This window comes from Bufo gargarizans, chromosome 2 (assembly GCF_014858855.1).
Source record: "Bufo gargarizans isolate SCDJY-AF-19 chromosome 2, ASM1485885v1, whole genome shotgun sequence".
Taxonomy (NCBI): domain Eukaryota; kingdom Metazoa; phylum Chordata; class Amphibia; order Anura; family Bufonidae; genus Bufo; species Bufo gargarizans.
This window is the reverse complement of record NC_058081.1, coordinates 541738314-542891746: the sequence shown is the minus strand read 5'-3', so window position 1 is coordinate 542891746 and position 1153433 is coordinate 541738314. Positions and strand designations below refer to the sequence as shown.

Below are 1153433 nucleotides of genomic sequence, written 5' to 3'. Positions count from 1 at the left end.
AAGTCGTCCAGGTAGTGGATGACCGCTGGGGTGCTGCCGTGGTGGAGCAGGATCCAATGTAAGGCCTGCGCCAACTGGTCAAATAACCACGGGCTGCTTTTGGAGCCAAAGGTCAAACGGTTGGCAAAGTAGAACCTGCCCTCCCACTGGATACTATAAAACTGCCATAGGTGTAGGGTGATGGGCAGCAGTTTAAAAGCGTCCGCTATGTCAGCTTTGGACAGCCAGGCGCCTTTCCCAGCTCCGAGGATGAGGGCGATGGCCTCGTCAATGGAGGCATATGACATGGTAAACTCCTCAGAAGGAATCAGCGAGTTGATGCTGGGGATGACAGAACCATGGGGGGCGGAGAGGTCGTAAATTAGACGTTTTTTATTTGAGTCCTTTTTGGACACAATGCCTATGGGGCTGATCCGCCAGTGAGAGAAGGGAACTTGGCTGAAAGGGCCCAGGAGTAGAGTTGAGCGAACACCTGGATGTTCGGGTTCGAGAAGTTCGGCCGAACATCCCGGAAATGTTCGGGTTCGGGATCCGAACCCGATCCGAACTTCGTCCCGAACCCGAACCCCATTGAAGTCAATGGGGACCCGAACTTTTCGGCACTAAAAAGGCTGTAAAACAGCCCAGGAAAGAGCTAGAGGGCTGCAAAAGGCAGCAACATGTAGGTAAATCCCCTGCAAACAAATGTGGATAGGGAAATGAATTAAAATAAAAATTAAATAAATAAAAATTAACCAAAATCAATTGGAGAGAGGTTCCATAGCAGAGAATCTGGCTTCCCGTCACCCACCACTGGAACAGTCCATTCTCAGATATTTAGGCCCCGGCACCCAGGCAGAGGAGAGAGGTCCCGTAACAGAGAATCTGTCTTCATGTCAGCAGAGAATCAGTCTGCATGTCATAGCAGAGAATGAGGCTTCACGTCAGCCACCACTGCAACAGTCCATTGGCATATATTTAGGCCCAGCACCCAGGCAGAGGAGGGAGGTCCCGTAACAGAGAATCTGTCTTCATGTCAGCAGAGAATTAGTCTGCATGTCATAGCAGAGAATGAGGCTTCACGTCAGCCACCACTGCAACAGTCCATTGGCATATATTTAGGCCCAGCACACACACAGGCAGAGGAGAGAGGTCCCGTAACAGAGAATCTGGCTTCATGTCAGCAGAGAATCAGTCTGCATGTCATAGCAGAGAATGATGCTTCACGTCAGCCACCACTGCAACAGTCCATTGGCATATATTTAGGCCCAGCACACACACAGGCAGAGGAGAGAGGTCCCGTAACAGAGAATCTGGCTTCATGTCAGCAGAGAATCAGTCTGCATGTCATAGCAGAGAATGAGGCTTCACGTCAGCCACCACTGCAACAGTCCATTGGCATATATTTAGGCCCAGCACACACACAGGCAGAGGAGAGAGGTCCCGTAACAGAGAATCTGTCTTCATGTCAGCAGAGAATCAGTCTGCATGTCATAGCAGAGAATGAGGCTTCACGTCAGCCACCACTGCAACAGTCCATTGGCATATATTTAGGCCTAGCACACAGGCAGAGGAGAGAGGTCCCGTAACAGACAATCTGGCTTCATGTCAGCAGAGAATCAGTCTGCATGTCATAGCAGAGAATGAGGCTTCACGTCACCCACCACTGCAACAGTCCATTGGCATATATTTAGGCCTAGCACACAGGCAGAGCAGAGAGGTCCCGTAACAGACAATCTGGCTTCATGACAGCAGAGAATCAGTCTGCATGTCATAGCAGAGAATGAGGCTTCACGTCACCCACCACTGCAACAGTCCATTGGCATATATTTAGGCCTAGCACACAGGCAGAGCAGAGAGGTCCCGTAACAGACGATCTGGCTTCATGTCAGCAGAGAATCAGTCTGCATGTCATAGCAGAGAATGAGGCTTCACGTCAGCCACCACTGCAACAGTCCATTGGCATATATTTAGGCCTAGCACACAGGCAGAGGAGAGAGGTCCCGTAACAGACAATCTGGCTTCATGTCAGCAGAGAATCAGTCTGCATGTCATAGCAGAGAATCAGGCTTCATGTCAGCCACCACTGCAACAGTCCATTGGCATATATTTAGGCCTAGCACACAGGCAGAGCAGAGAGGTCCCGTAACAGACGATCTGGCTTCATGTCAGCAGAGAATCAGTCTGCATGTCATAGCAGAGAATGAGGCTTCACGTCAGCCACCACTGCAACAGTCCATTGGCATATATTTAGGCCTAGCACACAGGCAGAGGAGAGAGGTCCCGTAACAGACAATCTGGCTTCATGTCAGCAGAGAATCAGTCTGCATGTCATAGCAGAGAATGAGGCTTCACGTCACCCACCACTGCAACAGTCCATTGGCATATATTTAGGCCTAGCACACAGGCAGAGGAGAGAGGTCCCGTAACAGACAATCTGGCTTCATGTCAGCAGAGAATCAGTCTGCATGTCATAGCAGAGAATCAGGCTTCATGTCAGCCACCACTGCAACAGTCCATTGGCATATATTTAGGCCTAGCACACAGGCAGAGCAGAGAGGTCCCGTAACAGACGATCTGGCTTCATGTCAGCAGAGAATCAGTCTGCATGTCATAGCAGAGAATGAGGCTTCACGTCAGCCACCACTGCAACAGTCCATTGGCATATATTTAGGCCTAGCACACAGGCAGAGGAGAGAGGTCCCGTAACAGACAATCTGGCTTCATGTCAGCAGAGAATCAGTCTGCATGTCATAGCAGAGAATGAGGCTTCACGTCACCCACCACTGCAACAGTCCATTGGCATATATTTAGGCCTAGCACACAGGCAGAGCAGAGAGGTCCCGTAACAGACAATCTGGCTTCATGACAGCAGAGAATCAGTCTGCATGTCATAGCAGAGAATGAGGCTTCACGTCACCCACCACTGCAACAGTCCATTGGCATATATTTAGGCCTAGCACACAGGCAGAGCAGAGAGGTCCCGTAACAGACAATCTGGCTTCATGTCAGCAGAGAATCAGTCTGCATGTCATAGCAGAGAATCAGGCTTCACGTCAGCCACCACTGCAACAGTCCATTGTCATAAATTTAGGCCCAGCACCCAGGCAGAGGAGAGAGGTCCCGTAACAGACAATCTGGCTTCATGTCAGCAGAGAATTAGTCTGCATGTCATAGCAGAGAATCAGGCTTCATGTCAGCCACCACTGCAACAGTCCATTGGCATATATTTAGGCCTAGCACACAGGCAGAGGAGAGGTTCATTCAACTTTGGGTAGCCTCGCAATATAATGGTAAAATGAAAATAAAAATAGGATTGAATGAGGAAGTGCCCTGGAGTCCAATAATATATGGTTATGGGGAGGTAGTTAATGTCTAATCTGGACAAGGGACGGACAGGTCCTGTGGGATCCATGCCTGGTTCATTTTTATGAACGTCAGCTTGTCCACATTGGCTGTAGACAGGCGGCTGCGTTTGTCTGTAATGACGCCCCCTGCCGTGCTGAATACACGTTCAGACAAAACGCTGGCTGCCGGGCAGGCCAGCACCTCCAAGGCATAAAAGGCTAGCTCTGGCCACGTGGACAATTTAGAGACCCAGAAGTTGAATGGGGCCGAACCATCAGTCAGTACGTGGAGGGGTGTGCACACGTACTGTTCCACCATGTTAGTGAAATGTTGCCTCCTGCTAACACGTTGCGTATCAGGTGGTGGTGCAGTTAGCTGTGGCGTGTTGACAAAAGTTTTCCACATCTCTGCCATGCTAACCCTGCCCTCAGAGGAGCTGGCCGTGACACAGCTGCCTTGGCGACCTCTTGCTCCTCCTCTGCCTTGGCCTTGGGCTTCCACTTGTTCCCCTGTGACATTTGGGAATGCTCTCAGTAGCGCGTCTACCAACGTGCGCTTGTACTCGCGCATCTTCCTATCACGCTCCAGTGCAGGAAGTAAGGTGGGCACATTGTCTTTGTAGCGTGGATCCAGCAGGGTGGCAACCCAGTAGTCCGCACAGGTTAAAATGTGGGCAACTCTGCTGTCGTTGCGCAGGCACTGCAGCATGTAGTCGCTCATGTGTGCCAGGCTGCCCAGGGGTAAGGACAAGCTGTCCTCTGTGGGAGGCGTATCGTCATCGTCCTGCCTTTCCCCCCAGCCACGCACCAGTGATGGACCCGAGCTGCGTTGGGTGCCACCCCGCTGTGACCATGCTTCATCCTCATCCTCCTCCACCTCCTCCTCATCCTCGTCCTCCTCGTCCTCCAGTAGTGGGCCCTGGCTGGCCACATTTGTACCTGGCCTCTGCTGTTGCCAAAAACCTCCCTCTGAGTCACTTCGAAGAGACTGGCCTGAAAGTGCTAAAAATGACCCCTCTTCCTCCTCCTCCTCCTCCTCCTGGGCCACCTCCTCTTCCATCATCGCCCTAAGTGTTTTCTCAAGGAGACATAGAAGTGGTATTGTAACGCTGATAACGGTGTCATCGCCACTGGCCATGTTGGTGGAGTACTCGAAACAGCGCAACAGGGCACACAGGTCTCGCATGGAGGCCCAGTCATTGGTGGTGAAGTGGTGCTGTTCTGTAGTGCGACTGACCCGTGCGTGCTGCAGCTGAAACTCCACTATGGCCTGCTGCTGCTCGCACAGTCTGTCCAGCATGTGCAAGGTGGAGTTCCACCTGGTGGGCACGTCGCATATGAGGCGGTGAGCGGGAAGGCCGAAGTTACGCTGTAGCGCAGACAGGCGAGCAGCAGCAGGATGTGAACGCCGGAAGCGCGAACAGACGGCCCGCACTTTATGCAGCAGCTCTGACATGTCGGGGTAGTTGTGAATGAACTTCTGCACCACCAAATTCAGCACATGCGCCAAGCAAGGGATGTGCGTCAAATTGGCTAGTCCCAGAGCTGCAACGAGATTTCGCCCATTATCACACACCACCAGGCCGGGCTTGAGGCTCACCGGCAGCAACCACTCGTCGGTCTGTTGTTCAATACCCCGCCACAACTCCTGTGCGGTGTGGGGCCTGTCCCCCAAACATATGAGTTTCAGAATGGCCTGCTGACGTTTACCCCGGGCTGTGCTGAAGTTGGTGGTGAAGGTGTGTGGCTGACTGGATGAGCAGGTGGAAGAAGAGGAGGAGGAAGCCGAGAAGGAGGAGGTGGCAACAGGAGGCAAAGAATGTTGCCCTGCGATCCTTGGCGGCGGAAGGACGTGCGCCAAACAGCTCTCCGCCTGGGGCCCAGCTGCCACTACATTTACCCAGTGTGCAGTTAGGGAGATATAGCGTCCCTGGCCGTGCTTACTGGTCCACGTATCTGTGGTTAGGTGGACCTTGCCACAGATGGCGTTGCGCAGTGCACACTTGATTTTATCGGATACTTGGTTGTGCAGGGAAGGCACGGCTCTCTTGGAGAAGTAGTGCCGGCTGGGAACAACATACTGTGGGACAGCAAGCGACATGAGCTGTTTGAAGCTGTCTGTGTCCACCAGCCTAAATGACAGCATTTCATAGGCCAGTAGTTTAGAAATGCTGGCATTCAGGGCCAGGGATCGAGGGTGGCTAGGTGGGAATTTACGCTTTCTCTCAAATGTTTGTGAGATGGAGAGCTGAACGCTGGCGTGTGACATGGTTGAGACGCTTGGTGACAGAGGTGGTGGTGGTGGTGTTGGTGGTACATCCCCTGTTTGCTGGGCGGCAGGTGCCAACGTTCCTCCAGAGGCGGAGGAAGAGGCCGAGGCGGCAGCAGCAGAATAGGCCGAGGCGGCAGCAGCAGAAGAGGTAGCAGGGGGAGCCTGAGTGACTTCCTTGGTTTTAAGGTGTTTACTCCACTGCAGTTCATGCTTTGCATGCAGGTGCCTGGTCATGCAGGTTGTGCTCAGGTTCAGAACGTTAATGCCTCGCTTCAGGCTCTGATGGCACAGCGTGCAAACCACTCGGGTCTTGTCGTCAGCACATTGTTTGAAGAAGTGCCATGCCAGGGAACTCCTTGAAGCTGCCTTTGGGGTGCTCGGTCCCAGATGGCGGCGGTCAGTAGCAGGCGGAGTCTCTTGGCGGCGGGTGTTCTGCTTTTGCCCACTGCTCCCTCTTTTGCTACGCTGTTGGCTCGGTCTCACCACTGCCTCTTCCTCCGAACTGTGAAAGTCAGTGGCACGACCTTCATTCCATGTGGGGTCTAGGACCTCATCGTCCCCTGCATCGTCTTCCACCCAGTCTTGATCCCTGACCTCCTGTTCAGTCTGCACACTGCAGAAAGACGCAGCAGTTGGCACCTGTGTTTCGTCATCATCAGAGACATGCTGAGGTGGTATTCCCATGTCCTCATCATCAGGAAACATAAGTGGTTGTGCGTCAGTGCATTCTATGTCTTTCACCGCTGGGGAAGGGCTAGGTGGATGCCCTTGGGAAACCCTGCCAGCGGAGTCTTCAAACAGCATAAGAGACTGCTGCATAACTTGAGGCTGAGACAGTTTCCCTGGTATGCATGGGGGTGATGTGACAGACTGATGGGGTTGGTTTTCAGGCGCCATCTGTGCGCTTTCTGCAGAAGACTGGGTGGGAGATAATGTGAACGTGCTGGATCCACTGTCGGCCACCCAATTGACTAATGCCTGTACCTGCTCAGGCCTTACCATCCTTAGAACGGCATTGGGCCCCACCATATATCGCTGTAAATTCTGGCGGCTACTGGGACCTGAGGTAGTTGGTACACTAGGACGTGTGGATGTGGCAGAACGGCCACGTCCTCTCCCAGCACCAGAGGGTCCACTAACACCACCACGACCATGTCCACGTCCGCGTCCCTTACTAGATGTTTTTCTCATTGTTATGGTTCACCACAACAACAAATATATTATTTGGCCCAATGTATTGTATTCAAATTCAGCGGGATATAAATTTGAGGCCTAGTATTTAGGCGCTGGGTGACCGGTATGGATTTAGTGACAGAATTAGACTTGGAAATGCACAGAAGCGTGTGTGTGTGAAGTTATTCTGAATGACCCAATGTGCACCTTGAATATTATATACCCTTTTAGGGATAGATTTCAAATAGCTCTGATATAGCAGAAACCACTAAATTATGAAATTGCTAAATTGGGAATTGTATTTCAACCCAGAACAAAAAATGTGCTTTGACGGACACTAAATAACTTTCCCAGCCACAACAGGACAGCGTTAACGAGAGATTTAGCAGGATATAAATTTGAGGCCTAGTATTTAGGCGCTGGGTGACCGGTATGGATTTAGTGACAGAATTAGACTTGGAAATGCACAGAAGCGTGTGTGTGTGAAGTTATTCTGAATGACCCAATGTGCACCTTGAATATTATATACCCTTTTAGGGATAGATTTCAAATAGCTCTGATATAGCAGAAACCACTAAATTATGAAATTGCTAAATTGGGAATTGTATTTCAACCCAGAACAAAAAATGTGCTTTGACGGACACTAAATAACTTTCCCAGCCACAACAGGACAGCGTTAACGAGAGATTTAGCAGGATATAAATTTGAGGCCTAGTATTTAGGCGCTGGGTGACAGGTATGGATTTAGTGACAGAATTAGACTTGGAAATGCACAGAAGCGTGTGTGTGTGAAGTTATTCTGAATGACCCAATGTGCACCTTGAATATTATATACCCTTTTAGGGATAGATTTCAAATAGCTCTGATATAGCAGAAACCACTAAATTATGAAATTGCTAAATTGGGAATTGTATTTCAACCCAGAACAAAAAATGTGCTTTGACGGACACTAAATAACTTTCCCAGCCACAACAGGACAGCGTTAACGAGAGATTTAGCAGGATATAAATTTGAGGCCTAGTATTTAGGCGCTGGGTGACAGGTATGGGTTTAGTGACAGAATTAGACTTAGAAATACACAGTAGCGGGTGTGTGTGAAGTTATTCTGAATGACCCAATGCGCACCTTGAATATTATATACCCTTTTAGGGATAGATTTCAAATAGCTCTGATATAGCAGAAACCACTAAATTATGAAATTGCTAAATTGGGAATTGTATTTCAACCCAGAACAAAAAATGTGCTTTGACGGACACTAAATAACTTTCCCAGCCACAACAGGACAGCGTTAACGAGAGATTTAGCAGGATATAAATTTGAGGCCTAGTATTTAGGCGCTGGGTGACAGGTATGGGTTTAGTGACAGAATTAGACTTAGAAATACACAGTAGCGGGTGTGTGTGAAGTTATTCTGAATGACCCAATGTGCACCTTGAATATTATATACCCTTTTAGGGATAGATTTCAAATAGCTCTGATATAGCAGAAACCACTAAATTATGAAATTGCTAAATTGGGAATTGTATTTCAACCCAGAACAAAAAATGTGCTTTGACGGACACTAAATAACTCGCCCAGCTACAGCACTAAGGACAGATTTAGCTGGATATAAATTTGAGGCCTAGTATTTAGGCGCTGGGTGACAGGTATGGGTTTAGTGACAGAATTAGACTTGGAAATGCACAGTAGCGGGTGTGTGAAGTTATTCTGAATGTCCCTATGTGCACCTTCAATATGATCTACCCTTTTAGGGATAGATTTCAAATAGCTCTGATATAGCAGAAACCACTAAATTATGAAATTGCTAAATTGGGAATTGTATTTCAACCCAGAACAAGAAATGTGCTTGAACGGACACTAAATAACTCGCCCAGCTACAGCACTAAGGACAGATTTAGCTGGATATAAATTTGAGGCCTAGTATTTAGGCGCTGGGTGACAGGTATGGGTTTAGTGACAGAATTAGACTTGGAAATACACAGTAGCGGGTGTGTGTGAAGTTATTCTGAATGACCCAATGTGCACCTTGAATATTATATACCCTTTTAGGGATAGATTTCAAATAGCTCTGATATAGCAGAAACCACTAAATTATGAAATTGCTAAATTGGGAATTGTATTTCAACCCAGAACAAGAAATGTGCTTGAACGGACACTAAATAACTCGCCCAGCTACAGCACTAAGGACAGATTTAGCTGGATATAAATTTGAGGCCTAGTATTTAGGCGCTGGGTGACAGGTATGGGTTTAGTGACAGAATTAGACTTGGAAATGCACAGTAGCGGGTGTGTGAAGTTATTCTGAATGTCCCTATGTGCACCTTCAATATGATCTACCCTTTTAGGGATAGATTTCAAATAGCTCTGATATAGCAGAAACCACTAAATTATGAAATTGCTAAATTGGGAATTGTATTTCAACCCAGAACAAGAAATGTGCTTGAACGGACACTAAATAACTCGCCCAGCTACAGCACTAAGGACAGATTTAGCTGGATATAAATTTGAGGCCTAGTATTTAGGCGCTGGGTGACAGGTATGGGTTTAGTGACAGAATTAGACTTGGAAATGCACAGTAGCGGGTGTGTGAAGTTATTCTGAATGTCCCTATGTGCACCTTCAATATGATCTACCCTTTTAGGGATAGATTTCAAATAGCTCTGATATAGCAGAAACCACTAAATTATGAAATTGCTAAATTGGGAATTGTATTTCAACCCAGAACAAGAAATGTGCTTGAACGGACACTAAATAACTCGCCCAGCTACAGCACTAAGGACAGATTTAGCTGGATATAAATTTGAGGCCTAGTATTTAGGCGCTGGGTGACAGGTATGGGTTTAGTGACAGAATTAGACTTGGAAATGCACAGTAGCGGGTGTGTGAAGTTATTCTGAATGACCCTATGTGCACCTTGAATATTATATACCCTTTTAGGGATAGATTTCAAATAGCTCTGATACAGCAGAAACCACTAAATTTTTAAATTGCTAAATTGGGAATTGTATTTCAACCCAGAACAAAAAATGTGCTTTGACGGACACTAAATAACTTTCCCAGCCACAACAGGACAGCGGTAACGAGAGATTTAGCGGGATATAAATTTGAGGCCTAGTATTTAGGCGCTGGGTGACCGGTATGGATTTAGTGACAGAATTAGACTGGGATATGGCCAAAAAATAACCACACTATTGCTGGTTAAATGCACTTGGTGATGGGCGCAGCTTGCCCCTGATGTAGTATATGGCCAAAAAATGAACAGACTATTGCTGGTTAAATGCACTTGGTGTCACAGCTTGACCAACCACACTACTGAGGGTTAAATGCACTTGGTGACGGGCGCAGCTTGCCCCTGATGTAGTATATGGCCAAAAAATGAACAGACTATTGCTGGTTAAATGCACTTGGTGACGGGCGCAGCTTGCCCCTGATTTAGTATATGGCCAAAAAATGAACAGACTATTGCTGGTTAAATGCACTTGGTGTGATAGCTTGACCAACCACACTACTGAGGGTTAAATGCACTTGGTGACGGGCGCAGCTTGCCCCTGATGTAGTATATGGCCAAAAAATAAACAGACTATTGCTGGTTAAATGCACTTGGTGTGACAGCTTCACCCTGATGTAGGCTTTAGCCAAAAAACAAACGCACCATTGAGGGTTAAATGCACTTGGTGACAGGCGCAGCTTGCCCCTGATGTAGTATATGGCCAAAAAATAAACAGACTATTGCTGGTTAAATGCACTTGGTGTGACAGCTTCACCCTGATGTAGGCTTTAGCCAAAAAACAACCACACCATTGAGGGTTAAATGCACTTGGTCGCAGCTTGTGCTGGCGCACCACAAGACACAAAATGGCCGCCGATCACCCCAGAAAAATGTGACTGACAAACGGTCTGGGCAGCCTAAAAACAGTGAGCAATTGAGGATCAGCAGCTCAATGATCCACAGCTGCAGATCGATCAGTTAATCAAGTCCTTTGGAGGAGTTAATCTGCCTAATCTCGCCCTACTGTCGCAGCCGCAACCTCTCCCTACGCTAATCAGAGCAGAGTGACGGGCGGCGCTATGTGACTCCAGCTTAAATAGAGGCTGGGTCACATGGTGCTCTGGCCAATCACAGCCATGCCAATAGTAGGCATGGCTGTGATGGCCTCTTGGGGCAAGTAGTATGACGCTTGTTGATTGGCTGCTTTGCAGCCTTTCAAAAAGCGCCAAGAAAGCGTCACAAAAGCGCGAAGAAAGCGACGAACACCGAACCCGAACCTGGACTTTTGCGAAAATGTCCGGGTTCGGGTCCGTGTCACGGACACCCCAAAATTCGGTACGAACCCGAACTATACAGTTCGAGTTCGCTCATCCCTACCCAGGAGGAACCCCTTCTCTACCTCCGAGTTCAGGAGTTCCTGAACAGCGGCAGGATCTGCTCTGGCCGACTGCAGATTGTCGCACTCCCAGTTGGAATGGGGGAGCGCCACCAACCCTGTGTCGAAGCCAAAGCAGAGGCCCGTGATCAGGAAATCCGCAAAACCCGGCACTGGATGCTCCCATAACAGGAGGGCCAGGAGGTCGATGTTGCAGTCGGCCAGTCATAGGCGCTTGGATGCCTTCTTGGGACATGTGGACCTGGGATGAGCCCTGAAGCAGATGCAGCAGATGTGCAGTGCCCTGCACCCGCTGAACAGACATGACCCGAACTTGAAATTGTTGCACACTTGACTGTTGCCAAGGTACATGATGGGTCTGCCCAGTTTATCGGTGGAGGAGGGGCTGCGGGATACCCCGGAGGGGCCTGGGATGACCCTGTCTGGCTGGGCCGTAGCAGTTTGGGGACACCACTCGGTGGCATGAAATATCGACTGACACGTCGAACATGCGGGGGCCCGGAGACCGGCGAAGTGCCGGCAGAACAATTCCATGTCCAAGGTGGCCCAACTGACAGAAAACTGAAACTGGGTCAGCGCGGCGGCGACCTTGGCTGAAAAGGAGCGATGATAGTCATAAAAAGCCGTGCCGCCGTACTTGTGCCCCAGATCAGTGACCCTGTATAGGTATGTGTCCAGCTCCTCCCGGCGAGCTGGGTAGGCGGAGCAGATCACATCCCTATACAGGCTGAAGGCCAAGACAAACTCAGGCACCGTGAGTTTGCGATTGAGGCGGCCATCTTTGGCCCGAAGGACCACCGAGATCTCCCCGCAGTCAAAGGTCTTGTTATCAGCCGCATCGTGGGACGCGATCAGGATGGACGCGAGATTCACGTCCTTGCCCGCCAAGATGTCCTTCCTGATGTTGTCCGGCACGAAGTGTGCTGGAGCCACCACGGGAGCGGCAGGGGTCGTACCTGGAGCTGGTAGCTGATACAGAGGGGGATCGCTGAGAGGGACCACCGCCTGGAATGGAGCCGGTACCCTGGCCTCCAAGTCCACCACCCTGGACCTGATGTCGGCCACGGACGAGACCAGTGAATCCATTGAGGCCTGCAATTGTACCAAGGACTGCTGGATGGATGGGGTCGGATCTTCTCTCTCAGGAGGACCGGATTCCGTCATCAACAGCCTGTACAGCTCCGCCTTTCTGGCTGAGGCTGGGTGCCTGATGCCCCTTCTGCTCAACTCTGCCACCAGCCTCGGTACGGTCCATCTTCGGAGGGACTCGGGCCCGCCTTGGCCAGAGACCGAAGTACCCGGGAGGGACAACGCGTCGTCCATATCTGAGACCTGAGACATGGTTCCGCCGCTGGTCGAGACTTAAGCGAGACCTGGAATTAGAGACAACAATATGGCAGCTGGAACAGACATGGGGACCGTGTACCGTGGCTGCTGTGGACGTGGGTGAATGTATGGATGACGTACCTGAAAGCTGGGATTCGACACCCTTGCCTTACCGTCTAAGGATCAACGAGAACGACCCGGCTGGCCCTGAAGACTGGAAAAGTTAGGAGCGACGTGAGAAAATAACGGAGTGTACCCGGAAAACAATGCAGATGCGGACGGACCCGCCACTGTGCTAGCTCAAGGATGGACACAGCGGGGTGAGGAAGAACGCTGAAGGAAGAACAGAGGAATATCGGGCGAGCCCGGAGACGGAGTTGAAGACTGCGGAGAGGAGGCGGCCTGAAGGTACCGGGGTGGGTGGCGAGGAGTGACCTGAAGGTTTCAGGATGGGAGCGCCAGCAGGGTTGCCTGGGTGCCACCAGGTACGTGGAACTGGAAGATACCTGACGTGTTGGTTGCGACCGTCACGGGGGTTGTGTGCAGTAGGCAGAAGCAACCAAGACGAGACCCTGATGCTGTTGGCAACGGGGGACGGAGGAGACCCTTGGGCCCCGGGGTACCTGGCCAGAGAAGACCCCTGAATGTTTCAGGGTAGATGGACAGAGAAGACACCTGCACGCTGCAGGAACCTGGACAGAGAAGACACCTGACGTTTCAGGCTGGATGGACAGAGAAGACACCTGAACGCTTCAGGCTACGGTGGACAGAGAAGACACCTGAACGCTTCAGGGTACCTGGACAGAGAAGACGCCTGAACGCCTCAGGCTAATATGGACAGAGAAGGCACCTGACGTTTCAGGCTGGATGGACAAAGAAGACACCTGAACGCTTCAGGCTAAGGAGGACAGAGAAGACACCTGAACGCTTCAGGCTAAGGTGGACAGAGAAGACACCTGAACGTTTCAGGCTAGGGTGGACAGAGAAGACACCTGAACGCTACAGGGTACCTGGACAGAGAGACGCCTGGACGTCTCAGGCTGAGATAGACAGAGAAGGCCCCTGAACGCTTCAGGGTACCTGGACAGGGAGGACACCTGAACGTTCCAGGTTGAGTAGAAGATGCCGAACGGAGGAACTGCCGCATTAACTTACCAGAAAAACCCTTGAACTAACGAAATCCCGCGAGTGGTTGGTAGCAACCTTCTGCAACCTGTGGGAAAGATAAATACCTTTTTTTTTTTTTTTTTTTTTTTTTTGGGTGAGACCGTAATACCCCCGCCCAATACCTAAACCTGATGTCAGATTGCTGCGACAAGACACGGCGGGGACCACGCACGCTACTGGCACCTAAAAAAGAAATAAAGATGTGAGGATGGGGGCGGCGATGACCGGGGGTCCCGTGAGGCCCGGCTGGAAGGACGTGGGATGAAGGGAAGGAGCGAGGCCGGCTGGGGCGTGGAAGGCCTGGGGGGCCATGGCCGGACCCGGGAGGCGTGGCAGTGGGTGTGTGCAGCTGGCCTGGCAGGTGCAGGAGGCACGGATGAGTGGACGGGCGGAGCAGTGGCACGTGGAGAAGTGCCGGCCTGCATCCATCAAGTACCCTTGAGTGTCTGCAATCAGCATTATTGCTGGTTGCAGGCTTGCTGTGAACAGCAGAGGTCCGCTGGCTATGCTGTCCACCGCACGTGCAAGCAAGTGCCATGTTTACAGCGCTGTGCATGTACGGTGCTGGGAGCAAAAGGGTTAAGTATGCTCGGACATGGAGGAACAGAATGGAACACATACAAAATGGCACGTGTGTTTCATGTAGTAAGTCTCAACACACAAATGAGAGAATGTGATGGCAATACACTGTGGTGGCATTCAACTAAGATGTGGAATTAGCCCAAACATCACACAATAACAATGAAATGCAGCATGGAACATTTCTCGCAGTATGCCCTAGTCTGACCTGGTGCAGTTGCCTAACATCCGAAGTGAATGCACATGCACGTGGGGGAGGCGTGGGTGGCTGGCGTGCCGCCCGGCTGTGTGAGGGAGTCAAGGGAGTCATGGCAGCGGTCGGGGCTCCTCCTCCGCTCTCTTCCCCCCCCCCGCTCCACCTCCCAGCAGCCGGCCGCTGCGATCGGGACCCGTCCGCGGCAGGGCCCGACCTCTCGCGAGAGTACGGGCGGACCGGAGCCCGCGAGGATCGGGGCGGTGTGCGAGGCTGTGCGCCGACGAGACCCGAGATGGCGAGCCTGAGGAGGAGGGGGAGCGGGACGACTGGGGACACGCGGTGCGAGGCGGCCGGCGCACTTACCTGACGGCGATACCTACCGGAAGTGACGTGAGTCACAAAACACACGGAGGAGCGAACGCGGCAATGGGGGTTATGAGCAGGGGGTTTAAGAAGGGGACCTGGCCCCTCCCACAATTACAGGCTGCATGCAGCCTTAACTATTAATTATAATAATTATCAGGTATTATAATTATTCTATTTATTTTTTAAAAAAGCAAAGTAATATAATCGCATAGCGAATTAAACTTAGCTGTCTCTATAGTAAACTTTCCTATATGATTGCTAGAATCAGCGAAGTTGATGAATAGGTAGCTAAAATGAAGATAGTAAAACACTCGGTAACACTGACATGGAAAAGGATCTAGGAATTTTAATAAACAGCAAACTAAGCTGCAAAAAACTGTGTCAGGCAGCTGCTGCCAAGGCCAATAAGATTATGGGTTGCATCAGAAGGGGCATAGATGCCCGTGATAAGAACATAGTCCTACCACTTTACAAATCATTAGTCAGACCACACATGGAGTACTGTGTACAGTTCTGGGCTCCTGTAAACAAGGCAGACATAGCAGAGCTGGAGAAGGTCCAGAGGAGGGCAACTAAAGTAATAACTGGAATGGGGCAACTACAGTACCCTGAAAGATTATCAAAATTAGGGCTATTCACTTTAGAAAAAAGACGACTGAGGGGAGATCTAATAAATATGTATAAATATATCAGGGGTCAGTACAGAGATCTATCCCATCATCTATTTATCCCCAGGACTGTGACTGTGACGAGGGGACATCCTCTGCGTCTGGAGGAAAGAAGGTTTGTACACAAACATAGAAAAGGATTCTTTACGGTAAGAGCAGTGAGACTATGGAACTCTCTGCCTGAGGAGGTGGTGATGGTGAGTACAATAAAGGAATTCAAGAGGGGCCTGGATGTATTTCTGGAGCGTAATAATATTACAGGCTATAGCTACTAGAGAGGGGTCGATGATCCAGGGAGTTATTCTGATTGCCATATTGGAGTCGGGAAGGAATTTTTTATTCCTCTAAAGTGGGGAAAATTGGCTTCTACCTCACAGGGTTTTTTCTTTTCTTTTTTTTTCCTTCCTCTGGATCAACTTGCAGGATAACAGGCCGAACTGGATGGACAGATGTCTTTTTTCGGCCTTATGTACTATGTTACTATGTTACTATGTGATTATATTACTTAGCTTTTTTTTAAATAAGTAGAATAATTATAATACCTGATAATTATTATAATTATTCTATTTATAAAAAAAAAAGCAAAGTAATATAATCGCATAGCAAATTAAACTTAGCTGTCTCTATAGTAAACTTTCCTATATGATTGCTAGATGGAGAATACTTCGTTATCTTCGTTTTGTGGAATATAACGAATATATTCGTCATATTTGCTAATTCTACCAAGCCAACCATAGTAAACCAGGTCTAAGTTGAAATCGCAATTCGATTATTATAACTTGAATTAATCGAATTTCGATTTCAGCTTAGCACTGCTATATTCCATATTAGGCTAGAATTAACGAATATGGAAAATAGCAGTGCTAAGTTGAAATTGAAATTCGATTATTATAACTTGAATTAATCGCATTGCTATTTCGATAGGAGTGTAGCCTTTAAGTAAAAATCGCAATACGCGATTATTTAAATCGCATATTAATCGCAATAACTAGAATAATGACAAATATTCGATCTTGACGAATATAAAACGAATATTCTATCGAATATTCGCAAATTTCGTCGAAATCGAATATGGCACCTGCCGCTCATCACTAGTTATTAGCAGGTTTAGCTGTAAACACATATAAGGCTATACTAGCAACCTAGGACAGGTCTTAGCTGGCCGGCTACAGTCACTGTTAAAGGGACGGGCACTGTGGAAGACACTGTTGAATGGGCGGGAACTGTGAAGATCACTGTTAAAGGGGCAGCCACTATGAAGGTCACTGTTGAATGGGCGGGCACTGTCGAGGTCACTGTTAAATGGGCAGGTACTATGAAAGTCACTGTTTAAGGGATGGTCAATGTAAAAAGAGCGTTCACTGTGGAGTTCACTGTTAAATGGGCAGCCAACATGAAAGTCACTGTTAAAGGGATGGTCACTGTAAAAAGAGCGGGCACTGTGGAGCTCACTGTTAAGTGGGAAACTGTTTTCTTTTTACAACAAACAGAAACATAAAATGAAATAGATGAAATATACCCGTGCAAATCCGGGTCCTTCTGCTAGCACATATAAATACTTTGTAAATAAATATATATAAGCAGAAGGACCCGGCTTTGCACTGGTATATTTCATCTATTTAATTTGTTTCCGTGTGTCGTAAAAAGATATCAACAATTTTGCCCATAACAGTGACCTCTACAGTGCCCACCCCTTTAACAATGACGTTTACAGTGCCTGCTCCTTTAACAGTGATCTCCACAGTGCCCGCCCCTTTAACAGTGATCTCCACAATGCCCGCCCCTTTAACAGTGTCCTCCACAGTGCCTTCCCCTTTAACAGTGACCTCAACAGTATCCGCCCCTTTAACATTGACCATCCCTTTAACAGTGACCTTCATATTAGCTACTCCTTTAGCAGTGACCTTCATAGTGGCCGCCCCTTTAACAGTGACCTCCACAGTGCCCGACCCTTTAACAATGACTTAAACAGGGCCCACCCCTTTAACACTGACCTCCACATTGTCCGTCCCTTTAATAGTGACTGCCCCTTTAACAGTGACCTCCACAGTGCTCACCCCTTTAACAGTGACCCCCACAGTACCCACCCCTTTAACATTGACCACCCCTTTACCAGTGACCTTTATACTGGCCGACCCTTTAACCGTGACCTTCACAGTGCCCTCCCTTTTAACAGTGACTTCCACAGGGCCCATCCCTTTAATAGAGACCTCCACAGTGCCCACCCCTTTAACAAGGACCTCCACAGTGCCCCTTCTTTAACATTGACCACCCCTTTATCAGTTACCTTCCTAGTGGCAGCCCCCTTAACAGTGAATTCCACAGTAGCTGCCCATTTAACAGAGACATCCACAGTGCCTGCCCCTTTAACAGTGACTTCCATAGTGCCTGCCCCTTTAACAGTGACCGCACCTTTAACAGTGACCTCCTCAGTGCCTGGGCCTTTAACAATGACCACGCCTTTAACAATGGCCTTCAAAGTGCCCACCCCTTTAACAGAGACCTCAACAGTGCCCGTCCATTTAACAGTGACTTCCACAATGCCTGCCCCTTTAATAATGACCTCCACAGTGTCCACCACAGTGCCTGCCCATTTAAAAGTGACCACAATGCATACCCCTTTACAAGTCCCCACCCCTTTAACAAGGACCTCCACAGTGCCCTCTACTTTAACATTGACCACCCCTTTAACAGTGACCTTCATAGTGGCAGCCCCATTAACAGTGAATTCCACAGTAGCTGCCAATTTAACAGAGACCGCCACAGTGCCTGCCCCTTTAACAGTGACTTACACAGTGCCTGCCCCTTTAACAGTGACTTACATAGTGCCTGCACCTTTAACAATGACCTTCAAAGTGCCCACCGCTTTAACAAAGACCTCTACAGTGACCGCCCCATTAACAGTGACCTCCACAGTGCCCACCCTTTTAACAGTGACCTCCACAGTGCCCGCCCCTTTAATAGTGACCTCCACATTGTCCTCCCCTTTAACAGTGTCCTCCACAGTGCACGCCCCTTTAAAAGTGACCTCCACAATGCATACCCCTTTACAAGTGCCCACCCCTTTAACAGTGATCTCCGCACTGCCTTCCCCTTCAACAGTGACCTCCGCACTGCCTTCCCCTTTAACAGTGACCTCCACAGTGCAAGCCCCTTTAACAGTGACCTCCACAGTGCCCGCCCCTTTAACATTGACCACCCCTTTAACAGTAACCTTCGCAGTGGCAGCCCCCTTAACAGTAAATTCCACAGTAGCACAGTGCCCGCCCTTTCGAAAATGGACATTCACGATGCATCCCCCTTTACAAATGCCCACCCCTTTAACAGTGACCTCCACAGTGCCGGACCCTTTAACATTGACCACCCCTTTAACTGGGACCTTCACAGTTCCCACCCCTTTAGCAGAGACTTCCACAGTGCCCACTCCTTTAACAGTGACCTCCAAAATGCCTGCTCCTTTAACAGTGACCTCCACAGTGCCTGCCCCTTTAACAGTGACCTCCACTGTACCCACCCCTTTAACAGTGACTTCCACAGTGCCCGTCCCTTTCACAATAACCTCCGCAGTGCCTACCTCTTTAACAGAGACCTCCACAGTGACCGCCCCTTTAACAGTGAACTCTACAGCCTACGTCCGTTTAATAGTGGCCCCTGCCCTCATTCATGTAGCAGTGCAGCTGTGCCATCACACGACATATGACAGAATATTTAAGGACCTGCGAACTGCTAAAACCTGTGATCAGTTGTTATGGAACACTGTCACTGAGGCCAACTACCTAAAACATAGCTTTTATTATCAATATAATAAAATCAAGAGGTCCCTCACTTGGGGACTGACGAACATACAGCAAAAACAAACACAAGCAGTAAGAAACCGACAAGGATCAGGTGTGGATGTTACAATACCAGCGGTGGACACAGGGCAAAACCATATGGGTCCCTAGTGTATCCCTAGGATATCCCTGGTCTATTCTCTGCCCAGAGATGCCCCCAGATGGTAGAGGAACTCTGTCCCCGTGCCTAAAGCTACCTGTCCTTGAAGCGCCCTTACAACAAAGATTGGCCCATATGGTTGCCTGGGTCATTCAATGCACTGGATAAAATACTGTTGGTTATTCAATTACAGTCCTGGTCTCGACGCGTTTCCCCTTCAATAGTAGGTTCGTCAGGAGACAAAAGTGGACAATCCAATGGGTCACTATCAATACTTAGTGACCACACACCAACGGTTTAACATAATTAAACCAAATCAAACCAAAATAAATGACTGGAGCACCCCCACGGCAGTATTCAGCTGTCAAGGAGTTCACAACAATAGTGCATAGATATATATTACAACAGGCCCAGAGTAAAAGAGACAAATTGAATTGAATTGATACTCATCTGTTACTGTATACGTCCTGAACAGCAGTCTGCGGCTTGGGGTGCTCCAGGGGGCACTGAAAATACGGCTCCAATTTGTGCACTGATCCCTAGGTTATTTAAACACCCAGGTAGGGCAGTCCCTAGTTACTTGCCACCAATCAGAGTGGTCTGTAGTATGTCATATGACCTAGTCCCCGGCCATCCCCTAAAGGTAGAAAGGGTGTGTGGGCTATATCAGATGTATAGGATGGGTGTGTTTAAAAGGTTAACAGATGATTAACATATCCCTACCCCATTTCCCCCCAGTATAAGGCAAGAGCCAGCGCTTCCCCCTTATCCGCCTGCAGCCTCCGCTCGCACAGATGGAACGCACGCCGAGAGTTACAGATGGCTGTGCGTTCCACCATGAAACGGCCAATCCAGGCCGTCCACGTCATCACAGGGGTGCGGAGACTGGATCGCATGTGTGTTTGCGTTCCAGCGCGGCATCCCGTGGGCGTGGTTATGCGCTCCACTGGTCTATAGCCACAGCTCCGGTCCCCACATCGACGATGACAGATAGAGGGATGAGGTAATACTCAAACCCTGAGACTAAGGTGCCATGGCTATTCCTGGACATATGAGGGATAATGGGGGGGGGGGAATAAAAACCCCCAAATTGTTTTTCTTATATTTTCACAGAACCGATAAGACAAGTGACTCATTCTCCACATACATGATAAGATGGATTGATGAATGGACAAGTCACTTTCTCCGTATATATGTCTTATTAGGTGAACGTGGTCAGCCACCGGTATGGGACTATGCGCTCTGCTTACCCTTCGAATAGGTAGTGGGGGAAAATCTAAATGACAATGCATACAGATAAAGGAATTATGGATAAACGTCAAAATTTTGATTAATGCCCCCCATGAGGCATCTCCTTCACCCGAGGGGTGTCCACTTGGCAACCCATAGGTTAGGACTAGGGAAATTATTGCCCTACAGACTGGGGCTAGGGGTATCAGTAGTACTGTATGTGATAAATATGTGTGATATCAACAAATGACCTTGATCATTGGAAAGGTCCTAACGATGAAGAAAGTGACACTTCGCGTGTCGATACCCAGTTCCGTCATGTGGGAAGGAAGTTTCAAAATGGTTCTAACAGGATTGCCGAGTATTTTACAGAAAACATGAAAAACGTAAGCTGTTCATTTAAACCCCCCGGGGACTGCGAGCGGAATTCCCTGAACGTTTTGCCCACATAGTCCTTTGGACAAGTACACTGGGCCAGGTACACAACCCCCTTGCTACGGCAGTTTATAAAATCGCGTATATCATAAGTTTTGCACGTGACCAAACAAATGTTATATTTGGAATTTTTGATATTTTTACAAGCTAGGCAGGACCCACACCGAGAAGTGCCCACCGGTTTACGGTCGAGCCAAGTTCCTTTCAGGACAGGTCCTGAATAGTGGCTGTGGACTAGTCGGTCACGGAGACATCTCCCCCTTCTAAATGAGATACTCGGACGAGAGGATAGAATATCTGACACGTCCGGGTCCATCAGGAGGATAGGCCAATATTTATTGATAATCTCCCTAACTTCCTGGTTCCTAGTATCAAAAGTCGAGATAATTCTAATTACCTCTTTCTTTTTCCCCCTTGACTCTTGACATTCACAGATGGATGCATTATGGAAGGCCTCCCTGAGGACATGCTGCGGATAGCCCCTCGTTACAAATCTCTTGTAATTTCCTTGATTCATAATGAAAACCTTCTTGATCCGAACAGTTTCTCCTCATACGCAAGTACTGTCCACGGGGTATGCCCTTGTTTAGACTGGTTGGATGGTGGCTATCCCAGCGCAGTAAGTTGTTAGTGGTAGTGGTCTTCCTGAAGGTGGAGATGACAAGACCGCCTCCGGTTTTGGTGACCCTAACATCTAAAAACGTTAATGAATCAGGGTGAAATTCCGAGGTGAAAGAGAGCCCCAGTTCGTTGGTGTTGAGAGCCCCAATGAATAGATCAAACTCCTCAGAACTCCCATTCCAAATGATGAAAACGTCATCTATGTATCGGGTCCAGAAGACGATCTTGTCACCCCACCAGGTATGTACATCAGGAAAGACCACTTTATCCTCCCACCAGCCCAGGAGGAGATTTGCATAAGTCGGAGCACAGGGACTCCCCATTGCAGTCCCCCTGAGCTGGTGAAAGAATTGCCCGTCAAAGAGAAAGAAATTATGGGTAAGTACAAACTCAAGGAGAATCACCACAAAGGTGTTGTGCAGTTTGTGACAAACAGCCCTGGTTTTCAAAAATTCAGATGTTGCCATAAGACCTTTCTGATGAGGGATTGAGCTATAAAGTGCTTCCACATCTATACTTCCAAGGGAACACGACGATTCAATATTTAGAGCTTCAATTTTACATAAGAAATCCATCGTGTCTCTTGTGTGAGACGGCAAAGAGGACACAAAACTCTTGAGTACATTATCAATATAGACCCCGCTATTCTGTATTAATGAACCCACCCCAGATACAATGGGGCGGCCCTTCAGGGGGGATACGCCCTTATGGACCTTAGGTAGCCCGCAAAACATAGCTGTCTGGGGTGTGCTGGGTAGCAAGAATCGGTACTCTGCGTCGCATATGGGCCAATCTTTGTTGTAAGGGCGCTTCAAGGACAGGTAGCTTTAGGCATGGGGACAGAGTGCCTCTACCATCTGGGGGCATCTCTGGGCAGAGAATAGACCAGGGATATCCTAGGGATACACTAGGGACCCATATGGTTTTGCCCTGTGTCCACCGCTGGTATTGTAACATCCACACCTGATCCTTGTCGGTTTCTTACTGCTTGTGTTTGTTTTTGCTGTATGTTCGTCAGTCCCCAAGTGAGGGACCTCTTGATTTTATTATATTGATAATAAAAGCTATGTTTTAGGTAGTTGGCCTCAGTGACAGTGTTTTGAATACAACTACCAATTAAGTATTTTGACGGTCGATATCAGTTGTTATGGAAACCTGGAGCTTCTATTGGCTATTAAGAAGAAGGGACTGTAGTCCTGAAACACGTTTGGTGTAATTCCCCATCAAAGACTAGGAATACTCTTACTACCAAATATTGCTGTTCTATTAATACAGCACAAAGGAATTTTCTGCGATTGAAAGTATCGAGAGCCATCCTTACCTCTTAACTAGAGTTGAGCGGACACCTGGATGTTCGGATCGACGGGTTCGGCCGAACTTCGGAAAAAAGTTCGAGTTCGGGACCCGAACTTGACCCCGAACCTAAACCCTATTGAACACAACCAATTGAAAAAGACACACATGTACAATTATAACACAAATATTTTATGAAATAATAAATATAACAACAGACCATAGACAATGATAAAATAAGTAGCAGCAGTGCAGACAAGCGCTGCGATAAGCAGCTCAGCCACCTGACTCTGGGTAAATGAATCCAAAAAAGGAATAGGGAAACAGTGTATGCTGCACTGAGCAGGCAATATAAACCCTACCCCCAATACATGTACAAGCCTCCAACCCCAACAGATAAACATGCAACAACTGCAAAATAGGAGCCACAAAAAAGGGTGAAATAACAGCACCTATAACTAGCCCATAAGCAGTATGGAGGGACAACAATAGTAGTAATAAACGTTGAATGTGCTGTTCTTTTCAAATTGAATTCCTGCACTGTATTATTATATCTTCTTTCACTTTGTTGTTACCAACGTATTGTTCTCTGCTGCCATCTGCTGGCCGGAATTCGTATGCTGCACGCCTTGTTCCTTGTCTATAAAGTTTTTCTTTCTGGGCGTGGTTTTAGCAGCCTTGGTCCTCGTCACTTCCTGTAGCCATTTTCAGTGCTGCACTCCTTGTGACTGGAGACTCACATCTTGGCTTGTGAAGGCATCAGTTTTTGACCAGCAGTTGCCTCAGCAGTTAGCCTCAGGAAAGACATCCACATGACAGCATCTACACTGCTACTGCATCCCTGTATTGTATAACCGTATGTCGCTGCTCTGGATCAAATAAACCCACGTTTGATTGCATCCTCATGTCTACGTCTGGATCCATCTAATCTGAGCATCTGCCGGTCCGGTCTGCTCCACTGCTTGGATACGAAGGTAGGACAGTCACAAGGTCATTATCAGTTACACCTTCATTCGCCTTCATGTGGGGACAGAACATTGAATATGAAAAAAATATACTATAACATATTACCTAGAGTTGATAGAAGGCCCAGATGGAACAAACCCAGGTCTGGCAGAGAGCGCACCCCGACGCACGTTTCGCTCCTCCGCTTTTTTAGGGGGCGTATACATTAGCACCTGCTACCACCCTACATATAGCCTGAACGATTGATAATCAGGTGTAATGCACCTGACAAATAGCCAATGATACTTCAGCACAGAGAACTGACATGAAACCAGCCAATCATTGCTGACTGCGTCATTTAACAGAGACAGCGCAGTGTCAGCATCACCGGTCACATGACCAGCCATAGTAAGACCAGGAAGTGGAGAAAAATAAAACTTGTACGAATGTTCGAAATTAAGAACAAGCGCATGCGGATGTTACCCAGTCACGCGAGTGGCAATTGTGGATTTTTCTTCTTGGCACCATTACACCTTTTGGTTAGAATGAGGGCAACAGTTCTGCCCCATTCCTTTAAAATCTGTCTTGTTGTTGAGTGTGTTCCTTCTCTGTTGCCTTCGGTGCACTGATATGACATTGTTGCTCGGACATTGTAGCCCGGGCAAGACCGTTTTTAACTGTCATTTTATATTAACATTGTTGTTTCTGTATTTTTAATAGGATTACACATATGGGATTTGGTACCTGCGGATCTTACATGTGCCCTGGATCATCTGGCCATTCTATATCTACAATCTGGATCGGGTTGACAATCATGCGAACACAGAGAAGAGAGTGCCATCTGATATATTTATTTATATTTGACTGATGGTTTTATTCATTTTGGGGGGTAGCCTTTGGATATGTAGTCCGGCGTATGCACTAAAGCTTATATTTTATTGAACTGTTATATGGGTGAAACTTAGGATGTTCTGTATTATCCATCATATAGTCATTTAAGTTAAGAAATTTAAAATCACTGAATGTCCCCTGCATTTTTCACTTGCACTGCACTGCACCATCACAATTTCTTTTTTTTGTGTACTGTTTTTTTTGTTTTTTGTATCACGCAACACTTGTTATTATATGCATTATATAAGTACTTTTATGAATATAGTAAGTACTTTCTTTTACTTGTTCTTTAATGTATGCTCACATGTACTGTGTTTTACTAGAAATACTATGGAGGGCCATGCTTGGTACCCTCTATGGAGGGTGAATGGGTATAGCGCATAATTTTGCGCCTTATTTATATTTATACATCATTTTATACACTTGTTTTATTACTATTATAGAGGATTTGGTCCTGCTATGTATGGTGTGAGCTTGCATAGCACGACTGTAATCAGTACTCATGTCACATTTTATTTTTAATTATTTGTATATATAGTTTGTAGGTATCTATTTAGCACATTTTACATAGATTTTATAGATTATCTTTGCTCTGCAGACATCCTATATTCGCCCTATAGGTATAACTTATTTTGGAGGTGCCGTCTGATAAGTTTTGCATGATGACATTATGTGCAGGAGTCCCTTATTTTATTGGGGTGGTCTGTTGCTGAAATGCCATGTCTGTCTAAACCTGCTCCATGTTTGAAATACTTAGTGCAGCACAGGATTTGATCTGGATAAACAGGCTTTGTGGCCTGGGTGAGCGCAGGCTTACCGGTAACACAGTGAGTAAGATGCGATCATGTGATCGCTATTTACCTAAGTTCCGGTGGCTCTGTTCATGCAGGGTGGTTCTTGCATTTGCATCCAGTTGCCATGGTGCGACAGGAAGTGGTATGCGATCATGTGTTTGCGATAAAATTTAGCTCTCGATGGTTTCGGTCTTGCGCAAGTTTCTCTGCGTCCGACTTGAGGCGGTGACGTGTGGCTGACCTCAGCTGCGGACTTCTCGCGTGACTGGGTAACATCCGCATGCGCTTGTTCTTAATTTCGAACATTCGTACAAGTTTATTTTTTTTGTTTTTGTTTTTCTCCACTTCCTGGTCTTACTATGGTTGGTCATGTGACCGGTGATGCTGACACTGCGCTGTCTCTGTTAGATGACGCAGTCAGCAATGATTGGCTGGTTTCATGTCAGTTCTCTGTGCTGTAGTATCATTGGCTATTTGTCAGGTGCATTACACCTGATTATCAATCGTTCAGGCTATATGTAGGGTGGTAGCAAGTGCTAATGTATACGCCCCCCTGGGAAAGCGGAGGAGCGAAACGTGCGTCGGGGTGCGCTCTCTGCCAGACCTGGGTTTGTTCCATCTGTGCCTCCTATCAACTCTAGGTAATATGTTATAGTATATTTTTTTCTTATTCAACGTTTATTACTACTATTGTTGCCCCTCCATACTGCTTATGGGCTAGCTATAGGTGCTGCTATTTCACCCTTTTTTCTGGCTCCTATTTTGTAGTTGTATGTTTATCTGTGGGGGTTGGAGGCTTGTACATGTATTGGGGGTAGGGTTTATATTGCCTGCTCAGTGCATCATACACTGTTTCCCTATTCCTTTTTTGGATTCATTTACCCAGAGTCAGGCGGCTTAGCTGCTTATCGCAGCGCTTGTCTGCACTGCTGCTACTTATTTTATCATTGTCTATGGTCTGTTGTTATATTTATTATTTAATAAAATATTTGTGTTTATAATTGTACATGTGTGTCTTTTTCAATTGGTTGTGTTATAACTCTTCGGCACACATAATCTCACCCTTTGGATGATTTAATAGGTGGTACGAACCCTATTGAAGTCAATGGGGACCCGAACTTTTGAGCACTAAAATGGCTGTAAAAATGTCATGGAAAGGGCTAGAGGGCTGCACATAGTGTCAAAATGTGGTTAAGAGCATGGCAAGTGGATAGGGAAATGACTTAAAACAACATAAAATACGTAAAAATAAAAAATAATAATCTTGATCTAGGAGGACCAGGTCCATATGGAGAAGGAGGTTGAGGAGGCAGTGGATGTGGTGGTGTAGGTGGAAGTGGTGGTGCTTTTTGGTTTTAAATTTATTTTTATTTTTTTAAATTAGAGTACACCCCAAAACATTGGGAAATATAACCCTCCAGTCGTGCTAAACACACGTTCAGACAATACACTGGCTGCAGGGCAGGACCTCCAAGGCGTAAAGGGCAAGCTCAGGCCATGTGCTCAGATTGGAGACCCAGGAGATGAAGGGGGCAGACCCATCATTCAGTACGTGTAGGCTTGTGCACACATACTGCTCCACCATATTGCACGTCCCCGTGATGTCCACAATCCAATTGGAATATCTTCTCTATCAACTTTCGATGTTCTTTTATGCGCCTACCATGGTGATCACGGGTGGCGGAGAATCAGGGTTCCAGGCCGGAGAGGAAGCCTGAGAAAGGGATATCACATCTTAGGGAAGTCAATGGATGAAATTAAATGTAATCAAGTGGAAATGTTGGACAAAGTATTGAAGCATAAGCTTCCAAGTTAAGGAGGGGGCGCGCGGCAACTACCCACTCCCGACTCGGGGAGGTAGTGACGATAAATAACAATACAGGACTCTTAAGATGCCCTGTTATTGGAATGAATAAAAAAAAAATGATAGGGAATGTCACTGGGGTATTTTGGATTTGGAAACGTTAGCCATGAGAGACCCTGCTGCCGCTTTGTTGACTCTAGATAACTTCTGCCTGATCGCACGTACCTATGACGTCCATGATCCATTTGGATATCTTCTCTATAAACTTTCGATGTTCTTTTCTCAGTCTACCATGTTAATCGCAGTTATCCGTGAATCAGGGTTCCATGCTGGAGAGGGAGCATGAGAAAGGGAGACCTCATCCAAGGGAGGTCAATAGCTGCAATGGGATGAAGCAGAAATGTGGGACAAGTTATTAAAGCAGAAGGATCTAATGAAAGGGCCAATTAAAGATGAATTTTAGAAATTTACTCCCTGTCACCTATGCAGAGCAGGGGTTTTTCATCGCCAGAAATGGGTTAATGTCACCCACCAATGGAACAAATTATTTTAAAAAAATTCGGTCCCTGTCACCTATGCAGAGCAGGGGTTTATTCACTGCAAAAATTGTAAAATGTTAACCCAAGAATGTAACAGAAAAAATTGTGAAATATATTAACCTGTCTACTAGGTATAGCAGTGGTATATCACACCCAAAAATTGGCGAATTTACCCCCAAAAATGTAACAGAAAAATTTGTGAAATTACATGAAATAAAATACGTACAAATAACAAAAAAAAATTGGTCCATATGGAGTAGGAGTTTGAGGAGGCGGTGGACGTATCGGTGTAGTGGAAGCAGCGGTGGAGGAGGATGAGGTAGCAAACACTGGTTTTTGGTTTAAATAACAATTTTTTTTTTATTAGGGTACACTCCAAAAGAGTGTGAAATATCCAAAATACAAGAATGGGCAATTGCGCTGTAGTATAACAATGGCTGGATAAGGCCGGTATACATGTCTATTCTGCACAAGGTACAAACAAGTCCTGTGGGATCCCATGCCTGGTTCATTTTAATGAATGGGAGATTGTCCACATTGGCTGTGGAGAGGCGGCTGCGCTTGGCCTAAACACACATTCAGATAATACACTGGCTGTAGGGCAGGCGAGCACCTCCAAGGCGTAAAGGGCAAGCTCAGGCCATGTGCCCAATTTGGAGACCCAGAAGTTGCAGGGGCAGACCCCTGTCAGTTAGTTTGTGTAGGCGTGTGCATACTTACTGCCCCACCCACCATGTCGCACAATGTTATTGACAATTTTATTTTATTTTTTAACCGTGATACTAGGTATAGCAGTGGTACTATACACTAAAAAATTGGTGAATTTAACCAGAAAATGTTAGTGCCGGTATACATGTCTATTCTGCACAAGGTACGGACAAGTCCTGAGGGATCCATGCATCGTTCATTTTAATGAACGTGAGCTTGTCCACATTGGCTGTGGACAAGCAGCTGCGCTTGTCTGTGATGACGCCCCCAGCTGTGCTAAACACACGTTCAGATAATACACTGGCTGCAGGGCAGGCCAGCGCCTCCAAGGTGTAAAGGGCAAGCTCAGGCCATGTGCCCAATTTGGAGACCCAGAAGTTCAAGTCATTCAGTACGTGTAGCGTGTGCACACATACTGCTCCACCATGTTGGTGAAATGCTGCCTCCTGCCAAGACGTTCCATTTCAGCTGGTGGTGCTGGTTGTTGTGGCGTGCTGACAAAGCTTTTCCACATTTCGGCCATGCTAACCCTGCCTCTTGAGGTGCTGGCGATGCCCAAGCTGCGTTGGCGACCTCTTCATCGTCCTCTGCCTTCGCCTTGTGCTTCCGCTGTGTCCCCGCTGTCAGGTGGGAATGCCACCAGCAGTGCGTCTACCAGCGTGCGCTCGCTCATGTGTTTCAGGCTGCCCAGAGGCAACGAAAAGCTGTCCTCTGTTGGAGGTGTATCGCTTGTGTCCTCTGTATCCACCCAACCACGCACCAGTGATGGCCATGAGCTAGTCTGGGTGTCACCCTGCTGTTAACATGGTTCCTCCTCCTCCATCTCCTCCTCCTCATCCTCCACCTCGTCATCCTCCAGGACTTTGCCCTGGCTGGACAATTGTGTACCTTGGGTTTGTGGGTGCAGGAACCCACCCTCAGAGCCACTTGGGAATGACTGGCCAGAAACCCTACGAAATGATCCCTCTTCCTCAGCCTCCTCCTGTGCCACATCCTCTTCCATCATCGCCAGGATCGTTTTTTCAAGGAGGCATAGAAGTGGAATAGTAACGCTGAGACCGGCATTATCAGCACTGGCCATGTTGGTGGAGTACTCGAAACAGCGCAACAAGGAACACAGGTCTCGCATGGAGTGGTGCTGTTCCGCAGAGCGACTCACCCGTGCCTGTTGCAGCTGAAACTCCACTATCGCCTGCTGCTGCTCGCACAGTCTGGCCAGCCTGTGCAAGGTGGACTTCCACCTTGTGGGCACGTCGCATATAAGGCGGTGAGCTGGAAGGCCGAAGTTACGCTGCAGCGCTGACAGGCAAGCAGCAGCAGGGTGAGAACGCCGAATGCGCGCACTTTATAGCAGCTCTGACATATCAGGGTAATTTTTAAGGAATCTCTGCACCACCAAATTCAGCACATGCGCCAGGCAAGGGATGTGCATCAAACTTTTACTGAAATGTTCGGGTCTGTGGTCCAAAAATCCTAAAGTTCGCTACGAACCCTAACTTTACAGTTCGGGTTAGCTCAACCCTAATCACTAGCAGTCCTATGTAACACCTCAGATAACACAGTGCTAACTCTCTGTGTACAGATAATGTAGTAGATGGGTGTGAGGCCCCAGAATTCAGAACACGCACAGTGTGACCTGAAGTCTGGGGCCAGGATGCGGCAGGGTAGGCCATATTTTCAATCTCCTTCCCCAACCCTACCGTGAAACATATATGTGCATGGACATTATTATTACAGTAGAATACTGCACCATACCTGTTACATCCAGTGACGTCTCCTGTGATGTAGACTTTCCTCAACGTCTACATTCAGAGATAAGACTGCCATGAAACCTTCTTTCAGCCGCCTCTCGTCTCTGCAGAGTTTCACCAAATTTTTTTTAGGTTCCTCACTTTACTATCATGCTCTCCTTCCTGGTGTCTCAACAACTCATCCTGCTTTTACTTTTCCGGCGGTTGCGGGCGGTTGCGGGCGATTGCGGGCGGTTGCGGGCGGTTGCGGGCGGTGGAAGGCAGCGCGATGTCTAAGGAAGGATCTCACAGGCAGGAAGCTGTATGAGTAATACACAGTGTATTACTCATACAGCAAATGCATTCCAATACAGAAGTATTGGAATGCATTGTAAAAGGGATTAGACCCCCAAAAGTTGAAATTCCAAAGTGGGACAAAAAATTCAAGTAAAAAATAAAGCTTCCTCCCCCAAAAATTAAAGGTTTCAAGTAAAAAAAAATTGTAAAAAAGAGGGAAAAAAAAGTATAAACATATTAGGTATTGCCGCGTCCGTATCGACCGGCTCTATAAACCTATCACATGACCTAACCCCTCAGACAAACACCGTAAAAAATAAAAAATTAAAACTGTGCTAAATAAACAATTTTTTTGTCACCTTACATCACAAAAAGTACAACAGCAAGTACAACAGTTAGCCCCCTAAAATAATACCAATATAACCGTCACCTCATCCATGGCATCTAGGATTGCTCCAAACAACATTTCATTGTATTGTACATTGTATTACATTGTATTGTACAGTGACAATAAAGGCATCTTATCTTATCTTATCAAAAATTGAGCCCCTACATGAGACAATCGCCCAAAAAATAAAAAAAACTATGCCTCAGAATATGGAGACACTAAAACATTTATTTTTTTGTTTCAAAAATGATATTATTGTGTACAACTTATATAAATCAAGAAAAAAGTATACATATTAGGTATCGCCGCGTCCGTATCGACCGGCTCAATAAAAATATCACATGACCTAACCCCTTAGATGATCACCGTAAAAAATAAAAAATAAAAACTGTGCTAAATAAACAATTTTTTGTCCCCTTACATCACAAAAAGTGCAATAGCAAGCGATAAAAAAGTCATATGCACCCCAAAATAGTGCCAATAAAACTATCATCTCATCCTGCAAAAATTGTACCCTACCCAAAATAATCGCCCAAAAACTGAAAAAATTATGGCTCTCAGACTATGGAAACACTAAAACATGATTTTTTTTTGCTTCAAAAATGAAATCATTGTGTAAAACTTACATAAATAAAAAAAAAGGTATACATATTAGGTATTGTCGCGTCCGTGACAATCTGGTCTATAAAAATATCACATGATCTAACCTGTCAGATGAACGTTGTAAATAAAAAAATAATAAAACGATGCCAAAACAGCTATTTCTTGTTACCTTGCCTCACAAAAAGTGTAATATAGAGCAACCAAAAATCATACACACCCTAAACTAGTACCAACAAAACTGCCACCCTATCCCATAGTTTATAAAATGGGGTCACTTTTTTGGAGTTTCTACTCTAGGGGTGCATCAGGGGGGGGCTTTAAATGGGACATAGTGTCAAAAAAAACTGTCCAGCAAAATCTGCCTTCCAAAAACCGTATAGCATTACTTTCCTTCTGCGCCCTGCCGCGTGCCCGTACAGCGATTTACAACCACATATGGGGTGTTTCTGCAAACTACAGAATCAGGGCCATAAATAATGAGTTTTGTTTGGCTGTTAACCCTTGCTTTGTTACTTGGAAAAATGGATTTAAATGAAAAATTAGCCAAAAAATTAAAATTCTAAAATTTCCTCTCTGTTTGCCAATAACTCTGAAGGAACACCTAAAGGGTTAACGACGTTTGTAAAATCAGTTTTGAATACCTTGAGGGGTGTAGTTTCTTAGATGGAGTTTCTACTCCACTTTTATGGAGTTTCTACTCTAGGGGTGCATCAGGGGGGCTTCAAATGGGACATGGTGTCAAAAAAAACAGTCCAGCAAAACCTGCCTTCCAAAAACCGTATGGCATTCCTTTCCTTCTGCGCCCTGCCGTGTGCCCGTACATCGGTTTACGACCACATATGGGGTGTTTCTGTAAACTACAGAATCAGGGCCATAAATATTGAGTTTGGTTTGGCTGTTAACCCTTGCTTTGTAACTGGAAAAAAATATTAAAATGGAAAATCTGCCAAAAAAGTTAAATTTTGAAATTGTATCTCTATTTTCCATTAATTCTTGTGGAACACCTAAAGGGTTAATGACGTTTGTAAAAGCAGTTTTGAATACCTTGAGGGGTGTAGTTTCTAGAATTTGGGTGGTTTCTATTATGTAAGCCTCGCAAAGTGACTTTAGACCTGAACTGGTCACAAAAAATTGGATTTTTGAAAATTTAAGAAAAATTTCAAGATTTGCTTCTAAACTTCTAAGCCTTGTAACATCCCCAAAAAATAAAATATCATTCCCAAAACGATCCAATCATGAAGTAGACATATGGGGAATGTAAAGTAATAACTATTTTTGTAGGTATTACTATGTATTATAAAAGTAGAGAAATTGAAACTTTTTTACAAATTTTTTGTAAATTTGGTTTTTTTTTCTAAATAAAAAAGTGTTTACCAGTGTCATGAACTACAATATGTGACGAAAAAACAGTCTTAGAATGGCCTGGATAAGTCAAAGCGTTTTAAAGTTATCAGCACTTAAAGTGACACTGGTCAGATTTGCAAAAAATGGCCAAGTCCTTAAAGAGGACCTTTCACCGATTATGACAATGTGAACTAAGTATACATACATGTAGAGTGGCGCCCGGGGATCTCACTGCACTTACTATTATCCCTGGGCGCCGCTCCGTTCTCCCGCTATGCCCTCCGGTATCTTCGGTCACAAAGTTATGGTAGGCGGAGTCTGCCCTTGTTCTGCTGTAGCGCTGGCCAATCGCAGCGCAGAGCTCACAGCCTGGGAGGTTATTTTCTCCCAGGCTGTGAGCTCTGCAATGCGATTGGCCAGCACTACAGCAGAACAAGTGCAGACTCCGCCTACCATAACTTAGTGACTGAAATCTCTGCCTACTATAACTTAGTGAGCAAAGATACCGGAGGGCATAGCAGGAGAACGTAGCGGCGCCCAGGGATAATAGTAAGTGCAGTGAGATCCCCGGGCGCCGCTCTCCATGTCTGTATACTTAGTTCACATTGTCATAATCGGTGAAAGGTCCTCTTTAAGGTGAAATAGGGCTAAGTCCTTAAGGGGTTAATAACAAAGAGGGGGCCATTATATTAACAGAGAAGGGGCCATTATATTAATAATAAAGAGGGGACCATTATATTAATAATAAAGAGGGGGATATTATATTAATAATAATGTATTGGCCCCTCTTTATTATTAATATAATGTCCTCCTTTTTATTAATATAATGGCCCCCTTTTTATTATAAATATAATGTCCCCCTCTTTGTTATTAATATAATGGCCGCCTCTCCACTCTTATTACTATGCCATTCAGTACTGTCAGTGGTCCTCCTATTTCTGCTCCTCCCCCACCCCCATAGGGCCCCCAGTGCCTCTGCAATTAGGTTAGGGTACATAAAATATAATTTTTTAAAATACTTGCCTGTATCTATCACAGCTTGTGGCGTTCCCGCACAGGCGGTCACGAACGCTTAACTGTGCCTTCCCGCGCCTAGTCATTGCGTCATCTCGCGAGATCCGACGCAGGAGGTCACAGTGAGGTAATCGATTCGTGACCGAGTCCTGCGTCGCTCTACTGCCTTATAGGCTTCAGGCCCTCAATGAAATTTCTGCTGCCTGGCGCCCCCTGCAATTTGGCGCCCGGGGCAACGCACCCCCACGCTACGCCCCTGCCGGCAGGTCCTCACATGGAATGTTTTAGAGGGTCAGCTCACTTGCAGGCCCTCGCATATAATGTTTTAGAGGGTCAGCTCACCTGCAGGTCCTTGCATATAATGTTTTACAGTGTCAACTCACCTACAGGCCCTCACCTACAATCTTTTAAAGTGCCAGCTCACCTGCAGGCCCTTGCATGTAATGTTTTAGAGGGTCAGTTCACCAGCAGGCCCTCACCTACAATCTTTTAGCAGGTCAGCTCACCTGCAGGCCCTTGCATGAAATGTTTTACAGGGTCAGCTCACCTGCAGGTCCTTGCATATAATGTTTTAGAGGGTCCGCTCAACAGCAGGCCCTCACCTACAATCTTTTAGCGGGTCAGCTCACCTGCAGGCTCTCGCATATGTTTTTTAGGGTCAGCTCACCAGAAGCCCCTCAACCATAATGTTTTACAGGGTCATGTAACCAGCTGGCCCTCACCTACAATATTTTAGAGGGTCAATTAAACTATAGGACCTTGCATATAATGTTTTATAAGGTCAGCTAACCAGTAGGTCCTCAACCATAATATTTTACAGGGTCAGCTCTCCAGCAGGCCCTCACCTACAATCTTTTAGAGGGTCTGCTCACCTACAGGCCCTCGCATATAATGTTTTAGAGGGTCAGCTCACCAGCAGACCCTCACCTACAATCTTTTAGAGGGTCAGCTCACCTGCAGGTCCTTGCATATAATGTTTTAGAAGGTCAGCTCACCTGCAGGCCCTCGCATATAACGTTTTTGAGGGTCAGCTCACCAGCAAGCCCTGAACCATAATGTTTTACAGGGTCAGCTTACCAGCAGGCCCTCACCTACAAACTTTTAGAGGGCCAGCTCACCTGCAGGCCCTCACATATAATGTTTAAGAGGGTTAGCTCACCAGCAGGCCCTCTCCTACAATCTTTTAGAGTGCTAGTTCACCTGTAGGCCCTCTAATATAATGTTTTATAGGGTCAGCTAACCAGCAGGCCCTCGCCTACAATTTTTAAGAGGGTCAAATCAACTATAAGACCTCACAAATATAATGTTTTAGAAGGTCAGCTCAACAGCAGGCGCTCAACCATAACGTTTTACAGGGTCAGCTCACTAGCAGGCCCTCACCTACAATGTTTTAGAGGGTCAGCTCACCTGCAGGCCCTTACCTACAATCTTTTAGAGGGTCAGCTCACCAGCAGGCCCTCGCCTATAATTTTTTTCAATGGTTAGCTCACCAGCATGCCCTCGCCTATAATTTTTATAGGGTCAGCTCACCAGCAGGGACTCGTCCATAATTTTTTTTCAATGGTTAGCTCACCAGCAGGCACTCGCCTATAATTTTTTCAATGGTCAGCTCAGCAGCAGGTACTCGCCCCTAATGTTTTAGATGGTCAGCTCTGCAGCAGACCCTCACCCCTAATGTTTTAGATGGTTAGTTCAGCAGCAGGCCCTTGCCCGTAATGTTTTAGATGGTCAGCTCAGCAGCAGGCCCTCGCCCATAATGTTTTTGAGGGTCACCAGCAGGGGTATCAAGTGGATTGACCGCAACCTTTTCAAATAATGAAGCAGAGTGTTTGCCTGTCATGAGGAAGGTAACGGTCATTTATCAGACTCCAGACTCCTTTGCATCAGTTGGAAAGATTCTAAGCTTCTGGTAGCTCCACCATAATCATGGAAAGAAAGGCCATCTGTCAGAATACTCATTTACAGAGGATCTAAACTACAGTAATAACGATAGGTTGAGGGATCAGAGCAAGACCAGGAACAAAACATAAGTACGAACATCACCTTCTCTCAAGTAGGCTAAAGGTAACCTATGCACTTCACCATAAGTAGCCTGCTAATTTGGATTTTGCAGCTTTACCCTTTTGCCATCTGTATGAAAGACAAAGTGATGTTTTCGGAAGCCTTGCTACATCTGACAAGTAAAGTTTCTGCCTGCTTCAATTACTGTCTCTCTCATCATTCCACTTCTCCTCTTCATTGCACCTTTAAACCAATTATCATCAAGGGTCCCTCAACCAATATCTGGCCGGTGTTTCCTGCAACTGAGAGTGCCGCGGAGGATTTTGTGCTGTCTTCTGATCCACTGCACTGCCGGCCCCAAGGGACAACTAAACCATGAGTACTACTATCCTCGGCACCTTATCAGTAGTACCCGCGCATCCTCCATGGTGAGCCCTGGAATGCTGCACAGCGACCTGGGAGTCCAAGATGTATCCAGACATCCTCGCTATGCTGTTCCCGAACCATTTCAGTGGTGTTTCCATCAATTTCTGACATTCTCCTATGAACCAGACACCCTCCCCTCTTCAGAGCATTGACTTCCATTGTGCACGGGGGCTTGGTAGAGCACCCGAGCATCCCGAGGTGTTCGGTCCGAACACTGGAGCACTTTGGTGCTCGATCAACACACTTGACGCAGGGCCGTAGTGCACACCTATAGCCACCGGCTCAAAATAAGTATGTGTGCTACGCCAACATACTCGATTAGCAACACCAATAAACAAGCATAGCACAACTAATAATGAATATACTTTATTTCAACAATAGACTAGATAAAAATACAAATACATACAATTCAGCGGCGGATAAAAAACACACAGGATATGTAGAGAATCACAGTCTGAATAACATGTAACGTGATAGTCAGCAGCCCTGACACTCGTTTCATGTATAGCTTCCTCAAGGGGTGTATTATTATTATGGTTATCATACACCCCTTGAGGAAGCTATACACGAAACGCACGTCAGGGCTGCTGACTATCACTCTGGTATTTATGTAATTATTTATTTATTGCTTTGTCTATTTACACTGCCAATTCTTTGTATTTTGCACGTTGCACTTTATATATTTATATGTACTTGGCACGTGTATTGTTTTATTGGTCTGAGTTCAGGACTTTTTTCACTTTGTACTTGTTTGGGTATTTGTCATCTACATAGATTTTTGTACCTTTTGTGACCCATCCATTTATTACATTTTCTATCATGTTATCCAGACTGTGATTCTCTACATATCCTGTGTGTTTTTTATCCTCTGATGCATTGTATGTATTTGTATTTTTATCTAGTCTATTGTTGAAATAAAGTATATTCAGTATTAGTTGTGCTATGCTTGTTTATTGGTGTTGCAGGACCATAGTGCCAACATTGGCACCCTGGCCACGTTTCACCCTCTGCCCACAGATTCTACATATGGCCATGTTCATCTTCTCCGACAACTTTAAAAAAAACTGCCACACCGCTGAGTAGGTGATTTTACCTCCAACACTATGCAGTGACTGACTGCTATTGCCGTTGCCTCCTTGAGCCCCTGCAATGCTACTTCCAAGGCAGGTAGGCTCCCTCGAAGCGGGTGGTCTATCCCGGGTGTGTGTGGCTACTGACCTCCCACTGCTGCCACCCTGCTAACTGCTGCCGACGCTAATGACTTACTGGCTTACAGGCAAGCTGCCACCATCTTCTCCTGATGATGAAGAAGCCCCTTTGTCATCCAGCTCCCAAGTGCAATCAGCTACATCATCATCGAGATCTGTCTGTACGTAACTTATGTCCTCCTCAACCTTCTCTGACCGCTCATAACACCAGCTCCCACACCACTCTCATCACTACTTGCCCGCCTACCGGAGGAAGCAGCGGATGGCTCCTCCACATCTTGGCTGGGCAGTAGCTGCTGACTGTCCTCTAGTAGCTCTTCCTCGCTGAAAAGTGGAGCCGAGCCTACAGCATATAATACTTCTTGCGGTGAGGGAACAGAAAAGTACAGAGGCAGGTTGAGGACAGGCGAGTGCACAGGGCCTGCTCCCGGGCCATACCAACTAAGGGTTGTGTCTGACAAACCCTCCGACTCTTGGCTGGGGGTGTCTGATGTCACTTGTGAAGATCGAGTCAACAATTCAAGAACCGCTGGGTTGCTGGTCAATACATGACCGCTAGCTGACACTGGAAGCTCAGGCCTCTCGAAGTGACCCCTGCTGCCAAGGCCCCTTACTCTGCTGTGACCTTTTTCTGCGCCAGAAACATTTAGGCCTCTGCCACTCCCCTGTGCAGGGCCTGGCACTTCTCTGTTTGACATACTGTTAGATAAAATAACCAAATGTTAGATCAAAGATTTTTTATTTTGCCACTAATAAACAGCAAACAGGTCTTTAGAATATATCACTGCACCACTAAACGGCAATTAGGCCCTAATATTTTTCTAGTTTTACTCAACACAACAGGCTTTTCAACAGATAAGTGCAATGCTGAACAGCAAATATATTTTTATTTTGCCACTAATAAACAGCAAACAGTGCTGTAGAATATATCACTGCATAGCTGAATGGCAAATAGGCCCTAATTTCTTTTCTACTTTTACACAACACAACAGGCATTTCAACAGATAAGTGCAACGCTGGACGTCGATTATATTTTTATTTTGCCACTAATAAACAGCAAACAGGGCTGTAGAATATATCACTGCACCGCACAAGGGTAATTAGACCCTAATTCTTTTCTATTTATACACAACACAAAAGGCTTTTCAACAGATAAGTGCAACGCTGGACGGCGAACATATTTTTATTTCACCACTAACACAAGGCATACTGGCCTTTAGAGTATATCACTGCACCACACAAGGGCAATTATGCCCTATTTTTTTTCTATTTTTACACAACACAAAAGGCTTTTCAACAGATAAATATATTTTATATTTCTCCACTAATACACGGCAAACAGGGCTTAACATATAACTGCTCCACACAAGGGCAAATAAGACATACTGTAGAAATATTTCCTTGTAATAAACCCTGTTAATGGCTGTATCAAATAACACTTGCACCCCAATAACAAGAACGGTTTGCTGGAATTACAGAGCTGTATAAAGGCAATTTGGATTCCCAGTCAGTACAGCAAGGGGTAACAGGATCGTTCCTATTACCCATTCAGTAACCTCCTCTACTGAACCCTGTTCTACATAAATGCTATGGAATAATTCCTCCCTATCCTTTCCCGGCACTTATAAAAAAAAATGTCACCACAATCAAGTCTTTTCTATCATGGTCCCTAGTGCCTGCAGACGTCTCTCCCTGGACTTGTACATTGGTAAATCGCAGAATCTAAGATGGCTGCCGCTATTTATAGGGCTGTGACATCACAGGGCTGGCTGGCTGCTGATTCGCTGCATGCATGGCATTTTGGGTGATACCGACTTCCCCGAGTTCCTTTCTCCATGTTCTCACACTTGCTTTGGCCATTTTAGGAAAAAATGTGATACGTTACCACGAAGCATGAGGAAATTTGCCTTCGGTGCAAATATAATTTTTCCTGAAATTCGGAACAAATTCCACTTTGTCAGCTTTGATACGCTCATCTCTAGTGGCCATCTTCAAACAGCCTCATATGAGCATATAAGACAACCTAACAAAAGTGAAAGAGACTGAAAACTTCACTATATGCATATGAATACTGGCCACTCGCCTTGAGACAAATAGGATTAAAGATTTATGTTTCATTGCACACCTTAAAAGGGTTTCCTGGTTTGGATCAGCTCAGCGTCCTTTAATATGATAATCTACAATGGCAGCTGTAATTTTGAAATATATTTATTTTGTCTTGTTTGCTCTTATCTTACACTCTTAGCTGTATGTTTCATGCTGCTTTTTCTTATTTCCTGTGATGTTATACCCATGGATGTGCCAAAGCAGCAAGGGGTACTGGAAATGAGGCAGAGAAAGTTGAAGTACATCATGGGTTTGGTTGAATACAGCAACAAGAACTACTATCTACAGGATGTAAACCCGAGTGATTTTGTTGCATGGTCAGGAGAGCCTTAACTGAAAAATAGTATGGGGAAGATGTACATGAGATGAGCAACTGCTTGAGCATATGTTAAAAGCCATAATAATCCTTGAAAATGTATTTAATATTGGTAAACAATAAACACAAATAATTATAGCAACTACATATTAAGTAAATAAGCAGTTGTAGTATTATTACACAATTAGTTTAGTGCCATCACCTTAATAACTTAACCCCTTCCCGACCGCAATCTGTATATATACGTGATAGCTGCACATACCCCGTGCAGCTACCACGTATATAAACGTTCTGGCAGCTCTTTAATCCAAGCGCTGCAAAGCGCTTGGATTAAAGCTTCTGCCCCTGCACTGTATGCTGTCACGGACAGCATACAGTGCAGTAATGCCGGGAAGGGACCAATCAGAGTGGCCCCTTGCCGGCAATCGATCCGATTGGTTAGTCTGTGCAGACTAACCAATTGGATCGCGGCAGTGAAAAAATCAGAGCCTGAAATCACAGTGTCCTCGTGCCCCCCCACGATCCGTGCAGCCCCCCCGATCTGCGAAGGCCCCCCCGATCTGTGCAGCCCCCCATCTGTGCCCCATCTTGCGTCCACAGACAGTGCCCCTCCTTGAGTCCGCCCCCTCCACTCCTCCCTCCCTCCCCCCCTTCCAGCGCTGCCCCCCGCCCGGTCTGCCCCCCTGCTGTGTTTGATGGCGGCGGCTCCATTCCTGAGCCGCCGCCATCATCAGAGTGTCAGCTCTATGCTGACATTCTGCTGTAAGTTCTGTAACCCCATAGATGCCGCGGCAGCGGCATCCATGGGGTTAATAGAGGGAGGGGGCTCCCTCTCTCCACCATCGGGGCTGCTGCGCTGCGATGGCAGCCTGATGGTTGCCATGGCAACCGGGCGCTTTGCAAAAGCGTCCGCTGTTGCCACCTACAGGGCATCTGAATGTATTACACTTTGCAATGCAAGAGCATTGCAAAGTATAGTACAGCCCCACTGGATCTTCAAAATTAAAGTAAAAATAAATAAATAAAAATGTAAAATTAAAAAACAAATTGCCTTTTCCTATAAAAAATTAAAAAACTACACATATTAGGTATCACCGCGTCCGTAACGACCGTCTCTATAAAGATATCACATGATAGACCCCGTCCGATAAACACCATAAAAAATTAAAAATAAAAACTGTGTAAAAAAAAGCAATTTTTGTCACCTTACATCACAAAAAGTGCAACAGCAAGCGATCAAAAAGGCGTATGACCTCCAAAATAGTACCAATCAAACCGTCACCTCGTCCCGGAAAAAAATGATACCCTATTTAAGACAATCGCCCAAAAAATAAAAAAGCTATGGCTCTCAGACTATAGAGACACTAAAACATCATTTTGGTTTCAGAAATGCTATTATTGTGTAAAACTTAAATAAATAAGAAAAAGTATACATATTAGGTATTGCCACGTCCGTAACGATCTTCTATATAAAACTATCACATGACCTAACTCCTCAGATGAACGCTGTAAAAATAAATAAATGAAAACTGTTCCAAAACAGCCAATTTTTGGGTCACCTTGCCCCATAAAGTGTAATAATGAATGATCAAAAAATCCTATGTACCCAAAAATGGTACCAATAAAAACCTCAACAATTTCTGCAAAAAACGAGCCCCTGCACAAGACGATCGGCAGAAAAATAAAAATACATATGGCGTTCAGAAAACCAATCCAGCACAATCTGCCTTCCAAAAACCGTATGGCATTCCTTTCCTTTTGCGCCCTGCCGTGTGCCCGTACAGCAGTTTATGACCACATGTGGGGTTTTTGTAAACAGCGGAATCAGGGTAATAAATATTGAGTTTTGTTTGGCTGTTAACCCTCAATGTGTTAAAGAAATTTTTTTTATAAAATGGAAAATCTGCCAAAAAAGTGAAATTTCGAAATTTCATCTCCATTTTCCTTTAATTCTTGTGGAACGCCTAAAGGGTTAACAAAGTTTGTAAAATCAGTTTTGAGTAACTTGTAGTTACTACAATGGGGTCATTTATGGGGGTTTCCACTATGCAAGCCCCACAAAGTGACTTCAGACCTGAACTGGTCCTTAAAAAGTGGGTTTTGGAAATTTTCTTAAAAATTGAAAGAATTGCTTCTAAACTTCTAAGCCTTCTAACATCCTAAAAAAATAAAATGACATTTCCAAAATGATGCCAACATAAAGTAGACATATGGGATATGTTAAGTAATAAATATTTTATTAGGTATGACTTTCTGTTTTAGAAGCAGAGAAATTGAAATTTGGAAAATTGTGAATTTTTCCAAATGTTTGGTAAAGTTGGGATTTTTTCATAAATAAAGGTGCATGTAGAATTACATCATGTAGCCATTGACTTCAGTTGTGTGAAAAAAAAATCTGTCTAGATCCTGTTTTTAATAGCACAAAAAAGAGCCAGCATCACACTTGTGTCATCTTGCATCCTGTTGTAACTATACATTTAGTTAACAAACAAAAAGCTTTTCAATAGGTTATAAAAACTTGTGTATAGAGTTCTAACACCCTACTAAGATGTAAATCAGGGGTCAACAGCTTCCAGCACTTCAACTGTTGTGAAACTACAATTCCCAGCTTGCACACTTACTCAGTTGTTCTCGAAACTCATATAAGTGAATGTAGCATGCAGAGAGTTGTATTTTAACAACAGCTGGAGTACCGGAGGTTCCTGACCCCAGGACTAGGTGATATCTAGAGATGAGCGAATCAAAGCTGACAGTGAAATTTGATCCGAATTTCAGGAATTATTCGATCTGCACCGAATCCGAATTTCCTCACGCTTCATGGTAACGAATTACATATTTTCCTAAAATGGCTGCTGCACATGTTAGGGCATAGAGCAAGGAACTCTGGGAAAGAGGGATCAACCACAATGCCATGCATGAAGCCAATCAGCAGCCAGCCAGCCCTGTGATGTCACGGCCCTATAAAAAGCCTCAGCCGTCCTGGATTCAGCCATTTTCCAGTGTACTGAGTACAGGGAGAGATGTTATCAGGTGCTAGGGACAGTGTTAGGAAAGACTTGAAAACTTATATTTTGCTGAATAGAAGTTCAGGGAAAGAGCATTAGAAGTGTAGGGAAAGGATAGGGAAGAATTAAGTCCACAGTATTGAAGCAGAACAGGGTTCAATAGGGGTGTTTACAGCCTGGGTAATAGGAGCAATTCTATTACACCTTGCTGTACTGACTGGGGATCCAAATTGCCATTATACAGCTGCTTTCAGGTTTGCAATAGATGATATCTCTATAATTCCAGCAAAACATTCTTGTTATCGGGGTCTTATTAGCCCTTGTGCAGTGCAGTTATATATATGTTCTAAAGCCTTTTTTTTTTTGTCTTGTATTAGTGAGGAAAAAAAGTGCCTTATTGGCCATTGTGTGGTAAAGTGAGAAAATGACAGGTATTAGTGGCAAAAAATTTTTATTTGACGTTCATGGCCACAGTTATATGTCTTATTTGGCGTGTATTAGTTGGGAAAAAGAAAAAGGGCCTATTAGCCGTTATGTGGAGAAGTGAGAAAATTAAAGCCCTTTTTGGCGTGTATAAGTTTGGGGAAAAAGAGGCTTATTAGCTGTTGTGTAGTGAACTAAGAAAATGAAAGTCCTTTTTGGCATGTATTAGTGAGGGGGGAAAAAAAGGGATTATTAGCCGTTGACTGGTGATGTAGAAAAATTATAGCCCTTTTTGGCGTGTATTAGTGGGAAAAAACTAATAATATCATTTGCTGTTCACGGCCGCAGTTATATGTTCTAAAGCCTTTTTGTGGCATGTATTAGTGGGGGAAAATAAAATGGGCTTATTAGCCATTATGTGTGAAGTGAGAAAATTAAAGCCTTTTTTAGCGTGTATTAGTGGCAAAAAAAAACTTTATCCTTTGTGTGGTGAAGTGAGAAAATTACAGCCCTTTTTGGCATGTATTAATGGCAAAAAAAAATATTATTTGCCATTCACGTCCAGTTATATGTTCTAAAGCCTTTTTTGTTGTGTATTAGTGGGGGGAAAAGAAAAAGGGCCTATTAGCCGTTGTGTAGTGAAGTGAGAAAATTAAAGCCCATTTTGGCGTGTATTAATTCCCTTTTTATTTACTTTTTTGATCTAACAGTATGTCAGACAGAGAAGTGCCAGGCCCTGCACAGGGGAGGGGCACAGGCCTAAAAATTTCTGGCGCAGGCACAGGTCACATCAGAGTAAGGGGGCGTGGCAGCAGGGGTCACGTCAAGAGGCCTGAGCTCCCAGTGTCATCTAGCAGTTGTGTCCTGACCAGCAGCCCAGCGGTTCTTGAATAGTTGACTCGATCTGTGACATCGGAAACCTCCAGCCAATAGTCAGCGGGGTTTGTCAGACACAACCCTTAGTTGGCATGGCCCAAGAGCAGGCCCTGTGCCCTCACCTGTCCGCAACCTGCCTCTGTCCTTTTCTGTTCCCTCAGCCAGAGAAGTGCTATATGCTGCGGGCTCAGCTCCAATGAACAGCGAGGACGAGCTACTAGAGGAAAGTCAGTAGCTACTGCCCTGCCAAGATACGGAGGAGACATTCGCTGCTTCCTCCGGTAAGTGGACAAGTCATGATGAGGAGAGTGGCGTGGGAGCTGGTGTTGCAAGCGGTCAGGCTCCTGGCTCAGAGACCGTTGAGGAGGACATCAGTGAAGTGCAGAAAGTACTCGATGATGATGTAGCCGATCGCAATTGGCAGCCGGGTGACAAAGGGGCTTTATCATCAATGGGAGAAGAGGGTGGCAGCATGCACGTTAGGCAGCGGTGGAGCCAGTAAGTCGGTAGCGTGGCCGGGTGTCAGCAGGGTGGCAGCATTGGGAGTTCAGGAGCCAAACGTGCCCAGGGTAGACCACCCGCTTTGGAGGAGCCTACCTGCCCGGAAAGTAGTGGTGCAAGGGGTTTATGGAGGCAGTTGTGGTAGCAGTCAATCAGTGTGGAGTGTTGGGGGTAAAATCACCTACTCGGTGGTATGTCAGTTTTTTGTTAAGACGCCGGTGAACATGGCCTTTTGTCGAATCTGTAGGCAAAAGGTGAAGCGTGGCCAGGGTGCCAATGTTAGCACCACGGCCCTGCGTCAACATATGCAGCATCACCATAAAGTGGCCTGTGAGAACCGTGGTTCCAATGTGGTGATCCAGCCTGCTGCAGCAACTGCTGCATCACCCAGTGGCACGCACCCAATTTCAGGCAGTCAAGCCTCCACCACCTCAGCCAAAGGAAGCTCTCTATCCTTCCCATCATCTGCTGGTCCTGATGCTCCTGCTCCTCCTCCTGCTAGTTCAGTCATTCCGTAAGCAATCGATCACCAAAGTGATTGCCAAGAGACAACAGTATGCGCGCACTCATCCAACGGCGCAGAAGCTGAATGTGCTCCTGGACAAATTGCTGGTACTGCAGTCCTTCCCTTTCCAAGTGGTGGACGCTGCACCTTTCAGAGAACTGATATCTTGTGCCGAGCCAAGGTAGAGAGTCCCAAGTCGTCACTTCTTTGCAAAAAAGGCAGTACCAGTCCTGGACAAATTTGTAGAACATAAGGTGGGCAAGTCCTTGAGACTGTCAATGTCTGCCAAAGTGCACGGCAGCACCGACGTGTGGAGCTATAACTACAGACAAGGACAATATATGTCCTTTATGACCCACTGGGTAAATGTGGTTCCTTACCAGCCAAACCAGCAACTTGGACAGGTGACGCCACTTCCGCCTCCACGTTCTCATGCCGTTGGTCCTGCAACAATGTCCGCCTCTGCCTCCTCATCTTCCACCTTGCCCTCAGCCTCCACTACAGTGACAATTCACAGTGTCCCACCAGCATACCACATGTGCAGGGCACGGCGATGTCATGCTGTTCTGCACCTGGTTTGCCTGGGCGAACTGAGTCACACAGGGGAGCAACTGCTCCGCTTCCTTAATCAAGAAAAATTGAATCCTGGCTTTCTCTGTGACAATTCAAAATCGGAACCATGGTGACCAACAATGGGAAGAACATGGTGTTACCGCTGCGTCAAGGAGGGCTGAGCTATGCGCCCTGCATGGTGCAAGTGTTCAATCTGGTGGTCAAGCGTTTCCTAAAGTCTTCCACCCATCTGCAAGACATCCTAAAAATGGTCAGGAAACTTTTCATGCACTTCAGCCACTCGTACACCACCAAGTACAGCCAAGTACGACATTCCACTGATTTATATCCTGGAAAAGATGCTGGTAAATCTGGCTGGTCAGGGGACTGGAGACGTGGCGCCTACATCTCATGGCCACAGAAGGACATTGGAACACAAGGAATGTGTAGCGAAATGGGTGGTTTTTCTACACAGGTGACAGGAGAGGAGGAGCAGGAGCAGCCGGAGGAGCAAGCAGGAGATGAGGAAGACAAGGCAGATGACCCAGAGACACCGTGGCAGTATGCAGTGGAGATGGAGGCAGGGAGTCCCTCCGAGTCACTTGCGCAAATGGCCCGATGCATGCTCACTTGCTTGCGTAGTGACAGTCGAATTGTCACCATTTGGCAGAGGAATGACTAATGGCTCTCCACCATGTTAGACCCTTGCTACCGGTCCAAAATGGGGGCCTTTTTTTACTCCCGCTGAGAGGAAGGACAAACTAAACTACTATTGAAATATCCTATGTAGTCAGTTGGAAACTGCCTATCTGCGCCATCATCTATCCTTTCGCAGGTCTGACCGAGGGGGCCCCCTGCGCTTACATTCCACTGCCGTAGCTGCTCATGGGGGTGGGGGGGGGGGGTGGCAGGAGCAGTACCAGCTCCATCAGCAGCAGCCCGAGTCTAGAGTCGCTGATGACCAGCTTTCTTCACCCGCATAGTGAAGAAACTACTCATCAACATCTAGATATAGAGCAGAACTTGATCCAGCAGGTGGTGGCATACTTGGAGTGCAACCTGCCAGCCATCTTTGAAGATCCACTGGACTACTGGGCAGCCAAACTGGATTTGTGGCTGCAACTGGCAGAGTTTGCCCTGGAAAAGCTGTCCTGCCCGGCCAATAGTGTGGCATCAGAGCGGATGCTTAGTGCAGTGGGGCCATAGTTACCCCAAGGAGAACTCGCCTGTCCAGCCAAAATGTGGAGAAACTGACCTTTGTCAAGATGTATCAGGCGTATATCAGCCAGGATTTCCACCCACCAATGCCTTATGCTTCAGAATAGATCATCCATGCTGCCTTACCCAAACCTTGACAAAAGAGACCGGTTTCTTCTGGCTAACTGCATCAGCTACTATTCTGATGCTGCCACCTTCCTGATGCTACACATCTTATGCCAAGTGCTCCTTCTTACACCCACCATTGTCTGCATGTATTGTTAGTGCCACCAACCTCCCCACTCTGTCATCTAGTCACTCTGTGGTCTCCTAATGCTGCTGCCACCTCCACAATATGTCAACTTGCCACTCTGTGGTCTCATGATGCTGCTGCTACCTCATACTATGTCACCTTGCCACTGTGTGGTCTCCTGATGCTGCTGCCACCTCCACTCTGTCACCTTGCCACTCTGTGGTCTCCTGGTGCTGCTGCTACCTCAACATTATGTCACCTTGCCACTCTGTGGCTTCCTTATGCTGCCGCTGCCACCTCTACACTCTGTCATTGTGCCACTCTTTGGCCTCCTCATGCTGCTGCTGCTGCCACCTCAACATTATGTCACCTTGCCACTCTGTGGTCTCCTTATGCTACTGCTACCTTAACACTGTCACCTTGCCCCTCTGTGGCCTCCTCATGCTGCTGCTGCCATCTCCACACTCTGTCATTGTGCACTCTGTGGTCTTTTGATGCTGCTGCTACCTCCACACTATGTCACCTTACCACTCTGTGGTCTCCTGATGTTGCTGCCACCTCATCAGTATGTCATTGAGACACTCTGTGGACTTCTCGTGCTGTTCCCACCCTCCCCACTTCATGACTTGCCCACTATTTTCTCTTTTTGGCCTGGTTGACATTATCATTTATTTGACCCCTCTTCTGATCTGTCAGAAGTAAGGAAAAATGAGACACACAATGGATCCTTTCTGTGTAGCAGCTGTAACGCATGTATGGTCCCATCAAAATTGGTTTATGATTTGGTAGTCAAAAGAAGCAGTGGGTACAAAACACAAAAGACATGTAAATACTCTATTACCGTGTCATCTCTGTTTTGGATTCACTCCTGTTTTTTGGGGGGGCATTAGCAATACTGATGGATTACTGACCAAATGCTGACAGAGTGAAGATGAAACAGGCTCAGTTTTTTAGGGGTCATTAGTTCTGACGGATCAGAAGAAGGGCAAAATAATCAGTGACGTCAACACAAACTTACTGCTGACACCTTCTCCACTCTATAAGGGGGGCTCTACTTGTATAAGGGTTTAAAAGAACATGTTCTGTAGACATCTACAGTATGTGAAATCAGCTGACAACAGTGTAAAAGAAGTGCGCTCTTTCACGCTATAGTAGGATCTTCCGCCTCTGGACGGTTCTTTATACCTGACGCTAACATCGTCCTGTAAACCTGAGTTCACACTTAAGTTATTTGGTCAGCTTTGGCCCCTTAACTGCCCAAAGAAGTGAAGTGTTCAGTGATTCTACAAACCGGATTCCCAAAAAGTTGGGACACTAAACAAATTGTGAATAAAAACTGAATGCAATGATGTGGAGATGGCAAATGTCAATATTTTATTTGTAATAGAACGTAGATGACAGATCAAACATTTAATCTGAGTAAATGTATCATTTTAAAGGAAAAATACGTTGATTCAAATTTTCACGGTGTCAACAAATCCCCCAAAAGTTGGGACAAGTAGCAATAAGAGGCTGGAAAAAGTAAATTTGAGCATAACGAAGGGCTGGAAGACCAATTAACACTAATTAGGTCAATTGGCAACATGATTGGGTATAAAAAGAGCTTCTCAGAGTGTCAGTGTCTCTCAGAAGCCAAGATGGGTAGAGGATCACCAATTCCCACAATGTTGCGCAGAAAGATAGTGGAGCAATATCAGAAAGGTGTTACCCAGCGAAAAATTGCAAAGACTTTGCATCTATCATCATCAACTGTGCATAACATCATCCGAAGATTCAGAGAATCTGGAACAATCTCTGTGCATAAGGGTCAAGGCCGTAAAACCATACTGGATGCCTGTGATCTCCGGGCCCTTAAACGACACTGCACCACAAACAGGAATGCTACTGTAAAGAAAATCACAGAATGGGCTCAGGAATACTTCCAGAAACCATTGTCAGTGAACACAATCCACCGTGTCATTCACCGTTGCCAGCTGAAACTCTACAGTGCAAATAAAAAGCCATTTCTAAGCAAGATCCACAAGCTCAGGCGTTTTCACTGGGCCAGGGATCATTTAAAATGGAGTGTGGCAAAATGGAAGACTGTTCTGTGGTCAGACGAGTCACGATTCGAAGTTCATTTTGGAAATCTGGGACGCCATGTCATCCGGACCAAAGAGGACAAGGACAACCCAAGTTGTTAGCAACGCTCAGTTCAGAAGCCTGCATCTCTGATGGTATTGGGTTGCATGAGTGCGTGTGGCATGGGCAGCTTGCATGTCTGGAAAGGCACCATCAATGCAGAAAAATATATTCAGGTTCTAGAACAACATATGCTCCCATCCAGATGTCATCTCTTTCAGGGAAGACCCTGCATTTTTCAACAAGATAATGCCAGACCACATTCTGCATCAATTACAACATCATGGCTGCGTAGGAGAAGGATCCGGGTACTGAAATGGCCAGTCTGCAGTCCAGATCTTTCACCTATAGAGAACATTTGGCGCATCATAAAGAGGAAGGTGCAGCAAAGAAGGCCCAAGACGATTGAACAGTTAGAGGCCTGTATTAGACAAGAATGGGAGAGCATTCCTATTTCTAAACTTGAGAAACTGGTCTCCTCAGTCCCCAGACGTCTGTTGAGTGTTGTAAGAAGAAGGGGAGATGCCACACAGTGGTGAAAATGGCCTTGTCCCAACTTTTTGGGGATTAGTTGACACCATGAAATTCTGATTCAACATATTTTTCCCTTAAAATGGTACATTTTCTCAGTTTAAACTTTTGTTCCGTGATTTATGTTCTATTCTGAATAAAATATTAGAAGTTGGCACCTCCACATCATTGCATTCAGTTTTTATTCACGATTTGTATAGTGTCCCAACTTTTTTGGAATCCGGTTTGTAAAAGCGACACCTGTAATCTGCATGTCATACTGACTCACAGTATTGTTTCAGTGCCACAGCAGATTTACTATGTGTGTTGCTGTAATGAACAATGTTCTACACCACTATACAGGCTCTGTGCAACCAGGAAGTAGCTGTTTGTTAATGCAATTTGCCACAAATTAATTTGAATCAAATCAAATCTTTTTGGAAAATTTGGCACATTTTTTAGAAATTCACTAATTTTTAGTGATATCCTTCCTTATCCTCTCATTGGATCTTGCAGAGTGCTCTTCGGTTTTCTGTCTCTTCCTTCTGGGATTTGCGTGTCCACCTATCCCTTGGTTGATTATGATGGACTTATGTCTTTTTTAAACCGTATCAACTATGTAACCGTATCATTAATTTCTGAGTTGAAATGATAGATAAGCATCTATGAAATCCCTCACAGAATATTTTCATTAACCTGATTTTTGGATAAAGAAATAGCTATATAAATAATTAAGATCTGTAAATTTGAACTCCAATCCAAACTAGTATAACAGTATATAAGAAGATTATCCAGTATCTGTTTTGCACATGAATAAAAGTATAATTAAATTATTTTATCCAGCAGAATAAAAAATGCAGAGCTCGATGTAGAAAAATATCAGAATAAACTTCAGTTCTGGAATTCGGTTAATCTGTAAGAAGATTCCTATGCATGTAAAGGTTTTTAGGCATTGATAAGCACCTGGCTACAAATTAAAAACTAACTGCACTGTGTTTTTAGGCCATAAGCTAGACCTTATAAAATCTGCTGTTAGATAAAAATTATCTAAATGTAATATTTGACTGCAGTATTAAGTTGATTTCCCAACATATACCTTAGATGGATGCTACTACATAGACAGAGTGGCATCCATCACCCATAGTTACCTACGTTAACACATTTTATTTATTAATGTATAGAATACCCCAAAGATTATGCTATTCTATATACAGTAAAACAAAAGGTGTGCTGACATATACCAGCTTGCCAAAGTCCGAAAAACTCTTTTGGCCAACTTCAGGTATACAACAAACAGACAATGCAAATTCAATAGGAAAGCAGCCTTAAAGACACATTAGCTTTATTACAATATTCCCCTAAGCATTGAAGATGCAACACCAAGAAAGACAAGCTGAACTGGTAGAATCAAGTCGCTCATCTCTAATTCACAGAGTACACAGTACTCCTTGTGTGGTCTGACTAGTGATTTGCAAAGTACAACCTATTATCTTATTGGCCTTGGCAGCAGCTGACTGACACAGTTTTTTACAGCTTAGTTTGCTTTTCACTAAAATTCCTAGGTCCTTTTCCATTTCAGTGTTACCCAGTGTTTTACCATTTAGTATGTACTGGTGACTTGCATTATTCCTTCCCATGTGCAAAGCCTTATATTTGGCAGTGTTAAACCTCACCTGCCACTTCTCTGACCAAGCCTACAATCTCTCCAGATCCCTCTGTAGCAGTATACTGTCCTCTTCCGTGTTATTTACTTTACACACAAATATATATATATTTTACTGTGCAAGCTTTCTACAAGATCATTAATAAATATATTGAAGAGAATAGGGCCCAATACTGACCCCACTAGTGACCATGACCCAATATTAGTGTGTAAAATTAATAACCACCCCCTGTTTTTTGTTTTGTTTTTTATCACTGAGCCAGTTACTTACCAACCTACACACATTTTACCCCAGTCCAAGCATTCTCATTTTATATACTAAACTTTTATGTGGTAAAGTATCAAATGCTTTGGAAAAGTCAAGATATACAACATCCATTGATTTGCTGCAGTCAAGTCTAGAACTTTTCATAGAAACAGATTAAATTAGTTTTGCATGACCAATTTCTCATTAAGCAATGCTGATATGGCGTTATTTGCTTATTTTTATTGAGGTACTCCAAGATAGCATCTCTTAGGAAACTTTCAAATAGTTTACCCACAACAGATGTTAAACTTACCGGTCTATAGTTTTGGGCTCTGTTTTTGGACCCTTTGAATATTGTCACCACAGTTGATATGTGCCAATCCTGTAGAACACTCCCTGTCAGTTTAGAGTCTTTAAATATCAGAATTAAGGGTCTGGCTATGACATTACTTAATTCTCTTAGGATAAGGGGGTGTATGCCATCTGGTCCAGGCGATTTGTCTTTTTAAGAGGCCACTGTAATTGATTTCTTAAATTCATACTGTTCTAAATAGCTAATATGAAAAGCTTTAATGTACTTCAGTGTGATACTAAGGCCTTATGCACATGACAGTGAATAATGGCCGTGTGACGGCCGTTTAAGTAACGGCTGTCACAGGGCCATTTTTAGCACCAATGAAAGTCTATGGGGCTATTCACATGGCCGTTCTTTTAATGGGATGTGAATAGCGTCCATCCAAAAATAGAACATGTCCTACACGGCCAGACGGACCGCATTGAAATCAATGGGACTGTTTTTAACGGCTTTTTAGCGGCTGATTGACAGGAGTGCACCCTTCTAATGGCGGTAAAAAATGGGTACACGTTATCTATATGGCCATTTAGAGGTAAAAAAAAACTCACCTCATCCACTTACTCGCTCTGCGGCAGTCTCTTCTCTATTCATTGAGCAGGGCCTGCCAAAGGAACTGCGATATGCGTGGTGACATAACCACGTGGGAGCACTCAGTAACGTCTTCGCACACATCACATGTCCTTCGGCAGGTCCTGTTCAGTGAAGAGAAAAGAAACTTGATAAGGTGATTTTTTTTTGTAAAATCAACAACAACAAAACAGCAGTGTACCATTATGGGGGCATTATTTAAACCATGGGGGAAATTATTTAAAATGGGGCCCTACATTGGGGGCATTATTAAAGCTGGAGACATTAAAAAATAATTCCTACACTATGTGGGACATTATTTAAGATGGGGCCTACATGGGGGACATTATTAAAGCTGGAGACAGTAAAAAAAAAAAACTATACTATGGGGGACATTATTTCAGCTGGGTTTCTACATGGAGACATTATTACCGCTGGGGACGCTATAAAAAAATTATTCACACCGTGGGAGACATTATTTTAGCTGGGCCCAAAATAGGGGGCATTATTAAATCTGGGGGCAGTAAAAAAAAATATTCATACACTATGGGGGAAAATATTGTAGCTGGGGGCCCACATGGGGGCATAGTTAAAGCTGGGGGCAGCAAAAATAAATAAAAATTCCTACACTATGGGGGACATTATTTTTGCTGGGGGCCTAACATCCTGTGGGTGTTCTCAGAAGGGTGGGTCTAGAAATAACTGCCAATCAAAATCATCCATTTTCCATGTCCATTCTTAACGTACATGAAAAACGGATGCAAAATGGACATTAAAAAGGGACACACGGTCATAAAATGGATGCACACTCTGATGCAAAATGGCCATGAAAAGCTGACAGTGTGTCCACTTTTAACAGACGTTTTTTTTTACTGTCGTGTGCATGTAGCCTAAGATTATACCATGTTATAATAGGAATAATGGGTAAAACCTAGCAAATTTTAATTGTAAAAAAGAAAAAAAAATATGGAAACCCTTATCGTAAATAATATATATATATATATATATATATATATGTATATATATATATATACATATATATGTGTCACTGTTAATGTCAAGACAGGACCCTTACCCATAGATTATATGTGGGACCTGCATCTATATACAGAATGTTTATTGAAGGAACCAATAGAGGCTGTGGTGTAATGACTGTAGGTAGGGACAGATGAGGACAGTGAGTCCCTGAACTAGGGCCCAGCCTTCTTTCCCTACCTACTTGCAGTGTAAGCCCACAACTGGATGACAGTCCCTACGCTAGAATAGGTGCAGAACAAACAAGACACACAACACGGACAACACAAAAGCAGAGTAGTATGAAATGGGTCACAACCAGATGGGCTACACTGTACCAAAACTTGAGACAAAGAATGGTCAGAAGACAAGTCAGGGTCAGGAACACTGAGAACAAATATCAATACAGTAACAAGGGAACCTGTTAGAGCCAACAAAGACTATCACTGGCCCTTGTGTATGGCCAGGAAGGGATTTAAATAGAGAGCTGAGTCCCCAGATTAGAACTTGATAGGTCCATTGACTCAGTGCTCCATTAGTCTGAAATACAAGTACACAGTAATAGAGCAGCTTTGCTAATCAGTCCACTGCTAATACTCCCTAGCACTCACCCGCTATGGGGAGGAACAGAGCATTGCATCCAGTTATTAAGGATGCAGTCACATCACCAGGGAGTGTGGCTCAACATTGCTTCTCTCCCAGTTCGGCGCTGGAGCCCGGGCAGGTACGTTTACCACAAGGAGTATGGAGGCAAAATTAGTGATGGCAAATAATAATTCTTTGGAATTTGGGGTGACATATCTTGTTATATCCATGTTAAAATGCAGCCCTGCCATTGAAGATAGTTATTATGGTAAAAATGGCCAATTGAGGCCATTGTTTCAAAATCTCTCTCTGACTTAAAGGGATTTCTGGAAGTAAAATACTGATGGCTTATCCTCTTGATAGGTCATTAATATCATATCTGTGGGTGTCCAACACCTGGCACCCCGGCAAATCAGCTCTATGAAGAGAATGAAGCATTCGTATGAGCTCTGCCTTCTCTTCATTGTTTACCTGCTTGTCGTCAACATCACAGCCATGAGCAGGTGTAATTACAGCTTCTCATTCCAAATTCACTTCAATAGGTACGAGCAGTTCCATCTGTCTGCAACTTTCAATTGAAGAGATTGGGATGTAGAATCTATAATACAGTACACTGCTCACTACTGCAATGTGGGTGGCAAGCAAGTAAACAGTCAAGAGAAAGTAGCACTTAGCAGCACTACTTTCACTTCAAACAGCTGATCAAGGGTGGTGGGGATCTGACCTCTCCTGAGTATAGGTCATCAATATAGGAAATGGGACAGCCCCTTTAACCCCTTATGGACCGGGCTCATTTTCACCTTAAGGACCAGGCCATTTTTTGCAAATCTGACCAGTGTCACTTTATGTGTTAATAACTTTGAAACGCTTTTACTTATCCAGGCCATTCTGAGAATGTTTTTTCATCACATATTGTCCTTCATGACACTGGTCAAATGGAGTAAAAAAAATTAAAAATACCAAATTTACCCTTTTTTTAAAAAAAAATTCCAAATTTCAATTTCTCTACTTTTATAGTAGATAGTAATACCTCCCAAAATAGTTATTATTTTACATTCCCCATATGTCTACTTCATGTTGGGATCATTTTGGGAATGATATTTAATTTTTTGGGGATGTTACAAGGCTTTAAAGTTTAGAAGCAAATCTTGAAATTTTTCAGACATTTTCAAAAACCTACTCTTTAAGGACCAGTTCAGGTCTGAAGTCACTTTGTGAGGCTTACATAATAGAAACCACCCACCAGATTTAACAAACATCGTTAACCCTTTAGGTGTTCCACAGGAGTTAATGGCAAATGGAGATGAATTTTAAGAATTTCGATTTTTGGGCTAATTTTCCATTTTAATCAATTTTTTACAGTAACAAAGCAAGGGTTAACAGCCAAATAAAACTCAATATTTATTGCCCCGGTTCTGTAGTTTGCAGAATCACCCCAAATGTGGCTGTAAACTACTGTACAGGCACACGGTAGGGCGTAGAGGGAAAAGTGCGCCGTGTGGTTTTTGGAAGACAGATTTTGCTGGACTGGTTTATTTACACCATATCCCATTTGAAACCCCCCTGATGCACCCCTAGAGTAGAAAATCCATAAAAGTGACCTCATCTAAGAAACTACACCCCTCAAGGTATTCAAAACTGATTTTACAAACATTGTTAACCCTTTCGATGTTCCACAAGAGTTATTGGCAAATGGAGATGAAATTTAAGAATTTAAATTTTTTGGCAAATTTTCCTTTTTAATCCATTTTTTTCCAGTAACAAAGCAAGGGTTAACAGTCAAACAAAACTACATTTTTATTGCCCCGATTCTGCAGTTTGCAGAAACACCCCATATGTGGCTGTAAACTACTGTACGGGCACACGGTAGGGCGTAGAAGGAAAGGTGCGCCGTGTGGTATTTGGAAGGCAGATTTTGCTGGACTGGTTTATTTACACCATGTCCCATTTGAAGCCCCCCTGATGCACCCCAAGAGTAGAAACTCCATAAAAGTAAACCCATTTTGGAAACTATGGGATAAGGTGGCACTTTTGTTGGGACTATTTTCAGGGTACATATGATTTTTGGTTGCTCTATATTACATTTTTGTGAGGCAAGGTTACCAAAAATAGAAATTCTGAAATGTCATCTCCATTTGCCATAAACTGTTGAGGAACACTTAAAGTGTTAAAAAAGGGGTTCTTCAAATGGGACATGGTGCCCAAAAAAAAGGCCATCAAAATCTGCCTTCCAGAAACCATATGGCTTTCCTTTCTTTCTGCGCCCTGCTGTTTGGTCATACCAAATATGGGGTGTATCTGTAAACTGTAGAATAAGGGTAATAAATATTAAGTTTTGTTTGCCTGTTAACCCTTGCTTTGTTACTGGAAAAAACTGTTTAAAATGGAAAATTTGTCAAAAACTAGCTGTTTTGGCACCGTTTTTATTTTATTTTTTTGACCGTGTTCATCTGAGGGGTTAGGTCATGGAGTATTGCTATAGAGCAGATTCTTACGGACGCGGTGATACCTAATATATCAACTTTTTTAAATTTATTTAGGTTTTACACTATATTATCCCTTTATAAACCCCAAAAAAAAGCATTTTTGTATCTCCATAGTCTGAGTAATTTTTTTATATTTTTTTAGACGATTATCTTAGGTTGGGGCTCATTTTTTGAGGGATGAGTGGACGGTTTTATTGGCACTATTTTTGGGGGCATATGACTTTTTGATCGCTTGCTATTACACTATTTGTGATGTAAGGTGACCAAAAAAAATCTTTTTTTGCACCATTTTTTATTTATTTTTACCATGTTCATCTGAGGGGTTAGGTCATGGGGTATTTTTATAGAGCAGATTCTTATGGATGCGGCGATGCCTAATATGTCAACTTTTTTTTTTTTGTTTTTGTTTTGTTTTAGTGTCTCAAGTCTGAGAACCATAGTTTTTTTTTTTTTCAATTGTCAGTGGCTGAATGGAATTTAAAATTGGGGAAGGGGATTATAAATGTAGTACTCCATGGAATTGTGGTACTCACTGAAGCAACCAATAATGCAGAGGCCTGGATGATCGGGGCATGTGACACACTGAGTGGTGGTGTCCTTCCGTATCCCCCTCCTATGACTCACTGCACCTTTTTTGGGTCCATCCCTTCTATCCAGTATGGGGGACCATAGCTGGAAAATGTTGGCCATGGACGATCCGGGCGCCTCCATTTCCCGAGGCACTCCGGCCTGCTTTTTCCTGGCAAGAAAAGATCAGGGCCTTGAGGACTGTCTCATAGAACTGAAGGAATTTCCCTGTGTTGCTAGTGCTCCTGGACAGCACAAAAGAGTTGTACAAGGCAACCTGTACCAAGTAGACCACAGCTTTTTTGTACCATGCCCAGGTTTTGCGCATGGCATTATATGGCTTGAGGACTTGATCAGAGAGATCAACTCCTCCCATATACCAATTGTAGTCGACGATTTTATCGGGCTTGAGGACTGTTGCCGCGGTACCTCGCACAGAGACAGGGGTGATGCCGTTACCATGAATTGTGGACAGTACAAGAAAATCCCTCTTATATCTGACCAGCAACAGGTTTCCTCTGGTAAGGGCATGGGTCTCACCCCTGGGGATAGGTACCTGGACTGGGGTGGGTAGGGAGGCCGCATTGATTTTTCCTCGCGGTGCCAAGCGGACGTGGATCTGGCGACGAGGGACTGGAGCAAGGGGATACTAGTATAAAAGTTATCCACTTCCAGGTAGTAACCCTTATCTAGCAGTGGGTGCATAAGGTCCCACACAGGTTTCCCGCTAACATTCATAGTGGGGGGACATTCAGGGGGTTCAATACGGGAATCTCGCCCCTTGTACACATGAAACTTGTAAGTGTACCCTGAGGTACTCTGACAAAGTTTGTACAGCTTCACGCCATACCTCGCCCGCTTAGATGGAACATACTGGTGGAAAATGAGTCTCCCCTTGAAAGCAATAAGAGACTTATGAACTGTGACCTCCCTTCCAAGTACATAGGCCTCCAAAAACTTGGCCCCAAAGTAATTCGATGACCAGCCTAATTTTGTACAGGCGGTCATAGGCAGGATCACCTTGGGGGGGGACATGCTGCATTATCTGCATAATGCAGGCATTTCCGGATGGCCTCAAACCGGGAGCGTGTCATGGCCGTACTGTAAAGTGGAGTCTGGCAGAGGACGTTCCCACTCCAGTAATGCCTGACACTGAGTTTTTTGACTAGGTCCATGTGCAGCATGAGGCACCAAAACATCCTCATCTCGGCTGCACTGACCGGAGTCCAGCCACCGGCCCTAGCCAAAAAAGAGCCCGGGTGTTGAGCAATGAACTGTTGGGCATAAAGGTTTGTTTGCTCCACCATCAGATTCACAAAGTGGTCACTGAAAAAAAGACTAAAATAGTCATATTCAATTATGCCCACTGTGCCAACAAAATCAGAAATCGCAGGCTTAAAATGCTCTGGGGTACACCATTCAAGTTCACCGGTAGGGGGCTCCGGTGGACTTAACAGGTGGGTGGGCCGGAAAACTAGTACGAGCCCCAGAGCTGCTCGTACTAGTGTGGGCCACAGGGTCCCTAGCATGGTGGTCCCCTTGCTCCACCTGGCGGCGTCTCCGTTAGGAGCTCATCATCATCGCTAGATGAGGAGGAGGACGCGGATGACAAAAGGAAAGTGGTCATCCTCGTCCTCACTGGGGCTCTCGGAGTCAGAGGCAAGCTGGGCGTATGCCTCCTCGGTCGAGAACATCCGCCGGGCCATGGGAGAGTGTGTGTGTTTGTGCGTGTGTGGAAATCTTTATTTGGTGTGCGTGTGTGTGTGGGGGCATGGGTGTTCGCAGACTTTGCCCTAAAACTAACAGAAATAAATAAATACTAAATTTTAAAAAAGGCCCCAAAATTTCAAACTCTCTGATCAGCCGTCCGAAGCTGATCAGCGGTGGGGTGTGATGCGCTAACAGTGGCCGGACGCTTTGAGTGCTGGCTACAGTCAGCGTACGCATAAAAAAATAAAATAAAATGCTTGCGCCCCCCAAAAATGTGTGGGGGGAGCAGGGGGGCAAGCTGCAGCACCCCTGGGTGGGGTCTAGGGTCACACAGCTGTGCTGTGGACCCCAGACACCCGATTACGGTGATGCAACAAAAAAATTTTTTTATTTTCTTCCACTGAACTTTCCCTGAATATCCCTGCCTAACCTAATCTGTCCCAAACCTTTCCCTAAATACCTTTTAGTGCCAGATGGCACTGTGGAAGGTCAGAAGGGGGGTGCTGGGGGTGCTGGCTCTGGAGATTGATGCAGCGCTCCTCTCTTCTCACTCCCGGACACAGAAAGGAGGAGGCGAGGAGCGCTGCAATCATTTAAACCGCCTGCCCGCCCCTGCAGCCAATCAGAGCCGAATCACCTCTCAGGATCGCAGGATGGTGATTAGTGGTGTATTATCACATCACCGATCACCATCCTGTTCCGGGTTATCGGATTCCCCAGATTGACCTGCGGTTTGCAGCGATCGCCGATTTAAGGGGAGGGTCACAGACGGTGATCGGAACTACACATGACGTACTGGGACATCATGATGTACCGGTAAGTCATGTATCCCCAAGAGGTTAAAGGTGACTAACCTTAATTATTTTGTGACAATGTAATCTGTCATGGGGTGGCATTTATTAGGCAGCAAATGTTCTTGAAGTTGATGTGTTGGAAGGAGGAAAAATGGGTAGTGTTAGGATCTAAGCAACTTTGACAGGAGCCAAATTGTGATAAATAGATGACTATAGTCAAAGCATCTTCAAAACAGCAGGTTTCATGAGATGTTCCCGCTATGCAGTGGTGAGAACTTACCAAATGTGGTCAAAGGATAGCCGGTAAACCAGTGTCAGGAATTAAGACTCCCATAATGTCCTGCTGAGTCTGGGGCCGCCTGAATTGCCTACACCAGGCATGTGAGCATGAGAACTGGACCATTGAGCAACAGAAGAAGGTGTCCTACATTGATCAATTTTTTTTTACCTCATTTTTTATGGCGCGTTCACATTACTTACCTAGGTATAACATGGCATCAGAATAAACTATGGGAAGAAAGATAGCCAGTGGAGGCAGTGTTATGTTCTGAGCATGTTCTGCTGGTAAACTTTGCCATTTATGTGAATGTTACTTTGACACACACCACCTACCTAAACATTGTTGCAGACCAAGTACATTTCTCAATGGCAACAGCCTTCCCTTATGAAAGTGTCTTCTTTCAGCAGAATAATGTGCTCTGACACACTGCAAAAATAGTTCAAGGATGAAACAGATGGCAAGAGAAGAGCTCAAGGTGTTGACTTGACCCCCAAGTTCCTCAAATCTCAATCTATCCAGCATGCATCTGTGGGATATGAAAGCAAGTCTGAAACATGGAGAACACACCTTGCAACATGCAGGACGTGTATCAGATGCTGATGTTTTGGTTTCAGATACACCTTCAAGGGTCTTGTGGAGTTCATGGCTCAATGAGTTTTTTCAATGGGAGCTGTATTGCTGCAGAATAGTGCCTGCATGGAGGATCATGGAGCTGCAGTTACGGTGCTTGGCTGTCAAAAACTGTTGGACACCCACTAAAGAAGGTATGTAAAAAAAAAGTTATTTTTTGTTTCTTTCTATTTTTTTTACTAATTTTGCTACCTCACACTTACTATACACAGTACTCAATGAGTGCTATGCATACAACAGAAACAATACTTGCAACAAAACCTATTTTGGTTCAGGCAATCACATGATCAGTGGACAGAGCACAGTCCTGATTGTGACAACTGTCACATTATGAGGTCTGCTTTCCCTGTAATTTGAGCTACTGTGGCAGCCCCAGTAAATATATATATATATATATATATATATATATATATACACAGTACAGACCAAAGTTTGGACACACCTTCTCATTCAAAGAGTTTTCTTTATTTTCATGACTATGAAAATTGTGGATTCACACTGAAGGCATCAAAACTATGAATTAACACATGTGGAAATATATACTTATCAAAAAAGTATGAAACAACTGAAAATATGTCATATTCTAGGTTCTTCAAAGTAGCCAACTTTTGCTTTGATTACTGCTTTGCATTCGCTTGATGAGCTTCAAGAGGTAGTCACCTGAAATGGTCTTTCAACAGTCTTGAAGGAGTTCCCAGAGATGCTTAGCACTTGTTGGCCCTTTTGCCTTCACTCTGCGGTCCAGCTCACCCCAAAACATCTCGATTGGGTTCAGGTCCGGTGACTGTGGAGGCCAGGTCATCTGGCCCAGCACCCCATCACTCTCCTTCATGGTCAAATAGCCCTTACACAGCCTGGAGGTGTGTTTGGGGTCATTGTCCTGTTAAAAAATAAATGATGGTCCAACTAAACGCAAACCGGATGGAATAGCATGCCGCTGCAAGATGCTGTGGTAGCCATGCTGGTTCAGTATGCCTTAAATTTTGAATAAATCCCCAACAGTGTCACCAGCAAAGCACCCCCACACCATCACACATCCTCTTCCATGCTTCACGGTTGGAACCAGGCATGTAGAGTCCCTTCGTACACCTTTTCTGCGTCGCACAAAGACACAGTGGTTGGAACCAAAGATCTCAAATTTGGACTCATCAGACCAAAGCACAGATTTCCACTGGTCTAATGTCCATTCCTTGTGTTCTTTAGCCCAAACAAGTCTCTTCTGCTTGTTGCCTGTCCTTAGTAGTGGTTTCCTAGCAGATATTCAACCATGAAGGCCTGATTCACACAGTCGCCTCTTAACAGTTGTTCTAGAGATGTGTCTGCTGCTAGAACTCTGTGTGGCATTGACCTGGTCTCTAATCTGAGCTGCTGTTAACCTGCGATTTGTGAGGCTGGGGACTCGGATGAACTTATCCTTCGCAGCAGAGGTGACTCTTGGTCTTCCTTTCCTGGGGCGGTCCGCATGTGAGCCAGTTTCTTTGTAGCACTTGATGGTTTTTGTGACTGCACTTAGGGACAATTTCAAAGTTTTCCCAATTTTTTGGACTGACTGACCTTCATTTCTTAAAGTAATGATGGCCACTCATTTTTCTTTACTTAGCTGCTTTGTTCTTGCCATAATACAAATTCTAACAGTCTATTCAGTAGGACTATCAGCTGTGTATCCACGTGACTTTTCACAACGCAACTGATGGTCCCAACCCCATTTATAAGGCAAGAAATCCCACTTATTAAACCTGACAGGGCACACCTGTGAAGTGAAAACCATTTCAGGTGACTACCTCTTGAAGCTCATCAAGAGAATGCCAAGAGTGTGCAAAGCAGTAATCAAAGCAAAAGGTGGCTACTTTGAAGAACCTAGAATATGACATATTTTGAGTTGTTTCATACTTTTTTGATAAGTATATAATTCCACATGTGTTAATTCATAGTTTTGATGCCTTCAGTGTGAATCTACAATTTTCATAGTCATAAAAATAAAGAAAACTCTTTGAATGAGAGGGTGTGTCCAAACTTTTGGTCTGTACTGTATATGTATATATATGTATATATATATATATATATATATATATATATATATATATATATATAAAACATTGTCAGAATGGGTATTCCCCTCTGAAAAGGTTAAAAAGTACTAAGTTATCTGTACTCAAAATGAGGCAAAAAATACAACTAAAAAGACAAGCCTCTCATACCACTATCTCATAGGAAAAATAAAAAAATGCAGTTGGAATGCTGTTGGAATGTGATAACAAAATAGGGCCCAAACAAGACTGGTTCTTAATGTGTTACAAAAAATATAAAAAATGATTAAAAACCATAAAAAAATCCTAACTACGGTATATACCCCACAATAGTGTATATTCCCACAGCAGTTCCACAAATTTGGATATATATATATATATGAAAATCTAGATGGTGGACACAAATATAAATTCAATAGGTACAAAATTAAGTGTTGAGCAATTGCCACAGATCAGGACACTCTTATATCAGGTTTCATTTCTATTTTTATTTATTATTTTTTATTGTTCTGTGAAATAAGGGAGTCTACAGCCATCATTTTACAGGTTATATGTCTATTTATGATTGCATCATGCAATTTCCTTATAGTACTAGGTAACACTATAATGTTCTTTTTGCCAGTTACTTGCTAATGCCACCTTCCTGTGGCACTAATGTACTGTAGTTAAAGTAATAACAAGGTTTTCACAAAAAGGAAATATATTATGCTATGGTGTCACTAATAAAAATATATGGTATTTTTGCTTTGTACCAATCCCATAATACAGATATGTCCTTCCTTACCTTTCTGCTTTGCTCAACATATGCAGAGATGTGTGGTGTGAGATTACATCTTTTTAACTGATCTGTGACCACCAATACAACTTTTTACGGTGGCCCAGCCTGTGACCCCCTGTGCAGTGGGCAGCAGGAGCTAACTTCTTATATGAAAGTTGGACTCCTGTGCTTCTGCTGATCTGGGCTGTTTAACCCCATAAATGGCATGGTCAATAGAGACCCTGGCATCTAAGTGGGTTAGAGGGAGGGAGCTTCCTCTTTCAGGCATCGCCATCCTACATATAAGATCATGGGGTGCCAATGTCCTAGTATGGCAGCCTAGAGGCGTAGTCTGATAGTGCTTGTCAGTATAGTACTGACAGTATGTAGTACACTTTACTACATAAGTGGTGCATTGTACTATGTGAGCGATCAATGGATCACATGTGAGAGTCCCCTTGTGGGACTAACAAGTGGTAAAATAAGATTTAAATAAAGTTTTACTAAATAAACAATCTCCACATTAGAAAGAAATTTACCTTTTTCCATTAGAAAAGATGTTTTGCAATGGAAATAAATTACAAAAATAATAACCCCTTCACATATTTGGTATAGCCAAATCTGTAATGACCTGCAATATACTGTTATCACATAATTCATCCCACACTTTTTTCACAAAAAAAAAGAGAAAACAATCAAATAGTGATATGATGAAATGATGATACAGTAGGTACCCTAAAATTGTAACAATGAAAACGACAAGTCATCCTGCAAAAATCACGCCCTCGCACAGCTCCATATTAAAAATATTATGGGTCTTGGGATGTGGCAATGCAAAAATAATTTCTCTTTTTTTTTAAAGGATTTTATTGTGCAAAAGTAATAAAATGTACTATATATATATATATATATATGTGTCTCAAAAATCCACGGCACTCCTTAAAAGTGAAAAATGTGCTATTTATTCACACATGTCATACAGCAACGTTTTAGTTCTCTCTCAGAACCTTTTTCAAGCCAAGACTTGGCTTGAAAAAGGTTCTGAAAGAGAACCGAAACGTTGCTGCATGACATCTTGGAATAAATAGCACATTTTTCACTTTTAAGGAGTGCCATGGATTTTTGCGACTTGTCTACAACCCAGAATCGAGGGGTTACCGCTGGCACCCACTTTACAGTTGGCAAAGGAGTGATGCCCTACTTTTGATGTTTGTGTGTGTGTGTATATATATATATATATATATATATATATAGTTGCAAGAAAAAGTATGTGAACCCTTTGGAATGATATGGATTTCTGCACAAATTGGTCATAAAATGTGATCTGATCTTCATCCAAGTCACAACAATAGACACTCACAGTCTGCTTAAACTAATAACACACAAAGATTTAAATGTTGCCATGTTTTTATTGAACACACCATGTAAACATTCACAGTGCAGGTGGAAAAAGTATGTGAACCCCTAGACTAAAGACATCTCCAAGAGGCCTGCCCTATAAAAAACACACATCAGTTCTAGGTTTGCTTTTCACAAGAAGCATTGTATGATATGAATGATGCCTCGCACAAAAGAGCTCTCAGAAGACCTACGATTAAGAATTGTTGACTTGCATAAAGTCGGAAAGGGGTATAAAAGTATCTCCAAAAGCCTTGCTGTTCATCAGTCCATGGTAAGACAAATTGTCTATAAATGGAGAAAGTTCAGCACTGCTGCTACTCTCCCTAGGAGTAGCTGCAGATGACTGCAAGAGCACAGCGCAGACTGCTCAATGAGGTGAAGATGAATCCTAGAGTGTCAGCTAAAGACTTACAAAAGTCTCTGGCATATGCTAACATCCCTGTTAGCGAATCTACGATATGTAAAACACTAAGCAAGAATGGATTTCTTGGGAGGATACCACAGAGGAAGCCATTGCTGCCCAAAAAAAAACCATTGCTGCACAAGAGCACCTGGATGTTCCAAAGCAGTACTGGCAAAATATTCTGTGGACAGATGAAACCAAAGTTGAGTTGTTTTGAAGAAACACACAACACTATGTGTGGAGAAAAAGAGGCACAGCACACCAACATCAAAACCTCATACCAACTTTGAAGTATGGTGGTGGGGGCATCATTGATTGGGTCTTCTTTGTTGCATCAGGGCCTGGACGGATTGCTATCATAGAAGGAAAAATGAATTCTCAAGTTTATCAATACATTTTACAGGAGAACTTAAGGCAATTTGTCCACCAGCTGAAGCTCAACAGAAGATGGGTGTTGCAACAGGAGAACGACCCAAAGCGTAGAACTAAATCAACAACAGAATGGCTTAAACAGAAGAAAATACGCTTTCTGGATTGGCACAGTCAGAGTCCTGACCTCAACCCGATTGAGATGATGTGGCATGACTTCAAGAAAGCGATTCACACCAGACATCCCAAGAATATTGCTGAACTGAAACAGTTCTGTAAAGAGGAATGGTCAAGAATTACTCCTGACCGTTGTGTACGTCTGATCTGCAACTACAGGAAACGTTTGGTTGAAGTTATTGCTGTCAAAGGAGGTTCAACCAGTTATTAAATCCAAGGGTTCACATACTTTTTCCACCTGCACTGTGAATGTTTACATGGTGTGTTCAATAAAAACATGGTAACATTTAATTCTTTGTGTGTTATTAGTTTAAGCAGACTGTGATTGGCTATTGTTGTGACTTAGATGATCAGAAGATCAGGTCCCATTTTATGACCAATTTGTGCAGAAATCCATATCATTCAAAAAGGGTTCACATACTTTTTCTTGCAACTGTATATATATAACACAAGTGGCACTGCGCAGGCTGTATGCCAGGGGCTGCATGCCATCGGCTGTGGCGGTTATCCAGCATTCAAGTAAATAGAAAAGAAAATTCCACAGCTCTCCAAAGGTAGTTCAAAAGTAGTGTTCTTTAATCACCAATGCGACGTTTCAGTACTTTGACTGGGACTTTTGTCAAGCAGTATAAAGTTATGCCATTAAAAACCATAACTTGTCTTGCAAAAATTTTTTTGATGGAATCAACGAAAAAATAAAAAAGTTTCAGCTCTTGGTATGTGATGATAAAAAAAAAAGAAAAAAAAAAAAATGCTTGGACTCTGAGGCCCAAAACAGGTTGTTAACTATGGGCTTAAAAAGAAGATATGGACACTTCAAATTCCTGAACATAAATAAACTTTCTAATTTCCAGGTTAAGCCTTAAGTTTTGCTCCAAAGTGCTTGATAGATCCTACTATGTTGTCTAAGCATTAAAAGGTTTTTGCTCACCTCAAATTCAGAGATTCAGTTATGAAATACTTATTTTCAGCTTTTTTTTCTGGATAAGGGATTCATTATTGCTAAGTCAACACTAGGTGGAGTCATGATCCAACTTGTCCTCTCTATACATACCGAAAATGTCAAGTTCCAGCAAATGGAGTAGGTTAAAAAAAAGTGTGGAATAGGAGATAATGTTTCAGTCTGTCCAAAACTGAATTTCATTGTTTACTTTTTGTTTTTAATAAAAACCCAACCCAGATTAGTATGTATATAATGACCGTGTAGAAGAAAGATACACACAGTGTAATATTTGACATGCTTAGACCTCCTCTCTAATATTTTGTTCATGAAAATTGCTTTAATGTTGACAATTCTGAAAATATTACCATGCATTCAATTGAACAAGGATAATATAAAATATTAGCAGAATGAAATCAACGTTTCAGGGTGGCAACCACCCACATTATGTAAATATTGCATTCCATACAACAGATGTCCTTTCTGCCATTTATAAACTTTTTTTTGTGTCAAATGAATGTAATACTTAAAGGGATTCTCTGAGCATTTGGTCCAATTGGCATTTGGTCTAATTGGGGCATGGTGCTAACCTGTGGAGGGAAGCTTTTTTACATAGTAGTTATCCTCCCCAGATGCACCCCATGGCTCAACCAGATGTGGCCATCCTTTTTTTCCTATTTGACTGTATTGACTATAATGCAACCAAACAAGAAAAGAAACCATGCATCCGGTCAGGACTTAGGTAAAAGAGCTTTTCTCCAAAGGTTAGCACCATGCCCTAATTAGACCAAATGCCCAGAGAACCCCTTTAATAGGAAATGAAAAAAGTTATTGATGCTGTTTTCAAGGTACACAACATTAAAAGTTTTCAGGTTTTATATAAATAAAGATTATCAGTAGTTATTGCAGAAACAAAAAACTTCAACAACTGTCTAATAAACTATGTGTACGGCCACATGGGGCAGTCGTGAGTAATGAAGACTGCACTGTTTAGTCAGTCTGCAAAGTTAAGAGCTGTGTGGTACCTTCAATACCACACAGCTATTAACAATGCATATCAACTAAACAATGCAGTCTTTAAGAGCGAGGTGCAGTTCATACAACTGCACAGTGCTCAACCGAAGCACAGCCACATGACTATGTCATGTGGCCATACCCTAATGGAGGAATTCAAGTCCTTCGCTCCAGAATTCTGCTTTCAAAAAGTTGTTTAATAGGGTAATAAGTAAACCTCCATTTTTGTGTTTCAGTTCTTCACCATTGTAAAGATATGTTTGTTCTAAGTTGGGAACTGGATACAGTTGGAGCCAGTCTAGACAAGGATCTCAGCAGTTGTACAAGTACAGTAGTTTACCACAATGTATCAGTCTGTAGTACAGGATATTTGCTCTCTGAGCACTGTCTAGTAGACCAGCAGTCAACAGCCTCCAGCACTAAAGCTGTTGCGAAACCACAATTCCGGGCATGCACGCTTGATCGGCCCATCTCAAAATTGTCATAGATTTCAATTGAGAATGTTGGGAGTTGTAGCTACACAATAGCTGGAGTGCTGGAGGTTGCTGACCCCAATCCTAGACTAACACAATTTCAATCATTTTAGGAGTTTTGCATCCCCCAAATGTAAACAACAAAGTTCTCATTCACTGAGAGCAAACTGATATTTTGAAAAAGATGAGGAACTGAAATACGATAAGAAAGTTGTAGAATTTTTCAAAATAATTATACATAAAAGTAGAAAAACCCTTAAAATAGTTCAATGGGATTCACGACAAAAAAAAATGCACAACAGGACCTAAAATTTCATAATGGTTTTCTAAGGAACACATCTACCCGATCCTTCCTCATTTACATCTGTCTATAAGATATTGTCATCTATTTCAGTTACAATGATTCCGCCCATAATGTAATCACATACTATACAGAGCAGATGTTCCTTTCACATTTATACCGAGAAGTAAATGAAATCTCTTACAGGTTAGATGATGTGATAGAAACTAGGATAACAACAATGTAGCATAAACATCACATTTTAAAAAGTCCATGGATGTAATGGCTTCCAGGTGTCATTATCTTTATCACGCACAATCAAGACTCTTCTATATTTTCATATTGTAGGATTATGCAAATTGTTACCGAGTTGCCGGTACAGAATGAGGTTTATTTATGATACAAAGCATAATCAGATTCTGTTTCTTGAGAACAGACGCTTTCATATGTACCAGCCATACTAATCCTAAATTTGTCTGAGTAGCCTCAGGATAAGATTAGGGAACCTGATGTATTATCGCCATAATTTCTAATAAGAATAAAAGCGCTATTACAGTGCTGGGCATCATTCACAATATCTTGTCCACAAAATACATATCTCTGTATTCATCATTTGTTAAAAGAGCACATAGCGATGACATTGGAGGGCAGGGGTTCGTTAGTGCCCATTTTGTTCCTTTTTTTTCCAGTTCCCTCTCAAAATTGTCATCTATACCTACAAACAGCACACAGGCATTCGGTGGATCCTATAGGTGAAGCAAATTGACGTCATTCTGTTGTGAGGAACTGTGTTGAAAAATGTCACTGGATACAAAATTGTGAAATAGTTTCAGAACAAGCAATGCAAATTAGGTATGGCAATATCTGCCAAGCGTACCATTAAACTGTACACCTACGTATGAGGGCATGGATTACGTTAGAATCCATCTAGGCTCCTATGGGAATTCCTATTTCATTTCTATCATCCCGTTCTCTGCTACTGACAGAGGAGGGGTATCAACTTCACATGCATGCATAGCAGCTACCACCATTCAAATCCTTCAAAGAACCAAATAGGTTGCTCAGTCTTAAATCCCAGTAACATTTCTACAACTGTTTGAACTGTAGAAGGCGGGATCATAATGCAGTTTGTAAAATGAAAATGAAGCAATCTGTATGGTCAGTTAGAGGTATGCATCATATATTACATATAATCTATCATTTTAGTGGGTATAACTTTTTTCCTCTTTTATTCCCACTCATTCATTTAAGAAATAATAGGTTATGAAAGCTCTGCTGTAACCTAAACTATAGCAAAAATATAATATCCTTAATTAGTAAGGAGAAAATTATCTTATCAATAATGATATGTCCAGAGGTCTTTATGGACCTAATCAAAACGATTGGCAATGGTTGGCATTCAAGTAGCAAATGGAATTGTTCATTAGGACAACAGTTGTCTTAATGGCTTGTTAGACCTGTGGTTGATACACAGGGGAATCTCCAGACTGGGAACCCTTGCATTAGACAGAGGATAGCCACTGCATAGTCTTTAATGGTTAATTATGGAAAGCTACATTTCCAGTGGGATTCACTGGCAGCTTCCAACAGCCAGCCCCCACTGATCAATTCAGTAAAATAAAACTTTGATTTATGTTAAACATACCTCCAGTGATAACTGGATGGGAGGAGATGACCACAGGAAGGAGCAAAGATTGGGTGCAAAAAGAGCAGGGATTACAACCTCATTGCACCACAGGTCTAATTTGCATATTTGCCTCCTAACAGTCACATTAAAATTGGAAAAACCCTGCCAAAATGTCACTTTTTTATTGTAGTTTTTTTAATGTGTGTCTGCAGTAAATCTTGTTGGCACACAACTCGGGGACACAATTGCATTTTAACCCCTTAGTTAATTAATTTTTGCCTTAAGGACCCATAATATTTCCCCCCTTTGTGTTAAAATAACATAATTTTATTATTTATTATTATTAATGCCACATTTCTATTAATATTTTTTTTAATTACTTTTCCTTTCCTCCTGCAGGTTCTCAGCTCTGCAACTCCCCCCACCTCTCGGCCCTCCTCCCCCAGACTGAAAGGGGAGGGGTGACTACTTTAACTGCTCACATCTCTGTTTTGGTACTAGCTAGAGAGCTGGTATTCCAAGCTTTTATACACCAGAATGACAGCAATATCTTCAGTACAGAAATAGGATGCAGTGAATGTAGCTAAAAGTGAAAGCAAATGCAGGTTTTACCTGCAATTATTCCCCATTCGGTTTCTAACAGTGATTTCTCCTGTTTAGCTTGGACTTTAGCATTTGTCATTTTTGTCTTGTAAATGACAAAACCTGGAATGCCAGCTTTCAAACAAGACCAGTTGCATGTTTCTAGCAGCTACCATTCAGAAGATTGCAGCATCTAAAGCAGCCCACCCCCCTCCACTTCTGCCCGAGCCAGTGGCGTACTGCCAATATAGGCAGACCACGCCGTTGCTATGGGGCCCGCGGCACAGGGGGGCCCGGAGCGCATTGAAGGCCCCGCCCCCTAAGTCTCTGCACAGACAGTTTATTCATACAGGCATTGAGGCGGCCTGTGCCCTGCCCACTTGTGTTCTCCCTCGGGGCCCCCCTCCTCCCCCTGCTCCATTTCTAACCTCCATGATCCGGGCTCCCTCCCAGCCAGGCATTGTGTCTGCTTTGAAAGACAGACATGCAATGTGACAATGCACTGCAATATAAAGTACAAAAATTGCATGGAAATAACAAGTGCTACACTATAAGTGCGAGATACTTGGCAAATTATTTTGTACAAAATTATTTGAGCCCGTCTGCCAAGCGTCAAGGCGTTCTCTGTTAGACGGGTTCCTACGCTAAATTCTACCTGTTAGGTGCCATAACGGCTACCGTACACTTCAGGGAGTGTAGGTTCCACGTACCTGCATTGTAACCTACCTTTTGGGTGCCATGACGGCTACCATCCACTTCAGGGAATGCAGGCTACACAGCAGGCCCACTCCACAACACCACCGGCGCCTAAAAGCCACCAAGGACCGCAGTGAGAGTCCTGGTGCTGTGGCTTCAGTGAATGAAGTGGAGCAGGCCTGACTATGCACTGACACTAATTAAAATCAGCCAATGGGGCAGACAGGGTGGTCAGAAATGTGAGACTGAGGAGGCAGCCACGCCTCAATTACAAACTTCAAGGGAAACCAAAAAAGGGGCTCAGTCACATAACAACCGCAGGAGCACATTGCTGGGGCAAGGAAATAACATGAAAGACAGACATGCAATGTGACAATGCACTGCAATATAAAGTACAAAAATTGCATGGAAATAACAAGTGCTACACTATAAGTGCGAGATACTTGGCAAATTATTTTGTACAAAATTATTTGAGCCCGTCTGCCAAGCGTCAAGGCGTTCTCTGTTAGACGGGTTCCTACGCTAAATTCTACCTGTTAGGTGCCATAACGGCTACCGTACACTTCAGGGAGTGTAGGTTCCACGTACCTGCATTGTAACCTACCTGTTGGGTGCCATGACGGCTACCATCCACTTCAGGGAATGCAGGCTACACAGCAGGCCCACTCCACAACACCACCGGCGCCTAAAAGCCACCAAGGACCGCAGTTAGAGTCCTGGTGCTGTGGCTTCAGTGAATGAAGTGGAGCAGGCCTGACTATGCACTGACACTAATTAAAATCAGCCAATGGGGCAGACAGGGTGGTTAGAAATGTGAGACTGAGGAGGCAGCCACACCTCAATTACAAACTACAAGGGAAACCGCCTTGACGCTTGGCAGACGGGCTCAAATAATTTTGTACAAAATAATTTGCCAAGTATCTCGCACTTATAGTGTAGCACTTGTTATTTCCATGCAATTTTTGTACTTTATATTGCAGTGCATTGTCACATTGCATGTCTGTCTTTCATGTTATTTCCTTGCCCCAGCAATGTGCTCCTGCGGTTGTTATGTGACTGAGCCCCTTTTTTTGGTTTCCCTTGTAGTTTGTAATTGAGGTGTGGCTGCCTCCTCAGTCTCACATATCTGACCACCCTGTCTGCCCCATTGGCTGATTTTAATTAGTGTCAGTGCATAGTCAGGCCTGCTCCACTTCATTCACTGAAGCCACAGCACCAGGACTCTCACTGCGGTCCTTGGTGGCTTTTAGGCGCCGGTGGTGTTGTGGAGTGGGCCTGCTGTGTAGCCTGCATTCCCTGAAGTGGATGGTAGCCGTCATGGCACCCAACAGGTAGGTTACAATGCAGGTACGTGGAACCTACACTCCCTGAAGTGTACGGTAGCCGTTATGGCACCTAACAGGTAGAATTTAGCGTAGGAACCCGTCTAACAGAGAACGCCTTGACGCTTGGCAGACGGGCTCAAATAATTTTGTACAAAATAATTTGCCAAGTATCTCGCACTTATAGTGTAGCACTTGTTATTTCCATGCAATTTTTGTACTTTATATTGCAGTGCATTGTCACATTGCATGTCTGTCTTTCATGTTATTTCCTTGCCCCAGCAATGTGCTCCTGCGGTTGTTATGTGACTGAGCCCCTTTTTTGGTTTCCCTTGTAGTTTGTAATTGAGGCGTGGCTGCCTCCTCAGTCTCACATTTCTGACCACCCTGTCTGCCCCATTGGCTGATTTTAATTAGTGTCAGTGCATAGTCAGGCCTGCTCCACTTCATTCACTGAAGCCACAGCACCAGGACTCTCACTGCGGTCCTTGGTGGCTTTTAGGCGCCGGTGGTGTTGTGGAGTGGGCCTGCTGTGTAGCCTGCATTCCCTGAAGTGGATGGTAGCCGTCATGGCACCCAACAGGTAGGTTACAATGCAGGTACGTGGAACCTACACTCCCTGAAGTGTACGGTAGCCGTTATGGCACCTAACAGGTAGAATTTAGCGTAGGAACCCGTCTAACAGAGAACGCCTTGACGCTTGGCAGACGGGCTCAAATAATTTTGTACAAAATAATTTGCCAAGTATCTCGCACTTATAGTGTAGCACTTGTTATTTCCATGCAATTTTTGTACTTTATATTGCAGTGCATTGTCACATTGCATGTCTGTCTTTCATGTTATTTCCTTACCCCAGCAATGTGCTCCTGCGGTTGTTATGTGACTGAGCCCCTTTTTTGGTTTCCCCCATTGTGTCTGCTTTGCTGCATAATTACACACTTGCCAATCAGCATTCAGCAGTGCAAAGAGGCTGCTGCTGATTGGCCAGAGTATCGCTGGAACTGGAAGGCTGCAGGTCGCAGGAGCAGGCACACATACAGAGGTGCGCATCGCTTTAGCGCCCTGTGCACTCACGTGACGTCTGCCCAAGACAAGTTATCAGCCCCCCTCACCCCCCTCCGGCCGCCCAGACTAAAGCACCGCACTGGAGTCCGGACATTGAACACAGACAAAACACACTGTTGTCTGTAGTGTGCCACTGCCACAGTAAGAGGACAGCAGTCAGCAGAAGTCTTGATGGGGGAGGGCAGCAGCAAGCAGTGTTTTTTTGAGGGGGGGCTGTAAGCTTATAAAGGACTCAGGAGGACAGTGTGCTTTCCTGCTACTCCTCACCCCCACCCTGGGCATTTTGGCGGGCATTTTAGGGATTGGATAATTTCTTTAACTCGCTGATGCTGAGTGTGCACATAACCACCAATCATATTTTCCCCCAGCACATAAGTCACCTTTGGTGGGGCGGGGGAATATGATTGGTGGCTATGTGCACACTCAGCATAAGCAGCACAGAGTTAAAGGGGTTATACAATCCCTATAATGCCCCCCTGCCAACCCCTCCCATCACGCAGATTAAAACATTCAGCGACATGGGGTGCAGCCAATAGCAGGCCACGACGGGAACCAGCCTCCCTAGCATTACGGATGATGCTAGAGAGGCTCATTTCTGACGCGGCCTGCTATTGGCTGCACCCCCCCACTGGGCATAAGTATTATCTGTATGTGGTGCCTGGAATTTTGGGGTTAGATAGCCCCTTTACCCTTAGGATACCAGAGTTTTTTTGCATTTTTGCATTTTCTTTTTTCTTCCCTAGTTTCCTTGAGCTTTTTTTTATTTTTCCGTTCACATGGATGTATGAGGGCTTATTTTTTGCGGGAGAAGTCGAACTTTAATAGGGCATACAATGTAGTGGGAAGCGGGCAAAAAAATTCCAAATGGGGTAGAATAAAAAAAAAAAACGCAATTTCTCCACAGTTTTTTACGGGTTTTGTTTTTACGGCATTCCCTGTGCCCTTCATTCTCTGGGTCAGTACGATTACAATGATACCACATATGTATAGGTTTTTTATGTCTAAATAGTGTAAAAATTAATTAAAAAAACTTTTTTACATCACCATATTCTGACCCCCATAACTCTTTTTATAGTTATGATCCCTGCCATGCTACTTCTTTTGACTTGGACTTTTAGATGCAGAACCATGTCACCTTCAAAGTAAGTTAATAATTTTTTTTTTTAGAATATTGTAAATCTAGCTTAGCCTACTTTCACACTAGCGTTTTTGCTGGATCCGGCAGGGTTCAGCAAAAACGCTTCCGTTACTGATAATACAACAATCTGCATCCCTTATGAATGGATCCGGTTGTATTATCTGTAACATAGCCAAGACAGATCCGTCATGAACTCCACTGAAAGTCAATGTTGCGGTTTGCTCTCCGGTATAGGAGCACAACTTAACGGAACGGAATGAATTTGGGAGCGCTCCATTCTGTTCAGTTTTGTCCCCATTGACAATAAATGGGAACAAAACTGAAGCATTTTTTTCCCGGTATTGAGCCTCTATGACGGATCTCAATACCGGAAATCTTTAACGCTACTGTGAAAGTACCCTTATCTATAATATTTGATTTCTGTTTTATTTCACAGAATATTGGAAAATACGTATACATTTTTTTTAAATTACTGCAACAAAGTTGGTTTCAGTAGGTCATGTATACATTTCTTTATTAGCAAATGAAGTTATGGCAGGGAAGGAGCCATGACAAAAGGTGGGATGGGCCAGGGGCGGGTAGTGGGCGGGGTTAGGGGGCCCAATTTAGATTCTTGCTATGGGGCCCAGTGATTTCTATGTACGCCCCTGGCCCGAGCCCAGCTTGGGCAGAACGGTTAAGTGCTTTTCCCACTGCCCGAGCTGAGCCAGGACAGAGCGGTTAGGTGGTTAAGAAAAAACTATCAAAACTCGAGAACAGAGACTCAGATCAACAAAAGAAAAACTGCGTTTTAATCAGGCGAACCACAGTTATGCAAACATTTTGATAGGGTGGTCGATGGTGACAAATTCCCTTTAATCACCGACTAACAGGATGTTGTTAGAAGAATAGAGGAGCTGCAGTACGGTCACAGTCACTATGTTTACGTCTGCCATTCCCCCTCCCATACTCCTACTCCACACTGCAAGTACTAAGGTCGTCATTTATGACCATATATATACAACAATTTTGTGGCATATATCTAGAGCAGATTCTGTTGCATGCCATTTCTTTACCACTCACACCAGGTCTAAAAAAGTGGGTGTGGTGTGGATGGGGAAGCAGGCCTGTCTCATTCATCATTTTCTACGGCTGGTTTTGGCGCAGAAAATAGTCTAAATGTAAGACAACAAGGAAGCTGTCTTACATTTAGAAGCTGGCTGGATGCGCCGAAGTTAGCTATGGGGCTTATTAAGATCAGTGGTTAGATGCCTTTAAGTTCCATTCTCTTCCTTCTCTGCCTTGTTTTGATAGCATTTTTCAAGCTAGATTACACATTTGACTTTACAGACCAAGACTACATTTTCTAAGACGTTGCTATGTTGATCACTAGAGGTACACTTTAATTACTTTATATGTCAAACCTACATGAAGAATTGATTTGTACTTGAATGCCAATATATGTCTTTATATATATATATATATATATATATATATATTCTGTAATGGCTTCCAGACATTGCATTATTTCATCACTATATCTCATGTTATATTTTTTACATTGCATTGATATATATATCAACTATCTATATACATTTCAGTGCTCTTTAGACACCATTATATTCTGCTCACTGCAGAAACAAATGTCTTCCGTGGATGAAAGGATATACAATGGGCAAAATGCAAGCCAGGCCTTTCCAAGTCCCTGTGGAAATCACAGCATTAAAATAATTACATCAGTCTATACATAATGTTTCTGTACATTATACCAACACTTGAGAATGTGTTGTAGGGATAGTGCAACGTGGGAAAATGCCTTTGACGTAGGTTGTCAGCTAACATTCGGTATAGTCTATCTGTTTTGGTTCATTGTGCAAGCAAATTTAAATTAAGACAATATACAGTATATGATTACTCTGATCTCTATGAATGTGGTGAACTGTGGGCTTTGCATTGTTGTCATCATTGGCAATGCAAAGAGCAAGATGTTCCAGACTGTTGATTAAACTACAGACACATGAACTATGCAGCCATGACAGGTCTATCAGATAATCGGACTCCAGACAGTGTCCTTCGTACCTTGTCAAGGGATCTCTACTGGAGTAATGAGATTACATTGCATACTTTGCTTTTGTTTTTTAGTTTGTGTTTTCTAAAAGGTTGAAAGTTAACTGACAAATCTTAAATTAGAAATATATCAATGGAAAGTGACAGATTCAAATGTTGTCCATAATCTACTGTAGCTAGCACAGTGAACATAAAACAGTAGCATATTTAAGACCTTAGATGACAACTTCCAAGATACTGCACCTGAAGAGGATGGGAAAGGTAGTCTATTAGGTCCAGTTTGTGGCCATGAAACTAGATGTTCAATCCATGTGAACACCACAAATCCACGAAATTTAAAATGTTATTTTTTTTTTCCTGAAATTAATTCATTATGTAGCTTTGTTTTGTTTTTTTCTTCAATACTCTTTGTTGCTGGAGAGTTTTCATTTTGAGCACTTTCTTCTTATCAGTCTGCTTCACGCCGCATTACAATAAAATGCTACAGAAAATGTCTTCTGTTTCTATTTTCCTTACATTTGTTCCATGTGAATCATTGAGGAAATTAGAAATATTTTATATAGTCAAAATTTTAGAATTGAATATCAATCTCCTTCAAAGTACTAAGAAATTTACTTTATAGAAAACGGAAGAAAGAAAAATATAATGATAGAGAGAAAATTTCTAAATAAAAGCGAGAACACAAAGTATAAAATAGGAGCATATGATATGGCTACATTATAGATTGATGTTGTGTAGGAAAATAAAATAATCCATGAAATGGTATATGAGCATAAGTTCTGCAAAATGAGAAGTAAAGGCTCACATTTTAAACTTATAATGTCTCTAGTTTAACAGACCATAAAGTTAAACTATGATGTCTGTATGGCAAGTTTTATCACAAAGAGATGTTTAGAACTTCCAAACAGTTTCCCTTTCATGGCGCTTTTAGCAGGGTGACGTTGATATGTGTATGTGGTCTGGGTACTTGATTGCTGGTGGATAGTTCTGAGTCATCTGGATTGACACATCGCTAGAGATTTCTGATGGGCTGCGTCCACGATGCCATACTTCAGGGTGTAGAAACTGACCTGAATAGTCTGAACAGTCGCTGAGACGAGGACGGTAGAAGGCTGGATGGGGGCGATACATCTCCTCTTCTGCATAACGTTTTGTGAATAAGTATACAGACATAACACCAGCACCCTTCAAAAACATAAAATGACAGTAATAGTAAACTTGAAAGCATAATATAAAAAAGTACTAAGTTTAATTAAAAGACTTATTCATTATAAATCACTTTGTATTTGATCTTACTAGGGATAACAGCTCTGTTGTGCTAGATACATTATTAGGCCTAATTCACCCTTCATTGATTTGATCAGTGATTTCCTTCAGTGATTGTGAAGGTACAGTATAACTGGACCTGTTTTGTGTTCTTTACCTGTACCTGGCTCCCAATCACTGATGGAAATCACTGACCAAATCATTGAAGTGTGAACTATACCTTAGTGAATTCGGTTGATGCAGTTCATTTCATATTAGGTCTACCCTGAAAGTAACCTAAAGGAAATGTGTCACTAACAATTTTATCTGCCAGTTAAAACCAGATACACATTTCCTATTTTCAAATCTATTTTCATTTTCTGATTGTACATTTTTTCATTGTATTTCTTGGACATTATTATGGGAGCTGCCATCTTGGCTGAGCATTTAGAAAACATTAAGAAAATGTCTTGGGCCATAGACACAGTGTCAGGAGGGGACCCTATTGACTTCTATCGGAGACTTTTCCAGGCATGATCTGTGACCTGCACCTGTTTTGTGTTCTTTACCTGCTAGAAGAATTCACTTTAGGAGGGAAGAACTCCACATTGTAGTGCTTTAAAGACTGAAGGCATCATGCAATGGAACATGAAGAGTCTGACACTCTTTGGTATGCAGCAATAGAGGCTTTGTGTTCTACCAGACCATCTCCATGTGCACAACTATGTGATGAGCAAACTTTTAGAAAAATCAATTTGGCTTTTAAAATTGGTGTATAACAAATTACTTTTTTTGTAAGTAGTAAGTGAAATGACAGGGAGTCGTGGAATCTGACAACAATATTACTAGTGATGAGCAGCATAGGCAATATTAGAATTTGCGATATTTCGCAAATTGTTGGACAAATATTCGCCAAAGATTAGCAAATTCGAGAATTCGTGATCTCCAGTCATTGTTTACTTGATTGCAAAAAATCGGCAATGTAATAGATTTGCGATAATTCACGATAAATTAGCGATTAGAACATCCAACACTATTTGCGAATATGAATATATAGCACTATTCTAAATATTTGCAAATTCTCAAATTGGCGATATTTGTGATTAAAATTCACCATTCAAATATTTGCGCTTAACACTAAATATTACAGTGCAAAACAAAACATTTTGTAAAATCATACTTACCCTCATACATTTGATTGCGAAAAGCTGGACGCCACCATCCTGCTTGTAGATCCAGCACAAAATCTTGCTCGGCCCGTGATGACATCATCACATCGGCCGGCGTGGTGATATCATACACCGCAATATGTGCATTATATGCAAAGCCTTTTTGTTATATACAGAGCTTTGTTTTATACTTTGCATGTGGATAGCCCTCATAGTCATAAACTATTTAGCACAGTTATCTGTTTCAATACATACAGTATTGTATTGGTTTTAAACATTTATCATTAACAAAATAATAATTACAAACCTCTTTTAGGAGGAACGAGGAAGCTGCGAAAGCAAAAGACCACCCATATCGGTTATGGAAGTACTGTTCAGAGCTACTGGGTCTGTTCATAACTTCATCATTGATACTGGAGATATAAAGCACCAAACCTACCACAAGGGAAAGGCCTGTAAAATAATCACAACACAATTATAAGTAATAGTACAAATTTGCTGATCATCCAATACATAAAGACTTGAGATGAGTGAAGTTTTTAAAAAATTTGATTCAGATGTTTCACCAAATTTTTTCAAGAAATTCACTTCATTCCGAATGAATTTGTCATGAAGCGCATTAAATCAGCTGTATTCCGGCCTGCAGGTAGAGATCACTGTGCATTGTAGCAATATGCATAGCTAGTCCTTTCTGGTAGTAAAATGTGTGTCAGTATGACAGGCAGGTATCATACAGTATATGGACGTACGCATCGTAGTGCAGGCCACCAACAGTCCTAGCTAACCCCTAGCTAAAGTAAAAGAAAAGCATACAGCAGTCTTTATTTAAAAAAAAACAAAAAACACTGATTGCCCCTGCAAAACCTGTGCCAAATGACTGTTTAGTGGAATAAACGAACAACATGGAGGCAGTAGCAAAAAAGTAGTGGAGGGTGAAAAAAGGTTCTTTTAAGCCATGTTGTGGCAGTGCAAAAATATGCTTTTAAATCCTTTCTGCTAACTGTAAAATGAATGTGTGTCAAAATTAGGCTCAGTTCACAACACTTATTTGGTCAGTTGTAGGTCAAAAACAGAATAGGTGCAGATCTTTTCATGATACTTTATCAGTAACTACTGGAATTAACAGTAACTGCTGCAATTAACTGACCAAATAACTAGTGTGAATTCAGCCTTACAGGTCAATGTTAGCGTCAGGTATAATGTACTTAACCGTGCAGTGGCCCAAGATTCTACTATAGAGTGAATGAGCTGTATCATTTTACACATAGATTGCTAGTTAACCTTTTCTGTTAGCCACTGATTCCACTAAAGTGGGAAAGAGCTGTCTCATTTAACACTGTCTGCTGCTTCCACATACATTGATATATCTATTTTGTTAGCCACTGATACAAGTAGTGGACCAGTCAGAGGGTGGGGCGTGTGTCAGCAGTAATTTAGTGCTTACACCACTGTTTACTTTTCCCTTCCTTTGATTCGTCAGAAGAACAGCCCCCCCCCCCATAAAAAACGGATCTTGTCTATTGAGCATCCCCCTTCACATGGTCAGTAATTGATCAGTATTTGTAAGGCAAAAACAGGAATGGGTCTAAAACAGAGATGACATGTGAAGGAAATATTTGCATGTCTTCTGTGTTTTGGACCCACTCCTACTTTTGGCTTCCAAATCAAGATCAAATCCTGATGCAAAATACTGACCATGTGATTGAGGCCTTATGGATGCTCCAAAGACAGGATCCGTTGTGTTTTTCATTTTTCGGGTTCGTCTGACGGATTCAACAAAAGGTAAAATAAACAGTGACTTCAACAAGGCCAAACAGGGACACTAGTGGCCCCAGAACAGACTGGTGAGAATGGCAACAGCATAAGGAGTCAACATAGTTGGCCAGTCACAGAGTGGTGAGCGTGGCAACAGCATGAGGAGTCAACACAGTAGCTCAATGACAGAGTGGTGGGGAACATGGAAATAGCAGGATGAATAAATACAGTGACACAGTCACATAGTGGGGAGGTGAGACAATACTGTCAGTAAAAGCACATGATGGTGGCAGTAGAATAAGATGGCAGCAGAGGCAGCAGGTGTGTGGCATCAGGCAGGTGGCAGCATTAGAATTATGGCTGAAGCACATGGCTAGAAGTAACAGGCCATATTTCACAATGTTGGAGGAGAAATAATGGAATGGCTCACCCCTTATAGCTATGAAATGGGTTCTTAAACCTAAAATTGAATCACCCTATTCAATACGTGCACACTAGATAAAATAAACTTGAAAGGCAAGCACTCAAACTATCATGGAGCAGGCACACTATTTAATACTAATAGTACTGGGTATCACAATAATAACATCACTTAAAATATATAGCATATAACACTAAAACACTAGAATTCAATAAAAATTCAATAAAAAAAATCGTAGAGAGATAAGGTGCAAGATAAGTTCCTGTCGAAATAAATTATATCAGTAGATGTCCTTATTAGTGCATCTGGTATTAGCGCTGGAATACTGACCGCCTGCACGCTTTGATATAGTATTGCATCCAAAATCACAGATAACAGTTTTGATAGCCGCAGTATATTGTACGGATAAATAATTGCTCACCGAGCACTCACCCCACCTGATGGTATGTGATGTTCACACTGACTAGCGTGGATTCCCTTCAAATAGATTTTATAGTGGAAGGTATAGGGTACATTTTAAACCATAATTATTTTTTTCTTTGAGGGGGATTATTTCCTCCAGAAACTGGGTACAACCATGGGGACCAGGTTCGCCCCCAGCTATGCTAACCTGTTCCTGGCTGACTCGGAGCTGGTCAATATAGGACCAAGGCTGGGGGCGGACCTGGCCCTATGGCGGCGTTACATAGATGATGTAATATTCATCTGGAAAGGCACAGAAGATGGAGTTGAGAGTCATTCTACCATTCAATGCACATTACAAGAAAGTCCAGTATATTTTGAAACAACATTGGCATTATATACTGGATGACAAAATAATAGGCCATTTGGTACCAAAGGTCCCCTTAATATCTTTCACGAAAGAGGCTAATTTAGGCCTCAAAATAGCGCCTTCTATTAAACAACAAAAAGGGAAAGAAAGTCTCTATGTTTCAAAATTGTACAAATGGCTTCTTTAGGTGTGGGAGGTGCATTGCTTGTAAGAATACAAGAGAACACTAGAAGTAACATCTACACAAAATTTGTTCTCTTGGAAAATTAGGGATAGTCTATCCTGCAACTCCTCCAGTGTCATCTACATTATCCAGTGCCCATGTCAGAAACAATATATTGGACGAACAAAACGACCAATAAAAATAAGGTTATCTGAACATATGACCAAGATTAAGAATGGGTTCGAGAAACATTCTTTGTCGAGACATTTTAGGGAATTCCACAACAAAGACCCTATTAAACTGACATTTGCGGCACTGGAGAAGGTAGATCCACACTGGAGGGGTGGTGATCATATTCATCGAATGTCTAGGATTAAATCCAGACGAATCTATGAGTTTGGGAGTTTGCTTCTAGCAGGTCTCAATGCTGAGCTAGAGATCTTTGGTTTCCTGTGAGTGGGGGTGGGCGCCTGCTTTTGACGGTAGACCGCAGTGTTGACATTTGGGAGATGCTGCGGTCCCCTCAGAGGCAGGCCTCCATCCCATTATACCTGCAGGATCTCAAGAATCGAAAGTTCATCGATTTTTTTTTATTTTATTATTCAGTTAGCAATTTTTATATATCCCTATATGTATGTCCATTTTAGATATTTGTATGTACTTTGAATATTGGTATAGATATAATTGAAAAATCTGTATGAATACGGTTTATTGCTGATATTTAAAGAATGAAAATTATTTTTTGGGGATATTAGAATGAATTAAAAGTCCAATTCAGCAGTCTAGGAGATAAAAACGCATCTGTCAAAAAAAAACGCATAAAAAAACGCATCCAAAAAACACATCCAAATCGAATATCTGATATATGAGAATAAATCACTATTTCGATTCAGCAGACTTGGTGACAAAAACGCATTTGTTGAAAAAGTCGCAACAAAAATCACATCAGATCGAATTTGTCTTCTTGGAATCCGCTACTCCAGGACTTACCTGTGACCATTCAGCTCACCTTGAGATCCGTTCTCCAGAACTTACTTTTAATTCAGTAGAGTATACATAGTCTGGGCATTTGGAGCATAACCACTGAGGAAGAGGTCAGCAAGACCTCTAAACGCGTCTAGTGCTATATGCCGACACTCTGAAAGATCCCACAACCAATTGAAGCTTGGCCATGCGATTTCAACTCTATAATTTAATCTGGTGAGACGACTCTTCAGTAATTCGGAAAGTGAAGGCAAAAAGCGTTCTGCACCCGTGAATTTAAATTCAAATTCTTGCGAGAACTGTGCACGGAGCGGAATACAGAGACAGTCCAGGCAATTGCAAGAAAATCTTACCGCTACGCAGGTATTGACTTGCCCGGAACACCTACACCTGAGCGCACGCTAGTCAGTGTGAACATCACATACCATCAGGTGGGGTGAATGCTCGGTGAGCAATTATTTATCCGTATTATTTTTATCAAATTTTTATCGAATTCTAGTGTTTTAGTGTTATATGCTATATATTTTAAGTGATGTTATTATTGTGATACCCTGTACTATTAGAGATAAGAAAGACCTTGGGTGTCCCAAGGGGAGGAGAAGGACAGTGCCTACCCAATGTGGCCACAGAGGGCACCCGTAATGGGTAACTCGGTACAAGCCAGGCTGTCCTCTTTTTTTGTGAAAAATTGCATAATCCCCATTTAGTATGTGCTCCATTATTGACAGTGCAGTCTAGTGCAATCTTGTCTAATGTATGCAGTCCGGAAACAACCGTTTGAGGGTGCATATCTTTGTTCAAAATGTGAGCAAATTGCCCGTTTGGAATCTCACATTGTGTATCTAACCGGGTGAATTGTAACACTGAGAAGCGTTGACAATTTGGAACAGAGTTTGTTGCTCACTGAGCAGGCACTCTATGGCAGTGCTTCCCAACCAGTGTGCTGTCCGGGCATGCTGGGAGTTGTAGTTTTGCAACAGCTGGAGGAACACTGGTTGGGAAACACTGCTCTATGGGGCAGATGTGGAGGAGGGTGGTAGCATGGAGACTCAGGAAAGTGAGGTAGCTAGCTGGGTAACAGTTAGAAAGCGGGGTAGAGGGAAGAGTGCCAGGGAGGCTAGCCCTGATCTGACACACCCCAACAGGTTTGGAAGGTTGGTAGATGAGGGGGATGTCAGTTCAGGGAGAACACTGCTGCAGCCAGATACTTTCTCTGCCAGTCAGGGGAATGTCCGCTCCAGTAAGCAGGGGACTAGGGGCGAGGTAATGGGTAGTGATGAGCGGCAGGGGTCATATTCGAATTCGCGATATTTCGCGAATATTTTTAGAATATTCGTCGAATATTCGAAAATTCGAAAATTCGCGATTTTTTTTCTTGAAAAAAATCGGCAAAGTAATGATTGTGTAATATGCGAATTTTCGTAATTTGAATTTTCGGATTCGAATTTTTAATGCGAATTTTTCAACTTACAACTATTAGACAAAGAAGATTATAGCACTATATTAGCTAAATTGCTCTATATTCGATTTTTCGAATATTCGCTATATTGCTATAACTGTTTTTTCGAATATTCGTAATATATAGCAATATAGCGAATATTCGAAAAAAACGAATATAGAGCAATTTAGCTAATATAGTGCTATAATCTTTGTCTAAAAGTTAAAAAATTCGCAATAAAAATTCGAATCCGAAAATTCGAATTCCGAAAATTCGCATATTACACAATCATTACCTTGCCGATTTTTTCAAGAAAAAAAAATCGTGCATTTTCGAATATGACCCCTGCCGCTCATCACTACTCCTAAAGTCAAGTATAGTGCAGCCTTCTTATTGGCCCACAAGCTAGAAGCAGGAAGGGATCATGTGTACTGATTTAAAAAAAAAAAAAAACGGGAAAAAAAAAATCGGAAAAAAAAAATTCGAAAAATCGAATTTTCGAAATTACGAATATATAACTATATTCGAAATATTCGCGAATTTTCGAAGTACCTATATTCGCGAAAAAAATTCGAAATTCGAATATTCGTGATCAACACTAGTAATGGGACTGGGGGACGAATGGAAGGAGAGACTAGAACAGTTCATAAGGAAAGGTGTAGGGTAATAAATATACATGAACCTCTCAATTATATGTATACTAATGCCAGATGCCTGACTAATAAAACTGGTGAACTGAGACATGGCTGGATAATAGCTATGACTAGACGGTTAACAATCGTCAAAACTGGAGAGGGGGAGGGGTTTGCCTTTATGTAAAGTCATGTCTAAAGCCCACACTCTGGAAGGATATAAATGAGGGACTTGAACATATTGAGTCACTTGTGGGTAGAAATTCATGGAGGAAAAAAACAATAATAAAATACTAATGGGAGTTTATTATAAGCCACTAGGGTTGAGCGAACAGTTTACCGAGCTTTAGGATTTTTGGACCCCGGACCCGAACCGAACATTTCAGTAAAAGTTCGGGTTCGGTGTTCGGTGATTTCTTGGCCCTTTTTGAAAGGCTGCAGAGTAGCCAATCAACAAGCGTTTAACTCTGTGCCCTTAGAAGCCATCACAGCCATGCCTACTAATGGCATGTCTTTGATTGGCCAGTGTAGCATGTGACCCAGCCTCTATATAAGCTTGAGTCACGTAGTGCTGCACGTCACTGTACTGTTACTAGTGTAGGGAGATAATGCTGCTGCTATTAGGGAGAGAATAGGAAAGAAACTTTAATCAGAACTGCAATTGAACTCAGCGATCTACATAGATTTAGTTGTGTGTGTGCAGTGCACAATCATTTTACCCTGCCCTGAGCCCAGTGACAGAGAAACATTACTTTTATCCATCTGTTAGTTAGGTGGGCGGTGGCGGCCATTTTATGCAAGCTCAGTGCACCAGCACAGCATATGTGCTTTTTTCACATTGAAATCCAAACTTGAAATACTGCAATAATTATTTGGGTTTAAAAAAAAACACCCATTTTAGGCAATATCCTACTTCTGGTGCCTTTGCAGCATTAGTCAGTGTGCAATTTAAGCTAGAAATACAGCTATAATTTTCTGTTTTTTGAAAACACCTTTTTTGGGCAAAATACTAAATTTTACAGCCCTTGCTGCATCTGTACATGTGAAATTCAAGCGTTATATACTGCTGTCATATTCTGTTAGTAAATAAACACCCATTTTGGGGAAAATATTTAATTTGCGGCCTTGTCTACATCTGTCAGTGTGAAATTCAAGTGGTATATAATGCTGTCATATTCTGGTATAAAAAAAACACCCATTTTGGGCAAAAATCTTAATTTGTGGCCTTATCTGCATCTGTACGTGTGAGATATACCCTTTAGATACTGTTATTCTATTCTGCTATTAAAAAAACACCCATTTAGGGCAAAAAACTTAATTTGTGGCCTTGTCTGCATCTGTACGTGTGAGATACACACTTTAGATACTGCTGTGCTATTCTGGTATTAAAAAAACACCCATTTAGGGCAAAATACTTAATTTGAGGCCTTGTCTGCATCTGTACGTGTGAAATTCAAGCGTTATATACTGCTGTCATATTCTGGTATTAAAAAAAACACACATTTAGGGCAAAAATCGTAATTTTGTGCTGGGACCCACATCCTCTCCTCATGACCATAACTCTCCCAATGTACGAGGTACTGGAGAGAACCGCGGATAATGCGAAAATCCAGAATCCTAGAGACCTGAAATTCAAGATTACCATCAACCACAATCGGAGGAGGAGGCAAAGAGGAAAGTACAGTGGGTTGGACATAAGGTTTTAATAGGGACTTGTGAAAAACATTATGGATCTTCCAAGTCTGAGGAAGATCAAGACGAAAGGCAACGGGATTGATGACGGACAAGATCTTGTAAGGCCTAGTAAACTTAGGACACAACTTCCAGGAGGGAACCTTTAATTTGATATTCTTAGTATACAACCACACCAGATCACCCACATTCAGGTCCAGACCAGACACGCCTCTCCTGGCGGCGGTTTATAATGTCACGAATGTGGGTCCCAACAACTTCCTGGAATGTGCTCACTGCTAGATGCTGCAACTGCTGGTTCCTTAGATAAGTCTTTTCCTTTATTTGTGTTTTTCTGTTGGCTTGATTCTAGGTGAACCTGACTCCCTCCGTATTAAGTGCAGGGAGCCGGTGGTCGTGTCCCCTCACTATTGTAGGCTTTTCAGGTGTCACTCAGTCTAGGTACGAGGGCATGCAATTTTCTATCATTAAGATCTTTGCATGGGCTGAGCAGTCAGGGAGAGCTCTAGGGCTATTATAGGGCTCACCCATATGTTCCTTAGTTTGGGATCAAGTCAGTTGGATCTTTATTTGTGACTTCTAGTTTTCTGCAACACCATCGGTGACATTATAAACCGCGCCAGGAGTCCTCAGATAAGTCACTATTTTTTGGTGCATATGGGTTTCATCCGCAGTTTGGGACATTCTCTGGAGAGAGGTCTTCTGGTTTACCTGATGAGGAGAGATTTTTCTTGTCTTTGTCATTTATTTGGCAGAAGATTCAGGGTAATATGAAGAGGATGAGTGAGAGATATAAGCGTGTGGCGGATAAGAGACGTGTGCCTGGTCCGGACCTGAATGTGGGTGATCTGGTGTGGTTGTCTACTAAGAATATCAAATTCAAGGTTCCCTCCTGGAAGTTGGGTCCTAAGTTTACTGGGCCTTACAAAATCTTGTCCATCATCAATCCCGTTGCCTATCGTCTTGATCTTCCTCAGACTTGGAAGATCCATAATGTTTTTCACAAGTCCCTATTAAAACATTATGTCCAACCTACTGTACCTTCCTCTTTGCCTCCTCCTCCGATTGTGGTTGATGGTAATCTTGAATTTCAGGTCTCTAGGATTGTGGATTCTCACATTATCCACAGTTCTCTCCAGTACCTCGTTCATTGGGAGGGTTATGGTCCTGAGGAGAGAATGTGGGTCCCAGTGGCGGACATTAAGGCCACTCGTCTCATCAGGGCTTTCCATAGGTCCCATTCTGAGAAGGTGGGCTCTGAGTGTCCGGAGTCAACTCGTAGAAGGAGGGGTACTGTCACAGCCAGATCTCTGAGAAGCTCTGACAGACGTTCTTTGGTTACCTCTTGCTTGAGGTTCTTTTGTTTTGGTTTTGTTTTGTCATCTTGTTTCCCTCTCTCAGCTGTCATCTAGTTGCACTGATTGCATCCCTTTATATCCCCTCCCATACTGCATCACTTTGCGGCATATACAACTTCTTGGACTGTGCTCACTGCTAGATGCTTAACCTGCTGGTTCCTCAGATAAGTCTTTTCCTTTATTTGTGTTTTCCTGTTGGCTTGATTCTAGGTGAACCTGACTCCCTCCGTATTAAGTGCAGGGAGCCGGTGGTCGTGTCCGCTCACTACTGTAGGGTTTTCAGGTGTCACTCAGTCTAGGTACGAGGGCATGCAATTTTCTATCATTAAGATCTTTGCATGGGTTGAGAAGTCATGGAGAGCTCTAGGGCTATTATAGTGCTCACCCATATGTTCCTTAGTTTGGGATCAAGTCAGTTGGATCTTTATTTGTGAGTTTTCTGCAACACCATCCATGACAATATGTCATTGTGAGATTCACCCTTTAGATACTGTTGTTCTATTCTGCTGTTAAAAACACCTATTTAGGGCAAAACACTTAATTTTGAAGCCTTTGCTGCATCTGTCATTGTGAGATACACGTGTTAGATACTGTTGTTCTATTCTGTTATTAAAAAACACCTATTTTGGGCAAGATCCTAAATTTAAGAAATATGAGGAGAGCATCAAATAAGGGACGTGGCCCCAGTCATGGTGCTGCTGGTCGAGCTCCTGTTGCAGGGAGAGGATGTGGTCGATCTGTGCCAGCTACATGCACAAGTGAGAAACCTTCCTAATGTGGCTCTACAAATGGTGAGGCCAGAAGAAGTTCAAGTGATAGTAGACTGGGTTGCTGACAGTGCCTCCAGTTCCGTCACATTGTCTCCCACCCAGTTTCCTGCTGAAAGATCAGAGTTGGCACCTGAAGCCGATGTCCATCAATCTTTCACCTCAGCCCCTTGCAAATCAGCCAAGCAGTCTGAGCCCCACATCATGCAGCAGTCTCTTCTGCTTTTTGATGACTCTGTTAGCAGGGTTTCCCAGGGCCTTCCACCTAGCCCTGCCCCAGAAATGGAAGAGATTAAGTGCACCGATGCCCAACCACTTATGTTTCAAGATGAGTACATGGGAGGCCCATCGCAGCATGTCTCAGATGATGACGAAACACAGGTGACAACTGCTGGGGCTTTCGAAAGTGTGCACACCGACAAGGAGGGCAGGGGTGAAGACTGGGTGGAAGATGATGTGGAGGACGATGAAGTCCTCGACCCCCACATGGAATCAAGGTCATGCGAGTGACCTGTGTAGTTCGGAGGAAGAGGCGGTGGTCGCACAGAGCCACCAGCACAGCAGAAGAGGGAGCAGGGTGAAAAAGCGGAGCGGCCATCCCCTATATAGTACGCCTGCTACTGCCCACCGCAGCAAGGGACCAAGCACACCAAAGCCAGCTCCAAGGAGTTCCCTGGTCTGGCAGTTCTTCAGACAATGTGCTGACGACAAGACACAAGTGGTTTGCACGCTGTGCAATCAGAGCCTGAAGCGAGGCATAAATGTTCTCAACCTGAGGACAACCTGCATGGCTCCTCCTGCTTCCTCTTCTGCTGCAGTATCGGCCTCTTTATCCACCACTGGAGTGACAGTGCCACCTGCCACCCTGCAAACAGAGGATCTGCTAGCAACACCAACACCTGGGTCACCAAGCATCTCCACAATGTCCCACGGAAGTTCAGCTCTCCATTTCCCAAACACTGGAGCGAAAGAGGAAGTTCCCCCCTACCCACCCACGATCACTATCCCTGAATGCCAGCATTTCAAAATTACTGGCTTTTAAAATGCTGGCATTCCGTCTGGTGGCTGCCCCACAGTATGTCGTGCCCAGCCGCCACTACTTTTTCAGGCATGTCATCCCTTCCCTGCACAACCAAGTAGGGGACAAAATCAAGTGTGCACTGGGCAACGCCATCTGTGGCAAGGTGCACCTCACTACAGATACGTGGACAAGTAAGCACGGTCAGGGACGTTATATCTTCCTAACAGCACACTGGGTAAATGCAGTGGCGGCTGGGCCTGAGGCGGATAGCAGTTTGGCGCATGTCCTTCCACCACCGAGGATTGCAGGGCGCTTCAGTTTGCCTTCTGTTGCTTCCTCCTCCTACTCCGCTTCCTCACTCTCTACTGGCTCCTCATCCAGTCAGCGTAACACCTTCACCACCAACTTCAGCACAGCCAGGGGTAAACGACAGCGGGCAGTTTTAAAACGTATCTGTTTGGGGCACAAACCCCACACCATGTAGGAGCTGTGGACGGGCCTTGAACAACAGACCAATGAGTGGATGATTGGTTGGTGCCAGTGAGCCTCAAGCCGGGCCTGGTGGTGTGCAATAATGGGGGAAATCTCGTAGCAGCTTTGGGACTAGCCGGTTTGACGCACATCCCTTGCCTGGCGCATGTGCTGAATTTGCTGGTGCAGAGATTCCTTTAAAATGACACCGATATGTCAGAGCTGCTGCATTAAGTGCGGGCCATCTGTGCGCGCTTTCGGCGTTCTCACCCTGCTGCTGCTCACCTGTCAGCGCTGCAGCGTAACTTGGGCCTTCCCGCTCACCCCCTCATATGCGACGTGCCCACAAGGTGGAACTCCACCTTGCACATGCTGGACAGACTGTGCAAGCAGAAGCAGGCGATAGTGGAGTTTCAGCTGCAGCACGCACGGATGAGTGGAACAGCACAACTTCAGCACCAATGACTGGGCCTCCATGCGAGACCTGTGTTCCTTGTTGCACTGTTTTGAGTACTCCACCAACATGGCCAGTGCCGATAACGCTGTTCTCAGTGTTACTATCCCACTTCCATGCCTCCTTGAAAAAACGCTGCTGGCGATGATGGAAGAGGATGTGTCACAGGAGGAGGAAGAGGGATAATTTCATATGGTTTCCGGCCAGTCATTCACAAGTGGCTCCGAGGGTGGGTTCCTGGGTGAGAAGGTGGAGGATGAGGAGGAGTAGATGGAGGAGAAGGAACCATGATCACAGCAGGGTGGCACCCAGACTAGCTCATGGCCATCACTGGTGCGTGGCTGGGGAGATACAAAGGACACAGACGATACACCTCCCACAGAGGACAGCTTTTCGTTGCCTCTGGGCAGCCTGGCACACATGAACGATTACATGCTGCAGTGTCTCCGCAACGACCGCAGAGTTGCACACATTCTATCTGATTACTGGGTGGCCACGCTGCTGTTTCTCCGTTACAAGGACAACGTTCCGCCCTTAATTCCCTCACTGGAGCGTGATCGTAAGATGCGCGAGTACAAGTGCACGCTGGTAGACGCGCTGCTGCTGGCATTCCCACCTGACAGCAGGGGCACTATGGAAGCACAAGGCGAAGGCAGAGGTGGAGGAAGAGGTCGCCAATGCAGCTGGGGCGCCGCCAGAACCTCAGAAGGCAGGGTTAGCATGGCCAAAATGTGGAAAAGCTTTGTCAGCACGCCACAACAACCAGCCCTACCAGCTGATATGGAACATCTTAGCAGGAGGCAGCATTTCAGCAATATGGTGGAGCAGTATGTGTGTACACGCCTACACGTACTGAATGAAGGGTCTGCCCCCTTCAACTTCTGGGTCTCCAAATTGGGCACATGGCCTGAGCTTGCCCTTTACGCCTTGGAGGTGCTGGCCTGCCCTGCAGCCAGTGTATTATCTGAACGTGTGTTTAGCATGGCAGGGGTCGTTATCACAGACAAGCGCAGCTGCCTCTCCACAGCCAATGTGGACAAGCTCCCATTCATTAAAATGAACCAGGCATGGGATCTCACAGGACTTGTTCGTACCTTGTGCAGAATAGACATGTATACCGGCCATAACCAGCCATTGTTATACTACAGCGCAATTGCCCATTTTTGTATTTTGGATATTTCACACTCTTTTGGAGTGTACCCTAATAAAAAAAAATATTATTTAAACCAAAAAAGTGTTTGCTAACTCATCCTCCTCCACCACTGCTTCCACTACACCGATACGTCCACCGCCTCCTCAAACTCCTACTCCATATGGACCAATTTTTTTTTGTTATTTGTACGTATTTTATTTCATGTCATTTCACAAATTTTTCTGTTACATTTTTGGGGGTAAATTCACCAATCTTTGGGTGTGATATACCACTGCTATACCTAGTAGACAGGTAAAAAAAAAATCACTAATTTGTCTGTTACATTTTCGGGCGACATTCAACAATTTTTGGCTGTGATAGACCCCTGCTCTACCTAGTAGACAGGTTAATAAATTTCAAAAAAAATTCTGTTACATTCTTGGGTTAACATTTTACAATTTTTGCAGTGAATAAACCCCTGCTTTGCATAGGTGACAGGGACCGAAATTTTTTAAAATAATTTGTTCCATTGGTGGGTGACATTAACCCATTTCTGGCGATGAAAAACCCCTGCTGTGCATAGGTGACAGGGAGTAAAATTCATCTTTAATTGGCCCTTTCATTCGATCCTTCTGCTTTAATAACTTGTCCCACATTTCCGCTTCATCCCATTGCAGCTATTGACCTCCCTTGGATGAGGTCTCCCTTTCTCATGCTCCCTCTCCAGCATGGAACCCTGATTCACAGATAACTGCGATCAACATGGTAGACTCAGAAAAGAACATCGAAAGTTTATAGAGAAGATATCCAAATGGATCATGGATGTCATAGGTACGTGCGATCAAGCAGAAGTTATCTAGAGTCAACAAAGCGGCAGCAGGGTCTCTCATGGCTAACGTTTCCAAATCCAAAATACCCCAGTGACATTCCCTATAATTTTTTTGATTATTCATTCCAATAACAGGGCATCTTAAGAGTCCTGTATTGTTATTTATCGTCACTACCTCCCCGAGTCGGGAGTGGGTAGTTGCCGCGCTCCCCCTCCTTAACTTGGAAGCTTATGATTAAATACATTTCCGCTTGATTACATTTAATTTCATCCATTGACCTCCCTAAGATGTGATATCCCTTTCTCAGGCTTCCTCTCCGGCCTGGAACCCTGATTCTCCGCCACCCATGATCACCATGGTAGGCGCATAAAAGAACATCGAAAGTTGATAGAGAAGATATCCAATTGGATTGTGGACATCACAGGGACGTGCAACATGGTGGAGCAGTATGTGTGAACATGCCTACACGTACTGAATGATGGGTCTGCCCCCTTTAACTTCTGGTTCTCCAATCTGAGCACATGGCATGAGCTTGCCCTTTACGCCTTGGAGGTCCTGCCCTGCAGCCAGTGTATTGTCTGAACGTGTGTTTAGCACCACTGGAGGGGGTTATCACAGGTTATATTTCCCAATGTTTTGGGGTGTACCCTAATTTAAAAAAATAAAAATTTAGTTAAAAACAAAAAGCAGTGTAGGCTATCTCCTCCTCCACCGCCGCTTCCACCTACACCGCCACATCCACCGCCTCCTCAACCTCCTACTCCATATGGACCTCGTCCTCCTAGATCAAGATTATTGTTTTTTTTATTTTTACGTAATTTGTTATTTCAAGTAATTTCCCTATCTACATTTGTTTGCAGAGTGCTTGCCATGCTCTTCACCACATTTTTATGCCATTTGCAGCCCTCTAGCCCTTTCCATGACATTTTTACTGCCATTTTAGTGCTCAAAAGTTCAGGTCCCCATTGACTTCAATGAAGTTCGGGTTCAGGGTCAAGTTCTGGCCGAACCCGTCGAACCCGAACATCCAGGTGTCCACTCAACTCTATAAGCCACCTAATATAACAGAGTCCACAAAAAATCTACTTCTAAACTAAATAGATGAGGTGGCAAATCATAATGAGGTCGTTATTATGAGAGACTTCAACTACCCAGACAGGGAAACTGAAACCTGTACATCTCATAAAGGAAACAGGTTCTTGGCAATAACCAAAGACAATTACCTTTCCCAACTGGTTCAGGACCCGACTAGAGGGGCAGCCACACTGTCCTTAGTATAAATCAATAGACCTGACAGAACAACAGATGTGCAGGTTGGGGGACACCTGGGAAATAGTGACAATAAAGTAATAACCTTTCAATTTTTATTCAAAAAGAGTGTTTCTTCAGGGAGGAACAAAAATTTTGCCAACTAAGAGAGGCCAGAGTCCTAACTAACTGGGACAAAGTCCTTAAAAATACCGCCACAAAATGGGATATTTTTAAAAGCATCCTAAAATCTAATTGTGAGAGGTACATACCTTATGTGAATAAAAGGTTAAGGAACAAGAAAAAAAACTATGTGGATAAATAGAAATGTAAAAAAAAGCAATAAAGGACAAAAAGAAAGGTTTAAAATCACTAATGCAGGAGGGAAGCGAGGAAGCATTGACAAACTAGAGACCGAGAGAGTAATTGCCAAAGAGAGTAAAACTAACCCAAAAATGTTCTTCAATTATATAAATGTTAAAAAGCATAAATATGAAGCTATCAGCCCTTTCCAGAGTAATGGGGGGGGGGGGGGTTTTAGAGAGTGATGAGGAGAAAGCAAAGCTATTAAATATTTTTTCTACACTGTATTCACTGAAGAAAATAAACTGTCATTTGAAATTAATGTAGAATGTAAAAGTAAATTCCCTATTAAAAGTGTCCTGTCTGACCCAGGAAGAAGTACAGTGGCGTCTTAAAAAAAAAATTTAATTGACAAATCGCTAGGTCATGATGGAATACACCCCCGTATCCTAAGAGAATTAAGTAATTTCATAGCCAGACTCTAAATTCTGATATTTAACAACTCTATACTGACATAGCAAATGTGGTGCCAATATTCAAAATGGGTCTAAAAACAGAGCCCAGAAACTATAGTCCGGAAAGTTTAACATCTGTCATGGGTAAACAGTTTGAAGGTTTTCTAAGGCTACTTTCACACTAGCGTTCGATCGGATCCGTTCTGAACGGATCCGATCATAATAATGCAGACGGAGGCTCCGTTCAGAACGGATCCGTCTGCATTATTTTAGCATATAAAAGCTAAGTGTGAAAATAGCCTAGTACGGATCCGTCCAGACTTTCAATGTAAAGTCAATGGGGGACGGATCCGCCTGAAGATTGAGCCATATTGTGGCATCTTCAAACGGATCCGTCCCCATTGACTTACATTGTAAGTCTGGACGGATCCGCACGGATCCGCACGCCTCCGCACGGCCAGGCGGACACCCGAACGCTGCAAGCAGCGTTCAGCTGTCCGCCTGTCCGTGCGGAGGCGAGCGGAGCGGAGGCTGAACGCCGCCAGACTGATGCAGTCTGAGCGGATCCGCTCCATTCAGACTGCATCAGGGCTGGACGGCTGCGTTCGGGTCCGCTCGTGAGCCCCTTCAAACGGAGCTCACGAGCGGACCGACGAACGCTAGTGTGAAAGTAGCCTAAGAGATGCTATCTTGGAGTACCTCAATGAAAATAAGCAAATTACGCAATATCAGCATATAAGCAGTTTCTATGAGGACCTAAGTTCTTGACTTGACGACGGCGAATCAATGGATGTCATATATCTGGACTTCTCCAAAGCATTTGACACTGCACCACATAAAAGGTTAGTATATAAAAAGAGAATGCTCGGACTGGGAGAAAACGTCTGTAAGTGGGTAAGTAACTGGCTCAGTGATAGAAAACAGAGGGTGGTTATTAATGATACACACTCATATTGGGTCACTGTCACTGGTGGGTTACCACAGGGGTCAGTATTGGGCCCTTTTCTCTTCAATATGTTTATTAATGATCTTGTAGAAGGCTTGCACAGTAAAATATACATTTTTGCAGATGACGCTAAACTGTGCAAAGTAATCAACACGGAAGAGGACAGTATACTGCTACAGAGGAATCTGGATAGATTGGAGGCTTGAGCAGAGAAGTGGCAGATGAGGTTTAACACTGACAAATGTAAGGTTATGCACATGGGAAGGAATAATGCAAGTCACCAATACATACTAAATGGTAAAACACTGGGTAACACTGACATGGAAAAGGACCTAGGAATTTTAATGAACAGCAAACTAAGCTGTAGAAACTAGTGTCAGGCAGCTGCTGCCAAGGCCAACAGGATAATCGGTCTCATCAAAAGGGGCATAGATGCCCGTGATGAGATCATAGTCCTGCCACTTTACAAATCACTTGTCAGACCACACATGGAGTACTGTGTACAGTTCTGGGCTCCTATGAACAAGGCAGACATAGCAGAGCTGGAGAGGGTTCAGAGAAGGGCAACTAAAGTAATAACTAAAATGGGTGGACTACAGTACCCTGAAAGGCTGAACTGGATGTACAAATGTCTTTTTTCAGCCTTATAAACTTACTATGATACTATAAAAGTCCCCCCCCCCATGTTACTCTGTCCACCCATGCTGGCTAAGTGCAGAACAGCATGACACCACCGTGCTCTGCATAGGTGGTATGCTAGAGGACCACTCAGAACTGTGACTACAAGAGGCTGAGGACAAAGTGGAAGATGAGGAGGCAGAGGAGGACATTGGTGTCGCAATCACAGCATGAAAACGCGGATGGCATTGCCATCACCTGGCCTAGTTGCTGGTTTGCCTGGGTGGGAACCACATTTACCCAGTGGGCCATAAAGGATATGCAGTATATTGTCCTTGACCATAGTTACAGCTCCACACGCCATGAACTGTACAGGCACTGACAGGCTCAAGGACTGGCCTACCTTTTGCTGTATATATGCATGCAGCGCTGGTACAGCTTTTTTAGAGAAGTAGTGACTAGGGATGAGCGAACTCGAACTGTATAGTTCGGGTTCGTACCGAATTTTGGGGTGTCCGTGACACGGACCCGAACCCGGACATTTTCGTAAAAGTCCGGGTTCGGTGTTCGTCGCTTTCTTGGCGCTTTTGTGACGCTTTCTTGGCGCTTTTTGAAAGGCTGCAAAGCAGCCAATCAACAAGCGTCATACTACTTGCCCCAAGAGGCCGTCACAGCCATGCCTACTATTGGCATGGCTGTGATTGGCCAGAGCACCATGTGACCCAGCCTCTATTTAAGCTGGAGTCACATAGCGCCGCCCGTCACTCTGCTCTGATTAGCGTAGGGAGAGGTTGCGGATGCGACAGTAGGGCGAGATTAGGCAGATTAACTCCTCCAAAGGACTTCACTTGATTAATCGATCGATCTGCAGCTGTGCATCATTGAGCTGCTGAAATTCAAATGCTCACTCACTGTTTTTAGGCTGCCCAGACCGTTTGTCAGTCACTTTTTTCTGGGGTGATCGGCGGCCATTTTGTGTCTTGTGCGGTGCTGCGACCAAGTGCATCCAAGCTGCGACCAAGTGCATTTAACCCTCAATGGTGTGGTTGTGTTTTGGCTAAAACCTACATCAGGGTGAAGCTGTCACACCAAGTGCATTTAACCAGCAATAGTCTGTTCATTTTTTGGCCATATACTAAATCAGGGGCAAGCTGCGCCTGTCACCAAGTGCATTTAACCCTCAATGGTGTGGTTGTTTTTTGGCTAAAGCCTACATCAGGGTGAAGCTGTCACACCAAGTGCATTTAACCAGCAATAGTCTGTTTATTTTTTGGCCATATACTACATCAGGGGCAAGCTGCGCCCGTCACCAAGTGCATTTAACCCTCAGTAGTGTGGTTCGTCAAGCTGTGACACCAAGTGCATTTAACCAGCAATAGTCTGTTCATTTTTTGGCCATATACTACATCAGGGGCAAGCAGCGCCCGTCACCAAGTGCATTTAACCCTCAGTAGTGTGGTTGGTCAAGCTATCACACCAAGTGCATTTAACCAGCAATAGTCTGTTCATTTTTTGGCCATATACTAAATCAGGGGCAAGCTGCGCCCGTCACCAAGTGCATTTAACCAGCAATAGTCTGTTCATTTTTTGGCCATATACTACATCAGGGGCAAGCTGCGCCCGTCACCAAGTGCATTTAACCCTCAGTAGTGTGGTTGGTCAAGCTATCACACCAAGTGCATTTAACCAGCAATAGTCTGTTCATTTTTTGGCCATATACTAAATCAGGGGCAAGCTGCGCCCGTCACCAAGTGCATTTAACCAGCAATAGTCTGTTCATTTTTTGGCCATATACTACATCAGGGGCAAGCTGCGCCCGTCACCAAGTGCATTTAACCCTCAGTAGTGTGGTTGGTCAAGCTATCACACCAAGTGCATTTAACCAGCAATAGTCTGTTCATTTTTTGGCCATATACTAAATCAGGGGCAAGCTGCACCCGTCACCAAGTGCATTTAACCAGCAATAGTCTGTTCATTTTTTGGCCATATACTACATCAGGGGCAAGCTGCGCCCGTCACCAAGTGCATTTAACCCTCAGTAGTGTGGTTCGCCAAGCTGTGACACCAAGTGCATTTAACCAGCAATAGTCTGTTCATTTTTTGGCCATATACTACATCAGGGGCAAGCTGCGCCCGTCACCAAGTGCCAAGTGCATTTAACCAGCAATAGTGTGGTTATTTTTTGGCCATATCCCAGTCTAATTCTGTCACTAAATCCATACCGGTCACCCAGCGCCTAAATACTAGGCCTCAAATTTATATCCCGCTAAATCTCTCGTTACCGCTGTCCTGTTGTGGCTGGGAAAGTTATTTAGTGTCCGTCAAAGCACATTTTTTGTTCTGGGTTGAAGTACAATTCCCAATTTAGCAATTTCATAATTTAGTGGTTCCTACTATATCAGAGCTATTTGAAATCTATCCCTAAAAGGGTATATAATATTCAAGGTGCACATAGGGTCATTCAGAATAACTTCACACACACGCTACTGTGCATTTCCAAGTCTAATTCTGTCGCTAAATCCATACCGGTCACCCAGCGCCTAAATACTAGGCCTCAAATTTATATCCCGCTGAATTTGAATACAATACATTGGGCCAAATAATATTTTTGTTGTTGTGGTGAACCATAACAATGAGAAAAACATCTAGTAAGGGACGCGGACGTGGACATGGTCGTGGTGGTGTTAGTGGACCCTCTGGTGCTGGGAGAGGACGTGGCCGTTCTGCCACATCCACACGTCCTAGTGTACCAACTACCTCAGGTCCCAGTAGCCGCCAGAATTTAAAGCGATATATGGTGGGGCCCAATGCCGTTCTAAGGATGGTAAGGCCTGAGCAGGTACAGGCATTAGTCAATTGGGTGGCCGACAGTGGATCCAGCACGTTCACATTATCTCCCACCCAGTCTTCTGCAGAAAGCGCACAGATGGCGCCTGAAAACCAACCCCATCAGTCTGTCACATCACCCCCATGCATACCAGGGAAACTGTCTCAGCCTCAAGTTATGCAGCAGTCTCTTATGCTGTTTGAAGACTCTGCTGGCAGGGTTTCCCAAGGGCATCCACCTAGCCCTTCCCCAACGGTGAAAGATATAGAATGCACTGACTCACAACCACTTATGTTTCCTGATGATGAGGACATGGGAATACCACCTCAGCATGACTCTGATGATGACGAAACACAGGTGCCAACTGCTGCGTCTTTCTGCAGTGTGCAGACTGAACAGGAGGTCAGGGATCAAGACTGGGTGGAAGACGATGCAGGGGATGATGAGGTCCTAGACCCCACATGGAATGAAGGTCGTGCCACTGACTTTCACAGTTCGGAGGAAGAGGCAGTGGTGAGACCGAGCCAACAGAGTAGCAAAAGAGGGAGCAGTGGGCAAAAGCAGAACACCCGCCGCCAAGAGACTCCGCCTGCTACTGCCCGCCGCCATCTGGGACCGAGCACCCCAAAGGCAGCTTCAAGGAGTTCCCTGGCATGGCACTTCTTCAAACAATGTGCTGACGACAAGACCCGAGTGGTTTGCACGCTGTGCCATCAGAGCCTTAAGCGAGGCATTAACGTTCTGAACCTGAGCACAACCTGCATGACCAGGCACCTGCAGTGGAGTAAACACCTTAAAACCAAGGAAGTCACTCAGGCTCCCCCTGCTACCTCTTCTGCTGCTGCCGCCTCGGCCTCTTCTGCTGCTGCCGCCTCGGCCTCTTCCTCCGCCTCTGGAGGAACGTTGGCACCTGCCGCCCAGCAAACAGGGGATGTACCACCAACACCACCACCACCACCTCCATCACCAAGCGTCTCAACCATGTCACACGGCAGCGTTCAGCTCTCCATCTCACAAACATTTGAGAGAAAGCGTAAATTCCCACCTAGCCACCCTCGATCCCTGGCCCTGAATGCCAGCATTTCTAAACTACTGGCCTATGAAATGCTGTCATTTAGGCTGGTGGACACAGACAGCTTCAAACAGCTCATGTCGCTTGCTGTCCCACAGTATGTTGTTCCCAGCCGCCACTACTTCTCCAAGAGAGCCGTGCCTTCCCTGCACAACCAAGTATCCGATAAAATCAAGTGTGCACTGCGCAACGCCATCTGTGGCAAGGTCCACCTAACCACAGATACGTGGACCAGTAAGCACGGCCAGGGACGCTATATCTCCCTAACTGCACACTGGGTAAATGTAGTGGCAGCTGGGCCCCAGGCGGAGAGCTGTTTGGCGCACGTCCTTCCGCCGCCAAGGATCGCAGGGCAACATTCTTTGCCTCCTGTTGCCACCTCCTCCTTCTCGGCTTCCTCCTCCTCTTCTTCCACCTGCTCATCCAGTCAGCCACACACCTTCACCACCAACTTCAGCACAGCCCGGGGTAAACGTCAGCAGGCCATTCTGAAACTCATATGTTTGGGGGACAGGCCCCACACCGCACAGGAGTTGTGGCGGGGTATAGAACAACAGACCGACGAGTGGTTGCTGCCGGTGAGCCTCAAGCCCGGCCTGGTGGTGTGCGATAATGGGCGAAATCTCGTTGCAGCTCTGGGACTAGCCAATTTGACGCACATCCCTTGCTTGGCGCCTGTGCTGAATTTGGTGGTGCAGAAGTTCATTCACAACTACCCCGACATGTCAGAGCTGCTGCATAAAGTGCGGGCCGTCTGTCGCGCTTCCGGCGTTCACATCCTGCTCGCCTGTCTGCGCTACAGCGTAACTTCGGCCTTCCCGCTCACCGCCTCATATGCGACGTGCCCACCAGGTGGAACTCCACCTTGCACATGCTGGACAGACTGTGCGAGCAGCAGCAGGCCATAGTGGAGTTTCAGCTGCAGCACGCACGGGTCAGTCGCACTACAGAACAGCACCACTTCACCACCAATGACTGGGCCTCCATGCGAGACCTGTGTGCCCTGTTGCGCTGTTTCGAGTACTCCACCAACATGGCCAGTGGCGATGACGCCGTTATCAGCGTTACAATACCACTTCTATGTCTCCTTGAGAAAACACTTAGGGCGATGATGCAAGAGGAGGTGGCCCAGGAGGAGGAGGAGGAAGAGGGGTCATTTTTAGCACTTTCAGGCCAGTCTCTTCGAAGTGACTCAGAGGGAGGTTTTTGGCAACAGCAGAGGCCAGGTACAAATGTGGCCAGACAGGGCCCACTACTGGAGGACGAGGAGGACGAGGATGAGGAGGAGGTGGAGGAGGATGAGGATGAAGCATGGTCACAGCGGGGTGGCACCCAACGCAGCTCGGGTCCATCACTGGTGCGTGGCTGGGGGGAAAGGCAGGACGATGACGATACGCCTCCCACAGAGGACAGCTTGTCCTTACCCCTGGGCAGCCTGGCACACATGAGCGACTACATGCTGCAGTGCCTGCGCAACGACAGCAGAGTTGCCCACATTTTAACCTGTGCGGACTACTGGGTTGCCACCCTGCTGGATCCACGCTACAAAGACAATGTGCCCACCTTACTTCCTGCACTGGAGCGTGATAGGAAGATGCGCGAGTACAAGCGCACGTTGGTAGACGCGCTACTGAGAGCATTCCCAAATGTCACAGGGGAACAAGTGGAAGCCGAAGGCCAAGGCAGAGGAGGAGCAAGAGGTCGCCAAGGCAGCTGTGTCAATGCCAGCTCCTTTGAGGGCAGGGTTAGCATGGCAGAGATGTGGAAAACTTTTGTCAACACGCCACAGCTAACTGCACCACCACCTGATACGCAACGTGTTAGCAGGAGGCAACATTTCACTAACATGATGGAACAGTACGTGTGCACACCCCTCCACGTACTGACTGATGGTTCGGCCCCATTCAACTTCTGGGTCTCTAAATTGTCCACGTGGCCAGAGCTAGCCTTTTATGCCTTGGAGGTGCTGGCCTGCCCGGCGGCCAGCGTTTTGTCTGAACGTGTATTCAGCACGGCAGGGGGCGTCATTACAGACAAACGCAGCCGCCTGTCTACAGCCAATGTGGACAAGCTGACGTTCATAAAAATGAACCAGGCATGGATCCCACAGGATCTGTCCGTCCCTTGTCCAGATTAGACATTAACTACCTCCCCTTAACCATATATTATTGGACTCCAGGGCACTTCCTCATTCAATCCTATTTTTATTTTCATTTTACCATTATATTGCGAGGCTACCCAAAGTTGAATGAACCTCTCCTGTGTCTGGGTGCCGGGGCCTAAATATATGCCAATGGACTGTTCCAATGTTGGGTGACGTGAAGCCTGATTCTCTGCTATGACATGCAGAATGATTCTCTGCTGACATGAAGACAGATTCTCTGTTACGGGACCTCTCTCCTCTGCCTGTGTGCTGGGCCTAAATATATGCCAATGGACTGTTGCAGTGGTGGCTGACGTGAAGCCTCATTCTCTGCTATGACATGCAGACTAATTCTCTGCTGACATGAAGACAGATTCTCTGTTACGGGACCTCTCTCCTCTGCCTGTGTGCTGGGCCTAAATATATGCCAATGGACTGTTGCAGTGGTGGCTGACGTGAAGCCTCATTCTCTGCTATGACATGCAGACTGATTCTCTGCTGACATGAAGACAGATTCTCTGTTACGGGACCTCCCTCCTCTGCCTGGGTGCTGGGCCTAAATATATGCCAATGGACTGTTGCAGTGGTGGCTGACGTGAAGCCTCATTCTCTGCTATGACATGCAGACTGATTCTCTGCTGACATGAAGACAGATTCTCTGTTACGGGACCTCCCTCCTCTGCCTGGGTGCTGGGCCTAAATATATGCCAATGGACTGTTGCAGTGGTGGCTGACGTGAAGCCTCATTCTCTGCTATGACATGCAGACTAATTCTCTGCTGACATGAAGCCAGATTCTCTGTTACGGGACCTCTCTCCTCTGCCTGGGTGCTGGGCCTAAATTTATGAAAATGGACTCTTACAGTGGTGGGTGACGTGAAGCCAGATTCTCTGCTATGGGACCTCTCTCCAATTGATTTTGGTTAATTTTTATTTATTTAATTTTTATTTTAATTCATTTCCCTATCCACATTTGTTTGCAGGGGATTTACCTACATGTTGCTGCCTTTTGCAGCCCTCTAGCTCTTTCCTGGGCTGTTTTACAGCCTTTTTAGTGCCGAAAAGTTCAGGTCCCCATTGACTTCAATGGGGTTCGGGTTCAGGACGAAGTTCGGATCGGGTTCGGATCCCGAACCCGAACATTTCCGGGATGTTCGGCCGAACTTCTCGAACTCGAACATCCAGGTGTTCGCTCAACTCTAGTAGTGACGGCTTGGGACTTTCCACCTTGGCTCAGAACAAGCCATCAATTCTCTGAAATGTACAGAGTCCACCACATGGAAAGGGAGGGACTTTAGTACCAGCAACTTGGCCAGGAGCACTTTCAGCTTCTGCGCTGTTGGATGTTGTTTTTTTTCCAATTGCTTCGGTGATCGATTGCTGGCTAAAAGCATAACTAGGAGGAGCATCAGGATCAGTAGACGATGGGAAGAAAAGTCCCTTCTGCTGAACTGTTGGAGTCTTGACTGCTGGAGAAAGAAGTTTAGGCTGCTGGGAGATGTGTTAATCTGTATCACTACATCAGCTCCACGGTTTTCTCTGGCCACTTTATGGTGACGCTACATGTGTTGACACAATATTTGCACCCTGGCCGCGCTTCACCTCCTGGCCACAGATCCTACATATGGCCACGCTGATGTTCTCAACTGACTTAATGAAAAATTCACACATCGGCAAGTATGGCATTTCACCCCCACCACTTCATGCAGATATCCTTCCATAGCTGTTATGAAGCCAGGCACCGTTAGTTGTTTCTGGACAGGTAGGCTCCTGAGTAGCAGATGGTCTACCCCAGTCATGTTTGGCTCCAGATCTCACACTGCTGCCACCCTATTAGTTCATGGCCATGCTTGCACCTCACTGGCTCTGCTGCATGCTGCCACCTTGCCCCTGTCTCATGGGCAAGCTTCTACCCTAACCCCCTGATAATGATGATAAAGAGTAAGCCCCCTCTTCCCTGGCTCCTATATGCAGTTGGCTACATCACCATCTACTACTGTCTGCTTGTCACTTATGTGACCCTCACCAGTCTTATGGCTGCATCCCTGACCACTGGCAACACCTGCTCCCACATGACTGTCATCATCACAACATGCATGCCTACAGGAGGGAGCAACAGACCTCTTCTCTAAATCTGGGCTGGCCATTAGCTGTTGACTGTCCTCAATAACATCTTCCTTGCTGAAAAGCAGAGCAGTGCTGGCAGCATACATTTCTTGCCGAGCAAAAGAAGCAGCAAAGGAAGGGGGCTGGTTCAGAACAGGTAAGGGCACAGAGCTTGTTCCTGGACCATGCCAACTAAGGGTGGTGTCAGAAGAAACCATTGAGTCCTGGTTGTGAGTATCTGATGTCAGTTGATATGATGTTGAAGACCAAGTCAACCATTCCAGGACAGCAGGGTTGGCTGTGGAAACATGACCGATGGATGACAGTGGCAGCTCTGGCCTGTTGGTGCACTGCTGCTACCAGTCCCCCCCCCCCCCCCTCCTTCTGCTGGCTCCAGAAACATTTTTGCATTCCTTTGGAGGGCCTTGGCAACTATCTTTTGGACATACTGTACTGTAACACTAACTGTATAGTATATGTAAAATATTTTATTCATTGTCAATATTAACACCCCGCTAATAGTTAAGGTAGACAGGTTATTTACCCGAATTTGAGAATCAAGGTCTAATTGAATTATTTATCTAGTTAACAAGGTGAACACCCCTATAACCATAAAAGTAGACAGGTCATTTACTCCAATTTGAGAATCAAGGTCTAATGGAATTGTTTATCTATTTAACAAGATGGACATCTCAATAACAGTAGAACTAGATAGCTTATTCAAGCCAATTTGAGAATCAATGCATAATATAATAACTTTTCTATTAAACAAGTGGACCCTCCAATAACAGTAGAATTAGACCGCTTATTCTACTGTTATTCTACTGTTATTCAACTATTATTGGAGTAGAATAACAGTAGAATAAGCTGTCTAATTCTACTGTTATTGAAGTAGTGTCAGTATGGGATCTGCGTCTCCACAGCAGGGTGGCAGATCGCTGTCTACACATTGCAGCACTATGGGTCCCAGTACTGGCTTACCTTGTAGGAGACGCAGGTGCCCGCCAGCATACCGCCGCATCCGTCCTCTTTACCAGGTGTCATCTGATGAGCTATAGCACGCGCTCGCGCACCTCTCCCTTTCTTATAGGAGTAGGCAGCTGGTTCCTGATTACCATCCCCACCCGGAGGCGGGACTATTTTGTATTTAAGGCAGCTACACTCATCATTAAGTGCCCAAGCGTGGTTGTTGTACCTCTTGACTCCCGCTGAAGCATTCCACTGTGTCTGTTTATTGGATTTCCTGGATTCTGACCTCCGCTTCATTTGACTTCGCATCTGCCTGCTGTCTGTTTATTGGACCACCAGGATTATAGACCTCTGCACTGCCTAACAACGAGACCGCTTATATCTGCACTGCCTGATTACGCATCTGTCCATCTCCTCCTGTAAGTCTGCCTGGATCCAGACCCTGCGCTGCCTATGAGACTGCTTATATCTGCATGCTACAGCTTTGTGTTGCCTGTATCTGTCAAGTGACTTTTGAATACTGTCTGCCAGTAAAGACCATCTGTTCCTTTATTCTGCCTTTGTTGGACTCTGTTACACTACTGCAGGTAGCTGCATTCAAGGTAACAGGTGCAGACACCAGGGTCCTGTCTCTGAGAGTCAGCAGTCAGCAATATTGGACTAATTCCAGTCCTCTATCAGCTGACACAGAGGATCCACATTTCCTGCGCTGTCCCTGCAGACTCCCTATGTTCTTCCTGCGATCTCGATACACTGTCTCTGCACTGTCCCTATCCAATATTCCCAAATTAAAATCTTTTAGCAATACTGTCCCTAGCGTTTCTCATGTCTCTTCCTATGCTAACCTCAGAGTGAAAAGGCAGAGACCACGTGATATGAGGCTTTTAAAGGCTTGTGACATCACAGGGGCTGGCTACCTGCTCATTGGCTGTCTGCACGGCATTATGAATGATCTCACATTTCTGAGCTTTTTACTTTGACTTTGGAACATGTGTAGCTGCCATGTTAGGGAATAAATATTCCGTTACCACGAAGCATGAGGAAACTCAAATTTGTTGCAAATCAAAACTTTCCTAAACTTCGTATCGAATTACACTTTGGATGCTTCGATTCACTCAAGACTAATAAAGACAGATATAATCTGCATATTTATACACATTGTCCCTGATTTACCAAGCCTTGACTCCAGAATTCTGGCTTTAAAAAGTTGCAACATTATTTGCTTTTGAGACTTTTTTCATTCACTTGCACAAAATGTTTTAAACTTTTTGCATTCCTACACCACTCATTTCAGTTTTGAAATGTAGGTGGATAAGTGGTTGTGTTTAGCTATGTTAATCAGTTTCCCTCCAGATTTATTATTGTCATTGAGACTTTTTTTTTAAAAAAGTCACAAAAAAGTCGTAATCTCACTCCAGTAGGAGGTGGAATAAAAAAAACTAGAGGAGCTTTTCTAGACAAAAGTGTTAGGTTTAAGGATGAGACAGATTTATCAAACAACATACATAAGTACATAAAATGCACCAATGCAAACTCAAGCTTCAGATATTACCCTCATGATAAATGTTCTATTGTCTTATACACCGCTGGGGCTCATTTATTAATACCAGCGTTTTTCACATTGGTATTAAGTTTCTTTCTAAGCTATTTTCCATGCCAAAAACTGGTGTGGAAAATGACGAATAAGACGGGCCTGCTGGCCAACTCACTTTTCCACTCATGCCAAGTCCCCTTTTCTCGACCTGTCAGAAAAGTAGTGTAAGCGGGAAAAAGACACAGATTTTACCGCAAAATGGCAAGTGACAAAATCTATGCCACTTATATCTGGTAATAAATTACCCCCCAATGTATTTTTTTTAGCATTATCACCAATCAGGGTATTTTCATCTTAGATAACTTTTCCATATTCATAGGATATGCCCTTCATTTCTAACATATGCAGGTTCTACCTCTGGCACCTGCTCCTGCTGTATCTCCTAAAAGGAGGGACTGCACCCCTGGTCCCACTTGTTGAGGTAGCCTCTTGCCACTGCATCTTAATACAGACTGACCACCAGAAAGGCACACCGAAAACACGTGTTGGGGTTGGCATCATCCAGGTTTGAGCAGCGCACGATGAATAATAGGTGGTTTATGTTGTTGTTACTCAGCCAACTGGATATTTATATGCACTTGCACTTTATGTTTATGTACGTTTCTTGGTATGATCCTTAAATATATAGTGCCCTGTATGTCTCCTCACCAGTGATGCTGCCATCTTTTTCCTGGATTGTTTTTTTTTATATTTTTATCATGTGATAAAATTACATAAATATTATTATTGTCTGGCTTTTTTTTATAGGTTTTATTAGAGATTGAACAAAGGCTGTGCGTGGGATGCATCTGTGCCACCACCTCTCAGTTCAATCACCACCTGCATGCCCCATCCAGTGCCTGCCTCAAAAGGCAGTACCTGTCTTCTGGAAATAGGTGCTAAATCCCAGAGGTAGGACTAACATCAACCAGACATTTACCCTTTGGATATGCCATAAACAACTAAGATATAAATATCCCTTTAAATGACCCCTGCTCTGTGACATTATTGTGTGCTTTAATCCTCTGTGAAATCGCTGTTTTATGATGCCTGTGCTGTGACTACACTACATGCATTATTACTTAGCTCTGTTATCACTTTGTATTTTTAAACCACACAGATTAATTACCAGTGGTTCGAAATCTGTCACGAGGATCTTATATCCATTAGGACAATCTATGTAGCCTACAGGGAGGAAAATCCTCCCTACTGGGCGAGGAGAAAACTCCTGCCCGCCAGACGAGGAACATCAAAGTTGCTTAGCAATAACAGCTATGCCTATTGTGAAGGTATATTTCACCATGAGTCATATGTACATTTAGTGATTGTGTCTCTGATAATACATTTTCTGTCAGCACAATCAGTGAATATCAAAGTTAAGCATCAGTTTTATCTATTCGTCATTTAAACTAGTCCAATATCCTTATTAGCTATGAGCAAAGTGAGCATCGGATCCTAGTTTAAAACTTCTGATTAATGCTGTACAGAGATCCGTCTCTGTACAGTATTAAAATGTGCGTGGTGACATTATCGCAGGCACTTTGGCAGGTCCTACTGAATGAAGATAGAAGTATCTGTGATGATGTCACCACGCTCACCAAATGGTGAGCACCGTGATCTCATTGCAGGTCCTGCTAGATAGTAGACACTGAGGCGGCGCGATCAAGTGGATGAGGTGAGTAGTTTTTTTTAACCCCTAAATTTCCATATTCTTTTGAATTCTGTCTTAAGAATGCTATTATTTTCTGCTATAGCCATGTTATAATGGAAAATATTAAAGTGAAGTTCAGGTCCCTATTGACTTCAATGGGGTCCAGGTTTCGGGTCAAGTTTGGGTCCCGAACCCGAACTTTGACCTGAAGTTCGGCCGAACCAGCCGAACAGCTACAGGTTTGCTCATCCCTATTCACTAATAATCAGAATTGCTTGGAAACAAATGGATAATAATAATAATTGGACAGTGTTAAAGCCGTTAAAAAAGGGTTTAGTTACATTGCACTATGCGCTATACCCATGTAAATTATTATATTTATTATGCCAGTTCTGTTACATCATTGTGTGAATAAGTCCTGTGCTGCAACACCACTGAGAAGTATGTGAAGAACGGCAAGATGAGATCACAGCACAGGCATAATCCACACATTTGTATCACACCATAGGAATGATGTGCATTGTAAAGTTACAGTACAAAAAAAAAAGACTATGATGATGTCATAGCACTGGAAAAATCAACAGGATAATAAAGTAAGGTGACAATGTACAAAACAATGCCAAGCACAAAAATAATCAGAGTAATGTAACAGAGCCAGCTGCAATACATGATAATGTCACACATAATACAAATAGTGACATCACAAAGCAAAAATAATGTCAACAATTATTTTATATCAGATCATTCGAAGCATAATAGACAACTTGTCAAGATGGAAAGTATTACCTGATATTAGTTTTGGACTGGAAAAAATTAACAAAACTAAAAGTGAAATACACCCCGTCTATGGTTGCATGAAGTGCTACCTAAGTTGAGTATGTTATAGACTTGATGAGAATTCAATCACAGAATCAGAAAAATGAAAATGAAATTTAATCTTGAAATTAATCTTAAAAATCAATTTGTCTCATCTGCGACGGGCTGTCCATGCAGCCGAAAATGCTCCTCCTGCCACTTGACTGACAGGCCCCGACATCTTGGCAGGCCCTTACAATCTCGCGCCTGCACAACTGTTCTGAGTAGTGGCCAAAAGTGCAGAGGCTACCCTAAAATGCGGCTCATATGCAGTTGCAATACATCAAAATAGCTGACCCTATCTGGGTAAAGGTGTACTGACAATAGCCTGATTGGCTCAGAACCTATCTTGACCCAGATATAGTGTCTGATTTAAACATAGCTTTTAATGATTGTATTAAAACTTCTACGTGAGCCAAAACAAAAAGGTTAAAAAAAAAACAGTTCCCTGTTTGTGATGCCGTCTGTCTTTATTATTAATTAGCTTGTCACTGGTTGGGATGTGTACTCTCCCTCCTGTGATCACACACTGAATGAAGACATTTGTTGCAATGGCCAGTTACTTCACTGGCACCTGGTATGACACCAATAATTCAAAGTACTAATGACTAGTGGTAACACTGCTGAAAGTTAGGTATACATACACAGGAACCTAAAACCTAACAACTGCCCCCTGACATGTTTCACCAGCTAAACTGGCTTTATCAGGAATATTGGGCAACATTGACCTCAGACACTATAACTAGTTCAAGATAGGTTATCAGCCAATCAGGCTTCTGTTAGTATTGTTATTCATATGCAGTTGCTGCTCCAGTAATGGAAGGAGAGCCACACAGGTAGAGATGTCCATTTCAGTCAGTCAAGTGGAAGGAGGAGCATTTTCAGCTGTAAGGACAGCCCCTCGCAGGTGTAGAACTTTGGCTGATGAAATGAATGAATTCATGACAATTGATACGCTCATCCATAATGGACACAAACAAAGCTCAAAGGACCTCACTGACTAAAAATGAGGTCAGTTGGGTTCTGTCATGGTATCCTACTTTTTACTGGAAGAAATAGTGCTGCATAGTGCACCATTTTTTATAATTACTATATGGAGTCTCCACCACATCTGTTGTTATGGCATCAAAACAATAAATGGGACTAGCCAGAGTACCTTTCTTTCTCTCTCTGGTGTTTAGCAAATGAGTCCCAATGTACACTAAAGCAGGAGACATACAAGATTATTTTATTTAGATTTATTTATTAAACATGGCAAAAAGCCCATGTTAATAAACTTTGCTTGTCATTGCTGTAGAGATGCTGGAGTCACTTGCTATAAAAGAAAAATGCTAATTTTGGAACTAAATGTAAAAACTGCAAACACATTCAGGGAAAAAATATTCTGCAAGAAATCACACAGCTCTGTGTCATGTTGTATAAAAGGGATTTATTGAAACTCCTGTTCTCTACAGAGATATTCTGTGAATTTTCTGATCTGTAAATTTCTCTTATTTCCCATTACGAAACAGTAGTCATGCCATATATGACAACTGAACCCTAAACAAGGATCAATCTTTAATATAGAGCTTGTCTCATCTCTGACCGTAATATAACATGTACTGTAGCTGCTGCAATTAAACACTGAAGTGGTTAAAACAAATTTAAGTGGGATATGTGAAGACAATCTTGGAAGTAAAAAGAACTTTGGCTCAGTGGTTAGCCCTAGGTTAAAATTTTACCAAAGTCAACATCTGCAGAAAGTTTGTATGTTCTTCCCCTTTTTGTTTGGGTTCCTTTTGGTACTTTCATTTCCTCCCACATAAAAAAAAACACATACTAATAGGTTATTTTGGAATTTAGATTGTGATGAACCCTTGTATGTTGCTGCAGAATATGTTGGCTCTATGAAAAATTTATAGAAAATAAGAACATGAAATTGCAATGTACCTGTGTAGCTTTGCTGTAGCTAATAAAGGGTTGCCTGATTTAGGAAATACAACATATCTGGATATTTTCTACAAAAATTTCATAATTCAACCTGAATTATTCAAAAAGCTTTGATTCTAATGATCCCAGATGTTGAGTAATTTAATTTGTGAGAGAGTGGCAACTTGGGCACTTTCAATTCTGGTCAAATTCATTCGGACTTGAGTTGATTCAGACCCAAATCGTATTTTAAGAAAGCTGTTTATTTCTACTTTCTATCACAAAAGAAGCGGGTTGCATTAGTAGAAAAAAAATATGTCAAAACTTACCGGATAGTATAAAGAAAATGCCAGACACAAAAGCCAGTATTGTCCTCTGAGGTCGGATGTGTCCAATGTTGCTGATGACAAAGGCAGTAAACACAAGAAAAAGGCTGACCATGGGAAATGGTGTAGCACTACGGATGGTCTCTGCACAAAAGATAAGACACAATCTGTAAACAGAGCAATGCTTTTAGGTTTGCTTAACACATTCACTGAGGAACAAATGGTTAAACCTACATTTAAACAAGATTAATTTAATTTAATTTAAGTTACAGATATTCAGAAAAATAATGTATATCATACTTGTGTCAATTTTCTCTTTCGGCCACCAACAATTGTTAGACATAACAACACTGTTCAAGACAGATATAACTTTGTCATAAAGAAATAACCTAGACTTCTATTATTTTATAGTCATCAAAATTTGTTTTACCTGGATCTCACTAGAATACACAGGATTAGATTGCAGTCAGAATTTAATGACTGTGCAACAATACATATCAAATATATAATGCACTGTAATAAAAAGCAATGGTGTACATACCATAAAAGTAGACAATTTAACTGCACCTTTGGAGAAAGGGCCAAAACCTGGTATATCCCTTACCATTTGCTATTGGGTGTCAATAACCTGTAGAGAACCAGCTCTCTCCACAGGAATTATTGTACATGCTTAGCAAGCACAAGGATGGAAATTGGTCAATGGATCATGGAAAGGATGATGTAGTAAACAAAGAGCGGAGTCTTTTGTGCTAGATAGAAACATGTTTCTATGGGGTGCCCTGTTTTCTAAGTGCATCGAATATAATTTGAGATGTCTTATCCCATTCTACCAATAGTGCCAACTATTTTTGAATCTTGATTTATAATACAATTGATATGCAAAAAAACTAATATTTGATCATTACTGTATACTAACTAGTTTAATAACTTGGTTCCCAATTAATGGAATTTTTACAGCGTTTCTTTTGTTTTCATTATTTTGGTTTCAATATTTAGATTTAAAGCTTCTATAACTGAATTTTTAACCTAATTTTTATCAGAAAAATGATAATGCCCAATAACTAAAACAGAATAAAAAAACAGGAGAGGAGATGTATTATTACTGTCAAACTTAGCTTCAATCTAGATCAGGCAGACAGAAGATAAACTAAGATGGACCTTGTTTGACATCTTGGCAGACATGTTAGACTCCTTGGTTGTCCTTTGTTAATTTTGACACAATTTGCTGCTTTTTCTAAGTTGCACTTTTTTCAATGCACTTTTTAAAATTGTCTATTGAGGTGCATAAAGCATGATAATGTGTTGAAACGCATGTAACTAGTTGTTTTACACAATTTGATGCCGAGTTCTAGATATGCTATAAATGTCCAGGTGGGACAACTCTTTTCAGTCACACACATTGTACATAACATTATTTTCCTTACAGGGGATATACCATAATACAGCTTTGACAATTCCTCATAATCTCCACATTACTATTGCTACATCTAACCTCTTTTGCAGAAAAGATGAAAACCAACCTATGTATGTATCTTAATAAATTAGAATATCATCAAAAATTTATTTACTTCAGTAATTCAATAAAAAAAAGTGAAACTCATAAATAGGTTCATTACATACAGGTATGATCTATTTCAAGTGTTTATTTATTTTAAAGTTGATGATTATGGCTGACAGCTAGAGATGAATAAAATTTAAAAATAAGATTCAGCAACTTCGCCAAAGTTAACCAAAAAAATCAAATTGTAGTTGTATACAGTTGCAAGAAAAAGTATGTGAACTCTTTGGAATGATATGGATTTCTGCACAAATTGGTCATAAAATGTGATCTGATCTTCATCTAAGTCACAACAATAGACAATCACAGTCTGCTTATACTAATAACACACAAATAATTAAATGTTACCATGTTTTTATTGAACACACCATGTAAACATTCACAGTGCAGGTGGAAAAAGTATGTAAACCCCTAGACTAATGACATCTCCAAGAGCTAATTGGAGTGAGGTGTCAGCCAACTGGAGTCTAATCAATGAGATGAGATTGGAGGTGTTGGTTACAGCTGCCCTGCCCTATAAAAAACACACACCGGTTCTGGGTTTGCTTTTCACAAGAAACATTGCCTGATGTGAATGATGCCTCGCACAAAAGAGCTCTCAGAAGACCTACAATTAAGAATTGTTGACTTGCATAAAGCTGGAAAGGGTTATAAAAGTATCTCCAAAAACCTTGATATTCATTAGTCCATGGTAAGACAAATTGTCTATAAATGGAGAAAGTTCAGCACTGCTGCTACGCTCCCTAAGAAACACACAACACTATGTGTGGAGAAAAAGAGGCACAGCACACCAACATCAAAACCTCATCCCAACTGTGAAGTATGGTGGTGGGGGCATCATGGTTTGTGGCTGCTTTGCTGCGTCAGGACCTGGACGGATTGCTATCATCGAAGGAAAAATGAATTCACAATTTTATCAAGACATTTTGCAGGAGAACTTAAGACCATCTGTCCACCAGCTGAAGCTCAATAGAAGATGGGTGTTGCAGCAGGGCAACAACCCAAAGCGTAGAAGTAAATCAACAACAGAGTGGCTTAAACAGAAGAAACTACGCCTTCTGGAGAGGCCCAGTCAGAGTCCTGACCTCAACCTGATTGAGATCCTGTGGCATGACCACAAGAAAGCGATTTACACTAGACATCCCAAGAATATTGCTGAACAGAAACAGTTCTGTAAAGAGGAATGGTCAAGAGTTACTCCTGACCATTGTGCACGTCTGATCTGCAACTACAGGAAACATTTGGTTTAAGTTATTGCTGCCCAAGGAGGTTCAAACAGTTATTAAATCCAAGGGTTCACATACTTTTTCCACCAGCACTGTGAATGTTTACATAGTGTGTAGAGATGTCGCGAACATAAAATTTTCCATTTGCGAACGCAAATGTCTACAAATGTTCGAGAACCGCCATTGACTTCTATAGGCAGGCGAATTTTAAAAACACAGGGACTCTTTCTGGCCACAATAGTGAAGGAAAAGTTGTTTCAAGGGGACTAACACCTGGACTGTGGCATGCCGGAGGGGGATCCATGGCAAAACTCCCATGGAAAATTACATAGTTGACGCAGAGTTGGATTTTAATCCATAAAGGGCATAGATCACCTAACAATCCAATTTTTTTTGAACAACGTGGTTTAAACATCCAGTGTGTGTATACGATCAGGTATGATGTTGTATCGATCAGGTAGTGTAGTGGTTATGCCCGCTTCACAGACATTGACAGACCAAACTCCCCTTTTAATGCACCGCAAACAGTCCATTTGCCCAACCGCGAACTTCCCATTTGCACAAGGTTGGATACCAAGCTAGCCATGTCCTGTTGATGTAATTGAAGGTTTCTTCCTCCACCCAGCCACATACAACACCAAGGGTCCCGGAAAGGTGAATTGAATTGATTTTTCGAATGGGGAGATGGTTAAAAAAACACTGGCTCCCTCCTCTTTGTTTGAATCCACGTTCACTGCGTCTGTGCCTAGCAATTCACTGTCCCACCCGATATGAGTGCTATTTTCTATAGTTCTCTCTTCTCATCAGTTTTATCCCTGTTATGTCCCCAATCTGGGGTCCATTTATTAAATGGATTTTTCGAACAGGGAGATGGTTAAAAAAACGCAGGCTCCCTCCCCTTTGTTTGAATCCACGCCACGATCACTGCGTCTGCGCCGTGCAATTTACTGTCCCACCCGATATGAGTGGTATTCCCTGTAGTTCTCTCTTCTCATCAGTTTAATCCCTGTTACGTCCCCAATCTGGGGTCCATTTATTAAATAGATTTTTCAAACGGGGGAATGGTTAAAAAATTGCTGGCTCCCTCCCCTTTGTTTGAATCCACGCCACGGTCACTGCGTCTGCGCCGTGTCATTTTATTGTCACACCCGATATGAGTGGTATTTTCTGTAGTACTATTCTCATCAGTTTAAGACCTGTTACGTGACATCACCAATCTGGGGTCCATTTATTAAATAGATTTTTCGAACGGGGAGATGGTTAAAAAAACGCTCGCTGCCTCCCCTTTGTTTGAATCCACGCCATGGTCACTGCGTCTGCGCCGTGCAATTTACTGTCACACCCAATATTAGTGCTATTTTCTGTAGTACTATTCTCATCAGTTTAATCCCTGTTACGTCCCATATCAGGGTGGGATTGCCTTTTGTGAAAAAAAAATTTAGGCCGGGTACCTTCGACTGCCTTCACAGTGACAGACCAAACTCTGATACACCAAACTGAATTGATTTTAGGAACCGGGAGATGGAAAAAGCAGCTTGGTCGGTCCTGTTACTCCCAAGTTGGGGCACTGCGCGTGCATGGAGCAATGTGCTGTGACACCCTATATGAGTGGTGTCTTAACTAGTACTATTCCTATCAGTTTAATCCCTGTTACGTCCCCTATCTGGGGACGTGTGTCGAATTGATTAACCATTGTCGAATTAACGAACCATAACGACATCCTGGAATAATTTAGTTCTGAGCTTTGTACTTGATTTGTATTGGAATTGATGGGGATTTTTTTAATTGTCTGCATTATTTCTAATAAACTATTAAGAGACTATATTATGATTTTTTTTTATTTTATGTATTAAAAACCCACCCATACAACTTAAAAAAATAAAATACATTTTTTTTTAGTTTTTTCTATGAAAAAACATCCAGCCGTCCCGATCGCTTTTGGTCTGATCATAATGAAGCAACGGCCTTATCATCTGGGGTGTGGCAAAATTGCCAACACACTCATAGAGGTGATGATCGCTTCATTGTGATACGCAAGCCCCTTCACCACAACAAGGTAACGATCACGAAAGGGGAATTGACACTTGTATGTGCCTTTTTTTTTTTTTTTTTTTTTTTGCAGCCATAATGCAGCACCAGAGGCCAGAAAAATTAGGCATGTACACATGCCTGAAAAACAATGTTATTGTTGCAGCCGCTGTTGTAGCAGCGGCCAGAAAAATGTATGTTTTCAAGGCAGAAAGGTGACTAAAACATTGCGGCTTGAACCCTAGTTGGTGGCGGAGAATTCACGAAAGTCATCTGGTATGCAGACATTAAATACAGAAGCGTGGGGACCATTTTGAGGCCACGTATCCCCTACTGTCAGTCCCTTCGGGATCCATGCCTCATTCATCTTAATGAAGGTGAGGTAATCAACACTTTTTTGACCAAGGTGACTTCTTTTGTCAGTGACAATGCCTCCTGCTGCACTGAAGGTCCATTCTGACAGGACACTTGAAGCGGGGCAGGCCAGAAGTTCTATTGCAAACTGGGATAGCTCAGGCCACAGGTCAAGCCTGCACACCCAGTAGTCAACGGGTTCATCGCTCCTCAGAGTGTCGATATCTGCAGTTAAGGCGAGGTAGTCTGCCACCTGTCGGTCGATTTGTTCTCTAAGGCTGGATCCCGAAGGGCTGTGGCGATGTGTAGGACTGAAAAAGCTCACAATGTCCTCCATCAACAACACATCTGTAAAGCGTCTTGTCCTTGCCGCCGTGGTCGTGGTAGGAGGAGGATTACTTTCACCTCTTCCCCAGTTAGATTCCCGTTGTGCTGTGACATCCCCCTTATAAGCTGTGTAAAGCATATTTTTTTGTTTGGTTGTGAACTGCTGCATCCTTTCTGACTTCCGGTAATTTGGTAACATTTCCGCCACTTTCTGCTTATACCGGGGGTCTAGTAGCGTGGCCACCCAGTACAGGTCGTTCTCCTTCATCCTTTTTATACGAGGGTCCCTCAACAGACATGACAGCATGAAAGACCCCATTTGCACAAGGTTGGATGCCGAGCTACTCATTTCCCGTTCCTCCTCCTCACTAATGTCATTGACGGTCTGTTCTTCCCTCCAGCCACGTAAAACACCACGGGTCCCAGAAAGGTGACAACAATGAGCACCCTGGGATGCCTGCTGTGGTTGGTGTTCCTCCTCCTCAAAGCTACATTCCTCCTCTGACTCCTCTTCCTCATACTCCTCTTGCAGCGTTGCCGCAGGTCCGGCAAGCGATGATGACAATGTGGTTTCTGGTGGTGATGGTGACCACAACTCTTCCTCTTCCTCTTCACGCTCATCTACAGCCTGATCCAGCACTCTTCGCAGGGCATGCTCCAGGAAGAAAACAAATGGAAGGAGGTCGCTTTTGGTGCCTTTGGTGCGACTGACTAGGTTTGTCACCTCCTCAAAAGAACGCATGAGCCTACAGGCATTGCGCAGGAGCGTCCAGTAACGTGGCAAAAAAATTCCCAGCTCCGCAGAGGCTGTCCTAGCACCCCGGTCATACAAATACTCGTTGACGGCTGTTTCTTGTTGGAGCAGGCGGTCGAACATTAGGAGTGTTGAATTCCAACGTGTCAGGCTGTCGCAAATGAAGCGCCTCACTGGCATGTTGTTTCGGCGCTGAATGTCTGAAAAGTGCGCCATGGCCGTGTAGGAACGCCTGAAATGGCCACACACCTTCCTGGCCTGCTTGAGGACGTCCTGTAAGCCTGGGTACTTAGACAAAAAGCGTTGTACGATGATATTCAACACATGTGCCATGCACGGCACATGTGACAACTTGCCCAAATTCAATGCCGCCAACAAATTGCTTCCATTGTCACACACCACTTTCCCGATCTCCAGTTGGTGCAGGGTCAGCCACTGATCCACCTGTGCGTTCAGGGCGGACAGGAGTGCTGGTCTGGTGTGGCTCTCTGCTTTCAGGCAAGTCAACCCCAAGACAGCGTGACACTGTTGTATCCGGGATGTGGAATAGCCCCTGGGGAGCTGGGGGGATTCAGTTGATGTGCAGCCAGACGCCGTAACAGAAGAGGACTCAGCCGAGGAGGTTATGGAAGAGGATGGAGTAGGAGGAGTAGAGGAGGTGGCAGTAGGCCTGCCTACAAGTTGTGGTGGTGACACCAACTCCGCTGCAGAGCCACGCATTCCATGCTTGGCAGCCGTCAGCAGGTTGACCCAATGTGCAGTGTAGGTGATATACCTGCCCTGACCGTGCTTTGCAGACCAGGTATCAGTGGTCAGATGGACCCATGCCCAACACTGTATGCCAGAGATGCCATGACTTCCTTTTCAATCACTGAGTAGAGGTTTGGGATTGCCTTATTAGAAAAAAATATTTTGTCCGGGTACCTTCCGCTGTGGTGTCCCAATAGCGACAAATTTTTTGAAGGCCTCAGACTCCACCAGCTGGTATGGTAAAAGCTGGCGGGCTAAGAGTTCCGTCAAGCCAGCTGTCAGACGCCGGGCAAGGTGGTGACTCTGTGACATTGGCTTCTTACGCTCAAACATTTCCTTTACAGACACCTGACTGTGGGCAGATGAGATGGAACTGCTCAAGGTGAGAGGCGGAGTGGCGGGTGGTTGAGAGGGGGCAAGGAGGACAGCAGTGGTTGACGTGGCTGAAGATGCTGGACCAGGAGGAGGATGGTGGCTCTGAGCTTGTGTGCTGCTTCTACTCGTCATCATGTGTTGATCCCATAGGCGTTTGTGATGTGCGATCATGTGCCTTCGCAAAGCAGTTGTACCTAGGTGGGTGTTGGATTTCCCACGACTCAGTTTGTTTTGGCACAGGTTGCAAATGGCATCACTGTTGTCAGAGGCAGACACACAAAAAAAATGCCACACTGCTGAGCTTTGCAATGACGGCATTCTGGTGGTGGCAACAGCATGCGTTGATTGGCGTGCTGTCTGGCTGACCCCGGGTGCCGATACATGCTGTCTGACTGTGCCACTAGCTCCTTGCGACAACCTCCCCCTGCTTTCAACTCGTCTCCTCCTTCTCTCTGTCTCCCCTTCTGAACTTTCCCCCTCTTCTTCTTCTCTTCTTGCAGGCACCCACGTGGCATTCACGGACACATCGTCATCATCAACCACTTCACTTGTATCTGACACCTCAGCAAAGGAAGCAGCAGCGGGTACAACATCATCATCATCATCACACTGTACGTCCATGTGTGTAATGCTGCCTGACTGAGACATATCCCTGTTATCTACATTTCCTGGCAATAATGGTTGCGCATCACAAATTTCATCCAACTGATGTGTTGATCTGAGGGATCAAGTGAAGCGGCTGTGGTGGCTGTGGTGGCTGTGGTGTTAGTGGTGGTGGTGGCGGCGGGGGGGGGGAGAGTGGTAACTTGAGAGCAGGTGACCAAAGCTGAGCTAGAGGAGGATGGTACGTCAAGGTTCTTAGCGGAAGCTGTTGAAGATTGGGTGTCCTGTGTAAGCCAGTCAACTATTTTCTCTGAATTTTTGGGGTTTAGGGTATGTGGCCTCTGAACACTGGGCATTATTCCAGGGCCAGTGGAAATCACAGCACCACAAACACGACGGCCCCTGCGGCGTGGCCTGCCTCTGCGTTTTTTTTTTTTAAGTGTTACTATGCGTGCAAGGTACTGTGCCACCCTATATAAGTGGTGGGCAGTGGGCACAGTACAGTCTGTGTGGGCCTGACACACACGGGCTTGCAAATGTGATTATATCACAGAAAAATTTTCAATAGAACTTTTTTTTATCTGCAAGGTATTTGAGTGAATGACACCCTGTAACGGTATGAGTGCAGGCCTAGCCACTAGCCAGTGGGCACAATACAGTATGTGTGAGCCTTACGCACACGGGCTTGCAAATTTGATTAGATCACAGAAAATTTTAAATATAATTTTTTTTTTCTGCAAGGTATTTGAGTGAATGACACCCTGTAACAATATGAGTGCAGGCCTAGCCCATAGCCAGTGGGCACAATACAGTATGTGTTGGCCTGACACACACGGGCTTGCAAATGTGATTAGATCACAGAAAAATGTTAAATATAATTTTTTTTTCTGCAAGGTATTTGAGTGAATGACACCCTGTAACGGTATGAGTGGAGGCCTAGCCACTAGCCAGTGGGCACAATACAGTGTGTTGGCCTGACGCACACGGGCTTGCAAATGTGATTAGATCACAGAAAATAGTTTTTTTTTTTCTGCAAGGTATTTGAGTGAATAACACCCTAACTGTATGAGTGCAGGACTATCTGCTAGCCAGTGGGCACAATACAATATGTGTGGGCCTGACGCACAGAGGCTTGCATATGTGATTAGATCACAGAAAATTTTTAAATATATATTTTTTTTCTGCAAGGTATTTGAGTGAATGAGATTTATTTTTTATCTGCGAGATATTTTCTGTCACACCCTGTATGAATGGTGTGCACTGTGCACACAGTGCTGTCTATGACTGAGCCTGCAGCCTCTCACACACGGGCAGCCAGGCAACTGCAATATATATAAAAAAAAAAAAAAGCACACTGATGTACCAGCCCTGAAAAGGGCTTTTTGGGGTGCTGTCAGGACGCTGTCCTTACAGCAGATGAGTCTGTGGACACAGAACAATGCCCTAGCTAACGCTTTCCCTATTGAATCAGCAGCAGCTACACTCTCCCTCCTCTCACTGTGAATGCAGTTTCCGAATGAATCTAAAATGGATGCTGTCCAGGAGGTGGGAGGGTCTGGGAGGGAGGGTCTGCTGCTGATTGGCTGGAATGTGTCGGCTGACTGTGAGGTACAGGGTCAAAGTTTACTCAATGATGATGTATAGGGGGCGGACCGAACATCGCATATATTCGCCCGCAGCGGCAAACGCGAACAAGCTATGTTCGCCGGCGAATAGTTCGGGACATCACTAATGGTGTGTTCAATAAAAACATGGTAACATTTAATTCTTTGTGTGTTATTAGTTTAAGCAGACTGTGATTGTCTATTGTTGTGACTTAGATGAAGATCATATCACATTTTTTTACCAATTTGTGCAGAAATCCATATAATTCCAAAGCGTTCACATACTTTTTCTTGCAACTGTATATAACTTAGGTATACCAAGACTTGGCCCCTAAAGTGTTCAGGCTGTATTGTATTGGTTGGCACATTGTCACCGGAATAATAAAGGCTTCCATCTTATTAGTATTGAATTGCATTTACAGCTGATGTAGGAATAAGTAAATGTAGGAATTAATAAATAACTGAAAAACCATAAGTCACCCTGCAGTCTCTCTGCACTCTCCCTGAACTCTCCTTCTCCAATATTCTTCTATTAATCATTTTCAGCAACACTGTCCCTAGTGCATGAGCGCTTGCCACGTCTCGTCCTATGCTCAGCTCACAGGACAATGGCGGAAACCACAAAGGATTATGGTTTTATAGGGCTGTGACATGACAGGGGATGGCTGCCTGTAAATTGGCTGGCTGCATAGCATTAAGGGTGATCTCGCATTCTTTGGCTTCTTACGTTCACTTGGTAACACATGCAGCCGCCATTTTAGGAAAAACTGATTTGTTACCAGGAAGCACAAGGTAATATGGATTTTACACTACTCAACACTACTGACAGCTAATGAAAACTCCAAAGTCACTATCTCAGAAAATAGAAAAAGTTCTATATTGTAGATTCATGGTGTCACACTCTAATCAGCTAATCAACACAGAACACCAGTTGTTCAGCAGACAAGGAAGTTAAAGGGCTTCTGTCACCCCCCAAACAGCAATTTTCAGTATTGGACTTAATATAATTGCTAATGTATGCAGAGTCAATATATACCCCTCTTACCTCTGGCTGTGCTTTAAATTCTTTAAAAATAGTACTTTTGTGATATGCAAATTTCTTCACTACCATCAAGTTGGGCGGTTACTTGCTGGTAGTTGCCGAATCCTCGGTCTAAAAAAACACCCCCTCCTCCACTTGATTGACAGGGCCAGCGAGCGCTCTCCTCCTTCCGCTGGCCCTGTCTGCAGCTGAAATCTCACGCCTGCGCTGTACCAGTCCTCATTCGGCACAGGCGCTCTGAGAGAAGGACGCTCGCTTGGCTGCTCCTTCCTCAGTGCGCCTGCGTCGATGACGTCAGCCCTACACCAGGAAGAGAAGACACCGGCATCACTGGTAAGGAGGCGGAGAGTCCGGTAACGTCGCTGGATGCTTGATTCAGGTAAGTATTTGCATAATAAGCATGCAGCCACTACAACCACCAACGATATGAGGTGCCATAATTTTACAAAAGTATATTTAGACACACTATGCCACTGACGCTTATGAATAATATACCTATAATTAATAAACATACATATATGTTATATATATATATATATATATATATATGTGTATATATATATATATATGTATATATCACACATATATAAATATATGTATATATATATATATATATCACATATATTTATTCATTTTATATATATATATATATATATATATTAATTATGGGTATATTATTAATAAGCGTTGGTGGTATAGTGTGTCTAAATATACTTTTTGTAATATAATGGCACCCCATTTCGTTGGTGGTTGTAGTGGCTGCATGCTTATTAGGCAAATACTTACCTGAATCAAGCATCCAGCAACGTCACCGGACTCTCCGCCTCCTTACCAGCGATGTCGGCGTCTTCTTTTCCGGGTGTAGGGCTGACGTCATCAGCGCAGACGCACTGAGGAAGGAGCAGCCAAGAGAGCGTCTTTCTCTCAGAGCGCCTGCGCTGAATGAGGACCAGTACGGCGCAGGCGCGGGATTTCAGCTGTAGACAGGGCCAGCGGAAGGAGTAGAGCGCTCGCTGGCCCTGTCAATCAAGTGGAGGAGGGGGTGTTTTTTTAGACCGAGGATTCGGCGGCTACCAGCAAGTAACCGCCCAACTTGATGGTAGTGAAGAAATTTGCATATCACGAAAGTACTATTTTTAAAGAATTTAAAGCACAGCCAGATGTAAGAGGGGTATATATGGACTCTGCATACATTAGCAATTATATTAAGTCCAATACTGAAAATTGCTGTTTGGGGGGTGACAGAAGCCCTTTAAGCCACAAAAATTTATGGATAAAAAAAGTTGGCTGTTTACAGAGTGCTATATCCAAGGATATAAATGGAAAGTTGAGTGGAAGGAAAATGTGTGCAAGAAATGCAGTATGGTGCACAATAGTTTTGAGCACAAATATTCTAATAGCAAATTTTTATCGTGAATATCGCCACTTCGAGAATTTGCGAATATTTAGAATATAGTGCTATATATTCGTTATATCGATTAACAATTTTTTTCCATCTGAACACGATTCCTCTCTGCTTCTTGCCAATGAGAAGCAATGTCAAGTTCACAACAATACTTAGTGCACCAAACAATAAATCTGTAGTCAGACCTGCTAAAATGTGAAGTTGCGAAAAAATATTTTAATCACTGCCGATTAGCGCAATTGCAAATATATTGGAGCACTTGACTCTATCTGCATATAAAGCTATTCTAATGTTCTACCGTGCCAACCATTTTCTCCAGACTCAGGAAAATTATACTAGCTTGAAAAATGTAGCCAAAGTGACCCACGCCTTTACTTCGCGTTACAAATTCGCATTACGCAATTTTTTCATTGCTGATTTTTTACATTCAATAAAATCTAGAATTCTCGAAATTCACAAATATATGATAAATATTCTACTAAATATTAGTAAAATATTGAAAATTCGAATATAGCCCCTGCCGCTCATCACTAGTGCATAAGAAGCAGCAATAACCACAGATTTGAAAGGATTGTTAGGAAAGTGCTACTGAAGAGCCTTCACAAGGATTATCTCAAGGGCTGGACTATGGCTGGAGTCAGTGCTTCAATAGCCACCACAAACAAGTCTATCCAGGACATGGGCTACAACTGTCACATTCCTTGTGTTTAGCAACTCATGACCCAATGACAATGACAAATTCCTGTTTTCCGATGAAAGTAAATTTCAAAATCAAGGTCCCAAATTCTGGAGGAAGAGTAGAGAGGCACACAATCAAAGTTGCTTGAGGTCCAGTGTGTAGCTTCCAGTCACTGATGGTCAGTGCAGCTGTCTAGCAGTAAATTTTAGAGAACGTCATGCTTAACTCTACTAGAAAGCTTTATGGAGATTCAAATTTCATTTTCAAGCAGGACTTGGTACTTGCCCACACTGCCAAAAGTAACAATATCTGGTTTAGTTACCACGGTATCACTGTGCTTGATTGACTAGCAAACTCGCCTGACCTAAACCCCATAGAGAATCTATGGGGTATTGTCAACAGGAACATGAGATACACCGGACCCAATAATGCAGAAGAGCTAAAGGCTGCTATCAAAGCAACCTGTGCTTCCATAACACCTCAACAGTGCCACAGGCTTATTACCCCCATGCCATGCCATATTGATGCAGTAATTCATGCAAAAGAAGCCCCAACCATATACTGTACATACCTTTCAGTAGGCAAACTTTTCTGTATTAAACAAACATTTTTTTAATTGGTCTTATATAATACTGTCATTTTCTGAGACTTTTGGGTTTTCATTAACTGTAAGCCATAATCATCAAGATTAAATGAAATAAGCATTTAAAATAGATCTCTCTGTTTATAATGAATCTATAGTGTATATGAGTTTCAGTTTTTGAATTGAATTACTGAAATAAATTAAATTTTCAAAGATATTCTAATTTATTGAGATTCACCTGTGTATAATATATACAGAACAGGCAAATCCAATTATAGGCCTCACGCATGTTAACAAATGTTCTCAGCCAGTGTCATACCCAAAAATAGACTGATCTAAAAGATGCTTTAAAAATGTAATAAAGGACCACCTAGATTTATTGGTTTATAAATGGAATACAATCATTTTTGCTTTGTCTTCCTCCATAGCCACATGTCCTAGTTTTTAAAATATTGTATGAAACAGATCTATTGCCTTTCTGCTTATTCATTTTAGAAGAAATTTAATTGTACGTTACTATAAATTGTAATTTACAGTACTTAAACACATTAATGGTATTATTAGAGGTTAGCTATTTGCTTGTACTGACATGGTGTACACTAGAGAAGAAGACAAGACGTATGATGCTTCTGTAGCGCATGCTCAGTACTTATGTACTATATTAAAAATGCTGATTATAATTTTCAAGCTGAAATCAAGTCTAATTTGGAATTGCAGTTTACTTGACACATGAAATAAAACTATGCTTTCATCAATTCATAATATAAATATGTAACAGCCATATGACCATTTTTCAAGAAGAACTAAGATATCTCTGAAATAATTCATGAATTTTCAATGCAGTATCTTACATCTGAATGAATTTTAACTAAGTGCGCACTCATATTTTATTCTTCCTGAACCAACATGTATATATGATAAATCTAATCCCTAGTAAATAAACCATTTGAATGGGTCAAAACTTTCTAAAACAACCAATCGATTATACCAGTGGCATTTTTTTTAATTTCCTTATACATAACTCCTCCAAGATACTAACCTATCCCTACTTAAAAACACTATACAATCACCTATTTGACACATAAAACTCCATATACTATATGTAATAATATCAAGCCAAGTACAGAAAATTATGCAGATAGGATCTACACCTTTGCTGGACTTTTTTTGCTATATTACATTTTTATGTGTCAAAGATATTAGGTACAAAATGGAAACACCTGTGGTACAATGTCCAAAAAAGTGTGGACCACATACAGTATAACCATGCAGAATAACAACACATATACAGATATACAGCATAATAACCATTATAAGCATATATCAAACACAAACACCACCACTTAGACTTGAAGCTGTCATCTTAAGGCTCTTTGTACCTGACCTTTCCTCAGAGTAGAACTTTGAATTGGGCAGAAGACTAGCATCATACACTACTCTGAAGATCGACTGAGTCTGTGGTGGAAGAAAGAATATATGTCAGATAGCCTCTTGCCTATTTGCATTATTTACATTATTATATCTGTGATATTAAAAATACATATGATCTTCTTTTGTCCTAAAAAATGCCCAGTTCAACCTCAATGTTGAACTTTTCTGAAGTCATTAGGGGGATCTAGACACTGGTACATAGTGTGTTATACACCAATGTTTTTCATTTTGTAGTCTTTTTTTATACACAGTCACTCTCTTCTGAAATTAATAGAACATGTCATAAAAGAAATTATTTTTATTACGTTTCAAACGTAATACAAATTACGTTTTTTAAATTTACAGCCTGAGGTTTTTCAACTTACTGAGTATATTTGCTGTGTTTTCTGTCACTATATCTGTATCTGGTCCATGAAAAAATTCTGAAGCAACACACCGACCCTTTTCTCGACCTGCAATAAATACAGTTAAATAATCATTAGTCACAGAAATCACTAGGAAGAACTAAACCACTTGCCATATAGAACCAATAACTGTCTATCTTTTATTTACCTTGGATTACATGGCATGAGTAGGACAGCATGCAGTGTTATTTAGCCCTTAAAAAAGACAATGTTAGAACCACAGCAGGTTCGCACAGTAAGTCAGTGGGGTTCATTGTCATTGACTATGCATTATAAACATAAACCATATTGCAAATGAGAACAGAAACTAAGAAAGCTAAAGTTTGGTCAGCTCTCCTATCAAACAATTTTGATACATTTCCCCCCATTTAGGAGTGTATTTAGGTGAATGGTATTCTACTTTTGACACATTCTGCATATGAATATTCCTACCTTCAAGGTCTATTTATATTGATAGATAGTCAGGGCTTGGATTAGGGTTGTCTAGGAGGTGACCTGTTTCTTCCCTAGTTTCAAGGCCCAGTTACTGTTCCTCTTCCTCCTGTGTTCAGTGTGGAGTCCCTCCCCCCCCCCCCCACTCTGATCGTGAAATGATCTACCACTATAAAAACCGCCATTTCGTTCAGGTCAGTACAGCTATGGTTCCTATGTCTACACTGGTCGAACAGCTGCAAGGACTGTCATTGGAGGTAGCTGACCTCCGTGCGACAGTTTTACGGAATTAGAGACCAGAGACGGCTGGTTCCGATGGTGGGTACCAGGCCTGCCCTGAACCTAAGGTTGCGCTCCTGGACAGATTTTCTGTGGGTAGTGACAATTTCATTCGGTTCAGGGAATCATGTAAGTTGTACTTTAAGCCATAGAGTCCATACTCTTCTGGAGATGAGTGTCAACATGTAGGTAAGATCATTTCTTTGCTGAAGGATGATGCACAGTCTTGGTCTTTTTCTTGACCGGATCACCATCCCTCTAGTCGGTAGATGCATTTTTTAGAGCCTTGGGTCTTATTTATGATGACCCGGATCGGATTTTTCAGGCTGAGACCAAGTTACGTGGTTTATGGCAGGGAGAGCTCTCAGCAGAAATCTATTACTCTGAACTTAGGAGATGGGCTACGGATACGGAGTGGAATGATCCTGCTCTCCATAGCCAGTTCTGTCAGGGTCTATCTGAGAGGCTGCAGGACGTGTTGGACTTTCATGAAAAAGCTGAGTTATTGGAAGCAGCTATGTCCCTTGCTGTACATCTGGATAGATGCCTGAGGGGAAGGTCTAAGGGTCCTCACCCTCAGGATGCACTGTAAAATAAGGTAGCGGCTTCCTTTGACACTTTTGGTAAAGAGACACCTGTGGTTACGCCTTGTAAGGAGCCTATGCAGTTGGGGGGAGCTACTCCTGGGACTGCTGGTAAGAGCTCTGGTCATATAAAGGGAGTCTGTTTTTGTTGTGGAAAAAGGGGACATTTCGTGAATATTTGTCAGTACATTCAGTGCCAAGGTGCAAACAAAAGAAAAACGTGTAATCCCAAAATTACTATTGGTGGTGTGTGTGTGTGGGGGAAGGGGGGGGGGCTGGAAAATGTACTTTTGTCATTTACTGGTAGTACCCGATTTCTCCTGTATGCCGAGGTGGCTCTGGAGTCCAAAACTGTGGAAATCGAGGTATTTATTGACAGTGGGGCTGGGGTTAACCTGATTGATGGACAGTTTGTTTGTATTCATGGGTTGACTACTATTGCACTAGAGAGAAGCATTTCTGTCTTTGCAATTGATTCTGCACCGTCGCAGGTGGTAAATGACTTCTATTTAAGTGTGGATGATTTCCATCAGGAATCTGTCTCATGTTACGTGTTGAAGAGTCTGCCTGCACCGATGGTTTTGGGTTTGCCATGGTTAAGCAAACATAACCCTATCATCGGCTGGCAAGCGAAACATATTCTCGATTGGAGTGATTTTTGCATGGACAACTGTCTCAATGCATCTTTCTCTGTGGTCACCACTAAAACTGTACCCTCGTTAATTTCCGAATTTTCTGATGTGTTTTCTGAGCGTGGTAACCAGGAGTTACCCCCGCATCGGTAGTATGATTGTCCCATCAATCTTATTCCTGGAGCTAAACTGCCCAAATCTCGGTTGTATAGTCTTTCAGAGCCCGAAAGAAAGGCTATGTGGGAGTAGATCACTGAGAGCTTGGCGAAGGGTCATATCAGACCATCCAAATCCTCAGTGGCGGTACCCTTAGACCATGTCTGGACTTTCGTGAGCTCAACCGTATTTCCTTCCATGATCCGTACCCCCTTTCTTTTGATTTCGGATTTGTTTGATCAAATTGTCGGTGCCAAGGTGTTCTCTAAATTGGATCTGAGAGGGGGACGAATAGAAGATGGCCTTTAATACCCCTGAGGGTAATTTTGAGAATCTGGTCATGCCTTTTGGGTTAACCTATGCTCCAGTGGACTTTCAACACTTTATTAATGATATCATCATCTGGTGGGGAGGTTTGCTGTTGTATATCTGGATGACATACTAATTTATTCTCCAGACATGGAGACTCATCAGGATCATATGAGACAGGTATTACAGATCCTACCATAGATTGTATGCGAAGATGGAAAAAAAGTGTTTTTGCTGTTCAGGAAGTGCAATTCCTGTGTTACCTACTCTCATCCTCAGGTTTTCGTATGGATCCCGAGAAAGTCTGTGCGGTGTTGGACTGGGGTCGAGCCGAAAATCGAAAAGCACTGATGCGTTTTTTGGGATTCACCAACTACTACCGTAAATTATTCTTGAACTATTCAACTGTGGTTAAACCTTTAACAGACATGACTAGGAAGGGGGTAAATTTCTCTGTTTGGTCTGAGGCAGCATTACAAGTCTTTTCTGCTGTAAAGGAATGTTTTGCTTCAGCTCCTATTCTGGTGCAACTGGATGTGTTTCAGCCATTCATTGTAGAGTTTGACGCATCTGAGGTAGGGGTGGGAGCAGTTTTGTCGCAAGGTCCTTCACCTAGTAAATGGCACCCATGTGCTTTTTTCTCTAAAAAACTCTTGAGTGCTGAAATAAATTATAACGTGGGTAATAGGGAATTGCTGGCCATTTAGTTGGCTTTTGAAGAATGGCGCCATTAGTTTGAAGGAGCAATTCATTTTATTACGGTAATTATTGATCACAAAAATCTGGCTTACCTTGAATCGGCTAAACGACTGAATCTAAGGCAGGCCAGATGGTTGCTGTTTTTCACCAAATTTAACTTTATTGTCACCTACCGCCCTGGAGTTAAGAACGTCAAGGCGGATGCTTTATCGCGCAGCTTTCCTGGGGGGTTGATTCTAAAGATCCTAGTCCTATTTTATCTGAAGGGGTAGTCATATTTGCCCTATATCCTGATCTTGAGGCTAAGGTGTCGGAGGCCCAAGAGGATGCACCGGACTCTTGTCCTCCAGGGAAATTGTTTGTTCCTTCAGACTTACGTCACAAGGTATTTGAGGAACATCACTGTACTGTATTGGCTGGACACCCTGGCAGTAGATGCACTGTTGATCTCATCTCGCAAAGATTTTGGTGGCCATGTGTCAGCCTGTTGTACCTGTGCTCATGCTAAGGTGACACATACTTGTCCTTCTGGATCGCTTCTTCCATTACCCATCCCGTCCAGACCTTGGAAGCTTTTGTGCATGGACTTTATCACGGATTTACTGAATTCTTCTGGAAAAACTGTGATCCTGGTGGTAGTTGATTGGTTTAGCAAATTGGCACATTTTATAGCATTGCCTGCTCTACCTTATGCCAAAACTCAATAACATCGTGAAACTACATGGCATTATCTCTGATGTGGTATCTGATTAGGGGACTCAGTTTGTTTCCAGATTCTAGATAGCATTCTGTACTGGACTGGGGGTACAATTGTCCTTTTCTTTGGCTTTTCATGCTCAGTCGTACTGACAGACAGAACACACAAATCAGAATCTGGAGACTTACTTAAGATGTTTTGTTTCGGAGAATCAGGAGGAGTGGTCTTAATTCTTGTCGTTAGCTGAGTTTGTCATTAATAACTGTAGACAGGAGCCGTTTTTTGAGGCATATGGATTCCATCCGCAGTTTGGCACATTTTCTGGTTCTCAAAACTTCCAGTATTCCTGAGGAGGCACTATTTTCCTCTTCTTTGTCTTTGATTTGACAGAAAATTGAGAATAACCTGAAAAAAATGGGCAACAGGTATTAGCGTGTGGCTGACAGGAGACATATGAATGGTCCGGACCTGAGAGTGGGTGATTCTGTGTGACTGTCCACAAGAAACATTAAGCTTAAGGTACCTTCTTGGAAGTTGGGCCCAAGATTTATTGGTTCATATAAGATCACTGCCATTGTTAACCCTGTAGCCTTCTGTCTTGAACTTCCTCAGGCTTTGAAAATTCATAACGTATTTCATAAGTCGTTGTTGAAGAAATGTGTCGAACCTGTTGAGCCGACCTCCTTGCCTCCTGCTTCTGTCATGGTGGATGGTATTTAGAATTTCAAATCCGCAGGATTGTGAACTCTCCGTAGATCCTTCCAGTATCTCGTCCACTGGAAGGGTTACGGATCAGAGGAGAGTATGTGGTTTCCAACGGCCGATGTTAATGCGAATCGTTTGGTGAAGGCCTTTCACAGAGCCCATCCTGACAAGGTCGGTCCTTGGTGCTCGGAAGTCACCAGTAGAAGGGAGGTACTATCACAGTCCCTCAGGTGACTGGTGTCAGGAGACCATAGAGACTGGCTGAGCATGGAGGAATCTAACTACCTCCTTGATTTCTCTTTATTCAGTGTTGATAGGATTAATGACCACTTCCTTTTTCTCAGCTGTTGCTCAGTAGTCATCACTTCAACCCTTTATAGTCTGACCCCTCCCTCCTGACTATGCGGTAGATAGCTTCATTTGGGTCTGGCTGAGCTGGTGTGAGGTCTTCTCTGGTTTTCCTGTTCTTCCATCTCTACAGAAGTTAAGCGTTGCGTTTGTTTGTATTTGTTATATTCCTTGTTATTGTATCTGGGCCTGAGACAGAGACTTCCATTTGTCCATCTGCTGAGGAGGAATAGGTTGTATCTGGTCCTAAACTTATTCCAGGGCCTTTTAGAGAAATCAGGGCCTAGGTATCCTGCATATGAATATTCCTACTTTTAAGGTCTATTCATATTGATAGGTAGTCAGGGCCCGGATTAGGGTTGTATAGGAGGCGACCTGTTTCTTCCCTAGTTTCCAGGCCCTGTTACTGTTCCTTTTCCCTCCTGTGTTCAGTGTGGAGTTTCCCCCCCACACTGATCGTGACAATAGGTTTAAGTGGACAGGGCACATGCAAAGGTTACAACTTACGGGAGGTGCCAAGGGCTGATTACAAAGAAAGACCTCTGAGGGAAAAGGAGCAGTATTTATGAATTGTATTTGAAATGATAAAGGAACAATAAGTTTTTTTAAAACCTTTAAAAGGGACTTGAGGGGAATGTGAGACCCAATTCCATTAGCACCTAGAGAGAATTGTACTTCTGCTTGGTTCATTGATATTACTCCTTTGGATGACGGGTTATTCCAGAAACCACAAGAAATGAAAATGTATAAGTTATAAACACTGAAAAACAAAAACCTACCATCACAGAAAGCAGCCATTTTCATCTATTTATACAGGTATTCTTTGCAAATCACAAAGAGCGTATTCAAACACATTAGAGTAGAACAGTAGCAAATTTTGTTGTATGTGCAAGTTTGTAGCAAAATGTGTGACTTTTTAACTTTTTCCCACACAATTGTCACTTTACCAACATAGGGAGTGGGAAGGAAGAGGTGGGCCCTGGGCAAAACCTCTGCAGTCCAACTCATATAACAACATGTGCCCAGAAAGCTGATACATTACACCAGAAATCTTCTGCTGGTGTAAATTTCTGTTGTGGCACACAAATATGGAACACATTTATTAAGACAGGAAAAACATGGATAGATCCAGCACTCATATAAAAAACGAATTTCTTTAATTACTCAGAACATAGTTGAAAAATATTAAAACCATTGTTGCTTAACCATTTTGGGCATGCATGTAACAATACACTAACACTATGATGCAAGCACATTCAGGTATACACAATGGAACAAATTTACTAATATGATGGCATCTAGACCTCTTCATAAAATATGTTAATATTCAAGAAGTAGAATGCCATAATTTTAGCTTTTTAGAACAGCAAAATACATTGTAATTATTCCAGTAAATAATGGCCCAAAGTCACATGGGTGGATGGCAACATTTTCTGCACTTCTGATGTATAATGTTGCATTAAGTTTTTGAGCTATAAATGCACTGTGCCTTGCTTGCTAGCTTCTGTTGTAAAACTTGAAAAAGGGGGCGGCTTAACAGAAAGGACATGACTTTAGATGCAAAACAAACAAAATTTAGATGCAAACACACATATTAGGTGTATTTCTGGTGCAGATTGTGGCGCAAAGGTTAGTTTCCCCTCAATCTCCAACTTTTCACTGCTCATGCTAGGTCTAAAATAGAAGTTGTAGCGTGGGCAGGGAAGGGGACGGGCCAGCAGGCCCATCTCAGTAACCATTTTCTATGCATGTTTTAGGTGTAGAAAATTTAAGCCAGCAAGAAAGGCTGGTTCCTCTACATAACTTTGGTGGATCCACTGTCCTCTAAAGGGCTTCTTAAGACCGTTGCCTAAAATGTTGGTCTTAATAAATTACCCCCATCGTTTTGGTGCAAAGTAAGCCAACCAATAGTTGGAGTAAAGCCTGACAAATGGGCATATACGTTCACCAAGTTCATCACACAGTGATATATTTGGCACTATAGATTGACGTCCTATACTGTTTACTAGAGATGAGCAAAGTTTTGAAAAAATTTATTTGGCAGCTTTGCAGAATTTTCACAAGAAGTTCCATTTGTAGTAAATTAATTTGTCACAAATTGCTATGTTAAAACCCTATTCAGCCCCTGTTAAAAACAGTAATATGCTAGTACACTATGGCCTTTTAAAAAAAAAAAATCACCTCATCCACTTGCTTGTACCAAGGCACCTCTCTTGAGTGATGATGTCACCACGTGATCACGCTGGGAGCACGCTGTCATCACACTCAGTGTCCTTCGACAGGTCTTTTTCACTCAAGAAAGGAGCAGGCTGCCTCTGTGTGAGTAAGTGGATGAGGTGAGTATTTTTTTTACCTTTCTTTCTAAGACAACTCCAGCTTCCATTTTAGGAAAATTGATTAAAGGGGCTTATTCGGGTTTCGAGCTGAATTCGGACATATTTTCACCCATGCAGCCCCACCAAGATGAGCAGGGCAAAGGCATTTTCAGGAGATCCGACTCTCCTTAGGGCTACCAGGCGGAGGCTTCCGTCCAGCAATGAGCCCAGTGATGTCGCCGACACTGATGGCGCGAGCTTTAGCGGTGATGTCAGAGCCTATGACATCACCTAACACACTGCTGGGCCGAAGCCTCCACCTAGCAGTGTGCCTAGGTAAACAAACAAGCCCGTGCCCTGCGTGATCCATCTCTAAACCCGGACAACCCCTTTAATTACCACGAAGCGTGAGGAAATTTGGCATTGTGCCAAATCTAATTTTTCCTAAATTTGGATTGAATTCTGCTTCAGATTTTTCAACTAGCTCAACACGACTGTCTATATTTTAAACAGGATTAATTAATTTGCCCCAGTATACTGTATCTTTTTACTTAGCATAGACAAATTATAGTACCAATCCAATAAAGTATTATCCAGATGGTGGATTATCATTTTTAATGGGTTACTAAAAATTAATCTTTTGGAAGCATGATCCTCTTGGAAATAGGACATAGGAAAATAAATCTTGATAAAAGATTTTGATATCATACAAAGTGATGGCATAGCACCAGGATATGTCATCATTTAGTGATCAGTGGGGGTCTGACTGATGGAAGCCACACCAATCCTGAGAAGAAAGGGGTACAATGCTGGTTTATAGCCACTCTCCTTGTTAATTTTTTGCTGGGCACACTAACTCACCCTGTCACCTGTTGAATTGGGCTGTAAGTGCCTCAGTGATGAGAAAACTGTGAGGAGCCCTCATTCTGAGGAAATACATAAAAAATATCTATCATGGGACTTTGTATCATTTTCTATTGAAATAATGAAAATGTATTTTACTATACAAAAGAGCTAAAAAAATAGGTGTCCAATTCTTGTTAAGCACTATGTGAACTATTCCTTAAAGGGGGTTACCACACTTATCCGCTGGATATGTCATAAATGTCTGACAGATGTGAACCTTAGATCAGGAACAAGGGCCTCTTGGCCCCATCCTAAAGCTCCTGTGAATGGATAGGTGAACGCACATGTGTGGCCATCTCTATTCAGTTCTATGAGAGTTGCTAAATCAGTCAAGGAGAAGCCTGTATTCAACAATTTGAAATCTATAGTTTGGTACATTTTAATAGCATAGAAATAACCATATAAGCTCAGTATAAATTCCTGCAGATAAATAAGCTTCCTTATCTTATGTCAGATGTCTTTTTTTGATGTGATGGGGATCTTATGACATTGTTACTCACATAGGCCCATGACAATTTCAATAGCTTGCTCGTTGTTAATTTGCCATATGTCCATTTTGCAGCCCCCTCATTATCCTAATTTAACTGTGCGCTATTGTGATGCATTCAGCATCCAGCCCATAAAACCCCTGACATATTAATACGTGATACAGATCTGTCAGAGAGCTACTGCATGGTCGATTGAAGCAAGGAAATAACAGCACGCACTGCACTGCAGCTTTCAATGCTGCAATGCTCACTATTCAGAGGCTGGATGACTTTGATATGTGAGATTAAATAATTACCAGCTCAGCCAGCATTTTTTATCTCTGTCAATTTCTTCACCATTAAAGCTGCTATTGTCAGTGTCCCCCACAAACAGCAAATTACAACTCCAAACAGCATCATACTGCATTATGCACCATCTTAAGGATGGATAAGAAGAGCTTAAAAACCTAGGAAATCAATATTGATGGGTAATTTTGCCTCTAGTTGAATAGACTTTGAATGTTTTTTCAGGGAGTAGAATACTGATTTCCTATTCTTCAGGATAGGTTATCAGTATTTAATCATGGGTGTCCGATTGCTGGCACCCTCATCGACCGGCCATTTCAAGAGGTAGCGGTGCTCCGGCAGGAATGAGATTGAGATTGTGAGATGAGATTGTGCCGTGGCTTCTTCAAACAGTTGGTAATCGGAGTGCCAAGAGTTGGATCCCCACTGATCAGATATTGTTGACCTATCCTACAGAATACTGCAGGTTGACTAACCACCCCGTGTTTAACACTAGGCATAATGGGAAACATTTATCCTCCCCTCTGCACCAGAAAAATGGCACCAAACTGTAGCCATACTGCTGTTGTGCCAAATGTTGTGACTTTGAATGTTATACATACTGCTCGCCACTTTTTAAAAGGGGGAGAGGTAAAGACCATTTTGTAAAACACCAGTCTTGATACATCTTTCCGAATATGTTTGATTTTGTTTAATATAAAAGAATAGATCAGAAGACTGAAAGTTATTACACATTAAGTAAAAGCTATTTTTCTGAAATTCCATCCATGAGTGTCCATAGTAAAAAAAGTTGCATAGTTTGTAATGCTGAAAAAACACATAAGTCCATCCAGTTTAGCCTGTTATCCATCTTGAGATAAATAGAGAACAAGTTTGATTTCCCCAAAATTTAAGCTCTTGAGATCTGTAAATTTGTTGTTTTTCAGGATTTCAATGTATTGATGATGGTCTATTAAATTGATTGTTTTCAGTAAACCAGTATGCATGCTGCTTTGGATATTTAGTTAGCTTTTTCTAATATCCATTGATGCTGGGGTATCATAAGTTATCAGGCATGCAGAACATATTTTGTAGCTTGTTCATGGTGTTTTACCATCTAGTAATAACACTGTATACATTATGTTGTCATGTAACATATCTGCTTTGTTCTTCTTGAAATACTTTTTATTTTTCACCAAACATACCCCTGGTGATTGTAGACAAATAGTTTAATCTTTGTTCCATCAGAACACAGCTCATGATGCCAAAGTATGGTACCTCAACTTTATGTTGTGGAATACTTATGTTGGCATATTTTCTTCTGGTGATGCTTGCAGAAATATTATATTCTTTAAGCAATTTTGCACAGCAGAACAATGGTCCTGGTAAATAAATGTTCCTACAAGTCCTTGGTTGTGGTCCGGTGGTTTGCATACCTGACCTATCTACAAGTAGATTTATCAAAGATGTCCATGTTTTTCCAGATCTTGTCTTGGCTACAAATGTTCCCCTTTAAAGTGTTTTCCGAGAATAAAATATTTTTTGGCTTGTCCTTAGGATATGCCATTAGCATTTTATTTGAAGAAAACCCCTTTAAAGGATTAGAAAAAACATGGCCGCTTTCTTCCAAGAACAGTATTCCAACTTCCAAAGGTTTGTGTGGTTTTTCAGCTCAGCCCCAAGAGCAAAGTTAAGGAAGAACAAACAGAACTAATATTAGTTCTTTGCAGTTTTCACTACCTCTGAAGCCATGCACCCATACTATAGAAACAATAAATTCTACATACAATAGTCAATACATGATACATATCCATTATTCACTTGCAGACCTATATGTGCCTAATCATAGGCTTGGACAAACCATTCACTTAGACTATGCATGGCAAAATAGGCGGAGGAAATGTCCTACATGCACTCTTGGCCTTTTTCTACACCCCCTTAAATACACGTTTACTGAGCAAATACAGTATTTGATCATGCTGCCAAATGTTTTTCTAAATCTACCAAGCCCTTTAAAGGCATCAATGGCTGGTTAATGTGAGTTTAACACCATGAGAAAAATGTATCATAAAACTGAAAATAAAGCTCTCAAAATGAAATCACACAGAAAAAAACTTAATATTTGGCTTGATCAACATATCTCCCATGTAAATGAAGTCTCAGAATGTATTCCTTATGTTATACAGCACTGAACTTACCTTCCAAAACCAGAAGGAGCAATCTATAGCTGGAAGAATATTACATCATTTCAAATCCAATCATATTGCTCACTTATGCCACTGGTTTTCCTCCACACCAAGCAGCATAATCCACTCAAGCTAAAAGGTGTCATAGGAAATTGAAGCATCACTTCAAGTGCAATAAACCTATTTGAAATGTCATAGACAACCTCCCCATGTTATCACATTAAATTGCTTATTACTTGCCAAAGTGTCACTCTGTTTGAGGATCTTTACCCTTCCCCATCATAAGCAAATCACAGATACTTTTACCGCTAGATAGTTCAGGCTGACTGGTGACCTGAAAACATTTTCATTTCTAATGTATTCTACTTTTAGCTGATCTTGTGTCCTACTGTTCCTGTTAACATTTTATATTTCTACCGTCCTGTTCAATCTTTGCTTCTGCATTAAAACTTCTATTATCTGAGTGCCTACAAACCCCCTTTGCATAGTATGTTATGTCGCTAGAGAGGGTGCTGATTTAGTAGTCACACCCATATTGTTGTGCCTGACAGGGTCCAAAGGCCACTCTGCTTCATAAGAACTAGTATAGACACTACTATATTCGAATGATACATAGAAATGTAATTTGTGTGAATATTTATATGGAGTGTAGTCAGCAACCAGAAGAAAGCTTAAAGAGGTTCTCCAGGATTAGGGTATTTTTACCTACCTCCCAGAGTATGTAGTACCTATTGAAAAACTCATACTTACCTGCTCCACACCATTTTATTCTGGCTCTCAGACTCAGTTCTGTGATCTTCCAATCCCAGCTCTGTTTACTTCTATCCAGAGTATGGATGTGGTCAAATGTACTGTTGCAGTCAATTGAGTGAAGTGTCTCTAGGTAGCATATCACTGCTGGGTCACATGCCACTTGGGGATACATCACCGCTGAGGCCAGTCATTGGCTGCAGTGATGCATATGACCCCATCCACACCCTAGCCAGAGGTAAACAGACTGGGGACCAGGAGATCACTGAACTGAGCCAGTGCACCAGAACGGAGCTGCTCAAAACAGTCATAATCTTGAAAAAAAACAACAACTTCAAAACGTTTGACCTGAATTGGACAATCCCTACTTCTAAGACAGTAGGCAGATCACAAAGTGACCCCCCCCTGTGGAACCACTTGCAATGAGCTGTGATCAATGGGGAAATCTGGATTATTACAGGCTTACAGTAAGGAAATACACTATTGCACTATATATATATATATATATATATATATATATATATATACAGTATATACCAGAAACCTGGTATTTACCATTACAAGAATATACAGGTAACCATACTAATAATATATAATTCTTGAAACTATGGAAGGTTGCATATGATCATTTTCAGATTCCAATTTGGCTCATGCTTAATAGTTACATAAATGCATTCTTAACATCTTACCAGCCACAAAACACACTCTCCATAGTCCAGCATGTAATGCCATCTTGACTTCAGTAGTTTGGTTTTGAGGTAGGACAATCCCTTCTTCTATGTAAAGCCAGTAGTCAGTGCTGACAGCTATACCAACCAGAAGGAGACCACACGCTCCAAAGACACTACTGAGTAGGGTCAATGCACGACTGCTGCAGTTACTCATCCTAGGGCCTAGGAGGAATCCAATAACTTTTTTTACAGTTACCTGTAGGGAAAAATAAAACAATGTAAATAGCACTAGTAATGCAACTGGTGGTGAAGTTTAACACTTTAATATTTTACACCTCTGGTTACCAGGACAATTTTCACACGTAGACATTTGCAAATGAAACCTAAATACAAAATATTTTTTTAAAAAAAACATAATAACCCTCCCAGACCCATGCATTTTCTGAAAGTAGACCCCCTAGCATGTCAAATACCCCTCAACACATGTCACGTTTTGGTGTAGGAGGGATACACCACACGAGCATAAGAGGGAGGGGGAAAACAGGGAATCGGGTATGAGAACTAGGGAAAAAATATGGACACCTCCTATTAAAACCCTAGCTAAGATCCTGACTGACTACCAGTATGAACAGACCCCAGAGGTAGGTGTATTCATACACAGGAATACCTAGAGTCCTATCTAGCCCTATAAAACCCTGGTAGTAATGGAAGGGACGAGACTACCTGTTCCTCCAAATGGAAGGACGAACAGGAGTCTCCTTCAGGCCTAATACAAACAATAGGGAAAAGCAACAAACATAACCCAAACAAAACACAAGAAGGGAAAGGAAAGATCTAAAGGGGTTGCTCGGGTTCAAAGATGAAACCGGACATACCCTTATTTTCACCCAGGTAGCCCCCCTGAGCCTAGCATCGGAGCATCTCATGCTCCAATGCGCTCTCTTACCCTGCGCTAGATCGCGCAGGGCAAGGGCTCTTTTGTTTATCATAACACACTGCCGGGCGGAAACTTCCTCAACCAAATTACATTTTTTCCATGAAAAAAACAATACAATACTGTAACAGGCTAGGAGAACTCGTCATAGTCTTCAAGTTACAATAAAACTACTGGGTGGATAGGCACACATAGACACATATACAGTAGCATATACATCTCCTGACAGAGTATTATGACATCATAGTTTAAAAAAAAAAAACTGGTCTTGCCACATGTTGAGCTAAGTGAAAAGATGAGGAAAGAAACATCTGCATGGCAAACATGCATTGCACTCAAACTCAAATCCAAGCAGAGCCACATAAAAACAATGTTAAAAATAATATAGAGGTGAGCAATATATATCATGTATATACATCAAGAAGAGCCTATGCCCTGAAAAACACTGAAATAAAGACCATACAATATTTGGACATCATTCAAAAATGTATAAAAAACATATACTCTGAGAGCAGACAGCATGCCATACTATATACAGTTGAAAGAAAAAGTATGTGAACCCTTTGGAATGATATGGATTTCTGCACAAATTAGTCATACAATGTGATCTGATCTTCATCTAAGTCACAACAATAGACAATCACAGTCTGCTTAAACAAATAACACATAAAGAATTAAATGTTACCAAGTTTTTATTGAACACACCATATAAACATTCACAGTGCAGGTGGAAAAAGTATGTGAACCCCTAGACTAATGACATCTCCAAGAGCTAATTGGAGTGAGCTGTCAACTGGAGTCCAATCAATGAGATGAGATTGGAGTTGTTTGTTACAGCTGCCCTGCCCTATAAAAAACACACACCGGTTCTGGGTTTGCTTTTCACAAGAAGCATTGCCTGATGTGAATGATGCCTTGCACAAAAGAGCTCTCAGAAGACCTACGATTAAGAATTGTTGACTTACATAAAGCTGGAAAGGGTTATAAAAGTATCTCCTAAAGCCTTGTTGTTCATCAGTCCACGGTAAGACAAATTGTCTATAAATGGAGAAAGTTCAGCACTGCTGCTACTCTCCCTAGGAGTGGCTGTCCTGTAAAGATGACTGCAAGAGCACAGCGCAGACTGCTCAATGAGGTGAAGAAGAATCCTAGAGTGTCAGCTAAAGACTTTCAAAAGTCTCTGGCATATGCTAACATCCCTGTTAGCGAATCTATGATACGTAAAACACTAAACAAGAATGGATTTCATGGGAGGATACCACAGAGGGAGCCACTACTGTCCAAAAAAAACCATTGCTGCACGTTTACAGTTTGCACAAGAGCACCTGGATGTTCCACAGCAGTACTGAAAAAATATTCTGGGGACAGATGAAACCAAAGTTGAGTTGTTTGGAAGAAACACACAACATCAAAACCTCACCCCAACTGTGAAGTATGGTGGTGGGGGCATTATGGTTTGGGGCTGCTTTGCTGTGTCAGGGCCTGGACGGATTGCTATCATCGAAGGAAAAATGAATTCCCAAGTTTATCAAGACATTTTGCAGGAGAACTTAAGGCCATCTGTCCACCAGCTGAAGCTCAACAGAAGATGGGTGTTGCAACAGGACAACGACCTAAAGCATAGAAGTAAATCAACATCAGAATGGCTTAAACAGAAGAAAATACGCCTTCTGGAGTGGCCCAGTCAGAGTCCTGACCTCAATCCGACTGAGATGCTGTGGCATGACCTCAAGAAAGCGATTCACACCAGACATCCCATGAATATTGCTGAACTGAAACAGTTCTGTAAAGAGGAATGGTCAAGAATTACTCCTGACCGTTATGCACGTCTGATCTGCAACTACAGGAAACGTTTGGTTGAAGTTACTGCTGCCAAAGGAGGTTCAACTAATTATTAAATCCAAGGGTTCACATACTTTTTCCACCTGCACTGTGAATGTTTACATGGTGTGTTCAATAAAAACATGGTAACATTTAATTCTTTGTGTGTTGTTAGTTTAAGCAGACTGTGATTGTTCATTGTTGTAACTTAAATGAAGATCAGATCACATTTTATGACTAATTTGTGCAGAAATCCATATCATTCCAAAGAGTTCACATACTTTTTCTTGCAACTGTATACTGTACAATACAACTTAATTATTAACCCTTAGAATACTGGAGTTTTTTTTTTTTTTTTTCATTGCTTGTCATCCTGGAGCCATAACTTGTTATTTTTCTAATCACATATCAGTATGAGGGCTTGTTTTTTTGCGAGAATAGCTGTACTTTCTAATGCCACCATTTAATACAGCATACAATCTAGTGGGAAACCCAAATGGGGTGGAATAAAAAACAAATAATAATAATTCCTCCACAGTTTTATGGGTTTTGTCCCTATGGGGATTCTTTTGCAGTAAAAATAACCTGTACCCTTCATTCTCTGGGTCAGTAAGATTGCAAGGAATGTGAGTGATTTCAATTTTTATATATATTATTTTTTATTCTTTTACTTTTTTTTATATGTTTTTGTATCCATTCTAGGATCCACTACTTAGTTTTTTTAATAAATAATTTCTATACTCCCATAGGGTGTATAATATTACATGAATTGCTGATTTTTTATGTTTGCCTGCTGCCTGCTGGCCAACATAGAAATTGCTGCTCTTATACGATGGGTCTCTTCAGAGAGACACAGCCTATTATAATTCATTAACTACTGCCGCACAGTGTTACACACTTGACCCTGGCATCTAAAGGCCTCTCTCTGCTGAAGGGTATTGACTTAAACCTGTTGTATCAAAGGTCATATAGCAGCTAGACATAAGGGAAAGTTGTTTTAAAGCTAAGAATCATGGCTAACAATTACAGTTACAGCTATTATACAACCTGAGATATGGCCTACAGGGTTGTCGGTGAGAGTCCAGTCTAGTTCTAAGAGCCATTTTAGCTGCTGTAAAGCCTGAGATAGAGCTATTAGTAGCTCAGTTCTTCTTTTTCTGTCATATGTAGCATGATCCCTAGTGTTGTAAAATACCAACACATAAAATAGCATGATCAAGAGTGTGTCTAGAGGAGAAGTCCAATCTGTATTGATGGACAATTTAGTTAGGTGTACTCCAAGAGGTTGCTCTACAAATGCATTCTACTGGAAGCTGTGTTCACTCTGCCATCACGATTATGGAGAGTGCCTAAACACCTACTAAGGGAGAGAATTCTTCAAACCCATATCAGAAAGTAATCATATCCCTTAGTCACCTGGCCATTGGGGGTTTGGAAGCTTAGAAACCCTTTCTTTGTTTGTGCTTGAGCACAGACAAATAATCTCATATAATAGTCATATCAAATTCTTTCACCTGAGAAAGATAAATCCTAAGGCAATGTCATACATTTAAGGTTTGAAGATGTATTCCTCTGAAGATAGATTAGTACAGAATACTTGAATGACTATCTTTTGACTGAAACAGTGTTCATGAAGGAAGAATACTTTGGTTTGAAGTTTTAAATGAATAATATTATAATTAAAATAAATCAGTATGACTTTATGTGGAAAGACAGGTATGATTCCTTGGAGGCCAAGTCCTTCAGTTCATTCACCTGCTTTGTTGATGGCCACCAGAAAAAAACACTTTGCCTGATAAATTAACTACATCTTGATCTTCATAGGATTAAATGGCTAGTCACACCATCTTATAAGTATTAGCACATGATCCCAGATAGAAAATGGATTAAGACTCCTAGGTCCAAATCCCCTAACTAGAGGTTCTTTAGCGAAAGCTTACACCAGGAATGCTGATACTGCCAAGACTTGCAACGTGATGGTATTTGAGCTCAGCCCTTTATCAAAATCATCCAGGATTAATTTGGAGGATATCTCAAAGAGAAGCCTTACCTGGTTGCTATCTCCTAGAAAACACAAGCTCTATAAGGTGTTAATGACACAAACACTCTATTGGTTGTTGCTGATCTGAAGAACATCAAGGTGAAAATTACATTATACAGACCCAGAGATCTTAATAAGGGTTTGTCAATCTCTAGCCCATCAGACAGGATACTTTAACATTCTTTGATAGCTGGCCATTCTGGAACACCAAGCCCAGTTTCAGCAAAATCCTCAAATTGGTTCCATGACCCATCTTCAGGAGCAATGAAGAGCATTAGTGATGATCGAGCATGCTCGGCCGAACACTAGTTTGGCTCGAGCATCTCGATGCTTGGCACATGGCGGTATTCGGCCAAATACCGCATGTGCCCGAGCGCAATGCTTGAGTCTCCGCCCCGCACATTTCTTGGTTGCTACTGCTCTCACTGTAATCCCGTAGCTATGTTGGTTGCTGGCATTACAGTGATTGGCTGGCCGAAACGCGTCATTGAATACTATATAGCACCGGATGACGCATGTTCGGCTCAGTCTTAGTCAGAGAGAGCTGTGCTGAGGAACGGACAGACAGTGTAGGGAGTAATATAGGAATATTTTTACCACCAAAACTTTTCAGAGACCCAAAACTCCTTTTAAGGACTATTGTGTGAGGCAGCAGCAATCTATATTTTTATTGCAACCTGCGCTAAATTGCTAAAACTTTACAGACCCAAAAGTCCTTCTAAGGACTATTGTGTGTGGCAGCAATATCTATTTTTAGCGCATCCTGCGCTAAATAGGGTACAATAGTTAGGCCGCTGCAAACAGCGACATTAGCTGCGCCACATCTCCAGTGTGAAGTGTGCGCATCCCCAAAAAAATCTGTGACATCCAGTGTACTTTTTCCGTAGACAGTGTCCGCTGCGGACAGTGACATTAGCTGTGCCACATCTCCTGTGTAAAGTGAGCGCATCCAAAAAAAAATCTGTGACATACAGTGTACTTTTTCTGTAGACGGTGTCCGCTTGTGACAGTGACATTACCAGCGCCACATCTGTATTGTAACATGTGCGCTGGAAAATGTATCTGTGACATACAGTGTACTTTTTCAATAGACTGTGTCTACTTCTGACATTGACATTACCAGCGCCACATCTGTAGTGTAGCGTGTGCTCTGAAAAAATGTATCTGTGACATACAGTGTACTTTTTTCCGTAGACGGTGTCTGCTGGGACAAGTGACATTACCAGCGCCACATCTGTAGTGTAACTTATGCACTTAAAAAATTTATCTGTGACATACAGTGTACTTTTTTCGTAGACGGTGTCTGCTGCGGACAGTGACATTACCAGGGCCACATCTGCAGTGTAACGTGTGCGCTTCAAAAATGTATCTGTGACATACAGTGTACTTTGTCAATAGACGGTGTCCGTTTCTGACAGTGACATTACCAGGGCCACAACTGCAGTGTAACGTGTGAGCTTAAAAAATGTACCTGTCACATACAGTGTACTTTTTTCGTAGACGGTGTCTGCTGCGGACAGTGACATTACCAGGGCCACATCTGCAGTGTAACGTGTGCGCTTCAAAAATCTATCTGTGACATACAGTGTACTTTGTCATTAGACAGTGTCCGCTTCTGACAGTGACATTACATGGGGCACATCTCCAGTGTAACGCGTGCGCTTCAAAAATGTATCTGTGACATACAGTGTACTTTTTCCGTAGACGGTGTCTGCTGCGGACAGTGACATTACCAGGGCCACATCTGCAGTGTAACGTGTGCGCTTCAAAAATGTATCTGTGACATACAGTGTACTTTGTCAATAGACGGTGTCCGTTTCTGACAGTGACATTACCAGGGCCACAACTGCAGTGTAACGTGTGAGCTTAAAAAATGTACCTGTCACATACAGTGTACATTTTTGCATAGACGGTGGTACCTCTCCTGTATAACGTTTCCTCATCCCAAATACCTGTGACATTCCCTGTAATTTTTCATTAGCCGCTGGTGACAGCATTGAAATTATTTGCGTGATATCTCCTGTGTGACGTTTCCACATCCCAAATACCTTTTTAAATGTGTTTGCACATACACTTCCAAATCCTACACTACTGTACGTGTGACAGACTTTCAATCATATATAACATTTAATATGAAGAAGGCGAGCAGTAAGGGACGGGGCAGTGGCCTTGATGCTTATGGTGCACGCAGAGGCCGTAGCCCTGGGCACGGTGAAACTATGTCCGCTGCCAGAGCACAAGAAAAACAATCATCCACTATACCTAGCTTCATGTCTCAGTTTGTAGGGCGGCACAGGACACCACTCTTGAAGTCAGACCAGTGCGACCAGTTGGTCGGTTGGATTGCAGCAGATAATGCTTCCAGTCGGTTAAGCACCACCCTGTCTTCCACCAAGTCTTAGTAGCTAAGAATCTGCTCAACCCAATCCTTGCCCTGATCCACCTTCCTCCCACCATGGAGAGTCTGGACAAACAAGTGATCCTGCCCTGCACATGAACCTTTGCAAGTACCATCAGCGACCACATCCACTTCCGTGTTTCAGTGCAGTGTACAAATGTCCTTACCTCAGGCATTTTAACGCAAGCGCAAATACCCAACCACCCAGCCACCATTATTTTTCAAGGTGTGCAGTGCCCCCTTACACCAACATGCATCCTGTAACATCACACGTGCCCTGAGCAATGCAGTTACTGGAAAGGTCCACTTAACCACAGACACATGGACAAGTGCATTCGGCCAGGGACTCTACATTTTCCTGACGGCACACTGGGTGAATGTTGTGGAGGCGGGAGCGAGTCGTACCCTGGGATGGCACAGGTGCTACCGACACCAAGGATTGCGGGCCCTACGTCGATCAGGGTTTCCGCCAGGACCTACGTTAGTGGCTCCAACCCCCACTTCTCCTCCTCTGCCTCCTCCTCCTCCACTTCCACCTCTAAATTATCCACGTGTAGCACCAGTCAGTCATCAGTCGGTAGCTGGAAGCAGTGTAGCACTGCAGTGGGGAAGCGGCAACAGGCCGTGCTAAAGCTAATATGCTTAGGTGACAAACAGCACACCACCACAGAGCTATGGCAGGGGATAGGAGACCAGACTGAGCGGTGGCTTTTGTCACTCAACCTAGAACCAGGCATGGTTGTGTCTGATAATCTCCATAACTTGGTGGCAGCTTTGGAGCTCGGCAAGCTCAGACACATCCCATGCCTAGCCCACATCTTAAACTTAGTGGCTCAGCGGTTTCTCAAAACCTACCCCAATTTGCCTGACCTACTGGTGTGCACATTTCCGCAAGTCATTGACAGCTTCAGCTGGTCTGTCAATGCTGCAGCAGAGTTTACAATTGCCAGCTGTTGTGCGACGTGAGCACGTGCTGGAACTCCTTGTTCCACTTGTTGGCCAGGCTTTGTGATCAGCAGAGGGCACTAGTGGAATACCAACTGCAACATGGTCATCACGATTCCAGTCAGCTCCCACTATTCACAAGCGAGGAGTGGGCATGGATGTCTGACCTCTGTGAGGTTTTAAGAAACTTTTAGGAATCAACACAGATGGTGAGCGGCGATAACGATATTATCAGCATAACCATCCCACTTTTGTGTCTACTCAAGCGCTCGCTGCTCACAATTAAGGACGACGCTTTGCATGTGGAAGAGATGGAAATGGGGGAAGAAGACAGACCACCCTCCGTCCGTCATCTCAGTGCAAGTTGGACGATGAGGAGGAGGAGGAGCAGAAGACGGTTGCCTCTGCTACAGATGGTAGTACCCATGGAAGTTTAATTCCATCTGTTCAGTGTGGGTGGGCAGAAGAGGAGAAAGATAATGAGGAGATGGACAGTCATCCTCCTGATCATGACAGAGAAGTATTGCCTGTTCGTACTCTGGCACACATGGCTGACTTCATGTTAGGCTGCTTTTCCCGTGACACGCACGTTATACGCATTTTAGACAACTCGGATTACTGGCTGTTCACGCTTCTCAACCCCCCACTACAAAGAGAACTTCTCATTCCTCTAGTGGAGAGGATGAGCAAAACGGTGCAATACCAGAAGATCCTTGTTGAAAAATTACTCCCAAAATTTCCATCTGACAATGCTGGCGGCAGAGCCCGTAGTTCCTTGACCAACCGAGGAGGGGAGACAAGGGGAACGCACAGCAGTTCTAAAAGAGGCAGGGCAACACTCTCCAAAGCCTGGGACAGTTTCATGACACCACGCCAGCACCCTCACCCTGATGCGTGGCCTAGTGTCACAAGGAGGGAAAATTTTGGGAAGATGGTGAGGAAGTACATTGCAGACCTTGTCAGCGTCCTCAATGATTCTCATTGCCTTACAACTACAAATGTGTTGTTTATAATGTACTGAATACACTGTATTCCCATGCATCCCTTCCACCATAAACAAGGGTATATGGATAAATATTCCTTTTCTCATCCTCCTCCTCCTCTTCCATCATATCAACATGCTTATTTGTCACATATAATGCCCTCGCATATATGCCCTTTGCATATAATGTTTTACAGGGTCAGCTCAGCTACAGGCCCTCGCATATAATTTTTTAGAGGGTCAACTCACCAGCAGGCCTTCACCTACAACCTTTTAGAGGGTCAGCTCACCAGCAGGCCTTCGCATATAATTTTTTACAGTTTCAGTTCACCAGCAGGCCCTCACCTACAATCTTTTACAGGGTCAACTCACTAGCAGACCCGCACCTAAAATCTTTTACAGGGTCAGCTCACCAGCAGGCCCCCACCTCAACTCTTTTACAGGGTCAGCTCACCTGAAGGCCCTCACATATAGTGTTTTAGAGGGTCAGCTCACCTGCAAGACCTCACCTACAACCTTTTAGAGGGTCAGATCACCAGCAGGCCCGCACCTAAAAACTTTTACAGGTTCAGCTCAACTGCAGGACCTTGCATATAATGTTTTACAGGGTCAGCTCGCCCGCAGGCCCTCGCATATAATTTTTTACAGGGTCAGTTTACCAGCAGGCCTTCACCTACAATCTTTTACAGGGTCAGCTCACCAGCAGGCCCCCACATATAATGTTTTAGAGGGTCAGCTCACCTGCAGGCCCTTATCTAAAATCTTTTACAGGGTCAGCTCACCTGTAGGCATGTGCATGATGCCCTCCTTTATGTGTAACAAAGGGTGTATTGGAGTGCCGGTTCCTTGTACTTTTTGGCAGCCCTTTCACTTAGCGCATATGCTTTATGAGTGTAGGAGTCCCACTTTATGAACAATTGTACCACAATGTGAATGAGGCACTCCTTTATGGGATATTCAGGTTGCTTCGGAGTGCCTCTTGTTTGTAATTTTTGGAAGAACTTGCACTTTATATACAGCTAAATATACAGGAAAGAATGTTTCCTAAAAATCTTTCCTCTAAAATCGATTTTATCTTTGGTTTTGTGCGTATTATTGTCATTCTGTAAAAGTGGCGTACTACTCGGGCAACATCGTTCCCAGCAGCGACCTTGGAGTCCAAGATGCATTCAGACACTCTCCATTCTGTTCCAGAACCATTTTGGTAGTGTTTCCATAAATTTATGACCTTTTCCTATGCACCAGGCACCCTCCACTCTTCAGAGCAGGGGGTGCCTGGTTTAATGCCCGGGTTCTCGCATTGACTTCCATTATATTCAGGTACTCGGTAGAGCACATGAGCATCCCGATGTGTTCGGACAGAGCACCCAAGCACTTTGGTGCTTGATCAACGCTAAAGAGAATGCTCTTTTTTGGCAAGAATGGGATGACTTCTATCATAGAGAATTGTCTTGCCTGGCCTTTCCCAGGACTCATGAGACCAAAAGCACTGGAGGAAACAAAGAGCAAGTTAAATATTTGATGGGATGGAGAAGGCATAAAAAAAAAATATATTCACCTTGCTCTTGCTGTGGGTTGCCATCAGGTCAATCTTCATCTATCCCCATTGGCCCACCAGTTGAATGCATACAAAACCACATTTACCCATAAATTGCTGAAATGTTGAGTATTCCTCAAATATGAATGACCGAGATTTCTTCTGCCTATGCCACCACCAAGGTGAACACCCTATTAATTTCTATTAGAAGGGCCAATCACCTTGTGGTACTATCTGACAGAAATCTTACTGATCTGGTCAACAGCAACTGATGGAAATGGTGGAGTGTCTTGTATACTGTGATTAGCTTAATAGGATTGGATTATACAACACTCTATGCAGGAGTCCAGTGACCCATTGTTGCCATGCTTTAGATCCATCTACCAATGTATAGATTTCCTAATCCTTTCTAAAGTATACAGAACCGATCCAGTGAATTGTTCTGTCCATTCCATAAACTCCATCTGGTCCAAGGCACCAGTTTTATGACAACAAATCTGAGGCCACATGGCTTGGCCACATGGCTTACCAGTCAAGCTCCAACAGACTACAGACTTAGGGAAGAAAACCTCTCCAGGATCATAAGAAAAAACATCTTCTCTCAATCCAGTAAGAATCCCGTAAACTGCCAACTCCTGGCAGGAGTAAGCCTGTATTTCTTAAAGATTTACACTCAACCATGGGAAGAAAGGGATGAGATGATACATTCTGTGTGTTTCTGTAGCAGAAAGGTGGATACTGCCTTGATCAGCCAATGAAAACCAAAAGAAACATCTATGGAAGGAACCATAACTGCAAGAACAGTAGGACAAAATAAAAACACATTGTTGGGGAGATGCAAGGAGTTCTTTATAGTCAGCGCGGACAAGAATAGGACATGTTATTTATTTATTTTTTTGCAAGGCTGAGGAACGGAGTGCTGTCCGCATCTTTTGCGGCCCCATTAAAGTGAATGGGTCCACATTCCGAGCCGCCAAAACGGTGGCTTGGATACGGACCAAAGAGCGGCCATGTGCATGAGGCCTTAGCTGCAGACATCTAGTCATGCAGAATGCACACAGTGTTAATATTTATGTTTTACATGTATCAGGCCCTTGTTTGTGCAAGATGTTTATGCTGCTTCAAGCTCAGCAGATTGTTTTCTGCATTTTTTTTCTTTAAATCTATATTACATTTTTTCAACCATTACAAAAATTATTCAACAATCAATTTATTCTTACATTGTATATAGTTCCTCAACCCCCCTTCCTTTGCACGCCGCTTGCCCCTTCTCAAAATTAAGAAATGGGAAAAAAAAATATATATATATATATATATTTAACTCTCCTCTTCCCCATCTCGAACTCCCTCCTCATATACCATCTCCCCCACCTCCCATGGACCCAACTCTCTCTCCCCAGGTTTTTATTTAGCCATTTCTGCCATAACCTGGCAAATCTATGTTCTTTCTTGATCCCAACCAAATGAAATTCCTCTCTGGCAAGCGAAACTCTGGTGAGATTCTCCCATTCTTTACCCATCGGAATAGCACCCCCCCCCCCCCCCCCCCCGTGTCCAACAATACACTTCCTGGCCTGAAACAGGAGTTCAGTTGCTATCTCTCTATGTTGGGGGGCATCCGCTCCATCCATCACCCCGAAAATACATTTCTCCAAATGCCTAGGCACTTTAAACCGGTGGTATTACTCTATTTTTACAATAATCTTTACCCAGTACTCTTGTTTACACATGCCCATAATATATGTACAAACCGGATTCCAAAAAAGTTGGGACACTATACAAATCGTGAATTAAAACTGAATGCAATGATGTGGAGGTGCCAACTTCTAATATTTTATTCAGAATAGAACATAAATCACGGAACAAAAGTTTAAACTGAGAAAATGTACCATTTTAAGGGAAAAATATGTTGAATCAGAATTTCATGGTGTCAACAAATCCCCAAAAAGTTGGGACAAGGCCATTTTCACCACTGTGTGGCATCTCCCCTTCTTCTTACAACACTCAACAGACGTCTGGGGACCGAGGAGACCAGTTTCTCAAGTTTAGAAATAGGAATGCTCTCCCATTCTTGTCTAATACAGGCCTCTAACTGTTCAATCGTCTTGGGCCTTCTTTGTTGCACCTTCCTCTTTATGATGCGCCAAATGTTCTCTATAGTTGAAAGATCTGGACTGAAGACTGGCCATTTCAGTACCCGGATCCTTTTCCTACGCAGCCATGATGTTGTGATTGATGCAGAATGTGGTCTGGCATTATCTTGTTGAAAAATGCAGGGTCTTCCCTGAAAGTGATGACGTCTGGATGGGAGCATATGTTGTTCTAGAACCTGAATATATTTTTCTGCATTGATGGTGCCTTTCCAGACATGCAAGCTGCCCATGCCACACGCACTCATGCAACCCCATCCCATCAGAGATGCAGGCTTCTGAACTGAGCGTTGATAACAACTTGGGTTGTCCTTGTCCTCTTTAGTCCGGATGACACGGCGTCCCAGATTTCCAAAAATAACTTTGAATCGTGACTCGTCTGACCACAGAACAGTCTTCCATTTTGCCACACTCCACTTTAAATGATCCCTGGCCCAGTGAAAACGCCTGAGCTTGTGGATCTTACTTAGAAATTGCTTCTTCTTTGCACTGTAGAGTTTCAGCTGGCAACGGCGGATGGCACGGTGGATTGTGTTCACTGACAATGGTTTCTGGAAGTATTCCTGAGCCCATTCTGTGATTTCCTTTACAGTAGCATTCCTGTTTGTGGTGCAGTGTCGTTTAAGGGCCCGGAGATCACGGGCATCCAGTATGGTTTTACGGCCTTGACCCTTACGCACAGAGATTGTTCCAGATTCTCTGAATCTTCGGATGATGTTATGCACAGTTGATGATGATAGATGCAAAGTCTTTGCAATTTTTCGCTGGGTAACACCTTTCTGATATTGCTCCACTATCTTTCTGCGCAACATTGTGGGAATTGGTGATCCTCTACCCATCTTGGCTTCTGAGAGACACTGCCACTCTGAGAAGCTCTTTTTATACCCAATCATGTTGCCAATTGACCTAATTAGTGTTAATTGGTCTTCCAGCTCTTCGTTATGCTCAAATTTACTTTTTACAGCCTCTTATTGCTACTTGTCCCAACTTTTTTGGGATTTGTTGACACCGTGAAAATTTGAATCAACGTATTTTTCCTTTAAAATGATTCATTTACTCGGATTAAACGTTTGATCTGTCATCTACGTTCTATTACAAATAAAATATTGACATTTGCCATCTCCACATCATTGCATTCAGTTTTTATTCACAATTTGTATAGTGTCCCAACTTTTTTGGAATCCGGTTTGTATATCGTCCACTCCTATCTTTCTACATTTTTGACAGGTAAAGACTTTAGATTTAAAGCACTTTATTAACATCTTGTGAGAGTAGTAAAGACGGTACAATATATTAAATTGAGTTATTCTATGGGAAAAGTTCCTTGAGACCCTATTCTTTGCCTGTATAGCCAATTCCCAAAAATCTTCCCGTTGGAGATTCAAGACCCCCTGCCATTTATACATTAGACTGTCAACTGCTCTTCTGTTATTCTTTTGGTATAACAGGCATTGGTATATTCTTGAAACCAGTTTCCTACCTGGTATTAATTTGGTGATATTAGCCAAAGGCTGCGGTAGGACAGTTATTTGTGTGCCTTTCCCTAACATTTTATGCAGTGCTTGTTTGAGTTGTAAGTAGAAAAACCTAAACTCTATATTTTTCAGTTGATATTTTCCTTTGAGCTCTTCATAGGGGATTATATCCCCCTCTTCCCATACCTGGCCTAGTTTATATATTCTATGTTTCCACCAGATTTTCTGTTCAATTAACTTTAATTCTGTGAGATTAATATTATCCCACAGTATGGTATCGGCATGGAAACCAGTCTGGGACCACAGTTCTTTTGCCACCTTCCAACTTTTAACCATCAACACAAATAAAGGTATCTTATTACATCCCTGTTGGACCACAGTGCCCGCTTCCAATATTTGAAAAATATTACATTTTTCCAATCTTTTATTTATTTCTGCTATTATTTTCTTATATCTTTGCTCCATGTTATCATATTTTTTAGAATCCCAGAAATTAAATAAAGTTCCAAATCTGGTACAGCTAGTCCACCCTCCTTCTCATGGATACACAATATCTGTGCCTTTATCCTCGTTTTTTTTCCCTCGCCATATTAAATCCGTTAATAAACTGGCTATTATTTTGAAAAATCTTTTGGGGATTATCACCAAAATATAATTCTAAATATATTCCATAAAATATATCCCACAAAATATAATTCAAGGCGGGTAATAAACACATCTTCACCAAGGAAATACGACCTGCCATCGAAACATACAGTCTTTTCCATACCTCTATTGAAACATTTCAGTGAAGCTAAATTTAGTTACAAATAAATTTGCTTGAGGTCAGCACTTTAAACACAGGTATATTGATATTCATTAGTGTTGATAGCTGGGACAGAGTTTACAACCACTCGATCATTTTTCATGAAAAAGTAGGTGAAATAGCTGTAAACGTAGAAGTGTGTAAAAATCATGCCTGACAAAACTTTTAAATATTGCATGGGTAAAACAAAGGAAGAATAATTTGCATAATACATACTACAGATATAAAATGCTGCAGATATTTGAACAAGTAGAAACGGAAGAAGAAACACATGAATCCATTTAGTACAGAGCAACATTATGGCTTTTAGTAAAAAAAAAAAAAATTGCACAACATATACAGATACATCATACTTCATTTTGTTGTCCATAACCAAAGTACAAAATATGCAGGAGTCAGAAAGTGACATCTGCTGCTGATAATAAGCAGAGGACACCCATTTCACCTGCTAATGATCTGTCTCTCAGCAAGGTGTCATAATGATGACAATCTGCAAGACAAAATAGCAATATCTGTTGCTAAACAGTACATGCCTGAAAATAAATGCATCCGTAATGTATTCATCGCAGCATCAAATTCATATTTATTTCTACAGGATGAATAAGTATACATTTTCTATCACCTAGTCACTGCTCACAGTGAAATTATACCATCCCACCATATGATTCGCAGTGAAATTCATGTAGATGTGTTCTTCCTTACTTTACCTCTTGGCTCAACATATCTGTGATGTGTTTCATGAGATGACCAGCATTTTAAGAAAACTTTTAAGATGTCTATCCTATGTATCTACGTGCAGCCTACTACAAAGCAAAGGATAGAGGCAGCACTCCAAATATCTTGCAGAAAGTGGTTTTCCTTTATGTCAGATGCAACATATTGGCTGTCATAGCCATATAATACTATGAAGGCTGTGATAGCCAAAATGTTGCATCTGGTATAAAGGAGAACCACTCTTTCCAAGATATTTGGAGTGCTGCCTCTATCCTTCACTTTGTTTTGAAAATTCTGATTTTAGGGGTGAGTTGGACCAAACCTCATTACAGGGTGTACCCACACATGTTGGGCACTAGGAATGCTGTTTGCTTTTCAATTTATTGGCAGTGATTTACAGCCTGTCAAGAGTTTTTCTAGCACGTTGTGCTATTGTATTAAATAGATTTCTTCTGGTTTCATATTGATTTTTTTCTAAACACTGCATATTTTTGCCCCATATACTGCTTTTCAAGTCAGCATTTTTCTTTTCCTGTTCTTGGCATCTCTAAATCCTGGCAGGATAATTACATGCAGAAGTTTCTGGTTTCATCAGATTCCTGATGGATTTTCTGACCAAACCAAGCATGCTTTGCTATGCAATGTTTCACAGAGCTTGCCCTGCCTAAACAACATGGAGAGGGGAGATATAGGGCATAACTGCTGCAGATAGAACAGTTTAATAGGTGGAGCAAGCCCTAAGGCTCCATTCAGACGTCCGTACTGCATTGCAGATCCGTAATTTGCGGATCCGCAATGCAGTGCAATGCAATTCCGGATCCGCAATACACCCGGCCGGCACCCCCATAGAACTGCCTATTCTTGTCCGCAATTGTGGACAAGAATAGAACATGTTCTATTTTTTTCCGGAGCCTCGGACCGGAAGATCAGGGGGCACTCCGGAAATGCAGAGGTGGAGAGCACATAGTGTGCTCTCCGCATTCATTCCGTCCCCATAGAGAATTAATGGGTACGCACTCGTTCCGCAATTTGCATAATGGATGCAGACCCATTATACGGATGTGTGAATGTAGCCTAAGAAACATGAAAAGTAAGGATAAAATTAAACATGATCTGTTGTGATCAACCATTATAAGTAGAGATGAGCAAAGCATTCCAAAATTTGATTTGGTCGCTTTGCAGAATTTCTCTAAGAAATTTGCTTTGTTACCAATTAATTTGTCACAAAGTGCGTTAAACTTCAGGGAGAATGTATCTTGTTGTACAGTATATCACTGTGCAGTGCACCAACATGCATAGCTAATCCTTTCTGATAGCGAAAAACATAGGCCCCTTTTACACGGGCGAGATTTCCGCGCGGGTGAAATGTGTGAGGTGAACGCATTGCACCCGCACTGAATCCGGACCCATTCATTTCTATGGGACTGTGCACATGAGCTCCTCTTTGTGCATTTTTCACGTAACGCACGCTCCATAGAAATGAATGGGGTTGCGTGAAAATTGCATGCATCCGTAAGCAAGTGCGGATGCGGTGCGATTTTCACACACGGTTGCTAGGAGACGATCGGGATGGGGACCCGTTCATTATTATTTTAATAATAGCATTCTGAATACAGAATACATAGTACAATAGGGCTGGAGGGGTTAAAAAAAAATTAACAATAATTTAACTCACCTTAATCCACTTGTTCGTGCAGCCGGCATCTCTTCTGTGACCATGTGATGAGCGTAGTGACATAAACAAAGGTCCTTTTCCTCACAGATGAAGACAAAAGGAGATGCCGGCTGCGCAAACAAGTGGATTAAGGTGAGTTAAATTAATTTAAAAAAAAATTCTGAATGCTATTATTTCCCCTTATAACATGGTTATAAGGGGAAATAATACAATCTACACAACCATGAATCCGAACCTGAACTTCTGTGAAAAAGTTCGGGTCTGGGTACCACATTCAGTTTTTTATCACTCGCGTTCAACGCGTGCAAAACACATTGCACCCGTGCGATAAAAACTGAACAAAGGAACGCAATTGCAGTCAAAACTGACTGCAATTGCGTACCTACTCGCGTGGGTTTGCCGCAATGGATCGGGACGCATCCAGACCTAATCAGGACACGCTTGTGTGAAAGAGGCCTTACTGTGTATCAGAATGACAGTCAGGTCACATATATGGATGTACGCATGATTGTGCAGGCCACCAACAGTCCTAGCTAACCCCTAGCTAAACCAAAAGAAAAGCATACAGCAACCTTCAGTAAAGCAAAACATGTAGGTAAATTTGAGTCAAAATATTTAATTTTTATTTATAAAAAAAATAAAATTTACAAAAAAAATTGAAAAATTCACAATTTTCAAAATTTCTATTTCTCTGCTTTTAAAACAGATAGTGATACCTCCTAAAATAGTTATTACTTTATATTTTCCATATATTCTACTTCATGTTTGGATCATTTTGTAAATGACTTTTTCTTAGAAGTTTAGAAGCAATTCTTGAAATTTTTCAGAAAATTTCTAAAACCCACTTTTAAGGACCAGTTCAGGTCTGAAGTCATTTTGTGAGGCAGATATAATAGAAACCACCCATAAATGGTCCCATTTTAGAAACTACACCCCTTAAGGTATTGAAAACTGATTTTACAAACATCATTAATCCTTTAGGTGTTCCACAAGAATGAAAGGAATATGTAGATGAATTTTCAGAACTTCACTTTATGGGCAGATTTTCCATTTTAATCCATTTTTGTTCCTCTAACAAATCAAGGGTTAACAGCCAAACAAAACTCAATATTTATTCCCCTGATTCTAGTTTACAAAAACACCCCATATGTGGTCATAAACTTCTGTACGGGCACACGGCAGGGCGCAGAAGGAACGCCATATGGTTTTTGGAGGGCAGATTTCACTGGGATGATTTTAAGTTGTCACATTTGAAGACCCCCTGATGAAGAAACTCCAAAAAAGTGACCCATTTTGGAAAATACACCCCTCAAGGTATTCAAAACTGATATTACAAACTTTGGTAACCCTTTAGGTGTTCCACAAAAATGTAGGAAATGAAGGAAAATGTAGATGAAATTTCAGAAATGTAATCAATTTTTTCCAGTAACAAAGCAAGGGTTAAGAACCAAACAAAACTCAATATTTATTCCACTGATTCTGTAGTTTACAGAAACACCCCACATGTGGTCATAAACTGCTGTACGGGCACACGGCAGGGTGCAGAAGGAAAGGAACACCATATGGTTTTTGGAGGGCAGATTTCACTGGGATAATTTTAAGTTGCCATGTCACATTTGAAGACCCCCTAATGCACCCCTAGAGTAGAAATTCCCCAAAAATTACCCAATTTTGGAAACTACGGGATAAGGTGGCAGTTTTGTTGGTACTATTTAAGGATACATATGATTTTTGTTTGCTGTATATTACACTTTTTGTGAGGCAAGGTAACAAAAAATAGCTGTTTTGGTACTGTTTTTATTTTTACGTTTCAGCTATGTTTACAATGTTAGATCATGTGGTATTTTTATAGAGGAGGTATAGACATGCCAATACCAAATATGACTGCTTTGTTCTGTTGTTTGTTTCAGTTTTACATAATAAAGCATTTTTGAAAAAAATATTTTTTAGTGTCTCCATATTCTGAAAGTCATAGTTTATATTCATTTTTTGGCAACTGTCTTATGTAGGGGCTCATTCTTTTTGGTATGACATGATGGTTTGATTGGTACTATTTTGAGGTGCATATGACTTTTTGATCGCTTGGTATTACACTTTTTATGATGTAAGGTGACAAAAAATAACTTTTGGGACAAACTTTTTTTTTTACGGTGTTCACCTGAGGGGTTAGGCCATGTGATATTTTTATACAGCAGGTTCTTATGGATGCGGCGATACCTAATATGTTAACTTTTTTATGTATGCAAGTTTTACACAATAACAGCATTTTTAAAACAAAAAAAAAAATCATCTTTTAGTGTCTCTATAGTCTGAGAGCCATAGTTATTTTTTGGGCAATTGTTCTAGGTAGGGTCTAATTTTTGGCGGGATGAAATGATGGTTTGATTGGTATGATTCTGGGGTGCGTATAACTTTTTGATCACTTGGTATTACACTTTTTGTGATGAAGGTGACACAAAAATGGCTTTCTTGACACACTTTTTTTTATTTATTTTTTACGGTCCCACTCTAGGACTTCAAATTTTGGGGGTCTGATCCCCTTTACAATGCATCACAATACTTCTGTATTGTAATGCATTGGCTGTAAGTGTATTACACACTGTAATACACTTCAGCCTGCTTGCCTGGGGCTTGCAGGGGGCTGGATCTCACAGGCTGGCACAGAAGGAAGCCACGATGCCTAAGGAAGGCATCGGGCTGCCTTCTGTGCCATCAGTTCCCTGTCATAGCAGCGCGAGGACCCGATGGCCACCCCACACCCAGCATGATCCCGCACGTGACCGCGGCAGTGCAAGGGTTAATGCACTGGCATCAGCGCATACAGCAGGGGTCCGGCTATCAGTGACTGCTGTACCCCTGCTGCTGATCGGGCGGGCGCAGCTCCTGTACCCACCCGATCAGTCCTCTGTACATGTACGGTGCTGGTCCTTAAGTCACGTCCAACAGTGGAGCACATGTACTGCGTGTGTCCTTAAGGGGTTAATTCATGTTGTGGCAGTGCAAACACATGCTTTTGAATCTCTTCATAGCTGTAGAATGACTGTGTGTCACTATTAGGCTCAGTTCACATAGTTATTTGGTCAGTTATTCTCATCATTTATTGCTGGCCAAAAGCAGGTGCGGGTCAAACCCACAGAACAGGTGTAGATCTGTTCATGATACCTAATCCGATAGTAGGCTTGGATCCTGAATTTGGCTCACAAAGGCCTCATGCACACGAGACCGTTGACTTTCAATGGGTCCGTGGAAAAATCGGAAAATGCACCGTTTTGCAGCCGAGGCCGTGATCTGTGTATCCTGTCCGTTAAAAAAATATGACCTGTCCTATTTTTTGGACGGACAACGGTTCACGGACCCATTCAAGTCAATGGGTCCGTGAAAGAACACGGATGCACACAAGATTGGCATCCGTGTCCGTGAGGGGGGGGATATGATAGTACAATTAATCCCTGATCGGGTGCGGCACCTGAAGGGGTTAATTGTACTATCATATCCCCCTGTAAGAGCTCAGGGCTGCCAGGCAGCAGGGGGCAGACCCCCCCCCTGCCCAGTATATTCTAACACAGAGGCGTTCCCATGGTGATGGGGACGCTTTAGGTTAGAATATACTGAAACTGTGTACATGACTGCCCCCTGCTGCCTGGCAGCACCCGATCTCTTACAGGGGGCCGTGATCAGCACAATTAACTCCTCAGGTGCCGCACCTGAAGGGGTTAATTGTACTATCATATCCCCCTGTAAGAGATCAGGGCTGCCAGGCAGCAGGGGGCAGACCCCCCCCCCCAGTTTGAATATCATTGGTGGCCAGTGCGGCCCCCCCCCTCCCTCTATTGTAATAAATCGTTGGTGGCACAGTGTGCGCCCACCATCGCCCCCCCTCCCTCCCTCTATTGTAATAAATCATTGGTGGCACAGTGTGCGCCCACCATTGCCCCTCCCTCTATTGTAATAACTCGTTGGTGGCACAGTGTGTGCCCACCATCGCCCCCCCTCCCTCCCTCTATTGTAATAAATCGTTGGTGGCACAGTGTGCGCCCCCCATCGGCCCCCCCCTCCCTTTATAGCAGTAACAACATTGGTGGCCAGTGTGCGGCCTCCCATTCCCCCCCCCCCCCGATCATTGGTGGCAGCAGAGTTCCGATCGGAGTCCCAGTTTAATAGCTGGGGCTCCGATCAGTAACCATGGCAACCAGGACGCTACTGCAGCCCTGGTTGCCATGGTTACTTAGCAATAGTACAATAGTAGAAGATTCATAGTTACCTGCTTGCTGCTGCAATGTTCGTGTCCGGCCGGGAGCTCCACCTACTGGTAAGTGACAGGTCTGTGCGGCGCATTGCTAAAGAACTGTCACTTACCAGTAGGAGGAGCTCCCGGCCGGTCACAGACATCGCAGCAGCAAGCAGGTAAGTATGAATCTTCTACTATTGTACTATTGCTAAGTAACCATGGCAACCAGGGCTGCAGTAGCTTCCTGGTAGCCATGGTTACCGATCGGAACCCCAGCGATTAAACTGGGACTCCGATCGGAACTACGCTGCCACCAATGATCGGGGGGGGGGAGATGGGAGGCCGCACACTGCCACCAATGTTGTTACTGCTATAGAGGGAGGCGGGGCCGATGGTGGGTGCACACTGTGCCACCAATGATTTATTACAATAGAGGGAGGGAGGGGGGGCGATGGTGGGCGCACACTGTGCCACCAACGATTTATTACAATAGAGGGAGGGAGGGGGGGCGGCACTGGCCACCTATGATATTCAAACTGTGGGGGGGGTCTGCCCCCTGCTGCCTGGCAGCCCTGATCTCTTACAGGGGATATGATAGTACAATTAACCCCTTCAGGTGCGGCACCTGAGGAGTTAATTGTGCTGATCACGGCCCCCTGTAAGAGATCGGGTGCTGCCAGGCAGCAGGGGGCAGTCATGTACACAGTTTTTCAGTATATTCTAACCTGAAGCATCCCCATCACCATGGGAACGCCTCTGTGTTAGAATATACTGTCGGATCTGAGTTTCACGATGTAGCTCATATCCGACAGTATATTCTAACATAGAGGCGTTCTCATGGTGATGGGGACGCTTCAAGTTATGTTCGAGTGTCCGCCTGGCTGTGCAGAGGCAAGCGGATCCGTCCAGACTTACAATGTAAGTCAATGGGGACGGATCCGTTTGAAGATGACACACTGTGGCTCAATTTTCAAACGGATCCGTCCCCCATTGACTTTCAATGGAAAGTCTGGACGGATCCGTCTGAGGCTACTTTCACACTTAGAAATGTTTTAACAATATAATGCAGACGGATCTGCTCTGAACGGAGCCACCGTCTGCATTATATGAACGCAAGTGTGAAAGTAAAGGGACTCCTGACTTTACATTGAAAGTCAATGGGGACGGATCCGTTTGCAATTGCACCATATTGTGTCAACGTCAAACGGATCCGTCCCCATTGACTTGCATTGTAATTCAGGACGGATCCGTTTGGCTCCGCACGGCCAGGCGGACACCAAAACGACTTTTTTTTCATGTCCGTGGATCCTCCAAAAATCAAGGACGAAAAAACGGACGAAAAAACGGTCACGGATCACGGACCCACGGACCCCGTTTTTGCGGGCCGTGAAAAAAAACTGTTGTGTGCATGAGGCCAAAAACTGATGGAAATAACTGACCAAATAACTGAAGTGTGAACTCTACCTTACAGGTCAATGTTAGCATCAGGTCTAATTTATTACCAGGGACTAAACAGCGCAGTCGCCTAAGATTCAAGTAGTGTCCCCATGATAGTAGTAAAGGTGTCAGCTGTCACTGTTAATTTTTCCGTTCTTATGATCCTTCAGAAGAATAGCCCCAAAAAAGCGGATCCTGGAGTTTGAGCATCCGCCTTCCAACCATCAGTATTTGGTCAGCATTTGATCAGTATTTGTAAGTCCGAAACAGAGATAACATGTAATAGAAATATTTGCATGTCTTCTGTGTTTTGGACCCATTCCTGCTCTTGGCTTCCAAATCATTATCAATCAAAATACTGACCGTGTGATTGAAGTTTCCTGCTCAATTTGCATGAGTTTTGGCCATTTGCCTCTGAATTCAGTTTTATTCATATGGAAAATAAGTCCTGCATGTAGGACTTTAATGGCCTCTATCACACAGTAAGTATTTGGTCAGTTTTTTGCATCAGTATTTGATCAGTATTGGTAAGGCAAAAACAGAAGTGGGTCTAAAATAGAGATAACCTGTGAAGGGAATATTTGCATGTCTGTATTTTGGACCAACTCCTGCTTTTGGTTTCTAAATCATGATCAAATCCTGATGCAAAATACTGACCATGTGATTGAAGTCTCCTGCTCAATTTGCATGAGTTTTGGCCGTTTGCCTCTGAAATCAGTATTATTCATATGGAAAATAAGTCCTGAATATAGGACTTTAATGGCTTCTATCACACAGTAAGTATTTGGTCAGTTTTTTGCATCAGTATTTGATCAATATTGGTAAGGCAAAAACAGAAGTGGGTCTAAAATAGAGATAACATGTAATGGGAATATTTGCATGTCTGTGTTTTGGACCAACTCCTGCTTATGGCTTACAAATCATAATCAAATCCTGATGCAAAATACTGACCGTGTGATAGAGGCCTTACGGACACTCAAACTACAGGACCCATTTTTCTCCATTATTTTTCTATTCTTCTGACAGATCAGAATGGAGAAATAAACTGTAATGTCAACACGGTTAAACAGGAACACTAGTGTCCCAAAAACAGAGTGGTAATGGTGGCAACAGCATGAAGAGTCACAATAGTGGCACCTGAACAGAGTGGTGAGAGTGGCAACAGGATGAAGAGTCACAATAATGGTCCCGTAACAGAGTGGTGAGGGTGGCAACAGCATGAAGTGTCACAATAGTGACCACAGAACAGAGAGAGAAGGTTGGCAGCAGCATGAAGAGTAACAATAGTGGCACTGGAACAGAGTGGGGAGGTGGGGGTAAAAGCAATGGTAGTAACAGGACAAAAAGGTAGCAGATCACAGTAGAAGCAGATGGCAGTAGAGGCGGCAGGCATGTTGCATCAGGTGGTTGGCAGCATCAGATTAGCAGCAGCATGTAGCTAGAACGGGCCATCAGTCAGAATGTTCCACTGTGGCAGCAAACTACAGACAGATCATTACTGCCAGAATGATCTAGGGCTAGGCTTTTGCATCAGGTACCGGTGTCTGAAAATCCTGGTGGATCTAGGGTTGATTCAGTTTTATAAGGTTAGTCTCTAAACATTTTGTGTTGAAAGGCGATCTCTCTTTAAACCCACTAAACACTCGCTCTGATGCCCGGCCACAATTCAAGTTTGGCCGTTAGTAGCCCATGGTATCTTGGATTTGGGGTGACACAGCATAGTCCAAGTATGCCATCACCTACTGGTTCAGGTTCTGTTCCATGTCCTGCTTCTGGGTGGTTTCTTCAGTAGGTGGGTGAAGAAAAGTGATCAGAGACTCAAGACTTAAGTTGCAGCAGTCATGGCAGTGGAGCTTGAGCTCAGACAGTCCCCCTGGTGAGATCTTTGTGAAAATGTCCGATGGCGCAAGTAGGCAGCGACCAACCGACTACAATGGATGTCTCAATAATAGTTGCGTTTTTCATCCCTCTCAGAAGGTGTAAAAAAGGCCCCCGTTTTGAACCGGTAGCCAGGTTCTAACATTGTGGAGAGGCCGTAGTCATCCCTCTGCCGAATGGTGATAATGCAGCTGTCACTACTCAAGCTTCTCAGCATACATCTGGTCATTTGTGCAATTTACTTAGAGGGACTCCTCTCCCTGCCTCCCTCTCCATTAAATACTGCCATGGTCTGTCAGGGTCATCTACTTCATCTTCGTTGTCACCCTCTAGCTCTAGTGATGAGGGAAGTGAGCTTAGTTCAAAACATTGGATTAATGCTGTACGGAGATCCATCTCCGTACATTATTAAAAATGTGTTTTTCCACTATTAAAATCAATAACCAAAGTTCTGCAATGAAGTGTTGTATATTTTAATATTTTAATGCTGTATGGAGATGGATCCCCGTACAGTATTAAACCAAAGTTTTGAACAAAGCAATTTTGGATGCAGCATCTGAAGCTTGCTTCGCTCATCACTATCGAGTAGATAAACCACCTAGTTCTGTGTAGAATGGCTGGGCGTTTATGTCCTCCTCCTTGTCCTCATCATCATTCTGTGCCAATTCAGCCAACACAGGACTCAGGTGGCCATGAGATGTCCTCTCACCACTTAGATTTATCAGCATCCCCTCCATGACGTAAAGGAGTGGAATGACAATCATTGATCCCTTAGCCCCCATGGACTGACAAATAAAGTGGCCTCCTCAAAGGACCTGAGCAAACGGCATGTGTCACATAGTGTTGATCACGAATATTCGAATTGCGAATATAGGCACTTCGAGAATTCGCGAATATTTCGAATATCGCTAAATATATTCGTAATTGCGAATATTCAATTTTTTTGAAAATACCAGTTCATGCGAATTTTCGCAATCAAAATAATGCCTGGAGATTAAGAATTCGCGAATTCGTGAATATATGGTGAACATTTGCCCAAATATTCGCAAAATATAGCAAATTTGAATATTGCACCTGCCGCTCATCACTAGTGTCACACATGAGCTGCCACTGCCTAACATCAAAGTTACACCGGTGAGTAGTTTTGTCCATCTGCATTATCAAGAAATAGCTCCCTGACGCACTGCAGACAGAATGTTTTTCCCGGTATCGGTGACCATAGTTCCTATCTCCAGTTGGTGAGGAGATAACCAGGATTTGATTTCTTGGTTGATGACACAGAGAAGTTCTTCCCCGATGTGACTCCATTCACCCATGTTGACCAAGTGCAGAACCACTTAACAACACTGTGCTTTACATAGGTAATATGCTGGAGGAACACTCTGAACTGTGCATACAGTAAAGGCTCAGGACAAGGTGAAAGATGAGGAGGCAGAGGAGGACATTGACTCAGAAATCCCACAATTACAATGCGGAGGCGGCATTGCTATCACCTGGCCAAGTTGCTGGTTTTCTGGGCTAGAACCACATTTACCAAATGGCCTGTAAAGGACATTCATTTTCCTTGACCATAGTTACAGCTGCACATGACAGTTCTGGCATAAACTGTACCAGACACTGACAGACTCAAGGACTTGCACACCTTTTACTCAATGCCTGGGTCCGCAATCAGTGTCTGCGGTCACACCACTGCCTCCTCTTCCCCTGTGTTACGTGCTGGCTAATCCCCTGTCCAAGACGCAGGCCTGGACCTTTGCAAGCACCATCAACTAGCACATCCACTTCTGTGTCCTAGCACAGCGTACAGATGTTCATACCCCAGTCCTTTAAATGAAAGCGCAAATACCCAGTTACCCACCCACAGGCCATGGCACTAAATGCGCAACTTTCCAAATTGCTGGTCCTGGAAATGTTGCCATTTAGGCTTGTGGACTCTGAGGCTTTCCGCAGCCTGATGGCGGCGGCTGTCCCTTGTTACTCAGTCCCCAGCCACCACTATTTTTCCCCGTTGTGCCATCCCCACCTTCCACCAGTACCTGACCAACGCAGTAATTGGGAAGGTCCACTTAACGACTGACACATGGACAAGTGCTTTTGGCCAGGGACGCTACATTTCCCTGATGGCATGCTGGGTGTATGTTGTGGAGGTCGGGAGCGAGTCGTACCCTGGAATGGCACAGGTGCTACCGACGCCATGGATTGCGGGCCCTACTTCCATCAGGATTTCTGCCACCACCAACATTAATGGCTGCAACCCCCCCCCCTTCTCCTCTTCCACCTCCTCCTCGACTTCTACCTCTGAATTCTCATCTTGCAGCACCAGTCAGCCAGTAGCTGGAAGTCAGTAGCTGGAAGCAGTGTAGCACTGCAGTGGGGAAGTGGCAACAGGCCGTGCTGAAACTAATTTGCTTAGGTGACAAACAGCACACCATCGTAGAGCTGTGGCAGGGAATAAGGGACCAGACTGAGCTGTGGCTCTCGCCGCTCAAACTACAATCAGGCATGGTTCTGTCTGATAATAGCCGTAACTTGGTGGTGGCTTTGGATCTTGGCAAGCTCACACACATACCATGCCTAGCCCATGTGTTCAACTTAGTAGTTTAGCGGTTTCTCAAAACCTACCCAAATTTGCCTCAGCTACTGGTGAAGGTGCGCCGCGTGTATGCCCATTTCTGAAAGTCATCTACAGCTGCTGCTGGCCTGTCAACGATGCAGCAGCGCTTACAATTTCCAGCTCACTGTTGTGCGACGTGAGCATGCGTTGAAACTACATGTTCCACATGTTAGCCAGGATTTGTGAGCAGCAGAGGGCAGTAGTGGAATACCATTCAGCTTCCGCTATTCACAAGCGACGAGTGGACAAGGATGTCTGACCTCTGGGAGGCTTTACGCAACTTTGAGGAATCAACACAGATGGTGAGCGGCGATGCTACTATTATTAACCTAACCATCCTACTTCTGTGTCAACTGAAAGGCTCACTGCTCACAACGAAGCGGACGCTTTGCTTGTGGAAGAGGTGGGAATGGGGGAAGACAGTACACAGGGTGATAGCCAGACCACCCTCTCTTCGTCTTCTCAGGGTGAATTGGAAGATGATGAGGAGGAGGAGGAGGAGGAGGATCAGGAGACAGTTGCCTCTGCTACAGAGGGTAGTACCCTTAGCAGGTTTATTCCATCTGTTCAGTGTGGATGGGCCGAAGAGGATGAGGAGATTGAGAGTCATCCTCCTGATGAGGACAGCAAAGTCTTGTCTGTTGGGACTCTGGCAAACATGGCTGACTTTATGTTATGCTGCCTTTCCTGTGACAATCGCTTTATACGCATTTTGGCCAACACCGATTACTGGTTGTTCACCCTTCCCGACCCCCGCTATAAAGAGAACTCTTATCTCTCATTCTAGTGGTGAAGAGGACTAGCAAAATGGTGTAATACCAGAAGGTCCTTGTGGAAAAATTGCTCCAAAAATTGCCAGCTGACAACACTGGCGGCAGAGTACGTAGTTCATTGTGCAACCGAGGAGGGGAGACGAGGGGAGCACACAACAGTTCCAACAGAGGCAGGGCAACATTCTCCAAGGCCTGGGACAGTTTCATGACACCCCGCCAGCACCCTCACCCTGATACGCAGCCTATTGTCACAAGAAGGGAAAAGTTTTGGAAGATGGTGAAGGAGTACATAGCAGACAGTGTCAACGTCCGCCGTGATCCCTCTGTGCCTTACAACTATTGGGTGTCCAAGCTGAACACGTGGGACGAAGAGGCGTTCTATGCCTCGGAGGTGCTGGCCTGCCCTGCCGACAGCGTTTTGTCAGAGCAGGTATTTACTGCTGCTGTCAGGTTGATGCTTTTAAAAATGAAGAAGGCCTGGATTACCCCTGACTTCTCTACTCCACCAGAGTAAAAGGCACTTTACATGTGGCTTTTATGGTGTATTAAATACATTGTATTCCCATGCACTCCTTCCACAACAAAAAAGGGTATATGGTTCAATCTTCCTTTTCTCATCCTCCTCCTCCATCATATTAACATGCTTATTAGACTGCCCTCGCTCCTAATGTTTTAGAGGGTCAGCTCAGCAGCAGACCCTCACCCTAATGTTTTAGAGCGTCACCAGCAGGCCCTCACCCATAATGTTTTAGATGGTCAGATCAGCAGCAAACCCTCATTTCTAATGTTTTAGATGGTCAGCTCAGCAGCAGACCCTCACTACTAATGTTTTAGAAGGTCAGATCAGCAGCATGCTCTCGCTCCTAATGTTTTAGAGGGTCAGCTCAGCAGCAGACCCTCACCCCTAATGTTTTAGAGGGTCATCAGCAGGACCTTGCCTATAATGTTTTAGATGGTCAGCTCAGCAGCAGACCCTCACCCCTAATGTTTTAGATGGTCAGATTAGCTGCAGGCCCTCACCCATGATGTTTTAGAGGGTCAGCTCAGAAGCAGACCTTCACTCCTGATGTTTTAGATCAGGCATCCTCAAACTGCGGCCCTCCAGCTGTTGTAAAACTACAACTCCCACAATGCCCTTCAGTAGGCTGATACCTGTAGGCTGTTTGGGCAAGCTGGGAGTTGTAGTTTTGCAACAGCTGGAGGGCCGAAGTTTGAGGATGCCTGTTTTAGATGGTCAGATCAGCAGCAGGCCCTCGTCCCTAATGTTTTAGAGGGTCGCCAGCAGGCCCTTGCTCCAAATGATTTTGAGGGTCACCAGCAGGCCATCAATCATAATTTTTCATGGTTGTGTATGATGCACTCCTTTATGTGTAATAAAGGGTGTATTGGAGTGCCGGATCCTTGTAATTTTTGGCAGCCCTTTCACTTAGTGCATAGGCTTTGTAGTTGCCCCACTACCTAAATAATTGTACCACAATGTGAATGATGCCCTCCATTATGTGATATACAGGTTGTAATGGAGTGCCTCTTACTTGTAATTTTTGGCAGCACTTGCACTGTATATACAAGTAAGTATACAGGAAATAATTTTCCTAACAATTTTTCCTCTAAAATCGATTTCATCTTTGGTTATGGTGCATATTATTGTCAGTCTGTAAAAGTGGCATACTACAACATCATTCCCAGCAACGACCTGGGAGTCTAAGATGCATCCAGACATCCCCCACATGCTGTTCCCGAACCATTTCAGTGATGTTTCCATACATTTTTGACCTTTTCCTGTGAACCAAACACCCTCCCCTCTTTATAGCAGGGGGTGCCTGGTTTAATGCTCAGGTTCTCCCATTGACTTCCATTCCATTCCTGAGCATCCCAAAGTATTCTAATCGAACACCTGAGCACCCGAGCACTTTGGTTCTCGATCAACACTAGTGCACCAGGACCTCACTTCATCTTCTAACCACATACTGCGTACCACCATGCTAATGTCTTCCAGAGACTTGATAAAAAAATTCCCACACTCCCAAGTATGGCATTTTCACCCCACCACTCTGTGCTGACAGCCTGTCGCTGCTAGTATGAACCCGTGCACTGCTAGTTGCTTCCTGACAGGTAGGCTCCTGAGTACCCTGGGCACGTTTGGCTCCAAATCTCCCACTGCTTCCACCCTGTAGCTGTCTCAATTGCCTGCTGCCACCCTCAACCCCTGATGATGATGCTCCCTCTTCACCCAGCTCCCACTTTTGATCGGCTACATCATCATCCACTACTGTCTGTTCATCACCTTCACCAGTCTCATGGCCACGTCCCTGACTGTTCGCAACTAGAGATGAGTGAATCGAAGTTGATGAAGTGGAATTCGATCAGAATTTTAGGAAAAATTTTATTTGCACGGAATCTGAATTTCCTCACGCATTGTGGTAACAAATTGCATTTTTTCCTAAAATGGCTGCTGCACGTGTGAGGACATGGAGCAAGGAACTCTGGGAACAAGGGATAACCCCTAATCCCATGCATGTAGCCAATCAGGAGCCAGCCCTGTGATGTCACAGCCCTATAAATAGACTCAGCCATCTTGGATTCTGCCATTTTCCATTGTACTTAGTGCAGGAAGAGACGTCAGCAGGCGCTAGGGACAGTGCTAGAAAAAACTTTATTGTGCTAAGAAACTATTTAAATGTTCAGGGAAAGATTATTCAAGGTGTAGGGAAAGGATAGGGAAGAATCATTCCACAGCATTCATGTGGAACAGGATTAAGTAGGGGAGGTTACAGCCTCGGTAATAGGAACAATCCTATTACACCTTGCTACACTGACTGTGGATCCAAATTGCCATTATACAGCTCTGTAATTCCAGCAAACCGTTCTTCTTATTGGGGTGCAAGTGCTGTTTGATACAGCCATTAATAGGGTTTATTATAAGGACATATTTCTATGTCTTATTTGCCCTTGTACGGTGCAGTTATAAGTAGGGATGAGCGAACTCGAACTGTATAGTTCGGGTTCGTACCGAATTTTGGGGTGTCCGTGACACGGACCCGAACCCGGACATTTTCGTAAAAGTCCGGGTTCGGGTTCGGTGTTCGTCGCTTTCTTGGCGCTTTTGTGACGCTTTCTTGGCGCTTTTTGAAAGGCTGCAAAGCAGCCAATCAACAAGCGTCATACTACTTGCCCCAAGAGGCCATCACAGCCATGCCTACTATTGGCATGGCTGTGATTGGCCAGAGCACCATGTGACCCAGCCTCTATTTAAGCTGGAGTCACATAGCGCCGCCCGTCACTCTGCTCTGATTAGCGTAGGGAGAGGTTGCGGCTGCGACAGTAGGGCGAGATTAGGCAGATTAACTCCTCCAAAGGACTTGATTAACTGATCGATCTGCAGCTGTGGATCATTGAGCTGCTGATCCTCAATTGCTCACTGTTTTTAGGCTGCCCAGACCGTTTGTCAGTCACATTTTTCTGGGGTGATCGGCGGCCATTTTGTGTCTTGTGGTGCGCCAGCACAAGCTGCGACCAAGTGCATTTAACCCTCAATGGTGTGGTTGTTTTTTGGCTAAAGCCTACATCAGGGTGAAGCTGTCACACCAAGTGCATTTAACCAGCAATAGTCTGTTCATTTTTTGGCCATATACAAAATCAGGGGCAAGCTGCGCCTGTCACCAAGTGCATTTAACCCTCAATGGTGTGGTTGTTTTTTGGCTAAAGCCTACATCAGGGTGAAGCTGTCACACCAAGTGCATTTAACCAGCAATAGTCTGTTCATTTTTTGGCCATATACAAAATCAGGGGCAAGCTGCGCCTGTCACCAAGTGCATTTAACCCTCAATGGTGTGGTTGTTTTTTGGCTAAAGCCTACATCAGGGTGAAGCTGTCACACCAAGTGCATTTAACCAGCAATAGTCTGTTCATTTTTTGGCCATATACAAAATCAGGGGCAAGCTGCGCCTGTCACCAAGTGCATTTAACCCTCAATGGTGTGGTTGTTTTTTGGCTAAAGCCTACATCAGGGTGAAGCTGTCACACCAAGTGCATTTAACCAGCAATAGTCTGTTCATTTTTTGGCCATATACAAAATCAGGGGCAAGCTGCGCCTGTCACCAAGTGCATTTAACCCTCAATGGTGTGGTTGTTTTCTGGCTAAAGCCTACATCAGGGTGAAGCTGTCACACCAAGTGCATTTAACCAGCAATAGTCTGTTTATTTTTTGGCCATATTACTACATCAGGGGCAAGCTGCGCCCGTCACCAAGTGCATTTAACCCTCAGTAGTGTGGTTGGTCAAGCTGTGACACCAAGTGCATTTAACCAGCAATAGTCTGTTCATTTTTTGGCCATATACTACATCAGGGGCAAGCTGCGCCCGTCACCAAGTGCATTTAACCAGCAATAGTGTGGTTATTTTTTGGCCATATCCCAGTCTAATTCTGTCACTAAATCCATACCGGTCACCCAGCGCCTAAATACTAGGCCTCAAATTTATATCCCGCTAAATCTCTCGTTACCGCTGTCCTGTTGTAGCTGGGAAAGTTATTTAGTGTCCGTCAAAGCACATTTTTTATTCTGGGTTGAAGTACAATTCCCAATTTAGCAATTTCATAATTTAGTGGTTTCTGCTATATCAGAGCTATTTGAAATCTATCCCTAAAAGGGTATATAATATTCAAGGTGCACATTGGGTCATTCAGAATAACTTCACACACACCCGCTACTGTGTATTTCCAAGTCTAATTCTGTCACTAAACCCATACCTGTCACCCAGCGCCTAAATACTAGGCCTCAAATTTATATCCTGCTAAATCTCTCGTTACCGCTGTACTGTTGTTGCTTGGAAAGATATTTAGTGTCCGTCAAAGCACATTTTTTGTTCTGGGTTGAAGTACAATTCCCAATTTAGCAATTTCATAATTTAGTGGTTTCTGCTATATCAGAGCTATTTGAAATCTATCCCTAAAAGGGTATATAATATTCAAGGTGCACATTGGGTCATTCAGAATAACTTCACACACACCCGCTACTGTGTATTTCCAAGTCTAATTCTGTCACTAAACCCATACCTGTCACCCAGCGCCTAAATACTAGGCCTCAAATTTATATCCTGCTAAATCTCTCGTTACCGCTGTCCTGTTGTAGCTGGGAAAGTTATTTAGTGTCCGTCAAAGCACATTTTTTCTTCTGGGTTGAAATACAATTCCCAATTTAGCAATTTCATAATTTAGTGGTTTCTGCTATATCAGAGCTATTTGAAATCTATCCCTAAAAGGGTAGATCATATTGAAGGTGCACATAGGGTCATTCAGAATAACTTCACACACACCCGCTACTGTGTATTTCCAAGTCTAATTCTGTCACTAAACCCATACCTGTCACCCAGCGCCTAAATACTAGGCCTCAAATTTATATCCCGCTAAATCTCTCGTTACCGCTGTCCTGTTGTAGCTGGGAAAGTTATTTAGTGTCCGTCAAAGCACATTTTTTGTTCTGGGTTGAAGTACAATTCCCAATTTAGCAATTTCATAATTTAGTGGTTTCTGCTATATCAGAGCTATTTGAAATCTATCCCTAAAAGGGTATATAATATTCAAGGTGCACATTGGGTCATTCAGAATAACTTCACACACACCCGCTACTGTGTATTTTCAAGTCTAATTCTGTCACTAAACCCATACCTGTCACCCAGCGCCTAAATACTAGGCCTCAAATTTATATCCTGCTAAATCTCTCGTTACCGCTGTCCTGTTGTAGCTGGGAAAGTTATTTAGTGTCCGTCAAAGCACATTTTTTCTTCTGGGTTGAAATACAATTCCCAATTTAGCAATTTCATAATTTAGTGGTTTCTGCTATATCAGAGCTATTTGAAATCTATCCCTAAAAGGGTAGATCATATTGAAGGTGCACATAGGGTCATTCAGAATAACTTCACACACACCCGCTACTGTGTATTTCCAAGTCTAATTCTGTCACTAAACCCATACCTGTCACCCAGCGCCTAAATACTAGGCCTCAAATTTATATCCCTCTAAATCTCTCGTTACCGCTGTCCTGTTGTAGCTGGGAAAGTTATTTAGTGTCCGTCAAAGCACATTTTTTGTTCTGGGTTGAAGTACAATTCCCAATTTAGCAATTTCATAATTTAGTGGTTTCTGCTATATCAGAGCTATTTGAAATCTATCCCTAAAAGGGTATATAATATTCAAGGTGCACATTGGGTCATTCAGAATAACTTCACACACACCCGCTACTGTGTATTTCCAAGTCTAATTCTGTCACTAAACCCATACCTGTCACCCAGCGCCTAAATACTAGGCCTCAAATTTATATCCTGCTAAATCTCTCGTTACCGCTGTACTGTTGTTGCTTGGAAAGATATTTAGTGTCCGTCAAAGCACATTTTTTGTTCTGGGTTGAAGTACAATTCCCAATTTAGCAATTTCATAATTTAGTGGTTTCTGCTATATCAGAGCTATTTGAAATCTATCCCTAAAAGGGTATATAATATTTAAGGTGCACATTGGGTCATTCAGAATAACTTCACACACACCCGCTACTGTGTATTTTCAAGTCTAATTCTGTCACTAAACCCATACCTGTCACCCAGCGCCTAAATACTAGGCCTCAAATTTATATCCTGCTAAATCTCTCGTTACCGCTGTACTGTTGTTGCTGGGCAAGATATTTAGTGTCCGTCAAAGCACATTTTTTGTTCTGGGTTGAAATACAATTCCCAATTTAGCAATTTCATAATTTAGTGGTTTCTGCTATATCAGAGCTATTTGAAATCTATCCCTAAAAGGGTATATAATATTCAAGGTGCACATTGGGTCATTCAGAATAACTTCACACACACCCGCTACTGTGTATTTTCAAGTCTAATTCTGTCACTAAACCCATACCTGTCACCCAGCGCCTAAATACTAGGCCTCAAATTTATATCCTGCTAAATCTCTCGTTACCGCTGTACTGTTGTTGCTGGGCAAGATATTTAGTGTCCGTCAAAGCACATTTTTTGTTCTGGGTTGAAATACAATTCCCAATTTAGCAATTTCATAATTTAGTGGTTTCTGCTATATCAGAGCTATTTGAAATCTATCCCTAAAAGGGTATATAATATTCAAGGTGCACATTGGGTCATTCAGAATAACTTCACACACACCCGCTACTGTGTATTTCCAAGTCTAATTCTGTCACTAAACCCATACCTGTCACCCAGCGCCTAAATACTAGGCCTCAAATTTATATCCCGCTAAATCTGTCCCTAGTGCTGTAGCTGGGCGAGTTATTTAGTGTCCGTTCAAGCACATTTCTTGTTCTGGGTTGAAATACAATTCCCAATTTAGCAATTTCATAATTTAGTGGTTTCTGCTATATCAGAGCTATTTGAAATCTATCCCTAAAAGGGTATATAATATTCAAGGTGCACATAGGGTCATTCAGAATAACTTCACACACCCGCTACTGTGCATTTCCAAATCTAATTCTGTCACTAAACCCATACCTGTCACCCAGCGCCTAAATACTAGGCCTCAAATTTATATCCCGCTAAATCTCTCGTTACCGCTGTCCTGTTGTGGCTGGGAAAGTTATTTAGTGTCCGTCAAAGCACATTTTTTGTTCTGGGTTGAAATACAATTCCCAATTTAGCAATTTCATAATTTAGTCGTTTCTGCTATATCAGAGCTATTTGAAATCTATCCCTAAAAGGGTAGATCATATTGAAGGTGCACATAGGGTCATTCAGAATAACTTCACACACACGCTTCTGTGCATTTCCAAGTCTAATTCTGTCACTAAATCCATACCGGTCACCCAGCGCCTAAATACTAGGCCTCAAATTTATATCCCGCTGAATTTGAATACAATACATTGGGCCAAATAATATATTTGTTGTTGTGGTGAACCATAACAATGAGAAAAACATCTAGTAAGGGACGCGGACGTGGACATGGTCGTGGTGGTGTTAGTGGACCCTCTGGTGCTGGGAGAGGACGTGGCCGTTCTGCCACATCCACACGTCCTAGTGTACCAACTACCTCAGGTCCCAGTAGCCGCCAGAATTTACAGCGATATATGGTGGGGCCCAATGCCGTTCTAAGGATGGTAAGGCCTGAGCAGGTACAGGCATTAGTCAATTGGGTGGCCGACAGTGGATCCAGCACGTTCACATTATCTCCCACCCAGTCTTCTGCAGAAAGCGCACAGATGGCGCCTGAAAACCAACCCCATCAGTCTGTCACATCACCCCCATGCATACCAGGGAAACTGTCTCAGCCTCAAGTTATGCAGCAGTCTCTTATGCTGTTTGAAGACTCCGCTGGCAGGGTTTCCCAAGGGCATCCACCTAGCCCTTCCCCAGCGGTGAAAGACATAGAATGCACTGACGCACAACCACTTATGTTTCCTGATGATGAGGACATGGGAATACCACCTCAGCATGTCTCTGATGATGACGAAACACAGGTGCCAACTGCTGCGTCTTTCTGCAGTGTGCAGACTGAACAGGAGGTCAGGGATCAAGACTGGGTGGAAGACGATGCAGGGGACGATGAGGTCCTAGACCCCACATGGAATGAAGGTCGTGCCACTGACTTTCACAGTTCGGAGGAAGAGGCAGTGGTGAGACCGAGCCAACAGCGTAGCAAAAGAGGGAGCAGTGGGCAAAAGCAGAACACCCGCCGCCAAGAGACTCCGCCTGCTACTGACCGCCGCCATCTGGGACCGAGCACCCCAAAGGCAGCTTCAAGGAGTTCCCTGGCATGGCACTTCTTCAAACAATGTGCTGACGACAAGACCCGAGTGGTTTGCACGCTGTGCCATCAGAGCCTGAAGCGAGGCATTAACGTTCTGAACCTGAGCACAACCTGCATGACCAGGCACCTGCATGCAAAGCATGAACTGCAGTGGAGTAAACACCTTAAAACCAAGGAAGTCACTCAGGCTCCCCCTGCTACCTCTTCTGCTGCTGCCGCCTCGGCCTATTCTGCTGCTGCCGCCTCGGCCTCTTCCTCCGCCTCTGGAGGAACGTTGGCACCTGCCGCCCAGCAAACAGGGGATGTACCACCAACACCACCACCACCACCTCCGTCACCAAGCGTCTCAACCATGTCACACGCCAGCGTTCAGCTCTCCATCTCACAAACATTTGATAGAAAGCGTAAATTCCCACCTAGCCACCCTCGATCCCTGGCCCTGAATGCCAGCATTTCTAAACTACTGGCCTATGAAATGCTGTCATTTAGGCTGGTGGACACAGACAGCTTCAAACAGCTCATGTCGCTTGCTGTCCCACAGTATGTTGTTCCCAGCCGGCACTACTTCTCCAAGAGAGCCGTGCCTTCCCTGCACAACCAAGTATCCGATAAAATCAAGTGTGCACTGCGCAACGCCATCTGTGGCAAGGTCCACCTAACCACAGATACGTGGACCAGTAAGCACGGCCAGGGACGCTATATCTCCCTAACTGCACACTGGGTAAATGTAGTGGCAGCTGGGCCCCAGGCGGAGAGCTGTTTGGCGCACGTCCTTCCGCCGCCAAGGATCGCAGGGCAACATTCTTTGCCTCCTGTTGCCACCTCCTCCTTCTCGGCTTCCTCCTCCTCTTCTTCCACCTGCTCATCCAGTCAGCCACACACCTTCACCACCAACTTCAGCACAGCCCGGGGTAAACGTCAGCAGGCCATTCTGAAACTCATATGTTTGGGGGACAGGCCCCACACCGCACAGGAGTTGTGGCGGGGTATAGAACAACAGACCGACGAGTGGTTGCTGCCGGTGAGCCTCAAGCCCGGCCTGGTGGTGTGTGATAATGGGCGAAATCTCGTTGCAGCTCTGGGACTAGCCAATTTGACGCACATCCCTTGCTTGGCGCATGTGCTGAATTTGGTGGTGCAGAAGTTCATTCACAACTACCCCGACATGTCAGAGCTGCTGCATAAAGTGCGGGCCGTCTGTTCGCGCTTCCGGCGTTCACATCCTGCTGCTGCTCGCCTGTCTGCGCTACAGCGTAACTTCGGCCTTCCCGCTCACCGCCTCATATGCGACGTGCCCACCAGGTGGAACTCCACCTTGCACATGCTGGACAGACTGTGCGAGCAGCAGCAGGCCATAGTGGAGTTTCAGCTGCAGCACGCACGGGTCAGTCGCACTACAGAACAGCACCACTTCACCACCACTTCACCACCAATGACTGGGCCTCCATGCGAGACCTGTGTGCCCTGTTGCGCTGTTTCGAGTACTCCACCAACATGGCCAGTGGCGATGACACCGTTATCAGCGTTACAATACCACTTCTATGTCTCCTTGAGAAAACACTTAGGGCGATGATGGAAGAGGAGGTGGCCCAGGAGGAGGAGGAGGAGGAGGAGGAAGAGGGGTCATTTTTAGCACTTTCAGGCCAGTCTCTTCGAAGTGACTCAGAGGGAGGTTTTTGGCAACAGCAGAGGCCAGGTACAAATGTGGCCAGCCAGGGCCCACTACTGGAGGACGAGGAGGACGAGGATGAGGAGGAGGTGGAGGAGGATGAGGATGAAGCATGGTCACAGCGGGGTGGCACCCAACGCAGCTCGGGTCCATCACTGGTGCGTGGCTGGGGGGAAAGGCAGGACGATGACGATACGCCTCCCACAGAGGACAGCTTGTCCTTACCCCTGGGCAGCCTGGCACACATGAGCGACTACATGCTGCAGTGCCTGCGCAACGACAGCAGAGTTGCCCACATTTTAACCTGTGCGGACTACTGGGTTGCCACCCTGCTGGATCCACGCTACAAAGACAATGTGCCCACCTTACTTCCTGCACTGGAGCGTGATAGGAAGATGCGCGAGTACAAGCGCACGTTGGTAGACGCGCTACTGAGAGCATTCCCAAATGTCACAGGGGAACAAGTGGAAGCCCAAGGCCAAGGCAGAGGAGGAGCAAGAGGTCGCCAAGGCAGCTGTGTCACGGCCAGCTCCTCTGAGGGCAGGGTTAGCATGGCAGAGATGTGGAAAACTTTTGTCAACACGCCACAGCTAACTGCACCACCACCTGATACGCAACGTGTTAGCAGGAGGCAACATTTCACTAACATGGTGGAACAGTACGTGTGCACACCCCTCCACGTACTGACTGATGGTTCGGCCCCATTCAACTTCTGGGTCTCTAAATTGTCCACGTGGCCAGAGCTAGCCTTTTATGCCTTGGAGGTGCTGGCCTGCCCGGCAGCCAGCGTTTTGTCTGAACGTGTATTCAGCACGGCAGGGGGCGTCATTACAGACAAACGCAGCCGCCTGTCTACAGCCAATGTGGACAAGCTGACGTTCATAAAAATGAACCAGGCATGGATCCCACAGGACCTGTCCGTCCCTTGTCCAGATTAGACATTAACTACCTCCCCATAACCATATATTATTGGACTCCAGGGCACTTCCTCATTCAATCCTATTTTTATTTTCATTTTACCATTATATTGCAAGGCTACCCAAAGTTGAATGAACCTCTCCTCTGCCTGTGTGCTAGGCCTAAATATATGCCAATGGATTGTTGCAGTGGTGGCTGACGTGAAGCCTCATTCTCTGCTATGACATGCAGACTGATTCTCTGGTGACATGAAGCCAGATCCTCTGTTACGGGACCTCTCTCCTCTGCCTGGGTGCTGGGCCTAAATTTATGAAAATGGACTGTTGCAGTGGTGGGTGACGTGAAGCCTGATTCTCTGCTATGACATGCAGACTGATTCTCTGGTGACATGAAGCCAGATCCTCTGTTACGGGACCTCTCTCCTCTGCCTGGGTGCTGGGCCTAAATATCTGACAATGGACTGTTGCATTGGTGGCTGACGTGAAGCCTGATTCTCTGCTATGACATGCAGACTAATTCTCTGCTGACATGAAGCCAGATTGTCTGTTACGGGACCTCTCTCCTCTGCCTGGGTGCTGGGCCTAAATTTATGAAAATGGACTGTTGCAGTGGTGGGTGACGTGAAGCCTGATTCTCTGCTATGACATGAAGACTGATTCTCTCCTGACATGAAGCCAGATTGTCTGTTACGGGACCTCTCTCCTCTGCCTGGGTGCTGGGCCTAAATTTATGAAAATGGACTGTTACAGTGGTGGGTGACGTGAAGCCTGATTCTCTGCTATGATATGAAGACTGATTCTCTGCTGACATGAAGCCAGATTGTCTGTTACGGGACCTCTCTCCTCTGCCTGGGTGCTGGGCCTAAATTTATGAAAATGGACTCTTACAGTGGTGGGTGACGTGAAGCCTGATTCTCTGCTATGACATGAAGACTGATTCTCTGCTGACATGAAGCCAGATCCTCTGTTACGGGACCTCTCTCCTCTGCCTGGGTGCTGGGCCTAAATATCTGACAATGGACTGTTGCATTGGTGGCTGACGTGAAGCCTGATTCTCTGCTATGATATGAAGACTGATTCTCTGCTGACATGAAGCCAGATTGTCTGTTACGGGACCTCTCTCCTCTGCCTGTGTGCTAGGCCTAAATATATGCCAATGGATTGTTGCATTGGTGGCTGACGTGAAGCCTGATTCTCTGCTATGACATGCAGACTGATTCTCTGGTGACATGAAGCCAGATCCTCTGTTACGGGACCTCTCTCCTCTGCCTGGGTGCTGGGCCTAAATTTATGAAAATGGACTGTTGCAGTGGTGGGTGACGTGAAGCCTGATTCTCTGCTATGACATGCAGACTGATTCTCTGGTGACATGAAGCCAGATCCTCTGTTACGGGACCTCTCTCCTCTGCCTGGGTGCTGGGCCTAAATTTATGAAAATGGACTGTTGCAGTGGTGGGTGACGTGAAGCCTCATTCTCTGCTATGACATGCAGACTGATTCTCTGCTGACATGAAGCCAGATTGTCTGTTACGGGACCTCTCTCCTCTGCCTGGGTGCTGGGCCTGAATTTATGACAATGGACTGTTGCAGTGGTGGCTGACGTGAAGCCTGATTCTCTGCTATGATATGAAGACTGATTCTCTGCTGACATGAAGCCAGATTGTCTGTTACGGGACCTCTCTCCTCTGCCTGGGTGCCGGGGCCTAAATATCTGAGAATGGACTGTTCCAGTGGTGGGTAACGGGAAGCCAGATTCTCTGCTATGATATGAAGACTGATTCTCTGCTGACATGAAGCCAGATTGTCTGTTACGGGACCTCTCTCCTCTGCCTGGGTGCTGGGCCTAAATTTATGAAAATGGACTATTACAGTGGTGGGTGACGTGAAGCCTGATTCTCTGCTATGACATGAAGACTGATTCTCTGCTGACATGAAGCCAGATTGTCTGTTACGGGACCTCTCTCCTCTGCCTGGGTGCCGGGGCCTAAATATCTGAGAATGGACTGTTCCAGTGGTGGGTGACGGGAAGCCAGATTCTCTGCTATGGAACCTCTCTCCAATTGATTTTGGTTAATTTTTATTTATTTAATTTTTATTTTAATTAATTTCCCTATCCACATTTGTTTGCAGGGGATTTACCTACATGTTGCTGCCTTTTGCAGCCCTCTAGCCCTTTCCTGGGCTGTTTTACAGCCGTTTTAGTGCCGAAAAGTTCGGGTCCCCATTGACTTCAATGGGGTTCGGGTTCGGGACGAAGTTCGGATCGGGTTCGGATCCCGAACCCGAACATTTCCGGGATGTTCGGCCGAACTTCTCGAACCCGAACATCCAGGTGTTCGCTCAACTCTAGTTATAAGTTCTAAAGCATTTTTTGGCTTGTATTAGTAAAAAAAAAAAAAAGGCTTGTTAGCTGTTGTGGGGTGAAGTGCAAAAAATTACAGCTCTTTTTGGCGTATATTAGTGGCACAAAAAATGTTTTATTTGCTGTTCAGCAGTGCAGTTATATGTTCCAAAGCCCTTTTTGTCGGGTATTAGTGGCAAAAGAAAAATATATTTGCCGTTCAGCAGTGCAGTTATATGTTCTAAAGCCCTTTTTGTTGTGTATTAGTGGCAGGTGGATTTGATTTAAATCAAAATGATTTAAATCACGATTTAAATCATGATTTAAATCACTAGTCAGTAAGGCTTAATTTAAATCATAGTTTTCTACATAAAGACTAATTCTTGCTGGTATAACTTATAGTAGAATGTACTATTAGAAAGTAGATGAAGATTTTTATAATAACTTTTCATATTAGTTTGATTAGGTTGATTCTGCATTCATAGGTTTGTAGAAGTTAGGATTAAGGTATTTTTCTCAACTCTATTCATGTTATAACATTTTTGCTGTAAAGAAGAGGCCTGTGATCTCTGCTGAGTCAAATTCAGTTTTGAGAACTGCAATAGTAAACCAAGCATCTGTGATAATATCTTGTAGGCAGAGAAACTGCCCAATAATCTTACATAAAGCTCTGGAAGAGCGTGAAATTGTGAATGGATTTATGGAATTTATTTACCAAAAAAATTACACATATAGAAACATAGAAACATAGAATGTGTCAGCAGATACAAACCATTTGGCCCATCTAGTCTGCCCAATATACTGAATACTACGAATAGCCCCTGGCCCTATCTTATATGAAGGATGTCCTTATGCCTGTCCCATGCATGCTAAAACTCCTTCACTGTATTTGCAGCTACCACTTCTACAGGAATGCTATTCCATGCATCCACTACTCTCTCAGTAAAGTAATACTTCCTGATATTAATTTTAAACCTTTGCCCCTCTAATTTAAAACTATGTCCTCTTGTAGCAGTTTTTCATCTGATTCCCTTTATGTATTTAAAAGTTTCTACCATATCCACTCTCTCTCGTCTTTCTTCCAAGCTATACATGTTAAGGTCCTTTAATATTTCCTGGTAGGTTTTATTCTGCAATGCATGTACTAGTTTAGTAGCTCTTCTCTGAAACTCTCTCTATGTTTCTATGCTTCTATGTTTCTATGTTTCTATGCTGTAGGCTCAGCTCCACTATACAGCCAAGATGTGGTGGAGACATCCGCCGCTTCCTCCACTAGGTGGGCAAGTAGTGATAAGGAGATTGGCGTGGGAGCTGGTGTTGCGAGCGGTGAGGCTCCGTACCCGCAGGGTTGCAACAGTGGGAGGTCGGTAGCCAAATGTGCCCGGGGTAGACCACCCTCTTTGCTGGAGCCTACCTGCCCTGAAAGTAGTGATGCGTGGGTTCACAGAAGCAGTGGTGGTAGCAGTCAGTCAGTGCACAGTTTTGGGGGTAAAATCACCTCGGCGGTGTGGCAGTTTTTTTTTAGGCCGCCGGAGGAGGTAAACATGGCTATATGTAGAATCTGTGGGCAGAAGGTGAAGCGTGACCAGGGTGCCAATGTTGGCACCACAGACCTGCATCAACATATGCAGCCTCACCATAAAGTGACCTGGGAAAACCGTATCTACGATATGCTGGTCCATCCTTCCACAATAACCGCTGCATTACCCAGTGGCACGCAGCGGTTTCAGGCAGTCAAAGCTCCACCACCTTAGCCGAAGGGAGCTGTCTGTCCTTCCCATCATCTGCTTGTCCTGATGCTCCTGCTCCTCCTCCTCTTACTCCTCGTCAGTCATTCCATCAGCAATAGATCACTGAAGTGATTGCCAAGAGACAACAGTATGCATGCACTCATCCAACTGTGCAGAAGCTGAATGTGCTCCTGTCCAAGTTGCTGGTGCTGCAGTCCCTCCCTTTCCAAGTGGTGGACTCTGCACCTTTCAGAGAACTGATGGCTTGTGCCAAGCCAAGGTGGAGAGTCCCAAGCCGTAAATTCTTTGCCAAAAAGGCAGTTCTAGTCCTGCACACACATGTAGAACAGAAGGTGGGCTAGTCCTTGAGCCTGTCGGTGTCTGCCAAAGTACACGTTGTCACACCGCTGGTCCTGCGACAATGTCCACCTCTGCTTCCTCATCCTTCACCATGTCCTCAGCCTCCACTGCAGGGACAATTCACAGTGCCACTCCAGCATACCACATGTGGAGGATACGGCGGTGTCACGCTGTTCTGCACCTCGTTTGCCTGGGCAAATGGAGTTACACAGGGGAGGAACTTCTCCGTGTCTTTCATCAAGAAATCGAATCCTGGCTTTCTCCACGACAACTCAAAATCAGAACCATGGTGACCGACAACAGGAAGAACATGGTGTCTGCGCTGCGTCAAGGAGGCTGAGCCATGTGCCCTGCATGGCACACGTGTTCAATCTTGTTGTCAAGCGGTTCCTGAAGTCTTCCACCCATCTGCAAGCCATCCTAAAAAACTTGGCATGCACGTTAGCTACTCGTACACCGCAAAGCACACCCTCCTTGAGCTGCAGTGGCAAAACGGCATCCCCCAACATAGGCTGATATGCAACGTTTCTACCCGTTGGAATTCCACACTCCATATGTTGGACGAACTATACGAACAGAGAAAGGCCATAAACTATTTTTTAATGATCCGAGCAGAGAGGGGTACTCCCCTGTGTAACTTCAATGTCAGCCAGTGGCAGATCATGCGTGACACCTGCCGCTTGCTCAGGCCCTTTGAGGAGGCCACGTTATTTGTCAGTCACCAGGACTACGGAATGAACAATATCATTTCACTGCTTCATGCCCTTGAACTGCTGGTAAATCTGGCTGGTCACAGGACTGGTGAACTGGCACCTAGCTCTCACAGCCACATTAGCCCTGTGGGGGCTGAACTGGAGGAGGAAGAGGAGGACATCGGATCAGAAGCAATGTGTAGTGAAATGGGTGGTTTTTAAACAGGTGACAGGAGAGGAGGAGCAGCCAGAGGAGCTGCATGGCAATGAGGAAGAGGAGGCAGATGACCCAGAAACACTGTGGCAGTAAGCAGTGAAGATGGAGGCAGGTAGTCCCTCCGAGTCAGTTGCACAAAAGGCCTGATGCATGCTCACTTGCTTGCGTAGTGACATTCAAATTGTCACCATTCAGAAGAGGGTTGATTTCTGGCTCTCCACCTTGTTGGACCCTCGCTACTGGTCCAAAATGGGGGTCTTTTTTACACCCACTGAGAGGGAGGACAAACTGAACTACTATAGAGACATCTAATGTAATCATTTGGCCGCAGCCTATCTGCAGCATCGTCCATCCTCTCGCAAGTCTGACCAGGGGGACCCTCTGCGCTCACGTTCCTCTACCATAGATGCTATGGAAGGGTGGGGTGATTGGAGCAGTTCCAGCTCCATCAGCAGCAACTTGAGTCTAGAGTTGCTGATTAGCAGCTTTCTTCATCGTCTAGTGAAAAAACTACTCATCAGCAGTAGCAGCTAGACCTGGAGCAGGACTTGAACCAGCAAGAGGTGGCATACTTGGACAGTACCCTGCCACCCCACATTGAAGATCTGCTGGATTACTGGGCAGCCAAACTGGATTTGTTGCCTCAACTAGCAGAGTTTGCCCTGGAAAAGCTGTCCTGCCCGGCCAGTAGTGTGGCATCAGATTGGGAGCTTTGGCCTGCTGCTGCAGCTGCTGCTGTCACCACCCCTTCTTCAACTGCTACTAGTGCCAGCTACAGCAACATTTTTGCCACTGCCCATTCCATTTGAGGGCCCAGGTAACTTTCTGTTGTCCATAGTGTACAGTAACTGAATCAGTAAAAGATTAAGTATGAATGGCACAGAACGTGTAATAGATAGGAACACCTATATATTAGACCACTAGTTAAGACTATGTTTGATGCTTGGTAAGTCTATTTTTAACAGAACAGACTAAGTATGAATGGCACAGTAAGTGTACTAGATAAGCGTGCCTATATATTAGACCGCCTGTTGACAATGAATCTGATGCAAAGTAAGTCTAAGCATAACAGAACAGATTCAGTATGAATGGGGCAGTAAGTGAACTAGATAAACGTGCCTATAATTTAAACTGCCGGTAAAAGGGGTTATCCGAGAGTATAAAATTCCCCCCATATGCCCAGACCACCCACACTGAATATACTTAACCGGCTCCCCGCTCTCTGTGGCGCTCCTGGTCCCCGCACCACCACTGCTGCTTCTCTGGTTTTGGGGAGGAGCAGCCAATGGCAGGCGGGGCCAAGGACAAGCCTCCCTAGCATCGCAGGACCAAGAGAGGCTCCGAGAGCAGGGAGCAGGGTAAGAAAATTCACTGTGAGGGGCCTGGGCATATGGGGGAAATTTTATACTCTCGGATAACCACTTTAAGACTAAGTCTAATACACAGCATGTCTATGTATAACAGAACATATTACGTATTAATGTTTCAGTAAATGTACTCAATCAACACACCTATATATTAGACCACCTGTTGACAATGAATCTGATGCACAGTAAGTCTATTTTTAATAGAACAGATTAAGTATTAATGGCGCAATAAGTAAGCTAGATAAACTTGCCTATATATTAGACCACATGTTGATAATGAGTCTGATGCACAGTAAGTCTATGTATAACAGAACAGATTAAGTATGAAAAAAAACAATTTGTTACCACAAAGCACAAGGAAATTCGGATTTGTGGCGAATCCTGAAATTCGGATCAAAGTCAATTTGTATCACTTTGATTTGCTCAACGCTAATGATAAGGCATCCTTAGGCATTTTCCTACTAAAGTTTAGTGAACTCTTATCTTACCCTTGGAATGATCTCTAAAGGAACAGGTCTTGATCAGCTGAAGCAAAAAATCAGATCAGAATGATCATGTGATTATCCAGGTTGTGTTACACTACAGGAGAAATATTGTAATGTCATAATCTGGTTTGTGGAACACTCAGCCATGAAACTTGCCAGGTCAGATACAAAGTACAAGGGATGAATACAAAGTAGAGCTTGAGCAGATAAGCAAAGCCTTAGAGGTGCAAAAATAATCCTGAGTAGTCCCCTACTGGCCCTTTAAGAACAGTACTTGAATCATGTGTGATACAGGGGCCAGAGATGCCCAACAATTAATGTGGCTTCCCTCCAAAAAAAGATGTGCAATCAATAAAATTTTTCCCTTAATCATTTCTAATCCTATAAAACATTGTCATACTGCAAAAATTGTAAGAAAAAAAACATGGCAACTTTCTCTCTGTAGTGAGTACTGTGCTGTAATGTAGAACTACTAGTAGAACTGCTGCCAAAAGTAAGACAGAGGCTCTGAGGTGACTGCTGGCCATAGATTAACAGTTGTGATGAATTGATAGTAACCTGACTGAAAGCATCTTTAGAGCCCAGGCAAAAGTAATTAAGCAAGATTTAACTTTTTACCCTCATAGTGAGAGGTAGAAGAACATTAAAAATGTGTAAGATACAAATCAGCACTTGTATTTGCATTTTTACACTGTGTTATGTAAATTTTCCACCTAACACTTCTCTGAATTCCCACATTGTGCAACACATACTATAAAATGCAAGAATCTGTGTCAGTGGAAAATAAATAATGGACAGGAGAATATATACACCTTAAATCTTAATTCACCTTATATAATATCATATAAACAAACAATCAGGTTTTGTGCCTCCTTGCTTTTACCCTCAACAGGTACTTGTTTTTATTAAAGGGAATATGTTACCATGATTTTGGTGTATTATCTGCAGTACTTTATCAGTAGTACTGCAGATAAGGAATCCAGATTGTTATTTTTTTTCCCTATGTCCACGTTTCCTAAGTCCACAACTACCAGAACGAGGAAGAAAATCTCACAAAGCAGTCAAAAACACTTGAACGGCTAGGCGACATATTCAGAAAGCTTCTCAGAAAGACCATTAGCTATTATAGCTTGCTGCATTCTCAAAGTGCTGCTTTTATAAGTGCATCTGAGATATTCAGAAGACTAACTTAGACTAACTTAGAGCTTTTCCACTGTAGCAGAACTTCAGCTGTGTTTTTGGTGGATACTCAGACACTGCTTCAAAACAGCAGAACTTCAGCTGTGTTTTTGGTGGATACTCAGACACTGCTTTAAAACAGGTAAGGAATTTGTTAGACAGGTTCTCACTATTATTTGATTGCAAATGAGCATAGGTGATTAAGGTGTTAAATTTGTTGATGGGGGAGGAGCTTTTGTGGGAGTGTGTGTATATATAGACACATAGTATTAGTTGCCTAATTATAGCTTGCTACGTTCTCAAAGTGCTGCTTTTATAAGTGCATCTGAGATATTCAGGAGGTAATCTGGAGGTGGATACAATCTAATAAAAAGTAAGATTTGTTTGTTTAAAATATTCCCCCTCTTTAAAATGGCAGACTTGGTTCTGTGTGAAGTTTTAGGAAAATGGTGTTGTGAGATTTCTCTCTGGTGCTACCACTAGCAAGAATAGACAACATATCCTTAATATTGTTAGGCAAGCAAAGCAAGAAAAAGAGGTAGATGTTATTGTCCATCTTGGGACAAATGATCTGGCTTGCAATGAGGTTTCAAAGGTGAAGGAAGCTTTTCACACACTTAGAAATGATATACGGGAGGTTGCATCAACTGTTTCATTCTCTGCAGTTTTGCCTGTGCATAACCTTAAGCATGACAGAAAGATGTGCATTAAGGAATTCAATGTATGGCTTGGTAAATGGTGTCTGAACTAAGGGTTTGGCTTTGTGTCTCATGTTAACTCTCGTTGGAATGGAAAAGAACTGTACAAGAAAGATGGTTTACATCTTTCTTTCAAGGGAACGAATGTCCTCAGTGAACAGTTCAAAGTATTTGCTAAGGAGCATTTCAACTAGGAAAGGGGGGCAAAAGGGTGATAATCCAACAGTCCGACTGCCCCCCGGAACAATGCCAGCAGCACATAGGTTAAGTAATTAACAAGCTCAGAGTCTTGTATATATAACATGTGGAGGGGCACTGAAATATCAGGGAGCACCAGACAACAGGGAAAGTGTGGAATAAAAATATTAAAAAACCCTGGGTATGGCACATATTACAATAAAACACAATAAACACAAATAGCACTGCACATACAGTACAAATCAGAAGTAGTGGTTACTTGATGCGTGAGTCCCTAAAGATCGGATTGGGTGTCATTCCACCTATAATAGGGACACAATGCGTAGGGATCCCAAACGTGGGTGGATCCAAAGAAGACACTTGAATCCGTGGCACCTGTGATGTGACCTACGGACTAGCTAATGCAGCAGGTAGTCCATGCAATCTTACTAGCACATGGATATGCCCAAATCACTAAATACCGGCCGTCTTGTGGAAAAATGGTATGGTACAAGCGTGATACATAAACATATAGGAGGTGATTCAGGCACAGCAGAGCTGTAAATGAAGTGATTCCAACAAAGTGCTGATATTGGTGAATAATACAGATGTAGCAGAGCTGTAAGAGAAGAGATTCAGGGAAGACAGAGCAGAGCTGTATACGCATATATACAGATAAAAGGTCTAAGGTTTATACATAACTGTACTAGAGCTGTATTGGATAAAAATCTGCGTCAGTGGGGGATTGTCATGTTTTATGGGCGTCAAAAGCACAGATCCTACGGCTACTGACTGACAAGCTTTTGAGCTAATGTATAGTAGTGAATAATTGTTTAGCTGCACAGAATGGGTTTCTAAAAGATAAGACAGGTTCTGTGTGTAAAACTGTATTAGGGTCCATTCACACGTCCATAAGTGTTTTGCGGATCCGCAAAACACAGACACCTGCAATGTGCGATCCGCAGTTTCAGGAGACCGTCTGAACTCCCCCTATTCTTGCTCCCGCCACCGTTCAGGTGGAACCTCACATTAAATTGCCCGATCGGTTTTTGAGTGACCAATGAAGTTTTTTAGCTTTCTAGGAAAGCTGTAAACTTTATTTTCAACTACGACCCCACTCCTCCGGCCCTGACCCACAGAGGGTTGGTATTATCATTTGCTTGCTTCAAGGGGACCCCCAGGAATGGGCCTTTTCTTTACCACCAGATTCCCCTTGTCTTAGCTCTGTGGACCTCTTTTTCCAGGCATTAGGGGTTCTTTATGATGAACCTGACCGAGCCTCTGTGGCAGAATCCAAGGCCCTCACTCAGGGAAATCGTCCCGTAGAAGATTATTGTACGCAGTTTCGCAAGTGGTGCGTTCCTTCGAGCTGAAAAAACGAACCAGCGCTCAAATGTCAATTTAGGGCAGGCTTGACTGAAAAGTTAAAGGATATGTTGGTTTGTTATCTCTGTCCTGACTCTTTAGAGGAGACCATGACGCTAGCCATCAGACTAGATAGACGGATTAGAGAAAGTAGCGGGAGCATTTGTTTTCTTCTCATACCCTTCTTCAAGCTGAGACTCCCCCCCTTGAACCCAGGATGGAAGCCCACTCGGACGAGCCCATGGAACGCGGGATGACGCAAAGAGAACTACGTCGTCATGGCGGCTCTTGTTTTTAATGTGGGGATCCTGAACACTGGATTCGTCAGTGTCCTAAAGCTCCGCCTTCTGGAAAATCATCCAAGTCTGAGGGATTCAAGGACAAGGTACTCCCGGAGGTGGTAAGAAGTAAAATATTGCTGCCGGTTTCTATTGCCTTTGGGGTCTTAAAGGAGTCAGGAAATGCCTTTGTGGATTCAGGATCCGCTTTTAGTTTTATTGATTACAAATTTGTTGATCAGATGGGAATTCCTATACTAGAATCACCCACCCCGATCCAGGTTGTCTCCATCGATTCTACCTCCCTGCTAGGGGGCACAGTAAAACTCTGTACTCCGGAGGTTACCCTATCTGTAGAGATCTGCCACTCTGAGAAATGTTCCTTCTTTGCTTTAAAGAATCTTCCAGTTCAGGTAGTCCTTGGTATGCCCTGGCTTCAGCAACACAATCCGGTCATTAACTGGAGTTCGGGCGAGTTAGAGAGATGGGGGCCTAACTGTAATTCTTGCTTAACCGTAGTTCAAGCTGGGGTCTCATCAGATATTCATAATTTTATTGCTGATTATTCAGATGTTTTTTTCCATCTCTGAGACAGATACTCTCCCTCCCCATAGGTCATATGACTGTGTTATTGACTTGATACCTGGATCCAAATTTCCTAAAAGACGGATTTATATTCTGTCCGGTCCTGAGCGCAAGTCCATGAAAGACTACATCCAGGAGAGTCTCAAGAAAGGACATATTAGGCCCTCCACCTCTCCCCTGGGAGCAGGATTATTTTTGTTAAAAAGAAAGACGGTGGTCTCAGGCCCTGCATTGACAACAGAAATTAGAATAAAATTACTATTAGGAATCAGTATTCCATCTCATTGATTCCTGATTTGTTTAAGCAGATTTTGGGTGCTTCTTGGTTTTCTAAATTTGATTTGAGAGGAGCTTATAATAACCTAGTTCGTATTAAGGAGGGAGATGAGTGGAAAACTGCTTTTAATACTCCAGAGGGACACTTTGAGTATCTGGTTATGCCATTCGATCTTTGCAATGCCCCAGCTGTGTTTCAGAATTTCATGAATGATATTTTTAGAGAACTTATTGGCAAAGTTATGATTGTTTATCTCAATGATATTCTTTCTTTTCACCTGAATGGGATTCTCAGGTGTCTCACATCAGACTGGTTCTTAAAACTTTCTGTGTGAAACTTCTTTCAATCTATTTGAAGAAAACCAAGGAAATGGGTGAGCACTCTACATTTGGTCTTGGTAGTAAAAGGGTTAATCAAACTTCAATTAAAATACTTATATAGCATGAAATTGACACGTGTATAGCATAAATAAAATACAATTCACATAAAATACAATCTACATATATGAACAATAGTAAAATCGCAAGTGGGAATGGTCCCTTATGTCCACAGTAATTCGCTGAAGGATTCTATGGTACTACAGAGTGGTAAAGTGCTCTGTAGTTGTTCAAGCTCGAATATACACTCACCTAAAGAATTATTAGGAACACCTGTTCTATTTCTCATTAATGCAATTATCTAGTCAACCAATCACATGGCAGTTGCTTCAATGCATGTAGGGTTGTGGTCCTGGTCAAGACAATCTCCTGAACTCCAAACTGAATGTCAGAATGGGAAAGAAAGGTGGGCTACAACAGCAGAAGACCCCACCGGGTACCACTCATCCCCACTACACATAGGAAAAAGCGGCTAAAATTTGCACAAGCTCACCAAAATTGGACTGTTGAAGACTGGAAAAATGTTGCCTGGTCTGAAGAGTCTCGATTTCTGTTGAAACATTCAAATGGTAGAGTCTGAATTTGGCGTAAACTAAATTAGAACATGTATCCATCATGCCTTGTTACCACTGTGCAGGCTGGTGGTGGTGGTGTAATGGTGTGGGGGATGTTTTCTGGGCACACTTTAGGCCCCTTAGTGCCAATTGGCCATCGTTTAAATGCCACGGGCTACCTGAGCATTGTTTCTGACCATGTCCATCTCTTCATGACCACCATGTACCCATCCTCTGGTGGCTACTTCCAGCAGGATAATGCACCATGTCACAAAGCTCAGATCATTTCAAATTGGTTTCTTTAACATGACAATGAGTTCACTGTACAAAAATGGCCCCCACAGTCACCAGATCTCAACCCAATAGAGCATCTTTGGGATGTGGTGGAACGGGAGCTTTGTGTCCTGGATGTGCATCCCTCAAATCTCCATCAACTGCAAGATGCTATCCTATCAATATGGCCCAACATTTCTAAAGAATGCTATCAGCAGCTTGTTGAATCAATGCCACGTAGAATTAAGGCAGTTCTGAAGGCAAAAGGGGGTCCAACACAGTATTAGTATGGTGTTCCTAATAATTATTTAGGTGAGTGTATATATAGAAAGAGATGTTCAGTCTGATCTCTGGTTTGCAAGCAACCTTAGATAATAGCCTTACTCCATATGGTGTTGCACATATAAATAAGTTCCTTATGTCTTCGTAAAGAGACTGTTGGTAGGTAATATGATGGATCATATATTGTATTTGTTTAGTCTTGTGCCAGTGATTTACAGGCTTTTATAAGTAAGATCCTTACTATTGTTCGTTTATGTATACTGTATTTTATGTGAATTGTATTTTATTTATGCTATACACGTGTCAGTTTCATGCTATATAAGTATTTTAATGGATGTTTGATTAAACCTTTTACTACCGAGACCAAATGTAGAGTGCTCACCCATTTCCTTGGTTTTCTTCACATATCTATAATTAGAGGGTGGGTGTCCCTCCATTCTGGGTTCTGTAGCACCTAATCCATAATTTAGCTCAGAGTGAGCCACCGTTCTCATAGTTGTTCTTTCAATCTATGTCCAGCACAAGAAGTTCACACAGTTTGAAAAAAATGCACCTTTATCTAGTCTACTACTATAGAATTCAATATTACTTTCTCATTTTGTATCTATGATGCCATTGTGTAGAATGTTTGGTAAGTAAAACAATGAAGTGATCCAGTACACGATGAATGACCTTGTATAGGAAGGGATTTCCTATAATATTCTGCAACCAGTATTACACACCTCAAAATAGCATTTGTAGTTGTGTGTAAGTAAGCTCTCCAAGAGGCCAAAAATCTGCACTGATAGAAAATGGAGTGTTGGTGAAGGGATGTTCTATTATGTTGGGGTGAGTAAGTTGTTTAGGGAGCAATCTATTCACTATATATACAATATATCATGAATGCCTAACAGTTTTAAGAACTCTATGTTGGGCCATCATGCTAATGAGATAATTAAGACACAAAATCCAACAGAGGAGGGTAGTGAGGATTTTTTAGAACAAGGTAAAACCACAGTGAATGATGGGCATTATATAAAGAAACAATTCCATGGCGATAAAATCATGCATTCAAATGCCATTATTTTTCCCATACAGCATTTGTTTCCAATAGTTTGAATTATTTAGACTGGGCAAGCATTGGGGACTTTCAGATGAACACTTTATTTATTCAAATAAACACATGATTTATTTAGTGAACTAACCTATGCAGGTTCTATGGGGAAATTAATAGCAATGCAGTCAGGTGATCATGTTCGAGAAAAATTCATAAACATTTTGGACAAAAAATCTATAAAGATCTATAAAACCTCATATAGCTCAGACCAATGCAAACCGTAAGATGCCCCCTAATATAGACTTTAATATTTCTTTACTTTGCAACTACTGCTTTACAAACTGCATTCTATATAGATTGTCTATGGGCATCTAAGTCTCTGGAACAGTGGGGGAGTGTGATTTTTAATCTCCTTGCTGTTAAGATTGCTTATAGTAGAGCTGGATCTTAATCCGACATTCTCTAATGATTCTCCAAGGCTCACACATGACATGAAAAGTAAACAGCCCACACTAAGAAGCCCATCCACTTTTCAATGCCTAGTAAGGTCAGTAATTTTGTCATTTTTTAAAATTTTTAATTAAAAACATATATTACTAGAGATGAGCACATTTTTCTAAAAATGTGGTTCGATCCGAATTTATTTGCTGTGAATAGCGTTAAAAAACAACTATTTCCTGGTTGCAGAGTGCCTCTATAGTGGTGTAGAACACTGTGCCTTGCAGTAACACGCATAGGGAGTCTGCTGTGGTAGCGAAATAATACTGTGAGTCATTATGACATGTAGATGACAGGTGTCGCTTTCAGAATCACTGCACACTTCACTTATTTGGACAGTCACAAGGCCAAAACTGACCAAATAACTCAAGTATGAACTCAGCCTTACAGGTCGATGTTAGTGTCAAGAAGAAGCGCACTCCTTTTACACAGTCATCAGCTGATTGCACTTAGATGTCTACAGAACCTGTTCTATTAAACGCTTATACAAGTAGAGTCCCCTGACAGAGTGGAGAGGGTGTCAGCATTAAGTTTGTGTTGACTTCACTGATTATTTTGCCCTTCCTCTTATCCATGAAAACAATAACCCCCAAAAAACGGATCCTGTCTGTTGAGTATCCGCCTTCACTCGGTCAGCATTTGGTCAGTAATCCATCAGTATTACTAATGCAAAAAAAAAAAAACAGAATTGGATCCAAAACAGAGATGATTCTGTGTTTTGTACCCACTTCTGATTTTGGGTACCAAATCACAAGCCAATTCTGATAGGACCATACAGGCCTTAAAGATGCTACATAGACATTATTCATTGTGCGTCTAATTTTTCCTTGCTTCTGACAGTTCAGATGAAGGGTAAAATAAATGATTATATCAGCCAGGCCGAAAGTTAAAATAGTGGCCCAGTAATTAAGTGTATATGTCCATACCGTTGTAGTGTGGATGAAGCAGCATGAGGAGACCACAGAGTGGCCCAATGACAGAGTCTGGAGGTGGTGACAGCATCAGGAGGCCACAGAGTGGCAAGGTTACATAGCTTGGAGGTGGAGCAGCATCAGGGGACCACAGAGTGGCAAAATGGTAGAGTGTGGAGGTGGCGGCAGCATCAGAAGGCTACAGAGTGGCAAAGTGACATAGAGTAGAGGTGGTGGCAGCATAAGGAGGAGGCCACAGAGTGCACGATGACAGTGTGGAGGTGGTGGCAGCATCAGGATGTCACAGAGTGTCACAATGACATAGTGTAGAGGTGGCAAGAGCATCAGGAGACCACAGCGTGGCAAGGTGACATAGTGTGGAGGTGACAGCAGAATCAGGAGACCACAGAGTGGCAAAGTGACATAGTGTGGAGGTGAAAGCAGCATTAGGAGACCATAGAGTGGCAAGGTGACATAGCATGGAGGTGGCAGCAGCATCAGGGGACCACCGAGTGACCCGGTGACATAGTGTGGAGGTGTCAGCATCATCAGGAGACCAGAGGGTGACCCGGTGACAGAGTGGGGGGGGGTGGCAACAGCATCAGGAGAACACAAAGTGGCAAGGTGACATAATGTGGAGGTGGCAGCAGCATCAGTATGCCACAGAGTGGCACAATGACAGAGTGTGGAGGTGGCGGCAGCATCTGGAGGCCACTGAGTGGCACTATAACAGTTTGGAGGTGGCAGCATCAGCATCAGAAGACCACAAGTGGCAAGGTGACATAGTATGGAGGTGACAGCAGCATTAGGAGACCATAGAGTGGCAAGGTGACATAGTGTGGAGGGGACAGCAGCATCAGGAGACCACAGAGTGGCAAGGTGACATAGTGTGGAGGTGAAAGCAGCATTAGGAGACCATAGAGTGGCAAGGTGACATAGCATGGAGGTGGCAGCAGCATCAGGGGACCACCGAGTGACCCGGTGACAGAGTGGGGAGGTGACAGCAGCATTAGGAGACTTCAAAGTGGCAAGATGACATAGTGTGGAGGTGTCAGCAGCATCAGGAGACCACAGAGTGGCAAGGTGACATAGTGTGGAGGTGAAAGCAGCATTAGGAGACCATAGAGTGGCAAGGTGACATAGCATGGAGGTGGCAGCAGCATCAGGGGACCACCGAGTGACCCGGTGACAGAGTGGGGTGGTGACAGCAGCATTTGGAGACTACAAAGTGGCAAGGTGACATAGTGTGGAGGTGGCAGCAGCATCAGGAGACCAAAGAGTGGCAAGGTGACATAGTTTGGAGGTGGCAGCAGCATCAGGAGAAAACAGAGTGACCCGGTGACAGAGTAGGGAGGTGGGTGGCAATATGAGTACCAGCTGAAGGTGGTGGTTGAAAGAAAGAGCACTTGGCATGAGATGTGTGGCATCAGGTGGATGGCAGCATCAGAATAGTAGCTGAGGCAGGTAGCCAGAAGAAACCGATCTCTTTTGTCAAAGTGTTGGTGTGGCACCATAGATGTTCTAGTCTGATGCTCTCCACATTTTGGGGGAACAGGCAAGTTCTTCTTGGGTAACTATAGCCCCCGCTGCACTAAACACCTGCTCTGATGCCACACTACTGGCCGGGCAGGACAGCTTTTCCAGGGCAAACTCTGCTAGTTGCAGCCACAAATCCAGTTTGGCTGCCCAGTAGTCCAGCGGATCTTCAATGTGGGCTGGCAGGGTACTGTCCAAGTTCAGGTCCTGCTCCAGGTCTAGCTGCTACTGCTGGTGAGTAGTTTCTTCACTAGGTGGGTGAAGAAAGCTGCTAATCAGCGACTCTAGACTCAATTTGCTGCCGATGGAGCTGGAACTGCTCCAATCCCCCCACTCTGCCACAGCAGCTATGGGAGAGGAACATGAGCGCAGAGGCCTTCCCCAGTCAGACCTGAGAGAGGATGGACAATGCCACAGATAGGCAGAGGCCAACTGATTACATAAGATGTCTCTATAGTAGTTCAGTTTGTCCTCCCTCTCAGCGGGTGTAAAAAAGGCCCCCATTTTGGACCGGAAGCGAGGGTCCAACAAGGTGGAGAGCCAGAAATCATCCCTCTGCCGAATGGTGGCAATTCCACTGTCGCTACACAAGCAAGTAAGCATGCATCGGGCCATTTGTGCAAGTGACTCGGAGGGACTCCCCGCCATTATCTCCACTGCATACTGCCACGATGTGTCTGGGTCCTCTGCCTCATCTTCCTCATCACTATGTAGCTCCTCTGGCTGCTCCTGATACTCCTCTCCTGTCACCTATGTGTAAAAATCACCCATTTTGCTACACATTGCTTGTGCTCCAATGTCCTCCTCCTCTTCCTCTAGTTCAGCCCCCACAGGGCTCATGTGGCCGTGAAATCTAGGTGCCACGTCTTCAGTCCTCTGACCAGCCAGAGTTACCAGCATCTGTTCCAGGGCATGAAGCAGTGGAATTATGTTGTTTATCCCGTAGTCCTGGCGACTGACAAATAACGTGGCCTTCTCAATGGGCCTGAGCAAACGGCAGGTGTCACGCATGAGCTGCCATTGACTGATATCAAAGTTACATAGGGGAGTACTCCTGTCTGCTTGGATCATCAAGAAATCGTTTAAGGCCTTTCTCTGTTCATATAGTCTGTCCAACATATAGAGGGTGGAATTCCATTGGGTGGAAACATCGCATATCAGTCTATGTTGGAGGATGCCATTCTGCCGCAGCAGCTCATGAGGGTGTGCTTTGCGGTGTATGAGTGGTTGAAGTGCATGCCAAGTTTCCTGGCCATTTTAGGATGTCTTGCAGATGGGTGGAATACTTCCAGAACTGCTTGACAACCAGATTAAACACGTGTGCTATGCTGGGCGCATGGCTCAGCCCTCCTTGACGAAGCGCAGACACCATGTTCTTCCCATTGTTATCACTGTGGTTCCGATTTTGGGTTGTCGCGAAGAAAGACAGCATTCGATTTCTTGATGAAGGACACAGAGCAGTTCCTCCCCTGTGTGACTCCTTTTGTGCAGGCAAATGAGGTGCAGAACAGAATTACACCACCGTGCACTGCAAATGTGGTATACTGGAGGGGCACTGTGAATTGTCCCTGCAGTGGAGGCTCAGGACACGGTGGAGGATGAGGAGGCAGAGGCGGACATTGTCGCAGGACCAGCGGCGTGACAACATGGAGGGGGAAGCGGCATCACCTGGCCAAATTGTGGGTATGGCTGTGCAGGCATCATATTCACCCACTGGGCCATAAAGGACATGTATTGTCCCTGACCGTAGTTACAGCTCCACTCGTCAGCACTATCGTGCACTTTGGAAGACACCGACATACTCAAGGACTGGCCTACCTTCTGTTCTACATGTGTGTGCAGGGCTGGTACTGCCTTTTTGGCAAATAAACGACAGCTTGGGACTCTCCACCTCGACTTGGCACAAGCCATCAGTTCTCTGAAAGGTGCAGAGTCCGCCACTTGGAAAGGGACGAGCAACTTGGACAGGAGCACATTCAGCTTCTGCACCGTTGGATGAGTGCATGCATACTGTTGTCTCTTGGCAATTGTTTTGGTGATCAATTGCTGACGGAATGACTGATGAGGAGTAGGAGAAGGAGGAGTAGGAGCATCAGGACCAGCAGATGATGGGAAGGACAAACAGCTCCCTTCGGCTGAGGCGGTGGAGCCTTGACTGCCTGAAACCGAGTGCATGCCACAGGGTGATGCAGCTGTTTCTGCGGCAGGATGGACCACCAGATCAGAGATACGGTTCTCCCAGGCCATGATGATGACACTGCATATGTTGACGCAGAGCCATGGTGTCAACATTGGCACCCTGGCCACGCTTCACCTTCTGCCCACAGATTCTACATATAGCCATGTTCAACTCCTCCAGCAGCTTAACAAAAAACTGCCACACCGCCGAGTAGGTGATTTTACCCCAAGACTACACACTGACTGACTGCTACTGCCGCTGATTCCATAACCTATGCACCACTAATTTCCAGGCAGGTAGTCTCCTGCGAAGCGGGTGGTCTACATTGGGCACGTTTGGCTACTGACCTCCCACTGCTGCCAAATAAATAAATAAAAAAGGAAATTAAAACACCCCAAAAAAGGGCTGTAATTTTCTCACTTCACCACACAACGGCAAATACTTTTTTTGTGCCACTAATACAAGCAAATAAGTGCTTTAGAACATATAACTGCACGGCTGAACAGCAAATATATTTTTCTAATAAATATATTAATAAAGTGGCTTCCCTGTTCACTGGAACAGAGTTAGTGCACTAATCTATATGACCCACCCTGTCACTTAAAGTATAATATAAATACCATGAAAGGTAGGCACTCTTCATCTGGAATCACTTTGAAGCAATAGAAAATGTATTAAAACAAATAAAATAAATAAAATGATACCATACTCATACAATATCCCACCTAAAAAAATTCAATGCATCTATTGTGGCTGAGAGTCTTCAATTTTGGGTCAAATATCGCCTCTAGGGGATAGTTGGCTACAGCAAACTAATACTGTATTGATTGTACTGATATCCCTATTTGAAGATCTCAGCCTCAAACCTCATTCAATAATAGTAAAATCCGCAGGTAGTACAGTTATATGTCACAAAATAACACAAGGATGCTCCACATTTTGAATAAGTGGTGCACATTGAATTGTTACATCTACTACTATTCTAATATATCTAAATGTATTTTGTTTAGGTGACTTGGTACATTTGGTTTGAATTGCCCAATCTCTGATCGTGCTGGGATATTGTATGAATATGGTATCATTTTATTTATTTTATTTGTTTTAATAAATTTTCTATTGCTTCAAAGTGATTCCAGATGAAGAGTGCCAATCTTTCATGGTGTTTAAATATATTTTTATTTTGCCACTAATACATGAAAAATGTAACTGCACCGCTGAATTGCATATAGGCTCTTATTTTTTTTTCCACTTATACACTCCACAAAAGGCTTTAGAACATATAACTGCACTGCTGAATAGGAAATATATTTTTCTTTTTTCCACTTATACACTCCACAAAAGGGCTTTAGAACATATAACTGCACCACTGAACGGCAAATAGGCTCTTATTGTTTTCCACTTATACACAACATAAAAGGCTTTAGAACATATAACTGCACCGCTGAACGGAAAATATATTCTTCTTTTTTTCACTTATGCACTCCAAAAAGGGCTTTAGAACATATAACTGCACTGCTAAACGGCGAATATATTTTTCTTTTGCCACTAAAACACGCCAAAAAGGGTTTTAGAACATATAACTGCACTGCTGAACTGCAAATAACAATTTTTCTGTGCCTCTAATACACGCCAAAAAGGGCTGTAATTTACGCACTTCACTGCATAACGGCTAATAAGCCCTTTTTTCCCACTAATACAAGCCCAAAAATGCTTTAGAACATATAAGTGCACAAGGGCAATTGAGATGTAGAAATATTTCCTTGTAATAAACCCTCTTAATGGCTGTATCAAACAGCACTTGCACCCTAATAGCAATGCACTGGAATTACAGAGCTGTATAATGGCAATTTGGATCACCAGTCAGTGCAGCAAGGTGTAATAGGATTGTTCCTATTACCCAGGCTGTAACCTTCCCTACTGAACCCTTTTCTACATAAATGATGTGAAATGATTCCTCTCTATCCTTTTTCTACACCTTGAATAATCTTTCCCTGAACTTGTAAATCATTTTTTCAGCAGAATGAAGTCTTTCCTAGCACTGTCCCAAGCGCCTGCTCACATCTATCCCTGCACTAAGTACACTGAAAAATGGCAGAATCCAAGATGGCTGAGGCTATTTATAGGGCTGTGACATCACAGGCTGGCTGGCTCCTGATTGGCTGCATGCATGGTATTATGGGTGATCCCGCGTTCCCAGAGTTCCTTGCTCCATGTCCTCACACGTGCAGCATCCATTTTAAGAAAAAATGCAATTTGTTACCACAAAGCCTGAGGATATTCGGATTTGGTGTGAATCGAATTTTTCCTGAAATTCGGATCGAATTCGTCAACTTTTCAGTATTCACTATTCACTCATCTCAATATTTTATCAAACACCATTTCAAATACAGTGTTGTCTCAAGATACAATGACCTCAGCATACAATATTACAAGATACAATTATATTTTCTGGGCCATCAAAACTAGACTGAACATAAAATGCCTCAGACAGACTGAACTAATCAACATACCTGTAAAATGCCTTTATTTGGTGTCTAGTAGCTCCTCTTTATAGTACACTAAAGGACCACATTTCTTCTACAGCCTTGTTTCTGTGCCAGGATGATCTGGCCCTTTGGATGCCAGGTGAGGGAGGCTTCATTAGATTTTTCTGGTACATTGTGTGCTATGCAGGACCCTGAGGAAGCTTGGTCCAGCTTCCAGCATCTATTCTTGACTGTAAGGACTTGCTTTATCTGTCTTTATTTGCTTTATCTGACTATTAATCTTCATTTTCTCTTATCTTGGAATTACATTTTGGGGCTGCAGAACCAATTGCTAGTTTTCCATAGAGTTACGGACTCAAGTTAGAATAGTTTCAGCATACAGTGGTCATGTTGGAACCAATTAATACTGCAACTTGAGGGACTACTCAGTAGATGTACAGTATAAGATAACTTTTTTCCTGAAAAAATGTATTAACCAAAACATAAAAATGCAAAACTAGATTTGGAAATATTTCAAATATCCTCTGCCTATGTTTGAATAAGTTAAAGATATTCCTGAATAACAGCCAGATATAATTTTGCGGGTAAAAAAATAAATCTATCATCTCTTAGTTACCTAACCTGTTCACCTAATTGTCTGGCCTATTTTTATTGTTTTCATTTTCCCTACTCATACATATTTTTTTCACAGGATGTGTTCCCTCTTGTTATACAAGTTCACTGACATATACTGTATGAGTGCCTTAGTTTTGAATATTCTATTAAAGGGAATCTGCCACCACAATCTTGGACTATTATCTAAGGTAATACATTAGTACTGCAGATAAGGAGTTATAACCTCATTTTTTATTTCCCTGCGGTCCCCTGTTCCCCCACTGTTACCACTAAAAGCTGCACTGAAATACAGTCAGTACTGCTGTGCAGTGATAAGATAATGGAGAGGACTCTTATGCGCATGCACAATGTGTTTCAGCGCAGCTTTAAATGCTGACACTGTGATAAATGTTCAGGCTCTTACTAGCATGGAGCAGTAGTTCTGTGCTGCATGCTCTGATTGATCAGCTGCCTCCCCCTTCTTCTCTAACAGCATGTCTCAGACAAAGGTCTCATGCACATGACTGTATCCAGATCCACAAAATGTGCATAACAGCCAAGGGAAGGCCACAGTTTTCTCACTCTCTTCACTAGAACTGCCTATTGTCTGCCAAATGGACGAGATTAGGATATGTTCTACAATTAGTGGAACGGCTACATGGATGACATTTTTTGCAGAGCCATAGAAATGAACTGATCTGCGTATGACGTACAAAAACTACGGTGGTGTGCATGAGGCTATAGGCTGAGAAACTGTAATGATTATCTTCCCTTCCTTTGCTTTGTCTCTCCAATAACTGTTTTACATGTTATTGATCAGTGAGTGTAAACCACTGTGACAAACAACCATTTGGTATAGGGCATTATTCAGATGCTACCCTGGAATTCATCCTTTAACTCCAGTACAGGGATCTGGACTTTGCTGTGAGTAAGCAACCAGACTGCTACCTCCTGCGATTGCCCCAATGTAGTTGGCAGCTGACCCACTGGGGTCAGGGACTCTGGGGCAAGCACCAGGAGCTCAGGGTAACAAAACACACCAAAATGCATTATAGAGTATAGTATGAACAGTAACTTTAGCTTAAAGTAGGCTAGAAACTAGAAAGAACATGATTATTTTTTATAGTGAAAAGAATGTGTGGATGAGGTAATGTTTGCACCAGTACCCTGGTGTCTAAAAGGGCTCAACAGCCCCTCTTTGACTACATAATTGCATAAATAATAACATACTGCACATAGAGAGCATCAGCAGTATTATAAATGGCAAATGGTTTGTACGGGCATATTTTGCAGTGGAGCTTCAAATTATAACTTTGGATCCAATTTAAAGAGACTGAGGCAGATTTCTCAATACTGCCTTAAATTTAAACAGCTTAGATCTAAAACTAGATTAGATGTGCCAAATGCACCACAGTGACTCATACTGTATGATTCTTTTTTCCACATTTTTACATAATATCATTGTCCCTCTTATATGCCACCTATTGGTTGGCTTACTTCAGTCCAAATTTTGCATCACGATTTAGGCACACTGTGCACTTTAAGCCATTCCACCTTTCCTCTTAAATGCACCCTTCTTCTAAACCACACTCCTTGAGTAGCAAGATGGAAAAGGTGTCTAAATAAATGTGGAGGACAGAGTTCTGGTGCATTTTGATTGGCTAATCTGCCTTAATATTGACTATTTTCCAGTTTAAATTTTGGACATATTGGATTTACCACTATAAAATCGAATACTAACAGTATACTATAAACATTGCAATAAAGGAACACTAAAAATAGAAAATGCAAAAAAAATAAAAAATCTCTGCCCTTCCTCTGTTCATCTCTTTTGAAATATATAAAGAAATATTTTCTATGTATCCCAGGAACTCTCTGTGACATCCTTCTTCTCCTTACCGCAATGTGCCTTGCTGTAAGGCAGGGATGTCAAACTCGTGGCCCTCCAGCTGTTGAAAAACTACAACTCCCATCATGCCTGGGCATACTGCAGCTATCAGGGAATGCTGGGAGTTGTAGTTTTGCAACATCTGGAGGGCCATGAGTTTGACATCCATGCTGTAAGGCAACTGGCTAGAGCAGGTCCCTCACTGTTGTGCCCTGTTTGCTTTAAGACACAAACATTATTAAGGGGGTCGTCTCACTTCACCAAAAAGTATTTACTGTGTCATGTAGATAAAGTTAATACAAGGCACTTACTAATATATTGTTATTATCTATATTGCCTCCTCTGCTGGCTTGGCTCATTTTCCCATCACATTATACACTGCTCATACTGTGGGATTACAACCACCCTACAATCCATCAGCAGTGGTGGCTGTGCTTGTACACTATAGGAAAAGACCCAAGCCAGAAAAGGAGACAATATGGAGAGTCACAATAAATTAGTAAGTGCCTTGTATCAACTTGCTGTACATGATAAATGCCATTCGCTGAAGTGAGACCACCCCTTTAAGCCACCATCAGGGTTTACATCCTGCATTGTAAACCACTCCTGCAAATAGAGTTCTCCGAGAAGCTGTATTTATATGCTGGAGGACACATAGCCTAGTATAAGAAATGTATTGTGCAGAAATACATTGGTACTTGACATTACACAATGAGGACTGAACGATTGTATTAGTTCTTCACTGAAGAGCACCTGTAGAACAAGATAACATTTTCTTTGAGAGTATTTGTATTATAATACCTTGAAGTAGAACTATGACAACACTGTCAAATTACAATGCTTCTAAAGTGCCAATGCACTGCCAATTTACAATCCTTAAAGGGGCTATCCAAGTTTGAATAACCCCCTCTTGGATGCCCGGCCCTGCGACCTTGCACATACTTACCTGGTCCCCGACACCAGTTCCATCCAGGATCACTCCACTCCAGTGGCTGCATCTTCCCTGCCAGCAAAAATCAACATCCATGGAAGGGGGATGTGAAGCCAATAACAGGTCACGACGGTGACTAGCCCCTTTACTTCACACATGACTCAAGGAGGCAAGTCACCATTGCGGCTTGCTACTAGCTTCATCCAGCACATACACCCCCACCCCACCCCATCGACGGATGTTGATTTCTGCCAGCAGGGGAGATGCTGATTGGTGTCAGAACTATTTATCATAAAAATAGATGTTCTGGGAAATATTTATGCCTGAATAGAATGTTAAATGAAAAAAATAAATAAATACTTTATTGAGCTCCTAATATGTTAAAACAGGACAGCTGTCCAAAGAATACCGAATCAGGCATATAGGGTAGGTCATATGAACCGCAAACCTGTGGTACAATCGTGGGATAGGGAAATAATATTTCCCTTAGGAATCTTGCACACGACCGTATGTATTTTGCGGTCCGCAAAAAACGTATACGCAAAAAATACGGATGACATCTGTGTGCATTCCGTATTTTGCGGAAAAGAACAGCTGGCCCCAGGTAGAACAGTACTATCCTTGTTCGTAATGCGGACAATAATAGGACATGTTCTATTTTTTGGCGGAGCGGAAATGGAATGCACATGGAGTACCTTCCATTTTTTTGGCGGACCCATTGAAATGAGTGGTGCGGAATATAGTCCACAAAAAAAAAAAAAACGGAACGGACACGGAAAGAAAATAGGTTTGCATGCAAGAGGCCTTATAGTGTAGTGCCACTACCTCCACAAACTGCTTAAAGCACTCAGTCCAGGAGCAGTCAAAACAGCTCGGTCACTCCTGACCACTGTGCCTTTTGGTTCAGGTACACAATGCACCCCTTGCTGCAAAGTGTTAACAGCCCGGATCAGTTGTGTGCCGGACTAGCCTCCAAAAGCATTGCAGTGCTGTCAACCTGGTTCTAAGTTTTAGCAGCAATAATATATAATTGCTCTCATGTAGGAGTATCTCTCTGCATAGAGGGTAAGCGGCTTGCCAGTTAGCTCATATTACACTGCAGGAGCACCCTCTCCGCAGTGCCAAGAGCCATAGTGAAATTAGGAGCTTAGCTACACAATCAGCCCTGCTTGGGTCTGACTGTCTCCCCGCTAGTCATCAGGAGCCTGTACAAGGAGATGGTGGAATAAGGTAAGTTCAGTTTAGTCAAAAATTATTGAAGAAAATCACAGAAATAAGATAATAATGCACTTAGTAAAGTAGATGCAAGCATTATATATGGACAAAGTCCTCACTCTGATATGATAAAATCTAAGACACTTAGCCAATATATTTTGATCAAAACACATCTGACACATAGGTTTAGCGTAGGACCCGCCTGACCTGAGACCACCTTGGCGCTTGGTAGGCGGGCACAGATGTGTTTTGATCTAAATATATTGGCTAAGTGTCTCAGATTTTATCATATCAGAGTGAGGACTTTGTCCATATACAATGCTTGCATCTACTTTACTAAGTGCATATTATCTTATTTCCCTGATTAAGTTCAGTTTAGTGCCGGCCGCAATGGATGGTATGCGGTAGGCTGATAATCGGCACTGTGGCGGCCGTAGTGCTGATTATCAGCCAACCACACACCATCAGTTGCGGCCGACACTGAATCTCCTTGTACGGGCTCCTGATGATGGTCTCTTGGCACTGCAGAGAGGGTGCTCCTGCAGTGTTATATGAGTTTACACTCTATGCAGAGAGACACTACTATATGAGGGCAATCATATATTGTTGCCGGTAAAACTGAGAACCAGGGCGACAGCACTGCAGTGAGGCTGCTCCTGCAATGCTTCTGGTGGCCATTCCTGCACACAACTGATCCGGGATGTTAACACATTGCAGCAAGGGGTCTATTGTGTACCTAAACAGAAAGGCACAGTTGTCAGGAGCAACAGAGCAGTTTTGAACGCTCCTGGACTGGGTGCCTTAAGTAATTTGTGAGTGGAGTGGTACTACAATATAAGGGCTCATGCACAGGACCACACCGTGTTTTGCTGTGCACAAATTGCAGATTCGCAAAACACGGATACCTCTCGTGCATTCCCCAAGTTGCAGAATGGAATTCAACGGGATGCACATAATACAAATGCCTTTTCTTGTCTGCAAAATGGACAAGAATAGCACAGTTCTATCTTTGCTTTTGTGGGGCCACGAAATAAAGCAATGGATGCGGACAGCATCTTTTGTGGCCCTATTAAAGTAAATGGGTCCACATCCGAGACGCAAAAAATGCGGCTAGGATGCGGACCCAAAGAGCGTTCATGTGCATGAGCCCTAATGGAGGGATTCTTTCCCTATCCCGTCCTTCATCTATGGGCAACTAAACCAGTTTTCCTTTGAACCAGTTTCAATAAATCCACCTCATAGTTTTGTTATTTTCTACACTTATATGGGGAAGGCTTTCAATCACATAGTTGGACTGTCCACTGGACTCTTAAGCCCTGACTGAGCAAGAAATTAAATAACTAAAATTGTTAGAAATTATCTTTCTGCAAATTGAGCATGGAAGTGCAGTATAAGCTAAAGTAAATCTAACTACTGAATATTATAGCCTCTTAGAAGGGCTAAAAAAAATATAAAAAAATATATAAAAATTAAAATCCCCACCCCTTAACCTATAAACTATAAAAATAAAAACATCATGGGCATCACCACATGCAAAAATATGCTGGTACTATTAAAATAAAAAAAATATAAAAAATTATCCCATTTGACAAATGGTGTAGTGGAAAAAAAAGATGGGCAATTTGCCATTGTTTTATTGCTTTATTGCCAAAAAATTTAATAAAATGTGATCAAAAAGTCACACACACTGCAAAACTACAGATCATTGTGCAAAAAATGAGTCCCAACACAGCTCAGTAAACATAACTATTTTTAGGGATTAAAAATCGCAGCAGAGAGCGTCACAGCCAGGGAGAAGGTGCATTTTTTTTTTTTCTCCCTGGTTGTGATGCTCTCTGCTGCGATTGGACAGCTCACAGCCAGGGAGAAGGAGACGCCCACGGAGAAAGACTCAGTCTCCTCCTTATTGCCCCAATGCTAAAATGAGCATACCAGGTGGGAGAATACAACGGGGGCCACTGCGGGTGAATGGAGAGGCGCCCAGAAAAAATAGTAAGTGCAGTTGGATCCCTGCACTATGCCCTACGTATCCTGATACTTAGCTTATAATGTTTGGACCCATGAAAGGTCCCATTTAATGTATACATTGATAAAAAAAAAACTTTACTGTACTTTGCTTTTGTAACCTTTTTTTTCCCTCTATATATACGTTAAACGTAGGCTAAAAACATGATGTGAACCCAGCATTACTTGGTTTTCTTGTTCACCTTTTAACATACAATTCTAGTTCTTAAGCCTCATTTTCATTTCATGTGAGCAAACGAAGGGGAAACTGATTGCTACTTGTAATCCTTTATCCCCATCTGCTCCAACACCGTCCGGTGAAGGATATTAATAGACCACTATAGGAGTTTCCAAGTTTATGTAAATAACATTTAATCCCTCTATAACATAGAAACCCACCCAACTTTAAAAAATTTTCGGTGCTTCCTTACCTTTCTTTCTTTTTTTTTTTTTGTTTATTTCTTTTTTTTTTTTTTGTAGGAGAATGGAAACACTTTTGTTTAAATCCAAAAATGGAAACCTAGAAATGCATTTTCACATGTGACCTTTGGTCAAATTTAGCGACATTTGATCATCCTTGCCACTTTCAGAATTGGAGTGAATGAGGATTTTAAATCCGGAAGTTTTTTATGACGTGCATCAGTTTCAAAAGTTGCAAATAAGTTGCATCTCCATGCAAGCCCCTGGTGGACTTTTATAGGCATACAGCACATTGCACTTGTGCAAAATATATTATATATAAATTTGGCATAACAACTCAAAACAGAGACAGACTTAAAATGGACACCAAAACCACCGCAAATGATAAATTCCCGCATAATTCCTCTGATAGCTGATGGTGTAGAACAATTATTCAGCCATCCTCTTTCAGATAAAGCCATCAGCATTACCACAAATCTTTCCCCTTCCCTGCTACAATGTCACAGCATACCAGTATACATACAATCTATCAGCCTGGAGTCCAAGCTGTTTAAATCACAGAACATTGCCTAGAGCAAATACAATTAGGTCAAACTCTCACCTGTTTTCAACCTCAATGTTTTTATCTTTCAAAAAAAAAATCATTAACCTTGCATAATAAAAGAACACAACTTATTTCTGAATGCACTGCATAGGGATCAGTAATCCCTCTCACTGCTTTATCATTTATGTGTCACCTATACTCTTAGAAGAACCAGTGGAGATGTGATGATCAAGCGAATCCTACAAACGGACAATCCAAGGGCACAAAAGATCAGAGAAGCATCTGCTGATCTAGTGGCAGAATTCATCCTTCAGTGGTCTTTTCCACTCCTGGATTGTCTATGTGTTGGATTTGGTTAATCTCTACGTATCCACTAGTGCATCAGCAGCCTTTAGGCTATACCAGCTAACTTTCCAAGGTGATCCTCTTGAGCTACCTCTTTGCACTGAATGTACTTACTGTATGGTGTATCTTGTTCTCTCTCTAACAGCCCAAATCTTGTATAGTTTGACCTATAACATCTGTGCAATAGGTATTGGTGAATCAACCTCATTTGAATGAAGAAACGATAATGTAAATTTATTAAACTAGGTGAAAAGAAAGCTAAAAGTTTTTTTTTACAAATCAATTTATCCCAAATGAGAGAGAGATGTATAGAAATGTAAATGTGTGTGGTATTGTAGTACCAGTGGAAACACTTTGACCGGCCATCCAGCTTGACAAAGGGAACTGAACTGGGCCCAAAACGTTGCTACAAGCAATAAATGTCATGAGATTTTACCACTGGTAAAATAAAGATTGAATACAAAGCTATTTGCTGACTCCAGTGTGCTGTCTCCGAATCACTTATTCAAAGCTACTATTTCACTCCACGGGTGGAAGGAGCCTGTCAGGAGACGTGCACCCACAAAAGGCATTCAATTAAACGTGTGCTGAGGTCTCACAATGGTTAAGTAGTACCGGTGATGCATTTGGTACGCCGAGTACGTGTGCACAGTATTGTAGGCCAGGTGATGCACCTCTGGGTTGCAGGAAATGATATTTAAATTAGCTTTCCTAAACCTATCTGATGCCGGCAGATTTTATGCATGATAATTTGCATACATGTTGCCCAGAAATCCAGAGGACCAATGTCTAGCCTACAGTAGCTGTCACAGCTACAACCAGTTCAGAACAAAAGCTGTTAATAAAAGAAAAGCAGATGCAAACATAATTTCTAGTTGCAAGGCCTTAGGGGGAACCTCTAGGTGGGTACTATTTCTGTTATGGATACCAGTTGATATATGTGACAACTATTGAAGACTAGACAACGCTCCTCTGGATTTCTGAGTAAATTATATGCAAATGATCATGTCTAGCATCTGCCAGCATCATGTTTAGGAAAGCTCTCTCTTTTCGCTAGGATCTATTTCTTTGATCAAAAACATATTAAACTTTAGTGATGATATAGGGGTTTGGCTTTGAGAATAAAGGTGGATTTACATGGCCTGAATATCTGGCATATTTTTTTAGCACAAATATTCCTGCGAACATTTGTTCTCAACAATATGCCCTTATAAATGTGTCATTGATGAAAGAGCAAAACACTCGTTCATCGGGTGATCCTGTTGTCCGTGCAGGCATATTGTCATTTCTGGGTAGCAGATCATGCAGTCTAAACAGTGATCTGAAGCCCAGAAACAATGCAGCTGTATGAGGATGATCAATCACAACAGGGATCCCTTGTCCTCATACTGTGAAGGAGATCTCTGTGTGTGAATGCAGCAGTCTACTTCACTGAACGAGTTTCTAATAATCAGCTGTACATTGTAGCATGTAAACCTGCCTTAACTGTCAGGCAGGCCTCAGTCCAAATGTAACCAGTGCCACTTAATTCTAGAGATCAGCAGGAGTCCCACTAGTCAAACACCCATTAGGCATTGATGCAAAATCCTACTAATATGCCAAGTGAGATGACTCATTTAAGTTGTACATAGACAGACAACAATCTACCACTAAACTGTATTTTTGGCTGATGGTACCACCACATGCATACGTTAAAAGGTTGTCAGCAGAAAGAAAGGGTTACATAAGCTGAACCCACAGCAGTCAACTGCTGGTTATGAGGAGCCAAGCATTTCAGGTGATAGATACAGTACATCTATGGTCAACTATAGCTTATCATAAGATGTAAGTTGTAAAAAGCAAACAAACCTCTTCTACGGGCGCTGGCAAGGATCACATCAACATAGGGTGTATGGTTCCAATAGTTTTATTGTCTACGCGTTTCAGGGGTGAATAACCCCCTTTCTCAGGAATGGGGTTATTCACTCCTGAAACGCACAGACAATAAAGCTATTGGAACCATACACCCTATGTTGATGTGATCCTTGCCAGCGCCCGTAGAAGAGGTTTGTTTGCTTTTTACAACTTACATCTGATTTCAACTCCAGCACCCTCTCTTTGGGCGCAGGCAGGAACCCAGGCTGCAGCCAAGCCCCCAAATTCTGGTTGGGGTATATACCAGCAGGAGCCTGCAAAGATGTTGTGACTTCCTGACAACAGGATCCGGTAAGCGAACTACAAATCTATATACAATATTGTTTCCAGCAACACCACACATGAGGCGCTGTCCTCTCTCTCTTTTTTTTCTCTCTCTTTGCATAGATTATCATAAGCTATAATGGTGGCTGTTCCATAAGATGGATCCGTTTCAGATAATACAGCCGTCTGCATCCGTTCAGAACCAATCCGTTTGTATTATCTTTAACATAGCCATGACAGATCCATCTTGAACACCATTGAAAGTCAATGGAGGACGTATCCGTTTTCTATTGTGCCAGATTGTGTCAAAGAATACTGATCCGTCCCCATTGACTTACATTGTGTGTCAGAACGGATCCGTTTGGCTCAGTTTCGTCAGACGGACACCGTCCGCCTCCAAAGCAGAATGGAGACGGAACGGAGGCAAACTGATGCATTCTGAGCGTATCATTTTCCATTCAGAATGCATTAGGGCAAAACTGATCCGTTTTAGACCTCTTCTGGGCAATGTTGGCCAGTTCGTCGTGTTCGCCCGTAAAGTCCTTACCTGTGCCTGCACTGCGAGGCGGTCTGAAACAAATGCGGTCATCTGGAGCAGGCAGTTCCGAGAACAGCCACCATGGGCCTTCATCGAGCTGTTCTTGGAACTGCCTGCTCCCGATGACCGCATCTGTTTCAGACGGGCTCGCGGCGCAGGCACAGGTAAGGACTTACCTGTGCCTCGCCGGACTTGTGATTTAACATGGCAGCTAGCGTGCGAACACGGCAAACTGGCCATCACTGCTTGTGAGAACCATGAACGGATCTCACAAATGGGAAGCCAAAACGCCAGTGGGAAAGCAGCCTAAGTTGGCAAGTGGCAAACATGAAAGGGTACCAAGCAGCTGAAAGTGTGAATACTGACAAGAACTCAAAGAGATATTTTACATCATATGAAGATATAAATTTGAGTGTCATGTACCATACATCAATTAAATGCAGATTTTTCAACAAAAAGAAATCTAGATTTACAATTAGACATATCATTCCCTTCCTCTCAGGCAGAACATAACGCTGTCTTGCAAGTATGCAGCTTCAGTACGTGTCATTTATTTTTTACAAGCTCTGCACTCCTGCAAATTTCCTGCTAGCTCTGCATTTGTGATGTAATCTGACCACAAAGTATGATGCTCAGCTCCTCAGGCTTTCTTCTTGGATCGCAGTTGTAGAATCTAAGCACAGTTTAAGCTGTGCTACATTTTAATAGTATATGATAACTCATAGCATTGATTGTATATTGAGCTGAATCTATACCAAGGCCCTGCAGTGTTTGGATGAATGCAATAGACTATACAGAATAAAAATGAACGACTTCCTAGGGTTAGCACTGACAGTTCCACTGTTTATTCAGTTGGGCTGAGAGACAGGATGTTTTACATGTTCAATGGACACACTGTTCAGCTATTTGATGATGTGGTTCTTTTATTAGGCAGTATGCTTAGTGCATCCAATTAAAAATACAACCTCATTATTCTTTCATCTTCATTTAACAGAAACAAGTGAGATAGTGTATTTGTGCAATTCACAGCAGGTCACAGTAAAATGTTTTTGGAACGATTATATTTTTTAAATCTGACATATAAACTTAAGCACAGAAACTGATTGCATGCTGGGCAAAAAGCAAATGTAATAAGATACTGAACCCAAGCATAAGCATTAAAAATATGGATGGTCAGCGTAACAATAGGATAGCAAATGTCTAAAGATGATTCTGCTGAATATAAACAGATACCAAGTATTCACCCAATCAATTTTAGAGGAATTGCAGAAGATGCCTGCTTAGCTAATCACTGGCCAGAGCAATGGCCTGCCTCCACCATTGATTTTCTAATAAGGCATCTGCAGATATTTCATGAGTGTCAAGCCACAACCAGGAAGTGGAGATCAGCTATAATCAGGGTCATACTGGCCCAACAGAGAACCAGAGGATCCTCCGGTGGGTCCAGGCTCTAATACCATAGTTGGACCCCAAACATCCAGGACCAAAAAAAAAAAATCTGTTTTGCTGCCTTTGGATTCTCCGGTGGGTCCACTCTGGAGATCAGAGCCTGAAATGAGGCATGGCCTCTGTTGTGCCATGATGCGTCTTGTGCCCCCTGATGTCCCCTGTCCCTCTGATCACCCCTGTTTGTGGTCCTCTCCCACCAGTGTGGCTGTGACAGCTGTAACATACAGCTGACGCTCTGCTACAATGGCTGAGATTGGTGCTGGTACAGATCTCTGCCATTTAACCCCTTGGATGCATGGGTCAGTGGCCGCCCATGGCATCCATGGGGTTAATAGCCAACTGTTTTTAAATTCTATGAAACTTGTTAGCTCAAAACATTCACTTCACCCCTTGATCAATTCATTGAGGGGTGTAGTTCCCAAAATGGGGTCAATTTTAGCAGTTTTCCCTTTAGGGGCATCTCAGAGTTTCTTCAAATGTGACATGGCACCTAAATAACCATTCCAGCAAAATCTGCCCCCCCCCCCCCCACAAAACAATATTGAGCTCCTTCCCTTCTGAGCTCTGCAGTGTGCCCATTAAGAGATTAACAACCACATGTGGGGAGTTTATGTAAACTGCAGAATCAGGGTAATAAATATTGAGGTTTGTTTTGCTGTTAACCCTTGCTGTGTTACAGAACAAATGGATTTAAATGGAAATTTGCGCACAAAAAATGAATTTTTTTAATTTCATCTCCGTATTGCTTTAGTTCCTATGGAACACCTAAAGGGTTAACAAAGTTAGTCAAATCAGTTTTCAATAGTTTGAGGGGTGTAGTTCCTAAAATAGGGTAATTTCTGGGTGGTTTCTATTATGTATGGTCCTTAAAGTCACTTCAGGACTGAGATGTTGCTCTTGAAAATGTCTAAAATTGCTTTCAAAATTCTAAGCTTTCTAAGGGTCCTTTCAGATGTCCGTAGTGCATTGCAGACCGCAATACACCCGGCCGGCACCCTCATAGAACTGCCTATTCTTGTCCACAATTGCGGACAAGAATAGGACTTGTTCTATTTTTTTCCGGAGCAGTAGACCGGAAGATTGGGGGCGCGCTCCGGAAATGTGGATGCGGACAGCACATAGTGTGCTCTCCGCATCCATTCTGTCCCCATAGAGAATAAATGGGTCCGCACCCATTCTGCAATTTGCGTAACGGATGCAGACCCAGTATACGGACGTGTGAATGGAACCTAGCATCCTAAAAAAAAATTAAGAAAATTTACAAAATGGTGCCAACATACTGTAAAGTAGACATATGGAGAATGTTCATTAATAACAATTTTGTGAGTAATCACTATTCATCTTAAAGTCTGAGAAATTCAAAGATAGAAAATTTTGCTAACTTTTCTAAAGATTTTTGATTTTTTTAATTCATACGGGTAAATATATCAACTAAAATTTACCACTAACATGAAGTATGATGTGTCATGAGAAAAAAAAATCTTAGACTCGCTTAAGTCAGTGAAAGTGTTTCAAAGTTATTACCCCATAAAGTGACACGTCAGATTTAAAAAATAGGGCTCTGGCATTTGGTCCAAACTGGCTGTTGCTTGAAGAGGTTAAAGTAGACCTGTCATGTTGAACATGGTGTCTAGGCTGCAAGTAGAATGTTATAGAGCAGGAGGAGCTTAGCATATTGATATATAGTCTTATGGGAAAATATTCAGTATAACTTGTAATTTATACATTTAAACTCCTGCTTATTCTGGGCTTTGAAGTGATGGAGGCGGTCCTTTCAGTGATTGACTTGCTTAGCTCTATGACTGTGTATACAGAGACTTTGCTGTCAATCACTCATAGGACCGCCTCCTTGACTTCAAAGCCCAGAATGAGCAACAATTTTAATGTATACATTACATGTTTTCCTAAATCTTTTCCCATAAAATTATATATGAATCTGTTCAGCTCCTTCTGCTCTATAACATGATACTTTTAGCCTGTGTTCAGCCTTTTCTTATTTTGTGGTCTAAGATCTTTAACATATTTTAGGGTCTATTTGGGTTTATTAACTTTGGGGTATGATAAAGTAGTCATATGCACCACTTGTGCATAATTTAGCAATATTTGGGGGACATGTAGATGGCTGGCATGTGTTAAAAATGTATATGATTCACCTAACACATTCTGATTCACAGTAAATAGTGAAAAGTAATGAATGGTGAAGTTTGTGTGTATATGCTGTATATATGTATATGTTGTATATGTGTGTATACATGCTCTATATGTGCATATATATTATATACTGTACATAGCATAATATTTGTGTTGTATTTATATGTTGTGTATGTGTGTAAGCCTTTCTTTGACTGTCCTTCTCAGTGTTAGTGACGACACTCCTATGGAATGAAATCCACACAGTAGGTCATTTTCTGCATGGACAATTTATGCAGCATGCGGAAGATATTTGTGCAATTTGCAGGTACTCTAATTTGCCCTCGATTTTCCAGTCGCAAATCTGGATGGAAAATCCACAGAAATTCTGTTAATTAGTTCTTAATAGGAATATCCTCCTTAATTTAAATATTACTGTTAGACAAGGCTGACCATTACTCTTTGATTCCTGAATGTTCTTATTTAATCTTAATATCATGTTTGATATTTTGAAGGACATCTGGATAGAACAATCTATAAGGTCACTGGAAATTCCAAAGCAGTGTCTTAAAAGATGGATGGGCAAATCATGTCCAGTCTTGTATGTGAAGATCAAGTGGATGGCAGCCACAATGTCATGATAGGAGTCTAATGGTAGTTACCAGTAATCCTCAGAGAGACAAGGTCCCTCAACATTGCAACTAATGTTTTAACGTCTCCACCTTTCTTGAAAGGTCATTTCTAAACCCTTAGGCCCCTTTCACACGGGCGAGTTTTCCATGCGGGTGCAATGCGTGATGTGCACGCATTGCACCCATACTGAATCCTGACCCATTCATTTCAATGGGGCTGTGCACATGAGCAATGTTTTTCAACTTGTGTGTTGCGTGAAAATCGCAGCATGTTCTATATTCTGGGTTTTTCACGCAACGCAGGCCCCATAGAAGTGAATGGGGCTGCGAGAAAATCGCACTGCAAGCAAGTGCGGATACAATGCGATTTTCACCTTAGGTTACTGTATTATTTTCCATTATAAGTATAGTTTGAGACTGGCACTCCCCCGTATGTAATAAATATCGATAATGGCGGTATTATCTGAGTGGTTCACAATATTTAATATAGCACATAAAATACAATTTGATATTTAATATATCGCATAAAATACAAACATATAGTGAGACTCAATAATAGATCCTTAATAATTGCTGCAGCAACAAAATAGTTAAAATAATAACTAAAAATATCAAAAAAATCGAAAAGTCAAATAAAAAGTCCAAACCAACTTCCAAAAAAAGGGAAGGGAACCATAAATCAATTTGTCCAATCAATATGTATGTCTCCTTTAACCTTATATTGGGCTTAAAATAATGTAGCAAAACAATCGTATGGTAAATCGTTCTCCAATATTCGGAAAAAATTTCATCCCTATTAGACCAAATCCATGCCTTACATAAGCTTTACATAAACAATCCCTAGCTCCAGAGCACTTATCTGACCTCTCAACACTTCCGAGCTAAAAAATCTACTTAACAAAAAAACTGCCAAATACTATCTATCCTCCCAACACAAATTCTATGCCCATGGCAATAAAGCCTCAAAATTTATGATGAACCGCATCAAACGTAAAAAAAACTTCCAGATATGTAACCTCTATTAAATCCCCCCCAAGATCATCAACTTTTTTCTCCTGAGGCCATTGCTGAACAATTTCACCTCTTTTACAAAGACCTTTATAACCTACCCCCTCCCAAGGTCTCACAGCCTAAAATGGACAGAAACTTGCTTACCAAATGCTTTTTAGACACACTAAACCTCCCATCCTTAACTCCCACCCAATGCGAAGATTTGATAAAACCATTCACCATCGCTGAACTCGCTTTAGCCCTTAAAAATTCTCCAAAAGGTAAATGCCCCGGGCCTGGCGGTCTTTCAACTATCTATTACTCCACCTTCCAAACCAAATTACTTCCCCACCTGCTTCGCGTGTGTAGCTTAGCCTTACAAAATTTCCCTCTCTCTACTGACATGACAAATGCAATGATTACTATTATACCCAAAGAAGGCAAAGACCCTACAATATGTGCTAATTACCTCCCTATTTCTCTCCTAAATATTGACCTAAAACTCCTGGCAAAGATGCTTGCAACAAGAATTCATTCCTTTATTCCTAACTTAATTCCCCCCCGATCAGGTGGGTTTTGTAAAAGCACCGGAGGGCAAAGACAATACAAAAAAATTCTAGACGCCCTTTATTACACCACATATAAAAAAAATGCCACTGGTTCTCCTAAGCACCGATGCAGAAAAAGCTTTGTGACCGCATAGACTGGTCTTACATTAAACTCACCCTACACAAATTCAACTTTCCTGCCCTGTATATACATGCTATTTTCGCAATGTACAATAACGCTTCCGCTACAGTCCTAGTAAACAACTTCACCTCTTCCAGTTTCCAGATTAAAAATGGAAGGCACCAGGGTTGCCCTCTCTCCCCTCTCATCTTTGTCCTAGTTATGGAAACCCTCATTCAGGCCCTGAGACAGGAGAGCAACATCCAAGGATTGAAAATTGGGTCCCAAGAATTTTAACTTGCCGCCTTTGCTGATGACCTCCTAATTCTCACCACTAACCCTCTTACATCCATGTCCAAGATACTCTCACTACTTAACAATTTTAGTTCTCTATCCAACTTCAAAATAATCCACAAAAATCACAAATCCTGCATACTGGTATACCCCCCATCTTGCATTAAAGCCCTTCAATTAAACTCTCCATTCAACTGGACTGACCAGCATTTAACATATTTGGGTATCAAAATATACTCTCATCTTCCTGACGTGTTCCACCTGAATTACACCCCCCTTCTGAAATCCATCACTGCTCAATTGGACTCACTGGAAGGACACCATCTTTCTTGGTTCGGCAGAAAAAATATGGTAATGTCTTTAGTCATCCCTAGACTAACTTATCTCCTCCAGGTATTGCCTATTATGATTCCCCGCTCCTTTTTCAGAAAATTAATTAGCCTCATTCGCCGATTCCTGTGGCAAAGAAAGAAGTCCAGAATCTCCCTTTCCACCCTATCCAAACCTAAACATTTGGGAGGTATAGGTTTACCTGAACCTGAGTTATATATTAAATCCATCCACCTTTGTAGAGCAATAGATTGGATTCGTAATCCTTCCCATAAACTTTGGCTCTCAATAGAGAATGCCAACTTTAACTCCTCCCTCAGGTCCCTGTTGCCTAACCCCTTGATACGCTCCACTGTTAAGGTATGGAAATGGTTCTCCTCTAACTATAGTGACTTACTGCCTCTCTCCTCCCTCCTTCAGATTAAAGATCTAATTTCTTTGGTCCCAGTGGAAATTAGAACATCAGCTCCACTAAAGCTCAAGACATCCTCCACCCTTTTAACTGACCTCTTAGACAGAGATGGTTGTGTTTTTTTTCTAAATCGGAGCTCGCAACCTCTCTAAATATCTCATCCTCCAATTTCCTCGCTCTTAAATTCCTCAGAGCTGAGTTAATCCCGTGGGCTATTTCTCCACCCAGCAAGAACTCACCTAGTTGGCTTGAAAACGTGCTAACTAACATTTGTTACCCCCCCCCCCCCAAAATGATCTCCTTTCTCTATAAAAAGCTTAATCTCCCTCCATAAAGGTTAAACTGGCCTTTGTTGGTCTACGGGAAAAAGATTTAGGCAGACAATTTTCTGAAAAAGAGACCAGTATTCTCCTTAACATTCCACATACACTTTCAAGGTACGTCCGGGTGCAGGAGAACGGATATAAAATATTGTCTAGGTGGTATAAAACTCCTGATAAAATAGCTCTCCTGTACCCCGACGTTCCCAATAGGTGCTGGAGATGCGGCTCTGAAAGAGGCACCTTCATGCACATTTGGTAGAATTGCCCTCCAATATCTGCATGGTGGAAACAAATTTTCCAGATGAGCAATGCTATATGCAAATCCAAATCCCCCTGCACCCCGGAAATGGCCCTCTCATCCTTTGGCATAGTAAATGCTGGTAATCAAAAAACTTCCTTGATATCCTACCTGCTCTCAGCAACCCGCCTCCTAATCCCTACAATGTGGCGCTCTGATGAAATCCCATCCATTTAACAAAATGGAAAAACAGAGTAGACCAAATCTATCGTTTAGAAGAACTCTCCAATTGGGAATTGGGGACCAGAAATAAGTTCCTCTCTACATGGGCCGCTTGAAGGAATTACAGAAATTTCTCTTAATTTGTCTGGTCTTCCATGTCTCTCACACCTGTACCTACCTCAACCTGATGGAAATATGTTTCCTTTTGATCTCTACATAACCACATGTATAATGTACTGTCTCACTACTCTCTGTATAACCATATTTTGACTCCTGATTGGGGTTCATTGTTAACCTGTTTTCTCACAGAATATTTGTTACTCAACCTACTGTAACCTCTTGCTCTTGAAAAAGTATTATTGTCTAAAAAAAAAAACGCTTTGCAATTGCACGTAAAAAACTGAACAACGCAACGCTATCACAGACAAAATTGACTGAAATTGCGTCCGCACTCAGCCGCAACTCTTCTGGACAAAATCTGTGACGCCTGTGTGCAAGGGGCCTTAATATTACATTCTCCTGTGATCTGAGAGAAACTACGTCAAACCTAAGTCTTCATGAAAGTTACCAGACAATTTCTATTTAATTCTCATTTGCTTTATCTGTAATTAGACTTTTAACACAATGTGCATTTGTTTGAGTGCTGGTGTGTTTTCCTACATAAATGTAGCAGAAGCGTTTACAAGTATCTGCTAATTATTCACCAGACAGGCCCTACTGGGACCAAACAATAATCTTTAATACTGTAAGTAGAATGCTCTGTTGCAATACATACGGTATATCATGAATACTGCTATTGCCTAATAAGATAAGTAGTTCATGAAGTCTTCTAGGGGAGTAGTCATCCACATGCTGATTACAATTTTTTTTTATGTGCAGCTTTAAAGGAACTAAGGCTACTTTCACACTAGCGTTTTGCTGGATCCGGCAGGGTTCAGCAAAAACGCTTCCGTTACTGATAATACAACCATCTGCATCCGTTATGAACGGATCTGGTTGTATTATCTTTAACATTGCCAAGACGGATCCGTCATTAACTCCATTGAAAGTCAATAGGGGTTGAATCAGTTTTCTATTGTGTCAGATTGTGTCAGAGAAAACGGATCCATCTTGCTCTGCATCCCAGGACGGAAAGCAAACTACAACATGTTGTGGTTTGCTCTCCAGTCTGGGAATGCAACTAAATGGAACAGAATGCATTTTGGAGCATTCCGTTCTATTCAGTTGAGTTTTGTCCCCATTGACAATAAATAGGGACAAAACTGAAGCGTTTTTTTTTTCTGGTATTGAGCCCCTTTTATGAAACTCAATACCGGAAAACTTAAACGCTAGTGTGAAAGCAGCCTAAGGGCAACTTATAACACCTCAGTTTTATTAATTTCCAGATTTTGGACTGCTATACCAATTTATCCTACCTTGCCCAACTGGTTCAGGATCCGACTAGAGGGATGAGAATACTGGATTTAGTATTAACCAATAGACCTGACAGAACAACAGAAGTGCAGGTTAGGGGACACCTGGGAAATAGTGACCAGAAAATAATAACCTTACAATTGTCGTTCAAAAGAGTGTTTCTTCAGGGAGGCAAAAAAGCTAAATTTGACCAGCTGAGAGAGGCCATTAGCCTCACTAACTGGAACAACATCCTCAAAAATGAAAATGCAGCCACAAAAGGGGATATTTTTTAAAGCATCCTAAACTCTACATTACAGGAATAAAAAGGGATAAATAGAAATGTAAAGGAGGAAATGAATGACAAAAAGAAACCATTTAAATCAGTAAAACAGGAAGGTAGTAAGGAAGCACTGAAAAACTATAAGGAAAAAATATAGAATGTGTAAAAGACAAATAAAAGCAGCCAAGCTGCAGACAGAGAGATTAATTGCCAGAGAAAGTAAAACTAACCCTAAAATGTTCTTCAGTTATATGAATGGTAAAAAGTTTAAACTTGAGAGTGTGGGCCTTTCCAGAGTGATGAGGGAGGAGTTGTAGAGAGTGATGAGGAGAAAGGGGGCCTCTTAAATCAATTTTTTTCTCCATAGCATTCACTGAGAAAAATAAACTGTCAGATGAAATAAGAGTGTCAAAGTAAACTCCCAATGAATAGTGGCCTGTCTCACCCAGGAAGAAGTGCAGTGACGTCTTAAAAAGATTGAAATAGACAAATCACCGGAACCTGGTGGTATACACCCCTGCATCCAAAGAGAAGTAATGTTATAGACAGACCCTTATTTATGATATTTAAGTACTCTATATGGACACAGAGCATTCCACAATGTAATCAGTTTCTATGGGGTTGTAAGTTATAGACTTGACCAGCATTTGATACTGTGCCACATAAAAGGTTAGTATATAAAATGAACTTTATATCAAAAAACCACGGCACTCTATAGCTTATTTTAAGTCGCTTGTTTTATTTCTTTATATATCTTTTTTCATTTTTATATCCATCCAAAAAATAAGCCACTGGCCAATGTTTCGGTCTAGTCTTAGACCTTGTTCACGGCCTTAGTCTGCATAGTAAGGGAGACTCCCTTACTATGCAGACTAAGGCTGTGAACAAGGTCTAAGACTAGACCGAAACATTGGCCAGTGGCTTATTTTTTGGATGGATATAAAAATGAAAAAAGATATATAAAGAAATAAAACAAGCGACTTAAAAGCAGCTATAGAGTGCCGTGGTTTTTTGATATAAAGTATATGCACCGTTACCACTGAGCACCGCCAACTATCTAAAGGAGTGCCGCTCAACTACATTTCTTCAGTAAATAAAATGGAAACGGTTGGACTGGAAGAAAATGTGTGTATGTGGGTTAGTAACTGGCTCAGTGATAGAAAACATAGGGTGTTTACTAATACATACTCAGATTAGGTCAGTGTCACCAATGGGGTACCACAGGGGCCAGTATTGAGCCCTGTTCTCTTTAATATTTTTAATAATGATTTTGTAGAAGGCTTGCACAGTAAATTAAACATTTTTTGCAGGTGACTTTAAACTATGGAAAGTAATTAACACAAAAAAGGACAGTATACTGCTACAGAGGGATCTGGATAGATTGGAGACTTGGACAGAGAAGTGGTAGATGAGGTTTAACAATTAGTGATGAGCAGCATAGGCAATATTCGTTTTCACAATATTTATTGAATTGTTTGCATAATATTCACAATAAATTAGCAAATTCTAGAATTCGTAATCTCCAGTCATTATTTTTGCGATTGCGCAAATCAGCACTAATGATGCACATATTTTTAGTGCAATTCATGCAACTTCCCATTTTGTCAGGTCTGAGTAGATATTACTGATTGGTGCACTATGTATTGTTAAAGTAGAAAAATGTATGGCACACCAGAGTCAATTAATGCGTTTTAATTATATATATATATATATATATATATGTATAGTATAAAAGTACATCCGGATTGGAGCATATAATTTAAAGTCGTATGGTTTGTCCCAATGTTTCAGCCATATGATTGGCCTTTTTCAAGGGATCTATAAGAAATTATGCAAGTAAGAATCACTTGTAAATTCATATAATGATTGAATAAAAATGTAAATCATACATAGATAAAAAGATGAGGGTCAGGTATACATGTCAAGAGAAAGAAAAGAAAAGACAATTTCATAAGTACCATCTATGTAGAAAGTCACAGTAAGGTAATCACATGCAGCATACAAAGGGTGGTAGAATCGTCATATATCATCACAATTAACATAAATCAGTAAGAACCATAAAATGCATACATGCATGTAGGTAAATACAACCAAATACCACCTAGTATGCTGTCTAATGTATTAAGAGGCGCCTGATGCGGTAATATATCCTGTTTTATATAAGAATATGTTCAAAATAGGAAGAGAGAGAGAGACCAGCAATTACCTGTAGTTTGTAAACAAAGACCTCTGCCGGATGTGTGCACAGTTCAAGGCGCGCTGTGGTTTATAAAGGAGACTAGAATGTATCCTCTCATGGGTGGCTACGTGCGTCCTCATCACGGGTGGCTACGGCTACTCATCACGGACGCACCTAGCCACCCATGAGAGGATACATTCTAGTCTCCTTTATAAACCACAGCGCGCCTTGAACTGTGCACACATCCGGCAGAGGTCTTTGTTTACAAATTGTCTTTTCTTTTCTTTCTCTTGACATGTATACCTGACACTCATCTTTTTATCTATTTATGATTTGCATTTTTATTCAATCATTATATGAATTTACAAGTGATTCTTACTTGCATAATTTCTTATAGATCCCTTGATTGTTGTGCCACAAATTTTTCTACTTTGACACGAGACGATTCATCGTCCTCTGTGGGCACCCAATACCATATAGGGTGTGCAGATATCATCATCCTCCCACTATGTATTGTTGTGGCATCACAGCACTGTGTTTGTAGCATGTATGTATGGACAGTAGAGAAACAGTAATTCCTATCATACTACCTAACACCCTGCACTACATCACTGCACTACTGCACTATATCACTATCTAACCTACACTGACTATCTCCCACTAACTATCTGCAGTGGCGTCTCTAGCTTTCAAATTTTGTGGGGGCACACTGGGGGCCAGGACAAAAGTGGGGGGGCAGCTATAACAACGATACATTTACACAAGTACGCTTAGAAATGCTGCAATACTTTACCAAATACCTAAAACCGCAACAGGGAAGAAAAGTCCAGCTGTCTGTGGATGACACTTTTATAGAGAGGGGGATCTGTGGATGACACTGCTATGGGGAGGGGGGGGGTCTGTGGATGCCACATACTGTATATAGCATCTTATGCTATATGTGTCATCCACAGATCCACCCCATGACAGTGTCATCCCCATTTTCCCCTCCATAACAGTGTCATCCACAGATCTCCCTCCCTATAACAGTGTCATCCACAGATCTCCCTCCCCGCCTCTCACAGGAGTGTACATATATAACAAACATATTTCACATGAACACTTACAGTTACTTGGCTTGGCCCTTGGGGATCTCGGACACCACTTCAACACTTGGCCGGGGGCTCGGCGAAGCTGATGTTGTGTTTTATCCCAATGAGAAAGATTTCATAATAAGGATTTGGAGAAGGGGCAGAGGGATAGCAGAGCAGAGAGAGGCTGGTGTTGCTACTAGGGGGTCATACCATGGGGGAGTAATAAAACCCACCATAATGCCCCCCAATAGAAAGAATTCTCCTTATAATGTGACAGTGAAAAAAATACCCCCTTATGCCCCCAGTTGAGCTAATGAACCCCATAATGTGCCAGTATAAAATACCCCTATATAGTCCATAGTACTCCTCTCCCCCCTTCCCCATAGTACCCACCATAATGTGTCCCAGTATAAAATGCTACTGTACAGAGCCCCCCATATAAAACACCCCTTCTTTGTGGCCTCAGTAGATGCCCCTATAGTGCCCACCAATAATGTGCCAGTAATAAGTGCCCTCAATAACGTGCCACTGCTAGTAACAAGAGCCCCCCATCATGTGCCAGTAACAAGAGCCCCCCAATGTGCAAGTAATAAGCCCCCATCATGTGCCAGTAATAAGCCCCCCATCACGTACCAGTAATAAGCCCCCCCATTACGTGCCAGTATTAAGCCCCCCCTTCATGTGCCAGTATTAAGCCCCCCCATCATCATGTGCCAGTATTAAGTCCCCCCATCATCATGTGCCAGTATTAAGTCCCCCCATCATCATGTGCCAGTAATAAGTCCCCCCCATCATCATGTGCCAGTATTAAGTCCCCCCATCATCATGTGCCAGTATTAAGTACCCCCATCATCATGTGGCAGTATTAAGTCCCCCCCATCATCATCATGTGCCAGTATTAAGTCCCCCATCATCATCATGTGCCAGTATTAAGTTGTCCCCCCATCATCATCATGTGCCAGTATAAAGTCGTCATCCCCATCATCATCATGTGCCAGTATAAAGTCCCCCCATCATCATCATGTGCCAGTATTAAGTCCCCCCATCATCATCATGTGCCAGTATTGTCCCCCCATCATCATCAAGTGCCAGTATTAAGTCCCCCCCATCATCATCATGTGCCAGTGTTAAGTCCCCCCATCATCATCATGTGCCAGTATTAAGTCCCCCATCATCATCATCATCATGTGCCAGTATTAAGTTGTCCCCCCATCATCATCATGTGCCAGTATAAAGTCGTCGTCCCCATCATCATCATGTGCCAGTATAAAGTCCCCCCATCATCATCATGTGCCAGTATTAAGTCCCCCCATCATCATCATGTGCCAGTATTGTCCCCCCCATCATCATCAAGTGCCAGTATTAAGTCCCCCCCATCATCATCATGTGCCAGTATTAAGTCCCCCCATCATCATCATGTGCCAGTATTAAGTCCCCCCCATCATCATCATGTGCCAGTATTAAGTCGTCCCCCATCATCATCATGTGCCAGTATTAAGTCGTCGTCCCCATCATCATCATGTGCCAGTATTAAATCGTCCCCCAATCATCATCATGTGCCAGTAGTAAGTCGTCCCCACCATCATCATCATGTGCCAGTATTGTAATAAACAAAACAAAACACCTATACTTACCTCAGTGTCAGTGATGCAGGCCTCTTATGGCCTGTGTCCCGCGCTGTAAGGCTCAGGTGACGTGATGACGTCATCGCGCCGCCTGCGCCGGCCTCTGATAGGCTGCAGGCCTAGTGCGCCGGCAGTCTATCAGAGGAAGGGGAAGGGACACATATCTCCCTCCCCTGCACCGCCGCAGCACAGGCAGATTATGGAAGCGCTCATCTCCCTGTGCCCGGCGGCGGCGGCTCACTTGGGGGGGGCAGGGGCATTTTAGTTGGAGGGGCACATGGGGGGGCACAGCATGATGCCCCCCCCCCCCCTGGCGATGCCACTGACTATCTGTATTATATATATGATCTAACAAACTATCTCATGTAATTGGATAAGGAATAAGATCCACATGAAAGCACAGAGCACAGCAATGACACTGCTCTCTCTCTCTCTCTCAGAACTTCAAAAAACAGCTGAAAATGGCTGCTGGGGAGGTTCTTATATAGTAAGGGGGAGGCAACTTTCCTATTGGTTGTAGGGATGTTGCTAAGCTCTGACAAAGACATTGCAGCCTTCTCATTGGTCCAAAAGCAACAAGGGAGGTTACTGATGAAAAAGAAAATCTAAAATATTTGTGATTACAAATATATGGCACTATATTCTACATATTTGCAAATTCTCAAAGTGCCAATATTCCCGATAAAAATTCCCGATTAGAATATTTGCAATCAACACTATTACCAATGACAAATGTAAGATTATGCACATGGGTAGGAAAAATACATGTCACTAGTACATACTAAATGGTAAAACACTGGGTAAAACTTAGAAATTTTAGTGAACAGAAAACTTAACTATAGAAACCAGTGAGAGACAGCTGCTGCCAAGGCCAATAAGATCATGGAGTGCAAAAAAAGGGGCACAGATACACGTGATGATTACATAGTCCTGCCACTTTACAAATCACTAGTCAGACCATATATGGAGTATTGAGTACAGTTCTGGGCTCCCATGAACAAGACAGACGTAGCAGAGCTGCAGAGGGTTCAGAGAAGGGCAACTAAAGTAATAACTGGAAAGGGTGGACTACAGAACATATTGCTGTATTTTTCTCCCTATAAGATGCACTCCCCCCCAAAAAAAAATGTCTGTGTGTCTTATGGGGTGAATACTAATAAGCACTTCCATTATGCAAGCGCTCATTAGTACAGGAGGACTGGGAAGCGGTGAATGCATCGCTCTCCGGGCTCTGTGCTCATCACTTCCTTCTACTTGGCCGCTTGCTGTGCTGTGACTGCGCACAGCGTGAGGACATTGGTGCAATGTGACCTCACACTGTGCGCGTCGGGTCAAAAAGGCTGAACTGGATGGACACATGTCTTTTTTGGGGCTAACAAACTATGATACTACGTATATGAAAAATGAATAATTTTATTTAAAATGTTTTTCAAATAATGTTTGTGTATTCATGCATGCTTCATTCAAGAATTATAGCATTTGGAATTACTAAATCCAAATAATATCAGACAATGTTTTCGTCAAACATGACCTTTGTCAAATTGTAGCAGGTGCAGAGGGGCATGGAGGTGGATCACGATATGAAAGCTACCTCATTTATCAAGCAGTGATCCACCGCCATACTTCTCTGCACATCTGACCAGATACGACTTGACAAAGGTCATGTTTGACCAAAACACAATTCCAAATGCTGTAATTGTGGGATGAGGCTTACACAAATATCCTTTGTTTGACAAATATGTTTAATAACATTTTACACTTTGCATTGAAAACTGCATGTTAATGCCTATTCATAAAATGATGAATTTAAGTTTTCATGTACATAGTGTATTTTTCGCCCCATAAGACACACTTTTTTTACCCCAAAGTGGGGGGGAAATGTCCGTGCGTCTTATGGGGTGAAAACGAATGAGCACTTCCATTATGGAAGCGCTTATTAGTACCGGAGGACCAGGAAGCAGTGAAGACTCTGTACTCACCGCTTCCTGGTCCTCGGCTGTCGGCTGTGCAGTGGCTGCGCACAGCCGAATGAGAAGAAGGATGAAGAGAGTGGGCGGTGTGGAGCGGCGGCGTCTGGAGCAGGAGAGGTAAGTTATTTTTTTATTTTATTTAATCTGAGGCTGGGGGCTGCAGGCTGCACAAATGAAGCTGGGGCTGGGGGCTGCAGGCTGTATAAATGAAGCTGGGGGCTGCAGGCTGCATAAATGAAGCTGGGGGCTGTAGGCTTCATAAATGAAACTGAGGGCTTCAGGCTGCATAAATGAAGCTGGGGCTGGGGGCTGCATAAATGAAGCTGGGGGCTGCAAACATGAGACTGGGGGATGATCTGAGGCATGGAGGTCTGATATGAGGTCTGATTGAGGGTCTTATTGACATTGGGGGTCTGATTAGGGCTGTCAGCTGAGGTCTGGTTAACATTGGGGGTCTGATTGGTGTGATCTGAGGTCTGAAGATTTTTTTAAATTAATGTTCTCATAATAATAACATGAATATACTGTATATATATATATATATATATATATATATATTCAAAAGGACATTCCTGCGTGAGATATTCCCAAAAAAAGCATTAGCCAATAGAAGCCTGGTCACATGACCCTTATCAGCCTCGCCGGCCCTTAGTCTCCACATACACACAGTTTTACAACAGGTTTCAATAACAACCCAGCCATTTTTCTTCACTGCTGTAGGTCAACTTTAAAGAGGCAGGCCGCTGTGGATGACACTGTTAAGTAGGTGGAGTCACAGTTAAGGGGGCAGGTCGGGTGGCCATTCAGGCCACCCTTAAAATACTGATGTAAAAACCCCATCCTCGGTCCCGGTAAACCACACCCTGACCCATTAGACCACGCTCCTTCCCACTCCGCAGCTGAGATGTCCATCCAGGCCCTGCACCAGATGGAGGACAGAAAGTCTGAAAGCCGGACTCTCCGGCCTAAAACCGGACCTCTGGCCACCTCAGGATGGTCCGCTATGGAGGTCAGTGTTAAGAGGCAGATTACTATAGAGGCCACTATTAAGGAGAAGGGGTGTTGTGCAATTTGCGGCCCGCAACACGGCGACAGGGCGCACACGTTCGTGTGCAAGAGGTCTTAACGAGACAGGGTACTGTGGAGGTCACTAATAAAGGAGCAGCCGCTGTGGAGGTCACTGTTAAAGGGGAGGGCGCTGTGGATGTTACTTTTAAGGGAGCAGGCAGTTGTAGAGGTCACTGTAAAAGGGGCAGAGTACTGTAGCTGTCACTGTTAGGCCTCATGCACATGGACGTTTTTTTTTTGCGGTCTGAAAAAACGGTTTCCGTTGTTCCGTGATCCATGTCCGTTTTTTCTTCCGTGGGTCTTCCTTGATTTTTGGAGGATCCACGGACATGAAAAATGAAAAAAAAAATCTAAGTCAAGTTTGCCTTTGAAATGATAGAAAAAAACGGACACGGATCACGGACATGGATCACGGACACGGATGAAAATCCTGTGTGCATCCGTGATTTTTCACAGACCCATTGACTTGAATGGGTCCGTGAACCGTTGGCCGTGAAAAAAATAGGACAGGTCCTATTTTTTTCACGGACTGGAAACACGGATCACGGATGCGGATGCCAAACTGTGCATTTTCCGGAAAACGGAACAACGGCCGCGGAGGCACACAACGGTCGTATGCATAAGGCCTTATAGTGGATTCTGTCGATATCTTTTAACGACACACACAAACATTAAATGAGATAGATGAAAGATACCTGTGTGAAGCCGGGTCCTTCTGCTAATATATATCTATCTATATATATATATATATATATATATATATATATCGAAAAAAGAATGACACCGCAACACATCCGTTTAGTGAAAAAAGTGGGACCCTTTATTCACCTATGCGACGTTTCGGTCCGCTTGCTGGGACCATTATCAAGCAAAGATAATGGTCCCAGCAAGCGGACCGAAACGTCGCATAGGTGAATAAAGGGTCCCACTTTTTTCACTAAACGGATGTGCTGCGGTGTCATTCTTTTTTCTATGATACACCTTGGCAAGGTGACTCCACCGCTGGCACCCACACAATCTACTATAAGGAGTGCTGCCTTGAATTTCCATTTCTATATATATATATATACAGGTCCTTCTAAAAAAATTAGCATATTGTGATAAAGTTCATTATTTTACTGTAATGTACTGATAAACATTAGACTTTCATATATTTTAGATTCATTACACACCAACTGAAGTAGTTCAAGCCTTTTATTGTTTTAATATTGATGATTTTGGCATACAGCTCATGAAAACCCAAAATTCCTATCTCAAAAAATTAGCATATCATGAAAAGGTTCTCTAAACAAGCTATTAACCTAATCATCTGAATCAACTAATTAACTCTAAACACCTGCAAAAGATTCCTGAGGCTTTTAAAAACTCCCAGCCTGGTTCATTACTCAAAACCGCAATCATGGGTAAGACTGCCGACCTGACTGCTGTCCAGAAGGACATCATTGACACCCTCAAGCAAGAGGGTAAGACACAGAAAGAAATTTCTGAACGAATAGGCTGTTCCCAGAGTGCTGTATCAAGGCACCTCAGTGGGAAGTCTGTGGGAAGGAAAAAGTGTGGCAGAAAACGCTGCACAACGAGAAGAGGTGACCGGACCCTGAGGAAGATTGTGGAGAAGGACCGATTCCAGACCTTGGGGGACCTGCGGAAGCAGTGGACTGAGTCTGGAGTAGAAACATCCAGAGCCACCATGTACAGGAAATGGGCTACAGGTGCCGCATTCCCCAGGTCAAGCCACTTTTGAACCAGAAACAGCGGCAGAAGCGCCTGACCTGGGCTACAGAGAAGCAGCACTGGACTGTTGCATGTCATTCGGAAATCAAGGTGCCAGAGTCTGGAGGAAGACTGGGGAGAGGGAAATGCCAAAATGCCTGAAGTCCAGTGTCAAGTACCCACAGTCAGTGATGGTCTAGGGTGCCATGTCAGCTGCTGGTGTTGGTCCACTGTGTTTTATCAAGGGCAGGGTCAATGCAGCTAGCTATCAGGAGATTTTGGAGCACTTCATGCTTCCATCTGCTGAAAAGCTTTATGGAGATGAAGATTTCATTTTTCAGCACGACCTGTCACCTGCTCACAGTGCCAAAACCAGTGGTAAAAGGTTTACTGACCATGGTATTACTGTGCTCAATTGGCCTGCCAACTCTCCTGACCTGAACCCCATAGAGAATCTGTGGGAGATTGGGAAGAGAAAGTTGAGAGACGCAAGACCCAACACTCTGGATGAGCTTAAGGCCGCTATCGAAGCATCCTGGGCCTCCATAACACCTCAGCAGTGCCACAGGCTGATTGCCTCCATGCCATGCTGCATTGAAGCAGTGATTTCTGCAAAAGGATTCCCGACCAAGTATTGAGTGCATAACTGAACATAATTATTTGAAGGTTAACTGTTTTTGTATTAAAAACACTTTTCTTTTATTGGTCGGATGAAATATGCTAATTTTTTGAGATAGGAAATTTGGGTTTTCATGAGCTGTATGCCAAAATCATCAATATTAAAACAATAAAAGACTTGAACTACTTCAGTTGGTGTGTAATGAATCTAAAATATATGAAAGGCTAATGTTTATCAGTACATTACAGAAAATAATGAACTTTATCACAATATGCTAATTTTTTTAGAAGGACCTGTATATATATATATATATTTTTTTTTTTTTTTTTTCAATCATGCAGTTTCTTTATTATTATACTGTGTTAATTGTAAATTACAACATTAGCTCTATTTGGCTATGTTTGGCCACATATGCCAACAATATACATGACAAATGCAGACTGCAATACTATGTCGTGAACCAACATTTTTGGCAATTAATATATAACCAGAAAGTAACAAAGTGACAAATTATGAAACATCTACTTTGAATAAAACAAAAGAAGAGGTGTAAATGGAAAGCAGATGGGTGAAGTGACAGAAGAAGGTACAATGAGCTGATTTTACTTTGATGGACCAGCCATTTGATAGAAAAATGTGGAGATAAACCTAATGAAGAGGCCGCCTATCTAGTATCATTGCCAACATGGAAAACAGTGTCATAAATATTTCATATGCTTCAGTCCCACCTCTGAGACCCTCACCTTTCTCCAGAACAGGGGACTCAGACCCCTGTCCCATCTGGTGAGGAAGCTACCTACGTATACGTGTAGAATGAATGAAGATGTGAATGTCCATGTGCACAGCTCTCTCCCTTTGCTTTTATAGAAGCTAGTATAACATGGCTACTCTACAGTTTCTTCAGCTCCCATAGACATGAAAGGAGAGAGCCACTCGCTAAGAAGAACAGTGATCTAGGGTCCTCTGCCTTGGAGATATGTGCAGTTCCCACTTTTGGTGTAGGTCATGCCCTATGAACATTCTGTAAATTCCTAAGACAAAAAATAACTTTACTGTAAAACTAATAAACTTCTCAATTTTGTGCCTACGGTCTAAAATAAGAGATAGTATAAGGACCCCAGAAAGATTTGTCTTCAGGAGTTAGTCTGGTGGTCTGAACAAAGCTTTCAAGAATATGATTCAGCATGACTGGAAATTTTGAAAAAAGACGTTAAATGCTGTAATGAAGATTCATAAAAGCGGTAGATCATCCTCTAATCAGAGACCTTAGGATAAAAAGGCTTCATGGAGCTAATGCATTGTGGGAAGTTAGCAAGTGACTTCTGGCATCATGTTTCCAAAAATCTGCATAAGTGCGTGAGGTCTAAAAAACAAGAGGTAATATTTCCATGTAGCTGTAGGATGGGTCCCCACTAGTATTGAGAGTGTATATTCGAATTGCCAATATTATTCGCGAATATCACAACTTCTAAAATTTGTGAATATTTAGAAAATAATGCTATATATTCGTTATAGCTAATATTCGTGAAAGCTCAGATCCGATGGTATATTCTAACCGCCATGCGTTCCCATGGTGATGGGGACGCTTGTCGGGGAGAAGTATGCCGAAGTGAAACAACTTTACAGGTAGAAAAAATTGATGAATAATCGAAAAAACGAAAATATAGCATAGTGAATATGACGAATATTCTACAAAAAAATATTGTAAATATACGAATATGGCCCCTGCCGCTCATCACTAGTCACCACAATGAATTTCACTGGTCGGTCATAGCCACCCAGTCCAACACTGGTTAAATGTAAGTAAAGTATACGGCAACACAGGTGTTTTGCATAAATGATTACAACTGTAGAAGAAGAAACAGCACAGCAAAAACTGAGTAAGCACATTTCATCACCCTTCAGTGATCATGAGTAGGGATGAGCGAACCCGAACTGTATAGTTCGGGTTCGTACCGAATTTTGGGGTGTCCGTGACATGGACCCGAACCCGGACATTTTCGTAAAAGTCCGGGTTCGGGTTCGGTGTTCATCGCTTTCTTGGCGCTTTTTGAAAGGCTGCAAAGCAGCCAATCAACAAGCGTCATACTACTTGCCCCAAGAGGCCGTCACAGCCATGCCTACTATTGGCATGGCTGTGATTGGCCAGAGCACCATGTGACCCAGCCTCTATTTAAGCTGGAGTCACATAGCGCTGCCCGTCACTCTGCTCTGATTAGCGTAGGGAGAGGTTGCAGCTGCGACAGTAGGGCGAGATTAGGCTGATAAACTCCTCCATAAGACTCCATCCAGTGATCGATCTGCAGCTGTGGATCATTGAGCTGCTGATACTCAATTGCTCACTGTTTTTAGGCTGCCCAGACCGTTTGTCAGTCACTTTTTTCTGGGGTGATCGGCGGCCATTTTGTGTCTTGTGGTGCGCCAGCACAAGCTGCGACCAAGTGCATTTAACCCTCAATGGTGTGGTTGTTTTTTGGCTAAAGCCTACATCAGGGTGAAGCTGTCACACCAAGTGCATTTAACCAGCAATAGTCTGTTTATTTTTTGGCCATATACTACATCAGGGGCAAGCTGCGCCTGTCACCAAGTGCATTTAACCCTCAATGGTGTGGTTGTGTTTTGGCTAAAGCCTACATCAGGGTGAAGCTGTCACACCAAGTGCATTTAACCAGCTATAGTCTGTTTATTTTTTGGCCATATACTACATCAGGGGCAAGCTGCGCCTGTCACCAAGTGCATTTAACCCTCAGTAGTGTGGTTGGTCAAGCTGTCACACCAAGTGCATTTAACCAGCAATAGTCTGTTTATTTTTTGGCCATATACTACATCAGGGGCAAGCTGCGCCTGTCACCAACTGCATTTAACCCTCAGTAGTGTGGTTGGTCAAGCTTTCACACCAAGTGCATTTAACCAGCAATAGTCTGTTTATTTTTTGGCCATATACTACATCAGGGGAAAGCTGCGCCTGTCACCAAGTGAATTTAACCCTCAGTAGTGTGGTTGGTCAAGCTGTCACACCAAGTGCATTTAACCAGCAATAGTCTGTTTATTTTTTGGCCATATACTACATCAGGGGCAAGCTGCGCCTGTCACCAAGTGCATTTAACCCTCAGTAGTGTGGTTGGTCAAGCTGTCACACCAAGTGCATTTAACCAGCAATAGTCTGTTTATTTTTTGGCCATATACTACATCAGGGGCAAGCTGTGCCCGTCACCAAGTGCATTTAACCCTCAGTAGTGTGGTTGGTCAAGCTGTCACACCAAGTGCATTTAACCATCAATAGTGTGGTTATTTTTTGGCCATATCCCAGTCTAATTCTGTCAGTAAACGTATACCTGTCACCCAGCGCCTAAATACTAGGCCTCAAGTTTATATCCAGCTAAATCTGTCGTTACTGCTGTACTGTTGTGACTGGGCAAGTTATTTAGTGTCCGTCAAAGCACAGTTTTTGTTCTGGGTTGAAATACAATTCCCAATTTAGCAATTTCCTAATTTAGTGGTTTCTGCTGTATCAGGGCTACTTTAAATACATCCCTAAAAGGGTATATCAGAATCAAGGTGCTGATAGGGTCATTCTAAATAACTTCACACACACGCTACTGTGCATTTCCAAGTCTAATTCTGTCAGTAAATCTATACCTGTCACCCAGCGCCTAAATACTAGGCCTCAAATTTATATCCAGCTAAATCTGTCGTTACTGCTGTACTGTTGTGGCTGGTCAAGTTATTTAGTGTCCGTCAAAGCACATTTTTTGTTCTGGGTTAAAATACAATTCCCAATTTAGCAATTTCCTAATTTAGTGGTTCCTGCTGTATCAGAGCTATTTGAAATCTATCCCTAAAAGGGTATATAATATTCAAGGTGCACATAGGGTCATTCAGAATAACTTCACACACACGCTACTGTGCATTTCCAAGTCTAATTCTGTCAGTAAATCTATACCTGTCACCCAGCGCCTAAATACTAGGCCTCAAATTTATATCCAGATAAATCTGTCGTTACTGCTGTACTGTTGTGGCTGGGCAAGTTATTTAGTGTCCGTCAAAGCACATTTTTTGTTCTGGGTTGAAATACAATTCGCAATTTAGCAATTTCCTAATTTAGTGGTTTCTGCTGTATCAGAGCTATTTGAAATCTATCCCTAAAAGGGTATATAATATTCAAGGTGCACATAGGGTCATTCTGAATAACTTCAAACACACGCTACTGTGCATTTCCAAGTCTAATTCTGTCAGTAAACCCATACCTGTCACCCAGCGCCTAAATACTAGGCCTCAAATTTATATTCAGCTGAAATTGAATACAATACATTGGGCCAAATAATATTTTTGTTGTTGTGGTGAACGATAACAATGAGGAAAACATCTAGTAAGGGACACGGACGTGGACATGGTCGTGGTGGTGTTAGTGGACCCTCTGGTGCTGGGAGAGGACGTGGCCGTTCTGCCACATCCACACGTCCTAGTGTACCAACTACCTCAGGTCCCAGTAGCCGCCAGAATTTACAGCGATATATGGTGGGGCCCAATGCCGTTCTAAGGATGGTAAGGCCTGAGCAGGTATAGGCATTAGTCAATTGGGTGGCCGACAGTGGATCCAGCACGTTCACATTATCTCCCACCCAGTCTTCTGCAGAAAGCGCACAGATGGCGCCTGAAAACCAACCCCATCAGTCTGTAACATCACCCCCATGCATACCAGGGAAACTGTCTCAGCCTCAAGTTATGCAGCAGTCTCTTATGCTGTTTGAAGACTCCGCTGGCAGGGTTTCCCAAGGGCATCCACCTAGCCCTTCCCCAGCGGTGAAAGACATAGAATGCACTGACGCACAACCACTTATGTTTCCTGATGATGAGGACATGGGAATACCACCTCAGCATGTCTCTGATGATGACGAAACACAGGTGCCAACTGCTGCGTCTTTCTGCAGTGTGCAGACTGAACAGGAGGTCAGGGATCAAGACTGGGTGGAAGACGATGCAGGGGACGATGAGGTCCTAGACCCCACATGGAATGAAGGTCGTGCCACTGACTTTCACAGTTCGGAGGAAGAGGCAGTGGTGAGACCGAGCCAACAGCGTAGCAAAAGAGGGAGCAGTGGGCAAAAGCAGAACACCTGCCGCCAAGAGACTCCGCCTGCTACTGACCTCCACCATCTTGGACCGAGCACCCCAAAGGCAGCTTCAAAGAGTTCCCTGGCATGGCACTTCTTCAAACAATGTGCTGACGACAAGACCCGAGTGGTTTGCACGCTGTGCCATCAGAGCCTGAAGCGAGGCATTAACGTTCTGAACCTTAGCACAACCTGCATGACCAGGCACCTGCATGCAAAGCATGAACTGCAGTGGAGTAAACACCTTAAAAACAAGGAAGTCGCTCAGGCTCCCCCTGCTACCTCTTCTGCTGCTGCCGCCTCGGCCTCTTCTGCTGCTGCCGCCTCGGCCTCTTCCTCCTCCTCTGGAGGAACGTTGGCACCTGCCGCCCAGCAAACAGGGGATGTACCACCAACACCACCACCACCTCCGTCACCAAGCGTCTCAACCATGTCACACGGCAGCGTTCAGCTCTCCATCTCACAAACATTTGAGAGAAAGCGTAAATTCCCACCTAGCCACCCTCGATCCCTGGCCCTGAATGCCAGCATTTCTAAACTACTGGCCTATGAAATGCTGTCATTTAGGCTGGTGGACACAGACAGCTTCAAACAGCTCATGTCGCTTGCTGTCCCACAGTATGTTGTTCCCAGCCGCCACTACTTCTCCAAGAGAGCCGTGCCTTCCCTGCACAACCAAGTATCCGATAAAATCAAGTGTGCACTGCGCAACGCCATCTGTAGCAAGGTCCACCTAACCACAGATACGTGGACCAGTAAGCACGGCCAGGGACGCTATATCTCCCTAACTGCACACTGGGTAAATGTAGTGGCAGCTGGGCCCCAGGCAGAGAGCTGTTTGGCGCACGTCCTTCCGCCGCCAAGGATCGCAGGGCAACATTCTTTGCCTCCTGTTGCCACCTCCTCCTTCTCGGCTTCCTCCTCCTCTTCTTCCACCTGCTCATCCAGTCAGCCACACACCTTCACCACCAACTTCAGCACAGCCCGGGGTAAACGTCAGCAGGCCATTCTGAAACTCATATGTTTGGGGGACAGGCCCCACACCGCACAGGAGTTGTGGCGGGGTATAGAACAACAGACCGACGAGTGGTTGCTGCCGGTGAGCCTCAAGCCCGGCCTGGTGGTGTGCGATAATAGGCAAAATCTCGTTGCAGCTCTGGGACTAGCCGGTTTGACGCACATCCCTTGCCTGGCACATGTGCTGAATTTGGTGGTGCAGAAGTTCATTCACAACTACCCCGACATGTCAGAGCTGCTGCATAAAGTGCGGGCCGTCTGTTTGCGCTTCCGGCGTTCACATCCTGCCGCTGCTCGCCTGTCTGCGCTACAGCGTAACTTCGGCCTTCCCGCTCACCGCCTCATATGCGACGTGCCCACCAGGTGAAACTCCACCTTGCACATGCTGGACAGACTGTGCGAGCAGCAGCAGGCCATAGTGGAGTTTCAGCTGCAGCACACACGGGTCAGTCGCACTGCGGAACAGCACCACTTCACCACCAATGACTGGGCCTCCATGCGAGACCTGTGTGCCCTGTTGCGCTGTTTCAAGTACTCCACCAACATGGCCAGTGGCGATGACGCCGTTATCAGCGTTACAATACCACTTCTATGTCTCCTTGAGAAAACACTTAGGGCGATGATGGAAGAGGAGGTGGCCCAGGAGGAGGAGGAGGAGGAAGAGGGGTAATTTTTAGCACTTTCAGGCCAGTCTCTACGAAGTGACTCAGAGGGAGGTTTTTTGCAAAAGCAGAGGCCAGGTACAAATGTGGCCAGCCAGGGCCCACTACTGGAGGACGAGGAGGACGAGGATGAGGAGGAGGTGGAGGAGGATGAGGATGAAGCATGGTCACAGCGGGGTGGCACCCAACGCAGCTCGGGCCCATCACTGGTGCGTGGCTGGGGGGGAAAGGCAGGACGATGACGATACGCCTCCCACAGAGGACAGCTTGTCCTTACCCCTGGGCAGCCTGGCACACATGAGCGACTACATGCTGCAGTGCCTGCGCAACGACAGCAGAGTTGCCCACATTTTAACGTGTGCGGACTACTGGGTTGCCACCCTGCTGGATCCACGCTACAAAGACAATGTGCCCACCTTACTTCCTGCACTGGAGCGTGATAGGAAGATGCGCGAGTACAAGCGCACGTTGGTAGACGTGCTACTTAGAGCATTCCCAAATGTCACAGGGGAACAAGTGGAAGCCCAAGGCGAAGGCAGAGGAGGAGCAAGAGGTCGCCAGGGCAGCTGTGTCACGGCCAGCTCCTCTGAGGGCAGGGTTAGCATGGCAGAGATGTGGAAAAGTTTTGTCAACACGCCACAGCTAACTGCACCACCACCTGATACGCAACGTGTTAGCAGGAGGCAACATTTCACTAACATGGTGAACAGTACGTGTGCACACCCCTCCACGTACTGACTGATGGTTCGGCCCCATTCTACTTCTGGGTCTCTAAATTGTCCACGTGGCCAGAGCTAGCCTTTTATGCCTTGGAGGTGCTGGCCTGCCCGGCGGCCAGCGTTTTGTCTGAACGTGTATTCAGCACGGCAGGGGGCGTCATTACAGACAAACGCAGCCGCCTGTCTACAGCCAATGTGGACAAGCTGACGTTCATAAAAATGAACCAGGCATGGATCCCACAGGACCTGTCCGTCCCTTGTCCAGATGAGACATTAACTACCTCCCCTTAACCATATATTATTGTACTCCAGGGCACTTCCTCATTCAATCCTATTTTTATTTTCATTTTACCATTATATTGCGAGGCTACCCAAAGTTGAATGAACCTCTCCTCTGTCTGGGTGCCGGAACCTAAATATATGCCAATGGACTGTTCCAATGTTGGGTGACGTGAAGCCTGATTCTCTGCTATGACATGCAGACTAATTCTCTGCTGACATGAAGTCAGATTCTCTGTTACGGGACCTCTCTCCTCTGCCTGGGTGCTGGGCTTAAATATCTGACAATGGACTGTTGTAGTGGTGGCTGACGTGAAGCCTGATTTTCTGCTATGACATGCAGACTAATTCTCTGCTGACATGAAGCCAGATCCTCTGTTACGGGACCTCTCTCCTCTGCCTGGGTGCTGGGCCTAAATATATGCCAATGGACTGTTGCACTGGTAGCTGACGTGAAGCCTGATTCTCTGCTATGACATGCAGACTAATTCTCTGCTGACATGAAGCCAGATTCTCTGTTACGGGACCTCGTTCCTCTGCCTGGGTGCTGGGCGTAAATATCTGACAATAGACTGTTGCAGTGGTGGCTGACGTGAAGCCTGATTTTCTGCTATGACATGCAGACTAATTCTCTGCTGACATGAAGCCAGATCCTCTGTTACGGGACCTCTCTCCTCTGCCTGGGTGCTGGGCGTAAATATCTGACAATAGACTGTTGCAGTGGTGGCTGACGTGAAGCCTGATTTTCTGCTATGACATGCAGACTAATTCTCTGCTGACATGAAGCCAGATCCTCTGTTACGGGACCTCTCTCCTCTGCCTGGGTGCTGGGCCTAAATATATGCCAATGGACTGTTGCACTGGTAGCTGACGTGAAGCCTGATTCTCTGCTATGACATGCAGACTAATTCTCTGCTGACATGAAGCCAGATTCTCTGTTACGGGAGCTCTTTCCTCTGCCTGGGTGCTGGGCGTAATTATCTGACAATGGACTGTTGCAGTGGTGGGTGACGTGAAGCCTGATTCTCTGCTATGATATGAAGACTGATTCTCTGCTGACATGAAGCCAGATTGTCTGTTACGGGACCTCTCTCCTCTGCCTGGGTGCTGGGCCTAAATTTATGAAAATGGACTGTTGCAGTGGTGTATGACGTGAAGCCTGATTCTCTGCTATGATATGAAGACTGATTCTCTGCTGACATGAAGCCAGATTGTCTGTTACGGGACCTCTCTCCTCTGCCTGGGTGCTGGGCCTAAATTTATGAAAACGGACTGTTGCAGTGGTGGGTGACGTGAAGCCTGATTCTCTGCTATGATATGAAGACTGATTCTCTGCTGACATGAAACCAGATTATCTGTTACGGGACCTCTCTCCTCTGCCTGGGTGCTGGGCCTAAATTTATGAAAATGGACTGTTGCAGTGGTGGGTGACGTGAAGCCTGATTCTCTGCTATGATATGAAGACTGATTCTCTGCTCACATGAAGCCAGATTGTCTGTTACGGGACCTCTCTCCTCTGCCTGGGTGCTGGGCCTAAATATCTGACAATGGACTGTTGCAGTGGTGGCTGACGTGAAGCCTGATTCTCTGCTATGATATGAAGACTGATTCTCTGCTGACATGAAGCCAGATTGTCTGTTACGGGACCTCTCTCCTCTGCCTGGGTGCTGGGCCTAAATATCTGACAATGGACTGTTGCATTGGTGGCTGACGTGAAGCCTGATTCTCTGCTATGATATGAAGACTGATTCTCTGCTGACATGAAGCCAGATTGTCTGTTACGGGACCTCTCTCCTCTGCCTGGGTGCTGGGCTAAAATATCTGACAATGGACTGTTGCAGTGGTGGCTGACGTGAAGCCTGATTCTCTGCTATGATATGAAGACTGATTCTCTGCTGACATGAAGCCAGATTGTCTGTTACGGGACCTCTCTCCTCTGCCTGGGTGCTGGGCCTAAATATCTGACAATGGACTGTTGCATTGGTGGCTGACGTGAAGCCTGATTCTCTGCTATGATATGAAGACTGATTCTCTGCTGACATGAAGCCAGATTGTCTGTTACGGGACCTCTCTCCTCTGCCTGGGTGCTGGGCCTAAATTTATGAAAATGGACTGTTACAGTGGTGGGTGACGTGAAGCCTGATTCTCTGCTATGACATGAAGACTAATTCTCTGCTGACATGAAGCCAGATTGTCTGTTACGGGACCTCTCTCCTCTGCCTGGGTGCTGGGCCTAAATATCTGACAATGGACTGTTGCATTGGTGGCTGACGTGAAGCCTGATTCTCTGCTATGATATGAAGACTGATTCTCTGCTGACATGAAGCCAGATTGTCTGTTACGGGACCTCTCTCCTCTGCCTGGGTGCTGGGCCTAAATTTATGAAAATGGACTGTTACAGTGGTGGGTGACGTGAAGCCTGATTCTCTGCTATGACATGAAGACTGATTCTCTGCTGACATGATGCCAGATTGTCTGTTACGGGACCTCTCTCCTCTGCCTGGATGCTGGGCCTAAATATTTGACAATGGACTGTTGCATTGGTGGCTGACGTGAAGCCTGATTCTCTGCTATGATATGAAGACTGATTCTCTTCTGACATGAAGCCAGATTGTCTGTTACGGGACCTCTCTCCTCTGCCTGGGTGCTGGGCCTAAATTTATGAAAATGGACTGTTGCAGTGGTGGGTGACGTGAAGCCTGATTCTCTGCTATGATATGAAGACTGATTCTCTGCTGACATGAAGACAGATTCTCTGTTACGGGACCTCTCTCCTCTGCTTGGTTGCCGGGGCCTAAATATCTGAGAATGGACTTCCAGTGGTGGGTGACGTGAAGCCAGATTCTCTGCTATGGGACCTCTCTCCAATTGATTTTGGTTAATTTTTATTTATTAAATTTTTATTTTAATTCATTTCCCTATCCACATTTGTTTGCAGGGGATTTACCTACATGTTGCTGCCTTTTGCAGCCCTCTAGCCCTTTCCTGGGCTGTTTTACAGCCTTTTTAGTGCCGAAAAGTTCGGGTCCCCATTGACTTCAATGGGGTTCGGGTTCGGGACGAAGTTCGGATCGTGTTCGGATCCCGAACCCGAGCATTTTCGGGAAGTTCGGCCGAACTTCTCGAACCCGAACATCCAGGTGTCCGCTCAACTCTAATCATGAGCCATATACTGGCATACACAAAAGGCAAGGAAGCATAATACAAGCATATAGTGTGAGTGCAGCTTATTCATCACTTACACTGCAGTAAACCAGAGGTGTGAGACATAACAGGAAACAAATACGTTCATTTTTCTGGCTTATTGAAAAATGAATAAACTCTTGCTAATGCTAAATGTATTATTTTTATATTACTGTCTGTACAGTACAGCACGTTCAAGTTACAGTGTTACAGTGTGCACAGTATAACCATTTCGGGCATGTTCACATCTGCGCTGGACGCTTCATTCAGGTCCTCCATCTTGGAGTCCATAAAATAAAAAAACGGACAAGTCAACTTTTTTTCCAGTAAAAAAAAAAGGATCCCAAACGGAAACTGAATGGACTCCATTTTATTAAATGGGATCTGTTCAGCTCCATTTTTTTTAATTATGTACCGAATCCTGCACTTCATTTATTTTCTTTGTTCTGAAACTACTGTATTATGGAGCAGAACAAAAAAAAAATACTAGTAATGATGTGAACTCAGGCTACTGCCTCATTCACACGTCAGTGCTTTGGTCAGTAATGTCCATCAGTGATTTTGAGCGAAAACTAGGTGCGGCTCTAAACACAGAACAGCTGCATATCTTTTCCTTATACCTCATGTCTGTGGAGGCTCCAATGCTGGTTTCGGCTCTCAATGACTGATGGAAATCACTGACCAAAACACTAACGTGTGAATAAGGCCTTACACTATCTAAAATGAATACACAGTCAGAGACAACCCCTTTCCCTGACCAAACCAGACAGAAATGTAGTCCTAAATAGCCAGGGCCACGGTTACAGAGCAACTCTCTGACATGGCTTAAATAGGGGTTCCTGAGCTGGGGCCATTCCTCTATGACCTATTAGGGCATATGGACAGGGGTTGTCTTCATGAGATAACCACTTTAATGCATGTAAATTAATATACAGTATGCATACTCATGTAAATCTACTATATAACTACATAGTGTTTTTCCACATTAGACATGCATGACATCTAATGGTCATACCATAAACAGGTAATGATAGGTAAGGGCCCTCTCTAGAAGACTGAAGTCCAACAATGGCCCAATCTGCTGAAGTCAATGAGAGTTTTGGTAATAACTGAACAAGGCAGGCTGTCTCCATAATTCATACACATTTAGAGACAAACATACATGCAAGTTTACTTCTCTACTCATTGCCTACATTGCTGCAGCCGCTTACAGATATTTATAGGCAATCCTGTGGATACATCATAAATGTCTAATGTAGTAAAACTCAACTAGAAATGATGTCTGATCTCTTGAGACTTTTAAGAAGACGTGCCGGTCTCCAGACATACATGTTCAATAAATAGTTGTATTCCTATTAATATAATAACTCTGGGACATCTTATCTTTGAACTCCAATTCACACTGTTTTTTTTCCTACAAATGTATGACTAAATTGTTACCAATTGTGGGTGTGTCTAACCATGTCCACAGCTTCAGACTGTATAAGAACATGCTCCCTCGACGAGGAGCATGGTAACAGCCAGCTGTCAATTTAGTAAAGTTATTTTCCATTTCTTAAAGAAAAAAAATCAAAAATGTTATAGACATTGAAATATAGGCCACACCACTAGATGTTAATGACATACTCCAAATACAAGAATACTCAATTTTAGCATAGAACTGGCAGCAAAACACTTTTTCTAAATTTAAAAAACAACTGATTAGTTCAGATTTTATTACCAACAATTAAATAAAAATATAAACCTGTTGGAAAACCAGTTCAGGAACCTTTCTCAAGCAGTTAAAATCTGTCAAAAACAGCTAATTCCTTACAATGTAGGGAGACAACCTAAATAATAAGTGCCAGTGAATAAGAAAATGCAGTGGGTGAGATCTTTGTTCCTAGCCCAGGGTCCCCTTGACCATCTTCCCCTCCTAAATAAACTATGTGGCCAACCTCTGACTTGCCAGCCTTACAGTCCACCAATTGTTACCCATGGTTTAACCCCTTATGAACCGGGCTCATTTTCACCTTAAGAAACAGGCCATTTTTTGAAAAATTGACCAGTGTCACTTTATGTGTGAATAACTTTGAAACACTTTTACTTATCCAGGCCATTCTGAGATTGTTTTTCCATCACATAATGCACTTTATGACACTGGTAAAATGGAGTCAAAATTCAAAAATTAGCTAATTTCCACATTTCAATTTCTCTACTTTTATAATAAATAGTAATACCTCCAAAAATAGTTATTATTTTACATTCCCCATATGTCTACTTCATGTTTGGATAATTTTGTGAATGCCATTTTATTTTTTGGGGACGTAAGAAGGCTTAGAAGTTTAGAAGCAAATCTTGACATTTTTCAGAAAATTTCTAAATCCCACTTTTTCATGACCAGTTAAGGTGTGAAGTCACTTTGTGAGGCTTACATAATAGAAACCACCCAAAAATGACCCAATTTTACAAACTACACCGATCAAGGTATTCAAAACTGATTTTACAAACTTTTTTTTAAACCATTAAGTGTTCCACAAGAATTAATGGAAAATAGAGATAAAATTAAAAAAAATTAACTTTTTGGGCAGATTTTCCATTTGAATAAATTTTTTCCAGTTACAAAGCAAGGGTTAACAGCCAAAAAAAATCAATATTTATGGCCCTGATTTTGTAGTTTACAGAAACACCCCAAATGTGGTTGTGAACTGCTGTATGGGCACATGGCAGGGCACAGAAGAACAGGATTGCCATACGGTTTTTGGAAAGCAGATTTTGGTTGACTGTTTTTTTGACACCATGTCCTATTTGAAGCTCCCCTGATGCACCCCTAGAGTAGAAACTCCAAAAAGTGACCCCATTTTAGAAACTACACTCCTCAAGGTATACAAAACTGATTTTACAAACTTTGTTAACCCTTTAGGTGTTCCACAAGAATTTATGGAAAATATAACTAACATTTCAAAATTTCACTTTTTTGGCAGATTTTCCATTTAACCACTTCAGCCCCGCTAGGTGAAACCCCCTTCATGACCAGAGCACTTTTTACACTTCGGCACTACACTCCTTTCACCGTTTATCGCTCGGTCATGCAACTTACCACCCAAATGAATTTTACCTCCTTTTCTTCTCACTAATGGAGCTTTCATTTGGTGGTATTTTATTGCTGCTGACATTTTTACTTTTTTTGTTATTAATCAAAATGTAACGATTTTTTTGCAAAAAAATGACATTTTTCACTTTCAGCTGTAAAATTTTGCAAAAAAAACGACATCCATATATAAATTTTTCGCCAAATTTATTGTTCTACATGTCTTTGATAAAAAAAAAATGTTTGGGCAAAAAAAAAAATGGTTTGGGTAAAAGTTATAGCATTTACAAACTATGGTACAAAAATGTGAATTTCCGCTTTTTGAAACAGCTCTGACTTTCTGAGCACCTGTCATGATTCCTGAGGTTCTACAATGCCCAAACAGTAGAAAACCCCCACAAATGACCCCATTTCGGAAAGTAGACACCCTAAGGTATTCGCTGATGGGCATAGTGAGTTCATAGAACTTTTTATTTTTTGTCACAAGTTAGCGGAAAATGATGATGATTTTATTTATTTATTTTTTTCTTACAAAGTCTCATATTCCACTAACTTGCGACAAAAAATAAAAAATTCTAGGAACTCGCCATGCCCCTCACGGAATACCTTGGGGTGTCTTCTTTCCAAAATGGGGTCACTTGTGGCGTAGTTATACTGCCCTGGCAATTTAGGGGCCCAAATGTGTGAGAAGTACTTTGCAATCAAAATCTGTAAAAAATGACCGGTGAAATCCGAAAGGTGCACTTTGGAATATGTGCCCCTTTGCCCACCTTGGCATCAAAAAAGTGTCACACATGTGGTATCGCCGTACTCAGGAGAAGTTGGGGAATGTCTTTTGGGGTGTCATTTTACATATACCCATGCTGGGTGAGAGAAATATCTTGGCAAAAGACAACTTTTCCCATTTTTTTATACAAAGTTGGCATTTGACCAAGATATTTTTCTCACCCAGCATGGGTATATGTAAAATGACACCCCAAAACACATTCCCCAACTTCTCCTGAGTACGGCGATACCACATGTGTGACACTTTTTTGATGCCAAGGTGGGCAAAGGGGCACATATTCCAAAGTGCACCTTTCGGATTTCACCGGTCATTTTTTACAGATTTTGATTGCAAAGTACTTCTCACACATTTGGGCCCCTAAATTGCCAGGGCAGTATAACTACGCCACAAGTGACCCCATTTTGGAAAGAAGACACCCCAAGGTATTCCGTGAGGGGCATGGCGAGTTCCTAGAATTTTTTATTTTTTGTCGCAAGTTAGTGGAATATGAGACTTTGTAAGGAAAAAAGAAAAAAAAAGAAAAATCATCATTTTCCGCTAACTTGTGACAAAAAATAAAAAATTCTAGGAACTCGCCGTGCCCCTCACGGAATACCTTGGGGTGTCTTCTTTCCAAAATGGGGTCACTTGTGGCGTAGTTATACTGCCCTGGCAATTTAGGGGCCCAAATGTGTAAGAAGTACCTTGCAATCAAAATGTGTAAAAAATGGCCTGCGAAATCCGAAAGGTGCCCCTTTGCCCACCTTGGCTGCAAAAAAGTGTCACACATGTGGTATCGCCGTACTCAGGAGAAGTTGGGTAATGTGTTTTGGGGGGTCATTTTACATATACCCATGCTGGGTGAGAGAAATATCTTGGCAAAAGACAACTTTTCCCATTTTTTTATACAAAGTTGGCATTTGACCAAGATATTTTTCTCACCCAGCATGGGTATATGTAAAATGACACCCCAAAACACATTCCCCAACTTCTCCTGAGTACGGCGATACCACATGTGTGACACTTTTTTGCAGCCTAGATGCGCAAAGGGGCCCAAATTCCTTTTAGGAGGGCATTTTTAGACATTTGGATCCTAGACTTCTTCTCACACTTTCGGGCCCCTAAAAAGCCAGGGCAGTATAAATACCCCACATGTGACCCCACTTTGGAAAGAAGACACCCCAAGGTATTCAATGAGGGGCATGGCGAGTTCCTAGAATTTTTTTTTTTTTGCATAAGTTAACGGATATTGATTTTTTTTTTGTTTTTTTCTCACAAAGTCTCACTTTCCGCTAACTTAGGACAAAAATTTCAATCTTTCATGGACTCAATATGCCCCTCACGGAATACCTTGGGGTGTCTTCTTTCCGAAATGGGGTCACATGTGGGGTATTTATACTGCCCTGGCTTTTTAGGGGCCCTAAAGCGTGAGAAGAAGTCTGGAATATAAATGTCTAAAAATGTTTACGCATTTGGATTCTGTGAGGGGTATGGTGAGTTCATGTGAGATTTTATTTTTTGACACAAGTTAGTAGAATATGAGACTTAGTAAGAAAAAACAAAAACAAAAACAAACAAAAAATTTCCGCTAACTTGTGCCAAAAAAAATGTCTGAATGGAGCCTTACCAGGGGGGGGGGGGGGGGGTGATCAATGACAGGGGGGTGATCAATGACAGGGGGGTGATCACCCATATAGACTCCCTGATCACCCCCCTGTCATTGATCACCCCCCCTGTAAGGCTCCATTCAGACATCCGCATAATTTTTTACGGATCCATGGATCGGATCCACAGAACGCATGCGGACGTCTGAATGGAGCCTTACAGGGGGGTTATCAATGACAGGGGGTGATCAGGGTAATCAGGGTGATCACCCCCCTGTCACTGATCACCCCCCCTGTAAGGCTCCATTCAGACATCCGCATGATTTTTTACGGATCCATGGATCCATGGATCGGATCCACAGAACGCATGCGGACGTCTGAATGGAGCCTTACAGGGGGGTTATCAATGACAGGGGGTGATCAGGGTAATCAGGGTGATCACCCCCCTGTCACTGATCACCCCCCCTGTAAGGCTCCATTCAGACATCCGCATGATTTTTTACGGATCCATGGATACATGGATCGGATCCACAGAACGCATGCGGACGTCTGAATGGAGCCTTACAGGGGGGTTATCAATGACAGGGGGCGATCAGGGTAATCAGGGTGATCACCCCCCTGTCACTGATCACCCCCCCTGTAAGGCTCCATTCAGACATCCGCATGATTTTTTACGGATCCATGGATACATGGATCGGATCCACAGAACGCATGCGGACGTCTGAATGGAGCCTTACAGGGGGGTTATCAATGACAGGGGGTGATCAGGGTAATCAGGGTGATCTCCCCCCTGTCACTGATCACCCCCCCTGTAAGGCTCCATTCAGACATCCGCATGATTTTTTACGGATCCATGGATACATGGATCGGATCCACAAAACGCATGCGGACGTCTGAATGGAGCCTTACAGGGGGGTTATCAATGACAGGGGGGTGATCAGGGAGTGTATATGGGTGATCACCCGCCTGTCATTGATCACCCCCTGTAAGGCTCCATTCAGACGTCCGCATGTGTTTTGCGGATCCGATCCATGTATCCATGGATCCGTAAAAATCATGCGGACGTCTGAATGGAGCCTTACAGGGGAGTGATCAATGACAGGGGGGTGATCAATGACAGGGGGTGATCAATGACAGGGGGTGATCAGGGAGTGTATATGGGTGATCACCCGCCTGTCATTGATCACACCCCTGTAAGGCTCCATTCAGACGTCCGTATGCTTTTTGCGGATCCGATCCATGTATCCGTGCATCCGTAAAAATCATACGGATGTCTGAACGGAGCCTGACAGGGGGGTGATCAATGACAGGGCGGTGATAAATGACAGGGGGGTGATCAGGGAGTTTATATGGGGTGATCATGGGTGATCAGGGGTTTATAAGGGGTTAATAAGTGACGGGGGGGTGTAGTGTAGTGTGGTGTTTGGTGCTACTGTACTGACCTACCTGAGTCCTCTGGTGGTCGATCCTAACAAAAGGGACCACCAGAGGACCAGGTAGGAGGTATATTAGACGCTGTTATGAAAACAGCGTCTAATATACCTGTTAGGGGTTAAAAAATTCGGATCTCCAGCCTGCCAGCGAGCGATCGCCGCTGGCAGGCTGGAGATCCATTCGCTTACCTTCCGTTCCTGTGATTTTCACAGGAAATCTCGGCTCTCGCGGGAGGACGCGTATATGCGTCCACCCAGAAGAGCAGGGCCGCCGCCAGGACGCGATCCTGTGTACGGCGGTCCTGAGGTAGTTAAATATTTTTTTTCCAGTTACAAAGCAGAGGGTTAACAGCCAAACAAAACTCAATATTTATGGCCCTGATTCTGTAGTTTACAGAAACACCCCATATATGGTTGTAAACTGCTGTACGGGCACACGGCAGGGCGCAGAAGAAAAGGAATGCTATACTGTTTTTGGAAGGCAAATTTTGCTGGACTGGTTTTTTAACACCATGTCCTATTTGAAGCCCCCCTGATGCACCCTGTGGCAAAACTAACCTCGCCACAGTGTTTTGGAGGGGGCTCAATTATCTCCTAGACAGAGGGGAGGAATATGCTGGGTGTGTTTCTATTGTCCCATTGTGCCATTGTCCCATTGTGTGTTTAAATGGTGATTTCTGTCCTGTTGTCTCCACATGTGTATTGGCGATTTCCCTTTGTCCTGAGAGATAATTGGATTGCTCCTCGGGTGTCTCCAGGGCAGAGAGGAGGAAACCATGATGTTGTGGGGATGTGTTGTGTCTGTGTATCCTGAATTGCTACATATCTGTCCTGTGTCGCAGTCTTCCTTCTGGTCCCCTGGGGGCGTGTCCGATTGGTTGCTGTGCTTGCATTGTATGTGTTGTAGTATATTGATTGGTTGTATTTCAAAACCCAGTGGGCAGTACTATGTTTGTGGATTGTGAATAAAAGAGGCTGTACGTGCAAGTACAGTCAGAGGCTGCTTTGATACCTTCATGAAGTTTCAGCTCATGTTTGGGGAATGCGATAACTACACTCTTGGGGATTGCTATATCACAATACTCCCCTGAGTATAAGCTCTTGTAAGAGGTTGTTCATTGTTCCTGGTTCCTGTGGTGGTTTTGGTGTAGAGCGGAGTGCTTGGAGTCCTCGGGAAGCACTAGGAGCATCCATTTGACGGAGGTACCCAGTCGGGGCGCCAGGCGTTCCGTTACACACCCCTAGAGTAGAAACTCCAAAAAAGTGACCCTATTTTAAAAGCTACAGGTTAGGGTGGCAGTTTTGTTGGTACTATTTTAGGGTACATATAATTTTTGGTTGCTCTATATTACACTTTTGTGAGGCAAGGTAACAAGAAATAACAGTTTTGGCACCGTTTTTATATTTTGTTTCTTTACAACATTCATCTGACAGGTTAGATCATGTGGTATTTTTGCAGAGCAGGTTGTCACGGACGCGACAATACCAATACTTTTTTTGGTTGTTTGTTTCAGTTTTACATAACAAAGCATAATTTTTTATTTATTTTATTTATTTTGTGAAAAGGGTTATGTGTCATTAAAATATGTTAGTAGCCAACAAATAAAAAAAATAGGGCCATTAAAACACCATTTAAATGTTGACTTTGTTGCCATTAATTACCAGTTGCAGGATTTTGTTTTGATCCCTTGATGTACAAATATTTCCAACATTATCTTTACTCCATACACCCCATGAAATCACTTTGACACAATTTGTTTTAATATTGTAATGTGCTTTTGTTGTGTAAAGCCAGTCAAGATAACATTGGCTACATCTGTATCTGAGACACTGGTGGTTTTGTTGGTCTCTGGTTTAAGGTGTCTTGGATTTTGATGGTATGGTCAACATTCTGGTGCTAAGACTAACCTATTGACTTACCCCACTGTCTGCCAATACCCCACTGTCTGAAGATACCCTATTCCAAGGAATAGGGTATCTTCAGGTAGAATATCATTCATCTCAAGAGTAAGGTCTGACTGTATCATGTCAAGCCATCCATCACATGAGTCCAGTCTTATTTGAAGGGAGGCTTTTGACAGCACTTTTATGATCTGCTGAAAATGTTCCTTCACTTGTACATTTTACATTGTTTTGATTTGCCAAGCTCTTAGAGCAATTTGTCCTTAGAAGTAATTTCTAAGATGTATGCATGATGAAATACTCTGCTGAGAAGTAAAAATGTAGTTGAATGTGACAGGCGGCTCACTTTCTGTACTAGTCCCATGAATTATGCGCTATATCTTTGATCAAATGTTTAAATGTCATCTTCCCATTCTACATTCCTGCGCAGTTTTTATTACAAGAATTTTTGTCTTCATTGTGCACTTTTCTTTAGAATCCCTTTTTATTATTGTAAAAGCTATGCCTTCATCCTTAAAGTTATAAAAGATATGAATTCAACCTTTATAATGGTTCTTTTACTGAAATGAATGGCGTCCTTATCTGATGTTCACAGCTAATGTGTTACTTCATAGAGTTTAGAAACCTTAGATATCTGAGGGTGCAATCACTTAAATTCACCACACTCCAAGAAAATCTGATACATACAATGAAGTAAAATTCACCTTAGATCAACTATGAGCTCACCAGAAATCTGCTCTCAAATCTCACCTTGTCAAAGTTCAACTGTTTTCAGGTATGTCCACCCTGGAGGAAAATCTGCAGCCTGTTACAGTAACGGCAATCTCATCCACATGCTGCATAACGCTACATGGAATATATGTGCTGCATAGAATTTAAATTTACAGCAAGTCAATTTATGCTGTGGCTTTCCACCACAGATATCATCCTTCTCAATTCACAGCAAAATCTGTATCAACATCCACATGTAGCTCATGCAAATTTTTTCACAGATTGGGAATTTTGCAAAACAAATCATGTCCACTGTTGATGTACCTTTACATTTTTAACAGGCGATTCAGATCATGTGGCATTATTATATTAAAACTTTGTATCAAGATCTATTTAGGGCCAATAACTCTAAAGTACACTGAATTTCAGAAATGTGACACAAAATTGATTATACAGTAGTAATATATGGAAATTAATGTCAACCAACTGAGCATATCTACTAATAATGCTATACTGCCAGGAGGATATTTCAGTACAGCGTGTGCCATGTTTACCAAGACAGCTTATGAGTGCTGAGTAGGGATGAGCGAACTCGAACTGTATAGTTCGGGTTCGTACCGAATTTTGGGGTGTCCGTGACACGGACCCGAACCCGGACATTTTCGTAAAAGTCCGGGTTCGGGTTCGGTGTTCGTCGCTTTCTTCGCGCTTTTGTGACGCTTTCTTGGCGCTTTTTGAAAGGCTGCAAAGCAGCCAATCAACAAGCGTCATACTACTTGCCCCAAGAGGTCATCACAGCCATGCCTACTATTGGCATGGCTGTGATTGGCCAGAGCACCATGTGACCCAGCCTCTATTTAAGCTGGAGTCACATAGCGCCGCCCGTCACTCTGCTCTGATTAGCGTAGGGAGAGGTTGCGGCTGCGACAGTAGGGCGAGATTAGGCAGATTAACTCCTCCAAAGGACTTGATTAACTGATCGATCTGCAGCTGTGGATCATTGAGCTGCTGATCCTCAATTGCTCACTGTTTTTAGGCTGCACAGACCGTTTGTCAGTCACATTTTTCTGGGGTGATCGGCGGCCATTTTGTGTCTTGTGGTGCGCCAGCACAAGCTGCGACCAAGTGCATTTAACCCTCAATGGTGTGGTTGTTTTTTGGCTAAAGCCTACATCAGGGTGAAGCTGTCACACCAAGTGCATTTAACCAGCAATAGTCTGTTTATTTTTTGGCCATATACTACATCAGGGGCAAGCTGCGCCTGTCACCAAGTGCATTTAACCCTCAATGGTGTGGTTGTTTTTTGGCTAAAGCCTACATCAGGGTGAAGCTGTCACACCAAGTGCATTTAACCAGCAATAGTCTGTTCATTTTTTGGCCATATACTAAATCAGGGGCAAGCTGCGCCTGTCACCAAGTGCATTTAACCCTCAATGGTGTGGTTGTTTTTTGGCTAAAGCCTACATCAGGGTGAAGCTGTCACACCAAGTGCATTTAACCAGCAATAGTCTGTTTATTTTTTGGCCATATCCCAGTCTAATTCTGTCACTAAATCCATACCGGTCACCCAGCGCCTAAATACTAGGCCTCAAATTTATATCCAGCTAAATCTGTCCCTAGTGCTGTAGCTGGGCGAGTTATTTAGTGTCCGTTCAAGCACATTTCTTGTTCTGGGTTGAAATACAATTCCCAATTTAGCAATTTCATAATTTAGTGGTTTCTGCTATATCAGAGCTATTTGAAATCTATCCCTAAAAGGGTATATAATATTCAAGGTGCACATTGGGTCATTCAGAATAACTTCACACACACCCGCTACTGTGTATTTCCAAGTCTAATTCTGTCACTAAACCCATACCTGTCACGCAGCGCCTAAATACTAGGCCTCAAATTTATATCCAGCTAAATCTGTCCCTAGTGCTGTAGCTGGGCGAGTTATTTAGTGTCCGTTCAAGCACATTTCTTGTTCTGGGTTGAAATACAATTCCCAATTTAGCAATTTCATAATTTAGTGGTTTCTGCTATATCAGAGCTATTTGAAATCTATCCCTAAAAGGGTATATAATATTCAAGGTGCACATTGGGTCATTCAGAATAACTTCACACACACCCGCTACTGTGTATTTCCAAGTCTAATTCTGGCACTAAACCCATACCTGTCACCCAGCGCCTAAATACTAGGCCTCAAATTTATATCCCGCTAAATCTGTCCTTAGTGCTGTAGCTGGGCGAGTTATTTAGTGTCCGTTCAAGCACATTTCTTGTTCTGGGTTGAAATACAATTCCCAATTTAGCAATTTCATAATTTAGTGGTTTCTGCTATATCAGAGCTATTTGAAATCTATCCCTAAAAGGGTATATAATATTCAAGGTGCACATTGGGTCATTCAGAATAACTTCACACACACCCGCTACTGTGTATTTCCAAGTCTAATTCTGGCACTAAACCCATACCTGTCACCCAGCGCCTAAATACTAGGCCTCAAATTTATATCCCGCTAAATCTGTCCTTAGTGCTGTAGCTGGGCGAGTTATTTAGTGTCCGTTCAAGCACATTTCTTGTTCTGGGTTGAAATACAATTCCCAATTTAGCAATTTCATAATTTAGTGGTTTCTGCTATATCAGAGCTATTTGAAATCTATCCCTAAAAGGGTATATAATATTCAAGGTGCACATTGGGTCATTCAGAATAACTTCACACACACCCGCTACTGTGTATTTCCAAGTCTAATTCTGGCACTAAACCCATACCTGTCACCCAGCGCCTAAATACTAGGCCTCAAATTTATATCCCGCTAAATCTGTCCTTAGTGCTGTAGCTGGGCGAGTTATTTAGTGTCCGTTCAAGCACATTTCTTGTTCTGGGTTGAAATACAATTCCCAATTTAACAATTTCATAATTTAGTGGTTTCTGCTATATCAGAGCTATTTGAAATCTATCCCTAAAAGGGTATATAATATTCAAGGTGCACATTGGGTCATTCAGAATAACTTCACACACACCCGCTACTGTGTATTTCCAAGTCTAATTCTGTCACTAAACCCATACCTGTCACCCAGCGCCTAAATACTAGGCCTCAAATTTATATCCTGCTAAATCTCTCGTTAACGCTGTCCTGTTGTGGCTGGGAAAGTTATTTAGTGTCCGTCAAAGCACATTTTTTGTTCTGGGTTGAAATACAATTCCCAATTTAGCAATTTCATAATTTAGTGGTTTCTGCTATATCAGAGCTATTTGAAATCTATCCCTAAAAGGGTATATAATATTCAAGGTGCACATAGGGTCATTCAGAATAACTTCACACACACGCTTCTGTGCATTTCCAAGTCTAATTCTGTCACTAAATCCATACCGGTCACCCAGCGCCTAAATACTAGGCCTCAAATTTATATCCCGCTGAATTTGAATACAATACATTGGGCCAAATAATATATTTGTTGTTGTGGTGAACCATAACAATGAGAAAAACATCTAGTAAGGGACGCGGACGTGGACATGGTCGTGGTGGTGTTAGTGGACCCTCTGGTGCTGGGAGAGGACGTGGCCGTTCTGCCACATCCACACGTCCTAGTGTACCAACTACCTCAGGTCCCAGTAGCCGCCAGAATTTACAGCGATATATGGTGGGGCCCAATGCCGTTCTAAGGATGGTAAGGCCTGAGCAGGTACAGGCATTAGTCAATTGGGTGGCCGACAGTGGATCCAGCACGTTCACATTATCTCCCACCCAGTCTTCTGCAGAAAGCGCACAGATGGCGCCTGAAAACCAACCCCATCAGTCTGTCACATCACCCCCATGCATACCAGGGAAACTGTCTCAGCCTCAAGTTATGCAGCAGTCTCTTATGCTGTTTGAAGACTCCGCTGGCAGGGTTTCCCAAGGGCATCCACCTAGCCCTTCCCCAGCGGTGAAAGACATAGAATGCACTGACGCACAACCACTTATGTTTCCTGATGATGAGGACATGGGAATACCACCTCAGCATGTCTCTGATGATGACGAAACACAGGTGCCAACTGCTGCGTCTTTCTGCAGTGTGCAGACTGAACAGGAGGTCAGGGATCAAGACTGGGTGGAAGACGATGCAGGGGACGATGAGGTCCTAGACCCCACATGGAATGAAGGTCGTGCCACTGACTTTCACAGTTCGGAGGAAGAGGCAGTGGTGAGACCGAGCCAACAGCGTAGCAAAAGAGGGAGCAGTGGGCAAAAGCAGAACACCCGCCGCCAAGAGACTCCGCCTGCTACTGACCGCCGCCATCTGGGACCGAGCACCCCAAAGGCAGCTTCAAGGAGTTCCCTGGCATGGCACTTCTTCAAACAATGTGCTGACGACAAGACCCGAGTGGTTTGCACGCTGTGCCATCAGAGCCTGAAGCGAGGCATTAACGTTCTGAACCTGAGCACAACCTGCATGACCAGGCACCTGCATGCAAAGCATGAACTGCAATGGAGTAAACACCTTAAACCAAGGAAGTAACTCAGGCTCCCCCTGCTACCTCTTCTGCTGCTGCCGCCTCGGCCTCTTCTGCTGCTGCCGCCTCGGCCTCTTCCTCCGCCTCTGGAGGAACGTTGGCACCTGCCGCCCAGCAAACAGGGGATGTACCACCAACACCACCACCACCACCTCCGTCACCAAGCGTCTCAACCATGTCACACGCCAGCGTTCAGCTCTCCATCTCACAAACATTTGATAGAAAGCGTAAATTCCCACCTAGCCACCCTCGATCCCTGGCCCTGAATGCCAGCATTTCTAAACTACTGGCCTATGAAATGCTGTCATTTAGGCTGGTGGACACAGACAGCTTCAAACAGCTCATGTCGCTTGCTGTCCCACAGTATGTTGTTCCCAGCCGGCACTACTTCTCCAAGAGAGCCGTGCCTTCCCTGCACAACCAAGTATCCGATAAAATCAAGTGTGCACTGCGCAACGCCATCTGTGGCAAGGTCCACCTAACCACAGATACGTGGACCAGTAAGCACGGCCAGGGACGCTATATCTCCCTAACTGCACACTGGGTAAATGTAGTGGCAGCTGGGCCCCAGGCGGAGAGCTGTTTGGCGCACGTCCTTCCGCCGCCAAAGGATCGCAGGGCAACATTCTTTGCCTCCTGTTGCCACCTCCTCCTTCTCGGCTTCCTCCTCCTCTTCTTCCACCTGCTCATCCAGTCAGCCACACACCTTCACCACCAACTTCAGCACAGCCCGGGGTAAACGTCAGCAGGCCATTCTGAAACTCATATGTTTGGGGGACAGGCCCCACACCGCACAGGAGTTGTGGCGGGGTATAGAACAACAGACCGACGAGTGGTTGCTGCCGGTGAGCCTCAAGCCCGGCCTGGTGGTGTGTGATAATGGGCGAAATCTCGTTGCAGCTCTGGGACTAGCCAATTTGACGCACATCCCTTGCTTGGCGCATGTGCTGAATTTGGTGGTGCAGAAGTTCATTCACAACTACCCCGACATGTCAGAGCTGCTGCATAAAGTGCGGGCCGTCTGTTCGCGCTTCCGGCGTTCACATCCTGCTGCTGCTCGCCTGTCTGCGCTACAGCGTAACTTCGGCCTTCCCGCTCACCGCCTCATATGCGACGTGCCCACCAGGTGGAACTCCACCTTGCACATGCTGGACAGACTGTGCGAGCAGCAGCAGGCCATAGTGGAGTTTCAGCTGCAGCACGCACGGGTCAGTCGCACTACAGAACAGCACCACTTCACCACCAATGACTGGGCCTCCATGCGAGACCTGTGTGCCCTGTTGCGCTGTTTCGAGTACTCCACCAACATGGCCAGTGGCGATGACACCGTTATCAGCGTTACAATACCACTTCTATGTCTCCTTGAGAAAACACTTAGGGCGATGATGGAAGAGGAGGTGGCCCAGGAGGAGGAGGAGGAGGAGGAGGAAGAGGGGTCATTTTTAGCACTTTCAGGCCAGTCTCTTCGAAGTGACTCAGAGGGAGGTTTTTGGCAACAGCAGAGGCCAGGTACAAATGTGGCCAGCCAGGGCCCACTACTGGAGGACGAGGAGGACGAGGATGAGGAGGAGGTGGAGGAGGATGAGGATGAAGCATGGTCACAGCGGGGTGGCACCCAACGCAGCTCGGGTCCATCACTGGTGCGTGGCTGGGGGGAAAGGCAGGACGATGACGATACGCCTCCCACAGAGGACAGCTTGTCCTTATCCCTGGGCAGCCTGGCACACATGAGCGACTACATGCTGCAGTGCCTGCGCAACGACAGCAGAGTTGCCCACATTTTAACCTGTGCGGACTACTGGGTTGCCACCCTGCTGGATCCACGCTACAAAGACAATGTGCCCACCTTACTTCCTGCACTGGAGCGTGATAGGAAGATGCGCGAGTACAAGCGCACGTTGGTAGACGCGCTACTGAGAGCATTCCCAAATGTCACAGGGGAACAAGTGGAAGCCCAAGGCCAAGGCAGAGGAGGAGCAAGAGGTCGCCAAGGCAGCTGTGTCACGGCCAGCTCCTCTGAGGGCAGGGTTAGCATGGCAGAGATGTGGAAAACTTTTGTCAACACGCCACAGCTAACTGCACCACCACCTGATACGCAACGTGTTAGCAGGAGGCAACATTTCACTAACATGGTGGAACAGTACGTGTGCACACCCCTCCACGTACTGACTGATGGTTCGGCCCCATTCAACTTCTGGGTCTCTAAATTGTCCACGTGGCCAGAGCTAGCCTTTTATGCCTTGGAGGTGCTGGCCTGCCCGGCAGCCAGCGTTTTGTCTGAACGTGTATTCAGCACGGCAGGGGGCGTCATTACAGACAAACGCAGCCGCCTGTCTACAGCCAATGTGGACAAGCTGACGTTCATAAAAATGAACCAGGCATGGATCCCACAGGACCTGTCCGTCCCTTGTCCAGATTAGACATTAACTACCTCCCCATAACCATATATTATTGGACTCCAGGGCACTTCCTCATTCAATCCTATTTTTATTTTCATTTTACCATTATATTGCGATGCTACCCAAAGTTGAATGAACCTCTCCTCTGCCTGTGTGCTAGGCCTAAATATATGCCAATGGACTGTTGCAGTGGTGGCTGACATGAAGCCTGATTCTCTGCTATGACATGCAGACTAATTCTCTGCTGACATGAAGCCAGATTGTCTGTTACGGGACCTCCCTCCTCTGCCTGGGTGCTGGGCCTAAATTTATGACAATGGACTGTTGCAGTGGTGGCTGACGTGAAGCCTCATTCTCTGCTATGACATGCAGACTGATTCTCTGCTGACATGAAGCCAGATCGTCTGTTACGGGACCTCTCTGCTCTGCCTGTGTGCTAGGCCTAAATATATGCCAATGGACTGTTGCAGTGGTGGGTGACGTGAAGCCTCATTCTCTGCTATGACATGCAGACTGATTCTCTGCTGTCATGAAGCCAGATTGTCTGTTACGGACCTCTCTGCTCTGCCTGTGTGCTAGGCCTAAATATATGCCAATGGACTGTTGCAGTGGTGGGTGACGTGAAGCCTCATTCTCTGCTATGACATGCAGACTAATTCTCTGCTGACATGAAGACAGATTCTCTGTTACGGGACCTCCCTCCTCTGCCTGGGTGCTGGGCCTAAATATATGCCAATGGACTGTTGCAGTGGTGGGTGACGTGAAGCCTCATTCTCTGCTATGACATGCAGACTAATTCTCTGCTGACATGAAGCCAGATTGTCTGTTACGGGACCTCTCTCCTCTGCCTGTGTGTGTGCTGGGCCTAAATATATGCCAATGGACTGTTGCAGTGGTGGCTGACGTGAAGCCTCATTCTCTGCTATGACATGCAGACTAATTCTCTGCTGACATGAAGACAGATTCTCTGTTACGGGACCTCCCTCCTCTGCCTGGGTGCTGGGCCTAAATATATGCCAATGGACTGTTGCAGTGGTGGGTGACGTGAAGCCTGATTCTCTGCTATGACATGCAGACTAATTCTCTGCTGACATGAAGACAGATTCTCTGTTACGGGACCTCTCTCCTCTGCCTGTGTGTGTGCTGGGCCTAAATATATGCCAATGGACTGTTGCAGTGGTGGCTGACGTGAAGCCTCATTCTCTGCTATGACATGCAGACTAATTCTCTGCTGACATGAAGCCAGATTGTCTGTTACGGGACCTCTCTCCTCTGCCTGGGTGCTGGGCCTAAATTTATGACAATGGACTGTTGCAGTGGTGGCTGACGTGAAGCCTGATTCTCTGCTATGACATGCAGACTGATTCTCTGCTGACATGAAGCCAGATCCTCTGTTACGGGACCTCTCTCCTCTGCCTGTGTGTGTGCTGGGCCTAAATATATGCCAATGGACTGTTGCAGTGGTGGCTGACGTGAAGCCTCATTCTCTGCTATGACATGCAGACTGATTCTCTGCTGACATGAAGCCAGATTCTCTGTTACGGGACCTCTCTCCTCTGCCTGTGTGTGTGCTGGGCCTAAATATATGCCAATGGACTGTTGCAGTGGTGGCTGACGTGAAGCCTCATTCTCTGCTATGACATGCAGACTAATTCTCTGCTGACATGAAGACAGATTCTCTGTTACGGGACCTCCCTCCTCTGCCTGGGTGCTGGGCCTAAATATATGCCAATGGACTGTTGCAGTGGTGGCTGACGTGAAGCCTCATTCTCTGCTATGACATGCAGACTAATTCTCTGCTGACATGAAGACAGATTCTCTGTTACGGGACCTCTCTCCTCTGCCTGGGTGCCGGGGCCTAAATATCTGAGAATGGACTGTTCCAGTGGTGGGTGACGGGAAGCCAGATTCTCTGCTATGGAACCTCTCTCCAATTGATTTTGGTTAATTTTTATTTATTTAATTTTTAATTTAATTCATTTCCCTATCCACATTTGTTTGCAGGGGATTTACCTACATGTTGCTGCCTTTTGCAGCCCTCTAGCTCTTTCCTGGGCTGTTTTACAGCCTTTTTAGTGCCGAAAAGTTCGGGTCCCCATTGACTTCAATGGGGTTCGGGTTCGGGACGAAGTTCGGATCGGGTTCGGATCCCGAACCCGAACATTTCCGGGATGTTCGGCCGAACTTCTCGAACCCGAACATCCAGGTGTTCGCTCAACTCTAGTGCTGAGGAATATCATGTAGTTACTAAACTAGTTACTAAACTACCATGGAGGTAACTAAAGGGTATACAGCAGTCATATGCAGAACCTATAGCCTGAGAGGACCCAAAAAGGTCCCATGGGCGAACACCAGTACTGTAAAATGATATATGATAGCTGTGGGGCATTGTTATACTGTCACCTGAAGCTTCAAGATCCTTCTGGTCATTTTACTTCTCTTATTAGAATTATCTCTTTTAAAATATAAGACATTCTGCTAACCTCTCCATCTGACCAAAACCTAATGATTTCACATCTCAGTGTGCCTTAGTGCTAGCTGTGAATTCAAGCAAAATGACAGGACTAGAAGTTAGGTTTAACGAGCCCACCCATGAAAATTCCTGACAGAGCTGTCAGAGATTTGGCTGCTGGTTTACCAGTGAGAAAATTCCCTCAGCAAGGGAGAAATCAACTTTTCCTGGCAGTCTAAATACAGTCAAGGTGATTTCGATTATTAAAAACACCAGGGGTTAGAAGACAGTTCTCATCAGATGCTTAGGCAAAAAGTAGTTTCTTTTTGTTTTATCTTTCAGGATTGATGAGAAGATTGTTGGAGCTTGATAAAAAGTTGATTTTTTTAAATTCAATGTTTCAATTACATAGCCTCACAACTTACATTTATAATTGTATTTGAAAATAAAAATCTTTTTCAAAGGGCCATTTTGTTGCTTAATATTTTATAGCTTGTTTGGACTGATTATTTTTATGTTTTGCTAATAATAATAACCTTGATAACCTATATCTTTTCCATATATTTAGGTTTGACCAGCATGTGAAAATGAATTCTTGGTCTAATAGTGGTCTCACCATAGTAGATAGTAGAGGCAAAGTAAGACACAAAGAAAAATGCTAAAAAAAAAATATAGGAAGCACTGTATCAGTAAGGAATAGTTCTTCAGACGAGTATTAATGACTCTGTGCAGCAACTTTGAGCTGCTTTCAACCATAGTATTTTGCAGCAAGTTTTTTTGCTCTTTTCTTGAAAAATTAGCAATTTTCAAAATTTGATTTCTCTGCTTTTTAAGACAGATAGTAGTACCTTACCTCAATAAATAGGGAATACTTAACATTACACATATATCTACTTTATGTTGACATCATTTTGCAAATGTAATTTTATTTTTTAGGACATTAGATTAAGAAGACTTAGAAGTAAATGATTAACATTTTCTGGAAAATGTTTGCTTTGATCCCACAGGTTTTTTCACAGAATTAAGAAACACTTGGCCATGAAAAAGAAAAAATACATATTTCAAAAGAAAATGTTGCTTTAGGTTTGTTTTTTCATTTTCATAAAAATACCCTGCAATTTGTTGCCCATTTTCCGAATACTGCAACATGCCACATGTGGTAGTAAACTGCTCTTTTGGCATGCGGTAGGGCTTAGGAAGGTAGAGCACCATATGGTTTTTGGAGGGCAGATTTCACTGGAATGATATTCAGGTGTCATGCTGGATTTGTAGAGACTCTTAGGTACCGCTACAGTGGAAACCCACAAAAAGTGAACCTATTTTGCAAACTACACCCCCATGGAATTTTTCAAGGGGTGCAGTGAGCACTTTGGTCCCACAGGCTTGTCATAGAATTTAGTAAAACTTGCCTATGAAAATGAAAAAATTGCATATTTTACAAGAAAATATCAAATCAGGTCAACATTTTTCACAACCCCACAATTTGTTACCCTTTTTCTACTGAGTATGAAAGCACCAAACATGTGCTCATAAACTGCTGTATGGGCACACTGTAGGGCTCGGAAGGGAAGAACCGCCATGTGTAATTGAGGCCTAGTTTGGTGATTTATGCAGCATTGACCAACAACTTCAGAAGCTCTGAGTTTAAACTAAAAATAAATCCCCCAAAAAATTACTATTTTAGAAACTGCACCCCTCATAGAATTTAGCAGTAGGTGTAATGATCATTTTGACCCAACAGGTGTTTTGAAAAATTCATTCACAACAGACGGTGCAAAGTGAAAAATAGAAATTTTTCCACAGATATGCCAATTCAGTGCCTAATATGTTGTGCCCAGTGTAAGCCAGTGTGAAAATCAAGCCTTATTATTATTATGCCATGCTTCTTGGTTCTATAAACACCCTACGTATGACCTTAATATTTTTCCTAGACATACAACAGGGCTCAGGAGTAGATGAGTATCATGCACATTTGATGTCTTGATTTACGCATCTTGTGCTAACAACTGTAGAGGCTAAATAAAAAGAAACCCTGAGAAGTGACCCTATTTTGGAAACTACACCCACAAGGTGTTTATTCAGGGGTGGAGTGAGCATTTTGACCCCATAGGTGTTTTGCAAAAATGAATGAGCAAGGGACTGTGTGAAATGAAAATTGCAAGTGTTCCATAGATATGTCATTTGAGTGCCCATTATGCTGTGCCTATTTTGTGCCATTTGAGACACACCACGCTCTTTAAATTATTAATAGTGTTGAGTGTGAATATTCAAATCGCAAGTTTTAAAAAAATATTATAGCACTATATTAGCTAAATTGCTCTATATTCGTTTTTTTTTATATTCACTATATTGCTATATATTCTTGTTTTAGAATATTAAGAATATTCGAAAAAACAAATATATTCATTTTTTCGAATATTCGTAATATTCTAAAACAAGAATATATAGCAATATAGCGAATATTCGAAAAAAAAAGAATATAGAGCAATTTAGCTAATATAGTGCTATAATCTTCTTTGTCTAATAGTTGTAATTTTTTTTCTCATCTGAAGTTCAGATTGGAAAAAAATAACAACTATAAAAAAAGATTATAGCTCTATATTAGCTAAATTGCTCTACATTAGTTTTTTTGGAATATTGGCTGTATTGCTATATATTCTTGTTTTAGAATATTACGAATATTCGAAAAAACTAATATTTTAGATATAGTGCCCACAAGCAAGAAGCAGGGAGGAATCATGGTTTTGCTCGGCAATTGAAAAAAAATAAATTTGAAATTCGAAAATTTGCATATTACGCGATCATTACCTTGTTGATTTTTCGAGAAAAAAAAAATCGCAGAATATAATGAAAATTCGACTTTGCGAATGTTCGCCAAATATTCGCGAAATATCGTGAATTCGAATATGACTACTGCTGCTCATCACTAGTGAATATTTCCACTTTGAGAAATCGCAAATATTTAGAATATAGTGCTATATATTTGTATTCGCAAATAGTGTTGAATATTCTAATCGCAAATTTATCGTGAATATATTACATTGCCAATTTTCGCAATCAAGTAAAAAATTACTGGAACTCACGAATTCTCAAATTTGCTAATTTATGGCGAATATTTGGCCAAAAATTAGCAAAATATTGTAAATTCGAATATTGCCTATGCAGCTCATCGCTAATTGTTAAGTAGGTTCTACTGGGTACTGAAATAGCCATAAATATGCACATAAACAGCTTTTTTGGTACACTGCAGAGTTCAAAAGGTAAAGGCCACCTTTTGGATCTCGCAGCACAGATTTTGACAGATTGATGGGCTCTATGTTGCTATTGAACAGCCTCTGAGACACCAGTACAACCATTTTCTGACAACCGTATGTTTACTTTTCTCTCCATGGAGCTGTGTAAGGACTTATATTTTTGAGGGATGAGTTATAATCATCATCTATTTTGGGTACATGCACATGTACTTTTTAACCACTTTTTATTTTAAAAAGTGGTTAAAATCAAAGCAGAATAAAGGAATGGCAGCAACTCTTCTATTCAATTTTTTAGGTTTGTTAGTGCAGCGTACACTGTGTGGTAAAAAAAATGACATGTTATCTTTATATAATTTTACACAAAGCATATTTTTTTTATAAAAATCTTGTTTGCGCATCATCATTTTCTGAAAAGCCATATTTTTTTTTTGCTGGCAATAGTCTTGTGTGAGTTTTTTTGTGGGATGAGGTAATATTTTCATTGTTACCATTTTGGAGTATATAAGACTTTTTGATTGCTCGATATTATACCTTTTGTGGATCAGGTGACAAAAAAATAGCTGTTTTGGCACAGTTTTATTTTTTATTTTTTTTACGGCGTTCACCTGATGGGGTAGATCATGTAATATTTTTATATAGCTGGTGGTTATGGACACAACAATACCTAATATGTCATTTTTATTTTTTGTATTGTTTTAAAAAATAAAAGCTATTTTGAAAAGAAAATATGTTTTTGTGTCGCCATTTGTTATTTTTTCTGGTCTTGTGTGGAGACTCACGATTTGCAGGATGTGGTGATTTTTTCATTGGTACCATTTTGGGGTTCATATGATTTTTGATCACTTTGTATTACACTTTTTTATAAGGCAAGGTAACAAAAAAAAATTCTGTTTTGGCACAGTTTTTATTTTTTAAGATGTTCACTAGGCCTAATATGTATATTTTTCTTCTGTTTATAAAAAAAAAAATTCTCCATTATTTACAATTTTAAGTGACTTGATTATGGAAAAGAGTCTTTTTTTTTACTACAATTACTTCAATCCTTTTTTTTATTTTGATCACCTCTGCAATGCATTCACAATACACTGTAATACACTGACAGAGTGCCTAGGAGACCACGCCTGGGGGCTAGGTCTCATAGGTTTCCATAGTTAGCAGGCTCCAATGCCTGTGTAAGGATTCGGCTGCCTTAGCAGTGACCCGTGTCACTGCAGCGTGGTGGGACGATAGGGTCGGAGAGGGAGCCCCCTGCAAATAAAGGGCTAATACACTGGCGTCGGTGTTTTCACCAATGGTGGTGGATCCGGCAGGGGCCCAGCTATTACTGACAGCTAAGCGCCTATTGCAGGCATACTCAAACTGCGGCACTCCAGCTGTTGTAAAACTACAACTCCCACAATGCCCTGCTGTAGGCTGATGCCTGTAGGCTGTTCGGGCCTGCTGGGAGTTGTAGTTTTGCAACAGCTGGAGGGCCACAGTTTGAGGATGCCTGCCCTATTGTATCTGCCAGCTCCTGCGTTCACCTGATTATAGCGCCGTACATGTATGGCTTTCGTCCTTAAGTCACTTCTCGCAACACTATACATGTACGGTGCGGGTCGCCTAGGAGTTAAAATAAACATGCTTAAAAATGTATTAGTTCTTTGTAATACATAAAGATATGTAGAAAACTGCTGTCCATTACAGTTATACTGCTGACAAAATAAGTAGGAAAAAGCTCAGCAATTGCTATTGCACCCATTCGACTCTCCATTAGGGTGACTGTTTAAAATTAAATTAAAGAAGTAGCATATGATTCATATCCCCTAATTCTCTGGCAACACAGTGGCATGAAAGTGACTAAAGATACTGTGCCCTTTAAGCGGGAGCTTTAGGCAGCTGCCACACAGAATCACTGAACTCATCCAAATCAGGCAGGGCACTCCTGCAATGCTTCACCTGATCACAGAGAACAGAGCAGCAGTGCAAGCAGAAAGGTAGAGAGGTTGAGTAATAAATAAACCTCACTGATACAGCCCAGGAGAAGAAAGAAACAATCAACTGTACTGGAATGTTATTCTTTAATACTATGGGCTTAAGGTGCACGTCTTGTTAGGTGGTACAGTTCTTCATTGTTGCACAAAGCTATTGTACTGAGTCTATCCAGTCACAATTCACACGTGGAAATTGTGGCTCTCCTATCCATGCTTAATAATATGCATACTCCCTGATTAAGCATATTCAGGACATGGTTGACATGGTCTTTTTGCAGGCCAGGGCTTTTTCTTAGCCCTGGATCTGTTTTCTTCTGATTGTAGTTCCCAGCAAGTAATTGGTGACAAAGGTTTGCATTGTTCCTCCTCTCTTGGTAGGAGTGCGCTAGACCTGCCATGAGAGGGAGTCCTTGTATGGGCACTGAAAGGAGAGGAAGCAACCTGCAAAGATCCTGTTACTAAATTCTGCAGAGAGAACTACTTTAATTGTCCTCAAGTGAAGCATTGAGATTCTAGACAGCAGCACGAACTGCTACATCAGCACCTACAGTCACTGCTATAAGATGAGGGACTACAGCCAAGCCAACCACCACCAAGCAATCACTAGGCCAGAAATGCAGCCATCCAACCTGCCTCTAGATTCCTTTCTGGTGCCAAAGAAGAACTGCACTAAAAGTCTACTGTTTCTGTGTGCACTTCAAGTTCTATGTTGCACTTAGTAAAAAAATAAATAAATAAAAAATGTTATATTAAACTCTGGCCTCCTTCTTAAGTTCTAAAATTCCTCTGCATCATTCCCCGGGGAGCAACGGCCTGAGGGATTACACTGTGACACAGTTGCGGACACAGACAGCAGAGGGTCCCTGTGCAAGAAATGTACCTGGGCCCCTGCCCCACCACCCAAACCACACATACAGATAGAAACATATACGTGTAAATAAAAACATCTTGTTACTATGGGTCAATATGTTTACAATATGTTTATATTTTTTCATACTAGGTCACATCTCTAACTCCGCCCAAAGCATAAATATACACACCTAGTCCCCTTAATGCCCCAACATAGTAATTATTCCCCCATCTAACTGCACATAGTAGTAATGTCCACACTGTGCTTCACAGTAGCTATGCCCTGATATGTGCCCCCTTCACAGTAGTTATACCAGATATGTGCCACTTCACAGTAGCTATGCCAAGAGATGTACCCCCTTCACAGTAGCTATGCCCAGATATGTGCCCCTTCACAGTAGCTATGCCAAGAGATGAACCCCCTTCACAGTAGCTATGCCCAGATATGTGCCCCTTCACAGTAGCTATGCCAAGAGATGTACCCCCTTCACAGTAGCTATGCCCAGATATGTGCCCCTTCACAGTAGCGATGCCCAGATATGGGCCCCCTTTACAGTAGCTATGCCAGATATGTGACCCCTTCACAGTAGCAATGCCAGATATGTGCCCTCTTCACAGTAGTTATGCCTAGATGAAGATACCCAAACAAATACTAAATAACAGAAGATCATGTGTAGGAACATAACTGAAAACCCATTCAACGACACCACACACATAGTACAAAAAAACATCTTTATTATTTTATCTACAAATAGACATACAAATATCATTATCAATAAATAAATAAAAACAATGCAGGTAGGTGCTGTGAAGGTGATACCCCACACCCAGCTCTGAATACATGTATCCAAACATATTTTAGAATCCTGTACAATTTTAAATAACGTATATAAGCTGAATCCCTGGTTGGTGCCTATATCAAAAATCTCAAAATGGGAGGTGTCTGAGTCTAATCATCCACAAACAGTAATCTAAACAAGGATATCAATATATAGTGGGAAAATAATCAGATCCAGGCATTATCCCCTACAATCCACACAATATAACAGAAGTACCCCCATACCTAATCACAATAGACCATGGTATATAGGGAAAAATACAAAGAAAAGGAACAAAATCAATCAGGTCATACCAATACAGAGCTGGAGGGGGCTGAAAAATTCCCAACGTACGTTTCGCCTCGCTTCTTAACAGTCCCAGTTAAATAACATATTTCCCTCCCACTAAGCAGGGAAGAGGTTTAATAAGGGAGAATCACATCTCACAGAATTTCTCTGGAACTCACATTTATTCGATGGTGTCACAGATCTCTTCTGACTTCTCTTCACTGATGTACTAATCACAAGATGGTGACCTCATCACAGGTCCTTCCACCACTAACACTGTTGAAAAGATCACATGACTATGATGTCATCGCAGGTCCTTCAGCTATGGAGTTTAGGCACAAATGGCAGTAGATTCACAGTAATTCCTAATCAGGGCCCCCCAAATCATCTCTGTCACTGAACCTAATGTTTCTCAAACAGAGCCCAACGATGTATATCAGATCATTGTCTGACCCCATGAGTATAAGGATAAAGTTACACTTCAATTATGACTACATACTTCTGCTTTGTAGTAGAAGACACCTTGTATACCCAACATATTGGTCTTCATACCAATTTTTTTATGTGCATTTTGTGCCAAATTGAAGTTCTCTCGTTACTCACATATAGGATACACTGTAGCCTAGGGCCACTTTTAAAAGGCAGTATTTTGGTCAGCATTTTGCATTTGTCAAAAGTCTAAATTAGTAGTGAGTCCAAATTACAGAAGAATTACAACTCTTTTCATTATAGTTTTTCTCTGTATGCATCAGTCCTGGTTTTGGCTTAAAAACACTGATGGGCAATAATAACCAAAATGCTGCAGTGTGATTACAGACAAGTCTGAATTATTCATGAATATGGTTGAGACTGAGTATTCATGGTTATGGTTAATACAAATTGCAGAAGTATACTGTAATTCACAAACAGATCCAAATATCAGTATACTGGAATTTTTGGTGGTTCATTTGACCTTGATTTATGGTAGTTCTGGTTGTAGATGTTACACAATATTCATGGTGTAAAGTACATTTTCAGTCAATTAAAATGTTCTACTTTACATTGTCAGATTCTCACTTTGTCTGTGACCTATTATAAAATGCAAATCATATGCAAATCATTATAAATCCTAATTTTCTTCTACACAAAAATAATCTATGCTGGTTTTTGCAATACACCATGTGACATGAATATGTCTGCACATCACTTGTTTATGCAGTTCCAAAATGATGAAACAGGAGCAAGATACCCCCTAAGTTGTAAAATAGAACACAATGCAAAGCAAAGTAAGGCAAGTATTCAAAGAATTATATTTAAAAAATTACTTTTACAGAGTTTTCCTGTTATCATGAAAGTGTTCATTTTTTATTTGTTTTATTAATTATTTTGGCATTCATTATGTCATATTACTTACCATTCTGAAAACCTGAAAATTGAGACATTTTCAGTAAATAAATAATGGTTTCAGCCTTTGAAGTATTCCTTGCTTGGTTCTACACACTCCATGATGTTCTGATCCTGGTGTTTATTGATTTCCCAGGTAGACTTACTGTTGCTCGACCGACCTTGCTCTTGTCACTGAACTCTGTTCCAGATGTCTCAAGTTCCAGGTTTTCCTGAGTGCCACTGTCTGGAACTGCCACTCTAGAGTGCCAGCTGCCTCTGTCAGCCATACTTTGCTCTAGCTGTCTCCATAAACCATCTGATATTCCTCAGTAGACCATGACTGCTAATCCAGAGCGTTATCTGCAGCTGCCTGCCACACATACCAAATATGCCAGACTAGCCACCAGCCATTTGGCTCCATATCATGCTATTAAGTCAATGCCTATGTCTATTCCTGTGTAATCTGTATGTACAGGTGAGATTCTCACTATTCTATCATTGTACTCCAGATTGTTTCATTTTGAAATGTACATTGCACATTTGATTCCAGCTATGACTTTTGTTTTTCTTTCTGCTTGATTTTTTCATTAGTCAACATGCAGTAGCAATTTATTGTCTTCGTGTTTGTGGTTATCTATATGTTTAATGTGACTCGCTTATAATTTTACATAAGTGTCTTGACTAATTTGATATGAAAACATAGCTGTTATGGACATGCGTATTGACAATAGTTGTGGAACTACAGTACCAAGTAACCAGTTTAACAGTAGGCCTAGTGCCTCCTCAGTATTCACCCTTTAGCCCCTGTGCGGGGATGTTGACTTAGACGGTTAGAAACCAGACTGCTACCTCCTGGGATTTTCCCGGTGCACTTAGTACCAAATGATGTCAGAGACACTGGTGAAAACACCAGAGACACAAGCATGGTGAAAAACACAGAGCACTGGCAGGTAAACAGATCAGGAACCCATGCATACAGACCCAGGAATCTGTTCACACTTGGTAAGAGCTGCAGAAACCCAATCCCAGTCTGTAAGAGCTGCATACTGGTGAACAGACACCAAATGCACAAGAATCAGACATACAGACTTCGGAAATCTGGACACTTGGACTCCAGGAATGTATTACAGGAAGCTAGACATACACAGAAGATACTGGATGACAGTAGTCAAGACATCTCAGTGGAAAAAAAGCATAAGATGTTCACCCTATCACTACAGAACACAGTACAGACACAGCAGTACAGGAAAACAAACAGAAGCCAGCATGCACAGAGAGATAAACGCCATACCAACTGTAGCAGGGCACATACAATCCATGATATGTCCAAGCAAATAGAGTGCACAGAAAGAAATACATGATTGCACAATCAGGTCATAGTGCTCAAGAGAAATCCACCCAAATGAAACAGAACACAGGACTATATATGATACTAAAATTCATTAGTTGAAGAAATGCACACACACACGCACAAGGGAAGGATAACCCTCACAATACAGAACTACAAATAGAAGAGAGCTAGAGACGCTCATAGGGCAAGTATGTTTGTCATAACTGTCTCCGAGGAGGGGTATATAGTGTGCTTGCCTATTCTATGGTGATTGGTGCAGTGATGTTATAATATTGTTCCTTCAATATGAGATGGTCGATGCTGCCAATGCCGTCCTGATAGAATCTTCCGGACTTCAATCATTTCCATGTGCGCTCCATCATTTTTTAAATAGCACCCCCAGCAGATCATATGGTTTCACATATACTCTCTATGTCCTATCCCACATTTACATCCAGCTAATCACACACTTAGGATACCTCTGCAAAGCCCAGGTTCTCCCCTCCTCCCACCCCCAAATACAAAGGTATGTAAATTAGTTATCTCCCTTGGACAATGTATTGGCATTTTCTGATATCCTTAATATGCTTTAGGACAGGCATGTCCAAACTGCGGCCCTCCAGCTGTTCCAAAACTACAACTCCCAGCATGCCTGGATAGCTTACAGCTATTAGGGCATGCTGGGAGTTGTAGTTTTGGCAGCTGGAGGGCCGCAGTTTGGACATGCCTGCTTTAGGAGCTTGCTACATTTAAGTCGGGCAATACATTTTGTATTTTTTATATTTACGTTCATACTAGTAAAATACTACAATCTTATCCGTGTATACTACAGCACTAGACCATTGTCTCATTTATGTATATTTTCCATACTATTGATATATGCATTAATTTATTCATTTATGCATTTATTTAATGAACACATTCAGTTATTGATGGATGTAGGTGTGTATATATATATCAAATTAAGAAAATACTGTGTTATAAAAGAAAAATGATAGTGCACAGCTAATAAAAATGTAATGGTGGGCAACATAAGGCAAATGATAACCAATCCAAAACTGGAAATAAAAGAAAATAAATGACACTGCAGACAAAAATTTGATGTATGTATTTACAGGGTAAAAAAAAATAACATGAAGACTTGTGCATGAGCGTCAAATCAGGAAAATCCTTCCATTCTTTGGCTCATGAGTGGAGCTATAACAAGCTGTCTTTAGTTTAAGCACACTCAAAGATGATATTACCTCACTCTTGTATGCCTAGTTTGACAATATACCTTCACACACAATTATCCTTTTATGTTAAGTGCAATTAAAAACCAGAAGTCATAATCACTGTAAATGTTAGCAAATGATTGCACTGATTGCAGCAGGACTCCAAAAATCCTTAAGTCCCTGTTTCCAGAACTGTCATCTTTAATAGAGGAAGGTATTAAAAGAATACCAGCACTCAATATGCGATAAAAACATATGCCAAAGTGGCCACTTTCTATGATCCTACCAGGTATTTGTGTCCCAGGCTCAGATGCAACTCTGGAGTACCTACTTGTATTTCTTCGTCTACAAGCCAGACCGCGTTAATCTTATATTGTTTGAATAAAAGTATCTAGCAGTGCAACCTTATGTAATATTAAAGAGGTTGTCCGCCACTCCAGTTCTTACACTTCCCATTCCCCGGTCTTTACTTCCTGTTCCCACTCAACACGCAGGAAATGACTGCTCACTCAATCACTGATTGTATTGGTGACGCATCTTAGCCACTGTTTTACTGGATGTGTATAGAGGGACCAGGAAGTAGAGACCCGTGAGGAATGGGAAATGGACTCAGAACTGGAGCAGCAGGGAATCGATAAGGTGAGTATGACTGATTTTATAAGGGGCCCTTGAAAAAAACTATAACTCTAATCGCCCAGACTTTTTATGACACCAACTAACTTGACTATCTTACATGCACAGCAATGACAAAAACTCTAAGAAAACGTAATTGACTCTTGTTTCCACCTGATCTTTTATTTCATTGTTAGAATTGGGAACATTTCACCATGTTTTAATGAAATTCACCCCAAAAAAACTCTAGAATAGAAAAAAAGGGTAAAAGATAACATATTGCATTTTCAAGGTGTCTCCTCAAGGGAAGGTCTTCTGCTAAGGTGCAGAAGAACAAGCATAGCAGATGAGCTTTACCTTAAACACTGCACTTATTTCTATCAAACCTATTGTATATTGCTTGAATGCCCAATAAAATGTTTACTATTTCTTCTTCCTGTTTCATTCATTAGCTGTGTACTCAAAGCCCTAGCTACATTTCACCATTGTATGGACCCGTATAATGTCAGCTAAATGAAATAACAAAAATACTAATAAAAAAATGACTAGAACTCAAGTAAGAATTTTAGGGCTATAAAAACATTGTAGTTGTATTGGTTTTGTGTTGTTAGCATTATGAGATTAGTATTACAGTGTGGTCATGTGATATTTTGTTACAGTAATTCAGGCTGGTTTTCCACATTCTAATGTTATCACTGTACACCCAATCCAGCAGAAAATGTTCATGAAATCTCATGAAGCGGCTAATGATTTTACCTAATAATTTTACTGACCACCATATTTTCACCTTTTACTGATTAAATAAGGTTTTGTTCACATTTGTGCTATTGTTCTCATCCCACAAAAAAAAAAAATGCTCAGAAAATCTTTCTTTATACTGTATGAAACTAATAGTTTTTTGACAAAATGTTTTAACTGAAGTGTCCCCGTCCTGAGATATTCAACTTACAAACTCTCATTGGCGCCCCCTCCTTTTCCTTCACAAAGGGTCTGTGCATGTCCTTTCAGTGTACTGTAAAACAGACTATGCATTCAAAGCAGACTATGAGTCTTTTCTACTCAGCTTTCCCACTGCTGACAAAATTGGCATAGTACAGTAGCATATTGGCGTGAACCAAGGGGGAAGGAGACTCCATGCAGTGATGAGGCACCTTGGGAAGGGTCCATCGGAAAAACAGGCATATAGTTACTAGTGCTATCAAATGGACCTCCAGGAATCCGTGCACAATATTCACTTGTAAAGGGCGGCCATCTAACGCTATTACATATTTATATACTGCTCACAGTGGGTTCAAAATAAAACAGGTAACCCACCTCACCAGTGACAAAATGTATCTGTATAGCACCACCTGCTGTTTGTTCTTTTTATTATTTCTCTGTCCACCTTACTGAGGTGGTTGCTTGCGCTCAGTATAAATCTTCAATACCCACAGCCTTACCATTTGCTAGAAACTGTGGCTGTAATATGGAAATAGCTACAGCAGAAAGGACAAGCCGCTGAGTTGCAGTAAAAATAGTAATCTCCTGAGATGCCAACCTTAAATCTAGCAGAAAAATTAAAGCAATGAATGGGGAGATCTCTGGATCCATGTGAGGTACAGGGCTGGTTCTAGCTTTGTTAGAAAGAGATTGCAATGCACTATATGATGCATCATTCATGCCATAACCCCTTTAACCCCTTCAGGACCCTCTTATTTTCTGTCTTTGCATTTTCGTTTTTTTTCACTTCTTGCATGCCTGGAGCTATACTTTTATATTTTTCTGTTCACATAGACATATGGGGATTTGTTTTTTGCAAGACAAGTTGTACTTTTTAATGGAACCATTCATTTTTGCATATAATGTAGTGGGAAACCTGAAAAAGTCCAACTGGGATGGAAATGGAAAAAAAAATTGAATTCCGCCACAATTTTATGGATTTTGGTTTTCATGCCATTGTCTATGCAGTGAAACTAAGCAGTTGTCTTGAACAAAAAATAAAAAAAACTTGGGAAAAATCTGTGTTTTTTATTGATAGTATTTTGGAGCATGTATGACTTTTTGATCACATTTTATTCAATTTTGTTGGGGAAGTCAAGTGATGAAAAATGGCAATTCGGCTATTTTAATTTTCTTTTCTGTTATGCTGTTTCCCTTGTGGGATGAATATTTTTCATTTTAATACTACAGGCATTTTCAGACGTATTATTGTTTACTTATTTATTTTTTAATTTAGGAAAAAAGAGGGTGATTTGGATGAATTATTAGATTTACTCTTGTATTCTGTAATGAATATTTATGCATTACAGAATGCAGGATTCAGTGTATACCAGTGCAGTGTTGCTTCCTGCATTGGTATATACGAGTAATCAGCCTGGAAGCCTTTCACAGGCTCTGGCCTATTGCTAGTATGGGTTCCCTTCTCTGGTCCCAGACAGGGAAAGTCGGGCTAGGCCGGGAAGCGCATGTCTCCCTGTTGTAATGCTCCTATTTGACCTTGGCATCTGATGGGTTAACGGGCTGCAACCGTCATTATTGCTGATCGCAGACATTAACCTGAGTTTCTTCTGTGTAAAACAGCAGAAACCAAGCAGTTATGGGGCCCACTAGGCTTGCGGGTGCCATCTTTAAAGACTGGACTTTTGCCATGCATTTACGGCGGAGGTATGGAAAGGGTTAAGGTTTCCGGTATTTTTTATGGCAGAAATTGCACAAGCTGCAGTACTACTGTATATTGCAAAGATATCAGAAACCCTAATAGATACCATTTATAGAACAATGGAGTCTGCCAGGATTTGTGGGCATCTACCGGTATTTGAAAACAGATCCAGCTGTCTTGGCCAACTTAGAAACACGCACCATGCGCTAGTGTGAACAGAACCTTAGCTGGGTGCAGAGTTGTATAACGTATGAAAAGGGTGACTTTTTACATTCTATGGAATTTAAAAGGAATGTGTCACCTATATACAGTATATATATTTTTTTCTGCCACTTAAATCCAAATCCAGAAAAGACACATATATTATTTTCCTAATCTGTTTTTATTTTCCGACTGTAGCTCTTTTGAACATAATTATGGGGGCGGCCATCTTGCTAAAACTGTTCTTAGCATTTAGAGACATGCTGAAATATTAGGCCTAGTGGCCAGTGCAGGAATTTAGGATTTGTTCTAATATAGATATTGACATTGAAAATTCAAAATAACATCACCAAAAGCCCTTTAAAATATCTGTGATATTTTACAGATTGTTTTAATCAATAGGCTATTTTCCAATGACAAAATCCCTTAGAACAGAATATGAGTTTACTAAAACTACAAATAGATCAAGCTGGAGACGACTGATTGGGACTTAACTTTGCATGACTTTTCGCTTCCATTTGTAGCCTTTCACTTAATATATTATTTAAACTTTTTCCTTTTTTCCATAATCTGAAATACGTTTCTACCGTACAGACCCATCCACGTGACTTACCCCCAGATTACAGTGGTTTCCGTACTTGTCCTCAGCTCACCCACCCCCCACCCCCAAATGCATTTTATTGACCTCTTTGGATTAGAATGGGTCTGTCTTTGGTACTGAAAAGAGGACAAGGAAGAACATGTATATCAATGGTTTTGTAAGAATGCTCTATATTGTATATTAAAATATAAACTTTTTTTCATATAACTTTGCAACAAATCATATGGGCCAGGCAAATAACTATAGGCGTATGACTCCATGTGTATAGTTCAGCACTTTACTAAAAATATTCATTATGCCATGAAATACTGGTGTAAGGGAAAACCGCTGGGACGAATATCATGACAACAGGGAGAACAGGTTACAACTTGATGTAAAGATTGGAGGAAAACCTTAATACAATGTTATTAGATCTTTACATACAACCACATGGTCATTAGTTCTCTTATAGGAGAATCACTTGATGCAGATGAAACCCAGGAGGAATTTTCCCCATGAAAGGTGCAGTGATGCTGTCTCGTTTCCTATGCAGTCCTGGGCAGCAGCAGTACCAGGGGAGGAAAACAGAGAGCCCCTTTGTCCTGATTACTACTGAGTTCTTAGCGTACCCTTCATACAGCAAGGACTTCATCATTCCCTCTAATCCTCTGCAGCAAAGCCTCAGCCTCTACCTGCATATCACACATCTCACTAAAACATACCTTTCAGCCCAAAACCTGCTATACAAAGAGGAGTCGAATCAGCTTTTTTTCAGAAGGCTGCTGCAGTCCCTCCCTATTCCACTTTGAAGTGTCGAAAATGATAAAGATGCTCGGGGTAATTCCATAGGTTTTCCCTGCCAAGTCAATCCTTCACCCCTTGCTCCCTAAGTTGGTTACAGTTGGAGGTAAGAGGGGCCACCATATTATTTATCTTCACACAACTGCCTCCACCTTTCCTTACTAACCTGTAAAAAAAGTAATTATGTGTCATTCTATATAACGGCAGGTTCCCACACCGCCTGTTCATCTCCTAAATTGAATCTACTAGCGCCCAGCATATACCATCGCTCATGTGAATTTAAACTATAATGTTCAATGTAATCTTTCTGGGCTTCTTTACTGTATCTAGCTGCAATTATGTTATGTACTACACTGCACTATTTTATTTTAGAAAGATATCCTCAATAGTAACCGGGCAATGTAATGTATGTCTATTAGTGCAGAAAATGCATAGTTATATAGTTAATACGGTTCAAAAAAGACATAAGTCCATCAAGTTCAAATGCAATATTAAATAAAATTTTATATATATATATATATATATATATATATATATATATATTATGGTAGACAATAGGTTAACAGGGTTAGATATTGCAAGTAACCTGATAAATGTACTATGTACTGTACTGCGTGTCATCCGATGATTTACCCATTTAAAAAGTCACAGCAATGGCTTGATGTACAGAATGTATCAAGCTTCATAAATCCTACACAAACAGGATTGTGGCTTTCCTGGACTAATATATGTTGCCTAACAATACTATTAAAAAGCCAAACAACCAATGCAAACATCTCCATGGATAATTACATAGTATACAGGGATATCCATCCCACAGTGAATCTGTTAGTCTAAGCAGCTCTCCATCCCCTGCTCCTCCATACACATCACACGCACACACTGGTACCCAGACATCCCCAGCATCCGAGCATAGAAAAACCCCATATTATGCAGGTGCATACTTGCATGCAGCAGACCCAGCTGACAAATAAGATCACAAGAGAATACAGGTCAAGCAATCAGGGAGATCATTTTAACTCTCAAGGGTCATGATCAAGGTTCTAGCCTGTGCTGAAGGAGTTAACGGTGGTATAAAGGAAAAGATTAAGGATACTGTTATAAACTAGGACATAAACATGATGCTCACCTTATCCACTGGGTTTATGAGCTGCAGTCTTCTCTAAGCCTCTGCATCGTTATTGCTTCGAGAACATGGCAAATCTTGAAATAACATTCCTAGTTGCATGTGAAGAAATGAGGGTTTTCCTCTTTTATGTGAGAATATCTTCAGATGGCTGCTTTCTTTAGGAAAAGTCTCTGGACTGCAGTCAGGTAGAGAACCAAGTATTTTATTTTCTAGATCTGAGTCATCCTCTTGGAAGATAGGTGTAGAGAAGCAGATGCATCTAACTACATGTGTTGGTGTAGGTATGGAGCTGTATCTTGGGTGGTGGGGGAAGGGATGGCAACTGAATCTTGCCAAAGTCTGGGTACTATAAAGTCATATGTAAAAGAATGAAGACTGAAGGGGACCTGTCTGGAGCAAGGGGAGGGAGCTTCTCATTTTGTATGCAATCAAAATACAAAGCTGAGGAGAGTTGATTAAAAGGAAAAACATTCCCGAATCATCTTTATCATCCCTCTCAGGAAGAAGACACCCTGGATCTTGGTCAGCAGCTTCAGTGGAGATAAAGGCTAAGCACGAACTGCAGTGCTGGGAGAAGCATCCATAGCTCTGAAAAGATCAGTTAGGAGCCTTGGTCTATCCTGAGGTTCCCATTGTCTTTCCTCTACATAGCTTTTCAGGAGCACTCTCTCTCCTCTGAGTGGCCAAGAATTCACAATTCCCCTCTCCCCCTCCTTTTTTTCTTCATCAATGTGATGTCAGAGGGAGCTCTCTTAAAGGGACAGCTGACTTTTTCCCCTTCACTACTCTATGCCTCTGCATTGAGGTTTACTGGTCACACCTGCCACCCATGAGGACTGCAGTGGAAAGCTGCACTGACTGGGGACTTCTCAGCTCTGGTGTACTAATGTGCATTTTTTTTTTCTGCTCTACAGCAGAAATTCCAGAATCCCTTGTGCTTGTGGTGAGTAAACAGGAGGCATAATGACCATTAGGAATCACTTGAATCATATTGTCCGTCACACACCTCTACCAACAAAAATGAGTAAAATACGTGCAACCTAGGCACACAACCTAGATACATAATAATAGGCAGTAGTGTCTGTATGGTGGCTACAGACATGCACCACATGCAGGTATACTGTACATCCCATATACATCTTTTGGAGAGTATATGTTCTATACCATAGCTCATTCTACTGTGATTTCTGTATATAACAGCATTGGTCTCTAAATCCGTTACCTATTACCAATTGGTCTGTTGCCTATTACTAACAAATACTAAAAAGGTCACCTTCTTCTGTCCCTTCTGTTCTAGTAATGTGTGATCAGCCGGTGTGCTACCGCTTCTGTAGCTATAAAGTGGATAGTGTCAGATCAGTAGCCAAGAACAGTGCACTGGGCTGACCTGGACAGCATTAGTTATTCCTCCTTGTCACCATGACCTTGGCATAAGCTATCATTTCAGCTCTCGGCAGATCATCTGCCATCTTTTTGAAGGTTATTCCATAAGACTGAACATGTTACTAAAGATTAATTTGTTAATAAACGTTATATGCAAATGTTTTCAGATGAAAAGAAAACTAGCCTAAAAAAAATGCCTAAGTAGTCATCTGGTTTAGTATGCGACTGGGAAAAAATATAATAGTCGTAAAATCAAATTTGTATATGGTATAGCAATAGCAAGGTACTTTTCAATAGTAGGTAGGGGCCGATTACTAGCATATGCCTCTTTGCTCACCCAAAATAATTTTTTATATGCAATCCAGAAATATACATGACATTTCGGTCCTGTAATGGACCTCCGTTAGACAGTTGGCAAAATATAAAGTGTCCATAAACTGCACTGTGTTAAGTGACCTTAGACACATTGGGAAAGGCAACTTTCCCACAACATCCAAAGCATCATGTACATTTGTGGATTACATATAATCAGGGTGTAACTGGCCCGCCAGAGTACCAAAGGATCTTCTGGTGGGTCCAGTCTCTGAAGCCATAATAGGCCCCAAATGTCCAGGGAAAAAATCCCATTTAGAGTTGCCTTTCATGCTAACCACAAGCAAGTAAAATCTTTTTCTTTTAGTTAAAACCTATTAGACTTTATTGATGATATAAAGGACCTCAAGAATTATTTTCTCTGTTGGATACAATAAGCCCTAGTCCAACCCTACATATCAGAGATGAGCAAATCAAAGTTGACGAAGTGAAATTCGATCCAAATTTCACGAAAATTTTGATTTGAACCGAGTCAGAATTTACTCACGCTTTCTGGTAATTAATCACATTTTTACAAAAAATGGCTGCTGCATGTGTGAGGACATGTAGCAAGGAACTCTGGGAGGCGGGATCACCCATAATGCCATGCATGCAGCCAATCGGCAGCCAACCGGCCCTGTGATGTCACAGCCATATAAATAGCCTCAGCCGTCTTGGATTCTGCCATTTTCCAGTGTACTTAGTGCAAGGAGAGACGTCAGCAGGAGCTAGGAACAGTGCTAAAGAATTGTGCTAAAAAAATATTTGCAAGTTCAGGGAAAGATTATTCAAGGTGTAGGGAAAGGATAGGGAGGAAGCATTCCACAGCATTTATGTAGAACAGGCATCAGTAGGGGAGATTACAGAATGGGTAATAGGAACAATCCTGTTACCCCTTGCTGCACTGACTGGGGATCCAAATTCCCATTATACAGCTCTGTAATTCCAGCAAAACGTTCTTGTTATTGGGATGTTACAGCCATTAACAGGGTTTATTACAAGAAAATATTTTTACGTCTTACTTGCCCTTGTGCGGTGCAGCTACAGTGGATATAAAAAGTCTACACACCCTTGTTAAAATGTCTGGTTTTATGTGGTTGCATAAGTGGGCACTTATAACTGGAGATGTAGCTGTGTTCAGAATTAAGCAATCACATTCAAAATCATGGTAAATAGGAGTCAGCATACACCTGCCATCATTTAAAATGCCTCTGATTAACCCCAAATAAAGTTCAGCTGCTCTAGTTGGTCTTTCCTGAAATTTTCTTAGTCGCATCACACAGCAAAAGCTATGGTCCACAGAGAGCTTCTAAAGCATCAGAGAATATCATTGTTAAAAGGTATCAGTCAGGAAAAGGGTACAAAAGAATTTCCAAGGCATTAGATATTCCATGGAACACAGTGAAGACAGTGGAGAAAATATGGCACAACAGTGACATTACCAAGAACTAGACGTCCCTCCAAATGATGAAAAAATGAGAAGAAACTGGTCTGTGAGGCTACCAAGAGGCCTACAGCAACATTAAAGGAGCTCAAGAAATATCTCGCAAGTACTGGCTGTGTGGTACATGTGATAACAATCTCCCATATTCTTCATATATCTGGGCTGTGGGGTAGAGTGGCAAGACAAAAGCCTTTACTTATGAAGAAAAAAATCCAAGCCAGACTACATTTTGCAAAAACACATCTGAATTCTCCCAAAAGCATGTGGGAAAAGGTGTTATGGTCTGATGAAACCAAGGTTTTGGCCATAATTCCAAAAGATATGTTTGGCGCAAAGACAACACTGCACATCACCAAAAGAACACCATACCCACAGTGAAGCATGGTAGTTGCAGCATCATGCTTTGGGGCTGTTTTTCTTCAGCTGGAAGTGGGGCCTTAGTTAAGCTAGAGGGAATTATGAACAGTTCAAAATACCAGTCAATATTGGCACAAAACCTTCAGGCTTCTGCTAGAAAGCTTAACATGAAGAGGAACTTCAACTTTCAGCATGACAACGACCCAAAGAATACATCCAAATCAACAAAGGAATGGCTTCACTATTGAAGAAGATGAAAGTTTTGGAATGACCAGCCAGAGCCCAGACCTGAAAATCTGTGAGGTGATCTGAAAAGGGCTGTGGACAGGAGATGCCCTCGCAATCTGACAGATTTGGAGTGTTTTTGCCAAGAAGAGTGGGCAAATCTTGCCAAGTCAAATTGTGCCATGCTAATAGACTTATACCCCAAAAGACTGAGTACTGTAATAAAATCAAAAGGTGCTTCAACAAAGTATTAGTTTAAGGGTGTGCACACTTATGCAAACCTATTATTTTATTTTTATATGTTTTTTTCCTCCACCTAAAAGATATCAGTTTGTTTTTCAATTGAGTTGTACAGTTTATAGGTCACATAAAATGTGGAAAAAGTTCTGAAATGATTTATCTTTTTCTCATTTTTTTACATCACTGAAACCTGAAATTTTAACAGGGGTGTGTAGACTTTTTATATCCACTGTATATGTTCTAAAGCATTTTTTGGCTTGTATTAGTGGGAAAAAAGGGCTTATTAGCCGTTGTATGGTGAAGTGCTAAAATTACAGCACTTTTTGTCATGTATTAGTGTCAAAAGAAAAATATATTTGCCTTTAAGCTGTGCAGTGATATGTTTTAAAGCCTTTTGTGGCCCTTAAAGCCTTTTGTGGCCCTTTTCGTTGTGTAATAGTAGCAAAATAAAAAAATATTTGCTGTTCAGAGGTGCAGTTATATGTTCTAAAGCCTTTTCTGGCATGTATTAGTGGCAAAAGTAAAATATATTTGCCATTCAGTGGTGCAGTTATATTTTTTAAAGCCTTTTATGGCTTGTATTAGTGGCAAAAGTAAAGTATATGTGCTGTTTAGCGGTGCAGTTATATGTTCTAAAGCCCTTTTTGATATGCAATAGTGGCAAAATAAAAATATATTTGTCGTTCAGCGTTGCAGTTATACATTCTAAAGCCTTTTGTGCCAAGTATTAGTGGCAAAAGAAAAATATATTTGCCATTCAGCGATGCAGTTATATGTTCTAAAGCCTTTTGTGGTGTTTATAAGTGGAAAAAGAAAAATATATTTGCCGTTCAGCGGTGCAGTTATGTGTTTTAAAGCTTTTTGTGGCCTGTATTAGTGGGAAAAAAAGAACTTATTAGCCGTTGTGTGGTGAAGTGAGAAAATTACAGACTTTTTGGGGGTGTTTTAATTTCCTTTTTATTATTTTATATTTGATTTAACAGAATGTAAAACAGAGAAGTGCCAGGCCCTGCACAGGGGAGTGAAAGAGGCAAAAATCTTTCTGGCGCAGGCAGAGGTCGCTGCAGTGCATGGCGCCGTGGCACCAAGGGTCACTTCGAGAGACCTGAGCTCCCAGAGTCAGATAGCGGTTGTGTTGTAACCAGCATCTTGAGTGGTTGACTTGATCTTCGACTTCGTCGCAAGTGACATCAGACACCCCCAGCCATGAGTCAGTGGGTTCGTCAGACACAACCCTTAGTTGAAATGGCCTGGGAGCAGGCCCTGTACCCTCACCTGTCCTTAACCTGCCTCTGTCTTTTTCTGTTCCCAGAGCCAAAGTATTGTATGCTGTGGGCTTCACTATACATTGAGGATGAACTACTAGAAGACAGTCAGCAGCTACTGGCCAGCCAAGGTGTGGAGGAGACATCCGCCGCTTTCTCCACTAGGCAGGCAAGTAGTGGTAAGGAGAGTGGTGTGGGAGCTGGTGTTGCGAGCAGTCAGGTTCCTGACCCAGAGACGGTTGAGGAGGCGTCACGTGCAGACAGTACTCCAGCAACATGGCCAGGTTCTTTTGACCCCATCCCACCATATCATGGGGCTGGCTCCCACAACATGCACTTTTCTGCCTCCTCCACCTCCTCCTCCATGGGCACAGTCCCATCCCCAAGAGCAACAGTGCACAGGGTCGCTTATAGTAGCCCTCCTTCCTATCACATGTGTCAAGTCAAGCTTTGGCACGACATGTTGGAAATCATCAGCCCAGGAGAGAGTAACCACACTGGAGAGCAGTTGCTCAAGTACATCAAGCAGCAAACATCCCGCTGGCAGTCACCTCGCCAACTCTAACTTGGCAAGGTGGTTAGAGACAATGGGCACAACATCCTGGCTGCCCTGAACCTGGGGGAAATTGCTTGTGCAAGGCGCTGACAATGTGCAGGAGACTATTCCTCTTTTTAGCCATTTTCACATGATGAGGAACGCTCTCCTTGACTTACAGCATCAGAATGTTATGCAGCTACACCTCTTAATCTGCAATGTTCCAACTCACTAGACTTCAACATGCTCAAGTGTCTTTCCCTAATCCCTCTCATATGTTTTTTTTAAGAGATGATGGACGAGGAGTAAGCCATCCAATCCACAATCTCATCCAACTGGTGGCCCTGTACGTAGCTTTTAAGGACCCACAATGACCATACTACCATGGTGTCACGCTTCGGTGTTGGAGGGAAACACCACACCGAGATTAGGAGGGAAGGGGGGAGCAAGGAATCAGGCCTGAGAACTAGGGACGGAAAATGGACACCTCCTAGTGAAAACTCCAACCAAAATACTGACTGACTACCAGTATGAACAGACCCCAAATGTAGGTAAGTTCATACGCAGGAATGCCTAAAGTCCTATCTAGCCCTATCGGACCCTGATACTAATTGCAGGGACGAGACTACCTGTTCCTCCAAAAGAAAGGACGAACAGTAGTCTCCTTCCTGCCTAATACAAACAATAGGGAAATGCAACACACAGAACCCAAACAAAATACAAAAGGGAAAGGAAATACTTAACTTCAAAGGAGCAATGGAATCACCAGGAACTCAGCCGAGATCCAATCACAATCTATCCAAAGGTCCAAACAGAAGCTATAAACTGCACAGCATTGTGAAGAAGCAACTATAAATAGAGAAGGTTAAATGACCCTAATAGCCACACCTGGGGAAAGAAGGTGTGGCAAGCACTAGAAACAACACAGACTTCATTTGGTCCAAACGGGGAAACATGTCATATCAAACCACGTGTTGCCAGTCTCACCAATCACCTGCCTCCTGTCGCTGGAACGTCAGTGACACATGGGGGAGGAGGTGCTGCCACTTGAAGAGGAGGAAGAGAAGTAGGATTATGAGTAGAAAGCGGATGAAGATGATGACGTTGATTCCAGCCACGTCACCCAATCCTGTCAGTGGGGGGTGAAGCCAGAAAGAACTGGCTAAACTTGCACACTGATCCAGAGGAAGCCAAACAATCCTTTGAGGTGGTTGTTAATTGCCCCATATAAAGGAGAAAATTCATTCCCCTGTCAAATTATGGAAATCAGAATAAATTCCCATATCAAGGTTTTATTAACTTGTACCATTTCTATTTTTTAAGAAATGCTAAATTGGTAGGGATTATGCATGAAAAAAAAGAGCTTGACTTTTCCTGTAATTCTCATTAAAGTGGTTTTCCAGAGGAAAGGTAATGAGTATCTGATTGTGGGAGTCTAACACCTGTTTGAGAAGGCAAAGACACTACTGTGAGCGTCAGTGTCTTTTGAAACAGATGATTGGCGGGTGTCTTGGGTGTTGGAACTCCACCAATAAGATACTAATGACAAATCCAGGGGATAAATTATTTTATTTGTATTTCAAGTGCTTACAATTTTCTAAATCTGTGCTTCTTGTCAGTGAATAAGAACACAGTGGTCAACATCCACCAGCTGAAAACTTGTCCTGATCATGTGATGCTCTGATTCATTTAAAACACAGAAAGCTTTGTGAGCAAGATTTGAGTAGACCAGCAAACAAAGATTTTAAAAACATTGAAAACATTTTAAAAATCCCAAACTTTTAAAATATTCACCTCATGTCACCGGGTCCCTTTTTTTTTTTCTCTACACCATGCTCTCGCTTTAGTATAGTTGTACACAGTGGAGAATATTGACCCATCATAGGGCTTATTCACTTTAGCGCCATCATAGGAGCAGTAGAATGAAAACGATGAAAGTGCAGGATGATGGACAACAATGGCACATAATGGACCCCTTTCACTATAATAGGTTCCCTCGGGGTTTGTAGCTGTCATTTTACCTGACGAAATAGTGCAGCATGCTGTTTTGTCTCGCATTTTTAGTGTAGCGAAGCCTCCAACGCAGATGTGAGTATACTCAATTTAACTAAAAAATAACATTAAACAAGCCTGGACAACTCAAGGGATGGACCTGTAATAAAGAATAGATTTCCTTGAAGGGTTCTGCTTTCCTTGCTACAGAAATGTTGTCATGTTGACAACACGTGCCTGCTGCAGCCAATCACTGGCCTTAAGTGGTGCTCGGAAGAGACCTGCAGTGGTAATGTCTTGTTAACATGACGTCACTGTTACAGGTGGAAGAACAGAACCCTGAAGTGAGATCTGGAGAGGTGGTGCTGGATGTGACAACTAAGTCATTTCTATATTATAAATAAAGGTAAATCCCCTGAGTTGTCCGGTTTACTTTTGAAACTGGACAACGCCTTAAAGTGTTCCAAGGAGTTCAATGGATTGCCAATGAAGATGAATAAACATTTTTTGGAAACCTTTCTCTATTGAATCTAATGAAGCTTTTATACAGTGATACACTCTCTGTCTTTCACATCTCTGCCCTTGAATTGTCGGTAAGATCCCAGTGAATTAACATCACATTAGGGAAGCATTGAGCAGCTATATATATATATATATATATATATATATATATATATATATAGAAGGATTTATTGATTAAGGAATCTTATATGTCTGAAGCAAGGAAAGCCTTCTTGTTATTTAATCTCTTTCTTTTTTTCCTCCTTTACAAGTCACACAGTGTATTACTACTCCCAGCATCAAATTTAGAACAGCATTCAAGTGAAACCTGCAGCAGATTCCCATGCTTCTTATCTGGTCACTATAGCCAACATTACTATTTTTAGTTTAAAATATGTAAAACTAAATGATGTGTTCTAATTAGCCAACATATTAGCGGTAAAAAGTAATAAACTGAAATATAGGACTAGGGAACTACCTTCATGGACAGCAGGTGTCTGGAAGATTGCTGTGCTTTAATGATGTAAGTCACCATAGGAGGTTGAATGTGCATCAGAAGGCTATGCTTTCCTGTCAACAATTATATAGTTTAAAGAGAATCTGTCATCAGGTGTATGCTGTCCTATGTGAGGACAGTAAAATGTAGTGACAAACACTTCAGTGTGCCATTTACTTTTTATTATCTTACCGCAATTTCCATAAAATCACAGTATATTAGGTATAGCTTTGAGATCTCTAAATGATGTGCCTAGGCTCCTCCATTTTCACGAGCTACTGGCTTTCCCTGCCCACAATCTGTTGACTCACTGATTTTACCAGATACACAGTGTAAGCCTCATGCACACAAACATATTTTTATTTTGTGTCCGTTCAGTTTTTTTTTTTGAGGACCGTATACGGAGCCATTCATTTCAATGGGTCCACAAATAAAAATGGAAGGTACTCTGTGTACATTCCATTTCCGTATGTCCGTATTTCCGTTCCGGCAAAAAATAGAACATGTCCTATTATTGTCCGCATTACGGACAAAGATAGTACTGTTCTATTAGGGGCCAGATGTTCCGTTCCACAAAATATGGAATGCACATGGATGTCATCGTTATTTTTTGCGGACCGCAAAATACATCCGGTCGTGTGCATGAGGCCTAAGAGAAGCAGCAATCAATAAGTAGCATGAGGCAGGCAAGCTCAATGCTCATGAAGTGGAGGAGTCCGTATTCACACAGTGAATCATATCATGCCCGCTACACCAAATGTTACAGTGATTGGTTTTGGTGTGTGTCCCTTGACCCTTTATTACTGATGGTACAGTAATGGAAGTGGAAACAGCATATTTTGAAGAAAGAGAACTTTATTCTGGCTAAGCTCTACTACTAGATCCTGACCAAGGCCTCTTGCTTAGCCAAGCCATTTATCTCTACTCTGCACTGATGAAGGGCAATCACCCCGAAATAGCTGTCTACAGATCCAAGTTATTCTTCAAGGCCTGTTTAATAGGTTTGCAACGCACATCCATGGGATCCCTTAAAGATGATATGTGTTAAAGTTTGTCGTGACTTCAGTTGCATTGCAGCAGCAAGGGCACAGGCACCTCACTCCTAGAAGCGGTAGGCTAGATTGACCTTCACTTACTAAAACTCCTCCGTCTCTAAAGAGACCTAGAATGGAAAGAAGGTTTAATTCCAGGCAAACTAACTCTGCCGTTTATGCCGCCATCTGCTGGTGAACCAGGTAGATTACACAACATAACATTTGCATGGAAATATGAAAGGCACAGTGTCTGAACCTGGAATAAATACACATGGTGACAGTGAACCAACCATAGGAGATAGTGGAGAGGTGTAAAAGTTGGTAGTGCACCTCTGGGGCGTTAAATTCCCCGGCACTTAAGAACCAAGCTGGCCTCGGGTTGTGCTTAGGGTATATATAAGTATGCTCTAAGAGTACCTGGAAAAATACAAAGTGCTACATGGAAAATACACTGAAATACTAACATATAAGATGGCTACCACTAGGTTCCTGCCCGTATGACAGGCATTTACAGTTGCCCTCTCGGTATAACCAGTGAACCAAAAAGATACTGTACTAAGCGCTCAAATACTCCACACAGGACTGGGCCAGAGTCATATATGGAGCATGGGGGTGTCATGTACTGTAATCCCTCCACAATACTATTAGGTGCCCGCAAATAGAAGGGTGGCTTCATCCTGTAATCCCTTTATAGCACCAAGGTCTATAAAAAGCTTTTTGCATGGTCACCTTGATGACTTAAATAGGTAGCTAAACATACATATCCATAAGCCTGGGCACTAAGCCTTAGTACACACTAAATTAGGAGAAGGAGCCGGTTCTCTCTCCACACACATAATAGCAGCAGGTTACCCTTATTGGTGTTAGACCTGCTTGTGACTTTTACCACTTGGTTCTCCCTATGCAGCGATAGGCTATATATATATAAGAACCATTAGTATTTTGCATCCTCAGAGGCAGTCCATAATGAGCAACGGCGGTGTTAGATCTGCTTGTGACGTACGTTAGCGTCCTCAGAGGCAGTCCATAATAAGCTAAGCAATAAAGTGCTGATTATCTGGTTGCCTGCATAATTACACCAAAGTCTATACAAAAGTGCATATAAGTTCACATTGCGGCACCTGCAAGAGAACACACACAATAGGCACTATACTTAAAACGTTTGCTGAAAACTTAAAATGTTAGTGCAAATCACAATAAGGCACATCTTTAATGCAATAAAATACTGCAGTAGAGCAAGAAAATCACATTAGAGTCCTGTCTTTAGTGCTTGTAGTTTTAAGTGCACCGGACTGTAACTTTAAGTGCAACTAAGTCCTTTGTAATCCATGGGAAATAATAAATTGCAATCTAAATGGGGTAATAGTTGTAATCCACATAAGGCACAAAGTCATTTGTAATCAGCATGGGTAATAGAAAAATAGCAGCACAGGTCATGAAAACTGTGGAAAAGATGCTCCCAAATAACCTGAAAAGGGGGAAAAAGGCAATTTTGTGTAGCTAGGCACAACTGGGAGGTACAAAAACAGTAGAGATAGAAGGGGCGGCACTCACCAATAAGATGTAGTAAAATCAATCCTTTATTTCATACAGGATACAATGTACAGGGCTGACAGTGGCGGAATCCACGCTACATACACAAAATAGCGACGACGGACATTTTGCGCAGGCTTGCGCTTCCTCAGGCCACTGACGTAAGCGCGTATCACTGCACTACTTTTTTAACATCCGGAGTGAGGTTCCCATAGAAACCCGCAGCAAGCAACACCCACCTGATATACATAAAAATACCACAACATGGTTCAATTAAAAACATAGCAATGGACACACTTATTCATAAAAAACACACTCAAGTCATTCTTATCTTTAAGCCCTAGTTGTCCAAATGCATCTGTGCGTATAATCCATCTGGCCTCTCTTTGCAAAAGCGAACGATGCTTATCCCCACCAGATGATCGGTTAGGGATCAACTCAATAGCAAAATTTAGAGTACTGTGACTGCCACTATGCACTTTTCTCATTTGCTTGCTAAACCTAGGGCATCCTTTTCCTGGCTGGATAGAGTTAATATGCTCCCGCACTCTTTCAAAAAGGCATCTGATCATCCTGTCTAAGTAGAAATCTCCACAACACATGTGAGTAAATATACTACAAAAGTGCTACGATATGTAATAAAGTCAGTCACCCTGTGGCGTATACCTCCAAAATCCAATGCCTTCCTTTGAGAGTTAAATTTACAAAAGGAGCAATTCCCACAATTGAAATTACCTTTAGGTCTGCTATCACGTAGCCAATTACTCCTAGTCTCCTGTATAAATCGACTCCTAGCCAATCTGTCTCTGATCGTAAGGCTTCTCCTGAAAGTGACTAGCGGTTTACCTACATGTTCCATTAATGTCTTGTCCCTTTTTAGAATAGCCTTTTTTCATGGAATTGTCCAGCATCTTCATGGGATAACCTCTACTCACAATTTAGAGGCTTGTGTCAAAAAACCTTCTTGCATACTGTTAATACGCCTCAATCTAATGAACTGCTTATAAGGGACAGATCTTTTAACATTATCTGGATGAAGAAAGGCTAGTGTATGAAAGTTGTATTTGGTGCTAGTGTCTGTATAGCATTAAACATGACAAAGGAATAAAAGCCACAGCACACTTACTCTCTACTACCTCTACTCTAACTCCCACACAACAGGAATTCTGCCTATCCTTGCTCACTCTAGTGTTACAAGAAAACTACTTCCTCTTTGGGGATCAATATTACGTTCAAAAACGGGGTACCGCAATGGGGGCTAATGTAGCTCCGCCCTATGCAAACGCCTTTATGATCCACTTCGAGGAACAGTTTGTCTACACACATCATCTTTTTCAACAACATGCGGAAATATGGCTCCGATTTATCGATGACATCTTCTGTTTGTGGAAAGGTCCCATATCAAGTGTCTTACACTTTCATCACTATCTTGACAATATTTATCCAGAACTCGGCTTCACTATCATAACCAATACCGAGAGAATTAGTTTTCTAGATACTCTAGTCCTCAAAGATTCATCAGGTCACATTCAATTTGACCTCTACAACAAACCAACTGACAGGAACAGTTTACTACATTATACGAGCAACCATTCTAGAGCCACCAAAACGTCATTGCCAAAATCTCAACTTACAAGGTTAGAAAGAATAGTAACAGATCCATCAACATTACAACAGAGACAATCAGACATGAAATCTAAATTCAGACAAAGAGGCTATCCTGAACAACTGATTACCAACACATCGACAGGATGTAAACAAACTACCTCACAAACTACCGTTTCCCTACCACGGATACCATGCATTCTCACATATCACCCCCTGGCTCCAAAGATTCAACAAACAATTAGAAAACAATGGTCCATACTATCACAAGCATATCCCGAGATTCCAGAATTTCAGTCCCCTCCGATCACTTGTTACAAAAGATCACAAAACATTAGGGACCACCTCATCCGTGCAGACATTGGACCACTAAACAAAACACCAAAGCAACGCTTTTTACAGAATCCGAAATATGGTACCTTTCCGTGCCTACATTGTGCACAATGCTCGAGTGTAATCAAGGGCAACTTTATTACACATCCACACACTGGCAAAAGATTCCCCATCAAAGGATACTATACTTGTGATTCCTCATTTGTCGTTTATCTTATTAAATGCCCATGTGGACTTTGTTACGTGGGTGAAACCACGCAACAAATAAGGAACCGTATTTCCAAACACAAATCCACCATTAGGACTGAACAATTGCTGTTACCAATCCCAGCACACTTTAAGGAACACAACCACCAGATTTCATCCTTACGCTATCAGGTCTTGGAACAAATAAATACTCCACGGAGAGGCGGTAACAGGATCAAAACATTGAAAGGGAGAGAGAGTTTTTGGATACACCGGCTGGACACCTTATCCCCGAGAGGCCTTAATCGGGAATGTGACTTTTATTGTGATCTTTAATCTTCCAACGTTTATTCTTATTTTCGGACACTGTGGACTGATATGATGTTATAATGCCATTTCATTGATATTAATGTGTATATACCTTTCCTTTATTTCAGGCTCCTTAGTCGGATTATATTCATAGTCAATACACAAGTTGGTGAGAAAACAACCCCCCCCCCCCTTCCCTTTTCCCATAATTCCTCCCACCCTTTTTTTCCTCCCTTTCCCCCTTTTTCCCCCCAACCCCCCCCCCCCTTTTCCCTCCCTCCTTCCCACCCCTCCTCTCATCATAGATTAGAACATAGTATAAGATTTCAGTATACATAGATACCTATATGCTTAGATATCCTATAATCTAAGAACTGTATTATGTGATTGTTTTTGCCTTTGCCTTTTTGATCCTTGTCTTTGGTTTTATTTATTTATTTTTTCCCCCTTTTTTGTTCCCTTATTCCTCACATTCCAGTATGACAAACATTGAAGTTATCGTCTCATTATGCTTCCTTTAAAGAATATTTTTCACTTATAGATGTATGTGACCCCTTTTCTACCTATTATAATCTTTTCTACTAATTTTCTCTATTTTTTCTACTTTCTGTAATCTAATAACTTATATAGAACTTTATATACTCTTCATCCTCAACATTCATAATATCTCTCACACAATCCTCCTTTATTCTCCTTATCAACCAGCAGACTTATTCCTAACCCAATATTCCTATTATTCCATTCTTGAGGCTCCATAGGATAGGCATCCTCAACACATAGCCATTCTACGTTCCAATACGTAGTGCGCATGCGCCTACCGTGTCCCGGGGTCACGCGGCTCACGTGACGTCACTGGCGATCATGTGACCGGCTGAACCCGGACCCAGGTCACAGCGCAGACACGACTTCCGGCCCTTCGGCTTAAAAACGCCAACTAGAGCGCACACATACACGGCGCCCGTACTATGCAGTCTATTAACCGGCCTTGGTGAGTCTATAGATTACTACACATTCAGTCTGCTGCCTTATTTATCTACAGATATTTCTCCTTTCTTACAGATACTCTTCCCTATGCTTACCATACTAAACCTAACCTTTCTACTACCTCGATCTCTGACTTTATCTGATACCCTATTGATGAGATATGTTTTACATTATAGCCTTGTCTTGATCATCATACTCTCTATTAGAGACAGTATTTATTTAACCAGTCTCACACCCCTTATATACCCCCTATACTTTACATACTTTATTAACTTTTCATACTCACTACCATTCTTATGATTCTGAGATCTGTACATCTATGTACCCTCTTATTTCTTCTTTTCCTTTTTTTCTATCATGGGTCAACAATATACTATGTTTGCCACATTGAGACACCAATAAAATTCCTATATTTATACTCCTTTACAGATCCCTTGATAAAGGTCTTTGACAGGACCGAAACGTCGGGAATTATCATGGCCCACAAATATATGTGATTTGTTTTTCTTATATTACAATCATGGCGCAACTAGTCATATATTGACGAAACCTGTGAATAATTTTTTGCACCTATAATACATTTTGCAAAACAAAAGAGATTGGTGTGCCGTGGATTATCATTATATATTCTACGACTGACGTCCTCTACGAGCACCCACTACTATATTAAGGTGTGCGGACTCCGCAATTTTTCTCAATTCAAGTGTCTGTATAGCGACGTGTGAAACCAATAATTGATTACCATACATGGTTCATTCAGTTTGGGGACTTTCAACGTAAAAATTGGAACTATGAACTAATCAAGTCCATCCAGCTGCTTCATCACAGTACATAATTTATTCAGCTATCCCAGCTCCTTCGGAGAGGAGTCACAGACTTTTGATTTAAAAAATTTTCTTCACATTTTTATCTGCATCTTATTTTTATCGATAAAGTATATGTGTATCCAGCTGTATTAGCGAGTGCCTGCTACCATTATTTGACTATTTATCTGAGCTTGGGTGTAGCATAGCAAGAGCACCGCTACCACTAAGTCAGATGGTTGAGCCACCTGACTCTAGCCTTTTCTATAACCAATAATATCACCCAAAGAGGTAGTGCACACCTACTGACCGAAATGGACATCTGGAAACACGTAGATGACAAACGTCATAAAGTAGAAACTTTTACTCTGAATACAATAGAGGATACCAATGGTGAAAACCAAGAGGCCAACATGTCCAATCTATTTAGAGAGGCAGAAAATATTCTCATTAGACAGCTTAAACAATGGTGGGAGATCAAAACATTAGAAGAATATATAAAAAAAGGTTCCAAAAGGATTAAAACTGACTAAATCTCCGGCTCTGGATCTGTACAGGATAGAATTTATCCAAGAAAGGGAGTCATTACTCCATGATCAATCCCTTGCCCTTATCCAACTAATAATAAAATGGAGAAAAGCAATTTTAGATCAGGTCACACTCCAAATAGATCAAATTAAAGAAGCTATGAAAACACTACCAAAGAATGAAGAACATAATAATCTCCAACATAAACTTTGTAAATATCTAGACAAAGTGGAACAAGAAATACTAGAGAAAAAATAAAGAAATAAAAAAATAACACTAATAGGAATCAGAGAAGGTAGGAGAATAGCAATAGAAACCAACCCTCTACAATTCAAAATAAAAGAACATCAGAGACGATAAATACACAAAACATCCCAACCATTCCAATTAGCAACAGATTTGAAATATTAGAACAGCATTTTTTAGATGCAACCCCACCGCATCACGAAGCACGAATACGTAAAAGAACACCACAATCACACCACGAAGCACGAATACGCCAACGGACACCACAATCACCAATAAAGATACACAGGTCACAATACAACCGTCCATACAACTTAAGACAAAGACACCAATCACAGGAACAGAATTACAGGGAACAATACACACAGGAGATGCACACATGGAGATCACCACCACATCGGTCGAGGAACAGTTATGCACAAAGGCACCAAACAAAGAAATACAAAACCCCAAAAAACAGATACGAAAGTTGAGGAAGGAAGAAAATATCACAGCAGATAGCACAAGAGAGCACAGAGAGTTCTATAATCAATTTAAGTTCAATTACGCTCACTATAGCACAAATGAATTTATTGAACAAGGGATTGAAATTAAATAAATTTGACACTTATATCGGTAGGAAATTGTGTGTTAAAAAGTACTTTATAAAAAATCCTATAAACACTGTTTTAAAAAAGGACACATATATACATACGAATCTGAAGGAAGCATCTAAAAAATACCACCGTCAGGAGATAAGTCTGGAGATAACGGCTTTTAGAGAATGTGTGGAGACAGATCTGAGAAAATTAAAGGATAGACCAAAGATTAAAAATAATTTCAGCAAAAAAGAGATTGATGCAATTAAAGAACTACAATCTCAAAATGAGATTGTCATACACCCGGCGGCCATTATAATTCAGGACCTTACGAAATATAACAAAGAATGTTATCCGATACCACAACATATAAAAAGCTGACAGGTAACCCCACAATACAGTTCTACCAAGATTTAATGGTGTATTGTGACAAAGGCCTTCAGAAGGGCATATTATCAGACAGTGAATACAAATTTATTCGAAATACAAAGCAGATAATACCTGTCCTGTACTGTCTGCCCAAAATACATAAGGACCAGGAGAATCCCCCAGGCTGCCCCATCATATCGGGAATAGGGTCGTTAACGGCCAATTTGTCACAATACATTGATAGGTTACTGCAACTGGGAGTAAAAACTATCACTTCATACATCAAGGACACTACTCAGATCATTCAAACTATAGAGAATTTTAAATATGACCCAAGTTGGATTATAGGGACTATGGATGTCCAATCCCTATACACATGTATAGATCATAAGCAAGGCATTGAAGCTACAAAATCACAATTAACTCAAGAAGGAAGGCTACAGGCAGAACAGATTGAGTTTATAACAGAGGGGATACAATTTATATTGTACCACAATTATTTCTGTTTTGACTCCCACTATTACCTACACACACGTGGAACGGCCATGGGTACCAGGTTCGCCCCGAGCTACGCAAATCTCTTTATGGCGTATTGGGAGGACAACACCATTGCGCCTAGACTGGGGACGGACCTGGTACTATGGCAACGTTATATTGACGATATTTTTTTTGTATGGAAAAGTGATGAACAAGAGCTCCGGTACTTTTTAGAAGAAATTAACAATAATCCCTATAATCTAAAATTTACCTCAAACATCAGTTCAGGTAGAATAGTTTCAAGATATACAAATCTCCAAGATTAAGGATAAATTAACATGTAATACTTACCAAAAAGCCACAGCCAAAAATGGCTATATATTATTTACAAGCTGCCACCTACCTAGATGGCTTTCAAACATTCCACAGGGCCAATTTTATAGAATAAAGAGAAACTGTACCGACGAAGAGAAATTTGAAGAAGAAGCAGAGAAAATGAAACAATCTTTTGTTAACAAGGAATACCCAATAAAATTATTGGAGCAATCATTAGATAAGGTGAGAACTCTAGATAGAGATACATTTTTTGTAAGTAAACCAGAACAAAATGAAAAAATATTGGAAGAAAATCAAATAAGGATAGTTCTGCTGTATAATATTGAATACAGAAAAATCAAAAAATTATTCAGAATCACTGGCATCATATACAAAAAGACAAAGTAATAGGTCCACTTGTCCCGCTATCACCCAAGATAACATTCTCTAAGGCTCCCAACTGGGGCTAAAGGTGGCACCATCTATCAGAAGGAATGAAAAGATAACCACTAATATACAAGAATGGGTAGACCTAGTAGGTGTTTTTAGATGCGGGAAGTGCTCAAACTGTATGACTACATCATTCCCAAGGAAGACTATCGAAGTAGTATCTACTACAAATTCTATAAAAATTATTTTTGACTTGCAGCACTACCAACGTATTATACGTTTTGGAGTGCCCATGCCAAAAACAGTATGTTGGGGGCGAACAAAAAGAGCACTTAAAACCCGGATCTCAGAACATATCTCTAACATAAGGAAAGGCTACATCAAATATACAGTTTCAAATCATTTTAAGACTACCCACAATCAGGATCCGTCTGGTCTTAGATCTGCAGCAATAGAAAAGATAGAAAATAATTGGAGGGGAGGCAATCATATCTGCAGAATGTCCCATTTTGAGTCACAGAGAATATTTGAATTCAACTCCATAGGGCCTAAACGCCGAATTGGAACTTTTTGGCTTTTTATGCGGAATAGCGAACTGGATGGGCGCCTCTCGTCGATGGGGAAACGTAGAACATTTATTTGCCCGGTTCTCCCTCTGCGGAAGGCCCCCACTCCTAATATCTTCTCATCCTCTCTCACACATTGATATTTCATATTTTGGACATGTTGACCTCATTTTACTATATTGTTATATTTTATTATCCTACAAGAGTTGTAACCAATTTTTATAATTGAATGATATTAGGTGGTATCATCCACATGAACTAATGCATTGATCTAAATAACATTTTTTTATTGTATTTCATCGTTGTACAACATAGTACATTTTATTGTATATTTTATTTTAATACTTGAGATTATATATCTAGTTTAGGAGCAGCCATATAAACATTGCAATGGAAGCTGATTTGTAATTGTTCTATATAACATCTATGCCCACGTAGTCCAGGCTCCGGATTTTAGGTTTAACAGCATGACATCACAATTCCCTATAAAAAGCAGGGATCCGAAGACCCTTACTCACTGATGAAGGGACTTTGTGTCCTGAAACACGTTTGGGAAAAGAAAGGTTCCAGCTCATACCAAAGTGATCACTAAGGATTTAAAGTAAAGGATTCCTACAGCATTTATCACTGTACCGGCGTTCGACCTACGGAGCTTTCAGGTCACAAGACCGGAGCCCTGGGTCACGCGGAGAGGTAAGTCATCACACCCGGAAGTACACACCGCTGGGGACCCCGAGGAACGCTGCGATTACACACAGTGCAGCATCCAGCTTCTGCCACGAAACAGAACATCACCAACTAGAACTAGAGGTAAGATCAGTGCCATAGACAGCGCGGGACGCCGTGTCCAGGCACATCCTCGGAATGATAATACCCCCAGAAACGTGAGTTACCCTATTAGACCAAAAGGTGAAAAACTGTTCTGGTGACAATTGATTGCAGTGTATGAAGGTTGTATTTGGTGCTAGTGTCTGTATAGCGGCGTGTTAAAACAATAATTGATTACCATACATAGTTCATTCAGTATGGGGACTTTCAACGTAACAATGGAACTATGAACTAATATACCTAAAGCCGCTTTGTTTAGCACCTGCAACGTTGGGACTATCTATATACTGTATCAACTAACAAATCTACTAATATACAGTTACAGCTAACAATCAAGTCCATCCAGCTGCTTCATCAAAGTACATAATTTATTCAGCTATCCCAGCTCCTTAGCTGAGGAGTCACAGACCTTTGATTTTTAATTTTTTATTCACATTTTTATCTGCATCTTATTTTTATCAATAAAGTATACGTGTAGCTGTATTAGCGAGTGCCTGCTACCATTATTTGACTAATTATCTGGATGAAAACTGTTGTGGTGTAGCAAGGAGTTGGTTGCCTTGGGCTTACGATACCCACTGGTGACCAACTCATCGCCCACAGCCACGACAGGCTCATCCAGAAAATCAAGGTTACTACCCCCAAATTTGTGAGTAAAACACATACCCAATATTGTTACTCTCATTAAGGAGCCTGACAAATTCGCTACATTGAGCCTCCGTGCCAGACCAGACCATGAAGATGTTGTCCACATAACTCAAGAAGAGTTTGAGAGGGGGGGAGTCCTAACTAACATGGCCATATGGGTGAGGGCTAAAACAGGGGCAACCTGAAAACGTAAAAACAGATAAAATACCAACAGACCCTCACCGTTCAGGTCCATTCGACGAAGTGGCTCCCAAACATCACTGTTCCTTTAATTGGGAATATTTAGACAGAGCAGCTCTTTAGAGGAGGGACCTCAAATCCTCCTTGCTGCTGGAGCTGCTGCTGAACTGGATGAGAGGTCTGTACTGCGTCTAATAGTTCATCCTCACTTCAACAGTTGTGTTTTGGCGACACCTACTGTCACTCCTAGGTAAGGTCCTAGTGGTGGTGCTCCTGATGGCCCCCTGTGGTGATTTGGTGGTACCCAGTGTAGGAATGCCAGAGCGGTGTAAGGGTAGCCTACAATGTCATCCTCTTCATCTGGAGGAAAGAAGGTTTGTACACAAACACAGAAGAGGATTCTTTATGGTAAGAGCAGTGAGATTATGGAACTTTCTGCCTGAGGAGGTGGTGATGGTGAGTTCACTAAAAGAGTTCAAGAGGGGCCTGGATGTATTTCTGGAGTGTAATAATATTACAGGCTATAGCTGCTAGAGATGGGCTGTTGATCCAGGGAGTTATTCTGATTGCTTGATAGTAGTCGGGAAGAAATCCTTAAGTGGGGAAAATTAGCTTCTACCTCACAGTTTTTTTTTTGCCTTCCTTGCAGGATAACAGGTCGAACTGGATAGACAAATGTCTTTTTTCGGCCTTATATATTGTGTTATGTTAATGTCTTTAAATGTGTTGCACTTGTCACGGTGCTCCTACCTGGATACGCTGAAATCCCAGGCGTGGTCATGCAATGCAAATCAAGGGGTAGTTGATGAAAGGGACGGAGAAAGAAATGGAGTCCATACTTTGTATAATGTTGATAACAGCTTTACTTGAATAAACATTCATCAGGGAAACAATGTTCCACCTTTGTCTTGGTTACCAGCAGGTTTTAGCTTAAACTGGCAGGCAATAACAATCGTCTCTTCTACATCTGTTGCTCTTTGGCTCTGCTGTGCTAACAGGATTAAATAAAAATGTTTCCTTTCTGCTGAGCTTAGTAGTCTGACTCTGTCTTTATCTTTATCCAGGGAACCTTTCCTCCTGGTTTGTGAGGCTTGCAGCTTTAGCCTCCATGTCCAGCAGAGCTTAGAGGTTCTCTGCTGGCTTGCACACGGCCTTCCCCTAGCAGGGGGTACTCTAGACAAGACCTCACCCCCTAGAAGGGGTAGGCTAGACTGACCTTCACTAACTAAAACTCCTCCCTCTCTAGAGAGGGCCAGAATGGATAGAGGGTTCCATTCCAGGCAAACTAACTGTCATTTATGCCGCCATCTGCTGGTGAACCAGGTAGTTTACACTTGAACATAAAATTGACATGGAAATATGAAAGGCACAGTGTCTGAACCTGGAATACATACACATGATGACAGTGAACCAACCACAGGAGATAGTGGAGAGGTGAAAAAGGAATTAATGCACCTCTGGGCGTTACAGGTTCAGCAATGACTTTCCCTTTTGGAAGCATTGCCTCTCCTATACTATTCTTCACATCTACTATGTACTCTCTATAAGGATAGCATCTCTCTATCTCTATCTCTCTCTTGTACTAGAGTAGTAAGTAGTAAGTACTTTTATGTATAATACTAATTACTATCTTACACCCTATGGTCTTACACTCTTTTCATGTAGTCCATGATAAACATAGCTGATAATGTATCAGATATCCTTAATTATGTGTTACGAGACTACAGTGTTCTCTCAAGATGCAATGGTCTCAGGATACAATATTTTCAACTTACTATCATTTTTCCTAGGCTAATGTAAATTGACATAAGACTGAACATATAATGCCACAGACTCAAATCCAACCAATCATTTCTCTGGTAAAACATCATTATTGGTTGCCTTGTTGCTATTTTTTTTAAGTACAGTGTGATACTACGTATCCTGTATGGCCCCCTGTCTGTGCCAGGATGAACTACTGTCTTCTACATAGAAAGTAATTCAAAGCTGATGAACTGCTAAATTGTAAAGTAGTATTTCTTTAAAGGGAACCTGTCACTTGTACTATACTTCCCTCACTGAGGACAGCATAATGTAGTGACAGACGTGCTGATTTCAGTGGTCTGTCAGTTCTGGGCTGGCAGTGTGTACTTTTAGAGCACTGACATGCTGAACCCCGCAGTGTGAGCTAGCACTGTGAGACAAATGAGTCTGATGAGACTTACAGTACCCCGGTATAGGAGTATCTGCAAATTGCATTGTAATGTTGAGTAATGTATTGTTTTACTATGTTATGTACGTCCAGAATTGCCTGGTATGGTTCTCTTGTGGGGCAGGAGTGGGCTCGTCCTACTTCCTAACTATAGGGATAGTCTGAACTAGAGTCTGAAGAAGTGGTTGAAGGCAGAGGGAACAAAAACCACATGCTCCTGTCCCAAGCTTCAGAGATACCATGGAGTCAAAAATATATAGAATCTGCATGGCCGAGCAAAGATTTAGTTAGCAAGGTAATTTAGTTAATAATATGTGTTTGTACCGCCTTACAATGCATTGACTCCGCTGAGGCAATTTTCTTATCCCCACCAGTAACTAGAGACTTTTTTTTTTTTTAGTCTTGTTCCTGGCCCGTTACAGTTAGTTTCTATGCATACAGTATATTAGTGCTTCAAATTCCGAATCCAAACTTGGTCTGTGGCTAATCAACAAACTCGAGTTCGTATTCAAATTTTTAAACATTAATGTATGTCCAGAAACTTACTGCAACGGGCGAGCAACAAAATTAAACAAGTTTTGCGTTACTGGTGGCGATAAGAAGATTGCCTCTGCGGAGCCAATATGTTGTAATGCTGTACAGAGTGCATATTATCAACAAAGTTTTGAAGAGAATCAGATTCGGACAGAGCAGTCCGAACCCGTTTTGCTCAATCCTTGTAGGGAACCTGCAGCAATCCAGCTGCTCTGAAACATATCCCAGCATGCCCACTTGCTCTGCTTTTCCTAGAGCTCCCACAGAAATGAATGGAGTCGCCTGGGAATTATACACTGCCCGTCCCAAAAAAAAGTTGCCACCAAAAATATTTCATTGGACCGCCTTTTGATTTGATTACGGCACGCATTCGCTGTGGCATTGTTTCGATAAGCTTCTGCAATGTCACAAGATTTATTTCCATCTAGTGTTGCATTAATTTTTCACCAAGATCTTGCATTGATGATGGTAGAGTCTGACTGCTGCGCAAAGCCTTCTACAGCACATTCTAAAGATTCTCAATGGGGTTAAGGTCTGGACACTGTGGTGGCCAATCCATGTGTTAAAATAATGTCTCATGCTCCCTGAACCACTCTGCAGCGTCCCACTACATGTGTGTGGGCACTGCTTAAAAACACTTTTTACCCTAAAAATCTTGTTATGCTATGTTATGTGACTTTGTACTAACTTATCTGCAAAATCCCTGTTACCAGGCATATTAGGTGTAATTTATACATCCCACCACTAGATGGGGATGACACTTAGGTTCTATATATACCTAGGTCAGGCCTAGTGAGACAGATGAGATCAGATTAGATTAGATGAGACAGATTAGGAGATGAGTGTAGTGAGATGAGAATGCAGAGTGAAGACTTCACACCATAGATTAGTGAGTGGAGCCAACTTCGCTATGTGGTAGTACCAAGGTGTGAGGCGCAGAAGAGCGTTTTCCATCTGTGGCCGGACTATACACTTGCATCCCTGACCAGTAGGAGAGAGTTTGCCTCCCTGGAATAGAAACAAGCATCAGAAAGATTCATCGGTGATAATAGCCATTATTTAGGGCCACAGACACCTTTGCGCATGGTGGAGGACTCATAGCTTCTGGCAGCCACACCATAATTCTGGGAAACAGATTAGCTACCTGTCCCAATATTCAGCTTGGAGGGAAAGGACAAGGTATAGGACTGAGCACATCAACATGAATAAGGTACTCCATAACCACAGCTTGAACCAAGGCCTGAGAAAGCCTAGAAACAGTGGATTTGCAGATTAACTCTAATACCAACAAGAGACTGTATTTTGTACTGCTGCAACCAAAGTCAACACCAGTAAAAGTTGTGAGTTGCACCTTACCACTGTCTACCTCATTATTACCACTATTGGTTGTACCACCATTAACGGTAATGGCGTCACGACAAATACCATCAAGGGATTCAGCCGCATCAAGCACCCTAAGCACCCCTAACATCAAGAGCACCTCAACCACCATCTTGGCTGATGCTTCCCTACCACAGAGCGTGCCCCGGAGGATTTTGTACTGTCCACCTCAACACTGTGCTACCAGCCCAGGGAGGCTTTCTGCTAACCATGAGTAAACTGATGAACTGTGTGTTATTATTTGGCCCCTTGTCGGTCCACCGTGCAGCTCACGTGTTGCCCCTGCACAACTGGCTGGCTGCAACTACTTCACAATTTGAGCCCGATGAATCCTGGCATTGTCATCTTGGAATATGCCCATGCCATCGGGAAGAAAAAATCCATTGATGGTATAACCTGGTCATTCAGTATGTTCAGGTAATCAGCTGACCTCATTCTTGTAGCACATACTGTTGCTGTACCTAGACCTGACCAACTGCAGCAACCCCAGATCATAGCACTACCCCCACAGGCTTGTACAGTAGGCACTAGGCATGATGGGTGCATCACTTCATCTGCCTCTCTTCTTACCCTGATGCGCCCATCACTCTGGAACAGGATAAATCTTGACTCATCAGACCACATGACCTTCTTCCATTGCTCCAGAGTCCAATCTTTATGCTAAGCTAACCTTTTTTTCTGGTTTGCCTCGCTGATTAGTGGTTTTCTTGCAGCTACACAGCTATTCAGTCTTAATCCCTTGAGTTCCCTTCACATTGTGCATGTGGAAATGCTCTTACTTTAACTATTAAACATAGCCCTGAGTTCTACTGTTGTTTTTATTCATTTTGATTTCTCCAAACGTTTAAACGATCGCCGATCAAGATTAATCAGTAATTTTTTCCGGCCACATTTCTTCCTCGAATACGATGGGTCTCCACTATTAGGGATGAGCGAACTCGAACTGTATAGTTCGGGTTCGTACCGAATTTTGGGGTGTCCGTGACACGGACCCGAACCCGGACATTTTCGTAAAAGTCCGGGTTCGGGTTCGGTGTTCGTCGCTTTCTTCGCGCTTTTGTGACGCTTTCTTGGCGCTTTTTGAAAGGCTGCTAAGCAGCCAATCAACAAGCGTCATACTACTTGCCCCAAGAGGCCATCACAGCCATGCCTACTATTGGCATGGCTGTGATTGGCCAGAGCACCATGTGACCCAGCCTCTATTTAAGCTGGAGTCACATAGCGCCGCCCGTCACTCTGCTCTAATTAGCGTAGGGAGAGGTTGCGGCTGCGACAGTAGGGCGAGATTAGGCAGATTAACTCCTCCAAAGGACTTGATTAACTGATCGATCTGCAGCTGTGGATCATTGAGCTGCTGATCCTCAATTGCTCACTGTTTTTAGGCTGCCCAGACCGTTTGTCAGTCACATTTTTCTGGGGTGATCGGCGGCCATTTTGTGTCTTGTGGTGCACCAGCACAAGCTGCGACCAAGTGCATTTAACCCTTAATGGTGTGGTTGTTTTTTGGCTAAAGCCTACATCAGGGTGAAGCTGTCACACCAAGTGCATTTAACCCTCAGTAGTGTGGTTGGTCAAGCTATCACACCAAGTGCATTTAACCAGCAATAGTCTGTTCATTTTTTGGCCATATACTAAATCAGGGGCAAGCTGCGCCCGTCACCAAGTGCATTTAACCCTCAGTAGTGTGGTTGGTCAAGCTGTGACACCAAGTGCATTTAACCAGCAATAGTCTGTTCATTTTTTGGCCATATACTAAATCAGGGGCAAGCTGCGCCCGTCACCAAGTGCATTTAACCCTCAGTAGTGTGGTTGGTCAAGCTGTGACACCAAGTGCATTTAACCAGCAATAGTCTGTTCATTTTTTGGCCATATACTACATCAGGGGCAAGCTGCGCCCATCACCAAGTGCATTTAACCAGCAATAGTGTGGTTATTTTTTGGCCATATCCCAGTCTAATTCTGTCACTAAATCCATACCGGTCACCCAGCGCCTAAATACTAGGCCTCAAATTTATATCCCGCTAAATCTCTCGTTACCGCTGTCCTGTTGTGGCTGGGAAAGTTATTTAGTGTCCGTCAAAGCACATTTTTTGTTCTGGGTTGAAATACAATTCCCAATTTAGCAATTTAAAAATTTAGTGGTTTCTGCTGTATCAGAGCTATTTGAAATCTATCCCTAAAAGGGTATATAATATTCAAGGTGCACATAGGGTCATTCAGAATAACTTCACACACCCGCTACTGTGCATTTCCAAGTCTAATTCTGTCACTAAACCCATACCTGTCACCCAGCGCCTAAATACTAGGCCTCAAATTTATATCCAGCTAAATCTGTCCTTAGTGCTGTAGCTGGGCGAGTTATTTAGTGTCCGTTCAAGCACATTTCTTGTTCTGGGTTGAAATACAATTCCCAATTTAGCAATTTCATAATTTAGTGGTTTCTGCTATATCAGAGCTATTTGAAATCTATCCCTAAAAGGGTAGATCATATTGAAGGTGCACATAGGGACATTCAGAATAACTTCACACACCCGCTACTGTGCATTTCCAAGTCTAATTCTGTCACTAAACCCATACCTGTCACCCAGCGCCTAAATACTAGGCCTCAAATTTATATCCTGCTAAATCTCTCGTTAGTGCTGTAGCTGGGCGAGTTATTTAGTGTCCGTTCAAGCACATTTCTTGTTCTGGGTTGAAATACAATTCCCAATTTAGCAATTTCATAATTTAGTGGTTTCTGCTATATCAGAGCTATTTGAAATCTATCCCTAAAAGGGTATATAATATTCAAGGTGCACATTGGGTCATTCAGAATAACTTCACACACACCCGCTACTGTGTATTTCCAAGTCTAATTCTGTCACTAAACCCATACCTGTCACCCAGCGCCTAAATACTAGGCCTCAAATTTATATCCTGCTAAATCTCTCGTTAGTGCTGTAGCTGGGCGAGTTATTTAGTGTCCGTTCAAGCACATTTCTTGTTCTGGGTTGAAATACAATTCCCAATTTAGCAATTTCATAATTTAGTGGTTTCTGCTATATCAGAGCTATTTGAAATCTATCCCTAAAAGGGTATATAATATTCAAGGTGCACATTGGGTCATTCAGAATAACTTCACACACACCCGCTACTGTGTATTTCCAAGTCTAATTCTGTCACTAAACCCATACCTGTCACCCAGCGCCTAAATACTAGGCCTCAAATTTATATCCTGCTAAATCTCTCGTTAGTGCTGTAGCTGGGCGAGTTATTTAGTGTCCGTTCAAGCACATTTCTTGTTCTGGGTTGAAATACAATTCCCAATTTAGCAATTTCATAATTTAGTGGTTTCTGCTATATCAGAGCTATTTGAAATCTATCCCTAAAAGGGTATATAATATTCAAGGTGCACATTGGGTCATTCAGAATAACTTCACACACACCCGCTACTGTGTATTTCCAAGTCTAATTCTGTCACTAAACCCATACCTGTCACCCAGCGCCTAAATACTAGGCCTCAAATTTATATCCTGCTAAATCTCTCGTTAGTGCTGTAGCTGGGCGAGTTATTTAGTGTCCGTTCAAGCACATTTCTTGTTCTGGGTTGAAATACAATTCCCAATTTAGCAATTTCATAATTTAGTGGTTTCTGCTATATCAGAGCTATTTGAAATCTATCCCTAAAAGGGTATATAATATTCAAGGTGCACATTGGGTCATTCAGAATAACTTCACACACACCCGCTACTGTGTATTTCCAAGTCTAATTCTGTCACTAAACCCATACCTGTCACCCAGCGCCTAAATACTAGGCCTCAAATTTATATCCTGCTAAATCTCTCGTTAGTGCTGTAGCTGGGCGAGTTATTTAGTGTCCGTTCAAGCACATTTCTTGTTCTGGGTTGAAATACAATTCCCAATTTAGCAATTTCATAATTTAGTGGTTTCTGCTATATCAGAGCTATTTGAAATCTATCCCTAAAAGGGTATATAATATTCAAGGTGCACATTGGGTCATTCAGAATAACTTCACACACACCCGCTACTGTGTATTTCCAAGTCTAATTCTGTCACTAAACCCATACCTGTCACCCAGCGCCTAAATACTAGGCCTCAAATTTATATCCTGCTAAATCTCTCGTTAGTGCTGTAGCTGGGCGAGTTATTTAGTGTCCGTTCAAGCACATTTCTTGTTCTGGGTTGAAATACAATTCCCAATTTAGCAATTTCATAATTTAGTGGTTTCTGCTATATCAGAGCTATTTGAAATCTATCCCTAAAAGGGTATATAATATTCAAGGTGCACATTGGGTCATTCAGAATAACTTCACACACACCCGCTACTGTGTATTTCCAAGTCTAATTCTGTCACTAAACCCATACCTGTCACCCAGCGCCTAAATACTAGGCCTCAAATTTATATCCTGCTAAATCTCTCGTTAGTGCTGTAGCTGGGCGAGTTATTTAGTGTCCGTTCAAGCACATTTCTTGTTCTGGGTTGAAATACAATTCCCAATTTAGCAATTTCATAATTTAGTGGTTTCTGCTATATCAGAGCTATTTGAAATCTATCCCTAAAAGGGTATATAATATTCAAGGTGCACATTGGGTCATTCAGAATAACTTCACACACACCCGCTACTGTGTATTTCCAAGTCTAATTCTGTCACTAAACCCATACCTGTCACCCAGCGCCTAAATACTAGGCCTCAAATTTATATCCTGCTAAATCTCTCGTTAGTGCTGTAGCTGGGCGAGTTATTTAGTGTCCGTTCAAGCACATTTCTTGTTCTGGGTTGAAATACAATTCCCAATTTAGCAATTTCATAATTTAATGGTTTCTGCTATATCAGAGCTATTTGAAATCTATCCCTAAAAGGGTATATAATATTCAAGGTGCACATTGGGTCATTCAGAATAACTTCACACACACCCGCTACTGTGTATTTCCAAGTCTAATTCTGTCACTAAACCCATACCTGTCACCCAGCGCCTAAATACTAGGCCTCAAATTTATATCCTGCTAAATCTCTCGTTAGTGCTGTAGCTGGGCGAGTTATTTAGTGTCCGTTCAAGCACATTTCTTGTTCTGGGTTGAAATACAATTCCCAATTTAGCAATTTCATAATTTAGTGGTTTCTGCTATATCAGAGCTATTTGAAATCTATCCCTAAAAGGGTATATAATATTCAAGGTGCACATTGGGTCATTCAGAATAACTTCACACACACACGCTTCTGTGCATTTCCAAGTCTAATTCTGTCACTAAATCCATACCGGTCACCCAGCGCCTAAATACTAGGCCTCAAATTTATATCCCGCTGAATTTGAATACAATACATTGGGCCAAATAATATATTTGTTGTTGTGGTGAACCATAACAATGAGAAAAACATCTAGTAAGGGACGCGGACGTGGACATGGTCGTGGTGGTGTTAGTGGACCCTCTGGTGCTGGGAGAGGACGTGGCCGTTCTGCCACATCCACACGTCCTAGTGTACCAACTACCTCAGGTCCCAGTAGCCGCCAGAATTTACAGCGATATATGGTGGGGCCCAATGCCGTTCTAAGGATGGTAAGGCCTGAGCAGGTACAGGCATTAGTCAATTGGGTGGCCGACAGTGGATCCAGCACGTTCACATTATCTCCCACCCAGTCTTCTGCAGAAAGCGCACAGATGGCGCCTGAAAACCAACCCCATCAGTCTGTCACATCACCCCCATGCATACCAGGGAAACTGTCTCAGCCTCAAGTTATGCAGCAGTCTCTTATGCTGTTTGAAGACTCCGCTGGCAGGGTTTCCCAAGGGCATCCACCTAGCCCTTCCCCAGCGGTGAAAGACATAGAATGCACTGACGCACAACCACTTATGTTTCCTGATGATGAGGACATGGGAATACCACCTCAGCATGTCTCTGATGATGACGAAACACAGGTGCCAACTGCTGCGTCTTTCTGCAGTGTGCAGACTGAACAGGAGGTCAGGGATCAAGACTGGGTGGAAGACGATGCAGGGGACGATGAGGTCCTAGACCCCACATGGAATGAAGGTCGTGCCACTGACTTTCACAGTTCGGAGGAAGAGGCAGTGGTGAGACCGAGCCAACAGCGTAGCAAAAGAGGGAGCAGTGGGCAAAAGCAGAACACCCGCCGCCAAGAGACTCCGCCTGCTACTGACCGCCGCCATCTGGGACCGAGCACCCCAAAGGCAGCTTCAAGGAGTTCCCTGGCATGGCACTTCTTCAAACAATGTGCTGACGACAAGACCCGAGTGGTTTGCATGCTGTGCCATCAGAGCCTGAAGCGAGGCATTAACGTTCTGAACCTGAGCACAACCTGCATGACCAGGCACCTGCATGCAAAGCATGAACTGCAGTGGAGTAAACACCTTAAAACCAAGGAAGTCACTCAGGCTCCCCCTGCTACCTCTTCTGCTGCTGCCGCCTCGGCCTATTCTGCTGCTGCCGCCTCGGCCTCTTCCTCCGCCTCTGGAGGAACGTTGGCACCTGCCGCCCAGCAAACAGGGGATGTACCACCAACACCACCACCACCACCTCCGTCACCAAGCGTCTCAACCATGTCACACGCCAGCGTTCAGCTCTCCATCTCACAAACATTTGATAGAAAGCGTAAATTCCCACCTAGCCACCCTCGATCCCTGGCCCTGAATGCCAGCATTTCTAAACTACTGGCCTATGAAATGCTGTCATTTAGGCTGGTGGACACAGACAGCTTCAAACAGCTCATGTCGCTTGCTGTCCCACAGTATGTTGTTCCCAGCCGGCACTACTTCTCCAAGAGAGCCGTGCCTTCCCTGCACAACCAAGTATCCCATAAAATCAAGTGTGCACTGCACAACGCCATCTGTAGCAAGGTCCACCTAACCACAGATACGTGGACCAGTAAGCACGGCCAGGGACGCTATATCTCCCTAACTGCACACTGGGTAAATGTAGTGGCAGCTGGGCCCCAGGCGGAGAGCTGTTTGGCGCACGTCCTTCCGCCGCCAAGGATCGCAGGGCAACATTCTTTGCCTCCTGTTGCCACCTCCTCCTTCTCGGCTTCCTCCTCCTCTTCTTCCACCTGCTCATCCAGTCAGCCACAGACCTTCACCACCAACTTCAGCACAGCCCGGGGTAAACGTCAGCAGGCCATTCTGAAACTCATATGTTTGGGGGACAGGCCCCACACCGCACAGGAGTTGTGGCGGGGTATTGAACAACAGACCGACGAGTGGTTGCTGCCGGTGAGCCTCAAGCCCGGCCTGGTGGTGTGTGATAATGGGCGAAATCTCGTTGCAGCTCTGGGACTAGCCAATTTGACGCACATCCCTTGCTTGGCGCATGTGCTGAATTTGGTGGTGCAGAAGTTCATTCACAACTACCCCGACATGTCAGAGCTGCTGCATAAAGTGCGGGCCGTCTGTTCGCGCTTCCGGCGTTCACATCCTGCTGCTGCTCGCCTGTCTGCGCTACAGCGTAACTTCGGCCTTCCCGCTCACCGCCTCATATGCGACGTGCCCACCAGGTGGAACTCCACCTTGCACATGCTGGACAGACTGTGCGAGCAGCAGCAGGCCATAGTGGAGTTTCAGCTGCAGCACGCACGGGTCAGTCGCACTACAGAACAGCACCACTTCACCACCAATGACTGGGCCTCCATGCGAGACCTGTGTGCCCTGTTGCGCTGTTTCGAGTACTCCACCAACATGGCCAGTGGCGATGACACCGTTATCAGCGTTACAATACCACTTCTATGTCTCCTTGAGAAAACACTTAGGGCGATGATGGAAGAGGAGGTGGCCCAGGAGGAGGAGGAGGAGGAGGAGGAAGAGGGGTCATTTTTAGCACTTTCAGGCCAGTCTCTTCGAAGTGACTCAGAGGGAGGTTTTTGGCAACAGCAGAGGCCAGGTACAAATGTGGCCAGCCAGGGCCCACTACTGGAGGACGAGGAGGACGAGGATGAGGAGGAGGTGGAGGAGGATGAGGATGAAGCATGGTCACAGCGGGGTGGCACCCAACGCAGCTCGGGTCCATCACTGGTGCGTGGCTGGGGGGAAAGGCAGGACGATGACGATACGCCTCCCACAGAGGACAGCTTGTCCTTACCCCTGGGCAGCCTGGCACACATGAGCGACTACATGCTGCAGTGCCTGCGCAACGACAGCAGAGTTGCCCACATTTTAACCTGTGCGGACTACTGGGTTGCCACCCTGCTGGATCCACGCTACAAAGACAATGTGCCCACCTTACTTCCTGCACTGGAGCGTGATAGGAAGATGCGCGAGTACAAGCGCACGTTGGTAGACGCGCTACTGAGAGCATTCCCAAATGTCACAGGGGAACAAGTGGAAGCCCAAGGCCAAGGCAGAGGAGGAGCAAGAGGTCGCCAAGGCAGCTGTGTCACGGCCAGCTCCTCTGAGGGCAGGGTTAGCATGGCAGAGATGTGGAAAACTTTTGTCAACACGCCACAGCTAACTGCACCACCACCTGATACGCAACGTGTTAGCAGGAGGCAACATTTCACTAACATGGTGGAACAGTACGTGTGCACACCCCTCCACGTACTGACTGATGGTTCGGCCCCATTCAACTTCTGGGTCTCTAAATTGTCCACGTGGCCAGAGCTAGCCTTTTATGCCTTGGAGGTGCTGGCCTGCCCGGCAGCCAGCGTTTTGTCTGAACGTGTATTCAGCACGGCAGGGGGCGTCATTACAGACAAACGCAGCCGCCTGTCTACAGCCAATGTGGACAAGCTGACGTTCATAAAAATGAACCAGGCATGGATCCCACAGGACCTGTCCGTCCCTTGTCCAGATTAGACATTAACTACCTCCCCATAACCATATATTATTGGACTCCAGGGCACTTCCTCATTCAATCCTATTTTTATTTTCATTTTACCATTATATTGCGAGGCTACCCAAAGTTGAATGAACCTCTCCTCTGCCTGTGTGCTAGGCCTAAATACAGACGTGGACAAAATTGTTGGTACCCTTTGGTCAATGAAAGAAAAAGTCACAATGGTCACAGAAATAACTTTAATCTGACAAAAGTAATAATAAATTAAAATTCTATAAATGTTAACCAATGAAAGTCAGACATTGTTTTTCAACCATGCTTCAACAGAATTATGTAAAAAAATAAACTCATGAAACAGGCATGGACAAAAATGATGGTACCCCTAACTTAATATTTTGTTGCGCAACCTTTTGAGGCAATCACTGCAATCAAACGCTTCCTGTAACTGTCAATGAGACATCTGCACCTCTCAGCAGGTATTTTGGCCCACTCCTCATGAGCAAACTGCTCCAGTTGTGTCCGGTTTGAAGGGTGCCTTTTCCAGACTGCATGTTTCAGCTCCTTCCAAAGATGCTCAATAGGATTGAGGTCAGGGCTCATAGAAGGCCACTTTAGAATAGTCCAATTTTTTCCTCTTAGCCATTCTTGGGTGTTTTTAGCGGTGTGTTTTGGGTCATTGTCCTGTTGCAAGACCCATGACCTGCGACTGAGACCAAGCTTTCTGACACTGGCTAGTACATTTCTCTCTAGAATTCCTTGATAGTCTTGAGATTTCATTGTACCCTGCACAGATTCAAGACACCCTGTGCCAGACGCAGCAAAGCAGCCCCAGAACATAACAGAGCCTCCTCCATGTTTCACAGTAGGGACAGTGTTCTTTTCTTGATATGCTTCATTTTTTCGTCTGTGAACATACAGCTGATGTGCCTTGGCAAAAACTTCGATTTTTGTCTCATCTGTCCACAGGACATTCTCCCAGAAGCTTTGTGGCTTGTCAACATGTAGTTTGGCATATTCCAGTCTTGCTTTTTTATGATTCGTTTTCAACAATGGTGTCCTCCTTGGTCGTCTCCCATGTAGTCCACTTTGGCTCAAACAACGACGGATGGTGCGATCTGACACTGATGTTCCTTGAGCATGAAGTTCACCTTGAATCTCTTTAGAAGTCTTTCTAGGCTTTTTTGTTACCATTCGGATTATCCGTCTCTTAGATTTGTCATCAATTTTCCTCCTGCGGCCACGTCCAGGGAGGTTGGCTACAGTCCCATGGATCTTAAACTTATGAATAATATGTGCAACTGTACTCACAGGAACATCTAGTTGCTTGGAGATGGTCTTATAGCCTTTACCTTTAACATGCTTGTCTATAATTTTCTTTCTGATCTCTTGAGACAGCTCTTTCCTTTGCTTCCTCTGGTCCATGTCGAGTGTGGTACACACCATATCACCAAACAACACAGTGATTACCTGGAGCCATATATATAGGCCCAATGGCTGATTACAAGGTTGTAGACACCTGTGATGCTAATTAGTGGACACACCTTGAATTAACATGTCCCTTTGGTCACATTATGTTCTGTGTTTTCTAGGGGTACCATCATTTTTGTCCATGCCTGTTTCATGAGTTTATTTTTTTACATAATTCTGTTGAAGCATGGTTGAAAAACAATGTCTGACTTTCATTGGTTAACATTTATAGAATTTTAATTTATTATTACTTTTGTCAGATTAAAGTTATTTCTGTGACCATTGTGACTTTTTCTTTCATTGACCAAAGGGTACCAACAATTTTGTCCACGTCTGTATATGCCAATGGACTGTTGCAGTGGTGGCTGACATGAAGCCTGATTCTCTGCTATGACATGCAGACTAATTCTCTGCTGACATGAAGCCAGATTGTCTGTTACGGGACCTCTCTCCTCTGCCTGGGTGCTGGGCCTAAATTTATGACAATGGACTGTTGCAGTGGTGGCTGACGTGAAGCCTGATTCTCTGCTATGACATGCAGACTGATTCTCTGCTGTCATGAAGCCAGATTGTCTGTTACGGGACCTCTCTGCTCTGCCTGTGTGCTAGGCCTAAATATATGCCAATGGACTGTTGCAGTGGTGGCTGACGTGAAGCCTCATTCTCTGCTATGACATGCAGACTGATTCTCTGCTGACATGAAGCCAGATTCTCTGTTACGGGACCTCTCTCCTCTGCCTGTGTGTGTGCTGGGCCTAAATATATGCCAATGGACTGTTGCAGTGGTGGCTGACGTGAAGCCTCATTCTCTGCTATGACATGCAGACTGATTCTCTGCTGACATGAAGCCAGATTGTCTGTTACGGGACCTCTCTCCTCTGCCTGTGTGCTAGGCCTAAATATATGCCAATGGACTGTTGCAGTGGTGGCTGACGTGAAGCCTCATTCTCTGCTATGACATGCAGACTGATTCTCTGCTGACATGAAGCCAGATTCTCTGTTACGGGACCTCCCTCCTCTGCCTGGGTGCTGGGCCTAAATATATGCCAATGGACTGTTGCAGTGGTGGCTGACGTGAAGCCTCATTCTCTGCTATGACATGCAGACTAATTCTCTGCTGACATGAAGACAGATTCTCTGTTACGGGACCTCTCTCCTCTGCCTGTGTGTGTGCTGGGCCTAAATATATGCCAATGGACTGTTGCAGTGGTGGCTGACGTGAAGCCTCATTCTCTGCTATGACATGCAGACTAATTCTCTGCTGACATGAAGCCAGATTGTCTGTTACGGGACCTCTCTCCTCTGCCTGGGTGCTGGGCCTAAATTTATGACAATGGACTGTTGCAGTGGTGGCTGACGTGAAGCCTGATTCTCTGCTATGACATGCAGACTGATTCTCTGCTGACATGAAGCCAGATCCTCTGTTACGGGACCTCTCTCCTCTGCCTGTGTGTGTGCTGGGCCTAAATATATGCCAATGGACTGTTGCAGTGGTGGCTGACGTGAAGCCTCATTCTCTGCTATGACATGCAGACTGATTCTCTGCTGACATGAAGCCAGATTCTCTGTTACGGGACCTCTCTCCTCTGCCTGTGTGTGTGCTGGGCCTAAATATATGCCAATGGACTGTTGCTGTGGTGGCTGACGTGAAGCCTCATTCTCTGCTATGACATGCAGACTAATTCTCTGCTGACATGAAGACAGATTCTCTGTTACGGGACCTCCCTCCTCTGCCTGGGTGCTGGGCCTAAATATATGCCAATGGACTGTTGCAGTGGTGGCTGACGTGAAGCCTCATTCTCTGCTATGACATGCAGACTAATTCTCTGCTGACATGAAGACAGATTCTCTGTTACGGGACCTCTCTCCTCTGCCTGGGTGCCGGGGCCTAAATATCTGAGAATGGACTGTTCCAGTGGTGGTTTCAAAGGAAAGGACCGGCACTTCGCTGATGTAGATCACAATGTAGATTTATTCAGTCACATATTCAAAATGGCATAGTGACGCGTTTCAGCACAGATGTGCTTTCATCAGACTGCATAAAACATCTTACACTCCAGCTATTTATACATAAATGAAACACAAAGGAACTGACATCATCAAAGAAGCTCCGCCTCCCTCATTAAATAAAATTCGCATATCAAATAATCGCAATGAAAAATTCGCATTGAAAAATTCGCAATTGAAAATTCGCAACTGAAAATTCGCAATTGAAAATTGAAAATTCGCAATTGAAAATTCGCAACTGAAAATTCGCAACTGAAAATTCGCAATTGAAAATTCGCAAAAAACATATCCACTCTATACTGGCGAAGATTTTCAGTCACATAGTCCATTCTTGCAGTGATTAATCACGCTGAAGAAAAAAAGAAATATATTTATCAGATTGCATAAGGCCGAATGCCTTATAGGAAGCAGGACACATTGTACTCACGATTGAGGCCCCTGGGCTCCATTGTCTGAAGACGATGGATCCAGTAAGCCTCCCTTTTCAATAACAATTTATTTCTGTCACCCCCTCGACAGGGTAATGATACACCTTCAATAATCTGATACCTCAACTGCGAGATGTTGTGTTTTTTATCATAAAAATGAAGGGGTATTGGGAGTAATAAATTCTGTTTACGGATAGTAGATTTGTGTTTACTTAGTCTGTCCTTCATTCTCATTGAGGTTTCCCCCACATATAGTAATCCACATGGACATTTAAGAATGTAAACCACAAATCTACTATCACAAGTGAACGTGCCCCTTATTGGAATATTTTCACCTGAGTGAGGGTGGGAGAAACATGAACCCTTTATAACGCTGGAACAATTGACACAGTTTAAACAAGGAAAAGTGCCCCGTCTAGGTGTAGATAAAGTACTCTGTCCTCTTTCTATTTTATTACTTCCCACATCCGCCCGGACTATTTTATCCCTAATATTTTCTGCCCGTTTATAGCATATCATGGGTGGCCTCTGGAACTCTCCTATCCGTGGATAGGACTTAGATAATATGTGCCAATGTTGATTAACAATAGTCCTAAGGCGCTGGGACCAGGGATGGTATTTAATCACTAAGGGGATCCTTGTTTCTTTCTTAGTTCTATCTGGTGGTGTAATCTCAGCTTTATTACGCTGTATTTTCAATAGATCAGGGGGGTAGCCTCGCTCTCTAAATTTATTGGTCATATTGTCTAATCTTGTTTGACACATATCCCTATCACTAACGATCCGTCTAACCCTCTGGTATTGCCGCCCTGCTTCTTACTAGAATTGTTCCAGTGGTGGGTGACGGGAAGCCAGATTCTCTGCTATGGAACCTCTCTCCAATTGATTTTGGTTAATTTTGATTTATTTAATTTTTATTTTAATTCATTTCCCTATCCACATTTGTTTGCAGGGGATTTACCTACATGTTGCTGCCTTTTGCAGCCCTCTAGCTCTTTCCTGGGCTGTTTTACAGCCTTTTTAGTGCCGAAAAGTTCGGGTCCCCATTGACTTCAATGGGGTTCGGGTTCGGGACGAAGTTCGGATCGGGTTCGGATCCCGAACCCGAACATTTCCGGGATGTTCGGCCGAACTTCTCGAACCCGAACATCCAGGTGTTCGCTCAACTCTATCCACTATCTTTCCAGTTTTTAATAATGCATTGGACAGTTCTTAACCCAATTTTAGCAGTTTCTGCAATCTCCTTAGATGTTTTCTCTGCTTGATTCATGCCAATGATTTGACCCTTCTCAAACAGACTAACATCTTTTTCACGACCACAAGATGTGTCTTTCGACATGGTTGTTTAAGAAATGAGAAGCAACTCATTGCACCAGTTGGGGTTAAATAACTTGTTGCCAGCTGAAATATAATAGCCCATGCAGTAATTATCCAATAGGAGGCTCATAACTATTTGCTTAGTTAAATCCAGGTGGCAAGTTTTTTTGGGGACAGGCAGTGTAGTTTTAGTATAGCTGGAGTGCCGAAGTTTGCTTGCCCCTGTACTATATAATAGATGGAGCTGTGTAGTTATGTAGGCAACTTATTTTGAAACACCAGATTGGCAGGGGTGTCGGGTGTCAGAAATGCCCCTGCGTCTTATGGGGCGAATGCTTCCATTTTACATCGCAGTCTGCGACGCTGCAGCATCGCAGACTGCGATGTATGAGCCAGGAGAGAGGAGGTGCTGAAGTCCGTAACTAGGGGCGGGGCCCGGTGCAGTCACTGTTCTCTTACAGCGGGCCCCGCCGCTCACCGAAGTATTTATAAATATGAATCCTTATCCTGTCATTAAGTTTAACGCTGCGCTCTCCCATGTTCCCCTGTATCCCCACAGCACTTACGAACAAGCTTCAATAGCAGGCAGAGCGGACGGCAGCAGTAACGTCACTCACTGACGTCGAGCGCCTGCTCCGCCCACTTTATGAATGAAGCAGGCGGAGCAGGCGTGCGACATCAGTGAGTGACGTTACTGCTACCGTCCGCTCTGCCTGCTATGGAAGCTTGTTCGTAAGTGCTGTGGGGATAAAGGGGAACATGGGAGAGCGCAGCGTTAGGTAAACTTAATAACAGGATAAGGATTCATGTTTATAAATACTTCAGTGAGCAGAGGGCCGGTGTATTGGGGGACACTGTTATGAGGGGGATCTGTGGATGACATATAGCAGTGTCATCCACAGATCCCCCCCATAACAATGCCATCCACAGATCCCCCACCCCATAACAATGCCATCCACAGATCTCCCACCCCATAGCAGTACCATCCACAGATCCCCATAACAGCGCCATCCACAGATCCCCCATAACAGCGCCATCCACAGATTCCCATAACAGTGCGTCATCCACAGATCCCCCATAACAGTGCGTCATCCACAGATCCCTCATAACAGTGCGTCATCCACAGATCCCCCATAACAGTGCCATCCACAGGTCCCCCATAACAGTGCCATCCACAGATCCCCCACATGACAGTGTGTCATCCACATATCCCCCATAATAGTGTCATGCACAGACCACCATTAATTCAAAACCCACTAAAGGCACGCCTTTTGGTTAAAAATATTTTTTTTCTTATTTTCCTCCTCAAAAACCTAGGTGTGTCTTATAGGGCGAAAAATATGGTACTCAGAATTGGACATCAATAGTATAATTCGGAAATACCTCTTTAATCCCTTCAGGATCAAGACAGTTTTAATTTTTGCCTTGTCTTTTTATCCTTTCTGGTAGCGTTGAGTGAATCAAAGCATCAGAAGTGGAATTTGATCTGAAGTTTAGGAAAAATTTCATTCATCATGAATCCAAATTTCTTCGAGCTTCATGGTAATAATTTTTTTTTCATAAAATGGAGGCTACACGTGTTCCAAAGTGAAAGTAAGAAGCCCAAGATCACCCATAATTCTGTGCAGACAGCCAATCATGAGCTAGCCAGCTCCTGTGATGTCATAGCCCTTTAAAAGCTTCATACGGCGAGGTCACCGCCATTTCAATGTGAGCTGAACATAGGGAGAAATGTGACAAGCGCTAGAGACAGTGTTGCTAAAAGCATTTCATTGTGGAATATTGGATAGGGAATGTGCAGGGTCAGTGTAGGGAGATCATAGGGAGAGTTTTTACACACTGTAGGGAGAGCATGAAGAGAGCATGGGAGACTGCAGAGACATTGCAGAGATTGTAATCTGAAGCTGAAGGGATCCATAGGAGTCAGCACCATTTGCAGCAATCCCTGGGCAGGGCACAGAGCTATTTAATTGAACAGTGTCCTCCTTGTTTAATACATAAGCTATTATTCAAATAAAGGTGAATAAGCTGTATATTGTTACTATTATTTGGGTGTCTACCTTGTTTTATAGATAAGAAATTCCATTAGGCCTTGATTCTAAAATTGGAGTGAATAAGCTGTCTATTTTTCCTGTTATCGGGGTCTCCTCCTTGTTTAATAGATAAGAAATTATATTACACCTTGATTCTCAAATTGGGGTGAATAAGCTGTTTAATTTTACTGTTATTGGGGTGTCCACCTTGCTTAATAGATAAAAAATTCTATTACGCCTGGATTCTCAAAGTGGGGTGAATAACCTGTGTTGTTCTACTGTTAGTGGGGTGATCACATTAAATAAATTATTTTACATTTACAGTTAGTGTTACAGTACAGTATGTCCAACAGACAGTCACCGGGGCTCCATAAGAATGGGCATTGGCAACCAGCTGACATAGCAGCAGAATAAGTGGGGGTGGTAACAGCAGCCGCAGCAACACGCCAGAGCTGCCACGGTCATCCAGCAGTTATTTTTTTATGAACAATCCCTCTGTCCTGGAATGGTTGATTTGGTCTTCAACATCATCTCAAATGACATCAGACACTCACAGCCAGCAGTTGATGTGTTCCTCCGACACCACACTTAGTTGGCATTGCCTAGAAACAAACTCTGTGCCCTCACCTGTTCAGAAACTGCCTCTTTCCTTTGCTGCTCCTTCTGCCAGGAGGGTAATGTAGATTCTGCTCTGCTTTTCAGCAAGGAAGATATTGTTGAGGACAGTCAGCAGCTACTGGCCAGTCAAGATTTGGAGAGATCGGCTGTTTCCTCCTCCAAATCCTGGGAAAACCATGACACTAATGTAGTGGTACAGCCTGATGCATCTCCCAGCAGCCTGCACCCATTCTCCAGCAGTCAAGGCTCCTCTACCTCAGCAGAAGGGAGCTGTGTTTCCTTCCCATCGTCTACTAGTCCTATTGCTCCTCCTCATCATGCATTTCGTCAGAAATTGATCACTGAGATGATTGCAATCGAGCACTCATTTAACGGGGCAGAAGTTAAACATGGTCCTGGCCAAGTTGCTGGTACTACAGTCCCTCCCTTTCCATGTGTTTGAAAATAACTGATGGCTTGTGCCGCGTCAATGCCAGCCGTCACTACTTCTCTAAAAAAAGCCTTACCAGTCCTGCATACATACGTACAGCAGAAGGTGGGCCAGTCTTTGAGCCCATCAGTATCTGGTAGAGTTCATGGCAGTGCCAATGTGTGTAGCTATTACTATGGTCAAGGAAAATATATGTCGTTTATGGCCCACTGGGTGGTTCCTGCCCAGGCACACCAGCAACTTGGCCAGGTGATGGCAATGCCGCCTTCGCATTCTCATGATTCCTACACCAGAGTCCTCCTCTGCCTCCTCATCCTTCACCTTGTCCTCCGCATCCACCGTACGTACAGTTCTGAGTGGTACTCCAGTATACCACCTATGCAGAGCATGGTGGTGTCACACCATTTTGCACCTAGAGTCACAACGGAGAGAAACTGCTCCTTGTCCTTCATCAAGAAATGAAATCCTGGGTGTCTCCTCACCAATTGAAGGTTCTAATCATGGTCAGTGATGACGGAAAAACATTATTTCAGAGCTGTGCCAAGGAGGGCTGACCCATGCACCTTGCATAGCGCACATCTTTAATCTGGTTGTAACCCAGTTCCTGAAGTCTTCCACTCAATTTCAAGACATCTTGGAAATGGCTAGGAATAGAGTTGAGCGGAAACCTGAAGTCAATGAGGACCCAAACTTTTAAGCACGAAAATGGCTGTAAAAATGTCATTGAAAGGGCTAGAGGGCTGCAAATGGCGTCAAAATGTGGTTAAGAGCATGGCAAGTGCTCTGCAAGCAAATGTGGAAAGGGAAATGACTTTAAATAACATAAAATACATAAAAAAAAATAATAATAATCTTGATCTAGGAGGACCAGATCCATATGGAGTAGGAGGTTGAGGAGGCGGTGGATGTGGCGGTGGCGGTGGAAGCGGTGGTGGAGGAGGAGGTAGCCTACACTGGTTTTTGGTTTTAAATTGTATTTTTTAAATTAGGGTACACCCCAAAACATTGGGAAATATAACCTGTGATAACCCCCTCCAGTCATGCTAAACTCACGTTCAGACAATACACTGGCTGCAGAGCAGGCCAGCACCTCCAATGGGAAAAGGGCAAGCTCAGGCCATTTGCCCAATTTGGAGACCCACGGGTGGCGGGGAATCAGGGTTCCAGGCCAGAGAGGGAGCGTTAGAAAGAGAGACCACATCCAAGGGAGCATTCATTTTTTCAAATGTAAAATTTGAGTTGAAATATGGGAGAAATTATTAAAGCATAAAAGTATGACAACTTTTCGAAGTTTAAGCATTGAATGAAAGGATGTGGTGTGCATTAATTACTGAATAATATATAAAAAATGTATACCCTGTCACCTATGCATAGCAGGTGTTTATTCACATCTAAAATTGTATAATGTCAAACCAAGAATGTAACAGAAGAATTATTCAAATTTATTAAGCTGTCAACTAGGTAGAGGAGGGGTATATTACACCCAAAAATTGGTGAATTTCACCAAAAATTTCACAATTTTTATTTTTTTCGGTCTACTAGGTATAGGAGTGTTACATCACACCCAAAGAATTGGTGAATTTCACCAGAATATATAACTGACATTTTTTTTTTTACCTATCTACTAGGTATAGCAGTTGTACTATACACCCAAAACATTTTTTATTTCACCAGAAAATGTAACTATCACGATCGGCGTAACTGTCACATACGTGACACGGAGGGAGGAAAAGAGGGAGGCCCTGCCCTAGTGAGAGGGAAGGTGGTGACCCCTGACTCACCTTGCGTCTGGCACCTGGCTGCCCTGTCGTCCCTAGACGGGTTCCTCACCCGTACGCCGATCACGTGCCTAAAACCCTGGCTTTCCCTAGGATGAGCCCTAGATAGTGAACAGGGCGGTGGGAACACTAGTCCGCACCACTAGCTCTAGAGGAAAACACCAAGGGGAGGACAGACAATACAAACTAAACATATAATCCCAGGTGGGCAACAACAGGAGACAACAAAAGCCCAACAGGGATCCGGAGGGAAGCACTCTGGAACAACAACCAGGATTCACAGCTCCAGTGGGTCAGTATAGATGTACAGGCAGGAAGCTCTATAACTGGCAACAAGAGAAGTGTGAGAGGAGAATATAAGGAGTTTGGGAGTGGCAGACAAGAAACAGCTGAGGAGGAGAAGCTACGGATCCCTGAGTGAGACAAAAAGGATAGCAAGGCAAACACAGAAAACAAACACTAAGAAACACCGTGATCTTTAGACATAGAGCGCGCAGCCACCCGCTGCGACTTCCTGACCCCGGGTATAACGGAGTCAGACGTGGCTCTTGACACCCTCGTGACAGTACCCCCCCTTTCACGAGGGGCCTCCGGACACTCAGGACCAGGTCTCTCCGGATGAGAGACATGGAAAGCCTGAATCAACCTGTTGGCGTTTACCTCTGACGCTGGAACCCACATTCTTTCCTCGGGACCGTAACCCCTCCAATGCACCAGATACTGAAGAGAGCGGCGGACCCGACGAGAATCAACAATTCTGGATATTTGAAACTCCAGATTACCATCCACAACAACAGGAGGAGGTGGCAGCGGTGATGGTTCTAGAGGTGGAACATACTTCTTGAGCAACGACTTATGGAAGACGTTATGGATCTTAAAAGTCTGAGGTAGCTCCAGGCGAAAAGCCACAGGGTTAATGACGGCTACAATTTTATAAGGACCAATGAACCTAGGACCCAGTTTCCAAGAGGGAACCTTCAACTTAATATTCCTAGTAGACAACCACACATAGTCATTCACTCCTAGGTGCGGACCTGGCGACCGTTTCTTATCGGCCATGCATTTGTATTTACCACTCATATTTTTCAAGTTAGCTTGCACCTTCTGCCATACCGATGAAAGAGATGAAGAAAACCGTTCCTCTTCGGGAACCCCAGAAGACCCCCCCTCTTTGAAAGTACAAAATTGGGGATGAAAACCATATGCACCAAGAAATGGTGACTTGCCAGTGGATTCCTGACGGCGATTATTTATGGCAAACTCGGCTAACGGTAAATATGATGACCACACCTCTTGGTTTTCAGACGCAAAACACCTTAAATATGTTTCTAGGTTTTGGTTGGTACGCTCAGTCTGTCCATTCGACTGAGGATGGAAAGCTGAGGAAAAGGATAAGTGTACCCCTAAACGGGTACAAAAAGCTTTCCAAAACTTAGAAATAAACTGGGTTCCCCGATCCGAAACCACATCGGAAGGGACCCCGTGAAGCTTCACGATTTCACTGATAAACACCTGAGCAAGAGTCTTAGCATTAGGAAGTGCGGGTAGCGCAATAAAGTGTACCATTTTGCTAAACCTGTCTACTACTACCAAGATAACTGTTTTACCCGCAGACAAAGGTAAGTCAGTGATGAAATCCATTGATAGATGTGTCCATGGTCTATTGGGGATGAAAAGTGGCAATAAAGACCCTGCTGGACGTGTATGAGAGACTTTCGCGCGTGCACAAGTAGAACAAGTAGACACGAAATCTATTACATCCTGACGCAACCTTGGCCACCAAAAACGACGAGACAATAGCTCCAAGGTTGCTTTACTACCTGGGTGCCCAGCAAGTGCCGAATTATGATGTTCCTTCAATAACTCAAGACGCAGGTTTAACGGTACAAACAATTTCTCTGAGGGGCAAGAGGCCGGGGCGTCCCCCTGGGCCTCTAACACCTTTCCCTCTAGAACAGAGTGTACAGCCGAGACAACCACTCCTCTTTGTAAAATAGGTACCGGATCACTAACATTACCCCCTCCAGGGAAACTACGGGACAATGCGTCTGCCTTGGTATTTTTTGCCCCAGGACGATAGGTGATTACAAAGTTAAATCTGGTAAAGAATAGCGACCACCTAGCTTGTCTAGGGGTGAGACGCTTAGCCGATTCTAGGTACAGAAGGTTTTTGTGATCCGTAATTACCGTGACGGGGTGGATTGCTCCCTCTAAGAAGTGACGCCACTCTTCAAACGCCAGTTTAATCGCCAACAGTTCCCTATTTCCAATATCATAGTTCTTTTCTGCTGCAGATAATTTTTTGGAAAAGAAAGCGCAAGGACGCCAATTGCCAGGAGACGGACCCTGAGACAATACAGCCCCCACTCCCACCTCCGACGCATCAACTTCAACAATAAAAGGCTGGGAGACATCAGGTTGAATTAGGACAGGTGCCGAGGTAAATCTCTCTTTTAGAGAGGAAAATGCAATTTTAGCGGCGTCAGACCATTTAGAAAAATCAGTCCCCTTCCTAGTCATGTCAGTAAGGGGTTTAACGATCACTGAATAATTTTTTATAAACTTTCTGTAGAAATTTGCGAAACCCAAAAACCGTTGTAGAGCTTTAAGGTTCTCAGGAAGATCCCAATCTAAAATTGCCTGGACCTTCCCAGGATCCATACGGAAACCTGAAGCAGATAATAGATATCCCAGGAATTGTATTTCCTGAACGGCAAAGACACATTTTTCAATTTTCGCATATAATTTATTCGTCCGTAGGACCTGCAGTACTTGCCTGACATGTACTTCATGTGTTTTCAGATCAGCCGAATAAATTAAGATATCATCTAGGTATATGACTACAAACCTGCCGATGAGATGACTAAAAATATCATTAACGAAATGTTGGAAGACAGCAGGGGCATTGGTCAGACCGAAAGGCATGACTAAATTTTCGTAATGCCCCTCAGGGGTGTTAAAAGCTGTCTTCCACTCATCCCCTTCCTTGATACGAATCAGATTGTAGGCCCCCCTAAGATCAAGTTTGGAGAACCACCTAGCACCCGCAATCTGATTAAAAAGGTCAGGAATGAGAGGAAGAGGGTATGGGTCTCGGACGGTTATCCGGTTTAGCTCACGGAAATCTAGGCAAGGACGCAGGCCCCCATCTTTCTTTTTAACAAAGAAAAACCCTGCAGCCACGGGTGAAGAAGAGGGTCTGATGTGTCCCTTGGCCAGACTCTCGGAGATATAATCTTTCATGGCTTGTCTCTCGGGACCCGAAAGATTATACAACCTGGACTTGGGTAATTTTGCACCGGGAATCAGGTTAACCGGGCAATCATAAGGACGATGAGGTGGTAGCTTCTGACAACCCTTTTCAGAAAAAACGTCCTCAAAGTCCGAAATAAATGTAGGTAGGGAAGCTATGGAGGCGATTAAGCAATTGTTATTTAAGCAATTCTCTCTGCAATGCTCACTCCACTCCAATATCTCCCTGGCCTGCCAATCCACCACTGGATTGTGCGCTACCAACCAGGGAAGACCCAATACCACAGGAGAGGGAAGGCCCTCCAGAACGTAACATGAAAGACGCTCCTTATGGTGGTCCCCTACCCGAAGATGTAAGTTATGGACAACGTGAGTGAGGTTTCTCTGAGACAGAGGAGCAGAGTCAATAGCGAATATGGGAATGGGTCTCTGCAGCGTACAGAGAGACAAACCCATAGTGCGGGCAAAATGGGCATCTATCAAATTTACCCCTGCACCACTGTCTAGAAAAAAAGAAATAGACTCCGTCTTAACACCAAAAACAATAACCGCTGGCAACACAAATTGAGATGTTCGTATGGAGGAAACGTATACCCCCCGGCTGACATCCTCCGCACAGCCTGGGGTTAGTAGTTTTCCGACGGTCTTTTGTTTTTGGGAAAGGAGGGACAGACATTAATGAAATGACCCATCCCCCCACAGAAAAAACAAGCCCCCCACCTACGGCGAACCTCAGGAGGACGGACCTGACGAGAAGTTCCTCCTAGCTGCATAGGCTCATCCAAGTCCGTACAGACTAACTGCTGCTTGGGAGAGGTTACCGATTGCTCAGGAATTTTCGATCTCTCCCTAAGACGTCTATCTATCCTGATAGAGAGGGACATAACAGCATCAAGGGAAAGGGGGGTCTCATACAGCGCCAGCGCATCCTTAACCCTTTCAGATAACCCAGAGCAGAACTGACTCCTGAGAGCCGGGTCGTTCCACTGAGTATCCGTAGCCCACCTGCGGAACTCTGAGCAATATTCCTCTGCTGGCCGCTCTCCCTGTAGGAGTCTCCGTAACTTCGACTCAGCCAGGGCGACACGGTCAGGGTCATCATATATGAGACCCAAAGCCCCAAAAAATCCCTCCACTGACCGGAGAGCCTGGGAACCAGGGGGTAACGAGAACGCCCAGGATTGCGGGTCCCCCTGAAGCAGGGAAATAACAATCCCCACCCGCTGTTCTTCATTACCTGAGGAGTAAGGGCGCAGCTTAAAATATAATTTGCAGGCCTCACGGAACAACACAAATTTGTCCCTTCCCCCAGAGAATCTGTCAGGAAGAACAACCTTGGGTTCTGTAACAACCTGGTTACCCATAGCAACCGCTGGGCTTACGGTCTGCTGCATTTGCTGCTGCTGTTGGAGGACAGACGCCTTCAATCCTGCCACCTCCAAAGACAGGCCTTGAAGCTGTTTTGCCAAAGCAGCAATAGGATCCATATTGGATTCTAAGTAGAGAAAAAAAAATTAAATATATATATATATATAATTTTTTTTTTTTCTCAAAAAATAAGGGCCAGTTATAATATCACGATCGGCGTAACTGTCACATACGTGACACGGAGGGAGGAAAAGAGGGAGGCCCTGCCCTAGTGAGAGGGAAGGTGGTGACCCCTGACTCACCTTGCGTCTGGCACCTGGCTGCCCTGTCGTCCCTAGACGGGTTCCTCACCCGTACGCCGATCACGTGCCTAAAACCCTGGCTTTCCCTAGGATGAGCCCTAGATAGTGAACAGGGCGGTGGGAACACTAGTCCGCACCACTAGCTCTAGAGGAAAACACCAAGGGGAGGACAGACAATACAAACTAAACATATAATCCCAGGTGGGCAACAACAGGAGACAACAAAAGCCCAACAGGGATCCGGAGGGAAGCACTCTGGAACAACAACCAGGATTCACAGCTCCAGTGGGTCAGTATAGATGTCCAGGCAGGAAGCTCTATAACTGGCAACAAGAGAAGTGTGAGAGGAGAATATAAGGAGTTTGGGAGTGGCAGACAAGAAACAGCTGAGGAGGAGAAGCTACGGATCCCTGAGTGAGACAAAAAGGATAGCAAGGCAAACACAGAAAACAAACACTAAGAAACACCGTGATCTTTAGACATAGAGCGCGCAGCCACCCGCTGCGACTTCCTGACCCCGGGTATAACGGAGTCAGACGTGGCTCTTGACACCCTCGTGACAGTAACTGACAATTTTTTTATTTTTTTTACCGTTCCACTAGGTATAGCAGTGGTACTATACACAACAACATTGGTAAATTTCACCCTAAAATGTAGATTACAATTTATTTATTTTTTAACCGGCCTACTAGGTATAGCAGTGGTACTATAAACCCCAAAATTGGTTAATTTCACCCAAAAAAGTAAATGACAATTATTATTTTTTGTTTAACCTGTCATCTAGGTATAGAAGTAGTACTATACACCCAAAATTTTGTTAATTTCACCATAAAATGTAAATGACAATTTATTTTAATTTTTTACCGGTCTACTAGGTATAGCAGTGGTACTATACACCCAAAAATGTGTTAATTTCACCATAAAATGTAACAGAAATATATCAATTTTTTTTACCGGTCTACTAGGTATAGCAGTCATACTATACACACAAAATTGGTGAATTTCACCCTAAAATGTAAATGACAATTTGTTTTTTTTAATCGGCCTACTAGGTATAGCAGTGGTACTATACACCCAAATATTTATTAATTTCGCCATAAAATGTAACTGACAATTTATTTTTATTATTTTACCGGTCTACTAGGTATAGCAGTGGTACTATACACCCCAAAATTTTTAAATTTCACCATAAAAAGTAACTGACAATTTATTTTTATTTCTTTACCGGTTTACTAGGTATAGCAGTGGTACTATACACTCCAAAATTGGTGAATTTCACCCAAAAATGTAAATGACAAAGTAGTGAAATGATATAAAATAAAACACGTACAAAAAATAAATAAATGGATTAATGAGGTGGTGTTCCATATGGAGTAGGAGTTTGAGGAGGCGGTGGACATAGCGGAGTAGGTGGAAGCGGTGGTGGAGGAGGATGAGATAGCCAACACAGGATTTTGGTTTCAATTTAATTTTGTAAAATTAAGTTGCACTCCAAAAGAGTGTGAAATATCCAAAATACAAACATGAGCAATTGAGCTGCAGTATAACAATAGTTAGTTAGTGCCGGTATACATGTCTATTCTGCACAAGGTACGGACAAGTCCTGAGGGATCCATGCCTGGTTCATTTTAATGAACGTGAGCTTGTCCACATTGGCTGTGGACAGGCGGCTGCGCTTGTCTGTGATGACACCCCCTGCCGTGCTAAACACACGTTCAGATAATACACTGGCTGCAGGGCAGGCCAGCACCTCCAAGGCGTAAAGGGCAAGCTCAGGCCATGTTCCAAATTTGGAGACCCAGAAGTTGAAGGGGGCAGACCCGTCATTCAGTACGTGTAGGTGTGTGCACACATACTGCTCCACCATGTTGGTGAAATGCTGCCTCCTGCTAAGACGTTCCATATCAGCTGGTGGTGCTGGTTGTTGTGGCGTGCTGACAAAGCTTTTCCACATGTCGGCCATGCTCACCCTGCCTTCTGAGGTGCTGGTGGTGCCCCAGCTGCATTGGCGACCTCTTGCTCATCCTCTGCCTTCGCCTTTTGCTTCCACTGTGCCCCCGCTGTCAGGTGGGAATGCCACCAGCAGTGCATCTACCAGCGTGCACTTGTACTCGCGCATCTTACGATCACGCTCCAGTGATGGAATTAAGGACGGTACTTTGTCCTTGTAACGGGGATCCAGCAGCGTGGCCACCCAGTAATCAGCACAAGTTAGAATGTGAGCAACTCGGTGGTCATTGCGGAGACACTGCTGCATGTAATCGCTCATGTGTGCCAGGCTACCCAGAGGCAACGAAAAGCTGTCCTCTGTGGGAGGTGTATGGTCTGTGTCCTCTGTATCCCCCCATCCACACACCAGTGATGGCCATGAGCTATTAGTAGCAGTGGTGGTAACTCTATATGTCAATTGTTAAGGATCTTATAGCTGTAGATACCTGTAAGAATCACTGTATAGATACAGGGCTGTATAAGCCTATACCAATTGTAGTCATAACATCCAGATGGGGGGGATAGAGTAGAAGTTTAACAAAAAAGAAATGTATTGTACATAATGTAAATAGCGGTGTTATGGGGATACCTGGTGCCGCTGCCAGAGAGAAGATGAAGAGAAGATGGTATGTGCTCAGAAGGATAAGCATGCGTCCACACCACGATATATATGAGCCACATGTCAGGAGAGCTGGCATCCCTTTTAACAGTGTGCGCCTTCCCAAAACCTTGGGTATGCATGCACAAATGCATCTCAAGTGTCAAAATGAGATATACGGTGTGGAACACACCATTATTACATATGTAGTGTTGTCAGTTGTGTATGAATGAGAGGAACAGGCATGACATATTATGAGTAATGTGATTAAAGAATAAAAACGGAGAAAGAAGTCAGAAGGGAAAGACGTAAAGGGTAAATAAAAATACATCGGAGCACATATACATCTGTAAGGCCTCTTTCACACTTGCGTTGTCCGGATCCGGCGTGTACTCAACTTGCTGGAATTACACGCCGGATCCGGAAAAACGCAAGTGTACTGAAAGCATTTGAAATGCTTTCAGTGTTACTATGGCAGCCAGAACACTATTAAAGTCCTGGTTGCCATAGTAGGAGCGGGGGAGCGGCATATTTACAGTCCGTGCGGCTCCCGGGGCGCTCCAGAGTGACGTCAGAGCACCCCTTGTGCATGGATGACGTGCAATGCGATCACGTCATCCATGCACCTGGGGCGCCCTGACGTCACTCTGGAGCGCCCCGGGAGCCGCACGGACGGTAAGTATACTGCTCCCCCGCTCCCCACTACACTTTACCATGGCTGCCAGGACTTTAGCGTCCCGGCAGCCATGGTAACCATTCAGAAAAAGCTAAACGTCGGATCCGGCAATGCGCCGAAACGACGTTTAGCTTAAGGCCGGATCCGGATCAATGCCTTTCAATGGGCATTAATTCCGGATCCAGCTTTGCGGCAAGTCTTCAGGATTTTTGGCCGGAGCAAAAAGCGCAGCATGCTGCAGTATTTTCTCCGGCCAAAAAACGTTCCGGTCCGGAACTGAAGACATCCTGATGCATCCTGAACGGATTTCTCTCCATTCAGAATGCATTAGGATAAAACCGATCAGGATTCTTCCGGCATAGAGCCCCGACGACGGAACTCTATGCCGGAAGAAAAGAACAACGCAGGTGTGAAAGAGCCCTAAGGGGATCAAATAAATGCAATCACTAAAAAACAAAAGGAGACAGGACATACAGTATAATATGAATTACAATAGATTGATAAAATCAGTCCAAAATAGTATTATATATAGGGTTGAGCGAACCCGAACTATAAAGTTCGAGTTCGTACCGAACTTTAGGATTTTTAGACCCCGGACACGAACCCAAACTTTTTAGTAAAAGTTTGGGTTCGTGTTCGGTGTTCGGCGATTTAATGGCGCTTTTTGAAAGGCTGCAGGGCAGCCAATCAGCAAGTGTATAACTTGTGTGCCCTTAGAAGCCATCACAGCTATGCCTACTAATGGCATGGCTGTGATTGGCCAGTGCAGCATGTGACCCAGTCTCTATATAAGCTGGAGTCACGTAGCGCTGCTGTTAATAGTGTAGGGAGAGGATGCTGCTGCTGTGAGGGAGAGAATAGGACAGAATCTATCTGATATCAGACCTTGTTGTTAACTCTGCAATCTACAGCGATTTTGTTTTGTTGGTGCAGTGCAACATTTTTGTACCCTGCCCTGAGCCCACTGACAGAGAAAAATAAGATGTATCCGTCTGTAAGTTAGGTGGGCGTCGGCGGCCATTTTGTGCAAGTTCAGTGCACCAACAATGCATATGTGCCAGGGACAATAATTTAAGGCTACTTTCACACTTGTGTTCGGAGCGGATCCGTCTGGTATCTGCACAGATGGATCCGCTCCTATAATGCAAACAATGGTATCCGTTCTGAATGGACCCGTCTGCATTATATTTCAGAAAAAAGTCTAAGTCTAATTGTTAGTCAGACGGATCCGCCCAGACATTACATTAAAAGTCAATGGGGAACTGATCTGTTTGAAATTGCACCATATTGTGTCAACGGCAAACGGATCCGTCCCCATTGACTTACATTGTAAGTCTGGATGGATTAGTTTGCCTCCGCACGGTCAGACGGACACGAAAGCGCTGCAAGCAGCGTTCAGGTGTCCGCCTGCTGAGCGGAACGGAGGCCAAACTGAGCCAGACTGATGCATTCTGAGCGGATCCGCATCCACTCAGAATGCATTGGGGCTGTACGGATCAGTTCGGGGCCGCTTGTGAGAGCCTTTAAATGGAACTCACAAGCGGAACCCTGAACGCAAGTGTGAAAGTAGCCTAACCCTGTTCTTTTAGTTCAGTGGGCAACATATACCCATTTTTTAAGTGCACCTGCACTGCATATGTGCCAGGGGAAGGGAAAATAATATAGGGAATCCGTCTGTTAGTTCAGTGACCCTGGGGGTGACATATTCACATTTTTTTCTGTAAAGTACATTCCAAAAAAAATCCATCACTTAGATTCTGTTAGAACAAATTATAATTTTTTTTGCTAAAAAGTACATTTGCGCCCTGCACTGCATTTGTGATAGAAAATCAGTTAAATCCATCTGTTTAATTGTGGGTGCAGTTATCTTCTGGTTTAAAAAAAAAAAACACCCATTTTGTGCAAGACACTACATTTGGGGCCTTTGCTGCATTTCTGACAGTCCAGTACAAGCTTTAAATACTGTTGTTATATTCTGGTTTTATAAAAACACCCAATTTTGTGCAAGACACTACATTTGGGGCCTTTGCTACATTTGTGACAGTCCAATACAAGCTTTAAGTAGTGCAGTTATTTTCTGGTTTAACCACCTCCCGACCGCCTAACGCACCGATGCGTCCGGGAGGTGGTTGATTTACTCCTCCTGGACGCATCGGCGCGTCATCTCGCGAGACGCGAGATTTCGTCACAGCCGGCCCGCGCATGCGCATCGCGGGCCGGCATTTCATCGAACAGTATTTCGTCAGCAACCTGCCGGCCAATGATCGCGGCTGGCAGGTTGCTGATTTTTAAAAAAAACAATCAGAGTGCCAGATAGCAGATCATATTAGTAAATATGATCTGATATATGGCTGCCTGCTCCTCTGCTGGTTCTTTTCGTCGGTTGGATCCAGCAGAGGAGCAGGCTACACAGTGAGTACACCAAACACCTCATACTAGCCCCAGATCACCCCCCTGAACCCCTATTAACCCTTTGATCACCCCTTTGATCGCCCCTGTCAATCACTAGTGAAAGGAAAAAAGTGATCAGTGCAAACTGTCACTTTTTTTTTTTCACTGGTATTGACCGTTAGGTTTTAGGGATAGTTTAGGCCCCTTGGTTAGGTAGTTTAGGGATCAGTTAGCGCCCAGCCCACCGCACCGCAGTCAGTTATTCGCTGATTAGCGTATCGCTAATCAGCATTTGTACTTTTATAGTATCTGGAAGTGATCAAAACTGATTAAGGTCAGATCTATAATTGTATTAGTGTCACTTTAGTTCTCCCTCCACCCAAAATGCAGTGTTTGCCCGATCAGGCCTGATCGGTCGCCCACACGTGCGTTCGCCCACATCCGCCCCACCGCAGTGACAAAAAAAATATTTTTTTGATCGCTGCACATTCACTTTACACGCACTGCGGCGATAAAAAAATCAGTTTTGATATTTTTTTATCAACCGCAGCGGCCTCCGGTACTTTGCTAGCCTCCCATTTGTAAGACAGGCTTGCTTTTTTTTTCTTGGGTAGTCTCAGGGAATACCCCTAAATATAGTTGCCCACATGTCAAACAGGGGGTATTCTTCTAAAGAGGCCTACAGGCTTCTGACCCAGTCGGATGAGGAATGGGAACCCTCATCTGATGAATCTAGCGGGTCAGAATACAAACCTGTAGAAAGCAGTGGCTCTCTGACCCAAAGTTCGGACGAGGAGGCTGAGGTCCCTGATAGCACCAGGCGTACCCGGCCCCGTGTCGCTAGACCGCAGGTTGCGCAGGATCCGCTTCAAGAGCAGCAGAGTGGGGCTGGTGCTGTCGGATTACATGGTGAGGCATACACCAGCAGCCCAGCCCTTCCTGGACCTAATACCAGCACTGCCGTAGAACATGGTGAAGTAGCGAGCACCAGAAGGGCAGTTGAAGCTGGTACGGTGGCACGTGCAGTAGTGACCCCATCGCAGCCACCACAAAGACGTGCCCGTAGAGCCCCTAAAATCCCTGAGGTGCTGGCAAACCCTGATTGGCAGTCCCCAACTTCAGCCGCACCTGTAGTTCCCCCTTTCACCGCCCAGTCTGGAGTTCGGGTTGAGACAGCTCAGATTGGTTCGGCCCTGGGATTTTTTGAGCTGTTCTTGACTGCGGAGCTCTTAGACTTAGTTGTGGCAGAGACAAACCGGTATGCCACACAATTTATAACCGCTAACCCGGGAAGCTTTTATGCCCAGCCTTTCCGGTGGAAACCAGTCCAAGTTTCCGAAATTAAAACTTTTTTGGGCCTCCTCCTCAACATGGGTCTAACTAAAAAGCATGAATTGCGGTCATATTGGTCCACGAACCCAATTCATCACATGCCCATGTTCTCTGCTGCTATGTCCAGGACACGATTTAAGACCATCCTGCGTTTCCTGCACTTTAGTGATAACAGCACCTCCCGTCCCAGAGGCCACCCTGCTTTTGACCGGCTCCACAAAATTCGGCCCCTCATAGACCATTTCAACCTGAAATTTGCAGATATGTATACCCCAGAGCAAAACATCTGCGTAGACGAGTCCCTTATACATTTTACCGGGCGCCTTGGCTTCAAACAATACATCCCAAGCAAGCGCGCCCGGTATGGGGTCAAATTGTATAAGCTAAAGATCAGAGTTGGCACCTGCAGCCCATGGCCATCAGTACCTGCAACCCATGGCCATCAGTCTTTCACCTCACCCCCTTGCAAATCAGCCAAGCAGTCTGAGCCACAAGTCATGCAGCAGTCTCTTCTGCTTTTTGATGACTCTGCTATCATTGTTTTCCAGGGCCATCCACATAGCCCTGCCCCAGAAGTGGAAGAGATTGAGTACACCGATGCCCAACCACTTATGTTTCAGGATGAGTACATGGGAGGACCACTGCAGCACGTCTCGGATGATGACGAAACACAGGTGCCAACTGCTTTGGCTTTCTGCAGTGTGCAGACCGACAAGGAGGGCAGATGTGAAGACTGGGTGGAAGATGATATGTGGAGGACGATGAGGTCCTCGACCCTACATGGAATGGTTTTATTTCGGAGGAAGAGGCGGTGATCGCACAGAGCCACCAGCACAGCAGAAGAAGGAGCAGGGTGCAAAAGTGGAGCGGCCGTCTCCTACACAGTATGCCGGCTACTGCCCACTGCACCAAGGAACCGAGCACACCAAAGCCAGCTCCAAGGAGTTACCTGGTGTGGCAGTTCTTCAGACAATGTGCTGACGACAAGACACAAGTGGTTTGCAAGCTGTGCAATCAGAGCCTGAGGTGAGGCATAAACATTCTAAACCTGAGCACAACCTGCATGACCAGGCATCTAAGTGCAAAGCACGAGCTGCAGTGGAGTAGACACCTTAAAAAAAAAAGAAAGGTCTCTGGCTCCTCCTGCTTCCTCATCTGCTGAATTCTTGGGCTCTTCATCCCCCTCTGGAGTGACTGTGGCACCTGCCACCCCGCAAACAGAGGATGTGCCAGCATTGCCACCACCTGGGTCACCAAGCATCTCTACAATGTCCCATGGAAGCGTTCAGCTGTCTATCTCCCAAACAATGGAGTGAAAGAGGAAATACCCCCCTACCCACCCTTGATCCCTGGATGTGAATGCCAGCATTTCAAAATTCCTGGCCTTTGAAATACTGTCAATCCGTCTGGTGGAGACAGAGAGTTTTAAAAGCCTTATGGCAGTGGCTGTCCCACAGTGCGTTGTTTTCAGCCACCACTATTTTTCCACCCGAGCCATCCCTTCCCTGCACAACCAAGTAGGGGACAAAATCAGGAGTGCACTACGCAATGCCATCTGTGGCAAGGTCCACCTAACTATAGATACATGGACCAGTAAGCACGATCATGGACGTTATATCTCCCTAACAGCACACTGGGTAAATGCAGTGGTGGCTGGACATGAGGCGGATAGCAGTTTGGCGTATATCCTTCCACCAGCGAGGATTTGCAGGGCGTTTCTCTTTGCCTCCTGTTGCTTCCTCCTCCTACTCCACTTCCTCATCCTCTATCGCCTCCTCATCCGGTCAGCGTAACACCTTCACCACCAACTTCAGCACAGATAGGGGTAAACGACAGCAGGCAGTTTTAAAACGTATCTGTTTGGGGACAAACCTCACACCGAGCAGGAGCTATGAACGGGCATGGTACATGGACAACTCGTAGCAGCTCTGGGCCTAGCCGGTTTTACACACATCCCTTGCCTGGCGCATGTGCTGAATTTGGTGGTGCAGAAATTTCTTAAAAATTACCCCCAATATGTTAGAGTTGCTGCAGAAAGTTCAGGCCATCTGTGCGCGCTTTTGGCGTTCTCACCCTGCTGCTCGCCTGTCAGCGCTACAGCGTAACTTCGGCCTTCCCGCTCACCGCCTCATATGCGATGTGCCCACAAGATGGAACTCCACCTTGCTCATGCTGGCCAGACTCTGCGGAACAGCACCACTTCACCACCAATGACTGGGCCTCCATGCAAGACCTGTGTGCCTTGTTGCGCCGTTTCGAGTACTCCACCAACATGGCCAGTGCCGATGACGCCATTCTCAGCATTACTAGCCGTTACATTGCGGGGTGAAATTCACCAATTTTTTACTGTGATATACCCCTGCTTTACATAGTTGACAGGGAAATTTCACTAATTCGTCTGTTACATTGTTGGGTGACAATACGAATGTTGAGGCCAGAACAAGTACAGACGATAGTAGATTGGGTGGCTGACAGTTCCTCTAGTTCCTTCACATTGTCTCCCACCCAGTCCCCTGCTGAGAGATCAGAGTTGGCACCTACAGCCCATGGCCATCTGTCTTTCAACTCAACCCCTTAAAAATCAGCCAAGCAGTCTGAGACCCAAGTCATGCAGCAGTCTTTTATGTTTTTTGATGACTCTGCTGGCAGAGTTTACATGGGCCATCCACATAGCCCTGCACCAGAAGTTGAAGAGATTGAGTGCACTGATGCCCAACCACTTATGTTTCAGGATGAGGACATGGGAAGACAACCACAGCACGTCTCTGATGATGACGAAACACAGGTGCCAACTGCTGTGGCTTTCTGCAGTCTGCAGACCGACAAGGAGGGTAGGGGTAAAGAGTGGGTGGAAGATGATGTGGAAGATGATGAGGTACTAGACCCCACACGGAATCAATGTCATGTGAGTGACGTGTGCAGTTTGGAGAAAGAGGCGGTGGTCGCACAGAGGCACCAGCACAGCAAAACAGGGAGCAGGGTGCAAAAGCATCTGTTACATTCTTAGGTGACATTTTACAATTTTTGCCGTGAAGAAACCACTGCTCTGCATAGATGACAGGGACCTAAATTAAAAAAAATCGTCTTTTACATTATCAGGTGACATTTTACCATTTTTGCTGTATACAAACCCCTGCTCTGCATAGGTGACAGGGACTTAAATTTCTAAAATTTGTCTTTAATTGACACACGCCCACTCCTTTCATTCAATCCAATTGACCTCCCTTTGATGTGGTATCCCTTTCTCACGCTCCCTCTCCAGCGTGGAACTCTGATTCGCCGATAACCGTGCTCAACATGGTAGGCGCAGAAAAGAACATCAAAAGTTGATAGAGAAGATATCCAATTAGATCGTGGACGTCACAGGGATGTGCAATCAGGCAGAAGTTATCTAGAGTCAACAAAGCGGCAGCAGGGCCTCTCCTGTCTAGCGTTTCTTAATCCAAAATACCGCAGTGACATTCCCTGTAATTTTCAATTAATCATTCCAATAACAGGGCATCTTAATAGCCCTGTATTGTTATTTATCGTCACTACCTCCCCGAGTCGGGAGTGGATAATTGCCGAGCTCCCCCTCCTTTACTTCGATTCTCCCGTTTTAATAACTTGTCCCACATTTCCGCTCGATCACATTTCAGCCATTAAACTCCCTTGGATGTTGTATCCCTTTCTCACACTCCCTCTCCGGCATGGAACCCTGATTCCCCGTTACCCGTGATCACCATGGTAGGTGCATAAAGTCTGAATAGGAGACAGAGGAGGATGGTGGTTGGGATGAGGAGGAGGAGGAGCAAGAAGAGCAGGGATTGAGGGGGACTTTAAACTTTTCAGAGAACCCTGGTGTTATCCATGGCTGGGGGAGCAGACCGAAGAAGACATTCTCCTGAGCAATTAGCTGGAGCCAGGGCGCGCCACCGCTTCCAATTTAGTGCAAATGAAGGCCTTCATGCTCGAGTGTTTAAAGAGGGACACCTGTATAAAAAGCATAAAGGGCAAGGACCAGTTCTCGGTGGCAACGTACTTAGACAAAATGGCGGACATGTTACCAGCATCACAGAGGGCTGTCAGAATGTAGCGTTTCCATGCCTTGCTGCGAGAGATGCTGCATTCTGCTGTTGCTGGCACTGGCAGAGAAATTTCCATCCACAGCTAAACAAGTGCGGATACTAATCCTTCTTCGTCTGCAAGAAGAGGACAGTTTGAAGATGTGTTGGTCACTTCGGATATGAGATAATTCTTGCAGCCAACCCATCGACAGCCACCCTCTGTATCCAGCCTCAGGGAACACTTAGATCGACAGGTGTCCGACTACATCGGGTTAACGGCCAATGTAGACGCTTTGTGAAGGGAGGAACCCCTGGACTACTGAGTATACAGGCTTGACCTGGGGCCAGAGCTGGCACAATTTGCCATGGAACTCTTGGCTTGTTCCTTGTCGAGTGTCCTGTCTGAAAGGACATTCAGTGCAGCAGGGGGGATCGTGTGCACACTCGCCTAGCTCACGAATAGTGTGGACTACCTTACATTTCTAAAAATGAATGAGGCATGGAATTCAACACCTTTGACGACCACGTTTATTTGAATTTCCTCATGCCAGCCCACACATATCCGCCACCACCCAGAACAAAGAATGGTCCTTGTCTTATGTATATACAGTGGCATAAAAGGTCTTTTCTATCAGGTGAATGCCTCATTTTTGGGCCTGTACTCCAGTGGCCTACAGTAAAACTTTTATCCAGTGACCGCCTAATGTACCTCCAGCCACATCATCACAATTTCTTTTCTGTCAGGTGAATGCCTAATTTTTGGGTCCTGTACTCCCATGACCTAAAATAAAATTTCTCTAGGCTCTAGCACGGCACATTTTTGAAAGTTTCCCTTTAAGACTCATAAAAATGACCCCTGATTAAAATACATATTTTTGTGGGAATTTTTGCTAATGATTCCCCTCTGGTATGTCACTGTCCATGTTTTGGCACTTCTAGTAAGTATTTGGTGGCTGCAAATGTTACCTGAAGGTTTTTCAGGTTTGCCTGCCATTACAGGCAATAGGGCCCGCCGCGAAATGTCTCGACCGATGTTCATCCATCACTAGTCAATAGCACAATACCATCTTTGCCGACTTGCTTTCTTCCTATTGTAGCTCTTCTGTAGCATTGGACCAGACAGGTTAACCTGTACTTCTAATGCACAACAGTGAAACCCATCAACTGGTCCATCAATTATTCTTGCTTTGACCACTTCTTTTAGGTACTAACCACTGCATACTAAGAACCTATCAGCCATTTTAGAGATGCTCTAAGCCAATTGTCCAGCCATTACAGTTTGGTCCTTTTCAAAATAACTCAGATTTTTACTCTTTCCTATTTCTCCTTGCCTATTGACTGTTCACTTGCTGCCTAATATATCTCACCCATTGACTAGTGGCATTGTCGTGAGATATTAAATGTTATTCACTTTACTTGGGGTATTAATGTGTTAGCGTCAGAGTATTCAGGACACTGTCCAGGCTTGTAACAGGTAATTACCTGTTTATTCAAGAACAGAATTTCTAAAGTATTTCACAAGTTATACAATTTCAGCATGTTTGCCTTATCCCTGCACACGACCATCTCTTCTTCTGTTCTTCTTGCCTTCTTTGTGAGATAAGATGTGTGTTCTAACACTTACCGTAACTTTATTAATAACATACATGATGTCAGATCATCTACACATTGAAGCAGTAATTGCAATAATCAGAGTATAATAATATTACAGTATTGCTGAATGGCATACATTATATGTGGCATATACAGTTTATGTTAGTGTTGAGCGAGCATGGTCAGCCGAAAAAAGCAGTTTGGCTTGATCATCGCAGTGTTTCGCTGAATACTGTGTATGCTCGAGCACAATGAAAATCAATGGGAGACCCAAGCATTAAACCAGGCACCTTCTGTTCTGAAGAAGAGAGGATGTTGGTTTCACAGAAAAAGATTAGAAATTAATGGAAACAGCACCAAAATGGTTTGGAAACAACATGGGAAGGATGTCTGGATGCATCTTGGACTCCCATCATCTATGACATCCAATAGACAACCACACAAAGGCTATATACCAACAATCTATCCATGAGACAGATACAGTCAGCATGCCTTACAATGACAGCCTTGTGCACTATGAGACATTCAAAACCTGCTCTCATCTGACTGAGAGACAGTAAGCCTCAAAGTTATTTCATAACTGTTGGATGGCTTGGTTGGACCTGCGCACCTAGATCATTATCATTAGGGTGGCAAAAAGTTTTCTGATTGTCCTAACATAATATTCAACTTTTCTATACAGTTTTCTCATGTAAACTCTGTAAAGTCTCCCCGCTTTGGAGACAGACACCAAAACACTGCTTGTAGTGTTTTGATGTCTGTCTGGTGAAACTGAGCCAAATGGGTCCATCCTGGCACATAATGTAAGTCAATGGGGAAGGATCCGTCCATTGACTTTCAATAGTGTACAAGATGGATCCATCTTAGTTATGCTTAAGATAATACAAACTGATCTGTTCTGATGCAGACGGTTGTATTATCTGAAGAGATCCGTCCATGATGGATACGCACAAAACTCGAGTTTGAAAGTAGCCTAAGGTGTGCTGACTGTATCTGTCTCATGGATAGATTGTTGGTTTGCACATATCTGGCTTTTGGCATATAGCCTTTGTGTGGTTGTTTTTTGTATGTAATGCATCCAGATGTCCTCCCCATGCTGTTTTCAAACCATTTTGGTGGTGTTTCCATCAATTTCTAATCTTTTTCTGTAAACCATACACCCTCTCCTCTTCAGAGCAGAGGGTGGCTGGTTTAATGCTCGGGTTAATGCTCGGGTTCTCCCATTGACTTCCATTATACTCGGGTAGAGCACCCTAGCATCCCGATGTGTTCGGCCAGAGCACCCAAGCACTTTGTGCTTGATCAACAGTAGTAGATGTAATACATTTTTACATGTATTTCTAGATACTACCAGATTTCCCTTTTATGTTGTATACCAAAGTGCCTATTTCCTTTACTAACATCTCTGGGGTGCCTATACCGTAATGACTTTTAAAGGCTCAAGTTGTTCTTTTGCATACCTCCCTTTCTCTAAACATGATCTTCATAAGAATCCAGACTTGCTTAAACCATTGACTGCATTTCTGTACATGAAAGATCCCAAGCCTTTTGAGAATGCTTATACTAAGTGGTTGACTGGGCTTCCCAATCGAAAACAAAATAAAGACACATATTCCTCCTCTGTTAGTGGCCAAAATGTTGTAAACTGCGTGTGCTACATACCTGCTCAACTGAAACTTGCTGGGGCTCCTACCTTAGACCTTTGTTTTAGATATTAAGCACTTGGCGCCTTCACGTGTTCTTCATGGTTGGCTCACAAATGAGTCATTTTTGGTAAGAAACCCTACAGTTTTTAACTAATCATTTGGATTTCCCTAGAATCCACTGTTCCCAAACATGGTTACTAGAGATGAGCACCAATCAGACAATGGGGGCATATCCAAGCCATATGCATCCAAATGGCTATGATGGAATAACCCCTTTAATTGACAGAGCCAAGGAATAAAATATTGTACTGATGAGGCTTCATTGCTGCTTGCATGGTAGACCTCAGGCGGCTATCATCACTGAGATCTGCTCAAAACAAGAAAGAAAACCAACCCTACTGCCCCTATAGGTGACTATACAGGAAGTCAATTCTTGACCACCAACTACAGTTTGTATGGTCTGACCTAGAGCTGTAAATGCTAACCTCTAGAAATCCAGCCGTGGTAAAAATACAACTCCCAAAATGGAAACTTGTTTGCTGTTTACAGAACTCCATAGAAATGAATGGAGCATGCGTGTCCCAGAGTTCGACTCTCTCCTGAATTAGCACTGTCATTTGCTCAACAGAGAATGCCATGGCTGCTACCTCTCAAAATGGTTTTCTCTGTATGAAATTGATTTCTCTGTCTAGACATGGAAAGTCTGATAAAGTATAAATTTTTATTTGAGGCTGGGTCACTAAAATTGCGGACATCGATCCACATAAATGTGGATTACATACGGAAATATTTCTGTAGTAATCCGCATTTTTACGGACCCATAGACTTGTATGGGTCCACGGAACGTTTTCTGCGGACAAGTATAGGACAGTAAAGTTTATTTTTGCAGAGCCGCGGTGGGGAATAAATCTTTTGAAGGCCCATAGAAATTAATGGATCCACAGACCTTTCGCAAAAAACGGGTGTGGATCTGTCCATACGGTCATGTAAATGGGCCCTTACAGGTCAATGTTAGTGTAAAGAAGAAGCACACTCTTTTTACACCGTCGTCAGCTGATTCCACATAGATGTCTAGAGAACCTGTTCTATTAAACGCTTATACAAGTAGAGCCCCCCCCCCCCCCCCAACAGAGTGGAGAGGGTCTCAACAGTAAGTTTGTGTTGACATCACTGATTATATTGCCCTTCCTCTGATCTGTCAGAACAATAACCCCCAAAAAACGGATCCCGTGTGGAGCATCCGCCTTCACTCGGTCAGCATTTGCTCAATAATCCATCAGTATTGCTAATGCAGTATGCAACCCTGCATGGTGAGGCGAATGGTGAGGTCACAGGGGTAGTTACTAACTGAGGGTGGTTGTAGTACTCACAATCTTTTATATACCCTGGGCAAACGTACAGCAGTGATGGAGAGGCTGGCACAGGGGACCTCTGAGGCACTCTCTGTGTATAGGGACCAGGCCTGATGGTAGATGAGGTGCCCTGGATGTTGCAGGTGTTTTTAACGTGCCGGTGGCAAGATCCCTTTAAATTCATGACGCCAGTGCCGGTAACGGTGGCACACCTATTTATGATAGGAATAATTGAGGAACACAATGTTGTGCTGAACCAAAACTTCTGTTTACTGGAACAGTTAACAATATACAGTCTTTGGTCAAAGTTCCATAGGTAAGAGGCAGTAACATGCAGACTTTACATTAACTGGCAGGCACAATGTTCTTGCAAGATACTCATTGGGTTAAACACTTACAGATCAGGCTGCACTTTCCTCAGAATCCTGTCTGTCTTTATCCCAAGGCCCGTATTGCTGGCTTTATCCTTGGTTAGGGAAAACTTCCTCAGGCTATGTCTCCTTGCTTTAAATAGATCCTTCTGCCCTTCAGCTCTCTGGTTCGGCTGGAATCACTTTTGCTCTGCACTGTACTCTGTAGGAACTTAGTTTCTCTCAGGAGGTAAACCCTTCTCCTGGTGGCAAGCTAGAAGCCTGGGCTATCTAGCTGCATGTCAGAAGCTCCACTTCAGCTGAGGCCTAGCTAAAGTCCACACTCACTTCTGACTCTGCACAGACTCTTGACTGACCCTCCCTGAGCTGTGCCTGACTATAAATACTAAGGGGTTCCCTAGCTCCCTCTACTGTCTAGGAGCAGGAACTACCCCTAACAGGCCTGATACACAGATAACAGGGAAAATACACATAAAAACATCACATAAAATACAATGACCCTGTCCCGCAGGAGGTGGGAACAACTTGGCCCGATTGACCCTTGTGTAGTGCCCACATTTACCTAGTGGGACACTACACTAAAGCACAATGTATTATTGTAAAATCCGGTGTCTCCCTGATAAATCTGCAGCGTGAGGACCCTGTGTGGCTTCTACACACTTCTGCGGGGCGAGTAGATGACGGATGATCGGGATGCTCCATGACCTTCCAAGAAGCTGCAGTTAGGAGCAGTGGTTCATTTCTGAGACGTCCGTATAGTGCAGAGGAAATCCAAAGATCCTCTCCTTTTCATTACCATGATGACTGGGAACCCGTGATGGGGCATGGTCTTGACTAACTTAGCGACTCTTCCGGGCTTCAAGCTATCTTGAAGCTTTGTATTCTCATTGTCTGTAGCTACTGGAGGCCTGTTCATGCCAGGCAGGTTTCCCCCAGAAGTATTTTGGTCGATGAGCAGCCAATACCGCACTTGCAGCAATCTTTTTTTTTTTTTTTTTTTAATTTAAGTTTTATTGTAAGTTTACAATATAACACGGTAAACAGGGTATCAAGGTATTGGCTCGCAGGCCTCACAAGTAAGCACATATCAAAACATAGTTAGGATCCATATATAGCAAAGTATATCATAGGAAAGCAACGGTCTCTATTGACTTTAATAGAAAATCACAATGCATGTTATGTCCACATAGCCAGGGGGATGGTACCTAGAGAAGGTGACAAGGGCCTACAGGGAACGTTTATGAACCTTTGTCTGAGTTGTAGAGTATTGGGGCAAAGCTTAGGACTCGGACCCAAGTTATGTACATTAATTATCAAGGTAAGGAGTTACCTCCGTTATTTGTAGTTCAGAGGAGGGCAGTCAAACTAGAGGGATCTGTATTTAGCCCACAGCGACCATTTTTTGAGGAAAACCAAATGTGTTCGGGATTCCCATGAGGAAAGTTCCTCAAATCTGTAGATCTGGTCAATTTTTTGCTTCCACTGGTCTAGGGATGGTACAGCGGTCTGGAGCCAGAATTTGGGGATCTGAAGGCGGGCCGCCAAGATCATTTGTGTAAACATAAAAGGTGGTTTATCCTTCCCCTTCACTTGGGGAAATGAGAGGAGGGCGATTTGCGGCAAAGGCTGAAGCTTAGTGCCACAGACATTATTTGCCACTGAGAAGATTTCACCCCACCATTTCTGAATGGGGGGGCAAGACCACCAAACATGGAGAAAAGTCCCTCTCTCCCCAAGGCACCTCCAGCAAATGTCAGAAGCTTGTCCTGCGTATCTTGATGTCTTATCAGGCGTATTATACCACCTTGTAAGAATTTTGTAGCTATTTTCACGGATCCTGACACAGCGAGAGACACCATGGGGGGAGTCAAGGAGTTTAGGCAGGGACTCGAAGGGAAATGTGATACTTAAATCTATTTCCCACTGCTTGATAAAGGAGGGTTTGGCTATCATGGGGGGTAACCGTAGTCTGCTGTATAACCGCGAGGTCAGTTTCCTAGGCAATGGGTGCGAGGTGGCCAGGGCTTCTAGCCAGACTAAGGGACGGAAGAGGTCTCCCACTTTGATGTGTTGTTTTAGGTAGGCCCTGAGATAAGCCACTGAGAGGAAGTCTCGTGGATGGGGGTTGAGGAGGGCGTTAGTGTCGCTAGTGCCCATCCACTCTCCAGTTGGCAAAGCGAGGGAAATTAGAGGAGTTGAAGAGGACAGTAGATTTGTTGAGGTCGCGTCCCTCAATGTTAGGGGAGCCGTATGCAGTACATCTGCTACAGTCAGGGTGGGCGAGGGGAAGGGTATGGAGCAGTGTGTAGAAGATAGCCACCTCCAAGCTTCCAGTGTGGCCCCAATGATTGGGTATGAGGACATGTGAGCAAAGAGGGCTGTCTCTTGTCCCAGGAGGAGCGCCCAGGCTGATCTATTCAATATATCTAATTCAATCTGAGCCACCGGGGAGGACGAAGACAGATTGAGCCAGACCAATGCACGGGAGAGAAGAATAGCTTTCCAGTATAATTCAGGACTCGGTAAGCCTATCCCGCCTGCATGCCTAGGCTTAATAAGGAGGGCAGAGGAGAGTCTCGCCTTCTTCCCGTTCCAGATGAAGGATCTAAATTTTCCCATAATGGAAGTGTAGTAGTGTTTGGGGACGGGAATAGGTAGGGCTTGTTGTAGATATGCGAGTCTGGGAAGTATTAAGGAGGAAAGGAGGTTTTTGCGACCAAACCAGGATAGCGTAGGATTGGTTCTAGCTAAATTGTCAATGGAATCTATAATAGACTTTTTTAGAGGGATATAGTTAAGGGAGAAAAGCTCCGTTATGTCTGGACTGATTTTGACCCCTAAGTACGTGATATTAGGAGAAGACCAATTAAATGGGGAGTCCTTCATAAGGAGGAGTCTGGTTGCTTGGGGGATACCCAAACAAAGCACCAGGGATTTATTGGTGTTAATTTTAAAGTCTGACATCATACTGTATATATTAAGGTGGGATTGGATTCTAGGTAGGGATGATTTTGGATTAATTGTCATAATAAGGACATCATCCGCAAAAGCGGCAACGTTCTGTTCTCTGCCTCCCAAACATAGACCCTTTATCTCCCGATCCAATCTTATAGTCGCTAAAAGGGGCTCCAGGGCCAGAATAAATAAGAGGGGCGATAAGGGGCAGCCCTGGCGGGTCCCGTTCCTAATAGGAAAGGAAGATGAAATGGTGCCATTAACCAGAACCGAAGCTGTAGCTTGTTCGTACATCGAGAAGACAGCATTAATATAGGAGTCAGGTAGGCCAAATCCTGCTAGTGCTTGTTTCAGGTATGCCCAATTGACTCTGTCAAATGCTTTTTCAGCATCAGTGCTGAGTAAAAGCAGGGGAGAGGAGAGCCGCTTGGCATGACAGAGGGTGTTAATAACCCTTGTGGTGTTGTCTTTTCCTTCCCTGTTTCGGACGAAGCCTACCTGATCTCCATGAACAAGGTGGGGGAGAAGGGCAGCTAGTCTGTTGGCTAGCATTTTGGCCAGGAGCTTGAGGTCTATGTTTAGGAGGGAGATGGGTCTGTAGTTAGAGCAGAGTCTTGCGTCTTTCCCTTCCTTGGGGATGAGAGTAATGTGGGCCGCTGTCATATCTCTCGAGAGTGGGATCCCTTTTAGAGTCTGATTGCAAACTTCCAGGAGGTGGGGTAAGAGGACATCCTGAAATGTTTTATAATAGGCCAGTGGCAGACCATCTGGGCCAGGACTCTTCCCTGTCGGCATTTGATTCATTGCCTCTTTTAGTTCATTTAGTGAGAAAGGGGCTATAAGGCCCAACTTTTGATCTGGATTAATTTTAGGGAGGGCAGCCACTTCCAGAAAGGAAGATATATTGGAGGTGCGTGTTTCTATATCCGCATTTGGTGAGAGGTTATAAAGATCATTATAAAATGAGCGGAATTGGGCGGCAATCTGCTTGACTGAGAAGGTAGGGGTCCCGTCCTGTGACAATAGTTGGTGGACAAAATTTGTGGACCTTCTCCCTTTAATTCTATTCATTACAAATTTGGTGGCCTTGTCACCATGGGCGAAAAATTTGTGCTGAAAGCTCATGTGGTATTTAGCTGCTCTATTGGCTAGCAGAGATCTAAATTTGGCCCTGTACTCTGAAAGTTTTGGGAGATGGACATCAGTAGGAGAGGCTTTGTGTTGCGACTCTAAAATTTGGATGTTTTTCAGTGTATCTTCTATTTCTTTTTCCCTCACTTTCTTAAGGTGGGTGCCGAGACTGATAAAATGTCCTCTGACAACGGTCTTGTGTGCGTCCCAGAGGGTATTAACCGTTATGTCAGGGCTTTTGTTGAGGGAAAAATATTCAGAGAGATGTCTGGAGATCCGTCCAACCGAGTCCTGATATCCTAACAAAGTTTTGTTTAAGCGCCAATTAAAACATGACGGTGTTATACTAGGAGCCGAAACTGAGAGATATATTGGGGAATGGTCAGAGACATGTATAGCACCAATAGATGCCTCCCTACACAGGTGAATATGTTCTTTAGAAATAAACAAGTAGTCTATTCTATGATAAGTATTGTGTGCCGGGGAGAAAAATGTATAATCTGAGGTACTCGGATGGAGAGACCGCCAAACATCTATCAAGTGTAGGTCCCAGAGGGTATTCCTAACACTTTTCAGGAAACCTTTTGAATGAGAAGACTTGCGTGAGGAAATATCAAGCTGAGGGTAAAGAGTGACATTCAGGTCCCCTCCCACAATTACTATTCCCTCCTTAAAATCTTCTATAATAGGAAAAACGTCAGAGAACCAACGGGATTGGTTAGTATTGGGTGCATACAGGTTAACCAGGGTATATATTTGTGAGCCTATAGTGCCCTTGAGAAGGATATATCTGCCCTCCGGGTCTAGCCTCTGGCAGGCAATTTTAAAGGGGACCCTCCTCTGAAACCCTATACTGACCCCACAGGAAGCAGATGAACTACTCCCACAGTGGAACCAGTTGGAGAAGTGTGAGAACCTCATATCCGGGTAATTGTTGAAACGGAAATGTGTCTCCTGGAGGAACACCACCCCAGCTCCGGCTTTTCTTAAAATGGCAAAGATTTGGCTCCGTTTAGAGGGGGAGTGAAAGCCTTTGACATTGTAAGAGGCCACTGATATATCAGCCATGATTCAGGGTGTGTGTGAAATTACCTCGGAGCTGTTGTGGTCTCCACCAAGGAGGCACCCCGGTTCTAATGAAGTCATCCGCCTCATGAGTCAATGAGAATGCGCCTTCAACAGGGACGATCCAATAAGAAAGATCCGGCGAGCACCTTGAGATGGGGGAAAACAAAGGGGGTGAAACAGAACATATTAAACAGACAAAGGGGACAAACTGAGACATAACGTGGTATGTCTTAATCGAACGGGGGTTGTTGGTCTGTAGACCGTTTAAGAGATCGCATAACGCCTAGAGAAAGCAGGAACAGGATGGACATGTGGTGTAGGATAGCATGGCAGTACAATAAGCAAGAGAGGAGGACATCATGGTGTATAAACTTAAGCAATACAAAACATCACCTCACTAGCAGGATCGAAGAATTAAGGTAAGGGTATTAGCAAATCAAAGCAAAAGACTTATTCATGGCTACCCTAGTATGCGCGTACGTGTCCCTCTAGTGTTCCTGTGACAAGCTCCTTGGAGTAAAATGGAGGCCCCTCTTCTTGGAGCGGGATGACTTTGGCGTGCGTAGCATTTCAAATGGAGCCACCTTAGGTACCTCAGGTAGGGTGCTGAGGTCCTGAAAAAGTTCCCAATTTTCAATCTGCATAGGCGGCACATTCAGAGTCTCAAATGCGGATGCGAGGTCAGTAAATGACGAGATGTTGACTCTCTTGCCTGCATATGGGAAGGTTAAGCCAAAGGGAAATGACCAGCGGTATAGCACTTTCTTTGAGCGAAGCCAATCCGTCAGTGGTTTAAGGGCTCTACGCTTTTTTAGAGTCGAAGGGGCCAAGTCCTGAAATATTTCAATCTTGGCGTCTTCATACATCAATGCAGGCTGACCACGGGCAGCTTCCAAGACAGACGTTTTCACCTGAAAATTCAGGAACTTGCATATAATGTCCCTAGGTGGTTCGTCTGGTTTGGGCTTGGGTCTCAGGGCCCTGTGTGCCCGCTCTATCGTTATTTCTTGGGGGAATTCGGGACCCAGTAAAGATTTGCAAATTTCAATAATGGAGGCCGAGACCTCTCCTGGGGGAACCGACTCCGGCACTCCCCTGACTCTGAGGTTATTTCGGCGTCCCCTGTTCTCTTGGTCTTCAAGGGAGCGGTGTAGATCGTTTAGATAGAGGGCACAGCGGCGAAACGAATCTGTCGTAGCAGACTGGTGGGCCAAGATTTCTGTTTGGTGCTGCTCAAGGCTCTCCACGCGCTCCTGCAGGCGGCTAGTTCAGCGAGGATCGGCTCCATTATTCTGCTGAGCGCGCGGTCCAGGTATTTCCTTGTGACCGGGAGATCAGAGCTGGCCAGCGCTTCATCTGAATCGCTCTCACCCTCCGACGGAGCAGGGGCGCGCTTCAGCGCTTTGGGTTGCGGTGTCGGCGCCATCTTGGGCTCCCTGGCGGCCACAGTAGCTGCGGCTTTCTTCAAGAATTTCTCCATTTCTCCTCCAGCGATCTGTGGTTTGGAGGGAGCGGGGGTGTCCGCATGCTTGTTATTCCCGATCTTCACCATCTCTGTCCCTGTAGGCTAATGAAAGCTGGCGTTATAGGCGAATCTCTGCACAGAGCACGGAGCTATGCGTCCATCTTCATCCGGCGCAAGCTCCGCCCCCCACTTGCAGCAATCTTGACAGGATTCGTCTCCAGGTGGAGAGGAATTGTTTTCTTGGCATGCTTTCCCCATCGCAACACAACATTGTTAAATACATAGGAGACTGGCTGATTCTCCTCAGTCTTAGGCAACATGTAATTTTTCTTAGTAAATTAATTAAATATAGCAAATAACTCAAGTATAAACTCAGCCTTACAGATCCATGTTAGTGTCAACAAGCGCACTCCTATTACACCCTCGTCAGCTGATTCCATATAGATTTCTAGTGAACCTGTTCTATTAAACGCTTATACAAGTAGAGCCCCCCAACAGAGTGGAGAGGGTGTCAGCAGTAAGTTTGTATTGACGTCACTGATTACTTTGCCAAGTTGCTGTTGTGGCTGTGCAGAAACCACATTCACCCAGTGGGCCGTAAAGGACATGTATTGTCCCTGACTGCAGTTACAGCTCCAGACATTGGCGCTGCCGTGTACTTTGGCAGACACCGACAGACTCAAGGACTGTCCCACCTTCTGTTCTACAGGTGTGTGCAGGACTGGTACTGCCTTTTTCGCAAATAAATAACGGCTTGGGACTCTCCACCTTGGCTCATCACAAGCCATCAGTTCTCTAAAATGGTGCAGAGTCCACCACTTGAAAAGGGAAAGACTGAAGCACCAGCAACTTGGACAGGAGCACGTTCAGCATCTGCGCCGTTGGATGCGTGCACGCATACTGTTGTCTCTTGGCAATCGCTTCAGTGATCGATTGATGACGGAATGACTGGTGAGGAGTAGGAGCAGGAGCATCTGGACCAGCAGAAGATGGGATTGACAGACAGCTCCCTTTGGCTGAGGTGGTGGAGCCTTAACTGTCTGAAACTGGGTGCATGCCACTGGGTGATGTAGCGGTTGCTGCGGCAGGCTGGTCCACCATATCGGAGCCACCGTTCTCCCAGGCTACTGTATGGCGATGCTGCATATATTGATTGAGGGCCGTAGTGGCAACATTTTCACCCTGGCCACGCTTCTACCCACAGATGCTACATATGACCATGTTCACCTCCTCTGGTGCTTTGGAAAAAACAACTGCCACACCGCCAAGTAGGTGATTTTCCCCCCAACAGTCTACACTGACTGATTGCTACCGCCACTGCCTCCGTGAGCCCCTGCACCACTACTTCCTGAGCAGGTAGACTGCTGCAAAGCAAGTGGTCTACCCAGGCACGTTTGGCTCCAGACCTCCCACTGCTACCATCCTGCTGACTCCCAGCCATTTTTTCCAACTTGCTGGCTCCGCTGCTGCCTCACGGGCAAGCTGCCACCCTCTTCTCCTGATGATGATGAAGCCCCTTCTGCACCCTGCTCCATTTTTCTCTTTTTCTCTAGAAATATGATAAGAAACGATTATAGCGCAAATAACACCAAATGTGAACAGCGTGTATTTTTCTCTAGAAGTATGACAAGAAACACTTTCATCGCAAATAACACCAAATGTGAACAGTGTCTATTTTTCTCGTATTGTACTGAACTGACAATAGATGTTTAGAGAAAATAACACCAAATGTGAGCGGCGTGTATTTATCTCCAGAAATATGACAAGAAACGCTTATAGCGCAATTAACACCAAATGTGAACGGCGTCTATTTTTCTCTTTTTCTCTAGAAGAATGACAAGAAACACTTTTAGTGCAAATAACATCAAGTGTGAACAGTGTCTATTTTTTATCGTACTGTACTATAATAGGGCACTAAACGCTTTCACCATATATAGCTGCAGAAGTAAACAGAGTATATATTTCTCTTTTTCCACAGATATAAGACACTAAAGGCTTTTCAACATAACACTTGCATCCCTACAACAAATTGCTGGAATGACAGAACTGTATAATCGCTATTTGGATCCCCAAATAATCTTTCCCTGCAGTTGTAAATCGTATTTTTTTCCTAATGATTTTTTTTTCTGTATGGCCTCTTTCACACGAGCGTGACGGATTAGGTCTGGAAGGATGTGTTCAAGGATGTGTTCAATGAAACTCACACCATTTTGCGAGCAAGTTCAGTCAGTTTTGTCTGCGATTGCGTTCAGTTGTTCAGTTTGTACTGCACGGGTGCAATACAATGCGTTTTGATCTGTTTTTCACGAGCGTGATAAAAAACTAAAAGGTTTACAAACAACATCTCTTAGCAACCATCAGTGAAAAACGCATTGCATCCACACTTGCTTCCGGATGCAATTCATTTTTCACTGAAGCCCCATTCACTTCTATGGGGCCAGGCTGCATGGAAAACACTGAATATAGAACATGCTGCATTTTTCACGCAACACAGAACTGATGCGTGAAAAAAAAAAAAGTTCAGTGCGGTTGCAATACGTTCACGACATGCATTGCACCCGCGCGGAAAACTCGCTCGTGTGAAAGGTGCCTATGACTCTCCCTAGCGCCTGAAACGTCTGTCCCTGCACTAAGATGATGAGAAATGATTCCTCCCTATCCTTATTGTGCACTTATAAAACACTTTTTTTTGCACAATGAGGTTTTCTTTCACTTTCCCTATCACCTGCATAAACGTCTGTCCCTGAACAAAGTACGATGGTAAATGGCAGAATCGGAGATGGCCGCCGTATTTATAGGGCTGTGACATCACCGGGCTGGCTGGCTGCTGATTGGCTGCATGCATGGCATTAAGGGTCATCCCACTCTTACCAGAGTTGCTATTCGTTCCCACGAAGCGAGAGGAAATTTGCATTCGTTCAGAATCAAATTTTTCCTGAAATTCTGAACTAATTCGACTTTGTCAGCTTCGATTCACTCATCTCTAATGGTTACAAAAAAATATTGAAAGTGTTGTTCCAGGTACTAATGACAAACCAGTCATTCTGCCTTACAACACTCGTTAAATAATACGTTTATTACTATTCCAGGGTCTCTGTAACGGGGAGCCGGCGACACACTCTCTCTCTGCAGTGCTGCCGGCATCCCATTTGTGAGGAGGAACCGGGACACAGCCGGTGTCCTCATCTCTATGGTAACAAGGGAGCGGAGAGGACCCGGCCGCACACGCCTCTTAAGTGTGGCCGGCGTCCTTCGTCCTCTAGACAATGAGCAGGGGGGAAACTGAGCGCCGATGTCAATGAGTCGGCGCTCAAGTGTATTGATGTGCTGGACATGGGTCACATGAAACTGGCCTCGACACGTGACCCATCACCTATTTTAACATGAAACCTGCTGGCCACAGGTTGCCTGTGATTGGTCTTGTTACCTCACTAGCGTTCTCTGCATGTGTGACTACTATTGTTTGACCTCGGCTTGTATTTGACTTCGATATTGTGTTACCCCTTGTACTGACACAACCTCTTGGCTCCTGACCTAGGCTTGTATTGACTTCGATCTTGAATTACCCCTTTGTGCCCTTGTTACCTCCTGGGTGTTGACCTGGGCTTCCATTGGTTTCAGTTGTGGTTTTACCCATCCTGGGAAGCTTGTTGCTTCTGTGTTTTCTGTCTTTGTCTTTTGTTTTCTCCCCTTGTTGTTTCCTCCCTTTAGGCCCCTGCACGTACATAAGCTAGGGACTGCCGCCCAGTTGTAACCCATCGGTTAGGACGGACCATGCAAGTAGGTAGGGATAGGGGAGTGGGTGGATTTTAGGGCTACACTTATCCCTACCTTTTCGTGACAATCTCGTATCTAAACAGGTAATGTCAACATAAGTTCCCGGAGACTTGGAAATGGTATCAGTTTATTATCCCTACTCCTACATAAATCATATTTGGTTGGTGGTTGGCCTTTATGAGAGTGGACACATCTTATCATGTACAGTATGTGTTTTTACCTGCTACACAATGAAGTTCAAGGAGGATCTTCCATTTTACGGATAAAAAATAGCACTATTCTGTACATTATGTGCTTCTTGTTTTGGGCAGTATTGGAACTGATTTAGGTTTGTACCAAAAAGTTTTAATAAAAACTTTAAAACAATAAATGTAAGATTTTTTTATTTATTATTACTTATTTAGAGGAAAATAGTTGTTCCAATCTCCAAAAGTATAAGTGATCTTAAATTCAAAAGGAAGCAAACTTTAAAAAAGAGTTTAAAGCTTGCAGGTTCATGCTGTCATATTTTAAGTAATTACTACAAGACTCCAAGTTAGAAGATGCTGATCTACATAATAACTCTAACTTCATTAAGCAGTCAGATTGTATAGCCCAAAGCAAGGGAAGCTGGGCAACAAGCCAGAAGGATACTGGGTCTAAAGCACGATAAATGCAAAAAAAAAAATCCTGCAGGGAGGAAAATTGGATTTTACATTCCCCATTGCTGTAATATAACCAGCAAGATGTTTCAATGACAAACAGCTGAATTACAATTTCGGTAGAAGGCCACAATTGTAATCACATTGCCATAGGATGTATTAATATTTACATTTTTATCTCATTTTACCTTGCCCATTTATTTAACACAATTACAAAAAATGGTTAACGTTTTATCCATAAATTTGACTACTATAACTTTTAAAAGACAATTAGAACAGAGCCATTGATTCCATTCAAAACATTTTAATTCAATCTAGATAGCTCATGTAGAAAATATGAATTGATGTCAGACTAGAACATCCACATTTTTATTTTTTACAATGTATTTCCCATTGCAGTCATTAGTTGAATATCTTTGCTTCATGTGATTATTCTGAATTTTCATTTGATCATGCAGAAACAGCACATCAAAGTTGTCATTTGTTAGTGTCCAAAGACAGCTTGTTGAACCTTGAGTTGTTCATGACTTACCTTTCTATGAAGGAGAGTGATCTGATGTACTGACACTGAAAAAAATGGTGTCTACCATTTTGTTTGTGTTGACAATTAGTGATGAGCGGCAGGTGCCATATTCGATTTTGACGAAATTTGCGAATATTCGTTTTATATTCGTCGAAATCGAATATTCGTCATTATTCTTGTTATCGCGATTAATATGCGATTTAAATAATCGAATTTCGATTTTAACTTAAAGGCTACTCTCCTATTGAAATAGCAATGCGATTAATTCAAGTTATAAAAATCGAATTTCGATTTTAACAGCACTGCTATATTCCATATTCGTTAATTCTAGCCTAATATGGAATATAGCAGTGCTAAGTTAAAATCGAAATTCGATTATTATAACTTGAAAAAAATCGAATTGCGATTTCAACGTAATTCTCAAATCCGACAGTACATTCTAGTATATGGAGTCGTTCCCATGGTGATGGGGAAGCTCCATAAGCATGGAATATGGCTTCAATGGTTTGGTAGAATTAGCGAATTGACGAATATATTCGTTATATTCCACAAAACGAATATAACGAATGTATTCGTCATATTCCACAAAACGAAGATAACGAAGTATTCTGCATCTTCGTTTTAGCTACCTATTCGTCAATTTCGCTAATTCTAGCAATGATATAGGAAAGTTGACTATAGAGACAGCTAAGTTTAATTCGCTATGCGATTATATTACTGCTTTTTTTTAAAATAAATAGAATAATTATAATACCTGATAATTATTATAATTATACTATTTATAAAAAAAAGCAGTCATATAATCGCATAGCGAATTATACTTAGCTGTCTCTATAGTCAACTTTCCTATATCATTGCTAGAATTAGCGAAATTGACGAATAGGTAGCTAAAACGAAGATGCAGAATACTTCGTTATCTTCGTTTTGTGGAATATGACGAATACATTCGTTATATTCGTTTTGTGGAATATAACGAATATATTCGTCAATTCGCTAATTCTACCAAGCCATTGAAGCCATATTCCATGCTTATGGAGCGTCCCCATCACCATGGGAACCACTCCATATACTAGAATGTACTGTCGGATTTGAGAATTACGTTGAAATCGCAATTCGATTATTTCAAGTTATAATAATCGAATTTCGATTTTAACTTAGCACTGCTATATTCCATATTCGTTAATTCTAGCCTAATATGGTCTATAGCAGTGCTAAGTTAAAATCGAAATTCGATTATTATAACTTGAAATAATCGAATTGCGATTTCAACGTAATTCTCAAATCCGACAGTACATTCTAGTATATGGAGATGTTCCCATGGTGATGGGGACGCTCCATGAGCACGCAAGTCGGCAGAAGCGGCAACGGGCACTGACTGGAGCAGCCAGGAAGCCAGGAATCCAAAGGACAGGTAAGAACAACTTTAGGGAAGTGGGAAAGAAAGAAATATAACAATAAAAAAAAAAAAAAAGAATATTCAAAATATCGAATTTATATCACTATATTTGAAATATTCGCGAAGTGCCGATATTCGCGAAAAAAATTCGATATTCGAATATTCGCGCTCAACACTATTGACAATAAGGAGTTGTAGCCTTGCAGAGGTACAAACCATGCACGCGCTAGGATTATAAGCCATACCTCGGTGATCATCTTGAAAAATCTCTTAGAATATCCACCTTATGTTAAAATCTTCCAGCAGGCTTTTCTGGCAGAGGAACAGCCTGCCAGAGTTCATCTTATGTGGTATAGCCAGAAAGGGCTCGGGCACCGACAGGCCACATTGACTCTAATAGGACCTGTGGGGACCTTGCCAGTTTCCTGCATTAGTGCTGGGATTCGGCCGGACAAATAGTGATGTTTTCTGGAAGATTTAACGCTAGTGTTGAAAAACTGGCTAGATAGATAGATAGATAGAGGCCCAGGCTGAACATTTTCTGTGCTGGGCAGATTCATGGTAGGCCACAGTGCCTGATGAAACAGTGGACCACCTGCTTGTAGCGGGCAGCCACTGTTTCAATAACAGTACATTCAGCCAGGTCCCGTCCGCCATGCACAGGATAGAAGCCAAAAGCTCCTCCTCTTTGACGCTAGACTAGGGCCAACATAAGGACATTCTGTGTGACACTCTGAGCTAACATAGCAGTCTCTCATCTATGTGTTTTTTTTTTTATCTCTGCCTCCCATCTTTTGGCCACACTGCCGCTCCATGTTGTGTATGGACAGACATAAAAAAAAGATATAGTCCATGGACATCAGGCTTCTTCTAGCAACTGGCCAGCTCCTGTAGATGGACTATCTGCAAACTGAAGCCTGCTAGTCCAGTCGATATAATATAGTGAGTCTGTTGCTTCCCTGGTAGGGGGCAAAGTGACCCTGGCTGGATGCCCTGGTCTGTGGAAGAAGGATTGAGTGACCATTGTTTGTCCAAAGAGGAAGGAGACCACAGAAACAAGTGTTAGGTGGCACACAGACTGTGAGAGAGTGGCACTGCTGCCGAGAAGCTGCTATACAGTATTTAATGTTAATAAAACATGGGGAGTATATAGTGATATTGAAAATATTATGTGGTGTTCCAAATTTTTTTACCACTTACTCAAGAAACAAAGACCCTTAACAATAAAGTATCAGTTTTAAAGGGTCCTCATTTAATGTTAATAGCAGCAGATAATCCATTAAACTAAGAAGCAGTCACCTGTTATCGACTACAGCAGCTTTTCAGCACTATTTTTCACTCCCATCACATGAAGATATTTAATTAAAAATGAGCAAAAAAATAAATAAAAAAAACATGTTTTGCAGCAAATTTGAGAAAAGCTCAACAAAAGTGGCGTGATTTTGCCACTTTTTCATGACAAATCATACTTAACCTGATGGTAGTGAGGAATATTACTGAGAAGCTGCTGTAGTCCATCACAGGCCCCTGCTTCTTAGCACAGGGCACAGTGTGCTGCTATACACATGTGCAAATACTGTACTGCATGAGAGTTACCAAAGTGTCTTCATCTTGTGTTTCCACTGGTTATCTTCCATTAGACCCTAAACTATGGTTACAGCTCTTTGTATATTACAGTGGTACCAACCTTCTATCAGATTATGTTACTGATTGTTTTCATTTTTTTTATTCACTTCTTTCCAGAGTGGCAGCTAGCCAATTTCAGGGATAGCAGAAGAACACCAAGCTCGGACACTAGGGGCTACTTTTTATACTGCCCGTGTTTCTGGTCTGCGTAGTTGTGTCTAATCTAAACAATTGTATGCAGCCCAAGATGTTATCACTCTTTCATATTCAGTTTTCTCTTTTTTTTTTCTAATTGTAAAATAGTTACTAATAATAGCTGTGGTTTAGGATATGGTTTAGCCTTCCTTGTGATTTATAGTTTGCTAAAAACTATTTAATATGGACAGAGAATCAAAAAAGTTACCGGGGACAAATGTTCCAGCAAACTCATTTCCAACAATTGCCCATGTGACCTAAAATCAACATTGGTCAGAAGAGCAATGGCTTGTGTAAACTGGGATATGGAGCCAACAAGCAATGAATCTGTATAGCGATAAGTGATCGCAGTAACAGAATAATGCACATAGTAACATTCATCCATCCCAATACAGAGGAGATGATCGCTGCATGTAAATGATCAGGAATGAATGACTCATTTCTGATCACTGCCAGAGTATTGGGCTATGTTAGTGGCACAGCATCTTAGAATCGACTAGAAGTATCTGAGAGTCTAATATAGCTGAGCACCGCAAAAAAAGAAAGAAAAAAAAAAAATGCTTTAGAGAGTTTTGGTAATAATATGCTATATTTTTGTATAGCAAAGGGAAGAACCCAATGTGTCCCTGTTTGATTCTGAACAGCATGTATGAACATGTAATAGGTCGGTATGCTTTAAAATGTCAGTGCTGATTTCAAATCCATGTCCTGCCCAAGATAGAAAGATATCTAGATAGATAGATATATATAGATGTCACAGCAGCACTCCATGCCCCCTGCTGTCCCACAATCCGGAGCGAGCAAGAGCACCGCATCAGTTGCCCAGTTGTTGATGATGTGGTGTACAGAACACATAACTGCTGCAGCCAATCACTTACCTAATCACGTGACATACTTTCAGTGGTGATGCTAGTAAGTATGGCAAGTGGTCTCTGAGACTAGTTCATGGCCTTCATTCACTCACGATTGATAGTGGATTTACAGTAAGTGGTACTATATGTTATTTATTGTATTACATCTGCTGCTTCATATTTTTTATTCAACTCTCGGACAACCACCTTCAAGTTTTATAGACCCATAATAAAGTCAACAACAGGCTTTTATGAGGTCCTAATCTACAGATGTGTCCACACTTAACAGATCACTAATCTCCACATGTCCTGAGATGTGTGTCACAAAATTACGTTATATCTAAATTGGATAAATTGCAATACAATGTTGAGACAGCAGGTGGCGCATTGTGTTACTAGCTAAATACCTAAACTTAAGGTAAAGACCTGGTAATGGAATTACAATTGTGAAATTTGGTCGGTTTCACTTCAGGTCTTTGTCTTATCTTTAACATATATGAAAAATGGATGGTCTTATTTTATGGTTATTTTTCAATTTTGTTCAAAGGGAAAATAATAGCATTCTTAATACAGAATGCTGACTAAAATGTGGCTTGATGGGTTAAAAAAAATAAAATAAAATTTACTCACCTCATTCGCTTGTTCGCGCAGTTGGCATTGTCGTCTTTGTTCTTCTTTCAGGACCTGCAAAAGGATGACATAATCGCGCTTTCCATATGGCGTTTCGGACCTTCACCCAGTGGCAGACCCAGGTATTTGGACCTTTAGAAAAATTGCTTGAGTACTCCTGATTGAGGGTTTAATTTTAATAAACTTTAATTATGGGTTTAATGCAGAATAACAATTGCACCATTTTCATTTACAACATTTCCCAATCCCAATGAATTACAACCGTGCAGCTGTAGTCCAGGACTACATCATGGATCTACAGTAGGTCTGCCCTTTACTCTTCCATGGCTAACATGAAAAGCTTTAGTAATACAGAATGTTACATGCCAGTGGCACGGCCTTTCTTTTCTATCATTGATGGAAGGATTTTATACAGATGATCAATGTAATTGTTGCATTGTTGTACAGTTAGGACATCATCTCAGAACTTAAGTATCCCATCAATCAACTCCTGCTTAGTCCTTGGCTTTATTTCAGACCTTAGAAATCTCCTGAAATTCCATACAGGTTTAGTACACCGGCACAGCCAACGCAGGTCCTACACAGGACCTACCCATAAATGACATCCTTGTCTTCTCTGGGAGAGCTGTACCTGACATTCCTCTGTCTGTCATCACCCAAGAACTGGCCGAAATATTGTGTGCCACAAGTCACGGACAGCTGCATTGTTTTGCACAAGCAATCTTCTAAGAGCATGTGACCCATGTGATGTACCTGACCTGGGTCAAGACTGTGAACGTTGATGGCAGTCAGGCAAAGAGAGCTCTGCCCAGAAACTTGAAGGAGGATATTTTATCCAAATGCCGGAATAGGTTGAGTCTGGGACTAACAGAGGTTGGCATTATCCGTGACACCTTGAATGCCTTGTTACGGATGCCCAGAGTGCAGCCATGGAAGAGCCTTAAAGAACTACCAGCATCCCAGCAGCCATTGGGACGTCTTATTCCCTGTATTTCACTTTATGCATTTGACAGTCTGAGAAAGCTGCAAGTTATTAGATTCTGTAAATTAACCGTTTTATTGCGTGAGAAGACATTACACAAGAATTGTTTGAAGCAAGTTTTTTTTTTAAACAAACAGCATTTCTGCCATGTTACATAAGCACATGCCCATTGCAAATATAATGTATATTGTGTGGTCATACAGAATGTACTTAGATTTGTGTGATTGTTTTTGCTGGTGTTATTGTAAGTAAAATATTTTTTTCAACAAAATAACCACATGCATCTGTTGGGTTTTATATTTTAATTGTAAAGTAAAAATATATGACTGTAGGCACAATGAACACAGGACGGTACATAAAATAATATAGCAAAAGGTATAAAAAAATTACTTTACAGTCAGAAGTGTAAAATACAACTTTGGGACTGTGAGCGATTTAACCCTTTACCAACCTATTCTATATGGGGAGGAGCTATGGCATTAGTGTTTGTTCCCCCCAATAGTATGAAGGAGATCGCTACATGTAATAGCAGCGGTCTCCTTTAATAACGAGCAACACAATGATCCCCAAGTAATAAATATCACCATAGTGCCTCAGTATTTATAATGCCGCCCCTGCAGGTTCCCCATGTAGTTCTAATGCCCTCTGCAGTTATAACTCCCCTGTGCTGTGTCCTGTATCATAATGCCACCTGAAGTGTCTGTATGTATATATAAATATATATATATATTTAATGGCTCCAGTGTTTAATGCTCCTCCGTTTCCACCAGTAGTGTCAGTATATAATCCTCTTTTGACCTCCCTCCTCATATTGTGTGCTTTGCCAATAAATATATATTGACCATCCTGCATTGCCAATGGAGAATTCCCCCTGCAAAACATACAAGAATAGGGCAGGTCCTCAAAAAATGTGGATCAGATTAAAACCAAAAATATGGTCATGTGAATGCACTAAGGCTGAATACACAAAGTTTTTTGGATGAGGATTTGAAGCAGACCTGTCTGCAGAAATGGATTGGAAAGGAATTAGAAGTATACAGTAAAGGAAGGATTTCTACTCCTGGCTGTGTTTAGCCCTGGTATGTCAGCATTTAGCATTATAGCTTCTCACAAGTTTCCCATCATCTAAGTGTCCAGGCCTCATATCTACTGCCTATGTCCAGGTTCCAGTCTCCAGGCCCTGTCTCTTTATTAGCTGTTTGTTTGCTCTGACTATTCACCATTGTATCCAGCGGTTCTGTGATTAGTCCCTGATTAAGTTACATGCAGCCCCTCCGCTATTGATCACACCTAGAAGTGTTCACAGCTCAGCAGACAGTATCACATAGAATAAGATAAAATACACAACACAGAAGCTGTTATCACAGATGATAGGTTTAGATACACAGCTTAGCAGACAGTATCACAGATTTTAGGATTAGATACGCAGCTTAGCAGACAGTATCACACAGGATAGGATTAGATATGCAGCTCAGCAGACAGTATCACACAGGATAGGATTAGATACATAGCTCAGCAGACAGTATCACACAGGATATGATTAGTGTGGGGATCCGCTCTGGTAGGCAGTGGTAGCGAGTGCAGTATAGAGGCAACACAGACCGGTCTTGGTGTAAAACACGATGCTTTGTTTATTCACACGGTGCATACAAGTGAAAGACGGTGCAGTTCATAGGGAGGGTGGTCACACACAACAGCAAAATAATAGTTCAAACACAGCAAGTCCCTGCTGCAGGCTACTTGAGGCCTGTTTCAGTCACATAAAGCAAAGTCTATTTAAAGCCAGGAGTAATGTCACCTTTTTCGTGAAGTAAGTCCATGGGTCCTGCTTCTAGCCACAGGACACGGATCCCTCCTGGTTTCAGCTGCAGGATCCTGCACAGTCCTCCACAGGCCTCAGCACACAGCCCAGCTCACCTCCACTTCTCACTCTCACAGCCAGAGAACACAGAAGCTCCACATTGCACACCACACCCTTGTTGCTGGTCAGGTTTTTAACCCTTCCCTGCAAAACCTGGCCTGGACCGTGGGGAGACAGGCACCCGCCCGCATATCTGCCTGCTCCCAATAAGAGCCGGCCCGGATCCGCTGTGTTAACAGCATAACCGCTGCAATATGCACTTTTCTGGCTCTTACTCCACCGGTGCCAGGACCCCCGGTGGCATGTACCTGCCGTCTATTACCACCCCAGGTACTCTCCTACATTAGATACACAGCTCAGCAGACAGTATCACACAGGATAGGATTAGATACGCAGCTCAGCAGACAGTATCACACAGGATAGGATTAGATACACAGCTCAGCAGACAGTATCACACAGGATAGGATTAGATACGCAGCTCAGCAGACAGTATCACACAGGATAGGATTAGATACACAGCTCAGCAGACAGTATCACACATGATAGGATTAGATACACGGCTCGGCTCAGCAGACAGTATTACACGTGATAGGTTTAGATACACAGCTCAGCAGAAAGTATCACATATGATAGGATTAGATACACCGCTCAGCAGGCAGTATCACACATGATATGATTAGATACACAACTCAGCAGGCAGTATCACACACAATAGGCTTAGATACTCGACTCTGCAGGCAGTATCACACAGAATAGGATCAGATACACAGCTTAGCAGACAGTATCACACATTATGAGATAATATACACAGCTCAGTAGGCAGTATCACACATTATAAGATACACAGCTCAGTAGGCAGTATCACACATAATAGGATTAGATACACAGCTTTTCAGACAGTATCACACATGTTAGGATTAGATAGACAGATCATCAGAAAGTATCACACATGATAGGTTTAGATACACAGCTCAGCAGAAAGTTTCACACATGATAGGCTTAGATACACAACTCTTCAGACAGTATAACACATGCTAGGATTAGATACACAGCAGAGCAGACAGTATCACACATGATATGATTATATACACAGCTAAGAAGACAGTATCACACATGATATTTGGATTCTGGATTTAGTATTCCTTTATTCTCATGTGTTTGAGTTTCGCACATTTAATATTCTCAATAGATGTCACCAAATCTAGCTAGTTCTGCCGCTAAATATCTCAAATTTGAGGCTAGCTTCTCTGCAGCATAAGCAATAAGCTAAATGTTGAGCACTCACCACCCAGTGGTTGTGATGTGTATTGCAGCTTTTTAGAGTTTAGTTACAATCTCACGATATGATGTTGTTTTGCTCTCAGGACAAAATTGACACCACTTCCAGTTTGGAGATCAGGTAAGAGAGGATATATCTGTATGCCACCAATTTAATACTAAAAGGGTTGCATTCCGTTGATGGCTGTACTAATTTAGCCGAAAATGGTGGTGTGCCATGATATTGTCTTCTGTAAATGGCTCTGTTATTTGCATGAGATGTAACAGGTCCCTTATTTCAAATTGTGGCTGAAGTCTAGCTTATCATTCCTGACACTTCTCTATGAGAAGCTCGGACAATATGGGGAATATGTGCCAATCAGTTCTTTCATGATTTCCCATCTTATGTAATATTTCAAGTATATGTCTTGCAAAATGACTAGACAGAAAAGTGTGTACTATAAATCAGATAGGAATGTATTACTGTAGGTGTAGTTAAAGAGATGCTGCAATCTCTCCTGACGAGTCTGTATTAGTAACTACTTGCATTCTCCATGTAATAACAATTCTTCCTTTGCAACGTGGCAGTCCGCAGGGGTAGAACACGTGAGGTTCACGGTGGGCCGTAGTGTACAAAACAGTTCATCGGTTACTCACGGTTTAGCAGACTCCTCCCTGGGCCAGCAGTGCAGGGGAGAACAGCACTGGATTCTCCGGGGCACACTCTATCACAGGGGACACCGGCCAGGTGGTGATTGAGGTGCCGTTGATGGTAATTGGGTTTCTGAGTGCTTGTGTGGCTGGGCCCCTGACTTAGGTAATGTCGTGACACCAGCACCTTGATGGTGCAAAATGTTGAGAGTGGCAGTAGTATGAAGTTAGAAGAATGAGGCAGGGTTTTAATCCAACTAAGAACTTTACTATAACCAGGTTCTTTATAACAGTTTACATCCAGTAATAAAGCAGTCTCTGAAACACATGCAAGTTGGATGTAAAGAATCCCAGTTACAGGCTGTACTTGTAGTTATGTCTCAGGCTAGAGCAGTTTATTATGTACTCACTGATATTCAGCTCTTTGCCTTGCTTCAGTCTCAGTTGAGACAGTTCAAGTCTTAGTCTTCTACACACAAGTGATGCAACAGAAATCTTATCTGTCCTTAGAATAACGGTGAGGCTGCCAGAAGCTAATAGATCCTTCACCTAGGTACAGAGGTGCCTAGAGCCCAGAATAATGGTTTCGTCCTTCCTTTATCTTTATCCACTATAAACTTGACAAAATTCACTTGCTACTTCGGAAGAGTGAATGGTAGAATACGGACTCCAACTCTGCCTATCTTCCTGGCTTGATACTGAGATACACAGTTGGTTCCTCTGGGCTGTGAAGCCCGAGAGAGAGCTGAGAGGAGAGGGGACCTCTCCTTCCCCCTTGCTCCTCACTCCATATCCTACTTCTTTACACTCTGAACTCAACTCCCTAACTAGGCCTGAACTGTGCTATATATACTGTGGTGCTATCCCCATCTAGTGGTGGAATGTATATAGTGCACCTGGCAGCCTGGTAACAGATTTCACATAAGGATGAAATATAGCATGATATAACATGTGACACAATAAGCTTTTGTAGTGCCCACGTACACTAGTGGGACGCTGCACTTTAATATTCCTTGCGAGAAAACGAACATAGATGTCCCTATTGCCAAAACTTAGTGTATCAATAAATATTGTGGCTAATAAAAGGGGCCAACTAATCAGATAACCCTGTACAAGCTCCCAAATATACAAGACAACTAAAACAAAAAATGGAGCTCACATAGTACCCATATAAAATATTGTATTTTATTAAGTCGTAATATATAACAAAATATACCATCCTGACAATACACACATCACAAAATCTGTGTCATAAATGGATAAAAGTCAATATTCCATATGTATAAATGGATATTAGAAACAGTATATTAGTAACAATAGACATTTTTCCTTTCCATTCCATTTTTTAGGATGCTGTTTATTGACAGGGCAAGTTTTGAGCCAACCCACCTCCATTTTATTTGTTTCCTCCTCTAATCTGGTGCTCTTTTGGATGCAACTTACCTTGGATGCTTTTCCATTTGTGTACAATTTTTTGCATTGATCACATGTTTTGTTTTTTAGGCAGCAAGATTATCAATACGTACATGTAGTTTTTTTGCATACAGCACTTTATGCTCCCAACCTCACTCACTCCCTTCCCCTTTGTCCATTAAGTGTTTCTGCTGCACTTTTTTTCTGCACATTTAAATATCTGATGCTACAGTGATGGTGTTACCCCTGGACGAAGGCACGCCGAAACGCGCATCGGGGTAGCGCCATCCTGGTATACACACACTGCTTGTGGGTGACTCGTGTTTATGCTATTGTTCTTTTTCAGTTTTTGGCTTAGATTTTCCAGGACCGGTCCACATTTATACATTAAGCTTGCCAATATCTTCATTCTATGTATTGTTTATGACTTTTGTCATCATTGACTCACCCTAATGTCTATTGTACTCCCCTTTTTTAAATGGTATATTTTGTTATATATTATGACTTAATAAAATACAATGTTTTATATGGGTACTATGTGAGCTCCATTTTTTGTTTTAGTTGTCTTTAATATTCCTTCTAAAAGTTATGAAGTGATTGCTAGCAGTTAGTAATGAAAGTCCAGATGGGTATTACCTGTTGGGAAGGGGGTGTCCCAGCACAGTCTGACATTGGCAGCTCTGATCGCATAATGGCAGACTGTGCAAGGACTAGAAATAGCATTGCTCTTCACCTGGCGGTCATTTTGCGGCGAACCTTGCGAACATATGGCGATGTCTGCCGGTGCCATATTCTTTTGCATTGCGCCGAACTTTAACCCATGACACATCCATCAGGTGGGACAGGGCAGCCAATTTAGATGTTTCAGCACATGGAGACACCTCCACCCTATACAAGAACCTGATCTGGCAGCCAGTAGGGAGAGGTTGCTTTGTGGAGCAGGGACAGGCTTTTGGGGACACCAAACACTAGCTAGTAGAGCCACAAAAGTCTTTTTAAGGACTGGTATAGGTGTGCTATCAATAGTTGTGATATACTGAGGGGTGTGATATACTTATAATATACTTTCTAACATAGAAAGTATTTTATAGTGCATTTGTATTGTGCAGCAGTTGTGTGCGGTTCTGCTGTGATACCGCAGCAATATAGAGGGACAAACGCTATTGGAACAACTAATTGAAACGGGTGTGATATACCTGTTGCATCAAAAAAACTGATTGAGGGGTGTGATATACCTTCTTCCACAAAATACTGATTGAGGGCTGGAGTGGATATACCTGTTGCCACAAAAAAACAGGGGTGTGTGATATAACTGCTGTGACAAAAAAATCATTGAGGGGTGTGATATACCTGATTCCATAAAATATTGATTAAGGGGTTCAATATACCTGTTTCCACCAAATATTGATTGAGGGCTGCGATATACCTGCTTCCACAAAATACTGATTAAGGGGCTAGATATACCTACTTGCAGAAAATACTAATTGAGGGCTGCGATATACCTGCTTCCACAAAATACTGCTTAAGGGGTTTGATATACCTGCTTCCCAAAAATATTGATTGAGGCCTGCGATATACCTGCTTCCACAAAATACAGATTAAGGGGTGCGATATACCTTTTTCTACCAAATATTGATTGAGGCCTGCGATTTACCTGCTTCCACAAAATACTGATTAAGGGGGTTGATATACCTGCTTCCACAAAATACTGATTAAAGGGTTTGATATACCTGTTTCTACCAAATATTAATTAAGGCCTGCAATATGCCTGCTTCTACAAAGTACTGATTGAGGGGGGTTCGATATACCCGTTTCTACCAAATATTGATTGAGGCCTGCTATATACCTGCTTCCACAAAATACCGATTAAGGAGTTCTATATACCTGTTTTCACCAAATATTGATCGAGGAATGCGATATACCTGCTTCCACAAAATACTGATTAAGGGGTTTGATATACCTGCTTCTACAAAATACTGATTAAGGGGTTTTATATACCTGCTTCCCAAAATACTGATTGAGGGGTGCGATATAGTGATGAGCGGAGGTGCCATATTCGATTTCGGTGAAATTCGTGAATATTCGCTTGAATATTCGTCTCATATTTGTCTAAATCGAATATTCGGCATTACTCTAGTTATCGCGATTAATATGCGATTTAAATAATCGCGTATTGCGATTTTAACTTAAGGCAACTTTCCAATTGGTTTGATATCTAGAATTAGCGTAGATAACGAATATAACGAATGTATTCGTCATATTCCTCAAAACGAAGATAACAAAGTATTCTCCATCTTCGTTTAGCTCCATATTCGTCAACTTTGCTAATTCTAACAATCAAATTGGAAAGTTGACTATAGAGACAGCTGTGTTTAATTCGCTATGCAATTATATTACTTTGCATTTTTTTTAAATAAATAGAATAATTATAATAGTTATCAAGTAATATAATTATTTGATTTATTTTAAAAAAGCAAAGTAATATTATCGCATAGCGAATTAAAAACTATGCTGTCTCTAGTCAACTTTCCTATTTGATTGCTAGAATTAGCGAAGTTGACGAATATGAAGCTAAAACGAAGATGGAGAATACTTTATCTTCGTTTTGAGGAATATGACGAATACATTCGTCATATTCGTCAAGCGTCATCTTCGCTAATTCTACCAAGCCAACAATAGGAAACCAGCTCTAAGTTGAATTTGCAATTCAATTAATATAACTTGAATTAATCGAATTGCGATTTCAACATAGAGCTGTGTTTCTAATGGGTCTGCTTGCTAGAATTAACGAAGTTAACGAATATGGAATATAGCAGTGCTAAGTTGAAATCGAAATTCGATTAATTCAAGTTATATTAATCGAATTGCGATTTCAACTTAATTCTCACATCCGACAGTACATTCTAGTATGGAGGCGTTCCCATGGTGATGGGGACACTCCATGAGCATGGAAGTCGGCAGAAGCGGCAACGGGCCCTGACTGGAGCCTGACTGGAGCGGCCAGGAAGCCAGGAATCTTCAGGACAGGTAAGAACTACTTTTGAGAAGTGGGAAAGAAAAAAAATATAACAATAAAAAAAATATATATATTCGAAATAGCAAATTTATATATGCTATATGAATTCGCGAAGTGCCGATATTCGATTAAAAAATTTGCTATTCGAATATTCGTGCTCAACACTGGTGCGATAATAAAATACTGATTAAGGGGTTTGATATTCCTGTTTCCACCAAATATTGATTGAGGGGAGCAATATACCTGCCTCCACAAATTTCTGATTAAGGGTAGAGTTGAGCGGACACCTGGATGTTCAGGTTCAACGGGTTCGGCCAAACTTCACAAAAAAGTTCGAGTTTGGGAACTGAACTTGACCCGAACTTGACCTCGAACCCGAATTCCATTGAAGTCAATGGGGACCCAAACTTTTGAGCACTAAAATGGCTGTAAAAAAGTAATGGAAAGGGGTAGAGGGCTGCAAATGGCAGCAAAGTGTGGTAAAGAGCATGGCAAGTGCTCTAGAAACAAATGTAGATAGGGAAATGACTTCAAATAACATAAAATACGTAAAAATAAAAAATAATAATATTGATTTTGGAGGACGAGGTCCATATGGAGTAGAAGGTTGAGGAGGCGGAGGATGTGGCGGTGTACGTGGAAGCGGCGGTAAAGGATAAGGAGGTAGCCTACACTGCTTTTTGGTTTTATTTTTTTATATTTTTTGATTAAATTAGGGTACACCCCAAAACATTGGAAAATACAGTCAGGTCCATAAATATTGTGACATGGACACAATTCTAACATTTTGGGCTCTATTCACCACCACAATGGATTTGAAATGAAACAAACAAGATGTGCTTTAACTGCAGACTGTCAGATTTAATTTGAGGGTATTTACATCCAAATCAGGTGAACTGTGCAGGAATTGCAACAGTTTCAAGATGTGCCTCTCACTTGTTAAGGGAGCAAAAGTAATGGGACAGAATAATAATCATAAATCAAACTTTAACTTTTTAATATTTGGTTGCAAATCCTTTACAGTCAATTACAGCCTGAAGTCTGGAACGCATAGACATCACCAGACGCTGGGTTTCATCCCTGGTAATGCTCTGCCAGGCCTCTACTGCAACTTTCTATAGTTTCTGCTTGTTCTTGGGGCATTTCCCTTTAGTTTTGACTTCAGCAAGTGAAATGTATGCTTAATCGGATTCAGGTCAGGTGATTTACTTGGCCATTGCAGAACATTCCACTTCTGCAGTATGCTTCATTGTCCATCTGCACTGTGAAGGGCCATCCAATGAGTTCTGAAGCATTTGGCTGAATGTGAGCATATAATATTGCCTGCAACACTTCAGAATTCATCCTGCTGCTTTTGTCAGCAGTCACATCATCAATAAATACAAGAGAACCAGTTCCATTGGCAGCCATACATGCCCACGCCATGACACTACCACCACCATGCTTCACTGATGAGGTGGTATGCTTAGGATCATGAGCAGTTCCTTTCCTTCTCCATACTCTTCTTTTCCCATCACTCTGGTACAAGTTGATCTTGGTCTCATCTGTCCAACGGGTGTTGTTCCAGAACTGTGAAGGCTTTTTAGATGTTGTTTGGCAAACTCTAATCTGGCCTTCCTTTTTTTGAGGCTCACCAATGGTTTACATCTTGTGGTGAACCCTCTGTATTCACTCTGGTGAAGTCTTCTCTTGATTGTTGACTTTGACACACATACACCTACCTCCTGGAGAGTGTTCTTGATCTGGCCAACTGTTGTGAAGGGTGTTTTCTTCACCAGGGAAAGAATTCTTTGGTCATCCACCACAGTTGTTTTCCGTGGTCTTCCGGGTCTTTTTGTGTTGCTTAGCTCACCGGTGCATTCCTTATTTTTAAGAATGTTCCAAACAGTTGTTTCGGCCAGGCCTAATGTTTTTGCTATCTCTCTGATGGGTTTGTTTTGTTTTTTCAGCCTAATGGTGGCTTGCTTCAGTGATAGTGACAGCTCTTTGGATCTCATCTTGAGAGTTGACAGCAACAGATTCCAAATGCAAATAGCAGACTTGAAATTAACTCTGGACCTTTTATCTGCTCATTGTAATTGGGATAATGAGGGAATAACACACACCTAGCCATGGAACAGCTGAGAAGCCAATTGTCCCATTACTTTTGGTCCTGTAACAAGTGGGAGGCATATATGCAAACTGTTGTAATTCCTTCACCGTTCACCTGATTTGGATGTAAATACCCTCAAATGAAAGCTGACCATCTGCAGTTAAAGCACATATTGTTAGTTTAATTTCAAATCCATTGTGGTGGTGTATAGAGCCCAAACTGTTAGAATTGTGTTGTTGTCCCAATATTTATGGACCTGACTATATAACATGTTATAACCCTCTCCAGCCGTGCTAAACAAATGTTCAGACAATACACTGGCTGCAGGGCAGGCCAGCACCTCCAAGGCGAAAAAGGGCAAGCTTAGGCCATATGCCCAATTTGGAGACCCAGAAGTTGAAGGGGGCAGACCCATCAGTAAGTTCATGTAGGCATGTGCACACATACTGCTCCACCATGTTGCACATCCCCGTGATGTCCACGATCCAATTGGATATCTGCTCTATCAACTTTCGATATTCTTTTCTGCGCCTACCATATTGATCATGGTTAGCAGTGAATCAGGGTTCCACGCCGGAGAGGGAGCGTGAGAAAGGGAGACCACATCCAAGGGAGGTCAATGGCTGCAATGTGATCGAGTGGAAATGTGGGACAAGTTATTAAAGCAGAAGGATCGAAAGAAAGGGCCAATTAAAGATGAATTTTAGTAAATTAAAGTCCCTGTCAGCTATGCAGAGCAGAGGTTTATTCAAGGCAAAAATTGTAAAATGTCACCCAAGAATGTAACATAAAAATTAGTGAAATTTATTAACCTGTCTACTAGGTAGAGCAGGGGTATATCACAGCCAAAGATTGGTGAATGTCACCCGACAATGTAACATAAAATTTCGTGAAATGTATTAACCTGTCTACTAGGTAGAGCAGGGGTATATCACAGCCAAAAATTTGTGAATGTCACCCAACTATGTAACAAAAATTGTGAAATGTATTAACCTGTCAACTAGGTAGAGCAGGGGTATATCACAGACACAAATTTGTGAATGTCACCTGACAATGTAACAGAAAAATTTGTGAAATTTATTAACCTGTCTACTAGCTACAGCAGGGGTATATCACAGCCAAAACTTGGTAAATGTCACCCAACTATGTAACAGAAAAATTTGTGAAATTTATTAACCTGTCTACTAGGTAGAGCAGGGGTATATCACAGACAAAAATTAGTGAATGTAACCCGACAATGTGACAGAAAAATTTGTGAAATTTATAACCCTGTCTACTAGGTAGAGCTGGGGTATATCACAGCCAAAAGTTGGTAAATGTCACCCGAAAATATAACATAAAATTAGTGAAATGTATTAACCTGTCTACTAGGTACAGCAGGGGTATATCACAGCTAAATATGTGTGAATTTCAACCAAAAATGTAGCGACATATTAGTAACATTTGTTTACCGGTCTACTAGGTAGAGCAAGAATATATCACAGCCAAAAACTGGTGAATGTCACCCGAAAATGTAACAAACAAGTTAGTGAAATTTGTTTACCTGTCTACTAGGTAGTGCAGGGGTATATCAAAGCCAAAAAATTGTGAATTTTACCCAAAATCGTAACAGACAAATTAGTGAAATGACATTAAATAAAATCCATACATACAAATAATCTTGATGTATGAGGTGGAGGTCCATATGGAGTAGAAGGTTGAGGAGGTGGTGGACTTAGCAGTGTAGGTGGAAGCGGTGGTGGAGGATGATGAGGTAGCCAACACTGGTTTTTGTTTTAAATATTTTTTTGTAAATTAGGGTACACCCCAAAAGAGCGTGAAATATAAAAAATACAACAATAAGCAATTGCGCTGTAGTATAACAATGGCTGGGTAAGGTCGGTATACATGTCTATTCTGCACAAGGTACGGACAAGTCCTGTGGGATCCATGCCTGATTCATTTTAATGAACATGAGCTTGTCTACATTGGCTGTGGACAGGCAGCTGCGCTTGTCTGTAATAACGCCCCCTGCTGTGCTAAACACACATTCAGATAATACACTGGCTGCAGGCCAGCACCTCCAAGGTGTAAAGGGCAAGCTCAGGCCATGTGCCCAATTTGAAGACCCAGAAGTTGAAGAGGGCAGACCCGTCATTGAGTACGTGTAGGCGTGTGCACACATACTGCTCCACCATATTGCTGAAATGCTGCCTCCTGCTAAGACATTCCATATCTGCCTCCTGCTAAGACATTCCATATCAGCAGTGCCCCAGCTGCGTTGGCAACCTCTTCCTCCTCATCTGCCTTCGCCTCGTGCTTCAACCGTGCCCCCGCTGTCAGGTGGGAATGCCACCAGCAACGCGTCTACCAGTGTGCGCTTGTACTCGCACTTCTTTTGATCACGCTCCAGTGACGGAATTAAGGACGGTACATTGTCCTTGTAACGGGGATCCAGCAGCGTGGCCACTCAGTAATCAGCACAAGTTATAATTTGGGCAACTCAGTGGTCGTTGCAGAGACACTGCAGCATGTAATCGCTCATGTGTGCCAGAGGCATCGACAAGCTGTCCTCCTGCGCGGTGTGGGGTTTGTCCCCCAAACAGATACGTTTTAAGACTACCTGCTGTTGTTTACCCCTGGCTGTGCTGAAGTTGGTGGTGAAGGTGTTACGCTGACTGGATGAGGAGTCGGTAGAGGATCGGTGCACTCACCTCTTCCACTTCTGGGGCAGTGCTATGTGGATGGCCCTCGGAAACCCTGCTAGCAGGGTCATAAAAAGCAGAAGAGACTGCTGCATGACTTGGGGATTATACTGCTTGGCTGATTTTCAAGGGGGTGAGGTGAAAGACTGATGGACATAGGTTGCAAGTGCCAACTCTGATCTTTCAGCAGGAGACTGGGAGGGAGACAATGTGAAGGAACTGAAGGCACTGTCAGCAACCCAATTTACTATCGCCTGTACTTGATCTGGCCTCACCATTCGTAGAGCCGCATTAGGCCCGACCAATTAATACCGCTGCAGGTTCTGTTGCCTACTTGCACTTGAGGAAGGGGTTTCACTTGTGCGTGTAGCTGGCACAGAATGACCATGTCCTCTCCCTGCAACAGAAGCTCCACCAGCAGCACCACAACCTGGTCCACGTCCCTTATTTGACGCTCTCCTCATATTTATCAAATTTAGGATCTTGCCTTTAATGGGTGTTTTATTAATAGCAGAATAGAACTACAGTATGTAAAGTGTGTATCTCACACGTACAGATCCAGACTAGGTCAAAATAAAAAAATTGGTGTTTTGCTAATAGCAGAATAGAACCACAATATCTAAAGGGTGTATCTCACAATGACATATGCAGCAAAGGCTGCAAAATTATCACTTTTGCCCAAAATGGGTGTTTTATTAATAGCAGAATAAAACCACAGTATCTAAAGTGTGTATCTCACATGTACAGATGCAGACTAGGCCGCAATTAAGGATTTTTGCCAAAAATGGGTGTTTTATTATTGCAGAATATAACCACAGTATGTAAAGTGTGTATCTCACACATACAGATCCAGACTAGTCCGAAATTAAAGATTTTTGCCCAAAATGGGTGTTTTGCTAATAGAAGAATAGAACCACAGTATCTAAATTGTGTATCTCACACAAACAGATTTAGACTAGGCCGCAATTAAAAAATGTTGCCCAAAATTGGTGTTTTTCTAATAGCAGAATAGAACTACAGTATGTAAAGGGTGTATCTCACATGTACGGATCCAGACTAGGTCGAAATTAATGATTTTTACCCAAAATGGGTGTTTTTCTAATAGCAGAATAGAACCACAGTATCTAAAGGGTGTATCAATTAAGTTTTTTGCCAAAAATGGGGGCTTTATTAATAGCAGAATAGAACCACAGTATATAACGCTTGATTTTCACACGTGCAGATGCAGCAAGGGCTGTAAAATTGTGTATTTTGCCCAGAAAATTATAGCTGTATTTCTAGCTTTAATTGCACACTGACTATTGCGGCAAATGCCCAAGATGAAGGTTATTTCCAAAAATGGGTGTTTTTTCAAAGCCAGAAAAGTATTTCAAACTTGTTTTTAACAATAACAGATGCAGCAAAGGGCTGCAATATTAAGTTTTTTGCCCAAAAAGGATGTTTTTTGACTAACCGAATATGACAGCTGTATATAACGCTTGAATTTCACAAGTGCAGATGCAGCAAGGACTGTAAAATTGTGCATTTTGCCCAAAAAGGGTGTTTTTTAAAACCCAGAAGGTTATAGCTGTATTTCTAGCTTAAATTGCACACTAACTAATGCTACAAAGGAACCAGATGTAGGATATTGCCAAAAAAGGGTGTTTTTTAAAACCAGATTATTATTGCAGTATTTCAAGCTTGGATTTGAATGTCACAAAAGCACAGATGCAGTGCTAGTGCACTGAGCTTGCATAAAATGGCCGCCGCCGCCCACCTATCTGACAGATGGATAAAAGTTATTTTTCTCTGGCACTGGGCATAGGGCAGGGTAAAAAGATTGTGCACTGCACCCACACAGCTAAATCTATGTAGCTCGCTGGGTTTAATAGTAGTTCTGATTAAAGATTCTGTCCTATTCTTTTCCTCACAGCAGGAGCATCCTCTCCCTACACTAGTTACAGCAGAGTGACGTGCAGCGTTACGCGACTCCAGCTTATATAGAGGCTGGGTCACATGCTGCACTGGCCAATCACAGACATGCCATTAGTAGGCACGGCTGTGATGGCTTCTAAGGTCACACAGTTAAATGCTTGTTGATTGGCTGCTCTGCAGCCTTTCAAAAAGCGCCAAGAAATCGCTGAACAATGAACCCGAACTTTTACTGAAATGTTCGGGTTCGGGGTCCAAAAAACCTAAAGTTCGGTACGAACCCGAACTTTACAGTTCAGGTTTGCTTAACCCTAGCCAAATGCACCTATAGCCACAAAATCACAAGATCTTTTCTATTGGGTGAATGCCTAATTTTTGGAGCCTGTACTCCAGTGGTCTACAGTAAAAATTTTATCCAGTGACTGCCTAATGTACCTCCAGCCATACATCATCACAAGTTATTTTCTGTCAGGTGAATGCCAAATTTTTGGGGCCTGTACTACAGTAGCCTACAGTAACATTTTTATTCTGTACCCGACAAATATCCATCCATCCACATAATTACAAGTTCTTTTCTATCAGGTAAATGACTAATTTTTGGGGCCTGATTCCAGTGGTCTACAGTAAGATTTGTATCCAGTGACCGCCTAATGAACCTCCAGCCACATAATAACAAGTTATTTTCAGTCAGGTGAATGCCTAATTTTTGGAGCCTGTACTACAGTAGCCTACATTAATATTTTAATCCAGTGACCGCCTAATGTACCTCCAGTCACATCATCACAAGTTCTTTTCTGTCAGGTGAATGCCAAATTTTTGGGGCATATACTGGCATACAGTAACATTTTTAGCCAGTGATGACCTAATGTGCCTCTAAAGGAAAGGAGAGAAAAAGAGACAGGAGGCCGCGCCTCGTGTGTGTGGCTGTATTTACGGTCTTAGTTCACTGTATACAAGAAGCGCTTACCGTATGTTGTTGTGTATAGCCACAACAACTGTAGAAGGCTTGTGCTGGTATTCTCCCATCCAGCATGCGGGGTCCTGTGCTGCTGCCAAGGGTTCCTTATTCTCTGCACCAGGGGTGGCAGAAGGGATAAGTAAGAGGATAAAAGGTAGTCGTATTGAACCCTTTTTTTGCAGCGCTGGAAACAGGAGGCGGATTTTCATAAAATACTTTTTTAGAGAATGAAAGTAAAATAGCTTTTTTTTTTTTTTTTGTCAACGCGTTTCAAGGGCATCCAGCCCTCTTCGTCAGGACAATAAAAGCATACTTATGCTTTTATTGTCCTGACGAAGAGGACTGGATGCCCTTGAAATGCGTTGACAAAAAATAAACAAGCTATTTTACTTTCATTCTCTAAAAAAATATTTTATGAAAATCCACCTCCTGTTTCCAGCGCCGCAAAAAAAGGGTTCAATACGACTACCTTTTATCCTAATGTGCCTCTAGCCACATAATCACAAGTTATTTTTGGGGCATATACTGGCATACAGTAACATTTTTAGCCAGTGACGACCTAATGTGCCTCTAGCCACATAATCACAAGTTATTTTCGGATGAATACTTTATTTTTAGGGCCTGTAATGGTCTATAGTAAAATTTGTAGTGACCGTATAATGTACCTCCACCCACATTATCACAATTTTTTAATGTCAAATGAATACCTAATTTTTGGGGCCTCTACTGGCCTATACTAAAATTTGTATCCAGTGACCGCCTAATGTATCTCCATCCACATCATCAAAAGTTCTTTTCTGTTAGGTTAATGCCTAATTTTTGGGGCAAATACTGGCATACAGTAACATTTTTAGCCAGTGACCACCTAATGTACCTCTAGCCACATTATCACAAGTTCCTTTCTGTCGGGTGAATGCCTTATTTTTGGGGCCTGTAATAGTCTATAGTAAAATTTGTATCCAGTGACCGTCTAATGTACCTCCAGCCACATAATCCCAAGTTCTTTTCTGTCAGGTGAATGCCTAATTGTTGGGGACTGTACTGGCCTACAGAATTTTTTTTATCCAGTGACCACCTAATGTACCTCAAGCCACATCATCACAATTTTTTTTCTGTCAGGTGAAAGCCTAATGTTTGAGGCTTCTACTCCAGTCGCCTACAGTAAAATTTGTATCTAGTGACCCCCTAATGTACCTCCATCCACATCATCACAAGTCCTTTTCTGTCAGGATAATGCCTAATCTTTGGGGCCTGTACAAGCATACAGTAAAAATCTTATCCAGTGACCACCTAATGTACCTCCAGCCGCATAATCACAAGTTCTTTTCTGTCAGATGAATGCCTAATTTTTGGGGCCTGTGCTCCAGTAGCCTACAGTAAAATTTTATTCAGTAACCGTCAAATGTACCTCCAGCCACACAATCACAATGCCTAATGTTTGGGGAATATACTGGCATGCAGTAAAATTTTTAGCCAGTGACCACATAATGTACCTCCAGCCACATAATCACAAGTTCTTTTCTGTCAGGTGAATGCCTACATTTTTTGGGCCTGTACCGGTGTACAGTAATATTTTTATCCACTAACCACCTAATGTACCTCAAGCCACATTATCACAAGTACTTCCCTGTCAGGTGAATGCTTATTTTTTGGGGCCTCTACTCCAATCACCTACAGTAAAATTTTATATACACTGACCGCCTAATGTACCTCCATCCAAATCATCACAAGTTCTTTTCTGTCAGGTTAATGCCTAATTTTTGGGGACATTACTGGCCTACAGTAAAAATTGTATCCAGTGACCACCTAATGTACCTCAAGCCACAGCATCACAATGTTTTTTTCTGTAAGGTGAAAGCCTAATGTTTGAGGCTTCTACTCCAGTCGCCTACAGTAAAATTTTTATCCAGTGACCGCCTAATGTACCTCCATCCACATCATCACAAGTTCTTTTCTGTCAGGTTAATGCCTAATTTTTGGGGCCTGTACTAGCGTACAGTAAAATTTTTATACAGTAACCGCCTAAGGTACCTCCATCCACATCATCATAAGTTCTTTTCTGTCAGATGAATGCCTAATTTTTGGGGCCTGTACTCCAGTAGCCTACAGTAACATTTTTATCCAGTGACCGCCTAATGTACCCCAGCCACATAATCACAAGTTCTTTTCTGTCAGGAGAATGCCAAATTTTTGGGGCCTTTAGTCAATTGACCTACAGTAAAATTTGTATCCAATAACCATGTAATGTACCTCCAGCCACATTATCAAAAGTTCTTTTTTGTCAAGTGAATACCTAATTTTGGGGGCCTGTACTGGAATATAGTAAAATTTGGATCCAGTGAACATCTAACTTACCTCCAGCCACATTATCATAAGTTATTTTCTGTCAGGTTAATGCCTAATTTTTGGGGTCTTGTACTCCAGTGGCCTACAGCAAAAATTTTATCAATTGACTGCCTAATGTACTTTCAGCCACATAATCACAAATTCTTTTCTGCCAGGTGAATGCCTAATTTTTGGGGCCTGTACTGACCTACAGTAAAAAATGTATCCAGTAACCGCCAAATGTACTTCCAGCCACATAATCACAAGTTCTTTTCTGTCAGGTGAATGCCTAATTTTTGAGGCCTTTAGTCCATTGGCCTACAGTAAAATTTGTATCCAGTGACAACCTAATGCACCTCCAGCCACATAATTGCAAGTTCTTTTCTGTCAGGTGAATGCCAAATTTTTGGGGCCTGTACTGGTCTACAGTAATATTTTTATCCAGTAACCACCTAATGTACCTCAAGCCACATCATCACAAGTTCTTCTCTGTCAGGTGAAAGCCAATTTTTTTTGGGCCTCTACTCCAGTCGCCTACAGTAACATTTTTATACAGTAACCGCCTAATGTACCTCCATCCAAATCGTCACAAGTTCTTTTCTGTCAGGTGAATGCCTAATTTTTGGGGCCTGTACTCCAGTGGTCTACTGTAAACATTTTATCCAGTGACCGCCTAATGTACCTCCAGGCACATAATCACAATTTCTTTTCTGTCAGGTGAATGCCTAATCTTTGGGTCTGTACTGGCCTACATTACAAAAATTTTCAGTAACCGCCAAATGTACCTACAGCCACATATGCACACGTTCTTTTCTTTCAGGTTAATGCCTAATTTTTGGGGCATATACTGGCATACAGTAAAAATTTTATCCAGTGACCACCTAATGTACCTCTAGCCACATAATCACAAGTTATTTTCTGTCATGTGAATGCCTAATTTGGGGGGCCTTTAGTCCATTGGCCTACAGTAAAAAATTTATCCAGTGACCACCTAATGTACCTAAAGCCACATAATTACAAGTTCTTTTCTGTCAGATGAATGCCTAATTTTTGGGGCCTGTACTGGTTTACAGTAATATTTTTCCACTAACCACCTAATGTACCTCAAGCCACATCATCACAAGTTCTTCCCTGTCAGGTGAATGCCTATTTTTGGGGGCCTCTACTCCAGTTGCCTACAGTAAAATTTGTATACAGGGACCGCCTAATGCACCTCCAGCCAAATAATCACAAGTTCTCTTCTGTCAGTTGAATGCCAAATTTTTTGGGCCTGTACTGGCCTACAGTAAAAATGCTATCCAGTGACCACCTAATGTACAGTACCTCAAGGCACATCATCACAAGTTCTTTTCTGTTAGGTGAATCCCAAATTTTTAGGGCCTCTATTCCAGTCGCCTACAGTAAAATTTTTAAACAGTGACCGCCTAATGTACTTCCATCCAAATCATCACAAGTTCTTTTCTGTCAGATGAATGCCAAATTTTTGGGGCCTGTACTAGCGTACAGTAAACATTTTTTTCCAGTGACCACGTAATGTACCTCCAGCCACATAATCACAAGTTTTTTTCTGTCAGTTGAATGCTTAATTTTTTGGGCCTGTACTGGCCTACAGTAAACTTTTTATCCAGTTAACGCCTAATGTACCTCCATCCAAATCGTCACAAGCTCTTTTCTGTCAGTTGAATGCCAAATTTTTTGGGCCTGTACTGGCCTACAGTAAAAATGTTATCCAGTGACCACCTAATGTACAGTACCTCAAGCCACATCATCACAAGTTCTTTTCTGTCAGGTGAATCCCAAATTTTTAGGGCCTCTACTCCAGTCACCTACAGTAAAATTTTTATACAGTGACTGCCTAATGTACCTCCATCCAAATCGTCACAAGTTCTTTTCTGTCAGATGAATGCCAAATTTTTGGGGCCTGTACTGGCGTACAGTAAACACTTTTTATCCAGTGACCACCTAATGTACCTCAAGCCAAATCATCACAAGTTCTTTTCTGTCAGGTGAATGCCTAATTTTTGGGGTATGTACTCCAGTGGCCTACAGTAAAAATTGTATCCAGTGACCGCCTAATGTACCTCCAGCCACATCATCAAAAATAAAATTCTGTCAGGTGAATGCCAAATTTTTGGGGCCTGTACTCCAGTGGCCTACAGTAAAAATTGTATCCAGTGACCGCCTAATGTACCTCCAGCCACATCATCACAATTTATTTTCTATCAGGTGAATGCCTTATTTTTGGGGCCTGTACTGGTCTATAGTAAAATTTGCATCCAGGTACCGTCTAATGTACCTCCAGCCACATTATCACAAGTTCTTTTCTGTCAAGTGAATGCCTAATTTTTGGGTCCTGTACAGGATTATAGTAAAATTTGTATCCAGTGAATGCCTAATTTAACTCCAGCCACATTATCATAAGTTATTTTCTGTCAGGTTGATGCCTAATTTTTGGGGTCTTGTATTTCAGTGGCCTACAGTACATTTTTATCAAGTGACCGCCTAATGTACCTCGAGCCACATTTTACAAGTTCTTTTCTGTCAGGTGAATGCCTTATTTTCGGGCCTGTACTGGCCTACATTACAACATTTTTCCAATAACCGCCAAATGTACCTACAGCCACATATGCATAATTTCTTTTTTGTCAGGTTAATGCCTAATTTTTGGGGCCTGTACTCCAGTGACCTACAGTAAAATTTGTATCCAGTGACTGCCTAATGTACCTCCAGCCACATAATCACAAGTTCTTTTCTTTCAAGTTAATACCTAATTTTTGGGGCATATACTGGCATACAGTAAAATTTTTAGCCAGTGACCACCTAATGTACCTCTAGCCTCATAATCACAAGTTCTTTTCTGTCAGATGAATGCCTAATTTTTGGGGCCTGTACTGGTCCATAGTAAAATTTGTATCCAGTGACCGTCTAATGTACCTCAAGCCACATTATCACAAGTTCTTTTTTGTCAGATGAATACCTAATTTTTGGGTCCTGTACTGGACTATAGTAAAATTTGTATCCAGTGAACTCTTAATTTACCTCCAGCCACATTATCATAAGTGATTTTCTGTCAGCTTAATGCCTAATTTTTGGGGTCTTGTACTCCAGTGGCCTACAGTAAAAAAAAAATTCAATTAACTGCCTATTGCACCTCCAGCCACATTATCACAGGTTTTTTTTCTGCCAGGTGAATGCCTAATTTTTGGGCCTGTACTGGCCTACAGTAAAATCTTTATTAAGTAACCGCCAAATGTACCTCCAGTTACATAATCACAAGTTCTTTTCTGTCAGATGAATGCCTAATTTTTGGGGCATTCAGTCCATTGGCCTACAGTAAAATTTTTATCTAGTGACTGCCTAATGTACCTCCAGCCACATAATTACAAGTTATTTTCTGTCAGGTTAATGCCTAATTTTTGGGGCATATACTGGCATACAGTAAAATTTTTAGCCAGTGACCACCTAATGTACCTCCAGCCACATCATCACAAGTTCTTTTCTGTCAGCTGAATGCATAATTTTTGTCCCTGTACTGACCTACATTAATTTTCTTTTCCAGTAACCGCCAAATGTACCTCCAGCCACATATGCACAATTTCTTTTCTGTCAGGTGAATGCCTAATTTTGGCGGCCTGTACTCAAGTGGCCTACAGTAAAATTTGTATCCAGGGATCGCCTAATGTACCTCCTGCCACATAATCACAAGTTCTTTTTAGTTAGGTGAATGCCTAATTTTTAGAGCCTGTACTCCAGTGGCCTACAGTAAAATTTTTATCCACTGATCGCCTAATGTACCTCCAGCCAAATCAACACAATTTCTTTTCTGTCAGGTGAATGCTTAATTTTTGGGACCTGTACTGGCCTACAGTAACATTTGTATTCAGTGACCGCCTAATGTACCTCCAGCCACATAATCACAAGTTCTTTTCTGTCAGGTGAATGCCTAATTTTTGGGACCTTTAGTCAATTGGCCTACAGTAAAAATTTTATCCAGTGACCACCTATTGTACCTCCAGCCACATAATTACAAGTTCTCTTCTGTCAGTTGAATGCCTAATTTTTTGGGCCTGTACTGGCCTACAGTAAAAATTGTATCCAGTGACCACCTAATGTACAGTACCTCAAGCCATATCATCACAAGTTCTTTTCTGTCAGGTGAATGCTTAATTTATGGGGCCTGTACTGGCGTACAGTATTTTTTTTTTCCAGTGACCATGTAATGTACCTCCAGCCACATAATCACAAGTTATTTTCTGTCAGTTGAATGCTTAATTTTTTGGGCCTGTACTGGCCTACATTAACTTGTTATCCGGTGACCACCTAATGTACCTCAAGCCAAATAATCACAAGTTCTTTTCTGTCAGGAGAATGCCTAATTTTTGGGGCCTGTACTCCAGTGGCCTACAGTAAAAATGATATCCAGTGACCGCCTAATGTACCTCCAGCCACATCATCACAATTTTCTGTCAGGTCAATGCCTTATTTTTGGGACCTGTACTGGTCTATAGTAAAATTTGTATCCAGTGACCGTCTAATGTACCTCCAGCCACATTATCACAAGTTCTTTTCTGTCAAGTGAATGCCTCATTTTTGGGTCCTGTACAAGACTATAGTATAATTTGTATCCAGTGAACGCCTAATTTTACTCCAGCCAAGTTATTTTCTGTCAGGTTAATGCCTAATTATTGGGGCCTGTACTGGCCTACAGTAGAATTTCTATTCAGTAACCTCCAAATGTACCTCCAGCCACATTATCACAAGTTCTTTTCTGTCAGGTGAATGCCTAATTATTGGGGCCTGTACTGGCCTACAGTAAAATTTCTATTCAGTAACCGCCAAATGTACCTCCAGCCACATAATCAAAAGTTCTTTTCTGTCAGGTTAATGCCTAATTTTTGGGGCATATACTGGCATACAATAAAAATTTTATCCAGTGACCACCTAATGTACCTCCAGCCACATAATTACAAGTTCTTTTCTGTCAGGTGAATGCCTAATCTTTGGGGCCTGTACTTGCCTACAGTAAAAAATGTTATCTAGTGACTGCCTAATGTACCTCAATCCACATCATCACAATATTTTTGCTGTCAGGTGAAAGCCTAATGTTTGAGGCTTCTACTCCAGTCGCCTAAAGTTAAAAAAAGATTTCCAGTAACCACCTAATGTACCTCTAGCTACATAATCACTAGTTATTTTCTGTCAGACGAATGCCTAATTTTTAGGGCCTGTACTGGCCTGCATTAAAAAAATTTATCCAGTGGCCGCCTAATGTACCTTCAGGCACATAATCATAAGTTCTTTTTTGTCAGGTGAATGCCTAATTTTTGGGGCCTCTACTCTAATCGCCTACAGTAAAAATTTTATCCAGTGACCGCCTAAAGTACCTCCAGCCACATCATCACAAGTCCTTTTCTGTCAGGTGAATGCCTCATTTTTGGGGCCTGTACTGGCCTACAGTAAAATGTACCTCCAGCCACATACCCGTATTTTTTGCATTATAAGACGCACCGGCCCATATGACGCACCTAGGTTTTTGAGGAGGAAAATAAGAAAAAAAATATTTTTAACCAAAAGGTGTGCTTTTGGTGGGTTTTGAACTAATGGTGGTCTGTGCATGACACTATTATGGGGGATCTGTGGATGATGCACTGTTATGGAGGGGATCTGTGGATGGCACTGTTATGGGGGGATCTGTAGATGGCGCTGTTATGGGGGGAACTGTGGATGGCACTGTTATGGGGGGTGATCTGTGGATGGCACTGTTCTGGGGGGGGATCTGTGGATGGCACTGTTATGAGGGGTGGATCTGTGGATGGCACTGCTATATTTGTTTCCTCCACAGATCCCCACCCCATAACAGTGCCATCCACATATCCCCCACCCCATAATAGTGGCATCCACAGATGCCCTAATATACCATAGCTAAACCTGTGGGAGGGGCCAGTGTCATGCAAATGCAGTGGGGCCAGTGCGGTCACTGTACTCCGGCCCCACCGCTCACTCACTTCCTTAATGCCTAAACATTTTATAATAATAGCTTTAATTGACGTTCCGATCCCCAGCTCCATCTGTACTACTGTACTTACTAAATATCCTGTAGCAGGCAGAGCAGGGCTAGCGGCCGGCCGTAACTCACTGACGTCACGTGCCTGTGCTGCCTACTTCATTCATAATGTGAGATCAGTGACATCAGTGAGTTCCGGCCGCCCGCCCTGCTCTGCCTGCTACCGGATGGGGCTGGAGATCGGAACATCAATTAAAGCTATTATTATAAAATGTTTAAGCAATAAAGCAGTGAGTGAGCGGCGGGGCCGGAGTACAGTGACCGTGCCGCCCCGCCGCATTTGCATGACACCGGCCCCTCCTCCCTCCCCCCTCTAGCTGATACATCGCAGACTGCAATGTAAAATGTCAGCATTCGCCCCATAAGACGCAGTGGCATTTCCCCCCCACTTTTTTGGGGGGAAAGTTTGTCTTATGGGGCAAAAAATACGGTAATCACAAGTTCTTTTCTGTCAGGTGAATGCCTCGTTTTTAGGGCCTGTACTCCAGCGGCTTACAGTTAAATTTGTATCCAGTGACCGCCTAATGTACCTCCAGCCACATCATCACAAGTTCTTTTTTGTCAGGTGAATGCCTAATTTTTGGGGCATGTACTGACCTGCAGTAAAATTTGTATCCAGTGACCTCCTAATGATCCTCCAGCCACATTATCACAAGTTCTTTTCTGTCAAGTAAATGCCTAATTTTTGGGGCCTGTACTGGCCTACAGTAAAATTTTTATTCAGTGACCGCCAAATGTACCTCCAGCCACATCATCACAAGTTATTTTCAGTCAGTTGAATGCCTATTTTTTGGGGCCTGTACTAGAATTCCGCAAAATTTTTATCCAGTGATCGCCTAATGTACCCCCAGCCACATCGTCATAAGTTCTTTTCTGTCAGATGAATGCCTAATTTTTGGGCCCTTTACTCCCTTGGCCTAAAACAAAAAAATTCTAGGCTCCAGCAGGGAGCATTTTAAAGAGTTTCCCTTTAAGACGCATAAAAATGTCTCCTGATTAAGGGCTCATTTAGACGGCCGTATGCTGTCCGCAAAAGTGCGGATCCATATTTTTGCGGATTAGATGCTGTCCCATTCTCTTTTATGGGGCCCTTTTCTTCCATTGCACGGCTAAGCAAAAAAATTAACCGTCCTATTAGTGAAAATCAGGGCATGGCACTATCGACATGGAATTCTATGGATCAGCCAAAAAACTGAATGCAATAATTTTTTTTGCGGACATGCTGAACTGTCCGCAAAAACACGGATCCACATTTTTGCGGACAGCATACAGCCCTAACATACATATTTTTTGTGGGGATTTTTGCCAATGATCCCTCTCTGGTATGTCACTGTCTATGTTGTGGGACTATTTGTGCACTTCTAGTAAGTATTTGGTGGCTGCAAATATGACTTGAAGGTTTTTCAGGTTCGCTTCCCATTCAAAGCAATGGGGGATTGCACCTGCGAGGAAATCTCGCCCGTGTGAAAGAGGCCTTAATAATTCATTTATAACTTCTAGAAGGAATAATGAAGGAACAGCACAACACAGAGTGATAAGAACAGATTTTTTCAGAATTATTATTACATGGGGAATGTAATTAGTTCTTAAAAGAGACATGTCAGAAGAGGTGACAGGTTGTTTTTAAGTAGTAAATGAAAAAAAAAAATACATCTGAATTTGCAGCTCGTTAAAATTCATTCACAGCCTGTGAAGCACTGTATAGAAAGCTCAGGGTATTTCACACTAGCATTAGTGTGATCCGGCAGGCAGTTCCGTCGTCGGAGCTGCCTGCCGGATCCGCCGATCAGTGTGACAACCGACAGCATTTGTAGCATTTGATCCGGCTGCGGATCCGTTTACAAATACATTGCAAGAATGGATCCGTCTCTCCGCTTGTCATGCGGATGGACAGATCCGTCTTGCAGTCTTTTTCACAGTTTTCCATCCTTCAGTTGTTTTGCAATGACTAATGCAAGTAAATCGGAATTAATTCCAGCGACTGATCAGGCATTTTGGACGGACATAATACCGCCATATGCTGCGGTATTATGTCCAGCAAAAAAACGCCTGACAGTGACTGAACGGAAGGCATACTGACACAAACTGAATGGATTTCTATCCATTCAGAATGCATTGGGATATTCCTGATCAGTTCTTTTCCGGCATAGAGCCCTTTTGATGGAACTCTATGCCGGAAAAGAATAACGCTAGTGTGAAAGTACCCTTAGGCCCCTTTCACACAGGCAAGTTTTTTGCACGGTCGCAATGCGTGAGGTGAACGCATTGCACCCGCACTGAATCCGGACCCATTCATTTCTATGGGGCTGTGCACATGAGCGGTGATTTTCACGCATCAGTTGTGCTTTGCGTGAAAATCAAGGTAATGGACCATGTGATGAGTTCAGTGATGTCACCACAGGTCCTTTGACAGGTCCTGAAGAATGAACAAGAGACCGGCAGCTACGCAATCAATTGGAGGAGGTGAGTTAATTTTATTTTTTAACCCTCAATTGACCTTCTACTAAGCATTCTGTATTAAAGAATGCTTTTATTTTCTCTTATATCTATGTTATAAGGGAAAATATAAAAATTTACAGAATACTGAACCCAAACCCGAACTTCTGTGAAGAAGTTCGGGTCCGGGTACCAAACATGCCAATTTTTCTCATGCGCATGCAAAACGCATTAAAACGCTTTGCACTCGCGGGGAAAAATTGTGTATGTTTCCGCAACGCACCCGCATCTTTTCCCGCAACGCCCATGTGAACCCAGCCTTAGAGGTACTATGCAATGACTGGAACCTATTATGTAAATGATTTAATTTACAATTGATTAACATATACTAAAACAATATACCTAATGGCTTAAATTTTCACTTGATGAGATTACTTTCAGTGATGAGTGTGAGAAATGATAAGCTTTCCAATTCCTGTTAAAGGGTGTATAGTATAGCAGAATAATATACCAGTAAATGGATACATATAATAATAACTAAACAGAATTACAATTTTATTTCCAAATTATATTTTTGGGGAAGCACAATAGTTGTAGACATAGAAATTGTCTAGATATTATTTATCACTATATATATATATATATATATATATATATATATATATATATATATATATATCATAATAGTATTTAGAGGATCTAATCAGCATGTAAAATAAAAGAATAAGAAGCATCTATGGCAGCTAAAAGAATGTGTTACCATAGGAGTCCCACTTGATTTCTGTTAACACAGCTGATCAATAAATGATTCTATTTTGGAATGGAAAAAAATACTGTAAGTGGGGAAATTTGAGAGGTCTGTTCAGAACAGAAATACTCTACAAGCCAGCTCTGCAAAAGAAACTTGACATGGAGAACCAGTGAAGGTCACTGCTTAGAGAAGGAGACTACTGTATGATCAACTACTATTTGTGAAATATCTATAACACTATTGTATGCTATTATATTTACTGAATGGGTACTTAAATAGAATGCTAGAAGAGGCAATTTTCTAAAATTAAAAATAGAAACACATAATCATTTTTAGTGGTATATAATACAGTCTATTGATTTTTGACCAGACACAATGGGAATGCCAATGTAAGTTTAAAAGCTCACCAGTGAAATCCAGAGAACTGACCAATAAATTGCACTAAAATTACTTTTAGTGAAATCTATAGGACGTCATAGTAAAAAAAAAAAATCAGCACCCTTTTTCAGAGTGTCTAGCATATGTCACCTGATGGGCTCAGTCCATCTTATCCACACCGCTACTATAGAGATTTTCAGAGAAGGTTGATAACAGCACACAGAGGTGAGCTTGGATTTGTAGAAACTTCATTTTAATCCATAAGATATGATTTTTCAAGCATGTCTGCTTTGAACATTGCAATGGATTAAAGGGGATTTTTCTACATATCTTAGGTGGCTTCTATGTATGTTTCATACTTTGGTCACTGATGGTTTTAGTCAAGAGTTGGGTTGAATCTCATATTCCATTTGTTGAGTAGTGTTGAGCGCGAAATATTTGATTCGTGAATATTGCCACTTCGAGAATTTGTGAATATTTAGAATATAGTGCTATATATTCGTATTTGCAAATAGTGTACAATATTCTAATCACAAATTTATTGTGAATATATTACATTGCCGATTTTCGCAATCAAGTAAACAATGACTGGCGATCACAAATTCTCGAATTTGCAAACTTATGGCGAATATTCGGCCAAAAATTTGCAAAATATCGCAAATTTGAATATTGCCTATGCCGTTCATCACTATTGTTGAGTTTTGTGGACCATGGACCTGAATTTTACCTGATATTTTTGGCATGAGCATTAACTTGGACAATTCCCTTCTCAGGGGCATATTTTTAGTTTTTTTATTGCATACATTTTTAGTTTTTTTATTGCATACATTACATACATCTAGAATACTGTATGTTCTATAATTTGGGTTCATGCAATGCCTTCTCAATTATTTTTTCAGGACTGTTATATATATGTGCTTGGTTCTAGCTTTGGTGAATAGAAAAGGTATTCTGTCATTGAGAGACAGGAATATGTCATCTCTCATTTTATTTTGGGATTGTACTTACAACAGCTACCCCAGCATAGGCGTGCGCACGGGGTGTGCCGGGTGTGCCTGGGCACACTCTAATAGGTTCGTCACCTCCATGCGCACTGCCCCCCAGCCTATTTCCCTGTCTGTTTTGCTGGCTGCCGCCGCCCGCCGCGCTGTCAATTCATTTACAATATCTGGCTGTGGGCTGCCGGCGGGCGGTGGCTAGTATTCAAATAGGGGGCGGAGTCCCGGACCCGGCAGAGGCAGAGAGGGAGTGCGTGCTGTGCGGCGCAGGCTGAGTTGACGTTGACGTCAAGTCACGCTGCATCTGAATAGTAGTACCCTGCCTGCGTGCCTGGCCGTCTGCTAGCTGGTGAGGTGAGGGCTGGGCATATAAAAAAAAGTAGTATGTACCCCCCCGTCCCACAGTGCTACGCATCCTCTGTTGTCGCCTGTATTATCCTGATACCCCTCAGTTATATAATATATCTGAGGGGTATCAGGGTAAATCATACAGGGGATAATATAACTAGGGGTATCAGGGTACATGAGGGGAAATATAACCGAGGAGGGCTAGGCTACTATCAGACATTATACAGGGGTAATATAACTTATCTTACCCCTCACCCCTGTATTATGTCCCTGATAGCCCTCCTCACTTGTATTACCCCTGTATAATGTACCCTGATAGATACCCCTTAGTTATATTACCCCCTGTATAATGTACCCTGATACCCCTCAGTTATATAATATAACTGAGGGGTATCAGGTTAAATTATACAGGGCGGGGTAATATAACTAAGGGGTATCAGTGTACATTATTATACAGGGGGTAATATAACTAAGGGGTATCAGGGGACATTATTATACAGGGGTAATATAACTTAGGAGGGCTATCAGGGGACATTATACAGAGGAAATATAACTTATATTACCCCTGTATAATGTCCTTGATAGCCCTCCTCAGTTATATTACCCCTGTATAGTGTACCCTGATACCCCTTAGTTATATTACCCCCTGTATAATTTACCCTGATACCCCTCAGTTATATTACCCCTGTATAAAGTCCCCTGATAGCCCTCCTCAGTCATATGTCATCCACAGATCCCCCATAACAGTGTGTCATCCACAGGTCCCCCATAACAGTGTGTCATCTACAGGTCCCCCATAACAGTGTGTCATCCACAGGTCCCCCATAACAGTGTGTCATCCACAGGTCCCCCATAACAGTGTGTCATCCACAGGTCCCCCATAACAGTGTGTCATCCATAGGTCCCCCATAACAGTGTGTCATTCACAGATCCCCCATAAAAATGTGTCATTCACAGATCTCCCATAAAAATGTGTCATTCACAGATCCCCCATAAGTGTCATCCACAGATCCCCCAAAACAATGTGTCATCCACAGATCCCCCATAAGTGTGTCATACACAGATCCCCCATAACACTGTGTCATCCACATATCCCCCATAACAGGGCACCTGCGCACTATGGAGAGACTGAAAGGAGGGGAAGATCCGCGGAAGCAAGCAGAGGACGGCATAGCAGACGACTGAATGGCTTCTTTTGTAAGTAAATTATTTTATTATAGCGCTGAAACTGCTTTAAACTCTAAAGAAAAGTTTTGGAGAGTGTTTCTCTCTTTCTCAGGTATGAAGCAATACCGAGGAAGAAAGGAAAACTCTTGAAAGCTTGTCTTTTAAGTATTAGGATAGTACAATAAAAAAGGTACCCCTGCATACCGCAATACTCTCCTATTTTGTAATCTTATTTATATATACTTATTTAGTTTTTTTCAGTAGTATGATTATATGGTGGAAATTATTAGTGCCCCCCGCCCCCATTTTTGACTGTGGTATATTATGTGCCCCCCCCCCCCTATATATTGTTCCTAGGTGCAGAGGCGGAGTCACGGCAATGCTAGGGTGAGGCCCAGCCTGTGTGTATATGTGTGTGTGTATATAATTATATATATATACAGTGTGTGTGTATATATATATATATATATATACACACACACACATATATATACATACATACATAAATACACAAATACACACGTGCGCGGGGCGTGTGTTTTTGTGCTTTAGGGTGCACACCCTAATACAATAGGCTGCGCACGCCTATGTACCCCAGTAAGTAAAGTAAAGAAGATAAAAATGATGGTACTGATTTATCAAGAGAGGCATCTGCTACACCGTTCTTAATAGGGCTAGTGTAGATCACAAATATTCTAATTGCTAATTTTTATCGTGAATATCGGCACTTCGAGAATTCGCGAAGATCTTGAATATAGTGCTATATCTTCATATTCTAGAATATTCTTTCATCAGTAACCTCACTGCTTCTTGCTTATGGGCTAATAAGAAGGCTGCAATGTCTTTGTCTGAGCTTAGAAACATCCCTAACAACCAATAGGAAAGTTGCCTACCCCTTACCTATATAGGAACCTCCCCAGCAGCTATTTTCTTCTGTTTCTTTCAGTTCTGAGAGAGAGAGAGCAGTATCATTGCTGTGCTCTGTGCTTTGTTGAGTCATCTGGATCCTTATTCAATTACATTAGATAGTTAGTTAGCTCATATATATAAAACAGATAGTTAGTGGGAGATAGTCAGTGTAGGTAAATAGGCATCATTAACGTCGATTTGTGCAATTGCGAATATATTGGAGCACTATCTGCATATAAAGCTATTGCTCTGCCATGCATGCTAAATATAATCAAAAACAGTGCTGTAATGTAAAATTACTTACAGTGATCAGGAGTAGGGATGAGCGAACTCGAACTGTATAGTTCGGGTTCGTACCGAATTTTGGGGTGTCCGTGACACGGACCCGAACCCGGACATTTTCGTAAAAGTCCGGGTTCGGGTTCGGTGTTCGTCGCTTTCTTGGCGCTTTTGTGACGCTTTCTTGGCGCTTTTTGAAAGGCTGCAAAGCAGCCAATCAACAAGCGTCATACTACTTGCCCCAAGAGGCCATCACAGCCATGCCTACTATTGGCATGGCTGTGATTGGCCAGAGCACCATGTGACCCAGCCTCTATTTAAGCTGGAGTCACATAGCGCCGCCCGTCACTCTGCTCTGATTAGCGTAGGGAGAGGTTGCGGCTGCGACAGTAGGGCGAGATTAGGCAGATTAACTCCTCCAAAGGACTTGATTATTGATCGATCTGCAGCTGTGGGTCATTGAGCTGCTGATACCCAATTGCTCACTATTTTTAGGCTGCCCAGACCGTTTGTCAGTCACATTTTTCTGGGGTGATCGGCGGCCATTTTGTGTCTTGTGGTGCACCAGCACAAGCTGCGACCAAGTGCATTTAACCCTCAATGGTGTGGTTGTTTTTTGGCTAAAGCCTACATCAGAATGAAGCTGTCACACCAAGTGCATTTAACCAGCAATAGTCTGTTTATTTTTTGGCCATATACTACATCAGGGGCAAGCTGCGCCTGTCACCAAGTGCATTTAACCCTCAATGGTGTGGTTGTTTTTTGGCTAAAGCCTACATCAGGGTGAAGCTGTCACACCAAGTGCATTTAACCAGCAATAGTCTGTTTATTTTTTGGCCATATACTACATCAGGGGCAAGCTGCGCCTGTCACCGGGTGCATTTAACTCTCAATGGTGTGGTTGTTTTTTGGCTAAAGCCTACATCAGGGTGAAGCTGTCACACCAAGTGCATTTAACCAGCAATAGTCTGTTTATTTTTTGGCCATATACTACATCAGGGGCAAGCTGCGCTCGTCACCAAGTGCATTTAACCCTCAGTAGTGAGGTTGGTCAAGCTATCACACCAAGTGCATTTAACCAGCAATAGTCTGTTCATTTTTTGGCCATATACTAAATCAGGGGCAAGCTGCGCCCGTCACCAAGTGCATTTAACCAGCAATAGTCTGTTCATTTTTTGGCCATATACTACATCAGGGGCAAGCTGCGCCCGTCACCAAGTGCATTTAACCCTCAGTAGTGTGGTTGGTCAAGCTGTCACACCAAGTGCATTTAACCAGCAATAGTCTGTTCATTTTTTGGCCATATAATACATCAGGGGCAAGCTGCGCCCGTCACCAAGTGCATTTAACCCTCAGTAGTGTGGTTGGTCAAGCTATCACACCAAGTGCATTTAACCAGCAATAGTCTGTTCATTTTTTGGCCATATACTAAATCAGGGGCAAGCTGCGCCCGTGACCAAGTGCATTTAACCAGCAATAGTCTGTTCATTTTTTGGCCATATACTACATCAGGGGCAAGCTGCGCCCATCACCAAGTGCATTTAACCCTCAGTAGTGTGGTTGGTCAAGCTGTGACACCAAGTGCATTTAACCAGCAATAGTCTGTTCATTTTTTGGCCATATACTACATCAGGGGCAAGCTGCGCCCGTCACCAAGTGCATTTAACCAGCAATAGTGTGGTTATTTTTTGGCCATATCCCAGTCTAATTCTGTCACTAAATCCATACCGGTCACCCAGCGCCTAAATACTAGGCCTCAAATTTATATCCCGCTAAATCTGTCGTTACCGCTGTACTGTTGTGGCTGGGCAAGTTATTTAGTGTCCGTCAAAGCACATTTTTTGTTCAGGGTTGAAATACAATTCCCAATTTCGCAATTTCATAATTTAGTGGTTTCTGCTATATCAGAGCTATTTGAAATCTATCCCTAAAAGGGTATATAATATTCAAGGTGCACATAGGGTCATTCAGAATAACTTCACACACACCCGCTACTGTGTATTTCCAAGTCTAATTCTGTCACTAAACCCATACCTGTCACCCAGCGCCTAAATACTAGGCCTCAAATTTATATCCCGCTAAATCTCTCGTTACCGCTGTACTGTTGTGGCTGGGAAAGTTATTTAGTGTCCGTCAAAGCACATTTTTTGTTCTGGGTTGAAATACAATTCCCAATTTAGCAATTTCATAATTTAGTGGTTTCTGCTGTATCAGAGCTATTTGAAATCTATCCCTAAAAGGGTATATAATATTCAAGGTGCACATAGGGTCATTCAGAATAACTTCACACACACGCTACTGTGCATTTCCAAGTCTAATTCTGTCACTAAATCCATACCGGTCACCCAGCGCCTAAATAGTAGGCCTCAAATTTATATCCCGCTAAATCTGTCGTTACCGCTGTCCTGTTGTGGATGGGCAAGTTATTTAGTGTCCGCCAAAGCACATTTTTTGTTCTGGGTTGAAATACAATTCCCAATTTAGCAATTTCATAATTTAGTGGTTTCTGCTATATCAGAGCTATTTGAAATCTATCCCTAAAAGGGTATATAATATTCAAGGTGCACATAGGGTCATTCAGAATAACTTCACACACACGCTACTGTGCATTTCCAAGTCTAATTCTGTTAGTAAATCCATACCGGTTACCCAGCGCCTAAATACTAGGCCTCAAATTTATATCCCGCTAAATCTCTCGTTACCGCTGTCCTGTTGTGGCTGGGAAAGTTATTTAGTGTCCGTCAAAGCACATTTTTTGTTCTGGGTTGAAATACAATTCACAATTTAGCAATTTCATAATTTAGTGGTTCCTGCTATATCAGAGCTATTTGAAATCTATCCCTAAAAGGGTATATAATATTCAAGGTGCACATAGGGTCATTCAGAATAACTTCACACACACGCTACTGTGCATTTCCAAGTCTAATTCTGTCACTAAATCCATACCGGTCACCCAGCGCCTAAATACTAGGCCTCAAATTTATATCCCGCTGAATTTGAATACAATACATTGGGCCAAATAATATTTTTGTTGTTGTGGTGAACCATAACAATAAGGAAAACATCTAGTAAGGGACGCGGACGTGGACATGGTCGTGGTGGTGTTAGTGGACCCTCTGGTGCTGGGAGAGGACGTGGCCGTTCTGCCACATCCACACGTCCTAGTGTGCCAACTACCTCAGGTCCCAGTAGCCGCCAGAATTTACAGCGATATATGGTGGGGCCCAATGCCGTTCTAAGGATGGTAAGGCCTGAGCAGGTACAGGCATTAGTCAATTGGGTGGCCGACAGTGGATCCAGCACGTTCACATTATCTCCCACCCAGTCTTCTGCAGAAAGCGCACAGATGGCGCCTGAAAACCAACCCCATCAGTCTGTCACATCACCCCCATGCATACCAGGGAAACTGTCTCAGCCTCAAGTTATGCAGCAGTCTCTTATGCTGTTTGAAGGCTCCGCTGGCAGGGTTTCCCAAGGGCATCCACCTAGCCCTTCCCCAGCGGTGGAAGACATAGACTGCACTGACGCACAACCACTTATGTTTCCTGATGATGAGGACATGGGAATACCACCTCAGCATGTCTCTGATGATGACGAAACACAGGTGCCAACTGCTGCGTCTTTCTGCAGTGTGCAGACTGAACAGGAGGTCAGGGATCAAGACTGGGTGGAAGACGATGCAGGGGACGATGAGGTCCTAGACCCCACATGGAATGAAGGTCGTGCCACTGACTTTCACAGTTCGGAGGAAGAGGCAGTAGTGAGACCGAGCCAACAGCGTAGCAAAAGAGGGAGCAGTGGGCAAAAGCAGAACACCCGCCGCCAAGAGACTCCGCCTGCTACTGACCGCCGCCATCTGGGACCGAGCACCCCAAAGGCAGCTTCAAGGAGTTCCCTGGCATGGCACTTCTTCAAACAATGTGCTGACGACAAGACCCGAGTGGTTTGCACGCTGTGCCATCAGAGCCTGAAGCGAGGCATTAACGTTCTGAACCTGAGCACAACCTGCATGACCAGGCACCTGCATGCAAAGCATGAACTGCAGTGGAGTAAACACCTTAAAACCAAGGAAGTCACTCAGGCTCCCCCTGCTACCTCTTCTGCTGCTGCCGCCTCGGCCTCTTCCTCTGCCTCTGGAGGAACGTTGGCACCTGCCGCCCAGCAAACAGGGGATGTACCACCAACACCACCACCACCTCCGTCACCAAACGTCTCAACCATGTCACACGGCAGCGTTCAGCTCTCCATCTCACAAACATTTGAGAGAAAGCGTAAATTCCCACCTAGCCACCCTCGATCCCTGGCCCTGAATGCCAGCATTTCTAAACTACTGGCCTATGAAATGCTGTCATTTAGGCTGGTGGACACAGACAGCTTCAAACAGCTTATGTCGCTTGCTGTCCCACAGTATGTTGTTCCCATCCGCCACTACTTCTCCAAGAGAGCCGTGCCTTCCCTGCACAACCAAGTATCCGATAAATTCAAGTGTGCACTGCGCAACGCCATCTGTAGCAAGGTCCACCTAACCACAGATACGTGGACCAGTAAGCACGGCCAGGGACGCTATATCTCCCTAACTGCACACTGGGTAAATGTAGTGGCAGCTGGGCCCCAGGCGGAGAGCTGTTTAGCGCACGTCCTTCCGCCGCCAAGGATCGCAGGGCAACATTCTTTGCCTCCTGTTGCCACCTCCACCTTCTCGGCTTCCTCCTCCTCTTCTTCCACCTGCTCATCCAGTCAGCCACACACCTTCACCACCAACTTCAGCACAGCCCGGGGTAAACGTCAGCAGGCCATTCTGAAACTCATATGTTTGGGGGACAGGCCCCACACCGCACAGGAGTTGTGGCGGGGTATAGAACAACAGACCGACGAGTGGTTGCTGCCGGTGAGCCTCAAGCCCGGCCTGGTGGTGTGTGATAATGGGCGAAATCTCGTTGCAGCTCTGGGACTAGCCAATTTGACGCACATCCCTTGCTTGGCGCATGTGCTGAATTTGGTGGTGCAGAAGTTCATTCACAACTACCCCGACATGTCAGAGCTGCTGCATAAAGTGCGGGCCGTCTGTTCGCGCTTCCGGCGTTCACATCCTGCTGCTGCTCGCCTGTCTGCGCTACAGCGTAACTTCGGCCTTCCCGCTCACCGCCTCATATGCGACGTGCCCACCAGGTGGAACACCACCTTGCACATGCTGGACAGACTGTGCGAGCAGCAGCAGGCCATAGTGGAGTTTCAGCTGCAGCACGCACGGGTCAGTCGCACTACAGAACAGCACCACTTCACCACCAATGACTGGGCCTCCATGCGAGACCTGTGTGCCCTGTTGCGCTGTTTCGAGTACTCCACCAACATGGCCAGTGGCGATGACGCCGTTATCAGCTTTACAATACCACTTCTATGTCTCCTTGAGAAAACACTTAGGGCGATGATGGAAGAGGAGGTGGCCCAGGAGGAGGAGGAGGAGGAAGAGGGGTCATTTTTAGCACTTTCAGGCCAGTCTCTTCGAAGTGACTCAGAGGGAGGTTTTTTGCAACAGCAGAGGCCAGGTACAAATGTGGCCAGCCAGGGCCCACTACTGGAGGACGAGGAGGATGAGGATGAGGAGGAGGTGGAGGAGGATGAGGATGAAGCATGGTCACAGCGGGGTGGCACCCAACGCAGCTCGGGTCCATCACTGGTGCGTGGCTGGGGGGAAAGGCAGGACAATGACGATACGCCTCCCACAGAGGACAGCTTGTCCTTACCCCTGGGCAGCCTGGCACACATGAGCGACTACATGCTGCAGTGCCTGCGCAACGACAGCAGAGTTGCCCACATTTTAACCTGTGCGGACTACTGGGTTGCCACCCTGCTGGATCCACGCTACAAAGACAATGTGCCCACCTTACTTCCTGCACTGGAGCGTGATAGGAAGATGCGCGAGTACAAGCGCACGTTGGTAGACGCGCTACTGAGAGCATTCCCAAATGTCACAGGGGAACAAGTGGAAGCCCAAGGCCAAGGCAGAGGAGGAGCAAGAGGTCGCCAAGGCAGCTGTGTCACGGCCAGCTCCTCTGAGGGCAGGGTTAGCATGGCAGAGATGTGGAAAACTTTTGTCAACACGCCACAGCTAACTGCACCACCACCTGATACGCAACGTGTTAGCAGGAGGCAACATTTCACTAACATGGTGGAACAGTACGTGTGCACACCCCTCCACGTACTGACTGATGGTTCGGCCCCATTCAACTTCTGGGTCTCTAAATTGTCCACGTGGCCAGAGCTAGCCTTTTATGCCTTGGAGGTGCTGGCCTGCCCGGCGGCCAGCGTTTTGTCTGAACGTGTATTCAGCACGGCAGGGGGCGTCATTACAGACAAATGCAGCCGCCTGTCTACAGCCAATGAGGACAAGCTGACGTTCATAAAAATGAACCAGGCATGGATCCCACAGGACCTGTCCGTCCCTTGTCCAGATTAGACATTAACTACCTCCCCTTAACCATATATTATTGGACTCCAGGGCACTTCCTCATTCAATCCTATTTTTATTTTCATTTTACCATTATATTGCGAGGCTACCCAAAGTTGAATGAACCTCTCCTCTGTCTGGGTGCCGGAGCCTAAATATATACCAATGGACTGTTCCAATGTTGGGTGACGTGAAGCCTGATTCTCTGCTATGACATGTAGACTAATTCTCTGCTGACATGAAGCCAGATTGTCTGTTACGGGACCTCTCTCCTCTGCCTGGGTGCTGGGCCTAAATTTATGAAAATGGACTGTTGCAGTGGTGGGTGACGTGAAGCCTGATTCTCTGCTATGACATGAAGACTGATTCTCTGCTGACATGAAGCCAGATTGTCTGTTACGGGACCTCTCTCCTCTGCCTGGGTGCTGGGCCTAAATTTATGAAATTGGACTCTTACAGTGGTGGGTGACATGAAGCCTGATTCTCTGCTATGATATGAAGACTGATTCTCTGCTGACATGAAGCCAGATTGTCTGTTAAGGGACCTCTCTCCTCTGCCTGGGTGCTGGGCCTAAATTTATGAAAATGGACTCTTACAGTGCTGGGTGACGTGAAGCCTGATTTTCTGCTATGACATGCAGACTGATTCTCTGCTGACATGAAGCCAGATCCTCTGTTACGGGACCTCTCTCCTCTGCCTGTGTGCTGGGCCTAAATATATGCCAATGGACTGTTGCAGTGGTGGCTGACGTGAAGCCTCATTCTCTGCTATGACATGCAGACTAATTCTCTGCTGACATGAAGCCAGATTGTCTGTTACGGGACCTCTCTCCTCTGCCTTGGTGCTGGGCCTAAATATATGCCAATGGACTGTTGCAGTGGTGGCTGACGTGAAGCCTCATTCTCTGCTATGACATGCAGACTAAATCTCTGCTGACATGAAGCCAGATTGTCTGTTACGGGACCTCTCTCCTCTGCCTGGGTGCTGGGCCTAAATTTATGAAAATGGACTGTTGCAGTGGTGGCTGACGTGAAGCCTCATTCTCTGCTATGACATGCAGACTAATTCTCTGCTGACATGAAGCCAGAGTCTCTGTTACGGGACCTCTCTCCTCTGCCTGTGTGCTGGGCCTAAATATATGCCAATGGACTGTTGCAGTGGTGGCTGACGTGAAGCCTCATTCTCTGCTATGACATGCAGACTAATTCTCTGCTGACATGAAGCCAGATTGTCTGTTACGGGACCTCTCTCCTCTGCCTGGGTGCTGGGCCTAAATATATGCCAATGGACTGTTGCAGTGGTGGCTGACGTGAAGCCTCATTCTCTGCTATGACATGCAGACTAATTCTCTGCTGACATGAAGCCAGATTGTCTGTTACGGGACCTCTCTCCTCTGCCTGGGTGCTGGGCCTAAATATATGCCAATGGACTGTTGCAGTGGTGGCTGACGTGAAGCCTCATTCTCTGCTATGACATGCAGACTAATTCTCTGCTGACATGAAGCCAGATCCTCTGTTACGGGACCTCTCTTCTCTGCCTGTGTGCTGGGCCTAAATATATGCCAATGGACTGTTGCAGTGGTGGCTGACGTGAAGCCTCATTCTCTGCTATGACATGCAGACTAATTCTCTGCTGACATGAAGCCAGATTGTCTGTTACGGGACCTCTCTCCTCTGCCTGTGTGCTGGGCCTAAATATATGCCAATGGACTGTTGCAGTGGTGGCTGACGTGAAGCCTCATTCTCTGCTATGACATGCAAACTAATTCTCTGCTGACATGAAGCCAGATTGTCTGTTACGGGACCTCTCTCCTCTGCCTGTGTGCTGGGCCTAAATATATGCCAATGGACTGTTGCAGTGGTGGCTGACGTGAAGCCTCATTCTCTGCTATGACATGCAGACTAATTCTCTGCTGACGTGAAGCCAGATTGTCTGTTATGGGACCTCTCTCCTCTGCCTGTGTGCTGGGCCTAAATATATGTCAATGGACTGTTGCACTGGTGGCTGACGTGAAGCCTGATTCTCTGCTATGATATGAAGACTGATTCTCTGCTGACATGAAGCCAGATTCTCTGTTACGGGACCTCTCTCCTCTGCCTGGGTGCCGGGGCCTAAATATCTGAGAATGGACTGTTCCAGTGGTGGGTGACGGGAAGCCAGATTCTCTGCTATGGGACCTCTCTCCAATTGATTTTGGTTAATTTTTATTTATTAAATTTTTATTTTTATTCATTTCCCTATCCACATTTGTTTGCAGGGGATTTACCTACATGTTGCTGCCTTTTGCAGCCCTCTAGCCCTTTCCTGGGCTGTTTTACAGCCGTTTTAGTGCCGAAAAGTTCGGGTCGCCATTGACTTCAATGGGGTTCGGGTTCGGGATGAAGTTCGGATCCCGAACCCGAACATTTCCGGGAAGTTCGGCCGAACTTCTGGAACCCGAACATCCAGGTGTTCGCTCAACTCTAATCAGGAGTTCTTCCTCACAGTCACGAAAGTTTCTGCCAACCACTTTCTCCATTCTCAGGAGACTGCTAGCAGCTTGAAAAATGTAGTAAAAGTGAGCCACGCCTGTATTGAACGTGCAATACGCACATACTACATTGCCGATTTTCGCAATCAAGAAAATATTGACTGAAGATCACAAATTCTAGAATTTGCTAATTTATGGCGAATATTTGGCCTAAAATTCACGAAATATTGCGAAAACGAATATTGCTAATGCTGCTTATTACTAGATAATGCCAAGCCTCGGTAGTTTAAAAAAATAAATAAAATGGAGACAGCACGTCCAAAGAAATAGAATTTATTCCAGATGCAATGTTTTGGCTTAGTGGTAGCCTTTGTGAAGCATGCTTGACAAAGGCTACCACTAAGCCGAAACGTTGCATCTGGAATAAATTCAATTTCTTTGGACGTGCTGTCTCCATTTTTATTTATTTTTTGACACTCACAAGTTGTTTTTAGGGGGCATTTTACCACCTCCCTGGAGACGAGCACCAGCTGCATTGTTACTAAGGAGTGCTGTCCACCCGTGTTGTTGCTAATGGCCCAAGCCTCATGATAAGTTACATGCCTCCTCCAGCATGTTTTAGTCAGTATTTACTCAATTTTCTGGCTTAAATAATGATGAATGTACTGGGGCCTACGCCCACACCCCACTATCGTTATCCCACCTTTTCGGAGACTGGCGAGGGAAGAATAAAAATGCCAGTTGTAATCGAAAAAGTCACAATGGCATTTATCAAATTACAAAACCAGGGTTTTGTGACTTTTTAACGCAAAAAAAGGCATACGGGTGAATGATAAATTTTCCCCCTAAGATTTGAATAGAATGTACCCTTTAAAGGAAACCTGTCACCCATACTATGCTGCCCTCAGTATAGTGACAGCCCCACTGATTTCAGCAGGATGTCTCTTCTGGGCTACTATTCATTACTTTTTCAGTACTGATAAGCCGAAACTTGCAACACACACTAGCACTGCAAGGGAGTTAAGTTGATTAGACTTGTGGCCCCTCCCCCCCCCTCCCGCGCCACATCCGGACCATGACTGGCACGTGTCTTTACTGTTAAGAGAAAAAACAACCATATGATATTTGTACCCATCATGATATCATTATGTAAAACATTTTCTCTTTCTAGCATAAAAAGTGGCATAGATTTCACTAATGAGCAGAGCATAACTTACTTTCCTAGTTTAAATTTATGCCACCCACATTTCATGCCAGTTGTAGAATGTGGTATCACAAGAAAGATGTGAAAATGATGTGATTCTAAAGGAGCTGTGACCCACACCTGCTGGAGATCTGCAAAGTGTTACAACAAGATTGTGAGTGTCACGTAAGAAAACAATATATGTGCCGGACTAAAATAACTTTGTGTTAACACTTAGCACTTTTCATTGATGTTCTGCTTTCTAGCATTACAGAAGCAGTTCATATTGGAATATTCGGTGTTGTTTGTTGGTTAGTTCACATTATATATAAATACTGTATATACTGAATCGTAATATTAAAACATCTGGTCCCATAGTGCTGCTATAACAGCTCTGAGTCTGACATATTGAGGTATGGACTTCACAAGTACTCTGAAGGTGTCCTGTGGTATCTGGCACCAAGATGTTAGTAGCAGATCCTTTAAAGGGGTTGTCCGGGTTCAGAGCTGAACCCGGACATACCTCCATTTTCACCCAGAAAGCCCCCCTGACATGAGCATCAGAGCAGTTTATGCTCCGATGCTCTCCTTTGCCTGTGCTAAATTGCGCAGGGCAAAGGCATTTTAAGGAGTTGCAGTGACATACCAGGGCTCTCCATGGGGCTGCCAGGAAGCCCGGTGATGTCACCGGCATTAATGGGCGGGCTTTAGCGCTGCCCTAGCCAGTAAAACGGCTAGGGCAGCACTAAAGCCCACCCATCAGAGCCGGTGACATCACCGAACACACTGCCGGCGGAAGTTTCTGCCCAGCAGTGTGTTATGATAAACAAAAGAGCCCATGAGATGCTCTGATGCTAGCATTAGGGGAGTTGCCTGGGTGAAAATAAGGGTATGTCCGAGTTCAGCTCTAAACCCGGACAACCCCTTTAAGGTATTTAACCACCTCCCGACCGCTGTACGCACCGATGCGTCCGGGAGGTGGTTGATTAGTTCCTCCTGGACGCATCGGCGCGTCCTCTCGCGAGACGCGAGATTACGTCACAGCCGGCCCGCGCATGCGCATCGCGGGCCGGCATTTCACTGCAGAGTATTTCGTCAGCAGCCTGCCGGCCACGATCATTGGCTGGCAGGCTGCTGATTTTCAAAAAAACCAATCAGCAGCCATTTAACCCCACATATTAGTAAATATGATGGGGTTATATGGCTGCTGTGCTCCTCTGCTCCTTCTTTTGGTCGGTTGGTTCCAGCAGAGGAGCAGAGGAGCACATCATTACTGTGAGTACCCACCACACCACACTTAGCCCCCAGATCACCCCAATTAACCCTTTGATCACCCCTTTTACCCCCCCCCCTGTCAATCACTAGTGAAAGGAAAAAAGTGATCAGTGCAAACTGTCACTTTTTTTTTTCACTGGTATTGACCGTTAGGTTTCAGTATAGTTTAGGCCCCTTGGTTAGGTAGTTTAGGGATCGGTTAGCGCCCAGCCCACCGCACCGCAGTCCGTTATTCGCTGATTAGCGTATCGCTAATCAGCATTTGTACTTTTATAGTATCTGGAAGTGATCAAAACTGATCACGGTCAGATCTATAATTGTACTAGTGTCACTTTAGTTCGCCCTCCACCCAAAACGCAGTGTTTGCCCGATCAGGCCTGATCGGTCGCCCACACGTGCGTTCGCCCACGCCCGCCCCACCGCAGTGACAAAAAAATATATTTTTTTTTGATCGCTGCACATTCACTTTACACGCACTGCGGCGATAAAAAAATCAGTTTTGATATTTTTTATCAACCGCAGCAGCCTCCGGTACTTCGCTAGCCTCCCCTTTGTAAGACAGGCTTGCTTTTTTTACCTGGGTAGTCTCAGGGAATACCCCGAAATTTAGTTGCCCACATGTCGAACAGGGGGTATTCTTCTGAAGAGGCCTACAGGCTTCTGACCCAGTCGGATGAGGAGTGGGAACCCTCATCTGATGAATCCAGCGGGTCAGAATACGAACCTGTAGAAAGCAGTGGCTCTCTGACCCAAAGTTCGGACGAGGAGGCTGAGGTCCCTGATAGCACCAGGCGTACCCGGCCCCGTGTCGCTAGACCGCAGGTTGCGCAGGATCCGCTTCAAGAGCAGCAGAGTGGGGCTGGTGCTGTCGGATTACGTGGTGAGGCATACACCAGCAGCCCAGCCCTTCCTGGACCTAGTACCAGCACTGCCGTACAACCTGGTGAAGTATCGAGCACCAGAAGGGCAGTTGAAGCTGGTACGGTGGCACGTGCAGTAGTGACCCCGTCGCAGCCACCGCAAAGACGTGCCCGTAGAGCCCCTAGAATCCCAGAGGTGCTGGCAAACCCTGATTGGCAGTCCCCAACTTCAGCCGCACCCGTAGTTTTCCCTTTCACCGCCCAGTCTGGAGTTCGGGTTGAGACAGCTCAGATCGATTCGGCCCTGGGATTTTTTGAGCTGTTCTTGACTGCGGAGCTTTTAGACTTAGTCGTGGCAGAGACAAACAGGTATGCCACACAATTTATCACCGCTAACCCGGAAAGCTTTGATGCCCAGCCTTTCCGGTGGAAACCAGTCCAAGTTTCCGAATTTAAAACTTTTCTGGGCCTCCTCCTCAACATGGGCCTGACAAAAAAGCATGAATTGCGGTCATATTGGTCCACGAACCCGATTCATCACATGCCCATGTTCTCTGCTGCTATGTCCAGGACACGATTTGAGGTCATCCTGCGTTTCCTGCACTTTAGCGACAACACCGCCTCCCGTCCCAGGGGCCACCCTGCTTTTGACCGGCTCCACAAAATTCGGCCCCTCATAGACCATTTCAACCAGAAATTTGCAGATTTGTATACCCCTGAGCAAAACATCTGCATAGACGAGTCCCTGATACATTTTACCGGGCGCCTTGGCTTCAAACAATACATCCCAAGCAAGCGCGCCCGGTATGGGGTCAAATTGTATAAGCTCTGTGAAAGGGCCACAGGCTATACCCACAAATTTCGGGTCTATGAGGGAAAAGATCAGACCCTGGAGCCGGTCGGTTGCCCTGACTACCTGGGGAGCAGTGGGAAGACAGTTTGGGACTTGGTGTCACCCTTATTCGGCAAGGGGTACCATCTTTATGTGGATAATTTCTACACAAGTGTGGCCCTCTTTAGGCATTTGTTTCTAGAACGGATTGGCGCCTGTGGTACCGCGCGAACTAGTCGCGCGGGCTTCCCCCAACGGCTCGTTAGCACCCGTCTTGCAAGGGGGCAGAGGGCCGCACTGTGTAACGAAGAACTGCTCGCGGTGAAATGGAGAGACAAGCGTGACGTTTACATGCTCTCCTCCATTCACGCAGACACGACAATACAAATTGAGCGAGCAACCCGTGTCATTGAAAAGCCCCTCTCAGTCCACGACTATAACCTCCACATGGGAGGGGTCGACTTCAATGACCAGATGTTGGCTCCGTATTTAGTTTCCCGACGCACCAGACGCTGGTATAAGAAGGTGTCTGTATATTTAATTCAATTGGCTCTGTACAATAGTTTTGTTCTCTACAGTAAGGCTGGGAGAACTGGATCCTTCCTCAAATTTCAGGAAGAGATCATCGCGAACCTCCTGTATCCAGGAGGTTCCGTGGCCCCATCCACCAGTGTAGTTAGCCGTCTACACGAGCGACACTTCCCCAGTGTCGTTGCTGGTACCTCAAACCGACCGCCACCCCGAAAAAAATGTCGTGTCTGTAGCAGGAGTGGAATAAGGCGTGACACCCGCTATTTCTGTCCTGACTGTCCCGACCACCCTGCCCTATGCTTAGGGGAGTGTTTCCGAAAGTACCACACACAGGTACACCTAGCATAGGGATCACATCTCACCAGGATAGGCACACAGGGCTATTAGGGCCCATTCACTCACAGCTGCTGCAAACGTTTCCTTTCACATGGGACAAAGTGCATAACGCACTTCGCCACATCTTTGGGCGATTTGCGCTTTGCACATTGACCCATGGGGAAGGAGAGGTTTGTTCTATAAAGGTAAAAAAACAAAAAAAAAAACAAAAAAAAAAAAACAGGTAAGCAAACAGGTTAATGTTTAGTTCCAAAAGTTAAAGTTACATGTTCTGTTCCAAAGTTAATAAAATTATTGCGTTGTGGCCTGGTTTTTTCTTTTTTTTTGTCTTTTTACCTTCCAGGTGGACCAACCGATCTACTAGCTGCAGCACCGATGTGCATTCTGACAGAAGCATTGCGCTGCTGTCAGATTACACGCAAGTCGGTGTATGCGGCGCTGCAAGACGGGATTTTCTCCTCTGCAGTGACAGATACGTTTGCCGAGGCATACGAGCTGAGGAGGAGGCGGCGTTCCTATGCTTTGGCAAGCACTTTGTATATATATATATATATATATATATATATATATATATATATAAAAAAAAATCCCGGCAATGATTTATTCATCCACATCGATTGATGCGAATGGAGAAATCTGGTTTGCCAGGGCATACGAGCTAAGTGGGTATGGATGTAGGGCGGAGCTCCTATGTCCTGGCAGACGCCTTTCCCCTCCATTTTTTTTTTTGGCAGAGATTTTTTCATCCACATTGATCGATGCGAATGAAGAAATCTGTGCCGTTCATTTTTTTCTTTCAGCCCAGAGGCTGAACGGAAAAAAAAATCTCATTACCTGTATGCTCAATATAAGGAGAATAGCAGAAACTCCTAATGCTGGCCATACATGTAATGATTGCGGAGACCCTCAAATGCCAGGGCAGTACAAACACCCCACAACTGACCCCATTTTGGAAAGAAGACACCCCAAGGTATTTGCTGAGGGGCATATTGAGTCCATGAAAGATTGAAATTTTTGTCCTAAGTTAGCGGAAAGTGAGACTTTGTGAGAAAAAACAAAAACAAATCAATTTCCGCTAACTTTTGCGAAAAAAAATAAATTTCTATGAACTTGCCAGGCCCCTCATTGGATACCTTGGGGTGTCTTCTTTCCAAAGTGGGGTCACATGTGGGGTATTTATACTGCCCTGGCTTTTTAGGGGCCCTAAAGCGTGAGAAGAAGTCTGGGATCCAAATGTCTAAAAATGCCCTCCTAAAAGGAATTTGGGCACCTTTGCGCATCTAGGCTGCAAAAAAGTGTGACACATCTGGTATCGCCGTACTCAGAAGAAGTTGGGGAATGTGTTTTGGGGTGTCATTTTACATATACCCATGGTGGGTGAGATAAATATCTTGGTCAAATGCCAACTTTGTATAAAAAAATGGGAAAAGTTGTCTTTTGCCAACATATTTCTCTCACCCAGCATGGGTATATGTAAAATGGCACCCCAAAACACATTCCCCAACTTCTCCTGAGTACGGCGATACCAGATGTGTGACACTTTTTTGATGCCAAGGTGGGCAAAGGGGCATATATTCCAAAGTGCACCTTTCGGATTTTGCAGGCCATTTTTTACACATTTTGATTGCAAAGTACTTCTCACACATATGGGCCCCTAAATTGCCAGGGCAGTATAACTACCCCACAAGTGACCCCATTTTGGAAAGAAGACACCCCAAGGTGTTCTGTGAGGGGCATGGTGAGTTCCTAGAATTTTTTATTTTTTGTCGCAAGTTAGTGGAATATGAGACTTTGTAAGAAAAAATAAAAATAAAATAAAATCATCATTTTCCGCTAACTTGTGACAAAAAAAAAAAAATTCTAGGAACTCGCAGTGCCCCTCACGGAATACCTTAGGGTGTCTTCTTTCCAAAATGGGGTCACTTGTGGCGTAGTTATACTGCCCTGGCAATTTAGGGGCCCAAATGTGTGAGAAGTACTTTGCAATCAAAATCTGTAAAAAATGACCGGTGAAATCCGAAAGGTGCACTTTGGAATATGCGCCCCTTTGCCCACATTGGCATCAAAAAAGTGTCACACATGTGGTATCGCCGTACTCAGGAGAAGTTGGGGAATGTGTTTTGGGGTGTCATTTTACATATACCCATGCTGGGTGAGAAAAATATCTTGGTCAAATGCCAACTTTGTATAAAAAAATGGGAAAAGTTGTCTTTTGCCAAGATATTTCTCTCACCCAGCATGGGTATATGTAAAATGACACCCCAAAACACATTCCCCAACTTTTCCTGAGTACGGCGATACCACATGTGTGACACTTTTTTGCTGCCAAGGTGGGCAAAGGGGCGCATATTCCAAAGTGCACCTTTCGGATTTCACCGATCATTTCTTACACATTTTGATTGCAAAGTTCTTCTCACACATTTGGGCCCCTAAATTGCCAGGGCAGTATAACTACCCCACAAGTGACCCCATTTTGGAAAGAAGACACCCCAAGGTATTCTGTGAGGGGCATGGTGAGTTCCTAGAATTTTTTATTTTTTGTCGCAAGTTAGTGCAATATGAGACTTTGTAAGAAAAAATAAAAATAAAAAATCATCATCATTTTCCGCTAACTTGTGACAAAAAATAAAAAGTTCTATGAACTCACTATGCCCATCAGCGAATACCTTAGGGTGTCTACTTTCCGAAATGGGGTCATTTGTGGGGTTTTTCTACTGTCTGGGCATTGTAGAACCTCAGGAAACATGACAGGTGCTCAGAAAATCAGAGCCGTTTCAAAAAGCGGAAATTCACATTTTTGTACCATAGTTTGTAAATGCTATAACTTTTACCCAAACCATTTTTTTTTTGCCCAAACATTTTTTTTTTATCAAAGACATGTAGAACTATAAATTTAGCGAAAAATTTATATATGGATGTCGTTTTTTTTGCAAAATTTCACAGCTGAAAGTGAAAAATGTCATTTTTTTGCTAAAAAATCGTTACATTTTGATTAATAACAAAAAAAGTAAAAATGTCAGCAGCAATAAAATACCACCAAATGAAAGCTCCATTAGTGAGAAGAAAAGGAGGTAAAATTCATTTGGGTGGTAAGTTGCATGACCGAGCGATAAACGGTGAAAGGAGTGTAGTGCCGAAGTGTAAAAAGTGGCCTGGTCATGAAGGGGGTTTCACCTAGCGGGGCTGAAGTGGTTAAAGAGGTTGTCCGCTTTATTTATATTGATGACCTACTGTATCCTCAAGATAAGTTATCATTTTCATATCAGTGGGGATCCGACTCCCTGCTGATTAGCTGCTTAAAAGAAGGCTGCAAATCCTACAAGCACTGCCTTTCCTTCATTGCTTATCTACTTGCAATCGCAGCAATCAGCAGTGTAATTGCAGCTATGTTGTCCCACTCACTTCAATGGGGCGGTTCCTTCCTATTAAATTGAATAGGAAGGAGCTATCCCACCGAAGTCAAAGGGATGGCTTAGGTGTAACACCTAATCACGCCTGCAGTTGCAACAGCAAGCAGGTAAACAATGAAGAGAAGCAACAAAATTCAAGTGGGAAAGATATATCAAAATATCACTTTATTCTCAGGTATAATAAATATGGGAAAAGACAGGATGGAAAACAGTATACAGAGAGCCGTAGGGCAGTATACACAATGCGGGATCATGTGTGTCCACACAAATAAGCATGGATAACCTACAGGTAAAGGTAATTATGGTGCATGAATAATCAATCCTGTATAGAAGGATTCGTCAGGAGCCGCTGAGGTGAAACGCGCGTCGAGGTCTGCGTTCTCGGGCTTACACTTGCAGTTATCATGTCCTCAGGTACGTTCCATGTATAGTACTATAGCACTATGGTGTGTCTATACTTGGTTTCAGTTCACATCCACATTAGGCCTATGATACCATCTGTGGGATATTGTTATTATCTGACATCCAGTGACCGCATTCATTGTATTATACATACTGGAGTCTTGGAAGTTTATATATGTACACATAACTTCTGCTGATGTGAGGTCCATGAATAATCAGTAATTTTCATTTATCCTGTTGTATGGGATATATCCCCTTGGTGGGCCCTATACTCATCCATTTTTTCTTTATCTTCTATACAGGATTGATTATTCATGCACCATAATTACCTTTACCTGTAGGTTATCCATGCTTATTTGTGTGGACACACATGATCCCGCATTGTGTATACTGCCCTACGGCTCTCTGTATACTGTTTTCCATCCTGTCTTTTCCCATATTTATTATACCTGAGAATAAAGTGATATTTTGATATATCTTTCCCACTTGAATTTTGTTGCTTATAGATTAGATGATATACAAGTGGTGTATGTTGCTGTCTAGGCTAGACAGAGAGGTGTTTTGTAGGTTTAACAATGAAGAGAAGGCTGCGCTCATAGGATCGCTGTTTTCTCTTCAAACAGCTGATCGGCAAGCAAAGTTTTGAAAAATTTGATTTGGCAATTTCGCAGAAGGTATACCCAGACCACTGCATAGAATATCTCAATTGCAGTTGAGTTTATCATCCCGCTCAGGTGTAAAAAAGGTCCCGATTTTAGTGAGGGTCTAACAACATAGAGAGCCAGTAGTCATCCCTCTAACAAATGGTGATAATGCGGCTTTCACTATGCAAGCAACTCAACGTGCATCTGGTCATTTGCACAAGGGATTCAGAGGGATTCCCTTCCTCCATATCCAGGGGCGGACTGACCGGTCGGGCACTTCGGACATGGTCCGAGGGCTCGGCCGGGATGGGGGCCCGCCGCAGAATAACATAACACCGGGCCCCGCTCACTGTAATACTAATATTCCTATGTGAACAACTTGAAATCCCCTGCGATCCTCTCCCTCTCCCTCTCCCTCTCTGTACTCACAAACTCCGTAGCATAGAGGCAGCAGCAGGCAGTGTAATAGGAGCCGACAGTGGAAGCTAGCCCCGCCCCTCCCCGCCCTTCAACCAATCAGAGGCAGCCAGCAGTCCAGCACTGACTTACAGCACAGGGGGAGTCGTGCAGGGACTCAGAGAATCGTCTGAGAGTTTATTAGTTAAAAGAATCGAATGAGTCAGAGACGTGTCACCGAGTCCCTGCCAGGCTTCCTGCTCTGCGGCTCCCTGTCTCCCGACAAGTCCGTCCGGGGGGTGGTATAGTATTGCATGTAGCAGAGCTGTGTGTGTGTACAGGGTGCTTTTAGCAATGTAGCAGAGCTGTGTGTGTACAGGGTGCTTTCAGCAATGTAGCAGTGCTGTGTGTGTACAGGGTGCTTGCAGCAATGTAGCAGAGCTGTGTGTGTACAGGGTGCTTGCAGCAATGTAGCAGAGCTGTGTGTGTACAGGGTGCTTGCAGCAATGTAGCAGAGCAGGAAGCCTGGCAGGGACTCGGTGACAGGATTATTTTCACTCAAAGAATCAAATGAGTCTCTGACTCATTTGATTATTTTAACTTATAAACTCTTAGACCATTATCTAAATCCCTGCAATAACTATACAGTGTAATTACATCAGTCTGCTCCACTGCAGCAGAGCTGTGTTTGCCAGGAGCGAGTCCCTCCAGACCTTCGGTTCACTTGAGAGCCGACTCAGCAAGTGAACCGAAGATTCGATGAGCTGAGCATGCGCATTGATCTTCAGTTCACTCGCTTCTGCCGGCTCAGGAAGTGAACCGAAGATCCGATTCATGAATCGGTTCTTTTGAATGAACTTATTCAAATGAATCGATTCATGAAAAAGATCCAAACTTCCCATCTCAAAAACTCAGTAGCAGGCCGGACGGCAGCGCAACTCACTGATGTCACGCGCCTGCTCCTACTTCATTCATAAAGTGGGAGGAGCAGGTGCGTGACGTCAGTGAGTTGCGCTGCCGCCCGGCCTGCTACTGAGTTTGTGAGTACAGAGAGCTCAGAGGGAGAGGATCGCAGAGGATTTCAAGTGGTTCACATAGGAATATTAGTATTACAGTGAGCGGGGCCCGGTGTAATAGAATACAGTGACTGCACCGGGCCCCGCTGCCATTACAACACCAGATGCCGGTGTTCCGTTTACTTGACAGTATTATGTCTATATCGTGGGAAATAGTTTTACATTACGTCTAGCTTAAAGTGCTGACTAATATAACATTTTAAATCTTTATTTCTTTTCCTTAAACTATTTCCCACAATATAGACATAATACTGTCAATTAAACGTCACAGAGGTCTAGATATTTGCATTTTGTTAGCCTTTATTTTTGTTTGCATTTTGTTAACCTCTACTGCGCTTGCGCCAAGTCGTCTTTTTCGTGCATGCGCAGTGTATTGGGGATCATTCACTCACAGGGACACTGTTATGGGGGGATCTGTGGATGACACATATATAGCATAAGGTGCTATATATGTGTCACCCACAGATTCCCCCCCCCCACAACAGTGCCATCCACAGATCCCCACAACAGTGCCATCCACAGAGCCCCCATAACAGTGTGTCATCCACAGAGCCCCCATAACAGTGTGTCATCCACAGAGCCCCCATAACAGTGTGTCATCCACAGAGCCCCCATAACAGTGTGTCATCCACAGAGCCCCCATAACAGTGTGTCATCCACAGAGCCCCCATAACAGTGTGTCATCCACAGAGTCCCCATAACAGTGCCATCCACAGATCCCCCCACAACAGTGCCATCCACAGATCCCCCCACAACAGTGCAATCCACAGAGCCCCATAACACCTTTTGGTTCCAAATATTTTTTTTATTTGGCTGTTCCCCATTGTAATTGTTCCGCTACTTGTGGGCGCGTGGGAATGAGTTGAGTCACTTCGGTGGGCAATCCCGTCCCTGCAGCGCGTGATCCCGCAAGACCTGCCGCTGTAGGTCACGGGTCTCGCGGGATCACGCGCAACAGGATGGGATTGCGCACCGAAGTGACTGAACTCATGCCCATGTAGCCCGCAAGTAGCGGATCAGTGGAACAAGTACAAGGTGGGTGGGGGGATGATCTGTGGGGTTGCCCAGACGGCTAGGCCCTTCACAGTAGTTATTAACCCCTTTCAGCAGTCCCCCATTCACTGAAGGGGAGACTGCTGAAAGGGATTAATAACTACTGTGAAGGGCCTCCCCCCCTTTCACAGTAGTTATGCCCAGATATGTGCCCCCTTCACAGTAGTTATGCCCAGATATGTGCCCCCTTCACAGTAGTTATGCCCACACTGCTTCTAACAGAGGCTCACTAATGGACGCTGAGATTAGATCACCCCATACGAAAGCATTTAATCAATGCTTTCTTATGGGGAAAAATTTGACCCTGGAGGTCATCATGCAGGGTGTGAGGATGTCCAGCGTCAGATACCGGACCAAAGGTCTGTTTTAATCCAGGAAGCCCTCAGGTGGCTGCCAGCCGCTAGAGGCTGACTTATTGCTGGAACGTAAACAATGCAGTTTCTCTATAACATTGCAGCTCGATTTAAAAAAAGGGACACTGTACCCAGACCACTTCAATGAGCTGAAGAGGTCTGGGTGCCTTTTGTGCCACTTTAACTTTCAAATCTTATTAAAGATTGTGTAGGGTGTGGCTGGAGGCGGAGCATGGAGGTGGGACAAGGGTGGGGCTTGCAGCAGAACATGGGTGGGGCCTGTAAGGGGGCCCTTGATTTATTTTGCCCGGGGGCCCTGAGGGTTCTCAGTCCACCCCTGTCCATATCCATGCATACTTCCACAGTCTGTTGAGTCATCTGTGTAATCTTCGTCATCGACATCCAGCTCCTCACTCTCCTCACTTGTCGCTTGGGCAGATAAACCACCTAGTTCTGTATAGAATTCATGGGTGTTTATGTCCTACTCTTCGTCCTCCTCCTCCTGTGCCAGTTCAGCCCCCACAGTGCAATAATGATGAATGTACTGGGGCCTATGGCCCTGCCCACACCCCACTATCGTTATGCCACCTTTTCGGAAACTGGCGAGGGTAGCGTAAAAAGGTGACCGTGAGATCATTCATCCTGTAGTCCTGGCGGCTGACAAATAAAGTGGCCTACTCAAAGGGCCTGTACAAATGGCAGGTGTCACACATGAGCTGCCACTGCTTACACTGGGATGTAATCCTGTCCATCTGCATCATCGAGAAAATGGTCACGGGTTTCATCTGTTAATATAGTTGGTCCAACATGTGGAGCACAGAGTTCCACCATGCGGAAATGTTGCATATGAGGTGATGAAGGGGAACACCATTGTGCCTTTGCAGCCTAAGTAGGGCGTGTTTTGCACGGTAAGAGTGGCTGAAGTGCATACACTGTTTCCTTGACATTTTTAAGACATCTTGCAGATGGGTAGAAGACTTCATAAACCGGGTGACAATCAGATTGAAGACATTCCCCATGCAGGGCGCATGGTTAAGCCCTCCCTGATGTCGCACAGATTGAAATGTTCTTCCCATTATCGGTGACCATAGTTCCTATCTACATTTGTCAGCCAGGATTCGATTTCTTGGTTGATGACTTGGAGCAGATCCTCCCTGGTGTGACTTCGTTAGCCCAGGCTGACCAGCTGCAGAACCGCGTGACAATACCTTGCTTTGCATAGGTTGTATGCTGGAGGACCACTTTGAACTATGCCTACAGTGTAGGCTGAGGACAGGGTGGAGGATAAGGAGGCAGAGGAGGCCATTGGCATAGAAATTCCACAATTACAAGGCAGAGGCGGCATTGCTATCACTTGACCAAGTTGCTGGGTTGCCTGGGCCGGAACCACATTTACACAGTGGGCTGTAAAGGACATATGTTGTCCTTGACCATAGTTACAGCTCCACATGTCAACACTGGCATGAACTGCACCAGACTCTGACAGACTCGAGGACTGGCCCTGGATCTTATTCTCAACATGTGTGTGCAGGACTGGTACAGCTTTTTTAGAGAAGTAAAGATGGCTTGGGACTCTCCACCTCATCAGTTCTCTGAAATATTCAGGGACCACAATATGTAAAGGGAGGGACCATAGCACCAGCAACTTGGCCATGTGCACGTTCAGCTTCTGCACAGTTGGATAAGTGCACACATACTGTCTTATCTTTGCCATTGCCTCGGTGATCGATTGCTGGCAAAACACGCGATGATGAGTAGGAGGAGAAGCATCCGGAACAATAGATGAATGGAAGGAACAATAGCTTCCTGCTGCTGAGGATGAGGAGCCCTGAGTGCTGGAGATGGTGTGCAGGCTGCTGGGAGATGCAGCGGTTGTTGTATCAAGCTGTACTATTACATTAGTGGACACGCAAGGGAGAAAAAAGGAAAAGGGAGGAGATTAACAAATGTTTCTTGGGTCAGTGAAGACCCAAAGGTATTGTTAAACCGGGGCGCCAAAGGTGATGGGACAATATCTAGAGAGAAGAGACTAGACAGGGTGTGTCAGGTGTTGAAGAAGGCAGCTGTAGATAGTGTCAGCTACACACTTGGTGATCAACTGAATACTTGTGACTGGGTAGTCAGAAAAAGGTGTAACAAATGGCGCCTACCGACTGGCCCAAAAGGAGAAAACAGGACCATCCATACGTACACCCGGGGAGAAACCTTCTATGGCGTCTCTGGAGAGCAGGGTGCAAAATAACGTGGGGAGTGGTAAATCCCCGTAAAGGAGTAAATTAGTGGTGGTGGTATAGATAAAGTAGTAAGATATTCAATTGTTTAAATAAAGAGATGGGTTGGGGGTGCCACATTGGTATTAATACAAACAACATATAACACAGACACCATTAAAATATTTAAAAGTAAATACTGAGAGAAAACTCTAGTAAAGTGGGGGTTGCCACCAGGATAAAGCTCAAGACACCTGGGACAAAAAAAAACCTGGCTGGGATCGCCTGTAGTATAATAGAGATGTCCGTCTGCGTTCCAGTGGTAGGTAAAGATGGTATACAGCACACAGGATCAGCAACTCGTAGTCAATCTCTTTATTTCAAGTAATATGCGGCTCAACGCGTTTCGGAGAAGTCATAAAATCCCCTTCATCAGGAGCAATCATTAGTGCCACAGTTTTACCAGGCCACTTTATAGTGATGCTCCATGTGTTGATGCAGGGCCCTGGTGCCATCATAAGCAGGCTTTACCTTCTGCCAACATATCCTGCACGCCTCCACTCTAACGTCCTCCAGTGATTTGATAAAAAATTCCCACACTACTGAGTAAGGCATTTAACCCTGTAGTAACTGCCTGCTGCTGCCTTTATGAACCTGTGCACCACTAGTTTTTTCCAGACAGGTAGGCTCCTGGGTAGCAGATGGTCTACCCCAGGCACGTTTAGCTCCATATCTCCCACTGCTTCCACTCTGCTGGCTCAATGGCACCCTGCCACGCTGCTGCTTTTTCTCAGGTACCCTTGATGATGACAATTAGAGACGAGCGAATTGAAGCTGATGAAGTGGAATTCTATCCGAATTTTAGGAAAAATTTGATTCACATTGAATCCGAATTTCCTTACGCTCGGTGGTAACGAATCACATTTTTTCCTAAAATTGCTGCACGTGTAAGGACATGGAGCAAGGAACTCTGGGAAAGCGGGATCAACCATAATGCTATGCATGCAGCCAATCAACAGCCATCACTGTGATGCCACACCCTTATAAATTACCTCAGCCATCGGATCCTGACATTTTCCAGTGTACTTAGTGCAGGGAGAGATGTCAGCAGGCGCTAGGGACAGTGCTATAAAAAACTTCATTGTGCTAAAAAAAAAGATTTACAAGTGCAGGAAAAGATAATTCAAGGTGTAGGGAAATGATAGGGAGGAATCATTCAACAGCATTTATGTAGAACAGGTTTTAGTAGGGGATGATACAGCCTGGGTATTAGGAACAATCCTATTACACCTTGCTGTACTGACTGGGGACCCAAATTGCCATTATACAGATCACCGTTCTTGTTATTGGTGTGTTTGAGCCATTAACAGAATTTATTGCAAGGTAATATTTCTGCGTCTTATTCGCCCTTGTGCTGTGCAGTTATATATTCTAAAGCATTTTTTGGCTTCTATTAGTGGGAAAAAAGGGCTTATTAGCCATTGCGTATTAGTGGCAAAATTAAAATATATTTGCTGTTCAGCGCTGCAGTTATATGTTCTAAAGCCCTTTTCGTTGTGTATTACTGGCAAAAGAAAAATATATTTGCAGTTCAGCGGTGCAGTTATATGTTCTAAAGCCCTTTTTGCCATGTATTAGTCCAAAATACAAAGGAAAATGTCGCTAGTTATCTTACGGTAAATCTGTGCAGGCTGATCTGAATGCTTGTTATGTTTTTAGCTTTGTGAGTTTAATAAATTAATTTTTATAATCGCACACCTTAAGTGCTTCACTATCCTCCGCGTTTCTCTGGTTTATGAGGAAACAGGAATCCATGAGAAGATCAAGGAATACCAAAGAAGGTGTTTGCTGAAGCCTATGGAGATGTGGGGTCACAAGTGGTGATAAATATGCACACTGTGAATGGAATCTTGTGAGTTTATCTCTTCCTTGTGGCAGTACTTCACCATATGGAGTTTCTATTTGCACCCTGCAGGCACTTGTAGATCTGAGGAGGATTTTTTCTCATCTTGTGAACCTGGTGAAAACCCAGTTTTTCCCTTTAAATCCGAGGAGAAAAGTTTTGTAGAAGAGAGAAAAAGAAAAGTAATATTCCTTTGGCAGCGCAGTCTCTTTTTTTGATTGAACTGCCGTGTATTAGTGGCAAAAGTAAAATATATTTGCTGTTCAGCAGTGCAGTTATATGTTCTAAAGCCTTTTGTGGAGTGTATAAGTGAAAAGATAAATATATTTGCCATTCAGCTGTGCAGTTATATAATCTAAAGCCTTTTGTGGTGTGTATTAGTGGAAAAAGTAAAATATATTTACCGTTCAGCGGTGCAGTTATATGTTCTATAGCCTTTTGCAGTGTGAATTAGTGGCCAAATAAAAATATATTTGCCGTTCAGCGGTGCAAGTTATATGTTCTAAAGCCCTTTTTGTCATGTAATAGTAGCAAAATAAAAATATATTTGCTGTTCAGCTGTGCAGTTATATGTTCTTTTTTTTTTTTTTTTTTTTTTTTTTTTTTTTTCATTTTCAACTCTTTTATTGAGCAAAAATATCAGGTACAGAAATAAAGCATCATGAAAGTATAGATGACCACATGTCAGCTTCAAAGTATAACTGTACCGTAAAGTACAATGTATCTTCATTGAGCATTGCATCAATAAAAAGGGGGGGGGGGGGGAGAAAGAAGGAAACAAAGTAAACAGTAAACCAAAAACAAATGGTCACAAGTTTGTACCTATATGAGGCAAGGCGTATAGATATTTTACTCTATGGTAATAAATCTAAAGTCAAGAGATAAGATAAATAAGGCTAGACTCATGGTCTGAGGCGGTTTGGCAGTGGAACTCCAGCAGCTGCGGATCATATGGCTATGGTGCTATTGTAAGTGGGTGTTTGTCTCGCGTACTACCCCAACCGACCCTACAACATAGGGGGGGGGGTGTTGCAGGAACGTCAGGGATTGTATCCCCTGAAGGATTTCCATTCCCTCCACACTTTTTCAAAGTTGTGATGAGATCGCTCTTCCCAGGAGGAAATCTCCTCTAGTCTATAGATCTGGTCAATCCTGAGAAACCATAGTTCCCAAGATGGGAGATCTTGAGAGAGCCACACAGTTGGGATTAGAAGCTTGGCCGCACTTAGAAGGTATTTAAATAGTTTTAATTTGGGAGAATGAGGGGCCTTGGGAAAGAGGTTTAGAAGGGCAGATTCGGGTGAAGCCGGGTAGCTAGATCCACATATCTGGTTGCTTTGCCTGAAAATATTTTCCCACCAGGAGAGAATTTTTGGACAGCTCCACCAGATGTGGAAGTATGAACCCCTATCCAACGAGCACCTCCAGCACACGTCCAGAGCCGAAGCAGAGTACAAACATGTTTTGTCAGGGGTTTTATACCACCTAGAGATTATTTTGTAGCTATTCTCTTGAATCCTCACGCATCTGGAAGCAATATGAGGGGAGATAAATATTCTCTGGATTTCATCTCCCTGGAGGGTCCTATGTAGGTCTTTCTCCCACAAGCGGATAAAAGCCGGAATTAGTGAGGCAGGAGGGTCTCTTAATTTTTTGTAAAGTTGGGAAATAATCTTAAGAGGGGGTTGCGTCTGAGAAATTACGTTCTCGAACCACGTGAGGGGTCTAAGGAGGTTATTTAGTCCCCCATGTGAGGTCATGTACGTTCTGAGAAAATGTACTAAGTTACACCGTAAAGGGTTAATATCTAGAAGTTTGTGCATGTCATTTGTGGAGATTAGGGAGCCTTCATGGTATAAATCGATGATTTTCACAGTAGAGAATTTAATCTTGTGTGGGATACTGTCTCTGAGTTCTTGAGGAGTCAGATTAAAAACGTCTCCCACAGTCAGAGTTGGGGAAGGAAAAGGTATACCCATAAGGGATCTCTGCAGAGCGTTCCATGCCTGAAAAGTAGCTTTCATAACCGGAGATATACCAGAGCGGGGAGGGGTAAAGGACGGTTTGCCGAGTAAAAAGGCTGAAAATGTTGAGCCAAGAAGGGATTGCTCCATTGTCACCCATGATTTGTGAGAAGGGGATCTCACCCAATCTACTACTCTCGCCAGCAGGACAGCTCTACCATATAATTCTGGGTCTGGAAGAGAGATGCCCCCTTTCTCTTTTGAGTAGGTTAAAGCTCTATAAGCTATCCTAGCCCTTTTTCCAGACCAGATGAAAGTTCTGAATAGGTGACGGAGAGAGGCATAGTAGGTAGCGGGTACCGGTATTGGAAGTGTTTGTTGAAGATATGTCAGTTTAGGTATGATCAGGGACATTAGTATATTCTTTCTCCCAAACCACGAGAGGATGGGGATATCTAAAGCTCCTAGATCAGTTTTAATTTTCTGTAAAAGAGGGAGATAATTCAGGCTGAAAAATTGGCCGGGGTCTGTGCCGAGCTTGACACCTAAGAATGTTAAGTGTGGGGAGGACCAATTAAAAGGTGAGGTCTGGATCAATTCCCTCTTTAAGGCATTAGAGATACCAGTAGAGATTATGAACGATTTGTTATGGTTGATCTTGAGGTTGGACAGACTGCCATAATTATCTAAATGGTTATAGATCTTAGGGAGGGCTATGGATGGATTGCGGATCATTATCAACATGTCATCCGCGAAAGCGGCTATTTTGTGTTGTTGGTCCCCTAGGGTTATACCTTGAACATCCTCATCTAACCTAATCGATTGTAATAATGGTTCTAAGGATAAGACAAAGAGGAGGGGTGAGAGGGGACAACCTTGGCGCGTGCCATTACCTATCCGGAAAGGAGCTGACAAGGCATCATTAACTGAAATGGAGGCCGAGGCATTTAAGTACATGGCATGTATTGCTTTAATGAAGTGAGGAGGGAAATTAATTGCATATAAAACTGAGTACATGAATGACCAACTTACCCTATCAAAGGCCTTCTCAGCATCTGTGCTGAGAAGGACCAGGGGCAGAGCTCGTTTCTTGACATAATGAAGAATGTTAAGTACCCTAGCTGTATTATCTTTCCCCTCTCTATTTTTGATGAAACCTACCTGGTCTCTGTGTATCAAGTTAGGGAGAAATTTAGCTAGTCTATTGGCGAGGAGCTTTGCTAAAAGCTTCAGATCTATGTTAAGTAAGGAGATGGGCCTGAAATTAGGGCAGAGCGTGTGATCCTTGCCCTCTTTAGGGATCACAGTTATATTTGCTCTGGTCATATCTCCGGTTAGAGGGACACCCTGCAGTGTTGCATTGAAAATAGGTAGAAGGTGCGGGATCAATATATCATGAAAAGTGTTGTAGTAGGGGGTGGGCAGACCGTCCGGGCCCGGACATTTTCCTTTCGGGGAATCTCTGATGACCTTTAGTAGTTCTTCCGGGGTAAAGGGGGCAGAAAGACTGAGTCTATCTGGGGCCGTTAACTGCGGAAGATCGAGGCCTTTTAGGAAAGACATGTGGTCAGGGACAGCTTCAGGGATTGTATTAGCCTGGTTCGAAGGGTGTAGGTTATAGAGGGACTCATAGAAATCTCTAAAAAGGGAGGCTATTCGGTCTGGGTCAAAGGTCAAAGAACCTTCTGGGGTTCGCATTTTATGAACATAGTTGTTCAGTTTTCTCCTTTTGAGTCTTTGCATCATGAATTTGGATGCTTTATTCCCGTGAGCAAAAATCTTTTGTTGTGAGTGCAAATAATATTTTGCAGATGCCTCATTTAGGAGATTTTTAAGAGTGGCCCTACATATTGAAAGTTCCTTTAAATGTGTTTGGAGAAGCGAATTTTTATGGGCACCTTCAAGAGCCTTTATTTTCTCATGTAGATCATCGATCTGTTTCGATCTAATTTTTTTGATATGGGCTCCTATGCTTATGCAGTGACCCCTTATAAAGGCCTTATGGGCATCCCAGATTGTGTGCGGTGTCACGTCAGAGGTGCAATTAGTTTCAAAATAGCCTTCCAGAAGGGTTTTTAGACGAGCTTTGGTGTCAGGGAGGCCTAATAATTTTTCATTAAGGCGCCAATTTCTAGTGGGGCGACGATTTGGCGGGGACATAAAAGTAAGAGAGATGGGGGCATGATCTGAGATGGTGATTGTTCCGATCTTCGCCCCGGAACAGTGCTGGAGGTGCTCTCTAGACACAAATAAATGGTCTAGGCGTTGATATGAACCATGTACCTGGGAGAAGAATGTATAATCCCTTATATCCGGATGGAGCGTGCGCCACACATCTATCAGATGATTTCTAGCTAAGTTTTTTAGAATAGAACTGAGGGCTTTTTGGGATTGTGCTGATTTTTTCGAAGAGGAGTCTAGGAATGGGTTGAAAATTAAATTAAAATCTCCCCCGAGGAAGGTAAATCCCTCTCTGAATGCTTCCAATCTCTTTAAGATATCCCTTAGCCAATGTATTTGATTGGAGTTAGGAGCATAAATATTTATAAAAGTGAATAGGTGCTGACCTATTGTACCTTTTATCATGATAAATCTACCTTCTGGGTCGCATATTTGATCCACTAGAAGGTAAGGAATTTTTTTGTGGAATCCAATGCTAACTCCCTTTGAGTTGGATGAGGGGGAACCACTGTGGAACCAAAGGGGGAACATAGAAAAAGAAAGATTGGGGAAGTGATTTAATTTAAAGTGGGTCTCTTGAAGAAAAATAATGTTTGCTTTCATCTTCTTCAGAATCCCAAAAATGTGGCTCCTCTTTGAGGGCGAGTTACAACCCCTTACGTTGAATGAAGCTAATTCTATAGCCATCTTAAGGGAGTGTAACGGTTCTGGGTAGCTGATTCAACACCTAAATGACAAAAGTGTGTAAGGAGAGAAATTGGCTGAGACTTATCTTTTCCTCCTCGCCGGTGCATGGGAGAAGTCCTCCGCCTCAGATGTAGCTTAGAGAATCTGTTTAAGGACCATAAAAAACAAAACATAAGAAAAAACAGAAATAACATCTGTAACTTGGAAAACAGGAGTAGAGAGGCAACGTAAAAGTGCCAGATACTGTCTAGCGGGGGGTAAAGGTTAGTTACCATTAAATGACAACCACTTTACTAAGAAGGGATATAATTAGACCCATATCAGTAGGCGTACATTGTGGGGCGATCAAGTAAGGGTCTCGGACCTAAAAACGGGTCAGAAGGTACTAATATATAAGGTGGGGAGTAAAGGCCAGGGGCAAAGGGAAAGGAGGTGGGGGGGGGGGAGGAGAGGGGGGAGAGGAGAGGAGAAGAGGATATTAAGGAAAGTGGATAAAGACAGTGACAGGAGAGGAAAGAGTTAAGCGGTCTAGAGAAAAAATCCTTCTGGGGTAAGAGAGCAGAGTAGAAACAGGGAGAGATTTGCATATACATAGCCCTGTTCTTGCCCCTCTGGGGGAGAGGGGTCAGCTGTGACCTGTGTGGTCAGGTGGTGCGGTGGAGAAACAAAACTCTCTGGCGTTCCATCCTGGAGATAGGGGAAGGGCCACCCTAGGGTGAGTTCTTTACAGAAGATAGACGGGGCAGTCCATGGATGTTTCACAACTACACAGGATCTTTCAGCAGGAGGTCGCCGTTGAACCGCACTTCGGGTATTCTGGGCTGATGTCAGCGATCTTCTGATGTAATGCGCCTTGGGGTAAGAGTCTGATTTCTTTTCTTTTGGCGGCGCGATTTAGGAGTGCCTTTGGTTTCAAAGGGAGTGAGCTTGGGTATATCCGGCAGTGAAGTTAAGTCTCTAACCAAGTCCCAGTCCTCTATATCTAATGGAGAAATGTCCAGCAGATCATATAATGGCTCCAAATCTTCGTGGGTCCTGATAGTGACTCTTCTGCCGTTAAACGCAAAGGAGAGGCTGAACGGAAAATTCCATCTATAAAGTATTTTCCGGTTTCTAAGCCATTCTGTTAGCGGTTTTAGTGCTTTCCTTTTCTGGAGGGTAATAGGAGCGAGGTCTTGAAAGACTGAAATGGCCGCTCCGTTGTACCTCACTCCTTCAGGTCTACGGGCTTTAAACAGGACAGCTTCCTTGTCTGGAAAATGTAAAAAGCGGCATATGATGTCTCTAGGAGGGTTGTTTGCGTCCGGTTTCGGACGTAGAGCTCGGTGGGCCCTTTCGATAATTAGAGGGTCGGGGCAGTCCGGACCCAGTAAGTCCAAGCAGATGGTTCTGACAATATCCGGGATTTCACTCGGAGAGTCTGACTCAGGGACCCCTCTAAACCTGAGGTTATTCCTCCTGCCGCGGTTTTCCTGGTCTTCCAGGGCATTGTAAACCGCATTTAGGTGTACCTGGCATTTCTGTAGGCTAGAGGATGAGGCAGTTTGAAAGTCTAGCATCGCGGCCTGCGTCTCCTCTAAAGCTTCTACTCTGCCACCCACGTGTTTGATGTCTTCCCTCAGTGAAGAAATTTCACCTACCAGAGGTCCCATCGCTTTCTGGAGGGCCAGGTCTAAGTATTTTCTAGAAATCGGGAGGGACTTGAGGCTTTTGGCACCTTCGGTGTCGCTTGTGTCCTCTTGAGCGTCCGGGTCTAACTCGGCGGGCTCTCTGCAATGGACCGGCGCCATCTTAGCTTCCTTGGCCACGAATACAGCGGCAGCTTTTTTGACGAAGCGGTCCATGTCTCCGCTATTCCCTGAGATCTTTTGGTGTTGGGACGAATCTCCAGACTTCTGCTGGCCGATCTTGACCATCTTTTAGTCCGGGGTCTCAAGTGAGCTGTAGTAAAGTGGCGTCTTCCTCACAGAGCTCACACACAGACGTCCATATCAGTCCGGCGCAAGCTCCGCCCCCCAGTTATATGTTCTAAAGTCCTTTTTTGTGTGCATTAGTGGCAAAAGAAAAATATATTTGCCATTCAACGGTGCAGTTATATGTTCTATGGCCCTTTTTTTGTGTGTATTGGTGTGAACAAAAGTGCTTATTAGCTGTTATGTTGTGAAGTCAGAAAATACTAGACTTTTTTGGGGTGTTTTAATTTCCTTTTTATTTATTTTTTATTTGCTCTAACAGTATGTCAGACAGAGAAGTGCCAGGCCCTGCACAGGGGAGTGGCAGAGGCATAAATGTTTCTGGTGCAGGCAGAGGTCGCAGCAGAATAAAGGCGCCATGGCAGCAGGGGTCACTTCAAGATACCTGAGCTCCCAGTGTCAGCTAGCGGTCGTGTTGTGACCAGCATCCCAGCGGTTCTTGAGTGATTGACTCGATCTTCGACTTTGTCGCAAGTGACATCAGAAACCCCCAGCAAAGAGTCAGGGGGTTTGTCAAACACAACCCTTAGTTGGAATAGTCCGGGAGCAGGCCCTGTGCCCTCACCTGCCCTCAACCTGGCTCTGTCTTTTTCTGTTCCTAGAGCCAGAGAAGTATTGTATGCTATGGGCTGAGCTCCACTATACAGTGAGGATGAGCTACTAGAAGACTGTCAGCAGCTACTGGCCAGCCAAGATGTGGAGGAGACATCTGCCGCTTTCTCCACTAGGCGAACAAGAAGTGATAAGGAGAGTGGCGTGGGAACTGGTGTTGCGAGCGGTCGGGAGCCAAGCAAACCAGGGGTAGGCCACCCGCTTCGCAGGAGCATACCTGCTCGGAAAGTAGCGATGCACGGGTTCACGGAGGCAGCGGCGGAAGCAGTCGGTCAGTGCATAGTGTTGGGGGTAAAATCACCTACTCAGCGGTGTGGCATTTTTTTTTTTTAAGCAGCCAGAGGAGGTGAACATGGCCATATGTAGAATCAGTGGGAAGAAGGTGAAGCGTGGCCAGGGCTGTTAATGTTGGCACCACGGCCCTGCTTCAACATATGTAGTGTCACCATAAAGTGGCCTCAGATAACTGTAGCTCCGATGTAGTGGTCCAGCCTGCCCCAGCAACTGCTGCATGGCCATAGTTACCCCAAGAAGCACTCGCCCGTCTACCCAAAATGTGGAGAGACTGACTTTTGTCAAGATGAATCAGGTGTGGAACACTTTGACAAAAGAGACCAGTTTCTTCTGGCTAGCTACCTGCCTCAGCTACTATTCTGATGCTGCCACCCACCTAATGCCACACATCTGATACCAAGTGCTCCTTCTTTCACCCACCATCTTCAGCGGGTATTGTCACCCACTCTGTCACTGGGTCACTCTTTTATCTCCTGATGCTGCTTCCACCTCCATGTTATGTCACCTTGACACTCTGTGGTCTTCTGATGCTGCTGCCACCTCCACACTATGTCACTGTCACGACCATGGTCATGGTCGTGACTCCATGGGAGCCGCATGCATTTGCCCGCGGTATGGTATTTTTGTCAACCACAGGTGAGGGCTAGCTCTTGCCTCACGTGTGGTTTCCACTGGCAACTTGTGGTTGTTGGGCAGTGGAGCAGCCTGAGCTGGTTGTTGGGCGGCTCGCTGTCCATGCATGCGGTTGTCTTTGGCAACGTGTGTTTATGTGTGCACTTTCCTTGTCTGATGTGCACGGGGTTTGTTGTGTGTATTCCCCTTTTAGTTGCTGTCTTCCCTTCCCTGGTGTGTGAAGGGTTAATTCCCTTCCTAGTGTGTGTGCACTGGGTATGTCTGTGTGGGTGTGGCTACATGGGCTATTTAACCTCAGTTGAGACCTGAGTTCTGAGGGGGTACTCCAGCTTTGTAGTAAGCTGGAGGCACTCTCCTGGTCCCATATACCATCTGCCAGTGAGGGCCACCCTTGTCGTCATAAATTGTGATACTATATGTTTATGTGATGTTAAGTTTATGTCTATGTGGTGTCTGTGATTATTGCAGCTATGGTTCTGGGTCCCTGTGTGTTTATGTGTGCTGTGTCCTATTATGTTTGTGTGTGGACAGCCAGCACTTGTGTCCAGGGATCCAGTCAGTGTGTCTGTGGCAGGTAGAGGTGGAAGTCTTTTACTCTCCTGCCATATCCATAGTCTGTTTATGGTTACATCCCATTTCAGCTCGGCCAGTTTTAGACTCCTGTTTCTCCACATCCAGGAGGAACAGGTGGTCTACCCAGCTCCTAGTTCAAGGATTGGCGGAGGGTGAGTAGGGATCCGAGGTTCCTGAGCATGGGCCCTCCTACCTTCAAGGTCGGCTCATGCAGCTAGGAGTTAGGGTCAGATTAGGGATGCATTAGGAGGTGACCTAGTTCTGTCGTCCTGGCCAAGCAGCCACTAACATCTTCCGTCATCGCACGGGTGAGGGTTTTCCCCATCCTCAGCCATGACAGTCACCTTACCACTCTGTAGTCTCCTCAGGCTGCTGCAACCTCCACACTATTGCATATTGCCCCTCTGTGGTCTTCTGATGCTGCTGCCACCAAAATACTATGTCGCCTTACCTCTCTGTGGTCTCCTCATGCTGCTGCCACCTCCACACTATGTCACCTTGCCACTATGTGGCCTCCTGATGTTGCTGTCATCTACAAACTGTCATTATGCCACTCTGTGGCCTCCTCCTGATGCTGCCGCCAGCTCCACACTGTTTTTGTGCCACTTTGTAGCCTCCTGATGCTGCTGCCACCTCCACACTATGTCACCTTGCCACTCTGTGGTCTTCTCATGCTGCTGCCACCTCAACACTATGTCACCGTGACACTCTGTGGTCTCCTCATGCTGCTGCCACCTCCACACTATGTCACCTTGCCACTTTGTGGTCTTCTGATGCTGCTGTCACCTCCACACTATGTCACCTTGCAACTCTGTGGTCTTCTTATGCTGCTGCCATCTCCACACTGTCATTGTGCCACTCTGTAGCCTCCTCCTGATGCTGCTGCTACTCTGACATTGGGCCACTCTATGGTCTCCTTATTCTGCTTCCACCTCACAACTATGTCATAGGGCCACTCAGTGGTCTTCTCATGCCGTTCCCACCCTCCCCACTTTATGACTGGGCCACCATTTTGCCTTTCGGCCTGGCTGACATCATCTGCATGTCATACTGACTCACAGTATTATTTCACTACCACAGCAGACTCCCTATGCATGTTACTGCAAGGCAGGCTCTCTGCAGCCAGGAAATAGCAATTTTTTTTTACGCGATTTGCCTCAAATAAATTCGGATCGAAGCAACTAAAAAAATGGCAAAGCGGGCGAAGTGATTTTTTGAAAAATTAGCTCATCTCTAATGATAATGCCCCCCCTTAATTTGGCTCCCACATGTGTTTGACTCCACTACTGTCTGTTCGTCACTTATGTCACCGACACCAGTTTTATGGCCACGTTCTCCCACCCAACCTCCATCATTGCTAGATGCACATCAAATGCTACTTTCACACTCAGATTCGTTACAATAATATAACCGCAAGCATCGATCATGAACAAATCAGTTTTTTATTATCTGTAACATAACTCTGTCTATAGTGACAGATTGTGTCAGAGAAAACTGATCCATCCCAATTGACTAACATTGTGTGCCAGGACGGATCAGTTTGGGCCAGTTTTGTCAAGCAGACAGCGTTTTGCTGTCCGTCTCCAGAGTGGAATAGAGACTGATCGGAGGCAAACTGATGCATTTTGAGCGGATCCTTTTCCATTCAGAATGCCTTAGGGCAAAACTGATCCTTTTTGGACCGCTTGTGATAGCCCGTGACGGATCTCACAAATGTAAAGCCAAAATGTGGGTGTGAAAGTAGGCTAAGGGAGGGGTGCAGTGAACTTCTCCTCAAAGTCTGTGCTGGCCTGTAGCTGCTGACTTTCCTCACTAAGCTCGCCGTCAGTAAAAATCTGAGAAGAGCCGCAGCATGCATTACCTCCCGAGCAGAAGGAGCAGCAAAAGAAAGAGGCAATTGCAGGACAGGTGAGGGCACATAGGTTGTTCCTGCGCCATGCCAACTAAGTGTGATATCAAAGAAACCCACCTATTCCTGGCTGCTGTCACCGAAGATGATGGTGAAGAGTGAGTCAATCATTCCAGTGCAGATGGATTGTTGATCAAAACACAAAAAGGGGATGACACTGCCAGCTCTGGCCTGTTGCTACGGCTGCTGTTACCATCACCCTTTCTGCTGCTGATACTTGTGACAGCTACAGCAACATTTTCTTCCACTGCCAGTTCCTTTGGAAGGCCCAGGCAACTGCCTGTTGGCTATAGTGTACAGTAACTAAATTAGTTAGGTAACAGATTGAGTATAAATGGCGAAGCAGATAAACTTGATAAACACACCTATATATTAGACCGCCTGTTGACAATGAGTTTGATGCACTAAAAGTCTATGTATATTAAAACTGAACAGATTCATTATTAAAGGCACATCAGATGAACTTTGTATATGTGCTTATATTTTAGACTGCCTGTTGATAATGTGTGTCATTTAAGTATTGTGGGCACATCAGATGAGCTAGGTAAACGTTCTTATATATTTGACCACTTGTTGACAATGAGACTGATTCACACTAAGTCTATGTATAAGTGAGCAGATTAATTATTTAAGGTGCAGCAGATGACCTAGGTCAGTGATGGCTAACCTTGGCACTCCAGCTGTGGTGAAACTACGACTCCCAGCATGCTCCATTTATTTCTACAGAGTTCTTCGAGCAGACAAGCAAGGGGGGCATCTTGGGAGTTGTAGTTTTACCACAGCTGGATTGCCAAGGTTAGCCATCACTGACCTAGGTAAATGTGTCTATATATTAGACCACCTGTTGACAATGGGTCTTATGCACAGTAAGTCTGTGTTTAAAAGAACAGATTAATTATGAATGGCGCAGCAGATGAACTTGAAAAATACTCCTATATGTTAGACTGCCTGTGAACAATGAGTCTGATACAGAGTAAGTCTATGTAAAACTGAACAGATTTAGGCTACTTTCACACTGCCGTTTCTGGGTCCGCCTGTGAGATCCGTTTCAAGGCTCTAACAAGCAGCCCAAAACGGATCAGTTCCGCCCCAATGCATTCTGAATGGATAAGGATCCGTCAGAATGCTTCAGTTTGCCTCCGTTCAGTCTCCATTCCGCTCTAGAGGCGAACACCAAAAGCATTTGCATTATAGGTGCGGATCCGTCTGTGCAGATACCAGACGGATCCGCACCTAAACGCAGGTGTGAAAGTAGCCTAAGAATTAATGGCGAAGCAGATGAACAAGATGCACATGGCAATGACATTGAGTCTGCACTGTCCCTGAAGTCTCCCTATGCTCATTCTATTCTATGTCTACACTGTCTAAAAACTCTCCATACCATCTTCCTACACTGTCCCTGCACTCTCCATATCCAATATTCCACAATTAATCACTGTCTCTATTTAATGACAGGTCGGGGATGAGGCTTTCATAGGGATGTGACATTACAGGGGATGGCTGCTGATTGGCTGGCTGCATGGCATTATGAGTTATGTTGGGATCCCAGGCTTCCTGCTTTCACTTTGTAACACATGTATCCGTTATTTTAGGTAAAGAAATTGTTATAAAGAAGTGCAATTTAGATTTGTGGCGTATGGAATTTTTCCAGATATTCGGTACAAATTCAATTAGTTTCACTTCGATTCGCTCAACACTAGTCATCAGGAACATCCAGCTCCTCCTCTCTCTGCATCTGGCTAACTTTTCTAGGACATGGAGATTTTAAAGAATGATTTGGAAGAAGTAAAAGCAGCAAAAGATGAGGATGGTTGTCATCATTAAGACCTGCCCCCTCTAAGGGATGCAGACTGAATGGGATTGGTTGGCATGTTGACCGTGGAGTAATAAAGGTGTCCAGCTTATTGGTATTGAATTACAGTACAGAACAAAAGTTTGGACACACCTTCTCATTCAAAGAGTTTTCTTTATTTTCATGACTATGAACATTGTAGATTTACACTAAAGGTATCAAAACTATGAATTAACACATGTGGAATTATATACATAACAAAAAAGTGTGAAACAGCTGAAAATATGTCATATTCTAGGTTCTTCATAGTAGACACCTTTTGCTTTGATTACTGCTTTGCACACTCTTGGCATTCTCTTGATGAGCTTCAAGAGGTAGTCACCTAAAATGGTCTTCCAACAGTCTTGAAGGAGTTCCCAGAGATGCTTAGCACTTGTTGGCCCTTTTGCCTTCACTCTGCGGTCCAGCTCACCCCAAACCATCTCGATTGGGTTCAGGTCGGGTGACTGTGGAGGCCAGCACCCCATCACTCTCCTTCATGGTCAAATAGCCCTTACACAGCCTGGAGGTGTGTTTGGGGTCATTGTCCTGTTGAAAAATAAATGATGGTCCAACTAAACGCAAACCGGATGGAATAGCATGCCGCTGGAAGATGCTGTAGTAGCCATGCTGGTTCCGTATGCCTTCAATTTTGAATAAATCCCCAACAGTGTCATCAGCAAAGCACCCCCACACCATCACACCTCTTCCTCCATGCTCTCGGTGGGAACCAGGCATGTAGAGTCCATCCGTTTACCTTTTCTGCGTTGCACAAAGACACGGTGGTTGGAACGAAAGATCTCAAATTTGGACTCATCAGACCAAAGCACAGATTTCCACTGGTCTAATGTCCATTCCTTGTGTTCTTTAGCCCAAACAAGCCTCTTCTGCTTGTTGCCTGTCCTTAGCAGTGGTTTCCTAGCAGATATTCTACCATGAAGGCCTGATTCACACAGTCTCCTCTTAACAGTTGTTCTAGAGATGTGTCTGCTGCTAGAACTCTGTGTGGCATTGACCTGGTCTCTAATCTGAGCTGCTGTTAACCTGCGATTTCTGAGGCTGGTGACTCGGATGAACTTATCCTCCGCAGCAGAGGTGACTCTTGGTCTTCCTTTCCTGGGGCGGTCCGCATGTGAGACAGTTTCTTAGTAGCGCTTGATGGTTTTTGTGACTGCACTTGCGGACACTTTCAAAGTTTTCCCAACTTTTCGGACTGACTGACCTTCATTTCTTAAAGTAATGATGGCCACTCATTTTTCTTTACTTAGCTGCTTTTTTCTTGCCATAATACAAATTCTAACAGTCTATTCAGTAGGACTATCAGCTGTGTATCCACCTGAATTCTCCACAACGCAACTGATGGTCCCAACCCCATTTATAAGGCAATAAATCCCACTTATTAAACCTGACAGGGCACACCTGTGAAGTGAAAACCATTTCAGGTGACTACCTCTTGAAGCTCATCAAGAGAATGCAAAGAGTGTGCAAAGCAGTAATCAAAGAAAAAGGTGGCTACTTTGAACAACCTAGAATATGACATATTTTCAGTTGTTTCACACTTTTTTGTTATGTATATAATTCCACATGTGTTAATTCATAGTTTTGATGCCTTCAGTGTGAATCTACAATTTTCATAGTCATGAAAATAAAGAAAACTCTTTCAATGAGAAGGTATGTCCAAACTTTTGGTCTGTACTATACATATCTTAGTTTACGGCAGATGTAGCATAAAGTAAATTTAAGAATAAATAAAAACTGACACAGCATACGTCTCCCTACACTCTCACTCTAAAATATTCTTCTACTAATAATTTTCAGCAACACGTTTCTCCCTATACTAAGCTCACAGGACAATGACACGTCATTTTTAAACAGGCTGTTTGTTACCATCCACTGCTATCTGTTTTCCCATAGCCATATATTTCACAGTCACTTTGACATTACTAATGCTCTCTTGGCATTAAATATCTTGAAAAGGTTTGGATACAGTTCAGGGAGACCTCAGAGCATCATACATGATTTTTCAGGCAAATGAATCACTTGCGATTCAGGTTGAATTGAATCCGATGGCCAATTCGACTAAATCAGATCCAAGACCCCAAGTATGCATGAGGAGTGTCGTAAGCCAGCAAATGTTCCTCTGGGAAAACTATGTGATAATTAGCACATCTTACATCTGCTAGCATTAGATATGCTTAAGAAAGTTGTTGTCTGGCCTACAAAACTCCCTAGAATCTTATTTATTGCCCAAAAACCCAGACTAGCATACTAGACTCTGTGGCTCTCTCATTCACCCAAAACAAATCACAAAACATTTGGGTGTGTTACAATCCGAACTTTTTGGGAAATTCGGGATGAATTCTGAACCGGTAGAATCAATTCGCTCATCCTTACTATATAAAGTATTCACCATATTTTTTGCTTTATAAGACCCACACCAGGTATTTGAGGTGGAAAATACGAAAAAATATTTTTCATCAGACCTCATATTAGATCCTCAAATCAGAACTCCATATCAGATCCTCAGATCAGACCTCCAAATCAGAACATCACATCAGACCCCATATCAGGATCTCATATCAGACCTCAGATCCGACTCCCATCAGATCTCCATGTCAGACCCCCATCAGACATCCATGCCAGGCCCCCATCAGACCTCAGATCAGACTTCCATGTCAGACCCCTATCAGACCTCAGATCAGACTTTTAAAATAAATAATTCCCTTACCTCTCCTGCTCCTCCGCTCCCCTCCAGGTCAAGTGGTCACTGCAGAAGTCACGCTCCCTTGTCTTCTCTCTGCCCGCGCTGCACTGTGATCTGAGTGCACGCACTATGTTCTGATGCAGTGCGAGTTCAGGACCTGCAATGCAGTGCAGCCCCAGGGAAGAAGATCAGAGAGGGTGAGTACAGGAAGCATTTACAGCACTTCACTCCCCACTCCCTGCACCTAATGCATACTAGTGAGCGCTTCCATAATGGCCATAAGTGCATCTTATAAAGCGAAAAATATGGTATATAGTCCATAAAATGAAGAGGAGAAGTGAAGAATCAAAGGGCTCAGGGTAAACACTGGCCCAGATTTTCCTATGATTAGAGAGGGTAGACATTGAGACTAGAGTTGAGCGGACACCTGGATGTTCGGGTTCGAGAAGTTCGGCCGAACTTCCCAGAAATGTTCGGGTTCGGGATCCGAACCCGATCCGAACTTCGTCCCGAACCCGAACCCCATTGAAGTCAATGGGGACCCGAACTTTTCGGCACTAAAAAGGCTGTAAAACAGCCCAGGAAAGGGCTAGAGGGCTGCAAAAGGCAGCAACATGTAGGTAAATCCCCTGCAAACAAATGTGGATAGGGAAATGAATTAAAATAAAAATAAAATAAATAAAAATTAACCAATATCAATTGGAGAGAGGTCCCATAGCAGAGAATCTGGCTTCACGTCACCCACCACTGGAACAGTCCATTCTCAGATATTTAGGCCCCGGCACCCAGGCAGAGGAGAGAGGTCCCGTAACAGAGAATCTGTCTTCATGTCAGCAGAGAATCAGTCTTCATATCATAGCAGAGAATCAGGCTTCACGTCACCCACCACTGTAACAGTCCATTGTCATAAATTTAGGCCCCGGCACCCAGGCAGAGGAGAGAGGTCCCATAACACAGAATCTGGCTTAATGTCAGCAGAGAATCAGTCTGCATGTTATAGCAGAGAATCATGCTTCACGTCAGCCACCACTGCAACAGTCCATTGTCAGATATTTAGGCCCAGCACCCAGGCAGAGGAGAGAGGTCCCATAACACAGAATCTGTCTTCATGTCAGCAGAGAATCAGTCTGCATGTCATAGCAGAGAATCAGGCTTCACTTCAGCCACCACTGCAACAGTCCATTGTCAGATATTTAGGCCCAGCACCCAGGCAGAGGAGAGAGGTCCCATAACACAGAATCTGTCTTCATGTCAGTAGAGAATCAGTCTGCATGTCATAGCAGAGAATCAGGCTTCACGTCAGCCACCACTGCAACAGTCCATTGTCAGATATTTAGGCCCAGCACCCAGGCAGAGGAGAGAGGTCCCATAACACAGAATCTGTCTTCATGTCAGCAGAGAATCAGTCTTCATATCATAGCAGAGAATCAGGCTTCACGTCACCCACCACTGTAACAGTCCATTGTCATAAATTTAGGCCCCGGCACCCAGGCAGAGGAGAGAGGTCCCATAACACAAAATCTGGCTTCATGTCAGCAGAGAATCAGTCTTCATATCATAGCAGAGAATCAGGCTTCACGTCACCCACCACTGTAAGAGTCCATTTTCATAAATTTAGGCCCAGCACTCAGGCAGAGGAGAGAGGTCCCATAACACAGAATCTGGCTTCATGTCACCAGAGAATCAGTCTTCATGTCATAGCAGAGAATCAGGCTTCGACTATGAATTTGAGGCCTAGTATTTAGGCGCTGGGTGACAGGTATACGTTTTACGGATAGAATTAGACTGGGATATGCACAGTAGCGTGTGTGTGAAGTTATTGAGAATGATCCTATCAGCACCTTGATTCTGATATACCCTTTTAGGGATGTATTTAAAGTAGGCCTGATACAGCAGAAACCACTAAATTAGAAATTGCTAAATTGGGAATTGTATTTCAACCCAGAACAAAAACTGTGCTTTGACGGACACTAAATAACTTGCCCAGCCACAACAGTACAGCAGTAACGACAGATTTAGCAGGATATAAATTTGAGGCCTAGTATTTAGGCTCTGGGTGACAGGTATACGTTTTACGGACAGAATTAGACTGGGATATGCACAGTAGCGTGTGTGTGAAGTTATTCGGAATGACCCTATGTGCACCTTGAATCTGATATACCCTTTTAGGGATAGATTTAAAATAGCTCTGATACAGCAGAAACCAATAAATTAGGAAATTGCTAAATTTGGAATTGTATTTCAACCCAGAACAAAAAATGTGCTTTGACGGACACTAAATAACTTGCCCAGCCAAAACAGTACAGCAGTAACGACAGATTTAGCAGGATATAAATTTGAGGCCTAGTATTTAGGCGCTGGGTGACAGGTATACATTTTACGGACAGAATTAGACTGGGATATGCACAGTAGCGTGTGTGTGAAGTTATTCAGAATGACCCTATGTGCACCTTGAATCTGATATACCCTTTTAGGGATAAATTTAAAGTAGGCCTGATACAGCAAAAACCACTAAATTAGGAAATTGCTAAATTGGGAATTGTATTTCAACCCAGAACAAAAAATGTGCTTTGACGGACACTAAATAACTTGCCCAGCCACAACAGTACAGCAGTAACGACAGATTTAGCAGGATATAAATTTGAGGCCTAGTATTTAGGCGCTGGGTGACAGGTATACGTTTTACGGACAGAATTAGACTTGGAAATGCACAGTAGCGTGTGTGTGAAGTTATTCAGAATGACCCTATGTGCACCTTGAATCTGATATACCCTTTTAGGGATAGATTTAAAATAGCTCTGATACAGCAGAAACCAATAAATTAGGAAATTGCTAAATTGGGAATTGTATTTCAACCCAGAACAAAAAATGTGCTTTGACGGACACTAAATAACTTGACCAGCTACAGCAGTAACGACAGATTTTGCTGGATATAAAATTGAGGCCTAGTATTTAGGCGCTGGGTGACAGGTATAGGTTTACTGACAGAATTAGACTTGGAAATGCACAGTAGCGGGTGTGTGAAGTTATTCTGAATGACCCTATGTGCACCTTGAATATGATATACCCTTTTAGGGATAGATTTCAAATAGCTCTGATACAGCAGAAACCACTAAATTATGAAATTGCTAAATTGGGAATTGTATATCAACCCAGAACAAAAAATGTGCTTTGACGGACACTAAATAACTTGACCAGCCACAACAGTACAGCAGTAACGACAGATTTAGCAGGATATAAATTTGAGGCCTAGTATTTAGGCGCTGGGTGACAGGTATAGGTTTACTGACAGAATTAGACTGGGATATGGCCAAAAAATAACCACACTATTGCTGGTTAAATGCACTTGGTGTGACAGCTTGACCAACCACACTACTGAGGGTTAAATGCACTTGGTGACAGGCGCAGCTTGCCCCTGATGTAGTATATGGCCAAAAAATAAACAGACTATTGCTGGTTAAATGCACTTGGTGTAACAGCTTCACCCTGATGTAGGATTTAGCCAAAAAACAACCACACCATTGAGGGTTAAATGCACTTGGTGACAGCTTGTCCCTGATGTAGTATATGGCCAAAAAATAAACAGACTATTGCTGGTTAAATGCACTTGGTGTGACAGCTTCACCCTGATGTAGGATTTAGCCAAAAAACAACCACACCATTGAGGGTTAAATGCACTTGGTGACAGGCGCAGCTTGCCCCTGATGTAGTATATGGCCAAAAAATAACCAGACTATTGTTGGTTAAATGCACTTGGTGTGACAGCTTCACACTGATGTAGGAATTTGCCAAAAAACAACCACACCATTAAGGGTTAAATGCACTTGGTTGCAGCTTGTGCTGGCACACCACAAGACACAAAATGGCCGCCGATCACCCCAGAAAAAAGTGACTGACAAACGGTCTGGGCAGCCTGAAAACAGTGAGCAATTGAGTATCAGCAGCTCAATGATCCACAGCTGCAGATCGATCAATTAATCAAGTCCTTTGGAGGAGTTAATCTGCCTAATCTCGCCCTACTGTCGCAGCCGCAACCTCTCCCTATGCTGATCAGAGCAGAGTGACGGGCGGCGCTATGTGACTCCAGCTTAAATAGAGGCTGCGTCACATGGTGCTCTGGCCAATCACAGCCATGCCAATAGTAGGCATGGCTGTGATGGCCTCTTGGGGCAAGTAGTATGACGCTTGTTGATTGGCTCATCCCTAATTGAGACAAAGAAAGGGAATGTGTCATCAGAAAATGACCTATTGTTTGAATCATGTTTTTGTGTTTAACATATTTTCAAAGAATTTGTTATTTTTAATTTTACATGTCAATATCTATATTTAAAGGATAACTGTCACACTTAAACCATAATTTCAATTTTCATATATGTAGTGACTAATACCATGATATTCCAGAATCAGTTACTATTAGACTGACTTACCCCATATTTAATAAGATTCAGCCCTTAGCAACCAATCTGCATAAAACTGCAATCTCACTATTCAGTAAAGATGGCCGCCACTGCCCTCACCCTGAGGCTAATCCCGCCTGCCCTCACTAGCCAGTAACAATAGCCCCCCAAAAGTGTCAGTAACCAGAGCCCTCCCCCCTAAAGGGACAAAGTTGTCCTCTTACCACATGTTGCTTTCATTTATACACTGAGCAGACGGCAGATCTCCCTTCCCTGGTCTGCTCTGCTTCAACTCTGCATTCTCCAGCTCTGCTGAGTGAGGGAGCATCTGCCAAGTGCAGGGACAGGGAGAAGTGCACACAGCCCAGGCACTGTTATCAGCTGCTGGGGAGGACCTGGCTTTAATCATTTACTTACAGTCCCTGGCTGTCAGTAATCTGACCTTGCACGCTGCGTGCTTCTGCATCCTCCGGCCTTCAACAGATAGACGGACCATGCCTAGCAACCCTATTTTAAGCACAGGTAAAAGTAGGGAGTACAGGGAACAAAACTGTGGAATTAAGGGGCAGTTGAATACACAGTGAAAAATTGAAATAGGGCCACCAAGGAGATATTAATCACCACAATCCAATACTCCAAAAAAATAAATAAAAAATACGACAGTTATACTTTAAACTTAAACATGAAATCTTGCCGTTTTCACACTAGTCACTAATTCTAATAACAGGCATCACTTCATGGTCTCTATGGATCCATTTACTGCAGTTATTGGCATATCTGTCATTCTAATCCTGTCTGTAATGATATCACCTCTGTGTATAGATAATACAGGGTCCATCATTCATAACAGGTGATTGTCAAAACTTATCCACTCTTTCCTTATACAATGACATCTGCACAGGTCACAGAGCATGCCTAGAAAACTCTCCCATATAAATCAATAGGATCAGCTCCAGTCAATGGTGTCTATGGCTAGTGTTGAGTGAAATTCAATTTAGCTGCTTTGCCGAATTTCACAAATAAATTTGCTTCTAGACAAATTACATCGTTACCAAGTGCATTTCTTTGTAAGAGTTGGGTGCAATGATGGGGAACGGCGACTGGGCCACCCCCATCATTGAGCCCCTCAGATGCTGCGTTCATCATTGACCACAGCATCTGAGAATAATACTGAGGGCTTTCAGGGGTTGATCTGGTAAAAAAAAATTATACTGACCTTATCCATTTGAGTGTGAAGAGGCTGCCACAGCCATTTTGATTGGAGGCACTGCGCAAAATCTCACATGGTGCGTGATGAGGTCATCACACTGTCCGTCGTGGTGATGTCATACGTCACTGCGCACAAGGTTTCACGCAGGATCTTTAATCAAGATGCCCGCAGTAGCCTCTTCACTCTCAAATGAATGAGGTGAGTATGTTTTTTTTTACCGCCATTTCAGGGAAAGTTGATTTGTTACCACGGAGCACGAGGAAATTCGGCTTTGCGGTGAATCGAATGTTTCCTGAAATTCTGATCAAAGTCCACTTCAGATACTTTGATGTGCTCATCTATGACCCATGTGGTTGCTGCAAAGCTATTTTATTTTCTTAATGCTCTCTAAATTCTTTTAAAAAAAACTAATCAGGTTCAGGAAATAGAATAAAAAAAAATCGTCAATCAGAAAATAAAGATTCTCCTGACCACTACTCCAGAAAAACTGCAAGAACACCAAGAAATCTGAAAAAGCTACAGCGTTTTATAGTCATCAGAGTGACCAACAAGCTATAGCTTTACAGATACTGTGTAGATAAGATCCAACATCCAACAACCAACTCAAGGCCTACATTACACAGTGGACTCCTATATCCACAAATAGCTTACAGCTGATAGCAGGGAGGAGAAAGGGAGCGGCTGTGGCCACTGCACCACCAATGAATGTAATTAACACATTAATTCAAGTATAGGAGGCAGCGGGTGCCAGCAGCGGTATCACATACCCGGCCTCAATAACAGGGCATGCAAACAGCGAAAATTAGGCGGCACCTGAGGGGTTCATTTACGCGGTTTAGTGGATCACATGCCCTGTTATTGAGGCCGGGTATGTGATACTACCGCCGGCACCTGCTGCATCCTATACTTGAATTAATGTGTTAATTACATTCATTGGTGGCGCAGTGCACGCCCCCAATAATTATATATTCTAATCATTGGTGGCACAGTGCCCCCCAAGTATTAGTATTATTGGTAGCAGTGGCCACAGGGTCCCCTCCCCCCTCTTCATTGGTGGCAGTTCTGATCGGAGCCCCAGCAGTGTAATACTGGGGCTCCGATCTGTTGCCATGGCAGTACTATGCACAGGGCAGCAGGGAGAGTGTGAGGTCCTATTCACCCTATTAGAGCTCTATTAGGGTGAATGGGACAAGGGTTCTAGCCCATAAGGGGACTAATAGTAATAAAAAAAAAATACTAAAAGTTTAAATCGCACCCTTTACCAATTTTACATATAAAATTTACAAACAATAAAAAATAAACATATTACATATCGCCTTGCCCGAAAAAGTGTGAACTATTAAAATATAAAAATTATTTTCTATTCACAACCGCGCGATGTATAGCTTGTGGCTCCTGGTAGTCATACTTTTTTTTTCTGTCTCTTTGTGTGCGTATGGTTGGCCACCCTGCTCTAGTCCATCATGATTGGCTGTGATCCTTCGTCTCTGTCTTCTAATCTGTAAAATGGTTGCCACTATTTTGAGTGATTTGTGAGGGATGAAGGCCCAAAAATGTTGATCTGGAACTTTTAGGAACCTTCACTCATCTCTAGTTGTAACACTGATGTGCCACATTGTAGACACAATTGAGACATGGAGTCGATAGTGATCATGGGCCAAAGTTTTATCCAGAAGATCTCAAGGGCATTTCCATTTATTTTCTTGTGTTCCTGTTTTATCTTTAATAAACAGGGCCTGCCTGACCTTGAGTATTGCCTGCTGATTCTTCTTACTATAGTTCCAATATCTGTTCTTCGGACTCTGTAAAGCATGTCACACACTTATTCTGTCAGTCATCCTTCCCAACACCTCCATACGTAGTTGCACTCAGCTCAGCAAAGCATGCATGTGTTCTTAATGAGGAAGAGAATACTCCTCTGGTGGTGACTTATTTCTCCTGAGAACTAAAAGGATTGAGCATGTTGAAATCTAACACCCAATACTTCTCTCTGCTGTTAGCAGAAAGTCTGGACTACACAATAAACCTTAGGCTACTTTCACACCTGCGTTCGGTGCGGATCCGTCTTGTATCTGCACAGACGGATCCGCACCAATAATGCAAACGCTTGTATCCGTTCAGAACCGTTTGCATTATTCTTTAAAAAAAAAAGTCTAAGTCAAAACAGATCCGTCCTGACTTACATTGAAAGACAATGGGGGATGGCTCCTTTTTCAATTGCACCATATTGTGTCAGAGAAGACGGATCCGTCCCCATTGACTTACTTTGTAAGTCAGGACGGATCAGTTTTGCTCCGCATTGTCAGGCGGACACCAAAACGCTACAAGCAGCATTTTGGTATCTACCTCCAGAGCGGAATAGAAGCGCAACACAGGCAAACTTATGCATTCTGAACGGACCCTTATCCATTCAGAATGCATTGGGGCTGAACTGGTCCGTTTTGGGCCGCTTGTAAGAGCCCTGAAACGGATCTCACAGGCGGACCCAGAAACGGCAGTGTGAAAGTAGCCTTAGATAGTCGGTCGGTCTTCCTAAAATCAGAGGGTTTGGATGCCATTAATGTGTATAACCTATAGCATGTGTATCTGGAGCTAATCGCAGAACCCCATGAAGATAGGTTTAAATACCATGGTTTAGTTTGGATGTTTTGCCCTTGCCTAGCCAGAGCTAATCCTATAAAGACATAGGAAAGTTCTCTTGAGTCTAAAAGCCTCTTACTATGGATATATGGAGTCTCTGTGCCACTGTATGTTGATCCCTTGGGGACATTAGGGTCCCATAGAGGGCTATAGGTGCCCTATTACTCTCTTTATGACTTGGAGGTTGTAGAGAGCCATAATTTGCTCATGTGCATGAGTCCTTGTCAGTCAAATGTTTATGTGAATCAATTCTTGCATCTTTCATAAAGTGCAACAAACTCTCAGGACAATAAATGCTGTCCACTTGATGTGTTTAGTCCACAGAGGATTGCCTAGACTCAATTGCCTACAAAACATTTGCTTGTTCTGTATGGATCCTCTGGATGTAAGCAAAATAGAAAATAGTTTATTCACAGGCGCAATATATGATTATAAAGAGACCAAGAATGTGTATTAACTTTCTAAGAATAAAAACACCCTTTTCAATGTGATAAGGCTATAGCTTGGAGCTAAGTGGTCAGCCTTGTATGTAGATATCCCAGGAGCAAATTTTTTTATAGTTATTTTTTTGTCTCACTTAACCCATAATAAAAAGGCTATAGCCTTATAACATATTGAGAATAGAGCTTGTATGCTTATACATATTGTAAATATTGATGGTTTATTCACAAGTGCAATTTATAGTTATAAATTAGTGCAAATACAATTTGCAATGGAAAGTTGCATAATAAAACAATTTACATAAAGTCTAAAACTCCTATTAAACTTGTAATAAAATGCATGGGTAAACAAAATTACTTAAACAATATCAGTAATACCATATTTGTACACCAGGGATGCACAACCTTTCCTGGTCCAAGGGCCACATTGTCAGATTAAACTTTTGCTTACCGCCACATGAGTATATATGTCACTGTGTTAAGCTGTTATCTGTGACCCGACATATAAAATCACCAGGTTACATTGCGATCTACCGACAACCCATGGCGCTGCAGATCCCTGTGACTGCACTGTCATCCATCGCACTATAAAGTCAAAAAGCCATCAGCGACACACTATTCTTGATGTGAAAATTAGGGATGAGAGAACCCGTGGAAGCTCGGGTTTGCTGAGTTCGGCCAAACTTCAGGTCAGAGTTTGGGTTCGGGAACCAAACTTGACCCGAACTTGACCCTGGACCTCATTAAAGTCAATGGGGACCCGAACTTCACTTTATTATTTTCCATTATAACCTGGTTATAACGGTAAATAATAGCATTCTTAAGACAGAATGCTAAATAAAATGGCCATGGAGGGGTTAAAAATAATAAAAAAAACTCACCTCATCCACTTGATCGCGAAGCCTTGATCGCGCAGGTCTTCTTTCTTCAGGACCTGCAAAAGGACCTGCAATGACGTCACGACTCACCACGTGGCGAGCGCGGTGACATCACCGCAGGTCCTGCTGAATGAAGATAGAATATTTTTTTATTATTTTTAACACCTCCATGGCCATTTTATTTAGCATTCTGTCTGAAAAATATTATTATTTTCTATAACGGAAAATAATAAAATCACTTGAACACCGAACCCGAACTTCAGTGAAAAAATCCAGGTTTGGGTCCGGGTACCCCAACTCGAAAAGTTTGGTACGAACCCGAACTTTGCAGTTCGGGTTCGCTCGACCCTAATGAGAACACTTCTGCTCGCTGTAAAATTAATGAACCCCCTCCAGCCCTGACTGTGGCAGGAACGCGTTAATTAACTTTTTTTTTCAGAAAAAAAATTGAATAAAATAAAAAGTTAAATAAATAAATAAATAAAAATTTTTTAAAACTATTTAAAAATGTAATAAAAACAAAGAAAATAAAAAATAAAAAGTTAGTAATAAATAATAAATTAGTTGTTTACAGTTAGATAGGCCTATTTCTAAAACTGAAAAATTAGCCTTGTAAGGGGGGGGTAGACAGACACTCTGGTAATAAAGCTGTAAAAGTGATTCAAAGGGGCGCAATAAAAGAACTCCCATATATCAGGAGAATGGTGGTCCTCTTCTCATTCACACTCCAGAATGGAAGAAACCATGCATGACTGTCTCTCTCTATTGTCTCCAAACTACAACGATGATAGGAACATAAATGCATGACCAATTCTACTCTGGGTCAAGAGACCCCTATTCTATCAATAAAGGGAGACTCTAGAGATGGTCACATATTGAAGGGTACAACCATTTGTGATCTGGTCGGGTCTCGGCCAGCTGTGGTCAAGAACCGCATGGAGAATTAGACTGTAATTGCCTGATATTTAACTAATGAAGACCACACTGTATTGGCGGTCTGAATTCTTAATGGTCACACGGCACCTTCAATACCATGTGGCCATTAAGAATTTAGACGCCTGTACAGTGCAGTCTTCATTAGTTAAATATCAGGCAGTTGCGACCTAATTTGCCGGGTGGTTCTTGACTGAAGCTAGTAAATAATGCTAGCAAAACCCACCAGAAAAATGCTTGAAACGCATGCCATTCTTAACACTGTGTGAAAGAGCCCTTAATCCTATAGGGATTAATGGGATGAAGTATTTTATTCATCAAATTTTTTATCGTATTTTTAGAAATCTGTCACAATAATGTCCATAAAATGTGAAATCAGTCTTCTGGATGATTAGTGATGCTTCTTACCTTCGTTAACCACGTGTACTGTACATTTGATATATATTTGGCTCATTGACACGGACATTTGGATAAGCTTAGGAGTCCTGAGTAAGCATGGGTGCTTAAAGAAATGCTATGTCCTCCTTTATATTCTTAACTTTTTAAGGGCTGAATGATCTGAACAATCCCTAGGCACCAGTAGAGTTAATGCATGCACATTTCCACTGCCTCAGCTTGCTATTCCTTTGCCTTCGCTTCATCCAACCCCCATTACAATCACAGCTGCTGACTGCAGCATCCAACGCTCCCTGCATACCAATATGATCCAGTGCAGTCCTGATTGGCTGACTAGTGGGAGGGGGTGAGAGCATGAAGCAGGTGCTTCTATTCATGTCATATGTGTGTGTATTCATGAGACACGCACATGCATAGCTATACACACAAATATCATTTATATTTGTTGATGTGTTAGTTAGAAGAAGCCGAGCTACAGATCAGAAATGGAAGCAGAGAGATCTGCAGATTTTCATTCATTACCATTATTCTTTCAGTAGACTTATTGATGATTAGAACAATAAACAAAACACTGGGGCACATTTACTAAGAATGGCTTTTTAAGCAAGTTTCTCCCTTGTGTTGCCGTAAGATTCATCTAATTTATGTAAATGATATATATAAATTGGGCACATCAATGGCAGTACTGCATGCAGGAATTTCTTTCCCATCTAAATAGATCTCAGACAGAAATGGCTCAAAGGGATGTCAAATGTGCATAACTAATGCACAGGATCCTGTTTTTGCTTTGTTTTTTTCTTTTTCTTTTTCCGACGGATCCAAAGAAAGGAAAAATAATGGAGATGTGAACTCTCCGTTAGTTGCCTATAGAAATCAGTTAGAGTACGCCTTTTATTTTCCAAAGGAGCTCTGAAAAATGAATGGTGGATGCAATTGGTCGCAATGGCAACTAAGCAAGTTTTCCTTTGCACCAGTTTTGACAAATCTCCCCCACTACCTTCAGTAACCCTTAAGCCACATGCACACGGTGAGTATTACGCATTGATTTTCTTATGGAAATCTGCAGAATTAAGGATACGACTGCATGGTGCGGTCGTGCTGTGGTTCTGACGTGGTTATGGCCACAGCTGGCTCTTGTTAAACTAATAAGACTGCACTAGTTGGTCTGCAATGATGGCCATGTGACATCTTCAATGCCGCTCAACAATGCAGACAAACTAAACAGTACGAGCCAGCTGCGGCCGATACGGCCACGTGGTACTCAACCAACCATGCCATATGGTTGTACCCTAACACAGTACCACATGAGTATGGTCCGATTTTCAAATTCTTATCTACATGGTGTGGAAATTCTCTGAACAGAAATTGACCGGAAGTGGAGATTTTGAAATCCCTACATCAATTGTTTGTGTAGATTTTATCCTTTGCAATATAGAGGATGAGATCTGAGGCAGTTATACATCAAATCTGCAAGTAATACATGCAGAATTGGGGTTCAGAAATGCAACAAAATCTGCATGGGACTCCACACCGAAAATGAGCATAAGCTACACTGCCATGTGCTTGTACTCTTAGGCCCCTTTCACACGGGCGAGTATTCTGCGCAGATGCGGTGCGTGAGTTGAACGCATTGCACCCGCACTGAATACCGACCCATTCATTTCTATGGGGCTGTTCACATGAGCGGTGATTTTCACGCTTCACTTATGCGTTGCGTGAAAATCGCAGCATGCTCCTCTTTGTGCATTGCGGTGCGATAATCCACGCAACGCAAGCCCCATAGAAATGAATGTGGTTGCGTGAAAATCGCAAGCATCCGCAAGCAAGTGCGGATGCGGTGCGATTTTCACGCACGGTTGCTAGGAGACGATCGGGATGGAGACCCGATCATAATTTTTTTCCCTTATAACATGGTTATAAGGGAAAATAATAGTATTCTGAATACAGAATGCATAGTATAATAGCGCTGGAGGGGTTAAAAAAAAATAAAAAAAAAATTAACTCACCTTAATCCACTTGCTCGCGCTGCCCGGCATCCTCTTCATCTGAGCTTTGTGCAGTAACAAGGACCTTTGGTGATGTCACAGTCATCACATGATCCATCACATGATCTTTTACCATGGTGATGGATCATGTGATGACTGTGACGTCACCAAAGGTCCTTGTTACTGCACAAAGCTCAGATGAAGACAGAAGGAGATGCCGACTACGCGAGCAAGTGGATTAAGGTGAGTTAAATTTTATTTTTATTTTTTTTAACTCTTCCAGCGCAATTGTACTATGCATTCTGTATTCAGAATGCTATTATTTTCCCTTATAACCATGTTATAAGGGAAAATAATACAATCTACAGAACATCGATCCCAAGCCCGAACTTCTGTGAAGAAGTTCAGGTTTGGGTACCAAACACACGCAATTTTTCTCACGCGAGTGCAAAACGCATTACAATGTTTTGCACTCGCGCGGAAAAATTGCGGGTGTCGCGCGGAAAAATTGCGGGTGTTCCCGCAACGCACCCGCACGTTTTCCCGCAATGCCCGTGTGAAAGAGGCCTTAAAGTATGGCCACCCGTGAAAATCTGCTGAAAGCAAATTTTGTGTATTTTGTTGTGTGAAATCAGAAGCAGAAATCTGCAACATAAAATGATATTCTGCGAATGTAAAATCAGCACCACAGGTAAAGTTATGTGTGGATGTTGTTGCAGAATATTTCTACAGCGTGCGGACAAGATTTCTTGATACTCTCCAAAAGAGAAACAATATAAAATATTGTAATTTGATACCTCTTAATGGCTAACTAAAATAAATGATGATATAAGGCTAGCTTTCGAGACGCTGAGGTCCCTTCTTTAGGCCAGAATTGAAAACATCTCTACAAAAAAACCATGGATGTACACAGGAAAGAACAGAGAGGTGGAGTAATAAATTGCAAAACACCAACAAACAGAGGAATGGTCTTGGAGAAAAAGTCTTTCATTAGTTTACAAATAAGGCAACTTTCACACTAACGCTCTTTGTGGATCTGTCATTGATCAGCAAAAACGATTCAGTTACAATAATACAACCGCATGCATCCGTCATGAACAAATCCGGTTGTATTATGTCTTCTATAGCCATGACAGATCCGTCTTGAACACCTTTGAAAGTCAATGGGGGACGGATCAGTTTTCTATTGTGCCAGATTGTGTCAAAGAAAAACAGATCCGTCCCCATTGACTTACATTGTGTGTCAGAACGGATCCGTTTGGCTCAGCTTCGTCAGGTGGACTGGTGTCCGCCTCCAGAGTGGAATGGAAACTGATCGGAGGCAAACTGATGCATTCAGAATGCATTAGGGCAAAACTGATCCGTTCTAGACCACTTCTGAGAGCCCTGAACGGATCTCACAAACGGAAAGCCAAAACGCTAGCGTGAAAGTATCCTAAGCTATGTGAAAGTATGTTAGTCTCTGAGTTTTGAGTCTAATTAAGGACTGTTTGTTGGTGTTTTGCAATGTATTGCTCCACCTATCTGTTCTTTCCTGCGTATACCCATGTTTCTTGCCTTATTACATTATGTATTTTAGTTAGCCATTGAAAGGTATCAAATTATAATATTTTATATTGTTTTGTTTATTTGGAGAGCATCAAGACTTCTTAATACTGGCTAAAACAGTACCAAACCTTTTTCTTTTGACAAGATTTCTAAAATATCATCCACTTTGCTGCTACTGCAAGGCTGGGGTTACATGGCAACATGTGTCACGAAACTGCAAGTCGGAGACAAACCCCTTAACTATTTGGGTTTGACCCAAGAAACAACGGACGTGTGAATGGACCCTTATAAAGCTGATGTCCACACAACTTATTATGGAAGTTTTTGGTGATTTTGAGATTCAAAGCCAGAAGGGGATCCAGCAGGAAGGAGAAGTATAAGCCCTTCCTTCCAACCCACTTCTTGCTTTGGCTCAAAGAACTGCATCAGAAAAACCATCACGAAACCTATGTGAAACACTACCTTAAAGAGGAATTGACATCTAGAAAAAAGTGATTGAGGTTTTCAAACACACTGAGGGTCATTTATCATCATTGTGTGCACCTTTTTTGATCTTATTTTGATTGTTTTCGGCAGTCTTTATTTTGTTGTTGTATTTACTCTTTGTTTTGTACCTGTTTTTTGTCTCTTTTTTTCTGGTTTGACTGTTTTAGACTGATTTGGGGGGGCTTGCAGGGGCGTAGCTATAGGGGCTGCAGAGGTAGCAGTCGCTACCGGGCCCAGGAGCCTGAGGGGTCCAAAGACCCTTGTGCTGCATAAGAAGACACACAAAGCACTGAGGGAAGGGGGGCCCAAGCTGAAATTTAGCCTTTAGCTACGCCCCTGGGGGCTTGGTGTAGTTGGTGTGTATGTATGTGAGCCTTTTTTCAACCAGAATTAATCACAAATGTGGTCTAATTTCTATGTTTCTTCATGGGTGGCGTAGGTTGATATGTGAGGACTAGTGGTGGGCGAGCATGCTCGGCCGAACACTAATTTTACTCGAGCTGAATACTGGCCGAATACCGCGCGTGCTCGAGCACGATGCTCGAGTCTCCTCCCTGCACGTTTGTTGGTTGCTACGCAGCCAAAAAATGTGCAGTTAAGTACTGCCATTTACTGTAATGCCATAGCCATGTTGGCTACTCGCATTACAGTGATTGACTGTCCGTAACGCATAATCGGAATGAGTCATTGGGTGCTATATAGCACCCGATGACACGTGTTTGGCTCAGTCTTAGGCCTCCTGCACACGACCATTGTGTGCACCCGTGGCCGTTGTCCCGTTTTCCGTTTTTTTTCGCGGACCCATTGACTTTCAATGGGTCCGTGGAAAAATCGGAAAATGCACCGTTTTGCAGCCGAGGCCGTGATCCGTGTATCCTGTCCGTCAAAAAAATATGACCTGTCCTATTTTTTTGACGGACAACGGTTCACGGACCCATTCAAGTCAATGGGTCCGTGAAAGAACACGGATGCACACAAGATTGGCATCCGTGTCCGTGATCCGTGGCCGTAGGTTGCTTTCATACAGACGGATCCGAAGATCCGTCTGCATAAAAGCTTTTTCTGATCTAAGTTTTCACTTCGTGAAAACTCATTTCCGACAGTATATTCTAACACAGAAGCGTTCCCATGGTGATGGGGACGCTTCTAGTTAGAATACACTACAAACTTTGTACAAGACTGCCCCCTGCTGCCTGGCAGCACCCGATCTCTTACAGGGGGATATGATAGCACAATTAACCCCTTCAGGTGCGGCACCTAAAGGAGTTAATTGTACTATCATATTCCCCTGTAAGAGATCAGGGCTGCCAGGCAGCAGGGGGCAGACCCCCCCTCCCCAGTTTGAATATCGTTGGTGGCACAGTGTGCGCCCACCATCGCCCCCACCTCCCTCCCTCCCTCTATTGTAATAAATCGTTGGTGGCACAGTGTGCCCCCACCATCGCCCCCCCTCCCTCCCTCTATTGTAATAAATCGTTGGTGGCACAGTGTGCGCCCACCATCGGCCCCCCTCTCTCTATAGTAGTAACAACCATTGGTGGCAGTGTGCGGCCTCCCATTCCCCCCCCCCCCATCATTGGTGGCAGCGGAGTTCCGATCGGAGTCCCAGTTTAATCGCTGGGGCTCCGATCGGTAACCATGGCAACCAGGAAGCTACTGCAGCCCTGGTTGCCATGGTTACTTAGCAATAGTACAACAGTATAAGATTCATACTTACCTGCTTGCTGCTATGATGTCTGTGAACGGCTGGGAGCTCCTCCTACTGGTAAGTGACAGTTCTTTAGCAATGCGCCGCACAGACCTTTCACTTACCAGTAGGAGGAGCTCCCGGCCGTTCACAGACATCGCAGCAGCAAGCAGGTAAGTATGAATCTTCTACTGTTGTACTATTGCTAAGTAACCATGGCAACCAGGACTGCAGTAGCGTCCTGGTTGCCATGGTTACCGATCGGAGCCCCAGCGATTAAACTGGGACTCCGATCGGAACTCCGCTGCCACCAATGATGGGGGGGGGGGAATGGGAGGCCGCACACTGCCACCAATGTTGTTACTGCTACAGAGGGAGGGGGGGGGCGATGGTGGTTGGCACACTGCGCCACCAACGATTTAATACAATAGAGGGAGGGAGGGGGGGCGATGGTGGGCGCACACTGTGCCACCAACGATTTCTAACATTAGAGGGAGGAAGGGGGGGGCCCGATGGGGGGGCGCACACTGTGCCACCAACGATATTCAAACTGGGGAGGGGGGGGTCTGCCCCCTGCTGCCTGGCAGCCCTGATCTCTTACAGGGGAATATGATAGTACAATTAACCCCTTTAGGTGCCGCACCTGAAGGGGTTAATTGTGCTATCATATCCCCCTGTAAGAGATCGGGTGCTGCCAGGCAGCAGGGGGCAGTCTTGTACAAAGTTTGTAGTGTATTCTAACCTGAAGCGTCCCCATCACCATGGGAACGCCTCTGTGTTAGAATATACTGTCGGATCTGAGGTTCACGAAGTAGCTCATATCCGACAGTATATTCTAACATAGAGGCGTTCCCATGGTGATGGGGACGCTTCAAGTTAAAATATACCATCGGATTGGAGAAAACTCCAATCCGATGGTATAAAAGAACTCCAGACTTTACATTGAAAGTCAATGGGGACGGATCCGTTTGAAATGGCACCATATTGTGTCAACATCAAACGGATCCGTCCCTATTGACTTGCATTGTAATTCAGGACGGATCCGTTTGGCTCCGCACGGCCAGGCGGACACCAAAACGACTTTTTTTTCATGTCCGTGGATCCTCCAAAAATCAAGGAAGACCCACGGACGAAAAAACGGTCACGGATCACGGACCCACGGACCCCGTTTTTGCGGACCGTGAAAAAAAACTGTCGTGTGCAGGAGGCCTTAGTCAGGGAGAGCTGGAGAGCAGAAGGGAGATATAGTGTAGGGAGTGAAATAGGAATATTTTATCTTTTATACTTGTTATAGACCCAAAAGTCCTTTTAAGGACTATTGTGTGTGGCAGCAATATATATTTTTAGTGCAACCTGCACTAAATTGCTAAAACTTGTCAGAGACCCAAAAGTCCTTTTAAGGACTATTGTTGTATCTGACAGCAATATATATTTTTAGCACAACCTGTGCTAAATAGCTTTCAATTGTTTGGCCACTGCAGACAGTGACATTATCTGCGCTACATCTCCTGTCTAACGTGTGCTCAGCCTAAAATATCTGTGACATCCAGTGTACTTTTTCCGTAGACAATGTCCGCTGCGGACAGTTACATTACCTGCGCTACATCTCCTGTATAACGTTTGCATAAACGAAATATCAGTGACATTAAGTCTAATTTTTTTGCTGCTGGTGGCAGTGACATTACCTGCGCTACATCTCCTGTGTAACGTGTGCGCAGCCTAAAAATATCAGCGACATCCAGTGTACTTTTTCTGTAGACGGTGTCTGCTGCGGACAGTTGCATTACCTACGCTACATCTCCAGTATAACGTTAGCGCATTTGAAATATCAGTGACAGTCAGTGTCATTTTTTTCGCAGTTGATGACAGCGACATTATCTGCGCTTTATTTCCTGTGCAACGTGTGCGCAGTCTAAAAACACCAGTGTACTTTTTCTGTAGACGTGTCCGCTGCGGACAGTTATATTACCTGCGCTACATCGCCTGTATAACGTTTGGGTATCTGAAATATCAGTGACATCCAGTGTACTTTTTCCGTAGACGGTGTCCGCTGCGGACAGTTACATTACCTGCGCTACATCTCCTGTATAACGTTTGCATAAACGAAATATCAGTGACATTAAGTCTAATTTTTTTGCTGCTGGTGGCAGTGACATTACCTGCGCTACATCTCCTGTGTAACGTGTGCGCAGCCTAAAAATATCAGCGACATCCAGTGTACTTTTTCTGTAGACGGTGTCTGCTGCGGACAGTTGCATTACCTACGCTACATCTCCAGTATAACGTTAGCGCATTTGAAATATCAGTGACAGTCAGTGTCATTTTTTTCGCAGTTGATGACAGCGACATTATCTGCGCTTTATTTCCTGTGCAACGTGTGCGCAGTCTAAAAACACCAGTGTACTTTTTCTGTAGACGTGTCCGCTGCGGACAGTTATATTACCTGCGCTACATCGCCTGTATAACGTTTGGGTATCTGAAATATCAGTGACATCCAGTGTACTTTTTCCGTAGACGGTGTCCGCTGCGGACAGTTACATTACCTGCGCTACATCTCCTGTATAACGTTTGCATAAACGAAATATCAGTGACATTAAGTCTAATTTTTTTGGTGCTGGTGGCAGTGACATTACCTGCGCTACATCTCCTGTGTAACGTGTGCGCAGCCTAAAAATATCAGCGACATCCAGTGTACTTTTTCCGTAGACGGTGTCTGCTGCGGACAGTTGCATTACCTACGCTACATCTCCAGTATAACGTTAGCGCATTTGAAATATCACTGACAGTCAGTGTCATTTTTTTCGCAGTTGATGACAGCGACATTATCTGCGCTTTATTTCCCGTGCAACGTGTGCGCAGTCTAAAAACACCAGTGTACTTTTTCTGTAGACGTGTCCGCTGCGGACAGTTATATTACCTGCGCTACATCGCCTGTATAACGTTTGGGTATCTGAAATATCAGTGACATTCAGTCTTATTTTTTTGCTGCTGGTGGCAGCGACATTACCTGCGCTTCATCTCCTATATAACATTTGCCCATCCTAAATATTAGTGACATTAACTCAGTGTAATTTTTTATTAGCCGCTGGTGACAGTGACATTACTTGAGCTATACCTCCTGTATACGCATCCTAAATATCAGTGACATTCATTCAGTGTAATTTTTTATCAGGCGATGGTGAAAGCGACATTACTAGCGCTATACCAACTGTTTAACGTGTGCGCATCCTAAATATCAGTGACATTCATTCAGTGTAACTTTTTTATTAGCCGCTGGTGACAGCAACATTACTAGCGATATACCTCCTGTATAACTTGAGCGCATCCTAAAAATATATGACATTCTGTGTAATTTATTTGCTCATACACTTACAAAACCTGCGCTACTGTATGTGTGACATACTTGCAATCATATATACCATTTAATATGCGCAAGGCAAGCAGTAAGGGACGGGGAAGTGGCCGTGCTGCTGATGGTGCACGCAGAGGCCGTGGCCCTGGGCGTGATGAAACTGTGCCTGCTGCTAAAGCACAAGAAACACACTCATCCAAGATACCTAGCTTCATTTCCCAGTTTGCAGGGCGGCGCAGGACACCACTATCGAAGTAAGACCAGTGCGACCAGGTGGTCGGTTGGATTGCCGCAGATAATGCTTTCAGTCGGTTAAGCACCACCCTGTCTTCCACAAAGTCCAGTCTCAGTAGCCAAGAGTCTGGTCAAAAGAATCCACACCCTGATACTCCTTCCACCCACCATGGAGAGTCTTGGCAAACAAGTGATGCCACACTCGGCTATTCCAAGGAGCTGTTTTCATCGCCATTCCTTAATTTGGGCCTCTCACCAAGCCCGCTTGATGAGGGACATGAGGAGATCTTGTGCCATGATTCCCAAACGATGGAGCATCCACAGTCAGAAGAAGATGGTGGGGAACGTCAATTTGTGTCTTAAGAGGTTCATGATGATGAGACACAGTTGTCAATAACTGAGGTTGTTGTAGGTCAACAAGTCAGGAGGATGACCAGAGTGAGGAAGTGGAAGAGAAGGTGTTGGACGATAAAGTCACTGACCCAACCTGGGAAGGTGGAAAGTCGAGCAAAGACAGCAGTACAGAGGGGGAGGGATCTGCAACACCGCAACAGGCTGGAAGAGGAAGTGGGGTGACAAAAGGGAGAAGGCGGGCCACACCAAACAGGTCCGCAACTGCTCACCGGAGCACCCCCTTGCGGCAATCTCCCTTGCCAAAGGGCAGGTGTTCGGCAGTCTGTCGCTTTTTTGAGGAAAGTGCGGACGATAAAAGAATTGTCATTTGCATCCTGTGCTGTACCAAAACGAGCAGGGGTGTGAACACTAGCAACCTCACCACCACCAGCATGATCCGCCACATAGCATCAAAGCACCCTAATAGGTGGGCCGAATGCCTGGATCCACAACCAGAGTCTGCGGTTCACACCACTGCCTCCTCTTCCCCTGTGTTATGTGCTGGCCAATTTCCTGTCCAAGACGCAGGCCAGGATGCCTCCTACCATGCACCTGGACCTTCACAAGCACCATCATCTAGCACATCCACTTCTGTGTCCCAGTGCAGCGTACAGATGTCTTTACCCCAGGCCTTTGAACAAAAGCACAAATACCCAGCCACCCAACCACCCACTGACCATAGCACTAAATGCGCACCTTTCCAAATTACTGGCCCTGGCAATGTTGCCATTTAGGCTTGTGGACACTGAGGTTTTCCGCCGCCTGATGGCGGCGGCTGTCCGGCGGTACTCTGCCCCAGCCTCTGTCCCAGCCTTTCACCAGCATGTGTCCTGTAACATCATCCGTGCCCTGACCAACGCAGTTATTGGGAAGGTCCACTTAATGACACATGGGCACATGGACAAGTGCTTTTGCCAGGGACGCTACATTTCCCTGACGGCCCACTGGGTGAACATTGTGGATGTCGGGAGTGAGTCGCACCCTGTTATGGCACAGGTGCTACAGACCCCAAGAATTGCGGGTCCTACTTCCATCAGGGTTTCCGCTGCCACCTACATTAATGGCTGCAACCCCCCCTTCTCCTCCTCCTCCACCACTTCCACTTCTAAATTCTCATCTTGCAGCACTAGTCAGACATCAGTCAGTAGCTGAAAGCAGTGTAGCACTGCAGTAGGAAGCGGCAACAGGCCGGGCTTAAACTGATCTGCTTAGGTGACAAACAGCACACTGTCGCAGGGCTGTGGCAGGGGATAAGGGACCAGACTGAGCTGTGGCTCTCGCCAATCAGCCTAAAACCAGGCATGGTTGTGTCTGATAATGACCGTAACTTGGTGGTGACTTTGGAGCTCGGCAAGCTCAAACACATACCACGCCTAGCCATTGTGTTCAACCTGGTAGTTCAGCGGTTTTTCAAAACCTACCCCAATTTGTCCGAGCTACTGGTTAAGGTGCGCCGTGTGTGTGCCAATTTCTGCAAGTTATCGACAGCTTCTGCCTGTCTGGCAACGCTGCAATTGCCAGCTCACCGACTGTTGTGCAACGTGAGCACGCGCTGGAACTGGATATTCCATATGTTGGCCAGGCTTTGTCAGCAGCAGAGGGCAGCAGTCGAATACCATCTGCAACATGGTTGTCACCTTTCCAGTCAGCTTCCGCTCTTCACAAGCGATGAGTGGGTATTCATGTCTAAACTCTGTGAGGTTTTACGCAGCTTTGAGGAAACTACACAGATGGTGAGCGGCGATAACACTATTTTTTAGTGTAACCATCCCACTTCTGTGTCTACTCAAACGCTTGTGGAAGAGGTGGAAATGGGGGAAGAAAGTACACAGGGTGATAGCCAGACCACCCAGGAGGAGGAGGAGCAGAAGATGGTTGCCTCTGCTACAGAGGGTAGTACCCATGGAAGTTTTATTCCATCTGTTCAGCGTGGATGGGTAAAAGAGGAGGAAGAGGATAAGAAGATTGAGAGTTATCCTCCTGATAAGGACAGCGAAGTCTTGTCTGTTGAGACTCTGGCATACATGGCTGACTTTATGTTAGGCTGCCTTTCTGGTGACTCTCGACCCTTGCTTCTCTCATTTCTGTGGTGTAGAGGTCGAGCAAAATGGTGCAATTCCAGATGGTCCTGGTGGAAAAATTGCCAAAAATTTCCAGCTGACAATGCTGGCGGCAGAGTACGTAGTTCCTTGGGCAAACGTGGAGGGGATATGAGGGGAACACACAGCAGTTCAACACTCTCAAAGGCCTGGGATAGTTTTATGACACACCGCCAGCACCCTCAACCTGATGCGTGGCCTAGTGTCACAAGGAGAGACAAATTTTGGAAGATGGTGAGGAAGTACGTAGCAGACCGTGTCAACGTCCTCAGTGATCCCTGTGTGCCTTAAAACTATTGTGTGTCCAAGCTTGACACGTGGCATGGACTGGCACTCTACGCCTTGGAGGTGCTGGCCTGCCTCATCACCAGCGTTTTGTCAGAGTGTGTATTTAGTGCTGCTGGGGGCATAATAACTGATAAGCGCATCTGCCTGTCAACTGAAAATGCTAACAAGGCCTGGATTGCCCCTGACTTCTCTATTCCACCAGAGGAAAGCAGCTGAACATAAAGGCAGTCTAAATGTGGCTTTTATTGTGTATTAAATACACTGTATTCCCATGCACCCCTTCCACCACTCAAAAGAGAATATGGTTCAATCTCCCCTTTATCGTCCTCCTCCTGCATCATATCAACATGCTTATTAGGCTGCTCTCGCTCCTAATGTTTTAGAGGGTCAGCTTAGAAGCTGGCCCTCACCCATAATGTTTTTGAGGGTCACCAGCAGGCCCTCACCCATAATGTTTTTGAGGGTCACCAGCAGGCCCTCAACCATAATGTTTCAGAGGGTCAGCTTAGCAGCAGACACTCACCCCTAAATTTTTAGATGGTCAGCTCGGCAGCAGGTCCATGTCCACAATTCTTTTTAGATGGTCTGCTGAGCAGCAGGCCCTCGCCCACAAAATGTTTTAGATGGTCAGCTTGGCAGCAGGCCCTCGCCCACATTTTTTTTTAAATGGTTAGTTCGGCGGCAGGTCCTCGCCCACATAATTTTATAGATGGTCAGCTCGGCAGCAGGCCCTCGCCCAAATTTTTTTTTAAATAGTTAGTTCGGCAGCAGGTCCTCGCCCACATAATTTTTTAGATGGTCAGCTCGGCAGCAGATCCTCGCCCACAATTTTTTTTAGATGGTCAGCTTGGCAGCAGGCCCTCACCCCTAATGTTTTAGATGGTCAGATCAGCAGCAGGCCCTCGCTCCTAATTTTTTAGAGGGTCGCCAACAGGCCCTTGCTCCTAATGTTTTGAGCATAACCAGCAGGCCATCAATCAGCATTTTTCAAGGGTGTGTATGTTGCCCTCCTTTATGTGTAAAAAAGGGTGTATTGGAGTGCCAGTTCCTTGTAATTTTTGGCATTCCTTTCCCTTAGTGCATAGGCTTTGTGAGTGTAGGAGTCCTACTACCTGAACAGTGCTGCCTGAACACTTTATATACGAGTAAATATACAGGAAAGAATGTTTCCTAACAATTTTTCCTCTAAAATCGATTTTATCTTCGGTTCGGTGCTTATTATTGTCAGTCTGTAAAAGTGGCGTCCTATTTGGACAACATTGTTCCCAGCAGCGACCTGGGAGTCCAAGATACATCCAGACATCCTCCACATGCTGTTCCTGTGGTGGTTTCCATTAATTTCTGACCTTTTACTATGAACCAGACACCCTCCCCTCTTCAGAGCAGGGGGTGTCTAGTTTAATGCTTGGGTTCTCTCATTGACTTCCATTGGTGCTCGGGTGCTCGGTAGAGCACCCGAGCATCCCGAGGTGTTCTACTCGAGCACCCGAGCACTTTGGTGCTCGACCAACACTAGTGAGGACATGAGCCTTTTCACAATCATAACTGCAGCGACCCGCTGAGGAGCCATTAAAGAGGATAGGAGTAGTAGTGGCTCTTCAAGTGAAAATTTTCTCTGCCACCAGTAAGAATATGGAGGCAAGTTGGTTAGTAACAATTCTGCAGTTAGGTGATACTGGCCTAGTAATTGTTTGGTGATGGTTGGCTTGGCTTTAATCATACATCTCAAAGCCATGTCTGTAGATGCTGATGTAGCAGTTTGCATTACTGTCTGGAATCTATAGGCTTTACTTGAGGACAATTGGAGTTCTCTCTGGAGAATTTGTAACAGAAGCAGGAGCTCTGACAATGTGCCACCTTTCCCCTCTCTCTCTCTCTGGACAGGAACTCCCCCTCTTGGCAGGGAGGTAGGTCTAGCCCACTCCTACCAAGAGAGGAGGAACAGGGTGGTTAGCCATATTCCTTGCCAACCTTTACCAACCATTCCAGGCTGGCAACTATGGCCAGAAGCAAACAATAGAATACATAATGCACAACAATATACAATTTAAAGTACCCCCAGGTCTGGTATAGTACATAAACATGTGTATATGGCTGCAACTTTTCATCTAATATGCACATTTTTTGCTGCACAATCCACCTGCACCCAGATGAATACAAAGATGCCTAATTGCCTGCTTTATAAATACTATGATAAATAGTGACAGGCCAATCCACTATGCCTGTCTTATTGAACTCTAAAGACAGACAAGCATGATAAATTATCTGCATTATTTGGACAAAAACACCACAAACCTCCTGAAAAACACATTGCACAAGTCAGGTGTTTTTGTATGCCTTTTTGCGCCAAAGAAGTCCACCAAGACAAAAACATAGTAGAGGACAATTATCATGCTCACCTGTTTTATAGACTGAGATTAAACCAGCGCAGTGGCTTAGCCTGTCCCTATTTAGCATAGTAATTATAAAGAGTTGCACAGCAGGAGATGAATTAGGTGATGCATCTTTGAATTCAACATGGCGGAGGTGGATTGTGTTCAATAAGACTACTCGTTGGTCAGCTTACGGATTAGGTGCAGTAGAAAAGTTTAGCCCTAAAACATGGCAGCATGGGAACAGGATCGGGTCTGGTGCTCTGACGTCGTTATATAGATGATATTATTTTAGTTTGGGACAGATCAGAACAAGAACTTACACAATTTATAGAAGAGATTAATAACAACCAACTTATCCTTACATTTACGCTTAATATTAGTACTCAATTATAGAAATCTGTGGCCAAAAATCCTTTTATTCTAAATATAAGCTGCCACATCCCCGTTGGCTACTCAATGTGCCACATAGCCAGTTCTGTCACCTTTAACATAACTGTACATTGCAGGATCTATTTGAAATAGAAGCAGAACAGATGACAGTTCAGTTTTTGGATAAGCAGTACCCATCTGACTTATTAGATGATGTACTAAATCGAGTAAGGGAGTCAGAAAGAGCAACATTTTTCCAGAAATCAAGCCAAATAAAACAGGAAGAAAATGATATATCTAAAATAATATTGCCATTTAATGTAGAATATAAAAAAATATCAGTCATTTTATATAAACATTGGCATCTACTACGAGAAGATACATTTCTGGGTAGGAATCTCCCTGCTAAACCACCATTAAACTATACGAGAGCTCCAAATTTAGGAATAAAAGTGGCACCAACTATTAGAAAACCAAAAGAAAAACTATTGATAGCACCATGGACCTCACTAAAAGGATTCTACAGATGACAAAGTGGAATTTGTTTAGAATTTCAGGAAAATTTTTATTTGCAACGAATGCAAATTTCCTCATGCTTCGTGGTAACGAATCGCAATTTTCATAAAATGGCGACTACAGGTGTGAGGACTGAGGACATGGGGCATGGAATCTTTGGAAGGCGGGATCACCCAAATTGACATGCCTGCATGCAGCCAATCAGCAGCCAGCCAGCCCTGTGATGTCACAGCCCTATAAATACGGCAGCCATTTTAGATTCTGCCATTTTCCAGCGTTCAGAGTGCAGGGACAGACGTTTGAGGCGATAGGGACAGCAATTAGAAAAACCTCATTGGGGGGAAAAAAGACAGAAAAAAACTATTTAAAAGTGCAGGGAAAGGATAGGGAGGAATCATTTCAAAGCATCTTAGAGCAGGGAGAAACAACAGAAGGCGCTAGGGACATTGATAGGAAAGTGATTTACAAGTGCAGGGAATGATTATTTGGGCATCCAAATAGTCATTAGACAGCTCTGTCATTCCAGCTTTTTGTTATTGGGCTGCAAATGTTATGTTGAAAAGCCCTTAGAGGCTTATATCTTATTATCTTATTCAGTACTACTAGAAAGATATATACGTATTTCACGTCTGCAGTTATTTCTGGTGAAAGCGTATAGGGGTGTATTTCAGTAAAAAATAGATAAATATATACGCACTGCACTGTTACAGTTATTTCTAGTGAAAGCGTATAGGGGCGTATTTCAGTACAATAAGAAATATATATACGTACTGCACTATTGCAGCTATTTCAGGTGAAAGCATATAGAGGCGTATTTCAGTATTCTTGGTTCTTCAAAGTAGCCACCTTTTTGCTTTGATTACTGCTTTGCACTCTCTTGGCATTCTCTTGATGAGCTTCAAGAGGTAGTCACCTGAAATGGTTGTCACTTCACAGGTGTACCCTGTCAGTAGAGTTGAGCGAACACCTGGATGTTCGGGTTCGAGAAGTTCGGCCGAACATCCCGGAAATGTTCGGGTTCGGGATCCGAACCCGATCCGAACTTCGTCCCGAACCCGAACCCCATTGAAGTCAATGGGGACCCGAACTTTTCGGCACTAAAAAGGCTGTAAAACAGCCCAGGAAAGAGCTAGAGGGCTGCAAAAGGCAGCAACATGTAGGTAAATCCCCTGCAAACAAATGTGGATAGGGAAATGAATAAAAATAAAAATTAAATAAATAAAAATTAACCAAAATCAATTGGAGAGAGGTTCCATAGCAGAGAATCTGGCTTCCCGTCACCCACCACTGGAACAGTCCATTCTCAGATATTTAGGCCCCGGCACCCAGGCAGAGGAGAGAGGTCCCGTAACAGAGAATCTGTCTTCATGTCAGCAGAGAATTAGTCTGCATGTCATAGCAGAGAATGAGGCTTCACGTCAGCCACCACTGCAACAGTCCATTGGCATATATTTAGGCCCAGCACCCAGGCAGAGGAGGGAGGTCCCGTAACAGAGAATCTGTCTTCATGTCAGCAGAGAATCAGTCTGCATGTCATAGCAGAGAATGAGGCTTCACGTCACCCACCACTGCAACAGTCCATTGGCATATATTTAGGCCTAGCACACAGGCAGAGCAGAGAGGTCCCGTAACAGACAATCTGGCTTCATGTCAGCAGAGAATCAGTCTGCATGTCATAGCAGAGAATGAGGCTTCACGTCAGCCACCACTGCAACAGTCCATTGGCATATATTTAGGCCCAGCACACACACAGGCAGAGGAGAGAGGTCCCGTAACAGAGGATCTGGCTTCATGTCAGCAGAGAATCAGTCTGCATGTCATAGCAGAGAATCAGGCTTCACGTCAGCCACCACTGCAACAGTCCATTGTCATAAATTTAGGCCCAGCACCCAGGCAGAGGAGAGAGGTCCCGTAACAGACAATCTGGCTTCATGTCAGCAGAGAATTAGTCTGCATGTCATAGCAGAGAATGAGGCTTCACGTCAGCCACCACTGCAACAGTCCATTGGCATATATTTAGGCCTAGCACACAGGCAGAGGAGAGAGGTCCCGTAACAGACAATCTGGCTTCATGTCAGCAGAGAATCAGTCTGCATGTCATAGCAGAGAATGAGGCTTCACGTCACCCACCACTGCAACAGTCCATTGGCATATATTTAGGCCTAGCACACAGGCAGAGCAGAGAGGTCCCGTAACAGACAATCTGGCTTCATGACAGCAGAGAATCAGTCTGCATGTCATAGCAGAGAATGAGGCTTCACGTCACCCACCACTGCAACAGTCCATTGGCATATATTTAGGCCTAGCACACAGGCAGAGCAGAGAGGTCCCGTAACAGACGATCTGGCTTCATGTCAGCAGAGAATCAGTCTGCATGTCATAGCAGAGAATGAGGCTTCACGTCAGCCACCACTGCAACAGTCCATTGGCATATATTTAGGCCTAGCACACAGGCAGAGGAGAGAGGTCCCGTAACAGACAATCTGGCTTCATGTCAGCAGAGAATCAGTCTGCATGTCATAGCAGAGAATGAGGCTTCACGTCAGCCACCACTGCAACAGTCCATTGGCATATATTTAGGCCCAGCACCCAGGCAGAGGAGGGAGGTCCCGTAACAGACAATCTGGCTTCATGTCAGCAGAGAATCAGTCTGCATGTCATAGCAGAGAATGAGGCTTCACGTCACCCACCACTGCAACAGTCCATTGGCATATATTTAGGCCCAGCACCCAGGCAGAGGAGGGAGGTCCCGTAACAGAGAATCTGTCTTCATGTCAGCAGAGAATTAGTCTGCATGTCATAGCAGAGAATGAGGCTTCACGTCAGCCACCACTGCAACAGTCCATTGGCATATATTTAGGCCCAGCACCCAGGCAGAGGAGGGAGGTCCCGTAACAGAGAATCTGTCTTCATGTCAGCAGAGAATTAGTCTGCATGTCATAGCAGAGAATGAGGCTTCACGTCAGCCACCACTGCAACAGTCCATTGGCATATATTTAGGCCCAGCACACACACAGGCAGAGGAGAGAGGTCCCGTAACAGACAATCTGGCTTCATGTCAGCAGAGAATTAGTCTGCATGTCATAGCAGAGAATGAGGCTTCACGTCAGCCACCACTGCAACAGTCCATTGGCATATATTTAGGCCCAGCACACACACAGGCAGAGGAGAGAGGTCCCGTAACAGAGAATCTGTCTTCATGTCAGCAGAGAATTAGTCTGCATGTCATAGCAGAGAATGAGGCTTCACGTCAGCCACCACTGCAACAGTCCATTGGCATATATTTAGGCCCAGCACACACACAGGCAGAGGAGAGAGGTCCCGTAACAGACAATCTGGCTTCATGTCAGCAGAGAATTAGTCTGCATGTCATAGCAGAGAATGAGGCTTCACGTCAGCCACCACTGCAACAGTCCATTGGCATATATTTAGGCCCAGCACACACACAGGCAGAGGAGAGAGGTCCCGTAACAGAGAATCTGTCTTCATGTCAGCAGAGAATTAGTCTGCATGTCATAGCAGAGAATCAGGCTTCACGTCACCCACCACTGCAACAGTCCATTGGCATATATTTAGGCCCAGCACCCAGGCAGAGGAGGGAGGTCCCGTAACAGAGAATCTGTCTTCATGTCAGCAGAGAATTAGTCTGCATGTCATAGCAGAGAATGAGGCTTCACGTCACCCACCACTGCAACAGTCCATTGGCATATATTTAGGCCTAGCACACAGGCAGAGGAGAGGTTCATTCAACTTTGGGTAGCCTCGCAATATAATGGTAAAATGAAAATAAAAATAGGATTGAATGAGGAAGTGCCCTGGAGTCCAATAATATATGGTTATGGGGAGGTAGTTAATGTCTAATCTGGACAAGGGACGGACAGGTCCTGTGGGATCCATGCCTGGTTCATTTTTATGAACGTCAGCTTGTCCACATTGGCTGTAGACAGGCGGCTGCGTTTGTCTGTAATGACGCCCCCTGCCGTGCTGAATACACGTTCAGACAAAACGCTGGCTGCCGGGCAGGCCAGCACCTCCAAGGCATAAAAGGCTAGCTCTGGCCACGTGGACAATTTAGAGACCCAGAAGTTGAATGGGGCCGAACCATCAGTCAGTACGTGGAGGGGTGTGCACACGTACTGTTCCACCATGTTAGTGAAATGTTGCCTCCTGCTAACACGTTGCGTATCAGGTGGTGGTGCAGTTAGCTGTGGCGTGTTGACAAAAGTTTTCCACATCTCTGCCATGCTAACCCTGCCCTCAGAGGAGCTGGCCGTGACACAGCTGCCTTGGCGACCTCTTGCTCCTCCTCTGCCTTGGCCTTGGGCTTCCACTTGTTCCCCTGTGACATTTGGGAATGCTCTCAGTAGCGCGTCTACCAACGTGCGCTTGTACTCGCGCATCTTCCTATCACGCTCCAGTGCAGGAAGTAAGGTGGGCACATTGTCTTTGTAGCGTGGATCCAGCAGGGTGGCAACCCAGTAGTCCGCACAGGTTAAAATGTGGGCAACTCTGCTGTCGTTGCGCAGGCACTGCAGCATGTAGTCGCTCATGTGTGCCAGGCTGCCCAGGGGTAAGGACAAGCTGTCCTCTGTGGGAGGCGTATCGTCATCGTCCTGCCTTTCCCCCCAGCCACGCACCAGTGATGGACCCGAGCTGCGTTGGGTGCCACCCCGCTGTGACCATGCTTCATCCTCATCCTCCTCCACCTCCTCCTCATCCTCGTCCTCCTCGTCCTCCAGTAGTGGGCCCTGGCTGGCCACATTTGTACCTGGCCTCTGCTGTTGCCAAAAACCTCCCTCTGAGTCACTTCGAAGAGACTGGCCTGAAAGTGCTAAAAATGACCCCTCTTCCTCCTCCTCCTCCTCCTCCTGGGCCACCTCCTCTTCCATCATCGCCCTAAGTGTTTTCTCAAGGAGACATAGAAGTGGTATTGTAACGCTGATAACGGTGTCATCGCCACTGGCCATGTTGGTGGAGTACTCGAAACAGCGCAACAGAGCACACAGGTCTCGCATGGAGGCCCAGTCATTGGTGGTGAAGTGGTGCTGTTCTGTAGTGCGACTGACCCGTGCGTGCTGCAGCTGAAACTCCACTATGGCCTGCTGCTGCTCGCACAGTCTGTCCAGCATGTGCAAGGTGGAGTTCCACCTGGTGGGCACGTCGCATATGAGGCGGTGAGCGGGAAGGCCGAAGTTACGCTGTAGCGCAGACAGGCGAGCAGCAGCAGGATGTGAACGCCGGAAGCGCGAACAGACGGCCCGCACTTTATGCAGCAGCTCTGACATGTCGGGGTAGTTGTGAATGAACTTCTGCACCACCAAATTCAGCACATGCGCCAAGCAAGGGATGTGCGTCAAATTGGCTAGTCCCAGAGCTGCAACGAGATTTCGCCCATTATCACACACCACCAGGCCGGGCTTGAGGCTCACCGGCAGCAACCACTCGTCGGTCTGTTGTTCTATACCCCGCCACAACTCCTGTGCGGTGTGGGGCCTGTCCCCCAAACATATGAGTTTCAGAATGGCCTGCTGACGTTTACCCCGGGCTGTGCTGAAGTTGGTGGTGAAGGTGTGTGGCTGACTGGATGAGCAGGTGGAAGAAGAGGAGGAGGAAGCCGAGAAGGAGGAGGTGGCAACAGGAGGCAAAGAATGTTGCCCTGCGATCCTTGGCGGCGGAAGGACGTGCGCCAAACAGCTCTCCGCCTGGGGCCCAGCTGCCACTACATTTACCCAGTGTGCAGTTAGGGAGATATAGCGTCCCTGGCCGTGCTTACTGGTCCACGTATCTGTGGTTAGGTGGACCTTGCCACAGATGGCGTTGCGCAGTGCACACTTGATTTTATCGGATACTTGGTTGTGCAGGGAAGGCACGGCTCTCTTGGAGAAGTAGTGCCGGCTGGGAACAACATACTGTGGGACAGCAAGCGACATGAGCTGTTTGAAGCTGTCTGTGTCCACCAGCCTAAATGACAGCATTTCATAGGCCAGTAGTTTAGAAATGCTGGCATTCAGGGCCAGGGATCGAGGGTGGCTAGGTGGGAATTTACGCTTTCTATCAAATGTTTGTGAGATGGAGAGCTGAACGCTGGCGTGTGACATGGTTGAGACGCTTGGTGACGGAGGTGGTGGTGGTGGTGTTGGTGGTACATCCCCTGTTTGCTGGGCGGCAGGTGCCAACGTTCCTCCAGAGGCGGAGGAAGAGGCCGAGGCGGCAGCAGCAGAATAGGCCGAGGCGGCAGCAGCAGAAGAGGTAGCAGGGGGAGCCTGAGTGACTTCCTTGGTTTTAAGGTGTTTACTCCACTGCAGTTCATGCTTTGCATGCAGGTGCCTGGTCATGCAGGTTGTGCTCAGGTTCAGAACGTTAATGCCTCGCTTCAGGCTCTGATGGCACAGCGTGCAAACCACTCGGGTCTTGTCGTCAGCACATTGTTTGAAGAAGTGCCATGCCAGGGAACTCCTTGAAGCTGCCTTTGGGGTGCTCGGTCCCAGATGGCGGCGGTCAGTAGCAGGCGGAGTCTCTTGGCGGCGGGTGTTCTGCTTTTGCCCACTGCTCCCTCTTTTGCTACGCTGTTGGCTCGGTCTCACCACTGCCTCTTCCTCCGAACTGTGAAAGTCAGTGGCACGACCTTCATTCCATGTGGGGTCTAGGACCTCATCGTCCCCTGCATCGTCTTCCACCCAGTCTTGATCCCTGACCTCCTGTTCAGTCTGCACACTGCAGAAAGACGCAGCAGTTGGCACCTGTGTTTCGTCATCATCAGAGACATGCTGAGGTGGTATTCCCATGTCCTCATCATCAGGAAACATAAGTGGTTGTGCGTCAGTGCATTCTATGTCTTTCACCGCTGGGGAAGGGCTAGGTGGATGCCCTTGGGAAACCCTGCCAGCGGAGTCTTCAAACAGCATAAGAGACTGCTGCATAACTTGAGGCTGAGACAGTTTCCCTAGTATGCATGGGGGTGATGTGACAGACTGATGGGGTTGGTTTTCAGGCGCCATCTGTGCGCTTTCTGCAGAAGACTGGGTGGGAGATAATGTGAACGTGCTGGATCCACTGTCGGCCACCCAATTGACTAATGCCTGTACCTGCTCAGGCCTTACCATCCTTAGAACGGCATTGGGCCCCACCATATATCGCTGTAAATTCTGGCGGCTACTGGGACCTGAGGTAGTTGGTACACTAGGACGTGTGGATGTGGCAGAACGGCCACGTCCTCTCCCAGCACCAGAGGGTCCACTAACACCACCACGACCATGTCCACGTCCGCGTCCCTTACTAGATGTTTTTCTCATTGTTATGGTTCACCACAACAACAAATATATTATTTGGCCCAATGTATTGTATTCAAATTCAGCGGGATATAAATTTGAGGCCTAGTATTTAGGCGCTGGGTGACCGGTATGGATTTAGTGACAGAATTAGACTTGGAAATGCACAGAAGCGTGTGTGTGAAGTTATTCTGAATGACCCTATGTGCACCTTCAATATGATCTACCCTTTTAGGGATAGATTTCAAATAGCTCTGATATAGCAGAAACGACTAAATTATGAAATTGCTAAATTGGGAATTGTATTTCAACCCAGAACAAAAAATGTGCTTTGACGGACACTAAATAACTTTCCCAGCCACAACAGGACAGCGGTAACGAGAGATTTAGCGGGATATAAATTTGAGGCCTAGTATTTAGGCGCTGGGTGACAGGTATGGGTTTAGTGACAGAATTAGATTTGGAAATGCACAGTAGCGGGTGTGTGAAGTTATTCTGAATGACCCTATGTGCACCTTGAATATTATATACCCTTTTAGGGATAGATTTCAAATAGCTCTGATATAGCAGAAACCACTAAATTATGAAATTGCTAAATTGGGAATTGTATTTCAACCCAGAACAAGAAATGTGCTTGAACGGACACTAAATAACTCGCCCAGCTACAGCACTAAGGACAGATTTAGCGGGATATAAATTTGAGGCCTAGTATTTAGGCGCTGGGTGACAGGTATGGGTTTAGTGCCAGAATTAGACTTGGAAATACACAGTAGCGGGTGTGTGTGAAGTTATTCTGAATGACCCAATGTGCACCTTGAATATTATATACCCTTTTAGGGATAGATTTCAAATAGCTCTGATATAGCAGAAACCACTAAATTATGAAATTGCTAAATTGGGAATTGTATTTCAACCCAGAACAAGAAATGTGCTTGAACGGACACTAAATAACTCGCCCAGCTACAGCACTAGGGACAGATTTAGCGGGATATAAATTTGAGGCCTAGTATTTAGGCGCTGGGTGACAGGTATGGGTTTAGTGCCAGAATTAGACTTGGAAATACACAGTAGCGGGTGTGTGTGAAGTTATTCTGAATGACCCAATGTGCACCTTGAATATTATATACCCTTTTAGGGATAGATTTCAAATAGCTCTGATATAGCAGAAACCACTAAATTATGAAATTGCTAAATTGGGAATTGTATTTCAACCCAGAACAAGAAATGTGCTTGAACGGACACTAAATAACTCGCCCAGCTACAGCACTAAGGACAGATTTAGCGGGATATAAATTTGAGGCCTAGTATTTAGGCGCTGGGTGACAGGTATGGGTTTAGTGCCAGAATTAGACTTGGAAATACACAGTAGCGGGTGTGTGTGAAGTTATTCTGAATGACCCAATGTGCACCTTGAATATTATATACCCTTTTAGGGATAGATTTCAAATAGCTCTGATATAGCAGAAACCACTAAATTATGAAATTGCTAAATTGGGAATTGTATTTCAACCCAGAACAAGAAATGTGCTTGAACGGACACTAAATAACTCGCCCAGCTACAGCACTAAGGACAGATTTAGCGGGATATAAATTTGAGGCCTAGTATTTAGGCGCTGGGTGACAGGTATGGGTTTAGTGCCAGAATTAGACTTGGAAATACACAGTAGCGGGTGTGTGTGAAGTTATTCTGAATGACCCAATGTGCACCTTGAATATTATATACCCTTTTAGGGATAGATTTCAAATAGCTCTGATATAGCAGAAACCACTAAATTATGAAATTGCTAAATTGGGAATTGTATTTCAACCCAGAACAAGAAATGTGCTTGAACGGACACTAAATAACTCGCCCAGCTACAGCACTAGGGACAGATTTAGCGGGATATAAATTTGAGGCCTAGTATTTAGGCGCTGGGTGACAGGTATGGGTTTAGTGCCAGAATTAGACTTGGAAATACACAGTAGCGGGTGTGTGTGAAGTTATTCTGAATGACCCAATGTGCACCTTGAATATTATATACCCTTTTAGGGATAGATTTCAAATAGCTCTGATATAGCAGAAACCACTAAATTATGAAATTGCTAAATTGGGAATTGTATTTCAACCCAGAACAAGAAATGTGCTTGAACGGACACTAAATAACTCGCCCAGCTACAGCACTAAGGACAGATTTAGCGGGATATAAATTTGAGGCCTAGTATTTAGGCGCTGGGTGACAGGTATGGGTTTAGTGCCAGAATTAGACTTGGAAATACACAGTAGCGGGTGTGTGTGAAGTTATTCTGAATGACCCAATGTGCACCTTGAATATTATATACCCTTTTAGGGATAGATTTCAAATAGCTCTGATATAGCAGAAACCACTAAATTATGAAATTGCTAAATTGGGAATTGTATTTCAACCCAGAACAAGAAATGTGCTTGAACGGACACTAAATAACTCGCCCAGCTACAGCACTAAGGACAGATTTAGCGGGATATAAATTTGAGGCCTAGTATTTAGGCGCTGGGTGACAGGTATGGGTTTAGTGCCAGAATTAGACTTGGAAATACACAGTAGCGGGTGTGTGTGAAGTTATTCTGAATGACCCAATGTGCACCTTGAATATTATATACCCTTTTAGGGATAGATTTCAAATAGCTCTGATATAGCAGAAACCACTAAATTATGAAATTGCTAAATTGGGAATTGTATTTCAACCCAGAACAAGAAATGTGCTTGAACGGACACTAAATAACTCGCCCAGCTACAGCACTAAGGACAGATTTAGCGGGATATAAATTTGAGGCCTAGTATTTAGGCGCTGGGTGACAGGTATGGGTTTAGTGCCAGAATTAGACTTGGAAATACACAGTAGCGGGTGTGTGTGAAGTTATTCTGAATGACCCAATGTGCACCTTGAATATTATATACCCTTTTAGGGATAGATTTCAAATAGCTCTGATATAGCAGAAACCACTAAATTATGAAATTGCTAAATTGGGAATTGTATTTCAACCCAGAACAAGAAATGTGCTTGAACGGACACTAAATAACTCGCCCAGCTACAGCACTAGGGACAGATTTAGCTGGATATAAATTTGAGGCCTAGTATTTAGGCGCTGGGTGACAGGTATGGGTTTAGTGCCAGAATTAGACTTGGAAATACACAGTAGCGGGTGTGTGTGAAGTTATTCTGAATGACCCAATGTGCACCTTGAATATTATATACCCTTTTAGGGATAGATTTCAAATAGCTCTGATATAGCAGAAACCACTAAATTATGAAATTGCTAAATTGGGAATTGTATTTCAACCCAGAACAAGAAATGTGCTTGAACGGACACTAAATAACTCGCCCAGCTACAGCACTAAGGACAGATTTAGCGGGATATAAATTTGAGGCCTAGTATTTAGGCGCTGGGTGACCGGTATGGATTTAGTGACAGAATTAGACTGGGATATGGCCAAAAAATAAACAGACTATTGCTGGTTAAATGCACTTGGTGTGACAGCTTCACCCTGATGTAGGCTTTAGCCAAAAAACAACCACACCATTGAGGGTTAAATGCACTTGGTCGCAGCTTGTGCTGGCGCACCACAAGACACAAAATGGCCGCCGATCACCCCAGAAAAATGTGACTGACAAACGGTCTGGGCAGCCTAAAAACAGTGAGCAATTGAGGATCAGCAGCTCAATGATCCACAGCTGCAGATCGATCAGTTAATCAAGTCCTTTGGAGGAGTTAATCTGCCTAATCTCGCCCTACTGTCGCAGCCGCAACCTCTCCCTACGCTAATCAGAGCAGAGTGACGGGCGGCGCTATGTGACTCCAGCTTAAATAGAGGCTGGGTCACATGGTGCTCTGGCCAATCACAGCCATGCCAATAGTAGGCATGGCTGTGATGGCCTCTTGGGGCAAGTAGTATGACGCTTGTTGATTGGCTGCTTTGCAGCCTTTCAAAAAGCGCCAAGAAAGCGTCACAAAAGCGCGAAGAAAGCGACGAACACCGAACCCGGACTTTTACGAAAATGTCCGGGTTCGGGTCCGTGTCACGGACACCCCAAAATTCGGTACGAACCCGAACTATACAGTTCGAGTTCGCTCATCCCTACCTGTCAGGTTTAATAAGTGGGATTTCTTGCCTTATAAATGGGGTTAAGACCATCAGTTGCGTTGTGGAGAGGTCAGTTGGATACACAGCGGATAGTCCAACTGAATAGACTGTTAGAATTTGTATTATGGCAAGAAAAAAGCAGCTAAGTAAAGAAAAACGAGTGGCTATCATTACTTTAAGAAATGAAGGTCAGTCAGTCCGAAAAATTGGGAAAACTTTGAAGTGTCCCCAAGTGCAGTCACAAAAACCATCAAGCGCTACAAAGAAACTGGCTCACATGCGGACCGCCCAAGGAAAGGAAGACCAAGAGTCACCTCTGCTGCGGAGGATAAGTTCATCTGAGTCACCAGCCTCAGAAATCGCAGATTAACAGCAGCTCAGATTAGAGACCAGGTCAATGCCACACAGAGTTCTAGCAGCAGACACATCTCTAGAACAACTGTTAAGAGGAGACTGTGTGAATCAGGCCTTCATGTTAGAATATCTGCTAGGTAACCACTGCTAAGGACAGGCAACAAGCAGAAGAGACTTGTTTGGGCTAAAGAACACAAGGAATGGACATTAGACCAGTGGAAATCTGTGCTTTGTGCAACACGCCAGACCTGCAGGGTATGACGAAGTGAGGTCACAGTTATGGGCAATCGAGGGTACTCACTATATTTGAAGAACCCTGGGCAGGCGCGTGGCAGTGAAGGAGAGGATATTCACAGTTCCTCTGGGGCACGCTCTGTAGATAGGGACCAGGCCTGATGGTAGTTGAGGTGCCCTGGATGTTACAGGTATTTTGTGTGCCTGGGGCAAGGTCCCTGTGGTATTCGTGACGCCAGTGCCTTTGGACGGTGGCACGCCGGTTGGTGGTTGGAATGATGAAGGTACACAAGCATGCAGTGAACCAAACGTAAACTTTACTGGACAATCCAACTTTGTACAGCAGGTGTAGTACAGTCTTTATATTACAGTTCCACAAAGGGGCTTATTCACAATATGGCAGGCAATAGTCATGCAGGATACGCTGAGGGTAAATTCCACAAGCACTCGGCAGCAGGTTGTGCCTTTCTCAGAATCAATGTACAGTGTCCCTTATAGAACTCCTGCTCTGGCTTTATATCTCCCAAGGCCCGGATGCCTAAAAGGGTGGCTTAAATCCTTGGTTACTGACTTCCTCAGGTATTATACTCCTTGCTATGATTTCTAAAATCCTCTGCCCATCAGGGTCACTTTGCTTACCCTGGGTCGCCTCCTCCTATTCAGGTGGATAACTGTAGGTTTCTCCCAGGAGGTTGGTTCCTGCAACTGGGGTATCTCTTCAGAGCTAACTTAGGCTCTCTTGTTCTCAGGCAGGCTGGAGCTTCTCAACAGCCTCCTGGACATCACTAGCAGCCAGGGCTATCCAGCTGCATGTCAGGAGCAGGCTTCCTAACTTCTGTCTTCTCAGACTCCTGACTCTGCACTAACACTCCCTGTCTGGGCCTGGACATTTATACTAGGGGCTCCCTATCTTCCTCCAGTGTCTGGGATGTCCAACCACACCCAACTAGGCCTGCTGTTGCATCATACAGGGGTACATTGCATATAACAACACATTAAAACATACATTAAATGCAGAATTAAATATGACATTTCTGTTCCTTGTGAGTAGGAGTAACGCGCACACCAATTGACCCTTGTGTAGTGCCCACCCCTACCTAGTGGGACACTACATTTGGTCTGATCAAATTTGAGATCTTTGGTTCCAACCACCGTGTCTTTGTGCGACGCAGAAAAGGTGAACGGATGGACTCTACATGCCTGGTTCCCACTGTGAAGCATGGAGGAAGAGGTGTGATGGTGTGGGGGTGCTTTGCTGGTGACACTGTTGGGGATTTATTCAAAATTTTATTCATACTGAACTAGCGTGGCTACCACAGCATCTTGCAGCGGCATGCTATTCCATCCAGTTTGCGTTTAGTTGGACCATCACTTATTTTTCAACAGGACAATGACCCCAAACACACCTCCAGGCTGTGTAAGGGCTATTTGACCATGAAGGAGAGTGATAGGGTGCTGCGCCAGATGACCTGGCCTCCACAGTCACCGGACCTAAACCCAATCGAGATGGTTTGAGCTGAGCTGGACCGCAGAGTGAAGGCAAAAGGGCCAACAAGTGCTAAGCATCTCTGGGAACTCCTTCAAGACTGTTGGAAGACCATTTCAGGTGACTACCTCTTAAAGCTCATCAAGAGAATGCCAAGAGTGTGCAAAGCAGTAATCAAAGCAAAAGGTGTCTACTTTGAAGAACCTAGAATATGACATATTTTCAGTTGTTTCACACTTTATTGTTATGTATATAATTCCACATGTGTTAATTCATAGTTTTGATGCCTTCAGTGTGAATCTACAATTTTCATAGTCATGAAAATAAAGAACACTCTTTGAATGAGAAGGTGTGTCCAAACTTTTGGTCTGTACTGTATTTCATTAGAAAAAGAAATATACATTTGCCATTCGTTCCCGCACTTATATCTTGAAAAACGAAAGACAGCAGTCAGGTAAGTATATGTTTAATTTCTTCTAAGGGGTGGGAATTAGTTAATTAAATATATTTATAAAAATGATCACTGTTAAATCATTAACATTAACAGTGATCATTAAGATGGGAATACCCCTTTGAGGACACATGACGTACCAGTACGTCATGTGTATTTCCGATCACCGACGCCCGGCGGGCGGTGATCGGAACCCGGTGCCTGCTCAAATCATTGAGCAGGCACCTTGGCTAAATGCGCGAGGGGGGTCCTGTGATCCCCCCGTGTTGGCAATCACCGCAAACCGTAGGTCAATTCAGACCTGCGGTTTGCGGCGGCGATAGGCGGTGCCATTGGGTCCCCATGCGGCTGTAGGGGGGACCCGATGGCATGGAAGGCAGCGAGATGCCTAAGGAAGGCATCACACTGCTTCCGGTGACGAGCCTGTGAGATCAAGCCCCCTGGATCTCACAGGCCGGAAGCTGTATGAGTAATACTCACTGTATTACTCATACAGCCAATGCATTCCAATACAGAAGTATTGGAATGCATTGTAAAGGGATTAGACCACCAAAAGTTCAAGTCCCAAAGTCGGACAAAAAATAAAGTGAAGAAAAAAGTTGAAAAAATAAAGTTTCCCCCCCAAAAAAGTTTCAAGTAAAAATAAACAAAAACGTCATTTTCCCCGAATAAAGTAAAAAAAAATTGGTAAAAAATAGGGGGGGGGGGGGAAGTATACATATTAGGTAAAAAATAAAAACTGTGCTAAAGTTTTTAGCCAAAATAGTACCAATCTAACCGTCACCTCATCCCGCAAAGAATGAGCCCCTACCTGAGACAATCGCCAAAAAAATTAAAAACTATGGCTCAGAATATGGAGACACTAAAACATGATTTTTTTTGTTTAAAAAATGATAATATTGTGTAAAACTTACATAAATAAAAAGTATACATATTAGGTATCGCCGCGTCCGTATCGACCGTCTCTATAAAAATATAACATGACCTATTCCTTCAGATGAACACCGTAAAAAAATTTAAATGAAAATTGTGCTAAATAAACAATTTTTAGTCAGCTTACATCACAAAAAGAGTAATAGCAAGCGAACAAAAATTCACGCGCACCCCAAAATAGTGCCAATAAAACAGTCATCTCATTCTGCAAAAATCATACCTTAGCCAAGGTAATCGCCCAAAAACTGAAAAAATTATGGCTCTCAGACTATGGAAACACTAAAACATGATTTTTTTTTTGCTTCAAAAAAGAAATAATTGTGTAAAACTTACATAAATAAAAAAAAGTATACATATTAGGTATCTTCGCGTCCATGACAACCTGGTCTAAAAAAATATCACATGATCTAACCTGTCATATGAATGTTGTAAATAAAAAATAAAAATGGTGCCAAAATAAAGCAAAAATGGTTACCTTGCCTCACAAAAAGTGTAATATAGAGCAACCAAAAATCATATGTACCCTAAACTAGTACCAACAAAACTTCCACCCTATCCCATAGTTTCTAAAATGGGGTCACTTTTTTGAGTTTCTACTCTAGGGGTGCATTAGGGGGCTTCAAATGGGACATGGTGTCAAATAAACCAGTCCAGCAAAATCTGCCTTCCAAAAACCGTATGGCATTCCTTTCCTTTTGCACCCTGCCGTGTGCCCGTACAGCAGTTTACAACCACATATGGGGTGTTTCTGTAGACTACAGAATCAGGGCCATAAATATTGAGTTTTGTTTGGCTGTTAACCCTTGCTTTGTTACTGGAAAAAAATGGATTAAAATGGAAAATTTGCCCAAAAAGTTGAAATTCTGAAATGTAATCTCCATTTGCCAATTATTCTTGTGGAACACCTAAAGGGTTAACAACATTTGTAAAATCAGTATTGAATACCTTGAGGGGTGTAGTTTCTAAAATGGGGTCACTTTTATAAAGTTTCTACTCTAGGGGTGCATCATGGGGGCTTCAAATGGGACATGCTGTAAAAAAAAAAACATTCCAGCAAAATCTGCTTTCCAAAAACCGTATTGCATTCCTTTCTTTCTGCGCCCTGCCGTGTGCTCGTACTGTAGTTTATGACCACATATGGGGTTTTGTTTGGCTGTTAACCCTTGCTTTGTAAAAGTAAAAAAAAATATTAAAATGGAAAATCTGCCAAAAAAGGGAAATTTTAAAATTGGATCTTTATTTTCCATTAATTCTTGTGGAACACCTAAAGGGTTAACAAAGTTTGTAAAATCAGTTTTGAATACCTTGAGGGGTGTAGTTTCTAGAATGGGGTCATTTTTGGGTTGTTTCTATTATGTAAGCCTCACAAAGTGACTTCAGACCTGAACTGGTCCCTAAAAATAGGGTTTTGAAAATTTCTGAAAATTTCAAGATTTGCTTCAAAACTTCTAAGCCTTGTAACATCCCCAAAAAATTAAATATCATTCCCAAAATGATCCAAACATGAAGTCGACATATATGGAAAATGTAAAGTAATAACTATTTTTGGAGGTATTACTATATATTATAGAAGTAGAGAAATTGAAACTTGGAAATTTGTACAAATTTTTGGTAAATTTTGTATTTTTAAAAAAAAATATATATATTTTTTTACTTCATTTTACCAATGTCATGAAGTACAATATGTGATGAAAAAACAATCTCAGAATGGCCTGGATAAGTCAAAGTGTTTTAAAGTTATTACCACTTAAAGTGACACTGGTCAGATTTGCAAAATGTCCTGATCCGTAATGTGAAATAAGGCTGTGTCCTAAAGTGGTTAAACTTACAGCCTATAATCCTCTGTTGAAAAGTCTTTAGTGGGGCATATACGTCAAAAAATAAAAATATACTCTGCGTTCCAGTTATGTGGTAAAGCCTTTTAGTGGCGTATACAAGTGGAAAAAGAAAGAAATATTCAACATGGCAGTTATATGCGATAAAATCTTTTAGGACTTATTTCGGTGAAAAAAAAATAGCATTCAGTGTTCAGCTCTGCAGTTATATGCGGTAAAATATTTTTTGAATTTTTTCGGTGGACAAAAAATCTTGTATTCTGCATTAAGTGCTGCACTTATATGCGTTAAAATCCTTTTAAAATTATTGGGGTGGACAAAAAAATCTTGTATTCTGCATTAAGTGCTGTACTTATATGCATTAAAATCTTTTTTTGAATTATTTCAGTGAAAATGTAAATTTCCATCTCCTCCATTAACTTCCTCATCTCTTCAGCATCGGACACACTAACTTTACACCCCCCCCCCTCCCCCCCAGCTATAAATATAAGTGGTGCAAGCACCACCTAGGGGCGAATAATGGTAAATGATACTGCCAGCCTGTTAAAGGGAATTACAGCATGATACCAGAATACATTTGATATGACATTTAGCAATAGTTTAAAGTGCTTACATATAACACATAGTGGGACACTCCATCAAGATGAATCAGGGGTGAATCAGCCAGGATTTCCACACACCAATGCCTGGTGCATCAGACTAGGTCATCCATGGTGCCACACCAACAATTTGACAAAAGAGACCAGTTTCTTCTGGCTACCTGCCTCAGCTGCTATTCTGATGCTGTTACATGCCTGATGCCACACATCTTTCAACCACCATCTTCAGCGGGTATTGGTATTGCCACCCACCTTCACAGTATGTCACCTTGCCACTCTGTGGCCTCCTGATGTTTCTGCCACCTCCAGACTCTGTCATTGTGCCGCTCTGTGGTCTCCTGATGCTGCCGCCACCTTCAGATTCTGTCATTGTGCTTCTCTGTGGTCTCCTCATGCTGCTGCCACCTCCAGACTCTGTCATTGGGCTATTCTGTGGTCTCTTCATGCTGCTTTCACCTCACCACTATGTGGACTTCTCATGCTGTTCCCACCCTCCCCACTTCATGACTGGTCCACTATTTTGGCTTTTGGCTTGGCTGACATCATCATTTATTTGGCACTTCTTATGATCTGTCAGAAGGAAGGAAAAATGAGACGCACAACGAATCCTGTCTGTGTAGCAGCTTTAAGGCCTGTATGGTTCCATGAGTATTGGCTTATGATTTGGTAGACAAAAGAAGGAGTGAGTACAAAACACAGAAGACATGCAAATATTCCATTCACGTGTCATCTCTGTTTTAGACCCACTCTGTTTTTTTTTTGCCTTTAGCAATACTAAAAGATTATTGAGCAAATGCTGACCGAGTAAAGGCGTATGCTCCACAGACAGGATTTGTTTTTTCTGGGTTATTGTTCTACAGGTTTAGAGAATGGGGAAAATGAATTGACGTCAACACAAACTTACTGCTGACACCCTCTCCACTCTGTAGGGGGGCTCTACTTGTATAAGCGTTTAATAGAAAAGGTTCTGTAGACATCTATGTGGAATCAGCTGGCGACTAGAGATGTCACGAACATAAATTTTTCCGTTCGCGAACGGCGAACGCGAATTTCCGCAAATGTTTGCGTGCAAACCGCATTAGACTTTAATAGGAAGGCGAATTTGAAAACCCATAGGGACTCTTTGTGGCCATAATAGTGATGGAAAAGTTGTTTCAAGGGGACTAACACCTGGACTGTGGCATGCCGAAGGGGGATCCATGGCAAAACTCCCATGGAAAATTACGTAGTTGACGCAGAGTGTGGTAAGTTGAAATTGCAATGCGATTTATAGAACTTGAATTAATCGCATTGCAATTTCAACTTTCTCAAATCCGACAGTACATTCTAGCATGGAGCCGTTCCCATAGTGATGGGGACGCTCCATGAGCACGGAAGTCGGCAGAAGTTCTAAGTTGAAATCGCACTGCGATTTATAGAACTTGAATTAATCGCATTGCGATTTCAACTTAGAGCTTCTGCCGACTTCCGTGCTCATGGAGTGTCCCCATCACCAGTGCTATATTCGTTATATTCGTAAATTCTAGCAATACAACCATTAGGAACTTAGCTCTAAGTTGAATTCGCTTTCGCTTTCGATTAATATAACCTACATTATTCGCATTGCGATTACAACCTAGATCTGAGTTCCTAATGGTTGTATTGCTAGAATTGACAACGAATAAAGCACTATATTCTCAATCTTCGTTATACTCTATCAATATAACCATTAGGAACCCAGCTCTAAGCTGTAATCGTAATGCAATTAATATAACCTGTATTAATCACATTGCGATTACAACTTTGTGACACTGCAGCTTCAGAATTAATCTAAGATGGATGCTGTCCTTGCTCTTTGATAGGCGGTGGGAGGGTCTGGGAGGGAGGGTATGCTGATTGGCTGGAATGTGTCTGCTGACTGTGAAGTACAGGGTCAAAGTTTGCTCAATGATGACGTATAGGAGGCGGACCGAACATGCGATATTCGCCGGGAACTGTTCGCTGGCGAATAGTTCGAGACATCTCTACTGGTGATGGTGTACGTAGGCCCGCCAAAAAATATATAACATGTCCTATTCTTGTCCGTTTTGCAGACAAGAATAGGCTTTTCTAGAATGGGCCACCTGTTTTGTTCTGCAAATTGCGGAAGGCACACGGGCAGCTTCCGCGTCTTTCGGATCTGCAATTTGCGGACAGCAAAAAATGGTTGTGTGCATGAGGCCTAAGGCTGAGTTGATACTTGAGTTATTTGGTCAGTTTTGGCCCCGTGACCGCCCAAATAAGTGAAGTATGCGGTGATTCTTTGAGCGGCGCCTGTCATCTGCATGTCATACAGACTCACAGTATTATTTCACTACCAAAGCAGACTCCCTATGTGTGTTACTGCAAGGCACAGTGGTCTACACCACTATATAGTCTCTCAGCAGCCAGAAAATAGCAGTTTTTTTACGTAATTCGCCGCAAATTTATTCTGATCGAACTGAATTTTTCACAAAAAAATTTGACGAACCGGCAAATCAAATTTTTGAAAAATTTGCTCATCTCTAAAAAACACACATTGTCAAACCATGTCAGAGTGCACCATGCAAATGATCCAGCAGGATTGAGGTTTGCAACTATCCAATCTGTGAAAAAAGACTGGAGAGGGGGGGGGGGGGGGGCTGGATTCATTTCCAGGATGTCAAGACACGAATCACAAAAGATCTATGAGTTTGGTTCTTTGTTGCCTTCTGGACTCAATTCTGATTTGGAAGTTTTGGGATTTCTATAGTTGGGCCTGTGGCAGGGTCTCACGACAGGCCGAGATCAGGCTGTTTTCCAGCACTTTGACATGTCCTGCACCCTCTCACAGGCCCTTTTACTTCAAATGAAACAAGATATTGCTTTCCTAGCTATTTGTGTATATAGTTTTTTCATGTAGATATTTTTAGTTGAGATATGTGAATTATAAAATGAAAGTAACAACGAGAAAATAAGAGAATGTATATCATGAGATAAAAAGTCTGGTCCAGGTTTTTAATGTTACTAGCGGCTCCATATAACGAGCAATTGGTCCCCTAATGTTAGAATATATGTTTCACTGAGGAAGAAACTTATAGTTTCGTAACGTGTCTGGACAAATAATATAGTGCGATATTGTTATACTCAATCGGTTGTATGAAAGAGGCCTTAACGCAAAGCCTTTCCTCTGCTGCAGTGAACAATTGCAACATATCCATCCTGCTACATCGACTATTCTTTACCGCTACAAAAAAGTGTTATATATTAACTGTGCCATACTGAAGAACGTGATATCTTATGAACTAATATGGCCAGGAATAAATAATACATATAGAGATCAAGTAAAGATTTACGTTAAGCAGAAACCATATACCGCACTGTGTGAATTGATTTTAGTCCTGTTTGCGTGAGCTCCGCAATCAGGTGTCAAAAGGGAACAAGACTTTAACTATTTGATATGAATTAGAAGGTTTTAATAATTTAATATGATATAAATTTTGTGAATGGTGTAATAAATTGTATTTTTGTATTTTAAATCTGTGAGCTGGCCATTGTTTGTATTGTTTTAAATTAGCTAAGTGGTTCTAACTGGCTGACCTCGACTGTGGTGAGCCCCTCAAATCTACTGTATTTTACTTACATAAATCAGTCTAAAAAATCCACGCCAACTAAACTATGCCCCAATATCAGTCTAAAACAAAAAAAACTGTTGAACCAGGAAAAAGAGACAAAAAACAGGCCCAAAAAAGGCTCGAACAATGATGATAAATGATTCCCAGTGTGGCAGCACACTTTTTTTATTCAGACAATGGTGCAAGCAAAATGGTGCATTATAGATACCTTCCCTGAATAGTAGACCTTGTCATAAATTAGACACACATCAGGCAGGTCATCCACCTGGTGTGAAAACTATGTCAACCCCTAACTGGAGTAGTTTTCACTCCTCTTTTAGGCCTCTTTCATGCAAATGAGTTTTCCCGCGTAGGTGCAAAGAGTGAAGTGACTCATAACCCAGGGGTGTAACTACCATAGCGGCAGACCATGCGACTGCTATGGGGCCCAGGGCAAGAGGGGGCCCAATTGGGATTATCTCCTCTTCTACCGGACGTGGAAACTTGGTCAGGACTCTACCCTCTAATGCAGAGATGCTCAACCTGCGGCCTTCCTGCTGTTGCAAAACTACAACTCCCAGCATACCCTAATAGCAGTAAGCTGTCCAGGCATGCTAGGAGTTGTCGTTTTACAAGAGCTGAAGGGCCTCAGGTTGGGCATCCCTGCTCTAAAGGAAAAACTTTTAGCAAATGAGGCAGTGGAAAAATGGCCCACGGGTTACTGATTCACTGAAAGGGGTTTAGGCAGGAACCCCTCTGTCCTGTGTGAGGGGCCTGGTTTGATCCTTGCTATGGGGCCCTTACTTCTCTATGTATGCCACTGTCCTGACCCATTTATTTCATGAGCGTTGTTTTTCATGCATCATTTCTGCATTGCGTGAGAATTGCAACATGTTCTATATTCTGCATTTTTTATGCAGCCCTAGCCCCATAGAAGTGATGGGGGCTTCAGTGAAAAATGCATTGCATCGGATGTAACCTTGATGCAGTCGGGATGCAATGCGTTTTTCACTGATGGTTGCTAGGAGATGTTGTTTGTAAACCTTCAGTTTTTTTTTAACATGCATGAAAAATGCATCAAAACTGATTGCACCCGCGTGGAAAAAACTGAAACACAACATAATTGCAGACAAAACTGATCCAACTTTCTTGCAAAATTGTGTGAGCTTTACTGAACCCCTCCTGTATGCATCCTGACACAATCAATATAGTGTGAAAGAGGCCTTGCACCTGTTTCCAAAGGTAAATGTTAGTAAATATGCTAAGGCCGATGTCCCAGCCCCTGCCACCCAATCAGCACTCCCAATTGTTGCATGGCATTTAAAAAGTGATAAAACTGGGTCTTGCAACTTTTTTTGCCACCCCTATTTTTCCAAGAAGCAATGTTCCCCAGTAGTGTCACATAAAAAAAAAAATATTAAAAAAAGAAATTGCTCCATTTGCAAATTGGGTTTGAAGGATCTGCTGTACCGAACCCCAGTCCTCCATTCTTCCTACGTCATCCAAAATTTTCTAAAAAGTCTTGCATTGCGCAGTTCAGAAAAAAACCAGCACACGAGCAGCATATTTTATCTTGTTCACAGAAGAATTCATTTCTGCCCTGCACATGTGTTGCTGCTGCTCTAACTTTCAGGTCATCAAAGAGGGAGGCGGCACATGCGCAGAAAATTATATTAAATAGATTTTCTGGTAATTTATATTTTTTAGCAAGTGCTCGCAACCTGCCACTTGAAACAGAATATTCATACTTACTTGCTTCACGCTGCTCTGTACCTCTGCACTGCCCCCACTGTCTCCATCTTTCAGTCTCCACATTGTTTACTTCTGGCAGTGAATGGGCACAGTCATATGCACTGATTCAGCCAATGACTGACTTCAGCAATGCTCTGGCCCAATAGCATTTTACTGCTGAAGACATAGGCAGGAGCAGTGCATGTGACCATGCCTATGCACCACCAGTATACAGTGCAGAGCCCTGCAGATGGACACAGCAGCGACAGCGTGGAGGACCAGAGCAGCATAGAGCAGGTAAGTATGAATCTTCTGTTTCAGGGGGCAGGCTGTGCGCACTTACTAAAAAAATCATTACAACTAGAAAACCCCTTTAGTGACTTCTCTGCCCATGCAAGGCAGAAAAACACACTGAGCCTCCTCATCTATAAACCATGTAACGTGAGACTTTTTAGGGGATTGTGGATGATTTAGGTACAGCAGTGGCATTAATCATTAAAAAGGGCACTGACTCAATAGGACACTTAGCTTGGCTGACAACGTCCGGTGGACTCTTGGGACCCAGTATACAGGTGAAACTTGAAAAATTAGAATATCAAGCAAAAGTCCATTTATTTCAGTAATGCAAATTAAAAGGAATTGCATTAATGCAGCTTAAAATTGGAATTTTGTGAAAAGGTTCAATATTCTAGGCTCAAAGTGTCACGCTTTCAAGATATGGCAAATCAAGACAAATCAAGATATGGCAAAAAATTGTATATGCAAGAGCGGACAGAATCTCATTAATAAAAATGGTAGTACTGCCACAGGTCCTCTATGTTCTGCGTAACTCGCCCGTATGGATTACAGACAAGTATTTTAGATTGATAGAGCGGATGTTGAATGATCTACTATGGGGGCGGAAGCGGGTGAGATTGAAGGCACTCTATTTCTCTATGCCCTACAATCGGGGAGGTCTTAACCTCCCCTATTTTAGGGGTTACTTTATGGCCTCCCAACTTTGCTTTTTCAATGACTGGGAAAATAGCCATTTCTGCAACAGGGTGGTGAAAGACTCAGGTTTTACGGACTTCTTTACTGTATTGGAGTCCGATTATTTATTAAATATACAGACTTGGTACACACTTTTTTGCAGAATGGCTATAAAGACCTGGCGGGCTATTAGGAGTTGGTGTGGAGTCAAGACATCACTTATTTGTACCCCACTATGGCATAATCCAAAGCTTTTGAATCTGAGGGATTTGAATTGTTGCCAGTATTGGAGGACTAAGAATGTTCAGTACCTACATCAGGTGGTTAGCGGTGGACAAATTTTGCCCCCGATGGAGCTAGGGCAAAGGGCAAATTTGGGCGAGGTGGCTTGGTATGCATATTTCCAACTGAGGTCAGCACTCTCTTGAATAGTCACCTTCTTCTTATAGATACTCCTGAATTTCTACATGATTTAATTACTAAGAAAGCTGTCACGAAAATTTAAATATCACATTGCTATAGACACTTAATGAAAAAAATTTGTACGGGTCTTCTTTCTCCAGGACAGAAATCCTGGTCCTTGACACTCTTAGAGGTGGGTCCCCCAGAATGGGAGAACATAGGGGAAAGCTTAAAACTCTTTTCACAGAATTTTAATCGAATTGTTGTACAATTCAATATTTTGCACAAAATATATGTGACACCTAAGTGGTTATATAGGAGAGGACTTAGAGCCTCCTCTGACTGCCCACGCTGTGGCGACTCCGAGGCAGATCATCTACATCTGTTTTGGGGCTGCCCAATGGTGGGTAGCTATTGGAGATCGGTCCAAACTACCTTGGCTCGTAAATTTAATATTGATGTTCCCTTGTCCCCCAGGATATGGGTCCTGGGAGACCTATCGGAGGTTAACTACCAGCCCATAAAACGCCAATTATTGATTAAGGTTATGTTCTTGGCCAGGCTCTTGGTTTCCAGATTATGGTTCTGTTCTTCCGCTCCAGATTGTAGTAACTGGTTGGCCCTGGTTGAGAAAGTGAAAAACTACGAGAGGATTTTGTATAAACAAAGAGGATCCTACTCAAAGTGGGGTAAACTGTAGGAAGATTGGGACATGGTCAAGTAATTAATCTGGAACTGCCCTTTTTTTTTTTTTTTTTTTTTCTGCAAGGTGGGGGGGGGGGGGACAAGGGGGGCTGGGATGGGGATGATCTTATTAGTCCGGCTTTTCTGTATGTATTGTAATTGGTGAAAGATGTGAAGTTTCACCTGAGTATTGGAGTATCTCTGGGGAGCTGGAGGATGGCGGGATTCTCCGGCATTGAACAATGGCTAAAGTTTTTGTCAAATTAGGGCACTGTGCGCCTTATGGGCGGGGATCCGGGGCTCGGGGCCCTAGGCGGCCAGGGGGCCGGGTGTGACCCTCAATGCGGTTCTCTCTGTCAGATATGTGGTTTGATTGTAGGCAGTGATATGATATATGCTGCATGGGTGCTATCAGGGGACAGGTCTGGTCGCTGGTGTTTTTTTTTGTTTACATTCTGTTTAAATGCCGTCGATTGCCGGGCGATATTCGACCTGAGTCCCCTCGCACCTGAGATACTGGTGTGACTGTATGCGAGGCATGGTTAAGTTGGGCACTAATTTTCAATCTTAAACTACCTGGGGATGAGGCAGTAAAACATGCATGTGCTTTTTTTCTCCACCGCGGTAGAAGACTGCTGGACCCCCCAGGTTGCCTCAAGAAATGTCCCCGATTAAAGGCTGTTGTAAGCCCGCTATGCGTGGTTAATGTGAGCACCAGGTGAATGGATCTAAGACTGTTAATCCTGCCGTTTCTTTACCCATACTCGGGAGGGGACGCGTGGGGTGCGCGCTCGCTCCCTTGTGGCCGCCCAGGCCGCGGGCCCCCGATCTCTGCTCTTTATAGATATTAACTTGCTAAGTTGGATGCTGTATGTGCTTTCTGACTGGGCTGTCGATGCCGGGTGAGCCCCGCTCTCCTCTCATCAAGTGAGATCTCCACTTTGATTTGCATTATCCCCATAAATATGGGTAATTTTACGAAAGTATTATTAACCACGTTTATAAATCAGAAACTCACGGACTTTAGGATTTTATAATAGCATAAATGTTATATGGATATGTATTTTTGTATTACAAATAAAATATTTAAATCAAAAAAAAAAAAAAAAAAAGTATCACACTCTAGTCAGCTATTTAATTCATATCCCCTTAGCAAAGGGTACCTCAAAATTGTGACTTTGGGGTTTCATAAGCTGTAAGCCATAATCATCCAAATTATAACAAATAAAGGCTTGAAATATCTCACTTTGCATGTAATGAGTCTATCTCATATGTTAGTTTCACATTTTAAATTACGCTACTGAAATAAATTAACTTTGCACGATATTCAAATTTTTTGGGTTTCACCTGTACATACTGTACAAATAGTCAGTCTTTTTAACTTTTTATTGAGTATGAGTTGGATGCTAGTGGAAAGTAATATCTATCAGTTTACAAAGGTCTTCTCTAAACATGGAGTAGTAAATCTGGTGATAAATTCTCCTTAAATTAAGGCATTTGTTTCCATTTTTCTAATGTTTAGTAATGTGTTAAAATGATTATTGAAAACATTCCAATGGCACTTACATCATATTGTGTGCGTGTGGAGACATAAAAAAACACAGCAAACATGGTAGAAAATTCTTACACGTTAGTATGCAAAAGGTGCTGTTAGCACTGTGATTTCTCAGAATGCTTTTATTTTTACAGATTAGAGAAATGTTCCATTTAAAGTCACTATCAATGTGATGTTGTACAATCTTTTGGCACAGAAACAGGCAGAAAATCTTAGACTGCTTTGCAAAAAAATAAATAAATACAACAGTTAATCATAATTTCTTAGATCTCACACTTTTTTGGGGGCTTTACAACATGTTCAGATGACCGATTTTTCACGCAGATTTCAATGCTAATTCCATTGTAAAATTTTGCAGGAAAACCAAATCAAATCTGCATCTTATTTAGAGATGAGCGAATCTATTTGCAGATTCTGAGATTCATTCCAAAATCTTTTCTGATTCGATTCGGACTAGTCTTGTAAAACGGCACCCAGCGCATAAGCAAACAATAGTGTGCTGTCACCACCAGGCAGGGGGTAATTGCAGTCAGTTGCAGACAAGCAATAGATGCAGTTTGTGGTGGCAATGATAAAAGTAGATACAGTTACACCTAACGCTGTATCAGACCGAGGGGGCGGGCGAGGGAAAATTAAAAAAAAAAATTTAAGAAACGAGATAGGAGCTTTTCATTTAAAAAAATCTGTGTTTTAGAAGACTAGAGGAGGTTATATACAAATTTGCAGGGCAACTGGAGCAACTTTAGTTCAAAAGGAATAGATTCAGACCTGAATCAAACTTTTTGAAAAATTTGGAGTATCAAAAACAAAAACGAAGATTCGCTTATCTGTAATCTTATTGTTACTTAATGGGAAATCCACACTGTTCACACTTTTTTTGGGGTTTGGTTTCCGAGAAAAAAAATCATTAAGGCTAGGTCTACACAACGACATTTGTTGCGCGACAAAAATTTGCGCGACAGATAGGGCGCAACATTTGTCGTGCAACATTTGGTTGCACTAATGTTGCGCAACAATTTTTATAATGGCAGTCTATGGTGTCGCACTGCAACATGCGACATGCTGCGACTGCGACGCAACAGTCGCAGAAAAATCCATCTCGAATGGATTTTCTGCGACTGTTGCGTCGCAGTCGCAGCATGTTGCAGTGAAACACCATAGACTGCCATCATAAAAATTGTTGCGCGACATTAGTGCAACAAAAGTCGTCGTGTAGACCTAGCCTAAGGCCTCCTGCACATGGCCGTTGCCCAGCCGTGCCCGTATTGGGGCCTGTAAACAGAGGTTCCACAATATATGGCCACCGGCCGTGTGCACACAGCATCACACATGCGGACCCATTTACTAGAATGGGTCCGCAATCCAGGAGGGACGGTGAAGAACGGAGGCATGGAATTTCACGGAAGCACTATGGAGTGCTTCCGCGGGGTTTCTCTCCGTGATTCCGCACCGCAAAAAATAAGAACTTGTTCTATTTTTTGCAGTGTGCGGATGGATCACGGACCCATTCAATTTGAATGGGTCTGGATCCGTCTGCGGAAGCCACACAGATGTTGCCCATGCATTGGAGGCCGCAAATTGCGGTCCCCAATGCACGGAACAGCCAAGCAAGAGTGCATGAGGCCTAACTGAGGCTATTCCTAGGTCTGATCTGCAGCCATGAAACTAGAAATCAGTGACAGAAATCCAAAGGTCAGCTTCAGATTTATTCAGATTCCATTGCAAATAAGCAGATTTTTAGATTTTTCAGATGTGCATAGCCACATGGGACTTTATTTTTTTGCCTCAGTCTTGCTAAGCATTTTCTGTGGATTTCACCTCCCTATATTGCAAATGGATGACTTGGATTTAAAATCCACAACACAGGGCAATGTATGGTATGCTTCAGATATTACAGGATTTCTTAACATTTTTTCAACATTGCTGCTACTGTGAAATGCTGCAGTTTTGCCACAAACAAATCCACAATGACAAATTGGTAATGCATCTGTCCCATGTGGACATGTCCTTCAAACTAAAATATAAGAAACATCTGAAACGAATGTTTCTGTGTTTTTAAATGCTTGTAAGATATACCATGAGTTTTATTTAAAACGTGTGAAGCCCGTGCCCGTATTGCGGACAACATTTCCTGTTCCGTGGCTATTCCGCATTACGGATGTGGACCTATTCATTTTAATGGGTCCGCAAATCCGGAGATGTGGAACGGAACCACGGAACGGAACACTACGGAAGCACTACAGAGCGCTTTCTGAGGTTCCGTTCCGTGCTTCCGCACCGCAAAAAGATAGAGCTTGCTCTATCTTTTTGTAGAACGGAGGGATCGCAGACACATTCAAGTGAATAGGGCCGCGATCCCTATGCGGCTGCAACATGGCAGGTGCTCGTGCTTAGTGGACCCCAATTTGCGGTCCACAGCACAGGCTTCACACGGTCGTGTGAACAAGTCCTTAGTGATTGTTTTCATTCGGTTACTCTACACTTTTCTGGCAGAACAGCCAATGGAAAACACCATAAAAAATACCATGCCTAGAACCTGCAGCATTTTGAAAAAAAATAAAATAAATATTCCTAGGAATCCCAAAACTCCACACTAAAAAGTTGTGTATGTTGAATGTTCAAAAAAATGCTATACATTTTGAAGTAACATCTGGGTGCAGTGTTTTTTTTTACTTAAAAGAAAATAAAAACTGCTGTGAAAGCACCGTATAATTTTGTGTATGGATGAATTCAGCTGTGTGCTTATTTTCAGCTCCATTAAAAGCATTGTCTATTTCTGGCATTTGGATGCAAAAACATTTGTTTTTAAATGCAATTAAAAATTCAGCATAGCCACTGAGCTATTCAATAAACTGTTGCTTTATGGCACCTATTGGTTGTTCTTTTCCTTACTTCCCTGTCCACATCAGTAACATTGCTGAGGTGGACACACATGCTCAATTCCAGTAACTGCAAAAGTCTAGTGTATGAAAAATCTATAATCATTATACCGGTATGTCCCCCAATGATCTTTACTGACCTTTGAACTACAAACCATAAAAGTATAAAAAGTAAAAATAAATTTTAAAAATCTCCCCCAAAATGCTCCCTATGCAAATTGTAGTTGTACCAGTAGTCATAGTCATATTACCTGAAACTGGACATTTAATGAATCAAAATTTACAGTGGATAAAGAAGAACGCAAGCTAAAAGCAAACTACCTATATTATTATCAGATAAAATATGCAAATAAATCTGCTAACATCCATTTTTCATACAACAGTGAGAAATCAAGTGTGACGACCTGATTTACCATGTGATTTTGGGAGCATTGACAAACATATCCATTATTAATAAAGCCGATGTTTGATGAAGGATTACTTTAGTCTTCATAAAGCGAATGAGGAGACCGATAATCACTAAGCCGAAAGAGTTGAGCTGTGATACAGTATGTGTGCAAAATTAATGTCTCCTGAATCCGAAAAATCCATTCTTATCCAGACATCCTTGAACAATTTTATAGACGGTGCTGCAAATGTTCACTTCTTCAGTCTTGAGATAATAGCTGTTTCTGTATGGTAAGTGAAATTACTGCTGATCGCTTCTAATAAAATTTTGAACATTTAAGAGCTTCAATATTATTGAATAAAAAATTCCACATAAACAGGTAAAAAAAATGATGGCCAAAAAGAAATTACATATTTTAATTTACATTTTTTTCGTCTCTTCAAATGTGAAACTGCTATATTGGTAGTCAATATTAAACTACAGACATATATTTCTGCTTGTAGATTATTACTATTGCAAGCTATGAGTTAAAAGACATTATACATGAAATAAGGTAACATAAGAAGACACATACTACGAAGAATAATGGTAGGCAAGCACTTTGTTTTATTCACATTGCTAGTCAGAGAAAGAAACATTGTAACTTTCCGTTCTTAGGAGTACCCATCACAGAAGAAAGCAATATTATGTTGTCACATTTCTCTTTTGAACAATTAAAGGGGTTATCCAGAGGTGTCCTAACCTGTGCCTCTTAAAGGGAATCTGTCATCTGTTTTATGTTGGTAGGTTCTTACAGCTCCATTGCAAGCCAATGAGTCCTGATATTCATGAGCTTACGGCTCAGGAACTCATGATTATTCAGGACTCATCGGAATGCACTGGAGCTTTTCAATACAAGATTTAGCAAAACAGTTGGGTCAGTTACAGAAAAAGACCATGCATTTTGCGAAGATGATCTATCCTTAGTTAGGACACCATAAAACTGGTGACAGATTCCCTTTAACATACAAAAAAAAACACTCACATACAGTATCATTCAAGCTGATGAGACCGCTGAGGCCTGTGATTGGACACAGTGATTACTGAACCAAGCTTCTTCCTGGTCCTGCGGGGGCCAGAAGCCTCTGGGAACAGAGCTGCTGTGGGAATTAAGACAGGTGAGTGTATGTTAATAAGTTAGAGACAGCCAATACACCTTTTTATGGCAGTCACTTACAAGCCTTAGGCTAGGTTGCCCCATTTTTATGGTGGTCACGGTCAATTCTAGGTGCTGCACGAGTTTCACATAACAGCCAGGCACCTGCTCTAATGGCCCAGACTAGAAGATGCATCGATCTTGACCAATTAACCACCTAGATGCTGTGGCCAATAGCATCTTAGCGGTTTAGAGGGAGCACCATCTGTCAGGCACTGGAACCCTCTTCTTCCACAAATGAGATTACGGGTGTTAAGAAATTTGCTTGGCATCCAGGGGCTTAATGAAGTACAGCACTGACAGTATAATACACTGTACGGCATAAGCAGGACAGTGTATTATAGAAGTGATCAAAAGGCTGTCTGTTAAAATCCTCTTGTGGGACTAGTAAATGGTTAAATAAAGTGTTAATAAATAAGTGTTAAATAAATAAATCTCCAGGGTAAAAATGCACCATTTTCCAGAGAAAAAAATATTTTCAATGGAAAAAAACTGCAAAAATAAAATCCCTTCCACATATTTTCTATCAATGTGTCCTTAACAAGCTGTACTATACAATGCAGGTAGAAAATAGTTAAAGCCAGTTCACCCACATTGCTCCTGTAGAAAGGTGCACGGAACAGACCCAAGCCAGTCCTGATGAACATCCACGTGAAAAAAACAAATAGGATCCAGCACCAGTTTTGGAAGTTTTTTCTTTCCCGATCTTTATTCACCAAATTTTTTCGAAGTATATACAAAGTACAGTGGCACTTGTTCCCACTCTTCCCCAGTTGATTTATGCGTTTCGAACACTTCTGTTCTTAATCATAATCAAAGGTGTCTGATCTGCCATGATCTTAAATAGGGTCAACCATCCCCTTCCCCACCCATAAGGGAAGGGGTTGGGAAGAAAGGGGAGGTGAGCCCGATCATCAGCATGTCAGACACCTGTTCAAACAAACACACCCGTGACATATAAAATCCAATTCAGTTATATGATAAAATAATTCTTGCGATTATGTGTGGCCAAGTTGGCATTGGAAAACTAGCAATACGCATGTATTATTTAAAAAAAAAAAATGATATTACCACACCATGTCTCCTTGTACTGTAGGAGAATTTATACGTGCCCGTAGGAATTGCAGCACAGAGATGGCATTCAACAAAGAATGTGAGAACATATGGAAACGCCTTAAGATGAGGGGATACCCCCATTGGATGCTTTCCAGAGGCTTAAATATTGCAAAAAAATAAACTAAGATTTATTGGGTCTCACAACAAACAATCATAGGAAACCAAATCCAATAAATAGGAATAACAGTGTCCAAACAGAAAGGAAACATAATCTGAACACCAATAAAGGAACAGAAATATATGTGAAAAATAACAAAACTGACATACTCACCGCAGTCCAAAACAAAGAAATTAAACACACTCTTGTACTTACCTATAGTCATCAATTTCCAAGAATAAAAAGGATTATTGAAAATTGTCTCCCGATTCTCTATGAGGATGATATACTTAGGGAAGTCCTGAAAGATGGTTGCCGAATTGTAGAAACAGATCCTACCCACTTGGCTTAAATATACAGGTTTTTCAAAATGTGGGGGCCAGCGTTGCAAAACTTGTAAAGTAGCAAATATAATCAAGGAATTTCATAATGCAACACACACTGAAACTTTTCCTATTAAAAGCTATATTAATTGCAACACTGTAGGAGTAATCTACATCATCACGTGCACATTGTGCGACTAGATGTATGTGGGATGCACAAGTAGTAAATTTAAAGAAAGATTACGGGAACATCTAAACTATATCTCTAATCCCTCAACAATTGGAATATCTAATGCAGCTAACCATTTCATCAATGTACATAATCGTAGCATTAATAGTTTTAGTACATTCGCGTTTGAAAGAGTTACAATGCCACTAAGAGGGGGAAACATAAAACAGAAAATTCTCACACGCAAAGTTTTTTGGATCTGGAGACTTAATACCAGATATCCGCAAGGTCTAAACTTTTGGAAACAATTGATGTACTTGTATTGAAGTCATCATGTAGCGAAGCCGTTTTTTTGCACTGTTTTTATATATATATATATTTATAGTTATTTTTATATTATACATATATTTTCCCTTTTTTTGCTTTTATGATATGGTGGTTATGCAGTGTGGTCAGGCTGGCACGTTTGCAGCACATGCACATGAGAAGACCAGATTGAGGCTCATTTCTTTGGGCCTTGTTCACACCATGTGTTTTTCTGGATAGATGAGATCGAAACACATGTGATGTCTCAAAATTTACTACAAGAGCTAGTTTTTGACACATAGTCTAATATAATATATACTTGCAAGAATATTATAGATTAAGTGATAAATCATCTGACCTACTTCACACTATGCGTTTCTGTTCCTGACAGATAGAATCGGATATATTTGATTTTCAAAATTTTATATCGCAGGGCAGACAACACATCAGATAACTGAATGGACACCATCGAGGGGTTTTTGAACATGCTGTAAGATTCTATCAATACATTAAATAGAATATCATAGAACAGTACAGCATCTTTGGATAATCAATAAGATATAATATAATATATCAGGACAAGGAGACATGGTGTGTTTATATCGTTTTTTTTTTTAATAATACATGCGTATTGCTAGTTTTCCAATGCCAAATTGGCCACACATAATCGCAAAAATTATTTTATCATATAACTGAATTGGATTTTATATGTCACGGGTGTGTTTCTTTGAACAGGTGTCTAACATGCTGATGATCGGGCTCACCTCCCCTTTCTTCCCAACCCCTCCCCTTATGGGTGGGGAAGGGGAAGGTTGACCCTATTTAAGATCATGGCGGATCAGACACCTTTGATTATGATTAAGAACAGAAGTGTTCGAAACGCGTAAATCAACTGGGGAAGAGTGGGAACAAGTGCCACTGTACTTTGTATATACTTCAAAAAAATTTGGTGAAAAAAGATCGGGAACGGAAAAACTTCCAAAACTGGTGCTGGATCCTTTGTTTTTTCACATGTACTATACAATGCAAGTAATTTATTCCGCACGGTGAATGTCATAAAAGAAAAGAAAAACAATAAAACAATGTCAATTGCAGTTTTTGGCTTATTTGACATAAAAAAAGTGATCAAAAAGTGTTATGTTCCCCAAAATGGTACCAATAGAAACTACAAGTCATTCCACAAAAATCAAGCCCCCAGACAAAAAAAGATTAAAAATAAAAAAAGTTAAGATTCTTGGGATGTAGTGATGCAAAAACATTCTTTTTTTAAATATAGAGTATTTTATGGAGCAAAAGTAGTAAAAAGCAAAAAATGATTAAATAAAGTGTTCCAAAATAAATGTATTTGGTATCACTGCAATCATACTGGCCCAGAATATAAAGTTACCAAGTTATTTGTGCTGCAAAGTGAACAATGCAACATTTATAAGGTACAAACTCAGTGGCAGTAATGCATTTTTTTCCCATTCCCCAAATATAAAGAATTTCACAACTTGTGCAGCAAAACAAGCCCTCATATAAGTAAGTCAATGGAAAAATAAAAATAAAGTTACAGATCTTGGAAAACGATGATGAAAAAATTGCTTGGGGTTAAGGGGCACACGTTAGGACCCCAGGGATTGTAAATGCCAAGGCTGGAAACCCTTTTAATGTGGTAGTTCTGTTTATTGTACATTAAGTTTATTAAAAGAGGCCCTCTATGCACTAGTCCTTTATAGTGTGGCTTCTCAATGTGTTATCTCCTGAACTCACTGGAACATTATAATAAGCAAAATGGCTATCGCCTGGAAGAGACCTATAATGCAAATAACTACTTATGTAAAAACAGCCACCTCAGCTGTGCCTTACCAACAACTAGGGGGTGCTTCGCCCATGATGTCTGCTTATCCATAAAGAAAGCCTGTGTACATAAAAGATTGAAAGTAGGCCTTGTCAATAGTGAATACATTTCTTAAAAAATTTATTTGGCTGAATCGGTCAGGCGATTTGATTCAGTGCTCTAATTGTCCTGAAAAGTTGTGGATGACATTCTGGGGTCTCCTAGAACTGTATGCAACTTTATCAAGCTCTTTAACACTGTAGATTGTTTGAAATATTAGTTATTTTGGCAGAAAATTCCTGTTGATGTGTATACACACACATACACTGCCTGTGGTCATGCAATCTTCTTTCTTCGTGTTTCTTGTCTTCTAATCTGAAAAATGGTTGACTAGATTTTGAAAAATTTGCCTGAAAAATGGCTGACTAGATTTTGAAAAAATATGCCTGAATTAAATGGCCAAAAATTCAGATCTGGATTTGACCAGATTTTTTTATTTTGATTAGTTTAGAATCAGTTCACTCATCTCTACTCATCACAAGTGTTGCCATAGTTCCCCAAGTTTCATTAAACTTCATTTACAATAAACTAGACAATGACTTTATGTCACTGGAAGCCTTTAACTTTTATAAAGACTGTAGGACTAAGTGGGCTGCATGCTATATACTTTTTACATCTCCATAAAAAAATGTTTCCTATTTAATATCTCATGAAAAGTGTAATATCTCTTAAACTGAGATCTGTAAATTACCATACCAGTTTTATTCTGATCTTCCGTCATAGTTCATTAGGCATCCTAATTATTACTTCAGCCACTTTCCCTTTCACCTAATGGAACAGAATGAGAACGTAGCTGCTCAGATGGCATGATTGAACTCTATTTGTATTGGCTTGTAACTACATCATAAACACAATACCTTTATGACGTATGCTCAATATATCCAAGTATTCTACCAGTGTGCAGAGGAAGAACATGATATCACAGACTGTTATTAAAATGGTCAAACAACACACAACCATAACCTCATCGTAAGCTCCCTGTAAATTGATAAATTATTGTAGAAGAAACATAAAATACCTTCAAGTTGGTCCCAGCAGTCTTTATGTAACATCATTTTATACTTGTCAAAATACTCAAAAACACTACAAATAAAATATTCAGAATACATGGAAGTCATTTATCAAAATATACCCATGGAAGCCCAAACCAGTTATCCTGCCACTATTTCTATACCAAGTCCAGAAAGACTCAGCAAAACTGATCAGACTAGCGAGCATGTACACACAGTATGATCTCTTACAGCCCATGCACAAAAAAGCAGATGATCTAAGAATATAATACATACATCATTTTCTGAGGGTAATTCTTCCTAGACCTGTGCCTACATTAACAGGATAAACACCTAGATATATTGTACGCAAACAAATATATTATAATAAAAGGCCATGCATGCCAGTGCTAGATGCAATTTTGGGGGGAGGAGCAGGCAGTGTTAAGTCCATTCCAAGTTGGGGTTGTGCAAACTAAATGAGACAATTGCTTATTGTCTATCCAGACTCTAGTTTTGCTTCAAGTATGAATACACATCAGTAATCTCAGACGTCCATCTTATAGGCTCACCATCGGGATCCAACACCCTGAATAGAAATTCATCTTCTCTCCATATTGTTGTGTGCCACTTCAATGTGACCTCATTGCAGGCAGTAAAGCAAGGACTTGGCTCTTTATCATGAGGCCTTCAGAAACTGAGCAACCCAAAGGTAAAACACACAAATTTCAAAATTGATCAGCTTTTAACATGTTCTAATTATAGTCAAATGCCAGATCAGTGTCAGGTCCCGGAAGGAATGGATTCACTATTGCATCCTGGCCCCCTCACACGGCACGTTACAACACTGAGTGCTTTTCCAAGATGCAGGACAGGACAAAAGGAGAAAATGGGGGTGAGGGCATAAACTGCCAAGAAAGCCATTATCAAGGAGTATACCATGCTGACCAAAGGATTGGGGCTTAGAGAAAATGCCTTCTGCTTCTTGTGGTACATATCAAATGGTCACACCAGTGATATAGGAACTGGACTATGAGGATTAGTATGGACAAACTCTGGATTGATGAATGTGAAGCCAGCAAATTCACTCTGGTCAATGCCAGCTAAGACCATCTGGTCTGGAGGTGTAAGGACTGCAGCACCTCGAGTGAAGAATTTGTCAAAGTTTTCACCACTCTTTCCACACTGTAACAAAAAATAAAATAAGAGAATCAGAGCCTCGGTACTACTGATTAAAAATCATTCATTATTTAAAGGGGTTGTCTAGGAATACCTAACTTTTAGCTGATGCTTATACTATGGAAATAATCATATGTACCTGCTCCCTGCCACTATAGTGCTGCTTGCTGGCTCTTGTATGACTATCTTCCAGACCGCGGCTTGTTTGTTTTCTTCCAGTCATGGTGCCCTGCTCTGCTGCAGCCAACCACTGGCTTCAGCGGTGATGTGTCTCTTATATGGACACATCACTGCTATAGTCAGTGACCGGAATATGGACATATGGGAGCCAGTGAGCATGATTAGAGTGGCAGGGAGCTGATAAGTATGATGCTTTCCATAGCAGAGACAGGTTGCGGGAGCAGAGACAGGTTATGTGGTAATAAATTTGGAACACTTTTATTTATCCAGGCCATTCTGAGATTGTTTTCTCGTGACACATTGTACTTCATGATAGTCATAAATTTGAGTCAATTTATTTAACCTTTATTTTTGAAAAAATCGAAAATTTTGAAAAATTAACGCAATTTTCAAAATTTACATTTCTCTGCTTTTAAAATAGAAAGTGATACCTCATAAAATATTTATTATTTAACATTCCCCATATGTCAATTTTATTTTGGCATCTTTTTGCAAATAATTGAACTAGTAGTGACAAGCACTAATTATCTACAATCACCCAGAGACTATGGGTCAAAATTTATATTTATTACAACCACTATATACACATATACACACACACAAGCATATAAAAAAACTCATGAATAATAAAAATAATAAAAAATAAATAGGTCTAGCCAAATTGTGTGTGTCAGCAGCCGCGGTTAACTGGCATTGATGTCGTAATTAATCAATGTTTGTGATATATCCGTCTGTCGTCTGGCACACACATGGACTTCCTAATATGGGGATATATAGCACAATCCCATATATATCAAACTGATCACACAAAAAAAATCTGATTGATCACAATAGAGTTAGATGTTTAAATAAAGACTAAAAGGGCCTCAGCACTGAGAACACATGTGAAAAAGGTTAAAATGGTTAAAATGTCCACAAAAAAAGCTTTCCACCGTGATAATCTATGTTTTTAATCCATCCGAAAGTTACTCAATCATATTGGTGTAGCATAGTTTGTATCCCTCATTGGGTATAGTTAAATTCAGTAAGTAAGCCAGTCTTTTTGGCATGTTAGTTAATGCTGGGATTTCACTCAGGCCTCATGCACACGGCGTCTCGGATGCGGACCCCTTCACTTCAATGGGGCCGCAAAAGATGTGGACAGCACTCCGTGTGCTGTCCGCATCCGTTGCTCCATTCCGTGGCACGGCTAAAAAAATATAACATGTCCTATTCTTGTCCGCGCTTTGCGGACAAGAATAGGCATTATATTTCCGTTCCGCAAATTACAAAAGGCACACGGGCGGCTTCCGTTTTTTGCGGATCCGCGGTTTGCAGACCGCAAAAAACGGCACAGTCATGTGCATGAGGCCTTACACTGATAATCACAATGTTACTAATAGTCAATAGAGTTACTACCCGCCGTTGTTCCATGGCGTCCCACGTGTCAGGCTGGGTATAACGTTTTTTACCTCCCTCCTGAAGAATAGGGTGCAGGCGATACCTTATCCTCCGGCTGCGTCGCTCCTGAAGGTTGGCATTCAGCATCCCACGTAGCTCAATAGTTCGGAGGTCAAACTGTCACGTATGCTGGCACTTTTACTTGTGGTGCCGCCATCAGTAGAACACTGGGAGGAGGATTGTAGGTTTCAGAGCGGCGCTTGTGTGTAGGTTCGTCGCAACTTTGCTCTTATTATTTGTCCATGTATATTTCAATGGAAGTCATCCAGATTTGCAGGTATCAAAACACCAGACACATTTCGGAGTATAGCCTTACTCCTTCATCACTGGCTACCTGCTAGGTTCTTAATCTCCCCTTTTATATGGTCATCTAAAGCAGTGGTTATTCCAAAAATCTGGAGCAATGGTTATCTCCCAAACCAGTACTGGATCAACAAATTTTCCACATGATTGTAAAAAATGTAATATATAGATTATGTGCAACATGCAAATCTGCAGATTCTCCCCAAAAAATGCACATGCGTTTTCAATGCGGTTCTCTTGCGTTTTTTAGCAGGAAGGTGCGTTTTCTTGGGAGAGACTACTATCAATTACCCAGAGGTCAAAATAGATCCTACTTTCACATATACTAGAAGATATTCCTAAGTATGTATATTATACTGGCGGCAAGCACTCTCCATTCATAAAAGTAATAAAAATAATACATAAAATATAATGTGAAAAATTCATAAACTTAATTCATCTTCCTAAAATATTCATAAACTTTGTTCATCCTCCTTAAGTGTAGAAGAGTAGTGGATGAAGTGGGGGCCTCCCGCCAAGGGGAGATCATATTTAAAGAATGTCACGATTAGAATCGAGGAGAATCTTTGAATTCAACACACTTGTACCAGGTGGCCTTAATGCCGAATTTGAATTATTTGGCTTTCTGTGGTGGCTAATGGGACGCCTCTCGCTGATGGGAAAACGGAGCCAGGCTGTGTTACCAGCGATCTGACCTCCCCTTGGTGGGAGGCCCCCACTTCATCCACTACTTCTCTACACTTGAAGAGGATGAACGAAGTTTATGAATATTTTAGGAAGATTAATTATGTTTATTAATATTTCACATTATATTTTATGTATTATTTTTATTACTTTTATGAATGGAGAGTGTTTGCCACCAGTATAATATACATACTTGTAAATATATTTTAGTATATGTGAAAGTAGGATCTATTTTGACCTCTGGGTAATTGATAGTAGTCTCTCCCAAGAAATCGCACCTTCCTGCAAAAAAACGCATGAGAACCGAATTGAAAACTAATATGCATTTTTTTGGGAGAATCTGCAGATTTGCATGTTACACATAATCTATATATTAGATTTTTTATAATCAAGTGGAAATTGGTTTAAATGCAATGATGGTAAGAAAATATGTTGATCCAGTACTGGTTTAAGAGATAACCATTTCTCCAGATATTTGGAATAACCACTGCTTTAGATGACCATATAAAAGGGGAGACTAAGAACCTAGCGGGTAGCCACTGATGAAGGAGTAAGGCTATACTCCAAAATGTCTCTGGTGTTTTGATACCTGCAAATCTGGATGACTTCCATTGAAATATACATGGACAAATAATAAGAGCAAAGTTGTGATGAACCTACACAAAAGCGCCGCTCTGAAACCTACAATCCTCCTCCCAGTGTTCTACTGATGGCGGGACTGCAAGTAAAAGTGCCAACACACGTGACAGTTTGACCTCCATACTATTGAGCCACGGGGGACGCCGAATGCGAATCTTCAGGAGTGGCGCAGCCGGAGGATAAGGTATCGTCTGCACCCTATTCTTCAGGAGGTAGATAAAAAACGTTATACCCAGCCTGACACGTGGGACGCCATGGAACAACGGAGGGTAGTAACTCTATTGACTATTAGCAACATTGTGATTATCAGTGTAAGTGACCTCCCAGTATTAACTAACACGCCAAAAAGACTGACTCACTTACTGAATTTAACTATACCCAATATGGGATACAAATCATGCTACACCAATATGATTGAGTAGCTTTTGAATGGATTCAAAACTTATACTATCACGGTGGAAACCTTTTTTGGGGTTGATTAACCCTTTGTGGACATTTTAATCATTTTAACCTTTTTCTTTTTCACATGTGTTCTCAGCGCTGAGGCCCTTTTAGTCTTTATTTGAACATTTAAAGGATAACTGTCACATTTAGACCCTAATTTAAATTTTCATATATGTAGTTACTAATGATAAACATGATATTCCAGAATCAGTTACTATTAGACTGACTTACCCTATATTTAATAAGATTCAGCCCTTAGCAACCAGTCTGCATAAAACTGCAATTTCACTATTCAGTTAAGATGGCGGCCACTGCCCTCACCCTGAGGCTAATCCCGCCTGCTCTCACTAGCCAGTAACAATAGCCCCCCAAAAGTGTCAGTAACCAGAGCCCTCCCCCTAAAGGGTTAATCTCCTGCAGCACAAAGGGGTCCTCTTACCACATGTTGCTTTCATTTATACACTGAGCAGAAGGCAGATCTCCCTTCCCTGGTCTGCGCTGCTTCAACTCTGCATTCTCCAGCTCTGCTGAGTGAGGGAGCGTCTGCCAAGCGCAGGGACAGGGAGAAGTGCACACAGCCCAGGCACTGTTATCAGCTGCTGGGGAGGACCTGGCTTTTATCATTTACCTGCAGTCCCTGGCTGTCTGTAATCTGACCTTGCACGCTGCGTGCTTCTGCGTCCTCCATCTATTAACAGATAGACGGACCATGCCTAGTTTCCTTATTTTAAGCACAGGTAAAAGTAGGCATTGCAGGGAACTAAACTGTGGAATTAAGGGGTAATTGAATACACAGTGAAAAGTTGAAATAGGGCCACCAAGGAGATATTAATCACCACAATCCAATACTCCCCCCAAAAAATAAAAAATATGACAGTTACATTTTAACTCTATTGTGATCAATCTGATTTTTTTAGCGATCAATTTGATATATATGGGATTGTGCTATATATCCCCATAGTCTAATATTAGGAAGTCCATGTGTGTGCCAGACAACAGATGGATATATTACAAACATCGATTAATTACAACATCAATGCCAATTATGCCAAAAGTATTTTATGTGGGGGTGTGTTTATATGTGTATATAGTGGTTGTAATAAATATACATTTTGACCCATAGTCTCTGGGTGGTTGTAGATAATGAGTGCTTGTCACTACTAGTTCAATTATCACTTATTTTACTATTGATTGGGTGTATCAATTTTGACAAGAGCACCATATCCCTGCTAACAGACAGGTGAGCCTCTATACCATTCACTTTCATCATTTTGTAAATGTCATTTTAGGACGTTAGAAGGCTTAGAATTTTAGAAGCAATTCTTAAAATTTTTAAGAACATTTCCAAAACCCACTTTTTAAGGGCCAGTTCAGGTGTGAAGTCACTTTGTGGGGCTTACATAGTGAAAACCCCCCATAAATGACCCCATTGTAGAAACTGCACCCCTCAAGCTACTCAAAACAGATTTTACAAACGTAGTTAACCCTTTAGGTGTTTCACAAGAATTAAAGGAAAATGGAGATGAAATATAAAAATTTCACATTTTGGCCGATTTTCCATTTTAATCAATTTTTTTCTTGAACACATCGAGGGTTAACAGCCAAACAAAACTCAATATTTTATTACCCTGATTATGAGGTTTACAGAAACACCCCACATGTGGTCATAAACTGATGTAAGGGCACGCGGCAGGGCACAAAAAGTCATATGGTTTTTAGGAGCCAGATTTTGCTGGACTGGTGTTTAGATGCCATGTCCCATTTTAAGCCCCCCTGATGCACCCTTATAGTAGAAACACCCAAAAAGTTACCCCATTTTGGAAACTAGGGGATAAGGTACCAGTTTTATTGGTACTATTTTGGGGTACATATTATTATTTTTAATTGCTCTATATTACGTTTTTTGTGAGGCAAGGTAACCAAAAAATGGCTTTTTTGGCACAGTTTTTATTTATTATTTTTTACAACATTTATCTGACAGGGTAGATCATGTGCTATTTCTATAGAGCAGGTTGTTACGGATGCAATTATATTAAATATGCCTATTTTGTTTGTTTCAGTTTTACATAATAAAGCATTTTTGTGTCTTCATTTTCTGAATGCCCTATTTTTTATTATTTTTCTGCTGATCGTCTTGTGCGGGGACTTTTTTTTGCAGGAAGAGTTGACATTTTTACTGGTACAATTTTTGGGCACATATGATTTTGTTAACATTGATTATTACACTCTATGGGGCAAGGTGACCAAAAAATTGGCAGTTTTTATTTATTTATTTTTACAGCGTTCACCTGAGGGGTTAGTTCATGTGACAATTTTATAGAGCAGATCGTTACAGATGTGGCAATACCTAATATGTTTACTTTTTAATATTTATTTAAGTTTTATACAATAATAGCATTTTTGAAACAAAAAAAATGATGTTTTAGTGTCTCCATAGTCTGAGAGCCATAGCTTTTTATTTTTTGACCAATTATCTTATTTAGAGTTTCCTTTTTTGCGGGATAAGGTGACGGTTTGATTTGTACTATTTTGGCACTATTTTTATTTTACTATTTTTACAGTGTTCACCTGAGGGATTAGGTAATGTGGTATTTTTATACAGCAGGTTGTTATGAATGCGGCAATACCTAATATGCCTACTGTTTTTTTTATTTTTTTATTTCACTTTAGCACAATAATAGCAGTTTTGAAGCAACAAAAAAAATCATATTTTAGTGTCTGAGAGCTATAGCTTTTTTCATTTTTTGACCCATTGTCTTAGGTAGGGTCTAATTTTTTGCGGGATGAGGTGATGGTTTAATTTGTTATTTTTTGGGGGGCATACGCATTTTTGATCGCTTGGTGTTGCAATTTTTGTGATATAACACAGTATTTTTTACAGTGTTCACCTGAGAGATTAGATCATGTGATATTTTTATAGAACTGGTTGTTATGGACGTGGCGATACCTAATATGTATACTTTTTTAAAATGTATTTCCATTTATCACAATAATAGCATATTTGAAACCAAAAAAATATGTTTTAGTGTCTCATGTTCTGACAACTATAGTTTTTTTTTATTTTTTTAGCAATTTTCTTATGTAGGGACTAACTTTTTGCTGGATGAGGTAAAGGTTTTATTGGTATTGGTTGGACATAAGTCTTTGAACGCTTGGTGTTGCACTTTTTTTTTTTTTTTTGGTGTTTATCGGACGGGGTGGACCATGTGATATATTTATAGAGCCGATCGTTATAAAAGTGGCGATGCTTAATATGTGTGTTTTTTCTTATTTTTTTAAAAAAATGTATTATATAAAAACTTTTTTTTAAATTAAAAACACTGTTTTTTTTTTACTTTTGTTTTAAACTTTTTTTCTGAATTTAACTTTTGGGGGTCTGATCCCCTCTGCAATGCATTATAATACATCTGTACACAGAGTAATACACTAACAGGTTGCCTAGCAGACCCAGCCTGAGGCTGGATCTCCTGGGCACCCATAGAAGACAGGTCCCAATGCCGTGCAGGTCCCACTGACCGCGGCATAGAAGGAGTTAATGCGCCGGCATTGGTGTTTTCACTGATGCTGACACATTCAGCAGGGGTTAGGCTAACGGGAACAGTCGGTACCCTGCAGGTGATCTGGCGGGCGCAGATTCTGCACCCGCCCAATCAGCAGGCCGTAATAGTATGGTGCTGGGCGGCAAGTCACGTCCCGCTGCGCCGTACTAGAACGGCGCTAGTAGGGAAGGGGTTAAGATACAAAACAAATAAATATTTCAGAATGTTCATTTCATTTGGATAAAAATACATTTGCAAAAGATTTGAACTTACAGGACGTGGTTTGAAAGGCGGCTGGATCTCTAGACGCTCTAAACGTTCCCAGTCAATCCAGCGGAAGAATGCATGATCACGTATATCCCGCTCCCCATCACAGCCAGATCCGAGTCGTTTTAGAGGATGTTTTGTAAGCAACTATCATAATAAAAAAAAAGCTACAGATATTAGCCGGTCTATATGTAAATGTGATTTCCAGTCTATTTAATGAATTCTGCAGTGAATTAAACCATCACTCACAACATACAGCAAAGACATTTTCTTCCGGTTGATAAGAGCCTAATGTTGATTACAGAAACAATTTCTTGTTTTGAATCTAGACATGGAAGATGAGAAAATACATTTCTTTGACAGAAATGTAATTTAGGCAAGAAGTGAATGATATCTCGCTGTGTAAAACGGCGTAAACTCTGAAGCTGGCATCTTATTTGGACAGTCTTAAAGATGTGGGCGAAACTTCAATTCCAGTAGAATAAAGAAATTGTGATTAACATATTAAATAGCCTACTTTTAATATGCATAAGGTCACGTCTACGTGCACTTGGAATTGCTGTGGAATTTCCAGCCAGATTTTCAAGCAGAATGCAGTAATGAGAAACACGACACAATTCCTGTTGTAGATTGGTAGCTGATTTTCCCCTTTGAGTTCACTGAAGCGCTGGTGCCTTCTCAAACAGCTGACCAGCAGGGTTCCCCGGTGTCGAACACCCACCGAAACAAATTGTTCAAACTTTAATTTGAGTTCAATTTGGCTGAATTGGTTGATCGATTTAGGTGTGGATTGATATTACCCAAATTAAAAGTTTCAATTATAATTATATGTACATAGTAATAGTAAAATAAAAATATTTTTTACCCCTTTGCATATGGACACAGCCTCTCTGGAGAGGGATTTTGGATAAGATACAGTCTGCTCCATGATGGACTGGAATAACTCATCCTCATCTTCACCATCAAAGGGGGGCTGTTGTAACATGAAGACATTACCATAAATTTTTATTCCTTTTCTATGATCATAAAAAATTAAAGATGAATGGAATAAGACAAAATGGAATACAACACCGTATTAGCTCATATTGTGGAAGATTTAATGACATCTGTCAGCAGATTAGTCCCTATGACACTGGCTGACCTGTTGCATGTGCACTTGGCAACTGAAGGCATCTGTGTTGGTGCCATGTCCATATGTGTCCACAAATGAGCCTCTAGGAGCAACAGGAGCGTTACCATTACTTCTAGAGATTTAGTTCTATCTCTAACTGCTGCACCCTCTGTACTTAGACTTTAGGAGAAGTCAGGACCAGACATGATCATGTTTTCACTGCCTAGATCTGTCAATCTAAGTTCAGAGGGTGCAGCAATTGCAGAAAGACCAGAGCCTTTAGGTGTAACGGCAACACCCCTGTTTCTCCTAGAGGCTTATTTGCATAAATTAACACCTTTTTTTCCCTCAGCATGGTGGGCACATATGAACATGAGACCAACACAGATGTCTTCAGTTGCCAAGCGCACATGTAACAGGTCAGCCAGTGTCATGGGTACAAATCTGCTGACAGATGCCTGTAATTAGTGTTGAGCAAAGAATTAACTTCAATCCGAATTTCGGGAACAATTTGATTTGCCTTTGATTTCCTGGTGCTTAGCGGTAACTAATACTTTTTTACTGAAATGGCAGTAAAAAAACTAAACCAAAAAACATTCTAAAAAAAAAAAGTTAAATGTCTGTGACGTGTGACATCACCATGTTATCAAGCTGGTGCATTTTATTCAATCAAGATGACTGCAAGCAAATGGATGAGGTTGAGTTTTAACCCCTGATTAACCTCTGGAAGGTCTCAATGTGACTGTCAGGTGCTGTAATCAGTGTTAAACGCGGCATCTGAGGGGTTCAATGACGGGGGGGCTGCGCGATCGCCGTTTTCCGTCATTGCACCTGCTACAGTACATACAATGGAATAAGATTTGTGATGAAGTAATTCATAATGAATCAAATCTCTTTGTGAACTTTGGTCGAAGCAGCTTAATCAAATTTTTGATAACTTTGCTCATCTCTACCTGCATGCAGCCCTCAGGTCTTCATGCTTGTCTACTCTTGACCTGTACAGTGTACATGATATGTCACACAGAGCATTGTAAGTATGGCCCATGCATCATTCAATGAATGTCCAAAAGGAAGACTGGAGTCATCACTGAAGGCCAGAGAAGCAGGGTTTGGGAGGGTTTACTCAACACTTTACCAGATAAGTAACACCCAGCATTGGGTGTTAGCTAAATATCATATGGCACATGGGTGAATAAAACAGATTTTTTTGGGGGGGTTATACCAGTACTATCAGCATTGTTATGTCTAAATTAGTTTCATTGCCACATTTCCAACTGCAATTTGGCAACTAAGGGGGTAACACTCCTCTCCTCTAATGAAAGAGACTAAATAGTAATAATATGATATAATAAACTGTGGGCACTTACCTGTCCTGCAAGCATTTCATACAGTAAAACCCCATAAGACCACCAATCCACTGACTTCCCATAAGGCTGATAGGCAATAATCTGGAAAAATGCACATTATTGGAAAATGAAATCAACACAAGCTGCTAAACACTGTACAGATTTGACCTAATTGACTGCTAAGATATGTAGTAAAATATCCGAGGATTGGGATTAGAAGAAAAAAAAGATGTGCTGTAAACTAGACCTATTCTATTATACCTGGACACAAACAATGTAATACAGATCCCGTTACAATTTTAAGACTCACTAAACCAGTACTTTACTTGATGATCAATGTTATTTTATATAGAGGCAATAAGTCTTTATTGGAAACACTTTATGGATTTATCTTCTGAGCAGCAGTCCTAAAATGCTGAAACTATAACCTAGTCCACTGAAAACGGAGGTGGTCTGGCATTACAAACATTCGAGCAGCCAGAAGACCACATAGCCTTTATAGGGCAGAGATCAGTGAGACGTTTCAATTGTGTGACAAGGATTGTATGAACACAGTTCACTGATCATATAATGAGAAAACATGGATGGCAGCTAAGGGACTATCTATAGGGGGCTCAGAGGTTGTCTTTATGTCCAGGTTCTAGTGCCTTAGGGTGCCCCTCAAGTTAAATAAACAAATGCCAACAGCAGGAATGGCATAAGATAGCCTTTTACAGATTTTGCATTGGGACCCAGAAACTTCAAGTGTCACCTCTGATGATGATGTCTCCAAGCTACCTGACTGATAAGACTTTACATGTATAGTAGTTACTGTATATACAGTGGAGTAGCATGTGTTGCCAGCACCTGGGACAAGCCAAGAATTGTGTCCCCTAATTAATGCCTAGTCATTAATAATGCCATTTTGATCTCTAACCTACAACAATACAACTGTCAGGGCATGATGGGAGGTATAGTTTTGCAACGGCTGGAGACACAAATTGGAGAACATTGGTATAAAGTAAAGAACCCTTTACACTGCTTAAGCATTGGCCAGATAATCGCTAGCAAGAGTTTATAGGAATACTTGTTAGTGATTATCTGCTAGTATAGGGGGGCCACCGATCACCTGAAGGATGTGCAAATTCCTTAGTCATTTGGTAATAAGATCATTTGTGAGGTCACCTAAATCATTATTTGATGGCAGCAGATCCTGCCATCTAAACTGCACTCTGCTGCTGGCAAACAAATATCCTGTATGGGGTCGAGTAATGGCATTAGCAATCCCTCCTCCCTATACTGTGGAGGAGATCACTGCATGTGTCTCTTCCACTGACAAGCAGGTGATTGTCAGGAAGGAATGTGTCCCTCCTGCCAATCGTCTGCTTCATTAAGCAGTGTAAAGGGGCCTTTAGCTAACAGGTGGCATAAAGAAAAGTGTCGAATATATCAAGCATGATGTGCCAAATCTATCACAAAGCATGAGCCACAGAGATATGCTGCTGACAATAGTTTTTATTTTACATTTTAAGTGACACATAAGAGATGAATTGATCGATGAGCAAAACATAGAATTACATAGGTCAAATATTGGGAACGGGCATTCATAGAAACTTTTGTCCTGATGATCTGTCCATGTAAATGGATCCTTACATTTAACCCCTTAACACCCAGCGCCGTAAATGTACGCCGCAATCGGATGTGACTTAACGCCCAGTGCCGTACATGTACAGTGCAACGGATCGGGCGGGTGCAGGAGCTGCCACAGCCCGAATCGTTGCAGGGGTCCGGCAGTCACTGATAGCCGGACCCCTGCTGTATGCGCTGGCATAGGTAAAATCACCAATGCCGGCACATTAGGCCCTGCACGGCTGCGGTCAGCGCTGACAGTGGCACATGCAGACTTCAGACATGTGCAGGGTGGCCATCGGGTCACCGCACTGCTGTGATGGGGACCCGATGGCAGGGAAGGCAGCCTGATGCCTTCCTTAGGAATCGTGGCTGCCTTCTCACAGGAAGCAGGCTGTAAGTGTATTACACTGGTAGTACACTTACAGCCAATGCATCACAATACAGAAGTATTGCGATGCATTCTATAGGGGATCAGACCCCCAAAAGTTAAAGTCCTAAAGTAGGAAAAAAGTAAAGTGTAAAAAAAGTTAAAAAATTTATTTTTACAGATTTTTTTTTTAAAGTTTCAAGTAAAAAAAAGCATCCTTTTCAAAAAAGAAAGTAAAAAATATTGGAAAAAAATATGGAAAAGTAGATATATTAGGTATCGCCACGTTCGTATCGACCGGCTCTATAAAAATATCGCATGACCTAACCCCTTAGGTGAACACCGTCAAAAAATGTAAATAAAAACTGTACAAAAAAAACTATTTTTTGTCACTTTACTTCACTAAAAGTGCAACACCAAGTGATCAAAAAGACATATGCTCCCCAAAATAGTACCAATCTAACCATCACCTCATCCCACAAAAAATGAGCCCCTACCTAAGAGAATCGCCCCCAAAAATATAAAAAAAACTATGGCTCTCAGACTATGGAGATTTTGTTTCAAAATGATTTTATTGTGATAAATGTAAAAAAAGAAATAAAAAAAGTAAACATATTATGTATCACCACCAAAAAAGTGTAATAGCAAGCGATCAAAAAGTCATATGTACCCCAAAAAAGTGCCAATCAAATCGTCATCTCATCCTGCAAAAATGATACCCTACCTAAGACAATCGTCCAAAAACTGAAAACACTATGGCTCTCAGACTATGGAGACACTAAAACATGATTTTTTTGGTTTGTTTCAAAAATGATATCATTGTGTAAAACTTACATAAATAAAAAAAAGTATACATATTAGGTATTGCCACATCCGTAATGACCTGCACCAAAAATATCACATGACCTAACCTCTCAGGTAAACATCGTAATTTTTTTTTATAAAACCGTGTAAAAAGTGTAATAGCAAGATATCAAAAAGTCAAACGCACCCTAAAATAGTACTAATGAAACCGTCATCTCATACTGAAAAAAATTAGCCACTACATAAGTCATTGTAAATAACCAAAAATAAAAACAGCTATTTTTTGTTATCTTGCCTCACAAAAAGTGTAATATAGAGCAACCAAAAATCATATGTACCCTAAAATAGTACCAACAGAACTTCCACCTTATCCCATAGTTTCCTAAATAGGGTAATTTTTGGGGAGTTTCTACTCTAGGGATGCATCAGGGGGTCTTCAAATGTGACATGGCAGCTTAAAATTATCCTAGTGAAATCTGCCTTCCAAAAAACATGTGGCGTTCCTTTCCTTTTGCGCCCTGCCGTGTGCCCGTACAGCAGTTTACGACTACATATTGGGTGTTTCTGTAAACTACAGAATCAGGGTAATAAATATAAAGTTTTGTTTGGCAGTTAACCCTTAATTGTTAAAAATGAAAAATCGGCCAAAAAAGTGACATTTTGAAATTTCATCTCTATTTTCCTTTAACTCTTGTGGAACACCTAAAGCACGAATGGCCAACCTGTGGCTCTCCAGCTGTTGTAAAACTACAACTCCCACTATGCCCTGCTGTAGGCTTATAGCTGTAGACATTCTGGGCATGCTGGGAGTTGTAGTTTTGCAATAGCTGGAGAGCCACAGGTTGGCCATCCCTGACCTAAAGGGTTAGCAAAGTTTGTAAAAATCAGTTTTGAATACCTTGAGGGGTATAGTTTTTAAAATGGGGTCACTGTTTTGGAATTTCTTCTTTAGGGGTGCATCAGTTTCCGACCACTCTTGACACAGAGTGGGAGAAGAGGGTTGCATTGACAATTCAACACAATGGGCAGCACATTGAACACATTTTATAAGTGGTCAGAAACTTGTAAATAACTCATGAAAGAATAAAGTTACGTTAAAAGCAAGCACACCATTGTTTTTCTTGTGAAATTCCAAATAAGTTTGATGTGTCACATGACCCTCTTCCTATTGAAAAAACAAAAGTTGGATTCAAAATGGCCGCCATGGTCACCACCCATCTTGAAAAGTTTCCCACCTCACATATACTAATGTGCCACAAACAGGAAGTTAATATCACCAACCATTCCCATTATATATTCCACAATAGAAGTGTATTTGAATCATGTGTACTGTGGCACTAGGGCCACTTCTCCTGTCTTTGCACTAGTTAGTGGCTGTTTCTCTAAACTATACATGTTATCCTAATCTTAAATCTCAATCAGAACCATGAATCTGTGTCATAACCTGCTGGTACCTGAAGATGAACTTGTTTTGGATGTGAATCTGTTCCTGGACCAAATCTTATTTTGACTAGTACTGCAAACTTCCCTCTGCCTGAGTTGCCTGATGAAATATGACATATTCCATTTGTATTTTAAGCAAAAACTGAGGAAATGGCAAGCTGAAAAAACTTTAATATCTTCTTATAGTCTTCTGTTTTGTGGGTCTAAACAACCATTTTCATTTTCAGAGTGTTTTTAGAAGAGTCTGGTTATTAATAAAGTTTTGAAATTTTCATCATAGTTTTTCCTGACGAGGATTGTGAACAAGCCTTAACACTAACAGGCTATTTAAGGTCTGAGACCTTCGTCAAAGTTATCTTAATGCTTAAATCTCCTTGGGTTCACATACTTTTGCTAGGTAATCCTTTCCAGTTTTCACTCTAAATACTTGTACAAATGTACAAAACCAAAATAATCCACTTAAAATGTTGAAACGTGTGTTACATCTTTAACGTTATGCATTTTGGAGATTATTTCATCTTCAACTCATTTCATCTTCAACTGTTCACATTAACAGTAATTTTGACCAGGGGTGGCCAAACTTTTGCAGGTCAGGCTGCTTTCACACTAGCGTTCGGGTGTCCGCTCGTGAGCTCCGTTTGAAGGGGCTCACGAGCGGACCCGAACGCAGCCGTCCAGCCCTGATGCAGTCTGAATGGAGCGGATCCGCTCAGACTGCAACAGTCTGGTGGCGTTCAGCCTCCGCTCCGCTCGCCTCCGCACGGACAGGAGGACAGCTGAACGCTGCTTGCAGCGTTCGGGTGTCCGCCTGGCCGTGCGGAGGCGTGCGGATCCGTCCAGACTTACAATGTAAGTCAATGGGGACGGATCCGTTTGAAGATGCCACAATATGGCTCAATCTTCAAGCGGATCCGTCCCCCATTGACTTTACATTGAAAGTCTGGACGGATCCGTCCGAGGCTATTTTCACACTTAGCTTTTTTTTGCCATTTTAATGCAGACGGATCCGTTCTGAACGGAGCCTCCGTCTGCATTAATATGATCGGATCCGTTCAGAACGGATCCGATCGAACGCTAGTGTGAAAGTAGCCTTACTGTATAGCTTCACTAATTTGCCTTGCTGCCTTCAAACTCAACTTTGCTTAGTTCCTGATTCTGAACCCTGGAGTTCCTGGTTGCTCTCTTGGTAAATGTTCCAGTGTCACAAACTTGGATCTATTACATTTCTAGAAACTCTATTCCTGCACAGAAACCCATGGGTCTTGGCCCCTGGGGAATCTAGACCTGTACCCTGAACCTGAAGTCTGAACTTTATAATTAACCATGTGATTTGCTGATTGAAGGTAAAGCATCCTTGAATAATCTTAACATTTATCTCATATCTGACTCTGCTATGTTCCTGGTATGTGAGATGCCTGATACTACACTGAATCCTATTACTCCAAATTAATTTGTGGTTTGCTTGTCATGTAAACCAGACTGTATCAAGTAGTTACCTTTTGTAATACTTGATACTCACAGTCAATTATATAGCGTTATTGCAAAGCAATGAAATACAATTTCCAACTTGGAATTCCCAATCCCCTATGTTTTAGTGGATATCTAACTGATTTTTCATTAAAGGGCCTGTCTGAATAATATATTTTTTTAAACAGGCAGAGAATACTCAAAAAATCTTTGAAAATCATACCCACTGTTATTCCCTCACCACTACCTTTTTAACAATTTCCATAATCTATGCTTCCTGGTACCTCTTGATACACAGGAAATGACCACTTATGACCAGTTTACCAGTGATTGGCTATTCAGTCATTTCCTGTGCACTTCTTCTAATCCTATAAAAATCCCATAATAATTTCATCAAGTTAAAATACATCCTTTACTCACACCGATTTTAGTGGTCTGTCTCTTACTAAAGTGGTTTCCAAGAACTTCCTGTATAATACTGGCAGGTGTTGGAGAAAGGTCAGGAGCTGCTAGAGAAGCATCTGACTTATTCATGAGCTCCTGCTCCCCACTGCTGCCTTCCCATAGAAGAAAACAATTACTGGTGGATGGACACAGGGAGGGGTTAGGTCATGTATAAGCATGACTTTTTTCTGACAGCGAAAGATTCTTCTTCAGAGAATGCTGCTAGCATTAAACATTAAGTTCTCCACCACTTTTCATTCGCAGACCACTGTGACAGACCACTAAAATCAGGATGCCTTTCACCGCACTATGCTTACCTCTATGAGGGTATTATAAAGGACGTCACAGGTTCCCTTTAATGGAGAAATATTTGCAGCAGTATGCACGGCAGGCATTCTTCTTCTTCTACTTTCTTCATGAAAGCAAACATTTTATCACCTCCACTTCAGCAACTCCATATACAATCATAAAGTGCAGGTAATTAGATTCTGCAGGGGGTTTATTAGCAAACCATACAATGTAGAAGAGCCCATTGTATTATGTAATCTCATAATTAATCATAAATGTAGAACTTATTTACCAGCCATAAGACGAAAGACAGCAATAACGTGTCTGCCTTCTTTTTTATCCTTTATAGTCTGTTTTATTACCCATGCATATTATGAGTCTTATTTAGTGAAATGGTACAAAGTCAACCTACTGCATGTATGTCAGTTTTTAGCTGTACAAAGTACTGAAGCTAATGAAATCTCAATGGTTTCTGTAGGCTTCAGTATATAAAGTAAATGTTTTGAGACATCTACAATAAGATATCTCTTGTGATGATACAGTATTTTATGTTAATTAATTATTGTAATACCTTATTTATATTGAATTAAAAACAACTGATGTAAAACAATGAAATACATTAAAACGCAGAAATGCCAGCTATCAGGCAAAGAAAACTCTTTCTATGACCTTTTTTGGCAACTCAGTTTGACATCATTAAAGAGATAAAATATGAATAGGATGCCTACAGTGATTAAGAAGCTGCCTGGTTCCTTGTGCAGGCATTGTGTAAGTCATTGATTATATTTTACCCTTTCATATCTGACTGTTAGTATGTAGTGATAACCAAAGAGGTTAACCATCTAGAAAAATGCAATTTACAAGACCACTTCATTTCTGCTAATGCACTACTATGTACTCATTATTAGAGATGGCCTTACGATTCGCCTGGCGGTCATTTCACGGCAAACTTTGCATGTTCGCGGTTCGCCAAACGGGCGAACATATGGCAATGTCAGCCGGCGCCATATTCTTTTACATTGTGAATAACTTTGACCCATGACACATCCATCAGGTGGTACAGGACAGTCAATAAAAATGTTTCAGCACATGGACATACCCCCAACTTATAAATAAACCTTATCTAGCCGCCATTTCACATTCAGTCTTTTGCCAGTCTAGGGAAAGGTTGCTGTGTGGAGCAGGGACAGACTGTTAGAGACACCAAACGCTAGCTAATAGGGCCACAAAAGTCCTTTTAAGGACTGGTATAGGTGTGCTATCGATAGGTGTGACTTACTGAGGGGTGTAATATGTTTATAATATACTTTCTAATATAGAAAGTATATTATAGTGTGTTTGTATTGTGCAGCAGTTCTGTTCGGTTCTGCTGAGATACTGCAGCTACACAGAGGGGCAAACACTATTGGAACAAATAATTTCTACTGGTGTGCTATACCAGTTGCCCCCCGAAAAATCTGATTGAAGCAGGGGTGTGATATACCAATAATATACTTTCTATATAGTGCATTTAGGTAGTGCAGCATTTGTTTGCGGTTTTGCTGCATTACCTCAGCTACAGATAGGGACAAATGCTATTGGAACAAACAATTTCTACTGGTGTGATATACCAGTTGTCCCCCAATTTTTTTTTATTGAAGCAGGGGTGTTATATACCAATTATATACTTTCCATATAGTGCATTTGGGTAGTGCAGCATTTGTTTGCGGTTTAGTTGTGTTACCTCAGCTACAGATAGTGACAAACGCAAATAATTTCTACTGGTGTGAAATACCAGTTGCCCCCCAAAAAATCTGATTGAAGCAGGAGTGTGAAATACCTTCTTCCACAAATACTTCTGTTCTATAGGGACTTTGTCACAGGGTCATTTTGAAAATGAAAGGCAGAGGAAGAGGCAGGCCATTCCACAGGGGTGGTAGGGGTCGGGCAGGTGCACCAGGCCGGAGCCTAAGTGGGAAGTTGCAGAAGGTGTGTGTGATTATATCAAAGGACACACCAGAATTGGTTGAGTGGCTCACTCAGCCTTCCGCTTCTGCACCCTCCTCATCATCTCTATCTGCACCCTCTTCACTCTCTGCTGTGTGCACCGCCAAAGACACCACCACCACCATCATATCCCCTCCGCTCGAGTCAGAGGAATTATTTTCCCATCCATTACAAGACCTTACCGATGTGCAGCCATTCTTGGCATCGGATCAGAAAGAGGAGGTATCAATGGTCACCACACAGCAGTCTGACGATAGTTCCCAGATCAGTCCAAGGAGGGTGGACCCCTCTGTTGCTACCTACCAGATCTCTAATGTCAGTGCTGGTGAAGGGGACGATGATGATGTGTTTATGGACGTCACGTGGGTGCCCACAAGAGAGGAAGAGGAGGGGAGTTCAGAGGAAGAGATGGAGCAGCAGATAGGGAGGAGAAGGAGGAGAAGCAGGCAGAACTTACAGTGCACAGGAGGCAAAAAGCAGACTGCTAATGTATTTGGAACAAGCCATCCATAATGCACATCTGGCGCTCCCAGGACGCCGGCACATAGTTCTGCAGTATGGGCTTTTTTTTAAGTGTCCGCTGCTGACAATAGTGTTGCCATCTGCAGCCTGTGCTGTAAACACATAAGTCACGGTAAGCCCAACACTCACCTAGGGACAACAGCCTTAAGAAGGCACCTCGCCTCCGATCACCGAGCCCAGTGGGAGCAACACTGTCAGAACCCACAAAGACAATGTGTACTCTAAAAGATCATGCTTAAATACCATAAAGTCATACCTCAGGTGTGTCCTTGACAATACAGGGTTGGCTGGACAGAGAGGGGGCGTGACTTCGGCTGGTGGCCGGGTGAGGTGATCAACAGATGGCATGAGAGTGCATTATGGTTACCGTACCACTTGGGGGAGTGTTCTTCCGCCGGGGTCCCTGACGCGCTGGTGTGGGTTGATCGCCTTCACTGCGGGGAGGTCGGCGGATCGATCCACTAGCGTCCCTAGCAACGGTGCGCGTGTTGGAGGAGGTTCGGGAGGAGCCGGGCTGACGTGATGATCGCATGGGCGGAGTCGCTGGCGATCAGGTGACCCGGAGATGGTCATGCGGTGACGTGACCCTGCCTTCCCGGACATGCGCGCTGGCTGCAGGAGGACGCTTAGGAAGATGTGCGCCATGAAGGTATGTGTGGAGTTGGATCATATGCCCAGAGTGGGCGCATATTATGACACTTTGTAGGAGTGTATTTGTATCCACCTTGATGACATCAGCACTTCACTAACTGGGTGGTTGGCCACTCCTATGAGAGTGGGTGTGTTTTATGGTATTTAAGCATGATTTTTTAGAGTACACATTGTGTTTGATAAAGGCTGTGAGTCAGCCGAAACGTCACTACCCTCTGCACGTTTGTTCACTTGAGCGGCTCCCAATAAAGGGATCTTATTTTAAGGGACTTGTTATATAGGAGCCCTGATGGATCTTGGACTCCAGGTAGGCTGCTGCCTTCCGGGTGACCACAAGATCTGGTGAGTGCGATTCCACAACACTTTTTTAGAACCCACAAAGACACACTCCTGGTGCTCCACGTCCTGCCTCTTCTCCTTCCCCTTCTCCTCTCTTCCCAATTGTCCTCCACTCCACCTTCCACCATGCCGTCATCGCATTCATCTGGCAAAAGGCAGGCTTCCGTGACCTAAATGTTCAAGCGATAAAAGATGATGACGCCAGATAACCCTCTTGCCCAACGGCTGACCGCCGGCTTGTCAGAACTGCTAGCCCGCCAACTACTGCCATATAAATTGGTGGACTCAGAGGCCTTCAGAAAATGTGTGGCCATTGGTACACTGCAATGGAAGGTACCCGTAAGGAAATATCCCGGAGCAATATTGCCACGTTCAGCAGCAAGTGAATGTATCTCTGGCACACAGTGTCAGTGCCAAGATGCATCAGACCATTGACACGTGGTCTAGCAAACACAGGCAGGGAAGGTACATAACTTTTACTGCCCACTGGGTGAACCCTCTGACGGCCGTCAAGCATGCAACCCGTGACACCCGTGTGGATTTGGTGTTACCACCAAGGATTGCATGCAGGCCTGCCTCTTCTTCTCCTCCTCCTACTCCATCCTCCGTCTCCTCCTCATCTGACTCCTCCTTTTCCACTGCTACCACCTCTTCCACTGTGCCCCCTAAGCTCCCCAGAACCTATTTGACATACCAGGTGACATTCCCATGCTGTGCCTGGAGGCCAAGAGCCACACTGATCCTGCACTCCTTTCAGTTTTGCGGTCACGGACCAATCAGTATTTTTAGTTCCTTTATATTTGACCTGTATTTGTGCTGGCTTGCAGTAAAATGAATATCCATTGACCGTGTAATATACCTCCGACCACATAATCACTTGATCCTTTCTGTCCGGTGAATGCCTAATGTTTGAGGCCTGTAGTCCAGTGGCCTACAGTAAAAATTGTATCCATTGACCACATAATGTACGTCGAGTCACATAATCAGAATTTCTTTTATGTCAGGTGAATGCCAAATTTTTAAGGCCCGTACTCCTGTGCCCTAAAATCAAAAATTTCTAGGCTCCGACAATCACAAAACCGTCTATTATAGAAATAAAACTATTAAAATAATGCAAGAGGCTTTCCTAGGATCCTGAAAGCCAAATCTACCTAGCTACGGTACTATTTAGGAGTGAGGAAGGGGATTTATCTTGCTAGATTTAGTATTCTTCAGTCTGTATTACAGCTTCACATGGTGGTGACCCAGCTTTACCGTGAACCTCAAAGGCAAATCTGCATCTGCCTAGCTATAGCACTAATTAGGAGTTGGGGGGAGTACACTTAGTATTTAATGCTTCCTATTATAGCCACATATGATGTTTTACCTAGCTTTCCCAGGACCCTGAATACCAAATCTGTCTAGATATGTTACAGCATGGAGGATTTATCAGGATTTGTAGGATTCTTTTCCAGGCCCTTGGATAGCAAATCTAGCTAGGTATTCTATAATATGGGGTATTTAACAATTCATAAATAGGCTGGTCTGGCATTCTGTAGTCTATGAAAGCCAGGTAACAACCTCTGGGATGGGGGCATATTGTTTATATAAAATACACACAATACCACCCTGATATATTGGGTGAATCTAGCACATGGTACCAGTGCAACATAATCTGTTGTTACCAGTGCAGCTCTATGGTCTTGTCATCCATCTTTTCAAGAATCATGGCTCATGTGTAGTGTTGAGTGAACCAGAACTGTACAGTTCGGGTCCGTACCGAACTTTGCGAGTTCGGGTACCCAGACCTGAACTCAAACTTTCCAGGAAATGTTTGGGTTCGAGTTCGGTGTTCAAGCATTTAATAAAGCTTTTGAAAGGCTGCAGGGCAGCCAATCAACAAGCTTTTAAGCTGTGGGCACGTAGAAGCCATTACAGTAATGGCATGGCTTTGATTGGCCGGTGTATCATGTGAACCAGTTTCACCGTCAGTTCTGTGAGAAGGTTTGACAGTCATTCTTCTCTACCTCTTGTATGACGTTCTTTGTTTTGGTTTCACTTTGTCATCTCCTTTCCTTCTGCAAGGTGTCACTTATTTAGACTAATTGTCTTCCTTTATATTCCCTCCCATACTGCCTCACTTTGCGGTTTATACTACTTCCTGGATAAAGTGTTCACTGGCGGGGGCTGCTGCTGCTGTTTGCTCAGATAAGTCTTTTCATTTATTGTGTTTCCTTGCTGGCTTGATTCTAGGTGACCCTGACTCCGTCCGTATTAAGTGCAGGGAGCCAGTGGTAGTGTCTTCTCACTATTATAGGGTTTTCAGGTGTCACACAGTCTTAGGTACGTGGGCATACAATCGTCTACCATTGAGACCCTTGCATGTGCTTAGCAGTCAGGGAGAGCTCTTAGGGTTTTAAAGGGCTCACCTATATGCTCCTTAGTTTGGGATCAAGCCAGTCGTTCGTTTATTTATAAGTTCTAGCTATCTGCAACTTCACCCGTGACGCCCAGCCTCTATACAAGCTTGATCATGTGCAGCACTGCCCATCAGCTCTGAGTAGTGCAGGTACAGGTAGCAGGCAGCGGAAGTGAGGAAGAGTGTTAGGAATCTGGCTATTTGTTTTGTGGGTGACCTATAGTGATTTTTTGTAGATGCAATACACCATCTTTGTACCCCTGACAAATAAATATAATAATTCATCTGGCTGTTAATTCTGTGCGTAACCTACAGTGTTTTTTTTGTGGGTGCAATTAGAGATGAGCGATTTTCATATTATTAAATTAGTTTGCGCTTCATTTGCTGGTAAAAGCAGAATTGCGTTATGGATTCCGTTATCACAGACCATAACGCAATTCTTTGATGGAATGCATAATGGAATTCCTTTAGAGGCATTCTGTTATTCATTCCATCATAATAGAAGTCTATAGGCTACAAAACAGATCTGTTAAATCTCCGTTATGCAGGGGAGTTCTCTCCTGCATAAATGAAACAGGACAGATCCGTTATGCAGGCCTCTAACGGCATTCCGTTATGCATTCCGTCAAAGCATTGCGTTATGGTAACTGAATCCATAACGCAATTCTGCCTTTACCACCAAATGAAGCGTGAACGAATTTCATAACATGAAAATCGCTTATCTCTAGGAGCAATGCACCATTTTGTACCCCTGACACAAAAATATAATAGTTAATCTGTCTGTTATGTGTATATGTCTGTGACATATACCCATTTTTGGTGTAAGATACACTTTATACGTGACAGGAAAATTAACCCCTTAAGGACCCGCGATGTACATGTACGGCGTTAGTGGATGTAACTTAAGGACCAGCGCCATACATGTATGGCGGGCTGATCGGGGGGGTTCAGGTGCTGCGCCCACCCCATCAGCGGCAGGGGTACCCTGCTGCATACTCTGGCATCGGCGTCTGGGGGTCAAAGCTTACAGCATCATGCACTGGGTTTGCGGAGGCTTCCCCATCGGGTCCCCGCGCTGCATTGATGGGGACCCGAAGGTAGAGAAGGCAGCCCGATGCCTTCCATAGGCATCAGGGCTTGCCTTCTATGAAAGCCTGTGAAATCCAGCCCTTAGGCTCGGTCTCACAGGCAGGCTGTCAGCATACAAGCTGGTGTGCAATGCATTACAATACACAATGTATTATAATGCATTGCAGAGGGAATCAGACTCCCAGAAGTTGAAGTCCCAGAGAGGGACAAAAATAAAAAGTTTAAAAAAGTTTTTTTTTAAAGTGTTTTTCATAATAAAAATAAATAAAGTTTCAAGAAAAAAAAGCCCCTTTCCCCAAAAAATAAAAAGAAATAAAAACAGACACGAACAGCTCTATAAAAATATCACATAACCTAACCCCTCATGTGAACACTATAAAAAAAATTAAAGAAAAACTGTGCTAAAAAAGCATTTTTTTGTCACCTTACATTAAAAGTGCAACACCAAGCGATCAAAAAGATGTATGCCTCCCAAATAGTACCAATAAAACCATCACATCATCCCGCAAAAAATGCGCCCCTACTTAAGACAATTGCCTAAAAAATAAAATTATGGCTCTCTGACTATGGAGACACTAAAACCTGATTTTTTTTTGTTTAAAAAATGCTTTTTTTGTGTAAAACTTAAATAAATCTAAAAAGTATACATACATATTAGGTATTGAGGCGTCCGTAACAACCTGCTGTATAAAAATATCACATTAACTAACCCCTCAGGTGGACACCGTAAAAAAATATAAAAAATGTTAAAGCCATTTTTTGCCGCCTTACATTACAATAAGTGTAATACCAAGTGATCAAAAAGTCATATGCACCCTAAAATAATATAAAACAAACCGTCATCTCATCCTTAAAGGGAACCTGTCACCGGGATTTTGTGCAAAGAGCTGAGGACATGGGCTGCTAGATCGCCGCTAGCACATCTGCAATATCCAGTCCCCATAGCTCTGTGTGCTTTTATTGTGTAAATAAACCAATTTGATACATATGCAAATTAACCTGAGATGAGTCCTGTCCCTGACTCATCTCACATACAGGACTCATCTCAGGTTAATTTGCATATGTATCAAATCGGTTTATTTACACAATAAAAGCACACAGAGCTATGGGGACTGGGTATTGCGGATGTGCTACCGGCCATCTAGCAACCCATGTCCTCAGCTCTATACACAAAATCCTGGTGACGGGTTCCCTTTAAAAAAATGAGCCCCTATATAGGGCAGTCGCCCAAAAAAGAATAAAATAACTATGGCTTTCAGTATGTGGAGACACTAAAAAATCATTAAAAAAAAAGCTTTATTACATAAAACTGAAACAAACAACCCAAAAAATTTGGTATTGTCGCATCCGTAACTGCCTGTTCTATAAAAATAGCACATGATCTAACCTGTCAGATGAGCGTTGTAAACAACCAAAAATAAAAACGGTGCCAAAACAAGTGTAATATAGAGCACCCAAAAATCATATGTACCCTAAAATAGTACCAACAAAACTGCCACCTTATCCCGTAGTTTCCAAAATTGGGTCACTTTTTGGGAGTTTCTACTCTAGGGGTGCATCAGGGAGTTTTTAAATGTGACATGGCAACTTAAAATTATCCCAGTGAAATTTGCCCTACAAAAATCATATGGCGTTCCTTTACTTCTGCGCTCTGCCGTGTGCCCATACAGCAGTTTACGATCACAAATGGGGTGTTTCTGTAAACTACAGAATCAGGGTAATAAATAATCAGTTTGTTTGGGTTTTAACTCTTGCTTTGTTACTGGAAAAAAATTGATTAAAATGGAAAATCTGCCAAAAAAGGGAAATTCTGAAATATCATCTACATTTTCCTTTAATTCTTGTGGAACAAATAAAGGGTTAATAAAGTTTGTAAAAATCAGTTTTGAATGCCTTGATGGGTGTATTTTCCAAAATGTGGTAACTTTTTGGGAGTTTCTACTCTAGGGGTGCATCAGAGGGTCTTCAAATGTAACATGGCAACTTAAAATTATCCTAGTGAAATCTGCCCTTCATAAACCATATGGCGTTCTTTTCCTTCTGCGCCCTGCCGTGTGCCCATACAGCAGTTTACGATCACAAATGGGGTGTTTCTGTAAGCTACAGAATCAGGGTAATATATTTTTACTGAGTTTTGTTTGGCTCTTAACCTTTGCTTTGTTACTGGAAAAAAATGGATTAAAATGGAAAATCTGCCAAAAAAGTGAAATTCTGAAATTTCATCTACATTTTCCTTTAATTCTTGTGGAGCACCTAAAGGGTTAACATAGTTTGTAGTTTCTAAAATGGGGTCATTTTTGGGTGGTTTGTATAATGTAAGCTTAACAAAGTGACTTCAGACCTGAACTGGTCCTAAAAAAGTAGATTTTGGAAATTTTCTGAAAAATGTCAAGATTTGCTTCTAAATGTTCCCAAAAAGTAAAATGCCATTAACAAAATGATGCAGGGGCCTGAAGGGGTTAATATAGTTAATCTGCCGGTTAGTTCGGCCGGTGACATATACGCATTTTTAGTGTGAGATACACGTGCACTTTATATTTGACAGAAAAATTAATATAGTTAATTTGTCTGTTAATTTGGTGGGAGACATATTCCCATTTTTGGTGTGCACTTTATAAGTGACAGGGAAATTTATATAGTTAATTTGACTGTTAGTTTGGCCGGTAACATATACTCATTTTTGGTGTCAGATACACGTGCACTGCATATAGGACAGGGAAATTAATATAGTTAATCCGTCTGCAGGGGCGTAGCTATAGGGGGTGCAGAGGTAGCAGTCGCTACCGAGCCCAGGAGCCTGAAGGGGCCCAAAGACCCTTGTGCCACATAAGACACTGGCATTATAGAAAGTGCATACTGGTCAATTTACACCTCTGGCTGGAGGGAAGGGGTTAGGTTAAGAATTTGGCATGAAGGGGTGGCCTTTCAATGTTTGCCTCAGGCAGCAGGAAGGATATGTGCTCCCCTGCCCCTTGCCAACAAGCACTGAAGGACGGGGGCCCAAGCTGAACTCTTGCACCAGGGCCCATGAGCTTTTAGCTACGCCCCTGTCCGTCTGTTAGTTCGGTGGGTGACATATTCCCTTTTTTGGTGTGAGATACACGTGTACTTTATATGTGACGTGACAGGGAATGGCATCTGTCTTTCACCTCACCCCCTTGCAAATCAGGCAAGCAGTCTGAGCTCCAAGTCATGCAGCAGTCTCTTATGCTTTTTGATGACTCTGCTGGCGGGATTTCCGTGGGCCAGAAGTGTCCCAGAAGTGGAAGAGATTGAGTGCACTGATGCACAACCACTTATGTTTCAGGATGTGGACATGAGAGGTCCACCGCAGCACGTCTCTGATGATGATTATGATGAAACACAGGTGCCAACTGCTGCTGCTTTCTGCAGTGTGTAGACCGGCAAAGTGGGCAGGGGAGAAGAGTGGGTGGAAAATGATGTGGAGTATAATGAGGTCCTAGACCCCACATGGTCATGCGAGGTCATGCGAGTGATGTGTGCAGTTCGGAGGAAGAGGTGGTGGTCACACGGTGCCAGCCACACAGCAAAAGAGGGAGCAGGGTGCAGAAGCAGAGTGTCCGTCCCATAGCCAGTATGCCTGCTACTGCCCACCACACCCAGGAAATGAGCACACCAAAGCCAGCTCCAAGGAGTTCCCTGGCGTGACAGTTCTTCAGTCAAGACACAAGTGGTTTGCACGCTGTGCAATCAGAGACTGAAGCGAGGCATAAATGTTCTAAACCTGAGCACCACCTGCATCACCAGGCATCTAAATGGAAAGCAGGAGCTGCAGTGGAAGATCTCAGGCTCCTCTTGCCTCCTATTCTGCTGCGGTCTCGGCCTCTTCCTTCCCCTTAGGATTGACAGTGGCACCTGCCACCCTGCAAACAGAGGATGTGGCAGCAACACCACCACCTCCACCCAGCATGTCCACATTGTCCCATGGAAGCGTTCAGCTGTCCATTCCCCAAACACTGGAGAGAAAGAGGAAGTACCCGCCTACCCACCTGTGATCCCTGGCCCTGAATGCCAGCATTTCTAAATTCCTGGCCTTTGAAATGCTGTCACTCCGTCTGGTGGAGACAGAGACTTTTAAAACCTTATGGCGTTGGCTGTCCCACAATATGTGGTTCCCAGCCACCACTACTTTTCCAGATGAGCCATCCCTGCCCTGCACAACCAAGTGGGGGACAAAATCAGGTGTGCACTGCGCAACGCCATCTGTGGCAAGGTCCACATAACTACCGATACGTGAACCAGTAAGCACGGGCATGGACGTTATATATCTCCCTAACTGCACACTGGGTAAATGCAGTGGCGGCTGGGCCTGAGGCGGTTACCAGTTTGGCACATGTCCTACCGCCACAGAGGATTGCAGGACATTTCTCGGTGCATCCTGTTGCCTCCTCCTCCTCCTCCGCTTCCTCCTCTACTGCCTCCTCATCCAGTCAGTGTAACACCTTCACCACCAACTTGAGCACAGCCATGGGTAAACGACAGCAGGCTGTTTTAAACTCATCTGTTTGGGGGAAAAACACCACACTGCGCAGGAGCTGTGGCTGTTCATGGAACAACAGACCAATGAGTGGTTGGTGCCACTGAGCCTCAAGCCTGGCCTGGTGGTGTGCGATAACAGGCGAAATCTCGTAGCAGCTCTGGGGCTAGCCGGTTTAACCCACATCCCATGCCTGGCGCATGTGCTGAATTTGGTTGTGCAGAGGTTCCTGAAAAATTACCTCGATATGTCAGAGCTGCTGCAGAAAGTGTGAGCCGTCTGTGTGCGCTTTCGGCGTTCTCACCCTGCTGCTGCTCACCTTTCTGCGCTGCAGCGCAACTTCGGCCTTCCCAATCACCGCCTCATATGTGACGTACCCACAATGTGAAACTCCACCTTGCACATGCCGGAAAGACTGAGCGAGCAGCAGCAGGCGATAGTGGAGTTTCAGTTGCAGCACGCACAGGTGAGTCGCTCTGCGGAACAGCACCACTTTAGCACCAATGAGTGGGCCTCCATGCGGGTGTGGCGCTGTTTAGGGTGCTCCACCAACATGTTGACGCAGTCCTCAACGTTACTATCCCACTTCTATGTCTCCTTGAAGAAACACTTCAGGCAATGATGAAAGAGGATGTGGCACAGGAGGAAGAGGAGGAGGAAGAGGGATCATTTCCACAGTTATCAGGCCAGTAATTCACAAGTGGCTCGCAGGGTGGGTTCCTGTACCAACAGAGGCCAGGTACACAACTGTCCAGCCAGGGCACAGTTCTGCAGGATGAGGAGGAGGAGGAACTGTGTTCCCAGCAGGGTGGCACCTAAAGAAGCTTAAGGGCATCAAATGGAGCATGGCTGGGGGGGAAACAGAGGACACAGACGATACACCTCCCACAGAGGACAGCTTATCGTTGCCTCTGGGCAGCCTGGCACACATGAGCGAAAACATGCTACAGTGCCTGCACAACGACTGCCGAGTTGCCTACATTCTAACCAGTGTGTATTACTGGGTGGCCACCATGCTGAATCCCTGCTACAAGGAACACATGCTGTCCTTAATTCCATCACTGGAGCGTAATCGGAATATGCGCGAGTACAAACGCACGCTGGTAGACGCTCTGCTGATGACATTCACACCTGACAGAGGGGGCTCAGTGAAAGCACAAGGCAAAGGAGGATTTGGAAGTAGTCGCCAATGCAGCTGGGGCATCGCCAGCACCTCAGAAGGGAGGGTTAGCATTTCCGAAATGTGGAAAAACTTTGTCAGCACGCCACAACAGCCAACACCACTAGCTGATATGGAACGTCTTAGCAGGAGGCAGCATTTCAGCAACATGGTGGAACAGTATGTGTGCACATGCCTACATGTACTGACTGATGGGTCTGCCCCATTCAACTTCTGGGTCTCCAAATTGGGCACATGGCCTGAGCTTGCCCTTTGCGCTTTGGAGGTGCTGGCCTGCCCTGCAGCAAGTGTATTGTCCGAACATGTGTTTAGCACAGCAGAGGGGGTAATCATAGATAAGTGCAGCCGCCTGTCCACAGCCAAAGTGGACAAGCTCACGTTCATTAAAATAAACCAGGCATGGATCCCACAGGACTTGTCTGTACCTTGTGCTGAGTAGACAAGTATACCAGGTGCACCCAGTCATTGTTATACTCCAGCGCACTTTATCTTTGCATTCTCTTTTCTATTTTCCAATGTTTTGGGGTCTTCCCATATATATATATATATATATATATATATATATATATATATATATAAAATATATATATATATATATATATATATATATATAAATAATAAATAAAAAAAATAAAAAACTGTGTTGGCTACCACCTCCTCCTCCACCGCCGCTTCCACCTACACTGCCACATCCACTTCCTCCTCAACCTCCTTCTCCACTTTGACCTCCGCCTCCTAGTTCAAGATTATTTTTTATTTTTTCTATTCTATGTTATTTTAAGTCATTTCCCTATCCACATTTGTTTTCAGGGCAACTGTCCCGAACCCGAACTTTAACCCGAAGTGCGGCCGAACCTGGCGATTTCAAATATCCACGGGTCCGTTCATCCCTATTCATGTGCACTAGCATCAGAGGGAGGAGAGGGAAGTGACATGACATGGCTATAGCCTGAGACAACAGTACACTTCTTTTCTATTGTACTTTTCATTGTCTGCAATTGTGATATCTAACTAAACAAATGCAAATAAGAAAGACACATAAGGATATTATGTTACATTTATTTATTTTTTTCCCCTTTTTTGTATGTTCGCCTTCTGGTTGTAGTAGCCCTTTGAGAGATGGATGGAGAAAATCTGTGGGCCCTAAGGGCAGAGTCAGAAAGGCTAAACTGACAATCAGGCTGTATCTTGCATGGGAGGGACAGAGCTTCCCAAGTGATTGGATCTGCTGGAAGGGTATGGAAAGTGGGAGACAGGTCCACATCCCCAGGACTTGTAGAAAACATCTGATTAATATTTGTAATTGTTACACAGCTCGGTTCAGATCTTCCAACCTATCTCAAAAGATGCTAGTGTTGGGTGTAGGAAATTACAGTGTTTTGGCTCAAGAGAAATCAGGAATGTATGAGTAAAAACAAGGTTGCTATGTTATTATGTTACTAAGGTTCACATTATAAAGCATAATCTATAAAACATAGCATGACAGCTGCAATGTTTTGTTGAATTCTCACTATAAAGTCTTAAAGGGAATGTACCTTTATTTGGTTACTAATTAAAAGTAGATATTGATAAACATTATTTTTTCTAGTCTGTATCTATTTTTTATTGTAGATTTTGTTGTATTCTCTTATCTGAACATTATCATGAGTTCAGCCATCTTGCATGAGCTGCTGTTAACAGCATTCAGAGAAATTCTTTACAATAACCACATGGGCCATAGGAACATATCTGGAGAGGACACATTGGTTTCTACTGGAGAGTGCTGTGGACATGTTCTGTGAGCTGGGGAGGTAATTCTGTATGTAGCTGGAGTAGATAAGCTGTGACCATCAACTATTATGAATGGTGGATCCTATATTATCTATGTATACATATTACTTTATTGTATTGTAATCCTTGGTTATTGTAATCCTGCTTGTGAAAATAATGAGTGACAACTGCTGAGTAGTAATCTCTACAGAACAGAAAATGTCTGTCTGCAACTGCACTTCCCTTCTCTTCCACGCCCTGTCATCTCCCCCTAGACTTCTATGTAACCAGATTCTTCAGTAAGTAGACAGCCCATCTGAGAGTTTGTAAAGGAAGAGAAAGGAGTCTGATAAGAGGAGAAGGAAGCATATTTTTTTGATGGGGACTGTAAACTTTGTGTCTGCTAATTGCACAGAAAACATTTACTTTGGGGGAGACCCTCAAGTGCTCAATAAGGGCACATGGGATTCCTGAGCCACATATTCTAAGGCTGTGGCAATTCTCTTATGCACTGAGATTAGAGGTAGTCTCATCGCTGAACATTATCCTGTCAGCGAATTCATCCCCTTACATTTGGCCCCGCAATTCGATGCAAAAGTTGCGGCGCATCGATTTGTTGTCTGGTTTCACGGCTCAAATTTAACTCACTGTCTCTTCCGAAGTCTTTAGGCAGCCTGGACTTTTTCCCATGACATTAACAGCCAGTGTGTCACCGCCAGTTCTGTGAGAAGGTCTGACAGACGTCCTTCTCTACCTCTTGCATGACGTTCTTTGTTTTGGTTTCACTTTCTCATCTCATTTCCTTCTCCCAGGTGTCACCTATTTAGACTAATCCTTTTTCCTTTATATTCCCTTCCATACTGCCTCACTTTGCGGTTTATACTACTTCCTGGATGAAGTGTTCATTGCTGGAGGCTTCTGCTGCTGCTTGTTCAGATAAGTCCTTTCATGTATTGTGTTTCCTTGCTGGCTTGATTCTAGGTGACCCTGACTCCCTCCGTATGAAGTGCAGGGAGCCGGTGGTCGTGTCCCCTCACTATTATAGGGTTTTCAGGTGTCACACAGTCTTAGGTACGTGGGCATACAATCGTCTACCTTTGAGACCCTTGTATGTGCTTAGCAGTCAGGGTGAGCTCTTAGGGTTTTATAGGGGTCACCTTTATGCTCCTTAGTTTGGGATCAAGCCAGTCGGACGTTTATTCATAACTTCCAGCTATCTGCAACATCATCCGTGACACAGTGTGTTCGAATTGCTTAAACCAGAGAAAAATCGAATTTCTATGCAGAGCATATTTACTGAATTTCTTCTGAAAATGTTGCTGTACTGTCAATTGACCTGTTCTTATAAATTCCAACACACATAAAGCTTTTTCTTGCTGCAATGTCGCCATCCTAAACCTGCCCCTTTGTGTAATGGCTTAAAGAGTCACTGTACTTTCACACAATTAGATTTCATTTAAGAGAGAATGTTGTAACTAGCAAATTTCTAAATCATGTCATTTAAAAAATCTCGATTAGACAGGTGCACCTACTTATGGTGCCCGGGTTTCCTTAGTGCGACATTTCTACTGCATATTGTTCATTTAAAAATATACCTGCCTCCACCAGAAAAAAAGCTGTAAAGTCATGGCTACTAGGGCTCACTTCCACCTAAGCTGCAGTCCACTGTCTGTTGTCAGGCAAGATCCGTCCCTGGTAACAGAGACTCAGAAGATGGCTGCGAGGAAGTGAGGGTGGGTCATAGTTAGCTGAGATTGTGAGCCTGATAAAACAACTTCCTCTACACAGCTTCTGAATATCATAGAAGCCTTCTGCTTTATCCCTTGATTTATCCCTCCTTGTCAGCTTTCTGAGCTCACTAGAAGAAAACATAGCGGGAAGTGAGGTCATTGCATACAGTACTGGGAGAAAGGAGATGTCTCCTTCTTCTGAGCAAAATGCATCTAGCTGTGCAGCTGAAATAGGGAATAATATGGCTGTAAGAGACTTTAAACATAACCTTACCTCCACATTTATGATTGTAAAATTATGCCACTATGCAAAGCTTTAAACTAACCTTGACACAAAGGGGAACATTCATGAAAAATGTCTAAAAAATGGAATTTACTGCCTATAGAAACCACTCCATAGCTTTTATTTTTCAAGAACAGAATTTTTGCATGTGACTAAAGGCCTTTACTTTTGCACCCTCCTTTTTGAATCACCCTGTATACACTCACACGTACAGCATATATTTCATGATCACTAGTATAGGGTGAGCAAAATTCCCACCAGTACTATTAATAAACCTGAAACTTCTGCTGTGAAAATACACCCACTTTTCAATTGTTTGTCTTTGGCCTATAAGCTCAGCAAATATAGGAAATAAAGCAAAAAGGCTGTTTTTGGGGTTGAGCATTTCCTGCCTTTTGAAACCACGTATTTTTGTCATTTAAATTGTATATTTACATTTGGAGGTGTATAAACTCCAATTTAAATGCGCCTTGATTACCATTCATAGGCAGCATTTAGGTGCACTTGTAAGGCCTGCAACATATCAACCAGCCAAGCATTCTCCCTTCTCCCATTGTATGTGTGGTTAGTCACACTGGAGGGAACTGGGAGCTGTGCTGTGAGTCAGACCTTACGCTGCTGTAAGTTGCCCACTGGCTCTTGGTACTACCCATACGGTACAGGTAGGTTTAGCGTTAGGTCCCGTGCCACTTGAGTAACCTTGGTGTGGTGTGCCGGCTCAGGTATGTCCTTAATATAAGGATATACTGGCTAATGTCTCATTTTTAACATCAGAGTGTGAGGGTTAGTCAGATTTTACTGTTTGCGTCCACCACAGTAGTGCACCTATTCTTATAACTACTGATTTTAGCTTAATAACAGATAAGGTGTGGCTGTTTTTATTTAGCCCGCCGGTAGGTAAATTACTGCTCCTGCCTCCAGCATCCACCGCAGGGCACCGCGCTGTGCAGCACAAGGGTCTCAGCCTTCTAGCTGGGTGTATGTACATTTAATTGGGAATTACAAGCATTTGTGGTTGTGCTCATTACCAAGTTTAAGTAAAATACTGTTTTGACAAAAACTGGTTTTGGAGTTGCTTTCCGCGTTCGTGACTTCGCTGTATTCTGGTGAGCCCACCCCCATACGCGGCTTGCAACTACAAATACTGTAATATTAGAAACACCCTTTGGTGAATTTCAGGATACACTGATTTACAGTTTAATCTACATTGCTTGTGAGATCTAAATTTCCCTGACAGTTTATACATTGTAACAATACAGTCATGTGAAAAAATTAGGACACCCTTTGAAAGCATGTGGTTTTTTGTAACATTTTTAATAAAAGGTTATTTCATCTCCGTTTCAACAATACAGAGAGATTAAAGTAATCCAACTAAACAAAGAAAACTGAAGAAAAGTCTTTTCAAGATCTTCTGTAAATGTCATTCTACAAAAATGCCTATTCTAACTGAGGAAAAAGATAGGACACCCTTGCCCCTAATAGCGAGTGTTACCTCCTTTGGCTGAAATAACTGCAGTGAGACGGTTCTTGTAGCCATCTACCAGTCTTCGACATCGGTCTGAGGAAATTTTACCCCACTCCTCAATGCAGAACTTTTTCAGCTGTGAGATGTTTGAGGGGTTTCTTGCACGTACAGCCCTTTTCAAGTCACCCCACAGCATCTCAATGGGATTCAAATCTGGACTTTGACTTGGCCATTCCAGGACTCTCCATTTCTTCTTTTTCAGCCAATCTTTGGTTGATTTACTAGTATGTTTTGGGTCATTGTCATGTTGCATGGTCCAGTTCCGCTTCAGCTTTAATTTTCTAACTGATGGTCTCACATGTTCTTCAAGCACCTTCTGATACACAGTAGAATTCATCGTGGATTCTATGATGGTGAGCTGACCAGGTCCTGCTGCAGCAAAGCAGCCCCAAACCATGACACTTCCACCTCCATGCTTCACAGTTGGTATGAGGTTCTTTTCTTGGAATGCTGTGTTTGGTTTACGCCAAACATGTCCTCTGCTGTTGTGTCCAAATAATTCAATTTTGGACTCATCTGTCCAAAGAACATTATTCCAGAAGTCCTGGTCTTTGTCAACTTTATCTCTGGCAAATGTCAGTCTGGCCTCGATGTTTCTCTTGGAAAGCAAAGGTTTCCTCCTTGCACACCTCCCATGCAAGTTAAACTTGTACAGTCTCTTTCTGATTGTAGAGGCATGTACTTCTACATCAACAGTAGCCAGAGCCTGCTGTAGTTCTCGAGATGACACTTTAGGGTTTTTGGAGACCTCATTTAGCATCTTGCGGTCTGCTCTTGGGGTGAACTTGCTGGGGCGACCAGTCCTGGGCATGTTGGCAGTTGTTTTGAAAGCCCTCCACTTGTAGACTATCTTCCGGACAGTGGAATGGCTGATTTCAAAATCTTTTGAGATCTTTTTAAATCCCTTCCCAGACTCATAGGCTGCTACAATCTTTTTTCTGAAGTCCTCTGACAGCTCTTTTGCTCTCACCATGGTGCTCACTCTCACTTCAACAGTCAGGAGCACACCAAACTAAATGTCTGAGGTTTAAATAGGGCAAGCCTCATTCAACATGCAGAGTAACGATCTACTAATTATGTGCACCTGGTGTGATATACCTGTGTGAGATCTGAGCCAATTTAAGAGGGAATACATGTGAGGGTGTCCTATCTTTTTCCTCAGTTAGAATAGGCATTTTTGTAGAATGACATTTACAGAAGATCTTGAAAAGACTTTTCTTCAGTTTTCTTTGTTTAGTTGGATTACTTTAATCTCTCTGTATTGTTGAAACGGAGATGAAATAACCTTTTATTAAAAATGTTACAAAAAACCACATGCTTTCAAAGGGTGTCCTAATTTTTTCACATGACTGTATGTTATATGATGTGTTGAAAATGTAACATGTCAATCTTAACTTGGCGAATACTACAGAGAGCTAATAGATTTGGTCGTACCTGGAAGACCCACCCTTTATTTCCTATGACTTGCTTCCCACCCTCTACAAAAAAAATAAAAAAATATTTGGCATTGTATTATTCACTGAGTGGGAATGCTAACCATGTTCAAAATGCATAAGGCTTACTTTTCTGCTCACCATCAGAATTTTCCTGTAAACTTTAACTTTAAGTTAATACCGCTTGTGGTCTACCTTTCCTCATTAATTGGATTATCGTTTGTGTTGTTCTTAAGTGGCTCAAAGTTGGAATGGAGTCCATGTGGAGGTAAAAGGCTGGTCTTCCCTTTTACAATTTCATCAAAATCTGTAAATGGTTCTAATAAGCTGCAAGCACAGTTTATGAATATGAATGGCGCTGATTTTGGAAAATTATAGTGTTGATCACGAATATTCGATTTTCGAATTTTTATTGGCAATATAGGTACTTCGAAAATTTGTGAATATTTCAAATTATTTATATATATATTCGTAATTTCGAATATTCGATTTTTTTTCCCTTTTTTTTTTTTACTCGATTTTTTTTCAAAATCAGTACACATGATCCCTCCCTGCTTCTAGCTTGTGGGCCAATAAGAAGGCTGCAATATACTTGACTTTAGGAGTAGTAGTGTTTGCGAATTTTGCTCTATATTCGTTTTTTTCGAATATTCGCTATATTGCTATATATTCTTGTTTTAGAATATTACGAATATTTAAAAAAAGTTATAGCAATATAGCGAATATTCGAAAAAAATCGAATATAGAGCAATTTAGCTAATATAGTGCTATAATCTTCTTTGTCTAATAGCTGTAAGTTGAAAAATTCACAATAAAAAAATTTGAATCAGAGAATTCAAATTACGAAAATTCGCATCTTACACAATCATTACCTTTCCAATTTTTTGAGTAAAAAAAAATCTTAATTTTTCTAATTTGCGAATATTCAACGAATATTCTACAAAATATTTGCGAAATATCGCAAATTCGAATCTGACCCCTGCCGCTCATCACTACTGCATTATGCATGTAGTCTACCTCACGAGTATGTGAATAATGATGCTAGATCAAAGTAACATCAGCTCAACATTTCTACTAGCTTTCTGTAGTTTATACTGTATACATTGCCAATTCAGATTTTTGATGCCATCTGCTGCCTTCAATTGGTATTTCAGCTGAACCTAATCTCTCTAGCCAGGTAATAAGCATGCTAGTTATACAGATGGAACATGACAAGTACAAGATAGAGGAGCAAAGGAGAAGCAAAGTGAAATAGGCTATAACATTTGTTTTACATATCCTTTACTAATGAAACTCCCCTGTGGCTTCCTCCTGCCTAACAGAAGCCTGCGGTGCTCCAAGTGCAAAAGAATTCATCATTCTATCTCCCAAAACAAGATACAGGAATGGTCTCAAATACCCTTTGGCTTTGAAACCATTTGTATTACAAAGCAAATTGTTCCTGTAGGGTGGAAATTTACATCTGCATTACCACGGCCGTGATACCTGCAATGGGTAAAAATCTAGATTATAGATCTATTACACCCCTTCACTTTGTTAAACACCTTATGTTCAAAAACATAAAAAACAATGATTTTTAGACTTCTTTACTTAAAGGGGACCCATCACTATTAAAATGCAATGCAATTTGCAGACAGCATGTTATAGCGCAGGAGGTGCTGAGTATTTTGGAAAAGTAGATTATTCACTTTTATCTCTGCTCTTTCTAAGCTTAGTAGTCCAGTGGGTGGAAGGAAAGATGTCAATAAGACTGCCCACTGGACTCCTAAGCATAGAGAGAATAGAGATATGAATATATAAAATACAATTTTTACTGAATCTTTTCCCATAAAACGATATATCAATCAGCTCAGCTCCTCCAGCTCTATAACATGCTGCCTGCAAACTGCACTGCATTTTCATGGTGACAGGTTCTCTATAAAGAACTATGGTTACTATGGAACTACTATGGCAGGATTATATAAGAGTATTGTGCTTCAAATATTGTGGCCCTGCTACCAGTGCATCAAAAAACTAATTTGCATAAAAATAAGCATTGTTTAGAATAATAGGACCAGATTTTCATAACACATGTATCATTATGTTTTGGGGAACTTACCATAGATGACAGTACGCTTATTTTGAAACTGATTTTGGATATGCCAAACTCCCTTTAATAAACAGCTCAACCTTCACAGTGCACCGCAGCACAGAAACGCTGCTCTGATGCAATGGTCGGCCAGTAATAAATCATGCTGAAGAAGCCGTAAATGCTACAGCCCTGCTCTGACACTGTCCATTTGTCTAAGCAATAAAGCAAGCACTGAGTACCAGACTTTAAACAATAGTTCTACTCTTAAAGGGAACCTGTCAGGGTGCACTTGCTGTGTGATATAGAGCAGGTAGAGATAAAAAGATTGATATATAGATTGATTCATTATAACTTATATTTTATTCATTTAAGCCCCTAAGCTAACCCAAAACGACTCTGATTTGAGTTTTCCGATTTTGTATGTGGGCTGGTGGGGGTTTTGTGCAATGACTGCTTTTGTAGTTCCAGTATGACCCTGCCAGAGCTCCCTGTATACATACTCCAGCCCATGTGTATACAGATACCTCCATTTAGATCCCTTAACAGATTTGCCTTGTATAGAGACCACAGAGCAGACCCTACCCACTAATACCGACAACCTCTCTATAGACCTGAGTACAGGGGGGAACCAAAGGCTAAGTTGTGAAAGACTCTTGTGGAGACAGTTTGGCTGGCATTTGGGCATCACTGATAAGAATAGGGACATTTTTGCTGGCCTGAACAGGAGTGAGTACAATGTAACAGGCATTTAGGCATCTGTGGTAGGAATTGGAGGCAGTGCCATTCCTATGCTGCTGTTTACTTTTGGGCATCAACCACACAACATCCTAATGATGGGGCCCGTGTCAGGATGTTGTTTGTGGTGGTGACACCCAAGAGTGAAGAAAAGTGCAGGAACAAGTAGAGGCATTTATAATTTAAAAACATGGCACCCATGCAAGCTCTTCCAGAAATCTGAGAAATCTGCCATCTTTTTACGGTAAGAATTGGCAAGCATGCACTGCTACAAGCATGTTATGGTTGCTATAGGGGCATTGCATCTGTCATCATTTTATGGGCACTATAGCTGACACTGTTGTATGTGGACTATGGCTGGTGACCCTGTGAGTGCTGTGAAGCAACCCAGAAAACAACCACCTCCCCTTCAAAGACCCAGAGGAATAGGGCAGAGTGAACAACTGTTCATAAACATGATAATTTTGGCCTATCATTATATAAATACCTATAGTGTATTTTCTGACTTAGAAGGTGACAAAGGTGTTGGTTCATACAAAGCTCACCATGTGGAGGATGATGTGCCTTCTAAGGGAAAGATCGTCTTGCAAGAGGTAAAGAATGGCATAAACCAATGGTGATTTAACCATTAGAGGGGTGACATATCTTCCAGATGCCACTGTCAATGGGACAAGAGACATATTGCAAATATAGTCAGGGCAGTTAGAAAGGATAATGGAGTTGATCTTGTCTTGCAACTTGGCACCAATGATTTGGCCCATAATGATTTGCTTTCTGTACAAAGGGAATTTTAGAATTTTAGCTAGAAGCATGGTAGAATAATTGGTTCAGTGACTTTTTCAGAGGTTTAAGCAATGAGGATGATCTCTGTCCCAGGACAGTTAGGTGTGACGGTAGTGGTTAAACTGTGGTTGTTTGTCCAGTAGATGCAGCTGATGTTGTTATGAAGAATACAGGACATAACAGTAATGTTTAACATACAATATAGAACAATGTAGGAAGCTCTGCAAATTTATAGTGATCATATCTGGGTCTAGGTCTAGTTAACGTGTCATGACTGGGGCTGTTAACTGTGCTACATGCGTATGTCAACAGTAATCTTAAAATCAACAGTAATTCAGGAGACACGCAAAGTGCTAGAAAGTCTTGGATTTGTATGCAAACTAAAGAGGGGACTGGTCTAGTAAATAATACTCCATGGCAAAGTTAGGATTGTGATGACAGGTTGATGCATGTCATTTCATAAATGACAGAAAAGGGAGATATTGTAGCTATGGTTGACTTCAACATGGCTGATGTAGACTGGAATATCTCTAGTGCTCTTTTGTGAAAGAGTTTAATCGATGCACTTAAAGGGAACCTGTCACCAGTTTTATGGTGTCCTAACTAAGGGCAACATAAATAAGTGACTGATTTTCTTGAAAAGCTCCAGCTGATAATGATGAGTCCTGAATATTCATGAGCTCCTGACTCTCCCCGTCTACCTGCTGCTGATTGACAGTTATTTTCTATATGAATCAGCAGCAGGTGGGCAGGGGAGTGGCTATAGCTCTGATGTTACGCTGGACTCAAATCAGCTCATTAGCATGTGGCATCTTTGTGTGCATAGGATTTTCAGAGATTTTAAAACAGTTGACTTATCCAATGAATAGGTCATCTGTATCTGATTGCCATGGTTCAGACACCTGGGACCCCCACTGATAAGCTGTTTGAGAAGGCACCGGCGCTTCTGTGAGCACTGTGGGCTTCTTGCAGCTTACCAAGCACAGCGCAGTACATTGTATGGTGGCTGTGCTTGGTATTGCACTGAGCCCCCTTCATTTCAATGGGTATGAAATGTGCCTAGGCCATGTGACTGATGAACGTGTTTTCACTGGCATGAAAAGCTGTGAGAAGGCCACTGTGCTACTACGAGTGTCACTGCCTTCTTGATGAGCGGGGGTCTCGGGTTTCGGACCAATTAGATACTGATGACTTGACTTATCCAGATGATAGGTCATCAGTATTAAAATATCAGAAAACCCCTTTAAGTCACCAACTAGAGGAGATAACATTGTAGATTTAGTCTTCACAAATTACGATCTAGTTTGATATAAAAGCGAACTAGGAACAATCCTACACCATTTTGAAAATGCTGAAGGACTAATTTTAAGGAAATGGGGGAGTGTTTAAAAAGGCAATTAAATAAATGGAAAACAAAGGCAGGTGTGTATGCCCAATGGCCATCTTAAAGGCAACTAAAGTACTAAACTATATGTCTAACAGATTAGCAAGAGTAAAAGGAAAAAGAGACCATTATGGTTTACTAGAGAAATACGTACCATAGTAAAAAAAAGAAAGCTGATAAAGAGCTTAAATTAAAATTAAGCATAAATATATTATTAATATTGCTAAAGCATGAAAGGAAGAACAATGGCCAAATCTAATAAGAAGGGGGATAAAACTCTTTAGTTTTATTAGTGATATGGAGAAAAAAGTTGTGGGATTGCAAAAATTAAAAAAAAGGGCAAAGTCACTATATTAAAGCAGTCTTGATAACCACAGGCGAGTCTAGAGTGCCCCTCGGTCACGAGGGGAACAAAGAGACAAAAGAAGGGGTATGGGGGGCGCACAATAGGGTAATAGGTTCAATGAAAACTTAATTGTTAAACAAGTTTTAAGGTGCTCACCTTTTTAGGTTGTGCAATAATAGACACAACTCTATTGTAGGTATGTAAGTAAATGAGAGACTTTCCGGATCCGTGATGTTTCACCTATAAGAGACGGATTGGATCCTATGTGTTTTGCGCCTGATCAGAAACCTTTTTCTCGGTTTTACATTTCCTATGCAATTAAAGAAGTTTCACCTATAAGAGACGGATTGGATCCTATGTGTTTTGCGCCTGATCAGAAACCTTTTTCTCTACTATATTAAAGCAGACAAGGCTGTCGCTGACCATTTGAACAGTTACGTTTGTTCAGTATTTTCTGAAAATGCCTTTCAAAATAGTAACTTGTATAGTTATGACATTAATGCTAGCTGTAAAGGCTCAGCTCCAGTGTTTTTGGAGACTGATATTATAGGTGGATTGGCACATTTAAAGTCTAACTCTAAAATTGGAGAATGGCCAACTTTTAACTATCCACAAGAAGGGTAGCAGAGATGAATCTGGAAACTACAGACCAGTTATGCCTGACCTTGGTAGTAGTAGAAACAAATGAAACCCTTCCAAAAAAAGAAGATAGTTGACCACTTTAAAAAACAGCAACTTATTGCATCCAAAACAGCATGGCTTCACCAAGGGAGGATCATGTCAAAATAATCTTATTGATTTCTTTGACTATGACACAAAAGTGCCAAATAAAGGTGGCACCATGGATATTGCCTATCTTGACTTCAGCAAAGTCTTAAATACAGTGCCATATAAAGAGCTGATAGACAAAGTATTGAAGATTGGACTTAACCCCTGAAAAGTTCAGTGGATTCATAGTTGGCGACAAGATACAAGTGCTGTACTTTAAGGTCTGTCCTGGGTCCTATTCTCTGTAATATTTTTGTACAAGTAATTAACATAGGTGAAGGTTTGGTATGTAATGTATGCCTGTTTTCTGATGATATAAAAGTGAGTGCAAAACAGGGTAGATACTCCTGAAGGCATTAGTAACATAGAAAAAGATTAGCTTATTTGGATAAATGGTCCAAACAATGGAAACTGCAGTTCAACACGTCCAAATATAAAAATAATGCACTTGGGGGGAATGAACTCTTAATATGAGTATCATATTGGAAGTTCTATATTAGCCTAGACTTCAGAAGAGAAGGATCTAGGGTCCTGATATCAGACAGCTTTAAATGAATGCACGGTCTGGGCAGGAAGATGGAAAAGCAAGTCAGATACTTGGCTATTTAACTAGAGGTCCAGGAGGAAGAGAAAAACTATCATCCTGTTGCATAGAGCACTAGTGACTAGGTGAGGTCTCTGCGTCCGGCCAGCGTGATGACGTGGTGCCGTCATAACATCAGCGAGTGTGAGATTTGGAGTGTTTTCTTCAATCAACATGGCAAATGGATGAGGTGAGTATGAACTTTTTTTTTTTTTTTTTTTTCACCCACTCCATAGAATGGAATGTGATTCGTGACAAAGTACTTCGATGTGATTCAAATTTCTGGTAGAAATTCGACGAAGCAGCTATATCAATATTTTGAAAACTTCACTCATCACTGATCAAAAGCTTTAAATATGTTAAAGGCATATATAAGGTTAAGGAAGGAAGTGCTTTTTAAGACAAAAAAAACAACAATGCCAAAGGGACAAGGGGGCACAATCTAAAATTACTTAGGGGGAAGAAAAGAACCAATGTAAGGAATATTTTTACCCCAAAAGAGTAGTTCAGGCTTGGAACAAACTATCAGCAGATGTGATTGGGAAATCGACAGTAAGTCAATTTAATCATGCCTGGGATAAGCATATGTGTATGCTATATAAGTAATAATATAAGGGCCGACAGATGGACCATGTGGTCTTTTCCTGCTGTCAATCTTCAGTTTCCATTTTTCTATTAATATACTGTACAATGTGCCATCTTGTGGCTTTCATTGCACATTACGCTTGCAAAAACAACATTTTGCTATATTATATGATCTTTTACAACATAAATTGAGATCATGTTCTTCCTCCCCTTTCGGCTTCTCTGAGCTCTCCAGTTTATTTTTTCTTTGTAATGTCACTTTGACATGGTCAGTATCTGGTATTTTTCATCAGTATTTGTAAGCCAAAACAGAAGTGGAACCAACTGAGAAAAAGTATAGGGCCTCATGCACACGAGCATTTTTTATTTTTTTTGCATTCAATCTGCATTTTTTGCAGATTGAATGTGGACCCATTCATGTCCATAGGGCCTAAAGAATGTGAACAGCATACCATGTGCTGTCAGCATCTGTATGTCTGCATGTCTGTCCCACAAACAAATCTTCTTTAGACCACATATTTTGAGTTCCCATAGGCAGCTACCAAATGCAAATTCTACACTTGGAATCAACTCCAAAAATTTACGCTCTTTAATTTGTCACGAAATAATGAGATCATTTGTCCAATAACTTTTTTTTTTTTTTTTTTTTTTTTATTCAAAGTAATTATGAATGTACAGTCATGAGATAGATGAGTCGTACATAATCCATATTAGGTTGTACAGAGCATACAATATATGAAAACATTAGATGTAAACATTAAATGTAAACATTAGATGTAAACAGTAACAACCAGTGAAACTGTAATGAGAATGTGAGCAGGAAAGTGAAGGAGTAGCTGAGTATCACCACTCCTATTGAGTCTGAGTCGAGAACAATATACATAAATGTAATTACAGAGTAATTCTTACTGAGTAGTAAAGTTAAAGGAAAAGGCCAGCCCTTAGACCACTGTAACCTCTCTTTTCGTTGGCCGAAGAGGAATCTATGTATTATCCTTATTAATGGGTCGGCACATTATTAACAGAAGTCTGCATGTGATTGGAATGGTCGTGTTTCATCCATCTATCCCATTTAACACTAAATTTTTGTAAATTACGCTCTTCAGCAGCCGCCAATTCTTCAAATCTATATAAGCTGTCTATCTTATCCTTCCACATTTCTGGGGACGGGAGTTCTGTTGAAAGCCAGAAGCGAGGCAGAAGGAGGCGAGCTGCCATGAGAAGGATATGGAACAAAGGGGGGATCCTAGGGATGCAGTCCGAAGGTGGAAGACTCAATAAGGCCAATTGAGGATTTGGCGGTATTGAGGTTTTACATATTATATTGCTCCTATCGAATATGTCTTTCCACCATTTAGATACAATGGAGCAAGACCACCAAATGTGGAAAAAATTTCCTTTTGAGTCCCTGCACCTCCAACACCTATCTGAATTCAAGCTATCGTATTTGGAGGTAATATCAGGGGTCTTATACCACCTCGTTAGAATTTTATAACTGTTCTCCTGAATCAGTACGCACCTTGACGATCTATGAGGGGAAATATAAAGTTTGGTCAATTCTAGCGGTGAAAAGGATATTCCCAAATCTTTTTCCCATAAACCTATAAAAGCTGGTTTTGGCATGTTAATAGAAGAGTTTAATTTTTTGTATATTTGAGAGATCGGTTTGCTTATTGCGTTCTGACTACTAATCCATCCTTCGAACCAGGTAATGGGCCTAAGGAGAGTCTGGAATGGAATGTGTTTAGAGACGTAATTGTGGAGGAATGATATCGGGGAGGGGAGTGTATCTGAAGTTAAGAGTAACTCAGCCATTTCTTTTTTGTTGATTAACTTACCCTCCTCATCAAACAGTGAACTAATGGGAGTTTGGGATGATCTAAGTGAGTTAGGAAGACATTGTTTTAATTCTAGAGGGGCTAAGTCTAGAATGTCTCTTACTTGGATTAAAGGGGAGGGTAAAGGAAAACCCCAATTAGATTCCTGAAACCAGTTCCATATTGAGAGCGAGGATTTAATAATCTGGTTTGTATTAGAGAGAGAAATTATTGTTCCTTTGTCACCTGTCAGGAGTGACCTGAAGGAAAGTTGAGCTATGGATGATTCCATGTCCACCCATGATTTATGGATTGGCCTCCGAAACCAGTCAAGGATTCTAGTCAGATGGATAGCCTTGTTGTATGTTTGTGGGTTAGGGAGGCCTATGCCACCTTGATCCCTGGGCTTTTGCAGAGTGGTCATCGCTAATCTCGGGCTTTTTTGTTTCCAAATAAATCTACGAATTGCTGACGTCAATGACCTGAAATGTTTTTTCTTAATTGGAATGGGAAGTACTTGTTCTAAATAATTCAGTTTTGGGATGATCAAAGAGGTGATTAAGTTTTTCCTACCAAACCACGACAGGGTCTGGAAATCTAGATGGTGTATCTGATCTAAGATAGATTGAAGTAATGGGGTATAGTTAAGATTGAAAAGGTTATTGGGGTCGGAGCTTATTTTTATTCCCAAATATGAGATAAAGGGGGTGTCCCAGCTAAAAGGAGATTTGGCTTTTAGAGAGTTAATTACGGATAATGGAATGCCAATGCCTATGGCTTGAGATTTGCTCATGTTGATTTTGAAGTTAGAGAGGGGGCTGAATCTTTCTAATAAATTATGGATGGCCTTCAAGGAATTTTGAGGATTTGTTGTGATGATTAACAGGTCATCCGCGAAAGCTGCGGTTTTATGTTCCTGCTTACCTAGTTTTAACCCCGCTATTGTTGTGTCCTATCTGATAGTTTGTAGAAGCGGTTCCATTGTTAAAACAAATAAAAGGGGGGACAGGGGACATCCCTGTCTCGTACCATTTTTAATTACGAATGGAAGTGAAATAGTATCGTTTACCAGCACTGATGCGGAGGCATTGGAATACATAGCGAAAGTAGCATCTATATATGGTGGTGGAATACCGAATTTGGCCATTACGCAGCGCATGTAAATCCAATTGACCCTATCAAATGCTTTCTCCGCATCAGTGCTTAGCAAAGTCAGGGGAATGCTCTTCTTCTTTGCGTGGTAGATGGCATTGAGAATTCTTGCAGTATTGTCTTTCCCTTCCCGGCCCTTCACAAAGCCTGTCTGATCCCTATGAATCAGGTCCTGGAGGAAAGGGGCGAGACGGTTAGCCAACATTTTAGCCAGGATTTTTAAATCTAAGTTTAAGAGGGATATGGGGCGGTAGCTAGTAGGGATGAGTGAACTCGAACTGTATAGTTCGGGTTCGTACCGAATTTTGGGGTGTCCGTGACACGGACCCGAACCCGGACATTTTCGTAAAAGTCCGGGTTCGGGTTCGGTGTTCGTCGCTTTCTTCGCGCTTTTGTGACGCTTTCTTGGCGCTTTTTGAAAGGCTGCAAAGCAGCCAATCAACAAGCGTCATACTACTTGCCCCAAGAGGCCATCACAGCCATGCCTACTATTGGCATGGCTGTGATTGGCCAGAGCACCATGTGACCCAGCCTCTATTTAAGCTGGAGTCACATAGCGCCGCCCGTCACTCTGCTCTGATTAGCGTAGGGAGAGGTTGCGGCTGCGACAGTAGGGCGAGATTAGGCAGATTAACTCCTCCAAAGGACTTGATTAACTGATCGATCTGCAGCTGTGGATCATTGAGCTGCTGATCCTCAATTGCTCACTGTTTTTAGGCTGCCCAGACCGTTTGTCAGTCACATTTTTCTGGGGTGATCGGTGGCCATTTTGTGTCTTGTGGTGCGCCAGCACAAGCTGCGACCAAGTGCATTTAACCCTCAATGGTGTGGTTGTTTTTTGGCTAAAGCCTACATCAGGGTGAAGCTGTCACACCAAGTGCATTTAACCAGCAATAGTCTGTTTATTTTTTGGCCATATACTACATCAGGGGCAAGCTGCGCCTGTCACCAAGTGCATTTAACCCTCAATGGTGCGTTTGTTTTTTGGCTAAAGCCTACATCAGGGTGAAGCTGTCACACCAAGTGCATTTAACCAGCAATAGTCTGTTTATTTTTTGGCCATATACTACATCAGGGGCAAGCTGCGCCCGTCACCAAGTGCATTTAACCCTCAGTAGTGTGGTTGGTCAAGCTATCACACCAAGTGCATTTAACCAGCAATAGTCTGTTCATTTTTTGGCCATATACTAAATCAGGGGCAAGCTGCGCCCGTCACCAAGTGCATTTAACCAGCAATAGTCTGTTCATTTTTTGGCCATATACTACATCAGGGGCAAGCTGCGCCCGTCACCAAGTGCATTTAACCCTCAGTAGTGTGGTTGGTCAAGCTATCACACCAAGTGCATTTAACCAGCAATAGTCTGTTCATTTTTTGGCCATATACTAAATCAGGGGCAAGCTGCGCCCGTCACCAAGTGCATTTAACCAGCAATAGTCTGTTCATTTTTTGGCCATATACTACATCAGGGGCAAGCTGCGCCCGTCACCAAGTGCATTTAACCCTCAGTAGTGTGGTTGGTCAAGCTATGACACCAAGTGCATTTAACCAGCAATAGTCTGTTCATTTTTTGGCCATATACTACATCAGGGGCAAGCTGCGCCCATCACCAAGTGCATTTAACCAGCAATAGTGTGGTTATTTTTTGGCCATATCCCAGTCTAATTCTGTCACTAAATCCATACCGGTCACCCAGCGCCTAAATACTAGGCCTCAAATTTATATCCCGCTAAATCTCTCGTTACCGCTGTCCTGTTGTGGCTGGGAAAGTTATTTAGTGTCCGTCAAAGCACATTTTTTGTTCTGGGTTGAAATACAATTCCCAATTTAGCAATTTAAAAATTTAGTGGTTTCTGCTGTATCAGAGCTATTTGAAATCTATCCCTAAAAGGGTATATAATATTCAAGGTGCACATAGGGTCATTCAGAATAACTTCACACACCCGCTACTGTGCATTTCCAAGTCTAATTCTGTCACTAAACCCATACCTGTCACCCAGCGCCTAAATACTAGGCCTCAAATTCATATCCAGCTAAATCTGTCGTTAGTGCTGTAGCTGGGCGAGTTATTTAGTGTCCGTTCAAGCACATTTCTTGTTCTGGGTTGAAATACAATTCCCAATTTAGCAATTTCATAATTTAGTGGTTTCTGCTATATCAGAGCTATTTGAAATCTATCCCTAAAAGGGTATATAATATTCAAGGTGCACATTGGGTCATTCAGAATAACTTCACACACACCCGCTACTGTGTATTTCTAAGTCTAATTCTGTCACTAAACCCATACCTGTCACCCAGCGCCTAAATACTAGGCCTCAAATTTATATCCTGCTAAATCTCTCGTTAACGCTGTCCTGTTGTGGCTGGGAAAGTTATTTAGTGTCCGTCAAAGCACATTTTTTGTTCTGGGTTGAAATACAATTCCCAATTTAGCAATTTCATAATTTAGTGGTTTCTGCTATATCAGAGCTATTTGAAATCTATCCCTAAAAGGGTATATAATATTCAAGGTGCACATTGGGTCATTCAGAATAACTTCACACACACCCGCTACTGTGTATTTCTAAGTCTAATTCTGTCACTAAACCCATACCTGTCACCCAGCGCCTAAATACTAGGCCTCAAATTTATATCCTGCTAAATCTCTCGTTAACGCTGTCCTGTTGTGGCTGGGAAAGTTATTTAGTGTCCGTCAAAGCACATTTTTTGTTCTGGGTTGAAATACAATTCCCAATTTAGCAATTTCATAATTTAGTGGTTTCTGCTATATCAGAGCTATTTGAAATCTATCCCTAAAAGGGTATATAATATTCAAGGTGCACATTGGGTCATTCAGAATAACTTCACACACACACGCTTCTGTGCATTTCCAAGTCTAATTCTGTCACTAAATCCATACCGGTCACCCAGCGCCTAAATACTAGGCCTCAAATTTATATCCCGCTGAATTTGAATACAATACATTGGGCCAAATAATATATTTGTTGTTGTGGTGAACCATAACAATGAGAAAAACATCTAGTAAGGGACGCGGACGTAGACATGGTCGTGGTGGTGTTAGTGGACCCTCTGGTGCTGGGAGAGGACGTGGCCGTTCTGCCACATCCACACGTCCTAGTGTACCAACTACCTCAGGTCCCAGTAGCCGCCAGAATTTACAGCGATATATGGTGGGGCCCAATGCCGTTCTAAGGATGGTAAGGCCTGAGCAGGTACAGGCATTAGTCAATTGGGTGGCCGACAGTGGATCAAGCACGTTCCCATTATCTCCCACCCAGTCTTCTGCAGAAAGCGCACAGATGGCGCCTGAAAACCAACCCCATCAGTCTGTCACATCACCCCCATGCATACCAGGGAAACTGTCTCAGCCTCAAGTTATGCAGCAGTCTCTTATGCTGTTTGAAGACTCCGCTGGCAGGGTTTCCCAAGGGCATCCACCTAGCCCTTCCCCAGCGGTGAAAGACATAGAATGCACTGACGCACAACCACTTATGTTTCCTGATGATGAGGACATGGGAATACCACCTCAGCATGTCTCTGATGATGACGAAACACAGGTGCCAACTGCTGCGTCTTTCTGCAGTGTGCAGATTGAACAGGAGGTCAGGGATCAAGACTGGGTGGAAGACGATGCAGGGGACGATGAGGTCCTAGACCCCACATGGAATGAAGGTCGTGCCACTGACTTTCACAGTTCGGAGGAAGAGGCAGTGGTGAGACCGAGCCAACAGCGTAGCAAAAGAGGGAGCAGTGGGCAAAAGCAGAACACCCGCCGCCAAGAGACTCCGCCTGCTACTGACCGCCGCCATCTGGGACCGAGCACCCCAAAGGCAGCTTCAAGGAGTTCCCTGGCATGGCACTTCTTCAAACAATGTGCTGACGACAAGACCCGAGTGGTTTGCACGCTGTGCCATCAGAGCCTGAAGCGAGGCATTAACGTTCTGAACCTGAGCACAACCTGCATGACCAGGCACCTGCATGCAAAGCATGAACTGCAGTGGAGTAAACACCTTAAAACCAAGGAAGTCACTCAGGCTCCCCCTGCTACCTCTTCTGCTGCTGCCGCCTCGGCCTATTCTGCTGCTGCCGCCTCGGCCTCTTCCTCCGCCTCTGGAGGAACGTTGGCACCTGCCGCCCAGCAAACAGGGGATGTACCACCAACACCACCACCACCACCTCCGTCACCAAGCGTCTCAACCATGTCACACGCCAGCGTTCAGCTCTCCATCTCACAAACATTTGATAGAAAGCGTAAATTCCCACCTAGCCACCCTCGATCCCTGGCCCTGAATGCCAGCATTTCTAAACTACTGGCCTATGAAATGCTGTCATTTAGGCTGGTGGACACAGACAGCTTCAAACAGCTCATGTCGCTTGCTGTCCCACAGTATGTTGTTCCCAGCCGGCACTACTTCTCCAAGAGAGCCGTGCCTTCCCTGCACAACCAAGTATCCGATAAAATCAAGTGTGCACTGCGCAACGCCATCTGTAGCAAGGTCCACCTAACCACAGATACGTGGACCAGTAAGCACGGCCAGGGACGCTATATCTCCCTAACTGCACACTGGGTAAATGTAGTGGCAGCTGGGCCCCAGGCGGAGAGCTGTTTGGCGCACGTCCTTCCGCCGCCAAGGATCGCAGGGCAACATTCTTTGCCTCCTGTTGCCACCTCCTCCTTCTCGGCTTCCTCCTCCTCTTCTTCCACCTGCTCATCCAGTCAGCCACACACCTTCACCACCAACTTCAGCACAGCCCGGGGTAAACGTCAGCAGGCCATTCTGAAACTCATATGTTTGGGGGACAGGCCCCACACCGCACAGGAGTTGTGGCTGGGTATTGAACAACAGACCGACGAGTGGTTGCTGCCGGTGAGCCTCAAGCCCGGCCTGGTGGTGTGTGATAATGGGCGAAATCTCGTTGCAGCTCTGGGACTAGCCAATTTGACGCACATCCCTTGCTTGGCGCATGTGCTGAATTTGGTGGTGCAGAAGTTCATTCACAACTACCCCGACATGTCAGAGCTGCTGCATAAAGTGCGGGCCGTCTGTTCGCGCTTCCGGCGTTCACATCCTGCTGCTGCTCGCCTGTCTGCGCTACAGCGTAACTTCGGCCTTCCCGCTCACCGCCTCATATGCGACGTGCCCACCAGGTGGAACTCCACCTTGCACATGCTGGACAGACTGTGCGAGCAGCAGCAGGCCATAGTGGAGTTTCAGCTGCAGCACGCACGGGTCAGTCGCACTACAGAACAGCACCACTTCACCACCAATGACTGGGCCTCCATGCGAGACCTGTGTGCCCTGTTGCGCTGTTTCGAGTACTCCACCAACATGGCCAGTGGCGATGACACCGTTATCAGCGTTACAATACCACTTCTATGTCTCCTTGAGAAAACACTTAGGGCGATGATGGAAGAGGAGGTGGCCCAGGAGGAGGAGGAGGAGGAGGAAGAGGGGTCATTTTTAGCACTTTCAGGCCAGTCTCTTCGAAGTGACTCAGAGGGAGGTTTTTGGCAACAGCAGAGGCCAGGTACAAATGTGGCCAGCCAGGGCCCACTACTGGAGGACGAGGAGGACGAGGATGAGGAGGAGGTGGAGGAGGATGAGGATGAAGCATGGTCACAGCGGGGTGGCACCCAACGCAGCTCGGGTCCATCACTGGTGCGTGGCTGGGGGGAAAGGCAGGACGATGACGATACGCCTCCCACAGAGGACAGCTTGTCCTTACCCCTGGGCAGCCTGGCACACATGAGCGACTACATGCTGCAGTGCCTGCGCAACGACAGCAGAGTTGCCCACATTTTAACCTGTGCGGACTACTGGGTTGCCACCCTGCTGGATCCACGCTACAAAGACAATGTGCCCACCTTACTTCCTGCACTGGAGCGTGATAGGAAGATGCGCGAGTACAAGCGCACGTTGGTAGACGCGCTACTGAGAGCATTCCCAAATGTCACAGGGGAACAAGTGGAAGCCCAAGGCCAAGGCAGAGGAGGAGCAAGAGGTCGCCAAGGCAGCTGTGTCACGGCCAGCTCCTCTGAGGGCAGGGTTAGCATGGCAGAGATGTGGAAAACTTTTGTCAACACGCCACAGCTAACTGCACCACCACCTGATACGCAACGAGTTAGCAGGAGGCAACATTTCACTAACATGGTGGAACAGTACGTGTGCACACCCCTCCACGTACTGACTGATGGTTCGGCCCCATTCAACTTCTGGGTCTCTAAATTGTCCACGTGGCCAGAGCTAGCCTTTTATGCCTTGGAGGTGCTGGCCTGCCCGGCAGCCAGCGTTTTGTCTGAACGTGTATTCAGCACGGCAGGGGGCGTCATTACAGACAAACGCAGCCGCCTGTCTACAGCCAATGTGGACAAGCTGACGTTCATAAAAATGAACCAGGCATGGATCCCACAGGACCTGTCCGTCCCTTGTCCAGATTAGACATTAACTACCTCCCCATAACCATATATTATTGGACTCCAGGGCACTTCCTCATTCAATCCTATTTTTATTTTCATTTTACCATTATATTGCGAGGCTACCCAAAGTTGAATGAACCTCTCCTCTGCCTGTGTGCTAGGCCTAAATATATGCCAATGGACTGTTGCAGTGGTGGCTGACGTGAAGCCTCATTCTCTGCTATGACATGCAGACTAATTCTCTGCTGACATGAAGCCAGATTGTCTGTTACGGGACCTCTCTCCTCTGCCTGGGTGCTGGGCCTAAATTTATGACAATGGACTGTTGCAGTGGTGGCTGACGTGAAGCCTGATTCTCTGCTATGACATGCAGACTGATTCTCTGCTGACATGAAGCCAGATCCTCTGTTACGGGACCTCTCTCCTCTGCCTGGGTGCTGGGCCTAAATTTATGAAAATGGACTGTTGCAGTGGTGGGTGACGTGAAGCCTCATTCTCTGCTATGACATGCAGACTGATTCTCTGCTGACATGAAGCCAGATTGTCTGTTACGGGACCTCTCTGCTCTGCCTGTGTGCTAGGCCTAAATATATGCCAATGGACTGTTGCAGTGGTGGGTGACGTGAAGCCTCATTCTCTGCTATGACATGCAGACTGATTCTCTGCTGACATGAAGCCAGATTGTCTGTTACGGGACCTCTCTGCTCTGCCTGTGTGCTAGGCCTAAATATATGCCAATGGACTGTTGCAGTGGTGGGTGACGTGAAGCCTCATTCTCTGCTATGACATGCAGACTGATTCTCTGCTGACATGAAGCCAGATTGTCTGTTACGGGACCTCTCTGCTCTGCCTGTGTGCTAGGCCTAAATATATGCCAATGGACTGTTGCAGTGGTGGGTGACGTGAAGCCTCATTCTCTGCTATGACATGCAGACTGATTCTCTGCTGACATGAAGCCAGATTGTCTGTTACGGGACCTCTCTGCTCTGCCTGTGTGCTAGGCCTAAATATATGCCAATGGACTGTTGCAGTGGTGGGTGACGTGAAGCCTCATTCTCTGCTATGACATGCAGACTGATTCTCTGCTGACATGAAGCCAGATTGTCTGTTACGGGACCTCTCTGCTCTGCCTGTGTGCTAGGCCTAAATATATGCCAATGGACTGTTGCAGTGGTGGGTGACGTGAAGCCTCATTCTCTGCTATGACATGCAGACTGATTCTCTGCTGACATGAAGCCAGATTGTCTGTTACGGGACCTCTCTGCTCTGCCTGTGTGCTAGGCCTAAATATATGCCAATGGACTGTTGCAGTGGTGGGTGACGTGAAGCCTCATTCTCTGCTATGACATGCAGACTGATTCTCTGCTGACATGAAGCCAGATTGTCTGTTACGGGACCTCTCTGCTCTGCCTGTGTGCTAGGCCTAAATATATGCCAATGGACTGTTGCAGTGGTGGGTGACGTGAAGCCTCATTCTCTGCTATGACATGCAGACTGATTCTCTGCTGACATGAAGCCAGATTGTCTGTTACGGGACCTCTCTGCTCTGCCTGTGTGCTAGGCCTAAATATATGCCAATGGACTGTTGCAGTGGTGGGTGACGTGAAGCCTCATTCTCTGCTATGACATGCAGACTGATTCTCTGCTGACATGAAGCCAGATTGTCTGTTACGGGACCTCTCTGCTCTGCCTGTGTGCTAGGCCTAAATATATGCCAATGGACTGTTGCAGTGGTGGGTGACGTGAAGCCTCATTCTCTGCTATGACATGCAGACTGATTCTCTGCTGACATGAAGCCAGATTGTCTGTTACGGGACCTCTCTGCTCTGCCTGTGTGCTAGGCCTAAATATATGCCAATGGACTGTTGCAGTGGTGGGTGACGTGAAGCCTCATTCTCTGCTATGACATGCAGACTGATTCTCTGCTGACATGAAGCCAGATTGTCTGTTACGGGACCTCTCTGCTCTGCCTGTGTGCTAGGCCTAAATATATGCCAATGGACTGTTGCAGTGGTGGCTGACGTGAAGCCTCATTCTCTGCTATGACATGCAGACTGATTCTCTGCTGACATGAAGCCAGATTCTCTGTTACGGGACCTCTCTCCTCTGCCTGTGTGTGTGCTGGGCCTAAATATATGCCAATGGACTGTTGCAGTGGTGGCTGACGTGAAGCCTCATTCTCTGCTATGACATGCAGACTAATTCTCTGCTGACATGAAGACAGATTCTCTGTTACGGGACCTCCCTCCTCTGCCTGGGTGCTGGGCCTAAATATATGCCAATGGACTGTTGCAGTGGTGGCTGACGTGAAGCCTCATTCTCTGCTATGACATGCAGACTAATTCTCTGCTGACATGAAGACAGATTCTCTGTTACGGGACCTCTCTCCTCTGCCTGGGTGCCGGGGCCTAAATATCTGAGAATGGACTGTTCCAGTGGTGGGTGACGGGAAGCCAGATTCTCTGCTATGGAACCTCTCTCCAATTGATTTTGGTTAATTTTTATTTATTTAATTTTTATTTTAATTCATTTCCCTATCCACATTTGTTTGCAGGGGATTTACCTACATGTTGCTGCCTTTTGCAGCCCTCTAGCTCTTTCCTGGGCTGTTTTACAGCCTTTTTAGTGCCGAAAAGTTCGGGTCCCCATTGACTTCAATGGGGTTCGGGACGAAGTTCGGATCGGGTTCGGATCCCGAACCCGAACATTTCCGGGATGTTCGGCCGAACTTCTCGAACCCGAACATCCAGGTGTTCGCTCAACTCTAGTAGCTAGAGCATTGAGACGGGTCTTTCCCCTCTTTGGGTAAAATGGTAATATGAGCTTTAGTCATGTCCGCTGAAATGGGTAACCCTAGAAGAGATCTATTGCATATCTGAAGTAAGTGTGGGATGAGGGTGGTACTAAATGAGCGATAGTAAAGGGCCGAGAGACCGTCTGGGCCAGGTGCCTTGCCGTTTGGGAGGTTCTTTATAGTTCTGTTGAGTTCTTCAGTGCTGAAAGGGGTAATAAGGCTCAATTTTTGTTCTTCCGTCAATTTGGGAAGGGTAATGGCATCAATAAAAGAGTTAATAGTATTTGGGCTAGATAAGTCTTGGGCATATGGCTTACTTTGTGGGATGTTGTATAGGGTTTGATAATATTCTTGGAATTGAAGGGCAATGTCTTTGGAAGTGATAGCCACCCCCCCATCCCTCCTATCAATTTTACTGATGTGGTTTTGGACTTTCCTCTTTTTTATGAGGTTCATCATTAATTTTGAGGCTTTGTTGCCATGGGCAAAGTATTTAAATTGGGAGTGTAAATACAATTTGGCAGAGTTGGTGTTAAGGAGGTTTTTTAGTTCTGATCTAAGGTTGTTAAGTTGGGATAAATCCGAGGCTAGAAGAGATTTTTTATGGGACTCCTCCAGCTTCTGGATTTCTGAGAGAAGCTGTTCCATCTTTGCCATTCTCTTTTTCTTTAGTATGGAACCCAGTTTAATAAATTGTCCCCTTATGTAGGCTTTGTGAGCATCCCACACAATTTGGGGGGATGTTTCGGGGATGGCATTTAGGAGAAAATATTCTTCCAGGGAGCTCTGTATTTGTTTTTTGCAATCCGGGAAAGTGATTAGTTGTTCATTTAACCTCCATTTGAACGCTTTAGGAGTAATTTGTGGGTTAGAAATTGACAGGAAGATGGGAGAGTGATCTGAGAGGTGTATAGACCCCATCCTAGCATTAGTGCAAAACTGGAGGTGTTCCTTTGAGACTAATATGTAATCCAATCTATGATAGGAGTGGTGCATATTAGAGTAAAAAGTGTAGTCCCTATTTAAAGGGTTTAAAATTCTCCACACATCAACCAGTTGGAGAGAGTGGAGTCTTTTAAGGACACCTCTGAGTTTTGTTCGGGAGAGAGAGGATTTTTGTGATGAGGAATCCAGAGTGGGGTCCAATGTTATGTTAAAGTCCCCACCCATGACAACAACTCCATCTTTGAATTCTTCTACCAGTGGGGTTAAGGAGGAGAACCATTTATGTTGCTGAGTGTTAGGGGCATAGATGTTGATAAAGGTGTATACTTGATTTGCAAAGGTACCTTTTACCATTATGTACCGGCCTTCAGGATCTTGTATATGGGAGGTATATTGGAATGGACAACCTTTCTTGAATCCAATGCTTACTCCCCTGGCGGCTGAAGAGTCGGATCCACTGTGGTACCACACTGGAAAACTAGAGAATGAGAGGTTAGGGTAATGGTCGATTTTAAAATGTGTTTCCTGAAGGAATATAACCGAACATTTCTCTTTTCTTAATAAAGATAGGATTTGAGATCTTTTGGAGGGCGTTTTGAAGCCTTTGACATTATAAGAGGATACTTGAAGATCTGTCATGGCTTAAGAATGTTGGGGGGTTTCAGACTCACCACTCGTGATGGGAAGCTAATGGAACCTAAGTCTCCAGCCACCAGGGGAGCCGCAAACCTATCCATATGACAGTTGGTTTTCTCATTGCTCAGACTCAGAGTTACAATACAGTTTCCTATTAAACTAATAGTAACATAAACATACAACGAGCAATATGCCCGGGTCAGTGGACGGGCCATTGCTGAAAGGTATAACATAATAACTTTTATAGCCATTAAATGGAAGTAGTTAGTTAAAGTGGAACCCAAGTGAATTGGGTAGAAGGAGTATTTAGGGAGAGGGGAGAAAAGTCAGCGACAGTTAGATCACCCTAAGTAGAGGTTAATAACCTACTCCAAGACAGTAAAGGACTATTTTTAGATCTTTCTATACCTCTAGCTAGGCGGAATAACATGAGGGAGAGAAGAGGCAGAGGGATAGAGTTTGAAGGCAAAAGCATACAATTACTTCTTGGTGGTGATGGGCATGTTATTAATTGTCCACTTGTAGACGTCTGGGAGAAGGACCTTGCGCATTTCTCCTATGTCTGTGAGACTTAGGTGTGCGTAGTTTTTCCCAGGGTTCCGGCTTGGGTAGTTCTGGGAGTTCTAGAAGGTTTTGGACGGGGTCCCAGTTTTGGATGTTTAAGGGGCCACATCCCAGAAGATCATATATTGGTTCTAAGTCCTGGAATGAGGTGATGGACAGTCTGTGGCCGTCGAACATGAAGGATATTCCGAAGGGAAAAGACCAGCGGTAGAGAATCTTCTTGGATCTAAGCCAGTCTGTTAAAGGCTTAAGCATTCTCCGCTTCCTCAAGGTTGACTGAGCCAGATCTTGAAAAATAAGGATGTCTTTCCCCTCCCATTGTATGGGACTCCCGGACCTCGCTTTATACATGATCGCTTCCTTCACCGGGAACGCCAGAAATTTGCATATCACATCTCTGGGAGGTTCTGACGGTGCAGGTTTAGGTTTTAGAGCTCTGTGTGCCCTTTCTAGTGTAACTTCGTGAGCGGTGTCAGGGCCAAGGAGCATAAGGCAGATTTGAACCACTGTATAAGGAAGGTCCCCAGCAGCAACTGATTCAGGGATGCCACGAAAGCGGAGGTTGTTTCGTCTTCCTCTGTTCTCCTGATCTTCAATTGCACTGAATAAACTGTTGATGTTTTTTTGGATCAGGGAGACACTGTTTGTGACTGCCTGCTGATGTTGGATTATGCTCGTTTGATTTTCTTCTAAAGTCTCTACTCTTCTCCCTATCTGTTTGACGTCGAGCTTAATGGTCGTTAGGTCAGAGCTGATGGGGTCTAATGCAGATGAGAGCGAAGATGCTAAAGCTTCCTTCAGGAAGGATCTGGAGATGGGCAGGTTGTCTGTATCTTCCCCACTTTCCCATTCATGGGCTGGAGACTCCGCTTGTTTACGGCTTGCGGCTTTTGGAGTGTCTGGCGCCACTTTATGTTCTCTGGCTGCAACCGTGGCTGCTGCTTTTTTAATAAATTTGTCCATTTCTCCACATGCTGAATTCAATTTCTGTTGACTGGCTGGTTCACCAGCTTTAGACCCACCAATTTTCACCATTTTGGTTATACCAAGCTATAATGCCAAGCTGTAAGGGTGATACTGATTATGTCATTAGGCTAGCTTCATTCCCCTCTGTTGAATTTTCTCTATTTCTCAACGTGTAAGACAATAATCAATTTAATCAGCTATCTTCTGGCACTTTAGTATAGCAGAGTAAATGTGACGCTGTCTCTTTAAATTTAGGTGAACAAGTGGGGGAAGCTGTAAATGGACATTAACCCTTTAATTTGTTTCCTGAAGGGCCTGTATAGGGGGGGGGGGACCTTGTATCCCAGCGCTATGCAGAAAGTAGGGCCCTTTGTGGGGATATTTCAAATTAGTTGTTGTAGGGCTGGACCGTTTATTAATCAAGTGCTGATCTGAGCCAACAGCCCCTGCAGCTATCCAGCTCACTGGGGGTCACCTTAGTGGCTTGCACAGGACTTGGTCGGACTTTCTGAAGGTTCTACTCCCGGCTACAGGCAGACTCACTGATTGAATGGCGGGACGGCAACCGGAATATGGCCACTGATAGACAGGACCGGAGCTGCTTTACAGCGCACAGGGCCAGGTAGGAGTCAGTGGGGACTCTTCAGACCGCCGCTGCTGTTTCCCGGTGTGTCAGCGGTACTGCTGTGGGTGTCAGCACGGGCCTCCTCAGCTCTGTGTGTGGCCGGGGCACGTCGGAGGTAGAGCGGTACCTTGAATAACGATGTCTGTGTCTCAAGATGGCGCCCGCTTGACAGTCTTTGCCGAGAGTGTCTCCCAGCCCCTGGCTCTGTGCTGCGATGTTTCCGACGGAGCTAGTCCTCTGAGTCGCCTAGTGGATACAGCTCGTCTTGGCTTCCCGGCCGTCCCAGCCGCCGCAATCTGCAGTCAGAACTGTGGATGCTCACGCTGCTAGGCCTTGGCGGCAATTCAGTCCCAGGACCGCTCTGCGACCCAAATTTGGTCTCTCCGTGTAGAGCGGAGCGTGGGTAATCCCACTATGAAAAAGTTAAGGTCTTTTGAGGCTTAATTAGCCAAGGATTGAGAGGGATTGTGCCCCCAGAATCAGAGCAGAAGGAAGATGCGTCCTCTCCAGTCGGCGGTTAGCCACGCCCCTCTGTCCAATTACTTTTGAACCTGTGAAAATGGAAGGACTAAGTATAAAATAAAACAACTGAAGGGAAAGTCCAGCCAGGGAAAGTTGATAATGGTGGGGCAGGAGCCCGGTAAGGTGAGTATGCCATTTGAGAGCATTGTTATAAACAATTTCAGTCTACTCTTCAATCTTGGACCATATTTACCATTAAAGGTCCAGGGCTGATCTGTCTCATACTGAAAGCAACCAACAACCCAACTAAGGTAAAGTTATATAGTCAACTTCTAATTTATTAAGCTGGTAGGTTCTGTATTCCTTTATAAGAATCTTTTAGCTTCTTAACCCTTTAGTGACTAGCTTGTTTTAGGACTTGTTGATCAAGCAATTGTTTTCATTTTTTCATTGTCACATTCCATGAGCTATAATTTTAAAAATTTTCCACTGGTCTAGCCGTATGAGAGGTTGCTTCTTTACAGGACAAGTTGGCACCATTTTGAGGTACACATAATTTACTAAAAAACTCTTATTAACTCCTTTTCTGGAGCGGTGGGAAAAACACAGCAATAACCGCCACTTAGTTTTTACCTGACAAATTTTATATATATATATAGCACATAAGCAAAGAACAGCAATTCTACCTTATTTTTTTTACAGTGTTCATACAGGGTAAATTACATGATAATTGTGTACTGTGAGTTGTTTTTTGCAATTTTCATTCATTGAAAAGCTTTTCCAAGGGAAAAAGGTGTATTTTTTTCCCATGGAGAGTTTTTATTTATTTTATAAAACTTGATCTTTGTTTTTAACCAGTTACTAGACTCACAAGGGGACTTTAACAGGCAATCTTTTCAATGCTTCTATAATACACTATACTGCTTATGCTGTTATATTATGCTGTCAGTGTTACACTGACAGGCACCAGCAGGCTTTGCCAGAATGGCAAAGACTGATAGGGATACACTGCAGGCAGGCTAGGGACTTTCATTAAGCCCCAGGGTGCCATGCAAAGACATCAGCCCCCTTGCAAATTCAGCATAGTGCCGATGGGAAACAGAGGGAGCCCTCTTCCTCTAAACCACTTAGGTGTCGAGATTGTTTTTGACAGCAGCATCTCTCTCATCTGACTGAGAGATGGTAAGCCTCGAAGTTGCCTGATCTGAGTTTGATAGCATGGGGGGCCTGCACACCTAGACTATTATGATTATGGTGACAAAAATAGTAAAAAAAAGTTGGGATGCCGGCTAACACTTCTCTCACTGCTTAGGCTACTTTCACACTTGTATTTGGTGCAGATCCACTTGTATTATCTTTAACATAGCCACGACAAATTAGTCTTGAACACCATTGAAAGTCAATGGAGAACAGATCCGTTTTCTATCGTGTCAGATTATGTCAAAGAAAACAGATCCATACCCATTGACTTACCGTATTTATCGGCGTATAACACGCACGGGCGTATAACACGCACCTTCATTTTAGAGGGAAATTTCAGGAAAAATAAATAAATTTCAAATAAAGCCTCTGATCTGCCCCCTCTGGTAACGCAAACCCCCCCCCCTCCCTCCCCAGTATTAATCATTGGTGGCAGTGGCCACAGGGTCCCCCTCCTCCCCCCCATCATTGGTGGCAGTGTCAGTTCCTATCGGAGCCCCAGCAGTGTAATGCTGGGGCTCCGATCGCTTACCATGGCAGCCAGGAGTCACGCTACTGAAGCCCTGGCTGCCATGGTATGTTAGTGAGCAGAGAGCAGCGCATTATACTCACGTGCGCTGTGGCCGCCGGTCGCTCCTTCTCATAGGTCTGTGCGGCGCATTGCTAATGCTGTAAGCATTAGCAATCCGCCGCACAGACAGAAGAAGGAGCGACCGGCGGCCACAGCGCACGTGAGTATAATGCGCTGCTCTCTGCTCACTAACATACCATGGCAGCCAGGGCTTCAGTAGCGTGACTCCTGGCTGCCATGGTAAGCGATCGGAGCCCCAGCATTACACTGCTGGGACTCCGATCGGAACTGTGGGATATGGCCGGCACATTCATTGGTGCGCAGTGGCCACAGTCCCTCCCCTCCTCCTCCTACTCTGTCCTCGTTGGTCTTCAGCGGCAGCCGCTCACAGTGGGGAGGGAGGGACTCCCTCCTCCTCCCTCCGCTGTGCCGGCCGGCTCAGTCCTGCCTCTCTGGCCTCCGGAGGACACGTTTCAGCCCTAATCGGCGTATAACACGCATACATCATTTGCCCCCTATTTTCAGGGGGAAAAAGTGCGTGTTATACGCCGATAAATACGGTACATTGTGCAAGCAACATTTTGGTGCCCACCTCCAAATCAGAATGAAGATAGAACGGAGGCAAACTGAGGCATTCTGAGCGGATCCTTTTCCATTCAGAATGCATTAGGGCAAAACTGATCCATTTTGGACCGCTTCTGATAGCCCTGAACGGATCTCACAAACAGAAATCCAAAATGCCAGTGTGAAAGTAGCCTAAGGAGGGCTGCATAAAAATGTTCATCTTTCTAATCGCCCTAACATTTATATTCAATAACCTTTCTATACTGTTTTGTCTTGTAAGCTCATTTGCATAAACATGGGCGTATGGGAAAGACATGAAAATAGTGTTTCAGCTGAAAAACAGATTCTGCTAATTTGCATGTCTTTCCCATATGCCCATGTTTATGCAAATGAGTTTACCTGACAAAACAGTATAGAAAGGTTAGTGAATATAAATGTTTTAGGACAATTTGAAAACTGATTTGAAAAATTTGAAAAAAATTTTTATGCAGCCCTCCTAAGCAGTGAGAGAAGTCTAGGTGTGCAGGTTCCCCAAGCTATACAACTCAGATGAGGCAACTTTGAGGCTTACCAGCTCTCAGTCAAATGAGAGCTGGGCTTGAGTGTTTCCTTGCACACAAGGCTGCCATTGTAAGGTATGCTGACTGCCTGTCTTATGGATAGGTTGTTGGCTTACACATACCCAGCTTTTGCCAAATAGCTTTTGTGTGGTTATAGGTAATGATATAGCATCTATAAAATAATCATTAATGGTAGGTAAATAATACTTATAAGGCTACTTTCATACTTGCGTTCTGCACAGACGGATCCGCTCCTATAATGCAGACGATGGCATCCGTCTATGTGTGAAAGTTGCTCAGACGGATCCGTCCAGACTTTACATTGAAAGTCAATGGGGACGGATCCGTTTAAAAAATTGAGCCATATTGTGTCAACTTCAAACGTATCCGTCCCCATTGACTTACATTGTAAGTCTGGACGGATCCGTTTGCCTCTGCACGGCCAGGCGGACACCCGAACGCTGCAAGCAGCGTTCAGGTGTCCACCTGCTGAGCGGAGGACAAACGGTGCCAGACTGATGCATTCTGAGTGGATCCGCATCCACTCAGAATGCATTAGGGCTGTCCGGATCCGTTCGGGGCCGCTTGTGAGAGCCTTCAAACGGAACTCACAAGCGGAGCCCCGAACGCAAGTGTGAAAGTAGCCTAATAAGTTTAATAATGAAAGGTAAAATATTTATAATAAAAGTTTATTAATGATAGATAAAATAAAAATGTGTGAATGTTTGTGCTCCTCGCTATTCTTGAACCATTTCAGTGGTGTTTCCATCAATTTCTGACATTTTCCTGTGAACCAAACACCCTCCCCTCTTCAGAGCAGGGGGTGCCTGGTTTAATGCTCAGGTTCTCCCACAGACTTACATTGTGCTCGGGTTCTCTGTAGAGGATCCGAGCACTTTGGTGATCGATTAACACTAATTATTACTGTATTTGGGGGTTAGGCTAATCCATGTATTGCAGTCCCTCAAGTTACACTATTAATTGGCTCCAGTATGACTATTGTATGTTGAAACCATTATAGCTTGAGTCCATAATTCTATGGATAACTAGCAATTGATCCCAATGCCCCAAAATGTCACCCCAAGAGAAGAGAAAATGAAGATTTAAGAGAAATAAGCAGATTACAAAGATAGATAAAAGAAGTGTTTACACATAACAATCAAGAATAGATGATGGAAGCTGGACACAAGCTTCCTCAGGGTTCTGAATAGCACATAGTGTAGCAGAAAAATAAAATAGGGCCTCCCTCATCTGTCATCCAAAGGAGCAGAAATGGAGGAAATGAAATGTAATACCCAATGTACTGTAAAGAGGAGCTACTAGACAAACAATACATGGCCATGTTGATTGGTTGGATCGGAGTCTGAGGCATTGTATGTTGAGTCTAGTTTCAACTTACGATAGCCCAGAAAAGACCATTGTATGATGAAAATATTGTATCCTGAGGCTATTGTATCTTGAGGGAACACTGTATACACATTCCAGAAAATGCTACGATATAATATGTTATATATTTCCAATAAAGCACATGAATCTTGGGGAACATGGTCTACACCACTGTACACTAGGACTAGACCGTGAACTAGGCAAATTATAAAAACTGTGCCACAGTCCACTTCTAGACTCAACTATATATTTTCCTCAGTTTAAAAATCTGTATCCTCATTGCAAAGGGTAAAATCTATGGTGAAAATCCGAATATGTAGGGCATTCTGTGGATTTAAAGATCTAAAAAAGTGTACCTTGTTAAAAAATTTCAGTTTTTCCACAATGAAAATCAGGAAAAAATCTGCATGTCTGAACATAGCCATATGATTCTTGATTTTTATCCAGATTATGAATAAAAAAGACCCTCATACATTGATACATTTCACACAAAACTGAGTACGCAGTTGTGTGGGTCCGCTTGGTGTGTAATAAATCTCCTCGCTATATTTATTGTGTTTAATATATATATATATATATATATACAGTATATATACAGAGAGAGACAATGAGAGAGGGAGAATGAGAGAGAGAGAAAGAGCATACAGTATCAGCAATACTAAGAGAAACATCTTTTTCTGTCCTCTTAATCTAAGATTGATGTTTATGAATGTTGGGAGTGATATAAACCCAAGGACAGTAAATAACTAGATAAAGCTATAAGTTCAGGTTGGAGAAGCTCAGACAGATTTATAGACATGCAATAAATTACCTCTGGTGCTATGTAGTCCGGAGTCCCACAGAATGTGCGAGTAGTGGACCCACTGAAAATGTTCTCTTTACACATTCCAAAATCAGTGATTTTAATGTGTCCCTCGGTATCCAGCATGACATTGTCTAGCTTCAAGTCTCTGCAATCAGAACAGACATATCAAGAGGGACTGAAGTAAATGGCCCATGATATGTTAGTAGAACATACTGGTACGTTACAAACCCTCTCTGAAGGACACATAGTATACAGATATACACACTCAACACAATGTGTACTGAAGAAATGGATTCGGTGGCTCACCTAATGGGCACAATGAAAATGGGTGCACACCTCGCCCGTCACAAAGAAAGCAATAATAAATGAAATGTGGAGGGGCACTCGCTAGATGGGAATAGGTAATAAAACACTTGCATAAAATAATCATAATATAGTTATTTAATACTCTATATATAGTAGTACATAAATGCTAAAATGACATAAAACCAGCAATATTAAAATATCTGACGTATAGTGGTGTAGCTAATTGGAATAAAAATCTTGCAGACCCCCGTATGTCTCACAAGTCCGCAATCACCACATATAACCACAAAAATGCCGCTTGATAGGGTTAGGTAGGATAGGGTTAGGTAGGATATTACCATAGATATTGCACAAGCCTGCCATGTCCCATAGGTAGTATGGTAGACAGAATCTGGATGAATGAAAGCAGGTTAATAACAGCAGGATCGTAACCCTAAATGGTGTATTTGATGGAGGGTATACTCCTCTTCAATTCAGGTACACGGTATCTAATAAGCAGTACTATGATGGTACATTACCGCTTCTGAGCTCTCCGGTTATCGGTTGTGGAAGTTCCTTAGTTTGGCTTACCCAGCGCGGCATCCTGCGTGGTTTCTGAGTCAAATGTAGCGTCCCACGTGACTCTGCAGCCGCTTCCTGAAGTTGGTCTTTAGTTTCCTGGGTCCTAAATTCCCTCCACCTCCGCTACCATTTACTTGGAGGCAAAGATATCAACAGGAATGTAGCATCAAATGTCCATAAATAAATTCATGAGCAAAAATCTAAAGTCCAGCACCAAACGCGTTTCAGGGTCTACACCCCTTCATCAGTGGCTATAACATTAGACTACTTGTATGGGTTTTATATACCCCAAGGTCTTTGGGATAATAGGGGTTGTCATAAATCCTGGAACCGGATTCGGTATTATGTGAATAAATCTCAAGTTCATTTGCAGCCCCTAATAAACATATGTATCGAAACTCCTATGCATATATAATACATTTGCACAAATAATCATATATTAATTACCAAATACATACAATTAAAATTAATAAAATTTAAAAACCTCATATATAATGCATAAAAACCGCATATAAAACCAATGAGTGAAAAAATATACATTAATACATTATATCTTATTCCATGTTTGGTTTCATATTCATATTTAATTGTTGTGTGGATTGAGAGGGAGAGTCCTGTAGGGAGGTGAGGTCAAAGTGCTGGAAAAAACAGCCTGACTTTGACCCCACATCACCGCAGGACACGCCCCCATATTTATAGGAAGCCGAATAATTCGATTTCGGCATTGAGGCCCTTGGGCAATAGTGATTCAAACTCAAAAATTCTCCTTGATTCTTGTCTGGACATATGCATGATATGATTGCCCCCTCTCCATGGGAGTTTAACTTTTTCCAATGCACAGAATCTGAGAAAAGATGGATCACAATTATGGACTCGCTTAAAGTGACTAGAGAGGGAGTGTAGTTCATAACCCTTTTTAACATTAGAGATGTGTTCTGACACTCTTTACTTTAACGTTCTCTTTGTCCTCCCAATATATTGTTTATTACATGTCCACTCAAGAAGGTAGATCGCATCTCTAGAGTTACATGTTAAGAGTATACCCTCCATCAAATACACCATTTAGGGTTATGATCCTGCTGTTATTAACCTGCTTTCATTCATCCGGATTCTGTCTACCATACTACCTATGGGACATAGCGGGCTTGTGCAATATCTATGGTAAAATCCTACCATCAAGCGGCATTTTTGTGGTTATATGTGGTGATTGCGGACTTGTGAGACATACGGGGGTCTGCAAGATATTTATTCCAATTAGCTACACCACTATACGTCAGATATTTTAATATTGCTGGTTTTATGTCATTTTAGCATTTATGTACTTTTATATATAGAGTATTGAATAACTATTTTATGCAAGTGTTTTATTACCTATTCCCATCTAGCGAGTGCCCCTCCACATTTCATTTACAATGTGTACTGAACCATCATTTATCTCTATCACAGAATAACATTCATGGGGTTGCATAAGCTGGAAAGGATTCCTAAAACAATGGTACGAGACAAGTCAGTAAAATGCAAAAAACTTAGAATGTATGGGTTTTCTGGCTAGAAAATACTGTCAATGTCCAATGATGACTCTAACCCTTGCCAGTTGCTAGAACAAATTGGAAATTGCAAAGTGGCAGCAATTCTACAAAATTGTGGTGCCTTCTTCGTCACTTTAAATGCAGGAAACACAGCTGTGCTGAAATAGTAGTGACTGTGCTGAGTTACTCAGTTCGTATTCACTTCATTGTCCTTTCTGCTCCATTCAAGAGCTAGCTTCTGCACTGGAGGCTGAAGAGGTTTTGTACCCCCCCTGATCGGATATTGATGACCTATCTTGAGAATATAATATCTATGCTAGCTACAAGATTGTTTAGTTTTGGACTCTAATGTATGCCAGTTTTCTTGCTTATTATGGTACAACTGTAAGGCCGGTCATTAATTTAAGCATCTAAGAGGCTAAATGACCGGGATTGGCATTATCTCCAATCCTGGCTGTTAGAACGAGGTGCCAGCTGTGCATCCCTACTGACTCCCGCAATTGATGGCAAGGGCACAGCTCCTGAGCCCGCTCCATCAAAGCACCATAATATTATGTTGTTAATTACCAGTGATAGTCAGTTCGCAGTGTTCGCCAGCGAACACATGCAGGCTGCCATCTTTAGTAAGGTAGACTCGCCCGTCCGGCGATGCACAGGTAAGCCCTTACCTGTGCGTGTGTCGGGAGCCGGTCTGAAATCAAATGCAGTCACCGGGAGAATGCAGTTCAGAGAACAGCCCGATAAAGGCCCCCGGAGGCTGTTCTCGGAACTGCCTGCTCCCGGTGACTGCATTTGATTTCAGACCGGCTCCCGACACAGGCACAGGTAAGGGCCTACCTGTGCATCGCCGGACGGGTGAGTCTACCTTACTAAAGATGGCAGTCCGCATGTGTTCGCTGGCGAACGCTGTGAAATGACCATCACTGTTAATTACCTTCCCACTGCAATGTACTATGATGCCAAAGAGAATTATGGGGTTAAAGCTTTTAATAAGTACTGAAAGTACATGATTGTTTCATTTATAACTTTTAAAGCTGTGGTCTCTTTTACATCTTTCATTTTTTATTTCGATTACTTTGAATGAGAGTTCTTAGTAGCTTCAAATGCAGAAGTCATTCTTAACGCATTTGGAATACAGATTTGAAGTTTTATGGACAACCTGAGTGCTGGTCTTTTCAAGTTCAATCAGCTCAGCCAATATATCCATGCACTGCAGCATCATTATGCGCCTAGCATGATGTTTTTTTTTATCAATTATATAGCCACTTTTGTTATTGGGGTACTCTGAGATGCCTTTGGACCCCCAGTGCTATTTCTCAGAGATGTCTGTCCCTTTTAATTTTCTACAGCTCTGATAAAGAGCCACTGTATATTTTCTGGATTCAGTGGAGTGCCTAGCTCTTGGACCACAGTCCATGTTATCTTTTGAAATGTCAAATTAGGTAATTAAAGAAGCACTCACCCAAAACATGTTATTTTCTGACCTGTTAGAAAGGTACATGATGTAAACTGTAGTGAATGTAATTTTCTTACAAGTGACTGTATATTTGAGTTATAACCTCCTTTCTGATTCTCAGCAGTGTCATGTGACCAACACACTGATTCTTCAAAGGTAGCCAGTTTTTCTATGTATTCCTATGGGCACCTCAATGTCAGTCTCATAGGAATTAACAATAAAGTGACTGTCCTGTGTCAGTTGGAGATCAGAGTGTTGGTCACATGACACAGCTGAGGATCAGAAAGGAGGTTATAACTCACAAATACAGTCACTGGTAAGAAGATTATCTTTACTACAATTTACATCATGCACTTTTCTAACAGGTCACAGGATAAAAAACATTTTGGGAGTGCTACTTTAACTAAAGGCCCTTTTACACTGCCCAGTTGTCGGGAAAATTATTAGGGACAAACATTTGTACAAACACTGATAGTTTGAACATATAAAGGTGCCACTAATCACCTGATGAATGAGTGAAGTGTTTTAATATGAATGTTAGAGGTTTCTCTTCCCTTCTCACTTGGACAGACATGTAAACCCTCTAATACATAATAAATACCTGTAAATGATTCCCTTATTGTGGAGGAAGAAGAGTCCAATGGCAATCTCAGCAGCATAGAACCTACAAATATACAAAACACATTGTAAGCCAATATTCAAAGGAAAGTTAAGATGCAGAAAAATTATCTATTAACTAGCAACAAATGTTGGAAAATCCTCACAATATAATATCACATTAGTGGATGTCCCACCAGGCTCGGCGTTCAAACACAGCCTAAATGGAGTGGTAGCCAGATGTGTGCATGGCCTTCTCTATACAAATCAATGGGAGTTATGCAAAGAGCATTGGGAACACTACACATTCTATTCCAAAAATATATCAAATTTGTGTTGTTACTCTAAAAAATATAAAATAAAAGTGAATATTAGAATGTTCAAAAAATAGCAGTGTTTGTATTCTTCTTTACAAACTCAAACATTCACTATATAAACTGAAAAATGTTTGAAGATTTTTGCTTTCCTTTGAATCACCTAACTAATATTTAGTTGTATAACCACTGTTTCTGAGAACTGCTGTACATCTGTGTTGCATGGAGACAACCAACTTCTGGCACCTGTGAACAGGTATTCCAGCCCAGGATGATTGGACTACATTCCACAGTTCTTCTCAATTTCTTGGTTTTGCCTCAGAAACTGCATTTTTTATGTAACCAGATAAGTTTTCTATTGGATTAAGATCCAGGGATTGGGCTGGCCACTACATAACGTCAATCTTGTTGGTCTGGAACCAAGATGTTGCACATTTACTGGTGTGCTTGAGGTCGTTGTCTTGTTGGAACACCCATTGCAAGGGCTTTTTCTCTTTAGCATAAGGCAGCCTGACCTCTTTACGTGTTCTGATGTATTCAAACTGATCCATGATCCCTGGTATGCGATAAATAGGCCCAACACTGTAGTATGAGAAACATCCCTATATCATGATGCTTGCGCCACCATGCTTCACTGTCTTCACATTGTACTGTGGCTTAAATTCAGTGTTTGGGGGTCATCTGACAAACTGTCTCCGGCTACTAGACCCAAAAAGAACAATCTTACTTTCATCAGTCCACAAAATGTCTCTTTAGGCCAGTCAATGTGCTCTTTAGCAAATTGTAACCTCTTCAGCACATGTCTTTTTTTCAACAGTGGGACTTTGCGGTGGCTTCTTGCAGATAGCTTGGCTTCACATAGGCAACTTATAATTGTAACAGTACTCACAGGTAACTTTAGCCCTTCTTTGATCTTCCTGGAGCTGATTGTTGGCTGAGTCCTTGCCATTTTGGCTATTCCTCTATCCATTCGAATGGTAGTTTCCACGTCTTTCAGGTTTTGGTTGCCATTTTAAAGCATGTGCGATCATTTTAGCTGAGCAGCCTATCATTTTCTACACTTCTTTATATGTTTTTCCCTCTCATATCAACTTTTTAAATCAAGGTACGCTGTACTTCTGAACAATGTCTGGAACGATCCAGTTTCCTCAGAATTTCAGAGAGAAATGCCCTGTAACCAACATGTGCTGCCTTCCTTCCTTAAATAAGGGCAATAATTGCCACCTGATTTTTACTCATTGAACTCCACACTGCTATTATTTTGAACATTCCCCTTTCAATAAGTGATTGAATTACAGAGAATCAGCAGCATGCATGTCATGGCTGTTGGGTTTCTATTACTCTACTACACCTGCTAGTAAATTATTTGCCATGAAGAAATATCATTTCTACCAAAAACAATGATTGATCAGGTTAGTTATGTCTGACTGCTATTATTTTTAACACAACTGTATGACCACGCAAGATTTTAATTCTTCAGTCAAAATGACCACAACGGCCTCTATGAGATCAAATGGATAAGGTGAATATTTTTATTTTTTTATCCCTGATTAACACCTGAAAGGTCTAAAAGGTAGACTCAGATGCCATGATCCGCGATGAATGCAGCATCTGAGGGGGTTCAATCGCAGTTTGCTTTCATTGCACCTGCTACATAGAAAGAAATGCACTTTGTGATTAAATAAATCGCCAAAAAGCTAATTTCTTTGTGAAATTCAGTGAAGCAGCCAAATCGAATTTTCCATAACTTCGCTCATCTGTAGAGATAAATATTGATTCACGAGGGTGGGGATTGAAAGCTAGGACAATCCCAAGAAAGAGGGACCCAGAGTGAATGGAAAGGTAGTATGTGTCTTGGTCCACTGCTCCATTAATTTCTGTGGGACTAATGGAGCACTGTATATGTCATAGAAGTGAATGGACCTTTGGTCCCAGTGGTAGGATGCCTTGCAATCCAATACTGAGGAATAACCTCAGTACTTGCGCATCTTGCACTTGCAGCACATTTGCCAATGTTCTAAGAAAAAAACATTCAACAGTGGACAACTGGAGGAGTCTGCCAGAAGCCACTCACACAAGTTTATTGGCAAATCCAACTGAAAACTATAATGTTTATGGACAGCTTAATACAGGGTACATACAGGAGAAATGCCTAACTGGGTGTTACCAATTGGGGGGAGGTGTCCCAGCACAGAGCAATAGAACAATAGAGGAATGGTACAACATAAAGTCATAAGAATAGATGCTCCAGAATTGTTATCACATGGGGAATGCAAGTAATTATTAAAACAGAAATGTTGACATGTCAAGAAAGGCAATGTAGAACCCTGGAGCAGGGATACTTTGAAGTCTGGACATTTGTGGACATTTCTCCTATGCAAAGTCATCAACTTTATTTCCCTTTCAAGGTTTAACTTGCAATGACTGTTTAATACTGTGTTACTGCATTGTATACTGTTGATGAATACTGTGTATCTGTGTTGAATTCTTTCTATGCACGCTTTTATGGTGAAGCCCATCTTAATACTGCCATTTATCTCCTACCTGTCAATTGTAGGATGGTCGGTAAGCTAACTAGATCAGAGAGTGTTCCCACCTTTATTATCGCAGAACATGAGGTGAGAAGTAGGGTTGAGCGAACCCGAACTGTAAAGTTCGGTTTCGTACCGAACTTAAAGGGAGCCTGTCACCAGGATTTTGCGCATAGAGCTGGGGACATGGGCTGCTAGATGGCCGCTAGCACATCTGCAATACCCAGGTCCCATAGCTCTCTGCGCTTTTATTGTGTTAAAAAACAGTTTTGATCCATATGCAAATGACCTGATATGAGTCCTGTATCCGGAGATGAGTCAAGCGGAAAGGAGCCCAGCACCGCCCAGCGTCCTCCGAATCTCCTCCTTGCTGGCTGATGTCACAGAGCTGGAGCGCCGAAATCTCACGATGCGCGAGCTAGCGCATGCGCAGTGTCGGCATCATGTTCATTCCCTGTACTGGCATCAACACAGGGAACGAACTACGCATGCGCTAGCTCGCGCATCACGAGATTTCGGCGCTCCAGCTCTGTGACGTCAGCCAGCAAGGAGGAGATTCGGAGGACGCGGGGCGGTGCTGGGCTCCTTTCCGCTTGACTCATCTCCGGATACAGGACTCATATCAGGTCATTTGCATATGGATCAAAACTGCAATTATATTCTGGGTTTTCAATAAAACACCAATTTTTTTGCAAGACCCTACATCTGGGGCCTTTGCTGCATTTTCACAGTGAAATACAAGCTTGAAATACTGCAATTATATTCTGGGTTTTAAAAAAACACCATTTTTTTGCAATACCCTACATCTGGGGTCTTTGCTGCCTTTGTCACAGTGAAATGCAAGCATTAGATAGTGCTGTTATATTTTGGTATTAAAAAAACACCCATTTTGGCCAAGATAAATATATTTGTGGCCTTTGTTGCATTTGTGACAGTCAGATACAAAGTTTAAATACTGAAGTTATATTCTTGGTTTAAAAAACACCCAATTTTTGCAATACACTACATCTGGTGCCTTTGCTGTATTTATCACAGTGAAATACAAGCTTGAAATACTGCAATTATATTCTGGGTTTTAAAAAAACATTTTTTTTTTTTGCAAGATTCTACATCTGGGGCTTTTGCTGCATTTGTCACAGTCAAATACTAGCATTAGATACTGCTGTTATATTTTGGTTTAAAAAAAACACCCATTTTGGGCAAGACCCTACATCTGGGGCCTTTGCTGCATTTGTGACAGTCAAATACAAGCGTTAGATACTGCTGTTATATTCTGGTTTTAAAAAAACACCCATTTTGGGCAAGACCCCTACATCTGGGGCCTTTGCTGCATTTGTGACAGTCAAATACAAGCGTTAGCTACTGCTGTTATATTCTGGTTTTAAAAAAACACCCATTTTGGACAAGACCCTACATCTGGGGCCTTTGCTGCATTTGTCACAGTCAAATACTAGCATTAGATACTGCTGTTATATTTTGATTAAAAAAAAACACCCATTTTGGACAAGACCCTACATCTGGGGCCTTTGCTGCATTTGTGACAGTCAAATTCAAGAGTTAGGGCTCTTTCACACTTGCGTTCTTCTGTTCCAGCATAGAGTTCCGTCGTCGGGGCTCTATGCCGGAAGAATCCTGATCAGTTTTATCCTAATGCATTCTAAATGGAGAGAAATCCGTTCAGGATGCATCAGGATGTCTTCAGTTCCGGACCGGAACGTTTTTTGGCCGGAGTAAATACTGCAGTATGCTGCGCTTTTTGCTCCGGCCAAAAATCCTGAACACTTGCCGCAAGGCCGGATCCGGAATTAATGCCCATTGAAAGGCATTAATCCGGATCCGGCCTTAAGCTAAACGTCGTTTTGGCGCATTATCGGATCCGACGTTTAGCTTTTTCTGAATGGTTACCATGGCTGCCAGGACGCTAAAGTCCTGTTTGCCATGGTAAAGTGTAGTGGGGAGCGGGGGAGCAGTATACATACCGTCCGTGCGGCTCCCGGGGCGCTTCAAAGTGACGTCAGGGCACCCCACGCGCATGGATGATGTGATCGCATGGACACGTCATCCATGCGCATGGGGCGCTCTGACGTCATTCTGGAGCGCCCCGGGAGCCGCACGGACGGTAAGTATACTGCTCCCCACTACTACTATGGCAACCAGGACTTTAATAGCGTTCTGGCTGCCATAGTAACACTGAACGCATTTTGAAGACTGATCCGTCTTCAAATGCTTTTAGTTCACTTGCGTTTTTCCGGATACGGTGTGTAATTCCGGCAAATGGAGTACGCGACAGATCCGGACAACGCAAGTGTGAAAAGAGCCCTAAGATACTGCTGTTATAGTCTGCAGTAAAAAAAACACCCATTTTAGGACCCTACATCTGGGGCCTTTGCTGCATTTTTCACAGTCAAATACAACCAGTCAATACTGCAGTTACATTGTTAGTTGACAAATAGCAATTTTTTGTGTGACAATTAAGTAGTTGTATAAAATTCACCTGGCACACTGTTGTGTGACCTCAAGAAATGTTTCCTCTTTATGACACTGGCACTGCCTTACTGTCAGCGAACTAAATTGTTGACTATTGGTGGTTACATTGTTGCCTGACATAAACCATATGTTAGTTTGGGGGTCGTAGTTGAACTCAAAGAATGAGGAGAGCATCAAATAAAGGACGTGGCCCCAATCGTGGTGCTGCTAGCGTAGCTCCTGTTACAGGGAGAGGACGTGCTCGATCTGTGCTAGCTACCTTCCCCAGGTGCGAGTAGGCAACAGAACCTTTAGCGTTATTTGGTAGGGCCAAATGCGGCTCTACGAATGCTGAGGCCAGAACAAATACAGGCAATAGTAGATTGGGTGGCTGACAGTGGATCCAGTTCCTTCACATTATCTCCCACCCAGTCTCCTGCTGAAAGTTCAGAGTTGGCACCTGCAGCCTATGTCCATCAGTCCTTCACCTTGTCCCCTTGTAAATCAGCCAAGCAGTCATGGAGCAGAATCTTCTGCTTTTTGATGACTCTGCTAGCAGGGTCTCCCAGGGCCATCAACATAGCCCTGCACCAGAAGTGGAAGAGATTGAACGCACCGATGCCCAGCCACTTATGTTTCGGGATGAGTACATGGGAGGACCACTGCAGCACGTCTCGGATGATGACGAAACATAGGTGCGAACTGCTGTGGCTTTCTGCAGTGTGCAGACCGACGAGGGGGGCAGGAGTGAAGACTGGGTGGAAGATGATATGGGGGAAGATGAGATCCTCGACCCCACATGGAATCAAGGTCATGCGAGTGACCTGTGTAGGTCGGAGGAAGAGGCAGTGGTCGCACAGAGCCACCAGCACAGCAGAAGAGGGAACAGGGTGCAAAGAGGCATGGCTGTGATTGGCCAGTGTAGCATATGACCCAGCCTCTATATAAGCTGGAGTCACGTAACGCTGCATGTCACTCTGCTGTGCTTAGTGTAGGGAGAGGATAGAAAAGAACCTTTGCTCAAAATGTGAATCTAACTCAGCGATCTACATACATTGTGTTGTGTGGGTGCAGGGCACAATTTTTTTATCCTGCCCTGAGCCCAGTGACCGAAAAAAAATAACTTTCATAAGTCAGTTAGGTGGGCGGCAGCGGCGGCCATTTTATGCAAGCTCAGTGCACCAGCACTGCATCTGAGCTTTTGGCACATTGAAATCCAAGCTTTAAAAACAGCACAAATAATCTGTTAATAATAATAATTTTTTGGGGCAATTTACAACATCTGGTGCATTTGCAGGCTTAGTCAGTGTGCAATTTAAGCTAGAAATACAGCCATAATTTTCTGGGTTTTAAAAACACACTTTTTTGCCAAAAAACACTATTTTCCAGATCTGTGTTAAATTCAAGTTTAACATATACAGCTTTCATATTCTAACACCCGTTTGGGCAAAAACTAATTATTTTGAAACAGCCTTTGCTGTTCTATTCAGGTATTTGAAATACTGCCATTTGGTGCACAATTCTTTAATTGATGCCTAGTGTGGGTCAGGCCTGTATATACAGGGCTTATATTCTTCTATTAATAAAACACCCATTTTGGGGCAAAATACACAATTGTTGCGCCCTTGCAGCATCAGCACATTTGAAATTCCAGGGTTATATACTGCTGTCATATTCAGTTATTAAACTAACACCTGTTTGGGGGAAAAAAAAAGTTTATTTTGCAGACTTTGCTGCATATGTCATTGTGAAATACAGCCTTTACATAGTGTGGTTCTATTCAGGTATTTGAAATACCGCCATTTTGTGCACAAATCTTTAATTGCGGCCTAGTGTGGGTCAGACCGTGTGAGATACACTCTGTATATACAGGGCTTATATTCTTCTATTAATAAAACACCTTTTTTGGGGCAAAATACACAATTGTTGTGCCCTTACATAATCAAGACGTTTGAAATGCCCTTTAAATACAGGGGTTTTATTCAGGTATTTGAAATACAGCCATTTTAGGCAAACAAATTTAATTGAGGCCTAGTCTGGTTCAGGGCGTGTGAGATACACCCTTTAAATACAGTGGTTTTATTCGGGTATTTGAAATGCAGCCATTTTAGGCAAACAAATTTAATTGAGGCCTAGTCTGGTTCAGGGCGTGTGAGATACACCCTTTAACCACCTCCCGACCGCCTAACGCGCCGATGCGTCTGGGAGGTGGTTGATTTGTTCCTCCTGGACGCATCGGCGCGTCATCTCGCAATACCTGAGATTTCCTGTGAACGCGCGCACGCAGGCGCGCGCGCTCACAGGAACAGAAGGTAAGCGAGTGGATCTCCAGCCTGCCAGCGGCGATCGCTCGCTGGCAGGCTGGAGATGTGATTTTTTTTAACCCCTAAAGGTATATTAGACGCTGTTTTGATCACAGCGTCTAATATACCTACTACCTGGTCCTCTGGTGGTCCCTTTTGTTAGGATCGACCACCAGAGGACACAGGTAGGTCAGTGAAGTCGCACCAAACACTACACTCCACCCCCCACCCCCCCTGTCACTTATTAACCCCTTATAAACCCCTGATCACCCCATATAAACTCCCTGTTCACCCCCCCTGTCATTGATCACCCCCCTGTCATTGATCACCCCCCTGTCATTGATCACCCCCCTGTCAGGCTCCGTTCAGACGTCCGTATGATTTTTACGGATCCACAGATACATGGATCGGATCCGCAAAACACATACGGACGTCTGAATGGAGCCTTACAGGGGGGTGATCAATGACAGGCGGGTGATCACCCATATAGATTCTCTGATCACCCCCTGTCATTGATCACCCCCCTGTCATTGATCACCCCCCTGCAAGGCTCCATTCAGACGTCCGTATGATTTTTACGGATCCACGGATACATGGATCGGATCTGCAAAACACATGCGGACGTCTGAATGGAGCCTTACAGGGGTGTGATCAATGACAGGCGGGTGATCAGGGAGTGTATATGGGTGATCACCCCCTGTCATTGATCACCCCCCTGGTAAGGCTCCATTCAGACGTCCGCATGATTTTTACAGATCCATGGATACATGGATCGGATCCGCAAAACACATGCGGACGTCTGAATGGAGCCTTACAGGGGGGTGATCATCCCATATACACTCCCTGATCACCCCCTGTCATTGATCACCCCCCTGTAAGGCTCCATTCAGACGTCCGCATGTGTTTTGCAGATCCGATCCATGTATCCATGGATCCGTAAAAATCATGCGGACGTCTGAATGGAGCCTTACAGGGGGTGATCAATGACAGGGGGTGATCACCCATATACACTCCCTGATCACCCCCTGTCATTGATCACCCCCCTGTAAGGCTCCATTCAGACGTCCGCATGTGTTTTGCGGATCCGATCCATGTATCCATGGATCCGTAAAAATTATGCGGACGTCTGAATGGAGCCTTACCAGGGGGGTGATCAATGACAGGGGGTGATCACCCATATACACTCCCTGATCACCCCCTGTCATTGATCACCCCCCTGTAAGGCTCCATTCAGACGTCCGCATGTGTTTTGCGGATCCGATCCATGTATCCATGGATCCGTAAAAATCATGCGGACATCTGAATGGAGCCTTACCAGGGGGGTGATCAATGACAGGGGGTGATCACCCATATACACACCCTGATCACCCCCTGTCATTGATCACCACCCTGTAAGGCTCCATTCAGACGTCCGCATGTGTTTTGCGGATCCGATCCATGTATCCATGGATCCGTAAAAATCATGCGGACGTCTGAATGGAGCCTTACCAGGGGGGTGATCAATGACAGGGGGTGATCACCCATATACACTCCCTGATAACCCCCTGTCATTGATCACCCCCTGTCATTGATCACCCCCCTGTAAAGCTCCATTCAGACGTCCGCATGTGTTTTGCGGATCCGATCCATGTATCCATGGATCCGTAAAAATCATACGGACGTCTGAATGGAGCCTGACAGGGGGGTGATCAGTGACAGGGGGGTGATCAATGATGGAGGTGATCAGGGAGTCTATATGGGTGATCACCCCCCTGTCATTGATCACCCCCCTGTAAGGCTCCATTCAGACATTTTTTTGGCTCAAGTTAGCGGAAATATATATTTTTTTTGTTTGTTTTTTCTTACTAAGTCTCATATTCCACTAACTTGTGTCAAAAAATAAAATCTCACATGCACTCGCCATACCCCTCACGGAATCCAAATGCGTAAACATTTTTAGACATTTATATTCCAGACTTCTTCTCACGCTTTAGGGCCCCTAAAAAGCCAGGGCAGTATAAATACCCCACATGTGACCCCATTTCGGAAAGAAGACACCCCAAGGTATTCCGTGAGGGGCATATTGAGTCCATGAAAGATTGAAATTTTTGTCCTAAGTTAGCGGAAAGTGAGACTTTGTGAGAAAAAAACAAAAAAAAAATCAATTTCCGCTAACTTATGCAAAAAAATAAAAATTCTAGGAACTCGACATGCCCCTCACGGAATACCTTGGGGTGTCATCTTTCCAAAGTGGGGTCACATGTGGGGTATTTATACTGCCCTGGCTTTTTAGGGGCCCTAAAGCGTGAGAAGAAGTCTGGGATCCAAATGTCTAAAAATGCCCTCCTAAAAGGAATATGGGCACCTTTGCGCATCTAGGCTGCAAAAAAGTGTCACACATCTGGTATCGCCGTACTCAGGAGAAGTTGGGCAATGTGTTTTGGGGTGTCATTTTACATATACCCATGCTGGGTGAGAGAAATATCTTGGTCAAATGCCAACTTTGTATAAAAAAATGGGAAAAGTTGTCTTTTGCCAAGATATTTCTCTCACCCAGCATGGGTATATGTAAAATGAAACCCCAAAACACATTCCCCAACTTCTCCTGAGTACGGCGATACCAGATGTGTGACACTTTTTTGATGCCAAGGTGGGCAAAGGGGCACATATTCCAAAGTGCACCTTTCGGATTTCGCAGGCCATTTTTTACACATTTTGATTGCAAAGTACTTCTCACACATATGGGCCCCTAATTTTCCAGGGCAGTATAACTACCCCACAAGTGACCCCATTTTGGAAAGAAGACACCCCAAGGTATTCCGTGAGGGGCATGGTGAGTTCCTAGAATTTTTTATTTTTTGTCGCAAGTTAGTGGAATATGAGACTTTGTAAGAAAAAAAAATAAAATAAAAATCATCATCATTTTCCGCTAACTTGTGACAAAAAATAAAAAGTTCTATGAACTCACTATGCCCATCAGCGAATACCTTAGGGTGTCTACTTTCCGAAATGGGGTCATTTGTGGGGTTTTTCTACTGTTTGGGCATTGTAGAACTTCAGGAATCATGACAGGTGCTCAGAAAATCAGAGCTGTTTCAAAAAGCGGAAATTCACATTTTTGTACCATAGTTTGTAAACGCTATAACTTTTACCCAAACCATTTTTTTTTTTGCCCAAACATTTTTTTTTTCATCAAAGACATGTAGAACAATAAATTTAGCGAAAAATTTATATATGGATGTCGTTTTTTTTGCAAAATTTTACAGCTGAAAGTGAAAAATGTCATTTTTTTGCAAAGAAATCGTTACATTTTGATTAATAACAAAAAAAGTAAAAATGTCAGCAGCAATAAAATACCACCAAATGAAAGCTCCATTAGTGAGAAGAAAAGGAGGTAAAATTCATTTGGGTGGTAAGTTGCATGACCGAGCGATAAACGGTGAAAGGAGTGTAGTGCCGAAGTGTAAAAAGTGCTCTGGTCATGAAGGGGGTTTCAGCTAGCGGGGCTGAAGTGGTTAAATACAGTGGTTTTAGTCAAGTATTTGAAATACAGCCATTTTTGGCAAACAAATTTAATTGAGGCCTAGTCTGGTTCAAAGCGTGTGAGATACACCCTTTAAATACAGTGGTTTTATTCGGGTATTTGAAATGCAGCCATTTTAGGCAAACAAATTTAATTGAGGCCTAGTCTGGTTCAGGGCATGTGAGATAAACCCTTTAAATACAGTGGTTTTATTCAGGTATTTGAAATACAGCCATTTTTGGCAAACAAATTTAATTGAGGCCTAGTCTGGTTCAGGGCATGTGAGATACACCCTTTAAATACAGTGGTTTTGTTCAGGTATTTGAAATGCAGCCATTTTTGGCAAACAAATTTAATTGAGGCCTAGCCTGGTTCAGGGCGTGTGAGATACACCCTTTAAATACAGTGGTTTTAGTCAAGTATTTGAAATGCAGCCATTTTAGGCAAACAAATGTAATTGAGGCCTAGTCTGGTTTAGGGCATGTGAGATACACCCTTTAAATACAGGGGTTTTATTCAGGTATTTGAAATGCATCCATTTTTGGCAAACAAATTTAATTGAGGCCTAGCCTGGTTCAGGGCGTGTGAGATACACCCCTTAAATACAGTGGTTTTATTCAGGTATTTGAAATGCAGCCATTTTTGGCAAAGAAATTTAATTGAGGCCTAATCTGGTTCAGGGCATGTGAGATACACCCTTTACATACTGTCGTTCTATTCTACTATTAATTAAACACCCATTTAGGGCAAGATCCTAAATTTGAGAAATATAAGGAGAGCGTCAAATAAGGAACGTGGCCCAGGTCGTGTTGCTGCTAGTGGAGCTCCTGTTGCAGGGAGAGGAAGTGGTCGATCTGTGCCAGCTACACGCACAAGTGAAACCCCTTCCTCAGGTGCGAGTAGGCAACAGAACCTGCAGTGGTATTTGGTCGGGCCTAATGCGGCTCTACGAATGGTGAGGCCTGAACAAGTACAGGCGATAGTAGATTGGGTTGCTGACAGTGGCTCCAGTTCCTTCACATTGTCTCCCACCCAGTCTCATGCTGAAAGACCAAAGTTGGCACCTGCAGCCGATGTCCATCAGTCTTTCACCTCCCTCCATTGCAAATCAGCCAAGCAGTATGAGCCCCAAGTCATGCAGCAGTCTCTTCTGCTTTTTGATGACTCTGTTAGCAGAGTTTCCCAGGGCCATCCACCTAGTCCTGCCCCAGAAGTGGAAGAGATTGAGTGCACCGATGCCCAACCACTTATCTTTCAAGATGAGTACATGGGAGGAGCATCGCAGCACGTCTCGGATGATGACGAAACACAGGTGCCAAATGCTGTGGCTTTCGAAAGTGTGCAGACCGACATGGAGGGCAGGAGTGAAGACTGGGTGGAAGATGATGTGGAGGACGATGAGGTCCTCGACCCCACATGGAATCAAGGTCATGCGAGTGTACTATGTGGTTTGGAGGAAGAGGCGGTGGTCGCACAGAGCCACCAGCACAGCAGATGAAGGAGCAGGGTGCAAAAGCGGAGCGGCCGTCCTCTAGACAGTACGCCTGCTACTGTCCACCGCAGCAAGGGACTGAGCACACCAAAGCCAGCTCCAAGGAGTTCCCTGGCGTGGCAGTTCTTCAGACAATGTGCTAATGACAAGACACAAGTGGTTTGCACGCTGTGCAATTAGAGCCTGAAGCGAGGCATAAACGTTCTCAACTTGAGCACAAGCTGAATGACCAGGCATTTAAGTGCAAAGCACGAGCTGCAGTGGAGTAGACACCTCAAAAACCAAGAAAGGTCTCTGGCTCCTCCTCCTTCCTCTTCTGCTGCAGTCTCAGCTTCTTCATCCAACTCTGGAGTGACAGTGCCACCTGCCACCCCGCAAACAGAGGATCTTCCAGCAACACCACCACCTGGGTCACCAAGCATCTCCACAATGTCCCACGCAAGTGTTCAGCTCTCCATCTCCCAAAAGCTCTAGAGGAAGAGGAAGTACACCCCCCTACCCACCCACGATCACTAGCCCTGAATGCCAGCATTTCAAAATTACTGGCCTTTGAAATGCTGTCATTCCGTCTGGTGGAGACGGATAGTTTTAAAGGCCTTATGGCAGTGGTTGTCCCACAGTACGTCGTGCCCAGCTGCCACTACTTTTCCAGGCGAGCCATCCCTTCTCTGCACAACCAAGTAGGGGAAAAAATCAGGTGTGCACTGCGAAACGCCATCTGTGGCAAGGTGCACCTGACTACGGATACGTGGACCAGTAAGCACGGTCAGGGACTTTATATCTCCATAACAGCACACTGGGTAAATGCAGTGGCGGCTGGGCCTGAGGTGGATAGCAGTTTGGCGCATTTCCTTCCACCACCGAGGATTGCAGGGCGCTTCAGTTTGCCTCCTGTTGCTTCCTCCTCCTACTCTGCTTCCTCATTCTCTACCAGCTCCTCATCCAGTCAGCGTAACACCTTCACCACCAACTTCAGCACAGCCAGGGGTTAACGACAGCAGGCAGTTTTAAAACGTATCTGTTTGGGGGACAAACCCCACACCGCGCAGGAGCTGTGGACGGGCCTTGAACCACAGACCGATGAGTGGTTGGTGCCAGTGGGCCTCAAGCCCGGCCTGGTGGTGTGCGATAATGGGCGAAATCTCGTAGCTGCTCTGGGACTAGCCGGTTTGACGCACATTCCTTGCCTGGCGCATGTGCTGAATTTGTTGGTGCAGAGATTCCTTTAAAATTACCTCGATATGTCAGAGCTGCTGCATAAAGTGCGGGCCATCTGCGCGCGTTCGGTGTTCTCACCCTGCTGCTTGCCTGTCAGTGCTGCAGCGTAACTTCGGCCTTCCCGCTCACCGCCTCATATGTGACGTGCCCACAAGGTGGAATTCCACCTTGCACATGCTGGGCAGACTGTGCGAGCAGCAGCAGGCGATAGTGGAGTTTTAGCTGCAGCACGCACGGGTGAGTCGCTCGGCAGAACAGCACCACTTCACCACCAATGACTGGGCCTCCATGCGAGACCTGTGTTCCTTGTTGCACTGTTACGAGTACTCCACCAACATGGCCAATGCCGGTAACGCCGTTCTCAGCGTAACTATCCCACTTCTATGCCTCCTTGAAAATACAGTGCTGGCGATGATAGAAGAGGATGTGGCACAGGAGGAGGAGGAGGAAGAGGGATCATTTCGCAGGGTTTCCGGCCAGTTATTCACAAGTGGTTTGCAGGGTGGGTTCCTGCACCCACAAATGCCAGGTACACAATTGTCCAGCCAGGGCACAGTTCTGGAGGATGACGAGGTGGAGGATGAGGCGATTGAGGAGGAGGAGGAACCATGTTCACAGCAGGGTGGCACCCAGAACAGCTCAAGGCCATAACTGGTGCATGGCTGGGGGGATACAGAGGACACAGACAATACACCTCCTCCCACAGAGGACAGCTTTATGTTGTCTCTGGGCAGCCTGGCACACATGAGCGATTAAATGCTGCAGTGTCTCCGCAACGACTGCCAAGTTGCCCACATTCTAACAGCACCTCAGAAGGCAGGATTATCACGGCCGAAATGTGGAAAAGCTTTGTCAGCACTCCACAACAACCAGCACCACCAGCTAATATGGAACGTCTTAGCAGGAAGCAGCATTTCAGCAACATGGTGGAGCAATATGTGTGCACATGCCTACACGTACTGAATGACGGGTCATTTCTCTATCCACATTTGTTTGCAGAGCACTTGCCATGCTCTTAACCACTTTTTGATGCCATTTGCAGCCCTCTAGCCCTTTCCATTACATTTTTACAGCCAATTTTAGTGCTCAAAAGTTCGGGTCAGGGTTCGGGGTCAAGTTCGGGTCAAGTTCGGGTCTTGAACTTTTTTCCGAAGTTCGGCCGAACCCGAACATTCAGGTTTCCGCTCAACTCTAATCATGATATGTCAGTGGAAAACATGTTTCATTCCCCCTCATCTTGAAAGTTGGCGCTCCACAAGGCTGTGTCCTGGGTCTATTGCTCTACTCATTATATATTTATGATTGTGTGGCTACCTCCAGTTCCTCCACAATTATTAGGTTTGCTGAAGACACTGTTGTGGTAGGTCTGATCTCTGATAACAATAAGGCCTCTTTCACACTTGCGTTGTCCGGATCCGGCGTGTACTCCACTTGCCGGAATTACACGCCGGATCAGGAAAAACGCAAGTGAACTGAAAGCGTTCAGTGTTACTATGGCAGCCAGGACGCTATTAAAGTCCTGGTTGCCATAGTAGTAGTGGGGAGTGGGAGAGCAGTATACTTACCGTCCGTGCGGCTCCAGAATGACGTCAGAGCGCCCCATGCGCATGGATGACGTGCCATGTGATCACGTCATCCATGCGCCTGGGGCGCCCTGACGTCACTCTGGAGCGCCCGGGAGCCGCACGGATGGTAAGTATGCTGCTCCCCCGCTCCCCGCTACACTTTACCATGGCTGCCAGGACTTTAGCGTCCCGGCAGCCATGGTAACCACTCTAAAAAAGCTAAACGTCGTATCCGGCAATGCGCCGAAACGACGTTTAGCTTAAGGCCGGATCCGGATCAATGCCTTTCAATGGGCATTCATTCCGGATCCGGCCTTGCGGCAAGTCTTCAGTTTTTTTTGGCCGGAGCAAAAAGCGCAGCATGCTGCGGTATTTTCTCCAGCCAAAAAACGTTCCGTTCCGGAACTGAAGACATCCTGATGCATCCTGAACGGATTTCACTCCATTCAGAATGCATTAGGATAATCCTGATCAGGATTCTTCCGGCATAGAGCCCCGACGACGGAACTCTATGCCGGAAGACAATAACGCAAGTGTGAAAGAGCCCTAAGATGGACTACATGGAGGAGTCAGAGATCAATCACTTCGTAATCTGGTGCTGAGATAACCATCTCAGTCTGAAAGTTAGCAAAACAAAGGCGGTGGTAGTGGAGCGTGTGGCCAGTTTTAAATACATGGGTTTACATATTACACAAGAATTATCTTGGGCTAATCATATCAACTTCTTGGTAAAGAAAGCTTGTCAGCATCTTTATCATCTCAGGCGCCTGTCGGATTTCAGGCTACCCCTCAGGATAATAAAGAACTTCTACACCTGTGTCATCAAGAGTATCCTGGCAGGAAACATTACAGCCTGGTTTGTAGGAGTAGCAAGAAACAGGACAGGAAGGCACTTTATAGAGTGGTGCTCTCGGCTGAGCGAATAATCCACACTGACCTTACTGACTTGCAGCTCATTTATAATGAGACTAGATATTAAGCCCATTACAATAACGGGCGCTAGAACGTTAGTGCATAAACATTAGTAGGAACAGTCTATATTAAATGGCACTGGCACTGACTAGTGGGTGAGACTGCTGGAACTGACTGGTGGCTGTGGCTGGTGGCCGAGACTTTTGGCTGTGGTTGTGACTGCTGGCACTGTGACTGGTGGCACGGACTGATGGCTGAGATGGCTGGCACTGACTGGTGGCACTGACTAGTGGTTCTGAGACTGCTGGCAGCGACTGGTGGCTGAGACTGCTGGCACTGACTGGTGGCTGAGACTGCTGGCACTGTGACTGGTGGTTGTTGGCGCTGACTAATGGCTGAGATGCCTGGCACTGATTGGTGGCTGAGACTGCTGGCACTGTGACTGATTGATGTGGCTAGTGGCACTGACTGATGGCTGAGACTGCTGGCACTGTAACTGGTGGCTGTAGCTAGTGGCAATGACTGATGACTGAGACTGCTGGCACTGTGACTGGTGGCACTGACTGATGGTTGAAACAACTGGCTCTGACTGGTAGCTAATACTGCTGGCACTGAGACTGGTGGTTGTGGCTGGTGGCACTGACTGATGGCTGAGATGGCTGGCACTGACTGGTGGCTGAGACTGCTGGCACTGTGACTGGTTGATGTGGCTAGTGGCACTGACTGATGGCTGAGACTGCTGGCACTGTAACTGGTGGCTGTAGCTAGTGGCAATGACTGATGGCTGAGACTGCTGGCACTGTGACTGGTGGCACTGACTGATGGCTGAAACAACTGGCACTGACTGGTGGCTAATACTGCTGGCACTGTGACTGGTGGTTGTGGCTGGTGGCACTGATTGATGGCTGAGATGGCTGGCACTGACTGGTGGCTGAGACTGCTGACACTGTGACTGGTGGTTGGTGGAACTGACTGATGGCTGAGACTGCTGGCACTGTGACTCATTTCTGTGGCTAGTGGCACTGACTGATGGCTAAGACTGCTGGCACTGTGACTGGTGGCTGTGGCTAGTGGCAATGACTGATGGCTGAGATTGCTGGTGCAGTGTCCCACTACCCACGTGGGTTCTGCAAAGTCATAGTGTTATGCTTTGTAGGCTTTATATAACCTGTTTTATGCTGCAGTGCATCTTTATGCATAATCCCTGCCTACAGGTGTGTTAGATTCCATTACACTGAGTCTACCACCAGGGGTAGACAACACATCCCATATATAGCCCAGCTCAGGCCAAGTTAGGCAGTTCAATCTTAGTTTTCAGTCTTCAGGGTTCAGTCTTGAGTATTCAGCCCTGAGCTGAAGTAGCCCACGTCCGGCTCAGAACTCTGCTAAGAGTTAGTGGACATCAGCTAGAAGTTTAGCTTCGGAAAATGATATTAATCCAGAAAGCACTAAAGAAACAGAGACCCAAAGGTTTATGGCCATCGCTATACGTGCCTTAGGACCTTTGGAGTTAAAAGTGAAGGATTTACCAGCCTCCGGCAGCCTCACTAACCTGCACTGTGATAACAGGGACAAGCGTAGAAGTCCTCTACCAGTAAGCATAAAACTTATATTATTAATAGCCTGAGAGACAGACATCACACCTGTGAGCAGTGGACCTCTTGCAGCTTTACCTCTGTCCCTCTTAAAGAGACTGTATTTCATATCTGGATGTACTAGAGACTGTTTTATACTTGGATGTAACCGTTACCAGGAGCAACGTTCAGTAAAAGTTATAAGCTAGATTGCACCATCCTTGTCTCAGTCTCCAAATCCCCAGTTAACACTACAGAAAATGGTTGAACCACCATAAAAGGTACTGGCACCAATACTACAAGGGACCTGGCCATAGGCACATTAATACAGACCATCAAGGGCACCTCGAACCACCATCTGGCCTGTGTCCCTTACACCAAAGTGTGCCCCAGAAAATTCCTGTGCCGTTCTCCTCTTCACTTATGCAGGTCTGCACAGGGATGACATAACTGTGAGTAACCAGAACTGTATGTACCTCGGCCCACCTAATGCACACACTGTGACCTCACATATAATTCCCCTGTCGGTCTGGCATACTGCACTGGCACTGTGAATGGTGGCTGTGGCTGGTGGCACTGAATGATGGCTGAGATGGCTGGCACTGACTAGTGCCTATGACTGCTGACACTGTGACTGGTGGCACTGACTGATGGCTGAGACAGCTGGCACTGTGACTGGTGCCTGTGGCTGCTGGCACTGACTGGTGGCTGAGACTGCTGGCACTGTGACTGGTGGCTGTGGCTGGTGGCACTGACTGATGGCTGAGACGGCTGGCACTAACTGGTGGTGCTGAGATTGCTGGCAGCGACTGGTGGCTGAGACTGCTGGCAGTGGCTGCTGTCAGTGGCTGAGAGTGCTGGGACTGTGTGGCTGTGTGATGCACGAACAGTAATGGTGGCGCTCCGACGTGGAGAGCACATCATAACCTGCGAGTAGCGGTGGTGATTGGCTGCCGCGCAGGTGTGGGCGGTGCGGGCGGCGTGCAGAATGCCATGTGATGATTGGTCGGTGTGCCGTGCGCGCTGGTGTGGGCAGCGCAGTTGCCTGTGGGGCAGCAGTGATTGGGCGGTGTGGGCATCATGTGTTGACTGGATTGCGCGCCGCACATGCGTAGTTCAATTATTGGCACACAAGCATTGACACCAGCAGCCCTGAGCACACACATAGTGCTTTTATTATAGTAGATATATATCCTCTATAATAAAATCACGCGCGTTTCCGTGCATGTTTGCTGATTAGTGAAGTGTGCATGCACGCAGTGCCCACCTCTGCCGTGCCTCCTCCTCCGGCTTCCTTTGCAGCCGACTCACACCCTGGGATTCGGGCCCTGCAACCGCCACCTGCCACATCGTATCCTTCACCGGACACTCCTACGCAGCGCCCACACCTGTGCATCGGGCAGAGAGTGGCCACGTACCTGCTCCAGCATCACATCCTGAAGTTCATAAAACTCCCAGAGAGCCTGGGAGGACAAAGCTGGGAGCACTGGGGACCTCTGATTCTGGACCCAGGGTATCTGTCAGCACAGGGGGCACATGCAAGTTCCCAGAGCGGCCGCATCCTCCTTGCTCCCATTTTACCCGAACCCCGCCCACCAAAGTCAGGAAATGGCTGTTCAGTAGCAAGTGAGGGAAGACATAGAACATTACACACGTATTACACTCCAACCCCCATCATTGTATACATATCACACAGGGATTTTATTATGTAAGATTACACTCCAGCCCCCATCATAATCCTACATAATAAAAGCCCTGTGTGAGTGCCCTGTGTCGGTGTGTGTGCTGTTTGTTATACTGGGTATGCGCGGCACAGGGACCTATTAGCACACAACGCTCCACACGCCGCCCGCACCTGTGCGCTGGCATGCTGCTGTGCCCATCTCCGCAGTGTCTCCTCCTCCCCATCCAGCTTCCTCTGGAGCCGCCTCACACCCTGGGATCCCCATCATTATACACATATTAAACTCCAACCCCCATCATTATACACACATATTACACTCCAATCCCCATCATTACACACACATTACATTCCAATGAGGGCTGTAGTGTGATTATGGGGGTTGGAGTGTAATATGTGTACAATGATGGGGGTTGGAGTGTAATATGATGGGGATTGTAGTGTAATATGTATACAATGATGGGGGTTGGAGTATAATATGTGTGTAATGCTCCCTGCCTGTGATAGCTTCCCTCACTTGCTACTGAGCGGCCATTTCCTGACTTTGGTGAGCGGGGTTAGGGTGAAATAGGAGCAAGGAGGATGCGGATGCTGCGGGGACTAACATGTGCCCCCTGTGCTGCCAGATACCCGGGGTCCAGAATCAGAGGTCCCCAGTGCTCCCAGCTTTGTCCTCCCAGGCTCTTTGGGAGTTCGATCAACTCCAGGATGGGATGCTGCAGCAGGTACGGGGCCACTCTCTGCCTGATGCGCAGGTGTGTAAGGGTGTCTGGTGAAGGATACGCTGTAGCAGGCAGTAGTTGCAGGGTCCGGATCCCGGGGTGTGAGTCGGCTGCAGAGGAAGCCGGAGGGGGAGGAGGAGGCACAGCGGAGCTGGGCACAGCAGCGGGCCTGCACGCAGGTGTGGGCGGGGTACTTGCGCAGTGCTGTGTGTTGATTGGCCGGTGCGCCACTCATGTGCTCTTCACTAATCGGCACACATGCATGGACGCGCACGCACACAGGGAATTTATTATATGTAGATGTGCTTGACCATGGCCATGAAGGTGGTGAAAGACTACAGACACCTCCTGCGGTCTTGGAAACTGTACCGCATTTTGAAAGCTAACACCGAGAGGATGAGGAACAGTTTCTTCATGTAGGCCATTCATATGCTGATTCAGAACGTCATAGAGGGACAGATAAATAAATGATTGTGCGTCCTGTAACTAAACAATCGTAAGACGTTTTTATTTTACTTTTAATGTTTTTAATGTAATGTTATGCTATTCATTCTTTTTTTTTATTGTAATGGAATGTTGCTTAAGCATTTTACCACACGTACTATGTATTGCGCTGTGTGTGACAAATAAACTTGAAAAACTTTTATATGTATGTTGTGATATATCTCCTGTTCATTTGCACTCTATTTGCGAATCTCTGTGGAAAGGGTTAATGAATAGTGTTGAGCGCGAATATTCGAATATCGAATTTTTTTCGCGAATATCGGCACTTCGCTAAATCGCGAATATTTCGAATATAGTGATATAAATTCGATATTTCGAATATTCGTTTTTTTTTGTTTTTTTTTTATTGTTATATTTTTTTCTTTCCCACTTCCCTAAAGTTGTTCTTACCTGTCCTTTGGATTCCTGGCTTCCTGGCTGCTCCAGTCAGTGCCCGTTGCCGCTTCTGCCGATTTCCATGCTCATGGAGCGTCCCCATCGCCATGGGAACATCTCCATATACTAGAATGTACTGTCGGATTTGAGAATTACATTGAAATCGCAATTCGATTATTTCAAGTTATAATAATCGAATTTCGATTTTAACTTAGCACTGCTATAGACCATATTAGGCTAGAATTAACCAATATGGAATATAGCAGTGCTAAGTTAAAATCGAAATTCGATTATTATAACTTGAAAAAATCGAATTGCGATTTCAACGTAATTCTCAAATCCGACAGTACATTCTAGTATATGGAGTCGTTCCCATGGTGATGGGGACGCTCCATAAGCATGGAATATGGCTTTAATGGCTTGGTAGAATTAGCGAATTGACGAATATATTCGTTATATTCCACAAAACGAATGTAACGAATGTATTCGTCATATTCCACAAAACGAAGATAACGAAGTATTCTGCATCTTCGTTTTAGCTACCTATTCGTCAATTTCGCTAATTCTAGCAATGATATAGGAAAGTTGACTATAGACGACAGCTAAGTATAATTCGCTATGCGATTATATGAGTGCTTTTTTTTTATAAATAGTATAATTATAATAATTATCAGGTATTATAATTATTCTATTTATTTAAAAAAAAAAGCAGTAATATAATCGCATAGTGAATTATACTTAGCTGTCTCTATAGTCAACTTTCCTATATCATTGCTAGAATTAGCGAAGTTGATGAATAGGTAGCTAAAACGAAGATGCAGAATACTTCGTTATCTTCGTTTTGTGGAATATGACGAATACATTCGTTATATTCGTTTTGTGGAATATAACGAATATATTCGTCAATTCGCTAATTCTACCAAACCATTGAAGCCATATTCCATGCTTATGGAGCGTCCCCATCACCATGGGAACGACTCCATATACTAGAATGTACTGTCGGATTTGAGAATTACGTTGAAATCGCAATTCGATTTTTTCAAGTTATAATAATCGAATTTCGATTTTAACTTAGCACTGCTATAGACCATATTAGGCTAGAATTAACCAATATGGAATATAGCAGTGCTAAGTTAAAATCGAAATTCGATTATTATAACTTGAAAAAATCGAATTGCGATTTCAACGTAATTCTCAAATCCGACAGTACATTCTAGTATATGGAGTCGTTCCCATGGTGATGGGGACGCTCCATAAGCATGGAATATGGCTTCAATGGTTTGGTAGAATTAGCGAATTGACGAATATATTCGTTATATTCCACAAAACGAATATAACGAATATATTCGTCATATTCCACAAAACGAAGATAACGAAGTATTCTGCATAGCTACCTATTCATCAACTTCGCTAATTCTAGCAATGATATAGGAAAGTTGACTATAGACGACAGCTAAGTATAATTCGCTATGCGATTATATTACTGCTTTTTTTTAAATAAATAGAATAATTATAATACCTGATAATTATTATAATTATACTATTTATAAAAAAAAGCAGTCATATAATCGCATAGCGAATTATACTTAGCTGTCGTCTATAGTCAACTTTCCTATATCATTGCTAGAATTAGCGAAATTGACGAATAGGTAGCTAAAACGAAGATGCAGAATACTTCGTTATCTTCGTTTTGTGGAATATGACGAATACATTCGTTATATTCGTTTTGTGGAATATAACGAATATATTCGTCAATTCGCTAATTCTACCAAGCCATTGAAGCCATATTCCATGCTTATGGAGCGTCCCCATCACCATGGGAACGACTCCATATACTAGAATGTACTGTCGGATTTGAGAATTACGTTGAAATCGCAATTCGATTTTTCAAGTTATATTAATCGAATTTCGATTTTAACTTAGCACTGCTATATGCCATATTAGGCTAGAATTAACGAATATGGAATATAGCAGTGCTGTTAAAATCGAAATTCGATTTTTATAACTTGAATTAATTGCATTGCTATTTCAATAGGAGAGTAGCCTTTAAGTTAAAATCGAAATTCGATTATTTAAATCGCATATTAATCGCGATAACAAGAATAATGACGAATATTCGATTTCAACGAATATAAAACGAATATTCTATCGAATATTCGCGAATTTCGTCGAAATCGAATATGGCACCTGCCGCTCATCACTATTAATGAATACTGATAGACTTTTGGGACTTTGAATGAGAAGCTGGCAACTTTTCACAGCTACCATAGGGTTTGAAGAAGAGCATGATTTGGAGGGAAAAAGCCAGACTTGTTTACAACCAAAACCAGACAGACTGAACTTTTGAATGTCTGGTTTAAGTTCTGTTATTACGTCTGAAAACGTGTTTGTGTCTGGAAAAACTGCTGTGTCATTGCCATTGAGTATCATTGAAGCTCTAATGCAAGTATATCAGGGACGGGAGTTGAAATATTGTAACTGTTTGTGCTGAGCTTCTTCACCTCACCCCTCCCACTATGTATATAACTTTATATAAGGAGAGCAGTCACAGCCCCTATTGTTCTGCAGTTAGGCATCAGTGCTTAGAAGCGAAGACTCTGCTAGTCTACATGAGTAACCAGAAGAAGACCCATAAATGAGAACGCTGAGCCACAGACCATGGTGTGGTACCAGCCTTCTGAGAGAGAGAGGGACAGCTAGCTCAGGCCTTTCCTAAGCATCAAACTCTTCTTCTGCCAGTGAGGAAACTGGAGAGGCCAGCTCTATGCCTCACCTGTATTGTTTTGCACATGAATTCCTCCATTAAAGAAGCACACTGGTTAACTGCAGATCCTGACTCCCTGGACTTATTTCCCCTTAGGGTGCACCATCCCTCCCAGAGAGCAGCGACATGTGGTGACACCTCGACGGTGTCCAGGGGACCCAGCGTAGCGTTGGGGCTACTCTAAACCTGGCCACTGCAGTAACAGGTCTCCTTTAACAAAATTGTGTTTTATTTCATAGGGGGGGGGGGGACTCCTGATACTCAGAAAGAGACCCCCAATGATAACCTAATTACAGGGTGTTTTGCTGCTGGAACCTCCAGCAATAAATTGCAATCTGCAGGGGAAAGCTGCTATAACTATTCAGTTCCTCTGCAGATACATCAAAAATAAAATTAAGCATTACACAACTTCCATTGAAATCAAGAGCTTGCCTGTGCATAGTTACCAACATTTCAGATGGCAAAATTGGGGCACAGAAGCCCTGCCCCAGGAATACCCCAAACCTGCCTGGAAACACCAAGGTATTGGCAGGGTTTGTGTTATCCCTGCCCATTTTGGGCTCAAGACAGCGCAAACTTACCAGGACTGTCTCTAAAATGGACAGTTGGCAATGATGCCTATGTAAAGCACGGGTGTCCCGTGTACTTATCTGACCACCTTTACATATCTCTCCCTAACACGTGTTGGGACTATACAATTATTTATTTACAATTGGTCACTAGGACCATAGAGGTCCCTGGTTGACACGTGTTACTAAGTCTAAAATTTTACATTTATTACTTGTCCTTAAAATGTTTCGAACACTACAATTAAAATAATCAGCTATGCTTGCTAGATACATTCATCATGGTGCCAATGACTCTGTTTACTGGGTGATCCCACTAGAGGGCGCTTGTAACTAATAGCTGTTTGAGGCTCTCCTGCCTATTATTACGGTGCCCCAGTGCTATGTTAATGCGCTCTGTTATTGGCACAGTGCGCTATTTTCAAACAGCAGTCGCCCTCATGAGGTACACTTTCTCTCTTTATATTATCAACAGATCATTTCCTAGCCTTGCATACACTGGCTAAAACACGCTATCTGCCCCCCGACATGTTTCGCCAAACACTTGGCGTCTTCAGGGGTTTGGGCAGTGAGAGAGAGCAGCCCATCCCTACGATAGACCATATAGCCGATAGAGAAGTCGGCCCAGTTCTCCAGGAACCCAAACCCCTCCTTCCTACACCAGTTCTTGAGCCACTTGTTAACCTCCCTAATCTCCGGCTGCATTTCTTGTGTGGCTCGTGGTACCGGTAGTATTTTGGAAAACACTACCTTTGAGGTCCTTGTCCTAAGCTTTTGACCTAAATGCTTAAAATCATTTTTAAGGATGCTCCACCTACCTCTAACTTTGTCATTGGTTCCGATATGGACCATGACTGCTGAATCTTCTCCAGCCCCACCCAGTAATCTGTCAACATGGTCCGCGATGTGTCGAACTCGAGCGCCAGAAAGACAACACGCCGTTTGACGATCCCGGTCATTGTGACAGATTGCACTATCTGTACCCTTTATAATTGAGTCTCCCAGTACCAGCACCTGTCTGGCCTGCCCTGCTCTCCAGGTCCCCTGCTTACTAGAGCTGACATTCCTCTGACTGGCAGAGGAAGTGTCTGGCTGCAGCAGTGCTCTCCCTGAACTGACATCTCCCTCATCTGCCAACCTTGCAAACTTGTTGGAGTGTGTCAGATCAAGACTAGCCTCCCTGGCATTCTTACCTCTACCCCACTTTCTAGCTGTTATCCAGCTAGCTACCTCACTTTCCTGAGCCTCCTCGCTACCACCCTCCCCCACATCTACCCCGTAGAGTGCTTGCTTAGTGAGCAACAAACTCTTTTCCAAATTGTCAACACTTCTCAGTGTTAAAACTCGCCTGATTAGATACATGATGTGCGATTCCAAACGGGCAAGATATGCACCCTTAAACGATACTTCCACGATTGTATACATTAGACAAGATGTGCACTGGACTGCACTGTCACTAATGGAACACATACTAAATGGGGATTGCGCAAGAAAAGAGAAAAAATACAATATAGTGCAGTGATAAGAATCTAATTTACTGTAGTCCCCTCCAAAAGTCCCTGAATCTCAAGTCACGTAATCTAAAGTCACACATTTAATACAAACACACACTTGAACTCAAACACGTGAATTCTCACAAACTCGCGTTGTTTGTCTTCTTGTATAAGTTCAGCTCTCAAACCAGACTGCTTTATTTACTCTGGATTCAAAAGGACCAAGCTGCCCTCAAGACTAGTGATGAGCGGCAGGGGCAAAATTTGAATTTGTGATATTTTGCGAATATTCATGATATATTCGTGAATTCGCAAATTCGAGATTATATTCTTGAATGCAAAAATCGGCAATGTATTATTCACGTAATGTGCGACAAAATACCGGCGTGGGGTAGGCAAATTTTCTATTGTTTGCTAGGGATGTTGCTAATCTGTGACAAAGCCTTCTCATTGGCCCACAAGCTAGAAGAAGCGAGGGATGATCACCTGATATGTACTGCATTTAAAAAAAACTAATTTTCTTTTGGAATATTCCTGCTCAACACTACTCAAGACTGGCTATTTAACTTCTCCTAATTAGATAGCCACACCCTAATTACTCACCTGTGCAACACCAAACTCGCGTTGTTTGTCTGCTTGTATAAGTGCAGCTCTCAAACCAGACTGCTTTTTTTTCTCTGGATTCAAACGCACCCTAACTCAGAATTCTCTGAAGCGAATTTAAAAATGTTTCTTTCTGAACCAGACATCCCTTTTAACCTGCAATCACTTACATGGCATGCGGTTCCTTGAACTTGCCAACTTGTTGTATGTGGTACATGAGGTCTCCACCATTCACATACTCCATAACAAAGTAAAGACGATCCTAAAATAACAGCAAGAGTATTAGTGGAAGATTAAGCAAATATCTTTATACGTTTAGTAGACAGCCCATTTACTGTAGTAGATGTCTTGAGGATACAGCCCATTTATTTTTTATTTTTCAGCTGATGTTAACTTATTCTCTGTTCTCTCGGGAGTATTCAGATACATGATGTTTTCAATCAAAGAATTTCTAAGTGAATTTCTATGGAGATTTTTATTGGGTGGAGCTTGTATACTTCAGTAAGTAAGGCTTTAACCAATCACAGTATGACTGGGACTACATGGCGCAAGTTGTGCAATGTTGGATCTAATGATTGTCAATGTTGTTGCAGTGCAACATATAATATACCATGACTGTAATGAAACAATAGCAAATCATCCAGACCTGATGGATTTTGTGTCGCAGGTTGCAAGGTGCATGCAACTTTTCCTACATTGAAATTAATATAAGTTGCGTACAATACGTGATTACCCTGCCACTTTTCTGCAACTTGGCAGAGTTTTGACAGCAATATCACAGCTCAGAAATAGTTGCATGACAGTAAGTTGTAGACAAGTCACACATATATATATTTTTTTATCTCGTGACTTGCTGTTGGGCGACACATGTCACTCTGTAGCCCCAGCATAACTTTTCCTCAGCAGGTCAAATTACAGATCAGTCAACAATTTATAGGTATTAGCGCCTGTTACGTTATGTATTCTAAGGGGGTTTGACAGGATGGTCCCAGATGTTCAAGAATATAGAATTCCAGTTCCAAAATAAAAATAAACTTAAAAAAAGTTTTAAGCCACTATTGAAAAGGTGTTAATTACATGCTATTTGTTTTCTTCTGTATTGGATTCAACTCTGGCCAGTCTATGATCTAAGATAGTCTAAAACATAAAACCTATCTCATCAGTGGTTTAGGCTGCTTCTCTATCTCTCCCTCATGCTTTAGGGTTCTTGCACATGGCTGTCTCTGGTTTTTTGGTCCCCAAATTGTGGATCCACAGAGTGTGAGTGTGAGTGTACAGAATGTTCTGCCATCTATAGAACAGTCCAAACCTTCTCCATAAAAGGACCAGAATAGGACATGTTCTATTTTTTTTTACGGGTGCCACAGAACAGACAAACGGATGTGTGTTGTCCACAAGTTTTTCAGCCTCATTGAAGTGAATGTGTCCGTATCTGATAAGATCATGTGCACAAGCTCTTAACCTGAAGATTTCAGCAGTTCTATGGTATCCTTTATATTCTTGCAATGGAGAAATACGATAAAACAACTTCCAAAATCATACCACAGTCTGGAATGTGGAATGAAGCTGTGTGAGAAAGTGAGGTCGTTCAGTCAATGCTAAAACGCGTTTCTCAACCATAGTGCACTCCACATCATCATCCTGAATTATGACGTCCTTCTTGAGAATTTTAATTGCATACAGTTCATCAGATCCACGTCTCTCGGCCAGCATAACCTAAAATATAGAGAAAACATTGCAAATTTTTTAATTCTAGCAGTTTAGGCCAATATCGCTTTCCCTTGCAGGCTAGTAGGGTTTCTGGGAAAGGTTAATCTGCCAATCTGCTAAAAACATCAGAATATATAGCTCATAACTGATATAACACCAAAACAATACAGGTCATATCTGTTACCAAAATTGTATTGTTCAAATACATCTATAAAAAAAGACTAAAATAACTTTGCAAACACATGTAATCTTAAAGATGTGGATAGGGGATAAATGTCTGATCACTGGGGTTCCAACTGCTAGAATGCCTAACCAAGTATCACAAGAATGAAAATTCCTGACTTCCCACATGAATGGTGCAGTGATGCCCATGCCTGACCACTGCTTCATTCACCTCTATGGAACTGATGGAGATAGTGTTCAGATCTATTTCTAGCAGTCCCCTAGAATAGAATAGACTGGTGGCCACTCATGCATACCACCATTTAAATGGGAACTTCTGTTCTCATTTTAAGTGTGGTGTTAGCAGTCAGATCCCAAGTGATCAGACACATCGTCTTTTTTGTGGATAAACATACTGTATTTTATGACTATAAGACTCAACTAGGATATGTCAAAAAGAAAAAAAAAATCCATTAGACCTCAGAGCAGACTCCCAAATCAGATTCCCATTCTTCACCAGTCCTCATATCAGACCCTCCAATCTCCATCAGCCTCCCTTCAGACCCCCTGCCTCCATCAGCCTCAGATCAGACCTCCATCAGACCCTCCCCAGCCTCCATTAGCCTCAGACCAGCCCTCATTCCCCTTCAGACTCATATCAGACCTCTAATCAGCCTCAGATCGAAGCCCCCAGCCACAACCAGCCTCAGTTCAGCCACCATCAGACCCCTAGCACCTATAAGACTCAGATTAAACCGCCAATCAGACCCTATCAGCCTCAGATTAAACCCTCAGCCCCAATCAGCCTCAGATCGGACCCCCTAGCTCCCATGAGACCTCAGTTCAGATGTTACAAAAAAATAAAATAATATAAACTTATCAGATGATGCTGCAGATCCAGGACACACCACTCCATTGATTCTTCCAGGTCCTGCTGTGTACTGTGACCTGACAGGGCACAGCATCAGGTCATAGTGCACGCCTATGTGCACTATGTTCTGATGCTGTGCGCAGTTAGGACACAGTGTACAGCAGGACCAGGAAGAATGCCAGGGTAGGTGAATGCAGCCAGCGCAGTGCTGGTCTCACCTCCCCATGCCTCCTGCATGCCAATGACCACTTCCATAATGGAAGAGGTCATTAGTATTCAGACTATAAGGTGCACTGACACTTTGGGGGGAGGGGGAGTGCATCTTATAGTCTGAAAAATACAGTATGTGTTTATTGAGAGGGAAATTTAGTTTTAATGAAAAATATCATACTATTTTGTGCTCATATTTTTTTTCTTCTAGACCTGTGTGTGTGTCTGGTTACAAACCACAAACAAACACTGTGTAGTCTGATCTTGCTAACCTACAAAATGTTTTTTTACTAAGAAGTCAGAGACAAATAGGGGCAAGTATGAATACACAGACTACACAATGCTTGTTTGCAGTCGCTAGATACCTGTTATGTTTATTTTTTTATTGCTTATTAATTTTTATATGTAAAATTGGGTTACTTGAACTTTTAATATATATTTTTTTTGTTAAACCTTTTTTAAATACAGCAATAACATTTAGCCCTCTTAGTGGGCTAGATCCCTTGTCTCATACACCATAATAGAGAACTTTTATGGTAAATGGGATTCATGCACTGCTTTGAAGGCAGATTACATGCCTGGGAACCTTTAGCAGGCCCCAGGCTGTCATGGGAACTGACCAGATTCCTGCAATTTCACTGCTTGGGCTCTGATCAGAAGGCAGAGGGAGCTGCATCCCATTTGCCTAACCTCACAGGTGACGCAATCGCTATTGGACGTGGTATCTGAGGGATTGGGTGATCATTTTGGTGTTATCGCTGATCCTGGTCATGGTGGCTGGGTTCCTGGAGTATTATATAGCCGTTACAGTCCGTGTATGGAGCAGGCTCATCGCAGCATCTGAGCTACAAACCCTTGAATATAATGCATGTACGGCATTATGCATTAAGGGGTTAAATGCATGGAGTAATACACAATTTGTTACAAAGATGCAGGTAGCCTATAAGAATTTAGAATTATTAACTATGCAGATATATGATTATTTTATTAGCAAATGTTGAAACTTTATTTTTTTTTTAAACACTGGGGCAGGTGTAATAAAGTATTAATGTCATTTTAAATCTATTGAAAATATGGTGGATAGATGTAATGAGATCTTTAACAAGCCCCTCTGCTGCTTTTTCGGACTTGTCTGTCAAATTTTACAAGGTCTGAGCTGACAGTGCATAACCTCAAGCACCATATTCATCAACATTGCATGTGCCATGTTGATGAATATAGCATATACTGCACTGGGGGACTCCATTGTTCAGATAGTTTCCTCTTATTAAAAAATCTCACCATACTCTTCAAACTTGTGCAACTAGAAGTTTTGGAATCATGTGCATCATCATCTAAAAGGTTTGGAGTTAGGTGCAATAGAAGAAATGTTTTACAGTGTTTGCAGTCAATACACATTAAACTTAGTGATGAGTGGCAGGGGCTATATTCGAATTCACAATATTTCAGAAATATTTGGCCGAATATTCGTCATATATTTGCGAATTCGAGATTTTTTTCTTGATTGTGAAAAATCGGCAATGTAATATTCGCGTAATGAGCACGAAATACAGGCGTGGGTCACTATATCTTCATTTTCCAAGCTTCTAGAAGTTTCCTGAGACTGGGGAAAACGGTTGGCACGGCAGAACATTAAAAATGGCTTTATATGCAGATAGAGTGCTGTAATATATTTGCGATTGCGCAAATCGGCACTAATGATGCAAATATTTTGCCGCAATACGTGAAACTTCACATTTTAGCAGGTCTGCATGTATGTATGGACAACAAAACCTATCACACTACCTAACACCCTGCACTGCAACAGCTACACTATATCAGGATATAACCTACACTAACTATCTCCCACTAACTATCTGTATATAAGCTATCTATCTACCGTATTTTTCGCCCTATAAGACGCACCTAGGTTTTTGAGGAGGAAAATAAGAAAAAAAATATTTTAAACCAATAGGTGTGCTTTTGGTGGGTTTTGAACTAATTGTGGTCTGTGGATGGCGCACTGTTATGGGGATCTGTGGATGGCAAACTGTTTTGGGGGATCTGTGGGTGACGCACTGTTATGGGGGATCTGTGGGTGATGCTTATGGGGGATCTGTGGGTGACACTTATGGGGGATCTGTGGGTGACGCTTATGGGGGATCTGTGGGTGACATTTATGGGGGATCTGTGGGTGACACTTATTGGGGTCTCTGGATGGCACTGTTATGGGGATCTGTGTATGACACATATATAGCATCTTATGCTATGTGTCATCCACAGATCCCCTCCATAACAGTGTCCCTGTAGTGAATGACCCTCAATACAAGGGGTGGGGGTCGCATCTCCTTTTATAATGACAGCGGGGCCCGAGCAGTGACTGTATTCTACTACACGTGCCCCGCTCACTGTATAATCGTATCTGTATTCTGTAATAGTTAATTATGTATATACCGGTAATTGCATAATCAGCGCTACTTACAACTACAAGCGCTCGGTAGGTAGCAGAGAGGAGCGAGGAGGCAGGCCGGGAGGACGGGCGCTGGCAGCGTGAGTCACTACGTCATGCGCCCACGCCGCCTGCTTCATTCATAAAGTGGGGGCCGCAGGCGCGTGACGTAGTGAGTGACGCGCCGCCCACCCATCCTCCCGGCCTGCCTCCTCTCTCCTCTCTGCTACCTACCGAGCGCTTGTAGTTGTAAGTAGCGCTGATTATGCGATTACCGGTATATACATAATTAACTATTACAGAATACAGATACGATTATACAGTGAGCAGGGCCCGTGTAGTAGAATACAGTCACTGCACGGGCCCCGCTGTCATTATAAATGCAGATGCCGGCCCCCAGCCCCTCCTCCCTCACAGCTGATACACCCGTCGCGCGGCATCGCGGCGGGTGTATCATTGAAAATACGGCATAATCAGCAGCATTCGCCCGATAAGACGCGCTGCTATTTTTCCCCCACTTTTGGGGGGGAAAAGTGCATCTTATAGGGCGAAAAATACGGTATCTATCTATCTACTGTAGTGTGTTAAGCACAGAGCACAGCAATGACACTGCTGTCTCTCTCAGAACTTTAAAAAAACTGTAGAAAATGTCTGCTGGGGAGGTTCTTATATAGTAAGGGGTAGGCAACTTTCCTATTGGTTGCTAGGGGTGTTGCTAAGCTCTGACAAAGACATTGCAGCCTTCCTATTGGCCCAGAAGCAAAAAGGGAGGTTACTGATGAAAAAAATCTAGAATATTGGAAATCCCGAATATATATCACTATATTCTAAATATTTGTGAATTCTCAAAGTGCTGATATTCGCGAATAATATTTGCGATTCGAGTATTCGTGATCAACACTAATTAAACTAACTTGTCCATTTTTGCACAATTGCAATATGCCAACTTCAATATCTAATCCATATACCTTTATGCAAATATTTTAGATCAGTGATACAACAGACATTAATTGCTGTAGTACACAAAATTAATACACACCTTGGATCACATCTATAAAAAATGGTGTCAAGAAAAAAAACGTTCTCCACAAGTAGTACAACCAATAACAATCCAAGCTTTTTTTTTTTTTTAAGCAAATTACAAATTCAAACATTGACTGTAAATTGCTGGTGGACAGAGCTGGAAAAAGCCTGAAAAGGTGCACTTTTGGTGCACTGTGGGCAGGGTTGCTCAATTTTGTGTACCATTATTCTGCCAGTAACACCTCCCAGCACACCTCTCTTGTTTTATTGACAGACCCTGAGATTTCAAAGCTGTGGGTGATGACGCAGGGAATCCAGGTGCACCAAAAAATAGAGCGGCTCCACCTGTGGTGTGCCGAGAATCTTATTTGCGTCAAAGCAAAAAGAAGTATTTGTCAGGATTAGAGGACAGGGATTTCACAAGAAAAATATGGTTATGTTTCAGGGTATCTACCCTACATGGTGGGTAATAGACTCCCTTTAAAGAGACCATATGGCAATCTGTATAAAGTTGCTCTACTATTGTTGAGCTGAGGGTGGGGAATTCAAAGGTCAACATACACTGGGAGTGAACCCTAAAGCTTTGTATATGGAAAACAATGCCAAAAAAAATCAGCACTAAAACTAAGGACCACAGTTAAGACTTGATGAGTGAGGGTTGTTGGGTGGTTTAGTCACTAACCCAAAGTTTTTCTGCATAACTGACACATTTAGCGAAGTAGAAGACCTGCATTTGTTACTAAAAGGTTTCACAGTGATCTCATAATGGGTGGTGCCAAGTGACAAACAGAACCCTGCTGCCCTGACAAATTCATCTCTGCACCATCTATATATTTGGCTTCCACACGACTACAGAATTATTCTGCTGAGTAAAACATTGCGCTAAGCAACTTTCCCTGCTTAACCTATTTTTACATTCTTGCATTTTTATTACCATGTCATATACCTGACATTGTGATATCTCAAAAACCCCTTCTAGTATTGTTAATTATAAGTAGGGATGAGCGAACTCGAACTGTATAGTTCGGGTTCGTACCGAATTTTGGGGTGTCCGTGACACGGACCCGAACCCGGACATTTTCGTAAAAGTCCGGGTTCGGGTTCGGTGTTCGTCGCTTTCTTCGCGCTTTTGTGACGCTTTCTTGGCGCTTTTTGAAAGGCTGCAAAGCAGCCAATCAACAAGCGTCATACTACTTGCCCCAAGAGGCCATCACAGCCATGCCTACTATTGGCATGGCTGTGATTGGCCAGAGCACCATGTGACCCAGCCTCTATTTAAGCTGGAGTCACATAGCGCCGCCCGTCACTCTGCTCTGATTAGCGTAGGGAGAGGTTGCGGCTGCGACAGTAGGGCGAGATTAGGCAGATTAACTCCTCCAAAGGACTTGATTAACTGATCGATCTGCAGCTGTGGATCATTGAGCTGCTGATCCTCAATTGCTCACTGTTTTTAGGCTGCACAGACCGTTTGTCAGTCTCATTTTTCTGGGGTGATCGGCGGCCATTTTGTGTCTTGTGGTGCGCCAGCACAAGCTGCGACCAAGTGCATTTAACCCTCAATGGTGTGGTTGTTTTTTGGCTAAAGCCTACATCAGGGTGAAGCTGTGACACCAAGTGCATTTAACCAGCAATAGTCTGTTCATTTTTTGGCCATATACAAAATCAGGGGCAAGCTGCGCCTGTCACCAAGTGCATTTAACCCTCAATGGTGTGGTTGTTTTTTGGCTAAAGCCTACATCAGGGTGAAGCTGTCACACCAAGTGCATTTAACCAGCAATAGTCTGTTCATTTTTTGGCCATATACAAAATCAGGGGCAAGCTGCGCCTGTCACCAAGTGCATTTAACCCTCAATGGTGTGGTTGTTTTTTGGCTAAAGCCTACATCAGGGTGAAGCTGTCACACCAAGTGCATTTAACCAGCAATAGTCTGTTCATTTTTTGGCCATATACAAAATCAGGGGCAAGCTGCGCCTGTCACCAAGTGCATTTAACCCTCAATGGTGTGGTTGTTTTTTGGCTAAAGCCTACATCAGGGTGAAGCTGTCACACCAAGTGCATTTAACCAGCAATAGTCTGTTCATTTTTTGGCCATATACAAAATCAGGGGCAAGCTGCGCCTGTCACCAAGTGCATTTAACCCTCAATGGTGTGGTTGTTTTTTGGCTAAAGCCTACATCAGGGTGAAGCTGTCACACCAAGTGCATTTAACCAGCAATAGTCTGTTCATTTTTTGGCCATATACAAAATCAGGGGCAAGCTGCGCCTGTCACCAAGTGCATTTAACCCTCAATGGTGTGGTTGTTTTTTGGCTAAAGCCTACATCAGGGTGAAGCTGTCACACCAAGTGCATTTAACCAGCAATAGTCTGTTCATTTTTTGGCCATATCCCAGTCTAATTCTGTCACTAAATCCATACCGGTCACCCAGCGCCTAAATACTAGGCCTCAAATTTATATCCAGCTAAATCTGTCCCTAGTGCTGTAGCTGGGCGAGTTATTTAGTGTCCGTTCAAGCACATTTCTTGTTCTGGGTTGAAATACAATTCCCAATTTAGCAATTTCATAATTTAGTGGTTCCTGCTATATCAGAGCTCTTTGAAATCTATCCCAAAAAGGGTATATAATATTGAAGGTGCACATAGGGTCATTCAGAGTAACTTCACACACACCCGCTACTGTGTATTTCCAAGTCTAATTCTGTCACTAAATCCATACCGGTGACCCAGCGCCTAAATACTAGGCCTCAAATTTAATTCCCTCTAAATCTCTCGTTACCCACCGCTGTACTGTTGTTGCTGGGCAAGATATTTAGTGTCCGTCAAAGCACATTTTTTGTTCTGGGTTGAAGTACAATTCCCAATTTAGCAATTTCATAATTTAGTGGTTTCTGCTATATCAGAGCTATTTGAAATCTATCCCAAAAAGGGTATATAATATTGAAGGTGCACATAGGGTCATTCAGAATAACTTCACACACACCCGCTACTGTGTATTTCCAAGTCTAATTCTGTCACTAAACCCATACCTGTCACCCAGCGCCTAAATACTAGGCCTCAAATTTAAATCCCTCTAAATCTCTCGTTACCGTTGTCCTGTTGTAGCTGGGAAAGTTATTTAGTGCCCGTCAAAGCACATTTTTTGTTCTGGGTTGAAGTACAATTCCCAATTTAGCAATTTCATAATTTAGTGGTTCCTGCTATATCAGAGCTATTTGAAATCTATCCCAAAAAGGGTATATAATATTGAAGGTGCACATAGGGTCATTCAGAATAACTTCACACACACCCGCTACTGTGTATTTCCAAGTCTAATTCTGTCACTAAATCCATACCGGTGACCCAGCGCCTAAATACTAGGCCTCAAATTTAATTCCCTCTAAATCTCTCGTTACCCACCGGTGTACTGTTGTTGCTGGGCAAGATATTTAGTGTCCGTCAAAGCACATTTTTTGTTCTGGGTTGAAGTACAATTCCCAATTTAGCAATTTCATAATTTAGTGGTTTCTGCTATATCAGAGCTATTTGAAATCTATCCCAAAAAGGGTATATAATATTGAAGGTGCACATAGGGTCATTCAGAATAACTTCACACACACCCGCTACTGTGTATTTCCAAGTCTAATTCTGTCACTAAACCCATACCTGTCACCCAGCGCCTAAATACTAGGCCTCAAATTTAAATCCCTCTAAATCTCTCGTTACCGTTGTCCTGTTGTAGCTGGGAAAGTTATTTAGTGCCCGTCAAAGCACATTTTTTGTTCTGGGTTGAAGTACAATTCCCAATTTAGCAATTTCATAATTTAGTGGTTCCTGCTATATCAGAGCTATTTGAAATCTATCCCAAAAAGGGTATATAATATTGAAGGTGCACATAGGGTCATTCAGAATAACTTCACACACACCCGCTACTGTGTATTTCCAAGTCTAATTCTGTCACTAAATCCATACCGGTGACCCAGCGCCTAAATACTAGGCCTCAAATTTAATTCCCTCTAAATCTCTCGTTACCCACCGCTGTACTGTTGTTGCTGGGCAAGATATTTAGTGTCCGTCAAAGCACATTTTTTGTTCTGGGTTGAAGTACAATTCCCAATTTAGCAATTTCATAATTTAGTGGTTTCTGCTATATCAGAGCTATTTGAAATCTATCCCTAAAAGGGTATATAATATTGAAGGTGCACATAGGGTCATTCAGAATAACTTCACACACACCCGCTACTGTGTATTTCCAAGTCTAATTCTGTCACTAAACCCATACCTGTCACCCAGCGCCTAAATACTAGGCCTCAAATTTATATCCAGCTAAATCTGTCCCTAGTGCTGTAGCTGGGCGAGTTATTTAGTGTCCGTTCAAGCACATTTCTTGTTCTGGGTTGAAATACAATTCCCAATTTAGCAATTTCATAATTTAGTGGTTCCTGCTATATCAGAGCTCTTTGAAATCTATCCCAAAAAGGGTATATAATATTGAAGGTGCACATAGGGTCATTCAGAGTAACTTCACACACACCCGCTACTGTGTATTTCCAAGTCTAATTCTGTCACTAAATCCATACCGGTGACCCAGCGCCTAAATACTAGGCCTCAAATTTAATTCCCTCTAAATCTCTCGTTACCCACCGCTGTACTGTTGTTGCTGGGCAAGATATTTAGTGTCCGTCAAAGCACATTTTTTGTTCTGGGTTGAAGTACAATTCCCAATTTAGCAATTTCATAATTTAGTGGTTTCTGCTATATCAGAGCTATTTGAAATCTATCCCAAAAAGGGTATATAATATTGAAGGTGCACATAGGGTCATTCAGAATAACTTCACACACACCCGCTACTGTGTATTTCCAAGTCTAATTCTGTCACTAAACCCATACCTGTCACCCAGCGCCTAAATACTAGGCCTCAAATTTAAATCCCTCTAAATCTCTCGTTACCGTTGTCCTGTTGTAGCTGGGAAAGTTATTTAGTGCCCGTCAAAGCACATTTTTTGTTCTGGGTTGAAGTACAATTCCCAATTTAGCAATTTCATAATTTAGTGGTTCCTGCTATATCAGAGCTATTTGAAATCTATCCCAAAAAGGGTATATAATATTGAAGGTGCACATAGGGTCATTCAGAATAACTTCACACACACCCGCTACTGTGTATTTCCAAGTCTAATTCTGTCACTAAATCCATACCGGTGACCCAGCGCCTAAATACTAGGCCTCAAATTTAATTCCCTCTAAATCTCTCGTTACCCACCGGTGTACTGTTGTTGCTGGGCAAGATATTTAGTGTCCGTCAAAGCACATTTTTTGTTCTGGGTTGAAGTACAATTCCCAATTTAGCAATTTCATAATTTAGTGGTTTCTGCTATATCAGAGCTATTTGAAATCTATCCCTAAAAGGGTATATAATATTGAAGGTGCACATAGGGTCATTCAGAATAACTTCACACACACCCGCTACTGTGTATTTCCAAGTCTAATTCTGTCACTAAACCCATACCTGTCACCCAGCGCCTAAATACTAGGCCTCAAATTTAAATCCCTCTAAATCTCTCGTTACCGTTGTCCTGTTGTAGCTGGGAAAGTTATTTAGTGCCCGTCAAAGCACATTTTTTGTTCTGGGTTGAAGTACAATTCCCAATTTAGCAATTTCATAATTTAGTGGTTCCTGCTATATCAGAGCTATTTGAAATCTATCCCAAAAAGGGTATATAATATTGAAGGTGCACATTGGGTCATTCAGAATAACTTCACACACACGCTTCTGTGCATTTCCAAGTCTAATTCTGTCACTAAATCCATACCGGTGACCCAGCGCCTAAATACTAGGCCTCAAATTTAATTCCCTCTAAATCTCTCGTTACCCACCGCTGTACTGTTGTTGCTGGGCAAGATATTTAGTGTCCGTCAAAGCACATTTTTTGTTCTGGGTTGAAGTACAATTCCCAATTTAGCAATTTCATAATTTAGTGGTTTCTGCTATATCAGAGCTATTTGAAATCTATCCCTAAAAGGGTATATAATATTGAAGGTGCACATAGGGTCATTCAGAATAACTTCACACACACCCGCTACTGTGTATTTCCAAGTCTAATTCTGTCACTAAATCCATACCGGTGACCCAGCGCCTAAATACTAGGCCTCAAATTTAATTCCCTCTAAATCTCTCGTTACCCACCGTTGTACTGTTGTTGCTGGGCAAGATATTTAGTGTCCGTCAAAGCACATTTTTTGTTCTGGGTTGAAGTACAATTCCCAATTTAGCAATTTCATAATTTAGTGGTTTCTGCTATATCAGAGCTATTTGAAATCTATCCCTAAAAGGGTATATAATATTCAAGGTGCACATTGGGTCATTCAGAATAACTTCACACACACACGCTTCTGTGCATTTCCAAGTCTAATTCTGTCACTAAATCCATACCGGTCACCCAGCGCCTAAATACTAGGCCTCAAATTTATATCCCGCTGAATTTGAATACAATACATTGGGCCAAATAATATATTTGTTGTTGTGGTGAACCATAACAATGAGAAAAACATCTAGTAAGGGACGCGGACGTGGACATGGTCGTGGTGGTGTTAGTGGACCCTCTGGTGCTGGGAGAGGACGTGGCCGTTCTGCCACATCCACACGTCCTAGTGTACCAACTACTTCAGGTCCCAGTAGCCGCCAGAATTTACAGCGATATATGGTGGGGCCCAATGCCGTTCTAAGGATGGTAAGGCCTGAGCAGGTACAGGCATTAGTCAATTGGGTGGCCGACAGTGGATCCAGCACGTTCACATTATCTCCCACCCAGTCTTCTGCAGAAAGCGCACAGATGGCGCCTGAAAACCAACCCCATCAGTCTGTCACATCACCCCCATGCATACCAGGGAAACTGTCTCAGCCTCAAGTTATGCAGCAGTCTCTTATGCTGTTTGAAGACTCCGCTGGCAGGGTTTCCCAAGGGCATCCACCTAGCCCTTCCCCAGCGGTGAAAGACATAGAATGCACTGACGCACAACCACTTATGTTTCCTGATGATGAGGACATGGGAATACCACCTCAGCATGTCTCTGATGATGACGAAACACAGGTGCCAACTGCTGCGTCTTTCTGCAGTGTGCAGACTGAACAGGAGGTCAGGGATCAAGACTGGGTGGAAGACGATGCAGGGGACGATGAGGTCCTAGACCCCACATGGAATGAAGGTCGTGCCACTGACTTTCACAGTTCGGAGGAAGAGGCAGTGGTGAGACCGAGCCAACAGCGTAGCAAAAGAGGGAGCAGTGGGCAAAAGCAGAACACCCGCCGCCAAGAGACTCCGCCTGCTACTGACCGCCGCCATCTGGGACCGAGCACCCCAAAGGCAGCTTCAAGGAGTTCCCTGGCATGGCACTTCTTCAAACAATGTGCTGACGACAAGACCCGAGTGGTTTGCACGCTGTGCCATCAGAGCCTGAAGCGAGGCATTAACGTTCTGAACCTGAGCACAACCTGCATGACCAGGCACCTGCATGCAAAGCATGAACTGCAGTGGAGTAAACACCTTAAAACCAAGGAAGTCACTCAGGCTCCCCCTGCTACCTCTTCTGCTGCTGCCGCCTCGGCCTATTCTGCTGCTGCCGCCTCGGCCTCTTCCTCCGCCTCTGGAGGAACGTTGGCACCTGCCGCCCAGCAAACAGGGGATGTACCACCAACACCACCACCACCACCTCCGTCACCAAGCGTCTCAACCATGTCACACGCCAGCGTTCAGCTCTCCATCTCACAAACATTTGATAGAAAGCGTAAATTCCCACCTAGCCACCCTCGATCCCTGGCCCTGAATGCCAGCATTTCTAAACTACTGGCCTATGAAATGCTGTCATTTAGGCTGGTGGACACAGACAGCTTCAAACAGCTCATGTCGCTTGCTGTCCCACAGTATGTTGTTCCCAGCCGGCACTACTTCTCCAAGAGAGCCGTGCCTTCCCTGCACAACCAAGTATCCGATAAAATCAAGTGTGCACTGCGCAACGCCATCTGTAGCAAGGTCCACCTAACCACAGATACGTGGACCAGTAAGCACGGCCAGGGACGCTATATCTCCCTAACTGCACACTGGGTAAATGTAGTGGCAGCTGGGCCCCAGGCGGAGAGCTGTTTGGCGCACGTCCTTCCGCCGCCAAGGATCGCAGGGCAACATTCTTTGCCTCCTGTTGCCACCTCCTCCTTCTCGGCTTCCTCCTCCTCTTCTTCCACCTGCTCATCCAGTCAGCCACACACCTTCACCACCAACTTCAGCACAGCCCGGGGTAAACGTCAGCAGGCCATTCTGAAACTCATATGTTTGGGGGACAGGCCCCACACCGCACAGGAGTTGTGGCGGGGTATAGAACAACAGACCGACGAGTGGTTGCTGCCGGTGAGCCTCAAGCCCGGCCTGGTGGTGTGTGATAATGGGCGAAATCTCGTTGCAGCTCTGGGACTAGCCAATTTGACGCACATCCCTTGCTTGGCGCATGTGCTGAATTTGGTGGTGCAGAAGTTCATTCACAACTACCCCGACATGTCAGAGCTGCTGCATAAAGTGCGGGCCGTCTGTTCGCGCTTCCGGCGTTCACATCCTGCTGCTGCTCGCCTGTCTGCGCTACAGCGTAACTTCGGCCTTCCCGCTCACCGCCTCATATGCGACGTGCCCACCAGGTGGAACTCCACCTTGCACATGCTGGACAGACTGTGCGAGCAGCAGCAGGCCATAGTGGAGTTTCAGCTGCAGCACGCACGGGTCAGTCGCACTACAGAACAGCACCACTTCACCACCAATGACTGGGCCTCCATGCGAGACCTGTGTGCCCTGTTGCGCTGTTTCGAGTACTCCACCAACATGGCCAGTGGCGATGACACCGTTATCAGCGTTACAATACCACTTCTATGTCTCCTTGAGAAAACACTTAGGGCGATGATGGAACAGGAGGTGGCCCAGGAGGAGGAGGAGGAGGATGAGGAAGAGGGGTCATTTTTAGCACTTTCAGGCCAGTCTCTTCGAAGTGACTCAGAGGGAGGTTTTTTGCAACAGCAGAGGCCAGGTACAAATGTGGCCAGCCAGGGCCCACTACTGGAGGACGAGGAGGACGAGGATGAGGAGGAGGTGGAGGAGGATGAGGATGAAGCATGGTCACAGCGGGGTGGCACCCAACGCAGCTCGGGTCCATCACTGGTGCGTGGCTGGGGGGAAAGGCAGGACGATGACGATACGCCTCCCACAGAGGACAGCTTGTCCTTACCCCTGGGCAGCCTGGCACACATGAGCGACTACATGCTGCAGTGCCTGCGCAACGACAGCAGAGTTGCCCACATTTTAACCTGTGCGGACTACTGGGTTGCCACCCTGCTGGATCCACGCTACAAAGACAATGTGCCCACCTTACTTCCTGCACTGGAGCGTGATAGGAAGATGCGCGAGTACAAGCGCACGTTGGTAGACGCGCTACTGAGAGCATTCCCAAATGTCACAGGGGAACAAGTGGAAGCCCAAGGCCAAGGCAGAGGAGGAGCAAGAGGTCGCCAAGGCAGCTGTGTCACGGCCAGCTCCTCTGAGGGCAGGGTTAGCATGGCAGAGATGTGGAAAACTTTTGTCAACACGCCACAGCTAACTGCACCACCACCTGATACGCAACGTGTTAGCAGGAGGCAACATTTTACTAACATGGTGGAACAGTACGTGTGCACACCCCTCCACGTACTGACTGATGGTTCGGCCCCATTCAACTTCTGGGTCTCTAAATTGTCCACGTGGCCAGAGCTAGCCTTTTATGCCTTGGAGGTGCTGGCCTGCCCGGCAGCCAGCGTTTTGTCTGAACGTGTATTCAGCACGGCAGGGGGCGTCATTACAGACAAACGCAGCCGCCTGTCTACAGCCAATGTGGACAAGCTGACGTTCATAAAAATGAACCAGGCATGGATCCCACAGGACCTGTCCGTCCCTTGTCCAGATTAGACATTAACTACCTCCCCATAACCATATATTATTGGACTCCAGGGCACTTCCTCATTCAATCCTATTTTTATTTTCATTTTACCATTATATTGCGATGCTACCCAAAGTTGAATGAACCTCTCCTCTGCCTGTGTGCTAGGCCTAAATATATGCCAATGGACTGTTGCAGTGGTGGCTGACATGAAGCCTGATTCTCTGCTATGACATGCAGACTAATTCTCTGCTGACATGAAGCCAGATTGTCTGTTACGGGACCTCTCTCCTCTGCCTGGGTGCTGGGCCTAAATTTATGACAATGGACTGTTGCAGTGGTGGCTGACGTGAAGCCTGATTCTCTGCTATGACATGCAGACTGATTCTCTGCTGTCATGAAGCCAGATTGTCTGTTACGGGACCTTTCTCCTCTACCTGGGTTCTGGGCCTAAATTTATGAAAATTGACTCTTACAGTGGTGGGTGACGTGAAGCCTGATTCTCTGCTATGATATGAAGACTGATTCTCTGCTGACATGAAGCCAGATTGTCTGTTACGGGACCTTTCTCCTCTGCCTGGGTTCTGGGCCTAAATTTATGAAAATTGACTCTTACAGTGGTGGGTGACGTGAAGCCTGATTCTCTGCTATGATATGAAGACTGATTCTCTGCTGACATGAAGCCAGATTGTCTGTTACGGGACCTTTCTCCTCTGCCTGGGTTCTGGGCCTAAATTTATGAAAATTGACTCTTACAGTGGTGGGTGACGTGAAGCCTGATTCTCTGCTATGATATGAAGACTGATTCTCTGCTGACATGAAGCCAGATTGTCTGTTACGGGACCTTTCTCCTCTGCCTGGGTTCTGGGCCTAAATTTATGAAAATTGACTCTTACAGTGGTGGGTGACGTGAAGCCTGATTCTCTGCTATGATATGAAGACTGATTCTCTGCTGACATGAAGCCAGATTGTCTGTTACGGGACCTTTCTCCTCTGCCTGGGTTCTGGGCCTAAATTTATGAAAATTGACTCTTACAGTGGTGGGTGACGTGAAGCCTGATTCTCTGCTATGATATGAAGACTGATTCTCTGCTGACATGAAGCCAGATTGTCTGTTACGGGACCTCTCTCCTCTGCCTGGGTGCTGGGCCTAAATATATGCCAATGGACTGTTGCAGTGGTGGCTGACGTGAAGCCTCATTCTCTGCTATGACATGCAGACTAATTCTCTGCTGACATGAAGACAGATTCTCTGTTACGGGACCTCTCTCCTCTGCCTGGGTGCCGGGGCCTAAATATCTGAGAATGGACTGTTCCAGTGGTGGCTGACGTGAAGCCTCATTCTCTGCTATGACATGCAGACTAATTCTCTGCTGACATGAAGACAGATTCTCTGTTACGGGACCTCCCTCCTCTGCCTGGGTGCTGGGCCTAAATATATGCCAATGGACTGTTGCAGTGGTGGCTGACGTGAAGCCTCATTCTCTGCTATGACATGCAGACTAATTCTCTGCTGACATGAAGACAGATTCTCTGTTACGGGACCTCCCTCCTCTGCCTGGGTGCTGGGCCTAAATATATGCCAATGGACTGTTGCAGTGGTGGCTGACGTGAAGCCTCATTCTCTGCTATGACATGCAGACTGATTCTCTGCTGACATGAAGCCAGATTCTCTGTTACGGGACCTCTCTCCTCTGCCTGTGTGTGTGCTGGGCCTAAATATATGCCAATGGACTGTTGCAGTGGTGGCTGACGTGAAGCCTCATTCTCTGCTATGACATGCAGACTGATTCTCTGCTGACATGAAGCCAGATTCTCTGTTACGGGACCTCTCTCCTCTGCCTGTGTGTGTGCTGGGCCTAAATATATGCCAATGGACTGTTGCAGTGGTGGCTGACGTGAAGCCTCATTCTCTGCTATGACATGCAGACTAATTCTCTGCTGACATGAAGACAGATTCTCTGTTACGGGACCTCCCTCCTCTGCCTGGGTGCTGGGCCTAAATATATGCCAATGGACTGTTGCAGTGGTGGCTGACGTGAAGCCTCATTCTCTGCTATGACATGCAGACTGATTCTCTGCTGACATGAAGCCAGATTCTCTGTTACGGGACCTCTCTCCTCTGCCTGTGTGTGTGCTGGGCCTAAATATATGCCAATGGACTGTTGCAGTGGTGGCTGACGTGAAGCCTCATTCTCTGCTATGACATGCAGACTGATTCTCTGCTGACATGAAGCCAGATTGTCTGTTACGGGACCTCTCTCCTCTGCCTGTGTGTGTGCTGGGCCTAAATATATGCCAATGGACTGTTGCAGTGGTGGCTGACGTGAAGCCTCATTCTCTGCTATGACATGCAGACTAATTCTCTGCTGACATGAAGACAGATTCTCTGTTACGGGACCTCCCTCCTCTGCCTGGGTGCTGGGCCTAAATATATGCCAATGGACTGTTGCAGTGGTGGCTGACGTGAAGCCTCATTCTCTGCTATGACATGCAGACTAATTCTCTGCTGACATGAAGACAGATTCTCTGTTACGGGACCTCTCTCCTCTGCCTGGGTGCCGGGGCCTAAATATCTGAGAATGGACTGTTCCAGTGGTGGGTGACGGGAAGCCAGATTCTCTGCTATGGAACCTCTCTCCAATTGATTTTGGTTAATTTTTATTTATTTAATTTTTATTTTAATTCATTTCCCTATCCACATTTGTTTGCAGGGGATTTACCTACATGTTGCTGCCTTTTGCAGCCCTCTAGCTCTTTCCTGGGCTGTTTTACAGCCTTTTTAGTGCCGAAAAGTTCGGGTCCCCATTGACTTCAATGGGGTTCGGGTTCGGGACGAAGTTCGGATCGGGTTCGGATCCCGAACCCGAACATTTCCGGGATGTTCGGCCGAACTTCTCGAACCCGAACATCCAGGTGTTCGCTCAACTCTAATTATAAGGTATCTGAAGAAAGCCTGTAATTTTAAGCAATAACGTAACACATTTCCCCTTTTATTGTCTTCGCTTTCCTCTTTTTTGAACTATGTAACATTCAGCTCCTTTCTTGCTAGATCTTACACCAAGCTATTAGCATAATAAAAGTGTCAACTCTCATTCTGCCGTCCTGTATTTTTTCTAGTAAGAAAAACGACTGAAGATGGGAAACATTCCTTCCCTATGTAGTATAATATTTTTAATCAGACGTGAAAAAAGGAACATAAACAGGTCGCATGAATCTGCGGAATAAAAGAATTTTAGGTAAAAGACAACAAAATATATTATGCAAATTCTCCTAAAAAATATATTTTTGGAGTCATGTGCACTTAGAAGCTTTGGAGTCGTGCACCTAGAGGTTCGGAATCATGTGTACCTAGACGTTTTGTAGTTGTGCACCTAGAAGTTTTGAAATGATGTATACATACAAGTTTTGGAGTCCTGCAACTAGATATTTTGGAATCATATGCACCTAAAAGGTTTGGAGTCAGGTGCATTTGGAGGAATGTTTTACAATACTCAAGAGTGTTTGCAGTCAGTACGCATTAAATTACCTTGTCTATATTTGCACAATTGCAATATACAAATTTTACTATCTACTCTATCTATTGTAGGGATTGTCTCTTATTCGGGGGTCATTCTCACAGAATTATCTTCATAACTACTGGGTTTCAGGTCCAAACAGTGCATGGCATAAAACAAAAGCCTGCCTGTCTGGGCTCTACCTAAACATAATAAACGTGGTATCCCAAACTCAGAGATACGATAGTGTTCACACATGGAACCAGGTGTGGCTTACCCCAGACATACAGTCCACCAGCCCTCAGGCTGTAACAAGTGCAGTACCTTTGGAGGGGGTTTTGGTCTAGCAGTCCTTCCGACTCTAACTGACCTTTCAACACTTGTTCCCGGGCGTCACTGAGTCCCCCAAAGTCCAGGCTATTGCATAGCCTCGTGGCCCCTCAGCCTTGCCTAGCTGAGACCACACTGACAGAGCCTCACCAGGCCTCTGTCTGCACACTCTCCAGAGTGAGACACACATAATTCCAGCAAACAGATTAAATGGAATCCCTGGACGTGAGCATGCCCTAAGTCCCGGACTGGAGCATAGGAAACAGGCATTCACCCAGCACATTGCCTGTTCCCAGTAAAATCCCGCCCTGGACTAGCTGGGACCAGCTATTCTAACTATATTTGTGTCCACCAGCTAACTTAGTGGCCACCTATCTAGGGGCCTTTACTCCACCAAGGCCGGGCCCCTTGGTGACACGCTCCCGTTGCAAACAACAACCCTTTTATCATGCTTCCCCGGGACTTTACTGCACACCTAAATGTTCACGTTGCCACAATACCTATATGTAAATATTTTAACTCAGTGATACAACAGAAATTAATTGTGGTAATATGCAAACCTAAGGAAGAAAGCTCTGCCTCTGATGCCACCAGATGTAAGGCAGCTTTCCTATAAGTCAATAGGCCTTGAACATGGAGACCTTGAGGCATGACTTGGATATTAAATAAGCCAGCACCTCATCTGCAGACAGCTGTTTTGGGCTAATCGCCCCTCATCAGTGCAGAGCAGAGAGTACTAGCTTAACTGGGTGAGAGGCCTAAGTCAAGAGTTGGAGGGTACTATCTCTTTTTGGGGAGAATGCAATTGGCGTGATGAGACTTTTAGGCTATACATGCTCCTCTGGAATTCTGGGAAGAAAGGGATGCAAATGAGCTCTTAACAAGCTCTGCTTGTAAGGCCACCATTTGTAAGGCAGCTTTCCTATAAGTTAATGTTTGACCCTTTAAATAGGCCTTGAAACATGACTTGGATATTAAATAAGCCAGGACCTTATCTGCAAACAGCTGTTAATTTAATATCTGAGTCATGTCTCAAGGCCTATTTAAAGGGTCGAACATTGACTCATAAGAAAGCTGCCTTACATCTGGTGGCATTAGAGGCAGAGCTTGTTAAGAGCTCATTTGCATCCCTTTCTTCCCAGAATTCCAGAGGAGCATGTATGGCCTACAAGTCTCCTCACACTAAGGCGCTCTCTCCCCAAGCAGAGATAATACCCCCCAAATACAAAACTAAAACACTCCTTGGATCAAATCTTTAAAAATTGCATTAAAAAAAGTGTTCTTCACAGCAAACACAACCAATAACAATCCGAGCTTTTTTTAAAGAAAATTACAAATTGAAACACTGACTGTAAATAGCTGGTATGGGCAGACCTGGAAAAAGTCTAAAAAGCTTCAGCACAAGACTTAAATAAAGAATGATTACTTTTCAGCCCGGTATCCTGAGACATACTTTCATAGTTGCTTTACTTCCGCTGCTGTCAGCCCAAAGCGAAAGGGTCATTTCTGACAGACTGGTTTCTAGAGATACACTGTCCTTCCCTTCAAATCTCAGTTTGTGCTACAGACTTCTTCACTCTTTGAATTCACCATCAAGATGATGTTATCCTTGTTTGCCATTGTACATTTAGGCCTTGGCTACACTGCAACTTTTTGTAAGAATTTTAACTATTGAACTTCACCTGAGTCCAAATAAATGAATTCAGTTGAATGCAATCTTGTGGACTGCAGCTACAAAAAAGTCGCAGAGTAGCCCAGGCCTTAGGCCCCTTTCACATGAGCAAGTATTCTGCGCGGGTGAAATGCATGATGCGAACGCATTGTGCCCGCATGGAATCCGGACCCATTCATTTCAATAGGGCTGTGTACATGAGCGTTGGTTTTCACGCATCACTTGTGCGTTGCTTGAAAATCACAGCATGTTCTATATTCTGAGTTTTTCACGCAACGCAGGCCCCATAGAAGTGAATAGGGCTGCATGAAAATTGCATCACATCAGCAAGCAAGTGCGGATGCAATGCATTTTTTACAGATAATTGCAAAGAGATGTTTGTATACCTTTCATTCTTTATCACGCTCGCGCAAAACGCATTAAATCGCATTGCCCCGTGCAATAAAAACTGAACAACTGAACGCTATTGCAGACAAAACTGAATGACCTTGCTTATGAAATCTGGCATTTTTCACTGACCTCATCCGCACCGCATCCGGACCTAATACACTCACGTTCGTCTGCAAGGGGCCTTACAAAAGGCTTACAGCCCGGTCACAGTCACTGTTTCTATAGCTCACATTACATTTGCTACTACTACTTCCTTGGCTCACTGATATAACAGCTATCAACACATGAGTGACATGATTAGCAAGTAAATGCAAAGCAAAACTAAATGCAATTTATTGTTTGGATAACATATGATTATTATTAAGTTATTTCAATTATAATTTTGCAATTAAAGCTTAGCTGAACCACTGTGGGCATTATTTACAATGGAGATTTACTAAAATCACACCTGTTTTTCAGGGTTGGTGTTGAGCTACATATCTCCTTTTAGATGTAACACATCTACCGTATTTTGCCAAGTGTAACCTTGAACAAGCAGTATCACTTTGGGCATTAGTCAATAACGGACTTTCTTTAATATAAGAAGTGTTCAGGGCAGCAGTGTAAAAATAATAACAGTAATGGTGCATTTTATTTCAGAGAAATGGCTACTCAAATTAAGTGAAATTAAACTCCATAAAAAGTAATACTTCTTGAGCACTTGATGTAAGGTCAGTATAAAGAGAGTTTTGGAATTGTTGATCAGCAGATCTGTTGGGAAAATGATATTGGGTGCTATGTTACATTGTGAAAAATGCTAACAATTTTACCACTTGTAGTTTGTTGGATTTACCACATATTACAGTTAAAGTCAAGGAGGAGGGTAACCCTTCTATCACACAAAGTGATCATATTAAAGTAGGCCTGTGAGCACACTATGCTGTCCTGTTTAAGTGGGAACAGGTCCATCTTTCTATTGACTCAAATGTTGGGAAGATTTATCACAACTAATTTAAAGGAAAACTAGTTCAGGCTGGGTTCACATCGCCATTTCATTAGAAAAAAATAAAAAATAAATCCTGTATTTTAAGCATCTATTATGCTCAGTTATGCAAACTTTGCATCCCTTTTAGCCATTTTCACCTGAAATTCATTATTTTAGACAGAAAAAAAAAGTCCTACACAAAGTATTTTTCTTTTCTGTCTAAAATAATGTATCTAAGATGAAAATGGCTGAAATGGATTAAAAATGTGAATAATGTATTCTTAAAACACAGGATTTTTTTTATTTTGTTTTCTGTTCTTCTGACGGATCAGAAATAGGGAAAATGAAACGGTGATGTGAACTTACTACAATCAAGCAGTTTCGCTTCATGTGTAATCTAGCCACTGTCCGATTCAGAGCCTTACTTTGGCTCGACTCCTACAATCAGTATGCTTCACTCTGCCGTATCTTTTGCTCAATAGTTGTAGGTGAGAAATAAATAGTACTCACTCTTCTGAAGCCCAAATTTCGCTTTCAATTTCTTTTATTCTTTATATACATTTCATGGTTTTCGTACATCCTTTTTATTTGAGAACTCTGAGCTGATTTCTATCCCATGCTGCGCGACATTTCGGGTGTCACGCCTCCTTACTCATGCGTGATCATGGGATGTAATCAGGCTCCTTAAATACGATTCATATAAACTATACGCTTCCAAAAATATAAAAACTTATTAAGTATTTAGAAACCTGTTACATAGATACTGTTCATAAAAACACCTTGAAATTACAGATTTCATATAACCCCTTTGGTCTCATTGTTTCCATTTTTGCAATCCATCTGGTTTTGTGTTGTAGTAATTTACGTTTATTCTCTTCTGGTGTATTACCTGGATTAATATATTCCAATATTGTCCATTTTAATTCTTTCCAGTTATGTCTCATTTCATGACAGTTTTGCAACAATGTAGTTTCACTTTTTTTTTTTTTCACTTTTCACTTTCACTTTTTTTTTCACTTTTTTTTTTCTTATTAATTTTTATTATTATTTTGAGCTTTTATATATCGTACCCGTACTTCTCTTTTTGTTTGTCCGATATGCTACATGGACAGCAAATGCCATAAATTACATTTGTACTCATACATGTAGCAAAGTGGTGCATCGGGATAACTTACCCTTGTCTCAGATGATTTATTTTATCACCTTTTATAATAGAATTACAGTTTGCACATCATAAGCATGGGAAAGTGCCTCTCTTTTTAGCTGCCAGAAAAGTTTGTTTATTTTTCTTTTTTTTCCCTAATATCTCCTCTAATTAATGCATTACTAATTCCTCTCCCTTTACGATATGCAAAATAATTTTTTTCTTTGAATAACCTACCGTATTTTTTATCTGTGTTAATAAATCCCAGTATTCATATATAGCATTTTTTTTTATAAGAGTAGCATGTCTGTCATAGGTCCCTATGTGCATACAGCGGCCTTTTGCGTTTTTTCTCTGTTTTGTAGTTAGTAGATCAAGTTTTGGAATTTTATCTACTTCCTTGCTAAAGTTTTTGACTAGTCCCTGTGGATAGCTTCAATCCCCAAAAAGTTTTGTTAATGTTTTTTTTTTCTGTTTTTCATACATATTGATTTGTTTTTGTAATCCGTTAAGCTCGGATAAATTGGCCTTTTGGTATACTTTTAAACACTTGTGGAACATGGTGACTGGCATCTAAATTGCTGGTCTTAATAAATGTGCCCCATAGTCTTTTGTGTGTGTATAGTGTTGTTATCCTACTTTATCTAAGCCTCCACTATAATTTAGAGCAGGGTTTTCCAAGAATTTATTACTGATGACGTATCCGGTTTAGTGGGGGGTCCCGGGTGTCGGACTCCCAACAATCATGACTAGGGATGAGTGAATCGACTTTGGATGAAACATCCAAAGTCGATTTGCATAAAAATTTGTTTCAATATTGTACAGAGAGAGCGCTCCATACAGTATTAGAATGTATTGGCTCAGATGAGCAGAAGTTATTACTTCGCGAAGTCTCGCGCGACTTTGCATAGTAACTTCAGAAATTGATTTTAACTGTAAAATAACATTTCCCGAATTCGGGTTTGGTTCTAAGTGATACCTTGGAACCGAACCCGAGTTTGGGAAATGTTTTTTTTTACAGTATAAATCAATTTCTGAAATTAATATGCGAAGTCTGGCGAGACTTCGCAAAGTAATAACTTTGGCTCATCGTAGCCAATACATTCTAATACTGTATGGACCGCTTGCTTCATACAGTATTGAAACAAAGTTTTATACAAATCGACTTTGGATGTTTCATCCGAAGTCGATTCGCTCATCCCTAATCATGACCTATCATTATTAATAAAGTCTGGGAAAACCACTTTAACTTGATCTCTCTCTAATGATGAGATGGTGCACCTCATCCTATACCTGTAAATGTTGACAGTTGAGCCACAGATAACAGGAACTATCAGCTTTTTATGACTGCTCTAGTAGCAGAGTGAAAACTGTAATACTTTTATGCAGACAGTTATATAGAAACTTATGGTGTAAAGCAGAGCTATATTAGTTGTCCATAGCGACCAATCAGATTCCAAGGAGCTGTCAAAAATGAAAGGTGGAATCTGATTGGTTGCTATTGGCAACTAAAGCAGTTTTGCTTTACACCAGTTTAATAAATGACCCCATTAAATCTTAATTAAATTACTTCAAATAGTATGTCATTTTCAGATGATGCATTTATGTGTCCCCAATCCTGTAAGCAGAAATAGATCAAATTGAAGACCACTTTAAAGTACAATGACTATTTATGGAGCTCACTGTACCCAAATCTGCGATAATTGTCTGTCCCCTTGAACTTCCTCAACCAAAATGCCCACCAGTCAAAACCAGCTATCACTAAGAAATGACCCTAAATAGAAGGCACAAAAACACTTAATAAAAGAAAAGCAGTCGCGAACAGCAAACTCTCGTACCCAGAGGTTCACAGATCAGCATGTCTTTTAATCAGCCAACTTAAGAGAACCAAAGTAATTAGACTCTTTACATTTACTTTCTTCAAAGGCTGCCAGATCCTGATTGTAAGGATTGCCAAATCCTCTCAATGCCAGCCAGGTTCTGAATGATCAGTATCCTGGCTGTCTTTGCTTGTTATTTCAAAATGAATGGTCAGCTGGATTGTCACTCTCATTGTCTGCCAGAAATGAATACATTTGAGATACTGAAAACATTATGTATAGTATATACTGTGAGCTAGTGCATAGATCAAAAGTAGGGCTCAGAAGCTATGCAGAGCCTAAGCACCTCATTCAAAACACCACTCTAAGTGACAGGTTGAAACAAAAGATGTTCATTGCATAGGCCACCCTCTCAGAGAAAAACAACTCATCTTCTCAGTGATTGAATACACCCAAAATGAGTTAGAGCCCAAGGAAAGTATGGTTCCTTGGACCATTTCTCTGTACACCAAATTGGTAACCCAGATTCCAAAACAAAAATACCCCAAATCATGTATCTGTCCATTTATATGTCCTTCCTAATACATTTGTATGGAAATACTTCAATATGATTAAGGCCTCATGCACATGACTGTGTCTGTTTTGTGGGCCGCAATGTGGTTCCCTCCACAGTTTTTGCAAACCCCATTAACTTCAATGAGTCCATAGTCTGCATTTTGCTGCATCCGTATGTCCGTTCCACAAACAGATAGAACATGTCCTATACCTGCAAACAAAATCTGGATCACAGACCCATTCAAGTCAAAGGGTCTACAAAAAATGCACATGTAACACAGACGGTGTCCATATTTTTCAGGTCCTCAGTTTGCAGACTGCAAAATTGTGTGCATGGGGCCAAAATTACACTACATGTATCTCTATCCTCTTAAGATAAGTATGATGCTCCCATATCACCCTAAATAATAGGTACTTATGCTAGTCACACAGTTTGGATAACATCCATGCATTAACATCCATGCATTCTCAGTGGGGATAGGAGAGAAAGCTGACTTATCTTCTCTGAGACTAAATTGATGTAGCATGTTGAAATTCAACATACCTGACTCTTCTTTTCCAATATCTACTGTCAGAGGAACAGCAGGGACACGCTCATACACATTAGATGGTCAGCTAATCGCGTCAAAAGAGGTAAGTTTGGTCAACATTCCTTCTAATTTGTATGTCTACCTATACACACCCCTGACATAGCCCTAATCTACCTGCATTTACATAAGCCAACTCAGCAGGAAATTATGAGGAATGTAAAGTTAGTTCCCGATAATTGGCTGCTCATTAGAGGAGATAAAAGCGGCATTTACATGCAGCAATCACCTTCGCTTCATAGGGTCGAGTGATGGCTACTGTGATCACTTGTCCTTGTTCTGGGCAGCAGATCTCTGATTTGACATCACCATCTGCTGCCCAAAAATAATGATTGACATAATAGCATCTGCAGCGAGCCCTTGAGGAGCCAGTGCAGAGGATGGGAGTGGTAGCGGCCCTGTCCAGATGTTGTTTCATGGTATACATCCTCAGGCCGTTGCTCCCTTCGGTTCGGTGCAGTGAAAGGGTGGTGTAAAAGAATCAGGCAGACGCTGAGTGCAAGTACAGTACCTCCAGCTGTAGTCTGTACAAGTTGCAGTCATTATCTATAGCATCTTGAGGTATGGTGGCAATCAAAGTGGCAGACAGTAGACTATAAGGTAGCCCTTCTCTCTCTTCTGATTTCTCTTTGCTATGACTATGAACTGGCACCTGTGGCTGTGGGTTTCCACTTGATAAATACAGGCTTTTGAGTTTGCCTGAGCTGGGCTATGGTAATGAGTGTCTTAATGTGTTCTCCCTCATTTGGAACAGGATCTGTGAAGCTTTAGTTTTTTTAGTCACCCCAATGGCTGTAGCACTGTTGCTCCTCAGTCCTTGACCTTCAGTCTCCCTAGAGAAGTGTTCCATTACAGTTTAGCTGATTATGTGGCCCTAAAGACCCTTGGAGCTGAAGAGGATGTTTATAATTACTCAATCCTCACTAACTTAGTTAGCTTTTCCCTCTCTTGCCAGGGGGCTCCTTCTGAAACCACTATGTACAGCTCCGTGTATTCTCAGTAGGGAGAAGAGACAAAACTCACCAGCCAACTGCTACCAAGAGGGGGAGAAATGGGTTGGTTAGTCCCATTAGTGATGCAAACTAATGCCAACCATACTGCACCTTATCTGTTGGTGTACATAAAATTACAATATAAAATATAAACAACATTTGCAGATACCCAAGGTCTAGGGTACTGCACAACAATATTTATTTTGCCTTATAGACAAGCTTTTGCTTGGTTATTGGGTGAATGGCGGCACCTATTGGGATTGGGCAATTATACGAATGTTTGTTCCCAATAACTGGGGATTGTAAACAATATTTCCAATGGAGAGAAGGCTTATAGTACAAAGCTACTTTTTTTTCAATCATGGCTCAATAGTTACATTTAGAAACAAAAACAAAAACAAATACATCCTATTAATATGTTCCTGAAGCCTCTAGAACAGTGATGGCGAACCTATGGCACGGGTGCCAGAGGCGGCACTCAGAGCCCTCTCTGTGGGCACCCACACCCTGTAAAAAGTCTATGGTGTACCAATATGCCTTAGACTTTTCCTGCCGTTCAGCAGCGCATGGCGCACTATGAACAGCACAAGCAGCGCACTGAATGTAGGCAGGCTATTATAGCTCAATGATAAAGTACATGGAAGATATTCTATATTGGACTGTAGTATTCAAGGTAAATTGGTGTGTTGGCAATTTGCGATAAATAAGTGGGTTTATGTTGCAGTTTGGGAACTCGGTCTGTAAAACGTTCGCCATCACTGCTCTAGAATATACAGTCCCGATCAAATGGTTTAAGACTAGGGATGAGCGAACTCGAACTGTATAGTTCGGGTTCGTACCGAATTTTGGGGTGTCCGTGACACGGACCCGAACCCGGACATTTTCGTAAAAGTCCGGGTTCGGGTTCGGTGTTCGTCGCTTTCTTGGCGCTTTTGTGACGCTTTCTTGGCGCTTTTTGAAAGGCTGCAAAGCAGCCAATCAACAAGCGTCATACTACTTGCCCCAAGAGGCCGTCACAGCCATGCCTACTATTGGCATGGCTGTGATTGGCCAGAGCACCATGTGACCCAGCCTCTATTTAAGCTGGAGTCACATAGCGCCGCCCGTCACTCTGCTCTGATTAGCGTAGGTAGAGGTTGCGGATGCGACAGTAGGGCGAGATTAGGCAGATTAACTCCTCCAAAGGACTTCACTTGATTAATCGATCGATCTGCAGCTGTGCATCATTGAGCTGCTGAAATTCAAATGCTCACTCACTGTTTTTAGGCTGCCCAGACCGTTTGTCAGTCACTTTTTTCTGGGGTGATCGGCGGCCATTTTGTGTCTTGTGCGGTGCTGCGACCAAGTGCATCCAAGCTGCGACCAAGTGCATTTAACCCTCAATGGTGTGGTTGTTTTTTGGCTAAAGCCTACATCAGGGTGAAGCTGTCACACCAAGTGCATTTAACCAGCAATAGTCTGTTCAATTTTTTGGCCATATACTAAATCAGGGGCAAGCTGCGCCTGTCACCAAGTGCATTTAACCCTCAATGGTGTGGTTGTTTTTTGGCTAAAGCCTACATCAGGGTGAAGCTGTCACACCAAGTGCATTTAACCAGCAATAGTCTGTTCATTTTTTGGCCATATACTACATCAGGGGCAAGCTGCGCCCGTCACCAAGTGCATTTAACCCTCAGTAGTGTGGTGCGTCAAGCTGTGACACCAAGTGCATTTAACCAGCAATAGTCTGTTCATTTTTTGGCCATATACTAAATCAGGGGCAAGCTGCGCCCGTCACCAAGTGCATTTAACCAGCAATAGTGTGGTTATTTTTTGGCCATATCCCAGTCTAATTCTGTCACTAAATCCATACCGGTCACCCAGCGCCTAAATACTAGGCCTCAAATTTATATCCCGCTAAATCTCTCGTTACCGCTGTCCTGTTGTGGCTGGGAAAGTTATTTAGTGTCCGTCAAAGCACATTTTTTGTTCTGGGTTGAAGTACAATTCCCAATTTAGCAATTTCATAATTTAGTGGTTCCTGCTATATCAGAGCTATTTGAAATCTATCCCTAAAAGGGTATATAATATTCAAGGTGCACATTGGGTCATTCAGAATAACTTCACACACACCCGCTACTGTGTATTTCCAAGTCTAATTCTGTCACTAAACCCATACCTGTCACCCAGCGCCTAAATACTAGGCCTCAAATTTATATCCTGCTAAATCTCTCGTTACCGCTGTCCTGTTGTGGCTGGGAAAGTTATTTAGTGTCCGTCAAAGCACATTTTTTGTTCTGGGTTGAAATACAATTCCCAATTTAGCAATTTCATAATTTAGTGGTTCCTGCTATATCAGAGCTATTTGAAATCTATCCCTAAAAGGGTATATAATATTCAAGGTGCACATTGGGTCATTCAGAATAACTTCACACACACCCGCTACTGTGTATTTCCAAGTCTAATTCTGTCACTAAACCCATACCTGTCACCCAGCGCCTAAATACTAGGCCTCAAATTTATATCCTGCTAAATCTCTCGTTACCGCTGTCCTGTTGTGGCTGGGAAAGTTATTTAGTGTCCGTCAAAGCACATTTTTTGTTCTGGGTTGAAATACAATTCCCAATTTAGCAATTTCATAATTTAGTGGTTTCTGCTATATCAGAGCTATTTGAAATCTATCCCTAAAAGGGTATATAATATTCAAGGTGCACATTGGGTCATTCAGAATAACTTCACACACACCCGCTACTGTGTATTTCTAAGTCTAATTCTGTCACTAAACCCATACCTGTCACCCAGCGCCTAAATACTAGGCCTCAAATTTATATCCTGCTAAATCTCTCGTTAACGCTGTCCTGTTGTGGCTGGGAAAGTTATTTAGTGTCCGTCAAAGCACATTTTTTGTTCTGGGTTTAAATACAATTCCCAATTTAACAATTTCATAATTTAGTGGTTTCTGCTATATCAGAGCTATTTGAAATCTATCCCTAAAAGGGTATATAATATTCAAGGTGCACATTGGGTCATTCAGAATAACTTCACACACACCCGCTACTGTGTATTTCCAAGACTAATTCTGTCACTAAACCCATACCTGTCACCCAGCGCCTAAATACTAGGCCTCAAATTTATATCCTGCTAAATCTCTCGTTACCGCTGTCCTGTTGTGGCTGGGAAAGTTATTTAGTGTCCGTCAAAGCACATTTTTTGTTCTGGGTTGAAATACAATTCCCAATTTAGCAATTTCATAATTTAGTGGTTTCTGCTATATCAGAGCTATTTGAAATCTATCCCTAAAAGGGTATATAATATTCAAGGTGCACATTGGGTCATTCAGAATAACTTCACACACACCCGCTACTGTGTATTTCTAAGTCTAATTCTGTCACTAAACCCATACCTGTCACCCAGCGCCTAAATACTAGGCCTCAAATTTATATCCTGCTAAATCTCTCGTTAACGCTGTCCTGTTGTGGCTGGGAAAGTTATTTAGTGTCCGTCAAAGCACATTTTTTGTTCTGGGTTTAAATACAATTCCCAATTTAACAATTTCATAATTTAGTGGTTTCTGCAATATCAGAGCTATTTGAAATCTATCCCTAAAAGGGTATATAATATTCAAGGTGCACATTGGGTCATTCAGAATAACTTCACACACACCCGTTACTGTGTATTTCCAAGTCTAATTCTGTCACTAAACCCATACCTGTCACCCAGCGCCTAAATACTAGGCCTCAAATTTATATCCTGCTAAATCTCTCGTTACCGCTGTCCTGTTGTGGCTGGGAAAGTTATTTAGTGTCCGTCAAAGCACATTTTTTGTTCTGGGTTGAAATACAATTCCCAATTTAGCAATTTCATAATTTAGTGGTTTCTGCTATATCAGAGCTATTTGAAATCTATCCCTAAAAGGGTATATAATATTCAAGGTGCACATTGGGTCATTCAGAATAACTTCACACACACCCGCTACTGTGTATTTCTAAGTCTAATTCTGTCACTAAACCCATACCTGTCACCCAGCGCCTAAATACTAGGCCTCAAATTTATATCCTGCTAAATCTCTCGTTAACGCTGTCCTGTTGTGGCTGGGAAAGTTATTTAGTGTCCGTCAAAGCACATTTTTTGTTCTGGGTTGAAATACAATTCCCAATTTAGCAATTTCATAATTTAGTGGTTTCTGCTATATCAGAGCTATTTGAAATCTATCCCTAAAAGGGTATATAATATTCAAGGTGCACATTGGGTCATTCAGAATAACTTCACACACACCCGCTACTGTGTATTTCCAAGTCTAATTCTGTCACTAAACCCATACCTGTCACCCAGCGCCTAAATACTAGGCCTCAAATTTATATCCTGCTAAATCTCTCGTTAACGCTGTCCTGTTGTGGCTGGGAAAGTTATTTAGTGTCCGTCAAAGCACATTTTTTGTTCTGGGTTGAAATACAATTCCCAATTTAGCAATTTCATAATTTAGTGGTTTCTGCTATATCAGAGCTATTTGAAATCTATCCCTAAAAGGGTATATAATATTCAAGGTGCACATTGGGTCATTCAGAATAACTTCACACACACCCGCTACTGTGTATTTCTAAGTCTAATTCTGTCACTAAACCCATACCTGTCACCCAGCGCCTAAATACTAGGCCTCAAATTTATATCCTGCTAAATCTCTCGTTAACGCTGTCCTGTTGTGGCTGGGAAAGTTATTTAGTGTCCGTCAAAGCACATTTTTTGTTCTGGGTTTAAATACAATTCCCAATTTAACAATTTCATAATTTAGTGGTTTCTGCTATATTAGAGCTATTTGAAATCTATCCCTAAAAGGGTATATAATATTCAAGGTGCACATTGGGTCATTCAGAATAACTTCACACACACCCGCTACTGTGTATTTCCAAGTCTAATTCTGTCACTAAACCCATACCTGTCACCCAGCGCCTAAATACTAGGCCTCAAATTTATATCCTGCTAAATCTCTCGTTACCGCTGTCCTGTTGTGGCTGGGAAAGTTATTTAGTGTCCGTCAAAGCACATTTTTTGTTCTGGGTTGAAATACAATTCCCAATTTAGCAATTTCATAATTTAGTGGTTTCTGCTATATCAGAGCTATTTGAAATCTATCCCTAAAAGGGTATATAATATTCAAGGTGCACATTGGGTCATTCAGAATAACTTCACACACACCCGCTACTGTGTATTTCTAAGTCTAATTCTGTCACTAAACCCATACCTGTCACCCAGCGCCTAAATACTAGGCCTCAAATTTATATCCTGCTAAATCTCTCGTTAACGCTGTCCTGTTGTGGCTGGGAAAGTTATTTAGTGTCCGTCAAAGCACATTTTTTGTTCTGGGTTTAAATACAATTCCCAATTTAACAATTTCATAATTTAGTGGTTTCTGCTATATCAGAGCTATTTGAAATCTATCCCTAAAAGGGTATATAATATTCAAGGTGCACATTGGGTCATTCAGAATAACTTCACACACACCCGCTTCTGTGCATTTCCAAGTCTAATTCTGTCACTAAATCCATACCGGTCACCCAGCGCCTAAATACTAGGCCTCAAATTTATATCCCGCTGAATTTGAATACAATACATTGGGCCAAATAATATATTTGTTGTTGTGGTGAACCATAACAATGAGAAAAACATCTAGTAAGGGACGCGGACGTGGACATGGTCGTGGTGGTGTTAGTGGACCCTCTGGTGCTGGGAGAGGACGTGGCCGTTCTGCCACATCCACACGTCCTAGTGTACCAACTACCTCAGGTCCCAGTAGCCGCCAGAATTTACAGCGATATATGGTGGGGCCCAATGCCGTTCTAAGGATGGTAAGGCCTGAGCAGGTACAGGCATTAGTCAATTGGGTGGCCGACAGTGGATCCAGCACGTTCACATTATCTCCCACCCAGTCTTCTGCAGAAAGCGCACAGATGGTGCCTGAAAACCAACCCCATCAGTCTGTCACATCACCCCCATGCATACCAGGGAAACTGTCTCAGCCTCAAGTTATGCAGCAGTCTCTTATGCTGTTTGAAGACTCCGCTGGCAGGGTTTCCCAAGGGCATCCACCTAGCCCTTCCCCAGCGGTGAAAGACATAGAATGCACTGACGCACAACCACTTATGTTTCCTGATGATGAGGACATGGGAATACCACCTCAGCATGTCTCTGATGATGACGAAACACAGGTGCCAACTGCTGCGTCTTTCTGCAGTGTGCAGACTGAACAGGAGGTCAGGGATCAAGACTGGGTGGAAGACGATGCAGGGGACGATGAGGTCCTAGACCCCACATGGAATGAAGGTCGTGCCACTGACTTTCACAGTTCGGAGGAAGAGGCAGTGGTGAGACCGAGCCAACAGCGTAGCAAAAGAGGGAGCAGTGGGCAAAAGCAGAACACCCGCCGCCAAGAGACTCCGCCTGCTACTGACCGCCGCCATCTGGGACCGAGCACCCCAAAGGCAGCTTCAAGGAGTTCCCTGGCATGGCACTTCTTCAAACAATGTGCTGACGACAAGACCCGAGTGGTTTGCACGCTGTGCCATCAGAGCCTGAAGCGAGGCATTAACGTTCTGAACCTGAGCACAACCTGCATGACCAGGCACCTGCATGCAAAGCATGAACTGCAGTGGAGTAAACACCTTAAAACCAAGGAAGTCACTCAGGCTCCCCCTGCTACCTCTTCTGCTGCTGCCGCCTCGGCCTATTCTGCTGCTGCCGCCTCGGCCTCTTCCTCCGCCTCTGGAGGAACGTTGGCACCTGCCGCCCAGCAAACAGGGGATGTACCACCAACACCACCACCACCACCTCCGTCACCAAGCGTCTCAACCATGTCACACGCCAGCGTTCAGCTCTCCATCTCACAAACATTTGATAGAAAGCGTAAATTCCCACCTAGCCACCCTCGATCCCTGGCCCTGAATGCCAGCATTTCTAAACTACTGGCCTATGAAATGCTGTCATTTAGGCTGGTGGACACAGACAGCTTCAAACAGCTCATGTCGCTTGCTGTCCCACAGTATGTTGTTCCCAGCCGGCACTACTTCTCCAAGAGAGCCGTGCCTTCCCTGCACAACCAAGTATCCGATAAAATCAAGTGTGCACTGCGCAACGCCATCTGTAGCAAGGTCCACCTAACCACAGATACGTGGACCAGTAAGCACGGCCAGGGACGCTATATCTCCCTAACTGCACACTGGGTAAATGTAGTGGCAGCTGGGCCCCAGGCGGAGAGCTGTTTGGCGCACGTCCTTCCGCCGCCAAGGATCGCAGGGCAACATTCTTTGCCTCCTGTTGCCACCTCCTCCTTCTCGGCTTCCTCCTCCTCTTCTTCCACCTGCTCATCCAGTCAGCCACACACCTTCACCACCAACTTCAGCACAGCCCGGGGTAAACGTCAGCAGGCCATTCTGAAACTAATATGTTTGGGGGACAGGCCCCACACCGCACAGGAGTTGTGGCGGGGTATTGAACAACAGACCGACGAGTGGTTGCTGCCGGTGAGCCTCAAGCCCGGCCTGGTGGTGTGTGATAATGGGCGAAATCTCGTTGCAGCTCTGGGACTAGCCAATTTGACGCACATCCCTTGCTTGGCGCATGTGCTGAATTTGGTGGTGCAGAAGTTCATTCACAACTACCCCGACATGTCAGAGCTGCTGCATAAAGTGCGGGCCGTCTGTTCGCGCTTCCGGCGTTCACATCCTGCTGCTGCTCGCCTGTCTGCGCTACAGCGTAACTTCGGCCTTCCCGCTCACCGCCTCATATGCGACGTGCCCACCAGGTGGAACTCCACCTTGCACATGCTGGACAGACTGTGCGAGCAGCAGCAGGCCATAGTGGAGTTTCAGCTGCAGCACGCACGGGTCAGTCGCACTACAGAACAGCACCACTTCACCACCAATGACTGGGCCTCCATGCGAGACCTGTGTGCCCTGTTGCGCTGTTTCGAGTACTCCACCAACATGGCCAGTGGCGATGACACCGTTATCAGCGTTACAATACCACTTCTATGTCTCCTTGAGAAAACACTTAGGGCGATGATGGAAGAGGAGGTGGCCCAGGAGGAGGAGGAGGAGGAGGAGGAAGAGGGGTCATTTTTAGCACTTTCAGGCCAGTCTCTTCGAAGTGACTCAGAGGGAGGTTTTTGGCAACAGCAGAGGCCAGGTACAAATGTGGCCAGCCAGGGCCCACTACTGGAGGACGAGGAGGACGAGGATGAGGAGGAGGTGGAGGAGGATGAGGATGAAGCATGGTCACAGCGGGGTGGCACCCAACGCAGCTCGGGTCCATCACTGGTGCGTGGCTGGGGGGAAAGGCAGGACGATGACGATACGCCTCCCACAGAGGACAGCTTGTCCTTACCCCTGGGCAGCCTGGCACACATGAGCGACTACATGCTGCAGTGCCTGCGCAACGACAGCAGAGTTGCCCACATTTTAACCTGTGCGGACTACTGGGTTGCCACCCTGCTGGATCCACGCTACAAAGACAATGTGCCCACCTTACTTCCTGCACTGGAGCGTGATAGGAAGATGCGCGAGTACAAGCGCACGTTGGTAGACGCGCTACTGAGAGCATTCCCAAATGTCACAGGGGAACAAGTGGAAGCCCAAGGCCAAGGCAGAGGAGGAGCAAGAGGTCGCCAAGGCAGCTGTGTCACGGCCAGCTCCTCTGAGGGCAGGGTTAGCATGGCAGAGATGTGGAAAACTTTTGTCAACACGCCACAGCTAACTGCACCACCACCTGATACGCAACGTGTTAGCAGGAGGCAACATTTCACTAACATGGTGGAACAGTACGTGTGCACACCCCTCCACGTACTGACTGATGGTTCGGCCCCATTCAACTTCTGGGTCTCTAAATTGTCCACGTGGCCAGAGCTAGCCTTTTATGCCTTGGAGGTGCTGGCCTGCCCGGCAGCCAGCGTTTTGTCTGAACGTGTATTCAGCACGGCAGGGGGCGTCATTACAGACAAACGCAGCCGCCTGTCTACAGCCAATGTGGACAAGCTGACGTTCATAAAAATGAACCAGGCATGGATCCCACAGGACCTGTCCGTCCCTTGTCCAGATTAGACATTAACTACCTCCCCATAACCATATATTATTGGACTCCAGGGCACTTCCTCATTCAATCCTATTTTTATTTTCATTTTACCATTATATTGCGAGGCTACCCAAAGTTGAATGAACCTCTCCTCTGCCTGTGTGCTAGGCCTAAATATATGCCAATGGACTGTTGCAGTGGTGGCTGACATGAAGCCTGATTCTCTGCTATGACATGCAGACTAATTCTCTGCTGACATGAAGCCAGATTGTCTGTTACGGGACCTCTCTCCTCTGCCTGGGTGCTGGGCCTAAATTTATGACAATGGACTGTTGCAGTGGTGGCTGACGTGAAGCCTGATTCTCTGCTATGACATGCAGACTGATTCTCTGCTGACATGAAGCCAGATTGTCTGTTACGGGACCTCTCTGCTCTGCCTGTGTGCTAGGCCTAAATATATGCCAATGGACTGTTGCAGTGGTGGGTGACGTGAAGCCTCATTCTCTGCTATGACATGCAGACTGATTCTCTGCTGTCATGAAGCCAGATTGTCTGTTACGGGACCTCTCTGCTCTGCCTGTGTGCTAGGCCTAAATATATGCCAATGGACTGTTGCAGTGGTGGGTGACGTGAAGCCTCATTCTCTGCTATGACATGCAGACTGATTCTCTGCTGACATGAAGCCAGATTGTCTGTTACGGGACTTCTCTCCTCTGCCTGTGTGCTAGGCCTAAATATATGCCAATGGACTGTTGCAGTGGTGGCTGACGTGAAGCCTCATTCTCTGCTATGACATGCAGACTAATTCTCTGCTGACATGAAGCCAGATTGTCTGTTACGGGACCTCTCTCCTCTGCCTGGGTGCTGGGCCTAAATTTATGACAATGGACTGTTGCAGTGGTGGCTGACGTGAAGCCTGATTCTCTGCTATGACATGCAGACTGATTCTCTGCTGACATGAAGCCAGATCCTCTGTTACGGGACCTCTCTCCTCTGCCTGGGTGCTGGGCCTAAATTTATGACAATGGACTGTTGCAGTGGTGGCTGACGTGAAGCCTGATTCTCTGCTATGACATGCAGACTGATTCTCTGCTGACATGAAGCCAGATCCTCTGTTACGGGACCTCTCTCCTCTGCCTGGGTGCTGGGCCTAAATTTATGAAAATGGACTCTTACAGTGGTGGGTGACGTGAAGCCTGATTCTCTGCTATGACATGAAGACTGATTCTCTGCTGACATGAAGCCAGATTTTCTGTTATGGGACCTCTCTCCTCTGCCTGGGTGCCGGGGCCTAAATATCTGAGAATGGACTGTTCCAGTGGTGGGTGACGGGAAGCCAGATTCTCTGCTATGGAACCTCTCTCCAATTGATTTTGGTTAATTTTTATTTATTTAATTTTTATTTTAATTAATTTCCCTATCCACATTTGTTTGCAGGGGATTTACCTACATGTTGCTGCCTTTCGCAGCCCTCTAGCCCTTTCCTGGGCTGTTTTACAGCCGTTTTAGTGCCAAAAAGTTCGGGTCCCCATTGACTTCAATGGGGTTCGGGTTCGGGACGAAGTTCGGATCGGGTTCGGATCCCGAACCCGAACATTTCCGGGATGTTCGGCCGAACTTCTCGAACCCGAACATCCAGGTGTTCGCTCAACTCTATTTAAGACCACTTGAAAAATGGCCAAAAATCATATTTTACATTGTTGGATCTTAACAAGGTTCCAAGTAGAGCTTCAACATGCAACAAGAAGAAATGAGAGTGAGACAAAACATTTTTTGAGCATTCAATTAATTGAAAATAACGATTAAACTGAAACAGGCTGTTTTTCAGCTGATCCAAATTTTAGGACCACATGCTCTGTGCAAAGATGTGGATTAATTGTCATTTTCTGTCAGGTAGTCACATGTTGTGATGGCAAAGGCAAAAAAACTCTCCCTTTTTGAACGTGGTCGGGTTGTTGAACTGCATAGGCAGGGTCTCTTGCTGCTGAGGTGGGACGCAGTAAGACAGTCATTTGGAATTTCTTAAATGATCCTGAGGGTTATGGAACAAAAAAGTCAAGTGGAAGACCCCAAACAATTTGCACTGAGTTGGAGGATCCAATTAGCTGTCCGTCAAGACACTGGATGATCCTCGACCCAAATTAAGGCCCTTATTGGTGCTGACTGCAGCCCCATAACCATCAGACGGCATCTGAGACTGAAGGGCTTCAAAAACAAAAAACGTCTTCAAAGACCTCGTCTCCTTGAATGCCACAGAACTGCTCGTTTGGACTTTGCGAGAGAGCACCAAACATGGGACATTCAAAGGTGGAAGAAAGTTTTATTCTCCGATGAGAAAAAATTTAACCTTGACGGTCCTGATGGTTTCCAACGTTACTGGCATGACAAGCAGATCCCACCTGAGATGTTTTCTACGCGCCACGGTAGAAGGGGCGCCATAATGGTCTGTGGTGCTTTTTACTTCAGTGGAACAATGGAGCTTCAGGAAGTGCAGGGGCGTCAAACGGCCGCTGGCTATGTCCAGATGTTGCAGAGAGCATTCCTCATGACTGAGCGCCCTCGTCTGTGTGGTAACAACTGTGTTTTTCAACAGGACAACGCTACAGTACACAATGCCCAGGGGACTTCTTCCAGGAGAATAACATCACTCTTTTGGCCCATCCTGCGTGTTCCCCTGATTTAAATCCAATTGAGAACCTTTGAGGATGGATGGCAAGGGAGGTTTGCAAAAATGGACAACAGTTCCAGACAGTAGATGGCCTTCGTGCTGTCGTCTTCACCACTTGGAGAAATGTTCCCACTCACCTCATGGAAACGCTTGCATCAAGCATGCCGAAACGAATTTTGGAAGTGATAAACAATAACGGCGGAGCTACTCATTACTGAGTTCATGTATGGAAGTTGGATTTCTGTTTTTGGGGGCTTTAGTTTTTTTTGGGGAGGTGTGTCCTAAACTTTTGATCAGCTGAAAAACAGCCTGTTTCAGTTTATTTGTTGTTTTCATTAAATTGAATGCTCAGAAAATGTTGTCTCACTCCCATTTCTTCTTGTTGCATGTTGGAACCTTGTTAAGATCCAGCCACGTTAAATATGATTTTTTGCCATTTTTCAAGTGGTCTTAAACTTTTGATCAGGACTGTATATATAGTGGGTATTCGCTCTGGTAGTTGGCATAAGCGGGTGCAGTGCAGAGGCAAAGTACAAGTTTGCAATTCAAATGTCTGTGTTTGTTCGGTAACACTGACATGGAAAAGGATCTAGGAATTTTAATAAACAGCAAACTAAGCTGCAAAAAACAGTGTCAGGCAGCTGCTGCCTAGGCCAATAAGATAACGGGTTGCATCAAAAGGGGCATAGATGCCCGTGATGAGAACATAGTCCTACCACTTTACAAATCATTAGTCAGACCACACATGGAGTACTGTGTACAGTTCTGGGCTCCTGTGAACAAGGCAGACATAGCAGAGCTGGAGGGGGTCCAGAGGAGGGCAACTAAAGTAATAACTGGAATGGGGCAACTACAGTACCCTGAAAGATTATAAAAATTAGGGTTATTCACTTTAGAAAAAAGACGACTGAGGGGAGATCCAATTACTATGTATAAATATATCAGGGGTCAGTACAGAGATCTATCCCATCATCTGTTTATCCCCAGGACTGTAACTGTGACGAGGGGACATCCTCTGCATCTGGAGGAAAGAAGGTTTGTACACAAACATAGAAGAGGATTCTTTACGGTAAGAACAGTGAGACTATGGAACTCTCTGCCTGAGGAGGTGGTGATGGTGAGTACAATAAAGGAATTCAAGAGGGGCCTGGATGTATTTCTGGAGTGTAATACAATTACAGGCTATAGCTACTAGAGATGGGTTGTTGATCCAGGGAGTTATTCTGATTGCCTGATTGGCGTCAGGAAGGAATTTTTTATTCCCCTAAAGTGAGGAAAATTGGCTTCTACCTTACAGGGTTTTTTTTTGCCTTCCTCTGGATCAACTTGCAGGATGACAGGCCGAACTGGGTGGGCAAATGTCTTTTTTTGGCTTTATGTACTATGTTACTTTGTTACTATAAGGTCAAACAAAAACACTCTTTGCAAGGTTGGTGTTTGTTCACATCGAGTAGAAAATTTGTGCATAAAAAAAACGGCACCTTGTCGACGGTTCTGCCTTCAGCAGTCCAAATGCAGGCTTTAGGTGGCCTGCACTCCCAAGACACAGGTTTTAACTTTCCACGCCAGCACAGAGCTCAGTTCCCACACCAGCGATTGCTAGAGCTCCTTTGTCAGAGAGAGGTAATCACTTCCAGCTGACACTGCCGGCTGGGTTTTTATAAGCCAGACAAGACCCGGCCTGGAACGTGGGGAGTAGTCACCCACCCAGCACTTTGCCTACTCCCAGTAAGAGACATCCCGGATCAGCTATACAGCCATACTAAAATAGTAAAGTGTCAATCAGCATTAGCTGCCGTTGACACCTGAAAATACCGGCTCTTACTTCACTGAGGCTGGGTACCTCGGTGACACATACCTTCCGTCAATGACGGACCTTTGCGCCTTCCTACATACCTACCCCCTTTGTTCAACCCTGAGTCGGTGAACACTTGCCAGACAGAGTACCCGGGACAGGGCAACCACATTTCCCTGCAAGCGGCCAGCCTTGTGTTCCACTGAGAACTTAAAGTTCTGTAATGACAAGAACCATCTGTTAACCCGAGCATTCCTCTCTTTGGCCTTGCTCATCCACTTGATAGGGGAGTGGTCGGTCACCAGACGGAACTTTCTCCCCAACAGATAATAGCGGAGAGACTCGAGTGCCCATTTGATGGCCAGGCACTCTCTCTCCACTATACTGTACCTAGTCTCGGCTGGGGTGAGTTTGCGGGTCAGGAAAACAATGGGATTTTCCTCCCCATTGATTTCCTGAGAGAGAACAGCTCTGAGGCCTACTTCAGAGGCATCGGTCTGTACCACAAACTCCCTCTTGACCGGTGACCCGCACAGGACCGACTTCAACGCGGAAAAAGCCTTGTCTGCCTGGTCATTCCAGCAGACCATCACGGACTTCCGTCCCTTCAAGAGCCCTGTCAACGGAGCCGCAAAAGTTGCAAAATGGGGAGCAAACCTCATATAATAGCCTACCATTACCAGGAACGACTTAACTTGCCTCGTGGTAACAGGTTGTGGCCAATTCCGAATAGCATTTATTTTATTCCTTTGGGGTTTGATAACTCCACGTCCAATGATGTACCCCAGGTATTTAGTCTCCTCTAACCCTATAGCACATTTATTTGGGTTAGAGGTCAGTCCAACCTTCCTAAGGGAGTCCACTACATCCGTCACTTTGGGTAGATGACTTTCCCAGTAAGTACTGTGGATGACGATATCGTCCACGCCAGCTGATGCGTACTGACAATGTGGAAGAAGTAAAATGTCCATGAGTCGTTGGAACATAGCGGGGGCACCATGCAGACCAAGGGGTAACACTTTATACTGATACAGCCCTTCAGGGGTAACAAAGGCAGTTTTCTCTTTGGCAGCGTCCATTAAGGGCACCTGCCAGTAGCCCTTCGGGAGGTTCAAGACAGAAAAATATCAGGCTTGTCCTAACCTCTCGATAAGCTCATCTACCCGGGGCATGGGATACGCATTGAACTTGGAGATTACGTTTATTTGGCGAAAATCATTACAAAACCATAATGTCCCATCTGGCTTGGGTAACAATAGTATAGGACTGGCCCACTGACTTTTTGACTCCTCAATGACGTCTAGCTGCAACATTAGCTGCACCTCCTCCAATATGGCTTGTCGCTGAGCCTCGGGTACCCGGTATGGTTTTAATCTGACTTTTGCCTGAGGCATGCTGAATTATGGACGAGCATCCAGGGAGGTCCAAAAACACATCCGTGTTCCGACTAACGAACTCCCTGGCCTCCTGAATCTGTTTAGAGGAGAGGCTGTCAGCAATTTTTACTGTGGCAGCCGTCTCACTTGCATCAGACAGAGGGGCCGGTACCTCTTCTCCTAGTAAACCTGGCCGGGGGATGTCGTCTGTACAGGTTTCCCTATCTTTCCACGGTTTGAGTAAATTCACATGGTAAACCTGCTCCGGCTTTCACCGCCTTGGCTGGTGTACCTTGTACAGTAGTTTACATCACCAATTTTCTAGAGTACCTCGTAGGGTCCCTGCCACCTAGCCAGGAACTTTTTGTCCACGGTCAGCACCAGAATCAAAACCCGATCACCAGGGTTAAAGATCCGGACCCGAGCCTGCCGATTATAGACCCGACTCTGGGCTCGCTGAGCTGCCGCCATATGCTCCCTAAAAAGAGGCAACACTGTCTCTATACGATCTTGCATCTGGGTAACATACTCAATTACACTTTTATGTGGAGTGGGTTGTTGTTCCCATGCCTCTTTGGCCACGTCCAAGAGACCGCTAGGGGGTGTCTGCCATATAGCAGTTAGAGTTATCTCTCTGAACACACTGGGCCAGTAAAACCGCTGTAGTATTCATTCCTGTGTTTTCTGCCACCCTAAGTGACCTCGAAGAACATGTTGGTGGGCAAGCTCCAATTTGAGCTTGCAATACGTCTTGGGCACCACCAGCTGTTCAATATGCTCACCCTGTAGTTGGTTTACATGATACAGCATTTCCTGGTGAACGACAAAACGGGTAAACATTGACTCAGCCCCAGGTTTTTGTGGTTCACCATCAAATATTAGAACATTCTCCCAGGCCCGGGATAAAGTTGGGTCCAGGTGTTGTGCGGTTCCGAAATTTTTATCGGAGACATTGAAGTCTGCCAATTCAGGACCCAGCGGCAAGTCCTCAATGTCTCCTACCAACACACACAGCAGGTTTTTCCCTTCTCTTCCACCAAAGTGGCGGTTGCCCCTACTGCTGGCCCTTCAGGCTCGGGTTCCCAGGGTTCTGGCCTCCTGCCCGAGCCAGGCCACTCTGCTGAAGTTACCTCTGATTCGTGGGCATCAACAACTCTCACAGCCGGCCACAGGGCCAGGAAGCCCGGAAAGTCTCTCCCTATTATTAGTTCATAAGGTAAAGTGGTGGCAACGGGCAACTCATGGGTCCACTTGCCACCACCCGTGGATAGAGACAACAGGGCGTTGGGATAGTCCTTTAAATCTCCATGTATTTACACGACCCCGATTTTTTGGCCAGTATACTCGTCGGGCCGCACCAGGGTATCTCTTACAAGGAACACCAGACTTCCTGAGTCCAACAAATCCACTACCAGAGTGTCTCCCACTTCTACCTGGCACAGGTGGTCATTGTCTATAGTCTCTGGGATATATGATGCACACAGCATCCTGGCGTACAATGAGTTGCGGTATCCATAGTTAGTCCCGATGGGGACAGTCAGCCCTTAAGTGGCCAGGCTCCTGACACCGCAAGCATACTATAGGAGCCGGGTCTATGTGGGGTACACCCCGGACGGACTTAGTTGGCACAAGTCTCTTGTTCTAGGATGGAGATTACTGGGGTTTGGCTGCCCCCCTCCCAAAATAACCCCCTTTAAAATTCCTGGCAGCCTCATAGCGTTCCACCAGGTCCACCATCTCAAGGGCATTAATAGGAGAAACCTGGCCAATCCAGTGCCGAGGGGGTACGGCAAAGCCCTCTAGAACACATCAGCCAACAGACGATCCAACATAGCAGTGGGACTCAGCACTTGTGATGGACGAACATCGGCCGGGACGATTCGCGAACGCAAGTTCTCAGCGGGCCCCATTCACCACCAAATTAGCCACCAAATACTTACAATAAGTGCACAAATCATCCCACAACATGGACAGTGACATACCAGAGGGGGATCAATGGCAAAAATTCCCCCCAAAAATATGTATTTTAATCAGGGGCCATTTTTATGCATCTTAAAGAGAAATCCTCAGAATTGTGCCCTGCTGGAGCTTAGAAACATTTTATTTTAAAAATTAGGCTTTCACCTGACATAAAAGAAATTGTGATTATGTGGCTGGAGGTACACTGCCTGTCCCAAAAAAAAGTTGCCACAAAAAAAAAGCCTTTAGCTTTGATTACGGCATGCATTCGCTGTGGCATTGTTTCGATAAGCTTCTGCAATGTCACAAGATTTATTTCCATCCAGTGTTGCATTAATTTTTCACCAAGATCTTGCATTGATGATGGTAGAGTCTGACTGCCGCGCAAAACCTTCTCCAGCACATCCCAAAGATTCTCAATGGGGTTAAGGTCTGGACTCTGTGGTGGCCAATCCATGTGTGAAAATTATGTATCATGCTCCCTGAACCACTCTTTCACAATTTGGGCCTGATGAATCCTGGCATTGTCATCTTGGAATATGCCCGTGCCATCAGGGAAGAAAAAGTCCACTGATGGAATAACCTGGTCATTCAGTATGTTCAGGTAGTCAGCTGACCTCATTCTTGGAGCACATACTGTTGCTGAACCTAGACCTGACCAACTTCAGCAACCCCAGATAATAGCACTGCCCCCACAGGCTTGTACAGTAGGCACTAGACATGATGGGTGCATCACTTCATCTGCCTCTCTTCTTACCCTGATGCGCCCATCACTCTGGAACAGGGTAAATCTGGACTCAGACCACATAACCTTCTTCCATTGCTCCAGAGTCCAATCTTTATGCTCCCTAGAAAAATTGAAACCTTTTCTTCTGGTTTGCCTCACTGATTAGTGGTTTTCTTACAGCTACACAGCTGTTCAGTCCCAATCCCTTGAGTTCCCTTTGCATTGTGTGTGTGGAAATGCTTTCACTATTAAACATAGCCCTGAGTTCTACAGTTGTTTTTCTTTGATTTGATTTCACCAAATGTTTAAGTGAATGCCGATCACGATCATTCAGGATTTTTATCCCGCCACATTTCTTCCTCGAATACGATGGGTCCTCACTATCCTTCCAGTTTTTAATAATGCGTTGGACAGTTCTTAACTAGAGTTGAGCGAACACCTGGATGTTCGGGTTCGAGAAGTTCGGCCGAACATCCCGGAAATGTTCGGGTTCGGGATCCGAACCCGATCCGAACTTCGTCCCGAACCCGAACCCCATTGAAGTCAATGGGGACCCGAACTTTTCGGCACTAAAACGGCTGTAAAACAGCCCAGGAAAGGGCTAGAGGGCTGCAAAAGGCAGCAACATGTAGGTAAATCCCCTGCAAACAAATGTGGATAGGGAAATTAATTAAAATAAAAATTAAATAAATAAAAATTAACCAAAATCAATTGGAGAGAGGTTCCATAGCAGAGAATCTGGCTTCCCGTCACCCACCACTGGAACAGTCCATTCTCAGATATTTAGACCCCGGCACCCAGGCAGAGGAGAGAGGTCCCGTAACAGAGAATCTGTCTTCATGTCAGCAGAGAATTAGTCTGCATGTCATAGCAGAGAATGAGGCTTCACGTCAGCCACCACTGCAACAGTCCATTGGCATATATTTAGGCCTAGCACACAGGCAGAGGAGAGAGGTCCCGTAACAGAGAATCTGGCTTCATGTCAGCAGAGAATCAGTCTGCATGTCATAGCAGAGAATGAGGCTTCACGTCAGCCACCACTGCAACAGTCCATTGGCATATATTTAGGCCCAGCACACACACAGGCAGAGGAGAGAGGTCCCGTAACAGAGAATCTGTCTTCATGTCAGCAGAGAATTAGTCTGCATGTCATAGCAGAGAATGAGGCTTCACGTCACCCACCACTGCAACAGTCCATTGGCATATATTTAGGCCTAGCACACAGGCAGAGCAGAGAGGTCCCGTAACAGACAATCTGGCTTCATGACAGCAGAGAATCAGTCTGCATGTCATAGCAGAGAATGAGGCTTCACGTCACCCACCACTGCAACAGTCCATTGGCATATATTTAGGCCTAGCACACAGGCAGAGGAGAGAGGTCCCGTAACAGAGAATCTGTCTTCATGTCAGCAGAGAATCAGTCTGCATGTCATAGCAGAGAATGAGGCTTCACGTCAGCCACCACTGCAACAGTCCATTGGCATATATTTAGGCCCAGCACCCAGGCAGAGGAGGGAGGTCCCGTAACAGAGAATCTGTCTTCATGTCAGCAGAGAATTAGTCTGCATGTCATAGCAGAGAATGAGGCTTCACGTCAGCCACCACTGCAACAGTCCATTGGCATATATTTAGGCCCAGCACACACACAGGCAGAGGAGAGAGGTCCCGTAACAGAGAATCTGGCTTCATGTCAGCAGAGAATCAGTCTGCATGTCATAGCAGAGAATGAGGCTTCACGTCAGCCACCACTGCAACAGTCCATTGGCATATATTTAGGCCCAGCACACACACAGGCAGAGGAGAGAGGTCCCGTAACAGAGAATCTGGCTTCATGTCAGCAGAGAATCAGTCTGCATGTCATAGCAGAGAATGAGGCTTCACGTCAGCCACCACTGCAACAGTCCATTGGCATATATTTAGGCCCAGCACCCAGGCAGAGGAGGGAGGTCCCGTAACAGAGAATCTGTCTTCATGTCAGCAGAGAATTAGTCTGCATGTCATAGCAGAGAATGAGGCTTCACGTCAGCCACCACTGCAACAGTCCATTGGCATATATTTAGGCCCAGCACACACACAGGCAGAGGAGAGAGGTCCCGTAACAGAGAATCTGGCTTCATGTCAGCAGAGAATCAGTCTGCATGTCATAGCAGAGAATGAGGCTTCACGTCAGCCACCACTGCAACAGTCCATTGGCATATATTTAGGCCCAGCACACACACAGGCAGAGGAGAGAGGTCCCGTAACAGAGAATCTGGCTTCATGTCAGCAGAGAATCAGTCTGCATGTCATAGCAGAGAATGAGGCTTCACGTCAGCCACCACTGCAACAGTCCATTGGCATATATTTAGGCCCAGCACACACACAGGCAGAGGAGAGAGGTCCCGTAACAGAGAATCTGGCTTCATGTCAGCAGAGAATCAGTCTGCATGTCATAGCAGAGAATGAGGCTTCACGTCAGCCACCACTGCAACAGTCCATTGGCATATATTTAGGCCCAGCACACACACAGGCAGAGGAGAGAGGTCCCGTAACAGAGAATCTGTCTTCATGTCAGCAGAGAATTAGTCTGCATGTCATAGCAGAGAATGAGGCTTCACGTCACCCACCACTGCAACAGTCCATTGGCATATATTTAGGCCTAGCACACAGGCAGAGCAGAGAGGTCCCGTAACAGACAATCTGGCTTCATGACAGCAGAGAATCAGTCTGCATGTCATAGCAGAGAATGAGGCTTCACGTCACCCACCACTGCAACAGTCCATTGGCATATATTTAGGCCTAGCACACAGGCAGAGCAGAGAGGTCCCGTAACAGACAATCTGGCTTCATGTCAGCAGAGAATCAGTCTGCATGTCATAGCAGAGAATGAGGCTTCACGTCACCCACCACTGCAACAGTCCATTGGCATATATTTAGGCCTAGCACACAGGCAGAGCAGAGAGGTCCCGTAACAGACAATCTGGCTTCATGACAGCAGAGAATCAGTCTGCATGTCATAGCAGAGAATGAGGCTTCACGTCACCCACCACTGCAACAGTCCATTGGCATATATTTAGGCCTAGCACACAGGCAGAGCAGAGAGGTCCCGTAACAGACGATCTGGCTTCATGTCAGCAGAGAATCAGTCTGCATGTCATAGCAGAGAATCAGGCTTCACGTCAGCCACCACTGCAACAGTCCATTGTCATAAATTTAGGCCCAGCACCCAGGCAGAGGAGAGAGGTCCCGTAACAGACAATCTGGCTTCATGTCAGCAGAGAATTAGTCTGCATGTCATAGCAGAGAATCAGGCTTCATGTCAGCCACCACTGCAACAGTCCATTGGCATATATTTAGGCCTAGCACACAGGCAGAGGAGAGGTTCATTCAACTTTGGGTAGCATCGCAATATAATGGTAAAATGAAAATAAAAATAGGATTGAATGAGGAAGTGCCCTGGAGTCCAATAATATATGGTTATGGGGAGGTAGTTAATGTCTAATCTGGACAAGGGACGGACAGGTCCTGTGGGATCCATGCCTGGTTCATTTTTATGAACGTCAGCTTGTCCACATTGGCTGTAGACAGGCGGCTGCGTTTGTCTGTAATGACGCCCCCTGCCGTGCTGAATACACGTGGGCAGGCCAGCACCTCCAAGGCATAAAAGGCTAGCTCTGGCCACGTGGACAATTTAGAGACCCAGAAGTTGAATGGGGCCGAACCATCAGTCAGTACGTGGAGGGGTGTGCACACGTACTGTTCCACCATGTTAGTGAAATGTTGCCTCCTGCTAACACGTTGCGTATCAGGTGGTGGTGCAGTTAGCTGTGGCGTGTTGACAAAAGTTTTCCACATCTCTGCCATGCTAACCCTGCCCTCAGAGGAGCTGGCCGTGACACAGCTGCCTTGGCGACCTCTTGCTCCTCCTCTGCCTTGGCCTTGGGCTTCCACTTGTTCCCCTGTGACATTTGGGAATGCTCTCAGTAGCGCGTCTACCAACGTGCGCTTGTACTCGCGCATCTTCCTATCACGCTCCAGTGCAGGAAGTAAGGTGGGCACATTGTCTTTGTAGCGTGGATCCAGCAGGGTGGCAACCCAGTAGTCCGCACAGGTTAAAATGTGGGCAACTCTGCTGTCGTTGCGCAGGCACTGCAGCATGTAGTCGCTCATGTGTGCCAGGCTGCCCAGGGGTAAGGACAAGCTGTCCTCTGTGGGAGGCGTATCGTCATCGTCCTGCCTTTCCCCCCAGCCACGCACCAGTGATGGACCCGAGCTGCGTTGGGTGCCACCCCGCTGTGACCATGCTTCATCCTCATCCTCCTCCACCTCCTCCTCATCCTCGTCCTCCTCGTCCTCCAGTAGTGGGCCCTGGCTGGCCACATTTGTACCTGGCCTCTGCTGTTGCAAAAAACCTCCCTCTGAGTCACTTCGAAGAGACTGGCCTGAAAGTGCTAAAAATGACCCCTCTTCCTCATCCTCCTCCTCCTCCTCCTGGGCCACCTCCTGTTCCATCATCGCCCTAAGTGTTTTCTCAAGGAGACATAGAAGTGGTATTGTAACGCTGATAACGGTGTCATCGCCACTGGCCATGTTGGTGGAGTACTCGAAACAGCGCAACAGGGCACACAGGTCTCGCATGGAGGCCCAGTCATTGGTGGTGAAGTGGTGCTGTTCTGTAGTGCGACTGACCCGTGCGTGCTGCAGCTGAAACTCCACTATGGCCTGCTGCTGCTCGCACAGTCTGTCCAGCATGTGCAAGGTGGAGTTCCACCTGGTGGGCACGTCGCATATGAGGCGGTGAGCGGGAAGGCCGAAGTTACGCTGTAGCGCAGACAGGCGAGCAGCGGCAGGATGTGAACGCCGGAAGCGCGAACAGACGGCCCGCACTTTATGCAGCAGCTCTGACATGTCGGGGTAGTTGTGAATGAACTTCTGCACCACCAAATTCAGCACATGCGCCAAGCAAGGGATGTGCGTCAAATTGGCTAGTCCCAGAGCTGCAACGAGATTTCGCCCATTATCACACACCACCAGGCCGGGCTTGAGGCTCACCGGCAGCAACCACTCGTCGGTCTGTTGTTCAATACCCCGCCACAACTCCTGTGCGGTGTGGGGCCTGTCCCCCAAACATATGAGTTTCAGAATGGCCTGCTGACGTTTACCCCGGGCTGTGCTGAAGTTGGTGGTGAAGGTGTGTGGCTGACTGGATGAGCAGGTGGAAGAAGAGGAGGAGGAAGCCGAGAAGGAGGAGGTGGCAACAGGAGGCAAAGAATGTTGCCCTGCGATCCTTGGCGGCGGCAGGACGTGCGCCAAACAGCTCTCCGCCTGGGGCCCAGCTGCCACTACATTTACCCAGTGTGCAGTTAGGGAGATATAGCGTCCCTGGCCGTGCTTACTGGTCCACGTATCTGTGGTTAGGTGGACCTTGCTACAGATGGCGTTGCGCAGTGCACACTTGATTTTATCGGATACTTGGTTGTGCAGGGAAGGCACGGCTCTCTTGGAGAAGTAGTGCCGGCTGGGAACAACATACTGTGGGACAGCAAGCGACATGAGCTGTTTGAAGCTGTCTGTGTCCACCAGCCTAAATGACAGCATTTCATAGGCCAGTAGTTTAGAAATGCTGGCATTCAGGGCCAGGGATCGAGGGTGGCTAGGTGGGAATTTACGCTTTCTATCAAATGTTTGTGAGATGGAGAGCTGAACGCTGGCGTGTGACATGGTTGAGACGCTTGGTGACGGAGGTGGTGGTGGTGGTGTTGGTGGTACATCCCCTGTTTGCTGGGCGGCAGGTGCCAACGTTCCTCCAGAGGCGGAGGAAGAGGCCGAGGCGGCAGCAGCAGAATAGGCCGAGGCGGCAGCAGCAGAAGAGGTAGCAGGGGGAGCCTGAGTGACTTCCTTGGTTTTAAGGTGTTTACTCCACTGCAGTTCATGCTTTGCATGCAGGTGCCTGGTCATGCAGGTTGTGCTCAGGTTCAGAACGTTAATGCCTCGCTTCAGGCTCTGATGGCACAGCGTGCAAACCACTCGGGTCTTGTCGTCAGCACATTGTTTGAAGAAGTGCCATGCCAGGGAACTCCTTGAAGCTGCCTTTGGGGTGCTCGGTCCCAGATGGCGGCGGTCAGTAGCAGGCGGAGTCTCTTGGCGGCGGGTGTTCTGCTTTTGCCCACTGCTCCCTCTTTTGCTACGCTGTTGGCTCGGTCTCACCACTGCCTCTTCCTCCGAACTGTGAAAGTCAGTGGCACGACCTTCATTCCATGTGGGGTCTAGGACCTCATCGTCCCCTGCATCGTCTTCCACCCAGTCTTGATCCCTGACCTCCTGTTCAGTCTGCACACTGCAGAAAGACGCAGCAGTTGGCACCTGTGTTTCGTCATCATCAGAGACATGCTGAGGTGGTATTCCCATGTCCTCATCATCAGGAAACATAAGTGGTTGTGCGTCAGTGCATTCTATGTCTTTCACCGCTGGGGAAGGGCTAGGTGGATGCCCTTGGGAAACCCTGCCAGCGGAGTCTTCAAACAGCATAAGAGACTGCTGCATAACTTGAGGCTGAGACAGTTTCCCTGGTATGCATGGGGGTGATGTGACAGACTGATGGGGTTGGTTTTCAGGCGCCATCTGTGCGCTTTCTGCAGAAGACTGGGTGGGAGATAATGTGAACGTGCTGGATCCACTGTCGGCCACCCAATTGACTAATGCCTGTACCTGCTCAGGCCTTACCATCCTTAGAACGGCATTGGGCCCCACCATATATCGCTGTAAATTCTGGCGGCTACTGGGACCTGAGGTAGTTGGTACACTAGGACGTGTGGATGTGGCAGAACGGCCACGTCCTCTCCCAGCACCAGAGGGTCCACTAACACCACCACGACCATGTCCACGTCCGCGTCCCTTACTAGATGTTTTTCTCATTGTTATGGTTCACCACAACAACAAATATATTATTTGGCCCAATGTATTGTATTCAAATTCAGCGGGATATAAATTTGAGGCCTAGTATTTAGGCGCTGGGTGACCGGTATGGATTTAGTGACAGAATTAGACTTGGAAATGCACAGAAGCGTGTGTGTGAAGTTATTCTGAATGACCCAATGTGCACCTTGAATATTATATACCCTTTTTGGGATAGATTTCAAATAGCTCTGATATAGCAGGAACCACTAAATTATGAAATTGCTAAATTGGGAATTGTACTTCAACCCAGAACAAAAAATGTGCTTTGACGGGCACTAAATAACTTTCCCAGCTACAACAGTACAGCGGTAACGAGAGATTTAGAGGGATTTAAATTTGAGGCCTAGTATTTAGGCGCTGGGTGACAGGTATGGGTTTAGTGACAGAATTAGACTTGGAAATACACAGTAGCGGGTGTGTGTGAAGTTATTCTGAATGACCCAATGTGCACCTTCAATATTATATACCCTTTTTGGGATAGATTTCAAATAGCTCTGATATAGCAGGAACCACTAAATTATGAAATTGCTAAATTGGGAATTGTACTTCAACCCAGAACAAAAAATGTGCTTTGACGGACACTAAATATCTTGCCCAGCAACAACAGTACAGCGGTGGGTAACGAGAGATTTAGAGGGATTTAAATTTGAGGCCTAGTATTTAGGCGCTGGGTCACCGGTATGGATTTAGTGACAGAATTAGACTTGGAAATGCACAGAAGCGTGTGTGTGAAGTTATTCTGAATGACCCTATGTGCACCTTCAATATTATATACCCTTTTAGGGATAGATTTCAAATAGCTCTGATATAGCAGAAACCACTAAATTATGAAATTGCTAAATTGGGAATTGTACTTCAACCCAGAACAAAAAATGTGCTTTGACGGACACTAAATATCTTGCCCAGCAACAACAGTACAGCGGTGGGTAACGAGAGATTTAGAGGGATTTAAATTTGAGGCCTAGTATTTAGGCGCTGGGTGACAGGTATGGATTTAGTGACAGAATTAGACTTGGAAATGCACAGAAGCGTGTGTGTGAAGTTATTCTGAATGACCCTATGTGCACCTTCAATATTATATACCCTTTTAGGGATAGATTTCAAATAGCTCTGATATAGCAGAAACCACTAAATTATGAAATTGCTAAATTGGGAATTGTACTTCAACCCAGAACAAAAAATGTGCTTTGACGGACACTAAATATCTTGCCCAGCAACAACAGTACAGCGGTGGGTAACGAGAGATTTAGAGGGATTTAAATTTGAGGCCTAGTATTTAGGCGCTGGGTCACCGGTATGGATTTAGTGACAGAATTAGACTTGGAAATGCACAGAAGCGTGTGTGTGAAGTTATTCTGAATGACCCTATGTGCACCTTCAATATTATATACCCTTTTAGGGATAGATTTCAAATAGCTCTGATATAGCAGAAACCACTAAATTATGAAATTGCTAAATTGGGAATTGTACTTCAACCCAGAACAAAAAATGTGCTTTGACGGACACTAAATATCTTGCCCAGCAACAACAGTACAGTGGTGGGTAACGAGAGATTTAGAGGGATTTAAATTTGAGGCCTAGTATTTAGGCGCTGGGTCACCGGTATGGATTTAGTGACAGAATTAGACTTGGAAATGCACAGAAGCGTGTGTGTGAAGTTATTCTGAATGACCCTATGTGCACCTTCAATATTATATACCCTTTTAGGGATAGATTTCAAATAGCTCTGATATAGCAGAAACCACTAAATTATGAAATTGCTAAATTGGGAATTGTACTTCAACCCAGAACAAAAAATGTGCTTTGACGGACACTAAATATCTTGCCCAGCAACAACAGTACAGCGGTGGGTAACGAGAGATTTAGAGGGATTTAAATTTGAGGCCTAGTATTTAGGCGCTGGGTGACAGGTATGGGTTTAGTGACAGAATTAGACTTGGAAATACACAGTAGCGGGTGTGTGTGAAGTTATTCTGAATGACCCAATGTGCACCTTCAATATTATATACCCTTTTTGGGATAGATTTCAAATAGCTCTGATATAGCAGGAACCACTAAATTATGAAATTGCTAAATTGGGAATTGTATTTCAACCCAGAACAAGAAATGTGCTTGAACGGACACTAAATAACTCGCCCAGCTACAGCACTAGGGACAGATTTAGCTGGATATAAATTTGAGGCCTAGTATTTAGGCGCTGGGTGACCGGTATGGATTTAGTGACAGAATTAGACTGGGATATGGCCAAAAAATGAACAGACTATTGCTGGTTAAATGCACTTGGTGTGACAGCTTCACCCTGATGTAGGCTTTAGCCAAAAAACAACCACACCATTGAGGGTTAAATGCACTTGGTGACAGGCGCAGCTTGCCCCTGATTTTGTATATGGCCAAAAAATGAACAGACTATTGCTGGTTAAATGCACTTGGTGTGACAGCTTCACCCTGATGTAGGCTTTAGCCAAAAAACAACCACACCATTGAGGGTTAAATGCACTTGGTGACAGGCGCAGCTTGCCCCTGATTTTGTATATGGCCAAAAAATGAACAGACTATTGCTGGTTAAATGCACTTGGTGTGACAGCTTCACCCTGATGTAGGCTTTAGCCAAAAAACAACCACACCATTGAGGGTTAAATGCACTTGGTGACAGGCGCAGCTTGCCCCTGATTTTGTATATGGCCAAAAAATGAACAGACTATTGCTGGTTAAATGCACTTGGTGTGACAGCTTCACCCTGATGTAGGCTTTAGCCAAAAAACAACCACACCATTGAGGGTTAAATGCACTTGGTCGCAGCTTGTGCTGGCGCACCACAAGACACAAAATGGCCGCCGATCACCCCAGAAAAATGAGACTGACAAACGGTCTGTGCAGCCTAAAAACAGTGAGCAATTGAGGATCAGCAGCTCAATGATCCACAGCTGCAGATCGATCAGTTAATCAAGTCCTTTGGAGGAGTTAATCTGCCTAATCTCGCCCTACTGTCGCAGCCGCAACCTCTCCCTACGCTAATCAGAGCAGAGTGACGGGCGGCGCTATGTGACTCCAGCTTAAATAGAGGCTGGGTCACATGGTGCTCTGGCCAATCACAGCCATGCCAATAGTAGGCATGGCTGTGATGGCCTCTTGGGGCAAGTAGTATGACGCTTGTTGATTGGCTGCTTTGCAGCCTTTCAAAAAGCGCCAAGAAAGCGTCACAAAAGCGCGAAGAAAGCGACGAACACCGAACCCGAACCCGGACTTTTACGAAAATGTCCGGGTTCGGGTCCGTGTCACGGACACCCCAAAATTCGGTACGAACCCGAACTATACAGTTCGAGTTCGCTCATCCCTATTCTTAACCTAATTTTAGTCGTTTTTGCAATCTCCTTAGATGTTTTCTTTGCTTGATGCATGCAAATGATTTGACCCTTCTCAAACAGACTAACATCTTTTCCACGACCACGAGATGTGTCTTTCGACATGGTTGTTTAAGAAATGAGAAGCAACCCATTGCACCAGTTGGGGTTAAATAACTTATTGCCAGCTGAAAGATAATCGCCCATGCAGTAATTTTCCAAAAGGAGGCTCATAACTATTTGCTTAGTTAAATCCAGGTGGCGACTTTTTTTTGGGACAGGCAGTGTATATTAGACGGTCATTGGATATCAATTTTACTGCAGGCCAGTTGACTATAGGTCCCAAACATTATTTATTCACAGCACAGAAAATAATAATTGATAATGTGTCTGGATGTACATTAGGTGGTCACCATATAACAATTTTACTGTTGGCCAGTTAGATTACAGACCCAAAAATTATGAAAAGAACAAGTAGTTATGTGGCTGGAGGTATATTAGATGGTCATTGGATATCAATTTTACTGCAGGGCAGTACAAATAGATTCAAATACTTAGAGAGGGCTCACCTGCTGCTCAGGCAGTGAAAGAGTGCACCTACAAAAGGATTCACCCAATCCTTTAGAAAATTTCAAAAAGAGGTAAGGATAGTAGGGCACACCACCATTTGATGTCACATGGATATTTATTATAACATACACTGTTTAGAACATATAAAGTACAATCAAATACAATAAAATTACTAAAATATAAATACTAAAATATAGTCATCAATACAAGTTAATAAAGGTTAATAAGTTTGGCTACGGCTGCAATCTTTCTTATGTGATAATAGCTTCAATAAATGTCTTGAAGAATACAATTCAATCCAATGGTTGGTTTCGATATTTATATAAAAAGTCACTTATATCTGTGTGATTTAACACTGAATCGTGGTAATGCCGCAGATAAAACGCTGCCCAAATTCAAGACTTCTACCGGAGTGGTTTTACTCACTATTTTAGATGGTGCCGGTTTCCATATCACTCGTGGCGTCCCACGTACAGTGAAAGTCTTTTATAGGCTGCGGCAAAAAATAGATAGATGAAGTGTAGACTTGCGGGATCCTCGGTGATTGTAAATTGGCTGCACCGTCTCAGAGGTCGCCTGGAAGTATATACCCTCTGCGTAGTTTGTTCACAGTGTGCAGGGTTGACTTTCACCAGGAAATAGAGGACTCAGCATAAAGACGGATGTTCAGTTTTTCTTTACCATAAAGTACAACTTCACCGATCCCTTCTTTAAAGCGCTTATTGGTCTTCAAATCTGTATGTCATGGGATTCATTACCATACGCGTTTCGGAGGCTAAGGCTCCTTCTTCAGTGAAGAAGGAGATCTCCCCTCTTGAAAACCCCCCAATATTTGTGGTCTGTCAAGAGGAAATTCAATTAAACGTGGTCATCACAGGTGTTAAATTCCTCATAGATCCATGCCTCATTCATTTTTAGAAATGTGAGGTAGTCAACACTGTCGTGAGCTAGGTGAGTGCGCTTATCAGTCAGGATCCCTCCTGCTGCGCTGAACATACTTACGGACAGGACACTCGACGAAGGGCAAGCCAAGAGTTCCATGGAAAATTGTGCCAGCTCTGGCCACAGGTCTAGTCTGCACACCCACTGTGATGCTGGTAACATGTCCGCCATTTTGTGTTTGCACCGGGGGTCTAAGTACGTTGCCACCTAGTACTGGTCCTTGCCCTTTATGCTTTTTATATGGGGGTCCCTCTTCAAACACTGGAGTATGAAGGCCCACATTTGCACTAAATTGGAAGCGGCCTGGCTCCAGCTCATCACCCAGGAGAATGTCGTCCTCGGTCTCCTCCCCCCAGCCACGGACAACACCAGGGATCACAGAAAAGTTTAAAGCCTGCTCTTTTTTCTCCCTCCCCCAGGCACCATCCTCCTCCGACTCCTCTTCAGACTCCTGCTGACTTTTCTCAGATGGAGTTGCCCCCCCTGGAAATGCATTCAGCATTCGGACTTCCTCATCTTCCTGCTCCTGCTCCTCGATCGCTTTATCAATGACACAACACAATGCAGGCTCCAGAAAGAAGGCGCAAAGTACGATGTCACTGATGGTGCCCTGGCTGTGACTGGCCAGTTTGGTGATCTCATCAAATGGCTGCATAAGTCTGTGTAAAAAAAAAAAAAAAAAGCTCCCAGAACCTGTCATGCAGCAGAGTTTATACAGGTATTCATTAACTGCACGTTTCTGCTAGAGAAGCCTATCAAGCATCTAGCATGTCGGGAAGTCACAAATCAGACGTCTGACTGGCAAGTGGTGTCACCTCTGAATGTCAGCAAGGTGAACCATGGCCGTGTAAGATCTTCTAAAATGGCTAGAGATTTTCCTGGCCTGCCACAAGACGTCCTCGACCCCGGAGTATTTGTCAACAAATCGCTGCACGACTAAGTTTAGGACACCTCTTTACCAAATGTCAAATTGAGCAGGGTTAGCCACTGATCGGCCTGTGACCGCAGAGCTGAAAGGAGTACAGGACCAATGTGGCTCTTGGCTTCCAGGCACAACAGCCGCAGCACAGCATGGCAACGTTTCACCTGGCACATAGAATAGGTTCTGGGGAGCTTGGGGGGTGCAGCGGAAGAGGTGGTAGCAGTGGAATAGGAGAAGTCATTCGAGGGGTAGATGGAGTATGGAGTAGGAGGATAAGAAAAGGCAGGCCTGCATGCAATCCGTGGTGGTAACACCAAATCCACACGGGTGACACGGGTTACATGCTTTATGGCCTTCAGAAGGTTCACCCAGTGGGCAGTAAAAGTTATGTACCTTCCCTGCCTGTGTTTTCTAGACCATGTGTCTGTGGTCAGATGTATCTTGGCACCGACACTGTGTACCAGAGATATATTAACTTGCCACTGAACGTGGCCATATAGTTCAGGGATGCCTTTCTGGGAGAAATATTTCAGTCTGGGGACCTTCCATTACGGTGTGCCAATTGCTACAAATTTTCCTCCGAGTCCACCAATTTATGTGGAAGTAGTTGGCGGGCTAGCAGTTCGAACAAACCAGTGGTCAGCCATTGGGCAAGAGGATTATCAGACGTCATCATTTTTTTATGCTCGAACATTTTGGCCACGGAAGCCTGCCTTCTGCCAGATGAACGTGACGAAGGCACGGTGGAAGGTGGAGTGGAGGACAAATAGGAGGAGAGATGAGAAGGAGAAGAGGCAGGACATGGAGCACCAGGAGTGTGGCTTTGTGGGTTCTGACGGCGTCGCTCCCACTGGGCTCGGTGATGGGAGGCCAGGTGACTTCTTAAGGCGGTCGTCCCTAGGTGAGTGTTGAGCTTACCGTGACTTATGCGTTGACAGCACTGGCTGCAGATGGCAACACTATTATCAGCAGCTTAAACGTTAAAAAAATATATAATAAACACTGCAGAGCCATGTGCCGGGATCCTGGGAGCTCAAGGTGTGACTGTGCATGGTGGATAGCTCACTCCAGATACATTTGCAGACTGCCTTTTGCCTCCTGTGCAGTTCTGCCTGCTTCTCCTCCTTCTCCTCCCTATCTGCGGCTCCGTCTCTCCCTCTGAACTCCCCGCCTCTTCCTTTCTTGTGGGCACCCACGTGTTGTCCATCGACACGTCATCATCGTCACCTTCACAAACACTGACATTAAAGATCTTGGAGTTGGCAACAACAGCGGCGACCATCCTCCTTGGGCTGATCTGGGTAGTGTTGTCAGACCGCTGGGTGGCGGACGTTGATACATTCTCTTCCTCATTCGATGCCAAGAATGGCTGTGCATCGGTGAGGTATGGAAATTGATGGGAAAATAATTTCTCTGACGAGTGGAGGGGCTATGGTGATTGTGGTGGTGGTGTCTTTGGGGGTGCACACAGCAGAGATTGAGGAGGGTGCTTATACTGAGGATTAGGAGGGTGCAGAAGCGGAAGGCTGAGTGAGCCACTCAACCAACTCTGGTGCGTCCTTTGACATAATTGCACGCACCTTCTCCAACTTCGCAATTAGGCTCCGGCCTGGTGCACCTGCCCGACCCCTACCGCCCCTTCGGAATGGCCTGCCTCTTCCTTTGCCTGTCATTTTCAAAATGACCCTATGCCAAAGTCCCTAGAGAAGAAAAGTATTTGAGGAAGCAGGTATATAGAAACCCTTAATCAGTTTTTTTGGGGGGCAACTGGCATATAACACCAGTTGCAATTAGTTGTTCCAATGGCGTTTGTCCCTCTCTATAGCTGCAGTATCTCAGCAGACCTGCACACAACTCCTGCACTATATAGAAATTATATTATAGGTATATCACACCCCTGCCTCAATCAATTTTTTTTGGGGGCAACTGTTATATCACAACAGTTGCAATTAGTTATTCCAATGGTGTTTGTCCCTCTGTATAGCTGCGGTATCTCAGCAGAACCGCACACAAATTCTGCACAATACAAATACACTATATAGAAATGATATTATTGATATATAACACCCCTGCTTCTATCAGATTTTTTTGGGGGGGCAACTGGTATATCACACCAGTTGCAATTAGTTGTTCTAGTGGTGTTTGTTTGTCTGTATAGCTGCGGTATCTCAGCAGAACCGCACACAAATGCTGCACAATACAAATGCACTATATAGAAATTATATTCTAGGTATATTGCACCCCTGCTTCAATTAGTTTTTTTTTGGGGACGACTTTTATATCACATAGTTGCAATTAGTTGTTCCAATAGTGTTTGTCTGTCTGTATACCTGCGGTATCTCAGCAGAACTGCACACAAATGCTGCACAATACAAATGCACTATATAGAAATTATATCCTAGGTACATCGCACCCCTGCATCAATCAGATATTTTGGGGGGCAACTGTTATATCACACCAGTTGCAATTAGTTGTTCCAATGACATTTGTCCCTCTGTATAGCTGCGGTATCTCAGCAGAACTGCACACAAATGCTGCACAATACAAATGCACTATATAGAAATTATATAATAGGTATAACGCACCCCTGCCTCAATCAGATGTTTTTGGGGGCAACTAGTATATCACACCAGTTGCAATTAGTTGTTTCAATGGCGTTTGTCCCTCTGTATAGCTGCGGTATCTCAGCAGAACAGCACACAAATGCTGCACTATACAAATGCACTATATATAAATTATATTATAGGTATATCACACCCTTGCCTCAATCAGATTTTTTTGGGGGCAACTGGTATATCACACCAGTTGCAAATAGTTGTCCCAATGCCGTTTGTCCCTCTGTATAGCTGTGGTATCTCAGCAGAACCGCACACAAATGCTGCACTATCCAAATGCACTATATAGAAATTATATTCTAGGTCTATTGCACCCCTGCCATAGGGGATTTTTTCGGGGGCAACTGTTATATCACACCAGTTGCAATTAGTTTTTCCAATGGTCTTTTTCCCTCTGTATAGATGCGGTATCTCAGCAGAACCGCACACAACTCCTGCACTATACAAATGCACTATATAGAAATTGTATTCTAGGTCTATTGCACCCCTGCCTCAATCAGATTTTTTGGGGGGGGGCAACTGTTATATCACACCAGTGGCAATTAGTTGTTCCAATGGCGTTTGTCCCTCTGTATAGCTGTGGTATCTCAGCAGAACCGCACACAACTGCTGCACTATACAAATGCACTATATAGAAATTATATTATAGGTTTCCTGTTCGTCCTTGGCAGCACACACCAAAGGGCTTAAGTCCCCTAGGTACAACCAGAATAGAGACCAATTAGCAAGCAATAGATTGATTAATTACTTAGTACCTTCCAGTATAAAGCACCACAGAACACACAGAGCCATGTATTGTATTTTCTCTAGGTACCTGCAGAGACCGGCTCCCACAGTTATCCCCTCCCTGGTGTGATACTTTTAGTCCCTCATCCTGAAGATGGTTGCGAGTGTGTTTTTTCCCAGTGCAGTCGGCAGCACCTCGCTCCATTCTCTGCTTGCCTCCCTCTGCATGATGTGGGTTGAGGCAGCAGAGATGCGCACTATACTGGAGGCGCCCGCGCGAGATGATACTGGGGAATCGCGACGTCTCACGCATGCGCACTCCCGCTGGCGCGTCCCGCGACCCAGTATTTAAACTCCATGGTACAGTTACTATGAGCGCTCGCCAGGACGCTACTCCCACTGCTTGCCGAGGTAAGGTTAGCGTACGGGGATAACATGTTGGCAAGATCTGGCATAGGTTTGATGCGGCTGTCCCTTCCTCTGTGCACACTCTTCGGTGGTGTTAGGGTATAGGAATGAGTTTTTTACTGATACTCCTTATCTATTATCAGATGTCTGCCTCCCCAGAGGAATCTCTTATGCTGGGTTCACACCTGAGTGTTGGCGATGGAGCGCTCTGTATGTGCGATTGTATGGGCGTTTGCAATCGCGCATACAGAGACAAGCGAACACCTATTGTCGCGCGTTCCCGCTGAAGTCTATGTATGGGAACACGCGACAAGACGCCCCAAAGAAGCTCATGTACTTCTTGGGGCGTCGGGCGTTTTACAGCGCGATCGTACGCGCTGTAAAACGCTAAGGTGTGAACCATTCCCATAGGGAATCATTGGTTCTTGCCTGTTGAGCGTTTTACAGCGCGTTGGAAGGCGCTGGAAAACGCTCAGGTGTGAACCCAGCCTAAAGAGAAAAAGAAAATCCAGACACCGCTCCTGCAGGAATTGTGAACAACCTATGCCAGATGATGCTCTTTCTGATCTTTGTCAGGGCTGCAATTCTGTACATTCTGAGTCGCCTCCCTCCCAGAATAATGACTTTCAGCACTGGTTTAAGGATCAGATATCATCTGTTTTTAATGAAGTCAGAGCCTCCAATAAAAAAAACAAAAAAATTGCATGTAACTTCAGAGCCAAAGTTTGCCTTATCCTCTGACAGTTCCTTATCTGAGGGAGAAATAGACTCAGATTCTGAGGATATGGAGGACACTATGCTGTTCCATAAAGAGAATCTAGGGGATCTTCTCAAAGCAGTCAAGCACACTATTGAATCCAATAGAGATATTTCTAATAAGTCAAAATGTGACAAGTAGAGTTGAGCGAACACCTGGATGTTCGGGTTCGAGAAGTTCGGCCGAACTTCCCGAAAATGTTCGGGTTCGGGTTCCGAACCCGATCCGAACTTCGTCCCGAACCCGAACCCCATTGAAGTCAATGGGGACCCGAACTTTTTGGTACTAAAAAGGCTGTAAAACAGCCCAGGAAAGGGCTAGAGGGCGGCAAAAGGCAACAACATGTAGGTAAATCCCCTGCAAACAAATGTGGATAGGGAAATGAATTAAAATAAAAATTTAATAAATAAAAATTAACCAAAATCAATTGGAGAGAGGTCCCATAGCAGAGAATCTGGCTTCACGTCACCCACCACTGGAACAGTCCATTCTCAGATATTTAGGCCCCGGCACCCAGGCAGAGGAGAGAGGTCCCGTAACAGAGAATCTGTCTTCAAGTCAGCAGACAATCAGTCTGCATGTCATAGCAGAGAATCAGGCTTCGCGTCAGCCACCACTGCAACAGTCCATTGTCATAAATTTAGGCCAAGCACCCAGGCAGAGGAGAGAGGTCCCGTAACAGACAATCTGGCTTCATGTCAGCAGAGAATCAGTCTTCATATCATAGCAGAGAATCAGGTTTCACGTCAGCCACCAATGCAACAGTCCATTGTCAGATATTTAGGCCCAGCACCCAGGCAGAGGAGAGAGGTCCCGTAACAGACAATCAGGCTTCACGTCAGCCACCAGTGCAACAGTCCATTGGCATATATTTAGGCCCAGCACCCAGGCAGAGGAGAGAGGTCCCGTAACAGAGAATCTGGCTTCATGTCAGCAGAGAATCAGTCTGCATGTCATAGCAGAGAATCAGGCTTCACGTCAGCCACCACTGCAACAGTCCATTTTCATAAATTTAGGCCAAGCACCCAGGCAGAGGAGAGAGGTCCCGTAACAGACAATCTGGCTTCATGTCAGCAGAGAATCAGTCTTCATATCATAGCAGAGAATCAGGCTTCACGTCACCCACCACTGTAAGAGTCCATTTTCATAAATTTAGGCCCAGCACCCAGGCAGAGGAGAGAGGTCCCGAAACAGACAATCTGGCTTCATGTAAGCAGAGAATCAGTCTTCATATCATAGCAGAGAATCAGGCTTCACGTCAGCCACCAGTGCAACAGTCCATTGGCATATATTTAGGCCCAGCACCCAGGCAGAGGAGAGAGGTCCCGTAACAGAGAATCTGTCTTCATGTCAGCAGAGAATTAGTCTGCATGTCATAGCAGAGAATCAGGCTTCACGTCACCCAACATTGGAACAGTCCATTGGCATATATTTAGGCCCCGGCACCCAGACAGAGGAGAGGTTCATTCAACTTTGGGTAGCCTTGCAATATAATGGTAAAATGAAAATAAAAATAGGATTGAATGAGGAAGTGCCCTGGAGTACAATAATATATGGTTAAGGGGAGGTAGTTAATGTCTAATCTGGACAAGGGACGGACAGGTCCTGTGGGATCCATGCCTGGTTCATTTTTATGAACGTCAGCTTGTCCACATTGGCTGTAGACAGGCGGCTGCGTTTGTCTGTAATGACACACCCTGCCGTGCTGAATACACGTTCAGACAAAACGTGGCCGCCGGGCAGGCCAGCACCTCCAAGGCATAAAAGGCTAGCTCTGGCCACATGGACAATTTAGAGACCCAGTAGTTGAATGGGGCCGAACCATCAGTCAGTACGTGGAGGGGTGTGCACACGTACTGTTCCACCTTGTTAGTGAAATGTTGCCTCCTGCTAACACGTTGCGTATCAGGTGGTGGTGCAGTTAGCTGTGGCGTGTTGACAAAACTTTTCCACATCTCTGCCATGCTAACCCTGCCCTCAGAGGAGCTGGCCGTGACACAGCTGCCTTGGTGACCTCTTGCTCCTCCTCTGCCTTGGCCTTGTCTTCCACTTGTTCCCCTGTGACATTTGGGAATTCTCTGGCCTGAATGTGCTAAAAATGACCCCTCTTCCTCCTCCTCCTCCTCCTGGGCCAACTCCTCTTCCATCATCGCCCTAAGTGTTTTCTCAAGGAGACATAGAAGTGGTATTGTAACGCTGATAACGGCGTCATCGCCACTGGCCATGTTGGTGGAGTACTCGAAACAGCGCAACAGGGCACACAGGTCTCGCATGGAGGCCCAGTCATTGGTGGTGAAGTGGTGCTGTTCTGTAGTGCGACTGACCCGTGCGTGCTGCAGCTGAAACTCCACTATGGCCTGCTGCTGCTCGCACAGTCTGTCCAGCATGTGCAAGGTGGAGTTCCACCTGGTGGGCACGTCGCATATGAGGCGGTGAGCGGGAAGGCCGAAGTTACGCTGTAGCGCAGACAGGCGAGCAGCAGCAGGATGTGAACGCAGGAAGCGCGAACAGACGGCCCGCACTTTATGCAGCAGGTCTGACATGTCGGGGTAGTTGTGAATGAACTTCTGCACCACCAAATTCAGCACATGCGCCAAGCAAGGGATGTGCGTCAAACCGGCTAGTCCCAGAGCTGCAACGAGATTTCGCCCATTATCACACACCACCAGGCCGGGCTTGAGGCTCACCGGCAGCAACCACTCGTCGGTCTGTTGTTCTATACCCTGCCACAACTCCTGTGCGGTGTGGGGCCTGTCCCCCAAACATATGAGTTTCAGAATGGCCTGCTGACGTTTACCCCGGGCTGTGCTGAAGTTGGTGGTGAAGGTGTGTGGCTGACTGGATGAGCAGGTGGAAGAAGAGGAGGAGGAAGCCGAGTAGGAGGAGGTGGCAACAGGAGTCAAAGAATGTTGCCCTGTGATCCTTGGCGGCGGAAGGACGTGCGCCAAACAGCTCTCCGCCTGGGGCCCAGCTGCCACTACATTTACCCAGTGTGCAGTTAGGGAGATATAGCGTCCCTGGCCGTGTTTACTGGTCCACGTATCTGTGGTTAGGTGGACATTGCCACAGATGGCGTTGCGCAGTGCACACTTGATTTTATCGGATACTTGGTTGTGCAGGGAAGGCACGGCTCTCTTGGAGAAGTAGTGCCGGCTGGGAACAACATACTGTGGGACAGCAAGTGACATGAGCTGTTTGAAGCTGTCTGTGTCCACCAGCCTAAATGACAGCATTTCATAGGCCAGTAGAAATGCTGGCATTCAGAGCCAGGGATCGAGGGTGGCTAGGTGGGAATTTACGCTTTCTCTCAAATGTTTGTGAGATGGAGAGCTGAACGCTGCCGTGTGACATGGTTGAGATGCTTGGTGACGGAGGTGGTGGTGGTGTTGGTGGTACATCCCCTGTTTGCTGGGCGGCAGGTGCCAAAGTTCCTCCAGAGGCGGAGGAAGAGGCCGAGGCGGCAGCAGCAGAAGAGGCCGAGGCGGCAGCAGCAGAAGAGGTAGCAGGGGGAGCCTGAGTGACTCTTCTTCATGCTTTGCATGCAGGTGCCTGGTCATGCAGGTTGTGCTCAGGTTCAGAACGTTAATGCCTCGCTTCAGGCTCTGATGGCACAGCGTGCAAACCACTCGGGTCTTGTCGTCAGCACATTGTTTGAAGAAGTGCCATGCCAGGGAACTCCTTGAAGCTGCCTTTGGGGTGCTCGGTCCCAGATGGCGGCGGTCAGTAGCAGGCGGAGTCTCTTGGCGGCGGGTGTTCTGCTTTTGCCCACTGCTCCCTCTTTTGCTACACTGTTGGCTCGGTCTCACCACTGCCTCTTCCTCCGAACTGTGAAAGTCAGTGGCACGACCTTCATTCCATGTGGGGTCTAGGACCTCATCGTCCCCTGCATCGTCCTCCACCCAGTCTTGATCCCTGACCTCCTGTTCAGTCTGCACACTGCAGAAAGACGCAGCAGTTGGCACCTGTGTTTCGTCATCATCAGAGACATGCTGAGGTGGTATTCCCATGTCCTCATCATCAGGAAACATAAGTGGTTGTGCGTCAGTGCATTCTATGTCTTTCACCGCTGGGGAAGGGCTAGGTGGATGCCCTTGGGAAACCCTGCCAGCAGAGTCTTCAAACAGCATAAGAGACTGCTGCATAACTTAAGGCTGAGACAGTTTCCCTGGTATGCATGGGGGTGATGTGACAGACTGATGGGGTTGGTTTTCAGGCGCCATCTGTGCGCTTTCTGCAGAAGACTGGGTGGGAGATAATGTGAACGTGCTGGATCCACTGTCGGCCACCCAATTGACTAATGCCTGTACCTGCTCAGGCCTTACCATCATTTGAACGGCATTGGGCCCCACCATATATCGCTGGAAATTCTGGCGGATACTGGGACCTGAGGTAGTTGGTACACTATGACGTATGGATGTGGCAGAACGGCCACGTCCTCTCCCAGCACCAGAGGGTCCACTAACACCACCACGACCATGTCCACGTCCGCGTCCCTTACTAGATGTTTTCCTCATTGTTATCGTTCACCACAACAACAAAAATATTATTTGGCCCAATGTATTGTATTCAAATTCAGCTGAATATAAATTTGAGGCCTAGTATTTAGGCGCTGGGTGACCGGTATAGATTTACTGACAGAATTAGACTTGGAAATGCACAGTAGCGTGTGTGTGAAGTTATTCTGAATGACCCTATGTGCACCTTGAATATTATATACCCTTTTAGGGATAGATTTCAAATAGCTCTGATACAGCAGAAACCACTAAATTAGGAAATTGCTAAATTGGGAATTGTATTTCAACCCAGAACAAAAAATGTGCTTTGACGGACACTAAATAACTTGCCCAGCCAGAACAGTACAGCGGTAACAACAGATTTAGCGGGATATAAATTTGAGGCCTAGTATTTAGGCGCTGGGTGACCGGTATGGATTTACTTACAGAATTAAAATTGGAAATGCACAGTAGCGTGTGTGTGAAGTTATTCTGAATGACCCTATGTGCACCTTGAATATTATATACCCTTTTAGGGATAGATTTCAAATAGCTCTGATATAGCAGAAACCACTAAATTAGGAAATTGCTAAATTGGGAATTGTATTTCAACCCAGAACAAAAAATGTGCTTTGACGGACACTAAATAACTTGCCCAGCCAGAACAGTACAGCGGTAACGACAGATTTAGCGGGATATAAATTTGAGGCCTAGTATTTAGGCGCTGGGTGACCGGTATGGATTTACTGACAGAATTAAAATTGGAAATGCACAGTAGCGTGTGTGTGAAGTTATTCTGAATGACCCTATGTGCACCTTGAATATTATATACCCTTTTAGGGATAGATTTCAAATAGCTCTGATATAGCAGAAACCACTAAATTATGAAATTGCTAAATTGGGAATTGTATTTCAACCCAGAACAAAAAATGTGCTTTGACGGACACTAAATAACTTGCCCAGCCACAACAGTACAGTAACGACAGATTTAGCGGGATATAAATTTGAGGCCTAGTATTTAGGCGCTGGGTGACCGGTATAGATTTACTGACAGAATTAGACTGGGATATGGCCAAAAAATAACCACACTATTGCTGGTTAAATGCACTTGGTGTGACAGCTTGACCAACCACACTACTGAGGGTTAAATGCACTTGGTGACAGGCGCAGCTTGCTCCTGATGTAGTATATGGCCAAAAAATGAACAGACTATTGCTGGTCAAATGCACTTGGTGCGACAGCTTGACCAACCACACTACTGAGGGTTAAATGCACTTGGTGACGGGCGCAGCTTGCCCCTGATGTAGTATATGGCCAAAAAATAAACAGACTATTGCTGGTTAAATGCACTTGGTGTGACAGCTTCACCCTGATGTAGGCTTTAGCCAAAAAACAACCACACCATTGAGGGTTAAATGCACTTGGTCGCAGCTTGTGCTGGCGCACCACAAGATCGATCACCCCAGAAAAAAGTGACTGACAAACGGTCTGGGCAGCCTAAAAACAGTGAGCAATTGAGTATCAGCAGCTCAATGACCCACAGCTGCAGATCGATCAATAATCAAGTCCTTTGGAGGAGTTAATCTGCCTAATCTCGCCCTACTGTCGCAGCCGCAACCTCTCCCTACGCTAATCAGAGCAGAGTGACGGGCGGCGCTATGTGACTCCAGCTTAAATAGAGGCTGGGTCACATGGTGCTCTGGCCAATCACAGCCATGCCAATAGTAGGCATGGCTGTGACGGCCTCTTGGGGCAAGTAGTATGACGCTTGTTGATTGGCTGCTTTGCAGCCTTTCAAAAAGCGCCAAGAAAGCGTCAAAAAGCGCCAAGAAAGCGAGGAACACCGAACCCGAACCTGGACTTTTACGAAAATGTCCGGGTTCGGGTCCGTGTCACGGACACCCCAAAATTCGGTACGAACCCGAACTATACAGTTCGAGTTCGCTCATCCCTAGTGACAAGTTGTTTTATTTTCCTAAATCAGGATGCAAAGCTTTTCCAGGGCACCCGCTGTTCAATGATTGGCTAAAGCAGGATTGGGATAAACCGGATCCCAGTTCCAGATTCAAGCATACATATAAATTAGCGGACGACACATGTAAAGATTGGATGTCAGTCCTTATCCCCGGGTTGGAGCAAGATTAAAAGAATTCACCGCAGCATGGGAGAACACGTCGAGCGACGCCTGGGTCTTTTCCACTATTCAGAGAGGTTATGTCCTGGAATTTTCAAATTACCCTCCAGACCGGTTTCTTATAAACCTGACAAATCCAGTCATCCTTCATTTGTTAGAAGAATTCATAGAGAAGGCGGCATTGGAGCTAATGCCCTGTATGGAAGCGGGCAAAGGAGTTTATTAAAAGGTTTTCCCGGTACCCAAACCAGGGAACAAGTGGAGGCTAGTAGTGGATCTAACATACCTAAACAAGTATATTGCCAAGAAGAGGTTCAGAATGGAATCAATCCGATCGGTGATCTCGCTATTAGAGGAGAACAGCTACATGGCATCGGTAGATCTCCAAAATGTGTATTTGCACATTCCAATCCTTCCCAAGCATCGGAAGTATCTAAGAATAGCGATTCGAACTCAACACAGAACATCGCATTTCCTTAATCGGCACCCAGGGTGTTTTCAAAAGTAGCAGTAGTCCTGACAGAAGCGTTGCACCTCAAAGGCACCTGTTGCATACCGTATCTAGACGACTGGCTTCTGATAGCGAACTCTGCGGCTCAACTATCAACAGATTTGAAAGAGACTCTATTAATTATCCAGAATCATGGGTTTCTGGTAAACCACAAAAAATCTCAACTTGTTCCTTCCCAGGAGATAAAGTTTCTGGGATTCATTCTGAATTCAAAGAAAATGAATGTCAGGCTATCCGCAGAAAGGATAATAGCTATCCAGAAACATGTCTCACACCTGATATCTGCTTCCAGGGTAAAATTTCGACAGGCCATGTCTCGACTGGGTCGGTTAACTTCCTCAGTGGATGCAGTTCCATGGGCAAGAGCTCACTTCAGAGAGCTACAACATGCCATCCTCACAGCATGGGACAAGAATTATCACTCCCTGGACAGGAAGTTTGTGATACTAGTGTCGACGTGTCATCATCTCAAGTGGTGGATGTCACCCAAACGCCTTCAACAAGGCAGAAGTCTGCAATCTCAAACCCAGATTCACCTCACTATGGATGCCTCCTCCTGGGGCTGGGGTGCCCATGTCGACAATCCACGGTGTACTACATAAACAAACAGGGAGTGACAAGAAACAGCAGTCTCTCCAGGGAATGCAGTCTTCTGATGGCGTTGGCCGAAGTGTGGACCCAAGAAATAACAGCAGTCCATATAAAGGGTGCATTGAATGTCATGGCCGACCTACTCAGTCGCAAGAAGATGCATCCGGGAGAATGGAGTCTCAATCCAGCAGTTTTTGCAGAGATCGAGAATCGGTGGGGAGAACCTCGTATGGATGTAATGGCAACGGAACAGAAGAGAAAGACCAAAATATTCTGTTCCATTTACCGCTCCACTCAAGCATTTGCGATCGACGGATTATCAGTCAGCTGGAAGGAAGATCTGATATATGTCTTTCCACCAGTTCCAATGATCTCAAAGGTACTCAAGAAGATTCAGCAGGACCAAGCTGAAGCAATTGTGGTCCTGCCTTATTGGCCACGAAGAACGTGGTTTTCCTTAGCTCTCCGTCTATCCAAAGGGAGGATTTGGAAGATTCCACCCAGACGGGATCTCCTCAGTCAAAACAGTTTTTTTCATCCGAATCCCAACAACCTCAAGTTATCGGTTTGGAGACTGAGCGGGATTCTTTAATTCATCTAGGTCTTCCCACGGAAGTGATCGATACTCTCCTAGCTGCTCGAAAGCCGGCTACAGTGAAAGTTTACAATCGAGTGTCAAACATGGTGTCAAAGTAACTTAGAAGACCCAGAATCACTAAATACGATCATTTGCTTTCTTCATGAGGGCTTCAAAAAAGGTCTGAAAACGAATACGTTGAAGGTTCACTTTACTGCAATAAATGCGCAGAAACAAGTAAAGTTTTCAAACAATCCATTAATCCGCACTTTCTTCAAAGCCTTGAAGAATATTAATCCTTCCTTCCATTCTCCAATTCCATCATGGGACCTGTCGGTGGCATTGTCCGCCTTGTGTAAACCTCCATTTGAGCCGCTGGAAGAAGCTTCCATAAAACATCTGTCGGGGAAAGCCTTATTCCTAGTATCAATCACATCAGCAAGACGTATAAGTGATCTACAAGCCCTATCCTGCAGAGAACCATATTTCAGGGACTTAGCCCACTCCTTGGTTCTACGCACGATGCCAGGTTTTTTGCCCAAGGTTGATTCAACTACCAACATTAACCAGGAGATATCACTCCTAGTAATCCAGTCTAACACTCAAGACCAGGATCAAACTCATCTCCTGGATGTCAGAAGAGTACTTCTGTTCTACCTACAAGTCACTTCATCATTCAGAGGATGTGAAAGTCTCTTTTTACAGCACCAGGGCCCTAATAAGGGTAAAAGGGCCAGTAAAGCAACTTTAGCAAGGTGGATCAAACAGACTATAGAGTTGGCCTACAATGTCCATTATTATTATTAAAGGCCCATTCAACAAGGTCTACAGCTTCGTCCTGGGCTGAACTGGCACAAGTCCCATTGGAACAAATCTACAGAGCCGCAACATGGTCTACATCATCGACCTTCATTAAACACTACAGGCTAGACATTCAGGCAGCAGAAGAGGCTTCTTTTGGCAAACAAGTGCTACAGTTGGCAGCCAGTGCTCCCCCCCTTTGAGTACTGCTTTAGATATCCCTTTGGTGTGTGCTGCCAAGGACGAACATGAAAACGAAAATTTACTTACCGAAATTTTTGTTTCCTGGAGTCCGTAGGCAGCACAATATGCCCACCCTTAATAAATTATTGCTGCATACAATACATGGCTCTGTGTGTTCTGTGGTGCTTTATACTGGGAGATACTAAGTAATTTATCAATCTATTGGTTGCTAATTGGTCTCTATTCTGGTTGTACCTAGGGGACTTAACCCCTTTAGTGTGTGCTGCCTACGGACTCCAGGAAACAAAAATTTCAGTAAGTACATTTTCGTTATATCACACCCTTGCCTTAATCAGATTTTTTGGGGGGCAACTGGTATATCACACCAGTTGCAATTAGTTGTCCCAATGCCATTTGTCCCTCTGTATAGCTGCGGTATCTCAGCAGAACCACACACAAATGCTGCACTATCCAAATGCACTATATAAAAATTATATTCTAGGTATATCGCACCCCTGCCTCAATCAGATTTTTGGGGGGGGCAACTGGTATATCAATTAGTTATTAGAATGTTTGTCCCTCTGTATAGCTGTGGTATCTCAGCAGAACCGCACACATATGCAGCACAAAACAAATGCATTATATAGAAATTATATTCTAGGTATATTGCACCCCTGCCTCAATCAGATTTTTTGGGGGGGCAACTGGTATAGCACACCAGTTGCATTTAGTTGTTCCAATAGCGTTTGTCCCTCTGTATAGCTGCAGTATCGCAACAGAACCGCATACAACTGCTGCACAATACAAACGCACTATATTATACTTGCTATGTTAGAAAGTATATTATAAGTATATTAAACCCCTCAGTATGTCACACCTATCGATAGCACACCTATACCAGTCCTTAAAAGGACTTTTGTGGCCCTATTAGCTAGCGTTTGGTGTCTCTAAACTCTCTAACAGTCTGTCCCTACACAACACAGCAACCTCTCCCTACACTGGAAAAAAAAACTGAATGTAAAATGGCGGTCAGATTTGGTTTATTTATAGTGTAGGGGGGTGTGTTCATGTGCTGAAACATCTCAATTGGCTGTCCTGTCCCTCCTGTTGGATGTGTCATGGGTCAAAGTTCTGCACAATGCAAAGAATATGGCACCAATGGACATCACCAAATGTTTGCCTGTTTAGTGAACAGCGAACGAGCAAAGTTCGCCGCGAAACAACCACCGGGCGAACCGCAAGGCCATTTTTACTCAGCACGTCAGGTTGCAGCCATGTTTACAATAGGTGTAATAGGGTATAATACTGGGGCCTCGCAGGCTCATCTGGGTTAAACTCCCACTGATGCACCCGCTGGTCCCGGACTAATACATTCACCCCCAGTCTTACCATGATCTCACCCTTTACTGTCGGGTAATCAGCCGCTTGATCATCCAGTAATTAAAAATACACCTGCTGGGGTCCAGGTGTCAGGAAAGGAGCGACTACCTCAGCCCATTGCTCCCAGGGTAGCTTCTCTCTCACGGCTACCTACTCAAAGTTCACCAAATAGGTCTCGACATCGTCTGCGGGGGTCATCTTGGGGATCACTGCACAGACCGCTTTCCGGGCATCGTGGATGCTCTGGGATGCTCCTGCTACTTTTAAAGCCATCACATGTTGTAACAGCAGCTGGTTTGCTTTCTGCTGTTGCTTATTGGCCTCACACTGTTGCAGGTTAGCTTCCACAAGGGCTTTTATGACAGCTTCCATTTTGTCGATGGACACTGGTTGTAATCTCGCTGGTTTGATTTAAGACATACAACCGTGCCCTGAAAAACAAGAATATTTTGGCCTTCACGCCAGCCTCACTGCAATGCACGCATCCTCCAAAAAATGTGGGGATTCACTATGGTAGTTGGGATAAGCTGGTGCAGTACACATAAGGTCAAACAAAGACATTCTTTGCAAGTTTGGTGTTTGTTCAGGAGGTAATCACTTCCAGCTGACACTGCCGGCTGGGTTTTTTATAGGCTAGTCAAGACCCGGCCTGAAACGTGAGGAGTAGTCACCCACCCAGAACTTTGCCTACTCCCAGTAAGAGCCATCCCGGATCAGCTATACAGCCATACTAAAATAGTAAAGTGTCAATCAGTATTAGCTGCCGCTGACACCTCAAAATACTGGCTCTTACTTAATCGAGGACAGGAACCATGGTGACACCTACCTTCTGTCAACGACGGACCCTTGCGCCTTCCTACAATATATATATATATATATATATATACAGTACAGACCAAAAGTTTGGACACACCTTCTCATTCAAAGAGTTTTCTTTATTTTCATGACTATGAAAATTGTAGATTCACACTGAACGCATCAAAACTATGAATTAACACATGTGGAATTATATACATAACAAAAAAGTGTGAAACAACTGAAAATATGTCATATTCTAGGTTCTTCAAAGTAGCCACCTTTTGCTCTGATCACTGCTTTGCACACTCTTGGCATTCTCTTGATGAGCTTCAAGAGATAGTCACCTGAAATGGTCTTCCAACAGTCTTGAAGGAGTTCCCAGAGATGTTTAGCACTTGTTGGCCCTTTTGCCTTCACTCTGCAGTCCAGCTCACCCCAAACCATCTTGATTGGGTTCAGGTCCGGTGATTGTGGAGGCCAGGTCATCTGGCACAGCACCCCATCACTCTCCTTCATGGTCAAATAGCCCTTACACAGCCTGGAGGTGTGTTTTGGGTCATTGTCCTGTTGAAAAATAAATGATGGTCCAACTAAAACGCAAACTGGATGGAATAGCATGCCGCTGCAAAATGCTGTGGTAGCCATGCTGGTTCAGTATGCCTTCAATTTTGAATAAATCCCCAACAGTGTCACCAGCAAAGCACCCCCACACCATCACACCTCCTCCTCCATGCTTCACGGTGGGATCCAGGCATGTAGAGTCCATCCCTTCACCTTTTCTGCGTCACACAAAGACACGGTGGTTGGAACCAAAAATCTCAAATTTGGACTCAGACTAAAGGACAGATTTCCAGTGGTCTAATGTCCATTCCTTGTGTTCTTTAGCCCAAACAAGTCTCTTCTGCTTGTTGCCTGTCCTTAGCAGTTGTTTCCTAGCAGATATTCTACCATGAAGGCCTGATTCACACAGTCTCCTCTTAACAGTTGTTCTAGAGATGTGTCTGCTGCTAGAACTCTGTGTGGCATTGGCCTGGTCTCTAATCTGAGCTGCTGTTAACCTGCGATTTCTGAGGCTGGTGACTCGGATGAACTAATCCTCCGCAGCAGAGGTGACTCTTGGTCTTCCTTTCCTGGGGCGGTCCGCATGTGAGCCAGTTTCTTTGTAGTGCTTGATGGTTTTTGTGACTGCACTTGGGGACACTTTCAAAGTTTTCCCAATTTTTCTGACTGACTGACCTTTATTTCTTAAAGTAATGATGGCCACTAGTTTTTCTTAACTTAGCTGCCTTTTTCTTGCCATAATACAAATTCTAACAGTCTATTCAGTAGGACTATCAGCTGTGTATCCACCTGACTTCTCCACAACGCAACTGATGGTCCCAACCCCATTTATAAGGCCAGAAATCCCACTTATTAAACCTGACAGGGCACACCTGTGAAGTGAAAACCATTTTAGGCGACTACCTCTTGAAGCTCATCAAGAGAATGCCAATGTTGTTTCACACTTTTTTGTTATGTATATAATTCCACATGTGTTAATTCATAGTTTTGAGCCTTCAGTGTGAATCTACAATTTTCATAGTCATGAAAATAAAGAAAACTCTTTGAATGAGAAGGTGTGTCCAAACTTTTGGTCTGTACTGTATATATATATATACATATATATATTTATTTATAAAGATCCTTGAGTGTTTACATCATCATAAGTACTTTACATTATTTATTTTACTCAGTTCAGAAAATGGAGCACGGCAGCAGAAATCATGAGAAGTAAACTCACTGCGGGATCCAGTGCCCATGCAGGGAGAATTCTGATTGCCAACACATAAATAAATTAATTTCACACCATCAAAATGCACTATAATCAAGCCCAATAATAGGCCACACAATATGATTTCAGCAATTGGTCAGAGAGAAAATGAAAACATTTAATATTTCTAGATTATATCAATCAGACTAGCATAGTTGTAGAGTGATTATTAAAGTGGATGTGAATGAAATCCTTATTGGCTGGCTGCATAGTAATAAACAGTGCACACCTCAGGAAATTGAAATAAGTAGACATATTGGTTTATGACATCAGTAGGGGGCCAAGAAATTTAATCCTGCCTCTTTCCAGAAAGTTGTGGCTGTGGTGTTTTCTAAAGATATATTCATGCATGGCAGATTTGTTGCAGAAATTTCTGTGACTGTCAAATTCATCAGATGGGGGCTTTCAGAAATACATTCATCTACCACAATAAATAACCCCATTTAGATGAATGGTGCTAATTGTCCTAATACACAGAAACCCACACTGTTATTTTCTCAGTTGACAGGCCAGAGGAAACTTAAGGACTAGCAACAACTTTAAGGGCAATTGTTATTATTATTATTATTATTATTATTATTACATTCTATTAACTCATTTTGGGCTACAAATCATTTTAGTTGATCTTTATTAAAAATGTTCGCTCCTTTTCTCTGTACAGATGTCATTGTGTATTTGCAGACTAGCAGGCTTTCGGTTCACAGTAGTGCTGTCAGATAGAAGCCCTGATGGCTCATGTATTGCGCTTATCTCTGAAACACTCTTTTAAGTATTTAGCTATAATGAGTGTTTATGAGCTGTCAGGAGTTCAGAGATGAGGGCAATACAAGTGACAGTCTGCAAATAGACGGAAATTTAACCTGGTATAAAATAAACAGCTGACATTTTTTAATAAAGACCAATTGAAAAAAAGATTTTTAGCTCAAAATGAGTAAAATGCAATTATATAAAAATTGCCCGGAAAGGTATTCATTAATCCTTCAATGACTTATATACACTATGATATTATTATAGCCTCCTACTTCAGATCTACAAAATTGTGCCCTTAGGGTTCTACTGTGCCTCCATATGTCTCTGATTTTATACAATATTTTAATCAGCAATAGAGGAATGCTCTATTCAGAGTGTCTACACTACATGAGGTCCATAGTACTTCACACAACCTATGCGCCAAATATTTTGTGCCATCAGGCATCTGGTACTGCACATGATAATCACCTATGGCAAAGACTGTCCCCATAGTTGTTTTTAGCCAGATACAAGTGCATCTAATATAGAACGCTTAAGATGCCTATTTGTGTGGAATATATTTTTACAAAAATGTCTCATATAAACAGGGTTATTTTGGCTGCAAGCCTATGGTTTTCCACAAACCACCTTAAGATGAATAAAAAATAGAGTTTCATTCACAGAAATTCCTGCAGCAAAATCTGCTGCGTGTGAAGGCACCCTTCAGCACTTAACCTCAGGTGGTGCCCTTCCATGCTGCATGTTTGTGCCCCCTGCTGTCAGGAGGAGTAGGAGTTATGAGATCACTGTGACTGGTATTAGTATATGGCATTATTCCAGGCATCATTGCATAGTCATTATGAGTGGAATTATTAAGGGGTAGCACATTTAGTAGTAGATAATTCTAATATAATCAAAATTCTCCAAACGTAAAATTGTCCATCAAGTGAGGGAAGGAGTACAAGCTCAAGTTTATCTCACCAGCTTTCCAATGGCTATGAAAGTCAAATACAATATGTTTGCATTGTCATGGAGGGTAATACTCTTATAACTAATTTCCTGCAAATCTATGTGTCATGGTGACATAAACAGTCTTCTAGTTCTGGCATTACATTCAGCCGGGAATATCAGAATGAACAGTGCAAAAGTTCCCACCCAGGCAGACATAACTCAAGCTCACTGTACACTGTCAAATCTCATCAAGCCACAACCTTCCCAGGTATTGACCGTTTATTCTACAGAAAAAACTGGTATAATAAAGAAAACATTGTCCCACCCCATACCAAGAATTACTAACCTTTCCAAAACTTCCTTTCCCAAGCACCATCAGGAAGTTGAAATCGGAGATGTGGAAGCGACTAGTACCAAAGAAGCTCATACGATTGGAATCAGTCGGGCTGGCACTCGGAACTGGACCTCGTCTCACTTTCTGCACAACACAAGTTAAATGAGAATAATAGATCAAGCAATCAAATGTATACAGTTCTTGAGGGAAAATGATCTTTAAACCATGCAGACTAATACGAAAATGTTGTATATCTTGATATTCTCGGTGCATGTAAAGGTGTATAGCATCTACTACCATATGATATCATGTACTGGTGGTACAAATACTCATACAATTATTTGTCAAAGTAGATAGAGTACATCAGATTGTGAGACAATATGGCCTTGCCTTGGGGCAAATATGTTGGGCAACATGATACAAAAAAGCTACATTAACATAGACAGCACAATCCTGCTTTAACAATTTTATAGTTACAAGTTCAACCTATTTTCCAATAGTGATGAAACACTCCAGAAGTATGAGGACAATAAGCGTCACCAGTGACCCCCAATTTAAAACCACTCTTTTCATACGTGTTGGCATGCTGATTTGGAAATAACTTTGGATGAATTGCAAAGGGTGAAATCCACAATGGAAATTAGCACAAAGAACATACCTGCAGTGTATTTCACAATCTGCACCTCAGGTCAATATATGAGTGGAAAATGTTCACACCACATAGATGAGATTTTCTAATTCTCATCTACTTACCTGGTACTGCAGATTTGCTGCACAAAATCCAAACTTCAAATCCGCATGCAAAACGCACTATGCACTGGAACTAGAGATGAGCGAATCAAAGCTGGAATTCGTTTAGAATTTCAGGAAAAATGTGATTTGCAACGAATGCAAATTTCCTTGCGCTTTGTGATAACAAATCGCATTTTTCCTAAAATGGCAACTACACGTGTGAGGACTGAGGACATGGGGCAAGGAACTCTGGGAAGGCGGGATCACCCAGATTGACATGCCTGCATGCAGCCAATCAGTAGCCAGCCAGCCCTGTGATGCTACAGACCTATAAATACAGCGGCCATATTAAAGTCAGACATTTTCCAGAGTTCAGAGTGCAGGGACAGACGTGTGAAGGCGCGAGGGACAGCAATTGGAAAAAACTGATTGTGGGAAAAAAAATACAGAAAAAAAGTGCAAGGAAAGGATTGGGAGGATTCATTTCACAGCATCTTAGTGCAGGGACAGACATCAGAAGGCGCTGGGGACATTGATAGGAAAGTGATTTACAAATGCAGGAAAACAATTATTTGGGGATCCAAATAGCCATTAGACAGCTCTGTCATTCCAGCTATTTGTTATTGGGCTGCAAGTGCTATGTTGAAAAGCCTTAAGTGGCTTATATCTTTGTGTCTTTAGTATCTTTTGTTAGTACTACAAGAAAAATATATACACATTTCACTGCTGCAGTTATTTCTGGTGAAAGCATATAGGGGCGTATTTCAGTACAAGAAAAATATATACGCACTTCACACTTTCTTCTGTAGGAACCGAAATCCGTTATCCTTTCATTGGTGAATTTCTTTATTTAAAAATTATTTTTTTAGGTGAAATTGATGGGTGACTGCAAAACTCCTTTTGCTGTATGATATGAATGACGTTGTGCTGAAATTTTTTCTTTCAAAGTTTATTTTGGGGGTAATACTGATGGGTGACTGCAAAACTCATTTTGCTGTATGGAAAGAATGACGCAGTATGAGGACATGTGACGTCTGAAAGTGTGAGGAAAATATATATATTTTGAAACAACAAATATACAAAAAGTACAAGAAAACAATGACAACCTCCTGATGCTGAGACCACCTCCAGACTTTGGGACACTTGGTGGCCTTCTCCTGATGCTGCTGCTGCATCCACCACCTCCAGACTCTGTCATTGTGCCACTTGGTGGCCTCCTCATACTGTAGTCACCTACAGACTCTGTCATTGGGCCACTCGGTGGTCTTCTCATGATGCTGCTGCTGCATCCGCCACCTTCAGACTCTGTCATTGTGCCACTCGGTGGCCTTTTCCTGATGCTGCTGCTGCATCTGCCACCTCCAGACTCTGTCATTGTGCCAATCGGTGGCCTCCTTATACTGCCGCCACCTCCAGACTCTGTCATTGTGCCACTCGGTGGCCTTCTCCTGATGCTGCTGTTTCTGCATCCGCCACCTCCAGACATTTTGTCACTAGGTGGCCTCCTCATACTCCCGCCACCTCCAGTCTCCCTCATGTGGGGTCCCCTCATGCTGCTTTCACCTCACCACTATGTCATCGGGCCACTCTGTGGACTTCTCATGCTGTTCCCACCCTCACCACTAGGCCAATACTGATGTATTACTAACCAAATGCTGACCGAGTAAAGGCGGGTGCTCCACAGACAGGATCAGTTTTTTTGTGGATTATTGTTCTGACGGATCAGAGGAAGGGCTAAATAATCAGTGCTGTCAACACAAACTTACTGTTGACACCCTCTCCACTCTGTCAGGGGGGCTCTACTTGTATAAGCGTTTAATAGAATAGGTTCTGAAGACATCTATGTGGAATCAGCTGACGAGGGTGTAAAAGGAGTGCGCTTGTCCTTGACGCTAACATCGACCTGTAAGGCTGAGTCCATACTTGAGTTATTTTGTCAGTTTTGGCCCTGTGACTGCCCAAATAAGTGAAGTGTGCTGTGATTCTAAGAGCGACGCCTGTCATCAGCATGTCATACTGACTCACAGCATTATTTCACTACCCCAGCAGACTCCCTATGTCCCTATGAGTGTTTCTGCAAGGCACAGTGTTCTACACCCCTATAAAGGCTCTCTGCAGCCCGGAAATAGCCGTTTTTAACGTGAATTGCCGTGAATAAATTCGGATCAAAGCGAATCTTTTCAAAAAATTCAGCGAACAGGCCGAATCAAATTTTTTAGAAATTCACTCATCTCTAGCTGGAACCCAAAGACATTGAATTGGGCTGAATTTGATATCATGTATAGGTTTTTAAATTAAACCTCTCATTTTTAAGAAAGGTGAACATAGTCTTTTTTTAAAGAATATTGCATGGGAAGATGAGTGATTGCACATAAAGCATTTTTTTTTAAATGTCACCACAGTTTTATATGCAGTTTCATGAGCCAAAACCACAAGTGGATTCAGCAAAAAGAAGTGTAAGTCTCTACTTTATAACTCCCATTCCTTTTGACTCGACCTCATGCTTTGGTTTAAAAACTGCATGAAAAGCTGCAGAATTTTTTCCTCAAAAATTCTGTGTGTGCAACCACCATTTGCTAAACATTTTTTAAACATGTGAGATGGAGAAAGCACAAAGAGGTGCATCATATTTCAGTGGGGGTAATATATCAACACTGTTACCCTAGTTTTATACCATCTTTCAGGATTTTAAAGATATGAATAAAGTCTAGCTTTCCAGACACTTTCTTTTTTAAAACATTCATCATGATTTCTGTGCTTTCAAGGGTGGCTGTGAAAAACGGCAGGCGGCACCTGGCACAGTCCAGTAGTGTTGGCCGCATTCCTGGGTGTGTTTCGGATTGGTTTACTTTAACCAAACATATTGTTTAGTGCATATTTAGACTCACATTTGTATGACCCATATTGAAGAACAAACTTTTTCTGTTGGCTTGGCAGTGTCTAAATACTGCATGATGCAGCCTTTACCTTCAGGAGCTGCAGCCAGCGAGTGACTACTCTCCATAGTCATATAAAATGAATCAAGCTGCTTGCCAGACAGAAACGCTGCTCATTGATATACATTACCAGTACCTTTGCATATAGTATAGTTTAACAGAGGGGGGTAACGCTATGATAGATACTGTAAGTCAAGACATTAAAATGTTCTTGTAACCTAACTGTAAATTAACTTAAAGAATGTGCAGTTCATAAATTTATGATCACATAATATTCAACACAAGCACATGTATAACAGCCAGGGCACATCAAATAGCATGACATTGTGCACATGACAACATTTAGAGCAGACAACAAGCCCAGCATTCATCACAAGGTACCCTGTATACTTGCACAATCTTACTTTTAATCCAATCAAAGATGATAAAATGACAAACCTACGTAACGTTTCACACACTGAGATGCTCCTTTCCAGTTTAATTTATGCCTTGTGAACAGGGGTGTAGCTATAGGGGGTGCAGAGGTAGCAGTCGCTACCGGGCCCAGAAGCCTGAGGGGGCCCAAAGACCCTTGTGCCACATAAGAAGACACTGGTGTTATAGAAAGTGCATGCTGGAAGGGCTCTGTTCAGTGGCGTACCGCCAATATAGGCAGACCACGCATCTGCTACGGGGCCCGTGCCGAGGGGGGGCCCGGAGTGGATAGAAGACCCCGCCCCCTACCTACAATGTCTCCAGTTGTGTGTTATGACATTGCCACAGTCCTACCTATCTGCGGTTCAGACGAGCCCTGCTTCCCCCTCTGCACGGGCCCCCCTCCTTCCTTACATACATTGTGTGCACAACACAGTGCACAGACAGCGATGTCCCTGACCCTGACAGCCAGCCCTGCAGCCAGGGGAGCGCTCGCTCTCCTCTGTCTGCTGGGGACTGAACTGGCCAATCAGCATTTAGCAGTGCTAAGCTCCTGCTGCTGATTGGCCAGTGTATCGCAGCAGCAGACAGAACTGAGCGGGCGGGACACGGCACTCTGCAGTGTGATGTGATACTCTGCTCAGTGAAGCCACTGCCCTCCAGCCCCCAGTGTCGCCGGCAAGTTTCACTGTGTGCCACAAAGTGAGTTGTAAGAAGTGAGTGCCTCTATGTTTAAAAAAAAAGTTAGTGGGTGGATGGTTAGTGTGGGGAAGAGGTGGGGCAGAAGCAAGCAGAGTTCCTGAGCGGGGGTAGGGGGGGGGGAGGGGTTAGTCACTCTGTTCTGTATAAAAGGCTTATCATATAGAGAACAGTGTGTCCCTCCCTCCAAGAACTTTGCTTGCTGTTCATACTCATATGGAGGACAGTGTGCCATAGGGCAGTCTCCCCTCACCATGAACTGTGTGGGGGTGGAGGGCTGGTGCACACTAGTATCAGCAGCAAAAATCTTCAGATGTAGGGGGATGGGCTATGTCAGGCTTTAGTACAGTGGCCACAGGCAGGAGGAGCAATGTGTATGCGGGTTCCTGCCCTGCACTCGCTTACCTGTGCTCGCATACATATGGCTCCCTGTGCCCACTCTGCTAAAACCTGACATAGCCTATCTTATGCCGGTGTTCTGCCAGATTTCTATACCTTGCCAAAACGCTATACCGGAAGTGACGCGGCCGCACAGGAATCAGCTGAAGGAGGGTGTGTACGGGGCTGCGCAAGCGCACATCCACTGGATTAGCAAAAAATCATTGCAGCGCCACGGGAGAAGGACTTCATGCGCATGCACGAAACCATACACCGTGCGTGCGCACTTCGGGGTAGGTAGATGTTCCAGCGCAAAATGTTCCATGATCCATCAGATCTCCCTACCCCTGAGTGCGCACCCGTGCACAACTTATAAGGAGCAGTTCATCCTTACCGCAGAGCTGAGTGCAGAATATCGAGGTCACCACATAGCAGAGCTGAGTGCGGGATATTGGGGTAACTCAGGGGTAGGGAGATCTGATGGAACATTTTGCGCTAGAAAATCTACCGACCCCTAAGTGCGCACGCGCGGTGTATGGTTTCGTGCATGCGCATGAAGTCCTTCTCCCGTGGTGCTGCAATGATTTTTCGCTAATCCAGTGGATGTGCGCTTGCGCAGCGCCGTACACACCCTCCTTCAGCTGATTCCTGTGCGGCCACGTCACTTCCGGTATAGCGTTTTGGCAAGGTATAGAAATCTGGCAGAACACCAAAGCAGACAGGCAGGAGCAGTGATGTGTGCAGTACATGGCTCACTGCACCCCAGTGAAATCCTTACTCCCATACACCAGTGTAATATCAGTGGTTCATTCGGCGCCTATTTCACATAGAGAAAAAAATTGTTAGAAAATGTCTTACAACAAAAGGTATTTACAATAGGGTTTAATAAACTTTATTTAAAAGTTTAAATACACTTTGTCAGGGATGCCGAACCCCCAGCTGGTGCAAAACGAAATCTTCTTGCCTGCCCTGCCTTGTAGTTGCAATAGCTGGAGGGCCGTAGGTTGGATATTCCTGCTTTAAAGGGGTAGTCTGGTTGTTTGAAGTTATCCCCTAGCCACTGGAAAAAGAGGGTGTGGCAGGGGAGGAGCCAGGGCAGTTACTGGGATGGGCAAAAGGTGGTAGTGGGCGGAGCTGGGGGCCCAATTCAGAGTCTTGCTATGGGGCCCAATGATTTCTATGTACGCCCCTGGCTCTGTTATAGATTTTGCACTGGGCCCAGAATCTTCAAGTTACACTTCTGGCTGGAGGGAAGGGGTTAGGTCAAGAATTTGGCATGGGGGGGGGGGTGCTGTTTCAATTTTTGCCTATGTGCTTCGATGCCCCTGGCCACAAAGCACTGAGGGAAGGGGGGCCCAAGCTGAACTCTTGCACCAGGGCCCATGAGTCTTTAGCTACGCCCCTGACTGTGAACAACTAGCATATAGTTTTCAGTTTGTAACCATCATGAGGTTAGACAATTAAAGGGGTTATTTGGGCTTTTCATAAAATCTTGGCATCTTCTGTCCTTTGTAGAAAAGATAGTTTAGTCAGAACTTACCCATTTGTCCTGCCACCAATGCCACCATCTACACTGCAAAGTCTTTCAGTCGAGGCTCGACCCCATGTTTTCCCAAAGTCTTCCTGTTCAGATGCATAGGGGTCCTAACCGGATGTGTTCTCAGGTCTTCCTGTTTAGCTTTATAGGAGTCTCAACTAGATGTGCTTACGAGTTCATCTGCTCAACAGGAACACTCTAAAACACATCCAGTTCGGATCCGAATGGATGAGACCGCAACCAGTATGAGTTCAGCGGAGATGGCGGCATTGGAGGCCTGACAGGGGGTAAGTACTAACAAAACTATCTTTCCTACACAGGACAGAAATGAGTCACTTGCAGAATAGACCTGGCACTGATGCTTTAACAGGAATAATGTAAAACTCTTATTTAACAGGTTTGAATTGACCTTTCTTTTGAAATCATGATCCCGAAGCTGAGAGTTAGCATATTTAACTAAAGCTTCGTGCGCTGATTATACTACATTAAATGGCAATTATGGGCTTGAATAACAATGTATTGTATATTTATTTCTTCTTCCTCACACTGTATCTGGAATTGGTTTCCAAGCCGCAGGATGGCAGTTGCATGGCAACAGTGGCTGACTTAAAGGGGAAAAAAAGCAATTGATAATATACTTGGTCCATGGAGATTAAGTTGTCCACATTGTCACAACTGCTGTGATTTTAGAAAAAAAAAAAAATCTAAGATTTACATACATAGAAGCGAAAAAGAAAATTTAAGGGGAACAAAGTCACCAAATAAGAGAATGATTGTTGTAAGAATTATTATTTTGTAGAATAACACAGTAAAGTGCTATAGGTTTTAGGCCTAGTTCACACATCACTGTTTGTTCAGTATTTTACACTTTGAGTTGTGAATTGGGCCTCAGAAGTATAGCTTTAGCATTCTATCTATAGATTATATAGTAGATAACGCAAGAAATTTACTATGACTAGCATTTCATAGGACAGTTTAAAACCAAAATTCCTTACACATACTGAAAAGGGGTTCAAAATGCACTTGTATGTAGTAGATGCATTTCCTGTACTTTTTACGCAAGGGGTTAATAGGGTTAATAGTGTTAATACCACTAGATGAGGCTTGTGTCCCTCCCCCATATATAGGCAAAGGTTAGATCCATTGTACAGAGCCTGAGTCAGCACATGCTAAGTGTGGCAGCTGCAAGTCGTGGCCAACGCCAGAAACAAGGTTGCATGGCGTGATGACGTGAACACGTCGCGTCTCGTTCTCCCCCTCGCTGGCCTCCTCCCTCCAAGCTCCCGGCTCCGTCTGAACAGCTGATGCCGAAAAGCTGATGCCTTGAGCTGCCACGCTGATGCCTTGACCTGCTTGAGATGTGACGCTGCGCTGTACCTATTCTGGCTCCTGGACTGCCTCGCTTGCTGTGGTGGATGCCTGGCTGCTGTTGCGGCGGCTGCCGGGCGTCTCGTTTCTGCCTCTGGGCTTGGGCTGCCCTGGGGACCTCCTGCTTTCTTCCTCCGTTGTCGGCTTCATTCTGGCTCTGGTCTCCTGCTCTGCCCCTGGATCCGGCTGCCTCGCTGCTCTGCCTGTCGCTGCTTTTTTGTTGGGATGCGGCGGGCCTCCCTGTTTGCTGCTCCTCTCCGCTGGTCCTGATCGCCTTGTTTTGGCCTGGGGCGGGCGCCCGGATGCTTGTGTTTTGGCTGCCCGGTCTGCTCGCCATCTGGACTGCCTGCTATCCTGGCAGTGAGGACATCTGTCTTCCCTTTCTCTGGCTTCGATCTGACACGGCTGCGGCATGCACCGGGACTGAGGCTCCTCTGGACACGTGAGAATATAGTGTTTCACTGACTTTATCTCTGCCGAACTGCTGGTTCCCCTGCCTCACTGAGTAGATATATTCCTGCTTGATCTTTTTCTCTTCGTGGTGTATGGCAAAGGGGGGGATAGAGGGGTGAAAAAAAAAAAAAGGGAGAGGAGAAAGAAGCAAAATAAGGAGATATAAAGGAGAGTTTAAATCGGAAAAAAAAGGAAGGAAAGGGCAAGGGAAAGAAGGGCGAGGGGAGGAGAGCAAGGGAAAAAAAAAGAACAGGGGAAAAGAAGGGGAGGAAAAGTTAAAAGAAGGGGAAGAAAGAAGAAGAAAAGGAAGGAGAAGGGGGAAAAAAAGGAAAAAAAAAAAACGGCAGGGAAAAAAGGGAAGAGAATGGCCCCAAAGCGACGGTCAGTTGACTCCTCTGTAACTAAACTGGGGTCTAAGACTCCAGAGAACAAAATTGATAAGTTCCTGAAATCGCCCTTCCTTAATGAAAAGAATCCAGCTAAAACTAAACTCTCTGCCAACTTGAAGAAATTCTCTAAAACTCCCCAGTCTGAGGAACCATCCGAGGATGGATCAGTGGAGACAGACCAGGAGGTGGTAGAGGAAGGTCTCTCTGCACAAATACGAACAGAACATGACCCGTCTGTCTTGGATAAAATCCTTTGCGCCGTGGAAAATAACGGCACTTTAGTGCAAGGGATGTCTACGCAATTGGGTTCAGTGCAGAGCGACATTTCTTTAATAAGAGAAGATCTGGTAAAGATCCGTGACCGAGTTCTCAATGTTGAAAAAACAGTTGACTCCCTGCAAACCGATATGGACATTTTAAAATCTAAAGCTTTGTTTCTCGCTTCAGAAAATCAAGCATTACAAAACAAGCTAGAGGACCTTGAAAATAGGTCAAGGCGAAACAACGTTCGCATAATTGGTTTCCCAGAAGGGGTGGAAGGCCGACATCTAGAGGAACAACTTAAAGATGTGGTTATGCACAACCTAGGTAGTGATAATTTCTCCCCTATGTTTCAAATAGAAAGAGCCCATCGAATTCCAGGAGGGAAATTTACTCCAGGGAGGCCGCCGCGTACAATCTTAATGAAACTATTACTGTCCGCTGATAGAGACATGATACTGAGCAGAGCAAGAGAATGTACACCCATTGAACATCAGGGTACTAAATTGCTCTTCTTTCCTGATTTTGCGTGGCAGACCCAGGAATAAAGACGAAACTTCATAGAGATAAAGAAACGTTTGGCGTCTAAGGAGATCAAATACTCTCTACAGTATCCAGAGAAATTAAGAGTGATCCATAACGGGTCTTCCCTTTATTTTGAGACACCACAACAAGCGTTAGACTGGATCGACCAAATGGGCATTTGAAATTGTGCACCACCATGACTGAAGGGATGGATGGGAGGCGGGGTCAGGATCGGGCGGATCAATGGAGAGGGGGGGGGTGGGAGGAGAGGGGGGGGTGGGAGGGAAGGGGGGGAGGGAACCCACCTTGCAGGTATGGTTTCTTTTTTTTTTTTTTTGTCGTGATTGATGTCCATTAGAATTGTAGCTTGGAACGTCAGAGGGCTTGGGGAAAGGGTCAAAAGGCAAGCTATCATGGATGCATTAAAAAGATATCTCCCAGCAATTGTTTGTATAGTAGAAACTCATCTTACTAATGAAACCTTGCCCCGTCTGACAACGGGATGGCATTCTCAATCTTATCATTCCATTTTTAGTGGCTCCTCCAGGGGCGTTTCAGTCCTGATTCATAACTCTGTGGATTTCACCCTTATAAAGTCCCATATAGATGAGCAGGGCAGATTCATTTTTTTACATGGAAAGCTGTATGGCCACAGTTATATTCTCGCTTTCTTCTATATACCCCCGCCATTTTCAATGTACCCATTGACTCAGTTAATGCTTTTTTCTGAAAAGAGATCAGAATGTCGGCTAATCTTGATGGGGGATTTTAATGCGGTTATGGACCCCAACAAAGATAGATTCACTTCAGATTCAGAGCGATTTACCAGCCAACCCACGGAGTACAACAGGGAAGAGATGCAGAATGCTAGCTGTTCTTTGGAGAACTATGTAATAGAGAAAGCAAACCATAGAGTATTCTTTAAAGGGCTCAAATATTTTTCGGAGTCTGGACGCCCTGGTAAGCTTTTAGCTAGAATAATTACACAACAAGACAAGAAAAAACAATCTATCACTTCAATCCGCAACGCAGAGGGGGAAATTATAACAAACCCAGAAGGAATCAGGGATATCTTTCTACACTACTTTGCTCAGACATATAGATCCTCGCCTGGTTTGTCATCTGAATTGGCTGATGCGGTTCCTTGATGAAAATTCCACTCTCTACCCTAAATGAAGCTCAAATAGAATATCTGGAAGAGGATCTGTCTCTCCCGGAGCTGAAGGAGGCTCTGGGGTCCATTTCGGGGAACTCATCGCCAGGATTGGATGGCCTTCCATACGAGGTTTATCGCAAGTACAGCGATGTGATTCTCCCTCAGATGTTAGAGGTTTTCTCCCAAGCAATACAGGGAGGGGGATTACCATGCTCTATGCTGGAGGCTCTCATCGTTTTAATTCCAAAAAAGGATAAAGACCCGGCAGAATTGAGCTCCTATAGACCAATCTCTTTATTAAACACTGATGCTAAGTTACTATCAAAAGTTTTGGCTAGGAGGCTCTCGCGGGTTATATCCACCATTATCCACCCAGATCAAAATGGCTTTATGCCAAAAAGGGGTACCCATCATAACTTGCATAGGCTATTTATGAATATTCAGTCCCCGGGGTGCGGCGCCCGCTCCATCCTGTCGTTGGATGCTACCAAAGCCTTTGACAGGGTGGAGTGGACCTTTCTCTGGGAGGTGATGAAAAAAATGGGCTTTGGCCCAATATTTATGGCGATGGTTCAGCTTCTATACAACTCCCCAGCTGCCAGGATAAGGATCAACGATACGACGACAGAGAGGTTTACACTAGGATGAGGCACCCGTCAAGGCTGTCCCCTTTCCCCCCTTTTATTTAATATTTACATTGAACCTTTAGCGGCTAGTATAAGGCAGGACCCGAGGGTGGCCGGTTTTGGCATATGGGGAAGCATGATCGTGTATCCCTTTACGCAGATGACATCTTGGTTTTTATTCATCAAACAGACACCACTCTTCCTCGCATAATGGACCTGGTTGGTCTTTTTTCCGATCCGTCTGGCTTGGAGATCAACTGGGAGAAGACTGTTCTCCTCCCTATAGACGAATTGTGGGGCGAATGGAATAATCAGTTAATGATCTCTGACTCAATAAAGTACCTGGGGATAACAGTTTCTGCCAAACCTCAGGAATATTTACAACTCAATTTGATTCCTTTGCTGATAAAGTTGAGGGCTAAAATTAAGATATGGCAAAAAATTCTGCCAGCGAGAGCGGACAGAATTTCATTAATAAAAATGGTAGTGCTGCCCCAGGTTCTTTATGTTTTGCGCAATTCGCCCGTATGGATTGCAGATAAGTACTTTAGACTGATAGAGCGGATGCTTAATGATTTAATATGGGGGAGGAAGCGCGAGAGACTGAAGGCATTCTACTTCTCTATGCCCTACAATTGGGGAGGTCTCAACTTCCCCTATTTTAGGGGCTATTTTGTGGCCCCCCAACTCTGCCTTTTTAATGACTGGGAAAATAGCCATTTCTGCAGTAGAGTGGTGAAAGATTCAGGTTTTTCTGATTTTTTTACAGTACTAGAGTCTGACTATTTATCAAATGTATTAATTGGGTATACACTTTTCTGCAGAATAGCTACAAAGACTTGGCTGGCTATAAGGAGTTGGTGTGGAGTTAAGGCATCACTTATCTGCACCCCATTATGGCATAACTCAAAGCTTTTGAGCTTAAATGATGTAAGTTGTAGCCAGTATTGGAGGACCAAAAATATTCAGTACCTACACCAAGTGGTCAGTGGTGGACAAATTCTGCCCCTTGTGGAACTAAAGCAAAGGGCAAATCTATGTGAGGTGGCTTGGTATGCATACTTTCAATTGAGGACAGCACTCTCTAGCACCTCGAATCGGCACTTTCTTATTATAGATACTGAATTTTTACATGACTTAATTTGTAAGAAAATTGTCACGAGAATTAAAGTATCACATTGTTATAGACACTTAATGAAAAACCTTTTTTTGGATGTTCTCTCTCCAGGACAGAGAGCCTGGTCTTCTTTGCTATCAGAGGGGGGGGGCCTCTAAACTGGGAGAACATAGGGGAAAATTTAAAATTGGTTTCACACAATTTAAATCACACTGTTGTACAATTTAACATTTTGCACAAAATATATGTGACACCCATATGGTTATATAGGAGAGGACTTAGAGCCTTCTCTGACTGCCCATGTAGTGGTGATTCCGAGGCAGATCATTTACATCTGTTTTGGGACTGCCCCATGGTGGGCAGGTATTGGAGACTGGTCCAAACCAATCTGGCTCGTAAACTTAACATTGTCGTTCCTTTGTCCCCCAGGATATGGGTCCTGGGAGATTTAACGGAGGTTAATTATCAACCTATTAAATGCCGATTGTTGACCAAGGTGATGTTTTTAGCCAGGCTTCTTATCTCTAGATCATGGTTTTGCTCTTCCGCTCCAGACTGTAATAACTGGCTGGGTCTGGTTGAGAAGGTGAAAAACTATGAGAAGATTTTGCACAAACAAAGAGGATCCTACTTAAAGTGGAGTAAACTGTGGAAAGATTGGGACACGGTTAATTAATTAGGATTCCCCCCTGTTTTTTTGTTTTTGTTTTTCCCCTGCAAGGTGGGGGAGGTTGGTGGGGTGGGTTGGGGAAGATCTTATTAGTCCGGTCTTTTCTATATGTATTGTACTGGTGAAGAATGTGAATCTATATTAAAGCACTGGAGTATCTCTAGGATTACTGGGGGATGGCAGGCCCTTCCGGCATTAAATATTGGTTAAAAATTTGATCTACCCATAAGACTGAGTGGTATATGGGCGGGGGTCCGGGGCTCGGGACTTCGGGGGGTCCGGACATTGGGCGCGACCCGAGATGCGGCTTTTCCTGTCAGACATGAGTTTCAAATGCGGGCAGCGATAGGACACATGTGTGGGATGGGTGCCACTATGTGCTCTTTTAATCGGACAGAGTCGGTCTTTGGTTGTGTTTTTGTTTATATCTTTTTCAATTGCCGGTGACTGCCGAGCGATATTTGACTCGAGTCCTTTGCCACACGAGATACTAATGTGAATACATGTGAGGTATGGTCAATCAGGGCATTAATACTCAATTTAACTACATGGGGATGAGGCAGTAAAATATGCGAGTGGGTTATCTACCACTGTGATAGAAGACTGCTGGACCCCCCTTTTTTCCTTTTTTTTGTTCTACAGAATGTTTGCGACTAAAGATCGCTGTAAGCCCGTCTTGCACGGTGTAGGTGAGCACCAGACGATAGGCCACATGAGTGTTCATCCTGCCGATCGCGCTCACCTATGTCTGGAGGAGGCCGTGCGAGGTGCGCGTTCGTTGCCTGGTGGCCGCCTGGGCTGCGGGCCTCTGATCCCTGCCCCTTTTAGATAACATAATGTTAAATGAGATGCTTTGTCCATCAGCTTTATTAAGTTATAGATGCCGGATGGATCCTGCTTTCACCCCCAGTAAGTGAGATCTCCACCTGATTTTCAAACATTCACATAATTATTGACACTTGTATGAAATTATTGTCAATCATGCTCATAAATCAGAATTGACGGATTGATGGATCTTATAATATCGTAAATGTAATATGGATATGAATTTTTGTATTATAATGAATACAAATATTTAAATAAAAAAAAAGTGTGGCAGCTGGAAGTAAAGCCAGTCCTGTAATAGGTATCGACCTGAGAAAGGCCAGAAAAGAACGTTATATACTTGGAAATGCCAGATGTAAAAGAAGGAAGTGTAGAAAACCATTCTGTGGAGCTTTGATGTCTGAAAAGGACCACTGAGTCTCCAGGAAATGTTACGCTTATGCTGCTTGGACACAACTTTGGAGCAGATTGGTCATCTGCTTAAAGGGAGTTTTCACCTAAAATCACCATTATAGAACACTAACATCAAGATCTCCATTACATTCCCCATATTAGTATGCTACCTTCCATATTGCTGTCCATCGCCGATTTTCTCAGAAAAACACTTTTATTCAATATGTTAATTAGCTTCTGAAGGTGCCCAGGGGCGGCTTTCATGCGGCCTTGCCCAGGCCCCTCGGTGCTTTTCATACGAAACCCCTCCCCTTTCACCCCTCTGGCCCGCCCTAGGTTCTTCTGATTACATCCTCCTCTTAGTGAGAAATCCAGCGCCAGCACCGTTCAACAGATTTGCAGCGCTTGCGTACTTCATTCCCCATTATGGGCAGAGGCACAAGAGTGTTTAATGTGCATGTGCTGGCCCGTACACCCTGATCTAGCTGGCCTTGTGCCTCTGCCTATAATGGGGAATGAAGTGCGCAAGCTCTGCAAATCTGTTGTACGGTGCTGATGCTGGATTTCTCACTAAGAGGAGGACGTAATCAGAAGAATGGGGAGGGGTTTATTATGAAAAGCGCTGAGGGGCCTGGGCAACTGCCGCATGAACGCCGCCCATGGGCACCTTCAGAAGCTAATTAACATATTGAATAAAAGTGTTTTTCTGAGAAAATCGGCGATGGACAGCAATATGGAAGGTAGCATTCTAATATGGGGAATGTAATGGAGATTCTGATGTTAGTGTTCTATAATGGTGATTTTAGGTGAAATACTCCCTTTAAGAGAATATCCACATCCTGAAGAGGACATTGTGGAGGTGTACATTGTAAGTATGGGAACCTGTAAAAAGGTGCAGAGCATAGTCTGACATTGAGCTCCACCCCAAGGTTGTATTGCAGAATGAAAAGTGTTACACCCCATTTCTGGATGCTTGTGCAAGATTCAGATAAAGAAGTGCAGTGTGAGGAGAATGCTTTAAAGAGAAATATTGGCTGTCTAACCTGTAAGATCCGTGGAAAGTGCACTTGTGTAACATCTGCCAGTCCACGCATGCTGAAAAATGTACCTGGTGTGCTTGAACTTGAGTCGTTGGTAAAGAATTATTCTATTGCAAATCAGCTTCATCATTGCCTCCTCCAATGTTGCCCAGAACCCTGGCTTGCACCTCACAATTTGTCACCATCCAGTGTACCCCAAACTGACACCACACAGAAGAAACCCCAAGACCGGGATGTGCCCCAAAGGGAAGAAAGATGTGCCCTTCCCATCACTGCACAGCCCAGGGGAGCCTCAGAGTGAGTACCAACTACAACCACCATTCTTGCTACTATTACTCCTATCCTCTGTTCTCCCTCTCCTGGGCAATCTGCACTTGGATTAAGATTAGGGATGAGCGAATTGACTTTGAATGAAACATCCGAAGTCGATTCGCATAAAACTTAATTTTAATACTGTATTTGCTCCAATGAGTGAAGTTATTACTTTGCGAAGTCTCGTAAGACTTCGTGTAACAACTTCATAAATTGATTTATACTGTAAAAAACCATTTCCCAAACTCGTTTGGGATTTTTTTTTTACAGTAGAAATCAATTTATGAAGTTATTATGCAAAGTCTTGCGAGACTTCGCAAAGTAATAGCTTCGGCTCATCGAAGCCAATATATTCTAATACTGTAAGGAGCACTCGCTCCGCACAGTATTGAAATAACGTTTTATGTAAATTGACTTCGGATGCGTCATCCGAAGTCGTTTCGCTCATCCCTAATTAAGATGCTCAAAATGTATTAAGTGACACACACATCACTTAATAAATTTAGCACATGCTGGCTATAAATGATGCAAATTTCGAAATTACCAGTAAACTATAGTAATTTTGATAGACCTAGAGTGCCCCCAAACCCATCCCACTATTCTTGACACTTTTCAAAATTGAGACAGAAGTAGCTAATTTTAGTGCAAATATATACATTGCCCTGACAAGGCACGTTTGCAAAATGCATTGGGTAAGTGGGGGACACTGGTTTAAGAAAATCCAGCCTAGTGGATATAATTAAATATAATGGGTTGAAGGAAATAATCACAGGTCCAGCTACAATTTAACCCTTAATAGTAAATAATCTTTATTAATTCATATAACGCACAGTCCTATCTTGTCCATGTACAAGAAGTCCACCCATATACTAAGAAGAGGAGGTTTAATGACCCTAGTAATGATACTACAGCTAGGCCCTGTGCCCAGGGGCGACTCCTGATGGTGGAGACCCCCCGTCCTCGAACCTCACTGGCAACTCCTAGTTCACCCTATGGTAAGCGGGCTGGTAATAACCGTATGGGTGGACTATGTTGGGCATGGACCGAACAGGATTTCCCTAAATGCACAGTGTATACTACCCTATCGGTAGGGATACCAAAAGGTACACGGTGCAACTGACTACAAAACAGTTTTTAACAAAATTAAAGTTTTGACCGGATGTAGCCTTCACTTGTGTCAAAGCGATGTGTCAAAAACCTGTTCATTTCAATGACGTATCTGTCAATTTTGAATGTCTCATGGAAATTTGACACTTGGCAGGCCCTATTGGCTTAGGCCTAGTTCACATGATCGTTTTTTTTTGTGAGTGTACGGGCCGTTTTTTTGTGTTCCATATACGGAACCATTTATTTCAATGGTTCCGCATTAAAAACAGAATGTGTTCCGTAAGCATTCCGTTTCCGTATTTCCATTTTTCCGTTCCGTTGAAAGATAGAACATGTCCTATTATTGCCCGCAGATCACATTCCGTGGCTCAATTCAAGTCAATGGGTCCGCAAAAAAAACTAAACACATACGGAAATGCATCCGTATGTCTTCCGTATCCATTCCGTTTTTGCAGAACTATCTATTGAAAATGTTATGCCTAGCCCAATTTTTTCTATGTAATTACTGTATACTGTATATGCCATACGGAAAAACGGAACGGAAAAACAGAACGGAAACAGAAACACAACGGAACTCAAACATGGAACAATGAATCCCTAAAAAAAAAATGGACCGCAAAAAACTATAAAAGCCATACGTTTGTGTGAACTAGGCCTTAGCTATATAGTCTTATATTTATGTACTGGTCATCATAACCCCGAGAAACCTTTTAAACTTTCACATCACTTACCACATCGATATTCAAATGATGTAAAATGAACAATCCTTTATTTCTTGCAGTTTAAAAACTAAAAAAAAACACACATAGTAACGATCTACGCGTTTCGGACCATCACATGTTACGTAAACTCCATTACTTATATACCCCTGTTGCACCAATCTCAGAGGATATAGGTGTCACATGACACATAGAGTATAGAGGGTTAAAAAATAAACAAAACATCCTCTTATAATTAAAAACATAAATGGATAATACTACAGAAAAAACAAGTAACGGCAGAAAGTTTAACAAACAAATGAATTAATGATATTGCAGGATAAAGTCATGCTTTTTGTTTAAACCAGCGGGACTGCATGTTTCTAACTGAAACATCCAGTAAGCCTCCCGATTAAGTAACTTCCTCCTTATCGATTCTCACCCCTTTCATCAGGATATTCGATGGTATGGGCGCTACATCGACGACCTGTTATTTGTCTGGTCAGGGGATGTAGCGCACATTATCTTTTCCCCTGTATTTGAATCACTGTTTTCAATCACTTTCGTTTACTGTACAGTGTGAAAAGGAGTCTATTAATTTTCTTGACTTATGTTTAAGGGGGGGGGTATTCTGAATTTGAGGGTATCTACAGCCACTTTCTGCGAAGAAACAGCAGGTAATACTACACTTTTGGCTACTTCGTGCCACCCTCCACATATCATACATAATATCCCTAAAGGAGAAATGATAAGAGCCAAAACGGCTTTTGTACTAGAGGCAGATAACATCAGAACAAGATTGCATAAAAGATTATATGATTCACATACATTGCAGGAAGCAAAAAATATGGCCTCTTCATTAACCCCTTAAGGACACAGGGCGTACAGGTACGCCCTTGTGCCCTGGTACTTACAGACACAGAGCGTACATGTACGCCCTGTGTATTTTCGATCACCGCCGAGCGGCGGGCGGTGATCGGAACCCCGTGCATGCTCAAATGATTGAGCAGGCACTTGGGGCAAATGCGTCGGGGGGTCTGGTGACTCACCCATGTATGCGATCACAGAAAACCGCAGGTCAATTTCTGCGTTTCCGGGTTATTCGGGTCTCTGAAGACCCGATAACCCGGAACAGGATGGTGATGGTGGTGTGATTTCACCCCACCAATCACCATCCAGCGATCCTGAGTGGTGATGGTGACATTCAAAAGAGTAGTTTTCCTGCCAGTATGTGCCTTCCAAGCGGGTGAGGTATGGCGTGAAGCTATACAAAATTTGTGAGAGTACCTCAGGGTACACTTACAAATTTCGTGCATACGAGGGGCGAGATTCCCGGATTCAACCCCCAGAATGTCCCCCCACTCTAGGTGTTACCGGGAAACTTGTGTGGGACCTTATGCACCCACTGCTGAAAATGGGTTACCACCTGTACGTGGATAACTTTTATACCAGTATCCCCTTGTTCCAGTCCCTTGCCGCCAGATCCACGTCCGCTTGTGGGACCGTGCGGAAAAATCAACGCGGCCTCCCTTCCCACCCCCTCTAGGTACCTATCCCCAGGGGTGAGACCCGTGCCCTTACCACTGGAAACCTGTTGCTGGTCAGGTATAAGGACAAGAGGGATGTCCTTATGCTGTCCACAATTCTTGGTAACAGCATCACCCCTGTCCCTGTGCGAGGTACTGCGGCAACGGTCCTCAAGCCCGATTGTATGACTCTTAGACTTTAGAGATACAAAAATTTTTGGGGTATCAAAAAGGATAATATAGTCTAAAACCTAAATAATTGTAAAAAAAAGTTGACTTATTAGGTATCGCCGCGTCCGTAAGAATCTCCTCTATAAAATACCAATGACCCAACCCCCCAGATTAACACAGTCAAAAAATAAATAAAAAATTGGTGCAAAAAATATTTTTTTTGTCACCTTACATAACACAAAGTTTAATAGCAAGCGATCAAAAAGTCATATAGCCCCCAAAATAGTGCCAATAAAACCGTCCGCTCACCCCGCAACAAATGAGCCCCCACATAAGATAATTGGATAAAAGAAAATAAAAAATGACACTTAGACTTTAGAGATACCCCAAAAAAAATTGTATCAAAAAAGATAATATAGTAAAAAACCTAAATAATTAGGTATTGCCGCGTCCGTAAGAATCTCCTCTATAAGGGTCCATTCACACGTCCGTTGTTTGTTTCCTGATCTGTTCCGAATTTTGCTGAACAGATCTGGACCAGATCTGGACCCATTCATTTTCAATGGGTCCTGAAAAAAAATCTGACATTGTGCTGTCCGTTTTTTTTCAGGACCCATTGAAAATGAATGGGTCCAGATCTGGTCCAGATCTGTTCAGCAAAAAACGGAACAGATCAGGAAACAAACAACGGACGTGTGAATAGACCCTAAAAATATACCATGACCTAACCCCCCAGATTAACACGGTTAAAAAAAAAAAAAAAAAACGGTGCCAAAACCGCTATTTTTGGCACTTTTCCATTTCAACCAGTTTTTTCCGGTAACAAAACAAGGGTTAACAACCAAACAAAAGTTAAAATTTATTACCCTGATACTGCAGTTTACAGAAACGCCACATTTGTGGTCGTAAACTGCTGTATCAGTAAAAGGGAGGCCGCAAAAGGAAAGGACCGACATGGTTTCTGGAAGGCCGATTTTGATGGCCTTTTTTATTGACACCATATCCCTTTTGAAGCCCCCCTGATGCCCCCTAGAGTAAAAACTCCCTAAAAGTGACCCCATCTAAGAAACTACACCCCTCAAGGTATTCAAAACTGATTATACAAACTTTGTTAACCCTTTAGGTGTTCCTCAACAGTTAATGGCAAATAGAGATGAAATATCAGAATTTCAATTTTTGGTAACCTTGCCTCACAAAAATGTAATATAGAGCAACCAAAAATCATATTTACCCTAAAAATAGTCCCCCCAAAAATGCCACCTTATCCCATAGTTTCCAAAATGGGGTCACTTTTAGGGTGTTTCTACTCCAGGGGTGCATCAGGGGGGTTAAAACAGGACACGGTGTAAATAAACCGGTCCATAAAAATCAGCCCTCCAAAAACCAAACGGCGCACCTTTCACTCTACGCCCCGCTGTGTGGCCGTACAGTAGTTTACGGCCACATATTGGGTGTTTCTGTAAACGGCAGAGTCAGGGCAATAAAGATACAGTCTTGTTTGGCTGTTAACCCTTGATTTGTTAGTGAAAACATGGGTTAAACTGGAAAATAAGGCAAAAAAATGAAATTTTCAAATTTCATCCCCATTTGCCAATAACTCTTGTGCAACACCTAAAGGGTTAACGACGTATGTAAAATCAGTTTTGAATACCTTGAGGGGTCTAGTTTCTTATATGGGATCACTTTTAGGGAGTTTTTACTCCAGGGGTGCATCAGGGGGGTTGAAACAGGACACGGTGTAAATAAACCGGTCCATAAAAATCAGCCCTTCAAAAACCAAACAGCGCACCTTTCACTCTACGCCCCGCTGTGTGGCCGTAAAGTAGTTTACGGCCACATATTGGGTGTTTCTGTAAACGGCAGAGTCAGGGCAATAAAGATACAGTCTTGTTTGGCTGTTAACCCTTGATTTGTTAGTGGAAAAAATGGGTTAAAATGAAATATTAGACAAAAAAATTAAATTCTCAAATTTAATCCCCATTTGCCAATAACTCTTGTGCAACACCTAAAAGGTTAACAACGTATGTAAAATCAGTTTTGAATACCTTGAGGGGTGTAGTTTCTTAGATGGGGTCACTTTTAGGGAGTTTCTACTCTAGCGGTGCATCAGGGGGCTTCAAATGGGACATGGTGTAAATAAACCAGTCCATAAAAATCTGCCTTCCAAAAACCAAACGGCGCACCTTTCACTCTACGCCCCGCTGTGTGGCCGTACAGTAGTTTACGGCCACATATTGGGTGTTTCTGTAAACGGCAGAGCCAGGGCAATAAAGATACAGTCTTGTTTAGCTGTTAACCCTTGCTTTGTTAGTGGAAAAAATGGGTTAAAATGAAACATTAGACAAAAAAATGAAATTCTCAAATTTCATCCCCATTTGCCAATAACTCTTGTGCAACACCTAAAGGGTTAGCAACGTATGTAAAATCAGTTTTGAATACCTTGAGGGGTGTAGTTTCTTAGATGGGGTCATTTTTGGGAGGTTTCTATTATGTAAGCCTCGCAAAGCGACTTCAGACCTGAACTGGTCCCTAAAAATTGAGTTTTTGTAAATTTCTGAAAAATTTCAAGATTTGCTTCTAAACTTCTAAGCCTTATAACATCCTCAAAAAATAAAATATCATTCCCAAAATAATTCAAACATGAAGTAGACATATGGGGAATGTAAAGTCATCACAATTTTTTGGGGTATTACTATGTATTACAGAAGTAGAGAAACTGAAACTTTGAAATTTGCTAATTTTTTTTACTTCATTTTACCAGTGTCATGAAGTACAATATGTGACGAAAAAACAATGTTAGAATGGCCTGGATAAGTCAAAGCGTTTTAAAGTTATCAGCACTTAAAGTGACACTGGTCAGATTTGCAAAAAATGGCCTGGTCCTAAGGTGTAATAAGGCTGTGTCCTTAAGGGGTTAAATAGGGAAACATTAATTTTCCCCAAATATACATCCTCACACAAGAAGGGTACTTTTCCTACACATAATGATGCTGTTACTTTTATTACTAAATACAGTGAACAATATACAAAACTCTGTAAAACGATAAAACAACATCTTCCAGTATTGAGTTATGATAAAGAATGGCATAACCTGGTAACTAATGGTATTAGACGTGAAGCCCAGAAGCTCCCACCTTGGGACAAACAATTAGTCCAGGGTTTATTTTCAGATCGCCCAAAAACTAAGCCCACATGGCTGCAATATAAAGGGAGCTACAAATGTGGCAGCCCGAAATTCATGTTAAATGGCAAAAGTTAGGTTACTAAATCTTATTTAAACCGTGATACTAAATTTGCCATCTATCTTATCACCTGGAAAATGTGTTCCTTACAATATGTAGGCTGTACTACCAACACGAGTACGGAAGCACATTTCAGACATTGCCCATTACGAATCTCGTAATGTCTCGGCGGTCAGCCTTCATTTTGCCATTGTACATGGAGGCGATGCAACAGCGCTAATAGTGCAGGGCATTGAAAGGGTTACCCCTTCAACGAGAGGTGGTGATCATAGAAGAAAGTTACTTAATCGGGAGGCTTATTGGATGTTTCAATTAGAAACATGCAGTCCCGCTGGTTCAAACAAAAAGCATGACTTTATCCTGCAATATCATTAATTCATTTGTCTGTCAAACTTCCTGCCGTTACTTGTTTTTTTCTGTAGTATTATCCATTTATGTTTTTAATTATAAGAGAATGTCTTGTTCATTTTTTAACCCTCTATACTCTGTGTCATGTGACACCTATATCCTCTGAGATTGGTGTAACAAGGGTATATAAGTAATGGAGTTTGTGTAACGTGTATAATGAGTAAGGACCGTCATGTGATGGTCCGAAACGCGTAGATCGTTACTATGTGTGTTTTTTGGAGTTTTTAAACCACAAGAAATAAAGGATTGTTCGTTTTACAGAGCTGGAATTTTCATCCCTTTTTTTCCTACTGTACTAGATTTTCCCTGTACCAAAAAAAAAAGCTTCAAAAGAAATTTTATTTCTCAATTTGCCTGGGGTGGAAACTGAAGTTACTTGAAAATAAAATTCCAACAAGATCTATGGCTATTGTGGTTCCATGGTTTATGAAAATATATCAATTTTAAGTGAATTATATATAGGATTTCTGTAACAGCATTACAAAAATTATTAGAATTTCTTCTGGTATTGCTATAAAAATATAACTATACTGAAAATGCTCTTTAACTAACATTACTATAATTTATATAGTAAGACTGCTGATGACACAAGTACATACGTTCTAAGTGCAGGCCTCACAATGTTGCATTTGGTTATTTGCTACTGGAGAATGCTTACAGATGAAATTATATATTAGAACAAGCTCAACCTCTAGTGGCAATAGTGGGGTAGTGCACCACCATCAACATGGGGCACCACAGTAATGATATTTAAGGTCTCTATTACAATCTTGTTTAATAATGACTGTTTCTTCAGCAGATCACATATGTCATAAAGCTCTAAGAGTTGAGTGCTAAAAAGAAGGACTGGGAATTTGTCCCTCTGTAAACAGCAAAGAGCTGGTGATGTTAAATTAATCTCCTCTCCTACTTCCAAGAAGTCATGGTGTTGGGGTGCATTTCTTCTTGGGGTTGTCAACTTTTTTTTTTTTTTTTGAGGGGGGGGGGGGGGGGAGGGTTGGCAGACATGCAAAGGAAAGCATACCTACTTGCCCCCCAGTGCTGGGTGCTGCTCCTTCATCCCTCGGCTTCAGCTTCCTCACTCAGGTCCCCCCCTGTCAATATTAGGTTTGACACTGCTGAAGCAAATCATAGTCATCTGCTCCTCTTGCGCCATGTGGTCATGTGACACAAGAGGAGCAGGTCACCTCTGCAGTCAGTGATTGGTTGCAGCAGTGTCAAAGCGGATCGTGATAGTGGGGACCCAAGCTGGTCAAGGGAGGGGGAGCAGGGGGGTCAGAATCCACTGCTGGGGAACAGGCAAGTATGCTTCCCTTTGTAGTTCTGCTTGACTCCCCCCTATCCCCAAACACACACACACCCAAAGGTGGCCAAACCCTTTAAAAAGGTTACTATTAATGGCCTATATTCAGGAGGTCATAAATAACAGATCATGAGCTAGGTACACCACCAGAGTTAGATCTTTATACATTATCATTATATAAAAAAATAAGACCAGAGACATTAAACACCAGGCAGACAATGTCAATGTGGAGGTAAAGCCACAGTTAAACAAGACTCACATACAGGAAGCTGTCGGCTTCACAACAAACAACATATAAATTACCTCATAAAGTTCAAGAGGAAAATTGCACGCCTGAAATAAAGAGGAAAATGAAAAGGTGTGGAAATGGCAAAGAAAATAAAGGCAATTCCGGAGAGAGAAACTAATTAAAGGGGTTATCCCATGAAAAGTATTACTATGCAATAAATATACAGTATTTCTTTTAGTACCCTTTCTGGTAGCCCCCCTTGTTTTTACCCTTCTGGTCCTTCTTCTCCCCTCAGAGCTGGCATAGTGATCACATAGAGAAGCAGGTGACGCTGCCAAGACATCTTACATTAACTTATTCCTACTTCTTAATTCATAGAAATAGCTACATCTCTCTCTCTCTGTGGAAAAGGACATTGTGGGGTCATTAATGTATCTCTGGGGCTATCTGTGAGGGACTATTTTCTATGAAGGAGAGGAAGGGGTTAACAAGAGCTAATGACAATGCCTCCTGGGAGAGACAAAGTGTTTGTCTCATGTGAGCTTAAGTCCACCCACAGAAAAGGGAAGAAAGTCCTCCAGATAAGCAAATGTGGGAGTAAAAAAAAGTTTAAAATTTGTGGGATAACCCCTTTAAGGAATAAATAAAGCAATATATTAAGAAGGTAACTGAAAACTGATGAAAAAAAAAGTATTTGTGGAGTAAGATTGTTATTCTGGTGCATAAAACATCTGAATGTACCATATAAACTCATCACAGTGCACAAGGATGGTTATTATTGACTTAAACTCACTATGGTTCCTGAAGACCCAAACCCTGTCCACGTGCAGGGACCACTGACTGCGGAGGTAATTATTAGCAGAATGTTATTTATATATGTCTTTGGCTCTATTTGGGGCAGCACTGTTTATGGGAGGTTCCCATGTATACCTATTGCACTGGGACCCTGGATTTTTGGTCTGTGATTTTATTTGTTTTTATATATTTTTTTCAAAATACAGTTGTATTTTATATATTTATTTGTTCATGCTATGTATCTTTTTGTGACATGTATTTTCCTTTATGTATTATCATGGAGCAGTTACAACCAGCTCCAATTTGAAATGTCATCCAAAAATCATCCATGTGTCCAAAATTCAAAGCAAAGCAACCCAATTGATGGCTGGATGCAGTTTATTTTAATTATTTAATGCACAGCATTCTACCAAATATCATATATTAATATGTAATATAATCAAGTTGGTCAAGAAGGACAAGTCATGGAATTATGGAAATCGAGGACATGTTAATGATACGCAAATTATAAAAAATGGGAAACAATGGGAAAGAAATTAATTTATTAAGTATTAAAGGGGCATTCCCATCTTGTACACTGGGGACATATAGCTAGGATATGCCTCCAATATCTGATAGGCGTGGGTCCTACCTCTGAACCTCTGAATGGAGCCTGCAAAGTGCTGGAGGGTGCACCGAACATGTGCAGCCGCCCTCTATTCATTCGTATGGGACTGAAGAAAATAGTCAATTGCTGGCTTGGTTATTTCCGTAAGCCCCTTAAAAGTTAATGGAGTGGTGGTCGCACTTGCACAGTACGCTTCCCATTAGTTTCAATGGGACTTCCGAAAACAGCCGAGTGTGTCACACTGCTATTTTTGGCAGTCCCATAGAAATGAATGGAGGGCAGCCGCACCTGTGCGGTGCATGCTCTGACACTTTGCGGGTTCTGTGCTAAGTATAGGTGTGGGTCCCTGAGGTTGGACCCGCACCTATCAGACATTGGGTGCATATCCTAGTGGTAAGCCCCCAATGTGCAGGATGGGCCAACCCCTTTAAGTATGAGCACCACGTGCAGAAATAAAAGCACTAATATGTCTCAATGACGTTATTAATGGCTGTCTGCAGAATGATCTGCCACGCTAAATGCACTTGGGCACACAAATCATCAAGATCCGCTGCTGGCAGCTCCCTTTGCAATTGTCAACCAATGACTTCCCGGATGTGCTCGATGGGAGACAAGTCCAGAGAGGCTGCAGGCCATGGGAACATATTTAGGCTACACAGGTTGCTTACAGTAGCATGAGCAACATGCGGCCTGGTGTCATCCTGTTGAGAAACGGCTCCTGGGACAGTTTTGTGAAATGGCTATACCACTGGTTCCACAGCCAAATCAATGTAATGCCGACCTGGTACTGTACCTGAATGAAATGAAGACTAAAGGGGTCCGGCTATCGTACATTATGCCACCCCACACCATAATCTTGGGAGTGGCATCAGTGTGACGTTTCCTTGTGAAGGCCTCTACAGAGTATTGCCCACATGGTCTCCAGACCAATTTCCACTCTGTCACTGTGTCTGAGACAAAAGTTTGCTGTACCATGATAGCATTTGAGAGTAGTGGCATGTGGTCAATGGAACACCTGTAGCTGGACATCTGGCTTGTAGCCCAATGTTGTGCTATTGCCTTCTGATGGTTTGTGTAGACACTGTTTGCCGCCCTAGGCTTGGGATGTAATATCCAATTTCACTTATAGTACAGAATGGATCACTATGTGCCATTCTTCCAATCGGACGGTTTGTGCGTGAATGGGTTTGCCTCTGTGCACTTCTTGCTGTCGTTCCAGTTTGTTGTCATACTCCCAACCACCGGGATGAGCAACGTTCCCCAGCGCTGACATCTCAGCCTAGGTGCATAGTTCTCAGTTTAAAGGGACACTGACAGGCCCAATAACCATAATTAGCTGTACATATCCATGCACAGGTCTTCTAATGTGCATTTAAAACATATAAGTATTCCCCCTGTCCACATTATGAATACTGCAAACTTGTGTTTTATAACCTGAACTAATCCCTGTTCTTTCTGCCCAAGGGGCGGGGTTTCAGATTCTCTGGGCACAAGAGAAGCTGAAACCCCGCCCTTTGGGCAGAAAGAACAGGGATTAGTTCAGGTTATAAAACACGAGTTTGCAGTATTCATAATGTGGACAGGGGGGATACTTATATGTTTTAAATGCACATTAGAAGACCTGTGCATGGATATGTACAGCTAATTATGGTTATTGGGCCTGTCAGTGTCCCTTTAAGGGCTCTAGTCTGTCGCTCTCTGTTTGGGACAAGTTGGATAACTGTCCCGTTGATGATCAGGAGGCATCACACAATCATCTCACGCAACTTGATCCTATTTTGAAGTTTCCATGTGGCTAGAAATTTGCTTTCAATCCAGCTTTTATGCCTCTCTCACATGCTATAGATAGGAGCTAGGTGCTTGAAAATTTGATAGTCTGCAAATCTTATTCACAAATGCTACTTCCTCAGTTTGCATAACTTTACGACTTGTCCTTCTTGGCACTGCAATTTCAATATTGAGGAATGTATAATAGTAATTAGGAGGATGTTACTAAACTATTTCAGAGTACATATTTCTATAATTGTTAAGCCTATTATATAAGATAATTGGTTAGATTTTGATTTTATGACCACATACCTTTCCTGTCTCTTCCCCCACTGATTTGTTTGATGGCAGTGTACACTTTATGTGGCCATGTCTATAAATTTTAGCCTAATCTTGTTTTTTCTATAAATGGACAGTGACAACAAAGTTTGCTCATGTCCCAAATCAAAGATAATAACTGCCTAGAGCACAATGAGATCAATTATTATAACACTATTTGGAGACTTTCAGTATTTGATCAGTGATTTCCATCCGTGACTGTGAGCCAAAACCAGATGCAGGTCAAAAACACAGAAAATATGTAAATCTTTCCATTATATCTGTATATCTTCCATCATCTGTGTAGGCTCTGGTTTTCTCTCATAATCACTGATGGAAATCACTGATCAAACACTGACTGTGTGAAAGCAGCCTTAGGCTTTATGTACATGGCTACGTCCATTTTTCGGTTCACAATTAACAGAAACCTTCCTAGTCCATTCTACATTTCTCTCACTCCCATTAATAGAAAGGACTATTCTCGTCCACAATACAGACAAGAATAGGACATCTTTTATAATATGCAGAACGGCCACACAGATCAGCAAAAATATGGATGTGAGCATGGCCCCACCGAAATGAATGTGTACTATCCACAAAACAAGCAGATAGCACACAGATGAAACATATGGTCGTGTGCATTTTGCCTTTAGGCAGCCTGAAATCTTTAAATCTGGAAGCATTTATTATTTCTGCCACAAGAGGGCGACAGAGTTCTCACATTAGGTTGTATTAAAGTTGCAATTTACTCCCTGGCTGCTGCATAAAGCAGCATTAGCACTATTCTTGGTAGAATTTATGTTTTAGTTTATAAAGTACATAAATTATATATAAGCTGTAATTGTCACACGATGAACAGTATAAAATATGAAAATGAGATTTTATGGGATGGAAGCCTTTAATTATTTAAGATAGTAGATAATTTATGTTTCTAGAGAGTGTGTAATTTTACTGATATTTTCTCTTTTTTTTTTTTTCTTTCTTTCCCTTTAATCTCTATTTGAATAGCATCATTATGAGAATGTATGTAAATTGAATGAATAGTTTATGCTCCCAGTATATCAATATGAAGTACATTAGATATGTATTAGGCCCTTACAGTACAAAGATTCTGAATAAGATGAAATCAGAGGGAATAAAAGCTTCTATACTGAAAGACTGTGAGGAGCAGCATTGAGTTGACCATTTACATGCTGAATTTTATTCAGTATTTACTGCCCTATAATAAGTTGATTGAAATGTATTAGAAAAAAAAACGGTTCAAAGGAGCTCTGTTCCAAAAAAAGGCTTTAATAAAAAAGGTAAAACAATAAAATAAGAATAAAACTAGTCAAGAGTGAAGCGTTTCGGCGGCATGTGGCCTCCTTCACCAGACACATCAATGGGTCACACTTTGCCAGTTTTATACATTCGCTCTTTAACCTATTCATTAAAGTCTTTTTGTGGAACAGCGTCTTTTTTAACCCTTTTTTTCTGCTGCATTTCAATTAGTTTCACCTTTTATGCTCACTCATTATCTACAGAGTTGTGCCCTGTTCTGTTGCACAACTTAATCTGATGAGCCTACTACATCATTTACACTATACAGTGTCTTTTGGTTCTTTGTTCGCCACAATAAGTTTAAGATAGATAGGGTTTATCTTCAATAGTGATATGCGTATACAAAATAGAGATAAGCAAATCGATTCTAAAGCAATTAAATTTGTTGCAAATTTCAGCCAAAAATTGGATTCTAGCAGATACGAAAATTTTGTGATTCCTTTTGGATGAATAGCTCAAAATGGCATCCACCATTTGACAGATCAGAAGATAGTGAAGACGTCATCTTCCACTGTAAAGGGATCATTTTTGGACCATTTTTAAACAAATAAAAAAATCTGACAGTGCAGTGTTTTTTGTTTTTTTTTTACCTCCGGCCACCATCTGCTTACCCATAGTCATATATGTTGTCACTATCACTTTAACAATAAATAAGCTATTGGCAGTAAAGAGCTTAAAAGGTGTTGGGTACCGTCCTCATGAGTAATTGGGCCCTTTCGATTTGAGATAAATTCATTCTGACCCAAGTGTGAACCCAATTTGTGTGAATTGCTTTTCTCTACTGCTAACCTTTACAGAGTACAGACAGGTACAAGCAGTGGTAGATACATGTAGCATGCTGTCAGATACTCAATACAGTCACATGGACAATTTTTTCAGGAAGTCCCAAAGTTTTTCAATTCCCGAAGCCAATAAAATCAATTGTGTTATTACAAGTACAGACATAGCAGGCCGAATATATTATCTCAGCTATGCCCAAATATCTCAGCTATGCCCAAAAAAGAAACTGCTATTTAGATTGATTTATAAGTAACATTTAGAACTCCATATTCAGAACACAATTGTGGTCTAAATAGCTATAGAAAACATATAATATCCTATGGAATTATTTGATCTGTTTGGAAGGTACACCTTTGATGTGTTTGTCTTCATCATCTTCCTCTAAAAAGGATATTAAGATGAGAGGACCCCTACTCTACTATGTAAACCTCTGAGCCATGTACAAATAATACTTGAACCATGAAAAAAAAATAATCAGATAACACCACCTAAGCTATAACCCTAATGTGTGTACGGGCAAAGCCTGTACCTCAAACTTTTGTCGAAGTCCAAAGTCATCTGCGTCATCAGCTACAGGCACATTGTAATACTCGCCTTCTTCTTGATTCAATAGCTTGTACCTGAGAGAAACACGGGGCAGACAAACAACCAGGACCAAAGAAGGGGAACACAGGAAAAATGGCAGCATGAAAGAAACGGCAGAGTGATTGAATAGACCAGAAATCAGCAAGTAAAAATTGATCAAGCAAGTGAAACCACAGTAAAATGCATCAAAGGCATCACGTTATTGAATGAAGGTACAAGAAAAGATATTGAATAAAGCAAATTATGAAGTGTAAATGAAATTGAGTGGCAGAAATTATTGGGTCAGGGAGTAATTTACAGCAACACCAAGCAAACAAATATATAACAAAAAAGAGAAAGAAGGATAAGAAAAAAAGAAAGGAACATAAGGTAGGTATTGCCATGAAGTATATTGGTGTCTGATATTCCATATACAGGTATTTCTTATGCTTTGTCTTTTATATCGCAACAAAACAGGGTTGAATATCTTACATACAGTCATCACATTAACGGGCGAAGCCTCAAACGTGGAAAGACTCAATGTCTGCGCCACAATAAACATAAACATCAGGTACGAATGTGCAGTAGATTCAAAATAATTACCAGCCATCCACAGCATTCTTCATGATTTCTGAGACACCAAATGACATGGAACCCATGAAGTCATTGCGTGATGTGCGATCCCAGTCCCAGACTTCCACTGAGAGACGTCTATCTTCATCCCCTGACTTTAGGGCGCTTAGGAATTCAAGGGAAAATGATGTTTTGCATAAGCAGTAATAGTAAAAGTATTAGGAATAAGTCATGTTAATTTATACACACTTTATGTGTATTAGAGAATGTATATATTAAAGAGGCTCTCTCAGCATGCTTAACCACTTCAGCCCCGCTAGGTGAAACCCCCTTCATGACCAGAGCACTTTTTACACTTCGGCACTACACTCCTTTCACCGTTTATCGCTCGGTCATGCAACTTACCACCCAAATGAATTTTACCTCCTTTTCTTCTCACTAATGGAGCTTTCATTTGGTGGTATTTTATTGCTGCTGACATTTTTACTTTTTTTGTTATTAATCAAAATGTAACGATTTTTTTGCAAAAAAATGACATTTTTCACTTTCAGCTGTAAAATTTTGCAAAAAAAACGACATCCATATATAAATTTTTCACCAAATTTATTGTTCTACATGTCTTTGATAAAAAAAAATGTTTGGGCAAAAAAAAAATGGTTTGGGTAAAAGTTATAGCATTTACAAACTATGGTACAAAAATGTGAATTTCCGCTTTTTGAAACAGCTCTGACTTTCTGAGCACCTGTCATGATTCCTGAGGTTCTACAATGCCCAAACAGTAGAAAACCCCCACAAATGACCCCATTTCGGAAAGTAGACAACCTAAGGTATTCGCTGATGGGCATAGTGAGTTCATAGAACTTTTTATTTTTTGTCACAAGTTAGCGGAAAATGATGATGATTTTATTTTTTTTATTTTTTCTTACAAAGTCTCATATTCCACTAACTTGCGACAAAAAATAAAAAATTCTAGGAACTCACCATGCCCCTCACAGAATACCTTGGGGTGTCTTCTTTCCAAAATGGGGTCACTTGTGGGGTAGTTATACTGCCCTGGCAAGTTAGGGGCCCAAATGTGTGAGAAGAACTTTGCAATCAAAATGTGTAAAAAATGACCGGTGAAATCCAAAAGGTGCACTTTGGAATATGTGCCCCTTTGCCCACCTTGGCAGCAAAAAAGTGTGACACATCTGGTATCGCCGTACTCAGGAGAAGTTGGGGAATGTGTTTTGGGGTGTCATTTTACATATACCCATGCTGGGTGAGAAAAATATCTTGGTCAAATGCCAACTTTGTATAAAAAAATGGGAAAAGTTGTCTTTTGCCAAGATATTTCTCTCATCCAGCATGGGTATATGTAAAATGACACCCCAAAACACATTCCCCAACTTCTCCTGAGTACGGCGATACCACATGTGTGACACTTTTTTGCTGCCAAGGTGGGCAAAGGGGCACATATTCCAAAGTGCACCTTTCAGATTTTGCAGGCCATTTTTTACACATTTTGATTGCAAGGTACTTCTCACACATTTGGGCCCCTAAATTGCCAGGGCAGTATAACTACGCCACAAGTGACCCCATTTTGGAAAGAAGACACCCCAAGGTATTCCGTGAGGGGCATGGCGAGTTCCTAGAATTTTTTATTTTTTGTCACAAGTTAGCGGAAAATGATGATTTTTTTTTTTTTCTCTTTTTTCCTTACAAAGTCTCATATTCCACTAACTTGCAACAAAAAATAAAAAATTCTAGGAACTCGCCATGCCCCTCACGGAATACCTTGGGGTGTATTCTTTCCAAAATGGGGTCACTTGTGGCGTAGTTATACTGCCCTGGCAATTTAGGGGCCCAAATGTGTGAGAAGTAGTTTGCAATCAAAATCTGTAAAAAATGACCGGTGAAATCCGAAAGGTGCACTTTGGAATATGTGCCCCTTTGCCCACCTTGGCATCAAAAAAGTGTCACACATCTGGTATCGCCGTACTCAGGAGAAGTTGGGGAATGTGTTTTGGGGTGTCATTTTATATATACCCATGCTGGGTGAGAGAAATATCTTGGCAAAAGACAACTTTTCCCATTTTTTTTATACAAAGTTGGCATTTGACCAAGATATTTTTCTCACCCAGCATGGGTATATGTAAAATGACACCCCAAAACACATTGCCCAAATTCTCCTGAGTACGGCCATACCAGATGTGTCACACTTTTTTGCTGCCAAGGTGGGCAAAGGGGCACATATTCCAAAGTGCATCTTTCGGATTTTGCAGGGCATTTTTTACACATTTTGATTGCAAGTTCTTCTCACACATTTGGGCCCCTAAATTGCCAGGGCAGTATAACTACGCCACAAGTGACCCCATTTTGGAAAGAAGACACCCCAAGGTATTCCGTGAGGGGCATGGCGAGTTCCTAGAATTTTTTATTTTTTGTCGCAAGTTAGTGGAATATGAGACTTTGTAAGGAAAAAAGAAAAAAAAAGAAAAATCATCATTTTCCGCTAACTTGTGACAAAAAATAAAAAATTCTAGGAACTTGCCGTGCCCCTCACGGAATACCTTGGGGTGTCTTCTTTCCAAAATGGGGTCACTTGTGGCGTAGTTATACTGCCCTGGCAATTTAGGGGCCCAAATGTGTAAGAAGTACCTTGCAATCAAAATGTGTAAAAAATGGCCTGCGAAATCCGAAAGGTGCACTTTGGAATATGTGCCCCTTTGTCCACCTTGGCGGCAAAAAAGTGTCACACATGTGGTATCGCCGTACTCAGGAGAAGTTGGGCAATGTGTTTTGGGGAGTCATTTTACATATACCCATGCTGGGTGAGAGAAATATCTTGGCAAAAGACAACTTTTCCCATTTTTTTATACAAAGTTGGCATTTGACCAAGATATTTTTCTCACCCAGCATGGGTATATGTAAAATGACACCCCAAAACACATTCCCCAACTTCTCCTGAGTACGGCGATACCAGATGTGTCACACTTTTTTGCAGCCTAGATGCGCAAAGGGGCCCAAATTCCTTTTAGGAGGGCATTTTTAGACATTTGGATCCCAGACTTCTTCTCACACTTTCGGGCCCCTAAAAAGCCAGGGCAGTATAAATACCCCACATGTGACCCCACTTTGGAAAGAAGACACCCCAAGGTATTCAATGAGGGGCATGGCGAGTTCCTAGAATTTTTTATTTTTTTGCATAAGTTAGCGGATATTGATTTTTTTTTGTTTTTTTCTCACAAAGTCTCACTTTCCGCTAACTTAGGACAAAAATTTCAATCTTTCATGGACTCAATATGCCCCTCACGGAATACCTTGGGGTGTCTTCTTTCCGAAATGGGGTCACATGTGGGGTATTTATACTGCCCTGGCTTTTTAGGGGCCCTAAAGCGTGAGAAGAAGTCTGGAATATAAATGTCTAAAAATGTTTACGCATTTGGATTCCGTGAGGGGTATGGTGCGTCCATGTGAGATTTTATTTTTTGACACAAGTTAGTAGAATATGAGACTTTGTAAGAAAAAACAAAAACAAAAACAAACAAAAAATTTCCGCTAACTTGTGCCAAAAAAAATGTCTGAATGGAGCCTTACCGTGGGGGGGGGGATATATGACAGGGGGGTGATCAATGACAGGGGGGTGATCAATGACAGGGGGGTGATCACCCATATAGACTCCCTGATCACCCCCTGTCATTGATCACCCCCCTGTAAGGCTCCATTCAGACGTCCGTATAATTTTTACGGATCCATGGATCGGATCCGCAAAACACATGCGGACGTCTGAATGGAGCCTTACAGGGGGGTTATCAATGACAGGGGGTGATCAGGGTGATCACCCCCCTGTCACTGATCACCCCCCCTGTAAGGCTCCATTCAGACATCCGCATGATTTTTTACGGATCCATGGATACATGGATCGGATCCACAAAACACATGCGGACGTCTGAATGGAGCCTTACAGGGGGGTTATCAATGACAGGGGGTGATCAGGGTGATCACCCCCCTGTCACTGATCACCCCCCCTGTAAGGCTCCATTCAGACATCCGCATGATTTTTTACGGATCCATGGATACATGGATCGGATCCACAAAACACATGCGGACGTCTGAATGGAGTCTTACAGGGGGGTTATCAATGACAGGGGGTGATCAGGGTGATCAGGGTGATCACCCCCCTGTCAATGATCACCCCCCCTGTAAGGCTCCATTCAGACATCCGCATGATTTTTTACGGATCCATGGATACATGGATCGGATCCACAAAACACATGCGGACGTCTGAATGGAGCCTTACAGGGGGGTTATCAATGACAGGGGGTGATCAGGGTGATCAGGGTGATCACCCCCCTGTCACTGATCACCCCCCCTGTAAGGCTCCATTCAGACATCCGCATGATTTTTTACGGATCCATGGATACATGGATCGGATCCACAAAACACATGCGGACGTCTGAATGGAGCCTTACAGGGGGGTTATCAATGACAGGGGGTGATCAGGGTGATCACCCCCCTGTCACTGATCACCCCCCCTGTAAGGCTCCATTCAGACATCCGCATGATTTTTTACGGATCCATGGATACATGGATCGGATCCACAAAACACATGCGGACGTCTGAATGGAGCCTTACAGGGGGGTTATCAATGACAGGGGGTGATCAGGGTGATCACCCCCCTGTCACTGATCACCCCCCTGTAAGGCTCCATTCAGACATCCGCATGATTTTTTACGGATACATGGATACATGGATCGGATCCACAAAACACATGCGGACGTCTGAATGGAGCCTTACAGGGGGGCTATCAATGACAGGGGGTGATCAGGGTGATCACCCCCCTGTCACTGATCACCCCCCCTGTAAGGCTCCATTCAGACATCCGCATGATTTTTTACGGATCCATGGATACATGGATCGGATCCACAAAACACATGCGGACGTCTGAATGGAGCCTTACAGGGGGGTTATCAATGACAGGGGGTGATCAGGGTGATCACCCCCCTGTCAATGATCACCCCCCCTGTAAGGCTCCATTCAGACATCCGCATGATTTTTTACGGATCCATGGATACATGGATCGGATCCACAAAACACATGCGGACGTCTGAATGGAGCCTTACAGGGGGGTTATCAATGACAGGGGGTGATCACCCCCCTGTCACTGATCACCCCCCCTGTAAGGCTCCATTCAGACATCCGCATGATTTTTTACGGATCCATGGATACATGGATCGGATCCACAAAACACATGCGGACGTCTGAATGGAGCCTTACAGGGGGGTTATCAATGACAGGGGGTGATCAGGGTGATCACCCCCCTGTCACTGATCACCCCCCTGTAAGGCTCCATTCAGACATCCGCATGATTTTTTACGGATACATGGATACATGGATCGGATCCACAAAACACATGCGGACGTCTGAATGGAGCCTTACAGGGGGGCTATCAATGACAGGGGGTGATCAGGGTGATCACCCCCCTGTCACTGATCACCCCCCCTGTAAGGCTCCATTCAGACATCCGCATGATTTTTTACGGATCCATGGATACATGGATCGGATCCACAAAACACATGCGGACGTCTGAATGGAGCCTTACAGGGGGGTTATCAATGACAGGGGGTGATCAGGGTGATCAGGGTGATCACCCCCCTGTCAATGATCACCCCCCCTGTAAGGCTCCATTCAGACATCCGCATGATTTTTTACGGATCCATGGATACATGGATCGGATCCACAAAACACATGCGGACGTCTGAATGGAGCCTTACAGGGGGGTTATCAATGACAGGGGGTGATCAGGGTGATCACCCCCCTGTCACTGATCACCCCCCCTGTAAGGCTCCATTCAGACATCCGCATGATTTTTTACGGATCCATGGATACATGGATCGGATCCACAAAACACATGCGGACGTCTGAATGGAGCCTTACAGGGGGGTTATCAATGACAGGGGGTGATCAGGGTGATCAGGGTGATCACCCCCCTGTCACTGATCACCCCCCCTGTAAGGCTCCATTCAGACATCCGCATGATTTTTTACGGATCCATGGATACATGGATCGGATCCACAAAACACATGCGGACGTCTGAATGGAGCCTTACAGGGGGGTTATCAATGACAGGGGGTGATCAGGGTGATCACCCCCCTGTCACTGATCACCCCCCCTGTAAGGCTCCATTCAGACATCCGCATGATTTTTTACGGATCCATGGATACATGGATCGGATCCACAAAACACATGCGGACGTCTGAATGGAGCCTTACAGGGGGGTTATCAATGACAGGGGGTGATCAGGGTGATCACCCCCCTGTCACTGATCACCCCCCCTGTAAGGCTCCATTCAGACATCCGCATGATTTTTTACGGATCCATGGATACATGGATCGGATCCACAAAACACATGCGGACGTCTGAATGGAGCCTTACAGGGGGGTTATCAATGACAGGGGGTGATCAGGGTGATCACCCCCCTGTCACTGATCACCCCCCCTGTAAGGCTCCATTCAGACATCCGCATGATTTTTTACGGATCCATGGATACATGGATCGGATCCACAAAACACATGCGGACGTCTGAATGGAGCCTTACAGGGGGGTTATCAATGACAGGGGGTGATCAGGGTGATCACCCCCCTGTCACTGATCACCCCCCCTGTAAGGCTCCATTCAGACATCCGCATGATTTTTTACGGATCCATGGATACATGGATCGGATCCACAAAACACATGCGGACGTCTGAATGGAGCCTTACAGGGGGGTTATCAATGACAGGGGGTGATCAGGGTGATCACCCCCCTGTCACTGATCACCCCCCCTGTAAGGCTCCATTCAGACATCCGCATGATTTTTACGGATCCATGGATAGGATCCACAAAACACATGCGGACGTCTGAATGGAGCCTTACAGGGGGGTGATCAATGACAGGGGGGTGATCAGGGAGTGTATATGGGTGATCACCCGCCTGTCATTGATCACCCCCTGTAAGGCTCCATTCAGACGCCCGCATGTGTTTTGCGGATCCGATCCATGTATCCATGGATCCGTAAAAATCATGCGGACGTCTGAATGGAGCCTTACAGGGGGGTGATCAATGACAGGGGGGTGATCAATGACAGGGGGTGATCAGGGAGTGTATATGGGTGATAACCCGCCTGTCATTGATCACCCACCTGTAAGGCTCCATTCAGACGTCCGTATGCTTTTTGCGGATCCGATCCATGTATCCGTGGATCCGTAAAAATCATACGGACGTCTGAACGGAGCCTGACAGGGGGGTGATCAATGACAGGGCGGTGATCAATGACAGGGGGGTGATCAGGGAGTTTATATGGGGTGATCATGGGTGATCAGGGGTTTATAAGGGGTTAATAAGTGACGGGGGGGGTGTAGTGTAGTGTAGTGTTTGGTGCGACTTTACTGACCTACCTGTGTCCTCTGGTGGTCGATCCTAACAAAAGGGACCACCAGAGGACCAGGTAGGAGGTATATTAGACGCTGTTATGAAAACAGCGTCTAATATACCTGTTAGGGGTTAAAAAATTCGGATCTCCAGCCTGCCAGCGAGCGATCGCCGCTGGCAGGCTGGAGATCCACTCGCTTACCTTCCGTTCCTGTGAGCGCGCGCGCCTGTGTGCGCGCGTTCAGAGGAAATCTCGGCTCTCGCGGGAGGACGCGTATATGCGTCCACCCAGAAGAGCAGGACCGCCGGCAGGACGCAATCCTGCGTACGGCGGTCCTGAGGTGGTTAAAGGGCTTCTGTCACCCCCCATTGTGCAATTTTTATTAGCCGACATTAGCTATTTGCTAATGTCAGCTGAGTGCAATCATACATGTCCTACCTTTGTCTGTGGCTTATTTCTTGTAAAAATCATACTTTTATCATATGCAAATTTCTTCACTACCAGCAAGTTGGGTGTGTACTTGCTGGTAGCCGCCGCATCTCCGCTTCTAGACACACCCCCATCTCATCTTGATAGACAGGGCCAGCAAGCGCTCTCCTCCTCCCGCTGGCCCTGTCTGCTGATGAATTCCCACGCCTGCGCTGTAACGTTCCTCGATCAGCGCAGGTGTAGTGAGTGAAGGACGTGCTCTTGCCAGCTCCTTCCCCAGTGCGCCTGCGCCGATTACGTTTAACTACACCCGGAAGAGAAGACTGCCAATTATCGCTGATGCCGGCAGTCTTCTCTTCCGGGTGTAGTGTGACTTAATCAGCGCAGGCGCACTGAGGAAGGAGCTGGCAAGCGAGCGTCCTTCACTCAGTACGCCTGCACCGATCGAGGAATGTTACAGTGCAGGAATTCATCACCAGACAGGGCCAGCGGGAGGAGGAGAGTGCTCGCTGGCCCTGTCTATCAAGATGAGATGGGGGTGTGTCTAGAAGCGGCAGATGCGGCGGCTCCCAGCAAGTCCACACCCAACTTGCTAATAGTGAAGACATTTGCATATGATAAAAGTATGATTTTTACAAGAAATAAGCCACAGACAAAAGTAGGACATGTATGATTGCACTCAGCTGACATTAGCAAATAGCTAATGTCGGCTAATGACAATTGCTCAATGGGGGGTGATAGAAGCCCTTTAATCCTATTAAACCAGGCAGACTGGCTGGTAGGGTTGAGCATGCTGATTAAAGCATTACCTTTTTTTGTCTGTATGTTATACAGCTGCAGAGATATCTGCGTTTTTATTCATATGCAAATATAAACATTGGATCGCTAGGGGGTGGGGTTGATTTTTTAGAGCACCACTTTTGTAACATCCCTGTGCTCTGCATCCCCCCCTATCCCGTGGATTGAAAGGGCTAGACATCAGCATGTTCGGCATCCCACTACGTGACCGTGGGCATCGCAAACTTGTTTTTATTATGTTTTAATGTCTTATATTATGCCTGTATGCTGTACTTCATCTCATGTCCACGTGTCTTCATCTTCTTCCACGTGTAAGATCCTTTACACAGGCCTAGTCAGGATGCAATATACTTGTTTCTCCACAAGATGGGGCAGTGTCTCAGTGTATAAATAGCTTAGCTCAGGCACAGGTTAGGCAGTTCAGAGTTCAGTCTAGTTCCAGTTCAGTGCCATTCTGGACAAGTTTAGTCAGTATGAAGCCATGAAGTAGCTGCTTGCTGGAGGGAGGCCTCCTGCCTCTCTGCTCTCTCCCTGTTGGCTCCACAGCCCAGGTTTAAAGATTCCACCCAGAGGTCAGAAGTCCACTTCTACATCACACTCTTCCGGGGAGACCAGTGTCCAGCTACTAAAGCAAGTATTCAAGGGGATTCTTACATATATTTCAAGTCAAAGGCTAGCACACGGCCATATTTAAGGGCTTCCCAGGCACCTTTGCAAGCAGGTGTAGGACACAACTTCTGGCATCAACACCTCCAGTTAAACCCTGAGGACAGATAGGCCATCTGTCAGAATACACTGGAAAATAGAGGTTCAAGGACTCAGAAAACCACCTTCAAGTCAGGTTAGAATCAGGTGAGAGTTTTTACCAGCCAAAGACTTTATCTACTTCAAAGCCTAGTCTGAAGCAGTAGCTTTCATATATATTTAGGACTAAGAGCCTGTTTTCTTCTGAGGACTTACATTTCCCTACCCCTGTATGCATGAGACTGTACTTTATGCTGAGATGTACAAAGGACTGTTTTATAAATTGGATGGAATTGTTACCAGGAGCAAAACATTCAGTAAAAGTTTTAAGTTGAATTACACCATCCTTGTCTCAGTCTTCAGTTCCTCAGTTAACACTACAGTAAATGGTTGTACCACCACAAAAGGTACTGGCGTCACGACTACAAGGACCTTGCCATAGGCACATTAATACAGACCATCAAGGGCACCTCAAACCACCATCTGGCCAATGTCTCTTACACCAGAGTGTGCACGAGAGAATTCTTGTGCCGTTCTCCTCTTCACTTATGCGAGCCTGCCCAGAGACGACATTACCGCGAGTACCCAGAACTGTATTTACCTCAGTCCACCTATTGCTCACACCGTGACCTCACGTGTAATTCCCCTGTTTGGTCTGGCATACTGCATAATTAAAATTGGCGTCACGAATAGGATTTTATATTCCTCTGCGCCTAATTGATAACTGGATTTGTGACTCGCTGCATTTGTATACCGCCATAATAAAATTGGCGCTGTGAACAGGATTTCTGATAAATTCCTATGTGCCTTTAATGAACTGTGCGAACAGCACTTGCAAAACCCTGCATCATTATAGACTGCCTATTGTGAATGAGCCCCAGCTGTTTACTGTTTTTATTGGGCAAAAGACTGTTCAGATTGCTTAGAGACCGTCTGCATGTATTGCGCTATCCTTCTACTACAAAACCGTATTGTTAAAACTGCAAAATTGTGGATTTTTCAAGAGTCAGTAGCTTTGCTTGCTGTATTTGAATGGACTGTTTTACACCTAAAATGGCCACCTGAAGGACTTGTAATTGTTTGCTGCGCCATCACAGAGCAGCTTGGCGGTAAAAACGAAGTCACACCCCCCCAGAAAATATTGGCGCCACTGTGTTGGAAAGCAGGAATCGTATCTCTGCTGCGCCATAACCTAATCTGCATGGACAATATACTCGCCGCCTCCACTATGCTGGAGTATCTAGGGGGCATGCACGAGACAAGGAGGAGTCTGACTTTTAACTGACTGGAAGCGACTGTCTGACCGATCATGTCAGCGAGTATTGAAAGCCACCATTCTCAATATGATAAGGTTATAGCCTGGAGGTGTATGTAGATGTCTCTGGTTCAAATACTAGTAGATATTTTTGTTCTTACTATTTTTCTATCTTATTTAATTCATTTATAAACTATGAGGGTCATTTATTAAGACCGGCGTTTTAGATTCCAGTCTTAACCCCTTCAGGGCCCTGCAATTTTTCACATTAAGAACCATGTCATTTTTTGCAAATCTGACATGTGTCACTTTATGTTGTGATAACTTTTAAACGCTTTTACTTATCCAAGCCATTCTGAGATAGTTTTCTTGTCACATATTGTACTTCATGACAGTAATAAATTTGAGTCAAAATTGTTTATTTTTATTTATAAAAAATTTGACAAATTTACCAAAAATTTGGAAAAATTCACAATTTTCTAAATGTCAATTTCTCTGCTTTTAAAACAGATAGTGATACCTCATAAAATAGTTATTACTTTACATTTCCCATATGTCTACTTAACTACGTGTTAGGATAATTTTGTCAATTACATTTTCTTTTTTTGGAATGTTATAAGGCTTAGCAGTTTAGAAGCAAATCTTAAACTTTTTAAGAAAATTTCCAAAACCCAATTTTTAAGGACCAGTTCAAGTCTGAAGTCATTTTGTGGTGCTTACATAATAGAAACCACCCATAAATGGCCTGAGGTATTTAAAAACCACCCTTCAAGGTATTCAAAACTGATTTACAAACTTTGTTAACCATTTAGGTGTTCCACAAGAATTAAAGGAAAATGTAGATGAAATTTCCAAATTAAGCTTTTTGGCAGAATTTCTATTTTAATCCATTTTTTTTCCAGTAACAAAGAAAAGGGTTAACAGTCAAACAAAACTTAATATTTACCTGATTCTGAAGTTTACACAAACACCCAATATGTGGTCATAAACTGCTGTACGGGCACACGACTTGGCACAGAAGGAAAAGAACATCATATGTTTTTTGGAGGGCAGATTTCATTGGGATAATTTTAAGTTTCCATGTCATATTTGAAAGACCCCCTGATGCACCCCTAAGAGTAGAAACTCAAAAAATGTGACCTCATTTTGGAAACTACAGAATAAGTTTTGTTGGTACTATTTTAGGGTACATTTGATTTTTGGTTGCTCTATATTACACTTTTTATGAGGCAAGGTGACAAAAAATAGCTGTTTTGGCACCGTTTTTATTTTTTTATTTACAATGTTCATATGACAGGTTAGATCATGTGCTATTTTTTTAGAGCAGGTTGTTACGGATGCGACAATACAAAATATGACTAATTTGTTTGGTTGTTTGATTTAGTTTTACATAATAAAGCATTTTTGAAAAAAATGATTTTTTTTAGTATCTTCATATTCTGAAAGCCATAGTCTTATATAGGGGCTCATTTTTTTTCGGTTTGAGATGATGGTTTGTTTTGTACTATTTTGGGGTGCATATGACTTTTTGATGGCTTGGTATTACATTTTTTGTGATGTGACTTTGTGATTTTTTAAATATTTTTTTTACGGTGTTCATCTGAGGAGTTAGATCATGTGATATTTTAATAGACTGGGTTGTTATGGACACGGCTATACCTAATATGTCAACTTTTTTTATTTTTGTCACTTTTAACACAATAAAAGCATTTATGAAACAAAAAAATCATGTTTTAGTGTCTCCATATTCTGAGAGCCATAGTTTTCTTTTATTTTTTGGGCCGGCGATCGTCTTATGTAGGGTCTCATTTCTTGTGGGATTAGATGACGGCTCAATGGGTCCTATTTTGGGGTACGTATTACTTTTTGATTGCTTTGTATTATATTTTTTGTGCTGTAAGGTGATAAATAAAAGCATTTTTTACACCGTTTTTTTTTTTTTTTTATGGTGTTCACCTGATGGGTGAGGTCATGTGATATTTTGGTTTTTAAGGACAAGACAATATCTAATATGTGTACTTTTTACCACTTTTAACAGAACAAAAGCATTTTTGAAATAAATAAATCATGTTTCAGTGTCGCCATAGTTTTATTTTATTTTTTTGTCCGATCATTTTATGTGGGGGCTTTTTTGTGTGATGAGGTGACGGTTTGATTGGTCCTATTTTGGGGGCCATACGCTTTTTTGATAGCTTGGTGTTGCACATTTTGTGATTTAAGTTGACAAAAAATGGCTGTTTTAGCACAGTTTTTATTTTATTTTTTCTACAGCGTTCAGGTGAGGGGGTGGATCATGTGATATTTTCTAGGGTCGTTACTGACGCGGAAACACTCAATATGTCTGTTTTTCTTTTTTTTTTTACAATTTTATGTGTTTTATTTTGGGAAAGGGGCATTTTTTTTACTTGGATTTTGATTTTCATTTTTTTGTACCACCCTGGGACTTGAATTTATGGGCTCTGATCCTCTCGGCAATGCATTACAAATAAACCTGTATTGTAATGCATTGGCTGTCAGCCTAAGGGCTGGATCTCACAGGCTTCCATAGAAGGCAAGCCACGAAGCCTATGGAAGGCATTGGGCTGCCTTCTCTGCCATTGGGTCCCCACCATTTCAGCACAGGGACCCGATGGGGATGCGGAGGGCACCAGTACTCTCTGCGAAACCCTCTGCATGCCGCAGTCAGCTATGACCACAGCATACAAGGGGTTAATACGTTGGCATCAGTGTTTTCACTGATGTTGACGTATAAAGTAGGGGCCGGGCTGTCAGTGACTGCACTGGTCCTTAAGTCACGACCACCAGCACCACACATGTACAGCAGAGGTCCTTAAAGGGTTAATAACCCCAATAGCTGGTGGTGGATCTGTCAAAGTTATGAAAAGTCTCTACATAACTTTGGCATATCCAGCACAATTCTAAATGTAAGCCAGCTTCCTTGTTTATTGTGCCTGTGAATAAACCAGTTATATGTAGTTCTAAGCATAGAAAACCTCTCTTATGAACATTGTAAGGTTATAGTAAGTAGTGTATGTAATATATACATGCTAGGACACAGCTCTGCACTCAGCATGCTGATGTCTAACCCTGTCAATCAAGGGTACGGAGGAGCACTGGGGTATTTCAAAAGCAGTGCTTCAAAGATTCAGTCCCATCCCCTGGTGCTCCAATGTGCTCATTGCATATGACTAAAACACAGATATCTCTGCAGCTTTTTAAGATATAGACAAAAGAAAGGTATTGTTTTAATCGCCATGATCAATCCTACCAAACAGTATTCCTGCTTTAATAGGGTTGATCATGCTGACAGAGGCTCCTCAAATGATGACTAACCTTTCACTCAACTTTGCATAAATCAATATTACAAGCAGCCGCGATAAACCCAGCTAATTTACTTTGCAAAATGCAAGGCTATGGATAGGGGAGGGGAGCAGTGAAAAGGAGCTAAGGAGAGATACACAGACAAGCAGGACTGCATAGTTACATAGGAATATTATGGCTCAGGTCAGTACTTCTCTGCAACGCCCTCATTTATCCTGGGGCTTGTCCTTAGTGACTGTGAGACAATTAGGAAGGGAATTTCCCTCTACTTTCTGTGTGTGCAGTGGATGGCAGCTAGTCTCCACCCACCATGCCTTAGAGAACTGCAAACAAGAGGAAAACTGCTAAAAATTTACAGTTACATAATGACCAGAAATAGTGTTATTCACTATGTAAAGACACTGTACTACTGATTAATACAAAGTATGTTCAAAGCTCATTGATGCTTTAACTTTCTTGCTATCAAAATATCTCTTATGTTATTAATTATTTTGACAGACCATCAAAAAACGTTCTAACGTACATTTATTAAAATTCTGTGCTCGGCTGTTTTTAAAGCAGCTGTGGCACCAGGGAGGACCAGCGGTCTGTGGAATTCCATTCTGGATATATGCATGTGTCCCAGTGGTGGGAACAACATCTCTCAGACATACAGTCATGTGAAAAAATTAGGACACCCTTTGAAAGCATGTGGTTTTTAGTAACATTTTTAATAAAAGGTTATTTCATCTCCGTTTCAACAATACAGAGAGATTAAAGTAATCCAACTAAACAAAGAAAACTGAAGAAAAGTCTTTTCAAGATCTTCTGTAAATGTCATTCTACAAAAATGCCTATTCTAACTGAGGAAAAAGATAGGACACCCTTGCCCCTAATAGCGAGTGTTACCTCCTTTGGCTGAAATAACTGCAGTGAGACGGTTCTTGTAGCCATCTACCAGTCTTCGACATCGGTCTGAGGAAATTTTACCCCACTCCTCAATGCAGAACTTTTTCAGCTGTGAGATGTTTGAGGGGTTTCTTGCACGTACAGCCCTTTTCAAGTCACCCCACAGCATCTCAATGGGATTCAAATCTGGACTTTGACTTGGCCATTCCAGGACTCTCCATTTCTTCTTTTTCAGCCAATCTTTGGTTGATTTACTAGTATGTTTTGGGTCATTGTCATGTTGCATGGTTCAGTTCCGCTTCAGCTTTAATTTTCTAACTGATGGTCTCACATGTTCTTCAAGCACCTTCTGATACACAGTAGAATTCATCGTGGATTCTATGATGGTGAGCTGACCAGGTCCTGCTGCAGCAAAGCAGCCCCAAACCATGACACTTCCACCTCCATGCTTCACAGTTGGTATGAGGTTCTTTTCTTGGAATGCTGTGTTTGGTTTACGCCAAACATGTCCTCTGCTGTTGTGTCCAAATAATTCAATTTTGGACTCATCTGTCCAAAGAACATTATTCCAGAAGTCCTGGTCTTTGTCAACTTTATCTCTGGCAAATGTCAGTCTGGCCTCGATGTTTCTCTTGGAAAGCAAAGGTTTCCTCCTTGCACACCTCCCATGCAAGTTAAACTTGTACAGTCTCTTTCTGATTGTAGAGGCATGTACTTCTACATCAACAGTAGCCAGAGCCTGCTGTAGTTCTCGAGATGACACTTTAGGGTTTTTGGAGACCTCTTTTAGCATCTTGCGGTCTGCTCTTGGGGTGAACTTGCTGGGGCGACCAGTCCTGGGCATGTTGGCAGTTGTTTTGAAAGCCCTCCACTTGTAGACTATCTTCCGGACAGTGGAATGGCTGATTTCAAAATCTTTTGAGATCTTTTTAAATCCCTTCCCAGACTCATAGGCTGCTACAATCTTTTTTCTGAAGTCCTCTGACAGCTCTTTTGCTCTCACCATGGTGCTCACTCTCACTTCAACAGTCAGGAGCACACCAAACTAAATGTCTGAGGTTTAAATAGGGCAAGCCTCATTCAACATGCAGAGTAACGATCTACTAATTATGTGCACCTGGTGTGATATACCTGTGTGAGATCTGAGCCAATTTAAGAGGGAATACATGTGAGGGTGTCCTATCTTTTTCCTCAGTTAGAATAGGCATTTTTGTAGAATGACATTTACAGAAGATCTTGAAAAGACTTTTCTTCAGTTTTCTTTGTTTAGTTGGATTACTTTAATCTCTCTGTATTGTTGAAACGGAGATGAAATAACCTTTTATTAAAAATGTTACAAAAAACCACATGCTTTCAAAGGGTGTCCTAATTTTTTCACATGACTGTATATGCCATGTTGTGTGTTAATATATGACTAAAGAAAATGTTCTGCACACATCAATAAATGTAAAGAATATGTCTACTTACAAAATAAAGGATTCGTTCCACAATGGGTTAAGAGTAGATTTGACAGTCCTGGTTTTCTGTTTGGTCAAGTTCTTTGGGTCAGGTATGAGCTTCAGCTTCACATAAGGATCGGACAAGCCATTAGGATCCATAGGGATAAGATTTCGAGCCTCTCCAACTGAAAACGAAAAATAAAGTAACTCAAAGTAAAACAGAAAGATATGACTGTTACTAGACTTGACACAACTCTAAGAATTACTGCTAAAAGCACTAAAAATGTAGTGGATACATTTTTCAAACCAGAACATGGATCTAAATACTTTTGTAATTGCATGTCATTAAAAATGTAGTATAGTCACTAAGCTAATCAACAAAATGTATCTGTATATATATAAAATTTGTCAGGGGAATGAATATTATGGGCAGCACTGTACATAAAAAAATATGAGTCTGACCCTGCCTTGCCCCATAAAACCATCAACACCAAAGGCACCTCAACCACCATCAGGAAGGAGGATCCCAAGAATCAGAGTGAGTCCTGAAAGGAAGAACCGATGCACCTTTCCCATCACTGCACAAGCCCATAGTACAACTACTACACCCATCCAGCCACATCATGAACTTATGCACTTCCCACAGCACACTGCAATTCTACATATCTGATTTCTGTACAGAAACACTGCAGCATTTACAGTAGCAGCAAAGTAGATGCGATTTTAAAAAACTCACCTACACACTGCAGGAAATTTCCACAGCAAACCTGCACATACAGTAACTTGACATGTGGTTCTAATTTCTACAGTGTATTTCACACTTTGAAATGCAGAGAGTGAAACCTATTGCAAAACGAGGGACTGCGGTGTGATCTCTTGTCCAGTAGATGGTGCTAGAACACAGGGGAAGGGCTGTGGATGAGAAGCAGGACGTCTGGGAAGTGGAGGCAGGCAAGAGAAGGAGTGTTAGGGCATTAGGAGGAGTGTGGTGTGGTGCTCCTGATGGAGAATAAGGCCTGTGAGGTTTGCAAAGTAAGAAGTAAAAAGGAATCGCTAAGTGCCCCAAAGCAAAGGACTGTGATAGAGAGACAACATGCAGATGAGATCTTAGAACACGTGTGGACGGAGAGGGAGCCTCTCGGCCTGCAGACACACCACTGAAGAGAGACTGTCACCGCCTGGTAGTCCTTATGCAGCATCACTGACTGAAAAACTATACCTTATTATTGTCATTAGGTTCATACGTTTGCTTGTCGGCTCTTAACTAAAGACTTTAGTAAAGTTTGGTGAAAGCCAGTGGAGTTGTGTTTGTCGTCGCAATATTAGAAACCCACATTACTCTCACAATGAATTCTGTCACAAAATCTGAACCATCTCATGTGGGTTTTGCTCCCGAATCCTGGCAGATACTGTTGATGCCATATTATGATAGATATGCTGTGGACGGAGTTTCCACAGTGGACCCGCCATTTTTGGCCATACCCTTACAATTTTATTTAAAAACAGCAAAGAAAAGAAATATGTCTAGTTTTATTAATTCTGTTTTGACCTTCAGATTATACTGCGTATCTCACAGTCTTGTCCCTCCTGTACAATTTAAAGATCACTGAAAATCATTTTAAAATGTTAATGTGCAATGCATTTTACTGTGAATAAAAGCACTCCGATGCACATGAGATTAATTTATGGCGGCAATCAAGCTTGGAACTGACTTGGTGGAAAATGAAAAATAAAAGCTTTCTACAAATCCCTTCCTACTTACATCTTAAAGCTGCCTACTACTTTAAAAGAGCTCTCCAGGAGTAAGCAAATAAAGCTCATGTACTGTACTGCACAACATATGAAAAGTGACAAATGAGATAAAATCCTCTGTTGTAATAGGGGCATTCTCATCAGGACATTTATGGCCAATAATTGCCATAAATATCCGATAGGTGTGGGTGCAGCGTCCCACTCAGGAACACGTGGGAACTGCAAAATAGCTTTAAAACTGCATTTTTATATTGTCTGTTATTTTCCACTGCAATACCTGTGGTATCCATGTTGATAGGCTGGGCTGGTGTAATTTATACATCCCACCACTAGATGGGGATAAAACTTAGGTTCTATATATACCTAGTTCAGGCCTAGTTAGTTGAAGAGAGAGTCAGTGTGTGAAGATCAGACAGGATAATCCATTGATCTCAAGTTACTCTGCTGAGTTTGAAGTAAGGCAGATCTAGCACTTCTACTCAATGAAAGTTCAGTCCCTGAAAGGGACAAAGGAAGGAAAGGATTAACAGCCAAAGCCAAAGTTGCCCCTGCGCTACTGGCTGGCTGCATGGGTCCTACCGCCTGGATTAGCTTCTGTCTTAAGATCAGCCCCCAAAGTGAAGGGTGAGCAAGCAACGGTGTATGGCCTCCCTCAATTTACACTATGGGATGTTTGAATATAGTCAAGCACTGGCATAATAGTGAATGGGGCGGTGGCCAAACTCTGTTCATGGCAGGGCCCTGTTCTTGAGGTAGGAGAGAGTCCCAGAGGTGGAACCTGCATCTATCAGACATTTATACCATATCTTATCTCTATGCCATAAATGCCAAGATGGGTCACTCCATTTTAGAACAATTTAGGATTTTATATTTTTTTGGCTTTCAAGGGGTTTTCCACCCAGAAATCCACCCGTCTCTAGACCTGCAAAGGCAAGCATACTTACCAGCTCCTTACATGGGTTTCGGCTCATTCGGTTTTACAAAACGTTTGCCGTGCCCTGGTGTCTGCATTTCATTGAGGCCATGTGTCTGCTCAGCCAATGACTGGCTGCAGCAGTGATGTGACCCTCCAGTGTCATATCATTGGATAACATAACCCATGGGGGTCATGTGTTCGTTGCGGCCAATCAATGACCACATACTCCTCGACAGAGAGTATACCAGCAGGGACCAGAGTGCAACAGGGGACTGAATGAGCTGGAACCCAGTGGCGGGGAACAGGTAAGTATGTTTCCCTTCACAGGGCTGACGACATGTGGGGTCTGGTGGAAAGGACTCCAAAGGTGGACAATCCTTTTTAAAAAATACCCAAAAATATATATATATATATATATATATATATATATAAATATCTAAATAGATATAAAAGCCAAATTTGTGCTAAAATAAATTTTCCATTTAAGGAGCTGTCCCACCTGACGACTTGGGGGTGTTTGGCAGTAAGGCCCCAAAAGGTGAACAACCCCTTTAATCTTTGCATGTGCAGCAACAAACTACAACTCTCCAAGACTTCCATTACTGTTTGAATTGCAAATTCATCTTTGACATGCCCTCATCCCAAGTGACACCCACCATCATTAAATAATACAGAAATTGCACTTTATTATGTAATAAAGCCACAGCAGCTTTTATTAAAGCAATATTAAAACTAAATATTGTTATCTTACGCAAAAGAAAGAACAGTAAATAACGTATTCCTCTAACTCTCTGAGCTGTGCTGTGAAGTAACAGCTAATTAATTGCATCCTGGCTATATACCGTATTTTTCCCCCTATAAGACGCCCATAAGACGCATCTAGGTTTTTGAGGAGGAAAATAAGAAAAAATATATTTTAAAACAAAAGGTGTGCTTTTGGTGGGCTTTTAACTAATGGTAGCCTGTGAATGATACTATTATGGGGGTCTGTGGATGGCACTGTTATAGGGGTCTGTGGATGGCACTGATATGGGGGTCTTTGGATGGCACTGTTATGGGAGTCTGTGGCTGACACTGTTATGGGGGTCTGTGGCTGACACTGTTATGGGGGCGTCTGTGGATGGCACTGTTATGGGTGCATCTGTGGATGGCATGACACTGTTATGGGTGCATCTATGGATGGCATGACACTGCTATGGGGGGGATCTGTGGATGACAGATAAATAGCATCTTATACTATTTGACATCCACAGATCCCCACACCAACAGTGTCAGCCAATACAGGGGCTGGGGACTGGCATCTACACTCGTTTTTAAATGGCAGCGGGGGCCCAGTGTAGTCATTGTATTCCATTGCACCGGGCCCCGCTCACTGTACTAATGGCATCTGTAACTGCAGGCAAGCAATGTTTAACTATACATATGTTTGATCCAGCACTGAGCAGCCTGTACTTACGATCACAGCAGGCTGGAGGCAGGAGGCTGGGCGGGCGGGCACTGGCAGCGTGCCTTCCTACGTCAAGTGCCTGCGCCGCCTGCTTCATTCATAAAGTGCCCGCCCAGCCTCCTGCCTCCAGCATCCAGCCTGCTATGATAGTAAGTACAGGCTGCTCAGTGCTGGATCGAACATATGTATAGTTAACCATTGCCTGCCTGCAGTTACAGATACCATTAGTACAGTGAGCGGGGCCCGATGCAATAGAATACAGTGACTGCACTGGGCCCCGCTGCCATTATAAAACTAAAGGCCAGCCCTCAGCCCCTCCTCCCCCTTGCTGATACACCACGCTGTGCAGCTTGAGGTCCACGGTGTATCAGTGTAAAAATGGCAGCCTTCGCCCCATAAGACGCACTGCCATTTTACTCCCACTTTTGGGGGGGTGGGGGGAGTGCGTCTTATAGGGCGAAAAATACGGTAACCTTCCTTTTCCAGGATTCTTTGGCAATAGAGCTTTTTATCTGGTTCCTGTGTTGTGCTAGTTTACCATGTGGATATTCTGTGATTTTTGACCTTGGCTTTGCTTCTGACCATTTCTTCTGGACTTACCCTTGAATAACTGATTGCTAGTAACTAGGGATGAGCGAACTCGAACTGTATAGTTCGGGTTCGTACCGAATTTTGGGGTGTCCGTGACACGGACCCGAACCCGGACATTTTCGTAAAAGTCCGGGTTCGGGTTCGGTGTTCGTCGCTTTCTTCGCGCTTTTGTGACGCTTTCTTGGCGCTTTTTGAAAGGCTGCAAAGCAGCCAATCAACAAGCGTCATACTACTTGCCCCAAGAGGCCATCACAGCCATGCCTACTATTGGCATGGCTGTGATTGGCCAGAGCACCATGTGACCCAGCCTCTATTTAAGCTGGAGTCACATAGCGCCGCCCGTCACTCTGCTCTGATTAGCGTAGGGAGAGGTTGCGGCTGCGACAGTAGGGCGAGATTAGGCAGATTAACTCCTCCAAAGGACTTGATTAACTGATCGATCTGCAGCTGTGGATCATTGAGCTGCTGATCCTCAATTGCTCACTGTTTTTAGGCTGCCCAGACCGTTTGTCAGTCACATTTTTCTGGGGTGATCGGCGGCCATTTTGTGTCTTGTGGTGCGCCAGCACAAGCTGCGACCAAGTGCATTTAACCCTCAATGGTGTGGTTGTTTTTTGGCTAAAGCCTACATCAGGGTGAAGCTGTCACACCAAGTGCATTTAACCAGCAATAGTCTGTTCATTTTTTGGCCATATACAAAATCAGGGGCAAGCTGCGCCTGTCACCAAGTGCATTTAACCCTCAATGGTGTGGTTGTTTTTTGGCTAAAGCCTACATCAGGGTGAAGCTGTCACACCAAGTGCATTTAACCAGCAATAGTCTGTTCATTTTTTGGCCATATACTAAATCAGGGGCAAGCTGCGCCTGTCACCAAGTGCATTTAACCCTCAATGGTGTGGTTGTTTTTTGGCTAAAGCCTACATCAGGGTGAAGCTGTCACACCAAGTGCATTTAACCAGCAATAGTCTGTTTATTTTTTGGCCATATCCCAGTCTAATTCTGTCACTAAATCCATACCGGTCACCCAGCGCCTAAATACTAGGCCTCAAATTTATATCCCGCTAAATCTGTCCTTAGTGCTGTAGCTGGGCGAGTTATTTAGTGTCCGTTCAAGCACATTTCTTGTTCTGGGTTGAAATACAATTCCCAATTTAGCAATTTCATAATTTAGTGGTTTCTGCTATATCAGAGCTATTTGAAATCTATCCCTAAAAGGGTATATAATATTCAAGGTGCACATTGGGTCATTCAGAATAACTTCACACACACCCGCTACTGTGTATTTCCAAGTCTAATTCTGGCACTAAACCCATACCTGTCACCCAGCGCCTAAATACTAGGCCTCAAATTTATATCCCGCTAAATCTGTCCTTAGTGCTGTAGCTGGGCGAGTTATTTAGTGTCCGTTCAAGCACATTTCTTGTTCTGGGTTGAAATACAATTCCCAATTTAGCAATTTCATAATTTAGTGGTTTCTGCTATATCAGAGCTATTTGAAATCTATCCCTAAAAGGGTATATAATATTCAAGGTGCACATTGGGTCATTCAGAATAACTTCACACACACCCGCTACTGTGTATTTCCAAGTCTAATTCTGGCACTAAACCCATACCTGTCACCCAGCGCCTAAATACTAGGCCTCAAATTTATATCCCGCTAAATCTGTCCTTAGTGCTGTAGCTGGGCGAGTTATTTAGTGTCCGTTCAAGCACATTTCTTGTTCTGGGTTGAAATACAATTCCCAATTTAGCAATTTCATAATTTAGTGGTTTCTGCTATATCAGAGCTATTTGAAATCTATCCCTAAAAGGGTATATAATATTCAAGGTGCACATTGGGTCATTCAGAATAACTTCACACACACCCGCTACTGTGTATTTCCAAGTCTAATTCTGTCACTAAACCCATACCTGTCACCCAGCGCCTAAATACTAGGCCTCAAATTTATATCCCGCTAAATCTGTCCCTAGTGCTGTAGCTGGGCGAGTTATTTAGTGTCCGTTCAAGCACATTTCTTGTTCTGGGTTGAAATACAATTCCCAATTTAGCAATTTCATAATTTAGTGGTTTCTGCTATATCAGAGCTATTTGAAATCTATCCCTAAAAGGGTATATAATATTCAAGGTGCACATTGGGTCATTCAGAATAACTTCACACACACCCGCTACTGTGTATTTCCAAGTCTAATTCTGTCACTAAACCCATACCTGTCACCCAGCGCCTAAATACTAGGCCTCAAATTTATATCCCGCTAAATCTGTCCCTAGTGCTGTAGCTGGGCGAGTTATTTAGTGTCCGTTCAAGCACATTTCTTGTTCTGGGTTGAAATACAATTCCCAATTTAGCAATTTCATAATTTAGTGGTTTCTGCTATATCAGAGCTATTTGAAATCTATCCCTAAAAGGGTATATAATATTCAAGGTGCACATTGGGTCATTCAGAATAACTTCACACACACCCGCTACTGTGTATTTCCAAGTCTAATTCTGGCACTAAACCCATACCTGTCACCCAGCGCCTAAATACTAGGCCTCAAATTTATATCCCGCTAAATCTGTCCTTAGTGCTGTAGCTGGGCGAGTTATTTAGTGTCCGTTCAAGCACATTTCTTGTTCTGGGTTGAAATACAATTCCCAATTTAGCAATTTCATAATTTAGTGGTTTCTGCTATATCAGAGCTATTTGAAATCTATCCCTAAAAGGGTATATAATATTCAAGGTGCACATTGGGTCATTCAGAATAACTTCACACACACCCGCTACTGTGTATTTCCAAGTCTAATTCTGTCACTAAACCCATACCTGTCACCCAGCGCCTAAATACTAGGCCTCAAATTTATATCCCGCTAAATCTGTCCCTAGTGCTGTAGCTGGGCGAGTTATTTAGTGTCCGTTCAAGCACATTTCTTGTTCTGGGTTGAAATACAATTCCCAATTTAGCAATTTCATAATTTAGTGGTTTCTGCTATATCAGAGCTATTTGAAATCTATCCCTAAAAGGGTATATAATATTCAAGGTGCACATTGGGTCATTCAGAATAACTTCACACACACCCGCTACTGTGTATTTCCAAGTCTAATTCTGGCACTAAACCCATACCTGTCACCCAGCGCCTAAATACTAGGCCTCAAATTTATATCCCGCTAAATCTGTCCTTAGTGCTGTAGCTGGGCGAGTTATTTAGTGTCCGTTCAAGCACATTTCTTGTTCTGGGTTGAAATACAATTCCCAATTTAGCAATTTCATAATTTAGTGGTTTCTGCTATATCAGAGCTATTTGAAATCTATCCCTAAAAGGGTATATAATATTCAAGGTGCACATTGGGTCATTCAGAATAACTTCACACACACCCGCTACTGTGTATTTCCAAGTCTAATTCTGTCACTAAACCCATACCTGTCACCCAGCGCCTAAATACTAGGCCTCAAATTTATATCCCGCTAAATCTGTCCCTAGTGCTGTAGCTGGGCGAGTTATTTAGTGTCCGTTCAAGCACATTTCTTGTTCTGGGTTGAAATACAATTCCCAATTTAGCAATTTCATAATTTAGTGGTTTCTGCTATATCAGAGCTATTTGAAATCTATCCCTAAAAGGGTATATAATATTCAAGGTGCACATTGGGTCATTCAGAATAACTTCACACACACCCGCTACTGTGTATTTCCAAGTCTAATTCTGTCACTAAACCCATACCTGTCACCCAGCGCCTAAATACTAGGCCTCAAATTTATATCCCGCTAAATCTGTCCCTAGTGCTGTAGCTGGGCGAGTTATTTAGTGTCCGTTCAAGCACATTTCTTGTTCTGGGTTGAAATACAATTCCCAATTTAGCAATTTCATAATTTAGTGGTTTCTGCTATATCAGAGCTATTTGAAATCTATCCCTAAAAGGGTATATAATATTCAAGGTGCACATTGGGTCATTCAGAATAACTTCACACACACCCGCTACTGTGTATTTCCAAGTCTAATTCTGGCACTAAACCCATACCTGTCACCCAGCGCCTAAATTCTAGGCCTCAAATTTATATCCCGCTAAATCTGTCCTTAGTGCTGTAGCTGGGCGAGTTATTTAGTGTCCGTTCAAGCACATTTCTTGTTCTGGGTTGAAATACAATTCCCAATTTAGCAATTTCATAATTTAGTGGTTTCTGCTATATCAGAGCTATTTGAAATCTATCCCTAAAAGGGTATATAATATTCAAGGTGCACATTGGGTCATTCAGAATAACTTCACACACACCCGCTACTGTGTATTTCCAAGTCTAATTCTGTCACTAAACCCATACCTGTCACCCAGCGCCTAAATACTAGGCCTCAAATTTATATCCCGCTAAATCTGTCCCTAGTGCTGTAGCTGGGCGAGTTATTTAGTGTCCGTTCAAGCACATTTCTTGTTCTGGGTTGAAATACAATTCCCAATTTAGCAATTTCATAATTTAGTGGTTTCTGCTATATCAGAGCTATTTGAAATCTATCCCTAAAAGGGTATATAATATTCAAGGTGCACATTGGGTCATTCAGAATAACTTCACACACACCCGCTACTGTGTATTTCCAAGTCTAATTCTGTCACTAAACCCATACCTGTCACCCAGCGCCTAAATACTAGGCCTCAAATTTATATCCCGCTAAATCTGTCCCTAGTGCTGTAGCTGGGCGAGTTATTTAGTGTCCGTTCAAGCACATTTCTTGTTCTGGGTTGAAATACAATTCCCAATTTAGCAATTTCATAATTTAGTGGTTTCTGCTATATCAGAGCTATTTGAAATCTATCCCTAAAAGGGTATATAATATTCAAGGTGCACATAGGGTCATTCAGAATAACTTCACACACCCGCTACTGTGCATTTCCAAATCTAATTCTGTCACTAAACCCATACCTGTCACCCAGCGCCTAAATACTAGGCCTCAAATTTATATCCCGCTAAATCTCTCGTTACCGCTGTCCTGTTGTGGCTGGGAAAGTTATTTAGTGTCCGTCAAAGCACATTTTTTGTTCTGGGTTGAAATACAATTCCCAATTTAGCAATTTCATAATTTAGTCGTTTCTGCTATATCAGAGCTATTTGAAATCTATCCCTAAAAGGGTAGATCATATTGAAGGTGCACATAGGGTCATTCAGAATAACTTCACACACACGCTTCTGTGCATTTCCAAGTCTAATTCTGTCACTAAATCCATACCGGTCACCCAGCGCCTAAATACTAGGCCTCAAATTTATATCCCGCTGAATTTGAATACAATACATTGGGCCAAATAATATATTTGTTGTTGTGGTGAACCATAACAATGAGAAAAACATCTAGTAAGGGACGCGGACGTGGACATGGTCGTGGTGGTGTTAGTGGACCCTCTGGTGCTGGGAGAGGACGTGGCCGTTCTGCCACATCCACACGTCCTAGTGTACCAACTACCTCAGGTCCCAGTAGCCGCCAGAATTTACAGCGATATATGGTGGGGCCCAATGCCGTTCTAAGGATGGTAAGGCCTGAGCAGGTACAGGCATTAGTCAATTGGGTGGCCGACAGTGGATCCAGCACGTTCACATTATCTCCCACCCAGTCTTCTGCAGAAAGCGCACAGATGGCGCCTGAAAACCAACCCCATCAGTCTGTCACATCACCCCCATGCATACCAGGGAAACTGTCTCAGCCTCAAGTTATGCAGCAGTCTCTTATGCTGTTTGAAGACTCCGCTGGCAGGGTTTCCCAAGGGCATCCACCTAGCCCTTCCCCAGCGGTGAAAGACATAGAATGCACTGACGCACAACCACTTATGTTTCCTGATGATGAGGACATGGGAATACCACCTCAGCATGTCTCTGATGATGACGAAACACAGGTGCCAACTGCTGCGTCTTTCTGCAGTGTGCAGACTGAACAGGAGGTCAGGGATCAAGACTGGGTGGAAGACGATGCAGGGGACGATGAGGTCCTAGACCCCACATGGAATGAAGGTCGTGCCACTGACTTTCACAGTTCGGAGGAAGAGGCAGTGGTGAGACCGAGCCAACAGCGTAGCAAAAGAGGGAGCAGTGGGCAAAAGCAGAACACCCGCCGCCAAGAGACTCCGCCTGCTACTGACCGCCGCCATCTGGGACCGAGCACCCCAAAGGCAGCTTCAAGGAGTTCCCTGGCATGGCACTTCTTCAAACAATGTGCTGACGACAAGACCCGAGTGGTTTGCACGCTGTGCCATCAGAGCCTGAAGCGAGGCATTAACGTTCTGAACCTGAGCACAACCTGCATGACCAGGCACCTGCATGCAAAGCATGAACTGCAGTGGAGTAAACACCTTAAAACCAAGGAAGTCACTCAGGCTCCCCCTGCTACCTCTTCTGCTGCTGCCGCCTCGGCCTATTCTGCTGCTGCCGCCTCGGCCTCTTCCTCCGCCTCTGGAGGAACGTTGGCACCTGCCGCCCAGCAAACAGGGGATGTACCACCAACACCACCACCACCACCTCCGTCACCAAGCGTCTCAACCATGTCACACGCCAGCGTTCAGCTCTCCATCTCACAAACATTTGATAGAAAGCGTAAATTCCCACCTAGCCACCCTCGATCCCTGGCCCTGAATGCCAGCATTTCTAAACTACTGGCCTATGAAATGCTGTCATTTAGGCTGGTGGACACAGACAGCTTCAAACAGCTCATGTCGCTTGCTGTCCCACAGTATGTTGTTCCCAGCCGGCACTACTTCTCCAAGAGAGCCGTGCCTTCCCTGCACAACCAAGTATCCGATAAAATCAAGTGTGCACTGCGCAACGCCATCTGTGGCAAGGTCCACCTAACCACAGATACGTGGACCAGTAAGCACGGCCAGGGACGCTATATCTCCCTAACTGCACACTGGGTAAATGTAGTGGCAGCTGGGCCCCAGGCGGAGAGCTGTTTGGCGCACGTCCTTCCGCCGCCAAGGATCGCAGGGCAACATTCTTTGCCTCCTGTTGCCACCTCCTCCTTCTCGGCTTCCTCCTCCTCTTCTTCCACCTGCTCATCCAGTCAGCCACACACCTTCACCACCAACTTCAGCACAGCCGGGGTAAACGTCAGCAGGCCATTCTGAAACTCATATGTTTGGGGGACAGGCCCCACACCGCACAGGAGTTGTGGCGGGGTATAGAACAACAGACCGACGAGTGGTTGCTGCCGGTGAGCCTCAAGCCCGGCCTGGTGGTGTGTGATAATGGGCGAAATCTCGTTGCAGCTCTGGGACTAGCCAATTTGACGCACATCCCTTGCTTGGCGCATGTGCTGAATTTGGTGGTGCAGAAGTTCATTCACAACTACCCCGACATGTCAGAGCTGCTGCATAAAGTGCGGGCCGTCTGTTCGCGCTTCCGGCGTTCACATCCTGCTGCTGCTCGCCTGTCTGCGCTACAGCGTAACTTCGGCCTTCCCGCTCACCGCCTCATATGCGACGTGCCCACCAGGTGGAACTCCACCTTGCACATGCTGGACAGACTGTGCGAGCAGCAGCAGGCCATAGTGGAGTTTCAGCTGCAGCACGCACGGGTCAGTCGCACTACAGAACAGCACCACTTCACCACCAATGACTGGGCCTCCATGCGAGACCTGTGTGCCCTGTTGCGCTGTTTCGAGTACTCCACCAACATGGCCAGTGGCGATGACACCGTTATCAGCGTTACAATACCACTTCTATGTCTCCTTGAGAAAACACTTAGGGCGATGATGGAAGAGGAGGTGGCCCAGGAGGAGGAGGAGGAGGAGGAGGAAGAGGGGTCATTTTTAGCACTTTCAGGCCAGTCTCTTCGAAGTGACTCAGAGGGAGGTTTTTGGCAACAGCAGAGGCCAGGTACAAATGTGGCCAGCCAGGGCCCACTACTGGAGGACGAGGAGGACGAGGATGAGGAGGAGGTGGAGGAGGATGAGGATGAAGCATGGTCACAGCGGGGTGGCACCCAACGCAGCTCGGGTCCATCACTGGTGCGTGGCTGGGGGGAAAGGCAGGACGATGACGATACGCCTCCCACAGAGGACAGCTTGTCCTTACCCCTGGGCAGCCTGGCACACATGAGCGACTACATGCTGCAGTGCCTGCGCAACGACAGCAGAGTTGCCCACATTTTAACCTGTGCGGACTACTGGGTTGCCACCCTGCTGGATCCACGCTACAAAGACAATGTGCCCACCTTACTTCCTGCACTGGAGCGTGATAGGAAGATGCGCGAGTACAAGCGCACGTTGGTAGACGCGCTACTGAGAGCATTCCCAAATGTCACAGGGGAACAAGTGGAAGCCCAAGGCCAAGGCAGAGGAGGAGCAAGAGGTCGCCAAGGCAGCTGTGTCACGGCCAGCTCCTCTGAGGGCAGGGTTAGCATGGCAGAGATGTGGAAAACTTTTGTCAACACGCCACAGCTAACTGCACCACCACCTGATACGCAACGTGTTAGCAGGAGGCAACATTTCACTAACATGGTGGAACAGTACGTGTGCACACCCCTCCACGTACTGACTGATGGTTCGGCCCCATTCAACTTCTGGGTCTCTAAATTGTCCACGTGGCCAGAGCTAGCCTTTTATGCCTTGGAGGTGCTGGCCTGCCCGGCAGCCAGCGTTTTGTCTGAACGTGTATTCAGCACGGCAGGGGGCGTCATTACAGACAAACGCAGCCGCCTGTCTACAGCCAATGTGGACAAGCTGACGTTCATAAAAATGAACCAGGCATGGATCCCACAGGACCTGTCCGTCCCTTGTCCAGATTAGACATTAACTACCTCCCCATAACCATATATTATTGGACTCCAGGGCACTTCCTCATTCAATCCTATTTTTATTTTCATTTTACCATTATATTGCGAGGCTACCCAAAGTTGAATGAACCTCTCCTCTGCCTGTGTGCTAGGCCTAAATATATGCCAATGGACTGTTGCAGTGGTGGCTGACGTGAAGCCTCATTCTCTGCTATGACATGCAGACTGATTCTCTGCTGACATGAAGACAGATTCTCTGTTACGGGACCTCTCTGCTCTGCCTGTGTGCTAGGCCTAAATATATGCCAATGGACTGTTGCAGTGGTGGCTGACGTGAAGCCTCATTCTCTGCTATGACATGCAGACTGATTCTCTGCTGACATGAAGCCAGATTGTCTGTTACGGGACCTCTCTGCTCTGCCTGTGTGCTAGGCCTAAATATATGCCAATGGACTGTTGCAGTGGTGGCTGACGTGAAGCCTGATTCTCTGCTATGACATGCAGACTGATTCTCTGCTGACATGAAGCCAGATTGTCTGTTACGGGACCTCTCTGCTCTGCCTGTGTGCTAGGCCTAAATATATGCCAATGGACTGTTGCAGTGGTGGGTGACGTGAAGCCTCATTCTCTGCTATGACATGCAGACTGATTCTCTGCTGACATGAAGACAGATTCTCTGTTACGGGACCTCCCTCCTCTGCCTGGGTGCTGGGCCTAAATATATGCCAATGGACTGTTGCAGTGGTGGCTGACATGAAGCCTGATTCTCTGCTATGACATGCAGACTAATTCTCTGCTGACATGAAGCCAGATTGTCTGTTACGGGACCTCTCTCCTCTGCCTGGGTGCTGGGCCTAAATTTATGACAATGGACTGTTGCAGTGGTGGCTGACGTGAAGCCTGATTCTCTGCTATGACATGCAGACTGATTCTCTGCTGACATGAAGCCAGATTGTCTGTTACGGGACCTCTCTGCTCTGCCTGTGTGCTAGGCCTAAATATATGCCAATGGACTGTTGCAGTGGTGGCTGACGTGAAGCCTCATTCTCTGCTATGACATGCAGACTGATTCTCTGCTGTCATGAAGCCAGATTGTCTGTTACGGGACCTCTCTGCTCTGCCTGTGTGCTAGGCCTAAATATATGCCAATGGACTGTTGCAGTGGTGGGTGACGTGAAGCCTCATTCTCTGCTATGACATGCAGACTGATTCTCTGCTGACATGAAGCCAGATTCTCTGTTACGGGACCTCTCTCCTCTGCCTGTGTGTGTGCTGGGCCTAAATATATGCCAATGGACTGTTGCAGTGGTGGCTGACGTGAAGCCTGATTCTCTGCTATGACATGCAGACTGATTCTCTGCTGACATGAAGCCAGATTGTCTGTTTTGGGACCTCTCTCCTCTGCCTGTGTGTGTGCTGGGCCTAAATATATGCCAATGGACTGTTGCAGTGGTGGCTGACGTGAAGCCTCATTCTCTGCTATGACATGCAGACTAATTCTCTGCTGACATGAAGACAGATTCTCTGTTAAGGGACCTCTCTGCTCTGCCTGTGTGCTAGGCCTAAATATATGCCAATGGACTGTTGCAGTGGTGGGTGACGTGAAGCCTCATTCTCTGCTATGACATGCAGACTGATTCTCTGCTGACATGAAGCCAGATTCTCTGTTACGGGACCTCTCTCCTCTGCCTGTGTGTGTGCTGGGCCTAAATATATGCCAATGGACTGTTGCAGTGGTGGCTGACGTGAAGCCTCATTCTCTGCTATGACATGCAGACTAATTCTCTGCTGACATGAAGACAGATTCTCTGTTACGGGACCTCCCTCCTCTGCCTGGGTGCTGGGCCTAAATATATGCCAATGGACTGTTGCAGTGGTGGCTGACGTGAAGCCTCATTCTCTGCTATGACATGCAGACTAATTCTCTGCTGACATGAAGACAGATTCTCTGTTACGGGACCTCTCTCCTCTGCCTGGGTGCCGGGGCCTAAATATCTGAGAATGGACTGTTCCAGTGGTGGGTGACGGGAAGCCAGATTCTCTGCTATGGAACCTCTCTCCAATTGATTTTGGTTAATTTTTATTTATTTAATTTTTATTTTAATTCATTTCCCTATCCACATTTGTTTGCAGGGGATTTACCTACATGTTGCTGCCTTTTGCAGCCCTCTAGCTCTTTCCTGGGCTGTTTTACAGCCTTTTTAGTGCCGAAAAGTTCGGGTCCCCATTGACTTCAATGGGGTTCGGGTTCGGGACGAAGTTCGGATCGGGTTCGGATCCCGAACCCGAACATTTCCGGGATGTTCGGCCGAACTTCTCGAACCCGAACATCCAGGTGTTCGCTCAACTCTACTAGTAACCAGATTCATGGACTGTTCATGAATATAAAAAAATTACACAGTAGTAGGCTCAGAAGTGTAAGAATACATAGGTATAGAAATGGCACAATCCTCTGGGAAGGTGATATAAGAGGTTTTTCTTGGCACCAATGGAGAGAACAGCCTATGCCCTGACACTGTGATAGTACTACAAGGTGTTTTGTGCTGGGTTGTCTATAAAGATACACTGCAACTTTTTGTAGCATGACTAATTGATTTTAACTATTGAATGACAGATGCAGTGCATCTATAAGATTGCATTCAACTGAATTTATTAATTTGGATCACAGCTGTCATTCAATAGTTAAAATCAATCAGTTGCGCTACAAAAAGTCACAGTGTAGCCCTAGCCTAAAGGCTGCAGAATAGAGGGAGTCAGTAATGGTGCTGGACATTGACACTGAAAGCATATAGGAGGGGTTCCCTAACTTTTCTTCCAAAACAGAAAAGAATGGTAGAAACCAAGAGTAGTGTCTCATAGCATACAATACATGCATATTTTTTGGTCTTCCTAATGATAAAGAACACCCGAAGAGTATCCTACAAGGCCAGTCAACCAAGTAAGACAAATCTCTCTGTCGCTCTTTCTTATTATCTTTTTTTTCTCTCTGGCTTTGTGTAAAGCTGTGTTTAAAAAAAAAAAATTCAACCAATTTGGTCATCCTTAAATTGATCCTTTCCTTTTTCCAATATTTTTCAAATTGGCTGCCATACTGTTCAGTAAAGTTGACCGGATTGTTTATGTGCCATTTTTTAACTGTGACTTGCCTGCACCCAGGCTTATTAAAACTGTCTCCTTGTGTCTAAATGGTATGAATAGTGTTTAAAATCAGTGATCAAATTTTAAAGTACTATAGTTTATGATCTCAGTGTTGACAAAAGCATCATTTGACCCCATAATTTATCCTATCAAGGACATAACTACTTCACTGTGGACTGTAACCAATCTATCATTGACATCCCAGTATACCAGCAAAGAACTGTTTTAAGCGCTTTACAGCAGATGCCCTGAAGCAAGTGTTGTCAGTGAATGCTCAATGTCAGGGTGAGGAACAGACTGCAGTTACATGAAGATGTAGTCCGTGTGGTAGAGCTGCAACCATGGAGACCACAAGCAGTCTGAATGTATGCATCACAGAGCAAATAAAGGGAACCTGTCACCATGAAAATACAGGACAATCCTCAATGTGCATGTTATAGAACAGGAGAAGATGAGCAGATTGATCTATAGTTCTCTGGGAAAAGATTCAGTGAAGCTTATTTACACATTTAAACCTCTGCTTATTCTAGACTTAGGAGTCATGTGGTTTCAACTATTTTTATATGTACACTCAGACAGAGAAGGCTGTCAATCATGATAGGACTGCCCTTTGGACTCCTACACTTTCAAATTCTATTACAGAGCTCCAAATACTCCAAATAGACCTATAATTAAATTCTGACTCCATCTCCCACTGGAAGGAGCTCTGCGTATATAGTAAGAGTAAGGCTAGGGCTACACTCCGACATGTTGCGCAACTTCATATAGGGTACAACTACACCGTAACATATGTCATGCAGCATTCATGTTGCACTAGTGTCGCGTGACATATTTCATAATCTAGGCTATGGTGTTGCACTGTAACATACTGTGACTGCAATGTTTTTTTTGCGACTTTCATGTCTCAGTCGCAGCCTGTCGCAATGCGACATCATAGACTAGCATTATAAATTATGCTGCGCAACGTTACTGCGACAAATGTCATTGTGTAGCCCTAGCCTAAAAGCTCCCTTTGGGGCAATTGCCTTTCATCATATAAATCTATGTCTAGGCTATGAGAAAAAAGATTGTTTATGGTTCATGTTTTCGATTAAATGAGCTTTCTTAAGGTCTCAATTAGACCACTGCAAATCCTGGACTGACCGTGGTACTAATTATTAAAATTTACAGCATCATAAACCCCTCTGATGCTGTTAGTTCGGGTTATTACAGTCACAGTTAGGCTAGGATGTCTCCACCAGACATCTGAGAAGCTCTGACAGACGTTCTTCAGAACCTCCTGCTTAAGGTTCTTTTGTTTTGCTTTCGTTTTGTCATCTCGTTAGCCTCTCTCAGCTGTCATGTAGTTGCACTGATTGCATCCCTTTAAATCCCTTCCCATACTGCATCACTTTGCGGCTTATACAACTTCCTGGAGTGTGTACATGCTGGATGCTACAACTGATCCTTCTACAGATAAGTCTGTTCATTGATTTGTGTTTTCCTGTTTGCTTGATCCTAGGTGACCCTGACTCCCTCTGCATTAAGTGTAGGGAGCCGGTGGTCGTGTCCCCTCACTATTATAGGGTGTTCAGGTGTCATACAGTCGAGGCACGAGGGCATGCAATTTTCTATCATAGAGATCTTTGCATGGGCTGAGAAGACAGGGAGAGTTTCAGGGCTTAAATTGGGGTCACCCTTTTGTTCCTTAGTTTCAAGCCACTCGGATCCTTATTTGTAACTTCTTGTTTTCTGTTACACCATCCGTGACATTATAAACCGCCCAAACCGTCTCAAGCATGGATCCGGTTTCACTTTTGACTGAACACATGTAGGGTCTTTCATTGGAGGTAGCAGATCTCCGTAAAACTGTATCTCAGTTTCAGGTGACCGGTTCAGCTTGCGTTCATGGAGTTTGTTCTGAGCCTAAGATCTCGCTCCCGGATACGTTCTCCGGGAGTAGTGAGAATTTTGTTAGTTTTAGAGAGGCTTGAAAACTCAATTTTCGCCTACTTCCCCATTCCTCTGGTGATGAGGAGCAGAGGGTGGGGATCATCATCTCGCTGCTCAGGGATAACGCTCAGTCTTGGGCCTTTTCGCTGCTGGTGGGGGCACGGCCCCCCGTTCAGTGGATGATTTTTTTTTAGCCCTGGGTCAGATATATGATGATCTGGATCGTATTGCTCTGGCTGAGTCTAGACTACGTCTTTTATGCCAGGGTAAACAGTCTGCAGAGATATACTGTTCAGAATTTCGGAGATGGGCAGCTGATACTGGTTGGAATGATGCTGCACTCCGAAGTCAATTTTGCCATGGTCTTTCAGAGGGATTGAAAGATGCATTTGCCTTTCATGAGAGACCTACCTCCTTGGACACTGCCATTCCTTCCTGTCATACTCAGTCCAAGGACAGTGCGGCGGTCTCATTCAGTGCGCAGGGGTCTCAGTCTCTCTCAATCCCCTCTGAGCAGGATCCCATGCAGCTGGGTTTGCTTGCCTCTGACAATAGAAGATTCAGCTCTCAGAGGAGGGTTTGTTTCTGTTGTGGAGGTATAAATCATTTGGCAAATGTTTGTCCCTCTAGGAGATTCAGGCAGTTTTTTGAGAGTAATAAAGAAACAAAAAGAAAAAAATCCTCTAAAAACGTTCCATCTGTTACTAATGGCAAGGTTGATGCGGAAACTCAAGGTTTTCCGTTTGCTTGTAGTTCCCGTTTTGTCCTACCTACCAGGGTGGCGCTAGAGAGCAAGAACATTTTTTGTGAGATTTTTGTAGATAGTGGAGCCGCTGTCAATCTTATTGATAATCAATTTGCTATAACACATGGTTTCCAGGTATGCACTTTGGGAAAGGATATACCTGTTTTTGCTATTGATTCCGTTCCACTTTCTCAGAAATTGTTAAAGGGCATAGTTCACAATATCCATTTGATTGTGAGTGATACTCATGTTGAGGATGTGTCATGTTTCGTCCTAAGTGGGTTGCCTACTCCTCTAGTGTTGGGGCTACCCTGGCTCACTAAACATAACCCCACCATTGATTGGCAAGCGAGGCAAATAAATGGTTGGAGTGACTTTTGCAGTGAGAATTGCCTCACAACATCTGTTTCAGAGGTTTCTACTAAGACTGCTTCATCTTTTCTCTCTGAATTTTCGGATGTGTTTTCTGAGAGTGGTGTTCAGGAGTTGCCCCCTCACAGGGAGTACGATTGCCCTATTAATCTTATCCCAGGCGCCAAGCTGCCTAAATCTCGTTTATACAATCTCTCCTAACCTGAAAGGGTCGCTATGCGTGCTTATATCTCTGAGAGTCTGAAAAAGGGACACATACGACCCTCAAAGTCACCTGTTGTCGCTATTTTTTCTTTGATAAGAAAAAAGATGGTTCTTTAAGACCATGTCTGGATTTCAGGGAGCTGAACAGTATCACAATTCGTGACCCTTATCCGCTTCCTCTGATCCCAGACCTGTTTAACCAGATTGTTGGGGGCTAAAGTTTTTTCCAAGTTGGATCTAAGAGGGGCATACAACCTGGTCAGGGTCAGAGAAGGAGACGAATGGAAGACGGCCTTCAATACCCCTGAGGGCCATTTTGAGAATTTGGTTATGCCTTTTGGTTTGATGAATGCTCCAGCCGTCTTTCAGCATTTTGTGAACAGCATTTTTTATCATTTAATGGGAAAATTTGTATTAGTGTATCTAGATGAAATTTAGATTTTTTCTCCTGATTTCAAAACTCATGAGGACCACCTACGTCAGGTCTTGCTCATCCTGCGGGAGAATAAATTGTACGCTAAACTGGAAAAATGTGTGTTTGCGGTTCCAGAAATTCAATTTCTGGGGTTTCTTTTCTCCGCTTCTGGTTTTCGCATAGACCCCGAGAAGGTCCGCGCTGTGCTTGAGTGGGAGCTTCCTGAGAATCAGAAGGCGCTGATGCGTTTTTTTGGGTTTTGCCAATTATTACAGAAAGTTTATTTTGAATTATTCCTCTGTTGTTAAACCACTCACTGATATGACTAGAAAGGGGGTAGATTTTTCCTCCTGGTCGGTAGAGGCGCGTAAGGCCTTTTCTAGTATCAAGGAGAGTTTTGCTTTCGCTCCTATCTTTGTACAACCTGATATCTCTCTGCCCTTCATAGTTGAGGTGGACGCTTCTGAGGTGAGTGTGGGTGCGGTCTTGTCTCAGGGTCCCTCTCCTGCCAAATGGCAACTGTGTGCCTTTTTCTCGAAGAAACTCTCCTCCGCAGAGAGAAATTACGATGTGAGAGATAGGGAGTTGTTGGCCATCAAGTTAGCTTTTGAGGAATGGCGCCATTGGCTAGAGGGAGCCAGACACCCTATTACCCTAAGAATCTGGCCTACTTGGAGTCAGCCAAGCGTCTGAACCCGAGACAGGCCAGATGGTCTTTGTTCTTTTCAAGGTTTAATTATGTTGTCACGTTCCGCCCTGGTGTTAAGAATGTGAAGGCGGATGCCCTGTCACGTTGTTTTCCGGGAGGTGGGAATTTTGAAGACCCGGGTCCCATTTTGGCTGAAGGTGTGGTGGTCTCTGCTCTTTATCCTGAATTGGAGGCAGAAGTGCAGGCAGCCCAGGCAGAGGCTCCTGATCTTTGTTCTCCTGGGAGGTTGTTTGTGCCTCTCGCTTTAAGACACAAGGTTTTTAAGGAGCACCACGATACTGTCCTTGCTGGGCACCCTGGGGGTAGAGCCACAGTGGATCTCATCACTCAGAGATTCTGGTGGCCGGCGCTTCGTAAGTCGGTTGAGGGTTTTGTGGCAGCCTGCGAGACCTGCGCTCGTGCCAAAGTCCCTCATTCACGGCCATCAGGTCCTCTCCTTCCGTTACCCATTCCTTCCCGTCCTTGGACACATCTGTCCATGGACTTCATTACGGACCTGCCTCGTTCCTCGGGGAAGACTGTGATTCTGGTGGTGGTAGACCGTTTCAGCAAAATGGCACATTTCATTCCTTTTCCTGGCTTGCCCAATGCTAAGACGCTGGCGCAGGCATTTATTGATCACATTGTCAAATTGCACGGTATTCCTTCAGACATAGTCTCTGATAGAGGCACGCAGTTTGTTTCCAGATTCTGGAAGGCTTTCTGTTCTCGCTTGGGGGTTTGGTTGTCATTCTCTTCTGCTTTTCACCCGCAGTCGAATGGCCAGACGGAGAGTGTCAATCAGAATCTGGAGACATATCTGCGCTGTTTTGTGGCGGAGAATCAGGAGATTGGTGTTCTTTTTTGTCCCTTGCTGAGTTTGCTTTAAATAACCGTCGTCAGGAGTCCTCTGATAAGTCACCATTTTTTGGTGCATATGGGTTTCATCCGCAGTTTGGGACATTCTCTGGAGAGGGGTCTTCTGGTTTACCTGATGAGGACAGATTCTCCTCGTCTTTGTCATCTATTTGGCAAAAGATTCAGGATAATCTAAAGAGCATGAGTGAGAGATATAAGCGTGTGGCGGATAAGAGACGTGTGCCTGGTCCGGACCTGAATGTTGGTGATCTGGTGTGGTTGTCTACTAAGAATATCAAATCTCAAATATCAAAATCGAAGGTTTCCTCCTGGAAGTTGGGTCCTAAGTTTATTGGGCCTTACAAAATCTTGTCCGTCATCAATCCTGTTGCCTAAAGTCTTGATCTTCCTCAGACTTGGAAGATCCATAATGTTTTTCATAAGTCCTTATTAAAACCTTATGTCCAACCCATTGTACCCTCGTCTTTGCCTCCTCCTCCGATTGTGGTTGATGGTAATCTTGAATTTCAGGTCTCTAGGATTGTGAATTCTCGTGTTGTCTGCGGTTCTCTCCAGTATCTCGTTCATTGGGAGGGTTATGGTCCTGAGGAGAGGATGTGGGTCCCAGTGACGGACATTAAGGACACTCGTCTCATCAGGGCCTTCCATAGGTCCCATCCTGAGAAGGTGGGCTCTGAGTGTCCGGAGTCCACTCGTAGAAGGAGGGGTACTGTCACCACCAGACATCTGAGAAACTCTGACAGACGTTCTTCAGAACCTCCTGCTTGAGGTTCTTTTGTTTTGCTTTCGTTTTGTCATCTCATTAGCCTCTCTCAGCTATCATGTAGTTGCACTGATTGCATCCCTTTAAATCCCTTCCCATACTGCATCACTTTGTGGTTTATACAACTTCCTGGAGTGTGTACATGCTGGATGCTACAACTGAACCTTCTACAGATAAGTCTGTTCATTGATTTGTGTTTTCCTGTTTGCTTGATCCTAGGTGACCCTGACTCCCTCCGTATTAAGTGTAGGGAGCCGGTGCTCGTGTCCCCTCACTATTATAGGGTGTTCAGGTGTCATACAGTCGAGGCACGAGGGCATGCAATTTTCTATCATAGAGATCTTTGCATGGGCTGAGAAGACAGGGAGAGTTTCAGGGCTTAAATAGGGGTCACCCTTTTGTTCCTTAGTTTCGGATCAAGCCAGTCGGATCCTTATTTGTAACTTCTTGTTTTCTGTTACACTATCCGTGACATAGGATTTGCGGATGTAATACTGACACAAAAATGCACCCACAATAAGCCCATCTGAATAAAGCATTAGTCTGAGTGTTGCCGCCATTCTGGTATTCAAAAAAACGATCCCCAAAAATCTAATGCACTATCTATTATAAATATAAAAATGAGTTTCTGTCTGTCTGAATGTCGTCTGTCTGTTCTTTATGCGCGACCAAACAACTGGACCGATCTTCACCAAATTTGGCACACAGGTATATCAGGTGTCCGGGAATTTTTTAGACCAAGTATCAGCTTTCTAGGAAGCTCCGTTCTGTAGGTCATCTTTAGGCTAGGGCGACAGGACGACAATAAGTCGCACAACACATAGGGCACAACTACCCTGCTACATGCATCCATTTTGGATGGATTTTTTGCGACTGTCATGTCTCAGCATGTTGCATGTCACAGTGTGACACTATATAAAAGTTGTTGAGATAAAATTTGCACGACACATGTCGTCGTATAGCCCTAGCATTAAAGGGCGGGTACTTTGGAGGTAACTGTTAAAGGGGAGGCACTGTGGAGGTCACTGTTAAAGGGGAGGGCACTGTGAAGGTCACTGTTTAAGGGGCGGGCACTGTGGAAGTCACTGTTAAAGGGGCGGGCACTGCAGAGGTCACTGTTAAAGGGGCCAGCACTGTGGAGGTCACTGTTAAAAGGGCTGGTGGGGTGGAGGTCACTGTTAAAGACGCGGGCACTGTGGATTTTACTGTTAAAGGTGCAGGGTGCTGTGGAGGTCACTGTTAAAGGAGCGGACACTGTGGAGGTCACTGTTAAAGGGGTGGGCATTTTGAAGTTCACTGTTAAGGGGGTGGGCCCCTGAGGAGGTCACTGTCAAGGGAGTAGGGTGCTGTAAAACTCACTGTTAAATAGGTGGGCTGCTGTAAAGGTAAAAGTTAAGGAGATGGGCTGCTGTGGAGGTCCCAAAGGGTGAGAAACATTTTAAAATGCTTGGACCTCAAGATCTGTATTGCTGAGGTCTGTATGCTCTTCCTTCTTATGTGAATGAAACATTTATGAAAAAAAAACTTTTATTCAATGTTAAAAACAAAAGAAACAAGCATTTACCAAATTATCTATCTATCTATCTATCTATCTATCTATCTATCTATTGTCTATCTATTATCTACGTTATCTATCTTAAAAAATAAAAAATTCTGCAGTACATCCAAAGTAAAACGTGTGTTTATTTACCAGAGAGCGACGTTTAGGTCCCCTCTCAATGGAACCTTTCTCAAGCAGTGGGTTCCATTTAGAGGACCGAAATGTCGCTTTCTGGTGAATAAACACACATTTTATTTTGGATTTGCCGCAGAATTTTTTATTTTTGTGCATGTATAGTGGTGGATCGCTTCTACAGCCGCTGGCACTCCATCTTTACTAAAAATACTGCTCACCATTATTTTTACTATCTGTCAGACCACACATGGAGTACTGTGTACAGTTCTGGGCTCCTGTAAACAAGGCAGACATAGCAGAGCTGGAGAGGATCCAGAGGAGGGCAACTAAAGTAATAACTGGAATGGGGTAACTACAGTACCCTGAAAAAAGTTGACTGAGGGGAGATCTAATTACTATGTATAAATATATCAGGGGTCAGTACAGAGATATCGCCCATCATCTATTTATCCCCAGGACTGTGATGAGGGGACATCCTCTGCGTCTGGAGGAAAGAAGGTTTGTACACAAACATAGAAGAGGATTCTTTACGGTAAGAGCAGTGAGACTATGGAACTCTCTGCCTGAGGAGGTGGTGATGGTGAGTACAATAAAGGAATTCAAGAGGGGCCTGGATGTATTTCTGGAGTGTAATAAGATTACAAGCTATAGCTACTAGAGAGGGGTCGTTGATCCAGGGAGTTATTCTGATTGCCTGATTGGAGTCGGGAAGGCATTTTTTATTCCCCTAAAGTGGGGAAAATTAGCTTCTACCTCACAGTTTTTTTTTTTTTTGCCTTCCTCTGGATCAACTTGCAGGATAACAGGCCGAACTGGATGGACAAATGACTTTTTTCGGCCTTATGTACTATGTTACTATCTATCTATCTCCTCATGTCTATCTATCTATTAATTATTGGTCAGTATATCTATCTATCTTATCTGTTATCTGTCTATCTATCTATCTATCTATCATCTATCTGTCAATCTATCTATCTCATAACTATCTGTTATATATCTATCTAATCATTTTTGGAGTTTGGGGGGGAAACCAGATTAGGAAACCAAAGCAAACACATAGTTCTTGGTCAGCGCCTATATCTGTCTGTCAACCTGTAAAGGCAGCCAAGATCTTCCCACCTCTTTTCTGCACGACATGATTACCAAACAGCGTTTAAGAATCCCCAGGATGCCAGAGGGGTGCAGTTTGGGAGGGATGGATTGAAATTTATCTATCTATCTATCTATCTATCTATCTATCTATCATCTCATCGCTATCTATTTATCAATCTATCTATCTAAACAACATAGCAGCATAGTGTGCATGTGATTGAATCTATCTATCTATCTATCTATCTTTCTGTTTTATACATTTCCACAGCACATGCCATCATTCTGTAATTAGAACACAACTGTGAATATCTATTATTCCTCCCATCTTGTTACAGATACTCAGAATGCATACATGAGATGACAGTACTGCATGGCTCTGGGGACAGATTGAATGCTGTTTTAATGTGCACAAACAACAGGAAAGAAATCCAAGTATAGCACATAAAGGTTATTTTTAACTCTGGCTTGTTGCTAAGGGGAATCTCAATTTATAGGTGTGAGGAGTGTCTGTAATGAGCTTTCTCCATGAGGTGGCGCTAGCGACATGAGCAGCAGACAAGGCAACGGATGTTCTTGTGATGAAATGATGAGCCATGAACGGGGACTGTTTTCACAGATTGGAACATTACATGTTCTTGGTTTTTAAATATAAAACAGGAAATGTCTTATATCTCATGTTTGTATTATTTAAGATTTCCTTAAATATGAAAATCAGCAGCAAATATTATTCTAAATATGATTCAGCCCTGATAAAGTATGTGAAGTAAATCTTAAAGGGGTTAACCAGCTAGTAAAAAAAACAATAAATAAATGAAACAGTGGCAACGTTTAGAAAAAAATAAAAAAATAAAAACTGCTTATCTCTTTTCTTCCCTGGCTATTCAGTTCAGCAACTCTTGTGGTCGTCCCAGTCACTGTTTAGAAAAAGGTCAGCACATAATCACTGAGGCTAGTCAGCCATGGTACCAATAATATGGCATGTGACCAGCTGCAGTGATTACATACTGGCCTTGCTATGAAACAAAAGTGTGCAGAGGACGGCATCCCGGACCACCACCAGCAAACTCTGAATCTGACACCTATATTCCTTTACCACTCTGGTTAGTAGAAATAAGACTATCCTTAGGTGTACACCAGATCTGTTGCAAGGCAGGTTAAAATTGTCTGCTAGGGGCAGGGTTATGTTTATGAAGTAAGGCAGCAGAAAACAGATGTGAGCTCACAGGTAACAGACCTATAAGATGCCAAGGAGTAGCAGGAGAGAAGTAAAAGCCAGTGTCAAAACCAGAAAAAACTGTAGGAGCCAAATAGGTAGACCAGTTAGTCCAGAAACAAGCCACGGAGTACCCAGGAGAAGTAGAAGTCAAATCAGTAGACAAGAGGTTTATCTGGAAACAAGCCACACAAAAATCAGTAGAAAGCTGATTAGTAGGCAAGAGAAAACCCACAAACACACGGGTGAGAATTCCGTGCGGGTGAAATGCGTGAGGTGAACGCATTGCACCCGCACTTAATCCAGACCCATTCACTTCCAAGGGGCTGTGCAGATGAGCGGCGATTTTCACACATCAATTGTGTGTTGCGTGAAAATCACAGCATTTTTTATATTCTGTATTTTTCACTCAACGCAGGCCCCATAGAAATGAATGGGTGTGAGTGAAAATCGCAAGCATCAGCAAGCAAGTGCAGATGCGGTGCGATTTTCACGCATGGTTGTTAGGAGATGATGGGGATGAGCAACCCTATTAAAGTCTAATCACTGTATTATTTTCCCTTATAACATGGTTATAAGGGAAAATAATAGCATTCCTGATACAGAATGCTTACTAAAAATGTGCCTTGAGGGGTTGAAAAAATAAAATACAATTTTCTCACCTCATCCACTTGTTCGCGCAGCTGGCATCGTCTTCTTTCTTCTTCTTTCAGGACATGCAAAAGGACCATTGATGACTTAATCACGCTGAACACGTGGTGAGCGTGGTGACATCAGTGCAGGTCCTGCTGAATGAAGATAGAAGGATCTTCTATCTTCATTCAGCAGGACCTGCAGTGACATCACTGTGCTCACCACGTGGTGAGCGCGATTATGTCATCAAAGGTCCTTTTGCATGTCCTGAAAGAAGAAGAAAGAAGACGATGCTGGCTGTGCGAACGAGTAGATGAGGTTAGTTATTATTATTATTTTTTAACCCCTCAAGGCACATTTTATTAAGCATTCTGTATTAAGACCATGTTATAAGGGAAAATAATAAAATTAATAGAACACCTAACCCAAACCCTAACTTCAGTAAAGAAGTCTGGGTTCGGGTCTGGGTACCACATTCAGTTTTTTCTCACGCGCGTGCGAAACGCATTGCAAAAACTAAACATTGGAACGCAATCGCAGTCAAAACTGACTACAATTGCGTGCTTACTCCTGCGGTTTTCACGCAATGCACACGCGACGCATCCGGAGCAAATCTGGGACGCCCATGTGAAAGAGGCCTAACAGGAATGCAAAGCTGACCGAACACAGAGCCCAAAACAGTAACCAGGAAACAAAATCACAGGCAAAAATAAGTCTTAAATCCACTGTCTGGCTCTGGAATTGGATGCCCTTGCCAGGAACCTGATTGGCTTAGCAGGCTCACAGATCAGTTGAGCAGCTACAGTTTGGCTGTTCGAGATAGCAACCCTCTTAGAACATCCTTGCACTGGATTGTGGCTGGGCAAGTTCCTAACAGGCTAACAGGTCTCTTGTAATGGAGCTGCTAAAGTGGATCGTAAGTGGAAAGAAAGGATGAATAGTCTTTTTTTATTTTTTTATTTTTTTTATTTATTGCTTTCTAACCTTCAATACCATTTTTGTTTCTTTTATTTTTTTGTTTATTATTTAAAAAACTGGATAGCCCTTTTAAAAATGTATCAACTAATCAGCAGCTAGGTCATTCAAGCCCCACCATGGGATTGCCTCAAGACACTAACCCTGGGTTCACACCTGAGCGCTCTGAAAGGAGCGCTCTGTATGCGCGATTGTATGGGCGTTTACAATCGCGCATACAGAGACAAGCGAACGCCCATTGTCGCGCGTTTCCGAAAGTCTATGTACGGGAACGCGCGACAAAACGCCCCAAAGAAGCTCAAGAACTTTTTTGAGCGTCGGGCGTTTTACAGCGACATCGTACGCGCTGTAAAACGCCCAGGTGAGAACCATTCCCATAGGGAAGCATTGGTTTCTCCTTGTTGAGCGTTTTACAGCGCGTAGGAACGCGCTGTAAAACGCTCAGGTGTGAACTTAGGGTAAAGAATACCTACTTTTGGGCTGGCTTATTCTGAATTTGCTTCTGAAACTTAGGGACTGCAAATTTGGGACTTTTCACAACTATGCATATGTTGTCTTTCTCCTCTAAATACAAACTTTAATCAGAAATGGACACAGATAATTGAGGACTTATATGCATTAACAGCATGGTGGCCTCATTGTGTCTACCCATAATGTATATTTAAATGGGTTGTAAAGAATTAAGAAAAGCTGGCTGCTTTCTACCAAAAACCGTGCCACCTCCGTCCACAGGTTGTGTATGGTATTGCAGCTCCACTCCATGCACTTCAGTGGAACATAGGTACGATACAAGGCACACCCCATGGACAGGTTTGACTCTACTTCTTAAAAACAAGCAACCAGTTTTTTTTAGTTTGTTTGATTTTAAATTTTGTACAACACCCTAAACTATAATGTGTACAACTACTTTAATATGTGAACTTGGACATTTGGTTTTTATAACTGTTTGATCTAGAGCAGTAAATAGGTTAATATACTAAGCAGGATACTTATTTTAAGTTGTTTTTAACACTCAACATTTATCTACATTTCCGTGGTGTTTCATGCCTCATTTTTTTTGCTCAAAAACACCCAGGCTAGCTTTTATTTTTATTTTTATTTTTTTTATCCATAAGCTTCTCTATATACCTTTCCCCAAAAAATAAATGAAGTTTACATGGTAGCAAGGGGTATGGTTTGGGGGCGTTGAGTGTTAGTTGACTCCAAAGGTTTGATCATATTTTCAGTTTTGTGACATTTAGAAAAAATATTTTTTTCCCTGTCATTTTAATATAAAGTACAACCAAAAATGATGTACTGGCCATTTGTGTGAACAGGTGTAATGAATAAGCTGCCAGGAAGAAGAAATTAACCACAAAACAAGGACATATTCGTTCATGTTAGGGTTCGGTCACATTTTATTTATTTTACTCACTTATATAGCGAAGACATATTCCTAAGCGCTTTACAGACATCCCTTAATAGAGCTCAGAATCTAGGTTCCCTATAAATTTGTCAGGAAATCGGAGCACCCAGGAGAAACCCACACAAACACAATGCAAACAAATAAACTCCATGCAGGACCAGCACAGCAAGGCACCAGTGCTAACCACTGAGGCACCATGTTAGAACCTTCCAAAGCAAACTCCATTAAAAAAATTTGGGCAAAAGAGCACAACATGCTGCACTTTTTAGTCAGCATCACCTAACAAAAATTACCTCGACTAAAAGTAAATCTAAGTAAAAATAAATAGTAAAATATGTAGATAAATACGCATCAATTAACAGCAATGAATGTTCCAAGAGAGGACAAGAAGGTCGCCACGACATAAGTCGTGTCAAATCCAAACATCATAAGTAGAATTGGAAATAAACCCAACACAAGTATTAATCATATAAAGAACTACAAAATCAGAGGCCAATTAAGTACATACAACATGGTGTTGGAGATAACATCATATTAAAAGTACAAAACCACAAATGTATGGCCTACCGACCAATATGGCGGTACCCCTCTCCCAACGCCATGAAAACCAGATCCCATTATAGTCAATAGCCAGCACTTGACTTTTTTTGGGACTTCCATAGTGAAGAATGGAGATTGCTCTCCTTAACTTTGAGGGATACATCCTAGAGACAGGTAAAACCCAGGAGTACATTACATATGGGTTTTGTGTTCTTATTAGAGACAAATTTGGGTCTCTCTCATCTACTTATCTCTTTCTGTCTCTGAAATGGAGGTGGACTCTTCCTAGACCTGGCCTCCCCACTAAACTAGGTAATCAGGGAAAAAGGTCCTTGGTAATAGAGGTGACCAAGAACCCAATGATCACTTTGATTGAGCTCCAGACATCCTGTGTACAGGTAGGGGAAACTTACAGATGGTCAACCATAACTGCAGCACTCCACCAATCTGGGCTTTATGACAAAGTGGCCAGAAAGTAGCCTCCCCTTAGTAAAAGACACATGAAAATTTGCCAGGAGTTTGTAAAAAATAACCTAAAGGATTCTTAGACTGTGAGAAATAATAGCATGAAGTCTGGAGAAAACCAGGAATGGATCATCACCTGCCCAATACTATCCCTACAGTAAGCATGGTGGTGGCAGCATCATGCTGTGGTGGTGTGATGGTATTTTCCAGTGGTTGGGACAAAGAGACTGATCAAGGTTGAAAGAAAGCCAAAAGGAGCAAAGTACAGAGATATTCTTAATGAAACCCTGATCTAGAGTTCACTAGATCTCAGACTGGGTCAAAGGTTAACCTTTTAACAAAGAAAGACCAAAAGCACACAGCCAAGGCGACACAGGGGTGGCTTAGAGAAAGTCTGTGAATTGCCTTGAGTGGCCCAGCCAGAGCTTTGACATGAATCCAATCGAACATCTCTGGAGAGACCTAAACATGGCTATCCACCAATAGTCCCCATCCAATCGGATAGAGCTTGACAGGATCTTCAGAGAAAAATGGAAAAAAAATCCCCAAATTCAGGTGTGAAAACCTTGTGGCATCATAACCAAGAAGACTGGATGCTGTAATCACTGTCAAAGTATCTTCAATTAAGTCATGAATAAAGAGTCTGAATGCATATTTCAATGCAATATTTTAGTTTTACTTTGTCATTGTGGGATACTAAATGCAGAATAATAAGGAAAACAGTCTTTCTTTTTTGTTTAGTTTTTTTGGCGCAAGGTCGTAACATAGCAAAATAATTTTGTTCCATTTAAGGCATTTTTAATGTAGCAAGAGTATTCACCCTTTAATGACCACCCACTGTCTTTTGTTGCGGTTTTAGAGGAAGCAGATTGCTTCTGTGAGCACTCTTTCTCTACAAATGAATTGTAACTAACAGCTTTGATTCATATAGCAACCTTTTGCTTTACAGTCAGGATCGGAAGTAGCTCCAATCCTGACTGTTAACTTATATTGCTGCAATCTGTGGCCACCCTCTGATTGGATCTCACTGATGGAAGTTGGGTGAGCCCTCTGCAGTCAGGTCTAGGTACCTAGAAAGGACTACAGGGCTGCAAGTTCACAGAGCATAATGTATTACCGTACAGGAGTATGCTAATAGATTAGAAGTATAAAATAAAGTTTTAAATTATATAAAAAAATCCCTCAAAAATATCAATAAAAATAAGTACATAATTATTTTTTTTATAAATTAAGTAAAACAAAAAAAAAACTACATTTATCAAGTATCCATACAACCAAAATAACCTGAACAATTCATTTACTAGCTTATGGAAACAATAAAGTAAAAAGGAAACGTCACAAATGTCTTTTTTCTATATTTGTGAATTGCAATGAGAAAAAAAAATGGGATATTAATTACTAAGCAATTAATATGTACTCTTAATCACCCAAAACATGCAATTCACTTAAAAATAGGCCTTATACAACAATGTTAATGAAAAAATAAAAATAAAAATTAATTTAAAAAATGAAATAAATAATGAAAAAAAGTTATGGCTGCTTGGAGAAGCAAAAACTAAAAAAAAAAATGAGCTAGTCCTTAAGGGGCTAAACATAATTTTGTGGCATATTTTGGATTTGGAAATTTGCTATGAAGTAAAAAGGCAGAGTGATATTTTTAAGGGTGCAGCAAAACAGTCAAGTTTCTGCATGAAGTACTGGAAGCCAAAACCAGGAGTGAATAAAAAAAAAAGGAGAAGTTGTATTTCCTTTATATTTTTCCTATTTTATGATCCAATTGGCTTCCAAAGCATCCAGAAACCTGACCATGTCACCTAAGTATGGTGATCCTAATTTTTTTTGCAAATGGTTGCATGTCCACTCTTCACAATATACTTTTGCCAGTTGAGGACTAATTTATGGATGTGCAAAAAAAGATGTGTTTTTTTTTTACAGCTTGTTCATTTCTTTTGTTCTGCTTTTTACTATAGGCTGTGCGTTTAAAATAATTAACTTTTTTTGCAACATTGCTGAAATATTAGTGTAAAAAGTGAGCAAATACACATGTCAACTGTGTAAATATGGAATATGCATTAAATTAAGTTTTTCCCACTGATTTATGAATGTAAATCTGTTGGAATATGTTTCATATGAAAAAAACATCATGCACATAAAAAATACATGTGTACAAAAACGAAACATGAATAAAATCCTAAAAATATTGGCCATGTTCGCCATTAAAAAAAAAAAAAATGAAATAATTATATGAATACAAATCTGCAATACAGAAATGCAAATAAGCCAAAAGGTTCATTTCAAGTCACTATCTATGTTAAAAATAATTCAGAAATCTTGATGTTTTTACACTGACCTCTGAGCCTTATAATCAGCTAATACTTCCATTTCTGTAGAGATCACTCACTATTCAGCAATCATCTCATTAAAATCCCTGGCAGGATTACAATAAAAGATTATACCTATGTTGGAAGCAGATGCACAGAATTCACGAACAACAGTAGCTTATGAGGTCATCTGCACCCCCTCCTTTTACAGATCACAGAGCATGCCCACAATACTATCCCATAGAAGTGAATGAGGGTAATTTATTTCTCCTACGCCATGTTTTATAGCGTAAAAAAACGTCATTGTGCCTAAATTTAGGTGTCTGTGGTGTTTCTACCATGCTGTCATCACTTTCCCAAGAAGGGGGCATGCCAGTTTTGTAGTATAAATGAAGACAGATTTCTGTTTGTGTGCATGGACTGTAGGAGGATGGACCTAATTTATTACCAGTGCAGCACTGGGAATATCACAGACAGGGAATATCATAGACAGGAGTAAAATGCTGGTCTATAATAAATTCCATCCCAGGTGTTATTTCCAAACTAAAGGTCCTTGTGGTCCAAATGGCTGAACTTTCTGAAGTGCTGCTAACAGTAAATAGCTACCCTCATGATCATGTACAAAAACCACAAAATGTGTGTCAATGTCCAGTTTTAATAAGCAAAAATGTAGGTGAGACGTTTCCTTTAACTGAAGGCTAGCAGCCTGCTTGAGGGCAACACATAGGTCCCCATTTGTTACATCATGTCATACACTGATCATTACATTATTTATAACTGACATATGCTGCATTTATTTTCCTAGCAATTGTTTCCTTTTCCTTTTTGCATTTTATTTAAATCATTTACTATGTGGAACAGCAGATGGCTGCTGAACATTTCTGTATTCATAATGTGACATATATTTAATACACAGGTGTACAGTGTTAACATCTGTCTCTCTACAAGTCCTTATTCAGTTCACATTACTATCAAGACTTATATTGCTACTTTTATTTTTAATGTTACAGTGAAAAAATCAGGGCAGATTAGCAATGCCTCCATTCTTTTGTTTTCAACTTGCATGCATTTGTATTCGGCCCCTTGTACTCTGATACCCCTAAATTAGATTCAGTATGACTGATTGCCTTCAGAAGTCACCTAATTATTACGTAAATAGAGTCTGTGTGTAATTTATTCTCAGTATAACTTCAGCTGTTCTGTGATGACCTCAGAGGTTTGTTAGAGAAAATTTTGCTCAAATAGCACCATGAAAACCAAGGAACACACCAGACAGGTCAGAGATAAAGTTGTGGAGTGTAAATGAGGGTTATGTTATAAAAAAAAAATACCCCAAGCTCTGGACATCTCACGGAGCACTGTTCAATCCATGTGGCCGAGTGTCTTAAACTAGGATGAAATGAAGCTAGGATATGGCAGGTCTGCCTGGGGACCCTCCAGGAGACCCCCATCAGACAAGATAGTGTTGCAGGATTCCCATCAAAGGACAAAGATAGCTCCTTCTGTCTAAACTCTCAAGGGGCTGTGATTGATTGCAACATCCGAGGTGTTATCTCCAATCCCAGACGCGAGAGCAGGGTGCCAGCTCTGCAATAATGGGTCTAGCTCCTGAATCTGCGGCATCATCTTGACCTACTATTATGGAACTGAATATTAACTGCCTTAGTTCAGTGATATAATAGTATGTCACCGACTAGGACGGGTTTAATAAACTAAGTTGACAAGGTTTTCTAGAGTATTTCAAATGGTGTGTTCATTTTAGTTTCAATATTTAATTAATTTAAACAGCGCTTACATATACAACAGAGATTGTCATCACTCATATCAGTCTCTATCCCCATTGTGCTCACAATCTGACTATTTAGACATATTGTATGGAATACAGTTTTTTTTTTAAGGTAAATCTCAAATTTTTATCTACTACTGTTATTGGTTGGAGCTCTGTGTTCTACTTTCCTTTTCCAGGAAAAATCCAGTGGCCTCTCTTCTTTTTGTATTTTCTATTATAGTATAAAGTGAAGTGACGTCAAAAGTTCCTAGAATATAATCCTCCTCCCACTTTATAATTAGTGTCCTTCAAGTATATTGGGAGTTTCTGAACACAGCTTTGTAAAAGGACATCCACATATTTTGATAGATTTGAAGTAAGATCACCAATACCACAATAATAATAATAACTCAATACAGTGAAAGGGAGGGTTCATTCAAACGGATCATCAAGCATCATTGGGACGTCCTGAAACAGGACAAAATAATAGGTGAAAAGATACCGGAATACCCAATATTTACATTTAGGAAAACACAGAACTTAGTGAACCTTATAGCTCCATCCATACAGTCTACCAATCAATGACTACCAAAAATGGACACAAAGTAAATAAAAAAGGTTTCTTCCCATGAAAAATGTGTAAGAATTCCGATTGGCACAACATAAAGACCCTGTTTTAGAAATAAACAATGGATCAGACTCATTTAAAATTGAAAATTATCTTACATGTAATACAAAGGGGGTCATTTATTACATCAAATGTCCTTGTGGTAAATTATATGTAGGGAGGACAAAACGACCACTAAAAATAAGAATAATAGAACATTTTTGAAACATTTCGAAAACAAATTTGAAGGCCACCCCCTATCACGCCACTTCATGGAAAATCATGGAGGAAAATTCCAAGGTTCGTTTTTTAGAGGGATCGAAAAAGTAAAATTTGATGTAAGAGGTGGAGATGAAATAAAACAAATGTCAAGATGTGAGGGCAGATGGATATATAAATTAAATAGTCTAGCACCAAAAGGATTAAATCAAGAAATAGAGCTTTTTGCATTCCAATAGGAATATGGTCAATTAAAACTAAAACTAAAAATGCAAATCCATTAGACAGTACATATGGGCAAAAATATAGTATGAAAATGTCTGCTTATTAATAGGAATTGACATGTATGGGGCAAAGATGGAGAAAATTATCCCTTTGATGAATTAACTATCCAAAGGAGAGGGAGAATGGAATTTATAATGAACTCAGAACTGCAGAATGAAGAGATAGAGCTGCAAATGAATGGGGCAAGGAGTTGTTATGGAACATTGCGTTCCTATAAAGAGCAGGACTGAGTTATCTTCTCCCTTCTTTATGTCCATAACGGCAGGTACATCTCTTTAATTGTTGAATCTTCTATACTCTAGGGCAGTGATGGTGAACCTTTTAGAGACCGAGTGCCCAAACGGCAACCAAATACCCACTTATTTAACGCAAAGTGCCAACACGGCAATTTAACCTGAATACCAATATAGTAGATCTTCCATGTACTTTATCATTTAGCTATAACAGCCTAATAGCCTACATTCAGTGCGCTGCCTGTGCTGTTCATAGTGTGTCCTGTGCTGATGAATGGCAGGAAAAGTCTAAAGCATATTGGTACGCCATAGATTTTTTTCAAGGCGCAGGTGCCCACAGAGAGGGCTCGGAGTGCCGCCTCTGGCACCCGTGCCATAGGTTCACCATCACTGCTCTAGGGTAAGGTGCCGTAATGTGTGTGGTTACTACTTTGTATTTCTTAAGACATATGTTCTAATCCTGATAATAAAAGCTCCACAAAACCCAGTGCTTTTGTGCCGTTTAGCATGGTCTAGAGTGGTCAGAACTGCTGACAGCCTCCCTGTATAATTTTATTTGTGGGGCTGGATATTTTTAGGAATGATGGACCTGTTTTCTAACGCCTTGCGGGAAGTTATTTTGTTACGTGTAAGTGTTGTATGTGTGAAAAGTGTCTGTGTAGTACTTCTGCGTACCTGTTACTTGAAACTCTTCATCATTAATTGCTTCCACCCGCATGCGCATCCGACCACGGCGTTCAGTGTGATCTACCCCACAAAGACTAGGCACACTCTGAACACAACGTTTGTGTACATTCATCTCACAGCCTGTAGGAAGACAACACATTGTTAATGCAATTTGTTGGTGACCTATGAACATTAAGGGGGTTGTGCAAGAATAGGGGGGTTTTGGAAACCCCCCTGTTCTGCAGAACCTGCAAAGAGAAGATGATTTACCTGCTTCCCGGCACAGCTCATCGCTCCTTCTCCCAGCCTGCAATGTTCCTCTGGGCTCCAACTATACCAACATCTGGTTTGACATCATCACAGCCAATCACAGGCCACGGGGGTATCAGGCTCCCCTTGCGAACATGTGACTATTTGTCATGATGCAAATGGGAGCCTGACACCTCCGCAGCCTGTGATTGGCTGTAGCTATGTCAAACTGGATGTTGACATCGCTCGCTGAAGCCCCTGAGGATCATCTCAGGATAGGGTAAGAAGGATCAGGGAGCTGGCACCTGGAAGTAGGTAAGTCATCTTCCTTTTTCAGGTCCAGCAGAATAGGAGGGTTTGCCACCCCCCATTCTTGCACAACCCCTTTAATGGTATGTTCACACAACATGTATTTGTCACTGACTCTGGAGCAGAATCTAGGGTAGAATTCTGGGGCTGATCCTCAGATCTCTACATGGTGCTGCAGGTTGAATGTCACTTATCAGAATGTGGATTAACACCACTTAATGTAGCTAATCCACATGGGGACATCTACCATAGTTTCCGTGTTGAAACAGACACAGACTTCATATCCTTATGTACGGCAGTGTGGATTGTCATTGACATTGGGAGATAGATTTCGATCAGATTTCACATGGATCTAGGAGTAGGAATCTGCATGGAAAACCTGCTGTGTAAACATGGCCTAAGGATATGGCCACATGTAGCAGGTCTGTTGTGGAAAATCCACATGGATCTGGTGGAAATCTGATGTGGCAAAATTTGCACCACATACGTAGTGTGGATTTTGATGAACAGAATTCACATTTTACATTGCAGAAATCCTCAGCATAAATGCCAACATGCCACTGAGCGGGCAGCAGTTAAAAGCAGAGCACGGGAATCTATGACTCCCATCCCCACCGTTCTGCCTCAAAGGCTGCAGTCCAGTAGCCTATGAGGTAGTAGTAACAACATCATCACAACCTTCTGGGCTTGATCTCATTGTCCTTAAGCAGGCGTTCATTACCACTCTCAATACAAGGGAAATTATATTATGGGTGGTCTATGGGATGAAGGGCATTATGTATACGAACACTCTAGGGGGCATTTTACTACAGGGGAACTATGAGGGGGGAGCATTATATATACTATTGCTTCATGGGAGCTTTTAACTACAGGTGGATTACAGGGAGAAAACATTATATTACTACCACTACAAGGGACATTATACTACAGGGGGAGAGCATCATATATACCACCAATACAGGGGGCATCATACTATGGGGGGACCATGGGGGGAGATATATATACTACCACTAAAGGGGGCATTTAATACAGGGGGACTACTGGGAGGGTGAAAGAATTTTATATATTAGGGCTGCAGAGTAGCATTGTACTACAGGAAGGTGAGAGCAGTGAGAACATTATATGTACTAGCACTACAGTGAGACATTATACTACAGCAGGGTGAAAGCACTATACATACTAGCACTACATGGGGACATTATACTTCAGCAGATGAGAGCATTATACATACTAGCACTAAAGGGGGCATAATTATACAGATGGCACAATGGGGTGGGGACATTATACATACTGGCATTACACATGGGGGGGGGGGGATTATGATACAGGCCAAACCACCAGGTGGCATTATAAGGGGCACTACAGGATTGGGCATTATAATACATACCAGAGCACTACAGGAGGCATTGTGATACAGGCTGGAGCAATATAGGCGCATAATGATACAGCGGGCATTACAGGGGGAATTATAATACAGTACAGTGGGGGTTTATAATAACTGGGGCTACTACAGGGAGCATTATAGCTATTGGATACCCTAAAAGGGGTCTTATCACTACTATGGGTTCTACAGGGGTACCTTATAGAGGGTCCTTGTTATTATAGGTGGATTTATTTCTACTAGGGTCCTATGGGGGTAATATTAATACAAGGGGTACTGTGGGGGTATTATTATTATTTGGCATAATATGTAGGGTATTACTACTAATGGTTAACTCTTGGGGAGAATTCCCATTATTGGATGCATTTTAGGGGGGCACTATTACTATTTAGGGCAGTCTGTGATCACTATTACTAATAGGGTGGTCTCTGTATGGCACTGTTATTTCTGCAGTATAGTATTTGGGGTCACTGGGGAGCACAGCGTTCACAGTATTAGAAATAGCAGCAGGATAACAATGCTGGGGCACTAGGATGAGGAGGATAATTGGAAAGTGAGGAGCCTATGATCTCTGTGTGGCAAACTCGGCAGAAGCTGTCAAGGTGGTCTGATCTCCAAATGGAAAAAATGAGGAAAGAGGAGACATCAAAATAGATATCACTGGATGTAAGAGGTATGAAGTGCTCTATTACCCTGTGTGTTTCGTAGCACTGTATATAATGGTTATCCACATATGTCTTTAACAGTAAGCTGGGGGAGTGGTTGGATTGAGAATTTGGCATGGGGGAGGCATTTTCGCCTCAGGTAGCAGAAAGGTGAGGTAGACTTCGGGCAAGGTGTGCAATGTAAGGACCTGACTGAGTGTTGGACTTCGGCAGTGCTATTGACAGCTCTGATTCCTGTTGCATAAACCTGTGCTGGGAGAACACTGAAAACACACATTTTTAAGTAAGGCCTGATCCACTCTGCCGCACATATGTGAGGAATCCGCATGTAAAACATTCTGATTTTGCTGCAGATTTGATCCTGCTACACTAAAGGGGTAATAATGATATCTACTGTGAGATTTAGCAACAGAAATTGACATGCTGGAATTTTTTTAAATCCGCACTGCAGATCACGTTTCCATGCAGAAACATTCAGCAGCATGTAACCCGAAGAAATACTGATGGCGAAATACGTGCATTATCAACTGCTAAGAGACAGTACTTACAAGCACATTTCATTCCCTGGTGAACCATCCCATAAAGGAGAGAACCGCAGTGATCACAGAAAGTCGGACTGCTGTAACTGTGAACCTTGAACTTATGTCGGCTACGAGGATCCTGCAAGTAAAGAAGAAGCCATAAGATAAGATCATATTACCATAGGACTGTCATGTTTTGGGGAAAATCATAGAATCATTTAAATCTGGAACAAGTGTGTTCCCTGGCACCTCAGCACAACTTTTCATATTCACACGTTCACACATACAATTGGCTACAGCATGAAGTCAAGTCACCCTGACAGTCAAGTCACCCTGTGGATATACTTGTTTTTTGACACGAAGAAGACCTAATTGGTCTAATCTATAACACTGGGAATGCTTTTTAAAAATCCACTTAATCCACCACCGATTTGAGGGTTCCTTATGTGCATTGTTTATTTCAGCGGTTAAGTACCATACATCCTCGTTATTATTGCAACTGTTACATAACTGGACTCAAATGCATCTAGCCATACATGCGAATATCAACTCTATGGTCAGAAATTGACTGAAGTGGTCACATACAAGATATGTAAGATATATCATCACTGTAGCACCAGTGGGGACCACCAGAGCAGCAGAGGATAAAACGGGAAATAAATATTATTTCTCAATTATTTTATTTTATTATTTTTAATTAAAGCATTCCCTGCTTTTATTTTTTATGAAAATCCTGCATAACTCCTCATATTGGCCAGTTAGACATCACACCATTGGTAAGCATCAAAAGAAGTGTTACAATTTAAAACCCTAAGGATGATTTCTTTGTTTATTGTTTTATTTCAAAATGAAGTAAATTTTTGCAAATCATGTGAAGAAACATTCAAACATTCATTGAGACCGATTAGAAGATAAAATCTGTTTGTCCAGCTCTCTATGAACCAACACTCTTGACTGAAGTGTAAATTCACAAGGTCATGAAGGTAGTAAATTGTAAGACTGAAAAAAAAAAAACATACATACAACCAGTTAAGTATTTCACTGTGTAATGTTAATCTAAAGGAAGGCAAAAAGCACTCATGAGGTAGTAGCCAATTTTCCACATTTTAGGGGAAAGATTCCTTCCTGACTACAAAATCTGGCAATCAGAATAACTCCCTGGGTCATCGACCCTTCTCTAAAAATCTAGTAGCCATCACTTGTAATATTAATATGTAGCTGGCCAGCTAAGATCTAGCCAACAGGTCCTAGGTTGCTAACATAGCTTATATGTTTATACAGCTAGACCTGCCAATAACCTTAATACAGTTCCTATGTTTCTGTGTTAAAGACAAAAGCAGAGTTATTTACAGTGATTTTATGTTTGGATATCATATAACTGTTATATATACACTGAACAAAAATATAAACGCAACACTTTTGGTTTTGCTCCCATTTTGCATGAGCTGAACTCTACATACACAAAAGACTCATTACATTTTGTTCACAAATCTGTCTAAATCAGTGAGCACTTCTCCTTTGCCAAGATAATCTACCCCACCTTACAGGTGTGGCATATCAAGGTGCTAATTAGACAGCATGAATATTGCCCAAGTGTGCCTTAGACTGCCTACAATAAAAGGCATCTATAAACAAACAATATATGAGAGTAATGGGTCTATTGTGTATGTAGAAAATGTTTCAGATCTTTGAGTTCAGCTCATGCAAAATAGGAGCAAAACCAAAAGTGTTGCGTTTATATGTTATATTTTTGTTAAGTATATATTGTGTTCACAGAAGCAGAAAAGATAATATGCCTTTAAGATTCATTATATGTATGTGAGGTAAGCTCAATGGCACAGCAGAAACAACAGAAAGCATAGAGTTAAACTGTTGTTGCTGGGCAGGAGTCTAGACCAATCACAGCCAGCCTCACACACAGCAGGAGTCTTGGCCAATCACAGCCAGCCTCTCACACAGCCTGTGTGGGAAATTCTCTAACAGGAGCTACTAAAAATTATTATTCACCAGAGAGAGAAGCTGAACAGACATTCACTCCACTAAGAGCTGTGTTTTATGGAAGCAGAAAGGCCAAAATAGGTATTTAAAACAGGTATATAATGTTCCTACTGTTAATATAGTGATTAGAACTGTATACTGAACCAGTTATATGTGTGTTTACTTAAAGTTCCACCAATTGCAAACTACAAAGTTCACAAATTCCATATTGCAATCCAAATTGCATACAACCATACCAGATCATACTCAACCAATCTGAAAATAGTTACTGCTAACTGCATACTGCAAATTGCGACAAAATTCAGCAAGTAGAACTAATTAGTTAGACCTCAGATACATCTCACAGAGAGATCATAAAGTGATAAAATAACTTAAAGTGAGAGTACAGATACTCAAGAGAGAAATATATTTACCATGTTATGTTAAATGGCAAGATTGAACAGTTAAACCACCATCTTATGCATACTGCCATTTTGTGATATCTTTTCAACATGTGTTATCTACATGGACTATCTGCTGCAGAGGCGGCAGTGTTATATATGAAGAAAAGTTGAAGTTAATAAAGAAGTTATTTCAAGCATTTGGTGTGATCTTTAAACCTACTGTTTCCATAGAACAGCGCTAGAGGAATTACAGAGTAGCAGACAGTCTGGTTAGACTAAAAGTCAGAGATACCAAAATTCTTCTAATGCCGCAGTGCAAAAGGCACTTCATAGTGCTGCGCCTGCCACATTATATAACAAAGAAATGCATCCAAGACCCTTTATTGAAAGTACAATCACAGCCTCCTCTGGCAAAGAGTTCCGTAGTCTCACTGCTCTTACAGTCCTCCTCTCTGTAGGATTCTTCTTTCCTCTAGACATAGAAGATATTCTCTTGCCATGGTCACAGTGTAGGGTATATATAGATTATGAGAGAGATCTATGTATAGAATTTTAATGTAGTTCTACAACCCCAATTCCAAAAAGGTTGGCATGCTGTATGAAACGTAAATAAATATGAATATAAACAGAATGCAATGATTTGCAAAGTTCGTAGACCAATATTATATTCACAATAGAACATGCAACACAACACATATCAGGTTTTGAAAGTAAGTAATTTTACCATTTCATAAAGAAGAAAAAAACATTTAGAGGTATATGGCAGCAAATCATCTAAAAAAAGTTGCAATAGGGGGAACAGCTGGAGGAGAAATGTGCTACTAAGTCACGTGACTGACTAAAACAGATAATATTTAAGAGGCAGAGTCTCTCAGATGGAAAGATTGTTTGAGGTTTACCAATCTGAGAAAAATCTAAAAATTGAGGAATAATTTAAGAACAATGCTCCTCAACGTAAAATTGCGAAGACATTGAATATCCCATCACTTACATTACATAATATCCTTATTATTGAGCAAAGCGAGCTTCAGTCAAAACTTAATTTGAATATTGTGCAGATATTCGTCTCTGTACAGTATTCAAATGTATGGGCTCCGTCTCGAGACTTCGGCATTCGATTATCAAACTGGAAAATCATTTTAACACAGGTATCCGAAGTCAGCTTCGGTACTGGCTGGTAGCGGAGTATGGAACCAAGTTTTAAAATGGTTTTCAAGTTGAAAAAAAAATCCTGAAGTTTTTCACTGAAGTCCAGCAAGACTTCAGTGATAACCATTTTGCCTTAGCAGAACACATTGTTTTAATGCTGTAAGGAGAATTAAAATCTAAGTATGGAGCATAGCGACTTCAGATCTAAGATCTGAAGCTCGCTTCACTCATCCCTAAATATCATCAAAAGATTCAGAGAATCTGAAGAAATCCATGAGCGTAAAGGACAAGGCCACTGGACAATATTGGATGCTCATCATCTATGTGCCCTCAGGCAGCACTGCATTAAAACAGGTATGATTCGGTACTGGAAATCACTGCATGGGTTCAGGAACACTACCAAAGATCATTATCTGTGAACACAGTCCACCTTGCAATCCATAAAATGCAAGGTAAAGCTATATAACAAAGAATCCATATGTCTAAGTGATCAAGGAATGCTGTTGTCTTCTATGAACCATGGCTCATTTAAAACAGACTGAGGCAAAAATTAAAAACTGTAGTTAGGTGAATCAAAATTTCAAATTATTAAAAAAAAACATGAATACCATGTTCTGCATACTCGAGTGGTGAGGAAACATCCAGCTTATCAGCACACAGATAAAAATCTCTGATGGTATGGGGTTGTATTACTGCCTATGTCGTGGGCAACTATCAATGCTGACCAATATATTGAGGTTTTAGAACAACATATGCTCCCATACACATGTCTCTTTTATGGAAGGCCTACATGTTTAATCAAGACAACACTAAACCAAATGCTGCATCCAACACATGAATGGCTGGGTGCTGAACTGGCCTGTCTACAGTCCAGACCATTCACAGATAGAAAAAATTTGGCGTATCATAAAATGAAAAATCCAGCAAAGAAGACCCAAAACTGTTGAGCAGCTAGAATCCTTTCTCAAACAAAAATAGGACAACATTATTCTCCAAAAAATCCAGCAACTGGTCTCCTCACTTCCTAGACATTCATAGATTGTTTTCAAAAGAAGAGGGGGTGCTACACAATGATAGACATGGCCCTGTCTCATGTTTTTTTAGATGTCTTGCTGCTATCAAGTACTAAATGAGTAAATTTTTCATGAAATTGTAAAATGTCTCACTTTTAACATCTGATATGAATTCTATAATATTTTTGTAAATAAAATATGGGGTTATGAGATCTGCAAATCATTGTATTCAGTTTTTATATTTATTTACATTTTACGCAACTTTTTTGGATTTGGGGTTGCACATAAAAATGTTATCACCCCTCAGATGTTTTTTTAATTCTAAACTAAATAACCCTAATGTTGATAATCATTCTAGGCATCATAGTCCTGTAACACAAAGTAAAGTGTAAAGTGTCTAGATGCTGTGTTTCAGCAATGAGGTGGAACCAAAGTTCAGGAGACAGTTGGGGAAGTTTTAGGAGTGCACACCACAGGTACTGGTCGGAAGAAGAGAGAGAATCTGTAAGGTGTCCTGGACTGAAAAACAGCAGAAACAGGTATCTACAGACCTAGAAAATTTTGAACTGCTGAATTTAGAGAGGAAAAGCTGTGCAACAGGCTGCAAGTTAAAGACACAGTCCAGATCAGAGCATAGACTGTATGCCAGCCCCAGAACCAGGGAAGTGAACTGCAATAGAGGAACTGCCTTATCTTGATACAAACACTGGACTACAAGTCAGAATGAGTCTAAGTCATCCAATATAAAGGAGACCTGATGTAAGAACTGTTGAACTGTATCCTAAAGAGAATGTCAGTTTTAACCAAGCTGCTATGTGAACTGCCACGTTATTGAGTACCTGCTATGGAATGCCATCTACCCATGGAGACAATAATCCTGTTTATATATATGTTGGGTAAATATTAGGTGTGACTGGGTATAGTATAACTGGTATTACCCAGGCACCACTCAATATGATATATTACTCTTACGGCAGTGGGCATGGAACCATTGTGCCTACCAATGGATTTGACTTAGAGCTAAGGGCATTATCCTGGTTATTCACTGTTTATACTCTTTAACCCCTATACAGGAATCTTGACTTTGCTGCAGATAAAGTGCCAAGCTACTACACTGTGTTTGGTCGGCTGCTGACCCTCGGGGTTCAGAGACACAGGTGCAGGACACCTAGGAGTCAGTTAAAACCATAGTCTGGGACAGGCTGAGGTCAGGACAGGTGGAGTTCTTCTAATATGGTAAAAAGTCTGAGGTCAGGGAAGACAGCAACGGATCAATACGATAATCAGGAACTGGTCAAGTCAGGCAGTGGTGAATCAAAGTCTGCAATCAGGCAGGTGTAGTACACGGGAATACAAAAAGAGACTTGCAAACTAGTCAACCTATTGCTCAGGCAACATTCCACAGGGAAAGATACCTTAAGTACTCCAGGGTTGACATCCATTGATTGGTGAAGATCAAGGGGTGTGCGCTGACCCTTTAACAGCCAGGAAGCATGTGCACCCAATGGGCTGACTGGAGTATTATAGCCAACACATGCAGCCCTTGGCCTGCAGCAAGAGTCAGCACATGGGATTCCAGTGAGGGGCCTGCTGCTGGAGGGCAGAGGAGGGCCAGCAGGTCCGGACCTCTGGAGCACAAATAGAAGCAGGGTAAGAGGAGTGGCACCTGCCCAAAGAGCAGAATGCTGGTGGGCATAGGCCATTAACATAGCACTTGCATTGCCTTATTGTGCTCTTGGTTTGCTTTTGTACTTTGACTTTCTTACATCTTGCCCCTTCTTTTTTCTCTCGCAAATGTTTTATCTGATATATTGTGATATTGTATTATTTAATCTATTGCATGGAATTTTTGTAGTATCGAAGAGTATACTTATTCACTCCTTCAGCATCATTGACCTTGGTTACTGACCAGTCCTTCCCTAGTGGCAGTAAAACTGACAACCCAGCTACCCCTTTGATACTAGTAGCAACTCTTTCCATTTACATTACTCACCTGTCTCGCAGACTGGAAGGGCAGAGTACCAGTAGTGAGTCAGGAGTTGGAGGGAAATGCTTCTTTGCATTTCCCTACTATGTTCTCATCACAGGTCCTGCACTGCTTTAACCTTGGACTAAACTGATTATCAGTGCATTTCCTGTGCTCTTTTAGGAAGTTAAAGGGGTTTTCCCATCTTAATGATCACTGTTAAATCTGTTAATGATTTAACAGTAATAATTTTTCTAAATATATTTAATAAAAATAAAAAAATCCACCCCTTATAAGAAAATAAACATATACTTACCTGACTGTTGTCTTCCGTCTCCCCTGGTTACGGCCACCGCTCTTCTCAGGAATCGCGGTGGCCGCGCGTGCGCAGATGACTTCTTCTCTTCTCCCGGCCGGCCACGTGCTGTACTGAACGCGCACGCCGAGGCCGCGCATGCCCTATGGTGATTTCTTCCTGGCCAGTATAGTATACTTGCCAGAAAGAAGTCACCAGGGCGCATACGCGGCCCCGGCGTGCGCGTTCAGTACAGCACGCGGCCCGGCCAGGAGAAGATATCAATCAAGATTGAGCCCGCCCCCTGCTGAGTGCCGAAACCAGGAAGTGGACAGCGTGCCGGGAGCAGGTAAGTATCAAATAGCGTGTTGATAAGACCCCTTTAAGGACCTGTAATGATTCTGTCATCGCAGGTCCTGAGATTTCCTAGTCTCGGAACTCCACTAAATGCTGCAGGGTTCGAACCTTTAGTGCAGTTCCTGTACACAAGTTAGATTACCGGTAATGCAGATTACCAGTACAGGCATGGTATTGACTCATCTCGGCACAGGCAGTAAATGCCTAAAAATGCTTATTAATTGGTTCAGCTTGTATTTCCTTGTGTCAATACCAGAAGATGAAATAGAAAGCAGGGACCCAGTCAGCAGCAGGACATTGGTGAAGTATCCACTCTTTTATATTTTTAAGCCACTCTGAGCCCACTGCCACCACTTTTTCATGCTTGAAAACCTCTTTACGCCTATATGTATTTTTTTTTACATTGTTGAGCTTTACCATATCTCTATGTGACATCTTACGCAACCAACCAATAATATTACTACTCTTCACTGTTCACTGACAAGGAGTATCTCTCCTGTTGTACTGTTGTTAAATCAGTACCTCCAGTTTGTGAACCTGGGTCATGTTTCAAGGCTCTATAAAGCGTTGTTTTTTGACTTTCCAGGTAACCTCCTATTGTTGACACTACAGATACATTTTTATTCATTCTGGACAGGGGTGTTGCTAGGTTAGAACATTTAGGGTCTGGGTCCCTGATGTTTTGTCCCAGGCCCCGAATGTACTGCCTGCCAGATAGATACAACTGTATTACAATCTTCAGGATGGCAATACAATTGATTCTAATGCCCTGCAAGAGCTGAAGGACCTGTGATGACATCACAGTCCATGTGATCAGTTCTAAATGCAGTAGCTGAAAAGGACCTGTGATGATGTCACCATCATGTGACCAGTGCAGGAGAGAACGACTCAGCAGTAAAGAGAAGTCCTGGGAAGAAGCTGAGGTGAGGTCTGTACATGAGGAGAGGTAAGTGAAGGGGTAGATTACTCAGTGTGAATGGCAGAGCAATGTTGGGAGTTGCAGTTATTTAACTGGGACTGTATGTTAGGGCTGAAGGGAGGGAAGTTATTTATATGGGACAGTGGGGTGAAGTCATGTTATTTACATGGGACTGAAAGATGAGGGGGTGATGTTATTTACATGGGAATGCATGTTGGAGGTGGCTGGGGCAGGGTGATGTTATTTAAATGGGACTACATGTTGAAGGCGGCTATGGGAGGGGGTGATGTTCTGTACATGGGACTGAATGTTGAAGGTGGCTGGGGAAGGGGTGTATATGGGACTGTATGTTGAAGGCGGCTGGGGAAGGGGTGATGTTATTTATGTGGGACTGTATATTGGAGAGGGCAGGATAGATGGTGTGATGTTATTTACATGGGACTGAATATTGAGGGGGTAATGATATTTACATGGGACTGTATGTTGAAGGCGGCTGGGGAGGGGGTGATGTTCTGTACATGGGATTGTATGCTGAAGGCGGCTGAGAAAGGGGTAATTTAATTTATGTGAGACTGTATATTGGAGTGGGAAGGATAGATGGTGTGATGTTATTTATATGGGAATCTATGGTGGAGGGAGGGAAATAATGTTATTTACACGGGACTGTATGGTGAAGGGGCTGAGAAATTATAATTTCTAAAGAACAGTAAACTGAGGAATATAACTAGTGGGGGCACTGCAGGGGGCATTATAAATACTGGGGATGCTTCAGGGCGAGCATTATAACAGTATGGGGCGATAAAAATTCTGGGAGCACTTAAGGGTGAGCATTATAACAGTAGGGAGGATTATAAATACTGGTGACACTGTGGGGGGATTTTAAATCCAGGGGACATTAGGCATTCTTATTACTACTGGGGGCTGTATTGGAGGGACTTATAGATCTGCATTATTTCTTCTAAGAGCATTATCGGAGCCTTATTACAACTGAGGGGTCTGTAGAGAGCGTTATTACCACTGGGGGAACACTAGGGGGGCCTTATTTATACTGGGGGCTTTGTAAGGACATTATTAATACTGGAGGGCTCTTCTACTAATGAAGACACTCTTGGGAAGCACTATCACTATTGTAGACGTCACCTGGGAGGCACTGGATGTGAGAGGAATGTGCTTCTGTACAGCTGTATAGCAAGTACAGTAAAATGTCTGGTCGAATTAAAGAATCGGGCCATATGCAATGGGGCTTGGGCCCCAGATCTTTTGAGACTATAGCAACGCCCCTGATTCTGGGGTTAACTATCCCAGGGCAAAACTCCCTACTAGATGAACCTCCTCAAAAAGACTCATCAGTGCATTTTAATGGCCTTTATAATATTTTATTGCTCTTTATTTCTAAATAATGTTTTTTTTTTTTTTTTTATGGCTTGCCTCATTATAATGACATCCCCTAGCCACAGAATAGGGAATAAGTATCACGAGAATGGGAACCCAGTGTTCCCAGTTTGACAATCCCATGGAGTTCAATGAAGCAGCAGCGCACATGTGTGACCCCTGCTCCATTCAAATAGAGGAACACAGTGCCCCGTTCTCCTTATCATCTGGGGTCCCAATAGTTTGACCCTGTCAATCAGACACATATCCCTTATCCTATCCATTAAGCCATACAAAAATGTCTATTAGCAAGAGATGAAGCTATGTTGTTGACTTTCACCATAAACAGCCTCCATTGTGAAATATTATGCAAGGGTGGAGAGGCCTCCGCACAATATCTAGGATATAAAAACATACAGTATTTCCCATTAAAATAGAGTTTCAAGTACCTAGGGTAGTTTTAAGTAAATCTCTGTGGATGCTGATGATTAGAGATGAGCGAATCAAAGTTTATGAAGTGGAATTCGATCCAAATTTCAGGAAATATTTGATTTGCACCGAATCCGAATTTCCTCACGCTTCGTGGTAACGAATCACATTTTTTTTCCTAAAATGCCTGCTGCACGTGTTAGGACATGGAGCAAAGAACTCTGAGAACAAGGGATCACCCACAGTGCCATGCATTCAGCCAATCATCAGCCAACCAGCCCCTGTGATGTCATATCCCTATAAATACCCTCAGCCATCTTGGATTCAGCCACTTTTCAGTGTACTTAGTGCAGGGAGAGATGTTAGCTGGCGCTAGAGAAAGTGCTAGGAAAGACTTTAAAGCTATTTTTTTTTTTTGCTGAATAGAAGTTCAGGGAAAGAGCATTAGAAGTGTAGGGAAAGGATAGGGAGTAACTATTCCACACTATAAAAGGATAACAGGGTCCAGTAGGGGAGTTTACAGCCGGGGTAATAGGAACAATCCTATTACACCTTGCTGCACTGACTGGGGATACAAATTGCCATTATACTGCTGCTTTCAGGTTTGCAATAGATGATACCTCTGTAATTCCAGCAAACCTTGCATGTTATCTGGGTGCAAGTGCTGTGTGATACAGCCATTAACAGGGTTTATTACAAGAAAATATTTCTACGTCTTATTAGCCGTTCAGCGGTGCAGTTATATGTTCTAAAGTATTTTTTGGGGTGTAGTAGTGGGAAAAAAGGCTTGTTAGCTGTTGTGCAGCGAAGTGACAAAATTAAAGCCTTTTTTGGGGTGTATTAATTTCCTTATTATTTATTTATTTGATCTAACAACATGTCAGACAGAGAAGTGACAGGACCTGCACAGGGGAGGGGCAGAGTCCAAAATGTTTCTGGCGCAGGCAAAGGTCGCAGCAGAGTAAGGGGGTGTGGAAGCAGGGGTCACATCGAGAGGCCTGAGCTCCCGGTGTCAACTAGCGGTCGTGTCTTGACCAGCAACCCAGCGGTGCTTCGTCCCAAGTGACATCAGACACCCCCAGCCAAGTCAGTGGGTTCGTCAGACAACCCTTAGTTGCCATGGCCCGGGAGCAGGCCCTGTGCCCTCACCTCTCTTCAACCTGCCTCTGCCCTTTTCTTTTACCTCAGCCAGACAAGTATTATATGCTGTGGGCTCAGCTACACTATACAGTGAGGGTGAGCTACTAGAGGACAGTCAGCAGCTGCCTAGCCAAGATCCGGAGGAGACATGCGCTGCTTCCTCCACTAGGCGGGCAAGTAGTGATGAGGAGAGTGGCGTGGGAGCTGATGTTGCGAGCGCTCAGGCTTCTGGCTCACAGACCGTTGAGAAGGACATCAGTGACAAGCAGACAGTATTTGATGATAATGTAGCAGATCACAATTGGGAGCCGGGTAACAAAGGGGCTTCATCATCATCGGGAGAAGAGGATGGCAGCTTGTAAGTGAGGCAGCGGCGGAGCCAGCAAGTTGGTAGCGTGGCCGGGAGTCAGCATGGTGGCAGCAGTAGGAGGTTGGGAGCCAAACGTGCCCAGGGTAGACCACCCGCTTTGCAGGTGCCTACCTGCCCGGAAAGTTGTGGTGCAAGGGTTCACAGAGGCAGCGGCCATAGCAGTCAGTCATTGCAGAGTGTTGGGAGTAAAATGACCTACTTGGAGGTGTGGCAGTTTTTTGTTAAGCCACCGGAGGAGATGAACATGGCCATTTGTGGAATCTGTGGGCAAAAGGTGATATGGGGCCAATGTTGGCAACACGGCCCTGTGTCACCATATGAAACGTCACCATAAAGTTGCCTGGGCGAACCGTGGCTCCGATGTGGTGGTCCAGCCTGCCGCAGCAACCATTGCATCACCCAGTGTCGCACACCCGTTTTCAGGCAGTCAATGCTTCACCACCTTAGCCAAAGTGAGCTGTCTGTCCTTCCCATCATCTACCGGTCCTGGTGCTCCTGCCCCTCATCCTCCTACTCCTCGTCAGTCATTTCATCAGCAGTCGATAACCAAAACAATTGCCAAGAGACAGCAATATGCATGTGGTCATCCTATGGTGCAGAAGCTGAACGTGCTCCTGGCCAAGTTGCTGGTACTGCACTCCCTCCCTATCCAAGTGGTGGACTCTGCACCTTTCAGAGAAATTATGACTTATGCCAAGCCAAGGTGGAGAGTCCCAAGCCATCATTTCTTTACCAAAAAGGCAGTACCAGCCCTGCACAAATATGTAGAACAGAAGGTGGGCCAATCCTTGAGCCTGTCACTGTCTGCCAAAGTGAACAGCAGTGCCAACGTGTGGAGCAGTAACTACGGTCATGGATGATACATGTCCCCACTGGAAGAATGTGGTTCTTGCCCAGCCACACCAGCAACTTGGCCAGATGATGCCGCATCCGCCTCCACATTCTCACACCATTGATCCTGCAACAATATCCGCCTCTGCCTCCTCATCATCCACCCTGTCCTCAGCCTCCACTGCAGGGACAATTCACAGTGCTCCTCCAGCATACCACATGTGCAGGGCACGGCGGTGTCATGCTGTTCTGCGCCTCGCTTGCTTGGGCGAAGGAGGGCTGAGCCATGTGCCCTGCATGTCGCACGTGTTCAATCTGGTTGTCATATGGTTCTTAAAATCTTCCACCCATCTGTAAGACAACCTAAAAATGATCGGAAAACTTTGCATGCACTTCAGCCACTCGTACACTGCCAAGCACACCCTCCTTGAGCTGCAGCGGCAAAGTGTCATCCCCCAATATAGGCTGATATGCGATGTTTCCACATGTTGGAATTCCACCCTCCATATGTTGGACTGACTATACAAACAAAGAAAGGCCATAAACGATTTCTTGGTGATCCAAGTGGACAGGAGTACTGTGTAACTTTGATGTCAGCCAGTAGCAGCTCATGCGTGACACCTCCCTTGTGAGTATGCCACGTTATTTGTCAGTCGCCAGGACTACGGGATGAGCAACGTCATTCCACTGCTTCATATCCTGGAACAGATGCTGGTAAATCTAACTGGTCAGGGGACTGGAGATGTGGCACCTACATCTCATGGCCACAAAAGCCCTGTGGGGGCTGAATTGGAGGAGGAGGAGGAGAACATTGGGCACAAGCAATGTGTAGCTAAATGGGTGGTTTTTCTACACAGGTGACGGGCAAGGAGGAGCAGGAGCAGCAGAAGGAGCAAGAGGGAGATGAGGAAGATGAGACAGATGACCCAGGCACACCGTGGCAGTATGCAGTGGAGATGGAGGCAGAAAGTCCCTCCGAGTCACTTGCGCAAATGGCCGGTGCATGCTCACTTGCTTGGGTAGTGACAGCTGAATTGTCACCATTCAGCAGAGGGATGACTTTCAGCTCTCCACCTTGTTGGACTCTCGCTACCGGTCCAAAATGGGGTCCTTTTTTACACCCGCTGAGAGGAAGGACAAACTGAACTACTATAGAGACATCCTATGTAATTAGTTGGCTGCTGCCTATCTGCATCATCCATCATCCATCCTCTCGCAGGTCTGACCGGGGGGCCCTCTGTGCTCTCGTTCCACTGCCATGGCTGCTGTGGCGGAGTGGGGGGGGGGGGTAGGATCAGTACCAGCTCCATCAGCAGCAGCTTGAGTCTAGAGTCGCTGATGACTAGCTTTCTTCACCCGCCTACTGAAGAAACTACTCACCAGCAGCAGCAGCTAGACCTGGAGCAGAATCTGAACCAGCAGCTGGTGGCATACTTGGACAGCACCCTGCCACCCCACATTGAAGATCCGCTGGACTACTTGGCAGCCAAACTGGATTTGTGGCCGCAACTGGCTGAGTTTGCCCTGGAAAAGCTGTCCTGCCCAGCCGGTAGTGTGGCATCAGAGCGGGTGTTTAGTGCAGCGGGGGCCATAGTTACCCCAAGAAGAACTCGCCTGTCCACCCAAAATGTGGAGAAACTGACCTTTGTCAAGATGAACCAGTTGTGGATCAGCCATGATTTCCACCTACCAATGCCTGAGATTAGATCATCCATGCTGCCTCACCCAAACCTTGACAAAAGAGACCGGTTTCTTCTGGGTACCTGCCTCAGCAACTATTCTGATGCTGCCACCCGCCTGATGCCCCACATCTAATTCCAAGTGCTCCATTGTCAGTGGGTACTGTTATTGCCACCCACCTCCCCATTCTGTCACCGGGTCACTCTGTAGTTTCCTGATGCTGCTGCCACCTCACCACACAGGTCTCCTCATGCTGCTGCTGCCACCTCCACACTATGTCACCTTGCCACTTTTTGGCCTCCTTATGCTGCTGCCAACTCTCAACTCTGGGCCACTCTGTGGTCTCCTCATGCTACTACTGCTGCCACCTCCACACTATGTCACCTTGCCACTCTGTGGTCTCCTCATGCTACTGCTGCCACCTCTATACTCTTTCATTGTGCCACTCTGTGGTCTCCTCATGCTGCTGCCAAATTACCACTCTGTTGTCTCCTCATGCTGCTGCCACTTCACCACTCTGTGGTCGCCTCATGCTGCTGCCAAATCACCACTCTGTGGTCTCCTCTTGCTGCTGCCACTTCACCACTTTGTGGTCTCCTCATGCTGCTGCCACATCACCACTCTGTGGTCGCCTCATGCTTCTTCAACATCACTACTCTGTGGTCTCTTTATGTATATAATGTTTTACAGGGTCAGCTCAGCTGCAGGCCCTCGCACATCATTGTTTTTGGGGGTTATTGTTTTGATGGATCAGAGGAAGGACAAAATAATCAGTGACATCAACACAAACTTACTGGTGACACCCTCTCCACTCTGTCAGGGGGCTATATTTGTATAGGCGTTTAATAGAATAGGTTCTGTAGACATCTATGTGGAATCAGTTGACGATGGTGTAAAAGGAGTGTGCTCTTTCACACTATAGTAGAATCTTAGGCCTCTGCACGGTTCTTTATACCTGGTGCTAACATTGACCTGTAAGGCTGAGTTCACACTTATTTGGTCAGTTTTGCCCCCTTGAAGTGTGCAGTGATTCTAAGAGCAACACCTGTCATGTGCATGTCATACTGACTCACAGTATTGTTTCACTACCACAGCAGACTCCCTATGCATGTTACTGCAAGCCACTGTATTCTACACCACTATGCAGGCTCTCTGCTGCCAGGAAATAGCTGTTTTGTAACGTAATTTGTCACAAATAAATTTGAATCAAATCAAATCTTTTTGGAAAATTTGGCGAAGCAGCCGAATCAAACCGCTCATCTCTATTGATGATATACTATAGAAACAGTATTGAACTGCACTTGTCCTTGAGCAGACCTTCATAGAAACACCTGGCAATAAAAGTCTATGTGGTTGTAATAGTTGCATCTGTACTGGATAGTAGAAGTAGCAGCGTAGCTTTTAGGGTGCCAAGTATGATGGAAGGTGCAGCCAAGTGAAAGCTAATGACATTATCTCTAGTATTTCTCTATTTGCTGGATGGGTACTTATCCTCTACTTGCTGATATTCCCTACTGGTGACACTGGTGTAATTGGGCTTGTTAATATTGTCCAGGCTCACAATCCACTGGCTACTTCATTGATTTTCTCCTTCCTCTTCAGTAAGCCACAAGAGAGCATGTAAGCACATTTTCTATAAATCAAAGTCTCCAGACTCCAGCAAATTAAATGCCTGCAAAATATCAACAGCAATGTCACTGACACTGCCAACTTTCTGATTCCAAGTGACTTTCTGATTTTTTAATTGCCTATGTGCATGGAAAGTAGGGAATTAGCTGCAGACGAGTCTAATGCATAGACTGTAGTTACCCTGCAATAAGCCTTTCCTGTCTTTACATATCTATTGTCAGCCCATAATGGATCATGATTAAAGAGTAATCCATTCACGATCTCTTACAAGCTGACAATGAATATTTAACCACAGTGTTTTGGAATATGTAATTATATTTTATTACATTCCTTTTTTCTTGTACATTCACATGATTTGTCAATGTTTTTTTTTTCTCTCTAAAATGTAATGCAATTGATATGGTTTTTATATATTCTTGTTCTTGGAGCTGGAACATTTGTCAGTCTGGTCACTCTGCCTTTCTAGCATGCTGACTAGAATCCAACATCTGGCCTTTCCTCTGAGTCTCTGATCTAGGAAGAGGTTAGTCTGGGCCAGAACAGTGATTTCTTAAGCGTGACGGTAGAAGGTTGCAGATGTCCATGTCACCCCTCACTCACACATGATGCCTGGGGACATGTAAATGTGCTACTTCTCAATATTAGTTACAGTTTTCTTAGAGATGCAAGGAAAAGCAATGTGCATTTCACCTAAAGTGGAATTGGTTTTCTAGTTTACACACTGCAGTTTGGTGTAATCTGTAAGGGTCCATTTTACTGCGCACTTTTTTTTTTTGCATAAATCAGTAGTTTATGTAAACATTAGTTGTGATCGAGCATGCTCGGCCAAACACCGAGCATGCCCATTCGAGCCAATAAACCTGCAGTTAAGTACTGTCCTCACTGTAATGCCGTAGCCATGTTGTCCGCTGGCATTACAGTGATTGGCTGGCCAGAACGCGTCATCGGGGGCGATATAGCTCCCGATGGCGCATGTTCAGATCATTCTTAGTCAGGGAGAGCTGTGCTGAGGAAGGGACAGACAGTGTAGGGAGTGATTTAAGAATATTTTTACCACCAATACTTTTCATAGACCCAAAAGTCCTTTTAAGGATTATTGTGTGAGGCAGCAGCAATCTATATTTTTAGCGCAACCTGCACTAAATTGCTAAAACTTTAGAGACCCAAAAGTCCTTCTAAGGACTATTGTGTGTGGCAGCCATATCTATTTTGAGCGCATCCTGCGCTAAATAGCGTACAATAGTTAGGCCGCTGCAAACAGCGACATTAGCTGCGCCACATCTCCAATGTAAAGTGTGTGCATCCAAAAAATATCTGTGACATTCAGTGTACTTTTTCAGTAGACAGGTTCCTCTGCGGACAGTGACATTAGCTACGCCACATCTGCAGTGTAAAGTGTGTGCATCCAAAAAATATCTGTGACATTCAGTGTACTTTTTCTGTAGACGGTTTCCGCTGTGGACAGTGACATTAGCTGCGCCACATCTGCAGTGTAAAGTGTGTGCATCCAAAAAATATCTGTGACATTCAGTGTACTTTTTCTGTAGACGGTTTCCGCTGTGGACAATGACATTAGCTGCGCCACATCTCCTGTGTAAAGTGTGCACATCCAAAAACTATCTGTGACATACAGTGTACTTTTTAAATAGACGGTGTCCTCCTCTGACAGTGACATACTCAGTGGCACATCTGCAGTGTAACTTGTGCGCTGAAAAAATTTATCTGTGACATACAGTGAACTTTTTCCGTAGACGTTGTCTGCTGCGGACAGTGACATTAGCTGCGCCACATCTGCAGTGTAAAGTGTGCACATCCCAAAAATATCTGACATCCAGTGTACTTTTTCCGTTAACAGTGTTCGCTGCGGATAATAGACGGTGTCCGCTTCTGACAGTGACTTACCAGGGCCACATCTGCAGTGTAAGGCTCCATTCAGTCGTCCGTAGAATGGGTCCGCATCCGTTCTGCAATTATGCGGAACGGTTGCGGATCTATTTATTCTCTATGGGGCCGGAAGCGATGCAGACACAGTGTGCTGTCCGCATCCGCATTTCCAGAGCTCGACCCCAATATTCCGGTCTGCAGCACCAGAAAAAGATTGAGGATGTCCTATTCTTGTCCGCCATTGCGGACAAGAATAGGCATTTCCATGGGGGTGCCAGCCGGGTGTATTGCAGAGCCTTAGGTGTGCGCTTCAAAAATTTATCTGTGACATTAGGAGGTGGTGATGGTGAATACAATAAAGGAATTTAAGAGGGGCCTGGATGTATTTCTGAAGTGTAATGATATTACAGGTTATAGCTACTAGAGAGGGGTCGTTGATCCAGGTAATTATTCTGATTGAACGATTGGAGTCGGGAAGGATTTTTTTATTCCACTAAAGTGGGGAAAATTGGCTTCTACCTCACAGTTTTTTTTTGCCTTCCTCTGAATCAACTTGCAGGATGACAGGCCGAACTGGATGGACAAATGTCTTTTTTCGGCCTTATGTACTATGTTACTATGTATGTTACATACAGTGTACTTTTTTGCGTAGACGCTGCGGACAGTGACATTACCGGTGGTAACTCTCCTGTATAATGTTTCCTCATCCCAAATACCTGTGACATTCCTTGCAATTTTTCATAAGCCACTGGTGACAGCATTGACATTACCTGCGGGATATCTCCTATGTGACGTTTCCACATCCCAAATACCTTTTTAAATTTGTTTGCGCATACACTTCCAAATCCTACACTACTGTACGTGTGACAGACTTTCAATCATATATAACATTTAATATTAAGAAGGCGAGCAGTAAGGGACGTGGCAGTGACCTGGGCGCGGTGAAACTGTGCCTGCTGCCATAGCACAAGAAAAACAATCATCCACGATACTTAGCTTCATGTCCCAGTTTGTAGGGCGGTGCAGAACACTACTCTTGAAGTTAGACCAGTGCGACCAGGTGGTCAGTTGGATTGCAGCAGATGATGCTTCCAGTCGGTTAAGCACTACCCTAAGCAAGGGTTTTTACAAAACTTTGAGGAATCAACACAGATGGTGAGTGATGATAACGCTATTATTAGCGTAACCATCCCACTTCTGTGTCTACTCAAACGCTCGATGCTCACAATTAAGGACGATGCTTTGCATGTGGAAGAGGTGGAAATTTGGGAAGACATTACACAGGGTGATAGCCAGACCACCCTCAGTTCATCTTCTCAATTGGATGATGAAGAGAAGGAGGAGGAGCAAGGGACTGTTGCCCCCACTACAGAGGGTAGTACCCATGGACGTTTAATGCCACCTGTTTTGCGTGGGTGGGCAGAATAGGATGAGGAGATTGAGAGTGATCCTCCTGATGACGACAGCAAAGTCTTACCTGTAGGTACTCTGGCACACATGGCTCACTTCATGTTAGGCTGCCTTTTCCGCGACCCGCGCATCATATGCATTTGAGACAACACCGATTACTGGTTGTTCACCCTTCTCGAGCCCCGCTACAAAGAGAACTTCTCATCTCTCATTCTTGTGGTGGAGAGGACTAGCGAAATTGTGCAATACCAGAAGGTCCTTGTTGAAAAATTTTCATCTGACAACGCTGGCGGCAGAGTCCGTACTTCCTTGGCCAACCAAGGAGGGGAGACAAGGGGAACACACAGCAGTCCCAACAGAGGCAGGGCAACACTCTCCAAAGCCTAGGACAGTTTCATGACACCCTGCTAGCACCCTCACCCTGATGCGCGGCCTAGTGTCACAAGGAGGGAAAATTTTTGGAAGATGGTGAAAGAGTACTGTTCATAGCAGACCGTGTCAGTGTCCTCAATGATCCCTTTAGTGCCTTGTTCCAATGGGTGTCGAAGCTGGACATGTGGCACGAACTGGTGCTCTATGCCTTAGAGGAGCTGGCCTGCCCTGCCACCAGCGTTTTGTCTGAGCTGGTATTTAGTGCTGCTGGTGGCATTATAACAGATAAGCGTATTTTCTTCTGTCAACTGAAAATGCTGACAGGTTGACTCTTATACAAATGAACAAGGCCTGGATTGTCTATGACTTCTTGACTCTACCAGAGGAAAGCTGATGAACATAAAGGCACTTTAAATGCGTTGTTTATAATGTACTGAATACACTGTATTCCCATGCACCCCTTCCACCACAAACAAGGGTATATGGTTGAATCTTCCTTTTCTCATCCTTCTTCTCCTCTTCCATTATATCAACATGCTTATTAGTTGCATATAATGCCCTCCCATTTGCCCTTCTCATATAATGTTTTACAGGTTCAGCTCAGCTGCAGGCCTTCGTATATAATCTTTTACAGGGTAAGCTCACCATCAACTTATTATACCCAATAGGTAATTTGCTTGCATTCTGCCTTGCTTGGATGTGGTAGACGTAGCCATTTCTCAGGCTCCCTTTCCCGAATTGAACACTGTGATCACCATGGTCACCATGGTTTGCAGTGAAAATAACATTGAAAGTTTATAGGGCAGACATCTGAATGGATCGTCGTGGTCACAGGGACGTGCAATCGGCTCCAGGTTATCTAGAGTCACCAAAGAGGCAGCAGGCCCTCGCTTATAATGTTTTAGATGTCAGATCAGCAGGCCCTTGCTCCAATTGTTTTTGAGGGTCACCAGCAGGCCATCAATCATAATTTTTCAAGGCTGTGTATGATGCCCTCCTTTATGTGTAACAAAGGGTGTATTGGAGTGCCGGTTCCTTGTAATTTTTGGCAGACATTTCACTTAGTGCATAGGCTTTCTGAGTGTAGAAGTCCCACTACATAAACAATTGTACCACAATGTGAATGAGGCCCTCCTTTATGTAATATACAGGTTGTATCAGAGTGCCTCTTCCTTGTAATGTTTGGCAGCACTTGCACTTTATATACAAGTAAATATATAGGAAAGAATGTTTCCTAAATATTTTTCCTCTAAAATCGATTTTATCTTTGGTTTAGTGCGTATTGTCAGTCTGTAAAAGTGGCGTACTGCTTGGACAACAGCTTTTCCAGCAGCGACCTGGGAGTCCAAAATGCATCCAGACATCCTCCCCATGTTGTTCCCGAACCATTTCGTTGGTGTTTCCATCAATTTCTGACCTTTTCCTATGAACCAGGCACCCTCCACTCTTCAGAGCAGGGGTGCCTGGTTTAATGCTCGGGTTCTCCCATTGACTTCCATTATACTGTGTAGAGCACCCGAGCATCCCGATGTGTTCGGCCAGAGCACCCGAGTACCCGAGTGTTCTGGTGCTCCATCAACACTAGTAAACATGTGAAACTTTTGAATATAATATTAGAATGTGACATCTTCATCTACTACCAGCTAGAGCTGGTTTTATTAAAAATGAGCAACATATATGAAATATTAATATCCCATACAATGCCTAAATTATGCCTCTATACAGTATCCAGTGTCATTATTACAGCGCCATGTTTTGTCTCCACTAAAATAAAGGAGGTTCTGCTTCGGCGCAAGTCCATGATGGAGACCGTCTCAATGGGATAAATTCTTCCACTTTAATGGAAACAACACGTTTTGGGGATTAAAACTTTCCCTTTATCAGGTTTCATATTATTACAATGAATGCAATACACAAATAAATATTTATAGGGAATAGAAAACAAAAAAACGCCAAAAGGTGCACCTGGGGGCCGCCCCCTAGGGGCGGAGCTGCCTCCAGGTGTCACCTGAAATAGCAGAATGATCTGATCAAATCAAATCCCTATTTGGGATGTGCAGTCAATTCTATAGTTTAAGCATACATGATTGTGTGTAAATTTATTAAAAAAACGAGCATCATGGGTGAATATCTAATATAAAACCTTTTCATGGGTGTAAATATGTTTTGTCTCCACAACACAGCTATTGAATGTACAAAAATAAAAATGTTGTAGCATGTACTGCATTTACAATCAGGAATCCAGGGTTCCGAGCCAAATGTTACAGTTCATTTCGGTCCCACTCCCAAGCATGGGAACTCGTCCTTCAGACCACCAGTCTCCAGGTCTAAGACTAGAGTTGAGCGGACACCTGGATGTTCGGGTTCGAGAAGTTCGGCCGAACTTCCCGAAAATGTTCGGGTTCGGGATCCGAACCCGATCCGAACTTCGTCCCGAACCCGAACCCCATTGAAGTCAATGGGGACCCGAACTTTTCGGCACTAAAAAGGCTGTAAAACAGCCCAGGAAAGGGCTAGAGGGCTGCAAAAGGCAGCAACATGTAGGTAAATCCCCTGCAAACAAATGTGGATAGGGAAATGAATTAAAATAAAAATTAAATAAATAAAAATTAACCAAATCAATTGGAGAGAGGTCCCATAGCAGAGAATCTGGCTTCACGTCACCCACCACTGGAAAAGTCCATTCTCAGATATTTAGGCCCCAGCACCCAGGCAGAGGAGAGAGGTCCCGTAACAGAGAATCTGACTTCATGTCAGCAGAAAATCAGTCTTCATGTCAAGCAGAGAATCAGGCTTCACGTCAGCCACCAATGCAACAGTCCATTGTCAGATATTTAGGCCCAGCACCCAGGCAGAGGAGAGAGGTCCCGTAACAGAGAATCTGGCTTCATGTCAGCAGAGAATCAGTCTTCATGTCATAGCAGAGAATCAGGCTTCACGTCACCCACCACTTCAACAGTCCATTTTCATAAATTTAGGCCCAGCACCCAGGCAGAGGAGAGAGGTCCCGTAACGGACAATCTGGCTTCATGTCAGCAGAGAATCAGTCTTCATATCATAGCAGAGAATCAGGCTTCACGTCAGCCACCAATGCAACAGTCCATTGTCAGATATTTAGGCCCAGCACCCAGGCAGAGGAGAGAGGTCCCGTAACAGACAATCTAGCTTCATGTCAGCAGAGAATCAGTCTTCATGTCATAGCAGAGAATCAGGCTTCACGTCACCCACCACTGTAACAGTCCATTTTCATAAATTTAGGCCCAGCACCCAGGCAGAGGAGAGAGGTCCCGTAACAGAGAATCTGTCTTCATGTCAGCAGAAAATCAGTCTTCATGTCAAGCAGAGAATCAGGCTTCACGTCAGCCACCAATGCAACAGTCCATTGTCAGATATTTAGGCCCAGCACCCAGGCAGAGGAGAGAGGTCCCGTAACAGAGAATCTGGCTTCATGTCAGCAGAGAATCAGTCTTCATGTCATAGCAGAGAATCAGGCTTCACGTCACCCACCACTTCAACAGTCCATTTTCATAAATTTAGGCCCAGCACCCAGGCAGAGGAGAGAGGTCCCGTAACGGACAATCTGGCTTCATGTCAGCAGAGAATCAGTCTTCATATCATAGCAGAGAATCAGGCTTCACGTCAGCCACCAATGCAACAGTCCATTGTCAGATATTTAGGCCCAGCACCCAGGCAGAGGAGAGAGGTCCCGTAACAGACAATCTAGCTTCATGTCAGCAGAGAATCAGTCTTCATGTCATAGCAGAGAATCAGGCTTCACGTCACCCACCACTGTAACAGTCCATTTTCATAAATTTAGGCCCAGCACCCAGGCAGAGGAGAGAGGTCCCGTAACAGACAATCTGGCTTCATGTCAGCAGAGAATCAGTCTTCATGTCATAGCAGAGAATCAGGCTTCACGTCACCCACCACTGTAACAGTCCATTTTCATAAATTTAGGCCCAGCACCCAGGCAGAGGAGAGAGGTCCCGTAACAGACAATCTGGCTTCATGTCAGCAGAGAATCAGTCTTCATATCATAGCAGAGAATCAGGCTTCACGTCACCCACCACTGCAACAGTCCATTTTCATAAATTTAGGCCCAGCACCCAGGCAGAGGAGAGAGGTCCCGTAACAGACAATCTGGCTTCATGTCAGCAGAGAATCAGGCTTCACGTCAGCCACCAATGCAACAGTCCATTTTCATAAATTTAGGCCCAGCACCCAGGCAGTGGAGAGAGGTCCCGTAACATACAATCTGGCTTCATGTCAGCAGAGAATCAGTCTTCATGTCATAGCAGAGAATCAGGCTTCACGTCACCCACCACTGCAACAGTCCATTTTCATAAATTTAGGCCCCAGCACCCAGGCAGAGGAGAGAGGTCCCGTAACAGACAATCTGGCTTCATGTCAGCAGAGAATCAGTCTTCATATCATAGCAGAGAATCAGGCTTCACGTCAGCCACCAATGCAACAGTCCATTTTAATAAACTTAGGCCCAGCACCCAGGCAGAGGAGAGAGGTCCCGTAACAGAGGATCTGGCTTCATGTCAGCAGAGAATTAGTCTGCATGTCATAGCAGAAAATCAGGCTTCACGTCAGCCACCACTGCAACAGTCCATTGTCAGATATTTAGGCCCAGCACCTAGGCAGAGGAGAGAGGTCCCGTAACAGACAATCTGGCTTCATGTCAGCAGAGAATCAGTCTTCATATCATAGCAGAGAATCAGGCTTCACGTCAGCCACCAATGCAACAGTCCATTTTCATAAATTTAGGCCCAGCACCCAGGCAGAGGAGAGAGGTCCCGTAACAGACAATCTGGCTTCATGTCAGCAGAGAATCAGTCTTCATATCATAGCAGAGAATCAGGCTTCACGTCAGCCACCAATGCAACAGTCCATTGTCAGATATTTAGGCCCAGCACCTAGGCAGAGGAGAGAGGTCCCGTAACAGACAATCTGGCTTCATGTCAGCAGAGAATCAGTCTTCATATCATAGCAGAGAATCAGGCTTCACGTCTGCCACCAATGCAACAGTCCATTTTCATAAATTTAGGCCCAGCACCCAGGCAGAGGAGAGAGGTCCCGTAACAGACAATCTGGCTTCATGTCAGCAGAGAATCAGTCTTCATGTCATAGCAGAGAATCAGGCTTCACGTCACCCACCACTGCAACAGTCCATTTTCATAAATTTAGGCCCAGCACCCAGGCAGAGGAGAGAGGTCCCGTAACAGACAATCTGGCTTCATGTCAGCAGAGAATCAGTCTTCATATCATAGCAGAGAATCAGGCTTCACGTCAGCCACCAATGCAACAGTCCATTTTCATAAATTTAGGCCCAGCACCCAGGCAGAGGAGAGAGGTCCCGTAACAGAGGATCTGGCTTCACGTCAGCAGAGAATTAGTCTGCATGTCATAGCAGAAAATCAGGCTTCACGTCAGCCACCACTGCAACAGTCCATTGTCAGATATTTAGGCCCAGCACCCAGGCAGAGGAGAGAGGTCCCGTAACAGAGGATCTGGCTTCATGTCAGCAGAGAATTAGTCTGCATGTCATAGCAGAGAATCAGGCTTCACGTCACCCAACATTGGAACAGTCCATTGGCATATATTTAGGCCCCGGCACCCAGACAGAGGAGAGGTTCAATCAACTTTGGGTAGCCTCGCAATATAATGGTAAAATGAAAATAAAAATAGGATTGAATGAGGAAGTGCCCTGGAGTACAATAATATATGGTTAAGGGGAGGTAGTTAATGTCTAATCTGGACAAGGGACGGACAGGACCTGTGGGATCCATGCCTGGTTCATTTTTATGAACGTCAGCTTGTCCACATTGGCTGTAGACAGACGGCTGCGTTTGTCTGTAATGACGCCCCCTGCCGTGCTGAATACACGTTCAGACAAAACGCTGGCCGCCGGGCAGGCCAGCACCTCCAAGGCATAAAAGGCTAGCTCTGGCCACGTGGACAATTTAGAGACCCAGAAGTTGAATGGGGCCGAACCATCAGTCAGTACGTGGAGGGGTGTGCACACGTACTGTTCCACCATGTTAGTGAAATGTTGCCTCCTGCTAACACGTTGCGTATCAGGTGGTGGTGCAGTTAGCTGTGGCGTGTTGACAAAACTTTTCCACATCTCTGCCATGCTAACCCTGCCCTCAGAGGAGCTGGCCGTGACACAGCTGCCTTGGCGACCTCTTGCTCCTCCTCTGCCTTGGCCTTGGGCTTCCACTTGTTCCCCTGTGACATTTGGGAATGCTCTAAGTAGCGCGTCTACCAACGTGCGCTTATACTCGAGCATCTTCCTATCACGCTCCAGTGCAGGAAGTAAGGTGGGCACATTGTCTTTGTAGCGTGGATCCAGCAGGGTGGCAACCCAGTAGTCCGCACACGTTAAAATGTGGGCAACTCTGCTGTCGTTGCGCAGGCACTGCAGCATGTAGTCGCTCATGTGTGCCAGGCTGCCCAGGGGTAAGGACAAGCTGTCCTCTGTGGGTGGCGTATCGTCATCGTCCTGCCTTTCCCCCCAGCCACGCACCAGTGATGGACCCGAGCTGCGTTGGGTGCCACCCCGCTGTGACCATGCTTCATCCTCATCCTCCTCCACCTCCTCCTCATCCTCGTCCTCCTCGTCCTCCAGTAGTGGGCCCTGGCTGGCCACATTTGTACCTGGCCTCTGCTGTTGCAAAAAACCTCCCTCTGAGTCACTTCGAAGAGACTGGCCTGAAAGTGCTAAAAATGACCCCTCTTCCTCCTCCTCCTCCTGGGCCACCTCCTCTTCCATCATCGCCCTAAGTGTTTTCTCAAGGAGACATAGAAGTGGTATTGTAACGCTGATAACGGCGTCATCGCCACTGGCCATGTTGGTGGAGTACTCGAAACAGCGCAACAGGGCACACAGGTCTCGCATGGAGGCCCAGTCATTGGTGGTGAAGTGGTGCTGTTCCGCAGTGCGACTGACCCGTGCGTGCTGCAGCTGAAACTCCACTATGGCCTGCTGCTGCTCGCACAGTCTGTCCAGCATGTGCAAGGTGGAGTTCCACCTGGTGGGCACGTCGCATATGAGGCGGTGAGCGGGAAGGCCGAAGTTACGCTGTAGCGCAGACAGGCGAGCAGCGGCAGGATGTGAACGCCGGAAGCGCGAACAGACGGCCCGCACTTTATGCAGCAGCTCTGACATGTCGGGGTAGTTGTGACTGAACTTCTGCACCACCAAATTCAGCACATGCGCCAGGCAAGGGATGTGCGTCAAACCGGCTAGTCCCAGAGCTGCAACGAGATTTCGCCCATTATCGCACACCACCAGGCCGGACTTGAGGCTCACCGGCAGCAACCACACGTCGATCTGTTGTTCTATACCCCGCCACAACTCCTGTGCGGTGTGGGGCCTGTCCCCCAAACATATGAGTTTCAGAATGGCCTGCTGACATTTACCCCGGGCTGTGCTGAAGTTGGTGGTGAAGGTGTGTGGCTGACTGGATGAGCAGGTGGAAGAAGAGGAGGAGGAAGCCGAGAAGGAGGAGGTGGCAACAGGAGGCAAAGAATGTTGCCCTGCGATCCTTGGCGGCGGAAGGACGTGCGCCAAACAGCTCTCCGCCTAGGGCCCAGCTGCCACTACATTTACCCAGTGTGCAGTTAGGGAGATATAGCGTCCCTGGCCGTGCTTACTGGTCCACGTATCTGTGGTTAGGTGGACCTTGCTACAGATGGCGTTGCGCAGTGCACACTTGATTTTATCGGATACTTGGTTGTGCAGGGAAGGCACGGCTCTCTTGGAGAAGTAGTGGCGGCTGGGAACAACATACTGTGGGACAGCAAGCGACATGAGCTGTTTGAAGCTGTCTGTGTCCACCAGCCTAAATGACAGCATTTTATAGGCCAGTAGTTTAGAAATGCTGGCATTCAGGGCCAGGGATCGAGGGTGGCTAGGTGGGAATTTACGCTTTCTCTCAAATGTTTGTGAGATGGAGAGCTGAACGCTGCCGTGTGACATGGTTGAGACGCTTGGTGACGGAGGTGGTGGTGGTGTTGGTGGTACATCGTTCCTCCAGAGGCGGAGGAAGAGGCCGAGGCGGCAGCAGAAGAGGCCGAGGCGGCAGCAGCAGAAGAGGCCGAGGCGGCAGCAGCAGAAGAGGTAGCAGGGGGAGCCTGAGCGACTTCCTTGTTTTTAATGTGTTTACTCCACTGCAGTTCATGCTTTGCATGCAGGTGCCTGGTCATGCAGGTTGTGCTAAGGTTCAGAACGTTTATGGCTCGCTTCAGGCTCTGATGGCACAGCGTGCAAACCACTCGGGTCTTGTCGTCAGCACATTGTTTGAAGAAGTGCCATGCCAGGGAACTCCTTGAAGCTGCCTTTGGGGTGCTCGGTCCAAGATGGCGGCGGTCAGTAGCAGGCAGAGTCTCTTGGCGGCGGGTGTTCTGCTTTTGCCCACTGCTCCCTCTTTTGCTACGCTGTTGGCTCGGTCTCACCACTGCCTCTTCCTCCGAACTGTGAAAGTCAGTGGCACGACCTTCATTCCATGTGGGGTCTAGGACCTCATCGTCCCCTGCATCATCTTCCCCCCAGTCTTGATCCCTGACCTCCTGTTCAGTCTGCACACTGCAGAAAGACGCAGCAGTTGGCACCTGTGTTTCGTCATCATCAGAGACATGCTGAGGTGGTATTCCCATGTCCTCATCATCAGGAAACATAAGTGGTTGTGCGTCAGTGCAGTCTATGTCTTCCACCGCTGGGGAAGGGCTAGGTGGATGCCCTTGGGAAACCCTGCCAGCAGAGTCTTCAAACAGCATAAGAGACTGCTGCATAACTTGAGGCTCAGACAGTTTCCCTGATATGCATGGGGGTGATGTGACAGACTGATGGGGTTGGTTTTCAGGCGCCATCTGTGCACTTTCTGCAGAAGACTGGGTGGGAGATAATGTGAACGTGCTGGATCCACTGTCGGCCACCCAATTGACTAATGCCTGTACCTGCTCAGGCCTAACCATCCTTAGAACGGCAATGGGCCCCACCATATATCGCTGTAAATTCTGGCGGCTACTGGGACCTGAGGTAGTTGATACACTAGGACGTGTGGATGTGGCAGAACGGCCACGTCCTCTCCCAGCACCAGAGGGTCCACTAACACCACCACGACCATGTCCACGTCCGCGTCCCTTACTAGATGTTTTCCTCATTGTTATCGTTCACCACAACAATAAAAATATTATTTGGCCCAATGTATTGTATTCAAATTCAACTGAATATAAATTTGAGGCCTAGTATTTAGGCGCTGGTTGACCGGTATAGATTTACTGACAGAATTAGACTGGGAAATGCACAGTAGCGTGTGTGTGAAGTTATTCTGAATGACCCTATGTGCACCTTGAATATTATATACCCTTTTAGGGATGTATTTAAAGTAGGCCTGATACAGCAGAAACCACTAAATTACGAAATTGCTAAATTGGGAATTGTATTACAACCCAGAACAAAAAATGTGCTTTGACGGACACTAAATAACTTGCCCAGCCAGAACAGTACACCAGTAACGACAGATTTAGTGGGATATAAATTTAAGGCCTAGTATTTAGGCGCTGGTTGACCGGTATAGATTTACTGACAGAATTAGACTTGGAAATGCACAGTAGCGTGTGTGTGAAGTTATTCTGAATGACCCTATGTGCACCTTGAATATTATATACCCTTTTAGGGATAGATTTCAAATAGCTCTGATACAGCAGAAACCACTAAATTAGGAAATTGCAAAATTGGGAATTGTATTTCAACCCAGAACAAAAAATGTGCTTTGACGGACACTAAATAACTTGCCCAGCCAGAACAGTACAGCAGTAACGACAGATTTAGCGGGATATTAATTTGAGGCCTAGTATTTAGGCGCTGGGTGACAGGTATAGATTTACTGACAGAATTAGACTTGGAAATGCACAGTAGCGTGTGTGTGAAGTTATTCTGAATGACCCTATGTGCACCTTGAATATTATATACCCTTTTAGGGATAGATTTAAAATAGCTCTGATACAGCAGAAACCACTAAATTAGGAAATTGCTAAATTGGGAATTGTATTTCAACCCAGAACAAAAAATGTGCTTTGACGGACACTAAATAACTTGCCCAGCCAGAACAGTACAGCAGTAACGACAGATTTAGCGGGATATAAATTTGAGGCCTAGTATTTAGGCGCTGGGTGACAGGTATAGATTTACTGACAGAATTAGACTTGGAAATGCACAGTAGCGTGTGTGTGAAGTTATTCTGAATGACCCTATGTGCACCTTGAATATTATATACCCTTTTAGGGATAGATTTAAAATAGCTCTGATACAGCAGAAACCACTAAATTAGGAAATTGCTAAATTGGGAATTGTATTTCAACCCAGAACAAAAAATGTGCTTTGACGGACACTAAATAACTTGCCCAGCCAGAACAGTACAGCAGTAACGACAGATTTAGCGGGATATAAATTTGAGGCCTAGTATTTAGGCGCTGGGTGACAGGTATAGATTTACTGACAGAATTAGACTTGGAAATGCACAGTAGCGTGTGTGTGAAGTTATTCTGAATGACCCTATGTGCACTTTGAATATTATATACCCTTTTAGGGATAGATTTCAAATAGCTCTGATACAGCAGAAACCACTAAATTAGGAAATTGCTAAATTGGGAATTGTATTTCAACCCAGAACAAAAAATGTGCTTTGACGGACACTAAATAACTTGCCCAGCCAGAACAGTACACCAGTAACGACAGATTTAGCGGGATATAAATTTGAGGCCTAGTATTTAGGCGCTGGGTGACAGGTATAGATTTACTGACAGAATTAGACTTGGAAATGCACAGTAGCGTGTGTGTGAAGTTATTCTGAATGACCCTATGTGCACCTTGAATATTATATACCCTTTTAGGGATAGATTTAAAATAGCTCTGATACAGCAGAAACCACTAAATTAGGAAATTGCTAAATTTGGAATTGTATTACAACCCAGAACAAAAAATGTGCTTTGACGGACACTAAATAACTTGCCCAGCCAGAACAGTACACCAGTAACGACAGATTTAGTGGGATATAAATTTAAGGCCTAGTATTTAGGCGCTGGTTGACCGGTATAGATTTACTGACAGAATTAGACTTGGAAATGCACAGTAGCGTGTGTGTGAAGTTATTCTGAATGACCCTATGTGCACCTTGAATATTATATACCCTTTTAGGGATAGATTTCAAATAGCTCTGATACAGCAGAAACCACTAAATTAGGAAATTGCTAAATTGGGAATTGTATTTCAACCCAGAACAAAAAATGTGCTTTGACGGACACTAAATAACTTGCCCAGCCAGAACAGTACAGCAGTAACGACAGATTTAGCGGGATATTAATTTGAGGCCTAGTATTTAGGCGCTGGGTGACAGGTATAGATTTACTGACAGAATTAGACTTGGAAATGCACAGTAGCGTGTGTGTGAAGTTATTCTGAATGACCCTATGTGCACCTTGAATATTATATACCCTTTTAGGGATAGATTTAAAATAGCTCTGATACAGCAGAAACCACTAAATTAGGAAATTGCTAAATTGGGAATTGTATTTCAACCCAGAACAAAAAATGTGCTTTGACGGACACTAAATAACTTGCCCAGCCAGAACAGTACAGCAGTAACGACAGATTTAGCGGGATATAAATTTGAGGCCTAGTATTTAGGCGCTGGGTGACAGGTATAGATTTACTGACAGAATTAGACTTGGAAATGCACAGTAGCGTGTGTGTGAAGTTATTCTGAATGACCCTATGTGCACTTTGAATATTATATACCCTTTTAGGGATAGATTTCAAATAGCTCTGATACAGCAGAAACCACTAAATTAGGAAATTGCTAAATTGGGAATTGTATTTCAACCCAGAACAAAAAATGTGCTTTGACGGACACTAAATAACTTGCCCAGCCAGAACAGTACACCAGTAACGACAGATTTAGCGGTATATAAATTTGAGGCCTAGTATTTAGGCGCTGGGTGACAGGTATAGATTTACTGACAGAATTAGACTTGGAAATGCACAGTAGCGTGTGTGTGAAATTATTCTGAATGACCCTATGTGCACCTTGAATATTATATACCCTTTTAGGGATAGATTTCAAATAGCTCTGATACAGCAGAAACCACTAAATTAGGAAATTGCTAAATTGGGAATTGTATTTCAACCCAGAACAAAAAATGTACTTTGACGGACACTAAATAACTTGCCCAGCCAGAACAGTATAGCGGTAACGACAGATTTAGCGGGATATAAATTTGAGGCCTAGTATTTAGGCGCTGGGTGACAGGTATAGATTTACTGACAGAATTAGACTTGGAAATGCACAGTAGCGTGTGTGTGAAGTTATTCTGAATGACCCTATGTGCACCTTGAATATTATATACCCTTTTAGGGATAGATTTAAAATAGCTCTGATACAGCAGAAACCACTAAATTAGGAAATTGCTAAATTGGGAATTGTATTTCAACCCAGAACAAAAAATGTGCTTTGACGGACACTAAATAACTTGCCCAGCCAGAACAGTACACCAGTAACGACAGATTTAGCGGGATATAAATTTGAGGCCTAGTATTTAGGCGCTGGGTGACTGGTATAGATTTACTGACGGAATTAGACTTGGAAATGCACAGTAGCGTGTGTGTGAAGTTATTCTGAATGACCCTATGTGCACCTTGAATATTATATACCCTTTTAGGGATAGATTTCAAATAGCTCTGATACAGCAGAAACCACTAAATTAGGAAATTGCAAAATTGGGAATTGTATTTCAACCCAGAACAAAAAATGTGCTTTGACGGACACTAAATAACTTGCCCAGCCAGAACAGTACAGCAGTAACGACAGATTTAGCGGGATATAAATTTGAGGCCTAGTATTTAGGCGCTGGGTGACAGGTATAGATTTACTGACAGAATTAGACTTGGAAATGCACAGTAGCGTGTGTGTGAAGTTATTCTAAATGACCCTATGTGCACCTTGAATATTATATACCCTTTTAGGGATAGATTTAAAATAGCTCTGATACAGCAGAAACCACTAAATTAAGAAATTGCTAAATTGGGAATTGTATTTCAACCCAGAACAAAAGATGTGCTTTGACGGACACTAAATAACTTGCCCAGCCAGAACAGTACAGCAGTAACGACAGATTTAGCGGGATATAAATTTGAGGCCTAGTATTTAGGCGCTGGGTGACAGGTATAGATTTACTGACAGAATTATACTGGGATATGGCCAAAAAAATAACCACACTATTGCTGGTTAAATGCACTTGGTGTGACAGCTTGACCAACCACACTACTGAGGGTTAAATGCACTTGGTGACAGGCGCAGCTTGCCCCTGATGTAGTATATGGCCAAAAAATGAACAGACTATTGCTGGTTAAATGCACTTGGTGTGACAGCTTCACCCTGATGTAGGCTTTAGCCAAAAAACAACCACACCATTGAGGGTTAAATGCACTTGGTGACAGGCGCAGCTTGCCCCTGATGTAGTATATGGCCAAAAAAATAAACAGATTATTGCTGGTTAAATGCACTTGGTGTGACAGCTTCACCCTGATGTAGGCTTTAGCCAAAAAACAACCACACCATTGAGGGTTAAATGCACTTGGTGACAGGCGCAGCTTGCCCCTGATGTAGTATATGGCCAAAAAATAAACAGACTATTGCTGGTTAAATGCACTTGGTGTGACAGCTTCACCCTGATGTAGGCTTTAGCCAAAAAACAACCACACCATTGAGGGTTAAATGCACTTGGTCGCAGCTTGTGCTGGCGCACCACAAGACACAAAATGGCCGCCGATCACCCCAGAAAAAAGTGACTGACAAACGGTCTGGGCAGCCTAAAAACAGTGAGCAATTGAGTATCAGCAGCTCAATGATGCACAGCTGCAGATCGATCAATAATCAAGTCCTTTGGAGGAGTTAATCTGCCTAATCTCGCCCTACTGTCGCAGCCGCAACCTCTCCCTACGCTAATCAGAGCAGAGTGACGGGCGGCGCTATGTGACTCCAGCTTAAATAGAGGCTGGGTCACATGGTGCTCTGGCCAATCACAGCCATGCCAATAGTAGGCATGGCTGTGATGGCCTCTTGGGGCAAGTAGTATGACGCTTGTTGATTGGCTGCTTTGCAGCCTTTCAAAAAGCGCCAAGAAAGCGTCACAAAAGCGCCAAGAAAGCGACGAACACCGAACCCGAACTCTGACTTTTACGAAAATGTCCGGGTTCGGGTCCGTGTCACGGACACCCCAAAATTCGGTACGAACCCGAACTATACAGTTCGAGTTCGCTCATCCCTATCTAAGACTCTTCTAATGCCATGAGAGAGAGATTGTGTGGGTAAGCCAGACAAATCAACTGTCCCTACAATCAGGTTGTTGGTGCTCTCTATAAAAACACTAACTGCTAGAACTCCCCCCACAATCATCAGGAATATCAGAGCAGTAGCTGGTACATTTTACATAATAAGACTGCACCTATAATTTTGACAGTAACACATAAACAATGCCACAGTAGGATATTCCAAAACAGTGGTATAAACAGAGCGTGTGCGTGTGTGCATGTGTACAGAGAGTGCAGAATTATTAGGCAAGTTGTATTTTTGAGGATTAATTTTATTATTGAACAACAACCATGTTCTCAATGAACCCAAAAAACTCATTAATATCAAAGCTGAATATTTTTGGAAGTAGTTTTTAGTTTGTTTTTAGTTTTAGCTATTTTAGGGGGATATCTGTGTGTGCAGGTGACTATTACTGTACATAATTATTAGGCAACTTAACAAAAAACAAATATATACCCATTTCAATTATTTATTTTTACCAGTGAAACCAATATAACATCTCAACATTCGCAAATATACATTTCTGACATTCAAAAACAAATCAGTGACCAATATAGCCACCTTTCTTTGCAAGGACACTCAAAAGCCTGCCATCCATGGATTCTGTCAGTGTTTTGATCTGTTCACCATCAGCATTGCGTGCAGCAGCAACCACAGCCTCCCAGACACTGTTCAGAGTGGTGTACTGTTTTCCCTCCTTGTAAATCTCACATTTGATGATGGACCACAGGTTCTCAATGGGGTTCAGATCAGGTGAACAAGGAGGCCATGTCATTAGATTTTCTTCTTTTATACCCTTTCTTGCCAGCCACGTTGTGGAGTACTTGGACGCGTGTGATGGAGCATTGTCCTGCATGAAAATCATGTTTTTCTTACCTTGCAGACTTCTTCCTGTACCACTGCTTGAAGAAGGTGTCTTCCAGAAACTGGCAGTAGGACTGGGAGTTGAGCTTGACTCCATCCTCAACTCAAAAAGGCCCCACAAGCTCATCTTTGATGATACCAGCCCAAACCAGTACTCCACCTCCACCTTGCTGGCGTCTGAGTCGGACTGGAGCTCTCTGCCCTTTACCAATCCAGCCATCTGGCCCATCAAGACTCACTCTCATTTCATCAGTCCATAAAACCTTAGAAAAATCAGTCTTGAGATATTTCTTGGCCCAGTCTTGACGTTTCAGCTTGTGTGTCTTGTTCAGTGGTGGTCGTCTTTCAGCCTTTCTTACCTTGGCTATGTCTCTGAGTATTGCACACCTTGTGCTTTTGGGCACTCCAGTGATGTTGCAGCTCTGAAATATGGCCAAACTGGTGGCAAGTGGCATCTTGGCAGCTGCACGCTTGACTTTTCTCAGTTCATGGGCAGTTATTTTGCGCCTTGGTTTTTCCACACCTGATATAGGATGTTGATGTCATTAGACCACACCCCTTCTCATTACAGAGATGCACATCACCTAATATGCTTAATTGGTAGTAGGCTTTCGAGCCTATACAGCTTGGAGTAAGACAACATGCATAAAGAGGATGATGTGGTCAAAATACTCATTTGCCTAATAATTCTGCACGTAGTGTATATGTGCATAGATAGCAGCCTGGTAATTTTGCTGTTGCACATCATATGATCTACCCTGTCAGGTGAATGCTGTAAAAAAATAAAAATAAATGGGTCGCCTCATAAATTTGGTAATATTGAGCTATCACCTCAACCTTAAAAAATCAAGCATTCAAACGTCTTGTTTGAATGCTTGATTTTTTCAGGTTGAGGTGATAGTTTGATTGGTACCATTTAGGGTACATACTTATTTTTGATTGCTCAATAATACCAATTTTATGAGGCGACCCATTTTTTTTTTTGTCAGAAATAAACCCATTTGTCATTTTATTAGTATAATTGTCAGAAAAATAAATAATTATTGCTTTCAGAAAATAGTGAGGCAAAAACATTATTTTTATTTACAAAAATGCTTTGTGTAAAAGTGGTAAAATGTAAAGAATATATATATAAAGTTAGTATAACTTTAATAGTACTGACCAGCAGAATAAAGATAACATGTTATTTTTTCCCGAACAGTGTACGCAGTAATAATAAAATCCAAAAGGCAATCGAGGAATTGCTGCCGTTTCCTTGTCTTGCTTCGCAGAAAGCAAAATTAAACGTGTTTAAGCAGTTATATGTACCCCAAAATAGAACCAATGATGAAGGCAACACATCCCACAAAAAAAGTCCTGACACAGCTCTGTTTAAAGAAAAATAAATGTATAGTTGTCAGAAAATGAATGTACTGGTCCCCAGAGGCTGTTTAATAGCAACATGGTGCCCATAACCCAATCCATCAAAATCCAAGTGGCAAAAGCCAATTGGCAGTCCATTCTGAACCCTGCAGTGTACCCAAACAGCAGTTTAATTCTTCATTTTCTGGCATTTCAACACCCAGTAGAACCTACCTAACAATTTAAAGGACATGGTGTGTCTCAGATGGCACACTGTGGGCACATCATATTGGGCACTGAAATGCCATGTCTGTAAAAATAATTGCAATTTTCATTTTGCTAAATCCCCTGCTCATTAATTTTTGCAAAACACCTGTTGAGTCAAAATGCTCACTCCACTCCCTTATAAATACCTTAAGGGTGTTGTTTCCTATATAGGTCACTTATAGGGGGTTCCATTTATTTTTTTCACCTCAGAGCCTCTACAGTTGTCAGTTCAAGATGCGGAAATCACCACATTGGGCCTCAAGTGTGCATGGTTCTCTTTTCCTCCGGAGTAGAGATGAGCAAAGTTTTCCAAAAATGTGCTTTCTTACGTACAAATTTGTCACAAACAGCATTAAATCAGGTCCATACAGGCCTGCAGTTAAACAATAGGGAGAATGTCCTTTCTGGTAGCAAAACAGTTACTATGGATCTGAATGACAGACAGGTCACATATATGAACGTGCACATCATCATTAATTCCTGGCTGTGTTTATCTGTTGTCACAATAACCATTCCGGTACAGCTGGATTGTTGGTCAAAACACGACCACTGGATGACAGTGACAGCTCTGGCCTATTGCTGGGGATGCTGCTACTACCACCCCTTCTTTTGCTGCTACAGCAACATTTTTTGCAACTGCCCTTTCCTTCAAGCAACCGTCTGTTGGCCATAGTGTACAGTAACTGAATTAGTAATGTGGCAGACTAAGTATGAATGGCACAGCAAATGAACTAGAAAAACACACATATATTAGACTGCCTGTTGACAATGAGTTTTATGCAGAGTAAGTATATGTATAACAGAACAGATTAATTATGATTGGTGCAGCAGATGAACTTGAAAAAAGTGCCTATATATTCGACCGCCTATTGACAATGAGTCTGATGCACAGTAAGTCTATGTAAACCTGAACATATTAAGAATTAAGGGAGAATTAGGTAAACACGCCTATATATTAGACCTGCTGTTGAGATTAAGTTTGATGCACGGTAAATCTATATATAACAGAACAGATTTATTATTAATAGTGCAGCAGATGAACGAGAAAAACTTACCTATATATTAGACCACCTTTTGACAATGAGTCTGATGCACACTAAGTTGATGTACAACTGAACAGATTAATTATTAAAAGTGCAGTAAGTGAAGTAGGTAAATGTGCCTACATATTAGACCGCCTGTTCACAATGAGTCTGATAAACAGTAAATCTGTATAACTGAACAGATTAATTATTAAAGGTGCAGTAGGTGAATTAGGTAAATGTGCCTTTATATTAGACCACCTGTTGACAATGAATCTGATGTACAGTAAATCTACAGTATGTACTGTATGACAGAACAGATTAAGTAAAAATGGCACAGATTAAACACTGCCACTGAGTAGCTAATAAGCACATGTAATAGAAGGCTCCTTTGGTCTCACTGGCCATTTGCAAATAATGAAAGTCAAATGCACATGGTGCTCTTTCTCTTCTGAACCCCATAGCATGCCCAGATAGCAGTGTACAAACACATTTGGGGTGTTGCCATATTCAATAGAAACTGGGTAACAAATTGTGTGCTCCCTTTTCTCCTGTTACTCCTTGTAAAAATGAAAAAGCTAGGTCTAAACTAACCACTTTACCACATGTAGGGTGTTTATAAAACCAGGAAGCACTGCATAATACGAGGGCTTGCTTTCACACTGGCATAAACTAGGCACAACATATTAGGCATGGAAATGGCATACCTGTGTAAAAATTGTGATTTTCACTTTGCACAATCTGCTGTAAATTAATTTTGCTAAACATTTGTTTGGTCAAAATGCTTACCACAGTGGGAGTTGAGGTTTTTAAAATTGTATCATGTCTTGGGGGTGTTTTCTTACTAAATATTATTTTTTTTAGTTTCACGGCCAAGGGTTTCTAAATTCTATGAAACATCCATTGGGTTGCAGTGCTCAGTACACCCCTTGAAAAATTCATTGGGGGTTTAGTTTCCAAAATAGCGTCACTATTTTAGGGGTTTCTACTGTAGTGGTACCTCAAGATCTCTTCAAATGTGCCATAGTGTCTGAGAACCATTCCAGCAAAATCTGCCCTCCAAAAGTATATTGCACTTTCCTTTCTAAGTCCTGTGGCGCACTAATACAGTAGTTTACAACCACATATGGGCTGTTGCCATATTCAGTAGAAGATGTGTAACAAATTGGGAGGTCTTTTTTACTCATGTTACCTTTGTGAAAATAAAAAATCTGGGGCTAAAGCAACATTTTATTGAAAAAATAAAAAGCTTTTTATTTTCATAGCGAAATATTAAATTTTTTTATGGAATGCCTGTGGCATCAAAACACTCACTACACCTTTCAATAAATTCCTTGAGGATTGTAGTTTGCAAGGGGTCACCTTTTGGGGTTTTCGACTCTATGGATACCACATCATCTCCTGCCCTCTAAAGACAATGGAGCTCCTTCCTTTCTGATCCCTGCTGTGTACCCAAACAGCAATTTCAACCCCACATAGGGTGTTTCCATGTTTAGAAAATGCTTAACAGAATTTTGGGAGCTTTTTTCTCTTGTTACCCCTTGTGAAAACGGGGAGCTTATGAAACATTTTATTTGAATAAATTAAATTTTTAATTTTCACAGGCAAGTGTTTCAAAATTCTATGAAATGCCTGTGGGGTCAAAGTGGTCACTATACCCCTTAATAAATTATTGGAGAGGTTTAGTTCCCAAAATGGGGTCACTTATAAGGGTCTTCTACTGTAGGTGTACGTTAGGCTTTCTTCAAGTGAAATCTGCTCTCCAAAAACCATATGGTGCTCTTTCTGAGCCCTACAGTGCACCCATGCATTGTTTTGCTGTTACCCTTTGCTGCTTTGCTGGAAAAATGTAATTCAAATGGAAAATATGCCCCAAAAAAAAGTTTAATTTTAAAATTTCACCTCTATGTTCCTTTAATTCCTGTGAAACATCTAAAGGGTTAATACAGTTTGTTAAATCAAAGTTTTGAATAATTTGATGGGGGCAGTAGGTTCTAAATTTCTACAAAGTAAAGGGACTTCATAGCTAAATTAGTCCTTAAAAAGTGGTATGAAAATTTCTTTAAAAATTCTAAGCATTCTAACATCCTAAAAATAAAATGACTAGTGATGAGCAAGAACCAAAGTATTCGGGTGTTCGGCCCGAACACATTGCAATATCCGTGCGCTTGTCCGAGCACTCGTGTATAATGGAAGTTCTGATGGACTGAAACATCACTAAGGCTGCTGGAGAAGCCTGAGGGCTAGCCTCCTTCCTACGGAATATGGACCGAGAACTATGGAGACCCCCTCAGACCTTTTGGGGTTACAAGGAACTATGGACCCTGATTTATGTGTGGAAAATATATAACACATATTTCCTATTGCCCATTAAAGGTGCAATGTGTGAACTCAGCAACACAAAAAGGGGTTAACTCTGCACTGAGACTCCCACTGATTGTGTTAGTGATGGGATTAAGATAGCTGACTCTAGGAGCAGCCAACTCCTAGATGAGAACACTATGATACACTCAGGAGATAATCCCATCACATGTGTCTCCTCTCTCCCAATTCATTCATTATGGAGTGTGTGTGTGTGTGTGTGTGTGTGTGTGTGGGGGGGGGTCTGTTTGCATGTTGTTTATGGTTGATTGCATTATGTTGTTAGACTTCTTGAACTGTATATACACTCACCTAAAGAATTATTAGGAACACCTGTTCTATTTCTCATTAATGCGATTATCTAGTCAACCAATCACATGGCAGTTGCTTCAATGCATGTAGGGTTGTATTCCTGGTCAAGACAATCTCCTGAACTCCAAACTGAATGTCAGAATGGGAAAGAAAGGAGGGCTACAACAGCAGAAGACCCCACCGGGTACCACTCATCTCCACTACAAATAGGAGAAAGAGGCTACAATTTGCACGAGCTCACCAAAATTGGACTGTTGAAGACTGAAAAAATGTTGCCTGGTCTGATGAGTCTTGATTTCTGTTGAGAAATTCAAATGGTAGAGTCCGAATTTGGTGTAAACAGAATTAGAACATGTATCCATCATGCCTTGTTACCACTGTACAGGCTGGTGGTGGTGTAATGGTGTGGGAGATGTTTTCTGGGCACTCTTTAGGCCCCATAGTGCCAATTGGCCATCATTTAAATGCCACGGGCTACCTGAGCATTGTTTCTGACCATGTCCATCCCTTCATGACCACCATGTACCTATCCTCTGATGGCTACTTCCAGCAGGATAATGCACCATGTCACAAAGCTCAAATCATTTCAAATTGGTTTCTTGAACATGACAATGAGTTCACTGTACTAAAATGGCCCCCACAGTCACCAGATCTCAACCCAATAGAGCATCTTTGGATGTGGTGGAACGGGAGCTTCGTGCCCTAGATGTGCATCCCTCAAATCTCCATCAACTACAAGATGCTATCCCATCAATATGGGCCAACATTTCTAAAGAATGCTATCAGCACCTTGTTGAATCAATGCCACGTAGCATTAAGGCAGTTCTGAAGGCAAAAGGGGGTCCAACACCATATTAGTATGGTGTTTCTAATAATTATTTAGGTGAGTGTATATTGAGTTGGTCTTCAATAAAGTGAGTTCCTATTTTGCCTTCAACATAGAGACTTGTCTCATGTGTGTGGGGATTGCTATACACTGTATACTCCCCTGGCTATAACCCCTAGCTCTTGTAAGAGCTGTCACTGTTTCTTTGTTTTTGTGGTGGTTACGGTGTAGAGCTGAGTGCTTGGAGCCCTCTGGAAGCACTAGGATCATCCATCAACGGAGGTACCCAGTCGGGGAGATCCGTTACAGAAGTCAATGGGAGACAACCAGGCACCCCCTGCTCGGAAGAGGGGAGGGTGCCTGGTGCATTGGAAAAGGACAGAAAGTGACAGAAACAGCACCGAAATGGATCGGGAACAGCATGGGGACGATGTCTGTATGCATCTTGAACACCCAGGTTGATGCAGGGAACCATTTTGTCCGCATTGTACCCCACTTTTACAGACTAACCAAAATACACACAAAACCGCCTAAAAAAAATCTATGTTACAGTAAAAATTGTTAGGAAACATTCTTTCCTGTATATTAAATTGTATATAAAGTGCAAGTGCTGCAAAAAATTACAAGCAAGAGGCTCCCCGAAACAGCTTGTATATCACATAAAGGAGGGCCTCATTCACATTGAGTTACAATTGTTCAGGTAGTGGGACTCCTACACTTATAAAGCCTATGCACTAAGTGAAAGGGCTGCCAAAAATTACAAGGAATCGGCACTCCAATACACCCTTTGTTACATATAAAGAAGAGCATCATACACACCCTTGAAAAATTATCATTGATGGCCTGCTGGTGACCCTAAAAAACATTAGGCACAATGGCCTGCTTATCTGACCATCTAAAATATTATGGGCAGTGGCCCTCTGCCGATTTGGTGACTCTAGTTAACCTGGGATCGATGGCACGTCCCCATGACAGAAACGATCTGTCCGGATGATCAACTGTCCATGTGATAGTCAGCTCAAAACAATTATAAACTACGGGTAACGGGGAATCAGTGTTTGATTCCAGAGAGGTACCCTGAAAAAACGGCTACCACATCCAAGGAAGGCAAGCGGGGGGCGCACAAATTTCTCCTGACTCTGGGAGATATTGACGATAAATAACAATACAAGACTCTTAATTGGAATTAATTGGATTTAACAATAAAAAATTACAGAGAATGTCACTGCGGTATTTTGGAAAAGGAAACGTTATACAGGAGAGGCCCTGCTGTCGCTTTTTTGACTCTAGTTAACTTGTGCCTGATCGCACGTCCACGATCCATTTTAATATCTTCCCTATCAACTTTCAATGTTCTTTTATGCACCTAACATGGTGACCACGGGTGAAGGTGAATCATTGTCCTGAATTGGCCTGCTGTTGAGTTGACCCTGTAAAAGTTTTTAGGTTTGGGCCTCCACGTGAGGTGACCCTGTAAAAATTTTTAGGTTTGGGCCTGCAGGTGGGCTTACCCTGTAAAAGATTTTGGGTTTGGGCCTGCAGGTGAGCTGACCCTGTAAAATATTTTAGATTTGGCCCTGCAGATGAGCTGACCCTTTTTAAGATTTGATTTTCGGTCCTGCTGGTGAGCTGCGGTGGAACCGACAAACCCAACTTCATTTTGAGGGCTGCATTATTCTGCAGGTGCCTATCATGCAGCTCTAAAGATGCCTTTGCCGTCTGTATCTTTATAATCAATCTGTGACCTTAGTCTTGTAAAAGATTTTGGGTTTGTGCCTGCAGGTGAGCTGACCCTGAGAAAGATTTTCGGTTTGGGTCTGCAGGTAAGCTAACCCTTTTAAAGATTAGATTTTTGGTCCTGCTGGTGAGCTGCGGTGGAACCAACAAGCCTAACTTCATTTTCATGGCTGCATTATTCTGCAGGTGCCCGTCATACAGCTCTAAAGATGCTTTGCTATCTGTATCTTTATAATCAATCTGTGGCCTTAGTCTTTCATCAAGACTCAGTCATTGTGCCACTGTGTCCTCCTCATCCTGCCATCTCCAGAGCATGTCACCTTGCCACTCATTTTCATCACCATGCTGCTGCTGATTCTGCCTAACAGGCCTTAAACTGATCACCAGGCCCACAATGCAAGTAATTTTTTACACCCACATTTGAAATAAAAAATACATTTTAGATTAAAAAAAACTAACAAACATTATTTCCTGTAGATTTACTTGTATATGAAGTGTAATTGCAGCAAAAAATTACAAGGGAGAGGCACTCCTATACAACCTGTATATCACATAACGGAGGGCCTCATTCACATTGAGTTGCGGGACTACAGATGAGTTGACCCAGTGAAAGATTTTAGGTTTGGGCCTGCAGGTGAGCTGACCCTCCCTGAAGAAGGACATGAGGAGATGTTGTACACTGATTCCCAAACTCCTCAGCATCCACAGTCCGAAGAAGATGAGGGTGGGGAATGGCAATTAGTGTTTAATGAGGTGGATGATTCAGGTGTGACACAGATGTCAATAAGTGAGGGTCTTGTTTGGTCAACAACACAAGTCAGGAGGATGACCCGAGAGAGGAAGTGGAAGAGGGGTTGCTGGACGATGACATCACTGACCCAACCTGGGTAGGTGGCAAGCCAAGCTAGGACAGCAGTACAGAGGGGGAGGGATCCACAGTATCGCAACAGGCTGGAAGAGGCTGTAAGATGGCAAAAGGGAGAAGGTGGGCCACACTAAATAGGCCCGCGTACAGTTGTCCCTAACCCAGGCCTTTGAACCAAAGCGCAAGTGCCCAGCCACCCACAGGCCATAGCATTTAATGCACACCTTTAAAAATAGGTGGCCCAGGAAATGTTGCCATTTAGGCCTGTGGACATTGAGGCTTTCCTTAGCTTCATGGCGACGGCCTTCCTTCGTTACTCAGTCACCAGCCGCCACTATTTATTTTGGTGTGCCAGCCCCGCATTACACCATCAATTGTCTCCCATAACATCACCCGTGCCCTGACCAACGTAGTTATTATGAAGGTCCACTTAATAACTGAAACATGGACAAGTGCTTTTGGCCAGGGACGCTACATGTCCGTGGCAGCACACTGGGTGAACCTTGTGGAGGCCGGGAATAAGTCATACCCTGGGATGGCACAGGTGCTACCAACGCTAAGGATTGTGGACCCACTTACCATCAGGATTTTCACCACCACCTATATTAGTTTAAGCAAACCCCCTTCTCCTACTCCTACTCCATTTCCACCTCAGAATTATCATATTTCAGCCCCAGTCAGCCATAAGTCAGTAGCTGTAAGCAGAGTAGCACGGCAGTGGGGAGGCGGCAACAAGACGCGCTGAAATTATTTTGCTTAGGTGAAAAACAGCACACTGCTGCAGAGATGTGACAGGGTGTAAGAGACCAGACTGAGCTGTGGCTCTCGCCACTCAACCTACAACCAGGCATGGTTGTTTGTTGTATCTGAAAATGGCCGTAACTTGTTGACAGCTTTTCAGCTCGGCAAGCTCACACACATAACAGCTTATATGTTCCACGCACAACAAACATTCCAAACTTATACATTACTATAAATGAAAACATAACACACGAAAGTGGAGGTAAACCAATGGGATGGCCTGTTAATTCACTTCAAAATAACCATAACATATTTTTAAACCCTAAACCATAAAAACTATAATTTTTTTCAACCATAAAAACAATACAATAAATAACAACAATTATACAAACAAAAAAAATAATAAAAATAGAACAAAATGTAATTGCACAAAAATTTCAACCTGACAATGCTGGCGGCAGAGTACGTAGTTCCTTGGCCAACCAAGCAGGGTAGATTATGGGAAAAACACAGCAGTTCCAACAGAGGCAGGACAACACTCTCCAAGGCCTTGGACAGTTTTATGACACCCCGCCAGCACCTTCAACCTTATGCGCGGCCTAGTGTCACAAGTGTGGAAATTTCTTTGAAGATGGTGAAGGAGTTCATAGCAGACCGTGCCAGCATCCTCAGTGATCCCTCTAGGCCTTATAATTATTGAGTGTCCAAGCTCGCACTCTACGCCTCAGAGGTGCTGACCTGCCCTGCCGCCAGCGTTTTGTCAGAGCAGATATTTGTTGCTGTTGGGGGCATAATAACTGATAAGCGCATTTGTTTGTCAACTTAAAATGCTGACAGGTTGACTCTTATAAAAATGAACAAGGCCTGGATTTCCCCTGACTTCTCTACTCCACCAGATAAGAGTGGCTGAACATAAAGGCAATTTAAATGTGGTGTTTTTAATGTACTGAATATACTATTCACATGCACCTCTGCCACCACAAAAAAGGGTATATGGTTCAATCTTCCTTTTCTCGTCCTTCTTCTCATCATCCATCATATCCACACTGATGAGGGGCAATACCCCGAAAAAGCTGTCTGTGGATAGATAACTGGCTTAGGTCTTCCCTGTCACATCCTTAAAGGGATTCTGTCACCAGGTTTCACCCCCTCCAGATAAAAATATGGTTATGTTCAGGGAGCTTTAACCATTCCTAATGTGGTCTTATAAATGTAATTTGTAGGCTCATTTTGCTAAAAATACGCTATTACTAACCTGTCAGTCATAAAAATAAAGTGCCCAAGAGGATGTCAATAGCTCCAAGCTGCAGCCCTCACCTGCTGCCGTTCGTGCCCAGCTCCGCCTCATAATCTTCTGTGACGCCTCCAGCTCTTCCTCTGTAACATCGCTTTGAAAGCCCCTCTTCTCCCTCCCCCCTCCCCCCTCCTCCCTCCTCCCTCTGTAACATCGCTTTGAAAGACTCCTGCTCTCCCTCCCTCCCCCCTCCTGAATATACTATTCACATGCACCTCTGCCACCACAAAAAAGGGTATATGGTTCAATCTTCCTTTTCTCGTCCTTCTTCTCATCATCCATCATATCCACACTGATGAGGGGCAATACCCCGAAAAAGCTGTCTGTGGATAGATAACTGGCTTAGGTCTTCCCTGTCACATCCTTAAAGGGATTCTGTCACCAGGTTTCACCCCCTCCAGATAAAAATATGGTTATGTTCAGGGAGCTTTAACCATTCCTAATGTGGTCTTATAAATGTAATTTGTAGGCTCATTTTGCTAAAAATACGCTATTACTAACCTGTCAGTCATAAAAATAAAGTGCCCAAGAGGATGTCAATAGCTCCAAGCTGCAGCCCTCACCTGCTGCCGTTCGTGCCCAGCTCCGCCTCATAATCTTCTGTGACGCCTCCAGCTCTTCATCTGTAACATCGCTTTGAAAGCCCCTCTTCTCCCTCCCCCCTCCCCCCTCCTCCCTCCTCCCTCTGTAACATCGCTTTGAAAGACTCCTGCTCTCCCTCCCTCCCCCCTCCTCCTGCTGCTCTAACATTGCAATGTTACAGAGGGAGGAGGGGGAGGGAGGAGGGAGAAGGGAGGAGGGGGGAGGGAGAGCAGGAGGCTTTCAAAGCGATGTTACAGAGGGAAGAGGGAGGAGGGAGGAGGGAGGAGGGGGAGGGAGGAGGGAGGAGGGGGGAGGGAGGAGGGGGGAGGGGGGAGGGAGGAGGGGGGCTTTCAAAGCGATGTTACAGAGGAAGAGCTGGAGGCGTCACAGAAGATAATGAGGGGGAGCTGGGCACGAACGGCAGCAGGTGAGGGCTGCAGCTTGGAGCTATTGACATCCTCTTGGGCACTTTATTTTTATGACTGACAGGTTAGTAATAGCGTATTTTTAGCAAAATGAGCCTACAGATTACATTTATAAGACCACATTAGGAATGGTTAAAGCTCCCTGAACATAACCATATTTTTATCTGGAGGGGGTGAAACCTGGTGACAGAATTCCTTTAAAGCTTGTAAAAGAGAGGAATCTTGACATAGGGGCCACTTAATATGGTGGATTTGGTGATCTCTGTAATGGGGACACCCCTTTGCTTGGTTTACCTTCCTTTGAGGGATATCTGGCTTTCACTGTGTTGAAGACCCATAACTGGGGCTCCACGGTTATTTTGCATATCACTGTTTCCCAGGGAGCTTTGCACTTTGGATTGCTGTGTCGAGACTCTTAAATGAGGCTCCACAGTGTTTTCTGTAGCTGGTCTCCCTAAGATCAGCTATTGTTTTGTAAAAACAAACAAGACCTGGTTTTCTCCTGACTTCTCTACTCCACCAGATAAAAGTGGTTGAACATAAAGGCAATTTAAATGTGGTGTTTTTAATGTACTGGATATACTATTCACATGCACCTCTGCCACCACAAAAAAGGTTATATGGTTCAATCTTTCTTTTCTCGTCCTTCTTATTATCATCCATCATATCAACATGCATTTTAGGCAGCCCTTGCTCATAATGATTTGTAGGGTCAGCTCATCTGCAGGCCCTCACATATGATTGGTAGGGTCAGCTCACCTGCAGGCCCTCACTTATGATTGGTAGGGTCAGCTCACCTGTAGGCCCTCACATATCATGTTTTAGAAGGTCAGATCACCTGCAGGCCCTCTCATAATGTTTTAGAAGGTTAGCTCACCTGCAGGCACTCACATATAATGTTTTGGAAGCTCAGCTCACCTGCAGGCCCTCACATATAATACGTTTATAGGGTCAGCTAACCTGCAGACCTGCATATATAATGATTTGTAGGGACAGAACACCTGCAGGCCCTCACATCTAATGTTTTAGAGGGTGAGCTCAACCGTCAGGCCCTCACATATAATGTTTTAGAGGGTCAGTTGATCGAAAGGGACTAGAAAATAATATTTTTTAAGGTTAGCTGACCGGAAGGCCATTTCAAATAATGTTTTTGAGTGTTAGAGCACCTATAGGCCCTCTGCTACATTATTTTACTCAGTTTCATTGCACACAGGACCTGGGCCTCTGCGTGCACCATCAGCAAGACGGCCACTTACACGGCCCGTACATGTCGCCTTCATAATATCAAATGTTATATAAGCTTCAAAGTATGTCACACGTACAGTAGCGTAGGATTTGTAAGTGTATGTGCAAATAAATAAAAATAGCTATTTGGGATGCGCGCACATTACACTGGAGATGTAGCCCTGATAATGTCACAGACTAGCATACACTGTGTATGGATAAAGTAGAGTATATGTCATTAATATGGATCAAACGCACACACAGTAGATGTGGCACAAATTAATTAAATTAGCGCTGCAGACACTGTTTTCTGATGTAGTACAGTATTGGTCACAGAAAGACAAACACTATAAACTATAACACTAAGCCCAGATTTGTAAAATTTTACCTAAAGAAACCCGTTTCAGATGGCGTACTGTATATGTCACAGAAAAAAACACTCTATGGACACTAGATTAGGCCCATATTTGTTAAATTATACCTAAATAAACCCTTTTCGGATAGAGTACTGTATATGTCACAGATGTGTATTAAACGCACACACTATAGACAATAAATGTGGAGCTGATTATTTGAATTTACGCAAGCTTTTGTTAGCTTTTTAAATTTTTTCAAATATTTGCACCATACAAACACAAAAAGTGTTGCAGTACAGATGTGACAATTAACGGCAGACACCGTTGACATAAAAATTGTAGATATATTATGGGAAAAAACATGTTTTCTGTATTTTATATTTTTTGTCAAAATCTGGACCTGACAACCACAAAAGGTATTGAATTGAAGATGACTCAATTCAGGGATTACACCATAGACAGCAAAAAATGTGCTAAGATTATGGAAAAAATAATGTTTTCTGTATTTTATTTTTTTAACCTACATAAGGCCCTAACAACCTGCAAATGCTTTGAAATGCAGATTACACAATTAACGCATTAAACCGTAGACAGCAAAAATGTGTTCAGATTCTGGGGAAAAATAACTTTTTGTGTATTTACATTTTTGGCCTGGATATGGCCCTGACAGCCTTTATTTTTGCCCTGGATAAGGCCCTGACAACCAGCAAATGCTTTGAAATGCAGATCACACAATTAATGCATTATACCGTAGACAGCAAAAATGTGGTCAGATTCTGGGAAAAAATACTTTTTTTCTGTATTCAAATTTTTGGCCTGGATATGGCCCTGACAACCTTTATTTTTACAAAAACACAAATGCAATTGCACTCTGCAACCAGCACTCTGCCCTACCTCTATGCTGGATGTTGAATGAGGCATTGGTGTACATTTTGGCCAAAGCGTAATAAGCCACTCACCACGTCAAGGTCGTCTCCATTAGTGGTCCCTAACACTAGTTCCTACCTGTTATGGGCCATGACAGCCACACAAAGTCCAGGGAGCGCAGGTACAGCATGCATGCCAAGCACACTCTGCTTTTAACCCCGTCCGTTGCCATTACAGCTTTCATCGGATCCAGGGATGCAAGTACCAACATGCATGCTGAGCCCACTATATACTTCTCCTGGAGCCAAATGGCTACTGGTAGGTGCTATATAAGCAGACTGAGTTTTATACTGACTTTAAAACCAGCCTCCAGGGCAGACTAACTGGTCAGGTGTGCATGACTGCATGGAGATCGCCACGCCTCCAATATATACTACAAAGAAAAAATGGGGGGGGGGGGGTTCAGTCAGCACAACCCTATGCAGGTGCACATTACTATGGCGAAATACAGATACAAACGCAAAAACACAAATGCAATCGCACTCTGCAACCAGCACTCTGTCCTGCCTCTATGATGGATGTTGAATGAGGCATTGGTTAACATTTTGGCCAAAGTGTAATAAGCCACTCACCACGTCAAGGTCGCCTCCATGAGTGGTCCCTAACACTAGTTCCTACCTGTTATGGGCTGCATAACCTGCAAATGCTTTGAAATGCTGATTACACAATTAACGCATTACACCGTAGACAGCAAAAATGTGTTCAGATTCTTGGGAAAAATACTTTTTTTCTGTATTAAAATTTTTGGCCTGGATATGGCCCTGACAACCTTTATTTTTGCCCTGGAGAAGACCCTGACAACCAGCAAATGCTTTGAACTACAGATCACAGAATTAACGCATTATACTGTAGACAGCAAAAATGTGGTCAGATTCTGGGAAAAAATACTTTTTTTCTGTATTAAAATTTTTGGCCTGGATATGGCCCTGACAACCTTAATTTTGCCCTGGATATAGCCCTGACAACCAGCAAATGCTTTGAAATGCAGATCACACAATTAATGCATTATACCATAGACAGCAAAAATGTGGTCAGATTCTGGGAAAATATATATATATATATATATATATATATATTTATTTATTTTTCACTTTTTCCCAATATATGGCCCTGAAAACTACAGATGGTGTTCAAATGTAAAGCACTGAGATTAACGGATTAAACTGCAGACAGCAAAAATGTGGTCAGATTCTGGGAAATATATGTAAATTATAAAAAAAAAATTAAAAAGTGCAACTTTCAAATTGCTGCCAACACACACAATAGTCCTTAAAAGGACTTTTGGGTCTTTGAAACGTCTTTAAAATTAGTAATTTGCGATCAAATTCTCCCTATACTCTCTGTCCCTTCCTAAGGCCTCATGCACACGACCGTATTTTTTCACGGTCCGCAAAAACGGGGTCCGTAGGTCCGTGATCCGTGACCGTTTTTTCATCCGTGGGTCTTCCTTGATTTTTGGAGGATCCACGGACATGAAAAAAAAAGTCGTTTTGGTGTCCGCCTGGCCGTGCGGAGCCAAACGGATCCGTCCTGAATTACAATGCAAGTCAATGGGGACGGATCCGTTTGACGTTGACACAATATGGTGCCATTTCAAACGGATCCGTCCCCATTGACTTTCAATGTAAAGTCTGGAGTTCTTTTATACCATCGGATTGGAGTTTTCTCCAATCCGATGGTATATTTTAACTTGAAGCGTCCCCATCACCATGGGAACGCCTCTATGTTAGAATATACTGTCGGATATGAGCTACATCGTGAAACTCAGATCAGACAGTATATTCTAACACAGAGGCGTTCCCATGGTGATGTGAACGCTTCAGGTTAGAATATACAAAAAAACTGTGTACATGACTGCCCCCTGCTGCCTGGCAGGTGCTGCCAGGCAGCAGGGGGCAGACCCCCCCCCCCCGTTTTTAACTAATTGGTGGCCAGTGGGCCCCCCCTCCCTCCCCTGTAGTTAACTCCTTGGTGGCCAGTGTGCGCCCCCCCTGCCCCCCCTCCCTCCCTCTATTGTAATAATAGCATTGGTGGCAGTGTGCACCCCCCCTTCCTCCCTCTATTGTAATAGCATTGGTGGCAGTGTGCGCCCCCGCCCCCCCCCTCCCTCCCTCTATTGTAATAGCATTGGTGGCAGTGTGCGCCATGCATCATACTTACCTAGCTGCTGGCTGCTGCGATCTCTGTGTCCGGCCGGGAGCTCCTCCTACTGGTAAGTGACAGGTCTGTGCGGCGCATTGCTGTCACTTACCAGTAGGAGGAGCTCCCGGCCGGACGCAGACATCGCAGCAGCCAGCAGGTAAGTATGAATCTTCTACTATCGCTAAGGTTAAGTAACCATGGCAACCAGGACTGCAGTAGCGTCCTCGTTGCCATGGTTACCGATCGGAGCCCCAGCGATTAAACTGGGACTCCGATCGGAACTCCGCTGCCACCAATGATCTGGGGGGGGGGGGGGGGGAGGCCGCACACTGCCACCAATGTATTAAAAGAATAGAGGGAGGAAGGGGGGCCGCACACTGCCACCAATGTATTAAAAGAATAGAGGGAGGGGGGGGGAACGCACACTGCCACCAATGTATTAAAAGAATAGAGCGAGGAAGGGAGGGGGCCGCACACTGCCATCAATGTATTAAAACAATAGAGGGAGGAGGGGGGGCGGGGGGGCGCACACTGCTACCAATGTTAATGCAATAGAGGGAGGGGGGCCGCACACTGTGCCACCAATGCTATTATTACAATAGAGGGAGGGAGGGGGGGGCGCACTGGCCACCAATGAAATTTAAACTGGGGAGGGAGGGGGGTCTGCCACATGCTGCCTGGCAGCCCGGATCTCTTACAGGAGGCTATGATAGCACAATTAACCCCTTCAGATGCAGCACCTGAGGGGTTAATTGTACGGATCACGGCCCCCTGTAAGAGATCGGGTGCTGCCAGGCAGCAGGGGGCAGTCATGTACACAGTTCATTGTATATTCTAACTAGAAGCGTCCCCATCACCATGGGAATGCCTCTGTGTTAGAATATACTGTCGGATCTGATTTTTTACGAAGTGAAAACTCAGCTATGAAAAAGCTTTTATGCAGACGGATCTTCGGATCCGTCTGTATGAAAGTAACCTATGGCCACGGATCACGGACACGGATGCCAATCTTGTGTGCATCCGTGTTCACGGACCCATTGAAAGTCAATGGGTCCGCGAAAAAAAAACTGAAAACGGCACAACGGCCACGGATGCACATAACGGTCGTGTGCATGAGGCCTAACAGCAGCTCTCCCTGACTCGTAATGAGTCGAGCCCGCGTGACCGGGTGCTATATAGCACCCGATGATGCGTTCAGGCCAACCAATCACTGTAATGCCAATAGAAAACATTGCTACTGACATTACAGTGATGGCAATACTTACCTGCATGTTTATTGGCTGCTTAGCAGGCGCCAAATGTGCGGGGAGGAGCCTCGAGCATGGCGCTCGAGCCGAACAGGTATTCGGCCAAGCATGCTCGTTCATCACTAGTGTTGAGTGCGAATATTCGAATTGCGAATTTTTTTCTCAAATACGCAACTTCGAGATTTTGCAAATATTTAGAATATAGTTCTATATATTCGCGAAATCGAATATTTGTTAGTTTTCTTTTAATTGTTATATTTTTTTCTTTCCCACTTCCCTAAAGTTGTTCTTACCTGTCCTTTGGATTCCTGGCTTCCTGGCTGCTACAGTCAATGCCCGTTGCCGCTTCTGCCGACTTCCGTGCTCATGGAGCGGCCCCATTACCATGGGAACGTCTCCATATACTAGAATGTACTGTTGGATTTGAGAATTACGTTGAAATCGCAATTCGATTAATTCAAGTTATAATAATCGGATTGCGATTTCAACTTAGCACTGCTATATTCCATATTAGGCTTTTTACGTATATTCTTAATATTGCTCTAACTTCGTCTTTTAGAATATTCATAATATTCTAAAAGACGAAGTTAGAGCAATATAACGAATATTCTAAAAGACGAAGTTAGAGCAATATTACGAATATTCTAAAAGATGAAGTTAGAGCAATATTAAGAATATTCGTAAAATACACATAGATTGTAATTTAGCTAATATACTGCTATAGTAATTTTTTTAATAGTGTACATATTTTACAAAACTTAAGTTCAGAAGAGGCAAAAAAAAATGAGAGAAAAAAAAAAGGATTATAGCACTATATTAGCTAAATTACAATCTATATGTGTATTTTACGAAATTTTTTAATATTGCTCTAACTTCGTCTTTTAGAATATTCGTAATATTCTAAAAGACGAAGTTAGAGCAATATTACGAAATTTCGTAAAATTAACATATTAGCCTAGCCATAGTCAATTAGTAATAGGAATGTTGCCTTATACTATCAAAATAAAAATCGCAATACGCGATTAATTAAATCGCATATTATTCGCGATAATTGGAATAATTACGAATATTCGATTTCGACGAATATAACACGAATATTCAATCGAATATTCGCAAAATCGAATATGGCACCTCCCGCTCATCACTATTCATCACTAAAAATTACATTTACAAAAATGATACCAACATAAAGTAGACATATGGTGAATGTTAAGTAATAACTATTTTATGAGGTGTTACTATCCATCTTAAAATCAGAGAAATTCAAATTCAGGAAATCATACATTTTTCAAAATTACCCATAAGTATGGTATTAAAAAAACTATATAAATAAAGGTAAAATATATTCACTCAATTATACCACTAATACAATATATCACGAGAAAACAAACTCAGAATGACTTGGATAAGTAAAAGAATTCTAAGGTTATTACATAGGCATAAAGTGAAACATGTCAGATTTTCAAAATGTGGTAAAAACTGGCTTGGTCTTGAAGGGGTTAAAGATAATTCCGTAAATATGTGCTCCTCTGTAGATTACAGAAAACATCTCATGACCAACTCAGCTGTACTGCAGCTACAGTATGGCAGAGGCATGCAGACAAAAAAGAGAATGAATGTTAATATTTTTAAATACTTTTTAGCACCACAATGTATAGAAAACACATACAGTTAGCTTTCAGAAATACCAGAAATATATTTTTTGTTTTTGCTGAAAGGAGCACAGTCCCCATTCATCATTTCTTTCTCAGACATTAATTTACAGTCACAGGCAAATCCTTTGTGTAAATTCTTTGTGTCTCGCAGATTAAATGGAAAGGACAATGCATTCATTGCAGCCAGACCTAAATATTCTACTCTGTGCCCCGTTGTTGTAGTCACTTTTCAGTTTTTTAAGCAAAACTTTTTGCCAAACATTTATACTAGTGTTGGGCGAGCATGCTCAGCCGAACACCATTTTGACTCGAGCATCGCTATTCTCGTCACATTGCGGTGTTCAGCCAAACGAAGCGTGTGCTCGAGCACGATGCTCGAATCTCCTCCCCGCACATTTGTTGGCTGCTATGCAGCCAATAAACGTGCGGGAAAGTACTGGCGCTCACTGTAATGCCATAGCCATGTTGGTTACTGGCATTACAATGATTGGCTGGCCAGAACGTGTCATCGGTGCCATATAGCACCCGATGACACGTGGTTCGGCTCAGTCTCAGTCAGGGAGTGCAGCAGCAGAAGGGACAGATAGTGTAGGGACAGGATATTTTTTTTAGACAGGGTTTAGTGTTGAAAGGTGTTAGAGACCCAAAAGTCTTTTTAAGGACTATTGTTTTATCTGGCTGCAATATATATATTATTAGCGCAACCTGCGCTAAATTGCTAGCAATTATTTCTCTACTACATCTGTTGTGTTAAATTTGCGCATCCTAAATATCTGTGACATTCAGTGTAATTTTTTCTTAACCGCTGGTGACAGTGACATCACCTGAGCTACATCTCCTGTATAACATTTGCGCATCCTAAATATCTGTGACACTCAGTGTAATTTTTTCTTAGCCGCTGGTGAAAGCGACATTACCTGCGCTACATCTCCTGTATAACGTTTGCGCATCCTAAATATCTGTGACACTCAGTGTAACTTATTTGCGCGTATACTTACAAAACCTGCGCTACTGTATGTGTGACATACTTACAAGCATACATACCATTTAATATGCTCAAGGCGAGCAGTAAGGGACGGGGAAGTGGCCGTGCTGCTGATGGTGCACGCAGAGGCCGTGGCCCTGGGTGAGGTGAAACAGGGCCTGCTGCCAGAACACAAGAAACTCACTCATCCACTATACCTAGCTTCATGTCCCAGTTTGCAGGGCGGTGCAGGGTGGAGCAGGACACCATTCTCGAAGTCAGACCAGTGCGACCAGGTGGTCGGTTGGACTACAGCAGATAATGCTTCTAGTTGGTTAAGCACCACCCTGTCTTCCACAAAGTCCAGTCTCAGTAGCCAAGAGTCTGGTCAACAGAATCCTTACCCTGTTCCTCCTTCCTCCCACCATGGAGAGTCTTGGCAAACAAGTGATCCCACACTCGGATATTCCGAGGAGCTCTTTTCATCGCCATTCCTTGATTTGAGCCTCCCGCTTGAAGAGGGATATGAGGAGATCTTGTGCACTGATTCCCAAACTCTTGAGCATTCACAATCACAAGAAGATGATGGTGAGGAACGACAATTTGTGTTTCACAAGGTGGATAATGATTATGGGACACAGTTGCCAATAAGTCAACGGCAATTAGTGTTTCAAGAGGATGAGGATGAGACATAGTTGTCAGTAAGTGAGGTTCTTGTTAGGTCAACTAGTCAGGAGGATGACCTGAGTGAGGAAGTGGAAGAGGAGGTGGTGGATGATGAAATCACTGACCCAACCTGGGAAGGTAGCAAGCCAAGCAAGGATAGCAGTACAGAGGGGGAGGGATCCGCAGCACAGCAACAGGCTGTAAGAGGCAGTGGGGTGTAAAAGGGAGAACGCAGGCCACACCAAACAGGCCCGCAACTGTTCCCCAAAGTACTCCCTTGCGTCAATCTCCCTTGTCAATGGCTAGGTGTTCCGCAGTCTGGCGCTTTTTTGAGGAAAGTGCGGACGATAAAAGGGTTGTCGTTTTTAACCTGTGCTGTACCAATATGAGCAGGGGTGTGAACACTAGCAACCTCACCACCACCAGCATGATCCGCCACATGGAAATGCCCCTGGAAAGCCCTGAGTTGGGATGTCCCTGGTAGCTATTGTATGCTAACCTATTAGTTATTCGTTAGTGTAATAGCTAACGACTCAAGGTACAAAAAACAAATATACCATAAAAAGTCATGAAAGTTTAGAGTCAGATCATGAAATGATAAGTATATCTCCTACTTATTCTTGTAGATACATACTATTAGTTGTCAGATAGCACATAATCCCATATTCTAGTTAGACAGAATGTTTGACATCACCGAGAGTTGGTGGTATCAATATCCCTTTATTTCATAGATATTATAATGCCATCCAAGTTGATGACACCATTGCCCCGACACGTTTCACCCTTACTGTACTCGGGTTCATCAGGGGACCATATTGCATTCAGAAACAGGGTTATACAGTGGATATAAAAAGTCTACATACCCCTGTTAACATGTCAGGTTTCTGTGACACTCTTATAACTGGGGATGTAGCAGAATTAAGCAATCACATTCAAAATAGAAGTCAGCATACACCTGCCATCATTTAAAGTGCCTCTGATTAACCCCAAATAAAGTTCAGCTGCTCTAGTTGGTCTTTCCTGAAATTTTCTTAGTCGCATCCCACAGCAAAAGCCATGGTCCACAGAAAGCTTCCAAAGCATCAGAGGAATCTCATTGTTAAACGGTATCAGTCAGGAGAAGGGTGCAAAAGAATTTCCAAGGCATTAGATATACCATGGAACACAGTCATGAAAAGACGAGAAGAAAACTGGTCTGGGAGGCTACCAAGAGGTCTACAGCAACATTAAAGGAGCTGCAGGAATATCTGGCAAGTACCGGCTGTGTGGTACATGTGACAACAATCTCCCATATTCTTCATATGTCTGGGCTATGGCGTAGAGTGGCAAAACGAAAAACAACCAAGCCAGGCTACATTTTGCAAAAACACATCTGAAGTCTCCCAAAAGCATGTGGGAAAAGGTGTTATGGTCTGATGAAACCAAGGTTGAACTTCCAAAAGATATGTTTGGCGCAAAAACAACACTGCACATCACCAAAAGAACACCATACCCACAGTAAAGCATGGTGGTGGCAGCATCATGTTTTGGGGCTGTTTTTCTTCAGCTGGAACTGGGGCCTTAGTTAAGCTAGAGGGAATTATGAACAGTTCCAAATACCAGTCAATATTGGCACAAAACCTTCAGGCTTCTGCTAGAAAGCTGAACATGAAGAGGAACTCATCTTTCAGCATGACAACGACCCAAAGCATACATCCAAATTAACAAAGGAATGGCTTCACCAGAAGAAGATTAAAGTTTTGGAATGGCGCAGAGTAGCGCTGCCAGACGCCATACATCCGGCCTCAACAAAACGGAATGACGCCGGCCTAGCCAGTTGGATGCCATACGCACCAAGGCTTTGACTGTAAGTACAAGCATCTTTTATTGCCAGAATCCCCACCCTTATGTTTGGAGACTATGTATCCACATATCGCTTTCAGGGGATCATTGTACTTTTGTATGCTGTCTTTTACCAAATAGATCAACCCCATTACAGTAGTTTATGGGGCGTTTGTACGCTTTTTATTTTTTGTGTTTCAGATGTACCTGGATATGCCATACGCACTCTAGCTACAGAATCAACCACGTTATTCACCATTAGTGTTGAGCGCGAATATTCGAATCGCGAATTTTTTTCGCGAATATCGGCACTTCGCTAATTCGCGAATATTTCGAATATAGTGCTATAAATTCGCTATTTCGAATATTCGTTTTTTTTTTTTTTTTTTTAATTGTTATATTTTTTCCTTTCCCACTTCCCTAAAGTTGTTCTTACCTGTCCTTTGGATTCCTGGCTTCCTGGCTGCTCCAGTCAGTGCCCGTTGCCGCTTCTGCCGCCTTCCGTGCTCATGGAGCGTCCCCATCTCCATGGGAACGTCTCCATATACTAGAATGTACTGTCGGATTTGAGAATTACGTTGAAATCGCAATTGCGATTAATATAACACAAAATAATCGCATTTGCGATTTCAACGTAATTCTCAAATCCGACAGTACATTCTAGTATATGGAGACGTTCCCATGAGCATGGAATATAGCATTACTAAGTTAAAATCGCAAATGCGATTATTTCGTGTTATATTAATCGCATTTGCGATTTTTTTTTTTTTTTTTTTTCTATGGTTGGCTTCAATGGTAGAATTAGCGAATATGACGAATATATTCGTTATATTCCACAAAACGAATATACGAATGTATTCGTCATATTCCACAAAACGAAGATAACGAAGTATTCTGCATCTCAGTTATATCTACCTATTCATCAACTTCGCTAATTCTAGCAATCATATAGGACAGTTTACTATAGAGACAGCTAAGTATAATTCGCTATGCGATTATATGACTGCTTTTTTTTTATATAAATAGAATAATTATAATACCTGATAATTATTATAATCTATTTATATAAAAAAGCAAAGTAATATAATCGCATAGCGAATTATACTTATCTGTCTCTATAGTAAACTTTCCTATATGATTGCTAGAATTAGCGAAGTTGATGAATAGGTAGATATAACTGAGATGCAGAATACTTCGTTATCTTCGTTTTGTGGAATATAACGAATATATTCGTATATTCGTTTTGTGGAATATAACGAATATATTCGTCATATTCGCTAATTCTACCATTGAAGCCAACCATAGTAAAAAAAAAAAAAAAAAAAAAAAAAAAAAATCGCAAATGCGATTAATATAACACGAAATGATCGCATTTGCGATTTTTACTTAGTAATGCTATATTCCAGGGATCAGCAACCTCCGGCACTCCAGCTGTTGTCAAACTACGACTCCCAGCATGCTCCATTCACTTCTTTGGGAGTCCTGAGAACAGCCATGGAGGTGTGCATGCTGGGAGTTGTAGTTGCACCACAGCTGGAGTGCCGAAGGTTGCTGATCCCTGCTATATGCCATGCTCATGGAGCGTCCCCATCACCATGGTAACGTCTCCATATACTAGAATGTACTGTCGGATTTGAGAATTACGTTGAAATCGCAAATGCGATTATTTCGTGTTATATTAATCGCATTTGCGATTTCAATAGGAGAGTAGCCTTTAAGTTTAAAAAAAATAAATAAATTTTAAATCGCATATTATTCGCGATAACTAGCATAATGACGAATATTCGATTTCGACGAATATAAAACGAATATTCTATCGAATATTCGCGAATTTCGTCGAAATCGAATATGGCACCTGCCGCTCATCACTATTCACCATTAAGTGGTTAGAGGTAGCCAGTACCTCCCTCCTAATAGCCTAGCATAAGCTTAGTTTCTTATGTGGCTGTGAGGACTCTCTTAAATAGGCTAAGTACACCTAATGACCTTCTCTAGTCTGGTCTAGGCCACGGGCGTTCGGTATTACAACACCGACGCCTGGTGACTTGGACTACAGCCACTAGTACCAACCCCTGTCCCCTGATGACTCAAGAGGTTGTCAGTACTAGTACTCTCTTTATGTATGTTCCATTTTTGACGAAACGCGTAGGGACATATGAGCATACTTTTTACATTTAGGGACATATGAGCACATCCTCAATTTGCCCACGGTGTTATTATCACCTTAGTCCAACTAGATTAGGTGTTCCCCTCTCAATTACCCTGACAGGGTCTCTTAGGGACCTTATTGCAGGGCAAGGTTCCGGACGGGACCACCCCTTGCGGGGAACGGATCCCGTGTTAGGGTAACAGGGTCATAGTAGGTCAAGTAGGGCGCTACAGGGACAGTTGTTCCCCTTGCGGCCCCCTCTCCAAAAGGCATCTTCCTACCAACGAAGTACCCTTCCCCCGGACCGGAACACCCTATCTATGTGCTAGAACAAGAACTTACCTTGGTCGTCTGCCGTGACTGTTCACCATCAAGCACGGTACCGGTAAGACCCATCCTTATTCTCTATCCCACCTGGGTTCGCTCCTGCTCTCCAAGTGGGATCTAGGACACCCTTGCCGGGGTTCATTAGCACTTTTGTGGCACCTCCTGACCCTTGTGGTCCGCACAACCTTATAAAGGGCTCGCCCTAGGGATCCTGAGTACAGTGGGTCACTGTTCCAGTGACACACCTGTACACAGGACCCGACCGTATCCGTTTGTTTGTCTTGTAAGGGGACTTTACTTGTTTTAGTCATATTAATAAACATCACGTTTTAATTGTTACTGCCCCTTTGATTTTTCTCTTTCTCGCACACTTATGCAACCATATTGTTTTATTTTTATCTTTTTTCTTCCATCTAACTAAAATATTTCAGTTTGTTTTTCAATTGAGTTGTACAGTTTATAGGTCACATTAAAGGTGGAAAAAGTTCTGAAATGATTTATCTTTGTCTCATTTTTTTACATCACAGAAACCTGACATTTTAATAGGGGTGTGTAGGCTTTTTATATCCACTGTAAATAGTGCCTTCAATTGGTAGTTATGACATTGATAAATATTTGTGTACTTGTGTATCACGGATGAGGGCGTTATACCCGATATGTCCATGTAGTACCAGCCAACTGTAATATGATGTAACATAAATAGAACACTACTTTGCTTTTAGGTGCCATAAATTAGCATACAACAGTTTTTCAGGAATTGGATACCTGGTTATGGTTGGCTTTATGAGTTGTAACATGCAGAAAGATGTGTCTGTATTGCCGTGTGTAGTACTAACTAATTGCCGTGGTCCAGTAATCAGAAGGACATAATAGTACTTCAGTGGTGTCTCCGCCGACCTTTTAGATGGTAAATCTACGGGGCCTAGTTCATGTATGATAACTCTGAACCAGTGACACTGCTGTGTATATCAGAATCAGAACAATAAGTTAAGATGTATTGTCTATTCTTTACCAAAGAGTCAACCCAGCTGAGAAAGTCACTAATGCAGGTTCCACAAGGTATTAATGATGAAATCGATTTTGCGTGCTTTCTATAGTTCAGATCCATTATCATATACAGGGGTCCTACATCCCTTGATATAAATATGGAATAGCCAAATAACAAAGGGGGTCTATAGGGACCCCAATGGTTCTCCATAGTGTATTGGAAAACCCTGTTTTGATCCTCTCACAGTAGATGTTATAACGACAAGTTTCCATATTACACACTATATACTACTATAATATTTTGGTAGATAAGACTGATATAATTAAATATTAAAATAAAATGATGGAACCCATAAGATAAACACATTCATCTTTATTCCAATTAGATGGTTTTTGCCGAATTATGGCTAAGCTCGTCTCTTTTCAAATTCTAGAAATATAATGCTGTAGCTTAGTGCAGGGATCAAGGACCTTTGAATCACTGTGGTCATGTGATATATCACATGACCAAGCTCTGATCATGTGACCCTGTGACATCATCAGTTGGTGGCTATTTCAACAGACATGACTGACCTATGCTCTGTAATGTTGCAGACGCTGGGAGGCCATCGGACGCCGCGCGCTGACAGAAAACACCGCTTTAAAGGTACGGTAAACTGGCCCAGAAACAATATCATTGCTAATGTATTATGGACCAAAGCCTCTACCCTCTACCCCTACATTAGTGATTTTACTTAGCTGGGATTACTCTTTGATAAAGAAGAGACAATACATCTTAACTTATTGTTCTGATTCTAATATAGATGGCAGTGTCACTGGTTCAGAGTTATCATTATGTATTGATACTGTATTGCCCCTGACTTCTCTACTTCACCAGAGGAAAGCAACTGAACATTAAGGCACTTGAAATGTGGCTTTTATAGTGTATTGAATGCACTTTATTCCCTTCCACCACAAAAAAGGGTATATTGTTCAATCTTCCTTTTCTCATCCTCCTCCATCATATCAACATGCTGCCCTCACTCCTAATGTTTTAGAGCAGTGGTTCTCAACCTTTCTAAAGCCGTGACCCCTTAATACAGTTCCTCATGTTGTGGTGACCCCCAACCATTACATTTTTTTCCTTTCTACATCATAACTAATTTTGCTACTGTTATGAATTGTAATGTAAATATCTGATATGCAGGATGTATTTTTATTGCTACAAATTGAACATAATTAAAGCAGAGTAATTAATCACAAAGACAAAATGTTGGGTACCTCTCAAATACATAAATCAGTGGTGCTTCAAGTCCCCCCCAAATAAATAAATCAGAAGTGCTCAGGGTCCCCCAAATAAATAAATCAGCTGGGCTTCAGGTCTCCCCCAAATAAATAAACCAGCGGTGCTCAGGGTACCCCCAAATAAATAAATCAGTGGTGCATCAGGTTTCCCCCAAATAAATAAATCAATGGTGCTCAGGGTCCCCCAAATAAATAAATCAGAAGTGCTCAGGGTCCCCCAAATAAATAAATCAGCGGTGCTTCAGGTCCCCCCCCCCCCCCCAAATAAATAAATCAATGGTGCTCAGGGTCCCCAAATAAATAAATCAGAAGTGCTCAGGGTCCCCTAAATAAATAAATCAGCGGTGCTTTAGGTCTGCTTAAAATTTAAGCAGACCTGAAGCACCGCTGATTTATTTATTTGGGGGACCCTGAGCACTTCTGATTTATTTATTTGGGGGGACATGAAGCACCGCTGATTTATTTATTTGGGGGACCCTGAGCACTTCTGATTTATTTATTTAAGCCTTAAATAAATAAATCAGAAGTGCTCAGGGTCCCCCAAATAAATAAATCAGCGGTGCTTCATGTCCCCCCAAATAAATTAAGCCTTGCTCAGCCAAATAATTAAAATAAAATTAGCCAGGCTCAGCCAGGCTCAATTAAATCACTGGTGGCAGTGGTGCTCAGCGGCGGTGTCATTAACGAAAAAACTCGTACCTCAGCAGACAGGCGGCCCGACTTACCCGTCCAGACGTCAGGCTCCTTCAAGCACAGACAGTGATAGGACATCACTTCCTGTGCGTGAGGATATGGGGCCGCTGCCGTTGTGCGGGCGACCCACAATAGGAAGCCTCAGGCGACCCCCCGGAAAGGGCCGATCGACCCCCAGGTTGAGAACCACTGTTTTAGAGGGTCAGCTCAGCAGCAGACCCTCAGCCCTTATGTTTTAGAGGGTCACCAGCAGGCCCTCACCCCTAATGTTTTAGATGGTCAGATCAGCAGCAGGCCCTTGTTCCTAATGTTTTTGAGGGTCATCAGCAGTCCATTATTCATAATTGTTCAAGGGTGTGTATGATGCCCTTTATGTGTAACAAAGGGTGTATTGTAGTGCCTCTTCCTTGTAATTTTTGGCAGCCCTTTCACTTAGTGCATAGGCTTTATAAGTATAGGAGTCCCACTACATGAACAGTTGTACCACAATGTGAATGAGGCCCTCCTTTGTGTGATATACAGGTTGTATCGGAGTGCCTCTTCCTTGTAATTTTTGGCAGAACTTGCACTTTATATACAAGTAAATATACAGGAAAGAATGTTTCCTAATAATTTTTCCTCTAAAATCGATTTTATCTTTGGTTTTGTGCGTATTATTGTCAGTCTGTAAAAGTGGCGTACTACTTGGACAACATCATTCACAGCAGCGACCTGGGATTTTAAGATGCACCCAGACATCCTCCCCATGCTGTTCCCAAACCATTTTGGTGGTGTTTCCATCAATTTCTGACCTTTTCCTATGAACCAGGCACCCTCCCCTCTTCAGAGCAGGGGGTGCCTGGTTTAATGCTTGGGTTTTCCTATTGACTTCCATTATACTCGGGTGCTCGGTAGAGCACCCGAGCATCCCGATGTGTTCGGCCAGAGCATCCAAGTACCCGAGTATTTTGGTGCTCGATCAACACTTATTTTTACCCATGTTGGCCCAATGAGGGAATCTGCACAAAAAAGGTATTTGAGAGAATATCATAAACAGTAATTCTCTTATGTAGTAAACATGTAGCCTTATTAATGAATATCCCTTCAAAAAAGAAGCTAAAACAGGAATCATTTGTGGTTGATCATGCTGGAGTAAATGGCCTTCTGTAATGTATATAAACAGTGGCTTGGATGCAGGCAGCAGTTGCTGAGCTCCATCGCTGGAAGTAGGGTTCCTACCCTGTCAAATGTAGATAAAAAAACTCCAGTGACCTTATACTTGATTAGTGAATTTTTATCGTTATGCGGCTTAGACGTCTAAGCCGCATAACAATTAAAATTCACAAATCAAGTAATGTAGCGGGACCAAAGGGCGATGTGCTCAGTATACCAACTGGGCACTTCCCCGAACACAACTGTCATCTCCCACCAGCCCAGGAGCAAATTAGCGTAGGACAGTGCGCATGAGCTGCCCATAGCGGCGCCCCTGAGCTGGTGGTATGTCCGGCCATGAAAAAAGGACTGGTTAGGACAAATTGCAGTAATTCGAGGACAAGGTCGTTGTGTGCGTACAATTGGCAGCCCCTGGCTTTCAAAAAATGTGCAGACACTTCCATTCCCTTGTCGTGGGGGGTCAAAGAGTAAAGTGCCTCAACGTCAATTGACGCCAGAAACCAATCTGGTTCTATACAAATATGCTCCAATTTTGTCAGCAAAGCCCCCGTATCCCTAACATAAGATGGCAAAGATTGTACAAACGGACAGAGCAAACGGTCCACATAGATGCCGATGTTCTGTGAGAGACTCAACACTCCTGAGACGCTGGGGCATCCCCTGACAGGTGGGGTGTCCTTGTAGACCTTCGGTAAACAATAAAAGGTTCTACAACTGGATGGGAGGGGTATAGAAACTCAAACTCATCACTGCTGATCAGTTGGTCAGTCTTGGCCCTTGTTAATATCTGTCGTAACTCCCTCTGGTATCTCAGGGTCAGGTCATTCGGTAGCACCTCATAGCCCTGTCTGTCTTTAAGGATAGCGAGACACATTTTCTTGTATGCCGAAGTGTCCATAATGACGACGTCCCCCCCCCCCCTTCTTTGTCAGAGGGTTTAATGGTTATATTCTTGTCGTCTTCTAATGATTTAAGCTCATGTCTTTCTTCCTTACTGCAATTAAACCTAATAAGGGAGGAATCGAGAGTAGAGAGTTCGGGGATAGTCTGTTTTACAAAAGCATTGAAACACGAGACCTCCCAGCAGAACAAATCAAACCTCGTAGTCGGAATGAATGAGAGACCACGTCTAAGTAACTTATTCTCTATTTCAGTCAAGGAACGAGATGGCAGATTGATAACCAATTTGTCGTCAACTAATGTTGTTGCATAGTCGGTGGTTGAGTGTTTCGGCTCCGCAGAGGGTAGTGTGGCCCTTGATCTAAAAAAGATGATGAGGACGAGGATGAGGGTGGGACAGGGGGGAACACATTGTGATTGGTTAGAAAATTGATTTTTGTTGAATCGGCCTCTCCGTTTCCTAGATCTATAACCACACCGCCTACGGCCCCTATTTCTGGGGTATTTATCCCTCTCATTGTCGGAGGCATCAGTCTCGCTAGAGGAGAGGTCAGTTTTCTGGCGGTGTCGGGGTTTGTAAGGAACAAGTATACTTTGTCGTCCTTAAAATCCTGAGAGTCTCTAGTAAATTTCTTATGTTTGTGCTCCTTGAGATGGTACTGGTAGCGCTCTATTGTATTCTGCAGTTGGTTCTCCTTGTTATTGAACTCTGCTTCTAGATGAAACTTCTTTACTATCTCTATCTGTTATCATCGACCCGCTCAAGGGTGGCCCTTTCCTCATCCAATAAAAGTTGCATAAACCTTAGGGAACTGTTGGTAGCCTCCTCCTTCCCACTTTTTTTTAGTAGGTCTGAGTTTCCGATGTGGTTTGCTGGGGTGAGAGAAATGTGGAGGCCCCGGGGCACAATCCCCTGTTTGATGTAATGTTCCAACCCTTGCACCTCCTACCAGGAGCTGATGTGTTCCTTGTAAACCCGCGTAAGTTCTGCAAATGCCCAATTCAGGGTAGGAGTGTATTTTTTTTCTGGGTAAAAGTCGGTCGGAAAAAACAGTCTTGGCCTCTGTGAGCCAGATTTCCTTATCAAGGCAAGTGGTTAAGAAACCTGCCATGTCCCCAAAGAACCCAAGGGAAAAGAAAACAAATGAACTGTCTCACCAGGGAAGATAAGCGAGTGTACACTTCTCCCTGTATACTGTTTAAAAGTAGTCTACAAAATCAAAAAGAAGGGGAGCAGTAAAATAGTAAAACTTAACTTTTAATATATTCAAAAAGTACTCCCATAGCCGGGAGTAAAATACCTCTTGGAAACATAGACAAAGAAACAGGTGCAGGACCTAAACAAGTGTGCCACATGGAAAACAGCGACACACCAAGCTAGGTGCATACCACCTAGGGCATAAAGACACACCAACCTCCGGGCTAGCGATATATGTCCATCACTTTGCTATTACTTACTATGGTCTGATTTACAGATTATTTCCATACTCTGGTAGGCGCGTTTTGACTCCTGTCAATAATGTCTCCCCTTTTGTTATGAACTGGTGAGCATCTACTTATGTATCCCCCAGTATCTTAGGGTGGAAGTGTAGTAGCTGCGGGCTTTGATTTTTTTGCCTGTGTGTTTGTATATCTCTTGCAGGTGATACTGTGGAACAACGCCGTACGCCTCACTACAGTACCATTCTGTCTTGTCTTATTTTGCGGGGGTGTGCCATGTGCTCTTCCCCCCCTTTCAGTGGTTAGACAGTTAGGATTTGGTTAATACTAAGCCCCATGTCCCCTGATGATTCATGGGTTCCTTTTAGTATATACAGCAGTCTTCGGATATGTTCATTTGATGAAACGCGTTGGGCACGCAAACATATTGTAGCCAATCTTATTTCACGTACTACTCCATTACCCTGATCGGGCATTCTGTTTAGTCTCTGTGGAGGGCTTGTTAGGGATCCTTGATCAGGTAAGTTCTGGACGGGGCCACCCCTTGCGGGGCACGGACCTCGTGTTAGGTCACTAGGGCTGAATAGGTCAAGTAGGGTGCAATAGGGACAGTTTCTCTATCTCGAGGTCTCCCCACCGCTAAGACTGACGACCTAAGAACCTGATGCCTGCACTACTGTTTGGACATCTGGTACCCATAAGCCCACAGGGAGTGACCAGCTTCTCTACCGACATTCCACACCTTGTGAATAGTGAGGTTCTCAACTAAACCCGTAAGACCATTCCGTGTTTTTACATGGCGTCCTGACCGTCCCAGCATCTGTTTATGGGACTTGGACTCAGGGACCTTATGCCCTGGGTTGTATACACCTAGTTTTGTGTGTCTTTATGCCCTGGGTGGTATGCACTTAGCTTGGTGTGTTGCTGTTTTCCATGTGGCACACTTGTTTAGGTCCTGCACCTGTTTGTTTGTCTGTTTGCAAGAGGTATTTTAACTCCCGGCTATGGGGGTACTTTTTGAATATATTAAAAGTAAAGTTTTACTATGTTACTGCTCCACTTTTTGATTTTGTAGACTACTTTTGAGCAGTATCCAGGGAGAAGTGTACACGCACTTATCTTCCCTGGTGAGACAGTTTTCTTTCCCCATGATGGTATGGTGGCAGTGCCGAGTGCAATTTCCCACCATTTCAACAAACCAGGATCCATGGTGTACAGTCATAAAGTAAAAATCATAAGTAGAGAGGAGCGAATTGAAGCTGACGAAGTGGAATTCGATCTGAATTTCAGGAGTTATTCGATTTTTCACCAAATCCGAATTTATACACGCTTCGTGGTAACGAACCGCAATTTTGGCTGCTGCATCTGTGAGGACATGGAGAAAGGAACTCTGGGAAAGTGGGATCACCCATAATGTCATTCATGCAGCCAATCAGCAGCCAGCCAGCCCTGTGATGTCACAGCCCTATAAATAGCCTCAGCCATCCTGGATTCTGCCATTTTCCATTGTACTTAGTGCAGGGAGAGACATCAGCAGGCGCTAGGGACAGAGCTAGAAAAAAAATATTTGTGCTAAACGATTTACAAGTTCAGGGAAAGATTATTCAAGTTGTAGGTAATGGATAGGGAGGAATCATTCCACAGCATTTATATGAAACAGGATTCAGTAGGGGAGGTTAAAGCCTGGGTAATAGGAACAATCCTATTACACATTTCTGCACTGACTGAGGATCCAAATTGCCATTATACAGCTCTGTAATTCCAGCAAACCGTTCTTGTTATTGGGGTGCAAGTGCTGTTTGATACAGCCATTAAAGTGGATGGTGTCGATGAAGTGTTGATGACTAATAGTCATCTGGGGGGTGATAGCATTCCATGCAGGCCGCATCCTAGACACCGATGGCTGGGTTGTGTTGATGGTCCTTGCAGATTGCAATCTCTTGTGTGTAGGGTCCTTTTCCCTTGTGTACCAGATTGTTAATAGTTTCATGTTTATTGTATTTGTATGTTTTGTATTATGAATGTGTAACCCTCTCTTGATGTACATGGCCATGGCATTATTGGTGCTTTCAAATAAATAAATAATGGTCCATTTCAATAGCTTTGAGGAGCCCTCTGCAGCTGTGTGAATAGTCAGCCAGGTATGAAAGCCAGTATTGGGGGAAGAGAGGTTCAGTACTCAAACCTGGTTGTGGCTGTAGTCCAGACCTGGGTAGTATAAGAAACCCTGTTGGTGAACTAGTAAGACTGGTTGCTCTGCAGATCTGATATGTGGCCTGCTGGTGCAGTCCTAGGTTGGACTGAACTGAGGAGAATTGACAGAAAGGGGAATATTGGGAGCCATTTTAGTGTGTATGTATGCAAGTGGGAGCATGGCATAGACCTGACATGAGGTCTAGTTTGTTTAGAGACATGATTGCCTACTGGACAAATTGTCGAAAAATGTGAGTACTCAACCTTTTAAGCCTTTAAGACTCAGGGGACTGTGGTAGACTGGATTGAACAGTTGAGAGGCAGAGAACTGTGTATGTCTGACATCTGATCTATGAACAAAGAGCAGACAACAACATCCAAAAATAAATCCACCTTATTTTTTACATTTCTTTTGATTGAACATTTGCGGTGCTAAAAGCATTTGATGTTATCCTAGGCTGGACAGAACAGAATATACTTCTATTTATCATAAATTGTCTCCAGCTTTGTTGAAAAATAGGATGTTCACTACTGGAGCTAAACAAAGATACAGGCAGTAGGTAGATGCAAAGTGCCCAGCAAATTGAATCTCATCCTTCTCTATATGGGGAGAGGAGAGCAAAACCCTTTCAACCTCCCAGCGTTCCAAAGACAGCAGAAAAACACCTTTGTGACCCTGCAAGGTCAGTTGTAGCAATCCCCTGAGTGCCACTTTTTCATTCGCTAGAACTCAATATCATTAGTCATAAGACAAGTCCTTTGTCTATTCTGCAGTATAAAAATTATCCTTTTCAATTTCCATTGTTTCCCATCAGAAAAACATCGGAAGTGTTCCCGTAATAATAAAAAAACACAAAACAGAGACCTAAAGCTTCCCTCTGCTCCACTGTTGTTGTAGTCACAATAGATACAAAGTCACCTTCGGGTTTTTAATGAGAGACATGTATTGCAATGTTCTCTCAGCGTGGTGGGAGGTGGAAGCTTTGAAATATTATTACAAATCACCATCCAAGTGAAACAGCTCATCCAATTTAATCTGCTTAACTGTAAAAGGAGTCTGTTATACTTCACCATGTGCTGCTCTGTGGGTCACTATTTCATACCAATATCATAAGGCAAGTACAAATGTTCAGGATGATGCTCCAAATTCATGGTTTATGGAAGTATTTCTGAAAGCACAGTAGTTCACATGCACACAGCAGCCAGCACTGCTACTACTGTGGATTGCTCTTTTTGGCTCATTTGCTTCATAACTACAATGGGTCTAAAACTTAATGGCACATTATACAAATTTGTGCATATTTTACAGTCTAGGCCCAATCACATTAGTAAATTTCCCCTATATTTAGGGGGGAAACACCATTGCAGTTTTTGATACATATTTTGGCGCCAAAGGTAGAAGGGAATCCACCTGGAAGAAAATGCATTTTGTTTTTACTTTCTATTCCATTTGAATCCACTCCTGGTTTTGATAAAAAAAAACTATTTGTTTTGTTATGGCAAAAACTACAATAATTAACAAACTTCTGTGTGAAACCATCCTTCCTTATCAAACAGGATACGGTACATGTGTGTTTTAGGGGGCTTTTTCGTGCATTTTTAAAGTGTTTTCTGGGTTGCTTTTTGTTTTATTTACACATTTTTGTCACACATTTATTTTCCTAAATAGAAACCTATGCAAAAATACCTTAAAAATGCTACATTCTAGAAAAAAAAATCACCAAAAGTGATGAAACATACCACAAAAAACAGACTGGGGCAGATTTACTATTCTTGTAAATAGCATAAACCTAGACAGGCTGTCTAGGCATGTGCCAAATTTATCAGAGTGCCTCATGTAGCATGCTAAATTTTGGTGCATGGCTAGACACTTTTATCTAACTTTATCCTAACTATTGGTGGCAGTGTGAGAGTCCTAGTCCCAGAACATCGCCATATTATCTTAAATGCATAATAATAAAAAATAAAAATAAAACTATTAATTGAAAAGCAGCATCAATAAAAAAAAATGCACCAAAAAAAGGCATCCTGGTGCCAGTACAAGCTGGAGCCAAACTGCAGTAACGGCACACAGATTACCACTAATTGCTGTGCTGTACATGCAAATGGAAAAAAATGGAAAACATAGGTGCTGCACAGCAATTAGTAGTAATCCGGATCCGGACACAGTGGATGACATTTATCAAGACTTGTGCTCCCATATGCCAGTCTTGATCACCCTGTGCTGGAGTAAGAAGCTCCTAATTTATGAAGAAGATGCCTCTTCATAAATTAGGCTAATCTTTGTAAGGTGGGTTTGCATTGGTGTCACGGAATTCCTTTATAGTTTTTTTTTTTTTTTTTTTCGTCATGTATGACAGAACCAAATGGAACCATTATTTGTCCCCATAGACATGTATCAGGATGGAGAAAAACGGAATGTCCCTTAAAGGCTTCCGTTTTGCATTCCGTCCTAAAATTCCGTTATATTCCGTTATAACTCTATTGTATCGGAACCTATAACAGAATTCCATAATGCCAATGCGAACCGCCCTAAGTTATAGTAAATCTGTGATAGGATCTGCCCTTTCCTGCTAAGAAGAGTGATGAGAATCTCAAAAATGATTGCATAAATATAGTGTGTGCCATAATTTGCAACGCTTTAACACCACAGTAATGAAGTGTACCAGTAACTTAACCAGCATCTGCTTATGTTTGTTGAAAGTACCCTTATATCTCTATACAATAGTATATACAACTATCAAAAAAGAGCCCAATCCACTGTGTATCTAAGGCTACTTTCACACCTGCGTTGGGTGTGGATCCGCACCTATAATGCAAACGCTTGTATCCGTTCAGAACGGATCCGTTTGCATTACCATGAAAAATGTTCATGATAATGCAAACGGATCCGTTTTGACTTACATTGAAAGTCAATGGGAGGCGGATCCATTTTCAATTGCACCATATTGTGTCATTGAAAACGGATCCGTACCCATTGACTTACATTGTAAGTCAGGACGGATCTGTTTGGCTCCACATCGTCAGGCGGACATCAAAACGCTGCAAGCAGCGTTCAGGTGTCCGCCTCCAGAGCGGAATGGAGGCTGAACGGAGGCAAACTGATGCATTCTGAACAGATCCTTATCCATTCAGAATGCATTGGGGCTAAACTGATCCGTTTTGGGCGGCTTGTGAGAGCCCTGAAACGGATCTCACAAGAGGACCCAGAAACGCCAGTGTGAAAGTAGCCTAACAGATAAACAAGGCAACCTTAAAAAATGGTACACACATGAAACTGTATAACAAAAAAACACTCTTTATTAGTATAATCCATTAGATATATATGATCCATTCACTCCAGGGACTCTTCACCTCATTATTGAGAATGCTGGGGGTCTAAGTGTTCGGACCCCCACCAATCAGATGCTTATCATCTCTCCTGTGGATAGGGTGGGAGAACTCCTTCACTTATTTAAGAACAAAAAAATGGAAACCATAATGGTTATGACTGGTACCCAGGAAAAACAGCCCATAAACATCTATTCTATAATAATTAATGTTCCAATAGCAGATTATGATAATCTCTACGAAGAGTCAAAGGCTATAATAAAAGTCATCACACCACAAAAAAAAAACATCTCATGGAACCAAACATTAGAGAGCATGTGCCAAAATAATAAAGTGTATACAGACCAAATTGGCGACTACACCCCGTGTATATTTATCTGTTCCGGCTTCTTCTAGGGGTTACTAATTAGGAGCTCATTAATTCCATTGTTTATTGCACAATACATAGACAAATAAATAACAATTTAAGGCGTTGATGAATGTTATTCAATGGATGACACTGACATTGCACTTCTATGATCGATCTGTGGCTCTAAGGTTTGTATAACAGCTGCTAAAATCAATGTGAGAAAAGTCCACACATTTATCTTGATCTAAAGTTAAACTCAGGACATCAGCAGAAAGCAAGTTGGCCCCACATCCGATCTCTTCTATTTTTGCTAAAATGTTTCAGATCATCCAACTAATTTAAATCTAAGATGAAGACAACATAAACACAAAATGAAGCTTAATGCCCCACATGAAAAACCTAATAACTGGTTGTGCAACCCTTGAACTGCAATGAAACCTTTTAACCGTCTTTTACGGTACATCACTTTGGAGAAATTTTGAGCACTTCTTCTTTGCAGAATTGTTTTCATTCAGCTGCCTTAGAGGATTTTGGAGCATAAAGTGCCCGTTTAAGTCCTTGCCACAGTATCCCAATGGGATTCAAGTCAGGACTTTAATTTAGCCACTCCAAAAAACATGATTTTGTTTATTTTGAGCTATTCATAGGTAGACTTGATTGTGTACTTCAAATCACTTTTCTGCTGCATAACTCAACTGCGCTTCAAAACATAGAATCATAGAAACATAGAATGTGTCAGCAGATAAGAACCATTTGGCCCATCTAGTCTGCCCAATTGTCACAGCCTTTGATATGCGCTGTGGCACTTATGCCATGCTTCCTTGCTGTTGCCTGTGGCAACGTTTTGCTGTTTCAGCATGCGGGGGGCAGTGTCACGGCTTTTGTGGTGTGTGCCGTGACATGGTTGCCTTGCATGTTATTGCCTGCGGCAACGTGTAGCTTTTTATGCTGGTGTGTACACTTCCCCTTTCAGTTGTTTCCTCCTCTGTCCGGTGCTGGAGGGGTTAACCACCTTGTTGGGCGTGGTCACTAGGCGCTTAATCTTACCTGTGGCTAGAGGCCAGTTGTCAGTGGTACTCCAGCCATAGTGTGTGTTGGAGTTATGCTCCTGGTCTTCATGTTCCATCTCCCAGAGTGAGGGCCTCCTAGTGGGACATCGAGGTCTCCAGTGATGTATTCCCTCCCTTACATGTGTTGTATGTTTGGTGTGGGGTTATTATTTGGTATGTTGTAATTGAACCACAAGCCCGTATGCAGTGCCGCCTGGGGCTGCAATGCACCTTGCGGCATGGGGGTCCTAGCAGAGTCTGGTGTGCTGGATACCTGTGTGAGTTGCTGGTATGGTGTCCTGTTTGGTGTTAGGGCTCTGATACGTATTCACGGGTTCCAGTCGTGGTGGCAGCGGCAGGTAGGTCTGTTGTCTTGTTTTCTTACCTGCCAATTCTCTTGCTTGTCTTTTCCTTTCCCTGCTTCTAGCACTTTTGAGACTCCTGTTCTTCCGTGCCCTGGAAGAACAGGGCGCCTCTCCTCAGCTCCTTTTGTGAGGGATTCTCAGGGCGACTCAGGGCCTCAGGTATCCAGGGTATGAGCCGTCCTACCATCCAGGTCCGCTCATACGGTGAGGAGTTGGGGCTAGGTATAGGGATGTATTAGAAGGTAACCTGCTCTCTTATGCCAAAACTGAGCCCCCCGACAGAGCGGAGAGGGTGTCAGTAGCAAATTTGTGTTGACGTCACTGATTATTTTGCCCTTCCAATGATCCATCAGAACAATAACCCCCCAAAAAACTGATCCTGTTGAGAATCCGCCTTCACTCGGTCAGCATTTGGTCAGTAATCCATTAGTATTGCTAATGCCAAAAAAAGTGGATCCAAAACAGAGATGACAAGTGAATGGAATATTTGCATGTCTTCTGTGTTTTGTACCCACTCCTGCTTTTCGCTACAAAATAACAAGCCAATTCTTTTTTTTTTTTTTTTTTTTGAACGGTGGAGAAAAAAAACACGTTTATTTCACAAATAGGACATTAACACACATAAAATGCAACACAGAAGAGGCAAAACCACAAAAAAACTGAAACTGAGGCAAACTGAAAAAAAAAGTGCTTCATCAACAAGAATGGATTAATGACCAATGTCAGGGTGACCACTATGGTAATGCATATTTATCATAAAATGTATGGGGTAATGGCTGATAACTGGAGGACAGTCCAGCAAACAAGTCGATTCCAGCTCATTCCTACACTGCAGGCTACACAATCACAGCTGGAAGGTAACTGGTTGGTACAGGCAACACCCGAAAATCTTCATAAATAAGCCTTAGTATGTGCAAGTCTCACAGCCGCTGTAGCAGAACAGTAAGATGCGGTATAACCTGTAGTAAGCATTGCAGGGAGCATGTCTAAGACATGTAATATGTCCGGGGGGTCCCAAACATTGTGGACAATGTCCAAGATGAGAGTCGTCCATGAGTTCAATACTGGATGTTATTGATGGCCAGCTCCATGATGAATCCCAGCACTCTGATTAAGTAGTCCTTACTGAGGAACTTCACATTTTCTTCACAATGCGCTGATGCCACAGAGCTGGGTTGCTGATAAGTGGATTCTAAAGTGTCTGAAGTAATGCAAGAAAAGACATTGTAAACAATTGTCCACTTCCTCCAACATGACCTTGTCCTTTGATTTATGACTATCATTCCATAAAGTCTTGAAGTCCTCTGCATGTATGGCATAAGAAATGTCCATGCGAGGTTCGATGGGCACAGAGAAAACAAGCTCTGTGGCCGACACTGATCCAGACACGTCATAACCGGTCCACATCTCTTCTAGCCAAATAAGGTCCTGAGTACTGATCACCAGCTTAAAGAAACAACAGTCAAAGTGTCTTTGGAACCCCGTCCCTACGATAGCCGTGAACGACTCAAAGCCATTATACAGGAAGAGCAGGAGGCAAGTAAATGTCTCTGGTAACACCTCCATTAGATTGTTTTCTGTGTACGTCCTGCAGAACCAACCTGTCCACACAATCCGGTCCTCTGTGCTTGCCTTGGTGAGTGGAGACTTGGATGAAATCTGTATGAGCACAGCCAGTGGATCTCTGTCCTTTCCTTTAAGTCCAGGTAAACAGGAAAATTTGGCTTTTAGGTTCATCTCTGAGCCCACTTCAATGGCAAGACCCTTCTGCTTCTCGGCAGCTATGAGGGTAGACAGGTGCTTGGAATACTCTTTCAGTCTGGTGTATGAGAAATTGTACATCGGTGTCACGCTGTACAGAGTCCATTGTTTTTGAAAGAGCAAAACGGCGTGTGCCAGATCAAGAGTTTCTTCCAAGGGGGTGCACTGCCCGATTTTTCTTTTAGACAAGCGACGATGTGCAGAGGTCAAGCTTCCGGGTGGATACCTTGAGCTTTAAAAATGACTGCTCCTTTGTGCCGATGACCTACTTCTGGGGGTTAACACCCCATCGGTAGGTGTTTGCATATCCTTGCAATAAATTAGGTTTCCATTCACTGACAGTAAACAGAGATATTGACAGAAAAATGTATCAAACTCTGCCGTCATCTTTCTAGGCGCCACGTTGCCAGTCCCCTGACCAGCCAGATTTACCAGTATCTGTTCCAGGACATAAAGCAGCGGAATGAAATTGTTCATTCCGTAGTCCTGGCGACTGACAAATAACGTGGCCTCCTCAAATGGCCTGCGCAAATGGCAGGTGTCATGCATGAGCGGCCACTAGCTAACATCGAAGTTACACAGGGGAGTACTTCTGTCTGCTTGGATCATCAAGAAATCATTTATGGCCTTTCTCTGTTCGTATAGTCGGTCTATGGAGGGTGGAATTCCAACAGGTGGAAACGTCACACATCAGCCTATGTTGGGGAATGCCGTTCTGACGCTTCAGCTCAAGGAGGGTGTGCTTTGTGGTGTACGAGTGGCTGAAGTGCATGCAAAGTTTTCTGCCCATTTTTAGGATGTCTTGCAGATGGGTGGAATACTTCAGGAACCGCTTGACAACCAGATTGAACATGTGTGCCATGCAGGGCGAATGGCTCATCGCTCCTTAATGCAGTGCTGACACCATGTTCTTCCAGTTGTCGGTCACCATGGTTCAGATTTTGAGTTGTCGCGGAGAAAGCCAGGATTCAGTTTCTTGATGAAGGACACAGAGCTGTTTCTCCCCTGTGTGATTCCGTTCACCCAGGCAAACAAGGTGTAGAACAGCGTGACACTGCCATGCCCTGCATATGTGGTATGCCGTAGGAACACTGTGAATTGTCCCTGCAGTGGAGGCTAAGGACACAGTGGAGGATGAGTAGGTAGAGACGGACATTGTCTCAGGACCAACGGTGTAAGAACGTGGAGGCGGAATCTGCGTCAGTTCGCCAAGTTGCTAGTGTGGCTGGACAGGTACCATATTTACCCAGTGGACTGTAAAGGGCATATATTGTCCTTGACCATAGTTACAGCTACCGATCAATTTTCCCCAAAAAGGCTGTATCACAAACAAATTGAATCACTGAATGGCTAATCAATGTATTTCGGTTCATGCAGAAGAAGGTCTACAATCACCCCTCAATTTTCCCCATAAAGGCTGTTTCACACAAAAAAATCACCAATGAATGGCTAATCAAAGTAATTTGGTTCATACAGAAGAAATTCTAGAATAACCCATCAATTTTCCAGAAAAAAAGGATGTTTCACAAAAGAATTTCACCAATGAATGGCTAATAAACGTAATTTGGTTCATACAGAAGAAAGTCTACAATCACCCATCAAATTTCCTGTATACTTTTTCCTTTTATACACGCCCAAAAAATAATATAACAATCATAATTCGCCACAGAACGGCTAATAGGACGTATGTATCTATCCTATTAATACACCCTGTAAATGGCTGTAATACAATGGAACTTCACCACTGAACGGCAAATAGTTTTCTTTTTTTTGCCACAAATACACACCACTTTTCTCACTTCAACACACAAAGGCTAATAAGCCCTTTTTCATTTTCACCTCTAATACACGGCAAATGGGGATTTAGAACATTTAACTTCACCGCTGAACGGCAAATAGGCCCTTATTTTTTTTCCACATTTTTTAATCACTGAATGTCAGGATATTCCAAAGACAGTTGCCGAATCAACATAAATATCACTGAGAGCAACTTCCTAAAACGTAACTTTAAATCTACATACAGTATAAAATACAGAATTAATAAATGCAGTCACCAACTGAACCATGATATCCGTAGTACATAAAGCTGTCAATACAATGGACGGCTAGCAAGGATACTCAGTGGGTGCCAGGACAATCAAAACGAAATACCTTAGGAAGGATAATACAAAATATGATATATCTATCCCTGATCTTGCCCTTACCACCACTACTCAGCCCAGAGATACACCTTGATTGTAGGTGTACTCTGTCCACGTACCTAGGCTAACCTGTCTTTATACAACCCTATCAATTACTGACGCAATGTACAACGTCCTAGACCGGACCATGATATCTAGTACGATAAGCTGTCAATACACTAGACGGTTAGAAAAAAATCAGGACAAGGTGCATTTGGGACAGAAAAATGGAGATATAAAATATCCTACCCTATTCTTGCCTATAGCAACACTGCTCAGCCCAGAGATACATCTTGAAGGTAGGTGTACTCTGTCCACGTACCTGGGCTAACCTGTCCTTATACAGCCCTATCACTTTCTGACACAACGTACAATATCCAAAAGCATTTTCCCTTATAGATTATCAAAGGTTCATCAGGAGACCCCTAGCATCAGTATGGTAATAGGATGCCATATGCAAAAATGGTCAATAGATAAATATTAAATCACTGGAGCGCCCCAGACAAAAATGCATCTATGATGAGATAAAGAAGACACATGGATAAAATACTTATACAGTGTGTGAATACCAACATATACTTGATATACAGTAAATAGGATGCCGGTTGGATAGTTAGTTTAACTTCACTGTATTGCACCAAAGAAACTTAGCTGATTTTAAGTAGATGTGAAGATAAATCCCGTCCTCTCACAGATGCAGGATGCGTAGCTGGGGGACTCCATGGGGCCAAAAAACAACTCCATTTTGCCAGGAGATGGGTTTTTATTCAGGAGGATTGGCCAGCATTTGTCGATTATCTCCCTTACTCTTTGGTTTTCAACATCATAAGTGGATATAATTCTAATGACTCCCCCCTAGGATCAGATTCCCATCCTTCAACATTCTGAAAAGCACTTCTTAGGACCTGTTGGGGATAGCCTCTCGCCCTAAAGCTGTCCTGAAACCTCCTTGATTCACAATAAAAACTCTCTGAATCTAAACAGTTTCTTTTCATTCTCAAATACTATTGAGGGTTAAAAAATAATAAAAACATAACTTACCTCATCCACTTGATCGCACATCCTGCATCGTCTTTCTTCTTCTTTCAGAATCTACAAAAGGACCTGCACTGATGTCACCGCACTCACCACGTGGTGAGCAGGATTACGTCATCAAAGGTCCTTTTGCAGGTCCTGAAATAATAATAAGAAAAAACACAATGCCAGCTGCGCGATTAAGTGGATGAGGTAAGTTAATTATTATATTTTTTTTAACCCCTAAAGGCACATTTCACTCAGAATTCTTTATTAAGAATGCTATTTTCCCTTAACAATATTATAAGGGAAAATAATACAGTCAATAGACTTTAATGGGGTCCGGGGAAGCTCATCCCTATAATCTCCTAGCCACCATGCGTGAAAATCTACCGCATCCGCACTTGCTTGCGGATGCTTGCGATTTTCACGCAGCCCCAATAATTTCTATGGGGCCTGCATTGCGCGAGAAACGCTGAATATAGAACATGCTGCGATTTTCACGCAATGTACAAGTGATGCGTGAAAATTGCCGCTTATCTGCAGAGCCCCATTGAAGTGAATGGTCCGGATTCAGTGCGGGTGCAATGCGTTCACCTCACGCATTGCACCCGCACGGAATTCTCGCCCGTGTGAAAGGGGCCTAAGGGAAATAATCAACAAATACTGGCCAATCCTCCTGATGGATCTGGACGTGGCGGATGTAGTGCTACCCCGTCCAAGTATCACCTTTAGACGTGGTAGAAGCTTGCGGGACCGCCTGGTCCATAGCCACTTTTCACGTCCATTTCCAGCAGGGGCATGGTTAGACAGAAAACCAATGGGTACTTTTCGCTGTGGGGCGTGCTCGTCATGTCGTTTTGTTAGAAATTCGAAAGTCAATATCTGTTCAGCCACAAATATAAGTTATACTGTAAGGGACTTCATTAATTGTAGAAGCAAAGGGGTGGTATAACTCCTTCAGAGCTCCTGCCTCTTGGATTATGTGGGGAAAACATTTAGGGAATTTCGTATTCTTGAGCATGTCAATGATATCAAGAAAAATAATAATATCTGGGAATCTCATGAAGGAGATCTTGGATCCCTGTCATTTTCAGCACTGGAACTGATCAGAGCTTCCCCCAGAAAAGGTGACTGGGACCATAGAATACTCCATATAGAAACGGAGTGGAAATATAGGTTCAGGTGACAGTCACCTAGGGGACTCAATGAGAGTTACCTTCTCTTGTTACATCTGAGGGTGCTCCTTTTTGTCTTAGAATTATTAGCTTCACCTCTATTATTAGACAGAAATAATTATCGACGCATGAAGCGTCATTTTATAATTATAAATATATGGTCCTTTATCTGACTATTACTGTAGTGTCATATAGAATCAAGACTGTAGTCTTGCGTTTTGTCCTATGAGTGGTTTATGTACATTGTCATGTCCATTACAGTAGCCTCCAGTTTATCCTATGTATCACTTGATGATTATTAACAATCAGTATATATCTATAATGGTATAACCGCGTTCTTCATATATCTTGTGGTGGTTTAAACGTACATGACATGGTCTGATTTGTTCTTGGCATTTTAGACCATGGATCTGTCATAATATTATCCCCCATACGCTATCTCCCATATATAATATCATTGGCTGTAAAATGCATCCCTAAATAATCCCCCCCCCCCCCCCATTGTGGTGTAGCAGGGCGTGGAGATACTAGGGAGAACGTTGTTGTCTGGGCTCCTTCACCCTGTTTTTGCATGTGCTTTGTGCCGCCAACATGTGCGCATTACCGCCTACTGAACGCTGGATCTGTGCGTTCTACCATCGGCGTACGTGGAACGTACAGCCATCTTGGATTGAGTCATCTTGCGGTCAATGATCGCTGTATGTGGAGTGCACGGCCATTCTGTGTCATGTGACCATGCGCTCTACGATAGGCGTATGAGAAGCGCACCACCTTTTTCGTTCCGTTGCCCACTCAGAACGAGGCATGGAGAGCATAAGGGGAGAAGTCCTTAACTGTAAGTGAGTCCTGGGACTCATGGCGTCTGAAGACTATTGGTGGGGATAGTTGAGGAGGAGGTCTGTTTTATTTCACCCAACAATGGCTATTAGACCTGATCACTGGACTTTAATGGGTGGATTCTAGGGTAAGGCTCACCAATCAAGTTGGAACCCACCCAGTACTCTATCATTTTAATGAAAACCCATCTCCCTGGCAGAATGAAGTTGTTTGTGGCCCCCTGGAGCCCCCCAGCTACGCATCCTGCATCTGTGAGAGGACAGGATTTATCTTCACATCTACTTAAATCAGCTAAGTTTCTTTGGTGCAGTACAGTGATGTTAAACTATCCATCCGGCATCCGATTTATATCAAGTATATGTTGGTATTCACACACTGTATAAATATTTTATCCATGTGTCTTCTTTATCTCATCACAGATGCATTTTTGTCTGGGGCGTTCCAGTGATTTATTATTTATCTATTGACCATTTTTGTATATGGCATCCTTTTACCATACTGATAGTAGAGGTCACCTGATGAACCTTTGATAATCTATAAGGGGATACGCTTTTGGATATTGTACGTTGTGTCAGAAAGTGATAGGGCTGTATAAGGACAGGTTAGCCCAGGTACTTGGACAGAGTACACTTGCCTTCAAGGTGTATCTCTGGGCTGAGCAGTGTTGGTAAGGGCAAGAATATATATCTCCATTTTACTGTCCCAAATGCACCATGTCCTGATTTTTTATTTATTTTTTCTTACCGTCCAGTGTATTGACAGCTTTTTGCACTAGATATCATGGTCCGGTCTAGGACGTTGTAAGTTGTGTCAGTAATTGATAGGGTTGTATAAGGACAAGTTAGCCTAGGTACATGGACAGAGTACACCTACCATCAAGGTGTATCTCTGGGCTGAGCAGTGGTGGTAAGGGCAAGACCAGGGACAGATACATCATATTTTGATTGTCCTTCCTAAGGTATTTCGTTTTGATTGCTAGCAGTCTATTGTATTGACCGCTTTATGTACCACGGATATCATGGTCCAGTTGGTGACCGCATTTATTAATTCTTGCTTTTTATACTGTATGTAGATTAAAAGTTAAGTTTTATGAAGTTAAGTTTTAATTTTTCCACTTATCTACGACAAAAAGGCCTTTAGAACATATAACCGTACCGCTGAAAAGCAAATATATTTTTCTTTTGCAACTAATACACAACAAAAAGGGCTTTAGAACATGTAACTGCACTGCTGTGCTGCAAATATATTTTTATTTTGCCATTATTACATGGCAAAAAGGGATTTAAAACATATAACTGCACCGCTGAACGACAAATAGGCCCTTACTTTTTTTTCCACTTATGCACGCCACAAAAGGCTTTAGAACATATAACTGCACCGCCAAACGGCAAATTTTCTTTACTTTTGCTACTAATACATGACAAAAGTGCTTTAGAACATAACTGCACCGTTGAACAGCAAATATATTTTACTTTTGCCACTAATATATGACAAAAAGGGCTTTAAAACATATAAGTGCACCGCTGAACTGAAATATATTTTTCTTTTGCCACTAATACACGACAAAAAGGGCTTTGGAACATATATCTGCACCGCAAATGGCAAATATATATATATATATTTTTTTTGCCACTAATACATGACAAAAAGGCTTTTAGAACATGTAACTGCACTGCTGAATGGCAAATATATTTTCCGTTTGCCACTAATATACGGCAAAAAGGGCTTTAGAACATATAACTGCACCGCTGGGCGGCAAATATATTTTTCTTTTGCAACTAATACACAACGAAAAGGGCTTTAGAACATATAACTGCACCGCTGAACGGCAAATGTATTTTACTTTTTGCCACTTATACACGACAAAAGGGGCTTTAGAACATATAACTGCTTTGCTGAACAGCAAATATATTTTACTTTTGCCACTATTACATGGCAAAAAGGGATTTAGAACATATAACTGCACCACTGAACGGCAAATAGGCCCTTACTTTTTTCCACTAATGCATGCCACTAAAAGATTTAGTACAGATAACTGCACCGCTGAACGGCAAATCTTTTTTTTGCCACTAATGCACACCAAATAGGACTATACTTTTCTCACTTCAACACATAACGGCTAATAAGCCCTTTTTCTTTTTCCCACAAATACACGCCAAAAATAGCTTTAAAACATATAACTGCACCGCTGAACGGCAAATATATCTTTATTTTGACACTATTACATGCCACAAAAGGCTTTAGAACATATAACTGCACCGCTGAACTGCTAATTTTCTTTACTTTTGCCACTAATACATGACAAAAAGTGTTTTGGAACATATATCTGCTCCGCAAATGGCAAATATATATATATATATATATATATATATATATTTGCCACTAATACACAACAAAAAGGCCTTTAGAACATATAACTACATCATTGAAAAGCAAATATATTTTTCTTTTACCACTAATACATGACAAAAAGAACTTTAGAACATATAACTGCACCGCTGAACGGCAGAGTCCCTTATTGTTTTCCTCTTTTTCACGCCACAGAAGGCTTTAGAACATTTAACTGCACCGCTGAACGGCAAATATATTTTTATTTTGCCTCTAATACACAACAAAAAGGGCTTTAAAACATATAAGTGCACCACTTAACAGGAAATATATTTTTATTTTGCCACTATTACACGCAAAAAAGGGGCTTAGAACATATAACTGCACTGCTGAATGGCTAATAGGCCCTTATTTTTTCCCACTTATACACTCCACAAAAGGCTTTAATACATATACCTACACCGCTAAACGGCAAATATATTTTTCTTTTGCCACTAATACACGACAAAAAGGGCTTCAGAGCATATAACTGCACCTCTGAAGGGCAAATATATTTTTATTTTGCCACTATTACATGCCAAAAAAGGGCTTTAGAACATATAACTGCACCGCTGAACGGTAAATAGGCCCTTATTTTTTTCCACTTATGCAAGCCAGAGAAGATTTTAGAACATTTAAGTGCATCGCTGAATGGCAAATATATTTTTCTTTTGCCACTAATAACCGACAAAAAGGACTGTAATTTTCACACTTCAACACACAATCTCTAATAAGCATTTTTTTCCCCCGACTAATACATGCCAAAAAATGCTTTAGAACATATAACTGCACCTCACAAGGGCAAATAAGACATAGAAATATTTCCTTGCAATAAATCTTGTTAATGGCTGTATCAAAAAGCACTTGCACCCCAATAACAAGAACGGTTTGCTAGAATGACAGAGCTGTATAATGGCAATTTGGATCCCCAGTCAGTGCAGCAAGGTGTAATAAAATTAGTCCTATTACCCAGGCTGTAACCTCCCCTACTGAACCCTGTTCAACATAAATGCAGTGGAATTATTCCTCCCTATCCTTTCCCTACATCTTGAATAATCTTTCCCTGAACTTGTAAATCATTTTTTTAGCACAATGAAGTTTTTTCTATCACTGTTCCGAGCGCCTGCTGAAGTCTCTCCCTGCACTACGTACAGTGGAAAATGGCATAATCCAAGATGGATGAGGCTATTTAAAGGGCTGTAATATCATAGGGCTGGCTGGATGCTGATTGGCTGCATGCCTGACATTATGGGTGATCCCGCCTTCCCAGAGTCCCTTGCTCTACGTCCATTTTAGGAAAATGTGATTCGTTACCACGAAGCGTGAGAGTTCGGATTCAGTGTGAATCGAATTTTCCTGAAATTCGGATCGAATTCCACTTTGTCAACTTCAATTCGCTCATCTCTAATCGTAATCATTGCAAACTAGGCCTGGAAAAGAGTCACGGCCACCTGAGAAGAGTCATGGTTATTCATGAATTCCTGTTCTCCCTGCCCACCTGCTGATGATTTACAGGCTTCTACCTGGTTTTCTCCCTTTCTCTCTAGTAGAGAACTGCCAATCATCAGGAGATGGGCAGGGAGAGCAGGAGATTATAAATTATAAATAACTCTTCTTAGGTAGATTTTCTGGTTCTCGTCAATCACTTACTTTTAGCTCATGAGTGACATACCGCTGAAATCAGCATTTCAGTCACTAATTTATACTGCCGTCAGTGAGGTCAGCATAAAGTTGATGACAGGTTCCCTTTAAGTCACAAACTAACAGGAAGACATTCTCCTTTAGGTTTTTCTGAAAAAGTGTAGAATGTATAATGCAATCAATTATGACACTGGCAACATTACACTACCACCACAATTTTTGACTGTTTATGAGGTTCTTACAGTTGATTACAGTGTTAGGTTCACACTAGATGTAACAAGTTCCAATATGATGGTTAGATTCAGCAGGACTGGCAGATATGTCTAGAGAAACTAAATCCTATTGTCAATAGAATTTTGTTGATTTAGAAGCTAGGGTGGGGTGCTATTCTTTTAGCATAGAACCAGGTTGGGCTAGACAGCATTTTTCCTTTAACCACTTAAGAACCTCCGCCGTACATGTAAGGCGCTGGTGGACGAGACTTAAAGACCAGCGCCGTACATTTACAGCGGGCTGATCGGGCGGGTGCAGATGCTCTCACTTGTATGGAATTGGGGCTTGGCATATGCCTTTCCCCCTCTCCCGCTGATTCCGAGAGTAATTCAGAAAATCATGGAAGGAAGGACGACAGTTATACTGATCAGGCCTTTTTGGCCAAAAAGGAGCTGGTTCCCTCTACTTCAGAAATTGGCAATAGAGGAACCATGGAAGTTATCGCCCATCCAGGACATTCTTCATCAAGGTCCTATTATTCATCCTCATCCACAGTTCCTCAATCTCACAGCCTGGATCCTGAGGTCGCCATACTAAAACACCAAGGAAAATGAAACACCAAATGAAATGCTGCCGAAAGAAAGTAACATCTGCAATATACCTAAAGATATGGAAGAAGTTCTGCTCATGGTCCGGAGACACAGAGCCTAATCTCAGAACCTAACATCCAGAAGATCCTTGACTTCTTGCAGAATGGTCTGGAGCTAGGACTTACTCCCTCTACACTGAAAGTGCAGATTTCAGCACTCAGTACTTTCTTTGACACCAGTCTCGCTGATCATAGGTGGGTTAAGCGGTTTATTAGAGCAGCAACCAGGTTAAGGCCCTCCCTAAGATCTCACACTCCTACCTGGGACCTAAATCTAGTCCTGAACAGACTTGTGCATCCTCCCTTTGAACCGCTGGAAGACTGCAGAACAAAATTGCTCACCTTCAAAACCACCTTTCTTATCGCCATCACCTTAGCCAGAAGGCTGGGAGAAATACAAGCACTCTCCATAAGGGAGAGAAAACTTCAGAAAAGTCACGGCACTCTTGTTCCTTAATCAAAGCTTAGTGTTTAATCACACCGAAAAAATACAGCAATGTTTCAACACACAGGTCTATCTCAAGCTACATGTAGCTTGAGATAGACCTGTGTGTCGATACGTTGCAGTATTTTTTCGGTGTGATTAAACACTAAGCTTTGATTCAAGAACAATAGTGCCGTGACTTTTCAGAAGTTGTCTCTACATTTGAGGGGTCCCTGAGGCTTTTCTTGACTAACAGAGTAAGTGGCAGATTAAATTCCTGCATCTGTGGGGTCATCAACATCTGCTAATGCCACTAGCTGCATGCGAAGGCAGCACAAGCATCGCTGCATTTGTCCCCAAACACAGAGTCTAGCCATGTCTGCCAGCCCCCCACCACAGCAGAGTAAAACTGTATCAACAGAGATGATTGCGCCCCCAGCCGCCACTCCAAGTGATACTTGAGGTGTTGATACAGTTTTACTCTGCTGTGGTGGAGGGATGGCTAGACTCTGTGTTGGGGACAAATGCAGCGTGGCTTGTGCTCCCTTCGGATGCAACTGGTGGCATTAGCAGATGTCAGCAGATGTTGATGACCCCACAGATGCAGGAATTTAATCTGCCACTTACTCTGTTAGTCAATATTAATGTGTGCTTATTATGGGATGTATTTTTTCGTTATCCTGGAGCTGCAAATGTGTAGAGAGATTACTACATTAGGTTGATAGAGGTTATCTTTTTTCCCTTTTAAACGAATGGAAACGTAGATCCTGCGGATTGATCGTGAGAAAGTGCAGGACCTAAGTCATGTGATGGCTGCTGTGGCAACGTGTACAAACATGCCCCATGTGATTCTAGCTTTCCGGTCATCTGATCCTCCGATCAGCTGACTTGCTGATCAGGTCCGCTCATAGAAGACTGCCTACACCGGAAGGGTTGCGGAAGCAGCGTCGCACAGGCACAGTTGTATCCACACCACGCCAGATCAGAATCAGGTTACAAATGCTCAACTATTGTTTTTAATCATGTTATTTATTATATTACCTGGGTTTTAATGATTGGCCTGATTAGTATGAAATATGACTTACAGTCTCTTATGTATATGTATTTTTGAGGATGCATTCATCTATGTCACTTATCTATTATATATGGGTTTCACTTGGGGTTTGAATCATGTACGATTGGATTTTGATGTATATTTTTATGAATTTTAACACATATTCACTTAATTATGTTTATTGATTAATTGACACTGAATATGCTATATATATATATATATATATATATATATATATGCTGTGTGCACTCCATTTTTGTATCACTGCTTGAGAGAGGTTCCAGTGTGCGAACCGAAAAGTTGCTATTGGTGAATAAAACGACATGTTTTACTGAAAGAAGTGCTGTGGATTCTCTGGGATACACATATGCAAACTGTTGTAATTCCTACACAGTCCACCTGATTTGGATGTAAATACCCTAAAATTAAAGCTGTCAGTCTGCAGTTAAAGCACATCTTGGTCGTTTAATTTCAAATCCATTGTGGTGATGTATAGAGGCAAAAATGTTAGAATTGTGTCGATGTCCCAATACAACCCTATCAATTACTGACGCAATGTACCACGTCCTAGACGGGACCATGATATCTAGTACGATAAGCTGTCAATACACTAGACGGTTAGAAAAAAATCAGGACAAGGTGCATTTGGGACAGAAAAATGGAGATATAAAATATCCTACCCTATTCTTACCTTTAGCAACACTGCTCAGCCCAGAGATACATCTTGAAGGTAGGTGTACTCTGTCCACGTACCTGGGCTAACCTGTCCTTATACAGCCCTATCACTTTCTGACACAACGTACAATATCCAAAAGCATTTTCCCTTATAGATTATCAAAGGTTCATCAGGAGACCACTAGCATTAGTATGGTAATAGGATGCCATATACAAAAATGGTCAATAGATAAATATTAAATCACTGGAGCGCCCCAGACAAAAATGCATCTATGATGAGATAAAGAAGACACATGGATAAAATATTTATACAGTGTGTGAATAGCAACATATACTTGATATAAATCGGATGCCGGATGGATAGTTTAACATCACTGTACTGCACCAAAGAAACTTAGCTGATTTAAGTAGATGTGAAGATAAATCCTGTCCTCTCACAGATGCAGGATGTGTAGCTGGGGGACTCCATGGGGCCAAAAAACAACTCCATTTTGCCAGGGAGATGGGTTTTTATTCAGGAGGATTGGCCAGCATTTGTCGATTATCTCCCTTACTCTTTGGTTTTCAACATCATAAGTGGATATAATTCTAATGACTCCCCCCTAGGATCAGATTCCTTAGGGACCAGAAGGGTACTTCGTTCCCGTCCTTCAGCATTCTGAAAAGCACTTCTTAGGAGTAGGGATGAGCGAACTCGAACTGTATAGTTCGGGTTCGTACCGAATTTTGGGGTGTCCGTGACACGGACCCGGACATTTTCGTAAAAGTCCGGGTTCGGTGTTCGTCGCTTTCTTGGCGCTTTCGTGACGCTTTCTTGGCGCTTTTTGAAAGGCTGCAAAGCAGCCAATCAACAAGCGTCATACTACTTGCCCCAAGAGGCCGTCACAGACATGCCTACTATTGGCATGGCTGTGATTGGCCAGAGCACCATGTGACCCTGCCTCTATTTAAGCTGGAGTCACATAGCGCCGCCCGTCACTCTGCTCTGATTAGCGTAGGGAGAGGTTGCGGCTGCGACAGTAGGGCGAGATTAGGCAGATTAACTCCTCCAAAGGACTTGATTAATCGATCGATCTGCAGCTGTGCATCATTGAGCTGCTGAAATTCAATTGCTCACTGTTTTTAGGCTGCCCAGACCGTTTGTCAGTCACTTTTTTCTGGGGTGATCGGCGGCCATTTTGTGTCTTGTGCGGTGCTGCGACCAAGTGCATCCAAGCTGCGACCAAGTGCATTTAACCCTCAATGGTGTGGTTGTTTTTTGGCTAAAGCCTACATCAGGGTGAAGCTGTCACACCAAGTGCATTTAACCAGCAATAGTCTGTTCATTTTTTGGCCATATACTACATCAGGGGCAAGCTGCGCCCATCACCAAGTGCATTTAACCCTCAGTAGTGTGGTTGGTCAAGCTGTCACACCAAGTGCATTTAACCAGCAATAGTGTGGTTATTTTTTGGCCATATCCCAGTCTAATTCTGTCACTAAATCCATACCGGTCACCCAGCGCCTAAATACTAGGCCTCAAATTTATATCCCGCTAAATCTGTCGTTACCGCTGTCCTGTTGTGGATGGGCAAGTTATTTAGTGTCCGTCAAAGCACATTTTTTGTTCTGGGTTGAAATAAAATTCCCAATTTAGCAATTTCATAATTTAGTGGTTTCTGCTATATCAGAGCTATTTGAAATCTATCCCTAAAAGGGTATATAATATTCAAGGTGCACATAGGGTCATTCAGAATAACTTCACACACACGCTACTGTGCATTTCCAAGTCTAATTCTGTTAGTAAATCCATACCGGTCACCCAGCGCCTAAATACTAGGCCTCAAATTTATATCCCGCTAAATCTGTCGTTACCGCTGTCCTGTTGTGGATGGGCAAGTTATTTAGTGTCCGTCAAAGCACATTTTTTGTTCTGGGTTGAAATACAATTCCCAATTTAGCAATTTCATAATTTAGTGGTTTCTGCTATATCAGAGCTATTTGAAATCTATCCCTAAAAGGGTATATAATATTCAAGGTGCACATAGGGTCATTCAGAATAACTTCACACACACGCTACTGTGCATTTCCAAGTCTAATTCTGTTAGTAAATCCATACCGGTCACCCAGCGCCTAAATACTAGGCCTCAAATTTATATTCAGCTGAATTTGAATACAATACATTGGACCAAATAATATTTTTGTTGTTGTGGTGAACCATAACAATGAGGAAAACATCTAGTAAGGGACGCAGACGTGGACATGGTCGTGGTGGTGTTAGTGGACCCTCTGGTGCTGGGAGAGGACGTGGCCGTTCTGCCACATCCACACGTCCTAGTGTACCAACTACCTCAGGTCCCAGTAGCCGCCAGAATTTACAGCGATATATGGTGGGGCCCAATGCCGTTCTAAGGATGGTAAGGCCTGAGCAGGTACAGGCATTAGTCAATTGGGTGGCCGACAGTGGATCCAGCACGTTCACATTATCTCCCACCCAGTCTTCTGCAGAAAGCGCACAGATGGCGCCTGAAAACCAACCCCATCAGTCTGTCACATCACCCCCATGCATACCAGGGAAACTGTCTCAGCCTCAAGTTATGCAGCAGTCTCTTATGCTGTTTGAAGACTCTGCTGGCAGGGTTTCCCAAGGGCATCCACCTAGCCCTTCCCCAGCGGTGAAAGACATAGAATGCACTGACGCACAACCACTTATGTTTCCTGATGATGAGGACATGGGAATACCACCTCAGCATGTCTCTGATGATGACGAAACACAGGTGCCAACTGCTGCGTCTTTCTGCAGTGTGCAGACTGAACAGGAGGTCAGGGATCAAGACTGGGTGGAAGACGATGCAGGGGACGATGAGGTCCTAGACCCCACATGGAATGAAGGTCGTGCCACTGACTTTCACAGTTCGGAGGAAGAGGCAGTGGTGAGACCGAGCCAACAGCGTAGCAAAAGAGGGAGCAGTGGGCAAAAGCAGAACACCCGCCGCCAAGAGACTCCGCCTGCTACTGACCGCCGCCATCTGGGACCGAGCACCCCAAAGGCAGCTTCAAGGAGTTCCCTGGCATGGCACTTCTTCAAACAATGTGCTGACGACAAGACCCGAGTGGTTTGCACGCTGTGCCATCAGAGCCTGAAGCGAGGCATTAACGTTCTGAACCTGAGCACAACCTGCATGACCAGGCACCTGCATGCAAAGCATGAACTGCAGTAGAGTAAACACCTTAAAACCAAGGAAATAACTCAGGCTCCCCCTGCTACCTCTTCTGCTGCTGCCGCCTCGGCCTCTTCTGCTGCTGCCGCCTCGGCCTCTTCCTCCGCCTCTGGAGGAACGTTGGCACCTGCCGCCCAGCAAACAGGGGATGTACCACCAACACCACCACCACCTCCGTCACCAAGCGTCTCAACCATGTCACACGCCAGCGTTCAGCTCTCCATCTCACAAACATTTGAGAGAAAGCGTAAATTCCCACCTAGCCACCCTCGATCCCTGGCCCTGAATGCCAGCATTTCTAAACTACTGGCCTATGAAATGCTGTCATTTAGGCTGGTGGACACAGACAGCTTCAAACAGCTCATGTCGCTTGCTGTCCCACAGTATGTTGTTCCCAGCCGCCACTACTTCTCCAAGAGAGCTGTGCCTTCCCTGCACAACCAAGTATCCGATAAAATCAAGTGTGCACTGCGCAACGACATCTGTAGCAAGGTCCACCTAACCACAGATACGTGGACCAGTAAGCACGGCCAGGAACGCTATATCTCCCTAAATGCACACTGGGTAAATGTAGTGGCAGCTGGGCCCCAGGCGGAGAGCTGTTTGGCGCACGTCCTTCCGCCGCCAAGGATCGCAGGGCAACATTCTTTGCCTCCTGTTGCCACCTCCTCCTTCTCGGCTTCCTCCTCCTCTTCTTCCACCTGCTCATCCAGTCAGCCACACACCTTCACCACCAACTTCAGCACAGCCCGGGGTAAACGTCAGCAGGCCATTCTGAAACTCATATGTTTGGGGGACAGGCCCCACACCGCACAGGAGTTGTGGCGGGGTATAGAACAACAGACCGACGAGTGGTTGCTGCCGGTGAGCCTCAAGCCCGGCCTGGTGGTGTGTGATAATGGGCGAAATCTCGTTGCAGCTCTGGGACTAGCCAATTTGACGCACATCCCTTGCTTGGCGCATGTGCTGAATTTGGTGGTGCAGAAGTTCATTCACAACTACCCCGACATGTCAGAGCTGCTGCATAAAGTGCGGGCCGTCTGTTCGCGCTTCCGGCGTTCACATCCTGCAGCTGCTCACCTGTCTGCGCTACAGCGTAACTTCGGCCTTCCCGCTCACCGCCTCATATGCGACGTGCCCACCAGGTGGAACTCCACCTTGCACATGCTGGACAGACTGTGCGAGCAGCAGCAGGCCATAGTGGAGTTTCAGCTGCAGCACGCACGGGTCAGTCGCACTACAGAACAGCACCACTTCACCACCAATGACTGGGCCTCCATGCGAGATCTGTGTGCCCTGTTGCGCTGTTTCGAGTACTCCACCAACATGGCCAGTGGCGATGACGCCGTTATCAGCGTTACAATACCACTTCTATGTCTCCTTGAGAAAACACTTAGGGCGATGATGGAAGAGGAGGTGGCCCAGGAGGAGGAGGAGGAGGAGGAGGAAGAGGGGTCATTTTTAGCACTTTCAGGCCAGTCTCTTCGAAGTGACTCAGAGGGAGGTTTTTGGCAACAGCAGAGGCCAGGTACAAATGTGGCCAGCCAGGGCCCACTACTGGAGGACGAGGAGGACGAGGATGAGAGGATGAAGCATGGTCACAGCGGGGTGGCACCCAACGCAGCTCAGGTCCATCACTGGTGCGTGGCTGGGGGGAAAGGCAGGACGATGACGATACGCCTCCCACAGAGGACAGCTTGTCCTTACCCCTGGGCAGCCTGGCACACATGAGCGACTACATGCTGCAGTGCCTGCGCAACGACAGCAGAGTTGCCCACATTTTAACCTGTGCGGACTACTGGGTTGCCACCCTGCTGGATCCACGCTACAAAGACAATGTGCCCACCTTACTTCCTGCACTGGAGCGTGATAGGAAGATGCGCGAGTACAAGCGCACGTTGGTAGACGCGCTACTGAGAGCATTCCCAAATGTCACAGGGGAACAAGTGGAAGCCCAAGGCCAAGGCAGAGGAGGAGCAAGAGGTCGCCAAGGCAGCTGTGTCACGGCCAGCTCCTCTGAGGGCAGGGTTAGCATGGCAGAGATGTGGAAAACTTTTGTCAACACGCCACAGCTAACTGCACCACCACCTGATACGCAACGTGTTAGCAGGAGGCAACATTTCACTAACATGGTGGAACAGTACGTGTGCACACCCCTCCACGTACTGACTGATGATTCGGCCCCATTCAACTTCTGGGTCTCTAAATTGTCCACGTGGCCAGAGCTAGCCTTTTATGCCTTGGAGGTGCTGGCCTGCCCGGCGGCCAGCGTTTTGTCTGAACGTGTATTCAGCACAGCAGGGGGCGTCATTACAGACAAACGCAGCCGCCTGTCTACAGCCAATGTGGACAAGCTGACGTTCATAAAAATGAACCAGGCATGGATCCCACAGGACCTGTCCGTCCCTTGTCCAGATTAGACATTAACTACCTCCCCTTAACCATATATTATTGGACTCCAGGGCACTTCCTCATTCAATCCTATTTTTATTTTCATTTTACCATTATATTGCGAGGCTACCCAAAGTTGAATGAACCTCTCCTCTGTCTGGGTGCCAGGGCCTAAATATATGCCAATGGACTGTTCCAATGTTGGGTGACGTGAAGCCTGATTCTCTGCTATGACATGCAGACTAATTCTCTGCTGACATGAAGCCAGATTGTCTTTTACGGGACCTCTCTCCTCTGCCTGGGTGCTGTGCCTAAATTTATGAAAATGGACTCTTACAGTGGTGGGTGACGTGAAGCCTGATTCTCTGCTATGACATGAAGACTGATTCTCTGCTGACATGAAGCCAGATCCTCTGTTACGGGACCTCTCTCCTCTGCCTGGGTGCTGGGCCTAAATATCTGACAATGGACTGTTGCATTGGTGGCTGACGTGAAGCCTGATTCTCTGCTATGACATGAAGACTGATTCTCTGCTGACATGAAGCCAGATTCTCTGCTATGATATGAAGACTGATTCTCTGCTGACATGAAGCCAGATCCTCTGTTACGGGACCTCTCTCCTCTGCCTGGGTGCTGGGCCTAAATATCTGACAATGGACTGTTGCATTGGTGGCTGACGTGAAGCCTGATTCTCTGCTATGACATGAAGACTGATTCTCTGCTGACATGAAGCCAGATTGTCTGTTACGGGACCTCTCTCCCCTGCCTGGGTGCTGGGCCTAAATTTATGAAAATGGACTGTTGCAGTGGTGGGTGACGTGAAGCCTGATTCTCTGCTATGATATGAAGACTGATTCTCTGCTGACATGAAGCCAGATTCTCTGTTACGGGACCTCTCTCCTCTGCCTGGGTGCCGGGGCCTAAATATCTGAGAATGGACTGTTCCAGTGGTGGGTGACGGGAAGCCAGATTCTCTGCTATGGGACCTCTCTCCAATTGATTTTGGTTAATTTTTATTTATTTAATTTTTATTTTAATTCATTTCCCTATCCACATTTGTTTGCAGGGGATTTACCTACATGTTGCTGCCTTTTGCAGCCCTCTAGCCCTTTCCTGGGCTGTTTTACAGCCGTTTTAGTGCCGAAAAGTTCGGGTCCCCATTGACTTCAATGGGGTTCGGGTTCGGGACGAAGTTCAGATCGGGTTCGGATCCCGAACCCGAACATTTTCGGGAAGTTCGGCCGAACTTCTCGAACCCGAACATCCAGGTGTTCGCTCAACTCTACTTAGGAGCTGTTGGGGATAACCTCTCGCCCTAAAGCGGTCCTGAAGCCTCCTTGATTCACAATAAAAACTCTCTGAATCTGAACAGTTTCTTTTCATTCTCAAATACTATTGAAAACTATTAGAAAATAATAAAAACATAACTTACCTCATCTACTTGATCGCACATCCTGCATCGTCTTTCTTCTTCTTTCAGAACCTACCAAAGGACCTGCACTGACGTCACCGCACTCACCACGTGGTGAGCAGGATTACGTCATCAAAGGTCCTTTTGCAGATCCTGAAATAATAAGAAAAAAACACAATGCCAGCTGCGCGATTAAGTGGATGAGGTAAGTTAATTATTATATTTTTTTTAACCCCTAAAGGCACATTTCACTCAGAATTCTTTATTAAGAATGCTATTTTCCCTTAACAATATTATAAGGGAAAATAATACAGTCAATAGACTTTAATGGGGTCCGGGGAAGCTCATCCCTATAATCTCCTAGCCACCATGCGTGAAAATCTACCGCATCCGCACTTGCTTGCGGATGCTTGCGATTTTCACGCAGCCCCAATAATTTCTATGGGTCCTGCATTGCGCGAGAAACGCTGAATATAGAACATGCTGCATTTTTCTCGCAATGTACAAGTGATGCGTGAAAATTGACGCTCATCTGCAGAGCCCCATTAAAGTGAATGGGTCCACATTCAGTGCGGGTGCAATGCGTTCACCTCACGCATTGCACCCGCATGGAATTCTCACCTGTGTGAAAGGGGCCTAAGGGAGATAATCAACAAATACTGGCCAATCCTCCTGATGGATCTGGACGTGGCGGATGTAGTGCTACCCCGTCCAAGTATCGCCTTTAGACGCGGTAGAAGCCTGCGGGACCGCCTGGTCCATAGCCACTTTTCACGTCCATTTACAGCAGGGGCATGGTTAGACAGAAAACCAATGGGTACTTTTCGCTGTGGGGCGTGCTCGTGGAACGCACAGCCATCTTGGATTGAGTTATCTTGCGGTCAATGATCGCTGTATGTGGAGTGCATGGCCATTCTGTGTTATGTGAGCATGCACTCTACGATAGGTGTATGAGAAGCGCACCACCTTTTTCGTTCTGTTGCCCACTCAGAACGAGGCACGGAGAGCATAAGGGGAGAAGTCATTAACTGTAAGTGAGTCCTGGGACTCATGGCATCCGAAGACTATTGGTGGGGATAGTTGAGGAGGAGGTCTGTTTTATTTGGCCCCCTGGATCCCCCCAGCTATGCATCCTGCATCTGTGAGAGGACAGGATTTATCTTCACATCTACTTAAATCAGCTAAGTTTCTTTGGTGCAGTACAGTGATGTTAAGCTATACATCCGGCATCCGATTTATATCAAGTATATGTTGGTATTCACACACTGTATAAATATTTTATCCATGTGTCTTCTTTATCTCATCACAGATGCATTTTTGTCTGGGGCGTTCCAGTGATTTATTATTTATCTATTGACCATTTTTGTATATGGCATCCTTTTACCATACTGATAGTAGAGGTCACCTGATGAACCTTTGATAATCTATAAGGGGAAACGCTTTTGGATATTGTACGTTGTGTCAGAAAGTGATAGGGCTGTATAAGGACAGGTTAGCCCAGGTACTTGGACAGAGTACACTTGCCTTCAAGGTGTATCTCTGGGCTGAGCAGTGTTGGTAAGGGCAAGAATATACAGACGTGGACAAAATTGTTGGTACCCTTTGGTCAATGAAAGAAAAAGTCACAATGGTCACAGAAATAACTTTAATCTGACAAAAGTAATAATAAATTAAAATTCTATAAATGTTAACCAATGAAAGTCAGACATTGTTTTTCAACCATGCTTCAACAGAATTATGTAAAAAAATAAACTCATGAAACAGGCATGGACAAAAATGATGGTACCCCTAACTTAATATTTTGTTGCGCAACCTTTTGAGGCAATCACTGCAATCAAACGCTTCCTGTAACTGTCAATGAGACATCTGCACCTCTCAGCAGGTATTTTGGCCCACTCCTCATGAGCAAACTGCTCCAGTTGTGTCCGGTTTGAAGGGTGCCTTTTCCAGACTGCATGTTTCAGCTCCTTCCAAAGATGCTCAATAGGATTGAGGTCAGGGCTCATAGAAGGCCACTTTAGAATAGTCCAATTTTTTCCTCTTAGCCATTCTTGGGTGTTTTTAGCGGTGTGTTTTGGGTCATTGTCCTGTTGCAAGACCCATGACCTGCGACTGAGACCAAGCTTTCTGACACTGGCTAGTACATTTCTCTCTAGAATTCCTTGATAGTCTTGAGATTTCATTGTACCCTGCACAGATTCAAGACACCCTGTGCCAGACGCAGCAAAGCAGCCCCAGAACATAACAGAGCCTCCTCCATGTTTCACAGTAGGGACAGTGTTCTTTTCTTGATATGCTTCATTTTTTCGTCTGTGAACATACAGCTGATGTGCCTTGGCAAAAACTTCGATTTTTGTCTCATCTGTCCACAGGACATTCTCCCAGAAGCTTTGTGGCTTGTCAACATGTAGTTTGGCATATTCCAGTCTTGCTTTTTTATGATTCGTTTTCAACAATGGTGTCCTCCTTGGTCGTCTCCCATGTAGTCCACTTTGGCTCAAACAACGACGGATGGTGCGATCTGACACTGATGTTCCTTGAGCATGAAGTTCACCTTGAATCTCTTTAGAAGTCTTTCTAGGCTCTTTTGTTACCATTCGGATTATCCGTCTCTTAGATTTGTCATCAATTTTCCTCCTGCGGCCACGTCCAGGGAGGTTGGCTACAGTCCCATGGATCTTAAACTTATGAATAATATGTGCAACTGTACTCACAGGAACATCTAGTTGCTTGGAGATGGTCTTATAGCCTTTACCTTTAACATGCTTGTCTATAATTTTCTTTCTGATCTCTTGAGACAGCTCTTTCCTTTGCTTCCTCTGGTCCATGTCGAGTGTGGTACACACCATATCACCAAACAACACAGTGATTACCTGGAGCCATATATATAGGCCCAATGGCTGATTACAAGGTTGTAGACACCTGTGATGCTAATTAGTGGACACACCTTGAATTAACATGTCCCTTTGGTCACATTATGTTCTGTGTTTTCTAGGGGTACCATCATTTTTGTCCATGCCTGTTTCATGAGTTTATTTTTTTACATAATTCTGTTGAAGCATGGTTGAAAAACAATGTCTGACTTTCATTGGTTAACATTTATAGAATTTTAATTTATTATTACTTTTGTCAGATTAAAGTTATTTCTGTGACCATTGTGACTTTTTCTTTCATTGACCAAAGGGTACCAACAATTTTGTCCACGTCTGTATATCTCCATTTTTCTGTCCCAAATGCACCTTGCCCTGATTTTAATTTTTTTCTTACCGTCCAGTGTATTGACAGCTTATTGCACTAGATATCATGGTCCGGTCTAGGATGTTGTAAGTTGTGTCAGTAATTGATAGGGTTGTATAAGGACAGGTTAGCCTAGGTACATGGACAGAGTACACCTACCATCAAGGTGTATCGCTGGGCTGAGCAGTGGTGGGGAGGGCAAGACCAGGGACAGATATATCATATTTTGATTATCCTTCCTAAGGTATTTCGTTTTGATTGCTAGCCGTCTATTGTATTGACCGCTTTATGTACCACGGATATCATGGTCCAGTTGGTGACCGTATTTTTTAATTCTTGTATTTTATACTGTATGTAGATTAAAAGTTAAGTTTTATGAAGTTGCCCTCAGTAATATGCAAATATATTTTACTTTATCCACTTATCTACAACAAAACAACCTTTAGCACATATAACTGTACCGCTGAAAAGCAAATATATTTTTCTTTTGCAACTAATACACAAAAAAAAGGGCTTTAGAACATGTAACTGCACAGCTGAGCTGCAAATATATATTTATTTTGCCACTATTACATGGCAAAAAGGCATTTAGAACATATAACTGCACCACTGAACGGCAAATAGGCTCTTACTTTTTTCCACTAATGCACGCCACAAAAGGATTTAGAACAGATAACTGCACCGCTGAACGGCAAATCTTTTTTTTGCCACTAATGCACACCAAATAGGACTATACTTTTCTCACTTCAACACATAACGGCTAATAAGCCCTTTTTCTTTTTCCCACAAATACATACCAAAAATAGCTTTAAAACATATAACTGCACCGCTGAACGGCAAATATATCTTTATTTTGACACTATTACATGCCACAAAAGGCTTTAGAACATATAACTGCACCTTTGAACTGCTAATTTTCTTTACTTTTGCCACTAATACATGACAAAAAGTGTTTTTGAACATATATCTGCTCCGCAAATGGCAAATATATATATATATATATATATATATATATATATATTTTTTTTTTTTTTTTGCCACTAATACACAACAAAAAGGCCTTTAGAACATATAACTGCAGCATTGAAAAGCAAATATATTTTTCTTTTACCACTAATACATGACAAAAAGGACTTTAGAACATATAACTGCACCGCTGAACGGCAGAGTCCCTTATTGTTTTCCTCTTTTACACGCCGCAGAAGGCTTTAGAACATTTAACTGCACCGCTGAACGGCAAATATATTTTTCTTTTGCCTCTAATACACAACAAAAAGGGCTTTAAAACAAATGGCTAATAGGCCCTTATTTTTTCCCACTCTACAAAAGGCTTTAATACATATACCTGCACCGCTAAACGGCAAATATATTTTTATTTTGCCACTATTACATGCCAAAAAAGGGCTTTAGAACATATAACTGCACTGCTGAACGGTAAATAGGCCCTTATTTTTTTCCACTTATGCAAGCCACAGAAGATTTTAGAACATTTAAGTGCATCGCTGAATGGCAAATATATTTTTCTTTTGCCACTAATAACCAACAAAAAGGGCTGTAATTTTCACACTTCAACACACAATCTCTAATAAGCTATTTTTTTCCCCCGACTAATACAAGCCAAAAAATGCTTTAGAACATATAACTGCACCTCACAAGGGCATATAAGACATATAAATATTTCCTTGTAATAAATCTTGTTAATGGCTGTATCAAAAAGCACTTGCACCCCAATAACAAGAACGGTTTGCTAGAATTACAGAGCTGTATAATGGCAATTTGGATCCCCAGTCAGTGCAGCAGGGTGTAATAGGATTGTTCCTATTACCCAGACTGTAACCTCCCCTACTGAACCCTGTTCAACATAAATGCAGTGGAATTATTCCTCCCTATCCTTTCCCTACACCTTGAATAATCTTTCCCTGAACTTGTAAATATTTTTTTTAGCACAATGAAGTTTTTTCTATCACTGTTCCTAGCGCCTGCTGAAGTCTCTCCCTGCACTACGTACAGTGGAAAATGGCAGAATCCAAGATGGCTCAGGCTAGTGCTGTAACATCATAGGGCTGGCTGGATGCTGATTGGCTGCATGCCTGACATTATGGGTGATCCCGCCTTCCCAGAGTCCCTTGCTCTATGTCCTCACATGTGCAGCAGCCATTTTAGGAAAATGTGATTCGTTACCACGAAGCGTGAGAGTTCAGATTCAGTGTGAATCGAATTTTCTTGAAATTCGGATCGAATTCCACTTTGTCAACTTCAATTCGCTCATCTCTAATATTAATCATTGCAAACTAGGCCTGGAAAAGAGTCACGGCCACCTGAGAAGAGTCATGGTTATTCATGAATTCCTGCTCTCCCTGCCCACCTGCTGATGATTTACAGGCTTCTACCTGGTTTTCTCCCTTTCTCTCTAGTAGAGAACTGCCAATCGTCAGGAGATGGGCAGGGAGAGCAGGAGATTATAAATAACCATAACTCTACTTAGGTAGATTTGCTGGTTCTCGTCAACCACTTACTTTTAGCTCATGAGTGACATACCGCTGAAATCAGCATTTCTGTCACTAATTTATACTGCCCTCAGTGAGGTCAGCATAAAGTTGATGACAGGTTCCCTTTAAGTCACAAACTAACAGGAAGACATTCTCCTTTAGGTTTTTCTGAAAAAGTGTAGAATGTATAATGCAATCAATAATGACATTGGCAAATTGTCCAGGTCCTACAGAAGCAAAGCAGCTCCACAACATTACACTACCACCACAATTTTTGACTGTTTATATGAGGTTCTTACAGTTGATTACAGGTTGCAATATGATGGTTAGATTCAGCAGGACTCGCAGATATGTCTAGAGAAACTAAATCCTATTGTCAATAGAATTTTGTTGATTTAGAAGCTAGGGTGGGGTGCTATTCATTTAGCATAGAACCAGGTTGGGCTAGACAGCATTTTTCCTTTAACCCCTTAAGAACCTCCGCTGTACATGTAAGGCGCTGGTGGACGAGACTTAAAGACCAGCGTCGTACATGTACAGCGGGCTGATCGGTCGGGTGCAGATGCTCTCTCACTCGTATGGAATTGGGGCTTGGCATATGCCTTTCCCCCTCTCCCGCTGATTCCGAGAGTAATTCAGAAAATCATGGAAGGAAGGACGACAGTTATACTGATCACGCCTTTTTGGCCAAAAAGGAGCTGGTTCCCTCTACTTCAGAAATTGGCAATAGAGGAACCATGGAAGTTATCGCCCATCCAGGACATTCTTCATCAAGGTCCTATTATTCATCCTCATCCACAGTTCCTCAATCTCACAGCCTGGATCCTGAGGTCGCCATACTAAAACACCAAGGTCTCTCTGAAAAAGTAATTTCCGCAATGAAATGCTGCCCAAAGAAAGTAACATCTGCAATATACCTAAAGATATGGAAGAAGTTCTGCTCATGGTCCGGGGACACAGAGCCTAATCTCAGAACCTAACATCCAGAAGATCCTTGACTTCTTGCAGAATGGTCTGGAGCTAGGACTTACTCCCTCTACACTGAAAGTGCAGATTTCCGCACTCAGTACTTTCTTTGACACAAGTCTCGCTGATCATAGGTGGGTTAAGCGGTTTATTAGAGCAGCAACCAGGTTAAGGCCCTCCCTAAGATCTCGCACTCCTACCTGGGACCTAAATCTAGTCCTGAACAGACTTGTGCATCCTCCCTTTGAACCGCTGGAAGACTGCAGAACAAAATTGCTCACCTTCAAAACCACCTTTCTTATCGCCATCACCTTAGCCAGAAGGCTGGGAGAAATACAAGCACTCTCCATAAGGGAGAGAAAACTTCAGAAAAGTCACGGCACTCTTGTTCCTTAATTAAAGCTTAGTGTTTAATCACACCGAAAAAATACAGCAATGTTTCAACACACAGGTCTATCTCAAGCTACATGAAGCTTGAGATAGACCTGTGTGTCGATACGTTGCAGTATTTTTTCGGTGTGATTAAACACTAAGCTTTGATTCAAGAACAATAGTGCCGTGACTTTTCAGAAGTTGTCTCTACATTTGAGGGGTCCCTGAGGCTTTTCTTGACTAACAGAGTAAGTGGCACATTAAATTCCTGCATCTGTGGGGTCATCAACATCTGCTGACATCTGCTAATGCCACCAGCTGCATGCGAAAGCAGCACAAGCATCGCTGCATTTGTCCCCAAACACAGAGTCTAGCCATGTCTGCCAGCCCTCTACCACAGCAGAGTAAAACTGTATCAACAGAGATGATTGTCTCCCCCCCCCCACCCCAGCCGCCACTCCAAGTGATACTTGAGGTGTTGATACAGTTTTACTCTGCTGTGGTGGAGGGATGGCTAGACTCTGTGTTGGGGACAAATGCAGCATGGCTTGTGCTCCCTTCGGATGCAACTGGTGGCATTAGCAGATGTCAGCAGATGTTGATGACCCCACAGATGCAGGAATTTAATCTGCCACTTACTCTGTTAGTCAATATTAATGTGCGCTTATTATGGGATGTATTTTTTCGTTATCCTGGAGCTGCAAATGTGTAGAGAGATTACTACATTAGGTTGATAGAGGCTATCTTTTTTCCCTTTTAAATGAATGGAAACGTAGATCCTGCGGATTGATCGTGAGAAAGTGCAGGACCTAAGTCATGTGATGGCTGCTGTGGCAACGTGTACAAACATGCCCCATGTGATTCTAGCTTTCCGGTCATCTGATCCTCCGATCAGCTGACTTGCTGATCAGGTCCGCTCATAGAAGACTGCCTACACCGGAAGGGTTGCGGAAGCAGCGTCGCACAGGCACAGTTGTATCCACACCACGCCAGATCAGAATCAGGTTACAAATGCTCAACTATTGTTTTTAATCATGTTATTTATTATATTACCTGGGTTTTAATGATTGGCCTGATTAGTATGAAATATGACTTACAGTCTCTTATGTATATGTATTTTTGAGGATGCATTCATCTATGTCACTTATCTATTATATATGGGTTTCACTTGGGGTTTGAATCATGTACGATTGGATTTTGATGTATATTTTTATGAATTTTAACACATATTCACTTAATTATGTTTATTGATTAATTGACACTGAATATGCTATATATATATATATATATGCTGTGTGCACTCCATTTTTGTATCACTGCTTGAGAGAGGTTCCAGTGTGCGAACCGAAAAGTTGCTATTGGTGAATAAAACGACATGTTTTACTGAAAGAAGTGCTGTGGATTCTCTGGGATACACATATGCAAACTGTTGTAATTCCTACACAGTCCACCTGATTTGGATGTAAATACCCTAAAATTAAAGCTGACAGTCTGCAGTTAAAGCACATCTTGGTCGTTTAATTTCAAATCCATTGTGGTGATGTATAGAGGCAAAAATGTTAGAATTGTGTCGATGTCCCAATATTCCAATATTTATGGACCTGACTGTGTGTGTGTGCATATATACACATATATATATATATATATATATATATATATATATATATATATATAATGTGTATGTATGTTCCGTGATCCTGCAAAAATGCAACCTTCAATTTCAATTTCAACGAAACTTGGCATACACATCACTTGCTACCTCAAAATAAATCTTGTGGGGGGTAACAGCTCTCTAGGACATAACGTTCCAGAGATATTCCCCCAAAATGACCTGCATTAGCCAATACAAGCCTACAAGTCTTTATCTTCATATCCCAACTGCCATACATACGATCACATGTCCAAGCTCCCAGGCCCTTAGTCTCTACATACAGTTTTACTCCAGGTTTTCATAGCAATTAGCCATTTTTCTTCAGTGCTGTATGTCAGCTTTAGGCTAGGGCAACATGACGAAACGTGTTGTGTGACAATAAGTCGCACGACACATAGGGGGCAACTACACTGCTACATGTGTCGCGCGACATTGATATCGCACCAATGTCGCGCAATGATTTTTATAATGATAGTCTATGGTGTTGCACTGTGACATGTGACATGCTGCTACTGTGATGCAACAGTCACAGAAAAATCCATCCTGGGCTGTGAAGGTCAAAGATAAGGGAATGGGCTGCTGTGGAGGTCCCATTTTAAAGTGAAAGGGCACTGTTGGGGGGTCAGTGTTAAGGGGTAGAGGACTGTGGAGTTCACTGTTAAATGGGCGGAGTGCTGTAGAGGTCACTGTTATGGGGGATACTGTTGATATATTTTAATAACACACAAACATTAAATTAAATAGATGAAATATACTTATGCGAAGCCGGGTCCTTCTGCTAGTGTAGTAATAATTTTGGAACGCTTTTACTTATTTGCTTATTTCCGAGATTGTTTTCTTGTGACACATTGAACTTCATGACAATAGCATATTTGAGTAGACATATTTAATCTTTATGTATAATTTAAAAAATAAAAATGTTACCAAAAATTTGAAAAAAAAATCTGCTTTTAAGGCAGATTAAAATACCTAATAAAATAGTTATTACTATACATTTGCTATATAACTACTTTATGTTGGCATCATTTTGTAAATGTCTTTTTATTTATTTATTTTGACGTTAGAATTTAAGATTTTTAAGGACCAGTTAAGTTCTGAAGTCACTTTGTAAGGCTTGCATAGTAGAACCGCCCATAAATTGCCTCATTTTAGAAACTACACCCCTCAAAACTGATTTTACTATTTTTTTTAACCTTTTAGGTGCCACTAGAATGAAAGGAAAATTGAGATAAAATTTCACAAAAATTCACTTTTTTGGCAGATTTTCTATTTTAATCCATTTTTTCCTGTAACAAATCAAGGGTTAACAGCCAAACAAAACTCAATATCTATTACCCTGTTTCTGCAGTTTACAAAACACCCCACATGTGGTTGTAAACTGCTGTATGCGTGCACAAGGCTCTAAAGGAAATGAACACCATATGGTTTGTGGAAAGCAGATTTCCCTGTACTGTTTTTTAGGCACCAAGTCACATTTTAAGACCTTCTAATGCACCCTTACAGTTGATATTCCCAAAAAGTGAGCCAATTTTGAAAACTACGGGATAATAAGACAGTTTTGTTGGTACTATTTTGGAGTACATATGATTTTTAATTGCTCAATATTATGCTTTTTATGAAGCAATTTAACAAAAAAAAATGACTGATCTGGCACAGTTTTTTGTTTTTTTACAACATTCACCTGACAGGTTAGATTATGTGCTATTTGTATAGAGCAAATTGTCACGGACGTGACAATATCCAATATGTCTACTATTTTTTTAGTTTCAGTTTTACATAATTTTATTTTTCTGCCGATCATCTTGAGTAGGAGCTTGAATTTTGCGGGAAGAGTTGACATTTTAATTGGTACAATTTTGGGTGAATATTATTTTTTGATCATTCAATATTATTCTTTATGGGGCAAGGTGACCAAATAATTGGTTGTTTTTTTAATGACATTCATCTTATGGGGTAGATCATATTACATTTTTATAGAGCAGGTCTTTATGTGGCAATACCTAATATGTCTGCTTTTTTTATTTATTTATTTCATTTTTACACAATATAAGAATTTTGAAAGAAAAATCATGTTTTGTGTCTCTATTTTCTAAAAAGCTATATTATTATTATATTTTTTTTGGGTGATTGTCTTATGTAGGGGCTCTTTATTTGCTGGATGAGGTGTCGGTTTGTTTGGTACTATTTTGGGGTACATACAACTTTTGATCACTTAGTATTACACTTTATGTGATTTTTTTTTTTTATAATTTTTTTATGGCGTTCACCTTACGGAGTGGGTTGTGTGATGTTTTTCATTTTTCTTTTATATTCTTTACACATTTGTATTTATTATGAGAAAGGGGCATTTTTTTACTTGAAACTTAGATTTTTTATTATGAAAAAACTATTTTTTTACTTTTTTTTACTTTATTTTTGCCCACTTTAACTTTTGGGGGTCTCATCCCCCTCTGAAATGCATCACAATACATCTGTATTGTAATGCATTGCCTGTCACTGACACTTGCCTAGGAGACCCTGCCAGGGGGCTGAATCTCCTAGGCCTCCGTAAAAGTAAAGCCCCAATGCTTCTGCAAGGCATTGGGCTGACTTCTTACCCATTGGTTCCCCGCTGGAACCCGATAGACATAGGAATGCAAGTGGAGATCCCCGCAAAACCCCTGTATGCCACAGTTTGACCATGGCATACAAGGGGTTAATTCAGGGCTGGGCCCCTGCACTGATCGTGTGTGCACCAGCTTTGAGGTGAAACAAAAGCAATTATTTATTTTCATCTTTTAAATATTCCCCGTACCACTGGCTGCAACACAACCCCAAAGCGTGATTGATCCACCCCCATGTTTAATTGTTTAATGGTCGGAGAGGTGTTCATTTCATGAAGTTCTGTGCCCTTTTTTCTCCAAACATACCTTTGCTTATTGTGGCCAAAGAGTTCTATTTTAACCTCATCAGTCCACTGGGCTTGTTTCCAAAATGCATCAGGCTTTGTTTCTTTTTTAAATTTCTGACCCTGAATTTTGCATTGACAATGCATTGGGAAGTTTTCTTCTGACGACTCTTCCATGAAGGTTTTATATGTGCACGTGTCAGTGAACAGTAGAATGATGTACCACAACTCTAGGGTATGTTAAATCTTCCTGAAGGTCTTTTTCAGTCAAGCGCAGGTTCTGATTTGTCTTTCTAGCAATCCTATGAGCAGCTGTCTATGAATTTTTTTCTTGGTATTCCAAGCCTTCTCTTGACTTCCATTGTTTATGTTAAATGCCATTTCTTAATAATATTTTGAATTAAGGAAATGGAAACCTGAAAACACTTTACTATCTTTCTACAGACTTCTCCTGTCTTGTGTCTGAGACCATTCTCAAAATTATCTGAGAGCTCAAACCTCCTTGTCTTTAAAAATTTACTAAACCAAAATACTACACTGATATTGCTTAAATTGTCCAGACTAGATTTAATAATGCCAATGTGCACATGGACCACAGTGAGTAATCTAAATGGAACAGGAAACTTTAATATATCCAAAATCATAAATGTAAATTTTCTGAATCTTTGAAATTCAGTTATTTAATATAAAAACTATAGGCTTGTCAGACCAGTATCACGAGATCTCTAAAAACTATACTTATGCACTATATGTACAGTCAGAAATAAAAGCTGCTCCCACAATCTAAGAGTAATTTGTCTAAGTTTACGAATTTATAAGATCACTCAGATTGTATAAGGTTAAATAAACTATGCATATGCGTTCCACAGCTGCGTTTTTAGGTATTCTGTTAAAAATACATATTATAAATTATTTTTTGGACATTATATATTACAAATCGTAACACACGATATTTGGTTAATGATAGCCTTACAAGAATGGTGGGGAAGGATTTTTATTAATGGGTAGTTCAGGGTTATGGAAGGAGGTTGAGGGGTGTGGTTAGGGGGAGTGCTGTATTTAAAGGGAACCTGTCACCTCTACTATGCTACCCTCACTGAGTGTCTCTAAATGTTCATTGTGTTACCCTAAAAATGTAAATTAAATTTTTTATTTCATTTGCAGGCAAATTCAATAAGTATTATGCATTTTTGTACTTCCCGCCTTTTATACAAATTCAAATAAAAGAGTCATATCTTACTTGTGTGACCTGAGAAGAGTCATATTTTCAAGCTCTGACTCATCTCAGGTTAATTTGCATATGTATCAAATAGTTTTTTTTGCACAATAAAAGCACACAGAGCTATGGGGACTGGGTATTGCGGATGTGCTAGCGGCCATCTAGCAGCCCATGTCCTCAGCTCTATACCCAAAATCCAGGTGACAGGTTCCCTTTAAGGTGCCAGTGTTAATTGTAACACTGAGACGCCTGTTACCTAAGAAGCCTACATCACAGCCCAGGTCTCCCAGTCAGGACCGTCTTTAACAAGGGGGTAAAAGGAGCAGCTGCCCCAGGCCCAGTTGCTCCTGGGGGGCCCAAGGAAGCTCGCTCTTGAGCCCTGCTGGCCACTGCACTGGGTGTCAGGCTATCAACTACACAGGGTGGTGCTGCAATGCCATGCCTGCCTGCCGACACTGCAGGCAGCGAACTGTGAGAGCTGTGATTCTCTTAGGAGAAAGGACCTTAGATTACATCATCACCATGTGACCAGTAACCTAGCAATATTACTGGTCACTAGTATTGATCACGAATATTCAAAATGTGAATTTTTATTGCGAATATCGTCACTTTGAGAATTTGCGAATATTTAGAATATAGTGATATATATTCGTAATTTCGAATATTCAAATTTTTTGGTTTTGTTTCTAGTTTGTGGGCCAATGAGAAGGCTGCAATATCTTTGACTTTAGGATTAGTGTTGATTGCGAATTTTCGTAATATAATAATTAGCTATATTGCTATATATTCTTGTTTTACAATATTATGAATATTCTAAAAAACTAATATATAGCAATATAGCGAATATAGAGCAATTTAGCTAATATAGTGCTATAATCTTCTTTGTCTAATAGTTGTAATTTTTTTCTCATCTGAAGTTGAGATTGGAAAAAAATGACAACTATAAAAAAAATTATAGCACTTTATTAGCTAAATTGTTCTACATTTTTTTTTTATATTCTCTATATTGCTATATATTCTTGTTTTAGAATATTACGAATATTAAAAAAAAACAAATATATATTATTTTCTTAGAATATTCGTCTTTTATTTTATTATTATTATTTTAATATGTACAGTTGTTCCACTTTGGCATACTCCTCCCCGACAAGCGTCCCTGTCATCAGAACGCCTGTTGGTTAGAATACACCATCAAATCTCAGTTTTCACGATCACAAATTTGCATTTCAAAAATTTGCAATGAACACTACTCCTAACGAATATTCAAATTCGCGAATATTCTACGAAATATTCGCAAAATATCTTGAATTGGAATATGACCCCTGCCACTAATCACTACTGGTCACATGGCTATGAGGTAATCAAAGGTCCTTTCTTTCTACCAGGAGTGTTGCTGCAGGAAAAGTTTGCCAGAATTGTGGAGCTTTTTTTGTGAAAATTACATCAGAAAAAGGTGACAGGGGCTGTTATACTAATATACTGTAAGCTACTGTATACTGTGGGGTGCTGTATATTGTGGTGTGCTATACTGCTCTACTGTATACTGTGGGGTGTTGTATACTGTGGGGTGCTGTATACTGTGGGGTGCTATACTGCTCTACTGTATACAATTGGGTTGCTGTATACTGTTGTGTTGCTGTATACTGTGGGTTGCTGTATATTGTGGGGTGCTGTATACTGTGGGTGCTATACTGCTCTACTGTATACTGTGGGGTGCTGTATACTGTGAGTGTTCTACTGTTCTACTGTATACTGTGGGGTGCTGTATACCGTTGGGTTGCTGTATACTGTGGGGTGCTATACTGCTTTACTGTATACCTGGTGTTCTGTATACTGTGGTGTGCTGTATTCTGTATAGTTTGGTGTGCTGTATACTGGTGGTGTGCTGTATTCTGTATACTGTGGGGTGCTGTATACTGTGGGATGCTGTATATTGCGGGGTGCTGTTATCTGTATAGTTTGGGGTGCTGTATACCGTGAGGTGCTGTATACCGTGAGGTGATGTATACTGTGGGGTGCTGTACAGTGTGGAGTGCTATACTGCTCTACTGTATAGTGTGAGGTGCTGTATACTGTGGGGTGCTGTATAGTGTGAGGTGCTATACTGCTCTACTGTATACTGTGGGGTGTTGTAGACTGTGGGGTGCTGTATACTGTGGGTGCTATACTCCTCTACTGTATATTGTGGGTTGCTGTATACCGTTGGGGTGCTGTATACTGTGGGTTGCTATACTGCTCTACTGTATACTGTGGGGTGCTGTATACAGTTGCGTTGCTGTATACTGTGGGGTGCAATACTGCTTTACTGTATACCTGGTGTGCTGTATACTGTGCTATATACTGTATTGTGCTGTATTCTGTAAAGTTTGGTGTGCTGTAAACTGTGGTGTGCTATATATTGTATGGTGCTGTATTCTGTATAGTTTGGTGTGCTGTATACTGTGGTGTGCTGTATACTGTATGGTTCTGTATACTGTGGGGTGCTGTTATCTGTATAGTTTGGAGTGCTGTATACCGTGGGGTGCTGTATAGTGTGGGGTGCGGTATAGTGTGGAGTGCTATACTGCACTACTGTATAGTGTGGGGTGCTGTATACTGTGGGGTGCTGTATAGTGTGGGGTGCTATACTGCTCTACTGTATACTGTGGCGTGCTGTATAGTGTGGAGTGCTATACTGCTCTACTGTATACTGTGGGGTGCTGTATACCGTTGGGTTGCTGTATACTGTGGGGTGCTATACTGCTTTACTGTATACCTGGTGTTCTGTATACTGTGGTGTGCTGTATTCTGTATAGTTTGGTGTGCTGTATACTGGTGGTGTGCTGTATTCTGTATACTGTGGGGTGCTGTATACTGTGGGATGCTGTATATTGCGGGGTGCTGTTATCTGTATAGTTTGGGGTGCTGTATACCGTGAGGTGCTGTATACCGTGAGGTGATGTATACTGTGGGGTGCTGTACAGTGTGGAGTGCTATACTGCTCTACTGTATAGTGTGAGGTGCTGTATACTGTGGGGTGCTGTATAGTGTGAGGTGCTATACTGCTCTACTGTATACTGTGGGGTGTTGTAGACTGTGGGGTGCTGTATACTGTGGGTGCTATACTCCTCTACTGTATATTGTGGGTTGCTGTATACCGTTGGGGTGCTGTATACTGTGGGTTGCTATACTGCTCTACTGTATACTGTGGGGTGCTGTATACAGTTGCGTTGCTGTATACTGTGGGGTGCAATACTGCTTTACTGTATACCTGGTGTGCTGTATACTGTGCTATATACTGTATTGTGCTGTATTCTGTAAAGTTTGGTGTGCTGTAAACTGTGGTGTGCTATATATTGTATGGTGCTGTATTCTGTATAGTTTGGTGTGCTGTATACTGTGGTGTGCTGTATACTGTATGGTTCTGTATACTGTGGGGTGCTGTTATCTGTATAGTTTGGAGTGCTGTATACCGTGGGGTGCTGTATAGTGTGGGGTGCGGTATAGTGTGGAGTGCTATACTGCACTACTGTATAGTGTGGGGTGCTGTATACTGTGGGGTGCTGTATAGTGTGGGGTGCTATACTGCTCTACTGTATACTGTGGCGTGCTGTATAGTGTGGAGTGCTATACTGCTCTACTGTATACTGTGGGGTGCTGTACAGTGTGGGGTGCTATACTGCTCTACAGCATACTGTAGGGTGCTGTATACTGTGGGGCGCTGTATAGTGTGGGGTGCTATACTGCTCTACTGTATACTGTGGGGTGCTGTATACTGACGGGTGCTATACTGCTCTACTATATACTGTGGGGGGCTGTTCACTATAGGGTGCTATACTGCATAATGTGGGTTGCTGTATAGTATAGGGTGCTATACTGCATACTGTGGGGTGCTGTATACTATAAGGTGTTGCTATACTGCATACTGTGGGTTGCTGTACACTATAAGGTGCTATACTGCATACTGTGGGATGCTGTATACTATAGGGTGCTATACTGCATACTGTGGGGTGCTGTATATTACAGGGTGCTATACTGCATACTGTGGGGTGCTGTATACTATAGGGTGCTATACTGCTTGCATACTGTGGGTTGCTGTATACTATAGAGTGCTATACTGCATACTGTGGGTGCTATATACTATAGGGTGCTATACTGCTTGCATACTGTGGGGTGCTGTATACTATAGGGTGCTATATTGCATACTGTGAGGTGCTGGGGTGCACTGTAACGCTAGGGTGAGCCGAGCCCCGGTCTCGGTCGTGCAGAGGTGCCCACTTCCAGTCTGAACCCAGCTACCCAGAGAACTGCTCCTTCCTGGAGTCTTCCGAACTGGAAGTATTTACAGTAATTCACTGTACTCTACCAGGTGTGTGGATTATTATTTTTTGTGTGTGTTGTGGTGGAGGGCGTGATTGCATGCTAGGGTATGGGAAAGTGGGATCCAGGGGACCCAAGTAAATTTTTGCCCTGGGTCCAATCAGTATTAAAGACGGCCCTGCTCCCAGTGGGTCCTTATTTAAGGTACCACTGCTTGTTTATAATGTAAGTCAGAGTCTGTACCTGAAGACTCTGCCTAAGTTAGATTTAATCTAATTCCCTGACGAACCAGTTTTTTTTTGTCACTGCATCAGGATTCTTTTTTGTGCATTTATTTTGTTTAAAGTGTTCCCTTTGGCACACTTAATAGCAACTCTCTCAGCATATGTCATTTACCCTAGATATGTCCTATTTAACGGTTTTAATAGGTGACTTGCAGACTAGGTACGAGGACAGGGAACCCCTACCATCAAGGGGTGTCCCTGGGCTCAGGACTAGGAAGGGACTAATAGCGAAAGAATAGGATCTCCCGTGATCGTAATTCCTGTTTTTTTTCTCTCTGTTATATACAGTACAGACCAAAAGTTTGGACACACCTTCTCATTCCAAGAGTTTTCTTTATTTTCATGAGTATAAAAATTGTAGATTCACAATGAAGGCATCAAAACTATGAATTAACACATGTGGAATTATATACATAACAAAAAAAGTGTGAAACAACTGAAAATATGTAATATTCTAGGTTCTTCAAAGTAGCCACCTTTTGCTTTGATTACTGCTTTGCACACTCTTGGCATTCTCTTGATGAGCTTCAAGAGGTAGTCACCTGAAATGGTCACCCAACAGTCTTGAAGGAGTTCCCAGAGATGCTTAGCACTTGTTGGCCCTTTTGCCTTCACTCTGCGGTCCAGCTCACCCCAAACCATCTCGATTGGGTTCAGGTCCGGTGACTGTGGTGGCCAGGTCATCTGGCGAAGCACCCCATCACTCTCCTTCATGGTCAAATAGCCCTTACACAGCCTGGAGGTGTGTTTGGGGTCATTGTCCTGTTGAAAAATAAATGATGGTCCAACTAAACGCAAACCGGATGGAATAGCATGCTGCTGCAAGATGCTGTGGTAGTCATGCTGGTTCAGTATGCCTTCAATTTTGAATAAATCCCAAACAGTGTCACCAGCAAAGCACCCCCACACCATCACACCTCCTCCTCTATGCTTCGGGGTGGGAACCAGGCATGTAGAGTCCATCCGTTCACCTTTTCTGCGTCGCACAAAGACATGGTGGTTGGAACCAAAGATCTCAAATTTGGACTCATCAGACCAAAGCACAGATTTCCACTGGTCTAATGTCCATTCCTTGTGTTCTTTAGCCCAAACAAGTCTCTTCTGCTTGTTGTCTGTCCTTAGCAGTGGTTTCCTAGCAGAAATTCTACCATGAAGGCCTGATTCACACAGTCTCCTCTTAACAGTTGTTCTAGTGATGTGTCTGCTGCTAGAACTCTGTGTGGCATTGACCTGGTCTCTAATCTGAGCTGCTGTTAACCTGCGATTTCTGAGGCTGGTGACTCGGATGAACTTATCCTCCGCAGCAGAGGTGACTCTTGGTCTTCCTTTCCTGGGGCGGTCCGCATGTGAGCCAGTTTCTTTGTAATGATGGCCACTCGTTTTTCTTTACTTAGCTGCTTTTTTCTTGCCATAATACAAATTCTAACAGTCTATTCAGTAGGACTATCAGCTGTGTATCCACCTGACTTCTCCACAACGCAACTGATGGTCCCAACCCCATTTATAGGGCAAGAAATCCCACTTATTAAACCTGACAGGGCACACCTGTGAAGTGAAAACCATTTCAGGTGACTACCTCTTGAAGCTCATCAAGAGAATGCCAAGAGTGTGCAAAGCAGTAATCAAAGCAAAAGGTGGCTACTTTGAAGAACCTAGAATATTACATATTTTCAGTTGTTTCACACTTTTTTGTTATGTATATAATTCCACATGTGTTAATTCATAGTTCTGATGCCTTCAGTGTGAATCTACAATTTTCATAGTCATGAAAATAAAGAAAACTCTTTGAATGAGAGGGTGTGTCCAAACTTTTGGTCTGTACTGTACGTACCTCAGACCATCATCTTTGATCTTCGGTAGTTAACATCTCTACCAAGACGTTGATCTCTACAAACCGTGAGTAACATCAATGACATTATCAGTCTTGCTGCTAGAGGTATCAAGTGTATTGCTTAAATGTGCTATAGGACCTACTTGATCTGGTCTTGACCTGAGCTCCAATTTTAAAAGTTATCTATTAAAAATTATATTTTATATGTGGGAAGGTGTCTAAAGTGAAGTTTGTTTGATATAAAAAATGAAAATCGGACATCATACAACAAATGTCTCTTTCAAACAGATCTAAAACCAACCCTGTACCTCACATGAAACATGAGATCTCACCATGGAGAAATAAGGAAGTACTCCAGTAAAGGGTGGATCTTCAATGGGTCCGCAAATCCGGAGATGCGGAATGATGCAGAACGGAAGCACTACGATCCGCTGCAGCTGCCCAACGAACTGTGCTCGTGCATTGCGGCCCGCATGCGCACACGCCTGTGGGAAAGAGGCCTAACAGTGGCCTCCACAGCTCCTCACCCCCTTAACTAGGACCTACACAGTGCCCCGCCCCCTTAACTGTGACCTCCAAATCAACTCTTCCCCCTTAGCTGTGACCTCCCACAGCACCCTTGAACATACCCCTTGAACTTTCTTTTCACATTACACCCACAAACTTAAATGTATTTTATTGGCATTATGTGACAGACCAACACAAAGTAGTAAGTATGTGTGAAGTGAAAAGAAAATGATACATGATTCTCAAAAATGTTAATAAATAAAAATCTGAAAAGTGTGGAGTGCATTTGATTCCATCACCCTGAGTCAGTACTTTGTAGGACCGCCTTTTGCTGCAATTAAAGCTGCAAGTCTTTTGGGGTATGTCTCTACCAGCTTTGCACATCTAGAGGCTGACATTTTTGCCCATTCTTCTTAGCAAAATAGGTGTCTAACGGTTCAAGTGTTTGAAAGCCTATAGAGGACAGACAAACAGACATTGATTTTTATGATATAGATGTAGTCCCAGCGTGACCTGGAATGTGGTTGGTAAGGACAGGGTTAATCAACCTGTTTCTCCCCTCTTGGCAGAAATGGTCTAGTCTGGTCTAGTCTAGTGAGTGAGGAGGGGGGAAGCAAGTTCGTGTATGAGTGATGTGTATGACTATTTCTGCTACAGGAAGAGCAAGAAAGAGAAAAAGACCAACAAGAACTCAGAAACTGCATGACCAAACATACGAGTTAGCAAGGTAACCTATGACCACAGCTCTACAGAATTTGCGATTTGTGAAGGATTACAGTTAAGATACCCATGGCACTTAACCACTTCCTGGATAGAAATGCCTCACTGCACCGGCCCTGGGATCAACGGCCTGAGAAAAACCATTTTGACATATCCTGTAGTCTAGGGGTCAGCACCCTTTGGAACTCTAGCTGCTGTTAAACTACAGCTCCCAGCATGCACACTTGCCCAGCTGTTCTTGTAACTCCTATAGAACTGAATGAAGCATTCTGGGAAATGTAGTTTCAAAAAAGCTGGAGTGCCAGAGGTTGCTGATCCCTGCTATAGTCAGAGCCAATAACACTAGCATCCTCTACTCTGGCTTCTCAAGGGCTCACTGCACTATTTATATAGATTGTATTGAATAATTCAGTGACTATACTAAATTTGAATTACAAGAAATTACAAAAGTATTTGAAGCCAGGTGCTGGTTTCAAAAATGTAAAATATTTTTAAGGGAAAACCCTTTAAATAACCCTTTTAAACTTCTGTAAAATGTATGTTCTTTTTTCCATGTACTTACTAACACAAGAAGAGAAGCTCCTGATTTAATTAAAACTCGAGCTATCTGAAATAATTTGCAGTATTTCTGTGCCTGCCTGAAATATATAATCATTGGACTGGAATTCAAATAGTTCTGAGTGATTTTCTAAAATTACTGAGGTAAACAAAGTGATTTTCAGTTTCTGAACCTTATAATTACAATGAGTACTAAGTACTCCATTACATGAAAAAAGCCAAACGCCCAGCCCCACATCCACTGTCTATCACTGACGCCCCCACTATGTATCTACTGGCAGTTTGCCCCACTCTTTCCTCCCTTTTAAGAATTGTGTGGGAAAGTCCTCTCAAAACATCAAAACAGATGCATTGTGTTGTACACCCACAATTCCTATAGCACAACATATAATAAACAGGGTCAACGTCTCATACATTGGAATTGTCCCATATTTATGGTACTTTCTAGGTCATTTCATGCAAGTTTTACGTGCATAAGTAAGTTGGACCTAAAAATAATAAAGAAGCCCTGGCAGAGTCATAGAAGTTATGTTCATGGGTGGCAGATGTGTTCAGCATCTGAATGAGATTTGGGTAAGTAAATCAATGTAGATAATGCAGAAACAACCCAATTCAGATGTAAGGATGAAAAATGTCTGCAACAATTCTGCTCGATGTGAACATTCCAATTCCTACACAACCTGCTGCCCTTAAGGCCAGATCAAGGTTGGTGGTGGGCCTCTAGGCAAAAGCTTTGTTTTATTGCATGTATTGCCAACCAGCTGGAAGCATATTAATACAGTATATTATTATGATATCACATGACAATGTAACCTACACATTGTTAATTGTATTTCATCAAAATCTCAGATGGCTGTAATATGTACCAAAAAAGTGTCAGGCTACATGCATCAACATACCATTTCAATACATGCTTTTTGATACAGTCAAAAAAATTACACAAAGGTGGACAACGTCCCCCCCCCCCCCCCCCCCCAATTGGAGTTAAAAGGGTTTCACAGCCCAGGACAGACAAAACCCTGTGGACAAGGCCAGAACTATTTATGTTCCTGGAACATGCGCAAACTCCTGGATTCACCTCATTTAGCACCAGAGAAACAAAAAGTTGCAGCCTGGACACAGCACTTCCTCCATCCTGGGATGTTCCTGTCCATAGACCAGAAAAGTGCATTACGCGACAGAGAGGCTGATCCATGCAGCATTGTAAAAGTACTTATACATTGATACTTTTTCACACAGGCAAGTTATAATTAATTAAGTGAGTTGATAGGTCCTGATGGGTCTTAGAAACTCTGTTAATGTTGAAATTTTGCACCTTTATTCTATACGGGTGTATACATCAGGCCTATTCAGTCTGTTTATAGATTGATAAATTTGGCAGAGTATTTGCCAAATGTACCACAAACATTATTTGAACAAACAGTGCATAATACAGTAGCTTTTGTTGCTTTTCCTATATTAATTTTTTTTATGATTTTATATTTTTTATTAAATATCTTAGCATTATCTTATATCTGCATTATTATGACAACATTTGTGAATATCAACCAGTAATGAGAGAAGTTCTTGAAAATTTGATTCGGCTGCTTCACCAAATTTGACCCAAAAAATTGTTTTGTAACTAATTATTTTGTCACAAAGCGCATTTCTTTGTAAGTAATGTGTGCAATGACAGGGAGCGGCGATTGTGCCACTTATCATCATTGTACCCGTCAGATGCTACGTTCCTGTCAGATGCTGCGTTCCTGTCAGATGCTGGGATCAGCTATGAATATTCCAGTGTAAAATAAAAAAACAACTAAATCATACTTATCCTAATCTCTTTGATTGCATAGAGCTGGCCAACACAATCTTTATTGAAGATCTAGCATGAAATCTCACGCGGCCCGTAATGACATCATCACATTGCCATTTAGGGAATATCGCTTCGTTACCACAAGGCACTTTGCGGCAAATCAAATTTTCCCTGAAATTTGGATCGAATTCCACCTTGTGGACTTCTATTCGCTCAACAATAATCAAGACTACCCTCTCTGGAGCATCACCACATAGAGTACCTTTAACAAAGGAGCAATATTAGGTTGGGGATCTGAGAAAGCTCATTTCAGTGAGATTTTGAAACTTTTGTAGCTAAAGATTTGGGTCATATTTTACAAGAAAAGGGTTAAAGGAAGCCTTTTAGTAACTCATTCCTATAATAGATTATGTAAGGTTTATGCTGTGATAACAGCTTGCTTCCCCCATCTGCAACTTCATCTAGGATAATTTCCATGTCTTCACATCTCAATAGTAATTATGCTGTAGTTAGAATTATTTTCTTGGCCTTTGAAGTAAAGTTCTTTCAGGAATAAGAGAAGTCAGGCAAGTAGATATTTACAATCTCATTATGTATGAATATTTCTTGGAATTACTCCCGTATTCATCTATCATTAAATAGGATCTAACACTAAGAACTTGCATACAGTACACCATAACATATTCTTTGTGTCATATTTGTGGGTTTCAGATGATCTGACAGTACCTTATGTGCTTGCTCCAATATCTTCTTGGAGTTTTTAATGTGAATGTAAGGGGGTGCTCTGATGAAGACTGTCAGAGCACTTATCAGCGCCTTCAGAAAACCATATCCTTGAACTGTAACCACCAGTAAAGAAGCTGGTAACCACCATATTAATATGCTTGCCATGCTATGTAATGTACAATGTCATAAAATATGACGTCATACAAGACACGCTAGACCAAGTATTGTATCTACAGCCAGAATAAAGACAATTGTTGCGGACCACTTCCTGCCTGGAGACAGTAAAATGGTAGACCGAAACCTGACACTCTGGAAGGAGAAGTGCTCAGGGACTATGACCCCTGAAAGCCCGCTGTGCCCTGCAACCACCCTCTAATTGTGTACTGTAGACTCTGAGTAGGTGGACAATGTAGTCACAATTACCCATCGGTAGGGTCCAAGTCCTGGCACTCCCACCGATCAGTTGTTTCAGGTAGCCACCAGGCTCACTGTAGCTCTGGTGAGTGCTGCAGGCTCCCAGCAGCTTACCAAGCACAGCACCGTACATTGTAGAGCAGCAAGTCAATGGGGCTGAGCTGCAACCAGGCCACGTGACCAATGTGCTATGGTGTAACATGGTCTGGGAAGAGGCCGAAGAGCTCACGGAGGGGTGTCCCAGGTGTCTGACCTCTGGCGATCTGATATTGATGACCTATCCTGAGGATAGGTCATCAATACCTTCTCAGGATAACGCCTTTAATAAAAGGACTTTCCTGTGGCTAGCAGAAAGTACCTAATAAGCATGTAGTGCCTTCCTGTGAAGGGTAAGCATTTTATACAAGTACTTTACATGTATAGTACAGAGTGACCTGATGACTGGAAAGAATGTATAAGTCTAGAAACCATGCTTCAACTTGTGGCAAGCTTCTATGTAGCCCATAACAAATGTGCCACTGTTGGCAACTGGCTGTGGGGTTTAATTAATTAAACCACATATAATGTTTCGACTTTTGCTCCCATTCGAACGTGCCTCACAATTTGGTGCATCTAACCTCCAAGCTCTGTGCCTCAATCCTATGTGTAACCATTAAGTTTGTGCCATGTCTGAGAGACTAACTACATGTTAGTTGCTTCAATTTGAAAAAAAACTGCTGTTCAAGCTAAACTTTGCTGAGCTACTCACTGCATCAACCACAGATTTATTACAGATCATAGGCCACACTAGTAAGCTTCTGATCCCCTTACATTTATGCATACTAAAACTATAGGGTTAACTTTTATAAACTAAAGGACGGCAAATTGAGCACTATAGTTTTTAGGTAATAAGAGACCTAAAAGAAACCATTCCAACATTACTGCACACTTTAAAATAGTTGTCTTTATTCCCTGTCTTTTCCAGTAGCAGAGTATATGCACATATGACATTATGGTTCATAATGAACCCATCTAAAAATCTGTACCCTGTGGGAATATCTCCAAGGAGTTACTACTTGTACTACATATACATGTCATGGCCAGTTTAGCTTCTTAGCTTGTACCTTCTGTCTGAGGTAGTTTATTGTAGCTTCTTGTGATCACCTGAGCAGTGTACTTCCATTTCTTAAGATTAATGGAATGACCTACCCAAGGATTTTCTCAAATTGCAGCTCTTCTTACTGTGTTATGGGGGGTACTGGTTCTTATTGCAGAGACACAGTGGTGTATGTAGACTTATTTTTCAGGCAAATCTTCATATAAAAAAAAGTATGACAATAGTTGATTTATCTGGTATGAGCTACTTTGCTTACTTTCATATACAGAATACTTTATTGTGTCATTACAACACAGGAATATCCCAGGCTGACCCCAGAAGATGAAGTATGTTGGAGCACTGGTGAGGTCACAATGTCCACCCATTCTACCGTCTTGGATAAAAGGAAATACAAATAATATTGATCATAATACAAGTAGGTTTCTTCTTACCAAATTGCTGCTTTAGGAGGTTTTAAATATATCTCATTGTCCCTCACCTTTAGTAGATAGCAAAAGCATTTAGTCAGGTTATTACAGGACACATTACTTGCTAAATGAATTAATTTAACTGATTAGCTTTGGGCTTTGACTTTTGCATAACATGCATTTCCTGCTTGTACTCTTATTAAATAAAATTAATGTAACATATCAAATTCTAAGTACAGAAACAGTGGCAGCCACTTATATTTTGATGCGACAAACATCCCGGGAGTCATGAAAAATGGAAATGGCCTCTTTCGAGTCTTTGGAAATTAGAACATCTTTTGAAAGAAGCTCTTGGGTTCTCCATGCAGGGATATGAATAATTATCTACTGTAATTGTTAAGTATATCTCAAGAGAATCACTCATTTCTTCTTACAGGTTATCTTCTTCAAAGAGAAAGATTATTAAAGAAGAGAAGAAGGCCCATGTAAGAACTTGCATAGACAATAGATATAGACAAGGACAATAAAAATAAAAAACTGAAAGATACCTTTAGAATAATTTGAAAATAAATATATCTAAATATAGTTCAGATTGTTACAGCAGTGGGTGTGGAACCACTGTGTTAACAAATAGATTTGACTTTGAGCTAATCCTAAGGGCATTATTCTGGCAGTCCACTGGTATTCACCCCTTAGCTCCTTTACAGAAGAGACACCACCAGGCCATTACCTCCTAAAGTCTCTGTATATTTGACAGCTTACCCACTGGAGTCAAGAGACACTGGAACAGGACACTGAGGAGCCAGGCAAAAGGGGGGGTGCTGTTTCAATTTTTGCCTCAGGCAGCATAAAGGCGACGTGCTTCCCTGCTCCTGGCCACAAAGCACTGAGGTAAGGGGGCCCAAGCTACACTCTTGCACCAGGGCCCATGAGCCTTTAGCTATGCCCCTGAATGTAGTGGTGTACCTACCATAGAGGCAGATAACATTACTGCTATGAGTCCCTGGGGGAGGAGAGTGCAGAACTGAACTGTTTCTCCCATTCCCAATGTACACCGTACACTACTTACAAAAAGTTAGGGATATTTGGCTTTCGGATAAAATTAATGGAAAATGCAAAAAGTTCATGCAACAGTGATATATCATGAAAATAGGGCATTTAAGTAGAAGCAGAAATGGTGATTTACTCATTTCAAACAATTTAGAGAAATGTAAGCTAACGATGGTGGTGGGTATACCCCCACAAAAAATGTCAATGTCTCAAAAACTTGTCATGTGGCCTTGAGCATCAATTACAGCTTGACAACGATGTCTCATGCTGTTCACAAGTCGACTTATTGTCTGCTGAGGCATGGCATCCCACTCTTCTTGAAGGGCAGCCCTCAGGTCATTCAGATTCTTATGTACAGAGTTATGAGCCTCTACACGGCGACTAAGCGGACTCCATAGGTTTAAATGGGATTCAGGTCTGGAGAAAATGCAGGCCACTCCATTTGAGGTACCCCAGTCTCCAGCAGCCATTCCTTGATGACGCAACCTCGATGAGCTGGAACATTGTCGTCAATGAAGATAAAATTAGGCCTGTATTGTTCATGCAGAGGCACAATGACTGGATTAATGATGTTATTCAAGTAGTATGGGCTTGTCACTGTACTGGCCCATGCAAGACGATGACACCCATGCCTGGAAGTGAGTATAGGTACCCTTGCAGGTCGTCTAGCACACAGACTATGCTGATGTACATGGTTTTGAATGGTGTGACATGACACTTGGGTGCCTCTCACCTTCCTTAAATGTGCTTGGAGTTGTGTGGCATTCATCATCTGGTTCAAAGCAGAATGTTTCACAATGAAGTGGTCATCAGTGTGGGATGTGACAAAAGGGTGTACACTTCTAAATCTTTCTGTGGCTCTTCCAGTCTCTCTGTAACTCGTTTGCAACCTGCTGATGACACTTTGACACTCTAAGCTCAGTGGTCACTTCTGTCTGAGAAGATCCGGCTTCAAGCCTTGCAATGGCGAGGTACTGTTGATTAATTGTTAGGTGTCGTCTTAGTCTCATGATGTCAAAATGTGAACTGCATGATGAGGAGGACTGTTTAAATACCAATTCTAATTAAACCAGGAAATTTATTGGGCGACTCATGGATCAAACACCTTGTTAGAGAATGGCAAGTTGTACAAAAAGTACTGAACATTGAACAGTTGAACATGTGCATTCAAAAGTTTAGAGAAGGTGACATTAAGTTCACCTGTAAAGTTTAGAGTGCATTTTAGGTTCATACAGGTCTGTGTATTCCCCGGTGTAATGCTTAAAGAGTTTGTATTTTGATTAATATAAAGCATGAAAACAGACATCATACAGTACATGACAACAGTGGCGTGACTAGGGTTTCAGTGGCACCCCCCGCCCCCCCAATATTTGACCACATACCTCTTATATCAATGGACATCTCCTGTCATGTAGACCTTCTCTTTCCTCTTCTCCTCCGTTAGACCGCCATGACAAATTATTTCAGCCGCATCTCGTCTCTACAGAGTTTGTAACACAGACACGTTAGATTTTTTCCATCAACCTCCCCATCCTGTTGTCCCCACAGTGTCATCCTGCTGCCACCCCCAATACTGTGCCCGTTGTGCCCCCCAATGCCCCAGGTACTATACTGCTGAAAAAATAGTGACCCTAATAGACATAATTGGGGTAATTTATCAAACTGGTGTAAAGTACAACTGAATTTCCAAAAGAGCTGTCAAAAATGAAAAGGTTGAATCTGATTGGCTGCTATGGGCAACTAAGCCAGTTCTACTTTACACCAGTTTGATAAATTACCCCAAATGTCCCTATAGTGTCCACAGCAGCTATAATGTCCCCTAGAGTACCCCCAGTAAAAATAACACCCTATATTGTGCTCCAGGTAATAATACCTGTATAGTGTCCCCAGAAATAATAGCATTGCTCCTACAGTGCATCCCCAATAGCAATGCCCCCCACGCTGCCCCCATAGTAATTTCCCCCACACTGCCCTCATATAGTAATTTGTCCCACACTGCCCCATACAGTAATTTCTCCTACACTGCCCCATTCAGTAATTTCCTCTACACTGCCCCATACAGTAATTTCCCCCACACTGCCCCATACAGTAATTTCCCCCACACAGTAATTTCCCCCACACTGCCCCATACAGTAATTTCCCCCACACTGCCCCATACAGTAATTTCCCCCACACTGCCCCATACAGTAATTTCCCCCATACTTCCCCATATAGTAATTTGCCCTACACTGCCTCCACAAAGTAATTTCCCACACACAGTAATTTCCCCCACACTGCCCTATAAAGTAATTTCCTGCACACTGCCGCCACACAGTAATTTCCCCCCCACTGCCTCCATATAGTAATTTGCCCCGCACTGCCTCATACAGTAATTTACCCCACACTGTCTCGATATAGTAATTTCCCCCACACTGCCTCCATATAGTAATTTCCCCCACACTGCCCCATATAGTAATTTCCCCCACACTGCCCCATATAGTAATTTCCCCCACACTGCCCCATATAGTAATTTCCCCCACACTGCCCCATATAGTAATTTCCCCCACACTGCCCCATATAGTAATTTCCCCCACACTGCCCCATATAGTAATTTCCCCCACACTGCCCCATACAGTAATTTCCCCCACACTGCCCCATATAGTAATTTCCCCCACACATTAATTTGCCCCACATAGTAATTTCCCCCACACATTAATTTGCCCCACATAGTAATTTCCCCCACAGTGCCCCAACACAGTAATATCCCCCACACTCCCCCTATACAGTCATTTCCCCCACACTGCCCTATAAAGTAATTTCCTGCACACTGCCCCCACACAGTAATTTCCCCCACACTGCACCCATATAGTAATTTCCCCCACAATGAATCATACAGTAATTTCCCCCATACAGTAGTGTCCCCCACACAGTAATTGCCCCCACACTGCCGCCACAAGTAATTTCTCCCTACACAGTAGTTTACCCCACACTGCCCCCACACAGTAATTTTCCGCACACTGCCCCCACACAGTAATTTCCCCCACACAGCCCCCCACTACCCCCATACAGTAATTTTCCCCACACAGTAGTTTCCCTCACATTTCCCCATATAGTGATTTGCCCCCCACACAATATCCCACCATAATATTTTTGCCCCACATGTCCTCCTGTGTCCCCCAAAGTTGGCCCATAAAAAAAATTAAAGGTAAATACTCGCCTGTGTCCAGGCGCTTGCTCACAGAGGAAGAAAAAAATAAAAAATGTAGCAGCACAACGGAAAATAGGGGTAAATACTGTTCCTTGTTGTGGTGGTGCCCGCTGTGTCGGAAGTCAGTCTCAGACTCCCCCAACTTCAGATACACTTGAACAGAAACCGCAGCACTCTCCAGTCTTGATTCTTTCAAAGGTTTATTCACCAACACTTAGCAACGTTTCGACCTGTGTGGTCTTTATCAAGCCATTGATAAAAAGGCTTGATAAAGACCACACAGATCGAAACGTCGCTACGTTTTGGTGAATAAACCTTTGAAAGAATCAAGACTGGAGAGTGCTGCAGTTTTTGTACAAGTACTCACAGAGGAAGGCGCGCACACTTCACTGTGCTGCTGCGTCCAGATACAGGTGCATGATGACTTCATCGTGCACGCCTGCGCCGGGATTTCACTACCGGGGCAGGGGCAGGCAGGGAACTATACGCTCCCATGCCCCGACACAGTATGTGGGCATCAGCGCTCCAGCAATGAGCACTTCTATCTGTATTGATGAAAGTGCTCATTGCGTCTGGGCCTGGAACCCCAGTGAGAGCCGGCACCCGGGGTGGACCACACCCCCCTAGTCACACCACTGCATGACAATTGCTTTTCAGCAAAGCTACAACTAGCCCTGTACCTTTTATGGATCTAGAGCTTTCCTCATTTATTGCTCCAATAGTTCTGCTAGAAGTTTCAGAACAGGTGTATGTGTGCTTTCTTAAAGGGATTCTGTCACCAGGATTAACGCTATAGCGATATTTATATGTGCCCATCAGTCTCCTTGCTGTGTTTAAAATGATCCCACTGTTACTGCTCTGTGTGTGTTAGATTCTTATAAAAACCGATCTTATTGATAAGTAAATTACCTTGGTCAGAAGCACAAGGAGTTGTCCCACATCTGTTGGAACCCAGCCGCGCCCATCGATCCGGAGCCCAGCACCGCCTACAACTTAATTTATTCACTCCACTTGCCCTGACGTAATTTCTTCTCAGTGCCGTAGTCTCGCACAGGCGCAGTGGACACTGTAGTCTGCGCCCGTGCGTAAACTGGCCATGCGCCAGCTCCCTGCGCACCATGCTTGCACCAGAAAAGGGAGCCGGCGCATGCGCAGTTTACTCGTCAAAGCCAGTGCTAGTAGTCCGCACGGGCGCAGACTACAGTATCCACTGCTCCTGTTCGAGACTACAGCACTGAGAAGAAATTACGTCAGGGCAAGTGGAGTGAATAAATTAAGTGGTAGGCGGTGCTGGGTTCCAGATCGATGGGCGCGGCTGGGCTCCAACAGATGTGGGACAACCCATTGGGCTCCTGATAAGATCGGTTTTATATAAGATCGGTTTTATAAGAATCTAACACAAACAGAGCATAAACAGTGGGATCATTTTAAACACAGCAAGGAGACTGATGGGCACATATAAATATCGCTATAGCGTTAATCCTGGTGACAGAATCCCTTTAAGGGCAGTGTCCTTTCTGCTGCAGCTGATTGTAATTAAAGGATGAAGCTGAGCATGTGCATCCACCTCAGCGATATGGACAGAGAAATTAGAAAATGAACAAACACATAGTGGGGCCATACAGGTACATTTAGTCAGATACAGGTGCTGGTTTGAAAAGTGTAGAATATGTTTCATGGGACAACCCCTTTAATTTCTCTTGTGGAGGTGGAATAGAAACGAAACACTAGCTGACAGGTTTCCCTACATAATGCAGATGATCATTAGGGGTCCTTACAGGTGATACTTTGTGATTAGCTTATTGTTAAGAAAACCTGCCAGCAAGCAGAGATTGTCCAAAGCAGAGGGCCCATTTAATATGTTTCGAAAGAGGTCAGAGTCCCATTCTGTCTAAAATCCAATTCCCTGCACAGTTAGGAGGGGTTTACTGCATCAAATTTTATTCAATAATTAAACAGTATGGAGTGAGCTACGAAGCTGCAGACAGTTAATTTTTAATCATATAACACTAAGGGCTCATTCACACAAATGTTTTTTTGCGTTCCGTATACAGTCTGTTTTTTAACTCCGTATACGGAACCATTCATTTCAATAGTTCCGCAAAAAAAAGGAATGTACTCCGTATGTATTCCGTTTATGTATTTCTGTTTTTCCGTTCTGTTCAAAGATAGAACATGTCGTATTATTGCCCGAAAATCACGTTCCATGGCTTCAAGTCAATGGGTCCGCAAAAAAAGGAACACATACAGAATGTATTTCGTATGTCTTCCGTATCAGTTCCGTTTTTGAGAAACCATCTATTGAAAATGTTATGCCCAGCCCAATTTTTTCTATGTAATTACTGTATATGCCATACGGAAAAAAACAGAATGGAACCGGAAACACTACTGAAACAAAAAAACGGATCCGTTAAAAACTGCCCGCAAAACACTGAAAAAGCCATACGGTCGTGTGAACAAGCCCTAAGCCTGTGCGAAGCACAGAGGCTATTTGGAGTTCTGTGACAGAAAAACACCCACCACTATGAGTGCATACAATGAGATTAATACCTTAGCAACTGCTTACTGTCTTTTGATGGTGAGAGATGCAGGTGCTGAGCCAAATGACTTTGCTGCAGAAGCGCACCTGCTCCTGCAATCTAGCAGCAGTAGGTCCGTCCTATGGATGCCACAGTAACAAAATGGACAATAAAATATGCATACGTGTGTGTGTGTGTGTGTGTGTGTGTATATATATATATATATATATATATATATATATATATATATACTGTGGATATTCACACATAAGGTCAAACAAAAACACTCTTTGTAAAGTTGGTGTTTATTCACACAGAGTAGAAAGTTTGTGCATAAAAAAGTCACCTTGTCGGCGGTTCTGCCTCCAGCAGTCCAAATGCAGGCTTTAGGCGGCCTGCACTCCCAACACACAGGCCTCAGCTTTCCAGCCCAGCACAGAGCTTAGTTCCTACACCAGCGATTGCCAGAGCTCCTCTATCAGAGAGAGGTAATCACTTTCGGCTGACACTGCCGACTGTTTTTTTTTTTTTAGGCTAGCCAAGAACCGGCCTGAAACGTGGGAAGTAGTCACCCACCCAGCACTTTGCCTACTCCCAGTAAGAGCCATCCCAGATCAGCTATACAGCCATACTAAAATTGTAAAGTGTCAATCAGCATTAGCTGCCGTTGACACCTGAAAATACCGGCTCTTACTTCACAGAGGCCAGGAACCTTGGTGACACATACCTTCCATCAACGACGGACCCTTGCACCTTCCTACAATACATATATATATGTTGGTAAGGCTGATTAGTCAGCCTGCATTTGTGGGAGGGGCGGAGGCTCTTCATATACAAGCCACACCCTCACTCACAGGTGTGTGTTTTCAGGTGCCATTAGCACACTAGCTTCTCTGGTGGTAGGATTCTTTCTTTGCAGCATGGAGCTTGTTATTTTGCTCTCTGCTACCATAGCATGCACGCGCCATACTACGTAAGTAGGTTGGGCCGGGCCGTCTCTCCAGGCCGGTCGAATCCGACTTTGCTAGCGAACGGGAGGCTTCGCCTCAGAATCTGCTACCTCAGGTTTGCTCGTTTGGGCCTAAATACTCCCATTTGCTTTTCATTTTTGTTTGTTGGTAATAAGAGTTGGTTCCTATAAATCTTACAAGTTTCACTTTGCTTCGTTCGTCTCGTATGAAAAGTTTCTTTACAGCAATCCGGCTGAAGTAAGAGTTACCCGGGCTGCACGTGACGTCATGTTTGGAGATCGGATGCAGTGTTTATTGTTTAGGCCTCTTGCTGTAGCTGTTCCTTGCCATGTGTCTCCCCGCCCGCTACCACCATCTTTAGACTTCATGTATTTCACTTTCATAAGCCGTGTACCGGGGTGGGCTCCCCAGGATACAGCAAAGTCACAGACATGGAAGCGACACTGACACCAGCTTTATATGCAAGAATATAAACTTTACTTTGGAAACAGTATTAACACAAGTACGAACAGTATAAATAATACCCCAGGCCCACAGTCGCTGTCCCTGTCCGAGGGACAGGCCTAGCCTGCTGGCGTACACAGCAGAGCCTACAAGTCGTACTGTGCCGCTATAGAAGACACACCTAACTGGTGGCAGACGCAGCAGAGCCTGCAAGTCAAGTACTGCGCTGCAGTCCAGTACAGTAAGGCCTAACAAAGCTATAACCCTATCTAACTAGCTAATACAAGGCCTAGGCTAGTCTCTGTTACTTTAGGCGCCAAACAGTGAAGTACAATTGGTAATCAGGTGTACTGACCTGCGTCCGTTCTGGGCCCTAGGATGCCGCTTACCCAGGATGGCCACCAAGCCCTCAGCAACCGTGCGGCCTTGCTTGATGCTAAGGTTTTCTGTCCATACACTGGAACTGGTCTTCCTGGGACAACCTCTCTTTCAAAGCGCTGGATCCTGACAGGGGACAGCAAATGCTCTCCTTTCTTTGAGTGTCCATTCCCTGCCGGACATCTGCAAGCCAGGATGGAATCAGATCCAGTCCCTCACAGCACAATCCTTCAACCATGTCAGATCAACACTTACTGGTTCACCCAGAGGCATGCTGACTGTGCTGCAAAACAGCGGCCTCTAGTGCCCGGAATGCCAAATGACAGCTCCAGTACAATTTAAACATAAATATACAGGCAGAGCTTCTCCACAATCTCATACTTTCATGCTCCACTGTTATCCTGAGCAGCATTTACACTTTCGGCTTTTATTTAATGTCTTATGCTGCATCCGCACGTCTTCACTGTACTGCACTTTTCTACTCTTGGTTCGTATTCACTCAGATTGGTCTCACATTCAAGCTGCGCTCACCTGTTGGCTGTTACATCTCATTCCGTCCCCAGCCGACAGCCGGATCCGTATTACATGCCTGTTATTAGATGTTGTATACTCGGCTTACAGCCATAGCTGCTACTGTTACTCTGTTTTCATGCTCTGGACGCACCACCCTGGTGATCCCACCTTGCTCCACTCACAACTAGAGCTGCGTTTATACCAATTTTCATGCTCTGCTTATACCCAAAGTTGTGTTCACACTTCTACTGCTACACCAGGTTGTATACCCCACTCACCAAAGCCGCTTTCTATGTCTGCGGTCACATCAAGTTAATATTCCGTTCACATCCAAAGCTGCGTCCGCATGTCTGCTTTTCACATCTTGTCCTATACTCCTTTCACTACTACAGCTGCGTCCACAAGTCTGCTTTTGCATCACGTCAATACTCTGCTCACTTTCAGGTTGCATTTATACGTCTGCTTTATACCATGCTTTTCATGCGCTACCCATACTCAGAGCTTCACCTATACCATGTTTTTAGGTACCACTCACATCCAAAGCTGCATTCACCCATTTGTTGTTACATCATGTGTTGTACTCTGCTCCCACTCAAAGCTGCAATCTCCTGTTTATTGCTACATCATGGTTTTGCTCAATCTCACCGGGGCAGTCTGCACCCACCGCTCTGGTACCTCTCTCCTGACAAACATAACTGCGTTCTTTTCAGGCTTACGTTCCTTTCCTCAGTGGTCTGTCACATTCCATAGGCCTAGTTTCTGTTTAATCCTGGTTCATAATCACTCAGACTGATCTCCTTTTACTTCTGGTTTGTATTCACTCAGATTGGTCTCCTGCCCCAGTTCACCAAACAGCTCCTCAGCGGAGGTCAGTGGGTTGATAGGAGTACGTTTCCTGCTATGTTTCACAAGCTGTTCATTTGTTTGTCACGATATGAGACTTCTCTTACCGAACTTGAAATTCCTCAGGCATTTCATGTTTACGTTTATGGTTCGCGGTGGTTAGTGTTTTTTGTACGCACGTGCTTCGGATTACTAATGTCTATATTTTTAACGCCTGTCGGCAGTCATGTTCCTTAGGCCACCTTCTAGCCAATCCAATCATTCAAGTCGCTTCATATGCCATCAGGTCCGGCTTACGTTTTAATTACTTATCGTCACCGCAACGTCATCCCTCTGGCTTCGGGGGCCCTATGACCTATCTGGCCTCATGGCTCCAGGGGCCCCTTGACCGCTTTTCATGTTTTGTTTGTTAAGGGTACGACATGGTTGTAGGCTGGTTAGTGTCCCAGGTTTCTGTTGGAGGTTATGCGAGTCCATGTCTTTGTCTTTCTAGGTTATCGAGTCCTGGTTGCTTACTAAACCCGTTGGGTTAAGGCCCAATCTTTTCCCCAGCCATCCTTAATTCTAAGGTTCGCATCCCGGCGGCTGCCTGGCCCCATGGGCCCCTGGTGGTTGCTTCAGCCCCATGGCTTCAGGGGTCTGACCAATGGTTGTCTGTCCACCTGTGCAGCTATGCTTTTGAATGACTCATATCTTTACCTGCTTGCCAGCTTATGTTATTAATTTTAGTTAATGTCCGTTATTATCTCCATTTTCTGTCACGTTTCCATTCCTCTTTTCAGGTCATGCAGTTGAACTATTGGGGTCACCTTCCACGTCGGTCAGGTCTCGTTCCTAACGATATTTCGCCTTGCATGTTATTCAGGCCACGTCGTTTATCTTGGGTATCGCCTGCCACATCGGTCAGGCTCATGGTTTAATTCACGTGCACCTTATTCATGTCACTTTTCATAGTTATTATTATTATTTTTTCTAGAATTATAACTCGGCCCCATGGCTTCGGGGGCCCGACGACTGCTTCGGCCCCATGTCTTCGGGGGCCCGACGACTGCTTCGGCCCCATGTCTTCGGGGGCCCGACGACTGCTTCGGCCCCATGTCTTCGGGGGCCCGACGACTGCTTCGGCCCCATGTCTTCGGGGGCCCGACGACTGCTTCGGCCCCATGTCTTCGGGGGCCCGACGACTGCTTCGGCCCCATGTCTTCGGGGGCCCGACGACTGCTTCGGCCCCATGGCTTCGGGGGCCCGACGACTGCTTCGGCCCCATGGCTTCGGGGGCCCGACGACTGTTTTCAAACCTGCTGGGCTGATTGCCTGGTTGGTTGTCCATCTGTGCATCTAGGCTGATTTGGCCCCTATGTATCGCACACATACCTGCTTCCCTAGTTTCCTAATAATCCATGTTGATCGCTCCATGTTGATCCATGGCTTCGGGGGCCCGACGATCTGCTTCGGCCCCATGGCTTCGGGGGCCGACGACCTGCTTCGGCCCCATGGCTTCGGGGGGCCGACGACCTGCTTCGGCCCCATGGCTTCGGGGGCCCGACGACTGTTCTCAGTCCTACTGGGCAGATTGCCTGGTTGGTTGTCCATCTGTGCATCTAGGCTGGCCCCTATGTATCGCATACATACCTGCTTCCCTAATTTCCAAATAATCCATGTTGATCGCTCCATGTTGATCCATGGCTTCGGGGGCCCGACGACTGCTTCGGCCCCATGGCTTCGGGGCCCGACGACTGCTTCGGCCCCATGGCTTCGGGGGCCCGACGACTGCTTCGGCCCCATGGCTTCGGGGGCCCGACGACTGCTTCGGCCCCATGGCTTCAGGGGCGACGACTGCTTCGGCCCCATGGCTTCGGAGGCCCGACGACTGTTTTCAAACCTGCTGGGCTGATTGCCTGGTTGGTTGTCCATCTGTGCATCTAGGCTGATTTGGCCCCTATGTATCGCATACATACCTGCTTCCCTAATTTCCTAATAATCCATGTTGATCGCTCATTTTATGTTTTGACCGCAAACGTGTCCGGTTCGCCCTACAGCATTATTGTCATGTCTTACGCAGATATTTCGTCTTTCTTTAATTGTTCATGCTTTTGTTCAGGTCCTGCCAGAGGAAGAACAAGTAGGGCAATTCTCTCTAGCATTTCAGTCTCTGATTGTAGTCGATCATATCTTGTCAACCAGGTCCCCGCACAAAGTCTTTGCCTTTTTACCACGACCAGGAATTCATTTTCGCCAGTAGCTTCATTGCATTTCATTCCCTCACTCATGGGAGGGCATAGACAGAATCTTGTATATTATGGCTTCATAGCTTCTTGCCGCACTAACCTCCGACTCCCTACAACCACGTTGAATCGGATTTTGGACAAGGTCCAGCATTTTCTCACAGTAGAAGATTCAGATAGTAGGTTGGTCTTCACGTCTCAAGCGTAAAAACAATTCTCAGGGGTGCACAGTAGAACAAAGTTGTCTGGGTAACTATTCAAGGATTCTCTTCCTATCTACATGGTTCTTTTTGGCCTTCATTCCTGCATAGTCTAGGCAGTTAGGTTTTGGTCCCACGATCTCCTGACGCTAGGGCATTGCCAGTACTCGCACTAGAACCAAACTTTACAAATTTCAGTTGGTTTTTATGATCCATTTCACAACGTATTCTCGGTCCTCCATTCCGCTTTGGTGCAGTATCCGCAATATTGAGCATCATGTCTCTGGCCTTGTCATCCACAAGATGGGTTGTAGGTTTTCTACTGGTCTTGCCTCACATACCCCGCATTTTCGCTCTAGATCCCGGATGCCTTGCAGTTGGCTTGGGGATTAGTTTGTACATGCCATTCAAATTCCTTTTCTACCCTACTTGGCTTGGTTTTTGCCCACTTATAGGCCTACCCACGATCATGGCTTAGGGCACACAACAAGCCATTTAGTCAGGTCAGCTAAGACACGCCTAGCTGGGTTAGGTTGTTCCCGTTGTTTTCTCCCTAGGGTTCTTCGGATACCTCTTGGCCGTAGCCATGACCACAAGTTGGTAAGGCTGATTAGTCAGCCTGCATTTGTGGGAGGGGCGGAGGCTCTTCATATACAAGCCACACCCTCACTCACAGGTGTGTGTTTTCAGGTGCCCCACCCTCCCTCCCTTATCTTCTCATTTCCACAGGGTATGCCCACTTATAGGCCTACCCACGATCATGGCTTAGGGCACACAACAAGCCATTTAGTCAGGTCAGCTAAGACACGCCTAGCTGGGTTAGGTTGTTCCCGTTGTTTTCTCCCTAGGGTTCTTCGGATACCTCTTGGCCGTAGCCATGACCACAAATATATATATATATATATATATATATATATATACATATTGTGGGGTTTCGCTCTGGTAGATAAGGTAAGCAGGCGCATTACAGAGGCAAAATACAAGTTCTTAACTCAAAAAGTCAGTGTTTATTCACACTTGAGGCTATTGCACAAAACAGCACGTAACTTTTCAGTCTTGGTGTTAATTCGCACACAATGGAAAGTTCATATAACACAAGTCATCTTGCTGGCAGTTCTGCCTCCAGTAGTCTACAGCAGGCTTTAGGAGGCCTGTTTCCCCAGCATGCGGCTCTCAGCCCTCCAGCACGGCACCAAGCCTCAGATCCCAAAAATAGAGACATCTCTGCTGAGCCCAGCTGCCTATTTAAGGACAGCCAGGTGCTGCCAAAACCCGTACCGGCACTTAAACTTCGGTCCAGTATTTGACCTCACCTGGTTGGAAACCAGCCCAGCCGCACATGCTGAGAGGAAAATACCTGCCTTGCCAGACACAACCCCTCACGGTGTCACAATATATACACTCACCTAAAGAATTATTAGGAACACCATACTAATACGGTGTTGGACCCCCTTTTGCCTTCAGAACTGCCTTAATTCTACGTGGCATTGATTCAACAAGGTGCTGATAGCAATGTTGGCCCATATTGATAGAATAGCATCTTGCAGTTGATGGAGATTTGAGGGATGCACTTCCAGGGCACGAAGCTCCCGTTCCACCACATCCCAAAGATGCTCTATTGGGTTTAGATCTGGTGACTGTGGGGGCCATTTTAGTACAGTGAACTCATTGTCATGTTCAAGAAACCAATTTGAAATGATTCGAGCTTTGTGACATGGTGCATTATCCTGCTGGAAGTAGCCATCAGAGGATGGGTACATGGTGGTCATGAAGGGATGGACATGGTCAGAAACAATGCTCAGGTAGCCCGTGGCATTTAAACGATGGCCAATTTGCACTAAGGGGCCTAAAGTGTGCCCAGAAAACATCCGCCACACCATTACACCACCACCACCAGCCTGCACAGTGGTAGCAAGGCATGATGGATACATGTACTCATTCTGTTTACGCCAATTTCGGACTCTACCATTTGAATGTCTCAACAGAAATCGAGACTCATCAGACCAGGCAACATTTTTCAACAGTCCAATTTTGGTGAGCTCGTGCAAATTGTAGCCTCTTTTTCCTATTTGTAGTGGAGATGAGTGGTACCTGGTGGGGTCTTCTGCTGTTGTAGCCCACCTTTCTTTCCCATTCTGACATTCAGTTTGGAGTTCAGGTGATTGTCTTGACCAGGACCACAACCCTACATGCATTGAAGCAACTGCCATGTGATTGGTTGACTAGATAATAGCATTAATGAGAAATAGAACAGGTGTTCCTAATAATTCTTTACGTGTATGTATATATATACAGACGTGGACAAAATTGTTGGTACCCTTTGGTCAATGAAAGAAAAAGTCACAATGGTCACAGAAATAACTTTAATCTGACAAAAGTAATAATAAATTAAAATTCTATAAATGTTAACCAATGAAAGTCAGACATTGTTTTTCAACCATGCTTCAACAGAATTATGTAAAAAAATAAACTCATGAAACAGGCATGGACAAAAATGATGGTACCCCTAACTTAATATTTTGTTGCGCAACCTTTTGAGGCAATCACTGCAATCAAACGCTTCCTGTAACTGTCAATGAGACATCTGCACCTCTCAGCAGGTATTTTGGCCCACTCCTCATGAGCAAACTGCTCCAGTTGTGTCCGGTTTGAAGGGTGCCTTTTCCAGACTGCATGTTTCAGCTCCTTCCAAAGATGCTCAATAGGATTGAGGTCAGGGCTCATAGAAGGCCACTTTAGAATAGTCCAATTTTTTCCTCTTAGCCATTCTTGGGTGTTTTTAGCGGTGTGTTTTGGGTCATTGTCCTGTTGCAAGACCCATGACCTGCGACTGAGACCAAGCTTTCTGACACTGGCTAGTACATTTCTCTCTAGAATTCCTTGATAGTCTTGAGATTTCATTGTACCCTGCACAGATTCAAGACACCCTGTGCCAGACGCAGCAAAGCAGCCCCAGAACATAACAGAGCCTCCTCCATGTTTCACAGTAGGGACAGTGTTCTTTTCTTGATATGCTTCATTTTTTCGTCTGTGAACATACAGCTGATGTGCCTTGGCAAAAACTTCGATTTTTGTCTCATCTGTCCACAGGACATTCTCCCAGAAGCTTTGTGGCTTGTCAACATGTAGTTTGGCATATTCCAGTCTTGCTTTTTTATGATTCGTTTTCAACAATGGTGTCCTCCTTGGTCGTCTCCCATGTAGTCCACTTTGGCTCAAACAACGACGGATGGTGCGATCTGACACTGATGTTCCTTGAGCATGAAGTTCACCTTGAATCTCTTTAGAAGTCTTTCTAGGCTCTTTTGTTACCATTCGGATTATCCGTCTCTTAGATTTGTCATCAATTTTCCTCCTGCGGCCACGTCCAGGGAGGTTGGCTACAGTCCCATGGATCTTAAACTTATGAATAATATGTGCAACTGTACTCACAGGAACATCTAGTTGCTTGGAGATGGTCTTATAGCCTTTACCTTTAACATGCTTGTCTATAATTTTCTTTCTGATCTCTTGAGACAGCTCTTTCCTTTGCTTCCTCTGGTCCATGTCGAGTGTGGTACACACCATATCACCAAACAACACAGTGATTACCTGGAGCCATATATATAGGCCCAATGGCTGATTACAAGGTTGTAGACACCTGTGATGCTAATTAGTGGACACACCTTGAATTAACATGTCCCTTTGGTCACATTATGTTCTGTGTTTTCTAGGGGTACCATCATTTTTGTCCATGCCTGTTTCATGAGTTTATTTTTTTACATAATTCTGTTGAAGCATGGTTGAAAAACAATGTCTGACTTTCATTGGTTAACATTTATAGAATTTTAATTTATTATTACTTTTGTCAGATTAAAGTTATTTCTGTGACCATTGTGACTTTTTCTTTCATTGACCAAAGGGTACCAACAATTTTGTCCACGTCTGTATATATATATTTATATACAGCAGGAAAACTACTGATGCTATGTTTGTCACCCAGAATTCTTTTATAAGCTATTTAGGGAAGGGGACATAGAAAAATATAGGCTCATTTACTAATATCGGGGATTTAAGTGTCTCTAAACTGCTGGAGGAGAGTTATGTAGCGGAGCAGGCCTTTACACTTTGGCACTTCCTCCAGCAGGGCATGTGACACACTCCCTTTCTGGTCTAGATTTATGCAATTTTCTATGCCAAAACTGGCCAACCCGCCCTCTTCCCCGCCCCCACACCACTTCCCCTTTTCTCAATCTGTTAGAAAAGTGACACAAGCAGAGAAAAGTTGCCGATTTTGTCACAAAATGTGTGGCATATATCAGTTAACAAATGAGCCCATAATGTGTAAGAAAAATAAGTAACATGGTAACATAGGGGTCATTTACTATACTGAAATACGCCTTAATTAGGTGTATTTCAGACGCAGATGGCAGCGCAGTGGTTAGTTGTGCCGCTATTTGCGACTTCGCCCCGCTCATGTCATGTCTAAAATTATGGGTGTGGCTTGGGCGGGGAAGGGGACTAGCCGGCAGACCCGTCTCATTTATCATTTTCTACTCCTGTTTTAGGCATAGAAAATGGTCTGAATGTAAGACAGCTTGGAAGCAGTCTTACATTTAGAACTGGTACTGGATGTGCCAAAGTTATCGAGAGGTCGACGCCTCTACATAACTTTGTCAGATCCTCCGCCAGCTGCACCCCATAGTTTGTACTGTAAGGCTGGAAAAAAAAATCTGTCCATCCAGTTTAGTCTGTTATCCTGCACAATCCAGTACAAGGGTAAAGAAGAAAATCTAATTTAAAAAAATTAAATAAAAAAATGCAAAAAAATAAGCAATTTAGGATAAAAATAGATGAAGAAAAAATAAACACTTATTAGCTAACTAAACAACCACCCTGAAGAAATAATTCAACAGATATTTAGGGTTAAACATGAACAGTATAAGGGCTCATTCGGATAAGCTTATCCATTTTGCGGTCAGCAAATTGTGGATCCGCAATACACGGATACCGGCTATGATAGAAATGGCTATTCTTGTCTGCAAAAACTGACAACAATATGACATGTTCCAGCTTTTTTGCGGGGCACGGAACGAAAGTACGGATATGGACAGCACACAGTGTGCTGTGTGCATCTTTTGCGGCCCCATTGAAATTAATTGGTCTGCATGTGTTCTGCAAAATTGCAGAAAGGACACGGACGCAAATATACGGTCGTCCGAACGAGCCCTGAACAATTAAAAAAAGTCACATCTCAAAATCAGTAAATATACATTTTTAAACCAATCTATATGTACCTGAAAATAGAAATAATAAAAAATTTTCTCACATAAAACTAGGCCTCAGTCACATCCGTAAAAAAAAAAAAAAGTTGTGGCTGATAATGCCAAAACAAAAAAATTAAGCTGATTATTAAAAGAGTTTCCTGTTTTTCCCATATTTATGACATCCTCAGGATAGGTCATCAATATCATCGGCATCCCTGGCCAATCACCTATATGAAGCAAATGTAGTGCACTTGCTAGCGCTGTATTCTCTTCACTTTTTAAAGGGAATCTATCACATGTTTTATGGTGTCATAACCAAGGGCAACATAAACTTGTGACAGATTCCCTTAGCAAAATGCTGAGTAAATTTCTTTAACTGATCCAATCATTTTGCCAAAATCTTGCATTGAACAATTCTAGGATGTGCCAAAGAGTACCCATATTTATGAGTTCATGGGTGGGGAGAGCCATGAGCTCATGAATATGAGGACTCGTTGGCATGTGCTGGAGCTGCTGAATTTAAAAATGGTGGCAGCAAAAAAACTGAGACAGATTCCTTTTAACCCCTCGTCGTCGACATTGCAGCAGCTAGCAGTGTAATTACAGCTCCTCTGTCTCATTCACTTGACTGGAACAGAGTGTAACTGCAACTGCTTCTTCCCATTCAAGTGGACGGGATGGCAGAGCTGTAATTACACTGCTTACTGCTGCAATGTAGACATTGGGCATGTAAATTGTGAACCCTGGCACAAGCACTGCTTTCGCATCAGTGGGAGTGTCGGGAGGCAGACCCCCTCTGATCTGATATTATGACCTATCCTGAAGATAGGTCATCAACCTGGGAAAAGCGGAAGCCCCCTTTGAGGCCCTTTCTGGCCTTGCCATTTGAGGGATAAATATCATTTACACTAAATATTCTCAACACAGGCATACAAAATTAGTGGTATAAAATAATAATGTATAAATAATAAATGTATGAATAATAATGTATACAGTATCTCACAAAAGTGAGTACACCAAATTTAACACACCTGCCTTGAAACACTAACAAGTTGTATGACACCTTTGAGGGAAAACGGCTAATTCGGCACAATTTGGTCATTTGCACTTAGGGGTATACTCACTTTTTTGCCAGAGGTTTAGACATTAGTGGCTGTGTGTTGTTATTTTGAGGGCAAACCAAATTTACACTGTTTTACAAGCTGTACACTGACTACTGTCATATCTTGGCTGTAAAATAATCATAGAAAGGGCTAGAGGGCTGCAAAAGGAAGAAAAATGGGGGTAAGAGCAGGACAATTGCCCTGCAAACAAATGTGGATAGGGAAATAACCTAAAATAACAAGGAATATAACAAAAGTTAAAAATAATAATCTTCAAATAGGAGGCGGAGTAGGAGTTTGAGGAGGCGGTGGATGTGGCAGTGTAGGTGGAAGCGGCGGTGGAGGAGGAGGAGGCACACTGGAGGAACACTGTTTTATTATTTTTATTTTTCTTCCTTAATTTCTTTTTTTTATACATTTGGGAAGACCCCAAAACATTGGGAAATGGAAAATAGAATGCAAAGAGAAAGTGCGCTGGAGTCTAACAATGGCTGGGTGCAACCAGTATACTTGTCTATACAAGTCTTGTGGGATCCATGCCTGGTTCATTTTAATGAACATGAGCTTGTCCACGTTGACTGTGGACAGGCGGCTGCGCTTGTCTGTGATAACACCCCCTGCCGTGATAAAAGCACACGTTCGGACAATACACTGGCCGCAGGGCAAGCCAGCACCTCCAAGGCATACAGAGCAAACTCAGGCCATGTGCCCAATTTGGAGACCCAGAAATTGAATGGGGTAGACGTACTGTTCCACCATGTTGCTGAAATGCTGCCTCCTGCTAAGACGTTCCGTATCAGCTGGTGGTGCTGGTTGTTGTGGTGTGCTGACAAAGCTTTTCTACATTTCGGCCATGCTAACCCTGCCTTCTGAGGTGCTGGCGGTGCCCCAGCTGCGTTGGTGACTTCTTCCTCCTCCTCTGCCTTCGCTTTGTGCTTCCACTGAGCCCCCGCTGTCAGGTGGGAAAGCCATCAGCAGCGCATCTACCAGCGTGGACTTGTACTCGTGCATCTTCCGATCATGCTCCAGTGATGGCATGTTGTCCTTGTAGCGGGGATCCTGCAGGGTGGCCACCCAGTAATCAGCACTGGTTAGAATGTGGGCAATTTGGCGGTCATTGCGCAGGTACTGCAGCATGTAGTCGCTCATGTGTTTTAGGCTGCCCAGAGGCAACGACAAGCTGTCCCCTGTGGGAGGTGTATCGTCTGTGTCTTCTGTATCCCCCTAGCCATGCTCCAGTGATGCCCATGAGCTGCTTTGGGTGCCATCCTGCTGTGAACACGGTTCCTCCTCATCATCATCCTCCTCATCCTCCAGAACTGTATCCTGGCTGGACAGTTGTGTACATGGCCTCTGTTGGTACAGGAACTCATCTTCTGAGCCACTTGTGAATGACTGGCCTGATAACCGTGGAAATTACCCCTCTTCCTCCTCCTATTCCTCCTGTGCCACATCCTCTTCCATCATCGCCAGCAGCGTTTTTTTAAAGGAGACATAGAATATACATAGTGCTATGGCTAGTGCCATAGAGACATATTTGATATAGTGCTATATATTTGTTTTTCGAATATTTTCACATCACCATGGGAAAGCCTTGGGGTTAGAATATACAATCGGATCTGATGGTATAGTCTAACCCCCAGGCATTCCTATGGTGACAGAGACGCTTGTCGGAGAGGAGTATGCCGAAGTGAAACAGCTGCACAGGTAGAAAAATATGCCAAATATTTGAAAAAACTAATACATAGCACTATAGCGAATATATTCATTTTTTTAAATATTCGTCTTTTTTTTTATCCTGTACAGTTGTTCCGGAATACTCCTCCCCAACAAGCGTCCACATCACCATAGGAACGCCTGGTGGTAAGAATATACCATTGGATCTGAGTTTTCACGATCTGAGTGAGATAGTGAAAACTCAGATCAGATGGTATATTCTAACCACCCAGACGTTCCCATGGTGACGGGACGCTTGTTGGGGAGGAGTATGCAAATATAATGAGGCAGTAAGGTGCCCAGAGGGGCGTTATTTTCATTCAAAAGGTGCCCAGGTCCGCACCCCTATAGTGCCCAAGCACGCCTCTCTCTCCTCTCATAAACTGCTCTCTTCCAGTTTAACTGAGGGCATCAGCCTCAACTGTTTCTCTGGGCATGACCCAAAAAAGTCACTGGACTCGGCGCATGCCCAGTGAAACAGTTGCGGCTGATGCCCTCAGTTAAACTGGAAGAGCGCAGGTCCTGTGCCTGTTGGTGAAGCTGAAGGGAAAGGTTAGGTGGGGTTATCTGCTACTAGCGACGTAACAACAACGGCAAGGCTGAGATCGTAGTGTATGAGAGGAGAGAAAGGCGTGCTTGGGCTCTGTAGGGGGGGGGGGCGGACCTGGGCACCTTTTGAATGAAAATAACACCCCTCTGGGCACCTTACTGCCTCATTATATTCACATACTCCTCCCCAACAAGCGTCTCTGTTACCATGGGAACGCCTGGGGGGTTAGAGTATACCATTGGATCTGAGTTTTCACGATCTTACTCAGTGAAATGGTGACTGGGACGATTGTCGGGGAGGAGTATGCCGGAACAACTGTACAGGATAAAAAAAGACAAATTTTTTAAAAACCAAATATATTCGCTATAGTGCTATATATTTGTTTTCTCGAATATTTGTAATTTGTTTCCATCTAAAGTCATCATGATTCCTCCCTGCTTAAGTAGCTTGTGGGCCAATGACTCATTGGCCCACAAGCAAGAAGCAGGGAGGAATCATGTGTTCACTGTTCAGATGGGAAAAAATGCTGAATATTCGCTATAACGAATATATACCGTAGCACTATATTCAAAATAACATTTGCTATTCGAATAATTGCGCTCAACACTAATTATTACATTTCTGTGTGAGGGGTGCCAAGATGGTGCATTGTACCCACAAAAGATCGCTATAGGTCACTCACAGAATTAACAGCCAGATTCATTATGATATTTCTGTGTCAGGGGTGCAAAGCTAATGTATTGTACCTACAAAAAATCACTATAGGTCACCCACAGAATAAAAAGCCAGATGAGATTCCTACAACACTCTCCATCGCTTCAGCTGCCTGCTTCCTGTCATGATGCACCGGCCAATCACGGCCAACCTATTAGTAGGCATTGCTGTGATTGCTTCTAAGTGCCCACAGCTCAAAAGGTTGTTGATTGGCAGCCCTGAAGACTTTCAACAAGCTTTATTAAATGCCCGAACACCGAACTCAAACTTGCTGAAACTTCCTGAAAAGTTCGGGTTCGGGTCTGAGTATCTGAACTCGCAAAGTTCGGTACAGACCCGAACTTTACAGTTCGTGTTCGCTCATCACTAATCTTCAGTGTTGTCCCATGAAAAGAATAAAACATTTACAAATATATGAGGGGTGTCCTCACTTTTGTGAGATACTGTAAATAAAATATGTCCTTGAGCCTTGGTGTGCTGCATTGCACCAGAGAATTGCCGACTTAAAGTGAATCTGAACTAAGCAGTAGTGATGGCCTTGCGGTTCGCCCTGCGGTCGGTCCACGGTGAACTTTGCCCGCCTTATTCTTTTACATTGTGAAGAACTTTGATCCATGACACATGACACATCCATCAGGTGGTACAGGACAGCCAATTGAAAAGTTTCAGCACATAGACACCTTATAAATAGACCCGATCTGGCCGCCATTTTACATTCAGTCTTTTGTCAGTGTAGGGAGAGGTTGCTGTGTGGAGCAGGGACAGGCTGTTAGGGACAAAAACGCTATCAAATAGGTCCATAAAAGTCCTTTTAAGGACTGGTATAGGTGTGCTATTAATAGGTGTGCAGTACAGAGGGGTGCAATATACTTATAATATACTTTCTAACATAGAAAGCATATTATAGTGGATTTGTATTGTGCAGCACTGGTGAGCGGTTCTGCAGAGATACTGCAGCTACACAGAGTGACAAACACAATTAGAAAAAATAATTATAACTGGTGTAATATACCAGTCGCCCCCCCCCCCCCAAAAAAAAAATGATAGAAGCGGGGTGTTATATACCAATAATATACTTTCTTTATAGTGCATTTGGGTACTGCAGCATTTGTTTGCTGTTTTGCTGTGTTCCCTCTGCTACACACAGGGACAAACAGTATTGGAAAAAATATCTATAACTGGTGTGCGCATGCGCATACATGAAAATTATATTGCCGATATTTCGCATTGAAAAAAATTGTGAATGGAGATCGCAAATTCAAATAATACATCTGGTATGTCACTGTCCATGTTGTGGGACTATTTATGCACTTCTAGTAATTATTTCTTGGCTGCAAAAATGTGCTGAAGGTTTTTCAGGTTCGCCTGCCATTATAATGAATGGGACCCGCCGCAAACTTGCGGTTCGCGAACATTTGATCGTGTTCGCGAACCGTCCCGGCAGATGTTCGTCCATCACTACTAGGCAGCTTGTTATATACAGTATGTATTGTCACAGAGCAGCATTATACAATGCTTTTCATACTGTATGTGCTGGAGAAACCTTTTTAGAAACCAAACTATAATAAGCTTTAACCTCTTAATATAAAAAGCTTTTATCTTACAGTTCTTCAATATTTGTCATTAGGTTTTCCCCCCTAAATTTATTGATAACAAAATCTGTTTAACAATGGGATTAGACATGACATGACCTGACTGCTCCTAAGCAGCTGAGGCATTCTAGGCGTTCTTGTTGCTGGGGATACACTGCATAACAACCAACATATTTTCAGTGTGGTTGACATGCAAAATGTCCATACAAGCAGTAGAAATGGGCTTGCGGTTCGCCGGCGGTCCGTTTGCGGCGAACTTTGCTAGTTCGTGATTTGATGAACATGCGAACATGTGGCGTTATTCGCACGTGCCATATTTTTTTGCATAGCGCCGAACTTTAACCCATTACACATCCATCAGGTGGGACAGGACAGCCAATTGAGACGTTTCAGCACATGGACACACCCCCAACCCTATAACAGAACCCAATCTGGCAGCCATTTTGCATTATATGTTTTGCCAGTGTAGGGAGAGGTTGCATTTTGGAGCAGGGACAGTTAGGGACACCAAACGCTAGCTAATAGGGCCACAAAAGTCCTTTTGAAGACTGGTATAGGTGTGCTATCGATAGGTGTGATATAGAGGGGTGTGATATACTTATAATATACTTTCTAACATTCAAATAATATTATAGTATATTTGTATTGTGCAGCAGTTGTGTGCGGTTCTGCTGCAATACCGCAGCTAGATAGAGGGACAAACGCTATTGGAGTAACTAATTGCAACGGGTGTGATATACCTGTTGCCCCTCCAAAAAACTGCTTGAGGGCCGCAATATACCTTCTTCCACAAAATACTGATTGAGGGGTGCTATATGCCAGTTTCCGCCAAATACTGATTGAGGGGTGCTATATACCTTCTTACACAAAATAATACCGGTTTCCTCCAAATACTGATTGAGGGGGCTATATACCTTCTTACACAAAATACTGATTGAGGGGTGCTATTGCTATATACCTTCTTCCACCAAATACTGATTGAGGGCTGCAATATACCTTCTTCCACAAATACTGCTCTTTGGCAGAGGGTCATTTAGAAAATTACAGGCAGAGGAAGAGGCAGACCGGTCTGCAAGGATGGTAGGGGTCGGGCAGGTGCACCAGGCTAGTAAGTTGGAGAAGGAGCGTGCAATAACTTCAAAGGGCGCACCAGAGTTGGTTGAGCGGCTCACTCAACCTTCTGCTTCTGCACCCTCCTCATCCTCTGTATCTGCACCCTCCTCAGTCTCTGCTGTGTGCACCCCCAAAGACACCACCATAGCCCCTCCATTCGAGTTAGAGGAATTATTTTCCCATCCATTCCCAGACCTCAGCGATGCGCAGCCATTCTTGGCAGCGGATAAGGAAGAGGAGGTAGCAACGGCCGCCACTCAGCGGTCTGCCAACAGTACCCAGTTCAGCCTAAGGAGGGTGATCCCTGCTGTTGCTGCCTACTCTGAGATCTCTAATGTCAGTGGTGGTGAAGGTGACGATGATGACGTGACAATGGATGTCACGTGGGTGCCCAGAAGAGAGGAAGAGAAGGGGAGTTCAGAGGGAGAGACGGAGCAGCAGATAGGGAGGAGAAGCAGACAGATCTCGCAGTGCACAGGAGGCAAAAAGCAGACTGCAAATGTATCTGGAGCGAGCCATCCACCATGCACGGTCACATCTTGCACTCCCAGGAAGCCGGCACATGGCTCCACAGTGTGGGCTTTTTTTTATTGTGTCAGCTGCTGATAATAATGTTGCCATCTGCAGCCTGTGCTGTCAACGCATAAGTCACGGTAAGCCCAACACCCACCTAGGGACAACTGCCTTAAGAAGGCACCTGACCTCCCATTACCGAGCCCAGTGGCAGCAACCGCATCAGAACCCACAAAGCCACACTGACAAAACCCTGAATTCCCTGAGATGGTGAAGTGGGGAAATAGGAGCAGCCTGCTCGCACAGAACCTGGATGGGATAGATGACACAAAAAACCAAACTAGAAATGACACTTATCTTTGAGAGCAAGAAATGACAGCCAACCTTCCCTCCAAGCTTCCCAGACCACAATGATTAGTATAATCCGCTCAGAGCACTTAGCTGGAGGCCATTTAAACTAATGACTCCACCCAGTGCACCTGATGAGAGGCGGATCCAGCACGGCACCAAAACAAATACTAAACTCGTGCTGCTATCCTGGCCGACCTCCGCACATCGTCAGAGTGGGGCATGACAGTAACCCGTGGCACCCGTCTGGATTGGTGTTACTGCCACGAACCTCCTACTCCATCTACTCCTAGGCTGACTTCTTTTCCACTGCTACCACCTCTTCCACTGCACCCCCCCCCCCCCCAAGCTCCCCAGAACCTATTCAACGTGCCAGGTGAGACGTTGCCATGCTGTGCTGCAGTTGTTGTGCCTGGAAGCCAAGAGCCATACCGGTCCTGCACTCATTTCAGCTCTGCCGTCACAGGCCGATCAGTGGCTAACCCCACTAAATTCGACAGTTGGTAAAGTGGTGTGCAACAACGGTGCCAATCTGCTGAGCATGCTGAAACAGGGCATAATGACACACGTGCCATAGATGGCACAGATCCTGAACTTAGTCGTGCAGCGATTGGTTGCCAAATAACCCGGGGTCCAGGACGTCTTGCGGCAGGCCAGGAAAACCACTTGCTTGTCAGACGTCTGATTTGTGACTGCCCGACACGCTGGAACTCCACCTTGTATAGGTTTGATAGGCTGCTCCAGCAGAAACATGCCATTAATGACTATTTGTACGAACTCTGCGGCAGTACAGCTTCTGGGGAGCTTGTTTTTTTTTCATTGCGCCAGTGGCTGCTCATGAGCGACGCATGCAGACTTCTGCAGCCATTTGATGAGATCACCAAGTTGGTCAGTCTCAGCCAGGGTGCCATCAGTGACTTTGTACCTTATGCCTTCTTTATGAGCGTGCATTGCGTAATGTCATTGATCAAGCCGTCGAGGAGCAGGAGCTGGAAAATGAGGAAGTCAGCAGGAGTCTGAAGAGGAGTCAGAGGAGGATGGTGCCTGGGGGGGGAGGAGGAGGAGTAAGAAGAGCAGGCATTAAACTTTTCGGGGATCCCTGGTGTTGTCCGTGGCTGGGGGAGGAGACAGAGGACATCATTTTCCTGGGCAATGAGCAAGAGCCAGGGCGCGCCACCACTTACAATTTAGTGCAAATGGGGGCCTACATGCTCCAGTGTTTGAAGAGGGACCACCATATTAAAAGCATAAAGGTTAAGGACCTGTACTGGGAGGCAATGTACTTAGACCCCCGGCACAAACACAAAATGGCAGACATGTTACCAGCATCACAGAGGGCTGTCAGAATGCAGTATTTCAAGGCCTTGCTGCGAAAGATGCTGCATTCTGGCAGAAGAATTTCCACCCACAGCGAAACAGGTGCGGGTACCAATCCTACGGCGCCTGCAAAAAGAGGGCAGTTTGAAGATGTGTTGGTCACTTCAGATATGAGATCATTCTTGCAGCCAACCAATCGACCGCCGCCCTCCGGATCCAGCCTCAGGGAATGCCTACACCAACAGGTGTCTAACTACATCGGGTTAACGGCCGAAGTGGACGCTCTGAGAAAAGAGGAACCCTTTGACTACTGGGTGTGCAGGCTTGACCTGTGGCCAGAGCTGGCACAATTTGCCATGGAACTCTTGGCTTGCCCCTCGTCGAGTGTCCTGCCCGAAAGGACGTTCAGCGCAGCAGGGGGGATCATGACTTATAAGCGCACTCGCCAAACTCACAACAGTAAAAATAAATATCACATGACCTAATTCCTCAGATGAATACCGTAAAAAAATAAACGGTGTAAAAAAAGCCATTTTTTGTCACCTTAGATCACAAAAAGTGTAATACCAAGCGATCAAAAAGTCATACGCACCACAAAATAGTGCCAATCAAACCGTCATCTCATCCTGCAAAAATCATACCCTACCTAAGATAATCGCCCAAAAAATAAAAATAAACTATGGCTCTCAGACTATGGAGACAATAAAACATGATTTTTTTTTTTTTAATGAAATCATTGTGTAAAACTTACAAAAATAAAACCGTCATCTCATCCCGAAAAAAATTAGCCCCTACACAAGACAGTTGACAAAAAAATTAATAAAACTATGGCTTTCAGAATGTGGAGACACTAAAGAATCATAAAAAAAAAATAATACCCATAAAAAGTCATATTTGGTATTGTCGCATCCATAACAACCTGCTCTATAAAAATAGCTCATGATCTAACCTGTCAGATGAACATTGAAAATAACAAAATATAAAAACAGTGCCAAAACAGCTATTTTTTGTGAAACACGTAAAGGGTTAACAATGTTTGTAAATCAGTTTTGAATTCTTTGAGGAGTGTATTTTCCAAAATGTCACTTTTTTGGAGTTTCTACTCTAGTGATGCATCAGGGAGTCTTCAAATGCGACATGGCAACTTAAAATTATTGCAGTGAAATCTGCCTTCCAAAAACCATATGGCGTTCTTTTTCTTCTGCGCCCCCTGCGTGTGTCCGGGGGAGGGGGGGGGGGCGCAGAATAAATCAGGTTAATAAATATTTAGTTTTGTTTGACTGTTAACCCTTGCTTTGAAAGAAAAATAGAGCTCCACATCTAAGCAGGAATTTTTTTTTATAGATAGGGTTAAAATCTTCGTACAGGACAGTTTCGTCAACGTGTTTCAGACCATATAACAATTTTGGTCCTTCCTCATAACATGTGAAACTTGCAAAGGTTTGTGCCTTATGTGTTCCTCAAGCAACTGGCCATGCAATCAGCAGGTCACATGGCACAGAGAGAACACACCCGACACAATCTCTGTTAACACTTAAAAAGCCAAACTCAGTGTAATAAATTAATACAAACGGATGCAAAAAAATGCACAAAAAATTGTGATATCTAGAAAAAATAAATAGACATATAAGCACATGGCCCTACTAAACAACAAAACAGACATGAAAATAAAAATGAATACATACACAAAAAGAAAAAGAAAAGCAAACAAGCAAAAAATTCTCTCAGTACTGCAAAAATCCAAAATGCTTAGTAATTTTCTCCTGTGGCCCCCCCCCCCCCCTCCCCCTCACCGGAAAACCAACTCTTTGTACTATTACAAAGTGTAGACTTGCCACTGAAATGTTGCGGCTTTTGTAGTGGGTAACATCAGATATATGTCTACGAACTCTGGTCTTTTATTTCATTACTGTACATCCCACATATTGTAGATTACAAAGGTGGCAAGTGATCAGATATACCGCAAATTTAGTATTGCAAATTAAATACGATTTTATATCATATTCCTTATTGTTTGCAGTAGATCTGAACCTTTTGCTGACCCTCGTATGTTCACAACAAATGCACCTATGGTGGCCACACCCTTGTTCACAAGCCATGTCTGAGGTGCGTTTTTTTAACTTTTATCTTGAAAAAGACTGGGACTAATGATATTACCCAAGGAGGATGCCCTGCGAGCTGTACATCTAATGCCATTGGCCATTATATACATCCATTGTTTGTCACAAGCCAATAACGGTAAGTATTTCTTGATAATCTGGCAAATTTCTGAATATTCCTGGCTGTATTGAGTGATGAAAACCGTTGCTCGATTACGGGAAATAGATGGACAGGCATAATGGTCAGGCAATTTTTTATGGGGAAAAACTAATGACTGTCTGTCCATTGCCATCACGGAATTTCTGGCAGTACATATATACTTTTTTGGATAAGATCTGGACAGCAGTCTATTAGTTACATTGTTGGCCTCCTTGGAGAACTTTTTAAAATCAGAACAATTTCAGTGCGCCCAAATTAGTTACCCCTTAGAAATATTGAATATGGTATGGGGGGGATGACATGAAGTAGCATGCAAAATGGTATTGCCTGCTAGTTCCTTTCTGAAGGTGGAAGTATCCACTCTGGAGGTTTTGGAATTTCCACTAAGGCACAAGTCTAAATAATTGACTATGCAGGTTTCATGTTGGAGACTGAATGATATAGCCTCCAAACATGAATTAAAAAATTCGGTAAACAGTGGTATGGCCGCCACATTTCCAGACTAAACCATAAGCAGGTCGTCAATGTAATGACCATATAACTGAATCTGATCATAAAAAGGGTGAGTGTCGATGAGGAGAAAGTGTCCCTCCCACCATGCCATAAAATATTGGCTATGGAGGGAGAGAACTTAGCCCCTATCAACACTCCTGACACCTGCAAATAAAAATTGTCATTAAACATATTTAGACTTGTGGCTTAGTGGGAATTCCAAGGAAAAGGTGAGAGCTGCTTTTACTATTATTGTTCATTAACCCTTGCTTTGTTACTTTAAAAAATGTATTAAAATGGAAAATCTGCCAAAAAAGGGAAATTCTTAAATTTCATCTACATTTTCTCTTTAATTCTTGTAGAACACCTAAAGGGTTACCAAAGTTTGTAAAATCAGTTTTGAATACCTTGAGGGGTTTAGTTTCTAAAATAGGGTGGTTTCTATGATGTAAGCCCCACAAAGTGACTTCAGACCTGAACTGGTCCTTAAAAATTGATTTTTCGAAATTTTAAGATTTGCTTCTAAACCTCTAAGCCTTCTAACGTACCAAAAAAATGAAAATGTCATTTACAACATGATCTAAACATGAAGTAGACATATGGGAAACGTAAAATAATAACTATTTTAGGAGGTATAACTATCTGTTTTAAAAGCCGAAAAATTGAAATTTAGAAAATTGCGACTTTTTCAAAATGCTCGTTAAATATGGTATTTTTTTTATAAATAAAAATGAAATATTTTTACTCAAATTTACCACTCATGAAGTACAACATGTGATGAGAAAACAATCTCAGAATGGCTTGGATAAGTAAAAGCGTTTTAAAGTTATCACCACATAACAATGACAAGTCAGATTTGCAAAAAATGGCCTGGTCCTCAAGGTGAAAAATGGCAGGGTCCTGAAGGGGTTAAACATGCCCAGCTAAAAACACACTGATAAAATGCTATTATACACAGTAGCAAAATTGCAGTTGTTCTTTCAGTAAATAAAAGAGGCACAATCATATTTCCCCTTCTACAAACACACTAGTATTGATGCACTGAAACACTCCGAAGTGCTTAATTATAAACAGTAACAAAATTGAAAAAAAAAGCTAACAATTGTACAGTGTTTGCAGCAAAATGTATGGCGCTGGTGCTGGAGGTACTGGGAAAAGCCTATAAAACACTTATGAACTGTAGAAATTTGATTGCAGAATTTGCAATTCTCACATGAACTTTCCCCTTGCTGCCTGCACTGCCTTCAGTATGAAACACACAAACAGAACTCAGAGTGACAAACCTAATTTCACTGATAAAACACTGACTTTTCTGCCTATTGATAGAAACATAGAAACATAGAATGTGTCGGCAGATAAGAACCATTTGGCCCATCTAGTCTGCCCAATATATCTGAATCCTATGAATGGCCCCTGGCCCTATCTTATATGAAGGATGGCCTTATGCCTGTCCCATGCATGCTTAAACTCCTCCACTGTATTTGCAGCTACCACTTCTGCAGGAAGGCTATTCCATGCATCCACTACTCTCTCAGTAATGTAATACTTCCTGATATTACTTTTAAACCTTTGCCCCTCTAATTTAAAACGATGTCCTCTTGTAGCACTCTTTCTTCTTTTAAATATTCTTTCCTCTTTTACCTTGTTGATTCCCTTTATGTATTTAAAAGTTTCTATCATATACCCTCTGTCTCGTCTTTCTTCCAAGCTATACATGTTAAGGTCTTTTAATCATTCCTGGTAAGTTTTATCCTGCAATCCATGTACCAGTTTAGTAGCTCTTCTCTGAACTCTCTCCAAAGTATCAGGGGGTGCCTGGTTTAATGCCAATCTATCTAATTATTTCCCTTTAAAGGGGTTATCCCATGAATAATGTAAACAATGAAAATCAGACATCATATAGTCCAGGACAATTTGTTTCTAACAAATCTAGAACCAGCCCTGTACCTCATATGGATCCCGAGATCTCCCCATTCATTGCTCTGACTAGATTTATATCAAGCTGACAGCTCAATGGGAGTCTTTTCTGCTGCAGCTCAGGAGGTGTGTCTCAGATCTCCCTATCACAGCTCAGGAGGCAGTTGAAAGATGAAACTGAGCATGTGCGGCCTTCTTAATGAGCAGGTCAAAGAAATAAGAAATTAAGTGGCAGTAAACAGATACATTTTATTGAATAACTCAGTGGCTATACAAAATTTTTTATTACATGCAATTACAAAAGTATTCAGATCCAGGTGCTGGTTTGAAAACTGTAGAATATTTTTTGTGGGACAACCACTTTAACTGTTCCTACAACACCTAGATTGCTGGCTTGTGTCTGTAATTGCTTTCTGACAGACACATCCACGGCACATGCTCTGATTGCAAGTTAATCTCATATGTGGGTCTCTGGCTTCTGAGCAAGCCCAGAAACTGAAATACATGCCAAACTTATGACCCCCCTCCTTAATTGGCTTATAGTCTGTCAGCCTCTGAGCCAATCAGGGAAAGCCCCCTCCCTCTCAGCATCATGTAATCCTCTGTCTTCACCCCTTGCCGTTTTTCCCACCAATTCTCCTAGTAAAGTGGCACTGGTGCCATTTTGCATGTATTGTCTGAAACATATAGCCAAAACTTTGGATTCGTTTTACAGCAGAATTTTTTGAGAAATTCATAACAAATTTGCTCATCTGTAGTATCAGACCTGAACTCCTGGAGGAAGCTCACAATTAAACAGTTAAGTGAGTTCTTTAGCAGAGAGAAAAACATGGACAAACGGATATTTTAGCAGGTTTACAGTAATATTCTTTCTTCCTATATGATTTAATTCCATGTAATTTTTTACTTTCGTTGAAGTTCATTCCAAAGCACCTATATTCCACATTAATAAAAAGGCCAAGAGCGCAGAATAATAGGGACATTGTGCAGATTGTGTTTTCTTCATTCCTTCTGAACATTAATAATAGATCTAAGAAATGGGACAAAGGACCTCAGGGGAAGATCAGTGCACAAGTTGAAACCTATTTAAAAAATGTTTTTAAAATTCTGCACAGAAGGGTTAAATGCAAGCATTCAATACCTAAATGGAAAGTCATAATTATCACTTAATTATAAAAATTCAGTTCATTATTCAATTGATATTACTTGAAATGTGGGCAGGAGGGTGGCTCAGTGATTAGCACTGGTGCCTTACAGCGCTGGGGTTCTAGTTTCAAATCCGACCAAGGACAACAACATCTGCATGGAGTCTGTATGTTTTCCTGGTGTTTGTGTGGGTTTCCTCTGGGTGATCTGGTTTCCTCTTACACTCCAAAGACAAACTGATAGGAAACGTAGATTGTCAGTAGTGTTGGTCGAGTATCAAAAAGCTCAAGTAGAACACCTTGGGATGCTTTGGTACTCTACTGAGCACCCGAGCACAATGGCAGTCAATGGGAGAACCTGAGCTTTAAACCAGGCACCCCCTGCTCTGAAGAGGGGAGCGTGTCTGGTTCATAGGAAAAGGTAAATAATTGATGCAAACACCACCGAAATGGTGGATGTATCTTAGACTCCCAAGTTGCTGGGAACGATGTTGTCTGAATAGTACGTCACTTTTACAGACTGACAATAATACGCACCAAACCAAAGAAAAAAAATCGATTTTAGAGGAAACATTCTTTCCTGTATATTTACTTTTATATAAAGTGTAAGTGCTGCCAAAAATTACAAGAAAAAAGGACTCCGATACAACCTCACATAAAGGAGGGCCTCATTCACATTGTGGTACAATTGTTCAGGTAGTGGAACTCCTACACTCATAAAGCCTATGCACTAAGGGAAATGGCTGCCAAAAAGTAACCATCACTCCAATACACCATTTATTACACATAAAGGAGGGCATCATACACACCCTTGAAAAATTATGATTGATGGCCTGCTGGTGACCCTCAAAAACATTAGGAGCAAGGACCTTCTGGTGACCCTCTAAAACAGTAGGGGTGAGGGCTGCTGCTGAGCTGACCATCTAAAACATTAGGGGTGAGGGCCTGCTGCCGAGCTGACCATCTAAAAAAAATTGTAGGCGAGGGCCTGCTGCCGAGCTGACAAGCTAAAATATTATGGGCGAGGGCCTGCTGCCAAGCTGTCCATCTAAAAAGTGTTGTGGGCGAGGGCCTGCTGCCGAGCTGACCATCTAAAAAAAATTGTGGGCTGACCATTTAAAACATTATGGTTGAGGGCCTGCTGGTGACCCTCAAAAACATTATGGGTAAGGGCCTGCTGCTGAGCTGACCCTCTAAAACATTAGGAGCGAGGGCAGCCTAATAAGCATGTTGATATGATGGAGGAGGAGGAGGACGAGAAAAGGGATATTGAACCACATACCCTTTTTTGTGGTGGAAGGGGTGCATGTGTATTCAATACACCATGAAAGCCACATTTACAGTTGCAAGAAAAAGTATGTGAACCCTTTGGAATGATATGGATTTCTGCACAAATTGGTCATAAAATGTGATCTGATTTTCATCTAAGTCACAACAATAGAAAATCACAGTCTGCTTAAACTAATAACACACAAAGAATTAAATGTTACCTTGTTTTTATTGAACACGCCATGTAAACATTCACAGTGCAGGTGGAAAAAGTATGTGAACCCCTAGACTAATGACATCTCCAAGAGCTAATTGGAGTGAGGTGTCAGCCAACTGGAGTCCAATCAATGATATGAGATTGGAGGTGTTGGTTACAGCTGGCCTGCCCTATAAAAAACACACACCAGTTCTGGGTTAGCTTTTCACAAGAAGCATTGCCTGATCTGAATGATGCCTTGCACAAAAGAGCTCTCAGAAGACCTACAATGTTGACTTGCATAAAGCTGGAAAGGGTTATAAAAGTATCTCCAAAAGCCTTGCTGTTCATCAGTCCACGGTAAGACAAATTGTCTATAAATGGAGAAAGATCAGCACTGCTGCTACTCTCCCTAGGAGTGGCCGTCCTGTAAAGATGACTGCAAGAGTGCAGTGCAGACTGCTCAATGAGTTGAAGAAGAATACTAGAGTGTCAGCTAAAGACTTACAAAAGTCTCTGGCATATGCTAACATCCCTGTTAGCGAATCTACGATCCGTAAAACACTAAACAAGAATGGATTTCATGGGGGGATACCACTGAGGAAGCCACTGCTGTCCAAAAAAAAACATTGCTGCATGTTTACAGTTTGGACAAGAGCACCTGGATGTTCCACAGCAGTACTGGCAAAATATTATGTGGACAGATGAAAACAAAGTTGAGTTGTTTGGAAGAAACACACAACACTATGTGTGGAGAAAGAGGCACAGCACACCAAAATCAAAACCTCATCCCAACTGTGAAGTATGGTAGTGGGGGCATCATGGTTTGGGGCTGCTTTTCTGTGTCAGAGGCTGGACAGATTGCTATCATCGAAGGGAAAATTAATTCCCAAGTTTATCAAGACATTTTGCAGGAGAACTTAAGGCCATCTGTACACCAGCTGAAGCTCAGCAGAAGATGGATGTTGCAACAGGACAACGACCCAAAGCATAGAACTAAATCAACAACAGAATGGCTTATACAGAAGAAAATACAACTTCTTGAGTGGCCCAGTCAGAGTCCTGACCTCAACCAGATTAAGATGTTGTGGCATGACCCCAAGAAAGCAATTCACACCAGACATCCCAAGAATATTGCTGAACTGAAACAGTTTTGTAAAGAGGAATGGTCAAGAATTACTCCTGACCGTTGTGCACATCTGATCTGCAACTACAGGAAACGTTTGGTGGAAGTTATTGCTGCCAAAGGAGGTTCAACCAGTTATTAAATCCAGGGGTTCACATACTTTTTCCACCTGCACTGTGAATGTTTACATGGTGTGTTGAATAAAAACATGATAACATGTAATTCTTTGTGTGTTATTAGTTTAAGCAGACTGATTGTCTATTGTTGTGACTTAGATGAAGATCAGATAACATTTTATGACGAATTTGTGCAGAAATCTATATCATTCCAAATGGTTCACATACTTTTTCTTGCAACTGTAGAGTGCCTTTATGTTCAGCCGCAATCCTCTGGTTGGAGTAGAGAAGTCAGGGGCAATCCAGGCCTTTTTCATTTTTATAGGAGTCAACTGCTCAGCATTTTAAGTTGACAGGCAGATGCGCTTATCAGTTATTATGCCCCCAGCAGCACTAAATACACGCTCTGACAAAACTCTGCTGGCAGGGCAGGCCATGACCTCCAAGGCGTAGAGCGCCAGTTCATGCCACGTGTCCATTTTGGACACCCAATAGTTCTAAGGCACTCAGGAATCACTGAGGATGCCGACACGGTCTGCTACGTACTCCTTCACCATCTTCCAAAAATTTTCTCTCCTTGTGACATTAGGCCGTGTAACATTTGTTTGTTGAGTGTGGCGGCGGGGTGTCATAAAACTGTCTCAGGCCTTGAAGGATGTTGCCCTGCCTCTGTTGGAATTGCTGTGTGTTCCGCTCGTCTCCCCTCCTTGGTTGGCCAAGGAACTACGCACTCTGCAGCCAGCATTGTCAGCTGGAAATTTTTCTAACAATTTTTTCACAAGGACCTTCTGGTATTGCACCATTTTGCTCATCTTCTCCACCAGAGGAATGAGAGATGAGAAGTTCTCTTTGAGCGGGGGTCAAGCAGGGTGAACAACCAGTAATCTGTGTTGGCCAAAATGCTTACAACGCAAGGGTCACGGGAAAGGCAACCTAACATAAAGTCAGCCATGTGTGCCAGAGTCCCAACAGACAAGACTTTTCTGTCCTCATCAGGAGGATGACTCTCAATCTCCTCATCCTCTTCCTCCTCTTCTACCCATCCACACTAAACAGATGGAATAAAACTTCCATGGGTACTACCCTCTGTAGCTGAGGCAACAGTCTCCTGCTCCTTCTCCTCCAATTCGTGCTCAGAAGACGAACTGAGGGTGATCTGGCTATCAGTCTGTGTACTTTCTTCCCCCATTTCCACCTCTTCCACATGCAAAGCGTCCGCCTTAATTGTGAGCAGCGAGCGTTTGAGACACAGAAATGGGATAGTTACGATGATAATAGCATTATCGCAGGTCACCATCTGTGTTGATTCCACAAAGTTGCGTAAAACCTCAAAGAGGTTAGACATCAGTGTCCACTCGTCGCTTGTAAAGAACAGAAGCTAACTGGAAAGGCGATGACCATGTTGCAGCTGGTATTCCACTTCTGCCCTCTGCTGCTCACACAGCCTGGCCAACATGTGGAACGTTGAGTTCCGGCAAGTGATCACGTAGTACAACAGTCGGTGAGCGCTGCTGCAGCGTTGACATACCGGCGGAAGCTGTTGATGACTTGCGGAAATCGTCACTCACGCGACGCACCTTCACCAGTAGCTCAGGCAAATTGGGGTAGGTTTTGAGAAACTGATGAACAACTAGGTTGAACACGTGGGCTAGGCATGGTATGTGTGCGAGCTTGCTGAGCTCCAAAGCCACCACCAAGTTACGGCCATTATAAGACACAACCATGCTTGGTTGTAGGTTGTGATGCGAGAGCCAGAGCTCAGTCTGGTCCCTTATTCCCTGCCATAACTCTGCGGCGGTGTGCTGTTTGTCACCTTAGCAGATCAGTTTAAGCACGGCCTGTTACCGCTTCCCAACTGAAGTGCTACACTGCTTCCAGCAACTGACTGATGGCTGACTGGTGCTGCAAGATAATAATTCAGAAGTAAAAGTGGAGGAGGAGGTGGAGAAGGAGAAGGGGAGGTTGCAGCCACTAACTTAGGAGGTGGCGGAAACCCTGATGGAAGTAGGGCCCGCAATCCTTGGCATTGGTAGCACCTGTGCCATCCCAGGGTACAACTCGCTCCTGGCATCCACAACGTTCACACAGTGTACCATCAGGGAAATATAGCGTCCCTGGCCAAAAGCACTTGTCCATGTGTCAGTCGTTAAGCGGAACTTCCCAATAACTGCGTTGGTCAGGGCATGGGTGATGTTACGGGACACTGCTGGTGTAAGGCTGGGACTGCACACCGTGAAAAATATTAGCAGCTGAGGACGGAGTAACGAGGGACAGCTGCCGCCATCAGGAAAGCCTCAGTGTCCACAAGCCTAAATAGTAACATTTCCAGGGCCAGCAATTTGGAATGGTGCACATTTAGTGCAATGGTCTGTGGGTGGGTGGGTGGTTGGCTATTTGCGCTTTCGTTCAAAAGCCTGGGGTATAGACATCTGTACGTTGCACTGGAACACAGAAGTGGATGTGCTAGCTGATGGTGCTTGTGAAGGTCCAGGTGCATGGCGGGAGGCATACGGGCCTGTGTCTTAGACAGGGGATTGGCAAGTAACACAGGGGAAAAAGAAGGCAGTGGTGTGACCCGCAGACATTGGTTGTGGACCCAGGCGTTTGGCCTACCTATTAGGGTGCTTTGATGACGGTGGCAGATCATGCTGGTGGTGGTGAGGTTGCTAGTGTTCACGCCCCTGCTCATTTTGATACGGCACAGGTTGCATATGACAATTCTTTATCATCCGCACTTTCCTAAAAAAAGTGCCACACTGCGAAACACCTACCCCTTGGCAAGGGAGATTGCAGAAAGGGGGTGCTCCCGGAAACAGTTGCAGGCCTGTTTGGTGTGGCCCACATTCTCCCTTTTGCCACCCCACTGCCTATTCCAACCTGTTGGGGTGCTGCAGGTCCCTCCCCCTCTGTACTGCTGTCCTCGCTCGGCTTTCCAGGTTGGGTCAGTGACTTCATCGTCCAGCACCTCCTCTCCCACTTCCTCAATCTGGTCATCCTCCTGACTTGTTGACCTAACAATTTGTGATGAGCGGCAGGGGCAATATTTGAATTCGCCATATTGTGCAAATATTTGGTAGAATATTCGTCATATATTCGCAAATTCAAGATTATTTTCTTGATCGCGAAAAATCGGCAATGTAATATTTGCGTAATATGTGCAAAATACAGGCGTGGGTCACTATACATTTTTCAAGCTTCTAGAAGTTTCATGAGACTGGAGAAAATGGTTGGCACGGCAGAACATTACAATAGCTTTATATGCAGATAGAGTGCTCCAATAAATTTGTGATTGCACCCTAAAAGGTGCTTTGTGTGTCTGGGCTGAGATGTTTAAAACGCAAACTCTGGCTTTCACCCTTCCAAGCATGCACCTATCTCTAATTCAGTCTCATATTCACTCTCCGGTTTCAACCCCCTCTGGTATTTGGGCATTGATTAAAGGCTTGACCTTGAAAGATGTTCTGTGTAATGATGGCAGTCTTGACTGGAACAGTATCCTGTCCCTTCCAAAGGTCAAAAATGCCCCCTTTTTACATATCTTAGACTTTAAGCGTGACTGAAATGGGTTGTCTCTGGTCCTAACTAGGGATGAGCGAACTCGAACTGTATAGTTCGGGTTCGTACCGAATTTTGGGGTGTCCGTGACACGGACCCGAACCCGGACATTTTCGTAAAAGTCCGGGTTCGGGTTCGGTGTTCGTCGCTTTCTTCGCGCTTTTGTGACGCTTTCTTGGCGCTTTTTGAAAGGCTGCAAAGCAGCCAATCAACAAGCGTCATACTACTTGCCCCAAGAGGCCATCACAGCCATGCCTACTATTGGCATGGCTGTGATTGGCCAGAGCACCATGTGACCCAGCCTCTATTTAAGCTGGAGTCACATAGCGCCGCCCGTCACTCTGCTCTGATTAGCGTAGGGAGAGGTTGCGGCTGCGACAGTAGGGCGAGATTAGGCAGATTAACTCCTCCAAAGGACTTGATTAACTGATCGATCTGCAGCTGTGGATCATTGAGCTGCTGATCCTCAATTGCTCACTGTTTTTAGGCTGCACAGACCGTTTGTCAGTCTCATTTTTCTGGGGTGATCGGCGGCCATTTTGTGTCTTGTGGTGCGCCAGCACAAGCTGCGACCAAGTGCATTTAACCCTCAATGGTGTGGTTGTTTTTTGGCTAAAGCCTACATCAGGGTGAAGCTGTCACACCAAGTGCATTTAACCAGCAATAGTCTGTTCATTTTTTGGCCATATACAAAATCAGGGGCAAGCTGCGCCTGTCACCAAGTGCATTTAACCCTCAATGGTGTGGTTGTTTTTTGGCTAAAGCCTACATCAGGGTGAAGCTGTCACACCAAGTGCATTTAACCAGCAATAGTCTGTTCATTTTTTGGCCATATACAAAATCAGGGGCAAGCTGCGCCTGTCACCAAGTGCATTTAACCCTCAATGGTGTGGTTGTTTTTTGGCTAAAGCCTACATCAGGGTGAAGCTGTCACACCAAGTGCATTTAACCAGCAATAGTCTGTTCATTTTTTGGCCATATACAAAATCAGGGGCAAGCTGCGCCTGTCACCAAGTGCATTTAACCCTCAATGGTGTGGTTGTTTTTTGGCTAAAGCCTACATCAGGGTGAAGCTGTCACACCAAGTGCATTTAACCAGCAATAGTCTGTTCATTTTTTGGCCATATCCCAGTCTAATTCTGTCACTAAATCCATACCGGTCACCCAGCGCCTAAATACTAGGCCTCAAATTTATATCCAGCTAAATCTGTCCCTAGTGCTGTAGCTGGGCGAGTTATTTAGTGTCCGTTCAAGCACATTTTTTGTTCTGGGTTGAAGTACAATTCCCAATTTAGCAATTTCATAATTTAGTGGTTTCTGCTATATCAGAGCTATTTGAAATCTATCCCTAAAAGGGTATATAATATTGAAGGTGCACATAGGGTCATTCAGAATAACTTCACACACACGCTTCTGTGCATTTCCAAGTCTAATTCTGTCACTAAATCCATACCGGTGACCCAGCGCCTAAATACTAGGCCTCAAATTTAAATCCCTCTAAATCTCTCGTTACCGCTGTCCTGTTGTAGCTGGGAAAGTTATTTAGTGCCCGTCAAAGCACATTTTTTGTTCTGGGTTGAAATACAATTCCCAATTTAGCAATTTCATAATTTAGTGGTTCCTGCTATATCAGAGCTATTTGAAATCTATCCCAAAAAGGGTATATAATATTCAAGGTGCACATTGGGTCATTCAGAATAACTTCACACACACGCTTCTGTGCATTTCCAAGTCTAATTCTGTCACTAAATCCATACCGGTCACCCAGCGCCTAAATACTAGGCCTCAAATTTATATCCCGCTGAATTTGAATACAATACATTGGGCCAAATAATATATTTGTTGTTGTGGTGAACCATAACAATGAGAAAAACATCTAGTAAGGGACGCGGACGTGGACATGGTCGTGGTGGTGTTAGTGGACCCTCTGGTGCTGGGAGAGGACGTGGCCGTTCTGCCACATCCACACGTCCTAGTGTACCAACTACCTCAGGTCCCAGTAGCCGCCAGAATTTACAGCGATATATGGTGGGGCCCAATGCCGTTCTAAGGATGGTAAGGCCTGAGCAGGTACAGGCATTAGTCAATTGGGTGGCCGACAGTGGATCCAGCACGTTCACATTATCTCCCACCCAGTCTTCTGCAGAAAGCGCACAGATGGCGCCTGAAAACCAACCCCATCAGTCTGTCACATCACCCCCATGCATACCAGGGAAACTGTCTCAGCCTCAAGTTATGCAGCAGTCTCTTATGCTGTTTGAAGACTCCGCTGGCAGGGTTTCCCAAGGGCATCCACCTAGCCCTTCCCCAGCGGTGAAAGACATAGAATGCACTGACGCACAACCACTTATGTTTCCTGATGATGAGGACATGGGAATACCACCTCAGCATGTCTCTGATGATGACGAAACACAGGTGCCAACTGCTGCGTCTTTCTGCAGTGTGCAGACTGAACAGGAGGTCAGGGATCAAGACTGGGTGGAAGACGATGCAGGGGACGATGAGGTCCTAGACCCCACATGGAATGAAGGTCGTGCCACTGACTTTCACAGTTCGGAGGAAGAGGCAGTGGTGAGACCGAGCCAACAGCGTAGCAAAAGAGGGAGCAGTGGGCAAAAGCAGAACACCCGCCGCCAAGAGACTCCGCCTGCTACTGACCGCCGCCATCTGGGACCGAGCACCCCAAAGGCAGCTTCAAGGAGTTCCCTGGCATGGCACTTCTTCAAACAATGTGCTGACGACAAGACCCGAGTGGTTTGCACGCTGTGCCATCAGAGCCTGAAGCGAGGCATTAACGTTCTGAACCTGAGCACAACCTGCATGACCAGGCACCTGCATGCAAAGCATGAACTGCAGTGGAGTAAACACCTTAAAACCAAGGAAGTCACTCAGGCTCCCCCTGCTACCTCTTCTGCTGCTGCCGCCTCGGCCTATTCTGCTGCTGCCGCCTCGGCCTCTTCCTCCGCCTCTGGAGGAACGTTGGCACCTGCCGCCCAGCAAACAGGGGATGTACCACCAACACCACCACCACCACCTCCGTCACCAAGCGTCTCAACCATGTCACACGCCAGCGTTCAGCTCTCCATCTCACAAACATTTGATAGAAAGCGTAAATTCCCACCTAGCCACCCTCGATCCCTGGCCCTGAATGCCAGCATTTCTAAACTACTGGCCTATGAAATGCTGTCATTTAGGCTGGTGGACACAGACAGCTTCAAACAGCTCATGTCGCTTGCTGTCCCACAGTATGTTGTTCCCAGCCGGCACTACTTCTCCAAGAGAGCCGTGCCTTCCCTGCACAACCAAGTATCCGATAAAATCAAGTGTGCACTGCGCAACGCCATCTGTAGCAAGGTCCACCTAACCACAGATACGTGGACCAGTAAGCACGGCCAGGGACGCTATATCTCCCTAACTGCACACTGGGTAAATGTAGTGGCAGCTGGGCCCCAGGCGGAGAGCTGTTTGGCGCACGTCCTGCCGCCGCCAAGGATCGCAGGGCAACATTCTTTGCCTCCTGTTGCCACCTCCTCCTTCTCGGCTTCCTCCTCCTCTTCTTCCACCTGCTCATCCAGTCAGCCACACACCTTCACCACCAACTTCAGCACAGCCCGGGGTAAACGTCAGCAGGCCATTCTGAAACTCATATGTTTGGGGGACAAGCCCCACACCGCACAGGAGTTGTGGCGGGGTATTGAACAACAGACCGACGAGTGGTTGCTGCCGGTGAGCCTCAAGCCCGGCCTGGTGGTGTGTGATAATGGGCGAAATCTCGTTGCAGCTCTGGGACTAGCCAATTTGACGCACATCCCTTGCTTGGCGCATGTGCTGAATTTGGTGGTGCAGAAGTTCATTCACAACTACCCCGACATGTCAGAGCTGCTGCATAAAGTGCGGGCCGTCTGTTCGCGCTTCCGGCGTTCACATCCTGCCGCTGCTCGCCTGTCTGCGCTACAGCGTAACTTCGGCCTTCCCGCTCACCGCCTCATATGCGACGTGCCCACCAGGTGGAACTCCACCTTGCACATGCTGGACAGACTGTGCGAGCAGCAGCAGGCCATAGTGGAGTTTCAGCTGCAGCACGCACGGGTCAGTCGCACTACAGAACAGCACCACTTCACCACCAATGACTGGGCCTCCATGCGAGACCTGTGTGCCCTGTTGCGCTGTTTCGAGTACTCCACCAACATGGCCAGTGGCGATGACACCGTTATCAGCGTTACAATACCACTTCTATGTCTCCTTGAGAAAACACTTAGGGCGATGATGGAACAGGAGGTGGCCCAGGAGGAGGAGGAGGAGGATGAGGAAGAGGGGTCATTTTTAGCACTTTCAGGCCAGTCTCTTCGAAGTGACTCAGAGGGAGGTTTTTTGCAACAGCAGAGGCCAGGTACAAATGTGGCCAGCCAGGGCCCACTACTGGAGGACGAGGAGGACGAGGATGAGGAGGAGGTGGAGGAGGATGAGGATGAAGCATGGTCACAGCGGGGTGGCACCCAACGCAGCTCGGGTCCATCACTGGTGCGTGGCTGGGGGGAAAGGCAGGACGATGACGATACGCCTCCCACAGAGGACAGCTTGTCCTTACCCCTGGGCAGCCTGGCACACATGAGCGACTACATGCTGCAGTGCCTGCGCAACGACAGCAGAGTTGCCCACATTTTAACCTGTGCGGACTACTGGGTTGCCACCCTGCTGGATCCACGCTACAAAGACAATGTGCCCACCTTACTTCCTGCACTGGAGCGTGATAGGAAGATGCGCGAGTACAAGCGCACGTTGGTAGACGCGCTACTGAGAGCATTCCCAAATGTCACAGGGGAACAAGTGGAAGCCCAAGGCCAAGGCAGAGGAGGAGCAAGAGGTCGCCAAGGCAGCTGTGTCACGGCCAGCTCCTCTGAGGGCAGGGTTAGCATGGCAGAGATGTGGAAAACTTTTGTCAACACGCCACAGCTAACTGCACCACCACCTGATACGCAACGTGTTAGCAGGAGGCAACATTTCACTAACATGGTGGAACAGTACGTGTGCACACCCCTCCACGTACTGACTGATGGTTCGGCCCCATTCAACTTCTGGGTCTCTAAATTGTCCACGTGGCCAGAGCTAGCCTTTTATGCCTTGGAGGTGCTGGCCTGCCCGGCAGCCAGCGTTTTGTCTGAACGTGTATTCAGCACGGCAGGGGGCGTCATTACAGACAAACGCAGCCGCCTGTCTACAGCCAATGTGGACAAGCTGACGTTCATAAAAATGAACCAGGCATGGATCCCACAGGACCTGTCCGTCCCTTGTCCAGATTAGACATTAACTACCTCCCCATAACCATATATTATTGGACTCCAGGGCACTTCCTCATTCAATCCTATTTTTATTTTCATTTTACCATTATATTGCGATGCTACCCAAAGTTGAATGAACCTCTCCTCTGCCTGTGTGCTAGGCCTAAATATATGCCAATGGACTGTTGCAGTGGTGGCTGACATGAAGCCTGATTCTCTGCTATGACATGCAGACTAATTCTCTGCTGACATGAAGCCAGATTGTCTGTTACGGGACCTCTCTCCTCTGCCTGGGTGCTGGGCCTAAATTTATGACAATGGACTGTTGCAGTGGTGGCTGACGTGAAGCCTGATTCTCTGCTATGACATGCAGACTGATTCTCTGCTGACATGAAGCCAGATCGTCTGTTACGGGACCTCTCTGCTCTGCCTGTGTGCTAGGCCTAAATATATGCCAATGGACTGTTGCAGTGGTGGGTGACGTGAAGCCTCATTCTCTGCTATGACATGCAGACTGATTCTCTGCTGACATGAAGCCAGATTGTCTGTTACGGGACCTCTCTGCTCTGCCTGTGTGCTAGGCCTAAATATATGCCAATGGACTGTTGCAGTGGTGGGTGACGTGAAGCCTCATTCTCTGCTATGACATGCAGACTGATTCTCTGCTGTCATGAAGCCAGATTGTCTGTTACGGGACCTCTCTGCTCTGCCTGTGTGCTAGGCCTAAATATATGCCAATGGACTGTTGCAGTGGTGGGTGACGTGAAGCCTCATTCTCTGCTATGACATGCAGACTGATTCTCTGCTGACATGAAGCCAGATTGTCTGTTACGGGACCTCTCTGCTCTGCCTGTGTGCTAGGCCTAAATATATGCCAATGGACTGTTGCAGTGGTGGGTGACGTGAAGCCTCATTCTCTGCTATGACATGCAGACTGATTCTCTGCTGTCATGAAGCCAGATTGTCTGTTACGGGACCTCTCTGCTCTGCCTGTGTGCTAGGCCTAAATATATGCCAATGGACTGTTGCAGTGGTGGGTGACGTGAAGCCTCATTCTCTGCTATGACATGCAGACTAATTCTCTGCTGACATGAAGACAGATTCTCTGTTACGGGACCTCTCTCCTCTGCCTGTGTGTGTGCTGGGCCTAAATATATGCCAATGGACTGTTGCAGTGGTGGCTGACGTGAAGCCTCATTCTCTGCTATGACATGCAGACTGATTCTCTGCTGACATGAAGCCAGATTCTCTGTTACGGGACCTCTCTCCTCTGCCTGTGTGTGTGCTGGGCCTAAATATATGCCAATGGACTGTTGCAGTGGTGGCTGACGTGAAGCCTCATTCTCTGCTATGACATGCAGACTGATTCTCTGCTGACATGAAGCCAGATTCTCTGTTACGGGACCTCTCTCCTCTGCCTGTGTGTGTGCTGGGCCTAAATATATGCCAATGGACTGTTGCAGTGGTGGCTGACGTGAAGCCTCATTCTCTGCTATGACATGCAGACTAATTCTCTGCTGACATGAAGACAGATTCTCTGTTACGGGACCTCCCTCCTCTGCCTGGGTGCTGGGCCTAAATATATGCCAATGGACTGTTGCAGTGGTGGCTGACGTGAAGCCTCATTCTCTGCTATGACATGCAGACTGATTCTCTGCTGACATGAAGCCAGATTCTCTGTTACGGGACCTCTCTCCTCTGCCTGTGTGTGTGCTGGGCCTAAATATATGCCAATGGACTGTTGCAGTGGTGGCTGACGTGAAGCCTCATTCTCTGCTATGACATGCAGACTGATTCTCTGCTGACATGAAGCCAGATTCTCTGTTACGGGACCTCTCTCCTCTGCCTGTGTGTGTGCTGGGCCTAAATATATGCCAATGGACTGTTGCAGTGGTGGCTGACGTGAAGCCTCATTCTCTGCTATGACATGCAGACTAATTCTCTGCTGACATGAAGACAGATTCTCTGTTACGGGACCTCCCTCCTCTGCCTGGGTGCTGGGCCTAAATATATGCCAATGGACTGTTGCAGTGGTGGCTGACGTGAAGCCTCATTCTCTGCTATGACATGCAGACTGATTCTCTGCTGACATGAAGCCAGATTCTCTGTTACGGGACCTCTCTCCTCTGCCTGTGTGTGTGCTGGGCCTAAATATATGCCAATGGACTGTTGCAGTGGTGGCTGACGTGAAGCCTCATTCTCTGCTATGACATGCAGACTGATTCTCTGCTGACATGAAGCCAGATTCTCTGTTACGGGACCTCTCTCCTCTGCCTGTGTGTGTGCTGGGCCTAAATATATGCCAATGGACTGTTGCAGTGGTGGCTGACGTGAAGCCTCATTCTCTGCTATGACATGCAGACTAATTCTCTGCTGACATGAAGACAGATTCTCTGTTACGGGACCTCCCTCCTCTGCCTGGGTGCTGGGCCTAAATATATGCCAATGGACTGTTGCAGTGGTGGCTGACGTGAAGCCTCATTCTCTGCTATGACATGCAGACTGATTCTCTGCTGACATGAAGACAGATTCTCTGTTACGGGACCTCTCTCCTCTGCCTGTGTGCTAGGCCTAAATATATGCCAATGGACTGTTGCAGTGGTGGGTGACGTGAAGCCTCATTCTCTGCTATGACATGCAGACTGATTCTCTGCTGTCATGAAGCCAGATTGTCTGTTACGGGACCTCTCTGCTCTGCCTGTGTGCTAGGCCTAAATATATGCCAATGGACTGTTGCAGTGGTGGGTGACGTGAAGCCTCATTCTCTGCTATGACATGCAGACTAATTCTCTGCTGACATGAAGACAGATTCTCTGTTACGGGACCTCTCTCCTCTGCCTGTGTGTGTGCTGGGCCTAAATATATGCCAATGGACTGTTGCAGTGGTGGCTGACGTGAAGCCTGATTCTCTGCTATGACATGCAGACTGATTCTCTGCTGACATGAAGCCAGATTCTCTGTTACGGGACCTCTCTCCTCTGCCTGTGTGCTAGGCCTAAATATATGCCAATGGACTGTTGCAGTGGTGGCTGACGTGAAGCCTCATTCTCTGCTATGACATGCAGACTAATTCTCTGCTGACATGAAGACAGATTCTCTGTTACGGGACCTCTCTCCTCTGCCTGGGTGCCGGGGCCTAAATATCTGAGAATGGACTGTTCCAGTGGTGGGTGACGGGAAGCCAGATTCTCTGCTATGGAACCTCTCTCCAATTGATTTTGGTTAATTTTTATTTATTTAATTTTTATTTTAATTAATTTCCCTATCCACATTTGTTTGCAGGGGATTTACCTACATGTTGCTGCCTTTTGCAGCCCTCTAGCCCTTTCCTGGGCTGTTTTACAGCCGTTTTAGTGCCGAAAAGTTCGGGTCCCCATTGACTTCAATGGGGTTCGGGTTCGGGACGAAGTTCGGATCGGGTTCGGATCCCGAACCCGAACATTTCCGGGATGTTCGGCCGAACTTCTCGAACCCGAACATCCAGGTGTTCGCTCAACTCTAGTCCTAACCTTTTCCAGGGCCTTATAGGGATATAAAGGCCTAAGTATACTGCATATGAATATTCCTACCATCAAGGTCTATTCATATTGATAGATAGTTTGGGCCTGGATTACGGTGATCTAGGAGGTGACCTGTTTCTTCCCTAGTTTCCAGGTCCAGTTACTGTTCCCCTTCCCTCCTGTGTTCAGTGTGGAGTTTCCCCCCCACACTGATCATGACATATAGCAAATGTAACGCAGGTAATGTCGCTGCCTACAGCAGCAAAAAAATGTGACTGAATGTCACTGATATTTCGGATACGCAAACGTTATACAGGAGATGTAGAGCAGGAATGTAACTATCAGCAGCGGACACCATCTACAGAAAAAGTACACTGGATGTCACAGATATTTTTAGGCTGCGCACACGTTTCACAGGAAATGTAGCGCAGATAATGTCGCTGTTTCCAGCGGCGAAAAAAATTACACTGAATGTCACTGACATTTGGATGCGCTAACGTTATACTGGAGATGTAGCGCAGGTAATATAACTGTCCGCAGCGGACACCGTCTACAGTAAAAGTACACTGGATGTCACAGATATTTTTAGACTGCGCACAGTTAGACAGGAGATGTAGCGCAGATAATGTCGCTGTCTGCTGCGGCCACACAATTGCAAGCTATTTAGAGCAGGTTGCGCTAAAAATATACATTGCTTCCACACACAATATTCCTTAAAAGGACTTTTGGGTCTATAACAAGCATAAAAACTAAAATATTGCTATTTCAATCCCTACACTATCTCTCCCTTCTGCTCTCCAGCTCTCCCTGAATAATACTGAACCGAACACGCTATATAGCACTCGATGATGCGTTCCGGCCAGCCAATTACTGTAATGCCAGTAACCAACATGGCTACGGCATTACAGTGATTGGCAGTACTAACCTAGAAGCCAAAAAACGTGCGGGGAGGAGACTCGAGCATCGCGCTCGAGCACACTCGGTATTCGGCCGAACATCGCAAAGTGCCGAGCATCGTGGTGCTCGAGCCGAACTAGTGTTCAGCCAAGCATGCTCGGCCAACACTAATTGTCAACCCTATTAGGGACAGTTGGATACTAATGACTGTAACGTGCTGTGGAATGTTGTAGCGCTATAAAAGTGCATAAAATAAATAAATGAAAGAGAGAGTCTGATTTGCAAAATGAAATTTATTTTTCAGTGTTACTTAGGAGAGGTCCCTTCATGGCAACCTCATCCTTCTGTCCAATAAAGGCCTATGAACTACCTACCTGACTTGAATAATGGCAGTTGTATGTTGATTTGGATCTACATAAATTCTTTATTACAGAATTTCTCCAGCTGAATGTGGAGGGGGATGAGCACCACAGGAATCAGCAGCAAGAATTACTAATGACATTTTAAAGTTTACTTAAATCTTCAATTCTTTAAGCTGCTACATATACCCTAATAAAAAATATACCTTAACTAAAAAAAAATGACTTTATTTGTTCCCTCTCATTTCCCTTTTTGGTGTTCCATTCTTCACTTGCCAGTTCTGCTTCAGAGGGTCTGTCATTTTCAGTTTGGCTTAATCAAAAAAATGTTACAGTTTTCTTTTTCAGCTTTAACATCTCTTACCAAACAAATTAATTCATTTTGAATGACTGTGCATGGAATCATACCATATCCGTCTTTAATTTACAGCATTATATCCATTGATTCTTCTACTAAGGGCTCATGCACACGACCGTGTGCTGGCCAGTGCCGTGCTGCGGAACGCAAATTGTGGTCCACAATGCACGGGCATTGATCGTGGGACAGCCGCATGTGGATCGCCAACCCATTCACCTGTCCGCACTGCAAAAAAGTAAAGTACTCCTTAGTGCTTCCGTGGAGTTCTGATCCTGTATTGTAATGCATTGTCTGTCAGCATTACACTGACAGTTGCCTAGGAGACCCGACCTAAGGGGCTGGATCTCCTTGGCTTCCGTAGAAGTCATGAAAGATGTGCAAGGCATCGGGCTGCGTTCTTAGCCATCCGGTCCCCGTTACCGCAGCTTGGGGACCCAATGGGGATTTTAATGGAGCCGCAGACCCCTGCAAACCTCCTGTATGCTGAGGCATACAAGTTTTATTTTCACTGCCAGTGGATATAGCAAGAACCTGGTTCTCAGTCACAGCCGGGCCCCTGCACTGATTGGGCACGCACTGCTTCGTTGCCCCCCCCCCCCCCATTCATAATGATGTACTGTTACATCAAATTGTGTGAAGTCACTTCCTGCTATGACGTAATAGTACATCAAATGTTCAAATGTTGGGAAGGTTTTAAGGCATCTGACACCTTATAGTCAGACACACAAATCAGGGAAACATTAACCCTACGCGAGCAAAAAGCAAACAAGTAACATAGAGCATACAACTAACAGGGAATACACAAAGACACAAGACACACAAGACACACACAAAAGGCAACAGCCAACATGCACCACCCAAGCAAACAGCGTACACGAGAATCATCCCATAGCCAGTACACAAGGGCGGAGGCAGCCAGCATACACAGCAAAACATGTAAACCGCAAACTGTCGTGTGATCCGAACACAGAATCCACATTCACAGGCACATGTTCATACACAGAAGAATGCCGCCAGCACACAGCCCTAAGCAATCAGCATTCACAGGAGACAGCCTGCAGCCAGTCCGTGACAGCACATGCAGCCAGCCTGCACGGCAACAGTGTCAGGAATTACACTGTGATGCAGACACTGGGAGTACACATATTCACAGGCCACAGTTCACACACTAGAAGGCCACAGCCCCAAGCAACCAGCATACATAGGGGAAAGCCTGCAGCCAGTACGCAAGAGCGCATGCAGCCAGCCTGCACGTCATTCAGTGACACAGTGAACTGCACTGTGATACGAACATTTTTACTGCCGATGGCGGGTGCATTAATCTGTTAATGACCTTAGTGAAAGGTCTGTCCTCCTGACTAGAAGTGTCCTAGTCTAATTAATTTTAGTTCCAGAACAGATCCTTAGAATCTCTCTATATAAGTTATCTTCCTAGCCCCTAGCTTAGTATATTTTTGATGTTCAAAAACTGCATCCAGAAACCTGTCCATGTGGCTGTACCCTTACTGTTGTGTATTCTCCAAATATGTAAGCTCCGAGCACTAGCAAGGGTTTTATACAGTGGTGTCACTGGAAGAATGTGAAAAATCTCTCTTACTCCCAGTATGCAGAGCAGTGTTGCCAACCATCTGAACAGTCTGTAAAAATAGTTGACTTTTTTTCCTGTGTCCGTGAGAAAAAAATTGATTTGGGCATATTTTTTTGAGGCTGATGGTATTGGACTAGATAATTTTAGTGGTAATTATCATTATTTTACAGCTCACAGTAAATGCGGGTAATAAGTTCTTATTGGTACGTATATTGAGCTATACACTCACCTAAAGAATTATTAGGAACACCATACTAATACGGTGTGGACCCCCTTTTGCCTTCAGAACTGACTTAATTCTACGTGGCATTGATTCAACAAGGTGCTGATAGCATTCTTTAGAAATGTTGGCCCATATTGATAGGATAGCATCTTGCAGTTGATGGAGATTTGAGGGATGCACATCCAGGGCACAAAGCTCCCATTCCACCACATCCCAAAGATGCTCTATTGGGTTGAGATCTGGTGACTGTGGGGGCCATTTTAGTACAGTGAACTCATTGTCATGTTCAAGAAACCAATTTGAAATGATTGCAGCTTTGTGACATGGTGCATTATCCTGCTGGAAGTAGCCATCAGAGGATGGGTACATGGTGGTCATGAAGGGATGGACATGGTCAGAAACAATGCTCAGGTAGCCCGTGGCTAAGGGGCCTAAAGTGTGCCCAGAAAACATCCCCCACACCATTACACCACCACCACCAGCCTGCACAGTGGTAACAAGGCATAATGGATACATGTTCTCATTCTGTTTACGCCAAATTCGGATTCTACCATTTGAATGTCTCAACAGAAATCGAGACTCATCAGACCAGGCAACATTTTTCCAGTCTTCAACAGCCCAATTTTGGTGAGCTCGTGCAAATTGTAGCCTCTTTTTCCTATTTGTAGTGGAGATGATTGGTACCCGGTGGGGTTTTCTGCTGTTTTAGCCCATCCGCCTCAAGGTTGTGCGTGTTGTGGCTTCACAAATACTTTGCTGCATACCTCGGTTGTAACGAGTGGTTATTTCACTCAACGTTGCTCTTCTATCAGCTTGAATCAGTCGGTCCATTCTCCTCTGACCTCTAGCATCAACAAGGCATTTTCGCCCACAGGACTGCCGCATACTGGATGTTTTTCCCTTTTCACACCATTCTTTGTAAACCCTAGAAATGGTTGTGCGTGAAAATCCCAGTAACTGAGCAGATTGTGAAATACTCAGACCGGCCCGTCTGGCACCAACAACCATGCCACGCTCAAAATTGCTTAAATCGCCTTTCTTTCCCATTCTGACATTCAGTTTGGAGTTCAGGAGATTGTCTTGACCAGGACCACAACCCTACATGCATTGAAGCAACTGCCATGTGATTGGTTGACTAGATAATCACATTAATGAGAAATAGAACAGGTGTTCCTAATAATTCTTTAGGTGAGTGTACACATGGATTACTTAGAATTTTTAGAACTCATTATGGTTTTCTAATAAGTCCATAAAAAATGTTAGCTGTCCATGATTTTGGGATAAGTTGTCCAGAAAAAAGAAAAATTCTAGTTGGCAACCCTTCTGACTTGAGAAGACCATCTCCTGCCACTGCATTAACATTCATATGGGTGAATCTATATGCTTTTCAGGATGACATACAGAAGTTAAGCAGAATGTTAATGTGTGGTTGAGGCTACATGTAGTGCCTGGGGTATTTCAGACAGTAGGCCCCAAGAAGGGCACAGTATGCTTAGAGGAGCAGCAGAGAATAAAGAGAGAGAGATAGATTGAGCGCTGGAAGCATCAGTACAGTGGCAGAGGTTTAACCTTTTAGTGACCGTCAATATGCCTTTTTACAGAAGTCACTAAGGAATCTTAGGATAGGCCATCACCTTTTAATGGTGGCCTAGTCGGAGCGCTGCATGGTTCTCCAATACAGCAGAGAGCAGGAGCTCGACTCTCACCTTAAAGCCAGGATCCTGCTCTAACAGTCCAGATTGGCAGTAGCACTGATCTGGGCTGCTCAACCCCTTAGATGCCACAGCCAATAGCCACCATGTCATCTACATTGTTTAGAAGGAGGGGGTTCCCTTTTTGAGGCATATGCACCACTACGAACAAGATTGTAGAGTGCCGAAGTCTGTACACAGCAGCCGGGGACCACAGGCCAGAGGCGTACCTGTAGCCTGATAGTGTCTGTCAGAGGCAGAGGTCGAGAAAATGAGTAGGCCACCGCCATAGATAGAGGAACTACAGGGATACAGACTACAATGCTGACAAGGTCCCAGGTAGTGACCTCCTTAGTAATTAATATCTCATATAGGAATTAAAATTTAAAAACGTCACAGTTAGGATTGCTACAAAAAGCTTTATCTTTTATACAAGTTTGACTGCTTCCAGATTAATATACAGGTAAAACTCGAAAAATTAGAATACCGTGCAAAAGTCCATTTATTTCAGTAATGCAAATTAAAAGGAATTGCATTAATGCAGCTTAAAATTGGAATTTTGTGAAAAGGTTCAATATTCTAGGCTCAAAGTGTCACACTCTATTTGGCTATTTAATCCATATCCCCTGAGCAAAGGGTACCTGAGATTGTGACTTTGGGGTTTCATAACCTGTAAGCCATAATCATCCAAATTATAACAAATAAAGGCTTGATATATCTCGCTTTGCATGTAATGAGTCTCATATATTAGTTTCACCTTTTAAGTTGCATTACTGAAATAAATTAACTTTGCACGATATTCTAATTTTTCAAGTTTCACCTGTAGATCTTGAAAGATTAAAAGCACATTTCTCTACACATCAAGACCCTGTATTGAATGCCATCCCTGTTAACCCTGTGAAAATTCAGGAGGGAGTGTTGAGACTGGATGGACTAGAATTGAAACAACATAGTACTTTTATTCCTTTCAAAAAATATATTATCCAGTAGAAACTTTTATTAACTGGTTTAAACGTGACTTGATGAGAGATTTTAAGAATGGGACATATATTGTAAATAACAACTTAACCAAGGAGGAGTCAATGGTCCTAAGATCATTAACAGACCATGAAGGACTTCTCATCAAACCTGCCAATAAGGACAGTTTGATTGTGATTATGGGCCAAAACATGTATATTAATGAGATAAATCGCCAGCTGTCAGACAAAGACACGTGCAGTATGAAGAACTTGATCACAATCCTGTTTTCAGGATTAAAAAATATTTTGGGAATTGTCCTGCAGGAAAATTACTTGATGTTCCAGGAAAAATATTTTTTTGCTGAAACAAGTTTTGGCAATGGGAATGAATGTGCGCACCCTCCCCCCCCCCCCCCCCCCCTCTCATATGCAGATGTCTATATGGCAAATTTGAAGAAAAATTCATATATCGAAATGTACATTATCAAGTGTATGCTAAATATTGGAAAAGATTTATTGATTATATATTTTTCATATGGGCGAGGCGACAAGAATCCCTTTTGTAATTTTTCATTTTTTGGGAACAATTTAAGTTCAATATTACTTTTGATCACAGTAGAGTGAGCTATTTAGACACATGGGTTATGAAAAATCAAGATGGCACTCTGGACTTTGATTTGTATAGAAAGCCTACAGGCAGAAACAGTATCCTACACTATAAAAGTGGGCACCCTAATTCAGTTAAGAAATCAATCCTCAAATCACAATTACAGAGGGTACTTTGCATAGTTAGTGATGAGCGGCATAGGCAATATTCATTTTTGTGATATTTTGCATAATATTCACAATAAATTTGCGAATTTGTGATCTCTAATTATTATTTTCGTGATTACGCAAATATTTTTTGCCCAATATATGCAACTTCACATTTTATCAAGTCTGATTAGATATTACTGATTGGTTCACTAAGTATTGTTGTGACATTACAGCACTGTCTGTAATATGTATGTATGGGCAGCAGAGAAACAGTAATTCCTATCACACTACCTAACACCCTGCACTGGAACCTATCAGCTACACTATATCAGGATATAACCTACACTGACTATCTCCCACTAACTATCTGTATTATATATATGAGCTAACAAACTATCTAATGTAATTGGATAAGGAATAGGATCCAGATGAAAGCACAGAGCACAGCAATGTCACTGCTCTCTCTCTCTCTCTCTCTCCCAGAACTGCAAAAAACTGCAAGTAATGGCTGCTGGGGAGGTTCTTATATAGTAAGGGGGAGGCAACTTTCCTGTTGGTTGTAGGGATGTTGCTAAGCTCTGACAAAGACATTGCAGCCTTCTCATTGGCCCACAAGCAAGAAGGGAGGTTTCTGATGAAAAAACTAATCTAGAATATTCGCGATCACGAATTCATAGCAATATATTCTACATCTTCGCAAATTCTTGAAGTGCCAATATTTGATAAAATATGCAATAAAAATTCACGATTAGAATATACGCGATCAACACTACGTATAGTCTTAGATGAAACTACATGAGAAATGAGACTTACTGAAATGAAAAATACTTTTCTGACAAGGGGATATCCCAAACCGATGATACAAAGGGCATTGTTAGAAGTGTTAAATAGTAATACTGTGAATACTGAGAATCAACCGCAGAGGAAAAATCTGAATAGATCATCCTTTGAACAGTATAGTTGACCAGATAATCAGACAACATTGGTCTATACTAAAACAAATCCTATTCGCAAATTGAGAAATTTCAGAACCGACCCCTGACTTGTCTGTGCTGAAAAAGGGAGTGCAACCAAGATACTTAGACAGACATTCATCGAACCATGGAAAAACGCACATTTGCCTGCCTCCAATGTATGCAGTGCACCAACGCAACTAGAGATGACATTTTATTATCCTCATACTGGAAACAGCTTAAAAGTTGAAGGGTACTTTACATGTGAATCAACTAATGGCATCTACATTATAAAATGTCCTTGCAGTCTCCTATATGTTGGGGAAACAATCCAGCATGTCAGAGACTGTATAGGGAAACGTAAATTCACTATAAGGACAGGCAATTTACTTCTCCCTATTCCATATAATTTCCACTAAAAACATACAGTTTCTCAATTAAAATATAAAGTTATTGAGCAGAACAATACCCTAGAAGAGGAGATGATATTAAAAAGTTATTACTGAAAAGGGAGGCCTTTTAGATACACGTTACAAACCCTCGAACCAAAAGGGTTAAATAGGAACTATAAGATAATAATTACCTACTGTCCTCCTGTTTTTTTGTTTTTTTGCCTTTTTTATACTTTTGATATGCTTAGATTCTATAAGAACTGTGTCAGTTTCTGCTTTTATTTTGTCTATTGTATATCTATATCATCATTTGTAGTAGCATGGAAAATATTTATTTCTCTTTCACAGAAGCATTAATCCATTTGATCAGAATAATGATACTATGATCTCTTGTTTTTTGTTTATATTGGTTGCCCGATTGACGGCGCCTGACATCATTACTCAGGGCTCTTTCACACTTGCGTTCTTTTGTTCCAGCATAGAGTTCCGTTGTCGGGGCTCTATGGAATCCTGATCAGGATTATCCCCATGCATTCTGAATGGAGAGAAATCCGTTCAGGATGCATCAGGATGTCTTCAGTTCATGACCGGAAAGTTTTTTGGCCGGAGAAAATACTGCAGCATGCTGCGCTTTTTGCTCCGGCCAAAAATCCTGAACACTTGCCGCAAGGCCGGATCCGGAATTAATGCCCATTGAAAGGCATTAATCCGGATCCGGCCTTAAGCTAAACGTCGTTTCGGTGCATTACCGGATCCGACGTTTAGCTTTTTCTGAATGGTTACCATGGTAAAGTGTAGTGGGGAGCGGGGGAGCAGTATACTTACCGTCCGTGCGGCTCCTGGGGCGCTCCAGAGTGACGTCAGGGCGCCCCACGCGCATGGATGACGTGATCACATGGACACGTCATCCATGCGCATGGGGTGCTCTGACGTCACTCTGGAGCTCCCCGGGAGCCGCACGGACGGTAAGTATACTGCTCCCCCGCTCCCCACTACTACTATGGCAACCAGGACTTTAATAGCGTCCTGGCTGCCATAGTAACACTGAACGCATTTTGAAGACGGATCCGTCTTCAAATGCTTTCAGTTCACTTGCGTTTTTCCGGATCCGGCGTGTAATTCCGGCAAATGGAGTACACGACAAATCCGGACAACGCAAGTGTGAACGAGGCCTCAGGTACCCTCTGTGTCTTTATATAGTGCATCTCTTGTATATTGTGTTATAGTTGAGACAGGCTCTGGACGGGCTGAAACCCGTCCTATGTAACAACTGATGTTGTAATAAATAAAAACATATTAAAGAAAACGAGTGCGGGGATTATCTGCTCTCAAAAAAGATAGAGATTCCTTCCACGTGAATCGCCACGAGCCTGAGTGCAGACCAGATCTTTTACTTATCAGTAGTCTGTACTGTATAAGCATGACATTAAAATACAATGCACTACAGAGATAATAGTGCATTGTATTTTGAAAGTAATTCAAATACCCCTTGTGTGGCTATTAAATACTAAAAACTTTATTAGAGGGTATCTGTCACCCCGTACCGGTCTTCAGTCGGCGCAGGCACACTGAGAGGAGCACGCTCGCTCACCGCTCCTTCCTCAGTGCACCTGCACCGGGTGTAGTGGTGACGTCACCGACTGAAGACCGGTACGGCGCAGGCACCAGATTTTGAACGCAGAAAGGGCCAGCCAGAGGACGAGTGCGTTTGCTGGCCCTGTCAATCAACATGAGGAGGGGGTGTCTTTATGAAAGGAGGATGCGACTGCTACCAGCAAGTAGCCGCCCTACTTGCTGGTAGAGAGGTAATTTACATATTATAAAAGTCCGTTTTTTTAAGAAACTACTTAACGAAAATGAGTAAGAGCACTATATATTAATATATCGCAGTATAAGGATTTTAAGTAGCCAAAAAATAATAATAATGACTTTAGAGGGGTCACAGAAGCCCTTTAAATGAAAAAGATCCAATATAAAATAAAATAAAAATTCCATTGGAAAAAATGTCTTTTTAATGCGAAAAATGCAAAAATAAAATCTTTGCATATTTGATATTTCTGCATCCATAATGACCCACATTATACAATTATTTTGAAATTTATCCTGTACTGTGAATGCCATTCAAAAATAAATAAAATGCCAGAATTGCTTCTTTTTGCTTATTTGCCCCCAAAAGAATGAAATACAAAGTGATTGAAAACCGTTATGGGACTTGAGATGCGGCAATGCAAAAACATTTTCTTCTTTTTTAAAAAAAAGGGTTTCTTTTGCACAAAAGTAGTAAAACATAAACACACTATGTATTTGGTATTGCATCACTATACCATATGTTTTTGTACTGACCCAGAGAATAAAGCTATCATGATGTTTATGCCAAAAAATGAGTGCCGCAAAATTTATGAAGTAAAAACTCCGTTTTTTCCTATCCCCCTCCCAGATAAAGGTTAAAAAAAATTAATCAGTAAGGAATGCGTACCCTAAAATGGTTCAATTAAAAACTACAACTTGTCCCACAAACACAAGCCCTGGTTTGTCTACATAGACAGAAAAATAAAAAAGTTATAACTCTTTCAAGGCGACAATGAAAAAATGAAAAAAAAAATTTGCTTGGTAGTAAGGCCCAAAACAGGCTGGTCAATAAGGTGTTCTGAGTCAGTGCACATAGCTGACCAAAGGAGTGGCCTCCAGAGACTGATATAAAGTTTTATGGGGATGTGAGAGTAAGAGACATCTGTGTATCTAAGTAACTATCACTTTTTTGCCTTACTCCAGTGAGAAACTATGGGTCCAGGAACATACCAGGCAATGGGGTCCTGTAGAGTCTGTGCAGAGAGAGATTGTATTAGAGGCATGTTCCCTGTGCCTGCAACCTGTTAATTTACATAGCTCAATTCTCCACCATTTAAATAATCAGTTCCCTGTCATCAAAAAACCCTGAATATAGTGCTCAACCCTTTAGTCCCAAGACTGTTGCATCTATATTAAGGAGGTTGCAAAGGATCTCGACAAGTGATTACATCACTGAGATTTCATGTCATTGGAGGATGCAGAGAAGGTGCAATTATGACTATTTTTAAGCTTTTCTTTTATCCTTTTTACATGTTGCAGTGTATTATGCCTCCCACTAGTAAGCTAATAGGCAGCCTATCAATCTTTATTGCATATCAGACCTGGAACCCATTGCTAGTCCTTGGTAACCCTCTGGTACCCTGGAGTCTAGACATGGGGTGCTGTCCCTCTGAAACCACTTTGATGTCATGTACTCTTGTGGGTTAAACCCCCTGGATCAGGTCCTTTAATTAGATAGCGTTGTAGCCACTCCGCCCAGCATGTTTCACCACTTAGACTAAGCCATACAGTATACACTTCAAAGATAAATAAGACATATCTCGAGTAGTAGGAAAGTGAATTAATGATTGGAGCTTTCCCAGTCTTACAATTAATTTCTACATAGTTTATATTTAAAAAACAAAAATGAATTCAAAATTCCTGGCTGTTGTTATGAAAGTTAGGGCAAAATATATCCTAGATTGATGTGGTATCCTGCTTAGGGAGAGCTGCACTTTACAGGTGCAGTAACCAGACTCCCGTTTAAGGTCCACCCTCTTGGTTGCATGAAAGGATCATGCTACATGACATTACTGGATACTTATGTCTGAGGTTGGCTAGAGAAGTATAGTAGCCAGCATGCTAAGAACCGTCCTGATGTATTTCCATTTGAATTCTTCAGTAAAGAACTGTTCTGCTGCACAACTGCCTCATCATTGCTTTACAACTACACTGCAAAATGTTAGCGTCACAAATCGGGATCCTGACTTGCACCTCAAAACTACCAACACCAAGGCCACCTCAACCATCACCAGCCAGGAGAACCCCAGAGCTAGAATCAAAGGCGAAGAGAGGTCTACCCTTCCATATCACTGCACGAGTGAAGGGAGTGTCAGAACTGTAAGTACTTCTACTTGCAATACACCACACACTCATGAACACCCCTGTGTCATTCTGCACATGTCCTAACATCGCTTGATGTTGTCTCTAAAAGAAAAGCCACTTTTAATCTAGTATCACACTATTAAGACACATTGCAAAAACTGTTTTACACATGGACCAGTTCACAATTCTAATAAATGTCAGAGCCTATAGCAATGTTTGCCGAAATCATGCCTGATGAATTATGAAGAGATTAGCCCAGGTCAGACTTCTTTTTAGGTGTTGGAAAATATGGTTTATTGGCACTTACAAATTAAAACTCACTTATTCATTTTATTGTATATGTTCACAGGGAGGACAAAGGTTAATGAGCTAATTTTAATTGTCCCCTCTTTTGATAATTAATTTTCAAACAGCAGATGAGTTTCAGTGCCATTCTGACCTGTTTGGCACATCAACTGTTAAAGAAAATTTTAAAATCCAAAAATAAACCTGGATTTACATGTCAGTGGCTTGTTAATACCATATGATTGCTGATATCCGTAATTTTTATAGCAAATTATAAGATATTCAGATTGTGTAGGCAGGCATTTACAGCAAGGAACCAATATCGGATATTCACACTGTACTTACATCTGCTTGTGGTCCTTTCCCAGCACCAGGACATTCAAAGGTGACAAACTCATGACATCGTTTGTGTACTACAAAGCTGCAAACTGAAAAAGAAAAAAATCTAATGAATTTTTCAAACGTACAAGGCAAATAGAATATAAAAAGTTGTTATATCATTTATAAGGATCCAAAGTTTATATTTAAAAAATAGTTGTCTAAGGATTTCTCTTAAAGCCAAGTTTACACATGAGTGGAATTGGACCAACATTGACATACCCCCCAAAAATTCCTGTCATCTGTCTTTTTTTTTTTTGTATAATCTAAAATTGAAATTGGTTGTAGAGTTCTAGGGGCGTAGATTGTGGATTAAGGCCTGTAATTCTATTTATATAATTAATCACAATTTAAAAATGTCCTTGGAGGCTTTACTTAATAGTGTCATTTTAGTCTTTTTTTTAAATGTTTTGGTAGGTCTATGGTCAAAGCTCCTTCTTGGAAGAAATCAGTGTTTAGTTTTAATGAATTTTTGATAAACTACAAAATCTCAACCATACTTTTAGATAAAGAACAGAGGCTTGATAAACTATGATCCTCATGGATTACATGTTGACTCATAGATGATTTTGTAGTCTAAACTCCTAGTCCCATACCACTTTTCTCTTCTCTACTTATTTTTCTCTTGGGGCTGATGGTAAATTAATTCGAATTATGCTTCTGCTGAAAATGTTTACTTTATTGAAATAATAGACAGTTGAATTGTCACCTTGATTACACTGAAATACCTCTACAATGGTCCCTCAAGTTGAAAAGGCCTCAGGTTGCAATATTTTCAATTTACAATGCAATTTTCTGGGCCATGGTGATTTTATTAAAAAAAACTTTTAAAATATCCTCTTAGAGAAATATGTTTTTCTCCACTTAAGCCTGCAGAGGGGAGAACTTCTGAAAAATAAAGTCTTACAACCTCAATTCCCAAAAAGTTTGAACACTGTGTAAAATGTAAATAAATGTAAATAAAAAGAGACTGCAATAATTTGCATATCTCATAGACCCATTTTATCCACAATAGATCATAGAACACATAAAGTGAGACATTTTACAATTTTATGAAAAGAAAAATAACTAATATAGAATTTGATGACAGCAATGCATCTCAAAAAAGTTTGGACAGGGCCATGTCTACCATTGCGTAGAATCCCCCCCCCCCCCCTTTTTTTATTTTTTTTATAACAGAATGAAAGAATTTACAATTTTCCTTCATTTGACTAAACAACAGCTTTTCATTTTCCTCAGTCTATTTTAAATGGGTTTTAGCCCTGAGAAGATAGCAGCCGCTCTGGATTGTGCTGACATAAGGCTTCTTCTTGCATGATGCAGCTTTAATGTGCATTTATGGTTTGCATGGTAACTTGTGTTCACAGACATTGATTTCTGAAAGTGTTACAGATCCAATGCTGTGATTTCTGGTACATAATCATACCTGTTTTTAATGCAGTGTCACCTAGTAGTGTCGAGCAGCACCTTAAAGGGGCCCTAATTGTCATCTATACAAGACACTGCTTGTAATGCACTATGGACAGTGTTAAAAGGGTTATCTAACATTAATAACTGCCCCCCCCCCAAATGCCGGGCCCCTCACAACCTAGGTCCACGTTCCCTGCACCACTCCTGGTCCCCGCACTGCCGCTGCTGCTTCTCCCCGTGCACGGATGAAAACATCAGCTTTCGTGCTCCATGAAAATACTATAGCAGTAACAACAATCTGCAAGTGTCCTCTTAAATGACTTTCTAATGAAATTCAAAGTTTCGCACATCTCGGTAATCTGGCGGCTACTGCTATCTTGTACTGTCATTTTTATGCATAATTCAGTATTTGGTAACCTGTACGACTCATATTCTATTCTGTAACTATTCAAGTATTTGTAGCCAAAAGATCAAAACAAATTAAAATAAATAAATAAATATTATTTTTTTTTTAAAAGGAGTGAAAAAAGAAAACTGACTTCTTAGGATCCATGCTAAAGCTACATTCAGGGGCCGTGTACACCTAGTCTATATCACCTAGCCATAAACAATCCATTTGATGCTGTATTATTTCCTAGTCATATTGCTTTGAGAGGAAAAATATCTCTGTGTTACCGTAAGTCTTGAGTTGGAACAGGCTACAATTTTTTTTCATACTCTAAGATTTAGAACCAAGAGGAAAATAACTCAGGGGGTCATTTACTATCAGATATATGCCAGTTTTCTGGAGTAGCTCTGGCCCAGATTGTGGCGCAAAGGTTATTTGCGCTGCAATCTGTGACTTTTTTTCGCTCTTGTCAGGGAGAGTGTCATGGGCGGGGAAGGGGACAGGCTGGCAGGCGGTCTCATTTATCATTTCCTTCACCTTTTTAGGCATTGTCTAAATTTAAGCCAGCAAGGAAACTGGCTGACATTTAGACCAGCGGTGGATGAGCCGAAGTTATGTCGATGTCGGTGCCTCTACATAACTTCGGCAGATCCACCACCAGCACAAGGGGTTATTAAAACCAACGTCTAAAATACAAATAAAAGAAAACAGTATGGGGGCCATAGCAGTCTATAAGAACCATAATATGGATTTATTTAAAACAGATATTTAACCACTTCAACCCCGCTAGCTAAAACCCCCTTCATGACCAGGCCACTTTTTACAGTTCTGCACTACACTACTTTCACCGTTTATCGCTCGGTCATGCAACTTACCACCCAAATGAATTTTACCTCCTTTTCTTCTCACTAATAGAGCTTTCATTTGGTGGTATTTTATTGCTGCTGACATTTTTACTTTTTTTGTTATTAATCGAAATTTAACGATTTTTTTGCAAAAAAATGACATTTTTCACTTTCAGCTGTAAAATTTAGCAAAACAAAACGACATCCATATATAATTTTTTCGCTAAATTTATTGTTCTACATGTCTTTGATTAAAAAAAAATGTTTGGGCAAAAAAAAAAAATGGTTTGAGTAAAAGTTATAGCGTTTACAAACTATGGTACAAAAATGTGAATTTCCGCTTTTTGAAGCAGCTCTGACTTTCTGAGCACCTGTCATGTTTCCTGCGGTTCTACAATGCCCAGACAGTAGAAAACCCCCACAAATGACCCCATTTCGGAAAGTAGACACCCTAAGGTATTCGCTGATGGGCATAGTGAGTTCATAGAACTTTTTATTTTTTGTCACAAGTTAGCGGAAAATGATGATTTTTATTTTAATTTTTTTTTCCTTACAAAGTCTCATATTCCACTAACTTGCGACAAAAATTAAAAAATCTAGTAACTCGCCATGCCCCTCACAGAATACCTTGGGGTGTCTTCTTTCCAAAATGGGGTCACTTGTGGCGTAGTTATACTGCCCTGGCAATTTAGGGGCCCAAATGTGTGAGAAGTACCTTGCAATCAAAATGTGTAAAAAATGGCCTGCGAAATCCGAAAGGTGCACTTTGGAATGTGTGCCCCTTTGCCCACCTTGGCTGCAAAAAAGTGTCACACATCTGGTATCGCCGTACTCAGGAGAAGTTGGGCTATGTGTTTTGGGGTGTCATTTTACATATACCCCTGCTGGGTAAGAGAAATATCTTGGCAAAAGACAACTTTTCCCATTTTTTTATACAAAGTTGGCATTTGACCAAGATATTTGTCTCACCCAGCATGGGTATATGTAAAATGACACCCCAAAACACATTCCCCAACTTCTCCTGAGTACGGCGATACCAGATGTGTGACACTTTTTTGCAGCCAAGGTGGGCAAAGGGGCACATATTCCAAAGTGCACCTTTCGGATTTCGCAGGCCATTTTTTACACATTTTAATTGCAAAGTTCTTCTCGCACATTTGGGCCCCTAAATTGCCAGGGCAGTATAACTACGCCACAAGTGACCCCATTTTGGAAAGAAGACACCCCAAGGTATTCCGTGAGGGGCACGGCGAGTTTCTAGAATTTTTTATTTTTTGTCACAAGTTAGCGGAAAATGGTGATTTTTCATTTTTTTTCTTTTTTCCTTACAAAGTCTCATTTTCCGCTAACTTGCGACAAAAAATATAAAATTCTAGGAACTCGCCGTGCCCCTCACGGAATACCTTGGGGTGTCTTCTTTCCAAAATGGGGTCACTTGTGGCGTAGTTATATTGCCCTGGCAATTTAGGGGCCCAAATGTGTGAGAAGAACTTTGCAATCAAAATGTGTAAAAAATGGCCTGCGAATTCCGAAAGGTGCACTTTGGAATATGTGCCCCTTTGCCCACCTTGGCTGCAAAAAAGTGTCACACATCTGGTATCGCCGTACTCAGGAGAAGTTGGGCAATGTGTTTTGGGGTGTCATTTTACATATACCCCTGCTGGGTAAGAGAAATATCTTGGCAAAGACAACTTTTCCAATTTTTTTATACAAAGTTGGCATTTGACCAAGATATTTTTCTCACCCAGCATGGGTATATGTAAAATGACACCTCAAAACACATTCCCCAACTTCTCCTGAGTACGGCGATACCAGATGTATGACACTTTTCTGCAGCCTAGGTGCCCAAATTCCTTTTAGGAGGGCATTTTTAGACATTTGGATCCCAGACTTCTTCTCACACTTTCGGGCCCCTAAAAAGCCAGGGCAGTATAAATACCCCACATGTGACCCCACTTTGGAAAGAAGACACCCCAAGGTATTCAATGAGGGGCCTGGCGAGTTCATAGAATTTTTTATTTTTTTTGCATAAGTTAGCAGAAATGTATTTTTTGTTTGTTTTTTTTCTCACAAAGTCTCACTTTCCGCTAACTTAGGACAAAAATTTCAATCTTTCATGGACTCAATATGCCCCTCACGGAATACCTTGGGGTGTCTTCTTTCCGAAATGGGGTCACATGTGGGGTATTTATACTGCCCTGGCTTTTTAGGGGCCCTAAAGCGTGAGAAGAAATCTGGAATATAAATGTCTAAAAATGTTTACGCATTTGGATTCCGTGAGGGGTATGGCGAGTTCATGTGAGATTTTATTTTTTGACACAAGTTAGTGGAATATGAGACTTTGTAAGAAAAAACAAACAAAAAAATATATATTTCTGCTAACTTGGGCCAAAAAAATGTCTGAATGGAGCCTTACAGGGGGGTGATCAATGACAGGGGGTGATCAGGGAGTGTATATGGGTGATCACCCCCTGTCATTGATCACCCCCCTGGTAAGGCTCCATTCAGACGTCCGAATGATTTTTACGGATCCATGGATACATGGATCGGATCCGCAAAACACATGCGGACGTCTGAATGGAGCCTTACAGGGGGGTGATCAATGACAGGGGGTGATCAGGGAGTGTATATGGGTGATCACCCCCCCTGTCATTGATCACCACCCTGTCATTGATCACCCCCTGTAAGGCTCCATTCAGACGTCCGAATGATTTTTACGGATCCATGGATACATGGATCGGATCCGCAAAACACATGCGGACGTCTGAATGGAGCCTTACAGGGGGTAATCAATGACAGGGGGTGATCAGGGAGTGTATATGGGTGATCACCCGCCTGTCATTGATCACCCCCCTGTAAGGCTCCATTCAGACGTCCGCATGTGTTTTGCGGATCCGATCCATGTATCCATGGATCCGTAAAAATCATACGGACGTCTGAATGGAGCCTTACAGGGGGGTGATCAATGACAGGGGGGTGATCAATGACAGAGGGTGATCAGGGAGTTTATACATGGGTGATCAGGGGTTCATAAGGGGTTAATAAGTGACGGGGGGGTGTAGTGTAGTGTGGTGTTTGGTGCGACTTTACTGAGCTGCCTGTGTCCTCTGGTGGTCGATCCTAACAAAAGGGACCACCAGAGGACCAGGTAGCAGGTATATTAGACGCTGTTATCAAAACAGTGTCTAATATACCTGTTAGGGGTTAAAAAAAATCACATCTCCAGCCTGCCAGCGAGCGATCGCCGCTGTCGCTGTTGGATATCTGTCGCCATCTGGTTTTAAGTGGCCGATGCATTTTTTGTGACGCATTTCTTGTAATTCAGGATATATAAAAATTTTCTAATCCAATAGCCAAAGGCTATCTTGTTCCTGTTTCAGGTCATTTTTCTATTTTTTTTAAATATAACATTTAATGTGTCTTTATTAAAAACAAAGAAAGTATATTACCCAAAACTAACTAAATTAAAACATGAAGTGACCATATGAATCTTTATTTTTATTTTTTCCCAAAAGATTTTGTCTAACTGCTATGGGAGATCAGCAGGGATATTAGCTTCATATCCCCTTTAAACAGTGTACTGGGGCACAGATAGCTATGTAATAGTTTAACTGCTGAAGCTTATTTGTGGCTAATAATATTGCAACTGAGTATCCAGCCCTGATCACACTGTTGCCACCAACATTTTGATAGTTTGTAACAATTATGTAGTTGTTCTAGTCTCTCTTAGATGACCTAGTCTTTATAAATTCGCTATCTGTCCGCCATAACTGTCTTTTCCATATCATTAGACTATTTTCTGCCATGGTGTCTGCAGTTCACCCCACCACACTCATACATTCATTTTTCACTTCTTTTAAAAGAACTATGTACACAGCAAAGCGGCGTCCTCAGGGGAAATGGAGCTACAGCTAACAAGAGCGCTATAGTCAGGTGTATTTTAAATCTAAAAGGCGGGAATTATATTTATCCCTATCCTATGTGCAAGCGCTCCCGTTAGAGTTACATGAGATTTAGCCAATAGAAGTTTGCTTATCACCGCTTGAACCTCTGATAGGTGCTCTTTACTAAAGTGTATTAAGTGCGCATGATTTCGGTCTTAGACTTATTTGCCCCTTATCTTCTATTGGCACATACTCCAATACTTCTACTTACCTTGCCTATATTCCCTTTCTGCGCATAGTCTCGTACTTAGGTTCATTCCGCCCTCTGTGTCTACAGTGCGCGTGCGTAACAACTTCCACGATCCACATCACCGATCCTTAAATGCGCATGACTTGGGACTTAGTTTATATTTGCTTATTCAATATTAGATGTTATTCCTGCAATAATTTCATACTTATAATCCTATTAGAGTGTTATGAGCACTGTATTAGATAAAGAGGTGTCTCATAATTATTGCATCAGGCTTTTATCAGAATTAATGTAATAGTAATTTTACCAATAAATACATCACTTCATTATCATGATTATACTTTTTATTTTTTCTATGTACTGTACATTAATGTATAATTTCATAGTTAGTGGTATTTCATTCTATCAATTATAATTAGTGTTATCCATGATTTATTACATTTTTAATATCTTATAGTTAGTGATATAAATGAATCATAACAAAGAAAGGTTAACCCACTAAATAATGACTATTAAATACTTATATCAATTATTAACTATAATCTCCCTACCATTAGTGCTCTACTGTTATCAGTGTTTACCCTATCTATATTTATTAAAATCATGACAATAATCAATCATGTACACTTTGATTACTCTCCAATCATATTTTGAGTTATACATTTTTTTTATATATTTCTTTTTATAATTACTACTGCATTCCTTTTACTTTCTATTACTATAGAGCCACCCTATTTAACTTTATTAATTGGAGAATCATCCCAATTGTGGTGTTGCCTTGTTTCCATCATATTATAATGTTTAAAGGGACACTGACAGGCCCAATAAGCATATTTAGGTATATATATGACAGTACAGGTCTTATAAAGTGTATTAAAATCATCTAAGTATCCCCCCTGTCCACCTTATAAATTCAGAAAACTAAAGTTTTATAATCTGCTTAACTAGTCTCCAATCTGCCCAAGGGGCGGCGTTTCATCTCAAATTGCGCCCAGCCAGCCGCTCCCAACTGCCGTTCAGAAGCCCCGCCCAGCTCATCAAAATTCACTTCGCTGGGCGGCGGCTACTACTCTCCCCGACTCAAGATCCTGCGCAACCCAATTCAATCCTCTGGGCATCGTCCTCCGTCTAATCTTCAGCGCATGCGCCCGGCCGGGGTCACATTGCACCTGCATACAGACAGTCTGCGTCTTAGAGGCCGCAGCAGCCTCTGCTTAATGCGCATGCGCCGGGCACTGTTCAGAGCAGCGCTTCAGAGCGCTGCTGACTTACATCTCAAAAGGGGTTAATACTAGTACTACACTCCCACTAGAACAGGGATGCAAATCTACGTCTTGTCGCTGCTCACATGTATCTTTCATGTATTCTCCTATCAGATGGGAGTCCTGGAAGTGTAACTAGACCTTTCAAATTTTTTTTTTTGGCCCTTGGAATTGGTTCAGTCTGATAATGTGGCCTCCAACCAGAAAATGCTGTGCACCCCTGCACTAGAAAGTTCTAGTCTCGCTAAAACTGTTTATAAGGAGAGCAGTCAGAGCCCCTAGTGTTCTGCAGTTAGGGATTAGTGCTTGGAGGGGAAGACTCTGCCAGTCTGCATGAGTGACTGAAAGAAGGCGCTGAGATGGGGATGCTGAGCCACAGAGTATGGGTACTACTGAGCTATGGACCGTGAGCCTCCAGCCTTTGACCAGGGTACCAGCCTTCTCAAAGAAAGAGGGACAGCTAGCGCAGGCCTTTCCTCAGCTTCAACCCCTTCTTCTGCCAGGGAGGAGATTGCAGACCCTGACTCTCTGGACTTATTTCCCATTGTGGTGTATTGGGACAACCCAAACCCGGGGTACAGATAAAAACTACAGTCTGTCCCTCATAAAACAATCTGTCATAAAGCCCTGTGGACAGAAATATAAAAAAAAAAGGTTATGGTTGTTGGAAAATGGCTATGCAACAAAAACCAATTTTTTTCCATAGGTTATTTATTTATTTTAATTTAAAAACCTAGGTTATTGCAACATACCCTGAAGCCAAGTGCACTTCAAGAACCCTTAATGTAGAGATGAAGACTGGTACTGCATACTGTTTAGGAGGAATCCAGCCCTCTCTATAACTAAGAGCCTTAATAGGTGTAGAACTGCTCCCCTGAGAAATCAAAGCTGAAAAGCTATGCTATAGCTCACGTGGACAAATAGTGTGTGTGGGATGGGAGGAGGGGATGAGCTATGATTTTTGCCTTTGGCACTTACATTCTTTATGATAATATACAGTATATCTAAATCTACTGTGTATTACTTTCCCACAGTCTCATGCCATCGTCTTCTGTATAATGACGCAATGCTGAGAGTGCTTCTAAATGTGAACGGTATTGCAGATTGTAAAATAATTCATATCATCCTTGTTTAATACTAGAAAAAACGTCACCAAACTGATATGCATCAGTTATGTCTATAAAAATTAATGACATGTGCCCCAGCAGATAACAGCTACATACTTCGTAACATATCAAAGGATTTTTATTTTATTAAAATGCCCAGCTTATTTTTTCATCCATGCTCACTAGTCTTAAGAAGAGGAGACAAACTGTGGGGTTTGCTTGGAAAGAACATATTTAGATTCCTTGTCTCCATGGAAACCAACGGCAGATTCCAAAAGTGGCTGGAAAGACTGTCACCTTTATGCAAACTGGATATCAGCGCTGAGAAAAAATGCTATATAAAGGGACTGAGATCAAGAGGGACACATAAATTAAGTGCAGAAATTGGTTGTGGGTGTTACGTGAACCAGCTATAGTTATTTATTTGTCTTTCTCTATACAAAATGATGTAGTTATGCCAATGCAATGTACGCTAAGATGGTATCTTACAAAAGTTCTTATGGTGCAAAAATCTATCTTCATAAAGGTTAAAATGCAAAAATACAAAGACTCCAAGTGCTAGATAAGGAGCGGGAAATATTGCAGGCATGCAGTAGACTGTACCTTTCACTCTCTTGTTCTATTTGCCTATTGTACTTATTGTTGTGGGGTTTTTTTTATTCATCAATAGCTAGTCTTGATGGAATCAAAGTATCCAAAGTGGACTTTGATCTGAATTTCAGGAAAAATTTGATTTGCCAAAATGTCCTCACTCTTCGTAGTAACAAATGATCATTTCCTAAAATGGTGGCTGAAAGTAAAAAAAAATGATACCTACCTCCTCCACTTGATTGCAGAGAAGCCATCCGCTCTCATCCTGTCTGATGAAAACCCACCATGATGACATCAACATGTGCACCCAGCGTGATCACTTGGTGACGTCATTCCGCTCGCTGCAGGTCCTTTGGCTGGTTTTATTCAATAAAGACAGGAGTGGACAACCTCTCTGTGATCAATTGGATGAGATGGGTAAAAAAATGTTTTAACCTCTGACCAGCTGAATGTGAGTCACAGATGCCGCAATCAGCATTGAAAGTGGCATCTGAGGGGTTAAATGACGGGGGCAGCACGATCGCTGTTCCCCATCGTTGTGACCGTACAATGGATACCGATTCATGACAAATTCTGGGCAGAGTATAAATGTAGCTGGTTCCTACACTGCCCTGAATATTGTAGGCTTAGGTCATACCCAGGAGAGACAGTTCTGTTATTGTTAGGTACCCATCTGTAGAAGCCACCTTGACGCCTGGTAGATGGGCCCGACAAACGTATGATCAAAAATGTGTACAAGGAGCTTCTATTTTTTCATTTATAGTAGGCATAATACCATTTTAATTTAGAATGATCCCAATTTGTCAGTTCTATTGTTTGTATGTGAAATGTTGTGCAGTAATACTGTTAGCTTTCTATAAAACAATAAGTCAGAGTAGATAGAGAGGAAATGGACGAAGCTACAGGTTCTCTTTCTTTATCTATGTGTGTCTACCAGACAGTAATGGAGGGAAAAGAGAGACGCAGAAGCTGGAGTGTGCAACTGATTGACTGACTAGCATCAGACCTTGAAGGGTCTACTGAATAAATAGGCGTGGAGAGAGAAAATATGCATTTTGTTTCAAAGATCGAAAACAAAATACAGAGGCAACATTTTAAGTGCTGTACATGTAAAGTGGGTTTTACAACTTTTTGTACTTTTTTAGAGCTAAGCCAGCTGTTTGTGTTGATAAACCATACTTACCTGTTCCAACACCCTCAGTTTCTAGCGTTATTCTAGTCTCTGTCCTGTAAACTTCTAAACGGATGGGGTCACATGCATTACTGCAGCCAGTAGATAGGCTTAGTGGGTGGCATGTCCTCAAGTGCAAATCATGACCCCATCTGTCCAGAAGTTTACAGGATGGAGAACAGAACAATGCCAGGAACCCTAGGTGGCGGGAAGCTGATGGGTAGCAGGCAGGGACAGACTGGTAACTTAAAGTGGCCCTTGTAAAAAACTTAAAAGTGGCCCCATGTTGTAGGCAAGTTTAAATTGACAGAAGGTGGGGCAGGGCTAACACAATCCACAACTAGGGGTAGGGACAACAGGAGCAGATGCGGCCAGCAACACTGTTTTGTAGCACAAAATACCTCCCCAGCAAAACCATATACCAAAGTGCAGTATAAAATACTGCTCTATCACCATACTAATTCAGGAGGGCAGCTGCAGCTGCAGCTCCTGGCCAGGTGCAAAAGTACTAGATGGCCATAGCATTAATTAAAGCTGAGAGCATCAGATCGATACATACCTAGCCAGAAGCCATAAGGAGGGTTTGGGAAGCCCTCTGTGCATTGGCCAAACCGGGAAATTTCCCTGTAGGGTCTATGGCCAGTCCGCCTCTGGGAGCAGGTGAGTATGCTTTTATCAAGAGATACAGAAGGTTGGACTTCAGATTAAAAAAAAATACAAAAAATTATAAAAACCCTTTTGACATACATTTACAGCTGTCTCCTGAGACTCTGCATTTTTTTCACAAAGGGTTTTATTTGTAACACAGCTGTGTCTGGAGAAGTTGTATTTCAATAGCGGAGCTAAACTACTGAACAGTCAGTGTATACATTCATAATTCTCACAGCAGCCCATCGCCTGCTGACTATAAACTCCTGGCAGCAGATTGTGAAAGCATTTAGTTGGAAAATAGTCAGCAGCAGGTTCAGTAGTAGTAGGAAGTTCTGTTATGATCCATTTTCTAATAGTTAATCAGTAGTGTACCCGCAAGGTGACGCTGGACGCCCAAGAGTCTGGGAAATTCTGTAATCTGGCTCGAAGTCTACCACTCTCTGCCAGGTTTGAGGTTTTTGGTGTCTCAGAATTGTCCTTAATTAATGCTGATAGTTCATTATAAGCTCTATTCTATTGCCTATTCATTCAGTGTGTAGGTTATACATACTATTTAAGTAATGAATATGCTCACACACAATTGTAACCATGCTCAAACAGTGCTATAAACTGTCTTTAGGGACACGGTCTACAAATAGCATCAAACGTGGCAATTCACAGTATGCATTTCACTGAAAATGAGCTTCAATGACTTATTTCCAACATGTAGCTGTAGTTATGGTATAAGAGAGAAAAATGGATGCTTAATTTTTTTTTCCATGTAGTTTAACATTGTAAAATATTTTTATTTTGAACCGTTCTTTTTAATTTCTTTCCCCAAATAATAGAGAATGATCTATATTCAGCCAAACAGTTAAACACCAACATGACTCATAGTCTGGGCACAGATAGGTCAGAATGTCATAGATGCTAATGAGGTCTAGAAGATTTACTAATAAGAAATACAATCTAGAAAATACATCTCTAACTTGAGATCTGCTGGTGACCAGCCGTTATTGCCCCAGGAAGTGGACACTCAATGATAGGAGATCCCAAGCGCCGGGGAACCTCTTCTTTCAAGAAAAAGATCTGATGGATTCCCATATTAATTTTATCGCAAATACAGGGAGGTTGTTTTTCCCCGTCTTCTTAAGTTGTTTACTGAGGCAATATAAGATGGTAATCTTCTAGAATCTATGACAGAGGCTATGATAGTATTAATATTAAAAAAGTAAAGATCCTTTAGATATGTGCTCATATAAGCCAATTTCCTTACTAAATACAGATGTCAAGCTTTTTTCAAGGATCCTTGCCACTAGGTTGTCTGAAGTAATTTAATCTATTATACATCCTGATCAAAACGGCTTTATCCCTGGTAAGGGCACCTATTATAATTTGCACTGTCTTTTTGCCAACATTCAGTCCTCCCGGGGGGCCTCTCGCTCCATCTTGTCTTTGGATGCCTCTAAGGCCTTTTACAGGGTGGAGTGGAGATTCCTCTGGAGGGTGTTAGAGAAGATGGGATTTGGTATTAGGTTCATAAACATGGTTAAGCTTCTTTATAGATCCCCTAAGGAGAGGTTGAATATTAATAAGATACTTACAAGGTGTATATCCTTGCAGAGAGGCACACACCATGGATGTCCTCTCTCTCCCTTATTATTTGATATCTATATTGAGCCCCTAGCTGTTAGGGTCAGGCAGGATACTGGGATTGAAGGGTTTGGGACATCGGGAACAGAAGATTGTATTTCTTTATCTGCCGATGATGTTTTATTTTATATACAACATACGAACACCACACTTTTGAAGATTATTCCAGTTGTTAACTCATTTGGCAAAGTCTCAGGCCTCGATATCAATTGGTCCAAAACCATTCTTTTGCTTTTACACAGATTAGAACCTTTTACTGAGGAGTTGAGTAACAATTTGAGGATCTCTGACTCATTTGAATATTTGGGGATTACTATTTCTTCTAAGATCAAAGATTTTTTACAGCTTAACTTGATCCCATTTATAACAAAATTGAGATCTAAAATAAAGATATGGCTTTGACTCCTGTTGTCTAGGAGCTGACAAAATATATTTGGTGAAGATGGTGATTCTGCCCCAATTACTGTATATCCTCAGGAATTCCCCAGTATGGATTGAAGATTGATTCTTTAAATTGATTGAGAAAATTATTAATGATCTACTTTGGGGGAGAAAGCGAATGAGGCTTAAATTGGAGCAGGGAGGATTAAATGGCTGTATTGTGAACGGGAGAAGAGCCCACTTTGCAGAATCTTGATGAATAATTCTTCACATGACAATGGCCCAGATTTCTCATTACTCTGACAGCTCACTCCACTTTCACATATGGCTAAAGTCAGTTTTAGCAAAGTCAGCTTTATTATCAGCCCTTTAAGACTGTAATAAATGTGGTTTGACGGTAGCAGTTTATACGTCAGTAAGCAGCTTTACAAAAGTCGCACGTCCTTACGAAAAAGTTGCATGTTCTATTAAAAAGTCTCATAAGATAAGCATGGTCCTCACGGGAGTGAAATTGTGCATTTTTTGTGTGACTTTTTTGTGACTTTTTAAATAGTCGCAATAGTAAATCTGTCTAGAGATTCATTTACATAAGAAAATATGCCCACTTTCAGAAAACTTGCGAGCATAGTGCAGAGCAGAAAAAAGTTGCAAATGTTTGCGCAGTTTTAGCGATTGCACAAAAACCAGCAACTTTTTCACTCCATTATTCTGACTTGAGCTAATGATAAATCTGGCCCAATATCTTTGTTTTATTGTAATCCGGTCAATTAATCAACTCCCAACAGAAATATAGGGTTGCTGTGAAGTCATTTGCAAAGTCCTGAAGTATCATTAGAGACTGGTTGGGAATAAAAGGATCTCTTTTTTGTACGCCTCTTTGGCATAATCATTACTTACAGGCCTTAGATAAATTGGTTGCAGATCAGTAATGGCAAAATAATAATATTCGTTATCTTGCTTAGTTGGTTGGGAATGGGCATATTTTTTCTATGTTGGGGTTATCACAGAGAGAAAATATATCTAATTTATCTTGGTTTCGATATTTTCAGTTACATTCTGCACTTTCTAGTATAAAAGAAAAATCACTTTTTCACATAGAAACCTCCACTTTTTTGCACGATTTTATAGTAAATTCTGCACAGAGGGTCAAGATTTCACAGTGTTATAAATATTTACTTAATGCATGATTTACTAATCTACAGTCTCCTGGACAAAAGGCTTGGAGAAGGGACTGCCCAATGATTGGGATAAGATATTGGGTAATATGGGACTAGTTTCTCACAATTTTAATTATATATTAGCTCAATTTAATATTTTACACAGAATTTATGTTACACCCTCAAGGCTTAATAAATGGGGTTTGAGAATCATTTCTAACTGTCCACGATGTGATTTACCTGAGGCCCATCATTTACATATGTCCTAGACTTATATAGAACTAAAAGAATATTGGGCGGCAATACACAATTATATTATCCAAAAATTGAAAGTTATGATTCCATTTATGGTAGCGTTTTGGATCTTAAGTGATCTTTACAAGGTAGGGTGTCATTAGTATAAACGGAATGTTCTGGTTAAAATAATATTTTTGGCATACCGTAGCTACTGATTGCATGGGCTTGGTTCTTATCTAAGGCTCCAACTATGAATATATGGTAAAATCTTGTTAATAAGATAAAAAGCTATGAATATATCTTATATAAACAAAGAAATTCTGAGGATAAATGGTTTAAGGTAACTTAAATTTTCTCACTATCCCCGTTCCATCTTTTCCTTGTTGCAGGGATGGGAGACGCATCTCAGAGAGGTGGGAGTTTAGGAGGGAATTGGGGGGTTATGGGAATAGAAACTATAATCTTGATGTATATTTTTGTATGGAATAAAAAAAAAAAAAAAAAAAAAAAAAAAAAAGAAGAAAGAAAACAGATATTTGCCTCCATGTGAATTTTTTTTTATTTGTGTGTTCCTCAGTCTGATCTCTTATCCCCTGCCACAGCTCTTCGGCAGTGTGCTGTTTGTCCCCTAAGCATATCAGCTTCAGCACGGCCTACTGACGCATCCCCACAGCAGTGGGGTTGGAGCCACTAATGTAGCTGCTGGCGGAAACACTGATTGATGTAGGGCCCACAATCCTTGACGTCGGTAGCACCTGTGCCATCCCAGGGTACGACTTTCTCCCGGCCTCCACAACATTCACCCAGTGTGCCATCAGGGAAATGTAGCATTCCTGGCCGAAACACTTGTCCATGTGTCCATGGTTAAGTGGACCTTCCCAGTAACTGCGTTGATCATGGCATGTGTGATGTTACAGCACATGTTGGTGTAAGGCGGACACCGCACACCTTGAAAAATAGTGGCGGCCTGGGACTGTGTAACGCGGGACGACCGCCGACATCAGGCTGTGGAAGGCCTCAGTGTCAGATAATAATTATAACACTGTATTAGTTTGGGTCTCTACTCCACCTCTCCCACTTCGGACTCTGACTGGTACCTCGGTACCAAAGCCAACTTTGGATTTAAGTTTTAAAATGGTTTAAATTTAAAAATTTGAAGTCCGAAGTTATTCACAGAAGCCTTGAGAGACTTTGCAGATAACAAATTTCACCTCGTCAGAGCCCGTACATTTGAATGCTTTATGGAGATGGATCTCCGTACAGCATTCAAATGAAGTTTTGAATGAAGCAACTTTGGATCTATGAGCCAAAGCTCACGTCGCTCAACACTAGTGATCATACTTACCTGATCCCCGGTGATGGATTTTGTCTCCCCACATAAACACCCATTTTGACATGAAGCATGTGACTGCTGCAGGCAATGACTACATGGGGGAGGGGGAGGAATTTGCTGGGGGAGGGCTCTATTCAAAGAGTTGCTATCTGGCCCATTCATTCCTAGTTGCCCTCCTGTTTTACCACCCTAGATGGCAACAGCTTAATTTATACCACACATTTTTTTTTATGACATGACACTTTCCTAATAAAGTTGCATGCTTTTATTTGCCATACAAATACTATGCTTCATTATAGATTCCGCTCATGGTTATGATGTGGAAAATACTAGCTAGGTGTCTGTCATCCATGGAGAGTGAGCATTCCAAATGTTGTGCATAAACAGACAATAGCTCTTTTTCCTTCTCCTCCCCACTTCTCTGAAGATTTTATTCATGCATAACAAATTTTCATTCCAATTGATGGCGGTCAGCTCCAACCAACAGCTAATGCAAATAGCAAAGAGACAGCACGATACTAATGTAATGTGAATACTTAATACTGTTAAACACTGGCTTAAATGATATCATTTTAAATCTTATCATAACTAAATGTTGTCCTCAGTGAAGAAATAGATTTAGCAGCTCAGCCAATTATAAATCCAATCATAATTTCAATTCAAAATTAGAGTTGCCACTGAAAGGACAGAGATCTTACAGGTGAACTTTGGATGGATCCTCTACTAAATTTATATACACCCTTTATGGTTTTGCAAGATGAAGATATTGATTACCTATCCTCAGGAAAGGTCATCAATATCTAATTGGTGGGTTTCCAACACCCAGAACCCTCTGTTTGAAGAGGCCATAGCATCCGGTGAGTGTTGCAGTCGCCTCACACCTTAGCAAGCATACATTGTATAGAGGTTGTGCTTGGCATTGCAGCCCAGGCACATTCACTTAAATAAGAGTGAGCATGTCACTGGCCTAGGAAAAAGCTGCAGTATCAACACAATATCGCAACATGCTAGCTAAACTCACGACCGGCTCCAACTTACTTCAGAACCACTGGCTGGCCACACATAGACACATATAGGATAGACATCTTGTGACATAATATTAAAAAATCATGTTTGTTTGTTGGTTTTAAAGCTGGTAATCTCACACCACAAATCTCCTAACATGCTAAGCTAAGAGCAAAGGTAATGAAAGACATCTACATGGGCTCCCAAACAAGCATTATCTAGAAAATATCTAGAAAAGACAGTACGGAATCAATTAAATCAGATCTATAACAATCTATGACTCTAAGGAAAACAACCATGTACACCCTGGAGTGAATTTCCTTCTTTTTTTTTTATCAGGTTGAAAATTGTGTGCTGATTCCCTTTTTATTATATTGTTACAGTGGTTAAAGCTCATTTTTTTTTCATGCAGACCTCCAAAGGCTTTGCATAGACACTTATTTATAAAATAACCTTCTGGTTTACTGCAGTCACCCCTATATTGAGCTAAGGAGGGGGTTAGTCTATATGGTGAGGACTTGTCAGCTTTCCTGACATTTTAGGGTACTTTCACACTACCGTTTTTCTTTTCCGGCACTGAGTTCCGTCCTAGGGGCTCAATACCGGAAAAGAACTGATCAGTTTTATCCTAATGCATTCTGAATGGAGAGAAATCCGTTCAGGATGCATCAGGATGTCCTCAGTTCAGTCACTGAATGGTCTTTTTTGATGGGAGAAATACAGCAGCATGCTGCGATATTATCTCCATCCAAAATACCAGATCAGTTGCCAGAATGCCGGATTGAAATGTATTAGTGCCGGATCTGGCATTAAAAATACCACAATGCCGGATCATCCTTGGTAAAAATGTGGAAAATGGAGAGAGGGATCTGTTCTTGCAATGCATTTGTGAGACGGACCCGCATCCGGATCCGTCTACATATGCTGTCCGTTTGCATGCAGATTGCCTGATCCGGCAGGCAGTTTGGTGACGGAACTGCTTGTCGGATCACTCTGCCGCAAGTGTGAAAGTAGCCTTAGTAAATACTGTAAGGACACACTCCTTTGACAGGAGAAATGAAACATCCAGTTACCAGAGGAATAACAGGAATGACACAACCCAGTCGCAGAACAAAATATTCCAATATTGTTATGCTATTTCAGACAGTCAAATTTTTTCTTGTCAGTTCTTCTAACCAATGTATTTAGTTAACTTTTTTAATCCATTCAGAAATTAATGGCAGTTCTGCCAAAACAGGAAGAAAAGTGCTATGGGTTCCTTTTGCTGGGTGAAGTGTTGGCAAGGGAGCCCAAATGTAAAATCAAGCCTGGTTACATAGTAAAGGTTGACATGCAGACCTTCTGTATCACTGACTCAATAGGTTGCCAAAATTTGGAGATTCTAGGGCCTTCCCACATACAGTTGCTAGAAAAAGTATGTGAGCCCTTTGGAATGATGTGGATTTCTGCACAAATTGGTCATAAAATGTGATCTGATCTTCATCTAAGTCACAACAATAGACAATCACAGTCTGCTTAAACTAATAACACACAAAGAATTAAATGTTACCATGTTTTTATTGAACACACCATGTAAACATTCACAGTGCAGGTGGAAAAAGTATGTGATCCCTAGACTAATGATATCTCCAAAAGCTAATTGGAGTGAAGTGTCAGCCAACTGGAGTCCAATCAATGAGATGAGATTGGAGGTGTTGGTTACAGCTGCCCTGCCCTATAAAAAAAAAAAACACCAGTTCTGGGTGTGCTTTCCACAAGAAGCATTACCTGATGTGAATGATGCCTTGCACAAAAGAGATCTTAGAAGACCTACGATTAAGAATTGTTGACTTGTATAAAGCTGGAAAGGGTTATAAAAGTATCTCCAAAAGCCTTGCTGTTCATAAGTCCACGGTAAGACAAATTGTCTATAAATGGAGAAAGTTCAGCACTGCTGCTACTCTCCCTAGGAGTGGCCATCCTGTAAAGATGACTGCAAGAGCACAGCGCAGACTGCTCAATGAGGTGAAGATGAATCCCAGAGTGTCAGCTAAAGAGTTAAAAAAGTCTCTGGCATATGCTTACATCCCTGTTAGCAAATCTACGATACGCAAAACACTAAACAAGAATGGATTTCATGGGAGGATACCACAGAGGAAGCCACTGCTGTCCAAAATAAACATTGCTGCACGTTTACAGTTTGCACAAGAGCACCAGGATGTTCCACAGCAGTACTGGCAAAATATTCTGTTGACAGATGAAACCAAAGTTGAGTTGTTTGGAAGAAACACACACCACTATGTGTGGAGAGAAAGAGGAACAGCACACCAACATCAAAACCTTATCCCAACTGTGAAGTATGGTGGTGGGGGCATCATGGTTTGGGGCTGCTTCGCTGCGTCAGGGCCTGGACGGATTGCTATCATCGAAGGAAGAATAAATTCCCAATTGCAACAGGACAATGAACCAAAGCATAGAAGTAAATCAACAACAGAATGGCTTAAACAGAAGAAAATACACCTTCTGGAGTGGCCCAGTCAGAGTCCTGACCTCAACCCGATTGAGATGCTGTGGCAGGACCTCAAGAAAACGATTCACACCAGACATCCCAAGAATATTGCTGAACTGAAACAGTTCTGTAAAGAGGAATGGTCAAGAATTTCTCCTGACCGTTGTGCACGTCTGATCTGCAACTACAGGAGGTTCAACCAGTTATTAAATCCAAGGGTTCACATACTTTTTCCACCTGCATTGTGAATGTTTACATTGTGTGTTCAATAAAAACATGGTAACATTTAATTCTTTGTGTGTTATTAGTTTAAGCAGACTGTGATTGTCTATTGTGACTTAGATGAAGATCAGATCACATTTTATGACCAATTTGTGCAGAAATCCATATCATTCCAAAGGGTTCACATACTTTTTCTTGCAACTGTATATAGAGGTAACTGTCTAGGTGTTTTCCACAATGCCAGCACACATTTTCTTGAAGCAGATTTATTCTAAAAAGAATACTTGTTTCCTATTCTATCTTGGCAGGATCTTAAAGGGAGTCTTTCACCTATACTGACCATTATAGAACAATAACACAATTATCAGCATTATAGTCCCCATATTGGAATGCTACTTACTGTTTAGCTGTTTGTCGCTTTTTTTCTTCAAAAAACACTTTTATTAAATATGCAAATTAGATCTGAAGGTGCCCAGGGGCGGCGTTCAAGTGGCCGGTGCTCAGTCTCCTTGTCGCTATTCATATAAAAACCCCTCCCCTTTCACCCCTCTGGCCCACCGCCTGTGCATTTCATTCCTCATTATGGGCAGAGGCACAGGAGCGTTTAATGTGCATATGACGGAATGGGGAATGAAGTGCGCAAGCGCGGCGAATCTTGTGAACGGCGCTGGCGCTGGATTTCTTAAGAACCTAGGGCGGGCCAGAGGGGTGAAAGGGGAGGGGTTTCATATGAAAAGCAACGAGGGGCCTGGGCACCGGCCACTTGAACGCCGCACTTGGGCACCTTCAGACCTAATTTGCATATTGAATCAAAGTGTTTTTTGAAGAAAATAAGCGACGGACAGCTAAATAGTAAGTAGCATTCCAATATGGGGACTATAATGCTGATAATTGTGTTAGTGTTCTATAATGGTCAGTATAGGTGAAAGACTCCCTTTAAAGGAGCATAAATTATTTGTAGAGGATTAATATGGTATGTTTTCTAAGGCATTTATTATAACCACTGGATGCCAATGTTAGTTAATAGGATTTTGTAAAATTTCCATCCATATTTGGAGAGAGTTATGAAAAGTTGCTCCTGTAGCCCAGAGCAAACAACCATAGTACAGATTTCATTTCTTACAGTGCTATGGTAAAAGCTGAGCTGTGATTTAGTTTTTCTTTTAAACTAATAAATACTCATAAATCTGCTCCAATGTATTTGATTAGTTTTTGTGACATTTTTCATTGGAATTCTTTACAATATATTTTATGTCAACGACGCTATCAATGTCACTTTAAAGTGTCACTGAACTTTCAAAGTGCTTCCGTGGGGTTTCTCCCCATGCCTCAGCACCACAAAAAAAATAGAACATGTTCTATTTTTTGCGGTGCGGATGGATTGCGAACCCATTCAAGTTCAATGGGTCTGCATCTGTCTCTGGCAACTGCACGGATGGTGTCCGGGCATTGGGGACCGCAAATTGCGTTCCCCAATGCACCGAACGGCTGGCACACGTTCGTGTGCATGAGCTCTCAGGGTTATGAAGATGGGGGGAAAAATGATCTGATTTGACACAAGATATGCCCTGACTTCATGTACAAAAGTTAAAGGGTTGTGCCAATTTCTAAAGAATTGGGGATAATAATTTGATCAGTAGAGGTTCGACCTCTGGGACCCACACAGATCATGAGAAAGGAGCCCCATTCCCTTGAATGAAAGGAGCATTCACAATACAACACTTGGCTTTCGATGGAAATCCTACAGCATTTGAATTTGTAATGGAGCTCAAGCTGCCATTCCTTTTATAACACGGCATGGGACCGTAGTTCTTTTCCTTAGTCAGACCCCCACCAATAACTAAGTTTAGAACTTGGCACAACACCTTTAAACTTGCTTCCGGCTACATCTCCTGACAAATCTTTGACAATGACAGTTGTGGGGAGATAGAAGTGTGGATGCCTAGGCAACTCTACAACACTGGACGCTTCTCCTGCAAAGCGGCCATGGTGGTCAAACATCATGAAGTTATCTAAGAAACCAGATCACCAACTCTCCGATACATATTTCCTATTGCCACTTTTAAACTTCTGGCAGGAAACACAGCTAGCATTATCATAAGAGCGGCCCTTTTGACACCTCGCTCTCACACAGCCAATCAAAAGATGTCATTTTACAGTTGGCGCTACAATATGTAACTTTATATATTTTTATGTAAAATCATGAATAATGTATTTTTTTTAAACTTTGACAAGGTCTTACGGTTCCTTAATGAGGTACCTACTTGTCACTGCACCCAAAAAGGAATCCCTAGCAGTATCTCAGAGCAAACTGTATATCAAAAGAAGAAGGCGCTTTGCAAAGAATAACTATCAACATATGCATAAAGAAACATTTTATGGTCCCTTCAGAGTTCTTTTCAAAGAGCATGAAATAGAGGAAAAAACTAACACAGTTGAAGCAAGTTAGAAAAATAACCCCATCCATGTAGAACTACAAAGAGAAAGATGTAATGTATTTCTTAGCACTTCTAGAATCCTATGCTAGTCTCCATGACAACAGATTCCCCAAATATACTCCGATTTTCTGCATTGCTGGAAGGAGCCAAGCATGGGGGAGGCAAAGAATTAAAATCCATGACCACTTTGCTACATAAAATTTGGATGTTTCACTTGCTGATAGTATGGTTTAAATTACAGGCATGTACAAACTGCGGCCCTCCAGCTGTTGCAAAACTACAACTCCCAGCATGCCTGGATAGTTTACAGCTATTAGGGGATGCTGGGAGTTGTAGTTTTGCAACAGCTGGAGGGCCGCAGTTTGGACATGCCTGGTTTAAAATCAAATTAAATAGGAGACATCCTAGATGGCAATGCAAGTTACTGAGAGTGTCATAAATGTAAAGTTCCTATGTGCATTGTCCTCCAGCATTCCAAATATCAAATGTAAAGACACTGGGGCAGAAGTATTAATAGTGGCACTTTGCACTGTATAAAAAATGAATCACAGGCAGACCTAATATTAGACACATTTACTGCTTTTGCACATGGATCTTTATAAATTTTGGGTATAGTAAATATGGCACCAGATTTACACTAGAATTCTGTCTGTGTGCCAAAAATATGTCTGTGATCCCAAAATTCGTCCATGCACCAAAAATTATTTTTGTGTGCCGCAAAATGTGTCCCTATGCCAAAAAGACTGTCTAGTCTAAGTTTATACCACCAGTAAGTTGCCATAGTTTTACTCCAAAAATGTGCTAAACTTTGGCCCACGTTGGCACATTTAGGCCACACACCCTTTCCCATTAAGCCCTGCCCCTCTCCCGCAAAGCTACGCTCCTTTGTCAGACGAGGCATTGAAAACTTAGAAAAGTGTGCAAAACAGTTGGTAAATGTGATATAAAACATGCACACTAGTTTTTTGGCACAAAATGATGACCCAAAACACCGGGACATTTACAACAGTAAATCTTCCCCAATGAGTTATCTAGAAAAATTGATGATATTAATACCTATGCAAATTTACAAGCATTCAGTTGGATTGGTGCGGTAGGTTCAACTTTGGCAGTGAATCCAGAGCCATCCTGTCATTTCCTATGGCCCTGAGAAAATTCTGCAGGGATTTCCAGATGGAAAGAATAGGATGGGGAGGAATCAGTGCACAAGCACATCCTCTCTGGGTGGTGGAGCATCAGTGAACATATCCAATCAAGGCCGGATAAAGCAATACAGCTGCCATAGAATGTTGATAAATTATCATGCCTTGACAGAGGTATTTGCCAATGACGGCAATGGCAAATATCCTTACTTACATGTAGTGATAAATTTGCTTCGCCGCAAAGCCGAATTTTCTCGTACTTCGCGGTAGCGAATCCATTTAACCTGAAATACTGTAAAAAAAAAAACTAAAATAATAATACCTGATCCATTTGCCCGCCAGCTGCTCCCATCTTGCTTGACGATCTTGGCCGAAATCCTGTGTGCGGTAACGTATGACGTCATCACGCCGGCCAGTGTGATGACGTCATCTTGGGCCATTTGAGATTTCACGCTAGACATTCAAGCAAGATGGCGGCGGCCGGACCATCATGAGCAAATGGATCAGGTAAGTATTATTATTATTATATATTTTTTTCCATTGCACCCACTACTTACAAGAAATTATTATTATTTTTTATTCAGCAAAGCAGCCAAAGCGTATTTTACAAAACTTTCCTTATCTCTACTTATATCTAAGTAAAGAATCACTGGGATTTTTTTTTTTTTACCTATATAGTGCAGGATAGGCAATTATTAAAGAATAAGATAGAGACTCTTGTTCATGATTGTGTATACCTTTTTTTTATGTTATGTGAAATTTGTGAATTGGCAGCCATCTTCATTTCTTCTCCCCTAAAATATAGGTTTTCCTCATGAATCCTATATTTTCGATCAGCATGGCTTTGCAGAGACAGAGGGAGCTGAGTCTCACTACACTGCACTGCTCTCTGTCCTCTGAGGGCAGTCATAACAGATTAGTGACAGCTGCTATCCCTTCACCCTTCAGGGTCTCCATGTTCTCCTATGTGATGCAGCTTGATACTGCCTGCCCTCTCAGCCCTGTCAGCTCTCTCTCCTCTGTCAGCTCTTACCGTACATGCAGGAGGCAGGACACCTGTGTGAAGCTACATCCCATTGAAATACACTGGAGAGTCAACAGACACAGATAATGCAGACAGGCACTGCGAATCAGAAGGTTTATATATCTGCACCTAATTACTGTACACTCTTATCTACTATACTTTAAATTTACACTCCTGGTCCTTTAAATAAGGGAGACATTATAGGAGTCATTTATCAATCTGAAATATGCTTTTATTAGGCTTATTTCAGGCTCAGATTGCGGTTGGTTGTGTCGCAATCTGCAACTTCTCCCCGCTGAAGCCAGGTCTAAAATTGTGGATGTGGCTTGGGCGGGAAAGGAAACGGCCAGCAGACCCATCTCATTTACAATTTTTTATGCCTCTTTTAGGCGTAGAAAATGTTCTAAATGTGAGACAGCTCGGAAGTAGAGATGTTGCGAACATAAAATTTTCTGTTCGCGAACGGCGAGCGCGTGTTTTTGCAAATGTTCGCGAACGGGCGAACCGCCATTGACTTCAATAGGCAGGCGAATTTTAAAACCCACAGAGACTCTTTCTAGCCACAGTAGTGATGGAAAAGTTGTTTCAAGGGGATTAACACCTGGACTGTGGCATGCCGGAGGTGGATCCATGGCAAAACCCCAATGGAAAATTACATAGTTGACGCAGAGTTGGGTTTTAATCCATAAAAGGCATAAATCACCTAACAATCCTAAATTTTTTTGAACAACGTGGTTTAAAATATCCAGTGTGTGTATACGATCAGGTATGATGTTGTATCGATCAGGTAGTGTAAGGGTAACACGCACTTCACAGACATTGACAGACCAAACTCCCCTTTTAATGCACCGCAAACAGTCCATTTGTCCAACCGCAAAATCCCCTTTTGCACAAGGTTGGATACCAAGCTAGCCATGTTCCGTTGATGTCATTGTAGGTTTCTTCCTCCACCCAGCCACATACAACACCAAGGGTCCCCGAAAGGTGAATTTAATAGATTTTTCGAACGGGGAGATGGTTAAATAAACGCTGGCTCCCTCCCCTTTGTTTGAATCCACGGTCATTGCGTCTGCGCCGTGCAATTTACTGTCACACCCGATATGAGTGGTATTTTCTGTAGTACTATTCTCATCAGTTCAATCCCTGTTACGTCCCCAATCTGCGGTCCATTTATTGAATTGATTTTTCGAACGGGGAGATGGTTAACAAAACGCTGGCTCCCTCCCATTTGTTTGAATCCACGGTCACTGCGCCTGCGCTGTGCAATTTACTGTCACACCCGATATGAGTGGTATTTTCTGTAGTTCTCTTCTCATCAGTTTAATCCCTGTTACGTCCCATATCAGGGATTGCCTTTTTTGAAAAAAAATTTAGGCCGGGTACCTTCGACTGCCTTCACAGTGACAGACCAAACTCTGATACACCAAACTGAATTGATTTTAGGAACCGGGAGATGGAAAAAGCAGCTTGGTCGGTCCTCTTACTCCCAAGTTGGGGCACTGCGCGTGCACGGAGCAATGTGCTGTGACACCCTACATGAGTGGTGTCTTAACTAGTACTATTCCTATCAGTTTAATCCCTGTTACATCCCCTATCCGGGTACGTGTGTCGAATTGATTAACCATTGTCGAATTAACGAACCATTACGACATCCTGAAATAATTTAGTTCTGAGCTCTGTACTTGCTTTGTATACAGGATATGGATTACAGTTTAGAAATGTCAAATGTACACTCCTGTGAGTGGCGGGGAGGGAGATCTGTGGATGACACTGTTATAGAGGGGGAAATGGGGATGACACTGTCATGGGGTGGATCTGTGGATGACACATATAGCATAAGATGCTATATACGGTATGTGTCATCCACAGATCCCCCTCCCCCATAGCAGTGTCATTCACAGATCCCCCCCCCATAGCAGTGTCATCCACAGATCCCCCTCCCTATAAAAGTGTCATCCACAGGCAGCTAGGACATGTTGAAATCTGAGTGATTTAAAAAAGAAAAAAAAAATTAAACCACAGACAGCAGGACTTTTCTTCCCTGTTACGGTTTTAGGTATTGGGTAAAGTATCGCAGCATTTCTAAGCATACTTGTGTAAATATATCATTGTTATAGCTGCCCCCCCCTACTTTTGTCCTGGCCCCCAGTGTGCCCCCCCAAAATTTGAAAGCTAGAGATGCCACTGATGGTCGAGTCTAAGGCCTACACATAGCTCGGCCTAACTCAGCAGGTACATATAGCAGCAGGTTCTTTGTTTGCAGCAGGAATGTGTTCCCAGGAATGGGCCCCCACCAGACCGGGGCAACAACAAAAATAAACTTAGACACCTCTTACAGCAGCAGGTTCGTCATCTAAAGCAGGAATGTGCTCCCATGCATATAAAAAGCAATATTGAGACAGCTCGGATTCAAGGGCCGCTCATCTCTACTAGTACCTTAACCTTACACCACTCGGCTAGCTTCGGTAACAGGGCCAGGCTACAGCCTTCAGGTACTGCATGTTAGTTGTTACCGAGCAAGTGCTGATTTCTGCAGGTCAGAGGATACGGATTACAGTTTAGAAGAAATGTAAACTCCTGTGAGCGGTCCAGTGGCGGATCCAGAGCCTGGTCTCGGGAGTGGCACTTCCAGATTATTTTCTGTCCACCGCCACAGAACAAGGGTGCTTATAGAACAGACTACACAGTGTAGAGGTATACTGTATATTGTGTGGCACAGTGTAGCAGTATACTGTACATTGTGTGGCACAGTGTAGCGTTATACTGTACATTGTGGGGCACAGTGTAGGCTATATGTGTATAACAAACATATTTCACATGAAAACTTACAGTTATTTGGCTTGGCCCTTGGGGATCTCGGACGCCCCTTCACCACATTGGCCGGGGGCTCGGTGGAGCTGATGTTTTGTTTCATCCTAATGAGAAAGATTTCATAATAAGGATTTGGAGAATGGGCAGAGGGATAGCAGAGCAGGGAGAGGCTGGTGCTGTTACTAAGGGGTCATACCATGGGGGAGTAATAAAGCCCACCATAATGCCCCCCCAGTAGAAATAATTCTCCTTATAATGCAAAAAATACCCCCTTGTAATGCCCCAAGTTGAGCTAATGTCCCCCATAATGTGCCAGTGTAAAATACCCCTATATAGTGCCCCCAGTAAATGCCCCCATAGTGCTCCTCTCCCCCCTTCCTCCTAGTGCCCCCCATAATGTACCAGTATAAAATGCCCCATATATAGTGCCCCAGTAGATGCCCTCGGTGTCCCCCATAATTTGGAAGTATAAAATACCCCTTCTTAGTGCCCCCCGTAGATGACTCCATAGTACTCCTCTCCCCCCTTCCCCATAGTACCCACCATAATGTGTCCCAGTATAAAATGCTACTGTACAGAGCCCCCATATAAAATACCCCTTCTTTGTGGCCTCAGTAGATGCCCCTATAGTGCCCACCAATAACGTGCCAGTAACAAGTGCCCCCCATCGCGTGCCAGTAACAAGAGCCCCCATCACGTGCCAGTAACAAGAGCCCTTCTTTACGTGCCAGTAACAAGAGCCCCCATCACGTGCCAGTAAAAAGAGCCCCCCATCACGTGCCAGTAACAAGAGCCCCCATCACGTGCCAGTAACAAGAGCCCCCCATCACGTGCCAGTAACAAGACCCCCATCACGTGCCAGGACAAGAGCCCCCCCATTACGTGCCAGTAACAAGAGCCCCCCCATTACGTGCCAGTAACAAGAGCCCCCATCACGTGCCAGTAACAAGAGCCCCATCACGTGCCAGTAATAACCCCCCCATCACGTGCCAGTAATAAGCCCCCCATCACGTGCCAGTAATAAGCCGCCCCCCAATGTGCCAGTAATAAGCTGCACCCCCCAATGTGCCAGTAATAAGCTGTCCCCCCAATATGCCAGTAATAAGCTGCCCCCCCCAATGTGCCAACACTGTTGTAAAAAAAATAAAAATAAAAATCATACTTACCTCCATGTCAGCGATGCGATGCAGGCCACTTCCGGCCTATGTCCCGCGCTGTATTGCTCAGGCGGCGCGATGACGTCATCGCGCCGCCTGCGCCGGCGGCCTCTGATAGGCTGCAGGCACTTGGCCGGCAGCCTATCAGAGAAAGGGGAAGGGACACGCCTCTCCCTCCCCTGCACCGCCGCAGCACAGGCCGGCAGATGACTATGGAGATGAGCGCAATGGAAGCGCTCATCTCCCTGGCTGTGCCCGACTGCGGCGGCTCACTTGGGGGGCACGGGCATTTTAGTTGGGGGGGCACAGCATGATGTAGGGGGGCGCCACTGTCGACCATTAACATGTCCCTGCTGCCACTGTCTGTCCTGATATTTCTAAGTTAGGCCCAGCTATGTGTATGCCTTATACTACAGTGTTACCATTTCCCTGCTGCTGTCTGTTCTGTTCCTGCTGAGTTAGGGCCAGCTATGTGTATGCCTTATACTACAGCGCTACCATTTCCCTGCTGCTGTCTGTTCTGTTCCTGCTGATTTACGCCCAAATATGTGTACGCCTGACACTACAGCATTACCATTTTCAAGCTGCTGCTGTCTGTCCTGATATTACTGAGTTAGGCTCAGCTATGTGTATGCTTTACACTACAGCATTACCATTTACCTGCTGCAGTCTGTCTTGCTCCTGCTAAGTTTGGTCCAGCTAGGTGTAGGCCTTATACTATACCCTGTCATGGAACCATGAACCAGACGTACAACAAGAGATAAGTGGAAATAAGAAGGCTTTATTGAAAATCAAGCTGTGAGCAAAAGTCCAAACGGATGGATAAACCGAAGCAGGGTCTTGTGCAGTGTCCCAGGGGGTCAGTAGTGTATGCTGGGCTTTGTAGTGCAGATTAACCCACTAACCTGGGATCCACTGTCGTCTTCAATTGGGGCAAATACTGGAACAGGCAGGTATTTAATGTTCGTGACGCCAGTGTCAATTAAACGGTGACACGCCGTGTATAGTAATGTAGAAGAATGAAGCAACCACGGGAAAGCCAACCAAAACTGGAACTTTACTGAATGTCAGTGATAATTACACATGGACGCAGTTGGAAGCGCAGTTCCATGGAAGACAGTTGGTTTCTATTTGAATACAGTTGGTTCTTAGAAGTACAGAATGGCCGGTTTTAGCAATGTTCTTTACAGAGTGTTAATTACAGGAGATGCAGTACAGGCGGCTTGTACACTATCCCTGACTGGTCCTGAAACATGTGACTTTTTCTCCAAGGTCTAATGCCCTATAGCTGGCGCATCCTTGAAGCTGTCCTTATCTAGTACCTCCTCTGTTATCTTGAGTACCTCTTGCTTTATCTGATCGGCCTCTGTGGTATTCTGTGTCTTCAGGCTGTTTAGCTATGCCCTTCTGACTTCTATGCATACGGACTCAGGAGGGGAACCCTCTCTGCACTGAGTCTGGAAACTTCTCCCTTCCTGAGCTAGGCCCTAGCCTATTTATACTGAACTGGGGGCTCCCTCTGCTGGCTGTTATAAGGATTGCCGGTAACCGGCCTGACTGGCTTAAAGGGAACTACACACTCAATCTAGCAGTGTCGGGTAGCCTACCCGTATGCTGCACTTGCGTAGCCAGAGGTCAGGAACCAGAAGGGTAGTCAGACGAAGCCTGGATCAGGAACCAGCAGGGTAGTCAGACGAAGCCAGGATCAGGAACCAGCGGAGTAGTCAGACGAGGCCAGGATCAGGAACCAGAAGCAGCAGCAGTCTTAGAAGCATGTGAACACAGGAGGACCAAGCAAGGAACTGAAGCCACAGACCTCCTATATATATGAGCTAGGCATCCAGCTCCTCCCAGTGGGAAGGAGAAGCCGCAGGGTGGGAGGCTACAAGAAACCCAGAAACCAAGATGGCCGCCAGCACATGTCAAACGAAGGAGAACAGCAAGAAGGTAAGACCATGACAGTACCTCCCCCTCAAGGGCCCCTCCTCCGCGGAGTAAGGAACGGTTTCTGAGGGAAGCGTGCGTGGAAGGCTCGGAGCAAAGCAGGAGCATGGACATCTGCGGAGGGAACCCAGGAACGCTCCTCTGGACCATAACCACGCCAATGGACCAAAAACTGCAACCGACCGTGGACCAGGCGTGAGTCCAGGATATTGCTCACCTCATATTCCTCACGATTGCCCACTTGGACCGGACGGGGCCGAGGAACCGAGGAAGTGAAACGATTACACACCAATGGCTTCAACAGGGAGACATGAAACACGTTGGAGATCCGCATGCCAGGAGGAAGCGCAAGGGCATAGGCTACCGGGTTTACCCTGCGAAGCACTCGGAAGGGACCAACAAAGCGAGGCGCCAGCTTGGGAGTGGGTACTCGAAGGTTGAGGTTGCGGGTGGACAACCATACACGGTCTCCGACCTGGTAGGAAGGAGCGGGCGCTCGTCTGCGATCAGCCTGGAGTCTCTGGCGCTGCGCAGAGACCTCAAGGGACCTCTGGATCTGTACCCAAGAAGCACGTAGGACGGAAAGGTGATCCTCCACAGCCGGAATATCCTGGGGAGAGAATACCTCCGGTAACACGGCAGGTTGGAACCCATAATTGGCCATGAAGGGAGACGTCCCAGAGGAAGAGTTCACCGCCGTGTTCCTGGCAAACTCAGCCCAAGGCAGGAGATCAACCCAATTGTCTTGGTGATCGGAGACATAGCAACGCAGGAATTGCTCCAAGGCCTGATTGGATCGTTCTGCGGCCCCATTGGACTGAGGGTGGTAGGCCGAGGAGAAAGAGAGATGAATCCCCAACTGGGAGCAAAAGGCGCGCCAGAACCTGGACAAAAACTGACTCCCCCGATCCGACACAATCTCCTTGGGCAAACCGTGCAACCGGAAGACCTCCCTGGTGAAAATCGTGGCCAACTCTTGTGCAGAGGGTAACTTCTTGAGAGGAACACAGTGGCACATTTTGGAAAACCGATCCACAATCATGAGAATGACCGTATGGCCTCGGGATGCAGGGAGGTCCACAATGAAATCCATCCCCAGGTGTGACCATGGGCGCTCCCCGGTGGCTATGGGTTGCAAAAGGCCCAACGGAAGGTGCCGAGGGGACTTACTCTGGGCACAAACGGAGCATGCCGCTACATATGCGGCGATGTCGGAACGTAGAGAAGGCCACCAGAACAGACGTGAAACAGCCCAGGACAGCTGATTCTTTCCAGGATGCCCCGCGGCCTTGGAGTTATGGTAGGTTCGCAACAACCGAGTGCGCAACTCCTCAGGCACAAAACATCTGCCGTTGGGTCTCCCAGAGGGAGCACCAGATTGAGCCGCCAAAATCTGCTCACCCAGGGGAGAGGTCAGGCTGGTGCGAATGGCGGCCAGGATCTGATTCGGAGGTATGACCGAAGTCGGAATCGACTCCTCCCCGGACAGCTCGGAGTACTGCCGTGATAAGGCATCCGCTCTGATGTTCTTGGAACCGGGTAGGTAGGAGACCACGTAATTAAAACGTGACAAGAACAGAGCCCATCTGGCCTGACGTGGTGTCAATCTCTTGGCCTCAGAAAGGTAGGTCCGATTCTTGTGGTCCGTCAGGATGAGAACCGGAACCACCGAACCCTCGAGCAAGTGCCTCCATTCTTTAAGGGCCTGCACGATGGCCAATAACTCCCTGTCACCAATCTGATAGTTGCACTCCGCGGAAGACAGTTTCCGGGAGTAAAACCCACAAGGAAGCAGAGGACCCTCTGGTGTTCTACGCTGAGACAGAAGGGCGCCTACTCCCGTCTCAGACGCGTCCACCTCGAGGACAAAGGGCAACCCAGGGTTGGGATGCGACAGAATCGGAGCCGACACAAAGGCGGACTTTAGAGCCTCAAAAGCTCGGATGGCCTCGAGCGGCCAGACCTGGAAATTACTGCCCTTCCTGGTCAGATCCGTGAGAGGCTTGGCTAGCATAGAAAAGTCCCTGATGAACTTCCGATAATAATTGGCGAAGCCCAAAAAGCGCTGCAGGGCACGGAGACCACTGGGCTGGGGCCACTGTAAGACAGCCGAAACCTTCTCAGGATCCATGGAGAACCCCTCAGCGGAAATGATGTAACCTAAGAAGGTTACCTGGGATCGGTGAAATTCGCATTTCTCAAGCTTACCGAACAGCCTGTTCTCTCGTAACCGTTGCAACACTCGTCTGACATCCATAATGTGGGCCTCCATGGATTCAGAATATACCAAGATGTCATCCAAATAGACCACCACACACTGCTGCAACAGGTCACGGAAAACATCGTTGATGAATTCCTGGAAGACTGCGGGCGCATTGCACAACCCAAAGGGCATAACCAAGGATTCATAATGACCGGTCCTGGTGTTAAAGGCGGTCTTCCACTCATCGCCCGCCTTGATCCTTACCAGGTTATATGCCGCCCTCAGGTCGAGTTTGGTAAAGACCGTGGCCCCTTTGAGGCGATCGAACAGCTCGGAAATCAAGGGTATCGGGTAAGCGTTCTTGATCGTGATGCGATTGAGACCCCTGTAATCGATGCAAGGCCTCAACTCACCGCCCTTCTTTTTCACAAAGAAAAATCCAGCCCCTGCCGGGGACGAGGATTTGCGAATGTGTCCGCGTGAAAGCGCCTCCCTCACGTACTCCTCCATGGCCTCATTCTCCGCTACCGACAGTGGATAGACTTTGCCACGAGGAGGAACGGCACCAGATTGTAACTCTATGGCACAATCGTATGGGCGGTGCGGAGGTAGGGCAACCGCGCGCACCTTATCGAATACATCCCGGTACTCTTCGTATTCAGGAGGCAACAGAGAGTCCGAGGAAGTACACAGCAACTTGACAGGCCCATGGATGCAACTAGCCCCACACTGCGGTGACCACGAGAGGATCTCGGCCGATCTCCAATCGAAAGTCGGATTATGCTTCTGGAGCCAGGGGTACCCCAAGACCACCGAGTAGTGTGGAGACGAAATCACCTGGAGACAGACCGACTCTCTGTGAACGGCACCAATGGCTATCCCCACTGGAAGGGTCTCATGAGTCACGTGTGGCGGCAGAAGGGGTCTGCCGTCTATCGCCTCAAGAGCCAGTGGGGAACCTCGAGGCTGCAGAGGAATGGAATTGGCGGCAGCGAACACACTATCAATGAACAAACCACCAGCACCAGAGTCCACCAACGCCTGGGTCGTCACCGAGCCCCCGGCCCAGGAGAGGACAACAGTGATCAGTGGTTTGTCAACACGGGAAACCGGGGACGAGGAGACTCCACCCAAGATCTGCCCCCGACAGGATCTCAGGTGCGAGCGTTTCCCAGACGGTTCGGACATGCCAACCGAAAATGCCCACCAAGACCACAGTACATGCATCGGCCCTCGCGTCTCCGGAGTACCCTCTCCCCCTCGGACAGGCGAGCAAACCCCAGCTGCATGGGTTCACCCCCAGACAAGTCATCCCCAGGAGGCGTGGGAGGAGAGGGAGGCACGGGTGGGACAGCAAACGTAGGCGCCAATCTGTTAGAAGACCTCCGCAGGCTCTCCTTAAAGGAAGGTCTCTCCCTGAGTCTGGTGTCAATCAAAATCAGGAAAGAAATAAGAGACTCGAGCTCCACTGGTAGGTCCTTAGCTGCAACCTCATCCTTCAAGGCATCCGAGAGACCATGAGAGAAAGCAGCGACCAGAGCCTCATTATTCCAGCCCACCTCTGCTGCCAGGGTACGAAACTCAATGGCGTATTCAGCTACGGATCGTGAACCCTGTCTGATGGACATAAGGAGCTTCGCAGCAGAGGCAGCACGAGCCGGCACATCGAATACCTTCCGAAGAGAAGCAACAAAACCGGAAAACTCGGCAACCACCGGATTGTTGTTCTCCCATAAAGGGCTGGCCCAGGCCAAGGCCTTGTCCGAGAGCAGCGAGATCAAGAAGCCCACCTTTGATCTCTCAGTAGGAAAGGCATGTGGCAGCAACTCGAAATAAATGCCCACCTGGTTAAGGAAACCTCGGCACTGAGTTGGCTCTCCCCCAAAGCGCTGTGGAAGGGGGGCAGAACCGGTCATACCCCGAGACACCGCAGGCGCAGCAACAGGTGTCGGGGTAGACTCTGGCGCAACAACCGGAGCGGCAGTAGGAGCGGGCCCAGGAGCGACAACCGACCCATCGGCAACGGAAGCGAAATGAGCCGTGCGTTCAAGCAGGGTTTGCAACGCCACAGCGAACCGACCCAACAGGTGATCCTGCTGATCAAGTCTGGCAACCAGCGTAGGTAGCGAGGATGGCCCTGTACCGTAAGAATTCATGGCTTGGTCCTAATGTCATGGAACCATGAACCAGACGTACAACAAGAGATAAGTGGAAATAAGAAGGCTTTATTGAAAATCAAGCTGTGAGCAAAAGTCCAAACGGATGGCTAAACCAAAGCAGGGTCTTGCGTAGCCAGAGGTCAGGAACCAGAAGGGTAGTCAGACGAAGCCTGGATCAGGAACCAGCAGGGTAGTCAGACAAAGCCAGGATCAGGAACCAGCGGGGTAGTCAGACGAGGCCAGGATCAGGAACCAGAAGCAGCAGCAGTCTTAGAAGCATGTGAACACAGGAGGACCAAGCAAGGAACTGAAGCCACAGACCTCCTATATATATGAGCTAGGCATCCAGCTCCTCCCAGTGGGAAGGAGAAGCCGCAGGGTGGGAGGCTACAAGAAACCCAGAAACCAAGATGGCCGCCAGCACATGTCAAACGAAGGAGAACAGCAAGAAGGTAAGACCATGACATACCCTTAACAATTACCTGCTGCTGATGTCTGTCCTGATCCTGCTGAGGACTACCATCATGTACCACTTATTCACCCTTTGACTTGATCAACTATTGAGTATTATAATTCTCTTAAACTGGTGTGCATGCTTCATTTTTTGTGCATGTGCTCTGTTCATCATATATTGTCAATATTTACATATTTACACACACATATATATATATATATATATATATATATATATATTCTTTTTATTAAAATCCAATCGTGCGGTATTACGCTTCGATCACCCAAAAACTTTTAATTTTTTCATTTTATTTTATCTGTTATAATTTTGCTTTACTTGGGTTTTGGGCGGCCCTGGTGTAGTTCTTACGAAAACTAGGTGGGGACCGCATGTGGGCTTCCCTTTTCAAAAGGTTTTGTGCAGTTCACATTGTATAGGACTGATTGAGGACCCTAGTTAAAATGTATTATGTTTGTTTTAGGGTACTTTCACACTTGCGTTATTTGATTCCGGCAGGCAGTTCCGTTGCCTGAACTGACTGCCTGATCAGGCAAACTGTATGCAAACGGATGTCATTTTTTCTGACTGATCAGGCATTTTTCTGACTGATCAGGATCCTGATCAGTCAGAAAAATGCCTGATCAGTCAGAAAAATGCCTGATCAGTCAGAAAAATGCATTGCAATACCGGATCCGTTTTTCCGGTGTCATCAGGCAAAACGGATCTGTTTTTGTTTTTTTTCATTTTTAAAGGTCTGCGCATGCGCAGACCGGAATGACGGATCCGGCATTCCGGTATTTTGAATGCCGGATCCGGCACTAATGCATTCCTATGGAAAAAAATGCCGGATCAGGCATTCAGGCAAGTCTTCAGTTTTTTTCGCCGGAGATAAAACCGTAGCATGCTACGGTTTTCTCTTTTGCCTGATCAGTCAAAACAACTGAACTGAAGACATCCTGATGCAAACTGAACGGATTACTCTCCATTCAGAATGCATGGGGATATGCCTGATCAGTTATTTTCCGGTATAGAGCCCCTGTGACGGAACTCTATGCCGGAAAAGAAAAACGCAAGTGTGAAAGTACCCTGAATCAGGATTTAGGTTCGAACATAATGTTGTCTGTTGTCCTGGACAGGATGCCTGACTTCCATGTTGACCTCTCCACATGGTTGGGTTTGACTGGCGTTATACTCATCCGTGTGGTAATCCTATTTTAGGAATGGAGTATTATTGCCATATGTATAAATCTATATATACATTTTTATTTGATGTTACTTCTTGACAACTATGAAATGATACTGTGCACAGAATCAAAGCTTTTCATTTTTCAATATAAACTGTGATATATATAATATTCTTGAAGCCATTTTGGGAGTTATTCTTATCACTTCCAAGGTTTGCTATTATGTGACCGCGTAGACAGAATGCGTTTGTGGCTCAGCTTGCGTTCAGTTTCTATTGCGGACATGTGATCTGTTATCATGTGAACACTCTGTCTATGGAAACTAGCGGCCTGTGTGTGTTTCTCCTTCGAAGCGATCACATTATTGCATCACATTTTTCGTTATGTAATGCAGAATAGTATTGAGCGCGAATATTCGAATATCGATTTTTTTTGCGAATATCGGCACTTCGCTAATTCGCGAATATTTCGAATATAGTGATATAAATTCTATATTTCGAATATTTTTTTTTTTTATTGTTATATTTTTTTCTTTTCCACTTCCCTAAAGTTGTTCTTACCTGTCCTTTGGATTCCTGGCTTCCTGGCTGCTCCAGTCAGTGCTCATTGCCGCTTCTGCCGACTTTCGTGCTCATGAAGCGTCCCCTTAACCATGGGAACGTCTCCATATACTAGAATGTACTGTCGGATTTGAGAATAACGTTGAAATCGCAATTCGATTATTTCAAGTTATAATAATCGAATTTCGATTTTAACTTAGCACTGCTATATTCCATATTCATTAATTCTAGCCTAATATGGAATATAGCAGTGCTAAGTTAAAATCGAAATTTGATTATTATGACTTGAATTAATCGAATTGCGATTTCAACTTGGACCTGGTTTACTATGGTTGGCTTGGTAGAATTAGCGAATATGACGAATGTATTCGTCATATTCCACAAAACGAATATAACAAAGTATTCTGCATCTTCATTTTAGCTACCTATTCATCAACTTCGCTAATTCTAGCAATCATATAGGAAAGTTTACTATAGAGACAGCTAAGTTTAATTCACCATGCGATTATATGACTGCTTTAAAAAAATAAATAAATAGAATAATTATAATACCTGATAATTATTATAATTATTCTATTTATATAAAAAAAAGCAAAGTAATATAATCGCATAGCGAATTAAACTTAGCTGTCTCTATAGTAAACTTTCCTATATGATTGCTAGAATTAGCGAAGTTGATGAATAGGTAGCTAAAACGAAGATGCAGAATACTTCGTTATCTTCGTTTTGTGGAATATGACAAATACATTTGTTATATTCGTTTTGTGGAATATGACGAATACATTCGTCATATTCGCTAATTCTACCATATTTCGAATATAGTGATATAAATTCTATATTTCGAATATTTTTTTTTTTTATGGTTATATTTTTTTCTTTTCCACTTCCCTAAAGTTGTTCTTACCTGTCCTTTGGATTCCTGGCTTCCTGGCTGCTCCAGTCAGTGCTCATTGCCGCTTCTGCCGACTTTCGTGCTCATGAAGCGTCCCCTTAACCATGGGAACGTCTCCATATACTAGAATGTACTGTCGGATTTGAGAATAACGTTGAAATCGCAATTCGATTATTTCAAGTTATAATAATCGAATTTCGATTTTAACTTAGCACTGCTATATTCCATATTCATTAATTCTAGCCTAATATGGAATATAGCAGTGCTAAGTTAAAATCGAAATTTGATTATTATGACTTGAATTAATCGAATTGCGATTTCAACTTGGACCTGGTTTACTATGGTTGGCTTGGTAGAATTAGCGAATATGACGAATGTATTCGTCATATTCCACAAAACGAATATAACAAAGTATTCTGCATCTTCATTTTAGCTACCTATTCATCAACTTCGCTAATTCTAGCAATCATATAGGAAAGTTTACTATAGAGACAGCTAAGTTTAATTCACCATGCGATTATATGACTGCTTTAAAAAAATAAATAAATAGAATAATTATAATACCTGATAATTATTATAATTATTCTATTTATATAAAAAAAAGCAAAGTAATATAATCGCATAGCGAATTAAACTTAGCTGTCTCTATAGTAAACTTTCCTATATGATTGCTAGAATTAGCGAAGTTGATGAATAGGTAGCTAAAACGAAGATGCAGAATACTTCGTTATCTTCGTTTTGTGGAATATGACAAATACATTTGTTATATTCGTTTTGTGGAATATGACGAATACATTCGTCATATTCGCTAATTCTACCAAGCCAACCATAGTAAACCAGGTTCAAGTTATAATAATAATCGAATTTCGATTTTAACTTAGCACTGCTATAGTCCATATTAGGCTAGAATTAACGAATATGGAATATAGCAGTGCTAAGTTAAAATCGAAATTCGATTATTATAACTTAAATTAATCACATTGCTATTTCAATAGGAGAGTAGCCATTAAGTTAAAATCGCAATACGCGATTATTTAAATCGCATATTAATCACGATAACAAGAATAATGACGAATATTCTATTTCGACGAATATGGCACCTGCCGCTCATCACTAATGCAGAAGCAATGCACCAACATGGGCTGTTAACCAAACGGGATGCTATATTGTATCCATGCTGATTAGTTCCTGGCCCCCTCCATTATGTTTTTAATCGGTACACTGGATATTTTTATGACAAAATTGCTTTTTGACATATTTTTTTTAAATTTGGAATTGTGATGAATTAAGGAGATAATATGAATTCACATACTTTAATGGGAGTTAATAATCTCTTAACAGTATGGATACTTGTATATTATTGAATTTTTTTTACATTATTTTTAATGTTTAGACACAACACGAATCAAACACATTAAATCTAATTCAATTATTAATAGTTTTCATTAAATAATCACCTGAGTTTGTATTTGAAATTGGCACCATTCACTTTTGTTACTGCTTGAGAAAGATCCCATTGTGTGGACCGAAACGTCACTTTTGGTTGAATAAACACACATTGTCTTGAGGCTGTGTCATGTGTTTATATAAATAGATAATAAAAAAAAATAAAAAATTCTTGTGGGCTTTACAATCTTAAAAATCCTTTGAAACACAAAAATGGCAAAGGAATATATTCCAATTTGTATGCATGAGAACACATTCCTGCTGCCAACAAAGAACATACTGATGTCAGAGGTGTATTAGGGTTGCCCCGGTCTGGTGGGGGCTCAATCCTGGGAACCTGTTCCTGCTACAAACAAAGAACCGACTCCAGTCATTTCTGACTGAGTTTGGCCCAGCTATGTGTAGGCCTTATACTAGACCATTACCATTTACCTACTGATGTCTGTCCGGATGTGTTTAGGCAAGCTATGTGTAGGCCTTATAATACACCTTTTACCATGTACCTGCTGCTGCTACTGTCTGTCCTGATCTTGCTGAGTATTGTGTAGGCCATTTACTCCACCATTTCCTTTACCTGCTGCTGCTGTCTGTCCTGATCCAGATGAGTTTTCCCCAGGACTAAAGGGGCCTTTCTGCAACATTATAGGTTAAAATTAATCAAAAACATAATAATATATAAGAACAAAAGCACACGTTAGAACGTAAATAAATATTTATTAACAATGTCTTTAAGGCATATTTTTTAGTTGTTTATGGAGGTCCAGCAACTCTTGGATCCTCTTACGGTGCAGCTCCTCCAGCTGATGCACCTTCTTATCCAGATGCCGCTGTTGCCGATGTAACTTCCGTTGCTGCTCCCATACTATCTTTTTCTTGCCGCTGATCTCCAGCATTGCCCTTTAGTCGGCCTGCTGCAGCTGCATATATGTTTTATTTATTTACAGAGTACTGTTAGGATAAAAAAATAATAATTAAATTTACAATTACTTTTAATTAAAATTAAGAGTCAATTAGTGCATTGTGTGTAGTATTTGTTAAAGCACTGACGATTTACATTACAATTTGTTAGCTAATGATTTTTATGATGATTATATAGTTTGTTAGTTAGTGATAGTTCAGTATAGTATAATGTTATTTAGTTGGTTAGTTAGTGCTAGTTCAGTACAGTATAATTGTATTTAGTTGGTTAGTTTGTGATAGTTATGTAGAGTATAATGTTATTTAGTTGTTTAGTTAATAGTTTTTATGTAGATTACATAGTTAGTGACCAGTATTGTTGTTTTCTATTACTGTAGTGTGTGTTGTCCCCTCATTTTTGGCCCTTTATTTCTGAACATGTTATGGATACAGAATTATATTGCTGTGTGCACTTATTTACCCTCCTGGCGGGGGCTGGTGACAACCTCCTCCTCCTCACCCTCTTCTTCCTCATCAGGAGCTGGGGGAGGGAATGCGGCTGCAGAGAGGGACCAGCCTCTTCGGCCTCCACCATTTCACCAACATCAGGTGGTGGTGGAGCATCTGCATGCTGGGAGGGTCGAGGATGCTCTCCTTCCTCCTTCTCCTCCTCCAATGCTAGACCACAACCACCACCATATCCTCTGCAGAAGGCCTGCGCCGTACAGAAGGAACTGGAACCCCTGTAATCACACAATGTTCAGAATTTAGACAAACAACTCAGAACTCATAACAAATAAAAAATTCACCCCTTAAGGACTGGGCCATTTTTCTCCTTTCAGTCCAGGACATTTTGAGCAAATCTGACATGTGTCACATTATGTGGTAGTAAATTTAAAATGCTTTTATTTATCCAGGCCATTATGAGACTGTTTTCTTGTCACATATTGTCTTTCATCACAGTGTAAAAATTCAGTCACAAAATTTCATTAGCATTTTTTTTAAATACTAAATTTACCCCAAATTTAATCACTTGGTATTACACTTTTTGTGATGTAACGTGTCAAATAAATGGCTTTTTTGACAGTTTTTATTTTCTTTTTTTTTTACGGTGTTCATCTGAGGGGTTAGGCCATGTGATGTTTTTATACTGCTGGTTATTATGGATGTGGCGATAACTAATATGTATATCTTTTTTGTATTTTAATATTACACAATAATAGCATTTTTGAACTAAAATAAATCATGTTTTAATGTCTCCATATTCTGAGAGCCATATTTGTTTTATTTTTTGGGCGATTGTCTATTTTTGGGGATGAGGTGATTGTTAAATTGGTACCATTTTGGGGGTCATATGCCGTTTTGATTGCTTCGTGTTGCACTTTTAGTGATGTAATGTGACAAAAAAATTGTTTATTTAGCACAGTTTTTATTATTATTTTTTTTAACGGTATTCACCTGAGGGGTTAGGTCATGTGATATTTCTATATAGCCGGTCGATAAGGATGCAGAGATAAATGTATAGTGTGTTTTCACTATTTTTTTAAATTTTTATTTAACTTTATTTTGGAAAAAGGACGCTTTTTTTTTCTTGAAAATAATTTATTTGTTTTAAAACCTATATTTTTTAACTTTTTTTGGCAGTTTTTCTTTTTTATCCCCCTCTTGGGCTTCAACTTTTGGGGGGTCTGATCCCCTTTACAATGCATTACAATACTTCTGTATTGTAATGCATTGGCTGTACATGTATTTCCAGTGTAATACAGGGGGCTGGATCTGTCCTCTCGGAAGGCAGCCATGGAAGGCCTTGGGCTACCTTCCCTGCTTGCACTGCTGTGACGGGGACCCGATCGACACCCCGCACATGTCTGAAGCTCGCACTTGCCGCGGTCATCGCTGACCACGGCCGTGCAGATTTCACTGATGCCGGCGCATACAGCAGGGTTCCGACTATCAGTGATTGCTGGATACCTGCCCCCGATCGGGCGGGCGCAGTTCCTGCACCCGCCCGATCACCATGCAGTACATTTACATCACTGGACTTTAAGTCATGTCCAGATCTGACTTACATGTATGTCATCGGCGTTTCGGAGTTAAGTGGGGGATGTATCTACGGTAATTTAATGATGTGTTGGGCCTTTTACTGGAATACAGAATGATGATTGCAGTTTATGGATATATACACACACATATATATATATATATATATATATATATATATATACAGTACAGACCAAAAGTTTGGACACACCTTCTCATTCAAAGAGTTTTCTTTATTTTCATGACTATGAAAATTATAGATTCACCCTGAAGGCATCAAAACTATGAATTAACACATGTGGAATTGTATACTTATCAAAAAAGTATGAAACAACTGAAAATGTCATATTCTAGGTTCTTCAAAGTAGCCACCTTTTGCTTTGATTACTGCTTTGCACACTCATGACATTCTCTTGATGAGCTTCAAGAGATAGTCACCTGAAATGGTCTTCCAACAGTCTTGAAGGAGTTCCCAGAGATGCTTAGCACTTGTTGGCCACTTTTGCCTTGACTCTGCGGTCGAGCTCACCCCAAACCATCTCAATTGGGTTCAGGTCCGGTGACTGTGGAGGCCAAGTCATCTGGTGCAGCATCCCGTCACACTCCTTCATGGTCAAATAGCCCTTACACAGCCTGGAGGTGTGTTTGGGGTCATTGTCCTGTTGAAAAATAAATGATGGTCCAACTAAACGCAAACCGGATGGAATAGCATGTTGCTGCAAGATGCTGTGGTAGCCATGCTGGTTCAGTATGCCTTCAATTTTGAATAAATCCTCAACAGTGTCACCAGCAAAGCACCCCCACACCATCACACCTCCTCCTCCATGCTTCACGGTGGGAACCAGGCATGTAGAGTCCATCCGTTCACCTTTTATGCTTCGCACAAAGACACGGTGGTTGGAACCAAAGATCTCAAATTTGGACTCATCAGACCAAAGCACAGATTTCCACTGGTCTAATGTCCATTCCTTGTGTTCTTTAGCCCAAACAAGTCTCTTCTGCTTGTTGCCTGTCCTTAGCACTGGTTTCCCAGCAGATATTCTACCATGAAGGCCTGATTCACACAGTCTCCTCTTAACAGTTGTTCTAGAGATGTGTCTGCTGCTAGAACTCTGTGTGGCATTGACCTGGTCTCTAATGTGAGCTGCTGTTAACCTGCAATTTCTGAGGCTGGTGACTCGGATGAACTTATCCTCTGCAGCAGAGGTGACTTTTGTTCTTCCTTTCCTGGGGCGGTCCGCATGTGAGCCAGTTTCTTTGTAGCGCTTGATGGTTTTTGTGACTGCACTTGGGGACACTTTCAAAGTTTTCCCAATTTTTCGGACTGACTGACCTTCATTTCTTAAAGTAATGATGGCCACTTGTTTTTCTTTACTTAACTGCTTTTTTCTTGCCGTAATACAAATTCTAACAGTCTATTCAGTAGGACTATCAGCTGTGTATCCACCTGATTTCTCCACAACGCAACTGATGGTCCCAACCCCATTTATAAGGCAAAAAATCCCACTTATTAAACCTGACAGGGCACACCTATGAAGTGAAAAACATTTTAGGTGACTACCTCTTGAAGCTTATCAAGAGAATGCCAAGAGTGTGCAAAGCAGTAATCAAAGCAAAAGGTGGCTACTTTGAAGAACCTAGAATATGACATATTTTCAGTTGTTTCACACTTTTTTGTTATGTATATAATTCCACATGTGTTAATTCATAGTTTTGATGCCTTCAGTGTGAATCTACAATTTTCATAGTCATGAAAATAAAGAAAACTCTTTGAATGAGAAGGTGTGTCCAAACTTTTGGTCTGTACTGTATATATATATTTTTGTGTGTGTAAAACGCACAAAATCAGCCGGTTACATCATACATCTGTACATCACTGTGTGTATAAATATATATATATATATATACTCATGGCGAGGTAGAGATGTATGATGTAACTGGCTGATTTGCTAAATGTCACACCAGTTAATAAGTAATCATTTGTAAAGGGATCAAATGCTTATTTTCATAACTGTATATATACATTACAGAGTTTTGATGAGAGATAGAAAAGTAATGTAAGCATTGTACCTGATCATTTTCTGTCATGGATCTCTCTGATCCGCTCCGAATTCCTCCTCTTCAAATACGACAATTTTTTTACTATGGTCTTTCTAGGGTGTTTGCCCTTAAACTTCCTCTTGAGCTCGGAACGGATCTCACTTACAATGGCCTGCTTCTCAGCGTGGACCAGGTCATAGCCCTGCTCCAATGTGCGCTGCAGGATAAAGATGCAAGCAAATAATACCTTTTTTTTTTTTTTTTTATGCAAGTATTGTAAATAATGTCCTCAATTACCATTATAACATGGGATTGTATTGCGCTTGTATGTGTGTGGGACACAAACTCTAATCTATAGACTGTGTTTGTGTGTTTGTGTGTGGGTATATAGTGTGCGGCAGGAAAATGGATGTGCAATGTGCATGTGAGAGATATCTCTATGCTGTCCATACATACATGCTACAGACATAGTGCTGTGATGTAACAAGAATACGTAGTGCACCAATCAGTAATATCTACTTAGACCTGATAAAAAGCGAAGTTATATGTATCGCAAAAAAAAAATTCAGATCATAAGTGGCGGTTTTCACAATCACGAATATTTTATAACACTCTATCTGCATATAAAGCGATTGGTCTGACATGCATGAAATATGTAATCAAATACACTGGTGTAATGTGAAATTACTTACAGTGATCAGGAGTTCTTCCTCACTGTCTCGAAAATTGCTTCCGACCATCTTTTCCAATCGCCTCAAACTTCGGGTAGTTCGAAAACAGTTGCTAGGCCACGCCCATTTTCTTCGCATGCGTATTAAGCGTATTTTACATTGAGATTTTATTAATGAAAAAAAATATGTGAACGAAGATATCAAATTCCCGAATATATGACGAATATTCGGTCATATATTCTTGAAATATCGCAAAATCGAATATTGCCCCTGCCGCTCAACACTAGTGGCAAAAGGGAGAAGGCGTGTCCCAGCACAGTGTGCGTAATGAACGAAAGCGCAAATACCCATTCACCCACCCACAGGCCATAGCACTAAATGCACACCTTTCCAAATTGCTGGCCTTGGAAAGTTGCCATTTAGGCTTGTGAACACTGAGGCTTTCCACAGCCTGATGGCTGTCCCTCGTTACTCAGTCCCCAGCCGCCACTGTTTTTCACGGTGTGCCATCCCCGCCTCACACCAGCATGCGTCTCGTAACATCATCCGTGCCCTGACCAACGCAGTTATTAGGAAGGTCCACTTAACGACTGACACATGGACAAGTGCTTTTGGCCAGGGACACTACAATTCCCTGACGGCACACTGGGTGAACGTTGTGGAGGCCGGGAGCGAGTCGTACCCTGGGATGGCACAGGTGCTACCGACACCAAGGATTGCGGGCCCTACTTCCATCAGGATATCCACCACCACCTACATTCGTGGCTGCAACCCCCCCCCCCCCCCTTCTCCTCCTCCACCTCTTCCACTTCCACCTCTGAATTCTCATCTTGCAGCACCAGTCAGACGTCAATCAGTAGCTGGAAGCAGTGTAGCACTGCAATGGGGAAGTGGCAACAGGCCGTACTGAAACTAATTTGCTTAAGTGACAAACACCACATCACCACAGAGCTGTGGCAGGGTTTAAGGGACCAGACTGAGCTGTGGCTCTCACCACAACCTACAACCAGTCATGGTTGTGTCTGATAATGGCCGTTACTTGGTGGCAGCTTTGGAGCTCAGCAAGCTCACACACATACCATGCCTAGCCCACGTGTTCAACTTAGTGGTTCAGCGTTTTCTCAAAACCTACCCCAATTTGTCTGAGCTACTGGTGAAGGTGCGCCACGTGTGTGCCCATTTCCAAAAGTCATCTACAGCTGCTGCCGGTCTGTCAACGCTTGCAGCAGCGCATGCAATTGCCAGCTCACCAACTGTTGTGTGAAGTGAGCACGCGCTGGAACTCGATGTTCCACATGTTGACCAGACTTTGTAAGCAGCAGAAGGCAGTAGTGGAATACCAACTGCAACATGGTCGTCGCCTTTCCAGTCAGCTTCTGCTCTTCACAAGCGATGAGTGGGCATGGATGTCTGACCTCTGTGAAGTTTTACGCAACTTTGAGGAATCAACACAGATGGTGAGCGGTGATGCCGCTATTATCAGCGTAACATCCCACTCCTGTGTCTACTAAAACGCTCGCTGCTCGCAATGAAGGCGGACGCTTTGCATGTGGAATTGGTGGAAACAGGGGAAGAAAGTACACAGGGTGATAGCCAGACCACCCTCAGTTCATCTTCTCAGCGCGAATTGGATGATGATGATGAGGAGGAGCAGGAGACGGTTTCCACAGCTACAGAGGGTAGTACCCATAGCAGGTTTATTGCATCTGTTCAGTGTGGATGGGCTGAAGAGGAGGAAGAGGATGAGGAGATTAAAAGTAATCCTCCTGATGAGGACAGCAAAGTCTTGTCTGTTGGGACACTGGCACACATGGCTGACTTTATGTTAGGCTGCCTTTCCCGTGACCCGCGCGTTATATGCATTTTGGCCAACATTGATTACTGGTTGTTCACCCTTCTCGACCCCCGCTACAAAGAGAACTTCTCATCTCTCATTCCTGTGGTGGAGAGGACTAGCAAAATGATGCAATACCAGAAAGTCCTTGTGGAAAAATTGCTTGAAAAATTTCCAGCTGTCAACGCTGGCTGTAGAGTATGTAGTTCCTTGGCCAACCGAGGAGGGGAACACACAGCAGTTCCAACAGAGGCAGAGCAGAAACTTTCCAAGGTCTGGGACAGTGTCAAAAGGAGGGAAAAGTTTTGGAAGATGGTGAAGGAGTACGTAGCAGACCATGTCAGCGTCCTCAGTGATTCATCTTGTGCCTTACAACTATTGGGTGTCCAAGCTGGACACGTGGAACGAACTGGCGTTCTACGTTTTGGAGGTGATGGCCTGCCCTGCCGCCAGCGATTTGTCAGAGCGTGTATTTAGTGCTGCTGGTGGCATAATAACTGACAAGCGTATCCGCCTGTCAACTAAAAATACTGACAGGTTGACTTTTATCAAAATGCACAAGGCCTAGATTGCCCCTGACTTCTCTACTCCACCAGAGAAAAGTGGCTGAACATAAAGGCACTTTAAATGGCTTTTATGGTGTATTAAATACACTGTATTCCCATGCACACCTTCCACCACAAAAAAGAGTATATGGTTCAATCTTCCTTTTCTCATCGTCCTCCTCCTCCATCATATCAACGTGATTATTAGGCCGCCCTAACTCATAATGTTTTAGAGGGTCAGCTCAGCAGCAGACCCTCACCCCTAATGTTTTAGAGGGTCAACAGCAGGCCCTCACCCATAATGTTTTTTAGATGGTCAGATCAGCAGCAGGTGTTCAGTGGTGTTTCCATCAATTTCTGACACTTTCCTGTGAACCAGACACCCTCCACTCTTCAGAGCAGGGGGTTCCTGGTTTAATGCTCTGGTTCTCCGTTGACTTCCATTGTGCTCTGGTACTCTGTAGAGCACCCGAGCATTCCAAAGTGTTCTACTCGAGTACCAGAGCACCCAAAAACTTTGGTGCTCGATCAACACTAGGGACTGCCCTATAATGTAAAAAACACTGGCTAAAAGGAAATTATGGTATCTCAAAAGAATTCAGAATCTTGAGTAGGCAACTAGTCTGGCTCAATACAGAATTAAACACCAAACCATGAATTATGTATGAGAGTGAGTCAAAAATTATCTGCACTCTGGCTGTAGAATTTATTCTATTCTGCTTTCAGAAAAGATATACTGTATTTTTTGCCCTATAAGACACACCTAGGGTTTTGAGGAGGAAAATAAGAAAGAAAAAATATATGAACCAAAAGGTGTGCTTTTGGTGGGTTTTGAACTAATGGTGGTCTGTGGATGACACTATTTTGGGGGATCTGTGGATGGCACTGTTATGGGGGATCTGTGGATGGCACTGTTATGGGGATCTGTGGATGGCACTGTTATGGGGATCTGTGGATGGCACTGTTATGGGGATTTGTGGATGGCACTGTTATGGGGGATTTGTGGATGGCACTGTTATGGGGGATCTGTGGATGGCACTGTTATGGGGGCATCTGTGGATGACACTGTTTTGGGGGTTATCTGTGGATGACACTGTTATGGGGGAATCTTTGGATGACACTGCTCTGGGGGGATCTGTGGATGACACATATATAGCATCTTATGCTATATATGTGTCATCCACAGATCCCCCCATAACAGTGTCCCTGTGTAAATAGTGACCCCCAATACAGGGGGTGAAGGCCAGAAACTGGTGTTGAAATTGCAGCGGGCCCGGTGCAGTCACTGTACTCTATTACATAGGGCCCCGCACACAGCAGTATTCATATGTAAAGTGTAGGCAATCCATATGTAAAGTGTAGGCAACCCCATATCCAGAGGTGAACCGGTAATAGGTCTAAACACACAGGGCTTCCTAGGGACAAGTAGGTTAGGTAGGGGATGGGGGACTCCACCACTAGGGGTATTCCCTGGGCTGAGGATAGACCAGGGTTTCCTCAGGGACAGTCTCCTCCCCGTTCACTAGCTTCATTATTTAGGTCTATGGTCCATTTTGCTGTGGTTTTTGCATTACAGCTTATATGGGTATCTTGAACCTACTGTAGCTAGCCTCATTTTTCAGGTTGTTAATATTCCTTTTATCTATATATTAATAAAGTATTAGTTTTAAGGGTCCTTGATTTTGTACTTAAGTAGTTTAGTAATTATTTGGGACACCACATTATCATTTCTATTTACTATATATTCTTTAATTAGTGTGAAACTAACCTAAGCAGATGAGATTCTCCAAATTTCCCCAAGTTAAGAAAATATCTTATGTGTAAATTGCCCTGTGGTGAGGATTGTGAAATCTGCAGCATGTCAATTCTTTCTGCAGATTTTTATTGCAGATTTTACTCTTTGCAATAACTAGGACAAATCTGCAACAAAATCTGCATGTAACACATTCTGATTTTGCAGCAGATTTGTCACGGAAATGTAGAAAAATCTGTATGGAAATTGGTACAGAAAATCTGCATCAAGTACATTTGCATGTGCATGTACCATTAGAGTCTGTTTACACTTATATAATAGCACAATGGAAATTTAGCTGTGGAATACACATACAAATTATTTGTGTTTTCTATATTGATGCAGTTTACCATTTAAAGAAGTTTTCAGTGAGGATTTGGACACAGATTTTTCAGGTGTTTCGGCCTCTCACTGATTCCAGTGGAAATTTCCAAATGGATTCCATACCCAGAATAAGCATGCTATACTATACTCTTGTGCCACGAATTATCAACCAATGAATGGAAAAAAATGCTACTCATGAACTACAGAATAGATTTTTTATTGATAACAATGGGAGGGGGATTAAGTGTAGATTCTGCATGAATTTTGCTGTTCAAAATGTGCCAAAATCTGTGTGTAAAATCAACCATGTGAACACGGCCTTACGGTTTTACGGTATGGTACTCTTTGCTCACCTGTTTTCCAGATCTAGACATATTCAGATTTGTATACATTATGTAATTTGACCATTGTTTTATACCAAGCATCTAACTATATTTTAGTAGTGTGAAAAATCTACTATAATACCAGTCCTTTTTCACTCCAATAAACAGTATTTTTGTTCCAGAAATAACTCTTTTGTTCCAACTGCCTGAGAAAATAGATTGCCTTTCGAAGAAGGAATCCCTAGAGCCACCACCTTTAACAATTTGTCATCTATATAAGCAAGTAATTTAGCTCTGCCTTTCTAAAGAGTTGGAAAGATCTCAGAGCGTTGTGGAAATTATTTTGAACTCGAATGAGTTCATCTATTAAAAAAAAAAAAAAAAAAAGGAAAAAAAATAAGAAAAACGCCTAGCCATACAATATTGAACATATGCTTACGCTTTATTTAGTGTTTTAAGTAGTTTTTTTTCCCACTTTCTCATCCAGAATTCTCTTTATAGAGCTCAAATGCACTTAGTTTGGTGAAGTCTATAAGGGCTTATCACTAGGAATGAGCGAATCGACTTCGGATGAAACATCCAAAGTCGATTTGCATAATACTTTGAATGAATACTGTACAGAGCGAGTGTGGTATCTTGCAACCGAACCCGAGTTCGTGAAATGTTTTTTTTACAGTAGAAATTAATTTATGAAGTTATCTCGCGAGACTTTGCAAAGTAATGACTTCGGCTTATCTAAGCCAATATGCTCGCTCCATACAGTATTCAAACATAGTATTATGCGAATCGACTTTGGATGTTTCATTCGAAGTGGATTCGCTCATCCCTACTACGTCAGCATACGAGATTTTGGCAAGTGTCTTCAATCAAGATGGCCGCGTACGTGAGTAAATGGATAAGGTGAGTATTTCTTTTTTTTTTATTCTGCCCCTGGAAAGCCGTTCAATGACGGGGGCGGCAGGATCGCCGTTCCCCGTCATTTCATCCGCTACATACAAAAAAAGTGCTTTGTGACAAAGTTATTTGTCAAAAATTGAATTTCTTTGTGAAATTCGAAAAAGCAAATTTTTCATAACATCTCTATTCAGGGCTTATCATGACAGTGAACATTGTGCACATTAGAAACATATTGTATGTCTTAGCAAATTTACACATTTGGGGGCACATTTATTAAGACTGACATTTTAGACACCGGTCTTAATAAGCCCTACAGCTGGTGGTGGTTCCTCCAAAGTTATAAAGAGGTGCAGGTCTCTTCATAACTTTGGCACATCCAGCGCCAGTTTTAAATGTAAGACATCAAGGAAGGTGTCTTACATTTAGACCTTTTTGAATGCCTGAAACAGGTGTAACAAATGGTAAATGACACAGGCCTACCAGCCAGTGCCCTTCCCCGCCCACTCCACGCCCACTTATTTAGACCTGATGTGACGGGGCGAAGTCGCAGATTGCGGCGCAATCTGTGCCTGAAATATGCCTAATTTCTTCTTGCTCAAACAGATGAGGTAAGTATGATTTTTTTATGTTTACTGCCATTCAGGGAAAATAAATTGGCTACCATGAAGCACAAGGAATTTCGGCTTTGCGGCAACTAGAATTTTCCCTTAAATTTGGATTAAATTTCACTTCATGGAGTTTGATTCCCTCAACCCTAGTCATTAACCGTCCAATATGTATATTTATTCTATAAAAATAAAACAGAAGCTTAAAGTATAATTCAATTAAAGGAATGCTAATAAAATAAATGTCCGAGAGATCCATGCACATTGCAGTCATTCATTGTCATATATAGAACAACTGGACCACTCGCCATCTGGTTCCCCTGTGAATTTTATTATTCAGCACAGGTGTCTCTAAGGTCTATGAAATGATTGCCTCATTCATTCAGTCATATAATTTGATCCTTGCCTGAAACCTAATTCTCTTCATTCATGCAAATATTGCTTTGCTTAATTGTAGATTTGACACTTGGTGAGCACCTTTCTAGATTTAGCATGGTCTGCTTCTCTTGATTGACATTCTGCTTTTCATTCGACCCAAAAGCACTGAATAAAAAATATCTGTTTTTATTTACAGACAATCCTTGTACAGATTGCAGCTCTTCTTGTGATTGCTAAATCCATAATGCATCTGGAAAAATCTAGCACTGAAATCAACAGCAACGATATATGATTCTGCAACGACTACCAGTAGCTTAAAATTTATTTTGCTGAACATTAATAACCTGTGGGAGGTCAGTGTCAAGATATTTGCCACTTTTGTCATTTGCCACTTTTTCCATTAAAATGAGTCCCTAAGGGTCCCAGCTCCAGCCTGGAGACAAATGAATTCCTGAATGTCATTTAATTAGACTCCATTGTTCGGAAACCCTCTAAGGCTAGGTTCACAGGAGCTTCTGTCTCAGATTCTGGGAAAAAAAAGGACAAAATACCACTGCATGTAGAGGTATTCAGTCGAGCAGAATGTGCGTTCCTCCAATATAGTGAATTGGATACATCAGAATATTGAAATTTAAATGGGAAAGTGACTTAGCCTTAAACGGTGAACCAATTTATTGGTATTGAAGACATCTGTGCAAAAAGTAATACTGTACTTGTTTCCTGACATCTGTTCCTGTCCTTGCTTTCTGCCCGCTTAGTGTCATCATAGGGGCACTTGACTTCATATCAGTCAGATTAATTTCCTTATCAGTTCAAAAACACACTACGAGGAGTCCAAGGGCCTAATGCATGGTAACTTGTTGGGTAAAGTAATCACAATTCAGTGCTGGTTTACTTGTCCCTGTGTCTTGTACCATGGAGAAAGTGTTAGCTTATGGATTAAATATTCAGAAACTACACAGTCGGGGGTGTTCCATGTCATGGATAGCCATGAGAACAGTTAGCTTTACAATAAGAACACACCAAAAACATCTAATTTCTCAGATTCCTGGATCCATGTACTACATGTCATGATAAGGAGAGAGGATACTGCAGTTGCATCATGGTTTAGATGTTTCTGATGGAATAAATTGGACCTTCAGATTACATTTATGTTGGCTGATTTCAAAGGCACCAGCCAGTCATCTAATGTGTATGGGGGTGTTTCAACTTTCATCTCAGATGTCAAGCAGTTGGAGCAGGTGACTATGGATTTCTTCACAGGCATTCCAGGATGGGGTGCAAGTTTAAAAAAAAATTTTAATCCTGGACAACCACTTTAAAGGGATTGTGACTGGTTGTAAAGGTGTCCCCTATCCACTGGATTGAAAATGCATAACTGGTGATCGTGGGCCAGTTAGGGCCCCACTAATTCAAAGAATAGGGATTCTATATCCCTGTCCTGATGGAGGGGCAGGACAAACATGTGCCCTTCTGCTCCATTCTTTCATGCCAGAGATAGCCAGATACAGCATGCAGCTATTTCCAGCAGTCCAATAGAGAATGAATATGCATGCTCGACCTGTTGCTCAATCAGGACGGGGACATGTAACCCCATTCTTGGGATCAGTGGAGATATAAACAGTCAGACCACCACTGATCATTTAGTTATCCCCTATCCTGTGTATGGGGGATAACTTTCAAATTTTGAACAATCACTTTAAAAGTTGTGTTCCCATTTTTCCAGTGGTTTTGACATTTTCCTTTGCAAAAAGGACAAGAAAAGTATTTTAAAAATAAGAGCCTCACTGAAACAACATATGATCACAGTCTTAATCACCGTGATTAGAGTGTTGCTTTTTCCAGATGACCTACTAAAGGTCAACCCATACTCCATGGGAATGTCTAAATGTTAAACTGCTCAGTCCTAATTACAATATAGCGGTATAATGTTAATAATACATTTTTATTTTGCCTTTAATATAAAACCTACATAGTCCTGAAAGGTTAGATCAATTAGCTTATGGATTGGGGTGTAGGTACTGTGATAACCCTACAATCTACAATCTCTGCTCATTACTTATGTGATTTCTGCACTATGGAAACAATTTAACTTCATGATGATTTCAATCTCTTAACAAACCCGGCTATTATAGCAATTTATTTTTTAATGACATGCACTAGTATTTATTAGTATATTTGTCAGATTCCTCATTAAACTTTAAAGTCTGCTTTCCAAAGCTGACCTGGATTTCTTATTGTTGATTTCAGCTGGTATTCTTCCACAGTACATATATAGTTACTGCTCCACACTTTAATTGGATAGTACAATGACAGATGCATTACACCCGACAACCCAGATTACACATTAGAGAAAAATCAGGCAAGATAAGTACAGATTTGGACTTTAGATTCTGATGTTCTGCTTTACTGTCACATTGGGTCGTTTAATATTCAGCCGCTCTAGTTTAACAGCAAAGAAAATAAGCCTCTGAAAAGCACACATGACCATACAATGAATCAGAATATTTTAGTAGTCTAACAAAAGTGTTAAAGTAAATGCTGGGAAAAGCAAAATTCACTAAGGCTATAAAATGATTATTATTTACTTTTCAAGAAAACATGGATTACCATAAGAAGAAAGTGTGTTCCCATACAAGCGCAGAAATAAAGGACTAGATACACATTGTCATCTGTGGTCTTGGTGATAATGACTGCAGTCCCAAGGGGAGGACTTGAAGATATAGGTGGATCGTAAACTTCACTTTTAGCAGCCAGTGACAGACAGCAAATGAAATCAGATGATGCACAAAAATATGCACAGGACCATAATTATACCTCTAATACAGGTAACATATGGAATATTTAGTATAAGGGGGGGGGGGGGGGCTATATATAAGAAGAACATACAGTAACTGAACAGGAACAGGTCCAGAGGAGGGAGACTAAGGTAATTTAGATAATGGTTGGAGTGCAGCAAACTTGAGATTTTTCCATTTGGTAAAACGATGACTCTAATTGCTTTGTACAAAAATATGAATGAACAGTTCAGAGATTTGTCTACCTGTGACCATGCCTATGGGATGTCCAGTAGACCTGGAGAAAACAAGGTTTCATCATCATCAATGACGGGGGATGTTGCCAGCGACTTCCTGGACACATAGCTGTAGTTCACCTGATTGAATTACAGTTTTCCTTTCGCCGATCTAAGGCTCCGTTTCTGAGTAATGACACTTTTTCATAATGTGCAAATGATGCCTTTGGGGCAATGAGGGCACCACCGTTGTCCTTGTTGGACCCAAGTTCCGCTCATTTCTGTGGCCAGCTTCACTCTCGCTGCTTTGCCACTGCCTGACCCTGTCAATTAAAGCAGCAAGGGAAGGCCTGGCCACAGAAAGGAGCAGAGCTTGAGTGCAACAAGAGCAATGATGACACCCTCATTGCACCAAAGGCCTAGTTTGCACATAAAAATATATATATCATAACTGGAGAAAAACAGCATTTTAATCAGGTGAACCACAGCTATGTGTCTATGCAAACAGTTGGATATAGAGGTTGATGGTTGTGGTTGTTCTTTTTTTGAAGGATATAATTTCACAAGCCATACAGTCCAGAAGTAGTTGGACAATGACACAATTTTCATTCTTTAGCCTCAGATAAATTCACAGTAATGGACTATGTAATCAGACAGTATTATACTAGGAACTGAAGTAGAGTCCCTCTACTTGAAATAGGTATAATGCCCTTTATAATGTATACATTGTACTAGGTATAGTATTTGATCCCTGCCATTGTAACTGCATACCTGAACTAAAGGGAACTTGCACACTAATTAAGGTTTGAGTGTCCTGGCAGTGGATATTGAAATGCACTAGCCGTCCAGTACTAGAGAGAAAGCAAGATGGCTGCTACTCCCCAGCACTTGATGCACAATTTTGAAAGGTGGAGTCTCATGTCAAAGGATTTTTCAATAAGGTTGTATTCTTATAATGTAATAGCAAACTTTTCAACACTGAAGTTGGTATCTACATTTGGAGCATTTAAGCCCTACCAAAGAGAATGTCCCAAAGCCATCTGGGACCATCCACTTACACAAGCCCTCATTTTCTGGGATAGCCTAAATTTGCAGGGACTGTCTCTGAAAATTAGAGACATTCCCTGCAAATGTATGACTGTTGGCAACTATGTAATAGGGTTAGTGGAAAAAGATAACTGAAGCAGCGCACACCTGCGTTTGGCCACTCAGAAGCACGGACACAGCCCGGAACCGGCTGACATGAATTGTAGACAAAAAATGAAGAAATACAGCCTCTGAAAAATGTGTCACTTTATTTCAACGTTAAAATCTCCACATAGAGGAAAAAAACTTACAGGTTCTACGCTCTTTCGGACCTATAAAAAACGTAATGGTCCTTACTCATGACTACTATACTCTGGAATGCCAGTCCATATAAAGCAATGTCCCCCCAACCAAAAAACAGGAGGAGGTCACATCGTCTACATGGGCTGGAGGCAATAAAAAAGAAATCAACTGCAGCCGCCACCACAACTTTAACTCTATATGTGCAAAAAAAAAAATATATATATATAGTAAACATCCAATAATAAACTAAACAAAGTGCAAGAATTAGTACTGCAAGATCAGGTCATAGTTTCTATTTAAGCCTGAGGGGGAACACGTTCTTGGTTCATGCATCCAATAAGTCTCACGACTAAGCAATTTTTTCTTATAATCACCCCCCCCTACTGGGCATGCTGACCCACTCTATTCCTTGGGCTATTAAGCTCGATACATTTCCTTGATGAACAACTGCAAAATGTAATGTAGCTGCAGACACATGCCACGTTTTATAGTGCGGTATGTCAGATATGTGTCTGCGGATTCTTGTCTTAATGGAATTAATAGTACAACCCACATACTGTAATCTGCAGGTAGTACAAGTGATCAAGTACACAGCATGATCCGTATTACAATTGAGATAGGTTTCAATGCTGTATATTTTATCACTTACCGTGGAAGAAAAAGACTTACTGATCTGCGTATGCTCACAGCAGATACACCTAGTCTGGCCGCACTTATAACTGCTTTTATGCCTCAACCATGTTGGTTTAGTGGTTGATGGCTCAACATACAGGCTTGGACTCAGCAACTGATCCAAACTAAGGGTCCATTCACACGTCCGTTGTTTCTTTCCTGATCTGTTCCGCAAAAAACTGAATAGATCAGGAAAGAAACAACGGATGTGTGAATGGACCCTAAGGGCCTATCTGGCTACACATTTAATACCATCTTTAACTGTCGCTACCCATTCTTTATTATAATTTAGGACCGTTAAATGGCAATTAACTATTCTACAAATCTCCCGGTACTCTTCGCTATACTGCGTAGTGAAAATAGCCTGTGTATTGCACTTATTTTTACTTTTCATTTTTTTCCTGTTCTCCTTAGGAAAAACTAAAGACTGTCTCTCATTCACTGCTCTTTGTACAGACCATGTATTATATCTCCTTTGCCCTAATCTATTGCTGATGTCCTGGGCTTCTTGTAGGAAAGCTCCCTCATCGGAGCAATTGCGCCTCGCTCTGATGACCTCTCCCTTTGGTATCATTCATATGATGTGTGCGGGGTGGCAGGCTGTTGCTAACAGAATAGTGTTCCCGGTTATGTCTTTCCTATATGATGTTGTGCAACCTCTGCTGATTTCTTCATTTTTTGTCATGTAATAGGGTTAGCACTTCTGCATCCTCTATAAGAGAAACCTTCTACAGAAGTTGCATACAGTTCACCTCACCATTCCACAATATCCAGGCTATGGACACCTTTCCATTCAAATTATTATTTTTAAAATTTTTATGTTCAGCCAATTAAAGCTCAAGAAAGAAAATACACGTAACACCTCAAATATCAGCCATATACAGCGTCTTCCATATTGTTAGTAATACCTATAATCTTCTGGCAACAATCAGTGCAGTTCGATATTAGCAATACAACGAAGCCTGTGTGCATATCATGATCTGTATTTAGAGTGTATGCTGGGAAAACTGCTGACGTACACACTAAATATGTTTATAGGGCTAACATTTGCCAGACAGAGGCCAAAGAAGTGTTTTTTAGCCACCATTAGGCTTACATAATCAGTATTCTACAAAAAAAAAATTGGCATGGAATAGCGTAGTAGACCATTCTTTAAAGTGGTATTCGGTAGAAGACTCCATCTAAGGCAAACGTTTTGACTTTGATTTGCGAAAATAAATGAGAATTTCCAGCAATCAATTCCCTTTCTCAGCTTCTGTGCTTCAGATGAAATTTTGTTTTTTACTTATTAAACCATTCAAAAAGGGCTTCCTGCTACACTAGCATAGTCCAACGCCAAACTGAGCATCCTTCCATGTTATACAATACTACCTACTGTACTAACATATAACTAATTTTCACAGTGAAGTCTGAGAGCTATTCATAAAAGTATGATAAAAGGAATGAATCATTTCTATAAGCACCCAATGAAAATTAATTTTCTGAAGATAATTTCAAAAGATTCAATATACAGTGCAAGATTACTTTCAGGGGAAATCCATAACTAGAATTTACGATGTCTATAAAAGCTCTTGAAAAAGAAACATTACATATGACTATTACTAAGTGAAGCTCTGCAGTGTGAAAGCCTTTAACATATCTGAAGGCCCCCATACACATTAGAGTATAGTTGGCTGAACCCACCAAGAATGGTTCAGCCAGCAGTGTGTGGGGAGCTCCTAACATTCCCCCGGCAAATAATGAGTGGATATTTTCACCCAATCCTTCCTAAAGATAAGCTGCCACCAGTGGTGCCTGACAGTGGCTTTTTTCGCTTTCTGCATTGACTCGAAATGCATGTTTCACCAAGCCGAGAGGGAGACAGAAGAGAAAGTTGTCAGCTGAACGATCATTCGACCTGACAGCTATTGAATGGGTATGAATTGGTCAATGGCAGGGCTCACACTATACACAATGGATGTTGGAGGGTGCATTTATCTGTTTGGGAACCCGAACCCAAACATTCAAAGTTTAGATAATATAAATTAGATAGGCACTCCTCCTTCTGGTACATAAGCAAGATATACAATTTTATTCAAACAAAAGATAAATAAAAATGTAAAAAACAAAAATGGCTAAAAGGGTTAAAAAGGTTAAAAAATATAATTCATCTTTAGATAATTAATTTTTAGATAATCAACCCCACAATTAAATACATTACTTTGTATCTCACAATATGCTGCTTAACATGTGTAGCCCAAAAAATAAATAGATCCCAATAGTATGATGATCAGTATCGATGCAACTAATAATTAAACTCGATGATTGTCTGTTCCGCAATCCATATATAGAGATAAATAAATGTCTTGGGAAAAGCACTCAATGTCTTGAGACTGACGTAATACAAGAAAGTTAATAAATATTAAGCTCCATATTTGGCCCTTAGAGTTCTGCCGTGTCACACTTGCTCAGTGTACGCAGAGTATGCTGCCAGTATAATACTCTTAGGTCTATCCCAAAGTCAAACCGGTTGGTTGACACAGTGGTTCTACAACCATTGCCATAACAGCCCCACAGTAATTGAAGTGTGCTGGCTATTTGTATAAAAGTCTATCTATCCTAGATACACGTAGCCTATAATAGGGTCGGCACCCTGTCATTCCGATGATCATGGGGCTTATATCAGCCAAGTTCAGTTGCATGTGCCTTCCATGGGGATAAGAGAATAATCCATTGCCACACTCCCCTTGCGGCATGTTATCACCCAAGGAAGGAAAAAAAGGATCATGCATGTTGAAATTCAACAACTTGATCCTTTTTTCCCCCCAACATCTGCTCTTGGAAGAAGGCAAGTTCACTTCCAGTAATACACAAGGGCATATGAGTGATCTTTAATTGAGACTGATGCGAAGACATCAGAATTCAACCAATCCCAACCATGACATACAGTAGAAACCTCACGTCTCTTTTCTATGTATCTACTGCCTTTATCAACAACAGTTAAGACATCAAAGTGTGCAGATTGTGAGTGATAGGGGAGTGTTGTAGATTTGCTTAATTTATAAAGCTGTTTAAAAAAATTCAAGTTTAGCAAGAAAGCCCTGAAGAGACGCTAAATATAGCTTTGAAAAGACTTCATTATGGCAACCACTAACTGCAAGGACCCAAATCCATTAAGCTATTGTGCAGTCATCTCAGATGTATCACATAAAACTAATCATACACATCTGCATAGCAACTTGAAGTCATGTAGTGTTCCAACGCATTATTGTAATAAAAGCGGAAATCAGCAAGGATCTAAGGCAGGTGTTATGGAAGGTCCACTTTTGAACAAGTAAGACTAGATGCAAATTGACATTAAAAGGGTTATCCAATTTCAAGAAAACCCCCCCACATGTGTCGGGCCCCTCACCGGTAATTTACTTACCCGGCATCGCTCCTGGTCCCCACACCGTCGCTGCTGCTTCACCCTGCACACGCATGAGAACATCCGGTGTCGGGGGGGAGCAGCCAATGGCCAGCGGGGACGAGCCTCCCTAACATCATGCTTCTATCACCTTCTATCCGACTACTGTTCTCCCGTTTTGATCTGTAATCTGTTCTCCTGTTTTGATCTGAAAAACACCATGCTGCCCATGGATGTGGCTTTGCTGCCACAAGGGAGACCTGGAGAAGGGGGGAACTCCTGCCGCGGTGACTGGCTGCCAGCTCTGTTTGCCCACTGGATGGTTTGATGCCTCTTCATGTGGTTTCATAGAGCTGTAGTATCCTACGTTTGTGTTTGCTTGTCCATTTCTTATTTTGCTCTTGCATAGCTTGCACAAGGCAATGCTTTTTTTTTTTTTTTTGTCAGCGTGTAGAAAAAATGCTAGGTAAGTGATACAGGCAGCCGAGCTGTGCTTAGCTCTGGCATGTTTTGGATCCAACCCACTCACAGTGTCAGCGGCATTACAAGATCCTGAAGCAGATGTGGACCTGGCTGTTCTGTGGGAGGCACATGACCTCTGCTTTGTATTGCTGCCACCATCACCCTCCTCCCATGATCTTTCCTCTTCCTCAGCACTCCAATCTGGCTTCCAGGTCCTGTCCAGCACACAATCGTCATCGGAGTCTCACCCTCCATTTCGCTTTTATCAGACTGTGGGATATTATGGTGGGTTCTTGGGACTCCTCCATTACTCTGCCCCGACTGCCACCGTCTCTGCCTCCAACACCAATACTGCAGCTATGGGGGCCACTACTACCACCACCACCAACACAGCTATGCCTGGTGTTTGTAGCCTCCTCCACCACCTCCTTCTCAGGGCAGTGCAAACGCTGACTGTTCTCACACAATTCATGAACAGGGAGACTTTCTTGATTATCTGCCATAGGGCATGGAGGGGTTTTCTTACTACTTCTTAGGAAAAAGGAAGGTGCCCCTCTAGGAGTGGGCAGTGAAGATTTGAGGACTAAAAGTCATCTTTGGTGCTTTAAAGGGATTGTCTCATCACAGACAATGGGGGCATATAGCTAGCATATGCTCCCATTGTCTTATAGGTGCCCCGCAAGGTGATAGCTGGAGGACTCCGGTCTGGCCACCGCCAAACCGTCTCCCCATAGAAGTGAAGGGGAGCGCACCGTGCATGACTAGCCACCGCTCCCATTCACTTCTATGGGCTCGACAGAAATAGCTAAGTGCTCGACTATTTTCACCGGCCCCATAGAAAATGAATGGAGGGCGGCTGCGCATGCGCAGTGCACCCTCCTTCACTTTCGGGGCTCCGTTCTCAATATAGGTGCACTGGGACCTGCACCTATAAGACAATGAGGGCATATCCTAGATTGCTGCATTACCCTGTGTATTGCTGAAGTCATCATATTTAACAATTCCTCCCCCCCCCCCAAAAAAAAATGACCGTATTTTTCAACCCCAAAAGACGGGGGAAAAATACCACTGCGTATTATGGGGTGAACACTAATGAGCACTTCCGTTATGGAAGCGCTCATTAGTAGCTGAGGACCAGGAAGCGGTGAAGGCTCTGTACTCATTGCTTCCTGGTCTTCGGCTGTCGGCTGTGAAGGCTGCACACAGCTTGAGGTCGCTCTGTGACCTCACGCTGTGTGCACTAGTTTACAGCACAGCCGACAGCAGGAGGAAGAGGATCACGATGTGAAGAGCAGGAGACGTAAGTGTTTTTTTTAAATCTGAGGCTGAATTATGGCTGGGGGCTGCTCACATATGGCTGGGGGATGCTCACATATGACTGGGGGCCGGGTACACATGGCTGGGGGCCGAGTATACATGCCTGGGGGCTGAGTTCACATGGCTGGGGGCTGAGTACACATGGCTGGGAGCTGAGTACACATGGCTGGGAGCTGAGTACACATGGCTGGGAGCTGAGTTCACATGGCTGGGAGCTAAGTACACATAGCTGGGTGCTGAGTACACATGGCTGGGGGCTGAGTACATATGGCTGGGGGCTGATCATATGACTGGGGACTGATCACATATGGCTGGGGGATGATATGAGGCATGGGGGTCTCATCTGAGGTCTGATTGGAGGTCTTCTTTATATTGGGGTCTGATCTGAGGTCTGATTGCAGGTCATTCACATTGGGGTCTGATCTGAGATCTTATTAACATTGGTGATCTGATTGGGGCTGTGAGCTGAGGTATGATTAACATTGGGGGTCTGATTGCTAATCTGAGGTCTAATGGAAAATATTTTTTTTTTATTGTCCTCCTCTAATACCTGCATCTTATGGGCCGGTGCGTCTTACAGGGCAAAAAATACGTTAAATTGCAGCCGCTTGGATCGTTTTCATGTTAGCATTCACATGCAGATTGCTGCCCTACCCTGAAATATATCATTTCAACCATGTTGAAACTGCATATAGAGAAATGGGTAATTGAGGCCTGACCCTTAATATCACGTTAACACTCACAGGTAAATTGCTACCCTAGTATGTATTGGTGTACTTGTCACCTATATGTTAGTTTCATTAAATTAAATAACTTTTGTTCTCAGTCATTAATGTACGTATATGTTTTTTCAAACTAAAACTAAGAAATATTTAAATATGTGAGATGACCTGCCACAGAGTTCTCACAAGTATTCTATATACTATGATAGACTGATGGTAGAACACGAGTTAGTATATATTTTGCTTATTCAATCATCCCACCCCACCCCCAAAAAAGGATTTTTGTGTAAATGGGTAAAAAAATGTAAGTATTTCCTTGCAGTTAGCTGCTTTTGAGGGTAGCAGCAGCTGAAGTTCTGCTAGGAGGCACAGCAGCCACACACAGCTCCTCACTCCTTCCTCCCTGGCTGTCGGCTTCCTTGCTTGTCCCTATTCTACACACACAATTCTTCTTCTTCTTTGTAATCCTTGCTTTTCCCTTCACTCTCCCTGACAATAGAATATAAGTTTGAGTGATTTCTGACTATCCCTGATTGATATTTCACACTCCCTGACTCCCTAAGATGCTTTTACTGGCAGACACTGTAACACCCAAGCACTCTGCCTGCTACAGCATTGATTGACTCACCCAGGCTGCCTGTCAGCATCTGTTTTTTTTTTTTTTTTTTTCTTCTATGTGACCTTAAATTTTCTAACATCAATCGCTTATCTAATATATTGTTATAATTAAGTTGTTTACTAATTACATCCCATAGGACAACTCACATCATATTGTGATTAATATAAATTACCCTGATGTCAAATTATCATTTAAGACAACATTAGTTATGCATCTTTAATGTTATTTATTTAGAAGTTTTGTACTATCTGAAGAGAATATAAAATTTAGTAAAATAACTACCATTTGCATGTTGTATAGTAAGCTTATTTTTGGTTGTTCATTAAGTAATGTTTTTTTGTGTGTTTTTATGTTTCTGACAAATATATAGTCAAGTGATAATGCCCAACATAAAGTCAATTCTTTATTTTTAACATATGTGGATGCAGGGGAAGATTAAGTGCATCATACGCTCAGGGCTGCTTACCCAACTTGGGCCCCCCTACCCTTCCGTTTTCTCCTGACATCCCCCCTTCTGTGTGCGGTCCAATAGTTATTTTCTGTATGAAGAGGCTGTGGTGCTCCATGAGCCCTTATGCCTCTTCCTAGGCCATGTGACATCACATTCATCTGTCACGTGGCCTAGGAACTGCTCAGTTCCATCCAAGTGAATGGGGCTGAGCTGCAATACCAAGCACAGCAAATGAACAGCACGGTGCTTGGTACACAGCTGCAGCACTCACTGGAGCATCATGGTATCCTCGAACAGCTGATTGGCAGAGGCGCCAGGAGTCAGACCCTTGCCAGTCTCATATTAATGACCTAAGGATAGGCCATCAGTATGTATACCCATGAGAACTCCTTTATCTTACGTTACCTGTAGTGTTACATAGGACTACAGGTACCATCTACTATATTATCTGTACTTTCTCTGAGTCTCTGAGTACAGATAATGTAGTAGATGTCACCTGCAATCCTATGTAACACCACAGATAACGCAGTGAGAATTTTCTGAGTACAGATAATGTAGTAGATGTCACCTGCAGTCCTATGTAACACCACAGATAGCACAGTGAGAATTCTGAGTACAGATAATGTAGTAGATGTCACCTGCAGTCCTATGTAACACCACAGATAACACAGTGAGAATTCTCTGAGTACAAATAATGTAGTAGATGTCACCTGCAGTCCTATGTAACACCACAGATAACACAGTGAGAATTCTCTGAGTACAGATAATGTAGTAGATGTCACCTGCAGTCCTATGTAACACCACAGATAACGCAGTGAGAATTCTCTGAGTACAGATAATGTAGTAGATGTCACCTGCAGTCCTTTGTAACACCACAGATAACGCAGTGAGAATTCTCTGAGTACAGATAATGTAGTAGATGTCACCTGAAGTCCTTTGTAACACCCGACATAACTCTCTGGGTACAGATATTGTGAGTAGATTGTACCTGCAGTCTGCGCTGCTCAAAGCTGGTGTACCGTCCTCCTTGCCACACTGCTGCTCCGACCTGCTCCTCTCCCGACGAGGACACAGCAGCGCAGCAAGAGGCAGGAGGCAGGAACTGCAGAGGACAGCGAGCCCACAGAACGTCACTGAGATGGTTATAGAATAGCCAGGAATAGACGCTCTACGGCTATGCAGCTTATAGGGACACTGCAGCGCTTAGCACTGCCAAATGTATTCTTCAAGGTGAGAGTTTAGGGCATTGGGCCCCACTGAGATGTTGGGCCTGTGGCTGCCGACCCAAAAGCACCTATTATAATCCGCCAATGGGTGGACGTACAAATACAGCAAGTGTTTAATTGATAGACAATGCACTGTGCTAATGTTATGAGTATTTTATCCTTATTCTAACAGTATATAAAGATAAGGTTGATATAATTAAAGAAAAAAACAAAGTTCTGTTTTTGCATTAAGCATTTCTTTCTGTTCTCAAAGACAATGGACACCTTTGTATTGTTTTTTTATTGCATTATATTTATTATGTGATTAGAAAAACTTTGGTAACTGAGTCTTAAGCGCACAGTGAATTATGCGCTCAATGAAAAGTGTAGTAAAATAGAAAATCAAATTAATAAAGTATATTAGATATAGTTTTATTAGGGCATTAGGGAATACATATTAAAAGTTCATATAAAGGTTTAGTTACTCTTTAAACATTGTTTATCACTTCTATCTGCAGCTTCTATAGATTATACTGCATAGCAAGCTGCTCAGTGCCATCCACAGTAATTTCCATCAGAAAGGCTCATTGACGGCATGTCTCCAGCAGCGATGAGCGGCAGGGGCAATATTCGAATTTGCGATATTTTGCAAATATTTGGTAGAATATTCACAAAAAATCGGCAATGGAATATTCACGTAATGTGCATGAAATACAGGCGTGGGTCACTATAGCTACATTTTTCAAGCTGCTAGACGTTTCCTGAGACTGGAGAAAATGGTTGGCACGGCAGAACATTACAGTAGCAGATAGACTGCTCCAATATATTTGCGATTGCGCAATCGGCACTAATAATGCAAACATTTTGGCGCAATACATGCAACTTCACATTTTAACTGATCTGACTACTTATTAGTGATTGTGCACTAAGTATTGTTGTGAACTTGTGACATCACAACACTATGTATGTATGTAGCATGTATCTATGGACAGCTACACTATATCACTATCTAACCTATCTATTTAAGATAACTAACTATCTAATGTAATGACACAGGAAAGCAGAGGGTACAGCAATAACACTGCTGTCTCTCTCAGATCAGCTAAATACTGCATACAAGGGCTGCTGGGGAGGTTCTTATATAGTAAGGGGTAGGCAACTTTCCTATTGGTTGCTAGGGATGTTGTTAAGCTCAGACAAAGACATTGCAGCCTTCTCATTGGCCCACAAGCAATAAGGTAGGTTACTGATGAAAAATCTGAAATTACTAATATATAGCAGCACTATATTCTAAATATTCACAAATTCTCAAAGTGCCGATATTCACTATTCGAATATTCGCACCCAACACTAGTCTCCAACCCATCTCCTCTTGAATGCAGTTTTGATAAAAATTCTCTTTAAAGGAGTTGTGCGAGGTTAATCACTAGCAACCCATGTAAATGTGCTAAAATTACAAAGGAAGCAATTTTACCCTTTTTCTCACCTGCTGCTTCCATAGATGTGCTCCAGTCCTCCACACAGCTGACCTCAACTTCCTGACTGAGGCGGTGATGTTCTGTGCACACAGGGCTCCATGCAGCCAATCATTGGCCTTTGTTGTATATGCGGCATCACACCTGAGGCCAGTGGTTGGCTGCCACAGTGACGGTGTATGGATCACTGCTGCAGCCAGAAATGCAGGAACGGGGAGCACAGCACAGGAAGCGAGATAGAAAAGGGGTAAATATGGCTTCTTTGAGAGAGAGAGAGCTCATCAATTTCGTGACATCTGAGAGGATAAACGTTGGAGGGGCTTCCTCTGTACCAAGATTGCCCCGATGATGTAATTGTGGTATGCCAGGCAGTTTTCATGGTCCCCAAGAGCATTGGGATAGGGCTTCTATTACACCCTGCCTCTGGCCAAAATTTGGGAAATTTTATGACATTTATTTGGAGATCAAGGTAATGAGGGAAAGATAAAGGAGGACAAAATAATTTTTAGCACTTCATGCTGCCCTCAGCCCACTGCTGAAAGTGGCAATGGGGTTAAATACAGTCTCTTTTTAAGTCTGGCTATTAGACCCCCTGTTTGCATATTACTTGCTTTGGTCCTGGTTATATAAAAATGATTAATTTCCAAATGCAGACGTTAGAAATCGAATGCATATTGCAGGTTTCGGTAAAAAAGTATGACCCACATATATCTAAGGAAAATGTAATATGCCATATTGGAATTATTTAGCCATTACTTGTCAGAATTCTGATTCAGTTTTTTCTGGACAGAGAGACAGCCCCAAGATAGATCTACCATAAATGTTACCTATATATACCTATATATACTGTAGGTACCTATGTGTTATCTTTTACATGACACTAGATAAGTCGCATATGTAATCATAGTAAAGAGAAAGCATTCATAACTTGCAAAACAGTGTCATGTGCAAGTATCTTTGAAAAGACACCCACCTCTAGGGATATGTTCTTAATTCAGACAACTTGACAATTGCTATATTTAAACAGTCTCTAAATTGGTCTGAGAATCTAATGTACAGTATATGCTAATTAAGTTGAGAAATTCTGCTCATCCCAATTACTGTAGCGAAAGCTGTTAACAGGCGCAATGTTTCTGCGACTCATTCAGTCCATCCGGTATGTTCTTTATATAAGATTATATTGGTGAAAGTCTCATTTTATATATCAGCGTGATGTAGTGCCCCATTTTCTGTGATTTTTTGTTTCTTATAGTCCCATCTGCACATTTGTCTTACATGTGGTCCGCTGCCGGCATCCTCCATTGTATGCATTTTTTGCTGGTGATTGCTGTTAGCAATGGATCACATGTGCAGGATTTGCTCCCCTGGTTAGAGATGCGCTACAGCATATGGGGTTTTGAGCATTTTCTGCTTTTAAGACCTGTGTAGAAAGTTTTTGTGGTGTACGTGGGCCGCTGCCGGCATCCTCCATTGTATGCATTTTTTCTGGATAACATGGGCAATATTTGCTCCCCTGGGTAGAAATGCACAAGAGCTTTTGGGGTCTTGACCACATATTGCCTTTTAGGCCACTTTATTTAGTGATTTTGTCTAATGTACAGTATATGCAAATTACGTTGAGAAATTCTGCTCATCCCAATTACTGTAACGAAAGCTCTTAACAGGCGCAATGGTTTTGCGACTCATTCAGTCCATCTGGTTGGTTACTTTGTACCTATTTAGTGGCAGTAAAGTCAGTGCTATTATTGGTATAACGTGCAGGACACTGACAAAAAAAGAGTTAGAGGTTATAGACACCTAGACAGGTAGAATTATTTTTTATATAAATTCTGCTCTTAGTCTCAGTCCCTTTTTCCCATGAATTTTCTGTTCTTTCCAGTAATACCTGTTCTGAGCATCCAGGATATTGCTGTCTTCACTAGCTTTCCCATAGTAGTACAGCTTAATTCCTGGACAGATTTACCCTTCTAAAGCTCATAATGCTTTATTTCAGCAATCAGAGACACTGATGATTTAGAATGTTATTTCCACCTCCCGCTGAAGATTTTATCCTGGGTGCTCACTTTTCTCTCTGCTGTCATGTAGCATATGCGATTTACTCCCCTAAAGACTCCAGTATGTGTGCTTTCCTGCTTGTCTACACTATAATACAGTACAGCTTGTACAGTATGATCTTCCCATTGATCATATTTGGATACAGTGTGATCTATCCACACTGAAGACAAATGCTTATCTCATCTTCCAATATCCTCCTTATGCCAGCTGGTATCTTTTATACTGAGAAAAAGAAGGGTGAGAGCAGTGAGCAGAGAAAATCAGAATCGGTGTTCTGTCCCATTTAGATCACATGCAGCATCACAGTCAACTATAATACATTCAGAAAGTATTCAGACTCATATTTTTCACATTTTGTTTGGTGCAGCCTTAAAAAAGTTTTTCATCATCATTGTGCAATCAATACCCTATAATTAGAAAATAAAACCAGAATTTTCAAATTTTTTGCTAATCTATTGAAAAAGAAAAATGACAATATTGAATTGACATATGTATTCAAATTTCATACCCTTTACTCAGGACTTAGCTGAAGCACCTTTGGTAACAATTGCAGCCTTAATTCTTCTTAGGTATGATGCCACAATGTTTGCACACCTGGATTTTGGTATTTTCTGCAATTTTGCTCTGCAGATCCTCTCGTATATGGGGACCGTGAGTGGACAGCCACTTTCAGGTCTCCCCAGATATGTTCAAGTGAGTTCCAATCAGGGCTCTAGCTGGGTCACAAAAGGACAGAGTTGTTCCTCATCCACCCATATGTTGCCTTGGCTGTGTGCTTAAAATCATTGTCTTGTTGGAAGGTGAACCTTAAGCCCAGTCTGAGGACCAGAGCATTTTGGATCAGGTTTTCATTAAGAATATCTCTGTACTTTGCTCCATTCAGCTTTCCCTCAACCCTGACCACTTTACCTGTACCAGCCACTGAAAAACACCCCAACTATTATGCTGCACTGTACTGATGGTTTCGGGAAAGTGATGAGCAGTGCCTGGTTTCCTCTGGACATGACACTTAGAATTAAGGCCAAAAAGTTCCATCTTTAATTTCTCAGAACAGAGAATCTTGTTTCTCAGTCTGAGAGTCATATAGGTGCTTTGTTTTTAGCAATCTGCAGGTGAGCATTTAGGGTTTGAATACTTGCATCCATGGACATTTTTGTTTTATCTTTTAAATACATTAGCAAAAATCTCACATTGTCATTATGGGATATTAAATGCTGATTGATAGGGGGAAAAAGTGCTTGTGTGCTCGAGTAGAACACTTCCCGATGCTCGGGTGCTCTACAGAGCACCTGAGCACAATGTAAGTCAATGGGAGAACCCAAGCAATAAACCAAGCACCTCCTACTCTGAAGAGGGGAGGGTGTTGGGACTTTAGTTTGGCTTAGGACTCGGAGTCCTTGCTCTGACTCCATATATAGCTATGTCCATGTATGGAGTCAGTGCTTGGGGACACCCAGTGTATTTAAATCTAATTAAGCCTCTATTTCTGAAAAGTTTTTGATGGGATACAAACTCACAACCTTCTACATTACAGCCAATAATCTTATCCACTACACTATAGAGCTGCATGGCCAGTTACAAAAATAAAAATAAAATATGAGACTTCTGCAGAAGTCTAATATTTAATATTTTGTTAGTAGCTGGCCATGCAGCTTTATAGTGTAGTGGTTATAATTCTTGCCTGTAATGTAGAAGGTTGTGAGTTAAAATCCCGTCAGAAACTTAATATAAGTTAAACATATATATTACCGTAGTTTTTAGCCATAATATATTTAAATATATTATTATATATTTAGAATATATAATATATTATAAAATATGTAAATATATTATGGCTATAACAAGTTTCCCACATATTATGCATTTATATATATCAGAAGTATGATTATATATGTAAATATATATATATTTTGTAATTTTTTTGCAATGACAAATTTTTTACAATTACTAAAAAAAATTGAAAATATATAAAATTTCATTTAGCCTCTATTTCTGAAACGTTTGCAGCAGGATTTGAACTCACAACCTTCTACATTACAGCCAAGAACCTTAACCACTATACTATAGAGCTGCATGACCAATAACTAAAAAACAAATAAAACATGAGACTTCTGCTGTATAGGAACACTAACTACTAGTAGGTATTCCTATGCAGCAGAAGTCTTAATTTTTTATTTATTTATTTTTGCAACTGGCCAAGCAGCTCTATAGTGTAGTGTTTAACATTCTTGGCTGTAATGTAGAAGGTTGTGAGTTCGAATCCCAACAGAAAATTATCAGAAATACAGGCTAAATTTGATTTAAATACACTAACTTGAGCGTTGTGCTCAAGCACACGTGATGCTCGAGCCGAACTGGTGTTAGACTGAGCATGCTCGATCAACACTAGTGCAAAGTTGTCAATAGCTTTAGAATTTTGGCAGTCAAGGCACAAACCCAATAGTAAACTATGCTCTGCTGAGTGTGAGGCTTAAATGGAAAATAGTCTTATGTTTAAAAACTTAATGTTGCATTTCTTCACTATCATCCTGCATCAACAGTCTCATACCTACCATTAGTGCATGAACTTTGTCACATTTTTCTATTGGAAAATTAGAGCACAAGGCATGCTTGATTTAGGAAGATGAGAAAAGGTACTAAAATCGTCACTAACTGTTTACACAATTTTACCTATATCAATAGTACAAGTCACCTTAAGAAAATGTGTAATATACTGTATCTTATCAGAGAGACATGTCTAGTTCTCCTGTTATCACCTATTTCAGCTGTAAATCTCTCTAGACCAGCAGCTCACTCACCCATCAGATTATAAAATCCAATACAAATCTATGACTAGAAGGGGGGAGAAGTAAGAAAGTGGTGGGACGGGAGAGACACACACAGACAAAAAGCCTGCTTAAGACTAAAAAATAAGTTTATATCTTAGCACAAGTGCTTTATTAACTTCCTTACAGGTCAGTACTTAAGCACTTAACTTAAGTTATAAAGCAGATTCTTCTCTACTTTCTGGTGCAGGGATGTGAGGTAGTCTCCAACATGGTTAAAGGGAAAATAATAGCATTCTTAATACAGAATGCTTAGTAAAATGTCTATTGAGGGGTTAAAAATAAACAAATTTAACTCACCCCATCCACTTGATCGCGTAGCGGATCTCCTCTTCTTTCTACTTTCTTCAGGACCTGGCTAAAGGACCTTTGATGACATCACTGAGCTCATCACATGGTCCATCACCATGGTGATGGACCATGTGATGAGCGCAGTGACATCACCACAGGTCCCTTTTATAAAAAAAAGAAAGAAGACATGCCAGGCTGTGCGTTCAAGTGGATTAAGGTGAGTTTATTATTATTTTTTTTTAACCCCTCCACCACTATTTTACTAAGCATTCTGTATTAATGATGCAAATATTTTCTCTTATAACCATGTCCCCTACCCGGTCGTCTTCTAGCAACCAGGCGTGAAAATTGCACCTCATCCAGACTAGCTTGTGATTTTCACGCAGCCCCATTCACTTCTATGGGGCTTGCATTGCGTGAAAAATGTGCAATATAGAGCTTGCTGCGATTTTCACGCAACGCACCAGTGATGCGTGAAAATCACCACTTATGTACACAGCCCCACTGAAGTGAATGGGTCCGGATTCAGTGCGGGTGCAATGCGTTCACCTCACGCATTGCACACGCACTGAATTCTCGCCCGTGTGAAAGGGGCCTTATTGTCTCTATCCTTGTTTCTTTCTTTGCTGATGAGATTATAAGACTGCTTTGAAATTGAGCACCGCCTAAGTTTCCTGCTATAGACCTGCTATATGGATTATCTATTTGACATTTTTATGCACAAGAGAATTAGAGGATTACATTTTGGGGTATATAGTGCTTATTGAGTCCCACATGTCACACAAAAAAAAAAGATAACATTTTAGATAAAATTGTAGATTGAAAAAGAAAACTAAAAAAAAAAAACTGTCAATGGTCCTGTCAGTTTTTTTTCCACCATTATGTGATTTTCACATTCACGTCCAGAAAAATCTGTACCCGTTAAAACAATGGGAAGTTTAGGGCCCTATTTGTTTTTATGATTTTTAGGCCAGTTATCAGGAACAAGGATTCAAACAAACACTTGTTATCGATGAGGGAGGAATGATTGCAGTAGAAGTCGTCCCTCCCACAATCAGTTTACATCAGCCGATATAATCAGGCCAGTACAAATGAGCATCGAAAGATGATAACATTGAGCAACATCAGGCAGTTCAGCAGAGCCAATATGCTAAGTTTTGGATTTTATGCGGAAAACACACTGAAATCTTTGTTGAAAGAGCTATTCCCCTATTAGGGATGCATGGCATATTTCCCCCCTGAGACCCACACCTCTCTCCAGAAAGGGGGTGCAGGTCACCGCATCCAGGTGCAGAATGAACGGAGAGGTGATTTTACATGTACATCTTCACTTTAAGGCTTCATACACGGCCGTAGGCATTTTTGCTGTCCACATATTGCAGATATCGGCCATATGCGTCCTGCTCTCTGTAAGAAGTGCTTATTCTTGTCCACAAAACGGACAAGAACAGAACACGTTAAATTTTATTTTGTGGGGCCACAGAATGGAAGTGTGGATGCGGACAGTCGCGTTGCGAGGGGGGTGCGGGGGGTGCGGGCCGCACCGGGTGACACCAGTCTGATGGGGTATCACCCGCCGGCCGCCGGAGTTCTCCTTGACTGATCCGATCCGTTTTGAAACGGCTCAGCTCAGTCCCAGAAAATGTGGAATACATGAAATAAGGCTAAGGGCTCTTTCACACCTGCGTTCTTTTCTACCGGCATAGAGTTCTGTCGTCGGGGCTCTATGCCGGAAGAATCCTGATCAGTTTTATCCTAATGCATTCTGAATGGAGTGAAATCCGTTCAGGATGCATCAGGGTGTCTGCAGTTCCGGAACGGAACGTTTTTTGGCAGGAGAAAATAACGCAGCATGCTGTGCTTTTTGTTCCGGCCAAAAATCCTGAAGACTTGTCGCAAGGCCGGATCCGGAATTAATGCCCATTGAAAGGCATTGATCCGGATCCGGCCTTAAGCTAAACGTCGTTTCGGCGCATTGCCGGATACGACGTTTAGCTTTTTCTGAATGGTTACCATGGCTGCCGGGACGCTAAAGTCCTGGCAGCCATGGTAAAGTGTAGCGGGGAGAGGGGGAGCAGCATACTTACCGTCCGTGCGGCTCCCGGGGCGCTCCAGAGTGACGTCAGGGCGCCCCACGCGCATGGATGACGTGATCGCATGGCACGTCATCCATGCGCATGGGGCGCTCTGACGTCACTCTGGAGCGCCCCGGGAGCCGCACGGACTGTAAGTATACCGCTCCTACTATGGCAACCAGGACTTTAATAGCGTCCTGGATGACATAGTAACACTGAAAGCATTTTGAAGACGGATCCGTCTTCAAATGCTTTCAGTACACTTGCGTTTTTCCGGATCCGGCGTGTAATTCCGGCAAGTGGAGTACACGCCGGATCCGGACAACGCAAGTGTGAAAGAGGCCTTACAAACAAAATAAGCATATTTTATGTGGTTACAGTGATGAATGGAAAGCTGATGAGTCAGGTTGCATATTTTTAGATTCGTATGATTTCTTTACTACTAGAAATAAATATCTTACAGTATTATAAAGTACTTGTTCTTACTTATTTTATTGCAAACAATCCAGTAGTAATTCAGCCCCCGCATTCCAGCCTGGGAATACAGAAGTATTAAGATTGTACAGCTGACAAAACAGCTTTTAATTAGTTTTTCATGAATCACTCAAGCAGCTTAGGTCAGAAATCAACAAAAAGTTAAAGTCTATATTTTTAAACATGGAATCATAAGTTAATCTACAGTATGAGCTCTATGACTAAGGGAAGTCAGAGCAAACAGGGGAGGAACCATAGGGAATGCAGAGGTAGCAGTTGCTACTGGGCCCAGGAGTCTGATGGGGCCCAAAGACCTTTAGTAACATATTTTTTAACATAAGGCTGAAAAAGGACATTTGTCCATCCAGTTTGGCCTGCAGGTTGATCCAGAGGAAGGAAAAAAAAAAATTTGAGGTAGAAGCCAATTTTCCCCACTTAAGAAGAAAGAAATTCCTTCCTGACTCCAATCAGGCAATCAGAATAACTCCCTGGATCAACGACCCCTCTCTAGTAGCTATAGCCTGTAATATTATTACACTCCAGAAATGCATCCAGGCCGCTCTTAAATTCCTTTATTGGACTCACCATCACCACCTCCTCAGGCAGAGAGTTCCATAGTCTCACTGCTCTTACCATAAAGAATCCTCTTCTATGTTTGTGTACAAACCTTCTTTCCGCCAGACGCAGAGGGTGTCCCCTCGTCACAGTTACAGTCCTGGGGATAAATAGATGATGGGATAGATCTCTGTACTGACCCCTGATATATTTATACATAGTAATTACATCTCCCCTCAGTCGTCTTTTTTCTAAAGTTAATAACCCTAATTTTGATAATCTTTCAGGGTACTGTATTCCCCCCACCTGGCGCCTAAGAAAACACTGGTATTATAGAAAGTGCATGCAGGTCAAGTTGCAACACTCTGGTTGGAGGGAAGGGGTTAGGTAAAAAATTTGGCATGGGGGGGGATTGCCATTTCAATTTTTGCCTCAGGTAGCACCAAGGCCACAAAACACTGAAGGAAGACGGACCTAAGCTGAACTCTTTTGCGCCAGGGCCCATGAGCCTTCAGCTACACCCCTGAGAACAAATATAGCCTTTCTCTCTCACATACCTTGTTGGAAGTGCCGTACTGAAGGCGTCCGTGCATATTAAATTAATGTCTGCCAAACCTTCCTATTTCAGCAGGACCAGATACCTTTCTAATGGGAATATTAGTCTCTCTACTCTCTCTGAGGGACCTCTCAGAGGGAAGAAGTAGGCAGGTTGGATTTCAACATACCCAATTCATGTATCTCATATCACTGCTAGGCACCTCTTATTCCCCTTCCCCCACTAAAAACACATGCATACTCGGCTGGGTCATGCAAGTTATGTGTATGGGGGATGTCAGGAAAAATACCTGATGGGTGAAAGGCTATCAAATGTGTATGGTCACCTCAACACATGAAATCCTAAGTAGACTAAAACTGGTCATACAGATTAATGTCAACCATCTTATATGTATGGAGACCTCCAAACTATCCCCTGATGGCAGATGTTCAGAGAAAGAAGGATTGGATAGTTGGATTTCAGCATTTCTGATCCCTCTGTTCTCAGGGAGATAAGTCAGGCAAATTAGGAGAACATGAATAATAATGAGCACAACTAGAGCTGGACATAGACACAAGGTGGTCATTTATTAAACTGAAATATTCCTGTATTAGGCATATTTCTTGCGCAGTTTGAGACACAAAAGTCCTTTGCGTCCGCTCACGTCAGGTCTAAGAAAGTGGGCGTGGCTTGGGTGGGGAATGAGGCGGTGGACCCGCCTAAGTTATCTAGAGGCCGACACTTGTACATAACTTTTGTGCCCCAAGATATTTATCCGCAGATCATTGACAGATCAAGCTTATTTTAGAATCATCTAATGTTAATGATATGTGTATGACCGACCACCTCAGACATCAAATTGTCAGTAGATCTCACCAAAAGTTAGCACGAGCTGTCAATGGTCTGCTGACAAGCAACTCTAGCTTAAGTTTTATTATTTAGGCTATTTGTTCCCAGAGTCATAGCAAAATTATAACATGGCTACATTCAAATAGGAAGTTGCCCCCCCCCCCCTCCCCCCAAAAAAAAATGAAGGCACTGGAGCCATTTCATCCAAGACATTCCTGAGGGTCTCAGCAGTAACTGTATACCCAACTAATATGCCATCAAAGCACTAAGTGGTAAGAAACTATACAACCTGAGTATGATATTCCATTCTCAAGATGTATCACAATTATTTACAATTGTTGGAAATCTTGTGGAGCCATTAGTGGATGCCACAAGCCCATAGACCTCATCAGTTTTGCTAGAACAGAAAATTGCTGTCATGTTAAGGTTGTATTAGGCTTGCAGATTAAGCAGGCGTTCCTTCCTGGCAATCGCCTGCTTGCTAGCAGAGGAAACTGCTATTACAGGCAGCTGCAGCGATCTCCTCCACAGTATGGGGAGGGGCAATCGCTAATGCCATTTCTCATCCCCATACTGACCAGTTGTTTGCCAGCAGCAGATCGTGATTAGACAGCACAATCTACCACCAACAAACAATGATTTTTAGTTCTGTTGAAAGAGTTGGATTGCCCAATGAACAAGCGTTTGCTTGTTCATCGGATAATCGGTGACAGTATTACACTGCAAGATCAATGCTAACGAGAAAAAGTGAATGAGAAAAAGTATCTTGAAAAGCATTGTCAACATTATCACATTGAATGTGGTTAGTGGATACCTTCAGGTTGTTATGACCAATGGGTGAGAACCTGCTGCCCCACATGACCAACTCCCTCTGAGGGCGAGGTCTGAGCACACCCCTTGCACTTCACATGATACCTCTGATGGTGAAAAGAGACTTTCCTGAGGGGAGTACCAGATGCTACCATAGAGGGGAATTGGAACACGAGGGAATCAGGTGACACAATACATCCAGTGGATGCTGGGAGGCCAGAAGCTGATCAGTCGGAAGCGTAGTCAGGGTACGAGGGCAGAAGCCAGGGCAGGCGGCAGTCAGTCAAAATCCATAAAAGGTAATCCAAAGTCTGGTACACAGAATGACAAGAACCAACAGAACACTTTAGCTCAAACAGGAAAGTAGACTAGCTAGAAACCTAAAATGCTCAGGCGTGTCCTGCAGACCAGCCATAGGCTGGGGAAGATAGGAGACGTGCTGACTAACATAAGGAGGAGAGACATGTCCGCATACACACTAAACACACACAAGGAACTCTGAGCCTGAATGCAAGCTCCGCTCAGAGCCAGGAGCAAGATGCTGGTGGCAGGAGTGCAGGCCACAGCTAAGAACCCTGCTGCCCACGCCTGTCAGCATGGCGTGCTGCAACAGGGAGGAGTGATGAAGCCCGGTGCCCATACCTGCATGTGGGGACAGAATCGCAGGTACGGGGAGCTGGATTAACACAGGTAAATAAAGATTTGCCCATCAACTCTCCTCAAATTTTGTACTCCAGTTTCTCAAGATGCAAATTCAATGCATTATCATAACATGCTAGAAAACCCTTGACAGGCTGCAACTCACATCACAACCACTAGGCGGCCAAACACAGCACAGTTCTAACAGGGTTGCTGGCCTGCTGGTGTTAACTGGATCCGGCATTTCCAGATTCAACAGATCACTGCTGGATCCCTAGTGACTATATTGGGATCCAGTGGTGATCTGGCAGCTTTCTGGCAAAAATTCCAGGTTTCAGACAGACAAATACAGCTGCATGCAGCAGTTTTTGACTGTCCAACAGCCGGTATTAATGCCGGATCATATCTAACAGAGATATGAATATGAACAGCCTAAGGAGAATCTGTCTACTGAGCACTAAAGACACCTGTTTGTAACAAGTCAGATAGTGTGATGGGCAGTGATTATTAGGGGACACGTACATAGTCAGGGAACGAGACCTATGCTAAGAAGACTCTTTACACCATGTTTTCTAGCACAAAGAAACATTTTTCTCTAATAAAGTATATCACAATTTTTTTTAGCATCCCTGTCTTTATACTATATTAACAATAAACTGAAACAACTGTTACACTTTAAGCTCGCCATTAGTGTTGATCAAGCACCATAGTGCTCCGGTGCTCGGGCCGAACACATCTACCGAGCACCCGAGTATAATGGAAGTCAATGGGAGAACCCAAGCATTAAACTAGGCAACCCCTGCTCTGAAGAGGGGAGGGTGCCTGGTTCATAGGAAAAGGTCATAAATTGATAAAATCACCACAAAAATGGTTGGGAAACAGCATGGGGAGGATGTCTGGATGCATTTTGGACTTCCAGGTCGCTGCTGGGAACGATGTCCGAGTAGTACGCCACTTTTACAGACTGACAATATTGCGCACAAAACCAAAGATAAAATCGATTTTAGAGGAAAAATTGTTAGGAAACATTCTTTCCTGTATATTTACTTGAAAATAAAGTGCAAGTGCTGTCAAAAATTACAAGGAAGAGGCACTCCGATAGAACCTATATATCACATAATGGAGGGCCTCATTCACATTGTGGTACAATTGCTCAGGTAGTGGGACTCCTACACTCATGAAGCCTATGCACTAAGTGAAAGGGCTGCCAAACACTACAATACATCCTTTGTTACACATAAATGAGGGCATCATACACAGCCTTGAAAAGTTATGATTGATGGCCTGCTGGTGTCCCTGAAAAACATTTGGAGCAAGGGCCTGCTGATCTGACCATCTAAAACATTATGGGCGAGGACCTGCTGCCGTTTTGGTGACTCTAGATAACCTAGGCCCGATCGCACATCCCTGTGATCGCAACGATCTATTCAGATGTCTGCTTTATCAACTTTTGATGTTATTTTCAGCGCCAACCACGGTAACAGGGAATCAGGGTTTGATTCCGGAGAGGGAGCCTGAGAAACAGCTAAAGCTACCACTTTCAAGCAAGGCAACATGCGCGCAAATTACCTATTAGGTATAATTAGGTGAAGGCCTGCAGGTGAACAGACCCTGTAAAAGATTGTAGGTGAGAGCCTGCTGGTGATCTGACCCTCTAAAAATTATATGCGAGGGCCTGAAGGTGATCTGACCCTCTAAAAAATTATATGCGAGGGCCTGCTGCTTAGCTGACCCTCTGTTACGACCCTTGGTCATGGTCGTGACTCCTGTTACCGCAGGCAGTTGCCTGCGGTCTTGGTGTTGTTGTCAATCACAGGTGAGGGCTATAGTATGTTGCCTCACCTGTGGTTGCCGCTGGAAACATTGTGTATGTGGCAGCAGAGCAGCCTGAGCGGTGCTAGGCAGCTTTCTGCAGTAGGCATGCGGTTGCACCTGGCAACCTCTTTTTATAGGTGTTCCTTTTATCGTTGTGCACGGGGTGTTATATGTGTTGTGTGCACTTCCCCTTTAACTTGATGTCTTCCCTTCCCTGGTGTTGGAAGGGTTAACTTCCTTCCTAGTGTGTGTGCACTGGGTGTGTCTCACTGTGGGTGTGGCTACTTGGCCCTATAAAGCCTCAGTGAATAGCAGTAGTCAGTGGGTTTTCTTCAGCCATGCTTGCTGGAGACATCCTCCTGGTTACTTACCATCTGCCAGTGAGGGCCACCCTGGTGGTCATAAACGTTATGTCTGGTGTTAGTTTTGTGGTTTATCTGTTATTGCAGCATATGGTTTTCTGGGTTCCCGTGTGATGTCTGTTGTGTGCTGTGTCCTTTGTGTTGGTTGTGGATAGCAGCACTTGCATGTGGGTTCCAGGTTGTGTGTCTGTGGCAGGTAAGTGTGGTACTAGTCTTACTTACTTGTCATTGCCATATGTCTGTTTATGTTCTCCTTTCTATGTAGCTTGGCCAGTGAGACTCCTGTTCCTCCGTGTCTAGGAGGAACGGGTCGTCTTACCCTGCTCCTAGTCCAGGGCCACCCTGAGGGTGAGCAGGAATATGAGTATGAGCCCTCCTACCTTCAGGGTTGGCTCATACGGATAGGAGACAGGGTCAGAATTAGGGATGTGTAGGAGGTGACCTTCTCCCTTATTCCTGTCCTGGCCATGCTATGAACACCCATCTGCTGATACCGCACGGCTGAGGGTTTTCCCCATCCGCAACCGTGACACCCTCTTAAACATCATAGTTGAGGGCCTGCTGCTGAGGTCACCATTTAAAAAATTATGGGGCAGTGCCTGCTGCTTAGCTGACCATTGAAAACATTTACAGTGTTCAAAGCAGGCCAGGTCATGTGAATACTTCAGCTAGAAATAACGGAAAATGACTCTGGTTCTATTTGGAACTGGGGCCATGATTAAAAGGGACAGCCGGGGGCATCCGTTTTGAACCAGTGCAAGACGAACCAGAGCGAAAGCATTTGCCAAGAATGTTTTCATTAATCAAAAACGAAAGTAGGAGGTTTGAAGACGATCAGATACCGTTGTAGTTCCGAACATAAACGATGACGATCCAGCGGTGTTATTCCCATGACTCGCCAAGTAGCTTCCGGGCAACTAAAGTCTTTGGGTTCCAAGGGGAGTATGGTTGCAAAGCTGAAACTTAAAGGAATTGACGGAAGGGCACCACCAGGAGTGGAGCCTGCGGCTTAATTTGACTCAACATGGGAAACCTCACCCAGACATGGAAAGGATTGACAGATTGATAGCTCTTTCTATATTCTGTGGGTGGTGGTGCATCGACGTTCTTAGTTGGGGGAGCGATTGGTCTGGTTAATTCCGATAACGAACGAGACTCCTACGTAATAACTAGTTGTGTGACCCCTGGTGGTGAGGATTGTGTTGACCAGACTCTTAGATAGGGAGACTGGACTTGTAGGTGAGGGCCTGCTGGTGAGCTGACCCTCTAAAAAAATATATGCAAGGGCCTGCTGGTGAGCTGACCCTGTAAAACATATGCGAGGGCCTGCTGGTGAGCTGACCCTGTAAAACATTATATGAGAGGTTCTGCTGGTGACCTGACCCTGTAAGACATTATATGTGAGTGCCTGCTGGTGAGCTGACCGTGTAAAAGATTTTAGGTGCGGGCCTGCAGGTGAGCTGACCCTGTAAAACATTATATGCGATGGCCTGCAGGTGAGCTGACCCTGTAAAAAACATATGCGTGGGCCTACAGGTGAGCTGACCCTGTTAAAGAATGTAGGTGAGGGCCTGTTGGTGAACTGACCCTGTAAAACATTATATGCAAGGGCCTGATGGTGAGCTGACCCTGTAAAACATTAAATGTGAGGGCCTCCTGGTGAGCTGACCGTGTAAAAGATTTTAGGTGCGGGCCTTCTGGTGAGCTGACCCTGTAAAACATTATATGCGAGGGTCTGCTGGTAAGCTGACCCTGTAAAACATTATATGCGAGGGCCTATTCTAGCGGGGGTCGAGAAGGGTGAACAACCAGTAATCCGTGTTGTCTAAAATGCATATAACATGCGGGACAGTGGAAAGGCAGCCTAACATGAAGTCAGACATATGTGCCAGAGTGCCAACAGGCAAGACTTCGCTGTCGTCATCAGGAGGATCACTCTCAATCTCCTCATCCTCTTCTGCCCACCCACGCTGTCCAGATGGAATAAAACTTCCATGGGTACTATCCTCTGTAGCGGAGGCAACCATCTGCTGCTCCTCCTCCTCTTCATCGTCAAATTTGCGCTGAGAAGACAAACTGAGGGTGGTATGGCTTTCACCCTGTGTAATGTCTTTCCCCATTTCCACCTCTTCCACATGCAAAATGCCGTCCTTAATTGTGAGCAGCGAGCGTTTGAGTAGATACAGAAGTGGTATGGTTACGCTCATAATAGCGTTATTGCCGCTTATCATCTGTGTTGATTCCTCAAAGTTTCTTAAAACCTCACAGAGGTCAGACATCCTCGCCCACTCCTCGCTTGTGAATACTATAGCGGAAGCTGACTGGAAAGTCGACGACCATGTTGCAGCTGGTATACCGCTACTGCCCTCTGCTGCTCACAAAGTCTGGCAAACATGTGGAACGTCGAGTTCCAGCGCGTGCTCACGTTGCACAACAGCCAGTGAGCTGGCAATTTCAAGTACTGCTGCAGCTTTGACAGACCGGCTGAAGCTGTCGATGACTTGCAGAAATGGGCACACGCGTGGCGCACCTTCACCAGTAGCTCAGGCAAATTGGGGTAGGTTTTGATAAACCGCTGAACCATTACGTTTAAGACGTGGGCTAGGCATGGGATGTGTGTGAGCTTGCAGAGCTCCAAAGCCGCCACCAAGTTACTGCCATTATCAGACACAACCATGCCTGGTTCTAGGTTGAGTAGAGAGAGCCACAGCTCAGTCTGGTCTCTTATCCCCTGCCAAAAGCTCTGTGGCAGTGTGCTGTTTGTCCCCTAAGCATATCAGCTTCAGCACGGCCTGTTGCTGTTTCCCCACTGCTGTGCTACAGTGCTTCCAGCTACCGACTGATGACTGATGCGGATAATTCGGAGGTGGAAGTGGATGAGGAGGTAGAGGAGGAGAAGTGGGCGATGGAGCCACTAACGTAGGTGCTGGCGAAAACCCTGATCGATGTGGGGCCCGCAATCCTCGTCGTCGGTAGCATCTGTGCCATTCCAGGGTACGACTCACTCCCGGCCTCCACAGCGTTCACCCAGTGTGCTGTCAGGGAAATGTAGTGTCCCTGGTTGAATGCACTTGTCCATGTGTCTGTTGTTAAGTGGACCTTCCCAGTAACTGCTTTGGTCAGGGCACATGTGATGTTACAGGACACATGTTGGTGTAAGGCGGGCATGGTATACCTTGAAAAAGTGTGGCAGCTGGGGACGACCGCCGACATGAGGCCGCGGAAGGCCTCAGTGTCTACAATCCTAAATGGCAATATTTCCAGGGCCAGTAATTGGAAAGCTGCGCATTTAGTGCTATGGCCTGTAGGTGGGTGGCTGGGTATTTGCGCTTGCGTTCAAATACCTGGGGTGAGGATATTTGTACGCTACACTGGGACACAGAAGTGGATGTGGTCGCTGATGGTGCTTGCGAAGGTCCAGGTGCAGGGCGAGAGGCATTCCGGCCTGCGCCTTCGACAGGGGATTGGCCAGTTTGGAACACAGGAAGAGGAGGCAGTGGTGTGACCCACAGACACAGATTGTAGACCCAGGCGTTTGGCCCACATATTACGGTGCTTTGATGCCATGTAGCGGATCATGCTGGTGGTGGCGAGGTTGCTAGTGTTCACACCGCTGCACATTTTTGTATGGCACAGATTGCAAATTACTATTCTTTTGTCGTCCACACTTTTAAAAAAAATAGCGCCAGACTGCGCAACACCTACCCCTTGGGATTTCCGTAAGGGGGTACTCTGGGGAACAGTTGTGGGCCTGTTTGGTGTGCCCCGCCTTCACCCTTTTTCACCCCACTCCATCTTCTAGCCTGTTGCAGTGCAGCAGTTCCCTCCCCCTCTGTACTGCTGTCCTTTCTCGGCTTTCCACCTTCCAAGGTTGGGTCAGTGACTTCATCATCCACCACCTCCTTTTCCACTTCCTCACTCTGCTCAACTTCCTGACTTGCTGACCTAACCACTACCTCAGTGATTGACAACTGTGTCTCATCCTCTTATTAACCTCTTGAGACACTAATTTCCGTTGAGTTATTGGCAACTGTGTCTCATCATCATCCACCTCATTAAACAGTAATTGCCGTTCCTCACCCTCATATTCTTGTGATTGTGGATGCTCAAGAGTTTGGGAATCAGGGCACAAGATCTCTTTAAGCGTGCTTCACGAGAGGGCCAATGTCACGGCTGAGGATGGGGGAAAACCCTCAGAAGATGGAATGGTCAATGCCAGGCCAGGACAGGAATCAGGGAGCAGGTCACCTCCTACACATCCCTAATTCTGACCCTGTCTCCTATCCGTATGAGCCAACCCTGAAGGTAGGAGGGCTCATACTCCGGAACCTGATATTCCTGCTAGCCCTCAGGGTGGCCCTGGAATAGGAACAGGGTAAGACGACCTGTTCCTCCTAGACACGGAGGAACAGGAGTCTCACTGGCCAAGCTACATAGAAAGGGGAACATGAACAGACATATGGCAATGACAGGTAAGTGAGACTAGTTCCACACTTACCTGCCACAGACACACAACCTGGAACCCACGTACAAGTGCCGCTGTCCACTACAACACAAAGGACACAGCACACAACAGACATCACACGGGAACCCAGGAAACCATATGCTGCAATAACAAAGAGACCAAACAAACATCTTCTAAACACCAAGACAGGGTCAGAATTTGGGATATGTAGGAGGTGACCTGCTCCCTGATTCCTGTCCTGGCCTGGCATTGACCATCCGCCTTCTGATACTGCATGGCTGAGGGTTTTCCCCATCCTCAGCCGTGACAGTATGACCACAAGGGTGGCCCCCACTGGCAGATGGAATTACACAGGAGGCTGCTCCAGCTAACCATGGCTGAAGTGCCCCCCAGACTAGAGATATTCACTCAGGCTTTATAGGCCCAAGTAGCCACACCCAACAGACCCACCCAGTGTTCACACACACAGAAGGGATTTAACCCTTCCAACACCAGGCAAGGGAAGACGGCCACTTAAAGGGGAAGAACACACATAAACATACACTTCACCTGTTGCCGCGGGCAACGGCATGCGTGGCAACCATGTCCTGGGGATCAGCCATAGGGCTGAGACACTGCCACCACATGCACACAACACCACACGTTGCCACGGGCAACCAAGGGAAGGAAAGTGTCACAAAACAGCCTAGTAATGGCGATGAAAAGAGCTCCTCGGAATATCCAAGTGTGGGATCACTTGTTTGCCCAGACTCTCCATGGTGAGAGAAAGCAGGATCAGGGTGAGGATTGGGTTGGAGCAGACTCTTGGCTACTGAGACTGGACTTGGTGGAAGACAGGGTGGTGCTTAATCAACTGGAAGCATTATCTGCTGCAATCCAACCGACCACCTGATCGCACTTGTCTGACTTCAAGAGTGGTGTCCTGCGCCGCCCTGCAAACTGGGACATGAAGCCAGGTATCGTGGATGATAGTTTTTCTTGTGCTCTGGCAGCAGGCACAGTTTCACCACGCCCAGGGTCACGGCCTCTACGTGCACCATCAGCACCTCGGCCACTGCCTGTCCCGTACTGCTCGCCTTCTTCATATTAAATGTTATATATAATTGAAAATCTGTCACACGTCCAGTAGCATAGGATTTGCTACCAACAACAATACACTACGTGCAGAATTATTAGGCAAATGAGTATTTTGACTACATCGTCCTCTTTATGCATGTTGTCTTACTCCAAGCTGTATAGGCTCGAAAGCCTACTACCAATTAAGCATATTAGGTGATGTGCATCTCTGTAATGAGAAGGGGTGTGGTCTAATGACATCAACACCCTATATCAGGTGTGCATAATTATTAGGCAACTTCCTTTCCTTTGGCAAAATGGGTCAAAAGAAGGACTTGACAGGCTCAGAAAAGTCAAAAATAGTGAGATATCTTGCAGAGGGATGCAGCACTCTTAAAATTGCAAAGCTTCTGAAGCGTGATCATAGAACAATCAAGCGTTTCATTCAAAATAGTCAACAGGGTCGCAAGAAGCGTGTGGAAAAACCAAGGCGCAAAATAACTGCCCATGAACTGAGAAAAGTCAAGCGTGCAGCTGCCAAGATGCCACTTGCTACCAGTTTGGCCATATTTCAGAGCTGCAACATCACTGGAGTGCCCAAAAGCACAAGGTGTGCAATACTCTGAGACATGGCCAAGGTAAGAAAGGCTGAAAGACGACCACCACTGAACAGGACACACAAGCTGAAACGTCAAGACTGGGCCAAGAAATATCTCAAGACTGATTTTTCTAAGGTTTTATAGACTGATGAAATGAGAGTGAGTCTTGATGGGCCAGATGGCTGGATTGGTAAAGGGCAGAGAGCTCCAGTCCGACTCAGACGCCAGCAAGGTGGAGGTGGAGTACTGGTTTGGGCTGGTATCATCAAAGATGAGCTTGTGGGGCCTTTTCGGGTTGAGGATGGAGTCAAGCTCAACTCCCAGTCCTACTGCCAGTTTCTGGAAGACACCTTCTTCAAGCAGTGGTACAGGAAGAAGTCTGCAAGGTAAGAGAAACATGATTTTCATGCAGGACAATGCTCCATCACACGCGTCCAAGTACTCCACAGCGTGGCTGGCAAGAAAGGGTATAAAAGAAGAAAATCTAATGACATGGCCTCCTTGTTCACCTGATCTGAACCCCATTGAGAACCTGTGGTCCTATCATCAAATGTGAGATTTACAAGGAGGGAAAACAGTACACCTCTCTGAACAGTGTCTGGGAGGCTGTGGTTGCTGCTGCACGCAATGTTGATGGTGAACAGATCAAAACACTGACAGAATCCATGGATGGCAGGCTTTTGAGTGTCCTTGCAAAGAAAGGTGGCTATATTGGTCACTGATTTGTTTTTGTTTTGTTTTTGAATGTCAGAAATGTATATTTGTGAATGTTGAGATGTTATATTGGTTTCACTGGTAAAAATAAATAATTGAAATGGGTATATATTTGTTTTTTGTTAAGTTGCCTAATAATTATGTACAGTAATAGTCACCTGCACACACAGATATCCCCCTAAAATAGCTAAAACTAAAAACAAACTAAAAACTACTTCCAAAAATATTCAGCTTTGATATTAATGAGTTTTTTGGGTTCATTGAGAACATGGTTGTTGTTCAATAATAAAATTAATCCTCAAAAATACAACTTGCCTAATAATTCTGCACTCCCTGTATAAGCAAACGGACGCAGAAATAATCAATTCAAAAGTATTGAACAATCATTCCTACAGCCATTCCTTTGGACAATTATCTGCCCTCATGAAGGTTCTTTGAAAGGAAGACGATCAATGTGTCATATTGGCGATCTGAACTCATGAGCTGGCAGAAAGGACCCTTAAGTATGGTCAGCTTACAATTGCATACATTGAGGTATTAGAGGTTCTGAGGGTAGAGAGAAGGATCAGATGGGAAAAATAATGCACAAAATGTATGGGTATATGGCATGGGGCTACTAGTCTAGCAGTAAGGAAAAAATTGGGTGACTAGGCGGAACTAGGTTGAATTTTGAGTTTTGGGGCATTTTCAGCATCAAATTTTTCACTTTGAATGCCACGGACCTGCTTGCAGTTTAGACCCATTGAATGGTGCTAAACCACGAGCAGACACGCACTGCATCTTCCAGCAGCATCTGTCTGGACACCATGCCATGATGGAACATGCCCCTTATTGGCGTGGTTGTGGCTTTAACCTGTTGGCCACGTGTGTGGCAGCAGTACTTCCTATTGCAAACAATGGAAGGTGGACACCACTCGGCCACCAGCAGAATTTTATTGCACACAAAATTCAGCTTGCAAATTCCGCTGTGTGCTCAGGCCCTAATGATAAAAAAAAAAAGACACACAGACCTAACCCAGAAGCAAACATATAATATGGCATTCCCTATCAAGAATCTTTTGGTAAATACACAATATAGAAGTTATAATTGAGTTTCTGTCTTTCTCAGAAGGAATGGGATCATCAGCCTTAGATAGCTGTTACTAGAAAGTCACAGGGATAACTGGGATTTAAAATAAATGCTATAAATGAAAGGCTGAAAAGAAATTCACAGGCACAGGAGCAATATTATGGGATAACAAGGACTGCTAAATTGCAATTGATGTCTGATGTTTTTTAGAGTAGTGAATACTAGTGTTGGGCGAGCATGCTCGGCCGAACATTAATTTTACTCGAGCATCGCGATGCTCGGCATATCCCGGTGTTCGGCCGAATAACACATGTGCTCGAGTGTGATGCTTGAGTCTCCTCTCTGCACGTTTTTTGGCTGCTACAAAGCCCAAAAACATGCAGGTAAGTACTGCCATTCACTGTAAGGCAGTAGCCATGTTGGCTACTAGCATTACAATGATTGGCTGGCTGAAACGCTTCATTGGGTGTTATATAGCACCCGATGACCCATGTTCGGCTCAGTCTTAGTTAGTCTTTTGTTATAGACCCAAAAGTCCTTTTAAGGAATATTGTTGTGTGTGGCAGCAATATATATTTTTAGCGCAACCTGTGCTAAATTGCTAAAACTTGTTAGAGACCCAAAAGTCCTTTTAAGGACTATAGTTGTATCTGTCAGCAATATATATTTTTAGCGCAACCTGTGCTAAATAGCTTGCAATTGTTTGCCCGCTGCAGACAGCGACTTTATCTGCGCTACATCTCCTGTGTAACATGTGCGCAGCCTAAAATATCTGTGACATCTAGTGTACTTTTTCTGTAGACTGTCTCCTCTGCGGACAGTTACATTACCTGCGCTACACCTAAATATCAGTGACATTAATTCTGTGTAATTTTTTTTTTGGCGGTGGTGACAGTGACATTACTTGCACTATACCTCCTGTTTAACGTGTGCGCATCCTAAAAATATCCGGGACATTCTGTGTACTTTATTTGTGCATACACTTACAAAACATGCGCAACTGTACGTGTGACATACAGTACAGACCAAAAGTTTGGACACACCTTCTCATTCAAAGAGTTTTCTTTATTTTCATGACTAGGAAAATTGTAGATTCACACTGAAGGCATCAAAAATATGAATTAACACATGTGGAATTATATACATAACAAAAAAGTGTGAAACAACTTAAAATATGTCATATTCTAGGTTCTTCAAAGTAGCCACTTTTTGCTTTGATTACTGCTTTGCACACTTGGCATTCTCTTGATGAGCTTCAAGAAGTAATCACCTGAAATGGTTTTCACGTCACAGGTGTGCCCTGTCAGGTTTAATAAGAAGGATTTCTTGCCTTATAAATGGGGTTGGGACCATCAGTTGCGTTGTGGAGAAGTCAGGTGGATACACAGCTGATAGTCCTACTGAATAGACTGTTAGAATTTGTATTATGGCAAGAAAAAAGCAGCTAAGTAAAGAAAAACAAGTGGCACTGGCCAACATTACTTTAAGAAATGAAATTCAGTCAGTCCGAAAAATTGGGAAAACTGTCCCCAAGTGCAGTCACAGAAACTATCAAGCGCTACAAAGAAACTGGCTCACATGCGGACCACCCCAGGAAAGGAAGACCAAGAGTCACTTATGCTGCGGAGGATAGGAACACAAGGAATGGACATTAGACCAGTGGAAATCTGTGTTTTGGTCTGATGAGTCCAAATTTGAGATCTTTGGTTCCAACCACCGTGTCTTTGTGCGACTCAGAAAAGGTGAACGGATGGACTCTACAAGCCTGCTTCCCACCGTGAAGCATGGAGGAGGAGGTGTGATGGTGTGGGGGTTCTTTGCTGGTGACACTGTTGGGGATTTATTCAAAATTGAAACAGCATGGCTACCACAGCATCTTGCAGCGGCATGCTATTCCATCCGGTTTGCGTTTAGTTGGACCATCATTTATTTTTCAACAGGACAATGACCCCAAACACACCTCCAGGCTGTGTGAGGGCTATTTGACCATGAAGGAGAGTGATGGGGTGCAACGCCAGATGACCTGGCCTCCACAGTCACCGGACCTGAACCCAATCGAGATGGTTTGGGGTGAGCTGGACCGCAGAGTGAAGGCAAAAGGGCCAACAAGTGCTAAGCATCTCTGGGAACTCCTTCAAGACTGTTGGAAGACCATTTCAGGTGACTACCTCTTGAAGCTCACCAAGAGAATGCCAAGAGTGTGCAAAGCAGTAATCAAAGCAAAAGGTGGATACTTTGAAGAACCTAGAATATGACATATTTTCAGATGTTTCACACTTTTTTGTTATGTATATAATTCCACATGTGTTAATTCATTATTTTGATGCCTTCAGTGTGAATCTACAATTTTCATAGTCATGAAAATAAAGAAAACTCTTTGAATGAAAAGGTGTGTCCAAACTTTTGGTCTGTACTGTACTTGCAAGCATATATAACATTTAATATGCGCAAGGCGAGCAGTAAAGGACAGGGAAGTGGCCGTGCAGCTGATGGTGCACGCAGAGGCCGCGGTGAAACTGTGCCTGCTGGCAGAGCAGAAAAAACAAACTCATCCACGATACCTAGCTTCATGTCCCAGTTTGCAGGGAGGTGCAGGACACCACTCTCGAAGTCACACCAGTGCCACCAGGTGGTCAGTTGGATTGCAGCATAATGCTTCCAGTCGGTTAAGCACCACCCTGTCTTCCACAAAGTCCAGTCTCAGTAGCTAAAAGTCTGGTGAACAGAATCCTCACCTTGATACACCTTCCACCCACCATGGAGAGTCTTGGCAAACAAGTGAACCCACACTCGGATATTCTGAGTAGCTGTTTTCATCGCCATTCCTTAATTTGGGCCTCTCACCAAGCCCGCTTGAAGAGGGACATGAGGAGATCTTGTGCCCTGATTCCCAAACTCTGGAGCATCCTCAGTCAAAAGAAGATGACGGTGGGGAACAGCAATTAGTGTTTCACGAGGTGGATGATGATGATGAGACACAGTTGCCAATAAGTCAGCCGCAATTACAGAGGGGGAGGGATCCACAGCACCGCAACAGGCTGGAAGAGGCAGTGGGGTGGCAAAAGGAAGAGGGAGGGCCACACCAAACAGGCCCGCAACTGTTCCCTGGAGCACCCCCTTGCGGCAATTTCCCTTGCCAAGGGGTAGGTGTTCCGCAGTCTGGCGCTTTTCTGAGGAAAGTTCGACGATAAAAGAATTGTAATTTGCAACCTGTGCTGTACCAAAATGAGCAGGGGTGTGAACACTAGCAACCTCGCCACCACAAGTATGATCCATCACAGGGCATCAAAGCACCCTAATAGGTTGGCCGAACGCCTGGGTCCACAACCAGTGTCTGCGGATCACACTATTGCCTTCTCTTCCCCTGTGTTATGAGCTGGCCAATCCTCTGTCCAAGACGAAAGCCCGGATGCCTCCCGCCATGCACCTGGACCTTCGCAAGCACCATCAGCTAGCACTTCCACTTTGGTGTCCCAGCGCATCGTACAGATGTCTATACCCCAGGCCTTTGAACTAAAGCGCAAATACACAGTCCCCCAGCCACAGACCATAGCACTAAATAGCACCATAGCACCTTTCCAAATTGCTGGCCCTGGAAATGTTGCCATTTAGGCTTGTGGACGCTGAGGCTTTCCACAGCCTGATGACGGCAGCTGTCCCGCGGTACTCTGTCCCCAGCCACCAATTTTTTATCACCAGCATGTGTCCCATAACATCACCCGTGCCCTGAGCAACACAGTTATTGGGAAGGCCCACTTAATGACTGACACATGGACAAGTGCTTTTGGCCAGGGACGCTACATTTCCCTGACGGCACACTGAGTGAACGTTGTGGAGGCCGGGAGCGAGTTGTAACCTGGGATGGCACAGGTGCTACCGACGCCAATGATTGAGGGCCCTACTTCCATCAGGGTTTCCGCCGCCAACCTACTTTAGTGGCTGCAACCCCCCTTCTCTTCTGCCTCCTTCTCCTCCACTTCCACCTCTGAATTATCATCTTGCACCACCAGTCAGCCATCAGTCAGTAGCTGGAAGCAGTGCAGCACTGCAGTGGGGAAGCGGCAACAGGCAGTGCATAAACTGATCTGATGAGGGGACAAACAGCACACCGCTGCAGAGCTGTGGCAGGGGATAAGGGACCAGACTGCGCTGTGGTTCTCGCCACTCAATCTACAACCAGGCATGGTTCTGTCTGATAATGGCCGGAACTTGGTGGCAGCTTTGGAGCTCAGCAAGCTCACACACATACCATGCCTAGCACACGTGTTCAACGTAGTGGTTCAGCGGTTTCTCAAAACCCACCCACATTTGCCTGAGCTACTGGTGAAGGTGCGCAGCATGTGTGCCCATTTCCGCAAGTCATCGACAGCTTCCACTTGAAATTGTCAGCTCACCGACTGTTGTGCAACGTGAGCACACGCTGGAACTTGACATTCCACATGTTGTCCAGGCTTTGTGAGCAGCAGAGGGCAGTAGTGGAATACCAGCTGCAACATGGTTGTCGCCTTTCCAGTCAGCTTCCGATCTTTGCAAGCAATGAGTGGGCATTAATGTCTGACCTCTATGAGGCTTTGCACAACTTTGAGGAATCAACACAGATGGTGAATGGCGATAACGCTATTATCAGCGTAACCATTGCACTTCTGTGTATACTCAAACTCTCTCTGCTCACAATGAAGGCGGACGCTTTGCATGTGGAAGGGGTGGAAATGGGGGAAGAAAGTACAGAGGGTGATAGCCAGACCACCCTCAGTTTGTCTTCTCAGCACGAATTGGATGATGAAGAGGAGCAGGAGACTGTTGCCTTCACTACAGAGGGTAGTACCCATGGAAGTTTTATTCCATCTGTTCAGCGTGGATGGGTAGAAGAGGAGGATGAGGATGAGGAGATTGAGAGTCATCCTCCTGATGATGACAGCGAAGTCTTACCTGTTGGGACTCTGGCACACATGGCTGACTTTGTTAGGCTGCCTTTCCCGTGACCCTCGCATTGTGCGCATTTTGGCCAACACCGATTACTGGTTGTTCACCCTTCTCGACCCCCGCTACAAAGAGAACTTCTCATCTCTCATTCCTGTGGTGGAGAGGACGAGCAAAATGGTGCAATACCAGAAGGTCCTTGTGGAAAAATTGCTCCAAAAGTTTCCAGCTGACAATGCTGGCTGCAGAGTACGTAGTTCCTTGGCCAACCAAGGAGGGGAGACAAGGGGAACACACAGCAGTTCCAACAGAGGTAGGGCAACACTCTTCAAGGCCTGGGAGAGTTTTATGACACCCCGCCAGCACCTTCAACCTGAAGCGTGGCTTAGTGTCACAAAGAGGGGAACATTTTGGAAGATGATGAAGGAGTACATAGCAGACCGTGTCAGCATCTTCAGTGATCCCTGTGTGCCTTAGGCTACTTTCACACTTGCGTTCGGAGCGGATCCGTCTGGTATCTGTACAGACGGATCCGCTCCTATAATGCAAACGATGGTATCCGTTCAGAACGGAACCGTTTGCATTATATTTCTGAAAAAAGTCTAAGTGTAATTTGTATTCAGACGGATCCGTCCAGACTTTACATTGAAAGTCAATGGGGGGCGGATCCGTTTAAAAATTGCACCATATTGTGTCACCTTCAAACGGATCCGCCCCCATTAACTTCCATTGTAACTCTGGACAAATCCGTTTGCCTCCGTTTTGGCAGAGCGTGTATTTAGTGCTGCTAGTGGCATAATAACTGATAAACACATCTGCCTGTCAACTGAAAATGCTGACCAGTTGACTCTTAGAAAAATGAACAAGGCCTGGATTGCCCCTGACTTCTCTACACCACCAGAAGAAAGCGGCTGAACATAAAGGCACTCTAAATGTGGCTTTTATAGTGTATTGAATACACTGTATTCCCATGCACCCCTTCCACCACTAAAAATGGTTCAATCTTTCTTTTCTTGTCCTCCTCTTCCATCATATCAACATGCTTATCAGGCTGCCCTCGCTCTTAATGTTTTAGAGGGTCAGCTCAGCAGGCCCTTAACCATAATGTTTTAGAGGGTCAGCTCAGCAGCAGACCCTCACCTCTAAATTTTTAGATGGTCACCTCAGCAGCAGGCCCTTGCCCACAAAATTTTTTAGATGGTCAGCTCAGCAGCAGGTACTCGCCTTCAACATTTTTTAGATGGTCAGCTCAGCAGCAGGCCCTAACCCCTAATGTTTTATAGGGTCCCCAGCAGGCGATCAATCATAATTTTTCAAGGGTGTGCATGATGCCCTCCTTTATGTGTAATAAAGGGTGTATTGGAGTGCCAGTTCCTTGTAATTTTTGGCAGCTCTTTCCCTTAGTGCACAGGCTTTATGAGTGTAGGAGTCCCACTACCTGAACAATTGTACCACAATTTGAATGAGGCCCTCCTTTATATGATATACAGGTTGCATCAGAGTGCCTCTTTCTTGTAATATTTGGCAGCACTTTATATACAAGTAAATATACAGGAAAGAATGTTTCCTAACAATTTTATCTTCGGTTTGGTGCGTATTATTGTCAGTCTGTAAAACTGGCATACTACTCGGACAACATCGTTCACAGCAGCGACCTGGGAGTCCAAGATGCATCCAGGCATCCTCCCCATACTGTTCCCGAACCATTTCAGTGGTGTTTCCATCAATTTCTGACCTTTTCCTATGAACCAAACACCCTCCCCTCTTCAGAGAAGAGAAGAGGGTGCCTGGTTTAATTCTTGGGTTCTACCATTGACTTCCATAGTGCTCGGGTGCTCGGCAGAGCACCCGAGCATCCCGAGGTGTTCTACTCGAGCACCCGTTCACTTTGGTGCTCGACCAACACTAGTGAATACAACTCAATAAATTGTACATTGTTAAAATGGTAATCTTCGAGAGCTACAGCACATTGCATCATGTTTTGATGGAATCTCCAACAGAGTCAAGTTACATGGAGGTGACAGAGTTTTTTTCTCATACATCAGCAGGGGACAATCTCATTAGTATTGTTGCATTTTCAGGCTCAGCAGGACATTAGCCTCCAGTCTTATAATGATAGATGGACGCATACTGTGAGCATACAAGTGACAGCTTTAGCCCAAACTAAAAAAAAGGTCATATATAAAGATCACCCACAACAGCATTAAAAAATGTTAGAAGGTTCGAAGCGATAGAGGCGTCTACAAATTAATCACTATCTGCTACTTTGAAATGGTCAAGAGGGATGTATGGACTTAATAAACTCTAAGTTTTACTTGTGCTAAAGCAATAAATGCAGGCGATTGCAAATGTATTTACAGGTAAAGATTTAATGCAAATGTCTAATTAATTATAAATAAACTTGACAACTTCTCAGCTCTTTAAAAAATCTATCAGCAAATATGCTTTTGTAGTTAATCCTCTCTTTTGGTGCACTGGGTCATTATGACTTGTTGAAGGTCATTATATAAAGCTTAGGCAATCATTACATGTTCTCTATAAAAAATAAAATAAAATAAAAAGTCTAGAAATTTTAAGAACAGAACACAAAACCGTGTTTCTGCTCCATTTCTCTAATGTGATGATTGTGAACACCTAGAGACGAGACTTTCCTACAAAGGAACCAATATACATAGTAATAAGTCTAATTTTGCTCAAAAAAGACCATTTCAACTAAAACATTAGATGGGTGTGATGTAACCGTGAATGTCCACTTTAGTCATCACCTGAAATCAAGTTTCAAATGTTTGAATTTTTTGACCGATTATTGGCCAAAAGATGAGATTATTCTGTGAACAATTGTTTCCAGGAAGATTGTTCATCCTTTGCCAAGTATGAACATGAATGGCCAGTTTAAAAGAAAAAACTAAAATGTGTATGACCGTGTCTGAAACGATTGTTCACCAGATGATCGTTTATTCAACAGTTGTTCAACCATCAACCATCAATCTATTGTGTATGGCCACCTTTACAGGAACACTGATTCCTTTGGTGTCAATATTTAAAGAGCACCTGACAACAGAAGCAACTCTATTAACTCTTTCACCCCCAGATTTTTTTTTTTTTGCATTTTTTTTTTGCGCTTACTGCCTTCCCAGAGCCATAACTTTTTTATTTGTCTGTTCACATATGAAGGCTTGATTTCTGTGGGACAAGTTGTAATTTCCAACGCCACCTTTTAATATTGAATATGATGTAGTGGGAAGCGGGAAAAAAATTCCAAATGGGGTGAAATTGCAAAAAAAAAAGCTATTCCACCACAGTTTTACAGGTTTTTTATTATGATGTTCGATTTACAATAAAACTGACCAGTTACTTTTATTCTAAAGGTCAGTACGAATCCGGCGATAACCTTATATGTATCGCTTTTCTTGCGTTTTGATAGTGATAAAAAAATTTAAAAGTGGGAAAAAAGCAGTTTTCTTTTTTTGTCGCCATATTTTGACCCCTATAACTTTTTTTGTAATTATGTGTACAGAGCTGTATGGGGGCTCGTTTTTTGTGGGGCGATCTGAACTTTTCATTGATACCATTCTGGGGTGTGTATGACTTTTTGATCACTTTTTGTAGAAAGTGAAGTGACCAAAAACGGCGAATCGGCCATTTGGACGCTTTTTTCCGTTTTGCTGTTTGCCGTATTGGGATTATATTTTTAAATTATGGGGTGGATTCGCACATTGTGACACCCATGATGTGTATTTTTTTAGTTCTTTTATTTCATTTTGGGAAACGGAGGGTGATTAGAATTTTTATGTCTTTTCATTTTTTTTTTTTATGCAGGCCATAAACTTCTATAACTTCTATACCTCTAAAGGCATTCCGTTATACATTCTGTCATAGAATTACATTATGGTCCGTGGTGACGGAATCCATAACGCAATTCTGCTTTCACCACCAAACAAAGCGCAAACGAATTTCATAACATGAAATTTGCTCATACGTACACAGTGGTTTTTGCCTCCTCTGTGCCCCCTCCACACTGTGGATTTTGTCTCCTCTGTGCCCCCCCCCCCCCCCAACACAGTGGTTTTGCCTCCTCCGTGCCCCCTCCACACGGATTAGGATATATAATGGCTGCCTCTGTATTATTAGTATATATAATAGCCCCCTCTGTATTTTTATAATATATAATGGCCCCTCTGTATTATTGGTAAATATAATGGCCCCTCTGTATTATTAGTATATATAATGGCCTCCACTGTATTAACAGTATATTTAATGGCCCCCTCTGTATTAACAGTATATATAATGGTCCCTCTGTATTAACTGTATATATAATGGTCCCTCTGTATTATTAGTATATATAATGGCCCCCCTGCATTAGTATATATTAGTGTGCCTCAACTCTGGTCCTCCTATCTGTCTGGCTCTACTACAGTATAGGGGGGCAGCAGGATGACAGTGTTCAGGCACCAGGAGGGGAGGATGATAGTAAAGTGAGGAATCTAAAAATGTTTTCTGTGAAACTCTGTAGAGACGCGGCTGAAAGAAGGTGTCATGGCGGTCTTATCTCCGAATGAAGACGTTGAAGAAAGTCTACATCACAGGAGATGTCACTGGATGGATGAGGTATGTGGTGCTGTATTCTTCTGTATATTTTGTAGTGATGTATGTAATGTACATCCACATATCTGTTTTACGGTAGGGTTGGGGGTGGATTGGGACTATGGCCCACCTTGCCGCATCCAGGCCCCAGACTTCAGTTCACACTGTGCATGTTATGAATTCTGGAGCCTCACACCCATCTACTACATTATCTGTACTCAGAGAGTTATCACTGAGTTATCTGTGGTGTTATATAGGACTGAAGGTGACATTTACTACATTATTTGTAAAAAGGGGCATGTCCACGGGTTGGAAGGGGCGCAATACATGGCTTGCCCCGAGTACTGGCAACCTACGCTACGCCACTGAATGTGGCACCTAAATCTCACGGCCACCTGAGCCTTGTGGAGGCTGAACTGGCAGAGGAGGAGGAAGAGGAGGAGGAGGACATAGCTATATATGGAGTCAGAATAGGGACTCCTAAACTGCCCACTCACACTGGGGGATTCCCTCACTGTACAGTGATCTTCTGCATAGACCTCAGTCGGACCTGGCACCCTTCCCTTTTCAGAGCAAGGGGTGCCTGGTTTAATGCTTGGTTTCTCCCATTGACTTCCATTGTGCTCGGGTGCTCTGTAGAGCACCCGAGCATCGTAAAGTGTACTACTCGAGCACTTTGGTGCTCGATCAACACTAGTGGCCACAACTGTCTGAATTTACCCTGGGTAAGCTTTCCTGCCCAGTCAGAAGTGTGGCATCAGAGAAAGTGTTTAGTGTGGCAGGTGGCATAGTTACCCCAAGGAAAATTCGCCTTTCAACACAAAACACAAAATGTTGAGAGACTAACTTTTATAAAGATGACTTAACCTGGATCAACCAGGGTATCCAGACACCGGTGCCTCATACAACAGACTAGATCATTCTGTCAGTAATGATCTGACTATAGTGTGCTGCCACACAAAAACGTTGTGACAAATGGCCAATTACTTCTATTAAAGTGCTGCTGCGACTATTTTAAAACTGTCGCCATGCCTCTACTGTGATCAGCCACTATCTTATGCTGTTACTGCCACTGTTGTTTCCCATCCTCCCCACTCTGCTCCAGGCCACTATTGTGACTCTTCATGTTGTTGATGAGCGGCAGGGGCTATATTCGAATTTGCTATATTTCACGAATATTTGGGCGAATATTAGTCATATGTTCGCAAATTCGAGATTATTTTCTTGATTGAGAAAAATCAGCAATGTAATATTTGCGTAATGGCTGTGCAATCCAGGCATGAGTCACATAAAATGGCTTTATATGAAGTTAGAGTGCTCCAATATATTCGCGATTGTACTAATCGGCACTAATGATGCAAATATTTTGGCGCAATACGTGAAACATTTTAGCATGTATGGACAGCAGAACCTACCACACTACCTAACTGCACTGCAACAGCTACACTATATCAGGATATAACCTACACTGACTATCTGTATTATATGTATAAGCTATCCAATTATCTATCTAATGAAGAGTGGAAAGCACAGAGCACAGCAATGACACTGCGGTCTCAGAACTTTAAAAGAACTGTAAAAAATGGCTGCTGGGGAGGTTCTTATATAGTAAGGGGAGGCAACTTTCCTATTGGTTGCTAGGGATGCTGCTAAGCTCAGACAAAGATATCGCAGCCTTCTCATTGGCCCACAAGCAAGAAGGGAGGTTACTGATGGGATTTTTTTTTTATATTCGAAATTAAGAATATATATCACAATATTCTAAATATTCGCAAGGGCGAATTTCGAAGGGCCGATATTCGCAATTAATATTTGCTATTCGGATATTCGCGCCCAACACTAGTTACCACTCTCACCACTCTGTTTCGGGGCCACTATTGCTACTCTTTATGCTGTTGCCACTCCTTAACCAGTCTCTTCCGGGGCCACTATTGTGACTCTTTATACTGTTGCCACCGTCACCAGTCTGTTACCGGTCAATAAAAAAAATGGGTCACGTTTGTGCATCCAGAAGGCCTCTATAACACTGTCAGTGTTTTGCATCAGGATTTGATTATGGTTTGGAAGCCAAAAGCAGAAGTGGGTCCAAAACACAGAAGACATGTAAATATTTCCATCACATGTTATCTCTGTTTTGGACCCACTCCTGTTTTTCCCTTCCAATACTGATCAAATGCTGACGAAATACTGAGAAGTGAAGGCAGATCTCAAGCTACAGGATCAGTTTTTTTGGGTTGTTCTTCTGATAGATCAGAAGAATGGAAAAATAAACAGTGATGTGAACACAGCCTTACTACTGACACTCTCCCCACTTGAATTTTGCGCCACTGCATTAGATCTGATGCTAACATTGACCTGTAAAGCGAAGTCCACACTTATGTTATTTGGTTAGTTATTTCCATTACTTAGGCCTCTTTCACACAGGCGTCACGTGTGAGGGCTGTACAAGATGCAAGTGCGTTGCGGGAAAATGTGCGATTTTCCCGCGCGGGTGCAAAGCGTTTTAATGTGTTTTGCACGCGCATGAGAAAAATCGTCATGTTTGGTACCCAGACCCGAACTCGGGCTTCATCACAGAAGTTCGGGTTTGGGATCAGGTGTTGTGTAGATTTTATTATTTTCCCTTATAACATGGTTATAACGCAAAATAATAGCATTCTTAATACAGAATGCTTAGTAAAATGTCAATTGAGGGGTTAAAAATAATGAACAAATTTAACTCACCCCACCACTTGATCGCGTAGCGGATCTCCTCTTATTTCTACTTTCTTCAAGACCTTTGATGACGTCACTGCGCTCATCACGTGGTCCATTACATGGTCAATCACCATGGCAATGGACCATGTGATGAGCACAGTGACATCATCAAAGGTCCTTTAGCCAGGTCCTGAAGAAAGTAGAAAGAAGAGGACATCCGCTATGCGATCAAGTGGATGGGGTGAGTTAAATTTGTTTATTATTTTTAACCCCTCAATGGACATTTTACTAAGCCTTCTGTATTAGGAATGCTATTATTTTCCCTTATAACCATGTTATAAGGGAAAATAATAATGATCGGGTCTCTATCCCGATCGTCTCCTAGCAGCCATGCGTGAAAATTGCACCGCATCCGCACTTGCTTGCGGATGCTTGCGATTTTCATGCAGCCCTATTCACTTCTATGGGGCCTGCGTTGCGTGATGCACAATATAGAGCTTGCTGCGATTTTCACGCAACGCACCAGTGATGCGTGAAAATCACAGCTCATGTACACAACCCCATTCAAGTGAATGGGTCCGGATTCATTGCGGGTGCAATACTTTCACCTCACGCATTGCACTCAGGTGGAATTCTCGCTCCTGTGAAAGGGGCCTTATTGTGAGGCAAATAGATAAGAAAAAATGTGGGATAGAATCATCTCACCTCCATAGGTGATGTGGTGCATGAACACAGGAATGTGTCCCAGGATATATACGTTGTCTGAAGTATAGTCTGCTTAGCACTCACAGGATAAGCATAAAATGTCTTTATTTAATCTGAGGACATAAACAAGTTGAAAATGTAGCACCAACTGGTTTTAGGCAGAGGAGCCCTCAGTCATGGCATAATACATAATAGATAAAATGAGTTTAAATGCAGAAAAGCAAGGCATGCATGGAGAACAACACTTTGGAAAATCTGGCATGGAACAGAGTACTATACGTACCTATAGAGAATATGCTAGAAAGCACTAGAATACAAATGGTTTTCAGTAACATAATGTGAACAGACACCAATAAAAAATAAATAAATAATAATTAATTTTAAATATAAGCCAAATAATTTGAGGTTTAAGCCATTTGAATAACGGCTAACCATAGTCAGTATCCAAAAGGCTTCACGTCTGAGGAGAACCCTGCTCCAATCCCCTCCTTGTTTGGGTTTGCGCTTTTTCGATTGCTTTCACGTGGAGTGAGATTTGCATTGCAGCAACAGACAGGCTTTTCTGCTCAGGGTTGGCCATACTGTTCAAATGTTCACCGATTTCAGTTTTCAAGCCACGTGTAGTGCAAGCTATAGATTTTCTTGCATATTCTCTATAGGTACAGTCCACTGTTCCATGGCAGATTTTCCAAAGTGTTGTTCTCCATGCATGCCTTGCTTTTCTGCATTTTAACTTATTTTTTATCTTTTATGTTTTATGCCATGACTAAAGGCAACTCTGCCCAAAACCGGTCAGCGCTATGTTTTTAACTTGTTTATGTCCTGAGATGAAATAAAGCAGTGGGGGATACTAGGATAGTGCACAAATATGATACCTGTTGGCGCAAATACACTACCTCATTAGATGTATATATAATCTTTTTTTATTTTGGATTGGTACAGAGCGACAACGCGTTTCGGAGTGAATATACTCCTTTTTCAAGTCTTTGGGGTCCGAGCTGGTGTAGATAGTGTGGCTGATCACAGAGCTGTGGGATCCATGTTGCTAAAGGTATTCACTGCAAAACGCGTTGTCGCTCTATACCAATCGAAAATAGTAAAAGATTTTATATACATCCAATGAGGTTGTGTATTTGCGCCAAGAGGTATCATATTTGTGCACTATCCTAGTACACATCCCCTCCACTGCATTCTACATCACTCCTCTGGGGGACCCGCAACTCCGCTTACGAGGACTGAAAGGTACCGGCAGCACCGACCTTCGGTGAGCATAATGACTAACACTTTTTATTCATAAACATTGTTTATTCTACATACTACCATATGAGCGTTTTTCCCCTTTCTACCACTTTTACTGAGATGAAATAAAGACACTTTATGCTTATCCGCCAAATGCTGAGCAGACCCCACTTCAGACATCATGAATACATCTGCGCCTGTTCTGTGGGTCTGACAATTACTAATAAGTGATTGTCAAACAAAAGCAAAGGCCCGCAGCTCACAGCACAGCCCATCTCCCTAGTCAGCACAGTACTATGCTGATGGACAGGGGCATGCGGCAGAAAGCAGAGAAAGCTGGCACATGCGCGATTACACTACTTGAGGCTGCTGCCAGGACACCGCGCGGGCCCAGACGCGGGTAACATCGGCGCATGTGCAAGACTACAGCGCACATAGAAAAACAAAAGACGATGACAGCAGTGAATAACTAACAGCAGGGCAGCGCTGGGCTTGGCGATAATGGGCACGGCTGGGCACAAACGGCCGGAGGGACAGCCCTTCGGCACGTTAGGAAGGTAATTTGCATATAAATAAAAACAGTGAAACTTGACTGACACGCTGCCGGGCCCCTTGTCAGCCCAGGCCCCGAAGCAGCCGCTCCCACTGCTTCCCAGGTAGTTACGCCACTGCTGATGGAAGACAGAAGGAAGGAAGTCCCTAACCAACACCCATTTGAGAGAGCACTGCTAAGGGACATTTCAGTTTTCTACCATAAATAAATGTGTTCCCTAAATAAAGTTTATTAGAAAAATTTTCCCTGTCACTGTCCCTACATATTAGGAAAAAAAATTAAAATAAACGGCAGATACACTTAAAATGACATTCCTATATTTAATATAATTAATTCTGGAGAAAAATGATCATGCACATGATTGTTTAAAATCTATTCAGTGGATCGACTCCAACATTTTATACCAGCAAGAGACAATCTTAAAGGGGTTATTCAAAGTGTAAAACATGCCCCTCCTATAGATTATACTTACACAGCTCCACGACACCAGAATCCCTGCAGGGTGGCCACTGCGTCTCCCCACTGTGCGGATCAAAACATCTGCCTACGGGGGGGTGGGGTCGGCCACCAATAGCAGACTGCGATGTGGATGAGCCTCCCTAGCATTGTGGGTGACGCTAGAGAGGATCGTTCCCATCATGGCCTGCTATTGGGCTGCTCCCTCCCATCACCAGATGTTTTGATCCATGTGAAAGGAAATACAGCGGTGGCCGAGCGGGGATCAGGAGCGACGCAGGTGTTGGGGAGTTAGGTAAGTATAATCTATATGAGGGGCCCGGGCATTGGGGAGCATGTTTTACACTTTGGATAACCCCTTCAAGGCTCACTTCTTTTATTCTAGTAGGTACAGAGGAAGGTTGAAATTTTTTTAATATCTCTTATCTGTAAAAGATCAAAAGTCATACCTAATTCGGTTTCTCATTTCGAGATACATGAGGTGATATTATCTTTATCTGTGATATATTTTTAATTACAAATTCTATTTAAAGACAGTGATAACACATTTTTACAAGTTTCATTCAAAATATCCAGCATGAAAGCTTTTATGGATTTGATTATTATTGGCAATCAGCCTTTTCCAATTTTGCCTCCTTATCTTCTGGCTATTTAATTTTTTATATATTTTTTTTTTGCATTGGTTTTTGTATTGTAAGGGATCACTCTCTTAAGGGTCAGCAATAACAGACTTCTCATCAAACAGTGTTTTTTTAAGCTCAAACAGTTCTTTATTCGTCACACAGTTCATTACACTTTAAGTTTGGCATCACTTGGCACAATGAAGTCGCAGCTTCACATCACAATGTGTTACATCAACACAAAACAATAAACGCTTGTCCGTCTGGGCACTCACCTCTAGCTCAGAGTTCACACTGCGGTATTCAGCTTCGGTCAGACAGCCTCCTACCTGTGACCAGTGCAACCTACCAGTCCTCCTGGTGGAAGCAGCGAAATACCTTGGGGGAATATGGTCCAGCAGTCCTCCTGACTCTGACTGTGCGGCACCTCACTTTTTCAGGCTTCCCTGGGTCCCCCCCAAACTCAGGTTTTCCTAAGCCTTGTGGTCGCCCAGCCCTCCTGGCTGGAACCACACAGAGCCTCTGCAGGCTTCCTTCTCAATTCCCTCAAACTCAGGCTTTCTCAGCCTTATGGTCGCCCAGCCCTCCTGGCTGGAACCACACAGAGCATCTGCAGGCTTCCTTCTCAATTCCCTCAAACTCAGGCTTTCTCAGCCTTATGGTCGCCCAGACCTCCTGGCTGGGACCACACAGGCCCTCTGCAGGTATGTTCCCTGAGGCCTAACTCCTCCTCTCACACGCTGAGGATTGCTTTATCCCCAAGTGATTATCACACCTGGTTCATGGGGAAAACACTGAAAATCATACAATACATCTCGTCTAATAGGTTTCCTGCACCAATGCACCATTCTAGGAAACACATATCTTCCCTCATATATGGGGCTGTCAATGCCTCACAATAGATTTATGAGACTTTGGGGGTAATTTATTAGGACCAGCGTTTTAGATGCTGGTCTTAATAACCTTGTGCCCTTGCGGTGGATCCACCAAAATTAAGTAGAGGTGCCGGCCTGTACATAACTTTGACGCATCCCCCGCCAGTCTAAATGTAAGACAACTCCCTTGCTGGCTTAAATTTTTTATGCCTAAAACAGGCGTAGAAAATGATAAATGAGACGGGCCTACCGGCCTGTCCTCTTCCTCAACCACACCACACCCCCATTTGCAGATTGCGGAGCAAATAAACTTTGCACCACAATCTGGGACAGATATACGCAAGAAAACTGGTGAGCCCCTTTGTGTTTTGTCAAATGAGTTCTAGTTCCATTACGTGTAATTATTTATTACCCCTCAGTCTCTCTTTTTGCATACCAGGATTAGCAGTTTTTCCGTTTCTGATCATGGTGCAAAGTATCATCAGTTATTGTGACCCAAAACCAGTTGTGGGGTCAAAAACATAAAACTGGTGAATAACTTTCCATTAAAGCTTATCAAAACCAGTAGGCTTCACTACTGGTTTTGGCTCACAATAATTGATAGATATAAATGATGAAATAATTGTGTAAACTCAGCCTTATTAATGAGTATGCTCGTCATGATGCAGCTACTACCCAAGGGCGGCGTCAGCACCCGGCGTACCCAGGCAAGTGCTGGAGCCCACAGCTCCTGTGGGGTCCCACAGCACATCTTTCAAAGGCCAGAAGCAATGAGCACTTCCATCAATACAGATGGAAGTGCTCCTTGCTGGAGCGCAGGGAGCTGGGTCCTGTCACTCACCGCTCAGCTCCCCGCACTCCTCTACTCCTTTAGGCCGGTGGTGCTCTGAATGGTGAAGCAGGAAGACTTCTCCCCTCTCCACCATTCAGCCTGCAGGCACGGAGCATGCTGCTTGCATATGTGGCCGGAGCCTGCAGCCCTGTAATCTGCATAAGCTCTGCTCACACCGTGCTGCTAAGTAATCTGTGCCTGCAGGGAAGAGGGGACTGTGATCTTAAGGAATGGGACAAGGTGAGTAGCTACTGTTTTTTTTTAAATGTTTTTAAAACAGAGGGGTCACAGAGGGCTTTATTCCTATGGAAGGGGCACAGATGACTTTATTACTATGAAGGGGGCTCAGAGGTCTTTATTACTATGGAGGGGGCACAGAGGGCATTTCTACTATGGAGGGGGCACAGAAGGCATTACTACTCTGGAGGGGGCACAGATGGCATTACTAATATGAATGGGGCACAATGGGAATTTCTACTGTGTAGGGGGGCACAGAGCCAGAGGGCATTACTACAATGAAGGGGGCACAGTGTGCATTATTACTGTGAAGAGGCATAGTGGGCATTATTACTGTGAAGGGGGCAGAATGGGGATTTCTACTATGAAGGGGGCACAATGGGGATTATTACTATAAAGGGGGCACAATGGGGATTATTACTGTGAAGGGGACACAATGGGGATTATTACTGAGAAGGGGGCACAATGGAGATTATTACTGTGAAGGGGTCGCAATGGGGATATTACTGTAAAGTGGGCACTGATACTGCATTACAACTGTAAAAGTGGAACAGAGAGGGCATAAATACTGTGAGGGGGCACACATCTGTACAAAATTACTGTGAAGGTTGTACAATAAGGGCAATACTACTGTGAGGGGGTACAATTTATTGGGGGGTGTCAGAGAAAGGACCCGCCACAGGTTCTAACACCGTAGGCACGCCACTGAAGCAGGGAACTATTTGCTCCCCACTCCACCATTGAGCCACCAGAGCTCCACAGCAGCAGCACGATATCCTCACACATCGTCCTGCTGATATGTGTAGGAGGAGGAGCGGGGCAGGCTGGGAATCAGCCCCTGCTCCTCCTACACAGCAGCGCGATGTGTCACAGTATCCTGCAGCTGCTGATGGGGAGTGCAGATCATGGGAGGAGGCCAAGAGTATTTTTTATTTTTTTTTGTACTTTTGTGTACTTTCTGTGAAGGGGGCACATGTGGGTATAACCACTGTGAATGGGGCACTGTGCACATATCTTGGCATATCCACCGTAAGAGGGCACACATCTTGGCATATCAACTATGAAGGGGCACATATCTTGGCATATCTACTATGAAGGGGGCATATCTTGGCATATCTGCTGTGAGGGGGCACATATCTGTGAGTAGACCTGAGGGACTGAAACCCTGGGTGGAAAATAAAAGTAGGCACATAAGGACTGATTCTCAGCATCTGTAGCATGCTCTGTGTAAGGTATTTAATCTATAATACATGCAGTTTTATTGCTGTAAGTGCCGTGCAAAATGCCACAAGGGGGCCCACTTAGACTTTATCGCCCAAGGGACCACATGAACCTGGAGCCGGCCCTGCTAATACCTGCCACTCATAATGAGCAAACTCATCACAAGATATAAAGTAGTTGCAAAAAATAAAGTGAACGATCATTTTAAGAGATATGAAAATGAGAACAAACACGAATACTGCAGAACCCAAAATATGCATGTTCTGTCCTCAGCTGCAAATCTTTTTATTTGTGAGTATATACCAGTACAGACATTGCGATTGCCTGTGTTTGAATATCATCTGCAATTAGGGGTCTTGCACATGGCTGTTGTGGGTCTGTTTTGTGCATTTGGACAGCAATTTGCGGTCCCCCAATGCACAGGCAACGTCTGTGCGGCGGCCGGGATAGATGGAAACCCATTCAACTTGAATGGGTCTGTGATCCATCTGCACCACAAAAAAATAGAACAAGTTATATTTTTTTATGGTGCGAATGCATGGACAGAAACACCACGTAAGCACTCCATAGTGCTTCCGTGGGGTTCTGATCCATGCTTCCGTTCCGCATCTCTGTGATTGCGTACCCATTCAAGTGAATGGGTTTGTATCTGGTGCAAGAGGCCTTATATTGTATGGTAAAAGCACCATCTCCTAGTGGTTTAGTGTATTTATTCTAGACTGAAGTTTCTATGCATTGCGGGAAGGTCCTGGTGCATTATGGTCCTGTTCCTGGTTAGTAGCAGCAGCCATCTTATGTCTGTGTGAGGAGCCACACTCTATGTATGTTTTCTGCCCCATGTTCAGTGTCTACAGTCTGTTTAAAGCATAGTCGGTAAGTGCACTATTTATGTGTCATTATACTGTAACTCATTATATGTTTGCTACATTAGATAGCTCATTGTCAGCTTGCACTATTACCTCATGTTACTGTATGTATAGCAGATTATCTGTAGCCTATGCACTATACAATTGATATATTCTACAATACTACTGTTATTTTATCCTGTAGTTTCACCTTTTCTGTCACAATCTACTACCGATAAGAGAGAAGGTTACAGCTTCACAGCCTTTTTCTTATGAAGACAGGGTGTTTAGCTACATGTCAGTTTACACACCGTGCTAACGTGTATGAAGACAGTATAATGCATGTTGGTATATTTTACTAAAAATAAATTTTTGAGTTTTATGCTGGGTTTACTAGAATCAGCTACGTACTTTTGTCATATAAATATATTTATTTTTGCATTTAATTATCTTGAACACAGAAAGCTCCAAATGAATATATGAAAACTAGGATTCACATGTTTAGCATTTTGCCTTGATTTTTTTACCAGGATGGAACAGTATCTACAAAGAAGAATAAATAACAATAAACGTATAAAGTATATTTTCCCTAAAGGAATATGGAATTCAAAAGTAATTTGGTCATATATTAAATAAAAATGCTACAAAAGCATAGCTGCTTCAAGCAGTGTAAAAGTTTACTTCAGTAATTCTTGGCTTCCAGAAATTGAGTAATATATTAAATAAGCAATATGTAGTACATAAACTGTACTCCAGCTGGCTTAAAGGGGCATTCCAAGTGTTTTTTTACTGATGATTTATCCTCTGAATAGGTCATCGGTGGGGGTCCGAGATGACAGCACATTTATTGCCCTCTTATGGCTATAACTAGAGATGAGCTTATTCAGCACCGTGCTCACCAAGTGATAAGCGCAGTGACATCATCACAGGTCCTTTTGCAGGTCCTGCAGAAAGAAGAAAGAAGAGGATACCAGCTGTGCTATCAAGTGGATGAGGTGAGTTTTTATTATTATTTTTAACCCCTCAATGGCCATTTTATTTAGAATTCTGTCTTAAGAATGCTATTATTTACCGTTATAACCATGTTATAATGGAAAATAATAAAATCACCCGAACTTCAATGAAAAAGTCCGGGTTCGGGTCTGGGTACCCGAACTCGCAAAGTTTAGTATGAACCCGAACTTTACAGTTTAAGTTCGCTCAACCCTACTCATAACTTCAACAAAGTTTTCCGGGGAGATTTTTAATTAATTTTTTATTTTAATAAATGGCCCAGAACATATCAAGAATAACAAAGAAGTGTTATGCGCTGCTCTGTACTTTCTGCTCTGACTTGACACATATATGACATAGGTGGGGCACTGCTTAGCTGAGCAAGCATTTCCTAGCATTTAAAGGGTAAAGTGTGGGACAGAAATTACAGATCAGTGGGGAAAGGAGCAATCAGTGGAGTTGAAATACATTTCTTTTTTTTATTTATTTTAACATATTCTAGTCTGTTTTTCATTTTTTTTAAATCATCCCAATAAAAACTCTGTGGGGGCAATTAATATCTCCCTGTGCCACTTTTGTGACATTAAAAAGTTGCGAACAATGTGTTTGCAACTTTAAAATTTTCTAATTTTGTCGCGAGTGGCATTACTGAGCTATCCTCGCCATTTTCTACAAAGGGGGCATGATGAGGGCCCAACACATTTATTTAATTTGCTCTTGTTTTAGGTGCATATAAATAAAGACAGAAATCTATGGCTGCTCCGTGCTGCTGTAGACTTAATTCTAGCGCACAGCCTGACGGACGATGCGCCTAATATATGACAATGCCTGCATCTCATAATAAATTAGGCACATTGTCCAACAGAGCAGGAGATTGCAAAGACTGGAGTAAAATCTTCCCCTTTAAGTTAAAATCAATATATGGCTTATGAGATGAAAAATACTGTATATCGATACTAGTTATTTCCTCTTTTATAGCTTAGAACTGCATTCAAAAGTTTGCTGGCATTTATAGGCAACAGTCAACAGGTTTGTTAGCAGACACTCCCTAATCTAGATAAGCTTCAGTAATGCAGAGATAGAGGTAGCGTCCCCTAAAGCTTTCAATAGCTGTCGGACGAATGATCATTTGACTGACAGCTATCTCTCCTATCTCCCTCCTGGCTTCCCCATACACATCCACATTTTGCTTGCTGAATGTGTCTGTGTATGCCATGACGAGAGCAGAGAAAGCCAGTGCCAGACAGATCTGGTGGCAGCATATCTTCCAGAAATCAATTAGACCATATCCAATGAAAATGAATAAAACAAAATGTTGGAAAAGGTATCAATGACGAAAACCATTGCTAAAAAAGAAGGCCTTGAGCATTGACAGCACCTTTACATAGATATTAAGAACCAAATTGTTGACTAACTGTGCTATGGCAGTGGGTGTGGAACCATTGTGCCAACTAACAGATTTGATTTTGCGATAAACATAAGGGCGTGATCCTGGGAGTTTCCTGTTTTTTACCCTTTAACCCCTGTACAGCGATCTGGACTTCACTGCATGGAACACACCAGGCCTCTACCTCTTCTCGTGAGGAGAAGAGGCCAACTGACAGGCAGGCCGTGGCCTGCCTAAGGAGCCAGAGCAAACCAGGTGGCCAGGCCTAGCTGGGGAAAGTCAGTGAAGCTGGTCAAGTTTGATGGGGCAGCAGCTGCAAGCCCCCACTGCTGTAACAGATTGTTACATAAGTGGGTGTACATCCTCTATGTCAACCTCTATGATTTGGCTTAGGGTTATTCCTAAGGGTATTTTCTAAGTATCTCCCCTTGTTCTTTGAACTGGCACCCCCATGCAATAATCTGGTCTTTACTGTAGGGGAGCCACCAGGCCACTAACTCTAGTCTCTTCATCTCCCCATCTCCCTCCTGGTTTCCTAATACTGTACATATATAGGCTTTGCTCAGCCGAAAGTGTCTGTGTATGCCATGAGGAAAGCGGTGAGAGCCAGTGACAGACAGTTCTTAGGGCAGCATATCTCCACGGAGAACAAAAGGACAGTGTAAAAATATTTATTACAATCCATACTTGTCGGAAGAGTCAGAAGCTCCCCACACACATTAGTGTTCACTGAACCCACCGTTCTCATTGGGTTCGGGTAACAAAAGTATAATGTGCATAGCCAGCTTAAGGGTACTGCTACACTATTGTTTTTTATTTCCCTGCCATTTTTTGGCTTGTGAAAAATGCCATGAACTTGCTTTTGTTAAACGTGCATTTTAGTAACACAATGTTTCATTTGCATTTTTTCACATATTTTCCTATTGAACAGTCTATGGGGAAAAGCCTGAAAAGGCCAAACCAGCATGCTGTGATTTGAAAAAATAAACACCAAAAACTCAAAACACGAGTAGAAAAAATGCTGTTTTTAGATTTTCTTATTGGCCAAAATGTCATATATGGCCATGTAATTTGTGCTTAAAAAATAAATGGAAAAAATGCAGCATTTAAAAAAAAGCCGCAAAACCACCCTAAATCAAATTATTGTATAGTGCTTGAAGTAAGAATGACAGTTCCCAGTAAGCTAATTATAAATATGCAGATATTAAGCCAGTAAAAGAACTGGGAATGTAGCTCTGAGCTATAACACATCTCTATGGATGAGTACAAGAATAGCAAAGCAATGTGTTTTCAAAGTTACTCAGGCTTTTAGATAGATTATTTATGTAAACATTTTCCTGATCTCCACTTCTAACATCATTATAAACTATCTCCAATATTTTCTTAAACATTTTTAAGCCACTAGTTAGGCCTGTAGAGGCAGCTTTAAAGGGGTTCTCTGGGAATTAAGAAAATTAAAATAAGTAAATATTACTTCATTATAAATATATTCCCAAATACCTTACGTTAATATGTCAGCTAAATCTCTGTAAGAATGGAGTTCATGAGCAGATGTGGCTAAGGAGCAGCAGCACTTGTATGCAGTTTCCATTACCACAGTCCCACATTAACACAGTCTGTCCTGTCCTTCCTCTCTGTACTTCATGTCTCCTCATGAACTCCATTCCTACAGAGATTCAGCTGAAGATCTTATAAGCTGTATTCAGGATCATAATCCCTGACTAGCAGAGAGGGGGATGAGGCAGCTCTTTACCTCAGTATTGTGAAGTAACTTGTCCTGCTGTGTGATTAGGACAGGCTTTGTGTGCACTAATAGGATGGCGGCCATTTTGTATCTCCTAATCATTGCTCCCTAGACAAAACGAGCCATTATAACTAATGAAAGGAATTTAGGAATATATTTATAATAAAGTAATATTTATGTATTTCAATTTTAGTAATTCCTGGAGAATCCCTTTAAGCACAATCAGTGGAGGCAGCCCTGCAGACTTGGTTCTGGTCTCCAGTACAGTAACCCAGTAAAACACTGCCAACTAAGAAAGCCACTGTACCAAACTCAATGTAGATTTGTGAATAAAATGTCTATTTGACTTCAAGCAGGGACGCTTACACGACCGTGAGCGACCACCTGGCGCTATACAGTTAGTGTATATACTGTAAATGATGGAATAGCTCAGTGGCTATACTAAATTTTTAACTACATGTAATTACAAAATATATAATATTTTTCATAGCACAACTTCTTTAAGACTTCTTAAAAGCATTGTACTTATCACACAACTGTATAAAAACAACAATTATTTGAAAGATATGGAAGAGAGACGAAAACATAATAAACTGATATTGATCTCTAGAAGATCAAGTAGACCACATCCAATGGATCAAACAAAGTGGTGGAAAAGGTACCAATGAACAAAACTATTGCTCAAAAGGAAGGCCTTGAGCATTGACAGCACCTTTACATAAATGTGAAGAAACAAATTGCTAATTGCTAATTGTGATAACCACTGTGCCCATGATTGGATTTGACTCAGGGATAATCCTGAGGGTGTCATCCTAGTAGTTCCCCGGTATTCACGCCTTAACCCCTTAACCTCTTTACAGGGATCTGGACTTCACTACATGGAACACACTAGTCTACTACTTCATACATGGAGCAGGAGGATGAGCAGCATCAGTACTCTGACAGATGTGCCCACCAGGCAAATGCAGGAGGACGTTAGCTGGCATGGACCACCAGAGCAGGAGCAACATCCAAGTGTGCATATTGGCAGCCATGTCCACTGGGAGCAGGGGAACTCCGGCGGGCACGGACCACTGGAGTTCCATTGACATATTTTTAGATCTGTAAAAAATACTTAATGAGCAACTTATCAGTGACTATGTATTTTAAATTTCTAAAGCAATGTGTACACTCTCCATTATACTGGAAATACATTTACCCTATATAACAATGTCATAATAATAGTATAATAATAATACAAAACCCGTTAAAGTTGTATGTGAATTAGGATTCAGGGTTTGCACAATTCAAGGTAGCTCATTTTCTATTAAATAAACATATTATCCATCCTTGCATACAGGATGTAATGCCAAAGAGTTTTCAAGTTGTCATAGCAACCATGAAAACCAGCATTTCACAGCTGAAATTTTTAAAGAATTCTAATTTTATTTGTAACGGTTATTAAATGATAGAGCTAGATTACTCTACTACATGCAGAATGTGCAATGACTTAAAACAGTAATACACATCGTACAACTCTGAAAATGAGAGGGTCTGGTTTCTATAGCGTAACAGAGTGAGTGCCAACCTCAAGCCAGGGGGCCACAACTGGTTATTATGGCATTCTGTCGAGACAGCCAGATGTTTCTACTTTCTAAAATGCACAATTAATTGTAGAATGCAATAATAATTTGATGACAACAATTAAGCTTCAACTATCGACTGTAATTGCCACTAGCACTTTGTTCCCTGCTATTACTCCAGTTTAACTATTGTACTGTGACTGAATACAACCAGTACATGTGTTAGCCAGCCAGCCAGCCTGCCCCTGTGATGTCACAGCCCTATAAATAGCCTCAGCCATTTTGGATTCTGCCATTTTCCAGTGTGCTTAGTGCAGGGAAAGACGTCAGCAGGCGCTAGGGAAAGTGGTAGAAAAGACTTTATTGCGCTGAAAAATCGATTTACAAGTACCGGGAAAAATTAGTCAAGGTGTAGGGAAAGGATAGGGAGGTATCATCTACACTTTAAAAGGAGAACAGGGTGCAAAAGGAGAGTGTACGGCCTGGGTAATAGGAGCAATTCTATTACACCTTGCTGCATTAATTGGGGATCCAAATTGCAGCTGTACTGTGCTTTTAGGTTGTTTGCATTAGGTATGATACATCACTAATTCCAGCAAACCTTGCTTGTGATTGGGGTGCAAGTTCTGTGTCATATAGCCATTTACGGGGTGTATTAATAGGAAAGATACATATGTTCTATTAGCCGTTCTGCTGTGAATTGTGATTGTTATATTTCTTTTATTGGGGTGTATTAATTGAATATAAAGCATGGCCAGGGTGCCAATGTTGCCACCACGGCCCTGCGTCAACACATGCAGCTTCACCATAAAGTCGCCTGGGAGAACCATGGCTTCGATGTGGTGGTCCAGCAACCGTTGCATCACCCAGTGGCACGCACCCAATTTCATGCAGTCAAGGCTCCACCACCACAGCCGAAGGGAGCTGTCTGTCCTTCCCATCATCTGCTGGTCCTGATGCTCCTGAACCTCCAATCACCGAAGCGATTGCCAAGAGACAGCAGTATGCGTGCACTGGGCGCAGAAGCTGAATGTGCTCCTGGCCAAGTTGCTGGTGCTGAAGTCCCTCCCTTTCCAAGTGGTGGACTCTGCACCTTTCAGAGAACTGATGGCTTGTGCAGAGCCGAGTTTATTTGCCAAAAAGGCAGTAGCAGCCCTGCACACATATGTAGAAGGTGGGCCAGTCCTTGAGCCTGTGAGTGTCTTCCAAAGTGCACAGCAGCGCCGACGTGTGGAGCTGTAACTACAGTCAGGAACAATACATGTCTTTTACGGCCCACTGAGTGAATGTGGTTCCTGCACAGCCACACCAGCAACTTGGCCTAATGACGCCGCTTCCGCCTCCACGCTATCACGCCGTTGGTTCTGCGACAATGTCCACCTCTGCCTCCTCATTCTCCACCGTGTTCTCAGCCTCCACTGCAGGGATAATTCACAGTGCCCCTCCAGCATACTACATGTACAGGGCACGGCAGTGTCACACGCAGCACCTCGTTTACCTGGGCGAATGGAGTTACACAGGGGAATAACTGCTCCGTGTCCTTCATCAAGAAATCAAATCCTGGCTTTCTCTGTGGCAAATGAAAATCGTAACCATGCTGACCGAAAGAACAATGTGTCGGCGCTGCGTCAAGGAGGGCTCAGCCATGCACCCTGCATGGCACACGTGTTCAATCTGGTCATCAAGCAGTTCCTGAAGTCTTCAACCTATCTGCAAGACATCCTAAAAATGGCCAGGAAACTTTGCATGCACTTCAGCTACTTGTACACCGCAAAACACACCCTCCTTCAGCTGCAGCGGAAGAATGGCATCCCCCAACATAGGCTGACATGCAACGTTTCGACCCATTGGAATTCCACCCTCTATATGTCGGACCGACTGTACGAACAGAGAAAGGCCATAAACGATTCCTTGATGATCCAAGCGGACAGGAGTACTCCCCTGTGTAACTTTAATGTCATCCAGTGGCAGCTCATGTGTGACACCTGCCATTTGCTCAGGCCCTTTGAGGAGGCCACTTTATTTTTCAGCCACCAGGACTATGGGAAGAACAACGTAATTCCACTGATTCATGTCCTGGAACAAATGCTGATAAATCTGGCTGTCCAGGGGACAGGAGACGTGGCAACTATATCTCAAGGCCACAGGAGGCAGAGGACCCAGACACACTGTGGCAGTATGCAGTAGCGATGGAGGCAGGGAGTCCCTCTGAGTCACTTGCGCAAATGGCCAGATGCATGCTCACTTGCTTGCGTAGTGACAGATGAATTGTCACCATTCGGTAGAGAGATGACTACTGGCTCTCCACCATGTTAGACCCTCGCTACCGGTCAAAAATGGGGGCTTTTTTTACACCCGCTGAGGAAGGACAAACTGAACTACTATCGAGACATCCTATGTAGTCAGTTGGCCGTTTCCTATGTGCGCCATCGCTCGCCATCGCTATTCCTCACACAGGTCTGCGCTCACGTTCCACTGCCATAGCTTCTGGGGGGAGGGGCAGGAGCAGTACCAGCTCCATCAGCAGGAACTTAAGTCTAGAGTCACTGATGAGCAGTTTTCTTCACCCGCCTACTGAAGAAACTACTCACCAGCAGAAGCAGGTAGACACAGAGCAGAACCTGAACCAGCAGGTTGTGGCATAGTTGGAGTGCACCCTGCCACCCCACATCGAAGATTCCCTGGACTACTGGGCATCCAAACTCGATTTGTGGCCGCAACTGACCAAGTTTTCCCCGGACAAGCTTTCCTGCCCGGCCAGCAGTGTGGCATAAGAGAGGGTGTTTAGTGCGGAGGGGGCCATAGTTACCCCAAGGAGAACTCGCCTGTCTACCTAAAATGTTGAGAAACTGACCTTTGTGATGATGAATTAGGCATGGATCAGCCAGGATTTTAAAACACCAATGCCTAATGCATCAGACTAGATCATCTATGGTGCCACACCTACATTTTGTCAAGAGACCTAGACCTGCTTCTTCTGGCTACCTGCATCATCTACTATTCTGATGCTGCCACGTGCCTGATGCCACTCCTGCTGCCAGGTGCTCCTACTGCCACCCACTATCTTCAGCTGGTACTTGTATTGTCCCCCACCTCACCACTCTGTCACCAGGCCACTCTGTGGTCTCCTTATGCTGCTGCCTCCTCACCACTTTGTTTCTGTGCCACTCTGTGGACTCTTCATGCTGCTGCCACCTCACCACTCTGTGGTCTACTCATGCTGCTGCCACATCACCACTCTATGGTCTCCTCATGCTGCTGCCACATCACCACTCTATGGTCTCCTCATGCTGCTGCCACATTACCACTCTGTGGTCTCCTCATGCTGCTGCCACCTCACCACTATGTCACTGGGCCACTCTGTGGTCTCCTCATGCTGCTGCCACATCACCACTCTGTGGTCTCCTCATGCTGCTGCCACCTCACCACTACAGTATGTCACTGTGCCACTCTATTTCTCATGCTGCTGCCACCTCACCACTATGTCACTGTGCCACTCTGTGCTCCCCTCATGTTGCTGCCACCTCAACACTCTGTAGTTTCCTCATGCTACTGGGCCACTCTGAAGTATCTTCATGCTCCTGCAACTTCACCACTATGTCACTGGGCCACTCTGTGATCTCCTTATGCTGCTGCCAGCTCACCATTTTATCACTGGGCCACTCTGTGGTCTCCTCATGCTGCTGCCACATCACCACTTTGTAGTCTCCTCATGCTGCAGCCACCTCACCACTCTGTCATTGGGCCACTCTGTTGTCTCCTCATGCTGCTGTAACATCACCACTCTGTCATTGGGCCACTCTGTGGACTTCTTATGATGTCCCAACCCTCCCCACTCCATGACCGGGCCACTATTTTGCCTTTTTGGCCTAGTTAACATCATCATTTATTTGACCCTTCTTCTGATCTGAAAATGAGATGCATGAGATGAGATGAACAGATCCTGTCTATGTAGCAGCTGTAAGGCCTGTATGACATGGTCCCTATTTTGCATCAGAATTGGCTTATTATTTGGTAGCCAAAAGCAGGAGTGGGTACAAAACACAGAAGACATGCAAATATTCCATTCATGTGTCATCTCTGCTTTGCATCCACTACTGTTTTTTTTTTTGGCTTGAGCAATACTGATGGATTACTTTGTGTTTTTGAGGGACCGCGTGTTCCCTATCCAGAAGGTTGTGCCTCTTCAATCTCAGAGCATCCAAGGGTTAAAGACACAAGCAAATAAATCAGGTCCCACTGTTACCAGACTTTAGGCTTCTGTGGGATATCAGAAGGTATACATATAATGAAGCACTGCAGGTCACCAGAAATCTCTTGTGTGGTTGTACTCACAAGCGCAGCTTAACATATAGGCACATCATATAACTCCACAGCTCTCCTTATATCCAAGCGTCTTCACCACCACTAAAACATAGAATCACTCCAATAGTAAAGCACCGCTAACAAGTTCGCTCTTTAAAAGTTTTAATATACTATGTAGAGTGGAGCAAAACCCGGGTCAGGCAGTTTTACAAAGACAGCCTTGACTTGTTTTATCTCATGTTTGTGAGTATATTAAAACTTTTATACAGCGATCTTGTTAGCGGTGCTTCACTATTGGAGTGATCCTATGTTTTAGTGGTGGTGAAGACGCTTTGATATAAGGAGAGCTGTTGAGTTATATGATGTGCCTATATGTTAAACTGCGCTTGTGAGTACAACCACACAAGTGATTTCTGGTGACCTGCAGTGCTTCACTATATGTATACCTTCTGATATCCCACAGGAGCCTAAGGTCTGGTAACAGTGGGACCTGATTTATTTGCTTGTGTCTTTAACCCTTGGATGCTCTGAGATTGCAGAGGTGCAACCTTCTGGGTAGGAAACGTGCGGTCCCTCAAAAACGCATGGTCTGAACTGTGATTTTTTACCCACTTCACATTTGGGAATCGCTGTGACATAATTTTGTCATACGTATTGGGACTCTTTCTTTCTTCACTGATGGATTACTGACAAAATGCTGGCCGAGTTAAGGGGGATGCTCAACAGACAGGATCAGTTTTTTCAGGGTTATTGTTCTGATGGATCAGAGGAAGGGCAAAATAATCAGTGACGTCAACACAAACTTACTGCTGACATCATCTCTACTTTAATAGAACATGTTCTGTAGACATCTATGTGGAATAGGCTGACGACGCTGTAAAAGGAGTGCATTCTTTCATGCTATAGTAGGATCTTGGGCCTCTGTACGGTTCTTTATACCTGGCGCTAACTGACCTGTAAGGCTGAGTTCACACTTGAGTTATTTGGTCAGTTTTGGCCCCATAACTGCCCAAATAAGTGAAGTGTGCAGTGATTCTAAGAGCGATGCCTGTCATCTGTGTGTCATACTGACTCACAGTATTGTTTTACTACCACAGCAGACTCTCCATGCACGTTTCTGCTATGCACAGTGTTCTACATCACTATACAGTCTCTCTGCAGCCAGGAAATAGTTGTTTTTTAACCCAATTCACCACAAATAAATTCGATTGAATCAAATCTTTTTTGAAAATTTGGCGAACCGACAAATTGAATTTCTGATAAATTCGCTCATCTCTAGTCACAGTATGATATTCATTACTAGGCAGAAGATCTAAAACTATGCTTCAAAAATTATGACCCCACACACTCTACCCAGAATACCCCCAAAATAGCAAAAACCTTTATGCTGATAAATATTTACCCCCTCCAATGCCTGAAGTTCCACCTAATAGCTGTTGAATGAAAGCCATTTATTAAAGGGGTTGTCTCACTTCAGTAAGTTGCATTTATCATGTAAGGAAAGTTAATATAAGCCACTTACTAATGTTTTGTTATTATCCATATTGCTTGCTTTGCTGGCTGGATTCATTTTTCCATCACATTGTACACTACTCGTTTCCATGGTTACAGACCACACTGCAATACATCAGTGGTGGTCCTGCTTGCAAACTATAGGAAAAAGCGTCAGCCTCTCTGATGGCCGGGACCATGGGAGCGCACTTAGGCTGCTGCGTTTTACTTTATTGTGCAAGCATGACCACCACTGATGGATTGCAGTGTGGTCTGTAACCATGGAAACGAGTAGTGTACGATGTGATGGAAAAATGGAGGGATTGGCTTCTCGTCCCCCCTTGTTTGTTCAGATAAGCTACCGTGGTGGTGTTGTCTGAAAGAATTCTTACATGTTTCAACCGAACCTAGGGAGCAAAGGCTTTTAGGGCCTGCCAAACTGCACTTAGTTCTCGCATATTTGAGGATGCTCATTCCAGATCTGCTTGCCATAGGCCTTGCTTCATGGTAGTCTCTATGTGTACCTCCCAACCTTGCTTGCTCGCATCGGTTGTAATCACCACCTGATTCATTTGTCCCTGAGATAGATTTTTCATGACAAGGAGGTCTTCACCTGTGTCGGTATTTTTACTCTCTTGTTTAAAGAGGTTTGCTTTTTGTCCCAAGTTTTCAACAGGAACGCCTAAAGAACCCTCGAGTGGGCTTGTGACCACTTCACTGATGGAATGGTGGAGGTCTTGAGACCAAGCACTGTCATTATTTCCCTGATTGAGGATACCTTTAGTTGTTGAAATTTTTGAATATTTTGGATTAAATGTTCCCGTTTCTGATCTCGAAGAAAAGAGGACATCTGCGTGGAGTCTAGCAGTACTCCCAGGAATATTATTTTCTGTGTGAGAATAAGACAAGAATTCTCCAAGTTTATAATCCAGCCTAGATCTGAAAGAGTGTCTGATACTGTTTGAAGATGAGCCTGCAGGCAACTCTCTGTTGGTGCTGCAATTAGGAAGTCGTCCAAGTACGGTATCAGTAAAATTCCTGCCAGATGAAACATTTTTGCTACCTCCGCCATAATCTTCGTAAAGATTCTTGGTGCCGAACATAGGCCGAACGGTAGAACTTGAAATTGGAAATGCTGTAAACTTCCCTGGAACCATACTGCCAATATCAAATATTTGTGATAGTCCCTGTGAATTGGATTGTAGTAATAGTCATCTCAGAGGTCTATTGTGATCATAAAGCACTATTTTGCTAGAAGATTGATTATAGACTTTACTGATTCCATCTTGAATCTCTTGTACCTGTTAAGATTCTTCAGGTTTATTATCACTGGGAAGGAACTGTTTGGTTTCCTGACTAGGAAGATTGAGCAGTAAAATCTTCTCCATTAAATTTAGAATCTTCCAGATATCTGTCTGGAGGGATCTGCAGGTATTCCAAACGTTAACCCTCCCCGATGGTTGAGAGCACCCAAGGAGAGGAATAAATTCCTTTCCAGCCTGAATAAAAGAGTTCTAGCCTTCCCCCGACCGGACTTCTGGCATCATTGCGAGGAAGGACGTGTGGTTTTATCAGGGTTAAACAACAAGCCTTTATTTTTTGCTTTAGATGACTGCCAGGAAGTACTGGGTTATTTTTTCTTCTGGTCAAACCTAGTATGTCTTTAGGCCCAAACGGAGCATCTTTGGTGAAAGAATTTTGACTCCGTAGGAACGCCTTTTTTTCTGTCAGAGGCTTTCTCCAGGATGTCGTCTAATGCACTGCCAAACACACGATCGCCTTTGCATGGTAGGGAACATAGTCTATTTTTAGACACAGTGTCTCCCGACCAGGACCTCAACCAAATTGCATTGTGGAATGCACTGGATAGCGCTGCCGTCCTTGCTGATAGCTTCACAATATCAGCTGAGGCATCGGCCAAGAAGTTAGAGACTTGCTTAAGCATAGGGATGGAAGCTAGGATGTCCTCCCTGGGAGTGCCCGACTCGATGTTTTCTTCTAGCTGCCCCAACCATAAAGACAGAGTCCTAGCTGTTTAGATGGCTGATATTCCCGGTCTCAACATGTCCGTTGACGACTCCCAGGTTCTTTTAAGGAGAGACTCTCGTTTTTTTTTATCCATAGGGTCTTTAAGTAGCCCTTCAAACGGTAGAGAGGATTTCTTGGAAATCCTCGCTACCAGGGCACCGACCTTAGGAGGTTTGTCCCAAGAAGCAGAATCTTCCTCAGCAAATGGGTATTTCCTTTTAAACATTCTAGATGCTGATTGCCTCTTCTCAGGGTCTCTCCACTCATTAAGTATAAGAGTCTTAATGTTATTGTAAACAGGAAAAACACATTTCCCCCACAAACATTTGGTCCTGGACCGAAAGAGGTTCTCTGGGCTCTTCCAAATTTATTGTAGCTCTGATAGTTTTTAAGAGTGCTTCAGTCTCCTCAATAGAACAGACCGGAGCATTCTCTGAGACATTAGCGCTTGCATCAGAAGACACTTCCCCTTCATCCAAATCAGAAGCCTGCTCCTCCAGAAGTGGAGGCTCTAGGAGGGTTGGCCGAAAGTTTTGCATCAACCGCCGCTTCGGCTTCCTCTTTAATCATGGCCCTTAAGCTTTCTATCAGGGAAGGAGTTTCTTCAGAGACTACTCTATTAGTACATCTTGGGCACAGAGATTTTTTTGAAGAAGCCGAGAGTCCCTTTTTATATATAGCACACTTCTTTTTTTGGGATGATTCCCCTTTAATGCTTTCTCTCACCTAGGAGGCACAAGCATAGCGAGAAGATTAGCTCAGTAAAAATTTTACTCTAATAGAGAGCTGACACACAGAGGAAGAACTCATTCCTTGTGCACAGAAGGGAGGATTAGTGATTATAAAGAATATCATCCTCAGGGAGGAGACTTACCGGCCTGGAGGGCCTGGAGGCATCTGTGGATTTGCGGGTGGTATTACTCTCCCGCTCTAGAGAAATGCTGTCAGCAGGAGTCACCTGTGTTCACCATAGAAGGGAGAACATTTGGGACTTGGTGTTCTCCCTTTTTATTCCACTTCCTGGTTGGCACGATGACATCAGCATGCCCAACGCCTGCGTCATGACGCCGATGCCCGCGTCATGACATCACCGCACTGCTGTCTAAGCATACGGGAGCGTTTCCTGGCCCATAGGAATGCCCCCTTGCTTGTGCCTCCATGGTTCCTTCCTAGGAACACGAAAAAGAATCCTGGGATCGCCGACACACGCCGGACTTACATAGAGAGGAGGGAGGGGCCATGTGCCGCAACCCCTCCTCCTGCAGCGGCCCTCCCGACTAACCGGTCTAACCAACCTAAAGGCCCTGCCCTCCATGCTGATCCCACAATCCTTCCTTCAGAGGGACAGGAAACAACTGGAGAAGGTAAGAGGGAGGAGGCCTTTTATTGGCTGATCTCACAGTAGTTTCCTGTCCCTGAGAAGATGGGTTATCCTCCAGGTGGTGCCATTGTGGAGGCGTGGGGAAAATGCTCTGATAGTTGAAGTGAGACATCCCCTTTAACTGCCCCTGGTCACCCCTCTTCCCACTAATCCAGAATTCCTATTTATAATAAGTACTATTCACTCCCATCCCCTAATGTGTGCTGGTTCCATCCCTCACCTCTACAGAAAGCACCAGCTGGGAAGTGCCCATTAACGTCTGCCATCTACGGCATTTCCAGCACCTCGGATACAGTATCCACTTGGTGGTACAATAAAATCACAGAGCACTATGACTATTACTTTTTTTTTTTTGTAAATCGTATCCGAACCTCTTGTTTTCCTTTACGAATTGTGATGTTTCTATGTACATTAAACATTGATATGACTATCATCACTATAGCCATGGTTTTTAATCTCAGTAGGTCATATCCAAGTTTTTAGCTCTCTTTCTAGGTCATATCCTTTGGGATACACAGTTGCAAGCAATATCTCTAGTAAAGTTGCTTATCTATTTTCTATTAAAACTCACAATACAGATCTCCATTTATCTTATTTTGTGACATTATACATTTAAGAAGGAAGAAAAGTTTAGTCAACCACTTGTGAAATTGTTATATATATAAGCTCAACTTTTTGAAATGTATCTTTGTACTTCCACATTTTACATTCTTCTATATAACCCCATATCATAATCATATTTTGACAAGTATTAGATAAGAACAGGTAAAATTAATTTTGTTTTATAAGTCAAATTAAATCACATCAAGGGTTTATCTTGTTTGAGATTTTCCTTTTGATAGCTGCGAGTAGGTCACGGTGCTCTCCAGAGTGTTGCGACCTCTTCAAACAGCTAATCGGCGGGGTGCAGGGAGTTGGACCCCCATTAATCTGATATTGATAACTAGAGTTGAGCGAACACCTGGATGTTCGGGTTCGAGAAGTTCGGCCGAACATCCCGGAAATGTTCGGGTTCGGGATCCGAACCCGATCCGAACTTCGTCCCGAACCCGAACCCCATTGAAGTCAATGGGGACCCGAACTTTTCGGCACTAAAAAGGCTGTAAAACAGCCCAGGAAAGAGCTAGAGGGCTGCAAAAGGCAGCAACATGTAGGTAAATCCCCTGCAAACAAATGTGGATAGGGAAATGAATTAAAATAAAAATTAAATAAATAAAAATTAACCAAAATCAATTGGAGAGAGGTCCCATAGCAGAGAATCTGGCTTCACGTCACCCACCACTGTAAGAGTCCATTTTCATAAATTTAGGCCCAGCACCCAGGCAGAGGAGAGAGGTCCCGTAACAGAGAATCTGGCTTCATGTCAGCAGAGAATTAGTCTGCATGTCATAGCAGAGAATGAGGCTTCACGTCAGCCACCACTGCAACAGTCCATTGGCATATATTTAGGCCCAGCACCCAGGCAGAGGAGGGAGGTCCCGTAACAGAGAATCTGGCTTCATGTCAGCAGAGAATCAGTCTGCATGTCATAGCAGAGAATGAGGCTTCACGTCAGCCACCACTGCAACAGTCCATTGGCATATATTTAGGCCCAGCACCCAGGCAGAGGAGGGAGGTCCCGTAACAGAGAATCTGTCTTCATGTCAGCAGAGAATCAGTCTGCATGTGATAGCAGAGAATGAGGCTTCACGTCAGCCACCACTGCAACAGTCCATTGGCATATATTTAGGCCCAGCACCCAGGCAGAGGAGAGAGGTCCCGTAACAGACAATCTGGCTTCATGTCAGCAGAGAATCAGTCTGCATGTCATAGCAGAGAATGAGGCTTCACGTCAGCCACCACTGCAACAGTCCATTGTCATAAATTTAGGCCCAGCACCCAGGCAGAGGAGGGAGGTCCCGTAACAGAGAATCTGGCTTCATGTCAGCAGAGAATCAGTCTGCATGTCATAGCAGAGAATGAGGCTTCACGTCAGCCACCACTGCAACAGTCCATTGGCATATATTTAGGCCCAGCACACACACAGGCAGAGGAGAGAGGTCCCGTAACAGAGAATCTGTCTTCATGTCAGCAGAGAATTAGTCTGCATGTCATAGCAGAGAATGAGGCTTCACGTCAGCCACCACTGCAACAGTCCATTGGCATATATTTAGGCCCAGCACACACACAGGCAGAGGAGAGAGGTCCCGTAACAGAGAATCTGGCTTCATGTCAGCAGAGAATCAGTCTGCATGTCATAGCAGAGAATGAGGCTTCACGTCAGCCACCACTGCAACAGTCCATTGGCATATATTTAGGCCCAGCACACACACAGGCAGAGGAGAGAGGTCCCGTAACAGAGAATCTGTCTTCATGTCAGCAGAGAATTAGTCTGCATGTCATAGCAGAGAATGAGGCTTCACGTCAGCCACCACTGCAACAGTCCATTGGCATATATTTAGGCCCAGCACCCAGGCAGAGGAGGGAGGTCCCGTAACAGAGAATCTGGCTTCATGTCAGCAGAGAATCAGTCTGCATGTCATAGCAGAGAATGAGGCTTCACGTCAGCCACCACTGCAACAGTCCATTGGCATATATTTAGGCCCAGCACCCAGGCAGAGGAGGGAGGTCCCGTAACAGAGAATCTGTCTTCATGTCAACAGAGAATCAGTCTGCATGTCATAGCAGAGAATGAGGCTTCACGTCAGCCACCACTGCAACAGTCCATTGGCATATATTTAGGCCCAGCACACACACAGGCAGAGGAGAGAGGTCCCGTAACAGAGAATCTGTCTTCATGTCAGCAGAGAATTAGTCTGCATGTCATAGCAGAGAATGAGGCTTCACGTCAGCCACCACTGCAACAGTCCATTGGCATATATTTAGGCCCAGCACCCAGGCAGAGGAGGGAGGTCCCGTAACAGAGAATCTGGCTTCATGTCAGCAGAGAATCAGTCTGCATGTCATAGCAGAGAATGAGGCTTCACGTCAGCCACCACTGCAACAGTCCATTGGCATATATTTAGGCCCAGCACCCAGGCAGAGGAGGGAGGTCCCGTAACAGAGAATCTGTCTTCATGTCAGCAGAGAATCAGTCTGCATGTCATAGCAGAGAATGAGGCTTCACGTCAGCCACCACTGCAACAGTCCATTGGCATATATTTAGGCCCAGCACACACACAGGCAGAGGAGAGAGGTCCCGTAACAGAGAATCTGTCTTCATGTCAGCAGAGAATTAGTCTGCATGTCATAGCAGAGAATGAGGCTTCACGTCAGCCACCACTGCAACAGTCCATTGGCATATATTTAGGCCCAGCACCCAGGCAGAGGAGGGAGGTCCCGTAACAGAGAATCTGGCTTCATGTCAGCAGAGAATCAGTCTGCATGTCATAGCAGAGAATGAGGCTTCACGTCAGCCACCACTGCAACAGTCCATTGGCATATATTTAGGCCCAGCACCCAGGCAGAGGAGGGAGGTCCCGTAACAGAGAATCTGTCTTCATGTCAGCAGAGAATCAGTCTGCATGTCATAGCAGAGAATGAGGCTTCACGTCAGCCACCACTGCAACAGTCCATTGGCATATATTTAGGCCCAGCACACACACAGGCAGAGGAGAGAGGTCCCGTAACAGAGAATCTGTCTTCGTGTCAGCAGAGAATCAGTCTGCATGTCATAGCAGAGAATGAGGCTTCACGTCAGCCACCACTGCAACAGTCCATTGGCATATATTTAGGCCCAGCACACAGGCAGAGGAGAGAGGTCCCGTAACAGACAATCTGGCTTCATGTCAGCAGAGAATCATTCTGCATGTCATAGCAGAGAATCAGGCTTCACGTCACCCAACATTGGAACAGTCCATTGGCATATATTTAGGCTGTAGACAGGCGGCTGCGTTTGTCTGTAATGACGCCCCCTGCCGTGCTGAATACACGTTCAGACAAAACGCTGGCCGCCGGGCAAGCCAGCACCTCCAAGGCATAAAAGGCTAGCTCTGGCCACGTGGACAATTTAGAGACCCAGAAGTTGAATGGGGCCGAACCATCAGTCAGTACGTGGAGGGGTGTGCACACGTACTGTTCCACCATGTTAGTGAAATGTTGCCTCCTGCTAACACGTTGCGTATCAGGTGGTGGTGCAGTTAGCTGTGGCGTGTTGACAAAAGTTTTCCACATCTCTGCCATGCTAACCCTGCCCTCAAAGGAGCTGGCATTGACACAGCTGCCTTGGCGACCTCTTGCTCCTCCTCTGCCTTGGCCTTGGGCTTCCACTTGTTCCCCTGTGACATTTGGGAATGCTCTCAGTAGCGCGTCTACCAACGTGCGCTTGTACTCGCGCATCTTCCTATCACGCTCCAGTGCAGGAAGTAAGGTGGGCACATTGTCTTTGTAGCGTGGATCCAGCAGGGTGGCAACCCAGTAGTCCGCACAGGTTAAAATGTGGGCAACTCTGCTGTCGTTGCGCAGGCACTGCAGCATGTAGTCGCTCATGTGTGCCAGGCTGCCCAGGGGTAAGGACAAGCTGTCCTCTGTGGGAGGCGTATCGTCATCGTCCTGCCTTTCCCCCCAGCCACGCACCAGTGATGGACCCGAGCTGCGTTGGGTGCCACCCCGCTGTGACCATGCTTCATCCTCATCCTCCTCCACCTCCTCCTCATCCTCGTCCTCCTCGTCCTCCAGTAGTGGGCCCTGGCTGGCCACATTTGTACCTGGCCTCTGCTGTTGCCAAAAACCTCCCTCTGAGTCACTTCGAAGAGACTGGCCTGAAAGTGCTAAAAATGACCCCTCTTCCTCCTCCTCCTCCTCCTCCTCCTGGGCCACCTCCTCTTCCATCATCGCCCTAAGTGTTTTCTCAAGGAGACATAGAAGTGGTATTGTAACGCTGATAACGGCGTCATCGCCACTGGCCATGTTGGTGGAGTACTCGAAACAGCGCAACAGGGCACACAGGTCTCGCATGGAGGCCCAGTCATTGGTGGTGAAGTGGTGCTGTTCTGTAGTGCGACTGACCCGTGCGTGCTGCAGCTGAAACTCCACTATGGCCTGCTGCTGCTCGCACAGTCTGTCCAGCATGTGCAAGTTGGAGTTCCACCTGGTGGGCACGTCGCATATGAGGCGGTGAGCGGGAAGGCCGAAGTTACGCTGTAGCGCAGACAGGCGAGCAGCAGCAGGATGTGAACGCCGAAAGCGCGAACAGACGGCCCGCACTTTATGCAGCAGCTCTGACATGTCGGGGTAGTTGTGAATGAACTTCTGCACCACCAAATTCAGCACATGCGCCAAGCAAGGGATGTGCGTCAAATTGGCTAGTCCCAGAGCTGCAACGAGATTTCGCCCATTATCGCACACCACCAGGCCGGGCTTGAGGCTCACCGGCAGCAACCACTCGTCGGTCTGTTGTTCTATACCCCGCCACAACTCCTGTGCGGTGTGGGGCCTGTCCCCCAAACATATGAGTTTCAGAATGGCCTGCTGACGTTTACCCCGGGCTGTGCTGAAGTTGGTGGTGAAGGTGTGTGGCTGACTGGATGAGCAGGTGGAAGAAGAGGAGGAGGAAGCCGAGAAGGAGGAGGTGGCAACAGGAGGCAAAGAATGTTGCCCTGCGATCCTTGGCGGCGGAAGGACGTGCGCCAAACAGCTCTCCGCCTGGGGCCCAGCTGCCACTACATTTACCCAGTGTGCAGTTAGGGAGATATAGCGTCCCTGGCCGTGCTTACTGGTCCACGTATCTGTGGTTAGGTGGACCTTGCCACAGATGGCGTTGCGCAGTGCACACTTGATTTTATCGGATACTTGGTTGTGCAGGGAAGGCACGGCTCTCTTGGAGAAGTAGTGGCGGCTGGGAACAACATACTGTGGGACAGCAAGCGACATGAGCTGTTTGAAGCTGTCTGTGTCCACCAGCCTAAATGACAGCATTTCATAGGCCAGTAGTTTAGAAATGCTGGCATTCAGGGCCAGGGATCGAGGGTGGCTAGGTGGGAATTTACGCTTTCTCTCAAATGTGAGATGGAGAGCTGAACGCTGCGGTGTGACATGGTTGAGACGCTTGGTGACGGAGGTGGTGGTGGTGGTGTTGGTGGTACATCCCCTGTTTGCTGGGCGGCAGGTGCCAACGTTCCTCCAGAGGTGGAGGAAGAGGCCGAGGCGGCAGCAGCAGAAGAGGCCGAGGCGGCAGCAGCAGAAGAGGTAGCAGGGGGAGCCTGAGTGACTTCCTTGGTTTCAAGGTGTTTACTCCACTGCAGTTCATGCTTTGCATGCAGGTGCCTGGTCATGCAGGTTGTGCTCAGGTTCAGAACGTTAATGCCTCGCTTAAGGCTCTGATGGCACAGCGTGCAAACCACTCGGGTCTTGTCGTCAGCACATTGTTTGAAGAAGTGCCATGCCAGGGAACTCCTTGAAGCTGCCTTTGGGGTGCTCGGTCCCAGATGGCGGCGGGCAGTAGCAGGCGGAGTCTCTTGGCGGCGGGTGTTCTGCTTTTGCCCACTGCTCCCTCTTTTGCTACGCTGTTGGCTCGGTCTCACCACTGCCTCTTCCTCCGAACTGTGAAAGTCAGTGGCACGACCTTCATTCCATGTGGGGTCTAGGACCTCATCATCCCCTGCATCGTCTTCCACCCACTCTTGATCCCTGACCTCCTGTTCAGTCTGCACACTGCAGAAAGACGCAGCAGTTGGCACGTGTGTTTCGTCATCATCAGAGACATGCTGAGGTGGTATTCCCATGTCCTCATCATCAGGAAACATAAGTGGTTGTGCATCAGTGCATTCTATATCTTTCACCGCTGGGGAAGGGCTAGGTGGATGCCCTTGGGAAACCCTGCCAGCGGAGTCTTCAAACAGCATAAGAGACTGCTGCATAACTTGAGGCTGAGACAGTTTCCCTGGTATGCATGGGGGTGATGTGACAGACTGATGGGGTTGGTTTTCAGGCGCCATCTGTGCGCTTTCTGCAGAAGACTGGGTGGGAGATAATGTGAACGTGCTGGATCCACTGTCGGCCACCCAATTGACTAATGCCTGTACCTGCTCAGGCCTTACCATCCTTAGAACGGCATTGGGCCCCACCATATATCGCTGTAAATTCTGGCGGCTACTGGGACCTGAGGTAGTTGGTACACTAGGACGTGTGGATGTGGCAGAACGGCCACGTCCTCTCCCAGCACCAGAGGGTCCACTAACACCACCACGACCATGTCCACGTCCGCGTCCCTTACTAGATGTTTTTCTCATTGTTATGGTTCACCACAACAACAAAAATATTATTTGGCCCAATGTATTGTATTCAAATTCAGCGGGATATAAATTTGAGGCCTAGTATTTAGGCGCTGGGTGACCGGTATGGATTTACTAACAGAATTAGACTTGGAAATGCACAGTAGCGTGTGTGTGAAGTTATTCTGAATGACCCTATGTGCACCTTGAATATTATATACCCTTTTAGGGATAGATTTCAAATAGCTCTGATATAGCAGAAACCACTAAATTATGAAATTGCAAAATTGGGAATTGTATTTCAACCCAGAACAAAAAATGTGCTTTGACGGACACTAAATAACTTTCCCAGCCACAACAGGACAGCGGTAACGAGAGATTTAGCGGGATATAAATTTGAGGCCTAGTATTTAGGCGCTGGGTGACCGGTATGGATTTAGCGACAGAATTAGACTTGGAAATGCACAGTAGCGTGTGTGTGAAGTTATTCTGAATGACCCTATGTGCACCTTGAATATTATATACCCTTTTAGGGATAGATTTCAAATAGCTCTGATATAGCAGGAACCACTAAATTATGAAATTGCTAAATTGGGAATTGTACTTCAACCCAGAACAAAAAATGTGCTTTGACGGACACTAAATAACTTTCCCAGCCACAACAGTACAGCGGTAACGAGAGATTTAGCGGGATATAAATTTGAGGCCTAGTATTTAGGCGCTGGGTGACCGGTATGGATTTAGCGACAGAATTAGACTTGGAATTGCACAGTAGCGTGTGTGTGAAGTTATTCTGAATGACCCTATGTGCACCTTGAATATTATATACCCTTTTAGGGATAGATTTCAAATAGCTCTGATATAGCAGGAACCACTCAATTATGAAATTGCTAAATTGGGAATTGTACTTCAACCCAGAACAAAAAATGTGCTTTGACGGACACTAAATAACTTTCCCAGCCACAACAGGACAGCGGTAACGAGAGATTTAGCAGGATATAAATTTGAGGCCTAGTATTTAGGCGCTGGGTGACCGGTATGGATTTAGCGACAGAATTAGACTTGGAAATGCACAGTAGCGTGTGTGTGAAGTTATTCTGAATGACCCTATGTGCACCTTGAATATTATATACCCTTTTAGGGATAGATTTCAAATAGCTCTGATATAGCAGGAACCACTAAATTATGAAATTGCTAAATTGGGAATTGTACTTCAACCCAGAACAAAAAATGTGCTTTGACGGACACTAAATAACTTTCCCAGCCACAACAGGACAGCGGAAACGAGAGATTTAGCGGGATATAAATTTGAGGCCTAGTATTTAGGCGCTGGGTGACCGGTATGGATTTAGCGACAGAATTAGACTTGGAAATGCACAGTAGGGTGTGTGTGAAGTTATTCTGAATGACCCTATGTGCACCTTGAATATTATATACCCTTTTAGGGATAGATTTCAAATAGCTCTGATATAGCAGGAACCACTAAATTATGAAATTGCTAAATTGGGAATTGTACTTCAACCCAGAACAAAAAATGTGCTTTGACGGACACTAAATAACTTTCCCAGCCACAACAGGACAGCGGTAACAAGAGATTTAGCGGGATATAAATTTGAGGCCTAGTATTTAGGCGCTGGGTGACCGGTATGGATTTAGCGACAGAATTAGACTTGGAAATGCACAGTAGCGTGTGTGTGAAGTTATTCTGAATGACCCTATGTGCACCTTGAATATTATATACCCTTTTAGGGATAGATTTCAAATAGCTCTGATATAGCAGAAACCACTAAATTATGAAATTGCTAAATTGGGCATTGTATTTCAACCCAGAACAAAAAATGTGCTTTGACGGACACTAAATAACTTTCCCAGCCACAACAGGACAGCGGTAACGACAGATTTAGCGGGATATAAATTTGAGGCCTAGTATTTAGGCGCTGGGTGACCGGTATGGATTTAGTGACAGAATTAGACTTGGAAATGCACAGTAGCGTGTGTGTGAAGTTATTCTGAATGACCCTATGTGCACCTTGAATATTATATACCCTTTTAGGGATAGATTTCAAATAGCTCTGATATAGCAGGAACCACTAAATTATGAAATTGCTAAATTGGGAATTGTACTTCAACCCAGAACAAAAAATGTGCTTTGACGGACACTAAATAACTTTCCCAGCCACAACAGGACAGCGGTAACGAGAGATTTAGCGGGATATAAATTTGAGGCCTAGTATTTAGGCGCTGGGGGACCGGTATGGATTTACTAACAGAATTAGACTTGGAAATGCACAGTAGCGTGTGTGTGAAGTTATTCTGAATGACCCTATGTGCACCTTGAATATTATATACCCTTTTAGGGATAGATTTCAAATAGCTCTGATATAGCAGGAACCACTAAATTATGAAATTGCTAAATTGGGAATTGTACTTCAACCCAGAACAAAAAATGTGCTTTGACGGACACTAAATAACTTTCCCAGCCACAACAGTACAGCGGTAACGAGAGATTTAGCGGGATATAAATTTGAGGCCTAGTATTTAGGCGCTGGGTGACCGGTATGGATTTAGTGACAGAATTAGACTTGGAAATGCACAGTAGCATGTGTGTGAAGTTATTCTGAATGACCCTATGTGCACCTTGAATATTATATACCCTTTTAGGGATAGATTTCAAATAGCTCTGATATAGCAGGAACCACTAAATTATGAAATTGCTAAATTGGGAATTGTACTTCAACCCAGAACAAAAAATGTGCTTTGACGGACACTAAATAACTTTCCCAGCCACAACAGTACAGCGGTAACGAGAGATTTAGCGGGATATAAATTTGAGGCCTAGTATTTAGGCGCTGGGTGACCGGTATGGATTTAGCGACAGAATTAGACTTGGAAATGCACAGTAGCGTGTGTGTGAAGTTATTCTGAATGACCCTATGTGCACCTTGAATATTATATACCCTTTTAGGGATAGATTTCAAATAGCTCTGATATAGCAGGAACCACTAAATTATGAAATTGCTAAATTGGGAATTGTACTTCAACCCAGAACAAAAAATGTGCTTTGACGGACACTAAATAACTTTCCCAGCCACAACAGGACAGCGGTAACGAGAGATTTAGCGGGATATAAATTTGAGGCCTAGTATTTAGGCGCTGGGTGACCGGTATGGATTTAGTGACAGAATTAGACTGGGATATGGCCAAAAAATAACCACACTATTGCTGGTTAAATGCACTTGGTGACGGGCGCAGCTTGCCCCTGATGTAGTATATGGCCAAAAAATGAACAGACTATTGCTGGTTAAATGCACTTGGTGTCACAGCTTGACGAACCACACTACTGAGGGTTAAATGCACTTGGTGACGGGCGCAGCTTGCCCCTGATGTAGTATATGGCCAAAAAATGAACAGACTATTGCTGGTTAAATGCACTTGGTGACGGGCGCAGCTTGCCCCTGATTTAGTATATGGCCAAAAAATGAACAGACTATTGCTGGTTAAATGCACTTGGTGTGATAGCTTGACCAACCACACTACTGAGGGTTAAATGCACTTGGTGACGGGCGCAGCTTGCCCCTGATGTAGTATATGGCCAAAAAATGAACAGACTATTGCTGGTTAAATGCACTTGGTGACGGGCGCAGCTTGCCCCTGATTTAGTATATGGCCAAAAAATGAACAGACTATTGCTGGTTAAATGCACTTGGTGTGATAGCTTGACCAACCACACTACTGAGGGTTAAATGCACTTGGTGACGGGCGCAGCTTGCCCCTGATGTAGTATATGGCCAAAAAATGAACAGACTATTGCTGGTTAAATGCACTTGGTGACGGGCGCAGCTTGCCCCTGATTTAGTATATGGCCAAAAAATGAACAGACTATTGCTGGTTAAATGCACTTGGTGTGATAGCTTGACCAACCACACTACTGAGGGTTAAATGCACTTGGTGACGGGCGCAGCTTGCCCCTGATGTAGTATATGGCCAAAAAATGAACAGACTATTGCTGGTTAAATGCACTTGGTGTCACAGCTTGACGAACCACACTACTGAGGGTTAAATGCACTTGGTGACGGGCGCAGCTTGCCCCTGATGTAGTATATGGCCAAAAAATAAACAGACTATTGCTGGTTAAATGCACTTGGTGTGACAGCTTCACCCTGATGTAGGCTTTAGCCAAAAAACAACCACACCATTGAGGGTTAAATGCACTTGGTGACAGGCGCAGCTTGCCCCTGATTTAGTATATGGCCAAAAAATGAACAGACTATTGCTGGTTAAATGCACTTGGTGTGACAGCTTCACCCTGATGTAGGCTTTAGCCAAAAAACAACCACACCATTGAGGGTTAAATGCACTTGGTCGCAGCTTGGATGCACTTGGTCGCAGCACCGCACAAGACACAAAATGGCCGCCGATCACCCCAGAAAAAAGTGACTGACAAACGGTCTGGGCAGCCTAAAAACAGTGAGTGAGCATTTGAATTTCAGCAGCTCAATGATGCACAGCTGCAGATCGATCGATTAATCAAGTGAAGTCCTTTGGAGGAGTTAATCTGCCTAATCTCGCCCTACTGTCGCAGCCGCAACCTCTCCCTACGCTAATCAGAGCAGAGTGACGGGCGGCGCTATGTGACTCCAGCTTAAATAGAGGCTGGGTCACATGGTGCTCTGGCCAATCACAGCCATGCCAATAGTAGGCATGGCTGTGACGGCCTCTTGGGGCAAGTAGTATGACGCTTGTTGATTGGCTGCTTTGCAGCCTTTCAAAAAGCGCCAAGAAAGCGTCACAAAAGCGCCAAGAAAGCGACGAACACCGAACCCGAACCCGGACTTTTACGAAAATGTCCGGGTTCGGGTCCGTGTCACGGACACCCCAAAATTCGGTACGAACCCGAACTATACAGTTCGAGTTCGCTCATCCCTATTGATAACCTGAGGACAGGTAATCAATATTAAATACCTGGACAACCCCTTTAAGTGTGTGTGTTGGAGAGAGAAGGTGTACCACTTTCACAAGTAGCAAGAATTGATTATATGTTATAATTCTGAATAATAAGGATACAGATGTACACATACTTTCCAATTTCTCAGGATACAATTTTACACCATCCATCCATATGGTAAAGTACATAACATGGAGCCTACAGATGACATCCACTGGAGGCATCCATCACAGCCATCCACAATATGTGGGGGGAAAACATACTGTTTTGGCAGTCACAAGGTTTGAGCACCTGGATTTGGATTTGGGGATTTTCTGTCATTCCTCTCTGCAGATCCTCTTAAGCTCTGTCAGGTTGGATGGGTACTGTCGGTGTACAATCATTTTTAGGTCTCTCCAAAGATGTTCAATTGGGTTCATGTCAGGCTCTGTCTGGGCCACTGAAGGGCATGCACAAAGTTGCCCTTAAGACATACCTGTTGTCTTGTGTGCTTTGGGTGATTGTCTTTTTGGAATGTGAACCTTCAGCCAAGTGTGAGGTACAGAGCACTCTGGATCAGGTTAACATTAACAGTATCTCTGTACATTGCTCCATTCAGCTTTTGTTCAACTCTGACCAGATTCCCTGTCCTAGTCACTGAAAACTACCCTTACAGCTTGGTGTCTTTACAGCCATGCTTCACTGTAGGGATAGCATTGAACAGGTGATGAGCAGTGCCTGGTTTCCTCCAGATATAAGACTTAAAATTGAGGCCAAAAAGTCAGACCAGAGAATCTTGTTTCTCACATTCTGGGAGTCCTGTAGGTGCTTTTTTTTTGCAAACTCCATGTGTATTTTACCAAGGAGAGGCTTATTTCTGGCTACTCTGCTATAAAGCCCAGATTGGTAGAGTGCTGCAGTGATAATTAACCTTCTGGAAGCCAAAGTGATCATTGGATTCTTGATCACCTCTCTTACCAAAGTCCTACCCCCCTGAATACTTACTTTGGTGGGCTTGATAGCTCTAGAAAGAGTCCTGGTTGTGCCAAACTTCTTTCATTTAAGAATTTTGGAGGTTACTGTGCTTTTGGGAACATGTACCCTTCTCCGAATCCTGTCTCTGAGCTCTATGAGCAGTTATTTGCTACTCATGACTTGGTTTTTGCTCTGATACACATTGTCCGCTGTGAGAGCTTACATAGATAGGTGTGTATTTCCAACTCATGCCCAGTCAACTGAATTTACCAGAGGTACGAGGTAGACTTGAATCAAGGTCTAGAAACATCTCAAAGATGATAAAGAGAAATAGGAGTGTGCCATAGCAAAGTATATGACTGCTTATGCCCATTTGAATTTTTAGTTTTTTGTTTTATAATACATTTGCAAAAATTTCAAAAAATTTTTTTTCACTTTGTCATTATGGGGTAGTAAGTGAAGATTGATGAAGGAAAATTGAATTTTTTATTTATTTTAGTAACATAGTTTACATAGTATATAAGGCCGAAAAAATACATTTGTCCATCCAGTTAAGGCCTGTTATCCAGAAGAAGGCAAAGAAAAAAAGTGTGAGGTACCAAAAATTCCTTTCTGACTCCAATCAGGCAATCAGAATAACTCCCTGGATCAACGATCTCTCTCTAATAGCTATATCCTGTAATAATAGTATAAGGCCACAACATAATAAAATGGAAAAAAGTTAAAGGGTCTGGATACTTTCTGAATACATTGTATCTCATGCACATGCACATGCACATTAATTTAGCCAAATTTGAATGTGTTGTCAGTGGGGAGAGAGGAGAAAGGTGCTGCCACTCTGAAGCTTTTTTGTGAGAAATAATGGATCAGGAGAAAAAAAATTCTGTTTGCCCTATCTATCAGATGAGAAGCAGGAGCTCTCCATACACATAAATTGATGGCTGACGCTGCCGTTCATGGCAGGTTCAGCTGATGGTATACTAGTAAGTTTTGTTGTATTATCGCTATCCTAACAGGTTAAGACTAGAGTTGAGCGAACACCTGGATGTTCGGGTTCGAGAAGTTCGGCCGAACATCCCGGAAATGTTCGGGTTCGGGATCCGAACCCGATCCGAACTTCGTCCCGAACCCGAACCCCATTGAAGTCAATGGGGACCCGAACTTTTCGGCACTAAAAAGGCTGTAAAACAGCCCAGGAAAGAGCTAGAGGGCTGCAAAAGGCAGCAACATGTAGGTAAATCCCCTGCAAACAAATGTGGATAGGGAAATTAATTAAAATAAAAATTAAATAAATAAAAATTAACCAAAATCAATTGGAGAGAGGTTCCATAGCAGAGAATCTGGCTTCCCGTCACCCACCACTGGAACAGTCCATTCTCAGATATTTAGGCCCCGGCACCCAGGCAGAGGAGAGAGGTCCCGTAACAGAGAATCTGTCTTCATGTCAGCAGAGAATTAGTCTGCATGTCATAGCAGAGAATGAGGCTTCACGTCAGCCACCACTGCAACAGTCCATTGGCATATATTTAGGCCCAGCACCCAGGCAGAGGAGGGAGGTCCCGTAACAGAGAATCTGTCTTCATGTCAGCAGAGAATTAGTCTGCATGTCATAGCAGAGAATGAGGCTTCACGTCAGCCACCACTGCAACAGTCCATTGGCATATATTTAGGCCCAGCACACACACAGGCAGAGGAGAGAGGTCCCGTAACAGAGAATCTGGCTTCATGTCAGCAGAGAATCAGTCTGCATGTCATAGCAGAGAATGAGGCTTCACGTCAGCCACCACTGCAACAGTCCATTGGCATATATTTAGGCCCAGCACACACACAGGCAGAGGAGAGAGGTCCCGTAACAGAGAATCTGGCTTCATGTCAGCAGAGAATCAGTCTGCATGTCATAGCAGAGAATGAGGCTTCACGTCAGCCACCACTGCAACAGTCCATTGGCATATATTTAGGCCCAGCACACACACAGGCAGAGGAGAGAGGTCCCGTAACAGAGAATCTGTCTTCATGTCAGCAGAGAATTAGTCTGCATGTCATAGCAGAGAATGAGGCTTCACGTCAGCCACCACTGCAACAGTCCATTGGCATATATTTAGGCCCAGCACACACACAGGCAGAGGAGAGAGGTCCCGTAACAGAGAATCTGGCTTCATGTCAGCAGAGAATCAGTCTGCATGTCATAGCAGAGAATGAGGCTTCACGTCAGCCACCACTGCAACAGTCCATTGGCATATATTTAGGCCCAGCACACACACAGGCAGAGGAGAGAGGTCCCGTAACAGAGAATCTGGCTTCATGTCAGCAGAGAATCAGTCTGCATGTCATAGCAGAGAATGAGGCTTCACGTCAGCCACCACTGCAACAGTCCATTGGCATATATTTAGGCCCAGCACCCAGGCAGAGGAGGGAGGTCCCGTAACAGAGAATCTGTCTTCATGTCAGCAGAGAATTAGTCTGCATGTCATAGCAGAGAATGAGGCTTCACGTCAGCCACCACTGCAACAGTCCATTGGCATATACTGTATTTAGGCCCAGCACCCAGGCAGAGGAGGGAGGTCCCGTAACAGAGAATCTGTCTTCATGTCAGCAGAGAATTAGTCTGCATGTCATAGCAGAGAATGAGGCTTCACGTCAGCCACCACTGCAACAGTCCATTGGCATATATTTAGGCCCAGCACACACACAGGCAGAGGAGAGAGGTCCCGTAACAGAGAATCTGGCTTCATGTCAGCAGAGAATCAGTCTGCATGTCATAGCAGAGAATGAGGCTTCACGTCAGCCACCACTGCAACAGTCCATTGGCATATATTTAGGCCCAGCACACACACAGGCAGAGGAGAGAGGTCCCGTAACAGAGAATCTGTCTTCATGTCAGCAGAGAATTAGTCTGCATGTCATAGCAGAGAATGAGGCTTCACGTCAGCCACCACTGCAACAGTCCATTGGCATATATTTAGGCCCAGCACACACACAGGCAGAGGAGAGAGGTCCCGTAACAGAGAATCTGGCTTCATGTCAGCAGAGAATCAGTCTGCATGTCATAGCAGAGAATGAGGCTTCACGTCAGCCACCACTGCAACAGTCCATTGGCATATATTTAGGCCCAGCACACACACAGGCAGAGGAGAGAGGTCCCGTAACAGAGAATCTGGCTTCATGTCAGCAGAGAATCAGTCTGCATGTCATAGCAGAGAATGAGGCTTCACGTCAGCCACCACTGCAACAGTCCATTGGCATATATTTAGGCCCAGCACCCAGGCAGAGGAGGGAGGTCCCGTAACAGAGAATCTGTCTTCATGTCAGCAGAGAATTAGTCTGCATGTCATAGCAGAGAATGAGGCTTCACGTCAGCCACCACTGCAACAGTCCATTGGCATATACTGTATTTAGGCCCAGCACCCAGGCAGAGGAGGGAGGTCCCGTAACAGAGAATCTGTCTTCATGTCAGCAGAGAATTAGTCTGCATGTCATAGCAGAGAATGAGGCTTCACGTCAGCCACCACTGCAACAGTCCATTGGCATATATTTAGGCCCAGCACACACACAGGCAGAGGAGAGAGGTCCCGTAACAGAGAATCTGGCTTCATGTCAGCAGAGAATCAGTCTGCATGTCATAGCAGAGAATGAGGCTTCACGTCAGCCACCACTGCAACAGTCCATTGGCATATATTTAGGCCCAGCACACACACAGGCAGAGGAGAGAGGTCCCGTAACAGAGGATCTGGCTTCATGTCAGCAGAGAATCAGTCTGCATGTCATAGCAGAGAATCAGGCTTCACGTCAGCCACCACTGCAACAGTCCATTGTCATAAATTTAGGCCCAGCACCCAGGCAGAGGAGAGAGGTCCCGTAACAGACAATCTGGCTTCATGTCAGCAGAGAATTAGTCTGCATGTCATAGCAGAGAATGAGGCTTCACGTCAGCCACCACTGCAACAGTCCATTGGCATATATTTAGGCCTAGCACACAGGCAGAGGAGAGAGGTCCCGTAACAGACAATCTGGCTTCATGTCAGCAGAGAATCAGTCTGCATGTCATAGCAGAGAATGAGGCTTCACGTCACCCACCACTGCAACAGTCCATTGGCATATATTTAGGCCTAGCACACAGGCAGAGCAGAGAGGTCCCGTAACAGACAATCTGGCTTCATGACAGCAGAGAATCAGTCTGCATGTCATAGCAGAGAATGAGGCTTCACGTCACCCACCACTGCAACAGTCCATTGGCATATATTTAGGCCTAGCACACAGGCAGAGCAGAGAGGTCCCGTAACAGACGATCTGGCTTCATGTCAGCAGAGAATCAGTCTGCATGTCATAGCAGAGAATGAGGCTTCACGTCAGCCACCACTGCAACAGTCCATTGGCATATATTTAGGCCTAGCACACAGGCAGAGGAGAGAGGTCCCGTAACAGACAATCTGGCTTCATGTCAGCAGAGAATCAGTCTGCATGTCATAGCAGAGAATGAGGCTTCACGTCACCCACCACTGCAACAGTCCATTGGCATATATTTAGGCCTAGCACACAGGCAGAGCAGAGAGGTCCCGTAACAGACAATCTGGCTTCATGACAGCAGAGAATCAGTCTGCATGTCATAGCAGAGAATGAGGCTTCACGTCACCCACCACTGCAACAGTCCATTGGCATATATTTAGGCCTAGCACACAGGCAGAGCAGAGAGGTCCCGTAACAGACGATCTGGCTTCATGTCAGCAGAGAATCAGTCTGCATGTCATAGCAGAGAATGAGGCTTCACGTCACCCACCACTGCAACAGTCCATTGGCATATATTTAGGCCTAGCACACAGGCAGAGCAGAGAGGTCCCGTAACAGACAATCTGGCTTCATGTCAGCAGAGAATCAGTCTGCATGTCATAGCAGAGAATCAGGCTTCACGTCAGCCACCACTGCAACAGTCCATTGTCATAAATTTAGGCCCAGCACCCAGGCAGAGGAGAGAGGTCCCGTAACAGACAATCTGGCTTCATGTCAGCAGAGAATTAGTCTGCATGTCATAGCAGAGAATCAGGCTTCATGTCAGCCACCACTGCAATAGTCCATTGGCATATATTTAGGCCTAGCACACAGGCAGAGGAGAGGTTCATTCAACTTTGGGTAGCCTCGCAATATAATGGTAAAATGAAAATAAAAATAGGATTGAATGAGGAAGTGCCCTGGAGTCCAATAATATATGGTTATGGGGAGGTAGTTAATGTCTAATCTGGACAAGGGACGGACAGGTCCTGTGGGATCCATGCCTGGTTCATTTTTATGAACGTCAGCTTGTCCACATTGGCTGTAGACAGGCGGCTGCGTTTGTCTGTAATGACGCCCCCTGCCGTGCTGAATACACGTTCAGACAAAACGCTGGCTGCCGGGCAGGCCAGCACCTCCAAGGCATAAAAGGCTAGCTCTGGCCACGTGGACAATTTAGAGACCCAGAAGTTGAATGGGGCCGAACCATCAGTCAGTACGTGGAGGGGTGTGCACACGTACTGTTCCACCATGTTAGTGAAATGTTGCCTCCTGCTAACACGTTGCGTATCAGGTGGTGGTGCAGTTAGCTGTGGCGTGTTGACAAAAGTTTTCCACATCTCTGCCATGCTAACCCTGCCCTCAGAGGAGCTGGCCGTGACACAGCTGCCTTGGCGACCTCTTGCTCCTCCTCTGCCTTGGCCTTGGGCTTCCACTTGTTCCCCTGTGACATTTGGGAATGCTCTCAGTAGCGCGTCTACCAACGTGCGCTTGTACTCGCGCATCTTCCTATCACGCTCCAGTGCAGGAAGTAAGGTGGGCACATTGTCTTTGTAGCGTGGATCCAGCAGGGTGGCAACCCAGTAGTCCGCACAGGTTAAAATGTGGGCAACTCTGCTGTCGTTGCGCAGGCACTGCAGCATGTAGTCGCTCATGTGTGCCAGGCTGCCCAGGGGTAAGGACAAGCTGTCCTCTGTGGGAGGCGTATCGTCATCGTCCTGCCTTTCCCCCCAGCCACGCACCAGTGATGGACCCGAGCTGCGTTGGGTGCCACCCCGCTGTGACCATGCTTCATCCTCATCCTCCTCCACCTCCTCCTCATCCTCGTCCTCCTCGTCCTCCAGTAGTGGGCCCTGGCTGGCCACATTTGTACCTGGCCTCTGCTGTTGCCAAAAACCTCCCTCTGAGTCACTTCGAAGAGACTGGCCTGAAAGTGCTAAAAATGACCCCTCTTCCTCCTCCTCCTCCTCCTCCTGGGCCACCTCCTCTTCCATCATCGCCCTAAGTGTTTTCTCAAGGAGACATAGAAGTGGTATTGTAACGCTGATAACGGTGTCATCGCCACTGGCCATGTTGGTGGAGTACTCGAAACAGCGCAACAGGGCACACAGGTCTCGCATGGAGGCCCAGTCATTGGTGGTGAAGTGGTGCTGTTCTGTAGTGCGACTGACCCGTGCGTGCTGCAGCTGAAACTCCACTATGGCCTGCTGCTGCTCGCACAGTCTGTCCAGCATGTGCAAGGTGGAGTTCCACCTGGTGGGCACGTCGCATATGAGGCGGTGAGCGGGAAGGCCGAAGTTACGCTGTAGCGCAGACAGGCGAGCAGCAGCAGGATGTGAACGCCGAAAAGCGCGAACAGACGGCCCGCACTTTATGCAGCAGCTCTGACATGTCGGGGTAGTTGTGAATGAACTTCTGCACCACCAAATTCAGCACATGCGCCAAGCAAGGGATGTGCGTCAAATTGGCTAGTCCCAGAGCTGCAACGAGATTTCGCCCATTATCACACACCACCAGGCCGGGCTTGAGGCTCACCGGCAGCAACCACTCGTCGGTCTGTTGTTCAATACCCCGCCACAACTCCTGTGCGGTGTGGGGCCTGTCCCCCAAACATATGAGTTTCAGAATGGCCTGCTGACGTTTACCCCGGGCTGTGCTGAAGTTGGTGGTGAAGGTGTGTGGCTGACTGGATGAGCAGGTGGAAGAAGAGGAGGAGGAAGCCGAGAAGGAGGAGGTGGCAACAGGAGGCAAAGAATGTTGCCCTGCGATCCTTGGCGGCGGAAGGACGTGCGCCAAACAGCTCTCCGCCTGGGGCCCAGCTGCCACTACATTTACCCAGTGTGCAGTTAGGGAGATATAGCGTCCCTGGCCGTGCTTACTGGTCCACGTATCTGTGGTTAGGTGGACCTTGCTACAGATGGCGTTGCGCAGTGCACACTTGATTTTATCGGATATTTGGTTGTGCAGGGAAGGCACGGCTCTCTTGGAGAAGTAGTGCCGGCTGGGAACAACATACTGTGGGACAGCAAGCGACATGAGCTGTTTGAAGCTGTCTGTGTCCATCAGCCTAAATGACAGCATTTCATAGGCCAGTAGTTTAGAAATGCTGGCATTCAGGGCCAGGGATCGAGGGTGGCTAGGTGGGAATTTACGCTTTCTATCAAATGTTTGTGAGATGGAGAGCTGAACGCTGGCGTGTGACATGGTTGAGACGCTTGGTGACGGAGGTGGTGGTGGTGGTGTTGGTGGTACATCCCCTGTTTGCTGGGCGGCAGGTGCCAACGTTCCTCCAGAGGCGGAGGAAGAGGCCGAGGCGGCAGCAGCAGAATAGGCCGAGGCGGCAGCAGCAGAAGAGGTAGCAGGGGGAGCCTGAGTGACTTCCTTGGTTTTAAGGTGTTTACTCCACTGCAGTTCATGCTTTGCATGCAGGTGCCTGGTCATGCAGGTTGTGCTCAGGTTCAGAACGTTAATGCCTCGCTTCAGGCTCTGATGGCACAGCGTGCAAACCACTCGGGTCTTGTCATCAGCACATTGTTTGAAGAAGTGCCATGCCAGGGAACTCCTTGAAGCTGCCTTTGGGGTGCTCGGTCCCAGATGGCGGCGGTCAGTAGCAGGCGGAGTCCCTTGGCGGCGGGTGTTCTGCTTTTGCCCACTGCTCCCTCTTTTGCTACGCTGTTGGCTCGGTCTCACCACTGCCTCTTCCTCCGAACTGTGAAAGTCAGTGGCACGACCTTCATTCCATGTGGGGTCTAGGACCTCATCGTCCCCTGCATCGTCTTCCACCCAGTCTTGATCCCTGACCTCCTGTTCAGTCTGCACACTGCAGAAAGACGCAGCAGTTGGCACCTGTGTTTCGTCATCATCAGAGACATGCTGAGGTGGTATTCCCATGTCCTCATCATCAGGAAACATAAGTGGTTGTGCGTCAGTGCATTCTATGTCTTTCACCGCTGGGGAAGGGCTAGGTGGATGCCCTTGGGAAACCCTGCCAGCGGAGTCTTCAAACAGCATAAGAGACTGCTGCATAACTTGAGGCTGAGACAGTTTCCCTGGTATGCATGGGGGTGATGTGACAGACTGATGGGGTTGGTTTTCAGGCGCCATCTGTGCGCTTTCTGCAGAAGACTGGGTGGGAGATAATGTGAACGTGCTGGATCCACTGTCGGCCACCCAATTGACTAATGCCTGTACCTGCTCAGGCCTTACCATCCTTAGAACGGCATTGGGCCCCACCATATATCGCTGTAAATTCTGGCGGCTACTGGGACCTGAGGTAGTTGGTACACTAGGACGTGTGGATGTGGCAGAACGGCCACGTCCTCTCCCAGCACCAGAGGGTCCACTAACACCACCACGACCATGTCCACGTCCGCGTCCCTTACTAGATGTTTTTCTCATTGTTATGGTTCACCACAACAACAAATATATTATTTGACCCAATGTATTGTATTCAAATTCAGCGGGATATAAATTTGAGGCCTAGTATTTAGGCGCTGGGTGACCGGTATGGATTTAGTGACAGAATTAGACTTGGAAATGCACAGAAGCGTGTGTGTGTGAAGTTATTCTGAATGACCCAATGTGCACCTTGAATATTATATACCCTTTTAGGGATAGATTTCAAATAGTTCTGATATAGCAGAAACCACTAAATTATGAAATTGCTAAATTGGGAATTGTATTTCAACCCAGAACAAAAAATGTGCTTTGACGGACACTAAATAACTTTCCCAGCCACAACAGGACAGCGTTAACGAGAGATTTAGCAGGATATAAATTTGAGGCCTAGTATTTAGGCGCTGGGTGACAGGTATGGGTTTAGTGACAGAATTAGACTTAGAAATACACAGTAGCGGGTGTGTGTGAAGTTATTCTGAATGACCCAATGTGCACCTTGAATATTATATACCCTTTTAGGGATAGATTTCAAATAGCTCTGATATAGCAGAAACCACTAAATTATGAAATTGCTAAATTGGGAATTGTATTTCAACCCAGAACAAAAAATGTGCTTTGACGGACACTAAATAACTTTCCCAGCCACAACAGGACAGCGTTAACGAGAGATTTAGCAGGATATAAATTTGAGGCCTAGTATTTAGGCGCTGGGTGACCGGTATGGATTTAGTGACAGAATTAGACTTGGAAATGCACAGAAGCGTGTGTGTGTGAAGTTATTCTGAATGACCCAATGTGCACCTTGAATATTATATACCCTTTTAGGGATAATTTTCAAATAGCTCTGATATAGCAGAAACCACTAAATTATGAAATTGCTAAATTGGGAATTGTATTTCAACCCAGAACAAAAAATGTGCTTTGACGGACACTAAATAACTTTCCCAGCCACAACAGGACAGCGTTAACGAGAGATTTAGCAGGATATAAATTTGAGGCCTAGTATTTAGGCGCTGGGTGACAGGTATGGGTTTAGTGACAGAATTAGACTTAGAAATACACAGTAGCGGGTGTGTGTGAAGTTATTCTGAATGACCCAATGTGCACCTTGAATATTATATACCCTTTTAGGGATAGATTTCAAATAGCTCTGATATAGCAGAAACCACTAAATTATGAAATTGCTAAATTGGGAATTGTATTTCAACCCAGAACAAAAAATGTGCTTTGACGGACACTAAATAACTTTCCCAGCCACAACAGGACAGCGTTAACGAGAGATTTAGCAGGATATAAATTTGAGGCCTAGTATTTAGGCGCTGGGTGACAGGTATGGGTTTAGTGACAGAATTAGACTTGGAAATACACAGTAGCGGGTGTGTGTGAAGTTATTCTGAATGACCCAATGTGCACCTTGAATATTATATACCCTTTTAGGGATAGATTTCAAATAGCTCTGATATAGCAGAAACCACTAAATTATGAAATTGCTAAATTGGGAATTGTATTTCAACCCAGAACAAAAAATGTGCTTTGACGGACACTAAATAACTTTCCCAGCCACAACAGGACAGCGTTAACGAGAGATTTAGCAGGATATAAATTTGAGGCCTAGTATTTAGGCGCTGGGTGACAGGTATGGGTTTAGTGACAGAATTAGACTTGGAAATACACAGTAGCGGGTGTGTGTGAAGTTATTCTGAATGACCCAATGTGCACCTTGAATATTATATACCCTTTTAGGGATAGATTTCAAATAGCTCTGATATAGCAGAAACCACTAAATTATGAAATTGCTAAATTGGGAATTGTATTTCAACCCAGAACAAAAAATGTGCTTTGACGGACACTAAATAACTTTCCCAGCCACAACAGGACAGCGTTAACGAGAGATTTAGCAGGATATAAATTTGAGGCCTAGTATTTAGGCGCTGGGTGACCGGTATGGATTTAGTGACAGAATTAGACTTGGAAATGCACAGTAAGCGTGTGTGTGTGAAGTTATTCTGAATGACCCAATGTGCACCTTGAATATTATATACCCTTTTAGGGATAATTTTCAAATAGCTCTGATATAGCAGAAACCACTAAATTATGAAATTGCTAAATTGGGAATTGTATTTCAACCCAGAACAAAAAATGTGCTTTGACGGACACTAAATAACTTTCCCAGCCACAACAGGACAGCGTTAACGAGAGATTTAGCAGGATATAAATTTGAGGCCTAGTATTTAGGCGCTGGGTGACAGGTATGGGTTTAGTGACAGAATTAGACTTAGAAATACACAGTAGCGGGTGTGTGTGAAGTTATTCTGAATGACCCAATGTGCACCTTGAATATTATATACCCTTTTAGGGATAGATTTCAAATAGCTCTGATATAGCAGAAACCACTAAATTATGAAATTGCTAAATTGGGAATTGTATTTCAACCCAGAACAAAAAATGTGCTTTGACGGACACTAAATAACTTTCCCAGCCACAACAGGACAGCGTTAACGAGAGATTTAGCAGGATATAAATTTGAGGCCTAGTATTTAGGCGCTGGGTGACAGGTATGGGTTTAGTGACAGAATTAGACTTGGAAATACACAGTAGCGGGTGTGTGTGAAGTTATTCTGAATGACCCAATGTGCACCTTGAATATTATATACCCTTTTAGGGATAGATTTCAAATAGCTCTGATATAGCAGAAACCACTAAATTATGAAATTGCTAAATTGGGAATTGTATTTCAACCCAGAACAAAAAATGTGCTTTGACGGACACTAAATAACTTTCCCAGCCACAACAGGACAGCGTTAACGAGAGATTTAGCAGGATATAAATTTGAGGCCTAGTATTTAGGCGCTGGGTGACAGGTATGGGTTTAGTGACAGAATTAGACTTGGAAATACACAGTAGCGGGTGTGTGTGAAGTTATTCTGAATGACCCAATGTGCACCTTGAATATTATATACCCTTTTAGGGATAGATTTCAAATAGCTCTGATATAGCAGAAACCACTAAATTATGAAATTGCTAAATTGGGAATTGTATTTCAACCCAGAACAAAAAATGTGCTTTGACGGACACTAAATAACTTTCCCAGCCACAACAGGACAGCGTTAACGAGAGATTTAGCAGGATATAAATTTGAGGCCTAGTATTTAGGCGCTGGGTGACAGGTATGGGTTTAGTGACAGAATTAGACTTAGAAATACACAGTAGCGGGTGTGTGTGAAGTTATTCTGAATGACCCAATGTGCACCTTGAATATTATATACCCTTTTAGGGATAGATTTCAAATAGCTCTGATATAGCAGAAACCACTAAATTATGAAATTGCTAAATTGGGAATTGTATTTCAACCCAGAACAAGAAATGTGCTTGAACGGACACTAAATAACTCGCCCAGCTACAGCACTAAGGACAGATTTAGCTGGATATAAATTTGAGGCCTAGTATTTAGGCGCTGGGTGACAGGTATGGGTTTAGTGACAGAATTAGACTTGGAAATGCACAGTAGCGGGTGTGTGAAGTTATTCTGAATGTCCCTATGTGCACCTTCAATATGATCTACCCTTTTAGGGATAGATTTCAAATAGCTCTGATATAGCAGAAACCACTAAATTATGAAATTGCTAAATTGGGAATTGTATTTCAACCCAGAACAAGAAATGTGCTTGAACGGACACTAAATAACTCTCCCAGCTACAGCACTAAGGACAGATTTAGCTGGATATAAATTTGAGGCCTAGTATTTAGGCGCTGGGTGACAGGTATGGGTTTAGTGACAGAATTAGACTTGGAAATACACAGTAGCGGGTGTGTGTGAAGTTATTCTGAATGACCCAATGTGCACCTTGAATATTATATACCCTTTTAGGGATAGATTTCAAATAGCTCTGATATAGCAGAAACCACTAAATTATGAAATTGCTAAATTGGGAATTGTATTTCAACCCAGAACAAGAAATGTGCTTGAACGGACACTAAATAACTCGCCCAGCTACAGCACTAAGGACAGATTTAGCTGGATATAAATTTGAGGCCTAGTATTTAGGCGCTGGGTGACAGGTATGGGTTTAGTGACAGAATTAGACTTGGAAATGCACAGTAGCGGGTGTGTGAAGTTATTCTGAATGTCCCTATGTGCACCTTCAATATGATCTACCCTTTTAGGGATAGATTTCAAATAGCTCTGATATAGCAGAAACCACTAAATTATGAAATTGCTAAATTGGGAATTGTATTTCAACCCAGAACAAGAAATGTGCTTGAACGGACACTAAATAACTCGCCCAGCTACAGCACTAACGACAGATTTAGCTGGATATGAATTTGAGGCCTAGTATTTAGGCGCTGGGTGACAGGTATGGGTTTAGTGACAGAATTAGACTTGGAAATACACAGTAGCGGGTGTGTGTGAAGTTATTCTGAATGACCCAATGTGCACCTTGAATATTATATACCCTTTTAGGGATAGATTTCAAATAGCTCTGATATAGCAGAAACCACTAAATTATGAAATTGCTAAATTGGGAATTGTATTTCAACCCAGAACAAGAAATGTGCTTGAACGGACACTAAATAACTCGCCCAGCTACAGCACTAAGGACAGATTTAGCTGGATATAAATTTGAGGCCTAGTATTTAGGCACTGGGTGACAGGTATGGGTTTAGTGACAGAATTAGACTTGGAAATGCACAGTAGCGGGTGTGTGAAGTTATTCTGAATGTCCCTATGTGCACCTTCAATATGATCTACCCTTTTAGGGATAGATTTCAAATAGCTCTGATATAGCAGAAACCACTAAATTATGAAATTGCTAAATTGGGAATTGTATTTCAACCCAGAACAAGAAATGTGCTTGAACGGACACTAAATAACTCGCCCAGCTACAGCACTAACGACAGATTTAGCTGGATATGAATTTGAGGCCTAGTATTTAGGCGCTGGGTGACAGGTATGGGTTTAGTGACAGAATTAGACTTGGAAATACACAGTAGCGGGTGTGTGTGAAGTTATTCTGAATGACCCAATGTGCACCTTGAATATTATATACCCTTTTAGGGATAGATTTCAAATAGCTCTGATATAGCAGAAACCACTAAATTATGAAATTGCTAAATTGGGAATTGTATTTCAACCCAGAACAAGAAATGTGCTTGAACGGACACTAAATAACTCGCCCAGCTACAGCACTAAGGACAGATTTAGCTGGATATAAATTTGAGGCCTAGTATTTAGGCGCTGGGTGACAGGTATGGGTTTAGTGACAGAATTAGACTTGGAAATGCACAGTAGCGGGTGTGTGAAGTTATTCTGAATGTCCCTATGTGCACCTTCAATATGATCTACCCTTTTAGGGATAGATTTCAAATAGCTCTGATATAGCAGAAACCACTAAATTATGAAATTGCTAAATTGGGAATTGTATTTCAACCCAGAACAAGAAATGTGCTTGAACGGACACTAAATAACTCGCCCAGCTACAGCACTAAGGACAGATTTAGCTGGATATAAATTTGAGGCCTAGTATTTAGGCGCTGGGTGACAGGTATGGGTTCAGTGACAGAATTAGACTTGGAAATGCACAGTAGCGGGTGTGTGAAGTTATTCTGAATGTCCCTATGTGCACCTTCAATATGATCTACCCTTTTAGGGATAGATTTCAAATAGCTCTGATATAGCAGAAACCACTAAATTATGAAATTGCTAAATTGGGAATTGTATTTCAACCCAGAACAAGAAATGTGCTTGAACGGACACTAAATAACTCGCTCAGCTACAGCACTAACGACAGATTTAGCTGGATATGAATTTGAGGCCTAGTATTTAGGCGCTGGGTGACAGGTATGGGTTTAGTGACAGAATTAGACTTGGAAATGCACAGTAGCGGGTGTGTGAAGTTATTCTGAATGACCCTATGTGCACCTTGAATATTATATACCCTTTTAGGGATAGATTTCAAATAGCTCTGATACAGCAGAAACCACTAAATTTTTAAATTGCTAAATTGGGAATTGTATTTCAACCCAGAACAAAAAATGTGCTTTGACGAACACTAAATAACTTTCCCAGCCACAACAGGACAGCGGTAACGAGAGATTTAGCGGGATATAAATTTGAGGCCTAGTATTTAGGCGCTGGGTGACCGGTATGGATTTAGTGACAGAATTAGACTGGGATATGGCCAAAAAATAACCACACTATTGCTGGTTAAATGCACTTGGTGATGGGCGCAGCTTGCCCCTGATGTAGTATATGGCCAAAAAATGAACAGACTATTGCTGGTTAAATGCACTTGGTGTCACAGCTTGACCAACCACACTACTGAGGGTTAAATGCACTTGGTGACGGGCGCAGCTTGCCCCTGATGTAGTATATGGCCAAAAAATGAACAGACTATTGCTGGTTAAATGCACTTGGTGACGGGCGCAGCTTGCCCCTGATTTAGTATATGGCCAAAAAATGAACAGACTATTGCTGGTTAAATGCACTTGGTGTGATAGCTTGACCAACCACACTACTGAGGGTTAAATGCACTTGGTGACGGGCGCAGCTTGCCCCTGATGTAGTATATGGCCAAAAAATAAACAGACTATTGCTGGTTAAATGCACTTGGTGTGACAGCTTCACCCTGATGTAGGCTTTAGCCAAAAAACAAACGCACCATTGAGGGTTAAATGCACTTGGTGACAGGCGCAGCTTGCCCCTGATGTAGTATATGGCCAAAAAATAAACAGACTATTGCTGGTTAAATGCACTTGGTGTGACAGCTTCACCCTGATGTAGGCTTTAGCCAAAAAACAACCACACCATTGAGGGTTAAATGCACTTGGTCGCAGCTTGTGCTGGCGCACCACAAGACACAAAATGGCCACCGATCACCCCAGAAAAATGTGACTGACAAACGGTCTGGGCAGCCTAAAAACAGTGAGCAATTGAGGATCAGCAGCTCAATGATCCACAGCTGCAGATCGATCAGTTAATCAAGTCCTTTGGAGGAGTTAATCTGCCTAATCTCGCCCTACTGTCGCAGCCGCAACCTCTCCCTACGCTAATCAGAGCAGAGTGACGGGCGGCGCTATGTGACTCCAGCTTAAATAGAGGCTGGGTCACATGGTGCTCTGGCCAATCACAGCCATGCCAATAGTAGGCATGGCTGTGATGGCCTCTTGGGGCAAGTAGTATGACGCTTGTTGATTGGCTGCTTTGCAGCCTTTCAAAAAGCGCCAAGAAAGCGTCACAAAAGCGCGAAGAAAGCGACGAACACCGAACCCGAACCCGGACTTTTACGAAAATGTCCGGGTTCGGGTCCGTGTCACGGACACCCCAAAATTCGGTACGAACCCGAACTATACAGTTCGAGTTCGCTCATCCCTAGTTAAGACCTTATATTTGAAGGCCAAATAAGGTTATGAATCAGAGTTACTTTCTTAGTGGTCTAATTAATGTTCACTGATGCTTACGCTATGCTAAACAGCGACATGATACTATGAGTTCTGTCACCATACTGAAACTTATCAACTTTTACATATTCACTAATTATTAACAAACCTTTATATGATTATCAAAAAAAATTTACTTTAAAGCTGTGAAAACACTGTTCCACCTTTCTGAAGAGGTCACTATAATAAATATAATAAATAGAGAAGTCCAGATTTCCAATTATTAGGACAATTTTCTCCTTCCATTTCCTAGCACTCATCTTTATACATATCTGTAATGCATAAAACATGTAATTAAAAAACTGTTTGCCATTATGTATTTCTTAAAATTGCCAGAAAAGCTTTCCATTTCATGGGTTTATAACTCCACAATATTAGTAGTCATACGACGGCAGTTGTGCAAGTTTTTTTTTTTTTTTACTTTTCAGTTGATCAAGATAAGATTGTGGATTTAGCAAGGATGGAAGAGCAGACACAGAACTGAGTCTAAAGTTTCAAAGGTATAGTGGGAAATCAGGAAACTACGGCAAATAATCAATAGTGATGATGGCTTTGGCCAAGATTTGCCAACTTGATTGTCTGTAACCATGACACACATCCATGAGCAGGCTAAACTTTCCCTCATTGTTATAAAAGTGATAGCTGATATTTTTCTATATTCTGAATAGCCCCTGATCAAGTTATAATGGATCCTGGTTGAAAATAACTGACCTTATACCATAGTGAGAAATGAAAGAGTTTCTTAACATGACAATCCCATCTGGATAACCCTGTCTTAGATTGAAGCCACCCTGGGGATCAACTTTCCCTGTTAACATGAAATCCTAGGTGGTCATCCATTTTCTCTGCAAAAGCTACTGTACATGACACTCATGGAAATGAACAAAGGATTAGGTTGTACATGCCTTACTACAGTATAGGAGAAAACCCATTTAAGGTTTCTCAATGCTATGTTAAACCTCGAAATAACACATAACAATATGCTGACACATATGGCAAACGCAGCCCTACTGCACTGACAAGCTCAGGTACATTATTCTTTATTTCAAATTGTATATTGTACTTATAACAGGAGAGAAGAAAACTAGGATATACGCATAAAGATTTTACAGCTTAATGTATTTATGCATAGTCAGCAATGATAAATGATGTATTGCTACCACACCTAAAATGACTTTGTTGTGTGCTATATGTATTTCCAGACACTGGAGAATTAAACATCTAGCAATACCTACAGCAAAATGAAAGGCAATTTAAATAAATTAATAATTGTCTTCATGGCACAGCTGCAAGAATAGCAGAGGGCATCCTCTGGAGAGAATGTGAGGAACAGATAACAGGCAAACAAAGCAGAGCACAAAATAAATATCTTACCCTGGCACTGGAATCCTTGCTTTCCGATTCCCCTGTGGTGATAAAAGAACAAATAGGATTTATTATATGAATATGGAATGTGAATATTATAGAAAATGCCATCATCAAAGTTCTACTGGAAGTGACACGTGCCTTCCTCTATTCTACATCATTTATGGTAGATGGTAGACTCAAGGAAAAGGGTGTATTCCAGCATCCAGTTTCCAGAAAAGTGCAGTTTTTATTTCATCCAGTAAAAATAATCTAAACCGAAAAAGATACAGTATACAGTCTACACGTTTTAGATGTGTAACTCACCCAAACTCATCGTTTCTCAACGGAAATACGTAGGTTGTGTACTGTGTCCGTTTTTGTTTAGATTGTTTTTACTGGATAAAATAAAAACTGCACTTTTCCGGAAACTGGAGTCTGGAATATACCCTTTCATTTTTGGTCAGTCTGGCATCCCGGTAGAGCCAGCAGTTTAGCTGTACTTACTGGCTCTTAAAATGCCTAAAGTGACGCTAAAACTGAAAATAGATCTTTATTAAATCAAAAATAACAATAAAAGGGGTAGCACCCAATACATAGGCGAATGCCCTGAGTAATCTCTTCGGTAGGCCCAATAAACAGGGGATGTGTAAAGATCATGACCAATACACCACCATATAGGCTGTAACTACTAAGCCCCTATGAATATACAACCAGCGTGTCTGGCCACAGTAAGGAGAGAAACCCAGTCAAAATAATTTATCGTATAGCAGCTCTAGACAGGTATGGGGGATAAATCTAGTGAAGCAGGTGTAGCCCTGCCTGGATGGCTGCAGGAGTCCGGGAAATCTAGGATTCAGTGAAACTTCTGCTAACACTACTTGTCCCCCATACATCATGCATCTATGTATGACAGATGCTCATGAACCTGTCTCGCCGCTGAACATATGTGCACTACACTAACTGGCTCTACGTGTTTCAACCATGTGGTCTCATCAGGAGCCCTAAGCATCAGATAGTGTGTGCAGCGGCCACATATGTTATTGTGTGTCAGGATGGATCCATCTCGTTCCGCATCCCAGGACGGACAGAAAAACGCTGCAGGCAGCGTTTTGGTGTCAGCTTCCAAAGTGGAATGGTAACTGAACGGAGGCAAACTGATGCATTCTGAGCTGATCCTTTTCCATTCAGAATGCATTAGGGCAAAACTGATCCGTTTTGGAACACTTGTGAGAGCCCTGAACGGATATCACAAACGGAAAGCCAAAACAGGCTAGTGTGAAAGTAACCTAAGTGGCGCGGCTGGTGCTAGTATGGCTGTGACGCGCGCGCCAGACGCCGGTATATTTAAGGGTGTAGCATCCACCCACAAGGCAGGCCGGAATCAAGGACACAGCTAATCACGGGGAGGGCCCACTTGTTGCTCCAACTCTCGTGCTGGATGTGAGCATAACATAGAAAAACCGGCCCATGTATAAGCTGTCACAACAGAAAGTAAGTGGGAAGCCCAAGCAGCTCATAAATATAGATATGAAAGGTAAAGTAGGAAGGGTAAAAGGCAAAGGAAAAGAAACAACAGCAACAATATAATTAAAGGGGTTGTCTCATCATGGACAATGGGGGCAAAGAGCTAGGATATGCCCCCATTGTCTTATAGGTGCGGGTCCCACCGCTGGGACCCGCACCTATATCGAGACCGGAGCCCCGCAAGAGAAGGAGGGCAATCTGCGCATGCGCAGCTGCCCTCCATTTATTTTCTATGGGGCCAGCGAAAATAGCCGATGGGTCCGATGGGTCTGTGGGTCCGATGGGTCCGATGGGTCAGTGAAAAAACACGGAGGCACACAAGATTGCCATCCGCGTCAGTGATCCGTGTCTGTAGGCTACTTTAGCACAGACGGATCAGCAGATCCGTCTGCATACAGCTTTTTCAGAGCTGAGTTTTCACATCGTGAAAACTCAGATCCGACAGTATATTCTAACACAGAGGCGTTCCCATAGTGATGGGGACGCTTCAAGTTAGAATATACTAAGAACTGTGAACATGACTCCCCCCTGCTGCCTGGCAGCACCCAATCTCTTACAGGGAGCTGTGATCCGCACAATTAACCCCGCAGGTGCCGCTGTAAGAGATCAGGTGCTGCCAGGCAGCAGGGGGGCAGACCCCCTCCCTCCCCAGTTTTAAATTCATTGGTGGCCAGTGCGGCCCCCCCTCCCTCCCCAGTTTTAAATTCATTGGTGGCCAGTGCAGCCCCCCTCCCTCCCCTGTATTAAATTTATTGGTGGCAAGTGCAGCTTCCCCCCGGTCCCCCCTCCCTCCCCTGTATTAAATTCATTGGTGGCCAGTGCGGCAGGGGGGGATTTTAATTAGGGGGGGAGAGGGGAGGCCGCACTGGCCACCAATTAATTTAATGCAGGGGAGGGAGGGGGGCCGGGGGGGCGCCGCACTGGCCACCAATGAATTCAATACAGGGGAGGGAGGGAGAGGGGCCGCACTGGCCATCAATGAATTTAATACAGGGGAGGGAGGGAGGGGAGGCTGCACTGGCCACCAATGAATTTAAAACTGGGGAGGGAGGGGTGCCGCACTGGCCACCAATGAATTTAAAACTGGGGAGGGAGGGGGGGACTGCCCCCCTGCTGCCTGGCAGCACCTGATCTTTTACAGGGGCTATGATATGCACAATTAACCCCTCAGGTGCAGCACCTGAGGGGTTAATTGTGCGGATCACAGCCCCCTGTAAGAGATCGGATGCTGTCAAGCAGTAGGGGGCAGTTATGTCCACAGTTCTTAGTATATTCTAACTTGAAGCGTCCCCATCACCATGGGAACGCCTCTGTGTTAGAATATACTGTCGGATCTGAGTTTTCACGATGTAACTCAAATCCGATGGTATATTCTAACATAGAGGCGTTCCCATGGTCACGGGGACGCTTCAAGTTAAAATATACCATCGGATTGGAGAAAACTCAGATAGGGACTCCTGACTTTACATTGAAAGTCATGGGGGACGGATCCGTTTCCAATTGCACCATATTGTGTCAACGTCAAACGGATCTGTCCCCATTGACTTGCATTGTAAGTCAGGACACCAAAACAACTTTTTTTTTAACTTTCCTTCATGTCTGGTGATCCTCCAAAAATCACGGAAGACACACGGAAGAAAAAACGGACACAGATCACGGAACAACAGAACACCGTTTTGCGGACCGTGAAAAAATACTGTCGTGTGCATGAGGCCTTACCCTGCATTTTCATAGTGGAGCTGTGAAGCACTGTGGTTTTGGGTTCCAACCAGTTGGTAGCGTGCTGGAGAGCCGCACGCTGAAAATCAGGCGCCCTAAAGCCTGCTGTGGATGGCTGTGGATTGCCATGGACAAAACAGTCTGCCAGGTGACACGTTTGTGCTGTGGACTTTAGGTGGTGTGAATTAACACCAGGACTCTGCACAGTGTTGTTTTTGCTTTATTGCTTTTTGTGTGAATAAACACTGAACTTTTGCTTTACTACCGTGTTCTTACCTCTGTACTGCGTCCGCTTACCCTGCCTACCAGAGCAAATCCCTACACCCCCTAGAAATGAATGGGAGCTGGAGCCTTGCGGGGCTCTATTAACAATATAGGTGCGGGTCCCAGCGGTGGGACCCACACCTATAAGACAATAGGGGCATATCCTAGCGATATGCCCTCATTATCCATGATGAGACAACCCCTTTAATAAAGTGTAACTATCCCAGAATAAATACATGTATAGCAAGGGCCCCAATCCTGAAAAGCAGAATAGTAGAACCTATCGGAGATACTGTAAGTATGGCAATTAACAAAAATGTAATAATAGGGCACAAATGGTTGTAGCTATGCGGGCACAACATTGCCCGTGGTGAAAAATAAAAATGATAAGTAACAGAAAATAAAGAGAGTGTAAAGCAGTAGCACGTGTAGCATATTTGATCATTGAGGCCATACGGTTGTACCGCGTGAAGTCTGAAAATCCACTGGGCTTCTTTTTGAAGTACAAGCCTGGCATTGAAAAGGTTTGCCCATCCCAGAGATGGGGATATTTTGACAGACTTGTCCTCCTAAAAGAAGCCCAGTGGATTTTTAGACTTCACACGGTACAACCATATGGCCTTTTATTGTTATTTTTGATTTACTGTAATAAAGATTTAATATTTTCAGTTTTAGCGTCACTGCTTTAGACAGTGATTTGTATTTGATCGCGTGACATACACCCATTATAACCTCATATTTGTTATGTTTAATTAACATGATCCTGTCACACTTTACATATTTACTCTATTAAGCACCTGCAGACCAAACACCTACATAATGGGCAGTCCTCTAAATTACAGGCAATGTAAACCCGTGTATGCATGCTATATTTGATCTGCAAAGTCCATTCTTAAATAGGTTGCTTAAATAGGTCCCTTAAATGTGTTTAACATTGATGTCCTATCTAGGGCTGAAACGATGACACAAAAAATCCTCGATGCTAATTTTTTGCATCTGGGATTCATTTGTGTCAAGTTACCATGGAGCAGGAGTGAAGTGCTTGCTATTACTCACCGCTCCGTAGTCAACCACCGGCCCGCACCGCTCTGCACTGAACTGTATCCTGACACATCGTCGGGGCATAGTGCACGTAAGCGCGCACTATGACCAGACGCTGTGTAACGTCAGAATGAAAGTGCAGCGCTCAGAGAAGATGATGCGGAGCTGTGGATGAAGGATCTGCGGGCCTTTTCATAACTTCAGCACAATCCATGTAGGACAGCTTCCTTGCTGGCTTACAGTTAGACAATTTTCTTTCTACGCTTAAGGCAGCTGCGGCCGTGCTGGAACAAGGAGCGGCGCAGGGAGTGGTAAGCCAGGAAAGTAGAATCAGTATGAGGGGCCCAGGCGTATGGGGGCCATTTCCAGCCTTGGATAACCTGTTTAAGCTGAAATGAGTCCTGTCCCTGAGATGAGTCCAGCGTGAAGGAGCCCAGCACCTGCATCCTCAGAATCTCCTCCTTACTCCCTGACGTCAGAAAGCCAGAGTGCCGTAATCTCGCGATGCGCGAGCTAGCGCATGCGCAGTGTCATCACAGTGTTCCTTCCCTGTGCTGGCATCAGCCTCAGGGAACGAACTGCGCATGCGCTAGCTCGCACATCGCGAGATTACAGCGCTCTAGCTTCCTGACGTCGGGGAGCAAGGAGGAAATTCTGAGGATGCAGGGCGGTGCTGGGATCCTTTTATGCTGGACTCATATCAGGTACAGGACTCATCTCAGGTTTATTTGCATATGTATCAAATCGTTTTTTTTACACAATAAAAGCACACAGAGCTATGGGGACTGGATATTGCGGATGGGCTAGCGGTCATCTAGCAACCCATGTCCTCAGCTCTATAAACAAAATCCCGGTGACAGGTTCCCTTTAACTATAGAATTACTAAGTGCACCCCTCGTCAAACGAGGCACATTTATTATGACCATTTTTCCCAGTGCTGAAATCTTCCTGACACTAAATGGAAAATGAAATACAATAATAGTAGCCATGGGTCATATAATACCTTAGTGTCAATATATGAGGTTGGTCTCCTCAACTTCATATTCATTAATTTGTGAGCACAACCAAATACCAAACTCATTTGATAGCGATTTATCAAAGGCTTTAAAGGGGTTTTCAATTATATATCCTAAGGATAGTCCCGGAAACCCCCTTTAGGGTAGTTGCCCAAATAGGTTTTTTATCCACCGCAGGCACAGATGTCACCCTTTGAAATGCTTAGAGTACATTTTGTGGAAAGTTTCCAGCAATATCTATGGCCAATCCACAAAGGAATCTCTGCTACAGAAATGCAGCATTTCCACATTGGAAATTCTGCTGTAGAAAATCCATTATGTGTTTCCATACCCAATCCGTGACAAAATGGAAAAATGCCAATGCAAATAAAGCCTAAATCTACTTAAAATCAAACTTTTTATCTTGAATACCTAAATTGTTTTGAACGCAGAAAAGCAGCTTTACATTACAGAGTATAGCATTACATTGCTAATTATCTATTCATATTTCAAATGTACTGTTCCTGTGACATAAAGACCTTCATAATGAAAGTGATGGAAACAGTGAGTTTAATTCCCAGCAAGATGAGTGGAATAAATATGGATAATATTGATTGTATTATGGTTTACATTTCATTAAATGCTGTATTAAAGGAAAGTCTATTAGATCTTTGGTAATGAGTTTAAAGAATCTTTGACCTTTGAAATTGAACAGACGATTTGTCTTCTTTCAAAATAAATGTGATTCAACTCTAGAAGAATTTCTGAGTTACTGTTAAATACATGTAGAATTTCTCTTTAGTTGTAAGTAAAATGTGAATGTGCCACTTCACATTTGGACTTAAAGGGGTTGTCCAAGATTTGATGTTGATGATCTATCCTTAGGATAGGTTATCAATATCTAGTCGGTGGCAGGGGCGGACTGATCATTCGGGCCCTCGGGCCTGGACCGAGGGCCGGCGGTCACTAGAGGCCTGCTCACTCCTGCAGCCAGAGGTCACAATAACTTTTACTAAATAATACATTTTACTCCCTGGAAAAAGTCCCCCACATTCATCAGCGCAGTGAGCGCTCTGAACGGCACAGGCAGCGCAGCGATGCTGCTTGTGCCTGAAATAACCAATAACAAAGCTCCTTACAGCAAGGAGCTTTGTTATTGGTTGGGTATTGGCGATACAGGTCGGGTCAGGCAGGGGAAGCCGGCGAGAGCTGGAAGGAGGAGTGGCCGGCTCCCGGAAGTGGCTGTATTAAGGGGCGCGCTGCCCAAGGACCCTGGGGAGCTGTGAACTCATGTGACTGGACTGGTCTGAGAGAAAAGCTGACCCTGGCCCTGTGTTATTATGGCAGTGAAAAACCCGGCCTGTTATTCTTCAAGTAAGTGATTCCCCCTCCCCAATCATGGTTCCGTCCAGTCTCACAGTTCTCTGATCCCCCTCATCCTGTCACCTCACTAGTGACCCTGCTCCCCCCTCCTCCTGTCCCCCCACTAGTGACCCGGCTCCCCCCTCCTCCTGTCACTTCACTAGTGACCCTGCTCCCCCCTCCTCCTGTCAACCCACTAGTGACCCGGCTCCCCCCTCCTCCTGTCCCCCCATTAGTGACCCGGCTCCCCCCTCCTCCTGTCGCTTCACTAGTGACCCTGCTCCCCCTCCTCCTGTCACCCCACTAGTGACACTGTTTCCCCCTCCTCCTGTCACCCCACTAGTGACCCTGCCCCCCTCCTCCTGTCACCCCAGTAGTGACTCTGCTCCTCCTGTCACCCCACTAGTGACCCTGCTTCCCCCTCCTCCTGTCCACCTACTACTGACCCTGCTCTCCCCTTCTCCTGTCACCCCACTAATGACCCTGCTCCTCCTGTCACCCCAATAGTAACCCTGCTCCCCTCCAGTAGTGACCCTTTGTGTTCCTGTACAGAAAGGAGCCTGGCTGGAGTGTGGTGAGGCCTAGCTATGTGTCTGTGTCTCTCCCTGTGTGTGTTTGTGTGTGTGTGTGTGTCTGTCCCTGTGTGTGTGCTTCTCCCTGTGTGTGTGCTTCTCCCTGTGTGTGTGTGTCTGTCCCTGTGCCCTGTGTGTAAGTCTTAGGGTTGCCATCTTTCCCAACAAAAAATACCGGGCAAGTTAAGCCACACCCAAAGGAGGTGTGGTTGTGTGGGTGTGGCTTAACATGGGTGTGAAGTCGCTGTCCTACTGTGGCTCCCCAGGAATATTAAAGCACCCAGTAATAGTAATGCACCCAGTAATAGTAATGCTCCATTAGTGCCTCCTCAGTAATAGTAATGCCCCCATTAGTGTGCCTGCCATGCCCGGCTCTGACTATGTGCAGAGGTCGACCAGAATAGCAGCACGTGTTTAGTGTTTGTTTTGGAGTCGTGCTGGATCCACCTCCCATCAGGTGCACTGGGTGAGGTCATTGGTTTAAATCGCTCTCAATTCCAGTGCTCTGAGTGGGTTATAGAAATCAGTCTGGCCTAGGAAGCAAGGAAGGAAGGTTTTCTGTCCCAGCTCTGATAAGATAAGTGTGGTTTCTGTTTTTGTTGTTTGCTGTTTTAGTTGTGTTTGTGTCATCTCTCCCTTCCAGGTTCTGTGCGAGCAGGTTGCTCCTATTTCCCCTTTTCACCATCTCAGGGAATTTAGGGTGTATTAGTCCAGGCTCGAGGACACAGCATTCCTACCACCAAGGTCTGCCTGTGGGCTGAGCAGTGCAGGGAGAGAGGTCAGAGATTAGCTAGGAGGTGACCCTTCCCCTGCTTCTCGCTCAGAGCCTGGTTGTGGGTTTTTTCTGTGTGTCTGAGTGCTTGTCCGCAGTGACATTATAACCCGTCAAACTTTGACTGTCATTGCTCAGCGGTTTTGTGATGGCGTCAATTGAAGCGTTAGTTGACCGCATGCAGGGCCTATCCCTAGAGGTTGTGGAGCTTTGTGGTTCGGTCACACGGTGTCAGAATGCTCTGGCATCAGGTGCAGGAGCCTAAAGTGGCTCTTCCGGATCGATTTTCAGGGGGTACGGATGACTTTATCAGTTTAAGAGAATCCTGCAAATTGTATTTTCGGCTGCGTCCATCGTCGTCAGGTGATGAGAGTCAGAGGATAGGAATTATCATTTCTCTGCTTAAAGGGGGACGCGCAATCCTGGGCCTTTTCTCTGCCACCCGGTTCTCGGGCCCTCCGGTCGGTGGAGGAATTTTTTAAGGCTCTGGGATTAATCTACGATGACCCAGATCGGGTCTCGATGGTGTCGAGGTTACGTAATTTATTTCAGGGTGAACATACTGCAGAGGCTTACTGTGTTGAGTTTAGGAGATGGGCTACGGAATCAGAGTGGAATGATCCCGCGTTACGTAGTCAGTTTTGTCAAGGGTTATCTGAAAGATTGAAGTATGCACTTGTTTTTCATGAATACCCAGACTCTTTGGAGAATGCCATGTCTTTAGCAGTACGGTTAGATAGACGTATCAGAGAAAGGTGTAGGGCTCCCTCCGTGCAAGGGATCCCTTCTGCGAGTGGTTTCGTCTCTACTACCTCCCCGGGTGATGTTACAGGTAACTCTGGGATAGTGGAGGAACCCGTGCAACTGGGTCAGGTTTCTTGCCATTCTGATAGTAGAGACTTTAGGAAATTGCACAAACTGTGTTACTATTGTGGAAAGAGTGGTCATTTTATTTTTGCTTGTCCTTATGTTAAACCGCAGGTGGAAGTGAAAAAGAAAGAAAAAAAACTTCCCTGTCACTAGGTAGTGTGAATGGTGTGGTGGAGCAGGCAGGTATGCAAGCTCCCTGCAGTTCCCGTTTTCTCCTTCCAGCTGTGAAGGCGCTAGAGTCAAGATTTTTTTGTTGTTGAAGTATTCCTTGATTGTGGTGCTGGGGTAAACCTAATTGACTCTCTTTTTCTTCAAAATCTAGGACTAAGTACTTGCACTTTAGAGAATGAGATTCGAGGTTTTGCAATTGATTCTTCCCCTCTTTCTCAAAGGAGTCTTACTCACATTGTTCATGGTATTCACTTAAGGGTGGGTGATGCACATGTTGAAATTATTTCTTGTTTTGTCATGAAGGATTTGCCAGCTCCTATAGTTTTGGGGTTGCCATGGTTGACTAAACATAACCCAATTATAGATTGGCAAGCGAGACAAATCATTGGTTGGAGTGAGTTTTGTTCGGATAATTGTCTTGGCACATCTATCTCTGGGGTGTCCACTACGATTTTACCTTAGTATCTCTCAGATTTTGCGGATGTCTTTTCGGAGGGTGGGGCTCAGGAATTACCCCCTCATCGAGACTATGATTGTCCAGTTAATCTCATCCCTGGGGCTAAATTGCCAAAATCTCGGCTTTACAACCTTTCTCAACAGAAAGAGAGGTCATGCGAAAGTATATCGCCGAGAGTTTGGCAAAAGGTCATATTAGGCCACCTAAGTCTCCGGTGGCAGTAGGCTGAGACCGTGTTTGGATTTACGGGAATTGAACCGTATTACGGTCCGGGATCCATATCCCCTGCCTTTGATTTCTGACCTTTTTGATCAGATTGTGGGAGCCAAGGTGTTCTCCAAGTTGGATTTGAGATATCTGGTTATGCCTTTTGGGTTGACGAATGCGCCAGCAGTATTTCAGCGATTCGTCAATGACATTTTTCATCACCTGGTGGGGAGGTTCGTGGTGGTTTATTTGGATGACATTTTAATTTATTCTCCTGATCTGAAGACCCATCAGGATCATGTGAGACAGGTTTTGACGATCCTTCGGGAGAATAAATTATATGCTAAATTGGAGAAATGTTTATTTTCGGTGCAGGAGCTTCTGTTCTTGGGATATCTGCTTTGTAACTCTGGTTTTCGTATGGACCCCGAAAAGGTCCGGGCGGTTCTGGAATGGGACCGACCAGAGAATCAGAAAGCTTTGATGCGGTTCTTGGGGTTTACTAATTATTATAGGAAATGTATTTCAAACTATTCCACCATTGTAAGACCTCTCACGGATATGACTAAGAAGGGCGCTGACGTCTCTTTCTGGTCGGATGAGGCATTGCAGGCCTTTTTGGCTATTAAGGAGCGTTTTGCGTCTGCTCCCATTCTGGTGCAGCCTGATGTGTCTCAGCCATTCATTGTGGCGGTTGATGCATCTGAAGTGGGGGTTGGAGCAGGGCTGTCGCAGGGTTCATCTCCTGGCAAATGGATCCTGTGTGCTTTTTTCTCCAAGAAGCTCTCGGTCGCCGAGAGGAATTATGATGTTGAAGATAGAGAGTTGCTGGCTATGAAGTTGGCCTTTGAGGAATGGCGTCACTGGATGAAGGGGGTGTCTCACCCCGTTACGGTATATACAGACCATAAGAATTTGGCTTACTTGCAATCTGCCAAGCGTCTGAACCCTAGACAGGCCAGATGGTCACTGTTTTTTACCAGGTTCAATTTTGTGGTTACCTTTCGCCCAGGGGTTAAGAACGTCAAGGCAGATGCCTTGTCTCGCAGCTTTCCTGGGGGAGGTGATTCAGAGGATCCTGCTCTGATTTTGGCTGATGGGGTGGTAGTCTCCGCTCTGTACCCTGAATTGGAGATGGAGGTGTTGGGAGCCCAGGAGGGGGCTCCTGGTTCTTGTCCCCCAGGGAGGTTGTTTTGTTCCTGAGGGCCTACGATACAAGGTATTTAAGGAACATCACGATACTGTCCTTGCTGGGCATCCTGGTGGTAAGTCAACCTTTGATCTTGTGTCCTGGAGGTTCTGGTGGCCCGGATTATGTAAGAACATTGAGGATTACGTGGAAACCTGTGCTCGGTCAAAGGTTGCTCATACTCGACCGGCTGGTTCACTTCTTCCACTGTCTATTCCGTCTCGTCCCTGGACGCACTTGTCTATGGACTTTATTACGGATCTACCGAGTTCCTCCGGGAGAACAGTGATTTTGGTGGTAGTTGACCGTTTCAGTAAAATGGCTCACTTTATATCTTTATCTAGTCTGCCTAACACCAAAACCCTTGCGCAGATTTTTGTGGATAATATTGTGAAATTGCATGGTATTCCTTCGGGTGTCGTCTCCGATAGGGGCACGCAGTTTGTCTCCAGGTTTTGGAGGGCCTTCTGCTCTCGGCTTGGCATTCAACTTTCGTTCTCTTCGGCTTTTTATCCGCAGTCGAATGGACAGACAGAGCGTACTAATCAAAACCTGGAGACCTACTTGAGGTGCTTTGTGGCTGAGAATCAGGAGGACTGGTCCTCATTCTTGTCTCTAGCAGAATTTGCTTTGAATAACCGTAGGCAGGAGTCCACGGGTAAGTCACGTTTTTTTTACGGCTTTCATCCTCAGTTTGGTACCTTTTCTGGGACTGGTTCGTCTGGCATGCCAGAGGAGGAAAGATTTTCTTCTGCCTTGTCTTCCATCTGGCGGAAGATCCAAGGGAATTTGGAGAAGATGGGTGAGAGGCATAAGCGAATGGCTGACAAGAGATGTGTGACTGGTCCGGACCTGTGTGTGGGTGATCTGGTATGGTTGTCCACTAAAAATATTAATTTGAGAGTGCCATCTTAGAAGCTGGGTCCAAGATTTATCGGTCCGTACAAAATATCTGCAGTGATCAACCCAGTAGCGTTACGGCTGGATCTTCCGCAAACTTGGAGGATTCATGATGTGTTCCACAGGTCTTTACTGAAAAAATACTGTGAAACCGGTGGAACCATCGCCATTGCCTCCTCCTCCTGTTCTGGTCGATGGAAATTTGGAGTTCGAGATCTCCAGGGTTCTCGACTCTAGAGTTCTTCAGGGTTCCTTTCAGTATCTGGTACACTGGAGGGGATACGGCCCTGAGGAGAGGATGTAGGTTACTGCACGGGATGTCAGTGCCAGCCGACTGGTGAGGGCTTTTCATAGATCCCATCTGGATAAGGTTGGTCCGGGGTGTCCGGAGGTCACCCGTAGAAGGGGGGGTACTGTCATGCCTGGCTCTGACTATGTGTGGAGGTCGGCCAGAATAGCAGCACGTGTTTAGTGTTTGTTTTGGAGTCGTGCTGGATCCGCCTCCCATCAGGTGCACTGGGTGGGGTCATTAGTTTAAATGGCTCTCAATTCCAGTGCTCTGAGCGGGTTATAGAAATCAGTCTGGCCTAGGAAGCAAGCAAGGAAGGAAGGTTTTCTGTCCCAGCTCTAATAAAATAAGTGTGGTTTCTGTTTTTGTTGTTTGCTGCTTTAGTTGTGTTTTTGTCATCTCTCCCTTCCAGGTTCTGTGCGAGCAGGCTGCTCCTATTTCCCCTTTTCACCATCTCAGGGAATTTAGGGTGTATTAGCCCAGGCACGAGGACACAGCATTCCTACCACCAAGGTCTGCCTGTGGGCTGAGCAGTGCAGGGAGAGAGGTCAGGGATTAGCTAGGAGGTGACCCTTCCCCTGCTTCTCGCTCAGAGCCTGGTTGTTGTTTTTTTCTGTGTGTCTGAGTGCTTGTCCGCTGTGACAGTGCCCCAGTAAGAGTAATGGCCCTATTAGTGCACCCCAGAATGAATAATGCCCCCTATTAGTGTCCCCCAGTAAGAATAATGCCCCCAGTAAGAGTAATGCCCCCATTAGTGCCACCCATTAAGAATAATGCCCCATTAGTGACCCCCAGTTGGAGTAATGTGGCCCTCATCCCCGGGAACCGTCACTCTGGGCCAGCACACTGTCTGTAAAGTGTTGTATGAGAGTCCTGCAGATTTCCTGGGCCCATCTGGGAGTGTTATCTGGCCTGATCTGGGAGTGAGAGCAGCTCAGTCCTGGCATGGCCGCCATGCTGTGGGGCGAGGGTTTGCTGCTCTCTCCTTCAGCTCCTGCTCCTGACCACCCGCAGCCCCCAGCTCTCTGGCTTCCAATCCATTCTGACAGGTGGCCTCGTCCTCTTTAGGTTCGAGCTGGCCCGGAGTGCCGGACGTTCCCAGCTCGCCGCTGCTCACTCACCGCCAGCTGTCAGGACCGTGATCAAGCAAGTGAGACAGTCTGCACTGCAGTTCGACATAATTCCTGTGCCCGGGTCTGAGAAAGGCTTGTACCCGGGCACAGGATTAGAAACCCGGACTGTCCGGGTCAATCCCGTATGGCTGGCAACCCTAGGGAGTCTGTCCCTGTGTGTGAGTCTGTCCCTGTGTGTGTCTGTCTGTCCCTGTGTGTGTGTGTCTGTCCCTGTGTGTGTGTGTGTCTGTCCCCGTGTGTGTGTGTGTCTGTCCCCGTGTGTGTGTGTGTGTGTGTCTGTCCCCGTGTGTGTGTCTGTCCCTGTGTATGTGTGTGTCGTTCCCTGTGTATGTGTGTGTCTGTCCCTGTGTGTGTCTGTCCCTGTGTGTGTGTCTCTCCTTGTGTGTGTGTGTCTGTCCCTGTGTGTGTCTGTCTGTCCCTGTGTGTGTCTGTCTGTCCCTGTGTGTGTCTGTCCCTGTGTGTGTGTGTGTCTGTCCCTGTGTGTGTGTGTGTGTGTGTCTGTCTGTCCCTGTGTGTGTGTGTGTGTGTCCCTGTGTGTGTCACCATCACTACGCCCACAGTGTTCCTATGTCTTGACGCAGCTGCATCAGGATGTTCTGTGCAGGACAAGAATAAAAAGATGGAAGAGGAGGCAGTGCCACCAGCATGGAGTCCATGGAAGAGACACAGGGAGGCACACTAAGGACGTAGGTGACACTACCACATGATCTACACTAGTGTTATCTGTGGGTTTACATAAGACTGCAGGTAACACTACCACATTATCAGGACTAATGTTATCTGTGTTTTTACATAGGACTGCAGGTAACACTACCACATCATCAGCACTATTGTTATCTGGGGTTTGCCAGTAACACTACAACATTTTCTGTACTCAGATAGCCATCACTGTGTTAACTGTGTTGTTACATAGGACTGCAGGGGACATCTACTATATTATCTGTACTCAGAGAGTTATCACTGTATACGGGGGCCAACATAAGCCTGGAGCCGGCGCGGCGCGATATGTGGGTGGGGCTGTGTGTGGGTGTGGCTTGTGGGTGGGTGGGTGGGGACACAGGGGCCCTATAATCTCCTATTACTCGGGGGCCCCATCAGTGTGTTAGTCTGCGCCTGGTCAGTGGGGGGTGAGTGCTGCGGCGTCTTCCTAGGCCTGTGATGGCTAACCTCCTGCACTCCAGCTGTGATAAAACTACAACTCCCAATATGCATACTTGCTTGGCTGTTCTCAAAACTCCATAGAAATAAATGGATCATCATGGGAGTCGTAGTTTCACCACAGCTGGAGTACCAAAGGTTAGCCATCACTGTCCTAGACCAATAATGTCACGTTTATCAGTCACATGGCCTAGGCGCGGCTTAGTCCCATTTACATGGAGCCTATCACATTGAACATGGTGTCTGAGCTGCAGGCAGCATATTATAGAGCAGGAGGAGCTGAGCAGATAGATATGTAGTTTTATGGGAAAAGATTCAGTATAACTTGTTTATCATTTACTTATATTCCTGGTCGTTCTGGTCTTTGAAGTCCAGGAGACGGTCCTATCAGTGATTGACAGCCTTCCCTCTATGACTGTGTATACAGAGATAGCGGTCAATCACTGATAGGACCATCTCCTTGACTTCAAAGACCAGAACGACCAGGAATATAAATGTAAAAAAAAAAAGTTATACTGAATATTTTCCAACAAATCTATATATGATATATATGTATGAGATATATATATATATATGTTCAACATGAGAGGTTCCACTATACAATGTACGGCGCTGTGCTTGGTAAGCTGTGAGGAGGCCGCAGCACCTCCTCACAGCCTCTTCAAACAGCTGATCAGCACAGGGTGCCAGAAGTTGGACCTCCACTAATCAGATATTGATAATATATCCTGAGGATACGCGATTAAAAGCAAAATCTAGGACAACCCCTATAATGAAATTCTATCTTCCTATTTGGGCCTATGGATTTTGTAGACAGAGGTTTCAGTTTGGGACTTTATGAGGCATAGAAGAGAATCGCTCATTTGGTGGAGCCAAGCACTCTGTTTTTTACCATTTTTTGAACGGTTTACATGTAATACTACTAGAGGAAATTGCAGGAAAAAAGTGTGGCTGGACAAAATTCCCTCCACTGGTATCAGAAAACTGAGGATTTTTTAAATCAAATCCACAGTAATCAGCTGATCGCCGAGCCAGGTTTATTTCAATTGGGGTTGTTACGATGAGAAAACCTCTTTATCCTAATCAAAGGTGTACGTTATTTACAGTGGTGCCCATAATTATTCATACCCCTGGGCAATTTTTACTTAAAGTTACTTTTATTCAACCAGCAAGTAATTTTTTGACAGGAAATGACATAGGTGTCTCCCAAAAGATAATAAGACGATGTACAAGAGGCATTATTGTGGGGGAAAAAACATGTCTCAGCTTTTATTTACATTTGAGAAAAAAATACAAGATGTTCCGCACTGTGGAAAATCTCAGAGGACATGGTCGAAAGCCAAAAGTGACACCTGTGCTGGCCAGGAGGAGAGTTAGAGAGGTGAAAAAGAATCCAAGGATCACTTGGCAATGTCTCAAGGCAGACAATCCAACAGACACTGCACAATGCAGACCAAGGAGGATGCCACTTCTCCAGATAAGGCACACAAAAGCTTATCTGGTCTTCTGTGTTATGGTCCGATGAAGCAAAAATGTAATTGTTTGGTCACAATGATGTTTCCTTCATTTGGAGTAAAAAAGGAGAAGCCTTCAACCCAAAGAACACCATCCCTACTGTCAAACATGGTGGTGGGAACCTAATGCTTTGGGGGAGGGGTTCAGCCAATGGACCAGGGAACCTAATCACAGTAAATGGCACCATGAAAAAAGAGCAATACATAAGGATTCTCAATGACAACATCAGGCAGTCTGCAGAGAAACTTGGCCTTGGGCACCAGTGGACATTTCAGCATGACAATGACCCAAAACACACAGCAAAAGTGGTGAAGAAATGGTTAGCAGACAACAACATTAACGTTTTGGAGTGGCCCAGCCAGAGTCCAGCCTTGAATCCAATTGAGAATCTGTGGAGGGAACTAAAGATCAGGGTAATGGCAAGAAGACACTCCAACCTGAAACATTTGGAGCTCATTGCCAAAGATAAATGGGCAAACATACCTGTGGAGACATGCAAAAAGCTGGTCTACAATTATAGGAAGCGTTTGATTGCTGTAATAGCCAATAAAGTCTTTTCTATTGAATATTGAGAAGGTATGAATAATTTTGGACTAAATACTTTTTGCTCAAATGTAAATAAAAGCTGAGAAATGTTTTTTTTTCCCACAATAATGCCTCTTGTACATCGTCTTATTATCTTTTGGGAGACACCTATGTCATTTCCTGTAAAAAAATGACTTGCTGGTTGAATAAAAGTAACTTTAAGTCTAAATTTTCCAGGGTATGAATAATTATGGGCAGCACTGTATATATATGGTAGATGTTGCAGGGTTGTCATTTGCCCCTGCCTATGATAGGATTTATAAATTACAAAAAATGTCCAGTATTCTCAAGGGGGAAGGTGTGCCACCAGGTGGGCACTATAATCTTCTATAGTAGAAGAGCTGAAGGACCTTTCATGACATCACCATCATGTGATCAATATAGGAGGGGCCAGAGCTTAGCAGTGGAGAGTAGAACTGGTAAGGACCTGTGATGAAGTCACCGTCATGTGTTCATTGCAGGCAGGGATGGAGTTCAGCAGTGGAGCAATAGTGACCCTGAGAAACTTGGAAGTTGCAGTCCTCTCCTCTTATACTCCCTCTCTAAATTGTCCTCTGATATTCCATAATAACGGCTTGGATATGTTGGTAAGTGTAGTAGTCTCCTCATGCTCTCTCAATTGTCATCTGATATTCTATAATAATGGCCTGGACATGCTGGGAGTTGTAGTAGTCTCCTCATGCTCTCTCTTTATTCTCCTCTGATATCCCATAATAATAGCCTGGATATGCAGAGAATTGAACTTTTCTCCTCTTATACCTCCTCCCTTCCTCTGGTATACCATGATATCAGCCTTTACCTGCTGGGAGTTGTAGTCCTCTTCTCTTATACCGCCTCCCTGTAATGTTTTCTGATGCTGGTATATAAATTACGGTTTCCATTCTGTGTGTTGTATTGTCACCCAATGTCCTAGGTATGATGTCCTCCTTTTAGGGTACTGTTACTGGGGGCATTAATGGCGGCATTACTATTACTGGGAGCACTAATGGGGGCTTTAATATTACTGGGGGGCTCTAATGGGGACACTACTAATACTGGGGGCGCTAATGGGGGCATTATTAATTCTGCGGGGGCACTAATTGGGGCATTAACATTACTGAGGGACACTAATGGGGACTTTATTAATTCTGGGGACGATAATGGGCGTATTTTTAATTCTGGGGGTCACTAATTGGGTCAAACATATTACTGAGGAGCACTAATGGGGACATTATTAATTCTGGGGGATGCTAATGAGAGAATTATTAATTCTGGGGGCACTAATCAGGGCACTATTATTTCTGTGGGGCACTAATGTGGGCATTATTAATTTTGGGGGGCACTAATGGGGGCATTATTAATTCTGGGGGGTGCTAATAAGAGCATTATTAATTCTGGGGGGCGCTAACGGGGGCACTATTATTTCTGGGGGGCATTAATGGGGGCATTATGCATTTTGGGGGACACTAATGGGGGCATTATTAATTTTGGGGGGCTCTAATGGAGGCATTACTATTACTGGGGGCACTAATAGGGGCATTATTAATTCTGGGGGGCACTAATCAGGGTATTATTAATTCTGGGGGGCACTAATGGAAGCATTAATATTACTGGGGAGCACTAATGGGGGCATTATTTGTTATGGGGGTCACTAATGCAGGCATTAATATTACTGGGGGGGGGCACTATTAATACTGGGAGCCAGATGATGACATAGCAACCTAACACCTGTGTTCAGCCACGCCCCCACAACCCTCCCTTTGGGGTGTGGCTTAACTTGGCCGTTATTTTTTGTTGGCGAAAGGTTGCAACCCTATCTACCACATATGGATCCAGAGATTTCCCCATGTATTGCTTTGCTAGATTTATATTAATTTGACAGCACAAGGGGAGGTCGACAATGCTTATTTCACTATGTTATCCAATTCTGCTCTTTTTCTAAATCCAGGCAGACAACCCCTTTGATTGCGGAGGCTGAAAACCCATCCTATCTAATAATCACAGGCTGCCTGCCTATGTACAAGTACAGTGCAGTTATCAGAGCTCTCCCATGACATGACAGGACTGTTTTGCAACCTCTGGGGGGAAAAATGAACGAATGACAGCAAACAACAATCTTGAATTGATATAGAAGATATATTAGTATAAATATATAACTTTTTATTATAGAATAAATCTTTCTGAATAATGCAATATCAGAAGATACTAAGAAATATCAGAAATACTGAAGCATTGTTTAAAACCTTTGTAAAAAAAAACTAAGGTGCTTAGAGCACTCTGTCCCTTCAGCTTTTATCAGCTCTGCTCAGCTTTTCAAGAGTATGGAGTAGGGATCCATGGAACACATGCTTGAAAAGCTGAGCAGAGCCGAGCACTGCTTCCACATCTTTGTTGTTTCAACAAAGGTTTAGTCCCCCTTTCATGTTCTTCAAAGGGAATTATGTATTGTTTAAAGCACGTTTTTATGTTATTTTTGTCTTGATGACTTTTACATTTTTTATGTCAGTATCTATATTAAAAAATAAATCAGAAAATTCAGCACATTTTGCCCTGACTACTAGGTCTAAAATAAGTAAAAACACCCTGTTCTGCACCGGTAACTTATCAGTAGCCATCTCATTATCATCATTGGCATAATTACCATGTCAGATATCACCTTTTTAACAGAGACACATAATCCACCATTTATAATAGGTGATTGGGGCTCTAAGTTGAGGTCTTATTAAAATTTGGGGTCTGATTTGAGGTCTGGTGAAAAATATTTTTTTCTTATTTTCCTGTCTAAAACCTAGGTACGTCTTATGGGCAGATGCGTATAAAAACATAATTTAACCAATAGGTCATTTTCTGATGACGCTTTCCTATTACACATTGGGGAATTACTTGCATTTGGGAGCTTGTAGAACTCACCAATCACTACAGAAAGGTGATCTTGACCTACCTATCTTGTATTTTTGTTTATAATTTTGCGCCCTAGCAATATAGTTTACTTGTGAATTTAAGTCATAACTGATTATAACAGTGAGTCAATAATTGTGAAGTGTCAAGGAAATGTAGAAAACGAAAAAGAAAAAAAACTTAGAGCTTTATTCTAAATCTCAACCCAACCATGCCTCAGGATAAAAATTGAAATTCCATTCATCAAGGAAAAACTTTTTCTCATTGCCGCCCCCTGCTGAGTAATGCATTTTGTATGATGTGCCTAGAGGACCACAGAGCTGTCTCAGAAAATTGTCTGTCCTTGTTCTGTCTTAGCCCTTACACACTAAGTCAAAAGTGACTGCCATACTAGCACTAATGTCTTACAGTGCCCCCCTGTGGACAAAAATACAGACCTACATGTAAGGGAGTTTCACTCTGGATGCTGTATGCATGATCATGTGAAAATACATTCATACATAAGGATCAAAGTCAGAGTTCTATTATGTACCATTTGTGATGAGCGAATTGATTCGTAAGAATCAAATTCATTCAAAAACTAGCCTACTTGAGCAGAGGGGGGTAGGCCATACTACTCATGAGACTCCCCACAAAAACTAGCCTACTTGAGCATAGGGGGGTAGGCCCTACTACTCATGAGACTCCCCACAAAAACTAGCCTACTTGAGCATAGGGGGTAGGCCATACTACTCATGAGACTCCCCACAAAAACTAGCCTACTTGAGCATAGGGGGGTAGGCCATACTACTCATGAGACTCCCCACAAAAACTAGCCTACTTGAGCATAGGGGGGTAGGCCCTACTACTCATGAGACTCCCTCCAATTGAGACTCCCCCCCATTGCTACGAATAATGATGCAAGCACAAATGTGTTTGCACTGCTTACTTCTGGGTACACTGGGAAGTTGTCTTCTGGGTTGCTCAGGTAGCACCAGCAGAGCCATTGCGCTTCCACTGCTACTCGGAACAACAGCACAAGCCAGTTGAGATGTCTGGCTCTACCAGTCAAGGGGGAGAGGGGAGTCTCTTGAGCAGCGGGGCCAATCACTCATAGCTCATAGACGCTAATTTTTTAACAAATTTGATTTGTACAACTCGATTTTCTCATCTTGGTATAACATTAATTTGCTGCCATGTAATGGTTTGTTTTAATTGCAGTATGCCACAGATTGCCCTATGTTAAAATGTTGTGCTAAGTGTCAGTTTGCTATCTTCATTCAGTTTCAGAGCCCCTGATGTTTAGTTTAAAACATACTCCTCATTTCAGACTTTTTCATATGTGGATGTGCCCGATGTGCACTGTAATTCATGCTGGATGTGAGGTGCGTGTGTCCAGGATGCTGCTTTCTTCACTTATTTCTCCTTCTACAGCGCATGAAGTATCTCTACTCCCTGCACGCATTAGGTTGGGACTGCTAAAGGAACTTTGTTATGTGAAAGCGTCAACAGCAACTGTTTCCAGTTTCCATACGATTTGCACAGAACTTTTTCACCTTGTGTTTTCTTCTGATATATATGACTCTCAAACACAATTTTATTTGGTGTTCAACAAAAGCCCTAATCTTAGACTTAAAGGGCATCTGTCAGCAGATTTGTACCTATGAAACTGTCTGACCTGATGCATGTGCTCTTGGCAGTTAAAGACATCTGTGTTGGTCCCATGTTCATATGTGCCCACATTGATGAGAAAAATGAAGTTTTAATACATGCAACTGAGCCTCTAGGGGCAACAGGAAGCTTTTCGCATTAAAGGGATTCTGCCACCTCTTTTTATCGCATAGAGATGCGAACATGCACGGCTAGATCACCGCTAGCATGTCCGTAATATACCCGTCCCATGTTTTGTTTTTTTGTGTAAAAAAATTATTTAAGAAATATGTAAATCAGCCTTGTAAGGATCCCAGCACCGCCTGTATCCACGAATCTCCTCCTTGCTCACAAAGTCAGATCGCCGTAATCTCGCGGTGCGCAAGCTCACGCATGCGCAGTTCCTTTCCTGAGGCTGATGCCAGCACAGGAAAGGAACACTATACCAGCACCGCACATGGGCGAGCTCGCGCATCGCGAGATTACGGCCATCTGACTTTGTGAGCAAGGAGGAGATTCCTGGATTCCGGTGCTGGGCTCCTTCGCAGGGGGGCATGGCTGGGCTCCAGAACGGTTAGTACAGCCCTTTTGGCTCCTTACCAGGCTGATTTACATATTTATAAAATCATTTTTTGCACTCAATAAAACCACACAGAGATATGGGACAGGTATATTGCGGACATGCTAGCGGTGATCTAGCCGTGCATGTCCGCGTCTCTTTAGGGTAAAAAGAGGTGACAGAATCCCTTAAAGCCCTCATATTATGTTAGCATTTAATTTGTAAAAGATCACTATTAAGACTCTGCTTTGTACACTGAGTGTAACAGTAGTCATTTTATTATCACTATGGGCAGGATTACAATGAAAGTTAACACTTCTATCATAGTAAGTGGAGACTGAGAACACAGGATTGCACCATTGGTATTATATGATGGAGGCACCTTAGGTCCTTATCTGACTTTGTACATAGAGCATGCTCACAACATTCTCCTAAAGTCAGTTTCTGATAGAAAAACATCTAAGAAAATAATATAAAAATATACAATCAGGTAATAAAAACTGATAAATTAGTATTTAAATACATATGTTAATTACTATTTGAAAAGTTGGTACATTCCCTTTAATAAATGAAATAAGCTAAAAATGTCTAAACTGTGTCTGGCCACTACGGCCCCAAATAGTAAGCTCATTATAGGGTTAAAGTGTACAGTAAACAGCAGCAGTGCTCTTTGGTACACTATCTTCTGAGAAAATATTGGCATTCATAATTTCCATGGGAGAAGCTTAGAATATCATCAGAGTGGAAATACAGAACAACTGTCATGGTTTATCTTCTGCTGCTCTGTTCTGCTGTCAAGCCTCCCCCTTGAGAAATCCTTCCACAACTTCTCTGCATGCTGTCATCAAATTAGTAAATACACATTATTAACTGGTTTGTACCCTTGTTTTATCTTCTGTCTCGTTTCCGTGATCTGAGGAGCTGCTCTTCTCTGTCATGTTACAATGCCTGTGAACTAAAAGCTCATTATCGTTCTAACAAGATATATCCTCTCAATAATCCCCATGTTGCCGGGATTGTCTGGCCAAAAATGTACATTTTGCAGAGGCGCGGAGGCAGTGGAGTAGCTAGAAATGACTGGGCCCCACAGCAAACTTTTGAACACACCCCCCCCCCCCCCCCCCCCAAGCAAGTTCTTCGCAAACCTTCACTCCTGTGGCTCGCCAGACGAGGCCCTACAGGCGCTCCATCTGTTTCCTACAGTGACACTGCATACAAAGTAATTTTATAATACAGTTGAGGGGCCCTGACAGTAAAATCACTTAGTCCTCCTCTGGTATGGGCCCCTTCTGAGTTGGGGCCCCAAAGCAGCCACTTCCCCTATAGCTACGCCACTGCAGGGAGGTACATAAAAATATGACTTTAGTCAATGACTTTATGAAGGTTCTAACAATCCAGCGATGCAGCTCATATCCTCGCTGTTTCCGTACCCTGCTGGACTAGAAGGGATGATGTGCTGTTTTTACTCACATGACGGCTGCAGTCAAGCACTGGCCTCAGCAGTGACATGTTCAATAATGGCAAGTGACTGCTGAGTGATTGCTGTGGTCATGTGAGTGGAAAGGGCACTTTGTCACATCCAACAGGGACCGGGAACAGCAGGGACAGGAGCAATGTTGCCGGATCAAAGGGACCTTCATAAGGTGATTTTTTATTTTATTTTTACACCTGAAGATGTCTTCTAGTAAGGCTGAGTTCACATCAGCATTCAGTCTTTCTGGAAAGGAGGGATTTGGTACATAACTGAGCCAAATGGAGCCTACAGGCCCCATAGACTATAATTAGGTCCTTTAGGTTTCCGCTCAGAAGAAGATTTTTGAAGCAGAGACAAAAGTTGTGCACGCAGGACTTTTGTCTCCACTTCCATCCAAGGATGGAATTATATTTCATACCCAAATCGGCTAAGCGTGCCTGCCACCTAGATAAGTGGGCCATGCCAGGAACACATTTACCAGACCATAATGCTGCCACCACCAGCTTGTGTTCTTCCAGCAATGGTTGCAGGGAGTTTGTTCTCTGATATTTCTCACCTGACACACCAACGTTGATCCATTTGATGAAGCAGAAAACGTGACTCAGAGAAGGCAATCCTTTGCAAATCAGCGGAGGACTAATTCAATACTGCCACAAAAATTGAAGCCTTTTCTGATGATGCAGAGGTGCAGTGACCATCCATCTGCGGCGGAGCTCCATATGCAGTAGGGTTTACTGAACCGTAGTTTTAGACACATATCTGGTTCATTTTGGAGGTGCGCTGCTCCACTATAGCATGTCGGTCCACCAGGGCCGGCGCCACCTGTAAGGTGACCTAGGCAGCCGCCTAGGGCGCGATGTAGCATGGGGCGCCGCCCCTGTGCGGTTTTACAAAAGCGTTGCCGCAAGTTTTTTTTTTAAAGTACGGCGGCGGGCCCTCCCCCGCACCGGGCGGCTGCCGCACTGCCGAGAGAGAGGGACTGACAGGAGGGAAGCGCCTCTAATGTAGCGTGGCTGAGCTCTGTTCGGTCCGCAAGACAGGAGGTTTTGTTTCTTGTACCCGACTGACAGGAAGTGCTCACTGTACCCGGCCCGACTGACAGGAAGAGAGTGACAAGGGAGGGGGGAAGAGAGTGACAAGGGAGAAAGGGGGGAGAAGAAAGTGACGAGGGAGGGTGGGGGGAGAAGGAGAAGAGAGTGACGAGGGAAGGAGGGGGGGAAGAGAGTGACAAGGGAGGGTGGGGGAGAAGAGAGTGACGAGGGAGTGTGGAGAAGAGAGTGACAAGGGAGGGAGGGGGGAGAAGAGAGTGATGGGGGGGGAGAAGAGAGTGACAAGGGAGGGGGGGAGAGAGTGACAAGGCAGGGGGGGAAGAGAGTGACAAGGGAGGGGGGAGAAGAGAGTGACAATGGAGGGGGAGAAGAGAGTGACAAGGGAGGGAGGGGAGGGGGAGAAGAAAGTGACAAGGGAGGGGGGAGAAGAGAGTGACGAGGGAGGGAGGGGGTTGAAGAGAGTGATGAGGGAGGGGGGGAATGAGAGTGACAAGGGAGGGGGGTAGAAGAGAGTGACAAGGGAGGGGGGTAGAAGAGAGTGACAAGGGAGGGGGGTAGAAGAGAGTGACAAGGGAGGGGGGAGAGAATGACAAGGGAGGGGAGGGGGAGAAGAGGGTGACAAGGGAGGGGGGGAGAAGAGGGTGACAAGGGAGGGGGGGAATGAGAGTGACAAGGGAGGGAGGGTAGAAGAGAGTGACAAGGGAGTCCCCAGAGCCAGACCAAGAGCCAGACTGCAGCCAGAGACCAGATCATCTTATTGTCCTGGTGGTAAGTAAACAATGCAATATGTGTATTATGTAATTGTTTAGTTATTAATACTACATTGGAAACTAATTTACCTCACATTAAGGCTCCATTCACACGTCTGCAACGTGTTTTGCGGATACACTGAGCCAGGGATCCGGAAAAAAAACGGAAAGCGACAATGTGTGTTCCGCATTTTGCGTATCGCACATTGCCGGCACTAATAGAATATGCCTGTTCTTGTCCGCAATTACGGACAAGAATAGGACATGTTCTACTGTTTTGCGGAACGGAATTGCGGACCCGGAAGTGTGGATCCGCAATTTCGTGTCCGAGCAGCACATCGTGCTGCCCTATAGGAATGAATGGGTCCGCAATTCTGTTCCGCAAAATGCAGAACGAAATTGCGAACGTGTGAATGGAGCCTAAAAGGAAACTATAGTCCCAGAACCAGTACAGTTTAATGTAGTGGTACTGGTGTCTATAGCCTGTTCCTGCAGAAAAAAGACTGTGCAGTACTGGTGGTAAAGCAGCACTATAGTGCCAGGAAAACAAACTCATTTTCCTGGCACTTTAAAGTTGTTAGGAGTGGGGCACCCTCGTGTCCCCCTCCCACTGGGCTGAAGGGGTAAAACCCCTTCAGCCACTTACCTTTCTCTAGCGCCGGCACTGGGATCTCTTCTCCCCGATCCTCCTCTCAGCTGCGAATGCGCATGCATTCAAAACTATGTTCTGCGTCTTCCCACTGTAATTTTCCCAGTGAGAATCGCGGAAGCACCTCTAGCGGCTGTCAGGGAGACAGCTACAAGATGCTTGATTAACCCTAAGGGAAACATAGCAGTTCTTTTAATTTAAATGCTGAGAAAGGGGTCAAACAACATATGTGATGTCATGATATGGGCAGATCATCTGATTAAGGGGGGGGGCAGCAATTTTTATCTTGCCTAGGGCGGCAAAAATCCTTGCACCGGCCCTGCAGTCCACCCTCACACACCTTTATAGCCAATGTTCACCTCTTACATCAATGGCACGTGGTGGTCCACAGTTTCCAGGTCACTTATTCACAATGGTGCCATTTGTCTTCTCACTATACACTTTTACCACAGCAGCACACGAACAGTTCACAAACAGTGCAGTATCAGAAATATTACTACCCTTGGCCCAAAATCCAATAATCATCCCTTTCTGCCACTTTAATAAATGGTTCCTTTTATCCATGACAGCATCAAGGGCTGCGTGTGTACAGAGCCTATCGTACCCCTTATATACAGTGCCTTGAAAAAGTATTTATACCCCTTGAACTTTCCCAAAAATGTTCACGTTACACCCACAAACTTAAATGTACTCTATTTATCGGGATTTCATGTATCTTTGTCTTTTCACTTCACACATACACTACGTGCAGAATTATTAGGCAAATGAGTATTTTGACCACATCATCCTCTTTATGCATGTTGTCTTACTCCAAGCTGTATAGGCTCGAAAGCCTACTACCAATTAAGCATATTAGGTGATGTGCATCTCTGTAATGAGAAGGGGTGTGGTCTAATGACATCAACACCCTATATCAGGTGTGCATAATTATTAGGCAACTTCCTTTCCTTTGGCAAAATGGGTCAAAAGAAGGACTTGACAGGCTCAGAAAAGTCAAAAATAGTGAGGTATCTTGCAGAGGGATGCAGCACTCTTAAAATTGCAAAGCTTCTGAAGCGTGATCATCGAACAATCAAGCGTTTCATTCAAAATAGTCAACAGGGTCGCAAGAAGCGTGTGGAAAAACCAAGGCGCAAAATAACTGCCCATGAACTGAGAAAAGTCAAGCGTGCAGCTGCCAAGATGCCACTTGCTACCAGTTTGGCCATATTTCAGAGCTGCAAAATCACTGGAGTGCCCAAAAGCACAAGGTGTGCAATACTCAGAGACATGGCCAAGGTAAGAAAGGCTGAAAGACGACCACCACTGAACAAGACACACAAGCTGAAACGTCAAGACTGGGCCAAGAAATATCTCAAGACTGATTTTTCTAAGGTTTTATGGACTGATGAAATGAGAGTGAGTCTTGATGGGCCAGATGGCTGGATTGGTAAAGGGCAGAGAGCTCCAGTCCGACTCAGACGCCAGCAAGGTGGAGGTGGAGTACTGGTTTGGGCTGGTATCATCAAAGATGAGCTTGTGGGGCCTTTTTGGGTTGAGGATGGAGTCAAGCTCAACTCCCAGTCCTACTGCTAGTTTCTGGAAGACACCTTCTTCAAGCAGTGGTACAGGAAGAAGTCTGCAAGGTAAGAAAAACATGATTTTCATGCAGGACAATGCTCCATCACACGCGTCAAAGTACTCCACAACGTGGCTGGCAAGAAAGGGTATAAAAGAAGAAAATCTAATGACATGGCCTCCTTGTTCACCTGATCTGAACCCCATTGAGAACCTGTGGTCCATCATCAAATGTGAGATTTACAAGGAGGGAAAACAGTACACCTCTCTGAACAGTGTCTGGGAGGCTGTGGTTGCTGCTGCACGCAATGTTGATGGTGAACAGATCAAAACACTGACAGAATCCATGGATGGCAGGCTTTTGAGTGTCCTTGCAAAGAAAGGTGGCTATATTGGTCACTGATTTGTTTTTGTTTTGTTTTTGAATGTCAGAAATGTATATTTGTGAATGTTGAGATGTTATATTGGTTTCACTGGTAAAAATAAATAATTGAAATGGGTATATATTTGTTTTTTGTTAAGTTGCCTAATAATTATGCACAGTAATAGTCACCTGCACACACAGATGTCCCCCTAAAATAGCTAAAACTAAAAACAAACTAAAAACTACTTCCAAAAATATTCAGCTTTGATATTAATGAGTTTTTTGGGTTCATTGAGAACATGGTTGTTGTTCAATAATAAAATTAATCCTCAAAAATACAACTTGCCTAATAATTCTGCACTCCCTGTACTTCCTACTATGTGTTGGTCTATCATATAAAATTCTAATAAAATACATTTGTGGGTATAACATGAAAAAAATTTGGAAATGAATACATGGTACGAATACATTTTCAAGGCACTGTATCCCCCTAAGCCTGCTTACGACACATGATTCCCTTCATGCGATACACAACATTGAAAGTAGGAACTGTTAATAATAGTGTGACTCGACTATGTGTATAGATAACACAGTATGTAGAGGTCTGCAGCCTCTGAATAGTGAGGGATTGAAACATAAAGTATATTAGAAAGTTGCATGAGTTAGTTGCATAGATGATTTAGTTATTTACATATAGTAAAATAATCCCCTTCGATATACGATACCTAAGTCATTTATGTATATTGATTCCTACTCTATCATAAAAGCCATAGCTTTCATGGCTGCATTGTTGAAGCATTACATGAAAAATCGCTTTGGAGATACAGGTCTAAAGCCTTGTCATAGGGCTAATTTGTAAATCACATTCACCACCCACATCAATGTCCACATCCTGACTGACACTATTCAGACTAGATAGTATATTGGAATTTGCATGGCTGGTGATGCATGAGTTACATCATCATTCACTAGACATTTACATTATAACTAAAATGATTTGTAACTAGATAATGATACATGATATTTTATGGTTTTTACAAATTTTTTTAATCAAATATCTGTTTTATTTATTTTTCGCTAAGAAAATATGGGTACAATTTGCAGTTATATAAGATAATGTAAAGTTACAAATTCTCTTTTACATATTTGCAAATATAAAAAAGAGCAGATAAGTATAACAATCTCTCGGCAAAGCATCTGTTTTTGGGCAATACATAGATAAGTGTGACAATCATTGTTCCGGCTGGTTTGACATGACTTACAACATCTCAAGTATTGCGTTTATCCTCATATGAAGACTAGCAGTCTTTGACGGGGGTATAACATCATAAACTTGAACATGAATAACTCACGGAGGGGTCTAGTAGGTTTTTACTTTTTGATTGTGTATTTTTATTCTATGTTCTGTACATGATTATGGGGGCGACCATCTTGCCTGAGCTGCTGTCTGAACATTATTAAAAGATTTACTTTACATCAGCCAATTGGACCCATTAATTACATCCCTGACATCAGAGGAAGAATGTGGAGCCAGATTCAGAAAGACTAAATTACAATCTCCATACTTCTGCCCAAAAAAGAAAGAACAGAAATTCGAACAACAAGGAGAAGAGACCCAGGAATGAAAGGTAGTTAACCTTTCTGACATTGAGTTGACTTTATTCCAACAGCAGGTTTTGCAGAAGGGTCTGTCCTTTTCCCCTACTGGTAAATTTTATTTATTTGAAGTGATTAAAGACCTTTAATTATTTTCTCAAAAACACATTTTTAAAAAACATTTCAGTAGGGAACAGGATATGACCCTGTTGGCATAACCTATAGAGCAACAAGCTGTACGTGATCTGGAATCATTATTGGATGAACAGTATGGACCAGATGAGAGTAGATATCCCATACATCTGCATTGGAAATCACAGCTTTTTCCCCCCTAAAACATAATGCCCTGTGGTAGACATGTTAGTTAAACACGACTTGGCAAATATAGTCCCCAACAATAGAGGCGACAATTTGACCAAATTACAAAGACAAGCTTTGCTGGAATTGAAAAATCGAAAGGAGGTGGTTATCAAACGTTGTGATCTGGCTGGTGCAGATGTACGAAAAGAAGGTATTTCGTCAACTTAACAATAGACAGCGTTATAAAAGACTGGAGAGGGACCCTACAGATCAATTCAAGAGGGAATTGGATGCAATATTACAAGAAGGATATGTCCAAAATATCAGTAGTTTGAAAATTATGGAGGGACTTACTTTTGACCATCCAGTGAAACTGACACTATATTTACTCCCAAAAGTCAATAAAAATTCCACCAATCCTCCTGGACGTCCGATTGTCTGAGGGATTGGTGGATTTTGTACCAACATTGGTAGATTTATTTTCTGCAAAAGACTGTGGAGACACTCCCATCATTTGTGAAGGATACAACAGACATGTTGAAACGTCTTAATGGCATCCACCTTGAGTAAGGGACATATTTAGTTACGTGTGATATCGAATCACTATACATGTCTATATGCCACGACCAGGGAGTACGAGCATCAAGGCTCTTTCTGTCCATGACAGATTATGATAATGACTTGATAGAACTTATTTTAGCTCTATTAGAATTTACGTTAACTCAGAATTATTTTCTTTATAAGGACCGCCTCTTCCTGCACCTCCAAGGGACTGCTATGGGGGCGTCATGTTCGCCCTCATATGCAAATTTGTTCATTGGGCTGTGGGAAATAGAGATTGTCCAAAGTATTCCAGGTTATGATGCCATGCTTATCTGGTCGAGGTATATAGACAATGTGTTTTTTATCTGGCAGGGTTTTGCACCACTCTTAGAAAATTTCCTAGAGAATCTCAATAGCAATAAATTTAATATCAAGTTGACTTGGAGGTTCAGTCAGATAGAGGTGGAGTTCCTTGATATTATAATTACGAGAAGACCTGATGGTGATATATCTACTAAGGGGTCTGGAGGTCTGACTGGGGGATCTGGAGGTCTGGAGGTCTGAATGGGGGTCTGGCGAGGTCTAATGGGGGGGTCTGGCATCAGACTGAGGGTCTGTAGAGGTCTAATAGGGGTCTGATTGGGGGTCTGGTGGTTTAATGGGGGTCTGATTGAGGGTCTGGAGGTCTAATTGGGGTCAGATATGCGGTCTGGAGGTCTAATGGGGGTCAGATATGCGGTCTGGAGTTCTATTGGGGGTCAGATATGGGAGTATGGAGGTCTAGTGGGAGTCTGGTCTGAGGTGTAATGGGGCTCTGGAGGTCTGGTCTGAGGTCTGATATGGGAGTCTGGAGGTCTGGTCTGAGGTCTGATATGGGAGTCTGGAGGTCTGATATGGGGGTCTGGAGGTCTAATGGGGGTCTTATCTGAGGTCTGATATTGGGTCGGGGTCTGACATAGTGGTCAAAAGGAGGTCTAGTTTGAGATGGGGGGGGCTCATTTAGTGTTTTATATGGGGGTCTGATCTGAAAGGAAGGGGGTATCTGTGTGGTACTAGTATTTTGAAGGGACTGTTTCTTCAGGATATTATTGGGGGGCACAACGGACACAGTATTGGGGGTGGGAGGATGGGGTGTTGAGAAGGTGGGAGGATGATGGAAAAGTAGGAAAGTAAGATGTCTGTTTGTTAAACTCTGTAGAGATGAGGCATGGCTGAAAGAGGTCACCATGGCGGTCTGGTCTGACAAGAGAAGAAGAGGAAAGAGAATATCTACATCAGAGGAGACATCACTGGATGTAAGAGGTACATATGTGGGTCTGTATTACCCTGTATGTTCTGTAGCACTGTATGTAATGTTTTCCAAGCTTGTCTTTAAAGGGGTTGTCTGCTTTTTTTTCTGTACTAGCGCTGATATCTCTGCTGGTTTTACCTGCTCATCACTGTAAATGCTGCGGTGAGCAGGTGAACAAAACAGAGAAAGCAGCTCTCATTATTTAATAAAGATTGTCATATTTTTGTATATTTTGAGTCCCATAGCCTTTTTGATATGTGTAGACGTGTTCTTTTCTATAGGTTTTTGATGCTGTTTGATTGGACGGTGAGGTTTTCGTAGGTTATTTATGTGGACCATAGGAACCTGTAGTCTGGATATAACTTATTGCCTTCTATGGGAGAGTGTTCTAGGCATCCTCTTTGACCTGTGAAGAGGTTGTTTTGTAGGGAGGTTTAGCTACTGCCAATGGTGGATACTGTGTAATCTATATATATAGGTGTTACCTTTCATTATAATGAGGTTCAGTGGTCAAATGGGATCTTCAGCTCTAAAAAAGTGAGAGCATCTGATCTAAATGGTAACATTGATGTTACTACATCAAATAATATACAGTAGTGTGCTGAATGTAGATATGGTGCAAGTAAAGGTAAATAAAGTAAATGTGAACAATGCTCCAGAACCAGAAAGATTACACCCAAGAGTTCTCAAACAGGACCTGTTACCTCTCCTGACATGCTTGTTGTAGCAAGTATTTGCATCCCCATGTAATAATGGAGCAACTATTCTTATGGCTTTATGGTTTGACATTCCTTTATTATTCTTAATTACCAGCAGTTTGCAGTGAAGGTCCAGATGGGTTTTACAAGTTATGGGTGTGTCCCTGCACAGTCAGCACCGATTGTATAGTGTCACACTCCCAACTGGTAACACCCAGATGGACCTACAGACCTTTATTGCATATTGGTAGCAATTCATTCATAAACTTCTAGAAAGAATCATAGAGAAATGACACAACATAGAGTGATAAGAATAGATGTCCAGAAGAAATGTGGAAAACAATATCCATCACTGCAACGTAAATCCTGAAGAGAGGTATTTATTCATTCAGATAAATCATACAGCATGGTGGTCCAGAGGCACACATCCCCCATGCTGGATGTTTCATCCAATAAAGAAGTCTGTTCAGGATTCCAATTTCAGTGCTTGATATTGTTTCCACATTTCTTCAAGCCTCTGAAGTGCACTCACGGAATTTCCTGTGCACTCAAGGAATATATATCTAAGGAGTCTAGACTATGTCTTTTCTTTAAGAATAGATGTCCAGAATTGTTACATGGGAAATGGCACCTGTACGTACACCTCGTCATTACGCGCACCATCCGGCTGTCCATGTGCCTATACTGATATCTACAGCAGCCCCTGCTGATCACGTGGTGATGTCATCATCACAGTCGCCGCAGGTCCTTTGGCTGGTTTTCTTCAATCACTGCCATTTTAGGAAAAATTGATTCATTTCCATGAAGCGTAAGGAAATTCGTCTTCATGATGGATCAAGTCTACTTCAGGTACTTTGATTTGCTCAACATTAATTATAATATATGAGGCAATGAAGTTATACGTGGGTTGCTAGAATTATTCAGGATTCCCAACTGATTAGTGCAGCACAAAACACAAGTTACCTGTTTCTAACCAGGAAGAAAAATGTGCAGAACTCCTAAACCTAGTCCAGAGGGTTAGATACTCTAACCTTTGGCATTCAGCCAGTGATCTCCTCAGGCGGAGAATGGATAATCTCACTGACAATCTCACCGTCTGTCCTCTCTGGCAATTTGTTCCAGCATAGAATGTCAGGATTTGGCTGGACGAAAACCGTTGCATGCTGTGGTTTTTGTCTGGCCAATTCCTGGCATCTTTGCTGGACCCCATTATAGTTAATAGTGTCTGGCAAACAGGCGGTAACATCCATCATTGCCAGGTCTGGAGAATTCCGGAAAGTTGTTCTATGCCGGAACAGCCTGCTGGAGAGGACAGACAGAGATTTGAAACTAGTGTAAATTGGTTTCCTGTAACCTACAACTGATAGAAAGCTCATATGTAAGGAAGAAGGCCTTGTCCTGATCAGAAGCAGAAAATAGAATACCTCGTTCAAGCTTCACTTCAAGAGAGCAAGAGAAGGTAATTAGTAAACATTGGAAAGTTCTCATCTTTGATGATGTTTTAAAGCATTATTGGGGTCGATTATTCCCACTATTCTACATAAAATTTAGACTAGAACCTTCAGAAATCACAGGTGCATATCCATGAAGCAAACATGAATTTAAAAAAGAAAATGGCTGCACACATTATACATACAAACAATAGAGCTAAGAAATGGGGATCATTCTAAATAAAATTGGTACAATACCGACTATAAATGAGTTAATGGAAGCTCTTATTGCACATATTTGATCAAAAGTGTGTCGGGCCCATCTACCAGGCGTCAAGGTGGCTTCCGCATCTGCGGTAGATGGACCTGACACACGTTTTATCAAATATGTGTATTTGCTATGGAATCCACAGCCGAAATTTAAGGCTAGGTCTTGGATTTCTGCTGCAGTTGGTTTTAGCCAACTCAACACTGTGAGTGCGGATGCGGTGCGATTTTCACGCACGGTTGCTAGGAGACGATCGGCATGGGGGACCCAATCATTATTATTTTCCCTTATAACATGGTTATAATGGAAAATAATAGCATTTTTAATACAGAATGCTTAGTAAAATAGGGCTTGAGGGGTTAAAAAATAATAATAATAATTTACCTCACCTTAATCCACTTGTTCGCGCAGCTTCTCTTCTTTTTTTCTTCTTTGAGGAAAAGGACCTGTGGCGACATCACTGCGCTCATCACATGGCCTGTCACATGATCCATCACCATGGTGATAGATCATGTGATGGACCATGTGATGAGAGCAGTGATATCATCAAAGGTCCTTTACCCAGGTCCTGAAGAACGAATAAAGAAGAAAGAAGAGAAGCCGGGCTGCGCGAACAAGTGGATTAAGGTAAGTACGTTTTTTTTAACCCCTCCAGCCTATTTTACTAAGCATTCTGTATTAAGAATGCTATTATTTTCCCTTATAACCATGTTATAAGGGAAAATAATTACATCTACACAACCTTGAACCCAAACCTGAACTTCAGTGAAGAAGTCCGGGTCTGGGTACCACATTCAGTTTTTTATCAAGCGCGTCCAAAACGCATTGCACCCGGGATGCATCCTGAGCCAAAACATGACACCATGAAAGCGGCCTTAATCTGCATGTGGTCACCTCCGCTACTTCGACCCTGAAACTGCCGAAAGAACAGGCGTTTGTTTGTTTTTCAACATTTTTAAATTTGTGCCAAATGAACCCAATCAATTGAACACCTTTTTTAAGCACTTTTTTACACAGATTTCAGTGTGCAGCCCTCTTCTTTTAATATATTTATGAAATGACTTTGCAAATGACTTAAAAATTAAAACTTTTATGTTTGTAAAAATAATAAATGATGTAGTTACTGCACAAGACCATAGTATAATATTACCAATGGGGTTAGAAACGATTGGCCCCAGCAGCAAAGGTAATGTAAATGAATGGAAGGTTATATATCTTGTATGACTTCATTAAATGTTATCACTACATATTAAATAGAATAAACGTTGATAAAATTGGCATGAAAAGAAATTTCTGCGGAAATGGGTTGATAATAAACCAAGTGGCAGAACGCAATGCCAGGCAGCTGCTGCTAAGACTAATGACATGACAGGACGCATTAATGCACTTGGATAAAACACAGTTCTGTCTTCATACTAGACATTAAGTTGACAAAGATGTAAAATCATTTCTATGGAAAATGGAAAGATACCGCTGGACACCCCATCCGTTCACGCCTTGTGTAACTGAGAATACATTTCATGTTTCCGTAACAAGAGCCCATTCTGAGGAGATACATTCATCGCCGCCTGGGATTAGTCTCACTACATTACCAAATCTTTGAACTTTAACAAGGGAATAGAAAAATGTCTTTCCCGTAATTGTAATCTCTGATAAGCCACATTCCTATGCTTCATTACCTTCACTAACAGAAGGCAAGAGATGATATAAAACTCCCTGTATATCACCATGAGCAGCAAGGCTTCACTGATGATACACGCTGAATATGGTTATCATTATCAGGGCAGAGAGACAAGCAAATATATAAGCAGACAGGGGGGACCAGACTGAATAGGATAGAGGTGAATGGATGGATGGATAGATAGATAGATAGATAGATATAGACACTTTGTGAGACTGTCTGATCTCCTCCCAGACTTCACCTCTATGGAGGAGGAAGAGAGACTCTCCATACGGAGAACACAGCGGCCATAGCAGCCGTATATGTCAGTGCCTGCCTGCCCCCATCCCTAATGGGGATGGATAGATAGATAGATAGATAGATAGATAGATAGATAGGAGATAGATAGATAGATAGATAGATGAGTAGATAACTACATTGTGGCAGGAGCTGCTCTTACGCAGTCCTAAGTGCCATGCAGTGCTGTTTTCCCATCAGAAACAGCAGATACCTGGTTGGAACCTGACAGACCCCATTATACAGTAAGTCAATAGGATCCACAGTTGTGTGGCGGATCCCTCATAGTTTTGTTATTAATATGTGAACACAGCTTTATGCTGGTAGACTATGAAGTCAGGATACAGGAATATTGCTGTTGTCAGTAATATAGGCTGTAAATCTGAATAAGTAATATTTTACTTTTTCTTTATGAAATTAATCTACTGTATATAAAATATTGAGTAATTCATAAGATGCAAAGTATTGTTTAATGGTGGTTTCACACATAGCGCCTTTTTTTTTAGACAAATACCACCTTTTTCAGTGTTTTTAAAACTTAAAATGAAAAAAAAAATAAAATAGCTAGATATTTGTTTAAACGGGTTTTCTGGGTGCTGCATATGACCTATCCTCACGATAGGATATCAATATCTGATTGGTGGGGCTTTGAACCTAGCCCCCCAAGCAATCAGCTGTTCAAAGAGGCCATGGCACTCCTGTGAGCGCTGCAGCCTCTCCACAACATACCAAGCACAGCACCACACATTGTAAAGCAGCTATGCTGGGCTTAGCCCGCCCAGACCCCTTCGCTTGAACTGGATTAGATGGTGACCAATGAATTTGAGGGCCAGGGTCTCTTCAAACAGCTGATTGGAGGGGGTGCCAGGCGTCGGACTCCTACCAATCAAATATTGATGACCTATCCTGAGGATAGTTTGTCAATAATTTACTCCCAGGTTCCCTCTTTAAGCCAAATTACAATTATACTCACTATGAACAATTTGAGTTTTTTGTGTCAGTGGCTTTTTGTCAAAATGCAGGATGTGGTGTTATGGTGTTTTTTCATGAGCTTTCCCATAGTGTTCTTTAAAGAGCTTAAAAAATTAAAAAAAATATTTGAATTTAATTTTTTTTAAAAATGAACAAAAAGTGCATACAAAATGCATTATATTCATATCATTTTTACAAGACAAAAGATCACTCCTGCTTGTGAAGGAAGTGAGTGTGATAAAAACATTATAGTAGACAATTGCTCACAGTCATTTGGATCAGGTATGGTATGTTGCCAGACTACAAACATGCAGATGTTAAAGGGAACCTGTCAAAAGCAGTCCTATGAGTAGGGAATATTATAGAGCAGACGGAGATTAAAAGGGTTTTCAAGGTTTTCTGTATAGATGGCCTATCCTCAAGGATAGGTCATAAATATCTGATCGATAGGATTCTGAGGATAGGTTATCAATATAGAAGACACAGAAAATTACTTCAATATATAGCTTTATAAGGAAAGACTCAGAATAAACTGTAGCAGCAGGCAGTTCTGTCATTGATCGATAGCTATCTCTTATATAGGGAAGTCCGTCAATCACTCAGTAGGACTCCTAAGCATAGAAAGAGAAGAAGGATTCAGAGGCGGACTATCCATAGATCCTACAGGGAGTTTTCCCAGAGGGCCGATGCCCATTGGACTATCCTCTCCCTCCTCACTGCTGCTGGCCGGGTACATATGTACTACTGGGGGAACTATAGGGGGTCATTATCAAAGGTAGTCCGGACAGCATGCTGAAGGTGGGGCTGGCTTGGTGTTGTTGCCCACATCTCTCCTCCTAACCCCCCTGTTCCATATCTATACTAGAGACAATTGGAGGAGGATAAGGACAGAATGTGGCAGCTGTTAAAGGCCACCAGAGAGGGACATCTTCTGGGGAGGTATTTTGTGCTACATTGTGGCATTTGGTTCTGTGAGGTGGTATTCTATGTTGTAGCATGGTATTACTGACTCTGACAACTTGTATTGGACCCATCTACTTGTGCTGTCCTACCTTCTGTCAATTTGGACCCATCTACAACATTGGGGCCACTTTTAGTTTTTTTCCAGGATTTCAATGCAGGTTATACTGTATTGTTTCTATATGTATATCATTCTGCTCATTTCCTCCTGCTGTATAGCATGTTGCCTGCACATCAGACACATGTTCAGCATGACAGGGGATCCCCCTCTGCATCATCAAGTAATAGCTAAAGGTTAATAAAAGTATTGATCACAGCTACAACCGACACCCAGGTAAACATAGCATTGCATAACACGCACACAGCCAAGCCTTAATTAATATTTCTAAGCCGTTCATTATATCGGAAATGCCACCCTCCATTTGCCTGGCATTATAATAGATGTGAATTGTGTATCCACAATGGAACACCATCAAGCGATATGCCTGAGCATTCACAGATCCAGTTTGGAGTTCCAACCTTGAAGAAATCAATAATGGAAAATGCCTTGATTTATAAGGCTGCCTAGTTATGTCAGGCGGACATTTCATGGGCAGCAAACCTACTTTATTGGATTTGTGGAGGATCAGAGGAAGAAATGTCAAACTTAATTCAGACGCTCAATAATGACAATCAATTGCATTTCTCCATTGTCTTGGATTTTGGTTTATTTGAAGAGCTACAGATGTTACGTGGACCTCTGGGTGCGTAGCCCACATTTGGTTTACAGATGTAGCAGAACTGAGTTTTCATTCTTGATTCTTTGCATTTACCACTTGCAGTCCTATGTAAAACCGTAGTGATATCACAGAGCAGCTGCGTGTAAAACATCTCATCCAACATATCTGACAAATTAGGCTCCGCAACAATTGATAAACTGCTTCGTTACCTCTATATAAAGAATTAATCAGCGGTATTCTGTTAATTCCTTAAGGGATTACAGCAACAAGATCTAAACTGGTCTTGTTGTTGGCTGATAAAATTTCCAATTTAATTTCAGATTTTCATTGACTTAACAACCGTAAAAAAGCAATTGGCAGCCCGTAAAGGCGTTTTAATTGTCATGTTAATGCAGATGGCAACCTGTTTGAGCCCAATCTAGTCCAGTAGGTCCTGGCATGAATGCAGAGCTATAGATGGGAGCTGAGGGCGCTGTGAATACCATTTTATCAGCAGCATATGGTTGCTAAGCACTTCATGCAGTAGGTTTAGTTCTTGTTTATATCATAAGGTGATGGTTATGCTGCAGTGTGAAAGGGATTTGCCTGTGGAATTCCTATACACAGCTTATAGGATTCTCCATGAGGAGCATCATGCCTCCACACCTGGTATGTGAAACATAACAACACATCGTATTAATCCAACATATTAATATTGTCGACAAATCTCCTGGATTATAATGATGAATTGTCCACAGCAACCACTATTCCCCAGTACATTACGATTCGCAACTCATCCAGTTGCCAAATTCATTCCCTGGTTGACACCAAACTTAATGGCTGAGGTTCAACAGGTTTCATTGTGAATCTTTTTGTCTTTGGCCTCGCAGTTTTCACAGGTAAAAACATCTTAAAGGCAACCTGTTACTAGGCTTGGGGCTACTAAAATACGACATATCATTATATACCTGGGGGTTCCGCTTTCTAACCATGTCCAAGTCATAACCAGCCATTTCAGAAAAATTTTGTAAAATAATTCATCTGCTACCGGAGAGGAGTCCAGGAGATGAGTCCAGTGGCCTCATTGCTGAGATAATGCTGAGGGCAATATACCTTGCCTTAATATACCATGCTGGTGGTTTACTGTCCCCAAACCTAGCTACGGGCTCTCTTTAAACACAGTGCAGCCAAACAGGAGCGTTACAAAACCGTACCAATCTTTGGCTGCCCGTCAGCCACACATTGGCCAAGAATCAGCAGCTATGTGTGGACTCACCCTACACAATAACAATCAACCAGATCTCAAACAATAGCAAATACATTTTCCTGATGATGAAAAGTATTTGAACTGATTGATCAGTATTGGTACCCTAGACACAATGGTTACTGGTGTAACTATCCATCAGACATGAGTCACTGCTACATATATGGCCATATTATGTGATTTCTATACAGCACAACACTCCATAAGCAGAATTGTCAAACGGTATGTGTCACTTAGACAATAGACTAATATGATTCTGACTATGTTGCTCAAAACTCCCTAAGTATATGATTAGTTTGCATGACGTGTTTCATTGCTGAGTGACTTTTATCAGCCACGAGTGACAGCCTTCCCTTCGGAGAGTAAAGCACCTGAACTGAACATCTGCTCTGAATATAATGAATTACAAGCCTCATCTGTCTAAAACAGAACACAGCATGACGTGAGAGAAGAGTACGAGAAGGGTAAGGGAACAGTAGATGAGGGATGATGGGAGTCTTGCATTTCAGTACAATGGATGCTGCAGGACATGCAAACCCAAAAAGTTCCATATAGATAACTTACCATATGAAATCGGTACAGTGGCTGCAGAAGGTTGGCTGCTTGAAGAACCTGGCGGTGAACTTGTGACTCTTGACCTCGTGCACTAGTTTCTGTCTGAGAGCTCCCTTCCTACAAAACAGTGGTTTTACAAAAGGCTGCTCCACGTCGGTGCCAGTGCACACCTGAGCCATCTTGTCCAGGTCTTTATTGCTGCCACTATCTGTGAGATTTCCAGATTCACCCAATGCCAGAGGACACAGCGAAGAAATAAAACCTGAACACCTGGCAGAGAGAAAACCAGAAGCAGCTCTTTAATAGGTGCCTGTGGGAATGAAGGATGGCAGAGGAGAGAGCTGCAGTGAACCTCTCTCTGAAGATACTTGCTGTAACTGTAGGGCAGCCGTCACCGCACACACTGGAATAATGTATGTGTGCGAGTGTGGAGAGAGACACTGGATGATGCTATCTTCAGGAGCCTAGCAGATAGAGAGGGCAGTTCTTCAACATATCCTTCAAAAGGAAGGGCTTTTCTCTGTCTACTAGGAGCAAACCAGGGGAGTTTCTTAAAGGAAAACCTTAATAGAATTGGTTGGCTATGTAATAAATAGCAGCAACTATCATATAGTCATAAACATACTGATTTCATCTATGGTTCTTATCATAACCGTAGTGTCTGATGCCATCTACTGAAATCTTTTATATCATTTAGAAAATGTTTAGCAGGTTGTTGAATGATGAAGACGCAGCAGAGATGAATTTGTGGCTTAACTGTTCAGCATCAACATACAAGCACTGAGGCTCTGTTATCAATGAGGTTTTTGGCAGTTTGACAAGAATAATGCAGTCTGCAGAGCTATTCTCCCCTTTAAATAATCTGGAACCTCTCGTTTAAAAATAGATGTCATGACACCAGTCTGAACAGAGCCTATAATATGAGGCAATTTACAGTACTATATATGTATATAGATGGGGTTTTCAATACCTCAACCACGTTTAGCGGAAATCAAAGCACGCTGCATGTTTTGCAACAGATTTGGATGAAATGTTGCAACTATATCTTGGCACTCGAAGGGTGCAGCTGTATCATTTTTGCTTGCATTTTTCACTAAGTTATGATGCCACATAGCAGTGGTTGCCTGCTGATGAAAATAAATGTCTACCTGCCATTTTAAAGGGTTTCTACCACAAGAAATACTGTTATGTAGCTGACTGATATAACTATGCGCTAATGTCAGCACTACATAACAGTATGTTTTTTACCTTTCTCCCTGCAGCCGTTTTGGTAAAAAAAAAACACTTTTATAATATGCTAATGAGCCTCTAGGTCAGGCATCCTCAAACTGCGGCCCTCCTAAAACTACAACTCCCACAATGCCCTGCTGTAGGCTGATACCTGTAGGCTGTTCGGGCATGCTGGGAGTTGTAGTTTTGCAACAGCTGGAGGGCCGCAGTTTGAGGATGCCTGATCTAGAATCTATGTGGGTGTAAAATCAGCACCTAGAGGCTCCGCCCACTCACTCTTTATCTCGCCCAGGTCCTCCGTTCTGCCCACCCCGCTCCTCTTGATTGATGGCACGGTCCGCCGCATCACTGCTGAAATCCCGCGTCTGTGCTGTTCACTTCTGTATTCGGCGCCGGTGCAGTGAGTGAATCATGGTGCCGGATTCCTCACTGTGCCTGCGCCGACTACGTCACAGTGAGGAATCCGGCACCAGGAGCGCATCATTCACTCACTGCACCTGCGCCGAATACAGAAGTGAACAGCACAGACGCAGGATTTCGGCAGTGATGCAGCGGACTGTGCCATCAATCAAGAGGAGCGGGGCGGGCAGAACAGAGGACCTGGGCGGGATAAAGGGTGAGTGGACGGAGCCTCTAGGTGCTGATTTTACGCCCACATAGCACCTAGAGGCTCATTTGCATATTATACAAGTGTTTTTTTTTACTAAAACGGCTGCAGGGAGAAAGGTAAAAAACATACTGTTACGCATCGCTAACGTCAGTCAGCTTCATAACAGTAATTCTGGTGGTATAAACCCCTTAAATTACACTAATCACTCCGTATTCTTGACCATGTTCCCCTCACTCCTGAGCAGCACCACATACAGCATCCTGATGCTGTTCGGCATGCTGTGCGGCTTCAGGACGACATTGTGTGCTATGGTACCCGGGAAGAGGTGAGTAACCAAATGTCTGATATAGGGTCTGTAGAATGAAAGGGGTCTGTCTGGTCAGGGGTCTGTAAAAAAGTAAGGTGTCCATTTGTGATCTATATTCAGAGAGGTTCTGGTCTGGGGACTGTAGAAAAGAGAGATCTGGGCTCTGGCCTGTATACAGGGGGCACTGGAGAAAGGAAGGGTCTGGTCTGTGGTCAGTAAGAAGTAGGGGCCTGGTCTGTGGTCTGTAGAAAGGAGGGATCTGGTCTGTGGTATGTAGAAAGGAGGGGCCTGGTCTAGGGTCAGTAGAAAGTAAGGGACTTGTCTGTGATTATTAAAAAGTAGGGGCCTGGTCTGTGGTAAGTAAAAAGTAGGGGCCTGGTCTGTGGTGTAGAAAGGAGGGGTCTTGTCTGGGGTCTGTAGAAAGGAGGGATTTGGTCTGTAGAAAGAAGGGGCCTTTTCAGGGGTCAGTAAAAAGTAGTGGCCTGGTATGTGGTAAAAAGTAGGGTCCGGGTCCGTGGATAAGGGAGGTCTGGTCTGTAGTCTGTATACAAGGGTAGTCTGGGCTGTGGTCTGTATATTGTGTGGTCTACATGGGTAGGTCTTTTATGGGGTCTACATAATGGGCTAAACTGGTTCTCAGGATTATATAAAGTACTGGGTTGGTCTGGGGTCTTTTTTAAAGGGAGTCTGGCTTAGGATCTAAGGATAATGGGGGATTAAGGTCTGTGTTCTATATTTCTTGAGAGGGTCTAGCGTTTGATCTGCATTTATTTTTGGGTCTGCGGATGGACGTCATATGTACTATTTCTGATTCAAATTTTGGGGGCTTGTCCTATATAAATGCACAGAGTACAAGACAAAAAAGTCCTCCTTTTTGAAATTTCCTAGGTGCTACTTTAAAAACTTAGAAAGTATGAATACACAAAGTTGTATTACTCCCATATGAATGCAGTCTTGCTCTGTAGATTACATTGTAATTTTTCTCTAGGACTGTTCTGTGGCATTTAGCATCCATAATTTTGCAGTGGACAGGTGTTTGGGGAGGCCCCAACACAACGCTGGGTCCCCTGGACACCATTGAGTTGTCACCACATGTTGCTGCTCTCTGGAAGATGTGGTGCACCCCAATGGAAAATACGTCCAGAGATTCAAGGGCTGCAGTAAACCAGTGTTCTTCTTTACTGGAGGAATTCAGGCGAGGCATAGGGTTGGCTTCTCCAGTCTCCTCACTGGCAGAAAAAGGGTTTTATGCTGAGGAATAGCCTGCGCTAGCTTTCCCTCTGGTAATCCAGGGTCTGTGGCATATTATCCCTGTCTCAGCATCTTCTTCTGGTCACTCAATAGTCTAGCAGTGTCTCCTCTTTTAACCACTGTTCCCTAACTGCAGAACACTAGGGGCTCTGACTGGTATCCTTATATACAGTCTCTGGCCAAACTAGAACCTTCTAGTGGGAGGGGTGGAGTAGAGAAACTCAGTGCAAACAAATACAATGTTACAACACTTTTCTTTCATAGACTTGCATTAGAGCTTCATTGATACTCAATGGTAATGACACAGCAGTTTTTCCAGACAAAAACAGGCTTTCAGACATAAGAACATAGCTCAGACATTCAAAGGGTCAGTCTGTCTGGTTTTGATGGTAAACAAGTTTGACTTCTTCTCTCCAAAATATGTTGTTTTTTAAAACTTATGGTAGCTGTGGAAAATGACCAGCTTCTCATTATTAGCTAGAAGGTCCCAAAAGCCTCTCAGTGTTCACTAACCCTTTCCACAGTGCTATGCAAACAAAGTGCAAGTGAACAGGATATATATCATAACAAGCATATACAATTCAGTTAAACAGTATGAGTCAATGCAAGTTAACCATTTAAAGTGAAATAAAGTAAGGAGTTGATGACTTTGCATAGGGGAAACGGGGCCAAGTGTCCATACTGTTCCAGGGCACTACAATTATAGCCCACACAGAAGTTGCCACTCAGATTTGGAGTCCTAAACAGCAACTATGCTGAGGCTTGCAAAGAAGCTTTCCTGCATATTCTGCAAAGACACATTTGTGGTGGTATTGGAAAGGCTGATAATCTGCTGCTGTGCAAAATAGTATTTTGAATACATCTTTGAAGACTGATCTAACATGATAGATTTGCTACAGGTAGAGCTAGCACAAATTTTATTCCTCCAACATAGTGATAAAACTGCACATATAAAAAGCCAAGGAAGGTCATTTTATATGGCAAGATTTAAATGATCATGTCAGGTTTCATTTAATCCTGGCATTATAATAAAGAATTTATATATTTCCTCAGTCTCCACAGACATGGATGAATTACATTATGTGGTTATCTAGATCTGGCTCCCTTCTTCTCCCTTTCATATCACAGAAAAAGATTTTTCACACTGGGTCCTTTTCTGACTTTTTAAAAAGCATGAAATGTGCAATTTAAAACAGCATTTTGTGTAATGGTATTTAGTGTAATTTTGTATTTTTATGAATTGTGTTGAGAAACCCATGGGAAAATTGCCAGAAAGCCACCAAATCCAGGCCATACTGCACTTTGAAAAAAAGAAACACTTGCAGTGGTCAGATTTGGGGTGGTCCCAACAATAAGTTGGGTCATCCGGACACCGTCGATGTGTCACCACGTATTGCTGCTCTCTGGAGGAGGTGGTAAGGCGTGGTGCCCCCCTATCAGAAATAAACCCAGTGAATCAAGATTTGCAGTAAACCAGTGTGCATCTTTACTGCAAGAACTGAAGTGCAAAATAATACAGGCAAGGCCCTTAGCTGGCTTTTGTAGTTTCCTCCCTGGCAGAAGAAGGTTCTATGCTGAGTAAAGACCTGAGCTAGCTATCGCTCTCACTCACAGGGCTGGTACACTGATCAAAGAGCGGGTCATCCAGATGGCCCTCTAGTCAACGGGCCCAGCTAGGAGAGTCCATTTTACTAAACACTGATCCTTATCTGCAGATAACTAGAGGCTCTATCTGCTTTCCTCGCTGAACTAGAATCTTTTAGTGGGAGGGGTGGAGTGGAGAAGCAGACCCTTTGAAACACTGCTGCAATTTCAGTCTGTCATAGACTTGTATAGAGTTTTACAAGTCTATAGGAATGACTAAGCAGTTTTCCCAGACATAAACTAGTCTTCAGACATAAACAAAGCTAAACCAGGCAATCAAAAGCCAGTGTGTCTTGATTTTATCCTCTAAACCTTTGTATGGTCCCTTATAGTAACTTCTTAGTGCATAGGTGGAAAGTACTAAACTTCCTCAGTATTAGGTGACTGAGCATTAACCCTTTTCACGGTGCAGTGCAGATATAGTAAAATAACAATGTAGATAATCAGGATATATTACAATAAATATATAAAATGAAAATCAACAATAGAAAACAGTATAGTGTAAACAATGGCATAAATCATAGTGCAAGTTAACTCTTCCAAGTGTACTAAAGTAGTGAATTGAAGGCTTTGTGTAGTAGCAGTAGTGGCAAATATTTATAGTCCAAAGTACCTTTGTTCCAAGGCACTACACACTGACCCATAAAATGCCACAAACTAAAACACTTTGTGGGAAATTTATAAAGACTGGCATTGCTATGCAGTCTTGATATCATCTGCGCCGCCAGAAGAAGCTCTTCATTTATGATGAGCCACACTTCACCACTCGAAAAATCAAAAGTGGGTAAATAAATGCTGTAGACTCACTTATGTGTATTGTGCTTCAGGACACAACTCCTGTAAACGTTTTACTAGAGAATAATTTAAACTTGAGGAAGTGGACAAATGTATGGAAGAGAAGAAAAATAGAATATTCATTTATGCTGCTCAGAGAGGAGCAAACCACTTGAAATCAGTTTAGTTCAGGTTCACCAAATTTTTAAAAATGTTTGGTTCGGACCTGAATCGATTTGGGCCGAACCGAAGTTTCTCAAATTGCCCTGAAAATTGGCATATAACACCCCTCTAGGCTCCTGGGACTCATCATTTTTAGAAAAACTGTTTAAACACACATGGTGTTATGGGAGAAACAAAAAAGTGACTTGGGGGACCAAGAGTCCAAAAAGTATGCCTTGACAGAGTCATAATGTCTGCCCAAACTGTTAATTGTTATAAGAAAAAATGGCTTGTCACGAACAAGCCTAAAAAATTTCTCTTTTTTAATTGGGAGCTGCGGCACACAGTGTGGATGTGAAAAGGGTACAGATATAGTGGCATGCAGCCGCAATAGTAGCGGCAGCAGAAGCAGCATACAGTAGCATGGAACATACAAGGCAGTAGAACGGCTGTATATGGGTAGTGGTAGTAACTAGGGTTGTTTCGGGTGTTGAAATGTCGATACCCAATTGATACTTTTTTACCGGTTTTGATACGATACCGGGATTTACATTTTTTCGATACTGGGCTGTGCTGCTGCGCAGTCTAGTATCACAGAACTTGGAGCACGCTGCTGTCAGCACGCTCCAAGTTCCCTCAGCAGCACAGGGGAGAAGGAAGCAATCTCTCCTTCCCCCCTGTGCTGCCGCTGCCAATTAGGAGAAACGGGAGGAGGAGGGGCGGGCGCACTGCGCCACCAATGAAAGTTAATTTCTAATATAAATACAGGAGGCAGCAGAATCACATAGCTGGCACCCTGCCTCAATGACAGGGCGCTGCGATCAGCTGCAGTTAACCCCTCAGGTGAATCTCCCCATCCCCAATATTAAAAACATTGGTGGTGCAGTGCACCCTTCTCCGTCCCTCCCCAGTATTAAAATCATTGGTGGCAGTGGCCACAGGGTCCCCTCCTCTCCTCCTCATTGGTGGCAGTGGCAGCTTCTGATCGGAGCCCCAGCAGTGTAATCCTGGGGCTCTGATCAGTTACCATGGCAGCCAGGACGCTACTGAAGCCCTGGCTGCCATGGTAATTTCCCTGCTGCTGTGTGTACTATGCACAGGGCAGCAGGGAGAGTGTGAAGTCCTATTCACCCTTTTGCATTTTGTCAAGTATTACGTTACTTGCCTATATAACCATTAGTGTTGTTCGAGCACCATAGTGCTCGGGTGCTTGGGGGATTGGGCCGAACACATCAGGATGTTCGTGTGCTTGACCGAGAACCCGAGTATAATCGACGTCAATGGGAGAACCCGAGTGTTAAACCAAGAACCCCCTGCTCTGAAGAGGGGAGGGTGCCTGGTTCATAGGAAAATGTCAGGAATTGATGGAAACACCACCGAAATGGTTCTCGAACAGCATGGGGAGGATGTCTGAATGCAACTTGTACTCGCAGGTCACTGCTGGGAATGATGTTGTCCGAATAGCACGCCACTTTTACAGACTGACAATAATACGCACAAAACCGAAGAAAAAAAATAATTTTGAGGAAAACATTCTTTCCTGTATATTTACTGTATATAAAGTGCAAGTGCTGCCAAAAATTACAAGGAAGAGGCACTCCGATACAACCTGTATATCACATAAAGGAGGGCCTCATTCACATTGTGGTACAATTGTTCATGTAGTGGGACTCCTACACTCATAAAGCCTATGCACTAAGTGAAAGGGCGGCCAGAAATTACAAGGAACCGGCACTCCAATACACCCTTTGTTACACATATAGGAGGGCATCATACACAGCCTTGAAAAATTATGATTGCTGGCCTGCTGGTGACCCTGAAAAACATTTGGAGCAAGGGCCTTCTGATCTGACAATCTAAAACATTATGGGCGTGGGCCTGCTACCGCTTTGGTGACTCTTGATAACCTGGGGCCGATCGCACGCCCCCGTGATGTCGACGTAACAGGGGAATCATGGTTCGATTCCGGAGGAAGCCTGAGAAACAGATATGGCTACCAGATACAAGCAAGGCAGCATGCACGCAAATTACCTATTAGGTATAATTAGGTGAGGGCTTGCAGGTTAGCTGACCCTGTAAAAGTTTTTAGGTGCAGGCCTGCAGGTGAGCTGACCCTGTAAAAGATTTGAGGGGTGGGTCTGCTGGTGAGCTAACCCTGTAAAAGATTTGAGGTGCGGCCCTGCTTGTCAGCTGACCCTGTAAAAGATCTTATGTGTGGGCCTGCAGGTGAGATGACCCTCTAAAAAATTATATGTGAGTGCCTGCTGGTGTCACATCTGTGACATGTCTCAGAAGGTCTGACAGATTATCTACGCATTAGTGATCTGACAGCCTCTTTCGGTTTCACTTTGTCTGTGTGTTGCTAGTATGTCCACACCTCCTGTTCAGGTGTGAATCATGTGACCTTTACCTCGCCCTATTTAGTCTGACTTTTCCCATCACTCCTTGCTTGGGATAGCTTCATTTGGTCTTGAAAGAGCTGGAGTGTGGTTCGTGTTGAAGTCCTGTTCATCCATCATCCTCTGAAGTTAGGTGTTGCGCTTGTTGTGTTTTGTATCCCCCCCCCCACCCGGTTGTTTGATAGGCCTCAGTGAGACTCTAGTTCCTTCACCAGGAACTGTGTATGGGTATCTTTACCATCGATAGGTGCCCATACGGATAGGAGTTAGGGCCAGGAGCAGGGTTTTATAGGTGGTGATCCTTTTCCTTCACTAGCTGTGAGGCCTAGTGTCTTTCCTTTTCCTTCTTGTTGTCTTTTGGTGTTCTCCCCTACTACATCCTAGACAGCAGGTGAGCTGACCCACAAAAAAATGTATATGCAAGGGCCTGCATGTGAGCTGACCCTTTAGAACATTATATGCGAAGGGCATATATGTTAGGGCATTATATGTGATGAATAAGCATGTTGATATGATGGAAGAGGAGGAGGAGAATGAGAAAAGGAAGATTCAACCATATACCCTTATTTGTGGTGGAAGGGGTGCATGGGAATACAGTGTATTCAGTACATTATAAACAACATATTTAAAGTACCTTTATGTTCAGCCGCTTTACTCTGGTGGAGTCAATCCAGGCCTTGTTCATTTTTATAAGAGTCAACCTGTCAGCATTTTCAGTTGACAGGCAGATACGCTTATCTGTTATAATGCCACCAGCAGCACTAAATACTTGCATTCAAGTGCCTGGGGTTCAGACATTTGTACGCTGTGCTGGGACAGCGAAGTGGATGTGGTCGCTGATGGTGCTTGCAAAGGTCCAGGTGCAGGGTTGGATGCATCCGGGCCTGCGCCTTCGACAGGGTATTGGCCAGCACATAACACAGGGGAAGAGGAGGCAGTGGTGTGACTCGCAGACTCAGATTGTGGACCCAGGCTTATTACGGTGCTTTGATGCCATGTGGTGGATTATGCTGGTGGTGATGAGGTTGCTAGTGTTCACGCCCTGGCTCATTTTCGTATGGCACAGGTTTCAAACTACTATTCTTTTGTCGTCCGCACTTTCCTTAAAAAAGCGCCATACTGCAGAACATCTACCCCTTGGCAAGGGAGATTTCCGCAAGGGGTTGCTCTGTGGAACAGTTGCAGGCCGTGTGGCCCACCTTCTCCCTTTTGCCACCCCACTGCCTCTTCCAGCCTGTTGCGGTGCTGCAAAGCCCTCCCCCTCTGTACTGCTGTCCTCACTCAGCTTTCCACCTCCCCAGGTTGGGTCAGTGACCTCATCCTCCACCACCTACTCTTCCACTTCCTCACTCTGATCATCCTCCTGATTTGTTAACCTAACCACAACCTCAGTGATTGACAACTGTGTCTCATCCTCTTCATCAACCTCTTGAGACAGTAATTGCGGTTGACTCATTGGCAACTGTGTCTCATCATCATCCACCTCATTAATGTCATGTTCTTGTGACTGTGGATGTTCAAGAGGTTGGGAATCAGGGCTCAAGATCTCATGTCCCTCTTCAAGCGTGCTTGGCGAGAAGGCCAAATCAAGTAATGGCAATGAAAAGAGGTCCTCGGAATATCCAAGTGTAGGAACACTTCTTTGGCCAGACTGTAAATGGTGGGAGGAAGGAGGATCAGGGTGAGGATTGTGTTGCTAATGAGTCAACTGTAATTACTATCTCAAGAGGTTGATTAAGAGGATGAGACACAGTTGTCAATCACTGAGGTTGTGGTTAGGTCAACAAATCAAGAGGATGATCAGAGTGAGGAAGTGGAAGAGGATATGGTGGACGAAGAGGTCACTGACCCAACCTGGGAAAGTGGAAAGCCGAGCGAGGACAGCAATACAGAGGGGGAGGGATCTGCAGCACTGCAATAGGCCGGAAGAGGCAGTGCGGTGGCAAAAGGGAGAAGGCGGGCCACACCAAACAGGCCTGCAACTGTTCCACAAAGCACCCCCTTGCGTAAATCTCCCTTGCCAAGGGGTAGGTGTTCCGCAGTATGGACTTTTCTGAGGAAAGTGCGGACGACAAAAGAATAGTAGTTTGCAACCTGTGCCACACCAAAATGAGCCAGGGCGTGAACACTAGCAACCTCACCACCACCAGCATGATCCCCCACATGGCATCCAAGCACCTTAATAAGTGGAACGAACGCCTGGGTCCACAATCTGTCTCTGCGGTTCATACCACTGCCTCCTCTTCCCCTATGGTATGTGCTGGCCAATTAACTGTCGAAGGTGCAGGCAAGGATGCCTCCCACCCTGCACCTGGACCTTCGCAAGCACCATCACCGACCACATCCCCTTCGCTGTCCCAGCGCAGCAGCCAAATGTCATTACCCCAGGCATTTGAACGCAAGCGCAAATACCCAGCCACCCACCCACAGGCCATAGCACTAAATGCGCACCTTTCAAAATTACTGGCCCTGGAAATGTTGCTATTTAGGCTTGTGGACACTGAGGCCTTCCGCAGCCTGATGTCGGCGGCCGTCCCGCTGTACTCTGTCCCCAGCCGCCACTATTTTTCAAGGTGTGCTGTGCTCGCCTAACCCCAACATGTGTCCTGAAACATCACACGTGCCCTGACCAATGCAGTTACTGGGAAGGTCCACTTAACCACAGACACATGGACAAGTGCATTTCACCAGGGACGCTACATTTCCCTGATGGCACACTGGGTGAACATTGTGGAGACCAGGAGCGAGTCGTACCCTGGGATAGCACAGGTGCTACCAACACCGAGAATTGCGGGCCCTAATTCTATCAGGGTTTCCGCCAGCACCTACGTTAGTGGCTCCAAACCCCACTTCTACTCCTCCAGTTTCACCTCCAAATTATCTGTGTGCAGCACCAGTCAGCCATCAGCCGGTAGCTGAAAGTAGTGTAGCACTGCAGTGGGGAAGATTCAACAGGCCGTGCTGAAGCTGATATGCTTAGGGGACAAACAGCACACCGCTGCAGAGCTGTTGCAGGGATTAAGAGACCAGACTGAGCTGTGGCTTTCGCCACTCAACCTACAACCAGGCATGGTTGTGTGTGATAATGGACGCAACTTGGTGGCAGCCTTGGAGCTCAGCAAGCTCACAAACATCCCATGCCTAGCCCATGTCTTAAACTTAGTGGTTCAGCGTTTTCTCAGAAAATACCCCAATGTGCCTGAGCTACTGGTGAAGGTGCGCCGCGTGCATGCACATTTCCGCAAGTCATCGACAGCTTCATCCCGTCTGTCAACGCTGCAGCAGCGCTTTAAATTGCCAGCTTACCGGCTTTTGTGCAACGTGAGCACGCACTGCAACTCAGCGTTTCATATGTTGGCCAGGCTTTGTGAGCAGCAGACGGCAGTAGTGGAATACCAGCTGCAACATGGTCTTCGCCTTTCCAGTCAGTTTCCGCTAATCAGAAGCGAAGAGTGGGCATAGATGTCTGACCTCTATGAGGTTTTAAGAAACTTTTAGGAATTAACACAGAGATGGTGAGCAGCGATAACATTATTATCAGCGTAACCATCCCACTGCTGTGTCTACTCAAACAATCGCTGCTCACAATTAAGGACGATGCTCTGAATGTGGTAGATGAGGAAATGGGGGAGGACATTACACAGGGTGATAGCCAGCCCACCCTTAGTTCATCTTTTCAGCACAAATTGGACCATGAAGAGGATGAGGAGCTGGATACAGTTGCCTCTGCTACAGAGGGTAGTACCCATGGAACTTTAATTCCATCTGTTCAGCGCGAATGGGCAGAAGAGGAGGAGAATGAGGAGATGGAGTCATCCTGATGTCGACATCGGCGTCTTGCCTGTTGGTACTCTGGCACACATGGCTGACTTCATGTTAGGATGCCTTTCCAGCGACCCTCGCGTTATACGCATTTTAGATAACACAGATTACTGGGTGTTCACCCTTCTCGACCCCCGCTACCAAGAGAACTTCTCATCTCTCATTCCTGTGGTGGAGAGGACAAGCAAAATGGTGCAATACCAGAAGATCCTTGTTGGAAAATTGCTCAAAAATATTCCATCTGACAACGCTGGCGGCAGAGTCCGTACTTTCTTAGGCAACCGAGGAAGGGAGACAAGGGAAACTCACAGAAGTTCCAACAAAGGCAGGGAAACACTTTCCAAGGCATGGGACACTGTCATGACACCCCGCCAGTAATCTCACCCTGAAGCGCGGCCTAGTGGTACAAGAAGGAAAAGTTTTGGAAGAAGGTGAAGGAATACATAACAGACCTTTTCAGCGTCCTAAATGACCCCTTAGTGCCTTACATCTACTGGGTGTCCAAGCTGGACACTTGGCATGAACTTGCGCTCTACGCCTTGGAGGTGCTGGCCTGCCCTTCCACCAGCGTTTTGTCTGAGTGTGTATTTAGTGCTGCTGGTGGCATTATAACAGATAGGCCTATCCACTTGTCCACTAGCAATGCTGACAGGTAGACTCGGATAAAAATGAACAAGGCCTGGATTGCCCCTGACTTCTAAACTCCACCAGAGGAGAGCTAAGCTGATGATGAACATAAAGGCAATTTCAATCTAGCATTTATAATGTACTCAATCTACTGTAGTGTATTCCCATGCACCTTTTCCACCACAGAAAAAGAGTATATGGTTGAAGCTTGTTTTCTTTTCCTCCTCATCTAGATTGTCTATATTCCATCCACTCAATTTTTTTAAATAGGGTCAGCTCAACTGCAGGCCTTCAACTCACATTTTTTGATAGGATCAGCTCACCAGCAGGCCCTCGCCCCTAATGTTTTAGAGCAGGGGTGCACAACCTGCGGCCCAGGGGCCACATGCAGCCCTTGATACCATTCTGTGCAGCCCCCAACCATCTAGTAACAAACATGTATGTCTATGTCTTGTGGCTGCTCACATGTATTTTTCATATATTCTCCCATTAGATGGTAGTCCTGGAAGTGTAACTACACATTAATGGCATATACTGAATGTTCGATATGCCATAAATACAATATTTCAGTTGTTTATACCCCTTTAAATTTTATTTTCGTCCCATGACGTTGGTTCAGTCTGTCAATGTTGCCCCCAACAGAAAACGTTGTGCGCCCCTGTTTTACAGGGTCAGGTCAGCAGCAGGCCCTCGCCCCTAATGTTTTAGAGGGTCAGTTCAGCAGCAGGCCCTTGCCCCTAATGTTTTAGAGTGTCAGCTCAGCAGCAGGCCCTCGCCCCTAATGTTTTAGAGGGTCAGCTCAGCAGCAGGCCCTCGCATATAATGTTTTAGAGTGTCAGCTCACCAGCAGGCCCTCGCTCCTAATGTTTTACAGGGTCAGCTCACCAGCAGGCCCTCGAATATAATCTTTTACTTGGTCAGCTCACCTGCAGGTCCGCAACTCAATCTGAATGAGGCCCTCCTTTATGTGATATACAGGTTGTATCGGAATGCCTCTTCATTGTAATTTTTGGCAGGACTTGTACTTTATATACAAGTAAATATACAGGAAAGAATGTTTTAAATCAATTTTTACTATAAAATCGATTTTTTACTTTGGTTTTGTGGGCCTGGGTATCACTTTAAGCCCTTTTAAGCTGCATCAGCAGCAGCATGGTGATAAAAATGAGTAGCAAGGTGACCTGGCGTGGAGATGGCAGCATGAGGAGGCCACATAGTGGCACAATGACTGAGTCTGGATTTAAGACTGAGGCCACAGATTGCTTATAAAGATGCAGATGGAAACAATCTGTGGAGCTGTATCATGGTCATCTGTAGATTAATGCAGACCAGGGCCGTAGCTATAGGGGAAGCAGGGGAAGCTCCAGCTTTGGGGCCCTGACCCAGAAGGGGCCCAGCCAAGAGGAGGAGGACTAAAGTATTTGGTCAGGGCCCCCTCAACAGTATTACACAATGAAATTATATACAGTGTCATTATAGACAGTGTATAAAACTGATGGAACAGCTGCACTGGTCTGAGAGAGCGATCTTTACTAGCCACAGGAATGGGGGCGGCATGAAAGGAAGAGGTCGCTAAAATATTACTGTGGAATGCAGCCCCATTCAAAAATTTGCTGTGGGGCCCAGTCAATTCTAGCTACACCACTGATGCAGCCCACAAATGCAAGTAGGGTTTTTCGATTACAAAACCTTAATTAAATTGTGGGCCTGGTGATCAGTTTAAGGCCTTTTAAGCAGCAGCAGCAGGGTGATAAAAATTAGTGGCAAGGTGAAATGGCGTGGAGATGGCAGCATGAGGAGACCACTTAGTGGCACAATGACTGGATAAAAGACTAAGGCTACTTTCACATTAGCGTTCGGGGCTCCGCTTGTGAGTTCCATTTAAAGGCTCTCGCAAGCGGCCCCGAACGCATCCGTCCAGCCCTAATGCATTCTGAGTGGATGCGGATCCGCTCAGAATGCATCAGTCTAGCAGCGTTTGGCCTCCGCTCCGCTCAGCAGGCGGACACCTGAACGCTGCTTGCAGCGTTCTTGTGTCCGCCTGGCCGTGCGGAGGCAAACTGATCCGTCCAGACTTACAATGTAAGTCAATGGGGACGGATCCGTTTGAATTTGACACAATATGGCTCAATTTTCAAACAGATCCGTCCCCCATTGAGTTTCAATGTAAAGTCTGGACGGATCCGTCTGAAGCTACTTTCACACTTAGAATTTTTTCTAAAATATAATGCAGACGGATCTGTTCTGAACGGATCCCATCGGCTGCATTATATGAGCGGATCCATCTGGGCAGACCCCAGACGGATCCGCTCTGAACGCAAGTGTGAAAGTAGCCTTAGGCCACAGATTTCTTAGAAAGATGCAGATGGAAACAATCTGTGGAGCTGTATCACAGTCACCTTCAGATTAATGCAGCCATCAAATTTAAGTTGGGTTTGTCGGTTCTACCTCAGCTCACCTGCAGGCCCACACCTAAAATCTTTTACTGGTTCAGCTCACTTGCAGGCCCGCAACGTAAATCTTTTACAGGGTCAGCTTGCAGCCAGCAAGTCGCAGGGGGTACACGTGAGGTTCACGATAGACCGATGAGGGGTCAAACGATATAACACACAGTTCATCAGTTTACTCACGGTTAGCAGATAGCCTCTCTGGGCTGGCAGCACACTGTTGAGGTGGACAGAACGAAATCCTCTGGGGCACGCTCTGTGGTAGGAAGCATCAGCCAAGATGCTGGTTGAGGTGCCCTTGATGTTAAAGGTGCTTAGGGTGCTTGTTGCGGCTGAGTCCTTTGATGACTTTTGTTGTGACGCCAGTACCGTTAATGGTGGTACAACCATAGATAGTAATAACGAGGTAGACAGTGGTAAAATGAAACTCACAACTTTTACTTTAGTGAGTTTTCAGTTGCTGTGGTACAATTATGCAGTCTTTAGATGTTACAGAGACGATACTGCAAATCCACTGTTTTAAGGCTTGTCAGGTGCTGGGTTGGTTTTGGAGCAGTGGGTTAGGTGTACCTGGTTCCTTTAGATGCCTTGGATCTTATTCCTTGACTTTCCCTACAAGCTAAATTTGTATAGACAGGAAAACTCAACTGTCTACTTTCACATTAGCTACTTTCACATTAGCGTTCGGGGCTCCGCTTGTGAGTTCCATTTAAAGGCTCTCGCAAGCGGCCCCGAACGCATCCGTCCAGCCCTAATGCATTCTGAGTGGATGCGGATCCGCTCAGAATGCATCAGTCTAGCAGCGTTTGGCCTCCGCTCCGCTCAGCAGGCGGACACCTGAACGCTGCTTGCAGCGTTCTTGTGTCCGCCTGGCCGTGCGGAGGCAAACTGATCCGTCCAGACTTACAATGTAAGTCAATGGGGACGGATCCGTTTGAATTTGACACAATATGGCTCAATTTTCAAACAGATCCGTCCCCCATTGAGTTTCAATGTAAAGTCTGGACGGATCCGTCTGAAGCTACTTTCACACTTAGAATTTTTTCTAAAATATAATGCAGACGGATCTGTTCTGAACGGATCCCATCGGCTGCATTATATGAGCGGATCCATCTGGGCAGACCCCAGACGGATCCGCTCTGAACGCAAGTGTGAAAGTAGCCTTAGGCCACAGATTTCTTAGAAAGATGCAGATGGAAACAATCTGTGGAGCTGTATCACAGTCACCTTCAGATTAATGCAGCCATCAAATTTAAGTTGGGTTTGTCGGTTCTACCTCAGCTCACCTGCAGGCCCACACCTAAAATCTTTTACTGGTTCAGCTCACTTGCAGGCCCGCAACGTAAATCTTTTACAGGGTCAGCTTGCAGCCAGCAAGTCGCAGGGGGTACACGTGAGGTTCACGATAGACCGATGAGGGGTCAAACGATATAACACACAGTTCATCAGTTTACTCACGGTTAGCAGATAGCCTCTCTGGGCTGGCAGCACACTGTTGAGGTGGACAGAACGAAATCCTCTGGGGCACGCTCTGTGGTAGGAAGCATCAGCCAAGATGCTGGTTGAGGTGCCCTTGATGTTAAAGGTGCTTAGGGTGCTTGTTGCGGCTGAGTCCTTTGATGACTTTTGTTGTGACGCCAGTACCGTTAATGGTGGTACAACCATAGATAGTAATAACGAGGTAGACAGTGGTAAAATGAAACTCACAACTTTTACTTTAGTGAGTTTTCAGTTGCTGTGGTACAATTATGCAGTCTTTAGATGTTACAGAGACGATACTGCAAATCCACTGTTTTAAGGCTTGTCAGGTGCTGGGTTGGTTTTGGAGCAGTGGGTTAGGTGTACCTGGTTCCTTTAGATGCCTTGGATCTTATTCCTTGACTTTCCCTACAAGCTAAATTTGTATAGACAGGAAAACTCAACTGTCCCTCAAAAGGTTGGTGTGGCTTCCTGAAGCTATAAACCTCCACCATGCAAAGGTGTCTGTGGCCCTCAATAATGGCTCTTATCACCGATGAATTCCTAGGAAATGCTTGTTTCTTTTACAGGGAGGCAAACTCTTCTCCTACTGGTCAGGGATGCAAGTCTATAGTCCAGCTACAGAAGGAAAACGCCTTCTGCGCCTAACATCTGAGTAAACACCTTCTAGCGAAGTTGGCTCCACTCACTAATCTGTGTTGCGAAGTCTTCACTCTATCTTTCCTCCCACTAACTTGATCTGACTACCTCAGATCTGCTCTCTGCTGACTACATCCTAGTTAATCTGATCTGCCTTGACTAATCTGTCTCACTAGGCCTGACTTGAGTATATACAGGACCTGCACTTTATCCCCATCTAGTGGTGGGATGTATAAATTGCACCTAATAGGCTTGTTAACAGGGATTTTGCAGTTACACAAATGCAAAGTTATACATAACAACCAAATGCTTATAATAATATAAAAAGTGCTTTTTAAGCAGTGCCCACACACACGTAGTGGGACGCTGTAAGCTCACATGCAGGCCCGCAACTGATGCTGCCTTGCTTTGAAGTAGTAGCCGTAGCCGTTTATCAGGCTCCTTCTCCGAAATCGAACAGTGATTCCCCGTTATCGGTGATCACCATGGTAGGCGCATAATAGAACTTCGAAAGTTTATAGGGAAGATATCCAAATGGATCGTGGACATCACCGGGAAGTTATCTAGAGTCAACAAAGCTGCAGCAAGGCCTCTCCTGTTTAAGGTTTCCTCATCCAAAATACCGCAGTGACATTCCCTGTAATTTTTCATTACTCATTCCAATAACAGGGCATCTTAAGAGTCCTGTATTGTTATTTATCGTCACTACCTGCCCGAGTCAGGAGTGGGTAATTGCGTGCCTGCTGCTTTCCTTCGATTTTTCTGCTTTAATAACTTGATCCACACTCTCCACCCAATCAGATTTCAGCCATTGACCTCCCTTGGATGTGGTATCCCTTTCTCAAGCTCCCTCTCCGGCATCGAACCCTGATTCTCCGTTACCAGTGATCACCATGGTAGACGCAGAAAAGAACATCGGAATTTGATAGGGCAGACATCCAAATGGATTGTCGCCATCATGGGGATGTGCAATCGCCCAGAGGTTATCTAGAGTCGCCAATGCGACAGCAGGCCCTCGCCCCTAAGGTTTCAGATGGTCAGATCAGCAGGCCCTTGCTCCAAATGTTTTTGAGGGTCACCAGCAGGCCAGCAATCATAATTTTTCAAGGGTGTTTATGATGCCTGCCCTCCTTTATGTGTAATAAAGGGTGTTTTGGAGCGCTGGTTCCTTGTAATTTTTGGTAGCCCTTTCACTTAGTGCATAGGCTTTATGAGTGTAGGAGTCCCACTACCTGAACAATTGTACCACAATGTGAATAAGGCCCTCCTTTATGTGATATACAGGCTGTTTCGGAGCAGTGCAGCACTTGCACTTTATACACAATTGAATATACGGTAAAGAATGTTTCCTAACAATTCTTCCTATAAAATTGATTTTTTTTTGGGGGGGGGGGGGTTTGTGCGTATTTTTGTCAGTCTGTAAAAGTGGCATACAACTCAGACAACATGGTTCCCAGCAGCGACCTGGGAGTCCAATATGAATTCAGACATCGTCCCCATAGTGTTCCCGATCCATGTCGGTGGTGTTTCTGTCACTTTCTGACCTTTTCCAATGGAGCAGGCACCCTCCCCTCTTCAGAATAGGGGGTGCCTGGTTGTCTCCCATTGACTTCCATTATACTCGGGTGCTCGGCCGAGCACACGAATATAGCAATGTGTTCGGCCCGAACACCCGAATACTTTGGTGCTCGATCATCACTAATAACCATGCTATAATGGAAAATAGTAAAGTTGGGGTCCCATTGACTTTAATGAGCTTCAGGTTCGAGTTCGGATCAAATTCGGGCATCGAAAATTTTACAAAAAAATTATTAAATATGTTCTCACTAGTATTCTGTAAGCTATGCTAGATTGAAGGTAGAACTTTTTTTTTTACAGTTTTTGATTAATACACCCTCCACCCCCCCCCCTCCCCAAAAAAAAATATTTCTGTGAAAATCGGAAATAAATTAAAGTAATGTCCTTGCAAATAGCCATTTTTGAGGTTTGCAGCAGCTGCAGTTGTGCTACCAGGCCTAGCCAACCTCAGCAGCTCCTCTCTTCTCACTACCTTGCTGACAGCTTCCCTGGCTCCCTATTCTACACACAATTTTTCTTCTTCTGCCAGTAGAATACAAGCTTGATTGATTTCTGACTGTTCCTGACTCTTTGGGATGGTTTTTATGGCAGACACTGTAAGACTCATCCACCCTCATTCACAGCCTAGCACAGAATGACGTTCTGCTAGGGCACTTCCCTGCCTACTGCAGCACTGATTGACTGATCCAGGCTGTTGGCCTGGGAGCCAATAAGGGCAAGCCTTCCTCCCCACTTCCTTTCAGGGTCATGTGAAAACACTTCCTCCCTAGTGCTTTTTTCCCTCCAACATGTGCACACTAAAATGGCACTAAAACCTCCATGTCATGGCTGAGGATGGGGAAAACCCTCAGCCGTGCGATGCCAGAAGATGGATGGTAAATGCAAGGCCAGGACAGGAATCAGGGAGCAGGTCACCTCCTAACAATCCCTAATTCTGACCCTGTCTCCTAGCCATATGAGCCGACCCTGATGGTAGGAGGGCTCATACTCCGGAACCTTATATTCCTGCTAGCCCTCAGGGTGGCCCTGGACTAGGAGCTGGGTAAGACTACCTGTTCCTCCTAGATACGGACGAACAGGAGTCTCACTGGCCAAGCTATAAAGAAAGGGGAAACAGGAACAGACATATGGTAATGGCAGGTAAGTGCAACTAGTACCACACCTACCTGCCACCGACACAGAGCCTGGAACCCATGTATAAGTGCTGCTGTCCACAACAACACAAAAGACACAGCACACAACACACATCACACGGGAACCCAGGAAACCATATGCTGCAATAAATAAAGACCAAAGAAACGTCTACTTAACACCATACATGAAGCTTATGACCACAAGGGTGGCCCCCACTGGCAGATGGTATAACACAGGAGGCTGACTCCAGCTAGCCATGGCTGAAGTACCCCTCAGACTAGTGATCTTCACTGAGGCTTTATAGGCCCAAGTAGCCACACCCACACAGACACACCCAGTGTTCACACACACAGAAGGGATTTAACCCTTCTAACATAAAGCAAGGGGAAGTACAAACATAAACACACTCTTCACCTGTTGCAGCGGGCAATGACATGCATGGCAACCATGTCCTGGGGATCAGCCAGGAGGCCGAGACACTGCCACCACATGCAAACAACATCAAACGTAGTCACAGGCAACCAAGTGAAGGAAAGTGTCACTACACACACCATAGGCCGTGACACTCCATGGATGAGGTATTGGTTATTTAGTGTCTAGTAACCAACAAAGGTGTGATCTTCTGTCTGACTATCCATGTACCATACCTTGCCTATCTTCTGTTTTTACGCCTTACCGCCTGCTCCGAACTTGGAATATCTATCTAAATTACGCATGTACTCAGCTTGCTCCGTTTTTGGAATTGTCTGGACCACACACATACTCAGCTTGCCCAGACTTTGGACTGTGTTCAGATTATGTATTTTGCCTTGTCCCTAGGGTCAGTAGCCAACTACACCAGGACTACTTCAGGAGGTAGCGGGCTGGTTGATTCCCTGTAGCGAAGTCCAGATCCCTGTACAGAGGTTAATAAGTGAATAACAGGGGACCACCAGGACATTGCCCTTAAGTTTAGCCCACAGTTAAACTGGTTAGTTGGCACAATGGGTCCACACCCATTATCTGCTACAATCATCTAAGATTTGTTGGGACTCAGAAATATTTCAATCTTTGCTGTATTTGTTATGGTATCTTTTTCTGGATTTTCTCATGGGATATGTCCAAAATGAAATGTTAAAAAAGCTCACTGAAAGCACCATAAACAGGGATGATACACAAATATGTTTTTCCATTGCCACAAAAGTATTCTGTATGGCTTGATTGAATGATCTCTCTCTAAACAGAAATAGAAAGAGACCTGTCAATTTAGCCAAACAATTGGGGGAATGCCACCGGAAACTACTGGCCCAGATGACTCTTCGGTCACTTTTCTATGCTCTGGCATCTGCTTGCGGATGCCCCTAGCAGCCTGGTGATTTTGAAGAGAAGACCTTGACTTCACCTGTAAAATCGTGCCACTATTGGCAATCGACGGTGGGGAGTTTTTTCCCCGTGCCTGGCTCATTTTTATACTGGAATTTCGGAGTAAAGTATATAGCTGTTTGTAGCGAGGGAGCCTGATGGTATTACATGCTGTCTGTGGTTTGGGCAGCTTAACACTCCCGACAGATTTCAGTCAACGCTATTTTCATACTTGCGCTGTTTTCCGGTATTGAGATCCTGCAGAGGATTTAAATACCGGAGAAAATGGTTCTGTTTAGTCCCCATGCATTCTGAATGGAAAAAGATCAGTTCAGAATACATCAGGATGTCTTCCGTTCTAGCAGCATTACATTTTGTGACCAGACACAAAACCGCTGCAAGCAGAAAAAATGGAGCCGGCAGTGAAAACAAGTAAGTTAATGGTGACGGATCCGATATTCTAGGAGCCTAAAAAAACTGATCCAATTGACTTTCAATGTATGTACTGACGGGTCCGTTTTTCTCCGTTTTGATTTTGCACAACCGCATCCTAAAGGAACAGATGCCTACTGATGTGCAAAATCAAAACGGATCCTTATAATTACAGCATTGAGATCCTCTAGCCTAAGATACATCATAATTTTCTCCCATCGTGTCCTGAATTCCCTTCTACTAAAGAAATTGATGGTGAAAAAGAGGTCCGAAATACCATGAAAAGCAGAACGTCCATGCGGTATCAGTCTCCATAGTGACCAGGGACTGCACACAGCTGCTCTGTCACTGGTTGTCAGGAATGTTAGTTGAATTGTTGGCTTAGTGCTCATGAACAACTCCAATCTGATAGAGCGAGAGAGCAGGGTGTTTTGTGAAGACATGCATACATCAGTGTATAAATTCCCTCGGCCCTATGTGCAGCCAGTTCGTGATCGCACAGCTAGTATCAGTGGCGTAACTACAAATGACTGGACCCCACAGCAAGTTTGTGAATGAGTCCCCTCCCCCAGCAATTTCTTTGGAACCTCCACTCCTTTGGCTACTCAAGCTCGCTCTCCCAGACCAGGCCCAGCAGCCACTCCATCTGTTTCCGACACGTATATACTGCATGACGTCACTGTATACAATCTCACTGTATATGATGTCGTTGTATAATACTGACAATACGGTCTTTTAGTCCTCCATATGGCTGGGCCCCTTCTGAGTTTGGGCCCAAAAGCAGGCGCTTCCCCTATAGCTACACCCCTGACTAGTATCTTGTCAATATCTGTTACTTTAACTGTTTACTGTCTATATGATTTAGTAAAAAATCAACAATTGCAGTCTGACCTTTACACTGCGATGTGACAATGTCTGTTCAGCACACAGCATGGCTCCATGTGTAAGCCCTCTGTTTCTGGGCCACATTTAACTCTTTCACAGGCAATATAGTAATACAATTATCTAAATTAGTAGATTTAGTATTGCACGTATAAAATGAAGATTCATATTTCGACATTTCAGTGATACACAGTGGGGTTACATTATTATTAGCATTGAGCAAGTCGAGCTTCAGATCCTAGATCCAAAGTCGTTTCATTCAAAACTTTGTTTGAATGCTGTGCAGAGATTCATCTCCGTACAGCATTCAAATGTTCGGGCTCCTGCGAGGCGAAGAGAGTTATCATTAACACTACAGTAGGCCCCAAATCAAATAGCACTTTGCCTAACCGGAACACTCAATAATTAATACTTATCTAACAAAAGATGAGTGAAATAGATTTCCTTTAACCATAAAAATGCTTTTTATTAGAGAGGATTAAAAAAATATTAATAATATCATAATACATGTACCATAATAGCAGTGAGGAATACACACAGATTTCACCACCATATCAACCCCTATCTAATTCATACTATAATATGACTAGTGCCGTCTACACTGGTTATACTGAAGGAACTGCCTATTCACAAAATGGTGGCCAGTTATCTGTAGCAATAGTAT

At 43.6% G+C, this 1153433-nt stretch overlaps 2 protein-coding genes, 1 long non-coding RNA gene and 1 pseudogene across 4 annotated transcripts; 1 reads left to right on the top strand and 3 right to left on the bottom strand.

Annotated features, from left to right (window-relative positions):
• Positions 1–78169: 78169 nt before the first annotated feature.
• CACNG7 (calcium voltage-gated channel auxiliary subunit gamma 7) lies at positions 78170–140312 on the bottom strand. Of its 2 annotated transcripts, XM_044278077.1 has the most exons (6): positions 140108–140303; positions 127630–127716; positions 112549–112689; positions 79964–80109; positions 79033–79038; positions 78170–78427 (listed from the first exon to the last, which is right to left on the bottom strand). In XM_044278077.1, exons 1-6 carry the CDS (start codon positions 140301–140303, stop codon positions 78170–78172), a joined length of 834 nt encoding a protein of 277 aa, XP_044134012.1. The 2 variants fall into 2 exon arrangements, with proteins under 2 accessions (XP_044134012.1, XP_044134013.1); XM_044278078.1 differs by lacking the exon at positions 79033–79038 and having other exon boundaries at positions 140108–140312.
• A 354420-nt stretch (positions 140313–494732) lies between these two features.
• Positions 494733–1130366, bottom strand: PRKCG (protein kinase C gamma). The gene is made up of 18 exons (XM_044278076.1): positions 1130021–1130366; positions 1089877–1089908; positions 936997–937079; positions 757002–757113; positions 753859–753990; positions 717216–717372; positions 700951–701085; positions 700313–700403; positions 694271–694300; positions 669694–669825; positions 592877–593050; positions 591505–591596; positions 564754–564816; positions 560307–560445; positions 505797–505877; positions 504184–504291; positions 503325–503465; positions 494733–495828 (listed from the first exon to the last, which is right to left on the bottom strand). The coding sequence occupies exons 1-18, from the start codon at positions 1130188–1130190 to the stop codon at positions 495649–495651; spliced, it is 2052 nt and encodes a 683-aa protein (XP_044134011.1). The 5' UTR covers positions 1130191–1130366; the 3' UTR covers positions 494733–495648.
• LOC122926646 lies at positions 803166–871336 on the top strand. The gene is made up of 3 exons (XR_006387696.1): positions 803166–803190; positions 818248–818299; positions 870927–871336. It is a non-coding gene; the product is annotated as an uncharacterized LOC122926646 (long non-coding RNA).
• Positions 831467–832475, bottom strand: LOC122926645 (annotated as a pseudogene).
• Positions 1130367–1153433: the final 23067 nt, after the last annotated feature.

Excerpts from the sequence above, each read along its gene's own strand:
- CACNG7 (XM_044278077.1), bottom strand. The coding sequence starts at position 140,303 with ATGAGTAACTGCAGCAGTCGTGCATTGACCCTACTCAGTAGTGTCTTT. Across the intron at positions 127,717-140,107 it reads GAGAGTGTGTTTTGTGGCTG|GTCGAGAAAAGGGTCGGTGT; the intron begins GTAAGATGTTAA and ends TATTTATTGCAG. Across the intron at positions 80,110-112,548 it reads CATTTTCTTTATACTATCCG|GCCTTTCCCTTGTGGTAGGT; the intron begins GTAAGTTTTGAC and ends ATTATTTTACAG.
- PRKCG (XM_044278076.1), bottom strand. The coding sequence starts at position 1,130,190 with ATGGCTCAGGTGTGCACTGGCACCGACGTGGAGCAGCCTTTTGTAAAA. Across the intron at positions 669,826-694,270 it reads TTCCTCTTGAACTTTATGAG|AAAGTGAGACGAGGTCCAGT; the intron begins GTAATTTATATG and ends TGTGTTGTGCAG. Across the intron at positions 591,597-592,876 it reads ATTCCACATTCCAGACTGTG|GATCGTCTTTACTTTGTTAT; the intron begins GTATGATTTTGG and ends CTGTTATTTTAG.